General features: G+C 40.0%; 4 protein-coding genes, 1 long non-coding RNA gene and 2 pseudogenes across 11 annotated transcripts; 4 read left to right on the top strand and 3 right to left on the bottom strand.

Moving 5' to 3' along the window:
• The first annotated feature begins 25,842 nt into the window (after positions 1-25,842).
• On the top strand, positions 25,843-42,281 carry LOC104676459. Its single transcript, XR_749917.1, has 5 exons — positions 25,843-26,065; positions 32,394-32,457; positions 35,923-36,146; positions 37,996-38,174; positions 41,147-42,281. It is a non-coding gene; the product is annotated as an uncharacterized LOC104676459 (long non-coding RNA).
• A 7,043-nt stretch (positions 42,282-49,324) lies between these two features.
• On the bottom strand, positions 49,325-64,003 carry PAQR9 (progestin and adipoQ receptor family member 9). Of its 2 annotated transcripts, XM_030929320.1 has the most exons (3): positions 62,517-64,003; positions 52,904-52,963; positions 49,325-50,715 (listed from the first exon to the last, which is right to left on the bottom strand). In XM_030929320.1, exons 1-3 carry the CDS (start codon positions 63,644-63,646, stop codon positions 50,688-50,690), a joined length of 1,218 nt encoding a protein of 405 aa, XP_030785180.1. In that variant the 5' UTR covers positions 63,647-64,003; the 3' UTR covers positions 49,325-50,687. The 2 variants fall into 2 exon arrangements, with proteins under 2 accessions (XP_030785180.1, XP_030785186.1); XM_030929326.1 differs by lacking the exons at positions 49,325-50,715; positions 52,904-52,963 and having other exon boundaries at positions 61,536-64,003.
• A 39,034-nt stretch (positions 64,004-103,037) lies between these two features.
• On the top strand, positions 103,038-161,312 carry U2SURP (U2 snRNP associated SURP domain containing). 5 transcript variants are annotated; one of them, XM_010381299.2, is made up of 28 exons: positions 103,660-103,832; positions 113,083-113,127; positions 114,808-114,939; positions 116,887-116,985; positions 118,799-118,913; positions 119,360-119,493; positions 122,497-122,564; positions 123,096-123,190; positions 123,832-123,867; positions 123,955-124,037; positions 124,987-125,152; positions 125,343-125,554; positions 126,478-126,521; positions 129,628-129,732; positions 130,818-130,884; positions 130,963-131,126; positions 135,531-135,693; positions 136,013-136,092; positions 137,662-137,749; positions 138,760-138,882; positions 139,960-140,116; positions 140,884-140,979; positions 141,649-141,715; positions 145,852-146,011; positions 151,715-151,825; positions 154,403-154,521; positions 155,704-155,880; positions 157,058-157,590. In XM_010381299.2, the coding sequence occupies exons 1-28, from the start codon at positions 103,788-103,790 to the stop codon at positions 157,194-157,196; spliced, it is 3,090 nt and encodes a 1,029-aa protein (XP_010379601.1). In that variant the 5' UTR covers positions 103,660-103,787; the 3' UTR covers positions 157,197-157,590. The 5 variants fall into 5 exon arrangements, with proteins under 5 accessions (XP_030785174.1, XP_010379601.1, XP_010379603.1 ...); XM_010381301.2 differs by having other exon boundaries at positions 103,688-103,832; positions 123,832-123,864; positions 157,058-161,312; XM_030929301.1 differs by having other exon boundaries at positions 103,702-103,832; positions 119,363-119,493.
• A 64,499-nt stretch (positions 161,313-225,811) lies between these two features.
• On the top strand, positions 225,812-229,451 carry CHST2 (carbohydrate sulfotransferase 2). The gene is made up of 2 exons (XM_010381302.2): positions 225,812-227,011; positions 227,114-229,451. The coding sequence occupies exon 2, from the start codon at positions 227,290-227,292 to the stop codon at positions 228,880-228,882; it is 1,593 nt and encodes a 530-aa protein (XP_010379604.1). The 5' UTR covers positions 225,812-227,011; positions 227,114-227,289; the 3' UTR covers positions 228,883-229,451.
• A 162,439-nt stretch (positions 229,452-391,890) lies between these two features.
• Positions 391,891-994,233, bottom strand: SLC9A9 (solute carrier family 9 member A9). Of its 2 annotated transcripts, none has more exons than XM_010381303.2 (16): positions 993,850-994,233; positions 977,913-978,115; positions 942,127-942,204; positions 940,300-940,376; positions 824,542-824,657; positions 782,043-782,148; positions 708,018-708,156; positions 702,753-702,858; positions 677,015-677,103; positions 623,009-623,122; positions 621,333-621,444; positions 587,408-587,561; positions 512,622-512,676; positions 494,112-494,191; positions 395,217-395,322; positions 391,891-393,594 (listed from the first exon to the last, which is right to left on the bottom strand). In XM_010381303.2, the coding sequence occupies exons 1-16, from the start codon at positions 994,022-994,024 to the stop codon at positions 393,367-393,369; spliced, it is 1,938 nt and encodes a 645-aa protein (XP_010379605.1). In that variant the 5' UTR covers positions 994,025-994,233; the 3' UTR covers positions 391,891-393,366. The 2 variants fall into 2 exon arrangements, with proteins under 2 accessions (XP_010379605.1, XP_030785147.1); XM_030929287.1 differs by lacking the exon at positions 993,850-994,233 and adding an exon at positions 985,070-985,116.
• Positions 750,149-756,753, top strand: LOC115897536 (annotated as a pseudogene).
• Positions 994,234-1,001,294: 7,061 nt separating the features above from the next.
• LOC115899633 lies at positions 1,001,295-1,008,271 on the bottom strand (annotated as a pseudogene).
• Positions 1,008,272-1,079,892: the final 71,621 nt, after the last annotated feature.

The raw sequence follows: 1,079,892 nt of genomic DNA, 5'->3' as shown, positions 1-1,079,892 counted from the left end.
GGCCAGGAGTTCGAGACCAGCCTGGCCAACATGGCGAAACCTTGTCTCTAATAAAAATACACAAATTATCTGGGCATGGTGGCAGGCACCTGTAATCCCAGCTACTTGGGAAGCTGAGACACAAGAATCACTTGAGCCCGGGAGTCGGAGCTTGCAGTGAGCTGAGAATGTGCCACTGCACTCCAGCCTGGGCGACAGAGCTAGACTTTGTCTCAAAAAAAAAAAAAAAAAAAAAAAAAAAAAAAAAAGACAAAAGACAAAAGAAAAAGAAATAGTAATCAGCAGGGGATCCATACTGTTCCTCTTGGAAATGAGCTTTCACTTGGGTTAAATCTAATGCTTTAGAATTAAACAAGATCATATTATCTTAATTCTATATTTTATTTATCCAAGTAAAAAAAAAAAGACCTTAGAGTTAGAAAACATGAAAAATATATTTGAAAGTTAAGAAAAATAGCTTTAATTATATTTTCAGAGGAGTTCCAGCTACTCAGGAGGCTGAGGCAGGGGAATCACTTGAATCTGGGAGGCAGAGAGCCCAGTGAGCCGAGATCATGCCACTGCACTGCAGCCTGGCAACAGAGCGAGACACCGTCTCAAAAACAAAACATAACAAAAAAAATCAATTACTTTTTCCTAAAGACGTATTCCTAAAATTTTACAATATGTAAAAAAATGATCATTTTAAAGATGTCAGAAATATTTTTATATTTAGTATGATCAAATGTCATATATACTAGTGACACTGATGCATAGTAATATAATTTTACCCATCACACCAAATACCTAATTTTAATCAAGTAATCTTCACATGAGTAAAAACATTCATTCATGGCCGGGTGTGGTGGCTCACACCTGTAATCCCAGCACTTTGGGAGGCTGAGGTGGGCAGATCACGAGGTCAGGAGATCGAGACCATCCTGGCTAACATGGTGAAACCCCGTCTCTACTAAAAATACAAAAAATTAGCCGGATGTGGTGGCGGGAGCCTGTAGTCCCAGCTACTTGGGAGGCTGAGGCAGGAGAATGGCGTGAACCCAGGAGATAGAGGTTGCAGTGAGCAGAGATCGCCCCACTGCACTCCAGCCTGGGCGACAGAGCAAGACTCTGTCTTAAAAAAAAAAAAAAAAAATTCATTCAGTTTATCAATTGTGCAGCATGTGTGAATCTTAACAATTATAGATCAAGATGTCTCAGAAAGGGAACTTTCTTTATTCCTCTATAACTGAAACTAAACCATCTCTCAAGCCCCAGATAGCAGAAAACTTATTCTTGCCAATTGACTCTAAACTGAATCATTTCCAGATTCTTCTCAGTTTATTTTGGATTATAACTCAGGCAATTCAGTCATATCCTGGGTTGGTGCACTTCCCTTCTCTTCCCCTTCTCCAAGGGGCAATCTCATTTATTCATTCATCAAATATTTATTGAGCTCCTCTTACGCACCAGGAACTATAGTAGTGGGGGGTATAGAAGTGAAGAAGAAAAATTCTTACTCTTGAGGAGCATATGTTCCAATGGGAAGATGGACAATAAGGAAGCAAACAAATACATGAAAAATATCTTCAGTGATAAAAACTCTGTAGAGAATTAAAACAATGTGGTGTGATAAAGAGGCCTGGGTGAGCAGGGAGTCCTTACTGTGGTAGTATTTAGACTGAGAACTGAACAATAAAAGAATAAGAAAGGGAAAAGAGCCCTTCAGGTGAAGGGAACAGCAAGCAAAAAGACTCAAGTCGACCGTGAGAAAGAGCTTGGTTTGTAAAAGGTTTCTGAAGGCTTCTGAAGGCTTGCAAGGTCTCCAACCACTAGCAAAAGGGACGCTGCCCCTCCTCCCTGACCCTGAGCAAAGCATGAGGCTGCCTCAATAAAACAGGGACCTGGGAAACTAGAAAATTCTAGGAAAAAAAAATTCAACATTATCTTAGAGTTATATTATACAAAAATAAAAACTCTTTGATAAACTTGTGCATTTCTTAGCTTTTATTTTCCATTCCTCACCTTGCTTATTTTTGGTTTTTAGTAGAAAATAAAAAGGGTAGTAGGAAAGTCTAAATAGAGCTTGATAATAGCATAATTTGAAGAAAGACACAAAAGGACCCTTTTTCTTTGATGGGAGCATTGTCTTTCTTGCCTCAATTGAGCACCTAAAAAGACAACACATATCACAGAGTTGCTTGGGACCTCCTTTATGTTAATGTGATTTTTAAAAACATGTGTCACAAATGAATGAACTAATGTATTCTTTATATTATCTTTTTTTTTTTTTTTTGAGACGGAATCTCACTCTGTCGCCCAGGCTGGAGTGCAGTGGCACTATCTCCGCTCACTGCAAGTTCCACCTCCCAGGTTCACGCCATTCTCCTGCCTCAGCCTTCCGAGTAGCTGGGACTACAGGCACCCACCATCACACCCGGCTAATTTTTTGTATTTTTTAGTAGAGACGGGGTTTCACCGTGTTAGCCAGGATGGTCTCAATCTCCTGACCTCAAGTGATCTGCCTGCCTCGGCCTCCCAAAGCGCTGGGATTACAGGTCTGAGCCACCACGCCCGGCCGTATTCTTTCTATTCTTAAAAATTTTTTATTCCTTGAGGATGTGTCATCTATCCATTCCATTCGTCCATCTGTCCGTTCATCCACCTGTTGGGCAGATTTAATTGAGCATCCAAAGGTGGGCTCCTTTTCCAGTCAGTCTTCTGTGATTTCTTCAGCCCTCATTTATCTCTCTTCCCTCAGAATCTCTATAGCTCTTTCTTCACACTGCACAATTTAGCACCTTATGATGTGTTGATGTACATTATCCATTCTGATCATCACAAAGGTGGCAAGAATTAGGGTAAATATTGCCGTATTCCTATTTTACTAATGAGGAAGCCATGGCCCAGAGTATTGACGTACATGAATATTCTGTTATTCTAGTAAATATGCATCTGCCTACTTTCTTACAAAGTTAAACATATACTTTTGACTTGGAGATCCCACTCCTAGGTATTTGCCCAAGAGAAATAAAAACATATGTCCACACAAAGACTTGTACACAAATACTGATTGCAGCTTTATTCATAACAGCTAAAAGCTGAAATAGCCCAGGTGTTTATCAATATAATAGATAAACAAGCTGTGGTATATGTATACAATGGAAAACATTACGCTGGCTGGGCTAGGTGGCTCACGCCTGTAATCCCAGCACTTTGGGAGGCCGAGGCTGGTGGATCACTTGAGGCTGGGAGTTTGAGACCAACCTCGCCAACATGGTGAAACCCCATCTCAAGTGAAAATACAAAAATTAGCCAGACGTGGTGGCTGCACCTGTAATCCCAGCTACTTGGGAAGCTGAGGCAGGAGAACTGCTTGAACCCGGGAGGCAGATGTTGCAGTGAGCTGAGATCATGCCACTGTACTCAAGCCTGGGCAACAGAGCAGGACCCCCAACTTAAAAACAACAACAACAACAAGCAAACATATATATACACACACCCACACACATATATAACTGAGGTGGCCCTACCTGTGGCCTGGCCTTGGTAAACACTGGGACAGAGTGGTGAGTTGGTGGTAGAACAGGAGAGGAGAAAAGGAGGCAGGGACTATGTCTGGGTCTGTGGGTAAGCCAGGGGTCCCTGAGAGTCAGGGAACCTCTCAAGACTGCAGCACTTGCTGGCTTCCTTCAGAGGCCGAGGCTTTTCAGTGGGAAGGAAGTGAAAATGTTCCCAAAGTGTGGACTCCAGAGAAGATGGCTGCTTACAAGTGAGATGATAGAAATCGGTCCTTCTGGAGGATCTGACTTGGTGCTGATCACATGGAGCCCTATGGTGTCGAGCTGCTCCAGATTCCTGGTGACAGCAAGACTGGTCAGGTTTGTTGTCAATGCTTCCTTCTTGTAAGAACAGTGCCCAGATTGTCCTTTTGGACTCTTAGAGCAAGTTGTCCTGATGAGGATAGCTCCACCCGTCTCTACGTGGGAGCGATGACTCAGGCCACAGTTAATCAGAGCTTCACCTTGCCTAGCCACGGGGATTTCCTCAGGGGCATATGACTGCCACCTCCCCATAGCCACTGGGATTCTGTGAGACATTTTCAGAAACAGTGGCATGTGGTAGTATTCTTTCCTCTAAAGTCAAGACCTGAGACAATATAGGATCAAATCTGCTGTCACCATCTTGAGAGCACTGGAGCCACCTCAGAAGAAATGAATGAGAGTCAGAGACAAATCAAGTATTGAAGACAGTGCATGAGCCCTCGATCCAGCCATGCCTGACAGGTCTACTCTTGGGCGTTTTTTTTTTTTCCTCACTCAGTTCCCCAACAATTTTATTTCTTGCTTAAACCCACTGGGTGGGGTCCGGTTTTCTGTTACATGAGGCTGAAGTTGGCAAGTTCCTGTTACTGCCTTTATCTGGAATTCCCCTATGTGGTCACATCCCCATCTACTGGCAAAGACCTTCATCTCTTTCAAGACTCACGTTAAGCACTGACCACCTGTATGCCTTTCCTTTCCGCTGCCTCTCATGGAACTGATTCCTCCTTTATATTCCCCCATTGTACTCTGTACACACTTTTATCATAGCACCTAAATTATTTGAAACTCCTTGTTTCTAAGGGTATGGGTCCTTCTCTATAAGGTCGTAAATCTGTTGAAGGTAGGGGCTATTTGTGGGCTTTTGTGTCTTCAGAGTCTAGCCCAGTGTCTGACACATGGTAGGTTTATGACTAGCATTTGTTGCATGAATGATGAATGAATGAGGCAAGAACCTGCCTCTAAGTTTTTTTAAATAAAAGATATTCACATCTCAGCGGGTAGACACAGTGAGGCCTTGAAGAACTTGGAATGGATAATGGAAGGAACTAATCTACTCGTCAGTTGGTATGTCTCAATATCCTTCGGCATCACTTAACAATGGGACTTCCAGGCCAGGAGAATGACTCATGCTTAGGAGCAGAAAGTTCAGAGCTGTTTAAATGCTACCTGTACCCAGCACTGATATTTGTAGCAACTATTGCCAAACTGCTCCCAGGTGGGGAGTTCAGTGGGCAGCTCTGGAGAACCAGAGGCATAGAACTGAGGACATGAAATGGGAGCTGATGAAGCAGTTTCTAAACATTTAATACATTCTTTTTGATCATTTGAATTTGTTTCTTATAGGCATTTTTTTCTCTCCATTAATATGAGAAACTTTGTGGGGTTATAAATATGACCAATAGTGTTACAGCAGACAGCTGGTCAGGCGTGAGCAGGGCAGGAGAGGGTTCCCCACACACACACACCAGGAATGTCAGGTGACCACCAGGTGATAGGCAGGCAGTTTTGTTAACCGTCTCTCTAAAATAATAATTGGTCACAGCCAGTGCCAGGAGAAGGCAGTCTCCTAAGAGAAAACACCTGAAACTGGTGATCAGCAGCTTCCGGATGAGATCTCAGGAGCGGAGCGAGGGGGCTCAGGCATGCGCATTAGGAGGCAAAATGGCAAAGTTTAACTGGCATATGATCTTCTTCTAGGAATGCTAGACTGTTAAGGGGAGAGCTTCTCAAGTAAGCATGCATATAACTCCAGTAAACACACTGCGTGTGGCCCCTCCCAAGCATGCGGGCTGCCCACCCCAAGGGAAGACTTGGGAGAAGTAAGGCAAGACCCCGGAAGTATGCCGACATATGAAACCCCAGATCGAAAAGTCAAACTGTGCACTTGATCTCTCAAGTCGCCCGCTTGGCCTCTTCCAAGTGTACTTTTCTTCCTTTCATTCCTGCTCTAAAGCGTTTTAATAAACGTTCACTCCTGCTCTAAAACTTGCCTCTGTCTCTCCTTCCACCTTATGCCCCTCGGTCGAATTCTTTCTTCTAAGGAGGCAAGAATTGAGGTTGCTGTAGACCTGTACAGACAGGGATTTGCTGCCTGAATAAAATTAGATTAATAGATGTAGACAGAAAATATTTGAAGCATCACATAATTTTCTAAAATTATCTTTAAGACAATCCTTGTAAATAGGCCTTCTTAACTGTCATGTTTTGGTGTACTGATGTTACTGGTAGAGCTCTTGACTGCAAATTGTCCAGGTTCTTGGTGTTTTGAAGAAAGAATTGGACAAAATGCACAGCAAAGCAAGGAAACAATGAGGCAACGAAAGCAGAGAGTTATTGCAAATGAAAGTATACTCCACACTGTGGGAATGGGCCTGAGAAGCAGCTCAAGGGCCCCGGATACAGAATCTTCTGGGGTCCAAATACCCCCTAGAGGTTTTCCATTGGCCACTTGGTGTTCACCTCATGTAAATGAATTCGTAGCCCGCAATCATTCTGGAAAGCAACCAATCAAAGGCTAAAGTGAAGCTACAAAGTTGCACTTCTGTGCAAACCAAGACTTGACCCGCAGTCAGTCTGATTGGACAGTAACCAATCAGAGGCTGAAGTGCAGTTCCAAAGTTACACTCCTGGCCAGGCATGGTGGCTCACGCCTGTAATCCCAGCACTTTGGGAGGCTGAGGCAGGCGGATCACCTGAAGTTGGGAGTTCGAGACTAGCCTGACTGACATGGAGAAACCCCATCTCTACTAAAAATACGAAAAAATTGGCCAGGCATGGTGGTGCATGCCTGTAATCCCAGCTACTGGGGAGGCTGAGGCAGGAGAATCGCTTGAACCCAGGAGGTGGAGGTTGTGGTGAGCCGAGATCGCACCATTGCACTCCAGCCTGAGCGACAGAGCGAGACTCGGTCTCAAAAAAAAAAAAAAAAAAAATTACACTCCTATGCAAACGTTTTCAATTTTCCATCTGCTGCCAGGAAAGGTGGGGTTTTGCAAAGGGAGTAGCCGCTGGTCCTTTCGGTACTTAGATGTGGAAAGTTGGGGTTTTCCTTTCGATTTAGTTCTAGGAAGTCAAGGTGAATCAGCCTTAGGTTCCCTGCCTCCAGACCCTATTCTCCTGCCTCGCTGATCTTGTTGGCTTTCCCTGTTTCCCAAATTTGAAGGTGACCAACCCCAAGCTCTATCATCTGTTAGCTAGAAGACTGGGCAAGTCATTCAACATAACAAGGTTACAATTTTAGCACCTCTTCAGTGAGACAATGAAACCATCGTCCCTACTTACATCTCATAGTTATAATGGGAGTAAATGAAAGGAGAAAAGGGAAATGAAAATTAGCTTGCATGCCTTCACATTCCCAGAATTTTTCTGCTTGTTTCATAGATTGCATCTGTCAGGATATTCTTGGTTGAGAGTGACAGAGAAAAATAATACAAGATGCATTGGCTCTCATAACTGAAAAATCTAAAGGCAGATCTACACTCATATGGTATCACTGGAATCCAGCCACTCTCTCTCTCACCTCTGTTCTCCATGCTGGCTCAATTTGCAAACATTACTGCCCCACAAGATTACAAGATGCCTGCAGCAGCAGCAGACCTCATTTGAATCTATTATCAAGGAAGTAATTATCCTTTCCCTAGAATTCCCAGCAAAACCACATTGAGTTTTATTGGCTTTGTTTGGATCGTGTACCCATCCTTGACCAAACGAAAAGATACTCTTTCTAATTCGCTAGGCTTGTATCACATGTCATACATCAAGTCAAGGGTGGAATCAACCGCACCATGATTGTATGAACTGAGACAGGTAGAGCTTCTGATCCTCCTGAGGAGAATCATGCTATAGTTACCACTTGGACGAATGGAGGCTGAGTGACAACAGATGCCCATTACCCAGATACAGCTCCTAATACCTCAGGCCCCAAGGGGGTGGTGGTAGTGGCAGGAGGCAGATGGGAGGGACAAACAGGTTTACAAGAGCATACAAACTAGAATTCTTCTGGCTTTATCCCCACCTGCCGTGTGGAAACCCCAGCCCCTCAGCTTCCTCCCAAATTGTCCTGGGTGTTCCCAGAGGCTCTCCTAACGAGGAGTTTCATGTGCACTTATAAAATAGTTCTTTGGGATAACACTCAGCACCTGTAACCTCTCTCTTCCTTTGCTGTGGTCTCCTGCCATGTTTCTGTGGCTGCCAAGACCAAAATGCTCACAGTACCGGTGCTGCTGCTGCTGTCTAAATGTTCCAGAAGCAGCAGAGACACTGTGTATACTGTTGAAAGGAACAAACCCTTCAAAAAATGGTGTCTCTTCCCACTTCTCCAAGTGCCTTGAGGACAGTACCCTCACTCTCATTTCTGTCACCCACTCCCTCCTACTTGATAGATGGGGGCCAGGAGTTGTGTGCCCACCCAATGGGTAAGCCAAGAGATGGGGCTAGGAGACCATTATTTGTGATTGTAAAATCAAGGATATGGAGCCGTAGAGCCAAGGGCAATTCCTGGATGTAGTGCCTACTCAAACCCCAGCTCAGAGCCCAAGTACAGGAAGTGAATGAGGGGAGCAGATGTTTGAGGAGCACCAAGCTGGAGAGATGGACTTGAGCTTGAGTTGATTGCCTGATTAGTATCACACAGCTTCTCTCCCACAGCTCCTGGTATAGGCTGGTATTCCAAGAGGGTCTATGCTTATTGACTTGGCCACAGAGATTTTAGTTAAAAACAGGCCTGTGAGTTGTTACCTACTTTTTCTTGCTGCCCTCTTGCACTATGAGTTCCAGAGGCTGAGCTAGCCATGAGCCAACGTGATAGACTACTGAGAACATGATAGACCTTCAGTGCTAGCTTTTATTGACCTTGGACCAGGCCCAGTGTCCCAACTCTTTCTCCCCTAGGTGGGTGTTTCCCGGGGGCTCCTTTCTTCTTCATGGAAATACATGCCTGGGAAGGGTGGTAGCAGTGAAGCTGACCACCCTGCTGATCCTCCAGGCAGTCTTCAAACACTGAAGAATGGACGTTATAAATGCTAATACCAACTGAGAGCTTGCTATGTGGCAGGCAGAATTTTAAGGATTATACATGTATTGTCTCATTCTCTCTTTACTGTGAGTTAGGAGCTATTATTAGCCATAGTTTAGAGATGAGGTCACTGAAGCAAAGAAAGGTTTAGTGAATGTCACTATACCTTGTCAGATATTTGTCTGTCTCAATCACTGATATATTTCCAGTGCTCAACACTGATGTATTTTTAGTGCCTGACTTTTTATATGTTATTGTATTTTATTTTACAGAGACAGAATCTCACCCTGTTGCCCAGGGTGGTCTTGAACTCCTGGCCTCAACCCATCCTTTCATCTCAGCCTCCCAGAGTGCTGGGATTATAGGCATGAACCACCGCACCTGACCTCAGTGCCTAACTTATAGCAGTTATTCAGTAAATGTTTATTGAATTGATGGAAGGTTGAGTGGGTCCTGTGGTGGGCCTCCCTGATCTTGCATTCAGGACCAAGGCACTCATTCTCTCAGCTGCCAAAGGCTCTTACCTGGCATCTGTCCAGGAATTTCCCACAGAAGAAGTTTACAACCCTTTCCCAAGGACAACACCCAATGACTGATCTATGCTGGAGATAAAGGACACGTCCCAATTTTGGAGGACTGAAAAGGCCACTCCAGTTCTAGCTGAGGATGGAATCATCAGTAGAGGCATCTGTTGCATCTGCATGGCAGTTCAGCCTCTCTCTCTGCCTGGCCCTGCTTCCCTCGCTTCTTTATGGGTGTCATTACTGACTACACCCGTCCGTGAACTACTTGCCCATGATCTCCATCTCAGAGTCTGTTTCCAGGGAAACTGACCCAAGGCAGTTGGAATGTGTTATTCACACAGCCTTGTGGCTCCCACCTCAATGCTCTCTATAGACTGGCTCTTTCTCTGAAGCCATTTAAGGCAACATGGCAGCTGCTTGCTCCCAAATACACTGTTGTGAGAACCTATGCTGTCCTCTCTGACCAGGAAGTTCAAGAAGATGCCATCTCTTATCCCTGCTGTTTTCACTAAAGCTGGACTCCTTGTTCAGCCCTGCAGCTGGGAATGGCTCTCGCCATCATGCCCCAGTGCAGATCCCTGCCTAGGCCACAGCGATAGGTCAAGACACACAGAATGATCCTTCTCTCCCATAGAACTCTCTCAGGAGCTCCACCCCTGCTTTGTGGCACTTCTATATGCCCTCTGCCAGCAACACTCTCAGGCCTTGCCAGTGGCCAAGGCTTCAGTGACCAGTACCAGTGTTCCCCCAGTGAAGTAATGGCACCCTTGCCGTTGGTTCAGTCTTTGCCTACCTGCGAGGTGAATTTCCTCAGAACTCTCTTGTTCTCTCTTCCCATCTGCCTGTTGTCGGGCCACATTCTGTATACTTGTGAACCACAGAATGGGTCTACTTCCTCCCCTCTGCTCCTTTATAAATTTTCCTGACTCTCCACTCCCCTTAACTCTCTCTAAGAACCACCAAGCTCTGCAAAGAGTATTGAATTTGTTGAAGCCAGGGAGGAGGAGAGGTGTAGGAAGAGACCACATGTGTTTATAGAGACAAGTCTCAGACAACATCTTCTCATCAACTTGATGAACCTGGCTTCTTTTCTTCATCGTCTATGAAGCGGGGATGCTTCGTTAATTGGTTAGGATAATTCAGTAAGGGAATGCACACAAAAAATGCACCCTTGGCATTGTGCCCAGCATGGGGTGAATGTGCCATAAGTGGCATTTGTGCCAGTTACCAGACTTTGGTTTCTTAGTTCCAAACCCACCCTTCTAAGCTTTGTGAACTGGGACTCTGCAGATCCCATTCTATTTTACCAGCTGTTCCCTGTCGGGCTTTGTTAATAGGGAAACCAGAGGGAGGCTGTGAGGCTGGAGGAAGGGAAGGGGACTTGCTCTTCCCAGTGGACGTGTAGCTACTTCCTATTCCCATGAGCATCACATCAGCAGCTTCTGGATCCAGTTTGCAGTTTTTCCCTCACTTGTGGGACCAGTCTCATTGCACACCACCCCCAGCCCCCACCACAACCCCCAGAAATGTCAACTCTAACCTGTTGTGCCCCAAATGTCCTATGTCGCTCTTTCAGCTTGTTCCCGCTTCCCCCATCTTTAGGAATGGTAGCTATTTCTCTTATTATCTTTTCAGTTACCTAGTGAACAACTGGTGTGGCTTCTGTCTCCTGATGGGACTCTGATGAATATAGCATAGTTTTTGTATTTTATGAATGAGGAAACAAAGACTCATGTTGGTTAATGAATTCCTCAGGGTCACAGAGTTGGTAGGGAGCTCTTTAGGATTTGAATGGAGGTCTATCTGATGCCAGAACTGGGGCCTTTTATACTGTAGAACACAGCTGAGATAAGCCATGTTGCTCTCGCTCCAGGACACTGTCACTTTTTCATTCCTTCTTTGGCCTCACCCAGTGAAATAGGTGAGGATGTTCTCCACCCTCTATCCTGGGCCTGGAACTACGGATGAAGCACAGCTGCTGCATGGTTGAAAATGTGGCATTGAATGCCCCTGCCTCTGAAGACAGCTTCCTCTCTAAGATCCTCTATTGAAGAAAATGATTCTAACCAACTTTTGAAATGTTCATTAAGTAAAAAGGAATTAATCATAAATCAGTTATGAAACTCTCAGATGCTAGTGAATCGAAGAGAATTCACTAAGGGTTATAAAATTATCTTGACAGAAACAGATTCCCTAGTCCTGACCCAGAATTCTGTGAAGAGAAGAAAAACCCTCAAAACACTGCTATTTTGACTTCACTTTTATTTTAAAAGAAGTTTCATGGAGTACTTTCTGATGGAAGACAGGTGGTCAGAGAGAAGAAAGGGAGTCAGGCCAGAAGAGAATCTTTCATATCAAGCAAGGATGGACTACTCATCTTTTAAAGACGAGAAGCCGGCATTCTAATAGACTAGTTGGGGAAAGGCACAATGACATTACTGGGAATCTGGCCAAAGCAGGAACTATTACTGGATGTTTCTGACTTTGTTCGGAATATTCCTGGAACTGAATGTCTTTATAAAGCCATAGAGATATAATTTTTTTCTAATATGAAGAGCACCACAGTCCATTAACAGAAATTGATTTATATTTTAATTTAACTTAATTAGAAATAGTATCCCAAAGAAAAACAAGTGAGTTGTCAAATAATCATTGTCTAGAAATAATGAGTAATGTTATTAGACAAATGGAAAAAGGCCGTTCTGTTTATGAAAACAGAAAATACAGTCCAAGTCCTGGATCATTACCTAGGAATGAGGGCAGAGTTCTCATTCCAGTCTTGATAAGTGGCAATGCTTGATATTTTTCTGCTGGGAAAAACAAAATAAAGTTAAAAAAAAGTCATTTTTATAAATGTGAAGAACTAATTTTGTGTTATCAAGAAAGAATGTTCCTAGGAAAATCACTTATAAATATAATTTTTGTAAGAAATAGATTCTCAGAATAATGCCAGAGACTTGAACATTCAGAATTTATTAAATATTAAGCGTTGCCAAGTAAAAGCCAAGAAAGGTAAATGTTTCCCCTATCTAGGTGCTTCTCTCTAGTATTCCAACATTTCATGTTTTCATCGACTATATTCTACCTGGCTATTTCTAGGAGGTTCCTGTTGTTTATGCTGTTTACTCATTACTGAATGTAAAGAAAGAAAAATGACAGAATCCACTGATTTTTCTGCCCCCCTGACAGCTTCCTAAAGTAGTGTATTTTACAAGCTTTTGTAAGACTATTACTAAGAGCACTGTTAGAGTATTTCCTAAAATTATTATTATTTTTTCATTCTTCAAGTAAGCAATGGAAGCCATGGCAGTGTGGGGTCCTGGATAAGATCACAGTCTTCAATGGCCCACATATGTGTGTTTGGAAACTTGGTTCAACCACTCACTAGCTGCATGACCTTGGGGAGATTACTTAACTTCTCTGAGCCTTAATTTCCTCATCTATAAAATGGGGTAATGAAAGTAGCCACCTCTTTGGACTGAAGAGTAAATCAAATTATCTACTTGGTACACAGTATGTGTGTGTCATTCCATGGGGGAGTTACTATTTAATAAGAATGCGGGGGCCCAGAACAGGATTGGAGTGAGGGTTATCTCTTGCTAAGGCATCAACTGTGTATGATAAAGAAACACACCCATGATCCATGATAAGTGATACTTTAAAATTTTTATTGTATTTATTTAAGGTGTACTACTTGATGTTTTGTTATAAATATATATCATGAAATTGTTACTATAGTCAAGAATATAAACACATCCATCATCTCACGTAATTAACCATTTTTATGTGTGTGGCAAGATCAACTACATTTGCTCTTTTAGCAAAAATTTTAAATACAATACAATATTATTAACTATAGTCCTCACTTGCATATTACATCCCCAGACTTGTTCAGCCTACATATCTGCTGCTTTCTATCCTTTGACCTAGATCAAAGGATAGAAATCCCCAATTGCCTCCTCCCTCAGCCCTTAGCCCTCCCTTGTATCTCTGTGTATTTGAATTTTTTAAAAAATAGATTTTATTATACCCTAAATATTGACTTTTTAAATTGACACTTTCGTTCATTCACTTATTTATTCACATTTATTGATCCCTTACTGCATAAGAAGAGCTTACAAAATGTTAGGTAAGCTACAACCCACATCCCCAAGAAATTTAAAGTGAAATAAGGGCATGTGAGGAAGATCCAAATATCTTAGATACAGAAGATAAGGAGGGACATTAGAGTGAGACAAACAATGAGTGCTAGAGGTTCTTAGTATGAAGAGTTGTGAGGTTCCTAAAGCCAGAGAAGATCAGTACAGGCGGGAGGGTTATACTAGGGCTTAGCAATGGCCATTTCAGGTGGAGGAAATAACATCAGCCCAGAAATGGAGATAGTTAAGTCTGTAGTTTATGTGGGGAACAGTGATTAACCTGTTTGGCTGAAGCATGGGGCCAGGGGAGTGGAGAACAGAAGGAAATTGTCTTAGTTCATTTGGACTGCTGTAACAAAATACCACAGACTGGATAGACTATAAACAACAACAGAAACTGATTTCTGCCAGTTCTGGAGGCTGGGAAGTTCAGCATCAAGGTGCTGGAAGGCTCAGTGTCTGGTGAGGACCCACATACTGGTTCACAGATGTTTTCTCACTGTGTCCTCACAGGGTGGAAGGGGCAAAAGGGACTTCCTTTATAAGGGCACTAATCCCATTCATGAGGGCTGTACCCTCATAACCTAATTACTTTCCAAAGACCCTACGTCCTAATATTACCATTTTGGGGATTAGGATTTCAACATGGGAATTTTGGGGGGAACACAAACATTCAGACAAAGGCGGAAATGAAGCTGGTTAGACTTAAACTTTGGAGGGCCTTGAATAGCAATAGACTGGAGAGTTTTGTTGGCTTTGCTTTTGCTTTTTTTGTGTTTGTGTTTGTTTTTAATTTTTATTTTTGAGACAAGGTCTCACTCAGTTGCCCAGGCTGAAGGGCAGTGGTGGAATCACAGCTCACTGCAGCCTCAACCTCCTCGTCTCAAGTGATTCTCCAACCTCTGCCTCCCAATTAACTGGGACTACAGGCAGGCACCACTACATCTGGCTAATTTTTCATATTTTTTTGTAGACATGCAGTTTCACCATGTTGCCCAGGCTGGTCTTCCTGGGCTTAAATGATCCACCTGCTTTGACCTCCCAAAATACTGATATTATAGGTGTGAGTCACCATGCTTTGTGTATTAGTCCGTTCTCATGCTGCTATGAAGAAATACCCGAGACTGGATAATTTATAAAGAAAAGAGGTTTAATTGACTCACAGTTACAGCATAGTTGGGGAGGCCTCAGGAAACTTACAATCTTGGAGGAAGGCACCTCTTCATAGGGCGGCAGGAGAGAAAATAAGCGCCAGCAGGGGAAATGCCAGACGCTTATGAAACCATCAGCTCTCATGAGAACTCACTCACTATCACAAGACCAGCATGGGGGAAACCGCCCCCATGATTCAATTACCTCCCACCAGGTCCCTCCTATGACACGAAGGGATTATGGGGATTACAATTCAAGATGAGATTTGGGTGGGGACACAGCCAAACCATATCACCTGGCCTGCTTTGTTTTTATATATACGTGGTGCTATGGAGTCACTGGTAGCATCCAAATGATCTCATGTCTCTTTTGCCTGCTGCCTGCTCCCCCCAGCTGCTTCTACCTTTCTCTTCTCCTTTCAGCTATACTTGTTGAAAATCTTACCTAAATGTTTTTTCTGAAATTCAGATGCTTCTACATCCACAGCAACCTGGCTTCCGTTCCATCATTCTACTTGGAACTGGCTCATCAAGCCCACCAATGATCTTACAGCCACTTTGTAGCCCATACCATGTTGACACATTGACCCTCTCTCCTTATTTCATCCAACATCTCTGGCTGCTCTTTCTCACTCCTTGGCAGGCTTGTCTTCCTCTGCCCATCCTTAACTATCAACATGCCTTGGGGATCTAACCACATTCCTCCTCCCTTCTCCTCATCTCTCCCTGAGGGATCTAGGGGCTCCTCTTCAGCTCTATATCACCACTTCTGTGCTGAGGACACCCAGATCCTCATCTGTGGCCCTGTCCTCTCTCCTGGGCTTCTGAGCCATATTTCCACCTCTGCTTGGATGTCCCTAGGCACCTGAACCCTGATGTGTACAACTGAACTCATTGTGGGCCCCCATCCTGTGGTCTCTATCTTAATAAATTGCCAGCCATTGTCTAAGCCAGAAATCAAACGTCATTCAAGCCTCTATTCTCCCTCATTCCCAGTCACCAAGGCTTATTGCCTGTGTCTGTTTCTTGAAATCATCTACCTCTCTTCATCCTCATTGTCACTGTCTTATATTCTCTGCTAACCCTAAGTGGTCTTCCTTACAGGAAGTCTTGCCTTTTCCTCTCCATCTATTCTTACAGTGTTACCCAGCCACTGTTGTTGTTTTTAAATGCAAATATGGTCGTATCATCTCCTTACTTAAAACCTTCAGTAGTCCCCATTACTCATAGGGGTGAGTTGCAGACCCATCATGACTTACAGGCTCAACAGGATCCAGCCCTGAAATGACAAGCAAGTTTTATCCTAAGATTGCTTAGCGGTTTCCTATTCCTTCAGGATGGAGGCCAAACATAGGGGCTCACAAGACCTTTCATTCCCTGGCTCCTGCCTGGAATGCTTATCCAGTTCACATCTGGATTCTCACCCATGTGCACTCTGCCCTCTAGTCAGCCTGAATCTCTTCCAGGTCCTCAAATGTGCCACACAGCCTCCTCTGTCCACAGCCCATGCACATGCTACTCCCTCTGCTCCCTCTGTATGGGGCATTTGTCTTCCCTTCCACAACTGATATGTCCTGTTTATTTACACATTTAATTTAATTTAATTTAATTATTTTGAGATGGCGTCTTACTCTGTCTCCCAGGCTGGAGTGCAATGGCCCAGTCTTGGCTCACTGCAACCTTCGCCTCCCAGGTTCAAGCGATTTTTCTGCCTCAGCCTCCCGAGTAGCTGGGATTACAGGCGCCTGCCACCGCGCCTAGCTAACTTTTGTATGTTTTAGTAGAGATGGGGTTCCACCATGTTGGCCAGGCTAGTCTCAAACTCCTGACCTCAGATGATCCACCTGCCTCAACCTCCAAAGTGCTAGGATTACAGGCATGAGCCACCACACCTGGCCAGAGCAGCCTTTTCAGATTGACTTTTATCACTTAGTAATATGCATTTAAGTTTCCTTCGTGTATTTTCATGGTTTGATAGCTCATTTCTTTTTGGTGCTAAATAATGTTTTGTTATCTGGAAGTACCACAGTTTACCTATCCATTCACTTACTGAAGGTCATCTTGGAGCTTCCAAGTTTTGGCAATTATGAATAAAGCTCCCATAAATCTTCACGTACAGGTTTTCGTGGGGACATAAGTTTTCAACTCCTTTGGGTAAATACCAAGGAGTGTTATGGCTGGATCAAAGGGCATGGTTAATTTTGTAAGAAACTGACAAATTGCCTTCCAATTTTATTCCCACTAGCAATGAGTGAGAGTTCCTGTTGCCTCACATCCTTTCCAGCATTTGATGTTGTGAGTGTTTGGATTTTGGCTATTTTAACAGGTGTGTGGTGGTGTCTCATGGTTTTGATTTTCATTTCCTTGATGACATATGATGTGGAGTATCTTTTTGTATTCTTACGTGGCATCCACATAACTTCTTTGGTGAGGCATATGTTAAGGTCTTTGGTTCATTTTTTTAACTGGGTTTTTAATTTTCTTATTGTTGAGTTTTAAAAGCTTTTTGTACATTTTGGATAACAGTCCTTTATCAGAGATGTCTTTTGGAAATATTTTCTTCCAGTGTGTCACTTGTCTTATTCTCTTGTCGTTGTCTTTTGGAGAGCAGGAAAATTTTATTTTAATGAAGTCCAGCTTATCAGTTGTTTCTCTCATAGATGTTGCCTTTTGTTTCACATCTAAAAAGTCAGTGCCAAACCCAAGGTCATCCAAATTTTGTCTTACATTTTATTCTGGGAGTTTTAAAGCTTTGTGTTTTACATTTAGATCTGTGATCCATTTTGAGTTTATTTTCATGAAGTGTATGAGCTCTGTGTCTAGATTCACTTTCTGGCATGTTAATGTCCAGTTGTTCCAGCAACATTTCTTGAAAAGACTATCTTTGTCTATTGTATTGCCTTTGCTCCTTTGTCAAAGATCAGTTGACTATACTTAATGTGAGTCAATTTATGGGCTGTCTATTCTACTCCACTGGTCTATTTGTCTGTTCTTTCACCAACACACATTATCTTGATTACTGTAGCTTTATAGTAAGTCTTAAAGTTGAATAGGGTCAGTCCTCCAATTTTATTCTTTTCCTTTAATACTGGGTTGGCTATTTTGTGTCTTTTGCCTTTAGAATCAGTTTGTTGATATCCACAAAATACTTTGCTGGAATTTTGATTGTCATTGCATTAAATCTATAAATCAAATTGGGAAGAACTGATATCTTGACAATATTGAGTCGTTCTATTCATAAACATGAAATATCTCTCCATTTATTTAGTTGTTTTACTTCTTTTGTAGTGTTTCTCATTTTGTTACATTTATACCTAAGTATTTCATATTTGGGGGCACTAATGTAAATGGTATTGTGTTTTCAATTTCAAATTTTACTTGTTCGTTGTTTACATAGGAAAGTGATTGACTTTTGTATATTAACTTTGTACCCTAAAACCTTTCTATAATCCCTTACTAGTTCTAGGAGGGTTTTCTTTGTCAGTTCTTTCGAACTTTCTACACAGGCAATCATGTCATTTGTCACAGTTTTATTTCCTCCTTCCTAATCTGTATACATTTTATATCATATTCTTATCTTATTGGATTAGCTAGGACTTTCCAGTTTAATGTTAAGCACAGACATGAGAGGAGATATTCTTGCCTACTTCCTGAACTTAGTAGGAATGTATCAAGTTCCTCACAATTAAGTATGATGTTAGCTGTGTGGTTTTTGTAGACAATCTTTATTAAGTTGAGGAAATTCCCTTTCTAGTCCTAGTTTGCTGAAAGCCTTTACCATAAGTGAGTGTTAGATTTTGTTAAATGCTTTTATGCATCAATGTATATGATTTTGTAATTTCTAAATTTGGCCTGTTGATGTGATGGATTACAATCCCATTTATGCCTAGTGTTCCATTATTGGAACATTAAGCATTTGGGAGTTATTTGTATCTTACTGCTCAAGGTCATCTCCAAGGTCTGATTGCAAAATTTAAAAAATTATAACCTCAGGTATAAATGGGTTAATTGATTTTCAAGTGTTGAACCAGCCTTGCCTACCTGGATAAATTCCACTTGGTTGTGGTGTGTAAGTCTTTTTATATGTTGTTGGATTCAATTTACTAATATTTTGTTGAGGATTTTTTGCAACTATGTTTATGAGAGATATTGGTCTACAGTTTTCTTTTTTTTTTTTTTCTTTTTGAGATGGAGTCTTGCTCTGTCACCCAGACTGGAGTGCACTGGCACGATCCCAGCTCACTGCAACCTCTGCCTCCCAGGTTCAAGCGATTCTCCTCTCAGCCTCCCGAGTAGCTGGGATTACAGGTGCACGCTACCATGCCCAGCTAATTTTTGTATTTTTAGTGGAGACGGGGTTTCTCCATGTTGGCCAGGCTGGTCTTGAACTCCTGACCTCAGGTGATCCACCAGCCTTGGCCTCCCAAAGTGCTGGAATTACAGTCATGAGCCACCGTGCCCGTCCTATAGTTTTCATTTCTTATGATACCTTTGTCTGGTTTTGGTATTAGGATAATGTTGGCCTCATAGAATAAGTTCAGAAGTATTCCCTCTGCTCTGTCTCCTGAAAGAAATTTAAAAGAATTAGTGTGATTTGTTCCTTAAGCATTTGATAGAATTCACCAGTAAACCCATCTAGGCCTGATGGTTTCTGGAAGTTTTCCTGATGGTTTTGGAAGTTTACTAATTTTTGCTTTAATTTCTTAATAGATATAGTTCTATTCAGATTGTGTATTTCTTCTTGTGTGACTTTTGGCATATTGTGTCTTTCAAGGAATTGGTTCATCTCATCTAGGTTATCAAATTTATAAACATAGAGTTGTTCATAGTATATTTTTAAATTCTTCTAATGTCCATGGAAGCCGTAGTGATGCCCCCTTTTAATTTCTGACATTAGTAATTTGTGTCTTCTTTCTCTTTCTCTTTCTCTTAGCCTGGCTAGAGACTTAACAATTTTATTGATCTTTGCATAGAACTGGCTTTAGTTTCGTTGATTTTCTCTACTGATTTCCTACTTTCACTTTCACTGATTTCTTCTCTAATTTTTTTTTTTTTTTTGAGACGGTGTCTCGCTCTGTAGCCAAGGCTGAGGCGCAGTGGCACGATCTCGGCTCACTGTAAGCTCTGCCTCCCGGGTTCACGGCATTCTCCTGCCTCAGCCTCCTGAGTAGCTGGGACTACAGGCGCCCGTCACCACGCCTGGCAATATTTTTGTATTTTTAGTAGAGATGGGGTTTCACCATGTTAGCCAGGATGGTCTTAATCTCCTGACCTCGTGATCTGCCCGCCTCAGCCTCCCAAAGTGCTGGGATTATAGGCATGAGCCACTGCGCCCTGTTCTTCTCTAGTTTTTATTATTCTTTTTCTTCTGCTTATTTTGGATTTTATTTATTCCCCCTTTATAGTTCCCTAAGGTAGAAGCTAAGATGATTGCTTTCAAGTCTTTCTTCTTTTCTAATGTAAGTATCCAATGCAATAAAGTTCTCTTAGGCACTGCCTTTGCAACTTCTCACAAATTTTGATTTTGATAAGTTCTATTTTCATTTTCATTTATTTCAAAATATTTTAAAATGTCTCATGAGATTTCTTTTTCTTTTTTTTTTCACTCTTGTCATCCAGGCTGGGGTGCAATGGCACAATGCCCTCCTGGGTTCAAGTGGTTCTCCTGCCTCAGCATCCCGAGTAGCTGGGATTACAGGCGTGCGCTACCAAACCTGGCTAATTTTTGTATTTTTAGTAGAGATGAGGTTTTGCCATGTTGGCCATGCTGGTCTCAAATTCCTGACTTCAGTTGATCCACCTGCCTTGGTTTCCCAAAGTGCCAGTATTACAGGCATGAGCCACTGCGCCCAGCCCAAGAATTCTTTTTTTAATTCATGTGTTATTTACAAATATGTTGTTTAATCTCCCAAGTATTTTGGGACTTTACAGCTATCTTTCTGTTTTCCAGGTTAATTCTGATTTCCAGGTTAATTCTGTGGTGATCTGAGAATAGACATTGTATGATTTCTATTCTTTTTTTTTTTTTTTGAGACAGAGTCTCACTTGGTTGCCCAGGGGCTGGAGTGCAGTGGCGCGATCTCGGTTCACTGCAACCTCTACCTCCTGGGTTCAAGCGATTCTCCTTCTCCTGCCTCAGTCTCCTGAATAACTGGGACCATAAGTGCCTGCCAGCACGCCCAGCTCCTTTTGTATTTTTAGTAGAGACGGGGTTTCACCATGTTGGCCAGGCTTGTCTCGAACTCCTGACCTCAAGTGATCTGCCCCCCTCGGCCTCCCAAAGTGTTGCAATTACAGGCTTGAGCCACCGTGCCCAGCCTTATGATTTCTATTCTTTTAAATTTGTTGTGGTGTGTTTTATGGCCCAGAATGTGGCCTATTCATCTGAATGTTCCATGGGAGCTTGAGAAGATTGTGTGTTCTGCTATTGCTGGATGAAGTAGTCTCTAAATGCTCATTATATCTAGTTGATTGATAGTGTTGTTGAGTTCAATTATCTCTGTACTGATTTGCTGTCTCCTGGATCTGCCCATTTCCTATAAAAGGGTGTTAAAGTCTCCAATTATAATAGTGGATTCACCTATTACTCCTTGAAGTTCTATCAGTTTTTGCCTCATGGATTTTAATGCTCTGTTGTTAGGTGTATATACATGAAAGATTATTGTATCTTCTTGGAGAATTGACCCCTTTATCATTATGTAATGTCTCTCTCTCTCTCCCTTTTTTTTTTTTTTTTTTTTTTTTTTTGAGACAGGGTCTTGCTCTGTCATCCAGGCTGGAGTGCAGTGGCATGATCACAGCTCACTGCAACCTCTGCCCCCTCAGGCTCAAGTGATCCTCCCACCTCAGCCTCCTGAGTGGCTGTGACCACAGGCGCACACCACCATGCCCAGCTAATTTTTTTGTATTTTTTAGTAGAGATGGGATTTCACCATGTTGCCCAGGCTGGTCTCTTACTCCTGAGCTCAAGTGATCCACTCACTTTAGCCTCCCAAAGTGCTGGGATTACAGGTGTGAGCCACCGTGCCTGGTCTGTAATGCCTCTCTTTATCCCTGACAAAAACTTACCTTGCTCAGAAGTCTGCTTTGTCTAAAATTAATATAGCTGCTTCTGCTTTCTTTTGATTAGATAATACATTATTCTCCATCTATTTACTTTTAATCTATATGTGTATGTTATTTAAAGTGGGTTTATTGTAGATAACATATAGTTTGGTCTTGTTTTTTTGGTTCATTCGACAATGTCTGTTTTTATTTTTATTTTTTAATTTATGTAGTTAGTTAAGAGATAGGGCCTCATTCCATTGCCCAGTCTGGGTTGCATTGGCACAATTATAGCTCACTGCATCCTCAAACACCTGAGCTCAAGTGATCCTTCTGCTTCAGTCTCCTGAATAACTAGGACTACAGGCATGTACCATGATGCTTGGCTAATTAAAAAAAAAAAAAATTGTACAGATGGGATCTCACTATGTTGTCTAGGCTGATCTCAAACTCTTGGCCTCAAGCAATCCTCCTGCCTCAGCCTCCCAAAGTTCTTGGATTCTAGGCATGAGCCACTATGCCCTTCCTCTCTGTCTTTTAAATGGTGCCATTAGGCCATTGATGTTCAAAGTGATTATTGATATAGTTAGATCAATATCTATGATGTTAGTTTTTTTTTCATTTGTTGCCTTTGTTCTTTGTTCCTATGTTTGTTTTCCACTCTTATTCTGACTCTTGTGGCTTAATTGAGAATTTTATGATTTCATTTTTTTCTCCTTAGCAAATCAGTTGTACTTTTGAAAACCTCTTTTAGTGGTTGTCCTAGAGTTTGCAATACCCATTTATAAATAATGCAAGTCTACTTACAAACAGTACTATACTGCTGCACAGATGGTATGATAACTTATAACAAAATAACCCCAATTCTTCCCTCATATCCCTTGTATCATTGTTGTCATTCATTTCAGTTATATATAAGCATATATAAGAAAATATATATAAAAATATATGCATATGTAAGCATACATAATCTAATACAGTGTGGCTATTATTATTTTGAGTAAACCATTATTTGTTAGATCAATTAAAAATACAGAAAATAAAAGTTTTACCTTTACTAATTCCTCCTTTAATGCCCTTCCTTTCTTTGTGTAGATTTGAGTTTCTGACTTTATCATTTTCTTTCCCTCTCAAGAACTTCTTTGGCAACAAATTTCCTCAGTGTTTGTCTGAGAAAGTGTTTGTTTCTCCTTATTTTTGGAGGATAATTTTGCATAGTACAGAACGCTAGGTTGGTGCATTTTTTTTCTCTCAACAATTTATATATTTAATTCCACTTTCTTCTTACTTACATGATTTCTGAGGAGAAGTCAGATGTAATTCTTATCTTTGCTTTTCTATAGGAAAGGTGTTTTTTTCTCTGGCTTCTTGTAGAGTTTTCTCCTTATATTGATTTTCTGTACTTTGAAAGTGGTATACCTAGGTGTAGTTTTTCTGGCATTTATCATGCTTAGTGTTCTCTAAAATGCCTGGATTTGTGGTTTGGTGTCTGACATTAATTTTGGGAAATTCTTAGTCCTTATCATATCAAATATTTCTTCTGTTCCTTTCTCTCTTTCTTTTCCTTCTGATAGCCCCATTACACATATGTTACACCATTTGTAATTGTTTCAGAGTTCTTAGAGATTCTGGGCTTTTTTTTTTTTTAAGTCTTTTTTTCTCTGTGCTTATCAGTTGGGGAGGTTTTTACTGAGATATCCTTATGCTCAGAGATTCTTTTCTCAGCCAGGTTCATTCTACTAATAAGCCCATCAGAGGCATTTTTCTTTTCTTTATTATTATTATTATTGTTTGAGACAGGGTCTCGCTTTGTCAACCAGGCTAGAGTGCAGTGGGGCAAACATGGCTCACTGCAACCTCGACTTCCCAGCTTCAAGTGATCCTCCTGCCTTAGCCTCTCAACTAGCTCAGACTACAGGCATGCCACCATGCCCTGCTAATTTTTGTATTTTTTGTAGAGATGAGGTTTTGCCATGTTGTCCAAACTGGTCTTAACTCCTGTTCTCATGTGATCTGCCTGCTTTGGCCTCCCAAAGTGCTGGGATTACAGGCATGAGCCACCATGCCCAGCCTACATTTTTCATTTCTATTGCAATGTTTTTGATCTGTAGCATTTCTTTTTGGTTCTTTCTTAGAATTTCCATTTCTGTGCTTACCTTGCTCATCTGTTCTTGCATGTTGTCCTCTTTATGCATTAAAGCCTGAGTACATTAATCATACTGGTTTTAAGTTTCTGGTTTGATAATTTCAACATCTCTGCCATATCTGAGTCTGGTTCTGATACTTGTTCTGTCTCTTCAAACTGTGGGGGTTTTTGCTTTTTTGTATGTCTTGTATTTTTTGTTTTTCTGTTTTTTTTTGTTTGTTTGTTTGTTTTTTTTTGGATAACAGGATATAATAGGTGTCCTGGGTAAAAGGAACTGCTGTCAATAGGCCTTTAGTAACGTAGTGGTAAGATGTGCTGGGAGGGGAAGTGTTCTCCTCAGTCTTTCAGTGAGCCCATTACTCTGGATTGTGAACTTCACGTGCCTCTAGGTCCCTTCCCCCACCTCACCTTAGGTGGGACAGGATGGCTGGAATGGACTTGAGTTGGATTTTTCCCTTCCTTATGTCAGTTATGCTCTGATGAAACCCTAGCAGGTCAGGCTCTGGTTACATGGTTTCTCCTGAGGATAGACCTTGTTAAGAACATAATGCTCCAGCATATTTCAGAATGGCTCCTCTTCCCCTCCCTCTGCTGGAAGCAGGAGGGGATTTTTTCCCTAATATTCACTGTGAGACCTGCTAATGCTCCTGGAGGTAAAACTCACAAAAGTGTGGGGACCTCCCTATGATTCAGTTCCCCTGGAGTTTTTATCTCTCAGACTTGTTCATACTTGTCTCAGAACTGGCTCCACTGGTTCCCATGGAGGTTTCTGCTCTGGAAGTTGTGATTCTCTGTATTTGCCTGTTGGTCTCCCCAATTCTGGGGGAAGCAATTTGCCCTGTACCATCACTTCTCTTATAGAACTAAGAAGCGTTGTTGATTTTTCACTATGTGTTTTTTTTTGTTTGTTTCGTTTTTTTTTTTTGAGAACAAGAGTCTCACTCTGTCACCCAGGCTGGAGTGCAATGGTGCGATCTCGGCTCACTACAACCTCCACCTCCCAGGCTCAAGCGATTCTCATGCCTCAGCCTCCCAAGTAGCTGGGACCACAGGTGTGCACCACCATGCCTGGCTAATTTGATTTTTCAGTTTGTTCAGGTTTTTACTTGTTAGGAAAGAGTGGCAACTTCCAAATTTCTTACATGCTGAACCAGAAACTGTTTTGTTAGTCTTTTAGGATTCACCTTAAGTCTTTTCCTCCAGGGAGCCTTCCCCAACTTTCAGGTCTGCATTAGGGACCCCTATGATGTGCTCCTGTAGATGCTTTTGTTTCCCATAGCTTTTATACTTACGTATTGTGATTGTCAATTCACCTGTCAGATTCCCCCCTCAGACTGTTGGCTCTGTGTGGAAAGGACGGTCTACCTTATTCATTCCTGTATTCTCAGCATCATCTATCAATGCCTGGCATATAATAGGTATTGAATAAATATGTGTTGGGTGAATAAATGAATGAATGAAACAGGTTATTCTCTATAATTACAAATAAATTAGAAGCAGCTGTTAAATATAATTAATTCACTCAATCAATCACTATTTACTAAGGGCCTATCACGTGCCAGGCACTAGGTTAAGAAACTGATTACGAAAAAGCCACAGAAATACGGATACATGTTTATAACACAATTTAATGAAAAAAAAAAAAAACCCAGAATACATGTATGTACACCATGATTTAAACTCTTTAAAATATGTAGGAGGCAGCCTGATATTGCACAGTGGTTTTAAGAGTCTCTATTTTTAGTTAAAGTCTCTTTCTTCAAATGAAATCTTAGAAGGCCAATATGTAAAACATAAAAAGCAGAGATTTTCTGATTGATGTAGGGGTGGAGGCCAGAGCCTGCCTACTCTTCTTTTCCTAGTCTGTTCTCTGTGCTATTGTCTGTCCGCTGTGCTACTGCCACCTTCCCAAGCCAGAAGGAAGCCACTGTGGCACCTCACAGGGGATTATTTGAAAGTCCCCAAAATAGACTTCTGGTTAAACATTGCAGTTTAAAAACCTGTGTTTTTCTTTGATCTCTTTCAAAATGCTACTAAAATGACAGCAAAGAAGCCAAAAAGGCCCAAGTCTACAAGACAGAAAGAATAGGTGAAAAGTCCATGTCATCTCATTTTTGGAGATGGACATGGACAGGGGCTGAAACTGCAGTATCAGCAGATGGGGAGCTTAAGAAGGAAGTTAGTTCATGGTAAAGCACAGCACAAAGTCCCCAGAATTGGAGGCACCAGATTCTTCTGAAAGAGAAGGTAAGAGGTGGAGCCGAAAATGGGAGGTTTATGGAAAGTCTTTGGAGAAAGTACTCAGACCTCTGGATTCCTTCCTCATCTCTTAGCAGCCTCTCTCCTGTCCTGGCAGAAACCAGGTTTACTCTCTTGGGAAACCAAACCACAAGAGGATCTGGGGACACAGACCAGCCAAGGATGGTAGAGATGCCTCACTGAAATAGGAGAATTAAGTGATTGGCTTAGGGTTGGGAATGCGACATTTTTAAATTCTGAAGCTGGAAGTGTGGGGAAGATAGTGTGTGTATCCTGCAGTTGTTCAGGTCCTTGTTCTAGTCCTTGAGATTCCTGGCTGCAACTATTTCCTGTAACTCTTTAATTCTATGAAATACCCAGTATTCTTCTATTTTTCTCTGCTTGGGCTGCATTAACAAAGTATCACAGATTGGGTGGCTGAAAATGGGAATTTAATTCCTTGTGACTTTGGAGACTAGAAATCTGAGATCCAGGTGTCATGGGGGTGGGTTGCACTCTGGGAACTCTCTCTTCTTGCTTGCACATAGCCCTCCTCTCTGCATCTTCATATGGCCTTCCCTCTGCGTGTGTTTGTCCTAATCTCACTTTCTTATAGGGACACCAGTTAGATTAGATTGGGATCCATCCGAATGGCCTCAATTTACCTTAATTAGCTCTTTAAAGGTCCTTTGTCAAATATGGTTATATTTGGAGGTACTGGGAGTTAGGACTTCAACACACGAATTTTGGGGAGACAAAATTCAGTCTATAATGCCTTCTACTATTGCCGGCAAATAAATAGCTTTTGAGATAATTTAAGCGATTTCATATTTAGTTTCTGTTGCTTGCACTCACAGAGAGCTCTGACTTATACTATTCACTTGCCTCTTGGATATTGCCTTTTGTCCATTATAGTCATCATTAACTGTTATTTAAACCTGCCTTACCATTAACCTTTTCCTATGTTTCTGTTCCTTAAGATGAGAGGTAGATCATAGTTTGCATGACCCATGGAGTCGGATGACCAAAGTAGTAAAGTTCTGTTTGCTGGCTGCCTGATCTTTGGTGAAGTTCTCTGTGCCTCAATTTCCTTATCTGTAAACTGGGGATGGTGATAATAACAGATATTCACAGAGTTGTTGTGAAGATTAAATGTCTTAATAAATGTAAAGCACTTAGACCAGACTGGCTTATGGTAAGTGTTATGTAGGTTCATGCTATCATTTATTCATTCAGTAGTCTCTATAGGGAATAGCCACGTGCCATGGACATGGTAGATACTTAGTAAATATGTATTCATTCTCTCTTGTTAATGTATGTGTTATAATAGGTGATTCTCAAAGTTATCTTCAAATTCTTATTACTCCGTATATTGTTATCTGACAGTGTAATGATATCTGAAGCTCGTATCTTAAATACTTTAAACAATTTGATACAACAAACAAAAATAGAGTCATTTTCTTCTGTATTGGAAGCTGTGCTGTGTTGGATGAGAGACTGGGGTGGAAGTAGGGATTGCAGGCTTCTGGTCCTGGCTATGCCCTCACACTGTGACACTCTGGACAAGTCTATACTCTTGCCTCATTTATTTACACACTAAGGCTGGACTATGTAAGTTTTAGGTTATTTAATGTTTTATATCACTTATCTTTGAAAGGTCATCTTAGGTGAGCTGCTCAGAGTCTTTAAAAGCTACATTTCATTTCCCCCTCCTTTCTTACTTTAAATATAATGGTAATTAAAATGTGTTGGAATTATAATATATATTAGATGCATCCCTGGGTATCAGTTACAAGAATGAGAAAGAAATTATTAACAGTTGGCAAAGATTAGTATCAGTTGTAGTATCTTGTGATAAATTGAGAATTTTATTTACTAATGAGTAACCTCTCCTCCCCCATACAAAAAACTAGTGTGCTTATAAAAGAATTTAAAAACGGAATTTTATTTGATTGGATTTTAACTTCTTAGCCATTCTTAATATTTTTGGAATAGCATTTTGGGTCCTGACCTTCTAAGTCAATTTGTTAGTCTGCAAATGTAGTGTCTCTGGCACGGCTGGGAAGTGGTGGGGGATGTGGGGTGGGTGGGTGCAAGAAAAGTAAAATATATGATGTTCACTCTTGACAAACCGATTTTGTGCTGTGAACACCCACACTTGCGCACAATACTCAGGCATATTAACACATGCGCATGCACTCTCCAATATGTGCAAAGTAACATCACATTCCTTCTTTCACTCAACAAAAATGTGTTGATTGCTCACTCTGTTCCTGGGGATCTGTGTGAACCAAGACAAAGTTGACACTGTAGTTAGATATATCTCTCTGAATAAAAGAGTAAGTTTAAGGTGGAGTGAGGGTTAATTCTCTGTTTATAAGCCTCAAGGGTGAATTCACACTGAGCAGCAGGGGGCAGTGTTCTCAGGCAGGGCAGCTCTCCAGAGGATCTGCAAGGAAGCAGAGTGTGCCTTGTGTGACTGGTGTTATCCAGCAGATCATTTTTTAACACCCCACTACTCCTTACAGCATTATTTTTGGTAATAATAATGAAATGAATAAAAAGAAAAATGGACTGAAAAGAAACATGGTGAGATTTTTATTTTATTGAACTTTGTATATGTAATCATTCCAATAAAAATGAAAAATAAAATAATAAAATACATTTTATGGTATCAAAAAAGGGGAAAGTAGTGGAGTAATATTTTTAATTACATTAATGTTTTTCAAACAAAAGAGAGAATACATACACCTACATACTAGACTGCCATAAAAATGAATAACATTATTGTACAATAGTAATTATATAAGAAAAAGAACAATAAAAAAGACATCAACTTCAATTTTTAAAGATATTATTCAAAGTGTGAAATACTGCACATGTGAAATAAACTTGCAGTTACCAAAAGAATTACACCTTGTGGTTTACACTGCTTTATTATTTTAAATTTTAATTATATATAAAAACTCCAAGTGAGTTTTCATGAGAGCACTAAATTGGATGAGAGAGAATTGAGGTAGCCCAAGTTCCGTCACAATCGCCGTACTGCCAATGTTTATTCCAAATCTAGTGTTTAAATGCAGAAGCAGATAGTCCCACATTGGTTGGAGCATGAAGTGTACCCAAAGCAAGCACAAATGTGAATGATTCTGAACCATCCGGAACTTAACTCTCAAACAAGAGCGTGTAGATAAGTCCATTTATGTCAAGTCTTCTCTGAGTTAACTCCCACGTAGGAGTTATTACTAAAGGAGAAAATGTGTTTCCTAAGAGATAAGCAGTAGCATTCCTGATTTTATTTATTATGAAATTGAATAATAACCACAGAAACTTTTTAGACTGCAGACCAACAAAAGATTTAGCGGGGAGGGGGACAGCATTTGACGACTGTGTAGAATCGCCAATGTGTGAATATAGTAAAAGCAAATCAGCTTTTAGTCCATTTAATTATTGTTTTAAAATTCTCTATAGAAAATGTGTCTCCTTATTGCCTGAGACTACTCCTATTACCACTGTTGGTCTACCAATGTCATCGGCAATTGGAAACAATGACATAGGGACTGGACTGTAAATTAAAGCCATATGTATTTAGCTATAGTGGAACCAGCTCTACATGGGAACCTCATGAAGCCCCAGTTGACACTCCGGATCTTGCAACAGGGTGAAGAGTCTGTTCAAAGTTGCTTTGCATAGGTTCTGAAATGGCTGCATAAGCTGGTTAATAGATAACCAGTCATTTTATAAAATAAGAGTTAGGGTGCACATGTTTATGTGTGGGAGTGTGCATGTGTACACATGGGGTAAAGTCAAGAAAGGTGGTAAAAAGTACTAAGAATAAGCATAAGATGAATTTGTGCCCTCTCCTGGAAACAATAGGAAATTTTGGGCTTAAAAGTAACATGGATTTAAACAGCCTCTCCAAGTTTAAAATACCTCAAAGCATTTAATTCTTACTGTTAGTTTCCCTGTGAGTTTGCTGAGATGTCTATTACCAGTTCAACAAGGAGGCATATGTGATAGGGATACTCAATGGTACTTTCCCCCAGGATGAATTTATGGATCGATAGATGAGTTTTGGACATATGTATAAGAAAAGAAAAGAACCAAACTTAGTGACAAGCAACCATTTAAAGCTATTATTTAGAAGTATTCACTTACAGAAACTGTACGTACAGATATTCACTGAAGAAAAATCTCCTGCGTGTGCACCAGGAGACATGTTATGAAAATGTTCTGACAGTTTGAGGTTATTGATCCTCAGCTATGGTTTTCTGCTCAATGCTACTAATGACCCTCCAAAAAGACCACCTTCTTTTGAGTGCAGAGAGGTGGTTTTGGTCATTACTGTGGAGAAGCTCTTGTAACTCTCTCACTGCAGAAACCATGCTGTTGTAGTGTTCCTCCTGCTTAGCCAGCTGGGCCTACTGCCCGCTGCTCCAGGTGTCCCAGGTCTTCCATGGCACAGCTCAGGATCACACTACCTCATGCCTGACACCACCCGCCTCCTCCCTCCTACCCTGGGCCCTCCTTGTCTCCAGGTGCAAGACACAACAGGACCACTGGGGGCGCACTGGCTTGATAGGGCCTGGAGACCCCAGGCTGCGGGCAGAAAGGAAGTGTCCCTGGCTTGTGCCTGCTCGCTGACTTGTGTTCTGAGACTCATATAAGGGGCCAGGTAACAATGCTAGAAGCTGATGCCCAGTGAAACAAAATTTTTTTTTTGTTTGTTTGTTTTTTTTTGTTTTTAAGACAGAATCTCACTCTGTCACCCAGTGTGGAGTGTGGAGGCAGGATCCCGGCTCACTGCAAACTCTGCCTCCCAGGTTCAGACTCTTGTGCCTCGGCATCCCAAGCAGCTGGAATTACAGGCGCCACCATCACGCCCAGCTAATTTTTGTAGTTTTAGTAGAGATGGGGTTTCGCCATGTTGGCCAGGATGATCTCGAACTCCTGGCCTCAAGTGATCTGCCCACCTTGGCCTCCCAAAGTGCTGGGATTACAGGCGTCAGCCACCGCGAAGCAAATTTTAAGTACTAAGTGAAGTACTTAAAAAAGCCCTAGTGAAGCAAATTTTAAGTACTAAGAGGCAGATGATAGGCAATAACCCATAAACAAATTCTTCCTCTTCTTCTCTTCCAAAGGATTCTTCTGAGAAATGTTTCCATGTGGGCCTCTCTGGAAACTTCCAGGTGACAGAGCAACCAATAGTGCTTTCTAGTGAAGCAAGGTCAGCCCAATAATCTTCTCTTTGCTTTCCTGCCTTCCTGTGTCACTGGCCTGCCCCCGTTCACTCCTGCTCCCTTGGGTTTGCACCCCTCTAGTGAAGCTTTAGAATGTAAATTTTGCCTCAGCCTATAATTTCTAGGAAACCTAGACTCAGACAAAGAATATTTACTACAGTAAAATTGTCACAATGATCATTGTTTTATAATCACAAAATAAGTAATTAAACCATCAGTACAAAGTAAAAGAAGAAAAAGTAGACAAAAAAGTATTTTCAAAACCAGAAACTAGAATTAAAGCAAACACAGGCTCAGTGCAAAGAATAGAGTTCATTTCTATTCTTTCTCTGTTGCTTATTTTCAAGCTGTCTTGTACACATTATATTTTAGATGTACAATATTATGAAAAAATTGAGCTCCTTAAGAAATGCTTAAATATATGGATGCCAATGATTAGTCTACAAAAGAAAAAGTAATATTCAGAAAAGTAGTAGTTGTTTCAGACATAACTTTAATATATGTCATTATATAAAATTGGCTTGAGTTTCAGAAGGTCGGCTAAGAGCTCTGGAGTCAGGTTGACCTGGGATGAAAAGCCCAGCTGTAGCCATCACGTAGAAGTTACCAAGTCTCTTTAAGCTTCAGTTTTTCCTCCTCTTTTAGATAAAGATGGGATAGTACATAAGTCATAGGGTTATTATAGGTTTTAAGTGAGATAATTTAGTATGTGGCCCACAGTGCTCAATAAACATTATTATTATGACCCATAATAGTTCCAGTGAGGAAAACTAATTCTTTGTGAGCAATAGTTGGTGTTGAGCAAAGCTATATTAATGCTAGTTATCTTGGGAAAGATGAATTCTAGTTGGAACTTTTGCAATAGAAAGCAGGATGTGATTTTTTCATCATTTTAAGAATGTGGTGTGTGTGTGTGTGTGTGTGTGTGCGTGTGAACTCATTCAATCCGTTTTATGGAGCACCTACCTTGGGCCCAACAATTTTTCTAGGCACAAAGTTAGATGGAAGTCAAGGTAGAGTACGTCCCTGTCCTCAAGGATTTTCTGTTCATGAGAAACAGCTTATTATTGTTCTTCGTTTGTTTTCTTTTGCAAAAGGAGCAGTTCAGCACTTGGCAGGGAGACAAGAGTTCAACACCCCAGGACAGAGTGAAAACCTAAGGTTTGTATTTTTGATATACAAAGTGCTCTTTTGAAGGAAACCAAAAAATGTCAAGTTTCTGGCAAGATATGGAAAGAGGACAGAAGGAGACCAGAGTCCAAGCACCAGAGAGCAAAGATGTGGAAAGTGGTCCTAGTTAGGAGCTGTTGCCCCGGAAATGTTGAGGGCACAAGCTGTAAGCAGGATTGCAGTGGAGACAGCTAGTGTCAGAAGCCCTGCCGAGTCAGTCCTTCACACGGGCTGTCCAGCCTTCAGCATGGGGGTCTCAGCATGGCAGGCCTGCACCTGCTAAAATTTCTGTCTTCGCAGTGGTGAGAATCGGCTCCTTCCGCACTTGTAAGAGCAAATTTGGTTCTGCCACTATCTGATTGCCTGGTGCTCACGCCTCACTTCCCTGTCAAGCCAGGTCGTCATAAAACCAGAGAGGACTTCACTTCTCCTTAGCAATTATCAATTCTGTGAAACTGATTACTCCAAACTGTATGTATAGACTTATCAACGAAGAAAGACTTTGCCAGATCATCTTTTAAAATTAAACCTCAACTTTGATGTACTCGCTGTGCTCCAACCACACCTGTCTTTTTTCTTGTTCCTCAACGATGTCATGTTTCTGTTACAGGGTCTTAGCATATGCTATTCCTTCTGCCTGGAGTGCGCAGCCCCAGACCGTCACACGACTGGCCACATTGCTCAGACTTTAGCCTAGATGTCACCTCTTTATAGAAGCCTTCTCTGACCACCCTATTTAATGTTGATCACTCCGCCTGCAGCCCAGATGCCAGCTAATAAATTCCCTCCTACTCCTCCATTCTTTCTTTAATTTTTATGCCTCATGTGAAAAGTATCAAGTCAATCACATACTTCAGTTCATGGTATACTATTGTTACATTTCTTTTTTTTTTTTTTTTTGAGACGGAGTCTCGCTCTGTCGCCCAGGCTGCAGCGCAGTGGCCGAATCTCAGCTCACTGCCAGCTCCGCCTCCCGGGTTTACGCCATTCTCCTGCTTCAGCCTCCGAGTAGCTGGGACGACAGGCGCCCGCCACCTCGCCCGGCTAGGTTTTTGTATTTTTTAGTAGAGACGGGGTTTCACTGTGTTAGCCAGGATGGTCTCGATCTCCTGACCTCATGATCCGCCCGTCTCGGCCTCCCAAAGTGCTGGGATTACAGGCTTGAGCCACCGCGCCCGGCCTGTTACATTTCTTTCATGGATATTTTCCCCATAAATCCCTGGTTTCCATTTCCATTGCCTCTCCTTTCATATATTCATTCACTATAAGGCATTACATGTATATCCTTGTCTAAAAATGTAATATTGTCAAATGTAAGTTATTATTTGGCATATTATATGTTTCACTAATAGTATTGTGCAATAGACCTTGTTGTAGGTATCATGTTTTGTATTCACCAGTGTGTTCTAAAGACCCATCTGTATCTGTTATATATGTATGCACACTTGGTTCATTGCTTCTAACTGATCCTTGGTATCCTGCAGTGTGCATTCATCCCTGCTCTGGATACAGTCAGCTCCCAAATTCCATAAACAACTCCTCTGTAAGTAACCTTCTTCTGACAGGGGGTAGAATTACTCAGAGTCCAGATGCTGCCATTGTTATCTGTTCCTCACCCTGGCCAGGCTGTAGCACTGCCCTGATATTATTCCATCACCTCCGTGTAGCAGATATTTTGTCTCAAGGTGGTGCCAGGCCAGGTGATTATCTGCCAGGGACAGTGGTTGGAGAGAGGAAACAGCCTGCAACTCTGCCTGCACCATGTCCTAACAGTGACTTTCTCTGCTCAGCCTATGGTTTACCCACAGCAGGTCACAGCCACCCTTTCTCTCTGCCCAGGGGTTTCTTATGGTTTTTACCTAGATTTACATCGACTTGTAGATCGGTACACCCCTCTCTTGCTTCTGGGGCAACATCAGGGTTGGAATTTGTGGAGGTCCTTATAGTCTTCATAATGCTAATCACTACCTGGAATTATCATCTTTTTTTATTGGTTTACTTGCTTATTGTCTGTCTCCCTCACTGTAAGACTGTAAATGCCACATGAGCAAGGACCTTATCTGAACACCTTCCTAGGTTTGGGGATATCCCACCACATGCATACCACTGAGGGGCAGAGATGCCTTCCAGTGTAGAAACAGCCAGGACCATATAGTCACAGCCCCAGGCAGCCTCACAGCTAAAGCGCAGGCATTTCTTCTCTATTTGACCATCAGACCAACCTGTGAATCCCAAGATGGAGAAATGAAGTCACCAAGACAGTGGAGAATTCACTGGTGGGCGCAGCTGTAGTGGCAGCAGTAGCACTTATGGCAACAGTTTCAGGAGTAGCAGTTGGTATCCTGCCTCCAAAGACAGAATGTAAGACCACCAGCAGCACTGCCTTTACCAGACTGGTACTAGGACCTAATTTTGGAAGCGGTTCTTCCTATCTAGCCTTTGGGCTACCTAATATCCTTTCAACAAATTTGTCATTTCCTAAATCAGTCAGAATCAACTTTTAGTGTGTAAACTGAGAACCCCCAGTAGAACTACTAGCCACAATGTCCCCTTTTATTGTCTAAGTCCATTTGAGCTGAACTTTCTGTCACTTGAAGACAGAAGCTCCCTAACTCGGGGTCCTCAACTCCCAGGCCACACAGCAGGAGGTGAACAGTGGGCTGGCAAGCAGGGGAGGCTTCATCTGTATTTATAGTCACTTCCCATCGCTTGCATCACCGCCTGAACTCTGCTTCCTTCAGATCAGCAGTGGCATTACATTCTCATAGGAGTGGGAACCCTATTGTGAACTGTGCATGTGAAGGATCTAGGTTGTGCGCTCCTCATGAGAATCAATGCCTGATGATCTGTCACGGTCTCCCATCACCCACAGATGGGACTGTCTTGTTGCAGGAAAACAAGCTCAGGGCTCCCACTGATTCTACATTGTGGTGAGTTGTATAATTTTTTTCATTGTATATTACAATGTAATAATAATAGGAATAAAGTGCACAATAAATATGATGTGCTTGAATCATCCCAAAACTATCCCCCACCCTTATCCTGTCCATGGAAAAATTGTCTTCCATGAAACCAGTCCCTGGTGCCCAAAAAGGTTGGGACAACTGCCCTAACTGAGGTAAGAGTATGGGCAGTAAGTGTTTTCAGTGCACTGAGTGATTAAAGATTGTTGCGCAGGGTGGGTGCACAGTTGAACTGATCTCAGTGCATCCACTGGCAAGGAGATGGTAGCAGGAAATAGGCACGTGGTGGCTTCAGTAACAGAGAGGACTGCAGGGCAGACCTGAGCTTAGTAGCCTGGCTTCTCCAGGAGCTGAGGTTGAGCATCATGCCGGCTCCATCTCCCTCTTTGTTGTGGATAAGGCAGGTAGGAAGAATGACAGATTGCCTTACCCTTTCTAACTGTTGTGTGCTCTCCATACCCCACCCAATCCTACTTCAATATTGTCACCTAAGGCTTCACAAACCCACACTTGTGCGAGTCCAGCTGTCTGTGGTCTAGACTGTCAAGGAACATATCTGATTCTGAGATGCTCAGGAAAGTGTGCTCCCAACTGGCCCTTATCCAGACTAATTTACTTGCTGAGTATCCCCAGGGCACAGGGACAATCATTTGGGGTTGCGGCTTTGTTCATAAGGTCATCAAGACAGGAGGATATGAGGCAGAATCACCACATAAGGTAAGAGTACATTTAGAAATTCTCTTGAATGAATAATACTTGCTTTATCACTATGCTTATTTCTCTGTTTCTACTTGCTCTCATATTTTGGCTTGGTTATTTGTTACTGTCTTGTTAGCTTTTTGATGCCTCTAGTTTTGTTTTTATTTTTGATATTGTTGTTTTCTTTTCTTTTTTTCTTTTTTTTTTGAGACGGAGTCTCGCTCTGTCACCCAGGCTGGAGTGCAGTGTCACAATCTCAGCTCACTGCAGCCTCCGCCTCCCGGGTTCAAGTGATTCTCCTGCCTCAGCCTCCCGAGTAGCTGGGATCACAGGTGCCCACAACCATGCCAGACTAATTTTTGTATTTTTAGTAGAGACAGGGTTTCATCATCTTGGCCAGGCTGGTCTCGAACTCCTGACCTCAGGTGATCCGCCTGCTTCGGCCTCCCAAAGTGTTGGGATTACAGGTGTGAGCCACTGCGCCCAGCCGTTGTTGTTGTTTTTTCTGATTTAGCCGCATCTTTTGTTATTTTCAGTGGGAGAATGGTCCAAAATATCTTGGTTGCCATATTGTCAGAAATGTCAATCTTCTATTGTTTTTTAAATTTCATCATTCTTATTTTTCATTCTTATTTAATTCTTCATTTAATTGGTTCTTTAAATCTCTTTGACATTTTAAGATAATTTCTCATTCCCTGCCTATATTTTCAAGGTTGTTCGATATTTCTCTAAAATTGTTAAACATAGTATTTTGTATTTTGTATATGATATATCCAATATCGAAAACACCCATCCTGCCACTACAAGAAAAGTTTTGCCCAAGAATGAACCAACATAGAGAAAAACAGAGCTAAGACAAACCAAGGCTAACTGCTGATTTAATTCCCTAGATCCAGCTATTCTTGAAGCCTTCTCAGTTACACAAACCAATAATACTTAAATACTTTTTTTACTTAAACTATTTTCTGTTTCCATTACTTACAACCAAAATGGTTCTGATTAATACATAGAATAATGTGAATATTTTTTATTCTGATTTTTATTCTGACTTTATAAAAAAGAACTTTTACAATTATACATTACGCTTGGATAAATGTATGTGTAAATATTTGGTTTGGATGGAGGATGTACACTGAAATGTTAACATCAGGCTTCTGCGGAGGATGAGTTGGAAGGGATGAAGGAGACATTAATATCTTTTTCTGGCAGGATGCGGTGGCTCACACCTGTAATCCCAGCATTTTGAAGGTGGAGGCGGGCGGATCACCTGAGGTCGGGAGTTCGAGACCAGCCTGACCAACATGGAGAAACCCCCATCTCTACCAAAACATACAAAAATTAGCTGGATGCAGTGGCAGGCACCCATAATCCCAGCTGCTCGGGAGGCTGAGACAGGAGAATCACTTGAACCTGGGAGGCGGAGGTTGCAGTGAGCTGAGATCGTACCATTGCACTCCAGCCTGGGCAACAACAGCAAAACTCCATCTCAAAAAAAATATACATATATATATATTTTTTTTTCTTTGTCACCTATGCAATGTTTGACCTGCAAGTGCTTATATCTTTTGTAATTGTTTAAATCCTACAAAATTTTAAATGACTATTGCATATACTTTGTGTTTTTCCAAATATAAGATTTTATAAAGAAGAGAATGATGTAAGTGACCCGGGGACAGTGAGGGGAGCTTAAATTTGAAACTAGAAAAAATTTTGAACAAAGTAATCATAATTGTTAGCTGATGAAAAACTAGAAAAGATTTTCTGAGTAAATTCTTGATTTCAGAAATTAGCTATAATTTATATTGCTCTTAATATCTTACCTTTGAATATAAATGATTAATGCCCTTTAAAATGTCCTTTTTTCTAGCTAACCTGATGTACATATGACATTAATCCAATAGACTTGGGAATAAGGTACAGGGGGCTTTCCTGAATGATTCAAGTATATCCCCATTCATATTAAGAAAACAAAGTATTGGCCAGGCGTGGTGGCTCACGCCTGTAATCCCAGCACTTTGGGAGGCCGAGGCCAGCGGATCACCTGAGGTCAGGATCACCAAGACCAGCCTGTCCAATATGGTGAAACCCCATCTCTACTAAAAATACAAAGCCAGCCGAGCATGGTGCTGGGCGCCTGTAATTCCAGCTACTCGAGAGGCCTAGGCAGGAGAATCGCTTGAACCCCGGAGGCAGAGGTTGCAGTCAGCCAAGACTGTGCCATTGCACTCCAGCCTGGGCAAAGAGCAAAACTCCGTCCCCCCCGCCAAAAAAAAGAAAGAAAGCAAAGTATTAAGTTATTTCATGGACCTGGAAATTTGTCTTTATCAAATTCTAATTCTGAGTTAAAAAACAAATTATAAGTTCTTATCACAATCTGTTTTGCAATATGTTTTAAATGATTACTTATTACAACGTTGGACACTTTTTTCCTGGAGACATCTTTCGTTTCTTGATTATGAATGTAACCAAGTGTCTGAACTGCTTAAATGATAAAAAATCTTTATCTCATAATTTTATGAAAACATAATTTAGATACATAGGTGTACAATATTTACATTTGCATTATTTAGTAAGATGGGCTTTTCCCCTGCTGGAGGCTGGGGAATGAGATTATTGGGAACACTGGTGGCAGAGTGCAGGGGAAAACACACACTGCCAACTCTTGCCTTGGAGTGGCATTTCACAGTCTTAACCTCACAGTATATTCCAAACCCATAAAAGGTCACTTGCCTTCTCTCACAAGCCTTTAATTCACTTGAGAGATGGGCTTAGACAAAGATAAAGCCCCTGTGAATTGGTAGTCTGGCTTTGGGGAAAGACTTACACAGTAACTAAGGTGTTGGATAAACAGATGCTACCCATTTACTTACAGATCTCATGACTATGATTATTGAATGAACATTTATTCATAGCACATAATAGCTGCCTTGAAGTTCCTTTTAACAGAAAAAGGATCAGTTTCAATATCATTAAAAGTTGGAAATTATTTCCTTAAATTTGGGTATATCAGATTATTAGATTTTGTTTTTGTAAATCCATGTTTATAGGTAGAAATGATCATATCTTTGTGTAATTTATAGAAAAAGGGTATTCTAGCAGAAAAGCATTTTTAATGTACTGTGTATTAAATATTATCCATTAAATCCTTCAAAATGAAAATTTTGACAAATGATAGTGAGTGAAAGAAGTAAACAACACACCCTGAAAAGGCACAGTAATATGTAAATAATTTTTATCTTATAACATCCATTCCATAAGAGAGCATAATTGATTTTATTGATTTACACTACAGTCAACATTCTTGTAATGTAAAATTTAGCAGGTAGCTTAGACATTAAATTTTAAACTCAGAATCATCATCAATCTTTTATTTAGATCTGATAAGCTTCTGGAGTTGCTCCAACAGTGGAATCTTAATATGGTTCTCCCACATAGAAAAATTCACCTTCGGAATATTATGTCCTCTTTTCCAAATATGTAAACAAATGTATTACTTATTGTAATGGAAATAACATACAACTACATTTTTTTCCACTTTGCATTGCAATAAGGATTACGTTGCTTTGACTAACAGCTTATACTTTTTCCTCAGCTTTATTAACTCCAGCCAAGTCCTTAATTTTCATGAATAGAATGGAAAATGCTGTTCTTTTAATCTTCTGAGTTGAATTCTGGGTCATGCAAAGATTAAGTGAAGTGACTCCAAACCTAAAATCCTATAATTACGGAATGTCTGTTTAGATTGGTGCTTGGTCTTCTTTTTCCCTCTTCTAGATTGGGCAGAGAGCTTTCTGAACTGCAAATTAGGAAGGCCTTGCCTTGTTTGTCTGTGGTAAAGCAAACAGATTTGAAGAGGCCATCTATTTAGCTACCATTTATTTTGTTTAATCTGAGATTAGGCCTAGGTTTACAAAAGAAATCTACTAAATTTAGAGTAAACAGAATTCCTGAAGGCAGCATTGCTTGATGGTATTTTCTTCTTATAGCCTCTTCTGAGTGGTTTGTGATTAAGGGATAAAAAAGTGACTATTTTAAGCTCTGAAAAATGTGAGGACACAGTTTTGGAGGAAATAGAAGGTAAATTGATCAAATAATTTACTAGGGAACTTCAAAATGGTGGCATAAGTTCTTTAAATGATTTTTTTTTTTTTGAACTTGTAATAATTCCTCTGAAGATCTACTGGCTGTTTTTAACCACTGACCATCACCTAAGGGAAGACCATGTGACTCGTTACTATAACGGCCTGCATTAAAAAAAAAAAAAAAACTCAGGGAAGGAAGACTTACAACTATAACCTAATTTCTAACTGGACTGTGGTGAAAAAGAAACTAGTCATAGCTGAAACTAGGGGCCAGGAGGGCTGCTTGCCTGTCCTGAGCAATCTGTAGTTGGCAAAACTTTAACTTTACATATAAAGACACCATTTTTTACAGTGAGATTGGGGTAAATTGTGTAAAGTCTCAAAGGGACCTAATACAGGACATTTACTAGATTCCAAATTTGACACTTTAAGGAAGACTGCAATAGGTAATGTGACCGTCCACCTTAGAGATAGTATTATTCATTAATGAAGGGTATTCGTTTAGTTTTGTTTTCATAACTCCAATAAATTTAAGAAATGTCTTTGTGGTCCTTAAAAGTAGAAAACATATTTACAATGCCATATTTTTCTACTTGCTGCTTTATCTGCTTGGAGAGCCTGCCTGGAGCAGCTAGATAAGTTGAAAGGAGTAAGAACTTGGGGCCAGGCAGCCAGAAGGATGTGCATTCACGTTTCAGCATTCACGTTCATGAATTCAGTAGTTCAGTAGTTCAGTCAGAGGCTGGATGAGTGTGAGCATGAAGCTTATGCTCCCTGCTTCCCAAGATGTTAAGTGGAATCAATAATAATTACATTGAGGAGATGTGAAATAATGAAGTAACATATGCAGGGTGCCTAGTTCATAGTAGATGCTTCAAAATGACGCTTTCCTTCGTCTTTCCCTTATGTTTGCCTGGTAAATCACCCATCCTTCAGATGGACTCAACGACTCTCTTACCGTCCAGCTCTCAAGTCCCTTCTCTTGTGAAAATGGAAAAGTTGAACTACAGTTGAGATATTATTCCCAGGTGTTCTTTGGAACACAGGGGATTTCTCCAAAAGACACAGAACAAATTGTCTCCAAACAGCCGAGATTCCAGCAGAAGCCGGAGTAGCAGACTACTTGGATCTTCGAAGTACCTGGCCCTGAGTCAGTTAAGGAAGATCGTTTCTTCTCTTTTGTACAATCCTATCATGAGAGCTGCGAAGTGAACTAAGAGCTTCTGCCTTCATCATTGACCTCCCAATCCTAATAATATGTTCACTGGCCAACTTCCTAGTCAATTTGTCTTTTTGGATATAATGTTCCTCTACTGTTTGCCTGATTGAGAAATCTGCTACAGAACATGACCAGTTAGCATTCCCACCAACCCCAGTGCTACACTGACTGTCTTTCGATGGACTTTCCTCCTTGCTGCCTGTCTGAGGTCCCAGACCTTCAGAGTGACCCTCACAGCACTGCCTAAGTTTCCATCATACTTCTGTCAAGAGAGACAGCTAAATCAATATTTTTAATGTGCTTTGCTGCCAGAATTCGATGATCTGTCACAGTTCTTGCCTAATACACCCAATCATTATTGTTAAAATGTTTTTTAGCTTTGTTTGTAGAATTGCTTTAACTGGTTCCATCTCTGGGAGCTACACTTTGAAATATAACTTTAGCAACATTTTACTATACTTTTTCACAACCCAGAGCAGTACTATTTTATGCTTAGTGGTTAATCTAATTCCATAAATCTTTTGCAACTATCCTCTATTCTTTTTCTTGTAATTTCTACCTGGGAAGGTTTTTACTGATAATCATCCTATCCTGAGTCATCCCACAAACCAATCTGTCTCTAATCATTGCTTCTAACCTACAGACTAAGCATAACTTCGGCTAAATGATCTTTGATAAGATGCTATGACTCTATAAAGTCTTTGATATTCATGTCTAAATTTAATCAATCACTTGTAGATTTTCATAGAATCAATCTTTCACTTCTACAATTGGGAGTATTTGTAAGTTGTTTATCTTAAACAGTTCCTCTATCATGCTTTTCACTTAAATAAAGCAACCCCTTCAAATCAATTTTCTGTCATGTCTATGATGTTATTATTTCATGACATGGGTCAAGGGTCTACAAACTTTTTCTGTTAAGACCTAGATAGTAAATATTTTAAGCTTTTCAGGCCATCCAGTCTCTGCTGCAACTACTCAGTTCTGCCATTGTAGCACTAAAGCAACTATAGACAATACATAAATGAGTGAGCATGGCTGTGAGCCAATATAACTTTATTTATGAATGCTGGAATTTGAATGTCAAGTAATTTTCATGTGTCATAAAGTATTACTCTTTTTTTTAACCGTTTAAAAATGTAAAAATTATTCTTAGTGTGTGGGCTGTACAAAAGCTGGCAGAGGGCCAGATTTGCCTGGGAGTTATAGTTTTCTGACTACAGTATAGTTTATGGCCAGGAGCAGATTCAGGTTTTGTGGGAATTGAGCTCTTTACAATTAGGGGGCCCTCTTTAAGAAAAGGAATACAAGGAGGGACGCGGTGGCTCGAGCCTGTAATCCCAGCACTTTGGGAGGCCGAGACGGGCGGATCACGAGGTCAGGAGATCGAGACCATCCTGGCTAACACAGTGAAACCCCGTCTCTACTAAAAAATACAAAAACTAGCCGGGTGAGGTGGCGGGCGCTTGTAGTACAAGCTACTCGGGAGGCTGAGGCAGGAGAATGGCGTAAACCCGGGAGGCGGAGCTTGCAGTGAGCTGAGATCCAGCCACTGCACTCCAGCCTGGGCGACAGAGCGAGACTCCATCTCAAAAAAAAAAAAAAAAAAAAAAAAAGGAATACAAAATTACAAATATAAAATTAGATACGCTGCTTTAGAAAAGACCCATGCAAATGAGAGGCCCTGAAAATTGAGCCTTTTTGGCATCCTGGTGAATCTACTTCTAGTAACACTTGGACAATTCTGCTGCAAGGGTTCCCTGAACTGGCTGATCATTGGAGTCACCAAGAGAGCTTTTCTAACTACAGGTTCCAAAGCCCCAACAGGCTGCCTGAATTAGAATCTCTGAGGATAGAGACTGGCAATCAGCTGTCTTGTAAAGCTCCCTAGGTAATTGTACTGTGAACCCAGGCTTGGCAACCAGTAACATCAAACAAATTCATTTGAACTGGTATCCCAAACACACTTATTGCCTTAATTGTGTTGCTTACCCAGAAACAGGTTTTAACTGTTGTTATTGACCCATAGCCCAAATGTTTACTTATCAAGAATACTCTATTGTTCAATGACCTCAACACAGAATATATAGATACCTTATGCTAGGCCATCTATCCCCTTTCTTTTTAGTAAGAGTCAACACATATATAAGCTGGCTCTTCACCATTTGGGCTCAGTTTAATATTTTTATGTATTAAATTTTATTTTAAAAACTATTGGTGATTTTTTAAAATCTTAAATTTTTGAGTTGGCATATAATTCAGACAATCTATAAAGCAAATAAATGACTGTTGAAGAACATCTGACACTTATGTTACCACAGTTGGGAGAGTCAAGCTTATAAACCTAGACATAAAGGTAGCAGTTGAGTCGTTTGTTATTGCCTGATTAATCATCAAATGTATAGAAGACTCTTTTCATATCCCCGTGAGTATTCTACAACCTTTGTATTGTTCAAATTTAATATTATTCCCATGATACTGAGATATCTTCTTGGTCAAAATTGAGTAGTTCTGTCTATAGAGTAGGTAGCATCTATTTTTGGCAAGATAAATATGAAACAGTGTTACTTTTAGTAAACAAATGCCTTGTCATTGCCAGCTATAAAGGTCTAGTGTCAACCGAAAGTTTCATTTTAAGGGTTGAGAAAAACCTGTCCCAACTTTTTCAAATTACCTTTTTAAAATAAGGACTTGAGAATTTCATATCCCAGAAAACATGCAAATATCAATTCTTCTAATTTTGTTCACCTATCGGAAGGCAAAACTACTTATTTTCCTGACTCAGAAGCACAAACAGAAAGTGAAGCATACTTCCTGACGCATTGATTTTAACTGTTACTGGGGCAGTATTGACATAAATAGAAAATGAAGCTGCTTTTTCCATTGTTTGGAGGTTTCATTTTTAGAAACTAGGACAATATTATATCAAACTTGTTTCCTCCAACAAGGACTCCCACATCTAATAATTTATTCATTTGCTCATTCATTAATTCATGCAAATATTAAGTAAGTGCCTATAATGTGCCACATACTGTGCTGGGTTTTGAGGATCTAACTCTGCAGCCTGAGAACTTAGGTTCTAATGAGGAGAGGGAAACAATAAACAAGGGAATTTCACATGGTGATATATGGTGTGTAGAAAGTAAAACATGGTGAAGCTAGGTGAATGTATGTGTATGTGGGCATGAAGGGGGCAGGGGCAACTGCAGCTACTTTTTTCTTCTTTCTGTTTTAGAGATAGGGGTCTCACTATATCCCCAGACTGGTCTCAAATTCTTGGGCTCAAGGCCTCTAGTAGCTGGGACTACAGGCGGGAGCCACAGCTCCTGGAGAAGAGGAATCTACTTTAGATAAATGGTCAAAGGTGGTGGTGACATTTGAGTTGAGATCCAAATGGTGGAAAGGAGTTGGGCATTCCTATGAAATGGGAGAGTTCTCTGATCCCCCTGCAGGATGTGCAGCAGGGTTGTGGCTCACCTATTTGGTCACTGCCACTGCTCAAACCCCCGACAGGAGTGGGAGCATGCAGATGGGCAAGTGCAGGAGCCAGGGGAAGTGCTTTGGGCTCTGGCCCTGTGGTAGTGTCTAGGGGTGGGTGCCTGTGCTCCCAGTGTTACAATGCTCTTTCAGCCTTGCTGTCCATGAACAGCTTAAGTGTTAACCAGCTCAATGGACCCTCTGCCTTTTTGCAAGGGCAAAAGGCCAGGGTGACAGCTTTCTAAATCCCGAGCTCTTGCCCAGCATCCTGAAAGAATCCAGTAACACATGGGCTTGAAGGATGAATGTAGGGTGTTACTGAGTGGTGGAGTTGGCTCTCAGTAGGATGGATGGGGAGGTGGAAGGGGGATGGAGTGGGAGGATGATCGTCCCCTGGAGTTTGGCCCTTCAGCAGCTGAACTCCTCTCTGACCACTCCCAGCTGAACTCTTGGCATTCAGATGTCCCTCTTCTTCTTTTTGTCTGCAACACCATTCGTCTGCGTGTCTCCCCATCTCCTTGTTGGCTGGTCTGCTTCTGGAGCCTGGGGTTTGGGGTTTCTGTGGGTACAGGCCTGGGGAGCATGGTAGGCCAAAAGGTAACTTGGGGCACGAAAACAGAAATGCCTGTTCCTACTTAGGGCTGAGAGTCTCCAGGCTTAAGGGTGGGGCCTTTGCTGGGGAACCATTCTCTTCTACCCAGTATTTCCCTGTCTCTTGGCCATATCACAGAGATCTTACGGAAGAAGTATCTAGAGCTGTGCTGTCTAGCACAGGGGAAATTGAAGCTCTTTAAATGTGGCTAGTGTCACATGTTGAAGTGATATTTTGGATATAGTTGTTTAAAGAAAACATATTACTAAAGTCAATTAAATGCCTAACAATTGGCAGTATCTTTGCTGGATTCCTCATTACCAACATTTTTAGCACTCAGTCTAAGTGTAAGCACCACAACCCTGTCACTGTCTCATGCTTGCAACAAATCAACATGGTTAACACCTATAATTCCACTAATTCAATTCATCTGATTGTTTTTACACTTTTAATGCAGCTTTAGAAAATTAAAGAAATACAAATACGGTTTACATCATATTTCTATTGGACATCACTGGTCTAGAGAGAAAATCTTTATCCAGTTCTTGCACACAGGTCCCTTGGATCCTCATGGATTGGGTGTGTTATCAGTTTGACCAGTAGTTCGAGACCAGCTTGGGTAACAAAGTGAGATCCCCGTTTCTACAAAAATTAAAGAGTTTGAGCTATTAAAAACACTAGCTACAATGTACTGAACAGTTATGGTGTGCCAGGTGCGGGGTAAAATTGCTTTACATCAACTCATTGTATCCTCATACTGTTACCGGAAAGGGGTCCCCATCCAGACCCCAAGAGAGGGTTCTTGAATCTCATACAAGAAAGAATTCAGGCCAAGTCCATACAATAAAGTGAAAGCAAGTTTATTAAGAAAGCAGAGGAATGAAAGAATGGCTACTCCATAGGCAGAACAGCCCTAAGGGCTGCTGGTTGCCCATTTTTATGGTTATTTATTGATTATATGCTAAACAAGGGGGGTTATTCATGCTTTCCCTTTTTAGACCATATATGGTAATTTCCTGACGTTGCCATGGCATTTGTAAACTGTCATGGCACTGGTGGGAGTGTAGCAGGGAGGATGACCGGAGGTCACTCCCATTGCCACCTTGTTTTTAGTGGGTTTTAGCTGGCTTCTTTATTGCAACCTGTTTTATCAGCAAGGTCTTTATGCCCTGTATCCTGTGCTGACCTCCTATTTCATCCTGTGACTTAGAATGGCTAACCTCCTGGGAATGCAGCCCGGTGGGTCTCAGCCTTATTTCACTCAGCCTCCTCTATTCAAGATGGAGTTGCTCTGGTTCAAACGCCTCTGACAATACCATTATGAAGTAAGAAATAATTCCCGCCCTATTTTACAGATGAGGAAGTGGGAGGCTGAGGGGCAGAGTAGGTTGCCTGAGGTGATAGGATGAAATAACAGCGCGAGAAGTCGAACCCAGTACACATCCGCCCATGCAAGACACCAGAAGCCACAGGAGGAAGAAGGGGCAGGCGGGAGTTTACAGCACTTTGGCGTGCCCAGCGAGCGGGGCGCCCACCCCACTCTCCTCTGCGCCGCTGGAGGCCTCGAGTTCGTGTCCTCTCAGCGCCTGCCAGGCTGCCCCTCCGAGGCCACAGCGCCCTGCCTCCCACCCGCACCCCTCTCCCTGAGACCCAAGCCGACCCCCAGGCTGACCCCGCCGTCTGGGCCCAGCTGTGTGGGATCTACCTGCCCGCGACCTAGGAGTTCAGGGACTGCCCCACGAGATGCAGCCTCGCCTGCTCCTGCCACCCCTCCCGCGCCTGGAAAGCACCACATCTGGCAGGCTGCATATCTGAGCCAGCATGGGCCAGCGGGAGTCCGGCGGAGCCATTTTCCTGCCTGACCCCACTCCTGACAGCCCGTGCCCAGTTCTCCTCTGCTCTCTCATGGTTCATCAAAGGGTCCTTTCTGGGAACCTTTACAGCTTGGAGATTGTCTCACAGTGACCAGGGTGTTTCTGAGGGGGGTGTGTGTGTGTGACTACTGGAGTGTCAGAATCCCCCATCCCTACCTTGGAGGTCCTGCTTTTTCCTCCCTGCTGTAAGGAACTTCAGACTGCCCATCCACAAGGTTGCTTGCCTGGACAGTCATCCAACTCCGTGTCTGCTGCAAGGATGGTGGGGACAGTGCACCAAGACACAAGGACCAGGTTGGACCCTAAGATGCTCTCAACACCTGGGGAGCTGTTGCAGATACACCCTCCCATTTTTCAGGATTGCACTTATTTCCTGTTAGAGATTTCTTAAGGGAGGTTGTGAATAATCACCAGCGCTTTTAGTGGGAGCCAAGTGACACTGAAGCTTGGCAGATGTCTGTAAAAACCATTTACGGCACTGGACAGCGAGAACCAGAAGAAAAAGGTTTTCTTTTTTAAAAAGGTGCTCTGGTATTCGTATGACAAGCCTCGTTTTCTTATGCCCAAGAACAAGGGGAGAACCTCATCTTCACCTTAGTTGAGTCTGACTCAGCGTGGCTGTGACTTATCCTTCTGTGTCTTGAATTGGTGGGTTCTTGGTCTTGCTGACTTCAAAAATGAAGCTGCGGACCATCGCGGTGAGTGTTAACAGCTCTTAAAGATGGTGTGTCCAGAGTTTGCTCCTTCAGATGTTCAGATGTGTCTGGAGCTTCTTCCTTCTGGTGGGCTCGTGGTCTCGCTGGCTTCAGGAGTGAAGCTGCAGACCTTCGCAGTGAATGTTACAGCTCATAAAAACAGCGTGAACCCAAAGAGTGAGCAGCAGCAAGATTTATTGCAAAGAGTAAAAGAACAAACCTTCCACACTGTGGAAAGGGACCCAAGCATGTTGTCACTGCTGGTTTGGGCAGCCTCCTTTTATTTGCTTATCTGATCCCACCCACATCCTGCTGATTAGTCCATTTTATAGAGAGCCGATTGGTCTATTTTACAGAGAGCTCATTGGTCCATTTTACAGAGAGCTGACTGGTTCATTTTGACAGGGTGCTGATTGGTGCATTTACAATCCCTGAGCTAACACAGAGTGCTGATTGGTGCGTTTACAATCCTTGAGCTAAACACAGAGTTCTGATTGGTGTGTTTACAATCCTTTAGCTAGACATAGAGAGCTAGACAGAAAAGTTATCCAAGTCCCCACTAGGTTAGCTAGATAGAGAGTACTGATTGGTGTATTTACAAACCTTGAGCTAGACACAGGGTGCTGATTGGTGTATTTACAATCCCTTAGCTAGACATAAAGGTTCTCCAAGTCACCACTAGACTCAGGAGCCCAGCTGGCTTCACTTAGTGGATCCCGCACTGGGGCTGCAGGCGGAGCTGCCCGCCAGTCCCGCGGGCTGCTAGCATGTTGTCGCTTCTCACTTCTAGGACAGCTCACCTGCCACAATAGCGCAAATGATGGCCTGGAGACTAAAATGACTTTGTCAAACAGTTGAATGGAGAGAAGGTGGTAGAGTCCCCACCTGATGCCAAGACCCCCCTACCACCCAGCTTTTCCTTTTAAGCTGTTCTCCTTAAGTTCATTGTAGTCAGGTTTTATGGCAAGGCACCGTGATTTATACCACTGACCCTAAATCCCCTTACGTGTTTATGTGACAAATTGGCACCCGTATAATAACAAGCTTTACATTTGGCAAGACATAGGTAACACCAGAAATCAAAGTGAGGGGCTTCTGGCAGGATTTCATATCTGCTAGCTTTTATATTTGATGCTTTCTCTAGGAGCTTAGCAAAAAGAAAACACCAAAATCAAAAGTAAAAAATCAAATCAAAAGAAAAAAATCAAACCAAAATAAAGATAACAACAGGAGAGAACTGGGACACCATCTTCTTTTGTTTACTTATTACATGTATCTGTAGAATTATTTGTTTCCTTAAACCCATTTCCTTTTGTACTTAATGACATTTCTGTGCAACTAAAGAATCTGAGAGAACGCTAAACTGATATTTATAGATCCTACCCTCAAAACAGATAGATAGTGAGGTAGGGATGAACTAATGCAGTCAACCACTGAATTAATAAGAGCTGGAGTAAAAACTAGGCCATTAGTTTCACTCAGGTCATCTTGAGGTAGTAAAGTAGCTCTTAGAGAATTACATTTTGTACTAATAAATGTTCACTTCTGCCCACCTTTCAGTTTTCCACATATATTTTTACAACTGCAGAGGATCAAGATAGGGAGAATGGAAATTATGGGAGCAGGCAGGATGTGAAACCTTTTATTAATCCTATGGCTTAACATTTATTTATAAATTGCAAAGCTAATCAGTTTCCTTAAATCTTCCATTTCTTTTAGGAATTTTTCAGCTCTTAAGAAAAAAGATTTTGGAGGTCAGAAACTGATAGTGGACTTCTGAGAAAGAGAAGAGAGAAAGAAATTATCAGTAATTCAAAAGTCTTGTCTCTATGTGGAATGTCATTTCCTTTCAAGCTGCAGTGTTTGAGTGGATGTTTATTTGTTAATATCCTTCTGTTCCCCTCTGTTTCTTCTTTTTGTATTCCCATTAAGTGTAGGTTACACCTTTTGTAATTGCACCACGGTTCTTGAATATTCTCTTCTGATTTTTTTCTAGTCTTTTTTTCTTTGTTTTTCAGTTTTAGAAGTTTCTAGTGACATAGCCTCAAGCTCACTGATTCTTTACTCAGCAGTGTCTAGCCTAGTAATGAGTCCATCAAAGCATTCTTCATGTCTGTCACAATGTTCTTGATTTTTAGCATTTATGCTTGATTCTTTCTCAGAACTTTCATCTCTTTGTACATTATCTGTTGGTTCTTGCATGTTGTTTATTTTTCCATTAGAACCTTTAGCATAATTATTTTAAATTCCCAACCTGATGTCATATCTGAGACTGTTCTCATGCTTGCTCTGTTTCTTCAAACTGCGTTTTTTGCCTTTTGGTAAACCTTGTAATTTTTTGTTGGAAACTAGTCATGATGTATAGGGAACAAAAAAACTTGGTACTGGTTCTTGCTGAAATTTCTTCTTGTGAGTTCCTGCTTTGTTAAATTGTGATTCTCTGTGTCTACCTGTTTGTCTCTCCAATTTGGGGGGCAGCAGTTTGCTCTGTGACTTCATGTCTCTGAGGAGAGTTGTTGATTTTTCTGTTCAGCTTTTTACTTGTTAGGATGGAGTTACAACTTCCAAGCTCCTTATGTCCCATACTGGAAACTCTAAGTCCTCAGTCAATATTTTTTCATTACGGGAAATGGGAAACTTCTGATGAACTTAAGGTGGGAAAAAGGAACAAAAAATAAAGAAATAATTTGTTGAAAGGCTATGGGGTAGCCCAGAGAATTACATGAAGACCTGTGCAGGCAAGTCATGGAGAATAAAGAATTGAGAGAAACTCTGGGCTTGCAGGGCTGCCTTGGATTGCAGTCCCACCAAGCTTCAGTAGGAGGGATTATTCTTCAAAGGAAATTCAGGGCACTGCTAGCAGAAGCAGAGGGATGCACCTTTGTCCAGGGAAAGAGGAAACCAAGCAACTGCTGAGATCCTGACCCACTCTAGCCATTCTCCACTGGGATGGAGGACCACGGTTAATTTTTTAGATCAAAGACTTACAGGATTCTCATCCAGTGTTAGAATTCTGAATATTATTTATATTTAGTGAATTTTTTGTTATTAGGGGTTGAATTTTTACATGAACATTGTATAGATGACATTGATACATGAGAATACCATTTATTGTTCATAGGATTTATTTTATTTTATTTTTTAATTTTTTGTAAAGATGGGGTCTTGCTATATTGCCCAGGCTGGTGTCAAACTCCTAGCCTCAAGTGACCCTCCTGCTCGGCCTCCCAAAGTGCTGGGATTACAGGCATGAGCCACCAAACCCAGCCTGGATTTATTTTAGATTTTTTCACTTGACATGTATTCTAAGTATCCGTATTGTGTCTCCCTTTACCCATTTTAAGTAAACATTATGGAAAAAAATTCCTAGGTAATTATTTTCCTAGTGTTTCTTTTTTTGCTTTGAAATAGAATCAAACTCTCTGAAGTAGCTGTCTGATTCAGAACCTGCTTTGTTTTGCCAAGGAAAATTAAAGATAAAAAATCCCAGTAGACTACTTGCCAATGATGGATTTGGGGAATAAAGAACATTCCTGATCACCATCCTTTTCTGCTTACCTGATATATCAGTTTGGGGTCAGTTGCAGACAACAGAATCTACTCAAGCTAGTTGGTGCTAAAGGGGATTTATTAGTAGGCATTGGTTGGCTTACAACTCACTAGAATTATTACAGTAGACTCAAGGTTGGGTTTTCTGAACAAGAATTAGAACGTCTCTAAATTGAGCAGGAAAGCTGACAGAAAGTGGCAGAACCAGGAAGCCACTGACCAAAGTCCTTTAACTATACCAGTATAGATGCTCTGTGTTCACTCTTTGAGAAGATTGATGTCAGGCATGAAAGTCAGTAGAGGAGATTGTAAAAGAGTAGTACAAGAGTCACAGAGGCCAAAGGAAGAGTGCTTCAAAGAGAACAGAATGGGAAAGAGGATCTCAGAAATGTCTATCCATCAACAAGGAGGCCGATGGAAATCTTAGAAGAATCATTCTAGTGAACTTAATGAAGCCAGAATGCAGTGGGTAAAGGAGTGAGTGGGAGGTACAAAAACAAAGGCAGTGTGCACCACTCTTTCAAAAAAGCCTGGCTGTGAAAAAGAGAGGGGGGTGTTGTTAGAGTGTGACGTAGTGGGGAGAGGGTGATTTTTCTCATTTTAGAAGGTGGGAGAGACTAGTAGTACATTTTTAAATTCTTGTAGGAGGAATCCTATTGAGTAGAAGTAGTTGATGAGATGAACATACAGGAGAACAATGTGTAATGGATAGAGTATGGTTCTTGAAAAGGTGGGAAGTAGTAAGATCAGAGAGTTGAGGAGAGGGTGGGAGTGGTAGGGTCAGATATTTGAAATATCTGCAATAAAGAATGGGAGAGAGCAGTTCAGGCATCACATCAGGGTCACTGGGTAGCTTTGAGTCCTAATACAGCATATCTGTACTTAGAAAATGAAGTATCATAAATATCTAATAGGTAGATTATAAAATGTGAGACTGGATCAGTCATGGTGGGATGGGAGCTGTGCAAATCCCGTTATATATGGCTGAGAAGTTAGCAAATTTTATGGATCTGTTAAGATACGTCTGATTACAAGACGTAAATATAACTTAAACTCAATTGTAAGATGAACGAAATGTATTGGCTCACATGGAAAAGTCCAGAGGTGTGTGGACTTCAAGCACAGTTTGATCGAGGCTTCATTTGTGAGTTACTTTGGCCCCACTCTATGTTCTGGCTTTCTTCTTATCTTGTCTCCCCTCAGGATTACACTGTGACTGCTAGTAGCAGCCAGGGCTGAGGATTCTAGGAAAAAACAAGAAGGGTGGGGAGGGACAGGAAAAAATACCTGCCTTCTGCTACTTTTTGTTTCAATGCAATCTTCCACCATTTGTCCCCTTGGCAGGACCTAACAAAAAGCCAGAGGGCGGGAGAGCTGAGAATCAGCTCCAATACAGAGCAGTTGAAGGGAAGTATGGGAACGTGAATCTAAAAGCAAACAAGCAGATATTTGGCACAGGCTCAAGAGATACTACACAGCCCAAATGGAGTGGCCCTCTTAGGAGTGACCCTGGAGCAAGGTAGACAGAGATTCTCCCAGCACACAGAACCTGAAGAACTCATACCACTACCAGCTTGTGGAGGCCTTGTCCATCTTAGGCCACAGGAGATGATGGCTGCTGTGTATTGGTGGCACAGTGCGCCACTAGAAATGGTATGCCTCTCAGCTAGCCAATTCTCTGCCTTTCTACAGTGAGTTGGGGGTGGCTGAATGTTTTATTTAGCCACATCCTGACCTGAATGAAGGGAATTCCCATCACATGGAGAACCTGAGTGCTGGAAGTTTGCTGCTGTTCTAAGTAAAGGCAGCTTTGGGTTGTCTTTGGGAAAGGGGGCAAGAGCACTTAGATGGTACAAATACAAGTTGTGTTACATTAAGGAAAGCACATATAAAAAAGGAGAGTGTGTGCTAGCCAGCTAGGGGCTGGGCTGTGGTTGCTATTGTTTTGGGCTGTTAGCATGGTTTTCTTCCCTCCTTCTCCAGATGCTCCAGAGCTTTAACAGGGACCCCACACTGGTAAGACACCTGGCTTGGAAAGCGCTTTATACAGTGTACTTGGCCCAAACCGTCAGTCTCCCATAATCTTTGTCCACACACTCCTCAGGTGTGGGGATTATAGTGGAATGCCTGTGGACCAGACCGCCAATGGGTTGGATGAATCGGACAGTTGTTGCTTTTGTCTGCCCATCATTCCTTCCTGTGGGAACTAACCTCCAACCTCCATGTGGTTCCGGAAAGGGCTCAAATCACAGGCACCCATACCTTGTCTCTAGAGGAGTCCATGTGACCGCAGGTAGGCCAATCTGATACTCTTTTCCGGGAATTTGAATCAGGGACAGACACAACAGGGCCAGGAAAAAGCTGACGATGGCTCATCTGGTGGCAGTACCCTGAAGCTAGTTCATCTGGTGGCAGAGCCCTGGAGAGGCAAGATTTACTCACCAGAATCTCTAGCACTGCCCTGCTCTCTTCCTTCCTGAGGCCTGGGTGGTCAGCTATGTGCTGGTCCCAGTGTTCCTCCTATAAACCTTTTCTTCCTTCATGAGAGTTTTCTGTTCCTGATAACCAAAGACTTCTGAAACAATAATCAACATGATTTAAAGACTTAGCCATCACCACAGAGCTTAAGAGTTGAAATTGGATCTCCCTTGCTGGGGTTATTTAGGACAGAGATACTGTAAGTTCACACATATCACCAAGGTTCTGGGACAAGGTTGTGTTGCACAGAAGCCCATGGACCCTATATGCTTTTGAAAAACAGAAATGTGCAAGAAAACATTTCATAACCTGGGTTATATAAGTATTTTCTTAGAAGATATGATTTCAGAGTAACACATGAATTCTCTTCTTAATTTATCTAATATTGTAAAAAAGTAATATACTAAGGGTGCTTCTTCAGGGTAAACTAATGCTCTTGCCTTCTGCCTGCTGAATTTTATGAAAAGGGTAATGTTTTTTCTTATCTTGTTTATTAGTGATATTAATATTTTACTGTTAATTTAGGAATACCTTGTTGCTGAAAGATAACTGTTAGACATGCAGATGCATACGATCCTAAACACTGTGCTTACAAATAATTTATTCTTATTTCATACATTTGTTTTTCAGCAAAAATGCATAGTTATATTATTTACACAGAATTTCATATTCAAGACTGTAGTGAACAAATGTCTCAGGAAACCAAAATCCTAGCAAATGATACAACAGAAATGTGTCACATTATGTTTTAGCTACATGCACAGAACTGGCCAAAGTGATACCTATTTCTATAGATTATTTTATCACATAATGGAGAATTACGATTAAGTAATGCTTTTCTGTTAGAATATACCATTGATCTGAAACCACATGGTAGTCCACGCCTGGAAGCTCACATATCCTGACAATGCCTCTCTTGCTAGCTAAATATAGTTCTTCAGGACGTAGGTAAGGACTGGAGTAAGGGTAGCCTAAAAAGAATGAATCTGGCAAGCAATAGGAAAAATTTCTTTATGCATGCATCAGTTTTACTCCCTTCTTTCTCCATCATCACCCTTAAATGAACTTAAAAACAAAAACAAAAAACAGACACATGAAGGTCTCTATTTGATCACTGTTAACTCTTCCCTCTGCCTCTGACCTGAGGAAAAAACGAGTAGAGCCCTTCAAGTATAATGCCCTTTACTGCAAAAGGGGACCTGCTTGGTTGTACATTCTTGCAAATCCAAGGACAGTCACCATATTTAAAACCTTAGTTTGGAAATGGATGAACCCCATAAAGCAGATGGTTAGAGAAGGCCTAAATACACATGGAATCCTTTTAGAAATCTTTTCTCTTCAAGCTGGACATGTGGAAAGTGAAGGCTTCAAGGGTAGTGAAAATGGCCTGGAAGATGGCTGAAATGAAGAGAGTTCAGAGCAACCACATGCTCTATACAGATTAAAAAAAAACAAAGCAGCCACAGAATCCTCCCCCAGCCCTGAAACACAGAAAGCCTTTTCCTGGTCCATATAGTGATGGCATGGGGCTTATTCTTCTTTCTACTCTGAAGAAACAAGGGACAGAGTTCCAGGGTTGTACATTTTACTGGCTGTGTTACTCACCATGCTTATAAACTCATCAAAGTGAAAGGTGCCTCATCTCTTTATTGCCTTGGTACTCAGCTGATTGGTTAGAATAATTTTGTTCATAGCCTCCAGAAAAGAAAACCAGCCTGTTCAAAAAGTAGAGCTTCTGTGCTAGGTTTTGCTGGGAAAGGGAATTTAATAAAGTTTCTAACCAGAATTTTTAAATTTAGCCATGAGACACACCTAAAACCTATCTCACGTGTTTTCTTCTTTTTTAAAAAATGATTTGTATCCTTCTTTAGACTATAGGTCTTTATCATTTGGGTAAGAGCTCAAGGTGATTAAACTCCCCGGATAAACATGAGTCTTTCCAAAAAACTCTGGTTCTCACCTATGTGCTAAGGCCTGTTTTTACAAAAAATGTCTATTAGAAACTTTACAAATATAAAATTAAAATACTTCTTTAGAAAATTTTCCCATGAATTTTATTTTTTGCATCCAGCTTATTAAAAACAGATTATGCCTTCCAACTAGAGATGGAACTAAGAAGAAATGACATTGTGTCCCCACGCTTTATCTAGAAATAAGGGTTTATTTACACGGTGTCTTTCTTCAACATCATGGTGAACTGGGAGAAGCAGGGCCATCTTTACAGCATGGCCAAATGACCACCTGAAGACCCCCAATTCTGCCTTGAGTGCTTATTGTGTATTTTGGGTGGAGGTATAAGGCATGACGGAAAGGTGGCCTGTCACTTCTACACATTCGAGAATAATTTTGCACATTCAAGAAATTTTCCTTGAGAAATGCCATGTTTGGAATAGCTTTCAGAGATTGATTGAGAACAAAAGCATTAAAGTGAGTGCATTACATTTAGAAGCACAATACATTGGGAAACATTCTCAAAAGCTCAAAGAACAGGCTGTTTTTCCATTGAGCTAAATAGTAAATAAGTGTGTATACTGTTGCATATAGGTATATGTTCAGAGCTTTCAAAAGTCACATCCTGCCATAATTAACAGCTAAATGAGCATTCTTGGCCCCTGACCTATAAATAAACACTCTAATTCTGCAACTTGCTCAGAGATTCTTAAGAAACCATTCTAGAACAAAAATGCCTACAAACTGATTAGAAATCTGCAAACCAGAAATGCAATACAGTTATCCTTTTTTAAATGACAACAGAAATTTGTATTTGCTTTTGGAAGAGTGATTAAGAAGAACTGATACCCATTTTCACAATTAAGAAATAATTATTCACAATATTGAAGAAGCCAAATCTTCAATAAGAAAACGTGTGACCTCTCACAAAAGAATACAGTAGCGCTCGGTTTCAACCACTGAATGCTTCCTTTTTCAGTTTGTCTAGGCTTGTTCGCTTTTTGTCAGGTGATATATGTCGGAGAATATTTGCAATCCTTCAAGAAAATGATTCAAAAGGTGATTTACAATTGGCTGGTGCTATCCCGTAATGCCTTTTTGCCTCTGTCCTAATTTTATGGAAACAAATTAAGGACATTAAGCCAGGAGATAAATGTACCACTCAAAATATACCTGGACACTCGTGCTCAGGTCAAATGTTGCAAGATGTGGTTAAGCTGACAAACAGAATTCCTTGCCTGTCTACTTGAACACTAACACCCTGGGAGTTCACATGCTTTTCTAAGGACAAAATTTAAAACTCAGGCTAACTGCACAGTTGAACTTGCTGTCCCATTCTGACTGTTTGACTCTAAGCCTCTTTGTTCTCCTCTTCCCATGCGTTCTTCTTATTTTTTTTATCTGACACTTCTTAATGATTTCCTCCAGATTAATGTTTTCTAAGAAATATTTCATAAGTTACAACACAAAGACCCTAAAAGAGGAAAAATGGAGATCTAAGCATTTACTTTTTTTTTTTTGTTTTGTTTTTTTGAGACGGAGTCTCCCTCTGTCGCCCAGGCTGGATTGCAGTGGCCAGATCTCAGCTCACTGCAAGCTCCGCCTCCCGGGTTTATGCCATTCTCCTGCCTCAGCCTCCAGAGTAGCTGGGACTACAGGCGCCCGCCACTTCGCCCGGCTAGTTTTTTGTATTTTTTAGTAGAGACGGGGTTTCACTGTGTTAGCCAGGATGGTCTCGATCTCCTGACTTCGTGATCCGCCCGTCTCGGCCTCCCAAAGTGCTGGGATTACAGGCTTGAGCCACCGCGCCCGGCCAGCATTTACCTTCTTATGTGTGTGGTTGGTTGGGTTTTTTTTATTACACTATAAAATTCAGACACTTGAAGACATCACAATTTAGGCACTTTGGATGATCCACTCTTCATAATAGTAAGAATACTACCAATCTTCCAATAGTTATTGTTATTAGTGTTTTCATAATAATAGTGATTAAGTTTTTCAATTCTGTACATATGCCGACTATCTCCTCACCTGGATTGTACATTTACATTTTCAAGTTATTTTAACAATAGGCCTGGGAGCAGACAGAAAAAGAAAAAAGAAAGAAATTGATTGCTGAGGAAGTCAGCATATGAATAGAAATAAGATTCTATGGATTGCACTTATGCTAACAAAAAAGAGACCCAAACTCAGGGACTTATAGCATTCTGCCTACAGCCAAGGTCAGAGTTTGGTTCCTGGCCAGAGAGACTTTCTGTGGCTTCTCTGTTCCACCAGAAGACAAAAGGGTAATGGCTATAATAATACGGATGCATCCTTGCCCAGTGTCTTACACACAGTAGGTGCTCAAAGATCATGAAAGGGATGATATGAGTGCATGAATGAATAGCTCAAACAATGTGACAGAGTGAAGTCAGCAGTGGTCAACTTCAACAGTTGAAGAACAAGATGGTAACAACCACTTTAAGTGGCTGATAACGTTTTGTTTGAGATATTTTGATCTAATTTCAAAGACAGCCGTATCTTACTTTGCTCAATTTTAAAGTTACTCAATTAAGGGACTGTATCTATATCTGTTTTTTCCAATTAGTGTCTGTGTGCTTGGCCAGGCATTATAGCCATGCAAACTAGTAAACACAGTTGAGCACACAATGGTCTCTGCATTCTAATGCCAGTTTGAAAACTTAATCCTGTCACCTTGGACCAACTATAAAGCCTTGAAATGGAGATAACTCCTACCATACCCTGTCTCCTATTATAGCTTTGTGCAGATTAACTAATTAAAGTTATGAAGAGATGTAAAGATAAAAAAATCTCTGTTTATTATTGCTATTAGTCCTCAGAGTTGGCACCAAATCAGGAAAAAACAATAAAAATCACCTCTGTCCCAAAATTTTGCATTCTTAGAAATGATTCCTACAAAGTATCACTATAAATTAGGCTAAATGGTTTTTTGACTGCAAGGACTTACAAGCTGGATTTATGAATGGAAATATGTGAAGGCCACTCTGTCCAGCTCTGTAGCCCCATACTTTCTCCCTGGACTATTTATAGAAAGTGTATGGCTAGTGGAAAAGTTCACATTTATTTTTACAAGCCAGTCATGACATGACCGAAGAACTCACTTCCTCTCTCTCAGGTCATCCTCTTCACCTGAGCTGCAAGAAGCGCAGGGAAGAAAGGAACCCCATTAGCCAACTAAGTCAGTCTTTGAGTCAGCCCCAGAGACCAACCCACGGGGTGACAGGCACTGAAGTCAAACACCTTCATTTTCCAGGCATGACTCTATGGCGCTGCTCTTTGAGATGTCATCCAGATCATGACTAACAAGTAAAAATGAAACATATTACATAATATGCCTCAAAATTCTACTGCCAAAATAGGTTGTACATAGATAATGGAGTGAATTCTTATTTATAATTTGTCCTACATTTCAAACAGCTGAACACAATAAAGTAAAACTGAATTTTAATGTGGCAAAATGTAAAGTGTGAAAAAATATTTTAAAATATATATTGTTCTTATTGCTGCATTACCTTGAAATATAATAAACTTGGATAGTTCCATGCAAATGGGGAGATTCAAAGTAAACATTTGCTTCTAAAACATCAAGACATTTGATAAATTTAGCAAATAAACGTATAGTTTAACAAATCATCCCTGGTTTTGACTAGTGTATATGGTACCTATTTGCAAACATGGAGTGAAGCCAAACCAGTTTTCAACTAGAATGTCCTCTTGTCATTATTATATGTGGTCTACAAAATCTAACATGGAATGGGAAAGAACAGTGGATGAAGGAAAAGGCAAAGGGAAGAGGAAAGTGAGTTCTCATTCTCTCTGGGACATAGTGGGTGCTGAAACCTGCATGGCAAAAAGTGTGTCATCTCACTGTACTCATGCAGCATAATCACCTGAAAAATGATATGGGTATAATTTTATCCTTAAGTGGCCTCTGCTTAAGGTCAAAGACACAGGACAAGAAGAGAATTCTGTCTGTGGACCTGGAAGAACAACAAAATATTAAAATGACAAATTTGGTGTTTTAGTTATTGTTCTCAAACTCATTAATCCTTTCTAGAAGTCTTCCTCCTGAAAGCTCCTTTTGAAATTGAGGTCCCATTTTACAAAGAAACTACATAATACGCTTCAACCTGTTTCTCTAGCTTCCAAACCAATGTTCTTTGGGGCTCTAGAAAAAACAATCACATACAAATAAATATGCATGTGGAAATATCCTGATTTCCACAGTTGTCCTTGAATGCATGTACTGAATTAAGTTACAGCTGAGGAATAACATCTGTGGTAAGTACAAATTAGCCTCTGTAACCTAACAGGAATCTCCTTGCACTTCACAAAGGATGATACACTGACACTCATCAAGAACTGTGCAAAGTGTATTTACAATCTCAATGAGAGGTTCTAAATTAAATATAGACACATATAAATTTAACTTCTACGTGCAAAGTAACACACACAAGGATACTGGTTCCTCCAGGGAATTGTGCTGAGCTTCTCTGTTTACAGAGAAGTGATTAAAAGCATAAACAAAACCAGCAATTGTTTTAGAAGCGCCAGTCTACCAGTGCTGAGGTGTTCATCTACCTCATATGCATGATCTAAGTTATATCATAAAATCAAGATGCACCTGTGGGACATGATCATCCTGCCCAAGACCTTCAATCAGGTTGTGGAGATCAAGCCCAGGATGATCTGCCACTACCTGGGCAAGCTCTCCATCACCTACAAGTCAGTGAAGTAGAGCTGGGTGGGCATCATGGCCACTAACTCCTCCTGCTGAGCCAATAAAGGCACACGTCTCCAAAACAAAACAAAACCAAAAAAAACTCCCATTCAATGACTTATTTGGCTTCTAACAAAATGACCTACCGGAAGTGTGATAAGTATTTAAACAAGTCATCTCAGTGGTTTGTATTAATCTAGAGTGGTCATCTCAATTACAGGTTAGCATTTGTAAGAAATGTGTAAATAACATTGGCTAATCTGTTTGTTAGAAAGGATCTCACGGACACGTTCATAAGTGTTTCAAGGATTTAGGGTGACTGCCAATTATTTCCATAGTCTGGACCCAAATGAAACTTCAGCGTTTAACTGGGCAAGTGTAATCTTATTTAAACCCCAATTTTCAGTGACAACTCAATAATGCGCTCCTGCCTTTCATAATAAAACTGCCTCATTTATTCTTGGATATTATATTTTTAATTTTAAGCAAGGATGGATGGCATCAGTCTAGAACTTCTCCCATGGCTGCATTAGGAACACATCTACATTAGCGGGCTGGCTCTTTGTCCTTGTAGGGAATACAAATGCTCTGCATGCTCCTGTAAACTACTTCCAGTCCTACCAAAAACTTGAAACCAACACCATCTTCTGCCCTCCTGGATGGACCATGAAACCTTGATTTGCAGTCAGGTAAGAAAAGCTTATTCTTACTACTCTCCCCATGTAAGAAACTGCGTTTGAGGACCAGTCATTTGGACATTGCTTCAAAAGGCACATTTATTCCAGTGGCAATTTAAATAAGTAGAGAAGGAAAGAAAAAGATTAAAAACAAAACAAACTAACAAAAACCTGATGGGTTTTGTGGAATACATTAGAGTAAACACAAATCTGGGGTCTATACAAACCACTCGAGCTCCTCACCAATAGTTTAACCAGAGTCCCTAAGGTAGAATAATTCACAGTTGTATCATGACACAGGCCTTCAGAAAACACTGTTTAAGAAAGTAGTTGAGAACTCTCAAGTAGCTTCCCCTGATGTCCAGTTCAAGTGTATGCAATGCAGAAGGCTGTGAAATTCAAAACTACGTGACAAAGAAAATTCAGTGCACATCACAGGCTTTGATAAATTATGAAAAATCAATGTATATATTACTATTTAAATAACATCTGAAAAACGTTTTGAAATAATTAATTTGTGTTCACATTCCATGCATTTCCTAGCAGGTTAAGCCCTGGGTTTGCGTCTTTGTCCCTGTTTCCTACAAAGCTCCATTCTTTTGACAAATCCAAGCATTCCTCAGACTGAAATAGAAGTTCCCAAGGATTCTATTTACCCTCTTTATTGTGTACCTGACCTTATAGGGGCTACTTCTTATTACCAACGGCACAGATGATTGGAAAAGCAAACTCTTCGGGGGCTTTATTTGGAATTTTACTCACTGCCTTTGAGAAGAAATCCCTGGATGTCAAAGACATCACCTGAATTTTTTCCAAGGGCAAGAACCAATGACTATTTCCCTACCGCTTGAACACCCCCGCCAGCCTCCTTCAAAGCCTCCAGTGGGTTGGGATCCCTTTGTAGCAGTGAACTTTTTCCCTATGGTTTTGCAGCACCTTCCTTGAGCAAAGAAGAAAACACAATGAAACTTGAAAACAAACCAACAATAGCAACAACAGAAACTCCAAACAGATGGGCGAACCAGTAGTCTCCTCCAAGGCGGAGGCTCACTTTTTACTGCAGAATTCGGAGTTGTTTAGGAACTTCCTGATGACGAGCCCCAGGCAGACCACCAGCAGCAGCATGTAGCCCACAGTACCCGAGAAAGTGGGTGCAGCAGGCGGCGCCTGGAGGAACTGGCGCAGGCCCTCTTCTACGTAGTACACCTGGTCGTAGATGCTGAGGAAGGTGAAGATGTGGAAGAGCTGGTGGCTGTGGCCGATTATGTCGAAGAGACCCGGCTGGATGCGCTCGGGGATCTTGCTTACATTGAAGAAGGCGGCCACCACCAGCCAGAAGTAGCGGCGGTAGAAGTGCACGAAGAGTGTGGGGTTCTCCCCACGCAGGTCGAAGAGCCAGCTCTCGAGCATAATGGGGCAGGCCATGCTGAGCGGCATGACAAAGACGAAGGTGCGCAGCGCGAACGGGTAGGTACACCAGTCGGTACGGCTCTTGCAGCAGGCCACAGTGCAAGCCACCGCCAGCACGAAGGCCACGGGCAGCACCAGGGCACGGTAGGCGGCGATAAGGCGCGTGCAGTCCACGTGCCAGCCCAGGCGCTGCTGCACGTATGGAGTCATGACTCTGGCATCGAGCAAGCTGAGGCCGGGCAGCAGGTAGTAGTAGTAGGCCACCGTGCTGCCGAAGCCGTAGTAGCTGATGGACGCGTAGTCCAGGTAGAAGAAGGCGGCGCGCAGGCGCAGCGACAGGCAGCTGAACACGTGCGCCGTGCAGCTCATGGCGAAGGTCAGCAGCACTCCCGACGCGTAGCACCACAGCGGCAGCAGCCACGGGTGGTGGAAGGGCACGTCGCCGCCGCTCAGGAAGAACAAACGGCAGAACTTGCTCAGGAACAGCAGCAGCGGGATGAAGTGCGTCCAGAAGTTAAGCGTCTCGTTGGTGGGCTTCAGCACCGAGGCTAGGCACTCCTGGGCCGTGCACGGCAGACGCCGGTAGCCTGACAGGATGAAGCACTCCACGAAGTCGTCGGGCACCTCGTCCCAGCGCAGCAGCGGCTTGGCAGACGCTGGGGGGTCCCGGGAGGCGGCAGAGTGGGCGTTCCGGGCGGCCCCCGAAGCTGCCGGAGCCGGGGCCGGTGGGCCCTTTGTGCCCGCGCCCCGGGGCTGCAGGCGCCGCGGCATGGTGCCCGGGGCTCGGCTAGGGCGCGCGCAGGCGACCTCTGGCGCCGGCTCCCGGGCGCTTGGCAGCCCCCGCCGGCCGCCGTCGGAGCCTTTGTGCCTGCGCCGGGGGCGTCGCTGCAGGTTTAGGAGAAGACCCGTGCCTCCAAGCAGCGGCTCGTAAAAATTAAATAAATCAATAAGATAATCAGTTAAAAGGCAGCGGTCATAAAAGGCAGCGCTGCGACCGCCAGGAGCGCGGAGCGCGCGGGGCTCGGCGACTTCCTCGCCAAGCCCCTGCTACCGGCGCGCGGCCGCCCGCGCTGCGGCAGCGGCGGCGGCGCGGCTGACTGCGGCGGCGGCGCGGCGGCGGTGACTGGGCATCGCGCGGTGCGGGTGCCTCCGCCGCCGCCCCCGGAGCGGGAGGCGGGGATGTGCGAGCCGAGGCGCGGAGGGAGGGACGGGCGCACCGAGGAAGGGCGGGGGCCTCCCAGGCTAGGGTTTCGCGGCCGCTTCGGGGGATAGAGTTGTCCCCTGTCTCGAGTTCCGTACCATCCCCCTCCTCGGGCCGCCGCAGCCCGGGCCGCCCCGTTAATGATTGATGCGGGGGCCAAAGGCTGGTAGGCAACGCGGCGGCGAGCGCGCCGAGGGCCAGAATCGGCCCTGGGGTTCGAAACCCGACAGCCACGCGGGCATTCTGGAGGACACTGGGGAGCCGCGTTCGCGGGGGGCGGGGAGCTGCGGCTGCGGGGGAGGGGAGGGCGTCCGAGCCGGGCAGGGCGGAGAGATGCGCCAGCTGTAATCTCCGGAGGTGGCCGGGGAGGGGGGCACTCCGGAAGTCTGGGGGCTTTAAGCCCGCGTCGGGATCGGGGCCGTGTCATTGTCAGCTATCTGGGGCTGCGCCTCTCGCTCCCTCTCTGGTCTTTGCGTGTGTGTTGGTGTGTGTGTGTGTGTCGGCCTCTCTACGCACTACTCGAAGCCTTAGTTGGTCTTCTTTCGTCTGGTGGACGCACTCAGGTGCGTCACCATCCTCCCATTTCCTTCGCCCTTGTCCTGTCCGAAAGAACCGTCCGCAAGCTGCCCTGTGGTCGCGCTCACCAGCCTTTCGAGCCGCAGCTAACCCATCTTCTTGTTCTTGTGTCTTTAACTAGGACTTTTATTTGGAACTGAGTCCGACAGCTCAGGACTGGCTGTTCAAACTCCACAATTTAATGAAAAATCTCAGATGACTCGGAAAACCTCTAACGATCTGAGGAATGTATTAAGGGATTCCAAAGTCAAAGGCTGATCGTGGAGGGCATTGATGAGGGGAGACTTCAGGTAGGAGGTGCATTCTAGCAGGAACTGAAGAGATTGAAGTCCAGTTGGTAGAAACAGGGAGGGGTGGCTTGGATAAATCTTATGTATAATTAATCAGAAGTACCTGGCAGGCTAGGTTGGGTGGCTGGAGACCAGAAGAAAGGAACACCTGAAGAATCAAAAGGGTTGTGATGCACTGCAGGGTGAAAATATGCCCTTGGGCCTTAAAGAAAGAGGCTTAAGGCCGGGCACAGTGGCTCACGCCTGTAATCCCAGCACACAGATCACGAGGTCAAGAGATTGAGACTATCCTGGCCAACATGGTGAAATCCCATCTCTACTAAAAATACAAAAGCATCAGCTGGGCGTGGTGGCGCACGCCTGTAGTCCTAGCTACTTGGGAGGCTGAGGCAGGAGAATAGCTTGAACCCAAGAGGTGGAGGTTGCCATGAGCCGAGATCGCGCCACTGCACTCCAGCCTGGCGGCAGAGCTAGACTGCGAGACTCCGTCTCAAAAAAAAAAAAAAAAAAAAAGAAACGCTACTTTCATCACTACTGCACGTCCTCTAAGTAGGTTAAGGAAGATTTACTTAGTAGAGCCTCAAGATGGATTTAAGTTATGGATAAGAATTATTTATAACTAAGATATCATTCAGTATTATGAATGTCTGCAATTACTTAAGGATACTAGAAACAGCCTCTAGAAGTTTCAGCCTTCTCTCTGAAGTATATTTTCCAGTAGTAACTGATTCAGCAAGCTCTTACACAACTAGATCAAAGGTGCGCTTCAGTCTTCTGCCTTTCTGTACTGCCACACATTCCTGCCTAGTGGATTTTTAAGAAGTGAGATTTTGTTGTAGTAATTTAGCCAGTGTCTTATTTTAGTGTTTTCTGGTTTTCCGCTGTTTGTAGCTTTGTTTTAAATTGAAATCTAATTTCCTTTTTTATCTGGACTAAGGACCCACGCCTATTTGTAAAAGGGATTAAATTTAGGCGTTTAAATGAAGTGTAGGAATGATAAAGTTGAATCCAGGGCAGGCCCGAGCATTTTTTTTCATGTTCCCTTTGTTACTCCACAAACAACCAGAGCTGTCACATGTAAAAAATGTTGATCCTATAATAATTCTTATATTTACCACACTCTTAGTTGCATAATCATTTCACTTACATAATCTAGAAAAATAGAAGGTTCACTTCAAGCAAAATAGTGGAATTGACTAAATAAGTATGCAAAAACTTGAGTTAGATAAAATATTAATCTTTATGACAAAAAATGGTGAGATTGACTCTAATAAAATATGTTCTTTTAAAAAATCAGTTTTTTATAAAGTGAAAAAAAATTGTCATGTTAAGTCTTTCAAAAAGTCTTTGCGATATCTGCCTTTGTCCTTTCTCGTACATCTCCTACTCTCCCTGAGGCACAAAACCAGTTGATGCCATGGAGTGAGTGGTGTTCATGAAAGTTCACTGGTGCAAAGCCCAGACAGCTCTCCTTGCTATACCTTGACAAAGCTCAGTAAAAAGGAACTAAGGAAACAGCAAAACTGACCTAACTTATAAAGTAAAACAGCAATATGGCTTTTCCTTAATTGCTACCAATTTATAGAATTATTTTCTCTTACTTTTTAAATTGAGATATAAAAATGTGGCCCCCAAATCCTGCATAGGCTGTGTTTTGTCGTTTGTTTTAACTCCAGCAAACTGTCTCTTGTCAATGGGAACCATGCTCACATCCTCTGGACTTGGCTAAACAGAAGCAATGAGCAGGGTGCCATTCCCTAAAGGTGCATTGGGAGATAAGGCATCTTTAAGGTAACCAGGACTGACTGCAAAGTTTTTGACAGACAAGAATCACCAAGTTACACTGGAAAGCCATTGCTGGCATTTCGAGGCAAAAGCCAGCTAGTTCTGTCAATTGAAATTAAATCAAGACCGCAAATGTGGTGGTGTTAGTTCAGTGGAGGCTCTACATCCAGGTGTTGAGGGGTCCTGGTTGCAAGATGCAGTCATGTGTCAGGACTGTAGCAAAAGTGATGAATGCTCTTTTCAATCTGGTTTGCTTTGGTAATGGTCTTATAGACCAACTACACGTTTTTGTTTCTTTCTACAGGAATAACATGAAGTATATGTAAAAATTACATAGCAAATTTGATGTTTAGTAAGGGCAATTAGCTATCTGTAAAACCAGCAGAAAAATATGCTGTGTTATTGGCCAATAATATACCTGTTTTTAGAGGAAATAATTTTTTCTAGTCTAATTTTTAGCCAAAAAACAACCAATAAAAGAAAGAAAAAGAAAAGAAGAGAGAAAGAAAAAGAAGGAAGGAAGGAGAGAGTCAAGGAAGGAAGGAGAGAGAGAGAGAAAGAAAAGAAAAAGAAAAAAGGAAGGAAGGAAGGAAACAAAGAAAGAACAGCACTATGGACCTAGTGCTTAATTGTTTTTGTTTTTTTTTTAATTTTTATTTTTATTTTTATTTTTATTTTTTTTTTCCTAGTGCTTAATTGTATCCAAGATTCTGTATTACGAGAACTCTGTAGGGTTCAGTCCCTCTCCTCAGAATATATAGTTTAAGCTGGGCACTGTGGCTCACACCTATAATCCCAGCACTTTGGAAGGCCACGACAGGTGGATCATTTGAGGTCAGCAGTTTGGGACCAGCCTGGCCTACATGGTGAAACCCTGTCTCTACTAAAAATACAAAAATTAGCCGGGCATGGTGGTGCGTACCTGTAGTCCCAGCTATTTGGGAGGCTGAGGCAGGAGAATCACTTGAACATTGGAGGCAGAGGCTGCAGTGAGCCGGGATTGTGCCATTGTGCCACTGCACTTCAGCCTGGGCAACAAAGGAAGACTCTGTCTCAAAATATATATATATTTAATATAAATATTTATAAATATATTTATTTATATTTAATATATTTATATATTTATAAATATTTTAAAAATATTTATTTTTTAATAAATATATATTATATATAGTTTAAACAAAGTGTTTCCCGTTTCCCCAAATGGGAAACAGCCGTGATCTGACAGGTCAGATATAATCACTACCAAATCATAGATCTGAGCTTCCTAATTGTGGAACATCTTATGGCATCAGGTGTAACTGTAGCAACCTCTAAAGACAAGTGCAATCAGAAAGCCAGGTACAGAAAGCCAGGTAGAGGGCTGGGAGAGAGCAGTGGGAGACTGAGTTATCTGGCACCGTGCCTGCCTGCTACTGACTGGGTGACAGGTATCTCTCTCTCTTTTTTTTTTTTTTTTTGAGATGGAGTCTTGCCCTGTCACCCAGGCTGGAGTGCAGTGGTATGATCTTGGCTCACTGCAACCTCCACCCTCTGGGTCAAGCAATTCTCCTGCCTCAGCCTCCCTAGTAGCTGGGATTACAGCCACGTGCCACCATGCCTGGCTAATTTTTTAATTCTTAGTAGAGACGGGGTTTTACCATGTTGGCCAGGATTATCTCAAACTCCTGACCTCAGGTGATCCACCCACCTTGACCCTCCAAAGTGCTGGGATTATAGGCGTGAGCCACCACACCCAGCCGACAGGCATCTCTTTTGAAGAAAAGCTAAGGGAAACTTGTTGAGGATTCTTTTAGGTTTTTTTTTTTTTTGGGGGGGGGGTTGGTTTTTTTGGTCTTTTAAGGCTTTATGGAGGGAGTGAAAATGCTACAATCCTCCCTCAGCAAATTCACCTGTTTTCTTCCTGGGATCTCTAGAGTGGCTGCACAAGACTAATGAAGGGGAAGAATAAAATATTATAACTTCTGTTTAAATAGATGTCATCCTTTTTCCATGCGCATACTCTGTGAAGGTTTTATGATGCACTAATATGTAGTCCATGAAGATAATGTATAAATAATATGTTGGGACATGGGGGTGAACCAAAACACTTCACCTGTTAAGAATGTATGACCCAAACTGTTTGCTGACCTCCTCTCGATAGTTCATTGCTCTTGTTTGTCCAGCCTGCTTCCTTCCCCTCTCCCAGATCCAAGATGGATGACCCTTCCTGCCACTCAGGTGGCTGGAAAGGGTGTTTGGGGTCACCATCTGTAGACCAACAGTCCCCAACCTCTGACCAGACCTGCCCAAGTGCCCAGGCCTTCAGCCCCTTCCACAGCTTCCTTGACCTAGGATGGTGGTCTCTGCTCTGGAGCTTTTTTCCCAGGTCTGCCCTTCCTGTTTCCTGACTGGCGCCTATATCGTCTTCCTACAAAGGCCTTGTATTAACTTACTATATTGAACCTGATTCAGAGTTACCTTTTAGGGAGGAGACTCATTTTATCATAGGCTGTTGCTTGCTTTTGATAGAGCCTTTTGGATAGCTTCCATTTAACTTGAGAAACACTTATACAAGTGTGTCAGCTAGATTACTGAGTTCCTTCTCCCCATTATTTATCAACAGCTCTCCTTGAAACGAAGCAGTTTGCACATAGTAAGCACTTAACACATTGTGGCTGGGAAATCTTTTCAGTACTGTAAGGTTTTAAAAGGTTAGAACTTAGAGTCCTAGAACCTTAGAGTAGGACTGCCACTTAATCATTAAAGTCATCTAGTCCAACTCTCTTCCCATTCGTGATAATTGTTTTGGTTTATTGATAATGTACTATATTCAGGTATTGTGATAGGAGTTTAAATATACTCAATTCTTAGAACATTATTTGAAAGGTGAATGCACTAATCCCATTTTCAGACAAAAAACACAGAGGCTCCAAGAAGTTAAGCAGCTTGGGTGGCAGAACTGGAGTCAAACTTTATTCATTCCAAACCCCTTACTCTTTTCTTTATAGGGTGCTGCCTCCTGAGAAGCTGTTGTGTAGCCAGCCTTGACCGTGTCAAGAGACTTACTGTCTTACACAGCCTCCGCTTCTATCTTAAGATTTTTTCATTGTTGTTAGAAAACTTTGTAAATAATTAAATGAACATAACTGATAAGAAAAACACCCTGTTGCATCTTGGCCCAAAGCTCAGCTGTAAGTGTTATTGAGTTGAACCAATAAGATCTGGCTAGAAAGTCCCCAAAAATAGTGATACCAAATTAGGCATATGTACAGTACATGTGGAATGTGATGGCTGGACATTGATTAGGCACATTTATTAAAAGAACATCTTCCTTCAAACAAATAACAGCTGTGAATCCCCAGGGGGTTGCCATACCCTAGATCACTGCAAAGAGGCAAATAGAAAACTCTGTGATTTCCTAGATGGTCTTTGCACTTAGCACAATGATATTGATTATAGTAATTGATTAATACACAAAAGAAAGCATTCTGCTATGATGTTCTGCCTACTTAACACCAAGGAGAAGGCATCTCAGTCACTGGGCTCTGTTTGGCTCTTAAACTCACTTGCTGCCCTTTCCCTTTAGTTTTTTACTGTAATGATTTTCCTTTTCATTGCGATTCAATATCTGTCTGTTGAAAACATTTATGAACTTGATTGTCTAGGTGCCAATCTCTAAACTAATTGAAGGGTGTCATATCCTATATATATATAGATTTTTAAAGAGTATGTTTCAGTAATCTCACATCATATGCCCCTTTCATGTGAAAACCACTAGACTTTGGGGTTACCGATGAGTCTCCTCAGTGCACTTGTCATTTCTACCCAGTTAACAAGGAGCATTTTTTTCTAGGAAGGTATTTACTCTTGTGGGCACCCACTGGCATGGCATGAGTCCTTTGTATCTTGTGTTCTGCGAATTCTGTGGTCTAAATGCATTAGTATTGTTTCATTCTTGGTCCCTGCCTTGCTCCTCCAACCTCCCTCCCTCTCCCCACCAGTCTCAACTCTAGATGCCCCATTCTCATACACACTTAACTCCCTGTCTGGAGGTAGTACTGGGTAGGAATTATTGAGTAAATCTATAGTAAGCATTCAGGAGACAGTGTCCAGCTTTTTTTTTTTTTTCTTTTTTTTTTTTTTTTTTAAGACGGAGTCTCACTTTGTCACCCAGGCTGGAATGCAGTGGCTCACTGCAACCTCTGCCTCCCATGCTCAAGCAATTCTCCTGCCTCAGCCTTCCCAGTAGCTGGGATCACAGGTGCCCACCATAACTAACCCAGCTTTTTATTTAATAAGCAATAGTAAACACCAATTGTGTCCAAAGCTGATACTAGACGCTCAGGACGTGAAAGAGCAGAGAAGCATAACAAAGTTAGGTCAGACTCGCCCCTGTTCTCAGTTGCAGGGAAATGGATCCACAATGTTTAAATGCAACCATTTTGTCATTTTTTTTTAATTTGGTGCAACCATTTTGAAACTAGGAACATTTTAATGCTGCACTAAACATTTAGCTTATGATGTTTTTACTTTTAACTAATGTGGTAGACAGACACTTGCACCCCATCCCTGACCTTAGCCCTACAGGGGTCAGGACTGGGGTGAGGGTAAAGCACCCTCTGGCAGGCAAACCATGTAGAACTAAGAGTCACGAGCCAACCGCATTTGTTCATCTCTGGGAGAACCATCAGTCCTGAATAATTTGTTTGTCTGTCCTTTGGCTTGCATCTCACATTCTCTGATTTCTTCTTTACAGTAACTGCCTACGCTCACTTACTTGTGATTAACACATAGGTTTGGCTGCTGGAGAATGGAATGGCCACTTTTGCATTTTGGAGGCTTCCTGATTATACCAACCTTGTTTAATGGGGTGTATGTGGGGAGGGAAGGAAAATGGGAATGAAACAACTCTGTGGGCCATGATTCCATTCCATATTCCCAGCTCCAGAGTGCAGTGGAAATCTTCATGTATCATTTCTAACAGGTGCCTCAGCAGTGTACATACCTTATATCTATTGTCTTCAAACTCTTTTATAATAACCACTTAGAGGGACACAAGCTAACCCAGGTCTGATAGATGTAAACGCAACACCACACAACACTTTGTTTCCTCAAATTATCAAAACAATTTTTGGGCTGGGTGTGGTGGCCCACCCCTGTAATCCCAACACTTTGGGAGGCTGAAGTTAGAATGTAGCAAGCCTGGGCAACATAGTTGTAAATGACCCCGTCTCCAGAAACAAATGTAAAAGCCAGGTGTGGTGGCACACATCTGTAGTCCCAGCTGTACAGGAGGCTGAGGTGGGAGGATCACTGGAACCTGGAGGTCAAGGCTACAGTGAGTCATGATTGCTCCAGGGGCTGCCGTGAGCCACGATTGCACCACTGCACTCCAGCCTGAGTGATGGAGTGAGACCTTGTCTCACAAAAAGAAAAAAAATTCAAATATCAAGCAATTGAACAATTACTTTCAGAGTAATCGCCAGCAATAGAGTTATAAAGCATTTTAAACAATTCATAAATAAAGTAGAAAATGAAAATCTCTTATAAAGAAAGGGATTAGGAATGGAGAAGGGGTGAGGAAAATCTGTTTTACTTGGGGTTTTTTGGTCATTTAAAAAATATCTGTGTTTTTCTGCTCAGTGAAATAAAAGAGGACACAAACAAATGGAAGAACATACCATGCTCATGGATAGGAAGAATCAATATCATGAAAATGGCCATACTCCCCAAGGTTATTTATAGATTCAATGCCATCCCCATCAAGCTACCAATGAGTTTCTTCACAGAATTGGAAAAAACTGCTTTAAAGTTCATATGGAACCAAAAAAGAGCCCGCATTGCCAAGACAATCCTAAGTCAAAAGGACAAAGCTGGAGGCATCACGCTACCTGACTTCAAACTATACTACAAGGCTACAGTAACCAAAACAGCATGGTACTGGTACCAAAACAGAGATATAGACCAATGGAACAGAACAGAGTCCTCAGAAATAATACCGCACATCTACAGCCATCTGATCTTTGACAAACCTGAGAGAAACAAGAAATGGGGAAAGGATTCCCTATTTAATAAATGGTGCTGGGAAAATTGGCTAGCCATAAGTAGAAAGCTGAAACTGGATCCTTTCCTTACCCCTTATACGAAGATTAATTCAAGATGGATTAGAGGCTTAAATGTTAGACCTAATACCATAAAAACCCTAGAAGAAAATCTAGGTAGTACCATTCAGGACATAGGCATGGGCAAAGACTTCATGTCTAAAACACCAAAAGCAACGGCAGCAAAAGCAAAAATTGACAAATGGGATCTAATTAAACTAAAGAGCTTTTGCACAGCAAAAGAAACTACCATCAGAGTGAACAGGCAACCTACAGAATGGGAGAAAATTTTTGCAACCTACTCATCTGACAAAGGGCTAATATCCAGAATCTACAAAGAACTCAAACAAATATACGAGAAAAAAACAAACAACCCCATCAAAAAGTGGGCAAAGGATATGAACAGACATTTCTCAAAAGAAGATATTCATACAGCCAACAGACACATGAAAAAATGCTCATCATCACTCGCCATCAGAGAAATGCAAATCAAAACCACAATGAGATACCATCTCACACCAGTTAGAATGGCAATCATTAAGAAGTCAGGAAACAACAGGTGTTGGAGAGGATGTGGAGAAATAGGAACACTTTTACACTGTTGGTGGGATTGTAAACTAGTTCAACCATTATGGAAAACAGTATGGCAATTCCTCAAGGATCTAGAACTAGATGTACCATATGACCCAGCCATCCCACTACTGGGTATATACCCAAAGGATTATAAATTATTCTACTACAAAGACACATGTACACGTATGTTTATTGCGGCACTATTCACAATAGCAAAGACTTGGAATCAACCCAAATGTCCATCTGTGACAGACTGGATTAAGAAAATGTGGCACATATACACCATGGAATACTATGCAGCCATAAAAAAGGATGAGTTTGCGTCCTTTGTAGGGACATGGATGCAGCTGGAAACCATCATTCTTAGCAAACTATCACAAGAAGAGAAAACCAAACACCGCATGTTCTCACTCATAGGTGGGAACTGAACAATGAGATCACTTGGACTCGGGAAGGGGAACACCACGCACTGGGGCCTATCATGGGGAGGGGGGAGGGGGGAGGAGGGAGGGATTGCATTGGAGAGTTATACATGATATAAATGATGAATTGAGGGGTGCTGACGAGTTGATGGGTGCAGCACACCAACATGGCATAAGTATACATATGTAACAAACCTGCACGTTATGCACATGTACCCTAGAACTTAAAGTATAATTAAAAAAAAAAAAAAAAAAAAACATCCAAAGTATAGCAGTAGATATATTAGTCCGTTCTTACATTACTGTGAAGAAATACCCGAAACTGGGAAATTTATAAAGGAAAGAGGTTTAATTGACAAAAAAAAAAAAAAAAAAAAAAAATCTGTGTTTTTACACACATGCTGGGCTCTTTTGACTTGGCTGCACAAAATGCCTGCCTCAGGAGAGACTAGCATGGGTGCAAATACAATAAAGGAAGGGATACAAAGGGGAAGGAGGAGAAAATTTATGTGTGAGACAGGCATGGAAATAGCCACTCGTAAGTTTCCAAATTGGAATGTTGTCGTCATTAGGGCTAATGTGGTTTTAAAATTCTACTTCAGCCTCATAGTTGATGGCAGAGAATTGTCCTCCTAATGGGTGATGGAGTGAGAGCCCAGTGAAGGAGCTGACTTTGAATTCTGTCCTGCATGACTGGAAGTGGTTAGTTCAGATAAGAAAAGACTTTTTAAAGACTGAGATTGCTAATTACCACTCTCCCTCATTCTATCCTCTCTCCTCTCCACCAGCCTTCCCGCTGCTCCTCTTACTCCCAAGCATGTGGCACTAGGAGAGGCTTCCTGTGGCTGTGCACAGGCTGTCCCTTGTACAGCGGCCCAGCTGACGGGGCAGAGTGAGGCTGATAGGCAAACCACACTCTGCCGGCCACACTCTTAAGCCCAGGCCTGGCTTGTCTGCTCAGAAGAAGGAGCGCCTTTTCTTGATTCACTGATGGGCTGACAGCTGCCCCGGGGCCCTTGCATTTGCTGTTTCTCTCTACCTGCCTCTGCCTCGGAGGCTTTCCTTCGAGACCTTCCCCTTCATTCAGTTCTCTGCTCAGTCTCTCCACCTCTCAGAAAGCTTTGCTGCCCATCCTGTCCTAAACTGACAGCCCCTCACCTTGCCTCACTCTCTGCCTCCACACCCTGCTTTATTTTCTTCATTATTTTCATGATCTGAGTTTGTGTAATATGTGCTGTAATAGACAGCTACTCATTTCTTTCTTTCCTTCGGAAATATATGTTCTATGAGGGCAAGGCCTTTGCTTGCTGCTCCATCTCCAGCATCTAGCAGAGTGCCTGGCACATAGTAGGCACTTAGTAAACATTTGTGGAATTATTAAAAGATCCCCTTCACTGCAAGCTTTCTAAGCCCAGAGTTAGGCTCAGCTCACACTATGTGTATTGACCTTGCTGGCAGAATCTTCTCTAATTAACTGACCTCCACAACCCAGAAATGCTAAACCAAAAATAGAAAACACAAAAGCTGTTGGCTGTGAACCTCAGTGACTAGGGCAGTGGTTTCTGCACTTCAGAATCAATCACTTGGATGGGGACCTTACAAACACAACAAAAATGATGTGTGCTGTATCCCCTGTCCCCACTCCTCTGAGTCTCTGGAATGAGGCATGTTGATTTGCTGGACTAGTAATTTATCCAGAAAGAAACAACATATAACATGGGCTATTATGATAGAAAAGGGTTTCAGTGCTTTGATTTGAATGTTAAAGGTCAATTCTAACAAAGTAGTTTGTATCAAAAAGAATTCCTCAAATCTCTTCTATTAATAGCATCAGTTAGCACCGCTGCAGCTCAGCAGAGTCTGTTTAGGATTCTGTCTCACCATGTTTTCACCTTAACTGAAATAGAAGCAAAAGTCAGTGCAGATATAGGGCCATACAGGTATCAAACATTTACACTCTTTGCCTGTGGGACTTTTGGAACTTTTGGAACTTAACAGATCCTTCTCCTGAAAGCGTTATTTGAAAATGCTTAGAATTTTGGGGGTGGGGGGAAGCCATAAGAGCTTTTAAGACCACTGCACACTAATTTTTGACCCACTGGTGAGAGTGCAGCTGCAGAGAGAAACTCTAGTTTACACAGGGGCCCATGCCTACTCCTGGCACTAACACTTGGGATGGCCCATCTCACTGGCACACACATAGTCCCATGGCTGGCCCTGTTTGGGAAGAAAAACAGAAAGAGCAGCCAGGCCTCGGGGCTGCGCCGGGTTTGTTGCAGGCCTTCTCCACATGCCCTCCCTTGAACCTGGCAGCTCCTGTAGGTGCCAAGTGACCTGACAGCCTCCCAGGGAGTGTGGAGTCCAGCCCAGTGCTGGCTGCAGACACTCAGGAAGGAAAAGAGCTCTGGGAAATGTGGGTACATGAGAGGTGGAGGAAGACTGGAGTTCAGCATCAATAACCAATGGGTGGAAGTTGAATTTCGAATGGCATCCCGCTTGATTGAGGCTGGATTTCATTTCACCTAATGTGCTCAATAAGATACTTAGGAAAATATAGTCTTGTATTTTTAAGAGAGGTGGTTAGATATCTGTGTATGATGACACAGGAAGGTTGCACTTAGTGGTAGTTCCCGGGGAAAGAACAATTTATGCCTTATTGCCTCACCTTTTCAGGCGGCTTTTATTGCAAATGTAATGCTTCCTCTCATTTGCATTCAGTGTATTTTCTTCCGTGACAGAGCCCGTGATTAAATTATTTAGCCCTGAGTGCAAAACCTATGTCTGGATGTATTTTATCCTTCCATCCCTTTCCACAAATTCAGGGCTCCCCTAACCCTGTCCCAGGAGGACCGCCTTACTGCTAATCCTGTGCCCATGGTGGCAGCCAGTAACATTCCCACACTTTCTGCACATCATGTGGAAAAGTATTTGTATTACAGAGCTTGAAATTGCTACCTGAGAGCTGTATACATCAGAAAGGATTTTCTTTCCATGTGTGTAAGGAGTCCTGTGCTTGTTTCCTCCTGTGACAGCTGGGGAAGAATTGACTATGGTGGTTACCCTTGATACTTTCTCCTCTTCTCCTCTTGAATGAATCATTGCCTAGAATTGTGCCATACAGGGATCTGTGACAGCCTAGCAGTGGACCCTGGGGTGAAATGGGAAAGGAGGACCTTTGGGGGCCCTTTTGCCCATTTCCTCAGCCCAGAGAATTGAAGAGTCTTGCTCAAGGTCACGCAGCTAGGCTTCTGACTCCCAGCCCAGTGCTTTCCCTGAGGCTTCACAGGGTGCACAGTTAGAGGTGGTTGAAAGAGCCCCAGCTTTGAATCAGATGGCCTGGGCTTGAAGTCTAACTTTGTCATAGACCAGCTGTGTGACTTTGGGCAAGTTGTTTAACCTCTCTGATCTGTAAAGAGAAACCATAATGCTTTCCTGCAAGGTTGTTGTGAAGATTGATGTACAGAAAGTGCCAGACAGGCTGGGCAGGGTGGCTCATGCCTATAATCCCAGCACTTTGGGAGGCCAAGGTGGGCGGATGACTTGACACCAGGAGTTTGGGACCAGCTTGTTCAACATGGTGAAACCCTGTCTCTGCTAAAAATACAAAAATTAACCAGGTGGTGGCACTTGCTTGTAGTCCCAGCTACTTGGGAGTCTGAGAATCACTTGAACCTGGGAGGTGGAAGTTGCAGTGAGCTGAGATGATGCCACTGCACTCCAGCCTGGGCAGCAGGGCGACACTGTCTCAAAAGGTCTCAAAAAGAAAGAAAAAAGTGCCAAAGAATAGGTGTTAATAAAAGCCATTTCTATGCTGCCTTTACTCAATAATATCCAGCCAGGATGTCATAAAACACTGGCTTTAACAGGGTACAACTTTCAATGGTGTTTATTTTTGAATAGGGATCCTTGAAAATGAAAAGCCATTGAGATTTAAAGGGATGAATTTTAGTAATGGGGTGGATATAATCCAGTTACAGCTCTACCTGAAGGTGCTGGGAGGAAGCTCCTGTGGCAGAACACAAAAGAGACAAGAGGCAAGCAGTCAGCCTCAAGCGTGGAGGGTGGCCATATCTAATGGGAAACATGGAGTGCATAGCAACCAGAAACTCAAAGTTGAGATGCATGCTTGGTCTCAATAAATGACATCAGGGTGGTCTGTGAGGAGGTGATGGGGCTTCAGAACCTGATCTCATATTCAGGACCTGGAGAAGCTGGAGCAGAGGACAGACAGACAAATTCAAACATGCAGTCAACTATTTCCGTGCTGCCCTTTTAAGTCTAGCAAGAATACCTTTTGTATGTTGAAATGTCAGTTGCCTTTTCTTATTTTCATAAGAGGGTGTTGTTTATTTTTTTAAATAAAGAATTTTTTGCCAGGCGCGGTGGCTCATGCCTGTAATCCCAGCACTTTGGGAGGCCGAGGCGGGCGGATCACTTGAGGTCAGGAGTTCCAGACCAACCTGGCCAACTTGGTGATATCTCATCTTTACTAAAAATAGAAAAATCAGCCAGGTGTGGTGGCGTGCACCTGTAATCCTAGCTACTTGGGAGGCTGAGGCACGAGACTCGCTCGAACGCAGGAGGTGGAGGTTGCAGTGAGCCGAGATCATGCCACTGCACTGCAGACTGGGTGACAGAGGGAGACTCTGTCTCAAAAAAAAAAAAGAATTTTTAGGGGAAAAAAGCTAATAAACTCTAAGTCCATTGATAATATTCTAGTTTATCCTCCAATTATTCTTAATATACCTACAGATGTTTCATAAAATTGTAATCCATGTGTGAATTCTATCTTATGTTCTGTTTTAAATGTAGATAGTTCCATGAGATAACATTGTATACGTCCTTTACATTTTTAATACCTTTAGGATGTTTAATACAGATCACATTATAGTTCTCCATTGGAGGTATTCGGGATGCTAAGAATTTATCATGATTATCAATTACATTATTATGATAATATCTTTGGATTTTTTTTTCTTTCAGGTTGTTTTCTTGACCTAAATTCTCCCAAATAGAATTACGAGTTCAAATATATGGACAGTTTGGTGGCTCCTGTTATAATTAACAAATTTCTTTTTGGGGGGGAAGAAAAAAGACTGAGATGTTTCTCCTTACTGCATTGTGAACTCAAAGCCAGAGTAGGCCTCATACTCCCTATTCCATAAAGATTCATCAGATATGCATGGACCTCTGCCCTGGACCCTGGATACACACACTATCTGTGTGCATCAAGGTTATAGCAAGGCCTGCCTTGAGGCAGAGGCAAGCATCCGTGCTGGGCAAGCTGACTCATGCTGGCCTCAGCCCAAGGCTGACCTCAGCCCTAGAAAGAAGGCAGAGAGGAACTGCTGCTTCTCTTTCTGCTTGGAAAACGTGTGCCTTGTATAGTAGTAGAGGGGAGCGGATATAGAATTGAACTGGGAAAGGAATTTTCTTTGTGTAGCATTAGCGATTACTGAATATACTGTTAGTTTTTTTTTATGGTAAAAGACTCTATTTAGTTCAGACGTATAGATAATCAGATTTGGAGATAACAATTTTGCTCTATTTTGCCATTCCAAAGGAAAGCAAATAAGTCAATCACAATTTTTGTGCAGCAGTAACCTCATCCCACTAGTTTATAAGTTCCATGAGGGCAGGGCCCTGTCCTGTTGCGCTATCGTTCTGTCCCCAGCACCTGGTACAGCGTATGGTGTGTGTGCAATACATATTTGTTAAGTTAATAAATGAATGAATGTATTCCTAGAAATAGGAAACTTCCAATAAATGAAACAACCTAGTTCTTTCTCTCCAGGGGACTTTCAATCCAAGCTATACATACAGCTGTTTAAAACATAGTTGGCCCAGCGTGGTGGCTCATGCCTGTAATCCCAGCACTTTGGGAGGCCGAGGCGGGCGGATCACGAGGTCAGGAGATCAAGACCATCCTGGCTAACACGGTGAAACCCTGTCTCTACTAAAAATACAAAAAAAACTAGCCGGGCGTGGTGGCGGGCGCCTGTAGTCCCAGCAACTTGGGAGGCTGAGGCAGGAAAATGGCGTGAACCTGGGAAGCGGAGCTTGCAGTGAGCTGAGATCGTGCCACGGCGCTCCAGCCTGGGTGACAGGGCGAGACTCCGTCTCCAAAAAAAAAAAAAAAGCATAGTTAACAGTGATAACCCACCTTTTTTTTTTTTTTTTTTTTTTTTTTAAGACGGAGTCTTGCTCTGTTGCCCAGGCTTGAGTACAGTGGCGTGATCTCGGCTCACTGAATGCTCTGCCTTCCGGGTTCACGCCTTTCTCCTGCCTCAGCCTCCTGCGTAGCTGGGACTACAGGTGCCCACCACCGTGCCCGGCTGATTTTTTTGTATTTTTAGTAGAGTCGGGGTTTCACCATGTTAGCCAGGATGGTCTCGATCTCCTGACCTCGTGATCCACCCGCCTTGGCCTCCCCAAGTGCTGGGATTACAGGTGTGAGCCACCACGCTCGGCCTGACAACCCAACTTTTAACAGACTGTTAAAGTGAACATCAGCCACTTGAACAAAATTAAGCCCATGAATTCTCTTTTGACATGAAACTTAATCAATATTTTCTGGGAAATTACAGGATTGTTTTTTGAATTCAGCTGGTGCACTTGTCCCAGCTGAAGGAATGGAGACCTGATGAGTCAGTGATGCATCCAGGGCTCTATCTCCAAATGGTCTTCCATGAATTAATCATTAGATAGCAGGAAGTGCTCCACCCATGTTAACTTTCCATTTTCAAGATTATGTTTCACGTAACAAAATAATTTTTCTTCTAAAAATTCTCTTAAAATATGAAACTGTTGTATGAATAGGATGTATTTCCATTTCTAACTGGTTATTGTTAGTGTGTAGAGAAGCTGTTAGTTTTTGATATGTATCATGTATCGAGCCATTTTTTCAAATTCTTTCATTTTTTCTTGGTTGAATCTCTTGGTTTTCTAATTATACTCTCATATCATTTTTTAACACACTGCTGGATTTAGTTTGCTAATATTTTATTCAAAATTGTTTACTTCTATCTTTTTAAAATTTAATTTATTTTAATTATAGAAAGTAGAGATGGAGTTTTGCTATGTTGCTCAGGCTGGTCTTGAACTCCTGGGCTCAAGCAGTCCTCCCACTTCAGCCTCCCAAAGTGCTGGAATTAAAGGTATGAGCCACGGCGCCCGGCCTACTTTGATCTTTATAAGTAAGATTGTTTTACCATTTTTGTGTTATGTATTTTGTGGTAGGTTTTGATATTAAGAACATGGCAAAATCATACAGTGAACTAAAGAGCTTTCTGTCTTTTTCCATGGTCTGGAATGGTTCAAGGAGCATAGGAATGATCACATAGCGCTTATCAAGAATTGTAGTGTTCTGGCCGGGCGCGGTGGCTCAAGCCTGTAATCCCAGCACTTTGGGAGGCCGAGACGGGCGGATCACGAGGTCAGGAGATCGAGACCATCCTGGCTAACACGGTGAAACCCCATCTCTACTAAAAACTACAAAAAACTAGCCAGGCGAGGTGGCGGGCACCTGTAATCCCAGCTACTCGGGAGGCTGAGGCAGGAGAATGGCGTAAACCCGGGAAGCGGAGCTTGCAGTGAGCTGAGATCTGGCCACTGCACTCCAGCCTGGGTGACAGAGCGAGACTCCATCTCAAAAAAAAAAAAAAAAAAAAAAAAAAAAAAAAGAATTGTAGTGTTCTGTAACATTAGGAAATATATCAACACCATCTAGAATATTGCCAACTGATAATGTCATTATGGCAATAGATGAAAAATAAAACAAAATTAAGTAGATTTTCAAATAAAAATCCCAAGTATAAGAACAGAAGAAAACTACCAAAACCTGTTAAAGACTATGAATTACAATCAGCAACATCATATGATGGCATGAAAAATTAAAGCTAGTGCCATTAAAATCAAGGACAAAGCTGGAATATCCACATTCACCACTATTATTCAATATCTTCTCTTTGCTTTAACTAATGTAATAAGACTTCCTTTCCATAAATTTAACAACTGGTGTAATTTTTGGAAAAAAGGATAAACTTTTTGCATTATACCTGGAAAATGTAAAAGACTTCACTAAAAGCAATGAGAACAATTAGAGATTTCAGCCCAATTGCTGAATACAAGATAAATATGCCCAAATTGTTAGCTTTCTTTTATATTAGCAATTGTCTAAACAGATATGGTGGGAAATAACACATTTACAATAGTGACAGAATTATAAAATAACTTAGAACAAATTCAATGATAAAGGTACAAGAATTGTATTAAAAGAAAACTTTAATATCTTATTGAAGAACCTAATAAATAGAACATTACACCATATTCACGGATAGAGAGATTTAATACATACATATCAATTCTTAAATTAACAAACACATTTAATGAAATCCAAGTCAAGACATGCAGATATATTTTCTTTGGACCTGGACAAATGATTTAAGTGTTTGTATGGAATAAAAATATGCAAAGGTTTATTGGACAAATTTAGAAGAGTAGTGAGGGAGCTCCTGCCTTACTGGAGAGAGAATAACACTTACTATAAAGCTACTAAAATCAAAACAATATAATTGCAACTCAACTGCAATAGAATCCAGAGACAGACTGATTGCATTTGAGAACTTGTATCATTGATGTAGTCTGGATATTCATTCCCATATTTGATCCCAATATTGCAGACGAGGCCTACTGGGAGATGTTTTGGGTCACAGGGGCAGATCCCTTATGAACGGTTTGATACTGTCTTCACAGTAATGAGTGAGTTCTTGCTCTGTTAGTTCTTGTAAGAAATGATTGTTAGAAAGAAGCTGGCCCCTACTCCTTCTCTCTTGCTTTCTGTCTCGCCGTGTGATATCTGCACATATTGGCTCCCCTTCACTTGCCACCATGAGCGAAAGCTTCCTGAAGCCCTTGCCAGAAGTATATGCTGGCGCCATGCTTCTTGTAGAGCCTGCAGAACTGTGAGCCAAATAAATCTCTTTTCTTCATAGATTACCAAGCCTCAGGTATTCCTTTATAGCAACACAAATGGGCTAAGACGATCATGAAGTTTGTATTTCAATTAAGTGGAAAAGGATGTTTGTTAAATGCTGTTGGCATAATTAGCTGTTTGTATGAATATTTAGAAGAGTAAGGTCCAGAGTGAGATTGCTTGGGCTCACATCTCAGTTTTGTATCTTCGTAGTTTGAGAGTAGGTATATAATCTCAGTTTGCTGGAGACTTAGTCCACAGCAAGTGGACTAACAAACAGGCTTTCCTGTTGCTGGTGAGAGTTTGACCTGCCACAATCCTTGGGAAAGTTAAATCAGTAGATAAATCAATAAAATTAAACTTGCACTTTCCTTTTGAGCCAGCAGTTCCACTTTTGAAAATCCAGAAATAAAAAATTCCAACAATTAAAGGGTAGATGCATAAAGAAATTTCTTGCAATTTTTGTTGTTGTTGTTGTGTACCTTTTTTTTTGTAGACCACATGCTCAGGAAAAAAACCCACAAAATAATCTGAAGGGTTTTTGGTTTTGTTTTTTGAGATGTAGTTTTGTTCTTGTTGCCCAGGCTGGAGTGCAATGGCATGATCTCAGCTCACTGCAACCTCGGCTTCCTGGGTTCAAGCAATTCTCCTGCCTCAGCCTCCCGAGTAGCTGGGGATTACAGGTGCATGCCACCATGCCCAGCTAATTTTTGTATTGAAGGGTTCTTAAATAAGGAAATGGATGAACAAGTTATGGAATATTATATAACTCTACTAAATAATAAATTACATGTATATTTGTGGTGACCTTGAGTGACAAAAACCAGTTCCAGAATAGTGACATAACAGTTAACATTTATTGAGCAATTACACCATGCTAAGTCATTTAGATGTGATGTCCTTGTAAAACACTGTTGCAAGGGTTCTCTGTCAACCTTCTCTGCATCCTCCTCCTGGGTATACCCTGGGCTTTGGCTTTCTCTGCTTTGTTTTATCTGTCTTCCAGAAATGTACTGTCCATTGGTTGCTTTCTCTTCTGTTCTCTTTGATGTTGTAATTTTATCCACCCCTACCACTTTTAAAAATATCAGAAATATCTACACAGTGATGGTGTCTGGAGCAACAGGGGGCAAATGTGTATGTTCGGTTCACTCTCTTGAGCCAGAAGGCTTTAATTTCATGTTGTTAAATAAGAAACAGGGAAAAACAGCCCTACATATGCATGCATTAATTTATATAGATTTCTATGAGGGAAGAGGAAGATATCAGAGGTAAATATGAGAGTTAACATTTGATTTGACACTAGGAAACCTATTGTCCTAGAGTGGAAAGCCCTGATGATTTTGTAAATGACATTGTTTCACTTACAATTATGGATAAAACCTGAATCAACAGGCACTCTGTCTTTTGTCGTCATACTACTTTGTCAGTTTTGAATTATATACTCACAAAGGAGGCAGAGCCCCATAACTGCTAAAAACAAGTTATCTTAATTAAGGCATTCAAGCCAGATGAAGTCTTTTAACATCCCAATAGCTCAGACTAAATCATATTGTTTTAGGACTTGTCAGCTAGGGCTGCCATAACAAGGTACCATAGACTGGGTGGCTTAAACAACTGATATTTATTTTCTCACAGTTCTAGGGCCTAGAAGTCCCAGATCAAAGTCTGGTTGGATTGGTTTCCAAGGAGGGTTCTCTCCCTGGCTTGCAGACAGCTGCCTTTTCACATGGCAGACAGAGGGAGCTCTGGGGTCTTTTCCTCATCTTATAAGAGCACCAGCTCTACTGCGTCAGAGCCCTACGCATATGGCCTCATTTAACCTTTATCACTTCCTCACAAGCTCTATTTTCAAATACAGCCACATGGGGATTAGAGCTTCATCATAGGAATTTTGTGGGGTACATCATTCAGTCCGTAGCAACTATTCCTCAGATTTTTATTTTAAATTTTAAAAAGACCTATCAAAAAAAGCCTGTAAGAAAAGGAAAAATAAGTTACATTTACGTACACCTTGGTGAAATTTAAATATACTGAAAGCATAAGGAGATAGAGTTTTAAAATCTCCTCTAAACATGTATATGTTTGTAAAATTATTTTTGTTGCTTTTCTGCTATCCAGTGGAATAAGCTCATTAAAAGTCAGTGGAGCAGCATGCCCCATTATCAGCACACTAAACCACAGGATTAACGAATATTCTAGCAAAAGCAATCACATTTATTAATGTCCCCATGGAGCTGTGGTCTGAAACAAAAAACTTAACCATAATAATTTGGTATCCATTAATCAAATAAATGAATTCTTCCATCTACTATTCCTAGTCTATTTCAAATTTCCTGATAATAAAAGGGGGGAAAGGGAAAAGAAATAGTTTTGTTTATTTTTAAAAAGAATAACATTGGGAAAAGAATAAACCCAAAGGAGTGTAAACAATTAATTTACATTAGTTGGTAACTCACGATTTTGGCAAAACCACATGCAAGGAGCTAATGAACCCGTTGACTCCACTGATAACCACATTCTGCAGTTGGAGGAGGTAGTAGGAATTTAGAATCAAAATGATTGCCTGGAATGGCCGACAGGGGCACATGAAGACAGATGGTAAATAAAGGGGAAGGTTTTTTCCATTCATTCACCCAATATAATTATCTCCTTTTTACCAGTGCTAGGTGCTTTTCAAAAATGATCTCATTTAATCCTCTCACTAACCCTTACAGATGAAGAAATCGGATGAGAGGGAGAGGAGAGGAGGGAGGGCTGGGTTGGGGGGAAGGGAGAAAAAGAGAGGGACACACACACACACACACAGAGAGAGAGAGAGAGAGAGAGGGAGAGAGAGAGAGAGAGAGAGAGAGAGAGAGAGAGAGAGAGAGAGAGAGAGAGAGAGAGACTGACTTGACCAAAGGAACACAGCTTGCAAGTTGGGGAGCAGAGTCAGAAATGCAGAGCAATCTGACTTCAAAACCTCTATTCTCTATTCCCTGTCACACTGTAGGTGGACTGTTGTTTATACCTGCAATTATTTGCTTAATCTCTGTATCCCTTCTTAGAGAGTAAGAGGGCAGAGGCTATGTCTGTCTTGTTGATTCTTGTGTCCATCATTTCACTCCGCAGACTCCTCTCAGTGGTCTCTGTTGGGAGCAGGACACTTCCTGTTACATTTACTTCCCATTTGGTGCAACCTGCTAAGGATTTATTCATTTCACCTCAGCCAGGCCGCTGGTGCCTGTTCTCAGATTGCCTGGTCTCCTGCCTCCACCCCTTCCCTTTAAACCATCTTCCATGCAGCAGCCAGTGGTCTTCTAACATGAAAATCAGATAATTTTGACCTTAGAATAAACTGCAAAACTTTACCACAGCCTCCATGCCCTATTCCAACCCCTGCCCCCACATCTGCCCTGAAGACTCTGACCTCCCCATCACTACTCCCTGGCTCTAGCCACAAAGGCTCCCTCATGCTTCTCTCTCTGAGCTCTGTTCTACCTGAGAGCCTTTCCACCAGCTGCTTCCTTTGCTCTCTTCATTTTCTTTAATTATTCAAGAGAAATACATGCACAAGGAAGCACATATAAGAGAATTTATTGTAGCAATGCTTGTAATAAAACAGTTGAAAACAACCTTATGTCTTGTATCAGTAGGAGGGCCCTAGACACTTTGGGGTGTATTCTCTGTACCTGGGAATATTATGCAGCAGTTAAAAAGACCAAGATAGGCCAGGGACTGTGGCTCACATCTGTAATCCCAGCACTTTGAGAAGCTGAGGCAAGATGATTCCTTGAGGCCAGAAGTTTGAGACCAGCCTGGGCAACATAGCAAGACGCATCCCTACAAAAAAAAAAACTTAAAAATTAGCTGAATGTGGTGGCATGCGCCTGTAGTCCTAGCTACTGGGGATGCTGAGATGAGGACTGCTTGAGCTCAGGACTTGAGACTGCAGTGAGCTATGATTGCACTACTACACTCCAGCCTGGGTGACAGAGCGAGACTCCATCTCTAAAACAAACAAAAAAGACCAAGATATGCACTGATGGAGTATAAATTGGCACAGCTCCTGTGGAAGGCAGTTTGGCAAAATCTATCCAAATTAGCTATTCAAATACCCTTTGATGGTGCAGTTTCCTTTTGGGGACTTTATGCTGCAGACGTATTTACATACATGGAAAGTAACATAGGCACGAGGTTCTTTATTATAGCACTGATTGTAATAGTAAACATTGGAAACAAACCAAGACAGGGGTCTGGTTAAATTATAGTATAGCCATCAGGGGAATACAATGCCTCTGTAAAAAGGACAAAGATGCTGAAAGATGTGGAAAGGCACTTCAAGCTGCAGAACAGTGCGATAAAATATGCTTAAATTGTGTGCAGAATGGGGAAAAATAACCTATATTCATATTTGATGGAAATGCATGACGAATAATTATTTGTCATAAGAAACAAATGATGGTGGTTACCTAGGAAACCAGTATGAGAACTGTGTAGACAAGGAACAGGAATGGGGAGGGAAACTTTTCATTGCACATCTTTTTATTCTTCTTCTGGTTTTAACCATATAAATGTATTACCCCCCATGCATACAGTGAGGAAGAGGTGGATCTGCATATACTAACATGAAAAGGTCTGCAAGACATATTGCTCAGAAAAGCAAGTAGCAGAACAGTGTGCACATGCTCAATCTATGTCTAGAAAAACAAGGGGGATGGGCTCAGAAGAAGGGCTTGAGAGGGGGTCCTGAAATGGTGGGGGTAGGATGGCCAAGAGGGACTTTCCCTTTAGCTGCATGGTTCATTTTTTTTCCCCCAAGAAGAATGTAGTATGCACTACTTGTTAATCACTTATTAAAAAAAGGAATAAAAAAGCTTTCTGGGGTTGGTATTGTCTGGCGATGACCAGATCAAGGTTCAGATCAACTCCCAGATTCTGGGAGTTGGTGACTGAAATGGAATGAAAGTGAGGTTGGAGTTCAGGATGTACAAGAAATGTTCCACCAGGCTGTTACCTAGATGTACACAGATGTGCAAAAGCCCCAGTGTGATGCTGGGAGCTGAGGTAAGACACTGAGGGGCAGCTCTGAAGGCTACAAATAATGAGGGGGAGCCTCTAGAATTCTTTATCAACTGAGGCAGCTCTATGACTTCTAGAAGGGATGGCTGGAGGTTCTAGAGCTGATCTGCATGGCAGGAGAGAGGACTTTTATCTGATAGTGCAAGACAAATAGTCCAGACTTGGACTGTCCAGTATAGTGGCCACTGGCTACATGCAGCTATTAAGCATTTAAATTTTACTAGTGCAACTGAAAAACTTAATTTTTAATTAAATTTAATCTAAATAGCTACATGTTTAATTATGTTTCTCATAGTCTCAGATCTAAACTGAAGTGCCTGAGGAACTGGGACTGGTAATAAGGGGTGTGGAAGAATAAGTGGTCTCCACTAGAAATGCCCAAAGGTTGCAGAGCGACCTTTGGATCCTAGGAGAGTGCCAGGATCCTATTGACATAACACGAGGAAAAGTGCTCCTGGGACAGACTGAATATATGAGGCAGAAGTGCTCCTGGGACAGACTGAATATATGTGGAGACAAGGATCTGACGTTTCCATTATTGCAGAAAGTTCAGTTAGACAGTGCAGGTCTAGCCACATGCTGCCGTTGAGCCCTTGAAATGTGGTTAGTCTGAACTGAGATGTGCTGTGAGTATAAATAAATATACAGTGGATTACAAAGACTTGGTATAAAAAGAGTGTAAAATATCTCAATAATTTTTAATACTGATTAGAAGTTGAAATGTTTTAGATATAGTGTTATCTATATATTTTACTTATATTATGACTGTTTCTACTTTTTAAAATATAGCTACCAGAAAACTTAAAATTATGTATGTGGCTCACGTTATATTCCTTTTGGACAGAGTTGATCTAAAAAAGTACAGGGAAAAGGTTGAGAGGGGCATCAGGTCAAAGCAGGGCTGAGGTTTATGAGGTTAAAAGGCATTTTGGAAATGATGGCCTCACATTTATACATTCTGGTCCCAGGTGGTATTTGGTCTTATCTCAGCTTGATGGGGAGAACTGTCATGGGCTCTGCCAAGGGACTAGGGTTCCAGCCCAGAAGGTGGTAGTACGGGCCTGGCCAGGTAGAGCGGTGGAGGAGTGATGCAGAGGGCCTTGTTATGAGGATAGTTCAGGACTTTCCCTGGATCTCTTTTCCCTCATTAAAATGTACTTCTCCCTCTGGTCTTAACTTGGCTAATAATACCTTAACATTTTAACCCTTTTTATAGTAAAGTTTGGCCTGATTAAGACAAGCCCTTCTCTTAAATGCATGAAAAGGTGCTTAACTTATAATAAGAGAAACATAAAGCAAATATAAGGACATACCATTCTTCACCTAGCAGATTGGCCAAGATTTAAAAAAGAAAAAAAAATCAGGTTCAAACGATGTGGGGCAAGGTATGGGAAAACAAGGGGTTGGGAATTTGATTGGCACAACCTTTATGGAAGACAAATTGGCAGTGTCTGTGACAACTTCAATTGTGTATATCCTCTGACTCAATCCCAGTATTTATCCTACAGTATACACAGTGCAAAATGATATATGTAAAAGGGCATCCATTGCAGTAGTGTTTACAAAAGTAAGAGACTGGAGTCAACTTAAATGTCAATTTATAGAGACTGATTAAATAAATTATGGGTATCATTTCAATCAAATTATAAAATAATATAACTTTAATAGCAGACAGCTGCTAACAATAATAAGCCAGGTCTCTGTGCAGATGTAGAAGGATCTCTAAATTATTGGTAAGTTTAGAAACAGAAAAAGCAAGTAACAACCATGTATGTAGCACACTGCCATTTCTGTGGGGGCAAAAAACTCAATATATTTGCCGACTTATATGTTTGCAAATGTATCAATTTTTTTTGAAGGATGTATTCAGGAACAGTGGTAACTTCAAAGAAGGGCAAATGCATTGTAGGGAGAAGGCCGACTCTATCACTGTATACTTATTTTGTACCTTTTTAATTTTATGATATAAATATATTACCAACCGAATAAAATAAGACGTTTTAAAACTTCTCTTTATGTATGAATTTCCTCTTATCACAGCTCCATGAGGTGTCTTTGCCTGCACTTCACGATACAGCTCTTCCTGTTGCTGCAACTGTTTTTGCCTGCTAGAGACTCAGAATTACTCTCTTTCCACTTAGTAACTGAAAAAAAAAATGTATTCATTTATATGATTGTCAACTATAGTATCTGGATTTACCAGTTTTTAGGTTTGAAGAATTATTTTTCCCTCTACTTTGTCTTTCTTTTCATACTTAAATGTTTATCATTAAGTTCATGAAAGTTTTTTTCTAAAATATTTACATTTAAAAAGCACATTTCGGCCGGGCATGGTGGCTCACGCCTGTAATCCCAGCTACTTGGGAGGCTGATGAAGGCAGGAGAATCACTTGAACCCAGGGCAGGCGGAGCCAGGGGGAGGCGGAGGTTGCCGTGAGCCGACATCGCGCCATTGCACTCCAGCAAAAAAAAAAAAAAAAAAAAAAAAAAAAAAAAAAAAAAAAAAAAGCAGAAAAGCACATTTCTCTTACTCTTTGACATTCTCTTGTAATATACATTTCAGTTACAAAAACTTGAGACAACCAAGTGCAGTGTGCCCTCTAGTGGTTAAAGAAAATGATTTACAATCCACCTCTCCTGAGCCAAATACACAGATCAAATGTAATTTTTCAAAGTCTAGATTCAGTTATGTGGATAACTTAATTGGTTATTTCAGTGTGGCTTTTGTCCTCATATGAAACCATGGCATATGAAAAAAATTGTTCATCTTGTAAAATAATCATTTTTCTCTATTTGCAAAAACAAAAAAGTATTGACCTATTTGTCTGTTTGTTGAATAAAAAATATATTAAAATAGACGAAAGAATGGGGAGTGAAAAGTAAATTTCCTCCCACCCCTGACCCTCAGAAGCTAAAGATGCCTTCCCTAGTGGCAAGCACAGTTGCCAGTTTTTAAAGAAATATATTGTGTATATGCATAAACAAATACACATTATATTAGCTATCTACCGTGATGTAGCAGATTACCCAGAACTTAGTGGCTCAAAACAAAAAACATTTATTATCTCACATTTTCCGTGGGTGAGGAATGCAGCAGCTTAGCTAGGCCCCCAGCGCTGGGGCTTTCCCAAGGATGTAGTCAAGCTGTCAACTGGTGCTGCAGTCAGCTCATGTCTCAGCTCGGGAGGATCTGCTGTCAGGCTCACTCAGGGGGTTCTTGACAGGATTTAGTTCCTCACACGTTGTTGGGCCAAGGGCCTCATTTCTTCAGTGGCTTTTGGCCTGAGGCTTCCCTCAGTTTCTTGTTACACTGTCCTCTCCATAGGACACCTCACAGCATGACAGTTGGCTTCATCAAGTGAATAAAAGAGAAGAGCCAGAAAAGGCAAGCAAGACTAGAAGCCAAAGTTTCTTGGTAATCTAATTTCGGAAGTGATATCCTATCACATTTGCTGTGTTCTGTTTGTTAGAAGCAAATTCCTGGGTTGAACCATACTCAAGGGGAGAGGATTAAATACGGGCATGGATACTAGGAGCAGGAGATCACTGGGGGCCATCTTAGAAGCTGCCTGCCACATAGTTGTGTAAGATATATCTATAGATGCCCTAAAAAAAAAAAAAGGTTCTGTACTTGCTTTTGTCATGTGATAGCGTATCTTGGAGCAATTTCTAAGTCAGTACAGAAAGAGCTCCCTCATTCTTCTAACAGTGGCATGGCATTTCAGCCCCACCTCTACACAGAGCATTCTTCGGGCATGCCATACCAAACCTTCTTAAAAGTCCCATGTTGATGGATATTAAGGGCATTTTTGGTCTTTTGCTGCACACCTTCTTTACCTGTGTGAGAGTGCATCTAGAAGGTAAATTCCTACAAGTAGAATTGCTGGGTTAAAGGGTATGAGCACTTCACATTTTGATAGTTATGGCCAAATAGACATTCAAGGGAGGTTGTACCAATTTATTTTCCAACTATGAAGTATAAGAATTGTCTAGTTACCCACAGCTTCTTGAAGCATTTTCCCACAAGTTTTAATGAAAAAGAAAAAGAGAAATCACAGGAGAAAAACTAAAATTCAAAGTCCAGTAAACCGGACAAATTGGAGTAATTAATTCTTATTAACCAGAAATGGAACAAAGCTCTGATATCTGCATAATTTTGATCTGGACTTATCAGGGTATTTTCCTAGTTCAATATACAAATGAGAGGAGGGACCCTTTAGTTTAGGCACAAGTATGCCTGGTGATCTCTTGTGGCTCCTGTCCCTACACTCTTAGATAATGTTTCCCCCCTGAGAGTTGTATGGCTTGCTTTCTTAACAGCATTCAATAGATAGCATATCAGATTCCAACTTCATCTGGAGGATATGCCACTAATAGATAGTGATATGGTTTGGCTTTGTGTCCCCACCCAAATCTCATCTCCAACTGTAATGCCCAAGTGTTGAGGGAGGGACCTGGTGGGAGGTGACTGGATTATGGGGAAGGTTTTCCCCATGCTGTTCTCATGATGGTGTGGGAGTTCTCACAAGAGCTGATGGTTTTAGAAGTGTTTGGAAATTCCCCCTTTGCAGCATTAATCTTTCACCTGGTGCCATGTAAGTTGTGCCTGCTTCCCCTTCTGCCATGATTGTAAGTTTCCTGAGGCCTCCCCAGCCATGTGGAACTATGAGTCAATTAAACCTCTTTCCTTTATAAATTGCCCAGTGTCAGGGAAGTTATTTATAGCAGTGTGAAAACGAACTAAAACAGATAGCAAAGCAAGTTTACACCGATTAATTACTTACTTTTGAAAGTTTACAACTGTGGCCACTTTTGACTGTTTTTTTTTAAACTGATGTTTCAGTCACTAGAAAAACAGAGAATGTTGGGGGTAAAAAGAAGTCTTATAACTCACACTTAGCTTAAATGCTGCAGCTTTTCCCCAAATTCTGGAATCCTTTCTACAATCAGTCAGCGTCTATGTGTTTTCACACACAAATACTCATTTCATTAAGGTAGATTGTTCCCTTGTTAAACAAGGAAAAAGCTTTAGAGTTTAAAAAATTATTTTGTACATTGGGTTGAAATAAAAAATCTGTTGCTTTGTGTCTCTTTCCAAAGCTTTCTTCTCTAAGTGGTCACAAGGAAAAAGTCTTTGTTCCTTGTCAACAGCTCCCATAGCTTCCTCAGGTCTGCTCTTCTCCAGGAGGAGTATTTTTTCTTTTTTCGAGACAGGGTCTTGCTCTGTTGCCCAGGCTGGAATGCGGTGCTGTGATCATAGCTCACTGCAGCCTCAGACTCCTGGGCTTAAGTAATCCAGGAGGACGATTTAAATTGGCATCATTCCTCTTTCCCAAAAAATAATTTTAAGATACACCACGACTGGGCATGGTGGTTCACGCCTGTAATCCCAGCACTTTGGGAGGCCAAGGCGGGCGGATCACAAGGTCAGGAGATCAAGACCATCCTGGCTAACAAGGTGAAACCGCAGATCTACTAAAAATACAAAAAATTAGCCGGGCGTGGTGGTGGGCTCCTGTAGTCCCAGCTACTGGGGAGACTGAGGCAGGAGAATGGCGTGAACCCGGGAGGTGGAGCTTGCAGTGAGCCAAGATCGCACCACTGCACTCCAGCCTGGGCGACAGAGCAAGACTCTGACTCAAAAAACAAAACAAAACAAAACAAATGAACCACAACACTAATTCCTCTCCTCTGAAGATACTGAAATGGGAAAAGTTCCCTTGTCCCCCTTGCAGGGCGTGTGACGGGGGAGTGGCTCATTTCTTCAGTGCCCCGCTGCTCAGATCTCTAGGGCAGCATACAGACATGCAGGTTGTGGGGCTCTAACCCCATGGGAATGTCTAGGGGTGAATGTTTACAGCTCCTGAAGTCCCAATGTGCTACCCTGTGCTTTTTTAGTTTTGCCGCCTGTAGGTGGCTTGTGTTAACCAGTTCAATTAGACCCTCTACCTTGTTGCAAGGACAGAGGACTCTTTGTATCCTGGGTTCTTGTCTTGGTGTACCAGAATAATCGGATCACGCCTGGGCTTGGAGAATGAGTGCAAGGTTTTATTCAGTGGAGGCAGCTCTCCGCAGAAGGGGGAAGTTATAAGGGGAATGGAGTGGGAAGGTATTCCCTGGAGTCAGGCTGGTCTGTGGCCTGGGCTCTCCTCCCGTTGCCCCAGCCAAACTCCAGGCCGTTCTGCTTCTGCCAGTTGGTGGCATGCCGCTTCATGTCCGTGCGTTCCTCTCAAAGTCCAGCCGCCTGTGTGTTCCTCAGCTGATGTGCTTCTCTTGACATCCAGCTGCCTATGTGCCTTCCTGCTAGGGTCTTGGGGGTTTTTATAGGCACAGGATGGGGGAATGGTGGGGCCAAGGTGAGGTGGTCGTGGGAAATGCAACATTTGGACAGGAAAACAAAAATGCCTGTCCTCACCTAGGTCTGTGAGTACAGGTCCCGGGGATAGAGCCCTCACCAGGAACCTGCCCTTCCCTTCCCAGCACTTCCCTGCCCCTCTTCCATATCAATATTTCTGGGCCACTCCACCTGCTGCCCTAGCAGGGATCCACTAGGCGAAGTCAGCTGGGCGCCTGAGTCCAGTGGGGACTTGGAGAACTTTTATGTCTAGCTGGAGGATTGTATATGCACCAATAAGCATTCTGTATCTAGCTCAGGGTTTGTGGATGCACCAATCAGCACTCTGTATCTAGCTAATCTGGTGGGGACTTGGAGAACTTTTATGTCTAGCTAAAGGATTGTAAATGCACCAATCAGTACTCTGTGTCTAGCTCAAGGTTTGTAAACACACCAGTCAGCACTCTGTGTCTAGCTCAAGGTTTGTAAATGCACCCATCACTGCTCTGTATCTAGCTAATCTGGTGGGGACTTGGAGAACTTTTATGTCTCCCTCAAAGTTTATAAACACACCAGTCAGCACCCTGTCAAAACGGACCAATCAGCTCTCTGTAAAATGGGCCAATCAGCAGGATGTGGGTGGGGTCAGATAAGGGAATAAAACCTGGCTGTTGGAGCCAGCAGTAGCAACCCAGTTGGGTCGCCTTCCAGGGTGTGGAGCCTTTGTTCTTTTGCTCTTCGCAATAAATCTTGCTGCTGCTCACTCTTTGGGTCCACGTTGCCTACATGAGCTGTAACACTCCCCGTGGAGACCACGAATGCACAGGGATGGACGGACAACTCTGGACACACCACCCTTATGAACTGTAACACTAACCGCGAAGGTCTGCAGTTTCACGCCTGAAGTCAGTGAGACTACCAACCTACCAGAAGGAAGAAACCCCAGACACACTATGTTTAAGAACTGACACTAACCGTGAGGGTCCACAGCTTCATTCTTAAAGTAAGTGAGACCAAGAACCCACCAATTCCAGACACAGTTGCACAAAAATGTGAATGTATTTAAAGCCACTGAACTGTACACTTAAAATTGCTAAAATGGTACATTTTAAGTTACATAAATTATCACAATGAGAAATTATAATGGCATATCAATCACAGCAGCATCTCCAAACATTTGAAAAGTAGTTGCATATGTATCTGAAATCTGTTATTCATACAATCGGACAGTTTTGCCCCACCGTTGAAATCTTCACTTATTCCACAGTGAGCTTCTGAGGGTCATTTGGACTTTCTTTGAGCACAACTGATGAGACCAAAAATGAGCGGTTAGCCACAGCTGGACTATTCAGAACCTTATCCTAAGAATTTGGAATTCGATTTCAGAAACTTACTGTTAGTCTCTGTGTAGGGGTAAAGGTGAGGTAATATGGTTGGGAGTTATAGGGCAGTCATCTTTTTCCATGTTCATTTTTTATTCAACAAATACTTATTTTTTGTCTACTCTGTGCTAGGCATTGTGCAAGGTGCTGGGATTCAGTGGCATCCCTGACCTCCTGAAACAGAGCAAGCCTGACTGTAGAGAGATCTCTAAAGTTATTTCTCATATTTTTGTTAGACCTGATATTTTGCACACTGTTTTCTAGTAAATGAACAACACAGTATGCCATGATTTTTAAAAACTACATTTAACTTCCTCTCTATTTTTTTAGCACGTTTTTCAGCACCAGGACAAGCGTAATTGCTCAAGGAAAGCTTGGTTGACAACAACAGGAAATTATTGTCTGAATTGTAACAAATGTGGCAGGAGCACCAAGATCACTGTGTGTTCACAGAAAATGTACCAAAGGTGGGTGTTTTGTTTACCAGTGGCAGCAGCGACACCACGTGGCAAAATAGTAAATGATGTCTGTAATTTCTATGCCTGCCTGCATAGAAATTACTCAATTCTTGAAGAGCAAAAAAAAAAAAAAAGCAAAAATTGGGCATGAAACGGGATCTGTATTATTTCACAATTGGTACTTGAAGGGAGACTTTTAAGTCTGTTTCAAATTAGCATAATTGGAATTTTCTTAAAGTGAGGTAACACTATGCTAAGGTCTTCATCCTGCCCCAGAGGTGAAATCTTGAGAGCTGGACAGACACTCCCAGTGGTTCTAGAGTATCCTTCATTAGGTCTTTCCTTACTTCTCCCAAACCAATCTTCTCCTGTGTTTCCATAAAACTGTTTTTGGTGCTGATTTCATTCATTAACAAATATTCATTGAGTACCTGCATGGTGCTTACTCTGTTCTAGGCATTGCAGATGCAGCAGTGAACAAATCAAACTAAAATTTCAGCCTGTACTTCTTAGAATCTTGTTGTGATACATCTATCTCTTTTATTCCCTGCAAGCCGTTTGACAACAGGGACCTGTCTTATCACATCCTCACTGGAACCACACCTTCTACCCATTGAATTCCCCAGTAACAATTTCAGAACTAAATTGATTAAAGATGACTATATTTACTAGGACCATTCCCAACTCAGTTCTCTGGTGGGATCAAAGCTGTGTCCTTTCAGCCAGAGACAAAATAAAAAAACAGAAACTTCATTATAGATCCCACGGTAAAGTGAATAATGGCCCTCCAAAGATGTCCACACCCTAATCCCCAGAACCTGCAAATATATTGCCTTACATGGCAAAGGGACTTTGCAGCTGTGATTAAGTTAAGGCTTTTGAGATGGAAGATTATCCTGGATTGTCATAGTAGAGCCAATGTAATCACAAGGGTCCTTATAAGAGGGAGGGAGCAGAGGTGGAGAAGAGATAAGGGTGGAGGCAAGCGTCAGAGAGAAGATACTGATGGAGGAGAAGGCCACAGACCAAGGAATGCAGGTGAATTCTAGAATCCGGGAAGGGGAAAGAAAAGGATTCTTCTTCAGAGACTCCAAAATGAACACAGGCCTGGTGGTACATTTTATGTTTCTGACCCCCAGAGCTGTAAGATAATACATCTGTGTTGCTATAAGCCACTAACTTTGTGATAATTTGCTACGGCAGCAATAGGAAACTATACAGATTTCTACCTGTCCTCCTCCTAATCTGTGTTCCACACTGCCCATTTTCACTGGTGTGCAGAGTGGGACATTTCTACTTTGTTCCCTTATTTTCCCAAGTCATGGAGATGTCCTGGTTTGTCTTGACAAAAGCCTCTAACAATGTTCCTCTAACAGGGCTGTCTGACTGTCTAACAGGGCATTCTTTGGTGTATCCTCACAGTCCCTGAGTTTTCTTAAGAGAATTTTAAATTCTATTCAGTTCCACAGTTAGCTAAAAAATATATATATTTTATATATATATATATATATAAATATAAAATTCAATGTACAACTCAAAAAGTTATCCTCATCCTCATAGAAATACTAAAAGCATCTCATTAGAGTCAGGAACGAGATGGCCAGGTGCGGTGGCTCATGCCTATAATCCTAGCACTTTGGGAGGCCGAGGTGGGCGGATCACAAGGTCAGGAGATGGAGATCTTCCTGGCTAACACAGTGAAACCTCGTCTCTACTAAAAATACAAAGAATTAGCTGGTCGTGGTGGCGGGTGCCTGTAATCCCAGCTGCTTGGGAGACTGAGGCAGGAGAATGGTGTGAACCTGGGAGGTGGAGCTTGCAGTGAGCCGAGATCGCCCCACTGCACTCCAGCTTGGGTGACAGTGAGACTGTGTCTCAAAAAAAAAAAAAAAAAAAAGACAAGCATGTTCATTAGCCCCACACTTAACATTATTCTGGGGGTATTGGCTAATGTAATTATACAAGAAAAAAGTATAAAAATGGGAAAGGAAGAGGCAAACTGGTAATTATTTGCAAATATGATTGTATACCTGAAAGTTCAAGGGAATAAACTGAAAACCTATATAAATAATAAAAGAATTCAGTAGACACATTACACAACATTAATTTATCAATATAACAGCTTATTTAGGACATACATAAATACAAAAACTTGCTATATCCACAGTAACAACAGAAAAGACAAAATACCTAACAAAGTAACAGAAAATATACAAAGTTAATGTGAAGGAAATGGAACAAAACTTGAAAAAGAAGAAAGGTATGCCACGTTGTTTTGATAGAATCTTACCACTATAGCAATGTCAAAATAAAGCCTTATGTGTTTTAAGACCACTGTTACTAACAACTTCTGTTATTAACAGATGAAATTGATAAGGGAAAGTCTTCTTTCATTTTCTTTTCATAACTTCATTATCCACCCCGCCTTTAATATTACCTGGTCTTCTCTCATGCGTTTCAGTCAATATGGGGATATGTAGGCTTCGCACTGGCCAAAGCCAGGTCACAAGTTAAGTGAGGCCTTATCTTTGGTGGTCCAAGTCAAGCCCACCTTTGGGTTGCCTGGCCATGGCAAGAGAGAGCTCCCCAGATTTGCCGTGTGCTGGTTCTCACGACCTGCCACAGGCGCCTTGAGTCCTCCTTTATCTCTCTCTCTCTCTCACACACACACACACACACACTCTCAGGAACACTAATTTACATTTCCACCGTACGCCATCTGGACCCTCCTAGATTTTATTAACCTTGTTGATAAAATAATTCCTACACAGTAAAGGTTTCCTTCTCACTAGGATCATAGTGATCCTATATCACTATTTCTATATCTTCATCACGGTGCCAGTGTATTCTTGGGCTATATACTTTTTGACATTTTTTGTAGAGATGGAGTCTCACTTTGTTGCCCAGGCTGGAGTGCAGTGGCGCAATCTTGGCTCACTGCAACCTCTGCCGCCTGGGTTCAAGCAATTCTCCTGCCTCAGCCTCCTGAGTAGCTGGGACTACAGGTGCACGCCACCATGCCTAGCTAATTTATTTTGTATTTTAGTAGAGAAGGGGTTTCACATGTTGTCCAGGCTGGTCTCGAATTCATGAACTCAGGCAATCGGCCTGCCTTGGCCTCCCAAAGTGCTAGGATTACAGGTGTGAGCCACTGCGCCTGCCTGCCACTGCTAATAATTATTGTCAAAGGAATCTGTATATAATCAATAAGTGAGTTAGGTAATTTGTGTGTGTGTGTGTGTGTGTGTGTGTGAAAGGGGGAGCAGCTGGTGTTGCTACTGAAACCTTATTCATAACACTTACATTGTGAGGTGGGTGTGGGGTAGGCAGTCAAGTTCATCAGAAGGAATTTTCCATTCCACATTGACCACACCTCTGTGAAGACTGTTTCCTAATTATTCCTAGAAGCAGCTAGGATCTCTCTTAGCAGAAGACATTAAGTCTGATTTTTAGTTGTCTCTCTTTTTATCTTCTTTCTTCAGAGCCTAGCACATACTAGAAACTCAATAAATGCCAAAAAAGCAAATGGAGTGTCCCTTTTACCAACCTATATCCTGAAGCCCAGAGAGCAGGGAAAAGCTATTTAAAACCTGTCTAGAATGAAAATGCCACCAAGTAGGAGCAGTTCATTGGCACAATACAGGAGGTTGTAGCTTTGGGGCAATCATTTTTTAAGGTCTCTATCTTTTAGCATGCACAGGTTGCACAGCTGTTTGTATTGTTAAATACTCTCTCCATTCCACTTTTTTCCTCCTTGAAGAAATCAAAACATTTTTGGTGGGGAGGTCTAAAAATTATTGTGAGCCCTAGGCACTGAGCCTCCTGTACCTGACTAATAAGTCAGTTCTGGTTGGTGTCTGGGGGAACTGGTTGGTAATGTTTTGATCATCACCCCAGGTAAGAATTACACTGTACATCAGAACTAGAAAACTGAAACGCCTACAAGCAGGCTGGGTATGGGGAATTTGTCCACCGTGTATGATGAGGGGGTGGCTAAATTGGTGTGTATAGATAGCTCCCTTCCCTAGAAGTCACTACAGGCTACCTCACCTGGATTGTCCCCCAGTGTTGCCAGACTTCCCCATTTTTCAAGAAAGGCTAGAAACCCTGAGTTTTATGTAAAATCTCTCTGTTTTAAAATGCTAGCTCAAATTTCAAAGAAAAAAATCTCCCTGAATGAATCAAACAAAACATCTCAGTATTGCATATATATGGCACTACTTTGTAATTTCTCTTGAACGTATCTCCTGCAGGAAGAAGCCTTAAAAACAAATGGCAAGTGTGTGGGCACCAGAGAATCAACATATCAGGAAGAGAAAAATGGCATGGTTTTAGTGTAATTGTAAAAAGGTAATACTAGTTGCAGTAAATTGCATGATTCTTACTGTTTATGTGTAGTCCCTTAGCACTAATAATTGTTAATCTATTCAGATTGCATAAAATTCCATTTGGATTATTTTCATGCCATTTCACTTTCCTGAATTTGTAATTTGAGTAATAGGGCCAGAATTTCATGTATCAAGAACTCTTGGTCATAATTGTGATGTTCAATTTTTTTTTTTTTTTTTTCCTGAGATAGGGTCACTCTGTTGCCCAGACTGGAGTGCAATGGTAAGATTCCTAGTGCTCCAGTGGTCCTCCCACCTCAGCCTCCTGTCTGGGACTACAGATGTGTGCCACCACATCTGGCTGATTTTTAAATATTTTTTTGTAGAAATGAGGTTTTGCCCTGTTGCCCAGGCTGGTCTCGAACTCATGGGCTCAAGCCATCTGCCTGCCTTGATCTGCCCGCCTTAGTCTCCCAAAGTGCTAGGATTACAGGCCTGAGCCACCGCACCTGGTCATGATTTTGAAGTTTTAAAAGTGTACTTAACCCTTAATAAAGGCCTATGTATTATTTCTAGTCACATCACATTTGTCTGAGTTGCTTTGGGGCTTACAGTATAAAAAAGAAGTCTGCATTGTTTTTAATTCTTTAGGAGTATTTAGTAAAAATTATTTTAAAAATAAGTAGAACTTTGGGGATTTGCCTGAAAAGCTGCGTATATTCACTCTTTATTATTATTATTATTATTATTATTATTATTATTGGAGACGGAGTCTCGCTCTGTCGCCCAGGCTGGAGTGCAGTGGCGCCATCTTGGCTCACTGCAAGCTCCGCCTCCCGGGTTCACGCCATTCTCCTGCCTCAGCCTCCGGAGTAGCTGGGACTACAGGTGCCCGCCACCGAGCCCGGCTGATTTTTTGTATTTTTAGTAGAGACGGGGTTTCACAGTGGTCTCGATCTCCTGTCCTTGTGATCCGCCCTCCTCGGCCTCCCAAAGTGCTGGGATTACAGGCGCATATATTCACTTTCTAGTGACAAAATCAGCCTGTGGCATTTTTAGAACACCACAAGGCATACCCAGTCCCACTTCTCCTCTTCATCTCAGCTGATGATTTCACTTTCTAATCCTATGCTGTAAACAGTTAAGATCTAGGCCGGGCGCGGTGGCTCACGCCTGTAAACCCAGCACTTTGGGAGGCCGAGGCGCGTGAATCAGGCGGTCAGGACGTCGAGACCATCCTGGCTAACATGGTGAAACCCCGTCTCTACTAAAAAATACAAAAAAATTAGCCGGGCGTGATGGTGGGTGCCTGTAATCCTAGCTACTCAGGAGGCTGAGGCAGGAGAATGGCGTGAACCCAGGAGGCGGAGCTTGCAGTGAGCCGAGATTGTGCCACTGCACTCCAGCCTGGGCGACAGAGCGAGACTCCTTCTCAAAAAGCAAAAAAACAACAAAAAACCCAACAAAACAAAACCCAGTTAAGATCTAGTGTCCTGAGCTCTTCAAAGTGGGAAAGTATAGGTTCCTTGGAAACAGAAGAAGGGTCTCTCATTTAGGATTGGTGGGGAGGGAGGACTGTAAGCCTTCCTGGAGGAAGGGACATCTTCACCAAGAGTAGAATTGGATTATACTTCAATGAGAGGTCAGGGCAAGGTTGAGGGAAGAGGCCCAGAACTGAGAAAGTATGACAGAAACCAGCACTGGATGTAAATTCAATTGCGTTGGAGGGCGCAAGTCATTCTAATTTCATGTGTAGCACTTGTCAGTTTCTGATCATTTCTTGTTTACTGTCTGTTCTTCTACCCTCATACACTAATACAGAATAGGAGGCCTGGCCTGCTGATTCCTTAGTGACTGGCACATAAGTCTGTTAATCTTTCCTGAGGGGCCAGCCTTGTGTCAGCTCCTGTTCTAAGTGCTTCCATCGCTCCCCCACCCCCGCCATTCAACAAAATTCTACTTCTTCAGAGCTGGTTCAAATGCTTTATTCTCTATGACCACCCTCCCTCCCCCGCCCCGTCTCTTTTCCTCACTCTTACTCTCAGAATTAATTACTTCTTTCAGAGGTCCCTCAGCTATTGATCCTTCCTTGCAGCATCAATTTAGTTATGCATAGTGTTAGTTTGCGGTTTCCTTGTCTCCTTCATTTCTCATTAAGTTTTAAAGCATATGAAGACAATGCATGTTTATCTGTCTCTGTAAGCCCTACAACACTTTGGGCAGGCTTTTACACACAAAACGGGGCTCCAAAATATTTTGAATAAATGAATTAGGGAGAGGTCTACGAACGCCCTCCGCTCCCTCCCTAGCTCTTAGAACAATACTTTAAAATAAAAATTTGACCATTTCAACCTTGTTAAAGGCCGATCTTCATTCTGAGAATAGAATTCTAACTCCTAAGCACGATGGTGACGGGGCGCTGTGTGAACCTGCACCCACACCCCGTCCAACCACGTCCCTCTCCACACCTGATCTAATAAAACGACTGCTTAAGGTGACCTGCAAGACCGGCTGTACTAATTTATGCCACAGGCTTTTACCTCAATTACTCCCTCTTTCTGGAATGTCCTTTCTTTCCTTGCCTAGCCTGATTCAGGCATAGTCTTCTCAAGCAAGCTTTCCTTCTTTGAATCTAGGTCCTGATTAATAACTTTTTAAAAAAGTATTAAGTACAGAACAGTTTAATATGGTGCTCCCCCATTTATGTGATTAAAAATGAAAACAATACTAAAGTGTAAAATGTAATCTTTTAAAATGTCACACAACTTTACATGCATGCTAGATTTAGAATACCGTCTGTATTTACGATTTTCTCTTATTGACTGTCTCCACGCGCACCCACTCCGCAGACGCCCTTAACAGTGTCTACTGGATCACCCTCGGGTTGGGTCAAACGCTCCTCTTCTCCGCTTTTCGGGCGCAACCGTATGTCAACATTCACCATCTTAAGATGAGCAGACTGCAAGCGTGGGAGCTGCCGAAGTGGCGAGAACAGCGTTTCCGTCGATCGAGCGCCAGGCCACCAGTCAGCTCCAGTCCTATTTTGAGTTGAAGTAAAAGCTACTCCCTAGATGGCCAGTGCACGTGTTTAAAAAGCGGCTCCCTTCCCACAAAGGAAATACGACTGGTTCGCATCTCTCAAGGGTTGGCGTTGCGATAAGAGAGTGAAATATCAGCTGGCCCTGGACAAGGAGATACTGTGAATTCCCGGACCCAATAACGTGACCAAACACCGTGACTCCCAGGAAAACTAGCGTAGGGAGGGCGGCTGAGGAAATTACTGACACCGGAAGTCACGTGAGCGGCTTCCCCCAAGGTCGCTATCTCCACAGTCGACTATTCAGCCTTGCAGGCTCCTCTGGCGGGCTTCGCTGAGATCCGCTCTTTCGGTGCTCGACTCGCCCGTGCTGCTGCTGCCGCCGAAGGAGGGGCAAAGCTCAAGATGGCGGACAAAACGCCAGGCGGATCTCAGAAGGCCAGTTCAAAGGTAATTTCTGACAAAATTTCGTAAGTCAGCAGATCTACCACTGTCGTCTGGGGCCCACAGACACTTCTGGCCTGTGAGAGGCGACTGGGATTGGGGTCTGCGTTCTGGTCGCGACGGTAGGCCCGGGCGCCGCCGCACCGTGGTGCGCAGGTTGAGAGGCCTGGTATCTCCCCTTATTCCCAGCCTGGATTCAGCTCGAAACTGGCGTGCCCAGGCGGTGGTGGCGTGAGTGCTTCGGCCCGCGCTTGGCGTTGGAGTGTAATCAGGAATTCAGATTGAGGTCCGAAGTCGTGAAAACGCTCTCCTGTATTTCAGCTTCCTGCGCCCTGAGGCCTCCAGACAGCGCCTGGGAGAGAGGCGGGAATCGCTTCCCGGTGCTTAAGTGCTGCTTTTTTCTCGGTTTTGGATCTCACTCACTTCCGGCCTCCCTCAGTTTCCCTCCAAGGAATAAATAATCTTTAGGGTCGCCAGCTGTGAGGGGAGGACCACTAGGGCAAAGACGCGAAGTGGGAAATGCAGAGGCGGGAGCAAGCTCTCCTTTGCAGTGCTTCATAGCCAAGGTGAATGTACATTCTACACGTGGTCTTTACCTTAAGGGGAAGTAAAAAGCACTTTTTAGGGTAGAGGACTCGTGGTCTCTTTCTTCATGTTGAAGAAACACAGTGAAAAGAGAAGCCCCGTAGACTTTTAAGCTACATACGATTAGTAAATTGTATTTGTGTTTACAGGGAATCCTGTGCACGTATTGTGAAACCAGTGAGCTGTGGTAGTAGTTTAGCATTAGTAAGGTTGGGTTCTTAGTTGCCATCTTGGGCGGGACATTTAATCGTTGTTTGCTTTGGGTTTCTGGTCTCGAATATATTAATTGGTACTGCCACTAGGTAGTTAAACTTTCCGATGCTGATGCAAAAAGGTGTATAACACTTTTTCAGGTGCTAGGGGCTGTTACATCTTAAAGAGTGTGTGTGACTATAAATCGGTTATTAGAAAGTTAAATTTACGGTAAGAGAGAAGCTTGCTTTTACAGTTCTGAGAAACATCAACTCGTTTTCTACTTGCATTCTCTAATCCGACTGTTTATGCCACTTGGTGAATGATGTACACCAAAATAATTAGTTCATAATTAGTAATGGTCTTACCAGACATCCTTTAGTTACATTCAGACTTTGATAAGGGGCCAGTTTCGGCTGCTTTACAAGGTGTTATGTCAGTTTTTTTCCCTCCTCAGTACATTTCGTCTTCTCCCCCTCTTTGGGGGCGAGGGGAATACAGGGGTAACTCGCTCTACCAACTCTTCTCAACAGACTCATGACAAGAACATACCGTTAGGGAGCTATTGCTAAAGTTAGCTACATTCATAACAAGTCATGCATAAGCCTCACAATTTCTGTTTCTTCTCAAAGTAATATTTTAAGTATTCCCTACTTGAGGTTTTGGATACATTGAAAACATTTCAATGTCTATGTTCAGGCTTCCTTCTGAAATAGTACTTTTCATGATTGTGAATGATGGCTGTCCCCTATAAATAAATTATTGGATTATCCAGTAATCTTTTCTGTTTATATTGCCTTAGATTATAATCTCTTGATGCTGTTAACAGATTTCTTACTGATGTCTGTAAAAGGAATCAGAATATCTTAACTAATTTGGAGGCTGCATAATGTAGTGGGAAGATTATGAATTTTGTTAGCAAAAGAGATTTGGGTTTAAATCCTGACTTGGTAATTAATTACATTTGCGATAATATTAAGGCAGATTGCTTAAACTCTGGAGCCTCAATTTCCTCATTTGTAATGTAGATATAATTCTTTTTTTACAAGGTTGATATAAGGATTAAATGAGCTAGTGTCTATAAAGTACAACATAATAAATTTTAGTTTCTTTCCCCTCTCCTTTTTTGTTTTTAGTGGAAATAAGTTCTTAACTTTCAAAATGTCAGGATAAATTTTAATCCTGTGATTTGGAATCTAAGTCATCAGCCGTCATAATGACTGCCCAGATAGCTGCTTTTTATTTTTATTTTATTTTATTTTATTTTTGTGAAGAAGTCTCGCTCTGTCGCCCAGGCTGGAGTACTGTGGCACAGTCTCTGCTCATTGCAACCTCCGCCTCCCGGGTTCAAGTAATTCTCCTGCCTCAGCCTACTGAGTAGCTGGGAGTACAGGCGCCCGCTTCCACGCCAGGCTAATTTTTTGTATTTTAGTAGAGACGGGGTTTCACCATGTTGGCCAGGATGGTCTGGATCTCTTGACCTCGTGATCCACCCGCCTCGGCCTCCCAAAGTGCCGGGATGACAGGCGTGATTCACTGTGCCCAGCACTGCTTTTTATTTCTAACACAAAATTTGTTAGAGTAAGTGTGAGATCGTTTTGGCTAATACTACAGTATTTGGAATTTCTAGCCTTTGATACCTGGTTTGATTTCCTTTCCCCTGGAAAGAACAGATGAGTGGCTTATGTTTTACAATACAGATGGAGTGAACAGATACTTCTGTTTGATGTTTCGTCGTTTTCTTTGGTAGTTAAATTCCTATTAATATGGATAGGGATGCTTATATTTCTAGACATTGGGAAAATGGTAATTTTAAAATATACAGTATGGCAAAACTATTAACATTTCTTAATTATAAAAAGATTAGATTAGATAACCTCTACAGGTCTTCTAGTTGCTTTTTTTTTTTTTTTTTTTTTTGAGACAGAGTCTTGCTCTGTTGCCCCGGCTGGAGTGCAGTGGCGCAATCTCAGCTCACCGTAACCTCTGCCTCCCGGATTTGAGCGATTCTTCTGCCTCAGCCTCCCGAGTAGCTGGGACTACAGGCACCCGACTAATTTTTGTACTTTTAGTATTTTATTATTTGTATTTTTGTATTTTGTGTTTTAGTAGAGACGGGGTTTCATCTATTGGCCAGGCTGGTCTGTAACTCCTGACCTTGTGATCCTCCGGCCTCAGCCTCCCAAAGTGCGGGGATTACAGGCGTGAGCCACTGTTCCTGGCCTCTAGTTTTAAAATGATACTTTATGAATGTATACTTGAATGACTTACCTTTATTCATAATTGTCCCTAATGAAGAGACCCCTATGCACTTTAATTTTCTGTGTAATTTTGTTGTGCTTTGCATTTTAGAGCCTGGCAGATGTAGACATTTAATAAATGTTCTAGAAATGAGCTAAAATTTTCCTGTGCATTTGTTTATCACTAGTCTAAAATATTGCTTGGCTGGGGAGGGGTGTTGACGTTATGTTGTAGCTTTGATTTTGAGAGGAGAGAGAGCGAGTCTGTAATTGTTTGCTAATAAAATTGTTAAACATATTTCCTTATAATTTAATTTATAAAAAATTATTATTTTTGACTGTCAGTTGTTTACTTAGCAAAATTAGGATATGAAGAAAATTTAGTATTTTCTTTCCTTCTGCAATTTCCTGTGCTGGTAATATTGCTAATGTAATGGAATTGCGTGCCCTGCTATTTCACTCTGTGACTATGGCTTTTTTTTTCTTTTTTGCCGTGTCGCCAAAAATTAAGTTAGGTGAATGGATAAAACAGAAAAAACTACAGACTTTCTTGCACATCCAGTGCTGAATTGCTTTGGAAACTGTTTTGATTGACTGCCTTTGCTGATTAACAAAAAGTATCACTTTTAAGAAATAAGTAAAATGAAGATCTGTTCAAGGCTTGTGAACCTTAGGTATTTATTACTGCCAGTTTTCGTTTTTTGTGGTAACTGAAAGTTTATGAAAAAGTCCAAACAAAATACATACCTTGAAAATTAGGCTTTTCACAGCTTGCCAGTTTTAAACTGAATCTTTATTATGATATGGTTGTAACCTTATCTTAAAATATAAGGTAGTTTTTTTGGTAGAAGGTTTTGGTTTGGTGTGGAAGGTAGAACTGAACTTCCTTCCATTTTCTCGATTGATACTTTCTCGAAACTTGAACCTGCAGCACTGGTGCTAGAATATGCCTGTTGGTATGGTTTTAAAAATCCTATCTTTCTGGATTGAATTGATTGTTTTCTGAAAGTGCAGTTTTTATTTTCACTTTTTGTTTTTTAGTTCTGAAAATTTGTTTTCCTTGGAAAGAAAACCTTCTAAGAAAGATACCCATTTGCCTTACTAGGTATCATAGAGAGAAGAGCTCATTTAGTATGCAAGTTGAAGACATCTACCCCTCTACCCCCCACTGTTTTTTACAAGGAGCCATCATTTTTGGAATAAAAAGAAAAACTTGCTACAAGATATTAAAATCAAAAATAGTAATATTACAAACTATTTGCCTCTTATTCTAGTATAGGTAGTTTTAACATTTTATTGCACATCAGCCGTGAGCTGTATATTTTGCTGAAATAACGTTTTTGAAAGCAAGATACATTTGTCAGTAGCACTTGAGGCTAATGGTAGTGTTAGGCATCTATTCCCTGAGTTAAAGGTTTTCACAAGGCCCTTCCTCAGGTTAGATAAGCTATAGGTTATTCAGAGTATACTTAACAACTTTTCGTATAGTATTGGTAGTGTTTTGAGTAATTTAACAAATCATCTTAGGTTTGTTATTTAACTTTATTTACATAGTGCTTGTATTAATGATTTTGTGAATTTTTTTTTAAAGATGGATACCTTGATTTGGCTTGGATAGTGGTATTAAGCTAGGTAGCTGTGGTTAATGAGTGGACAGCCTAGTATGTTGACAGTGTGGAGTGTAATTTTGTTTGGTGGTAGGTACTTGTTCTGACAAATCAAATATATTGAGACTCTGTCACTTGCCAGATCTTGTGCGTGATGTTGAGTTAGAAAATGGTAAATTAAGAATGTACCCATTTTTAGCAGTCGGGCGCGGTGGCTCACGCCTGTAATCCCAGCACTTTGGGAGGCCGAGGTGGGTGGATCACCTGAGGTCGGTAGTTCAAGACTAGCCTGACCAACTAGTCAGGAGATGGAGAAACCCCGTCTCTGCTAAAAATACAGAATTAGCCAGGCCTGGTGGCGCATGCCTGTAATCCCAGCTATTCGGGAGGCTGAGACAGGAGAATCACTTGAACCTGGGAGGTGGAGGTTGCCATGAGAGCTGAGATTGCGCCATTGCACTCCAGCCTGGGCAAAAAGAGCGAAACTCTGTCTCAAAAAAAAAAAAAAAAAAAATAGAACGTACCCATTTTTACCCATTTTTGAGGAGCATGCTGTCTAGTAGAAGAGAGTCAAGACAGTACAATTAAGGTGTTATTATGCTTCCTGCGGGAGAGATTGTTAAACTTGTGGAAATGAAAGTTGCTGCTCTTAGAGGGTGAGAGGAGAAACGTGGGAGATTAGGAGACAGATACGAGAATGGAGAGCTCACTAGGCAGAATGGTGGTGTTGGAGGAATGTTGCTGTGGATAGCTTGCTAATTTGGAAACTCAGATGTGGGGCTTTCGCTTGAAGTAAAATTGGAGCAGCTGGAAGAAAATTAGTTTTATTCTCAGCCAGCAAGCTATAGGGCAATAGGTAGTGTAGTTGGCTTCACTTTTATCCCCTTAGCAGCCGTCAGAATGTTTCTTGCTGTCCCTCCCCACATTTGTACTGTCTGGTTTCTCTGCTCCAAAATTTCTCTTGTGTATGCTACTTTATCGTCTCAAACTTCCCTTAGTCTTCCTTTTCATTTCTTGCTTTTGTGTCTTTTTTCTTTGCTTGCTTTCTTCCCTCCCGCCCCCCGAGACGGGGTTCTTGCTTTGTTAGGCTGGTCTTAAACTCCTGGCCTGGAGCAGTCGCCCAATCTCAGCCTCCTGAGTAGCTGAGATTACGGGCGTGAGCCACTCCATCCAGCAGCTTTTGGGTCCTTTCATTTGGATAAGGTGCTGTAGACTTCAAGAGATCTTTAAGCATCATTCGTTTGTGTTCTTCAGTTAACAATAAAAAGCCAAACTCAAGACAAATAATACAATTCAGTTCCAGGTTAAGAAGAGGGAGAGGCTCAGCTTCTGAAGTAGTGCTATATTTACTGTTTCCCTTGACTGTTATCTTTAGAAGTTGATTATTCTTTTAAAAATTGTGTTAACTGCTGTTTGAACTGTTCTTAACCCTTAAAAAGTTCTGTGCTGAGTGCTGTTTAGCTATAGGTGTGTATCAGTGGAAAATGTCTGGTGAAAATGTGGTTAGTGACATCTTAAGCTAATTGAAATCAGCTGGTGCATTGTCCTACATTGTACACCGGTGCATTGTCCTACACCATGCTGTTATTGCTCTATTTGCAAATTTATCAAATTTATCAAATTGTATTATTTTGAAAGCTGACAAAATTGTTACTTTTGAACTCATTTTTGTATTAGAGATTATTTTATTTGATGAATGGTTATGCAAGTGAGATTCTTAAAGATTATAGAGCTTCATCTTTTGATGACGACTTGGAGTCAGGGAAGAGTTAACTGTATGGAAATGGGCAGAATGTCTAGGTTCTTGTATCTTTTGTTTTTAAATGCTAGAAATGATTTGGATGTGATGGCATAAAAGACTAAAGAAAGGGTAGCACTTTCTTAGTTATTCTTTTGGATGCTTATTCTTTCTGGGTGAACTTTAGAATTGTTTTGGCAATTCCTTTGCCCTCTTGCAGGTATTTCCCTTTGGAATTTAGAGCTGTTGAATGAGATTGTATTAAATAAAGAAATTTAGGTATCATTGATATTATCTTTATATTGAATTTTCCCATCCAGTAATATGAATCTTTTGAAAAGGTGACTTGAGTAACTGGATTTCTCCTAAAGTTTTTGTTTTTTCTTAACAAGGGTTATATACATTTATTAAATTGGTTTCTAGATGTTTTTGTATTTTCTGTTGCTTTTATGATTAGGATGTTTTTGTTACCTAGCAAGTTAATACTGGTGTATTGGAAGGCAGTTGACTTGTTTTTGTTGTTATTGTTTGTTTTTGAGACGGAGTCTCACTCTGTTGCCTAGGCTCTAGTGCAGTGGCAGGATCTCAGCTCACTGCAAGCTCTGTCTCCCGGGTTCACACAATTCTCCTGCCTCAGCGAGTAGCTGGGACTACGTGCGCCCACCACCACGCCCGGCTAATTTTTGTTATTTTTGGTAGAGATGGGGTTTCACCAGATTTGGCCAGGATGGTCTCCATCTCTTGATACACCTGCCTCAGCCTCCCAAAGTGCTGGGATTACAGGTGTGAGTCACTGCGCCCGGCCCAGGCCGTTGATTTTTTTCAGTCCCTTCAGCCTCTTGCCTGAACTTCTTTTGTAAGAATGGTTGTTTATTCTTTTGGATTTTTAAATTTCTAGATATTTGTAAATTGATGAGTTTCAAGATATGTTTCAGAGTGTGTTTCATAGTTAATACTAAAAATTTTCTTCTTTTGTACCATCTTGACGTTTAAGAAAGATTAGCTGCAAGAAGAAAATGAAGGTGGACACAAAAGTTGGGGACAAAAAAACCATGGACAGAAAGAGTGAGATGGGGCCGGGTGCAGTCGCTCATGTCTGTAATCGTAGCACTTTCAGAGGCGAGCAGATCACCTGAGTCGCGAGTTCGAGACCATCCTGGCCAACATGGTGAAACCCTGTCTCTACTAAAAATACAAAAATTAACCAGGCATGGTGGCACGTGCCTATAATCCCAGCTACCCAGGAGGCTGAGGGAGGAGAATCACTGGAACCTGGGAGGCGGAGGCTGCAGTGAGCCAAGGTCCTGCCACTGTATTCCAGCCTGGTAGACAGAGTGAGACTCTGTCTGAAGAAAAAAAAGAAAAGAAAAGAACAAAAGAAAGAATGAGGTGGGAGGTGTCCCAGTACTTGGTTGCCCTGAGCTGATTTTTCTCTATGCTAATGTGCAATACAGTGGAGTTCAGAGGAGTAAATTGATTCAGTGCAAAATTCTTACCAGCTGTTCTTAGCCTTATGTATGGACAACATAAATAAAACAATACTGTATGGATCTATATTAATCTTCCTGATTTGCTCTTTTTAAAATAACATACGAATCTTCAATTTTCTCTTAAAATATTTTGTCTTGTGCTTTATGTGACATCTGGACTTGGAGTTGGGGTCAGGTGAGATATTTGTGATCTCAATATTCTTGATTTCATTTGAACACTTAACACTTAAATATATAAATAAAAACAAGTAAAATTTCACTACCCTATACCCTCAAAAATAAAAACAGCTCAGTGACAATTATATTTTGGATCCCCAAGTAAAAATTCTTGGAGAATCTTTCTTTCGGAAGGATAGCATATATTTAGTTAATAGCCTTACAGCTTGTCATCTCTGTCTTTACATGCATGCGTAGTGAAAACAAATTATTGCATACCATGTATAATCTGATCAGTTAAGAAAAATTGAAGTTTTAACAGTTGACATTGCTGGCAGATACCATGTGAACTCTTTCTCGTGCCACCAGGAAGCCTGTGTCATGCTATAGAATCATCTCCCTTAAAACGAGTTGTAAATGGTGCCGTATTGAAATTTGGTAATATTTTCTTGAACTTTCTGCAGAATTTGTACCTTTTTTTTTTTTTGAGATGGAGTCTCGCTCTGTCACCCAGGCTGGAGTACAGTGGCACGATCTCGGCTCACTGCAAGCTCTGCCTCCTGGGTTCACGCCATTCTCCTGCCTCAGCCTCCCAAGTAGCTGGGACTACAGGTGCCTGCCACCACGCCCGGCTAATTTTTTGTATTTTTTAAGTAGAGACGTGGTTTCATCGTGTTAGCCAGGATGATCTCGATCTCCTGACCTGGTGATCCGCCCACCTCGGCCTCCCAAAGTGCTGGGATTACAGGAGTGAGCCACCACGCCCGGCCAGAATTTGTACCTTTTAATAGACAGCAAGGATTTATATGTGGATTTCTTTATGTGGCTTTGGGTGGTTAGAGAAAGGAAGAGAGTTCTTGTACTGTGAACCAAGAAGTTGCTGGGCAGTACTGTGGCAGTAAATGATGCATCTATGATTAGGAAGAGCTTTTGCTTAAAACTTCTGTTGTATAAATGGTGGTTAGGTTTCCAGTGTATACTATAAAGAGGTAATTGTGCCTCATATATATCCCACTAGTGTTTGTATTATATTTTTGGAAATATGCAGGCTGAATTTTAAAGAAATGACTTACACGTTTACTTTGTATCATAATCTTTTCCTAAATCAGAGACTGCCTTTGCTCAGTTTAATTAACTGAGGAGAAATTGCCAGAAGTTAGGAAATACTAAGTTTGTATAACATGAGAGACATCGTTTGTTAGTGTAAGACATTTTTAAATTATTGACTTTTATTTTTAATACTTGTAGACGAGATCATCAGATGTTCATTCATCTGGATCTTCAGATTCACATGTGAGTATAAAAGGCAATCTTTGTCTTTTTTCCTTTAAAATTTAATTTCTCCTCATATGTTTCCCTACATCAATGATTTTACTTCACAAATAAGTACAATTATATTGTGTGTGCTTTTTTTCCTTTTACTCTTTTTTTCTAGGTGCCTTCCTTTTTTTTACGTTCTACTTGCATAAGTTAGCCCTCTTAAGCCATGTTAGAAACCTAGTATGTATATTTCCTTATGATTTTTATTGTGTAAAAAAATCTGTACATACATACGTATATGTACTTACACTTTGACTATCGGAATGCATTATATACATGCTTTTCTCACTGCACAGAACATGTTTTGGAAATCCCTGCAGGTAAACTGTTATAACTCTAATCTGTTCTTTCTTAAGGCATCATAATGTTCTATGGTGGGGAGGTGCAGTTGTTTGTTATTTGTTTGTTGATGGGCATTTATTTTTTGTTTAAAGCTTTCGAGTAACATTTTGGATAGATAATACTGCAATAAGTATTTTTTTATTTATGTTATTACAGCAGTGTTCAAAGTGTAGTCTGAAGACCCCTGGGAGTCAGAAGACCCCTGGGAGTCACTGAGAATCTCTGAGAAGGGTCTGTGAATTCAAAACTATTTTGTAATAATACTAAGGCGTTATTTATGCCTTTTTCACCAATTTGGCACTTGCACTAATGCAAATATAGCTGGAAGTGCAAAAGCATTCGGTGGGTAAACTGTTGGCACTTCAGCACAAATCAAGGCAATGACACCAGAATATATGTGTAGTCATTATATTCTTCCCCAGCAGGCACAATAATTTCACTTGAGAAATCAGCATAATTAGAAATAATTTTTACTGCTTGGTGAAGCAGTAAAAATTACTACTAGTTTACTACTTCATCAAGCAGTAAAAATTTACCATTGTCTTGATCTTTTGTATAGTTTGTCTTAATATTCTATGTGATAAGAAGTACATATAACACTTATGCTTACCAAAATGTGATGTTTGGTTGAGTTGAGAAATGAAACTAGTTGCTTTTTTCATGAAACACTAGTTTTACTTGGGAGTGACTGATAGGCAGACTATGGTGAATCAGACTTGGGGATTTTGGCAGACATTTTCTTGAAAATGAAGGTAATGAACCTGTTACTTCAAGGAAAACAACTGTTACCAATATAAAATTCAAGCTTGTGAGTTAAGAGTTATTGAAAACTTCCCCTGTTCTTAAGAACTCTTTTACGCTGGGTGCAGTGACTCACACCTGTAATCCCAGCACTTTGGGAGGCCGAGGCGGGCGGATCACCAGGTCAGGCAATCGAGAACATCCTGGCTAACACGGTGAAACCCTGTCTCTACTTAAAATACAAAAAATTAGCCGGGCATAATGGCAGGCACCTGTAGTCCCAGCTACTTGGGAGGCTGAGGCAGGAGAATGGCGTGAACCTGGGAGGTGGAGCTTGCAGTGAGCCAAGATCGTGCCACTGTACTCCAGTCTGGGCGACAGAGCGAGACTCCGTCTCAAAAAAAAAAAAAGAACTCTTTTGATGAAATCAATGGTGATACTAAGGGATGTGATATTTTGATAATGTACAATGAAATTCGTGAATATCTGACATGGCTTATTTCTAGTTTTCAGTGCTGTATATGTATGTATGTGTGGTTTGTTTTTTCTCTTGTTTTGCTTTTCCTGAAGATGGATGCATCTGGACCTTCAGATAGTGATATGCCAAGTCGGACACGACCTAAGAGCCCAAGAAAACATAATTATAGGAATGAAAGTGCCCGTGAAAGCCTTTGTGATTCTCCTCATCAGAATCTCTCAAGAGTGAGTATAGATAAGATAAGGTAAAGATAGGAAAGGATAGTTAATGATGTTAATCTGTCCTTGATTGAATTTAGTGGTTGAATATTTGGTTTTGTATGTGTTTCATCTTACTCTATTTGAAAATAGCATTCTTTTTGTATTTGGGATAACAGTAAACTCATTTATGTAGGGACATCCTTTTAGCTCAAATGAGAGATATATTTCATTTTAGAGTTTTAAATTTTATTCAAAAAGCAAAGTGGTGTTTGGATTTAAAATGGTTAATTGTCAAGTTTATCTTTCCCCACTTATATCAAAAATTTATTGAACCACGTACCAAATATCAGTTACTGGAAATGCACAGATCATTGAAACACTATTCTTGTTTCCAGAGAGCTTATAGTTTCACTTTGGAAAGTAAACAGGAGCAGGTGCTATTCACTCTAATAAGTGCAGTGCCCAGGGTAATACAGGAACACAGAGAAAGAACTTCTTCACTTTAGATCTGTAAAGTGCTCTCAGGCTCTTTTAGACTTTTATTCTATGTCAAGTAATTTTTTCTTGTGGTTAAATTTGTCGCATAACACAGTCATCACCAGCCAGTATTAACTACTACAAATTACTTTTCTTGTTTAATATTTCTAGGTATAAATATATTTTTACTTTGCCTAGATTTATTTTACAAGAACCCATTTTAAAATACCCTGTTTTTAGTTAGAAATTGTTTTCATTTCTGCAACAATTCTGTAAACAAACTTTTAAATGATTGCTTATATTGTTTATTTGAATAAATACTCCATAGTTTCCTTAGCCATATCTCTCTTGGGTGGCTGAATTTAGCTCTTAGGGTATAAATAAAATTTGAGCATGGTGATTTTTCCTTGGGTTTCATTTAATTCATATATAATCTTGCCACTTGTTTAAACTTTTGAAGTTGAAACCAGAGAGACCGAATGATGGCAAAACGATTTTCTATTTTGAGAAAATGTATTTTGAATCTGCTCCTGAAACCCAATATTGACTTTTAGGTTATAAACTGCTTTATTTTTCTCAAAGGGATTTTAATTAACTGTAAAATAGCAGCAATGTTACTCTTCTATTCTGCATCTCCCAAAGGCAAGCCTATTTAATGACTAGGGAATTTAAAGTCTTAATTTTGTAATTGGTTAGCTTCTCATTTTAGTAGTGAGAGAAACCTTCAGATTTCAGTATTTTAGGTTGTATTTAATAAACATTTCCTACCTTTTAAGTTTATAAATCAAATGAGTAACTGATTGAACACAAAGGTCTACAGACAGTATATTCAGGCTATATTTCAGAAGGAAGTTGCTTCTAAGTTGCATAAATGAAGACTTCATTAAAATACTGTTTTCTTATATTTAAAATTGATATAGTTTTACTTGAGCTGAAACCTTAAATATTGTAGGTGATATTTTAATCCCAGCAAAGAATGAAATTATGTTCATAAATATCTGTATTATTGATGAAGAATGAGGTAATTTACCAAATTATAAAAAAGAAGTTATTTATAATATGTAAAATGAGAGTTGTAGATGGTAAATTCCTGCCCCGGGACCATGGAAATGTTTGCCTCCCTTTGCCTACTTCAGGATCTGTTTTCTGTCATTGCAACTTTTCCCCAGAAACATCTGTACTTTCCCTCCTCAAATGCTTTTATTCTTGTTCTAAGCATTAGTGTCTGTCTCTTCTATTTTTACCTTTTTTTAAAACATGCCTTTTGCATGTTTTTGACCTAGAGCTAATGAATGAAGACATTCTTTGATGAATACTTAACATCAGAGTGAAGTAAGATAGGCACCTGACATGTAGAGTAGCCCCAGCTTTTCTTTACAATGAAATTTTTTAAAATGGCAATCTATTCTGAAGACTTAGTTATCGGTTGATGTGTATCAAAGTTTTAGATAGCACTAAGAATGTATATGTAAAGGTATGCTTTTTATTTCTTAGCCTCTTCTGGAAAACAAACTTAAAGCATTCAGTATTGGAAAAATGAGTACAGCTAAGCGAACTTTAAGTAAAAAGGAACAGGAAGAATTAAAGAAAAAGGTAATGTTGAAAATGTATTTTGAATTATGCTTGGAAATGAATGTGTCTGAGTGTATTAGAGGAATGTTTCCTGAAGATTCTTAACCTCTAGGATATTCTCAGCTCCACCTCTGAGTCAAATCTGTAATACAACATATATTCCTAGGAGTTGAGCTTCTATCCTTGTTCCCTCACCCTGTTTCTTTTTTCTTTGTTATAGTTTTGGCTATTTTCTAATCTTTTTGTTTAAGTAAAGTGTGTGTGTGTGTGCGTGTGTGTGCACATTGTACCCATTCCCCTTAGATTAATGATAGTATGCTTTATACAGTACACTTTTTTCCAACTTGCTTTTGTAACTTAACATTATATCTCAGAAATTACCTCAAGTATATAGAAATACTCCTTATTCTTTTGCTACGGCTGTGTAGATATGCAATCATTTATTCAACTAAAATTCTATTGCGGGCATTTATGTTTTGTTCTTTTGTCATTACAAATAATGCTGTGAGGGATAATGTTATGCATATGTTTGGTTTTTTTGCTAGTGTTATCTTTGGGATATATTCTTATAGGTGAGATTTGGGATATGTTCTTATAAGTGAGATTACTGGGTTGAATGGTAAATGCATAAAGATAGTTTTTCTATATTTGTCATTGTCAGATTGCTCTCTGTGGGGGCAGTGACATTTTGCATCCCTGTCAGTAGTGTATGAATGAATGTTTCCCCATAGCACTGCCAGTAGAGGAGTTTTGCCAGTCTCCTGCATGAAAAATGGTATCTCAGTGTAGTTTTACATTAGGATTTCTCTCATGAGTAAAGTTTAACAGTTTTTCTTGTGTTTGTTTCTGTGAACTGTCTGCTCAATTTTTTTCTATAAGTTGTATTAACACTTTGTTATACAAGGTACAATTTTTTTTTTCTCACTTTGTTGATTGTCTTTTTAGTTTGCTGTTGGTGTTTTTCTCCATGCAGAAACTATTGTTGTACAATCAGATCAGTGTTTCCCTATGATTTCTGGTTTTTCAGTTTTTTCCATTATCAGCTTATAAGGGAATTACCTACTACTGTATGGTTTCGTTTTTAAGAATATTAAATCAGATTATTTTGTAGTTTATTCTGGTGTGTGGTGTCAAGAATAGATTCATTTTTGTCTTTTTTCAAATAATGTATTCAGTTATCCTCGTGTCATTTATTGAAAAGTTTATTTCCCATTGATTTGAGATGCTCCTTTTATTGAACACTAAATTTCCACATGCTATTTGATTTTATTCTGTATTTTCTGTTATATTCTGTTGGCCTTTCTGTTCGTAGATGTTTTGGGGACATTTAGAATAATTGAAACTATCAAATTTCTTCTGAGCTTTCTTTAGATCAAGATTCTTCTGAGCTTTCTTTTCTTTAATGCCACTTGTCAGTAGATATTGCTGCTTCAACTTCTAATATGCATGTTTTTGGTGATTTGAAAAATATTTATATTCACTGAATTAAATCATCATGCCTTGGAAACTTGGTAAACGTTACTAGCAAAATATGTTTTCATATAGTCAATTGTCATACAGTTTGATGCTTGAGTAGTCTCTAGACAAATTTACTAGTTAATCTGTACTTAGGGGTTCTTTTCTGGTTCTACAAATTGCTGGTAGAGGAGCAAAGCCTCTCTTGGTTTCATTAATTAATATTTAATATCTACTAAAGATTAGATGTTATTAATTGTTAGGACTGCTTAACCTGGGAAGGGAGGGTTTTCCTCCATCTTATTCCTTGATTAATTTAGCCCTGTGTACATTAACAATTTTTGTATTGTGTGATATTAATATTTTCATGTGTATTTAGGAGGATGAAAAGGCAGCTGCTGAGATATATGAGGAGTTTCTTGCTGCTTTTGAAGGAAGTGATGGTAATAAGGTGAAAACATTTGTGCGAGGGGGTGTTGTTAATGCAGCTAAAGGTAAGTTTATAAGTGTAACTGCTAATAAAGTATAACTGTATTACAGTTTTTGAGCAAACTCCATCTTGGTTGAATTACTGCAGGTAGATCATTATGGAAGGAAGTTTGGTTGCTTTTGAATTTTACGTTTTCTGTCGGCACCCTCTAGTGGTTATATTAGCAGAATAAATGGCCAAGTGTCAGTTAATGGGATACTGAAGACAGATTTTAAACATATTTAGTCCCTTTCAAGTTTTAAGACAGCAGAGCACTTGTCACAGATTTTAATGTGTGTTGTAGTTTTGCTACAAAATGATTAAATTAGCGTTATTGAGGTGATACTTGAATTTCATATTTGTTAATAGTGATACATTTTAATGCTAAAGGCATTTTACTAATTTTTACTTGTTTTTAATAAAGAAAAATAATGCAAAATTAGTTTTGAAACTTAGTATTTTAAATTTCAGAAGAACATGAAACAGATGAAAAAAGAGGTAAAATCTATAAGCCATCTTCAAGATTTGCAGATCAAAAAAATCCTCCAAATCAGTCTTCCAATGAAAGACCACCATCTCTTCTTGTGATAGAAACCAAAAAACCTGTAAGTCATACTTAAGTAATTGACTATTTATGTTGAGAGATGACATTGCCAGTGATACTTCCACTGTAAGCAAGACTTTGGCTTTTTTTCATTTTTGGCGGGGGCAGGAGTGGTAGATGTTAAGTTTTGATGCTTTCTAACCCAGTAATTTACTTAGATGAGAGATGATGAATTAGGACACATAGATGATATTCTTTTTATGCTCTTTGAGCAGTGAACATTTGCTATTTATGCTCATCATATATTGCAAGTCAAAAATTTACTATAATGCAAGTCAAAAATTGACTATATTTGACTTGCAGTGGGGTTGTCTTTTTAAACATTTATGAACTGAGGTATTTAAATTATTAGTATGTGTAGTGTCTGTTTCCTAGAACATTTTTAGAACATTTTGGGAATTACTGTCAGAACTAGTGACACTTAAAATATTCTCAGTGTTAGAAAAAAATTCTTTTTCTTTGAGAGTTTGGTTTTTATGGGAGATGGCAGACAGATGTGGGTCATGTCATTTGGAGCCACATGTGGTGAACAAATGCGATTGCATTGAATAGTAAGCCTGGTTTTTTTTGTTTGGCTTAAAACATGTCTCTAAAAGCAATGAAAAATCCAGCTTTATTAAGATACAATTCACATACAATACAATAAGGTTTACCTTTTTTTTTTTTTTGGGGGGGAGACGGTCTCACTGTTGCCCAGGCTAGAGTGCAATAGTGTGATTACAGCTCCTGCAGCTTCAACCTCCTAGGCTCGGGTGGTCCTCCCACCTCAGCCTCCTGAGTAGCTGGGACTACAGGCAATGTAGTCCCATGCCCAGCTAATTTTTTTGGTATTTTTTGTGAAAACGAATTTTCACCATTTTGCCCAGGCTGGTCTCGAACTTCCAGACTCAAGCGATTTGTCCACCTTGGCCTCCCAAAGTGCTGAGATTACAGATGCCTGGCTAAAATTTATCCTTTTAAAGTATACAGTTGACTAGGTGCAGTGGCTCATGCCTGTAATCCTAGCACTTTGGGAAGCTGAGGCTGGAGGATTGCTTGAGCCCAGGAGTTTGAGACCAGCCTGGGCAACAGAGCAAGACTCCATCTTTACAAAAAAAAAAAAAAAAAAATTTAAATAAAGTGTACAATTGAGTGGTTTTAAGTATATTCAAAGTTGTGCAACAGTCACCACTCTGATTTCAGAACATTTTTATCAACCTGAAAAAAATCCCTACCCATTATCAGTCACTCCCATTTTTTTTTTTTTTTCCTATTAACTTCAGTCCCTGACAACCTACTAATCTACTTTCTGTCTCTTGATTTGTTTATTCTGGACATTTTGTATGGATGGTATCATACAATATTTGGTCTTTTGTATCTGGCTTCATTACTTAGCATAATGTTTCAAGGTTCATCTTTGTTGTGGCATGTATCAGTACTTCATTCCTTTTTGTGGTTGAATAATACTCCATTTTATAGACATACCATATATTGTTTATCTGTGCATTACTTAGTAGATGGACATTTGGTTTGTTTCCGCTTTTCTGCTGCTGTAGAAATAATGCTGCTGTAAACATTCATGTGTGGGCTTTTTTTGTGTGAACTTATGTTTTCAGTTCTCTTGGATACATGTATATACACAAACTGAGAAGTGGAATTGCTGGGTCACATGGTAACTATGTTTAGCCTTTTGAGAAACTGCCAGTTTTTCGAAAGTGGTTGTACCACTTTACAGTCCCACCAGTAATGTTTGAGGGTTCCAGTTTTCTCACGTCGTACACTAACACTTTGAGACCAGCCTGACCAACATGGAGAAACACTGTCTCTACTAAAAATACAAAGTTAGCCGGGCTTGGTGGTGCATGCCTGTAATCCCAGCTACTCCGGAGGCTGAGGCAGGAGAACCGCTTGAACTCGGGAGGCGGAGGTTGCGGTGAGCCAAGATCACGGCATTGCACTCCAGCCTGGGCAACAAGAGCGAAACTCCATCTCAAAAACAAACAAACAAACAAACACACAAAACTGTTTTGTTTGAAAAGTTTATTTTAGTCATGTGTGTGAAGTTGTACTTCATTGTGGTCTTGATTTGCACTTACTTAATGATATTGAGCATCTTTTCATGTGTTTATTGTCCATTTATAGGTTTCTTTTGGAGAAATGTCTATTCAGATACTTGGCCCACTTTTTAATTGGGTTATTTGTATTTTTGTTGTTGAATTCTAAGAGTATTTTACATTTTCTTGAGTCAAGGTTCTTATCAGCTATATGATTTGGGAATGTTTTCTGTTCTCTGGGTTGTCTTTGCACTTTCTTGATGGAAGCATGGAGGTTTTAAACTTTAATGGAGTCCATTTTATCAGTTTTTTTCTTTTATTACTTAGGCTTTTGGTGTCATATCTAAGAAACCATCACCTAATTCAAGATTATGAAGATTCCTGTGTTTTTCTCCCAAAAGTTTTATAGTTTTAGCTCTTACATTTAGGTCCATGAACCATTTTGAGTTTATTTTGTACATTTAGTATGTGGTGTAAAGTAGAAGTCCAACTTCATTTTTCTGCATGTGGATATTCAGTTGTCCAAGCACCATTTGTTGAAAATACTATTTTTCCGTATTAAATTATGTTGGCGCTTCTAAAAGAAGGATTCCAAAAGTAGATTAAGAAGCAGTTTTAAAAGAGGATTCCAAAGATGTTACTTATTGTTCCAGTAATTCATGTCCTCCAAAGGTGATTGTTTTGAAGAGTGCGTATTTTTGGCAGTTAGTTTCCATGGCAGTTCAGTTACTTCATGTTCATTAATTTCCCTGACTACTGGTTGTCATTTTAATTGTCTAATTGTATTAATAATTTGTTATTTTGGAGGAAGGGGAAGGGAAGTTCAATGATAAGAAAAGCATTCTTTCTTTTTAATTTAAATAATTAGAACATACAATTTGTACTGAAATGATGTAAAAAGGCTCTTATTATTGAATCATTAGTTTTGCTTAACCTTTTGTTTGAAGTATAACTTGTCATATCCTTTATAGCCACTTAAAAAAGGAGAGAAAGAAAAGAAAAAAAGCAATTTGGAACTCTTCAAAGAAGAATTAAAGCAGTAAGTTTTATAGTGTGGAGAATAACTATCATAGGTATATTGAGCTGATACATAAACAGATGCAAGTATAAAGAATATACTATGAGATTGTTTTAGATATTATAATATTTGGTGGGATATCTTTGAAAATAAATTAGCATTTAGTCCAGCACCTGGGTTGCTTGCATTATGAATATTCAGTTCAATTGATTTATTTAATGTCCAGAGTCCTGTTTGCAGTGGAAACAGTATACTCACTGGGGTGGGAGTGAGGGGCAGCCAGACTTAGCAAGAAACAAATTCAGTGGTTTTAATGTTGAATTTCCTCCTTACCTTTAAAGTAGGCTTTGTGTTCCATTGCTAGTATGATATATTAGAAATTTGCTCGTGGTTGTATTATAGCTGAGGGACTCTCTAATCTTGGTTCTCAGTACCAGTATTTAATTACAGATATTTCTAGTTATTTGATGATAGTAATTTGATAAGCGCTATTCTTAAATGTGAATGAACAAATTTTGGCTCATTATAAGTGATTGTAAATATTTTCGACAGAATTCAAGAGGAACGTGATGAGAGACATAAAACAAAAGGCAGATTAAGTCGATTTGAACCTCCTCAGTCAGATTCTGATGGTCAGCGTCGTTCTAGTAAGTGGCATTTACTTTAATGTGTATGTTTGTGATCAATTACAGTAGTTCCCACCTTATCCATGGGGGGTTACATTCCAAGGCTCACCAGTGGATGTCTGAAACGATTGATATATACTATCCTTTTCTTTACACATTCATAGCTGTGGTAAACATTAATTTGTAAATTAGGCACACTAAGAGATTAACAACAATAAGTATTAACAATATTCTGAAAGAAAAGTTATGTACAATCCCAACACTTTGGGAGGCCGAGGCAAATGGATTACCTAAGGTCAGGAGTTTGAGACCAGCCTGGCCAACATGGTGAAACTCCGTCTCTACTAAAAATACAAATATAGCCGGGCGTGGTGGTGCATGCCTGTAATCCCAGCTACTCAGGAGGCTGAGGCAGGAGAATTGCTTGAACCTGGGAGGCAGAGGTTGCAGTGAGCTGAGATCATGCCATTGCACTCCAACCTCGGTGACAGAGCAACAGTCTGTCTCAAAAAAAAGAAGAAAAAAAAAGTTATGTGAATGTGGTCTTTCTTTTTTGTCTCTCGGAAATTGTTACTGTAACAAACTGGGGGAAACAAAGGGAGAGTAAGAGGGGACTACTGTATTATAAAAACTAATAATTGTTTTCTTTTCTCCCCTTTAAGTGGACGCACCTTCAAGAAGAAATAGATCATCTGGTGGTAATACAGTTTTTTGCTCTTTTAGTTGATAAATTTTCCAAACTTTATATTTTGCAGGTTATAATTCTTTTTTTCTTTCTGCCCTAGTTCTTGATGATTACGCACCTGGCTCACATGATGTAGGAGATCCAAGCACTACTAATTTATACCTTGGAAACATTAATCCACAGGTAATATTAAGTAAGATGAATGTTGAGTGATATGCTTTATGTTTTTGGAAGAAAGCTACTTTGTCAGTCAAAAAAAATCAAGATTCTGAAGCTGACAAATCTGATGGAATTTGATAGTCTTTAGAATTGAGACTTACCGGTATGGCCCAAATTGTTTTGCCACATATTCTTGTTTCCTCTTTCAGTAACTAGATTGAACTCTGAATTTGAAATGTTTTACTATGTGCTAATTTTATTATTAAATCAGGGTATGACCATTGATGATAATATTATTTTGAGACTGTCCACTTCTGATGCATACGTGTTTCCTTGCGGAGTCCCTTTTTCTTCTCACAGTAGCAAACTACTGTTTGTGGTTTGTCTTTTACATTTTAATTCTTTTCCTGCATTGGTGCTGTTAATTATGTTATGGCGAATGTAGTAGCAGTAGTATATAATATACTGTTATTAAAAATTATATTTTGCATATTTACTGTTAACTGTTTTCTCTGCATTTGATTACATGGGTAGTTGATGTTAGAAGGAGAACAGATGATTAGATCCTTTTTTTCTTCATTGTCAATAAATATTTCCTCCTTAATTTAAATGTACTAACCAAGCCTGCTTGAAAAATTACTAAATGCCTAAACAAACCATCACTATAAAACGTCTTACTTAGATCCAGGACCTTAAAGCAAAGGAAGATAGGGAGTAAAAGTGATTTTGATATCTCTGTCCGCTGAACTTGCCCACCCTGGCATCTTAAATAAATCAGAATATTTATAGTATGAAATGATGTATGAATGCCCCACGTGGGATTTTACTTGTGTAGCGTTCCTGGTACTTGAATGGAAAATTGAAGCATGTTGCTATGTTGCTTTTCATTTTGTAAAAAACTACTTTGTTTTCTGAAAATAATTTTTTCTTTTCCCTTTTTTGCATAATAAAAATCTCCTACCCTTTTTAATAGATGAATGAAGAAATGCTGTGCCAAGAATTTGGAAGATTTGGACCATTAGCCAGTGTGAAAATCATGTGGCCTAGAACTGATGAAGAAAGAGCCAGAGAGAGAAATTGTGGCTTTGTGGCCTTTATGAATAGAAGAGATGCTGAAAGAGCTTTAAAAAATTTGAATGGTAAGAATGTTTTTATTACCCATTTATACAATTCAGATATTTCTTTGGTTTGGAAAAGTATTTATAAAAACTAGGAAGGATTGGACCTGAAATGGAGAGGTTAAAATGCAAATTATTTCAACTCACCAGAAAGATTTTATTTGGAAACTTTTGAGAGTTAACAAAGTGACCTTTCATTTCTTTCTTGTAGGAAAAATGATTATGTCTTTTGAAATGAAGTTAGGTTGGGGTAAAGCTGTACCTATTCCTCCACATCCAATATACATTCCGCCTTCTATGATGGAACATACGCTTCCCCCACCTCCATCCGGACTGCCTTTTAATGCGCAGCCTAGAGAGCGGTTAAAAAACCCTAATGCTCCTATGTTACCGCCACCTAAAAACAAAGAGGATTTTGAGAAGGTAATTTTAAAAATGGACATAAGGCCGCATCTAATTTGTAAATACTAAAACTGTGGTAGTATTTCTTTTCAACAATTTTAAAGAAAATGTGTGTGTAATTCTGTTTGGCAACTTTTAAAGAAATAAGTAGATGTGTTCCCTGCCTTAGCCCGTGGAAACCCTATATTTGAAATACTAGGTCATGTTTTTATTTGTGGCTACCATTCCTTTTTTGACCACTCGTTAAGATTTTTTTCCTTTGTCCGGTGTTCTATCCAGATTTGCTTAAGTGTAGTATCTAAATTTACTTTGTTCTGAGAAAGTGATATTTTGTATTTGGTTAAGTGACATTTCAATTAGAAATTTCAATTAGAAAGACCTCCTAAGTAGTTATTGTTTGGATGGCAGCTAGGTCTGAGGTGTTAGAATATTTGAGAAGATTTATGTGGTTTTTAAAAAATAGTTAATCTAGTAAAAGCCAAGGGTGAGTATTTTCTTTTTAGTAAACAAAAACCAACTTAATTTCAGTTATAAGAATTTGTTGGTTCTATTATGAATTAATTACACTTAAAACGACAGGGCTGGTTTTAAAGGCTTGGGAACAAAGTAGCAAACTGTATGGTCAGAGGCAAACAGTTAATTATTTCACAAATTAAAATCTTTATCTGATAATTCTCAGTGTAGTACCTATTTCAGTGCATTGATGTGCATTCTGGCAGGAATGTTCTGATTCTTTGCATTTAGTGAACATTTATTGTTCACTGAACACATCCATTTGCATTTATGTAATTGCTTAGTGTATAATGACTTCAAATGCAGTGATTGCCTGCAAAACTTGTGATTAGATATGTAGTATTTTCAATGCATATGTATATTTTTGCTTGTTACTTGTTAACAATACTCACATATTCTATGTTTATTATCTGATGTGACTTCATATACAGACTCTGTCGCAAGCCATAGTCAAAGTGGTTATCCCAACAGAAAGGTACATGTTTTTCTTTATTATTACTGATCTAAATATAGACAATATCCCCTTCTGAATTTAAAAAGAAATGGTGTTGAGGAAAAGGTAGTATCTTGACTGAGCAATGGTTCCTTCCCAGTACTTTTTGGGGGGATGTGTGAAATTCAACTAACTTTTGTATACTGTGCAATTTTATGTCAATATCTTTTTTGTTTTTATTGTTACCACTGTAGGGAATGTTTATAGTTTGACTAGTTAGAATGTATTAGCTGTGATTTGGAGTCAGACAATAGACTATTGTTATGGGAAAATAAATGTTTTAAATGTATCTTAAATTTCAGATAACATTACAGTTTGACTCAATCTGTTGTTATTTTTTTCTTGTTTTCTGAATTATCTGCATATAATATATAACGTTGGTTTGAGTTCTCCTTACTGATGGCATAGCTTTGTTTTGTTTTGTTTTGTTTTTTTAATTGATTTTAAGAAGAAATTCCTATTATTGTCATGAACACTGGACATACTCGAAACTTTCTTTTCATGATAACAAAGGTATTTGGAATTCTTTTATTTTCCTTTCTTCCTTTTTTTTCTCTTTCAACACACTGTTAAAGCAGAAGAGTTCATGCTGTAGGTATGCTCTTGCTCAGTCAAGCTAAGCCTTTTCCCAAACACAGGAACACAACACTGGTTGAATAATAAATGAACACAAAAGAATACCAAATTCTCTTTGACATTGGCCTTGGTGAGCAACACCAGCTGAACTGTCTGCGGCAGCGGGGGACCAGGAAAACATCATGGGATGGATTGGGAAAGTATACAGTTTTTGACCAGACATTGGTACGATCGACTCCAATAAATGTGGTTTTATTATAACTGAGAGACAATTTTTTTTTTTTTTGTTTTTGTTTTTTTGGTTATTGTTGCCCAGAATAAGATAATTACCATTTTAAAATTAAATAATGCACTTTAAATATATCATCTTTTTGTACTACACTGTTTAATAGAAAAGTCACCATTTTTAAAATAAACACAATCCTTAAGGAAGAAGAATGTGATTACAGTTCTTTAGTAATCTTGAAATCAAGTTAATAATTAATTGTCAGATTTTGATTTTAAATAATCATGAAACATTTAAAAAATACTTATAAACTTTTAATTTTATCAGTTACAAGCCTGTTTAAAACTAAGTGGGTTTTTCCCCACTGATAAAAGCATTCACAGGATAGTATTTTTGTAGCATTCAAAAAAGCACATATCTAGTGGTAGCTTTACATGTATGTGGCTCACCGTATTTCTAAACAATTTTGTGTGTGCATTTTGCCGAAAGTCTTCACTCACCATTAGGATGAATCCTTTGTTTTTAAACTTGCTAAACAATTTTCCTCTATCTTAAATGCTAAAGTCAAGTTGCTTTTGACTTAATTCACACAAGTTTCTGGGTGTATAACGTTTGTCCACCTAGTAATTAGTCTTATACATAAAATTTCCCTTAGCTTTAATTTGGCTCATATCAGTGGGGAGTTTTGGAATTGAATCATAACTTTACATTATCTCCCTTCCTTCAAAATAATGTCATTAATCATATGAATGTTGAGGAACTGCGTATTTGCAGAGCAATTACTTCTGTGAAAGAAAAATAATTTTTAAATTTAAAATTAAGCAATGTTTTTAGTTTTTTGTTTTAACAATTTAGGGTTGAATTAGTAGTTTTAAATGCATAATTTCCCCTTTGTAAAGATTTAAACTGTGATACATTTTTTTTTTACTTCCTTTAGGGTTAAATTTTTTTCACTATGTAGAGATTTCATTTTAAGTAGGTTTGTTTGAAAGCTATGAGAAAACAATTATAGCCACCATGAGATAGATTATTTTATTGTTTATGTACTCTGAAATAGGGCATTATGGAGCCAAAAAAGTCTGTCTTATTCTATAACTATATATTTATTTACATTCTAGCAGTTATATGAATGTAATTTGAGCTGGGAATGCTAAAGGTGTAATTTAGTGTGTGCCATGTACCAAGAGCCAATATCCTTTTGCTTTTCCCGATTGTTATTTGCCAACTGTGTATGCTGGGGGACTGGTGAAATGAGAAATCAAAAGCAGCTTATAAATAAGCTGAGTCATTTTGAGCCCGACGCCATAATCAATGTCCAAAATTGTGTTTGGAGTCTAATAAAATATCACATGATTTTAGGACCCAGCTTCAGATAAAGACTTCCTATGAGTTCAGTCAATAAAACGACTGTACTAAAAAATTACTCACATATGTTTATTTTGGTATTTGGAAAATAATTGTTACAGAAAATGGGAAGGGCATCTCACCATGTGCCCCATTTTGCAATATTTTGGAAAGAGTAGTATAAGGCTTTGGCAACATAATTTCTTCATTGATTTATAGTGTATAGGCATACCAATCTCTCTTGTTTTGGAGGGAAAAAAGACAATATACAGGCAGAATTATCCATTTCATGAATCGTGAACTAGTTTGAAGTGTGGTCCAAAGGGATGTTGCCTCATTAAAGGTCAGATTTAATAAAAACTCCATCTGGTATGTGTACCAGAAAAACACAGGAGTTGGATGGATTTTTTATTAAATCAGGCCTTAAACTTGTTAGGTAGTTTTGCATTTTTATAAATTATAGTCATGGTTATAACATTTCAGTAGCACCACAAAAGTGCTTGGTTTAGGAATTTTTTTTTTTTTTTTAACTGAGATAGTGTGAATTTCTAGATGGCTGTGATAACATGCAGGCTCAAACTTACTGATTTTATATATCAATATTTGCAACTTTCCAATTAGTTGTGATTTATAATTTAATGTTTTACTTTTGGAAAATAAAATTAAGTGACATTTAGAAAAGTAAATATTACTATGAGGTTATATTGTGGTTTCCTACCCTCCCTCACCTTTCCATCCCCTCCCACTTCCCTACTCCCACTGCCCCACACCCTCTTAATGCACAAGGCATTAACGTATGCTCCAGGTTACTTTTTTGATATTAAATTTGGTGTTAGTCAGCAGAATAATCATTTTCTGCACAATTATAGTAACTTAGGTCAAGTGTAGTTTTATATAGTGGTAGGTCTGAATCCATTTTCTTTAACTGTGTTGTTGTTGTAGGAATTTGCTCGCCCTGATACATCGAATGATAGAGTTTGTTGTACGTGAAGGGCCAATGTTTGAAGCTATGATTATGAACAGAGAAATCAACAATCCTATGTTCAGGTGTGCATTTTTAAAAAATTGTGTTGAAATATATGTAACATAAAATTTCCCATTTTAGCCATTTTTAAGTATACAGTTCATTGTCATTAAGTACATTCACATTGTTGTGCAGCCATCACCACCATCCATCTCCAGAACTTTTTTCATCTTCCAAAATGAAACTCTTTACCTGTGAAACAGTAACTCCTCAGTCTTCTGGCCCCTTAGCCCCGGCAGGTGCCATTCTATTTTCTGTCTCTTAGTAATTTGATTAGGTAAACTCATATGAGTATAATCATACAATATTTATCCTTTTGTGACTGGCTTATTTCATTTAGCATAATGTCCTCAGGATTCATCTGTATTATAGCATGTATCGGGATTTCCTTTTTTAAGGCCAAATAATATTCCATTGTTTGTATTTGCCATATTTTATCTTCAGGCATGCAGCTTAAAACTACTTTTAATTTATTAGAATTAAAAATATTTCCAAGAATAAAGTTCTAAAAGTATGGGATTAGTTCTGCAATGGGATGGGAAGGCAGTTTTAGTAATCAGAGTAGAATGTATTGAGACCAATTTTCCATTAGATTTTGATTTGGTTAATTGAATAGTATTGTTTTTAGCATTCTCTAGGAGGAAAATACATTTCATTATGCTTTTCAGTGAAGGAATCATAAGTGAGATACAGTTGAACAAATGAGTTTTAAAATAAATTGCTTATCCTCTGAACTGTTACAGAATTCTAAAACACTAGTTTAACCCTAAATAGTATAAAATCACTGCTTTTGTAATTATATATTGGGAAAATCTCTCCATGGCCAGACACAGTATCTGCCATGTAAGTGTTCAATAAAAACGATCGTAAGACTCAGCATGATGCATGCCTTCTGATTATTAATGTCAGTCACTAAGGCAGTTTAGGACTGGAGTAAAGGAATGGGGATAGGTAGTGGATGGCAGTGGGTGAGGTTCTCTTTAGGGATCTTTATTTTTGTTTTATTTAGAACTAAATAGGCAAATAGTACTTCTCATTTATTTATATTTAATTGAAGATAGCTCTTTGTTGAAGAATATGGTATTTAATGTTTGTTTGTTTTGTTTAGGTTCTTATTTGAAAACCAGACACCAGCCCATGTTTACTATAGGTGGAAGCTTTATTCTATTCTGCAGGCAAGTAGAATCAATTACTTTGTTAATTTTGACTCTGAGTAATTAGACCTTTATAATAACTCTCTAAATGTTTGTTAGGGAGATTCTCCAACTAAATGGCGTACGGAAGATTTTCGTATGTTCAAAAATGGATCTTTTTGGAGGCCACCACCGTTAAATCCGTACTTGCATGGAATGTCAGAAGAGCAAGAAACAGAAGCTTTTGTAGAGGAACCTAGTAAAAAGGGAGCACTTAAGGAAGAGTAAGATATTTTTCCTTTCTATTATATATTCAGAAAAGTCACTGTAATGGTTGCTTTAATTAATGGTCTTGTTAAGATGTTAACCCTAAAATAAATTTTTTTTACTTGTGAATGTTTAAAATAGTAGCATCTTTCATCATGTGCTTTATAATTTTAAACATCTTAACAAGTATTGGTATATGTCCTGTTGTCCTTGACTTTTCTCCTGGTAAAATTAGTGATGATCTCTTAAACATGGTTGACTTCTTTCTTTAGCATTGGAGTACTTCAGATTCTTACAGAAATTATTGGGGGATTCCTAGAATTCTTGATTCTCTGAATGCAGCATAAAGAGGAAGAACTATTGTGTGGCTAGTGGGATCATATCGTGGCTATGCAAAGCCCCTTCATGGTAACTTTCACACTTCATTTACATTGTGTGGTGAGCTGTGAGATGGCCACCATGGAAGTATGTGTTGTTATTAGTCTCACTTAGCAATTGTACAGTGCAAGTAGCTGGTTGAAGAAGCAGAAACATATTAAATGTTCAGAGGACATCCTGTATACCTCAAGGGAAAAAATTGGCTAAAAGCATTTTTAGAATATATAATTAAATACAGACATACGTAGTTTTATCGTGCTTTGACTTACTGTGCTCTGCAGATATAGTGTTTTTTGTAAATTGAAAGTTTGTGGCAACCCTACGTCAAACCAGTCTGTTGTCATTTTTCAAACAGCATGTGCTTACTTTGTGTCTCTGTCACATTTTCATAATTCTCACAATAGCTCAAACTTTTTCATTATTATATCCATTATGGTGATCAGTGATCTTTGATTGTTTTGGGGCACTACGAACTGTGGTCTTATAAGAAGATGAACTTAATCAAAAAATGTGTGTTCTGACTGCTCCAGTGACTAGCTGTGTTCCCATCTTTCCCTCCCTTTAGGCCTCCCTATTTCTTGAGACATAACACTATTGAAATTAGGCCAGTTAATAATCCCACAATGGCCTCTTGCGTATTCAAGTGAAAGGAAGAGTCTTACTTCTCTCACATTAAATCAAAAGCTAGAATGATTAAGCTTAGTTAGGAAGGCATGTCAAAAGATGAGGTAGGCTGAAAGCTAGGCCTCTTGCACCAAACAGTGAGCCAAGTTATGAATACAAAGGAAGAGTTTTTAAAGGAAATTAAAAGTGATACTCCAGTGAACACATGAATGATAGGGAAGCAAAACAGCCTTATTACTGATAGAAAGTTTTGGTGGTCTGGATAGAAGATCACACCAGCCATAGCATTCCCTTATGCCAAAGCCTAATCCTGAGCAAGGCCCACTCTCTGCAATTCTGTGGAAACAGAGGTGAGGAAGCTCCAGAAGATAAATTTTGAAGCTAGCAGTGATTAGTTCATGAGGTTTAAGGAAAAAAGAAGCCATCTTCATAATATAAAAGTTCAAGGTGAAGCAGCAAGTGCTGATGTAGATGCTGTAGCAAATTATCCAGAAGATATAAGGTCATTGATGAAGGTGGCTACACTAAATCACATTTTCAGTGTAGACAAAACAGCCTTTTATTGTAAGAAAATGTAATTTAGCACTTTTATAGCTAGAGAGGGGAAGTCACTGCCTGGGTTAAAAGCTTCAAAGGACAGGCTGACTCTTATTAGGGGCTAATGCAGCTGGTGACTCTTAGTTGAAGCCAGTGCTCATTTACCATTCCAAAAATCCTAGGACCATTAAGAATTATGCTAAATCAGCTCTACCTGTGCTCTATAAATGGAACGACAAAGCCTGGATGACAGCATATCTGTTTACAGCATGGTTTACTGAATATTTTAAGCCCACTATTGAGACCTGCTCAATAAAAGGATTTTTTTCAAAATAATACTGCTCATTGACAATGTACCTGATCACTGAAGATCTCTGATGGAGATGTACAAAGAGATTAAGTTGTTTTCATGCTTGTTAACACATTATCCATTCTGTATCCCATTGTTCAAGGAGTAATTTTGACCTTTTAGTCTTATTATTTAAGAAATGTATTTCATAAGGCTGTGGCTGCCATAAATAGTGATTCCTCCAATGAGTCTGGGAAAAGGTCAGTTAGAAAGCTTGCGGAAAGCATTTACCATTCCAAGTGCCATTGAGAACATTTGTGGGCCAGGTGTGGTGGCTCACATCTGTAATCCCAGCACTATGGAAGGCCGAGGCAAGAGGATAGCTTGAGGCCAGGAGTTCAAGACCAGTCTGAGCAATATATTGAGACCCATCTCTATTAAAAAGAAATGAAAAAAAATTAGTTTCAGTTTTTTTGTGTATAAAATGAAATCAACATCAACAGGAGCTTGGAAGAAGTTAGTCCCTCATGGATGCCTTTGAGGGATTTAGGACTTTAGTAGAGGAAATAACTCCAGATATGGTAGAAATAGCAAGGGAACTAGAATTAGAAGTAGAGCTCAAAGATGGGACTCAATTGCTGTGATCTCATGATAAAACTTTAATAAATGAGGAGTTGCTTCTTAGGGATGAGCAAATTAAGTGGTTTCTTGAGATGGAATCTACTTCTGATGAAGAAGCTGTGAACATTGTTGAAATGAAAGGATTTAGAATAGGCATACACTTAGTTGATAAAGCAGTGCAGGGTTTGAGAGGATTGACTACAGTTTGGAAAGACATTCTCCTCTGGCTAAAATGTTAACAAACAACATCGCGTGCTGCAGAGAAATCCCCTGTGATGAGTCAGTTGATGCGGCAAACTTCATTGTTGTTTAAGAAATTGCTGCATCCACCCCAACCTTCACCTACCACCACCCTGATGAGTTAGCAGCCATCAGCATTAAGGCAAAACCTTCCACCAGCAAAAATACTATGACTCACTGAGAATTCAGATGATTGTTAGCATTTTTAACAAGAAAGTATTTTTAAAGTAATGTATACATTGTTTTTTTTAGACATACTGCTATTGTGTACTTAATAGATTATAGTATGGTATAAACATAACTTTTACATGTTCTTGGAAACCAAAAAACTTGTGTGATTCGCTATATTGCGATATTTGCTGTGTTGCAGTGGTCTATGACCGAATCCATATGCCGTTATGTACTTCACTGCAGTCTATAAATCTTAATACTTGCTGCATTGATTCATTGTCTATGAGAGCATTTGCCAATGGAGTGCGATACTATTTGAGTGTATTTACTTCTGAAGATGTATGTGCATAATCACTGTAATCCTAAGATCTGCAAACTCAGCTCATAGGCTAAATATGGCTGCCTCCTGTTTTGAAAAATAAAGTTTTATTGAAATACAGTCAGTCCCCTTCCGTACATGTTGTCTGGCTGCTTTGGTGCTATACCAGCAGGAGGATAGAGATCATATGGCCTTCAAAGCCTAAAATATTTATAATCTTTTTTTTTTTTTTTAATCTAGACAGGATCTTGCTTTGTCACCCAGGCTGGAGTGCAGTGGCGCGATCTTGGCTCACTGCAACCTCCGCCTCCCAGTTCCAATCTGTTTTCCTGCCTCAGCCTCCCGAGTAGCTGGGATTACAGACGCCTACCACTGCGCTTGGCTAATTTTTTTTTTTTTTTTTTTTGATAGGAGTCTCGCTCTGTTGCTGAGGCTGGAGTGCAGTGGCGCGATCTTGGCTCACTGCACGCTCTGCCTTCCGGGTTCCCGCCATTCTCCTGCCTCAGCCTCCCGAGTAGATGGGACTACAGGCGCCGCCACCACGCCTGGCTAATTTTTTGTATTTTTTAGTAGAGACGGGGTTTCACCGCATTAGCCAGGATGGTCTCGATCTCCTGACCTCGTGATCCGCCTGCCTCGGCCTCCCGAAGTGCTGGGATTACAGGCTTGAGCCACCGTGCCCGGCGGCTAATTTTTATATTTTTAGTAGGGATGGGTTTTCACCATGTTGGCCAGGATGGTCTCGATCTCTTGAGCTAATGATCCACCCACCTCGACCTCCCAGAGTGCTGGGATTACAGGCATGAGCCACTGCACCCAGCCAGTCTTTTCCTTTACAGAAAAAATTAGCCTGTCCTAATCCCAGGCAGAAGTGCTAAAGTAATAGACTTCCTTCAAAGAAGGGGAGTAAAGAACATGAAAATTCTTTAGTATCATGGGATGGTAAGAGTGGGGTGCTCTTAAAGACTCTTGAAGAAATGCCCATGATTTTAAATTTACTTAATTTGTAAGCGGAAAACATTGGTATCTTTTATTAGTTCTACGGAGTATTCTTTCTTATATATGTTCTTCAAAAAATTATAACAATTTTGGGGGACACAACACAAGTCAGACTTAACATATTACAGTCTTCAGAATTATTTTATGTGAGTAGGTTTTAAAGAAATTAGTTTGTGAGCAAAAACTACAATGGCATTTGAAATTGTATCTAAATATTTATAAGTTAAAACAATTTATGTTCAGACAGAGGGATAAACTGGAAGAAATCTTGCGGGGATTAACTCCAAGGAAAAATGATATTGGAGATGCAATGGTTTTCTGTCTTAATAATGCTGAAGCTGCTGAAGAAATAGTGGATTGCATTACTGAGTCGTTGTCCATCTTAAAGACACCCCTTCCTAAAAAGGTATGGGAATGAATTTTAAGAAAAGGGGAGATAGTTGATGTCTTTAGGGATTAGAAGTGGTTTCCTTTTTGCACAAAGAACTTGACTGATGAAATTTTTCCCATGCAGTCTTATGTTACTTCTGCTTGGATATTTAGGTTCATTAACATACAAGTTGCAAACAAATTGAAATGTAAATGAGTTAACAAATTTCATCCCTGCCAAAGTCATGGTTGTGGTGATAGTTTCATATAACTCTTCTAATTAGTAGCCATTATTAAATTATAGCTAAACATTAGCCTTATATTAACCTATTTTGTGTTATCTTTTGGTATTATAGATTGCCAGATTATATTTGGTTTCTGATGTTTTGTACAACTCTTCAGCCAAAGTTGCTAATGCTTCATATTATAGAAAATTGTAAGTATAATGATATAACTGATATTCCTGAAATAAAGTGTTTAAGGGTAAGGAGTTCAGAAAAGAGGATTGTTTTGTTAACATCCTCCAAGAATAAGAAATACAGTCAGCCCTCCATGTCTGTGGGTTTGTTATCCGTGAATTCAACCAACCACAAATTGAAAATATTTGAGAAGAAAAATTGTATCTGTACTGAACACGTACAGACGTTTTTCCTTGTCATTTTCTAAACAATACAGTAATGAAAACTCTGCACAGCATTTACATTGTATTAGGTATTGTAAGTAACCTAGAGATGATTTAACACATGGGAAGATGTGGATAGGTTACAGGTGAATATTATGTCATTTTCAATCAAGAACTTGAGCAACTGTGGATTTTGGTATCCATGGAGGGTCTTGGAACTAGTCCCCCCATAGATACTGAGGGAAGACTAATTTGAATTTCTTCATGGTTTGTAGAATTTTTTTTTAAAAATTGGCTTAAACTTAAGCTAAATTACCAATATTTTGGAAAGATTTTATATCATATCACTTTCTTAGTTATTGACAGTAGAACAAATAGGTGGTGTTAAAGAGAACTTTATTTTTATTGCATATCTAGCTATTCATATAATAAATAGAAACAGTGTATATACTGGCAGACATAAGAAACCAAAGACATACTATTAACTATAGAATCTGCATTCTCTTCTGATCCTCAGCATATTGATTTTAGTTAATTGCTAATGTTTCCTAAGGCAAAAGGAAGTTATGTTGCTGTATTATAATTAATATATAACTTAGCCGGGCACAGTGGCTCACACCTGTAATCTCAGCACTTTGGGAGGCTGAGAAGGGCTGATTACCTAAGGTCAGAAGTTCGAGACCACCCTGACGAACGTGGTGAAACCCCCTCTCTAGTAAAAATACAAAGATTGGCCAGGTGTGGTGGTGTAGCCCTGTAATCCCAGCTACTCGGGAAGCTGAGGTAGGAGAATTGCTTGAACCTGGGAGGCGGAGGTTGCAGTGAGCTGAGATTGCGCCATTGCACTCTAGCCTGGGTGACAAGAGCCAAACTCCGTCTCAAAAAAAAAAAAAAAAAAAAAAAAGTGTAACCTTTTCTCAGTTCCCCAGAGCTCTCTTTCTGTGTTTATTTTTTGAATTAGGCAAAGGGAAGCTTTTCCCTAGGAAGTTGCTCTGAAAAGAAATTTAGAGATCTGAGTCCTACTCTTATGTCTGCTATTAGTTTTTTTGCCTTGGATGAGTCACTTTTCTAAGTTTTCTGTTTTATAAAATAAAGAAATTGGATGAGATGGTTCAACATATCCTAGATGTAACGTTTCTTGCTTATAAAGGGAGATAATAGGGACTGTTGGGGAGTTTGTAGGAGAAAAATTCAGAGTAATAAGAGTTAAAGCAATTCAGTTACGGTTTTAGAGTTTAAACACCTAGTTTTTTATTTTTAATAATTTCTTGATTAATTCATAGGTATTTTAAGTTCAGGAGGGGTTTTCGTTGGCTGGCATGCTGAAGGGGAAAGGAATTTTAAACAGATTTTATTTTAAAGAATATATTGTTTGAATTTCAGTTTTGAAACAAAGTTATGTCAGATATTTTCAGACCTCAATGCCACCTATCGTACAATTCAAGGCCATTTACAATCTGAAAACTTTAAGGTACGTTTATTGTTTTACTATTTTTGCCCTAGTGTTTTAAATGGGTCGGGGGAGAGGGCCTTGAAGGGCTAGAAAAGTACATAAGACAAGTATGAGACATAAAATTAAAACTTAGATGTTGCAGAAGTTACTCTTTTAAAATTCTGTCATTTTTGTTTTTATCAAAATCAAAAATTTAAAAGATACTATTTTGACAGTAATTTAATTTTAGTTTTTAGTTTTAAGTATTGTTTAAATATTATAAATGTTAGTCTTTTTTCATAAAACAGCCAGAAGAATCACTTGTTTTGTAATGGTATATACTATTTGGCTGGATTAAAGACATACATTTTAATCATATTTAGAAAGTCTACTCTGTTACCAATTTTTTTATAACCTCTTAAGCTGTAGTCCAGTATTAAGAAAAGCCAGGTGGAGTACTTTATTTATAATTGACTAAGTAAATATGCTTTCATGGGAAGATGACTTTTTTAAGAAAAATTTTTAGTTTGGGAAGATGCCCAGTGACCCCACCATTTAGGGCATTCAGACAACTCCCATTTTTAAAGTTTTTGACCTTAAATTTTGACCATAAGTTAGAATTTTAAAAAAAGTTTAGGGAAGATACAGAGTAAAGTGTTAACCAGAATTAGGAATTACTTTACTGGACCATAAGGGGATTCAGGTCAAAACTTGGCTACTTTGGTTTTAAGTTTTCATAAGTTTCTATGTAAGTCTTTCCTGAATGTGGCTCATGTGTAGTACTAATGGTATGGGAGCTGACCTTAGGTGGTAAAGAGCAAATAATTACTGTTTATTTTTCATTATATTTATTTTTAGGGTTTTTTTTTTTTCTTTTAATTAGAAGGTGACATTGATTTTTTTTAAAAAAATGGTAATATATAGTAATTTTCTTAAAAAATGTCAGTTTAAAGGCAAATTTAGCAAATCTTGATGGTCATTCTCATGAACTGAAATTTGAGACATATAGCCCAAAATAAAAATTTGTTATCTGTTTCCTATTTATTTAGCAACGGGTGATGACTTGCTTCAGAGCATGGGAAGATTGGGCAATTTATCCAGAACCATTTTTGATCAAACTACAAAATATTTTCTTAGGACTTGTAAATATTATTGAAGAAAAGGAAACAGAGGTAGGCACTCTGTATTTGGTTGTTTTTAAAGTTCGTTTCTGGGGTGGAGGTTTCTTGGAATTATGCTACGTTACATATGCGAGGTATATTTCTTTCTGAAAAATATCTGTTGCTTACCACTAAATAGTGGATTTTTATTGCTGGAACCCAGGAGTCAAAATTACATATAGCAGGGATTCTCTCTCTGTGTCCTTACGTGAAAATTGATGAGTGGTTTTTTATTTAATGACCTAAGACTTATGATATTAACAGTAGAAAAAAAGCAAGTAATAGAGCAGTATATATGTAGCATGACTTTATTTTGTTAAAGATAGCTATATAAGTAAAATATGTGCATGAAAAGATGCATCACATGATAGCAGATATACACCACCGTTCTGTTGTTTTTCTTTACCTCCTAAATAATTACTGAACCCTTAATGTTTAATTCTGCCTTACTAGTCAAGCTACTATGTTTTCACTTTCACTCCTGCAGGGTCTTCCTAATTGACCTTACTGTTGCAACCCACATGGTCCTTGTTTCAGTTTCCTAAATGTGTGTTTTCACCTACCATTGGCCTGTATACATGTCCTTCCCTCTTTCTGGGATTTATCTTTACCTGAGATCCTTCAGATCTCAGCTCAGATATAACCTTAGAGAGCCTTCTCTGACCTCTTTAAGTGAAACTTATTATGCTAATAGTATGATATGCCTTTTTGCTGTAGCAGTTACCATAGTTACAGTTAAGTATATATTGTTGTGATGATCTGATTTCCTGGTTCCCCCACCCCCCCAAAACAACAACAAAAGCCTTTACTAGGCTCTGTAACAGGGGGACCAAATTTGTTTTTGCTCATCATTGCCTTACATGGTACCCGGCACCAGTGAACACTTGGTAAATATTAGATAAATGCCCAACTGACTGCTTCTTTAGCAAACTGGATGATAGAATATATATTCTTACTATGTTCTTACAATGTACCTTGGATTGTGGGTATCCTGGTATGTTGGCTTGTACTGGATTACAAATTAATCTTAACAAGCAGTGTGACTTCAGCAAGCAAAGGAAAATGTTATAATAGTACACATTTCCATAGGATGTTCCAGATGACCTTGATGGTGCCCCCATTGAGGAAGAGCTTGATGGTGCACCTCTGGAAGATGTAGATGGAATTCCTATTGATGCTACTCCCATTGATGATCTTGATGGAGTCCCTATAAAAAGTCTTGATGATGATCTTGATGGAGTGCCTTGTAAGTTCAAATTTCAAACTGATTAAATCTAGCTAATAAGTTTGGTGACCAAAACTCTAATTTCCATACATGCTGATATGGCAGAAGGTTATAGTTTCTCATGAAGGTGTCAAGTTAACTATTTCTGATTTTTTAAAAATTCAAATACCCAGTAATACATTTATTTGTATGCTATGTATATAAAAGATCAAGAAGAAGCATTTTTTCTGGTCACATTTCTTTGCTGGGACAATCAGCTTTCTATAACATTAGCAAGTTTCTCTTTTTGTCTTAATTATCAGGAAATTATAGGCAAAATCTTGTGTTCAATTATGCATAATCCTGGGTACCTGGTTTTATCAGTTCTGTATTATTAGTCTTTCTAACCTACAACTTCAGTTTTCCTAGCTGCCTAGAACCATTTCGAAAATAGGAACTGTACACAGCTCTTTGGTACATTTGAATTATATGTTTAAATATTGAATAATGTATGCAGTTTTGTAGAGATTAGGTAAAGGTATTAAAGATTTGTTTTACTTCTCAACTTCTTCACTTGCTTAATATATTACTAACCTGTATTTTCTGAATTGATAAATATATACTGTTAAAAATTTTGCCCTCAGATGCAGAGGATTGATTTAGTCATAGTCCTTGTTCTCAGGATTACTGTTTGTCCATCCGTGTCCTTATTTTACTTTGCTTTTTAATAATATGGTGAACACCCATGAACGTAATACTTCGCATCATCCCCTAGTCGTCAGGGTTAATGGCTTATCTTTCTCTAATAGTGGATGCAACTGAAGACTCAAAGAAGAATGAGCCTATATTTAAAGTTGCCCCATCAAAATGGGAAGCTGTGGATGAATCTGAATTGGAAGCACAGGGTGAGTAAAAGTAAAATAAGTATTTTTACATTAAGTACTTAATAAGTTATTTATTGGTGTGCTTGTATGTATGTTTTCCTTTTATGTTTTATAACACATTTTAACCTTAATACTCATTGTTATCGTATTTTATGTCTAATGTACACTTTTATTGTGGTTGGTGTTGCTGTTACAATTTTCTTAGGTCCTTCAGTTTGGAGGCTTTGAGAGTAATGAGATATCACTGAAAACCTTTCAGGTTAAGGCATTTTAGTAGTAAATGTAGATAGGAAGCTGTACCTACGTAGAAATCTACATAGAGGTCAGTTTCAGAGAAACTTTTTGATTTGACCCTACCATAATGCTAGACTGATTAGATGCCATTTAGACCTGTCTCTCACTTACTTAGACCTGTATCCTAGTGCTAATAATCTGTAATTGTTACTATTTGTAGGTTCTAATGAAATCTTAATATTCAACACAGAAACATGGATGACATTATTCATCACTTCATGAATTTGAATTATACTGTAGGTGTGAGGAAAGAAATTTGGCATATAAATAGCTATTTAGATAAAGGAAACTTCTGTAATATAAACTTTTCAGTTCTAAAGCTTGAGCTTCCACTGTGCTGCTGCAAAAATGCTAGTTTACCTCATGGAATTACATCCTCGTTTTCCTTCTGTTCAGCTGTTACAACTTCTAAATGGGAATTATTTGACCAGCATGAAGAATCAGAAGAAGAAGAAAATCAAAAGTAAGAATCTAAGTTCTAAATTTACTGTTTCTTGTTCATATACATTCCCTTTTTCATTAAGAGATATAGTTGAAATAATAGTGAAGTGGAAAACTTCACTTTTGCTTTCTGGTCTTGATGGATCTGATTTCATTTTGCTTGTGAGTTTTTTACACTGGGTTACATTCTCACTTTGTAGTTACTAATTGGTCAACTGCATTTGTTTCAAACCTTTGCCATCAAATATTGTTTTGGACTCCACAAAAAGTGGTTTTTAAAATGTGAGTAGGAAAGGTTATACTCCTTTCTTTTGGATTGTACATTGCTAAGAAAAATATTGCATTATGGCCATTGTGTTATTTAAATATAAACCTTTCAGAAGAACTAAGAATAAATACAAAGGAAAAAAAATCTTTTCTTTTGAAATATAGAGAAATAATTTTGATTTTGCTGTTTGGTAATTACCCCAAAATTGTTTCTGTATTTGACAACTCTGCTCTTAGATTCTCCTGCAAGTTTATATTGGTAGTTTTTAGGAAGTGCTTGACACTTTTCAAAATCATTGCAAAGGGAGTTGATTTTTTTTTTTTTTTTTTAATGAGTAGAAGAGATGGTTATCACAAACACAAAGCACAGGTTACTGTCTTTTAAAATTTTGCATTCTTCTATTGTTCTCAGATGGAAGTGGGAACAAAGAGAAAGCCCCTGTGTGTCCTAGCACAATATGGGCATTTGTGTGGATTTAATAAATGGGTATTTGGATTGATGGGAAAATGTGATCAGTCAGCAGGCTATAGAAACACAGTTTGATAGGATGGTGAATACTTGTCTACAGTGATGTTTTTCCAGAAATGTTGGTGTGATTAGAACAAGTCAGCAGTGATGATGACAAAATATTTACAAAATATAGATGTGGCTTGCTAATGGAAATAGCTATCTGAGGCTGTTTAGGAATACACGAATTGAGAACAGTTTAGTTCAGTTTGCTTTAAAACAGTGGTTTGCTGAACCCTTTTTATGTTCATGATCCTATGATTAGTAACATCATTTTAAAATCACTGCTTTAAAAGTAGTATATGTACTCATAAAATAATTATTTAATTTTATTAAATTAATAATTTAATTTATTTTTTATTGAATTATACTGTAGGTGTGAGGAAAAATTATACTGTAGGTGTAGGGGAAGGAAGGATAGAAAAGCCATTGAACTGAAAAAAGTATTGTTTCATTAGTTTTATTTCTAAAGGTATTAGTTTTTTTTTTTTTTTTGGCATAAAACTGATATTTGTGTTAATGTTTGGAATATGAGTACATTTTAGCATTGATGTTGAAATAATCATACAATGATGGAAGCCTGGATCACCAGAAGTATAATTTTAGATTTTTCATTTTTCGTAGGAATTCTCGGTAAATCATGATAATGTAAACATAACTGAAAGTACAAAGCAAGGAAAAAAAGCTTTTGCGCAGCTTCTGATCCTTGAAATTTTCTCATGCCTCACTACTACTCTCTAGTGGCTGAATCCTAAATGCCTTTTTACTTAAGGCTGATTTTGTAACTAGTAATTATTGTATTTTGTGGCAATATAGTGATTTGTGGCAGAAATGTGATTTTTAAAGCACGTTTTGGAGAAAAGTTACAAAAACCAATTTCATTTGTATCGAATACTGTATGGGTTTAGAATCTTGAATTTGCATGTCTTTTTAAAGAACAAGAGGAAGAAGCTATGATATGATTTGAACCTCGAATTGTGACTAAAAGCTAAGGCCAAAACCAGTTTAGAAAAACTGCTTAAGCCTTGAAAAAATTGTAATAGCAATTTAAAATATTTACATATTTTAAATCATGAATAGAGCTCATTTAAAAAGTCTTAAGTAATATGGTTAAATGTTAATGTTCAACCATCTAGACCCTTTCTGTGTATATAAAAACATGCATAGCTCTTTGAACGTAAATGATGTAATACTACTGTACATACTATTCTGTGACACGTTTTTCATTCAGTGTCATTGGTATTATTCCATTTTAATCTATTTACCTGTTCTGTGTTCATCTATGATTGAAAACAAACATTTGGGTAAGCATACAAGGATGTTTACCAAAGAATATTTGAAATTGCAAAAGAATTAGAAAAAATTTTACAGGCTAGAATTGGTTAAGTAATCAATATCTGCTGTATTGTATTTTATAGTAACTGTGACTCAATTTAACAAAGTCATGTCCTTATTGACTCTTCTAGAATAATTCTTCAGTAAACATCCCTGTTTACGTAAACAGACATACACTTCAACAATCTAAAAGCATCTGAAACACTTGTAAAATTTTATGTACCATAAAACAGGAAATTCTTGTGTTTAAAAAAAATTAACTAAAAACTATATTTAGGAAATTACTGACAAATCAATGAGAAATATTAAGTAAAACTTTTTTTCCAAAAAGAATATTTTTAAACTGTTGGTTTGGACTTTTTTCTTCCTTAACTAATATTGTATTTAGTTGTACCCATATGGTGATATTAATGATTTGTGTGGTTCCGAAGATGAAGTTAGTAAAATATTTTAGTAATGTCTAGAAAGGACCTTTGGTTGAGATATTTAAAAACTAGTATCAGAATTTTCTCAGTATCATATCTTTTCTGATTCTGAATTGACAGCCTTTCTTTTTATCTGCCTGGCGTAAATTTTTCTGTCATACAAGGAAGGTCTTATTACGTAAGACTTCAATTAAATTTTATTTGGAAAGAATTTAATTATAACTGTTTTTACATTGTTAGGAATAATTCTACATGTGTATTAAAAGGAATCTCTCTGCTTATTGTAGAATGTCCTTAGTACCCGAATACTAACATAGAAGGGCTTGTGAGGTTCAAGTATTAAAGGCAAAACAGCGTTTGTTCTAGGTTATGCCAGTAATGTTGTTATCACAGTCAACATTGTTTGTAGGAATTTTGTTTGTATATACATAAACATTCTGAGTTTGTTTGTACATGGGTATCTTGTTTTGCCCAGATTTATTTGCCAATAATACATACACACACACAACCCAGTCCCAGAATGTAAAATATATTTTTTAAAAAACCATTCATTCTTTGTGCTTCAAGAACGTTTTCTTAATCCTGTACTAGCATTGATGACCAGCTTTACATATAGTTGCCTGTTTGTGTTTCCACTAGACTGCTTCTGGAAGGACAGGAGAATTTTTCTTCTTTGTATTCTAAGTGACTTACTCATGATAGTCTCTCAGGTTTTTATTTTCTTCCTGTCTGACCCAGAACCAGTGCAACTTTCAGAATCAACTAAAATGTGAATACTGATATTTGCTAATATATAAATGCATACATTGCTTTGTTATTAAGGTTATGTGCTAATCAGGTAAGGTCTTTACCAGCTGTATTGATTATTTCATAGTAACTGTGACTCAAGCTCATATATTTTCTAGATTGATTATAGGCTCTGCTGAAGTTACTAAAGTCTCACATATAGCTTTTTAAATTTTTATTTTCATTTTGATAGTTTTTGGGGTACAAGTGGTTTTGGGTTACATGGATATATTATTTAGTGGTGATTACTGAGATTTTAGTGCACCTGTCACCTGAGCAATGTACACTGTACCCAATATATACTATAGTCTTTTATCCCTCACCCCCCTCCCATCCTTCCATGTCCCAGAAGTCCATTGTATTATTCTTAGGCCTTTGCATCCTTGTAGCTTAACTTTCACTTATAAATGAGAACATACAATATTTGAATATTGTTACTCACAATATGAGTGAAGTAACTCGGGAATGGAAAACATGAAGCTTCTTGAAATCACTCTGAACTGTGAAGTATGCAGAAACTAGATTATTCGTTTCATTTAACTGCTGCAAGGAAAGTTTGTTGCAAATGGAAGGCACACAGATAACATAAGCACAATTTATTAAAGTATGCTTATGTTGAAGCTCACACATTTTCTGTGGAGGAAAGAAGTGTTTTATAAAATTGTCTATAAAATATTGATCAAATATTGTGCAAAAAATGCTTGAGGTATGAATTGTCCTATTATGTTTTGGTTGCATTTTTAAGCTCTAAGACAATGAAAAATAAAATAGGTGGACTATAAAATATAGTACACTCTTGCTGCCTTGAGATATAATGTATTCTGCTTATTTCTAAAGTCAAGAAGAAGAAAGTGAAGATGAAGAAGATACTCAAAGTTCCAAATCTGAAGAACATCATTTGTACTCTAATCCAATCAAAGAAGAAATGACTGAGTCCAAGTTCTCTAAGTACTCTGAAATGAGTGAGGAAAAACGAGCCAAACTTCGTGAAATTGAGGTTGGTGTTGCAGTGAAACTTAAATTACACTTTATTGGTTTTTCACTTTCTCCACCAAATTAAGCTGCCTCATTGCATTATATCTTAGTGCATATTGTTCCCTCTCTCTGCTTAGAACTCTTCATACCAGGTGACTTTTCTTCAGGCCTCTTCAACCATCTCTTCACTGACAGTAGCCTTTTCTTACCCTTTTGGACTTGCTTGCTTCTTCCTATTTACTTCTGTGTGATTTTGTATGTATTGTGAGTTATGTATGTGAATGTGTATTTTGTTCGTTTGCTTACTTGCTTATTTAATGTCTTTCTTCCTCATTAGGCTGTACTTTCCATGAAGGGAAAAGACCATGTCTGTTTTCTCTTCATCATTGTATCTCTAATACATGGCACATAGGAGATCCTCTGAAGAAATGGATTCTAATATATAGATTATATGTGTATATATATACATGTAATACATTATATGTCAGGTACTATGAGAAATCCATTTCATTTTGAGTGTTCATAGTATGTAACTAGGAAAAAGTAAAATATTTTCTGGCATGTTCTAGTTATGTTTACATTTTATTAGGCTCATTTTTAATGTCTGTACCTGTAGTATGGAGGAGAGTAGACATTGAGTGGGTCTTTTTTGTTTTGTTTTGTTTTGTTTTGTTTTTTTGAGACGGAGTCTCGCTCTGTCGCCCAGGCTGGAGTGCAGTGGCCGGATCCCAGCTCACTGCAAGCTCCGCCTCCCGGGTTCACGCCATTCTCCTGCTTCAGCCTCCCAAGTAGCTGGGACTACAGGTGCCCGCCACCTCGCCCAGCTAGTTTTTTGTATTTTTTAGTAGAGACGGGGTTTCACCGTGTTAGCCAGGATGGTCTCGATCTCCTGACCTCGTGATCCGCCCGTCTCGGCCTCCCAAAGTGCTGGGATTACAGGCTTGAGCCACCGCGCCCGGCCTTGAGTGGGTCTTAATACTAAAAAATGAGGAAATGTATAGAAGAGCCCAGACTATCTCAGGCGGACATTTCCCTCCCTTCCCCGCCCCCCCCGCCCCCCCCTTTTTTTTGAGACAGGATTTCTCTCCGTTGACCAGGCTGGAGTGCAGTGGTGTGACCATAGCTTACTGCAATGTCAAGCTACCAGGCTCAAGAGATAGCCTCCGGAGTAGCTGGGACTACAGATGTACACCACCAAGCCCAACTAATTTTTTTTTTTTTTTTTTTTTTGCATAGAGGTTAGGTCTCACTATGTTGCCCAGGCTGGTCTCGCCCTCTCCTTTTTAAATGCCTTTTGTTTTGTCCAAGGCTATTCAGACATGTCAGAGAGAGAAGGGCTTTGTAATGCCCTCAAGGGGATGAAATATTCCCAGTAAATGCTAGCAGGAGTTTAGCAATCAGTCTCAAACCTCTAAAGAATGTATGAGAGTGAATTTTCATACTGTATACATTCATTGAACAGTATTTTTGAATGCCTACTGTACATTAGCACTGTCGCCCTTACTAACTTATGATACCTATCACATTGGTTACCTCATTGCCACTTCTCCACATAACCACTGTTGGGCTGATACAAGTTCTTGCCCACCTCTTTGTCAGACATCACCAAACTGAAAAGTAGACAGAGACAGCATTTTGTTTTAACCTTACGTAGAGTCAGCGTGGTGTCATTTATAAGTAGAGATGAAGGATTTTCAGAGTTGATTAGTTGATTTATTTTTTCCTGGGATGTATTCATATACATTTTAAATATGATTTTTAGAGGGATAAGATGTGTGTCAGTGAACACACTCACCTGTACACCTTTTCAACCTACATATGCCCCTCTTTTACGCCTCTCACCTTATGAGAAGCTCTGCCTTTCTCTGACCTGATGAAACTGTTGGAGTAGAAACAGACTCGAGTTAAATAAAAATACATTTTCTTGATAATAGAAGCTATTCCCTTATATAAATGCCCCAACTGTTTAGAATGTTCTATTTCCTTATTAACTTAAAGAGAGGAAACTATTAATTTAGCTTTTTTGTTAACTTAGGTGGTTTTTACAAACCTTATTCTTTCCACCTTGTATATGTGTATATGCGATACACATGCATGCACATTGCACACATACACCTTATATGCATATATTTCCATACTACATGTGGTCTTTTGTAATCTAGCCTCTCCTTTATGTATTCAGTGATTATTTCTCCTGCTTTCATAGGTACTGCCTCTCACAACTTAGTTGTCTTTCCAGGATTTGGACTATGAACTAAGTCCTGATTTTAAAATGTGTATCTTGGCTTCATCTTAGAATTATCTAATCCTTCTCCTGTATTTCCCCTGAGAGATTTAGTCATATGCAATAAAGTTCCACAACAAGTGGCAAACTTGGACTAGAACTCAGGGCTCATGAGCTTTATCCCAGGGCTTTTCACAAGTAGCTCTCTTCTCTGCCCCTAAATTTGGATATCCATTTTGAGATTTAGAATCCAGTGAGTACTGACCCTTTTATTGGAGAACCATTAAATAAAGAATTAAGTTCTAAATTAGTTTCTCTAATTAGTTCTATTATATTCTATAGTATATATACTATAATTTTGCATCTCCACATGTGTCCTAATAAAGATACCTATAGCTGAACATTTTTTAGCATGGAGTAAATAAAAACCAAATGATTCGTGTTATAAAACATGCTTTGTAAAAACACAAAAATCTTGTAGCTATATGATGGGGTGGTGGCCAGAAGCCAGTTCTTAATCTTTCAGATACCACTGAGAGCAGTGCCTAGGCTGAAGTTACCTTTTCTCATTCTGTTGTCCCCATTTCTACCAACAAGTAGAATAGTGGGTGGGGAACCAAGTGGAGGGTCTTCTATCTTGTGGAAGAGAGGGATCACTTTCTGTTCTGGTCCCTGAGGAAAGAGTGAACAGTTGAGTCGGAAGGTGATAACTGTCTGTTGTCTGAAGGCAACAAGGGAGGGATGGTTAAGCCATTGCATGGGCCACTTCCTTTTGTGTTGAGACCCTTGATCATCTGTTTTCTGTGTGTCTTGGACTTGTGCTTGAGCCTCAGTTAGACTATATTAACAGGAACTATAAGTAGGGATTGTATAGTGATTTTTAAAAAGATGATCTTAGGAATCCCTCCTCTCCCCTAAGTAACATTCAGGTCTATTGTTTGACTCTTTTTTTTAACCCAAACCGATTTACTACAAATACATTCTGTGGAAGAGTCATCTTGGTCATGAGAGGCTTCACACAGTGATGAACTTAGCTATTTATGTTGCCCACCCCACCCCCTTGCTTTCTTAGCCTTACATCTTATCTTTTTAAATGCAGTCATGATTAAAACACACAAAAAATGTAGACTTTTAGAGAGCTTTGAAAGAAGAGAAGGAGAGAACATCAAAGATCTGATTATAAAAGACCCTGATTATAGAAGTGAAAATATGTCTGAAATTCCACCACTTTGGGAGGCCAAGGTGGGCAGTTTGAGACCAGCCTGGCCAACAGGGTGAAACCCTGTCTCTACTAAAAATACAAAAATTAGGCATGGAGGCTGAGGCAGGAGAATCACTTGAACCTGGGAGACTCTGTCTGGGAGGTGGAGGTTGCAGTGAGCTGAGATAGCTGTCACTGCACTCCAGCCTGGGTGAGTGAGACACCGTCTCAAAAAATAATTAATTAAAAAAAAAAAAAAAGCGAAAACAGATGGAAAAAGGACAAAATTGGAGAATGTAGAAGAAACATTCATGAAGTCAAAAATAGTGAAAATGCCACTTGGGGCCAGGCATGGCGGCTCATGCCTGTAATCCCAATACTTGTGGGTGGATCACCTGAGGATTAGAAGTTCGAGACTGACCTGGCCAACATGGCGAAACTCCATCTCTGCCCAAAAAAAAAAAAATTTAAAAATTAGCTAGGCTTGGTGGCATGCGCCTTGTAACCCCGCTAGTTCGGAAGCTGAGGCAGGAGAATCGCTTGAACCTGGGAGGTAGAGGTTGCAGTGAACCGAGATTGTGCCGCTGCACTCCAGTCTGGGCGACAGAGTAAGACTCCAACTCAAAAAAAAAAAAAAAAAAAAAAAAGAAAATACCACTTGGAATGGGGAGAAATGGTAAAAACTAAGTTGTAGTAAAGAGGGTAAAAAGCAAACGAGGTGTTGTTTTGAGGTATAAATAAAATGCTGTAGCAGCGTTTAGTCCATTTAAAGGATATATCAGTGTCTGAATAAAATAGGATAAAATGTTAGCATCTACAGCAATTTCGTGGGACAAGAATGCTCCCTGTTTCTCTTTGAGTGAAACAATATTGAGCAGATTGACAGTCCAGTGGTACCATCCAAGATCCATGTGCTTTCTACCACTTGGAGGATCTTCCAGGTCCTCATACTTGTCCACCTTATTAGTCCTCTCTTAGAAATCAAGAAGGTATTTTCACCCTTGTAAATTTTTTGGGTAATTTAAGCTCCTTTAAGCCTTAGGGTAGTTTTTCTTTTAACTACTTTGTAAAGTCTTTTATTTTTAAATTCAAAACCAATAATGAATTTATTCTTTTTACTATTTTTATATAGTACACAATTTTAAGATACTTATATCTCCAGAATAAAAAGCAAAGTTAAGCTCACTTATTGCAGGTTTTTTCTCTCCCTGTAACTGATTTTACTAGTTTTTTCACATTTTTATCCATTGCCATTATATAAGTATATTATATGTATTTGTTTGTGTGTAGGTGTATTGGCCAGAAATCGCTGGGTAAACATCTATCTAGGTGGTCTGTTTTTACAAACAGTGCTACAATGAATATTTTGTACAGATACCTTTGTCCACTTATATAGGTAATAAGAGATGGAAGTTTTTCTGTTTTGTTGTTGTTTTTTTTTTTTTTTTTTTTTTGAGACGGAGTTTTGCTCTTGTTGCCCAGGCTGAAGTGGAATGGCACCATCTCGGCTCACTGCAACCTCCACCCACCGGGTTCAAGCGATTCTCCTGCCTCAGCCTCCTGAGTAGTTGGGATTATAGGCATGCACCACCATGCCTGGCTAATTTTGTATTTTTAGTAGAGATGGGGTTTCTCCATGATGGTCAGGCTGATCTCGAACTCCCGACCTCAGGTGATCCGCCTGCCTCAGCCTCCCAAAGTGCTGGGATTACAGGCGTGAGCCACTGCCCCCGGTCTGGTCTGTTTTAATCAGTATTTGCTCTTACTGTCTTATAAAGTACCCTCCAAATGTGATTTAACCTTTTCTTTGTGTTTTGATGTCTAGTGGTTGCACTGTGAGTGAAACCTTCAGACTGTGTGCAGCTTTGTGTGTTTGGTCTTACATGAACTGAACCAGAATGCCACAGCCCTCCCACCTTCCACCCCTGCCTGTTTTTTAAAGATGTTTATCTGCATTCTGCTGTCATTTCTTGCTGGCAGTGTGCTTGCCTTTAGCAACCTTGCTTTTCTGATTTGGGGAACCGGATAGCAAATTTGTTACAATTGTGTTGAGAGTAAGTGGGTTCTTACAGCCATGAAGCACGACTCATGGTTTTTGAATCCTCTCATGACCAGAGAGGCCTCCCATCTGGTCAGCTGACTTTTGCCTAGTTGGACTTGTCTGACAGTTGGCCTTCAGGTGAGGTTATATTTTGACTGAGTACTAATTAGTTACTACTTTGCTATAGAAAAGAAGCAAAACAGTGCTTGAGAATCTAGAATGATGAAAATGCTTATTTTTAAAATGTTTTATTTCACAGCTCAAAGTTATGAAGTTTCAGGATGAATTGGAATCTGGGAAAAGACCTAAAAAACCAGGCCAGAGTTTTCAGGAGCAAGTAGAACACTACAGAGATAAACTTCTTCAACGAGTAAGGAATAAGTATACCCAACAATACACATTTTTTGAAGTTATTTATTTGACTTCCTAGAATACTGGTATACCTAAAGATGATTTCAAATTATATTCTTTGTTTAAATTTTGAATACCGGTAGGCAATTAGAAACATTTGAAATTTGATATTTTAAAAGTGTTTGGTTTGGAAAGGAGCTGAAAGGCAGCAGCACACTATTTTATTCTGGATACTACCTGTGGACAAGAAGATTAATTCTGCTAACAGCATCTTTTGAAACTGGAAAACCCTTCAGGACAAGTCACATTTGTGACGGTGAGACACCAACAACCCTGAGAGGTGGTACAGAAAGAAAAAGATGGAGGCAGGGTTTGGGAAGTTCTGGTGTTGAGAAGTTTATTTCATTTCTCATGGTTTCCAAGGAGGGACAGCAAGTGGTAGAATACCTCACTGGTGAGCTTTGAGTGTTTGAGGGACTTGATCTTCTCGTGCATCACAAAATTTATAGGAACATGCAGAGAATTTTAGAACCAGGAATTCCAGGAATTTTGTTGAGACTGCTATTAATTTTGACTGTCATTGCAAAGAATAATAATAATAATGAGATTATATAGAAAGTGAAATAGGAAAGAGCCATAAAAAGGAACTTAACAATCACTATGAAGTTGTTAATGTACAAAACTGGTGTCGGGGAGGAGTCTGGTAGAGCAACTGTGGTGCTGCTCTCTGTTGCATACTCCTAGGCAAGTCACTGTAGTCTGCTTTTTCTCTGAAACTGGGTTGATATTCCCAATTTTGTAAGATTATGAGTTAGATAATAGCTACTATTATTACTGTTACTCTTCATTTTAAGTATTTTAGCTATACTATGATTCCTATAAAGTAGACATCTGAATCAGGAAATCATTTTCATTATCAATCAGGAAATGCATCCTACAGATCACCAAAGGAAGTCAGTCTGCTCAGCACCACTCTTTAAAAAAGTTGCACTCTATATATTTGGAAAAAAGATAAATGAGATTTTGTAAAAGATGCTACTTATGGCCGGGCGCAGTGGCTCACGCCTGTAATCCCAGCACTTGGGGAGGCCGAGGTGGGCGGATCACCTGAGGTCAGGAGTTCGAGACCAGCCTGACCAACATGGAGAAACCCCGTCTCTACTAAAAAAAATACAAAATTAGCGGGGCATGGTGGCACATGCCTGTAATCCCAGCTACTCAGGAGACTGAGGCAGGAGAATCACTTGAACCTGGGAAGCAGAGGTTGCAGTGAGCCGAGATGGCGCCATTACACTCTAGCCTAGGCAACAAGCATAAAAAACTCTGTCTCAAAGAAAAAAAAAAGAAAAGATGCTGCTTACCTATACCCCCATAGGAAATTACGCCTTGAGATGCTCACTGTTCTGATGGTAGCAAGCACAAAATGAATAATACTTATATTACCACTTTAGTCTCCTTGCACTCTATGATTATAATTGGAGAAAAGGAACATGATCCTTGCCTGATTCTATAAATAGTTGTATTAGAACACAGCCATGCACATTGACTTAGGTATTTTGTAGGGTGGCTTTCACTCTGCTGTGGCAGAGTTGAGTAGTTGTGACAGAGACTGTATGTGGCCCACAAAGCATAGAGTATTTACTGTCTGGCTCTGTATAGAAAGTGTTTGCCAACTTCTGGTATAGGCTTTTTTCACCTTTTAAAAATTAGAAGAATCAGCTATCACATAGCTTGCTTGATGCATATAAATCATAGAGAAATTAAATTCCTGTTAATGAAGAACTTAGTTTTGTGGATTTATTGTCCGTAGCCACTCCTTTATATGCAGAAATCAGAATTTCAAATGAGAAGTGGCAGTTGTAGCATCTGGGGATAAGCAAATATGTTATTTTTTTGGTTTATTGTAGAGTCATATAGTCAGTTTGTATTTAGGATTTAAAAATTGCAGTGTAATTGGTACTTGTTTCCCACTAATAAAATTTTGATGGAAGATACTGTGAATAACCATTTTCCTTTTGCAGCCTTTTTTCTTTGGTAAGAGCTTTGATTAAATCAACTTGTTTATAGTTAGACGGATCACTTTCTACTGACTTTTATTGTAACTTATGATGGAAAGGGCAGTACATTGTTGGCTTTTTCTGATTCGAACTTTTCGGCAGGTGGGACAGTAGGGGAAGAGCTCTGATTCTAGAGCTTGGTCTCAAATTCTGACCTGACTCTCCTGTGTGACCATGGACATGGTACTTAATCTTTCTGAGTCTCAATTTTCATCTCTAGAATGAGGATAATAATAATTTTCTTAGGGATGCTTTAAATGATTACATGAAATGGTCTGTGGAAAGTTGTTTAGTACATTGTTTGGCCTATGGTAAGCACTCAGTAAATGTTTAGCTGCTGTTGCTAGGATTAGTTTTATTTAGTATAAGCAAAAGAAATGACTAGTTTTCCCTGGAGGGGTAGATTTTTTTTTAAAACAGTATTGTACCTTAAGTAGTAATTTAAAAAATGATTTCCTATAAGAGAAAATATTGTTACATAAATGAGATTAACCCAGATTGATATTTTTAAACAACTTAATATTTTCTATAAAAAACAGGAGAAAGAGAAAGAGTTAGAAAGAGAACGAGAAAGAGACAAGAAAGATAAAGAAAAATTGGAATCTCGCTCCAAAGACAAGAAGGAAAAAGATGAGTGTACTCCGACAAGGAAGGAAAGGTATAACATTTCTCATATTTAATGCATTTACTGGTTTCAAGATTTGCAGTGGTGTTTTATAATATTTTCATTATTGATGCCAGCAAACTGGAAATGTTTGTTCATGATAAACTTGTTTGGGTCCTGCCTGCAGAAGGCGGAAGTAGCGGAGAAATGGGACATTTAGTTGGCACTTAGTTAACTGGGTGCATCATCCCTTCACGTGGTTTATATGGTATCCTTAGCCTTAGTTCAGTGCAAGATTTCAATTACAGTATTAGATATCAAACCTGAGGCTTGTGTAACAAAACAACTTGCTAGATCTTCCTTGTTGCATCCAATTTAAGCATTTTTTCCTAGTATTTGTGCTTGAGGCTGCTACTTGTAAACTTGAGTCTTAGTCTTATCTTTAAAGGAGATTGTTGCATAGGCCATAGGTCACTTTAAGTCTTCATTCTAATCAAAAGCATTTCTCTTTCAGTTTTTATTTCTTACTCTCACAGTTCCTAAATCTGATTGAGTAAAGAAAATTGTTTCCTTTAACTGAACTGAGGTTTTCCTAATAAAAAGACCAAGCCATTGCAAATAATAGTCTAGCTTAGTCACTCTACAGATAGTTACAAACAACAAGTTATGCCAATTGGTTAAAAGTTTGCCACTTTTTTTGTCTTTTATTACTATTTTGACATAATTTTAGATTTACAGGAAAGTTGCAAGAATAGTATAATTGATAGTTACCCTTCACCCACATTACCCAAATGTTAAAAGTATTTCTACTTTCACTTTATTCTTCCTCTTCTGTCCCATCTCCAACCATTTAAGAATAATTTGCCAACATGATGCCCCATTCTCTTAACCACATTCATTTAACCACAATAAAAAGAATTAGTTTAGGAAATTAACATTTAAAAAAACTGATATTTAATCCAGAGACCTTAATTGAATTTTGCCAGTTGTTTTAATAACCTCTCTTATTGCAAAGAGAAAATCCAATTGAGTTGAATTCAGTTGTTGTCTGTTGACAGCCTATCTTTAGGACTTACTTGTTCTTGTTACAAAGGACTTTGAATATTGTTAAAAGTAACATTACATGGTTAGAATAAAAGAGTAAGCTGGTAGGAATTAATAGCTAATTTAGTAAAGGAAAATGAATACCTGATCCTTTGCTCATTTATGGAATGTTTTGGGGGCTTTGTTCCATAGGAAGAGGCGACACAGTACATCCCCCAGCCCATCTCGCAGTAGCAGTGGTAGACGAGTGAAATCCCCGTCACCAAAATCGGAGCGATCAGAGCGTTCAGAAAGATCTCATAAAGAGAGCTCACGGTCCAGGTCATCTCACAAAGATTCTCCTAGAGATGTTAGCAAAAAAGCCAAAAGGTAAATGCAAGTCATTTTTGCTAATATTTCAGATACCAGTTTCCTTGTCATTTCATCAGCTTTTGAAAATAATTTGGTTGGCACACATTTTTTTTTTAAGGATTTTAGAAAACCAAAGAGGTACACTTTCATTTTTGGTTATTGCTCCCCACCTCCTCATCCCAATCTCTTTCATGACTGAAGTGAAGGCTTCCAACAAGTGAGAACCAGCCAAGAATTTTAAACATCATATCCAATGTTTTCTGTGGAATAGGGTTAGCTGCTTTACTTTTCATTCTCTTCTTTAGTTTCTATAGAATATTATTGGATTTTTGTCAAAGCTGAAAGAAACACACATTTTTCCCCCATAGCAATATTATTAGCAAGTTCTTGGGTAGATACTTTTGGAAATACATATCATAAATACATTTTTTTCAGTATGTATTTTAGTATTTCATATACTTTTTTTCTTTAGTTCCAGAAAAATGGTTCAGAAATGTATTATTTATCTGGTGATACATAGAGGAATTTTCCTAAGAGCTAAAACTGCTTTATATGCTAATACTTTATTATTGTAACTATTTTTAGTGAAATCTTTATAGAATAGATACCTTTCTCCTTTTCTAAATGGCACTTGCATATATATGTATGTATGTGTTATATATGTATGTATATGTACATGTGTGTTTATTGGTTTGAGTAATCTTCATGCACAGCACTTACAAAATTATAATGTCTCAAATGATGCCCTTGAATGATACTGCAGTAGTTGTTTGCTTCAAGGTGATAAACTTCAAAGCTGCTGTGTTTTTTAAATTTTGTGAATGATCGTAGTTGCAACTTTGAACTTTATCTTGTAGAAATTTGGGGGTTATTGGTCACTTGGGGAGCTTGTTAAAAATGCGAATTCTTAGTTCTAACCTCCAGAGATTTTGATTCAGTAGAGCAGTGATAAGGCACAGAAATCTGTCTTTATAAACAAGTGCTCTACTGATGATCATTGATGCAGTGCATAGTAAGTACAAAATAAATCCGTGTGTGTGTATGTACAATAGAGTTTAAAGTTTAGAAGTTCATAGTCTTATTCCAGTGATTTTTCACCATGCTGTGTTAAAGGTCATTTTCAATAGTTTAAGGATAATCAGTTTTGATCACATGAGTTCTTTCTTTATCAATTGGGATTTTTTTGTTTCCTTAGATCACCATCTGGTTCAAGGACACCTAAGAGGTCTAGGCGATCACGGTCTAGATCCCCTAAAAAATCAGGGAAGAAGTCCAGATCCCAATCCAGATCTCCACACAGGTCTCATAAAAAGTCAAAGAAAAACAAACACTGACGTAAATTTTTAAGATGCTGTCACTTATTGGAAATGCGATTTGTTTTGTGCCTGAACGGTCTGTTTTTTAAAAAAACAAAAAAAATCAAATGAAAGAGCATTCCTGGGGTTTTTTGTTTGTTTGTTTGTGTATGCATGTGTAAACTCATGAGCAACTGCATCTGTAGATGTCATTGTTTTATATTGTGTAAATTACTTTCATTGTGGCTATTTCTCAAGATGAAATTTTTATTGTTCTAATGGATTTCATCAGAAATGTGTATAATGGATCTGCTGACAGTAGTAGTATTTTGTTTTAGGATGTTGTGACTTAGCAAAAATAATACAGATGTCTTCCCCCCTTTTGTAGCTTTGACAATTTGAATTAGATTTCAAATAAAATCTGAACAGAAAACTATAATGTTGTTTTTTTGCCCCACCGGTGGTATTAAGTCCCTTAAAGTCCTACTGAGTTTCACACTACTGTTGTGTTTCTTATACCTGATGCACTTTATAAGCCCCAGTGTTCAAGTAGCTTAAGTTTTATATTTACTAAGATGACTATCCAAATTAAGGAACCTGAGACTCCTGTTTGGTGGTTTGCTAACCATTTTGTTTGGTAAGTTTCTCTTGGGTAATACTAATACCCAGATATCAAAGACTAGGTAGATATAGCATGGCGTTTTGTTAGTGGAATGCCTGGATAAAACATTTTTTAACAGAAGCAATATGATTTCCATACATCCAACCTATGTTCTGAGCAACTACTTACTTTTAGGGGGAAATTAAATATCTTTTCAATTCCTCTTCTATTATGAAAGAAGTTTATTTGTCAAACAAATTTTCTAACAAGGTTTGCCCATAGAATTCTCTTGTATGATCGTTGACCTTTTATAATCTTCTGTAGGCTATCTTTCAAACATTGGCATCAGAATATTTTTTACAAGTTTCTGTTTAAACAGCTTAGTTGGTTCCCCGCCTACTCCTCCACCCCTGCCCCCAAGAGACTTGGGTTTAGTTGTAGCTTTTAGTAAAATTTAAAAATAAAATGTATTTCAGGAAACTTAGTATCTAATGGTTTGTAAATTCAAGGTGCAAGAAGTTGATTTAAACCATTTGCAGAGTTGAACTCTTATGAAAATAAATTTGCTACGGTATGAGGAAAAAATAAAACTTGTGTAATGGTCATAATACTGCTATAAATATAATAAAGGGTTATGTAGAATTGAACTGACACTATTATTTGTGAATCTTGATTTCAGTTTTTTATGTAGACACTTTATACAGTGGTTTGATGGGGTTTTTTTCCTCCCTAAAAGAGAAAGTAGAAAACTATTCTCACAATGGATTATTTTGATTTAGCTTGCTTTTTTAAAAAATCTTTTCAACTTGTTTTACTTAATCTTGCCTAGTCACAAAATAAGATATGCTGTACCCATGGTTTGAAGAGTAGCTATATTAGCTGAGCAGTGGGATATACTGTTTCCAAACGGTGCATACCCACAGTAGCTTTGGAAATGAGCCAATCACTGTTTTACTTAATGGTTCTTATCAGCATGGAAATATTGCTTGAAAGTCATTTCCTTATTCACTGTTTTGTTAGTCCATTTTGTTAGGAAACATTAATTCCTAAAAATTTGTTCAGAATAATTAAAAGTGAACATTTGGTGCTGATACTCAAAAACCTATAAATGTAGCCATTTAAAAAATAACATGTTTTTCTCTCCTGTTCATTGCCTGGGAGAATGGAATTTTATATAACTACCTTTCTTTGCAAAAATAACGGTAGTGTCAAGTTGGTGGTGATTTTGGCATTCCATCTTACACTGGTTTCTAGTATAGGCTTAGAAATAATTGGTCAGGTAATAATCTTTCCAGTCAGGTTGCAAGGGATGCTTATTTCTCTCTCTTTAAAAAAAGACATCCTGCAGGATTGAGTAGAAAATTTTAGGTCAGTTTTGGGTGCTTACTTGTAATATTTTTCCTACTGCATTGGAGTTTAGCAGTTCTTTTTTTCTGGATCCACATACAAGTATCATAGTTTATCTTACAGTGGGTGAAACTGACTTTCTTTTGGTTGGGTGGGTGAGGATTTCTTAGGCCTGATAGAATATATATTCTGCGTAATTTGTTAATGTACATATTAGATTGTATTGGATTTTTTTCTTGAATTTTTAGTGGAATTATTAGATAGGTTATTTCCAGTTTTACTTCATGACAAAATATCTAGAGTAAACCTACTCTAGATAAATCCATGAGTATAAAATCATAGAGTAAATCCATGAGTAAACCTCATGGATTCTGTGAAAGTTTAATGGGATCAGAAATTGGTGACTTATAAGGGGGAAGATATTCTACCATATTTTTATAATAACATTATTCATGTTTCTTGTCTGAAGGACACTCAAGTTACAGAGCAAAATTTCTATAGGTTCACTAGAATGTTCATAGGCACGGTCTTCCAGTTACAGGAAAGGTCATGTTCTATCTGTGGACACTTATTGTCCTCTACCACAGCTACATGCCAGAGTTGTTTCCCACAGATCTTATAAAGGGCATGATTTAGGCTCTTTACCCTCCAGCTTAATGTTTATACACAGGGATTATTTACTAGGTTAATGACATTTAACTCCCCTCTCTTCTGTAGGTGAGAGAAAATAAGTAAGTGTTGGTCTGTTTCTTACCAAAGAGAGACAGACCTATGATGGAAAATGATCATGTCTCTGAATTTTTTCTTTAACGATATAGTTCCTTGCTATAGATAGTAAGCATATGGGAATTGCTGAGCTATAACATGTTGAGAAGTTAGAAATTAAAACTAACACAACAAAAAGTGCTGAATCAAAAGATGCTTTTATTTGGCTCAGAATATTTTTGGCTTTTCTGCTAAAGGTGGCAGACGTTACTCTACACAGACCTGATTTTTCTTTATTGCAGACCATTCTTGTGGGCTTACCCTGAGACTTTATCCCAATTAATGAATCTTGGAGGGAATACTTGCTTATTTATGACTTATGTATTTCCCCCCAAACTTTAATATTCTTGAGCACTTGAAAATACTTTTGAGAAATTTTAACTGTGATTAAATTTATGTTTATTAGAAATATTCTGTACACATTTGCCTCCATGGTGGCATAAGTTCTGAAAAATATGACCATGACAATAGTTTATCATCATTGTTATTCAAAATAAGGGTAAATAAATCTCTGTATTGCCAAAGTGACTTAAACTGTTCTGATGACCACACAGTGTGATTTCTTTAGCAGAAAAAGTTGGTTTTAAAAATAAATAGTACCACTTTTCTAAGACTGTACAGTTTAAAAATAAGTTTTTTTTGTTTGTTGTTTTCCTCTTAAGTTTTAGTGAAAAGCCTTATTACAGAAAATTGTGCAGATACTAGTGAGGATACTAGTATAAGTTTAAAGGAACATGTGACTGTAAAATCTCACATTTACAAAGTGCTTGGTCTCTTCATATTTCACACGCATGTTTTAGAATAGATTTTAGGGAGTGTTTAATTCATTATCCTTTTGACTTTTAAAATTTTTGTTACCAGCTTCGTAGGACTTAGATAATATATAAATAAGTGCAAATTCCAGGGGAAGTGTGATGATAGACTAAAAGGTGGGAATGTGCTGCTGTTCCATGAGCCTTGTTCCATTGTTGAAAATTTGATGCCTCAGTGTTTATTCAGTACCACCTCATGGAGCTTCAATGTAAATGGATTATATGTATAATTGGTAATTTGTATAGTTTTTGTAGATTGTAGATTAAATGCACTCATCATGTCACATGTAATTGTGCTTGGAGTATTTGTGTTTTATTATTTTACTTCAACGGGTTCTTGTCTGTTACATCTCTGGTGATTTGAAATATCAGGAAAGACTGTCAGAAATGAGAATAATATAGTTTAAATCAGTTGGGCTAAAATATTCTACAGCAAGACAATTTCTTTTGGGTAAACTGACTTACTTTTGATGTAAGGATTAGGTTTATTGTTGAGCTGCTTTCCAGATCAGACTGTCACTTTATAGTTTTTCTACATAAAGATTATATAGTTGCAAACAAAGGTTGTGAAATTTCCCTTTTGTTGTTTTTGACTTTTAATTAATAAAAGTACATTGTTTTCATAGCAAACTTAGACTGTCCATGTAATTTTCTCCATATTGTTTTTCCGATGCAAGCCCAGTTAATAGTTTTTCAGCAGCTTTCTCTCAAGTGAAATAAGTGATGTGACATGTTTATCAGTTATGGCTAAAATGTTACATTTTACATGTTTAAACTATAATCAAGTATTTTCATGCTAGTGGTTCTCTTGGTTAGGAAATTTCATTTCCTTATTGGCTGCCTTTTTTAAAAGTTATTTTATTCTGTTTATTTCATTGAGGAAAATTTTAAACATTCTACAAAAGTAAATAGTACAGTGAACCTTACATACCATCAACATGCAGATAACAACTTATATGTATCTCTAAATACTTTGTTTTTAAAACATGCCTGCAATGTCATTGTCACATTAACAAATCATTGGATCCTTTTAAAAAATGACAGTTATTTTAATTGTGAGAAGAGGCTCATAACAAAATTTACCTCTTAACAACATGGTGTTAGGTATACTCATATGATTATGTAGCCGATTTCCAGAACTTTTTTTGTCTTGCAAAATTGAAACTCTGTACCCATTAAACAACTCATTTCCCTCTTCCTCCCCCGTCTCTCAGTATCATCATTCTACTTTCTGTTTCTGAATTTGACTACTCTAGATACAACATATAAGTGAAATCATACAGTATTTGTCTTTTTTTGAGAGTGCTTTATTTCACTTAGCATAATATCCTCTAGGTTCATCCATATTATACCATGTATATTGTTTTCCTTTACAAAGCCCACTTTTTCTTTGCTTCCATATTATGGAATTTGAAAATGATTTAGCCCAAATGGTTCGTTAGTATTTTCTATTTTTGAGTAAAAACTTCAAAAGAGAACATGTAATACCAAGTGTATATGCCAACTACTCCACTTTCTTTATTTTTTAACCATTTTCACAACTTTTTGTGCTCTCTGTTCTCTTTAATGGTTACATATGATGTACTTTGATAACACTTCATATAATGGGGTACAAAAGACACTTTTGAAACAAACTGATTGTGAAATTTTAGTGGATTAATACTATTAATGACCATACTTGAATGCTTTTTTAGTTTTATTTATTGCCCAACGAAAAGAAAAAATTTTGACATGTAGTAAACTCGCTGATTCGATTATTCATTTTTTTCACAGAGAAAGGAAAAATAGCTTTTTCGATTTTTTTCAAGTTATTTTCTCCCATCCTTAGGAAACAGTGTGTCAAACTGTTTTAGAATAAATAACTTACTTTTTGATTTTCAAACGAGATGTGGCATGGCACAGTGGGGAAGGAAGAGGAAGGGCCTGGACTGTGGAGTCATATTTGGATTTGTATATCAGCCATTCCCTTTTATCACCTGGAAAGAGGGGATATTAACCTTGAATGGTTATTGAAAGGATGAAATCACATGTACATCACTGGCACAGGGTTGTCATACAGTGGCGCTTAAATAAATATTCATTATTCCTGAAAACTAATGGTGGGAACATCTTATAACTAAAACAAGATAAAGAATAACACTATAATTCCATAGCACTGATACCTTTAAAAGATTTCCTTGTACTTGATTTGTATTCAGTTAACAGATTTTATAAAGTTGGTGATATGTTGGCATATTTATTGCATATGGAGTACCACTTCATAATCTGCTTTCCCAGTGTTTTAGATGGCATTTAATTCTTGATCTCCTATGAGAAAAACTATTAAATAGATTTTAAAATATACTTTTTATTAGTTGTCATTTATTATTGTGAATTCCCCTAACCAAAGTTCCTGGAAGGAGGAATCCTATAAAGGAAAATCTAAATGTAAACAGCTGAAATAGGGGATATGTGGAAAAAGCCTGGACAATAGTATAAAGGATGATGAAGCACTGGATTCTTTGTCCAAGTTCAGAGTAAAAGAAAAATCTACAGATTATCAGAGCAGAGCAGCAGTGTGCAGTTTTCACAAAATGGGTGGACAGAAAACAGTATCCTGTAAGAGAATTAAGAGGAGGGCTAGTATTGTGAGTACAATTGAACTCCTGTGTTTTTGTATATTTGCAAGTTACAGTTTGTATTTTCAGATTATCCAAGAATAAGAAATGTACCCTAAAATTACTTTTAGAATAGAGTTCCAACCATATGGAATTTGGAAAGGAAATTACAGTTTAAATTCAATTCAGAAATTAACCGCTCTGTAGTAACGTCCTCAGGACATGTGAAGTTCTTTGGAGTTCTCACAACTGCACAAACGTAAATCTGGAAGAGCACAACTTTGATTAGAAATCCTATTTTGTCCTCCAAATAGCTGAAACATTGACTTTGGAAAGAATAAGCACCTTGCTATATAGTTTGGCTACCTAGGCCACTAAATATTCTTACTACATGAGGGTGGTATTAGATGATTGATACGGTTTGGATGTTTATTCCCTCCAAATCTCATGTTGAAATGTAATATTCCCAGTGTTGGAGGTGGGGCCTGGTGGGAGGTGTTTGGATCATTGAGGCAGATCCCTCATGATTGGCTTGGTGTGGTAGTTCACATGAGGTCTTGGGGGAGCATGGCACCTCCCCCATCTCTTGTTCCTGCTCTTCCCATATAGTATGCCTGTTCTCCCTTTACCTTCCACCATGACTGTAAGCTTCCTGAGGCCCTCACTAGAAGCAGATGCCAGCACCATGCTTCCATACAGCATGCAAAACTGTGAGCCAAAATAAACCTCTTTATAATTTGCTCAGCCTTGGGTATTTACAGAGATGCAAAATGACCTAGTAAAATTATTTTTGTTTCAGCATATTTTGTTTTATTGCACTGTGCAATAGCTACTGGATGTGAGGGGTTTATTAAGAACATTTGGGAAAATGCTTTTCAGATGACTTGGCTGTGTTAACATTTTAATAAAGGATCTGTCATATCCTTCACTTCTAGTAAGCAGTCTCTCTTACAGGATGTACAAAGGTATCAAAAACCAAAAAACATTCTAAGTAGCTATTTTATATTTTCTAATCACAATAACTTTTAGCTAACATGAACTTAAACTGTAAATGTCAAAGTTACCTATTATGAATAGCTTACATATTTCATAGGATGCTTTCCTCAACTTTGGATACATCCTATCTTATTTTAAGAATGTGTTCTCCCCAGAAAAATATGCAGCATGTCTGATTCTGTGCCAAATACTATATATGTGTAAGTTCCACAAAGCAAAAATATCAAGTATTTCTAGAGACATTTACATCCAAAAATACTGTTTTAATTCTGAATTGATTGCCCTGAAAGCATGTGTAATTTGACTTAAATAGCAGGTATGTTAGAGAAAGTCTTTAAGCAGGGAATGATCTTTGTACTTGTTTGTTCTCATGACTGACATGACATGGAACTTGTAAAAACTCAGAATATTCTTTATTTGCATGTATTTTGTAATAAGTATATTATTTATTTTGTCTATATTATATAATAAAACCATGACTAATAATTTATGAAGAATGAGAGAACAGTTTGGTGTTAAGATAAAGAATTACTGTCCACTGTGTATTTCAGAGCCTGTCATGCCATTTATAAGTTGCAGAACTCAACTGTCTAGATCAGTTTAGTGTATTTCTAGAATAGTTTATCTTCATGACTAGCAATCAGTGTATATACTGATATTGTCCTCCCAGTGAGTGACTCTCTTCAAGTGCCATAGTGAAATTCAAAATATTAGCTACACAGATCACCACTTCGTAGCTTTGTATCTCGTATGTCCGTATATAACTTTGATTATAGAGAAAAAGCCTTCAAGCTATTTTAGTGTCCAAGTGTACTCATACCTACCCTTCTTTATTCCACACTTGGACCCTTTGTCAAGTGTCCTTGCATAGCACCTACTGGGCATCTAAGGACCCTTGAGGGTCTTGCAAAGCTTATGACTGTATGGAAGATGGTTTACCTCTGGTGAAACAGACCCTTTGGATGAAAACAGAGGATATAATAAACTTTTGAAGAAAATAGAGGACTTGCTCTGCCCTACTTGCCTCTTCTGATTGCCTTGCAATGCATTTATTCTCCCCACTTTCTCTGCAACTTTTAGTTTTTTCCTTGCAGAGTGTTGGAGACAAGGTGAACGTGATCAGCTGCCTGGTCTTGAGTAAGATGGTATTTCTCTCTATTAAATTTGTGCAGATTCTTACGTTTGACTGAAACACTGCCCACTACAAAAAGAAAGACTGGGGCAAAGAGATGAAGTATTAGATATAATTACTTTCATAATCTTATATGTAAATAAATCTAATTGCCAAACCTCAGGATCTTTGAGTTCTTTGGATATTTTTGTGGAAAGTGATTTCTGTAGATTAATTTTGGACCTTGATCATCTTTAATGAATCTAGATGAGCTCATACAGGGCTTGAAAGGACAAGGTTCACAGAACCGGAGTGCCTCCTTGAAAACCTGGCTTTTTGTGTTGCGTGGCCCAGTGGGACTTGCCCAACAATAGAATAAAATACCTGGACTCCAGAGACCCAAAGACTCCCTTCAGCCTTCAGCCATTGCAAGGCAATCACTTCCCAGCTGTTTGGTCTCAGTCAAGATGTTTAACCAAGGTCTTTTGAGCCCGTTTCCTCATTTGCAGCATGAGTGTGCCATCTACTTTACAGGATTCTTCAACAAGTTGAACATCTACTATGCACCAGGCCCTGGGGAAATATATAGTGATGAATAGAACAGACAAGGTCCTTACTGTCTTGGGACTTACGTACAAATGGGAGGAACCAGACGAAAATTTGAACAAGATAGTTTCAGATAGTAAAACGTACTGAAAAACAACAAGGTGGTAGGATAGAAAGTGAGGGAGGGGTACCTTTCTTAGGATGGTCAAGGAGAAACACTGGTGGTGAAGTTGAGTAAGAAGGTAGAGCTGGCTGTGTGAAGATAGGGCACCAAGTGTTTCAGGCTGAAGGTGCTGGAAGTAAGCACATTTAGAGGGAGACCATGTTGGCGTGCTGAGAAATGGAAAGTAGTCAGTGGAGTTCAAGTGCAGTGAGGAAAGGACAGTTTGGTATGAGATGAGGTTAGGTAGGGCTTGACAGTTTTAAGCAAGGGAGTGAGTGACCTGATGTAATTTCAAAAGACACGTCAGCTGCTGTGTAGAGACAGAATGGGAGAAGGACAAGAGAAACAGGGAAACAAGTTAGGAGGTTCTTGGCTGTGAAGATTAAATGGGATTATATAAATACAGTATCTAGCATGTCCCAAGCATATAGCAGCTCTCTAATAAATAATTTAACTCCTCATTTCCTTGGATATTGTGATTCCTTTCCCTGCAACAGAGGTTGTATTCACCCTAAGATTAACTTCACTTTAGTGCTGTTATACAGAAATCAAACCAGTGGATGATCAGGACGTAGCACTCCTGTTGTTCTTAGGCTGGTATAGGAGGAAATTATAAATTGTGTAGACTGCAGAAGCAGTCTTTAATGCTTCTGTAGTCACTGGCACAACTACCTACTGCACGGTGGTGTGTTAATAGATGTTACTTGGAAAAGGGAGTTGTGTGATAAACTAGGTTGGGAAATCCTGGACTAAATAGGCTTCTTTATAGCAGTACTTCTCAGAACCTTGAGTATGTACTGTGTATCCCCAGGCAGGAGACATTACTTATTTTCCAAACGTAACTGATCTCAGAGGTCTAAGGTTCCACAAACACTTTCGAAAACACTTTAGAACTGGGATTGGGCAACTTTGTTTTTCAGAGTCTGATGATGTAATTAATGGTTTGGCTAGGTGTGTCAGGGTCTTTGGGTACAAACAACAGAGACCATCTGTAGCTAAATCAAGAAAAAAGGATTCGTTGGAAGCCTATGGAGGCTCAGAGAATTGACAGTGCATCTGGAAAGCCAGATGTAGGAATCAGCAGGACAGGAGACAGTGGCAGGACAAGGAAGCCAGAAACACAGATGGGGGCAGTCTGGCCAGGCTTCAGCCTTCAGCCTCTCTGTCCATCTGCTGGAGGTTCCAGTTCTAGGAAGGGGGCACTTGATGGACCTAGCCTTTCATGTTATAAATTTTTAGAAAATGTAACTTTAATGACTACAAATGATCATTTACTGTAGGTTACTTTGCCAAGACCCTGTTGTTAGAAACTGGGTTGTTTCCATTTTTTTCTTTTCTAAGGAATGCCGTGATGAACATCATTATGCATAACATTTTTGTTTTCATTCATTTAAAAATTATTGGAATTGTTGGGTCAAAGAATATAAACATTTCAAAGCTCATGTGATGCATGTTGCCAACTTGCCTTCCAAAAATGTACCATTTTTGACTTCCTCTGATGTTGAGGAATGGGTGCTTTGCTGCACCTTTGCCAGCACTGGGAATTTATGACATGTCATTTTAAAAAGTAATTCAAATTGGATGCAATTACTTGCTCCCAGCTGTTAAGGTTTCTGGGGTCTATAAAACAGGCAAATTTTGGCAGGCTATAAAGATGACTGAAGTAACTGGTCTAGTCATCTGAAGAAATTGGTGGGTCTAAAGCAGTTCCACCTGCATATGCCATACTGTGTGGCAGCCTTGTCCCTAGATCATAGATTGCTTTTGACAACCAAGATAGAAGGCCAAAGACTCCCAGTATGAAGCTATTGTAATAAAATAAGTCTCTATGCTATTTTTAGAAAAGAGAAATTGTATAATATAAACTTAAATGTAAGTCTTTGGGTATCTTCATCTGTTTTCAGTTTTTATTTGTAATTTTACTGGGTTAGGGTTTGTTTGCTGGTATATGGTCACAGGGAACCTTCTCCTCCCCTATGACTCTTGAGCTGGAATGCTGTGGGATCCTCCTGCACTGGAAGTTAATCCAAAACTGGACCTTAATGTTCTTGTCCTCTAAATCTTATCTTGTGAATCATACCTCTCCTAAGCTTCCCACCCCTATCCTCATGGGTGACGAGACACCTCCCACCTTCTGGGCCAAGGAGGAGCCAGGGCTTTTGGTGTGGGTGTGCCCCTTTCCCAACAAGGGTCAGGTTAGGAGTGAACCTCCCTTAAGCCTTTACTTCCGTCACCAAAGGTCAAGAAGAGAGACTTTCACTAATTAAAAACTGATCATGAGAAAACTACAACACCTAGCCCTCCCTCCTCTCCTTTCCCTCCTCAGCTTCTCAGAACCTCTCCTATGTCATTTTCCTACATTTGACCAAGAATGAACCCAGTCCTTCATCCCAGGTCATGCCAGTTATCACGAGAAGCCCAGACTCAAAGGTTACACCTCACCTCGGACATTCTTATGTCCTGTTCTTAGCAAAAGCCTCTGTATCTTCATCCTCCTTTCTGAATGTTCCTATTACCTTCTGGTGTGATATCTGGACTCTGAATTTTGGAGGACAACTGAGGAAGGTTTGTGACCTCTATGTATTATCTTGTTTGGAAGTTTTGCGTTTGAGTTCCCATGTGCAGGTGCAGCTAAAGGGCTCCCTCCCTTTCTGTAGTAGACATTGAGGTCTTCATGGATCAGGCAGCCCCATGAGACTATGATTTCAAGGGTGATGAAAGATCCTAGACAACTTCCAGGGCATTTTTTGGACACATGCATTTAAACTGGGTCAAAGCATCATGTTACCTAACAGGAATACATTCAGAAGCTAATGCATTTGCATTCAAAGGGCAGCCTATTATCTCGAGAACAACCCTGGATCAGAGTCAGGCAACTTGGCTTCTTGCATGAACTGACTGAGCTTGGGCAATTTATTGTCCTTGTATCTCAGTTTCCTTGAGTCAAATCACTGTTTCCCAGACACCAGTCCACTGACCAGCTACATCAGAATCTTATGGGATGCTCTCAGAACTCAGTCCCTACCTCTGAGATTCTGGTTCAGCAGGTCTGGGGTGGGGCCTAGGACCTGATGTATGTATAGTTTCTTTTAATTACGGAAAATTCAAACATATACAAAAGTAGAAAGACTAGTATAACATGACATTTACAGCCACTCTAATTTGTGCTAAAATTCCATACATAATTTTAATTGTACATATTTTTGTATGTTTCTGTACAAGACATGGACTTTAAAAGTACCATTAGACACCAGAAAAAAAATTAACAGTGGCTTCTTAATATCATCAAAAATCCTATCAGTGTTCTGAAATCCACAACTATCTTACAAGTTTTTTTTTTTTTTTTTTTCAGTTCGCTTGAAGTCTTTCAAATGAAGTTCATGCATTATGATTGGTTAATATATCTCTTAAGTGGCTTTTGACCTACTGATGTTCCTCAGTTTCATTTTTGCCCTTTAAGCTTGTTACAGAGACTCAGTGGTTTGTCCATGAGACTTTCCCACAGTCTGGATTTTGCTGAACACCACACCCACCACCCCGCTCCCCAAGTTTATTTTCTGTAGATCAGTAATTTAATCTAGAGGTTTGATTAGATTTAGTTCAAAACTTTTGTCACGTCTACTTTACAGATGATGCACACTTCTTTCAGGGCCACATAATGTCTGCTTGTGTCTCTTTGTGACATTTGCAGCCATTGATCATCATTGCCTGAGTTCGCCAATTCATTAGGGTCACAACTGGTGATTCCTAAATTTATCATTTCTTTTTCACTTATTACTTGAGATAATACAGAGAAACTTCCTCACCTACTATTGACTTACTCCACAGTACAGTTCATGTAAGAAAGGCAGCCTCAATGCTTTTTTCCTTTATTTTCCAGTTTTCAACATCACTTTCATGCTGGGATATTATTACCATTCTCTAAAGTGACCACTAAAGTTTTATTGTTGTTTTTAGTATTATTATAACCTCATGGATTTTAATGTATTTGATGTGCTTTAATCCATCACAATTTTTTTTTTTTTTTTTTTTTTTTTGAGACAGAGTTTCACTTTTGTTGCCCAGGCTGGAGGGCAATGGTGCAATCTTGGCTCACTGCAAACTCCGCCTCCTGGTTCAAGCGATTCTGCTGCCTCAGCCTCTCGAATAGCTGGGATTACAGGCATGCACCACAATGCCCGACTAATTTTGTATTTTTAGTAGAGACGGGGTTTCTCCGTGTCAGTCAGGCTAGTCTTGAACTCGCAACCTCAGGTGATCCGCTTGCCTTGGCCTCCCAAAGTACTGGGATTACATAGGTGTGAGCCACCATGCCCGGCAATCCATCACAATTTGTATCCTTAGAATTCCCCTCTTTGGCCAATGAGAGCCTCTTCAAGTTGGCTCCTGAAGTCCCTTTGGCACGTGACATTAATCTTTCATAGCTTGTTTTCTGAAATGACAAATTCTCCAGGCTCATCTTGTACATTTTTTACTACACACCTAAAGCAACCATTTCTCCAAGGAGCTTTTGGGAACTCAGATTAAAAGACTCTTCAGGTTACCCTGATGTGCAGCTATGTTTGGGAACTGCTAGGCATCTGAGGTTCTTCCAACTCCAAAACACTGTTTTGTTTTTTCTTCTTGTTAATTAAAGTAGCAAACATATTTGAAATGATTGTTAAGCACTAATGTGAAATAAAAAAATACTTCAATGACATATTCTTCTCCTTTGTGCATTGCACTTTAAATTGGTACAATGTTTTAAATGCAATTTGACCAAATGTAATATGCTTTAAGTATTTTCATACACTTTGACCCAGAAATGCTACTTTTAGAAATCTGGTCTAAGGACTTTTTTTTTTTTTTTTTTTTTTTTTTTTGGAGACAGGGCCTCACACTCTTGCCCAGGCTGGAGTGCAGTGGCATACATTGCTCACTGCAGCCTCGACTTCCCCTGACTGGGATGATTCTCCCACCTCAGCATCCTGAGTAGCTGGGACTACAGGCGTGTACCACCACACCCGGCTAATTTTTGTATTTGTTTTGTTTGTTTGTTTGTAGAGACAGGGTCTCCTTATGTTGCCCAGGCTGGTCTTGAACTACTGGGCTCAAGCAATCCTCCCGCCTCAGCCTCCCAAAGTGCTAGGATTATAGGCGTGAGCCACCGCACCTGGCAGAAAACAATTTTTAAGATATAGAAAAAGAGGCATGCATCAGAGCTTATTTGCAAATTGTAAACTTTAGACATAGCTCTAACATCCAAAAATGGGGAGCAGTTTGTAAGATTGCTAAGAATTTACTGCAAGGAATATTAAGAGGTCATTAAATGATGCCTGGGAGGACTATGTAGCTGGTTGCAAAATTGTATTTATGATATGTTAAAATATGCATACGAATAAAGTTTAAGATGGAATATATCAAAATGATAGTAGTAGGTTAGTAGACTTTATTACTCCCTACACTCTGTCCTTTTCCACAATTTTTCCAAAAATTACTTAAAACATGCACTTTAAAATTCTGTAAGTCTAATATTACATGATTAACTGACTTGCAGTCCTTTGTCAATTAGAAAGAACAGGGCTTAGGAAAGGAGGGGTCACAGAGTACAAGTCACAGCTCAAAGTCTGGGGCGATACCTGGGGAGTATTAGGACTGGAGGAGGAAGTGCCTGGCTGAGAAAGGCTGGTGGGTGTGACAGCGGACAGGACCCTGCCTCCCCTGCAGTTTTCCCTGAGCCCGTGTCTTTGTTTCGTTCCTCAGTGCTCATCAGCTCATCAGCTATGAGCAGGGGCTTGGAATCTGAAAGTCTCTTGGACATCCCAGACATTTCCCCACTGGGGAGTACTGTGAATTCGTTTTCACACCAAGAACATCAACAAATGCAGCTTGCTGGGGATGATGACTGTCCAGCCTGGCATGCTAAGGAATTTGGTAACCACTGGAATCAATAACAATTTGGGCTTATACTTTTAATGATCTAGACTTTGAGAAAGCTCCTTTGGATTGTATTTATTGGTGTATGAGGCAACTTTTCTCAAATCCTTTCTCACATCTGGAAGCCTTTGCCTGGCTTTCTCTCTCTCGACAGGAGGTGGTGCCTGAGGTGAAGCTGAGTGGGAGGAAGGAGAGAGAGAAGTCCTGGGACTGCTAGCACCCACCCAGGTCCCTTTGACCCCCATCTGCTGGTGTCTACTCCGCTTATCACCCTAGCATTTCACCCTCACAGGAGAGATGATGCTTGAGGAAAGGCAGACAGGAGCCACATTACAGAGGACATGGAATGCCAAGCTAAGAATTTTTGACTTTCTTCTGTAAGAGCCACAGGAACTTTTAAGCAAAGGAATGATGTGGTCTGGCATATAAATTAGGAGAACCACGCTGGTGTAGAATGGGGAAGACGTTGGCGTGAGGTGAAACCAGTGTGAGGGCGCCAAAGCCAGGCCAGATAAAAGGCCGTAGGTAGTAATATGGTAGAATGGTAGTAATATCCCAGGATGAAAGTGACAGAACTGGCTGCAGCAGAGAGGATGGGGTGGAGTCATCCATGGAGGAAAAGGCTGCTGTTAGTTACCAAATTCTGTTGCCTTTTCCTCCTTGGCACGTGGCTGGACCACTTGTCCTATGACTGCTGTAACAACAACAAACTTAGTGGCTTGAAAGAACATACATTTGTTTTCTTGGAGGTCTGAAGTCTGAAAGTGCTGGCAGAGCTGCTTTCTCTCGGGGGCTTCAGGAGAGAATCCTTTTCTTTGCCATTTCCACCTTAAAGAGGCCACTTGCATTGCCTGGAGTGTAGCTCCTTCTTCTGCTTTGAAGGACAGTCACTCTGAGAGGACTAGCTGGATTTCCTAGGCCGACTAAGAATCCCTAAGCCTAGCTGGGAAGATGACCACATCCACCCTTAAACACGGGGCTTGCAACTTAGCTTACACCTGACCAATCAGAGAGCTCACTAAAATGCTAATTAGGCAAAAACAGGAGGTAAAGAAATAGCCAATCATCTGTTGCCTGAGAGGACAGCGGGAGGGACAAGGATCAGGATAGAAACCGAGGCATTTGAACTGGTACCGGCAACCCCCTTTGGGTCCCTCCCCTTTGTATGGGAGGTCTGTTTTCACTTTATTTCACTCTATTAAATCTTGCAACTGCACTCTTCTGGTCCGTGTTTGTTACCGCTGGAGCTGAGCTTTTGCCCCACATCCACCACAGTTGTGCCGCCATCCCAGACCTGCAGCTGACTCCCATCCCTTTATGGCAGGGTGTCCACTGTGCTCCTGATCCATCCAGGCGCCCATTGCCACTCCCGATCGGGCTAAACGCTTGCCATTGTTCCTGCACGGCTAAGTGCCTGGGTTCGTCCTAATCGAGCTGAACACTAGTCACTGGGTTCCATGGTTCTCTTTCGTGACCCAGGGCTCCTAATAGAGCTGTAACACTCACCACATGGCCCAAGATTCCATTCCTTGGAATCCCTGAGGCTTGAATACGAGGCTTGCCACCATCTTGGAAGCCCCTGGCCAACATCTTAGGAGCTCTGTGGGGGCCCCCACCCCCGCACAACCACAGCCTGTTTCTATCTTCATATTTCCTTGTTTTTGTTTTGTTTTGGCCCTCTGCCCACCTGTATAATCCAGGATCATCTCATATTGAGAGTGTCATGCGCGTTTGTGTGAAGAGACCACTAAACAAGCTTTGTGTGAGCAATAAAGCTTTTTAATCACCTGGGTACAGGCAAGCTGAGTCCGAAAAGAGTCAGCTAAGGGAGATAGGGGTGGAGCCCTTTTACAGGATTTGGGTGGGTAGCGGAAAATTACAGTCAAAGGGGGGTTGTTCTCTTGCGCACAGGGGCCGGGGTGGGGGAGGTTACAAGGTGCTCAGTGGGGGAGCTTCTGAGCCAGGAGAAGGAATTTCACAAGGTTAATCGCTCAGTTAAGATGGGGCAGAAACAAATCACAATGGTGGAATGTCATCAGTTAAGGCCATTTTCACTTCTTTTGTGATTCTTCACTTGCTTCAGGCCATCTGGATGTATACCTGCAGTTCACTGGGGATATGATGGCTTAGCTTGGGCTTAGAGGCCTGACAAAGACTCTGACCTTAATCACTCCTGCAAAGTCTCTTTGGTACTTAAGGCAACATGCTCACAGGTTCACATGGGGATGAGGACATGGACATCTTTGAGAGCCCTTATTTTGTCTATTACACCACTGTTACCAGTCTGGCCGGAGGAATGAGGATGTCTTTTCAGGCCTGGCCCGCAAGATCTCCCTTGTCTTTCCTTTTCTCTGTGCTGAGGACCCAGAGGGGAAGCAGAGCCAAAAAAAAAAAAAAAAAAAAAAAAAAAAAAAAAAAAAAAATGTTGGCGTCTGGGGCCCTGGATGACCAAGCAGAAGACTCGTCATTCACAACTGGAAATTTTCACTTTACAGTTTATACACTCTAAATTTTTAACATTCTTATTATCGCTTATTAAGTATGTGTAGAATTTAAAAATACCACTGAGGAACATAGACACTGGGCCTCGTTCAGTGGAGAATAAGCCTCTGTGTTAAGCCGCTGTTTAGTCAAGATAAAGATTAGGCTTGGAGTCTCCCTTGGAACCCTTTGCCTTTGAGGTGTCGGGTGGGCATCCCAGTCCATATCCAAAGTCCAAATGTGAAAGTAAGAATACATCTGCTACCTCAGAGTGAAAAAATTAATAAGGCAATAGATCTAAAAGAAATTTCATAAATGTTTCTCCTCCTTTCTATTTTTAAATTAGGTTTTCATGGAGCCGATTTCTGGGGAGAACAACATATTTTAGATGCAACAAATTCATCTGCAGTCAGTCTTAGATCAGGTACCCGAGAGGCTCTACAGCAGTGGGGGTGGAAAATGGCAGGAATGAGACCATGGTGGTTTAAGAGGGGAAGGACTGGAGGAACAGGGCAGGGGTTTGGGGCAGCCCTCACTGGTGGTCGATGTTTCTGGAGGAAAACAGCTTTGGTTAAGGTCTGAAGTATTTTTCAATTCTACACATACTCAGAAATAATATGAGGTAATAAGAATATTTAAAATGTAGAGTGCATAAACTGTACAGTGAAAATTCCCAGTGGCAATGGCTAACAATTTTTTGTTCAGGTTTCCTGAATTTTTTTTCTATTCACGTACTCATACACACACGCCCACCCGCCTCAGCGTTTTCAACTTGCCTTTGATACTTATGAGATCTTGGGTATACTTCCTGATCATTACCTATAAATCTACCTCATTCTTTAATTACTATTGAGAGACATTTAAGCTGTTGTTATTTTTATTTTTTCTTATTACAAGCACCATAACAGTGAATAGGCTTTGAGCACTGGGAGAGCACCTCGGGGACTCTATCCACAGAAGAATAAATCTCTTGGAGTGAAATTGCTGCATAAAAGAGTAGGAACATTTTACAATTTTAACAGCTATTTAACATTTCCTCCTAAACTATCATACCAATGCCCCTTTCTTGAGGGGCAGAAGTTGTAGAGTCAAGGAGGGGCGTGGAGCAGAGGGAGGATGGATTCTTGTTTGAAAACCTGAGGGAGACGGGAGGCTGGGGCCCAGAAAGAATCAGAACTCACTGCTCTGAATTGCAGGGGCCCAGGGGCCAGGCCCTGGGGAGAAGGGCCATGCTTGATCTAATGCTCCACTGTCACTGTATTGAAATTCTTATTTTTACAAAGAGAGGCCCCACGTTTTCATTTTACACTGGGTCTCACAAATTACATCGCTGATCTCCGCAGGAGGAAAACCGGGGTGGGGCCAATGAGTTCTTGTCCTTGTGGTGAGGGAGAAGCCACATGGACCACAGTTGGCTTGAGGTCTTGGGAAAGTTGGGCTCCTAAGGAGGGGGCGCTCAGTGCACCCAGCTGGGGTCTGAGGGCCATAGACCCAATGAGCAGCTGGACTGGGGGGCCAGTAGGAACCTTTGTATTTTGGCTACCTTAGAGTGTCCTGAAACAGTGCCCCAATGGTTCTGGAGTGTGGTCCCCAAGCCAGTGGCATCAGCATCCCCAGAAACTGGTTAGAAATGCAGATTCTCAGGCCCACAGACCTACAGAACCAGAAATTCTGGCAGGGCCCAGCAATCTGTGTTTCAACAAGCAAGCCCTCTGGATGATTCTGACAGGCACTCAAGCTTCAGAGCCACTGTCTAGACCAACCCTGAATCCAAGAGGGACCTCTCAGGCTTGGTGTCTAGAAGAGCAACAGTCTTCTGGCCTCTCAAGGCAGAAGTGAGCCCTACAAGAAGACACTAAGGAGCCTGACTTTTCTCTTGCCCAGGCCAAGGCGTGTGAAGGAAAAGCTTTGGACCATTACAAGCCTCCTGAGAATGTTAACTTGCTCTTTCTCCCCCTCCATCATGAACGTAATCTACGGGGCTAATAAAATGTCACTTAGGCCTCATTTCTGTGGGTCCCCTGGTGGACACATGATATAGTCTATAAGTTCTCCCCACATAGGGGGATAAAGAAAAGCCATGCAAAGACGAATATTCTAAAAGACTTATTAATGATGTGAATTCAGCTTTCAAGAAGCTAAAAGCCGCCGTGTTAGCTAATAGCTTTATGATCATATTTTAGACTCCTGGAAGTTACACACTTCTAAGGTAAATATCTTTGTCAGGAAAGGGGCCTCATGGGATGCACAGAATATGAGAATATTAGAATTCTAAAGGGCAGCTAGAGATGGTAATAAAGTTGTGTCTCATCTAGGAATAATTTTGAAAAATGCTAACGCAAATTGTAGAAACTCTCTGAAGAGTTAGTTCTTCGTGCTTTGGCCCAGTAGAATGAGTTATGAATGCACTGTATAGAATAGAAATTACAGAGCCACACTGGGTGTGGGGGGTGAGCCAAGATCTGCACCATCCCCCTCCACTTCCCCACTAGCTAGGCAGAGCAGATGCCATTTGAACTTGCAGTGGCTGAAGCTCAGGGGGTTGCACACATTTATTTATTTATTTTTGTTTATTTTTTATGTTTATTTTTTAATTGAGATGGAGTCTCGCTCTGTCACCCAGGCTGGAGTGCAGTGGCACAATCTCGGCTCACTGCAACCTCTGTCACCTGGGTTCAAGCGATTCTTGTGCCCCAGCCTCCCAAATTGGTTGGACTACAGGTGCGCGCCACCATGCCTGGCTATTCTTTTTTTTTTTTTTTTTTTTTTTTTGTATTTTTAGTAGAGGTGGGGTTTTGCCATGTTGGCCAGGCTAGTCTCAAACTCCTGACCACCCACCTCAGCCTCCCAAAGTGCTGGGATTACAGGTGTGAGCCACTGCACCCAGCCGCACACATTTAGAAACTGTGCAAAGGAAGTGCCCATCTCTGGTTGAGTGGAGGCCTTTCACTGTGCCCTGGGTGAAGGGCATGGCAAGCTGAGGGCAAACCTGGGGTGCCCAACTTCCCTACCCTGGGAGCCGGGGCACCACAAGCCCCTGACAGTCCTGAAGGGGAGCCATTTCTGCCTGGACACTTCTGTGCTGCAGGGAGAGGTCAGAGCTGGACCCTCCTCACTGCCTATCTTCTTTCCTTGGAATTCTACAAGCACTTCCTGAGTTCATCTGAACCAGGGCACTCCCTCCAGGTGTGTGGGAGGATGGACAAACTCAGCCTGCAGGCTGGAGAACAGTCTTCTTTTCCCTGCTCTCTGTAAGGTTCATAGAGACAGAGGTCTGCAGGTCTCCCTTACATGTGCCCAGATTTTGATATTCTCTCAGTAGCACTATCCCCTAAGAGGAATCTCTGGGTTTGCTATAGACTGGCTGGCTGCAGCCACACCTGTGCCTGTTGGAAATATGTGCAGGCAGGTGGGTGACAGACTGATTCACAGAATTTTCTCTAAGCTGCAGGTGTGAAAAGAAGATGAATTCAGGGTATCATAACTGATGAAAAGGCTGCATGGATAGAATGGACTTTCCAAGTCATTAACACCAGCAGGAAAACATTAACTGGTCAGAGCAGCTTGTTGGGTCAAATGCCCCAGAGCCTCTGAGGGCTCTTTTCCTTCTCCTTGGTGTCAGCCCATTGGCAATCTCTTGTTCATCTTCTCCAACACATTTGCAGTGAAAGGGGACATGATACTGTTGGACAGATTTGCAAATGAAAGTATGTGATATTCTCTAAAGTTTGTGGGCATCTTCTCAACCTTGTAAGATTAAAAAGAAAGTCTTTTTTTTTTTTTTTTTTTTTTTTAAGACAGAGTCTCAATCTGTCACCCAGGTTGGAGTACAATGGTACAATCATGGCTCACTGCAGTTTTGTCCTCCTGGGCTCAAGCGATCTCCCTCCTCAGCCTCCCAAGTCACTGGGACTGCAGGTGTGTGCCACCATGCCTGGCTAATTGGAAAAGTTGTGTGTTTTTTTTTTTGTTTTTTTTTTTGTTTTTTTTTTTTTGTAGAAATAGAGTCTCAGTATGTTGCCCAGCCTTAAAATGAGAGTCATAATAAAGGAATATTCTCCAGATACACTGCACTTATTTCTTTTTAAAATTTTCCCTCTTTAAGTGATCTTTTCTTTCAAGAACGGGCCTCTGACCTTGGGTTTCCTTGGGTCTGCTGCTTTTCCTCCTTCTGAGATCATTCTTTGTGACATGATCACCATGTCCCTCACCTCTACCTCAGATGCTACGATTGAAGGTTGCAGGTGGTGAGAAGAAAACAACTTGCACGGATGAATTCTTGAGACCAGGGCCCTGTATTTATCTCAGTGGCTTCAATACAGGGCAGGGAAGCTCACCGAAGTTGTGACACACAGGTGAGATTACGGCTAAGTGGAATGCTTTCCTAAACTTTACATGGCATTGTTGGGTTTGTGAATAAACTATTTTCTGCTCCCAGGTGGCTCCCAGGAGCAGAGAAATTCAAGCAGGCTGTTGTGTAGGCTGGATTCCCACCTACTGAATGGAGAAACTGGAACATGGACATGGAACAGCATTTCTGCATGAAATCTTTTTTTTTTTTTTTCTTCTCTGGCTTTGAAATTTGCATTTCTTTTAGTAAAATAAACTGGTTCAAAAACATGTACACATCTTTGTTTTTTGTCCATGTCACTTAACAATTCCAAAGGATTTTGCATTTTTACAGGTTTTTTTTTTTCGAGAATTCAGTGAAATAGAACTAGTGTTAGCAGCTCCATATTTTAATTGGGAAAATGAGGCACATTCAAGGCCTGGCATCTTGTCTAAGCACAGTCTCTCTCCACTGTATGAATCACAGTTTAGTGCTGTCCGAATCAGAGTTCTTCATTGCTTGCAACAGAAACTGTCTCATGCTGACTGAAAGAAGGATAATTGCCCGGTAGCTCTGGGAATTGTCAGGAGGGCAGGCGAGCAAGGCTTGGAGAATGGCGGAAGCAGAGGCACTGCAGCAAGGATGCTCCGCTACCACTGCTGCCACTCTCAGACCAGATTCTCATCTGCCTCTGTCCCTGAATGGCTGACTAGCCAGACGGAGGGCACAAGCTGGGCCGGGGCACAGAGGGGTTCAGGAATGCAGTATTGGCTCCTCTTTGGCATCTCCAGTGGAATGTGGACTCTGCTCTCCTATTGGGGAAATTTCCAAATATGGGAAACTGATTTGGTTACTGATATATGCTCAAATCTTTTGCCCATTTATTTCTTGGGTTGATAACTTATTAACAAAAATTTCTTTCTAAAAAATCCTTCTGCAACATCTATCTTTAGGAATTTCTGGGAAACAAAAGCATAAGGAGTGGAGAGTCAGCTTATCCCCAAGTCATAAATTTAACATTATATACATTTCTCAGACTAAAATATTTATGGTCAGCTGTATATTACACAGGGTTATTTGGAAAATGTTGGTGTGTAGAATTAATAAGGAACCCCAGTATACCTTGATCTCTTATTTTCTACTTGTCAGGCACAATCCCAGAGGTGAAGGAAAAATAATTAAACAATGGAAGAAAAAAAATCTCATTTGCTGTGTTTTGATTTTCAGAAAAGATAATGTTCTAAAAGCCATAACCTCAGGAAACTAAGAAACAGTTTCTTATTTTGAACCAATTATTTTAATCTGTTAGTTTTTCTGTAATTATAATAAAAACATTTAACTGAGAGTGCATTGATCTGGTAGAATTTCGTACCACTTGCTTTAAATTGCACAATCCCGTTCTTCCTACCACATCAGTTAGAATGTATTGAACATTCATTACAACCTATCATTAAGGAGATGTATAAAGACCCAATCTTGAAGTGTTTAGCAATTAGGTAAAGTGGGTTGGTTCCCCATGAGAGCGCTGCATTTAGCTACCACATTTCACGGAGGAGCAGGGCTGTTTAACCTCCCTGCCTATAAAGAAGTCAGGCAAGGACCTCACCACTTGATTTCTGGCTTGATAATCTAGTCAAGGTATTTCACACTTTCCTAACGTTCACATGTTGGATTTCCCTGCTGCCTGGGCCCACGACCATTCTATATTCTATTTTCTTCCTTATCCATTCTGTATTCAAACTCCACACTTACCTGACAGTCACTGGGCCATGGCCTCTGTCAGCACATTTTATGAGAAAGGGGAAGCAGCTCTCCAGTCCTTAGTGCCTCAAAAGACCAGGGTTAGCCAAATGCGAAACAAGGGAAAACTTGGAAAGCTTGCAGATCAAGACAACAAAATCCAAAGACGCCTAGGGGGAGTCCAGGCTTCTGGCTGGAGTGGAATTTGCTAAAGTTAGAACAATTCTACAGTCCATTCTCAAGTAAATGCTTCCGTTAGTTCAGTGATAGGCTTTCTTGTGGAAATCATGTAGACTTGCATTTGCGAACCCAGTGACCGGTGTTGTGTGAAGAATTGGTTTCTGTGATCATTAAGATCTGTTTGTTAAGATGTGAGTTTGTGGAACTGCTGTATTGAAAGAGTAGGAATCCTGAGGACTCATAAAAACAAACAAAAAACTCCACGTATGTTCACTTTGGGAGGCTGAGGCTGGAGGATCACTTGAGCTTAGGAGTTTGAGACCAGCCTGGGCAACCTAGTGTGACCCCTTGTCTAGAAAAAATTTTAAAAAATTAGCCGGGCATGGTGGTATGTGCCTTTAGTTCCAGCTACTTGGGAAGCTGAGGAAGAAGGATCACTTGAGCCCAGGAGGTCAAGACTGCAGTGAGCCAAGATCGTGCTACTGCACTCCAACCTGGGTGACAGAGTAAGACCCTGTCTCAAAAACAAAAAAACCCACATATTTTCTTCTCTTGCCCCTCAACCCCCTACAAGTGCTCTCTTCTCCTCATAGAAGGAGGGAGAGGAAAACATTCACATCTCAACACTAGCTTTCCTCAACCTCAGCTCTTTAATACCCTTAAGGTGGTATTGGGCTGATTGAAATTCCTGATCTCTTCTTTTGCAAGTCTTGTGTGAGGGGTCTATACCAACCTGTGAAATGTGGGAGTACTTGACACCTATTGACTCGAATGGAGCTTTGACCAAAACTGACCCATTTCATCCTATTGGGTCTGTGCAGGCAAATTATCATCTTCACCACCATCATCATCATCACTACATTGCCCAACTTGTTTTGCATCGTATTTAATTAAAATTCCAAAAGCAAAAAACATTGCATAAGAGAAAGTGGGTAGAGTTTCGGAAGTAGTGATGCAAAAAATAAAAAACAAGTATGGATATATAAAATTGGAATAAGGCTAAAAATCCACTCACTTACCATCAGTGGGCCAAAATTTGGCTCTGAGCTTTTGAGTTAAACCAGGAGGAGTCCAACTGGTTTTAGAATGTGAGCCAGAAGGAATATTTTTGGGGTTCAGGTAATTAGTAGATTGTGATGATGACAGCATTTCTCATGTATTTAAATTGAATTTGCTTTTAAAAGCTAGACAATTATAATGCTATTAATTTCCTCTATTGCTCACCCTTCCTTCTATAAAGTTCTAACATGAAATAAATGAACATAAAAATCCCCCCAAAAAAACCAAATCTGCCCAAGACACAAAATTATGTCCACCTTACATGCGAAGTTGTGAACTGTTCTACCTGTGAACGTTGTTACAGAGCCCATTTTCAGTAAAGAGGAAACAAGAGTCCTCTCACGGTAACAGCAGTTTTTTGATGGTGCAGTAACCATTCCATAATCGCACCCAAGGGGTGGGCACGGGATCCAAGCAGGCTGATGGGAATTCCCTCACTGAAATTTAAATCATAGAGTGATGTAGAGACAGAAAATGCCCGGCTGTCATTCATCCAGTTCCTGCACCTCGTGGGCTGGAGTCCAGTCTCTGAGGCCCCTCGACCCCTGGGCAGACCTATTGGCCCTGTCCTTTATGAGCTTGGACCTTCTGCCTTCTTCCTTCTCCTGTGAGACTACCAGCCTTCCCCTGCCCCCTCAGCCTTCTATAGCATCTTTCTTTACTTACGATAATCAGAGACTCAGTTCCTGTTTCTTGCAACCCAAGTATTCTGACTGGTGTGCTTTCAATACGGTTTCAGAGTGAAATACAGAAAGTGGGATGGTTTTAGGTGGCACACAAGGAACATTTACATTTTTCCGTTATGTAATTATTTTAATGCACATTCCGAAAAACTATAAACAGCACATCAAACCCACAATGTCATGGGTATTATTGCTTAGAATGACTTCAATACATTTATTTAAGTCAAAAAGTGAGTCATTTAAAAGAAAAACACTACGTGATAGTACAGGTGTCCCTGGCTATGGGGGAGAAGCAATCTCCAATGTGCTGTTCTAATAGCTTGCAGAGGCCATGAGGACGCCACATTTTTGTAAGAGAGGGAGCGCTAGATCTGAGTGTTGAGGAGTTCCCTCTACCATCGTGGGACACGGTGAGAGATGAGTGGTTGGGGTGGTGAGAGCTGAGGGGGAGCCTCCTGCCATGGCCCAGAAAGAGGGACCAGGCATGGACTGGAGAGAAAGGGATGGAAGCTCTGAGCCCTGCAGATGACCCTTCATCCTCCTCCTCCTTGGCTGGTGGGCATAAAGCAGATCAACCAGGGGAGGAGGGGTGCTTCAGGAGCCCTCCCTGGGTTTCTTTTCTTTCTCCCTTTTCCCTTCTTCCTTCCCCATTTCCTTCCTGTATCACTGAGTGTCCCTTAACCACCCCCTTACCCCCACCTCAGGCCTGTCTGGCTTTGCTGGCTGAGTGGCCCAGCGTGGTGGTTATGGCAGGTGTGAGGCTTTGGAGGCCACCCTGCCCTCAACAAGGGGATGGCTGTGGAGCATCACCTCCATTCTGCAGCCTCTCATCTGAAGCTCAGGCCATCAGGAGGCAGCCCTCAGGCTTCTCTCTGATGTTTCTTCCATTTGTCAATCTCTAAGCTCAGGCCACAGACAAGGTAGAGGAGCCCCCAGCATGTTTAGGCAGGCTCTTTCCCTGTCGCCCCTCACCGCTGCCCACCACACACTAACCTGGAGGTCTCCTTGGTACTTTGCCAAGTCAGGGAATGGGGAGGGTCTGACCCTGTGGCTTCAAGCTAGAACTCTCCCCATTCTCCCCCACCTACTTGGCTCTGCTCCGTAAGCCAGCTGCCCATCCTTCCAGGGCACAGTGGATGCAAACCCCACAATACCCAGTGGCTTCTTTAGCACAGATATTGTTCTGTCTATACCAAGACCCCAGAACAATGTCTGTGCTAAAGAAGCCACTGGTTTTATTGTGGGGCTTTATCTTTTCTTTCTTTCTTTTTTTTTTGAGAGGGAGTCTTGCTCTGTCGCCCAGGCTGGAGTGCAGTGGCATGATCTTGGCTCACTGCAACCTCCACCTCCCAGGTTCAAGTGATTCTCCTGCCTCAGCCTCCCGAGTAGCTGGGACTACAGGCACCCACCACCATACCTGGTTAATTTTTTATATTTGTAGTAGAGATGGGGTTTTACCATGTTGGCCAGGCTGGTCTCGAACTCCTGACCTCAGGTGATCCGCCCACCTCAGCCGCCCAAAGTGTTGAGATTACAAGCATGAGCCACTGTCCTGGCCTGTGGGGCTCTATCTTAATTCTGCCTTTAAGGACCTAATAAATCACTTTACCTCTAGTTCCTCAGCTATACAATTAGTGGGCTGTGTTATCCAAGCTCTGTGTCACTTATTTATGGCTGCTAACAAACCACCCCACACCTTAGTGGCTTAAAGCAACACTGGTTTATGATTTCACAATCCTGCTGGTTGACTGGGTTGTTGTTAGGGGGTCTTGCCTGTGTGACCTTGACAGGTGGGTCTTCCAGGGGTGGGCTCATCTGGGACACCTGGGACTCTCTCCCTCCCCATGGTCTTTCATCCTGGGCTTCTTCCTCCCATGGTGGCCACAGGTGTTCTGAGGGGATGAGGTTGGACACTGCAAGGCCCTTGAAAGTGTAGGCTCTGAGGCTGCACAACTTCACTTCCACTGCATTCTCTTGGTCAAAGCAGCAGACAAGGCCCCCCTGGACACAAAGAGTGGAGAGGTGAGCTACACTCTTTGATAGCCATCGGAGTGGCTGTAAACCCTTGCCCTGCCCCATGGGGCTCCCGTGGGTGTTGATGGGGTGTCTCGTATGCAATATTTTGTTTTGTTTTGTTTCAGAAGGAGTCTTGTCCTGTCGTTCTGTCGCCCAAGCTGGAGTGCGGTGGCGCGATCTCGGCTCACTGCAAGCTCCGCCTCCCGGGTTCACGCCATTCTCCTGCCCCAGCCTCCCAAGTAGTTGGGACTATAAGCGCCGGCCACCACTCCCAGCTAATTTTTTTTTGTATTTGTAGTAGAGATGGGGTTTCACCGTGTTAGCCAGGATGGTCTTGATCTCCTGACCTGGTGATCCGCCCGCCTCGGCCTCCCAAAGTGCTGGGATTAAAGTCGTGAGCCACCGAGCCTGGCCCGTGGAATCTTTTTTTATCCCGGCTGACTGCCTAATGTTTAAGTGTCTGACCATGCCCCAGGCGTCTCATACACAGGTTTATCCTGGCAGACGCCTTCATTGCTCCTGTCCCATCTGTGTTCAGTTCATTCCTACCAAGACAGCCACTCTGTAGCAGAGCCCTGACGAGGAAAGAAGTTAGGTTCAGGTACATCCGACAGGGGAGACACAGAGGAGGCCTCTCAACAAAACACGTGAGTTAATAGAAGCGGAGCATTCCACAGCCCAGAGAAGAGGGCGGCGCACCTCTCAGGACCGATAGGAAGTGGGGAGCCATCTGGGACATGGGAAGCCCACCGGCGGGCGGGGAGCGAAAGAGTGCGGGTGACCTGCGGGCCTGTGTCTTTTTTTGGGGTCCAGGGCATTACCTAGGTGGGAGTTCCAATTGGTGGGTTCAGAGCAGGCAGGCACGAGTTCCCTCGAGTCCTGCTGTGCCTGAGAGGTGGCCACTGGGGCGTATCTCCGCAGTGCATGTATTGTGTCTGATTAGTGGAGCCAGTCAAGTAGGTTGTATTTAGCTGTCCCACGGGGAGGCGGTCACCAGGAGGGGGTTGTATGAGCCAGATATCTGAACTGACCACATTGAGGAAATGGGAGGAGACAGAGAACTGGGACAGTGACTAAGCCCTGCTTCTGGTATGGGAAATTGCTTAAAGCTATATTCAAAATGGACGCTGAAGCAACACAAAATTATAGAAACTCACTACAAATAGCAAGACAACTCATTTCTTTTTTTGAGACAGGGTCTTGTTCAGTTGCCCAGGCTGGAGTGCAGTGACCTAATCACGGTTCACTGCAGCCTTAACCTCCTGGGCTCAAGCAATCCTCCCACCTCTGCCTCATGAGTAGCTAGGACCACAGGCATGTACCACCACTCCTGGATAATTTTTAAAAAGCTTTTTGTAGAGACAGAATCTCTCTGTGTTGCCCAGGCTGGTCTCAAATTCCTGGCCTCAAGCAATCCTCCTGCCTCAGCCTCCCAAAGTATTGGGATTACAGGTGTGAGCCACTGCACCTGACCAAGACAACTCATTTTTTTTTTCCTGCTCTATGAAGATGCCAGGGTTATAGTGGAGATACCAGGAGAGACACAGTTTCCAATGATTTTATCAAAAGAAACATGGAAAGGGCCTTGGGGACATTTAGTGTTGTTAAGATCCTAGAAGCCACAGGGGTTTAGAATTTCCTTAGGACTTCTCTCTGCTCTCCAGTTTCTCATTCAATCCCAATCATCATCATCATTAATGATAATCAGTATTATCATCACTGAGCACCTGAAGAGCCTAGCACTCAGAAAAGAGAAAGAGGATAAAGCACTGCACATGTTTTTCCTTAGTAGTGGCATGAACTATTGGGGGCAACAGTCATTGTTTTGGAGGCTTATGCTTGTAGTCTACCTGTGCTAATTGTGTATATATTTTAGAGTTCTCACACAACTTCTCGTTTTTTTTTTCTCTTAAGAAAAAAGAAAAAGAAATATCTGAGACTTTATTTTGATCTTTCACATCCATCTAAAGAAGGTTCTTTAAAGATAAGTGGGTTTTGCAATCAGGTGAAGGCCATGAAGCAATTCAGTTCAGTGAGTTCCTATCAACCGCATCTGAAAAGAATTGGTGAAGACTACAATACTAAAAATTCATTTTTTTACTTTTAAAAAATTTCATAAGAAATATGTACTTATGGTAAGATAAGTTTCAAACATATCAAAACATGAAAAATGGAAATTAAAAATCTGTGCTCTCAACTTTCATAGCAGGGCCCCCAGAGGCAGCCGCTGATTGTAGATTTTGTCCTGATTTTTTCTGGTGCTTGCTGTCCTAAATTGATATAACATGCTTGTACCTCTACTTCGTGATTTATCAACTTTAAGTAGAACCCTTTTACTTTTCTCAATCAAGAAAGATGTTAGCTCACTACATACTACTGCTCTGTTGCCTGTTATTTTGCCTAATTCTTTTAGGGACTGTCAGCTGGGGGAATTCCTGTAGATTACCAACCCACTCTTCCTTTCATCTCTTCTGTCTCTCTTTTTGACCTCTTCTCCACCCTCAATTTATGGTTGGTATATTTACAATGCCATGGTTTACCACAACTGCATTCCATTTATGTAATTATAACCAAGGCCATCATCTTATCTTTAGATTAATTCTAAAAGCTGAAAACCTGTTAACAGTATTTGCAATGATGCCATTATGTAGGTATTGGCCACTGTGGAGCCAACTATGATTTGAGCCTTGTAATAGAGATTTAATCCTTTTTTTAAAATATGTTTTTGCTTGTTAAAGAGAAATTTTTCAAGCATGGCAACCTAACGCATTTTCCCTTAATTCTCCCAGTTTCCTTCACTTTTATGAGATCATATTCAATGGCCACTCTTTGATTTACATAATATATAATATATTTTATTTCACTTAATTTTGCTTGCTTAGTTCTTTCATATGGAGGATGTAGGTGATAAATCCTTTGTTACTCATTTGCCTGGAAATGTCTCAGTTTTACTCTAATATTTGCCAGGGCATAAAATGTTAGGTAGAAAATGATTTTTTCATTGGACGATTAAATACATCGCATGATTGTCTTCCAGAGCCCAGTGCTGCTTTAAAAAAGCCGGATTTTTGTTCCATTTTGATAATCTGATTTTTTTTTTTTTTTTCTGGAAGCTTTTAAGATTTTCTTTTTATCCTTGGAGTCAGGAAATGTTAGCAGGATGTGTCTAGATGAGGGTTGTTTTTTTTTTTAATCTTGTTTGGAACTTGATGAACCCTTTCAATCTGAAAATTCTCATCTTTCTTCAGATGAAAGTTCAGTGGCAACTTCTTTTATTTATTTATTTTTTTGAGGCAGAGTTTCGTTCTTGTTTCCCAGGCTGGAGTGCAGCGGCATGATCTCAGCTCACCACAACCTCCGCCTCCCGGGTTGAAGCGATTCTCCTGCTTCAGCCTCTAGAGTAGCTGGGATTACAGGCATGTGCCACCAGGCCCAGCTAATTTTGTATTTTTAGTAGAGATGGTGTTTCTCCACATTGGTTAGGCTGGTCTCGACCTCCCAACCTCAAGTGATCTGCCCGCCTCGGCCTCCCAAAGTGCTGGGATTACAGGTGTGAACCACTGCCCGGCCACAACTTCTTTATTATCATTTTGATTATTTCTTCTCTTCAGATATAATTGTACACTTTTAGTAGAATTACTATTAGATAGGTGTAAAACTTTCTGAATATATTTTCCATGACTCCAATTTTCTGCCGTATTTTTTCTTTATTTTTCTTAGAGACTGGGGTCTTGCTATGTTGCCCAGGCTGTACTCAAACTCCTGGGCTCAAGCAATTTTCCCACCTCAGCTCTGGAGTGGCTGGGACAATAGATACATACCACCATGCTCCACATATTTTTTTCTTTCTCTCTTTCTCCCTTCCCCTTTCCTCTTTCTCCCCCTCCCCCCCTCCACTCCCCTCCCCTCCCCTCCCCTTCCCTTCTCTTCCCTTCCCTTCCCTTCCCTTCCTTCTCTATATTTGGGAGACTTTAACTCTGGCTTTAAAATTAACAACTGGGTCTTCAGTCTTTTCCATTATTCCCTTTTAAAAAAATTACTTTTGTGGTCATATTTTCAAATTGCTATGCTCTCTTTTATTTTTTCTGATTGATCATTTTCCACACACCCAGTAGCTGACATGAGTTTGCCTTTCAGATGTGGAGGTCTGAGTTTTCCTGAAATTGGAGGCTCGTGCTTTTGTGTGAGTGGATGGGGCATGTGGAAGGCCTGCCTTCTGGTATATTGACAAGAAAAGCCAGGCAGGTGGCCAGGAGCCCCCCTTGCTAGCAACAGGCCTCACTCCACTGTGGAGAGCTCCAGTGTTGCCAGCTGCCCTCTGCTTGTCCCAAATGCCTTCTCTGCATTCCGATGATTTGCTCCAGAGCAGCCCTGTGTACCTAGCAGAGCAAATCTCCACCCTATGCTTCGCGCTGCTGTCTGGCACTGACTTTTTCTCCTTTCCTTTATCCTGGGTATCACCGCTTTTTAGGGAGTCCTCAAAGTTTCATGTCTGCTGTTGCTGCTGCGTCTCCTCATGGCTGGGAAAAGGGATAAGTTCACAGGCATCCTTGGTCCTCCATCAGGAGCCAGAAGGCTGGAAAGTTTTTATCTTGTGTTGTTCAAAATTCTGCTATAAAATCCCCCCTCATGAAACACTTTCCCACAAAGAGCCTATCAAGTTTATCTGCGTGCTGTATCTCTAAGGTAACGAATACGCCTTGGCATCTAGATGCCCAATTAGCGGAAAGAAGATGCAACTTCTGCACATTCTTTGGTTAATTAGATCTGCTATGAAATCATTCATTTGATGACCATCCTAATGAATCTAATAAAAGCCTCTTCTGAAGCCATCTATTCTTTGTACCTTAAGTACTGTACCTTGCTCAGCTACGTTGGCACCAGAGCTAACAGACTCATTATCTTCCAAAGTCTGATGTCTGTTTTCAGGCTCCGCTGGTTTCATTAGATACAAAATAAAATGACTACCTATTAAAATTGCATTAAAGCACTAACGTAAACTGACAAAAGCTTAGAAACATTGAGCCTGAGTTGTTGTTTGGCCTCCTGGATATGGGAAATTCCTGCCTTTTGCAGACTGAGTGGATCAGGCCAGCCCAGACTTTATGGCCTAAATGTTCCGTTTCCCTCAGCTTAAATGGGAGCTAGCAGTGCCAGCTGCCAATGAAATGACTTGGTTTCTCATCAAGCAGTGATTCTGCTATGTTTTAATGGTTCAGTGATTATTCTCTGATTTTCAGAATCAAATGAGGTGAATGAAAAGATAGGAAGATAGACAGGTTTTGCACAGCAACTGTAACTTCTTCAGAAAAGATCACAAAAGGATAAATTGATGGTTTGGGGCTACCGATAAACAGGCCGATAGAGTGGTTATACTTCTAGCATCACATGGAATCAAAGTTACTATCTGCACAGATTTAAAAAACAAAAAACTTGTATGGTGGTTCACACCTGTAGTCCAAGCACTTTGGGAGACTGAGGCAGGAGGATCGCTTGAGACCAGGAGTTCAAGACCAGCGTGGGCAACAGAGTGAGACCTCATTTCTACAAAAAATTTAAAAAATTACTCGGGTTTGGTGGTGCAAACCTGTGGTCCCAGCTATTTAGGAGGCTAAGGTGGGAGGATCGCTTGAGCCCAGGAGTTTGAGGCTACAGTGAAGCATGATTGTACCACCACACCCCAGCCTGGGTGACAGAGTGAGACCCTATCCCCACCAAAAATACTGAAAAACAAAAACCAAACAAATGAACAGAACAATTTTGGTCCTTGTAAAAAAAAAAATAGGAAGAGAAGGTTAACTGTCCGTAGTTTTCCAAAACCAATATGTAACCCTACTGTATGCAGGGGCGTGAGGCACAGTCGGTGTCTAGGGCATGCTTTGGAAATATGCAGCTGGCGGCTGCAGAGGGAGAAAGGCATTGGCTAAGAAGAGAACGGTTCCTGGCCCGGATCTTGTGACCTTCAGCTAGTCATTCTGTGGACTTTAGGATCCTCATCTGTAAAATGGGCCTGTTGCACGATTACTCTTATCAGCCAACTCAGTGTGTGTGTGTGTGCGCGCGTGTGCACACACATGGTCATGCCTGTGTGAGCGTGTGTATGTTTGTGATTTTTAAAAGCTTCCCTCCACACCAAATTGCCCCTCCTCAAATTGAGTACCACTGTTCTAAACCATTCTTCCTGATGCAAGCTGGTAAATGTTCCCTTCAGATCCCACATTAAGAATTTTGTTTTGATTACCTTCAAGACTCTTTGTAGCTCTGGCAGCCTCTGAATCTGTGCTTAAGAGGATGAAATTGTCTGTGCTCACAGGCTTTGGAAGATAGAAAACTGCCTCTCTTCTTCCCTTCTCCCCATACTTCCTCATCCCCTGATCCCCACTGGAATCTATCAGCTGAATTCTGAGTTTGTGTCCCCAAGGCAGGAATCCGGGAGGTGACAGGACACTGTCCCTCTTAGCAGCTTTCTGTGAGCCATACCATTCTAGAGAAGTCATGCAGTTGAAGAATATAATTCACAAATAGATAAACTGGTTATTGACCACTCGTTACGTGTCAGGCGCTGTGCTAATTCCTTACATATACATTTCTTAAACCCTTATCATAACCTAGTAAACATAATGATGCCATATTATAGATGAGAATACAGACTCGGACAGGCCGAGGAATTTTCCCAAGGCCTCAGAGCTCCTAAGTGGCTGAGCCAGGATTGAAGGCAGCTGGCCAAGGAGGCATTGTGGAGCAGACTGTTTTTCAAAATATGGGTTATAATCCATTAATACACCATGAAAATAATTCAGGACTTAAGAATAGCATTAAAAATAGAGTAGAATGGATGGTGGCCACCTGTAGTCCCAGCTACTCAGGAGACTGAGGCAGAAGAATGGCGTGAACCTGGGAAGCGGAGCTTGCAGTGAGCCGAGATCGTGCCACTGCACTCCAGCCTGGGAGACAGAGACTCCATCTCATAAAAAAAAAAAAAAAAAAAAAAAAGAGTAGAATGGAAAATATCAGAGTGCATCTTATGCAATATGTAAATATTGTTTTGTGAAATTTTGTGTGTGTGTGTACAGGGTTGTGACATAAAATCAGCTTCTTACTGTCGGTGGTCATAAACATTTTCGTTTATAATAAGAGTCTGCAAAACTCCAGTCTGGAGAAGTTAATAAATGAGATGGAATGAAAAGGGCAAGGTGTGGGGTGTTTGGGTATTTCCCCTGCAGAAATTGACCTTTTGTAAATTTTTTTTTTTCGTTTTGTAGTTTTGTCATTTCAAATACCCTCTTTACATCTCTCAGTCTCTTTTCCTTATGGTTCCTTCTTGTTCTGAAATTCTATGACCCTTTGAGAAGCACAGGTAATTAATTTGTGTTCTGGCAGGGTAGAGAATGACACAGTCACTGGGCACTGGGAAACTTTGCAGGTTGCTTTCCCCTGAGCGGAGAGGAGGAGGCTGGTTTCTCTGGGCAGAGGGACCAGCACCAGCAAAGGCATGGAGAGGGGACTCCAACTGCTCAGGAGTGGAAAGGTAACTCACAGGTGGGGTAAGAATGCTTAGTGCTTCCCATGCTGGGCAAAGGAGTTTGAGCAAAATATTGCTGGCCATGAAGAAAAAATGAAATTTTTTACATCAAGAGAATGGATTGATAAAAGTACATTTAATTCGGGACTTGCAATGCCTCAGAGGCCAGGCAGGTACCATGAAAGGGTGAAGTGGGCCTGGTAGGGGCTATGGTGAGTTATACATCACATGGCCCCTCTGTGGGGACAGCCACTACTCAGCTCTGGAAGATTATCATATATACATATATATATATCCTATGCAGATTTTTCAACACAAGCCAGAAAATCTGAATTTTTACATTAAATCCCCTGATCTGCAATGTAGACAACTGTATTAGTTAAGATAAAGCTGCTATAACAAATATACCTCAAAATACAGAGGCTGTAAGAAGATAAAAGCAGTATCCCAGATTGGCAGGGTAGCTATGCTTCACATGGTCATTCAGGGACCTTGGCTCCTCCATTTATTGCTCTGCCATAGGGCATTGTCCTCATCTACATGATCAAATCTGGGTCACAGGCCTGTCTGTGTTCCCATGGCTCTCTTGAGCTGAGGCCAACCCTGAAGGAGCTGACAGCTAAAGGAGGCCTGCCAACCACACTCTGCAACTGGGTAGCATGACCTTCCTTGAAGGGGTATCTAGGCAGCACACTTCTGTGTCTACCATACTAAATGATCCATGATTTCAACACTCTATTTCTATACTATCATTTAGAATAGTTACATAGACTTTGGTCATATGTATATAATCATCTGCTGCCTTGTTTTTGAACTTATAGATCGTTCCCCTTATTTGAACAACATTGTTATGAACAGTCCTGACTAAAACTTCAGACACATCCCTATCATTTTTGTTGCACATATTTCTCTCTCTCTCTTTTTTTTTTTTTGGAGATGGAGTCTGGCTCTTTTGCCCAGGCTGGAGTGCAGTGGTGCGATCTCAGATCACTGCAACCTCCACCTCCCAGTTTCAAGCTATTCTCATGCCTCAGCCTCCTGAGTAGCTGGGACTACTGGTGCCTGCCACGACGCCTGGCTAATTTTTGTATTTTTAGTAGAAACAGGGTTTCACCATGTTGAGCAGGCTGGTCTCCAACTCCTGACCTCAGGTGATCCACCCACCTCGGCCTCCTAAAGTGATGGGATTACAGGCGTGAGCCACCGCGCCTGGCCCTATTATACATATTTCTGAAGTAGAATGTTGGGCAGAGTTTCAGTCTTTCTGCCTCCAATTTCTTTTTTCCCCTCCCTATACCTCCCTCACTCTTTCTTTCTTTCCTTTCTTCCTTTCTCTTTCCCTTCTTCTTTATCACTCTCTCTTCTCCTTCCTTTGTTCTTTCCTTGTCTTATCTTCCTTCCTTCTCCTTTTATTTCCTTTTGTCTAATAAAATACTCTACACATAAGAAAAGTATGTAAAATGTACATTGTAATTAATACTGATAAAGTTAATCATGTACCATCATCTAAGTCAACAAATATAATATGGTGAGTTTCCCTAAAGCACCCCCATATGACTTTCTGCATCATACAGTTTTTTCTCTTCCATGTCAGAGGAAACCACTATCTGATTTTTGTGAAAATTGTTTCCTTGCTTTTTAAAAAATACAATATTGTCATCTGTGTATGTGTCCCCAAAGAATATGGTTTACTACTACCTGTTTTTGAACTTTATATGAATAAGATAATACTCTATGTTTTGCTCCTTTTACTCAACACTGTAATGGCAAAATTTATTCATGTATTTGTTTATACTCTAGTTCAGGGGTTCCCAACCTCTGGGCTGCAGACTGCTACTGGTCTGAGGCCTGTTAGGAACTGGGCTGTACAGCAGGAGGTGAGTAGTGGGCGAGAGAGCAGTACTGCCTAAGCTCTGCCTCCTGTCAGGTCAGTGGCAGCATTAGATTCTCATAGGAGCACCAACCCTATTGTGAGCTGTGCATTTGAGGGATCTAGGTTGCATACTCCTTATGAGAATCTAATGCCTGATGATCTGAGATGGAACACTTTCATCTTGAAACCAACCTTGTCCTCATCTGTGGAAAAATTGTCTTCCATGAAACCAGTCCCTCGTGCCAAAAAGGTTGGGACTGCTGCTCTGGTTTATTCTTTCCCATTTTATATTCCATCATTTGACTACACAATGTATTTATTTTTGCTCTTTGGGTTTTATAAACATTGTAGTTTTGAAGGTTGTGGCCTGAGTCTTCTGGTGCACATGTCCACAGATTATCTAATGAATATGCCCAGTGAATAAGGAATAGTGAATGACCCAGAATTGCTGGGTTTTAGGGTATCAAAATTCTCAAGTTTACTAGGAAATGCCAAAACCATTTTTTCCAAAGTAGTAATAATTTATGATTTTCACCAGCAGTGTGTAAGAGTTCTTATTCTAACAGTTGGCACTGCCAGATTTTTTACATTTTTGGCGGTGGTGTGTAGTAGCTCTTTGTGGTTTTTGTTTTTATTTTTACTTTTTGGGGGATGACGTTTCACTCTTATCGCTCAGGCTGGAGTGCAATGGTGTGATCTCCGCTCACTGCAAACTCTGCCTCCTGGGTTCAAGCAATTCTCCTGCCTCAGCCTCCCGAGTAACTGGGATTACAGGTGTCCGCCACCACACCCAGCTAATTTTTGTAGTTTTAGTAGAGGTGGGGTTTCACCATGTTGGCCAGGCTGGTCTCGAACTCCTGAACTCAGGTGATCTGCCCACTTTGGCCTCCCAAAGTGCTGAGATTACAGGCATGAGCCACCACATCTGGCCCTCTTTGTTGTTTTTGATTGTACCTCCCTGATTATGATGGATGATAGAGAAACTTTTCTTTTTTTTTTTTTTTTTTTTTTTTTTTTTTTTTTGAGACGGAGTCTCGCTCTGTCGCCCAGGCTGGAGTGCAGTGGCCGGATCTCAGCTCACTGCAAGCTCCGCCTCCTGGGTTTACGCCATTCTCCTGCCTCAGCCTCCCGAGTAGCTGGGACTACAGGCGCCCGCCACCGCGCCCGGCTAGATTTTTTTTGTATTTTTAGTAGAGACGGGGTTTCACCGTGTTAGCCAGGAGGGTCTCGATCTCCTGACCTCGTGATCCACCCGCCTCGGCCTCCCAAAGTGCTGGGATTACAGGCTTGAGCCACCGCGCCCGGCGCGAAACTTTTCATGTCTATTGGCAATTTCATCTTCTTCCTTTGTGAAGAGCTTATTCAAATCTTTTACATATTTTCCTATTAGGTTACCTGCCATTTTCTTATTGATCTGTGGAATTCTTTGTGTAATGTGGATAGAAGTCCATTGTTACTTACATGTATTCCAGTATCTTCTCTCATTTCATGGTTTATCTTTCCATTAGTTTATTTATTTATTTATTTATTTTTTCTTTTAGAGATGGAGTCTTACTATATTGGCCAGGCTGGTCTTGAACTCTGTCCTACTCAGGCTGTCTCTGTCCTACCCTTTTGCAGTGCCCACTCTGACACAACTTAGGGTCCATATATATGATGGCAGCAGTGGCCCATTTGGAGGCAGCTGCTGCAAAGACGCTGGCTGCAGCAGTGGAGGCATAGACAGGGCTGTGCGCTTAGCAGAGCCAATGGGAGCCCTGTCCCCTTTCAAGTTGCTGGGGCAGGAGCCCTGCATTCCTGGGTGCAACTGCAGCCATCCAGCCGTGGCTGCAGACTCAAGCATCCCTGTGCTCTCAGGGGCCTGGGAAGATTCCTGGTGTTATTGTAGGCTTGGAAGTGCCTGCTCCCCCTGCCTGGACTCTCCCCGCTCCTGGCGCCTGTTCCAGTTTTGAAGCAAAGTTGTGGCCGAGCCTGGGTGCTGTTATGACCCAACTGGGTGTGCAGGTGCTCAGGGTGGCACTGACATGGCAGCCTCCTGCTACCTCGGCCCCTTCTGGATTTTGGGTGCTGACAAGCATGGAAGGGAGGCTGAGATGGAGCTGAGGGCAGCCTGGCATGGACCTGCAGGTGCCCCTCAGCATGAACGGCCTGGGTGCTCTGAATGGTGGCAGGGAGTAGACAGGTTCCTGGATGGAAAGGGGCAGGTCCCCAGTGAAACCCCACCTTCAAGCCAGGGATGGCCTGAAGTTTGGGGGCCAGGCTGCCAGTTCCATGGACTGGCGTGAGAACGTATGGTGCCTTTTCTGGGCCTGCCCATGGCCACCCATGGACCAATCAGCATGTACTTCCTCCCCTCTGAAGCCCATAACAATCCTGGACTTAGCCAGGCTCAAGCAGATGACAGGACAACCTGCCTGTAGAGGAGAGCTACTCACTGTGGGTCGCCTCTCCACTGAGTGCTGCAGAGACAATAGGATGACCTGTCTGCGGATAGGAGCTACCTACTCTGGGTCTGCCCTCTTCTGAGAGCTACAGAGCTATTGAGATGTCCTGCCTGCAGATAGGAGCTACCCACTTTGAGTCTCTAGAGAGCTGTACTGTTGCTCAATAAAGCACCTCTTTGCCTTGCTCACCCTCCAGTTTTCTGCATATCTCATTCTTCCTGGACATGGGACAAGAGCTTGGGACCCTCCAAATGGCAGGCCTGAAAGAGCTATAACACAAACAGGGATGAAACACATTCCCCTGCTTACCATATTGCAGGCAATGAGAAGAAGAGAAGATAGAAGGAGAGAAGTGCTGTGGCCCTTTGGGAAGCCAGACCTAGGAGCTCCCCAAGCTAGGGGTGTGACACCCTCTTTGGGGCTCTGTGGTTCCTGGTGTCTCCAAGCTTCTGGGCACCACCACATTACCTGGTGCCCACAGTGGAAGCTGCTTGCAGTATGCCTGGTTCAGCTATAGCCCTGCAGGGAGCCGGTACCCATGCCAGTGCCTGGAGCTGCCCACCCCGCCACAGCTGGCATGCCTGGCTGTGTGCAGTAGCCAGACTGCATACTTGCTCACTCACATACCCAGTACTGCCCTATGTCTGGCTTGCCCTTGGCAGGTGTGGGCTCTGGGCTGGTAGTGCAAGCTGAGCACAGCCCACCAGGCTAAGTGGGTGGAATGAGCCCAGTGGACCCAAGGAAAACTCAGACAAATGCGCCACTGGCCACAGAGGTTTCCTGCTGGCAAAGTGATACCCCAAGGACCCTGAGACATATACATGAGTCTGTGGTAGAGCTGCCTGGTCTATTCTAGTCCATGGTCAATTTTTTGTTTCTACACTAATGTCATATTGTCTTAATTATGAGAGCTTTATACCAAGTCTTGATATCTGAAAAAGTAAGTTCTCCTACTTTTTTGTTTTGAGGTTCTCTTGGCTTTTCTTGACCCTTCATGTTATATATCCATTAACTTTTGTAGTCAATGGTATGTTGATCTAAATAGGCAAGTTTGTCATTAGTCAAAGCAGAACATTCTTAGTAAAAAACTTTTAAAGATTTTGGCTGTCATAACAAATGGCTCTCTGGAGTAGGTGATACCAATGTGTACTCCATAAGCAGGTTGTAATAAGATTTGAAATGAAAAATGACTATATCAGGCTAGATGTGTGTTTTATGATTTAATTTGGGGAAAAATGTCTACTTCATGCCTCTAGTATTTCTCAAAAAACATGTTGAATATGAGTCTTACTAGGTTTTGCCTGTTTGGTGAGTAAAAATACCAAGACTCATGAGAAGCAGAATGTATTTTCTCTTTTATTGTAACTGCATGTACAATACCTGCTATGGACTGAATTTTGTCCCCTCCAAATTCATATGTTGAAGTGCTAACCTCCAATGTGGTAGTATTTGGAGACAGGGCCTCTGGGAGGTAATTAGGGTTAGCTAAGATCATGAGGGTGGGCCCCCATGATGGAATTAATGGCTTTATAAGGAGGGAGGGAGAGAGATAGATCAATCGATTGATAGAGATCGATCAATCGATTGATCAAGAGAGATCTCTGTACCACCTGAGGACAGAAAAGGTGGCTGCCTGCAAGCCACGAAAAGGACTCTTGCCAGGAACTGAATCAGTGAGCAGCTTGATCTTGGACTTCACAGCCTTCAGAACTGTGAGAAATAAGTGCCTGTTGTTGAAGTCACCTAGCTTACAGTATTTTGTTAGAGCAGCTCAGGCAGACTAATATAGTACCCATGTGACTCTGAATTTAGAAAATAATTGATTATAAGTTATTCTGAAAAGAAAGTCTAGATATACTTAAAAGCAAAGCAAAGTAAGAGTTTTTAAAAGTCTTAATAAAAGCAAACTATATACATATGTAGTTTATGTAAACATTTCAAAAGAATTCTCTAGTTTTGGGTGCATAGAGATTGCTATCATATTTTGCAATGCTCATGATCCAGGAATGGAAATATTTAACATTAAGTTAATAAGAAAATAACATGAAAAAGTTGTTTAGTGAGCTGGAGTCAGAGCTTCAGGTTGAGTGAAACTGCTTTAGGTTTCATAGCTGTAAACACAAACCTTCAGGTACAGAGAAGCTAGTGACTGCAGGATTAATATTAGACATACAACCCTAAACCAAAACCCAAACTTAAAAGCCAACTAGTGGCTCCAGTAAACAGTGTGGTTCATGACCTAGTGTAAACCAAAAGGATGATTTGGCATGCAAGATGGGAAGTGTAATAAACAAACAAAAAATCCACTTCAGCCACCATAAATGACCAAACTGACTGCAATCAAGTCACATACAAATCAGGTGCTGTCTACTTGCATTGTGTAATTGGAACGCAGCACATGGGAGAAGGAAATCATAGGGCAGAATTTGTGTTGTGCTAGGGAGACACTGGACTGAACCGCTAGAGGTTAATGCAGCAGTTAGACTGAGAAAAGGTACAAAATCAATTTTACAGCCAGGATGTTTGTACATTCCTTCCTTCATTCCCTCAACAAATATTTGTTCAGTGCACTCCACATGCAAAGCACTTATGCTAAGTCCTGAAGTGGTTTTAAAGATGTACGTGACGGTACTAGAAAATGTCCACATTAATTTGTTATGCAGCAGTATGTCTACCTTTGAATCAGAATAGCTCCTGTAATGCACTACCCTTGTCTGTGAGAAACTTTAAATATCTGGGGCAGGGTTTCTTAAAGACTAGGAACCCTACTACTTATGAGGTAATTTTTGGGAGAATGAGAAATGATTTTCAATTTTAGTTTGGGGTATTCTGTCTTTAATGCTTTCTAAAAGCTAATCTCCCCCTCCTTTAAAAAAATAAAACAAGGAACCTGTCTAAGCCTTTTATAGGCCATAATCAAACTAGAATTTTATAACTTTTTCATTTTTTGGTTACTTTTCATTTCTGGAACACGAAATGGTTTAAATTTACTGTGGTGGTATATGATTTTTATTTAAAATAAACATAAATTAGGTCTTGAACAGTGAGTCAGATGAAAGAAAATACTAAACAATAGGACAAGTGGAGTCTGCTTATGGTGAAAGAGAATAAAAGTGGTAGAGGAATGAATGAGGTTTAGGAACCCATATAAAAGGAAATAAGACAAGCACATGCATCTCTATAATATCAGCTAACTCAGTGGTTGAAACGTGAGTTCTGGAAGGACCTCTGGGCATTAGCTGCTGCTTTTTCCTGTAGTAATTCTGTAAGTCTCCCTGGAGGAGGCTTTCTTTGGGTGGAGATTGGCATGGGACCAAGGGACTTTCCAAATGGGGGAAAAGACCATGAAAAGCTGAGTCAAGGTGTGTGCTGCTGCCACGGACGATGGTTCCTCAACTTAAGTGTGTACCGGAATCAGCTGGAGGGTGTTTCCAACAGGCTCCCAGTACCCAGCCTTGGACATGATGATTTATGGGAGGACGGGGAGTGTTTAAATTTCACTTTAAGAAGGTCTTTGGACCACTTGAAAGAGAGTGTGACTCTGGAGAATAAACACAGAACGCGAGGGCAGAAAGAAGCTCCTGAGTGTGGACTCAGCATTCCTTTTGCCGTCACTGGCTTGCAGTACCACTGGGCTAGGTCAGTTTATGTATCTCAGTTGTTTATGTATCTTATTTGCCATGTTTATGTATCTCTAATGTTGCCCATGAGACTCACCTGCTTATTTGCTACCAACTAGGTGGCATTTCTGTGGGAGAAATGGGGAGGAGAATGACTGGATGTGGGAAGATAGAGAGGAGATCTTCTTTTCTTTGTTCTCTGTTCAGGTTCTCTGTCTGAGCAGTGTTTAGGCATTAAGTAGGAGACACTGAAATAAAGATGCTAAAATTCTGCTGGACCTAGTTATTTATGGGCAAAATTAGTACCGCATGTTCAGTCTTCTTAAAATTTCCATCCTTCTCTCGTGGGAGATATAAGGACTAGTATCTGCAAGTTGCTTTGAAAGTAAACCATGCAAGCTGATGACATTATCTGCCTTCCTTTGACAGCAAGAATCAGTGATGTGGGAGGTCTTGTAGGTAAATCAAGACTTTGAATCAGGAGGACCCATGAGATTAGACTAAATGTGAGCCCAAATAAACACAGTGCATATTCAGCACTTTGCCATAAATAACCAGATGGATAATATTCTATTGGGGGATTACAGTGTGGGTTATTTAAAAGGATGTAAAAGATTGCTGACCCAGGCTGGGACCATGGGAAAGCTGTGGGCACAACTGCAACTATTGAGCATGTATTTCTAAGGGTTTCCAGCAGAACATAAGTAAACGATTGCCTGCCTGAGTGAAATGGGAGCTTCATAAAGGCCGTAAACACCAAGCTGATGGCCATGATGGCTGGCCAAATCCAGCTGTTTAAGAAACAATGCCATTCACCCAAAACATACCAACTGCCACCGTCTCTCTTAGGTTCCTCTCCAACACAGCACTCTAGCAGAAGGGCACCATTTGAGAACCATTTCTCAAATACCCAAGAGCCGTGATCTGGTGACACCAGCAAAAATGCTCCAAATATGTAAAGATGTTGTGGCTTCCACATTATTGTGGACAGAGCTAAACAAGCCAGAGATCCAAAAGCTTCCAGAGCAGTGCCATGCATATTAACTGAGAAGAATTAATTTTCACCAACAGGATAGCGTTTCCTTCTGTCATCAGTAACTACTACTTGCTTCTTTGATGCTGCCGTTCTGCCAAGCATAACACCACGTGTCATGATGTCGTACATCAAATCTGCATTCTTTGGGCACAGAGTCCAGGCAGTGGCAATGGCTGTACATTTGCATGGCTCACTATAATGAATATACAATGATTAACTACAATGACAGGTCAAAATCACACCAGTCTCCTGGTTCTAGGCAGATGAGATACTGGGGAAAAAAGAAACAAAATATCCAGCATTAAAATAATGATGGGAAAATAAATCTAGATGAACCCAGGTACTTGTCATAAAAATCAAAACAGTATCTCACTACAATAAATTCCTAATTTATGCTGCAAAAAATTTCGTTGAGCCAATTAGATCCTGAAATAAATGACAAATGAGACATTGGCTGGAGATTAAGAAAACAACATATTTTCATAGAAAGGCTAGGCGTTTAGGTTATTTGTTTATGGAATTTGACCTGTGGCATTACAATGCAGATTGTCTCCAAAAACTGCTGCTTTCTGGTTAATGCAAGCAAAGCAGCTTTTTGGGGCATGGATTTGCAGAAGAGACTTTTCTGCATAATAAGTTGTGTCCTAACAATAAAATCAATGCATAAAAATTGACAGCTAACAAGGCAAAGCAAAGAAACAGTGCATGAAATCAACAAAACATTTTGTGCTCTAGAAATGGATGTGTCAGAAACTGTACTTGAGCCGAGAGGTTGTTCCTTTGAAGTAAGTAGAACTACGTGTAATGTTGTGACTGAGAAAAGAGAAACCTATAGAAGGACGAAGATATATCATCTGAAAACTAATGAGATGTTACATTTTGAACCAAAATTGCATCTAACTTTTCAGCATGTAACTAGGCAAGGTCTCAGCTAAAGTATAAAGAGTTGACATAAAACTTCGGTAATACGGCTGGGTGCGGTGGCTCACACCTATAATCCCAGCACTTTGGGAGGCCGAGGCAGGCGGATCACTTGAGGTCAGGAGTTCAAGACCAGCCTGGCCAACATGGTGAAACCTCATCTCTACTAAAAATACAAAAATGAGCTGGGCGTGGTGGCACATACCTCTAGTCCCAGGTACTCAGGAGGCTGAGGCAGGAGAATCACTTGAACCCAGGAGGTTCAAGTGAGCCTGGATCATGCCACTGCAGTCCAGCCTGGGTGACAGTGCAAGACTGTCTCCAAAACAAACAAAAAACAAAAAACTTTGGGAAATCAGAACTCAGCAACTGTGATAGAAGATGAAAGGGGAAAAGAGACTAATAATAGAACTGAGAAGACGCAGAATGAAACCAACTAGATTGAAAGCTACTTTCTTTATTCAGTGTTTTCCCCTGTGGAATTTTTTTCTTTTTTTTTTTTTTTTTTGAGACGGAGTCTTGCTCTGTCGCCCAGGCTGGAGTGCAGTGGCCGGATCTCAGCTCACTGCAAGCTCCGCCGCCCGGGTTCACGCCATTCTCCTGCCTCAGCCTCCCGAGTAGCTGGGACTACAGGCGCCCGCCAGGTCGCCCGGCTAGTTTTTTGTATTTTTAGTAGAGACGGGGTTTCACCATGTTAGCCAGGATGGTCTTGATCTCCTGACCTCGTGATCCGCCCGTCTCGGCCTCCCAAAGTGCTGGGATTACAGGCTTGAGCCACCGCGCCCGGCCCTGTGGAATTTTTTATCCTGTGATGCCAAATGATATCTGTATGAAATTGTACATTCCACTTCACTCACCAATACACCATAGAAATTACACACACAAGCACAGAGATCACCTGTGGAAAATTCTATGTCTCTGCATAAGAGTTTATAAGTTACAAGGATAAGAGATAATTTTGCCTAGAATAGAATTTGCTTGTGTGTGTGGCAATGTGCACTGTGAGATTCACGACGTGCCCAGAGTGCTTGTCTGTCTTCATAGAGAGCCAGTGTCACAGTGTGTTGCTACCGTAATGAATTATGGCTATAATTTCTTTTTCTTTCTGGTTAATGCAAGCAAAGCAGCTATTTCTGTTGCTTTTGGTACATGTGGAAGTTTAAGGTGATGGGCTAATTTTGGGGAATTTTAAAACATTATTTTACTTATTTTTATAGGCCCTCATACAGTTGTACAGGTTATATCTGGCACCAAATATCCAGTTGTGCAGTGAGTGCCACTGAAATCCATCCTGCATCTGCCCTCTGGCTGTGTACCCTGGTGAGGGGCTGCATAAGAGAGAGGAAGGAGACACATCTCTCTCTCTGTGTCGAAGTATTATGAAGTAATTTATTATTTTATGTTATTATAATGTCATTATTATTATTATTATTTAGATTGAATTTCACTCTGTTGCCCAGGCTGGAGTGCAGTGGTGTGATCTCAGCTCACCGCAACCTCCGCCTCCCAGGTCCAAGTGATTCTTCCACCTCAGCCCCCTGAGTAGCTGGGACTACAGGCGCCTGCCACCACACCTGGCTAATTTTTTGTATTTTTGGTAGAGACAGGGTTTCACCATGTTGGCCAAGCTGGTCTCAGACTCTTGACCTCAAGTGATCCACCTGACTTGGCCTCCCAAAGTGTTGAGATTACAGGTGTGAGCCACCATGCCCAGTCCATTCCTTTTTCATTTCAAGTTTTATTTTAGATGCGGGGGGTACATTTAGGTTTGTTACATAGGTACATTGTGTGATTCTGAGCTTTGGGGTATGAATGATCCCATCACCCAGGTAGTGAGCATAGTAACCAATAGGTAGTTTTTCAACCCTTGTCTCCCTCTTTTTCTCCCGCCATAGTAGTCCCTAGGACCTACTGTTGCCATCTTTATGTCCATATGTGCCCAGTATTTAGCTTTCACTTGTGAGAGCATGCAGTATTTGGTTTTCTGTTCTTAAATTAATTCACTTAAGATAATGGCTTCCAGCTGCCTCCATATTGCTGAAAAAGACATGATTGTGTTATTTTTATGGCTGTGAAGTGTTCCATGGTGTACATGTACCACATTTTCTTTAACCAATCCACTGTTGATAGGTTCCTAGGTTGGTTCCTTGTCTTTGCTTAGTGCTTTGATGAAACATGAGTGCATGTGTCTTTTTGGTAGAATGGTTTATTTTCCTTAGGATATATACCAAGTAATAGGATTGCTGGGTCAAATGGTAGTTCTGTTTCAAGTTACTTGAGAAAGCTCCAAGCTGCTTTCCAGAGTGGCTGAGCTAATTTACACTCCCACTGAGAGTGGCAGGAGGCAGTCAAATGCCTAGGCAGAGAGGGTTGGGTCTCCGGTGAAACGCTGCCTCCAAGCCAAAGGCATTTTAAAGCCTGAAAGCCAAGCTACAAGTTAAATCCTTGGACCAGATTGAGAATTGTCTCCTTATTTGGCATGCTTTCTTCTAGTTGATCTTCACCCTTCACCTATTTTACATATACTTACCCTTTCCTCATTGGTGTTCTACACAATCATGCCCACCTTTGAGTGGTGTCTTCACTTTAACCATTCTTTTCGCATACTCACAAATCAATCAGCACATACTTCCCATTCTGAGTCCATAAAAGGCCCCAGACCCAGCTACACAGGGGACTTTCCTGCCTTTGTGTCGGGGGCCCACCCCCGCATCCCCTCTTTGCTGAAAGCTGTTTCATCACTTAACAAAATTCTCTGCTGGCTGGGCATGGTGGCTCATGCCTGTAATCCCAGCATTTTGGGAGTCCGAGGTGGGCAGACCATGAGGTCGGGAGTTCAAGACCAGCCTGGCCAACATGGTGAAACACCCTCTCTACTAAAAAAAAAATACAAAAAAATTAGCTGGGCATCATGGCAGGTGCTTGTAATCCCAGCTACTTGGGAGGCTGAGGCAGGAGAATCGCTTGAACCTGGGAGGCAGAGGTTGTGGTGAACTGAGATTGTGCCACTGCACTTCAGCCTGGGCAACAGTGTGAGACTCCATCTCAAAAAAATAAAATAAATAAATAAATAAATAAAATAAAATAAAATAAAATAAAATTATCTGCCCTCCTCACCCTTCAATGTCAAGCATATTCTCATTCTTCTTGGGTGTGGTGCAAAAGCTTGGGAATCACTGAACATGGGTACAAGCTATAACACAGGTGAGCTGGGGCATGCCAGAGTGGCCAAATAGGGCCCAAGTGGGAGGTCCCTGGCTTGTAAAGTGACCAAGAAGAAAAATCCTACATTATTTTGGGGGCTTGTCTGGGGTACCTGAAGAGCGAGTCAATGTGAACCTAGACTCTTGACATTTTTCTGAGGCTTCTTGTCCTCAGACATTTTTTCTGAAGGCAGACGAAGTACTGAACCTCTGGTAAGCCCATTAAGAATGAATGGCATGGCTACAGAGGACAGGGTGCTGGAGAGGACCCCAACCTCCCACCCCATTGCTCTCAGGGTTTGGGAATGTTGGCCTTGTTCCAATCCAGCAGTCTTTTCTATGGTATTTTTCTTCTTTTCTGGGGGCTGTCACAGTGCCTATTTCTTCTTTTATAATGTTAAGGCTGTTGCATATTGCAGAGATATTACTACGTAGAATGAACATTTGGCCCAGCCATCAGGTATGCAATTCAGAACAATGTGGTTTCTGCCTGGCAAGGAGGGTACGGTGATTAAGAGTTTTCCCCTGCTGAAGGAACCCATTTTCATAGATCAAGAGGCTTTTTTCCCCAGGCATCTTCCCTGCTGCACTTAAGGTTTTTTTTTTTTTTCTTTTCTCCACCATGTCAGGACTTCACATAGCCCTGCAAATACAGGGGGTTTTTCTATGTGAGAGGTTTTTACCTTTTGAAAGGTGTCTTACTAGGCCAGGACCCAATTCATGGGATTCCCTAACTTAATGAGTCTATGCACCCTCCTGAGACAACTTTTTGTCCCAAACTCAATTCCAAGCTTCAGGTTGAAGCCCTAGAAAGAAAAGCTGGATCTGAGGGATCCAGAGGCAGACAACAACGGAGGTAAAGGGGAACAGTGCAGGTGAGCATGACTAATTCCTGTTGATTAGGCACCCGCCTCCATTTCATGGATAGAGGTCATGTTAGTATCCATGGCATAAATGAGGTCTGGGGAACTCAAAGGTTACCGACAGCATGGGGTACAGGTAGTGAGTGGGTGAGTGCAGATAATTCCCACCACCTGGGCCTCCTGTTAAGATGCGTGAAAGCTGCATTGGCACCCATGGGCAGCACCCTGGCGAGGTTGCCAGGACTCGGGATATAAGGATGGAAGAAAGAAGGGGGATGCCTTTTCTTTCTCTCCCTCACATACCCTGGGTGTTTGCTGGGAAGAGAAAGGAACTAAGGGACAGTTTCCCCTTCCTTTTCAAATGGGTAGGCAATCATCTTCAGTCTGTGTTTCTCTCAAATGCCCCCTGAATCACTGGGACTCCTTTGCAAAAAAGAACTTTTATTTTTTTTCCTTTTCTTCCTCTGTCTTCTCTTTGTGGATAGGTAATTGTGTCCCTGTACCACAGTACACTCCCCTCAGATGCATTCCCCAAACAGGGAAAAGCTGATTTCCCCAAATCTTAAACTGCTTGGCTTAAAATTGAGCTTGAGGGAAGGGAACCCAGAAGCCTGACATGCTGGCAAAGGGTAAAGGGTTTTTTAACAAGTCGGACTTCTGACCTTTCTCTCCCTGTGCAAACTGGTAAAGGAATGGTAAAGATCACTGTAAAGTTTTGAAAAAAACTAGATGAGGTCTCCATCTTGTTTTACATCCTTGGGAGCTTGACCTTGTAACATGTGGCAAACTTTCTTTTGGTCTCTGCCATTTTACAATGGGAATGAGTACTTTCTGGTTAATATCTCCCCTCCATGAACAACTTCTAACTTCCTTTCTTAAATCTTCCTTTCTCTGAGCTACTTTTAAAGATTTCAGATTTTGTGAAAACTGCTTACCACCTATTTGAAAATACCTTGTATGCTCGCAGTTAAGTCATAACCTTAGTTGAGGCTTGTTGGTTTCACCTGTGAGGTTACTTTTGGTAAAGTTCAAAAGCCAGAAATATTGGCCACTTGGCTAAAGTTGGGTAAAAAGGGATTTAAAAGTATTTTCTTAAAGAATGTTATAGTTAAAAGCCAGCTTAACTAAAAGTAGATATCCAAGCTATAGGTATATTTAAAAGATCTTCATGGTTTTTTTTTTCTTCTTATTGGATCTTGTGTTGCTGGAAAACGTTTTTTTCTCCTCAGTTGACTGAATTATTTTTCTCCATTTTGTCTTGCCACTCAATGCACACGTAAGAGGCCCTAAGGTAACTTCTGAGAGCATGGGACTTCTTGGGAAAAACAGAGAAGGCACCACAGACTCTGTTTAGGAAAAAAGACCTCTGTTTTCCTCATGAAGCCCCAGGAATTAAAAGCAGATATATCCCTCTCAAAGTCTGTTTTTGTCATCTAGCTATACCTGTTTATTAGGCCCTAGAAACTGCATGTTTTCCTAGCCCTGTTTCTTTAAGGGCTCTACCATGAAACCACTAATCCAATTAGGAGATTGGAGCAAATGAAAAAATCCTACAACTATTGGATCTTCTTCTGTCTGCCTGTGTAATTATATATGTGTTGCATGTGTGATGTTTATAAAAAAAGAGCTCTAATTCATTGGCCTAAAGAAAAATAAGCACTTAGATCAATTTTTTTGAAGAAACAAAATAAAAGCTGTAATGCCTTTTAGTTCATGTGACTTTCATATTTGAGAAATAAAAACAGCTTTAAAGATAATTGGTAAAAAACAAGTGTCTTCAAAATGTAAATATATGGTGTAGATTATGCAGATCAGACACTAGGTTTGCTAAATGTTTTAAGGTTATAAACTGTTTCTTTGGCTTTTGAAAATTTGTTCAACTTGCCTGCTTTACAGTTTGGTAAGGCCTGGGGGCATATGGAGTTAACTACGCCCCTGACTATGTTGGGAAGTGTCAGACTTTAGCTATACCTAGCACATAATTAAAATAACTTACCAGGTTTTATATTAAAATTAAAAATTGACAAGAGTTACCATTATAACATGTAATTGAGACTACTGAAAATAGATTTACATGCAAGGTGTGTAAGAGAAGTAAAACATGTTTTTAGTAAAAATTATAAGAAGGCATGAAAATGTAAATTTTTGCATAGTTTAGAGGGTTACAAGATTGTTTTAAATTAAATAAGATAAAGCTAAAGGCTTAACCAAGTTGTGGAAAGTTTGTAAAAATTAATCTTGTAAGAGAAACTCTGTGAACATATTGACTAAATTCAAAAGGATATTATATGGTTTTTCCATAAATTGAGCATTGAAATAAAAGCACAACAAGATTTTCTTAAGGCACTAATCTGCTCTTTAACAAAAATTTATAAAGGGTTATAAAAGGTCTATAAGAATCTCACCTCGGGGCGGAGCAAGATGGCCGAATAGGAACAGCTCCAGTCTCCAACTCCCAGCGCGAGCGACACAGAAGACCGGTGATTTCTGCATTTTCAACTGAGGTACTGGGGTCATCTCACTAGGGAGTGCCGGACAATCGGTGCTGGTCAGCTGCTGCAGCCTGACCAGCGAGAGCTGAAGCAGGGCGAGGCATCGCCTCACCTGGAAGCGCAAGGGGAAAGGGGATCCGTTTTCCTAGCCAGGGGAACTGAGACACACAACACCTGGAAAATCGGGTAACTCCCACCCCAATACTGCGCTGTAAGCATACAGGCACACCAGGAGAATATATCCTACGCCTGGCCGGGAGGGTCCCACGCCCACGGAGCCTCCCTCACTGCTAACACAGCAGTCTGCGGCGATCTATCCACAAGGCAGCAGCGAGGCTGGGGGAGGGGCGCCCGCCATTGCTGAGGCTTAAGTAGGTAAACAAAGCCGCTGGGAAGCTCGAACTGGGTGGAGCTCACAGCAGCTCAAGGAAGCCTGCCTGTCTCTGTAGTCTCCACCTCTGGGGACAGCGCACAGCTGAAGACCAACAGGGGAAGTAGCGGGAGCCGGTGCAGACGCGAACGACTCTGTCTGACAGCTTTGGGGAGAGCCGTGGATCTCCCAACGCGGAGGTTGAGATCTGACAACGGACAGTCTGCCTGCTCAGGTGTGTCCCTGACCCCTGAGTAGCCTAGCTGGGAGAAATCCCCCACTAGGGGCAGTCTGACACCCCACACCTCACAGGGTGGAGTACACCCCTGAGAGGAAACTTCCAAAGGAAGAATCAGACAGGTACACTCGCTGTTCAGCAATATTCTATCTTCGGCAACCTCTGCTGCTGATACCCAGGCAAACAGGGTCTGGAGTGGACCTCAAGCAATCTCCAACAGACCAACAGACAGTCCTTCTGACTGTCAGAAGGAAAACTATCAAACAGGAAGAACACCTATACCAAAACCCCATCAGTACGTCACCACCATCAAAGACCAGAGACAGATAAAACCACAAAGATGGGGAAGAAGCAGGGCAGAAAAGCTGGAAATTCAAAAAATAAGAGCGCATCTCCCCCTGCAAAGGAGCGCAGCCCATCGCCAGCAACGGATCAAAGCTGGTCAGAGAATGACTTGGACGAGAGGAGCGAAGAAGGCTTCAGTCCATCAAACTTATCAGAGCTAAAGGATGAATTACGTACCCAGCGCAAAGAAACTAAAAATCTTGAAAAAAGAGTGGAAGAATTGACATCTAGACTAATTAATGCAGAGAAGATCATAAACGAAATGACAGAGATGAAAACCATGACACGAGAAATACGTGACAAATGCACAAGCTTCAGTAACCGACTCGATCAACTGGAAGAAAGAGTATCAGCGATTGAAGATCAAATGAATGAAATGAAGCGAGAAGAGAAACCAAAAGAAAAAAGAAGAAAAAGAAATGAGCAAAGCCTGCAAGAAGTATGGGATTACGTAAAAAGACCAAATCTACGTCTGATTGGGGTGCCTGAAAGTGAGGGGGAAAATGGAACCAAGTTGGAAAACACTCTTCAGGATATCATCCAGGAGAACTTCCCCAACCTAGTAGGGCAGGACAACATTCAAATTCAGGAAATACAGAGAACGCCACAAAGATACTCCTCCAGAAGAGCAACTCCAAGACACATAATTGCCAGATTCACCAAAGTTGAAATGAAGGAAAAAATCTTAAGGGCAGCCAGAGAGAAAGGTCGGGTTACCCACAAAGGGAAGCCCATCAGATTAACAGCAGATCTCTCGGCAGAAACTCTACAAGCCAGAAGAGAGTGGGGGCCAATATTCAACGTTCTTAAAGAAAAGAATTTTCAACCCAGAATTTCATATCCAGCCAAATTAAGTTTCATAAGTGAAGGAGAAATAAAATCCTTTACAGATAAGCAAATGCTTAGAGATTTTGTCACCACCAGGCCTGCCTTACAAGAGACCCTGAAGGAAGCCCTAAACATGGAAAGGAACAACCGGTACCAGCCATCGCAAAAACATGCCAAAAAGTAAAGACCATCGAGGCTAGGAAGAAACTGCATCGACTAACGAGCAAAATAACCAGTTAATATCATAATGGCAGGATCAAGTTCACACATAACAATATTAACCTTAAATGTTAATGGACTAAATGCTCCAATTAAAAGACACAGACTGGCAAACTGGATAAAGAGTCAAGACCCATCAGTCTGCTGTATTCAGGAGACCCATCTCACATGCAGAGACATACATAGGCTCAAAATAAAGGGATGGAGGAAGATCTACCAAGCAAATGGAGAACAAAAAAAAGCAGGGGTTGCAATCCTTGTCTCTGATAAAACAGACTTTAAACCATCAAAGATCAAAAGAGACAAAGAAGGCCATTACATAATGGTAAAGGGAGCAATCCAACAGGAAGAGCTAACTATCCTAAATATATATGCACCCAATACAGGAGCACCCAGATTCATAAAGCAAGTCCTTAGAGACATACAAAGAGACTTAGACTCCCATACAATAATAATGGGAGACTTCAACACTCCACTGTCAACATTAGACAGATCAACGAGACAGAAAGTTAAGAAGGATATCCAGAAATTGAACTCATCTCTGCACCAAGCGGACCTAATAGACATCTATAGAACTCTCCACCCCAAATCAACAGAATATACATTCTTCTCAGCACCACATCGCACTTATTCCAAAATTGACCACATAATTGGAAGTAAAGCACTCCTCAGCAAATGTAAAAGAACAGAAATTATAACAAACTGTCTCTCAGACCACAGTGCAATCAAACTAGAACTCAGGACTAAGAAACTCAATCAAAACCACTCAACTACATGGAAACTGAACAACCTGCTCCTGAATGACTACTGGGTACATAACGAAATGAAAGCGGAAATAAAGATGTTCTTTGAAACCAATGAGAACAAAGATACAACATACCAGAATCTCTGGGACACATTTAAAGCAGTGTGTAGAGGGAAATTTATAGCACTAAATGCCCACAAGAGAAAGCAGGAAAGATCTAAAATTGACACTCTAACATCACAATTAAAAGAACTAGAGAGGCAAGAGCAAACACATTCAAAAGCTAGCAGAAGGCAAGAAATAACTAAGATCAGAGCCGAACTGAAGGAGATAGAGACACAAAAAACCCTCCAAAAAATCAATGAATCCAGGAGTTGGTTTTTTGAAAAGATCAACAAAATTGACAGACCGCTAGCAAGGCTAATAAAGAAGAAAAGAGAGAGGAATCAAATAGATGCAATAAAAAATGATAAAGGGGATATCACCACTGACCCCACAGAAATACAAACTACCATCAGAGAATACTATAAACGCCTCTACGCAAATCAACTAGAAAATCTAGAAGAAATGGATAATTTCCTGGACACTTACACTCTCCCGAGACTAAACCAGGAAGAAGTTGAATCCCTGAATAGACCAATAGCAGGCTCTGAAATTGAGGCAACAATTAATAGCCTACCCACCAAAAAAAGTCCAGGACCAGATGGATTCACAGCTGAATTCTACCAGAGGTACAAGGAGGAGCTGGTACCATTCCTTCTGAAACTATTCCAATCAATAGAAAAAGAGGGAATCCTCCCTAACTCATTTTATGAGGCCAACATCATCCTGATACCAAAGCCTGGCAGAGACACAACAAAAAAAGAGAATTTTAGACCAATATCCCTGATGAACATTGATGCAAAAATTCTCAATAAAATACTGGCAAACCGGATTCAGCAGCACATTAAAAAGCTTATCCACCATGATCAAGTGGGCTTCATCCCTGGGATGCAAGGCTGGTTCAACATTCGCAAATCAATAAACGTAATCCAGCATATAAACAGAACCAAAGACAAGAACCACATGATTGTCTCAATAGATGCAGAAAAGGCTTTTGACAAAATTCAACAGCCCTTCATGCTAAAAACACTCAAGAAATTCGGTATTGATGGAACGTACCTCAAAATAATAAGAGCTATTTATGACAAACCCACAGCTAATATCATACTGAATGGGCAAAAACTGGAAAAATTCCCTTTGAAAACTGGCACAAGACAGGGATGCCCTCTCTCACCACTCCTATTCAACATAGTGTTGGAAGTTCTGGCTAGGGCAATCAGGCAAGAGAAAGAAATCAAGGGTATCCAGTTAGGAAAAGAAGAAGTCAAATTGTCCCTGTTTGCAGATGACATGATTGTATATTTAGAAAACCCCATCGTCTCAGCCCAAAATCTCCTTAAGCTGATAAGCAACTTCAGCAAAGTCTCAGGATACAAAATTAATGTGCAAAAATCACAAGCATTCTTATACACCAGTAACAGACAAGCAGAGAGCCAAATCAGGAATGAACTTCCATTCACAATTGCTTCAAAGAGAATCAAATACCTAGGAATCCAGCTTACAAGGGATGTCAAGGACCTCTTCAAGGAGAACTACAAACCACTGCTCAGTGAAATCAAAGAGGACACAAACAAATGGAAGAACATACCATGCTCATGGATAGGAAGAATCAATATCGTGAAAATGGCCATACTCCCCAAGGTTATTTCTAGATTCAATGCCATCCCCATCAAGCTACCAATGAGTTTCTTCACAGAATTGGAAAAAACTGCTTTAAAGTTCATATGGAACCAAAAAAGAGCCCGCATTGCCAAGACAATCCTAAGTCAAAAGGACAAACCTGGAGGCGTCATGCTACCTGACTTCAAACTATACTACAAGGCTACAGTAACCAAAACAGCATGGTACTGGTACCAAAACAGAGATATAGACCAATGGAACAGAACAGAGTCCTCAGAAATAATACCGCACATCTACAGCCATCTGATCTTTGACAAACCTGAGAGAAACAAGAAATGGGGAAAGGATTCCCTATTTAATAAATGGTGCTGGGAAAATTGGCTAGCCATAAGTAGAAAGCTGAAACTGGATCCTTTCCTTACCCCTTATACGAAGATTAATTCAAGATGGATTAGAGACTTAAATGTTAGACCTAATACCATAAAAACCCTAGAAGAAAATCTAGGTAGTACCATTCAGGACATAGGCATGGGCAAGGACTTCATGTCTAAAATACCAAAAGCAACGGCAGCAAAAGCCAAAATTGACAAATGGGATCTAATTAAACTAAAGAGCTTTTGCACAGCAAAAGAAACTACCATCAGAGTGAACAGGCAACCTACAGAATGGGAGAAAATTTTTGCAACCTACTCATCTGACAAAGGGCTAATATCCAGAATCTACAAAGAACTCAAACAAATATACGAGAAAAAAACAAACAACCCCATCAAAAAGTGGGCAAAGGATATGAACAGACATTTCTCAAAAGAAGATATCATACAGCCAACAGACACATGAAAAAATGCTCATCATCACTCGCCATCAGAGAAATGCAAATCAAAACCACAATGAGATACCATCTCACACCAGTTAGAATGGCAATCATTAAGAAGTCAGGAAACAACACGTGTTGGAGAGGATGTGGAGAAATAGGAACACTTTTACACTGTTGGTGGGATTGTAAACTAGTTCAACCATTATGGAAAACAGTATGGCAATTCCTCAAGGATCTAGAACTAGATGTACCATATGACCCAGCCATCCCACTACTGGGTATATACCCAAAGGATTATAAATTATTCTACTACAAAGACACATGTACACGTATGTTTATTGCGGCACTATTCACAATAGCAAAGACTTGGAATCAACCCAAATGTCCATCTGTGACAGACTGGATTAAGAAAATGTGGCACATATACACCATGGAATACTATGCAGCCATAAAAAAGGATGAGTTTGCATCCTTTGTAGGGACATGGATGCAGCTGGAAACCATCATTCTCAGCAAACTATCACAAGAAGAGAAAACCAAACACCGCATGTTCTCACTCATAGGTGGGAACTGAACAATGAGATCACTTGGACTCGGGAAGGGGAACATCACACACTGGGGCCTATCATGGGGAGGGGGGAGGGGGGAGGAGGGAGGGATTGCATTGGGGTGTTATACATGATATAAATGATGAATTGATGGGTGCTGACGAGTTGATGGGTGCAGCACACCAACATGGCATAAGTATACATATGTAACAAACCTGCACGTTATGCACATGTACCCTAGAACTTAAAGTATAAAAAAAAAAAAAAAAAAAAAGAATCTCACCTCATGGCCAAACTAGTTAAGATTGGATATAATTATTTATAATATTTCATTAAAAAATTGTGGTTGATGTTAATAGCAGACTAACACAAGGGTGACATCAGATTTTCTCTCTTTTGAACAAGATTTTCATGTAATAGTAAAGGATAATGAAAGGTTTTTGCTTTTTAAAAAATTCTTGAGTCATCATTTTGGCTAAATAAATGACTTGCAGTAACCTGGAATTTTATTTCATACTATCAAGTGTTTTGAACATTTAGTGTGTTTGATAGGCTTCCCAAAATCAAATTTCAGCTTCAAAATTGTCTTTTCTAATCCCTAACTTTTGGATGCTACAGAGGGCCCCTGGAGCATCCAAAAGAGAGGTAAACAGGATTATTTGACATGTTTATTTATTTGGGATTGCCCAAATAAAAATAAGGTTTAACCTTCAGGTTATATTTCAGTGAATAATATTAATATATGTTCCAAAATTGTATGGGATTTCTAAAATTCTAATATCTGAGTATATGTTATCAATCATGATTAAGGTTATATTATTATAAACCATAAAAATAAGCAGATTCCTTTGTCAATCATATTTTTGACTGTGACTACCTAAAGACATTTTGTCATTCACAGACAATTGTTGCCTTGTTTTGATCCTCTTCAAACTATGGTTTATAATCAGCTATAGGACTTTTTGACAGGTGATCTCAAATGCAGGTTTCTGATAGCTTTGGATATTGTAACATTGGAATAGAGGAAAACATACAGGACTCATGAAGAGCTGAAATGTTCATGAATATCAAGCCAACAAGAGTTAACTGAATGGACTGAACTAACATAAAACTGAAGTAATCTTTTTAAACTTTTCTGCTTAAAACATTGCTGATCTTTGTTTTGTTTTTCAGAGCCAAGGAAACTTTTCTTTTGAGCTATCTATAGCTTTTAACAGTTGAGTAAGATAAACTCCTGTGAACAAAATTTGAGGCATATTTGTTTCTCTCTGCCTGGTTTCTCTAGAATTTGGAAACTGTGAGTATTCTTAACTTATGGCAACATAGCGATTTGCATCAGTGCAATCAATAAGAATCCATTTTGTTTTGCAGCAGGATACAATTGGAGAAACTGGTTGTTTTACCAAGGCTTGGACTGGAAAGGGCATGCTTCTCTTAAAAAAATCAAGTTTGACTTGCAGAGCCAATAAAAGCCCCTTGGGAAAACCGGCCTCATACCTTGTCTACCTAGTTCCTATACAGGGTTCCTAACCTGTGGTGAGGAAAGAATGTCACTTTCTAACAGGCCCGGGAGCCCCATGTTATCTTGGGACCTCAAGAAGACAGGAATTTAGTCTGGGTGCAGTGGCTCATGCCTGTAATCCCAGCACTTTGGGAGTCCGAGGTAGGTGGATCACTTGAGGCCAGGAGTTTTAGACCAGCCTGGCCCAAATGGTGAAATCCCTTCTCTACTAAAAATACAAAAAAATTAGCTGGGCATGGCGGCACGTGCCTATAGTCCCAGCTACTCGGGAGACTGAGGCAGGAGAATCGCTTGAACTCGGGAGGCGGAGAGGGCAGTGAGTCGAGATTGTACCACTACACTCTAGCCTGGGCAACAGAGTGAGACTCCATCTCAAAAAAAAAAAAAAAAAAAAAAAAAAAAAGAGGAATTTACCCAACTCATAGGTATTTGAGGGTACAAACCCATGGCTGGGCTCAGCTTTAAAAGGTCTTATCTGAGATTCCTGAACAGAGTTCCATCAAAGCCATTTTTTTTTTTTTTTTTTTTTTTTGAGACAGAGTCTTACTCTGTTGCCCAAGCTGGAGTGCAGTGGTATGATCTTGGCTCACTGCAACCTCTGCCTCCCAGGTTCAAGTGATTCTCCTGCCTCAGCCTCCCAAGTAGCTGGGATTACAGGTGCCCATCACTGTGTCTAGCTCATTTTTTTGTAATTTTAGTAGAGATGGGGTTTCACCATGTTGATCAGGCTGGTCTTGAACTCCTGACCTCAGGTGATCCACCCGCCTCGGCCTCCCAAAGTGCTGGGATTGCAGGTGTGAGCCACTGTGCCCAGCCCCATCAAAGCCAACTTTAAAAGCCTATGTGAAAAATAATTATTCTTCTTGTACTTGATGCAAATAATCAGGCCACGTATAAGACTAAAGCTTATTTTGCAAACAATTCAGTCCTGTAATTTTTTTTTTTTTTAACTAAAATGACGACTGGAGAGAGAAAAATTATTTTTTTTTAAAGTTATATACTTGTTATTAAATTCTAGTCTTATAAGTTAAAATTTTGCCTACATTTTAGACTAACTCTTCCTATTCCTGTGAACCAACCAGTGATCTCCAGCTACAGCTCAGAAGAAACAGAAAGGGTGGGTAATGTAAAAATCTGGATCAGCTTTCTAGTTCTGGGCAATTATCCTGCAAATCCTGTCAGGTGATAGGTGTAAATAGGGTGCAGTACAAGAGCTCAGGAGTGGCCCAACGCGGGCACAAGCTCTAACACAGGTGAGCTGGGGCATGCCAGCGTGGCCAAGTGGGGCCTGGGAAGGGTATTGCTGGTCAGAAGTCCCTGGCTTGCAAAGTGACCGAGAAGAAAAATCCTACATCACTACCAATAAGCATTCCCTTTTCTCTGAAGCCTTACCAGCATCTGTTATTTTTTTGCCTTTTTAATAATAGCCATTCTGGACCTGTCTCTCTAATTTTCACGAGTGCACTGCATGGGTTAGCAGCTGCTCCAGAAGAAGCCTTTACTATGCACCTGATAATCTCATGCAACAGAAAGGTAGGGGGTCTCAGTTCACCCACATGTACAACACTGAGTTATTTACTGTGGATGTTTACTCAACATTAAATACTATAGGGGCGGCTACCATGCTTCCCAAACTTGAATGTGAACCAATCACTCAGAGGTCTTGTTAAAATGCAGATTCTGACACAGGAGGTCTAGGTCCTAAGATTCTGCAGGTCTAGCAAGCTCTCAGGTGACTCCAATTCAGCTGATCCACTGACCACACTTTGCACGCAAGACCAAGTGGATGTCAAGACCAATGAAACTCACAGGTGAACTGGCTGTGAAGGGCCCCTTCCTTTCTGTTAATCATTGAAATCTCCTCTCCATCTTTCTTCCCTTACAAACCTCAACCCTCCCTGCCCCGCCAAAGGACTTCACCAAACCAAGTCCCCAATGTCCTTATCAAGAAAGGGGTAAAGAAAGTGCTATAGCATCCTGATTCTTGTAGATCCTGAATTCTCCTTTTAACCGGCTTTATCTCCTCCCCAGGAAAAAGAGGCTCTTAGCCCTGGGCTTTCCCTGGGAGTTGGGGCAGGAATTATTACTTCATAACTAGTCAGTGCTGTGACATGACATATGCTTTACTTCTGAGCTCTCTCCAGGTTTTCCTAGCCATTCTATGAGACAGCTATTAGCTCTGTATTACAGATGGGGAAAACTGAGGCCTGAAGAAATTACATATTTTTCCAAGAACGTAGACCTGGAAAGTAAACCTGTAGGGAATTAAATCTAGGGTTGATTCCAAATTCTGTACCGGAGCCAATATTGTTTCTGAATTTCAAGGAACTTAATTTTTTCTGTCAATAAAGAGATTTTCCAATTGGCAACCCTTTAAATCAGATTCTGCAGTACCTGATGTAGAAGTGACATTGAAGGCATGGGGTTATTACAGTAGACATTGCTTTATTTGTTTTAAACCAAATTCTATTACTGCAGAGCCATATGAATGTCTCTTGGAGTTTCTACTAATGTGACATTTTCTCTGCTTCCTCGTGACAGTTGATTTTGGTGACTGGTTACTTATTTTATTTTATTTTATTTTTTTGAGATGGAGTCTTGCTCTATCACCCAGGCTGGAGTGTAGTGGCATGATCTCGGTTCACTGCAACCTCTGCCTCCCGGGTTCAAGTGATTCTCCTGCCTCAGCCTCCCAAGTAACTGGGAATTACAGGCGCCTGCCACCACACCCGGCTAATTTTTGTATTTTTAGTAGAGATGGGGTTTCACCATGTTGGCCAGGCTGGTCTCAAACTCCTGACCTCAGGTGATCTGCCCGCCTCAGCCTCCCAAAGTGCTGGGATTACAGATGTGAGCTACTGAGCCTGGGCTGGTTACTTATTTTTAAAGCATTTGTGATCACCCACTAAAACCTCAGTATCAAAGCTTCTCCAGGATTTCAAATGTTGTATTTCAAAATACAGCAAGGCTCATCTCTCCTGAGCCATTAGGACCAGGTGGGAGAATAGCCCAGAATGTCCACAGTACATGGGACGGCCATCTCTGTGAGCGGGTACAAGGAGGTCTGGCCTGTAAGCACCCAGTCATCAGGGGCAGGCCCCCATGGAGAGAACAGGCTTGTTCCAGGGAAGAATGAAGCTGGAGCTCCACGCAGAGGTGAGGGGCAGTGGTCAGAGCAAGGCACACTGGACAGAGCCGACTTCAATCCTATCTGGTGGGTTCATAACTCATGAATCATGGGAAACTGAGGGGAGAGCCCAGGGGAAAATTGAAATAATTTTCAAAATGCTCCAAGACCACTTTCTAATTGAGGGCAGCACAAGATGCAGCTTCTTCTGCTGTTGGGAAGGTTTGGCAGGGAGCTGTGGAAAGAGGTGACAGAAACTAAGTCTCCTGCTTCTCTGCAGGAGTTTCTCCAAGAAGCCTCTTCCTAGAAGCTAGTCATCCCTACTTACTTTGGCATGAAAATAGCTTTGCAAAGCATGCTCAGATGAGTCAGCAGGCCAGACCTTCAGAGTGGTGGATGTAGTCCACACGAAATTGCCTTTGGTGAACTGAGCATTGATGTTATGCCATTTGATTGCATTGATTTTGTTTATAAGAATCAGCACATCCCTAGCTGACTCTACAGTTGTTTTTATTGTAGAGATAGATTGAAGGACATAGTCCACTTTCTATAACACATAATTCTTTTATAAGGGGCCAGAATAAGTCAGTCAATAAATATGTATTGAGCATTTATATACCAGACACTGTGCTATTCCCTTTATTGGGAATAAAGCAGTGAATAAAGAAATAACATGAGTGAAGCTCACATTATTGAAGGAAGATAAGATTTTTTTCTTGAGTCCCTATGTCAGGCAAAGCTGTGAATCTCTTAAGCGATTTTCCAATTTTCCTTCTTCTTTTTTTTTTTTTTTTTTTTGAGACGGGGTCTCACTCCAACATCCAGGTTGGAGTGCAGTGGTGAGATCTTGGCTCACTGCAACCTCTGCCTCTCACCTCAAGTGGTTCAAGCGATTCTCCCATTTCAGCCTCCTGAGTAGCTGGGGTTATAGGCATGCACCACCACGTCTGTCTAACTTTTGTATTTTTTGGTAGAGACAGAGTTTCACCATGTTGGCCAGGCTGGTCTCGAATTCCTGACCTCAAGTGATCTGCTTGCCTTAGCCTCCCAAAATGTTGGGATTACAGGTGTAAGTGACCATGCCCAGCTAATTTTCATTTTTTACTATGATTACTGGGAAACTCAAAGCTGTTTTGTTGTTGTTGTTGTTGTTCACCTCTAGCAAATGCAAAACCTTATGGAATGAATTGTTACACAGACCATACCCCTGGATTTCTGTTATTTTCCCTTTAATCAATTTTTTTTTTGTTTTTTTCTTTGTGAACTACCTCACATACCTACTATCTTAAAAAAAAAAAAAAGATAGAGGGGGCTATAGAACCCAGAAAGTCCTTGGGACAGAAATCAGGAGATAATGATAACGATAATGAGATGTGGTTTTGGAAGTAAATCCAATGAGAAGAGTATACTCGTTATTGTAAAGGCAATCCCAGCTGTCAGGGGTCACAAGGGAGCAGCCCAGCTAGTGATGGTGACAATCAAGTCCAAGGAAAGATGTGAATGATGAGGCCACTGATGTTGATGTGGGGCAGAGATGGAGTTCCTTAGCATTACTGGCTCTCTAAAAACCAGAATTTAAAAGCGGGGATTCAAAGAGAAAGCCCTGTTGTAAGGACAGATGGAGAACAAGGTACAGTGACAAAAGCATGAATGACACCAGATCTGTAATTAGGCAGCGAGCCAGCCTGTCAATTAGACTTTTTTTTTTTTTTTTTTTTTTTTTGAGACAGAGTCTTACTCTGTCACCCAGGCTGGTGTACAGTGGCACAATCTTGGCTCACTGTAACTTCTGCCTCCCGGGTTCAAGCGATTCTCCTGCCTCAGCCTCCCAAGTAACTGGGATTACAGGTACACCCCACCATGTCTGGCTAATTTTTTTGTATTTTTAGCAGAGAAGGGGGGTTTCATCCTGTTGACCAGGCTGGTCTTGAACTCCTGACCTCAAGTGTTCCACCCGCCTTGGCCTCCCAAAGTGCTGAGATTACAGGTGTGAGCCACTGCACCCAGCCAGAAATTTTTGATTGTAAATAACAGAAATGGATGGTGGGTAACATAAGCAGGAGGAGAAAGGGGTTTGGGCAAGGATTTGGGTTAGCTCACAGACTTTAAAGAAAGAACAAACAATAGTCTTAAAAAGGGTACGGTCCCTTGTGAGAGATAATGAGCCATTGCTTTAGGGCTCTGCTGTTGGCCTGAGAGGGCAGCAACCATTTTCCTTCTTATGAATCTCTCTGCTAAAGATTCAGATTGCCTGGCACATGGTGGCAGCTGAATACATATAGCATGACTGAATGAGTGACTGAGTGAATGAATGAATGCAACTTTCATGGAGAGAACATCTAATTGGTTGAGCTTGGGTCAGGTACCTGCCCCTTGGGAGGAGGGAAGAAGCAATTTGGCTGAAGGTCCCACCAAATCCACGTATGACGGGGTGTGTTGGTTCAGACACTGTTACCACAGAAAAGAAGAATGGATGTGGATCAGGCATAACCCAATAGGATGCCTACAACAGGGAACAGAGCAATGGCTGGCGGGCTAGAGGAGTCAGTGGTTCTAGCTGGGGTGGCGGAGCATCTCCAGCTATAACTGGTCCAGCTAGCTAGCTCCTGTCCTCTAATATCTGGAAGGAAAAAACTGCAAGAAGAAGCCACAGGTTTTGTTACCAACCTTCCAGGCTGGGGTCAGACCCAGGAAGTAGATAGCTGGGCTAGGTGTCAAAGGTGAAGATGCAGAAAGGCTGAGGAAGTCCAGGTGGAGTCTGAGGAGGAGAGAGTGGTGCTCAGACAACACCAGAGTGACACATTTAGAAAATAGCTACATATGTTCTTAGAGAAGCAAACCTGTGTGCCCTTCTCTCATAACATCCTTTTTGTGCTGCTTCTTTTTCTTATTCCCCCTTCCTGTCCCCTGCCACCGCCTCTTCCTCTTTTTTTTTGAGACAGAGTTTTGCTCTATCACTCAGGCTGGAGTGCACTGGCACCAACATAGCTCACTTCAGCCTTGAACTCATGGGCTGAAGTGAGCCTCCCACCTCAGCCTCCAGAGTACCTAGGACTACAGGCCTGTACCACTATGCCCAGCTAATTTTTAGTTTTTTTGTGGAGATGGGGGTAAGGGGTAGTGGGAGGGTATTGGGGGGCAGGTCTCACTATGTTGCCCAGGCTGGTCTCAAACTCCTGGACTCAAGTGATCCTACTGCCTTGGTCTCCCGAAGTGCTGGGATTACAGGAGTGGGCCACTGTGCCCAATCTGTGTTTCTCAACAAGTTGCTTTTTAAAGTCTATGTTAAGGAAACCCCTTCAGGTTTTGTAAACCAGGTATACCCCAATCAGGTAGACAGCATAATTGCATTCACTGGGCTAGACCTCATCCCTACTCAGGGCTTCTGCACTTGCAGTATCGTCTGCATGCAATTCTCATCCCTCAGTTTTCATCTGGATGTGTCTTCATTCTTTGCAAGGGTCACCCCCCTCTTTGCAAACCTCACTTTACCAATTTAAAAATAGCTGCTTCCAGTCACTCTCAATCATTAATATTAATATTTTATTTCCTCTATAGTACTTACCACATATTCCTGGGATAAACCCAAATTGGTTCTAGTTTATTGTCCTTTCTTCCCCACTTGACTGGATTTGTTTTGCTGATATTTTATTTAAGAGTTTTATGTATATATTAATCAGAACAGGACCAAATTTCTTCTCTGAAATCCCTCTGTAGTTATTATCCCCTTTGAATGAGTTGGGGGAAATATGCCCTCTTGTTCTCTTTTCTGATAGAGATGAGACTGAAACAATCTAGTTCTTGAAAGTTTGGTGGAACCCTCCTTTAAATCCCTCTGGTAATAGTGTGGTTATAATTTATAAGTACTGTTTTTCTTCTTTTTCTTTCTTTTCCTTCTTTTTTTTTTTTTTTTTTTGAGATGGAGCCTCATTCTGTTGCCTAGGCTGGAGTGCAGTGGTGTGATCTTGGCTCACTGCAACCTCTGCCTCCCGGGTTCAAGCGATTCTCCTGCCTCAGCCTCCCGAGTGGCTGGGACTACAGGTGCATACCACCATGCCAGGCTAATTTTTGTATTTTTAGCAGAGACGGGGTTTCAGGCTGGTCTCAAACTCCTGACCTCAGGTGATCTGCCCACCTCGGCCTCCCAAAAGTGCTGGGATTACAGGCGTGAGCCACCGTGCCCAACCTTTTTCTTTTCTTTCCTTTTTTTTTTGTTTTGAGACTGGGTCTCACTCTGTTGTCCAGGTTGGAGTGCAGTGGCACCATTATGGCTCATTGCAACCTTGACCTCCTGGGGTCAGGTGATTCTCCCATCTCAGTCTCCTGAGTTGCTGGGACTACAGGTATGCACTGCCACACTCGGCTACTTTTTTTGTAGTTTTTGTAGAGATGGGGTTTTGCCATGTTGCCCAGGCTGGTCTCAAGCTCCTGGGCTCAAGTGACATGCCCACCTCAGCCTCCCAAAGTGTTGGGATTACAGGCGTGAGCCACCGTGCTCGGCCATAAGTAGTCTTCTTTCTTTTTGAGATTGTTAAAGCAAGTTTTTTTTCTTCCTCTTAGAACTTTGTCATCTCATCTAAGTTTCCAAACTAAGTAGAGCGGTTACTCTTGGAGGTTTTTGGGCTGTGTAATGGGTCCATGCATATTCATTATATGAAAACATAGGACATTTAAAAGGGCCACCCTTGGACTAACGATGGCAGCATATCTTAAATTAAGGATTATGAGTAACCTGAATCTATAATCTCAAGTTCTACTGAAAATGCATATTTGTTCAAACTATGAGGGAGTGAATCTATCTTGGTGCCCAGGGGCAAACATTTGGAACAAGATCCTTGAAGATCTCTGTAATTTTCCACAGTCTGGGTACTGGGCCTACAGCACCCCAGAAGGTTAGGCCCCCTATTTGTCCAGGATTAAGAAAAAGCCACAGCAAGTTTCCAATAGAACATAACAGACAGCAGAGAAGACAGAGACTGAAGGAGCTCCTGGGGGAGATGGAATTGTGACAAACGAAACCAGTAAGCCGAAATCAAGGCTAGCCCTGTGGCATGACTGGCTCTTGAGCAAGTGACATTATTATGTGACGTATTATATGTCTGGATCATTACTATGCTAAAATAAGTAGATTAAAATGAAAGGATTTTCCAAACAAATGCGGGAAAGAAAGCATTATGAAGTTTTCGATATCATTAGCTATAACAAACTTCAGAATTAATCATGACACCATGCAAAATGGGAAAATATTTGCAAGCAAGGAGAGGGTGGAGATGCCAGAACCTGTAAATTTATGCCAGCTGAGCACTCACTGTGGGGGCACTTGGCAAATGGATTTACTATTTTGCCAACACCAGTAAAGGGTTACAAAATTGCAACAGAATTTCTATGCAAACAACTGTTTTTAAAAAGGGTCCCTACATCGACTAATGCAATTCAGTCTTTTTCTGGGTAAGCACAAAGCCAGAAACTAAATGAAAAATATTAGAAATTATTTTTCTTGGAAGCATGTTGAATATTAAAATTGAGAATTACTTTCCTCCCCAAATCCCTCTCTCTCCCATCAGTCTTTTCATGCACCAATGTAACTTTAGTTTTCATGGGAAAAGTGGTGAGTGAACAAGGGGCATGGGCATTTGAGAGAGCAGGCGAAGAGGAGGCTAGGGGATCCAGAAAAGGAAAAGATGGGGAGTCGTTCAATTGAACTCTGCCACCTTCATCTGTTAACAGGGATTCTTGCCTGTCTCGACCCACTCCCAGAGGCAACGTTACAGTATTTGAGAAAGCTGGATATAAAATTTGAGCTCTACTGTCCCTGTCCCAACCCCCCTCCCCAGGAGAAAAAATTAGCTGAACTGTACTCGTGACATTATGGGTTTTTCTGGAAAACAAGGATAAATCAAGTTCTTTGAACATTTTTCTCCCCTGAAACTAAATCCATAAAAAGAGTGTTAAAAACCCATGGAAAGCGAGTTAAGTGACTTTTCGTCTTTGTACTCAGGGAATTCTGTAAGACTCACAGAAGAATAATGGCTCAAACAGCAATATTTTAATGTTGGAACCGTCCTCTGAAAAGTCTGCCCAAAATGCTACAAAGATAATTGTGCAGTAACTTTGATAAACTTCTAAAAACTCTGTTGGGACAGGAGGCAACAAAACTCCTCCAGATCAGCGAGCGTTCTGTTTATCCGAGGGTGCTGAGCCTGAGGCCCCGCAGCGATTTCGGCACTTGGAGGCCTGAACTCAGGTCTAATCTTCCGTGTGCGCGCTCTGATACTCAACCACCATTCAATCTCCGGAGGCTGTTACAACTGTCCCCATTCTACAGATGAAGTTGAGGCTACGGCTTAGTGTTCTTGGGGAGGGAGGGAGTTGCGGGGAGAGAGAGTTTTTCCTCATAACCTTAAACAAAAGTACTTAAACCCAAAGCAACTGAAAAATGATTTTCTTTCAACAACGGTGTTTCCTTTGGGGTCAAGTTCTTTGATCTCATCTACAAAACCAAGAAGCGGGACAAGTATTTTAATACAAATTGGAATGGGGCGTTCCCCTCCCCCATCACCCCAATTCCAGAGGACGTCAATCACAGTGGACGCAGCACCGCGAGCGGAAATGCGGAGAGCATCAGCGTGGGGCACAATGAAACAAGAGCAGCCCCGGCCAGAGGTCCAGGAAAGCGGAAAGACGGCCCCGCCCGCATGCCCCTCCGGAAAATTGAAGCGTCTCCTCTGACCCCCAAGGTCAGAAAGATTTATTACTTCCTTCGAGAAGGAGCAGCCACAGACCCGCTAGAGAGGGCTGGCAGGGTGTCGGAAGCCAGAGAACGGCGCTCCGCGTTCTCTCACTGCTCCAGGGCGCGGGGGGTGTCCTCAGTGCCCGGAGAGGCTGGCAGTGTCAGCCCTCAGGGAAGCAAGGAGCGGACGGCCGACGGGATTTCTGCCCAAACTTTATCACCAACTCTTTCTGAGAGCAAAAACATGAGGCCGAGTCCGGCAGCTGCACGCAGAATTCAAGCCTCTGGCAGCTCTCGGCACCGACGCGCTCCGAATCCCGCGTTTGCATCCCGGCGCTTTGAGCGCAGAGAGCTACGCCTTCGGACCGGGGGACTGCAGCCCCAGCGCATCGCTGTAAAGCGGGTCACATTTTCATCCCCGAGGCGGCGGCTGTGGGAGCTGGCGCGGCGTTGGGGGCGGGGGCGGGGCCGGCGAAGGGGGTGGGCCGCGCGGCGGAGGGGAGGAGCCGCGGCGACAGACGGCGGCGCGCACCAACCGGGCGCCGGCTGGCAGGAGCCGCGCAGAGGCTGGCCCCAGCGCGTTGCGGTCGCCCGGCGTAGGGGGAGTCGGGTAGCAGCATCCTCCCGGGCGCCGCTTTCGCGCGGCGGCGGCGGCTGCGGTGGGGTCTTTCTTTGCTGAGAGATCTCGTTAGCTAGAACCGGCTGGTACCGGGGGCGGGGCGGGTCGGGCAGTGCTGCCCACCTGGGTTTTCTTGCCTAGCGCTGTGTGTTCAGGGTCGTTTGGGCCAGTCGGAGGCTGCGGAGCGGCGGGGGTTGACTGCGCTGCCCGCCCGGGCATCCTCCCGGTGATGGAAGCAGCTGCCGCCGCCGCTGTGGGGTCGCGCTGTGCCCCATCCACCGCTGCCAGAGAGGTGGGAAAATTCGCCGCACGGAGGCCGAAAGCGAGAGGGGCTGCGCCGCTATGCCGGGAGCTGAGTCCCATATAAGCAGCCCCCAGCCATCGCCCCCAGCCGGCTTCATTCCCCTGAGCGAGGCAGGAAGCTGCGGTCCCGAGAGAGCAGAGGAGACGTCGCCGGAGCCGGGACGCTCCGGGTTCGCTGGAGCGCTGAGCGGGGCTCCGAGCCGGGTGAAAGTTTTTCTTCCAGAGCGGCAGGGCGCCCGCTGCCCGGAAACTCTGCCCAGGGATAAGTCGGCGGACTCCTCCGTCCCCTCGAAGGTGCGGGGACCCCCAGCGGAAGCGAGAGGGAGCGAAATCGAGGAACGAGTGACATCCGGACAGTCCGCCGGGCGGTGATCCGGGGCCGCTCCTGGACGCGCCCTCGGCTGCAGGTAAGTGGAGGAACCGGGCAGAACCGAGGGTGGGCGTTACTTAGGAGGAGAAGGCTGGGAGGGAGATTGGGGCGCATCCGCTCACTCCGCTTCCCCTCGCAGGTCCTTCCCGGAGCCACTGCCATGGGAGAGCCAGCCTTGGGCGCTGGGGACCAGCCGCCGCACCCGCTTCGGAGTCGCGGCCCGAGTCCCGGCGCCAGCAGCCAGCCCGCTGCGTTGCACCCTTCCCGGGCTGCAGGGCTGCCTCCGCCGCGCCGCCGGCCCGGATTGTGCCTGTGATGAGCCGCAGCCCGCCGCGAGCTCTGCCCCCGGGCGCGCTCCCTCGGCTGCTCCACGCTGCGCCTGCAGCCGCGCCGCGTGCCCTGCTCCCGCAGTGGCCCCGGCGCCCAGGACGCCGCTGGCCCGCGTCCCCTCTCGGAATGAAGGTGTTCCGTAGGAAGGCGCTGGTGTTGTGCGCGGGCTATGCACTGCTGCTGGTGCTCACCATGCTCAACCTCCTGGACTACAAGTGGCACAAGGAGCCGCTGCAGCAGTGCAACCCCGACGGGCCGCTGGGTGCCGCAGCAGGGGCAGCTGGAGGCAGCTGGGGGCGCCCGGGGCCTCCTCCGGCCGCGCCGCCCCGTGCTCATGCCCGTTTGGACCTCCGCACTCCTTACCGCCCTCCTGCTGCCGCCGTCGGGGCGGCTCCTGCAGCCGCGGCAGGGATGGCGGGGTTTGTGGCCCCTCCAGGCAATGGCACTCGGGGCACCGGGAGCGTCGGGGACAAGCGGCAGCTGGTGTACGTGTTCACCACGTGGCGCTCTGGCTCGTCGTTCTTCGGCGAGCTATTCAATCAGAATCCCGAGGTGTTCTTTCTCTACGAGCCAGTGTGGCATGTATGGCAAAAACTGTATCCGGGGGACGCCGTTTCCCTGCAGGGGGCAGCGCGGGACATGCTGAGCGCTCTGTACCGCTGCGACCTCTCTGTCTTCCAACTGTATAGCCCCGCGGGCAGCGGGGGGCGTAACCTCACCACGCTGGGCATCTTCGGCGCAGCCACCAACAAGGTGGTGTGCTCCTCACCACTCTGTCCCGCCTACCGCAAGGAGGTTGTGGGGTTGGTGGACGACCGCGTGTGCAAGAAGTGCCCGCCGCAGCGCCTGGCGCGTTTCGAGGAGGAGTGCCGCAAGTACCGCACACTAGTCATAAAGGGTGTGCGCGTCTTCGACGTGGCGGTGTTGGCGCCACTGCTGCGAGACCCGGCCCTGGACCTCAAGGTCATCCACCTGGTGCGTGATCCCCGCGCAGTGGCGAGCTCACGGATCCGCTCGCGCCATGGCCTCATCCGTGAGAGCCTACAGGTGGTGCGCAGCCGAGACCCGCGAGCTCACCGCATGCCCTTCCTGGAGGCGGCGGGCCACAAACTTGGCGCCAAGAAGGAGGGCGTGGGCGGCCCCGCGGACTACCACGCTCTGGGCGCTATGGAGGTCATCTGCAATAGTATGGCTAAGACGCTGCAGACGGCCCTCCAGCCCCCTGACTGGCTGCAGGGCCACTACCTGGTGGTGCGGTACGAGGACCTGGTGGGAGACCCCGTCAAGACACTACGGAGAGTGTACGATTTTGTGGGACTGTTGGTGAGCCCTGAAATGGAGCAGTTTGCCCTGAACATGACCAGTGGCTCGGGCTCCTCCTCCAAACCTTTCGTGGTATCTGCACGCAATGCCACGCAGGCCGCCAATGCCTGGCGGACCGCCCTCACCTTCCAGCAGATAAAACAGGTGGAGGAGTTTTGCTACCAGCCCATGGCCGTCCTGGGCTATGAGCGGGTCAACAGCCCTGAAGAGGTCAAAGACCTCAGCAAGACCCTGCTTCGGAAGCCCCGTCTCTGAAAGGGGTTCCCAGGAGACCTGATGCCCTGTGATGATACCTATAAAGAGGATTGTAGTGTGTTTAAACAAACACAGTCCAGACTCAAACGGAGGAAGCCCACATATTCTATTATAGATGTATAAATAATCACACAGACACTTGCTGTCAGTGTTTTGAGTCAGTGCATTTCAAGGAACAGCCACAAAATACACACGTACACCCCTCAGAAAAGGCAAGACTTGAACGTTCTGTCCAGGTGCCCCTCTTCTCCTCTCCTTTGCCTTCTCTTGTCCTCTTTCTCCTATTTCTTACCCTGTCCTCCACCTGCCTTCCATTTTGAAGTGGGATGTTCATGAAATCAAGTCCCAGTAACCCAAATCTTGTTTACAAAATTTTCGTGGTATCTGTGAACATGTAAGAGTAATTTGGATGTGGGGGTGGGGGTGGAGGAAGGGGAAGTGGTCCAGAAAGAAAAAGCCCCATTGGGCATGATAAGCCGAGGAGGCATTCTTCTAAAGTCGACTTTTGTGTAAAAAGCAAAGGTTACATGTGAGTATTAATAAAGAAAATAATAAATAATATTCTTTTTTATATTTGCCTCCATTACTTTGGACTCACCTGTGTTACTTGTCCTCAACTTCAGATAGAATCTCCTTCCCCTCCCTTGTTTCCATTTTTCCAGTCTCTTTCCTGAAAGGCAGCTAATCTGGGTGGGAGCAATTTTTGTCTCGTTGGTAATAACCTGGGGGATGTTTTCTCACATGTAAATCTCAGCCTGTTAGGTGCCCAGGAATGAAACACATCTTTGAATTCTAAAGGCAGAAACCAAACAGGGTAGTGGAAGAAAAAGCTCACTCTTTTCTTCAACTTTGAACACAGCAAGAAGCAACTCCTTCAGGACTTGAAGGCATTTGGTTTCTCATTCCTCTTCAGTTAAGATGGGGAACCTTGAAGCAGAGACCAATGTTTTGGTGCTGAGGTTGGTTCAGAAAAAGGATTTTTAAAAAAAGTATGTAATTGTTAAAAGTCTGATTATTAGAACACAGACCTCAGGAAGTAGTGTGAACATATTGCTGGCAATGGTAGCAGCTTCTTTGGTTTAGCAAAGTGACAGAAGTATCTGTTTGGAGTGTTTTTCTGACTATGACACGGTGTGTGGAGGTGGATGAAAGCAGCGAAGTTTCATCTGAGAACCGTAAGGGCTTTCCCTTTTCTTCCTTGCTTCCCATTTAAATTAGTGCAGGAGAGAATATGAATTTATAATGTTTTACTTGGGATGCCTGTGGAGTATGTTGCTTTTCTTTATCATGTTTCCTGAAAGTAAATTTGCAAAGAAAGTAACATGCTGCAGACAGTATAAGGCTTCAGCCAAGAGCTTCTTTTAGATATGATAATGAATTGTGGTAAAGAGGAAATGAAAATGAACTAGTGTGTAGGATTTTGAAATTTGGTATTTTCCAAGGAGAAAACCATTAAATTTTCCTGTAGTGGGTGTGATGTTGTTGTGTCCTGAACCCATTTGGTACTGAAACATTCTGCGGAATATTATAGTATGAGAAGAAATTATGAAGCCCAAATGGGAACAAGAGACAGTGTAGTTGTATATTACAGTAAATACAGTACAAGTTCATTATCATCATGATTTTATTTTACTATGATTTTTTATGAGATCTCTGAAAGCCAACATGTATAGGTTAAATGCTGAGAAATTTATTTTAGGGAAAAGATGATAAAAATAATATGTACGTGGGGAATACTTCAACACATGATGATTCTTAAGTATAATTACCATTGCAATGCGAAATCTAGCTACACTGGTAAGAATTCCAAGATAAAGAAGCATAAAGGTTTAAAAAGGGGTGTATTTAGAAATGAATTTTATAACACAATCTAGAATGGTTATTTCTTAATTTACTGAAATAGTTTTTAGTATTGTGTTTCTGAAGCCACATTACAGCTCTAATACATTGATCATGTTTTCCATATTTTTGTGGTAGTGCCTATGCTGAATTAGCTTCACCAGCAGTAGAATATTTGTAATAGATTTAATTTAAGAATACTTTAAAATTAAATGAACAAAATAATTAATGTCAAATGACTAGATGAAACAGATTTAACAGGAAATTAAGAGAGCAGCATTAAAAAGCAACCACTCTGAATAAAATAACCATTTATAAACAAATTTTGTGTGGCATTAGAATCAGCTCTTATCAATCACAGTGAAATTCATGCCTAATTGTTGAGTGAAGGATTTTCAAACAGTTGAATTCATTCTTCTTTCAGCCTATCTAAGGACTTGGACTGTGTTAAAGTAGAATTATGATGTTTTGGATCTTGTATTTAAAACAATATTAGATGCTAGATAGAGCTTTTGCAGCTGGCAGAGCATTTGTGGCCTCTTCTCAGATGAAATTTTAAGCTAAACACCAACAGATCCTCAGCTTGCTCTGTTTGAACAGGGTTTCTGTTCGTAATCTTGTTTTGTAGCAGCTGCATTCTCTCCACTCTGCCACTCCTGTGCTCTGTAATTTGAAAAGGTGAATTGTTGCTCCTGGAGATTTGTACCTAGCTGCCTTCTAGGAAAGTGAGACAGGTGTTGTTCCCACTAAGGGCTGAGCTAGTCATATCAGTGACATTCAGCTTCCGAAGGTTTGAGAAGGAGAGAGTAGCATTTTTGGCGTTAACAAGCTTCTGTCAACCCCTAGTACAAGCAGACCTGTGCTATGACAAATTGCAACAGAGCCTGTGACCATTTTTGAGGCAGCAAATATGAAAGAGATGCTTTCACATTTCCCAAGCTGGCAATATGTCCGTCAGCAAGAGAAAATATTCTTTAGAGCAGGTTGTCAGAGTGATTTTCATTTTCAAATTTTGCTCAACTGATAGCACTCCTGACTTACCCCTTGACTTTGGAATGCCTTTGTTAATGAGGAAGCTGTATTTATAAAACAAAGTTTACCCGGTGCATTTGGTCAACAAATTTGAGTTTGGAACAAGGCAGAGGCACAGGCTGAGAGCTTAAATTTCAATGAGCTCAGAGCCACTCAAAGACCTCATTCAGACTGGCAGTGATACCTTGCAGGCAGGGGCCAGAGCAAATCTATACCCTTCAGTGTCCACCACATAGTGCATGATAAATATTTATTAAATAAGTGAATGAAATATGCAACTACTATATTTTGAAAATACTTGGAAGGGAGACAGTGGAAGAATGTATTATGTGTGTGGAGAAAATGCCAGACTGTTCAGTAAAGTTTGCTGAAGGAAATAAGCCATAGGCTCTAATTAGATGTGGGGAGTGAGCAATAGGAATATCTTCAAGATTTCCAGGGCAACTGTTTATAGACTGTTTCCCACCAATGAATTAGAGACAAAATGCAGAATTTCTAAGTGTGGAGAGGTAAATGTTTGAAGTAAGGAATTTGATTGTTACTGTTTTCCCAGTTGCATGAACACCATAAGGGTGGGGATCAGAACAAACCTGCAGAGCAAATGTTGTCCGGGTGTCTAAGGGAGGGCTAAAAAGCTGTTTATTTTTGCAGAAGTCATGTGGCACTTATTGTTTTGAGTGCTGTGAATGTGTAGTTTGATGGACTGTGATGTTGGTGCAAGCATGATTGTGGTTTTTGTCGTTGAAAGTAATGGCAAAAACTGCAATTACATTTGCACCCACCTAATAGATTTTCTGCAGGTATAGGGATGGTTACTTTCAGGAAGTTTGTCCTATTGTGGATGCTGAATGAGACAATGGCTGCCTGTTTCCGTACATTCCCTGCTTGGACACAGCCAGTTCTGTCCAGGATTTCTGTTGCAGACAGTACAGTTGCAGCTGGATTATGTGACTGGTTTAAAATTAATGTGAATTTGGAGGAGGTTATTAAATTAATATTCCCTGGGTCTTGAAACCCAGACTCTAGAGATGACTCTAGGAAGAACAACAGGGAAATGAAAAGGCGTGTCTCATCATGTAGGCATGGTAAATAAGGACAAGGTGTCACTTACCATCCTCCCCCAACTTTCTTTCTTCCCTACACACAACACACATGCACACACACATACAATTGAATTTATGCATTGTCTTAGAGAGATGTGGATGAGAGAATGTTCTAATTCCAGCTAACAGATATGTGATGAGGCACACTTTTGATCTCAGGCTTCTGGAGAGTGAGTGGTCGGCCAGTTGTTATATTAGAAAGCATGACAGTTCTGTGTCAGGATCCAATGGGGATAGGTAGAAAATGACAATCACAATTTGAGGAATGACTTGAGGTGTGTGATGGGATGTCCTGAGGTAAATGCATAGTTTATAGATCCCTTTTGTCCTTCACCTTGAGGAGACCCTTTTCAAATCTGTCACAACTAAGAAAACAGTTCATTCAAATACTTTCCCCGCTTTCAGGACATTCAGTTGCTACTTTTGCAGTTCAAGTATGAGCCACTGAGCTGCTCAGGAACAGGCTTTGGTACAAGTATTTAATAATTGAAATTACAGGCCTTGACTTTTATTACATCTGATGCAATTCTGCACATCCTTAATCAAATTATGCTAAGAAAATGTTAAACTTTGCATAACACATTAAGTTTATAGAATTGGAAACTGTATGAACCAGTGTTTGGGGTAAGGGGTGCTGGTATTGTTTCTAAATGAAGGAGCTTTGAAGGAGCAAGAGCCTGTCTGTACACATGGTAACAGGATGATAAAGGATGGCCATGGATAAACCTTAACTTTTGGTCAAACCAGTTTTATCTGTAATCAAGTGTCAAAAGTATTTTTGGGCTGCTTGAACTTTTGGGTTGGTAATAATCAACCTACCAAGTGAATGGCAATAAAAATGATCACTGGGGCTAAAAGCTATACTCAGAACCAGTCTGTAATGGCTCCCATCCCAGGTGTAAAGACAGGGCTTGATGGAAATTCACCTTGAAGCAGTTAGTCTTCTAGACAGGATCAACTACATAATTTGCAGGGCTCAGTGCAAAATGAAAATACAATGCCCTTGTTGAAAAAACTATTAAGCCTTTCAAGATGGCAGCAGCAGAGAATGAAACCAAGTATGGTGTCCTTCTGAGTGGGGGGCCCTATGTAACTGTGCCCGTTGTATGTCCCTGAAGGTGGTCCTGTCTCCAGATGCAGAGGATGAAATGACTAGCTATAGGAGACAGCAAATAATGGTGTCCTACAAGTTCTTGGAAAATGAGTGCAAAGGTATGGGTTGTTATGGGTAACTATAATGAAAGCAAACACAATCGCACTTTGCATGATGGAATTCCAAAGAGGTCAGTGCATACATGACAAATAATCCTTGATGATTGCAGCAAGAGATTGACAATGCCCCCTCAATCACTGGTTGGGCTTGAGAACACTCAGAACTGATCTGGCTGGAGACTGAGAGAGCATTTGCTGTTCCTGGGATTCCTCTCACAAGAACAGGTCAGATGTCTAGGATGAGGATGAAGAACATGGTGTCCTTGTCCTCTGGCTGTTCCCTTTCTTCTGTAACTTTTGTAAGGCTCTCGCTTGATTTGCATAGTATATAATAGAGACAGAAAGTCTGTGCATGAAAAAGCAAAAGGTCAAGTCACAATAAGCTCAAGGAGTAAATGTACAAGATGTGCTAAACAAACACTGATATACCTCTTTATTATGTTAAGTATAGTCAGCTAAGTTTTTTTTATTACAGGCTTGATATGCCCATTTTCCTCTGAATAACTTCTTCTTTTTTTTTTTTTTTTGAGACGGAGTCTCGCTCTGTCTCCCAGGCTGGAGTGCAGTGGCCGGATCTCAGCTCACTGCAAGCTCCGCCTCCCGGGTTTACGCCATTCTCCTGCCTCAGCCTCCCGAGCAGCTGGGACCACAGGCGCCCGCCACCTCGCCCGACTAGTTTTTTGTATTTTTTAGTAGAGACGGGGTTTCACCGTGTTAGCCCGGATGGTCTCGATCTCCTGACCTCGTGATCCACCCGTCTCGGCCTCCCAAAGTGCTGGGATTACAGGCTTGAGCCACCGCGCCCGGCCATGAATAACTTCTCTATACTCTCTCTACTGCACCCCCGCCTCCCATTTCTTCTTCACTTTGTGAATCTCATTATTAAGACCCTGGATCTTTTTGAAACTTTTATTCATCAGCCCGCTCCAAAATGCAGAAATTCCTTTCAGTCCTCTTATACCCCCTGACTACCTCCTGCATAGATCTGTCAGTGTGTGCTGCTACAGATTGGAATTGTTTGTTTATAGGCCCATTTCCTCTCATGTCTTGGACTTCGTACATATGGGGCAGACAGAAGCTGAAAAAGCAAGGCAAATTAATATAGACAAAAAGGAATACCAAATAATGCCCATGGAAGGCCTCAAATGTTTTTCCACATTAATGTTTGAAAGAGAGAAACAAACAAATTGAAGGCACCAAATGAAAGGTAACAACTGAATTACACAGTCCAACACATTTTTTGAGTCAAGTAGGAAAATATATTACTGTCATGTTGGCTGAGCTGTATTTGTTTTTGACACGTAGAGGTCATGGCCAGTATGACCATCTTTTAACCATTTCAGGAACTGAAAAATTTTTAAGAAACAATGTAGAAGTCTAAATATTACATTTCCATTTTCAGATGTCCCAGTTGCTCTGGCAAACTCCCAGTCTTTCTATGAATGAACTAGCTCCTGGGAGGAATTAAAATCTTTCATTTCTTATATTGGTGCTCAGTATTTTTACATGAAGGATGGTGTTATATTATTCCTCTCTAAAGGAAAATAGGAATGAAAACACATCTTCTTTCTAAGATAATGACATTCATATCAATCGTTTTTAGTCCTGTCATTTAACCAGACCTACTTGCTGGTGAGACCAGTATTCTCCCAAGGATGTGAGTTCTGAGTTCACATTATTTAGGTTAGATCTTTACTTCACATAGTTTCTCACTTATATTTTCACATTTCCCAAGTGACCTCTTCATGTGCTGTGCTCTTTATAACTTTCTATCACCATTTTCATTTCACTTTCAAATGCCCTAATAGCAAGAATGATGATGTACCAGTTAATGTGCAAAGCATTTTATAAGTGTGATTCCACTGGATTCTCATCACAATTCTATGAAATAGGTATCATTATGGTCCCCATTTTACAGAAGGGAATGTAGAAGGTTCAGATGGGTAATTTTCCTAAGGTCACACAGCTAGTGCATGGCAAAATCTATTTCTTTTTGCTTAGTACATCAGAGACTACCCTGTTTCCATTTAAGGGATACCAACAAAATAGCAAACCCTTTTTGTGCCAGTCAGTGCTTTCTGAGAAACTCATCCTAAATGCCTATGGCATTATGCCTTCAGCCAGGGAACAGGTGTTACCGGTATCTTTAGAGATGCATTTCTGTGCAGCAGAAAAAAAAGTAATTGTTAGTTTAAGTGCCTTTGGCCAAAATTCCTCTTAGAATGACTTTTGTTTAGCAAAACACTGTAATAGGCTGTTTTGGTGGTGGAAACAAGCTCTGTAAAGAACCCAAACAGGAAATTTGGGGGTTGTGGGAAAGAAAGCTTGAAAGGAGTGGGGAAGAGGTAAAGGGTGGAATAACAGGGAACAAACAAGACAGGATACTGGAACCCAAGAGGGGAGATCACAGTGACTCTCCCCAGAAGAGAAGAGAATGGCCAGTGACTGGAAGAGCCAGGGCCCATGGTGGAGTTGTTTGCTCAACTGTGCTGCCATAAAGTCACCTTGGTTGCCCCAAACCTCCAGTAAAGGTTTCCACATACCTAGCCTTGAATGAGTGGTGCTTTGAAAGTTGAAGGGATCAAGGTAGTGCCAAATGGGATGACGTGGGGCAAAAACATGCCAGTTCCTACATGGAGGTGAAAGGTAGAGAGGCGAATGCAAATTCACCAAAAGGAACTCTGGAGGTAGATTTGGTCCATGGAAGTGTTGGTTTACCCCAAGAGGTGTCTGGGAGGGAGAAAAGTTTCTCCCCAACTGTGAGATGATGATTCTAGGCAATCTTGTTTAAATTTTACAGGACAAGGTGGCCTCATCAAAGCTTAAGGAGCAGGGGATGTCCAGGAGGCTAATATATGGCTTACAACTCTAAAGGCTACACAGGCAGGACTCAGTGAGCAGGTGGAGATGTAGCAAAGTTAGGAAATGTTGGCATGCCATAAAAGCTGTGTGATAGTGTCAGCTCAGTCATGTACAAGTGTGGTGTAGGTGTAGAAAGTGAGGTGTAGAAAGGCTGAATGATGTACTCAGTGTCCCATTCCTAGTTAGAGAAAGAGCACAAACTAGAAATTACAGCCTCTGCTTCCCAGTTGGGAGCTCTCTGACATGCTCTCACCCTGAGACTTTTTATTTCCTTGGTTCCTACCAGTCTTTTGGTCATTCCAGTATTTATCAATGTCTTTACAGAATGGGGATCAGAGAAGAAGTGCCCTTTGGGATTCTTGTCAAACTTTAGTAGGAGATGAGGTTGAAACTAAAGCAGACAGCTGAATAGGGTGGTCTGAGAGTGTTAGTTCAGGTTTTTTGGTGCAAAACGTACTCAACTAGATTGAGAAAATCAGGAAATTAGCTGGAAAAGATGGGAAAGCCCACACAATTGGAAGAACAGTTGAAGAACCAGGTGGGATACTCTGGTTTCCTCCCTCCCTCCCCAATCCCTCCATCTCTGCCTTCCCTCTTCCTTCCATGTTTCTTTCCCTTTCCTCCTTCCCTCTCTTTCTTTGTCGTACTTCACACATTTAGAACTCAAAGTCCTGGAAGAGAGAGTTGGATCAGCTGAGGCTGGGTCAGGTGTTTGTGCCTTGGTACCTGCAAGGTACCACAAATCTGCACACAATGTAGACAAGTGATTTTCCATAAGAAAATCAGGCTGCAATTATCAAAAGTAGGAGAAGTGGATGCTGGGTGGTCTTAACCAATAAATGTCTTATGTATTCATTAATATACTTTATTCTCCTGCTACCTTGACTAATTGGGGGTTATTTTCTTTAGAGTCCACTACATACAAGGTTTTTCACTCTGCATTGCTATGTTAAAATGTGGGCAGAGATGTGCCTTAGTAGTTAATTGGGCAACCATGCTTGTTGGATATAAATAAGACCATTCACTTATTTTGTCTTAAGTAATGCAGATAAATGGGACACCAGATGGAATTCATGTAGTGAAATTCATGCAGATACTGTATTTTATGATATGCTTCTTTCAGGGTTTAATGATCATGCCGCCTTATACTTTTATAATGCTTTGTAAGTTTACCAAGTATAGCAGATATTGCTGATTTCCCACCCACTGCCCATTCTCCCCTTCTTTCTTATTCACAGAACCTTGATTTTGTTCAAGGAGGCAATATGCTCAGCTAAAAATATTTCCCAGTTTCCCTTGTAGGTAGGAATGATCATGTGACAGCCAATGAGATGTAAATGGAAGTCTGCTGGGGATATCTGGGTAAGTTTTATATATCTGATATAGACAGAGCTTTTTCTTGCCTGTTTTGTCCTTTTTCTTTTTTTTCTTTTTTTCTAGCTGGTCTGCAGATTGCATATGGAAGTGGGGCCTCTACCTTGTGACTGAGAGGGAGCCAGGGGGTAAAAGCTGCTTGCAGAAAGAGGAGCCAGGGATACTGATGACATCATGAAGCCACTTCATCAGCGTGGACCACTGGTCTCCAGAATACCTGTGATGTGGGAACAATAAACACCTACTTGTTTAAGCTGTTGCTGCCAACTTTGTTACTCATAGCCAAGTACAGTCCTAATGAATACAGCAAATATTCTCATTAATATTTTATTAGATCATTTGAAACTTACGATTACTGGGCAGAAATAGGATTATGATCTTTCTCTTATGGAAGAAGCTGAAACTCAGAGAAACTAAGTGACTTGCTCAAGGTCACAAAATATGGTACATATCAGAGTTGATGCCCAATTTAATGCTTTTTCTACTCAGCCAGTGGTTCTCAGCTGGATGTGGGACTGTCCCTGCAATCTGGTTGGGGGAAAGATTGGGAGACAGCCTTTGGAATTTTTTTTCCCATGACTAGGGAATGGGACTGGCATTTAGTGGGCTGGAAGCAATAATGCTGAATGTTCTGCCTTGCTCAGGACAGTCCCGCATAATGAAGAATTGTCCTGCTCCAAATGTTAATAGTGGTCCCCTTGAGAAATACCAAGCTAAATTAAGCCAAAGGAAATTACACACTGACTCAGAACTGAGAATAAGGCTGTCTCATAATGATACTCAATAAATGTTAATAAATGATATCACCAAGGTTGTCATCAGAATCATTATTGCTATTTTGGACATTTGTGGCTATAATGAATTTAAAGGTTGCATGATTTTTTTCTAGCTACATTCTGCTGCTTTTGTTCAGGTGTGGAGAAGATCGTTGTATGATGGGTAATGGATGGGGAAAAAGTAGGATGCTGCCCAGCATCCAAGTCCTGATTTTCTTTTGGAAATCTGTCTCCTGCTTCTTTGGTGCATGTGGTTCTGTTGGAGCTAACTGCTGGACTGGACTGGAACGCTCTATGAAATCAGATATTTGAAATATATATATATGATTATGGTATGATAGAATGCAGAAATGTAGTGGGGTAAGAATTATTGGAACCTACATTTCTGGGGGTGGTGAGGTTGTCACTGATCAAGAACAAGAGTAGCTGTGTTGAATCAGAGCATGAAGATGATAAGAAGCTGAAGGGCCAGGATGTCATATGGGTTCCTAAAATGGATATTGAAGTCATGAATAATGGTAGAAAGGATCATGGGGGAGAGGAAGTCATTGATCTGGGCACTCACATCTTGCAATTATCCTTGTTTTTGAAGATGGCACTGTCCTATGCTACAACTCGTTTGGTCTTTTCTTGTTCCAGTGCATAAACCATCTCATTATTGCATCTGTTTGTTCAATGCCTGTGGAAGCTTCTATTCTAGCCCACACCATGCCTCCTTTCTCTGAGCACAAATTAGCACTCAGCTGCACAGTCTTTTATATTGACCTCAAATTACTAGATGTGTGTCAGTCTGGTCTATATGGCAATTTAATCATCTTGGGAGCAATTAAACCACACTTTTCACTTCTTATGTCCTGCACAGGAAGTAGTGAATGAACTATTTCTGAAGTGACTGATTTGCACCATGGTGGAGGTAGGGGTGGAGGTGAGTTGACTTAAAAGCCCCCAAGAAACCAATCAGCAGTCCTTTCTAGACTGGCACTGTGTGTACTTTGCCACTTTGCCCTATATCTGGGGACACGCACACACACACACACACACACACACACACACACACACACACGTTCTCTCTCTCTCTCTCTCTCTCTCTCTCTCTCTCTCTCTCTCTCTCTCTCTCTCTCTCTCTCTCTCTCAGTGTTTATCAGGTACCAGTGTCTTTCTCCATGCCCTCATTGCCCCCTGCTCATGCTTCTAAAACACCTCTTAGCGCTGATTGTGGAACTCTAGCTGCCCAGCATCCAAGTCCTGATTTTCTTTTGGAAATCTATCTCCTGCTTCTTTGGTGCATGTGGTTCTGTTGGAGCTAACTGCACACACAACTCTAGCATTTGCCATTCTGACTTTCCCAAGACCAAAATGATCGGCTAAGGACTGAGCACATGACCCAATTAGAGCCAATGAGATATCTTGATATTTTTGCTGAGATTTCGGGGTTAGGCAGGCATTCTTATTTAAAAAGGAGAAGACATAAGGACTGGTATCCATGGTGCCTCTAGAAGAGAGTCAAATTGCGGAAAGCAGAGCCAAAAAACATGGAGAGAGAAACCACAGACTGGTGGACAAAGGGAAGCTAGGTTCTGGTGAAGTCATTTTAGCCCTGCTAAAGTGGGTCTGAAGTCAGCCTTACTCTTGGTTTGCAATTAGAGGAGCCAGTTACATTTCCTTTTTGTTTGAGCCACTGTAGATTGGATGTTTGCTTCCTTACAGTGCAAAGAATCTCAACAAATGCAGAATTTACCCAGTGCATTATGAGCTGTTTCTCCTATTATAGGACAAGCTCCTGTAAGGCAGGGCTCTTGTCTTATCTGTGTGCCTCCAGCAGAAGGCACAGTGTCTGGCATGCGGGATGCCTCCAAACCATGTTTATTTCACTGTGTATGGAATGGTCTCACTTTACAACATTGCTCTTCAAAGTGGGGTCCTTGGACCAGCAGTATCAGCCCCTCTCTAGACTGCCAGATCGTAATCTGCATTTATTTATTTATTTATTTATTTTTAGAGATGGGGTCTCTGTCACCTAGGCTGGAGTTCAGTGGCATGAACATAGCTCACTGTAGCCTCCAACCCTTGGGCTCAAGTGATCCTCCCAAGTGATCCTCCCATCTGCGTTTTAATAAGATCCTCAGGTGATTCCTGTGCTTTTGGGAAGGATTGCTCTACAGACTTACAGTCAATTGCATTTTGCGAACATCTGGCCTGGAGTGGTTGTGCTGGCATAAAGAGCACTGCCTCAGTTCTGTAATTCTGGCTGCATTTCAAGACTCTTCCAGTAGGTATCTTGCCCACAGGATTCCATAAATGTACAGATAAGATGCTCAGAAACCCAGGTGTGGCATCTGCAGTAGTCCAGTCCCACTGAGTGAGGGAGGTGAAAGACCCCCACAGCTTCACCATGGTTGCCTGGATCCCTTCCTGGCACCATGTCCTGGCAGCTTGCCAAAGGACTGAGCATTTGTTTACTTATGAATATGTTAACAACCCACTAGATTCTTGGTTTTGGGAGCCTGGAGAAGGCTAAGTGAAACTTGAATTCTGTCACAGTCTGGGGAATAATACATGTTAAAATGAATTCTGGGCTTCCATCCTGCAGCATTTTACCCATGTGGTTGGGTCCAGAATTCGATTCTTAGAGTCTTTTCGAGCATATAATATTAGGAGGGATGAAGGCAAACAAGCATTGTATAAATCACATAAAAAGACTAATATTTCCATTTCTGAGCTTGTTTTTGGGTGATGAGAAAGTTTGGTTAGTCAGACCCCCTACAAATTACATTAGCTGTAAATGACAAGGTAAATCTATTCTTCTCTGATTTCCGTTTATCCCCTTTAGTAAAAATATATTTCTACCCTAAGAGTTTTACACCCAGCTATAACACATTAATTTTGAGTGAATTTAAAAAAACAGGGTCTCATCTAAGGAACATATATGCATGTTTCCATACTTATGCATATTGACATAAATGATTTGCACGACTTTTAATAATGTGAGGCAGAAAGAATGAGTCATTTCTTTCCTGTAGCTTAAGAGTTTGCTTAAAAATGCATGTTAGGAAGCTTCAAGCTGGGGGCAGGAGAGGAACACATTCATATCCCTTGTAGCTGTGGTTTGCTGTCCTGGAAGTGGGAGTGATGACTAACAGCATTGTCTCTATGGGGATGTGGTCCCGGCATTGCCATTGACAGTTGCCCTTCCAGCCTTTTCAAACCGTCTTCAATAACTTCTGTCTTCTGGTCTTCACTTCTTCCAGTCCCTGTTCTGCAGACTGTGGGTCAGTTCTCTAAGTTACAGTAATGTTGTGATGCCCCTTCTCCCCCCAAAATATCAGAGGACTTCCAGGAGGTCTTAATTGCTTATAGATGGTTACCTCACCACTCTGATGAAAGTATTCCAGTGGTAACTTGCATTTTAATATCCAACACATTACTCTTTCTTTGTTTCTTTGTGGCAGGTTAAGAACCTTCATTTATATAATTTTTGACAGCCAGCGTGGTCTATAACTCCAGTAAATGGCAGAGAACAGAGCTACCACATACTAAATAGAACACATTGTGGAAAACACTAGACTTGGAGTATCCTGGAGGAGCACGCATTGGGCAAGAGTAATTTCTACAGTTGGCCACCCTGGCTGTCACCACTGAGTGTGGGGAAAAGTCCACAGAGCATGGCAATAGATGGTTAGCTATCCATTATATCTAGTTCTCTAGACACACACACACTCATGTGTGCACAAACATGCATGTGTGTGTGTATTTGTAAGGAGGCTGTCTCATAGACAAATAGTATTTTAACATATCAGAGCTGTGCAAGGTGAGGCTAAACAACAGGGCTCAAGTGCACTTAATGGCCAGCTGGTGCAGATGAATGCAGTTTTGCTCAGGGAGAAGTACCAGCCCTTTTAGATTAGCTAAGATAATGGTTTGTTCACTTTTTTTTTTCCCAGACGGAGTCTCACTCTTGTCACCCATGCTGAAGTGCAATGGCGCAATCTCTGCTCACTGCATCCTCTGCCTCCTAGGTTCAAGCGATTCTCCTGCTTCAGCCTCCCAAGTAGCTGGGATTATAGATGCCTACCACCAGGCCTGGCTAATTTTGTACTTTTAGTAGAGACGGGGTTTCACCACATTGGCCAGGCTGGTTTCGAACTCCCAACCTCAAGTGATCCGCCTGCCTTGGCCTCCCAAAGTGCTGGGATTACAGGTGTGAGCCACTGCGCCCAGTGGTTTGTTCACTTTTAAAAAGCAACTTTATATTGGCAATGAATGAGTAGAAAATATTTTCCTTCCTTTGACATCCAGAGGATGATTGTTTGCAACCTTGATGCAGCGCCCTGCTCTAGCCACTGTGCTGTGCATATATTTAGTCCTCACAGTGACCCTCTAACATAGCCACTGCTCATATCCTTGTCTACAGATGATGCAGATAGGAGGAGTAAACTGCTTAAGGTCACACAGCTAGTAATTGGTAGATCCAGTCCATTTCATCCCAGAACACATGCTCTTACTATTCAACTTTATTTCCCCGTTAAAGAGGTTAGGCCAGGCACAGTGGTTTATACCTGTAATCCCAGCACTTTGGGAGGCCAAGGCAGGAGGATCACTGGAGGTTAGGAGTTCAAGACCAGCCTGGCCAAGATAGTGAGCCGTCATCTCTACAAAAAAAAAAAAAAAAAAAAAGGAGGCCGAGGTGGGAGAATCACTTAAGCCTAGGAGTTTGGTGCTGCAGTGAGCTATGATCACATTACTACTACACTCCAGCCTGGGTGACAGAGTGAGACCCTGACTCTAAAAAGAAAAAAGAAAAAGAGTTTACAGTTGTTCTTATTTTAGATTGACATGGCTGCATTGCCTGTTGTCAAGTTAAAAACCTAGAATAGGTCTGGTTATTTGCCAAGAAGAAAACATCAGAACATTTCTCATATGTGGATAATACTGAAGAATCTTTGTTTTTCTTTTTTTCAGTTTTTTTCGAGGATACTTTAAGTTATCTAACCCAAATACCCAATTAGGATATAATTTTTTATTTGAATAATTACCACATATCATCTATATTCTGAAACCAGTGAGCAATGTTAATAGAAATGTCCTATCTAGGAGTATGGGGAAAGCAACTATTTCCATTTTGGTACAATTTAGAATTAGCTGACATGGAATGATTAGGAAGACTATGTGCTTCTTTTCTTTTCTTTTCTTTTTTTTTTTATCTGTTCTTTTTGTCTTTTTATTTATTTATTTATTTTATTATTATTATTATTTTTTATTATACTTTAAGTTCTAGGGTACATGTGCATAACGTGCAGGTTTGTTACATATGCATACTTGTGCCATGTTGGTGGGCTGCACCCATCAACTCGTCAGCACCCATCAATTTGTCATTTATATCAGGTATAACTCCCAATGCAATCCCTGTCCCCTTCCCCCTCCCCATGATAGGCCCCAGTGTGTGATGTTCCCCTTCCCGAGTCCAAGTGATCTCATTTGTTCAGTTCCCACCTATGAGTGAGAACATGCGGTGTTTGGTTTTCTCTTCTTGTGATAGTTTGCTAAGAATGATGGTTTCCAGCTTCATCCATGTCCCTACAAAGGATGCAAACTCATCCTTTTTTATGGCTGCATAGTATTCCATGGTGTATATGTGCCACATTTTCTTAATCCAGTCTGTCACAGATGGACATTTGGGTTGATTCCAAGTCTTTGCTATTGTGAATAGTGCCGCAATAAACATACGTGTGCATGTGTCTTTATAGCAGCATGATTTATAATCCTTTGGGTATATACCCAGTAGTGGGATGGCTGGGTCATATGGTACATCTAGTTCTAGATCCTTGAGGAATTGCCATACTGTTTTCCATAATGGTTGAACTAGTTTACAATCCCACCAACAGTGTAAAAGTGTTCCTGTTTCTCCACATCCTCTCCAGCACCTGTTGTTTCCTGACTTTTTAATGATTGCCATTCTAACTGGTGTGAGATGGTATCTCATTGTGGTTTTGATTTGCATTTCTCTTATGGTGAGTGATGATGAGCATTTTTTCATGTGTCTGTTGGCTGTATGAATGTCTTCTTTTGAGAAATGTCTGTTCATATCCTTTGCCCACTTTTTGATGGGGTTGTTTGTTTTTTTCTTGTAAATTTGTTTGAGTTCTTTGCAGATTCTGGATATTAGCCCTTTGTCAGATGAGTAGATTGCAAAAATTTTCTCCCATTCTGTAGGCTGCCTGTTCACTCTGATGGTAGTTTCTTTTGCTGTGCAGAAGCTCTTTAGTTTAATGAGATCCCATTTGTCAATTTTGGCTTTTGTTGCCATTGCTTTTGGTGTTTTAGACATGAAGTCCTTGCCCATGCCTATGTCATGAATGGTACTACCTAGGTTTTCTTCTAGGGTTTTTATGGTATTAGGTCTAACATTTAAGTCTCTAATCCATCTTGAATTAATTTTCGTATAAGGAGTAAGGAAAGGATCCAGTTTCAGCTTTCTACTTATGGCACTATGTGCTTATTTTCTTAATCAGAAGTACAGCCATGGGACCTCAGTGACCCCATTGTTAATAAAGATGCATACTTAAAACTTAGTCAAACACGGATATCATTTTTTTAGAGATCAGGTCCTCAAGGCATTATGAAGACATCCTGTGATGTTCAGAGTAGGTTGGGGAAAATCCCCCCAAAAAACTCCAAACCTGTCATCTTCCACAGTATCATGTACTTAAAAATAAAGACATTGCTTGTGTGTTTGTGTGACAACTATTACTATTTCATGTAATAATTCTGTGCTCACTGTCAAAGGAGACAGCCACAGAGCACAGAGGTTATGCATCTCTCAGAAAGTACACTGAGTCTCACTGGCCTCTTGAACAGCCAGTAAGAGACAAGAAGTGAGGGAGGTGTTGATGAACAGAAGTGTTACCAGCTGATGACATTGTAGTCTAGTATGGGCCAAGGAACAAGAATGATCTGTGGGCTTTTTAATGTCTTTATGAAAGAGTTCTTGGGTGCTCCTCAACTTTCCCTAAGTATTCAGATAAAACATTGTATCTTTTTCTTTTTCTTTTCTTTTCTTTTCTTTTTTCTTTTTTTTTCTGACTCTGTCGCCAGGCTGGAGTGCAGTGGTGTAATCTAGGCTCACCGCAACCTCTACCTCCCTGGTTCAAGCAATTCTCCTGCCTCAGCCTCCCGAGTAGCTGGGATTACAGGCATGCACCACCATGCCCAGCTAATTTTGTATTTTTAGCAGAGACGGGGTTTCTCCATGTTGGTCAGGCTGGTTTTGAACTCCCAGCCTCAGGTGATCTGCCCACCTCGGCCTCCCAAAGTGTTGGGATTACAGGCGTGAGCCACTGCGCCCGACTGTGTCTTTTTTAATGGCCTCTTTTCCAGATGGTGCTGTCTGATGAGAAGACACTGTCATGTACCAGCTAGTCACTCTGAACCTTGTTTTGTAACCTTTATGTAGTTGGCAAGAAAATTAAATGAGAGGAAACCCCTGACATTGCCCCCCAACACCTAGAATGCTTGGTGTTCTAATGTTGAAAGAACTCTACCTTCCTCACACAAACAAGAGCAAACCCTTAATCCACAAACTTTTGTTTAAAATTCTGCTTTGGAAGTGAGGAAAACAGCATTAAGCAAAGAAACGAGAGTAAAATAGAAATTCTAAGCCCAGTAATAGAACTAGGATTAGATTTCGGATTAGATTGCCTTTAACAGAGCAACTAAGCATATGATTACTTCTCTTTATTCTTCCATATAGGCTTGATATTCTTCTTTCTCTGCCCCTTTGTGGAACTTTGGGTAAGGAAAACAACCAAAAACCATATCCTTCACTCTCCTTACTCAAATAAACAAAAACAAACCTCAAATCCACAAACATAAATTTAAGACTTTGATTTGGAACTAAAGGAAATGGTATTAAGCAAAAAAAAAAAAAAAAAAAAAAAAAAAAAAAAATTAGTGTTTTGGTTGAAATGCTCTTTCTCCTTGGCTCACACAGTTTTGCCTAAGGCTCACAGGGCACCAAAGGATAAATTAATCTGGAAAAAAAAATCAAAGGCTTTTAACATTAAACAGGCTTTTCATGTTCAAAAGCCATCTGTGCTGTGACTTCAACTGGCACAGTCCTAATGCTGCCACACCAACTCTCCTTGCTCAAGAAGTGCGCAGGTGCCGTCCCGAGTCCAGGGACAGCACCTGGTCTAGCTGATTTCCTTGCGGGAGGTGTCAGTGATGGGTCTCTGTTGTCCTCCAACTCAGCCAGGCAGAAACATAAGTCAGGAGCAGGAAAATGCCAGGTCCACCACATCTGAAGTCCTTTCTCTCATAAGCAGTGGGTCTGATTTCACAGGTACCTTCTCTGTTACCTGCCTGGATCTGATGTAGAGTGGCCATGTTTATGCTGAGAATATTCTTCCATTGGGCAAAGCTTCAGTAGCTTGGAAATTCAATTATAGATTCTCAAAAGTATGTACTTGATAATTCAGCAGAAATTGAAAGAACTGTAATGTGCAAGGGACACATAGTCTCTGCCCTCTTGGAATGTATGTTGCAGTAGGAGAGACAGACAATTCAGAGACAGTGTGACAAATGCCACTGTAAGACAAGTTCAAGGAGGGAGGAGGAGCTAATCCCTGATGGGTGGTTGGGGAGGGATACTCAAGGAGGCTTCACAGAGAAAGTAACATCTCTCCTGGGGCCTGAAGGGGAAACCAGAATTCTCTTAAGTGATGGGGTTGGGGCCCAGGTAGGGTACCAGACAGAAGGAGCAGTGAGCTCAAAGGCCTGGGAGAAGTCCGGTAGGACTGGCATATAGAATGTGAGTGATCAAGCTGGAGAGATTGGCAGGATTCCTGGTGCCTTCTGAATCGCATTCTTCCCTTCATCTATAGTCACAGGACCACCAAGTTTCAGAGAGGCATGCGACTGCCCAGAATCAAGACTACATTTCCCAGCCTCCCTTGCAACTGGATGTGGTCCATGTCCAAGTTCTGGCTAGTGAGAAGAAAACAGCAGTTATGTGTATATTCTCAGGGCTGTGTCCTTAAAGGGCGTGTCCTTCCTTCTTGTCTTTTCCGCTTCCTGCTGACTGGAATGTGGATGAGGTCAGGAGCCTCTGGGAATGGCCCCACCCAAGACAGGAGCTGGGTCCTGATACTGAAGGCATCTTACAGTCATGGGCTCATATTCAGATGTGGTTCTGTGAGAGAGAAATAAACTTCTGCCTTATTTAAGTTACTGGTAATTTGGATCTCTGTTATAGCAGCTAGATCTCTGTCCTAAATAATTCAGCTGGGGCCAGGTATTTTTTTCTTCCATTTGAATAGTGTGCTTGTTGAGTGCCCACTCTGTGAAGGCATTGTGTGAGGGGCCGGGGTTACAGTGGTGACCGCGCTGGACAGAGTGCCTCTGGTGAGGCTCTCTAAGCAAAAAAATAATGGTGAAGAAGAAGAAGATGATGATTAGAGTAGCCAGCGTTTATCAAGAGTTTTCTCTGTGCCAGAAAAGAACCTTACACATGATTTCAGGTAATCCTCACAATAGCCTTATGACTTACCTGCTATTATTTGCTCTGATTTGTAAATGAAGAATGAAGAAGTTAAGTAACTTATCCGAAGCCCCAAGGCTGTTCTCTATTTTGAGAGCAGTTGCAAGTAGGGTGGAGTTGAAGCATCTGTGGGTGATATAGTTTGGCTCTGTATCCCCACCCAAAGCTCACCTCCAATTGTAATCCCCAGGTATGGAGGAGGGGCCTGGAGGGAAGTGATTGGATCATGGGGTTGGTTTCCTCCATGCTGTTCTCATGATAAGTGAGTCAGTTCTCACGAGATCTGAGGGCTTTAAAAATGGCAGTGTTCCCTGCTCTCACTCTCTCTTCCCTGCCACCATGTGAAGACATACCTTGCTTTACCTTTGCCTTCAGCCGTGATTGTAAGTTTCCTGAGGCCTCCCTAGCCATGCGGAACTGTGAGTCAATTAAACCTCTTTTGTTTATCAATTATCCAGTCTCAGGTGGTAGTCTTTATAGCTGTGTGAAAACTGACTAGTGATCAAAGGTATGGAGTAAAGTTGTCAGGTTAGTGCAGGGACTAGGTTTTATCTGAACCCTCAAACCCTCAAGTCACCACTGTCCCCTATTTGTGGCTGACTTCTTAGCTCTATGATGGACCATACGGTCTGATCTCTACACAGCTGGTTCTAATAACACCCTGCCACTAATTGCCAACTCCAAGCATAACCTCAGCCAGAACCACTAGAAACATTTTCTTTATTTTAATGCTTGATTTTAAAATAATTTCAGACTTACAAAAAGTTGTGATAGTAAAAAGAATTCTCATATACCTTTCAACCAAGATCCTCCAAATTTAACATTTCATACAACCACAGTAAAACTATAAAATAAAAAAAAAAATTGATGTAATACTGTTGTATAATCTGGAGATCTTATTCACATGTCTCCAATTGTCCCTCTAATATCCTTTTTCTGGTCCAGGTTTCAATTCAGGATAACATGTCACATTTATTTGTTGTCTCCTTAGTGTGTCTTTTAATATGTGACAGCCTGCTCCTCAGTCTTTGCCTTTCATGACCATGACACTTTTGAGAGTACTGGTCAGTGATTTTGTGGAATATCCCTTAATTAGGGTTTGTCTAATGCTTCATAATTATTAAATTCAGGTTATGCATTTTGACAAGAACATCACAGAAGTGATGTTGTGTCCTTCTTTGTGCAACATATGAGGAGGCACATGAGACTGATTTATTCTATAACTGGCAATATGAACTCTGATAATTTGGTTAAGGTGGTGTCTCACAGGGTTCTCCACTGGAAAGTTACTATTTTCCCCTTTGTAATTAAATAGGTATTTTATGGGGAGATACTTTGAGACCATGTAAATATCTTGTTTTTCATACTTGTGCCCATTAGTTTTAGCATCCACTGATACTTCCTGCCTGGAATAATTATTACTGTGATATTTGTCAAATGATAATTTTCTATTTCCATCATTCCTTCTACACTTATTAATTAAAATTCTACTGCAAGGAATAGTTTTCCTTTCTCTCTCATTTGTTTATTCAATTATTTAAGTATGGATTAATGTATTTTATTTTATTCTATCCTATCTAATATAATCACCAATTGCTATGATTAATTCTTTTATTGTTGAAATTGTCCTGAGAGACAGGACTATCTGGATTTCCTGGGCTGACTGAGAATTCCTAAGCCTAGCTAGGGAAGGTGACCGCACCCACCTTTAAACATGGGACTTGTAATTCAGCTCACAGCCGACCAATCAGGTAGTAAAGAGGGATCACTAAAATACCAATTAAGCTAAAAGCAGGAGGTAAAGAAACAGTTAAATCATCTATCACCTGAGAGCACAGGGGTGGGACAATGATTGGGATATAAACCCAAGGCATTCAAGCTGGCAGTGGCAACCCCCTTTGGGTCCCCTCCCATTGTACGACAGCTCTGTTTTCACTCTATTAAATCTTTTTTTTTTTTTTTTTTTTTTTGAGACGGAGTCTCGCTCGTTGGCCCAGGCTGGAGTGCAGTGGCGCTATCCCTGCTCACTGCAAGCTCCGCCTCCCGGGTTCACGCCATTCTTCTGCCTTAGCCTCCCGAGTAGCTGGGACTACAGGCGCCCACCACGGCGCTCCACTAATTTTTTTTGTATTTTTAGTAGAGGCGGGGTTTCACTGTGTTAGCCAGGATGGTCTCTATCTCCTGACTTCGTGATCCGCACACCTCGGCCTCCCAAAATGCTGGGGTTACAGGCGCGAGCCACCACGCCTGGCCCACTCTATTACATCTTGCAACTGCACACTCTTCTGGTCTGTGTTTGTTCCGCCTGGAGCTGAGCTTTTGCTCGCCATCCACTACTGCTGAACGCAGCTGTCGCAGACCCGCCACTGACTTCCACCCCTCCAGATCCAGTAGGGTGTGCGCTGTGCTTCTGATCCAGTGAGGTGCCCATTGCCGCTCCGGATTGGGCTAGAAGCTCGCCATTGTTCCTGCGTGGCTAAGTGCCTGGGTTGAGGCTCGCCAGTGTTGCTGGGTGGCTAAGTGCCTGGGTTCGTTCTAATGGAGCTGAACATTAGTCGCTGGGTTCCACGGTTCTCTTCCGTAACCCACGGCTTCAATAGAGCTGTAACACTCACCACATGGCCCAAGATTCCATTACTTGGAATATATGAGGCCAAGAACCCCAGGTCAGAGAACAAATGGCTTACCCCCATCTTGGGAGCTCTGACAACAAAGACCCACCCTTTAATAGTCCCAGATTTGGCCAGTTGGTTCCTGTGCATTTTGACATACCTCATCATTTTTCAAGCATTTATTTTTAGAAGCATAATATGGTCCAAGGTTATCTTTTCCTTTCCTTTCTTTATTTTAGAATCAGCCATTATTCCAAGGAGCCAAATTCCTTTTTATTGGAGAATGGTATTTAGAAATTAACATCTGGATGCTGTGTCTGGTCATTCAACCAGAACAATTATCTCAATACAAGAGGATTTTGTTAAGGTGTTGCCTTATATTTTTCATTTTTCATTTTCATTCTTTTACATTTTTCATTATTTCTTCTGTTATCTCTTTGTTATCAACTTATTTTTATGGCCTGTAAAGTATCAAGGCATAAACTACTATTCTAATAGAAATTTCAGTGTGTATATATATATATTTTTTACTTACTGTGTTTTAGCAAACATTTCTTGAATATTTACTGTTCTAACAATTCATCTATTTACTTGTGAGTACCAACATTTATTGCTGCCACAGCTGAAAAGAGAACAGATTATGGATAATATAACTCTGATTATATACTTGTATGTTTTGGGGTGAATGTATCTATTCAGTTCCTTCTCAACTGGTTATCTTAGTCCATTTTCTTAAGCCACTGGTCAGTTTAGTGGAGCAAAAATCAGCTTGGCTAGTTGATTGGCATTGTTAGATCTTAATTAACTATACTTTTTCATTTTTTAAACCATTGTGCTGTTGTGTACATACAACTTCAGTTAAAGATTCAGTTTTCCAGTTGGTAATACATCTGCCAAGATGGTTGAATCATATCAAATCTCAGCAGAGCTGATATGCTGGAACACCCATTTCTCTGAGGGATATCATAGAGTTATATGCATAGTCAACAGGTAATTTATGAACTCTAAGGCCAAATCTTCCAGTGCAAAAGCTAATCTGTTCCATTTTGGTGAAGGATGTCTCTCTTTCATTTTCTATGGATTCCTCATCAAAATCACTCTATACATCAAACAGGAGTGCAGTGAGAAACCCTTGGAACAGGATTCAATCATGTTGATTTAGTCAACAACTTCCCCAGGGCTAATGCAGTTAGAGTAATCATATAAATCAAAACACCTAATTCTTCTTATCTAGAATGTCAAAGACTTTCCTACATTGTGTTTGATGTAGTTGGTGCAAATGATAAAGAAGGCAAAATGCAAGATTTCAAGAGAGATGTTAGGAGGAATTCTAAATATTTTCATAACAATGCATTTTCTTTGGCGTTGCTGTTGCCTCCAGCTAGTTCCTCAAAAGGTGAGCAGTTTCTGAAGTGATCAAACTTGCGTCGTTATAATAAAAGTAGTTACTGTTCAAGGGATACATCTGAATTGGATGTATACCAGACTTTACAGTGACACTGTCCTTCCAAAGGGAAGGAAATCTACAACAGGCTTGGAAAAGGCAAACAGATATCTCTATTACTTCTTGTGCATTTTGAATGACTCTTTCAACAGAATCATGCTTCTTATGTAGTTCTGTCCTTATAATTGAAAAAAGTAAGACTCATTCAAGTCTTCCTCTCTAGCCTCTCAAGACACAGCATGATATCATTTGGAAGCCAGTTGGGAGCATCATGTCTTCACCCAAGCCCCTGATACAGAAGTCAACTTCCCTCATCCCACGGAGACTCATCTTCTTATTGGCTCCTGCTGCCCAAACTGGCAGTCCTCAGCTCCAATTTCCCTTTGTAGATTAAGGTACTGTTGCCAGCATAAGAGGTATGGGGCAGGGGAAAGCTTGTGACTGACCCAGATCAGCCTACTTGGCAACAGGGTGTATGATTCTTCAGTATTTCTTAAAAACAAACAACCTGATGTTTGCCAAACACCTTCTCAGAACTCCTTACTGCCCTTCTCCCCACGTATGCTTCTACTTTGATTCTATGTGTGGTTGCTGCTTGTAATTGTCCTGGATAATTCAAAAGGGTGTTGTTGATTAGTTCTTGCACCTAGAAAACCAGCACTTATATTTCCCTCCTCTCTTGGGATTCTGTGCCCATATGATCCCCTAGCAGAACGTCCATTTCTTCAGTAAGGTGGCCATTTTCTGTAGGAGAAACATGCCCACGTTCTGCCCTGAAGTACTAGACCATCTGTTGGAGAAATGCTGCCGTGAGAAGATCTGATGTGCCATGGACCTACTTTCATGGTGAAGGAAAGGAACGTGGCACAGGCTCATCTCAGGGCCTTTGCACTTGCAGTGCCCTCTGCCTAGAATGCTTTTTACTGAGATCTCTGCATGGCTGTTTCCGTTTTGCCACATGTCTCAACTTAAACATCCTCTCCCTTGAGAGCCTTCTCTGACTACATGGGTACTCTCTTTTCCAACTCCAGTTTTATTTTCTTCGCTGTACTTACCATTATCTGATATTTTGTTGGCTCCTTTGCTTACTGGATACATGTGGCTAGAATGGGAGGCCCTTTAGAGCAGGGACTTTGCCCGTTTTGGTCACTAGCATTCCCAGGGTCAGTATAGGAATAACAAATCTGTTTTAGAACAAGTCTGCAATGCCTGTGCCAATTAACATCAACTTTACCTAGAAGAAACAAGTCTAGGCTGGGTGAGGTGGCTCACACCTATAATCCCAACACTTGGGGAGGCCAAAAGGGGAGAATTGCTTGAGGCCAGGAGTTTGAGACCAACCTGGGCAACATAGTGAGACCCCCTTGCTCCCCCCCAAAAAAATTAGCCAGGCATGGTGGCATGTGCCTGGAGGTGTGTGCCTGTGGTCCCAGTTACCCTGGAGGCTGAGGTGAGGGGGTTGCTTAAGCCCAGCGGGTGGAGGCTGCAGTGAGCCATGGTAGTACCACTTCACTCCAGCCTGGGTTACACAGTGAGACCTTGTCTCAAAAAATAAACAACAAAAAAATCCCTAGGTGCTTCTTTATTGGCATGCCAATGGTTTCATATATGTCTCCAAATTGTAAATCTGCACATTCCCATAGCTGTTTGTCTTCTGGAATCTCATTATCATGATCACCTTCTCTAGAGGTTAGAAAAGTTGGATTTTGGTGGCAAGTGAAGAGTCATTTGCCTCTTGTAAGTAATTCCATAATGCAGGAGTTCAGATAGGGTTTGCCTTACTATGAAATTCCAGGGCTGGCTGCTGCTTCTGAGGGGACAAGGGGAGTCTGTGCTACTTGGCTGCCTCATCATGCAAGCTGGACTGAGGCCTGCCATCTGACATCTCTCTATCCCCACCCCAATTAATATCATGAAAGGGCCATGTTTATGCAAAAGCACATGCCGAGAGGCCTTTTGCTCCTAATTTAAACTATTAAAATGCCATTAAGAATTGCACAGCACTGTTTTCCTTCATTATTTCTTGTTGAAGAATAACCATGTGGAAAGGAATGCATTTTGTTTCCATGCAAGTGGGGCTTGTTTTTCAGGACGGTTTACAGTACCTACCGGTAGAATTTATAGTCCGCAGTTCAACCCCCCTACCCAGAGATGGAGTTAGCAGATACAATTTCTGACAGCAAAAATAAGTACAATCAATACAGATATACCAAGGCATTTATTTTAGACATTTGGCTGAATAAATCATCGTGGCCACCATGCCGAAGATTTCAACCACCTTCATTTCAACCATGGAGCGTTTTTGGAGCCTGTGATATTTCTATTCTATTTGCTTGTTCCTTTTCAATAAAGCATCAGCATTTACTGTACCATGGCAAGTACCTCATCAGAGGTTACATCTGCTGTCCGGATGCAAGGCTGGTTATCCAAAGACTCGTTCATATGTCATGGGAAACTTTTCATGAGCATAGAGTCTACCCACAAGGCTTGTTATTTTTGAAATTTTGGTCCAATTTACATTTTTTGGAGACTAAAACACACACAGTTTGATCTCAGCTTTGACCTTTTAAATTGCTACAAGTTAATCTTTGACTAAAAGCATGGAGAGCGGGAATAATTATATTTTGTGAAAGAAGCAGGTTATGTGCACAGAGGGTGACCGCAGTTATGGTAATGTGTCTCTTAGACAACGTTTTGATGCTAGAAATGGCATAAACAAAGAAAAACAGTATTTTCATGCATTTTTACTGAAAAACTGTATTTAGATTCTAGATGGCTGCTTTGCAAACAAGCTGCTCCTGGGTGTTTTCCTTGGCCTGGCCTTCCTCCGTGAGTGATGGTGTTCCTCGGCAAATACTGCCCACAGCTGCTCTGGCGGGACGTGGAGATGCGTCCCAGCTCCTGCACTCTGCATGATTCATTGAGGGAGCCCGTGTGGTTCGTTAGGTCTGAAGTCACAGTCCCTTTAGGCAATGTCTTGCTGACCTTTGAAGAAAGAGCAATTTTTGGCTTCTCTGCCCTGTTAACTTTCCACAGCTGGGCGGAAGTTACTCCTCTGGGACCCTCCAGCTGGAAGGGACAGCAATAATGGCTGAGCTTGCTCAGTGCCACCGCTGTGCTCAAGGCTTTGTTTCCATCAGCTCCTCAGGCCCTGATGCCCACCCCTGAGGCATGACCAGTTACCCCCATTTTATTGGTAGGGGAACTGAAGGTATTTACCTGGTAGGTGGCAGAGGTGGGAGTTGGTTCCAGGTCTGTCTGACCCAGAGCAGATTCTGCCATTGTGACAGGCAACCTGTCATCTAAGGGACCCAGAATGTCCTTTAATCCCACCATCTGTTTGATTGAGAAAAGGAGCAGAAATTCTAGAAATCTCTAAGTCTCTTATGTCCAGGGAAATAAATTCTACAAAGAGAGTCTGATGTTTTCTCCCTGGGGATAAGAACCACCAAGGTATCACACAATGAAATCTCATGAGTTGTGACTGTGAAGTAAATCAGCTGTTTTTTTAAACACCTGGTGCTGTAGCATCCCCCAAAGTCACACCTGAGCTGATGGGCTTATTCCAGTGGTGCTGCCAATGCCCACCACGTGTTTTCTCTTATTCCTTCATGTCCTGTGCTGGACCATGGAGCTTCTCTTAGAAATGGAGGAAAGGGCACAGTCATAAGATGATGGTTCAAACATGGGCTCCACAGATGACTAAATAAATGACCTCAGGCAATTTACTTAAACTCTGAGTCGTCACTTCCTCTAAATTGGAGATAATTATACTCTTGTCATCGTCTCCAGTGATGGCCCAGTCTTAATCCTTTGAGGGTGGGTTTGATGTTTTGGAAGAGAGTTAAAAACCCTTTGCAGAAAAGAGCTGTTGAATGAGGTGAGAGGTCTGTCTGTGAGAAGTTGGGCTAATAAGATGTGACTACCGAGTCATGATGTTCCTTTCCTCTTGAGATTTGCGAAGTGACTCTGTAATCCCAGTACTTGGGGAGGCTGAGGTGGAAGGATTGCTTGAGGCCAGGTGTTTGAGAGCAGCCTGGGCAACATAGCGAGACCTAATCTCTACAAAAAATTAAAAAGTTAACTAGGCATGGTGGTGTGTGCCTGTAGTTCCAGCTACTTGGGAGGCTGAGGTGGGAGGATTGTTTGACCCTGAGAGGTTGGGACTGCAGTGAGCCCTGTTTGCACCACTGCACTCCAGCCTGTGTGACACGGTGGGACCCTGTCTCCAAACAAACAAACAAGGCCAGGCACAGTGGCTCATACCTGTAATCCCACCACTTTGGGAGGCTGAGGTGGGTGGCTCACTTTGCGGTCAGGAATTCGAGACCAGCCTGGCCAACATGGTGAAACCCTATCTCTACTGAAAATGCAAAAATTAGTCAGGTGTGGTGGTGGGCGCCTGTAATTCCAGCTACTCAGGAGGCTGAGGATCTTTATTTTCTTTAAGACCATGGTTGAGAGTTTATTGCCTCTTAAGTTTTCTTTTCTTTTTGAGGACCTCAGCACTGGATAGGTACTTAATTTATCTACAATATGGTGAAACTTGGTGAATGGGAACACTGACTCCCACTTACTCCTTGTGGTACAACCTTAGACAGTTCACTGAAATTCTTGATACTTTTTCTCATTTCAAAAATGGGAAAAATGTTACCATCCTTCCAGGGTAAAGGATTAAAAATAATTCATGAAAAGCATTCAGCACACTGCTGGCATGAAGTAGGTACTCAATAAACAGTAACTAATGGGACCTGTCAAAATTACATCTGTTGTCATTGAAATTCCTGAGCAAAAAAGGTAACCATTTTTCATAGTTGGCTTTAAAATGTATGTTATTTCCAACCAACTATAACTTTTGCAAGAAATTAAGGACTTTAATGCATTTCAAAATAAACCTTTATCAGTGCCTGTTTTGTGCCCAGTTAATGAAGTATTGAAGGAGATCTGAGGTCAGGACAAGTGGTAGGAAAGTGAGGTCAGAGAAAGGAGAAAAAGATTAGTAGGTAAACATAACTGCAGAGCTGGAGAACTTTAATAAGTTCCTATGTTAATGTGTCAGGAAGAGTAGACTGCTACAATCCAACCCATTGTGTTGTGGAGACTTCCACAACATGGATGCAGAATAACATAATGGCTAACATCACAGCTCTGGAGCCACTGTGAACCCCAGCTCTGTGATTCACTGTGTAATCTTAACCTCTTTAAGCCTCAATGTTTTCATCTGAAAAACAGGGTGACAGCATTGGACTTACATGATTGCTATAAGGTTTAAATGAATTAAAATGGTCAAAGCATTTTGAATCATGCCTAGTAATAACTCAACAAATGTTTGCTTAAAAAATCATTGAACTGACATTCTTTTAGCATCCTCTGTATGCCAGGCAATGCTCTGGGCACAGGAGAGTACTGGCAGAGCACCTGCTGTTATTGAGTTTTAGACATGTAAGAAATACACGTATAGCAGCTCCATGAAGGAAAATAAAGGAGGACAAGAAAGCATTGAATGTGTTAGGGAAGGTGGCCAGGGATGGCCTTCTGAGAAAGTGACATTTAACTTGATGTATGATAAATGCTGGGTGATCTTAGAGCCTATATCAACAGTTGGAGTTTGAGAAAGACTAACTTTAATAGCATTTCAGACCTGTGACACAGTCCTGTGGCCAGGAACTCCAAGGATTATTATGTTGTTCCATAACCATTCCTGTGAATGGAACTGGAAATTGGGTAATTATGGGAGCAAATAATCACAAGTGGTAGGCTGTGGGTAGCTGAGGAGAAAACTTAAATTAGCTGCACATCCCACGTTTTAAGGAGTGTTATTTGCCTGTTCTCTCCACCAAATAATTCCAACTCTGCTTAGATCCATTCTATAGATTTGAAAAACTGAACTCCTGACAAGTCTAACCCACATACAAATGTATGAACGTTATACATTTGTATAATACATTAACATAAAGTGCCCGTGTTCTTCACACCCCTGTCCTGTAGATGACAACACCTGCACTGAATGGCAGGCTCATTGTCTTGGCTGCCGCTTGTAGTTGTGTGTGGTATGGTCAGCTCAGCTGCTGTGGTGGTCTTGCCAGTTGTCTCTCCTATATATATTTTCACTTTAGTAATAGAATGTTGATTTTGTTAAGGGTTGGCAGTATGTCCAGCTAAAAATGTACACCTCTCAGACTCTTTCATAGCTAAGAGTAGTCATGCGACAACATTCTGATCACCGAGTTGTAAGTAGAATGCTTCTAAGGGATTTTTGGAAAATTATTTGTTTTTGTTATGCCTTTCAATTTCTTTCTTTTCTTCTTGCCTGGATGTAGATGTGATGACTGAAGGTGCAGCAGCTTTTTTGGAAACATGAAGCAATAAGCACGAGGATGGAGGCCTAAAATACAAGGCTCGTGTGGCAGAAAGAAGAGCAGTGCTGGAGCCCTGCTGTCAGTGTTGAGTCTCTGAGCTATTGCTAACACTGCCAAACCCCAGACTGCTGCTTGCATAAGACCAATACATGTACATTCTTATCTGTTTAAGGCCCTGGAAGTCAGGTTTTCTGTTAGTTGTAGCAGAATACATTTCTAACTGATACAAATAGCTTCCATAACAATGGGCTAGTGAATGCATATAAATTTCTCCTTTCTGAAATGGGCACTAGATTTTATGTGAAAACAGAAGATGTGTGAGCAGATAATGAAAACAATATACTGTCTAGTTCTCTGTAGAATTGGCCTTTCTAGCTACAGCTTTGTCTTAAATTATGGCATCTAGTCTCCTATGTCTTTTGTTTCTTAAAAATTTAAACTGAAGCAATCTATTGTGAAGAAGCAGATGGGCCACTTGTGTCTCTACATCTGGTTGGCCTTAGTTCTGCTCCTACTTGGCCTGATTTCTTGTCCTGGCTTTTTTTCTTTCTTGGTCACACTCTCCAGTTTCTTCCTGGCTCTATTTGTCATATAAATCAAACACTGCTCTCTCTGTAACTGTGATTTCAGAGCAGTTCTTGCTCCATCATTTTGGCCAAAAGTGACTTGACCTAAAGCTGTGAAAATGACCAGAGAGAGACCATCCGCAGTACTATTTGCTTGTTCTTGGCCCTTTAGAAAAAATTCTTGATCAATGCATCCCAAGGTAATTGTTTTTTCTCACCCCAACTCCCCTGGCTTCAGTCCTCAGTTTACTGGAGGAAGAAAAGGGGCAGGGTTTTAGGCAGTTGCAGCCTGGAGTTGGACGCTCCCCTGCTCATCCCTCAGTGTAGCTTGGAGAGAACAATGGAAACAGCACACGCACATCCTTTAGCCATCAGCAAACAAGGACTCTATGTCTGCCAAGATATGACGGAGCCTTCAGGCTCCTCTTTGCTGTGTCCACATCTGTTAGAGATTTCCCAGAGAAAAGAAACTTGGATATTTCTTCTCCCAAAGTGGTGATGGTCTTGTGGAGAGAGCATGGGTGAAATGGAGAAGTGAATATGGTAGTCATGAACTGCTCTTGCACCTGGGAAATAATCTCCCTCTGAGTTCTTCCTTTTCCAGTAAACATATAACTACATCCTAAATCAAGAAGTGCCAGTACTGCATACCTGCAAATACCAAAAATGGTAAAAACGTTAAAATGAAAGGGACCTCTCCAAAGCCCTGCTGCTGTCCTGTGTACTCTGGCAACGACTGGCTGCTGCAGGAGAGATCACCGTCTAAACTCCTTGTTGTAAAAAAGAGATATTTTCCCCCCTAGTCTTCAGTTTCATTTTCACCCCTTTGTCCTTGTGTTATTTATGGGACAAGGCCCAGGAGTGAGTTGCTGAGCTACTTTTCTGCATATGCTTCATAAGTTTTATGAACCTCCATTGAATTTGCTTTTTTGTCTCCCCAGTCTAGGCTGAATAACTCCTTTCTGAAATAGAACCCATCAGCCTGCTGAAGACAGTGAATATGAAACCCCATTCCTCCAGTTAGCCAGCCTAGAGCCTTCTCAGTCATTGATTTACTTCATTTCCTGACATGAGGGGGCACCTGAAATTGGGCACCCTGCTTCAGCTGAGGTGAGTGGAAGAGGGCATCTATTGTCTCCTGTGCTTCTCAGCTCATGAATTCTACTGCTCACTCCCTCTTCAGAAGTCAGGCGGCCTCTTCTCTGGGGAGCATCCCTCCCTTACACACTTTGCAAAGTGCTAAGCTAACTCGAAGTGCTCAAAAATCAGGAGCAAATCCATTTGCTAGACCCAGGCAAATGGACAGGCAGGTTGGGGCTCTTGTTTACGAATCAGGCAAAATATGGAGCTGAACCATCCAAGTGTGGTTGCCGTTTGTCACTGAGCACTCTTCTTATTTGATGGAAATGTTACATTGTTGGGGGGTATTAGAGAGAGGCAGGTCCCAGAGACCCTTGATAAAACCAAAAAGAGGGGCAGATACATCTTATTCTTTACGCTTTATTTGTTTGGAAAATAAGATGCTTGTTTTAAGATTTGGAACTTTCAGAGAGTCATGCAAGGATACAGGGTCTGCTGGAGGTCAGTTGCAGCAGGCAGAACCGTGTGGCATTGGCCGTGCTGGAGATGACCTCATAACACCCTACGTGGGAACTTGGCTGTGCTCATGGCTGCCCAGCCTCCCATTCTCTGGCTGTTTTCAAAGCCTAGATCTTCAGTCTTGCAAACAATTCAAAAAGTGTGCATATCATTCAATATACCCCCTTTGGTACAGCCTACAACCTTATCTGACACACCAAAGAAAAATTCAATTCTCTCCTCCCTCCCGCCCCAGTCCTCCAGAGCGAAATCATGAGAAACTGGCCTGCTGTTCCATTTCAGTCATCATCTTACCTGAGATGGACACCGTTTCATTTCTCATGTGATAGGAATGTCACTACTCCTCCAGCCCCATCATGATCTGAATTAAGTGCAGGTTTGTTCTCTTTAATGCATTTGAGGGAGGAGTTTGAAGGAGGTGACCAGTTACTGATGTTTTTACCACACAAGTTATACATGAATGCATTCTTCTCATGGAAGATTCCAACAAGACAGGAATATTCAGGGGAAAATATGATAGAGTCCTCCACTGCAGGCCCCCATCAGTCTTGCTTTACTCCAAGGAGCAAGCACTATGAACACTGTTTTGCATTTGTTTAGTCCATACATGTTTAAAACACATAAATAGGAATACTATGAATTTTGCTTTGTGACTTGTTTTTTCAATTAACAATTTGGGATAACTTTCCATAAAGGTTCAATATATTCTTCTAATGACGGCATAATATTTTTATACTAAATTTTATTTAATCTCTTCCATTTGGGAGTTCCTAATTTTTCATTAGTAGAAAAAATATTCTCATGAACACCTTGAATATTTATGTTCATATGTCAATTTTTTTTCTGGAATATATTTTTCTAAAAATTGAGTTTTTTCTAGAATGCAATTACTGAATCAAATATAATACATGTTTACAGTTTTGATAGATGTCATCCAACAGCTTTCCAAAAAGTCTTCACGAATTTACAATCCCTCTAACAGAATGGCCTAGAGCTCAGTCCTGCAGCCCTTTCCATGACTTTATAGGCATCTAACATTTCTGCTTAAAATTGGCAAAGTGTTTTTGATTTCCTGCAACAGAACTCTGCCCAAGATACTGTGCTATGATCTTATGATTCCTTTGCTTAAAACACTTCTGTGACTACCAAACACAGATCAAACTAAAGCATTATATGCTTACCTTGAGCTCCATCTTTACTTAAGGATCCACCACAGCTGCTCTTGCCTCTGCCATCAAGAATGTCTCAGCCTGCCTGCTGCGTATGTGGCTCACACCTGTAATCCTAGCACTATGGGAGGTTGAGGCAGGTGGATCACTTGAGCCCAGGAGTTCAAGAGCAGCCTGGGCAACATAGCGAAACCCTGTCTCTACAAAAATACAAAAATTAGCCGGGTATGGTGGCACATGCCTATAATCCCAGCTTGTTAGGAGGCTGAGTTAGAAGGATTGCTCGAGACTGGGAGGTCAAGGTTGCAGTGAGCTGTGATGGTGCTGCTGCACTCCAGCCTGGGTGATGGAGCGAGACCTGGTTTACAAGAAAAAAGAATCCCTCAGCCTGTCTTTCAGGTTTTCCAGAATTTGGCTCCATTCCCTGTTAGTCAGTATGGTTCCCCTGGTTCCTCACATCTATTCCATGCTCCAAATGAATGTGTCTCCCACTGGTCTGCTGTATCTGCAGTGTGGAATTATCTGGTACCCACCCAGATATACTTGTATCTTCAGGTCTCTGCCTCTTCCTGTCCTAGGCTCAAGTGCCTCTCTCAGCCCCAACCTTTTCCTTTTTTTCTTTTTTCCTTTTTTTTTTTTTTTGAGATGGAGTCTTGCTCTGTTGCCCAGGCTGGAGTACAGTGGCGTGATCTCGGCTCACTGTAGCCTCTGCCTCCTGGGTTCAAGTGATTCTCCTGCCTCAGCCTCCCAAGTAGCTGGGATTACAGGTGTCTACCACCAGGCCCGGCTAATTTTGTGTATTTTTTAGTAGAGATGGGGCTTCGCCATGTTGGTCAGGCTGGTCTCCAACGCCTGACCTCAGGTGAACCACCTACCTCAGCCTCCCAAAGTGTTGGGATTATAGGTTTGAGCCACTGCACCAGCCACCCCCAGCGTTTTCTTATCTGTGCACACCAAGCTCAGTACAGTCCCACTCCTTTGAAGGCCGCCCCGGGGATGCCAGCTCACATTTCTCTACTTTTGTGTGTGCTGTGCTCTGGTGCACACTGTCCCACTCACTACTGGATCTTAGCACTTGCTTGTAATAGAATGTAAAGCTATTATTTGATAATTATTTAACATATGTGTACATTTTGTTCCAATTTAGATTGTAAGGCCCTTATGTGAAAGGTACCATATCTTGTTTTCCCTTTGTAGTGTTAAATGTTTAAAACAAGAGAAAGGAAAGGATATTTATTGAATACCTGCCATGGATTAAGTGCTTTTTAAACCACGACCTTATTTAATATTCACAACAATCCTGGAAAGATATTTTCATATTTCAGAGATGTTAAACAACTTTCCCCTGAGAAATCCCCAAAACTGTTCAGAATTGATTCAGTCCAGTGCCATAGTGCTTCTTAAATGTGATGCCTGGCCAATTACCCTCCAGGCCTTTATATACCAGAGTGGCAGAAGTAGTGGACACTTACTATGGGTAATTAACTAATGAAAAGTGAAAGCATGCCTTATTTGTCTAGAAAGATATTTCAGGACTCCCAATGTATTTACTCTATGTGCTTTTATTTTCCTTCAGATATTAAAAAATCTTTTATTTTGAGATCATTTTTGATTTATAGACGAGTTATGAAAATAGTACGGAGTTCCCATATACTCCTTACCAAGCTTCCTCTAGCATTAAAATCTTATGTAACTACAGTATAATTATGAAAACTAAGAAATGAACACTGGTATAATACTATTAACTAAACTATAGGCTATATTATAATTTTCCTAGTTTTTTTTTTAACTGTCTATTTCAAAATCCAATGCATCATACTCAGTCACTCTCACTACTTCTATTTAACACAGTACTGGAAGTCCTAGAGCAATTAGGCAAGCTAGAACAACTAGGTAAGAAAAAGAAATGAAAGGCATTCAAATTGGAAAGGAAGAAGTAAAATTATCTCTGTTCACAGACAACATAAACTTACAGGTAGAAAATTTTAAAGATTGTACAAATAAACTGTTAAGTAACAAATGAATTCTACAAACTTGCAGGTTACAAAATCACCACACCAAGAAAACAGCTGCATTTTTACAGACTAGCAATGAACGATCTGAAAGGACCATTTATATTAGCATCAAAGAGAATAAAATAGTAGGAATACACTTAACCAAGAAGGTAAAAGATTTGAACATTAAAAACTATGATACATTGCTGAAAGAAATCAAAGAAGATGTAAATAAATGGAAAGGTATCCCATGTTAATGAACTGGAAGACTTAATATTGTTAAGATGCCCATACTACCCAAAGTGATCTATGGATTCAAAACAATCCCTATCAAAATCCCAATGGCACTTTCTTCACAGAAATAGAACAATTCCAAAATTTATATAGAACCACAAAAGACTATGAGTAGCCAAGTCAATCTTGAGAAAGAACAATGAAGCTGGAGGTATCCGCTCTGAAATATTTCCTGATATTTTAAAATCAGGAAATACTCCTTACACCTCACACAAAATTTTGAAATCACAAAATACTTCTTACACCCTGCACAAAAATTAACTCAAAACGGATCGAAGACTTAAACATATGAGCTAAAACTATAAAACTCTTAAAAGAAAACACAGGAGAAAAGCTTAGTGTCTGAATTTAGCAATGATTTCTTGGATATTATGCCAAAAATAAATTAGACTTCATCAAAATTAATTTTTTGTGCATCAAAAGATAATATTGAGAAGGTAAAGGCAACCCACAAAATGGGAGAAAACTTTTGCAAATCATATACTGGTAAGATATTAATATCCAGGATGTTTAAAGAACTCCAAAAACTTAGTAAAAACCACCACAACAAAGCAATTCAATTAAACATGAGCAAATGGCTTGATATTGATATTTCTTCAAGGGAGATATACAAATGGCCAAGAAGCACATGAAAAAATACTCAACATCAGAAATCATTAGGGAAATGCAAATCGAAACCCCAATGAGGTACCACATCACACCTCTTAGGATGGCTATTATCCTCAAAACAGAAAACAAGTGCTGGTGAGGATATGGGGAAATTAGAACCCTTGTGTATTGCCCTAGGGAATGTAAAATGGTGCAGTCACTGTGGAAGACAATATGGCAGTCCCTAAAAAAAGTGAAATGTAAAACTACCATGTGACTCAGCAATTCCACTTTTATGTATATACCCCAAAGAATCAAAAGCAGATACTTGGCCAGACAATTGTACTGTAAAGTCCATAGTAACATTATTCACAATAGCCAAAAGGTGGTGGAAGAAGCTCAAATGCCTATTAATGGATGAATGGATAAACAAATGTGACATATGCATACAATGGAATATTATACAATCTTAAGGAATGAAGTTTTTATGCATGCTGTAACATGCATGAACCTTGAAAACATGCAAAGTGAAATAAGCCAGACACAAAAGGACAAATGTTATGTGATCCCACTTATATGAAGTATCTAGAATAGTCAAGTTCATAGAGAAAGAAAGACTGGTGATTAGTAGGAGCTGGATGGAGGGGACAATGGGGAGTTATTTTTCAAAGGGCATGAGCATTTCAGTTCGGAAGGATAGAAAAATTCTGGAGGTAGATGGTGACAGTTGCATAATGATGGGAATGTACTTAATATCACTGAATTGTACACCTAAAAAGGATTAAGATGGTAAGTTTTATGTTATGTATATTTTACCAGAAAAAAATAAAATAACCATAAGTTCACACTGCTACCTCTGGCTCCAATCTAACCCCACAAGGTTGATTCTAGCCATCTCCCTTTCTTTATTGATAATTTCTTCCTCTAACAGAAAGAAACTTGGTTCTCACTATCTATAATATATTTACTTATAATGTTCAGCACTAGCACACATACAAAGTGGTTTCAGAATTGCTAACCTGGCACCCCTGTGAGAAACAAATTTACCAACTAAAGTGCAATATTTATGTACATCCTTTTTGTCTTTAGCCTTATAGTGTCCAGTCAAGTTACTGTTTTCCAAAGTGACTTAGCTCAGATCCTTTCTTCCTCACCTTCTTCAATGTAGTTATGTCATTCATTTGTAATTCAGTTAAGTTCATTTGTCACAGTGCCTACTCGACAGCCAATGAGATCATGCATTTGGAGTGCCTAATGCACTACCTGGCATGGAGCAGGGCCTTAAGAAATATGAGCTGAACCTGAATTTGTGGCACTGATTAGTGCTGTCCATCAGCCTCATTACTTTGGCTCCATGAAATGTCAAAAGAGCTTTAACCAGGTTTCAAGTGTCTGTGACTCAGAACTAAGGTAACTGGCCCACAAGGGTCAAGTCAGAAGTGCTGCCCTCATTAGCATCATGTTCTAGACAGCTGAGTCATTTATCATAGGACAACAAATCTGGGGGTTTAAATGGTGAATAACAGTGAAAGATGTGAATCATGCAAGGGACAGAAGTCTTCAGGGGTGTAAAATTGTGCAGAAACCCAATGCAATCAGAGCTGATTCCCTCATGTCCTTGTCTCCTGAAATAGCCTGCAGTTCTCCTTACATTAGCTGTTCCACATTATAGTCACCTCTTGATTTCTGTAGTGGATTCTGATGCAATTCACCAGTGCCAAATGATGCATCTCTCTGGTCACTTGAGATTCAGTTAGGATTTTTTTGGTTGCAGGCAACAGGAACCAATCCTAGCTAACCTAAGGGGAAAAGGAATGTGCTGGAGGTAATGAGGCAGCTCACAGAATTGAAGGAGCAGCTGTTGGATTTTGTTTTAGAACAACATGACTGGGGAAACCCCAGGAAGCACAGTAGCAGGAACCAGCTATCACTGTGTCCAGGGCATGGCTGCCAGGATGAGTCAAGTCCAGAAACTTCTTTATGTGTCTCTTCCCTCAAGATTCAATTCTTCAGAGTGTCCCTTGGCCATAGCCTGGGGCACATGCTTATCTTTGGTGGGAAGGCAGAAAACCTTGAATAGAGCCCCCAGTGGGAGCAGTTGGTAAACCCCAAACAGCAGATGTTCACTACACTTTATGAGGTACTCATCTTCCTCCCATTTAATGTGAGAAATAATTTATCAATAAAACAACAAAGCAATAGATTCTCCTTTTCCTTGTTTCCTACAAGTGTTAAATTCCAATCCTCACTGCCAGGGCTGTTATGAGCAGGTGGGGTTGGCTTTGCTGTTGTCTGAGTGCTGCTCCGGGCCATCCTTCAGGGCAGTACAAAACCTATGGTCAGGACAGGTCCCTCAGACATCTATCTCACCTCTTTTCAGCCAGCCCTTTGCCATAGGGCTTGGGTGTTGGTTTGAAGCACTAGGATTTCCCCAATTTCACATTTTATGAAAACCTCAAATAACATCCAACTGGAAATTAGGTTGGATATGAGAGTCAATGTAATCCAATACCAAGCTTAAGAGTGTGAGCTTTGCAAGTAGAGTGACTGGAGTTCAGATCCTGATGTGGCCACACACCAGCTGTATGTTCTTTGATGTTATTTCACTTCTTTAGGGCTCAGTTGCCTAATCTGTAAAATATGGAGAGGGTCTAGCAGAGTCAGAGGCAGGAGCAATGGGTTTGGATGCTTGGGTTGATTCTCTGATGCACACTCATTAGCTATATGATTGTGGGCAAGTTACTTAGTGTCTTTTCATCTTTTCCTTATCAGTAAAATGGGATAATGGTAGTACCTCCGTCCAATATTTGATCTGAGAACTAAATGAAATAATGTACATAAGTTGCCAGTGTTGTTATTAACACTGAGTTTTCTGGAGGATTACATGAGCTTCTGTATGTGAGGTGCTTGTCGTAGTCCTTCCTTGCTAGGGCAAGATCTTAGTAAATGGTGGCCACTGATACTGTGTGGCTTTATGGCTGTTTGTGAATTTCCTGTTTTTCCTTAGACTGGTAAGGAAAACCAAAATCACATTGGTCTGGGTAACTGAGTTGCTGTGTATGTACATATATATTTTAAGCAATTGCTTCATATCTGCTAGAAGATTCCCCATTGCTGTTGTTTTCTTCAGGTAATTCTAAAAGATTGCAAAGACCTGTGGAGACTTTTAGAAAAAGGTTTATAGACTGATTTGATTTGACAACCAAACTGCTTCTTGAATTTCTGAAATGGTGAGACTTGTCCTTCCCTGCAAGGCTCTTTTTGTTTTTCCAAGGTAGAGCTGAGAATGTATTCTCGTAATTTAGATGAAGGAGACAACAGACAGCCCTTTTTGAAAAAGTCCAAGTTCTTTGTCCCTGGTTTCCCAACAGATTTGCTGAATTCTCCACTTAACTTTGCTTGTGGAAACAGAAATTCTTGACTGTGTCCCGATACTAGGGGTCACCCACAGATCCCACGAACAGGATTTGGAAGCTCACCTTCTCATTGGCTGTGGAATCAGGAGGGTTTCTCTTCAGGTGACCTGGATTTCATATCTACATCACACGCTCTGCCATTTGGCTTTTTAATTCCTTCTGAGTTGCCTGATGCTGCTGTCCGTCCTCACCCGCCGTGTTTCTCTATAGGATACCTGACCTCTCCCCGGGGACTTCGGTCTCTCACAAACGCCCCATGATTTCCTGCTGATGGTGTCCTTGGGATGGAGACTGCTCTAAGGGACAAGCTGTTTTGCAGAATTACTTTAACCTCTCAGTCACTGTGTTACCCCCTTGGTGGGCCCCAGGCCTGTGGCTTTCTGGGCTCCCAGACATTCCCGTCCTCCAAGGGCACTGCTTCTCAGCTGCATTTCCTGGGGTCCTTTGAGCTTCCAGTGTGGACCTCCCCACCCACAGCTCAGCTCTATAAACTTACATCTTCTGGGGAGATTTGCTTTTTAATTATTCAGAACGACGTCTTCAGGACTCCTTAGAAGCTGCCTTGTCTGACAGTGCTTCAAGATTCACTCCTCAGTTTCTTTTGTAATTCCTGTGTGTCCAGTAGCTCATACACATTTCATATTTATGACAAAGCTATGGTTTTCTGGCAAATTTAGTTTACAAAGCAGCTTGCACACACTGTCTCCACTGACCCTCATAAGACAGGTGTGAAGCAGGCTGAGCAAAGCTGTGTCTTAGGTGAGGGTTCAGATTCTAAATATAGTATATAAGGTGAAAGTGGCACATGTCCAGAATTGCCTTGGAAAATACTGAAATCATCTGTAAAATGTAGCATCCTTGGTTAGGGTATACAACTCTGTGTGGTCATATGTATATATAATTTTGTGTGTGTGTGTGTGTGTGTGTGTGTGTGTGTGTGTGTGTATATATATATATATATATATATTTTTTTTTTTTAGACAGAGTTTAGCTCTTGTCACCCAGGCTGGAGTGCAATGGCATGATACTGGCTCACTGAAACCTCCGCCTCCTGGATTCAAATGATTCTCCTGCCTCAGCCTCCCAAGTAACTGGGATTACAGGTGTCCACCACCACCCCTGGCTAATTTTGTGTTTTTAGTAGAGATGGGGTTTCACCATATTGGTCAGGCTGATCTTGAACTCCTGACCTCGAGTGGTCCATCTGCCTTGGCCTCCCAAAGTGTTGGGATTACAGGCATGAGCCACTGCGCCCGGCCATATATTGTTAAATATAGAAGAGAATCAAAGTACATATGTAGAATATAAATTTATAGCATTTTAATTTTTAAAAAGTATTATTCTTATTGCTTAACCTATGTAGTTGGAATTGTCTAAGAAGGGCATGATGTGCCTCTCTTAGGTAACAGCTCCTTTATGAAGGAGAAACCTGGAGCATGGATGGGTTAAGGGACCAGTGCACAGCTCTGCAATGTGGAGTGGGGCCTTGAACTCATGCCTTCTGACTCTGATCCTGGTGTTCTTTTTTTCTTCTCTTGCTGCCTCACTGTGGCTGAAGGGGATTTAACTATTATTTTCAAACATTCCTTTTCCTTAACCATTTGTTATCCATTTCCTTACTTTCCAAGGTTTACATAGGAAAATTCTCCCACATTTGTTGCCAATTTTTCAAAATAAGTCCAGTGTTAGACTTCTGTCCTGAATGCCTCTAAATAGGAAACTGTCTATTAACTTCAGGAAATGTTGTGTTGGTGAAACCCCATCTCTACTAAAAATACAAAATATTAGCTGGGTATGGTGGCACATGCCTGTAGTCCCAGCTATTTGGGTGGCTGAAGCAGGAGAATTGCTTGAACCTGGAAGGCGGAGGTTGCAGTGAGCTGAGATCGCGCCACTGCACTCCAGCCTGGGCAACAGAGTGAGACTCCATCTCAAAAAAACAAACAAACAAAAAACAAAACAAAACAACAACAACAAAACATAGAAAAGGAAAAAAAAGAAAGAAAAGGAAATGTGTTGTGGGGGAAAAGTCGTTGTATTTGTCAAAACATAACTAACTTTAGTTTTGCTTATGAACTATTTGGCAGTTTGAAAGCTTCTTGAAATTCATTCCCTTGGATTTCAAAAATCCACCATTCTTCTGCTAATCTGTAGTATCACCTGGCTACCCAAACAGCTGGGGACACAAACCTACCTGAACACTTGGGGACTGGGACAATGAGAGGACTGTGCTCTTGTCTTTGGAAATCCTTTTCTGCATCTCTGCCTCAGAGAGCAGCAACTGTGTTCGTTTCTGGGTGAACTGAGTCTGGATCTGGTGAGACTTAACCTAAAAGTTAAAGTACCTTGAACAAGGTAGGAGGGGCACAAAACTCACTGTTCAAATGAACACTGACTTTCCCATTCAGAAAAAGAATTTATTGAGCACCTACTGTGTACCCAGCACTGTGCTTGGTGATATGGAAGACATAAATTTAAAACCTGGCTTTGCTAACTTCAAAACAATATTGTTGAAAAGGGGAGAATAAGTTTGGGAGTTGACCTAGGAATCAGTTAGAAAATGACGTAAGTCGCTGTAATGACCACCATCACTGTAGCTAAATGCAAAGTCTGAGTGCAACTGGAATTTAGAAAAATGAGGTAGAGGAAGAAGAGATATGTTAGGGAAGTCCTCCTGGGTCTTTGAAGGCTGAAGGCTATATAGTATGATGTCTAAAAGGATGGCCTTGATATACAGTAAGACTTGAGTATGAATCACAGCCTCATTTTAGAAGCTGTGTGTGACATTTGTGAGTCACTTCATCTTTCTGAGCTTCAGTTTCTCAGTATCTAAAACAGGGAGAAGACACTATAGGCTTGCTGTAAAGATTAAGTAGGAAAGCATGGATTGATGGAGGTGCCAAGTTAGTTCAATGGGAGAAAATATGGTGTTTTCAACAAACGGTGCTGTGCATTTTATTGTGTGTAAATTATTCCTAAATAAAAAAAGACAGCATGGGAAAGTACATAGTACACGGTACCTCCTCATTAATGGTGGCTGTGGGTAATACAGGTGTGAACAACAACACTAGGCGTTTTAGTTTTGACCTCCTACCCCATTAAGCCAGTGGCTGCGTCAGCCATCTCTTTTGCCCGTCAGGGTCTTAGGGGACTCATACAGGACTCTTGCCAGATGCTGTGATGTTCTCATTCTCTTACCCCCAGTGATGCACTTTGCCCAGTCTTTCTGGATAATTGCTCAGGAATCAAATCTCTCTCTCATATAGATATATATGCACATAATCATGGATGGTCCTTCTTTCCTTCCTTCCTTCCTTCCTTCCTTCCTTCCTTCCTTCCTTCCTTCCTTCCTTCCTTCCTTCCTTCCTTCCTTCCTTCCTTCCTTCCTTCCTCCCTCCCTCCCTCCCTCCCTCCCTCCCTCCCTTCCTCCCTCTCTCCCTTCCTCCCTCTCTCCCTCCCTCTCGTCTTCCTGTTTATCTATCATCTTTATCCTATCTCATTCCAAAGCCAGTTTAATGTGGCTTATAAAAATATGCCAGCCTTTAGACAAATTAGTATAGGAAACAAATGTAAAACCAAAACCACAAAGAAAGACACCAGTTGGTCCTGAACCCTTGCTATAGGCAGGCAACAGATTTGGCTCTGAGCTTCCTAGCCACAGCAACAAAAAAGGGAAGTATGATTAGTTGCTAAACAGATCACAGAGCAGATTCGCTTTATCCCAAAGCAGCATCTTGAGCTGGTATCTGTTATTCAGAGCTCCAGGTTTCCAATTTGTTTGCCTGAGTGGTGGATTAGTGTAAGGAGAGAAGAAACCGGAGGTTTTTTTGTGCTTGGCTCAGTTTTCCTGGCAGGGACACACTGAGAGTTTCCTTTTGGAAGTGAATGGCGCTGGGGTTCTCCCTCCAGCAGAGATAGCATTATTTGTATTCTGAGCCTCTGTTGTCATCCGTTGTGTGGATTAGCTACCTCACTGCACAGTTCATCCTCATGCTGTTTTTCTGAGATCTCAGTTTTGATGCTGACACCTTGTCTTGAGTTATATTCTGGCAAGACAAGCTTGTCACTGAATGGCCGATCCCAGCAGAGGTCTTTTTCATTCTTCTTGGCTGTTTTTCTTTGAATATGGTAGACATACTTATTCCCTTCTCCTTCTCAGAGTTATTTTAGACTTTGAAAGCTCATCTGAGGGTTTTAACTGGAGCTATCAAGCACATAGATGGAGACACATTTTAGACAGAGAGCCCTTTCCTAGTGACCCTTCTAAAAGTGAGCTACCTAAGTGTAGGCGGTTGCTGGTCTTGCAATGTATTATAGATCCATCTTCGGCTTGCCTTAAAGAGTCGCTTCCCTTAAGAGTCTGCCATTTGGTAGCTGGAAATGAGATTTTCAGAAAGAGTTCAACGGAATTAAATCTTGACTTCAAAGAAGGGGCAACTTGTAGTATTAAGTACATTGAGGATCAAGCCTGGGTTTTGGGGGAAATGGATTCCAGACTAACTTCTGGATGTTAGGCAGTAAGAGAACCTTTCTGAGCCCTCTTTCCTTACAGTGCAATGGAGGAAGTAATTTCAGAAGATTGATGTGAAGGCCAAACAAGATGTAACACTTGGCGGTGCCTTGAAAATCCCAGGGTTTTAAATTGTAAGTGTGTAAGGGAGAAGACAAGAGAGAAATATTTTCTAAATTTGAGCACCAGCATTGAATCTATAGTAAAAATGCAAAACATTTACTCGAGACCTATGTGAAGTAAGTATGTGTGTGTGTGTGTGTGTGTGTGTGTGTGTGAGAAGATTTTTGGGGCTAGAATTGTTCCTTCAATCTTTCTTTCTCTAAATACTGAACTTCTTCCTGTTGACACTGATATCAGGGCATTTCGAAAATGTCTCTTTTCTTACCTCCCTTGAGTAATATGTTTCACATAATGAGAGTTTCATAACTCCTCCTGTTTTCCTCTTTGCGTTGGCTACCAGCAACCTCAGAGCTATATTGCTTTTTCTAAATAACCATGATAGCCAAGATGCTTGAAGCATTTCCTTTTTGCATCTTCTTTTTCTTGTCCTTCTGATTTTTTTGTTGTTGATTTTGCATTTGGATGGCCTTATTGAATATATCTCTTGTTATAAGTTGTTGCAGATCTTTTTTGGAAATAAGTACTTTATATAAATTAACTTGAAAGTGTAAATAATGTCAACAGATAACAGCACATTACAAACCCTGTCCTGTGGGCAAAATGAGTTCTAATTCAATATCGCTCTTCTTGTCTCGGTGGCTGAGAAAAGAGTTCTTTTGAATTCTAAGGCAGCTGTAGCAATCAATGGCTTCCACTGAAGGAATTGGGTGCCAGGTGGGAGGCAGCAGGCACTTGAAAATTCTCTAGATTTGTAGAGAAGGACAAATTTGGGCCAGTTCCTTACCAGCAGCTTGGAATAGTCTCCTCAAGCAGATTTCCCTGTCTCCTTTTGTAAACATGTGTATAGTAAATGCTTGGCACTGAGACAAGTACTTGTAAAACTTCAAAATGCATGTAAATCACCTGGGGATCTTGTTAAAATGCAGATTCTGATTCTTATTTCTGGAGTGGGGCCCGAGAATCTGCATTTCTAACAAGTTCCCAGGTAATGCTGATGCTGCTGGTCTGTGGCTCATGCTTCGACTGGCAAGGACCTAGAAATCACTCAGCTCAATCTGTTGAATGGAAGAATCTGACTTGTTCATGAGTCATACTTCCCAGTTTCAGAAGTGGTCATATCAGTGCATCTGCCTTCTCTTAAAAATCTTAATTCTTCATAGTTCCTGATTTCTAACTATCTTCCAAGAATTTTCTGCTAAAAATTTATTATCTCTTCTACCTTGCAATGAGCTTCCTCCTTTCTTTCTTTTTCTCCAGACCCACACCATATTCTGAAGTCCATTCCCAAAGAGGATATGCTTTGAGCTGTAGTATCATTAGATAGGAGATTGCTCCCTAGTCTTAGAAGTCAACTGGCTTGTACTTTATCATAGACCTGGAGGATCTCACAAGGCCTTGCACCTATTGGGTGCTTCTTAGATGTTTATTGACTGATTGATAGACCTGTGATTCCAAATGTTTTCGATACAGTCATGTACTGCAAAACAATATTTCAGTCAATGATAGACCATATATGTAATGGTGTTCTCATAAGATTGTAATGGAACTGAAAAATTATATTGCCTAGTGATGTTGTGGCCATCCTAGGGCCACAGTGCAATGCATGACTCACATGTTTGCAGTGATGCTGGTGTAAACAAACCTACTGCACTACTAGTCCTATAAAAGTATAGCCTATACAGTTATGTGCAGTACATAATGCCTGACAATGAAAATCAACAACTATGTTACTGGTTTCTGTATTTACTATGCTATACTTGTAATCATTGTTTTAGAGTGTACTTTTACTTATAAAAGAAAGGTTAACTGTAAAACAGCCTCAGGCGGGTCCTTCATGAGGAATTCCGGGAGGCATTGTTATCACAGGAGATGACGGCTCCATGCGTGTTATTGCCCATGAAGACCTTCCAGTGGGACAAGATGTGGAGGTGGAAGGCAGTGATATGGAAGATCCTGACCCTCAGTAGGCCTAGGATCATGTGTTTGTTTGTCTTAGTTTTTACTTTTTTTTAAAAAGTAAAAAAATAAAAAACAAATCTGAAGTAGAAAAAAACCTGTATAATCAGGATATAAAGAAAGAAAACATCTTTGTACAGCTGTACAATGTGTTTGTGTTTTCAGCTAAGTGTTATTACAAAAGAGTAAAGAAGTTGAAAAAATGGAAAAGTTTGTAAAACAAAAAATTTACGGTAAGCTAAGGTTAACTTGTTATTGAAGAAGGAAAAATATTTTTTATTAATTTCATGTAGCCGAAGTTTACAGTGTTTCTAAAACCTACAGTAGTGTACAGCCATGTCCTAGGTCTTCACAGTCACTCCCCACTCCTTCACTGATCTACTCAGAGCAACTTTCAGTCCTGCAAGCTCCATGCTACCCTACATAGGTGTGTGCCATTTTTAATCTTTTACACTGTATTTTTACTGTGTCTTTTCTATGTTTAGATGTGGTTAGATACACAAATACCATTGTGTTACAGTTGCCTACAGTATTTGGCACAGTAACATGCTGTGCAGATTTGTAGCTCAGGAGCAATAGGCTATATCGTATAGCCTAGGTGTGCAGTAGGCTCTACCATCTAGGCTTGTGTAAGTACACTCTATGATGTTTGCCCAGCGACGAAATAGCTTAATGCTGCATTTCTCAGGTTATATCCCCATCATTAAGCAACGCATGACTGTAATTGAGAGGAGTCCAGGAAATTGACAAAAATTGGTGACCCTCCATCAACCTCCCTGGCTTGCAGAAGCACAGGTTAATGTACACTGCAGCTGCCCCAATCTTCTAATAATTTACTGTGAAAATTAAGACCCTAATCTTCAAGAGACCAAGAGGTGAAGATGGGTATTTGTGTTCATGCACTAGTGAATTTGAGGCCAACTTTCAGAAAATGCCCATAATGCTGGTTACCACACATGGGGCAATGGAGACCAAAGGTATTCACAACACAAGGACTGTGGCTGGAAAGTGCTACAAAGTGTGCTGTGGGGTTGCACGTGTGAAGCCACTGGTACCACCCCCATGCCACATGCTCTTTGCTGTTGCCTTTTCCCACTCTCTTGTTCGCCATTGTTTTCCTTCCTGCCTCAGTCAGAGAAGTGAATCAGGGATGCCAGGTGCAATGAGCCAGATTTCTTCCCTGCCCACATTGATAGGAGATTTAGTAATACACAGTATTGCTTAGCACTGACATCCTAGAACTTATATATCCCTATAAATGGACCTCTCTTCCATTATTCCAGTTAGTCACACTGGCATATGATTATAATTGCTTGAGCAAAGGATGGGCTCCATATATGTAGCAAAGCATCACTTGGGAGGTGTGTCAAAAGAAACTTGTTATTTGTCATGCTTCAAGCATCCAAGTTTGTGAATAATATATTTTATAAATTAGAGTAGATTCAGATTTCTGTATAATAATTTCATTCTCTTTGACTTGCATTTGACATGATTTTATGAATGAAAGGGACAGAAAGGGTTTATTATAAGTAGTGGGTGGTAATCTGTGTATACAACAGATGTTGAATGACACTTTTGCTATCTTGAAATATTCAGTTAAAGCCCCAAAGCCAATAATGATTGGATAAGAAGCTCCCAGGGAATTGCCGCTTGATAGGTCCCTGTAACATCTAAGAGATGACCAAACCAGCCCTGTGATTGTTAGCTCAACAAATATCTCCAACCTGTGCAAAGAAGATAAAGATTCAAGGGGCATTATCAAGGAAATGAATCATACACTCTAGGGGAGAAGGCTTTGGTTCTTCCTCCTCAGCCTAGGGTGGGAGCTTCCCGAGGCCACCAAACTGGGTCATAAGAGCACCAGTCAGGAAGCTTGTGTGCCCACTTTGCACCATCATCCTTTTCCCTGCTCCAACCTGGAGGAGGGACAGCTGAAGCTGGAGATGCTGTAAAGGGGCAGTGGAAGTGCAGACCACTCTATCTCCATGCGGGTCAGGTTGGGTGTTGAGGGTGAGGAAGCTGAGCATTGAATCCCATGGGATGGATTCATGGGATGGATATTTTGATTGAGACTGGAGCGGGTCTGAGAGTGAGTCTTGATGACCAGAATGAAGCTTGTTTGTTGAACTGACAGTGACTGGAATGTTTTGGGATTTGTGAAGTTGTGGTCCAGGGGCAGAGAAGGGAAATCTGATAGGGCAGGTCTGAAGGCAGCGGCTGGGAGAAAATAATGAACCCTGATTGATTCAGACTGTCTGATAAGCTGGTTGTTCTCATGATCCTGGGTGCACCATGGAGTACATTCTGTTGGGGCCCCTCATCTGTGCTGGGTGTCTTAGGGGAAAATGTACTGAGAACCTTTGGGCTACACCTTCTTCACGTGCCCTCAATAAGCCTCAAGAAATGCCATCTTGGTGTTCAAGGAGTCGTCTGAGGAGTGTCTGGAAGCCCCTGTCCTAGAAATGTCCTTTATTCTCTCATTTAACACTTCTCTCACTGAATTAGCAGAGATGTTTTGCTTTTAGGAAGTTTTCATTTGCAATATAAATATTTACATTTATATTGAAATAGTCGCTGAGGCTGTATCAGTCAGTGACTTTGTGGGGTTGCTTGATGGGATCTAGTCTCTACACCTGCTCAGAAACATTGCTGGCTCCCCAGTGCCTGAGTAATTCACTCTGCACCAGCTAGCCTGGCAGCAGGGCCCTCTGGGAATTGGCCCCACTGTCTTCTCACTGGTCTCCTCCTAATTTCTCCACCCTGCCCCAGACATCAATGTATCCAGCTCTTCTGGAGTCCATGTACTCTCTGGAGCATGCAGCTCACTCCCCCCATCTATTGCCATCATGCCCTTCTCCCCAGTGCCACATTAGAAGAGCCTACTCTGGGCTGGGTTCTGAGGCCATCTCCTACCATCTTCTGAGGCCATATTCCTTGAGCCTCCCAACTGATTTTTTTTTTCTCCCTTAATATCCTTAATGCAGAAACCAGCCCCTGTCTTGATAAGATGACATTACATATCAGGAGTAGGAAAAAGAGAGGTGGAATTTAGCAAAACGACAGCTCAGGAAGGTTTTACGGGACAAACTCTGGGACTTCTTTCAAATATATGTTATCAACAACCCCTTCCCCTATTTTTTATTTTTAGGTCTAACGTTCGCCTTTCCCTCTCATATTGAGTCTCATGAGATCTTCCCTGAGTGTTGTGAGCCCCTGCTGCTGACCCGCGAGGTCCTCCCTCAACAATCCTCATGTGTTCAGGAACTGGCTGATGAACGCTTGCCTCCTTCTTCCTGCCCTGCAGACCTTCATAAACCACAAGGCTTTAAAAAAATTCCGATGCCTGTAGGCTTAAGCTTTACACCATCCTGTAGCTTTGTCTGTGTACAAATCTAGCATACTGCCAGCCTCAGAATTTTCAGTCAGGTCCCCCTATAGATTGTATACTTCTTGGCAGTTCCTTCACTTGTTCGTTGGTTTCACACATTCTACTTCATGCAGAGTACTTTATGCTTTGTAGGTGCTTAATAAACATTTGGTGAGTGACAACCCATGACATCTGAACTTACAGAGAAAACATTCCAGAGGGAGGTAAATGAGGATGAAAGGAGGCTGTTGGCTGAGGTGAGGAACTAGGGGCTCTGCAGACCGGCTTCCATGATGCTGCCATTTGGCCTTAGATGGACCTAGAATCAGCTGCACCATTCCCCTTCACATAAGGCTACAGACTTTGGGGAAGGAGAATTCTTCTCCCTGCTTTACCTCTATACATACTCAGGCAGCTCTGTGTGTGTGTGTATGTGTGTGTGTGTGTGTGTGTGTGTGTGTGTGTGTAATGGAACAGGCAGCACAGATGAGGGCTTGGCAGGGAGAGAAACTGTAGCTTTGACCTCTTACTACAAAGTGTGATGAAGAAGGCTTGAATTTTCAAAGGATTCAACTGTGTCTAATACCAGGTGTGTGGTACAACATTCTTCCTTGGCTGGGTGGCAAAATGTAACATAAATGCTACACCCAGAGCAAAGGGGTAAAAGAGACACACTAGTGTTTCCAGGGTAAAATTCTCCCTTCTCCACAGAGCCTTCCAGATTCACACAGTCCACTCAAATCTCTCCTTTGTAGAAGATCCTACAGCATTTAATACTGGATGCTGCTCAGTTTAGCCCTCGATGATAGTGTCTTGCTATTTTTGGTTAGTTTATTTAAAAATATAACTTCTGTCTTCCATTTACTTAAATCTCTTCCACGGCTTCTTTGCTTCTTGTTACATGAAGCAGTGCTGAACACAGAGGAGGAACTCCGTAACTGTTAATTGTTTTACTCTCTAATTAGGCCCGCTATAGAGTAGATACTATTGGGTGCTGGTCTTTAGGGGTGTAGGAAAGGAATCTGGGGAGTCATCTTTGAAGATTAAATGCGCAAATCTTAAAAAAGGCTGCCTCTCTCTAGTGGCCTCAGGGACTTGAAGCAAGATCAACTGACTTTTAAAGAAATAAACCACAAGTAGTTAAGAAACACAAAAGTTCAATTTGCATCCGGTGTAACTCTGTGAGAAAATTTCTGCAGCAGAAGGAAGTCTGTTATTCTTGACCTGAACTTTAGTATTCTGCAGTAATGTGGAGCTGCAAAAATACTCCTAATCCTGACAAAGTTACATTCTTATCCATATATCGTAAGTGAAATGAGAGGAATTGAGTGATAACAGAGAAAAAATTTCCCCACTTGGCACATACAGACAGTGTATGTATATGTGTATATATATATTTAAATCAAAGTAATTGGTTAGTGTAATGGAAATTTAATCTCACTTTAAAGTGGTGTTTCTTCTTTATTTGATGTGCATTATTTTAAAAACACAGCAGAGACATAGCCTTTAACCACCTCCCCCATGCCTCTGACATGATTCGTACTGAAGTTTTCAACTAGCAGACTTGGAAAGTGCTTTTTAACTACAGCTCATATCATTAGTGTTTCTGCTGTATAAGCAGAAAAAATTGGGATGCAGCTTAGCAAAAGGCTTCAGGAAAACATAAAATACAAAGGGTAATAGATCTATTTCTCAAACAGTTTTCCTGTGTAATGCACACCCTAATGATTTTTTTTTAAATTAAAATATTTTCACCAGTCTCAGAATGAGTAACCCAAGACTATGTTGTTGGGATAATCTGTGTTTCCTGAGATGTGTTAACTTCAGGGTCACTGGTCTTTATTCACTTCTTGCTCTGCCAGGCCACAGGCTGCCTCTTTCTCTTCTTTGATCTCACAGCTTGGTGTCAGCTCCTGATTTTGCATATGGGCTCTAGACCATCAGCTCCCTGATGGACATTTCAGAAATATTCTATTGATATTTCTAACTCAACAAGCCTCATGATATTATCCTTCTGTTAACATCATTGTGACATCCTCCACACACCCAAGTCAACTTGGACTTACTTTTCTGTCTCCTATAAGTAATGGCTGCTAAGTCCTGTTGATTCTGGCTTTGAAATGTCTAGAGAATACCCTCTTATGTATTCACTTCTATTTCTGTTGCCCTAGTTCAGGTCGCACTCTCTCTTGCTTGCCTGGACCATGACAAGTAGCTGTCTAGTTGGTCTCATGGGCTGCTATCGATTTCCTCTCAAGAGTACCCTCAAAGTTGCCCCAGAGTGCTCTTCCTAAAGAATGACTTGGTGATGTCCCTTTCCTACTGAAAAAACTTGTGGTGAGTCCCAACTGCCTACCAAATCAGTTTCCAACCTTACTCTTCAGCCTCATTTTCTGCAACTCCCTGTCATCTCCCCACACTGAACCCCAAGAGACAACTCACGATTGCTCGAGGAGATGTCTAATTTCATTCCTTTGTGCTGTTGCTTGGGTTGTTTCATGCCTAGAAACTTTAGCAAGACAACATGCAAATATTCTGCAGCTTCTCTGTGCCCCTCACACCTGCCTGCTCCAAGCGTCATTCTTCTTTTGCAGTTAAAAAAAAAATCCCTTTTGGCAGGCTTTATGCAGAATTTGTTTACATTTCTGTCTCTCTTACACATGAAACTTGAACTGCTAGACAACAGAGATAATGCAATTTATATCTTTGTTTCTTTAAAGACTCAAGTTAGTGATTGATACGTATTAAGTGCCCAATGAATTCTTGTTGAATAAATTAATTGTTGCCTTCTTTGTCAATCTTTATCCAATTATCTGAAGCAAAAATTATTTTGTATTTATCTTCAAGTTTTTTTCTCTTTGTATTTGGTTTCCATCAGATTTCCATGATGTGTGTTGGCATGTTTTTCTTTCTGTTTATCTTCATGGGGATTTAAGGGCTTCTTTTTTTTTTTTTTTTTTGGCATATACGTTTTATTTTATTTCTTTTTTTTAAATTATACTTTATTTTCTAGGGTACATGTGCACAACGTGCAGGTTTGTTACATATGTATACGTGTGCCATGTTGGTGTGCTGCACCCATTAACTCGTCATTTACATTAGATATATCTCCTAATGCTATCCCTCCCTCCCCCGCCCACCCCACAACAGGCTCCGGTGTGTGATGTTCCCCTCCCTGTGTCCAGGTGATCTCATTGTTCAGTTCCCACCTATGAGTGAGAACATGTGGTGTTTGGTTTTCTGTTCTTGTGATAGTTTGCTGAGAATGATGGTTTCCAGCTGTATCCATGTCCCTACAAAGGACACGAACTCATCCTTTTTTGTGGCTGCATAGTATTCCATGGTGTCTATGTGCCACATTTTCTTAATCCAGTCTGTCATTGATGGACATTTGGGTTGGTTCCAAGTCTTTGCTATTGTGAATAGTGCCGCAATAAACATACATGTGCATGTGTCTTTATAGCAACCTGATTTATAATCCTTTGGGTATATACCCAGTAATGGGATTGCTGGGTAAAATGGTATTTCTAGTTCTAGATCCTTGAGGAATTTTGCCACACTGTCTTCCACAATGGTTGAACTAATTTACAGTCCCACCAACAGTGTAAAAGTGTTCCTATTTCTCCACATCCTCTCCAGCACCTGTTGTTTCCTGACTTTTGAATGATTGCCATTCTAACTGGTGTAAGATGGTATCTCATTGTGGTTTTGATTTGCATTTCTCTGATGGCTAGTGATGCTAAGCATTTTTTCATGTGTCTGTTGGCTGCATAAATGTCTTCTTTTGAGAAGTGTCTGTTCATATCCTTTGCCCACTTTTTGATGGGGTTGTTTTTTTCTTGTAAATTTGTTTGAGTTCTTTGTAGGTTCTGGATACTAGCCCTTTGTCAGATGAGTAGATTGCAGAAATTTTCTCCCATTCTGTAGGTTGCCTGTTCACTCTCATGGTAGTTTCTTTTGCTGGCAGAAGCTTTTTAGTTTAATTAGATCCTATTTGTCAATTTTGGCTTTTGTTTCCATTGCTTTTGGTGTTTTAGACATGAAGTCCTTACTGAAGGGCTTCTTGAATCTGTGGCTTGATGTTTGTTTGTCAGTTTTGAAAAATTCTTGGTCATTACCACATATTGCTTTGCCTCCTTTCTTTCCCTCCTCTTTTGGGATTCTAATTCCATATATGTTAAATTTTTAGGTCCCATAGGTCTCCTATATTTTTTTCTATCCTTTTTCTCTGTGCTTATTCTGAATAATTTCCATTGTTTTATCTTCCAAATTGCTAGTCCCTTTTCCAGTTGTGTCTAATCTTCTGTTAAATCTATTGATTGAGTTCTTACTTTATCGTATCAGTTTAGATTTTTCATTTGATTTCTTTTTTGTAGATTCTAATTTTCTGGTGACTTTTTTTCAGTCTTATCTATTTTTATCAACTTATCAATCACAGGCATTTTAAGGTATCTATGTAACTCCTTGGATTTCTAGAGAGTCTATTTCTATAATCTTAAAAAAAATTTCTTGGTCCTGTCTCTTGATATGTTTGTTAACATTTTATTGAACAACAAAGGTGTATAAAAATAGCAGAGATTATGAATGGTACTTTCTTCTTCCAGGGAAAATTTAAAAAATATTCTAGCACTGTAACACTGCTGATAGTCCTGCTCAGTTTCTTATAGTCTCAGAAGCCACTATATGCCTCTCTATAGGTGCTTCTTATGAATCAGTAAATGCCTCAAGGGGAAAAATGTTTGCCCACGTGGTTGGGCTCATTTCTTTCTGCTTCCTTTCTCTCCTGGATCTTGGCCCTTTAAGTCCTGATTATCTTGCTGGCCCTGGACTGTTAGGTGATGAATGATGAAAGTTCCATTCTGCTGTTTTTTTTTTTTTTTTTTTTTTTTTTTTTGCTTCTTAGCAGCTGCTTTCTACTTGGCTTCTCAGTCCTTCCACACAATCAGAAAATGCTCTGAGGAGAAAAGTGGTGAGTTGGGCTCACCTCAGTGAGTTTCTCTTTACTCTGGACTCCTGGCCCTGAAAATCCTGGCTTCCTTGAGTTTCCAACATCTTCAAAACAGGTTGTTTTTGTTTGTTTGTTTGTTTTCCATTTTATCATACCTTTGTGGTTTGTTCACTGGGATGGTTGCACTGGCATAAAGTAGTTTGCCATGGCTAGATGTGGGAGTCTCTGTGTTCTTCTATTATGATACTTTCTTCTACCATCAATTTCCAGGTGTGTTTCTTTCTTTCATTTGTGAGTTCCGTGAGAGCAAGGATAGTAAATTTATTTCATTTATCTCTTGTAAAATGCCAACTCATTCATTAATTCATTCAACATGGGTTTTGAGCACTTACTATGTTGCCAAGTGCTGAGGACAGAGCAGTGAAGAAGACAGACAAAGTCTCAGCTGTCATATGGTGCATGTCCCAGCATGGGACAGGGCACACAAACAAACAAATAGCAAGAATATCAAATAGTAAAAGGCATTGTGTACAGGATTAAATTCAAATGCTGAGGGAGAAGGTGGGTGGCTACTTAAAGCCTTCTCTAAATGGGTAGCCATTAAGTTGAGGTCTGAATGACAAGAAAAAGCCAGTCATGAGGAGATCTAGGGAATTTCCAGGCAGAGAGGAGCAAAGGTGAGGGACCAAGGAGTTTGCTAAAGTGGATTAAATTTGTGGGATTCTAAATTAAAAATTTTAACATAAGCTTCTTTTTTTAACCTGTGAGACTATATACGTATATGCAAATATCCTATTTTTGTTTAAAAATGATAATAATTAGGATTTACATAAAATTGTTGTATTTTTATCAGAGCTCTGTTACCAGTTAAGGTCTTAGCAAGAACCAATCCAATTCACATAGTTCAAGAGACTGCAAAGAAAAGGCTCCTTAAGTGGTGTAGACAGGGTTAAGAGAATAAGCAGGGTTGCTGAGGCACCCAGAGACTAGCAATAGTGGGAGTCATTACCACCCCAGGCCTGAAGGGATGAAGAACATTGCAAAGGGCTTTACTCCAGTCTGGTGGGAGCTGAAGTCAGGGAGGGATGTAGTTGCTACCAGAAAACATGGTACAGGGCAGGGTGCGAGCAGGAAGGCAACATCTTCTCTTCTCTTTCCTCCTGCCTCACCTTGAGAGGTCTTCCTTGGCCAAAACCCAACCAAGAGCCAGCTGGTGGTGGAGCCAGGTTGATGTGGTCCAGTGGAGGCAGTCTCCAAGGCTGCACAGAGAGGGGCAAGAATGGGCCTGGGGAGAGGCGCAAACCAACCACACTAGCAGGTGCATTTTTGAGATGACAAGCGAGAATGAATTTGGAAAGTTTATAGGCTTCTTTTGTAGCTTCAGCCTTACTAGGACTTACATGATATAAGGTGCCTTTCCTACATTGAGAATAGGGGGTCTGAAGGGTTTTCAGTCATTCATTATGTCTTTAAGGACAGAAAATTTTTTTGAGGAAACCTGCAATTAGCTTGGGAGACTATGAGGACATGAGAATATATGGGGTTTTGAAGGAAAGTTTTAAGGCAGAGTCTGGCATTTGTGCTAGTAGGAGGAAGAGACAGACCCAGAGAGAGACTGGGGACAAAGCTTTAAGTCAGAGAGAGGTCAGAGAAGAAGGTGCCTGTAGTGAAACGTGAAATCCTCAGTGTAAATTCACTGATACCCAAAAAGAGTCCTTTAAATCTAGCCATATACTGAAAATCTGTCTGCTAACAAAAGGTTCATGATATCCATGCAAATGTGGTATATGACCCAGAAATAGCTATTTTTTCAATTCAGCAACTTAAAATAGCAAAATCTTGAAATTTTATTGCCCAGGATATGCAAAAGTACTCATACATACTTGTCTGCATACCCACCTACACAAAATGTCAATGTGTCCCCAGGCCTGGAGACTATGTGCGATTAGGCTAAGTTATGTTTAGTTCCTATCTAATATTTTCCCCTAAAATATTCCAAACTGAACAATCTCTCATTTCTACATTTGAATATTGTATAACTCGACAGTGAATGTTTTTTTGTTACTCTCTAAATTTCCACTGTTTCTTTTTCACATGGAAAATAGGACAGTTCTTAGATGGGGAAAGGCAACAGGATAAATCTGTGGTTCAAAGGATATAAGCACTATTTTATTACTGAAAACTTGAAATGACTTATTATGTGGCATATTCTTCTTCTCAAAACCCTCGTTAGTATTTACCATTTTAAGAACTTTATACATTTTTAAGTTATTAAGTCTCACAGAAACAATGTGAAGCAGATACTAATGTTATTATTGTCATTATACGCATGGAAAGCTGAGAGCTGTGGCACAGGGAGGTGAAATAACCAGCACAAAGCCATACAGTTGACAAGCGAGGAAGCCAGGATTCAAATCCAGGAAGTCTGGCTCCAGAGTCTGTGGGCTAAACCACTATGCCTAGCATTCAATGGAGACTTGAATTTATGATAATCTCGCTGCTGTAAGGTCCAGATTTGCATATTATGAATAGAAATGTTTATAAATGTTCCAACCAATATTTTCTTTTTTCTTCTTCAACTGTTATTTTAAACTCAGGGGTACATGTGTAGGATGTACAGGTTTGTTACATGGGTAAATGAGTGCCATGGTGGTTTGCTGCACAGATCATCCCATCACCTAGGTATTAAGCCCAACATCCATTAGCTATTCTTCCTGATGCTCTCTCTCCACCACCCTCTCCCCTGACAGGCCCCAGTGTGTGTTGTTCCCCTCCCCATGTGTCCATGTGTTCTCATCATTCTGCTCCCACTTGTAAGTGAGAACATGCAGTGTTTGGTTTGGCTTTCTGTTCCTGTGTTAGTTTGCTAAGGATAATGACCTCCAGCTCCATCTATGTCCTTGCAAAGGACATGATCTCATTCTTTTTTGTGGCTGCATAGTATTCCATGGTGTATATGTACCACATTTTCTTTATCCAATCTATCATTGATGGGCATTTAGGTTGAGTCCATGACTTTGCTACTGTGAATAGTGCTGCAATGAACATACACATGCACATATCTTTGTAAAAGAATGCTTTATATTCCTTTGGGTATATACCCAGTAATGGGATTGCTGGATCAAATGGTATTTCTGCCTCTAGGTCTTTGAGGAATTGCCACATTGTCTTCCACAGTGGGGTAACTAATTTACATTTCTACCAACAGGGTGAAAACACTCCTTTTTCTCTGCAACCTCACCAGCATCTGTTGTTTTTTGACTTTTTAGTAATAGTCATTCTGACTGGTGTGAGATGGTATCTCATTGTGGTTTTGATTTGCATTTCTTTAATGATCAGTGATGCTGAGCTTTTTTTCACGTTTGCTGGCTACATGTATGTCTTCTTTTGAGAAGTGTCTGTTCATGTCTTTTGCCCATTTTTTAATGGGGTTGTTTGTTTCTTGTAAATATGTTTAAGTTCTGTGTGGGCTCTGAATATTAGACCTTTGTCAGATGGATATATTGCAAAATTTTCTCTCATTCTGTATGTTGCCTATTCACTCTGACAATAGTTTCTTTTGCTGTGCAGAAGCTCTTTAGTTTAATTAGATCCCATTTGTCAATTTTTGCTTTTGTTGCAAATGCTTTTGGCATTGCATTTGTCATGAAATCTTTGCCCCTCTCTATGTCCTGAATGGTATTACCTACATTTTCTTCTAGAGTTTTTATGGTTTTGAGTTTTACATTTAAGTCTTTAATCCATCTTGAGTTATTTTTTATATATGGTGTAAGGAAGTAGTCCAGTTTCAATTTTCTGCATATGGCTAGCCAACACGCCGAGCACCATTTCTTAAATAGGGAGTCTTTCCCCATTGCTTGTTTTTGTCAAGTTTGTAGAAGATCAGATGCTTGTAGGTGTGCAGTCTTATTTCTGAATTCTCTATTCTGTTCCATTGGTCTGTTCTTGTACCAGTATCATGCTGTTCTTGTTATTGTAGCCTTGTAGTGTAGTTTGAAGTCAGGTAGCGTGATGCCTCCAGGTTTCTTCTTTTAGCTTAGGATTGTCTTGACTATTTGAGCTCTTTTTTGATTCCATGTGAATTTGAAAATAGTTTTTTTCTAATTCTGTGAAGAATGTCAGTGATAGTTTAATGGGAATAGCACTGAATCTGTAAATTACTTTGGGCAGTATGGCCATTTTCACATATTGATTCTACTTATACATGGAACGTTTCTCCATCTGTGTCCTCTGATTTCTTTGAGCAGTGGTTTGTAATTCTCCTTAAAGAGGTCCTTAACATCCCTTGTTAGCTGTATTCCTAGGTATTTTATTGTTTTTGTAGCAATTGTGAATGTGAGTTTATTCATGATTTGGCCCTGTGTTTGCCTGTTGTTGGTGTAAAATGCTAGCAATGTTTGCACATTGATTTTATATCCTGAGACGTTGCTGAAGTTACTTATCAGCTTAAGAAACTTTTGAGCTGAGATGATGGGATTTTCTAGATATAGGATCATGTCATCTGCAAACAAAGATAATTTGACTTCCTTGTTTGCTATTTGAATACACTTTATTTCTTTCTCTTGCTTGAGTGCCCTGGCCAGAACTTCCAATACTATACTGAATAGGAGTGGTGAGGGAGGGCATCCTTGTCTTGTGCTGGTTTGCAAGGGGAATGCTTTTGCGCATTCAGTATGATATTGGCTGTAGGTTTGTCATATATAGTTCTTATTATTTTGAGGTATGTTCCTTTAATACCTAGTTTATTGAGAATTTTTAGTATGAAGGGATGTTGAATTTTATCGAAGGCCGTTTCTGCATCTATTGAGATAATCATGTGGTTTTCTCTTTAGTTCTCCAACTAACATTTTCAAAAGTGCCCAAGATACAAGTTTTCAACTTAAAAATATTGTTCAATATTGTGGATAGCATCATAACAGAATCTATTACTCTTTCTTTGGGTCAATAAAAGGGAAAGATCTAATCTAGCCTTTCTCAAAATATGTTCCCTGAAAAACTGGCCCTGCAGGATATTCCCTCTAAAAAAAGGTTTCCATCATCAAATAACTTTGGAGAATATCACATGCTATGTCCATATATTTGAGAGTCACAACACACATATTTAAAGCACCAAGGCTAGGTGCAGTGGCTAACACCTGCAATCCTAGCACTTTGGGAAGTTGAGGTGGGAGGATTGCTTGAGCCCAGGAGTTCCAGACCAGTCTAGGCAACATGGCGAAACCAGTCTAGGCAACATGGCGAAAACTTGTCTCTGCAAAACACGCACACACACACACTAACCAGGCCTGCTGGTGTGTGCTTGTAGTCTTAGTTACTCAGAAGACTAAGATGGGAGGATCACTTGAGCCTGGGGAGCCCAAGGCTTCAGTGAGCCATGATCACTGGATTGTACCACTGCACTCCAGCCTGGGTGACAGAGTAAGATCTTGTTTCAAAAAAAAAAAAAAAAAAAAAAAAAAAGTACAGAAAAGTACTTAAGTGAAGGTGCATGTTTAGCTTTCTTTTTCAACCTATAAGTTAAGTTGATAAACTCTAAAAATAATTCCAAATAATTATTTTTCACAAAGCACTTGTTAATATCCTGTAGACTAGTGTTGTACAATTTTGACCTGGTTCCTTAAAGAGAAATCATAGGCTCTGAGATTTCTAGAAGGCAAGTGGAAAGTGCTGAAAAAAAAAAAAAAAAAAAGAAAAGAAAAAGAACTAACAAGGCAAACAAGGCTATAGACTGTCATTTTCTGTCTATGGTGTCTAAGTTCACCTTTTAAGCTTTACCGTAATCTACTCAATGCATATTTCACACCATTGAATTCCGTTGCCTTGTCAGATTTCCTTTTGATCTTGAGGAACTTGCAAAGTGAGTTTAGAAATACAGTGTTGAGCCTTACTTGCCCTCACGGTGTGTGCTGCGGATGTCTCCTCATATAGCCCTGCTTTGTTTGACATTTTAGAGTGATTTCTGAATGCTCAAAAAGGGCAGATTCTAAATCCAGATCTGGTAAGAAATGCTGTTACTTATCTGAGAAGAGCAGCCATGGGGTGCACACACATACGTGAAAAGGAGATCTTTCAAAAACACAGAAATACGTGAGGGAAGGAGTGAGGGAGGGAGAGAAAGAGAGAGAGAGAGAGAAACAGAGTAAGGGAGAGAGATAGAGACAGAGAGGGAGAGACAGAATGAAAGAGAGATAGAGACAGAGGGACAGGAGAAGAGAGAGAGAGGAGTTCAAGGTTGATGTGGGAATTTATTATTTATTGAAGGCTTTGTAGTCATTGTCATCACTCCATGTGCTGATTTATCTATATCTGGGCTGGGGTTCCCAACCACATTCTATGAATATGGTTAAGCACATTGCATTTCTTCTTCCCCATCATGCCATTCTCTCTCTCTCTCAGTACCAGTCAGGTTTGGTTGATTGTATTTCTGGACAACTGGTTCTGGCTCTGGTACTGGGACTCTGGCTCTGTTCTCTCTTCCCACACCTTCCAAGGTGGCCCTCCCCCTACTTCACTTCCAGTCTTTGGTTCCTGCTGGACAAGCTAACAGTCCCAAGAGCAACAAGAGAGAACAACTTTGGCTTCTCACAGCCAGTTATTGCTCATGTTTCTCTCTCCCTCAGCTGGGCTCCCGAGGCCCAGGTCTAACAGAAACCACTGTTGCATGGACCCTCAGTACTGTGCTTCAATTTTTCCATTAGACTTGGCCTGCTCTGGTGGGGAGGAAATTGCTCTCTGGAAGTAAACTTGTGACCTGTGCAAAATGAATTCACTCTTCCATGGCACCAGAGGACCATTTAGTAAATTACTTTCATTGCACAGAATACTACCTTGGTGTCCTGGAAGATGGAATTAGTGTCACACGGGTGAGCTATTTTTTCCCCTGAGAAAAAGTGTTCTTTTATATATATATTTTAGAACTTAAAGTATAATAGAAAAAGTGTTCTTATACAAAGGGCTCTGGCGTGTCGGCAGAGCCCAAGTCCTGTGGGTAGGTAGACTGAGGGCAGTGTGGCTGAGGGTCTGCTGGGACAGGGCAAGACTGCCTGAGGTATGCTGCTTGTATTGGGGTTGTGTTTTGTCCCTGAAGGTTCTAGAAAGGGATCAGGAGAGTTCTGTGGGTACTGTACTCTAAAACTGAATTCCTGACCACAGTTTGCTACAATTGCTATCATTAACATCAATTAACAACAACAACAACTGTTTATTTAGCTCCTATCATGTTCTGGCACAATGGAAGATAGTTCACACATATCATGTCACTTAATTTAGCAACAACAGAATGAGACTTTTTTTTTAATGTCACCATTTTATCAGTGAAGAAATGTCACTTTAGAGAGTTCAGGTTCCATGTATAAGGTAATACACACAGACCACTGCTATGGATTGAATCTTTGTGTACCCCCAAAATGATGATATTAGGAGGCAGAGCCTTTGGGAGATGAGTAGGTCATGAAGGCAGAGCCTTGGTGAATGGGATTGGTGTCTTCACAAGAAGAGACATAGAGCTTGCTTGCTGTCTCCCTGTTCTCCACCATGTGAAGGCACAAAAAGAAGATGGCAATCTTCAAACAGGGAAGAGGGCCCTCACCAGATACCAGATCTACTGGGCCTTGATCTTGGACTTTTGGTTTCTGGAACTGCGGGAAATAAATACCCAGCATAAGGCATTGTGCTATAGCAGTCTGAATGAATGAAGACAAACATGATGGAATGAGCATTCAAATTTATTCATTATTCAACAAATACTTATGTTCTAGATATAGTTCTAGATGCTGGGGATAGAGCAGAAAACAAGCCCTTAAAAAAAGGAGTGCAGTGTATCAGGCGATGGGAAGTGTAATAGAGAAAAATAAAGCAAGGTGAGGAGGTAGAAAGCAGCTGTGTGGATGACACTTCTATTTTATGTGGAACAGGCAAGGGAAATCCTCTCTAAAAGGTGATATTTAAGTATAGAGATAAAGGTAGTGCATAGGAAGCTGTGTACATATTCCAGAGATAAGGCAACTGTAGGTACCAGAACCCTGTGGTAGGAGGGTTCTTGTCATGGTCAGGGACATCAGGCGATGAGTGTAAATGGAGCAGAGAGGATGAAAGAAAAGGGATAGGAGATGAGGAGATAGGTGGCCAACTCATGCAAGGACTTATAGGGTATTGTGAGGACTTTGGGACTTACTCTGAGTGATATTGAAACCTCTGGAAAGTTCTAGCAGAGGCCTGGTGTTGATTTACCTTACACTGTAAAAAGCGGATGTGTTGAGTATAGATGGTTAGGATGCAGGGCAGGAGCTAAAAGACCTACTATGAAGCTATTGTAACAGTCCAAGCAAGAGACGGTGGTGGGTGAGACCAGGGTGGTAGCACTCAATGTGACGAGAAGTGTACGAAGGCAGAGGCTACAGGATTTGCTGAGGAATGGGAAAGGAGAGGAGTTGAAAATGATGCCAAGGTGTTTGGCCTGGGAAACTGGAGGATGCCACTGTCATATATTGAGTGAGGTAGGAAAGACTGTAGAGGAACAGGTTTTGGTGGAGAGAACCTGGGAATGCCAGATAAGGAGTTCGGTTGGACAAATTAAGTTGGAGATGCCTGCTAGACATCCAAGTGGCAAGACTGAGTAGGCAGGTGTATGTATGAGTCTGAAGTTCAGGGAAGAAGTCTGAGCTGGAGATAACAAATTCAAGATCTGCAATGTATTTTAAACCATGAGCCAGATGAGATCACAAGGGAGTGATTAGAAATAGAGAAGAGAAGAGGTCCAACGTGAGAGCTCCAAGCTAGGGACATGAGATGGACATGAACACACGAGACAGAGGAGAGCAGCCAGGGGTAGAAGAACCAAGGAAGGGTAGTGTCCTGGCAACCAAGAACAAAGGTGTATTGAAGAGGAGGGTGGGATCTTCTGTGTTTAATGTTGTTAATAGGTCCAGTCAGATGAGGACTGGAAACTGACCATGGGATTTATTCATTCAACAACCAGTAAATACACTCAATGCAGAAAATATGGGGTAACTGTTGGATCAATATGCTTGAGTAGGCAGAAAAGGAGGAGACAATAGTGTGTCCCAGAGAAGCTGGTCTTGGAAATCTGGATGGCTCATCCACTGCAGCAGAAGGAAGGCAGAAAATATGGGTTTGGTGTGGGTATTGATTGGGAGTTATGAGCATGTGGAAATTCTGTGAATGATTCTACTTCCTCAAGGAAATTGTACGCCAGGTCATCAACAGAGAAGGAGGATGGGGAGGAGGTGCTGGATGTTGGGAGAGAAAAAAGAGGGGAGAAACACAGGAGAGTGGGAGAGTAAGTGGCCTCTGGAAAAGCAGCAGGGATGGCATGGCATCAAAGCCTGTACATAATGGTCTTGACTTTAAAGTGAGACCTATGGCACGGTTGTGTGTTTTTCTCCAGCCACTACCAGGAGAAGTAGTGGTTGGTATAGCTGATGGCATGCCATTCAAAGCTGGGGGTTTTTAGGAAGAAGGGAGATAGCAATGGAGAGCAACCCCCAGACCTCATGATATGAAAATTATGAGAGAAAAAAGCCGTCAGTTGTGAGGGCTGGAAGGGAAAATGTGTCCTCAGAAGAGAGTCAGTTCTGGTTGGAGTAGGGAGATGACAGGAAGGCTCAGAAAAGACATTGAGATTCAGAACTTTGTTAATGTGCAGCGAGTCACAGAGGACACAGTGGGAGAGTTCCAGGAGTTGGGGAGGAGTGGGAGAGAGAATCAGACTAGGGGATCCTGGAAAGAGAGCTGGGATGTAAGGAGTGACCTGGAGTCATGTGTCTTATGGATACAGACAGGGATGAGAGGTGTGAGGGATTAATCCAGATGGCCTCTAAGGCAGCTAAAGAAGTTAAGACTGACAGTGTTGGTAGGAGATGGAAAGGTGTGTGGGATCTTTCCTGGAATACTCAGAGCTCTGGGGCCCCCACTTGTTTCCTGTTAGTGAAGCTGGGAAGATATGAAGCTGTTGACTTCCTTTTCATTCCTGCAAATGGAGGAGTTGAACTAGGAGCCAGAGTTTGTGCTTTGCCCTAGGAACGCAAGCTGGATCAGTGGGTTCCTGCCTTACTCCATGGTGAGACTAGACTGTCATATGTGGGTGACCTGGACAGGATAAATCATACCATCTGGGCCAGGCACACTGGCTCATATCTGTAATCCCAGCACTTTGGGAGGCCAAGGTGGGAGGATTGCTTGAGCCCAAGGGTTTGAGACAAGCCTGGGCAACATAGTGAGACCCATCTCTACCAAAAAATTTAAAAAAATTAGCTGAGATGGGGATATATGCCTGTAGTCCCAGCTACTCAGGAGGCTGAGGTGAGAGGACTGCTTGAGTCTGGGAGGTGGAGGCTGCAGTGAGCCGTGGTTGTGCCACTGCACTCCGGCCTGGGTGACAGAGTGAGAGAACCACCACCACCTCAAAAAAATATATATATCTCATCCAGACACTGTCTCTCTTCATTTGTTGACTCTGCTTTCTTCTAAGTTATCTGCATTTTCAGGCAGATTCTCTCCATACCATGATGAAGATGGACCTAGCAGTACCAGCCTTACATCCATTCATATAACCACCTCTTAAGAAAGAAAACTTTTCCCAGTGAGTCTCCAGCAAGATACCCTGAGCTCCTCTCTCTGACATGGCTTGGTTCATGTACCCATTGCTGACTCAATCACTCTGGCCAAGAAGATGTGGGGCTGCAATTTTCCAGGTAGGTCCTCATTCTTGGAGTTAGTTTATAAGAGTGAGAGTGTAGGAGGATGGGTGCCCAAAGGAAAAAATTAAAAGGTCTTGTACCAGATTTATTCAGAAGAAATCTGAGTGAGGAGGTGGAGGACATGAGGACAGTGTTTTCAGCCTTCTTCTGTTATCCTGAGTAATTCTACATTGGCCCAGTCTTGCATATATGTTCAGCCAAACAAAAGCCCAGCAGTTAGCCAGGCCCACCCATGGGATATGGGCACCTGGTTGAGTCTGTAGCCAGCTATGGTATCCTTGGTATGGGCTATGTGTACTAAGAGGAAGTAAAGCCTTTTTATTCCTATAAAACACTGTGTTCTGGTCAAGCCATGTACCTGGGAGGCTGCATCAGCCAGAAATAAGTGTCTTTTCTTGATTTGTATTAAAGCAATGTAAAGGCTAGTAATGGTCCTTTTTCTTACTATGGAAGATGTTGACACCTGGTACCCTTTAATTGCTCAGGGCCAGGTGACCCAGCTTCTTTGCCCCTGGAAGAGAATACTCACCCTTTGGGTTTCCATAAATGGATCACTGATGAATGCTCTAATTCTTCACCTTTACAGCTAGAGATAGATAGGAAAAATACCCCTTTACCAACACCACCTCCCAGATACCTTTTAAAGCTTACCTAGGGAAGTGAATTGTCCAGCAGAATAGCCCTGAAGTGGCTCCTGCCCATCCTCCCTACCCACATACCATGTTTCATCACAAGAATGGACACAGCTCGTCCCAGGTCCTCCCACATTTCTCCTTGGGAGACTTTCTAGACCAACCCCATGTGGGTCATTAAGATTTTTGCCTTAATCCTTAATCCCCATTAGATAACCCAACACTGCATGTTCCCTTATCCTCACACTGCTCTGCACATCCTAAAGTCTAACCTTCTTCCATTCCTTTTCATCTGTCCAAACCCCTCCACTATGTTCTTAGGAGCTGATGGTCTGTCACCAGCAGATGCAAAATCTCATCTCTTTCCCTGAATGTCCCTTTTACCTTCTCACTCCAACTGCAACCTTGCTCTTCCCAAGGACACTGCCTCCCTGCAACCCTTTCAGGTAGACACCTTTGATTTTATACCTCATGGACCTTAAAGCCTGGAAAAAGGGTGAATCTCTTCCTTACTGTCCTTTGCTGCTTCTAATTAATCATTTCTCTTACTTTCAACTTCAAAGACCTCAGCCCCTTTGAAGCACATCATCAGATGTTACCACCTGCTACCCCACCTGGCTGTCATTCACTGACCTTAGTCCTTGGTGCCTCTGGCACTTGCTTGCTGCCTTTATCTCTACTGCCAATGATAATGAGAGTTGGCATTAGTCAAGTGCTTTCTCTTCTCTTGGAACTCTTCTAAGCACTCTGAAAGCATTATTTTGTTTAATTCCTGCAATGCCATGAGATAGTTGCTATCATCCTCATTTTATAGATGTGTAAACTGAGGTGTAGGGGGATAATTTGCCTAACAGCACACACAGTTAGTGACAGGATCAGGGTTGGAAACAGTCTGACCTCACGACATGTATACCGAAACACTATATTAAGCTGCTTCCTTGTTGGTGTTCCTGGCAACATTAACATCTATGCAGTTGACACCCTGGCCTCTCTGTCCCGTGACCTCCTGGTTTCTCTGCCCTATTACAGCCACCCAACCCTGTGGTCATACCCATGATCTTGTCATCAGTTACAACAGCACCATCTCAAAATACCAATTTCATGTTTTCTCTCTTTGGTGTCACCTCCTGTCTTTACAACTCTTCAATTGTAGTCCTCCCACTTCAGAAATTCCCTGGCCTTTTTGAAAATCTCAAATCCAACAATTCCATTGATGCTGCCACTATTTCACTTTTATCAACAGCTCTGGAACTCTTCATTCCCTTTTAGTGGGTGATGGCATCTGAGCGGCGGGAATATTTCCTGATCCAGTTATATATTACTATGTAGCAAATCACCCTGAGGGTGATTCCCAACAACAATGATTTTATTTGCTCACAACTCTATGGGTCAGAACTTTGAGCAAGGCTTGGCTGGATGGTTCTTTTTTCTCTACATGGCATCAGCTGTAGTGTTTTATGAGGTTGTAGTCAGATGGTGATTGAAGTTGAAGCATCCAAGATGGTTTCACTTACTTGTCTGGAACCTTGGTGGTGATAGCTGGGATATGTCTCTGTCACTGTCTTTCTACAGGGCTGCCTCCAAGTGCCTAGCCCAGGCTTCTTCACATGGCACCTAGACCTCAAGAGTGAGCATTCTAATTATCAAAGGTAGAAGCTGCAGATTGCTTAAGGTCGTTCTCCGGAAGTTACCTAGCATCACTTCTGCTGCATTCTATTTGTCAAAACAGGATACATGTTGAGCCCAGGTCTGAAGAGGGATGAAATATACTCCACCCAAAGACTGTACTGCAAAAGAGCATGTGGAATGATGAGGATTGTTGTGCAGCCATCTTTGGAAACATAATTTAATAGTGACACAGCACTATGATTTCTCCTTGCAAGCACTATATCTCCCTTATCCTCTCCTCTTTCCTACTTATGTGGCAATATTCCTGACCTGGTCAATCCCAACTATCAATGGGCTCCATGCCTGCAATTGAGAAGTTAAATGTTTCTGGAGAAAAATCACACAATTTCCCTAAGTATTCTGACTTTTACATTATTACCAAATAGTCTCTGAAGACTGCTAGACAATCTTATCGGTTTCCTGGATGTTCACTTTCCATTTTACATCTTGTCTCCCTCCTTAAATCCCGAATAGCACTCCACTCCTCTAGCCTACAGTAGTTAACTAGGTAACTAACCCACTCCTCTAGTTAAGCCTACACGGGGGTTAACTTTGTCTCACCATTTATAGAGAAATAGATACAATCAGATTAGAAGTACCTTATTTTTGTACCATTATATCCATCAATTTATGTGACTGCATTTGCAAACTTTGCCTTCTGTTCTGCTGAATGAAGTGGAAACGTAATTTCTGATACCATCCAAGGCAAACCCTCCCACTTGAACATGGTATCCTCCATCTTTTCTCATCTGACCAAAAATTTAATTTCTACGAATATCTCTCTTCTCTCCAATATCATCAGTTTGTCTCTATGTAATGGATCATTCTCATTGGCATACACACAGTCTTAATACCATCACTTTAAATGAAACAAATGAGTCAAAATAAAACCCCTCTTTGACCCCGTGTCCCCCCTCAGCTACCAAGATATATTTCTGCTTCTCTTCATACAACTTCTCCAAAGAATAATCTATACTTCCTGATTCTAATTCCTCACCTCCTGTTCCCTTTGCAACACTTTCTAATTGAGCTTCTGTCTCCACACTGTGGAAACTGCTTTTATCTTACTGAAGCCTATGGTCAGCCCTGTGTGTTCATGTTACTTGATCTTTCAGCAGTATCCAACAAAACTGACCTTCCTGAAGCATGTTCTCTTGTTTTCAGTGGCACACCAACTCGCCTGGTTGACTTCCTACCTCATCAGTCACTCCATCGGAGTCTGTTGATTTCCCGTCCTCTTCTGGGTCTCTGAATGTTGGAGTCTCCCTGGTTTCTCTCTGGGCATGCCTTCTTGTTGGTGCACTCTCGTCTTGGTGATCACATCTAATCCCATGGCCTTAAATGAAATCCTTCCTCTGATGACTCCTAAATTATATCTCTAGTTAGAGCTTTTCTCCTGAATCCCAGACTTGCATATTCTGCTGCTTATTTCATGTCTCCTTTTGAATGTCTAACAGGCATTTTAAATTTAACATGGCTAAAACAGAACAATGGGTTTTAGCTCCTATTTATACCCTAAATTGCTGCCTCCCACCTTTTTGCTTGAGCAGAAGGCCCCACCATTCATGTAGTATCTCTCAAAAATCTAGCAGCCACAGTTGATTCCTTGCTGTTCTCAATACTCTGCATCAATCCATTCTCAAGTCATTTTCTTCTACCTCCAAATATATTCTAAATTTGACTGTTTTTCCATCTCCGCTGCTATTACCCTAGTCCAAACAACCACAATACCTGGCTGTCCATGTTACCTTCACTTTCACTGGTTACAACTTACTCTGTTACTAATTGGGAAAGACATTAGGAAGTGATTAAAATCATAGCATGTGGCATAAGACTGCCTGATTCAAATGACAAACTTATTAAAGTGAGAGTCAACTTATTGAAGTGAATATCACATCATAGTACTCTCTTACTTAAAACCCTTTAATGACTTTGCATTGCAATTGAACAAAATAAAATTATTAATCATGGTTTTAAAGAACCAATAACATCTGACTTCCTGCCAAACTTTCTGGATTCCACTATTGCGTCCCCCTTACCCACTCCATTTCAGCCAACCGGCTTTCTTTTGAGCCAGTTGGAGTGTAAACACTCCAAGTTCCTTCTGGTCTCAGGACTTTGGATGTGACACTTTTGCAAAGTTTTGAGTGGCTACTTTCTCTTCATTCACATCTCAGTTCAAATGTCACCTCATCCCAGAGTCTTCTTTTGGTCACCCTGAATAAACTGAATTCCACATGCCTCCTTTTTTAGACACTCTTTATAACATTACCTAGTATTCTTCATAACAATTACTATCTGAAATTACTTTACTCAATGATATAGTTTGGCTGTGACCCCACCCAAATCTCATCTTGAATTGTAGCTTCCATAATTCCCACATGTTGTGGGAGGGACCTGGTGGGAGATAACTGAATCATGGGGTTGGTTTCCCCCTTACTGTTCTCATGATAGTGAATAAGTCTCATAAGATCTGATGGTTTTATAAGGGGAACCCCTTTCGCTTGGCACTCAGTTCTCTCTTTGCCTGCCACCATGTAAGACATGCCTTTCACCTTCTGTCTTGATTGTGAGGCCTCCCTAGCCATGTGGAACTGTGAGTCCATTAAACCTCTTTTTCTTTATAAATTACCCAGTCTTGGGTGGCTTTATCAGCAGCATGAAAATAGACAAATATATTCATCAAATTGTTTCCATGTTTACTGTTAGTCTCACTGACCAGAATGTTACCTTTTTGAAACTAAGGACTGAATTTTGTTAGTTCTCAGAACCCCAACAAGGCTGGGCACATAGTAGGTACTCCATAAATATTTACTGAGTGACTGAACCAGTGCCTTTTGATTTTTTGAATACTGTAAATTTCAATTCAAGAGCATGAGAAAAATCTCAAATAGAATCAAGACATAAAATAAAAAGGAAAGTTATAGTTTTGTCTACTTTCAGGACCTCCTTTACCAGGTCCTACTGGCTAGAACTAAGTTGGCTTTAGAAGTTACAGAATTTAGCACTTTACGTTACCCCTCTCTTCTCCTGACATTAAAAACTGTATGTTATTGTTTAAAATGTCTTCTTTGGGTTACTTTATAATCATAAACAGCATGCTTAAACCACTATTTCTTGGATACCTATTATGTAAGACGAGAACATGTATGCCTCCTACACTTCCTTCTACTCTTCTCTGACCCCTCCCCCTCAGCTTTGATCATTACTTTCACATGATCAAGGTTTATTACATTTATATTCCAATCTGTAACTATAATTAAGTCTTCTGTGCTTTGACGATAGGTTAGTTTCTTAAAATTGAATGCCATTAAATAGCAATTGGAAATTATGATTATGTAAATATTATTCAGTGGAGAACCAAGTAGTTTGATTAGACTTGTAGAGAAGGAAAAATAATCCTAAATCACCAAACCCATGGCATTCAAAGGCAAAAACTTCAATCTTCAAGGTCAAATAGATTTTCTATTTTCAGCTTCATATTCCTTCTTCATTTGCTCAAAATCATACTGCATTTTAATTTGCTTTGACTTGACATAATGACATTTCTTGACAGCTTTGTTTTGTTTTTCAAAATCTTGAATTGTCTCTTTTCTTGTTGATACAAAAAATACAATAATAAAAACCAACATTTATAGAGAAGTTACTGAGAACCAGACACTAAATATTTTACATGTATTATTTCATTTAATAGCCACAATGACCTTATGAAGTATAAATTATTATTATTATTTTTGAGGCAAAGTCTCGCTTTGTTGACCAGGCTAGAGTGGAGTGGCACAATCTTGGCTCATTGCAACCTCCTGGGTTCAAGCAATTCTCCTGCCTCAGCCTCCCAAGTACCTGGTTCTACAGGCATGCACCATCATGCCTGGCTAATTTTTTTTTTTTGTATTTTTAGTAGAGATGGGGTTTCACCATGTTGGCCAGGCTGGTCTTGAACTCCTGGCCTCAGGTTATCTGCCTGCCTTGGCCTCCCAAAGTACTGGGATTGCACATGTGAGCCATTGCACCTAGCCCCGAAGTACAAATTATTTTATACACATGTTTCAAATAAGGAAACCGAGACACAGAAAATTTAAGTAATTGCCTAAGGTCACATACGTAGTTTGTGATTTGAGTCAGGCAGTATGTTCTGGAGCCTGAGATTTTCACCACACTGGGATATCTTTACTTGATTAGTAAGCTTATCAAGCTTCTTAGTTATACTATTATTGAAGTAAATATACTATTATTACTTCAATAATAGTATAGCAAGTATACTATTATTGAAGACCTTTTTAAGGGAGGCTTCTGACTTCCTGTTTAAATTTGTACTTCCAGTTTTGATACTGATGCATGGCTGTCATTGTGAGATTTTATTTTATTACATTTCTGGTCGCATCCATGTCTTTCTCTTTCTTCCATTTTATTTAACTTTTAATGGACATCAAATGACAAATAAGTTTTTCAGAAAGGGTAACTGGGAAGTAAAATTTCCAAGTGCTTGCATGTTTGAAAAGTCATTCTATTGTCCTCACATCTGAAAGATAATATGGCTAGCTATAGAATTCAGGTTGAAAATGAACTTCTGTCAGAACTTAACCAGCATTGCTTCATCTTCTAACATCCAGTATGATTGATGAAAAGTCTGATGCCAGTTCTTTTGCATATACACACACACACATATATTAATACACACACATACACATATATATGCAAAAGAGATATGTATCTCGTTAATTCCCAGAGCCTCGACAAGGCTAGGCACCTAGTAGGTACTCCATAGATATTTATTGAGTGCATATATATATGTATGAGGCATATATATATGCCCCTCTGGAAGTTTTACTTCTTCTGTTTATCCTTGATGTTTCAAAATCTCATGAGAATATATTTAGGTGTCAGCCTTTGTGTTCAGTAATTGCAGCATCCAAGATGGCCTTGCTACTGCTCTAGGAGTTTTTTTTTTTTTTTTTCCTATGGGTGTTTTGATTATTTCCTTTCTTCCAACTCCTTTTTTTTCCCTCATCTTTTGGAACTCCTGTTGGGTTGGTTTTAGAATTCCTGGAATGAAGTTAGAGCTATGATACAGTTTGGATATTTGTCCCCACCCAAATCTCATGTTGAATTGTAATTCCCCAATGTTGGAGGTGGGGCCTGATAGGAGGTGTTTGGGTCATGGGGGTGGATTCCTCATGGCTAGATGCTGTCATCCCAGTAGTGAGTGAGTTCTCACAAGATCTTGTTGTTTAAAGTATGTGGCACCTCTCTCACTTTCTCTTGTTCCTGTTTTCACCATGTGATACGCCTGCTCCCACTTTGCCTTCAGCCATGAGTAAAAGCTCCTGAGGCTTCCCTAGAAGCCGAGCAAAGGCAGGCACCATTCGTTACAGCCTGCAGATGTGTGAGCCAATTAAATCTGTTTTCTTTATAAATTACACAGTCTCAGGTATTTCTTTATAGCAATGCAATAATGGCCTTATACAATCTATCATATCATTTACGTTTTTCTCTTCCTTTAAAAAAAATTTCTTCCTTTTTTTTTCTTTATTTTTATAATCTGTAATCTTTCTTTGACTTTGTCTTCTAGCTCTTATATAGATTTTTTATTTTTAATTTTTGTGGGTACATAGGTGATATATTTATGGTGATATACTTATTTATATATGTTTGTGGGTAGATAGGTGATATATTTATGGGGTACATGATATATTTTGATATAGACATACAATGTGTAATAATCACATCAGGGTAAATGGGGTATGTATCATGTCAAGAATTTCTCTCTCCTTTGTGTTACAACAATCTAATTATATTCTTTTAGTTATTTAAAAATATATAATAAATTATTTTTGACTGTAGTCACCCTGTTGTGCTATCAAATACTAAATCTTATTCATTGTATCTAACTATATTTTTGTACCCATGGTTTTTATTTTGACAGTTATTTTTTAATTTGCAAAACATTGTATTTGTTCTCTGTCCTGTGTTGAAGTGTTTGGTTCTGTTTTGATGGTTGTAGTCTCTTTTCAGTCTGTACATGCATCCTTGGTAATCAGTCATTCTTTTTGCCTTACGGATTCAGTTATAAGCTGTTGATTTCCCTTAAACGTTTGTTTAGCCTTGGTGGCTTGTTCCTATTTGTAATAAAAGGATTAGATTGATTAATATGGAGCACTAAGGCAGTTTTAAGGTTTTCTTCTGTAGCTGAGTTGATCCATTTCCACAGCAAATCTTACCATACTTCCTTTCTTAAAAAATGCTAAAATAGGATGGATGTTATTATGCAGAACCACCACTTATGTGAAAAAGTCAGTGTTCTCAAGGCGCTATGGTTTCAATATTTTTGCCCCCTCCAAAATTCATGCTGAAATTTAATCCTAAATGTAACAGTATCAAGATGTTGTGGCCCTTAAGAAGTGATTAGGCCATGAGGGCTCCCCTCTGGTGAAGGGGAGTAGGTGCCTTTATAAGAGGGCTTGATGGAGGGAGTTTGTTCCTTTCTGTCCTTCTGCCTTCTGCCATGTGAGGACACAGCATTCCTCCCCTCTGGAGACCACAGCATTCAAGACACCATTTTGGAAACAGAGACAGGATCCTCAGTAAACATCAAACCTGCCTCTTTGCTCTTGGACTTCCCACCCTCCAGAGCTCGGAGAAATACATCTGTTCTTTATAAATTCCTCAGTCTGAGTCTCAATTTATAAATTACGCAGTTTTTATAGCAGCACAAACAGACTAAGACACAAGGGAAATATTCAACATCTTTATATGACAGAGCATTCATTGGCTTTATGTGGAGGCCAATCACATGACTGACATGTTCACTAATAAACGTGGAAGTGAGAGATGTAGGTTTGGCTGTTTTGTATTCTGCTCTTTAATCACTCTGATTACAGCTCCCAGATACATTTTTGCTCCCTGAACCTTTTACTCTGAGCTTGGAGATTCTCTGCATGTCCTCCAGAAAAAATGGTTCCAACTTCTGCTTGAGCCTTATTTTCTTTGCATTCTGAGATTCAGTTTTCTATGCACCATTAGCTTATTCCCTAATAGAGTCACATCTACTTTTGGCTTATATGATTTCATGAAAGTCTCTGGGCTATATGTATTTGGGGGCCAGTTTCACATTTTATCTAAGTGAAATCAGAATAAAGTGAGTATCATGGGAAGACTTTAGGGGAAGACATCATGGAAAGTCAATATGTAGCTTGAGGAGAAGATGTGAAGGGGAGTCTGTCTTATAGATGATAGTTCTCCCATGGGTTAATGAGGCTGATTGTAAAGATTGTATACATTAAATACCCTACAGAAAGTTTGTCCAAGCTGCGGCCCATGGGGGCTTTGAATGCAGCCCATCACAAATTTATAAACTTTTAAAAAACAGTATGAGATTTATTTTGCAATTTTTTTTTTTAGCTCATCAGCCATAATTAGTGTTACTGTATTTTATGTGTGGCCCCAGACAATTGTTCTTCTTACAGCGTGGCCTAGGGAAGCAAAAAAGATTGGACAGCCCTGCCCTAGAGGGTTTTTAATGGGATAATTTTGTTTTATTTTCTCCCGCAAACACCAGCAACATGAACTATCTCCTTTAGCTGCTGAGTATCTCACAGAGTCATTCCCCAGCCATAACCATTAACGGTCCAGTGGACCTCCAGGACTCACAGCGTAGAACAATTGTTTATATCTATATTGACTAGAGAAGGGGCTGGGCATGCTATGCTTGGACCAGTTCTGACATCTTTCTAACTTGGTATTCTGTGTTTATTTTACAATAACATAGTTTTCTCCTGTAAATATTAGTTTATTGTGAAAATTTGAAAAATTCAGAAGAGCTAAAATATTAAATATCATTCAATATTTCTCCAGTCAGAAAAGGTTAACATTTCAGTGCATGTCTTTCTGACTTTTTGAGAAGAATTGGGTAGCATACAATATATAGTTTTTATTTGACTAAAAAATTTATAGCTCATATCTTTAAATATTCTTCAAAAACATGATCCTTTATGGTTACATGATATTTTTCACATGGCTATTTATAGTTTATTTAACTGTTCTCTCCTTTTGATGTTTGAAATATTCCTGAAGTTTTTCTATTATTAATAATACTATGAGGAATTTCTTACTCATAAAGCTTTTTTGGTACATTTATTAGTTCATTGGATTAATTCTTAAAATGGCAGATATAGGCTAAAGTGTTTCAATACATTTTGGAGCTTTTGATACATAATGCAAATTGCCCATCTGTTGAGAGTTTATCACTGGATACCATTTCTGTTAGTGTGTAAGAATCCCCTTTGCCTGAACTAGCATCTAAACTTTATTATCTTAAAAGAAAAGGGCTGGGAAAAAAGATTTTCTATTAGCATGATAGGAGGAAATATTTTTCAATGTTTTCCCCTTGCATTTTTTTGTTCTTAGTGAGATTAAACATCTATCTATTTCATTTGCATTTCTTCTTTTGTGATTTTTCCCTGTTCAGATCTTTTGCCCATTTTTCTGTCAGCATGCTTCTCCTTTACTAATTTATTTGTAAGGCTTTTATAGATGAATAATATTGACTTCTGTTTTATACATACAAATAACTATAGATATACATGTATTAATAAGTATAAACAATTTTTAAGTCTATGATTTTGCTTAGAATTTTAGAAAATTGATCAGTTTAACATTTTTTTTTTTGCCTAAATACTTTGTATTATGGATTTATTTGCTTTGGCATTTTTGACAGTTAAATCTTTAAAACATCTGTAATTTACCTTTGTGCAAGTGTGGTACAGAGATTTAACTTTATTATTTTAACAAATGGCCAGTTGTACAGGTGCTGGAGAGGATGTGGAGAAATAGGCACACTTTTACACTGTTGGTGGGATTGTAAACTAGTTCAACCATTGTGGAAGACAGTGTGGCGATTCCTCAAGGATCTAGAACTAGAAATACCATTTGACCCAGCCATCCCATTACTGGGTATATGCCCAAAGGATTATAAATCATGCTGCTATAAAGACACATGAACATGTATGTTTATTGCGGCACTGTTCACAATAGCAAAGACTTGGAACCAACCCAAATGTCCACCAATGACAGACTGGATTAAGAAAATGTGGCACATACATATACACCATGGAATACTATGCAGCCATAATAAAGGATGAGTTTGTGTCCTTTGTAGGGACATGGATAAAGCTGGAAACCATCATTCTCAGCAAACTAGTGCAAGAACAGAAAACCAAACACTGCATGTTCTCACTCATAGGTGGGAATTGAACAGTGAGAACAGTTGGACACAGGAAGGGGAACATCACACACCAGGGCCTGTTGTGGGGTCAGGGGAGCTGGGAGGGATAGCATTAGGAGATATACCTAATGTAAATGATGAGTTAATGGGTGCAGCACACCAACATGGCACATGTATGCATATGTAACAAACCTGCACGTTGTGCATATGTACCCTAGAACATAAAGTATAATAATAAAAAAAAATAAAAGTCTAAAAAAAAAAACAAATGGCCAGTTGTACCAACATCATCCACTGAATTATATTTTATTTACCCACCAAATTGAAATGTTATTTTTGAAATATAACTGAGCATTAAGATCTGCTTCAGTGATATCAATATTTTCTAACCTATGCACCTGCTTCTTCCTAAAGCAGTACTATAATTAATGTATTTTTATAATTTATTTATAAAAATTTATTAATTTATACTGTATTTTTATAATTTATTCTTACATGTGGAAGACTTACCTTTTCCAAAAATTTGAAAGCAGTTAGTGACTGCTTATTCTTTTGCATAAACTTCAGAATAATTTAACCGTACTCTTCCCTGTCCCTAATCTATGGAACCTACTAAATTAAGCCTGTAAATTAATTTAAAGAAAAGTAACATGTTTATACTGCTCAGTCTTCTCCGTCCAAAATGTTCTATCTTTTCATTTATTCAGATAGTTAACTTGTTTTTATATAATTAGTAAAATATCTGCAATATAATATATTAAATAAACCCATAGAATAATGCAGCAATGTGGTTTGGCCCAAGCAGTCCTGGACTAGAAATCAGAAAACCTGAATTTTTGCCCCAGCTTTACCATCAACTGGCTGTGTGAACTTGGACAGGAAGTATCGTTGGGCCTTTGTGTTTTCGCCTGTAATATGAGGAAGCCTTGATTAAGTTCTCTTAAGATTTCTTCCAGCAACAACAGTCTGTGATTCTGTGAATCATGATGCAAAATTTGTATAGCATGTGTCCCCCAAAGGAGGAGTAATGTTACCATAGTTCACTGTACCAACGTCACAGGCATCCACAGAAACTTGATTGGACATATTTACTCCTTAGATGAAATTCACCAAGAAACAGAACTGTATATACGATGGAAATAATTGCATTTCATATATTCAGCTTTCAGTGCAGTAATAAAAACAAATTTAAAAACTACCCCACAATGCCATTGTTGCAGTTCCAAACCTTGGGTAAGATGTGAGCTCTCAATGGGAGGAGGTGGGCCTCATGTAGGAGGCGTGAGCTGTCACCATTTTGCAAAGCTCCAGGGAAGCAAAATAAAAGAAACACAACGGCTTTGATGGTCTCTGCCAAACTCTTCTTAAGAGCAATAGAATTAGGAGGAAAATGTAGCTTCTAAGAGCATAACCAAGAATTTAATACTCCCCCTTGGAGCCTACGAAACAAAAATATAATCATCTTCATCTCATGGTTAAAAAAGAAAACATGAAGCACAGTGGCTTTGCTTGATCTCTTTAATTGGATTATAAAGCTGAGATGGAAATTCTTTTGCAATGAAGTGGCCCAAACGTTATGGCCAGGACAGAATAACTCAAAGCAGAGCTTCAGGTACACCCAGGACTTTTCATTCCTGGAAAAATGGGGTTTAATTTCTACATCGTAAATGGTTTTAATCTGCAAAACTTTTCCTACTGCTTTTTTGAAACAATTCAATTTCAGGAACAATGAAGGCTTGAACTCAGCTTGGTTGTGGCCATTAATAGCTCTCATTTGGATAAATATTTTTGGAAGCTCTTTTTTTCTCTTATAAAAAATGAACTGATGATGCATAAGCAAATACTCAAAGAAGGGTTTAATATATTGGCAGATCGAAACACAGGACACACTGATGGAATGTATTATGGACGTAAGCCATAAAAATGTTTTTAATTTCTTTTGGTGTTAAGATACGGCATAAGAAACTAGACAATTTCTGGAGTCTCTTGAGGCAATTTGCATATAGAATGTTTATTGCAGGATGGCAGATGTGACTTTGAATAAGTGTAACGAGTTCTGAATTTTGCCTCCCATCTCTGTCCAGGCTACTGGCGTCTGGAGGATGTGGCCATGCTGCATTAAGAAAAATGATTCAAGCGATTGAGAAACAGCATTAGGCCTTCCTCACAAAATTTATATAATTTTAATTTAAGTTGTAGCAAATTGATGTAACAATGCTGGAGGTTTCTGTGAGATGAGCCCCCTTGAGGAACTCTTTCAAAATCAAAAGAAATTTTTGGTTTTCTTCCAGCCCCAGAAACCTTTAATTTTTTTTAAAAAAGATGGTATAACATAAATTCACTCTGTTTGTATACATTGAGATCTTTTCCCATTTTATTGTGAAAGATAGCTTACTGCGAAGCCTCATTTACAGCCAGATTCTAGGAAAGCATTTAATTATATGCCAAGGGATGAAGTGAGGGTTTATGTGGGTAAAAGAGTGATGAAGATCCTATGAAAAGCAATAAGGATTGAAAGAGATTCATTTGCCAAATTATAAAACCAAACAGATAATTTTCTTCGACTTCATTCCTACCTAAGAAAGATGGAGTGTGAACCAACCTTCCTGTAAACAGAACAATTGTTTTCTCTAGGGGTCCTGGGAAAGGGGAGGAGGGGTAGAGAGAGCTCCACAGGTTACAGTTCATTTCGGACTTTTCATTGTAAATGCAATGGTGGCAGTGGACGAGGTGCACTTTCTCTTCCAGTTGCTTTTGTGGCTATGCCCTAATGCTGCACATGCCCACCAGCCTCTGCTGTGCTGGTCACTTTTCCAGCCACCTTCCATGGGTTCCTAGTGTTTCTCAAGAGCAAATGTTACCTCCACAGGGAGGCCTTCCATGACCTGGTCATGTAAATGAGATGTACCAGTTGTATACGCTCATGACATTTTGTGGCTGTTTCCTTTTCAGTTCCCACCACTGTCTGTAAATGCGCATTTATTTGTGCGCTTAATCGGCTTTGCTGGCCAGGCTCTACATCCCAGTCAGGGTTCACTGATGCCTTTCCAGCATCTGAAACTGGCCTGCCACAGAGAAAGTGCCCGGTAAATCCTTGGGGACAAATGAGTAAGCCTTGTGACTTTCCAAGGAAGACTGGTCTCTATCCCCCTGCCTTGTCCAGGCAGAATTTGCCCCCAGCTTGATTTCCATCTGTCTCCTTTTGACTTTCTCTTTTCCTTTCTCTGCCTTTCTTTTCTTTCCCATATTCATCTGTAACAACTTTATTGGTTTCCTTGTTTTTTCTCCCATGTTGCTCTAGAAGAAAACAGATGGGTAGAGGATTTCAGATGAATACTGAATATCACATCCCCATTGATGAGATCATTTCAGAATTTTCTAAAATTATTCTTCACGGTCACATGGCCAGGGAGAAAATATGCCTGGGTTTTTGAGAGTTGGGATGTTACTGTCTGGCTTAAATCATTATTAAAGAGACAAAGGCCCACCAGGATAAAACTGTTGGAAAGTTTTCTCTAGCAGGAGAGTACATTCAATAAATAGTTCTCACCTGGAGGAACATGTGGTGAGAGCTCCTTCTTTTGTGTATGTGTATAATTACTTGTCACTTTATCTAAATGTCATATCTGGGAGAGCTTATCTTTCTTTAGACATTTAAAATAATATTGGCTATGGGACTGCCAACAGATTGCTTGGCCTGGGAAAGACCTTTGAACAGTGCAATGTCAATAGCATGAGATTTTCCACTCTTCCCTTTATAAAAATGTGGGCAAATGTGTCAGAAGGGCAATGCCATGGCTTGAGCATAAGAAAGGCATTCCAGGTATTATCGCCTGTTTGCTGTGTTTGATTATCTCCATCCTTACTCTCTGGAAAATGAAGTGCATGTGGATTTGGCTCTTCCAGATAAGCAATCTGATCATTGTCAGGGTTAAGCTCATCAGTTGGCTAGCATGATATGATATTAGAAGCTGAGTTGTTGGATTCACAGAGCAAGCAAACACAGTCATAGTACCTGGAAACTGGCCTCTCTTCCTAGTGATGTCCATAGCTATTTGGCTGTAGGTCAACTCTCTCCCCACCTACATCTCAGCCCGAGAAAGGCTGCCCTGGTGCAAAGCCGCAGCAAGTCTCAGCATCTCAGTGCAGGCAGGAGGGTCTGTCAGTAACCTAGCAACGTGACAACAAAAGCATCCCCGTGCTGTTCAGCTTTCAAATAATGAAATGATAGTCACAACATTTTGCATTTAAACAGCACAGTTTCCAAGGACCTTAATGTCAGCTGTGAATAGAGGAAAGAAATCACAAGAACCTGCTTCCCCAGGGCTGGCCAACTCCATTATACAGACAGGTAAGCAGAAGCAAACAGGGCACAGGGGGCCATACCATGTGAGCAGAATTAGTGAGGAAGTATACAGAAATAATTTCTAACTACTAGAAAAAACTAAAGGAAAAGAGCTGTAAGCTAGCCCATTTTTTCTCATTAAACTTTACAACTCTAGGGAGCAGAGATTGTGTTCCTCATCCATTCTGAAAAACACTAACCTTACTGATTGTTAAATTATGGATGAATTCAGTGGGTAGGTGGTCTATCTTACAGCCTAGCTACTGAACAGAGAATTAGCTATAGGAGTCTACAAGACATTACTAATTTTCTAAATATGTGATTATTCTGTGATCATTTTCTGAAAATGTAACTAATTTCTGATCCAAAGGTAGATACTGTTGTGTGTCTAGTCCTTTGATAACAGTGGTGGTTTTAAGAAATAATCAGAATTTTTTGGATACTTTTTCCATTGAGGCATAGGGTCTTTATACTCTCTCCTGGAGTCTGGGTAGGCTTAGGACTAATTCATCCAATAGCTTAGGACTGACTCATCTAACAGAAGTGATGCTATGTAACTTACTAGGCTGAATTATAAAAGAGGATCCACCTTCTTCCTTCTTCCTTGTTCAATGGAACACTCATATTTGGAGCATAGGGAAGCCATATAAAAAGTCTGATTATCATGAGGTTACTTGCTGTTTGGAAGTCCAAGCCACACAGTGAGGGCATGTGTGGGTGCTCCAGTTAACCATCCCAGCTGAGCTCAGCCTTTGAGTAATTCCCACTCAGGTACTGGACATGCGAGTGAAAAAGCCTTGAATTATTCTGCACCCCCCTAGCCATTTTAATCTTCTGATCTGAATTCCCAGATGTCATAAAACAGATGCCAGCCACCTTGCTATGGCCTTGCCAAATGACCTATGAGCATAATTAAATTGTTGTTGTTTTATGCCGCTTAATTTAAGGAATTTTCTTAAGCAACAATAACAACTGGGACACCAACAGAACCCCAATTGTTCACTCTTCTCTGCATGCTTATGTCCTGGAAGAGGGACTGTAGCCCTTTCTCAAATCCTGAGGGCGAAAGTTTATTTGTCTAAGGCAATATGGTCATTTCATTTCTTTTATAACATGTTTATATTGGGTATCAACAGGTGATGCAACTCAGGCCCATAAGACAAGTGAAGAAGTTCATTGGGGCTGCTTTGGGAAAATTCCCTTTAGTCTCGATAAGATTTGCAAGGCGGGATAGATTTCAGTGCTACCTTTGAATGTTACTGTTTGCACATAATGTTTATACCTGTGGTACCCATCTTAGGGCTGTCAGGGGAACCACCAGTCTAGGGGACAGGTTGAAGAGAAGAATGGAGAAGCTATGTCCTTGATGTTCAACACTGAGGATGCTCAATCCTGGAACTATCTCCACCTTTGAACTTCTTGCTACATAATACAATATTCTAATTATTTAATCCTTTTTGCAGAGGGTTTAAAGAGATTCAGCCAAAGCTTCATAACTGATCATAGATGTTTCAGAGCATAGGTTCTGGTCCCAGAGATCTAGGTTTAAATTTTGGTTCTGCCACTTATTAGCTATGAAATTTTGAGTTGCTCTGTCTCTGTTTCTTCACCTACAAAATTAGGATAAGAATGTTTTCATTACTAAACTCTTAGAAAGATAAAATAATTCATTTATTAAGTACTTAATCAGTGCCTGCTATGTGCCAGGCATCATTCTTGGCACTGGGGGAAATAACTTTGAGTGAGACAAGCTTCCAACCCTCATGGTGCCTAGATTTGTATAAGGAAGACATAAAAAATGAGTAAGTGGGCAAAAACAAGATGGCCAAATAAGAACAGCTCCAGTCTACAGCTCCCAGTGTGAGCGATGCAGAAGACAGGTGATTTCTGCAATTCCAACTGAGGTACTAGGTTCATCTCATTGGGACTTGTTGGAGAGTGGGTACAGCCCACAGAGTGTGAGACAAAGCTGGGCGGGGCATCACCTCACCCGGGAAGTGCAAAGGCTCATGGAATTCCCTTTCCTAGCCAAGGGAAGCCATGACAGATGGACCTGGAAAATCGCGTCGCTCCCACCCTAATACTGTGCTTTTTCAATGGTCTTAGCAAACGGCACACCAGGAGATTATATGCTGCACCTGGCTTGGAGGGTCCCACACCAATGGAGCCTTGCTCACTGCTAGCACAACAGTCCAAGATTGAACTGCAAGGCTGCAGTGAGGCTGGGGGAGGGGCGTCCACCATTACTGAGGCTTGCGTAGGTAAACAAAGTGGCCTGGAAGCTCGAACTGGGTGGAGCCCACTGCAGCTCAACTAGGCCTGCCTGCCTCTGTAGACTCCACCTCTGGGGGCAGGGCATAGCTGAACAAAAGGCAGCAGAAACTTCTGAAGACTTAAACGTCCCTGTCTAACAGCTTTGAAGAGAGTAGTGGTTCTCCCAGCACAGTGTTTGAGATCTGAAAATGGACAGACAGCCTCCTCAAGTGGGTCCCTGACCCCCAAGTAGCCTAACTCAGAGACACCTCCCAGTAGGGGCTGACTGACACCTCATTCAGCCAGGTGCCCCTCTGAGACGAAGCTTCCAGAGCAAAGGTCAGGCAGCAACATTTGCTGTTCTGCAATATTTGCTGTTCTGCAGCCTCCCTGGTGATATCCAGGCAAACAAAGTCTGGAATGGACCTCCAGCAAACTTCAACAGACCTGCAGCTGAGGGTCCTGATTGTTGGGAGGAAAACTAACAAAAGGAAAGGAATAGCATCAACATCAACAAAAAGGACATCCACACCAAAACCCCATATGTAGGTCACCATCATCAAAGACCAAATGTAGATAAAACCACAAAGTTGGGGAGAAACCAGAGCAGACAAGCTGAAAATTCTAAAAATCAGAGTGCCTCTTCTCCTCCAAAGGAACACAGCTCCTCGCCAGCAACAGAACAAAGCTGGACAGAGAATGACTTTGATGAGTTGACAGAAGTAGGCTTCAGAAAGATTGGTAATAACAAACTACTCTGAGCTAAAGGAGGATGTTTGAACCCATTGCAAAGAAGCTAAAAACCTTGAAAAAAGATTAGATGAATGGCTAACTAGAATAAACAGTACAGAGAAGACCTTAAATGACCTGATGGAGCTGAAAACCATGGAGCTATGTGACGCATGCACAAGCTTCAGTAGCTGATTTGATCAAGTGGAAGAAAGGGTATCAGTGATTGAAGATCAAATGAATGAAATGAAGTGAGAAGAGAAGTTTAGAGAAAAAAGAGTAAAAAGAAATGAACAAAGCCTCCAAGAAATATGGGACTATGTGAAAAGACCAGATCGACATCTGATTGGTGTATGTGAAAGTGGTGGGGAGAATGGAACCAAGTTGGAAAACAGTCTTCAGGATATTATCCGGGAGAATTTCCACAACCTGGCAAGGCAGGCCAACATTCAAATTCAGGAAATAAAGAGAACACCACAAACATACTCCTAGAGAAGAGGAACTCCAAGACACATAATTGTCAGGTTCACCAAGGTTGAAATGAAGGAAAAAATGTTAAGGGCAGACAGAGAGAAAGGTAGGGTCACCCACAAAGGGAAGCCCATCAGACTAACAGTGGATCTTTCAGCAGAAACTCTACAAGCCATAAGACACTGGGGGCCAATGTTCAACATTCTTAAAGAAAAGAATTTTCAACCCAGAATTTCATATCCAGCCAAACTAAGCTTCATAAGTGAAGGAGAAATAAAATCCTTTACAGACAAGCAAATACTGATTTTGTCACCACCAGCCCTGCCTTACAAGAGATCCTGAAGGAAGCACTAAACATGGAAAGGAAAAACCCATACCCGCCACTGCAAAAACATGCCAAACTGTAAAGACCATCGATGCTAGGAAGAAACTGCATCAACTAACGGGCAAAATAACGAACTAACATCGTAATGACAGGATCAAATTCACACATAACAATATTAACCCTAAATGTAAATGGGCTAAGTGCCCCCATAAAAAGACACAGACTGGCAAATTGGATAAAGAGTCAAGACCCATCAGTGTACTGTATTCAGGAGACCTATCTCACATGCAGAGACACACATAGGCTCAAAATAAAGGGATGGAGGAAGATCTGCCAAACAAATGGAAAACTAAAAAAGCAGAGGTTGCAATCCTAGTCTCTGATAAAACAAACTTTAAACCAACAAAGATCAAAAGAGACAAAGAACACCATTACATAATGGTAAAAGGATCAATTCAACAAGAAGAGCTAACTATCCTAAATATATATGCACCCAATACAAGAGCACCCAGATTCATAGAACAAGTCCTTAGAGACCTACAAAGAGACTTAGACTCCCACACAATAATAATGGGAGACTTTAACATCCCACTGTTAACATTAGACAGATCAACAAGACAGAAAGTTAACAAGGATATCCAGGACTTGAACTCAGCTCTGCACCAAGTGGACCTAATAGACATCTACAGAACTCTCCACCCCAAATGAACAGAATATACATTCTTCTCAGCACCACATCGCACTTATTCCAAAATTGACCACATAGTTGGAAGTAAAGCACTCCTTAGCAAATGTAGGACAGAAATTATAACAAACTGTCTCACAGATCACAGTGCAATTAAATTAGAACTCAGGATTAAGAAACTCACTCAAAACCACTCAACTACATGGAAACTGAACAACCTGCTCCTGAATGACTACTGGGTACATAATGAAATGAAGGCAGAAATAAAGATGTTCTTTGAAACCAATGAGAACAAAGACACAACATACCAGAATCTCTGGGACACATTTAAAGCAGTGTGTAGAGGGAAATTTATAGCACTAAATGCCCACAAGAGAAAGCTGGAAAGATCTAAAACTGACACCCTAACATCACAATTAAAACAACTAGAGAAGCAAAAGCAAACACATTCAAAAGCTAGCAGAAAGCAAGAAATAACTAAGATCAGAGCAGAACTGAAGGAGATAGAGACACAAACAAAACCCTTCAAAAAATCAATGAATCCAGAAGATGGCTTTTTGAAAAGATCAACAAAATTGATAGACCACTAGCAAGACTAATAAAGAAGAAAAGAGAGAAGAATCCAATAGATGCAATAAAAATAATAAAGGGGATATCACTACCGACCCCACAGAAATACAAACTACCATCAGAGAATACTATAAACACCTCTACACAAATAAACTAGAAAACCTAGAAGAAATGGATAAATTCCTGGACACATACACCCTTCCAAGACTAAACCAGGAAGAAGTTGAAACCCTGAATAGACCAATAAGAGGCTCTGAAATTGAGGCAATAATTAATAGCCTACCAACCAAAAAAAGTCCAGGACCAGACGGATTCACAGCCAAATTCTACCAGAGGTACAAAGAGGGGCTGGTACCATTCCTTCTGAAACTATTCCAATCAATAGAAAAAGAGCAAATCCTCCCTAACTTATTTTATGAGGCCAGCATCATCCTGATACCAATGCCTGGCAGAGACACAACAAAAAAAGAGAATTTTAGACCAATATCCCTGATGCACATCGATGCAAAAATCCTCAATAAAATACTGGCAAACTGAATCCAGCAGCACATCAAAAAGCTTATCCACCATGATCAAGATGCTTCATCCCTGGGATGCAAGGCTGGTTCAACATATGCAAATCAATAAATGTAATCCAGCATATAAACAGAACCAAAGACAAAACCACATGATTATCTCAATAGATGCAGAAAAGGCCTTCGACAAAATTCAACAGCCCTTCGTGCTACAAACTCTCAATAAACTAGGTATTGATGGGATATGTCTCAAAATAATAAGAGCTATTCATGACAAACCCACAGCCAATATCATACTGAATGGGCAAAAACTGGAAGCATTTCCTTTGAAAACTGGCACAAGACAGGGATGCCCTCTCTCACCACTCCTGTTCAACACAGTGTTGGAAGTTCTGGCCAGGGCAATCAGGCAGGAGAAAGAAATAAAAGGTATTCAATTAGGAAAAGAGGAAGTCAAATTGTCCCTGTTTGCAGATGACATGATTGTATATTTAGAAAACCCCATTGTTCAGCCTCAAATCTCCTTAAGCTGATGAGCAACTTCAGCAAAGTCTCAGGATACAAAATCAATGTGCAAAAATCACAAGCCTTCCTATACACCAATAACAGACAGAGAGCCAAATCATGAGTCAACTCCCATTCGCAATTGCTGCAAAGAGAATAAAATATCTAGGAATTGAACTTACAAGGGATGTGAAGGATCTCTTCAAGTAGAACTACAAACCACTGCTCAACGCAATAAGAGGGCACAAATGAAGAACATTCCATGCTCATGGATAGGAAGAGTCAATATGGTGAAAATGGCCATACTCCCCAAGGTAATTTATAGATTCAATGCCATCCCCATTAAGCTACCAATGACTTTCTTCACGGAATTGGAAAAAACTACTTTAAAGTTCATATGGAACCCAAAAAGAGCCCGCATTGGCAAGATAATCCTAAGCCAAAAGAACAAAGCTGGAGGCATCATGCTACCTGACTTCAAACTATACTACAAGGCTATAGTAACCAAAACAGCATGGTACTGGTACCAAAACAGAGATATAGACCAATGGAACAGAACAGAGCCCTCAGAAATAATACCACACATCTACAACCATCTGATCTTTGACAAACCTGACAAAAACAAGAAATAGGGAAAGGATTCCTTATTTAATAAATGGTGCTGGGAAAACTGGCTAGCCATATGTAGAGAGCTGAAACTGGATCCCTTCCTTACACCTTATATAAAAATTAATTCAAGTTGGATTAAAGACTTAATGTTGGACCTAAAACCATAAAAACCCTAGAAGAAAACCTAGGCAATACCATTCAGGACATAGGCATGGGCAAGGACTTCATAACTGAAGCACCAAAAGCAATGGCAAGAAGAGCCAAAATAGACAAATGGGATCTAATTAAACTAAAGAGCTTCTGCACAGCAAAAGAAAAAGAAACTACCATCAGAGTGAACAGGCAACCTACAGAATGGGAGAAAATGTTTGCAATCTACCCATCTGACAAAGGGCTAATATCCAGAATCTACAAAGAACTTAAACAAATTCACAAGAAAAAATCAAACAACCCCATCAAAAAGTGGGCAAAGGATATGAACAGACACTTCTCAAAAGAAGACATTCATACAGCCAACAGACACATGAAAAAATGCTCATCATCACTCGCCATCAGAGAAATGCAAATCAAAACAACTATGAGATACCATCTCATACCAGTTAGAATGGAGATCATTAAAAAGTCAGGAAACAACAGGTGCTGGAGAGGATGTGGATAAATAGGAATGCTTTTACACTGGTGGTGGGACTGTAAACTAGTTCAACCATTGTGGAAGACAGTGTGGCGATTCCTCAAGGATCTAGAACTAGATGTACCATATGACCCAGCCATCCCATTACTGGGGATATACCGAAAGGATTATAAATCATGCTGTTATAAAGGCACATGCACACGTATGTTTATTGTGGCACTATTCACAATAGCAAAGACTTGGAACCAACCCAAATGTCCACCAATGATAGACTGGATTAAGAAAATGTGGCACATATACACCAGGGAATACTATGCAGACATAAAAAAGGATGAGCTCATGTCCTTTGTAGGGACATGGATAAAGCTAGAAACCATCATTCTCAGCAAAGTATCACAAGGACAGGAAACCAAACATTGCATGTTCTCACTCATAGGTGGGAATTGAACAATGAGAACACTTGGACACAGGGTGGGGAACATCACACACCGGGGCCTGTTGTGGGGTGGGGGGAGGGGGGAAGGATAACATTAGGAGATATACGTAATGTAAATGACGAGTTAATGTGTGCAGCGCACCAACATGGCACATGTACACATATGTAACAAACCTCCATGTTGTGCACATGTACCCTAGAACTTAAAGTATAAAAAAAGATGCAAAAACAGCAGAATAATAAAATTATTGAGAATGAGAATAGTTAACACATATTACATTCTTTCAATGTGCAAAAAAATAAATGAGTAAGTGAACAAGAGAATCTTAGATAGTGGCAAGTACTATAAAGATTAAGTGAAGTGAGGTATGCAAAATGCTTAGCATGGGCCTGGCACACAGCAAGCAAGCAGTAATGTAACTTAGTTGGGGCTGCTATAACAAAATGCCATAGACTGAGTATCTTAAACAAAAAATGCATTTATTTCCCACAGTTCTGGAGGCTGGGAAGTCCAAGATCAAGACACTGGCAGAGTTGGTGTTTGTTGAGGGCCTGCTTCCTGGTTTATAGACAGCTATTTTCTTGTTGTGCCCTCACATAGTGGAAAGGCAGTCAGAGAGCTCTCTGGGTTCTCTTACAAAGACACTATTTGCATCCATAAGGTCTCCACCCTCATGATCTAATCACCTCACAAAGGTCCCATCTCCTAATACTATCACATAGGAGATTAGGATTTCAATATATGAACTTTGAGGGGACACAAACATTCAGCCCATAGCATTGTACCCCTAGCTCCCCAAATTCATGTTCTTCTTGCATGCAAAATACATTCATTCCATCCCAACAGCTCCAAAAATCTTAACTCATTCCAGAGACAACACTAAAGTCTAAAGTCCAAAGTCTCATCTAAATATTGTTTAAATCAGATATAGGTGAGACTCAAAGTATGATTCATCCTGAGGCAAAATTCCTCTCCAGCTTCAAACCTGTGAAACCAGACCAATTTTGTGCTTCCCAAATACAATGATAGGACCAATGTAGGCTATTGCATCCCAAAAGGGAGAAATAGGACAGAACAAAGTGGTCATAGGTCCTCTGTAACCTGACAGGGAAAACAACATAAAACCTTAGGATTTGAGAATAATCCTCTCTGGCCCCATGTTCTACCCTCTGGAACCATAGGGTGGTGGTCCTGCCTCCATGGCTATCCTGCATTGGGGTTGGGAGGGCGATCACAGGTCCCTGGCTCTCCAGGGCTTGGGTCTCAAGATATAAAGGGGTCTATTATTTTTATTGTTAATACTACTCAAGTCATCATTATGGAAAGGGAGTGACAAAGAAGGCATGAGTGAAGTTTGACTTTGGCTTAAGGATTGTAGAAAAATGAAGCATGTTTCCCCTATTTCCACCCATTAGGATTAAGTAGTTGAGGCCTGTCCTCTGTAATGCACTGGTCTGAATTTTTACTGCTTAGGATCACGGAACTGGCTCTTTCTTTGGTTCTGTTCCATCTCAAATAAGCTGGGGGGAGGAGAGGTGTGTGGCTATCATTGGGTGGGGCAGAGCCAAAGAAGGAGCTAATTCATGATTCTAAGCATGTGAGGGCTTTGCTTGTTAGAAGACTATTTTAGCCTTTGCAGCAGCAGTAGTTCTAAATATTCCAAATACCTAGAAATTGGAAAATAATGACAAAAATAACTCAGTGTGAATTTTTGTAGGAAGGTATGAGCAAGGCATTTATAAAGTATCTTTAAATTGTAGTGATGTCCAGGAAAGGTTAATGTACGAAATGCCTTGACCCCCAGCTGAAAGGGGTAGAGAAAATCCTTTTGTAAAATGGTCCACTTCTAATCCTCATTATTGACAGAGCCTGGAATCTTTTTTCCCCTTTTTTTTTTTTTTTTTTTTGGCACTGTCTTATTTATTTCTGTAGTAATGTCTCCAACGATGCTTTTCAGGTTTACTTTTGTTCCCCTGATATTCTCAGCTTGTCAGTGATAAATAGTGCTTAGGAACAATTTTGGTACTCGCATACTTCCAGCTGAGAGACTTAGTTGAGGGGTTTCTTTGCCTGTGTGTTTTGAAGCATTGCCTATGCTGTGTGCTGGTTATGCTGAAGAATAACTCCTTCTCACATTTCAGTTCTCTGAACTGGGTTGGAATTCAATCTGGCTGGCTTGCTGGGCAGCCCTTTAGACTGGGCTGAGGTCTTCAGGCTGCTTCAAGCCCATGGACTGAAAACAAAACAAAACAAAACAAAACAAAAAATCTGAAAAACAACAACAACAACAACAAAAAAAAAACAAGTAATGTCTGCCCAGCCCTGGCTGCCAGGCTTTTGAGAAGTGCAGCTGTGTGGCCATCATGTCATGAGTGAGAGGCCATGGCCACTGAACTGTGCAAAGTCTCACCTCCAAAACTGCACACACAATCATTTTTTTTTGGTGTGTGCTCTTGATTCTGCTCACTGAGGCATTTCCTTGAAGCTCAAGATGGTGCATTTTTTAAAAAAGGGGATTGCCTTTTCCAAGTGCTTTTTGCAGTTTTGCAAAGAAAACCTGCTGAGTTACCAGGGGTGGCCAAATACTGTGGTCAGAGCTGACATTTGATGGTGGTTTGATGGAGGAGGCCACCTACAGTTTAATCGTTCAGGCCTTTGAGAAGGAGTGAGTGGGTTCTTCCTAAAGAGGAGTAGGTAAGTAGTTGCTTTCTGGGATCCTATCTTTCAACCTATCTTTATCACTTCCCTCTTTTGGTTATCAAGAAAATAAATGGGCTCATGAATCAGAGAGATTTAAGCTGAATTAGCCATTTAGATACTGTTTGACCTTGGACGAGTTACTTAACCTCTCTGAGTCTGCCTTTTTTTTTTTTTTTTTTTTTTGAAAAATGGAAATGAAATAATACTTAACTCACGAGGTTGTTGGAGGATTAGATGAGCTCACTGCATGGCACAGTGCTCAATAAATGCCTCATTTTAGTTGTCTTCTTAGAAAATGCAAATGTCACATTAAGGATTCCCCTAATACAATGAGTGCTTATCAATGAGTACTCCCTGTCTTAGTCTGTACAGGTTGCTATAATGAAGTACTATAGACTGGGTGATTTGTAAACAACTCAAACTTTTATCACACAGTTCTGGAGGCCAGATATCTGAGATTGGGGTACCAGCGTGGTCAGATTCTGGTGAGGGTCCCCTTCCAGGTTGCAGACTGCTGACTTCTTGCTGTGTCCTCACATGGTGGAAGGAGCAAGAGGTCTCTTTGGGACCTTTTTTATAAGGGCACTAATCCCATTCATGAGAGCTCCATCTTCATGACCCAATCACCTTTTAAAGGCCCAATCTCCTAACACCATCACCCTGGAGGTTAGAATTTCAACATGTACATTTTCGGGAGACACGTAATGCTCTCTTGTCATCTAATGATAATTAAAACAAGGATTGACAGGAATTGGGTGGAATTCCTAATTAGGTAGAATTAGGGTCCAAGGGGAGAAACAGGATCTTGCAGGGTGATAATACCATATTGGTAATAGTATTATATATTTAAGAGTTCTAAGGTGCATACTTTTTTTCAGTTTAAAATCTCTGAATTTATGGCATTCATAATTAAAATGTTTAAATGGTCTGTGAAATAAGAATGCATCGTATAACTGATAGCATCTTAGTTTTCATAAATATGCACTACATTTAATAAACAACCATAGTTTCAGGAATCTGGGGTCTTTGTTGGGATTCCTTAGACCTGCACTGTCTAGCCGCGGGCCACACACATGTTTCAAGCACTTGAAATGTGGCTACTTCAAATTGTGATGTGCTACCGTACAATATACTCACCAGCTTCTGAAGACTTAGTGTGGAAGAATAATGTTAATCTATCTCACTAATACTTCTTTCATTGACTACATGTTGGAATGATAATATTTTGGATGTATTGGATTAAGTAAACTATATTATTAAAATTTATTTTACCTGGCTTTAAAAAAATTTTTACTTTTTTATGGTGGCTTCTATTAATGTTTCATGTGCAGCTCACATTACATTTCTCTTGAATGGTGCAGCCTTAGAACACAGATGCCAAAGATTATCTGCAGTCACTGTGTAGAAACTGGATGGATTCTCACCCAAAATTTGGTTTAGATGTCAAGGCTGATATGCTGCACACATATCAATAGTGTAAGAAAAGGTTAGTTTCTTATATAATGAGGCTTTCTGGAGACGGCAGGATAGATCCCAAGGAGGTCCCAAATGGCTTGAGAGCAGGGAAAGAAGACTAGCTTGAGTTTTTATGGTGATTAGGGGACGGGGCCAGGGCGAGGGTTCTGACATGCTAGCAGGTGCTTGCATTGCTTGAAACTCCAAGGGAGTACCTGGGCTTTCTTACCAGCTTTCTTAGATGGGGGACAGAAGCGCAAGAGGGAGGGGGAGGCTTAAAAGCGGTCAGTTTCGAGGGCTGATAATAAGTAAGTCTTACTACATTATCTAACCCTGTGCCTTCATTTTACCCATGAGAACTCAGAAACAGAGAGGGGATGTGACTTGCCCAAGGTCACATAGCTAGCTAATGCAGTCCTGGTGCTGGAATCCAGGTCTCTGGAGACCAGAGATTTACCCTGTCCTCCACAGCACCACATGGAAAGCCACTGGGAAGACAAGAAGATTGTTTCTCCAGGGGATACTTGCCATATTTTGTGAATCTGTTGAGAAGGAGAAAGTGCTGAAGGATGATGGTCAGGCATAGAGCAACCACCAGGGTCTCTCTCTTGCTAGGCAGTCTTGGGTCAACTTTGCTGATACTGATGACAAGGTGGCTTGAGAAAGTGACTTGAAACTTAAAATACTAACTCAACATAAAATGAAAAGGAAGTCAAGAGTCTGAAAAAAAGCAAAAAACAAAAACAAACTTGTGAGAACAGAGTGGGCATTGTGTACTCATTTCTTTTGACATTAAAGTGGCTTTGACTTGAGCCAGGAAGTTCACACATCTACATCTTGCTTGAGGATTAAAAACTTCCAAGAGAGGTTATTAGTCCAGGGACAGAGATCTCTCATTGCAGGAACAGAGCTTAAATGCTTTACAAAGAAAAGGAAATAAACTCATTGGAATTTGTTTTGATCCTTCCAGGAGAGTCGTTTTGAGAGTACAGTGTGCATTTTGGAAGCCCTGACTGCTTAAAAACATACTTGGGAAGGAATTGGTTTTAAAATCCAAGTCTTTGCCTGGCTCTTGGCTTCTCTGAAGTGTCAGTAGGTTAGTGTTTTGTGTTTATTGTACCACACAAAAATAAATCTGGATTTGTTTTGATTTTTCTGATTTTTTTTCTACCCTGGAAGTAGAGGAGATTTCTCAGTGAAAATGACTTTGGGTAAAGTCTCAAATAATTAATTGCTGGTTCCAGCTGACAGTCGCTGGAATGCTGGAACACACTCTATCCACTACCTTCCAGGAAGAACAAGGATAGAAGGAGTAGATTGAGAACCAGATAGAGCTTCCTTTACCATGGCCAACCAAGAGAATTTCGTAAATACCTGCACATAGGTTCACAATTGTCTGGTGAATGGAACACAATGGACTTAGAAAAGTAAAAGCCATGGACAATACCCAATTATATATATTTAGTTTTGAACTGTCTTTTGGTACTGTCTTTTGAATCTGGGGAATTTTATGTTTAAAATAATACCATCATAAATGAAGTACAGATTCCATGCCAAGCCTGTGTAAGGGAGTTTTGCATTGGTGATATTATCTCTATTGATTCTCTTACTTACTATCTTTTGTCTTTGGAGGGGAGCACTCACTATTACCTAGCTGTGTCAGTCTGTTTTAGAATTGCTGTAGAGGATTACCTGAGGCTGGGTAATTTATGAAGAAAAGAGGTTTAGTTGGCTCACAGTTTTGCAGGCTGTACAGACAGCATGGTGCTGCCATCTGCTTCTGGGGAGGACCTCAGGAAACGTCCAGTCATGTCAGAAGGCGAAAGGAGCAGGCACATCACCTGGCAAGACCAGGAGCAAGAGGTTGGGGGAAGAGTGCGACACTCTTTTTTTTTTTTTTGAGACAGCGTCTTGCTCTGTTGCCCAGGCTGGAGTACAGTGGCGCGATCACCGCTCACTGCAAGCTCCGCCTCCCAGGTTCAAGTCATTCTCCTGCCTCAGCCTCCCGAGTAGCTGGGACTACAGGCGCCCGCCACCATGCCCAGCTAAGTTTTTGTACTTTTAGTAGAGATGGGGTTTCACCATGTTAGCCAGGATGGTCTCGATCTTCTGACCTCGTGATCTGTCTGCCTCAACCTCCCAAAGTGCTGGGATTACAGGCGTGAGCCACCACACCTGGCCACCACACTCTTTAATCAACTAGAACTTGCTTGAACCCAGAGCAAGAACTCACTCATTACTTCAGGAAGGACGCTAACCTATTCCTGAGGGATCTGCCTCATGATCCAATACCTCCCACTAGGTGCCACCTCCAACGTTGAAATTTGCACAGGACAAACATCCAAACTATATCATTAGCTGTCCTCTGATGCTCAGTTTATTAACTTTTTGGATTTAATGAAACAATAAGCATTTCTTTAATTATTAAATAACTAATATTCCTCTAAATAAACACACTACTTAACACTGAATCTGCCAAAACTTAGGAGTTTGAGATGTTTCTCCCCAAACATTTAAATGCAGATTAGCAATTTATTTAATTAACCCCCTTTCAACAGTTAATTTTCACAGGTCTGATGTATCCCATTCTGTCAAACACTGTAAACACCCTTAAGAAGGAGATAAAGCATGCAGTGACTGAAGATCTTGTGATACGCTTACACAGTGGACTTAAATGTTTTATTATTTCTGTTCTATTTGTGTCCTTATTTTCATTTTCATTCTCACACCTTCTCAGAGTAGCAGTAATTTTACCCAACTAACTTAGATGGCAGATTTCAGGATGTACCAGCTGATTCTTGGTCTGGACATAGGACCTTTTGGTTTTTAAGTTCAAAATCATTTAAACTATAGCCCTGCTTAGTGGCCCTGGCTGGGTTCACTTCTTAAAAAATTTGTTTCCTTTAGTAATCATGAGATTTTAGGTTTTTGAGGTTTTTAGGCTTTTGATACTCGACTTTCTCACTGTCCTCAATTGTCGTATGTTGGCTGGGTCTTTCAGTATTATTGGAAACACAGTTATACTTCCTAGTATCTCATTATTATTAATAAGTCCACTTAGAGGATTAAGCTTGCATAGTAAATTATCTGGGCTATACAGTGGATGCTACATGTGCCTTTCAGCTCCATTCCTCAGGACTGGGCACTTATTCCCCCAGTGGCCCATTGCCTGCTAATCGCTCATAGCGCTGTCCTTTCCCTGAAATTGTCCTAGGATAAAGGGACCTGCCTTGCAAAGTGACAAGTTGAAGTGGGGGTACAAATGCCGATCCCCTGGCTTCAATATGGGACATCTCTGAAGAGCCATTTCAATTTCAGAGCTCCCTATGGGATCAGCTCAGGGGTCTGTTCCCACTGCATCACCGTTCAGCTTTCCTCTCTGCTCCATCACTGGCTTACAGGAGCTGTTCCCAAGAGGACACACAAGGAAACCTCCATCTCGGAGTTTGCTTTGAGGGAACGCACCTATGAAGGTTGGTGCCAGGTACAATTTTAGGAAGCAAAATCCAGACTAGGATTTTCAAGCTGAACCACTGACTACATGGTGGTAAATGGCTTGCCTTTTTGGTCAGAGGTCTGAAAGAAGAAATATTGGAAGAATGGGGATAAGGAGGTGCAGAAAAGTGGCACATAAATGGACCTATGGGAATGGTCACAAAGTGTAAGCATCTCTTTAATGCATGTTGATGGCAACCAGAGGGTATCCCATGAAAGAAGCACTAAACAACCACGAAGACAGAATGATGTGGTCAGTTGTCACTGGGCATCCTTTTTACTATTTACCTTAGGGCAGACACAATGCTGTCATGTGAGTATATCCACAAGGATGGAGTAGCTGTGGTCACTGAAATAGAGGCTTACACATGGGCCCAATGGCAGGTATTCCCACTTACCATGGCTGATCTAGCTACTGTCACTATTGAATGTGCTACCCTCCCGCAACAGAGACCAACACTAAGTTCCAATATTGTCCCATCCTTTGCTGGCAAGTTGACTACATTGGGCTGCTTCCACTGTAGAAGAGGTGGAAGTAATTAATTTTAACTAGAATTTACACGTATTCCAGGTACAGGCTTGCATTTCCCACAGGGCTCAGCCAGCATCACTATCCAAACAAAACTGAGTGTTTTGTTCACTGACATGGGATCTGACATAACAATTCACTGGACTGAGGAGCTCACTTTATAGCAAAGAAAGTATGAGAGTGGGCACATGACCATGGGACCTACTAGTCCCATTGTGTACTGCATCCTCCAGAAGCTTTTAGCCTGATAGAACAACAAAATAGCCTTTTGATGGTACTGCTGAGGTGCTAGCTTCGAGCAGATACCCTAAAAGTATAGGATGACATCCTCAAGGATAGAGTATATGCCCTAAATCAATAGCCATTATATGCTATTTCCTTAATAGGTAGAGTACGTGAGTCTGAGAAGTCAAGGGTACATATCATGGTGGCACAGTTTACTGTCACTTCCAGTGGCCCATCTGAGGAATTTTTGCTTCCATCTCTACTCTAGGTCTACAGGTCCTGAGTTTGTCCACTAGGTAACACTGTATAAGTCCCATTAAACTTTAAACTATGAGTGGCACCTAGTTAGTTGCTTTGGAATCCTTATACCAGGAGACCTGCAAGTAAGGAAAAAGAGTCACCATTTTTGCAGAGTTAATTTACCATAATAACCACGAGGAAGGACTAGTGTTTCACAGTGGGGCAGGAAAGAATATGTTTGGTACCCAAGAAATTGAGTTGGGTGACTCTTGTCTGGCTAATTTTGAGGGTAAGTGGTCAAGTGCAGCTTGATGGCCTAGGAAGAGCACGGTAACCAGGAATTTAGACCTGTCAGGAACAGAGAACTCAAGATTGGCAACATTGCTAGCTGATGGTGTGGGACATCTAGAATAGGAAGTTGAGGTATCAGTTGAAAGGTTCTGCCAAGGTAACAGCCCTCCCAGTTTGCCCCAGACTATCCTGGTTTTATGACTGAAAATCTTGCATCCCAGGAAACCTCTGTGTTCTAGTTGCAGACTGGAGACCAGCTGCAGTGATGGGACCTGGTAAGTTTGCCCCACAAACCTTTCCCTTGCAAGCTTTCCCAGGAAAAGAGACCAACTGAAATCCTGGAGGAGTTGCTTCTAAATGGGATAGACTTACAAATATGAAGGGAGTGGATTTGAATGGCACAAGGTGTGGAGTGTAGGGAATGCTGTAGTGCACCCAGATCCTTCCTTCCCTATCAAGGAACTTATTCCCCAGAAATGTTGCTTGCTTGTAGCTCATAGATAAGTCCCTCAAGAATTTCCCTCTGGCAAAGGGAAGCTGCCTTGCCCAAGGTCATGATCTAGGATAAAGCCTGATTTAGTAACTGGTCAATGCAGGGGTAGGAAAGCCTGGCCTATTACTTCACCGTGGGCCACTTGGAGGGCCATCCCAACTTTGTGATTCCCCACCGGATTGCCTATGGCCTTTCTTGCAATTGTATTTCATTTCAATTTCTTCCTCTGTCCTGTTTCTTTCACTCTCTTATGGGAATTGCTCCAAGAACACTCCACAGTAAACCTCCTGCCTGCCATCTCCACCTCAGAGTTTGTTTCCTGGGAAGGCTAGTCTGCAACATGCCATTTCATCATCTTGTTGCACCTAGCTGGACCCTTTGCAATGGGTCACTGTATGTAACCACCATAGTTAACAGATGTGATGTATAACAGAAGCTCCCCGTGTCTCTGGTTATGATGCATGGCCACTGGTCCTGCCCCATCCTTCCTCTTCCTGATCTAGTTTCTAATTTTTCCATTATTTTTTGGCTTACTGACAACTTTTTTTTATGTTCACGATTTCCTGCCAACTCACATTAAGGAAAAAATGCATGTATAGTTGCCTTATAATCTCCAAAACACATTAAAAACACTCAAAACACATTAAAAACACTCAAAACAATACTTTGGTTTTATACTTGTAATAAATCAATACAGATTAAGCATAATTTATCATGTTCACCTTTCTTTTTCATAACAATTGCCATTTTGAGTAATTTATATTAGCATTTTTGTTTTGAGTGTTATTGAGAGTTCATGTTCTTTCATGTACACACAAAAACTTGTTTAAATTAACTATAAAGTGTGATATCAATCTATGCTCAAATTATCACAAGTTCACCAGTCAGAGTCTCCTCACACAGGTTCCATTTACTTTTAATACTGACCATAACACTCTTTAAAGCTTCCTTACTTATTCCAGACTCATCTGAATTTCCTTTTCACAAGATATGGAATCTTCTACCCTCAAAGGATCCTGATTCTTCTTATAGACCAAGATTTGAGTGCTAGGGGTAATATCTGAGTTGCTGATTGGCAGGATGCAGCTGTTGCTATTGGACCACTTTCAGAAATGACAACATTGGAGAAGATAAATTTGTGACCTCAACTTGATGTTACCAATTTGACACTTCATGTTATTTTACCTTCTTTACTCATGGTTCCATTGATCACTAAGAGTTTCTATCATATTTACAGCCTTATTTAATTTTTATGACAATTCTCTGAGGTAGGCATTGTTATCCCATTTACAGATGAGGAAAACAAGGCCTATAAGTTTAAGTGACTTGTCTAAGGCCAGAGGAACAAGTGGTTGAGCAGAATTGAATCTTAGCTTTTCCAAGTCATACTGTATCTACTGGCTTCTAGCATTCTCCAGTGGCAGGTGTTAGAATTCATAACACTCGACACTAAGAAATGACCTCTTCTTTTGAAATTCCCACCGTGGGTGCTGGATTACATACCATTTATTTGTTCTAACCAGCCTACCTCCATGCTGGATATGGGAAGTGTCATGGATAAATTCAGTTTTCTTTTTGTTTCCCAAGCTTTTTTTTTGAGACAGAGTCTTGATCTGCTGCCCAGGCTGGAGTGCAGTGGTGCCATATTGGCTCACTCCAGCTTCTGCCTCCCAGGTTCAAGCTATTCTCATGCCTCAGCCTCCTGAATAGCTGGGATTACAGGCGTGCACCACCATACCCGGCTAATTTTTCTATTATTAGTAGAGATGGCTTTTCACCATGTTGGCCAGGCTGGTCTTGAACTCCTGATCTGAGGTGATCCGCCTGCCTTGGCCTCCCGAAGTGGTGGGATTACAGGTGTGAGCCACTGCACCTGGCCCTGAGCTGGTTTTTGTCCTGGCTTATGCCTTCCTAGAAGCAGGTAGGCCTTTGTATGCCTAGGGTTAAAATGACTTTCCTGATAGTTTGATCCGAATGCGAGGATAAAACCCCCAGCCTCTCTTCCTGTGGGCTGGGGTAGTGTTCAGATGATTGTAAAATAACTACTCATCTTTTCTTGATCTATTGGTGTTAGTATTAAGGTTTGCCCCATATTGTTGACAAAAGTTGTTGTATCCATTGTTATTAATCCTCACCTGCATAATCTGAATCTTTAATCTGTGAAACATGTCCAGAGATGGCCAGGGTCACATATATATTTATATTATTTGAGGTAGAATATCTTATCCTTCTTTTATTGAGACTTGAGGAGCTACTTTGTTTCACCATCCTCCCAGCTCACAATAACACACTTTCTTGTAGGACTATACTTTTATTCACAGGGCTGAAGTCCCAGAAGCCAGGTTCCCACTTCCAGACCCTCCCTCTGGTCAGAGTTGATTGAACCAAGAGTGGATACCTCACCCAAGCTGGACCAATTAGATTTGTTTCTTCCAGGAACTCAGAATTAAGGATATGACCTAGTCAGCCTGGGCTAGTCTTTTGGAAAGAGAGGACAGAATCTTGGGAATTGATATTGTTACCTTCAGCTCATACGTGTACAGAGACGCATTAAGGCTGGCCTGCAGAAAGAAAACAAGAAGCAGATTACCAGATAGATCTGCTCTTTTTGGCTTCCATCCCTCCCTTATTGCACCTTCCTTTTGACTTCTGAGATACTCCTATATCTTCCTAAACTTCTTTTTTTTCCATATTGAAGCCAATTTGAGTTACTTTTCATTACTTACAACCAATGAGACTTAACCAAGACAGACGTCCTCTTGTCTGGTCATGTTTCTGGTGCTCAAATATTGCTGCGAAACCTTTTCTCCCTGTCTCCCTCCTCCCTTCCTTCGTCATTTCTCCCTTCTTTCTTCCCCCCTTCCTCTTTTTATTTTTTTTCCCCCAAGACTGCGTTGTAATTGTGCATTCAGATTACAGAGAATTCCTGTTCTAACCCAAAGCCATTTTCCTGCCAGGAATCCCAGAGCTATAAACCCTCAGCTTCAGAGGGAAAGTGAAGCTTAAGAGTTTACCTCCCAGAATATAGCTTATAATCTGTTGTCTGAAGAAAATAAGCAAAGTCATTGTTCTTCCCTAAAGGCAGCCTCCTCTTAGTTAAGTAAGTATGTCTAGTTCTATTTATGTGAGCGTCTGCAGCTCCTTTCACGGAGAAGGAAATAACAAGCACCTAGAAGACAAGAGAAAACAAGACAGGATTGTGGCTTTTTACATATGTTTTGTCATCCTTCTTCAAGAGTCTTTAATATAGAAGAAGAGAGACTTGACAGTCCCTCCACCTGTTAGTCAAGAAGAGTTAAAGTGTAGTGGGTTTGTTTAAATGTATTTGGTAATTCCCACTCAATTTCAATACTCTTGCTTGCTGTGGCAAAGGGAAAACAAAAAGAAAACTGGAAATAACCCAGATTTTTGGAAATAGGTGAATGGCTGGGCAAACTATGATACAGCTGTACTTTAGAAAGCTGAGCAGTTATTAAAAAGAATGATTTACAGCAACATGTATTATAGGAGGAGCTCTATCTGGGGCAAAGCCTGCTAGTTACACCTCACCTCCTAGCTCCTCATAAGTCCACCCCTTTCAGTGATTTTTCACTGGGCACACAGCTGCCAGGAAAAAAGATTACACTTCCCAGTTTCCCTTGCAGTCAGCTATAGCCATGTGATCAGCTAATGAGATACGAGGGAAAGTGAGATGAGCAACTTCTCTGCTGTGCTTTTAAAAGGAGGTGGAGAGTGGGGTGGGATGCACTTTCTTCCCCCTTTCCTCCTCCATCTTATTTCCTGGAACATGGTTGTGATGGAAAACTAACTTAGGCCATGTGGATGAGGGGTACTGCTTAGAGAAGGCAAACAATAAAACAGAAAGAGCTTGGATTCTTCAACATATGGCACAGAGTTCCAGAAAGTCCCTGGACTTCTGTTAAGTTAGGCAGAAATACACTCCTTTTTTAGAAAAAAAATTTAATTTTAATTTGAATTTTATTTTTAGAAAAAATTTCTGTCTTGTTCATTTGAATCTGTTACCTGGAACCAAAGCCAGAGTCTAATTAATACCTTATCTAAGTAGAAATAGTAATTTAGTTGTGCAGTAATATGTGTAGTATAGTATCTTTAAAAATATCTGTGAAACAAAGAATCTACTTTGTACATATGCATATATGCCTGTAAACATTGAAATGATCATGAAAATGGTGGAAAAGTATATGGCCAAGTTTCTAACTTTGATACCCTTAGGGGTGGGGAGGGAAGAGGGTGTTCCCATTTTTCTTTGACATCGTTTCTTGTTGTTTGACTTGTTATAATAATAAAAGCTCTTTTAAATTTACAGAAAAACATTATTTCAGGTCTTCCTGAAATAGGAGCAGCTAACATGAAGTTGCTTATTTAAAGCATGCCGTTGAAGGCTTTGGAGGCAGAGAAGCCCACTCAGCATGTTCTGCTGTGGTAGGGAGCTGCATCTGTCCTAAAGATTTCTATCTGTAAGGTCGTCGTCTCAAACTTGCTTCTAGGTAGAGGTCTTGCTGGTTCTTTTATGTGGTTGGATAAGTGCTATTGGGGGAAGACTGATTATTTTGCATTTTAAAAGAATAACTATTGTGTTTTTCACAAAATTGTCTCTAGATTTGCTTCCACTGTGTAGCGATTATGGGAAGAGGTGGAGAGAATGAGTGAAGGGAATAATTAAGCTGTGGGAAGGCATCTTTCTAGTGATTCCTGACCAGCTGGCCACATGGCCCAAGCTCAGGGTAAGAAACTCAGGGTGTGTCACACAGCCTTGCATTTACTGACCATGATGAATACAACATCACCCACAGGGTGCAGAGACAGTTACACCTTTGTTGATATGGCCTCAGTTGGAAATGAAAATTTGGAAATCATAGGCATCTTCCAGGTCAGTGAGCAGCAATAAAAGTTTCAAATGCCTTTTCCAAGCATTGTTAGAATTGTGTGTGTGTGTGTGTGTGGAGAGAGAGAGAGAGAGAAAGAGAGAGAGAAAGAATACATTTCAGACTTTTAAAGTATCAGACTCAGTTCATCTCTCTTAGATCCCAGAAAGACCCAGAAAGGAAAGACCTGGCTGCATTAATGGAGATTCTCTATAGATGCAAATTTTCCCCACAAAAGACAGTTTTGCAAGACCACTTCAGTCTGTTGGCACCCATTTCAAAATATGTCAAAGAAACATGTTTTGGGGTAAAGTATTTTGATTTCTTTCAGTTCCCACTTTGAACTTAAAATAGTTCCACATATTAAATGCCAACCTGATAGCTTTGGAGAAATTTGAGTTAGAGGTTGTTAGATAATGACAAAGGAATGGAAACAAATTGAGATAAAAAAAGAGCAGTTTTTTGTTTTGTTTTGTTTTGTTTTTGAGACTGAGTTTTGCTCTGTTGCCTAGGCTGGAGTGCAGTGGCATGATCTTGGCTCACTGCAACCTCCACCTCCCAGTTCAAGCAATTCTCCTGCCTCAGCCTCCCGAGTAGCTGGGATTACAGCTGCCTGTCACCACGCCCAGCTAATTTTTGTATTTTTAGTAGACACGAGGTTTCACCATGTTGGCCAGGCTGGTCTCGAACTCCTGACCTCAGGTGATCCACCTGCCTCGGCCTCCCAAAGTGCTGGAATCTACAGGCATGAGCCACTACACTTGGCCAAAAGAGCAAATTTTAATATATCATCCCACGTCTTCTTTAGTTGGTCTCTTAGTCCTGATAATAGATCACTTCAGTTAAACAGTTGTATCCCATTCCAGGAGGTGGCATTGCAGATGGGCAAGGCCTTTGTACAGGATGCCAGCAAACAGATCTTTTTATTTTTATTTTTATTTATTTATTTATTTTTATTATACTTTAAGTTCTAGGGTACATGTGCATAACGTGCAGGTTTGTTACATATGTATACTTGTGCCATGTTGGTGTGCTGCACCCATCAACTCGTCAGCACCCATCAATTCGTCATTTATATCAGGTATAACTCCCAATGCAATCCCTCCCCCCTCCCCCCTCCCCATGATAGGCCCTGATGTGTGATGTTCCCCTTCCTGGGTCCAAGTGATGTCATTGTTCAGTTCCCACCTATGAGTGAGAACATGCAGTGTTTGGTTTTCCGTTCTTGTGATAGTTTGCTAAAAATGATGGTTTCCAGCTGCATCCATGTCCCTACAAAGGACGGAAGCTCATCCTTTTTTATGGTTGCATAATATTCCATGGTGTATATGTGCCACATTTTCTTAATCCAGTCTGTCACAGATGGACATTTTGGTTGATTCCAAGTCTTTGCTATTGTGAATAGTGCCGCAATAAACATACATGTGCACGTGTCTTTATAGCAGCATGATTTGTAATCCTTTGGGTATATACCCAGTAATGGGATGGCTGGGTCATATGGTACTTCTAGTTCTAGATCCTTGAGGAATCGCCATACTGTTTTCCACAATGGTTGAACTAGTTTACAATCCCACCAACAGTGTAAAAGTGTTCCTATTTCTCCACATCCTCTCCAGCACCTGTTGTTTCCTGACTTTTTAATGATTGCCATTCTTACTGGTGTGAGATGGTATCTCATTGTGGTTTTGATTTGCATTTCTCCGATGGCCAGTGATGATGAGCATTTTTTCATGTGTCTGTTGGCTGTATGAATGTCTTCTTTTGAGAAATGTCTGTTCGTATCTTTTGCCCACTTTTTGATGGGGTTGTTTGATTTTTTCTTGTGAATGTGTTTAAGTTCTTTGCAGATTCTGGATATTAGCCCTTTGTCAGATGGGTAGATTGCAAAAATTTTCTCCCATTCTGTAGGTTGCCTGTTCACTCTGATGGTAGTTTGTTTTGCTGTGCAGAAGCTCTTTAGTTTAATCAGATCTCATTTGTCAATTTTGGCTTTTGTTGCCGTTGCTTTTGGTGTTTTAGACATGAAGTCCTTGCCCATGCCTATGTCCTGAATGGTACTACCTAGATTTTCTTCTAGGGTTTTTATGGTATTAGGTCTAACATTTAAGTCTCTAATCCATCTTGAATTAATCTTCGTATAAGGGGTAAGGAAAGGATCCAGTTTCAGCTTTCTACTTATGGCTAGCCAATTTTCCCAGCACCATTTATTAAATAGGGAATCCTTTCCCCATTTCTTGTTTCTCTCAGGTTTGTCAAAGATCAGATGGCTGTAGATGTGCGGTATCATTTCTGAGGACTCTGTTCTGTTCCATTGGTCTATATCTCTGTTTTGGTACCAGTACCATGCTGTTTTGGTTACTGTAGCCTTGTAGTATAGTTTGAAGTCAGGTAGCGTGACGCCTCCAGCTTTGTCCTTTTGACTTAGGATTGTCTTGGCAATGCGGGCTCTTTTTTGGTTCCATATGAACTTTAAAGCAGTTTTTTCCAATTCTGTGAAGAAACTCATTGGTAGCTTGATGGGGATGGCATTGAATCTATAAATAACCTTGGGGAGTATGGCCATTTTCACGATATTGATTCTTCCTATCCATGAGCATGGTATGTTCTTCCATTTGTTTGTGTCCTCTTTTATTTCACTGAGCAGTGGTTTGTAGTTCTCCTTGAAGAGGTCCTTGACATCCCTTGTAAGCTGGATTCCTAGGTATTTTATTCTCTTTGAAGCAATTGTGAATGGAAGTTCATTCCTGATTTGGCTCTCTGCTTGTCTGTTACTGGTGTATAAGAATGCTTGTGATTTTTGCACATTAATTTTGTATCCTGAGACTTTGCTGAAGTTGCTTATCAGCTTAAGGAGATTTGGGGCTGAGACGATGGGGTTTTCTAAATATACAATCATGTCATCTGCAAACAGGGACAATTTGACTTCTTCTTTTCCTAACTGGATACCCTTGATTTCTTTCTCTTGCCTGATTGCCCTAGCCAGAACTTCCAACACTATGTTGAATAGGAGTGGTGAGAGAGGGCATCCCTGTCTTGTGCCAGTTTTCAAAGGGAATTTTTCCAGTTTTTGCCCATTCAGTATGATATTAGCTGTGGGTTTGTCATAAATAGCTCTTATCATTTTGAGATACGTTCCATCAATACCGAATTTATTGAGCGTTTTTAGCATGAAGGGCTGTTGAATTTTGTCAAAAGCCTTTTCTGCATCTATTGAGACAATCATGTGGTTCTTGTCTTTGGTTCTGTTTATATGCTGGATTACGTTTATTGATTTGCGAATGTTGAACCAGCCTTGCATCCCAGGGATGAAGCCCACTTGATCATGGTGGGTAAGCTTTTTGATGTGCTGCTGAATCCGGTTTGCCAGTATTTTATTGAGAATTTTTGCATCAATGTTCATCAGGGATATTGGTCTAAAATTCTCTTTTTTTTTGTTGTGTCTCTGCCAGGCTTTGGTATCAGGATGATGTTGGCCTCATAAAATGAGTTAGGGAGGATTCCCTCTTTTTCTATTGATTGGAATAGTTTCAGAAGGAATGGTACCAGCTCCTCCTTGAACCTCTGGTAGAATTCAGCTGTGAATCCATCTGGTCCTGGACTTTTTTTGGTGGGTAGGCTATTAATTGTTGCCTCAATTTCAGAGCCTACTATTGTTCTATTCAGGGATTCAACTTCTTCCTGGTTTAGCCTTGGGAGAGTGTAAGTGTCCAGGAAATTATCCATTTCTTCTAGATTTTCTAGTTGATTTGCGTAGAGGCGTTTATAGTATTCTCTGATGGTAGTTTGTATTTCTGTGGGGTCAGTGGTGATATCCCCTTTATCATTTTTTATTGCATCTATTTGATTCCTCTCTCTTTTCTTCTTTATTAGCCTTGCTAGCGGTCTGTCAATTTTGTTGATCTTTTCAAAAAACCAACTCCTGGATTCATTGATTTTTTGGAGGGTTTTTTGTGTCTCTATCTCCTTCAGTTCGGCTCTGATCTTAGTTATTTCTTGCCTTCTGCTAGCTTTTGAATGTGTTTGCTCTTGCCTCTCTAGTTCTTTTAATTGTGATGTTAGAGTGTCAATTTTAGATCTTTCCTGCTTTCTCTTGTGGGCATTTAGTGCTATAAATTTCCCTCTACACACTGCTTTAAATGTGTCCCAGAGATTCTGGTATGTTGTATCTTTGTTCTCATTGGTTTCAAAGAACATCTTTATTTCAGCTTTCATTTCGTTATGTACCCAATAGTCATTCAGGAGCAGGTTGTTCAGGAAACTACATGTTTCCATGTAGTTGAGCGGTTTTGATTGAGTTTCTTAGTCCTGAGTTCTAGTTTGATTGCACTGTGGTCTGAGAGACAGTTTGTTATAATTTCTGTTCTTTTACATTTGCTGAGGAGTGCTTTACTTCCAATTATGTGGTCAATTTTGGAATAAGTGCGATGTGGTGCTGAGAAGAATGTATATTCTGTTGATTTGGGGTGGAGAGTTCTATAGATGTCTATTAGGTCCGCTTGGTGCAGAGATGAGTTCAATTTCTGGATATCCTTGTTAACTTTCTGTCTCGTTGATCTGTCTAATGTTGACAGTGGAGTGTTGAAGTCTCCCATTATTATTGTATGGGAGTCTAAGTCTCTTTGTAAGTCTCTAAGGACTTGCTTTATGAATCTGGGTGCTCCTGTATTGGGTGCATATATATTTAGGAGAGTTAGCTCTTCCTGTTGAATTGATCCCTTTACCATTATGTAATGGCCTTCTTTGTCTCTTTTGATCTTTGATGGTTTAAAGTCTGTTTTATCAGAGACAAGGATTGCAACCCCTGCTTTTTTTTGTTCTCCATTTGCTTGGTAGATCTTCCTCCATCCCTTTATTTTGAGCCTATGTATGTCTCTGCATGTGAGATGGGTCTCCTGAATACAGCAGACTGATGGGTCTTGACTCTTTATCCAGTTTGCCAGTCTGTGTCTTTTAATTGGAGCATTTAGTCCATTAACATTTAAGGTTAATATTGTTATGTGTGAACTTGATCCTGCCATTATGATATTAACTGGTTATTTTGCTCGTTAGTCGATGCAGTTTCTTCCTAGCCTCGATGGTCTTTACATTTTGGCATGTTTTTGCGATGGCTGGTACCGTTTGTTCCTTTCCATGTTTAGGGCTTCCTTCAGGGTCTCTTGTAAGGCAGGCCTGGTGGTGACAAAATCTCTAAGCATTTGCTTATCTGTAAAGGATTTTATTTCTCCTTCACTTATGAAACTTAGTTTGGCTGGATATGAAATTCTGGGTTGAAAATTCTTTTCTTTAAGAACGTTGAATATTGGCCCCCACTCTCTTCTGGCTTGTAGAGTTTCTGCCGAGAGATCTGCTGTTAGTCTGATGGGCTTCCCTTTGTGGGTAACCCGACCTTTCTCTCTGGCTGCCCTTAAGATTTTTTCCTTCATTTCAACTTTGGTGAATCTGGCAATGATGTGTCTTGGAGTTGCTCTTCTGGAGGAGTATCTTTGTGGCGTTCTCTGTATTTCCTGAATTTGAATGTTGTCCTGCCCTACTAGGTTGGGGAAGTTCTCCTGGATGATATCCTGAAGAGTGTTTTCCAACTTGGTTCCATTTTCCCCCTCACTTTCAGGCACCCCAATCAGACGTAGATTTGGTCTTTTTACGTAATCCCATACTTCTTGCAGGCTTTGCTCATTTCTTTTTCTTCTTTTTTCTTTTGGTTTCTCTTCTCGCTTCATTTCATTCATGTGATCTTCAATCGCTGATACTCTTTCTTCCAGTTGATCGAGTCGGTTACTGAAGCTTGTGCATTTGTCACGTATTTCTCATGTCATGGTTTTCATCTCTGTCATTTCGTTTATGATCTTCTCTGCATTAATTAGTCTAGCTGTCAATTCTTCCACTCTTTTTTCAAGATTTTTAGTTTCTTTGCGCTGGGTAAGTAATTCCTCCTTTAGCTCTGATAAGTTTGATGGACTGAAGCCTTCTTCTCTCCTCTCGTCCAAGTCATTCTCTGACCAGCTTTGATCCGTTGCTGGCGATGGGCTGCGCTCCTTTGCAGGGGGAGATGCGCTCTTATTTTTTGAATTTCCAGCTTTTCTGCCCTGCTTCTTCCCCATCTTTGTGGTTTTATCTGTCTCTGGTCTTTGATGGTGGTGACGTACTGATGGGGTTTTGGTATAGGTGTCCTTCCTGTTTGATAGTTTTCCTTCTGACAGTCAGAAGGACTGTCTGTTGGTCTGTTGGAGATTGCTTGAGGTCCACTCCAGACCCTGTTTGCCTGGGTATCAGCAGCAGAGGTTGCCGAAGATAGAATATTGCTGAACAGCGAGTGTACCTGTCTGATTCTTCCTTTGGAAGTTTCCTCTCAGGGGTGTACTCCACCCTGTGAGGTGTGGGGTGTCAGACTGCCCCTAGTGGGGGATTTCTCCCAGCTAGGCTACTCAGGGGTCAGGGACACACCTGAGCAGGCAGTCTGTCCGTTCTCAGATCTCAACCTCCGCGTTGGGAGATCCACGGCTCTCCCCAAAGCTGTCAGACAGAGTCGTTCGCGTCTGCACCGGCTCCCGCTACTTCCCCTGTTGGTCTTCAGCTGTGCGCTGTCCCCAGAGGTGGAGACTACAGAGACAGGCAGGCTTCCTTGAGCTGCTGTGAGCTCCACCCAGTTCGAGCTTCCCAGCGGCTTTGTTTACCTACTTAAGCCTCAGCAATGGCGGGCGCCCCTCCCCCAGCCTCGCTGCTGCCTTGCGGATAGATCGCGGCAGACTGCTGTGTTAGCAGTGAGGGAGGCTTCGTGGGCGTGGGACCCTCCCGGCCAGGTGTGGGATATATTCTCCTGGTGTGCCTGTATGCTTACAGCGCAGTATTGGGGTGGGAGTTACCCGATTTTCCAGGTGTTGTGTGTCTCAGTTCCCCTGGCTAGGAAAACGGATCCCCTTCCCCCTTGTGCTTCCAGGTGAGGCGATGCCTCGCCCTGCTTCAGCTCTTGCTGGTCAGGCTGCAGCAGCTGACCAGCACCGATTGTCCGGCACTCCCTAGTGAGATGACCCCAGTACCTCAGTTGAAAATGCAGAAATCACCGGTCTTCTGTGTCGCTCGCGCTGGGAGTTGGAGACTGGAGCTGTTCCTATTTGGCCATCTTGCTCCGCCCCCAAACAGATCTTTAATAAGAGACGTTTCTACAGAAACAATGTTAATGCCTGGTGAAATCTACAGACTAGTGTTTCTAGAGTCTCTGAAGCATCTTCAGATGACAGTGGCAATCTAACAGATTCTTTTTGGATTGGAGTTTGGAATCAGGCATTCAAGTGAACTTTCTGAGAAGTCCATACATTAGTAGGCAAGAAAGTTGTTTATGTGTAAGTTGCTGTTATTTCTCCTGAAGTTCAACTTGTCTAGCTTCAGTCTGAGGGTCTTTAAGAAAAGCATAGTTTTAATTTCTAGTGATTCGAAAGGACTATATTTTGACAATGGTTAAAATTGCATTATAGGAGCATAGGAGCGAATTAATTTTCCTCCCACTTTATCAAGGAAAGGGAAACCAATGGCTTCCTTTGGCATTTCGTTCCTTCATAAAGTAGGAAAAAAAAAAACCCCTTGATTTCTCTTTTCTTCATAAAGTAGAAAAAAAGACAGTAAGAATGGAAGGGTGTGGCTCATACACATTTGGAGAGGTATCTCTTTTAGGAAAAACAGAAGACTATCAAAAAAGTATTAAATGAATTTGAACTGATATCCTTAATTTTACATTGGTAGAGGTTGTCTGCCATAATAAAAAGAATATGGATTTTAGGATCAGGTAGATCTGGGTCCAAATAGTTAATTTCCAAGCTACATTAGTGTAATAGGATGTAGAAGTAAAACTGGTTTTTTTTTTTTTTTTTTTTTTTTTTTTTTGCTATTAGTTTCAGCTAGACCCTCTAGACCATGATATAACTTACATTACAAAGTGAGGTATGAGACTGCCATGCAGGGCTTGAAAAAGGAGGTGTTTAAAACCAGTTTTGGATTTCTTATCTTCTTCAGCCATCAAGATTATAAAAAGGTTAAATAGAAATTAGAAGAAGATTTTTGTTGGGAAAGTTGAAGCATTTTTCTTTTAACTCCAGCCTAGGGAGAAGGTCTTCAATGGGGCAACCAGTGGGCTTGATATGTGGCCCAGTGGACAGGCACGTGAGTCATTTTCAAGACATCAGAAAGGCAAGAGACTATTGTTGCTTTGCTTCTCTGAGAGAGGAGTGAAAAGATATTGCTGCAAAGGGGATGACTTCACTCCCCAAGTTGACTGGGGCAGAGAATATATGTTTCCTTTTTTTGTTCGTGAAAGAAAATGTTCTACCGATATGCTTCCTTTTGACCAGATGTTGCACAGGAGTGTGAGAAAACTGATGATGGGTTCTCTTAAATAGCAACCAAGAACACTGCCTGGAGGGGCAAGTTGAACCCAGCAGAGAATGCTGTTGGGTGCTGCTGAACTCAGTCTCACAGGAGAAACCCAGTACAGTGGGGGGCGGGGTGTCTCTGAAGAACCCACAAAATGCCCCTCAAAGAGTCAGCTGTTTGTAGCTATTAATCCTAGAAAGCACTGACGTCAATCACACTAATGTGGCCTTTGGGGCTTACTACTAAAGAAGACTCATAGGACCCCAAATGGCAATACCTATGGATCTATATTCTATTATAGGAAAAGGATAAAACATAGCATCAGCATTAAAGCAAGGATGTACATCTTGGGCAAAGGCTACCTCCCAGCAAGGGGTCTAGACACACCAGGGGCAAGCTCCAATTGTCTTCCCTCTGTAAGGCCATGGCAGGCTGCCCTTGCTCTCTCAGATCAGGAACCACTGATGTGTTCATGGAATACCTAGTAACCAGGGAGCCCAAAATGGAGTTTCAGCTGGGGTTTCTTATACCCTGCTGATGATATAGGTATATTTTTGCTGTGCAACCAGTTGCAATGGCAGAGGCTTTGGGGCGGGGGGTGGGGGGCACTCTTACTAAGATTGGGTTCAAATAATCCTACTGCTGTCAATAAATAATGCTGACAAGCTGATAAAAAGCACTCCAAAACTCCTTGGACATGTGGTTATAAAGTGACATTATTAATCAGTTGTTGACCGGAATTGTGCCATGCTGGTACAATTCTTGTGTGTAAAACAGCTCAGGCTTACTCCATGGCTGTTGGGGTTAACCTTCATAACATACTAACTCATGACAGTATCTATTTAGTAAGAACATTTCTGCTCTTTACTTCTTGCTGCTCTCTAAGCCAAAATGAGGTGGAAGTAGCCTAGAGAACAGAGAAGGAGAATAGAAACTCCAAATGAGGAAAGAGAAAAAGAGTTGACCCCACCTATTTTTTTTTTTTTTTTCTCAAAGCACATCTTATTTGGAGGGCAGGTGGATTTAATTCTAAATGAAGTTAAATCTTGTGACTATTGCATAGGGCTAGAAATAACCCCCCCCCCTTTTTTTTTTAACTAAACTGGGACTGATTTTATTATCACAAGTAGCTGGAAACTTTTAAAATTAATGATGAATGACCATAAAACCATGAGACTTGCCTTAAATTTCATCTAGAGGGCAGGGGAAAAATTACCCTGACAAAACAGGTTTGAATGGGTAGGAGGAGAAAATGATCAAGCCATTTGTTGATTATATCACAGGAGTTTTATCCTTTGAATATATCGTTTATAAGATACATTGAAGATAAAATTGGAGCAGTGTTAAGGAATGTTCAAGCAAAATTAGAGATGTTAAAAACAAATAAGTAAATAGATAGATAAAACTTCCCCCTTCCTACTCCTAAACCTAACTATAAACAAGCATTGGAATCTTTTTGCTCTCTTAATAAAGCAAAATGTTTATATACATCATTTGGTCTTAGGGTGAAGGATAAGGGATTAAGGTACAAGTTTCATGAGCTTAAGAGCTGATTAGCAGGATTAAGAGATATCTTGCACAGCTGAGAAGATTGCAGGGTTGAGCCCTGAAATATGCTCTTCTAGGCCATTAAGGCAAGCAACCAGAGGAAAATGTCAGCTACTTTTTTTGCAGCTTCCTTACAGTTAGTTTGGGACTATGTGACTGGGTTCTGGCCATCAGATGAAGGCAGAAGTGGTGTAAGCTACAGACCTTGGTTTTTAAAAGCCTTCTGGGTGGACCCTCCAGGTTCCTCTTTCTCTGCCACTGAGACCTCTAAAGGTCATGCTTTTAGATGGAGTAGCTACAAGACAGGAAATTCTGATCTGTATAGGGCTTTCCAAGAGCACGTTAAGCCACAGAAATGTTGGGTTAAACATAGGTTAAACTATCCCGACTATTTCATGGGAAAAGAACGATGAAGAAAAGGAGAAGGAACATGAAACAGTTTTCACAAACAAAAGTCTAAAGGTAGAATCAATATTTCTTTTAGATCAATACTTGATGGAGAGAAAAGGGAACAGGGAAAGAGAGAAGAAAAGACATTAATAACTCTATGGTTGTATTAAAAAAATCTTTTAAGGAAGAAAAACATGCACATGCATATATATATATATATATATATAAAATTTTCACAAGCTGAACATGTCATGTAACTAGCACATGAGTCAGAAAGCTATAGCCTTACCAGGATCTCAGAAGCTCCCTTCATGGCCCCTTTCAGTCACAGCCCCACAGGAGCACCCACCATCCTGACCTCTAATCACTATGGCCGCAGGTTGACCTTTGCTTGACCATGTGGTTAAAAAAGAATATCACTCTCCAGCTCCACTTAAGTTTCTGTATTACCCAGAAACCGAGCTTCTTGAAATTTCTTAATTTTTCTGTTTTTTTTTTTTCATTATTAGTAGAGAATCAAGTAAAGACAATGAGGAATTAAATCAAACAATGATGACACTGATTTTGATTCTTAGTAAATTCTGTTTTAGTTTGTTTTAATTTTATTTTCTTTGAATAAATCTTATACATTTTTGTGTGTCCATAAGAATTTATAAAATTAGTTATACATATTTCCACAAAAGACCTCTTATTACATTTAAAGTTAGAGATTTTATGAGGCAAGTTGTATGGTCATAATCCAATACAATTATAAACAAACAAATATTGGAAAGTAACCAAAATGCCACTACATGGAGAATAAAAATAAATAGATAATACTTTGTCCAACTGGAAATAAAAATGGAATTTACAATCTATTTAAAAGCAGTAAAAATAATACTTTATATAAAAACTTTAATGATCACTGCAGAAGTTAGTCTCATAAAAATGTTTATAGCCTTACATATCTTTACTATTATAGAAGAAAGACTGCAGCTAAACATATTCCCTATCTTAAAAATAGCAAAAACTATAAAGTAAACCAAGAAGTGAGGATTACCATATCTCATCAATTCAAGGCCTGCTTTATTTTTTATTCTGACATCTCTGAAATCAGGATGTGTCCTCAATTTCTGTGACCACGTAGCAGTGTGGCCTTGTTGTTATTGCCTATGCTTGTAAGAACCTGGCTGTCTTTCCTGGTGACATGATTGAAATCCCTTGGCATGTCAGTCAAAAAACCATTTAAGCACTGTTTGGGGAGGGAGTATGAGTACTGGTTGATGTCTGCAATATTTTGAATGACACTTCCAGAAGGAGATAACTAGCATTGAAACTTACAGAGTAAGTATCAACAGTTTAGAATAAATCTTGGATGCAACAGCATAATACTCTTAAGAAATACTACATCACCAGCACAGAGGACAATACTGTGTGTAAAATATGAACACTGAAGGTTGAATCCACAATGATTTAAAAGAGCTGGACTCTCAAGGAGAAGACATTTTAGAAGTACCTTAAGCAAAATTATTTTTTCCTTTTATGGATGCACAAAAGACGTGATTAAAATTCATGCCTAAATACATCTAAAACAGCTCTTCTAATAAGTACAAATAAACATTTTAAATGATAAGAAGGCCTTATGTTCTAGATTGTGTGAAAGCACTTTGTCTTTCTAAGCAGTATCCAAAATAATGATGAAATGTGATAATATAGCCAAAAGCCATAGTTAAAGAAATAGAACGTTAAAAGAGTGGGATGCATAAATAAATGTGAAAACTAGTGTTTTGAAAAAGTTAGGCTCTTCATGAGTCTCGTTAAGAAAAAAGTGTGGGAGCAAAAACAGACAAGACTAGGAGCAAGAAGAGAGAGCTACAGATAAGGCAAAGATTAAGACTGTAAGAGCATAGGACATGTAGTTCATTGGCAGTCTATTTGAAAATCAAGAACATGGACTGGCACACTTTTTCTGTTGGAGGGTCACATAGTAAATATATTAGCATTTGTGAGCCAACAGGTAAAATCAAAGCCATTACGTGGTTATTTAAAATGTAATCATTAAACAATTTATAAATCATTCTTAGTTCAGTGGCTGTAGAAAAACAGGTGGTAGGCCTAGACTTGGCCCATGGGTCACTGTTTGCTAACTTGATCCAGAGAAAAACAGTGATTTCCAGATAATTAACATTTCCAAAAATGACTCAAGAAGAGGTAGAAAATTTGAATAGAACAATTACTGTGGAAGAAGTCAGAAAGGCACTTAAAGATTGCCTAGTAAAAACACATCAGGATTGGATGATTTTACAGCTGAATAATATCTAATCTTTAAAGAAAAAATAATGCCAGTGTTACTCCAAATCATAGAAAACTATTAAAGATCATAGAAAAAAGATGAAAACCTCCCAAACTTATTTAATGAAGCCATTAAATTAACATTATATCGAAACGAGTTGTTGCACAAATAGTACACAAAATATATAGACCAATGTTGCTTATGGATAAAGCTGAAAAAAGTAAAAATATTAGCAAAAAGAATACAGCAAAGTATCAAATGGACGGTACATTATAACCAAGAAGGGAAGGCAAGAGTGATTGGATATCAATAATTGATCATATCAACAAATTGAGAAAAACCATACGGCCAGAGCAATCAGTGCTGAAAGGCATTTGATCAACAAAAACAACAATAAGAATGGTCCACAGCAGTTATTTATACCAAGGAACTCTAAATGGCAATAAAGACAAACTACTTAAATATGATAAAGACTATTTTTGAAAACAAAATAGAAAATACCATTCTAAGTACTGAAATGCTAAAAGCCAATCAATTAAATTCAGAAATGAGACAGTGGTGCCAACTATTACCTTTATTGTTCGATATTGTTTTGGAGGTTCTAGTGAATACACTAAGGCAAAATAAAATAATACACACAAGCATGGTGGAAAAAGCTGAAATGATCATATCATTTTACACCTAGAAAAATAAAGAAACTCTAGTTCTAACCATTTCTGCAAACAGTTAAGAGAATTTGAGAATGTTGGATACAAGCTTTTCTTTATTCTAGAAATAAGAACCTAGAAATAGAAAGGGGAAACATTTCACTTACAAATACGGCATTTTAAAATATGGATAAGAAAGTTCAGAACCTATGTGACATAAATAATAATATCAAAATGGAAGAATATAAATTAACATTTGAATAAATGGAAAAACTTATGTTCTTAGATGGCAAGAGTTAATACCGTACAAAATCAATTATGTCAATATTAATACAGAAATGCCATGGGAGGTGAGTAATTGATGATGATGATCTTAAACTTCATATTAAGAAATTTTTCATCATGGAAGAAAAATGTCTGTGAACAGCCAGTAAAAGTGCAGAAGGAAGCATGATGTAGAGGCACCTGCTTTACTAAGTATTAAAACACTAAGAACCATCATAATAAATCAATATGATATAGGCACAGGGATAGCTCTATAGATTAGAACACAGATGGACAATTCAGAAATAGATCCCAAACTGTTATGTTATAGTAATAAAACAGCACCAGACTGCCCATGACAAGAGTTCTCTGAGATATTCAGCCTTCTGCTTGAATAAAGGGAACCTGAATATCCAAAATCCTGATTTTTACCTGGGATATTAATGGTTTCCTTATTTTTTAAGCCCCCAAATATATATAATATAACTTTATTACAAATCTCAAACTTATATGAAAATTCTCTATATGAAAATGTGCTGTGTCAATTCAGTAGAAGAAGAATGGTTTATTTAATAAATTATGTGAGTGAAACAGGCTATTCATCTGGAGGAAAGTTAAAAATGATTCATGTCTAGTATCATTTATAAAAATAAATTCCAAATAGATGAAAGGAATGAGACTTGTAGGGTCTGTTTAACCTGGTGGACGTCATATCTTGAAAGTCGGCTTTAACTCCCACGTCTCAAGTTATCCTGTCCCAGATCCTCACAGGCAGAAAGAAGGGACGCTGGCAGGACAACAAGTGTGGCCAGTCAGAACTGCTTTGCTGTGAGGAGCTTGGAAGTGAAGGGCTTCAACAAGAAGGAGACAAGGAGACTGGATATTGAGTAGGCGACTGGCGGTGTCTGCTAAAGAAAACCAGTTGCAGAGACAGAGAGAGAGAAAGAAAGTTTCTATTGGTATATTTTGGGCATTGGCTGGGATCAATTGCTGTTACTACCAGACAGCATGGTTTACACTTGCTTTGATTTGCTTTGGCTCCTAGCCAGCCCTTTATTGTGGTACCTTGCAGCTGCCCCTGGAAGGACAGGAACACAAACTTCTATCTTAGGGACAGTGGGGAAAAAAAGTCCAAATATATTGTCCAGGAATCTCCCCAGCTTTCTAAGTACAGCTCTTTGGCAGGAAAGAAAAAAACCATAATTACAGCTGTCTCTTCACACTTAAGTAATTTTCAAAAAAGAGATGAAAGCTAGAAAATGAAGCAGAAAGGCCAACTGCTTTCTTCACCCACTCTTAACAGACCTTAGCCCTGTTACCAGAGACAGGTGCTGGGGTTCGCACTCATTTCCCAGCAGCCTGTGGAGGAGGACCCTCAGGGAGGGAGTGCTGGGAAGGGAGAAGCTGAGACTGGGGATGGCCTGAGATATGTCCAATTCCCTGTGCTTCTGGTGTCTGGCTCTGTGGGACAGTCAGGCCCACGTGTCACCTGAGAGAAGCAACGGGCGTACGGAGGATGGCTGTGCGGCAGGGCCCAGGAGGCCTGTTCACTGCCCCTCAGGCCTGGTGCTGGCTGGGGCTGCTGGGAGAAGAGCTGGCCTGAGCTGTGGCCTCCAAGGGAGGAAGTGGCACTTTTCCAAGCTGGCTAGTAAGGTGGGGGACATTGAGCTCCCACCTCAAAGCATCAAGCATCGCTCAGCCACGATGCCCATCGGAAGGAGTAAAAGGTGCTGGGGGGAAGGGGCAGCCATAAGAATGCCCTGCCTCAGAATCCAGGTAACCCTGCCCCAGGCGAGAGAGGTGTTTATTTAAAGGTGAGGTAAGTGAGGATGAAGACAAAGCACATCTAGACCCTTCAAGGCCACTGTCTGGAGTTCTCTGACAGCCAGCTCTGAGTGGGGCTGTGTCCCTGGGTAGTGACAGAGGCATGGTACTAACAGCACAGCCCCGTCTCTCTGGTTCTTGCCAACCACTCCCATTGACTGAGCTTCCCCAGCATGATATCCTCAGGGTGGCTGTCCCTCAGGAAGGGTGTCTGAAGGAAGAAGTGTGGCTTTGGGGTCAGACAGCCCTGGGCTTGAATCCTAACTGGCTCACTCATGTACGAGCTACCTGACCTTGGGCAGGTGGCCAAGCACTTGAGGCTCAGTTTCCTTGTTGTTAATATAGAAATGACAAGCCCTCAGAAAGCTGTCAGAAGGATTACACAAAACAATGAAATGGGCCAGGCACAGTGGCTCAGGCCTATAATCCCAGCACTTTGTGAGACTGAGGTAGGCAAATCACTTGAGGTCAGGAGTTTGAGATCAGCCTGTCCAATATGGCAAAACCCTGTCTCTACTAAAAATACAAAAATCAGCCGGGTGTGGTGGTGCATGCTTGTAATCCCAGCTACTTGGGAGGCTGAGGTGGGAGGATCACTTGAGCCTGGTAAGTGGAGCCTGCAGTGACTTGAGATCGTACCACTGCATTCCAGTCTGGGTGACAGAGTGAGACTCCATCTTAAAAAAAAAAGATAATGAAATAGCCCTAGGCACAGAATTTGGCACAAAGTAGGCCTTGCATCCATGTGAATTTTCTTCATTCTCTGAGGAAGCAAGGGCAGCTCCCAGGAGCCCATGTGGTCCACTTCCCTTCCGTCAGGCTCTCCTGGACCCCCCTCAGGCCAGGGGGTGAGTATGGCTTGGTGAGCTCTATTTTAATTCACTCTTTCATTACACTGGTGTCTGCTACTTTAACTGTTTTACTGCTGTATTCCTTTGCCCAGAATAGTGCCTGGCACATAGTAGGTGCTCAATCAGTATTGCTGAATTGAGTGAATTCATTAGTTTCTTTTATCCTTAGACTACTTTGAGTAAAACCCTAAAAAAACTCGTAATTTTCACCTGAACAGTTATTGTCAACTGGACAGTCGTCTCCTTTTTTCAGTTTATAGTTTTTCACAAAGAACTGCCACATTCTAAAGCCAGTGCCAGGCTTCAGAACTCACATCACCTTATATATTATCACCTTATATATGTAGTATCACCTTATATATGTATTAATACACATATAAAGACTGCATCAAAAAGATATATACTTAGATGTAAAATAAGACAAAAATTCTGTATGATTCTTTAGAAATGACTGGCTACTGGAAATTTACTTAATTGGCCATTTGTTATTCTTTCTTGGCAATCATAACTCGCTCAGGAGTTTTGGCAAGGTGAGCAAATCTAACTTTAAAATGGTTTTCAGATGTAATGAACTTTTTATAAAAACTAAACTGAACAACTAATGAGGTTAAAATAATATGATATTTTGACAATAAATATTGATTAATTTATATTTTCCTAGTTTATTTTCACATGTGGGAGCCAGTGGTTTTATATTGTGGCCTCAAACATTTTTATAGGTCCCTGAAGAACTCACACGACATGGGCATTGCACCTAGAGTACCTTGATGGATAAAATAGTCCCATAGAATTGTAGATGCAGCATGTTCATAATTTATTCTTACATAGAGTGGTTCTAGGTGTTAAGGACATCTGAGGATACTCTTCTAGCTCTGGCCTCTTCTCCATTGAGTCCTGATTCTCTTTTTGTGTCCTACTCCCACCTACCGTTTTTTAGATTTCACACTCTATATTGAAACTGTCTAACACATCAAAGGTACAGTTCTCAGTTAATCAGACATACCCATCTGCATTACTAAGTCATTCATTTTTGTATTCCCTTAAGAAGGCAGGTTCGTGAATGTGAGCCTAAGGTCAGAAATAGTGGATGAATTCTTCGCGTCACTCAAGGGCATCTTCCCTTCCCAGGTAACCTGACTGTCCCACGTGGCCTCTGGTAAAGGTGCTTTTGTCTGGAAATCCCCTCGGTGTCTCTGCTCCTCATTTGGCACTGGCTTCTCATCTCTCCAGTTCAGAGAGCAGATGGCAGAATGAGGTTGGAAAGGAGTGGTCAAAGGGCAGATATTTAAGACCTGGTTACTAACTTCCTTAGTAGATTTTTGCTACTCAGACTATGGTCTGAGGCTAAAGAACCCCTGTACCACCTGGAAGCTTGTTAGAAAAGCAGAATCTCAGGCCCCGCCCCAGAGCTGCCAAGTTGAAAGCTGCATTTTAGCAAGATTTCCAGGTGAATTTGTGTGCACATTAAGGTTGGAGAAGCCCCGTACTAGATAACATCACTTGGCTGTACCTTAGGCACCTCAAACGTCTATTGGTATGAATCTGACCCAATCATCTGCCCTTACAGCTTGTCCCTCCTCCTGAGTTTCCTCTCTTCTTCTGAATATCTGGGGTGCCTTAAACATAATTATATCATAGAATTTATTTATTGTATGTTATATTACACTTTTACTGCTTTCTCCTGATTAGATTATAACCTTCTTGAAGACAGGAATTATGTCTATTAATTTCCTGTCACCAGTGGCTTGCACTGAGCCTGAAATAAGTTTTTGCTTCTCTAGACCTCAGTTTTCCTAAGTATAGGGGCTGGGCTTCATCTTAAAGCCTCCTTCCAATCTTAAATTCTGTGATTCTATAGAGTGCCTGAAAAAAATCAGAACTTTAAGGTTAAGAAGCACCTTGGAAGTCACCCAGCTCAACACCTTCCTCCACCCATGTCTTGCCCCACAGTACCCTCATTAAAGTGTAAGGCCTTTTGGCCACATCCACATCAAATGATTGTCCAACTTAAGCTTGGACATCCTAGAGATAGAGAATTTAGTACCTTTGTAGCCAATATATTCAATTTTCAGAAGGCTCTACATTTTTAGAAATGTGTTCCTATATTTGTGAGGCTACATTGTCAAACTGAAAGGGAATGGGTATTGAAATAAAATAGAATAAAATTCCACAAGAGCCACTTACCAAGTGTGAGTGGGGCAGACACTAAGGTGACCCCAGGGCTTTTGCCCCTGGTGTTCATGCCTTTGTATTATATAATCCTTTTCCTTTGAGTTTAGGTTAAGTCCTATGACTTACTTCTAACCCATAGAATATGGCAAAGGTAATGGATTGTTAATCCATTACTTTGTGATTACATTATATTACGTGGCAAAGATGATGCCATTCTCATAATTATGTTACATTATATAAGTCTCCATGTCCCTAGTGTATTGTCTTGTTATCTCCAGTGGTGGCTTTAAAGAAGCAAGCTGTCATAACTTCTATAGCCACAGGGAATAAATTCTACCATCAGCCTGAGAGAGCTTGGAAATAGTCCCTTCCCCAGGCAAGTCTCCAGATGAAAACCATCTCTGACTGACACCTTGATTACAGCTTTGCAGAGGACCCACTTAAGCCATTTCTGGCCTTTTGACCCACAGAAACTGTGCAATAATATATGTGTGTTATTTTAAGCTGCTAAATTTGTGTAATTTGTTACACAGCAGAGAAAATGAATATACTATATAATTTTAGGCATGGTTCTTAACTTCACTGAGTTTCTTTAAACCAGAGATGGTAATATCTACTACCTAGAGTTGTTGTAAAGATTGGAGACAATTTGGTGGCTGATAGTAGAAAATAAACGGCAACTTTTCTGCTTGTTGTTATTGCTATTTTCTCCTTGCATCTCCTGAGCCTCTTCGTAGCCAATGTCATGAAAGAGTTGTCCCCATAAGCCATCTCCACTTTCTTGCCACTCAATCACTGGTCAGCCTTCTCCCCTCTAGTCTTGTCTGTACCACTACATTGAAACAGCTCTTGTCAAGGCTACCAGAAACCTCTAGTTTATAAATCCGATGTTACTTTACTCTGTCATCAATTTACTTATCTTTCAAATGATTTTGCTGTAGCTGACAGACCACTCCTTGAAACATCTGGTTGACTTCCATGATAGCATGCACTTCTGGTTTTTCTCTTTGTTGTTCTTTCTTTCTTCTTTTTCTTCTCTCTCTTTTTTTTTAACTGTCTTTGGCTAACATCCTACCTCTACCCAGTCTCTTGGTTCCACAGGGCTTGGTGTTAAACCATCTTTTTCTTACATACTTTTGCCTTATATGAATTCATCCATTTTTAAAATCCACGTGTTTAAATAGCATCCACAAGTTAATGGATCCCAAGTTTGTAGGTCCTTTTCAGTACACTCTTCTGCGCTCTAGACTCATATATCCAACTGCCATCTGGACTCCTCCAGTTGGCTATTTCACAAGCATCTTAAATTAACATATCTAAAATGGAATACTCCATTCTCCACCCTCCCAGACCTTTTCATTCAGCCTTCTTCTTTGACAAATGGTACCACCTTCTCCCAATTTGTTTCAACCAGAAATTAGGGAATCACCCTTGATTTCTTGCTTTCACTCATTCTGCCTGCCTCTGTCGGCAAGTCCTACATTATAACTAAAAAATATGTCTTGAAAGTGTCCATTTTTCTCCATCTCTACTGCCATCACTGCAATTCCTGGAACAGTGATGACATTCCCCTAAGAACTAATTTTCAGACCACAGCCAGTGATCTTTTAAAATTTTAATTTGAATTATTCAACTTTTTAAAGACTTTTCATGTCATGGCTTTCCTTTGTATTTAAAATAAAATTCAAACTTTTAGATGGCTTAAAGCTCTTTACTATGTGGGCCCCCTCACCATTTTCCTGTTCTTTCCTTTCCTCTATGTCCTCATTCAGCCATGCACTCTGGCTGCTTTAGTGTGGCCCAAATGTCAAATGTCAAATTTCCACCCCAGTCCTGTTTTTGTGTGTCTTTTCCACACATACAATAGTTCGTTGTTTGATTGCCAATATATAGAACAATATTTTTAGGGTCTTATAAATGTCATTGAAACTCAAAACCTATTATTGCAAACACATACTTAACTCAGTTGAAAGGATGACAACATAAACAGCGGTGACCACATTTGCCACTCAGAGGCAACGACAACCATATGACAATTGCCTTGATTCTAAGGCCAGGTTCTTTCTACCTCAGGGCCTTTTTACATGCTGTTACGTCCCCTGAAATGTCCTTCCTGCTCTCTTAGCATCTTTTCATTGTTTAGGTCTCAGTTGAAATATAACTGTCTCAGAAATATCATTTCTTTTCCTTTTCTTTCCTTTTTTTTTTGAGACAGGGTCTCGCTCTTGTCACCCAGGCTGGAGTGCAGTGGTGTGATCTTGGCTTACTGCAACCTCCGCCTCCTGGGTTCAAGCAATTCTCCTGCCTCAGCCTCCCGAGTAATTGGGATTATAGGTGCCCGCCACCATGCCCAGCTAATTTTTGTATTTTTAGTAGAGACGGGGTTTCACCATGTTGGCCAGGCTGATCTCAAATTCCTGATTTCAGGTGATCTGCCTGCCTTGGCCTCCCAAAGTGTTGGGATTACAGGCGTGAGTCACCGTGCCCGGTCTAGAAACGTCATTTCTTATTGTGTCATTTACTTTAGAATTCCTTCCCTCTTCTCTCTTACAGCACCTTATTTTATTTCCTCTACACATTACACTTTGTAAGAATTTATTTGCTTGTTTACTTGTCTTCCATCTGCCCCACCAGATTATAGGTTTCATGAGGGCAGGTTCTGACTGTTAGGTCAATAAAACTTTGTTGATAGAATGTATGAATTACTAGGTTGGTGCAAAAGTAATTGTGGTTTTTGCCATTACTTTAATACAAGACTGTATCCTAGTTTTACACATTGGAGCCATTCAGAAACAATGTCATCCCTCTTATACAGCCTGCTCCTTCAATTCCTGGAAGAGATTCTGCTCCCCTATCCCAAACAAAAGTTGTTTTTCCCACGAGATAAAATGTTTTCAACCCTCTCTTTCTCACATGATTTTGATATTACTTTATCATTCTGGCAATTTATTCAACAAATGTATTCAATAAAATTACAAATACCAGATTGTTCTTTTGGACAGGTTCCAGTTGTATTTTGTCACTGTTTTTCTTAATATGTGACTCCCTCATCCCTCAAGAAATGTGAGGTCCATAGAGTCGAACAAACTCTAGTAGATATTGACTGTCCAGCTCAGTTCAGAGTTGACCATGCTTTCATATTCTTTATTTTAACGTGCATATTTTATTCATTCATCCCAAGTGGGAGTTTCACAAAGTCTAGAGGAGAAGGTGGCTTTGTGGCAGTAGTGGGGACATTGGACTGTATCAATTAAGGGTCTTTGGGTGCAAGCAACACAAAACTCAATTACTAACAATGGGCTGAACAATAAAGATGCTAAGTGTCTCACATAACCAGAAGCTAAGGTTTTACGCTTGGTTAAAAAGTGGCTTAGTGATGTCATCAAGGATCCAGGTCCCCCCTCTTTTCCCTCTCCACCGTCTTTAGTGTGTGACTTGGTTCTTCAGGTAGCCTCTCTCATAGTTTCAAGCCGGCTAAAGTAGCTCCAGGCATCACCAAGCCCAGAGGTAGAAAAGAGGTTTCTTCTCATGCATCTTTTGTTTTCTTTTTTTAAAGATCCAAGAAATCTTCCCCACCCTCTCACTCTCATCCCTTCTCATCTCATTGCTCAGAACTAGGTTACAGGCCCACTTCTAAAAAACCAGTGGGAAAGAGAAGAGATTGAGATTACCATGATGGGATCAATTCATGAAGATCCTCTGGGGTGGAGAAAGGCCAAGTCTCTTCTGAAGCACAAGACCCCTAAGCCTTGAATCAAATCAAACTTCTGTTAGCAAGAAAGACAGGGTGGGGAATGGCAACCAACCACATCTGCTACAGGGTGGTGATGCCTTTGGGTGCTCGGAACCTAGCTCTATCTCAATCAAAGTTAGCAAGTGGATACTATCTCATGAAATGAGAGTCACCCTTTTACAAATTCTCAAGCACTTTAAAGGGAGTTACGTGTTTTCCTGGGTGTGAAAGTTGTTGTGGTCATACTATATTTCATCAAACCTAAGAAACTATCTAGATGTACTACTACTTTATGAATCTCTAAGATTAAAAAGTTATTTTAAATTCTGACATAATATCTTAACAGTAGTTCTGCATGACTCTTGAGTCCATAATACTGGCCCCTTACTGCTTGGAAATTTCTTTCCTCTCTTGTGAGAGACCTGGCAATTACTCGTACTTTCCGTTGCATTGCTTGATGTGGAGCAAATGTAACTGCTTCATTTTTTGTGGATTTTTTTGTGTTATTAGGTGTTATGAAACCATTTGTTGTCGCTTTGTGAGAAAGTATGAAATTGCATTTGTTCCTATAACAACAAATACTTGCCTCACAAATGTAAAATTTACATCCCAGCCCTGTTCGACTTTCTGCATACACAATAGCTCGTTGTTTGAATGCCAATATGTAGAATAACATTTTGAGGAACTTTTAAACATCACTGAACCTCAACACCCATTTTGTAACCACATATTTAACTCAGTTGAAACTATGACAATATGAACAGCAGTGACCAAGTTTGCCACTCAGAGGCAATGACAACCATACCATGATTGCCTTGATTCTGAAGCATATTGTGATTTTAAAGATGTTAAAATGTGGGCAGAAAAGCTTGTTGTAGAATTGATAAAATATGGTACATCTGACAAGCTTGCAAGTCTGTGGCTTAATGAAAACTATTGATGGCTCCGTGTCCCTCATGAATGCCTGAGAGAGCATGAGCACTGCAGCATGCGGAAAATGCAGAAGGCAGGTCGCTCGTGGCACGAGTGGTTCTAATTAGATCAGCGAGACGTGGAGCAAGGCTCTTTGCTGAGCTGGTTGTTCACCATGAGTGGTCACCACCCATGCTTATAATTTTCTTATTGCTAATTGGACACATGCTTGTGTCGTCTGTCACTTCCTGCATTTGTTTTCAGCTTCACTGCACTCTTCATCAAGGCAGTAAGATTGTGCTAGAAAGGAAGGAGTGTGTGTTCGTGTGTGTGTGTGAGAGAGTGACAGAGAGAAGATGAGACACACATATACACAGAGAATGAGAAAATGAGACACACACAAACAGAGAGAATATTGGTCAGTCTTGTGTTTAGTGAAGAGAAGAAAAACACTCACCTTAAAAAAACCCCAAAAAACCAAGAAACCAGTTCCTGAGCTGATTGGCTCCATGAGCTGATTGGCTCCAGTCAGCCATGTGAAATGAAGGAGGAAAACACAAATCCTTTGTGGGATTCTGTGGAAGGCTGCATCAGCACTGTTGCCCTCAAGGACCCCCTTTCTGAGATGAGGTCAGGCTCCTGCCGAGCCTGTGTCTGAACACCGCAAGCTGTGGAAAACAAAACCAGGCCCAAGCCCAGACCTCCCTGCTGAGATACAGATTTCCAGGAAATAAACAAAAAAAAGGAAAAAACATGTGAGAACCAGCTTGTCTGATGTCAAGGAATTGAAAAGGCACTTTCGGCCAGGCGCGGTGGCTCAAGCCTGTAATCCCAGCACTTTGGGAGGCCGAGACGGGCGGATCATGAGGTCAGGAGATCGAGACCATCCTGGCTAACATGGTGAAACCCCGTCTCTACTAAAAATACAAAAAACTAGCCGGGTGAGGTGGCGGGCACCTGTAGTCCCAGCTACTCGGGAGGCTGAGGCAGGAGAATGGCGTGAACCCGGGAGGCGGAGCTTGCCGTGAGCCGAGATTGCGCCATTGCACTCCAGTCTGGGCGACAGAGCGAGACTCCGCCTCAAAAAAAAAAAAAAAAAGAAAAAAGAAAAGGCACTTTCTTTTTTGATGATTCGCTGAAGAAAATAAGCCCTTTTGGCAAAGTTCCACCCTGCCTTTAAAGTTTATTGTTCTTTGGCATCTTGGTCCCTGGACCACCCATTCTGCATGAGTCTTTCCCATGTGGCATGAACTAGACTAAAATATCATCTTGCGCTTGTCACATCTAGAAAGGAAGAATCGTACTGACTGACATCTGTTCTCCACGTTGTCCTTTCCCCCCAAAAACACAGGCAGGCTGTGGCCAAGGCAGTTTCTGATGTGATCTTAGTGAACCATGTCTTTTTTCTTGTTTCTCCTAGCCTTCAAATCATTAAGTTTGTTATTTTAAAGTTTCATTTTAAAAATTATACCACTTTTCTTGGCAAAGAGCAGAGAAAAAGAAAAATTCTTTTTTGTAAGTAGTATGTGGTATTGAACCACCACACATTAGTTAAGATTTGTACTCTGCTGAGTGATAAAATGAAATTTAAAACCTGGCTCCTTCACTTTGGGCCAGTTAATGCATCACTTTGGTTCATTTTGTTAAGCTCTATAAATCTCAGTTTTACTTAACTGAAAAATGGGGATAATAATGGAGGAACCCTCCCCCAACCTTGTTTTGAGGATTAAATGAGGATCACTCATGCACAGCCATGCACTGCCTGGCACCTGAAAAATGTTTCATAAATGCTACCACCACTGGTACATTGAAATGTTTGCTGGGCTTTAAGTTCCTCATTAGGCTTTAGACATTTCATCACTGTCAACCCATATATTCCCAGAAAGAGGATTCTGGCCTTGACCATGTTTCCATCCCACAAACATGACTTCCATGGGCAATTGCCTCTACCTCCAGCCTGTATCACTAGTCTTGTGCTTGTACTGCTGGTCAAGCTTCACCTCCCAGGCCCAGACTGATAAATTCACTTGCTGATGAAACCCAGCTTATAACTAATACTGAAATTTAACTCATTGATCTTGTCCCAAATGTGGTTTTCCTCTGAGGTTTCTCTCTTTCCATCACTTACCAGTCATTTATTTTTTTTTTAATTTTTTTATTTATTTTTATTTTTATTTTTTACAATTTTTAAAAAATTATACTTTAAGTTCTAGGGTACATGTGTATAACGTGCAGGTTTGTTACATATGTATACTTGTGCCATGTTGGTGTGCTGCACCCATCAACTCGTCAGCACCCATCAACTTGTCATTTACATCAGGTATAACTCCCAATGCAATCCCTCCCCCCTCCCCCTCCCCGTGATAGGCCCCGGTGTGTGATGTTGCCCTTCCCGAGTCCAAGTGACCTCATTGTTCAGTTCCCACCTATGAGTGAGAACATGCGGTGTTTGGTTTTCTGCTCTTGCAATAGTTTGCTGAGAATGATGGTTTCCAGCTGCATCCATGTCCCTACAAAGGACTCAAACTCATCCTTTTTTATGGCTGCATAGTATTCCATGGTGTATATGTGCCACATTTTCTTTTTTTTTTTCTTTTTTTATTATTTATTTATTTATTTATTTATTTATTTTTATTATACTTTAAGTTCTAGGGTACATGTGCATAACGTGCAGGTTTGTTACATATGTATACTTGTGCCATGTTGGTGTGCTGCACCCATCAACTCGTCAGCACCCATCAATTCGTCATTTATATCAGGTATAACTCCCAATGCAATCCCTCCCCCCTCCCCCCTCCCCATGATAGGCCCTGATGTGTGATGTTCCCCTTCCTGGGTCCAAGTGATGTCATTGTTCAGTTCCCACCTATGAGTGAGAACATGCAGTGTTTGGTTTTCCGTTCTTGTGATAGTTTGCTAAAAATGATGGTTTCCAGCTGCATCCATGTCCCTACAAAGGACGGAAGCTCATCCTTTTTTATGGTTGCATAATATTCCATGGTGTATATGTGCCACATTTTCTTAATCCAGTCTGTCACAGATGGACATTTTGGTTGATTCCAAGTCTTTGCTATTGTGAATAGTGCCGCAATAAACATACATGTGCACGTGTCTTTATAGCAGCATGATTTGTAATCCTTTGGGTATATACCCAGTAATGGGATGGCTGGGTCATATGGTACTTCTAGTTCTAGATCCTTGAGGAATCGCCATACTGTTTTCCACAATGGTTGAACTAGTTTACAATCCCACCAACAGTGTAAAAGTGTTCCTATTTCTCCACATCCTCTCCAGCACCTGTTGTTTCCTGACTTTTTAATGATTGCCATTCTTACTGGTGTGAGATGGTATCTCATTGTGGTTTTGATTTGCATTTCTCCGATGGCCAGTGATGATGAGCATTTTTTCATGTGTCTGTTGGCTGTATGAATGTCTTCTTTTGAGAAATGTCTGTTCGTATCTTTTGCCCACTTTTTGATGGGGTTGTTTGATTTTTTCTTGTGAATGTGTTTAAGTTCTTTGCAGATTCTGGATATTAGCCCTTTGTCAGATGGGTAGATTGCAAAAATTTTCTCCCATTCTGTAGGTTGCCTGTTCACTCTGATGGTAGTTTGTTTTGCTGTGCAGAAGCTCTTTAGTTTAATCAGATCTCATTTGTCAATTTTGGCTTTTGTTGCCGTTGCTTTTGGTGTTTTAGACATGAAGTCCTTGCCCATGCCTATGTCCTGAATGGTATTACCTAGGTTTTCTTCTAGGGTTTTTATGGTATTAGGTCTAACATTTAAGTCTTGAATTAATTTTCATATAAGGAGTAAGGAAAGGATCCAGTTTCAGCTTTCTACTTATGGCTAGCCAATTTTCCCAGCACCATTTACTAAATAGGGAATCCTTTCCCCATTTCTTGTTTTTCTCAGGTTTATCAAAGATCAGATGGCTGTAGATGTGTGATATTATTTCTGAGGACTCTGTTCTGTTCCATTGGTCTATCTCTCTGTTTTGGTACCAGTACCATGCTGTTTTGGTTACTGTAGCCTTGTAGTATAGTTTGAAGTCAGGTATCGTGATGCCTCCAGCTTTGTTCTTTTGACTTAGGATTGTCTTGGCAATGCGGGCTCTTTTTTGGTTCCATATGAACTTTAAAGCAGTTTTTTCCAATTCTGTGAAGAAACTCATTGGTAGCTTGATGGGGATGGCATTGAATCTATAAACTACCTCGGGCAGTATGGCCATTTTCACGATATTGATTCTTCCTATCCATGAGCATGGTATGTTCTTCCATTTGTTTGTGTCCTCTTTGATTTCACTGAGCAGTGGTTTGTAGTTCTCCTTGAAGAGGTCCTTTACATCCCTTGTAAGTTGGATTCCTAGGTATTTTATTCTCTTTGAAGCAATTGTGAATGGAAGTTCCTTCCTGATTTGGCTCTCTGTTTGTCTGTTACTGGTGTTTAAGAATGCTTGTGATTTTGCACATTCAGCAGTGTGTAGAGGGAAATTTATAGCACTAAATGCCCATAAGAGAAAGCAGGAAAGATCCAAAATTGACACTCTAAAATTTGAGATTTTGCTGAAGTTTCTTATCAGCTTAAGGAGATTTTCAGCCGAGACAATGGGGTTTTCTAAATATACAATCATGTCATCTGCAAACAGGGACAATTTGACTTCTTCTTTTCCTAACTGAATACCCTTTATTTCTTTCTCTGGCCTGATTGCCCTAGCCAGAACTTCCAACACTATGTTGAATAGGAGTAGTGAGAGAGGGCATCCCTGTCTTGTGCCAGTTTTCAAAGGGAATTTTTCCAGTTTTTGCCCATTCAGTATGATATTGGCTGTGGGTTTGTCATAAATAGCTCTTATTATTTTGAGATACGTTCCATCAATACCGAATTTATTGAGTGTTTTTAGCATGAAGGGCTGTTGAATTTTGTCAAAGGCCTTTTCTGCATCTATTGAGAGAATCATATGGTTTTTGTCTTTGGTTCTGTTTATATGCTGGATTACGTTTATTGATTTGCATATATTGAACCAGCCTTGCATCCCAGGGATGAAGCCCACTTGATCATGGTGGATAAGCTTTTTGATGTGCTGCTGGATTCAGTTTGCCAGTATTTTATTGAGGATTTTTGCATCGATGTTCATCAGGGATATTGGTCTAAAATTCTCTTTTTTTTGTTGTGTCTCTGCCAGGCTTTGGTATCAAGATGATGTTGGCCTCATAAAATGAGTTAGGGAGGATTCCCTCTTTTTCTATTGATTGGAATAGTTTCAGAAGGAATGGTACCAGCTCCTCCTTGTACCTCTGGTAGAATTCAGCTGTGAATCCATCTGGTCCTGGACTTTTTTTGGTTGGTAGGCTATTAAATATTGCCTCAATTTCAGAGCCTGCTATTGGTCTATTCAGGGATTCAGCTTCTTCCTGGTTTAGTCTTGGGAGAGTGTAAGTGTCCAGGAAATTATCCATTTCTTCTAGGTTTTCTAGTTGATTTGCATAGAGGTGTTTATAGTATTCTCTGATGGTAGTTTGTATTTCTGTGGGGTTGGTGGTGATATCCCCTTTATCATTTTTTATTGCATCTATTTGATTCTTCTCTCTTTTCTTCTTTATTAGTCTTGCTAGCGGTCTGTCAATTTTGTTGATCTTTTCAAAAAACCAACTCCTGGATTCATTGATTTTTTGGAGGGTTTTTTGTGTCTCTATCTCCTTCAGTTCTGCTCTGATCTTAGTTATTTCTTGCCTTCTGCTAGCTTTTGAATGTGTTTGCTTTTGCTTCTCTAGTTCTTTTAATTGTGATGTTAGAGTGTCAATTTTGGATCTTTCCTGCTTTCTCTTGTGGGCATTTAGTGCTATAAATTTCCCTCTACACACTGCTTTAAATGTGTCCCAGAAATTCTGGTATGTTGTGTCTTTGTTCTCATTCGTTTCAAAGAACATTTTTATTTCTGCCTTCATTTCGTTATGTATCCAGTAGTCATTCAGGAGCAGGTTATTCAGTTTCCATGTAGTTGAGCGGTTTTGATTGAGTTTCTTAGTCCTGAGTTCTAGTTTGATTGCACTGTGGTCTGAGAGACAGTTTGTTATAATTTCTGTTTTTGTACATTTGCTGAGGAGTGCTTTACTTCCAATTATGTGGTCAGTTCTGGAATAAGTATGATGTGGTGCTGAGAAGAATGTATATTCTGTTGATTTGGGGTGGAGAGTTCTGTAGATGTCTATTAGGTCTGCTTGCTGCAGAGATGAGTTCAATTCCTGGATATGCTTGTTAACTTTCTGTCTCGTTGATCTGTCTAATGTCGACAGTGGGGTGTTGACATCTCCCATTATTATTGAATGGGAGTCTAAGTCCCTTTGGAAGTCTCTAAAGACTTGCTTTATGAATCTGGGTGCTCCTGTATTGGGTGCATATATATTTAGGATAGTTAGCTCTTCCTGTTGGATTGATCCCTTTACCATTATGTAATGGCCTTCTCTGTCACTTTTGATCTTTGATGGTTTAAAGTCTGTTTTATCAGAGACTAGTATTGCAACCCCTGCTTTTTTTTGTTCTCCATTTGCTTGGTAGATCTTTCTCCATCCCTTTATTTTGAGCCTATGTATGTCTCTGCATGTGAGATGGGTCTCCTGAATACAGCAGACTGATGGGTCTTGACTCTTTATCCAGTTTGCCAGTCTGTGTCTTTTAATTGGAGCATTTAGTCCATTAACATTTAAGGTTAATATTGTTATGTGTGAACTTGATCCTGCCATTATGATATTAACTGGTTATTTTGCTCGTTAGTTGATGCAGTTTCTTCCTAGCCTCGATGGTCTTTACATTTTGGCATGTTTTTGCAATGGCTGGTACCGGTTGTTCCTTTCCATGTTTAGGGCTTCCTTCAGGGTCTCTTGTAAGGCAGGCCTGGTGGTGACAAAATCTCTAAGCATTTGCTTATCTGTAAAGGATTTTATTTCTCCTTCACTTATGAAACTTAGTTTGGCTGGATATGAAATTCTGGGTTGAAAATTCTTTTCTTTAAGAATGTTGAATATTGGCCACCACTCTCTTCTGGCTTGTAGAGTTTCTGCCGAGAGATCTGCTGTTAGTCTGATGGGCTTCCCTTTGTGGGTAACCCGACCTTTCTCTTTGGCTGCCCTTAAGATTTTTTTCTTCATTTCAACTTTGGTGAATCTGGCAATTATGTGTCTTGGAGTTGCTCTTCTCGAGGAGTATCTTTGTGGCGTTCTCTGTATTTCCTGAATTTGAATGTTGGCCTGCCCTACTAGGTTGGGGAAGTTCTCCTGGATGATATCCTGAAGAGTGTTTTTCATTGGTTCCATTTTCTCCCTCACTTTCAGGCACTTTCAGGCACAATCAGACGTAGATTTGGTCTTTTTACATAATCCCATACTTCTTGCAGGCTTTGTTCATTTCTTTTTCTTCGTTTTTCTTTAGACTTCTCTTCTCACTTCCCTCCATTCATTTGAACCTCAATTGCTGATACTCTTTCTTTCAGTTGATCAAGTTGGTTACTGAAGCTTGTGCATTTGTCACGTATTTCTCGTGTCATGGTTTTCATCTCTGTCAGTTCGTTTATGGCCTTCTCTGCATTAATTATTCTGGTTATCAATTCGTCCACTCTTTTTTCAAGATTTTTAGTTTCTTTGCGCTGGGTACATAATTCCTCCTTTAGCTCTGAGAAGTTTGATGGTCTGAAGCCTTCTTCTCTCATCTCGTCCAAGTCATTCTCCGTCCAGCTTTGATCCGTTGCTGGCGATGAGCTGCATTCCTTTGGAGGGGGAGATGCGCTCTTATTCTTTGAATTTCCAGCTTTTCTGCCCTGCTTTTTCCCCATCTTTGTGGTTTTATCTGCCTCTGGTCGTTGATGATGGTGACGTACTGATGGGGTTTTGGTGTGGGTGTCCTTCCTGTTTGTTAGTTTTCCTTCTAACAGTCAGGACCCTCAGCTGTAGGTCTGTTGGAGATTGCTTGAGGTCCACTCCAGACCCTGTTTGCCTGGGTGTCAGCAGCAGAGGCTGCAGAAGATAGAATACTGCTGAACAGCAAGTGTACCTGTCTGATTCTTGCTTTGGAAGCTTCCTCTTAGGGGTGTACTCCACCGTGTGAGGTGTCGGTTTGCCCCTAGTGGAGGATGTCTCCCAGTTAGGTTACTCAGGGGTCAGGGACCCACTTGAGCAGGCAGTCTGTCCGATCTCAGATCTCAACCTCCGTGTTGGGAGATCTACTGCTCTCTTCAAAGCTGTCAGACAGAGTCGTTTGCGTCTGCAGAGGTTTCTGCTGCTTTTTTGTTGTTGTTGTTGTTCTTGTTGTTGTTTAGCTGTGCCCTGTCCCCAGAGGTGGAGTCTACAGAGACTGGCAGGCCTCTTTGAGCTGCTGTGAGCTCCACCCAGTTCGATCTTCCCAGGGCTTTGTTTACCTACTTAAGCCTCACCAATGGTGGGCGGCCCTCCCCCAGCCTCCCTGCTGCCTTGCAGTTAGATTGCAGACTGCTGTGCTAGCAATGAGGAAGGCTCCGTGGGCACGGGACCCTCCTGGCCAGGTGTGGGATATAATCTGGTGTGCCCGTTTGCTTAAAGTGCAGTATTGGGGTGGGAGTTACCCGATTTTCCAGGTGTTGTGTGTCTCAGTTCCCCTGGCTAGGAAAAGGGATTCCCTTCCCCCTTGCACGTCCCAGGTGAGGCGATGCCTCGCCCTGCTTCAGCTCTTGCTGGTCGGGCTGCAACAGCTGACCAGCACCGATTGTCTGGCACTCCCTAGTGAGATAAACCCAGTACCTCAGTTGAAAATGCAGAAATCACCTGTCTTCTGTGTCACTCGTGCTGGGAGCTGGAGACTGGAGCTGTTCCTATTCGGCCATCTTGCTCCGCCCCCCTACCAGTCATTTAAGGCAGAAGTTGGGCCTTGCCCAGTCCCCCTTCCACTGAGTCTCCATGTGCCGTGTCCCTCTGATTGTCCCCTGCCCCTCTGCTCTACCCTCCTCACTCCTGTCTTAGAGACCCTCGATTTCCTTGATTACAGTTTTGCTGTAATGAACTTTAAAAAAAAATACATATATATATATATATTTATTTATTTATGAGACAGAGTCTCGCTCTGTCACCCAGGCTGGAGTGCAGAGGTGAGATCTCAGCTCACTGCAAGCTCCGCCTCCCGGGTTCACGCCATTCTCCTGCCTCAGCCTCCTGAGTAGCTGGGACTACAGGCGCTGGCCACCATGCCCGGCATGCCTGGCTAATTTTTTGTGTTTTTAGTAGAGATGGGGTTTCACCCTGATAGCCAGGATGGTCTCCATCTCCTGACCTCGAGATCCACCCACCTCGGCCTCCCAAAGTGCTGGGATTAGAGGCGTGAGCCACCACACCCAGCCTGTAATGAACATTTTTAACTGGCTCTCCTTTCTATTTTCTCCATCTTCCAATCCATCCCTCACTCCGTGGCTCTATTCATCACACGATGCTTCAAAACTCCAGTGGTTCCACATTACCTTCAGCTTAAAATCCAAACTCTGTAATAGGCCTGCAAAACCCTTCCTGATTTGGTCCGCCCCTTTAGCTTTGTCCATCTCTCTCACTTTAAGTTCTTCATACTGCAACTGTATTGCAATGCGTGGAAGCTCTTCCCGATCAAAGGACATCCCTTAATATTGTATAAATGTTTCCCTTTAGAATGCACTTTCCGTTTTTGGGGGGATGGTATTCATTTCTTCAGTGTTCAGCTCAGTTGATACTTGTGTACAGCCTTTCCTGACCCTCACATGTGTGTTAGGCTTCCCTCTCATTGCATTCTAGGCATTTCTTAATCACAACTCTTACCATACTCCTGGAATGAAGGGAATTTGTTGGTTTTTTAACAACTCTGTATCCATCATACTTTTCTTCAGTCTGTCACACAATAGAAAACAAATGTTTGTTTCCTGAAAGAGTGAATGGAAGAAGGAAGGAAGGAGAGGATAAGATGTTAACCATTGTTTTGATGGGACTAAGTCTAAGAGTTAGATTGTCTACTAAGGTACAATGTCTATACATTGATGCTTGACACAGGGGTCTTTAAATTATGAAATGAAATGTCTTTGCTCCATCTCAGTTACCTGCACATGAAGAGAACTCCAGTTGTTCATTATACTTATTAGAATCAAAATAACATTGCCCACTAAGGCTAGGTCCTTAGGCCTAGAAGGAATTAACTAGCTTGCTTCCCAGGTTCTGTCCTTCTGACAGTGGAGCTCACATAAAGAGTTTAAGTCCACTGGGTGCAGTGACTCACGCCTGTAATCCCAGCACTTTGGGAGGCTGAGGCAGGCGGATCACTTGAGGTCAGGAATTTAAGACCAACCTGGTCAACATGGTGAAACCCCATCTCTACTAAAAATACAAGAAAAAAAAAAAAAAAAAAAATTAGCCAGGCATGATGGCAGGCACCTGTAATCTCAGCTACTTGGGAGGCTGAGGCAGGAAAATTGCTTGAACCCGGGAGGTGGAGGTTGCCGTGAGCTGAGATCACACCACTGCACTCCAGTCTGGGCAACAAGAGTGAAACTCCATCTCTTTGAAAAAAAAAAAAAAAGAGTTTAAGTTCACCTTCTCCACCTTCTCAGCTACTTGTCTTAGGAGTCCTGAAGATTCTGAAAGAATAAATGCCAAGATGCATTGGTATGTCAACCTTGACTCTAGTCTTTCTCACTGTGTATTATTGTTTAGTTTTTTTTTTTCCCCCTTGAGATAGAGTCTTACTCTGTTGCCAGGCTGGAGTGTAATGGCATGATCTCGGCTCACTGCAACCTCCACCTCCCGTGTTAAAGTGATTCTTCTGCCTCACCCTCCCAAGTAGCTGGCACTACAGGGACATGCCACCATGCCCAACTAATTTTTGTATTTTTAGTAGAGACAGGATTTCACCATGTTGGCCAGGATGCTATCGACCTCTTGACCTTGTGATCCACCAGCCTCAGCCTCCCAAAGTGCTGGGATTACAGGTGTGAGCCACCACGCCCAGCCTATTGTTTAGTTTTTATGTGCTAGTTTTCATTGTCAAGTGGCTTTGCAATGGTTAATACCATCTCCTCCACTTCAGTTTTATTATTATTTCCTGTTTCTCTGTAACAAAAAAGAAATTTTGACAACACACAAATACATCTGTAGATCTGGGGTACTCTTTGAAAACTTGTGGGTTTTTACACTTTTTAACAGATTAAGACTTCTGAATTTTCAATTTACCCTGAACATAATTCAGTTCTGAGTATCTCTGATTAGCTTACTTTTCAAAGTGTTTATCTTCAGCGCACTGGGGGAACCTTATATTCTCTACCTAGTTTGTTGCATTTCCAGAATTTTTGTACCTTGTTTATTTAAGTAACAGAATTAAAGCAATGGGGAGGGAGGTAAAGGTAGCATTTATTAGGAGGACTTGCCCGTCTCTTCCATTAACTTCTGCTGACTGTTTTTTCATTCAGTTATTATAGGTCAAGAGTTAGTTTTAGATAGTGGTGAACGCCTTTTGTTTCTTTAAAGGATCTCTTAAGTACCATGAAGGCCATGCTCATTCCTTAAGTTAGTAAATTGGCAAGGGAGGGTACTAGATGTATCCAAGGGCATATAGCAAATGAGCATCCAAGTCTGGGAAGAGTGAGCATGTTGACGTGTTGTCACTGCAAGATTTTGCTAACTGTACCCGGGTGATCTGATCTGTTATACTTTTTGTAACAAACTTCCTCTATCGGTCATTGCCCTCCTTTGTGACTGGACAGAGTTTTGTTTTTTATTTTTTTTCTCATAAGCACGAAAATTTGACCTCTTTTAAAGCTGACTCAAGATCCTTTAATTCATAAACTCATACTCCTTACATACTCAAGACACGGTAAATGGGACTCACAGCTCCTCAGACTTTTTTCCCAGGTGACACCAGCCTGAAGATGAATCATAAATGCTGACTTGGACTCAATGTCCCAAGATCCCCAACATCTTCTCCCAGTAGTTCTCAACTCCTCTGCACACTTGAAAGAAAATTCCGGAACTTAGGCCCCAAATCCAAAGATGTGTGTTTAATTGGTTTGGGGCGAAGCCCAGGCATGGTTATTTTAGAAAACTTCCTGGAATGATTTTCATCTGCGGCCAGGGTTAAGCATATTTTTGGCTATCTTGCCAATTTGGTACAAAACCATTTCATCCTGAAAAGCAGGCTATGTAGAGCCATGGCCAAACAGGTCAGAACTTTGCTCTATTTTTAATTTAAGCCACATTTGTTTTACACTGCAGATGCCAAAGCAGAATCCTTGGCTTATCCTTGGGAATTACAGACTGATGATATAACTCGTCTATAAGGAGACAGACGATGCAAACAGAATCACTCAAACGTCTTCTAAAGCAAGGGGTTGGGTGGAATTTGAACAGAACAAGCTGGCATGCCTTGGGAGTGGGTAAAATTATGCTTCTTGAACCTGTCAGAAATCCTTGAAATAAAGCAGTAGATAAAAGGAACTAATGGTTATAATTTATTTAGTCTTTCCTGAGGCCCTTGGTTGTTCAAAAGAAGGGGACTCGGTAACCATGGAAGGAACTGGAGAGCTATTAGGGATTAAGGGCTGATTAGGAGATGGGATGCTTTGAGTCAGGAACAAATGGCCATTTTCAATGTGGTCAGGTTTGGTAGGGGCCCACACAATAATCTGATCAACAAATGGATTTTTAAGATTCTTTTCTTGTTTTTATTATCCATTTTCAGAGCATCCTTTGAGAAACAAGGTGACTCAAGCACGGGGGTTATCAGCTCTCTGACCTCCTTCTGCTCACCTGTCTTAGCCCATATCCTTCCCTTCACCCTGCTTGTCCATGACAGAGCAGCAAGGTCAAATGGCTGTTTGTTTGGCTTAACCCAGACCTTGATTCACACTCTGAGAATGTAAGCTCTTCTAAAGTGCTCTTTATAGCACGCTGTTCTTTATAAAAAAAAACCATGGACATTGTAGGAACTGTTTTGAAAGGCTGATGGGTTGTGGTAATCCACTTAATGACAGGCAGACAAAGCAAGAAGTGTAACCTGAAGAGCTGCTTAGAAATTACATGTCTCTCCTCCCACCTCCAGGGCCTGCTACACTGGCCTGGAGACCTCATGTTGCCAAGCTGACCCAGGCCCCCCATATGACCCAGGCCCCCGTCTTCTGGAAGATTTTGCTTCTCCAGCATCTGCTTCTACTTCTTTTAATCCTATCACTGTTGTTTTGGCAAACTCCTCATCCCCCAACTCTCAATCCATGGAATTCGGATGGGAGCTGATACTATTTCCTCTTCCCCTCAACATATATATCTAAGCTGCAAGGGTGGGCATGTTCCTTGGCCTGGTGAAAGCATACTACATTCCTCTGGCTAACTGACTGGTCTAGGGATGGTTACCTGTTTCAAAATGGTTCAGTGAATTTTGGCCCATGGATCTTGTTGGAACTATTGAGAAAGAGGCTCTTTCTATGCTAAGCTGGTGACCAGGGACCACCTGAGGGGGATAGCTTCTTGACAAAGAGAAAGAGAACAGAGGAAAGCAAAGTAAAGAGATAGAGCAAGACACAATTCTTGACATCTTTTAAATACCTGGATCTAGTCATATTTACCAGATATGCTTACCGGATTTTTCTGTTATATGAGTCAACAAATCTCTCACTCTACCTTTTTCTTGTTAAGCTTGATAAAGCTGTGTTTCTGTCACTCATAGGATCTTTCAATAAGAGGCCCTTAGTAGACATCTTCTTGCACACCTTAGTGTCCTGTCCCATTGGAAGCAGTTTCCCCTGTCTCCTTAGGGGCAGGCTAAGGGCAGGGGTACATGTTGAGATAATCTGAAAAATGAGTCTATGCCTCTGAACCGGCAGGAGAGGGATAGGGTGGGATGGAGGGTTGTCTCAGGTGAAAGGTTGATTTTGACAGCAGTTTCCTGGAGCCGATGGTTCCCGCTTTTTGATAACCTCAACAGAGTAATTGTGAGGATGCAGGGAAAGAGGGGATTGGGAATGAATCCGTACTGAGCATCTTCTAAGTGTCAGATACTGCATCAGGTGCTTAACATAAGGTACCTCACTCAGTTCTTACAACAATCTTGTGTGTATCATTATCCCAGTTTCACAGATCAGAAAAACGTATCAATAACAATAGCTACTATTCACTGAATGCTATGCTCCAACATTATTTATAATTCTACTTTATCCATTACAGTCATAATGCAAGATATACTGTAGACATATTTTATAATATAGATTATTGTCTGTATTTTATAGATGATGAAACTAATGTTCAGAAGAGTTAAGTAAGTTGTTCATGGCCACGTGGCCAAAGAGGACAAGTGTGTATTCAAAGAGACCTAATTTGGAAGCCAAGCTTGATATGAAACAGATTTTGACTTACAGTCTTGTTACAGGTGTGGCTGGAGAGATAGTCAGGCTAATGAGGGCCTCTCAGCATGCCTGACATCAGAACGGGAGGCACAGTCAACAGGACTGTCATGTATGGCGTTGACCCTCAGTGCCACCTCGGACCTCGGCATGGTGACCACCAGCTTTAGTTAGGACCTTTGGTTAGGTTACTTGCCAAACGAGACCTAAAGGAATTCTCTACCTAAGGAATTCTTTACCCAGGCCTCCATGAAAACAAGAAGAAGAAATAATTAAGAACACCGTGTAGAACACAGCTTTCTTTTCAGTTTATAGATTGTAAAATAAAGCCACATAGATCCTAAATATGCTACGTGCTCTTTATGTTTGAGAATCTGGTGTCAATTACTCATTAAAATATCAAATTGGCTGGGATTGGGAGGTGTCTGTTGGGCCTTATTAGTATTTTCTCCTTACACTGCGCCAGTCCTGGGAATTGTGTTGGTCCATGTGAATGTCCTGTGGTGACCTGAGTGCCACAGTAACCCAGGCCAGCCCACTTCACATGTGTATCTTCTTCCTGAGGCAGAGTTGGTATCTAAATTACAAAGACTTCTCTTGTCTTTGAGAATGCAACCATCCGGAGCTCAGCCTTTAAGGATTAGCAATTGTATTTCAGTCGGCGATTTACTCCTGTTCCCACCCATGGCTATGACACTTGTGGTGGGCTGAATAATGGCTCCCAAACATGGCCACATCTAAATCCCTGGAGCCTGTGAATATGTTACCTTACACACTGAAAGGCCCTTTGCAAGTGTGATTAAGGCTATTGAGATGGAACTAGTAGGCTGGAACATCCAGGTGGGTCCAATGTAACCACAGAGTCTGTATAGAGCAAGGATCAGGTGATCCCAGTTAGTAGTAGGAAACGTGATGACGGACGCAAGAGGTTGGAATGATGCAAGGAAAAGGTTCTGCGCCAAGGAATGCAGCTAGCCTCCAGAAGCAGATAAAGGCAAGGAAACAGACTCTTCCCTCAGATCCTCCGGAAGGAACCAGCTCGCCCACACCTGGGCTTTAGGTCAGTGAGACTGATTTTGGACTTCTGACTCCTAGCACTGTAAGGTAATAAACTTGTGTTGTTTAAGTACACAGCACATAAGTTCATAAACTTGTGTTGTTTAAGGACACAGCACATAAGGTCATAAACTTGTGTTGGGTAAGTACACAACACAAGTTTATTACCTTGTAGTAATTTGTTACAGTAGCCATAGGGAACTAAAACAATGCTTCAGACCAAAGCTTAGGTGCTGGAGGAATTTTTTTCCTCCAGCAAATACCTTCTGCAACCACCTGCCACACAGTGTTTTAATTACACCTTTTTGTGAAGACATACAACTGACTTCCCTTGTTCCAGGTGGATGGGCCTCATGCTTCCCTCTGGCTCTAAGGAGGGAAATAATAACTTTTGGTTTGCGTGCATCCTCAGAAATCTTTCCCTTTACTTACAAGGCCTTTACTCTTCTTTTGCTGCTTGAGTTGTTCTAGTAACCACTTCCCCGACCACAGCAGGTGCAGGTAAAAACTGTCCGTTTGCTTGTTCACTGGGTTTTACTGTGATAGAAGGGTTCTTGTCAGCTGACAAATTCAACGTTAACCATTTAATTCACACTTACATGTTGCAATGTGAAGATATCTGTAGAAGGACAGCCAGTGGGTCACTGAGTGTCTTGAAGGGGAGACAAATTTATCAGAGGGCTGGCCTCAGCCGGACAGGAGGGTGACTTGACTTGGAATGTACTTGGGTGTTGGAGCCAATTAGACTCAGAAGAGACTGATTATGCTGCATTTTATGTCTGCAATTGGACATATTTACTGTAAGTGACTAACATGGATACTTGCCATTTGGGAGCCTTCTTCTCTTTAGTAGGGGAAGAATTATCAGAAGGTTGCTTAGTAGCTATGAAGTTAGGGCAAAGGGAAGGATTAATAGAGAAGACAGTCTTGGAGATATTTAACCCAGGACAGCTATTTTCAGATGGAGGCACTCTTTTTTAAAAAATGAAATGTTCAGTGAAGACCTGTATGTGGGAGTTATCAAGGGAGAGCTGCTCTGGGTACTGCAGGGGTGGGAGTTCCAGAACAGCTACAGGGTTCCTCCCCCTCACATGCAGTGGCCTCTGAGTGGCCTGATGGTTCAGTCCCGCACCATGGCAGAATAGATGTCCTTGATGTTACGGAGCTGGACAGGCCCTGTCGACCAGGGCTCTTTGGGCTCCAGGCCACCCCCTTTGTGTTCCAGAGTCTGTTCTTAAACTGGGTACAATGAGATTGATTCAGATTTATTTTGCTAAATTACAATCACATTTGAGTTTTGTTTCTCTGAAATTACACCCTGGCCCCCTTGATTGGAGTTTTCAACATTCCCAATCTTTTCAGTCACAGGTTTACAATCTTTTGGTGTATTTCCACAGATGGCTGAACTCATGCATTATGCATGGGTGTTGCTGGTGGTGTCTCAGAGGGAAAATTCATCTTTGAGTGTTTTCTGGGTACCACAGCCACTGCCATGTTTTATGCACATGTGTGGTGATGGTGCCCATTGGGGGCGATGCCTACTCTCCTAACAGGAAACCCACCCATCAGCCTAGCAAGAATGGGGGAGACAGAGAAAACACGTTTCATGTTTTCCCCAAATTCCTGAATGAGGAGGGATACTAAGTGTTGAAGTTAGATAGTGTCAGAATCAAACTCAGCTTCAAAATTTGAGAAACTCGAGTTGTGATTCTCTTTGTTCTGTGCAAAATCCTCATGTTTCTCACAAACCTAAATGAGAAATACAATCTGAACGTTCTGGCACGGCTCAACTGACAGTGAGTGCCAGCGTCTATCTTCCATATGACTGCACTAACTCAGCTTTGCTTAACATCATACCCATATTCTTTACTCCAATCAGTTGCTATTTCAGCTATAGTTGGTTGTGACTTCTTTCTTGTAATTGTGTTTAATAGAAAATGATGTTGAAGCAATAATTTTCTTTTTGCCAAGTGTGCCTCAGGGGCTGCCCACGTATTACAGCTTCTGGTCTCCCTCTTTGCTCCCTCTTCCTTCTGCCCATGACCAGCTCTTCCCATACCTGGTTCAGAATTCCTATGAATGGTGGAAGAGGAACCACCTGTGTCCCAGAGGAAGAATAGTTAGGCCGGCACACACCTATTGTTTGTGTGCGCACGTGCGCACATGCGCACATGTACATGCATACTTTGGTTTTGTAACATATGGTTTAAACTGTTGTCCTGTCTCCCAGGGAATCAATATTTGTTCAGAGATCCTCAGGCCTACCCCTCTTCCCACAGAGAGCTCTCTGCAATCTTATGCAGCTGTGCTACCTGCCTTCAGCACTTGAACTTGACCTGCTAATGCTGCCTTCCAGAAGATCAGCCCAGCATGGGAGATGCGTCAATGGGCTAATTACATACCATGGAGGAAAGTTTACCCCGCAGAGCAGGAACTCTTTTAAGGTTAAAGCCACCACAAGTGCTTGTGAAATGCTGACGCCTGGAGAGAAAGAGCTAATAATTCCCCTGTCATTTCCAGGCCACCAGAGAAAGCCAAATCTAGCTGGTGTTAGAGGGAGGAGCTGTCATTGTAACAAGTGTGATGACTAGAGGTCATCTTAATTGAGCTGCTAAATGGAGTTGTGTGTATTTTTTTTTTTTCCTTTTTAATGTAGAAGGGTCATTGTTTTTATGGCTGTACTTGTTTCATCTTTCTTATAACTGGCTTGGCTTATTGGCACAGCTGAGTGTTGTGGACTGAAAATTATTAGGAGTATTTTTTTACCTTCAAGTGGAAAGCTGCCTGTACTTCTTCCTAGGCTATCTGTTAAAGGTACTTAGTATAACGTGACTTGCGGTAGGTGGGAGAATGAATTGGATTTGCTTGCAGCTTCTTGGCATGTGTTTCTCAATGTTAGCACTATATGAGCTATCTACCAGGAATTTGGTGTACCTGTAGACCACTATTAGCAAGGGAAAAAGAATTCACTACTTCTTCATTGTAAAATTGAAACTGCTTTTAAAATGCAACCATAATAGTGTTGTGACAGTAAGAAACATGATATAGTTGATGATCTTTCACCGATATGTCCATGCCCTGTTTGGTGGAGAGTGAGAGACACAGATGAGTTTTTCTATCTGGTTCATTGCTATTCCTAGTTTATACTTCTCCTGAATTTGAAAATCTTTAAGTTGTAATTATATCTTTGGTAATGAAGGGACATGGAGGGTGGCTCTGTCAGATTATTCTGAGTATCCGAAAAGTGCATGACCTCCAAATTCCAGAGGACTATCTCTAGTCTTGGTGCCCACCAGCCCTCACTATCCTACTGTAGAAATCTGGATGTTTCAACCAGGAAGGTGATGGTGAATGGATCCCTCATTTATTCTTTGGTTGTATTTGTAACTTTTCTTCCAGTTCTATCATATTTAGATGTGGCTTTGAAATATGCTCATTAATAAACCATATATTTCTCTCTCTCAGAAGACAAGAAAATAGTTTTGGAGAATAGCCACTTTCAGGGATGGAGTTGTCTGCAATTTGATTTTTAAAAGTCTGGATGTCTTATCCCCAACGTTAAAAATATGGTATCTCAGCTCTTGAAGTGATAGGTTCAGGACACCGAATGTAAACTGTTGTATGTAATGTGAGCAATGCAGTTGAAATAATTAGCTTTAAGAAAAATGATCTCTTGGCATCCAGCATCATGAAGTACAAAGTTATATCTTATCACCCGCTTAAACTGTGAGCCCCTTTCCCCTTGACATTTAGATCATTTTGGTGAGTCAATGCCCAGAAGATCTACTGTCTATTCTTCACATGGCATGCTGAAAAACTCTACACTCAGGGACCATGATTTTGTGTGATAAGCAACTTTAATATTAAATCAAGATCATGGCTTAAGATGCCATCTACAAGCAAGTGATTCCTATGAAAAGAAAATTTCAATTGTAGCCTTCTAGTCCCAAGGAGGCTGGGAGGTGGAGCAGGGAGGAGGAGCACTCATCCCCATTGAGATGGCCTCAGAGGACCCAGCCTAGATCGCAGAACTCCAAGTGACACACAGACACATGAGCTAAATAAATTCTTACTGTTCGTGTTGCTGAGATTTTGTGATTGTTACGTAGTTGACCCAGATACCTTATTTCTATTACTAACTCTGGAGTCTATTTTCATGCAGCAGCCGGAATGATCCTTGTAGTCAATTTTGTCAGTTACTTATTGCCCCTGTGATTGGCTGAAATTGGTTCTCATTTCACTATGAATAAAAGCAAGGACTTTACCAGAACCTGCCTGAACTGCCCCTTTCCCCTACTGGCTTCCACTCTGACATCCTTCACAGCTCTCCACACTGCATGCTCTGCTCTGGCCATGCTCTTTCCTTGTTGTCCTTGAATGTTCCGGACAAGTCCAGATACATCTCCATGGTTCACTCTCTCATTTTAAGTCTTTGCTCAAATGCAGTCTTCTCATAGAGGTCTAAACTGATTGTCCCGTTTCAAATTCCAACCTCCATACCACTTCCTATCCTATATTTTCTTACGCTGCTATTCCCCCAACCTCACTGTGGTGCTATCACTTAGTAATATACCATATAACTTACTTTATTCATCTGTTTTCACATTGCTATAAAGAACTACTGGAGACTGGGTAATTTTTGAAGAAAAGAGGTTTAGTTAACGCACGGTTCTGCAGGCTTAACAGGAAGCATGACTGGGGGGCTGCAGGAAACTGACAATCATGGTGGAAGGCGAATGCAAAGCAAGCACGTCTTGCCATGGCGGCAGGAATGGCAGGGGATGGGTTGGGACGGGACCCCCACCCCCTCACAATTTTAAACTGTCAGATCTCCTGAGAACTCACTATGATGAAACCAGCATGCAGAAAACTGCCCCCATGATTCAATCACCCCCCCCACCAGGTCCTTCCCTTGATACACGGGGATTACAATTCGAGAAGAAATTTGGGTGGGAACAGCGAGCAAAGCCATATCACTTAGCTACATCATTGTTAAAGTCTGTTGTCTTCTGCTAGAATGTAAGCTTTATGTGGGCAGGAAGTGCCTGGCATATTGTAGGCACTTATTAAATATACCTCTTGACCTTTATTTAGTCAACGAATATTGGTGACCACTGAGATTACTCTCTCTGACTAAAGCAGGGTGTGGAAACACATTTTCATTTGCCCAGCAAAGACCTTCCTGGCTACCCTAACAGCACTTTGTCAGGATGATCCCAATACATCTTTCCTGGTCTGTCTCACCAGCACAGAACAATCATCTTCAAAATGGAAAATGTTTTCTTCATGTCTGTAATCCCAGCACTTTGGGAGGCCAAGGCGGGTGAATCACCAGAGGTCAGGAGTTCAAGACCAGCCTGGCTAATATGGTGAAACCCCATCTCTACTAAAAATACAAAAATTAGCAAGGTGTGGTGGTATGCACATGTAGTCCCAGCTACTCAGGAGGCTGAGGCAGAAGAAGAAGGTTGCAGGGAGGTGGAGTTTGCAGGCAGCGGAGATCTTGCTACTGTACTCCAGCCTGGGCAACAGAGTGAGACTCTGTTTCATCTGAAATTGTATCTCCCAGAATTCCCATGTGTTGTTGGAGGGACTCAGGGGGAGGTAACTGAATCATGGGGGCTGGTCTTTCCCATGCTATTCTCGTGATAGTGAATAAGTCTTATGAAATCTGATAGGTTTATCATGGGTTTCTGCTTTTGCTTCTTTCTCATTTTTTCTTGCTTCTGCCGTGTAAGAAGTGCCTTTTGCCTCCTGCCATGATTCTGAAGCATCCCAGCCATGTGGAACTGTAAGTCCAATTAAACCTCTTTTTTCTTCCCAGTCTCAGGTATGTCTTTATCAGCAGCATGGAAATGGACTAATACACAAGGGCTTTCAGTAACAAAGAACAAAATGTTATTGTGCATTTTTACTTCATTTATTTATCTCACATAAGCTAAGAGCTGATTTATACTCATTAGTGGTTTTGTCCAACTGAAAAGTGAAATACTAACTTGCAAACAAACGTCATCAAAAAGGCTTTTCAGCTTGAAAATTATGTCCTGGAGTTCACTTTTGTTTCCCCCCTCTAAGCATAATCTTTAAACTCGTTCAATAGACTTTTTGGCAAAATTCTAGCTTGGCCCATTTTTGCTGTTATACAACTTTGAATAATGTTCCTATGGCTTAGGGCTCTTCAACTTTGGGCCAAATTTGTCAATTTATATTGGAAAGTATATTAGTTCATTCTCACACTGTTATAAAGAATACCTGAGACTTGGTAATTTATAAAGAAAAGAGGTTTAATTGGCTCCTGGTTCTGCCGACTGTACAGGAGGTATGATGGATTCTGAGGAGGCCTCAGGAAACTTTCAATCATGGAGGAAGGTGAAGGGGAAGCAGGCATTTCTTACATAGCAAGAGTAGGAGGGAGAAAGAGAAGGGGGGAGGTATCACACGTTTTTAAACAACCAGATCTCATGAGAACTCTATCATGAGACCAGCACCAAAGGGGGAAATCTGCCTCCATGATCCAATCACCTCCCACCAGGTTCTGCCTCCCACATTGAGGATTATAATAGAAGTCAACATGAGATTTGGGTGGGGACACAGTATTATTTTGTACTTGCTTGAGAAAAATTCTAGAGTCTTACCAGAGTAGGTAAGAGAAGATTCCCTCTGTGCTCTAAAGATGAAGGCAAAGCTTTACTAACCTCATGCCCACTTCTGGCAAGTTTCATAACAGAGGATGTTCTGTAGGGGAGAGGGGTATACTGACAATCATGGAGTTCCAGATACTTCACTTTTGTGGTTGCTTATGTGCAGTTGACCTCCTTGTGCCTTCCCCTGCCTGGCCACCAGAATCACAGCCTATGCTCTCACTGAAGTCTTGCTTACTATACACATATAACATTCTGAATTATAGTATTTACACTACTATTGCCATCTCTACTTTTATGTGCCAGTGAACTACATTTGAGTCATAGACCCATTTTTATTATGGTCAATATTAACAACCAAAATGCATACTTGACAAATGTAAACAATAATGTCAAAATAAGGTGAAAGTATATTGATCAAGATTGAGCTGTGCCCTGTTAACTGAAAGATTAGCTGGGACAAACTGACCAACACCATCCTGATAATGCATAGACAAACTTTAAAAATAGAAGGACTGGCTGGGCAAGGTAATCCCAGCACTTTGCAGGGTCAGGCAAAGAGGATTGCTTGAGACCAGGAATTCAAGACCAGCCTGGGTAACATAGCGAGACCCTCATCTCTACAAAAAATTAAGGTTGCTGGGCGTGATGGTGTGTACCTGGAGTCCCAGTTACTTGGGAGGCTGAGGTGGGAGGATTGCTTGAGCCCAGGAGTTTGGGTCTTCAGTGAGCTCTGATCATTTCACTGCACTCCAGCCTGGGTGACAGAGTGAGACTCCCTTCTCCTAAAATACATATAAAATAGAGGTTTCTGTGAAAATCAGTTAATACTGCATATCAAATGAATGACATGACTGGATGAAATAGTTCTGTTGCTTTATCTCTGAGGCTGTCAAATTGCCTGTAGACCCTTGACAGTTAACCAAGCCCGATAAATACTGCTCCAGTCCAGGGTTACTGGAAGTGTAGTCCAAGGACCAGCAGATCAGCATCACCTGGGAGCTGGGTACGAATGCATACCCTCCAGTCCCACCCAGGGTTTCTGAATCTGCATTTTAACAGGATCCTCAGGGCATTCAAAGGCTCAAAGATTGAGAAGTGCTGCTCTATTTCTGATTATGACGGATAACAGGAGGGCTGACTTACTCTCTTAATAGAGAAAAGCAGCAGGTCTTTAAGGACGGCAGTAAACACCAGCTTAATTGGCAAATCCTAATTGAATCGATAATCATCTCTTCATTTCCAGCTGGTGCAGACTGTGGGTTAAGGCCAGGGGACAGAAGGGGATTCCTGGTCAAGATTTCACCAGGAAAAGGGTGCCCTTTGAAGACCCATAGCCAAGGATAACTGAGCCAGGGTTGAGCCAAATTGTGATGCCGTCCTCATCTTTGGATCTGGTGTTAATGAAAGGGAGACAACTGGAAGTAATGTGGTGGATGACGTTGCATGGTCACGGGGGCTTGAAGGGAGCAGTTATTTTTTTTCTTCTTTTGTTCAGGCAGCAGCTGTGGCTCCCTAAAATGATATCTCAAATGTGTTGCATGCCAGGGATTTAGAACTTGATGATTCACAGGTTTTGTGAGTTGGTGCTTTTAGAGCCAGACAGTGGTCTCGGTAATGCATGTAGTTACAGCCTGAGGGTTCAGAACTAGAATATACATGATAGCAGCATCTTCATCACTTTGTAGCTACTTTTTAGCCGATATGCTCCTTATTGTCCCAGCAAACATGACAACACTTCTGCAGTCACAGCTTGCTCATGCTCTTCCTTTCTCCTACCAGTCCTACCTAACTTTTGAAATCTGTATAGCCCACCCAAATTACTGGTTCCTCTAGGAAGCCTTTGATTTTCTCCAACTGACATCTCTCTCTCCTGAAAATCTCTCTAATTTAGTGGCCCTCAAACTGGCTGCACATTTTAAAATCACCTGGGAAGCTTAAAAAAAAATTTAGGCCACAGCCCAGGCCAGTTAAGTCAGTCTCTGAGTGTGGGGCCCAGACATAAGTAGGTGCTCCAGTGCTCCAGGTGAGTCCAACATACAACTGATGCAGGATTTTTTGCTCCTTAGTTCAGCTAAATCTGGGGTTTTGTCTCACGACCAGGAAAAATGAGGCAGGCGGACACATTGAAGGGTGAGGAGGGTAGAATTTATTAAGGGAAAAGAAAGCTCTCAGCAAAGAGAGTTCTCCAAGCAGGTTTCCCCCTTACAATTGAATACAAGGGCTCTCACTTGTGAGCTGAAGAGGCCAGGCTCCTCCCTTGCATAAGGTGCAAATTCCTGGTGGCTCCACACCATCCTTCCAGTGTGCATGTGGGCCCTTAGTCTAAGCCACTCCACATTGATTTGTTTCCCTTACTGCGCATGTGTTAAGGGATGGAATTTTTCACCATGGGCATGTTTAGGAAAGGCCCCTGTGCACAATGACCTGGGCAGGTGGGAGATTCTCCAGGGACTCTCCCCTATCTTCCTAGGCATTTGGCTATCTTCTGCCTGTATCACAACCAGGGTTGTGAACCAGTACCATAATCCTTTTCCTTTTGAGCTTCCTTGTAACCCTAACTTGCTATGATTTATATAATTTTTACTTGATCCCTATACCCACACTGAACTCCCAGAAGTCAGGAGTAGATCTTTCTCCCCCGAGTCCCCTGCAGCCTCTAGCACGTGGCTCAGTGCAGTTGTACACTGATTCTCCTTCCGATCATTCACCCCACTGTGGGACCCTCATCAGGGGCGGTGTGGTTCTTGCTGCTCCTGTCACCTCCATTTCTGGATTCAGAGATTAGGGTTGGGCAAAGTTAGATGTGGGTATGCTGGAGAGCCTAATGCTTCTAGGAAATTTGTTAAGCAAAATATTTTACTTTGCTAGAAAAAGCATGCTTAATGGTATGGATGGCTACAGACTTCTTTTTGTCTGTCCAGGAACTTTTCGTTAGAATTATCTACTGCTACATAACAAACTACTCCCAAATTTAGTGGCTTAAGACAATAGTAAACATTTATTTCATGTAGTTTCTGTGGCTCAGGGATCTGGGAGCTGCTTAACTGGGTGACTCTGGCTCAGGGTCTCTTACAAAGGCGCAGTTGCAAGATCAAATAGGGCTGTAGTCATCTAAAGGCCAGACTGGGTGGAGGACTCACTTCCAAGGTGTCTCACTCACATGGCTGACAAGTTGCTGCTGGCCGTTGGCGAGAGGCCTCTATTTCCTGCCACATGAACTCCACGTGACTACTTGAATGGTTTCTCCCAGAGTGAAGATCCAAGAGAGCAAGGCGGAAGCTGAAATGTGTTTTATAATTATGAACCATTATCTCCATGTATCCTGTTAGCTACACAGGTTAACATGGGAGGGAGCAACACAAAGGACTTGATGTTTGCTCACTGCAGGAGTCATGGATGAAAGTGTTCTGCTTGATCCTCCACAGGACGGGCATATGCTGTAGGCTGGCAGACCCAGTAACTGCCCCTGGGTGAATATGACTGGTGCAGAGGTGGGCAAGTGACCCAACCTGGCCAATTACTGCAGTCCTAGGATTTTGCTAGAGCAATAGGGAGAAAGCCACCTCTATGGTGTCATAGTTTGGGGATTATTAACTCTAAGAATAATGAGAGCTCGGAGCTGCTGGTGGACATCTTTGCCACTGCATTGAACCTTTTGAGAATGAAGCCAAAATGGAGAACAGAGAGAGGCACAGCATCTTAATGACCTGGTTTGGGTCTATAAAGACCCAAATTCTACAAAGACCCAAAAATTCAGCTGTACCAAAGCTAACTTCCTGAACTTGTAACTTATGCAAGCAAAGAGTTTCTTCAGTTAGACTGATTTCGATTTCTGCCTCTTAGTATCAAATGAGTCTTGGCTAACCCTGGCCGGAGGTCGGGGGCCTCCTTGCTCAAGAGAGGCCACTGTCCTCTCTTCTGTGTGTGGCCATTCTTCAGTCTCTGGTCTTACCGCTGTAAACTCCATAAACCTAGGGTACATCTACCTAGTTCCCTGCACCAATGCTGGGGCATTAAGGGTTCTTAGTGCATATTGACAGACTTGTGGTAAATTTTCTGGTAGCCTTGTATAGTGGGGAAAAAACTGTGGTCTTTGGGGCTATACAGTCCTGGGTATAAAACCTGCTCTGTCATTAATCAACTGTAATCTTAGGCCAGGTACTTTATATGTTTCCCCCAGGTTGTGTACATAAAGAAGGGCTTGTAATCTGATGTTCCCAGGGTGGTTGTGAGGATGAAATGAGATCATATGTGGAAAAGTGAGGCCCATATCAAAAGCTCAACTAATATTTTTTTCTCTTATAATTTTTCATTTCCCCTTCTAGAGATAGTAGCTGAATGCTACCTAGCCAGGATTTAATTTAATTCTGCTTAATCAGCATATTCTGAATATTTGCCATCTGCTAGATGACTAGACAATAGGGTGTCAGGAAGGGTGACTTGATAATTTTGCTTAACTGAGCACTGCCTATAGACCAAGCATGTGATTGATGAGTTTCACAGCATGACTCTGTATTGCTTTTGGCCACATTATTAAGTAGGGGCATTTGAATCTGATTCCTTATGTTAGGGTGTTGCTGAGGTGCTCTTCTCCCACTGACCAGTTCCCAGTGGGGAGTGGGGCATGCAGGAGGATGCTGCTAGGCAGAGACACTGGCCACTGTAGTATTGCCTTCAGATAGTCCAGTCCCTCCTTTACCTATAGGCTTGCTTGTTGGAGCTCCCCTTTCCTCCCCATTCATTGCTAAAAATAATCAATCTGTGTGATGAGGTGGGTCATGATATCTGCAGATTAATGTACTTTCTGGACTCTGTCATTTCTCCTCTGCTCCATCTTCATTTATCCCATTAATGATGCCAGCATCAGCAATTCCTAACCTTGATTATCAGCAGTACATTTTAAGGGTTTAATAAATGTTTCTTGAACAGAATGAATGACAGGTTGATAACAATATTGGAGAGGCATCTGGAACCTTCCAAATTAGGCAAACATCTTCCTTGAACTGCCTGTACACCTAGCCTAACAGTTGCCCTACCATGAATGATGAATGTATCTGAATGCTTCAAATGCTTCAAGTACTCCAAGATTTTGCTTCAGGGCCATCCTTATGAACATCATTTCTCCTTGAACTGTGCTATTGATAGAGAAGGGGCAGGAGATTGGATCAAACTATAAGTAAATAAAGATACAGCATGGAATGTGGTTTTAAGAAGCAAATTCCTGGAATGTTCCTTTCAAAAACATTTGAATTTGTCAAATCTACTTTTTAAATTGTTGTGAACATTCTTTTTACAGTGTTCACCCTGCTCTAATCTGAAGGGTGAGAGAGGGAGAGATTTATTGCAAGGAATTGGTGGCTTATGTGATTGTGAAGACTGATGAGGCAAGTTTGGTATCTGTAGGGCAGGCTATCAGAAAGGGCAGGCTGGAACTTTCTGGCATGAGCTGAAGCTGCTGTCCAGAGATGGAATTTCTCTTTCTTCCCAGAAATCTCCATTCTGTTCTCACAGCCTTTCAACTGATTGAATCAGGTCCACTCAGATTATCTGGCATAATCTTCTTAAAGTCAACTATCTACAAAGTATACTTCCACAGCAACACCCAGATGAGTGTTTGACTGAATAGCTGGAGACTATATCTTAGCCAAATTGACACATAAAAATGGCCACAATAGGCCATGCTTGTCAACTTGGCACCCATATATGTCGCATTAAATCACATTTAATCTCTAAATAAAGACAATAACAAAGTCATACTTCCTCTTAATGCTACAAGTATCCTGCATACAACTGAAAACACATTAACCTTTTCTCCAGAAGAGAATCAAAGTTCTTACATAATTTCCATTTTCTTTGGATTTTCTATAACTTATTACTGTGATATAACTATTAATATTTCTTGCGTTAGATGATGGCATAAGAGAGGGAAGAAAACAAAAGTATTTGCATAACATATTTATATTCATAACAAAATAAGAAATAACTATTAAAGTCCTCATTTCTATAACTGGTCATATTGCTGTAGCTGGTATTTATAATTACCTTTTTCCACTATCTATTCCATATTCTATTTGCACTCAGCTAGTTGTGGTTCTTGGGCTCACATATGAACCCCAAACTTCATTCCTGAGGAGTCTGAGTCTTTATCAGTTTTGCCTGAATTGGATTGTTGTAGTTTTCCATTAACTTTAATCACAAGATATGGTAGTATTAATAGATATCCTAAGGGATCTTCATTATTCTTTTTTACCTCCATTGTGGAGTAGGAACCCAAATCCTCCTTAGCAATCAGGATCAATAATTCCAGTCAGTACAATAACTCCCTTCTTTGTTGATTCAGATGCATGAGGACTCTAGATTGGTCTGGTGCAGTCTCAGCTTCCAGTGCAGTAGAATCATTGGATCTCCTGGTGGAAGTATTTCTCCCATTAGAACTGACCTCTATGTTGCTGGTAGCAGCTAGCTAGGACCCGTGTCACAGACAGTAAAGGTATTTACCAAGACAGTCATAGGTAAAGAAAGGCAGATTTATCTGAGAAAGTATGAAAATATGTTGTAAGGTTGCAATAGGTAGCACAGCAGAGAAGGGGCTATATGCAAAGAGGCAGGGACTGGAGGGAAGTTTTATAGAGCCGTGCTGGAGGGGGCCACATGCATTCCAAGTTTGTGTTGCTGGGGCCACCACAGAAGGAGGTCGCTGTACATGCAGAGGTGGCTGGGGTTGTTTGATTAGCTATGGGTCAGAATAACTGTTTATTGTTCTTGCCCACCTGGGGCCCTCCCCCACCTGGGGCCACTTCTTCATTGTTACTTTCTTATCAGGACTCCACACTCTAGACCAATAGAACTTAAGGTTGAGAGAACAGGAAGCAAACATTTTGCTAGTAGATCACTAGGGATAATAGTGGTAATACTACCATTTTCATCGTGTGATCCCTGGAGCCATGAATCCTAGCTGTGGGAGAAACACTGCAGATTGGATGCTGATTTAGAGCAGTCTCCTGGAGGATGGTGCCCTAGCCCTGCAAGGTTTTTTCACATAGCTGAGGTTGTAACTGAGTCTTCAAGAGGCCATTCCTTGAACCTCCATCCCTCTACCACCGTGGCTAATCACGGTGGCTACTTTGTTCATGAGATCATTCTATTCCTTGGTAGGTCAAGCTGCTGGCTTCCAGATAAAGGGGGAACAGAAGACCAGTGAATTCCTTGAGCATGAGCCTATTTTTGTACCTCATTTGCTGTGAAGTGAGTTCCTTGATCAGAAGCAATGCTGTGTGGAATACCATGATGGTGGATAAGACATTCCATAAGTCCATGGATGGTAGTTTTGGCAGATGAATTGCTTTCAAGGGAAGGCAAATCAATATCCAAGCAAGTAATTGTTCCAATAAGAACACAGTGCTTCTGGGCGCGGTGGCTCACGCCTGTAATCCCAGCACTTTGGGAGGCCAAGGCAGGCAGATCATGAGGTCAGAAGATTGAGACCATCCTGGCTAACATGGTGAAACCTCATCTCTACTAAAAATACAAAAAAATTAGCTGGATGTGGTGGCACTTGCCTGTTAGTCTCAGCTACTTGGGAGGCTGAGGCAGGAGAATCGCTTGAACCTGGGAGGCCGAGGTTGCAGTGAGCTGAGATTGCGCCACTGCACTCCAGCCTGGGTGACAGAGTGATACTCAATCTCAAAAACAAACAAACAAAACAGTGCTGTCCTTTCCATGATAAAAGTGGTCCAGTATAATCAGCCCACATCAGATACCTGGTTGATCACCTTGGTGAATGGTGCCATTTGGTGTTGGTCTCTGCTACTGGCGGAATGGGCACTCAGCAGTGGTTGTGGCCAGGTTGGCCTTGGTGAGTGAAAGTCCATGGGCTCTTGCTGAGCCCATGCAGAACCTCTATCCCTCTACCACCATGGCTACTTTGTTCATGAGATCACTGGGCAGCCCAGTGGCTGGGGAAAGAGGCTGAATGGTATCACAGAAGAAGTTACTCTTTTTGCTTGACTATTAAAATCCAACTCTGCTGAGGTCATTATTTCATGAGCATTCACGTAGGACACAAATATCTTTACAATCTTTGTACATTCAGAGAGGTCTATTCACATACCTTTTTCTCAGACTTCCTTGTCTCCATTTTCCAGTCATGATCTTTCTAACTCTTGACCAGCCAAAGCACTGGCCACAGCCTATAAATTAGTACAGACTCTTACCTCTAGCTGTTTCTCCTTCCAAACAAAATGAACAACCAGGTGCACTGTGCACTGGGATTCCTCTTGAGCTCTGTCTTTTAGGGATGTTCCAGAAAGACTGTAGTGCTGTGGTTTTCTACTTTTGGGTGGTACCAGCATATGCAGAGCTATTTGTAGGTCAGATCTGAGTTTTCTTTTCCTCAAGCAACTGCTCCTATGGAACTCCCCATGAGGCTATTATGTGCAGGCTGGGAGAGAAAAGGTAAAAATAATAGTAGAAAGACTATGGACATTTGGGCCACTTCCTCATGTAAATTACACATGCCTGCAAGAGCCTGATCTCTTACATATACTATTTCCATTTAATTATGGGGTACTGCTTTATAGGCTCATCTTTGTCTCGGTGGGTCAGATAACATCCTGTTCATTATGGGCAGTTCAGAACACATGGCAACTTTGTGGTCTATGGTTAAGTATTCTGTCTTTACTAAGGCCGAGTAGCAAGCCATGAGTTGCTTCTCAAAAGGGGAATAGTTACCTGTAAAGGCTGGCAGCACTTAGCTCCCACATTCTAAGGCTCTGTACTATGATTTATCTAAGGTGACTCAGTGCTGGGTGCAATGGCTCATGTCTGTAATCCCAGCACTTTGGGAGGCTGAGGCGGGTGGATCACTTGAGGTCAGGATTTGAGACCAGCCTGGCCAACATTGTGAAACCCCAACTCTACTAAAAATACAAAAATTAGCCAGGTGTGGTGGCAGGTGCCTGTAATCCCAGCTACTCTGGAGGCTGAGGCAGGAGATTCGCCTGGACCTTGGAGGCTGAGGTTGCAGTGAGCCAAGATCATCCCGTTGCACTCCAGCCTGAGTGGTAGAGCGAGACTATCTCCAAAAAAAACAAAAACAAAAACAAAAAAACCTGACTTACCACAGACTTCAAACAGCATCTCAATTTCTATTCCAGTTTCAAGTACCATCAGATCTGCTGGATCATGTCCAAATGTCAGAGCAGTTTGCACTGCACCCTGGATCTGTTGTAGAGCCTTCTCTTGTTCTGGGCCCCACTCCAAACTAGAAAGTTTTCAGGTCACTTTGTGTATTGGTTTTCTAGGACACTTGTAAAAAATTACCACGAACTAGGTAGCTTAAAACAATAGAAACTTAATCTTTCATTGTCTTAGAGGCCATAGTCTGAAATTAAGGTGTTTGCAGGGTTGGTTCCTTCTGGTGGCTTTGAGGAAAAATCTGTTCCATGCCTCTCTTCTAGCTTCCGTTGGGTTGTAGCAATCCTTGGTGTTCATGGGCTTATAGCTGCATTATTCCAATCTCTTCTTTAATTGTCACGTGGCCTTCTTTCCTGTGTGTGTGTGTGTGTGTGTGTCTTTCTCCTTATAAGGATACCAATAATTTGATTTAGCGTCCATTCTAATCCAGTACAACCTCATCTTAACTCGATTCCATCTTCAAAAGCTTTATTTACAAGTAATGTCACATTCATAGGTACCATATTTTTTTTGGCAGGGGGGACGTAATTTAACCCACAACCTTGGTAAATGAGCGGGAGTAGCAAATGAAGAATATGTTGCCTCAAATTTAAAGCCACTATGCATCATGCCTTTTCTGGTTGTAGGAAGGCAGATGCCACAGCTTATTCTTCACCTTAGAGGGGACATCTCAACATGCCCATACCACTAACAATTTCACTGGGGTTGAAGGCCCGTTCATTTTTGTCAGAATTATTTCCCAATCTCTGACATACAAATAAATACCTTACTGGTGTGTCTTGAGTAATTGCTGCTACTTCTTGTGAGGTCCAAGTAACATCAATGCAATGGACCAGGCATGATGGTTTGAAGGGAAAAGTGATCAAGGTCCCTAAGGACTAAATTATGACCTAGGACTGGGAAGTTGATATATACCTCTGAAGTAGGAGAGCGAAAGTGTATTGCTAGTTTTGCTAGCTGAAAGCAAATGGTTTGGGTGGTTTTTACTAACAGGTATCCAGGAAAAGTGCATTTGCCAGATTAATAGCTGTGTGCCAGGTACCAGAGGATATGATACTTTGCTCAAGCTGGCCATTTGCAACTGGGAAGTAGTGTTACAGGTAGAGGTGTGAGTGGGGCAGGAGAGGGCTCTCCCTGCACCCACTAGAAATATCGGGTGATGATGTGACATTTATCACACTGCCTCTCTAAAAATGATAATTCTGCAGCCAGGGAGAGACAATCTCCTGATGGTCCATGCCTGTTAACATTAGAAGTGCTAATTGAATGCAGGCTCCAGGGAGAACTTCCTGGGCCTGTGTGTTAAGAGACAAAATTGAGTAAAGTATGATCTTCCAGGGGTTCATTCCACCTGAAAAAGGAAGAAAGCCTCAGATGGGCATGCGTCTACCTCCCTAAACACACTGCACGTGCTCACTTCCCAAGGGTAAGGAGGGCTCTGCGCATGCAGGCAGCCCACCCTAAGGGAAGAATCATGGGAAAGACTTGAGCTTATAAAAGTCCTAGGATCAGGATTAAACGGGGCACTTGACCTTCTCTCTTTAACCTTCATGTGCCCGCTTGCACCTTCCTTTTTCTCCTGTTCTAAGACCTTTTTAAATAAACTTCCATTCCTGCTCTGGAACTTGCCTTGGTCTCAGTTAAATTCATTCTTCTGAGGAGGCAAGGACTGAAGTTTTTACAGCTCCTTATACATAGGCCACTGGTAACTTGGGGGTAACTCAGATCTTTTCCACTGGTGACAGGAGAGCAGGTGTGTGAGGCCACAAGCACAGCAACAGCAGAAATCAACATTTCTGATTTCCTCCAATCTGTTCCTCCTCTCAATTCCTGTTTAGTAAGTGAAATCATCAATCATCATCTAGACTTTAAACTTGGGATAATTCTGGGCCCTTCCAGCTTCCTTAATTTCCATATGCAATCAGTTACCAACTTTGTAGATTTAATTCGGAAACATCTAGAACCTGTCTTCTCCATCCTACCTGATATTGCCTTAGTTGCATCTCTTGTCACCTCTCTCGGGATGAGATCATGTCCAAATGTCAGAGCAGTTTGCACTGTCGCTGGTCTTACTAGCACCCCTTCTCCTGACAACCCAGGCAGTTATCTTCCTTGCCTAAAATATTTCAATATCTCCCCATTCTCACAGGATGGTGGCCCAGACTCATGTGGAATAGCTTATAGGTCCTCTAAGATGCCAGGCCGCTTCCTGCAACTGGAAGGCCTTCACTGTACTCTAGTGATCCAGCTCCACCTCCTGCCCCACAGACCAGCACCAATCATGTCTCCTTGTCTTTCAAAAACTCATCATTCAAGACTTCACTCAAATGTGACTACTTCGAAGTGTTTCTTGACCATGCCCCCTTCTCCTTTCCACTCTCCCATCTTGAAGGCAGGACGGCCCTCAGAATAGACATCTTCTTTCATGGGTCCTCTTTACTTAGACAGAATTCAGCAACAGTGTCCATATTAATCATTTACATTTTTCATACCTTTATTTTAATAAGCAGAGAACACATGCATATAGTGTTGTTGCAGAAAATTAAAGTAGTACAGATAAACCAAAAAGCATTCTTGATCTAGTTTTCCTAATCCTACACTGTTTGCTAATTAGACTATTATTCTAGACTGTTTTTTCACCAACACATCTTGGAAATATTGCCATGTAAATGCATGCATATAGACCCATTTCTGTACAGAGTATAATTGCCACAGAATATTCCCTAGTATTGGTGCTTTGTTGCTAACTTTTCTTCTATTATTGAATATTTTTCTTCCTCCTAGTTATTTAAGTTGATAGGAGCTTCATCTCATTTCCATCTGGTGTGTCATTATTCTCTTCCTTCTCTTCTAGTGTTTTGCAGTAACAAACAGTGCCACAATGAATACTGTTTTGTACACCTTCTTATGTATAAATGCCAAGGACTTATTTTCTGGAGATACCTAAAAGTAGAAATTCCGGGTAGAAGATGTACATATTTAATTCTACATATTCTTGGCACAGTTTTGTACTTGGTAGTTTTTTCTCTTCTCATACGTTGGTAAGAATTCTTTGTATATTCTGAGGAATAACCCTCAGTCCGATATACAACACAAAGTGTGTATACATATTTTTCTCCCATCCTGCTTTAAAATTTGGTTTCTTATGTCTTTTGTCCTATTTCATATTTTTATGTAGTGAATTTATTGTTTACAGTTTGCATCTGTCTTAGGAAGACTGTCCGTATGCCAAGATTTACAGTTTGTTTGTTTAGCTGTTTATATTACTTAGAATTTAGTTTTGTATATGTTAGAGGTGATTACCTACTTTTATTTTTCCAAATTGATAGTCAGTTGGCCCATTAATTCCTACCCCAAATTGAAATGCCATTTTAATTAACTAAGTTTCTAATTATAGAAATTCATGGGACTGTTTCTGTACCTCGTATTAGGTTTGTTTTGATTTTGTTGCTTATTTCTGGGTCAATACTACACTGTTCTAGTTATTAGAGCTTTATCATCTAGTTTGCTATCTAATAAGAAATCATTCTTTTTTTAGCTGTCTTCTAGATGTTTGATGGATGGGACTGAGTCATTTGTCTGAATTTCATGACTTTTTATATAGTTTGCATCCGTGTACGTTAGATGATATAAATAAATAAACCCAGAAGCTATTGGTGCTGCCCTTTGTATTTTCAGGGTTTCCAAAAGTTTATGACAAAAATAACAGCTTTTCAGGTTTTTACTCCTTTAATAGCATATTACTTGGAATGAGTTATTTCATAGTAATCTTACGTATTCAGCACCAAATTAAATAATGCATATGTGAGTACAAAGCTCAAAAGGTATAAAAGAGAAAACTCAGGTCCCCTAGTTCTTAAAAGGCAATGATACTACCAGTTTCTTATTTAACCTGCCAGAATGGTCGCACATTATTCATCTCTATTCTGCAACTTGGTGCTTTCATTCAACAATAATGTCTTGGAAATCATTCCATATCAGCACGTATGCTGTTTTGTAAAATGGCTGTGCTATGATTTACTTAACCTGATGGCAATTCATTTGTTTTAGTAGATACCTTTCATATATGTACTTTCTGGCACATCTAGAATAAAAGTTCTGCACATGAAATTGTCGCGTCAAAGGGTATTTAAAATTTCAGCTTGGATTTATATTAAATTGCCCTCTAAAAAATTCCTTGAAATGTCATGAATGAAGACCCTAATGTCACTTGCCACCAGGCTTCAGACTTGCTCAGACATGCCCAAGCACCATAGGGAACACCATAGAGGCCGTAGCTGGGAGCCCATAGAGGAAGTGAGTGGAAGTATGTATGCATGCACCCATGAATGTGTGTATGATGTACATGATAGGAAGTTAAGGGGAGACCTGTAAGTCAATGAATTACAGTCCTGCTTAAAGCTCTGGTAATCAGCAGAAGAATTAGTGGTTTGCATAAGGCTCTTTTGCCTTTATTATTCATTAAAACTGGCAGTAAATAATAGGTTTGAATTTCACAGTCCTGATGCTAATCAAAGCAGAGACCTTTTCTTAACATCATAAATTATTATCCTTACAATAGGAGCATAAAGGGAATTTGGTTTTATGAATTGCTAACTGGGACACTAGCCTCTGTTTGGGTCTTGGACTGATATAGAGGGAAGAAGGCTGGCAATCACATCACGAAGCTGGAACACTGTCTTACAGGTTGGGTGGGGCACAGTTTACTCAATCTTATATCGTACCTACCTGAAGTCGGCTGGGATACCTGAACCAGCCCAGATTAAATAGCCCTTCATTGTCCATGTTAGCAACAGCTCATGATGTTCAGAGGGAAAGAGATTTTTGCTTCTAAGTAAGAAGAGGGCTTTGCCTGTGGGGCAGGAGGCTATTTTTGCTACACCATCTTAGCAAGTTGGTGTTAGTTTTAGATTGTGTACCCTCCCCTCCCCACTTGATCTCATTTCCATCTGGTATGTCATATTTCTCTGCCTTCTCTCCACTCCTGCCCCCTACTAATGTTTGCCTCTTTTGGGTGGATCTTTTCTTTCCTTGGTGTCATTCTCCACACAAAGAGAAAGAAAACACCAAGTTTGCCTCTCTTCCTTTTAGCATGATAGGGACAGAAAAAAAGATGAACCTTTTTGCCTTTCTTTTCTTTCTCCTCTAGTAACTAACTCCTTCCCTTATTTTTGCAGCTTTTGTGAACCCTGGTCATCTCTAGTGGGAAAGGTGGTGTCTGTGCCCCTCTGCTTGACTCAGGTTTCCCTTCTCTGGGATGCCTCCCAAGCCCATTCCTGCTCTCTTCATTCCTTCAGTGACTTGTCCTGCTATCCCCTTGGCTGTTCTTGGCCCACAGGATCCCTGCATCTCCCATACATTAGCTTTCAGTGCCCGCTTCAGCCAGCACTCTGAGTATAAGAGCTTAGAACCACCAAGCACTGGAACGAGAAAATGACTTTAAATAAAGCATTAGCCAAACAGAATCATACTTTATAACAAAAATTTATTAGGATTAAGTCAAATTAGAAAACTTCATGTTTCACCACTTATATTTACCTGAAATGACAAAATTATACTTAGCTTGAGTATAAAACAACTTGTGCCCCAGAGATTCTGTTTGGAAAGAAAGAAAAAAAAAATGGATGCACATAGCAGTGTGCCTGATACCACCACAGTGAGTGTTTAAGGCCTACCAGTGGTCAGCAAAGCATACATTACTTTTAAGCTTTGGGTCCAAGGAAGATGTCATTCCCTACCTCCTTCAAAAGCAGACTCATCATAGCCTGGGCACCTAGGCCTGGAGTCTATTTTTTGGAGTGTAATATGAACATCTGGATTTCAAGAGGCGCTAGACTTGAGGTATCTTTATGGCTTAAAAGGCACAGGTCATGCAGCTGAATTAAAAGTTATCTTGTTGGTCTCTGGAATGTAGGCCATGAGCCATGCCTTGTAAGGGGAAGTCCTGAGGGCCTGTCTTTGGCTCCTCAGTGTAACCCACACATCATTGGCTCCGTTCCTGTCGCCCTGCTCTTGCACTGCTCATCAGCTGTGAATGCTGGAATTGGAGGACAGGTTGGGGCTCCTGCACAGTCTGCTGCCAGGTGGAGAGCAACATGCACTGCAGAATCCTACCTTCCAGCATACGGAGATGGGGGGACCTCCTGCACAGCCAAGAAGTGACTCACATGCAGGCAAGGACGGGAAGCCTTGTTCTTCAGGCACAATGTGGTATGGGGAGAAGAAACCTGCTTTTCTTGGAATGGTCCTACCAAGCTTGAAAGTGGTGCTGCATTTAGTGCAGAGCACACCCGGCCATAGGCAACCCCTTTGAGCGATGGGAGAAGTAGCATAGGAAGGATGTCAACAAGAACAATAGGTTCTTCAACTCAGCATGGACTCTGGGAAGCCATCAGCAGTGGGGACGGAACACTTCTCTGGGCTCTGCCCTGGGGTCACTGAGAGCAAATGGGAGTCAAGTCCTCAAAATAAGAAACTTATCACTTACTAAATAGCTGTACATTCCCTTCAGCTTAGGAGCAAAATGTTTACTCTCAGAAGCTTTCTTTTCTTATTTTTAAACTCACCCTAGTGGAGGGAATAAAATCCAGAATAGAAGTGAAGGGCCTGGAGAGCTGCATACGCAGCAGAAATGCCCTGAAGACCCAGCACAGCTGTCCCATCCTCCAGCAGCTAGACTCCTGATACCCCCATCCCCACCCCAGTCAATCCAATAATCAAAATGGCTGCTGTCAAAAAACTAAATTCATTTGCATAATAGAGAGGGATAATAAATTCTCATTTCTTCAGGCACCAGAGGATCCATGTGACAAGGCTTTGATTCTCTCCAATTTATGCTCTTAATACATTTTCCAGCCTCTCCCCTATACTGCCTCATCAGCTTGGCTTGTATTCCTCAGTGAGCCTTGCATTACTTGTGATTACATCTGTACTCTTCATGCCAATTAATTCAACTGGGATTGACCCGAAGTTTGCTCAAGCTTGAGTTCATAGCCTCCCAGGCCGAGGTCTCCCTCATAAATGTTTTCCTTGCCTGGCGTCTGGGGTGAAGCTTTCTGGTCCAGACCTAGCCTTGCAGGAGGACTGCAGGGTGAGGAGGCTTGCTCCTGGTAATGTATGGCTAGTTCATCCTGGTTTACAATGCATTCCACATCATCATCTTTTAGCTGTTCCTGGTTGGGAAAAGAGAGAGAGGTGTCACTTCATGATGAAGGCAGAAAACAATAGCAGTCCTACAATGTGTGTGTGTGTGTGTGTGTGTGTTTTAATAGAATGCATGTTTTTCTTTCTGTAACTGCCCTGTCTGGCCTTGGCTGATGTTTCTGCTGCAGGCATGGTACAGCCTTTCCCTGAGTCAGCATTGAATATCTGATGCTGTACAGCCATAAGGGGTCTCTAAGCTGAGGTAAGAGGTGTTGAAGAGCATGCTACTTACATTTCTCCTTGGGTTAAGGGTGTTTCCATCACTGGTATTAACTAGGGTTGACAGGAATTAGGAGTTAGCATAATCCTATGATCTCACAATACGGGAAGATTCTCATGTTGGTTTTGTAACATTCCTGCCTATCAAAAAATCCTCGAAACAGTTATTGCTACTTTTTTTTTTTTTTTTTTCTTAAGACAGAGTCTCACTCTGTCATCCAGGCTGGAGTGCAGTGTTGCAATCTCAGCTTACTTCAACCTCTGTCTCTGGGGTTTGAGTGATTCCCCTGCTTCAGCCTCGTGAGTAGCTGGGATTACAGGCGTGTGCCACCACCACATCTGGCTCATTTTTGTATTTTTAGTAGAGACGGGGTTTTGCCATGTTGGCCAGGCTGATCTTGAACTCCTGACTGCAAGTGATCCATCCACTTTGGTCTCCCAAAGTGCTGGGATTACAGGCGTGAGCCACCATACCTGGCCTCCTGTTACATTTTACCTTAAAAGTGTATCTTCTCAGCATATTTCTTGGGATTAGTACCACAAGTCTAGAAATGCCTGGAAGTCACCATAGTGGATAATGCTAGAAGCTAACTGGATCTGACTAATAATAATTTTTCCCATACAGAGGTTCCCTTGAAAGAATTAAGATCCCAATTCTTCTTCTATTGGCTTTGGGAAGGCCATACTAAACTACTTGTAGGATGGGCCCTCGCTGGGGGATTTTAGGGCAGTGGTTTCCAACTTTAGCGTGTCCCAGGATCACATGGAGGGCTTGTTAAAATACAGATCATTGTTCAAGCTCAGCGTTTCTGAGGCAGGGCCTGAGAGTGCGCATTTCTAGCAAGTTCCCAAGTGAGGCTGCTGGTTTGGAGACTACTGTTTGAGAACCACTGCCTCAGGCTTCTGTGCCCTGAACACACCTGAGATGAGTTTTTGTTTGTGTACAGGGGTAGCCAGCTGGACACTTCTAAGGGCGCTTGCAACCCTAAGACTGTGCACTTCTCCAATTCCCTGACCTCTGATTTGTTGGTAATGATTCTAAGTGCCTCTCAGCATTTTTCATTCCACTCCCTTGAGTCATAAAGCACAGGCCTAATATTCAAAACCTCAAAACACAGCAGTTTGTGAGGATGCTTCTTTTACATTTTCTAAGGTCATTTTATGGTTAAAAATATTGGTAACAATAAAAAAGAATAAACCAACATCAGCAACAATTGATAAGAGAAATGCTTCCTGGCGCAGTGAATTTTTAAAAAATGCTTCCTCCTCAATCCTGCAAGTAGCAGGCTTTTTGAGGTTCCTGGGCTCATCGATATTCACCACGTCTGTCCCACAAGGGATACCTCACCCCAGAGGCCTGAGATTTACTTACCCCATAGGCTTGAGGACTGGTAAGCAGCCTGGAAATTGGACCACACCATTCAGGTAATGTTGTAGTCAGCGGGGGACCAGAGTGGGTTAAAATTGGTTTCAGATATCTGGGAGGGCTGTTAAGGAATACTTGTCAAAAGGGAGTTAGGATTTAGGAATCTCACACAGCACAAACCTTTGTATGCTGAGACAGCTACAATTTGCCTTTAAATCCCCTACTGCCTCACTTAGGAAGCACTTTATAATCTTTGCTACACATACTTTTCCAGCCTTCCTGATAGCCTTTAATTATGAAGAAATGGTGAATGGCCCATGCTGCATTAGAAGTGTAAATGTGCTCTTCCCATCCTATCCCCGACTCAATGTCTCATCTGCTTAGAGAATGCATTCTTAAGAATTACCTTAAATGATAACATAAAAGACTGTCTTTTCTTAAAACTGCACACACACATAGCTTAAACTGCCAGTAAGTTTTACAAAGATGCAAGAGGTATTTTACAAAATGTTCAGTTATTTTAGAGCTAGGTAGTGAACATAGATTGTTTTCCAAAATACTTAATTTTCACTATTCAACAGTCACTTTATACTTCATACATCAATGGATTTCTATACAAAATTATGTAAATAAGTTGGTGCTGGGTTTATTCTATTGTCTAGCACCTGTCTTTCTCATCTCTTCATTCCAAAGTGCTCTAACAAGTTAAGAGAAAAACTTGTTCAGCTAAAGCCGTTGTTTCCCTCCAGTCTATCAATAATGAAATCCCCAGAGCTGCCTCAGGTTGCCTTGAGTTTTTTTGCTCAAAGGAAAGCAGTGGAATTATTTCATCATTCCATCAGAAATGCCTTTTAAGCTTTATATGACTTCCTCTGCTGGAGAATATTTCACTTCATCAACTTTCCAAAAAGCTATGGTAAATAGGGAAACAGAAAGAATGGAGAGGAGTGATCACTGGTTGGATTGTGAAGATCCGCAGCTGTGCTCAGGCACTCAGGGCATGAGAAGATCTTGGAGATGCCTCTAGTGGAGTCCATCCATAGCTGGATAATTCACATGCCATTCTCATGATGCCCTGAGCATGTGGGCATAGAGGGAAGATGCAGCCCAATGGAGGCCAAGGAGTCTGGTACTTCTGGCTTGATGCATTTGTCACCAAAGCAGGCCATGCACCTGAATGAAGCCTTGTTGTGATGCGAGGAGAGTGACTGGGAAGATGTTAGGAGGGCCCGCAATTCCAACTGCAAATAGAAAAGTTGATCCCTCCTTTCAGATGGGCAGCTGTTGTGCCCAGTTAGGCAAAGATATTAAAGTTCAGAACCTGGTATTGGGTGTAGTATCTTGTAAATATATCTACAAATCTGAAAAACTCTTGATGTTCTTTTAATTTTCATTAGTGTTATTTCCTTCATTTTAGGTATGAAGGAATTAAGGCCTAGGGATATAATTTTAAATAATCCAAAGGCTCCCTCTGCTATTTGAATCTTCCAATATCACCCCTAGAAGACAATTCTCAGGGCAGGGTCATGGTTTGCAACCAGCTGGGTTTTTTCTGGAGAGCAAAACACAAGATCTCGCCCCTGCTGGGGAGCTGCAGACTCAGGCTGGGGTATGTGATCTTTCTGGGGTTTATAGTATGTATGGGTCAATAAAAATGTCTATATGGAGGCGAGGTAGACAAGATATATGTACAACTGGAGTACAAATTTAAAAAGTCCAGCCAATTTTCTTTCCAGGTGGAAAGATGGAAAAGTAACAGCAAATAAGCAACATTTTTAGTGATGTCATGTTAAAAGAAACAAAATAAGTTTGTCAAGGCTCTGAGCTTGAAAGAGGCCTGAGCAACTTCTACTGAGAGGCTCAGCATACTGCAAAAGCCAAAATAATGTTACAAAAGTAACATATAAGTTTAGGATTGTGTAGTGAACACCCTTAAAAAATCCTGATGAGGTTATCTCTTTAAATCCATGCATAGTAGTGCTCCTTTATTTATGGTTTCACTTTTCATGGTTTTAGTTACCCATGGTCAACCACAGTCCAAAAAAATTAAATGGAAAATCCAGAAATAATTCACAACTTTTAAATTGTGCGCCATTCTGAGTTGAGTGATATCTCACACAGTCTATTCCAGCCCACATGGGACATGAATCATCCCTTTGTCCAGGGTACCCATACTGTCTACACTACCTGCCTGCTAGTCACTTAGTAGCCACTGTGGTTATCAGATTGAAAAAGCATAGTGTATACAGAGCTTAGCATATGTGAGGTTTCAGGCATCCATGGGGGTTTGGGAACATATCCCTGGCAGATAAGGGGGTACTACTATATAATGCTATTGGAGTAAATGCTTAAAGGCTAAATGTGTAGTTTTTAGTTACTATGAGGACTAAACCAAACAGGATCACTTGGCTCCCTCTGTGCAGGCTCCAGGATTTTGACTCATACCCCAGGCATAAATGCCAGCCCTGCCACTTTACTGACCATATGGCCTACTTATTTATCCTCTGAGCCTCAGGCTTTGTTGTGAATATTGAGTGAAATAGCATATGTAGAAATGGTTTTAAACCTTGATATGCTATAAAAATGCTACTTACTTAAAAAAACTGAGTAATGTTTTCCAGAGAAACTGGTGTCTCATTGTTCAATAATGATGGGAAAATGATACTGAAGGTAGAGATAAGAGTTTTGTGCTCCAGTCAGTTGGTGTAGCACCCAGATTCATGGACTACTAAGTGGATGGAAAATTTAAGGTGGTTCAATCCTCCTAAACAGCTATTTTTGTTAAAATTTATTGCACAGGGGGCTAGCATGAGGTGGTGAGAGGTGGGTCGAATTATTTGATGTAAGACTCTCCTGAGAATTATGTGGCATCATTTTGCCTGTCCTGGTATCTCAGTAGCTGTGAGTCAAAGGAGGCATACCCTCTGTGGCTGTGAACGGGATACAGAGGGCGCCGTCTGCAGCCACAGAAAACGTGGAGCAGTCTGTTCTCCAGCATCTTGGTTTGCCCAGTGCTTGCTATATATTATGTGCTCAATGGATGTTTGGATTTAGAATATAGGGAAATATTCAGGGGTGTATGAGGGATGGAAGTAGATTTGGAGGAACAGTGCCGGAGAAGAATGAAGGGGCAGATTACAGCCAACAAATGAGTTTTCTGAGTGCTAGAAACCTAAGAAAGGTGCAATCAAAGTTGGACTACTTGGGCCTGAGTTATCAGGCAAAGGCGACCTTAGGAAGAGTGGTAGTGGCGTAAAATAAGGCTATTTAAAAAACTGTTTTCTTTCACTCACTCATTCATTTGTTCCATCATACACTCAGGTTTTGTTTCATGTGCCAAGCCAGTGAGGAACAGAGACAAGGCACCCACACAAGGAAAGGAACCATTACATTACAGAATGGAAAATTCCCTTTTCTCCGAACTGTGGTCTCCTGAAGGCTGTCCCCTTCACCTGGATAGTGTGGCACTTCTTAGATACTTAAGAAATAGTAGTTGAATTAATGAAGGCAACAGGCTCAGAGAGGGTAAATAAATTGTTCAATGGAAACTGCTGATTCGTTTATAGCAGAGCTGGGCCTGAATTCAGGGACTCTTCTACCACACTGAGCTATCCTCCTTCTGTTACAACAACACTGAGTAACGGAACTTGCCTAATTGGATAACCAATTTGGAATTGGGGACATCCTGAGTTCTTCATTGCTGAGCAATGTCTGGAAAGTGGCTGGATCTCCAGGGTTACCTGAATTATTAAGAGGTAAGAAAACTCTTCTGATCTATTAAAAAAACCCAAACTGCAGATTTCGCAAAATGTGTTATTTTTCTCATCAGCTTCCAGAATGGGGAGGGAGGTTCCCCATTGGGAATTTTTAATATGACTAGTTTTGCTTCTCTAATAAGCCAGAAATGCATTGAGACAAAAAATGTTCAGCTCTGGGGGAAAAACAATGACTTTTCTCATCTTTAAAGGGCATAAGTTTGAGAATAGCAGTGTGGTTCAGGAGGTGTAAGTAAAAGCTGGAACTCTACCCAGAATTTAACTTGCGTGAAATAGGAAAGATAGTTAGCAAGTGCATTTTCTCCTTTGGTCTGGGCTATCAGCAGGTCCAGAGTTAAATTTGGTGTTTAACTGAATAACATCCAAAATACCTAGTGACGTTGATTTATCTTTTGTTGTTGTTTGCTTTAAATCATCATGTTTTGTTCATTGAATATTGCTGAAACCAATGGGCGCACAGCTTGCTTAAGCCTATGGCTTGTGTGATGTGGCTTTGCATAGGTTGGTGAAAAGCAAAAACCCCAAAGATCCAGCTCCACAAATGAGCACCTGGTCCTTTGAAGGACTAAGCCCCATTGCACCTATGTGGACTGAATGTCTGCATCCCCCTACCCTCTAACATAGCTAGGGTTATGTTGAAGCCCTAGCCCTAAGGTGTGGTATTTGGAGATGGGGCCTTTGGGAGCTAATCAGGATGGGGCCCTTATGATGGAATTGATACCTGTAAAAGAAGGGATGCTGGGGAGTTTGTTCTCTCTCTCCCTCTTCCCACCTTCCACAAAGAGGTCATGTGAGACCACAGCAAGAAGGCAGCCATCACCAAGACCTGACCACTCTATTCTTCCAGCCTCCAAAATTGAGAAAATTTCTGTTGTTTAAACCACCCAATCTATGGTATTTTGTTATGGCAGGCCAAGTTGACTAAGACATCATTTTTCTTGGGCCCTCTTTAAAAATCTTTACTTTTAGAACCCTGTGGAGCTGTGTTCTATTTTTCTCTGAACTTGCCTCATCATGAAAATCATCTAGAACATTTGTTACAAATTCAGATTTTAAAGACCTCTTTTGGAGATTCTGATTCAGCAGATGAGGGAAGTAAACTAAGACAGTGAATTTTCAGCAAGCATCCCACGTGACTGATCAGGTGAGTCTGGAACACAGTGGTCTCTCTGGAGTATTACCTTCCATATAAGATTCAAACCTTAAATAGTAGACCATGTTCTTTTTGTCTCCCTATGTCCATAAGCCATCATTTTTAGGGTGAGGACAGGTATAAGGCAAGCCATAATCCCATTTGTCTCTGAACCCAGACCTATATAATGGTCTCTGCCAGTTGTTGCATCTTGTCTGAGGGCTGGGATAGATACTTGACTCCACAAAATGAATACTCAATGTTATACTTGGGAGTAGATTAACAAATGATCACATCTCAGCTTGTGGAAGAAGACTTTGTGCCTATTGGGAGCATTTGCAAGTGTTTATAGACTTGATAAACGGTCTTGTTATAAGGATAAAATGCTTGTCAGCACACAGCTGTGTAAAGAAGGAAAGCACATTCATCTTCGTATAGTATTTTCAGGAGTACTCTACCCTACGCCCTTTCATTTATATAGCATTTCCATATGTCTTATTTTCTCTTTACACTTGTAGGTGTATAGTCCCATTTTACAGATCAGGAAATGTGTAAACAGATGGCTTTTCTATTCCCTTCTATTCTTACCTCCATTTATAAAGTGCTTTTTAGCTTCTAATGCCAGCTTGCTACCAGAGATGGTCAGGGATCAGTGCCCGGTGGGTGAGAAGGATAAGCGCATCCTGGAGTGGACACCAATCTTGCTTTCCAAGTCTGTACATTCCTGCACAATAACCAGGTCCCACTTGCTGTGCCTCCACACTGTTGTTTACACAGCACCCAGGAACAGAGGACACCTCAAATTGTCCACATCCCATTGCTCTTTGATTCCAATATACAAATTGCACCCCTTCCGTTTTGTTTCTCAGGAAATGTGGCCTAACAAATTGTACTCTCTATCGTCTTTTTGGATATGTCAGATTCTGTAATCGGACATTCACTGTCTTGCCTTCTTGGCTAAGGATGTGAAGAGCTATTCTGGTGTTCAGGGGTCAGGTCAGGAAGGCTTTAAGAGTCCAACCAAGAAGCCTTAAGCTCTTCTGTGCTTGGAGAGAGAATTCAGAGAGGAATTCCAGTTCTACTCTGAGTGCTTGTAGAGAGAATCTGGCTGGGTGTAGAATTCTGTCTTTGCTGCAGCTGCTCTATTTCAAGAAAAAGTTATCAAGATGGCACCTTCTCTTAGATTATCCATTAAGTTCTGGTTTAAAAACAAGGAAAAGGCAGAGACACTAGTTTATTCACATAAATATGTGAACATGTGCTCCTTTGGCTGATAATTGATACCTTTGTCATTTTAAAGGAAATTGCTCTAGACAACTGCAGGGGCAGAAAGGAAGCAACCAATGCTGCAATAAACAGTGATGGGTGCAGTGGGCTGCCTGGAGTAACTGTGATGTGATCCTCTGCAGCCTGGGCTGGGCTTTGTTACTCCTATGCCATTTGGAGAATGGCTCTCTCTTCAAGGCCAGGCTGGTGTGTCCCTTCCTCCCAGAAGCCTCTTTGGACCTGCCATGCTAAATAAACTGTTTCAGTGCCACACTGGTTCCAAAGCAACATGTATATACCTATCTGACAGCATTGATCACATTATCTTGAAACTAATTGTTTACCTCTCCGTCTACTCTTTTTTTTTTTTTTGAGATAGAGTCTCGCTCTGTTGCCCAGGCTGGAGTGCAGTGGTGCAATCTCGGCTCACTGCAAGCTCCGCCTCCCGGGTTCACACCATTCTCCTGCCTCAGCCTCCCGAGTAGCTGGGACTACAAGTGCCTGCCACCATGCCTGGCTAATTTTTTGTATTTTTTAGTAGAGATGGGGTTTCGCTGTGTTAGTCAGGATGGTCTCGATCTGCTGACCTCGTGATCTGCCCGTCTTGGCCTCCCAAAGTACTGGGATTAGAGGCTTGAGCCACCGTGCCCGGCCCCATCCACTCTTTAGACTGAGCTCCTTGAGGGCAAGAATGTGATTATATTTTTAAAAAATTTTTTATTGTAAAATGAAACAGGGAGGCAGGGCATGGTGGCTCATTCCTGTAATCCCAGCACTTTGGGAACCCAAGGTGGGAGGAATGCTTGAGGCCAGGAGTTTGAGACCAGCTTGGGCAACACAGCAAGACCCCATTCCTATAAAACAAAACAAACCCCTTCCCGTTCCAAAACCAACAATGTGGTGGCATGCACATGAAGTCCTAGCTACTTGGGAGGATCACTTGAGCCCAAGAGTCTGAGGCTGTGGTGAGCTATGATTGCACCACTATATTCTAGCCTGGGTGACGGAGCAAGGCTCCCCCTTTTGTGTCTCCAAAACCACCTTCGAGATACAGCAAACCTTACAAATCCAAATTAAGGCAAGGAAATGACCCAGAGCGGGAAACATAACTTTGTCACTCACTCCAAAAGTCCCTTGCAGGGACTTATCCTAATCACAGGTCTTATCCTAATCACAGGTCTCCCCTTGTCCCACAAGAAACTACCATCTTGATTTTATACCAATCACTTCCTAGAGTTTATATTATAGTTTTGTCACCCAAATATGTATTCCTATGCACTACAGTTTGGTCTTACCCATAAAAAATGTTTTGTCTTTTAATTTATAAACTCATCCTTCACCCTTTTACTTTCTTTACAATTTATCTGAAGAATCTGGGCTATTTGACCTGTGGAATTTTCCACAGTCTGGACTTTGCTGATTGCAGACTCATGTGCAGCTCAGCATGTTCCTCTATCCTTGGTATTTCCTGCAAATTTCCAGCTGGATCCAGAGATCAGATTCAGGTTCTGGTCTATCCCTTTAGCAAGACTAAAGAAGGAAATATTATCTGGCGGTCTCTTTGTGTGATCTGAGCAGCTGTTGATATGTAATGTTTATATTTGCTTACTGGGAATTGCAAAATCGTGGAATTGTAATTACCTATTATTTTCTTTTTTCTTTTTTTTTTTCCTATGGGTTCCCCCCCTACCCCAGGATTGGGAATAAATCTGCTGTGAACATTCTTGTATGTGTCTTTGGGTGGGCCCATACTCTCATTTCTATTGAGTATGTTCCCAGGAATATAACTACTCAGTCATATTCATATGTTTTAGCTATTATTTTCTTAGGTAGAATACTTTTGTAAAGAGACACTTCATTTACTCCATCAGGATATTCAGTGGAACAGTTGATATAGGAATGGCAAGATAAATGCTTGCTTCAGTCCATGTATTTATCAGCCTTCTAGATAACGATTTGTTCCCTATCATTCTCTGAAGATGACTCATTCTTTGACTTTGTTTGAACATGATTGTAATGAATTTCAATGTATTTTATTGCAGTTATTATCATTGTTGATGCTCAAATTGACCCTCTTTGGTCAGTGGGAGTTTTTTTTTTTTTTTTTTTTTCCAAACTGGCTTGAGTCCTATTGACATGATGCCAATATCATTACAACTTAAAAGTGTATTTCTTAGAGACAGGATCTTGCTTGGTTGCCCAGGCTGGAGTGCCATGGCTTGATCATAGCTCACTGCAACCTGCAGCCTTGAACTCCTGGGCTCAAGTAATTCTCCCACCTCAGAGCTGCCTGATAGCTAAGAAAAGACTAAAGGTATGTGCCACTACGCCCAGCTAATTTTTTTTTTTTTTTTTTGGTAGAGATAGGGTCTTGCTATATTGGCCAGGCTGGTCTTAAACTCCTAGCACCAAAGTGATCCTTTTGTGTTTGCCCCCCAAAGTGCTGGGATTACAGGCATGATTCACTATGCCTGGCTGTATCTTTATAACTTACCTGTGTGACAAGTTGTTCTAGGCTTCTCATATATTTCTTGTCTCAGACCTTAAGCCAACCATTTCTCCAAAATTTCCTGGGTTTTTTTTTTTTTTTTTTTGGTGTTTGTGTGTGTGTGTGTGTGAGAGAGAAATGGTACTTCAAAATTACGATCTGGACACTAAAGATTGCTATATTCTGTGGGGTGCTGGCAAATGGTTTAACAATTGACTCTCTGTTGGGGAAGATAGGCTGGATTTGTAGCAATTCCGGGTTTCCATGGTGTATAAATACTCCCGTCATGGCTGATTTCAAGCTACTGACACAAAGTTACTGACCATGGAGTTGAAAAAAGTGTACAAACTGTTGGTGTGAATCGGCTTCACCATGCCACTGGTTCTAGATCTCATGAGTTCTTATAGATATTTCCAATTCAAGTATTTCTGTTTTTCAAGGACACAAAGAATAAAATGAGAATATTCCGCAATGATTTATTTGCTTTCTCCTAGATCATAGACACAGCAATCTCAGAAGAACACTGATAATGCCATCATAATAATTACCTAAAGCATTAAAATATTTTTGGCATTTCCTTGCATTCTGACCTCCCATTTACAAAACTCCTGCGGTATAACTATAGATAGTTGTCATATATTTATATTGTCTGGACATATAGCCACTACAGACTATATTGTTGCCTTCTTAACTAGTATTTAGTCCTAGCTAAATGATCAGGTGACTAGTGATCTCATGCCTACCTCCAGGCCTTTTGTCAATATCTCTCTAGTCATCTTGATTGTCTGAAGCTTGTTCTTCAGTAGAGTTCTTAGCAAGGGTTCATGGGAACAATATTCTGAGGTCTTGTATGTTGATAATAGTTCGTGCCTATCTTGAAAGTCATTTTGCTGGAAATAAAAGCATTGGCTTATACTTGGAGCAAATTAAATATATTTTCTTTTGACATGTAAAGTTGTTCCTGAAAAGTCTAATGAACTTGTGGAACCTTTCTTTCTACCATAAATCACATGCTTCCTCCCTCCCCCCGAGATGCCCAAATGACTTTTTCTTTAAAGTTCATTACTTTTGTTAAAACTTATCTAATGTAGGTTGTTCAAGGTTGATGTCTCAGGTACACTGTGTGCTCTTTCAATGTATAGTTCCAAGCATGTTATTTCAAGATCGTTTTTAGGAGCATTCTATTTCCTTGCTTTGTGTTTCTTCTTTAGGGACTCCTGTTTTCCAGATGTTCAATTTCTTTATGTTCAATATGTGTCACTTTGTCTTGAATCATTTTTATTTCTGATTAATTTTTTTCTTCCTCTTTACCTGATATTTCTTTTAAGATATTATCCATTGTGTTTATTCACTTTTGTACTCTTTCTAGTGTAAACTTGATTTATTTATTTATTTTTCTATTTCTGGAGCTTGTTTTTCTAATTCTTTCATGTCTTGTATCATTTTCTTAGTCTCTTACTCTTAACTTGTTTGATATAATATGTTATAATTTTGATCTATTTTATGAGCATGCCTTTCTGGCATGTTTTCATTGTTTGTAGGAGTATTATTCTATTCCACACCCTCATTTTTCTTATAATAGCTCTGTTGTAGGAATTGATCTCTATTCGTTTCTGTTATTCACTTTTATGTGAAATTCATTTTCCTAAACTTAGAGAATAAGGCAGGATTTGGAAAACTTTCTAAGCTTCAGAGTTCTCTCTTTGGTTGTTTTTTCACAGTGTGAAGTATGGCTGTTTGCATTATGAGCTTTCCTGCCGTTTCCCTGCCTAGCTGATCTGGACCTTGTCTGTCTCTCCCTTGTCTCTACTGACCCTATCCTGCTCAATTCTAATTCCTACAGGCAGTTTCTCCTCAGTATAGGGCCTTGTCCTAGGAGGGAGCCCATGTGGATCTATTTTGAGAGCTCTCAGGGGCCTTGACGACTCCAGCCCTTGTCTACCTTACTGAGACCCTCTAGTTACTACTGTTAGAGAATGTGGCAGCCCCAACTCCAGTTTTAAGGATGTTTTGAAAAACATTCCAACTATACTTTTCAGGGAATACTGTTGAGTAATTAGAGGTTCTCCTGTCTTCGGGTCCATCTGATGCTACTCCATTGCTTCCTTTTTCCTGCTGTGTATACTTGTGGTATTGGTAGTTTGTCTCCATCCACTTGTAATTTTAGATTTATGAGAAAACTTGCCCCTAGTTTTGTTGTAAATGTGTCTCTGGGTTTTTGGTTTTGTTTATTTAATTGTTCTCCCTGTTTCTATGGTAGGGATTTGGAGGGATTGAAAGACTATGCTTGTGATGCCAGTGCCATCTTCTTTGTTGACTAGTAAAGTGTCTAGCATATTACCAATGAATAGGAGAAACATGGTCAAGTTAGATTTTGATATTGTCTTCTGTAGGGGCTGCTTAAGCTGACTAGGAACTGTCCATGAGGCAAACGATGTAGCTTAGAATTATCAAAATGAACTTCCTATATCACAACCAGGTGAGTCAGATGATATCTGAAACCATGGTTCTTAACCTTCACTGGCTGTGGACTTTTGTCAAACAAACAAACAAAAAACTCCAAAATACTGCCTACATGCATATTATTTGCATACAATTTCACATGACATTTCAGAGAGTTTTCAGATGCCTTGAAACCCATCCATAACCTCCTAGAGACCTGAGATAGGAAACTCTGGTCAGGGGTGATTAAGTATTAATAATGAGAGCAGATTAAAGGCTGATAAAGTGGTATGCTTACTATCTTAGTTGTATTGGGAATTGGTTTTAGCAATGATATCTATAGGATCTACCTATCAAATGTTAGGATAATACTATTTGGCTCCTCAGAGCCAGCCAGACAAGGGACAGAAAAAGGGAAATGGAGTTGGTTGGAAAAGTTAAAGGAAAGAAGGTGGTTCTAGCATACCAAAGCAACCAGCTTAAGTAGGGCGAAAGGATACAAGATAAACAAGGGGCCATAATTGGAATCATGAGGCTGGAGGAAACCTGAGAGTTCATCTGATCTATATCCTGGGATCTTAATACAGAAGAAAGTTGAAACCCAGTGTTTCCCTAAGTATAGTCGCCTGACCATCTGCATCAGAATTTCCTCTTGTGCTTGTTAAAATACCATTCCTGGGGCATTGAAGCTGATCTCCTTGGGTAGGACCTAGTAATCTGCATTTCAACAGTGTGCTGAAAACCACTGGAGCAGAATGGCATCTGGTCTCTTGAAAGGCTCTGAGTTTGGAAGTGTTGCATCTATGAGCTGCATAGTGCCATGATAACAATATAAATTTTACCACTATTAGGTCTTTAAAACTTTTCTCTTTGGACACACAGATCAACAGATTTCCAGGGATCTTTGCCACCTACCAGATACAGATGAAATCTATTTGTGCCATATGGAGTAGTGTTACATTTGGCTCAAGTTGTTTTGAAAGAAAACATTTCTGGAGAAGAATGCTGCTGCCACTTGCATAGTGTGAGTCTTGGCTTTTAGGGCTTTCTGGTCAGAGGAAGTGCCACCAGACCTAGATGCCCTCTGTTAGCTCATGGTGACTTTGACAACAGGCTTTTGAAGGTCACTTCCCTGACAGTTTGTCAGAGAAATGGACTCTGAGAAGCAATTGTGCTCCTCCATTCCAAGTCTTCTCTCTGGTTTGGGGAGAAATTTCCACCTGATTTCTGCCCTCAACACTGACTGGATGTGGTCCTAAAAGCACTGGAGTTTTAGCTGGCTACCCTAGAGCTCACACTTAAGATGAGGGTGGCAGCTCATCCCGTACTCCATGGGGCTAGGTCTACCGCTTGGCTCCCAGAATGGAGTGTGTGCCTCAGAAAGGACTCATCCCCTGCATGGGCAAGGATCCCAGGGAGATGCATAATCATCTCCTACCTCTGAAAAGATGGGAACCATTATGTCTGCACCAGCAACTGCAGTGTAGGCCCCACAGGTTAGGATTGTCAGAGCACTAAGTCAAAGAGGAAACTACCTTCAGTGCTTACACGGGGAGGAAGAAGGCAAACACAAAACTCAAAGGGCTGAGGGTCTGGCTGTTGTGCCTGCTGCTCAATTTGAGCAAAAGTCTTCAAAGCTTTATGCCTAGATTTTTCTCATTACTAAGGAGATGCTAGATGCCGTGTTATATCTGGTTTTAAATTATTTGGAGATTGTGATTACTTTGTCTATTAGTTTCTTAGGGCTGCCAATAACAAAGTACACAAACTGAGTGGCTTAAAATTGGAAATTTATTGTCTGAGTTCTAGAGGCTAAATCCAAGATTTCTGATGGCTGAGACCAGCAATCCTTGGTGTTCCCTGGCTGGTAGATGCATCGCTCCAGTCTCTACTTCTGCCTTCACAGGGTGTTCTACGTCTTGACATGATCACCTTCTTATAAGCAAACCAGTGATGTCAGCTTAGGGGCCCACCATATTCCAGCCCGACCTTGTCTGAACTACATCTATAAGTGAACCTATTTGCAAATAAGGTTGCATTTGAGGTACAGGGGGTTAGGACTTCAACATGTCTCTCTTGGAAGAAACAGTTCAGCTCACAACACCTTGCCACTTCTAAGTAATCCCAAGTTTTCAGTTTTCTTTTTTTTTTTTTTTTTTTGTAGCAGTTAAAAGACAAGCTGAGTTTGAAGCATAACTCTGTACTTATTATCTACAAGTAGGCAAACTTCCTAAGCTCTTTGACATCATAAATTGGAAACACCTTACAGTAGTGGCCTCAATATAGGAGAAGATACACTTTCTAGCACAGTCCTGGGCACATAATAATCATTCTATAAATGTCAGCTAACATTTTTTTCACTGTGTCCCTTGAGTTATAGGTTTCAGAGATATATTTCAACTATCCCCAAGTCAATTTACTAATGTAACACCTTCCACATGCCCTGCAGAGTTCATAACATTTCCTCTTCTGGCTTCTGGAGCCCTAGGAAAAATACTGCCAAGTTTCTCCCTGATGGTTTGCTTCTCTTCTCGGAGCAGTGCCCACATGGAGGTACTAGGGAGGCACTGCTCATTGTTTCATGACTGATGTCACAGTTTCACAGCAGGATTTCAACTGAGAACTTACATAATTAGGGTCCTGCCATAGGAATGACCCATGTTTCCACACAAGTGAGGTGTTTACTTAGAAGGTGGGTGTCTTCATGTTGGGCATCAGATTTTTAAATTTTTTAAAAATTATACTTTAAGTTCTGGGATTCACATGCAGGTTACATGGGTATACACGTGCCATGGTGGTTTGCTGCATCATCAACCTGTTATCTACATTAGGTATTTCTCCTAATGCTATCCCTCCCCCAATCCACCCCACAAAGGGCCCTGGTGTGTGATATTCCCCTCCCTGGGTCCATGTGTTCTCATTGTTCAGCTCCCACTTATGAGTGAGAATATGTAGTGTTTGGTTTTCTGTTCCTGTATTAGTTTGCTGAGACTGATGGTATCCAGCTTCATCCATGTCCCTGCAAAGGACATAAACTCATCCTTTTTTATGGCTACATAGTATTTCATGGTATATGGGGCATTAGATTTTTAATGTCACCTTAGGGCAGCCTTGGTTTTTTTTTTTTAAGAAAAACAAACAGGGTCTTGCTGTGTCACTAGGCTGGGGTCTAGTAACAATCATGGCTCACTGCAGCCTTGACCTCCTGGGCTTAAGCAATCCTCTCACCTCAGCCTCCCGAGTACCTGGGACTACAGGCATGTGCCACGATACTCAGCTAATTTTTAAATTTTTTGTAGTGACAGGGTTTTGTCATGTTGCCCAGGCTGGTCTCGAACTCCCGTGCTCAAGCAATTCTCCTGCCTTGGCCTCCCAAGGTGCTGGGATTATAGGCATGAGTCACTAGGCCCTGCCTAGAACTCCCCTTTCTTATGTTTGTTTCTCTGGTCTCTGGGTGTTCTTGAGGCCACCTTCTAACTTTCCCAAACTCTATGAACTCCTGGCCATTTAGCAAATTCATTAGAATGCATATCCTGCAGCTCTTTTAGGAAACAAAATGAATACACACACACTTTCCACCCCAGCAATGTTGACTGTAGCCCATCGAGTTTGTTATAGGAATCCAGGTATGTAACATTGGGTTATTTTTGAGCTATGGAATGAAGACTGTTCAGGAGACTTCAGAAACTCTATTTTCTTTGAGTAGACACAAAGGAGAGCCCTTTGTTTTTATAGGGTCACATGTCACAAATCTCTTCTCCTTCTAGACATACTTTTTTCCTCACATGTAGTCCCTTTCAAGCCTTTTAAAAACATCTGGCTTCTACCTAGAACTACAATTTTTTTTTGATGGAGTTTCACTTGTTTTTGCCCAGGCTGGAGTGCAGTGGTGCCATCTTGGCTCACTGCAACCTCCACCCCTGGGTTCAAGCGATTCTCCTGCCTCAGCCTCCCCAGTAGCTAGAACTATAGGTGCCTGCTGCTACGCCCGGCTAATTTTTGTATCTTTTTAGTAGAGACAGGGTTTTGCTATGTTGGCCAGGCTTGCTATGTTGGTCTCGAACTCCTGACCTCAGGTGACCTGCCTGCCTTGGCCTCCCAAAGTGCTAGAATTACAGGCGTGAGCCACCGCCCCTGGCCAGAAATACATTTTACAATTGCTATTTAGTACATGCCTCAACATTTCCTCAACTACACACATATAACTCTAAAATACTTCTGTGATGCACTTAGATCTATTCTGTTCCATTCCATTTGTCTTCTACTCTGTTTGTACTGGACATTGCTAGCTAGTATCTGCCAATATCCAGCTCTCTTCTTTCAGGTACCTGAAGTAGGTGCGGCTTTAGGACTAATTCTGGCCATGTGCTATGGTTATAAAGGGATAGCATCACTTCTACACTGAAACACAGGAAGCCAGCAAGCTGACCCTCTTCCTGTTACAGTGACCCAGGGAGGCCTCAGGTGAAGGTGGTGAAGCCACAGATCAGAGCTGTTTGGATCACTGAGTTGCTACATGGAGGACATTTGCCCTAGAGAATCACCACATCCTTAGCAGCCTTTGAGAGAAAATAAAACTTTGCTTGATGAGCCACTAAGAGTTTAGAAATGTTTGCCACAATGTAGTCTAACCTATTCTAATGCAGTGTTCTATTTCATTAAAAAAAATGCTGGTTCTGAGTTACCTAAATGATTCCATGACCCATAATGGGTAGTCACATACAGTTTGAAAATCATTCTCCCACAGAATCGGCCACATCTGTAGCCCCAAAGTGGAGACAGGGAGCACCACAGAAGACGGAGAGCACACACCAGCACTGCCTTCCCTCAGGGTCCCAACTCTCTGGGATGAGTTGACTTGAGGACTACACAGTGTGTGACTACAGAGAGTTAGATTGCAAATGCTGTGGCAGGGGAGGCACCAGTGATTAGTCCAAAACTGAGTGGTGGTGGACTTTGTCTTTCTGTAAATCAAGATTCAGGCCTCATGGATCCTGTGTTTTGTCAATAGGCCTATGTGCATTGAGAATCCAGACTACAAGTGCAACCTACTTTTTATGAAAAGAAACTGCAGTACAAAGGCATGATTGCTACTACTTTGCTCAAGTGGTTGAGATCACAGGCCTCCATCGTGGTTATGTCCTTGGCTAGATACTAGAACTGCACTGTCCTCCACTGATCCTGCCCCACTTACCTTTCCTATCTTATTCCCCACACCGTTTCACAAACTGTGGTTTCTCATAAAGGGGAATCAGGCTCAATGTCACTTACGTTTCACTATCCCTCTAGGCCTTTGCAAATGCTGTTCCCTCCATTTGGACAGCTTTTCCTTTCACCTCAGTGCTTGGAAATCCTAAATCCATTCAGAGTAGCTCTACTGTGATTGCCTGTGAAGTCCCATTGATCTTTTAGTTACCACTCTCTTAGGACTTGTCACTCTCTCTTGCATTCTAATTATTCAAGTACAGTTCTCTTCCTGTTGCACTTTGGACCAGATCTGCTTCTCTTACCTTTATTCATGGTGGGGTTCCACATCAGCAATAACCACAACACATATCCCCAAACCCGCAACCCACTCAGAAAAATAAGATTTACTAAGGTTGACCTGGAAGGCCTTTCTAGACTATTGAGTTTCCAATACCCACCTAATACTTGACAGACTTTTATCTTTGCATGCTTTGTTCCTACTACCAGAGATGTCCTTCTTCTCTTTGTCTTTCTGGGAAGCCCCATTTATTCTTGAAGCCTGTTGCATAGATTGCTACTTACCGATTCAATATCCGGTCTCCCTCTCCTCCTTACAATATAAGCCTGAATCTATGGAGGTGTTCTATTTCCTCAGAATGGGTGGCCAATGAAATAGCAGTTCTTGAGTGGAATTCTAGAGAAGCCTCTCAAAGCATCAATTTTGCCTTTTCTGCCTTCCTGTCTGGAACTGTAATGGACTGCCTGGAGCTCCAGCAGCCATTTGGGGCCCAAGAAGCAAACTTGAGGATAGAAGCTATATAAAAAGATGAAATATAGAACAGTGGTGACATATGGAACTCTGTTACCAGCCATAGATTGTCTAAAACCAGACTTCTTTTAGTGAGATTAAATACTGCTATTTTCATTAATCCATAGTTATTTGGATTTTTCTGTTATACATAGTCAGACAATAGTCCTAATGGATACTGGATACATGACCCAATTCAAATAGTACCTCTTCTTTGTCACTATTCCTGTACCCCAGACACAGGATTTCTTCACTGGGGTTTCCACAGACCTTTCTGTTTCCATTGATTATATCAGAATTATGTGACTATATGTCTCCTCTCTTGTTAGACTGTGAGCTCCTTGAGGGAGGGGCAAGTCTCATTCCTCTCTGTTTCCACAAGTGCTTAATGCCCAGTAGGCAGAAATGAGTCTCCTCAATGTTTGTTGAATTGAGACTTGAAAGGGATTTAGGGCTTTATGTTAACATACAAATTCTTCTGGGAAAGGTATTATCTGAAACCTCCATCTTATTTTGGACTTAATTGGTAGTAATGTAGTCAGGAAGTGGCACAAGATGGTGGCCTTAGGGACAGGGGTGTAAGAGACGGGTGGGCACTGGGCTGGACACTGGAAGGAAAGGTGGGAAAAACAGCAGCCACGGATCTCAGCCTGTCTGGATTTCCCTAGGGCAGTTCTTGTTTGCCCTTATACTTTCCTGTATATACAATCTCACTCCCCCGGAAAGCCCTAGAGGAGACTACCTGCATTAGAAATGCTTTACATTGCCCTCCGGCCTCACTGAGAGGCAGAGCTGCTCTCCTGAGACTGGGTATCACAGATAACCGGCTCCTCGGGCATACCTGCGAGTCTCTCCTGCAAGCCTCAACCCTGTCCCCTTGGTCCTCTCAAACCACTTTGGAAGGGTGCGTCACTCTTGAGTTGCAAGATTAAATGAATGTGTTTTTGGATAAGATGCTTTCAGGCCCAAGATCAAAGCCTTCACTGGCTGAGGTCTAGACCCCTTTCAGCGTGAGTATAAAACCTCCCTTTAGGGTGAATTATGGATGCAAACAGAAAGTCCTGCCCATATCCACCGTATCAACACATCTTCTCAGGAGTAGAGCTCAGATGGCTCCTTGAAAACTGGCATGCTGAGAAAATGGAAAGATGTACTTTCTATTAAAACCATTCAAGTTTTGTTGGCATGAACAAGTATGGTTCTTTGGCTAAATAAAACCACTAGAGAGCAAATTAAACCATGACTCATGATATGATCATTCTCTCCTTGTAAAATAATGTTTTGGTAGTTTGTTGTGTGTCCACTTTAATAAATAGTTCCAGGACCTTTTTTTTCTTTTTATTTGGTAAGGCACAGATCTGGATTTAAGCCGAACCCACGGCAGGGGCTGTCCTGCTTGCCTTGCCACAGAAAGCAAGAGAAAGCATCGAGTCGTTACACAACTTCACCCTCCTAAATCAAACCTTCCATTTACTACGATTATTTACCATTGCTTTGTAATTGTGAACAGACAGCTGAGTGAAGCTGGAAGTCTATTCATTCTTTAAAGTGACATAAAGTGGCACTTGGAGTCCCAAATGATAATTGTTCTTTTCTCCTTGTTAATATCCAACTGCTGTTAGGAGTTCTGTGAAAGAAGATTCATTTAATGCCAGCTCCAGAAATTTCTATGGGATTTGGCCCCTTCTATTTTTTTTTTTTTTTGAAATCCAATTTGAAATCACCCTCAGGAACTGGGAAGGCTGAATTGATTGTGACCTTCAGCCAGAATTCTTCTCTAAATATTTTAGCAGGATGGAGAATTTTCTCTCATTTGTATCCCACTACTACCGCCATGGGTGGGGAGGTATTGACAGTTTCTAAAATATAATTTCTTTGTAGACATTTCCAACTCAACCTGAGTCTTAGGAAACTGGAATTTGGAAAGGAAACTGGATCTTATGAGATTTCTACTTCAACCTAATAGTCCCTCAGTGTCTAGACATTCTCCTAAGCATTTAAACACTTTTTAGAAAACTTGAAGTCTTATGGGAAGCAGCCTGCAATGCTGGCAGGGTCTCTGCTATTCAGCCATGCATTCGGGGGCTTCCCTTACCTCAAAATGAAGTCATCATTTATGGGTAATCTTCCAAGCCCAGCAGTACTTGTGACAAAATGATACAGACAGCTCTATATGAAGTTTCAAATACCTTTGATATTCCTATTGATATATCACAAATGGGGCTAGGGAAGGTAAATATGTGCTGATATCAATGATCCTTTCCATACTATTTCATCCATACTATGGATGAAGTCCTGCTATTCTCATCCGCAAAGTCTGTTCAACTTTCTGATGTTCTGGCTCAGAACTATACTATATTTTTTAAAATGTACGATACATGTGCAGAACGTGCAGGTTTGTCACATAGGTATACACGTGCCATGGTGTTTTGCTGCACCCATCAACCCGTCTTCTACATTAGGTATTTCTCCTAATGCTATCCGTCTCCTAGCCCCCCACACCCCAACAGGCCCTGGTGTGTGATGTTCCCCTCCCTGTGTCCATGTGTTCTCATTAGAACTACACGATTAATGGTGTCTAGCATTTGTATTGGAAGCTCTGTTCTAAGTACTTTACATGAAAAAATCTCCTTTAATCCTAGGAGATAGCTTTATTATTATCCTCATTTTATGGGTCTGGAAACTGAGGAATGGAGAGGCAAAGGAGCCAGCCACGGCTACATAAGTAGGAAGTGGTGAAGCCAGGATGTGAACACAGGCTGCTGCACTGTAGTCTAACATGCCCCTTCTTTAACTCTGGAGCTCAGTGCAGCGTGATCCTTTCCCTAGGCTTGAAAAGAGTTTACAGAGGCTTCTCTGAGAAAAGACCTCCACTTTTTCTGCATTCTCTGAGGATGCTTCAGCAGCATCATACATGAAGCTGTTAACCCAGTTGACAATAACTTGGGAGCTCAGTGGCATGATTCATGGGGCTCGGATTGGTTGGGAACAGAACTAACTGCAGCTTGTTAGTAAAGATTTTCTATGAAGCGGAGGGCGGGGGGCGGTTATTGGAGACTTCCATTTGCAATGGTGGCAGGGTTAATATTTTTGCCACAGGTGTCCAGGATTTTTAAGGAAAAAGAAGGGGAGAGGACCATGGAACAGGAGCTGAGATCTCTCATTTTCCCCACTTTCTATTAAAGTTTTGAGGAGGTTCTATTCATGAGCTGGGGTGTTTTGAGCATTTTATTAATTAGAACACAGTTGAAGTATGAGATGTGGCTTATAAACCAGAGCCTAGGAGAGGCTGGAATATCAGGGTTAGTAATATGCCCAGAGTTGAAAGATTCTCTTCTCTTTCAACCAACAAAAGGGAGGTCAAGGTCATGGAAAAGGTGATGGTTTTAGAGGCTGGGAAATTTTCATATTCCATATGCCATCTGCTGACTGAATGCTAGTTATTTTCTCCTAATTGAGCTTCCTTTTTCTGTTGGCTGATTTTAAGAGTGCTTTCGAAGGAGGGTATATGTGTGCTCTGGAGGCAGTAGTGGTAGGAAGGGGCGGGTGTCTCAATAAACCTTCCCAGGACCTACTTGAGAGCTTTGGTAAAGCCTTGGGCCGGTGCACACAGAGCTGGTGGACATACAGGCTGTGACCTTCCTGCAGATTCGGAGAAGGCCAAGCCAAGCATTCCCAAGCTCCTTCTGTTGGCTTTGCAGGGTCACAGGAGCCCGATGCCATTCAGAGCTCTTGGAAGAAATCTGACATTTTGAAAGGAGTCCAAGGCATTCTCAGTACAGTCAGAGGCCAGGGTCTCCCAGATCATTCTTGTTTACTGCCTGGTGACATTCCTTCCAAATCCCAACCCGCCTTTCAGCTGGGGCCTCACAGAATGTTCTTGCTCAGACTAAAGCTGCCATTGTTTTGTGCTGTGGAGCTATGTTCTTTTCTATTGATGCTTCCCAGTTTGGGGATGCAGCTCTAGATCTAAGCGGAGCTGGAAAGCAATCACACCAGATTTCAATGCCTGCAGATAACCATCAGAATGGCATCTTTTGGTGTTTTCCCCAGGAAGCAAATAACTCAGATTAACACCAAACTTTTTAGCATAATACTTCCTAGTGTCTGACAGACTGTGAAACTGGTGCCAGTGCAGGTCACCTTTGGGTCATGATAGCCCATGTCATTAGGAATCTTGAAGCAACACGAGGCTCCACTAGTTCTGGACCTCACGAGGTGTGCATCAGCAAAACTCTCCATGTCTCAGACCCTTCTCTGTCTCAGTACTTACCACTGTCCCTACCTACCTCTTCCTCAGTAATTCAGAACTCAAAGGTTGGATTCTCTGAGACACTTTCCCTCCTCCTTCCTTCTGGTCCCTCGTGTGTGTGTGTGTGTGTGTGTGTGTGGAGCGGAGTGCAGAATAACTGCTGGCAAGTGCAGAAGGCCCAAGAATGCTCAGCAAGACAGCTCAAGATCTGTGCTGACTGGTAGGAGGTGGCAAAAGCTGATAACATTTCCTATTTTGTAGTTTGACCTTTGGCTTGGTAAGTTCACATCTTGAGTAAAGGTTTTGCTTTGCCAGTTTAGAAACTCACTAATAAAGCAAACTGATTTATTTGATGACTCAAAATAGCCTATCATGGGGTAGACATCAAAAAGTGCTATGGACAAGAAGGAAAAAAAAAAAAAAAAACACCCAAATTCCTTTACTCCATCTTTATACTCTGAAAGTCACCATTCCACTGCTTGCCTTTGCTAGCTTCTCTTGTCATTCTGTTTCATTTGTATGATTCACAGGTTACTGAAGCTGAAAGAACCTGGAACAGATAGTCCATTGTTCTGAGTTATTCTAGTAAATTCTGTTTCTTTGCCCACACAATGAAGGAGCTGACTATATAGCTATTCCCTTAGGGTTTGGAATAATTCCCAATGCTGCTATTCATGAAGTCCAGTACAATTACTTTCCCATTTTCTGCTCAGCACCTTGTCCTTCGGTGCTAATGGAATAACAGTGAGTTCATAGAATTGTTACACCTACAGACCTTCTCACTGTAATTAGGAATGGCCTAGGTGTAGAGGAGCATTCACATGAAGTGAACTGCAAAGGAGATTTTAGAGATTAAAAAATTTCCCAGAGATAAGTGATTTGATTTTTCAAGAAGGGCTCAAAATTACACCAACTGCTTACGTTCAAGTATAACTAGGATGGTATTCTCCAGTAGATTCTGGTCTGTAGAGAAAAAAAAAAGTCTTCCTGGAAAAAAAAATTAGGCTTTTGATCAATTTGTTTTTATTCAGAATAGCTGAAGTGGAATTAATTTTAAATGTGGAGAACTGGTCATTGCTTCTACTGCTGACAATACTACAATAGGAAAAAATGGAACATTTCCTTCTGAACGGAATTGTAGTGAATTGAGAACTAAAGAGCTTATGGAAAATAGCCTTCAAATGATTATTTTTGTTTGCTTAAATGCTTGATTATGATGATTGCAATTTCAGCTATACACAGAGAGAGTATGGAGAAAAAAAAATGCTAAGCCTAGGCTCCTGTTATAAAAAAAGAACAAAACAAAAAACAAAGAACATACCACATTATAAAATCCAAATGCCCATAGGTTTCTTGGGACTGCTAAGTATAAATACACAGCTCAGGTTCTACTTGTTTGCATTTTCGGGGCCCAAGAGTTCTTTTAGGATCTCTTTAAAAGACTGCCCTTGGCCCTGGGTCATTTTAACAACTTAGAAAGGAAACCTGAATTTTCTCACTTTGTGTACAAAGGCTAGTCCTCTGAATTACAAAAGGAAGACTTTGGGGGGCAAATAATACATCTTCAGCTGGCTCAGGTTCTAGACAGTGGGCTCATTCTGGTCACTGACCCAGCTGGTTGTAGGTGCAATGATTTCATGATTGCTATAGAGAGCAGATGCCTCCTGCTATAGCACCAGCTACCAAGCAGAGCCCTATTGGCAGTGATGGTCCACAAAGACGTTTTTCTTCTTTGCTTGGAAAGAGTACGATCATTATAGAAATGTGGTCACTTTAATTTCTCACACCATGATCAAGATGAATAATATCAATAAAACTTGAGGCCAAGAACATACAGCCAAAAATGGTCAGATAGAAGACTAGAGGACTCCAAATGACATTGGAAGATCCAAGGACTATCACAGCAAGTTAAAGCTCTAATACCCTCTTACCTAAGGCAAAACAAATCCCATTGCCCCTCCCCTCTTCCAGCCTGCAAAATGCCCCCTGCAAAACGCCCCTGGTATATCTGGTGCACAGGGAAGCAGTGGCAAGTGAAGAAACATGGCTGGTGGGTGACATAGGGAGCTGGTGAATGACTGAGAGCATCCACTGTCAGACTTTAAATGCATTTTAGCCTGAGGCAGGACTGAGACCACCTGATGACAGCTGAGCTGTCAGTGGTAGGGATGACGGAGGCCAAGGGCTCTGTGATTAGCGTGGGTGTGAGGGATGCTTACAGGGCCCTTGTCTACATCAGCTCTGTTGTGGGGCTAAACAGAGGAGCTTAGCATTGGAGGCTCAATTCACTGCATCCCAAACAACAGCAGCCAGTGATTCATCGTGCCAGTAACAAGGCTGCTCCGGTACAGTTTGACTTGGCTTTTTGTTTCATTTAGTTTCAAGAATGTTTCTGAACCGTTATTTTTTTAAATGTCCCTTTGTCTTTACCCTTCCAGCCCTTAAGCATTGGCAAAGGCTAAGGACTCTCAGAGATGCAGCAAGAGCACTTTACATTTGTCCTGTCCAAAACGAAGCTCACTGTATCGCTTTCTCCTGGATCTGTTTCTCCCTCTCATGCCCCCCATCTCATTGAAAATGTCATCATCCACTTTCATGCTCAACCATGGGCACTACCTCCAACTCTTTCCTCTCCCTTCTACACAACAGCCAATCCATCCATCAACAAGTTCTGTCTACTCACTTGCCAAAGACCTCCTCCATCCATCTACCCATCTGTCCATCCATCCATTCATCCATCTACTCCCTTTATCCCACAGCTGCTGCCAGCACCCCTCCCTTAGGTGGCTGCAACCACCTTCCACTGACCTAGGGGCTCTGCTGATGGGGCCAGCTCCCTGCTCCAACTCTCCTCCCATTCATAGCCAGAGAGGTTCTTCTGCAATGTTGACCAGATCATGAGACTCCCTGCTTACAACCCTATCAAAAGCTTCCTGTGGCCCTTAGAAGGAGTATAAACTCCTTATCCTGAGACCTGTCTCCTTTGTAACTGCATGTGTTGACTCCTCTCTCTGCTCATCATTTGTACTTGCTACTTCTTCCACCTGAGTGTGGACTTCACTGTCCCTAGCTATCTTGTCCTCAGTAATTCAGAACTCAAGGGTCAGATGCTCTGAGAAACCTTCCCTGACCCTCCCTTCTCTGGTCTTCTATAGCCTGCACCCATTATATCTCAGGGGGACGAGGGAAACCATGTAATCTATTGTCAAAACTAGGACAGCGTTAAAGGGGACACCTATACATACCGTACATAAACAATAGGCATAAAATGGGATGGTCCAAGGCAAACCAGGATGTGTGGTCACTCCCTAATCATGGCATTTGTCACACCTGCCAGGCCTCCTCTACCTCACTTGGCAGACTGCAAGTCCCTTGATGATAGGGAATGCCTAGTTTTTAATATAGTTGCTTCCATAGTTTATGTTCGATACATATTTGCTAAATAAGTGAGCACAGGGATGCATGTGGCTGAAACAACAGGAATCTGGTCACGCATTCCCAGACTTGAGTCTGATGGGAAGCTATGTGTCTGTAAACGCTGCCTGCAGGCCTCCGTATCTCATGGAGCTAGGCCTTTTCTGTTTTATCTCTGATACGCTATCAGCCATCACACATAGCATAGAAAAGGGATGCATCAGATTGCCTTGCTAACACCCCCTGAATTCTGAATTCCAGAGCACATCTGGCTGAAATAAAGCAGACGAATGGGTCCCAAAGTGTGTTCCATGGCAGACAACTATGTTAATAGATGTTAAATGGGTTCTGGGTCCAAATAACTTAGGAAAATTAAGCATCTTTCATTATTGCTGAGACCTTTCTAAACACTGTGAAATAAACACTGTTCCTTAAATTTAGATCCAGCACATATGCCCTGCATGTCCCAGAATTCATGTACTATGGAACCTACTTTGAGAATCAGTAAAATCATTTTGCCCGGGCACCTCTATGTTAGGTGACAGCTTGGAGTCTTTCAAAGGCAGGGCCATGCTTTATCTCTTCCCAGTGCCTAGCAAAAGGACCTGACACACAGTTGATGCTCAAAAATGTTTGTTGCATGTGGCCTGGGATGTTGTATATTTAACTGAGGGCAGAAGTGCATGGGATTGGGTGAAGCCACGCAACTCTGCCAGGCCAGCACTTCAGGTGGCTTAGGAACAGGGAGGATTCTGACTTGCCCAAAAATGACATGGAGAATAGGGAGGTCGATAAAGCTCATCTTTCACATACCGTCACCCTCCCTTTGAGCAGCACTCTCCTTGTCATCATCCCCTGTTCTGTCCCCATCTTCCCCGTGTCCACTCCCAGTTGATTTGGCTGTCAGTTTCTGCTCACCGAAGTGCTAAGCTGATGAGACTTAGCCTCATCCAGCCACATTTCCCTTGGATGGTTCCTGCTGACTAAAACCTTTCTGACCTCAAAGGAGAAGAGCTCAGGTGGTGGAAGGCTGGGAGGCAGGGTTTATTCTAAGCAGGAACCTGCCCACCATACCCTCACATCATCTCTCACTCTACCCACTTGTGAGGCTGGCCTTAATCATATGCCAAAGTCATGGGTTCTCTCTCTCCACCCGAAGGGGACAGTCAGGGGGCCTCTCAGGTCAGCGCTCAGAAAGGAGCAAGAAAAGGCTATTGGGCTGGAGACATCAGGAAAGGACAAATCCAACTTAAAATACTTAGTAATGGAGGAGAAAAAGATAACAATCAGAACGTAAATCCAGCTCCCATGGACCAGGTTTAAAAAGTCTGTCTTGAAAGATTTTTTGCTACATCACTTTACTTTTAGTTTTTCTGTCTGAGGTGCCATTCCTTTTTCCAAATTGATTACATGTTACAGAATGACAAAATTCCATAAAGGCACAAGTGGAATGTCCTCCTTTTCCAATGTCCCTTTTCTGTTTTAAAAAGAGGAGAAAAGTCAGGAAATGCCACAGTGAAATTTTGCAGCTGAGCCAATACGAGTTTTAAATGAGTCGAGCTTGAGAGGCTCTGACCCTACACCTCTGCTCTAAGCCATGGGGATGGGCCCAAGAGGAATCCTCCATGTATCCCTGTGCTCTGAAAAAGAAGAGCCATTCTCCAGGCTTGTCCTGGTCTAACCTGCTACTCCAGCTGGATGAGTGGCCATGAGCCAGAAGCTTTAGAACCAGCAGAAGCCTCTCCATTGAGCTTGTGGGATGAGGACACAGAGCCAGAGGCCTTATATTTGGCATAGAAGCCCCTTGCTGGGTACTGACATGGTGCTTGGCTACCATGGGACAAATAATGATGTGTATAGCCTCCTATTACTTCAGGTCAGGTTTGACCTCCAAGTAATTCCAGTTCTAGTCAGATTTGGCATGAAATGAACTATGAAACACTTTTGGTTTTCAGTACTGTTTGGGTTTCTGAACTACAGATAACGGCCTGTGGACTTACACTACTATTTCCATTGTACAGATGTATAAACTGAGTTATCAGAAGAGTTAGGGAATTTGCCTTGGTTCATACAGTTGAGATCTGAACCCAACTTGGCCTAGTTTCAGAGCCCATGTTTTTTTCACCATGTCCTATATCCTGTTACTTCTTGGCCACACTGAGGTCCTCTACTCTCCTGTGTTTGCTGAGCAGCCCCTGTAGCTGGATGTTGTATATTTAACTGAGGGCAGAAGTGCATGGGATTGGGTGAAGCCACGCAACTCTGCCAGGCCAGCACTTCAGGTGGCTTAGGAACAGGGAGGATTCTGACTTGCCCAAAAATGACATGGAGAATAGGGAGGTCGATAAAGCTCATCTTTCACATACCGTCACCCTCCCTTTGAGCAGCACTCTCCTTGTCATCATCCCCTGTTCTACCCACTTGTGAGGCTGGCCTTAATCATATGCCAAAGTCATGGGTTCTCTCTCTCCACCCGAAGGGGACTAGAGCTGTAAAATGAGGTGTGTGGATTAGATAATCCCTTCCTATAATAATTAATTAATTATCAAATTAATATGAGGAAGGGACCTTATAATAATATGAGGTCCCTTCCCAACCTCATTTCCATAATGTTATGCAAACACATATTCTACTCTCTAAGATGGGCTCACAGCTGTGTGGACACCTAGGAAGAGAGGTATGACCCTTTAAGGATCTCTTGCAAAATGTAGGACCCTGGTGCCTTTTGGACCAAGTGGCATATATGATCCTTGAACCCTCTGCACCTTGATGACACTGTTCTGGCTGCAGCATAGGTGGTCTTAACTGAGACACATGCCTGGGGCTGTTTAATGCTGCTGCTGCTGGGGACATAAGGAAGACACTAATTACACTAAGGCTCTTATTTCTCTTTTATTGGGGAGTTGGGGCAGGGCAGTAAGGAGAGAGGGTTGTCCTTTAAATTAGAGCATATGTAGGTATAAGTCTCTCTCCTATCTATCTATATTTTGGAGTGTGTTTAAGGAAACACATTATATGCATTCCTCTCCCTATATACCTCTATGCTTGTATCAATTCATAAATAAAATATACAGCTGCTCAGCTAAAATGTATCACTTGTCTGCAAGATTCCTCCTGCAGGTTAATGTCTCCTGCCAGGGGAGCTGCCCCGGTTTTCATTGACTTTCAATGACCTACTTGTATGCATTGGTTCAGGCAGGGCTTAACAAGTGGCCTGGCAGATATGTGCGTCTGCACGTATTCTTCATTCTTACTTTATTTTAGTATTATATGGCTTTCTTCGGCCAAAAATCAATACTATGTGCACAAAGTTAGCTTTGCAATCATACCTTTTAATATGAAACCTGATATGAACAGAAATTTTTGGAAATGGCTGGGCAGGGGAGACTAATTCACACTGTTTATCATTCCATGGCTGTTCTGATATTGTCATAATTGGCATTTTCCCTATATTTGCCTTCAGTATTGCCAGTACTTATAGGAGAGAGGACTTTCAAAATGAAATACACCTGAGGACTGGGTATTATATTTGGAAGTTCACTTTCTGTTGAATATGATCTGAGATGGAGTTTGGAGACTGAATTTTAGTATGTTACTGTCAATCACAGCTTATCTGGGTCTTACTTGGCCTGGAATTGGAAATTCTTGAATAATGTGACACTCAAGCATTGGGTAGTCTCAGAGTCAAAAGCTGGTTTAATCACTATGATCAGATTTTAAAATAAGATTACTACAGTATTTACTAATACTGAAGAATCCCATCTTTTAGCAAAAGTCAATGTTTTGAATGTCTCTGTAACCCTTGCAGAAAGTATTCATTGTTAAAACCAAGCATTCAATTAGGAACCAGTGTTAAAAAAATGAATCTCATACACATCTATAAAAACAAATAGAACAAATACAATGAGATAATAAAAAATAAATTCATGTAAAATGTTGTAGAATATACTGAGCCCTAAGTCAAGCACTTGGTGCACTGAGAATAATTCTTTTTCTTATAAAGTAAATTACAAAAAGTTGGATAAAAAAATCAATGGACTATTATTTAGGTTCCATTTAATCTAGGTGCTTTAATAATGTCTTTCTGGCCAAATACAGTATTGATTTCTTATTGTTGTGGGATTCACTTAACCTCAAATAAAACTAAACTAAACTAAACCCAAATCGCCTACTCTTTCTTGCAATTGTTTACAGCATGAAAGGACACACTGAATTTAGGCAAATGAGGGAGGAAGGCGGAGCGATTTGGGAGCCTTGGTTTCTGTCTGCTTTCAACTGACAACAACACCTATAGTAGGGCAAGGCTGAAGTTCTTACTGTGCATTTTCAAATCTTGACGAGGCAAGGCACTCAATACGTATGCAACAAGGCAGCATAGAAATCTATTAAAAGAGCCTGCTTCAGACAAAATGAGGAGTTCCAGTTTCTATTTTATATGAACTTGGTGAGGAAATCAACTGGATCTTAAATTAGCTATCCAAATGATGCAAGAAAATAAATTTATAGACAAAGGAGGGCCTGGTGGGGTAGAGGGTAGGCAGTGGCAACCCCTGGGGGTTTGAGCCAGCTCCCTCTGATAGACCTTGTATATAATAACTTCTAATAATTGCCCCTTTTAAATCTTACTTCCACTGAAATTCCCAAGTCAGTGTTGCCATTCTGCAGATGAAAGAACTGAGTGGTTAAGTTACTAGCTTTAGGTCACACAGCTCAGGACTGGGATTCCAACCTTGGTGTGCCAACATGCAGGTTCTTTCTACACATAGCCCAGGCAATAAATAGGATTATGTGTAAAGTAACATTATCATGAGGATTAATATTTATAATTTCAATTATTGTTTATGACAGAAAATTTTTATCTGCAAAATGAAGAGCCTGATCAGAAGATCCTGGAAGGTCCTGAATAATCTCATTTAATGATTTGGCATTACTGGTTTAGAAAAAAACTGACGTTACCTCTCGCATGCCCATGAGCTGAATCTGGTGTGCAGATTACTTTTGTTTTTCCTGCCTGATGTTTAAGATTGTTTTGGCCCAAAGTTAAAATAAACAGGAGAATTTATGTAAAAATCTGACTTCCAGTCTTTCCTGACAGATCAACTGAGTTCTAAGTAGCAACAATCTAAGACATCACTTTAGATGTCTGCAGTTCTCCCCTTTGCCATAGTTCCCATACTCTGTTACTTGTTTCTTTTCTTCTTCTCAAAGTTATTTGCATGCCTTCCTTGCCCTGTAGGCATTTTAAGGTGGCTTTCCTGATGCAGAAAGCAGTAAAAGCTACTAGAACAGACTTGCATTCAAGAACCTGCCATTCCAGTAATCAGGTCTGTGATCTTGGGCTAGCCCATTAACCACTCTGAACCCGATTCCTCTTTTGTTATTAATACATGGGAACAATGAATGGTGTGGAGATGATTAAATAAAATAGTCTATGAGGTTATACTCAGTAGATGTTAACTGACTCGAGACATTCTTAGAAAAACATTTCTTAAAGGTTGCCCCTATCACCAACCCACAGAGGATGTCATAACTGACAATGAGCCTTCAACCTCTCATATCCATCCTCATAGCTAACCTTTATCATCACCCACACCCTCTTGTAGGTCGTTTCTCCCTTCTTTCCTTCCCTCTCATTCATTTGGCTGAGTGACTTTTAATTGTGCTTTCAGACCATTTTCAATATTCCTGTAATTACATAGCAACATCTTTTCATAATACACAGTGGAAAAGGTGAGCAGAGAAGTATGCAAAGTCTCCTGCCCTCTCCTTAGCACCCTTTTACACAGCTGCTCATGGCACCCCTCCCTTTCAGAAATGAGTCCCCCATACTTTCTGGTATTGTGGAACTTTCCTGCTTCCTTTTCTTATCACTCCTGTTTAAAGTACCTGCAATAGTTAATAATGTGGCATTGCCCATCAGAGCTGGATAACTTTTTTCTTGAATTAATTATTCTGGTAAGAATTCTTAACAGGAGGCCTACCCTCTTCAGAAATCTTAAGTGCATAATAGTAGTATTGTTAACTGTAGACACAATGCTGAATGATGAGTAGATTTCCTAGATACTATTCATCTTGTATAACTGAAGCTATACCAATTAAATAGCAACTTACCATTTCTCCCTCCGCAGCCTCTGGAAACCACTATTCTCTCTTTTTCTGTGAGTTTAATTATTTTGGATACCTCATATAAGTGGAAACATGCAGTATTTGTCCTTCTGTGAGTGGCTTATTTGACTTAGCGTAATGTCCTCCAGGTTCATTCTTGTTGTCCCATATGGGAAGATTTTCTTCTTTTTTAAGGCTGAATAATATTGCATTGTATGTATATGCTGCATTTTCTTTAGCCATTCAACCACCGATGGACACAGCTCAATTTCATGCTTTGGCTATTGTGAATAATGCTGCAATGAACATGGGAGTGCAAATATCTTTTGGAGATTCTGCTTTCAATTCTTTTGGGTATATACCCAGAAGTGGGATTGCTGGATAATATGGTAGTTCTGTTTTCCATAGCAGCCGCACCATTTTACATTCTCACCAACACTGTACAAGAGTTCCAATTTTTCCACATTTTTACCAACACTGGTTATCTTTCTCTCTTTTTTATAATAGCCATCCTAATTGCTGTGAAGTGATATCTTATTGTGGTTTTGATATGACTTTCCCTGACTATTAGTGATGTCGAGCATTTTTTGTTAATATACCTTTTGGACATCTATACGTATTCTTCAGAGAAACATCAAGTCCTTTGACCATTTTTAAATTGGGTGTTTTTTGGCTATTGAGTTGTAGGAGTTCCTTATATATTTTGTATATTAGCCCTTTATCAGATACATAGTTTGCAAATATTTTCTTCCATTCTACAGGTTGTCTTTTCCTCTGATTGTTTCCTTTACATGCAGAAGCCTTTGGATAGAGTCTCACTTGTCTATTTTTACTTTTGTTGCTTTTACTTTTGGTGTCATATCCAAGAAAGCACTCTCTAAACAAATGTCATGAAAATATCTCCCTATGTTTTTTTCTAGGAGTTTTACAGTTTCAGGTCTTACATTTAAATCTTTATTTTGAATTGATTTGTGTGTGTGTGTGTGTGTGTGTGTGTGGTGTAGGGATCTGACTTCATTGTTTTGCATGTGGATATCAAGCTTTCCTAGCGCTATTCATTAAAGAGTGTCTTCTTTCTCCATTGTGGGTTTTGGCACAATTGTCAGAGATTAGTTGACTGTATATGCATGGTTTTATTGTGTGAAAACATATAGGCCAGAGGATGAGAAACTCTCTATTTTGGTCCATTTATCTATTTTTATGCCAGCATCACACTGTCTTAATTGCTCTAGCTTTGTTGTATAATTTGAAATCAGGAAGTGTGATATCTCCAGTTTTTTTCTTTTTTTCTCAAGATAGCTTTGGCTATTCTTGGTCTTTTGTGGTTCCATATGAATTTTGGGATTGCCTTTTCTATTTTTGTAATAAATGCCATTGGAATTTTGCTTTGCTAGTATGGACATATTAGCAATATTAAGTCTTCTAATTCATGAACACAGCATGTGTATACATTTGTGTCTTTTACTTTCTTTCATCAACGTTTTGTAGTTTTCAATGTATAAGTCTTTCACCTACTTGTTTAAGTTTATGCCTAAGTATTTTTTGATGCCATTATAAATGAAATTGTCTTAATTTTCTTTTTGGCTAGTTTGTTGTTGCATAGAAACACAACTGGTTTTTATATCCTGTAACTTTATTGAATTCATACTTGACTTTAATAGTCAGCCATGATTGTGATGTATATGCCCGGAAAAGGCAGTGGGAGTAGACCTTGGAATCCTAGTAGTGACAAGTAAATGGTAACTGTTGGGTTGGATGCAGGTTTGCAAGGAATCTCAGGTCTGACTGAACCTCAAACAAGAGGAAAAAAATTAACCATGAAAGCCCTTACAGAAAAACTGAGTTGCATTTTGTCAGTGCAAAGAATGGCTTTTTTTCTTGCATGAAGGAGAAAGGCTAAGACAAGATTTTTACTTTCCCTGTTGAGTTCTATATTATGTTTAGCCATTTGGACCAAGTGTTGGAAGGGCTTCCCCCAGCGTTGATGTTCAGGTTAGCCACTATGTGTCCATTCCGTGGAAGAAGATGGTGATTGGGAATTGGGTGTTGAGAGGTTGTACTGGGGCAAACACACAGGGAAGGAAGTCGATATAGATCTGCAACCTAGCCCATGTAGACCCTCAATCAGGTGTCCATCTCTGTCTACGATTGAGTGAGCCAGTGACCGTTTTGTTCTCCTTGCTGGATCATAGTCCAGAGCCTTGATGCATTTAGTGGCATGAACACAAGCTCTTACTGGGAAGGATGTGGCTCACTAGCACTATCTTCATTTCCCAAGTCTGAGGTGTGGCAAATATATTCCCTAGTCTTCTAAAACCAAAGCTCAAGGCTGCTCAGTAGGGCATTGGCAATGCTAGACCTGCTGCCTTGGAACAGATGCTGCTGGTTAAGAATAGATTTCTAAGTGTTTCAGGATGCTCAAGTATAGCTGAACTATTTCACTTTTCGTGGCTGGTCTATTCTTATACTTTGAGAGCAGCTTCCACAGTGAAGTGAGAACACCGAACATAACAGCACAGGACCTTTCCCAAAGACAAAGAAGATTATGGAGTTAGGCATCTCTGGGCCTTTGAGTAGGCAGATCTCTTATGAAAGCTTGCTCTGGGATTTCTGGAATCCAGTCATTCTAGATAGTATGTGTTTTAAACTTTTTACCTTTTCTGCTGGAGGGAAAAGAATGTAGGTGTACAGGCTATGGAACAAATCCTGAGGCCACCGTTGCCACTTTGTGATCTTATTCAAGTCACTTCATCTTCCTGGGTCTTAGTTTCCTCACTTCTCAGAGATCATTGTATTAAATGCAGTGATGGGTGAGCAAGGTATGTATGCCTGTATTATTGTATGCTTGGTTCCTGGCATACAGTGGGTGCTCAAGAAATGTCAGTTCTCCTTTCTCTTTCTGATGCTTACATTTTTACTGCCCAAGCAGAAAGTGGGTTGAAAATGTGGAAAGAGCATTTAAAATTTTATCTGTTAGCCATCATTTACTTTCTCCTTCCCAGAGCATTACAGCTCTTTCCTAAAGGGTAAAAAAAAAAAAAAAAAAAAGACCCTAAGAAGATTAAAACCAGCATGTAAATTTCAGCTTAGTTCAACGCTAAGCCCCTTAAGAAACCTTTATTTGCAGAGCAGCTCTGCTTAGGAGCTCTGAGCAAGCGCAGGGCCATCTGGGGCTGCTTGCCTTAGTGGACTGGTTCTCAAACTGGCAACCATCAGAATCACTTGGAGGGCTTTTGTTAAAAAGCTTGTTGGGGGGACCTACAAAATTTTTTTTTTTGAGACAGATCTTGCTCTGTCACCCTGGTTGGAGTTCTGTGGCGCGATCTTGGCTCAACTGCAACCTCTGCCTCCCCAGTAGCTGGGACTACAGGTGCCTGCCACCTCGCCTGGCTAATTTTTTGTATTTTTAGTAGACACGGGGTTTCACCATGTTAGCCAGGATGGTCTCAATCCCCTGACCTCTTGATCCACCTGCCGTGGCCTCCCAAAGTGCTGGGATTACAGGCGTGAGCCACCATGCCCGGCCACACGTTTTAATTTCTTACAAGTTTCCAGATGACACAAAGCTCCTGGTTATGGGCCCATACTTTGGAACCACTGCTAAGTGGGAGGAGGCATGCAGGCAGTTGGGACCCCTGGGTTCTGAGCCTTATCCTGGCTTTAAAGAGCTGGATGACCTCAGGCAGGTCACTTAAATCTTAGAAGACAGTTTCTCTTTTGTCCAACAATTGGCAAAAAGTATGATTTGGGAAAAGCATAATTTAGAGCAGAGCTCCCTAATCTTTTTTCTGTAGTGGGTGGCCATCCCAGATTCTGTTTGAGGGCTGAGGGGAACAAATGTCTTGGCACTTGTGGCCCATTTGGAATGTTTGGCACACGGGTTGAGAAAGTCTGAGTGGTTAAAAGCATGTGCTTTTAAGTCCTGGAAGCGTTAGGGTAAGTCCTCACTTTGCCTCTCCAGGTGGTATTTTAGCTGTTTTACCTAGATCTGAGCCTCAGTTTGGTCATCTGTGAAAAGGGACAGAGTATTTGCACCTATATCATAGGGTTGTGGTGAATATCAAGAGATAATGCATGTAGAGCACTAGACATGCATATTAATTCTTATTAGCTGTTTTCACTTCTGCTTCTAAAATTCTGTGATTTGCTCCCGTGCCCATTCTGCACCTCACTGGAAGAAGGAGATGAACCTCTCCAGTGTTTGGAAACGTATACACTTTTATAGGGGGAGTAAGGAGTGCTTTAAAGGAGTGCTTTAAAAGAGTGCTTCTCAATGTTTAATATGCATTCAGATGCCTGGGGATGTTGTTATAATAAAATGCAGATTCTGATTCAGTAGGCCTGGGGTGGGGCCTGAGATTCTGCATTTCTAAGTAGCTCTCAGGTGATACCTGTGCTCCTGATCCACAAAGCTATGCTTTGAGTAAGGCTATGCTTTGAGCAATGACTCTTAAACTCTGTTGTACATCAGAATCTTTGGAGGGAACTTTTCATAGCCCAGGCCATACCCAGAACTAAATCACAATCTCCAGGGTGGCATACAAACATTATAGTTGAAGCTTCCCAGACGATTCCAGTGTGTACAGTTTGAGTACCATAGTACTGATTCTCAAAGTTGGCTGCATATTGAAGTTTGAAAAAAGAATGATGCTTTCATCTCACTGCTAGAGTCTGATTTGGTACAGGGTGAGGCCTGAGCATCAGGTTTTTAAAAAAGTTTCTCAGCAGCCACGTTGGAGTACCACTCTTTAAAGCACTCTTTAGTAAAACATGGGGAAAAGTTGAATTGATTTGTGTTCCAGAAGCTGGAAGCAATTAATTTCCCTTCAAATAGGTCCCCTTTTCCCTAGGAGATTTGCACTGAAATACGGCCAAAATAAGAACTTTCAAAACCTTTATTTTAAAGGCAAAAACCTGTTTAACATCTGCATTCAGGAAACTGTGTTGTCCAGTAGCTCAGAAATAGGCCCAGGAGAAAGAGCATTCAGCCCATAGTCCTCTCGGCTACTGCCTTCACCATGACCTTGGGAAATCTTTTCATGTTTATGTTTCCATATTTTCTCATTTGCAAAACTTGACTAGTCCTACAGAGTGGTCACAGGATGTGTGTATGGTCAGATGCAGCTTTAAAATCACTCCTGCTGCCCATCTCCCAAATTGTTCTGATTTGCTTACTGAATTTTGACATTTGTGCAAAATGCGTACTCTGTGAGTCTTGGAAATTGGTCATATTTAAACTATAGTCTTCTATCTCTCTCCCTCTTTTAATAGTACCGACTGCCTCCTCTTCTATTCACACACAGTTTAGGCTTAATGTACCCCAGAGCTGCAGAGAAATCAGCAAGAGGGCGGAAATGATTTTTTAAAAGATGTGGCACGAAGATTGGCCTTGCAGGATTAGCCTTTTTCTTGGCCCTCTAGTGGAAAAGTCCATCTATACTTGAGGGTGGAGGTCATGCGGACAAAAAGGGTTCAGTAGGCAAGAGTAGAATGGAATAGCTGGGTGTTAGGCCCATCCTCTGCAGGAGATGAGACAGAGGCATTCTCCAGCAGCAGTCCTTAAACTTTGGTATGCATCAGAATCACCTGGGGATCTAGTGGAGCCCACAGAGACTCAGGCCTTTGAAGTAGCGTAGGGCCCAGTCCCTGTGTTTCTGCAAGTTCCCCTAGTGATTCTGACACTGATCAAAGTGTGAGAACCACTGTCCTAGAGTGTTCCACTTTCCCTTGGTATTTTTCAGTTAGTGTCTTCCCAATCACATTTCTAAACCCACCCAAAGCTGAAAAGCTTTCTTTTTCTGGTATGCAAAATACTAGTTGCATATGTTAATTTTCAAGCCACTCATAATGTCAGTGGAGGTATTTTTTATAAAACCAGGAGAGGCTAACCCTCACAGAACTGCAGAGTGGAAATAAGAGGTTCAGAATCCTCATTATCTCAACTTGTCCTCCTTCACCCTAGGAAGAGTGAGAGGGCTAGGGAGAGAGGTGTTGCTAGCTGCCGGCCTGGTGTATCTTACCTGGCACTTCTGCTAGGGGCTTTAAGACAGTGTTGTCCCACCTTTGTCACAGTGGGCCAGGAACCTTTTGAAACTCTGGATTGTGATGGAGAGGATGAGGAGCACGTTGCCTTCAGCATTAAAGCTATGGTGGGTGGGGGATGCTGGAAGCGTCAGCCCGCATTTCCTCTGGATGATTGCCTATGCCCTAGCATATACGGGCAATAGGCTCATACATCTCTTCTTCACTAGCACTCAACATACTGCCCAGAATACAGTAGGTGCTTAATGAACGCTTGTCTAAAGAATGAATAAAAGATGGAAAATAGGGTAGCTGAGAAGAGCCAAAAAATGCCAGAAAACAGAAAGAAAAAAACATTGAAGGGGAAAAGTAGGTGAAAATGAGGTGTTGGTATTAATAAATATTAAGAGGAATGAATTAAAGGGCCGAAAAAGCCCAAGAAAGGAGATGCAGGAAAGGCTGGGAGTCCTGAGTGAGGTTTGTGTGGAGTGGGGAGGAGGAGAGGGCTCCTGAAATAGCCAGATAAGAAGTGAAAAATAGCAGGAGGGAAGGAAATAAGAGCAGTGATGAGGGACAGAGGAAAGCAGTAAAGAGTCAGGAAGATGGAGAGAGGGAGAGCCGGCAGAAAGGACAGACTCTCTAACCAGCCAGCAGGTTTGGTCTTATTCCTTACTGGGAACAGACAGAATGACTGTGTTTGATGAGGAGTGACTCAGGCTCAAGACAGGCAGAACTGGAGGATAAAGCCAGACGGGTACAAGTGAAGTGGGTCACTGTCAAGAATCATCACGTTTTCTGGAATTGGATGTTTTCAAATTGCATAATCCTCCTTGTTCTCAATTATCCTCCACGAGAGTATGGAGTCCCTCCCACGTTACAAATCCATCTCAGTTAAGCCCCAGACATGCACTTCCAATACCACGGAGGACTTCTTGGCAGCCTTCCCTGCCCGCCTTCTCCACATCCTGCCCTTCCCCTGCAGAGGGACAACCGGCTCTCCAGGCATTTCCCTTCCGGACTTCCAGGGTGACACACATGCTCTGGCCGCCTTCCTGTCCACATAGACTCTTACTCCTGTGGGGCCACTGCCAGCCTAGTCACAGCCTTTGTACAAACTAGAGAGGCCCACCTAGATCATGGGCAGATGAATGAGAGAACAAGGCACAGAGTCCGAGACTCAAAGAAGTAGCTGTGTGTTTGTGTTGGGGCGGGGGAGGGGTGTGTAGAGGAGTGTTCAGGGAAAGTTTCAAATAGAAAGTGATATCTGAACTGAGTTTCCAAAGATGAACAAATGTTTTTCCTGTTCCGGGTGGGGATTTGTCTTTTTCTTTCTTTCTTTCTTTCTTTTTTTTTTTTTTTTTTTGAGGGAAGGAGGGCAAGGCCTTTTAGGGGGCTAGAACAGCATGTGCAAAGTGGCAGAGGTGTGAAACAGCATGATATCCAATATTGCTGGTCTGTTCTTGCATGAGAGGCAGCGAGAGGAGGACTAAGTGATGAGGATGAGGTTAGACTAGGCAGGAAGGGCCAGGTGTCTGGTTTTAAGCAAGGGAAAGACACAGTGAGATTTGTATTTGAGGCTGATTACTTTGGAAAGATATTATTTGCTTTTTACATATGAGCATACTAAACCTCAAAGAGGTATTTATAAGTGACCTGCTTCGAGTGACATAGTTAATAGCAGAACTAGAACTTTATTCCACCTTGTGCTAAACCAGAGTCTCCTCACCTATACTTGAGGTCTGGATGACCTCTGAGATTTCCCTTGCAGAACTTGCCAGGCCCATTTGACTCCTCCCAAAAGCCAAAAAAGACTTAGCTTAGGCCAGCAGAGACACTGCCTTTGGTCCCCTAAAAAGATGACTTAAAACATCTGTTTTCTCCATTTTTTAACAGAGGAACTTTATTCATTCCAGATTAGTCTTTAGAAAGCAAAACCAAAATACTACACTGGACATTTACTGGCATGGATTTCCAGAAAACATATTTATACTGAATGGGGGAAAGAGGATGAAGAGGTCTTTTAGACTTTCGTGGGGAGATGGCAACTAGAGTCACTTCTTAGTCACCTACTGGAATGGTGGATAAGTCAAATTGTATCCATTGTTTTGGGTCTGTTCCTGCCACATAACTTCATAATAGGCCTGCTAATGATAAACATGTAATTATTTCAGTATTTCTCCTTTTTCTGCCTCTCATACATAGGTGAGATTTCTCCTAGATAGATGGCCTCAGGGAGAAGAGAGGTGAAAAGAGCCACTAAAATCCAGATTCTGGTTGTCTGAGCCATCCAAGAAACACCCACTTAATGGCTGTGCCTATAAGGCACATATGTTTGACTCCGGAAGCAACGAACACTCTGGTTAGACGTGGGATGTATTCCCCTGTTAAGACACGGAACTGAGAGAAGAATCCAAAGGCTCTTGATAATTTTGACTTTCACAAGAGAGGCACTTTGGAATAAGAGGGGATGTTATTGCCTTGTTCAGACATGGCTTCATCTTGGCGGCATTCAGGCCTTGGGTTAAGAACTTGGTTTCGAGTTGACAGACTTGATAAAAGTCCAGCCAAGGCTGGCTCATAAACGAGACACCCAAGATCTATCTTCAGAAAAGTCAATACATTTCTATTATTGCTGCTGATAAGGCTGAGTTTCTTGAAGTTTAATAATGACTCTTCCAAAAATGTTCCCTCAGACATTCAAAATCCATCTTGTATTAGTCTTTCTAAAGGCTGGTTTAACATCCTCCCATTCCTATTACAACTTAAGTCCAGAGGTATTAAATGCCTCAGTGTTGACACATGGCTGTGTTTACCTGCAAGCCAGGTGAAGAGCACCATCACCCTTAGGGCTCAGCACCCCCATACAGTTTCCTGCAGCCTAGCTCCTCCTGCTGGTGTTTCTAACTCAGGGTCAACAATTAATTTGGGTCTATGAATAACTTTGGAGAGTACTTTTATATTCTGATAACTGATCCTGAACCAGATATCAACATTATTATTAATTTTCGTGATTGAGAAAATGATTCCATCTACTAAGGGAGGGATAAGGCAAAATCACAACTTCTGTATCAATATCTGTTTCCTCAAGAATCTTAAATGCCAACTGATATGGGGCATTTGGGTAGGCTGAGAAAGGGAGAGTTGAGGGCAACTTTTCGAGAAGCCGTATTAAGCATTTCTTCATTTCCTTATGTTCCAGCAGGTGACTCATGTTCCCTCCTCTTAACCCCCTCACTGAATCGCAGTCACTTGGTTAGGCAGCTGCTGCCGATGGGAATAAGCATGCTGAGTGCTAAGCCCTTTATGTTCGTTACCTCATTCATTCTCCTTGACAATGATAAAAGGTGGATAGCATTTCATAGCTGAGGAACAGTCACAGGGAAGGAAATGTCCTAGAGTCACACAGTTCATAAGTGGTAGCAACTAGGACTTGAGGATTTGAACTAGGTCTTTTTGACCTTAAAGTCCCAAAGGCAATATTGTTGCCTTGATAAAAATTCACAACCACTGGGGTTTCAATGTCTTTACACAGGGATGCTGTGGGGGAAGTGAGTTGACAGGAAGAGTCTAGAGAAGAGGCTGCCTATGAAAATATAAATATTATCATGTGGAATGGTCTCAAGGAAGTCTTTTGGCAGATTTGACAGATCTGTTTAATGAAGATCAACTCTATTTAAAGCCCCTCATCAAAACCAACTGCCCATCTCTTCATTAAAAGAGAAATGACTGAAGATAACAAGGAGTGTGTCTTTGGCCCAGAAGTGGGATGGCTGGAAACACGGCTTGAGTTACAGAACTGTCTCCTCAGCTTCTTTCCTGGCTTGTCTCAATTTCTCAGCTGTCGAGTGGTGGAAAAGAATGCTTGCTAGTCATCAAATTTATATTTATTTGCCAACGGACAAAACAGTCTAACAATTTCCTTGTGGGATATTCTAATTGACAATTTAAGCAGATTATGAACATTTGATTTTTTCCCCCTTGTATGACCTGAAAAATCATAAAAATGGAATTTCTTTTAAAAAAACCCTCTAAAATGTGAGACTGACAAATATGAACATTATTCTCCTTATTGTTCTAATCTAGCCTTTCTTCCTGGACTGGTACAATTCTAATGCACCATGAGGGAGGCTGTGGGGAACATAATGGGGCCACTGGACAGGAAAGCAGAGGTTTATTGGCAGAAGGTTGAGGCCTCCCCAGAGGACCTGGCCTTTTCTGCCCTTATTCTCACATCCACACACCTTCCTGCCACCACAGGCTCACCTCATAGAAAGCACTGACAGCCAGGGAAGATGCCTGTACTGCGAACCTGTCTGCTTTCAGTTTTCCACCGACTGTCTCAACCAAGGGTAACATTTGAATCTATCCTCTAGAACTGCTGGGAGAATGAAATGAGATAATGCATGCAAAGTGTTAGGTACTGTGCCCTGCATGTAGTAAGCACTTGAGTTTATTCTTATATCGTTAAAAACATGTCTTGCCTGTAAGCTCCATGAAGGCTAGGACAATGTTCTTTTTGATGAATCACTAGGGTCTAGCACAGTGATAGGTATGTGACACAAGCTCAATAAATGCCTGTTAAACAAATACATAAAACCTGACCCAGGTCAGCAGCACCTTCTGCTTGGAATCCTGCCATCACCCGATCTCCCTGCTTGCCCTCTTGTCTCTCAACACATTCTCCACACTTCAGTCAGAGTGATGGTTCTCAAATATAAGTATGCCTATGGCTTCCTTAGCAGAAAATGCAGCTCTAGAATATGGCAGACCTCACTCCTACACTCTCTGGTATTTGCACTTCTCAGCCCTGTCTTTCCCTGCTCTAGGCTTTTCTCAAACATGCTTTCTCAGGGAGCTCCTCCCCACTCTCTGTCCGAGACACATTGCTCTGTTTTTCTCTCTGTGTCCTTGTCTATGAAACTTATGGTGCCATAGTTTGTCTGTTCTTTCTAACAGAGGGTTAGCTCAGTGATTGCCTGGTTTAGGCTCTGCAGAGATGATGATGTACAACTCATCCCAATACCGTATTCGGTGCCTCTATGTTGGCAGATTGACATTAGCTATGGGGCCAATGTTTATACCATGGAAACTGGCATATGCTACAAAGCAGTTTTTACTTTTTCTCCAAATAACTGGTTGTTAAACACTTGTCAGCACACCATTGGTTAATCCCATGAGAGCAGGAGGTATCTCTAATGTGTCCCACAGAGACTGGCTTATAATAGACCTCTGTAAATGTTTATGGATTTAAACAGAAACTGACATGGCCATACTGAATTCTGCACAGATGATCTCTTGACAATGATCTTAACGCAATTCTTATTTTTCAATTGAGTACATTTAGGCTCGGCAAAGTGCACTAACTTGCCTAGGTCACAGAATAAGCTGTAGATGACTTGAGCCTGCACGCTGGGTCTTTGCCTCAGCCTATTGCCTTCTGCTCCTGTCTGTCTGCACCTCTGTACCCACATTGTCTCTAGCCTGGCTTGGGTCTCTGAATAGGCCCCGCAGCCTCTCTGTTCCCAGGCTGACTGGTCCCTCTGGCCTCTGTTGCCTGGTCCTCAGTCTTGCAACGATAGCCAGTTGGCTGCTCACCCACTTTCTGCCTGGCTCAAGGTCTCTAGCCTGACCTGTGGGTGGGTCCTGCCTTTATGGACGTACATGCAGCCCACTAGGCCAGGACATGGAAAACAGGTAAGACCAAGAAGGCTCCAACCCCATGTCTGTGACTCAGCGGTAGGCTAACCAAATCTACCCAGTTTGCTAGGAGCTTTCCTGACTTTACCACTGAAAGGGGATTCCCAGGATTCTCTACAATCCTGGAAAAACCTGGATGGTTGATCACCCTACTTTGCCATGTGACCCATGAGCACACAGGGTTGAGGCCATCAGAAGAAGGGAAATCCCAAAGGGGTTTTGAAATCACAGCATCCACTTAGCCACTATGGTAGCTGAGCAGTGTGTCTGCCTCCACCTTCACCCTGACTGCTGATTCTGTTTCTGTGTCTCCATTTTGGTGAGTGGTTGGGACCAAGAGTGAGCAATTTAACTTTTCTAGGCCTCTGTTGACACATATATAAAATGGAGATAGTGAGAATCAGCTATATAATTTGTAGGGGTCAGTGAAAAGTGAAAATGGGGGACCCCTTATTTAAGGATTTTGGCCGGGTGCAGTGGCTCACGCCTGTAATCCCAGCACTTTGGGAGGCCGAGGCAGGCAGATCACGAGGTCAGGAGATCGAGACCATCCTGGCTAACATGGTGAAACCCCGTCTGTCCTAAAAATACAAAAAATTAGCCAGGCGTGGTGGTGGGCGCCTGTAGTACCAGCTACTCGGGAGGCTGAGGCAGGAGAATGGCATGAACCCAGGAGGCGGAGCTTACAGCGAGTGGAGATTATGCCGCTGCCCTCCAGCCTGGGAGACAAATGGAGACTCTGTCTCAAAAAAAAAAAAAAAAAAAAAAAGATTTAAAGGTGGTGACCACAGAGCATTAAACAAAGCATGGGGCCCTTCTGAATGGGGGTCTCTACATAACTGTACAAATCTCATGGCTGTGAAGCTCGCCCTGGTGATAATAATACCCATGATTGAGTTCTGGGGGTTAAATGGCCAAATCATCAATAGCATTGAGCACAGCACGTGGCCCAGGGTAAACGTTCAGTATACTGGTGGTGGTGATTATTTCTGAGGTTTGACCTGGCTTCCCCTGGCTTGCTTGGCCTCTTCCAGAACAGACACCTACATTTTTACCTTGACACTGAAGTGTATCTGGTTATCTTTTGTAAGTCACTTCAACTTCTCTTAGGCTCAGTTTTCCCCACTATAAAACATGGAAGTTGCAGGAAATCTCTAAAGAGCTTACGAGCTCTATATCTATTTTGGCCAACTCCGTGACATTTATACACATGAGCAAGGTCTTCATGTTCTTTTCAAAGCAGCTTCTTCCTCCCTAGGCTTGCTAAGATTCTATTTGGACCTCAAGTTCCATTGATATCAAAGAGTCTCTACTTCCAACCCTGAATACATAAATCAAGGATTCTTAGATTATTTCTAAAGTTCCTCTAATTCAAAGGTCAACCCACTTTACACATGAGCAGTCTGAGGCTTGGGAAAGTGGAATGACTTGCCTAGGGCCATATAATAGGATAGGCAGATGGTAGGAATCAAAGCCAGGTCCTCCACAGTATTACATTATTTCTTTCCTGGTTAAGGAAACACCACAGGGTACCTTTATGATTGTGCTTTGCAATTATTCTTTGAGTAATTTCTCATAAAAATAAACAGAAAAGCAAAAAAAAAAAAAAAAAAATGTTACTTTTCATTTGGGGTCACGGAATGATTTTTTCCAAGTATGTCTCCATTTTTCTCAAACCCTGGACACCTGACTCTGGCTTGGTTTCATGATTTCTCAGTAGTTTTTATTTAGCAAGGATAAGGGTTTCCTCTCTTCCTAGTTGAGTGTAGGATTTCCAGACCCTTTCTTCTCATGTTTCTGTACTCTAGGGTGAATTAGCAGATGTTCCTTTAAAGGGGCATTTTCTTAACCTTTTGTTTCCCTCTATCTCAAGTGGTCTTGTGGGGATATCCAGTCATTCCCTTAAAAGAAAAGGTTGGAAAGAAGGAAGAAATGTTCTCAGCCATTCCCTGGGTCTGGTTCACGTGAATTCCCACTAGGCCTCTCCCAGGGCGTCTGGTTATGTGCCTGGTGGTTGGAAATTTTTGAACTTTTCCCAAGGGTGAGAGTGAGAGGGGAAAAAAATGTCTCTGTCCCTTGAAATCCTGTTGCCTGCCCACCCTCGTCTATGTTGCTGTTTTCACTCATGGAACCCTGACTGGGCAATGGATCTGGCTCACTTTTTAAGTGATTTATTTTTTAAGTTTGCACTTTTCACATGAACTGGCTCAGGACCAGCCAAAACATGTGTTGCTTACTTGGGAGTAAGAATGTGATTTTTTAATTTTTAGGCTTGCTCTTAGTTTAAGCCAGCCTTCTTCTGCTGCAGTGCTGCTGAACTGACACAGGCATCAGAGTCAACTGGAAAGGATTTTTTGGTGCTCCCCTCATCATTCATTGCCATCTAGAGCAACATGCCATTTTCTCCATTTTCAAGCAGCTTAGAAAGGAACACTAAAGGCTCACATTTGAAGGGACTACGATTTTTCAACCAGTTTGAGCCTGCCTGCAAGTGAGGTTTGTAAACTAAGAACAGTTTCCAGTACACACTTTCTTCCTTCTCCATAAGGCTGGGTAATAATCTCCTTTCTAGAAGAAAGTCACGTAAATCTGGGGCTGCTATGAAGTTTCAACTGGTGTCAGACCAACATGAGAGCTAAATTGCTCGCAGCGAAATGCGGGGATGGTGTGGCCTTTACAAAACAAAACCAGAAAGTCTTATACCAAAAAAAAAAAAAAAAAAAAAAAAAAAGCCCTAATTTAGAATCTAAGTTTGTACCAATTTTTAGAAATGGAGACTTTCTGCTTTCTGCTGACTTTCCTACACAAGAGAGGCATTCTACCTGTAGAACTTTTGAGCAATCATTGAATAGGGTGTGTAGGTAGATGGAGCACACACTAGAGGGACTAAGAAAAGTAATGGGCATTATCCTGTGTGTGCAGAGAAGGCAGTGACGAGAACTGCGGTAACCAGAAAAGATTCTGTTTATGGGCCTCTCCCATGCTCATGAGATTATATTAACACTAATTGTGAACAAAGAATCAGAAAGAAAATTTAAGTTCTAGAAAGATATTCTGGGTCTAAAATCATTCAGAGCTAAGAGTCAAACTGGATTATTTGGGAGGATGTCTGAAGTCCTCAGGCCTCTCATTTTGGAGATCAGGAAGTGGGTGCCCAGAAAGGTTAAGTTACCCAAGGTTGTAAAAGGGAAGAACTTTGTAAACAACTTGATTTCCAGGGAACCTTTCCCATCCATGTCAACCAAGACTAAAACTGGCTTCTCAGCCCACACAGTCAATGGGAGGTGGTGGTCTTTCCTTTAAAAGCAAGTCCATTGTGTATCAGTTGGCCCTTGCTCAATGGCTCTTGACTTGTCTACCACGACCAGGCCTCCTCTTAAGCTGCCCAGTTTCTCTCTATTGGGTAAGGGCATTTATACTTTAGCAATAAAGGAAGGATTTGTATAGGATTTCACAGTTGGCCAGACTTTTCATACACATCATTCGCATGTGTCCCAAACATCTGTTTTGTGAGGTATGTTGTTCCCATTTTAACAGATAAGGAAATTAAAAACATAGGAAGGAATGACTGGCTTAAGGGCATACAATTAAGTGGCAGATGTGGGGCCTGAACCCAGAATTCTTATTGCAATTCAAAATTCTTTTTGCCACATGATAATTCAAGTTGTCCAGGACACGAGAAATTCTTCTCTAGGAGCTAGGTAAAAGCAGATTTCCTTCCTGGGCAGGTTGGGTGCTTCTACTCTAAGTAACTACACCTTTTATCTTGCAGAATAAAACAGCAGTAATGGGGAGAATTAGGACCAGGTACAATTGTATTAGAAGCAGGTGATATGTCAGGTCTCATTACATAAAATAACAGTATTGTGAAAAAGTCTCTCCTTTCTGTAGAGCATGTTTTCTCTAGATGCACATCTAATTATGCTGACAAGGGTGGGGAGAAGAACTATGTTCTGAATGTTCTTTTGTCTCTATGTGTGATTCTCACCTACTTTGCTCTCATGTGTACTGAAATCAACCTAAGCATTATGAGAATGAAAAGTGAGGACTGTTATTCCACATTTTAGTTTCTCTGAGAACTTCCTAAGGTCAGTCTTAGAAAATATTTTGAAAATCCATTACACTTCCCTATCCAATGGGGAAAAGATTAAATGGGTTAGTTTTTTGTGAGATAGAAACATTCTATTTGTCTGTTAGACAGAGAAACAAAGCATTAAGCTCAGATTTTTATGGAGAACAAAACCTGGATGCTGAGAATTTTGTCTGTTACATCTTTTTTAAGTTACAGAGATTCAAAACACTGTAGGAAAATAATCAGTTGCCCTCTCACACCATCAGAGGATATGGCATAACCTACTTCTGTCATTTACTGAACAAGAACTAGTGTGTGTGGTGGATGGTTAAAAATGTATTGCCACAAGGCTCAATCCAATAGCAAGTCAAAAGGAGTGGGAATAAACTTGGGAGGAAAAACAAGTGGTTTTTTAAATGGTTGACCCTCAATTGCAATGTCACAAAAGCACCTCTACCAAAGGTCTGGCCTTGCTATTAATGCAAGCATGAGCACTTATATGGAAATAACTTGATCTGCTCAAACATTAATCCTTGACTATCTCTGAACCTGTCCCAGAGGAGAGAAGGAGGTGAGCTGCTTGATGATATATGCCAGAGCAGTGGGCATGGCCCTTCCAAGTGGGACACTGGTTTACCAGGCCAGAGGGTGAGATGGGATCCAGTGAAGCCATCTGTTCCATCATTCTGCTTTTCTTTCTAGTAGTTGAAAACTTACCCTGCTTTACACAGCTGGAAGAGAAGTAATTTTCTACATCTTCCTTCAGGCAACTCTCTCCTAGGGTAGCATCCCCAGCCTTCTCATTTTCAAAGCTGAGTCCCTCATGTTAGAGTTTGGCCACCACCTTATCCTTCAGTACAGCTGATCACGATTTTCTAATCATGTCAGTCATTTGAGGACTGAAGTTGTTCCCAGGTTTTGTATCTTACACTTCTGACCATTGCTTAGACCAAGATGGCATCCCAGCTCTAACCCTCGCTTTATGTCGCTGATGTCAATTCCCTACTCTTCCATTCCCAAGAACATGCTCTTCTTTAGATAGACACTTTCTCTCTTTTCAAATATCAGGTCACTCTCTGGGCAAGAAAGCTAACTAATTCCTCTTAGGAGACCTTGAAGCTATAGTATTACACAAGAACAGAACATAGGCTGAGGAAATTAAAAAAAAAAAAAAAACTCAACAAAAATACCTATAATTAATCTATCTCTACTGTGGAAAACAAGTACCATGCGAGGGACTCCCACTCATACCATCAAGTAAACCTAATGGAGTCCTTCAAGGTAGGTTTGGCTGTGGCCACTTCCGTGGTTGAGAATGTAGAGCCTGAGTCTGCTGTGGGTGGAGGAACTGCAGTTCACTGTCTTGCAGATTCTAAAGCTGTGGTCAGACTACACAGGCACTCACAGAGGGCAGGGACCTGGTGATGGGAAAGAGTTGCATCCTGCAGATTAAATCATGTGCCTGCCTTTTTCTTTCATTTTTTTTGTCCTTCTGTAGCCATAGGAACATAGCTCCACAGGTAATTCACAAAACACATCCAGGATCAGTCAGTTTTGGGATTGGCAGAGTCATCTAAGCTACAGCCCTGCTCCTTTCTGGCAGCCACAATGGCTAGAAACAACCCCTTACCCCCTCCCAATCCCATCACCTCCTCACAGCCTTTTTGGTCATAAGATTTCTTTATGACCTCTTGCCAGAATATCAACAGTTCCATTTGCTCCCTGAATCCTCCCTAAATATTCCAAGTTTGATTCCCATTCTGCATATAGAAATACCATGTCCCGTGAGCAATGGAGGACTGAAAGTTCGCAATCTTTTTACCTCTTGGCTTTGGAAAAGACTCAGGTCTCCCTGCTTCCACCATTCTGGCTAGAGGACAGGCAGCATCTTCCTCTCTGCCTAGATGCTGCTGGGGAATGGCCCTGGTTGGGGTGCCGGCTTTGCAAACGGGCCTGCCACTCGTGGGAAGCACCACAGCACAGAGCAGGGAAGTCAACAGGGAGTATATTCCACCTCAATTTTACAATGGGCAGAACCCATTTCTAGGAAGTGATCAGGCCAGGCGCAGGCATGGCTGACCATGCCCTCCATAGCTGCCTCTCTGTGGGACTGCAGATGTGAGGGCGTGGGTGGGGTGGAGAGGGAGTTCAGCAACCCTCCTCTGGGCTCCCACTGCGCCTGTACTCATCTCCATCCTACTTAACTCTCTGTATTGTGGTTTTAAGCCTTTGTATCCCCCACTGAACTGTGAGTTCCTTGAGAATAGGGTCTACATTTTCTCTTTTCCATCTCTAGCCCATGGCAGTTTGCTAGCACATTACTAACTGTTCAGTAATTGTGTATTGGACCAGTGGAAGGAAAAACATTAATACCTTATGTGGATCACGTTCCTTGCTGCTGGGATCACAAATGGCTGTATCTCATCAAATGTCAGGGTCCTGTGCTCCTTCCTGCTCACAATCCGCCCTCCACACTGTGCTGACCCTTCTCCCTCTGACCTGTCCCACAGAGGGGGTTAAGGAAGCTGGCAGACAGAGCCATGCCGACAAGGTTTAAGGGAGGGGCGAGGATGGTTTGAATTATAGTTTTCTAGGGCTTGAAAGGGGATTGTGTGAGTGACACAGAGCAGCTGTTTCCACTTAAAATTGATTAGCAAGTATCGCTACAAATGAACTCAGAATTTAAAACAAAGCTCCATGGAAACAAATCATTCTAAATCATCCTAAACTGGCTGAAGTAAAGAAGTTTCTCCAGCTGATGACTAAAAAGTTCTCCTTTGGCCCTGCTTCTCCCCACTGGCCAGCCCTCTTCGAGGCTACACAGCAGAGATGGAATGAATCCCAATTCTTCCCTGCTGGCTGCTTGTCACAAATTTTAACTGGCCCCAAGCAAATGCCCTGGTGCTGTCTGCAAAGCTGGAGGTAAAATATCACCTGAGACAGAGGCAGCTGGGTTAGCCTGATTCTGCTTTGGGGCAAGAGCCACACTCTTGGTGATTAACCTCAGAGCCACCCTTGAGCCTCTTAGAATTGGTCCATCACTGCACTCAATAGTTCGTAATTGATTGGATGGTGGACAGTGCTATTTCCATTAGCCCTGCAACACCTGGGAAGTTAAACATAAAATACTGTTTGGTTTTTGAAATGTTCTCATTGGAGAATTAAGAGTCTAATTCACGGAAGCAAATAACCTAAGGTGTGATACTCAAGGAAATTACAGAATCCTTAATGGCATACAATCAGGCAGTCTTAGAACGTCTGCTACAGGAGGTAAACCAAACAAAAAATATCAGTTTTTGGGGATAAATTTAAAATGCCTCAGCTATAAGCCCCAGTAAAGACAAATTGTAGGATATCTTCTGGTCATCTGACTAATGGAAGTCACATTTTATTCCCATTATACTGGACACATATTAGCAAGCTCTGATCTCTCTAAAATTAGATCTTTGCAGAGATGGAGTTGGCTTATCCTGACAGGGCTGATGGGTGGTGAGGGCCTCTAACAGCAACATGCTCCATCTGGGCAGATTCTGTTCAGCTCAGCTTTATAAAGTATTCTTTGTGCTTCAAGAGGTAATGTACTACTATGTGGCATGACAAAACAAAACTCAGTGGCCTACTTATTTTTCCACTTCTGCTTCCCACACAGAATAAGCCCATAGCTGGTCCTAGCTAAACATCCCTATCCTCCCAACAAGAACTGAAAGATGCCATTTAGTCATTTTCCTACGTTTAAAAACATGTGACAAGATCATGGCTCAGGAACCACAGATAATCAAGACCCAGGGGGTTGTATGTTCTTTGGTCAAAGAGATTGAACAATATTCACTCAGAGGCTGTACCAATTTTAGGTTTTTACATTATCTTTTTTAATTGGAAGAATTCCCACTTGGGCAGAGTTAAAATAAACCCAATGTTTAATGCTTCCCTGGGGTAAAGCTAAAATGTGTATGAATTGTGGAATGGTGGCACGAACACAATCCCATGGCCCTATGCTGTGAAGAGCAGAGAAGGAAACACGGCCTGATCTGGAGAGAAAGGTCTACAAATGTCAGCTGAGAAGGATCTTTAGCTGGTGAAAAGAGGAAGCAGAGTGGGGACATGGTGACACCCAAGTCCCCTTGCCCAAAGCTACATCTATAAGGTTCTGTGATAATGTGTCTGGGTTTCTGAGCAGACAAGTTGTATTATACTTGGCTGACACAGCCAGAATTGAGGGACATTAGGGATGGGGAGTTGGAGGGCTTGGAGCTTCAGATAAGCAGAAGAAACAGCCCAGGCGAAAATATTTCCCACATCTTTAGCCATTAGAAATCACCTGTCACTCATGAGATAAATTTGGCCACATGGGCAAAGAGGGTTGCTGGTTTTCTTTCATTTTCGTCATGAATCCATCCAACATTTAAAATATGTCAAGGAGTTTGCCACCAGTGAGCACACAACTGTAATTATGGCATAATTTCTGCCCTCAAACTTGGTCCTATTTTGGGAAAGACAAAGTAAACAGGCAGCTTCGATTTCTTGTGCTCAGTGCTCTGAGAGGGACTGGATGGGAAGCTCTGGGAGCATATAGGACTGGCAGATATTACAAACTTGGTGGCAAGAGGATCTCTCTATATTGTGGTGCTTCCCAGAACAGTTGGCTACAATCAGCAAAATATATTCTATGCAGTGAATTGCCTTGGGGATATACAGGATGGCACTGACAATGATGTATCACAATGATGTTAAGATACCTTCTTGGCCCTATATCAGGCACATAAATATGAAGTAATGCACCCTGGGCATTGGATAAACTCTGACTTTCTGATATGGTCCAAAAATACAACTCTGGGGAAAACTAGACCTGCTGGGAATCAGTAGGATATAATCAGGGAATGAGAAGGAAAAACATATTGACAATATTAAGAGCAAATTCATACTGAGCACTTAACACATTTTACCACTGTTACTGCATTTGATTCTGTCAACAAGTCACTGAGAAAGGAGTTCTTATTATTTCCATTTCATAGATGAGTAACTGAGGCTTAGAAAGGTGAAGTAGCTTGCACATGATCACACAGATACTATGTGGTGGGTGCAGGAGTCAATCTCAGTTCTGATCTTAGGGTTGCAGTGAGGATTAAATAAGTTAATACTCGCAAAGTGCTAGGAACAGGGCCTGAAATACAGTCAGCACTCAATAATCGTTAACCATGATTACTAACACAGATAAATCTGTCACACACCTCCTCTAAGAGAAAAACAAATGATCTCCCCTCAAAGAACCAATCTAATGTCAACCCCTCAGTGATTAAAAACACTAATTAACTGCGTGAAAAGGAGTTAAAAAATGAGCCAAGAACTTGCCAGCTCCCTCTGTCCAACCAGCCATCAGGTCCACTGAGAAACGAGAACATGGTCACTGCGGCCAGGGCAGCCCTCGTCAGAGACAAGCTCCTGCTCGAGGAGTCACTGCTCCTACACAATACGGCGACAGCCCTCCCAGGAGCCCACGGCGAAGGAGAACTCCTGCCTCATTGCCCCTCACTTTCCTAGCCGGCTGGATGTCTCAGTGTTACTGAGATTAAAACACTTTCCTCAGTGAAAATCCTGATTCCCACAGCAGCAGGAGGGTGTGAGGTCTTTATGGGGGCTGAAAGGCGAGATTTGGTGAATCACACTTTCCCTCCTTCCCCCAACCACCCCAAGATGTAGATCCTCTGGTTACAGGGATAAGCAGACATCTATTTTCTTTCTTTTAAAGAAAGCAGTATCTACAAATTTCCTTATGTATTTCTCAGGTTTGAAATGTTCTATGTTCCATTTTCTTTTTTTTGCTTTTGAGACGGAGTCTAGCTCTGTCGCCCAGGCTGGAGTGCAGTGGTGCAATCTCGGCTCACTGCAAGCTCCGCCTCCCAGGTTCACACCATTCTCCTGCCTCAGCCTCCCGAGTAGCTGGGACTACAGGCGCCCACCACCGCGCCCGGCTAGTTTTAGTAGAGACCGGGTTTCACCGTGTTCGCCAGGATGGTCTCAATCTCCTGACCTCGTGATCCGCCCGCCTCGGCCTCCCAAAGTGCTGGGATTACAGGCGTGAGCCAACGCGACCGCCCGGCCTCATTTTCTTCCTTCTCTCCCCATCCCAATCTCTTTAGAGCCCTTTGCATTCCAATGGGATTTCTAGTAGATTGTTACAACCACCAGCAGTGGAACTGAACGTTGATGTAGTCTTTTTATTTTTACTATTTCTCAAGCTACTTTCAAAAACTACACCTCAGGTTGTTTCACCATTGACTAATAAATGTTCTTAAATACATTTTACCCTTCTCTCAATAAATCAAGGCTAGAATATTTCGACAGGACAATGAGAAATAAACAACTGAAAACGATATTAGGAAGAAGCTGTCATTCCTGCAATCTTTAAAATAAAATAGATAAGCAAGAATTTTTGTGTTATTTCTTTGAAGAACTCAAAGTAACATTCAATTAACCCTGTGAAATAAATATGAGAGAAATATTAGGTGCATTTTTTCTCATGAGAAAAACAGGAAAAGTGATTTGCTTGTTCACAACACATAATGCAATTAAGCAGAGCTTGTAACTACATACAGACCTCACCATTAGCCAGTAAATGTAATAGCTAACCATCGGGAAGCATGAACTGGCCCAAATAAGACAAAATAACCCATCTGTCACAAATGCCTGCTATTTGTGGGGTATGAACTTGTTCTCACCAGTTCTCCCTGACATGGAGTGGGGTCTCGGTGGCCATTCCTGGTCCTTTACTCAACCTGCGATACCCAGTTCTGCTACCTGCCTGAAGGTATAAGACCCCCCTGTCTACACAAATGTAGATGTTGCTTGAATCCTGGAGACTTGTTGCATGGGACAGAGGCAAGGCAAAGAGGGTTAGTGATGAGAGATGCTAAAATTAACTGAAGGTCTCTTGGGAGAGATGGGCTTGAGCTTGGCCATGCAAAATGTGTTGTCAAGGTGGAGAGGAAAGTAAAAAGGTGTCAGAGAAGGCCACTAGCTCTAGGTCTTTAGGTAAGTCTCTTATCTTGACCTTGATTTCTTATAACAAATAACTTTGATTTATAATAAATAACTGTCAAACTAAAAACAAACCACCCACTAGGTAAAGATAACAGAAATTGCCACAAATTTGGCTTCTTGAAGTGGCAGCTAATAAAATAAATATGGGAGCTCATTCATTGCAGATCCAATCAATAACTGAGTGCTAGTCTAATAACCAGGTCCCCGGTACCTGATTTGACAAAGTCCCTCAAAGCAGTTTGAGAATGAAAGCCAAAAAAGAGATTATGGTCCTCAAGGTGTGCCCCAAAGAGTCCAGGCCACAGGCTTCCTGAGTTCTTTCCTGGGGAGTCCCATAAATGTCCTTCATGACCTTGGCAAACCACTTGGACTGCTGCCTCGTGTTTTCTATCTGCAAACAGTAGCTAATAAGTGATACCTTCCCACGGGGTGTGGGATGGATTAATTAGTGAATGTCTGTCATTTGCTTTGAAGACCGGAGCTCTACCTAACGTAAAATGAGAAGTCAATTCCCTGAGAAAAAGAGGCTGCCTCACAGGACAGTGGCTGCTCTCCATCTGAATGGATAAGATCTTCCCTGCGTTTTCATCTGTCAGAAGAAAGGGGTTTGTTTAATTAGCAGGCAATGTTTTTCTGGAACCAGCCTCTGTGAATTAGCAAAGAGGCTGCAACTCCCAGTGTATTATTATCATTTGTCTTTTCTGCCGTTGACATTTGCAGTCTGTTGCAAGTCACAAATTCCTAAAGGATAGACGTACTGGGGGGAAAGCTAAGTGGGGAAGGTGACAAGCCACTAAGGATGTCTGCTGAAATTGAAATTTAAAACCTCACAAGAAACATCTGCAAGCTTATCTGGGCAAAATGGCAGCAGAGAGTCGAGGTCTGGCAGGACTAGGGGTAAACGCCTTCCCATTTTGTGTTTCTATTTTCCTGACTCTGAAATAGGATGACGGTCTTTGGCTTTTTGTTCCCTTGGCATGTTATATGGGCTGGTGCTGTCACTGTGTCCACTGCTTCAAGATTTTTGCCACAGCTTGCCCTATAAACATGAGTTGTTTTTCCATTGGGGATAGAGCCCACTTAGTTCCCTGCCACCTGGATGGTATCTTTGGAGTGGCAGAGATGATGGTTTTTAACCACTGTTATTTTGCTTGTTTGCTTATTGATATGCTGCCACTCTCTACTGTACCAATGGTTCCACGAGGGCAGGCCCTTCATCCATCTTACTATTGTATCCTCAGTGCCTGGAACTAGCCTGGTGCATAGTAGTTGCTCAATGAATACTGTTTGAGTGAATTACTGCCTGTCCTCTGTACACTACTGCTCCAGTGACATCAGATTCCTGTTTAGAAGAGGAGGAAGTTTCCATATCCAAAGCATTGTGGGTTGAATTATGTGTTAGTCCATTCTTGTGTTGCCATAAAGAAATACCTGAGGCTGGGTGATTTATAAAGAAAAGAGGTTTCATTGGCTCACGCTTCTGCAGACTGTCCAGGAGGCATGGCACTGCCAGCTTCTGGTGAGACCTCAGGGAACTTTTACACATGGCAGAAGATGAAGTGGGAACAGGCACAGCACATGGTGGAGGGTGGGGTGCCACACTCTTTTAAATAACCAGATAGCATGTGAATTACCAGAGGCAGAACTCGAACTTGCTTATCACCAAGGGGATGGCACTGAGCCATTCATGAGGGATCCGCCCCCATGATCCAATCCCCTCCCATCAGGCCCCACTTCCAATACTGGTAATCGCATTTCAGCATGATTTTGGAGGGGGAAAAACAATCATATGCCCCTAAAAGATATGTTCAAGCCTTAACCCCTGATACCTGTGAATGTGACCTTATTTGGAAGTAGATCTTTTGCAGATATAATTAAGATAAGATGAGATCATAGCATGGGTCCCTAACTCCAATATAACTGGTGCCTTTAAAAGAAGAGAGAAATTTGTACATAGAGACACAGACACACAGAGGAGAATGCCATGTGAAGACAAAGGAAGGGATTGGAGTGGTGCATCCATAAGTTAAGGGATACTAAGGATTGCCAGGAATTGTCACAGGATGGAAAGGCAAGGAAAGATTCTTCCTTAGAGCTATTGGAGGGAGCATGGCCCTGCTGACACCATCATTTCAAACATCTAGCCTTTAGAACTGTGAGAGAATACATTTCTGTTGTTTTAAGCCACCCAGTTTGTGGTACTTTGTTATAACAACCCTAAGAAACTAATGCATGAAGGTTATCACAGTCTAACAAGAAACCCTTTGGGGAATGAAACAGGAAGCCCTGCTCACCATTGCTTAGAAGCTCAGTTTATATGACCTCCACTGCAGAGCAAGGCAGTATGTTTTTAATCATAGCAGTTTTGTCATAGTGGTAACAGATTATGGATAGGAAGGGAGGGAAACAGGTAGAATTATCAAACCTTTCCCTTTGTGCCGAGGAACCTCCTGACCCTTGCTGGTCTGTCTTCAAGTATGGCCACCTGAAGTCCTTCCCGCATTTCTCTCAGGGTTAGCTTTACTTGGCACGTTCACCCCCATGAATACTACCAGCTCTTCATTGGCTGCCTTTCATTTTGAGACTTTGTGTTCTACTTTGTGTGGTCTGTATTCTGTTTCTAGTAAAACCACTACAGCCTGAGTGACAGTTATGTTTTAGGGTATTTTCTCTTATACTTAATGGTTACATTGTCAGTAAGGTCCAAAGAGTCAGCTGAAATGGTACATCCATTGCTCTGAATTATACTTCCTTTTCTAACTAAGGAATATTTAAGAATTCAATTCAAATATATAGGGAATATCAATGGTTCTTGGTTCTGATTTTTAGCTCCTTAAGGAAGACTCTATTCACTCTAGAGTGGTGATTCTCAAACTTGTTTAGACTGTAGACCCTTTGGGAATCTGAGGATGTTATAGAGTCTCTTCCCAGATAAGTGAACATCCACACAACATCTGGATGAGGCTTGTGTCCCAAGTTAGGAATCCTTGTTCTACTCTAGCTGGATCATCTTTTTCTTCATCCCAGCTTGGCAAAAAGGGAAGCCACTTGGCCCTTCCAATGACTTCTCAGGAGAAGGGCGAGTTGTGGGAAGGCAGAGGAGTCCTGACCTTTTGGTTGCTTTCATCTCTTTTTTCTTTTTTTAGATAATTCAACAGTGTGATTACTAATCTTATGTATTAACTTGACAGGGACATGAGGTACCCAGATATTTGGTCAAATGTTTTTCTGAGTGTGTTTGTGAGGGTGTTTCTGGATGAGATTAACATGTAAATCAGTAGACTGAGCAAAGCAGATGACCATGATAATGTGGGTGGACCTCATCAGTTGAAGGCCAGACTAGAACAAAGAGATGGAGTAAGAGAGTCTTCAATCTGTCTCACTTAGAATTGAGGCATCAGTCTTCTGCCTTTGGACTGGAACTTATACCATTGGCTCACCTGGTTTTCAGAACTTTGGATTCAGACTGAGCAACACTATTGGCTCTCCTGGACCTTCAGCTTTTCAGGTATAGATCTTGGGACTTCTCAGTCTCCATAACTACTGCATGAGCCCATGCCTTATAATAGATGTATGTATGTATCTATCTAATCTCATTGGTTCTGTTTCTCTGGAGAAATTTGACTAATACAACCAGGGAAAGAGGCAACAGGATCTACACCTCATTTTACTTTTGAACTAGTTCTTCCTCAGTGGTTCTTGGTGTTTCTTTCTTTTGTGTGTGTTCAAACCAGAAACTCCTATGAACATTTTTGGTGTATTAACTAGTATAAAATAGGATGCTTGCAGATTTTAAGAAAAAGTCTACCAGACTAGGGAGTCTGACATGGTCTTCACACAACTGTAATCATAAGAGGTGGTTTTGTTTTACTCACAGCCAACGGATCTTTGATAAAGCCAATAAGAACTAACATTGGGGAAAAGGCACCCCCTTGAATAAATGGTCCCAGGAAAATTGGATTGCCACAAGCAGACAAATGAAACTGAACCCCTATCTCTTACCATATACAAAAGTCAACTCAAAATGGATTAAAGACTTAAAAACGTAAGCTCTGAAACTATATAACTACTAGAAGGAAACCTAGGCAAAGAGTTTGTGACAAAGACCTGGAAAGCACAGGCAACAAAAACAAAAATAGACAAAAGGGACTTCATTAAAAAGCTTCTGCATAGCAAAAGAAATACGTGAAGATTGGAAGAAAATAGTTGCAAACTATTCATCCAAAAGGAGACTAATGTCCAAATATACAAGGGACTCAAACAAGTCAACAGGAAAAAAACACAAATAATTTCATTAAAAAGTGGACAAGGGACACGAATAGACATTTCTCCAAAAAAAAAAAAAAAAAAAAAAAAAAAAAAAAAAAAAAAAAAAACATACAAATGGCCAGTAGGTATATGAAAAAATGCTCACCATCACTAATCCCCAGAGAAATGCAAATCAAAACTACAATAAGATATCTTATTCCAGGCAGAGTGGCTGTTATTAAATAGACAAAAAATAACAAATGTTGGTGAGGATGTGGAGAAATGGGAGCTCTTATATACTGTTGGTGGAAATGTAAACTAGAACAGCCGCTGTGGAAATTGCATAACAATTTCTCAAAAGACTGAAAATAGAATTACCATTGGATCCAGCAATCCCACTACTGGGAATCTACTCAAAGTAGAAGAAATCAATATATCAGAAGAATACCTGTACTCACCTGTTTATTGCAGCACTATTGACGATAGCAGAGACACGTAATCAACCTAAGTGTTCATCAATGAATGAATGGATAAAGTAAATGTGGTGTATATACACACAATGGAATACAATTCAGCCATAAGAAGAATAAAACCATGTCCTTTGCAGCAACATGGATAGAACTGGAGGTCATCATCTTAAGTGGAATAAGCCAGCCACAGAAAGACAGATACTACATGTTCTTACTCATATATTGCAGTTTAAAAAATCGATAACATGGAGGTAGAGAGTGTAAAAGATAGACAATAGACACTGGGAAGGGTGAGTGTTGGGAGGGGGAAGATGAAGAGAAGTGAGTTAAAGGGTACAAAGATACAGTGACATAGAAAAAATAAATTCAGTGTTTGATAGCAGGGTAGGGTGACTATACTTAACAAAAATATATTGTATTCACGTGATGAACACGTACACATACTGACCTGATTGGTACACATTAAATACATGTAATAAAATTTTAAATGTACTCTATATTTGTACAAATAAAACCTAAAAAAAGATAAGTTATGTTTGCTTTATTCCCTCAACATACAGCTTCATTTATAATACACATGCACCCTGAGGATACTGATATTTAAAAAATAGATTCTTGAAACTGGCTTATGTTAGTCTTCAGTTTGTCACTTTAAGAAAAAGGTTACCTAATCTTCCAATTATTTAGTTGGTCGTATATACATGGTCCAAATGTATCCATTTTCTTTTCTACTATATTTGTCAGTCTGCTCTTGGTGGTAGAGGTGACAATCCAGGTGGAAGTTACTTCCCTCTGAGAAGAGGCAGCTGCTTTTTACTATTATCATCACCACTCTCCTTTACTTGACCTAAAGTACCTGCTCTATTGTGAGGGGGCAGAGGGAGGGGCAGAACAGCACCAGCCTTCCTTGAACAAGAGCCACTGAATTAGTGGGAGCAAGGTGGGGTCACTGCAATGCTCCCCAGGCAATGGGTGAGCCTGGTCTAAGTCCAGAAATCTCTCCCTCTCCATTCCCACAGCCCATCCTGGGTCCTGAAGCTCCAACCACAAGCCTAGTGGGGAACCAGTCTTGCATCAGACCAATCTGGTTTTCAGTTGCCGCCAGGGACCTTCTTCCTACTAGTGTGTGACATAGAATAAGTTCTTTAATCTCTGGAAGCAGTGCATACCTAGGGCTGAGTGAGGATGACAGTAAATGGAAAGGACTTGAAGGCAGTGCCAATGCAGTGTGGATGCTCAGTAAATAGTAGCTGCTGGTTGGGTGCAGTGGCTCATGCCTGCAATCCCAGCACTTTGGGAGGCTGAGACGGGCAGATCGTTTGAGCTCAGGAGTTTGAGATCAGCCTGGGCAACATGGTGAAACCCCATATCTACAAAAAATACAAAAATTTAGCTGAGTATGGTGGCATGCACCTGTGGTTCCAGCTACTTGGGAGGCTGAGGCAGAAAGGTCACCTGAGCCCGGGAAGACGAGGCTGCAGTGAGATGTGATTGCACCACTACACTCCAGCCTGGGCCATAGAGGAAACTCTGTTTTTTTAAAAAAACAGTAGCTAATTTCCCAGCAATCTGCACTAAAACTCCCATGGCAGCCTCTTAAAGGGCCTCCTTTCTCTTCTGCCTCTCCCACCTTGTACACTAATGTCAGCTTAATCTTTTAAAAATAATGTCAGTTCCCTGAACAAAAATTTTCCATGGAAAAATATGTAATAATGTCCCAAATCCTTTACTCTGGCTGGTAAGATTGCGTATGCCTAACATTTTCTTCTTTGTTTCTATATCTTCTTATTAACCAGAAAAACAAAACAAACAAAAAAAAACCTTCAACATTTTTCCTTTTTCCATCGTAGTGAGAACAGTCCTGAGATCACTCTCTGGTGGCCTTCCTTGAATTTGTCTTTATTGGCTGTGTCGCCATGTCACTTACCCTCCCTCCCTCAATCCCAGATTCTCCACAACTGTAAAATACAATTCATTACAAGGATTGAATGAGACAATGCATGTAAAACACCCAACATAGTGCTTAAGCAATGGAAATTTGGGCACCGAGAAGCATGTCATACTGGCCTTGTTAAGTATTTGTTAATAGATCAGTGGAACATAATCAACTACTTCTCTCTCATTTCTTAACCTTCTATAACCTAAAACCTTACCCTTGGCCTCAGTTCAGACAGAGTTCACAGTCAGATTGGGTTTTACTTTGGTAGGGTTAGCCTGGCTGTCCTTGTGTTTTCATCTGTCTCTGACTGCAGGCTTCCAAGGCCATGGCACTGTCTTCCATACCACATGGGCAAATCCAGGAATAAAGGCTTCCTGAATTTTGTTCAGGGTGAGAGTGTTGTGCATAGGAGAAACTGAGGGCCAGAGACACTCTTGGAAGGCTGTGGCCAGTTCCACAGGACATGTCCCTTTGGGCTGTATGGGGTTTTCAAACCTTTGGACCTCATGCTGGTCAGTACTATGAGCAGCAGCCTCATAAGGGATAGCTGTGGACTATCTATTGCTGCCTTGTCAGTTACTATTTAAAGGAAGTCCTGCAGACCTGCTCTCTGCCTCTAGGATTAGCTCAGGGCAAACAGAGGAGAAGATCAGGCATCACTTGTGCATCTTCTGGAATGTGCAGACATGCCCTCAATAAAGAGTTAGGCATCATAATATGTCCTCGTTCAGTATATTGTTTGTATGTTTTTTAATGGTTGAAACTCTCATATCACTTGGTATTGGTTTTCTATTCATGCATGCAACTGCTCTGCGAAAACTTTATTCAGTTGTATGTGAATATTTGTAGAAAACTCAATACAAAGTTATTAGCAATAATGGAAAGAAAAAGTATAAAAATCTTGGATGTGCAGTAAAAGATTTTGACTATTTTCAGACCCACACTAGATCTCAAGGCATCAGGATTCCTTGAGGCATCGAGGTCACCATTGTCTCTTGCCTAAAGGAACAGCCTGCTAAGTGGTCTCCCAGACACTACACTTGCTTTCCTGCAGTTCTCCACACGGCAACCAGAGTGATCTGTAAAAAAGTCAATTAGGTCACATTATTCCCTTGCTTAAAACTCTTTGATGGACACTTGGTTCACTTAGAATAAAATCTTCCCCCTTAGCCTTGCCTGCCGGCCCTGCATGATCTGTCTGCCTCACTGATTTCTTCAGTCTTCCTTCCTCCCTCTTCTCTCCCTCTCACCATTCTTCAGCCACACTGGCCTTCTTTCTATTTCTTCAATGCACTCAGCTCCCCTGCCCAATGTGCCCTCTCCCCCCAGGCCTTTGCATGTGCTGGTCCTTCTGCATGGGATGGTCTTCTCTCAGCTGCTCATGAGGGTGGCTCCTTCTCATTTTCACTTTTAGAAAGCCCTTCCCCAACTACCTTCTCTAATGTAGGTCCTCCCCTCCATGGCTATTCTCCATTGTGGCAAATAACGATCATACTGTGTAATTATTCTGCTTGCTTAATTTGAGTTTTGTTCCCCCACCTCCCATACATTGTTAGATTGTAAACTGCATGGTAACAAGGGGTGTGCCTTCTATCCCCAGGATCTAGTACAGTGCCTGGCACTTAGTAGGCACTAAATAAATATTTGTCAAGTCAATGAAGTGTTATATCTTTGTGCACTTAAAATTAATGGTCACTGGAGTCTATCAGGGGACCACTTTCTCTTGCCCTGTGCATATATCTTGAGGCGAAATAAAGTAATCTTTTTCTCAGCGGTAATGATCTCCTTTTATTTGTCAGTAGACGGAGTATATACACTCAAAGATAAGCCTTCTTAGGATAATTCCAGTTGAAATAGCTCATAAATGGTTCCTACAAGTATTCTGAGAGTACAGCCAGGAGACGGAAACACAGTCCTCTAGAGTTTCAACTAGAATTAACTTGTAGAGGCTCTTTCAAACAGGAGAGAAAGAGGAAGGAAGTCTAAATTCTCCAAAAATGGCAAATGATAAAGCCAAGTGAAGGCTACACTTCCTCTCTTAAAAAACCACTACCTCCCACAATTAGAGACAAAAAAATCTTATAAAAGTAGACTTGTGGAGGTGGCACAGAGTCAGGGTGAATGAATGGTAAAGGAACTTTCCTCTTAAATGTGGGAAAGAAGAAAAGGAAAATAAACTTAGACACTGGACCAGATAGTCCAAAAAGGAATCCCTTAGCACATACCATATGGAACAATATGAGTTTTAATTCAAGAGGAAAAGGAGACAGATTTTGGCAGTGTTACTTTTCCAGCTCCTTTTACTACTAGTAGATTGATTCCATTTCTTGTGCCCTGAGGCTTTTCCTGCTTCCTGTCATTTGAACTTAGAAGCATTTTCCTCTACCCACCCCTACTCGTAGCCCTCTCCCCTTCCCTATTTTTTGTTCTTCTACAAACATCTTCCGTCTATGGCCACCTACTGGAGATACAGAAATATCTCCTAAGATTGTTCTTTTTTTACATGCTAGGGGGTAATATTCTAAATGTAACAGGATTAACAGACATTCTGACTTCAAAATCTTGATGAACGCATTCTCATACTGTTCAGCAATGTGGTACTAGGTGCAGATTTTCCAGGCTAAGGGAAAAAATCAAGTACATGAGATAATTTTTATGAAAAGCAGTGCAAATTCTTTCAAATTCATTCTAAATTCATTGAGCACTAACTAATCTAATTCCTCTTTCATGTTCTACTAGAAGTTGCAAACTTAGATAAGATTTTCTAAATAGTTTGCAACCCATGTCAACAGGGCATTTTTCTATATGGACATTTTTTCTGTATGCACGAGTACTATCTATTTTCTGTGCTTACATGTGTTTGATAAAGAATAGATCTCTATAAATCAGAATCTGAGCTTTCTTTAAATAAACAATTACATATGATAGTATAATGGTAGACACATGTCATTATAAATTTGTCAAAACCCATGGAATGTATAACACAACCTCAATGTAAACTATGGACTTTGGCTAATAATGTGTCAATACTCATGTTTATAACAGAGGAAATTATGTGTGGGACATATGGAGTATATGGCAACTCTGCACTTTCTGCTCAATATTTCTGTAAATCTAAAACTGCTCCAAAATGTAAGGTCTATTAATTTTTAAAAATATGAAAATTTATAATCCCTTGGTTTTCAGATATTTGATGATATCAAAGATTGTTTTACTGAACTACTGTAAACAGCCTGAAAACACAGCAACAGTGAACCATAAAGAGGCATGTAAACTTCCACTATCTTAATGAGATGTTGATGTAACACTGAAGCCTGGATAACCCTAATTGTGTCTGACACATTCCCTTCTCCATCTTCCAGATTCAAAACCCTACACGGTATACAAAGCCCGGTGCAACGCCATCCCCTTTATCAGAACCTCCAACCTTCCACCTGGAAGTAATTTCTGTCACTCCTACACCCTGCTGGTAATTTGCTTGAACTTTTCCATCCTTCACATGTTGTACACAGGCCTCTCCTTTTCCCATCACAAGATGTCTTTAGCTGCTAGAAGATATTTGGATTGTTCTCCTTGATTCGCTTGATCGTTCCCCCTAATACTCGCTTTGTTAGGGACCCCAGGGGTTGGTAACAATGCCTGGATCATTCCTCTCTAATAACACTGTTCTTGCCTATCTGCAAGTCTGAATGTTTTGTGATGTTTCATATTCTGCTGTCAGTTTTGCTTGACTATATCTGACCCATTTAGGGATTTTGCCAGAGTCCTGAACATATAACTTATTGCCTACTGTGTGCCCTGAACTTTCCACTCGAGTTGACCTTTGTAAGCAGTACTTGCTCTAAAAGGGTATCAAAGTCAAATGACCAACTTTTAACAATCTAACTACATAAGAACAGGGAGATGTTTCCCAGCCTTAGTGCAGCCATAACCCAAACAACACATTGCTCCATAATGCTCACAATAAATCCTGTATATCGCATAAAGGATGTTTCCCATTAAGGGCAACCTTACAACTCTGACAATGTTTTTTGTCCATTGAAGGTGAAGGTGTGTATGTGTTTAGGGTGGAGGTGGCGGTAGGGGAGTTAGTTGATGGGTGAGTAAAGAAAACAGATGAGAATCTGAGACCAGGGGCTGATCAGGGTACTCAGTAGAACAAGAGGGCCAAAATGAAAAAATAAAGTTGTAGAACCCGTACAGGAAATTCTCTTTTGCATTGGTAGCATCAGATCCCCATTGACATGAAATTTGAAATCACTAGTTAGGGAAACATCCCATGGAGTTCTTGGGGAAGGGGTGCAAATAACATTGGTGAAGGAGGGCTCCTCTTGACTGTCATCCTCCCATGTGGCAGGTGTGTAAGGCCACCTTGGCCTCCTGCGCAGTGCTGCTCCTCATGGGCAGCTGCAGTCCGCCCATCGTCCCTGGGGCTGATAGAGACTTGCTCCCCTCTCTGGCAGAGGGAGCTTCACTTTCGTCCCATTCATCTCCCTGCGGCCCAGCAGTTCCTCCTTACAGAGACTGCTGTTCCTCTCCTCCTCCGGGGCTGGAAGCCCAGGTCCCCAGGCCACGTGAGTCTCATGCGCAGGTGCACAGCAGCCCCGCTCCTGCCCAGCCATCAGCGCTCACTTTCCTCCCAGCTTTTGTTCCTCACCTTTCCTCCCTACAGGTTCTGGCACTGTACCCTGCTGCTGACTTGTATTTTTTTTCTCCATGATACAGAAGGGAGGGTAATTAGGAGGAAATCCTGAGAAAGAATCTTCAAAATACTGGAAAAAAAAAAAAAAATGCTGGCGGGGCTATTCATGGAAAGTGGAACTTGGCCTGGCTGTGACCCCCCCCCGTGCCTGGCTTAGACTCCCTGGTGGAGGAGACAGATGGTGAGGTGAGGAAAGCTGTGTGACCCGATCACTGCCGGTCAGAGCAATTGGCAGCAGCAGTGAAGAGCAGATCATTTTAAAGTAAACATAGACTTTACAGCAGGAGAGTAGAAGGATAAATCTTTATATATTGGAAACCAAGGCATTTCTGAATGGAATGAACTTAGTTTTATTTTAAATTCAGCGCCAAGAGGTAGAAAGTGAGTGAACTTGACCAGCATCAAATCTCACATTCAACACTAGGGACAGCTAGCTCAGAACCTGAAAGGGACAGTCATGGTCCCTTTCTAAGGAAATGCTCCCAGCAGTTAACTAATCCGATCTGAATTGTGGAATAAATGGTGCTTTGAAATATGTTTCTTATTAATCTTCATTTAAATGTGGACAGCTAAGTGGTTTGGATGTTATTTTGAGAGTGTCTCTTTAACCAAAAATTAATTATTAATGGTAAATATTTTAGGGCATGGTTAGCTGAATTTTCCTGGGTGTCAAACACATACTGTTTCCTGAAAAATCATAAAATATCCTCCTTCTGTTCCTAACAGAAGTGACATATCCCATTGTCTTGTTTCCACAATGCTCAACTGTGTTATAACAAATGTCAATAGCGAATTAACTATCCCTTTGAATGTTTCAAATGTGTCTTTTAATTAAGCATATTAACCTGATATATCATCCTTTGAGCAGCAACTAAAATAAGATTATATGAATTTTAAACTTTTGGATGCCCGCAGAACATGAAAAACACTTTATGAGGCTTGCATTAATGCATATTTCATTATAATGTAATTCTATATTAGATATTCCATTTATGCATAGAGCCAAAATAGTTTCCACTCTGTAGTGACGCTGATTTAAATGAGTAAATCACAAGGAATCAAGAAATCTTAACTCTTTGGGAATCTCAGCATTATCATGCATATAAAGAAAGTCTTTGGGGGCAGAATCTTACCTTTAGTTAATAGAGTACAGCATTTTTATTCAAGTGGGATGGGGTAAAGGAGGATGGATGAACTATTTCTTCCGTGTAACATTAACCGGTTAGGGACAATCCTGAGCATTCCCTGAGCATTTTTCATTTACTCCACATACAGCAGCTGATCAGTTTTGCCACACAGAGCACTCAATAAGGCTGAACTACACATGAGAGGTTGTGAGGGGCTGGTGGGCTGCCTTGCCCACATGGGTAAGGAGAACATGTGTAATATTAATGGATAAAGAAACTCTGGGAGCTAGATGCATGCTACTCTGCAGGGCTGCCTTAAAGTATCCTGTGTAATATTACTAATAGACCTTTTACAATTTTTATAGCTTCCCGAGTTATTTTTGAGTCAGTGCTAGCATTCAATTATTTCCTGTTGAATAGGGAACAAAACAGACCTAAAGACTGAAAGGAAAAGCTGCTGTGGGGAGCGGTCTCTCCAGATGGAAGTTTTCTGGCAGATTGTGATTTGTGACTCAGAATGAGTCCAGATTACTGTGCCATATGGGTGGCAGCAGTGCCTGTAGACACTATTCAGTTACTCAGTAGGCTCCTCCTGAACTCCTACTATGCGCTGGTTACTCGCTGGGCACTGGGAAACAAAGATGAGTAAGCGATAGTATCTGCCACCTAGGAGTCCGTTCATTTATTCATTCATTCATTTAACCAACAGTTACTGAGCATCAATGATGTGCATTGTATATTAGGGGAGTTGCGCATGTAAACATAGAGTAAATTACCATATGGTGTGACAAAATTAGTTATAGGAAAAAAATGCTATGCAGCTTAGAGGTGGAGAGAGAGAGAGAAATTGTATTTGGGACAGTCAGGAATCCTCACAGAAAAGGTGACATTCAACATGAATCTTGAAGTAGGATTAGGAAATTATTGGGAAGAAAGAAGGACAAGGTCATTCCAGACAAAGAGAACAGCATGAGCAAAGTCAGGGAGTTAAGGTTTCAATCTTGGGAGGAAAAATAAGAAAATAAGAAATTGATTGTGGATACAGCTTTTGGTTCTTAGGGAGGAAATGCAACTAGAGAAATAACATGCAGGATCTTTTACATCATGTTAGAGTTTGGCATTATTCTGAATGTTGGGGATGGAAAATCCCAGAACTCCCTCCTTTCTATCCTCATGGTACATATCCCTAATCTGGCATGAATAGTATTATTTCCTGCTGAGCCCAGGCCAACTCTTGGAATCTTTCTCTACATAGGGTTCTAAAAAGCCTCAACCAACTTACTGGAGTTGGTACAAATAAGAAGTATATTCACCATCTTGGCCACAGGCAAAGGAAGCAAAGGTTTTTAAATAGGGAAATGACAAGTGTGTGCTGTCATTCTCTATCCTAATTTGATTATTGGGAAGACCATTTGAACCAGTGCACTGGAGAATGAATTAGAGTGGGGAGAATATTGAATCAGGAAAACCAATAGGAAACTGTTTAATAGTTCAAGTCATTGGTTCTTTGATGGCCCATTAAAACATTTGAGATGCTTGTTACAAATGTCTAATATCTAGGTTTCACCCTTGACCAATTAATCCAGAATTTAAAACAAAACAAAAGCCAAGTGGTTCATTTGTGCCCAAAGGTTGAGATCCACTTGTCTGCACATCCAATCATGAAAACATTTATTTATTAGAAGAGGTTTTATCTCTTTTAATGTATACTTGGAGAGGAGAGTGGATGACTTCAGGAAGATGGGAAATCATTTGCTTCCGTTGGGCCTTTACTCATATAGTACTACCCATAATGGCTGCTTTCTTGATCATCATCTATATCTCTGCTGACTTATCTATAGATATTTCATTTAATCCACCATATCAACAGTTTGAGTATGTATTTTTAATCCCCAATTTACAGATAAGGTAACAAAGTGTCAGAGACTTTAAGTAACTTGCTTAATATCATAAAGTAATTGATGCCAACTACAACTGCCAATACATCTACTACTGTAGTTTTTTAAGGGGAAGACTGGTGAGAATGTGAACGTTTCTCTCTGGTTCAAAAAAAGGTCATCCTTATCCATCAGGAACTGTGCATTTCATGTTCTGATTGGCTCAAATCCTCACTGTACGCACACTGAACAATTGCTCTGCCTAAGTGTGCTTTCATGCTTGTGATTTCTGTGAACAAACAGTACCATGAACCACCAGCCCCCACCCCCCGCCCAAATCAAAGACATGTTGGCTCACTTTAAATATCCTTTTAAAAACATCCATACAAATTGGATTTCTTTCCCTAATTGTTATTTAGCAAGCAAATAATGCTCCATGGCTGCCTAATTATTTGGATTGTTTCAGAACTAGTAAGCAGAAAACTAGTAGTAGCAATAGTATTCACAGTAAACACTAGGTTCTTACTTTGATTGAAACTTCTATTCTAGAGTCTCTCTATACAACCAAGGCAGTTCTCATAGCCAGCACCCATGCTATGCATTTAATTCAACAATGTGGGTCTCATTTATAAGCCAGAAGGCTGCTTCCTGACCTGGTGGATAGACCATGAAAGTTTGGCTTTAGGAGGGGCATGCTACTGCAACCAGGTGAGGCACATGGCTTGCCTGGCAACAAAGAATGCCAAGAATAGAATGCCCAAGAGTGAAGAATTCCTAATTTTGAATCCAGTGCTTTCAAATACCAGATTGTACTAATTACTAGAAATGAAACAAAGTAAGAGGTGCTTTATTTACTTTGGCAAAATCTTATGCATTAGGTTAGCATCTTCTTTCTTACTTGTCATTGGAAGGAGACTCTAAAACCTTGTCTTCCAGTTGTTTTCTGTGGAGCCCCAGGAATTCTTAGTGGATGAAGGAAACTTCAGTGTATATCATGGGGAAGTGAAGGTGAAGATGCACTCAGCTCTACAATTTCCATCCCAACTTCGACTAGAATAGTTTTGCTTTTATTAATTTTGTATTTGAAAAAATAATCTGCTGCAATTGGTACAAAGAGCACTGCACTAGACATAAGAAATCTCTGGGTAAAACATTTGCATATGCCAATGTATTGGACTTCTTATTGTTTTTAATAATTTGAAAATTCAAAATCCAATTTTGATCCTGTACATGTCTGGAAAAAGTGGCATGAATGTAGCCAAAGAGAGTTTTTATAAAGCCCATGAACTTGTCTCTTAGGAGATGTCTGGATCCACCTATAGGTGCTCAGTCATGGCCAGCGGAATTAAAATGAGTTTTAAAGATAAGGTTTCTGATTTTACAATCCTGGTCATTAGATTTCAAGAAAGAGCATATATTAGCAGAGGGCTGTTGGAAGCTGACATGCTGAAAAGTGATAGATGCCACAAGGGAAGATGCGAGTTAAGACTTAGTCACCCACTGCACTGGAGGGACTATCTCATAGTGAGTAGGAGTGTGGACTCTGAAGTCTGACAGATTTTGGTTCATGACCCAATTTGGACCCTTACTTGCTTTGTGATTTTGAGCCTCAGTGTTCTCTTTCTCTTCTGTAAAATGGGCATAGTAGCAACGCTTACGTCGTAATGTTATTGTGTATATTAAATGAAATCATGCATGTAAGGTATGTATCAGTTTCTGGAAGACAATAAAGGCTCAGTAATAGTGTTCTGATTATAAAGTGACCTGAGTCATTTTTTTTGTAGAAGCCAAAAACTGTCGAGGAAAACAGAGCATTATAACTATATATATATATTAGCTAACTCATAAAGATATGCCAAGCTATGCCTAATGAGAAGACTATGTAATACATTTCAGAAAACTTTCCAAATAAAATCATGTTTAAAATAACAAATTTTAAGAAACAAGGCAAGGATGTTCATTTTGCCACTGCTATTCAACATAGTACTGGAAGTCCTAGCCAGAGATATTAGGCATGAAAAAAAAAAAATAGTACCCATATTGGAAAGGAAGAAGTACAATGACCTCTGTTCACAGATGACATAATCTTATATATAGAAAACTCTAAAGATTCCACAAAAAATCCATTAGAGCTAATAAATGAATTCAGAAAAACTGCAAGATTCAAGATCAACACAAAAAAGTCAGCTGTGTTTCTATTTCCTAACAATGAACATTCTTAAAAGGAAACCAAGAAAACAATCCCATTTACAATAGCATCATAAAGAATAAAATACTTACTTAGAAATAAATATAATCAAGGAGGAGACTTGTACATTGAAAAGCACAAAACACTGATGAAAGAAATTAAAGCAGGTGCAAATAAATAGACATTCCATGTTTCTGGATCAGAAGACTTAATATTGTTAAAATGTTTATACTGCCCAAAATGATGTATAGATTTAATAACATTCTGGTCAAAATCCCAATGGCATTTTTTACAGAAATAGGAAAAGATTCTAAAATTCACATGGGATCTCAGGGAACCCCGAATAGTCAAAACATTCTTGAAAAAGAAGAACAAAGCTAAAGGTTTCACAATTCTTGATTTCAAAACATATTACAAGGCTATAGTATTCAAAACTGTGTGGTACTGGCATAAAAACAGACATTTTGACCAATGGAACAAAATAAACACCTAGAAATAAGCTCTTGTATGATCAAATGATCTTTGATGAGTCAGGATCACACATGGGGAAACGATAGTCTCTTCAACAAATGGTGTTGGAAAACTGAATATCCATACGCAAAAGAACTAATTTGGACCTTTATCTTACACCATATAGAAAAATTAACTCAAAATGAATCAAGGACCTAAGTATAAGACCTAAAACTATAAAGCTTCTGGAAGAAAACATAGAGGAAAGCCTTTACGATATCGGACTCAAATGATTTCCTGGATATAGCACCAAAAACATAGACAGTAAATGTTAAAAATAGACAAATAGTACTACATCTTCTACATAAATTTAAAAACTGCACATCAAAGGAAACAGACGACAAAAAAGGCAACCAATGGAATGGAAGAAAATATTTGCAAACCACTGATAATAGGTTAATATTCAGATGATGTTAAAACTTCTACAGTTCAACAATAACAAAATAACCTTATTGAAAAATGGGCAAAGGGCTTGAATAGACATTTCTTCAAAGAAGATATGCAAGTTAACAAGTATATGAAAAGATGTTCAATATCGCTAATCATTAGGAGACTACATAATGAGATAACACCTCATATCCATTAGGATGGCTACTATCATAAAAACAGAAAATAGGTGTTGATGAGGACATGGAGAAATTGAAATCTTTGTGCACTGTTGGTGGGAATGTAAAATGGTGCAGCTGCTACGGAAAACAGTACGTATGTTCCTAAAAAAATTAAAAATAGAACTACCATATGATTTAGCAATCCTACTTCTGGGTATATATCCAAAAGAATTGAAAGCAGGAGCTCCAAATGATATTTGCACACCGGTGTTCATTGAAGCATTATTCACAATAGCCAAGAGGTGGAAGCAGCCCATATGTTCATCAGTGAGTAAATGGATAAAGAAAATGTGGTATGCATAATACAGACAATAGGATATTATTCAGCTTTAAAAAGGACAGAAATCCTGTCACATGCTACAACATAGACGAAGCTTAAGGACATTATGCTAAATGAAATCCGCCAGTCTCAAAAAGACAAATACTGCATAATATCCACTTATATGAGCATTTAAAGTAGTTGAATTAACTGAAACAGAAAGGATGGTGGTTGCCGGGGGCTAGGGTAGAGGGTTCAATGAGTATAGAGTTTCAGTTTTGCAAGATAAAAAAGTTCTAGAGATCACTTGTAAAACGATGTGAACATAGTTGACACTATTGAACTGTATACTTAAAAATGCTAAGATGGTAATTTTTATGTGCTTTTTACTACATTAATATTTAAAATTTTTTTTCAAAATACAGAAAATCTTAAAGTGTTAGCTTCAGTTATCTGGAAAATTGACACAAGGAGCACATTGTTACGGCAGGGACCATGGTTTGCTACACAGTTCATTTTTAAAACTCCAAATTATTCCAAATTGGATGACTAAACTATAGCTAACCTATATATTTTAAAGGAAACTATTTATGGATAGTATGGGAGAGAATACAATTTTATTAATAAATACTTGAGTCCCTACCATGAGCAAAGAGCTATTACATTGCTTGCTCAATACCAAGGATATAACTGGCTTTTCTCTCCCTTGAATTGAATTTTCAACCTCAAAGAGATCAGAAGCTTCCCTCCTTCCACCCCCACCCTCATTCAGAACTGGCCACTGTGGATTTTCTGAGGCATTTATGGCCTTCTCTAAATTGTATTTTGTCATGTGTACTCTACCTGTATGTCAGCTGATAGAAAACATCAGCTGAAATCAGTGATGAAACTGCCTGCTTCCAAAGAGTTAAAGATAACTCCTTCACTCCTCTTGCTTGTTTCTTTACTGGATCTGATCATTCACATGTCCCCTGATTCAGTCAGGCTCAAATCTGGCAGAGCAGCTCCTTCACAGGACTGTGGACTTTTCCAGAGCTTTCCTGATGACCTGCTGTAGCAGAATCCCCTGGGACGCTGGAGAAACATCCGGCTCCCTTGGCCCTATCCCCAGGCTGCTGGAATCCCAATCTTTAGTGTCAGTGAAGTGAACTCTAAACAAGTGCCCCAGGGGATTCTGAACTGCTTCCACCCTTGGAAACCTCCACTTTAGAAGCTGCTTGGCAAATCGGGAGGAAGGTTCTTGGGGGAACTAAAGACAGGGAAGGGGAATCTGTAGCCTCTGGTGACTTGGCCTTGTGCCCAGACCCTTTCTTCCTAGACTTGTGTCCTTTGCTGGTGGAGGAGCATCTGCCTGGGTTCTTCTTGTCAGAGCTGGAGTGGCACCAGTCATGGTCCCACGATGGACAGTAACATGCTTTTAGCTATTCTAGCCTTGAGGAAAGAGGGAAAAGAAGAAAGGAGGGATCCCTGAATGCGATTTAAGTGACTTTTGTATATAAGAGACGAACATGCATGTCTCTTTAAATTAAAAGCCCCATTAAAACATATACTCACATATCTTTGGAGAGATACAGAGTGTGTACTTCTTGTACCAGGCTGAAAAACTGGCTTTGTTATCACAGTGGTCTCAGGGCGTTTCAGGAAACAAAAGAGCTCTCATTGTGACCGCAATGTCAAAGTGTTATGGCCATCAACCCAGTCGTGCCTAAATACATTTTAAGAGGATTCATTATGAGTAAAAGTAAATTGTGTTTTCTGTAATATTTCAGCTTGCACAAGGAATGTGACAAAGAGAAGGACATTGTAAATATTTTTGGCCTTATTTGGTCTTGGTATTTCTCTATGTCAGACTGATAATCCTGACAAGCAGACGGGGCAGTGTTATATTTAACAAACACCTTTGTGAAACCCATGGAGAGAAAGAAGGAGGGAGAAAAGCAGTAAGCAAAAGAGCTAGACAGCTCGGATTAATCATTTATTTCCGATTAAATCATTCCCAACTAAACTTGTATGTATGGATCTTGGGACATAAATACATATATTTAAAAGGCATTCTTTAAAAATAATGCTACACCTGACTGCACCCCAATGGCCTTACGGGTGCTTGTTTTCACTCACAGCAACCACTGGGTAGAGGAAAAGAATCAGAAAGGTCTAGGGCAAATCAATCATCTTTATGTTAAAAACAGCTTAAAGCAGGCTGGGGATTATATATCCAGGCTTCAAAAGTATTACCAGAGTTATGAATGTGAGTATGGTGCCTGACACTTTCTCCCATTTTAAATACTAGAAAACGAATGGGGAGTGGGGGACGGTTTGAACCCATGTGTTTTGAATCCATGTTACTCAACATCACACCGCCTTTAACTTATTGCATAAAAGAATGTTATGTGAACTGAAAAATTCTTCACTTCTGTTCTCTGGTAAGCATTCCTGGCTTATTAATAAATTACAGCCGAGGAGTGGTTGAGAAAGCTGGGACCCTTCAGATGCCATAATTTAAATCTTATTGATGTCTCCTACACAAGGCACTGTGTCAGCTGACAGCTTGAGGGATGGAATTTTGGTTTCTCTGTGCCACCACCTGCCACCAATGGTGGCAGTCAACATCAATAATTATTTGTGAGTCTCCTGGAATTCTGCTTTGCTCTATCTCACAATATTCTCATTAGAGCTCCCTCCTGGTGTGGAGGTTCATGGTGTGGCTCCTTGGACAGTGTCCCTGAGCCTCCCTCCCTGCTAGTATGTATTGCCTGTCATCTTTTTCTTTCATAATTAATTGCAATTTGCACAGCTGCATATGAGGTGAGTGGCTGGAGGGAAGAAATGCAAAATGCAGCTTCCAGCTCTCTTGCTTACCTATCCAGCTCAAGCCTTGGTTGAGGATTTTCTCTGCTTGAATCCCAAGCTGCTCATTTCTCACACAGTAGATAGCATTCCTTTTCCCTGCTATCTCCTTTATGTTACATCCCCACCCCCTCTACACTGGCATATTATGTTGTTCCTTAACATAAATAAATTACTCTTCAGATTCTTTTCCCTGATGTTCTTAAGGCTTCCCATCACATTATATTGCCACATCATTTAAAAATGTTGCAGTAGCTGGTGAACAATAGTTAATGACTAAAAGAGCAGATTGTTGGGAGCTGTACTCTGGAATACTCAGTAATCACATCTACTCTGATAGTTTCTTTTCCTGTTCCAAAGCTGAGCTGGGCTGTATTCAGTTCTGTTCATTAGGTTCACGTTAACAACTGTTGCTCAATTCACTGTTTTTCAAAATAATTATTAATACAACTCTGGGAGTGACAAGTGCTTCTGTAAAAGGATGCTGCTGCCTGAATGATGGGGTGTGCTACACACAATTATGGTTTCCAAAAAGGTATTAACTGACATAAAAAAAAAGCAACCAAGTCAAAGACTAATGCATAGGAGAAATCTCAAAAGCACTAAGAACACAACATGAGAACTTTTTGCATTGTGACACTGTAAACACAATAATAAGTGACTTGGAATCACGGTTGATTAAACTGATGTTAGAAGCCCTCAGTACTATTATACTATGCTTCATCTCCTGAGCACCCTGTGCCTTGTTGTCAGCCAACAAACTATAATTTCATGCCTGACTGGCCTAATACAGTCTTAGGTTCCAGATTCTGTGCACAACCTCACCAGACCACAGAAGTTAAAGGAAAAGAAAATAAATAAATAAAACAGTGGGTAGAGGTCAAAAGACAATGCCCAACACCAACCTGAAATAAAGCAAGTCTCTCACAAGAATACATTCGGGATATCACTATCATTTAACTGAAGGACTATTTTGATTACCTGCTGATTCAACGTTAACTAGACATTTATTAGAGCACCTGCTTTGTGCCAGGCACAGTGGTAGGCCTGGAGGCTACAGAGGGAAAATAAAACAGGTACTAATGAGTAGCTGGAATTTCTTAATGGATAACAAGATGATTCCCTATTGCAACCACTCTATAGCTAGTGGAGGCTTTGAAGAGACTCTTAGAGAGGTTTTAGTTCAGATCTTTCCTGTGGCTCACTGTTGTACCTTCTTCAAGATTTCTCTTGGAAAGGGGCGTTAACTCCTTATTCTATCTTAGATGCAATCATATTGAGTTTTTGCCCTTACCATATTCATCAGTTTATATTTCTGAATATACTCATAAAAGGTCTCCTGGTCAGGTCTTATCTCCACTCAGTAAAGATTCTCTTAGCATCCAGAAAGCTATCTCCAGACACCCTTTTATGTGCTCTTTCTAGAGTGACAATACAAATGAGTTGTTACAAGAAATGTGAAAAAGAGAGATTGGAAATTTATTGAAATTTGCTAGTCATTAGTGCAAAAAGCTTTATTCACTTCCACATATTTTCTGCAGTTAGGATCACCTGAACTTTATCACTTTTGCTGGTAGCAGAATAATTAAGCTGAATACGACACTTAATTCTAAGAAAGTTCTAAAGAAATCCTTAAAATTGTTAAGACTATCCCTCTCACTATCCTTTAGGCTGAAAGTCTGTCCAAATGTCTTTTGGCACTTATATTGAACATAATAAATTCCTTTCTCTGGATGTATCTCAGGATAGAATTAATTTGGTGTGATCGGGAGGTGAATTTCTTTAGGATCTTTTTCGCTGTTCATGTGCTTCTTTTGCAGTTCCTTTGGAGTAGTGGGGGCTTAAGGGGGCTTAGCTTTCATAAACTTTTGGTCTTGAGAATATATACTTGAGATGGGGTCAGTTTGGGAGCCTCCAATGCCTGTCAATTTGGGAACTCTAGAGTAGGATTTTATAAAAATAATCATCCATTCATAACTGTATTGAGTTACAAAGGAGGGCAGGAGAGTCATCCGAGGTCATAGTTGTACAATGTAAATTTAGACCAAGGGATGAAATGTGTTGGATGAAATGTGCTGTAATAATCATTATTGGGTATCTGTGAATTTAACACACTTTTCAGAAGGGGACAAGTTGCTTGCCATGGTAGGAAAAGCTGTGCCAAATGTTTGAGGAGAAATGTGGAGAGGAATAACATTAGCTTCAGATACCAAATAGTGAATTAAACTTCCTGAGGAATTTCTGAACCCTGTTCAAATAAATTAAAATTTTGTTTACCAAAATGACTCCAATATGCAAATACAGAATACAGTGTTATATAGGTGCTGGGGATTGAAATTTTTTACAATCATATAATTTGTTGTAATACTTATTATAAGACCATTAGTTTATCATATTTTCCCTATAGTGTTTACTCACATGGACAGCGATAGATCTAGATTTCATGAAGTGAAGTCTGAAGGTTACCTAATTTAGGAAGCCGTTCTTAATAAAAAGAATGCACACTTTTGAATATCAACACTGGTCCCTTACAAAGGACCCATGCAGATGAAGAGCACTGAAAGCTGAGTTTCACTGACTCCGGGTGAAGCTGCCTCTGGATGTGGAGCTGTGTTATGGGAATCCCATATCAGAGGCAGGACCCAGATCCAGTGCCACCTCAGTAGGAGGCAAAGGTGGAAACGTGGGAACTATGGTTGTAAAGCTCATATTTTACTGACCATCACAGAAGCTGCTCGTTAGGTCCCTTAGGAAGGGATCTCTCAATGAAACAAACACCAGAACTTCTTATTTTTTTTGAGACAATGTCTCACTCTGTCACCCAGGCTGGAGTGCAGTGGCACCATCTTGGCTCACTACAACCTCTGCTTCCTGGGTTCAAGTGATTCTCCTACCTCAGCCTCCTGAGTAGCTAGGATTACAGGCATGTGCTACCATACCCAGCTAATTTTTGTATTTTTAGTAGAAACAGGGTTTTGCCATATTGGCCAGGCTGGTCTTGAACTGCTGACCTCAAGTGATCCACCTTTATGACCAGCAGACCCTTGTCTAAGAAGCTGGATGATTCCTCATGAAGTCACTCATAAACCTTGCTGATGTATTTCAATTTATTATTGGACTATCTCAGATTTTAAACACCCCACCCAATGGCACCATCTATGTAGCAACTAGAGCAGCACTCACAAATAAAATAACCTTCAAGGCCAAACAGCTGCCTATAGCCAGATTTGTCAAGATGAACTTAAGCAAGGTTTTAAAATCAGGCAGTGCTTGTAGACACCAACCCCTGGGGGCACCATAAAATATCACCTTATTTCAAAAGACTGAGAAAGCTGAAAATGACCTGCAAAATTCCTATTGAGTGATCTATTTAATCACTCAGGTGGGGTATGGTGTGTCTGGCGCATGTTCAGCCTTAGGTGCATGTGCATGCAAATATACACATGCCACGCTTTTAAACATGTATCTCTCTTTGAAAAGATCATTCCTTCTTTCTTATCTGTATGTGAACAAATTGTCAAAACAACCTCAAATGCTAGATGATATAATCCTCAAATGCTAGTAATATAAAAATGACTGTAATAATACAAGTGATATCATTGCTATCTATAGCACCACACTTTTACTGTTTCTCAAATCTGCAACTATCTTATTTTCTAGTCTTTATTCCTTTATTCACTGAAATGACTGATATGGGCAGGTTAGACACCCAGAGGAGGAGATAATGGTTTTGATTCTGCTAGATGGTTTGACTCTGCAGAGTGTATCCTATAGACTTAATACCAATAGAGGTCGTGGATATTTTTTCCCCATTTCTTTTCCTCTTTATTGTTAAGGAGACTAATTGTGTGTGAGTGTGTGACAGGAAATGTTAAATTCCTTTTGACTTTTTTTGTAGTGGCAAGAACAGGAGGGCATTCTTTTAAAAATCTTTTCTTTTTCTAGGCAAAACGTGGGAATGGAGGATGAGAGATAGTCAATTATCAGAATAAGATGTTCTACCAAGATGTAAAGAGGGGAAAAAAAGTAATTTTCAACAGCTAGGCAAGAACTGCCACAAGCAGTAGTCGAAAAAAAATCAATGGCATGGTTTCATAATGTGGTCTTGGATTCAGCAAGAAAATACCACAGAGAGAAAACTGCAGGAGTCCCTATTTTGTCCCCTTAAAATGAATTAAATGGTCTGGTGGAAGTTGAAGGACTCTGAAGGTGGTGAGTCTACCACTGATTCTTCAGATGGTGTCAAAGATGATTCCTGGTTAGGTATAAAAAGCAGCACTTTTGTCTGCTATTCGTACATTAAAAATGACAGAGAATATACACCTAGAATATTTACCTAGTACTGCTGCCTTGGAAACATGGTTCCAGGTCTCATGAGTTTACCAACAAGGAGTCTTTCTGCTCTTGAGACCTCAACAATGTACTGAGCTGACTACCTCAGCAATATTCTATCTCAACTAACACCCAGGTATAGTGATCAATGGTCTAACCAGCTTGCAAGTTATGACTGAAATAATGGTTTACCTATCAAATCCATGTAACTCCCAGAATGATTATGATTCCATCTTTTGGGCTGGCAATTATTTAAATAAAAGATTATTTACAAAGAAAACAGCAGGGAGAATCATGTAAATTAGATTCATTAAGTGGACAGATTCACTTACAGTTCATTTTGGAATAATTTATGACAGTTTTCTCTGATGTCATCTGTTGTTCAGGTTAACAATTAGCTCATTATTAACTGACAAAGGTTACTTTGTATATTGGCCGAGGAAGGCATATTATTTGGGAAAGCTTCTATGACTATTGAGCCTTCATATGGGTGCAAGAGTTTATTTGCAAAAGTCCAGCTCTTATTTTCTCAAACAATTCAATATCCTGATGCATTTATCTCTGTATTCTCAGGAGACTTTGCAGAGGAATATATTTCTCTTTGCTAGTGTACAAGCAGTCAAGACTAAAAGAGAATAGGGCAAAATATTCATTCCAACTCTGTATTACTCTCTGCTTTGAACTAAAGATAATATTTTCTAATATATTAAGAGACAACTCTTTTACAGGCCAAGTTATAGAACTCTTAAAAAATCCAATATGATGATGCCCATTTATAAAATTTTATGATGAGAAAATTAACTTTAAAACTCTTTTACAACTCTACCAAATGTAAGAAATATATGGCCCTAAGAAGGCAAGGCATTAGTCCATTTAGACCTTTTGAAATTCTTACTGTTGCTTGCAGTCTTTTACCTGTCTCAGCACTGTGTAGTTTAGTGACTCTGACCTTGAGGAGGCAACAGAAATGGTGCCTACTATTAATGTGGTTTTTCTTTTAAAAAACAAAATGTTTCCTGGCATGTAATTGTTTTTTTCAAAAAAACACTTGACCCTGTGCAGTATTTTACACTTACATCATTTCCCCATTTATAATTCTTTCTTGTTTTAGTGTGTTGGAGGAAAAAAAAAGTGTTATGTAGTTCTTTAAAAACATTCAACCAAATAATAATAAACAATTGTAACATTCTGAAATATTTATCGTGAATGTAAACTCTGAAAGCAGTAAAACTGGTAAAAGGTGATTTCCATAATAACTGGATGAGGGAGGGAGGGAGGACCCAGGAAAAATCTAGCTTTTTCCTTGCATAACAGAATGAAGGAAATGCTGAACATGGATTAGGTTTGGAAGAGAATTCCTGAGTTTGGTTTTGGATATCATGACTGTGTCTTTGAGTCATACAAGTGGAAATATCAAGTAAATTCCATCTATATGACTGAAATATAAATTTGAGTATAAATTTGTTTTTGTTTACATGTTACTGTAATCCAAGTATATAGATGGAATCACCTAGCAATAGAAGACAGAGAAAAGAAGGGGGCCTTGGATAGAACCTTTATTAATTCCAGTATTTAATGGAAAAGAAAGATGAACCTGAAAATGACCAGAGAAGTAGGGGGAAATTCAGAGTGTTGAGTTAGGGGAGTTAAGGGGGAGAGTATTACGAGGGAGCAATCAATAGTATCATATATGTTGCTAAAAAGACACATCAGAGGAGAACTGAAAAATATCCACCTGGTTTAGCAATATGATGGTCATTGCTGACCTAACAAGCTGCTTTAGTAAAGTTGTTGAGATGGAAACCAGATAAGTGGGTTGAGGAATGAGTAGGAGAGGAAATGGGCTGGGCGCAGTTAAGGATAAAAATGAAGAGAGAGGTAAAGCAGGAGAGTTGGGGGGTGTGGGTCTATTTGAAGTTGTTGATCAATAATACACAAGGGAACCAGTCTCTGCAGGTGTGTAAATCTCTCCAACAGGACTCATCTATGCAGATATAGTGTCCCCAAAAGCAACATATTGGCTTCCTCTCTGCTTAGGGTTTTTCCAGATGGGTATAACAAAAAGATAATGGAATCTAGACTGTTTACAAGGGTGATACAGAAATAAGGGAGAATGGATTCCAATCTGAATAAGTAGGAAGGTGGAGAAAGGACAGACATTAGTGAACTGGAGTCCCTATCAGGTCAAAGAAGGATCTCATTTATTCATATGCCACCCTAATACAGCTTGTCTATAGAAGGAGGAAAATAAATATCCTCTTTAAAGCTACTGAATACAAAGCTTTTTTTTTTTTTTTAAGTTAAGCTAAAGGGCAAAGAGACATAGGTCCAGTTTTAACAACTCCCTCTTCCCTAGACTTTGTGGGAGGGCCCAAGCACAGACAACACAAATTTCAGACAAACCCAGGCGTATATATATATTCTTACCTGAATATAGATTTCTCCCAATATGCCAGTTGCAACTCTCTCAGCATAAAAAACTTATGGAAAAAATACTTTTGCCTTTTCACTTGGCTAAAAGAAGATTATTCTATAAAAAGAACTGTAGTCCAGATGATTAAAAAATGGAGGGAGAGGATGAAACCAAAACTTTACTCAAATGGAAACCTCCTTAAGTTTTCCCATTATTCTTAATGAAATAAAGCTAAGCTAACTGCTAGAGAAAACTGATTATTGATGTTGCAGAAAATAAACTTAAAAATAATCATTCTAAAGTCTTGTTTCTTTTTCTATAGTATGTGTATTTTCTGTTCTATTTTAATATTGTCTCATTTTAATAAAACCTTTGGTTAGGCCGGGTGCAGTGGCTCATGCCTGTAATCCTAGCACTTTGGGAGGCTGAGGCGGGGGGATCACTTGAGGTCAGGAGTTCGAGACCAGCTTGGCCAACATGGTGAAATCCCATCTCTACTAAAAATACAAAAAATTAGCTGGGCGTGGTGGTAGGTACCTGTAATCCCAGCTACTCGGGAGGGTGAGGCACAAGAATCATTTGAACGTGGGAAGCAGAGGTTGCAGTGAGCCCAGATAGCGCCATTGCATTCCAGCCTGGGCAACAAGAGTGAAACTCTGTCTCAAAAAAAACAAAAACCAAAAATGTGGTTAAAATGAAAAGGGAAAGCAATAAAATACTAACTATATAGAAAATAAGAGAATAAATAGTGAGGAAGAAGTTTATATTCAAACTCTACAAAATTTTTCAGATGACTTGTCAATTTTCGTTATCAAATAATAAATAATATTATGGTCAAGAACAAGTCTAACTTTCCTCTATTTTTCAGACAGAAAAAGAGAAGCAGATGAAAGGAAACAGAATTTTCTATTTTCTCCTCACCAACTAAGCCTCAAATAAAAAACATCTAACAATTCAACGATCTTAACTTGGACCTGGTAGGAGACATACACTGAAGCAGTGGCTAGAACTCCAAAATATACCAATCTGTGAGGCTAGGAGATGACAGATCAAATTTTCCTCAGAAGAAACATCCTAGCTATATTTCGTCATTGAATGTGGCCATGTATTGGCCCAGTAATCTTCACAAGCATCACAACCAATTACTTAGGGCTTTATAAAGAAGGGACCTTACGTAGAGTTTAATCAGATGGCAGTTGTGGGAAAGAAGCAGAAACAGTTTTGTTTGTTTGCATTAACAAATGGATGGTGAGAAAGATAAAAGGGGAAATCAAGAAGATAACCCAAAGGAAAAAGATAAATGGAGGAGTTAAAATGAAATTCAATCTTCCCCCAAACAGAATCTGGCATAAGAAAATGCAGGCGTTTTTGGCTAAACCAGAAATTAAATGGTAACTACATCTCTTTAAGGTCCAGAGCTATAAAGCACAGGGTAAGGAAAGGGCACCCAGATAGGGGAATCCTATGCACTGGGTTTTAGTCCTAGCTTTGCTGAGCCTCCGTTTCCTCACCTGTAAGGAGAGACAAATGCTTCTTGCTCTTTACTATAACAAAAAGACCACCAATGTTGTCCCCTGCCCGCACTCATTCACAGTTGTTCTGATCGACTTGGGACAGCTATCTTTTCAACTCTCTCTTCCAAATACTTGAGATGTATTTTACAGATTTATGAGTGAGCAGCTATTTCTAATTCTGTCTTGAAAGGATTATTCCAAAACCAAGACGATGAAGGGGATGCCATTAGAAAAAAAATATTTGTAGGGTAACAATCAATTTAAATTATCTCATAAAAAGATGAGTTCATGGCATATCATAAGCGAGGTAAGATTGCTTCCTTGTTTCTATCAGAAATAGGGTAAAACCAGCTCACGTTGAAAGCTGGATAAGAAGTTAAGCAGCTATTTTTTTTTTTTTTTTTTTTTTTTTTTTTTATAGAGGGAATCTCACTCTGTCACCAGGCTGGAGTGCAGTAGTACGATCTCGGCTCACTGCAACCTCCACCTCCCAGGTTCAAGCGATTCTCCTGCTTCAGCCTCCTGAGTACCTGGGACTACAGGCGCCCAGCTAATTTTTGTATTTTTAGTTGAGACGGGGTTTCACCATGTTGGCCAGGATGGTCTCGATCTCAACCTCGTGATCCACCCGACTCAGCCTCCCAAAGTGCTGGGATTACAGGCGTGAGCCACCGCGCCCGGCCTGAAGCTAAGCAGCTATTGATGGCAGTCTGTTGGATTTTATTCCATTTATTTCTTTCGTTTTCACATGAGCTTTCTGTGACTGAATCATAGGAAGTTAATATGCTAATGATTTACTTCCTGGGAGTCTAAGAAAGCACCTTTATTTACTATATGCCATCAAACAGAGCTATTACATTTTGTTGAATTTGTAAGGATAAAAACCATGACAACTGCACCATATTTCTAGAAAATAGATTCCAAGTGTATAACAGAGGGCTAGGCATCTCTTTTTTTTCATATAAAACCATGAGTGAATATACACTCCTTTTTTATAGAAGTGTCTTTCATTTGGTGAATAAAAGGCCGAATTCTTACAGAATACTTTGTTATAAGCACTTCCATGGTGCAATATAGTTTTGGTTGGAAAGGTTAAAAAATGAACTCTGCTTCCCAAGCCTATCAACAAATATGGAGAATACCATATGAGAGTCATGGATTGTCAAGGTCTTCAGAGTTCATGAAATTGTGTGTAGAACACTTTGGGTACAGGGGAATTGCTGTTGTGGTTAAAAAACAAGGAGGGGCATTTCTTTTACTTTACAAATGAAACTGGAGCTTAGAGAGATTGGCTCAAGCTCATGTGGCCTGCAAAGCCTGGGCTCAAAATCAGAACTTTTGATGACTAACCTTGCTGCTTTGTGACCGCTGGGGTTCAACTGCATGTTGAGATTCCCAAGAATCCCCTGATCTTGGAGCAGGAGGAAGCCAGCTGCCCCAGGTCTCTGCTGACTACAGCCAGGGGGACCTATTCCCTCTTCAGTCTCCAACTCTCTGCCCCCAGCTACTGGCAGATAGGAGTAACACGCATGTAGCAGTCCCATCTTTGCCTGTTTCTTCTTTGTGAGGGACACTTAGCATTTTCAGACCATCCCTGAGCTGGAACAAAGTAATTTTGTCTGAAGAGCCTGAAGCTGGGCTTAAAGGTGCTTACCCGAATGGAGACGGGCAGTGATAACCTTCTTGCTCCTAAAGAGGTGGGTTCTGCCAGGTCAGCCCTGGAAACGCCTTTCTTTGGACAGAACCGGGACAAGCCTCATCCCACAGAACTAGGGAAAAGCTTCAGCACGTGGTTGTGAAGGAGGGTGGGGCCCATCAACTCATGTCCTTTAATAATAATGACAAGAGTAGCCCTTTATCAAGGGCCTAATTTTTCTAGGCCCTATGCTATGTATGTTAATCGTGCGGATCTCACAAACATCCTGCAAGATAGGTATTATTGTCATTGTCCCCATTTTACAGATTATGAAATCAAGGTTCAGAGAGTTTAAGTAATTTTCCCAGTGTCACACAGCTAGTAGATGACAAAGATCTGAACCCAGCTATTTGACTCATGCTCTGTGCTGTTGCAGGTGATCGAGTCTGAACTTGATTGGTAGGATGTGGTATATCAATGTTGTATTCATAACATAAGTTAACCTGGGGATTAACTTAAGTGAAGTCTACAGATAGAAGACAAGTTGATGAGACTGAATTAGCACAAAATACTAAAATAAGTATTTTGCCTATTTTTGAGTAGGATATTAATTGTAGAGCATCCCCCTATGAGAGAGCCACTCAGAGAAACACAGGTTCACTCAGAGGTTTACAGAACTCCATCTGTGAGGCAAGGCTGGGCAAGTGGCTTCTTTATCTCAAAGAACTGGCTCAGTAGGTAAATGGAGCAGGTTCATATAAATAGGATTCTACCTGGAGATAGGGAACCAACCACACACAGTGTCTCCCCACAAGAGTAGTCTTTCTGCCTTCCCTGTTTCTTTGACTGGCATAAGCAGAATTATAGTCATGAGGGCTGGAACCCCACAGTCACCTTGGGCTCCTACTTCCTCACAACTGGCACCTGCCTGCCCCTTCCTCTCTGTAGTCCTGATGCGCCCAATAATGCAGCATCAGATTCTATGGATTTGAGGCCAGAGTTTTCTAGCATCTGTACTTTTCCTTTCTATTCCCATTGCAACTACCATAATTGAGGCCCCCGTGACTTCTCCCTAATCACTGCTGTTAGATCAATCTTTCTAAGACAAGACTATGTCACTCTTATGTCTAGAAATCATCTGATTCCTCATTATCTACTGAGTCAAATCTAGACACCTTCACCTGATACTCAAAATATTTTCAGATTTCCTTGAACACATCTTGTTAGTCTCTCCTCCTTGGCCAATCTTATATGTGCCAAGCTGCAATCCTCACTTAACCCCAAGCACACACAACAGTTTTCCATATTTGCACCTTTACTTGTGACCTTTGCTTTGTCTAGAAAAAGAAAACGTGTATGTTGTGTGTTTGGTACTTCCTAGTGTTCAAAGTGGTTTCATTCACCTTTTTCCATTTGAAATTTACAGTTACTCTGTGGGGCAGATATGATTATACTCATCTTACAGATTAGAAAATAGTGGCTCAGGCCAGGCCTGGAACCTAGAGTTTTACAGCTGAGGGGCTGAGGGATGACTAGCAGCTAGATCTTCAAACTCATTGCTCTGTCCACAGCTCCATGTTGCTTCTCTCTCCCCCGAATCTGGCCTTTAATTCGGCTCCCTCCAGTTGCTATTAGTAAAATTCCATCTTTTTCTCAAAGTCCAGCTCGAATCCACCAACAACTGTTAGCTTTTCCAAAATAAACCTGGATTTGAGGGTTCTCTCTCTTTGTGTTCTTATGGCTCCTTGCTCAACTTGCTGGGTGCTTAAAGCAATTAGGGAAAAGGCCTGAGAGTTCCTACACAAGAATTTTATGCCAGCAATTAGGGAAAAGGCCTGAGAGTTCTTACACAAGAATTTTATGCCAGCAACGATCAAGGTTTTAAAAGCTTTTAGATTTTGACCCCATTAAGGCATACATGTTATAGCACAACCCAGTGTACATGCACACACCCCTGAAACAAGTTTTATGAAATAAAATTTACTTCTAATTCCTCAATGCACTGTGATATTTTCTCCAGTCTACTATTTATTAAGAAGTGCTGGTTAGGAACCCACTAAATTGCTTGTGAGAACCACTAAGGAGTTATGATCAGCAGTTTGAAAATTCCTGATTTAAATATTATTATGCCTCTTCTAAATGGCCTAGACAACATTTTCAAAGGTTTGCAAAAGACTGAGCTAGCAAGAAAGATAGGTGCGTTCATCAGGGATTTAATCTGTAGTTCCCAACAGGAACACAAACAGTTCTTACAAAGGCTAGGCCAGGAAGGAAGGGCCTCAGCTGGAGAGCATCAACTTCTGTTTGTTGGAAGGTCAAGGAGAGGGATTCTTGGTGAACAGTTGATGGTGGAGGGGAGTACCCATTCCACAGTGGGATATCTTCCAAAGAGTGGGATTGGTAGAAGCTGAAGATTGAGGTGAGGAAGATTTCTCAATAAGGCATATCTGTGGACTGAGAAGAGACTTATGTGCTCATCATAACCTTGAATATAGCAGGAAATCAGCTAGAATTTAAAAATAATAAAAATGTAATAAAATTCTTTGTTTATATCTGCAAAATGAGTCTGAAGGCCTTCAGGCCTATAAACCTGTCACTGAATTTAGTATCAATTTAACTTTATGAAGCACTTGATGTTTGCAAAGTGCTTGTACAATTACCAATTACCATAATGTTCATCTTCTGAATATTTCAGATCAGAGAAGGCCTGAGAACTTTAGACTAAGGGGGAAAAAAAGGAAAAAAAGTTGGCCAAGCCAATTAAATACCAGACTTCTCAGCTTGTACCGCTAGAGTTGTTTACCATGTGGGGCACTTGCCTAGGGGTACTTTGGGGACATCTCTTCCTTCAGCACCCAGAGTCTGCAGTGCACACAGCCAGCCTGGGTCAGCCACCCCTCATGACTGACACCCACTCGCTGCTCTTGGGCATTCCAGGAGTAATTCTGTGTCTACATGAACCCGTGGAAGGAAAGGCAAAGGGTTTGACACCTGTAACCCAAGGGCTAGTCCATAGCGAGGGATGTGGGAAGAGGTGTTTGCAGTTGCTGGGACAGGGCAGTCAGGAAATAAAGCTGCTACAGTCTTTCCTGTTTGAGGTATTAAACACATGTTAAAGGATTAAGGAAAGATTTGCTTAGCAGCCTGAATGAGCTAGAAATCAGTTCTGGCCATGTTTATAGGCAACAGGTCAGTGAAACCTAATACACTGGTAGATTTCAAGGAATTCCAAGGAAATGGCTTCAAGGGATGTCAAAGGCAATGGTTTCAGGATGTGTCTGTTTCCTTTGGAAAAAGGTTAGCTCTCTGATGCTTCTTCTCCTACATGTAAAAGGTCACAGTGCCAGTCACTATTGGCAAGAGGCTGCCCCAGGAAGCTGAGTGTGGCTCAGGGGCTGGTGGCATTCTAATTTATCAGTTTAAGAACAAAAACAACTTTTTATTTGAAAATGAATTGCAATTCAGATACTTTTGTTAGATTAGTTAAAACCTTTTGTTAGATTAGTTGAAATTCTCCAGTTTCTGACTATGGACAGGAAACTGAAATATTAGAAGACAAGCGTAGAGACTGATCTGGCTTTTTAGCTAAAAAATATTCTAGTAGACCCTGGTCCTAACAATGACACCACTGGATAATTTTCAGTAGTGGAAATTTAAGAATCAATCTCTTAATGATACTTTTATATATTATCTCATTTATATTGGGAACACACACTGAATGCTCTAAACTAGTTTTCAAAGTAGAATGAAACATGTTTGTCTACATTTTTATCCACACAGAAAACTGGTGGGTATTTCGCGGGGAAGCTGTCCTGGATCATGGATTATTTTCAGTTTATTCTTCTCCCTGTCAGATCAGCTTCCATACAGCCACCAGTTCTCTGCATTATAACAAACAGGACTCTGTGGCTCTGTGCTTAAAGTGCTGCATTGGTTTCCTGCTGTCAATAAATAAAATCCATTTTCTTAACCGTGACGCATGTAGTCCTCCACAATCTGTGCACATGATACTTCCCTGGTTTCCCTTCCCACTAGTTGCCCTGAACTTTTCATCATTTTCTGAACACTCTGCACCCTGCTCAGGCTTTTGCCTGAGCTGTTTCCTTGCCACAAAGTCCTTCACACTCTCAGTCCTGCTCCTCACAGATTCTTATTCTTTTATTACCCACTTCCCAAGTCACTTCAATGTGGCTTCCTGGCTTCTCCAAAGCTGTTTAGTTGGCTGTACCCCTCTCTGGCTTCCATAGCACTTACTGTGGTCTGAATGTTTGTATCCCCCTAAATTCACACATTGAAACCTGATTCCCAAGGTGATCACCTTAAGAGGTAGAGCCTTTGGGAGGTGATTAGGTGATGAGAGTTCTGTCCTCATGAATGGGATTAGTGCCCTAATCAAAGAGGCCTAAGAGAGCTTGTTTACTTTCTTCACCACATAAGGATAGAGCAAGAAAGTGAATTCTGTGATTAGGAAACGGGTCCTCACCAGACATGGACATTGCTGGGATCTTCATCTTGGACTTCCCAGCTTCCAGAACTGTGAGAAATAAAATTCTATTGTTTATAAGCTACCAGTCTAATGTATTTTGTTATAGCAACCTGAACAAACTAAGAAAACACTTTTTTGCTCAGAACTTTGTGATAACCCCCAGCATTGGTGGATGGTGCCACCAATCTACCTCATTAGGATGCTGGCATCTTAAAGGCAATCACCATTTCTTTCTTTATCTTTGTGGCTTAGAAGAAGGCAGAAGCCTTTTTTCCCCCTAAGGAAGAAGTATTAAAATTCAATTTAGTTAAAATAATTGAATAAAATATAATAGAATAATTATCTTTTTCTGGGGGAAGAAATATGAAAACGAATCGAAGCCTCACAGCATAAGATCTGTGACAGAAAGCAAACTTGAAAGGATAATTTAGCCTGTGCCACATCACTCTACCTTTAGCCACCTGAGTAACCAAAAAAATGTAAAATATTAACCAACAAGAGAGAATTCTGATCACACCAGGCATTGGGAATAAGGGTTTCACGCTTGACTTCAAAGGCTTATTCATTGCCCCTCGAGTCTGCCTCTTTTCTCTCTCCTGTAATTCTGACTTTTCAGGTGGGTTATTCAGGCTCTCTCACATCTATTCATGCCACACTCACTACAGGACCTTCCCCATGTCACTCCCTATTCTTAGAAAGCTCTTCCTCCCTTCTGGTTTTTTAATTTCATGTTAGGAAATCCCAGTTCCTCTATGGACCCTTTCCCACATGACTGGAAGAAAAGCATTTATTTCTTCAACAAGCTTTTCCTCTATTAATCACCAGCATAATAATCTCTTTGCCTGCTCTTTCTCATGAGTTGGTTTGACATACGTTGAGAATCACCACCTTGTGAAGTGAACGTTAATTAGGGAAGAGACATGTCTGCCCAACACTCTGTGTGATGTCTATCACAGCTTCACATGCAGACAAATGCTGAATAACTGCAGTCTGTGAGCTAGACCCAGGACTGTGTCTCACTGGCAGTGGTAATATGTGAAGCTGGCAGCCATGGCCCATGCTGATAATGTGTCTCTGGTAGCTCATGAACTCGTTGGCAGCCTGCAAATATCTTGGCTCCTACAGTTGAAAAGGAGTGACCAAGTAACAATTAAAGGACATTTAAACATTCTACTCTTTTTTCATGAGAAAGAAATATTAAAACTAAATTCAATACTGGCAGTATTAAGGTAGTACACATTTTTTAAGCCCTATCATCTTTCCTTTCTCTTTTTTTCCTAATAAAATGATTCAGTACTGACCTAGAAATCTTCACTATAACACCACACTGCTAATAACAAAACACCATGGCTTCACCTGAAAGGTGCAATTGAAAGATTTCCTTTATCACAGTAAGGTACAAGAGGAATAATTATCATCAAAGGCTTGTATTGCTTTCATTGTGGAAGAGAAAAATTGCTGCACTTCTCTATCAAGTCAAAATTGCTATCTGTAGTATAATTTCCAGAAAAATAACTATGAGATGATGGACTATAAGTTAGAAAAGTCATAAATGAAACAACTGCATGTGAAGAACAGAGGACACAAAAGAACAGCTTAACACCCAGCTCCATCCATTTACTCAAAATCAAAGAAGAAGAATTATGTCTGATTTATAGCCCAAGTGAAACCTTTCCTTTATGGAAACTAAAGACTTTGAAATGGTATTAAAATACAGCTGTTGCAACTAAAAATTATTACAGTATATAAAATAATGGAAATTTTAGTCACTCAGATAATAAATGACAATATTATACACATTACATGATGCCTCTCTTTAAGACTTGTGGAGGTAGAAATAATAATGATAATATGTGTATTGAGCACTGTTCTAAGTGTTTTGTGTTAATTCATTTAATTATCAAAACAAAGCCATGAGGTGGGGACTTCCGTTATCCCCATTTTTCAGATGAGCGATGGAGACACAGAATGGTTAAATAACTTTCCTAAAATTACATAACTAGTAAGTAGATAGGCTATAATAGCAAATAAATAACTTCTGGCCACAGAACAAGACTTTCTTCCATTTGATAAAAACCACTAGAGGAATGTCTGTGTCTTTCTTTATACCATAGATGTGTTCCTGAAAAGATCTCCGTAAATCAGAAATTTTGAAACAGAACCATATTGGAATGATAGCTCTGTGGGAATTTCTTTACAGGTGCATCACGAGTGCCCAGGATGGTGCCTGGCATGTGGTAGACTTGATAAATGTGATACATGAATGAATAAATGAATGAGGAAAGTCTAATATGGTGTTTTGCTCTTAGAAAATAATAAATTAATTTGATTTAAAGGAATTTATTTTATCCATTCTACAAGGGGAGGAGCGACCTTCTGATTTCTTATTTGTGTAAATCTAGATCTTCATATCATTTGTGTAAAGTGAAGTTGAAATATGAAAGCATTTTCATTTAATAGAAATATTATTAAAACTTTTCCAGGGAAAAAAGCAAAACAAAGCAGAGATGCCAAAGCTTATGTAGCATCCCAGGATCATTGTACAAAAATCAGTTACTATCTTGGGACCCCAAGATTTTATAATCACAGTGGGGAATCCATTGTATTTAGGTAACAATTCATAAAGTCATACTTGTAGTCACTTGTCAGGTCTCCAGAAGAGTTTTATACTGACTAAAGAATAGTGCAATGTATTTAGGCCATAGAGTCTTGAGAAAACTGCACTATTTAACTGTTTTAAATGTGTTGGTTCTGAGAGGCCAGTGAATCAGTTGCCATCAGTAGGAAGCTGTTTTAATAACTAGCCAACTTTTCTGATGGATTCAGCCAAAACAGAGGATAGTATGTGTCATTCCTATTATGTGGAAGAAAAAATTATGGAAGATCCAAGTTGTTACCTGAACAAAAGACTGCACATGTTTCCAGACACTATTAAAATTCCCCTGTGTTGATTCCTACCCAAAAATCATAAGAACTCAGGAGTCCAGGAAGAAGCTGATGTTTTCTCCCAGGATTTTTTAAGAGATAGAATCTCACTTTGTTGCCCAAGCTGGAGGGCAGGGCAAAATCATAGCTCATTGCAGTCTTGAACTCCTGGGCTCAAGTGATCCTCTTGCCTCAGCCTTCCTAGTAGGTAGGACAACAGGTGCACGCTACTATGCTCAGTTAATTTTTTTTTTTTTGTAGAGATGGGGTCTTGCTATGTTACCCAGGGTGGTCTCAAACTCTTGGGCTCAATTGATCCTCCTGCTTCCACCCCCTAAAGTGCTGGGATTATAGAGTTGAGCCACTGAACCCAGCCTCTTTCAGGAAGCTTTAATTCCACTTCACTTAGGTGCTAAGTCAAAGACTTTCTATGAGATTTTTCCACAGCAGCACCCATAAGGATATGGATGACCAAAAGCCAACCTAAATACCCCAAAATAATAGTAGTATTCTAGGTGTTATTAACCAGGGGATGGGAGTGATGGCTGCATTGCAGCCCAATGCAAGCTGGGCTCCTCCCTACAGCCAGTTTCCCGGGAGAAGCAGTTATAATGCTATGTGCATATTCACGTGCAGATGCCATCAGAGAATGTGTTTAGGAAAAGCCTTTAGGAAGCTGATTGCTTATGTTTACTTCAAATATTCTGAAATTTCGTTGCTTTCTGAAACTACTTGTGGAGTTATCTTTACATTTTGCAAGTGAGCGCTACCAATGATTTTAATTTTTGGCTCCCCTAAAGAGTTCATCCCCCCCATGAAATTCTGATGATGCCAGTGCCTTCCTTTCCTGTGCTAGGGACCACCTGTGATTTCAAAGGACTTTGCCACCATGAGGTACAAAGCAAGACTTTGTGAGGGTCAACCATGACTATCCTCAGTACCTAGTATACTGCCTCCACATAGTGGGCAATCAAAGTATCCACTGAACAAAAGATTACTTACATCCTCTGCTATCTCTCCTGCTTGCTACTGAAAGTAAAACACACCTCTCCTTCAGACGGGGGAGGCTTTTGCTGAACCACCAAAGAAGTTATCAGACTAAAATAACCAATTATACACTAGGAACACTTATGAAAATAGCATCACACTCATGTTCAAGCTACCAGAACTCACCGGATGGGCCACCTGAACTGGGATCCTTGGATTGCTTAGGTGGACACAGCCTGTTCTCTGTTGATTACAACCGCTGGCTCCAAGTCCATCAGTACCCTTGGATGTGCCTTTTTCCTCTCTTGGGTTCAGTTACCTCATTTATAAAACTGGGATCACAGAAATAACATTCCTTGTTCCTCTGAGAGTTTTTTGTGAAGTAAACTCAAGTCATTCACAAGGCCACAGCAAACTACCCCAATAAATAATTCATGGGTGTTTCAGCTAGTCAGGATAGGGAAAAAACTGCAGTACAGGATCATTATTTAAAATGGAAATTGCTGTTCACTATATTCATACCTATGACTTAAAATAAGCATGACTGTGTGGGATATAAAAAATTCTGTCAAGTTTTAGGAGGGGAAGGTTTTTCTTTTCTTTTTTTTTAGTTAAGACTAAAATGCCATTACATTTAAATCTATTAAATACGTGGTTTCCAAGTATCATTTTGAATGCCCCTGATATTTATGTTTACATTTCTTGAAGTGGATTCCCAATCTGCCTTAGCCTGTACAAGATGGGGTCTGGTACCTGCCACTTTCCTTGCCAGACCCTTTAGAATGGGAAATGCAAGCATTTTCAGCATCCACACATCCTGCTGTGGGCTTTTCATTTTGTTGGCAATACCTCAGCGCACCCTTCATTCCAACCAGTGATGGGAAGGAAATCTCCATCCATGTGGCTTTATGTAATTCTGTCACTGTGTCAACTTGCCAATCCATTGTTCTTTGCACTTTCTTTACACTTATAAAATGTTGGCAACCACATAATGAATCCTTATTTTCAATTGATGTTGGCATACAGGAAATGCTAAAAATGATGTTAGGCTGCCCTTTTTATTTTGGAAAAGGTCATTCTTATCCTGTGTCATTCACATTTGTAGGGCTAATTTATACACATGTTTAAGGGGAGAGATGGTAAATGATTTATACACATGTTTAAGGGGAGAGATGGTAAATGAGAGAATGGAAAGAGACTCTAGAAAGGAGATAGTCAAGCAACATCATTAGTCACCTATGAATAAGGCAACATGAGGTTCTCATACCAGCTGTAACACTGCGAATCCATGCAAATAATTTTATCTGATGTCTTAAAACACGAATAAGGGGGCATTGATTTCTTCTTGCTTCCTCATTATGAGAGATTGCTAGTGAGGATGATAGGTGGCTTTACAATTTTGAGTTTGTTATAATAAAATCAACATGATTGGTGAGATAAGACATATGTATTCAACGTCACTCAGAGAATGGCTTCTAAGCCAGAGCTAGGCTTGAATGTGCCAGATCGTTGTACTAATCAAACCTAACAAAGGAGGGACCAACCACAGGAAGGAGGTCAGCTCAAGCAATAGGGATTTAAGTCTGCTGTGAGTGGCTGTTCCTGTCTAGGGAGTGAGACACTTAGGCTGGGGGTCTACACAGGGTAGCCTGGATGAAAACATTAATATTATCCACTCTTTCTTGCTCTGCTTTCAGACTCACTTAGCAGCCTTCTGATAATTAATTGGATTTTCCTGCTACATCAATGCCTGAAATGAAGGTGCCCTGGATAGAAAATATTGCTTGCTTGCTTAATTGATTCATTCATTCCTTCAACAAATATTTATTGAGTGTTCACTCCCTGCCAGGAATTTTTCTATGCCCTGACGACATACCAGGGAATGAAAACAGACCCAATTTCTGTCTATGGAAGGCACATATCCTGGTTGGAGGAAGCTATTAAAACAAAGTCCATTCTGTATGAGATGGTGGTTAAGTGTTACGGTGAAAAAAATAAAGCAGGAAGGAGTGAGAGAGTTAGCTCCTTTTAGACATTTAGATATACAGCCAGGAAGTTCTCACCGACAAGCTGAATTAAAGAGGTAAAGAAGGAAGCAAGCAAATGCCTGAGGGAAGAGCCAGTGCAAGGGCCTGGGTGCAGAAGTGTGCTTGGTGTGCCTGAGGAAGGACAGGGTAGCTGAAGCAGAGTGAGCCAGGGGGAAAGAGTAGGATAGGAGGGGCTCTAGGGATCAGACTGACTTGAGCCTTCTTATGGCTGAAGAGTATCTCGCCCTGCCCATACCTCCCCTCCACGATGGGGATTTGGCGATTTAGGAATTTGGTGTCTGGTATGTACTACTGCCTCCTTTGAGCTTGGCTACAGTGAATCCATCTTTTATCAGACTGAACCACTCTTGGAGTCTTTGAATATTTAACTTTCTGCCCCTAAAAAGTTGAGGATCTGATTCAGAAGTTGGGGACTCCTTCATGGTGGTGCTCTCAGGGTGACCAACAAAAACCTGTAACCTTGTTATCACACCAATATATTGCCAATAAATGTTCAAGATGTGAGCTCTGGACTGTATCATGTAAGGAGTCCTAATTATTCATTGTTTTAATGGTGAGTTTATGAACATACCGAGACATGAGGATTTGTAGGTAGAGTAAGAGGTATCATGGACATAGAATTGTTAATAATCAAGCTTATTTAGGTGTCTTGATGGACTTTAGTGTGAGACTAATCTGGGCTTGAATCGTGAAATTGACCCTTACTAGCTATAGAAACAAAGTTATTTAAGTTATCTGGGAATTTGTTTCCTCCACATCAAAGAGGGTGGTTGTAAGAATTAAATAAAACAAAAAGAGTGGTTAAATGAAGAGAACTAAATGAAATAACATGCCTGATGGCAAAGCATCGCTACTCAGTAACATTAGTTCCCTTTCTCATCTCCCCATTTATCAGTGTCTTCTTTGTACTCCATAATTTGGAATTACTGCCCACGTTGAATCATAATGAATCTTAATTAATCATCAGTTTTGGCACCATAGGCTTCCTTCCAACAGGGGAGCCCCTGTTGCAGCAGAGGCCAACCCAATCAGTAGTACACTTGTGTTTTTACATCTCTAGACCCTCCCAGCCTCCTGCAGAGCTGGGGAGGTGGAATGAAGTAATAAATGTAAAGCACTGAACACAGTGCTTGGCATTGTTCATCATCATTGAATATTAAGTTTTATAATTTTTATTCTGTAGTTTTTGGAAAACTTTTAGGGGAAGGTATGTATGTACTACTCATGCTATGAAAAAGAAAAAAACAAAACTACGTGAGTGACTGGTTTTATTGATAATAATAGTAAATTAAGAGGGGTTTTCTACCTTTGAGTCTGAATATTAAGCATTAATTGAATATAAATTCAGTGATGTGACTGTTAGTTTTATGGCTCAACCTGGCTAGACTACCCAGTTATTCATTTAAACCCTAACTTAGGTGTCATTGTTGACACCTAAGGTATTTTGTAGATGTGGTTAATATCTGCAGTTGACACTAAGTAAAGGAGTTTATCCTCAATATGGTTTGTGGTCTCATCCAATCAGTTGCATGGACTTAACAGCAAAACTTAGGCTTTTCTGAGGAAGAAAGGATTCTGCTTAAGGACTGCAGTATTAGCTCTTGCCTGAATTTCCAGACAGAGAGCCTGCTCTGCAAATTTTGGACTTGCCAGCCCCCACAACTGTATAAACAATTCTTTAAAATAAATCTGTATGTATAGATATGTAAAGCACTGCTGCTGATTCTGTTTATTTGGAGAACCCTGACTGATATAGGTGTGTATGAAGTTATATATTCTTCTTTTTCTTTTGTCAATAATTATTTGTGATACCTCATTTGCATGATTCATTTTTACTGAAATGAAACTTTAACAGCTCCAAACTACACAGCCAGTTTCTTTCAGCCTTGTGACAGTTTCTTTTTGGTTCAGGCCAGCAAACTGATTTCAGGGTGAGGGGCTAATCTCCACACTGGTGGTGGCTGGCATAGCCTAACTTATGAGGTTCAAAGGACACACTGCTGGGTTCTGGGTGAACAACAGAATGAACATAAATGCCAAATGGATACTTTGCTCTAAAATAACAGATATATTTAGAGGCCACATAGTTGAAACTGTTTGCTTGCTACTCTCTAGGTATAAATTCAGAGCATAGCTAAGATACAAAAACTTCATTATCCAAGTGAATATATATTTGTGTAGTGGTGGCAGCATAGAAATTTCTAGAATGAATGTGCAGGAGGATAAACTACCATGAGAAGAGATACGACTGAGAGTGTAAATCTGCTTTTATTTTTGCTAGTCTGTCTATAATCATATGGAAATAAACCCCTAATGAAAAGTGAGACAAAAACTATGACATCATCTGAATTTAGTGTCACTGCCCTAAGCTAAAATTTTTGATGGGCTCCAACTTTTATTTTCTTGTCTTCAAGGTTTGTTTTTCTTTTTCCACTTTATTCCTTTTCTTCATTGTAAAGCTTTCTTCATAGCATTGTCAGAATTTGAACAAAAACATCTTTTATCTCATTTCTGATTTACCGAGTTCTTTCTGTACATCTCATTGTGTTTACTCTTTAGTCAAATTTTTATAATTTTGAACAAACTGGGTTATCAGATACTTAAAAGCAATGGCAGGGGCAAATTCTACTTCCAAAGAGAGATCAACCAGGAGCAAAAACCAGCAATAACTTTCTAAGAACTAGATTCCCTTAGAGAGATCAGAAAGTTTTCAGGTAGTTAATGAGATACCAGAACCTTTAAGAAATAGTTAATGGCTAAGATGGACTTCTCTCAAGATGGTGGCAACCTACATTTGTCCATAAAACTGAAGACTGAGCAAGAAAGGGTATCTGGCCATAGGTAACAAAGCTCTGAAGAAAACCAGACTCTAACCTCAAAAACCCTCTATCTTCCACATCACCATTTCATAATTCTTGGAATGCTCTACTTTTGCAAAATTGCTTTTTAATTCTCACATTGTTTTACTTTTGCTTATCTCTGCAATCTTCAATTGGTCTCTCTTCACTTCTTTCTTAATTTTTGCTTTCTATTTTCCAGTCATTCCTCTAATTTGCTTTCCTTTCCTTCCTGCTGTAAATTTCCTATATTTCTCTTGCCTCCTCTCCCTGTCCATTTTCACCTCTTTTTCTTCACCTATTCTTTGAATTTCCTTTCCCTATTCTTAATTCTTCCTCCTCTCCCATTGATCTGTTGTGGTTTTAATCATTTTTGCTTAGGCACTTAAAATCATCCAGTGACTGACATTTTCTCATTGAAAGGAGAGGGATTTGTGACTGGAAAACTAGTTACAAAGACCCAACACATTCAATTTACAGTGCCGTTCTTTCCTTTCTTCCTTGGAGCTTTTGCCTGGGATTAGAGACAGACTGCTTACTGCAGCTCACAATGGCAAAACACTTCAGGCCTGACTCAGCCCCACGAATCACATGGCAAGGTATATCTGAACTACTATGTTTACAGTGATTGCCAGATTTTTAAAATTGCCCTTCACTGGAAAAAGCTCATTCAAGTCTGCCTGGAAAACAAAGCGGTGCTATTTTATGATGAACTCTGAAGAACTGGATTCATCTCCTTGGCCCATTTATTTTTGTCCCCTGTCCCCACTCCTTTCCACTCCTTCATTTTTTACAGCATGAAACAAAAGCACACCAATGGCTTCCTGGGAGAAGGGTGCAGGAGCTTTGGCTGGGTTACCCTGGCCGGAGGCTGCTGAAACTGTTCATACAATGCCCTTAATCAAGCAGGCCTATTTGACCAATTTGACCAGAAGTAGGAGCTTTACAAAGGTAAGAACAGCAAAACAGCTTCTTCAGGACTATATGATTTTATCAACTGGCATTATAGTCAGGAAAACACTAGATAAATTTGACTCTGAGAAGTTTCACTTTAGCTCTCTGAAACACTTAAGTATGGACTACCCTGCTTTTTATTTTATGAAATCATTCCTTGTTATAAGTTTGGCTGTGAATTCACTTTACCTTTTGGTGTTTCTTGAAGAGCAGGAGTGCACACTTCAATGATTAAGAGCTTAAAGTAATTCTCTGCCTGCAGCAGGATCTGTGAGATCGTTATTATCAAAGGATACTTGTGGTCGAAGCCATACCACATTCTGAAGAGCCGAGCACTCTCTGCTTTCGTCGTGTTTTTATCCAAGTTATTTGCTTCCTGGGGAGAAACAATAGAAAAAGGCAATGGGTAAATAGTCAAATACATTTTAATATAAAAATACATGTCAAACCAAATTAAATTTAACTACATTTAAAAAAACCTTTCTAAGTATAGGCATTTTCATCTAAATGGTGAAGCAGTTGCCAGGCAAATTAGCTCATAAACCTTGCTATGTGGATGAGACCCTTTTGGAGTATTTCAGCATTTACTTTTCTTAATAATCCCAATTTTATTAAATAGCTAAGAAAGGCTATTTTGACATCAATAAAAATGACATTTCTGTTATAGTGCTGTTGTGGGAATTTTACAGTTTACTTCTGTCAAATTTGGAATGATATTTATTTATGGATTACCAAAAGGTCAAGGCTAAAGTGAGGATAATAGTCTAATAAGTGTTATGCTATATTTTATTCATTTTATTTGATAGATTACTGCCAAAGGCTATTGGTTGATTTTTGATATATTTCTGCTTAGATCATGAAGAGTTTTGAAATAGACATTCCTGATGAGAAGACTGCAACAATTGAATGTGCTTGCCTATCTCTTTTTTTTCTTTCCCACAAGGGCCATAAAGGGTGAGAGGATGATAAGGAATTAAAGACAAAAGAGGAAGAGAAAGTGTTTGATGGGTGTTTTTGTGAGAGAAGAGGATGAAATGTAGAAAAAAAGGGAAAGAAAGTAAAATTTTGTGAGCTTTAGAGACAGATAAAAGAATATAAGGAGGGTATCCAGTGGGATTTTTACTGTATTCCATTTTGTATGTTAAGAGAATTTCAATCATTTGTAATTATCCTCATCATTAAAAACATTTATATATCTTAATGTGGGCTTTGTTGCTAGGTCTGGACCCCCCGTTTTCATGCCCAAACTGTGTCATGAATTGCAGTTCAGTAGTAATATGAATAGTCTTCTGAGGACATAATGACCCACGGAACACAATGAAAGTCAACTGGACGCGCCACAGCCAGCCCTTAGATGAGCTCAAATTGATTTTTTTTTTTTTTTTGTCCTTTTCTAGTCAGTTCCATCACTGGTTAATGATAAATAGCTGGACACAAAAGGCTGTGTTCTACCCCTGAAACATATGTTTACCAGTAGATGCTGCTGTTCTGTTCCCCACAAGAAAGTAAAGTGTGCTTCACTTTTAGTCAGCCATTTATTCTTTGTTTAAAATGGCTGAAGCAGAGACTCACAATGAAATTAAAACTCAAACTTTTCAGTGTCTTTTTCATTGATTGTCTTAAGATCTCTGATTTTTCAAGCCTTGCAGTTTACCAGTGTCTCCTAGCGTATCACTGTTCACTTGATGTTGATGGAAATTTTGTGCTAATCATTCAGGAAAGGATGGGGTCTACAGTGTTAAATAGGTTTCTTAAATGGAGGACTTCTCATTCATTGCAGCACTATTCACAATAGCAAAGACATGGAATTAACCTAAATGCCCATCAATGGTAGACAGGATAAAGAAAATGTGGTACATATATACCCTGGAATAATATGCACTCATAAAAAGGAATGAGATTATGTCTTTTGCACGAACATGGATGGAGCTGGAGGCCATTATCCTTATTAAACTAATGCAGGAAGAGAAAACCAAATACCACATGTTCTTATAAGTGGAAGCTAAATGATGAGAACACATGGACACAAAGATGGAAACAATACACACTGGGGCCTACTTGAGGGTGGAAAGAGGGAAAGGTCAGAAAAAAACAACTATTGGTACTAGACTTAGTATCTGGGAGATGAGACAATCTATATCACAAACCCCTGTGACACAAGTTTACCTATATAACAAACCTGCACATGTACCCTTGAACCTAAAAGAAAGGAAAATGTAGAACTTCTCAGTCTTTCATTTATAAATGAGCATTGTAAATCTTCAACAGGAAGTGTGTCTCAAAGTTATTTGGTCATGGAATCCATTCCCATTCCCAATCCCTACTGTGGGACACTGATGATCTTTTCCTGGACATTACAGTTCCACAAGTCTCTGTTTTCTGATAGGGCTGGAGTGCCATGTCTTGTTATCTATAGTCAGAATTTATGCATATTTCCTCAAGAAAGGAAACCAGGGTGTCTGGTTCAATTTCTATCCTTCCCTATACCTTTCTCTAAGCATTTCTACTGGAGCAAAGGTGTCAGATTTGCAAAATCACTGTTGCACACACTGTTTTCCTCATCATCCTCAAACATCTGCAAATTGTTTCTGAGCCACTGTTTCTTAACAGCATGTTGGGGTTCATCTAGCAAAGCAAAACTGCTCATGTTGAGCTAAACTAGTTATGAAAAAATCAGGGGTAAGGGTGGGGACTTTCCTTTTTTTCCCACCCTTTCCTTTAAGAATAAGGATACACAGATTTTTATCCATCAATAATCCTAGGTGATTTTTGACAGTGGATAATATCTACTGATGACTAGAAAGTCATTTAAAAAGCTGATAAAAAGGAATGAGAGCAAATTCCCTTTTTTTTTTTTTTTTTTTTTTTATGTAAGGGTGGGGAGTGTTGTGGTGAGCTATACTGGCAATCAGGGGCTGGGATTCTGGCAGCCAGTCTGCAGCGCTGCAGCTGAATGATGTTCCCAATAATGATGGGCCCAAGCTATTGAATGCCCATGAACTCCCAGGCAGAATGCTAGTTACATTATCCAGTCATTAAGTTTTTCAGTCATTATTTTTCAATTCTCACAATACTCTATCAAGGTAGGTTGCATTGTACCTATTTTGCACATAGGGATTTTAAAGAGTCCCAGAGAAGGAAAGAAGTGAGTTCAAAGTCACACAACTGAAAGGTAACAATTGGAATTTTAGTCTAGGACTGCCGGACTCCGGAGAGAATGTTTTTCTGCAGGTTTGTAATTCAGCCTTTAATTCAAAAGCACGGACATTCTATTAATAGGCTACGTAACTTCGTTGGGCTGCAGTTTCCTTGTCTGTAAAATGAATTGAGGAAATTGGACTGGCTGGTCTCTTAGGTGCTAATCATATGGAAAAGACTTTTTATTAATGGCAACAGTAATAGCTGTACTTCTTGAACACTTACCATATGCCAGACACCATTCTAAGTACTTTTCATATATTAACACTTCAGATTCTTATAATTATTTGATTAAGTGTGGTCTATTATTATTCCTATTTTACAGATGAGGAAACTGATGTAACTGGGATACATATAGGTTTCCAAGAATACTGAGGCCCTAAGCAGGCAAGATTTCTCTTACCTAGATGGGGCCCCAGGATACAAATGGAGAGCAAACTAGTGCAAAAGGGGAGGTCAGAACAGTGGAATGCTCCTCCTGCAGGCCGAGATATTGCAGGTATACATACCTCGAAACATAACTGAAATGCAGGGCTCCCCTCAGCTCTCCTCAAAGCCAGTGGCTTTGAAAATGTCCCCATAGAAGCTTAACTTTAGTGTTAGGAATTTCTTTAGACTTCTAGATACTGGTTTCAAGGGTTTCCCAAGGTCTTAGAAATCCTCTCTTTCTCTCCTTTTCTTCTCCTTTTTATTTCCCGAGGGGAATATATCAGAACTCATAAGCACTTCTGAAAGAGCTTATACTCTATTTTTGGCAAACCTTCCAGGGATATTTATGGTCAGCTGATGGGAGCAACACACGTTAGGTAGTGTTTTGGAAAATTATTAACACATGCAATCTCTTTTTTAAAAACCTTCATTTCATGTGGGTGACTGGAGATGCTATTCATTTCAATACTTTATGAAGAATAAACTTGGATCTAATTAGAATAAAACATCTGTGAAATATGTTTTCCCAGGTGGGGAAAATACCACTGATGACCCACCATTGACATTTATACCGATCCTAGATGAAATGTTCAGAATATGTCTTAAATATCTGTTGACCCAGTTGCAGATCCATTAGTTTATTTCTCTGAAGTTATTGATGACTTAATAACTTGGTTATGAAAGGCCATCAATAAATGAGTAGAAATAAATGAGTTAGTCTAGTGTATGCTCTGCTTGTGCACTGGGGGTTGAAGATAAATGTGCTAAGGGAAGGCCGGCCTTTGAAATCACCCTGGAACAGGGAAGGTATCTGATGAAGCAGCACAGAAGGCCAGCCCACGGGAGGGTCCAGATGGGCAGCAGACAGCAGGTAGCATCAGTCTATCTGGATTCTTCTGAAGTAAAGATCAGCTCACACCTCAAGGACAATAGATGTGAGCAGTCATCACAAGTTGAATCTGGAACTTGATGGTATTTTTCTTAACATTAGCAATATTTCTTCTCTTTTGAGGATCTTTATTCCAGAGGGGATATGGAGTGCATGTTAGAACAAGCATAGGTTCCAGAAACTGAAGACCAAGATTTGAGTTTAGTTATAACATTTTAGTAATACTAATACTAATAACACCAACTTTGAGCCTCATGTTTCACAGCTGTAAGTGGGAACTGGTGGGTCAAGCATGTGGAATCTCAACTTTTATTTAACTAGATACTGTAAGCAGCAGAATGTTTGATACATGGGGATTTTCTGGCTCTTTTATTAACCTCTTTTTTTCTGGGAATATTTTAAAAATGACTGGGGTATTTGATATCTTTTTCTCCTTAAATAAGGCAATAGACCAGAGGTTGGGAAGTGACTGAGAATAGCAAGCAGTGGGTAGTTTTCTTTTAGGTGATCCCCTAATATTTAACACCCCTAGAGAGGGAGCAACAGAAAAATTATGATGGTACTCTGTTTTGTGCTTATTTGAACCCCTGAGAGAAAACAAAGGTTCTGGCAAGAAATCTGTGGAAAACAGACAGCAAAGCAAGAAGGGATTGTCTATTGTAAACTTTGATGAAAAAGAACTAGACAAACGTAAATACGTTCCTCTGTCAATATTCAAATATGAGGACTTTGCTAAGTGAACTGGATGAATTCTGCTTTGGGATAATCATATGGGATTGCTCCTCATTTCAGGGGGATTCAGTGGATTAAGTGAGAGAGGGAGGATTTTCCTTTCTATTTCTCAAGATTTCATATTCAATATTAATGTCAGTGGAAGTTGCACCAAGTAATAACAAAGACAAATAATTACCATAACAAATCTGCAGAGCTCTTTATGGGCTCAAAAGCACTTTTTAGGGTAGTACATGTGAATAGAATTTGTTACCAATACATTTGCCCTACCGTCTCCTTCCAAATTGGAGTATATTTGTGTAACAATTTCAAATGCATTACCTTGATTTTCTAATTACCAAGAAGAGGATCAGATTCCATGCCTCTAAAGAGAAAGAATTCTGGGTTCTGAAGAGGGAACATAGTATATAATCAAGAGGCAAATAGAAATTTTTTTTTCAAATTTACATTTTAAAGGGTGAATCATTAATTCTTAGCCTCTACATAGAAAGCACTTTATAAAAATATTCTCACCATCCTAATGCCCAGTTAAATTCATAAATGTTACCAGGAAGATACAGTCAGAAAATACATGCCTAGAGAGAAGAAAACTGAGACAACTAGCCACAGATGGATAAAACTGTTAAGATGACACAGAGATCACACAGATTGACCAGCAGATGGACTTGACTCATGCTTTAGCTACAAAGAAAGGGCTTGGTCCAGGTAACTTTTGGGCTTGACTCATGCTTTAGCTACAAAGAAAGGGCTTGGTCCAGGTAACTTTGTATAGTAGATCCAAGTTAATCCAGAGGTAAATAAATTCTTTGGTTCAGGAAAATATTATATGATATTGTGGTGGTCTTAAAGTTCATATTAACACATTCTTTGATACTTTTTCCTTTAAAGCATGGAACTTACCTAGAGATAGAAAGTAGAATTGTGGTTACCAGAGGCTGGGAAGGGTAGTTGGGAGGAGAGGATAGAGAGAGGTTAATAGGTACAAAATTACAGCTACATAGGAAGAATAAGTTCTAGTGTTCTGCAGCACTGTGGGGTGAATATAGTTAACAATAATTCATTGCGTAATTTCAAATAGCTAGAAGAGAGGATTTTAAATGTTTCTAACACAAAGAAATGAGAAATGTTTGAGGTAATGGCTATGCTAATTATCTTGCTTGATCATTACACATTGTATACATGTATCAAATTATCATTCTGTACCCTGTAAGTATGTACAATTACAACATGCCAATTAAAAATTTTAAAATTAAAAAAAAAATCTCTTTGAAGGTTAAAAAAAAAAAAAAGAAAAAGATAGGGCCTAATTTCTCTTCCTGTTGGGTGTGGGTCATACTTAATGGCTCATTTTTAATAAATAGAATATAGCAGAAATGATGGTGTGTCATATCCAAGATTAGGTCATAAAAAGTCATTGTGGCTTTCTTTTTTGCTGTCTCTCTTGGACCACGTGCTCTGAGAAAAGTTGACTGCCCTCTTGTGAGGACACTCAAGAAGCTCTGTGAAGAGATCCATGTGGAAAGGAATTAAGTATGCCTGCCAATGGCCAGTAAGGAACGGAGGCTTTCTGCCAACATGGGAGCAAATCCTCTAGGCTCAGTCCAGCCTTCGATGATTCTAACTTTAGCTGACATCTTGACCGCAATCTCATGAAAGACCTTGCATCAGAAACACTCAGTTAAGTTGCTTTCCAATTCCTGATCCATAGAAACTTTGAGATAATAAATGTGGCTTGTTTTAAGCCACTATATTTTAGGACAATTTTTTTATGCAGCAATAGAAAATACAATGATATACTGGAATAATAAATTCTAGATGTGAAAGGTATTGAAATACAATTTGGAAAGATAATATGTTGAGGCCTACATTTGCATAGCTTTTTACAGTTTATGAAGTGCTTTCAAAAAAGTAACATTTGTGGTATAGAAGACATATGTTCCCTCTTAAAAGTATATCAAAAACTATCCTGGGTCCAATATACCCATCTTACAGATTGAAGATTAAATACAAAGACAAAAAGTGATGGACCAACTTAGAGAAGGAAGTTCACAGCATCTCACTGTACCTGCTTCATCATATTCTTAACTAATACCTGACACATTTCATAATTCAGTTAGTGTGATAACTCATATATACATGTTCACAAGCACATGCATGTGTGCGCACATACACACACACGCCCTAACAAACAATTTTCCCTGGAACAAGAAGATCCTGATTCATGCTAATAACAAAACCCAGAGCCACTACTGCCATAGTAAAGATAAGAGTCTCACATTTAGATTTGTGATTCCATTCTTTAGTATTTTGTATGTGTCTAAAAACAAAGCAAAACAATATGTCTTCCTACAAAAACCACTTCAACATCACTTTCACAATGGCTAGCCATGACAGAAAACTGGATCATAAACATATGATAGGATTCAGGTATTGGATAATTGGCAGCAAAGGACTGTGATCCTTGAAAGAAGGGAACAAATGAGGTGAGCCCTCTATTCTCCTTGACTTGTTGCCTGTAAGTCCTTCCCTTGAAGGTAAGGAGATAGAGTTCAAGCAGAGAACAGCAGTCTCACTGAGTTGAAGAGCTAGAGATGGGAGTTAGGGTACCGCTGGAGTGGCTGTATACAGAGAGGAGGAAACTGCACAGAGAGGACACCTAGAAGCCTGTGGAGATGTTTCCCATAGGTCCTTGGTTGAACACTGACCTGTACATGCACAGGTTGAGGTTTACAAAGGCTTGCAGGGAGAAACTCTTGTGAAACTGAGAAATAAATGGAGAGATTGAGATCATATGGTGCTAGGAAACACTGCAGTTTGGTCCAGCAAAAGCCAAAAGTCAGCTATTCTGTTGAAAACTCAGAAAAAAACATGCTTTATGAGTAAACACAATGTTCTAGAATAATGACCATGCCCTAAAACCGAGGATGAAATGAAAATGTATCAAGGAAGGCAAGCATAGAACTAAGGCTTACAAAATTTTAACGGATTGATTGAATAAAATTCAGCGACCTTTATAGAATATTCCACACTCCATTCAATGTAATATTCATAATGCCTAGCATGTCACAACAACTGCTGGACATGGGAGGAAGCAGAAAAGCATGACCTGCAGCCAGAAGAAACGTAACTTATAGAAACAGAACTTCAAATGGCTCAGATGCTGGAATTAACAGGCAATGGCATTAAAATACTCTAAAAAATATACTAGGTAATTTAAAGACAAAGAGACAATGAAAACACAAGTGAAGATTTCAGAAGGATGTAAATGGTATTAAAAGAACAAAATGGAAATTCTAGAATCAGGCAAGAGAAGGAAATAAAGGGCATCCAAATGGGAAAACAAGAAGTCAAGCAGTTAACTGTTCACTGAGGATATGATTGTACACCTAGAAAACCCTAAAGACCCCTCCAAAAGACAACTGAATTTGATAGAGTAATTCAGTGAAGTCTCAGGTTACAAAATCAATGTACACAAATCAGTAGCACTGCTGTCTACCAACAGTGACCAAGATGAGAATCAAATCAAGAACTCAATCCCTTTTACAACAGCTTCAAAGAAAGATAAAATACCTAGGAATATACTTAACCAAGGAGGTGAAAGATCTCTATGAGTAGAACTACAAAAACACTGCTGAAAGAAATCATAGATCCAAACAAATGGAAACATATCACATAGTTATAGATTAGAAGAATCAATATCATGAAAGTGACCATACTGCCTAAAGCAGTCTACAGATTCAATGCAGTTCCTATCAAAATGACTATCATTTTTCACAGAATGAGAAAAAAACAACTCTAAAATTCATATGGAACAAAAAGAGCCTGAAGAGTCAAAGCAATCCTAAGCAAAAAGAACAAATCTGGAGGCATCACATTACTGGACTTCCAATTATACTACTAAGGCTATACTTACCAAAACAGCATGGTACTGGTAAAAGAGTAGATACATAGACCAATGGAATGGTCTAAATGGTACTGGGAAAACTGGATAGCCACATGTGGAAGAATGAAAGTGAACCTCTCTTTCTCTCACCTTATTAAAAAAAAAAAAAAAACTGAAGATGGATTAAAGACATAAATCTAAGACCTGAAACCATAAAAATTCTAGAAGATAACCTAGGAAAAACTCTTCTGGACATTGACCTAGGCAAAGAATTAATGACTAAGACCCCAAAAGCAAATGCAACTAAAACAAAAATAAATGGGGCCTAATTAACCTAAAAAACTTCTGCGTAGCAAAATAAATTATCAATAGAGAAAACTACAGAATGGGATAAAATATTTGCAAACTATGCATCTGACAAGAAACTAGTATCCAGAACCTATAAGGAACTCAATCGGATCAAGAAAAATAATCCCATCAAAAGGTGGACAAATGACATGAATAGACATTTCTCAAAAGAAGAAATACAAATGGCAAAAAAATATGGAAAAATGCTCAACATTACTATTTATCAGGGAAATGTAAATTAAAGCCACAATGAGATACTACTTTACTCCTGCAAGAATGGCCATTATTAAAAAGTCAAAAAACAATAGTTGTTGGCATGAATGTGATGAAAAGAGAATGCTTATACACTACTGATGGGAATTTAAATTAGTGCAATCTCTATGGAAAACAGTATGGAGATTTCTTAAAGAACTAAAAGTAGATTTACCATTTGATCCAGCAATTCCACTACTGGGTATCTACCCAAAGGAAAATAAGTCCATATATCAAAAAGACACCTGCAGCATATATTTATTGCAATACAATTCACAACTGTGAAGATATGGCACCAACCTAAGGGCCCATTGGCCAATGAGTGGCTAAAGAAAATGTGGTATATATATACCATTGAACATTTCTCAGCCATAAAAAAGAATGAAATAATGTCTTTTGCAGCAACTTGGATGGAATGAGAGGCCATTATTCTAAATGAAATAACTCAGGAATCAAAAACCAAATAACTTTTATTCTTACTTATCAATGCAAGCTAAGCTATGGCCATGTAAAGGCATACAGAGTGACATAATGAAATTGAGAGACTTAGAAGAGGGAGGTTGAGAGGAGCTAAGGATTAAAAAACTCCACATTGGGTACCATGTATACCACTCCAGTGATGGGCGCACTAAAATCTCAGACTTCACCACTTTATAGTTCATCCATGTAACCAAAAACCGCTGTATCCCCAAAGCCACTGAAATAGTAAAAAAAGAAGAAAAAAAGCCATTAAAAATTTCTAGAACCAAAAAGTACAATATTTGGAATTAAAAATTTACTAGATCAGCTTAAGGGCAGATTGGATACTAAGAAGAAAGTGTCAGTGAACTTGAAAAGAGATCAGTAAAAATTATGCAATTTGTAGAACCCAGAGAAACAAGATTAAAATAGACTAATACCTAAGTGATATGAGAAAAAAATATGAAGTAGCCTAATATATATAAGATTGGAGGGCTAGAAAGAGGGCAGTACGAACATGGAGAACAAAAATTTTTCAAAAAGGGATAGTTGAATATTTCCTAAATTTGATGAAAATATCAACCCAGAGTTCCAAGAAACTCAGTGAAAACAAATTAGGATAAACTTTAAGAAAGCTAGGCATATAGGAATCAAACTTCTAAAAACTGGAGATAAAGATAAAAATCTTAAAAGCAACCAGGGAAAGATGGAGCATATTATGTTCCGGGAAATTAAAAAAAATTCAACTGACTTCTATCAGAAAAAATGGAGGCCAGAGACCGGGCACGGTGGCTCATGCCTGTAATCCCAGCCCTTTGGGAGGCCGAGGTGGGCGGATCACGAGGTCAGGAGATTGAGACCATCCTGGCTAACACGGTGAAACCCTGTCTGTACTAAAAATACAAAAAATTAGCCAGGTGTGGTGGCGGGCGCCTGTAGTCCCAGCTACTCGGGTTACTCGGGAGGCTAAGGCAGGAGAATGGCGTGAACCCGGGAGGTGGAGTTTGCAGTGAGCGGAGATGGCTCCACTGCACTCCAGCTTGGGAGACAGCGAGACTCTGTCTCAAAACAAAACAAACAAACAAAAAAAAAAGGAGGCCAGAACACAACAAAATGTGATTTTCAAATCGTTGACTTTCAAAGAAGACAACCATCAAACCAGAATTCTATATCCGGTGAAAAGCATATGAAGCACTATTTAACAGATAAAGAAATAGGAAAATTCCTAATTATAATTGGAGGTTTTATTTTAAATGTTTAAATTATTTTTTAAAACCATTTTTTGTGGGTACATAGTAGGTATATATATATATGGGGCACATGAGATGTTTTGATACAGGCATGCAATGTGAAATAAGCACATTATGGAGAATGGGGTATCTATCCCCTCAAGCACTTATCCTTTGAATTGCATACAAACCAGTTACATTCTTTAAATTATTTTAAAATATACAATTAAGTTATTATTGACTAGAGTCACTTTATTTTGCTATCAAATAGTAGGTCTTATTCATCTTTTCTATTTTTTTGTACTCATTAACCATCCCCACCTTTCCCACTTCCCCAAACCCCTACTATTCTTCCTAGACACATCTGACCATCCTTCTACTCTCTAGATCCATGAGTTCAATTGTTCGATTGGAGGTTTTATCAGTAACTGATAAAACAAAAACAAGTTGACATAATTTGCACTTACTGAGCTATGCCAACTGGATTCTGCAGTTGTTTGGTATAGTATTGAAACAGTTGCAAGAATACACATTGAAGTACACACGGAATATTCCCCAAGATATATCAATTGGAATCAATAAAAGAAGTATTAGTACATTTTGAAAGTCTGAAACTGTACAGATTACTATAAGGTCCAAACGGTTGACCTTGGCCCATGTGACCTAATATATGGCAGATTAATTGCATTAGAGGTGCCGTTTTTTCATCCCTGTATCCACAGCCTTTTCCATGTAAATCTGCAGTTCTTTTGACCAAATAGGAGTCATTTATTCATACATCTGTTTTTTAGGATGACCTTGTAATTTTCTCTGCTCAACAGAATGTAGCAGCAGTGCCAACATATCACTTCTGATGCTCAGCCTCAAGAAACCTTGCCTGTTTTTGCTTACATTCTTGCCCTCTGTCATGGCCAGGAGAAAGACACACTCAGGGTAGCCCATTGGTCCCAGATGAGATGAGAATCATGTGGTACGCAGCTGAGGCACTTAAGTCATCCCTATTAAAGTTATCCTAGATCAGCCGACAGCTCTCCAACTCCAGACATATGAGCAAGCCTAGCTAAGATCAGCAGTTATCTAGCAAATTGTAGCTGACCCTAGATATACGAACAAGTCCACTGCAGAAAAACTGAACCCCAAAGATTTGTGAGATAAGTATTTATTGTTCATGCCTCTGAGATTTTGTTTGTTATGCAGCATTATGTGGCAATAGATAACTGATCCTGCCTATATCTCTTATAGTACTCTTGGTGGCTCACTGTAGCTATACTTGCATCTATGCTATTTCTCGAACAGGTAGGTATATTCCTGCCTCAGAACCCTTGTCTTGTCTGGTTATGTTCTTCCTTTAGACATCTGCATGAATAAGAGCTAAAGACTCAACCCTTGATGGGAGGAAGTAACAAGCAGAGAATGATGCAGGTTGGCCCTCTCCTCCTGGGAGACAGTAGAGCCTGCTGCACTGTGAGTGAAGGATGACACACTTTGCAGTAGGAAAAGACCTCCTAGACAATGGACCCATACTCACAGCCTACTGGGTTTGGGTGAAGGGAAGGATTCCAAAGATGAGGAATATACTCTAGCCTCTTGAAATGAGAATATGCTTGATACTCTCGATAGGGTTGGGAAATGAGGCTGGCCAGGAGTTAACGGGGAAAGGATTACTCAAATGTTGACTGACAGGCTATCTTACTGGGAAGAAAGAACACATTAATAGATTGGATGTGGTGCAATGGTGAGAATGAAACAGCTTTGGCCTTTAGTTCTGGTTCAGCCAATCACTGGTTTGTTGTCTTGGGAAAATTAATTCTTTGAACTCCAATTTCATCATTTGTAAAACGGGAGTGATATAGGTATCTTGATTGGTCAAGGCAAAGATTAAATGTGATTATGTATATATACATATATGTATATAATTGTTAATCACTTAATATATAAAAATGCTTATTAAAGTATAGTTGCCACCTTCTACTTCTTCCTTGTTATCATTCCTACTTTCTAGAACATGTACTTGCAGGAACTACTGGTAAGATAAAAATACATCTAAAATCCATAAGTAAGTATAACCAAAATAAATTCAATGTTGGCCAAGGGAAAACCCAAGATATTTTCTCTGAAATGTTTATTTTTCTCAAAATACCATTAATTACAATGACATTGGAATGACATGACATTACAAAAACTCTCACCTAGGTCACATCAAATTTTGAGACTAGTATTCTGTTTCTGAAATATCTGTAGAAGTGCAGTGTGAAATTTACATTCTATGAGACTAACTCCAACAGTATAGGAGCAATAAACGAAAAAAGTATGGATAAATGTTGATAATTGTTAAATTTGGGGGATGGGTATGTTGAGATTCATTATTCTCTTATCTTTCTGTTTATTAGGAACATTTGAAAATATTCACAAAGAAAAATTTTATTTAATGACCATGATGACCCCACTATCTACTAAATTAATCTCTTCCCTTCTTGAACCTACTTATATTTCCAAGTCTTGCAACTCTGGATGACTGTGAATAAGAACTATCAATTGTGCAGAAGAACAAATACTTCTATTATTCACCCATGGCCTCTTCCAGGCTTCAAAGGTATTCCAGGTTATGGTTTTCTGGGAGTTAGCAAACAAGTCTTCATTCACTTTACACCTTTCATATTTTTACAGATACTTTGTTGTATCCCTTCTTCGTTCTAGTCTTTCTGATGGAAAAATCCTAATCCTTTTAATCCCTGTTGCTCTGACAGCAGGTCCCTCTGTCAGTTATTGAAGTTGCCCTTCTTCAGACCTTTCTCAGCTCTGCTCACTTTCATGCACTGCAGTGACCAGAACTGATCCACCCAGGTTACACACAAGAATAAAGGACAACCAAAACCAGAATTTCAATGAAGGGACTTTCAGAAACAAAAGAAATTTGGAAGGTAACATTGAGAAACCATAAAGAAACAAACATAGTGTTAGAAAATGAAATTGTATGTAAAAAGATAAAAATTATCCTTATCACAACAGCTGGCAGGGTGGAAAGGGGAGACAGTTTTTTTTTTAATGGGCTACTTCTATTACTTTCAAGCTCCAAACCAAACCATCAAGGGAGTCTATCACATTAGAAAAAAACTCAAACCTAACACCATGGGCAATGGACTGGCCCCTGCCCCTGTTTGTTTTTCCCACTTTTTCTCCATTCACTCCCACCCTGCTTACTCAGCTCCAGCCATGCTGCGCTTCCTGTTGCTTTTGTGCACACCATAACCCATTGTGACTCCAGTGCCTCCATACTTGCTGTAGCCTCTGCCAGACTACCTGTCCTCAACCCCTTCTCACATGGATTGTTTCTTCCACACATCATTTGGCCTCTGATCAAATGCCACTTCCACCCTGACCAAGTAGCCTCCTCCTTTGTTCTCTATCCTCTGACCTGCTTTACTGTGATCATGCTTTGAATGCACAGAATGTAGTTTACCTTTCTCTTATCAGTGTCCCCCATTACAGTATATACTCTGGGAGGAAGACAACTTTGAATTGGTAACTCCTGAATCCTCACATCTAGGTTAGTGCCATAGGAGTGGGTACCAAGAATTACTTGTATGAGTAAATGAATGAATATATGCATGCATCCCAGTTAAGTGGAAACTCCGGAACCAAACTGTCTGGGTTCAAATTCCACCTCTCCCTTCTGTGTGTTCTTGGGCAAGTTTTGTCTCTGTGTACAATTTCCTTATTTGTAAAATGCATATATTTATAGTAGCCACTCAGGATTATCTTGGAAATTAAGTGAGCAAACGCATATTAGGTGCTTAGAGCAGTGTTAAGAATAATAGCCAGTGCCCAAAGAATATGGGAATGAGTACGATCAAATGGCAAAAGGGAAAAAGAGAAACAATACTGGCAGCCTTCCTTGAGTAGCAGGAGTTTTCTATTAAAAGACTGAAGGCAAGTACGGTGCTCCAGTGACAATCACCTACTCTGAAAAGGTGTGCTTTCAAGTACAAGGAGTCAATTACAAGGGAAACTTCCTGTTGTGTGGGAGGCTACCTGAGGGTTTTGTTTTTCACGTTTAAGAGGCATGAAATTCACAACTGCAATATCTTCCAGTTCTCAAATTAGCACATTTGCATGAAGTATACATCCAGAGTGTAATATCTGCATATGGAACATGCTCTCTAAAGCTTTTGTGCCTGATGCAAATAATCGTGTAACACCATTCACATTCTAAAGGTATTGTATGGCAAAAAGGAAAGTTGTGACATTAGTAGTTAGCCACAGCTACAAGTTCACATTCCCAAAAGTTATTTTACTTTCCACAACAGAGAACAAAGACAAAATTTAAAAACATATTAATATATATAATTTTAAATATATATAATTGTATAGTTTATTCTTGATTTTGAGTGTATAATCAGTAACAACTATAACTCCCTGCAAAATTTTTAGTTTTTGGTAAGTAAGAAGGGTCTTTTGTTTATGTGTTAAGCCTGCGCATTACAAGGATTAACCTATTTGTTAATGCAAACCCAGTTTAATAAATGCAAATCAAGGGGAAACATACAATCCTCCTAAGAATTGGGATTACATTATATAATCCAACAGAACAAGAGATGTTGATAATAAGACAGGTGTTGCCAGGCAAAATGAGAGCAGAGAGGTTCTTGACAGTTTGGAAAGTACCAAAAAATGGTCCAGGTTCAGTGGCAGCTGTGCGGACACTATAGCTTGTTACCTCCCATCAGAGCCCACTGTTTCCTGTACTTGATACTGAAGATAAGAATTATCCCAATATGTGGAGAAAACCTCTTTCTGAAACGTAACTTCTTTGGTAATCAAACATTATCATGAATAAGAACACTTACAGCATACTTCTTAAAAATAAAATCATTTGTAGGTAGCAGCAGTTCAGGAGGAGCCATGCCAATGATAATGCTACTTACTTAACATTTAGGTAGTGCTTTATGTGTCCTCTACAGGAGGCCCCAAGTGAGAGATTTCTTTAAAAACATAGTGATGTCTTGTATCACTTGAGGAGAGGGTATGATTTTTCCTTCTAATGATATGAATTTAATAAATTACCAATTATTATTTCTTTATTTCCCCTTTGGCCATCAGAAAGCTTACTTATGGTTTGACTACAGCAAGTATATAAGGCCTTATGATCTGCTTATTCATGATTCTTTTTACCCCTCTGGTTTTGACTATCTGCTCTTATTAATATTTTTTACTGATTTTTAAAATTCTATAAAAATATTTTACTATTACTATATGTGGTGGTTTAAGCTGCCTCCAATCATTCATAAAATGAGATGGGTTTAGCTTAATTAAGTTGGGTCATTTTCATAAACCCCATTTCCCTTATCATAAATAACAGCCTGGAGAGGTAGACGTTATCATTTACATTTTATAGAGAGGGAAACTGAGACCCAAAGGCGTAAACACTTTGCCCAAGACCCCAAATATCACAGCGTTTTCACTGTTCTATGTTATGCTATCCTATTTCTCTAATAAAAAAGTGACTTTTATTGCTATAATATCTTCAGGTAAGAGTTGTTACTGATTTAATAATGATGAACTTTGTTTTAAAGTGTCACATGAATGAGATAAAATAAAATACATTTAAATTATAAAAGAAAGCATTTTGGGCTAGTAGGAAATTTTTACCGATAATGGTATATATGATTGTAGAATATTAGGCAGTTAGAAGATAGAGAATTTTATTTGATGAATTTTATAATTGTGTCTTTTCTTCTTTTAAAGAAAAAGGTATGCAAGAAGGACAAAATTTAGATAAAAGTTTCGCTTGAAGGTAGGAGAATGAATTATTTGACCGATACAAGATGAAAATGCTTTTTAAAAATCAGCCACCACCAGACATTACTGACTATTCATTATAGCCCACCAGTGTAAGGAGATGGGCTTTGATCTCCTTTCTAAGGTCACCAGGCTGGCTCTAATCCCAGTGCTTTGGGCACCCCTGCTGTGCTCCATCCTGCAGTTAGGTGTGTTTCCTGGACAATGGAGTCTGTGGAAACTGCCTGGCCTTGGAACACATGTGACAAAAAAACTCAAAGTACATGAGAGCCAGGATCATCACCAACTTAATTTCCCAGCCTTTTCCACAGAGCACGGGCTCCTTTCTTTGTCTCATCTGTGTGTGCCAGGAAAACAGTGTCTTGCCCAGGAAAACTCACCAGTTGAGCCTCATTGATGGCATTATTGGAAAAATAAGCATGAAATAAAAGAGAGAGGGAGTCCCTTAGAATACAAATATGCTCATAACACAATTCATTAAGCAATATCACTTATTTATGATATTCTCCTATTACATCTATGTCTGTCTACTTCTAATTTCAGCAAAAAGGTGTAAAATTTCCCTGCATTTGCTTATTTGTGTTAAGTACTGAGTTTAAAATGGCTAGTGCAAAACCGACGATGATAGATTCTACTTTGACGTTTGGTTCAAATTCAGTTTGGAGAATACACTTCCCCTACTTGAGGTGATATGGTTTGGCTATGTTCCCACCCAAACCTCATCTTGAATTATAACTCCCACAATTCCCATGTGCTGTGAGAGGAACCTGGTGGGAGGTAGTTGAATTATGGGGACCGGTCTTTCCCATGCTGTTCTTGTGAAAGTGAATGGGTCTCACTAGATCTGATGGTTTTAAAAACAGTTTCCCTGCACAAGCTCTCTCTTTGCCGCCATCCACGTAAGATGTGACTTGCTTCCCCTTGCCTTCTGCCCTGATTGTGAGGCCTCTCCAGCCATGTGGAACTGTAAGTCCATTAAACTATTTTCCTGTATAAATTACCCAGTCTTGGGTATGTCTTCATCAGTATTGTGAGAACGAACTAATATATCAGGGAAGAGCTCATTGTTCTAAACAATTACCCCAAAGGATTTTCAGGTCTCTGTAGATAATTGTTGCTCAATTAAGTCAGGAATGGATCACCTAGAGAGTTTCTCGGGCCTCAGACCGGATAAATGAGAAGCCGTCCAGGAGAAATAAGTCAATTTGTTGTTTGTGCAACATGCATTGGACATACTTTGTGTAAATTTCACTGAGTCGGCTAGCTAGCAAGTTGCTGGGTAGGGATTTTAGCTATGGAGTGCGTCATTCTAAGAGCCATCATGGTATTGCTTGTACTTTGTAAAGTTTCCAGGCTTCCTGCTGCCATAGAGAGGCTTGCAAGTACATGCTAGTTCTAAGCATTCACATGCTAGAAGTTATCAACACCCTGAATTCCCTTGTATTTTATTGTCATCTCATTTGTTTTATCAGCAGAGGAAGCTCCGTTTAGAAATAGCTCCTTGGTCACATGCTGGACAAACATGGAACAGCCTATGGAACAGAACAATCATATCTCTATATTCTGTGCATTGGTTTCTTTGACTTGCCTGGTGTTGTGAGGAGGGATCCTCCTTCAGATTTTCATCCAGGTCCACGCCAACTCTGTTAAAGAAAACCGAAAACTGGTCAATCCCCTGCTGCAGAAGGAATGAGACAGTCTTGCGTGTCAGATGACCTAACCCAAACACAGTGTGTATCTGAGAAAAGATTTGGCAGAAAACTATCCTACCTCTTCTTGAATCAAAAGAACCGCAGATTTATACCAAAATAAGAACTTGAACAGCTGGGCCTCAGGATGCTGGAGAAGTTAAGCATCAACAGCAACTCTTCACTACTGTCTTTCCTGGCAAGGTAAACATCCCTGAAACCTAGGATAGCAGCCATCAGGAAAAAGACCTCCATAGCCCCAAAAACACATTCTGGAGAGAAGGTGGCCTGGTACCTCGGCAACCACCCATTGACCAAAATGCCCTGGGAATGTGTGTGCCCAGCCTGGAGCAGTGTTTCCTGAGGCAGAGTAAACAGAACGTTTTTCTAGAGACTTCCCCATAGGGAGGATTCAGACTGTGGAGTCTGAGGAGTATACAGTTTGGGGACTCTCTCTTTAAGGAAAATAATACAAAAATATAAATACAAAATTGGGAGTGAAAGTGACTCTTCAGAAGGATAAGTCACAAAAAAATTACTATGTTTTTAAAGCTGGCAACTGCAATAGACCTCTCAAAGCCCAGGACAAACACAAAACATTTTAATTAATTAACTGTCTGACACACTGCTAAAATAACTTTCTTCTGGAATTTTTGCCTCCTAACTTTGCTACTCTCTTTATATGATAATGATTTTGTATTAGAGAATAAAAAGATAAGGCAGTCTTTCCTCTAGCAAGACTGATAAAAATTGTTGATAGTTGGAAGGCATTAAGGCACGATTTCTTACACACAGACATGCTTGCTTGCTATGTGCCTCACTGCTACAGGGTAAGGCCCCGCAAATGCAAGATTTTTGATAAATTTTATTTTATGCAATTCCCATAAGCAATGCACAGTGTACTTATCAGTGTACATGCTTTGTCATTGAATATATTCCTGGATTTCCATTTTGACGAGGCTTCAATGAAAACTGCATTTTATATATCTCATGATTAGAAGAATTTTCAACAGAGTCTCCAGCCTGGCTCAATGCATCTCAAACCTTGTTTTTCCTTCACTAACCACAGACTTCTGATGCCAGGCACCATAGGACACGTTTATATTTAATTCAGACTTGTGCATTATTCCTGTAAGCCATTCCTACTCTGGGGTGGACAGCAGTGGCTTAGCCATGCACAGAAGTGACTGCAGCCCACACGAATGTATCCCATTCAATCTAAACTAAATGCACTCTCAATTCAGTTTCCCCTTAGTTGGATCCCCCAAATGCCCACAGCTATTCCAACACCATCTGATCAGAGGAGCAGTATGAGGAAAAGGAAGCTGTAGTGGAAAGAAACAGCAGTTGAACCCAACTGTGTTGAAACTATGTATTTTTTTGCAAATCTTACAAAAATATAAGACCATGGGAACACAGTACTGGGGATCTTCCCAGGGCCTTGGAGGGCCAGACCAAGTGAGGGGCCCTGAAACTCAAACTTCCTCTGTTTCCAGGGAGCGTCCCTCTGCCTGCTTCAGCTGGAGTGGGGCAGGGTGGGAGGGCTGGGGAGAGGTCTGGCCCAAGCTCCACCAGAGTCCTTCCTGTGAATCCACATTTGCTAGACATTTAGGGACTTTTCTTCAACTCTTGTTTATCATAAACACCTCCGTAATCATCTTCCAGGCCTGCTGTTGGAGTGGGGGAAGCAAAGCCACGTGAGAAGCCTCCAGTCAAGCAAATGTGTAACTCTTTATAAGGAGAACAGTAATGGTAAAGTCCCACCTGTTTAAAATACTTCTGATTCTTCACAGGTAAGTGTCTTGTGGACATGAATAGCCCCATCTCTCTAACCAAGGGGGGCAAATTCATAGCTATTTATTCTGTGCTGAAATTTTTGCCTTTAGGGCACTGGGAAGAGCCTCTGGAGGGGAGGAACCTTTGATTATTGGAATAGGAAAACTAGCAATTTGATCTATGTCATCTGAGAAGGAACAAGAAAGGAAAGGGGAGGAGAGAGGGAAAGGATGTCAGGGAGGAGAAAGGAGAGGGGAAGGGACCAAGGGACGAAGGGACGAGGGGAGAACAGCAGTGTAGAGAGGGGTGGGGATGGCCTGCCTCTGACAGTGGAACCCAGGTGTGGAGGCTCCCAGCCCACTTCTCTTACGGGGCTAGGCCACTCTCACAGCTATGTGGTGGATCAGAGCCCTCCGGCAGGTGCTGGCTGCTCCCTAGAGGCTTCATTGCTGGATAAGCCCAGATCTCACGGACGAAGCTGCTGGGCACCCAGGTTGGCAGTGAACTGAAATGAGGGTCATGGGGCTCCCACCACTGTATCTGCTTAGGGCCTTTTCCTAGGTCTCTGTCTAGAAACTTGGAGAGGACAAAAATAGAATTTTACAAGAAGCCCAACATTTAACGTTTGAGGCAGTACTGAGGCCTTTCACTAAAGTGAAAGTTTTCTTCACAGCAGCAATCACAGCAGACATTCCTGCACAGCTAGATGGGGTGGAGGAAGTGGATGAAATTCTTTCAGTTGATGGGGACTCAGTGGAAGGCATCTCAGAGGCCTGATTGGGAAGAAGCCTGTACCTCCTCCCACATCTCATCTCAGGACAGGTCCAGAGCAGGACAAATGCCACAAGTGGCTTGAGGAAAGACAACCTCCATGAAAGGTGCTTCCCTCCTGGGGAAGCCAGGGTGAACATGGTCCTTGTCTGCATAGGGCATACAGTTTGGGAGGTTCAATGAGGATAATATAAAAAAAAGTACCACAGCTTAAGTGCCATGAAGGAAACAATGCCTTCTTTCACTTGTGATATTAGGTACTTTTGATGAAAATCTGGCTAATATATGTTTCTTGGCTACCTGCCTCCTTAAATAGGGTGTAAGGGGGATATTCTAATCTTAACTGGAGGACTCGACATTGCAACTGGTCCCATAAAGTCTAATACTTGCTGCGTTATAACGCTTTCCGAGAGGTGTATGAACCTTTTTATGACCACAATAAATGGTACCTGGCTACTGTCAATTTTTTTTTTTTTTTAATTCTTGTATCTGACAGTTAGATTTCCTTTATTTTTCCTGGCTGTGACAATATGTCAACATATTGTCCCTATGAACCCCACCCCTTTTAATTTATTGTAGGACTAACCCTGACAAATTTATTTTTATTTTATCTGTCTATCTATCTATCTATCTATCTATCTATCTATCTATCTATCTATCTATTTCAAATATTTTAGGAGGACTTACAATCACACACAATTGTTCTTATAATACCCTTGCACACCCTCAGACCAACTTCCATAGCCTTGGAGGGCAATTTTCTGCCTTTTCTTGATTGTGATATATGACATAGACATGCATGGCACCTTCACAAAGCATCCCAGGGGGTATGCAAACATGCCAACTACATCTGTATCTCTTACTCTCCTCTTCAAGAAAGCAAGTCAGAATATGAAACTGATGTTATTTTAGGGTTAACCATGTATCCACTCACTTTCAAAAACTTTTTACAGCTCTTTTTAATGCATGAACATCCACTTTTGTGCACAAAAGATCATTTATATATAATGAGTTTTTGAGAGATTATTAGAAAGTAGACATAATATCGTCCCAGTTTGTGGTGTTACATGTATATAGCAGCCCCCTAGGTGAGATCACAGTATGAAGTCCAACCTCCTTAGGTGACATCCAAGGGTCTTTAGCACCTCTCCCTCAATGTTAAGCTAGCTACCCTTTCTGCTCATCTGATCTGGACAGTGTCCTGGGTTCGGTAACTGGACTTGTCCTTGTTTCTGAGCCCTGGTACCAAATACAGTCGCTGAGCTCTGGCCAAACGATAATCTGCCAGTTTCTCTCCCATGGACTGGACCCCCTCCTTCCAAACTCCAGGCTGGTATTTTGGGCCATGCTGGCTACCACTGAACTTGTGAGATACCCTGCCTGAACTCCAAGCACTGTCCTCCCTTCTGTCTGATCACCATCTTGGCCCATCCACCACGATGCCCTTCCTAGGTCTCAGATCTCCCATAACTAGAAGTTACCGAGACTTGGAGTGAAGTAGCTGTACTCCTCCAACTCTACTCTGTGCTCCCAAACAGAATCCCTTCTGGGCACCAGAGATCACCTTGTTTTGTCTGTGGCAACCCTGGCTCACCCTTTGCTCACCTGTCTGGTTATACCCAACCATGCAGGGCAAGCTCTACAGTATACATTGGCCCTAGTTGGAATCTGGCCTTCATGATTACCCTGTAGTTGTTGAAGGGTCAGTGAAACCCAGCTGTCAAGAGGGTGGTTTGTAGCCAGACTGCCTGGGTTGAGAAATGTGGCTCTGCTTCTCACTTGCCTCGTGACCTGTGTCACTCACTCTGTCTCCATCTTGGTTTCTTCACTAGCACAATGGGGATAATTAGAGAACCCATTTCACAGGGTTGTGGTGAGGACTAAATGAGAAAATTTAGGACCTGTTATTATATAGTAAGATTTTAAGAATGTTAGCAGCTATTATTGATATTATTTTTCAGTACTTATCAGTGGGGCCAGAGCTCAGTTACTTATTACTTTCACAGATAAACCCTCCTAGTACTTGTTTCTGCACTGGGCAACCTTTGAATATATAGCAACAACCACAACTGAGCCACAGGGAGCAGCCAGTGTAGAGAAAGGATTTCTGGTCTCATAGCAAAACATTGTTTCTGTTTAAAGAGGGCCAAGCTTCCTAGGTTTTGATTTTTTAAAAAATTTATTTCTTTTGTTTTTGAGACACAGTCTTGTTCTGTCACCCAGGCTGGAGTACAGTGGTATGTTCTTGGTTCACTGCAACCTCCACCTCCTGGGTTCAAGTGATTCTTTTGCCTCAGCCTCCCGAGTAGCTGGGATTACAAGTGTGTGCCACCACATCCAGCTAATTTTTAAATTTTCAGTAGAGATGGGGTTTTGCCATGTTGCCCAGGCTAGTCTCGAACTGCTGGGCTCAAGTGATCCATCCACCTTGGCTTCCCAAAGTGCTGGGATTACAGGTGTGAGCCATTGTGCCTCGCCTGGTTTTGAATTATTTATAATTTATTGGTAGACTAGTTAGGGTAACAAGGCCACAAAGAAGGAAAAGATGGTGTCTGAGGAGCAAGGGGAAAGAAGGAAGAGGGAAGAGCTGAGCAGAAAGCAAGCAAAGAAAAGGAAGGTGAAAAGGGAAGGAAAGAGAAAGAAATACATTATTATAAAGAATAGGTGCCCGCAGTGGATAAATAATTGTAAAGGTGCATGCAGCCTTAGAAAAGGTGAGCCGAGGGTGGAGGGATAAATAACCACACAGCCCAAGAAAATATAGAGGAAAAAATGTAGAAAAAATATAGGGAAATAAAGAACCAGTAAAGAATTAGAAAGCAACTAAAAAGGCTGGTTAAAATTTTATATGATGTTTTGCATTCCTGATGTACCTTTAAATTTTAAGCAAGTTGAGTGCTGCCTCTATGGTATTCATATGGAAATGAAGGCAAGCTTCGCACATATTCCCAGCTGTGCCCTCATACATCTCACTCCGGGTTCCTCATTTACAATGAGCATCAAGCTCCATTTTCAGAGCAAAACACATCTCTTGTGCACCATAATGCACCCTCCCTTCCTATTGCGCTTCCATTCTTTGGTGAGTTTTACTGGACATATTAAAATCTCGGGATGCTCTTATACCCAACCATAGTTTTAAAAAAAATGCCCCAAAGTTGAGTTTTTCTTAGGGGGAAAGCAAGGTAACTAACAAAAGGCTCACTTTTCCCATTAAAGCCAACAAATTCCATTCTGATTCTTATCACTTAGCACCTCTGAAAAGGCACTGAAATGCTACTAGGGCTTAGTTTCATCATGTGAATTCCAGTAGTCTTAGGTGCAGTTTTGATTCTTTTGAGCCCCCTGCTGACAGGGCCTGGGTGGTGGGGAAGATACATTATTTCCTCTAAGACCTGCTTTTGATGGCAAAGTCTAAAAAATGACATTTTCAGTAAGGAAAGAGTGGCTGGATAGTGAGCACATAAATTCAGCTTGAAATGGAGGAGTCTGAAAAATACCCACTGAGGTTTGGGGACTATTGTGTAGCTATGAGAATATCACTTGGGGGCCAACATCCGCGACTGTACCCTGTATTATTTGACTAAATAATCCTGGAGCTTGTGTAAGACCAACATTAATACAGTTAATAATTCAAATATTTTAATTTCAATTTGGGAAACAAGAAAATGAACTAAAGTAAGTGGAAAAACTCACTTTGGTTCCTTTTGTAATTTAAGTGTGGCACAGTAGTTAAGAATTTGGACCCTGGAATCAGGTTGCATGGATTCAAATTTCACTTCCATTATTTACTACTTGCATAACTTTGAGACAAATTACTTAACCTTTGCAAATCTCAGTTTTCCCAACTATAAGTGGGGATAAGCATGTATCTATTTCATGAGCTATTATAAGGATGAAATGAGTTAATAAAATATATAAAATATTGGCTGCCATCTAGGAAGCACTCATGAAATATTAGTTGATGCTCTCCTTGTTAGTGCTGTTATTATTAGAGAAATGGATGTACCCTACATTGAGTCATAAATACAATATAGGTTAAAGACAAGAGTGGCTTTTCCATAAATGACAGATGCTAGGATATAAAGGTCAATGATAGGATTCCTGCCATCAATGACCCAAGATTTAATGGGAAAAACAGATCGGAAGCAAAGAACTACAGTATGGTGTGATAAGCATTGTACATTAATTATCTGAACACACCAACAAAGAGCCCAATCAAGATGAGCTATGGAGCATTTAGGTAAGTTTCACAGAGGAAATGGACACTGAAAAGTGAGAATGAGTTTAATGGTAAGAGAGAAGTTTAGGGGAGGGGACTCCAGGCAAAGCATGGGCAAAGGCATAGGGGAACAAAGTAGGTTGGAACATCATAAATAACTCTGTATGGCTAGACTGCGAGGGTCATAAACATGGAGGTGAACAGAGTTGCTTTGGATGACACCAGAAAGTAACATAAGGCCAAATTATGAAGAATCTTGAGTGCTATGCTTAGGAAAGCATTTTTTGTTTCTCTGTAGGCAGTAGGGGGTGAAATAATTACATTTATGTTTTAGAAAGATCACTGGAAGTATACATTATGATATTAAGAAACTGGTGGTTGTCTTCAGGTTGGGATAGAAAAGAAAAAAAAAAAAAAAGAAACTGGAGGCATGGAGGTCATTTAGTAGTCTACTGCAATGGTCCAACCAAGAGTTCATTAGGGTTTAACTAAGTTAGCAGTGGTGGAAAAGGAGATATAGATTTCAGAGATGTACACATGAAGGGGTGGTGAGGGCCATTGTGCGTGACAGGCTCACTGTGGGAAGAAGAGGAGGAAAGTATTGAGGTGATTCTGAGTTTCTACTCCAGACACTTGAATGGTTCGTCCTACCATTAGCCATATTAAAGAAGGAGAAGCATGTGCATGGGAATTTCCCCCAAGGGACATCCTATTAGAAAGATAAAACTGAAACTCAGGGTCAGTAAGATCGGATCTGAGCACTTCTATTGTGAGTGAAGCAAAGTCAGCTCTCTACTCAAGTTATCAACTCAAGAAAAATAGTTGAGTTATCAACTCAAGAAAAATAGCAACCCCCTCAGAGTTTTGTCTAGTTGCTTGTCTGAAGTGGAGATTCTGACCAAAAGGTAAAGTCTAAGAATAAGGAAGGGATAATGAGTTCTTCAAGGTCAAGATAAATGGACTAGGAATATTCATGGAAGCTGGAGAAGGGTGTGGCATGTCAAGTATTTAAAGACAGTTTGGACATCTTATTTAAGAAGCGTTAGAGGGAGAAGAAGGAAGAAAGGGGGGTTCTATAATTTGGGGACATGAAGTATGTGATATGATTGTGAGCCCCCCCCACAGGAGATGAAGATGCAGAGCTGGGATGCTGCTGAGAGCAGTGATGCCCCTCTGGGTTTCCACCACTGCATGGACACACTGTCATTGCCTGGTACTCACATGCTTTGCTAGGTCCATTTTTCTACCCCTGGGACTTGTCTGATTACCAAATTGAAAACAGCTGGGTCAAGGATTCATGCACCATTCCTGTCCTGGTATTCCAAGGTTGCCCATATGCCATTTACTTTTCTCTTAGAGATTATGGAGATGGAATGGATTTCATGAAACTCTATCGGGCTGACTAGACTAAAGAAGGGTCAGGTCTCTTTTTAACTCTTTGCTGACATGGTTGACTGAAAATACTAGGTAACAGCTAAGAAGAGGCACAGAGCACGAACATTAGGAGTTAGACATTCTGACTGGCTGTTCCCATCACTTCCTTGTGTGACTTTAGGCAGGAAACTGTACCTCGGTTTCCTTTTCCACAAAATGGAGATAGGAATGGTAAGTATGTCATAGGCTGTTGTGGGATAATACACGTAAGGGGCTTGGCACAGGATCTGGCCCCTAGAAAATACTTAGAAGCAGTAGCTGTTGTTCTTGTTGTGGTAGTGGTATTAATAGATATTGTTGTCTTTGCTACTTAGGCCTCCTGAATAAAAGATTTAACTGTCAAGATTTCCAGCAAAACAGTTATGTTTTACCTTTCCTCACCTGTGATTTTCCTTGTGATTTCTGATTCCAGTGGAGGCTTATTTATGATGCAGGTTTTGGAGTGTAAAAACTAAGAGTGGGGATGTTCTGGCTGCAGAGATAAAAATGTGTGACCGTTGTTTATATGTGTCTGACAATTTAGATATACATTTTGGAGTGTATAAGTGTGCTGAAAACATTATGTTCTTTGAAAAATAAACATGAATAAGCAAGTACATGTCACAGACACAAATGCAGATCTACATCCTGTACTTTATGTTTGGCACAACTTCCCTTGAGTTTGGAGTACTTAGTTCTGCCAAGATGTAAGCTAATTTCAGGCTACAGATAAGAGTCCGTTAGAAACTAGATTGAAAATGAATACACAGACTGATTTCTTTTGACCTAAGCTGCAAGCATACTGACACCCTTTGGTAGGAAGACAGATGTAATAGCTTATCAAGGCATCTGGCCTTTCTTCCCCAAGGCTTCACTCTGGGTGGCCTGCCTGGGCAATTAGGGATTTATCAGAGTCAAATGCACATCCCCAGAAAAGCCATCCTTTCAAGTGGATTTGCTTTTTAAAATTCTAGTGTTACTGGGTGGGGAGTCTTCACAATGTCAGACTGAACAAGTTATATGGGAAAAAAGAGGGGCATTTTATTACTGAATATGAAGTAGTTGTAGCAGCTTTATATGTTGATATGAAACCATAAATGGTTGAAAAACAAATCCCAGACTGTCAGGGGTCTGAGCAAGAAGTGGAAACCTAAAACCTGAAAATCACTGTGGTTATTTCACAGTTAAATAAACAGAATGATCTAATGCCAGAAGTGCATCTCCTTCCCTCACTTTCACTGTCCCAAGCTATGAGAAACTCCAGGCAGAACTGTGGCCTAATCCCAGCTTGCCATTAAAGACCATGCTTGGCGTGCATCAGGGGTCAGCAGTGAGATCTCAGGGTGAGTCTCCACATTGCTGCTCTTTGATGTGCTCAGGCTTCAGCGGGAAACCTGGAAGGGAAGTAGCCTTAATGGGAATGTGTTCTCTTGATGCAAGGAGCATATTCTCCCCATGAACATCATCTACAAAATCACAAGTATATTTTGACAATAAGGGGGGAATGCATGGAATATATATATAATATATTTAAAGAACTGTAAAACTCCTCTATGCAATAATCCAGAATAACATTTAACCCAGCCAAAGCAAATATTTTTGTGGAGTGATATCTTGGAAAGAATCCTTAGAAGGGAACAACAAAGCTTTGCAAAATTGATGGATATGTACCTACAACACAACTAATTCAAAACATAAAATTCTAATGGTTGATGCTGAACTGCCCCCTGCCCCCATTCCCTTACCACCATATCAGCTTTGCCTATTAATAGGGAAAGATGGTTTATAAGATGTTTTGAGAAAGCTTCCTCCCAAATCATGACTTTCGCTAACTGCCAATGCCTAGACTTCCTTAGCACAGGATAAAGCTCTTCATTCCTCATTGAAGATTAGGCCTTACAAGGCAAGGACTTGGGAGAGGTAATATTTGAGCTTGTATTCACACCAGATACAAGTGAATCAGACTTATTCCTGAGAGCAGAAAGAGATGGGAACAAAAGCCTAAGGTCAACAAAGGTATCTCCACCATGAAGCATGGAAGGAAGGCAGCGGGTGAAAAGGGAGCTGGAGACACAACATTATTATAGTAACAGCTAACATGTAGAATCTACACTAGGTAATATTCATGTATTATATAAAACATATGGAATTTGGGAAGAGGATTTGAAGTTATTACAACACCATGTATTTTAGTAATTAAAAGCAAAAAAAGAGAAAAATTTATAACCCACTTCTTTAGATTAACTATTAAAAAGCACTTGCAATTGGTTTCTTAATAATTTTGCACCAGTAAATTTGTTGCTTCAGGCTATCCATCACCAACATCCTGGAGATGGTACAGAATTATTAACCATGTGGACTGAAAACATGAAAAAATAGCCAAAGAAGATTGTTTCACCAACACTAATATATCACTAAAATTAAAATTAAAACAGCTTTGGGATATATAATGGTTGCCAAAACTGTTGTTTAAGCCCACAATTGGAAGCAGATTTGATTTACAATCTCTACAAATAACTGAAATCTTATTTTCATTTGGAGCAGTTAACATTCTGTAAGACCATATTATATTATAGACCATATTAAGACCAGATGCAACTAATTCACAGATGTTGTATATATATATATATACACACACACATATATGTACACCCACATATATATCCATATTTCACTTCTATTTTTACTGTAGTGAAAAAACTTTTTCCCTAGTCCCAGAAGAGAATCAAGTCAGAAATGTCTTAATAATGCATTATCTTGGTTTTTGCTAAAAATGAATAAATATCTTAATTTTAAAAGGAAAGCTGACAGAAAGACAATGGGTAAGCTAGGAAGCTGCTACTGCATGACACATAAAAAGAGAAGAAAATCATTTCAGTTTCTTGCTGAGATGGATTAAAGTAAATCACTAGAAAAATAATGTTTTTCTCTGGTCAAGTCTGCTATTAACCATTGGGCTGAAGTGCATACTTGTGTGCATGACTATGTTAAAAAGAAATTAAACATTTAAAATTTTAAAAGGGAAAGAATTTGTGGTTAACACTAGAATTACAATGAAAACTGCACCTTGATTTTGGAATCAATGGTTTAAAATCAGGAAAGTGAATGAAAATTTGCGACAATACTATTGGGAAGAAGCTGTCTTAGAGCAGAAGAGAAAGGCAAAGAGGAAAAGAGTAGCAAGAATATGTTGTAAAACAGGTTCTGAAATAGTTATGAAGACTACGGAAAGTGCACAGCATGGAAACAGAATTAGCATTAATTTGGCAGAAAATGACATAATGAAAGTTAATTGGATGCTCGTGGCTAATGTAACATTCAGGTTGTTTTGGCCTATCATTCTAGGAGATCATGATGACAGCTTAAACAACTATTGTATATGAACTGATATTTTTCCTGACACCACACTATCCACATCCTAAAAGCAAGGCAGGTAGACTATTTCATTAATTTTCTCCTTCACTCACTAACTCACCCACTCATTCATTTATGAAATACTGGTTGAGAATATATCAAGACCATTAGTATATGCTAGATATTGTGGTAGACATGAAAAATTTGTTACACTCATATATATCTTCAAAGTACATACAGTAAGTTTCATCAAACCTAGATGTAGTTAATAAGGCGTACTATTACTTTATGTACATCTAAGAAGAAAAATGCTCTTAATTATATTTCTGACACCATTGATTATGAGACACACTTGACTTCAAAAATGCTAAAGTGTGAAAAAATGTGCAGCTGGAATAAATGAATACCCACACAAAATAATAAAAATCTAGGGTTCAATAATAATGTCAAACCATTACACATACTAGCCTCTGGATACTTCATATATGGCTAGTATGTTATTTGCTGTCCTTGGAGAAAAATTCAAAAGACATATTTTGAAATCTTTCAAACAAAATGTTCTTTTTATGCTTACAGATTAAAAGATAATTCATTCTCTGCTACTCGGCCACAAAGAAGGAAGGAATTAGTGGCATCTGCAGCAATCTGAATGGAACTGGAAACTATTATTCTAAGAGAAGTAACTCAGGAATGGAAAACCAAACATTGTATGTTCTCACTCATAAGTGGGAACTAAGCTATGAGGATGAAAAAGCATATGAATGATACATTAAACACTGGGGACTCAGGGGAAAGGCTGGGACGTGGGTGAGGGATAAAAGACTACAAATTGGGTCCAGTGTATACTACTCAGGTGATAGGTGCACCAAAATCTCACAAATTACCACAAAAGAACTTACTCATGTAAGCAAATACCACCCGTTTCCCAAAAACCTAAGGAAATAAACAATTTAAAAAAACTTTTGACTGAATTAATGCCAAAAAAAAAAAAAAAAGGTAAATCTCTCCCTTTTAAAATTCTGTGTCAAGCAACTTTTAGTCATCACTGGGTTGAATCAGAGCCAGGACTAGAGTGAGGCAAGGGAGACATCCTGTCTCTCAGGATCATGCAAGTGCTGAGCATTTTTATGAGCCCAAGAGTGAGTGCCTCCTTAGATTTTGCATCCTAGGTACCTTGTTTGCCTCCCCCAGTCCTGATGCTGGGTGAAATAACAACTTTGCAATTGTTTTTACTATTTTACCCTTGGATCTTCTGGACTGCTGACCTTTTCATTTTTCCCTCTGCATCTACTCTACTCCCTTTTCTCCACCTTATCCTGGACTCTGGAATGCAGACCAATGTAGATGACATCATTTGGGTTATCGTGCTCTTTGGTCTTGAATTGGTTTAGCCAACAGGAAGCACTGGCAGGATATTGGAAGGAGAGAGGAGAATGAGACAGGGTATCTATTTCTTCCTTCCTGCCAGGTCACCAGGCTTGTCTGTATTCTTCTATCAAAGCCTCAGCTCCTTAATCCCTCTCTATTTACCCTACCCAGCTACCCTCTCTGGGTTCTGGTAAATATTCCCATTTGGGTATAGGGTGGTAACTGCTCTCCATTGATTCCAGTCCTGGGGTACTGCACTATTCCTTGTTTTCTAAAACCAGCTCATGTAATCGTTCCTTACTAAGTTCCTTTAATTTACTCAGCTTGAATGTGCCATTGTTTTTCCTACCTGGCAACAGACTAATGTAGAAAGCTATTCACATTAGTAAGCATGCAACAGTAAAAAGGTTTCACTTAAACTGGAAACTAAGTTTTCAGGGACTTGAAATTTCTTAAGAAATCCATAAATATAATAAATCTTAAACATAGCTTTGTTTCCAGGCTTAATGTCAGAATTGTGTCTTTAAATGTTTCTCTAAGGTACTTGAATATTCATGTACAACTTGACATAGACTGTTCCTATTCCTAGGCTGGATCAGGTTTTCACAAGAAATTCACATACAAGTTGTGGCATCTGACAATGGCAGATGTTAGGAGTGCAGATCATATCATAAGCTATAGTAGGACCTACACAGGAGGAATGAAAGTGCTCCTGAACAGAATCCACTTATGATGCCTTCAATCAAAATATGCTTTATTAAATGCTCCAACTTAAACCTATGAATTCCATATGAACCAAGGTTCATATGGTTCATATGTTAAGAGTTCTCAGAAGTCTTTCTAGAAGCTGAAATTCTACCCTAGTGAGGTACATTTCACCTTCTCAGATGGAGAAATCTAGATTCTAGAAATCTGGCTTTCCTGATGATTAGCTTGGTGAAACAGTTCATTTTCATGGTGAAAACGCCAGTCTCAGAACTGTAAGTGGAAGGGCGCTCAGATGATACCACCCTACCATGTCGTTTTAAAGATAAGAACACTGAGACCCACAAAGATTAGCTAATTTGAGAGAAGTTACATTGGTAGTAAGCAACAGAAGAATTAAACAGTTTTTTAAAAAATTTTAATTTGACATGCTGCCTACCTTAATGAATAAAAAGAAAATATAAAAATTTAAAAATCCTTTGGCATGAATAGACTTCTATGAGAAGATTTAAGTGTAGAAATTATTGGAACATACTTATTGCTCGAGATGTCCATATATAACAATGCAAAGTGATGTCCATATATAACAATGCAAAGTGAACTTGAAATCTGCAAATATTATTGTAGTGTGGTAGAATGTGGCATTTCTCAAACTCGAGCAATTTACTTAGCACCTTTGTGGGTTTTCTTTTTTTTTTTTTTTTTTTGTAGAATTGAAAGATACTTTAATGTTTTTCTTTTTCTGTCAGTTTTTGCTTCAGGTATCCTGGGACTTTGTTGTTGAGTGCATCTATGTTTATGAATGTTATATATTCCAAATGAATTAACCCTTTCATTATTATAAAGTGTCCCTTTTTGTGTCTCATGCTTTTTCATAAGTCTATTTGTCTGATATTAGTATACTACTCCAGATCTCTTATGGTTATTGTTTGCATGGTATATCTTTTCCCATCCTCTTTCCCTTTCCATTTCCCTTCTGGATATTTGTATCTTTGAATCTAGGTGAAATTAGTTTTTTTTTTTTTTTTTTTTTTTTTTTTTTTTCAATTCAGTCTGACAGTGTCTGCCTTTTGATTACATTGTTTAGTTCATTCACATTTAATGGTATTGATATAGTTGGATTTACTTCTTCCATTTTGCTATTTGTATATGTTTACTTGTTGATTTTTAAAAATAATTTTGTTTTTTTCTTAGTGGTTGCTCTAGGGGTTACAATATACATGTCAATTTATTAGACTCTGCTTTGGATTTATAATAACTCAATTCCAGTAAGATGTAGAACATTTGCTCCACTCTTACTTCCTGAATCAGAAATAAGATTTAATAACATCCTTTGTGCTGTCATATATATCACATCTATATGTTATAAACACAACTCAATGTTATTGTTACTTTATATCAATCTTGCATCTTTTTAAAAATTGTGAAAAAAGTATATTTACAAAGTTTTTCTTTTAATCCTTTTTACTACTTCTGTTACTCTTTATCTCTTCCTGTGGATTTGAGTTACTGTCTCATGCCACTTCCTTGTTCCACTACAGCTTCCTTTCCTTGCTCCTCATTTGTGCTATTATTGTCAAATACATATCTTTATATCCTATAGACAATTTTATATTGTTTTTAATTTTAAAAAGAAAGGAGATAAAATATATACTTATGCTGTTTTTTATAGTTAATATATAGTTACCTTTGCCAGCACTTTTTTTTTTCCCATGTGGATTTAAATTGTAGTCTGGTGTCATTTCCTTTTATTAAAAAATTTCCTTAGTAATTATTGTCAGGCAGGTATGCTAACAACAAATTCAGTCTTTATTTGGAAATGTGCCTTTGTCTTCCTTTTTGAAAGATAGTTTTGCTGGATATTGGGTTCTTGCTGTCGGGTTTTTCTTTAAGCACTTTATGTTATCTCACTGCTTTGTAGACTTCATTAATTCTGATAAGAAGTCAGATATTCCTATTATTGGAGTTCTCTTGTGTGTGATGAATAACTTCTCTTATTGCATTCAAGATTTTCACTTTGTCTTTCAACATTTTGAGTATAATTTGTCTTTATATGGCTTTTTGTTTTCCCTACTTGTAATTCATTGAACTTCTTGAGGGTATAGACTGATTTTTAAAAATCATATTTGGGAGGTTTTCAGCTATTATTTCTTGGATTATTTTTTTCTTCCTTTTCTCTTCTCTTTTGAAAACTTCCATTACACACATGTTGGTGTTCCAAATGGTATCTCAGAGGTCTCTAATTATCTGCTCATTTTTTTCTTCTTGTTTTTCTGATTATATACTTTCTGATGATGTGCCATCAAGTTCAATCACTGACTATTTCTTCTTCTAGCTCAAATATATAGTTGAGCCCTTTTAGGAGATTTTTCATTTGTTATTATACTTTCACCTCAAGAGTTTTTAATTTTTTGTATAATTTTTTTTCTTTTTTTGGAGACAGAGTCTCACTCTGTCACCCAGGCTAGAGAGCAGTGGTGCGATCTGAGCTCACTGCAACTTCTGTCTCCTGGGTTTGATTCTCCTGCCTCAGTCTCCTGAGCAGCTGGGATTACAGGCGCCTGCCACCATACCCAATTATTTTGGATTTTTAGTAGACAGTGTCTCACCAGGTTGGCCAGACTGGTCTCAAACTCCTGACATCAGGTGATCTGCCCACCTTGCCTCTCATTTGATAAATTAGCATTATCATACTTCCTTTTACTTCTTTAAACATGGTTTTTGTTAGTTCTTCAAACATATTTCTAATAGCTGCTTTGAAGTCTTCGTTCCCTAAGTTCCACATCTGTGCCCCCTCAAAAGGAGTTTGTATTCCCCTAGCCCGCCCCACACATAATCTTTCTTTTTCCTCTTTGTTCCTGTACAAGGGTTGCACTATTCTGCTTCTTTTCATGTATATATATATTTTTGGTCAAAAACTGGACATTTTAGGTAATACACTGTAGCAATTTTGGATTCTCATTAGCCTCCTTCCCCACAACCAGGGCATGTTGACATGCTGGTTTTGTTAGTTTATTTAATGGCTTGCCTAGATAAAGTGTTGAAGTCTATTTTCCTTGCCTTGTGCAGCCTCTGATGGTACTGCTCAGTTTTCTTTCTCCTTTGTTTTTAAGTCTGGGTCAGCATAGCTTAATGTTCAGTTAGTGTTATTTTGGTCATAAGTTATGCTTAAGCCTCTTAAGTCAGAAAGTCTTTTCCTCTTTGCTGATAGATCTTTGTGTGGCTTGGGGAATGCTTTCAAAACAGCCCCACTTTCATCCAGGGACTAGCAGCTCTCAGGGGCATCCAAGGGGGTGTAACCTAGTACCACGTGTACAGTCTTTGGACCCCCAGGCATGAATGTGATCCTAGAAGGCCCTTTTTATCTATATTTTTCCCTGTTTTATCTGTTGAACTTTGGCTGGTCTGCCTTTTTGTTTGTTGCTAGTTGTTTCAAGCGCTATTAGTCTCCACTTCATTGCTTGCCATTGAGATGTCTATTCATTTCAAAAAACCTGAAAGCATAAGTTCCTCACTGTTCCATTCCAAGTAAAGCCAGCTCTCTTGGCAGGGCTGTGGAGCTATAGACCTACCATTTTACCTCTCTTGGAGTGATAATATCTACCTTACAAGCAAGCCGTTGGGGAGAGGATGGTGGGCCCCATCTTCCTGGCTGGGTCTACTTTTGTGGATACTCTACCCTCTGAGCAGAAGCTGGGAGGGGAGGTGACAGCCCCACAGTCTTCCCAGGTTTTCCCTCCTGTAATGGCTCCTCTGCCTATAAGTAGAAGCTGAAAAGGTGGTGATTGGGTACCCAATATTCTCAGCCTGCTGCATGTGGGGTAGAACCTCTATCATATATGTGGGAAAAGGGAGCATTATTTTTTAAAACTGCAACACACTCAGAGCATCTGCAATACAGAGCTGAGGGTGGGATGGGAAACACTGGTAGTCTGCCTCTCCCAGGGTGAAACCAGAGCTCTCTGTTGGGGAACTGGAGGAGTTCCTGTATTCTTGGTTGTATTTACTGGGAATAGTGTTTTCATAACATTGAAAGAACAGTGGAGGGAGAAGAGCATATTCTGGCACAAATGTCACGAACTTGACATTCTAACTAAAATTGAATAGATTTTCTTGAACAAATGCTTCTGGATTCTCTGCATGCCTTTAGATCAATTTCTAGAGACTTTAAACATTTTATTTTATAATTTTCACTGGTTTAAATGCCCTTTTTGTTGAGGAGAATGTGTGCCAAGCTCCCCACAGAGGCATTCTGGAAGTCTTGCTTAATTGATGTTTTACAAGCTTCGTTTTATTTTAAAAGCAATAATGTCTTTGAAATATGAAATAATGGTTTGATGTGCTAATGTGTTAATACCTCTTAACCATCAGTGTACTATAAGAATTCATTGGGCCTATTTTAGTTTTGGGGTTTCTCTTTTGAGTAGTTCTACTTGTAAGTAAGTATTGATATTTTATGACTTTTAAAATTATTTCCCATAAATCTTTCAAAGCACACAGAGAAAGCTTAGTTAATTAAAACAGAGAATAATACTCATTTTGTTTTGTAATTACCACATAGATCCATTGGACCATTTTTGAAATCTAAGATACATTATAAAATCTTAGTGATCCCATTTTTCCTGTGTCCTTTTTTTTTTGAGATGGAGCCTCACTCTTGTCGCCCAAGCTGGAGTGCAATGGCATGATCTTGACTCACTGCAACCGCCGTCTCCCGGGTTCAAGCGATTCTCCTGTCCCAGCCTCCCGAGTAGCTGGGATTACAGGTGCTCGCCTTTGTATTTTTAGTAGAGACAGGGTTTCACCATGTTGGTCAAGCTGGTCTTGAACTCCTGACCTCAGGTTTTTCCCGTATCTTAAAAAGTATGCTATTTCTTCATTCTAGGAATTATTTCATCATTACTCATTATTCCCAATGATGCTAAAAAAGACCAAATTAGGCCAGGCATGGTGGCTTATGCCTGTAATCCCAGCACTTTGGGAGGCCGAGGCGGGGAGATCACCTAAGGTCAGGAGTTCGAGACCAGCTGGCAAAATGCTGTCTCTACTAAAAACACAAAAATTAGCCAGGAGAATCACTTGAACCAGGAGAATCACTTGAACCTGGGAGGCGGAGGTTGCAGTGAGCTAAGATCGTGCCATTGCACTCCAGCCTGGGCAACAAGAGTGAAACTCCATTTCAAAGAAAAAAAAATTAGCTAGGCACAGTGGCATGTACCTGTAATCCCAGCTACTAGGGAGGCTGAGGCAGGAGAATTGCTTGAACCTTGGAGGCAGAGGTTGCAGTGAGCCAAGGTCGTGCCACTGCACTCCAGCCTGGGCAACAGAGCAAAACTGTCTCAAAAAAAAAAAAAAAGATCAAATTAATATGAAAATAAAAAGATTAATGGTACTACCTAGATATAATAGTGAAATGAATCATCTTTATTATCCTTCAGTTTTATTATGTTGCCTAAAGTATCACATCATCTGTCAAAAGGATAAAACAGGAAATATTCTCTTTGTAGTCTACTTTTAGCTTTCACAGAACACAATTGAGAATTCAGATCTCATTTCTCATTTCTTACCTATATGGCAAAAATAAAATTTACAAAAAATCCATTTCAAAATTATTAGACATATGAGAAGACAAATGCAAAAATAGAGCAGGACTCTATATTGTAAGGATAGTCAAACTGTTTGGCAAAATCTTAGGCTATGATACTGCAGCTGACAATTTCCTAGGTGATTTTTTTTTTTAACTCAAGATTCTATGCATCTGTAATACAATTCTAAGAGAAAAAAAGGAAATATGCCATTCCTATCCAGTTATTGAACAAATCTTTATGTAACATTTTGTAATATCCCGTGTTTTTAAAAGAACATATCCATTATCCTTTTATTTTTATGATGCTTTTGTGCACTTGTTCATCTTTAGCCAGGGCCTATGGGTTCTCTCCATCTCAGAGAATCACAAGTTGAGGCTGACAAGGATCTTTAGAATCAGAGTCAGATCCTAGAGCTCATTTCAAAGTCCACTCCAGTTCATGTCTCAAGTTCCTCCCAAGGAAAAAGTGATGGTCAGGATAGCGAAGGATTTTAAATAATGTCATGATCAAAATTAACTACAGCAATGTTCTTTTGAAATTTTAATACGCATACTCATCACCTGAGGATCTTGTTAGGATAAAGACTTTGAATCAGTAGGTATATTAGCAGCTTGAGCTACCATAACAAAATACCATAAACTGGAACTGGATGGCTGAAACAGAAATTTGTTTCTCATAGTTCTGAGGATTGGGAAGCCCAGGATCAAGATGCTGGCCAATTAAGTTCCTGGGGAGGGCTTTTCTTGTGGGTTGCAGATGGGGCCTTCTCATTGTGTGCTCACATGACTTTTTTTCTTTGTACACACATGCTCAGAGAGAGAGCACTCTCTTATAAGGACACTAGTTCTATCAGATTGGGGCCCAATGTTTATGCTTTCATTTAATCTAATTACCTGTTTATAAGCCCTATCTTTATAGTTACATTGGGCATTAGAATCTGGCTGGGAGATGTGATTCAGTCCATAGCAGTAGGTACTGTTGGGGTCTGAGGTTCATTCTGCATTTCTAACAAACTCTTAGGTGATGTGGATGCTGGTGGTCTTTGGACCACATTTTGCATATTGGGGCTCTGAAGCCAAAGGCCCCAGGTTCTGCTATAGGACAGAGTGAGGGTATTCAATGATGATGGGCAGGACATCTCAAAGCTAGCAATGTTCATAAGGCCTGTTCAGAAATAATGCTGCTGATACTAGCACTGTATAATACTTATATGTAAGATGTCACCAAAGAAAGCATGAAGACATGAAGAGAATCCCACAATGGTACCCAATTATTCAAGAAATAACCCCAGGTGAAACCGCCTTGAGCAGGGTGTCTTTCAGATATCTGAACCTTTTCTAAGCTATGTGAAATTCTCTAGATTAAATGCTCCACCCCTACAAATCTGAAAGTCTATTTCCAAAATCCCCTTCTCTGGAACATTATTAAAAGTATGTTTTCAGCTAACGCAAAGAGACAAAAACATGAGTACTGTAACAAGACAATAATATTAGCATATAGAAGGAAAAGAAAACCTTGCCTAAATTTCCACATTGGTACTTTCATTCACTCTAAAGAGGTATGTACAGCTTAAAAAAAAAAAATCAAGAATCAGGCCATTTTGCCATCATTTTATTTGGACTGCTAATGAGCATCACCAGCCAGGAAACATGGGAACTAACTTTACAAAAGATCTGTATAAAAATAAAAGGAAAAGGAAAAGAAAAAAGAACGCCTGCTGGGACCGCATTTTAACAATTTCTTGCAAGAGAGGCTAGTTAATTCTGGGCTCAGAAATACCAGTTTTCTCTAGTGATTATGTCAGTGGTTCTCAGAACTACTTTGGATGTCTGTGCCTTTCTTTTCCTGGAGCATGAATTGGGCTTGTTTGGATGTGAGGTCAAGCCATAGTGCCCATATTCAGTTACCACCACTGGTATTAACTCAAAATAAAGCTCTGGAGGCTTCAACTGTAAATGGTGTAATATCCTTCTATTTATTCTAATTGAAATATGACAGGCATGAAAATAGTTATCTGACCTTCCATGGCTTGAACACGAGGGAATCCTTTTTGGGATAATGCACAGGCATTTTCAGGCACAGGTGACGTAGAAAGAAGGACTAACTTGAGGTCTCCATATTATAAGCACGTCTGAGAGTCTAGAATGAATGATGGCTTAGCTGCTCAGTCCTTTGTTTCCACAGCCTCAAACAGTACACCAGAAAAGCTTAAAATCCGCTGCCAGTATTCAAAGTTTCCATTTCATTCCTCTTAAACCTTACCAAGGGCTAAGTTAACAAGGCACAAATCAGTGGTAGAGGATTAAGCAAATATACTTTGCCTGAAGCTATCCTTCTGCATCAAAGAGAAAGTCAAGATGGCCTAAGTAGAAACACAGGATAGAAGCGATTCTTTCCAGCATTTTCTCTGCCTGGCTCTATTTTCCAAGTGAATATTATTATTGAGCTGCTGCTTTTCCTAGAAGCTATGCAGGAAGATTAACTTGGACAGAAGCAAGAATGTTTGTTACCAGATTTGTTTAAAAGAGTTATCTTAATATTAAGAGCTCTTGACCAGCAATTCTTTTGATTCCCAAGATCGAAATTTCCTGGTGATGTGTTGCTGGGGTTCTGGGCTGCAGGAACAGCAGGAGAAGAAGGACAATGAAAACATAAATTGAGCTGAAGTGCTGCAGTTGAATTTAATAGTCATTGAACAGCAACTGAGACTGTGTTTAACTACTTCAGGGACATGTCTCTTGAGAAGTTCACTTGTTTCCTAAGTAGGGCATTTGAGTTGAATAATAAAGCCCATTTGAAGAAATGTTGACCTTGTTTGTTTCTTTCTACCCCTCAATGCCCTGTCCCAATCTCCTAGGATAACCCCTCTAAGTTTAGTAGAGGAGAGGGTTGGAGAGGATAGAGCCTTCTCTCTCACTCCAGGGCCCGCACTGGACTTCTCCATGATCAGCCTAAATTAAACATACAGTTTTTTGCTTATTTGTTGCCTTGAGAGGCTAACTGCAGCCCTGCACTGGTGACACAAAAATCTGGGGTAAGCAGGGCCATAATCAGATTTATAGTGAGTATGGTACCTCTTACAGCCCCCTGCCTGCTTCAGGCATCTCCAACTCCCTATGTTCAAAATTCAACTTGTCTGACCTCTCAAACTTAGTCTTTCTTCTCCATTCTCTTATGTATTAATAATATCACCTTCCACTTAGTTACCCAAGCCCAAATTCTAACTCATCTTCGACTTCTCTTACTTCCTGTTTTCTATTTCCAGATGTCAGGATTATTTCACTTCCAAAACAGCTTCTGAATCCAGCTCTTCATATTGCTCCTATTGCTTCTGTATCTCAGAACTTTATTATATTGCTGCAGAATTATTTCTACCCTTTATCTTAGGGCATTGCTGCCAGAATTGTCTTCTTTTGCCTTTGCTATTCTTCTAATTCCTTAAGTGGGATACATAAGTTTTATTTATTTTCAGTCTTTTCTTACTTTCATTTTAATTTCTCTAACATACTAAAAGTATTTAAGACTGTACATTTCCCTTTGAGTACAATTTAGCTGTGTCCTATATACTTTGATATGAAATGGTTTCTTTTTCTGACTCAATAGCATAAAATTTTTGTGAGGATTTGCCTATTTTTCAAGAGATAATTTAAAATAATGTTTTTGAATTTGCAAGTAATTAAACCTTTTTTGATAATCATTTGTTGTTGATGACTTACAATACAACTGGATTATAATTATAAAATAGGGTCTGTAATATCACTCTTTCATCCTTCCAGATGAATAACACTTTGGTTGGATGTAGAATTTTAGAATTATGTTTTTAACAATCCTTATAAATTTATTAGGAATTTTTCTTTATTTCTACAGGTGTTATTTCAGTGTTCTCTACATTCTAGTGTTTTAGATAATCAGTAAGTAACCTGTTCTATCAGAAGGTCTGTAAGATTTTTTTTACCTCTTTGAAATGTGGGAATTTCACCAAAGTATGTCTTAAGGTTTGTTTGTTTTTCCTCTTAATTCATCCTCTAAGGCTCAGTGAGCCTTTTAATCTGAGGGACCAAATATTTCTTTAGCTTGGGTCCTACATTCAATTTTTCCTTCGACTTTTGGCTTACCACTTTCCTTCTACCTGCTACTTCATACCTTCTGCATTCCCATGGTTAATATGGTACATCCTCTGAATTTGTTCTCCAAGTCTATTTTTCCACAATTTCTACTTTTGAGGGCTAGTTCTGTGTCTTGAGGTATTTAACTTGATCTTCTAGAACACGAACTCTATTCTCAGCAGTGAGCATTCATTTTCTCAATTGGTCGACTGAATTTTAAAAATTCAGAAATATCATTCTTAGTTCTAGAAAGCCTTTCCTGTGCTCTAATTATATCTTTGTTCTAATTACTTTTATTAATATCTTCTCTCTTTCCATTAGTTCTACTATAAATAAAGCTGCCATCCCTGGTTGCTCAGCCAAGTCTTTCTTCCCCTGGTTACAAGAGTCCTCTTAGGTTGGTTGCAATTTTTGTCTTTTCATTGCCTACTCATTTTGTGTGCTCCCTCAATGCCTGTACAGGTCTGCCTGTTGGGATCTTCTATCAGACAGGGCAGGGGTCCAGAGGCAGGAGGCATGCCAGAATCTATTCTTGTGGGTCAGTGGTCAACAAGCAGGCAAACTGTTGTCTTTCTGCTGAGGCACTGATTGCTTCCAAACTGGGACCAATACTGCTTATCAGGGAAGTCCCATTTCAGTCCAGGAGGGCCAGTAGTCAGCATGACTTGGTAACCTCATCAAATTCCACACCCTATAGTTAGGAGAGATATAGTCCCCTACTAAGGGGACAGACAGATGAGTTCCTTCAGGGAACCACAAAATCTAAGACCTTCTCTTTGAAGAAAGGCGAGACTCCTCCTCTGCCGCTGGCTGCCAGGTGTTGCAAGATGCAATGGAACTGAAGTCCTGAATTTGCTCTCCCTGACAGGTCTCTGGACTCTCTAACCTCGCTTTTGTTGATTCCAGAGAAGGAAGTGAAAAGGACAGGGGGCAAGGGCTGTGCTTTGTCTCTGGCAGCCATCTTCTCAGAATCCATGTTATCTTCCTAAAGTGCAGGTGTGATGACTCCAACACCCTCGGTGACCCCGCACCTTCTACAGCATAGCATCTGAACACTAACGCTTTTGAGCTATGCCCTCCCCTGGCTGGAGTTATCAGACCAGGCTCCTTCTACTGTGTTTGCCATCATGCCAAGCTCCTCACTTTCCCCAGACCCACACTGCACATCCCTCGGACTCTCTGTGCACAGTCCCCCACATCTCGAAGTCCCATCACTTTCCCTGTCTCTGGCTTTTGGAATTCTTTTCACTGTCTAATCCAGGTGCCACCTTTTACAGGAGGTATCAGTTGGAATTATTCCTCCCTCTTTAGCGCCACCAGAGTTCTTGTTTGTTCCTTAGTGGCAGCACGTCATCTGCCTTTTCTTAGATTTTCTGTGCACCCGTCTCCCTCTTCCACCCCAAACTCTAAATAACATGAAGGCAGGTTCCAGGTCTAGATCTTTCTTCTTTCTTCCCACAGTGTCTTACATGAAATGGGTGCCCAGTCTCTGTAGCAGGAATTGACAATGGCAAGCAGTTACACTGGACATTAGTGGACTAATTCTGATTTTTTTCTTACTCTAGGTGGGAGAAAAGGGCCAGGAAGCTCTGGCTAAAGTTTTAAACAGAGGAACTGGTCCTGAGCATCCAGGGATTTGTGGGCTTTCCCTTACAGAAAAGGCCTCTGAATCCTACAGGAGGAACTTCCAATTATTTTCTGCTACCTCATAGTGATGTCATTGAACAGAGAGCAATGGGGTGTGGAATAACAGGGACTGTGGTCCTCTATAGCTGCTGAATTGCATGGAGTGCCTCCTTCTCAGTTGCCTGGGAGTGTGAAGGGCAGGAAAGCAGAAGATGGCTAACTTAGGAAAGACCCAGCCCAGAGGTGTGTGCTTTTCCAAAGACTTCTCACATTGGACCACAGAAGATGGACTGCGAGGGGGAAATGCCTCTGACACTTCAGGAAGTTTGAAAAGATGCATTATGCTGAGAGGTACAGTCCTGGGGGATGCTCAAGAGTTGGGGGTTGCCATTTCAAAAGAGGCTCATTATACTAAAACAAGACTCAACCACTTGTTCCCGATTATGGACTCCCACCTCAGAGAGATACGCTGGAAACGGTGGTGGAGCAGTGGGGGCCACTGTATAAGAGCGGTCCTGTGGGAGACGGGGAGGTAGCTGGGGGAAAGAGGAACCACAACTGTAACTCTAGAGAACTCGTCACCTATCACCAGACCTCTATGTGACTCGGGAATGAGCAAAGGAAAGACTGCTAGCTCTCTCCTTGACCGAGTCTCAACCATGGCTCTCCTTGTGAGCCCCTTGAAGTAGTTGTTCTCACTGTACCATTTTCTTGCTCTTGCTCTGGAAGCCATATTGCAGGCACCAAAATACAGAGATCAGTATTATTAATCGTGTGTGCGTGAACGTGCGTGCACATGCATGTGTGCTATGGTAAAGGTATGTTAGTAGGCTCTAAGCAGCCTTCCCTGGCTGAAAATATACTGGCTCTTTCTGGTGAGGGGCCTGTGGACCCCTTTAAAAATCCCATTAAACACACCGTCACCTCAAATAGACCATTTAAAGGCAAGGGCCAGTGCCTCTCCCAGGGCTAGATACATAGCAGGCTCTTGAAAAATGTGCTGAAAATGAAATAGTCAGTGATTGGTGGAAAGGCAGGAAGTCAGTCTGATTTTTTTCTTTTCAGCTTTCACATGATTTATCAATTGCATTCCAATTCCTCTTTCCCTTTTCACAATTCCTGTCACATGTGTATGTGTGTAGGTGTGCATGCATATGTGTGTCTATTTGTACATGTGTGCATCTGTATAGAAGTCTGTGTATCTTATGTATGTCTATATATCTGTCAATATGTGCATATGTCTGCATATCTACGTATATCTGTATATTTTCATTGTGTGTGTGGTTCTGTATGTATCTGTGTACAAGCAAATCTTGTTTTATTAAGTTTTGTTTTCTTGCACTTTGCAGATATTGCATTTTTAACAAACGGCAAGTTTGTGGCAACTGTATGTTGAGCAAATCTATTGGCAGAATATTTCCAATAGAATGTGCTCTTTTCAGGTCTCTGTGTTACACTTTGGTGCTTTTAGTGATATTTCAAACATTTCATCATTATCATATCTATTATGGTGATCTGTGTCCAGTGATCTTTGATGTTACTGTTTTGTAATTATTCTGGGACACCACAGACATTGCCCGTGAAAGATACCAAACTTAATGGATAAATGTGTGTGTGTCCTGACTGCTCCACTTCCTGACTGTTTCCCTATCTGTCTCTCTCCACAGGCCAGCCTATTTCCTGAGACAGCAGTATTGAAATTAAGCCAATTAACATCACTACCATGGCCTCTAAGTGTCTAAGTGAAAGGAAGAGTCACACGTCTCTCACTTTAAACCAAAAGCTAGAAATGATTAAGTTTAGTGAGGAAGGCATATTGAAAGCCAAGGGAGCTAGGCCTCTTACACCAAACAGCCAAATTGTGAATGCAAAGGAAAAGTTCTTGAAGGAAGTTAAAGGTGCTACTTCAGGGAACACACCGATGGCAAGAAAGTGAAACAGGCTTATTACTGAAAGGAAGGAAGTTTTAGCCGTGTGGATAGAAGATGAAAACAGCTACACCATTCCTTTGAGCCAAGGCCTAACCCAGAGGAAGGCCCTAATTCTATTCAATTCTGTGAAGATTGAGAGGGGTGAGGAAACTGTAGAAGAAAAGTTTGAAACTAGCAGAAGTTGGTTCATAAGGTTTAAGGAAAGGAGCTATTTCCATTACATAAAAGTTAAAGGTAAAGCAGCAAGTTATCCAGAAGATCTAGTTAAAATCATTGATGACGGTGGCTACACTAAATAGCAGATTGTCAATGCAGACAAAATGGTCTTATGTTGGAAAAAGATGCCATATAGGACTTTCATAGCTAGAGAAGAGAAACCAAAGACTGGCTTCAAAACTTTAAAGGACAGGCTGACTCTCTTGTGAGGGGCTAATGCAGCCACTGTCTTTAAGTTGATGACAATGGTCATTTGACATTCTGAAAATCCTAGGGCCATTAAGAGTTATGCTAAATTGACTCTGTCTATGCTATATAAGTGGAACAACAAAGCCTGATGATGTCACATCTGTTTACAGCATGGTTTACTGAACATTTTAAGCCCACTATTGAGATCTACTACTCATAAAAAGATTCCTTTCAAAACATTGCTGCTCATTGACAATGCATCTAGTCACCTAAGAGCTCTGATAGGGATATAAAAGGAGATTGATGTTGTTTTTGTGGCTAATACAGTATCAGTCAATGAATTAAGGAGTAATTTCAACTTTCAAGTCTTATTATATAAGAAATACATTTCATAAGGCTATAGCTGCCATAGTGATTCCTCTATCACTATCTGGGCAAAGCAAATTGAAGATTCTTCTATCTCTATTTGGGTAAAGCAAATTGAAGACCTTCTGGAAAGAATGCAGCATTCTGGATGCCATTAAAAACATTCATGAATCAGGAAAGGAGGTCAAAACATCAACATTAACAGGCATTTGGAAGGAGGTGACTCTAATCTTCATGGATGACTCCTGGAGCGGGGTGGGGGAGTGAGGCTCAAGGTTTCAGCGGAAGAAGTAACACAGATGTGGTAAAAATAACAAGAGAACTAGAATTAGAAATGGAGCCTGAAGATGTGACCAAATTGCTGCAATCCCATGAGAAAACTTGAATAGATTAGGAATTGCTCCTTTTGGATGAGAAAAATGTTTTGCCGAGGTGGAATCTACTCCTGGTGAAGATGCCATAAACATGGTTGAAATAACAAAAAAGCATTTAGTATATTATACAAACGTGATTGATAAAGCAATGGCAGGGTTTGAGAGTGCTCCAATTAGGAAAGAAGTTCTATATGGATAAAATCCTATCAAGCAGCACTGCACACTACAGAGAAATGTTTTTTGAAAGGGAAAGTCAATTGATGTGGCAAACCTCATGATTGTCTTATTTATAGAAATTGCCACAGCCTCCCTAGCTTTCAGCAACCATCACCTCAATTAGTCAGCAGCCATCAACATTGAGGGAAGACCCTCCACCAGCAAAAAGATTACTACTACTCACTGAAGGATTACATGATTAGCATTTTTTAACAACAAAGTTTTTTTTTTTTTAAATTAAGGTCTGGATATATATATTTAGACACACTGCTATTGCATACCAAATAAAATACAGCATTGTGTAAACCTAACTTTCATATGCACTGGGAAAATAAAAATGTTGTTGACTGGGTTTATTGTGACATTCATTTTATTGCAGTGGTTTGGAACTGAACCCACAATATCTCTGAGGTATGCTTGTACATCTGTATGTATATTTGTATAAATGCACATGTTACATGTATCTATATATGTATGCGTACGTGTGTGTATTTGTCTACACGCATTTGCACATGTGTACATATTGGATATCCACTATGAGCGGGAAATCAAATAATTTCATCATAGGAACTAGACTGAAAAGAGTAAATGTCATCTTGCTTGAGTGTATTCCCTGAGTCTTGCAGCATTGCTGGAGAAGGATGGGGAAGGGATAAAGAAGAGGTAGTTATTTTGGTGGGATAGGGTATAGGAGAACATATTGGTATGCTTACATTTGCCAACCAGCCTAAAGGGAGATATTGAGTATAGGAGAGAAGGAAGGGATAGCTAAGTAAAGTGAGTGAGAAGGGAGAGAATCCAGAGCTCAGTGGAGGAGTCTGCCTTCAACAGGAGAATGGGCGAGTCTCCTACTGGGTTAGGAAGCTCTTTCCCAGTTGGGTGACACTGCTTCACTGCTCTCAGGACAGTAGAAACTGTAGTGGCAGACTTTGAAATGCCCCTACTATGGACTGAAATTTGCCTTCCCCCCAAAGTTTACATGTTGAATTCCCAACCCCCAACATGCCTGTATTTTGGGATAGAACTTTTAGGACACAGTTCAGGTTAAATTAGTTCATAATGGTAGGGTCCTAATTTGGTAGGACTGATGTCCTTATAAGAGAGAGGGAGGGGAAGAGAGGGAAAGGGAGAATGGAGAGTGGGGGGAGAGGGAATGAGAGGGGAGGAGAAAGGGATAGATGGAGGGAGGGAGAAAGGGATGGATGGAGCGAGGGAGAAAGGGATGGATGGAGGGAGGGAGAGACGAAGAGATCAGCCCCTGTCTCTCCACATGGAAGCACCAAGAAAAGGCTGTGTGAGGACAGTGAGAAGGTGGCTGTCAGCAAGCCAGGAGGAGAGCCCACACCAGGAACAGACTCCACCAGCACTTTGTTATTGGTCTTCTCAGACTCCAGAACTATAAGTAATAAGTGTCTGTTGTTTAAGGCACCTGGTCTATGGTGTTTTGTTCTGGAAGTCCCAGAAGACTAAGGCATCCTTCAATAACTCCCCCCATATGGCCATGGAACTATGGAAGAGTATCCTTCAAGGCCTACAGAGCATCTAACTTTGGGAAAACCACAGCTTTCCTTTATCTTATGGCCCTAGAGAAAATGGGAGACTCTCAGAGAAAGGAGTATCAGGATTCTGTAGTTCTTGCTTTCCAGTTGAAAGAGCCTCATTCCGTGTACTTCTTGTGGTCTGCTGCCATCTCATTCTACTTGGGTACTCAATCCCTCCATGTACTGCATGTAGAAAGCAGACCTAGCAAGAGAGTCTGCTTTGAGCATCAAAAAGTTGACATACAAATTTATGTCAAAAGTTGGCATACAAATCTCTGGACCAGATGCCCAGATTATCACTCACTAGTCACAAAACTGGTAAGTGATAATCCTGGCATCTGGTCCAGAGATTGAATTCTTAACTCCATGCAGCCTTACCATGAAGACTAGGTAGCAGATGTGGGAGGAAGAAATAAGGAATCATAACCTTAAAGCAGATTAAACTCTCTGTGCCTTAGTTTTCTTGTTTGTAATGTGGGGACAGTAATATTATCTTTTGAGGCTTGTTGTAAAGAATAAGAAAGTTAATGTATATATGGTAAACAGTGTTGGCTCTTTTTTGCTGCCCCTCTCCCTCAAGTTCATTGCAGGTGACCCAAGGCAGTTTCCGGAGCAGAAGCAAGGACATCTGACGTCTGAACATGAACTTTTAAAAGAAATTACTTCGTGATTGTATCAAGAGAAAGAGATGGGAACAAGTGAAGTTGGGTGGCAGGTTTGATGGTAGAAGGTGAGGGGGGTTATGCCTGTTGGTTTCTGTATTCTTAAATCAGTGTGAAACAAAGTCCTCAGCTGATGAAGAGCATGGAGAAGTGGCCGTGGTTGGTTTGTAAAGGATGGAGAAGGAATAAATTATACATCTAAGGGAGGGGGAAAATGAACCTTCTAGAGAAACCTAGTAAGCTTGCTGAGCAATATTGAGTGCCAATTTCAGTCTTGAGATCATGAATTTAAAGTGAAAACAGAGGCTTGATTGTGTGAATTTCTTCCAACATCCAGCGGCCCAGGTGCCAGCAGGGAGAAGGCATGGAGTTGCTTTCTGATTGATTGTCCTCGTTTGCAGGGATGTGTACCCACTGTGTACTGAAGTCTGCTTTTATACACAATGATTGTGCCAATTTTTCATAATGCATTATGTTAATAATGAAGGGAAATATACTAGAGTTCTCACCTTGCTGCAGCTTCATTTTCATTTCCTTGTCCCTTTCCCTTGATACGACATGTGTAAATTACCAGTTTATGGTAATTTAATTTGTGGAATGCTTTGGACTGAGAACCCATTTTCTTAGTTTAAGTGACTTTGGTTACTATATTTTCTTTTCATTAATCTCTGCCAAAGCAACAAAGGCACAAGATGGTAATGAACGCTGATACTTACAAAGCACTTACTATGTGCCAGTCACCGCTCTAAGCACCTCACATAGAGAAACTCACTCATTTCTCACAACAATCCCATTTTGCAGGGAGGGCACAAAGAGCTTAAGTAACTTGCAAAAGGTCACACAGAGAATATCAGAGCTAGAATTCAACCCAGGCAGCCTTGCCCTAGAGTCCATGCTCAGTACTTCTATGTTTCTCTAAGTTACTCTTGAAAATAAGGTAAAACATTTGTGTTTCTTTAAAATATTAACTTCCTAGAAAATTTATAATAGGCCCCATCTACCTCTAACTGTGCTATCTCCTTCTGTTTCTATCAGTTTATGTTTATCTCCCTCTTCCCCATATCACTAAGGATAAAAATTACCAGTACCAGTACCATCCATCCATCCATCCATCCAGCTAGCCAGCATGTATTTATGAAGGCCTACCCTGTGTTAGCATGGGTGAGATGAAGTTGACCAAAACACTCTCCTTATGTCCCCAGAACTCACAGTCTAGCTGAGGATCCAGATAAATGAACAGACAAGTTACAACAAAGGATGCAGATAAACCCCCACAGACACAAGGCCCTATGAAAAATAAGATACAAAAAGGGAAAGAACAGGTTGATGATGCTGAATTTATTTCAGCCTCTGTGGGAGTCCTTTTAGTCTCTGAGCAGATGCCAACTTATCTGATTGTGTTGGAGAAATACTGTGGCAACAAGATGCCAAGGACTGTGGTCATTTTGTTCTTGCATTTCCCGAACACAGGGAGTATAGAATGCTGGGAACTAAAAGGGATATTCTGAGGTCACTTTGAGAAATTTTGTCTCTTTGTCTAAATGGGACATGGCCAGAGTTCCATGAATAAACTGGACAGGGTCATGTCCTAAGTGTGTTTCTGGCCATCATGGGTAATGCGACAGTGGGCTGAACAGAAAGAAGGCAGATTCTGGAGTTCCTTGCACATTGGGTCCAATCTGCACCCAGACATTTACTGGCTGTGTGGCCTTGGAGAAGACATTTAAGCTTTCTAAATGGCAGTGTTCCAATTTATGAAATGAAGAAAGTAATATCTTTCTTTAGGGATGTAGTAAGGATTAACAATGAGTTTGTAAAGTTCTTAGGACAATAGGCATCCAGTCAACTGAAGCCATCAATATTTATTATTACACTTAAGCATGACAGTTAAAACTCTATGGCAAAATTTTCTTAAATAGATCCTTTATTGCCAGAGCAGTCAACTACCATCCTAGTTCTACCTCAGCTTGGGAATATCAGAAAGGGTGAAAATGCCATCAATATGCAACTTATTATACACAATTCCTATCTTTTGAAGATTATATCACTGGGCTGTACTTAAGAAGTGGCATGATCATTTTAACTTGTGTTAGGCTTTCTGTTAACCTACACGATTATAGTTTATTATTACTATTATTATTACATAATATTCTGGTGAGAAGAAAGGTGAAGGAAATCAACCTTTGATTGTTTTTATCTATGAGGCATTGTGCCAAGTGGTTTTACATATATTTAAATATCACAGTTGCCCTGGGAGCTTGGTGGTAGCATTATTCATATTTTAAAGATCAAGAAAAAAAGCTCAAACCAGGCAGGAGAAAGAAATAAAAGGCATATGAAAAGAAAAAGTCAAATTATCTCTCTTCACTGAGGATATGATTCTATCATCAGCAAAGAAAATCCTCAAGAGCCAAAAGGCTCCTAGACCTGATAAACAACTTTGGTAAAATTTCAGGATACAAAATCAATGTACAAAAATTAATACATTTCTATACACCAGTAATGTCTAAGCTAAGAGCCAAATTCTAGAATGCAATCCCATTTACAACAGCTAGACATAGATAAAATACCTAGGAATTCATCTAACCAAGGAGGTGAGGTGAGAGATCTCTACAAGAACTACAAAACACTACTGAAAGAAAGCAGAGATGGCACAAATGGAAAAATATTACATGCTAATGGATTGGAATAATATTAAAATGGCCAAAGCAATCTACAGATTCAATGCTATTCCTATCAGACTACCAATGCCATTTTTCACAGAATTAGAAAAAACTATTCTAAAATTCATGTGGAACCAAAAAAGAGCCCAAGTAGCTAAAGCAATCCTAAGCAAAATGAACAAAGTTGAAGACATCACATTATCTTGCATCAAAGTATACTATAAGGCTATAGTAAGCAAAACATCATGGCACTGGTACCAAAACAGACACATAGACCAACTGAACAGAATAGAGAAGTCAGAAATAAAGTCACACACCTACAACCAAAGTCAACAAAAATAAACAATGGGGAAAGGACCCTCTATTTAATAAATGGTGCTGGAATAACTGACTAGCTACATGCGAAAAAATGAAAGTAGATCATACTTTTCACCAATACAAAAATTAACCCAAGATGAATTAAAAAATTAAATGTAAAACTTCAAACTATAAAAACCCTAGGAAGAAACCTAGGAAATACCACTCTGGACATTGGCCTTGGCAAAGAATTTATGACTAAGCCCTTAAAAGCAAGCGCAACAAAAACAAAAATTGACAAGCAGGACTTAATTAAACTAAAGAGCTTTTGCACAGCAAAGGAAACTATCAACACAGTAAACAGACCACCCACAGAATAGGAGAAAATATGTGAAAACTATGCATTCAACAAAGGTCTAATACCAGAATCTATAGGGAACTTAAACAAGCAAAAAACAAATAATCCCATTAAAAAGTGGGCAAAAGACATGAACAGAAACTTTTCAAGAGAAGACATCCAAGTGGACAATAAACTTATGAAAAAATGCTCAACATTGCTAATCAGAAAACACAAAGCAAAACCATAATGTGATATTATCTCATGCTAGTCAGAATGTCTATGATTAAAAAGATAAAAACAAAAACAAAACAGATATTGGCAAGGCTGCAGAGAAAAGGGAACTCATACACTGTGGATGGGAATGTAAATTAGTTCAGTCACTGTGGACAGCCGTTTGGAGATTTCTCAAAGAACTTAAGACGGAACTACCAAATGGTTAACCCAGCAATCCTGTTACTAGGTATATATCCAAAGGAAAAATAAATTGTTCTACCAAGAAGACACATTCAGTTGTATGTTCATCACAGCACTATTCACAAGAGCAAAGACATGGAATCAACCCAAGTGCCTGTTGATGGTGGATTGGATAAAGAAAATGTGGTACATATACACTATAGAATATTATGCAGCCATAAAAAGAATGAAATCGCATTTCTGCAGCAACATGGGTGCAGTTGGAGGCCATCATCCTTAGTAAGTTAACATAGGAACTGAAAACCAAATACCACACGTTCTCACTTACAAGTGGGAGCTAAACACTGGTTATACATAGACATAAAGATGGGAAAAATAGACACTGGGAACTACTAGAGGAGGGAGGGAGAAGGGAAGAAAGGGCTTAAAAGCTACCTATTGGGTCCTATGCTCATAACTTGGATGATGGGATCATTCATACCCCAAACTTCACCTATACTCATGTAACAGACCTGCATGTGTAACCCCTGAATCTCAAATAAAAGTTGACATTATTAAAAAAAAAAAGGAAACAAGGCTCAGAGTAGTTGTGTCACTGTTCAAGGTCACACAACCAGTGAGTATCAGAGCCAGAGTGGCCCAGGCCCTGTGCTCTGTCCCTATACAGCCTTCTGAAACAGGTATTATTGTCACAGCTATTTACAGATGAAAAATGGCAAACCCAGAGTAGTTCAAGACTTGTTTAAGGTCATAGACATATTGGAGAGGAGATCCATGACCCGGTCCCTGCAGTCATCAACTTTTTCCTTGAGCCTCCTAGTGGCAGACAATGTAGTAGAATGGTTAAGAACACAGGCTGTTGGGTTTCTCACTGCCAGAGAAGGAAGTTAAAAATATGGAAAGGAAAAGACTAGAATGAACCCTGTGATATTGAACTGGAATTGAAGGTTTTAGAACACACACACAAATATATATGTAGAAATGAACATATGTGTAAATCTCTTTACTTACCCTCCCTACACACATGTACACATGTATACACACACACACACACACACACACACACACACACACACACACACACACACAGAGTTCCTAATTCTTTTCACCAAGAGGGTCATCCTTGAAGCAGCAGTGAGCACACCTAGCACCAGATCTTGGTTTCTAAATGCAATTCTTCATGTGAAGGAACCAGGGATCCTCAACAAAATGATTGATTCCAAGGTCTGGAGCAAGTAAGGTGCAAGATGAGCCCAAAACATCTTATTGTGCCAATTAACAATAAAAAGGCTTTAAAATGATGAGAACATGTTAAGGGCGGAGCAGATAGATTGAAGGGGCTCCTAGCGGCCAAATTAAAGACAATTTGAACATCAAAATAAATAATCGTAGTTACAAATGAAAGTCCATTGAATAAAATGGAAAAGCATGAGTTCATGCTGATATAAATGAATAAATGAATGACTTGAAAGTTGATGAGGACTGAGATAATTATATAGCTTCAAAGTTCCTTTCTACAAAATATTTATTAATTATGGGGGGTAAAAAGAGTAACTTTCAGCAGAGAAACCTGGTTGACAGCATCTTAATCAAGTGATCAAAATTCAGGTCACCAGTAACAGGACATGTCCAAATCACATGCCAACTGATGGCATGTGACAAGAAGAATTCAGCACTGCTTCTGTTATTCCTGTCAGCAATGTAAACTCTGAATGTAATCACAAGGAAGTATCAGACACACCCAGAATAAGAGATCTCTACAAAGTATCTGACTTGTAATCCTCAAAAGTATCAGGGTCATGAAAGTTAATGAAAGATTTAGGAACTGTTCCAGATTAAAAGGGACTAAAGGGACCCAAGTAAATGTAACATATGATTCTGAATTTCAGCCTTTTGATTTAAAGGGCTGAGTGAACACATAAAACTTGAATGATTCTGGTGGTTGCGTTGTGGTTACGTAGGATTCTGGTTTGTCATAATTGGATGTTAGTGTATTTGAAAGTGAACAACTTACGTGAAAAATTCAAGAAAAAAGTACATCATACTTGAAATCTTTTTTTTTTTTTTTTTTTTTTTTTTTTTGTTGAGATGGAGTCTTGCTCTGTCACCAGGCTGGAGTGCAGTGGTGCGATCTCAACACATTGCAACCTCCACCTCCTAGGTTCACGCCATTCTCCTGCTTCAGCCTCCCAAATAGCTGGGAGTATAGGTGCCCGCCACCACGCCTGGCTAAATTTTTTGTATTTTTAGTAGAGATGGGGTTTCACTGTGTTAGCCAGGATGGTCTCAATCTTCTGACCTCGTGATCCACCTGCCTTGGCCTCCCAAAATGCTGGGATTACAGGCGTGAGCCACTGCGCCTGGCCTGAAACCTTTTAAAGTCTGATATTTTTCACAATAGAAAGTTATCTTCCCAAGAATCAAAAACCTCAAAACAAAAGCAAGAAAGAATACAGATATTGAAACAGGGAGAGGAGTGAAGTGGTTAAAAACACAGGCGCGGGGTTTTAATTTTAGCTTTGCCACTTTCTAGCTATATGAACTTAGGCCTTCATTATCTGTGTCTCCATTTCCTGGTCTGTAAAATAGGGATGATAATAATAGCACCAACCTAGGGTCCTTGTGAATTTAATGAATTGGCAACCACACAGTACTTAATAGCATGAGTTCTACAATCCATGCTGAATACTGTTTATTGTTTTTATTAGAGGGAGGCAAAATATGGTTCTATGTGATCCATTTTCCCGTCAGGGCATTTGCCAGGGAGAACAGTCTGTTGTGCTCCTTCTGACTTGTTCAGAAGAGTACACTTCAGCTAAAGACACTTGCCATGTGGTCAACCCAATTATTCAGCTAGCAGGTTATATATACAGATTCATAAATGGAGGAAGTTTAAAATTAACAGATGTGTTTATAATCTTTTGGTGTACACTTAGTTTTGATGTGGGGACCAATGAGGCTTAGCTTTTTTTTAAACTATAATCATCATATCAGGACAAAATATTGTATTTGGAATAACCTGGGCATCAGGATGAAGAAAAAGTGATGGTCAATTGACAAGATGTCTGTTAAGCTTTACAAATATATATGTATGGTTATTTATAAAGAATTAAAATATATCCACTACCAAGAATGGCTGTCAGTTAAAAATGAAAGTTTTTAAATGGTAATTAAAACAATGTACTGGTTGGAAGGGAAATACAGACAGCACTTTGATGTCGACTCTTTAAAATTTATTCCTTTTCTGTACTTAATGATGAACTGAAAAAATGAAATATAAGGGGCTGTTTGAGTTTGAGAATGGGTAGTGAAGCTAATATTTTGTAAGTCCTTTGTGATGCACACTTTTTTGGTCCATCTCCACTAATCAAATTCAGTTTCAAGAACCCAGAGTTCTTTTCCAGTTAGCTTCGGCTGACATGAGAGCAGATAGCCTCTGACAAGGCCTTTTTGCTCTCTCATTTGACTGTCTTAAAATGTTACTTTAAAACATTTTAGAAGGTTCACAATGACTGTTGCTAACATGACAAGATGTGCTCCAACTACCCCATAGAAAAGGGTGAAAAACTCCATCTGGAGCTGAACTCTGACCTTGACCCAGGGATACATCCTTCTTGACTATGTACTTGCTCCACACTAAAGAGCCACAATGGCTTTTTTTTTTTTTTCCCTAAAAAGACAGAATTTTTTGATGTACCTTCAAGATTCCATTTATATCAGTGACATAATGGTGTCAGCTCTTTGAAGGAAGAAAGAACAGGCAAAAACTAGTATTATATCGTTAAGTGCCCAAGAATCAATTACATCCTTGCTGAGACAAGAGGCAATTTTCCCATTTAAACTTCACAGATGTACGGACTGGCAAATTATTGTTGGGTTGTTGCTTCTTTTATTATAATTAACAATTAAAAAACCCATGTTATAATGTAATTAGCTGTTTACCGGCTCTTATTGGCAGAGACTTTGTTGTAGCAGAGACTTTGCTTTCAAGGATATGAACTACTAAAAAAGTATTTTAAACAACCCTTTTATATTCAGTCACTAATGTGGAACTATTTTGGCCCCTCACAATTAAACTACTGGAAATTTCCAGGCTCATCTGGATTTATAAGAAACATCTTATGGAAGCCTATTGTTTCCTTTCTTAAAATACCCAGCTCAGAGTTTTCTAGCCTTTTTCTCCTCCCTTTTGTTCTTGTTCATCCCTAAATAATTTAAAAAATATCAATTTAGGCTCATATTCTTAATGTTTTTCAAATATACACTGCATGCAGCATGCAGCAAAAAATGTTTTTGCTCAGGGTCAAGTAGGCATTGTTTGGTCACCCAGTGCCATGCTGGAAAAAGGAAGTAGAAATGGGAATTATTTAGGTTAATAGACAACTGTTCATAATTACGAGAGCTAACATTTACTATGCACCAGGCACTGTTTTAAGTACTATACTTGCTGTTCACATATTAACTCATTTAATCCTCACAAGGATCCTCTGAGATAATTTCTATTAAAATCCACAGTTTACAACAGAGGAAATGGAGCCACACAGAGGCTGAGTGACTAGGCCATGGCTACAGAACTTGTAAGTGGCAGAGCTGGGATTCAAACCTAGGCAGCTGACCCCAGAGCCCACACTTGCAGCTGCTACAGTCTACCAGTATCTACAAGGCATTATTGTGACTGTTAAAGCAAGGCCCAATCAATGTTTGTTTTTAAAAAACAAATCATGAAAATAAAGTAAAAGTTTAAAAAGCAACTTCTTTGTATGCTGACTATCAGCACTGATGGGATTGTTGAGGAATGTTTCACTTGCTTACTCTGTGCCAGGCTAAAGCATGACATAGGTTAAAATGCCCAAAATATATCCATGGAAATGATGGCAAAACTTACACTTGTGTAAAGCAGTCATGCACATAACAGGTCACTGAAGTTGTCCATATTGCCTTATGTGGTCTCAGACTCTAAGTCTAAGAAATGATACCACTATATTTTTGCCACATAATTAAAACTATTTAGATATAAATATTTAAGCTACTTTCCGGATATTTAAAAAAACTATTCTGAAATCATCTTTCTACTGCATCAGGGCATCTCATGTAGAGAAGCAAGTGATCTCTAATAATTAGCAAGTAACCTACTTCTTACTTGTATCCCATCCTTTTACAAAGTAGGACTTGAGGCAACTCACAAGAAAAGATTTTGAATAAGGACAAGCATTATATGCAATTTTTAAAAAAAAATCATGGGAAGTGGGCCATATAGAAAATGGTGGTTTCAGAAAACTTAAGACTGGACATAGATACTACAACTGAGCCTGCCATTTCATCCCTAAAGGGCCACAAGGCAATGGTGTGATGTTGGTGAAATGTGCCTTAGGTTTTGATATTTCATCTTTTATCCTTGTTCCCCACCAGGCTGCTAGCACTTAACGCTGATATTTTTCTCAGTTATGTCTCCTGGGGTTGCTTCCCTCAGGGTCTCTTACTTGGCTGTCAGCTCATCTTTCAGAAACCACAACTTGGTATCTGCGCAAGAAACTACCCCTCCCCCGATGCAGAAGAATAAAACTGGACTCCTGTCTCTCTCCATATATACAAATCAACTCTAAACGAATTCAAGACTTAAATGCAGGACCCAAATTATGAAATTACTAGAGGAAAACATAGGACAAATGATTCATAAAATTGAGCTGGGCAAGGATTTTTAAAAATAAGAAAGCACAGACAACCAAACTAAAATTAGACAAATAAGATTACATCAAGCCCAAAAGCTTCTGCACAACGAAGGAAACAAAGTGAAGAGAAAACCTGGAGACTGGGAGGAAGTATTTGCAAACTATACATCTGACAAGGGGTTAATAGCCACAGTATATGGGGAATTCAGAACACTCCATAGCAAAAATTAATCTGATTAAAAATGGATAAAAGACCTGAATAGACATTTTTCAGAAGAAAATATAAAAATATTAACAGACTTATGAAAAAATACTGAACATGCCTAATCATCAGAGAAATGCAAATCAAAACCACAATGAGATATCACCTTACCCCAGTTAGAATGCTATTATCAAAAAGACCCCCGACCCCCAGAAAAAGTGCTGGCAAGGATGCAGAGTAAAAGGAATTCTTTATACACTGTTGGTAGAAATGTAAATTAGTACAGCCATGATAGAAAATAGTATGAAGGTTTCTCAAAACACGTAAAAGTAGAACTACTATGCGATCCAGCAGCCCCATTAGTGGGTGTGTATCCAAATGAAATGAAATCAATGCCGAAGGGACATCTGCACACCCATGTTTTCAGTGTACTTCACAATAGTCAAGACAGGAAATCAACCTAAATGCCCATCTACAGAGGAATGGATGAAGACACACACACACACAGACACATACACGGGAATATTAACCATAAAACAGAATGAAATCCTGTTACGAGTGGCAACATGGATGAACCTGGAGGATATTACATGAAGGTAAAGAAGCCAGACAGTATGTGATCTCACTCATATGTGGAATCCAAACAGTTGATTTCATACAGGTAGAGAGCAGAATAGTGCCCACCAGAGGCTGCAGAGGGGTGGGGGTGGGCATCAGGAGAGGCTGGTCAATAGGTACAAATGTTAGACTTAGGAGGTTTTGGTGCCCTATTACACAGTAGGGTGACTACACCACGTAGCGGTGAAGTGTATATTTCATGATAACTAGAAGAGAAGATTTTCGATGTCGTCACCACAATGATAAATGTTGAAAGTGATATGGTAATTATCCTGATTTGATCATAATACTATGTATACATGCATTGAAATATAACATTGTGCCCCATAAATATGCATAATTATGTATCAATTATAAATTGAAAAAGAAACTACCCCTCCCAGGAGAGCAAAGAGAGTAGATGAGAGCACTTGAAAAGGTGTTACAAATATTTATTGTTAGTATAAATGGGATATTTAACAGAGAAATTGCTTTAGGAACTGAATCAAAGGTTAACTCAGGCAGCTATGGTAGGCTGTGAGGATGTTTGGATGATATCTGGGGTAAGAGTCCAACTTGAGATGTCATAATATGACTGTGTGAAAGCAGCTTTTGCCTGATAATAGGAAGAGAAAAGGAGGGGAGAAGGTAGAACAGATAAAAGGCAGAGCCCTGCGGAGCCTATTTGTAAGGAGAAGAGTGGAAAGAGAATTCCATCCCTGCTACTTTTCTAACCACAGTTCAGGCAGTACTTTTTTTTTTTTTTTTGAGACAGAGTCTTGCTCTATCACCCAGACTGGAGTGCAGTAGCACGATCTTCGCTCACTGCAAGCTCCGCCTCCCAGGTTCCTGCCATTCTCCTGCCTCAGTCTCCCGAGTAGCTGGGACTACAGGCGCCCGCCACCGCGCCTGTCTAATTTTTTGTATTTTTAATAGAGATGGGGTTTCACCATGTTAGTCAGGATGGTCTTGATCTCCCGACCTCGTGATCCAATTCTTAAAGTGAAAGGCCAAGTCCTTACAATGGCTTTTAAGGCTCTGTATGGTATTCCCACCCCTCTTTCTTCTCTAAACTCAGCCCCTCCTACTCTCCTACATGCTCACCCTTCAGCCACACTGGCCCACTTGATGTTCCTCCAATTTGCCAGCTACGTCTCACCTTACAGTCTTTACATAAGCTATTGCTACTGCTAAAATGCTCTTCCTCCTCCCAGTCTTTACTCAAGAGATAACTTCTCATTGAGGCCTACCTGGACTACCTAATTCAAATCACAGCCCAATCCCATCCCTATAACCCAGCCTCTATTCTCTCTTCCTCTGCCCTATTTTTTTTTTTTTTGTACCATTTATCACCTGATACACTATATAATTTGCCCATGTGTTAAGCTAATTTCTTATGGTTTATTTTCTCTTGCCAGAATGAAAACACCCTGAGCACAGGCATTTTTGTTTATTTCAAATGCCCAGAACAGTGCTTGGCATATATGTATTTGTTAAGTGTGTGAATCAATTGATTGGAATAAGACTACTATGCACCGAGTAATTACCATGTGCTAAACTCTCTCAGCTCCTGATGATGCAGTGGTACAGGCCCTGGAAAGGCTCTTAGCGCAGTGAACTGTTTGCCCATTCCAGTTACCCCAACTAGGCTAGGCTCATTAATAGGCACAGGGCAAGTATTATCAAATACAGGAAGAATGAGGACTGCAACATTGATTTCTGAAAAACTGTCTCATTACAATTACATTCCTACTTCATGCAGAAAAGGAAAACTGGAATGGTTCCAGGTTTTGGAGAGCTTTACTCAGAAAAGGTTGTTAATACAAGCAGGCTGCCCTGGAATCAGCATTTGAAGGGCTCTCTTCCCCCTAGAATGGTGGCCACCTGGCTGATCTTGCCCACATTATTATTTTTTTGAGATGGAGTCTCTGTCGCCCAGGCTGGAGTGCAATAGTGCGATCTCGGCTCACTGCAACCTCCGCCTCCCAGGTTCAAGCGATTCTCCTGCCTCAGACTCCCAAGTAGCTGGGACTACATGCACACACCCCCACACCTGGCTAATTTTTGTATTTTTAATAGAGATAGGGTTTCACCATGTTAACCAGGATGGTCTTGATCTCCTGACCTCATGATCCCCCCACCTCGGCCTTCCAAAGTGCTGGGATTACAGGCATGAGCCACTGCACCCGGCCTCTTGCCCGCATTTTATTCCAGCTGAAGGCACTTCTTACCTTTGGACTCAAAACATGCTCTGATTAGACCAATAGCACCAATCATCCCTGGTGGTGTTTCAAAGAACTTTCCTTCCTTTGAACTTAACATTGAAAGGGAGGTTAGCCTTAACAATGAAAGGTTATTTAGATATATCTTTTTGGCCAACCAACCCTTTTATGCAAATCTAACTGCACTTGATGACAGGAATCAATCTTGATAAGTTTGCTCTTGATTTCATGGAAGGGTGGACAGTTCATGTAACAAAGATTTCTTTAGTTTACTGAAATGTTTCAGGGCAATAAGAAATCCTATTGACTTTGAAGCTTTTTAAAAGAGATGGTTGCTGGGTCCTTTTGGGGGAGTTTATCCCATAAACAGCATGAAGATTTGTTTATTTTTATTCAAAAAATTGTGAATTTGTTTTTGACTCTGCTTATCTCTTCAATGGAAAAGTACTTTGTAACTGATAAGCATTTCAGCAGATCAAGGAAATTCATTACCCTGGCAGTTTTTCATTTTCAGATAGAAATGAGTAGAAATTATCCAATTTCTCTTTTTATAATAACGTCCAATACATTTAGTGTTCAATTTCACACAGTCCCTTGATTTATAGCGTTTGCCAGATTAATCGAGATCTGGTGATATTATAAAAGGTGGGGGGTGTTCTCTTAACCCTTTCAGCCCAGGAGGCAGGCATACAGAACACCACGGGAAATACATTGACTCTGAAATATTCTCCAGAAAGCAATTAACTTATGTTCTATTTACTCGTGTTTCCATCTTGTCCTACCCTGCTCCAAATCTTGAAGAAATAGGCAGATTCTTGACAGCAGCAGAGTCTCTCAGAAAGGAGTCTCTCAGAAAACTTTATTAGAACCAACTGGAAAGTAAGTGGGAAGCTGCATATGAAACCTGTAGAATTCTGATGGTTTTGAAGTATAGATAACCTATATCTTCCACACCTTTGCATGCCAGGTTTTCATTGAGGATGACTTGCCTCTCACTGTCTACCTCTCTAGGGGGCGCTGTGCTTTGGATGAGGCTTTCCTGGCTCTCTCACTTAGCGCCTAACTTCATCTCTCTGGGTCTCAATTTCCTTATCTTTAAAATGGACACAATAAGATGAAAAATAAAGTATATGGCACATAGTAGCACTGTATAGTAATACCCCCCATACACTAAATTTCCCTTAATTTAGGCAATGTTTACAGCTCCTTTCAAGTCCTAGCATCTCTCTCAAGGTGGCTCTTGAACTAAAGGATGTGATGGTATGCAGACATGTGAATACCGTTGTGTGCAAATATATTGAAAATCATTTGATGACACAAACTAGGTGTTAAATTGTGTTCCTTTGGTTTCCTATATAATGTAACTGCTTTGTAGATATTTAGTGATGAATAACTTGAAAGAGAAAGAGGGGCAGAAGGAAAAAAAAAAAAAGAGAAACCTCATGGGTTATCCTTTTTGCTTATTTGAAAATTCCCTGTTTAGATTTCATTATGCCGGCAACTCGTGCAGTTCCTCTGGGCTGAAGAAGTCCTCATGGAAGAGCAACCTGTAATTTTCCTTTCCAGTGTTCAATTGCAACTTCTAACCACCGTAGCCCCTTCATGCCAGCTTCAGCCAGTCTGAGGGCACAGGCTGGAAAAAAAGAATCCTTTCCACTCCTTATTTCTCCAGAATCTGCCTATGCTGCCCCTCTGAAATACCTCCTGCCCATCCTCCTCATCTCACAGCTACTGCCCTAGGTCATCTTATCTCACTTGGGTTCAGTTCCATAAATGCCTCTTTCCACCCTGGTCCATGCTAACCTCTGCTGCCGGATCAGTTTGATTCAGGTATAGCTCCTTTGACTGCGGAACTAAATCCCTCAGCCTGGTCCCCATCGTCCTCCATGACCTCACCTCCTCTTCATGCCTTCCGTACTTTATCCTAACCAAGCTCATGTGGTCCACCCCACGAACCCCTTCTGACCTCCCTGCCACTGCTCATTTTAACCTATTCCCTGGTTGCCTAAATCGACCTTGTCTGCAGCCCAGGCCCTGATTTCTTTCAGGCAGGGCTCTCATGCCCCGCACTCATCAAGCGTTTCCATCCATCAGCTGGGGGAAAATGCTGGCATCCCTTGACCTTATCAAGACCTCTTTTAAAGTATTTATCCTTCTTAATTTTGTCTTATATTTTATAAAATATTATGTAATATTTTATATTACTAAAAGTTGTATTTTCAGATGCCTTCTCTCTCCTACCTGACTATACTGTAAGCATCTTGTGGCCAGAACTCATGACTGATTTGTCTTGATTTTTAAAGAAGTCTCTTCTGTACTATAAACCCAATTCACCTGATTCTCTGAGTTGGAGGAAAGCCATCGGTCGGTTGTGAGAGCCCTTGGGTCCAATGGCCTTGTGTTTCTTAAGAAGGTAACAAAGTCAAAGTTTTCAAGTAAACAAGCTTTAAATACTTAAGAAAAGTAATTTAGTTCTTCAAAACTATTAAAATGTGGCTTATATATTTTCACTTTCAGATATAGTTCTATGGCAAACTTTACTATTCAAAAAATTACTGACTCGTTACAGAAAATTGGGAAACGCAGAAAAGTGGGAGCAAGGAAAAATGTCTTCACCTTGAATCCAACATATTGCCTGACACGTTAGACTTTCCCTACATTATCTCGAAGGCATGAATCAATGAGATCAAATTTTGTGGGTGACATGGGGCTTTGGAATGAGAGGAGAGTATGCTGGGGTGGGTTTCAGAAGCAGCCAGTTCAGTGGAAGGATTTGTGGGATGATAGGAAGCCCCACTGAGACCTGTCCCCAAAGCCCCCTAGCTTAGTGCCACACAATCTGAAATAGTACATAAGTGTCATCCTCTCCACTCTGCTCTGCCAACTCCGTAACACACCTGGAGGGTTAACAGTTACACACAAAACAGGATTGCTACCCTCCCTGCAGAGTCTGGCTGGGCCAATGACAGAACTGGGAGAAACCATGTAGAAAGAAAAATTACAGACACAACAATCCTTTACCCAGCTTTTCTATCTAACCAGTCCCACGGGTCCAACCCATGTTTCTCTGCCCTTCCTCATCCTCAGGTCAGGCCTTTCCTTCTGCCCTTCTGCTCTTCCCCTGCTCCAAGTTCCATCAAATCAGCCCTCACAGTACCTGTCCAGACACCAGGGCTGGGGGTGCCCACTGGCACAGGGAGAAGTGGGTTTGAGCCTCCACGAGACTTCCACATGCGACCTCGTCTTGCGAGCACCAGGCAGTGGTCCAGTCCTACTGCTGGCAGGATCACCACACGGCCTCCTTCCCACAGGCATGCCCCCTCTCCTGCCCCAGCAGGCTAATGAGCCAGACCGTCACCGGTGAAAATTTATTATGAGAGCACTTAGTATTAGCACTAGGAGGCCCTGTTGCTCATCACTGCTCACAAAACATTTTGAGGCCTTCAGCTGGAAAGTGCTATAATTGCAAAACAGCCTCAGCCAGATCTTGTTCAGTCCATCAGAAATTGATAGGTGAGTTACTGTTCTGTTCTAATGAGTCCCTTCCAATTCAGTCAGATGATTTGTGAAAATCAGATCAGAGGCAAAGTCTTGCTTTCTTCCTGGTACAGATGGAAGAAGAAACTATGAAAGTGAGGCTGTCCTGGATTTTGGTATAACACAGCAAAATAAAACATTGCCTTGTTATGGACTGTAATTTGTGGCTAATTAGGTATAAATGCATTCTGGCTAGCCAGCTCTAATCTAGAGGTTAGCTGGTGTGTTTCCTAATGGACCAGCAAGAGAGAAGGCAAGTGCTCATCACAGGGAAATGAGCGTCCTCAGCTGGGATGAGTCGACTGTGTCTTCGTCAGCATTGCCACTCTGTCTGGGCGGGGTCTTCCTGAAGCCCTCCCCATCTGAGTTAACTCTTACTTTTCTTTGATGTGTCCACTCAGAAGTCACTTTGTTCTCAAGGCCTTCCTTCACTCCCTGGATTGTGTACAACCAGGCATTGAGCTAGATTTCCCTGTTGCATCTCAAACCATTATGCACCATTCATGTAAAGCTCATATTAGAGTATTAACATCTCACATTTTCGTGAAGAGTTGATTCAACCTATTTCCCCCACCAGACTTGGCCCTTCATGTCAGCAGGACTAGGTCTACTTGAGTTCCCCACTATTGTCCCAACCACAGTTGCTGCCACATAGCAGGGGCTCCATACATTTTGAAAGAATCACAGACAGTGCTGGAAGAGACACTGAAGCTTCCAGAAGTGACACGATTAGCCCAAAGATACAGTGCTCCTGTGGCAAATTGTATTTTCTTGATTCCTAGTCCCACATCCCTTCCTCTGTTTGCTTGCAAGCGCCCCCCTCCCCCGCAACCTCAGAAAGAAGGTTGCTCCCAGAACAGCCCTGGTCCTTGGCCAGACAAGCTCAGATCCCACAACAGTCGTCAGTGGACACAGGATGGCTGGAGGAAGTGGTGCCTGACAAGTGGAGCTTGTCATACCCAGCTCCCTCAGATTTTTACTACATCCTGCTTCCTTTGAGGCACGATACTGTATTGCCCTAAAGGTCTAAGACTTTAGCCCAGAAAACAGCTGATATCTACTAGAAGAACATTTGAGGCCCGAGGCCGCTCAACAGGCAGGAAAGTAGGTCAACTTAAATTCTATACACAGGGGGATAGCTACAGGTAAATGATGGGAGACATGTTATGATCCCACTGTTAGGGTCTTGGGGAAAGAATAATTCCCCACCCCCAGTCGCTAAACTGGCAGTAGAAACAATTAAAGACCTTAGTTACCCAGGAACATCTACTTTGTTCAGCGCAGAAAAATAGCACTTACGAGTGTTCATGAAATGATTTCAATCAAGAGCAAGACTATAAACTTAACAGCATGAATGATATAGAAAGATAGAGACAGGTGCACCAGGAAACACACTGTCTTTAAGTTAAATGGCTAGACTCTCTCTTACAGTCATTAGAAAATTATAGAGGGGAGTTGTTAGCTTGGCATTTCCTTTTTCAATAGTAAATCAATGAATCCTTCATTTTTGCTAAATTGTTTTCCTGCCCTCCAGGGAAAATATGACACAAGCATAATGCAGATGCGGAAAGGAAAGGCCAGGTTGGGACAAAACATTTAATTAAATCCCCTTTTATAAAACAACCTTCCTTCAGCTTGAAAAATGGATGAAACAAAATGTGCTTATACAGGCAAAACAACCAGGTCCATAACAGTTTGTAACTAGCATGGATCAATCACAGGTGGTAGTTCATCCTATTGTACATTGTGTGTGTCAGGGCAGTTGGTAGAGGAGGCGGCGAGAAGCTCAGTCTCAGAATGGGGGCCTCAACTCCCCACTCCCCTTACAGAGCAGCAGAGGCTTGTGTGGAAGTTGGCAGTGCCCAAAGTTCTGTGTTTAAGGAACAGTGTGGAGACAGGTTCCATCAAGGATCTCCCTGGCGTGTCTGTGTGTGTGTGTGTGTGTGTGTGTGATGGAAGCTGGAAGAGGAGTGTGGGGGAAGCCTTCTCCCCGTTCCAGCCTGAGAAATCTAGTCCAGTCATTCCCAAACCTGTGCCTGAGATTCACCATCATCTGGGGAGGTTTTTAAAAACACAGAAGCCCTATCCCATCCCAGACAGTGGAATCAGAGTGTTCCAGAGCAGAGTCAGAATATTCTACTTTGCAAAGCTCTCAGTCTGGAAACACCAACAAGGTGTGGGGCTCTCTGCTCCATCCAGTGCCTGCTTTGGCAGCAAAGGAAACCAAGTTTGGGGATTGCTCAAGCCATATGGTTCTTGAGTGGGGAGTGGACCCGAGTTGCCAGTGACTGACCCAGGAGACCGCAGCTGCCTATGCTGCCTCCAGAGCCACACCCCACGGACTCCAGGCATGTCGGTGCCCAAGAGGACTCAGAGTCTTCATGGATCCAAGAGCCCAGGGCTTTTGCTGCAATAATATCCTGTGTTCTTACTAAGGTCTGTTCATCTGTTGATTTGGTCATGTATTCATTTCTTTAATTCTTCAGCATTAAACTGTTATGTTTGTCTACTTCATACCCAGCTGCAGGTGATGGGGTTATAAATGAGCAGTGTCTGTATCCTGGAGAATCACACAGCTTACCAAGAGTGACAGCCTATAATATATGACAATTCTAGGCAGTTACTGCATGCTAGGCACCATTCTGGCCTTTTCCCTGGGTTAACTCAGTTAATCCTCCTCAGTGACCATGTGCAGTAGGTGTTATTGCTCTCATTTTGAAGATGATGAAGCAGATGTGCAGAAAGGTAAAGTAACTTGCCTGAAGTAACAGCTAAGAAGGGGAGGACCCAGGATTACACTTTGGTGGTTAGACTGCCTCTGAGCCCATCTTCTTAGCCTTGAGCCCATGCTGCCTCTGGCTCAGCTCACTGTACTTTCAGAGTTCAGTGGGGCACAGGGAGCAAGGGCTCAGTTCTCAGAGGGATGAGGAAAGGACCGTGGAGGAGAAGTCACCACACTGAGCACCAGGTAGAAGGCAGGGTAAGAAGAAGAAGTGGGACAAGAAGAGCATCCTGAGCCTTGAGGGCTTTGGGAGGAAAGACCTGGAGGCACCTTGCTGTGGGTTACCTGTCACAGCTGGCTTGAGAAGTCACAGAGCCTTCACACATGTGACTTATCCCTTCAGTGAGGGGCCAGACTCCTAGGATCATGTCATTCTTCCCTGTATCCCCAACTCCCCTCATTCTCCAAAGGACCCAATGAATGAAAAGTGACATGCAAAGAACACAAGGACCTGGGCTCTGAGAGGAGACTGGAGTAGCCTCTTAAGGGCTCTGGGAGGTGGAAAGGAGGTGGTTCAGTGGAATGTGTGGCCATGAGGATAAAGCAGAAGTTAGTCACGTCAGAGGTGGAGGTGGCCCTTCTAAAGCTCAGGCACCAACCTCTGGGCCTTAAAATAAAGCCCTCAGCAGTTTTTTTGCTTCAGGAGTTCAGAGACTGCCCTGGTGCTGAATTCAGCCTGTCTCTGACATTGCTGGTTTTCCAGAGCAGCAGAATTAACCAATGCATACTACATTGTTTTCATGGTCACTTAAGCCACATTCAAACTGTGCTTACAGCAGGTAAGGGACAGTTAAGAAGGAGTGAATGGTGCAGAAAACACAAGGAACATATGCTGACAGTGGCTGAGAATGTATGTGACTTTTGTTTGCCACTCTCTTCTGCAGGGAGACCCACCTAGGGATTTTACAAGTGCTGAAAACACAGCAATTTATAATGTTTCCTGTGGGAATTCAACGAAGTCCTTTAAGGCATTTGAATGGTATCTTTAATCTCCACTGTGCTAATGCTGCTTGAGTTCTGGGAGGTTTCCCTTTTGCTTATCATTGGCAGAGTAAGGGGACATACCCTATTCGCTGGGTGCTCTGGAGAATGAGGAGAGTGGGGGATACAGGGAAGACTAACATGGTTCAAGGAGTTTGGCCCCTAACTGGGGGGACAAGTCACATACGTGAAGGCTCCGTGACTTCACAAGGCAGAGAAGAGATACAGGCAATCCAGAGTGAGGTGCCTCCGGGTCTTTGCTCTCAAAGCCCACATGGCTCATGATGCTCTTCATGTTCCACAGGGTATCCCACCGGGTAAATGAAGCTGTATAGGAAACGAGCTGTAGGAACCTGTCAGTGTCAGCCAAGGGCCACAGCAAGCCTGTGCTTACCAATGCAGGTCTTTACTGAATGTAGTGATACTCTCTTTGATGTGAAATTCCAAAATGATAACAGCTTGGTGGTAGAAAGCCACTTGAACAGTGTACCCCTCAACGGAGCTTTGTTGGTAAAACGGAAGCTGTTTCAATATGTTCATGGACAAGAGGCTTTAAAGCTAGTCTGACATAACTTTGGGGGCATTGTTATTCTACAGAGTTTGGTTTAGAACTACAGATTTAAAGATGCTGTTCTTGAGAATTCTATTTACTGACTTGAGGCCAGCTTTATTTTGTGACACCAGGAAGTTCATCCATTTTCTGCACTGGGCCCTTTCAGACAGGCTTACCCTCCTCCAGGATCTTACTGTGCTGATATATTCTTGTTAACCCAGTTTTTTTCTTTTATCATTCTCACCTTTCCATCCTTCCTCCCTTTCATCAAAACTTACCCATTCTAAGTTGCATTTTCTCAGGGCCCTACTTTTTGTTTGTCAAAGTGGTAAACAGTAACTGAGAATATCATGAGTATTCATGAGTAAATAGAATGAGCTAGAATTCCTCTTGACTCCTCAACTCCTTCCTCTACTTTGTGGTAGAATATCTGCTTAACAGATACTCTAGGTATGCTTTGGAGCTTTAAAGGGCATTTCAGGCCATGTGAAAAAGGCTGTGAAGCTATGCCAGGGTGGGCGGGAAGTGTACTTATGAATAAGGTGGGATCCTCACAGAAAACGTCAGATAAACACTTTTAACACAAACTAATATTCCTACTGCATCAGATACCTTAGCATGTATTTATAGTCACTTTCTTACTAGCCATTCATCTCTCTACTTTTATCAAGAATCCAAGAGTTAGTCAAAGGCATCTCGGCAGTTAAACATGTGCATCCTTCAAGCATTTAGGACAACCTAAGACTGTGATTGCTAATTTCACATGAGCCAGTATCTGCACTTTTTTTTTTTTTTTTTTCCAGAAGCAAACCTTGTTATCTTTCAATGCAGAGTTACATTGAAGTGATCAATGTGTGCTCTGGATGGGCTGTGGTTTCTGTTTTCTATGCCAGCCTCCTTGTGGGCCCTTCTTTCAGAGTTCCCCAACTCCGCCCTGTACTAGTAATTTGGCCATATGTAAAGTGTCCTTTAAAATATCCTCTAGGCAGTGTGTCGTTTACTCATCCATCCATCCATCCATCCATCCATCCATCCATCCATCCCCCCATCCATCCATCCATCTCTACTTATCCATCCATCCAGCCACCTACCCACTTAACCACCCATCCCCTAATTACCCATCCATCCTTCTACCCACCTGACTACCCATATTCTTATTACCAATTCATCCTTCCACCCACCCATCAGCCCAACCACCCATCCCCTAACTACCCATCCATCCACCCACCCACTCGTTGATCCAACCATTCTGGGTGGTTTGGCCTTAATGAAATGGGAGAGGGAGATAGGTTGCTGAGGAAGGTGCCTGCACACGGGAGCTCCACCTTTTACCATCAATGTAGAGCAAAATGAGTATAAAGTAACAATTTTATACAAACAAGATGGGCTTCCTACAAAACAGTTTCTGAAAAGACTCATATACTGTTACAGAGCAACATCTCAGTGGAGATATGCCCTCACATCGATAAAACAGACAATATATTTTCAGTTCCCAGGTTCAGAATGCTCACCAAGCTCTCACATGTTAAAAAACTGGACAATTATAGCATCATTGGCTTTTGTAAATTGCTTGCTACCTATGCAAATTCTAACTTTAAACTCACATGGGCTGGGCACGGTGGCTCATGCCTGTAATCCCAGCAGTTCGGGAGGCCGAGGTGGGTGGATCACCTGAGGTCAGGAGTTCAAGACCAGCCTGGCCAACATGGGGAAACTCCGTCTCTACTAAAAATATAAAAATTAGCCGGGTGTGATAGTGGGCGCCTATAATCCCAGCTACTTGGGAGGCTAAGGGAGGGAGAAGTGCTTGAACCCGGGAGGCAGAGATTGCAGTGAGCCAAATTGTGCTACTGCACTCCAGCCTGGGTGACAGAGCGAAACTCCATCTCAATAAATAAATAAACTCACATGTTGCAAGTAAGTATTAGCACTAGAAACTGAAACGGGACTGGTGAGTTCAGTTAGTTGAGACTAACAGAGGCTTGCTTAGGCATAAAACAAGACTGGAGAGGACATGATGTTGTGCAAGAAAACTGCCAGCCCATGGGGCCCGTTGGGGTGGGAGCTAGGGATGAATGACAAAGATTTTCCTACTAAGTTGGAAGGATGTTCTCTGAGGTTATGGTCCTTTGATTGTTTCTAGTACTTAAGCATGATCAACTGCCATTTGAGCTACATAAAGTATGACTAAGGACTCCATTTACAGCCTCTGGGAAAGAAAGAGGCTTTTGAATCCTCTGTAGCTTGCTCTGGCTAAAGAGACACATTAAGGTATGGTATAAAACAAGCCACCCCTGTAGGTGAACAGATTAGAGCTTGGGGGGTAGGGGCTGGGGGCCAGAATATTACATTTGAGATACAAAATTACATTGAGATAGGTTTAAAACCATTTGTCTCACCACATGTTTTCCATTTGTGACTTCTCAAAACCACAACAAAGGCTCTCCCACTCCTTGCCCATGTGCCTGCTATACTGATAAGGTGAACAGTTTTTTTTTTTCTAAAGGTTTTCAGCATAATAGTGTTTTAAGACGTAATCTCATTTGCTGCTCCTTTAATTGCTGTTTTGTAAGGTTTTATCTATTTTAATTACTGTTTTAATGTGCTGCTTGTACCCTGAGGTGCTTCTGTGAAGGGTACCATTTTAAGAAATGAAGAACTAGATAAACAAATAAATCCACAGGTAAGGGATCATATTACTCTACCCTGTGTTTGAATGAACATTTTTAATTTGCCTGGGATTGAGTATTGACTAGCAATAGTCTCTCTTTCATGTATAAGGACAGAGGTATGATGTCTAAGGTCCAATGCAAAGCATACGTCGAGCTGGGAATAAAAGGCAATATTCCCAAGGGCTGTCCTAATTCCCAATAACTAGAATTTATGCTATCATGTTTAAGTTTGATCTTATGTTCCCAACAATTCTTTAAAAGTAACAATAGCTCTAATGAAGGCAAAAGTATATATTTTCCACTTAACTCTAGTAGCAATTGAATTGTAGTTTTCTTGGCCGGGAAACAAATTCCATAGACCCCGTTCTTAACCTGAGTCATGTTACCCTTAGTCACATACACGACATGATTGCATTCCTTGGCTTACTAAAGCAGGAAAAGGACAAGTGGCTTGGGTTTTCCTGACTGGATAAGTAGGTGGTGTAATGACTTAACACCCCTTCACTCCCCCACGGCCACACCCAGATTTTTATTTCCGTATTTAAGCACAAGCAAGGTCAAAACAATAGATGAAATTTAATAAAACAGTAGTAGTGACGCCTCAATGTTTTTACTGACTTCCTAAAAATGCTTTGGAATCAGTTTCAGCTGCATTTATAAATGAAGAAGGAAATGAAGCTCAACATCCCAGCCACGAAATTGTTTGGTCCTAAATTGGCCAGATGCCTAGATTTCCTTTACGTAAACAGGGTCAAATGTGAGGCCAGCCAATTGTAAACTAAGATTCTAGCCTCCCATATTCTCATAGTCGAAGATGTCAATGAAGTTGCCAGGTTTCCACAAAGTTGAAATTCAACCTCTTACTATCACGAAGCCCAGGGAGATGCAACCAGCTCAGGTAATGACACAGAAGCCTAGGCCACTTGGAACAAATGTGGTTCGTGGAGTGCAAAAGAAATAACTTTATCATGCCCCACTTTTCCCCAAAACACCCCCACATACCTGCTTTTTCAGACTCAGGAGCGGGGTCCTTGACTTTTTATTACTCTCAGATAGTTCATTTTTAAGTCCTCTGGTTACTTCTAATCACATAAATAGTCTCAGCTTGGTAATATGTAGTAATAACAATCCCTAAATTTCAGTTGGAGGGAGTCTTCCTCCCTCATCAGCTTGGGCCTACCGCCAGGGGCGAAGGGGCAATCTTCTTACTTTCCTTCTCTTCCTTACCCCATTCCTGCTTGCTAGCTTGACTTCTCCAAGGTGAGGGGACAGAGGAAAAGGAAGAGGTAAATGGGAAAGAAAGGTTTCATTCTATTGGCATGACTGTGGCATATTTCCCTTTGGTTGTGGTAGATGTTGGAAGCTGGTCCATGTGGGCATTTGTGAGGTCTCTTCAGGGGCCCATCTACCCCTGGGCCCTCTGATCTGTGATTTCCTGATACGGACTGTGTGTCCCATCCACCACCGTCTTGGCCCCTAAACCTCTAACTGCATAGCCTCGGTTTTCTTCTGCTGCGGTCTTCTCACCCCTCCAGGTAACATTCTAGGTCAGAATCTAAGCCACCTCCACAGAGGCTCTCTCCATTACATCACACAGGTCAATCAATAGGAAACACACTCTTTAGATATATGCTTGGTGGGAATGTAGCAAATTCTCAAGCTGTGGCTCTCACTCTGCTGTTGTAGACCACTTCAGCTAGCTTTTGACACTTGAGATTTCTCAGATGTGAGTCAGACAGTGAGTGTATCACTGGGTTCCCCAGTCCTTTGAGGACATGCATGAAACTTGTCAATGGTCTCACTGAAGCCGTATCTCATGGGCTTAAGATGAAGACAAACAACTTATTACCCCTTTCTCATAGGAGATGTGATTCACAGGTTTGGTTTGACCAAGGGAATGTGAGTAGACATGATACATGCCATGTCCAAGCAGAAGCTCTTGGAAACTTTGGAAGTTTCAACCCTTTTGCTCCTTTCCTCTTCTACAAGAGAATAGCGTGCTCTAGATGGGGCTGTTCCTTTAGCCTGGGTCTAAGAATGAGAAAACAGATGGCACAGAGCTCCAAACAGAGTCAAGCCGAGCTCAGCTGCAGATGAGCCCAGCAGAGTCAAGCAGATATCTAGCTGACACCATACTTATGGAATTTGAATGAAACACTGATCTTTGTGGTTGTAAACCACTGTGATATTAGGACTAGTTCCTGCAGCAAACACTGGCATATACACTAGCCAATAGGTGGCCAGGGAGGTATAAGATTCAATAGGTGGAGTGTGTCTTAGCATCCAAGTGAAGAAAGTGTTTCAAGTAAGATCAATTATGTTAAAAGTTTTTGATTGTCCAATAAAATGCAAAGTAAAGCTTGACCATTGGACTTAGCAACGCTGAGGGGAGTATCAAGACAAACAAGAACAGCTTTGGTGGAATGATGGGGCTACAGCCTGCTCAGAATAACTTTAAGAAAGAGTGAGAAGAAAGGATTGGTAGACACTATGAGTTAGAACTCTTTCGAAGGATTTTGCTGCAAAGGACAGCAGAGAATGGGGCTGTAGCTGGAGAGAAATGTTTTATTTAAAAAAATAAAAGTAATTAATCTGGGTTTTTAAATTATTCAGTGAAAAGGACAAAATAATGATGTGAGGGGAAAAAGAGACAAATACTGGAGTAATATCTCCACTAAGTAGAGAGGATGTGATTAACAGGCCAGTAGAAGGGCGGGCCCTCACTGGAGTGAGGCCAGTTTGTTGGTTGTAATATGGTGGAAGGTGGAGTTAAAGGGCACTGATGCAAGAGGTAGATACACTGGGGACCTTGTGGAAGTTATCTTCTGACTGCTTCTATTCTCTTATGAACTGGAAAGATGATCTGCTTAAAGAGAAGGCTGGGGAAGGGGTGATAGGGCCTTGAGGAGAAAAAGTTGGAACCTGTTACCCAGCAGAGCGGGAAGGTGAATGGGTTAGGGCACTTCAGGATGATTGATGAGCAGCTCCCAAAGGCCCTGAATGCCTACTGGGTGCCAGGCACTGTGCTAATAGCTGAGAGTCAGAAGGAAGAGGTCGAGACCTCACTTTTACCCTCAGGAGTCTCACAGTCTAAGGTGGAAAGTTGTCATTCAGATCCATTAGTGAACTCCTGGGGGATGTAATCTATCAGGACGGGAAATGTGGGAATGGCATGGGAGTACAAAGCAGGAAAGTACCTTAGCTGGGGCAGGAAGCTGCTAATGGGTGAAAGGTTCCCAGGAGAGATGACTGACTCTTAGTGTGAGGCATGGAAGAAGAAATAGGTGGTGTGGCACGTTTGGGGGAAATTAAAGTGCTTCAATATGACTGAGATATAAGGCAGGTGTGTATGTGTGTGTGTGTGCGCACACAATCATATGTGTATGTACTCACATGCATGTTCAAAAGAGGGTTATGTGTGTGACAAAATGATTCCCAGAGACACAAGTGTTGAAAGCCATGATCAATATTCTGCCTTCCTGTTTCCCTGTGACATGCACCACATACTTGAAACTACCACCTTATCCCCCTCTAAGCCTCATCTATTGCAAATATACCTGGAGGAAGCCCAAGTTATAATGTTGTTATTTATTTTTACAGCATGCATTGGGAGCTATGAGACACACTGTACAACCCAATGAGAAATTAATTATGAAGATGTAAACACAGGCCAGATTTCCAGTTCACCTTGGTGCCCAACTGGGTTACACAGACTGAGAATTTGGCTCAGTGACTGAAAAAAATTTCTAAATGTTTGTGTTGAGAACTGGAAGCAAAAATATTAAGTAAAACAGAAAACATCAAAAACAATACTATTATATCCTTAATTTTACAAAATACATTTACTCCTACAGTCTTGTGTTTCCTTTGTTGCCAGTAGAATAATTTTCTCTCTGAAAACCATTGCCTTAAAGTTAACCTTGAAAAAATAAAATAGGGCAAGTTGTTTTTTGCAAATGCCTTGTATCACTATTTGAAATGGTTTCCAGTTAGCATTCCCTAATGGCGTTCCTGCTAACTTCCTACTAAAATCCTTTTCAAGGCCCAGAAAAGGCAATCAATTCCAACACTACTGAAAACACTATGCAATGGACAAGCGTGTGTAGAATATCACAGGAGTTTTCAATACTCATAATGCTGACAATGGTTATTTTGAGAAAAGCAACCACAAGAATAGAGCATTCTTGTTTGTCTAAAGATGGCAGAAACATACTTTGTTCATAACCCCACTGTCTGCCCCAATTTAAAGAACATGTGCTTGTATCAACCAAAAAACCTTTGACAACATGTCATAGGGCAGGAGTGAAAGGTGAATTAGGGATGTAGTGTCAGCTACAGAAAGGCAGGGATTTCTATGTTTTATTTCTGTCTTTTGTTCTATGCTTTATTCATTAGCTGGCACACAGTAGAAGCTTAATTAATATTTGCTGAATAAATGTAGGAAAGAATGGGGGATGGAGGATGGCATTTTCAAAGACATATTGCATCCTGAGGGACGAAATGTCCCATTAATAAAGTGGTAGCCATGGGTGGAGATCCCAGGAGTAGAATGTGCTCCATTGGCCAGAGAGCCTGGAAAGTAAGTGGTAAGTACAGCAGAAAATTCTGTGCAAATAGGGCATAGCTTGAAAGATGAATGTTTGCTAGATCCTGGGCCCTGGTAATAAATGTTGCAAACTGACCTGGGCCCTGGGTAATAAATGTTGCAAACTGACCTGCTAGCTATGGCTCCAAGGAAAGAATGTGATGAACAACCAGATGGGCATTGAGGGGAGCCAGGGGCAATCCACACACCTGTCCATTGGCAAGCACTGAGTCTGGAAAGATTTCTCTATAGTCAAATACTAGCAAAGACAAGAAAATTAGCACAAAGCTTATCAAGATGTTTTACTGAATGAGGAAAAAGGAACATCTTCCTGCAGACCCAGAAAAAATGAGCTTCTGGAATCAGCACAAAGTTTTAGAAAATTGTTAGGCATCCTCAAAAGCATGCAATTATCCTGGACTAATAAGAAACCAATTGGAAAGCCACCAAGGAGAGAATAGATTACATTGCTGGTGTTTAAGTTAACTCAACCTTACTGGAAGGCAATTTGGCAAAATGTATTTTGAATTTTAAAACATATTCTACCCTTTGACTTCCTAATTCCATTTTTAAGAATCTGTCCTAAGACAGAAATTAGAGATACAAAAATTTTACTTGAATAAAATAATCACAGTATCATTTATAATAGTCTAAAATTATTCTAGTCTAATATGCTTTAATACAAATGTAAATAATTTTGAATTAAAATTTATTTTATAATTTTAAATATATTATATAATATATAAATTACATATAACTTATATATTATAAAAATTATTCTAGTCTAATATGCTTGAATACAAATTTAAATAAATAATTTTTACATTATTTTGCTATTCAGTTCTTGAAAACAAACTCAAGGTAGCTAATAAGATTAGAAAGTGATCATGCTATTTTTAAGTAAAAAAAAAACAGAATGTCTGAATCTTATAAAAAGCTGATTGCCAATAAAAAATGGCTTTAGAAAAATGTACTCAAGTGTTAACAATAATTATTTCTGTGTGAAAAGACTTCAGGTGAATTTTATTTTTTAAAATAATTTTCTAGTTTTCTCATTTTAGTTAACAAGCATGTATTATTTTACACTCATAAAAATTAAACACTGCTGAAATGTGTCCTATTGGTAAATGAAAAATAAAGATTACTGTTTGAAACATACGCACGCCATCCTCCTTTCCTTTGAGAATCCCACTGAAATGACAAAAGGGCTATACAAAATTGAATAGACCCATGGTGACTGAATTAAAAAAGGATGGGCTTATTTTGATGGCTGGGTAAGAATAAACTGCCACCCACATGGACACAGGCTGCAGTGGTGGCAGCAGAGCCATAGGGGTAGGTGAAGAAACCCACAGCAGGCTGTGATGGCCATCAGATGGGCTCAGCAAACCCACTCCCAGCACTGCAGCTGAGCTGTCTCAACAAAGAGAATGGTTTATCTTAGGGGGGAAGCATGTGTGGGTGCTATGCCTGAGAATAAGAGAGAAAGGAGACCTGAGGGGTTATGAGGCGACCCCTTATGTCCAAATTGCATCCTATAGATAATAAAAGAAAAGCAGCCAGTGCCACCAAGAAGAAAACTGTTGGAAATGCTTTTGAATCATCTCCAAACGTGGGGCAGCTTCATTACTGGCCAACTACAATCTCTACTGCAAATCTAGCACTGGGAAGAGTGGTATTAAAAAAAAAAAAAAAGAGGAAAAGAAGAGCTAATTTTCGTCCAAATATTCCTGTAGTGTTTTTGCAAAACAGCTAGCTGTACTGAGTACGATGAAATCTGCATTAAAGCACATTTTGCCTCTAATGGGCAATTCCCTGTCTTCAGCAGTTTCTTCCAAGCGACCCTTTATGGTAGAATCCAGTACTTATTTTTAAAAACTTTAGTTAAAATCTCATATTTTGGTTACACAATTAATCTTTAGGGTAGATGCAAAATAGGTGTTTTATTGCAACTCTTTGGATTTTACACAGTCATTTTTTTAAACAGTTTCATTAATGTTTAAAATGCATACTAGTAAGTAAAAGACTGTAATATATTAAAACATAAAGCTTTATGTTTTAAAAGAGAAGTTAAGGACCCCAGGGAATTAAATAATGTAATCAAAACACTGAAATCTGTTTCAAAGCAATACTAGATCACCAATAACCAAAAAAAAAAAAAAAAAAAAAAAAAAAAAAGGAGAAAAGGGGAAGTTCCCCCTGCTTAATGCTTACAAGAAGGACTTTTCTATATTGCTTTAACACTACATTATAGGTTTCCACATTTACCAGGACTAGAGAATGAAAGAAGGGTATGAACATATATGGAGGATATGACCATTTTAAGTTTTACTTTTGGGATAAGACATATCAGACTAATTCAAAGGCAAATTTGAGTATTTCCTCTCATAACATGATACACATAGCCAAATATATACATACAATTAATAATATATATGATTAATAATATAGAAATGTAAGGCCTTGATTACAAAAATTATACTGGGAAATTTAACATACTTCTTTCAGAATCTGATACATCTAGTTAAAAATATAAGTAAAGATACAGACAATTTGAGTAACATAATCAAGAAACTCAATTTAATACAAAACGGAATCATCCTAAATGTAATAGTTGAATCAGATGATGATTATTGATGGATGCTAAAAACAGTGGTGAAAGATTGTTAGAAACAGGATATTTATACTGTACTGAAGTGTCCTCCCACAGATTAAAAACTAATTACAAAGGTAAAAATATACCTTTGCAACTGAGGTTACCACTGTCACCATATGAACAAAGTTAGCATTATCAGTGGTGGAAGAACCTGACCTCATGCATCCATTAGCACACAACATTATCGATGAATATTCTTGCCAAAAATACTCAACCTGAATTTCAAGCCTTGACCTAATTTCTAGTTTACAGGAAATATAGCACTGAAAAGAATACATTAATTGTTGCTGTGAGAAAAAAAGCAAGTCCAGGATGTGGAATAATGTATGAAACAACTGACCTGGCTTCTTCTGAAAAAACAAAAAAGAAGAAAAAACTGATTGAAAAAAGACCAAATGCAACACATTATCTTGATTGGATCCTGAATTTTAAAATATCTTATACATTTTTGCAACAACTGGAAAAATTTAAATATGTACTGATAATACTGTCAATTGTTTAAAAAAATTTCTAGGTACAATAAGGGTACTTTGGTTATCTAAGAGAATGTCCTTATTTCTAGGTACAATAATGATACTTTGGTTATCTACGAGAATTTCCTTATTCTTAGAAGATGCATGCTTTAATATTTAGATAAGAAGTGTGTGATGCCTATTCTCACATTCAAATGGTTCAGTGAAAAATAAAGCAACAAATAAAAAACATTCACATATAATTATATTTAATATATATAGGGAAAGGCAAGAATGCAAAATGGGCAATTTATTAATAATGGGTGAAACTAGGTTAAGAGCATATAGATATTCATTTTACTATTAGGTTGAACCACATGAAATTGCCAATACTTGACCATTTTTTAGCTAAAAATGACAATTTTACCTTGAATACACAAATTACCATAGGAGACACTAGAAAGGTGATAGAAAATATACCATTAAAAATGACTGAAGGAACCAGAAGGCTTCACAGTTGACTTTGATCTAGGTTTTAAAGACTAGATTATTTCTATATTATGTCATTTCAAATATGAAAAAATAGAAAATCCTTTAGTTCATGTTATGAATATAGCATATTCTTAATAATACCTAAACCCAGTAAAGATAGCTCCCTCCCCACAAAGGGAAAAAGAAAACTATAAGACTAATTTCAATTATTATTATACATACAAAATTTTAGGAAAAAATGGTTATCTTGAGAATGTATGGATAATTCGGTATCAGGACATCTATTAACATATTTCATCATATTAACAAATTAAAGAAGAAGAAAAAAACTATATGATTATCTCAACACATTCTGAAAATGCTCTCTCTATATAAATAACTCACTGACATTTCTAATCAAAGCTATAAGTTAAAATAGGATTATTTTATGAGTGCTGAGCACTGCTCAAAGGACATTAACATGAATCTTTTCCCATTTAATCTTTATACATTTAATCTCCAGAGATAGATGCAGTTATTATCCCCATTGTACTTTCTAGAGTAACTGCCTAGGAGAGAGAATGCTGGGTGCTATGGTTTGAATGTTTTTTGTCCCCTCCAAATTTCACATTGAAATTTAATCCCCAATGCAACAATATTAGAAGTTGCAGCCTTTGGAAAGTGAATGAGATTGGGTGCCCATATGAAAGGGTTTAAAGAAGCAAGTTTGTCCTTCTTGTCCTTCTACCTTCTGCCATGTGAGAACACAGTGTGTTTGTCCCCTCCAGAGAAGGCAGCATCAAGGTGCCATCCTGGAAGCAGAGAGCCACCCTCACCAGACAACTGAACCTGCTGGCACCTTTATCTTGGACTTCCCAGCTCCTAGAACTGGGAGAAAATAAATTTCTGTTCTTCATAAATTTTCCAGTCTTAGGTATTCTGTTATAGCAGCGCAAAACAAACTAAGACACTGGGTCATATGGTAATTGTATTTTTACCTTTATAATACACTGCTAAAGTGATTTACAGATTGGCTATATTATTTTAGATTCCCACCAGCAATGTATTCTCTCTAAGTGTGTACTTTTGTATTTTCATTCTCTGAATAGTGTCTTTGGCAAAGTAAAGTATTTTCATGATTTTTTCTTTTATGGATGACGCTCTTCATATAATATCTAACAATCCTTTGCCTAATTCAAGGTCATAAATATTTTCTCTTATGTTTCTTCTAGAAGTTTTATAGTTTTATGTTTTGATCTGTGATCCAGTTTTAGTCAATTTCTTTGTAAGTTCTGAGGTTTAAGTCAAGGTTCATTTTTTGGCCTATGGATATTGTATTGGGTTTCTATTGCTGTATATCAAACTACCAAGCCTTAGCAGCATAAAACAATACCTATTAGCTCACAGTTCTGTAGGTCTGATCTCTGGCATAATGTGACTGGATTTTCTGATTAGGATATCACAAGGCTGAAATGAAGGTACTGGCTGGGCTAGGTTCTTGTCTGGAGGCTCTGGAGAAAAATCTTTCTAATCTCATTCTTGTTGTGGGCAGAATTCATTTCCTTGAAGTTGTAAACTATGACTCCCTTTTCCTTTCTGGCTGTCAGCCAGGAGTTATTCCCAGTTCCCAGAGGCTTCCAAAATTCCTTGCCACGTAGCCACTTCCATCTTTACACCATGATGGTGCATCAAATCCTCCTGAATGTATGAGTTCTTCTTCAAAGACTTGCCAGAGAAAACGCTCTTCTTATAAAAAGGTTCATGTGATTAAGTCAGTCCCACAAGGTAATCTTCCTATTTCAAAGTCTACTGTGCCATATTAAGATAATCCATCATATTTGCAGTTCCAAGGATTATGCAAGGCACGTATATCAAGGTGGCAAGGGGCAGAAAATGTTGCGAGTCATCTTAGAATTCTACCTACCACAGATAGACACTTATTCTAATACCATTTGCTGAAAATACTCTCCCTATGCCATTGAATTGTTTGTTAACCTTTACAAAAATCAATAAGCCATAGTTGTGTGGGTGTATTTATGGATTTTTCTTCTGTTTAATTTATATGTCTATCCCTTTGCCAATATCACATTTTTTGGTTACAGAAATGTTAAAGTGAGTCTTAAAATCAAGCAATCTGAGTTTTCCAACTTTATTCTTTTTGAAAATTGTTTTAGCTGTTCTAGTTACTTTGCATTTCTTTCTAAATTTAAAAATCAGTTTGCCTGTATCTACAAAATGTCCTGCTGGGATTTTGATTAGAATTGTATGAACGCTCTGGATGAATTTACAGAAAATTGATGTCTTAACTATATTTAGTCTTCTAATTCATAAACACAGCATGCCTCTCCATTAATTTAGTTCCTTCTTGGTTTCTGTTACTGGTATTTTGTTTTCAATACACAGATCCTGCATGTAGTTTGTTATGTTATTCCCAAGTATTTACATTTTTTGGAACTATTAGAAGTGGTATTCACTTTATTAGTTTCTGTTTCCAATTGTTCATTTCTAGTAGTTAGATATGCATTTGATTTTTGAGTACTGACCATGTATCGTAAAACCTAAAATCACTTATTTCTAGAAGTTTTTTTGGTAGGTTTCTTTGTTCTATATAAACAATTATAAAGGCTGAAAATTGGGCAGTTTTATTTCTCTCTTTCTACGCTGTATGTATCTTATTTATTTTTCTTATTTTATTGCACTGGCTAAGATTACCAAGACAATATTGAATTAGAGTTTCTTCCTAAAATTAGGAATATTTGTCTCATTCTTAATATTAGGAAGAAAGCATTTGACCTTTCACCATTAAATATGATGTTAGGTGTAAGTTTTTTTAGATGTATTTTATTAGTTTAAGGAAGTTTTGTCTTATTCCTGGCTTGCTAAGAGTTTTTTTTAATCATGAATAAAAATTAATTTTTATTAAATGCTTTTTCTGTGTCTATTGATATGATCATGTTTTTCTTTTATCTGCTAATATACATTTCAGTGATTGATATTTACCTACTAAACCAGACTTTATTCCTGGGATCAGTCCCACTTAGTTGTACTGTGTAGCCTTTTTAAGTATTGCTGGACTTGATATTCTAGTATTCTGTGCAAGATTTTTGCATCTATGTTTATAAAAGAGATTGAACTGTAGTTTTACTTTATTGTGATGATGTTTTACTTTTGTGTTAGGGTAATTCTGGCCTCTTAAAATGAGTTGGAAGATATTGCTTTTGCTTCTGTTTCTTGGAAAAGATTGTTTAGAATTAGTGTTGTATCTTCTTTCAAAGAATTTGCCAGTGAAATCATCTGGGCTTGTAGTTTCTTTTTTGGAAGGTTTTAAACTCTAAATTCTATTTCTTTTTGTTTTTTCTTTCCTTTTCTTTTGAGACAGAGTCTTACTCTGTGACCCAGGCTGGAGTGCAGTGGCACAATATCGGCTCACTGCAACCTCTGCCTCCCAGGTTCAAGTGATTCTCCTGCCTCAGCCTCCTGAGCAGCTGGGATTATAGGCACCCACCACCACACCCAGCTAATTTTTGTATTTTTAGTAGAGACGGAGTTCACCATCTTGGCCAGGCTGGTCTTGAACTCCTGACCTCGTGATCCACCCACCTTGGCCTCCCAAAGTGCTGGGATTATAGGCGTGAGCCACCACGCCTGGCCAATTCTGTATCTTTAATAGATACAGGATGATTCAGTTTATATATTTCTTCTTGAAAGGGTTTTGGTAGTTTGTCAAGAATTGTTACATTTAATCTATTTTGTTGAACATATATGCAGAGAAAATTGTTTGTAGGATTCCCTTATCATCATTTTAATGGCTTTAAAATCTGTCATGATATTCTCCTTTCTTGCTCTGTTGCCAAGGCTGGAGTGCAGTGGTGTGATCATGGCTAACACTGTACGTTATCATTTCTCTTAAATTAGAAAAGGTTTTATGACCTATGCTATTGGTTATTTTGCTGTAATTGTAAGCACTTGAAAAGAATGTGTATTATGCTGCTGTTGGGTAGAGTGTTCTATAAATGTCAATTAAATGTAGTTGGTTATTAGAATAGTTCTTCTGATTCCTTGCAGATTTTCTGTCTACTTGTTATATTAGTTACTCAGGGACAAGTACTGAAGTTTGTAACTAGAAGTGTTAATTTGTCTCTCTTCCCTTTCAGATTTATCAGTTTTTGCTTTATGTATTTTAGGGCTATATTCTTAGGTGCATACACATTTTATATAGTTCTGTCTTCTTGGTAAATAAACTCTTTTATCATTATATAATTCCCTCCTTAATCCCTGGGAAATTTTCTTGCTCTCAAGACTATTTGATTTAATATAGCCACTCCAGCTTCATTTTGATTGGTATTTGCATGGCATATATTTTTTCATTCTTTTACATTTAACCTACCTATATCATTATATTAAAGTATGTTTCTTATAGACAGCATATAGCTGAGTCTTGTTTTTAATCTGCCTTGACAATCTCTTTTAACTGATGTCTTTAGGCAATTTAGATTTAGTGTAATTATTGTTATATCTGTATTTAGATCTACCATTTTATTACCTGCTTCCTGTTTGTTTTCTCTATTTTTCCCCCCTATTTTCCTCTCCTGCCTTCCTTGAAGTTATTTTAATTGATTTGTTTTCCATTTTAATTTACCTATTGAACTTTTGACTATATCTCATTGTGTATGTGTTTTAGTGGTTAATCTAGAAATTACAGTATAAGTATATAATTTTTTACAATATATTTTGAATTAATAGTTTACCACTTCAAGTGGAATGTGGAAAACTTACCACTTACAGGTCCCTCTACTCATTTTCCTTTTTGAGAACCCCATAAGATAATGTTTTTTCCTTCAACAACCATATATATTTTTAAAACCTTAAGAAAATATATTAAACAGATATTTACTATTTCTATTGCTCCTCCTTCATTCCTGCTGTTCCAAGATTCCCTCTAATATCATTTTCCTTCCATATGAATACATTCCTTTGTCATTCTTTTTTTAAAGAGCAGATCTGCTGGTGAAAAATGTCATACTTTTGTTCAGATTAGATAATTTCTTATAATCTTCAAATTCACAGAATCTTTCATCTGTCATTCTTTATTTTGTTTTTAAGCTAATTAAGTGACTATTTAGTTTTGGTCATTGCATTTTCCATTCTAAATTATTTATTTATTTATGTATCTTCTATTTCTCCACAGTTTTTGTTTTCATTTTTCCATTTGTTTCCATTGTGTATGCTCTTACTTCTTGGGGCATGGTTATAATAGCTGCTTTAAAGTCTTGATTCATTAATTCCAATATATGTGTCCATATTGGGTTAGCATCTTGTGAAATATTAAAATTCTTCCTGGATCTTGTGAGATATTAAGATTTTTCTGGGTATTCATACGCTAAAAAAATTCTGGAAATTTGGATATTATGTTAGATAACTCTGGATCTGGGATGTTAAGTGACATAGAGTTTTCCTGGGGAGAATGTTGAGATTTTGTTTTATCAGGCAATCAAACCAGATTTGGTCCAGAACGCAAGTTCTTATCTGCATTCTGTTGCCTGTTGTTCCAATGTCAGTTAAGTTTGAAAGTCTATGCAGTTGCCTTTAGATTTTTCCTGCATATGTGACACCCAGTGTCCAGTTGGGGAGCTGGCTAATGTTCTGACTTATAGCTCATTTCTCAATGTCTTTGGTGTGTGTTGTTTAGGCTCAGATACATGCATATACAGCCTGATTTTGTGCTTGAAAATTTATAGACAACTTTATAGGGTCGCTTTCTCAGGCTCCCTTCTCTCTACACTCTTCTCTACATTTTCTAGCATCCCAAAGCCCCTTTTCCTGGTCCTCTGGCTAAAAACTCAGGGTTTTAATTTTCCCACACTGCTGCATATTTTCTATGATTTTCCCATAATATTGCACCTGCTTCCAAGGCTAATTGGTGAGAGGATTACGAGAAAAAAAATACAATGGAAATTCTTCCCCATGATCTTATGACCAAAGTTCCTCTGGTTGACATTTTAGTTGCCTTTGTAAATGTTGCTGCCATCGTCGCCTGCCACCTTACAATTGCTAGGATTGGGGAAGAGAGAATAAAGAAAACAATAACAAATCCAAGGCATATGTCCACTCTTCTGACCCACAAATGTCCCCTTTCCTTTATCTTGTTCCAGAAACAAAGAATTTCTCTTCCAGCATGCTCTGTCTCTCTCTTTCTTATTTTATAATTCTGGTCTCTAAATTGTCTTTGAGTCCAGGCCAGGAGATTCCAGAGAGGAAACAAAATGAAAACTCACCACCAGTTCAATAGTACTCTGAATTCTGGTTTATTCCCTGAATATGTCTGCTACTGTTTACTTTTTAGAATCCTCATGTAACTGCTACATGCATTCTGTTCAGTGTTTTTCAGCTGCATTCAGAGGAAGAGAAAGTGGGTGGAGTAAGTATGCTCACTCTATTTTGACCAGAACTGGTACCCTTCTCCACAGACTTTGAATAATAAGTCCCATCTACTGCATTCAAAATCACTTTTTTTTTTTTTTTTTTTCAAATGTTGGCTGTTACCTAAAGTACAAATACATCTATTACTTAAAGTAAGGACACCATATTGGACAATGCTTTAAGATAACAGGCTAGTAAATCTCCTTTAATAGACCAGAATATCCATTGTTTGGTAAACTTAGTAAATGAGAGAAGCTTATTGATACTGATATTCTCAAGAGCACCTTCAGAGAAGATGACTAAGAACATGGCTTGTGGAGGATAGCTGGCAATTGTGGAGATAAAGACTGTTATCTCTGGAACTGAGACAATTTGGCATGCAGAAAGAAAGCATATTAAGGAACTCAGATGGCACTGAAAGCAAATTTAGGAACTGTTAATTCATAACAATTGTTATAAACCTAGAATATTTTTAGGTTAAAAATAGGTTACTACAGTTATCCAATATCTTTAATGTAACAAGTCAAACTAGATTGATTTAAGCAATAAATATTTAGATTTATGAAATGTATTGTAGAAAAACCTAAAGAAAATAGAACATAATTTTAAAAGGCAGTACCAGGTATGGAATATGCAGTATAAATCTACATTCAAATGAGTAAACTGGTTTTCCATGTTTCATGGGAGAGCGTATTTCTCAGGTCTGTCGATTGATATGAATTGATACGAAGAATACAAATTTGTACAAAATCACTACAAAATATAATACAATGAATACAGCTTGATGAAATGTTATAAATTAAATATCTAAAAAGTTCCCAAGCAAAGATTATGTTAAGAAGGAGATAGAAGCATGTTTTAGAAATAATCTTTTTGAGCTATTGGATAATATAATCCTTTTTGTTAGCATTTTTCTTTATGGCGTTTATCATTTTGAATGCAGAAATAGGAGTTGCCTGTAAAATTGGTGAGTCTCGTTACCAAGGAAAATGGACTAAACTTTCCAGAGACTATTTCTATTTTCCATGTATACCATGCTTTCGTAAATATAATTAATTAATAATAGTTTGTATATGTATGGGTTTCAGGGGGACAATTATACAGTATTTGGGTAAGAAAAGGCTCATAGGTATCTTTTGGGTACTGTTATAACAATATTTGTTGAGCACTTACTGTGTGCCCCTAAATTCTGTACACACAGAATACTTAAACCTTATAACGTTCTAAAGTGGTAGATATCATTATTTCAATTTTACAGATTAAGAAATTTGAGGCATAAAGACATTACATTTATTGCTCAGAGTCCTACAGCTTTAAGAGAGGGAGGCAGGGTTAGGACCTGCTCAGTCTAACTCCAGAGTATGGGTGTGTATTGACAGACTACATTAATACAACAATGAAGCAAACTGTTAAACCCGCATGAAACTTCGAATGCTAGAAAGGAAACCAAACAGAACACAGTTAATATTAAGATAACTTAATGATATATATTCCTCCATCATATTAAATTAACATTTCCTCACCTCAATAATAAAGGAAGTCTGTATGTAAGCAGATATATTTAACTCTGCTATCATTTAAGACTTAAAAATATTACTAAGGACAGTTCTCTTTTTATCTTTATATACATATTTGTGATGGCTGTTATCTTAAAAATTTGTAGCCAATGAGTATAAATGATAAATAAATCACTTGAGAATGGCTTTTCGTCATAAACCAAAAATTGAATTTAAATATTTAACTAAAATATTGATAGTGGGCTCACGTGGTGGCTCATGCCTATAAGGCCAGCACTTTGGAAGTCTGGGGTGGGAGGACTGCTTGAGCTCAGGAGTTTGAGATCAGCTTGGTCAATGTAATGAGACCTCATCTCAGCTAAAAGTAATTTTAAAAAGATTAGCTGGGCATGGTGGTGCACACCTGTAGTCTCAGCTACTTGAGAGGCTGAGGCAGGAGGATCGCTTGAGCCCAGGAGATCAAGGCTATGGGGAGCTATGATTGAGCCACTGCACTCCACCCTGGGTGACAGAGCTAGACACTCTCAAAAAAAAATTAATAGTAGAAGCATTGCACTATCTAAAAGTTACTCTCTCTGCAATAGACGTAAGTCAATGTATGCAACCAAATTATTTGGTTGATTTGGGGAAGAGGCTGACGGCAGAATAGTTTGGGATCCTGAATAGGATTGGGAGGTGAGCGTGAGGGTAACAAATTCCTATAAGTCCTGTAATTCTAAATTCCTGTAATTGAGGAAGACAATCTTCTCCACTTGGCTATGTTGGACTAATCTCATTTTATTTACCTATAACTGTCCCAGGTCAAAAAGAAAACCTGCACTGAAGAATTTCTGTGTTGTATGAGCCAGTCAGCCCAATCACTTGTGATGGATGAAGATTTCCTGTGTTTGTTTTTAACAGCCCTGTCATGGTTTAAAAAGCACATCTCTTTCTTCAAAGGATTTGTTAATCAGGGTCGATTGCAGGCATTGACAATAAGCTCATTTATCAGGGTGCCAGAAGAATGCACTAGTTGGGTGTGTAGGCCCTAGGCTTAGGCTCCCTGGATTGGATCCTGGTTCAGCAGCCTGACTGTGGTGTAACCGTGGGCCGTGGTGGCAGCTGCTATCATCATCCGCTAGGAAGCGGCTGCTATCATCATCCCCATGTTATAGGTTAGAAGCTGAGTCACAAGGAGGTTATATGCTTTGCATTTTATTATCTGATATCTGGCACAGAGTAAGCACTCATTACAAGTCAGTTGTTATTGTTAGAGTGTTTAGAGGTCAAAATTTGAAGCTGTAAAGGTTATCTTGTTGAGGGTTCTTTTCTAATGTCGGCTAGGGGACAAGTTCTGTGTTACTCTGGCATTCAAGGCCTTCCACACTGTGATTCAGATACTGTGAAGAGATGGGTCCTACATTCTCATTTGGGGAGCCCAGGAAAGGTTTGCACTGTGGTATAGGCTCCTTTCTCATGAGCTATTTGCTGAAAGTTTGTTAGCTCCATGTGGTGCCCTACCCTAAGCTACATGTAGTGCTCTACCCTAACCCCATTCTTGGCTTAGAGAATGGGGTTACCGTCTCGAAGCTTATTATCTGGTGCCACTGCCAGAGAGCTCTGCCCTGTGGTCTTTAATGTTTATTTGTAAGCATGTGCAACCATTTGGTCAATAATCTTGTTTACTGGCTTTTGTAGGGCAAAGCCTAACACCTTTGGTCTTTTTTGTTTCCTGGCTAACAGCAGAGCTAGTCCTTGGAGACTCCTGTTGGGTTTTCCTCACCGCCAGTATTAATGTATTCTACAGAAGGGAGGAGATCCGGATTTTAATCAAGAAACCATTCTACTTTATTTTACATGAAAACCTCCAAAACAATGCTGGAGGAGTCTTTTCCTTTTCTCCAGAATTTTAAAAAGCAAAGGTCTGATTTATTTTCAATGCTGCATTACAAACATTTTATGATTATTTTTAAAAAGAAAATACAACAGCTCTGGGACAAGAAATTTGAATGGTGCTTAGGACAAGACTCAATCAATGGAAAATTTGTTTCACATATAAAGATCATTATTTGTTTCTCTAAACATAGGATCATTGCTGTTTTAAAGTCAGTTCCATCAAAGTGCAATTCATTTTAATACTATCAATTTTTGCCTTATATAAAACATTTTCTTCGCATCCTACTGTGGTAGTTTGCGGCTGAACGGCAAATTTTATGGGGATTAAAAAAACTAATTCAAGTACATATCAAATAATTTCAGAGAAAAAATATAGACTCAAGAAGGGAAGGCCATGTAAAGTATATAAACAAATCACATTCCAATTGAGGGTATTTGGGTTCATTCAATATCACATTTGTCTTTGCGTCTCTTGCGTTTCTCTATTTACGTCATTTTATTAAAGTTCCAATTTACCTACTTCATGGTGTGTTTGGGGAAAAGTCTGACAGGTAAGTTGGTTACTGAGACGTAGCTCTGTAAACAAGCAAGGCCTTGCTAAATGGAGTCTAAATGATGGGCGACTAGGAGTTTAAAGCCATAATGGAATTGATAATTTCTTTGACAACATTATAAACCATGGTAGGAAAGTGGAGCATATGATGGTGTCACTACAAGTTACTGTGTATTTGTATACACACAGTGACATAGTTTTATTCTTTACTGTTTATTCTATTATGTCCTATTTCCTGCCCACTGATCAGGGCACAGTGACTCTTCCTCTTTAAGTGAGCCCCTCCTCCCTTTAGTATAGGTGCAAAGGAATCTACACTGCAGGCTCAGGTGTGCCTGGCCCTTGGCAACCCCAGCCACATCCGACAGTATCAATATTAGCCTCATCTCCACTAGGGGTAGGAAGTCTAAACCAGCAGTTCTCAAAGTGTAGCCCTGAGACCAGCAACACAGGCATTTCCTGGATGTGGTAGAAATACAGATTCTCAGGCCTTGACCAAGACCTACTGGATGAGAAACTTGGGCTGGGGCTTAGTAATCTGGGTTTTAATGAGCCCTCTAGGTGGTTCTGATGTTCATTCAAGGTTAAGAGCCAAATTGGTCTTAACTTATTCTGCCCTGTATCTATCTGTCTGGGTTTACTTCCTGGGTGCCCAGAAATCTATGAACTTCAGTTTTTCCCCATTAGTTTTCTCATGAATGGGTCTCTGGTCTCTCTGACTGGGTTTCTGCCCTGATGTCAGATTTATACTCTAGTTCCCAGCCGAGATCATCACCTTGCTCACTAGACTAGAACCCTGTCAGCTCAATTCCCTAAACACATCACAGTCCTGCCTTTACCCATCTCCCTCCCGGCTGGTGGCCAAGTCTGGCACTGAATTGGTTGGGCCATTTGGAGCCAGTTCCCACTGGGGCATCTTCATGACCTGGCCGCCCCATGCTGTGCCCCCTGGTAGGCTGCCATAACACTGGCCGGGCTGACTACCAGGCACTTCACCCCTGGACACCATGGTTCACATTAGTATCTTTCCTTTCTTACTAGGCCTTGTCCTATAACCTGGATAACTATCCTAAGCTGTTTAAAGCCCTACTATAATACTCCCCTCTCCCTGCTGAATCAGATATTAAGGGGCTGCATAAGTTATGACACCTATTTGACTTCAGTGGGCGCTTTTGGAAAACACTAGAAGAGAGCTAGGTAAATACTTTAGGATAAAACATGTTACTGATTTGGGGACAACTTCTTTTAGAGTAAAAAAAGAAACAGTAGAAAACAAATTATATTTTATTGCTTTAAGGAAATCCTGATATCACTACTTTATGTTCTGAATATTTTAACTCACCTGATAGGTTATTTAGTACTTGTATTTTGTGGGGACCAGCATCCTCTAACTTGGTTTCCAAGCCCTAATATTTCCATGCAAGGATCTACCTACTGAATTTTATTTTTCAGAAACCTAAACACACCACTGTCTTACTAGCAGTTCACAGGAGACCCAGTGCTATAGAGTTTAATGCAATCTGTGTACTCATCCATGGGAGCCTACAGGTGACAACCACTGTGAAAGAAATTGCAAGTCACATTTATGTGCTTAGGAAGTAATTCAAGAAGCATTTCAAAACACTCTCTATTCACCTTTAGTCAAAGCCTTTTTTGTGTTTAGCAATATTCACAGTACTTTAAGAAGCCCTTTTTTCTTAGAATTTGGTTTAATGCATAGTCAGTTGGCCTGGTTTGAGCATAAGTTTTCCTATACTAAACTTGTGAGACCTGCAGTAAATGGTGAATGAAAGTGTTTACATTTGTGGTTGTATTCATTTAACTTTTCATGAATTATGTATTCAATCCTACTGTATGCCAGGCACTATACTAGGTGCTGTAATAACAGACTCTTGACTGTAAGAATCTTCTTGGAAGTCCGTTTCCAGTCAGATGGATCTTTACGTGTTGAATGAAGTAGGTATAAATTTGTCTTATAGACAATGGGTAGGAACCAGGAAGTGATTGCATGATCATCAAAAATGTATAGATTTGAGAAATAAAACATGATTTGCCTAAAGCACTGTTGTTACCTTCTGGGATATGAAAATGAGGACCCAGGTCACAAGAACATTAAATAAAGACAGCCACACTTTAAAATAGATTTACCCATTTTCATAATTGACACCAGCGACCCATTTTTGTCAAAACGTCTGCTCCTCTCGTACTTCAGGTTTATAGTAATCGTCTTCCAGAACTGCTTACTGGAGGGCCACTGACTGAAGCCTTTACCCCCTTTTCCTGTATGAAAGTGTCTAACTTGTGTCTATAGCATCCCTCTGGCTAAGCATATGGCTCACTAAGCAAGTATGTTTAAGCATTTCCTATGTCCCTGTTTCTGTTGTAAGTGCTGTGAGGAATTAAAAAACAATAAATTCACTTTATCCTTCATATTATAGCTTTTTCTATATCAGTCTGACTGGATTGTATCTTGAGGACAAGACCTGTGTCTTATTTTTGTAAACTCCATAGTATACCGAATTGTACTGAATACAGATTGTTGAATGGAATAATTGATAGATGAATAAATAAATTTCTAGGGACAGACTATAAACAGACATCATCCTAGGATTTGGAAGCCTTCTGGAAAAGTCAGTGCAGTTGGTACTACGTCATTCTGTTTCACCTGATGAGTGAAGGTCAACTTGACTGCCGGGAAGGTTAGGGTAGGACATGCCATTGTACTATTGACTAAGTCAGCAATACCAGAAATTGAACAGCGCAGTCATGCTTCGTAACGATTTCCTTTGCTAGACATTGTCACTCACCTGATCTGAAGCCAAGTCAGCATGGGGGTTGTTCCTCCTCCAAATACCCAGACAGTGAAGAACACGAGGAGCAGTGTGGTGGTAAACATCATTTGTTTGGGCTGAGATTCTGTGTTCCGAATAGCTAAGGCAAATGCGATCGCTCCTCGCAAACCTTGCAGGAAAAACCAAAGGAGAAAATAAATACCTTGCAAGTGTCTTTTTCATTTCAATGGATTCATCCTTACAATTTGCTGACACAATTTTTTAATTAATCTTTTTATTTTGAGATAATTATAGATTCATAAAGAGTTGTAAGAAATAATACAGAAAGACACTGTGTACTATTTCTTCAGTTTCCCCTCAATGATATCATGCAAAACTATATAGCTCAATATCTCAGCCAGAATATTGACATTGATCCAGTCAAGATAAAGAACATTTCTGGCTGGGTGCAGAGGCTCACACTTGTAATCTCAGCACTTTGGGAAGCTGAAGTGGGAAAATCACATGAAATCAGGCATTTGAGACCAGCCTGGGCAACAAAGCAAGACCCTGTCTCTACAAAAAAAATTTTTTTTTAATTAGCCAGCCATGGTGGCATGTGTCTTTAGACCCAGCTACTCGAAAGGATCACTTAAGCCCAGGAGTTCAAGGCTGTAATGAGCTAGGATTCTGCCATCAGTCTGGGTGACAGAGTAAGACCCTGGCTCTAAAGAGACAGAGAGAGAGAGAAAAAAAAACATTTCCATCACCACAAAGATCCTTCACATTGCCCTTTTATAACCACACCTACTTCCCTCCCACACACTCACTCTTTAATTCCTAACAACCAATAATCTATTCTCTGTTAAGATGATTTTGTCATTTCAAGAAAGTTATATAAATGGAACCATGCAGTATATAGTCTCTTGGAACTGCCTTTTTTTTAACCCAGCATAATTTGCTGGATAATCATTCAGGTTGCTGAATTATTGGTAGTTGTTCCTTTTTATTACTGAGCAATATTCCACAGTCTGGATGCTCCACAATTTATTTTACCACCTGTCTGTTGAAGGATATCTGAGTTGTTTTCAGTTTTTGGCTATTACAACAAAGGATGCTAAAATTTACATACAGATTATTGTGTGAACGTAAGTTTTCATTTCCCTGAGATATATGACCAGGAGTACAGTCACTAGGTAGTATAATATTTCCATATTTAGGTTTTTAAGAAATTACTCAATTGTTTTCCAGAGTGGTTGTAACATTTTACATTCCTACCAGCAATATATAAGTCATCCAATTTCTCTGCCTCCTTGGCAGATTTGGTGTTGTCATTATTTTTCATTTTAGTCATTCTGATAAGTATGTGGTGATGGTTTGTTGTGGTTTTAATTTGCATTTTCCTAACAGCAAAATGGTCTTGAGCATTTTGAAATGTATTTGTTTGTTATCCATATACCCTCTTGGGTGAAATGGCCCTTCATGTCTTTAACTCATTTTTAAAAATTGGATTGTTGAGTGTTTATTGTTGAGTTTTGAGAGTTCTTAACAATTCTACATAATAGTCCTTTGTTGGATGCATGGTTTGCAAATATTTCCTCCCACTCTGTGGCTTCTCTTTTCATCATCTTAAAAGAGTCCTTTGCAGAGAAAACGTTTTTAATTTTGATGAGGTCTAATTTGTTGATTTTGCTTTTTATAAATTGTGCTTTTGGAGTCATGTCTAAAAACTTTGTGCTTAGCTCTAGATCTCAAAGGTTTTCCCTATTTTTTTCTGAAAGTGTTACAGTTTTACATTTAAGTCCATGATCACTTTGATTGAATTTCTGTATAAGGTGAGAGGTTTAAGTTGAGGTTCATTTTTTCACCTATGGATATTTAATTGCTTCATTGAATTGCTTTTGGAACTCCATCAAAAACCAACTGGGTATATTTTTGTGGGTCTATTTCTCAGTTCTCTACTTTGTTCCTTTGATCTATGTGTCTGTCCTTCCAATAGCACACTGTCTTAATTATTGTAGCTATATAATAAGTCTCAACATTGGGTAGAGTGATTCTGCCCACCTTAATTTTGTTTTCAAAATTTGTTTTAGCTATTCTAGTTATTTTGCCTTTCCATAAAATTTTAGAATAATATTGACTGTATATACAAAATAAACTTTCTGGGAACAATTACTTTGTTTTTTTTTTTTTTTTGAGACGGAGTCTCGCTCTGCCACCCAGGCTGGAGTGCAGTGGCCGGATCTCAGCTCACTGCAAGCTCCGCCTCCCGAGTTTACGCCATTCTCCTGCCTCAGCCTCCCGAGTAGCTGGGACTACAGGAGCCCGCCTCGTCGCCCGGCTAGTTTTTTTTTGTATTTTTAAGTAGAGACAGGGTTTCACTGTATTAGCCGGGATGGTCTCGATCTCCTGACCTCGTGATCCGCCCGTCTCGGCCTCCCAAAGTGCTGGGATTACAGGCTTGAGCCACCGCGCCCGGCCTGGTAACAATTACTTTTTAAAAATCAAATGTGTCAGACAACAAAGAAAACTAAGCTTATGGACCACTGAAAATTAAATACTTAAATGACATTTAAAATTACTCTAGAATGATTACATAGTTTTACAAAATCTATAAACTAGTATATTAAAACCTGATTTTTCTTCTTATTTTACTTTTTCTTTTGTAATAATATGCTAATTGCACTTTTATGAATCCATATTAAATATATTTGCAAGAGGTATTAAAGATAAAGGGCTGGACATGGTGGCTCACGCCTGTAATCCCAGCACTTTGGGAGGCCGAGGTGGGCAAATCATGGGGTCAGGAGTTTGACACCAGCCTGGCCAATATGGTGAAACCCCATCTCTACTAAAAATACAAAAATTAGCTGGGTGTGGGGGCACACACCTGTAGTCCCAGCTACTCGGGAGGCTGAAGTAGGAGAATTGGTTGAACTTGGGAGGTGGAGGTTGCAGTGAGCCAAGATTGTGCCATTGCACTGCAGCCTGGGTGACAGAGTGAGACTTCATTTCAAAAAAAAAAAAAAAGAAAATACTAGAACTTGAAGTTGAAGTGTGATGACACTAATAAAAATAGAAATGTAGACTTGGAAGAAGAGTAAATAAAAGCACAACTAGTAAAGGAAAGGAGCTAAAATGGAAGGTCTCTCTTGGGCAACACACGACGTGCAAGACATTTATAGTCCCTGTTATACTGTGTAATAGGACAAATACAGATTTATAATGACAGCGAGTATAACCCAAAGAGGTAGTGATTTGGTTATTTTTATTGAGAGGTTTAAATCATACATATACAATTTCAATGATTTACTTTTTATAGTATTTATTATAGCATTTAGGTTTCTAAATTTCTAAATCTGTATTTGTACATTAAAGGAATTTTAAAAAGTAGATACAGGGCAGGATGAGAAAAACTATAACCATACTGGTTTTTGTTTCTAGGTTCTCAACTTAGAATATAATGCTCCTTTCTTATCTCCATGCTGAGACTATTCAAGAGACAAGTGGCATAACACAAGATCCACAGGATTCGACTAGAGAGACTTAATACGTTTTACCTGAAACAAGGAAATCTCCGAAAGAGAGAAGAACATGCACTCTGATTATAAAATACCTTCAAGGAACAAAACGTAATGGAGGAAGGAAATTATTCTAAATCTCCTTGTACACATGGAAATGGCCTATAGATAAGGAAGATACCATTTGAAGTAGATATTAATAAAAAAGTTCTTACACATCAGAAATTCTGAACACTTGAGATGGCTGCACTCAAGAAGAAAAGGTCCCACCAGAAGTATGAGTGCATTCACACCCAGCTGGGGATAAGAGTGGGGATATTAATAACCATTAATACTGGCAACTATTTTAATAGTGTTCTCACCAGGAAATACAAATGGGATCATTAGGGAATGAGAACTCAAGGAAACAGTCTTAGAATAGACTTCTGTATCTGAGGAGAGAATTTATAGGTCAAGGTAAAGCTCCTAGCAGTGTTTAGTCACAGTACAAGATTAGAGCTAGAAAGTGAACTTTCCAGCTGGGGGAGGGGGTGGCTCACACCTGTAATCTCAGCACTTTGGGAGGCTGAGGCAGGTGGATTACCTGAGGTCAGGAGTTCAAGACCAGCCTGGCCAACATAGTAAAACCCCGTCTCTACTAAAAATACAAAAAATTATCTGGGCGTGGTGATGGATGCCTGTAATTCCAGCTACTATGGAGGCTGCGGCAGGAGAATCACTTAAACCTGGGAGGTGGAGGTTGCAGTGAGCTGAGATCGTGCCATTGCACTCTAGCCTGGGCAACAAGAGCAAAACTCCAGTTCAAAAAAAAAAAAAAAGAAAAGTGAACTTTCCAATTTCTCCCTTCTTCAAGCTCATAGTGATAGGTCCATAAAGCAGCACCATGGCAAAGTACATAATGTTAGAAGTATTAGACAATGAGTTGCTAAGTATTAATAGTTCTCATTGATATAAATATTTGTAGTTTTTTAACTTTGTGTCTTTGTGACAAAGATGAGAAACTAGAATAAAAATTAAAAGTTGCAATAACATGCCTACTCTAAACTCTTTCATGCTGGATATTAAGGGCAAGGAGGTAAGCAATCATTAATCTTACTAAGAATGTTTAATAATGTATTGTTATTATGTTAAACTAGGGTAACTATGCTCTTAAATCTAAATTATCTATACATGAGCAATTCTTGGTTTAAAAATATACTCAAATATATGTTATGCTGACTTCTGAAACAATCTATATCTATATATAGAATACCCTATATTTACAGGAGATGCAATGTACAGATTTCAGAAACAAATGGAAAAGTACAGCCACTGTCTTGTGGCAGGTTGAGAAACATTGTTAATCCGGGCCAAACCCCAGGATGTTCAAAAGAGGATGCCTTCTCAATGTTATAACCACCTAAAAAAACATAGATACAGGGTGGTTTTAGAGATGGGATCATCTGTCCATAGCCCTGGTAACATGTGGCACGCATGGCACTGTGGCACTGGAAGCACTGGGATGGACATGAGAATGGTGAGGCTGCCAGGTGGACAAAGTGAAGCTAATGTAGAACTCCAGACGAGGTGGACTATTGTCTATGTCCTACTCATTCTTTATGACTCTGAAGTTGCTTATCACACATTTGGAGCCTAGATAAATGTGAAACCAATGCATTCATTGGTTCATTTAATGTACATGTATTGATTACCTCCTATGTGGAGACTCTGGGCATACTGATCCTATCCTCTTAACGCTATGGTTTTGGGCAATAGAGGATTTTAGGATTGAAATAGATGATTAGGGTACCAGCAAAATACTAAAAATGAAAAATGAATATTGACTTAGGATTTTCTTTTTAGTCAAACATTATTTCCAAAAAACACAAACCATTTCTCTTAAAAACTCAAGAAATTTAGAACTTGTCAAAACTTATATTTTGTATTGTTTTATGGATACTTTGAGTTTGAGTCTTTGGGTTTTACCTTTCTTTTTCTCTTTGTTTTGGCCAACTAATCAAAATAATTTTATACTTTTGAGGGTTGATAGACTATACCATTTCATTTTAAATGGCTTTACTTTGCAGAGATTTTGACATATTTCATATGCCCAGTTGGAAATTTAGCATCACCTTGGGGAATAAAGGAATTACCTGCAATTAAATGTGGTTTCATTTAAAATTGGCCTCTAAGGGATTCTTATGTTAATTATGTTGATGTTCTATTCATAACAATGGGAAACTATTGAACCAAGGAAAGCTTTCTAGCAGGCACTCCTGCTGCAGAAAATGTGCAGCTTCCTGTTTATCTTTAAAGGGCAAAAGTGAAGCTTTTAATCAATTACAAATTTGCAAATGTGTTCTGAATAGCTGAAGGTCAGACATAGCTAAACTTAAATCACAGGAACATAAATATTTCTTAGGGCATCTTTATTTAAGGTGCAAAGCAATAAACTAAAAGCATCTCCTGAGCACTCACTATATGCTAAGCTTTATCCCAGACACAGTGCGAGGATGACAGAGTTTGGCTGCTCTGCTCCAGTGTTCGTGGTCCTACAAACATGACTCTTTTAAAAGGTAAACTGTAAGAAGGTGTATTAGAGATGCGAAAGAGGATACTTTGAAAGTACAGTTTGATGAGGAAAAAGATTGCTATACCTCATGAGACCCAAATCGTGACCATTGTCATGAACTGATGTGCAGCATTTAAGGCACTGAAATAAATGGTGAGGCAAAAGAGACCTTTGCGCACATAATTTTCTACGCCCAAATCTTTTTTTCTCATCTAAATTTTCTCTAGTTCTTCTCCTGTAACCCTCACCAAAACTTCACCGAATTCCAACTGGTCTTCAGAGCTCAAATGAGACACTGTTTTCTCCACAAAGCCTCCTCTGACATCTGGGTCTGGGTTAGGCTAGGTTATATTCCTAACACAATCCATGTTTGCCCTATCAGAGCCCTTAGTACTGTACATTGCAATTGGCCAGTTCTGTTTAGCTATGACATCTACAGCAATACTAAGCACATAGTAGGCACTCAGTAAAGATTTTTCCAACAAATCAATGAATGGATGAATTTTCTGATTCTTCAATAATGTCAGGTTACATACATAGATTAATGTACTGATTTCGGAATAGTTTCTGCAAGTTCAGTTTCAACCTTTTTATTATTTATTGAGATCCTTTAAAACCTTATTTTGAGAGTCAAGAGTTCTGGTATCTGCCCTCAGGCCTGCCCCACAGGCTGCATGACCATAAGCAGGTTACCTCATCTAGATTTCTGTTACCTCATCTCCAAATGGAGGTTTACAACTAGACTTGTTTTTTTTTTTTTTTTTTTTTTTCACTAAGTGCACATCAGAATCACGTGGAACTTAAAAAATCACGTAGTCACTCACGCCAGCATCCCGTCTAGAGATTCTGATGCAGCAGAGGACGAGGTACATGAGAGCCCAGCTCCTCTCATTTCCCACTGTACCACCTTGGCCCAAGACCCATCTCACAACCTGCCTGTGCTGCGAACCACTCTCTGGTCTTGGCCTCAAGCCTCTATTCTCTTCGTCTTCCAGTCCATCCTGCTGATGTTCCTCAGAACAGCTTCCTCAAAACCTAGCTTAATGAGGTCATGATTCAACTCAGCAAGCACAACCCAGTAGCTTCCCATAGCCCAGAGATACCTTTCGCTCAGAACCCCACCCTACTTTTCCTGTATACTTCCTCTTCTCCATTGAGAACTTCCATAAGCAAGACAGGTTTCTCTCCTCCCATAAACTACTGTTATCCCCACCTCTGTGCCATGGCCTCACCATCAATTCCTTGCTTTAGTGCTGGGTTTCTGCCTTTCCTTTGTACTTCTCCAAACTTCACCCATTTGAACGATCTTTCTTCCCTCATCCCACTCCTATGAAGTTTTCCTGGAATACTCTAGTCCACTTTGTTCTCTCTTTCTTAGAAATCTAATGAAACATACTGCCCATGCCACTTGTATTATTAAATCATTGTCTGAAATGAATCAATACTTTAATGTGGTCTTTTTCTCCAACTCCCAGTTTTTTAAAAGTTTGGAGTTGTATCTTCCTTACATAGTTCTTAGGTTTTTCATAATACCCAGAACACAAAACTCAGTAAATGCTTTCAAATTGAACTACTGCAGTGGTTTCAGGCCCTCTAGATATGGGATGGTGATATTCACATATTCATTCACTGATTAATTCATTCAGGTGGCAAATAAGACCTTAATTTAAAGGTGCTTCTAGATTATGTCAGGTGGTATGAAGAAAACCAAAGTAGGGTAAGGGGATAGAGAGTATTTACATGTGAGGGGAGAGACGTTAGCATGGTTAGGAAAGCCTTTCTGGTTAGGTGACATTTGAGCAGAGAACCTAATAGAGGGAGAAGCCATCTTGGTATCTGGAGGAAAAGTGTTCTAGGCTTCAGGAATAGTGGGTACAAAATCCTGAGGCAGGCCTATGACTGGTGTGCGTAAGCTGTGGCAAGGAGGCTGGTGTGACGGGAGTAGGATAAACAGGGTGGAGCTGGGAGGCAGTAGAAGGAGATAATGCCAGAGAGGTGACATAGCCAAATCATACTGGGCTTTTGAATCGCAAGGCTTTTGAATTTTATTTTGAGACAAAACTTTAGGAACGTTTTAATGCTAAATAGTGATAGGATCTGTTCTATGCTTAAAAACTCTGACTCTGATAGGAAAACAGGCTGGTGATAGGAGGCCAGTGAGGAGGCTGCCTTTTTAGTCCAGGCAAGAAGTGAATGCAGATCAGACCACTGATGACAGCACGGTAGGTGCTGAATGTATGTCAGAGGCTGATGTTTGTTGATGGGTCAGATGAGGGGGATGAGGGGAGAACTCAGCACTGGAAGAATTGGGGAACCTAGCGGAAGAGCATGTTTGGGTGTATAAGGGCGATCAAGGGTTGTGTTCCCACCATATTACATCTGAGCTGCCTATTAGTCTTCCAAGCAGAGAGGCTGAGTGACTAGATGTGAGTGCGGAGTTCAGGGGAAAGGTTAGGATCTTTTACTGAAGAGAGTGGAAAGATATGAGGATAGCTGGAAGAATGAAAAATGTAGGAATTGAAAAATGTACGAAGATGAAGTTTATTTTGAATCAGATTTGTTCTTGCCTTGAGGCCTTTGTAGTTGCAGCTTCTCCCACCTGCAGTGTTCCCCTGAGTCATCCCTTGGCTGTGCCCATCATCTCAGTCCTCAGAAAGGCTGCCCTGACCATTAGATCTAAGTGCTCTCACCTTCACCCAGGTTTTTTTTATTTATTTATTTTTATTTTTATTTATTTATTTATTTTTTAGACAGAGACTCACTCTGTTGCCCAGGCTGGAGTGCAGTGGCATGATCTCAGCTCACTATAACCTTCACCTCCTGGATTCAAGTGATTCCCTTGCCTCAGCCTCCCGAGTAGCTGGGACTACAGGCACACACTACCACACCTGGTTAATTTTTTTTTTTTTTTTTTTTTTTTGTATTTTAGTAGAGACAGGGTTTCACCATGTTGGCCAAGATGGTTTCGATCTCCTGACCTTGTGATCCACCCGCCTCGGCCTCCCAAAGTGCTGGGATTACAGGCATGAGCCACTGCGCCTGGCCGTTTGTTTTTCATTGCACTGATCACCACTGGAAATGATCTTGTTTATATTCTAGTCTTTAAGATCTGTCTCTCTCTGCTGGAAAGTACACTTGGTGAGAGCTGACCTCTGGTTTGCTGCCTCTGCTGTGGCATTTCCAGAGCTAGATGGCGCCTCTCATAGCGTAGGTGCTCTGCAAGCATTGGATGAATGCATAAGTGAATGGATAAGAGGAGGTCATTTTTGTGTTTAAAAGCACAACTGGAACCCCAAAGACAATGAGCAGTAGATGGACAGGGATGCAGAACTATCCCTGATAAATGGATCTATCTTTTAAAAGAAAAGTCCTTTAGATGCATTATTTTGCTGCCTGTCTTTCCATTTGGGACACGATCCATTGCAATTCCTTTTCTTCCCTTTCACTTCAAATACTCTGAAGAAGTTGACTGAAAATATTTAATACAGTCTTATTATTAATCAAACCCTGGTTTGGATCTAGAATTGAATTACATTTCATTTTTACCCTTACTGGAATCCTGTGACCTTGCAAAGGTACCTACTTTCAGCAAAAATGTCAATCTGATTTCAAAATGTTCCAGGATAATGCAATCTTGCTATGTGGTTCCATTTTCAGTTCGACATCATTTTATCACATGGAAGTGAAGCCAACAGATTGTTTTCAGTGGGAAAATCTTCTGCATTCAAAAATAAATTGAGTTTTTCTGGAAACTAAGCCTGTGTTAGACAAGTAGAGCTTTCCCTCGTCTCTCTTCCTAAACTTGAATCATTTAAACTTAAGGCTACTAAGAAGAAATGTGATATAACTTCTGTGTATTTTTACATAAAGAGAAGTTTGTTTTTAGAAGCCCTGGGTAGCCAGAAAGGGTAATTGTAAATAGGATTAGCTCTGTCACAACTCTGAAGTCAACAAGCACAGATGCCTCTGGCTTTGGAAGTTTGTTTTTATGTGTGTAAGGTGGATGTGATAGTAAACTGTGGAATAATCAGAATAATCCTCATTACTGGCAGAGAGTTTCAAGAGAAAGGCTAACATAGATCAGAAGAAAGTCAACATTCTAGGAGTATCCAACTTATGGGCAGCTTGTGTTCCAAAGATCAATTTATCAATTTTCTCTTGAGGCCAGTGGTTTTTTTAACTGGAGTGATTTTGACCCCCAGGGAGTATATGGCACTGTCTGGAGATAGTTCTCATTGTCCACAAGGTGGGAGGGAAGAGTGGGGAGGTGAAGGTGCTACTATTATCCAGTTGGTAGAAGCCAGGGATGCTGTTAAACATTCTGCAATATACAAGACAGTCTCCACAACAAAGAATTATCTGCCCCAAATGTCCATAGTTGCTGGGGTTGAGGAAACCTAGCATAGGTTTCCAATTTGGATCTGGAATTGCTTTTTCCCATGTGACATTATAAATAATGACAATATTCCTACTGCAGAGGGCTATTTTGACAAATATGACTATCCACCATATTCTATTTTTATATGGTCCATGATGTGCTGTTATAACTGCATAAACTATATTTTCTAGCAGCTCTTGCAGCTAGGTACAGTTACGTGACTGGTTCTCACCAGTAAAATGAGAGCAGAAATGATGTGAGTCACTTCTGGTCCAAGGCTTTTAAGCAGCAGCTTCTTATCCTCGGCTTTCTTTCTCCATTCACTAGCTGCATATAAATCATGAAGTGGTTCCCAAACGTTAGCTATATCAGAATCAACTGGAGGGCTTGTTCAACGCCCCCGCCCCCCCCCACCGCCCCCCGCCAGATTGCAGGGCTGTATTCTGAGAGTGTCTGACTCAGGAGGTTCGTGCTAGGTCTGAGAAGCTGCATTTCTGACAAGCTGCCAGGTGATGCCAAGACTGCTGCTCCATGGACCACACTTCTAGAATCCTTGCCTTAGGGAGTTCTGAAGTCATAAGATGGAAGCTGCCTTGTTATATCTGAATCACCATCTGGAGAAGAGGCATCCCCCCGACCCCACCCAGTTTCATGTTAATATCAACCCTGGCCTGTGACATCAACCCGAAAGCAATGGCTATTGTGATTAAACTGTTGAATTTTGGGAGTCTGTGCGTCACAGAAGCTTACATTATCCTATGGTTCTGTGTCTACCTATGCTATGTGTCTCTGTAGAATCACAGAATATTTTTTAACAGCTGAGGAAGTAGGTGCTGGTAGAGCACCTATTCCAGGTTATCCCTACTGACTCACCTATGACAAAGCTCAAAAATCATAGAGTAAGAATGTGAGTTCTAAGGACAGCTGAAGAAAATCTCCTGCTTCCCTCAGCAAAGGGTCAGTCCCAGGCAGTGTGCTCAGCAGGTGTTCAGCCTCTTGCCCACTCCCTAACTTTCTGTGTCTTTCTCTTGCTCTAGCTCTGCCCCTTTCTTCAGCATCACTGGCACTTGGGGCTTTCATTTGCTTCCAAGTTCTCCCCAAGCCACCCTAATCTAAAGTGATGTTTTTGACTCTCCAGTGGAAACTTCCAGCTCCTTGGGCAGCCAGAACGAGCTTCATGCCAGGAAGAAGGCAATTGGAAGAAATCTGTTAAGGAAGGATAGCTCACAGTCCTTCCTGAGAAGAGTGCATTTTGAATACTTGTTAACACACATGCTTTCACTTCGACTTGTGGAATTTAAAACAGCTTCAAGAAAGTGCAGTGAAATGTTTCAGCCACTGTAGCAAAGGTGGTGCGAGTGACCAGGTTCCTCTAAGAGGAGGGGAAGCCTGTGAATGACAGACAGGGCACACACTTGCCCTGGGGTCTCCTCCTTCCCTCACATGGAACCCCCAGTCCTCGAAGGTGCTTCTGGAGCAGTCTTCCAGGCAGAGTCAGCAGGAGGCTGGGAGGCCGGGCTGGGATCCTGCCCTACTCCACAGAGGCTGGGAAGGACTTGGCCGACAAAGCAGCATTTGAACCTCTCCAATATATCAGAAATAATGCTGAAAATTCTTAAATTCCTTAACGACCCTATGGATGGATACTTAGCACAAGGCATTTTAAAGTGTAACTGCTTCTTGCTCATTTGCACATATAATTTATTTGAGTCAATTTTACTGACTTCTCTTGAACTCTGTCCACAAAACCTAAGGGCAGAATTAGAGGGATTTGTGCCTGGCACAGATAGACTAATTTTTTGAACAAGGTTTGCTTGCGTTAATAGTTTTCTAAGGTTTTGTCTACCCAATGCCAACACAAGCAAGCAATTAATAAATAAATTCAGGCAGAATACAGGGAAAATAATGCAGTCCATTTGTTTGCCTCTCTGGACATGTTAATTTGGTTAAAACTCTCAGATATTTGTGATATCTGTGACACTATGGATATCCTAAAAGTCTAAATGTACATAGAAGGCTCCTAAACACAGGGAGAGGTGACACACATTCTGGACTGTCTCCTTTTATTACTCAGTTCTCTCAGAGGCTGGCACGTTCCTGTCGTCTGCACCACCTCAATACATAGGATGGTTTGATTATCCACAAGATCTTGCTACTGTCTCACACTCAATAAATGTCTAAGTAGATTGTGACAATTTATATGTATGAACCAGTCAGGAATGGGGGGGACAATATATTTTACTCACAGTAACTGGTATTTTGAGTCACAACATTTTTTATTTTATTTTTTTAGAGACAGGGTCTCTCACTCTTGCCCAGGCTGGAGTGTGGCAGTGTGATCATAGTTCACTGCAGCCTCCCACTCCTGGGCTCAAGTGGTCTTCCCACCTCAGCCTCCTGAGTAGCTGGGACTACAAGTGAACACCACCTCCCCTGCCTAATTAAAAAAAATTTTTTTTTGTAGAGATGGGGTCTTGTTATGTTGCCTAGGCTGATCTCAAACTCCTGGCCTTGAGCGATCCTCCTGCTTTAGCCTCCTGAAATGCTGGGATTATAGGTGTAAGCCACCATGCTGGGCTTGAGTTACACATTTTGTTTCATGTATTAATGCCAAAAATAAGTCACTGCTGGAACTAAAAGTAAAATATCAATGATTGTCCTTAAATGCAGGGAGGAGAGCAGGAGCCATGGGCCTTTGTCTTCTACAGGGATGTCATGAGCCCTTAGCTTTTACCTTAGATTGTCCTCAGCAGTGATTTGACAGTCAAACCTTCTTTGGAATAAAACCCTCAGTCTCTGATAGAATGTTTTTCCTGACACCAGGTGTGAGATTGAGTCCTATCTCTATGAAAGCACTAAAGGCCGTCTTGTCATCTCTGGTGGTTAAAGAAAGTAAAAGAAACTCCCATTTTGAGTGTCTCCTAGGTGGCAGTTCCTGTGCCAGGCATATTTTAAATATAGATTCTAGTTTGGTTTTCAACATTGATCATTTAAGGTAAGTATTAATATCCCCATTTTACAGCCTAGGCCACTGAGGTTTGAACAGGATTCATCACACAGTTCCAGGTGGCTGAGCCAGCTTCAAAGCCTGAATTCATTGTACTTCATCAAAACAGTAGTTCCCATCTAAAAAATATTATGGTATGCCAAATAGCAAAACCTAACTGGCTGGTTAAAAATGCAAGAGCAGGTAATTTTTATTGTAAACTTATTCTGGAGCAAAGTGAAAAATGATGATGCTTGGACTTAATAATGGGAGAAAACAAGTGTATGGGGCAGGCCATAGTTCTAAGCTATTTCTCAGATATTCTGAATTCATCATAATCACATAACCTTTTCTCAGCATTGGAAACTATGAGGACTTAAGGGGATCTGCAATTCATATGGGTCTACTATAGCTGTCTGCTTCGTCACAGCAATGTTGCTTGTGGTTATTCATTATCCAAGATGACTTTTCTTTGTGATTGCTTGACACAGTTGTTAAAACATTTTTTGCGGCTCATTTCCTGCATAAGCTGGTTAACCCTATCCCATCTGGAGACCTCAGAAAACCTACTCCCATTGCTTTGCTCATTAATGCCTGCTCCAAGCTGCATGGGGCACCACCTGGGAGAGATGGAGGCTTGGTGGAAGTTCATCTTCTCAAATGGAGAAAGTCCTGACCCTCTGCCCCATTAGTTTGTTAGTGGCCTTGTACTGTTGAGGAAGAGGCAGTGGCATAATTAAAGACACAAATATGGCTAGGGTAGGAAGGAAATGTAGCATGGGAAGGTAAGAGAACACTGGACTCTAGGCAAAGGGGCTGCAAAGAGGAAAGCTTGGACAAAGGATTCCTGACAGCATGATGGTGTCAAATAGGCTAAATCAAGGGAGGGAAGGAAAGAAAAGTCCAGTTTTTAGAGGGGCCCAGACTCTCAGGTAACTCTTGTAGCTACATTTAAAGAAATCTTTTTTCCTAAGCTGAAGTTGAGGTTAGCCTGATTCTTGACTGAGTGAAATGTATAATTTTAGTTAGGTGTATCATTCATTCACCTATTTATATACCAAATATTTGTAGAAGCCTACTCACCTTCAAGTAGCATGCAGGGTACTGAGACGTAGAGATAAGCATTTTGTCTTCACTAAGCTTTCAGTCTAGAGGGAATACAGGCAGGCAAACCAAAAATCATGGTACAGTGTGATGACTACTAGGGGAGGAGAAGTATTGGGAGCTATGGAAACACATGAGAGTGACAGAAACCCAGACCAGAGAAGTTACAAAGGCTTCTTATCAGAAGGGATGTCTAAACTGAGATCCAAAGAATAAAACAAATAAAGCGAGTGAGGGTGGGTGCATGTGGAAAGGGTTCCAGGCATAAGGACAGCGTGAGTGAATAGAGAGAAAGACCTTAGCATGCTGAAGGAACCACAAGAAATTCAATAACTAGATAAGCAGCATTATGCTGATCAGATGGCAAATGGAAGAACAAGAGGCGAGGTTGGCATCTAGGAGGGTCTAAAGCCAAACAGAATGAGATGGGAGAAATGTATTGAAGAGAGAGGTTTGGAAGAAAAGCCATGAATTGTGACTATGTTCTGAAACATGCTTCTCAAACTTCCATGTGCACAAGAATTACCTGAAGATCTTGTTACAATGCAGATTTGGATTCAGGGCTTTTAATAAGCTTCTAAGGGATGCCAAAGGTGCTGGCCTAAGGACCACACTTTTGGATATCAAGGATCAAGACAGCATGGAAGCGTCACCTTTACATGGGGACTGGTAATTACTGTGGGACAGTCCTGGTAGCTTAACTGAGTTCCATTAGCCTGGATAGCCATAGACATAGATTCTTATTTCTAGGCACTGCTGAAACGATGACCTTGGTTCTTCACTTTCATGAGTTTCACTTATGTTTCCTTTCTGGCTGTCATTGATGTCAGCTGGATAAGGTCACTTTGGGGTCAATGTCTCACATTGGATTCTCACCATGGCTTGATCAGTTGGTCACCCAAAAACACTGGGAAAGGTGGTCTACACCTTGGCAGGGGCTCTTAAAAACTGCTTCCATAGAACACTGGGGTTCCATGAGCTGCAGAACAGTGCTCCACAAAACTTGAGTAGCAATGGCAGTCTTTTCACAATTGAGAGGGGAAAAAGTACATGTTCATGAAAACATTTTCTGAACTTAAAGTTTGTCTTCCATGCCTTTTTCTTAATCCTTTGGTATCAGCAGTTATTTGAATGTGAATGAGTGCTAGTGCACAACAAAATGAGTCAGGAACACTAGTAGCAAAACCTGGCAACAGTTGGTGCTGTTGTTTTATGGCTATGTGAGCTCATGGATGAAGTTTTGTATAAATCAATGTACTGTGGTCACATTTTACTGGTTAAAACTTTTCATAGTTTTTGTGATAGGACATATTGGGGTTTCAATGCCTTCTCAAAAGTGCAGCAGAAGTCAACGAATTTGAGAAGCAGTGTTCGCTGACCTATCATCTGACTCCTACAACCTTCCCAGGTGCTTTCCTAAACTCCCCCTAGTTAGATAAGCTCAGCAGCTCTGCACCGTGGCTCTTTAGCCCAGTAGTTCACAGTACCCAAGTCACAGTGGCTTCAGGAAGGCTGCCAGGGCTAAGTTGGGCTTGGCATTTCCCCTCCTTCCAGCAACTCCTGGTTCTTATTTAGTTTTAAATTAAATAAAAATTGCAGCACATAGATTTGAATGAAAACAAGTGGACTGATCTTTGTAATATGCACCACATCAATAGGGAAGCTAATTTGTGCAAAGCACATCTCCTCCTTTAATTTAAACAACAGAGTGCTGCCTCTTTGGTTTCAAGGGAACTGAGAGCTGAGGCGGGGCTATTCACTCGTGGCATTAACTAGGGTTATGCTCAAGAGCAACAGGAACAGTTTCAGGGGAGCTTAGCATTCCTCTTAAGCCCTTTGTGCTGGGTGTCGCACGATACAGCAGAGCAGTTATGGCCTCCTGACCTTGAATTTAAAGAAGGTCTTAAAAATGTCTCAGGGTAAGCTCTCCTAATCGACTCTTAACTGCATTGAAGATACCAAGATCAGAATTTGCATTATTAAAAACTTCTCAAGACAGAGGAGACAGATTTCTGACCTTGACGTGTCAAACCCATGTGGCATTTTCATGTTCCAAGGCATCATGTGTGTAGATGATTAGTTTACAGAAAATAAATCAGGTGGGATTCATGCTAGGTGAGTTTCATTGGCTCTAGTGGTAATGGGTGGAGGTGGGGGTGGAGAGTGGCAGTAGAGTCATCCACGAACAATGTGAGCTTTACTCAAAAACATTACTGAACTGGAGTCATCTACACAGCTTCAAGCCCTTGCTTCATGCTCACCAAAGGCCTTTCTCACCACCAGGAGGTGAGTCAGAAGTAGCTAAATCTTTCTTTCTTTCTTTTTTTTTTGAGACGGAGTCTCGCTCCTTCGCCCAGGCTGGAGTGCGGTGGCGCGATCTGGGCTCACTGCAAGCTCCGCCTCCCGGGTTCACGCCATTCTCCTGCCTCAGCCGCCCAAGTAGCTGGGACTACAGGCGCCCGCTGCCACACCCGGCTAATTTTTTGCATTTTTTTAAGTAGAGACGGGGTTTCACGGTGTTAGCCAGGATGGTCTTGATCTCCTGACCTCGTGATCTGCCCGCCTCCGCCTCCTAAAGTGCTGGGATTACAGGCGTGAGCCACCGCGCCCGGCCAGCTAAATCTTTCTTAAACTTTTACCTGCAGGTGCATCCAGATTTGGAGGCAGGTCTGCCTCAGGTTTGGTGGGGACTGAAGCTTATAAATTTTGAGGCCTACTTTAAGAAAAATAGTAAAAAATATCTTACTTATGCAAACTTTATATGCTCATCAGAACACACTGGTAGGGCCCCTCTCAGGATCTTGGAAAGGGCCATGTGAAAGGGATCCTAAAGCTTAAGTTTATTAACTTCACAGAGGATCCACTTCTGCTTGGAAAGCTTCTCTGCCCAGTGCCGAAAGGCATTAAGAAGTTGAGGGTAAAGATAATGGACAAGCATTTATCATATGGTAGGTGTCACTGACTAAGACAGAAATTTTAGGTTCTTATTTGGTCTTTGAACCCCTGAGGTGTGCTGCCTTACTGACTCAAACTTGAGCCAAGCCCAGCTTTCTCTTAAGGGCAAGGCTCTCATCTTTGTCTTGTTCACACAAATACCTACCCAAGAGAGTGCATCAATCAATGTCTGCTGAATGAATGACTATCTGGATGACTGTGAATGAGGAAATAAAGAAATAAATTCACATTCATTTTTTAGATTGAGTGTCATTGTTTACCTTCTCCAAAGAACTCTTTTCAAAATGTTTTGAGCTATGTGAAGAAAGGCTTCAGCTAAACTTATTTATGAAGCAGGCCAAGTAGATTGTGTCAGAGGGTTACTAAAGTCATTCTCTTATTGGATGAAAAAATACTCTAGTCATAATTAAGAAACATTAAACTATATTTATAATCAAATATTCTTTAAGGGGATTGGCTTTTTCTTCTGGGTTGAGCGGGTTTTGCTCTCACACACCTAGAAAAGGCTAGACAGTGTGTTGTTTGATCTATTTTGTTAACCTTCTCCTCTGGCTTATGTTACCTTAAGTTGACCTTTCAAGTGCTTTGTTTTCTGGCAAATACATTTAAAACTTTAGGACCGAAGTAATGTATAGCTCTCAGAATTCACGCAGAAAATCAAAGCTGAGTCTGCAGCATTCTCTTTTGAAGAAAAATACCACCCTGCGTGTGATGATTTCACCTGATACGTCACCCGATACCTGATGGGGGTCAGTGGGTGCAGTGTAGATCCTAAGCCTAGGGCTGGGAGCGGGTGTTGTCCACATATTGGCTTTGTTGTGAACTGGTTGGGGGTCAGGTTTGCATGAGGGACATATTAGACATGCTAGGGTTGGCCTGGATTAGAAAGGACATGATTTTGATTTAACTTTTGTTCTCATGACTTTGGAGACTTTGGAGACTTTGAAGGTAAATCTGAGGTTGTGTTATGTAGAAGAGAATTTTCTAAGTTCAAAATCGAGAGGCCTGGGTTCAGCTCAGGGTTAAGAGATTGTGAGCAAGATACCCAAACTCCCCTTGTCTCATTGTTATTATTTTTTAATCTGTAAGAAGAGACCAATAATGGGATGCTGGGAACAGGGCAGAGTAGGAAGTACTAGAAATTTGTTTCCCCACCTAGGCAACTATTATACTGGCAGAATCTGTATGATGTAACTATTTTGGAATTCTGGAGTATATTGAAGGATTGCAACTTCTAGGAGAAGGCTTGGGAAGTAATTGTGGTTAATTTTGGTCAATTATAGTTCTTAGCACAGTAGCAAGTATTCCAACCCTCACCCTTCAGCCCTGTGGCAGGCAACTGTGCCAAGTGTTCCTGGAGCAACTTGCAAACAGTTTACAGGAGCCAGGGTGAGCAAAAAGGACTCTGTTCTCCAAATATCAAAAATCTGTGCTCTGATCACTGATGCTGGTTCTGATCAAAGAGATGTAGACAAAATCGCCACCATTGTTATTGCACCTCCCCTTATTGGGAAGCTCCTCCCCTTAGCTGAAGTGACCCTCAGGAGATTTAAAGGGCCAACACCCTTTTAATTTTTTCACCTTTGATTTTCGTTTTCTCCTTTTGGGGGCCTGACATTAAAGATTAGGTCATTAAAAAGTAACTACATATACAGAGAAATTAGGATGTGACTTTGCAAGCCCAAGGAAAGGCATGGGCTTAGAAAGGACCTGAGGAGACCTTATGTTTATATCTCAGGCTGATTCCCAGAACAGAGACAGTCTATAACAACAAAATCAACAACAACAAACAAACAAACAAACAAACACCCAAATCCAGCAAACCCTGGGAAAGGGGAAATGTGATTTCCAGACTTACCAAATATTAGACTCAAATGTCAAGTTTTTAACAAAAAATAACAAGTTATACAGAGAAACAGGAAAGTGTGGCCATTCAAAGTAAAAAAAAAAAAAAAAATAACAGAAACTATCCCTGAAAAAGACCTTATGGCAGATATACTAGACAAAGACTTTTAAGCAGACTTCAAAACAACTATCTTAAAGATGCTTGAACTAAAACGAAAATGTGGAGAAAGTAAAAAAAAAGATATATAAACAAAAAGGAAATACCAATAAAGAGATAAACATGAATATAAACACCCAAGGAGCTTCACGAACTCCAAGCAGATGAACTCAAAGAGATGCGGACCGAAACACTTTCAAACTTTTTAAAGAATGTTGAAAGCACCAAGAGAGAAGGTACTCACACATATAAGGGATCCTTAACAAGATTATCAGCAGATTTCTCAACAGAAACTTTAGAGGTCAGAAGGCAGTAGGCCGATACAATCAAAGTGCTAAAATAAAAATATAAAAAAATAAAAACAAAAACAAAAACCACTTGTCAACCAAGATTTCTATATGTGGCAAAACTGTTCTTCAAAAGTGAGGGAGAAATTAAGGCATTCCCAAGTAAACAAAAGCTGGGGAGGTTTCATTATCATTGAACCTATCCTTCGAGAAATCCCTCATGAGAGTCCTGCAGGGTGAAATTAAAGAATACTGAGTAGTAATTGGAGCCATATGAAGAAACAGAGAACTCAGTAAAGGTAAATTCATGGACAATTAAAAAGCTAGTATTATTGCACGGTTTGTAACTTCACTTTTTCTTTTCTATGTGATTTAAGAGATGAATACATTAAAAAAATTATCAGTATAAGAGCTAATATTATTATAATTTTGGTTTATAACTCCACAGTTTGTTTTCTACATAATTTAAGAGACTAATGCATATTAAAGAATTATTAGTTTGTATTTTTGGTAACACATTGTATAAAGATATAATTCTGTAACATCGACAGACAAAAGGGGTGGGGACAGAGTTGTAAAGGAGGCAGAGTTTTTGTATGTTTTTCATGTTAAACTGGTGTAAATTTAAATTAGAATGTTGTAGCTTTAGGATCTTAAGTGCAAACTCCATGGTAACCACAAAGAAAATAGCTATAGAATATACACACGGCCGGGCGCGGTGGCTCAAGCCTGTAATCCCAGCACTTTGGGAGGCCGAGACGGGTGGATCACGAGGTCAGGAGATCAAGACCATCCTGGCTAACATGGTGAAACCCCGTCTCTACTAAAAAATACAAAAAACTAGCCGGGCGAGGTGGCGGGCGCCTGTAGTCCCAGCTACTCGGGAGGCTGAGGCAGGAGAATGGCGTAAACCCAGGAGGCGGAGCTTGCAGTGAGCTGAGATCTGGCCACTGCACTCCAGCCTGGGCGGCAGAGCGAGACTCCGTCTCAAAAAAAAAAAAAAAAAAAAAAAAAAAAAAAAAAAAAAAAAAAAAAAAAAAAAATAGAATATACACAAAAGAAAGTGAGAAAGGAATTTAAACATTTCACTACAAAGAATCAACTAAACACAAAAGGCAGTAGTGTAGTAAATGAGGGACAAGAATGCTGTAAGGTGTATAGAAAATATATTTCAAAATGACAGAACCTCTTTCTTACCAGTAATTACTTTAAATGTAAATGTATTAAACACTCTAAGCAAAAGACAGGTTTGGCAGAATGGATGAAAACATATGATCCAGCTATATGCTGTCTAAAGAGACTGATTTTAGGTCCAATGACAGAAACAGATGAGAGGAAAAGGCTAGAAAAAGATATTCCCAGCAAATACTGACCAAAAAACAGAAAGGAGTAGCTATACTAATATCAGACAAAATAGATTTTAAGTCAAAAACATTTACAAAAGACAAAGATTAATGAAAGTTTCAATACTGCAAGAAGATACAACAATTATAAACAATTAGAAACTTTTACATACCTAATGACAGACCACCATAATATATGAAGGAAAAACTGACAAAATTGAATGGAGAAATAGACAATTCTACAATAATAGTTGGAGACTTAAATTCTCAATAATGAACATAATAGCCAGATAGAATATAAGTAAGGGAATCGAAAACTTAAACGGTACGATAAACCAATTAGATCTAACAGACATATACAGAACAATCTACCCAATGACCACAACATACACATTCTTCTCAAGTGCATATGAGACATTTTTCAGGATAGTCCATAGGTTAGACCACACATTAAGACTCCCTAATAGATTTTTAAAAAATAAGACCACAGTGGAAGTTAGAAATCAACAAAGATGTAAAACTGGAAAATTCATGCATTTATGGAAATTAAATAACATACTTTTAAATAATCAATGGATCATGAATAAAATCAGAAGAAAAATCAGAAAATACTAAGAGGTGAATGAAAAGAAAACACAACATACCCAAACGTATAAGACACAGTGAAAACAATGCTAAGACGTACTTTAAACACTTACATTAAAAAACAAGAACGATTTCAAATCAACAACCCAACAACCTAACTTCACAACTTAAATAAACAAGAAAAAGAAAAACAAATTAAACGCAGAGCTAGAAGAAAGGAAATAATAAAGATTAGAGATAAATAAAATAGAGAAAAGAAAAATAATGGAAAAAATAAATGGAACAAAAAAATGGTTCTTTGGAAAGATCAATAAAATTGACAAACCTTTAACTAGATGGACTAAGAAAAAAGAGAGAAGACTCAAGTTACTAAAATTAGAAATAATGCTGGTGATTTTACTACCAATTCTAGAGAAATAACAAGAATTAGAGAATAACAAGAATAAGAGAGCATTATGAATAATTTTATGCTAACAAATTGAATACTCTAGATGAAATGGATACCTTCCTAGAAATACAAAGCTTACCTAGATAAAAGCAAGAAGAAATGAAAAATCTGAATTAGACCTACAACTAATAATGAGATTCAATCAGTAATCAAAAATCTCCTCACAAAGAAAAGCTCTGGATTTCATGGTTTCACAGGTGATATCTACAAAACATTTAAAGAAAAACTAATACTAATCCTTCACAAACTTTTCCAAAAACTTGAAGAGGAGGAAGCGCTTCTTATCTCATTTCATAAAGCCAACATTACTGTGATATCAAAGTCAGAGAAAGACACAATAAGAAAACCAGACTGCTATTCCTTATGAACATAAATGCAAAGTTCTCGACAAAATGCTAGCAAATTGAATTCAGTAGCATATTAAAAGAACTATACACGACAACCAAGTGAGATTTGTTCCTGGAATGCCATGTTGTGTACAACACGCAAAAATCAATGAGTGTAATACACCACACTAACAGCATGAAGGAGAAAAGTACATGATCACCTCAATTGATACAGAAACATCATTTGATAAAATTTAACATTTCATGATTAAAAAAAACAACCAATTAGGAATAGAAGGAAACTATCTTAACATAATAAAAACTGTATATAAAAAATAGCAAATATCATACTTAATGATGAACGACTAAAGTCTTTTACTCTAAGGTCAGGAATAAGACAAAAATGCCCACTGTGACCACTTCTATGTAACATCATATTAGAAATTCTAGCCAGAGAAATTAGTCATGAGAAAGAAATAAAGGTATTCAAATGGAAAAAGAAGAAGAAAAATTATCTGTTTATAGATAATATAATTTTATATGTAGAATTTCCTAAAGATTTCACAAAAAACCTGTTAAAACTAATAAATGAATTAAGCAAAGTAGCAAGATATAAAGTCAACATGCAAAAATCAATTGCATTGTTATACCCTCACAATGAACAATCTAAAATTAAAATTATGAAAATAATTCCAATCAAAATAGCATCAAAAATAATAAAATACTTAGGAATTAACTTAACCAAGGAGGTGAAAGACTTGTACAGTGAAAACTACAAAACATTACCAAAATAAATTAAAGAAGAAATAAATAAAGGGAAACATCTTATGCTTATGGATTAGGAGACTTAATATTGTTAAGTTGTTAACACAACCCAAAGTAATTTACAGATTCAATGCAGTCCCTATCAAAATCCCAATGGCATTTTTAAAGAAATAGTAAATCTTATCCTCAAATTAATACAGAATTTCAAAAGGCCCCAAATAACCAAAACAATCTTGAAAAAGTACAAAGCAGAAAGACTTGTACTTCCAAATTTCAAAACTTACTATAAAGCTACGGTAATCAAAGCAATGTCATATATAAAAATTAACTCAAATGGATCAAAAACTTAAATGTAAGGCCTAAAACTATAAAACTCTCAGAAAAAAAATAGGACAAAAATATCACAACTTTGGATTTGGCAATCATTTCTTAGCTAAGACTCTAAAAGCACAGGCAACAAAATTAAAAATAGACAAATTAAATTTCATGAAAATGTAAAAAATATTGGGCATCGAAATACAATGTAAACAGAGTAAAAAAGGCAGCCCATGGAATGGAAGAAGATATTTGCAAATGATATGTCTGATAAAGGATCAGTATTCAGGAAATAGAAAACCCCTAAAACTCAATGACAAAAGACCCCATTTATAAAATAGCTTAAGACTTGAATAGAAGTTTCTCCAAAGAAAATACACAAATGGACTTCTTTTGGAGGGGCGCACCCAAGATGGCTGAATAGGAACAGCTCCAGCCTCCAGCTCCCAGCATGAGTGACACAGAAGATGGGTGATTTTTGCATTTTCAACTGAGGTACCAGGTTCATCTCACTGGGGAGTGCCGGACAATCAGTGCTGGTCAGCTGGTGCAGCCCAACCAGTGAGAGCTGAAGCAGGGCGAGGCATCACCTCACCTGGGAAGCACAAAGGGGAAGGGAATTCCTTTTCCTAGCCAAGGGAAACTGAGACACACAACACCTGGAAAATCAGGTAACTCCCACCCCAATACTGCGCTTTACCAAGGGTCTTAGCTAATGGCACACCAGGAGATTATATCCCACACCTGGCCCAGAGGGTCCCACGCCCACAGAGCCTCCCTCATTGCTAGCACAGCAGTCTGAGATCTAACTGCAAGGCGGATGTGAGGCTGGGGGAGGGGCGCCCACCATTGCTGAGGCTTAAGTGGGTAAACAAAGCCACCTGGAAGCTCGAATTTGGTGGAGCCCAGCACAGCTCAAGGAGGCCTGCCTGCCTCTGTAGACTCCTCCTCTGGGGACAAGGCATAGCTAAACAAAAAGCAGCAGAAACCTCGGCAGAGGTAAATACCCCTGTCTGATAGCTTTGAAGAGAGCAGTGGATCTCCCAGCATGGAGGTTGAGATCTGAGAATGGACAGACTGCCTGCTCAAGTGGGTCCCTGACCCCTGAGTAGCCTAACTGGGAGACATCCCCCACTAGGTGCAGACTGACACCTCACACCTCACACTGCGGGGTACACCCCTGAGATGAAGCTTCCAGAGCAAGAATCAGACAGCAACACTCGCTATTCAGCAACATTCTATCTTCTGCAGCCTCTGCTGCTGATACCCAGGTAAACAGGGTCTGGAGTGGACCTCAAGCAAACTCCAATAGATCTAAAGCTGAGGGTCCCGAACGTTAGAAGGAAAACTAACAAACAGAAAGGACACCCACACCAAAACCCCACCAGTATGTCACCATCATCAAAGACCAAAGGCAGATAAAACCACAAAGATGGGGGAAAAGCAGAGCAGAAAAGCTGGAAATTCAAAAAATCAGAGCACATCTCTCCCTTCAAAGGAACACAGCTCATCGCCAGCAATGGAACAAAGCTAGATGGAGAATGACTTCGACGAGTTGAGAGAAGAAGGCTTCAGTCGATCAAACTTCTCAGAGCTAAAGGAGGAACTATGTAACCAGTGCAAAGAAACTAAAAACCTTGAAAAAAGAATGGATGAATGGATAACTAGAATAATCAATGCAGAGAAGACCTTAAAAGAATTGATAGAGATGAAAACCATAACATGAGAAATACATGACAAATGCACAAGCTTCAGTAACCGACTCGATCAATGGAAGAAAGAGTATCAGTGACTGAAAATCAAATGTATGAAATGAAGCAAGAGAGAAGTGTGGAGAAAAAAGAGTGAAAAGAAATGAACAAAGCCTCCAAGAAATATGGGATTATGTGAAAAGGACAAATCTACGTCTGATTGGTGTGCCTGAAAGTGACAGGGAAAATGGAACCAAGTTGGAAAACACTCTGCAGGATATCATCCAGGAGAACTTCCCCAACTTAGTAAGGCAGGCCAACATTAAAATTCAGGAAATACAGAGAACGCCACAAAGATACTCCTCAAGAAGAGCAACTCCAAGACACATAATTGTCAGATTCACCAAAGTTGAAATGAAGGAAAAAATGTTAAGGGCAGCTAGAGAAAAAGGTCGGGTTACACACAAAAGGAAGACCATCAGAGTAACAGCAGATCTCTCAGCAGAAACTCTACAAGCCAGAAGAGAGTGGGGACCAATATTCAACATTCCTAAAGAAAAGAATTTTCAACCCAGAATTTCACATCCAGCCAAACTAAGTTTCATAAGTGAAGGAGAAATAAAATCCTTTACAGACAAGCAAATGCTTAGAGATTTTATCACCACCAGGCCTCCCCTACAAGAGATCTTGAAGGAAGCACTAAATATGGAAAGGAACAACAGGTACCAGCCATTGCAAAAACATGTTAAAATGTAAAGTCCCTTGATGCTAGAAAGAAACTGCATCAACTAGCGAGCAAAATAACCAGCTAATATCATAATGACAGGATCAAGTTCACACATAACAATATTAACCTTAAATGTAAATGGACTAAATGCTCCAATTAAAAGACACAGATGGGCAAATTGGATAAAGAGTCAAGACCCATCAGTTTGCTGTATTCAGGAGACCCATCTCACATGCAGAGACACATATAGGCTCAAAATAAAGGGATGGAGGAAGATCTACCAAGCAAATGGAAAACAAAAAAAAGGAGGGGTTGCAATCCTAGTCTCTGATAAAACAGACTTTAAACCATCAAAGATCAAAAGAGACAAAAAAGGCCATTACATAATGGTAAGGGATCAATTCACCAGTAAGAGCTAACTATCCTAAATATGTATGCACCCAATACAGGAGCACCCAGATTCATAAAGCAAGTCCTTAGAGACTTACAAAGAGACTTAGACTCCCATACAATAATAATGGGAGACTTTAACACCCCACTGTCAACATTAGACAGATCAACGAGACAGAAAGTTAACAAGGATATCCAGGAATTGAACTCAACTCTGCACCAAGCGGACATAATAGACATCTACAGAACTCTTCACCCCAAATCAACAGAATATACATTCTTCTCAGCACCACATCACACTTATTCCAAAATTGATCACACAGTTGGAAGTAAAGCACTCCTCAGCAAATGTAAAAGAACAGAAATTATAACAAACTGTCTCTCAGACCACAGGGCAATTAAACTAGAACCCAGGATTAAAAAACTCAATAAAAACCGCTCAGCTACATGGAAACTGAAAAACCTGCTCCTGAATGACTACTGGGTACATAACGAAATGAAGGCAGAAATAAAGATGTTCTTTGAAACCAATGAGAGCAAAGATACAACATACCAGAATCTCTGGGACACATTTAAAGCAGTGTGTAGAGGGAAATTTATAGCACTAAACGCCCACAAGAGAAAGCAGGAAAGATCCAAAATTGACACTCTAACATCACAATTAAAAGAACTAGAGAAGCAAGAGCAAACACATTCAAAAGCTAGCAGAAGGCAAGAAATAACTAAGATCAGAGCAGAACTGAAGGAGATAGAGACACGAAAAACCATCCAAAAAAATCAATGAATCCAGGAGTTGGTTTTTTGAAAAGATCAACAAAATTGACAGACCGCTAGCAAGACTAATAAAGAAGAAAAGAGAGAAGAATCAAATAGACGCAATAAAAAATGATAAAGGGGGTATCACCACCGATCCAATAGAAATACAAACTACCATCAGAGAATACTATAAACACCTCTACACAAATAAACTAGAAAACCTAGAAGAAATGGATAATTTCCTGGACACTTACACTCTCCCAAGACTAAACCAGGAAGAAGTTGAATCCCTGAATAGACCAATAGCAGGCTCTGAAATTGAGGCAATAATTAATAGCCTACCAACCAAAAAAAGTCCAGGACCAGACGGATTCACAGCCAAATTCTACCGGAGGTATAAGGAGGAGTTGGTACCATTCCTTCTGAAACTATTCCAATCAATAGAAAAAGAGGGAATCCTCCCTAACTCATTTTATGAGGCCAACATCATCCTGATACCAAAGCCTGACAGAGGTACAACAAAAAAAGAGAATTTTAGACCAATATCCCTGATGAACCTCAATGCAAAAATCCTCAATAAAATACTGCAAACCAAATCCAGCAGCATATCAAAAAGCTTATCCACCATGATCAAGTGGGCTTCATCCCTGGGATGCAAGGCTGGTTCAACATACGCCAATCAATAAACATAATCCAGCATATAAATAGAACCAAAGACAAAAACCACATGATTATCTCAATAGATGCAGAAAAGTCCTCTGACAAAATTCAACAGCCCTTCATGCTAAAAATTCTCAATAAATTCGGTATTGATGGAATGTATCTCAAAATAATAAGAGCTATTTATGACAAACCCACAGCCAATATCATACTGAATGGGCAAAAACTGGAAAAATTCCCTTTGAAAACTGGCACAAGACAGGGATGCCCTCTCTCACCACTCCTATTCAACATAGTGTTGGAAGTTCTGGCTAGGGCAATCAGGCAAGAGAAAGAAATCAAGGGTATTCAGTTAGGAAAAGAAGAAGTCAAATTGTCCCTGTTTGCAGATGACATGATTGTATATTTAGAAAACCCCATTGTCTCAGCCCAAAATCTCCTTAAGCTGATAAGCAACTTCAGCAAAGTCTCACGATATAAAATCAATGTGCAAAAATCACAAGCATTCTTATACACCAGTAACAGACAAACAGAGAGCCAAATCATGAATTAACTCTCATTTACAATAGCTTCAAAGAGAATAAAATACCTAGGAATCCAACTTACAAGGGATGTAAAGGACCTCTTCAAGGAGAACTACAAACCACTGCTCAGTGAAATCAAAGAGGACACAAACAAATGGAAGAACATACCATGCTCATGGATAGGAAGAATCAATATTGTGAAAATGGCCATACTGCCCAAGGTAATTTACAGATTCAATGCCATCCCCATTAAGCTACCAATAACTTTCTTCACAGAATTGGAAAAAACGGCTTTAAAGTTCATATGGAACCAAAAAGAGCCCACATTGCCAAGACAATCCTAAGCCAAAAGAACAAAGCTGGAGGCATCACACTACCTGACTTCAAACTATACTACAAGGCTACAGTAACCAAAACAGCATGGTACTGGTACCAAAACAGAGATATAGACCAATGAAACAGAACAGAGCCCTCAGAAATAATACCACACATCTACAACCATCTGATATTTGACAAACGTGACAAAAACAAGAAATGGGGAAAGGATTCCCTATTTAATACATGGTGCTGGGAAAATTGGCTAGCCATAAGTAGAAAGCTGAAACTGGATCCTTTCCTTACTCCTTATACGAAAATTAATTCAAGATGGATTAGAGACTTAAATGTTAGACCTAGAACCATAAAAACCCTAGAAGAAAACCTAGGCAATACCATTCAAGACATAGGCATGGGTAAGGACTTCATGTCTAAAACACCAAAAGCAATGGCCACAAAAGCCAAAATTGACAAATGGGATCTAATTAAACTAAAGAGCTTCTGCACAGCAAAAGAAACTACCATCAGAGTGAACAGGCAACCTACAGAATGGGAGAAAATTTTTGGCATCTACTCATCTGACAAAGGGCTAAGATCCAGAACCTGTAAAGAACTCAATCAAATTTCCAAGAAAAAAACAAACAACCCCATCAAAAAGTTGGCAAAGTATATGAACAGACACTCCTCAAAAGAAGACATTCATACAGCCAACAGACACATGAAAAAATGCTCATCATCACTGGCCATCAGAGAAATGCAAATCAAAAGCACAATGAGATACCATCTCACACCACTTAGAATGGCAATCATTAAAAAATTAGGAAACAACAGGTGCTGGACAGGATGTGGAGAAATAGGAACAGTTTTACACTGTTGGTGGGACTGTAAACTAGTTCAACCATTATGGAAAACAGTGTGGTGATTCCTCAAGGATCTAGAACTAGAAATACCATCTGACCCAGCCATCCCATTACTGGGGATATACCCAAAGGATTATAAGTCATGCTGCTGTAAAAACACATGCACACGTATGTTTATTGCAGCACTATTCACAATAGCAAAGACTTGGAATCAACCCAAATGTCCATCAGTGACAGACTGGATTAAGAAAATGTGGCACATATACACCATGGAATATTATGCAGCCATAAAAAAGGATGAGTTTGTGTCCTTTGTAGGGACATGGATGCAGCTGGAAACCATCATTCTCAGCAAACTATCGCAAGAACAGAAAACCAAATACTGCATGTTCTCACTCATAGGTGGGAAATGAACAATGAGATCACTTGGACACAGGAAGGGGAGCATTACACACCGGGTCCTATTGTGGGGAGGGAGTTGGGGGGAGGGATACCATTAGGAGATATACCTAATGTAAATGATGAGTTAATGGGTACAGCACACCAACATGGCACATGTATATATATGTAACAAACCTGCACGTTGTGTACATGTACCCTAGAACTTAAAATATAATAATAATAATAAAAAGAAAATACACAAATGGCTAGTAAGCTCATGAAAAAAATGCTTAGCATCACTATTAATGAAGGAAATACAAATCAAAAGAACAATGAGCTATTACATCACACCCATTAGGATGACTACCATAAGCAAAAAAAAAAAAAAAAAAAAAGAAAAGAAAAACAACCAAAAACCAGAAAATAATTTTTGGCCAGAATGTACAGAAATAAGAACATTTGGGCACTGTTGGTAGAAATACAAAATGGTAAAGTTACGTTAAAACACAGTATGGCAGCTTCTCAAAACATTCAAAATAGAATTACTATATGATCCAGCAATTCTACTTCTGGGTATATATTGAAAAGAATTCACAGCCAGGTTTTGAAGAGGTGTCTGTGTACCCATGTTTACAGCAGCATTGTTCACAATAGCTACTATGTGGAAGGAACCCAAATGTCCATTGATAGATGAACAGATAAATAAAATATGATATATACATGCAATGAATATTATTCAGCCTTTTTAAAAGGGAGGAAATTTTATAATATGCCATAATATGGATGACCCTTGAGGATGTCATGCTAAGTGAAATAAACCAATCACAAAAAGACAAATACTATATGACTCCACTTATATGAGGATCCTAAAGAAATCAAAATCATAGAGACAGAAGGAATGGTGGCTGCCAGGAACTGGGAGGAGGGGGAATGAACTGTTTAATGTGTATAGAGTTTCAGTTTTACATCATGAAAAGAATCATGGAGGTAGACAGTGGTGATGGTTGCACATTTTGAATGTATTTAATAACACTGAACTGTATTCTTAAAATGGTTATGATGGGAAATTTTATGTTATGTGTATTTTACCACAATAAAAAAAAATGAAAAAAAAGAGAGCATAATGGCTATCCTATCTCGCTGTGGCTATGAGTTTCAAAGCAGTGCCAATGAAAGTGCTTAGGAAGGTATAAAGTGACTTTTGAGCATGGCATCAATGATTCCATTACATATATATGTAACATTACTATCTCTTCATTTGAAAGCTAAGAAGACAGCTTTTTAGTGCAAAATCCAATGTTATTTCTACCATGTAAAAGAGTACTATCAATTTTAGCTTTTAATAAAACTGACATTAGAAATATAAAGAAGAAACTCAGTCTCTTTGATGTTCAGATTCATTTCAATGTGAAAAGTGTACAAAACAAAAATCCAATCAAATACATAAAAGAAGTGAACCTTGGCCCAAGATGGTTGTGCCCTTGGGTTCAAGCTGCTAAGTTCTAACTAACAGTGCCAATGCCAGCAGGTGATATGGATGCTCAATATGGAAGGCAATGGGTGGCATTCTCTGGACATCAGAGTCATATGTAGGTAGCTGTCCTGAAAATTTGGCATGTTGTCTTTTTAATGATGGGAACTGGCTGATTGGCATTCTCATGAATTAAACTAACAATTACAACCCCATTAATATGATAGGGTTATTGTTTTTCTCCCAGAAGGTAAGGATACTTCAGAACAGGGCCAGAGAGTAATATTTTAGGTGTTTTTTCTTTTCTTTTTTTTTTTTTTTTTTGAGACGGAGTCTTGCTGTGTCACCAGGCTGGAGTGCAGTGGCGCGATCTCGGCTCACTGCAAGCTCTGCCTCCGGGGTTCACGCCATTCTCCCGCCTCAGCCTCGGAGTAGCTGGGACTACAGGCGCCCGCCACCACGCCCGGCTAGTTTTTTTTTTTTTTTTTTTTTTTTTGTATTTTTAGTAGAGACGGGGTTTCACCATGTTAGCCAGGATGGTCTTGATCTCCTGACCTCGTGATCCACCCGCCTCGGCCTCCCATAGTGCTGGGATTACAGGCTTGAGCCGCCGCGCCCGGCCTATTTTAGGTTTTATGAACCACATGATTATATATGGTTCACAACTCTGCCACTGTATTGCAAAAACAGCCATAGACAGTAAGTAAACAAATGGATTGGGCTGAGTTCCAACTTAATAATATTAACAAAACAGCCATGGACCAGATTTGATTCAAGAGCCATAGTTTGCTGACTCCTGGCTTTAGAATACCATAAAGATAATAAATTCTGGACCTCCTCAGCCCCTGGCTGTATACATCATATAATTGGCCTCTATGAGGTTTTAATGCAGCTACAATCCTACGGTTAAACAAACTTAGAAGGTGCCAAAGCCTGGAGAAACCACCAAGCCAGGTGGCCATTTGGGCAGACAATTCACAACCTAACATGATTATCTAAGGCCTTAGATATTTTTCTCAAAGCATTGTTTGTCAAATAAAGCAATGTTTAAAATGTAATACTGAAGCTTTGAAAATAAACTGCTGTTCTCCAGAGTAAAGTTACTGATGTTTTGATGAGAAAGAAGGAAAAGTGCTTTCCAATTCCCAGAAATGTTTTGAAAAAATGCAACTCAATGCTGGCTTCCCATTTACGAGTGCTCAAGTTTACCTTTTGCTTTCTCATAATAAAAGTCAACTCATTGCCAAAGTTTATTACTGTTCTAATTCAAAAATAACCTACCACTCTAACTTCTCACCTTCCATATGACTCTCTCTCTCTTACCCTAACATGTCTAGAAATGTAAGGAAGTACTGTCAGAGGCCTTCAGTAGGGCAAATTTAATGTTGTATCTTCATTTGTCCATATTTGAATCGATGACTCACTCTCAGCTTGGGAGCTGCCCCTTTAACCATATGGACCAGTCTAGAATGGCACTGAAGGCGAAACAAGCCTTTTACTGCTCTCAGGAATGTGGATTTTGAGACACTTGGTTGGGTTTAGGTGGAATCTCACAGACATGGGTTCAAGAATACTTTTGTTCTTGGCCAAGTTTCATAACCTTTCTGAGATCCTGAACCTCAGTTTCTTCATCTACAAAATGTGTTAATATTTGCTTCACAGGATTAATTAAAAAATAGTGAGTGACAAATGGCAAATGCTAGTAAATGTTCATTTCTCTCACTTTCTGTGTATGCCCCTATGTACCCTAAATTGTATTTGTTCATGCTGACAGCAGGTTTTATTGTAAACTCTCATGTATCCCCCAATAACTGCCTCTGAGTACACTGTAAGTGTACAGCTACATAGGAATCATGTAAGGATCTCTGCAAAAGGTCTTTGAACAGGGAAAGACTGAGGGTAGGAAAATTAATTGACTAAAGATAAACCATAATCCCCAGAGTTTTTCAAGGTCAGAAAATTCATTTGGTTTATTTTCTTTTGGAAAGGAGCCTTGAGGTATGGTTTAAGCAATTAGAACACAAATGTCTTGAGAACAGAGACCTTGTCAGTTTCATCAATCAGTGCTCAGAACTCATCTCAGGCACCTGGTGAGTGCTCAATTAATATCTGTTTTCTCAACTAACAACTGAGCATACTTAGGTCTGATTTGCTTTTGTATTAACCATGAGGAGTTTCTGGAGCTTTGCATAAAGAAGGAGCAGGGTTTTTATGGAGAAGGAACATTGAATAAGAGTGGCACCATTTACAAACTATTTACCCCGAGCATGCAATTTATGAAATTATAATTCAAATTCCCCAGTATGAAAATGGGGATCTGAAATGATCTGAAATGATCTGAAATGGGTCAGAGGAAAGCCTAATGTCCACTTCAGGCCAATTTCCGACCAGATATGGTACCTTGAAGCCATACCAACAAGATTCCCTCTAACTTCATTTCCCACGTGGAAAGAGAAATCCTGCTGTTGCTCAGCACTTACAAAGAATCAGCATAGTGTTAGGTACAGTGGGGTAAAGAGAAGTTGTTTCCCAAAAAGGGTTTAAATTTCCTCATGGTTTTTCATGTTCTGTAAAAGTGTGAGAGAACCAGCAGCACTAACACACAACGTAGTTCACATACCTGAAAACATCATCATGTGCTGAAAGTTCCAGGGGATCTTCTGTTTTCGGCCTAGATTCAGGAGGAAGGAGAGGGGATATATGTTGCAGGCTCTGGCAACAAAAATTGCTAGCTGTAGATAAGCACAGGGAACCATTGAGGAAAATGTTGCTGCAATGATGGTTTGAATCCTTGAGCTTAAATATTATGTCCTTAAGCTTCTCTACATTATGACCCAAAAACCAGAAATAAACATGTCAATTCACATTTGTCCAGCTTGCTTTCAAAATTTATATTTCAATGTTGTTATTCCCAGAAATAATAGAGAATTCTGTCTTTCTTTGATACTGGCTTTAAAATTGTTAGCCCAATACTATTTCAATCACTGTAAATTTTCTAATCACATTTATATTGCTGATGACTGACTATCCTCAATTCTGCTGTAAAATGTGAGGCAGAGACCATTCAGATGCTGTAGCATTATCTTCCCAAATGGCACTTTAGAAAGGATAAATGTGCTTCTGTTCATGTTTACCATCTTCCTTCTTATCAGTTTATATTCCCTATATCTAGCAAGCTTTGCGTACCTTTTTCTTTTGGTGAATTAATTTTGAGAGGAATTACCCGTCTAATTACATAATACAACTGTTGCTTTATGTGGCAATTTACTAAAATCAAAGTTTTATAAGTAAAAGTCTTTGAAAATATTGGTGCTCTTCACCTTTCCCTTTTTGTTGTCTTTGACTCCTTCCCCGATGGGCTATTCTAGTTTGTCCTCAATGGGACGGAGTTATTTGGGAAGAGGTAACTTCCTTTTAAAATCCAGGTTTGGGATGAAACCTGGATTCAGCTGAATGCTCAATGAAAAGAGACTAAGAAGCAAATGCAGATGTGTAATTGGAACACAGTTTATAGACAGGAATTGCCTCTCCTGGCTGTTAGGATTATCTGTGATCCAAGGTGGCCTCGGCCCATCTTCCAAGTGGGAAGAAGGACAACAGTTGCTAACTGTCTTTGGGGACATTCCTAATGGCTCAACATCCTTTTGGATAGATATCCATTCCCACTGGAAATACCTCCTGTCCCAGGCCTAGAGCTAGGAAAAACTCCTGCATTAAAAGTGAGGTCTAGATTTTATCTGTCTTCATAGGAAAGGAAGGGTGCTATCTTATTCAAATGAACCTACATTTGAACAATGCTTATGATGTTGAAAGCACATGCATCATGCTCATTTCATTTGATCATCTGTTCTATTTTTGAAGTCCTCATTGGAAAAGAGATTTCATCATCTTGCAATGAAAACATTTCCAAAGCTGAATAATCCTGGATGCTTCCTGATATACTCTAATGCAGATTAAGTCTGTTTCTCTATAAAGAATACACTGACATAATTTTTATGTAAGTGATTCGTAATTATAGTTAAACATATTTTGACTTGAAAAATATCTTTTCCTTTAATTTCCCCCTTTATTTCCATAGTTCTTTCCAAAGATCTTATCCTGACCATAATTATTTAATGGAGGTCCTAATTTCTTAGGATGCTTTTCTCCCCTAACTAGAAATCATATATCTGCCTTGTGTCTGAACCTTGCAGTGGAATTTAGGAAACTGCTTTAACGATTTAACAGAATAATCAGTAAAAGTAAGTCATTTGTTATTTTCTCTAATCACCCCATGTTCTGTATTTCAAAGGATACAAAGGCTCCAAGTATAAAAAAAGCATTAAAGATATGATTCTGGAATGTGAACAGTGCCAGGCCCATGTAACAGAAGATGACGTTCTCTGCCAAAAAGTTCATAAATTCAAACAACTGAAACAAAACATAAACAAAAAACCATTAATTATAACTCAGGTTTGAGTGCACTTACTTTCTTATAACTGTATTTGACAACTGGCTGGGTCTCCTTTATCTGGAAGTCCACCCCTTTGGCCTTGTGCTTAGCCTCTGAAGGAGGATGGAGGCCCTGGCTCATGACCCAGCGACAGATGCCACAGCCACATCAGCATCCCATTCTTTCCAACTGTAAGGCTGCCAGAGGTACCCCCGGATAATATTAACCAGCGATCCTTCCATGGAACAATTCCTACTAAGATGACAAAATAGTCCCTGTTAAAGAAACTGAAGCTAAGTGATTTGCTGAAGGTGTACTGTAGTAAATGACACAAAGATTGTTTACTCTCTGTGAATGTTACCCAGTAGATCTACTTGACTTCCCAGGCACTGAACAACTTTTTGTTTTTAAGCTTAAACTAAATTACCCTTCTCAGGCAGGCAGGAGGGACAAAGTTGGAAAACTTAGAAACCTGAAATAAGGATGAATGTCAATTATATTTTAACATTAGAGTGATCAGTATATTTCAAACCCTAGACAATGAGACTCATTAAATTGACTGATGTAGGTATATCCATTAAATGTCTACAATTTCTAGCTGCTAAAAAGAAAATGATTAATCCCAGGGGTCGGTTTTTGCAGCAAGAACAAAATAGATACATCAAATTCAGTCAGAAGAATAGAGTAATAACATGCTATGATGAGGGATGTTCCCAAGAGTTATTCTTAGACCATTAACTAAACAATGTAAGTTGAACATGAAAAACATTCTCCAACTTTCAGATTAAAAGTAAAATGGAAATGTGTCCAGGGGCTACAACAAAGACAGATTTGGAAAAGACTTTATGTTCCAGACTTCTCATTTGGAAGTTTCTGAGACTTCATTCCTGGACCTACATAAATCACCATGTTAGGTAAATATCTCTGGAGGCATTTCTCTTGACTTTTTAAGGACTCATTAGTTTTTCGTGTAATGTATTTACAGCCCCACAAATAATGCCCAATACTGTTCACTGACAGTTGCGAGAAAGAAAAGTAGAATCTTGTCAGAAACATTATTTAAAACCAGTAATAGAAAAAAGGATTTAAAAAAAAAAAAAAAAACCGGCCCTTTGGTACAAGTTTTTTCTGCAGGGGCAGCCATCATCAATTATCCTGAGTGCTTGCTTTACATTCCAGGCTGGCTCATGGAAACAAACTCTGTCACCAAAATAACCACAGAAAATTTGAAAACATCAGGAAAAATGTAGGAGATAGAGAATATTTCTCTGCCTCATTATATCTTTACTTTTTCAAAAAGTGAGATTTGGCTATTGTCTTAATTTCCTCAGGCTGGTGAAATGAAATACCATAAATTGAATGGCTTAAACAACAGAAATTTATTTCTCACAATTCTGGAGGATGGGAAATCCAAAATCAAGGTGCCAGCTGATTTGGTGCTGATAAGAGTCCTCTTCCTGGTTTGTAAAAGGCCATCTGCTTGCTATGTCCTCACACCGAGGAGAGAGAGATCATCACTTTTGTGTTTCTTCTTATAAGGGCACTAATTCAATTTCTAAGGGTTCTATTATCATCATCTAACTCCCCCACAAGGGCCTCACCTCCAAATATCATCACAATGGGGATTAGAGCTTCAACATATGAATTTTTAGAGAACAAAAACATTCTGTCCTTAGTAGTTATTTAGTTTCTTAATATCAATAAACAAATACCAAGGTTAAATTTGTAGCGCCTCTCTTTCTTTTGTCCCCATCCCAACTGTATTTTACCCTAGAGTGAACACTTTGCCACCTGGACTCTATTCAGTCTGTCTTTAATGGCCTTACCCCAATTTCCGCCTGGGGAGCCCACTTCATTCCCTACTCTCAGCCCATGAGTTCATGCCTCCCTAGCTCAAATATGGAGCATATAATTTAGGACTAAACCACTCAAATTGGTACATTTCTTTAGGCAGCATGTTTGACTCAGAAATGAGTGTGACATGTTTGGGTCCCCAAAAATTCCATTTTAATTCAACAAATTTAATGCAGGGAATGCTGAGACAAAGGCCCCCACCTTTTCACAGGGTGAGATATCAGAAAGATGCTTGCCAGGAAGCTGCTGGCAGCCATCTTGGAATTACAGAGGAAATGACTGCTTGAAAGAGAAGCCAGTTCCTGATAACAGTGTTTAATCTTCTGTATTCAATCTCTCCCAAAACAAAATTTACCCTTGGGTTTTTGCATTGAAGAGATCATAAAATCACTTTTTGATTTGAAGTGCGGTTCTATCATCACTCTTTTACAATCCTGTTTTAGTTAAATGAACAAAACAAAACACTTTTTCACTCCAGACAGATTATAAACAAAAGGGCATGGGGTCAAATTTTTGTCTCTTTTCAGATAATAAGAAAGTCTGTTACCTTTGTCCCCCCTCACCTCCACCATCCAATTTAAATCTATGCATCATCTTAAAGAAAGAAGTAAATAGGAAAAGTCATTTTGTTTTGATTTTTTTCTATTTGTTATTGAGATGTGATGGGAATCTTTGCTCAACATTTTACATGGAGGCCTATAATTTTAAATATTTGTTTTAGTGATTTGCTTCCTTTGAATAACCTAGGATTTTAACTTGATTTACTCACTCAACTTATTGATATCTAAAACTTCCCAGCATTACAAGTAACTGTGTACATACACATAGCACAAAAGTTTTGTTTTGCATTTAGGTCCATTTTTGAACCTGCTCTTTGTTCCTGTTGTAATCTATTCTGCTGTCAATACTGCACTCTTTTAAATTAATGTGGATCCATAATACATGATAATATTTCATAGTCTAAACTGTTCTCACACCCCACATTATTCAGAATTTTCCTGGTTATTTTTGCGTGTTTAAAGAAATGTTGCAGCCTGGCCAACATGCTGAAACACCATCTCTACTAAAAATAACAAAAATTAGTCAGGGATGGTGCTGTGTGCCTGTGGTTCCAGCTACTCTGGAGGCTGAGTCAGGAGAACAACTTGAACCCAGGAGGTGGGTGCTGCAGTGAGCCGAGATCACACCACTGCACTCCAGCCTGGGCAACAGAGTGAGACTCTGTCTCAAAAAAATAAATAAGAAAGAATGAAAGAAAGAGAGAAGGAAAGAAAAAAAGAAATGTGTTTCTTGATGTTTAATCACCCAGGAAAATGCATACATCATATGTTTATAATTTAAGATTAAAAAATATTACCAGCATCCCAGAATCACTCTTCTCTCTCACAATATCTCTTTCCACGATTTAACTACTATTAGCACCTCTACCACCACAAATTAGCTTTTCTTGTTTTTCAATTTTATATGAATGGAATTGGACAATACATACCCTTGCATTTGTCATCTTTGACTCAGCAATATGTTTGTGAGATTCTTCATGTTGTATTTAGTTCATTTAATATTAATGTATCACAACGTACTTATTCATACTACTACTAATAGACACTTGGGTATTTTCTAGTTTGGGGCTATGATAAATTTTGCTGCTAAAAATACATGTTTGCCTTTCTGCAGAATTGTTGGGACATAGTGCCATGCAGTTTCCCAAAGTGGTGGTATCAATTTGCACTCCAATCAGCAATTCTAGTAGCTTTACATCTTGCCAACACATTTTACTGATGTTTTCTGAAATGACACTTTTGCCTCTTGATATTGTCACTTGAACTTAGGAAATCAACTTTTCAATTTCCGCAAAACTTACCTATTGGCATTTTAGTTGGAATTGTATTAATTTATAGATAAATTCAGATAAAATGTACTTCTTTTTAATATTGAAGCTTTGGATCCATGAACATCATATATCTTTATAATTATTTTGGCTTTCTTAAATTTTCGTATAAGGATTTTTCACATCTTTTAGATTTATTCCTAGATATTTGATGTTTCTTGTTATTATTGTAAATAGTACCTTTTTCAAAGTTCCTTTTCTAATGTTCATTGCTAGATTCACATATACAATTGATTTTTAAAATTGACCTAGTATTCAGGGCCTTATTAAATTTAGTTAATAATTCTCATAGTTTATTGGTAGTTTCTTTTTGATTTCCACAGTCATGTTGCTTTCAAATAAGGATAGGTTTTTTTCCTTTCCAGTCATCATACATTTTGCATCTTTTTGTTTGTTTCATTACACTTGTTAGGACTTCCAGCACAGTGCAAAATACAAGTGAGATATGGGCATCTTTGTCTTTTTCCCAGTCTCAAAATGAACATTTTCAATATTTCGTATCAAATTTATAGAAATTCTAAACAGGCTAAAGAAGTTCCCTTTTGTTCTTAGTCTATCAGAAATAGACGCTAAAAAGGTGTTGGTTTTCATAGAATGTTTTTCCTTTACCTATTAAGATGATCATATAGTATTTGTTTTTTCACTTTTAAAATGTTGTTAATTACATTAATTGATTTTCAAATGCTAAAGCACTCTTGCATTCCTGCAATAAATCTTACTTGGTCATTATATATTAACCTTTTTTATATACCACTGGATTTAATTTGCTAAGAGTGTGCTTAGGATTTTTGTGTCGTATATTTTATACAGTTTTATCAGGTTGTATTGTTAAAGTTACTTAGGTATCACAAAACAGGTTCCTGTTCTCTTCCTTAAATGTTTAGAAAAATTCTGGGCTTGGAGTTTTCTTTGTAGGAAGATTTTTAATTACAGATACAAATATTTTAATAAATATGGGTTTAGTCAAATATTCTATTTACTTTTGGATCAGTTTCAGAAAGTTACATTTTTCAAAGAATTTGTTATTCCATCTACATTTTCGTATTTATTGGCATACAATTGTTTTTAATATCCTCAATATTTGTTTCTGTAGTTATATCTTTCCCCATGTTATTAGGAAATTGTGTTACTTTTTTTTATTCTGGATGAATCTTGTAAGGTAAATTATTAATTTTTTGAGTGTTTGCAAGAAGCAACTTCGGCTTTGTCGATTTTTCTGTATGGTACCCTCTCTTCCCATTTTATTAATTTCTCTCTTTATTATTTCCTGCCTTCAACATAGCTTAGTTTAACCTGTTTTTATTTAGTACCTTGGTCCTTCAAGTCCTGGATGTCATGGCTGCTCATATCAGACACCTGCTTTTCTGTGTATGACACAGCTTTTCTAGTTGCTTTCTGAAAGAGAGCTGTCCTGACATCTGCAGTCTTTCCTAGCTAGCTCTTCTTGTATGTATATTTTTCCAGGTGAAAACCAATTTTTGTCAGTCCTTCCTACCTCCCAACCATTTTATGGTATTTTATTTTATGGTATTTGTAATGTTATGGTATATATAAGATACCATAAATACCATAAATTTATAAAATATCAAAAATACCATAAATACCACAATTTATGGTATTTATAAAATATAAATGCAATAAAATTTGCATTTTATTGTACCACAATAAAAATGTATATCAATTTAGAACAAAATAGGAGTTTTATAATATAGTTGGGAAAAAAGATAGATTGTTTGGAAAGATTTACAGTAAAAGTTGACTACTTTGGGTAAAAATAACCAGAAACCAAAGATGGATTCTAGCTCACTCCTTATACTCAAATGAGAGAAAATAATCAATTTAAAGGAGAAAACAAAACCTACTTATGAAATATTCAATAAGTCATCAGTAATTTTGTGCATACGTTTTCAATCAAGAAATTTTATAAGAATTGTTTGTAGTATAAAAACCTGGAAACCAATATCCATAATATAAGAAATAGTTAAATAAATTATAGTATAATACATTCATATAACAGCCTGTGTTTTAGGGAGTTGTATATGAACTAGTATAGAAAGATATCTGAGATCTATTGTTAAATAATAAGGATAAATCTAGTTGAGTATTAACATGTACATATCCATATAACTTTCACTCACTTTATGGACATCTGCATAATTTTAGTTATAATGAGGATAATTTTAATTATGCAGATGCCCATAGAGTGAAAGTTATATAAAATTTCTTAGATAAAATTCCTGACATGAGTTGTCCTCTGACGAAGGGTATACGTTAATTTTTCTTTTTAAGCATACTAAAAATCTGCCTTTCAGAAAGAATGAACCAATTTGCATCTCTACAAATGGTGGAGAGGGTGCCCTTTTCCCCATACTCTTGCCAAAGTATTTTTTATCAGTTTTTAAAAACCTTTGACAATATGATAGAATAACTTATTTTAAATTGTAGATGGTTGTTGGCATTTTAAAAAAGGCTTCTTTCATAGCAATGCGACAGTCCTGATTAGCACTCCTTTGTCTATTTATATCATATAACAACATTTCTTTGAATGAACGGGCTTCATAATAATTTCCTTCTTGGGGCATTTAATGAGAATTTGTGGGCAAATTCAATTTTGTTTCATATGCCAAAATCTCCTGAAGACATGTTTCAAAGGGAGAATCTATACAGCAAGGCCAGCTGACAGAACCAATTTGACCATTAGGACTTTATTGCCTGAGTCTGGCCCGAAGGAGTAGGCGATCACTGAGGGAATAAACTTATTGGTCAATTTTGGATAAAATTTTGAAAAATAAAAAAATTCTTCCACCCCAAAGCCAATAATAATCATCACAATAACAACACATTTCAAACTAGTCAATTCAGTGTTCAATATAAATAACTTCAAATCTACTTCCTCCCCACTCAGGGTCAGTAAAAAATAACTTGACTCAACTTTTTATTTATCCAGTACAGTAAACATTTATCTTGTTTCCATTACTTCACAGTTTGTGAGCATTTGGAGAGGACCCAAGTTAAAACTAATCTTGCTTAGCAGGGCTTTTTTTCAAGGGGCAGGGGGGAAGCAAGTTAATAGTGCAAACAAGACTGGGGAAATGTTTAAACTGCCTAAGAGGACAATCTGTGTTTAAAAACTCTGAAAGTTCATGGTAACCATTCATATGTTAATTAAGTGACACAATCTAGTTAGCAAACCATGTTCTCTGAAGACTTATTGGATACTATGCTTTTTAGTCTGAGTTACTGTATTTACTAGAAAGTAAAAGAAAAAGTCGTATCTCTTTTATAAAATACGTTTATCAATAATTCTCATTGACCTTTTTCTTCTATCCACACAAAAAATGTAATTTTACCATATCATTATGATTCACAGAGAAATATTACAGCAATTCAATATACCTAGCTAATACTAATTAAATTCACATGAATTCCTCAATGTAGCTTTTATGAGGCTCGACACAACCTACTGACTTTCATCTACTTGTCCATGAAATGCACTGAAATTCATTGTAACTGAGATGTTAAAGAATCTCAAAACTGCAATGAAAATTAAATGAAACAGTTATTTTCTTTAGAATTGTATCTCAGAATTAATCTTGGCTTGTATTTTCATTTTACTTATAAAATTTGTCTTTATTCCTAACTGGGACCTTTCTATACAGAATAGCTCAGATTTCATTTTTATATACTATTAAGTACGTCTATAGTTATTTTGAACAAAGCTGGTATATAGGTGAATAATTTTTATTCCTGCGTTGGGGAATTTGCAAATAAACTTTACAATAAATGCTATTGAAATGATAAACTTTTGCTCCTAGGATTTCATTTAATTAATATTTTGGCTGAGTATGGGGACTCTATTGATGGTGCAGGTCAAAGTGGGGCTTTCTAGGCTCCTCCCATTCTTCACCCATTCACAGAGGCATGGAAACTATGTCTAGAAGGGGAGATTCTCAGTGTGGTTGGGGATACTAAGTGGGGCAGGGACTGCACAGCAGCTGAGGGCCTCTCTTTAACTCTCATGTTCTCAATGGGGCTGGTGGTCTAGGAGGCCATGTGGACTATAAGGCCTACCACCCTGTTGCTGTAAGCAAATTCATGGTCATATCAGGAAATGAGCTTGACGAAGTGGTCATTGAGAGCAATGCCAGTCCCGGCATCAAAAGTGGAGGAATGAATGCCACTATTAAAGTCAGAGGAGACAACCTGGTGCTCAGGATGCTCAGGATGCCCTTGAGGGGGCCCTCCAAAGCCTGCTTCACCACCTTTCTGATGTCATCATATTTGGCAGGTCTCTCCAGATGGCAGGTCAGGTCTGTGGCTGATGTTGGCAGTGGGAACATGGGAGGGATATGCCAACGAGCTTCCTGGTTCAGCTCAGGGATGACCTTGCCCATGCCTTGGCAGTGCCAGGATATGCAGGGATGATGTTCTGGAGAGTCCTGCAGTCATCACACCATGGTCTCCCAGAGGGGCCACCTACGGTCTTCCAGGTGGCATTGATGGCATGGACATGGTCATGAGTCCTTCTGTGATGCTAAAATTGTCATGGATGGCCTTGACTGGGAGGCTAAGCAGTTGGTGGCACAGAAAGCATTGCTGATGACTGTGAAGTTGTTTTTGCACTTCTCATGATTTACGTCCATCATGAACATGGGGGCATCAGAGGAGGGGGCAGAGATGATAACTTTTTTGACTCCCTTGTCTAAGTGAGCCCCAGCCTTCTCCATGGTAGTTAATATACTGGTGAACTCCACAACATAATCAGTGCTAGCATCGCCCCCATTTGATTGGGGTAGGATCTCGCTCCTGGAAGATGGTTATGGGATTTCCAATGACGATAAGCTTTCTGTTCTCAGCCTTGATGGTACTGTGGAACTTGCCATAGGTGGAATCATACTGAAACATGTAGCCCATGTAGTTGAGGTCAATGAGGGGGGTTGTTGATGGCGGCAATATCCACTTTGCTAGAATTAAAAGCAGCACTGGTGACTAGGTGCCCAATACAGCCAAATCCATTTACTCCGGCCTTCACCTCCACTGTGGTGTCTCAGAGATGTGGCTGGGGCTGCATGAGAAGATGTGGCTGTCTATTGAATGGAAGGAGAAGAGAGCTACTCCTCGGATTTTAATTCTCACTCAGTTCCAAGTACTCAGGAAATGTGTTTGAGGTGAAACCAATAATTCCCATGGGCTGTAGAGGTGGCATAGGAGATGAATTATAATAAAGACCTTTACCATCAGAACATAAGGATTCTGAAGACTTTTTTGCCTATGAAGGTCACGGTTCCCAAATGAGGCTTCCTCTCTAAAGTTGAAGATTTACAGTTACATATAGGTAAAGTGCAATCTTTGGAGATCCTTCTACATCTAAAGCATTATAGTAATATCAATATTCCTGCTTCTAAAATAGTAACAATACTAATGAAATTTCTATTTTTTAGGACCTAAATTGTACTAAGAAACGTATTAAAAGCTTTTACATACTTTAACAATTTTTAAAAACCTTCATGTTATAAAGTCAACAAAACCCAGGAATTGGTAATAATATTCCCATTTTACCATTGGGAAAACTACATTCAAAGGCATTAATGCACTTGCATTAATTACACAGTAAAGGGAAGAGGTCAGTTGTCCTGAGTTTTGTCCAAGGTTCACACCATTTCTGCCAGATTAGGCAGCCTCCCCATCGTATAAGATTCAGGCTCTCAAGTAGCAAGATGTTTGAATATTTGTAACACTTTCAAGTTTGCAAGGCATATTTTCATACATACATCTTGTTTGATCATCGGAACAAGTCAGGGGTTGGCAGGGAAGATATCAGTGACTCTGACCATATTTTTCCCAGGTTAAGAAAAAAAACTTAAAAGGTAAATTTCTTTGTACCCAATTAGTGGAAGCAACAGGGTGTGGCTTGAGGCAGGGGATACTTATCCTCTCCCAAATATCTATCACCACTCACCCATCCAAGCCAATCCCTCCTACACTCATTCTCTCTCCCTGCCCTGCAAAGGCAAAACCAAAGCTCTTGCCATGTATTTGAAGTTTTAAGACAAATCCCTTTCCAAATAACCCTCTTTTCAACCCAATTTCTTCTTCAGAGAAGTTCTGTGTTTTGCTCTGTGCCCTACAGTAACATGATAATGATTATATATAGCTTTATATATGCACATAAATTATACCTATAGATTATGTATATGCCTAGAGTAAGACAAATGTCATCCAGTTTGGCAGGCTGGGCTCCAAATCCAACATCAGATTCTTCAAGTTGTTTAGGACTATCCAGTCCCTATAGTAGAGGAGATGTACCACTTAAGTGTTCAGAGAGCTTCTCTTTATCATATATTTCTTTGTTTGAGAATTTTGGGGTTCCCTATGCACTCCTGCTTGCTACCCAGCCCTCTCCCATCTCTTGTATTTAATTGTCTTCTTTTATACTTAATCTTGCTTTTTAAAAACATGAGAATTTCAAAAGCACAGCCTATAAAAACACAACAAAACACATTTTAGGAAGATGAATAGGCATCATTAAGTAAGTAAAGTTAATATAGGAAATAAATGTAGTTACAGCTACAAGGAATTGAGCTTCATTAAATTGAATAAATACTGAACAAACACTGTAGCTAGATTTCCTTGAAACCCTCAAGCTTATAACTTAAGGGGAAGGCCATTTTCTCTGAAATTACTTAATTACTTTAGCCAGTAAATACTGATAACAGTATTCATATTTCTGGAAGTGCTCCACTTTTGACTCTTCCCTTTAAAAATTTTTTTTGCTATTAAAGTAAAAGTCATTACAGGATTTTGTAAGGTTGCATTTAAGTTAATATACTGTTAAGTTAAGAATAGCTTCTCATGTTTGCACCTTCACAGAGTACTTATCATGATACTACTCAGAGATATTGGTCATGAAATAAGATAGGCCTTCGATCCATTTTGACGAATTTAAACACAGGTACACTTAGGCACACAGAGTTTAAACCATAAGACTTCAAGAATAGAATATTTTGTAATGTATATAGTCCAAACATCCATCCAAATGCTTGATTGCTCCTAGACGCTTGTTGAGGGGCTACTCAACCTGGAACTGAACATTGCCAAAGTCAGAAACCTCACTACTTCCTAAGGAATTGAATGGCATTTTTGGACCTATATAACTGTTAGAAATCCTTCCTTATGTTCAGGTAAAATTTGGCTATTACTTTTAACCGCTTCTCCTATTTCTTGGGTTTACAGAAAATAAGTCACATAGGGTATCATTTTATTTTATATTGCTTGGCTCTAACAGCAGAGAGAGGATTTTTATCAGAATAGTTGCAGCAGTAGGCAATTCCACAGCTTAGGCAGCAACAGCCACTTTTCATTCAACAGTCTTATTAGTCGTGAAAGTAAATATTTTGCTGCTGGTAGTTTGTGGCTGACATATGAGGTCCTGAGTCTAGAATATCTGCAAAGGCTGGGGGACTCTTTTGGAGAATACTTATCTGAACATAATGCTGGTTACACTCAAATAAGGGTCCTGCAAAAAAATTTTCTCAGTAAATCTAATGGTACTGGTCTTTTGAAAAAATAAAAGTTGTAGAATAACACAATTAGTTTCTCTGTAGTTTTGCCAGTAAATACTAACTAAAGAAAATTGCCTAGTTGAAACAATGTATTTTCTGTGCAGAAATTAAAATTGTGTCTTTAAAAAAAATCCCTTAATGAATAAGCCAAGAAAAACATTGATATTAATATTAGGTGCTGATATGGAAAATTCACACATTATCACAGTTTTCAAAGGTTAACAGTCCCTTTTCTTTAACTTTTAAAATTTAGCTATTCCTGACCTCCTTCCTTATTCATCTTTTGCATATTATCTTAAGATTTTATTTTTTAGAGCAATTTTAGGTTCATAGCAAAATTGAGAGGAAGGTACAGAGATACCCCATATACCTCCTACCCCAACACATGTATAACCTCTCTCATCATTAATATCCCTCATTAGAGTTGTGCATTTGTTACAGTTAATGAATCTATGTTGAAGCATCATTATTAGCCAAAGCCCATAGTTTACATAAATGTTCACTCTAGATGTTAAACATTACTTGTGTATCTTTTTGTCTTTGTAATTAGCCTATGCTAAACTCTTAGGTGGGAGTATGAATAATACATGTCTTAGTTCTGGCTTCTATAATAAATATACCACAGACTGTGTGGCTTAAACAACAAACACCCATTTATCACAGTTCTGGAGGCTGAGTAGTCCAACATTAAGGTGGCTACAGATCTGGTGTTGAGAGCTCATTTCCTAGTTTGCAGATGGCTCTTTGGTTGTATCTTCATATGCTGGAGAGCAGAGAGAATGAGCAAGCAAGCTCTCACGTCTCTTCTAATAATGGCATGAATCCCACTAGTGAGGGCTCCACTGTCATGACCTAATTACCTCCCAAAGGCCCCAACTCCAAATACCATTAAGTTGGGGGTTAAGTTTCAACATGGGGGATACAAACATGCAGTCCATAGCAACACATGAAAAAAGGGAAGATTTCTAATTATGATTTTTTAAGGTGTCTGAATTGAATACCAAAATCCTAGCCATTGCCAGTCAGATGAGTAACAATTGTTTAAGACATGACTGAGGAACTCCACTCCATCCACTATGAGAACCATGTGCTCTTTCTAAATTAACATCTACCGCTGGCAACAAAATATTAAGTCTCAGATATCTTGAGATGTGTTTGATCTCTTCATGCCAACCCAATCCCTTGATAAAAGTATTGCAAACTAAAATACGCAGGATTGAGAACATTATTCAGTGATGTTTCATAATCAGCCATGTCACAGTGGAATGCATTAGATCATCAGGACAAGCACAAACCACTAGAATCAAACCAGTATTCATTCAAGCAGGCTTTGTCACCACCAGTGCTGCACCTGTCTGAAATAACAGTTTCATAACCAGCTCGAAGATTTCAAGAGCTTACTTGTTTTATATTATGTTATTCCCAATAAACATTTTCATTTGTGTTAGTGTATGTTATATTGATATTCCTTCGAAAAACTTTCTGAATTTGGTAGTTTTATATATTCTACTGTAATGGTACAACAGTAGTCAGAACTTCTCAGAAAAATTTCTTTACCACATATCCCCCATCTCCAATTTATGAGGAAAAAGAATAAGAGGACTAATTAAACTGATTTACTATTTAACCTGACCAAATTCATTGCTCAACTTTTCCTTTTGCTTTTGGGTCATCTTTTGGGTAAGATATAAAAGTAAATATTTCACAATTTAGAAGGTGAAGAGGCACAGATGCTTTCCTTGTGTATTGCAGTAAGATTTAATAAGTGGACATAGCACTCAACTTTATACTATATGTAAAAGTGATATTAAAACTCTTAATTTTTTTTCTACAGGTGGTTATAAATTTGTTTGATTTAACTAACAAAGAAAATAAAAAGCTACAAGAAATGGTTAAAAATCATTGTCATTAGGCAGATGACTTTGAATTCAATTTCTGATCTATGGCAGAGTGGGCTATGGAAAGGCATGCAATAGAAAGCTTGAAGCTTAGAGTAGAATATTGATTCTTCCAGGACATAATAAGAAATTGGAGAGTGTAAAAGAGGCTTTATAAATCAGAGAGATCAATGAAAATGAAAGACAAAAAATATGTGACATTTGGATAATGTCATTCAATTGGAGAATAGGCTATCAGATAATTTTTATAAAGGCATGGTTATAAATAAATCAATAGCTGATGAAAATTATGTTTGCTTGACTTGTTCCTTTGTAATGGATAGTTAAAATACAGTGACTGTAGATTGTCAGTGTTTATATTAAACTCCAGAAAATTCTTATTTTACACCGATTAAGTTTTTTCGAGTTTTCTTTTGATGAGATTTATAAAGCTGCCTTCTGTAAAACCTCTGTATTGAAGCTACTGCACACCCTTGACAATATAGGCAAAATGTCAAAAATTATAAATTATTACAGTGTAAGAGTGTATTTCTCTTTGTTTCCAAGGAAGAAAGTTATATTTCATATAAAGACCATGCATGCATAAAACAGCTCTGAAAGAGAGCTTTAACTCTGACTTGTTTCTGTGGTTTAGGGTCAATTTTGTTTTTGTTCCAATCTATTTAGGTCCTTCAAAGTCACCCTACAAAGATCCCTGGGAAAGTGCTCTTGTATATGTGTATTTATGATGATTTTCAAAAATTAGTTTATTTCCAAAAAATTGTATACATATATATGGAGAAAGACTGTACTATAGATATGTGCTAGAAGCTCTTAGTTTCCACTCTCTAGATTAATCCTGTATTTGTTCTGTAAAACATGCTGTCTAATGTCCTCTAAACACTAAATGCTGATGGTTAGTAAGTTGCGCTCCAGCGTGCCCAGGTAACTTCTGCTTCCACCACATGAATTTTATGCTTAACAAGAACCATGCTTGTTCCAAAATTTGTTTATGTCTACTTTAAATTGATATTTGTAATCGCATAATTTGTATAGATTAAATGTGAATATGAAAGAAAGTTTATGTTTTTCAAAAAACTAAGTTAAATATGCAGAAAAACTAGATAAAATTAAATTGCTTAGAAAATATTACTAAATGAGTAGCGAGCAGGACAATTGTAAAATGTTGCAAAAATATACATCCAAATACAGATAGATTCTTATATTTGCCAATGTCTTTAATCTCAAAACTAAAGCAACAGAAAAACTAGAAATTCTGGTTGATATATTTGTGGTGTACTTTGTGAAAGAAAGACAACTAAGAACTGTAATATTCAAAGAAAAAACATTGTCTTTGTTAAAAGATTGGAAAATGAATATATAATTTATAAGTGAAAATTAAATACCTATTTGTGTCATTTTATGGAATGATTCTTTGCTTTAGCTGACTTTTCCATTAATTGGTTGGTTCCGATTCTGTGTTGGATAAAAGTACCTAGGCTTTGAGTGTCTATTATTTCTCTATTTCGATTTCTGAAAAAAACTGAATTCATCCAGTTCTTATTATGTCTTCTTGTACCTGCTTCATATTACTAACATTCTCCTTTATCTATTTAAGGATACTAATTATGCCTATTTTAAATTCTTGGTCCATATGTTCCAGTAATCTTGCTTCATGTTTATATTCTATGTTCAGCTTTTGGTCTGTTTTCTACTGGTTGTATGCATTGAGCATCTTGCTGTTCTGCCCTGTGAGTCACATTTTCCTGGGGTCAAACTTGTTATGCAAGGTGTATGAGGAAAGGCCCATATACAGACTGGACTATCCCCTCAGTAATTTTCAGAAGGAAAAGGGTAAGCTCCAGGGTGGAGAAAATCTTTAGCACAACCAAATTTTTGACCATCAATGTCTGTCTGTTCACTTCTCCAAGAAATTCCTGTCAGGAATTTGCCCTTAAATCTTTAGAATGAAGCAACACTGAAAAGACACGATTTCTTCAAGTCCTCCATCTTCCATTAGCCCAGAGAATTTGGGGGTGCAGAAGATCGAGAAAAGAATGCCCACGGGCAATTCTTGCACTTTCATCAAGTTGTTTAGCCCCTGACACCACAATGGATGCCTTGGTCTGGTGCAGTGGGGGTTGGCGAATGATCACCCCAAAACAATGAGGTAAAGAGGGGAAGGAAGAAGTTAAAATCTTTGCCTGAACCTCTCTTCCTACTTCTGTTTCTGGCTACTGTCCAAGCTGTGGCCATGCTTTCTCTTGTCCCCACCACCTTTAAGACAACCTTGGCCTTTCCAGGTGTTCTCGTAGTTAATTATTACTTCTTCAGCTCCCAGTTTCCTCTCAATTATGCAATTCCTCCAGGTTTAATTGGGGAGGAAGGAGCCAGCAGCTGAAGCTATTTGCTATCTCGTCAGCACTGATTTGTGTACTCTTTTTCGAAGTTGGAATTGCTGATTGAGAATGATAAATGGTATTGAGGTGTTCTCTACAGGGAAATATGCTGAGTTTAATTTGAGTGAAATTAGAGCCCATGTAGGAGTACTAAGCCAAGGCTCAGTGGCCTACGAGGCAGACCACTTGTGCAGTATTAACTCGACAATGTATTACCCCAGCAATACTGGAAGACCTCGTCTGGGCATAACTGGGGGTATGATGTAGTCTATGGCCTAAGCCCTCAGCCTCTCTGTGAAGTGGCACACTCTCCTTTCCTTGGATGAAGAAATCATTCATTTCAGATTTCTTGGGACTGACCTATTTTCAGACACTTTGCTCTTTTATCTGCATCTATACACAATTGTCTTTCCACCATTTGTTCTATATTTGGTCTAGAAAAAAATAGTCATTCTACCCAAAGACATATCATTTCTTATATGTCTTATGCTTTAGATGCTGAATACCCTGGAATTTCACCTTTTGGTAAATGAAACTGAACACTCCAAAAAAAAGGGTAAAGTCACAAAACAGGCAATTTCTTAAACAACATCTGTGGATAGCCCAAAAACTAGTCTGTAAGCTCAGCAAGAACACCAACCATATTTGTTGTGTTTGTCACTAACCTCAACTCCCAGCAGAAAACTTAGCATATCATAATGCTCCATAAATATCTGCTGAATGAATAAAATTAATAAAAGGCAACTCTCAGGAATCACTTGGTGGCACTGAAAGTTTGTATAATCGTCCTGCATGGAGATTAGGAATATGTAATAAAACTTTATAGAATCTAAAACCTTGAAGTGAGCAATTACACTTACTAGAATTTATCCTAAGGAAATAATATAACAAGTAGACATGGATTTACATTTAGGATGTTAACTACTTAAAATGAAAAGGGTGGAAAACCACCAAAACATATATCAAAAAGAGAATACGTAAACTACAGGCATACTACAGGAGATATTGTGGGTTTGGTTCCAGACCACTGCAATAAAGCAAATAGAGCAATAAAATGAGTCACACACACTTTTTGGTTTCACAGTGTATATAAAAGTTATGTTTATACTGTAGTCCATTAAGTGTACAATAACATATGTCTAAAAAACAATGTACATGCCTGGGCACGGTGGCTCACGCCTGTAATCCCAGCACTTTGAGAGGCCAAGGTGGGTGGATCACGAGGTCAAGAGTTCAAGACCAGCCTGACCAAGATGGTGAAACCCCCATCTCTACTAAAAATACAAAAATTAGCTGGGTGGGGTGGTGGGCGCCTGTAATCCCAGCTACTCAGAAGACTGAGACAGAGAATTGCTTGAACCTGGGAGGCAGAGGTTGCAGTGAGCCAAGATTGTGCCACTTTACTCCAGCATGGGTGACAGAGTGAGACTCTGTCTCAAAAAACAAACAAAACAAAAGAAATGTACATGTCTTTATTAAAAATGCTTTATTACTAAAAAATGTTAACAATCACCTGAGCCTTCAGTGAATCATAATCTTTTTCCCAGTGGAGGGTCTTATTCAGATGTTAATGGCTGACGACTGATAATGCTGGTGGTTGCTGAAGGCTGGGGTGACTTTGGCAACTTCTAAAAATAAGGCAACAATGAAGTTCGCTAAATTGAATGACTCTTCCTTTCATGAAAGATTTTTCTGTAGCATGTGATGCTGTTTGATAGAATTTTACCCACAATATAACTTCTTTCCAAATTAGAGTCAATCCTCTCAAATTCTGCGGCTGCTTTATCAACCATGTTTATGTGATATTCTAAATCTTTTGTTGTCATTTCAACAATGTTCACAGCATCTTTACGATGGATTTTCTTGAAAATCCATCTCAAGAAACCACTTTCATTGTTCATGCATAGGAAACAACTCCTCATCTGTTCAGGTTTTATCATGAGATTGCAGCAATTCAGGCTCTCATTTTAATTCTAGTTCTCTTGCTATTCCTACCACATTTGAAGTTACTCCCCCCACTGAAGTCTTGTACTCCTCAAAATCATCCATGAGGGTTGGAATCAACTTCTTCCAAGCTCCTGTTAATGTTGATATTTTGACCTCCTTTCATAAATCACAAATGTTCTTAATAGCATTTAGAATGGTGAATCCTATCCAGAATGTTTTAGATATACTTGCTCAGATCCATCAGAGGAATCACTTTCCATGGCAGCTATAGCCTTGCAAAATGTATTTCTTAAATAAGAAAGTCAAAATTACTCCTTGATCCGTGGGCTGCAAAATGGATATTTGTTAGCAGGCATGAAAACAACATTCACCTCCTCGCACATACCTATCAGAGCTCTTGGGTGACCAGGTGCATTGTCAATGAGCAGCAATATTTTGAAAGGAACATTTTTTTTTTCTTTTCCTGAGCAGTAGATCTCAATGGCAAGGTTTCTTCAAAGAAACCATGCTGTAAACAAATGTGCTGTCATCCAGGCTTTGTTGGTCTAGAGCACAGGCAGAGTAGATTTAGTATAATTCTTAAGGGCTCTAGGATTTTCACAATAGAAAATGAGCATGGTCTTCAACTTAAGTAATCAGCTACATTAATCCCTAACAAGAAGGTCAGCCTGTCTTTTGAAACTTTCGAACCAGGCATTGACTTCTCTCCAGCTATAAAGTCTTAGATGGCATTTTGTTCAATTAGAGGCTGTTCTATTTACACTGGACATCTGTTGTTTAGTGTAGCCACCTTCATCAATTATCTGAGCTAGATCTTCTGGATAACTTGCTGCAGCTTCTACATCAGCACTTGCTGCTTCACCTTGCACTTTTATGTTAGGGAAACAGCTTCTTCAAACCTCATGAACCAATCTTGCTAGCTTCAATCTTTTCCCCTGCAGCTTCCTTGCCTCTCAGCCTCTGCAGAATTGAAGGGAGGGTCTTGCTCTGCATTAGGCTTTTGGTTTAAGGGAATATTGTGGCTGGTTTTATCCTCTATCCAGACCACTGAAACTTCCTCTATATCAGCAGTAAGACTGTTTTGCTTTTTTTGTTATCATTTGTGTGTTCATTGGAGTAGCACTTTAAATTTATTTTAAAAACTTTTCCTTTGCATCAATAAATTGGCTGTTTGGTGCAAGAGGCCTAGCTTTCAGCCTACCCTGCCTTTGACATGCCTTCCTCACTAAGCTTAATCATTTCTAGCCTTTGATTTCAACCAGGACATGTGCAACTCTTCCTTTCACTTAAACACTTAGAGGCTATTTTAAGGTGATTGGTTGGCCTAATTTCAGTGTTGTTGTGAATAGGGAGGCCAGAGAACAGCAAGAGAGATGGGGGAATGACCAGTTGGTGGAGCAGTCAAAACAGACAACTATTAAGTTTGCCACCTTATACGAACATGGTTCATAATGCCCCTAAATAATTACAATAGTGACATCAAAGGTCATGGATGACAGCTCATCGTAACACATATAATGAAAAAGGTTAAGATAGTGTGAGAATTACCAAAAGGTGACACAGAGACATAAAATGACCACAGGCTGCTGGAAAGATGAGGCAGACAGGCTTGCTCCAGCAGGGTTGCCACAAAATTTCAATTTGTAAAAATTGCAATATCTCTAAAGCACAATAAAATGAAGTATGACTGTCTGCAAAAGGCATTACACTTCTGAAGGCTCACCAGCATATACAATGTTTTCTACAGCTTTTTTCCCACTAGATACTGTATCAGATAGAGGAAGTTCTTCCCTTTTATAACTTGCCAAACATTTTTAAATTAATATGTCTTGAATGTTTTCTATTAAATGCATTTTCTGTATCTACTGAGAGATTATTTTCTCTTCCTTTGTTAATATAGTAAACTATACTCACAATTTTCTAATATTATTCTTATATTCCTAGGATAAATGCAGGTTAGTCATATGTATTTTTTTACATTGACAAATTTGGCTTATTGATTGTTCATAACCTTTACATCTCTGTTTATGAGATTGGCATATATTTTTCATTTTTGTTACTGACATAAACTGATTTTCATTTCTGGAGTAATATCCTAGCCTCATGAAATGATTTGAGGTGCATATTTCTCTTTTGTCTTTTATCTTTCATGGTTTCTATAAAATTGGAGTGCGCTATTCCTTGAAAGTTAGGTAGAACTCACCTAAGAAAAATTCTGGGCCTTGTGTTTTTGGATGAATGGATTTTTAGCTACTGACTCAATTTCTTGAATGATTGCAGGGCTATTTAGGGTTTTTTTCTTTCTTCAAATAGTTTAGTCAGTTATACATTTCTAGGAAATTGTCCATTTAAGTTTTCTGATGTTTTTGCATAAATTGTACATGACATGTTCTTACTTTTTAATCTCCACAGCACCTCCAGTCATGCTCTTCTCTTATAGCATTGCTTATTTTTGCTCTCTCTCTGACTTATCAAAATTGTCTATTTTATTTGTCTTTTCAATGAAACAACTTTTGACTTGGTTAATCCTCTTTATTTCAGTTTTGTTATCTATTTCTTTTTATTTAAGCTTTTGTCTTTATTTTTTGCTCAATTCTGCATTCTTTGGATTTGTTCTGTGTGTTCTTTTTCCAACCTCTCACACTGGTACCTTAACTCATTAAATTTAAGTCTCTTGTGTCTTTTAACATAAACATTAAAGGATATAAATGCCTTAATTTCATTTAAATGCTACATTTAATTAGCTGCATCTGGAAAATTTGGGTATGCAGCTTTTATCGTATTTATATTATAAAATTAATTACAATCAAGCAAATACATAAATCTGCTTTTAAAAATAAGAGCATTACAGATGATAGAGTCTCCTTTGATTACCCTTCTTTGCTTCCTGTCTCTCCTACCCTATGTAAAATATTTTTATTGAGAGAGATATAGTCATTAAAGTAGTAGTATATTTTCATGTGTTTTAAAATAGGTATCATTCTGAAAATATGCTAAGGAGTAAATTTGCTGGTCATAGGTTTGTACTTGATTCCTTTTCATAGATACTACAAAATTGTCCTTTAAATGAGAATATAATTTTTCATTTCTTGGGTATTGTGTTAGAATATCTGCTTTCCTAAAACCTTATCAATTCCTAATCTGATCAACTTAATTTTTTTCAGTCCCATGAATATTATGTTATAATCATTTTAATTGTAGTCCCTGGTTAATGGTGAGTTTGAGCAATTTCTGTTTATTGAGCAATTGAAATTCTTGTCCAATAAATAGCCTGTCCATTTCTTTAACTATTTTCTTTAGATTTTTGTGTAATATTATTTGTTATCTATTGAGTAGATATTATGGAATGTTTATAGCTGTGAAATATAAAAAAACACAACAAATATCTATATGCTCCTCATACAGTCAAATAAATAACATGACCTTTATATTTCAGAATTGCTCTTCACTCCTCTAGGATTCCATCCCATCCTGTCCACTGCTGCAGTAATTACTATCCTAAATTTTGTGTCCCTCATTACCTTGCTTTTCACTATACTTTCATTGCATATCTTAGTAACACAGAACAATGTATTGTTTGTTTTTTTGTTTTCCAAATATTACATAAGTGAAATAATGCTGCATATATTGCTCAAAATTTAGTTCTTGAGATTCACCCACATTGTTTGGCTATAGTTATGATTCACTCATTTTCCTTGCTATATGGTATAAATAAGTGGAAATGTGTTTCCACATATCTATTCTATTGTTGATGGACATTTTGATTGTGTCTAGTTCTTTGCTATAACAAATAGTGGAACAGTGGAACATTAACTATTCTTGTACTTGTCTCCTGATGTGCATAGGAAGCACTTAACTAGACGGTATCTACTAGGAGTGGAATTCCTGTGTCACAACAACACTTCTACCTGTAGTATGTAAACAAATGTTCCAGTTGCTCCACATCCTTGTCCAAACTTGACATTTGTTCATTTATTTATTCATTCATCCAACAAAAAGCAACTGAGGACCTGCTGTGTGCCAGCTACTGTTGTAGGTGCTGGAGATGCAGTAGTGAACAAAACTGACAAGAAAATCTGCCTTTTTGGAACATAAATTGTGAGGAAGAGCCAATAAACAAGATAAGTAACATAAAGATCCAGCATATTAGATAGTTACAAGAGCTAAGGTAGAAAAATAAAGCATAATGGGAGATAAAACGTTGAGGTAGGTGTTGAAATTTTAGGTAGTATGCAACAAAGGTATCACTGAAAGGAGGCTTATTTGGCTTTTTTTCCCTTAAAAAATAAAACAGTGAGAGAGCAAGCCAGGTGGACATTTGGAAGAGGGACACTCTAGTTACAGTGAAGAGCAAGATAAAGACCCTGAGAAACATCAAGGAACCTAGCAAGGTTGGAGCAAGAAGTAGAATGGAAGAAGAGGAGATCAGTGTGGGAATCAGGAACCAGGTGACCTAGGAACCGAGGAGACTTAGTGATGATTCTGGCTTTTAGTTTGGAAGAAGGGAAGGCACTAGAGGGTTCTGAGGAATAAAGTGACATGATCTGATAATGCTTTAACGCCATCATTCTAGCTACTGTATTAAGATAGGCCTAAAGAGGGTCAGGGCTGAAGTAGAAAAGCTGGTTAGAAGGTTATTGTCATAGTCCACGTGGAAGATGTTAGTGGCCTGGACCAGCATGGGGGCAATAGGGCTACTGAGAAGAGACACAATTCTGTATATATTTTGAAAGTAGAGAGAGGTGAGAGGATTTTTTGAAGGACCAAAGTTGGGATATAAGAGAAAGAAATCAAATATGGCATCTGCATTTTTGGCCTGAACAAATGGAAGAATAGAATTGCTTCTAATGAGGAAGTTAATGCTTGAATGGGTTTTTGGGTGAGTGAATAGGGAGGAAAGGGGGAGCCAATTTTGGACATGTGAAATTTAAGATGCATAATAGATAGAGAAGGCAAATGGATATGCAAGACTACAGATTTGGAGATGACTTCAGGCTGGAAATGTATATTTGGAAACTATCAGTAAATAAGTGGTATTTAAATTTATGAGTCTAAATCAGATCATCTAGGAAATGAGTATAGACAGAAAACAGAAGAAATCCGAGGGCATCCCATAGTCATAATTGCTAATATAGTGCTATGGACTGATGTTTGTGTCTCCCTCAAATTCGTATGTTGAAGCACTCACTAATCTCTACTGTGATGGTATTCATTTGTGGGGAGAAGAAATTAAATTTGAATGAGATCATGAGACAAAGCCCCTATGATGAGATTAGTGTCCTAATAAGAATAGACTTGAGAGAGACCTCTCCTCTGTCCATCATGTGAGGATACAGCAACAAGGTAGCTACCTGCAAACCAGGAAGTAAGCCCTCGCCAGGTACAAATCTACCAGTACTTGGATCTTGGATTTAGAGTATAGAAATGTAAGACAAAGATGTTGTTTAAACCACCCAGTGGTATTCTGTTATAGCAGCCCAAACTCATGAAGATAGTTAACAAATAGATCTTATAACATGCCAGGTCCTGTTGTAATACTCTACACATCATAACTCATTTAATTATCACAATAATTCCATTAGGTAGGAAGAATCATTAACCTCACTTTATAGATGAGAAAACAAAAGCCCAAAGAAGTGCAGTGACTTGCCCAAGAGCACAAAACTAGTATATGGATCTGGGATATGAACCCAGCTAGTCTGACTCCAGTTTGTGCTCTGAACCTTGTACTATATATTTCATTTTTCCTAATCTAGTTGTTGTGGTTTAATTTGAACTCCCCACATGACCACTGATGTTGAACATTTTATGATATACTGATGGTCATTGAGATTTCCTCTCCTATGAAACACCTGCTCATTTATTTTGCTGATTTTTAAATTAATGGGTAGCTTATCTCTTATCAAATTGAAGGAATTCCTTATTCTGGACACTGATCCTTTGATAGTTATATGTCAAATGGCAACTCTTTCTACTGTTTGTGACTAGAATTTATATTGTTTTAAAAATGTATTTTGATGAACAAAAGTTCTTTATTTTAAGGTAGTCAAATTGGCCAATCTCTTACAATTTTTTGTGCTTTAGAATTCTTTCCAAACTGAAATGATAAACTCTCTCTTCTAAACATCTTATGATTTTTGTTTTTCATATTTAAATCTTTAATCAAATCTAGGTAAATAAATGAAAACTAATCTATACTTATAGAGTCAAGATAGTAGCTACCCTTTTTCAGGAAGAAGGAAGGGGTCACTGAAAGGGGCATGAAGGGGGCTTCTGAGGTTGCTGGTAATATCCTTTGTGATCTGGATGCTGGTTACACAGTTGAGTTCAGTTTGTAAAAATTCATTAAGTTCCATACATATATGCACTTTCCTTCATGTATAATTCAATAACAAGTTCAAAAAGTAAAATCTACAGTCTTTCGCTTTTGATGCATGAGTTTAATTCATTTATAATTTTGTTTACTATTGATATATTTGAATTTATTTCTACCACATGCTTTCAAATTACTCTGCCTTTTTGTACACTTTTATATTTGTTGCTGCTTCCATTTCCTGCCTTTTGTATTGATTTTTTCTTTTTTGTCTCCACTGTGTAGAAAGTTATACATTCTATTATTATACATGCATTTTGCTTGGGTAGATTACTCTTAATACCCCTTATAAGTACTCAAATTCCTTCAATCTATTTGCTCTTTATTTTAATAATTTGTTTCTTATGTTTTTGTTTTCATCTTTAATTTCTTTATTTTAAGTATATATATAAAAACTTTATAATCTTTAGTTATTATATTATATACAAATCTTGAGGTCTAATTCTGTTGTTTGCCACTCTGCTGTCTCTCAATGATTTGTTTCTTTGTAGATTTTAGATTTTGGATTGTGAGCTCGTGTTGGTGGGGCTTTAGTGAAGGTGACATCTTTGTGCTCTGGGCTGAGAGTGTCATCTTCCAAAGATGCTTTTTAACTGTGTTTTAGCCAGTTGTTCCAAGAGTACTTTCAACCTAAGATTATGTTTTAAATTGATTTTTCAGTTTGAGTCTCTTGACCTCATAGCAAAATAAACTTAAACCACAAACCTCATAGTCAAACTGGAGGTTTAAATTTCTTAGGAATACATCTTCTCCATCTAGAACATACCAATACTTTCTGAGATATTGTAGATACAGTTGTTCACATTTAAGAACTATTTATCAAACAAATATATCCCAAAAATCAGACTTGAAAAGAGTTTAAAACCATTATTTTTACCCCTTTAATTCAATCCCTATTTATTTCTAAATATTAGTTGACTATCTACCTTGTGCCAAGATACACAGTTCTTGTCTTCAAGGATTTATGGTCTTTTTACACAGAAATAGCCAAAATCTAATATGGCCACCACAATTTTTCCTTCCTATGCTCACGACAGGCATTTAGTTGATCCCAGCTCTTTTTCCATTGATTCTAGAAACTGTCACAGACTGCACCTTCACAACATACTATCACTTCATGAGTTGTCACTTGGCATCCCCTATCATCTCATCTTCCCTGATCTAGGAGCAAGATCTGTAGCATCTAGTATTCCCACCAAATATAAATAAACCAGGTTCCAAGATCACAAAAGATTGGGCATTTTCAGGGCGGCAGGAAAACAGCCAGACCTACTAAAGACTTCCCTTTGCACCTTAACATCAGTCCTTGTATCTACCTATACTAAGACGCAACCTTGCCTCCTCATGCTATTATAATCAGTACACTAGACACCTATAAAAATGTAAAAAACTGTAAGAGGAAATATGCTAAAAATTCCAATGAAACACACCCTAAATCATTACCCTGAAAAAGAAAGAAAGGTTAATAGAAAGAAGAGACAAAGTCTGCTAAGTGTATCATTAGGCCCACTGCCTGCCTCTCATTACATGTACCTCCTGATTCTCATTAGGCCTTCCCTGATTTCATTTGGGTCCCAGGTCATTGCTTATTTTCATATGGGAACGATATAACAAGGTCTCTTCCAGTCCCAGAATCCCATGGGGGAGAAAAAGAGAAAATGTCAATAATTAATGAGCTGTCAGGGAGAGAGAGCTTTAGCACCTCCAGAATCATATAAAAATCCCTAGTCCATTTGTCTTGGGAGTGACTAACAAAAGGCCAGCATTGAACTTGTTTGAATAAATTATTGTTATTATTTTTACCAAACAATGCTTAGCTTTGCTTTCAAAGTGTATGATTTTATAAGGCAGGAAGAAATCAACTTGTACATTGAAATGAAAAATGTGTTCAGAAATAACTTTTTGTCTTTTACAAAACTCCAAAACCCTGAAGAACTTCATATTTTTGTTAATTTCAGAAAAAAATCAATAAATAAAAACAATTATATAGTTTTATCAAAAGTTCAAGCTAATCATAGTAATCACTCCTCCTCATAACTTGTACCTGTTAAGATCTGTTGTACTTAGTGTTAAGTCATGTAAAGAAAGTGTTGAGGTGGGAAGACACAGCATGAATCCCAGCTCTTTGGTTGTATGCTGTGTGAACTTGTGAACTTGAAGTCCCAACGTCATTTTATGTAAAATTGGAGAATTTAATACCTACTGTGCAAACTTGTTACATATTTCCCTTTCTGGCAAACATGAACGGATCAATGAAGGGTAATCATTATCATCATATTTTTCCACAATCCTCTTAATGTCAAGCCCATAGGGATTCCCAATTATTAATCATTGGAAGACAATAAATCATGACAATATTGTGAATATTTTCTATACGTGAGGTAAGTAGGCAATAAAAATGTAACAAAATATTGATGGTACACATATTTATTTTTAAGTCTGCCACATAAGCTATATAAAAAGAAGAAAGAATTGAATATAAATGTCTCTTCCACCTAAGTCAAACAATGATATCTAACGGTACTGTTATTTTCTGACATGCTGAAAGAACAGGATTCTGGGATCCTTTCTGAATGCAGACTTTAATGCCTTAGTAGGTCAGATAGAAGACTGAGAAAGGAAGACCAGAATGTAGAAGGAAGATCAAGAAAGGGCTGGGTGTTTCAGAGAAATCAAATGAAGAGAGGGGTTTTGAAGAATGCTCCTATTATCTACAATAAAAAATGCTACACTGAAGATAAAAAAACAAGAGAAATCTAGGAGCCTGAAGATACAAATACAAGGGGTGGGGGATGGAGAGGATGACCCAACTCACTGAGATCCAAGACTCTGCTGAGATAGAAGAGGAAAGAGATAGAGGCTGAACTGAGATGGGAGATCAAGGTTAATAGACTTCTTATCCAACTGATGACCTCAGTTGTCTCTGTCAAGCTGAGGGCAAGATGGTCAGTGAATATGACCAGAGAGAGATGAGAACAGAGAAGATGCAGAGAGAGAAACAGATCAGCTTTAATAAACAGAGAAGATCGTGCCATGACTACATTTTCTTTTTTATATGTCAATGGCCATTTTGAAAATGTTTGACAGTAATAAAATCAGCTTACGCATATTTTTTTGAAATGAGGCCCTATAATTTAATCTACACTAAATCATTTGGACTTTCCAGAGCCCCTGTCATTATGATTTCTTAAGAGTTAGATTTCTTAAGAGTCTACATCTCTATCAAGATGAAGCTATGATTTGAATATGGTTTGTCCCCACCAAAACTTATGTTGAGGCTTGGTTCCCAGTGACACAGTTTTGAAAGGCAGTGACTTTACAAAGTGATTAAAATGGATTAATGTCTGTTTTTCAAGACTGGGTTAGTTCTCATGGGAATCGGTTGTAATAAAGTGAAGCTGCCTCTCCTGTTTTGCCTCGTTGTGCATGTCTATTTCTCCTTCTGCTTTTCTGCTACGTTATGATGCCATAGCATGAAGCCCTCATCAGAAGCTAGCCAAAGATGGCTGCCTGATCTTGGCCCTCCCAGCCTCTAGAATCATGAGCTAAAAAAAGTCCTTCCCTTATAAATTATTCAGTCTCAAGTATTCTGTTATTGCAATGAAAAATGGACTAAGACAATGAACAAAACATATTGAATGCTATATAGATGTCAAAAGAAATAGCCTAGACAAAATATCGGTTACCTATGTAAAAAATACTAGCCAAAGGAGGATGAAGTTAATTTAAGAACTAGTTCTTATCTTTTTTAGACTTATGTTAAAAGTTATTTCTCTTTTTAAAATAAATTATCATTGAAATTAATACAGATCAACTATGAAAAGACCTCATTGTGAACAGTGAGGACGAAGCTTCTGTAAGCATTGATAATATGCCAAATGATATCCCTGTGTGAGGTAGATACTATCTAATCCATTTTGCAGATGAAGCCTCTGTGGCTTAGGAAAGTTAAGTGGCATATTCAAGGTCACACAGCAACTAAGTGGCAAGTGCAGACTCCAATCTGGCTCTGTCAGCCTAGTGACTGATACTTTCTCCAGAAAGTGGAGGTAGCATATGAGTCTCACCTTCCCAATCACCCCACAAGTTGCTCTTTGCTCCGTGTGTTTCCTGGGGGAGTATTTCATCATTTACTCTGGAAATAGCATTCAAACGTCATCACAACCTTGCAGCATATTTCTGAGTCTGTGAGTACCAAGGAACATGTTATCCCTTTCAAACATGCCTCTTCACTTAGATAATGTCAGTGAGTTTTTGTGGAATCTGATTTAAATTTATGCGTAAACAGGAAAGAATGAAATAATCAACATCCACAGGTTGTGAGAGAAGAAAAGTAAATGATATCTAGTTACATTTATTTGACCAATAATGACAAAAGAAAAAAGAGAAATTAAAATTGATGGGGAAATTCTTAGTTATAACTGTCAAGCAGACAGCACAGGATTCAAAATTGTACATATATAGTTTATTCTTGATAAATGAAAATAGCTAGAAAAGACTGGAAGAAAAAAATGTCAAAATATTAGCAGTTACATTGGTTACCTTCGGTTGCCTTGAGTCTTATTATTCTGTTTTACATTTATCAATAGAGTATGCAATAATGTCATTTTTATAAACAGAAAGATATAACTAAATCAAAGCTATCACTGAAATCTTTTGGCCAGTAGCTGTGATGTCTGGGTCTTTTAAATCCACAGGGGAAGCTAAACCCTCAAACCACAGTCATATCTTCTTGTTTGGGGAAGACAGTGGGCAAAGCAGATGACTAGAAGCACCAAAAGAAAGTCTTCAGAGTTTGTTTTCTCCTCCCAAAGAATGGAGCCATCTGCATCTCTGCACATGGAAGTTTCAATTCATGTGTGTCAGAGCCATGAGGACATGAATGGCTGCCGAAGAATGCTTAGGGGCAGGCTGCTTTGCGGGCATTTGGTAATACAAGAAAAGAGGTGGTAATAGCCCAGCAATTCCAGCTATTTTTAATGCAACTCCAAGCTAATGTACTTTTTTCCTACATTTTAGCATCTATACCAGGTTTAAAGAAACAGACCTGCCCATAATTTAAGAGAAGAAAGGCCCCATCCTGCCCTCCACATTGTCCCTCCCATCATCCCTCACAGTGCTGCTGCATCCTGCCTCCTCACAGCAGAGCTCACCTCGAGCAACCAATTCCATTTCTAAGGAGACAGAGAACAATTTATTCAGCTTCAATTTGCTGAGAGGAGAAACCTCCTATTCTCTAATATTAATTCTTGAAGCCGATTCAAAAACAATTTTCGTTCCTTGCCAGGGTTTGAGGCTTTGAAAGATATTAATGTAGACAGTCTTTGAAATATTAGGAGTTCGCAGCCATTGTGAGGATCCTGAACTTAGCAAGCATAACAGGAAGTCTTAGGGCAAAGTATATGTTATTCTGTATGTTGAAATATATATCAAGCTTCTTGTGGGGTAAGGGGCTTAGGCACCCCTGGGGAACTATGGACTATATATAGATAAGTGTGACATTTTTAAAGCAGATCTGCCCTGTGAGAAGGACTAGGGTTATTGGAAAGCTCTTTTCTTATTTTAAAGTAAGTTTTTTACATCTCCAGTTCTGAAACACCCTCTATGCGGTTTTAGACATATATGACTTGGAATCCACAAGCCTATAGAGAACAGTGATGAGATGATAGCACATTTTGGTGCCTGCAGTTCTCTCTCAAAGATTCAATATTTTCAGTTTAGCTTTTTATTTTTACCATTTTTCACAGATAGCATGTAATGTATTTCCACTGGTCTTCTTCAAGCTTTACTGTAAGATTCATAAACTTTAGCATTTTAACTGAACACATTAGTCATACTGAAGCACAGTAGGCTCTAATATGGTTAAAGTGTTTTATTGACACGTGACAAAACTTGACCACTTGTATTTTTTATTATTAGAATTTTCTATTGGTTCCGGAGAGTAAAAATTAGATAACAGTAGTACAAGGCTGAAGGAACTTCATGAGGTTGAGTTTGTCAATTGACTAGTTGTCTTGGTGCCACACAGTATGTGCTTAGTGGCACTGTGTCAAAATTTGTCAGGTCTCATATAATAAAGATATTCCTATAGACTCCCTGCTCCAGTCCATCTTATATTTTATCTTTCTAAAACACAGATGTGCTCATGCCATTGCTTGTAAATCTTGGTTGGCTCCTTCCTGTCTACTGAATAAAAGCCAAACTGCTTAGCACCACATTCAAGACTCAAGACTCTCCGAGACTTAGCAATAGGTCCACATCCCTCCCAATGTTTAACCCTTCTTCCCTCAGCACCTCAGCCGTGGGGCACAAACAAAGGGCTATAAGGACTACAGAGAAGACTGCTTTGCAGGAAGCAGTGGTCCAGGTAGAGGTAAGAGGCAGGATTAGTAGGACAGAGCAAGGCACTTGATGTCAAGAACTGGGTAGTGTGCACTTGGAACAAGTTAAGAGGCATTGTTACCAGGCTAGGCTGGATTGTGGTACAGCCAAGGCTAATTGGCTGTAACTGAAAGTAGATCTTTGGAGAGTAGGAGTTGGAGGAGAAGGAAGAAGACTCAAAGTCAGAGAGAAATGGAGAAAATCATTTCCATGTCTTTTCCTCCAGGAACCACTTCCATAGGCAGGCTTTGTAGGAATGACAGTTACTCAGTGTAGAGAAAAGTGGACATCCCTCTTTTAGACTTATTTTGGACTCAGATTCCCGTGTTCAGTTCTTTCCTCCACCACTGTAGGCTCTGTGACCTCAGTCAGGTTACTTTGCTTTTCTGTGCCTTCTTTTAGTGACCAGGAAAATGGAGGTAAGAATTATTGTTGGAATTAAGAATTATTAGAAGAATTCAGAATTATTGGAAAGATTAAACCAATTAACTCAGTTGTCTGTACATGATAGGCCCTCAATAAATCTTACCTATTACCACTTTATTATGGTGAGTTTAGAAATTTTTTCCTTTACACATTTAGGAAATAAGAAAGCACAGAAGGCAGAATTGGACTGCAGTGTGATAAGCGGGTGATCAACGAATCTAAGTTTGTCGTGATCTTTTCCCGTTTTAGCACTGAAAGTTCTATATCCCAGTAGTAGTTGGTAACCCCACAACCCTATGAACAACTCTGTGAGGGTGGGAACTCTTTGTAAACAGAACATCAAGCTTCTTAGCCCCACGAAAACAGCGGAATCACACAAAATTACCTTTTCTATAAGGTGAACTATCAAATAGTTGCAATTTCATATGCAATTTCATAGCTGCAATTTCCAGTAAAAAGTCCTGGAAGAAGGCAAAGGAGAATAAGCCACCCTCTATACATTAACTTACGTCTGGGTATTTTTGTCCTTCTAGCTCAAAAGTAAAAAAAAAAAAAAAAAGTGTGACAAATATACAAATATATCTTAGGCACTTACTCTGTGCCAGGCATCAGACTATCTGATAGATCAGGAGTTTATTATCTTTACTTTGATTGATCTTCATGACTCATAAGTTAGGAGAACCAACAATATGAAATAGTGGAAATGTGAAGCCATCAAGAGCATTAACTCTAAAGAGAAGGAAATAAGTCTAAAGGAGAACATGTTTATCTTATGGATGAGAAAGACAGTGCCGGGGCCATGTGGGAGGAGACCAAGCTGCAGATGAGGAGACTGAGTCACCCTGTGCCAACAACTGCGGGGTGAGCTAAGGTGCTTGAGGGTAGAGATGCAGTCAAGCCTCTCGAGCAGAAAATGCAGCAGCTAATTTCAGAGTGGGAAATGCCCCTCTGGGAGGAAGTCAACATCTTATGATCAGAACCACAATACTGAGATAGCTAAGAAAACACAAATTCAACTTTTAAAATGTTTTTATAAAAACACAGGAGAGAGAAAACGTCCAAGTTCACTTTGGCTTTTGGAAAAGACCCAAAGGATTTCTTAATTCATACAAAGCATTTTGGTCTCAGTTCTATTAAAACATTTTAAATTCTTTGATATGTAATCCTCTCTGGGGGTTTGGATAAAACAAGGGCATTATGAAGTTTTGTTTAGGGGATGTCATCCCATGAAAGTATTTGCCAGTGGATTTTGGAAGGATTCAACACTGTTTTGTTGGATGGTTTTATATACCAGGTGAACTGAACACATGAGAGCAGGGATTTGTACTCAAGAAAACTTGAGAAGAACTGTAACAAAGGGAAGAGAATAGAAGTCATAGTTTTCAATTCCAAGGACTCAGTAACCCATCAATGATTACTGGCTTCTAGGGAGAGAGTTAGATACCAGAGTATTTTGTTAAATGTTTTATATTTATATAAATGTACATAGTACTTATTAATATTTTATAAAGTCATTGATATGTACACTACAAAGAATTGAAAAATAGATTAGGAAAATTGGACACTGTATCTGATGCTGAATTTCTAGCAAATTTAGAAAATAAAAAGTCTATCAAAGGAGTGCCCTATTTTGTTTCTGAATTTCAGATGAGAAGAACAGAAGTCAGTCCTATGACTCTAGGAGGGAGGAATGAGAATGAGGAAACTGGGGTTGTGCTTGCTTGGAGTCTAACCTGTGCACCACCTGTTATTAGAACCCTGAGAAAGCAACCTACCATCCAATTTTAGGTTTGGCTTATTGAAGCCTGCATTTATTTTGTAGCATGCACTGCACTGAGGGAAGGAAAGGGATACCTCCCTTCGAGTTTAGAGGGCTGTGGCTAACAAGTGGCTATAAGCAAATGAATTATCATGCTTAATAAAATATTCAAGTGATAATTACTTAGTGATATAGTGTGGCTGTGTCCCCACACAAATCTCATCTTGTATTGAAGCTCCCATAATTCCCACATATTGTGGGAGGGACCCAGTGGGAGATAATTGAATCATGGGGGCTGTTTCCCCCATACTGTTCTTCTGGTAGTGAATAAGTCTCACGAGAGCTGATGGTTTTATAAAGGGAACTCCCTTTCACTTGGCTCTCATTCTCTCTCCTGCCTGCCACAGTGTAAGACTTGCCTTTTGCCTTCTGCCATGATTGTAAGGCCTCCCTAGCCACGTGGAGCTGCGAGTTCATTAAATCTCTTTTCCTTTATTATAAATTACCCAGTGTTGGGTATGTCTTTATCAGCAGTGTGAAAACAGACTAATACAGTTAGTAACGAAAAACCTTGACCAAATGGAAAAGTGTGCATGCATTATCTCAAGTCCATCAGAAATCTGAAAAAAAAAAAAAAAAAAAAAAAACCCTATTCAAATAGTTTTTGCAACATGAAGAAAAAAGAGACAAAATCAGACAACTGATAAGGGTTGTATCTGGCTTCTCACTGTTCTGTCAAGATGAGAGTTTCTGATTTAACCAGTGTCATATTGGTAGCTACTCTAACTGAATTCATTGAAAAATTGCCATAGTATGAGTCAGGGTTTGCCTCTGTCAACTTATCTCCTTTTAGCATTTCATGTTTTATTTCATGGAATAAAATAATCTCATTATAGATAAGAAGCTTAAACTGGAAGACATGATTGTCAGTCCTAATTCCGGCACTCAGAAAAAACACAACAAAATAACTGAAACAAAACTTACTTGCATATAGTGCTCATTATGAGCCACAACACTCTGTAAAAACTAATGCATGAAAACTCATTTAATCTTCACAACACTATTCATTCAACAATGCTACTTGGTGAGTACTTTTATAGATTCTGGTGCCATGAAGTAGAAGCTATCATTACCCCCGTTTATGAGTGAATTCGATACATCAACTCATGCCTCCTCTTGAGCATTTTGGCCTTACTTAGCTCTTGAGATTTCAAATGCTCCCCTGGCAAGGAAAGCAAACCACATCCCCAAATTTCCTTTATCCTGATCTTCATTTATAAGCCTCTAGGGACCCTGGTGAATACAGCTGAATTTTATTTATTTGAATTCATCTCAAAGCAGTGGTAGGGCATCTTTTCATGTCTTTGAAGATAGGGATTCACATGAGGGAGAGAAGAAGCTAAAACCATGAGCTATCACAGAGTACATCTTCCTGCTGGAAGCAGCACTAAATCAAATAAGACATAATGTATAGGAAGTTTGTCTCAAAAACCTTTAGGAAGAAGGCAGTCTACACAAATCTTCACTGAGTTCCTTCTCATGTCCTCTTAATTTTCTTACTTGTTGTATAATACAATATGTGGGTGTAAATTAAGATAAACATTAGGAAAAATAAGACCAAATAATCTAGGTAATTGTTATTTAACATGTATGAGTCTCATTTTAATGAAATAGGTCAATATCATGGCCCATGACGTAGTAAGTTTAAAAAGCTAAAAACAAACAAAAAAAGATAAAAAGTAAAAGGAAAGAAACTTACGTGTAGGGATGGTTCTCAAAGTATGACTTATTGACCTCTGAGACTCCATGAGACTCTTTCAGATAGTTCATGAGGTCAACATGATTTTCAAACTGTTACTAAGACATCCTTTGCTTTGTTCATTCTCATTCTATCCTGAGTATACAATGGAGGTTTCCAGAGGCTACATAATGTGTGATAATCACAATGGATTGAATGCAGAAGCAAATCTGAGAATCTAGCTGCCTTCCATTAAACCAGAAATCAAGGAAATTTGCAAAAATAGAAAGTGTGATTTATGTTAACACGCAATGGATTTATCATTATTTTAAAATAAATTACTAAATATTTCTAAAATCCTCATTTTAAATTTCTAATATGATAAACATTGATACATGTAATCAGTGGTATGCTGCTAAATGTTTAACAACTGGCTCTCTGGGGGGACAGGGAGAGCCCTGATTTGTAGTGCAAGCTGATTCATGGTGTAAATATTCCCATGATGGCAGATTTCAAGCTACCACTGAACCTGGAGTAGAGAGCTGGTTCCAGCTGGCTCTAGCACACTACTGGATATAATTCACACAAACAAAAACTCTTTGGGGCCTCAATAGTTTCTAGAAGTGTAAAGAGGTCCCGTTCTCTGTCGGGGTCCTTTGTTATATAACCCCACAGAACCATGTTACTCCCCTCAGAGAACTTAATCCCGTGTTGTGGGGGCTCTGAGGGGAGCAGGGCCCATGGAGGTTTTCACTAACTGCCCACGGGGGCCTGGGCCTTTACAGAGAACACTGCAACTCATTTATTCACCCACAAATAAAAAGTGATGGCCTACATATGCGGGGCACATTTCTAGACATTGCAATATAGCTGTTAACAAATGAGACCAAGTCCCTGCTCTCATGGGGCTGACATTCCCTGGCTCACAGTGACCTGGGGTCTTGCTCCAGGACATACCACAAATGCATGAGCAGACCCAGGCTGAGAACCCAGGTCTTCCACGTCTAGTTCTTCTCCCCCTACTTGCCTTAATTCCCAGATGCTGAGGTTGTATAAAGACTGACCTCAAGACATACAGAATAATTCAGTATTTGTATCCTTTGACTTCTGGAAGACATTGGGCCAGGTATTAATAATTCCAAAAGTCATAGATTCAATGCAGAAGAAGCTTCAAAAAAGATGAAGTCACAAAAATCTGGAAAAATGCAGTAAGTGAGGCCACATAGATGAAGTAGTCAGACACATGAGCATACCATACGCGAAACACAGCAAAGCTGACCTTTGTTGTGTTACTCATGCATAACCATAAAAAAACCCTACATCTTTAGATATCATATATCAGAATCATTCGGAGATAAGGGTATTTTAAAAAACATGTCTGAGAAAGAGAGAGAAAGAATTTAAATAGGTCATTGTTGCAAATGCGCCTCTGTCAGGGAAAGGTCTTTGTAGTTAAAGTGAAATGGCATTTCTTTGTTAATGAGGTGAACATTTATGAAGAGCTCTATGTACATTTTTCAGAAAACAATAATGTAGGTATCTCCTACAATGCAATACATTTCTAAGCTTAGTCCACCTAACCTGTTGTCTAAAATATAATGCAGTTTCCAACATAAGCATCCATGAATAAATTCAGTCATATCTTGCAAGTTGGAATAATTTACAAAGCTATGGCAAATGCTTTTATTAAAGATTTCATATGGTAAAAAGTGGGTATAGTAATCACCTTGCCCAGATTTCACTTAAAAAACAGTTTATGGGAAGAAAGCTCACATTTTATACACTGAAAATTAATCCAGTTATTAGATGATACTTTGAAACTCAAGATCAGTTTATAGTAATTATAATAATTAAAAGATAATAATGTTTCATGAATCAGGCAAATCTAGAAGTCAAAGGAATATAAAAAAGGATGTATTGGTGCTTTTCGAAATTTGAAAATAAATTCTAAAATGATTTTAAATAAGTGTAACTTCTACCCAGCAAAGCTACAAATCATTTCTCTGTTCACCTAGGTCAAAGTTAAAAAAGTGTGACCATGCAGTTTGATGGACTGTACAATGTGAATATTTTATACTGGTTTCCTCAGAATGGCTGCCCAGAAGTCTCACATCCATTCCTGTGCTAATTGCTCTCTCCTGGAGCTCACTGCATTGGATGCCTCACCCAGAGCTCTGGAACTGCTACTCTCCAGGGTCAGGCAATGGCGCTGTTTGGATACAGATGGTGGGAGTTTTTTAGCAGGCAGACCACTGGCTGATGTGAAGCTGCAGGGCATTTTGATACACAGGGTTTGGGTTTGGGTTTACTCCTAGGAAGTGGGAGAAGGGCAGAGTTGGGGTCCTGGCACCTACCTGAGCCCCATGTGCTGACCAACAGAGCAGATTTAATAATTTCTTAATGACCCAAGTGGGTGCTAGGCTTGACATCTGGAAACTCTGGTCAACCAGTTGGGATGCTGAATAGCGGGATCAAAAAGATGTATTTGGAAAAATACATTCAGTTTGGCTTGAGATTTTCTTTAAATTGCAACACTTATTGAAGTCATTGGGAAACTATACACCTAAAATTTTGCTTTAAAAAAAAAAACCTTAAAAAACAGTCACTCCTTTGAATCAAGCTTTTTTTTTTTTCCCGAATAGAATTCCAAGGTTGAGGCCTTAAAAAAAGTGATAACAAAAGTAACTCTGATCACATGAATCACATACATGTTTGGGTGAACAACAGAAATTAAACCATTCTTCTTTTAAAAGGAGATCTGATACCTAATTCCTATATGTTACCACTTAAATCATAATCCTTGACTAAAGAAAACATTCAGGAAATAATAACTTAAAAGCACTGAGAAGGCATGTTCAAGTTGAAGTAAAATTAAGCTATTGATGAATAGACAGACTGGAGCAAATCTTAAAGACAGGTTAAAACACTTTAGTGTTCTGTCACGAAAGTTGGAGTATTTTCTGTATCACAAAATCCACTAGTATATAATGTTTCTGAACAGAAAGGTACATGTTAAAAGCTAAAAACTGGAGTCAGGTCATATCTTTTTGCTTTCTGACAAAGATATCTGAGCAGTATATTTTAATGTCCAGTTGAACATTATCAGTACATTTATATTCTTTATTTTTTGTTTGTTTAACTTTGGAAAACATTGTGTAACTTGTTTAAAATTAAGTAGCAAAATGAACTTTTGGAAATAGGATTTTCTTTATCTATTACCAATTAGCTTAATATGTTCCTTATGGTGATAAGAGATTTTAGAGTACTTTTGACTTAAGATACAAAGGTGCTTTTCATTGGGGGAGGGATTTGGTGAGTGGAATAAGGTATTATAAGATGAATGCTCTTGAGAATGTTAAAGATTCTATAATTCCTAACCCAAATACGTATAATAATATTTGCACATAGATTATAACTTTAAAGACACATTTGATTTTTTACATATTTACTCCATTATATGTAAAATGTTCCACCCATACATAGTCTTGAAAATTATCAAAGTGTACCTTAGCTATAGTTTCTAAGAAATAGACAAGATGAGTTTTCTCCTAATTCACACATGTAGAGAATGCTAATTAGAAACACTGCTGATGAGATTTGATTACGGTCTCCTAAACCTCCAGAGAATTGACACTGAGAAGATATTACTTACTGGGATGCCAAATAATTCTATTTATTTGGTGGGAAAAAAGTGAAGAAATTTTACTCTTTTCTAGAATTATCTATGGCATAATAGAATAGATAGCAAAGGTTCCTAGAGATTCTATACCTAGTAATTTTCCAGATGTGTTTCATGAAATGCATCATATACAAATTACTATATGAAACTGAAACTGGAAAGTGAGAGGTATTTGGAGGTTACTTTTGGCTCAATAGAGATGAAAGAAAAGTAGCTGGGTGAGGTGGGTAAAGAACTGGACTTGAAATCAGTTCCAGTCCCATTTTCCCACCCATGTTTACTTGTATACACCCATGTAAATTACTTATTCTCTCTGCACCCCAGCTTCCTCTTCAGTAAAATAGTTGCCAATAACACCTAGCCCACTGGTTATTGTGAGGGTCAAAGGTACTAATTTTCACTAACTGGCACCTATTAGTCCATAAATATTAACCCAATTTGTATTTTACTACGTTAAAGATCAAAGAAGTGAAAGTAGATTCCCATTTTTTATGCAGCCTAACAGTTTTACATGCTGCAATTACCACAATGAATCTATGCTTCTTAAAGTGAAACCTCCATTTGTGACCTTCAGGTAGGCAAACAAGTCACTGTAGAAGGGAGCTTGACAATTGTTCTTTTTGGTTTTGACTGTGGGACTGCCTTCCCGCCTTCCCAGATCTAAGAACTGTGGGAATATAATGTCTTGGAAACATCCTGCCTGCGAATATAAATGTATTTATACAAATAGCCAAATCTTGATAGTTCTAAGTCTCCACTTACTCATACAGAATATAAAATTCCTTGCAGAGTTTTCTTTTCTCTTTTTATGGGACTCCCCAAAGGGATCCTCATGAGTTACATTACTGTGCCCTAGGTCACTGGTTCTCAAGCGCTGCTGCACATTGGAACCATCTGGGAAGTTGGAAGCAATCCTGTTGCCCACGCTGCACCCCCTGCCAATTATATCAGAATCTCTGGGGAAGCCACTGGCCAGCAAGATTTTTTAAATTCTCTAGAGTCCCAAGTCCCAAGCCTATCAGCATGTGGTTTCCCCTTGAACTCACTTGGACAGTTTGGCTCTGATCTGCTGAATCCAAAACCCCACCTGCCAAATGACAGGACCTCTGCCCTTCCCCATCCAGCATCTGGCGTCTTTCTAGATGCTCAACTCTGGCCACTCATTAGAATCACTTCGGTAGAGTTTAAAATACTGCAGCTGAAGCCCTACTCCAGACTAAATAAATCAGAAATCCTGGGCATGGAGCCCGGGTATCTGGGATAAGTAAAAAAATTCTAACATGTAGCCAGGATTGAGCATTACTGCTCTGGGAGTTTCTGAGAGGAGGGAGCTGGGTGGCACGTGTTGTCAGAGCCTGGAGCTGACCATCCCTCACTGCCTGCACCAACCTGCCCTTGCTGGGTTCCAACGGCAGCCTGTGCTCCCTCCCCACTGCTGCCCACTCTGCTGCCACCTGCCACCTGCAATTTCAGGACTGCCTCACTCCTTAGGGTATCTGCTATGTTTTCTGCCTCTGGCAGCTTAATCTCCATATTTGACTGTCTCCTGGTCTTGACTACTTATTTCTCTTCAATCAGCAGGAAAGTACTTCATTTTTATGTGTTCAGTTCTTTCAGAGATGGTCCCTTAGAGTTGAGCATCCACTCAAATTCTTTCAAGTTTACATCTCAGCATTCTGGGGATGGGGTGGGCTCCAGCAGGGTCACTTATGTTCCCAGGGAAACAATTTACTCCCCCCAGAATTTTACTATTTAGTGCTCCCCTTCTCAAAGTGCAGGCACGCCAGCAGGCAGGTGGGTTGGGAGGGCCAAGTTCATTCTCACAGTGTCCCACAAGACGATGCTGGCCCTCAGGCTACATCAAACTCCTTTCCATTTATAGGAATTTTCCTCTTAAAGGTTTAGTTATCCTTTCCCGTGTCTGACTTCTTTCATTTAACCCCTTTTCACACATATATCACTACATGTCTAAATCCCAATTATGGATGGAATTCAAGTTCCTTCTTTTGGTTTGCCTGGGTCTCAGGTCCATGAACATTCCAGAACCTATAATAAAATGTTTTCTGCCTAGAAAACAGGGGAGATCCTTAAAGAGTGATGTTACCTTATTCTACAGGCCAGTATATCCGAGTCCTACAAACAGCCCAGAAATTACACGAAACATTTGTCAGGGCCAAATGAGGAAAAAAATGTGCCCTTAAAATCAGACTATTTTTCCCTTGAAGGTTAGATTGTCTCAAACTCTTTTAGTCTCTAGTATGCTTGGATGAAGCAAAAAGTCCCTATAGACCTCAACTTGGTACTATAAAAGCAAGCCAAAACCCAAACAATAGATCAGTACAAAGGGGAAGAATAGTAGTGTTTTCCCTAGGGGATACTGTAAATTATTAATTTATACAGAAATGAATACAGGCAGTATCAAAATAATGGATCGCTATGACACCAGCCTGCAGACCACCATTTAAGAACACCTGTATAAGGACATAAAAAGTTAAAACATAATTTCTTTCGTGGCCCTAGGGAAGACCTCGGCTCTACTCACAGAACTTCACATTAACCATTCAGAAATGTGCTGTGTCAGAATTCAGAATATTGAAACTCTGCCAGGACTCATTCCAAGTGCTAGCTCTGATCCCTGCGTGCCTGTCTGTTTCTAGTTGGCCAAGAGATCTTCTATCCCGGCCCTATGTTATAGGCCCCCATACTATCATCAGAGCAACATCTTCAGAAAGAGAAAGCAAGTCAAGGGCTGGGGTATGAAGTAATTGTCCTGGAAACAAGACAAATTATAAATTACAGTGTGTCTAAATCATACTTTCCCCAGATGTGTCTCAGTTATCATGTTTTCACAGATCTCTAGGGGAAAAGAACTGTGTGAATTCATGTACTTATAATGACTAAGGCAAGGTTAGACATTTTTTCCCAACAGAAGCATTCCTTTATTTTTCAACAGGTATCTTTTCCCTTCTAGTTTATTCCTGAAAATTTGATTCGAACAAAGCAAGACATGGCACAAACAGGGAAAAGAAACCTGTTTTAAAGCTGAGATTTTTTTTTAACAGTTAGAGCCAGTGGAAAAATACAACAGTAATAGTTTGTTACCTAGGTATTCACTGTTGAGGCAGGTCCATCATAACGGTTATTTATTTTCCCTTAAGAAGAGGTTGGTCACTGCTGATTCCAATCAAGTCCTTTTTCAATGTAACCCAGAGCAATTGCATTAAGTGACTCTCCTAAAACCAAACTCTTGTTCTCACTTATTAGATTTCTCTCTTGGGTACTTTATTCAGAGTTATATATCATATCTCCACTGATGGGACTCTTTGGATTTTTGAGCTGTGCCTCCAGAAGCAATTCAATTTCTTTTCTGAAGGAATTGCACAAAGACTTAACGTTTTATTAAATACAATTGCTGCATCTTTCAAGATTATTAAGGAAATGGCATCCTTAAATTTGGCAACATTCTTTAACAAACACATGCTCAGGCACACATATTCAGCCTTGATGTTTTCTGCGTTGCATCAATAAAATTTAATTCAAATGAGTAGAAAAATTACAGTAATTTCCATTTATCATTCTAAAATGCCATTATGAGACTGAAGGCCTTCATACTTACACCTATCAAGCAGGACGATAAAACTGTAATGGGCTATTAAAGGGGGTTATGCCATTGCCATCCTTAGAAATTTTAAGGTAATAATGGCCAACCATCTGTCTTGAGTGTCATCAAAGCAGGTACCAGACCAGCTGATCTCCTAAATTCCATTCAGATCAAGTTTTCCATTATGCATTGAATCAGATCCATACATAGAAGGACATGAAATTTATATGTTGATATCCAAGCACTGATGATGGTATTTTTTGTTTTCTAAAAGTGAAAAATAGAGAGAGAGAGAGAGAGAAAGAGAGCACACCAGTGAGCACTATCTTTTTAAGGAGTTGGGGCTCTACGTAGTGAGAAAGAATACAAAACCATGATTTGGGGGAAACTATAATAAAGAAAATTAATATTTAGAAAAGGCTAAATGAGGTAGGTATACTTTCTTAGGGTTTAGTGGGGATGAGAAAGAAAAATTAAGGGAAGACTTTGGAAACTTGTTAGTAAGAAATTTAAAGGTAAATTAGTACATGCCACCAAGACATTGCCTATTGGGTAGAGATAAAGACAGTCCTGGGGGTTGATTCTGATACAGAGCCTTTTATGACGGTGATGAAGAAGCAGAATAAAATGACAATAATATTATTCAAGTACTCTTAGTTAGGTAGAATGCTGATGAATCCTGAAGAAAGCAAGCCAGCAGAGGCAAAACGGAATAATATATCTGTCATAAGATAAATAGGTGAACAGGATAGATGATGAGACAGCACCAACACTTTGGTGAAAAAAGACTATTGTTGGCTGTATCTATTAAGGCTCTCTCAGGGTTGTAGTAAAGCAGGGAAATAAAAAAAAAAAATGGAGGAGAGTAGTGATCTGCAGGAATGGGGTTTCCTTCATCATCCTCTGTTAAGGGGATAGGGAAGAAAAACAGAAAGCCCAAGGAGAAGAAGAAGAATAGATTAGTGATAAAAGGAGAAAACAGTGGAATGCATAAATAAATTGAAAATGATCAGGATAATATGTAAAGTTTCATAAATTTAATGAAAGGGGGAAAGACATGCATGTAATTTTCTGTAAGAAAAGGTCTATAATCAAACATATACAAAGGACATTAAAAACAACAATGAGTTGTGATGCACTACTCTATTCTTTGTGTGGCCTTAACATCCCTAAGACTATAAAATCTGATCAATAATAGTATTCACCTTGTAGATTTTATGTGAATATTAATGATAAATTACATGAAACATATATGTTCAGTGTCTGACACAATTGTGTTCAACAACTGTTGATACTAAAATTTTTAAAAACCTGGATAGAATAATTGTTTACTAAGAAAGTGGATATGACCAAAATTGAATGAAGAAGCAGAAAACCCAAATATTCGATCATTACGAAATTAAAAGCACTATCAAACATTACGTCCAAAAGTGGCATTGGGCCTCCTCATACTTTAAAATGTCCATAAATTATTTGACACCCCTTCCCCCACCACCACTTCAAAATGTAAAGCTTAATTTCCCTCCCATTGCGCGTGGTCCAATTTTAGGGAATAGATTCTAACAAATAGAATATGGCAGAAATGACAGTAAATAACTTTAGAGACTAGTTAATCAGAACCATTGCTTCTTTCTTTTTGCTCTTGCTGGTTTCACTTGCTCTGGGCAAAGTAAGCTTTCACATCATGAGGACATCCAAGCAGCCCTGTGGAGGACACAGGTGGAAGAACTGAGGTCTTCTGCCAATAGCCCATGTAAATGAGGCTCTTGGAGAGAATTCTCCAGCCCCAGCCAAGCCTTGAGACACGGAAGCCCTGCCCAACAATTTGTCAGCAACCTCACAAGACCCTGAGCCAAAGCCACCCAGCAAAGCTGATACTCCTGGATTCTAGGACTTCACAAATTATACAAAATAATAATACAAGTTTGTTGTTTAAAGCTGCTAAATTTGGGAGTAATTTGTTACACAGCAATATATGACATATATACCAAATGTTTTTAGAGGCAGGTGCTGTGTATTTTTAGTTTACAGTGCATATTCCTTGATCAATGACCCATGTCCAGGTTGACCCTGGGTTGGAAAACTGGCCCAAGCCCTCAAAGTCATTGAATTTTCCTGGGTTTCAGTTTCCTCCAAGAAAATTCTGGGTTCAAAAGTTTATCTTTATAGTTTCCCTTAGCTCTGAACTTCTTTGATTTCATGACTTAAAATTTCCAACTGCAATTATATGCTATGATAAACAGATTTGTGGGTGAGAGAGTAGGACAGAGTTAATTGAGAAGTTATAGTCCAACTACAGCTTTGTCAGAGAAAACAATTTACATAAAAACTTTTCAAGGAGAAGCACGGATGTCTTACTCATCTTTATTTCTCCCTGGGTCCCAGTACCCAGGACATAGAAGGTATTCACCATTGAAGGTGCCAAATATTTATCTGTGGCTCCTACCATAATACATGTTGGTTGTGGAGTAAAGCCTTCTCAAGTAGGGAAATAATTCTTTCTGGGCACTGAAAGTACAATGTGTTCTTGCCATGATGTGGGAGCTCCATTCTCATTAGCATTTAAAAGGAAACACGTATTAGCTGAACTACTAAATGTCCTTTATACAATATAATGAGTTTCATTGAAAAGAATCACCAGCTTAGCTAAGGAGAAATTGAAACACTTTGCCATCATTTATAAATTCAGCCCTTCTAGGATGGTATTTTTAAAGATATTTTGAATGAAGGAGAGAAGAAAAGTGGTAGAAATCTTGACAAAAGAAATGTAATTAGAGTAATTTAAAAAAGGCAATTTTATGCTTTATGAAGATATCTTTGATCTTCTCAGAAGCCAGGGAGGCAGGGGCATTGTTGCCCATGACATTCTCTCTCCACTGTGCCTTGGAACAGGTAACTGGGATGGAACGTGACTGCTTTTGTTAAAAGAAATAGAAAAAAAATGCACAAAACCATAATCAAAAACCCACTGTAATGCAAATTAGTAAGGCATGGACACACTGCAGGAAACACGCAAGTAACGGAATTATACTTCGTCTTTCTTTCAATATCTCAAGATCACCCTAGACATTTGCCTTATGCATCCAACTCATTAAATTTAAATTAATGCATCATATCAGAATTAAATAAAACCATTAATTAGCATATATTCTCTTCTCTATTTTTTATCTTGGAAGTTAATGGTCATAATTCATTCACTCATTAATTTATTTATTAATTCAGAAAGAATTTATCTAGCTCCTAAGTTCAAGGCAAAACCAGACGGTAAATTTCCATAAACTTTTCATATAGATCACAATATCCTAAGAGGTTAAACAGTACAAAAATATGTCTGGAGTCACAGAAAGTTAAGATAAATTTAGATGTTATATATGTACACAGTTTACTAAAAAGAAGTGTGGTGAGTGTTAAGATTGATGTCGTGGAAGTCACTTACCATATTTGCTCATAACTAACCCTTAAAACCACTAACAGAGACAAAAATACTATGAATTGTCCAGTTTTTCCTCAATGATGCTACCATGGTTATCTGCATAAGGCAGAAATCTGATTATTATCATTATCTCTATGCCTAAAAGGCTTAACCAATTATTACCCTTATAGGATAGAGTTCTCCCAAGGGGAGCACACTGAGACACTAAAAGGTTCATCTGGACTTACCTCTCCATTTTCATTCTCAGCTGTCTTCCACACGCTTCCCTTCAGTGCTCCCCAACCTATACCAGTGGCCTACCCCTACCTACTTCTCTGAGGCAACCTGGCACCTAGTTACAGTGTGTTACTTCTTTGTTTCTGGGACTTGTCAAGCTTCTTTTTTTTTCCATTTTTATTTTAGATCGAAGGACTACACGTGTACTTTTGTTATATGGTGTATTGCATAATGCTGAAGTTAGGGGTATGGCTGATCCTGTACTTAGGTAGTGAGCATAGTACACAATAGTTGTATTGTCAACCTTTATTCTTTCCCTCCTGCCTTCTAGTAGCTCTTAGTGTCTACTGTTGCCATCTTTATGTCCACGAGTAACCAATGTTTTTCTTCCACTTACAAGTGAGAACATGTGGTATTTGGTTTTCTGTTCCTGTGTTAATTTGCTTAGGAAAATGGCCTCCAGCTGCATCCATGTTGCTGCAAAGGACGTGATTTCATTCTTCCTTATGGATGTGTAGTATTCTGTGGTTTATATGTACCACATTTTCTTTATCTAATCCACTGTTGATGGGCACCTAGATTGATTCCATGTCTTTCTTATTATGAATAGTGCTGCGGAACATATGCATGCATGATTTTTCATAGACTAATTCATTTTCCTTTGGATGTATACCCAGGAATGAGTTTGCCAGGTCAAATGGTACTGTTTTAGGTTCTTTGAAAAATCTCTAAACTGCTTTCCATGGTGACTGAACTAACTTACATTCCCATCAGCAGTGTATGAGTTCTCTTTTCTCCACAGCCTCATTAGCATCTGCTTTTTTAAAATAACAGCCATTCTGACTGGTGTGAGATAATATCTCACTATGGTTTTGATGTGCACTTCTCTGATAAGTAGTGATGTTGAGCATTTTCTCATATGTTTGTTGGCCACCTGTATGTCTTCTTTCGAGAAGCGTCTGTTCATGTCCTTTCCCAATTTTTATGGGGTTGTTTTTTCGCTTGTTTAGTTGTTTAAGTTTCTTATAGATTCTAGTATTAGATCTTTGTCTGATGCATAGTGTGTGAATATTTTCTCCCATTATGTAGATTGTCTGTTTACTCTGTTGATAGTTTATTTTGCTCTGCAGAAGCTCTTTGGCTTAATTAGGTCCCACTTGTCAGTTTTTGTTTTTGTTGTAATTGCTTTTGAGGAGTTTTTATAGTTTAAGGTCCTACATTTAAATCTTTAATCCATCTTAAGTTAATTTTTGTATATGGTGAAAGATAGGGGGTCCAGTTTCATTCTTCCACATGTGGCAAGCCAGCTCTCCAGCACCATTTATTGAACAGGGATTCATTTCCCCATTGCTTATTTTTGTGGCCTTTGTCAAAGACCAGATGGGTGCTGGTGTGCAGCTTTATTTCTAGGTTCTGTATTCTGTTTTATTGCCCTATGTGTCCATTTTTGTACTGATACAATACTGTTTTGGTTACTGTAGCCTTATAGTATAGTTTCAAATTGGGTAACTTCATGCCTCCAGCTTTGTTCTTTCTGTTTAGGATTGCTTTCAAATTCTTTCTTAGTTTTATATTTTTGCATACTCTATTCTTTTTGCTTTTATCCTCCATGAAATCTGGGTGACAATATCCTAATTAACTCTACACCCAAACTCCAAAACACCCAACCCAAAAACCAGCTTCCCATGAAAACCTTCCCTCCAGTAAGCAATTCAGTTCTCTGGTTTCCATGACATGTTGTGCATCCCTCTACGTTAACATCTGCCACATGTGGTTGTGCATGTGAGTATGTGCATGCATATGCATATATATGTTTGTGTGCAAGTATATGTCTTCTGCTATATTAGGACCTCCAAAGGACAAGAACTATGTGGTATTTGCCCTTGTCTCCCTGGCTTCCAGCATGGTACCAGCCATGCAATTACTGTAGTTCTTAGAACACAATTAGTCCATGCTTGAAAAAGCTGTAAGGTTCTTCAGTCATATCCTGAGATGCTTAGTTATAGCAATATAAGGTTTCTACTCTCTACCCTAAGGATGCAGGCAATCTTAGGGAAAGCCATCACAACCATTCACCTAGCAGCTGAGAGTTTTTCCAGGAAGAAGCATGCAGCCCTCAGTATGAAACTTTTTACTCCAGTATGAACCAGGGACTTTGGTTTTTGATTGCCTCATCCTTGGATTTGCTTTGACAACTTATTGAAATGGTATACCCAGTGATTTGGCCTCAAGTTAAATGGTAAACTCTAATTCCTCCTCTCATCTGTATGCATTGCAGTCTTTAATCAAGTGATCCCTACTCAACTGTAGTCTAAGAGAAAGAACCAGACACATGCGTTATGCTCCATGTCAAGTAAAAGTACATTAGATCTAGAACATGATCCTTAAAACCCCATCATTTAATTCAATCATTCATTTTACAGATGGAAAAAGTGAAGCTCATGTGTGTTAAATTAATTATCTGAGGCCATACCATGAGTACTAGAGGATGGGGGCAAGACTCAGTTTTCTAGACTCTCAGCCAAGTGTTCTTTCCACTATATCTTTCTGCTCCCATATTCCAGATCCTCTATTTGAATTTTCAGAGTCATGCACAGAACATATAATTTGGCTGCCATTGCCTTCTTTTATTGGAAATTTAAATTTGGATTTGCATTGCTGCTTTTCCATTCAACGGCGATAAACACTATAAATATCATCTGGGGGGAATGGAAATAAAATAAGCATCTGGAAAGAATGTGCTATAATGAAGATGTCATTGTTTGCCCATAAATGCTAGACAAAGAATCTGGCTTTTCAAAAGCAAATACATGAAAACATCTATGTCCATCCCAACTTGTATTTGTGTAAAAAATTAAAATGCACTGAAATAGGTAGATTTTCAAAGATAACAGAATCAAATACTATATAAAATAAATGACTAATTATCTGAATTAGCTGAAAGTATAATAAATATGGCCAAAGATTCATTTGTTTTTCCTTCCACCCATTCAAGGTTTACTGAATAAACGATGCCCCACAATTGGTACTATCCCATCTACTAACCAAATGATATTTAGTAAGAGGCAAAACAGTTTGAACCACAAAGTAAAAAATCTGAGTTGAAATCTGCTACTTACGAGCCTAGAAAAACCTTGAATACATCGTTTTTTTCTTTACTGTTTCATCTCCTCAACATACAAAAGCACTGTTATTTCTCCTACCTTAAAAAATAAAAAGATATTTTCTTTGGTCCTAATTCTTCCTCCAGTGATTATTTCATTTCTCTGCTGCTCTTCAGCAAAACTTCATTGAAGGACTTGTTGATACATGAGGTTTCCAATTTCTTTCCTCTTATTCTCCCTTGAACCCATTCTATTCAGGTTTTCTGCCAACATGGTTCTTAACACTGTTATCAATGGTGTTCATTTTCTTCATTTTACTTGAAATTTCAGCAGCATTTGTTATAATTCATCATGCTCCTTGAGACACTCTTCTTTTGACTTCTAGGACGCCATACTTTCCTTTTCTTTTCCTTAATATCTATTACCTTTCAGGCTCATTTGCTGATTTCGGATTTCTTAACATTGGAGTACCTTAGATTGGTCTTTGGACCTCTTCTCTATCACTGCCTTAGAGATTCCATCCCGTCTCATGTTCTCAGTATCATCTGTATATGATATGCAATTATCATCTCTATATGTTAGTCATATGCTGACGACACTCAAAATTATATTTTTTTCCTAGACCTCTCCTCTGAACTCCAGAATTCTCCATCCAACTGGCTATACAACAGCTCTACTTGACTAATACACATCCCAAACTTAACAAGTCAACCCTGGGCTCATAATTTTCCCCCAAACCTGTTATAGTCTTCCCTAATTAATAATGGACACTTCTATTCTTTTAAAATGTATGTACATGCCTGTCCTTAAAGGTCTCAAGTGTTTCCCCACCTCATTTGGGCTCTCCACGATCTGTCCCTTCTCACTGCTCTGCTATTTCTGTCATACTCTCCCTTGTTTGCTCCATACCAGCCACATTGGTTCTCCTGCTCCCCGGGGCCTCTGTATCTGTCATTCCCGATTTCTCTACAGCTCTGTCCCAAATGTCCACATGACTCCCTCTTTTACTTTTTTCAAATATCACCTTGCTGAGGCCTTTCCTGGATACCCAATCTAATATTACAAGCCTGCCTTCCCATCATATATTCCTAGTTACCCATCCCTGCTTTATTCTGGCCTTACGTCTTACCATGAGTGCACTGTATACTTTGCTTATTTATTTTGACTGCTATGAAGCTCCTCAACTAGAAATTCTTTTTTTGTTCACTGTTGTACCCCTGGTACCTTGAGCAGTGGCTGGCACAAAGTAGGCTCTCAAAAAAAATTTGTTCAATGCATGAAGGGAATCAGTGATAATAAGAGTTACCTCTAAGGTAGAAAGGTAAGTAGAAAGTAAATGAGATAAGCACTTTGTACGTGTTAATGCACAGTAAATGTTAATTATTTATATTTATTTCATATACCCATGTGTATTTGTTGGCAATAATTTTTGGTGGCAACTATGTGAAGGGAAGGAGAAATTCTAATTAAAAGGGATGCTATGGAAGTACATGGGTTTGCAAGTTAGTCTCAGGCAAGGTAAATACAGCTGATGGGAACACCCTGGAGTTTGGCCCAGGTAACAAGCTCCTAGGCCCACCTGGGGCGTGAGGGAATGTGGGAGGAAATGTGTTGGAGGAAGGCTGGAAATCATCTGAGTGGGTTCATGGGGTCTGTACATAGTCTTCTGGATGGCTCTGGGTGAGACCTCCGGGCCATACTGCTGTGTGCTGATGTCCGTCTTGAGTATCCCTAGCAGTGCTCAGCTCCCAGGGCAAGAGATAGGGCTTACAGTATCTGTCTGTCTCTAGGACTTGATGTACACACCCTAAAGCAACAAAGAACTCCAAGTCCAGGGAAATGAATTGCTGCATATGTTCATACACTCTTTAATAGGATGCTTTGGTATTCAAAATACAAATCCTTATGTTGGGTAACAGCATCATAGTGCCTCTATTATACTGCTTTTTGCCCAACACATAGTGATGCTACATGTGTTTTCATAGGTTGAAGCAAAAATGAAGTTCCTATATCTAAAGGGTCATTATCATGGACGAAACATATCTTAAAATGAAAAAATACAACTTTAAAAAGGCACTCTAATTCTTCAAGCTATAAAGAATGCATAATTCTCTAAAGCCTTTGTATCCAGATGTAGCTATTTGATTAACGGGTATAGACAGAGTTGAATAGAACTCTTTTGTAAATCATGTCATCTTTGAATTTTATAACTCAAACATGATTTACATGGATTTCCCTGAGTTTACTAATTGGCTTCCTACACTCTCATTAAACAGTCCCGGCAACAGAGGCAAAGAAGCTGTGTAACTGCTACCTTCCCGTTGACAGTGTGAACACAACCTGGGATATGTAGAGCCAGATACTGTGTCCTGTAACCATGTAACATCACAGAATACTGCCCAAACCTTTCCCAGTTTCAGAGAGGACACAGTGGCAACGTCTTTAGTACATGCCTCAGTGTTTCTCTACAATTTAGAATTCGTTTCCCACGAGAATTTCAACTCTGCTTGTTATACTAGTGCAGGGCCTCTGGTGTGGCTGTGAGCCTCTGATTGCACTCTTTCAAAGTGGGGACTTTAGACTCTTTATACTAGAGTATGGGATGTGCATGTGTATATGCATGCATAGATATGCAAGTACGTATAAATATGTACATATGCTGTGTATGTACATATTATAAGAAGAAAATGAGCAGAAAATGACAGATCCTAATAGAAAAGAAGTGAGGAAAGGGATGAAAATGAAGTGGAAGGGAATTAGCATTTATTAAGCTTCTGCTACAAGGCCAGGCACCCAAAAAAGAAGGCAGTGTGGGGAACAAAGATGGGGATATGCAGTTACCTAGATGTTAAGGAAAGAACTTGTAAGATTATCTTCCTTAAAGGAGAGTGATGTAAAAATGAATGCTGGCAACCTGTCAGGGAGGGCTTGTCAAGCCATTCAGAGGGAGAACAGAAGGCTATGGGCACTGATTTTAGCTTTGTCTCCCCTAGATGCTGGGCTGCTGTCTTGCCATGAGATGAGTTATCTTTGAAGTTCTGCTGAGCAGTCTAGATAGAATGACTTAAAAGTGCAAGTCCCTAAACAGGGTTCAGCTTCCCAGCATACAAATATGCTCAGAGAACCAGAAGAGGTTAGGAAAAAAACAGCCCAAGACATTTCCCTTTAAGCCTTAGGAAAAGCTAGTAGTATTCAAAATTAAAGGGATTCTGAAAGACTATATGTTGGAGGTTTCTGGATATTGGTATCAGTTTTTTGTTTGGGGGGCTTTTTTCTTTTGTTTCACTCAGGGGGCCTCAATATTTCTGTAATTGCATCTTGTGATTCCTCTGAGAAATTTGAGGTGATGGGCAGAGGGGAAGGGTGACCTTGCAGAGTCCCTGGGGAGGTAGAGGTAGAGTCAAGCTTGGGATGTGACAAAGACAGAGGGATGAAAGTGATAGCTCATTCTGGAGAGCTTCAAAGTCCTCAGGAAATCCTGTTTAGGAATTTCTGGCCAATTACAGGTTTTGCTTTGGTTGCTTTTGCTTTCTCTACTCCCACTGCCCTAATATCAAATCAGACGTCTTCAGTATCACCATGTTTATTACAAGAGACATCTCTACCTCCACTTGCATTTTGGGTTAGATTGCATCATTCAGTCCAATTCTCCATCATTGTCTATGTCCACATTCTTTGCCACATAACTTTGCAGTGCTCTCCCACTGTGGTCAGGGATTGGCTTGGCCTCTGTACACTGGACTATGCCATATAATTTTCCTTGGCCAATCAGATGTTTAGAAGATATGATACAAGCACAGGATGGAAATGGACCTTCTTCAACACTGGGGCTTGCTTTTCTATCAGGAGAAGAATGACAAACATGTGGCACTAGCAAAGCCTACCAGTCCAGCCTACTTTAGAATAGAGCCCCCAACAAACCAACAGACATATACATAAGCTCAGCTGGTACGAACAGATGCACCCAGTCCAACTCCAATCAAAATGGCTAAAGCTTGCAGGTGTGTGATCAATAAATGATTACTGTTGGATGACCCTGGGGTTTTGTGAAAAAGCTAACTGATACAAGTGCTGTTTGGTCCATGTTCTTCATGTCTGCCAGAGTCATATTCCTAAAATGGAATTACAATGATCTTAAAATTATTTTGCCTAGGACCCTTCAACGACTTCTTGTTATGGGCTGAACTGTGTTCCTCCAAAATTCATATGTTGAAGTCCTAAACCCCAGTAGCTCAAAATGTGACTGTATTTGGAAATGGAGTCATTGAAAATGTAATCAGCTAAGATGAGGTCATACCAGAGTATGGTAGGCCCCTAACTCAATATGACCTGTGTCCTTATAAAAGAGGAAATTTGGTGGTAGACATGCATGTAGGGAGAATGCTATGTGAACACAAAGGCAGAGATTGGGGTGGATATGTCTAGAATCCAAAGAACATTAAAGATTCCAGAAATCTTCTAGAGGCTAAGAGAGAGAGAGAGAACAGATTCTCCTCCACAGCCCTCAAAAGGAGTTATCCTGCCAATACCTTGATCTCAGACTCTGGTCTCCAGAACTGCGAGACAATACATTCCTGTTATGTAAGCCACTCCCCATTATTTATAGGTTATAGTCTAAAGTCCTTCGCAAGATACACAAGTCCTTTCATGAGTTTGTCTCTGATCTCACTGTATCCCACTTGCTTCAGCCTTGCCCCATTCACAAGCCATGCTGTACTATTTACAGAGCTTCCACTGGCTGCTCAAGAGACATTGTGCATGCTGATCCCTTGGCCTCAAATGCCCTTGTGGTTACCTTCTACCTTCTAGTAGACCCCAGATCTTTACCTAGTTAACTTCTATTTATATTTCAAGCTCCAGGTTGGACATCATCTCTGGAAACTTCATCCTGACTTTCTCAATCCTAACTGTAGGGTGATGTCCTACTAAAGCTCCTTATGCACACTATAGAGATATTTCTATGACAGCAGTTATAAAACTGTGGCAAGTTGTTAGCTATGCATCTGTGTCTTCATCAGCAGTATTGATAATGAACCTCTTGAAGCCAGGGTCATAAACTATCTGTTCTTGTATTCCTAGTAGCTAGCATGGTGCTTGGCACAGAGTGGCTATGCAGCAAATGTCTGTGGAAAGAATATGTGTGTGTTTATGTGGAAATATCCAAACAGATGTGTTCTTGGCATAAGGGAGATATATTTTGCTTGTGTGACAACTGGCAGTTGAGTTTGCTTGGCATCAAAAGCACCCAATTAAAGACCAAACCTCACTTCTTTCTTTTTCTTCATTTCCTTCTTTCTCTATAACTACCCAATCTCACATGCTTTATAATGCTTTTAGATGTAAATGACTGTGAATTCTTATCAACTGTATGTCTTTCATCTTTAAGACTGACAGTCTAAGTTCAACATCTCTCAGGAGGGAGAGACTATTATAGCTATATTTTTGCTTACCAAGAGAATTGTTAATGGTTATCCTGGAGGGAAAAAAATCTATAAATATCCAACTCGTAAAGAAGCCTTTAGCTTACATTCTTCCTTTACTAATGAAATTCTTTCTGACTATACTGCCAGAATTGCTACATAACCATTTCACTGAGAAAAGAGACCAAGTCTGTAGTAAATTTTTTCTTTTACCTGTTTAGTTCTTATTTTGGAATCCGAAGACAGATTGTTGTAGGTATAATGTGCTTGTGTGACTCCACAGAAGAGAACAGCAACTATTCCTGAAATTAAAAAACAGATCAGTCAAAACCAATTTTATTTTCCATCCAAGTCAAAGGGTAGGGCTATTCCCGCTGGAAAATAGACTTGGTGTCAGCAGAGTTAAAACTGCTAGTAGTTACCATGATAATGAAACCTAGGTAAATCTTGCTACTTGCTTTAAACAGGGTTTAAACAGGGTCCTGAAGGATTAAACCTAAAGAAAAACATTAAGAAGTAGATTCTTCCTGGAGATAAACAGGTCCCTGTTCATGAGCTAGAAAAGTTATATTTGAAAACATGAACAAAAGACTGCATAGTCAACCCTGGGTTTTTTATAGCCAGTGCCAACTACTTGGCTGGATTTTAAACTAAATACTGGCTTATTTTCTGAAAGATATTTGCTTTCCACTGTATACTTTGGGTAGCCTGAAGAGGTTCCTGTCATACCGCAATTTAGTATTAAAAGTGACGAGTGACAAACCTAAGACATCTACAAGGGTTTTGCTGCCCCTGCCAATGCTCCTACTTGCCAAGCAAGAGAGAGGAGACCTTGTTTGCTCCTGTGTCTCTTTGGAAAGGCTAGGTGCTCTGTCCTGCTGCCGAACATACCGAAGGCATTCACTCCTTGAAAGTAAACTGGTCTGTTCTTGTGTGATTCCTACCAACAGTGGACCTTTAGTTGCTTCTTGGCATCTGCAGGGTTTATTTCTTAAATCACACATCAGCTTTAAATGCGACATGAAGTCACACATACACTAGATGCTTTCTGGAGACAGAGGAATAGCGACCCTGAGACCGATGTGCTATCTGTCCCCGGGCTCTGTTATTCTCTGTGTTATTGTCCCTGGGCTGGAGTGGGGAAGCAGTGGGAGCTTGCACTGTACTTTGGATTAAAGATTAGCTCAATTACGGGAAATTGGGCATAGAGGAGGGCTTTGGGAAAAATGCAAGATATAAGTATTCCTCGACTCAGACCAAGGGGATTGAATTGAATTTTAAGCAGCAAAATCTTTCCAACCAAAAACACTCATAAATTAAATGCTGATGATTCTTAAGAATATAGAGATATGTGAACTGAATACTGAATATGTGAACTGAATAAAAATGTCAGTAGACATTTCAAGTGAATCTGCAACAAAGAATTTTAAAGAACTGAGATTTTAAAAAATACGTAGACTGTATGCTTCCACTTACATGTTGGTTATTTTTCAGGTGAGCACAGGATAAAACATTGCTAACACATATTTACATAAGTGTGTAGAATCCACATGACTTATTGTCTTTTAACATTATGCTTCAAAATTTTAGACAAAAGAATAAAACAAGTAGGAAATTTTACCATGAAATATCTATTCAGTAGGTAATTCAACAGATTTTTTGGTAACTTCTCAGTTTCTTAGCATCTCTTCAGAAATTCTAAGGCAAAAATGCTTATAAAATATTTTACTCATCATAGAATTCCTATTTTAAAAAGCAACAAATACCAGGGGAACTTTCAGTATGCTGAAGCACTAAGTACTTCAAAGCACAAAGAGGATTACCCTGTATACTATTTTGGCATAAATCATTTCTCTTTATTTATTTAAAAATGTGACCTATGTCTATCTAGTCTGTAGTCTATTAGGGGTTTTTCTGGGTGAGGTTTGGCTGACCTGTTCACTGTTGTGGAACTGTTTTGACTAGATACTGATCTGTAGAGAAGTAGTGAATAAAAGGGCAGGTGTGTCTGTGTATGGATAGCAAATAAATTCATTGTAAGAACAAGAATAGGTAACAAAGAAGTGTTACAAAGGATAAGGAAGGGACTAAGATTGTCTGAACACCTACTGTGGGCCAAGAACAGCGGTTATTTCATTTACATCTTGTTTACTGCAGTGAGTTACTATCTCACAACAGGTTCACAACGATTAAGCAGTCTCTCCCACTGCCTTCTTCTTTTTAGTAACAGCATCCATTCTTTCTGCTGCCCAGGGGGAAACTTTGGGACCACCCTAAGTGCACCTCTCACTGCAAATCAGCAATTTTGTTTACTTGTCCTTCAAAATACACCTTGAACCCAAACACTTCTCAACATCTCCATTCCTAGCATCCTTTTCCAAGCTACCATAACTTTTGGCCTGGATTACACCAGTAGCTTCCTAACTGGTCTCCCTGCCTCCCATGGTAGCCCCTAGCAATAATGCTTCTTGAAGAACTAGTCAGACCATGTCAGGCCTTTGCTCAAAACTTTGTAATGGATTCCTGTGGCTTAAAAGGTACTGCAAGATCTGTTCCTGCCCCTTCCCCACTCCCCACAACTTGCTGACCTCTTCTCTGACCACTCCCCTCCCTCCGCCTTACCTTTCAATATCCTCTCTAAGTGTGTTCTGCCAGGGACCCTTGCACTTCCTTCCAGGTCCTACTGTTTGGAAAGCTCTGCAGATATCCACATGGTTCCCTCCTTCCTTCAGATATCTGTTTAGATGTTAGATGAACAGACAGGTCTTCTTCATCCACTCTGTACACATTGTTCACTCTCATCGTTCTCTACTTGCTTTATTTTTTTCCTGTATTATATACTGCTACTTGATATTCTATATATTTATGTGTTTATTTTCTGCCTTCCTGAATGATATGGTTTGGCTGTGTCCCCACCGAAATCTTGTCTTGAATTGTAGTTCTCATAATTCCCACATGTTGTGGGAGGGACCTGGTGGGAGATAACTGAATCATGGGGGCAGCTCCCCCATACTGTTCTCTTGGTAGTGAATAAGTCTCACGAGATCTGATGATTTTATAGGGGGTTTCCCCTTTCACTTGGCTCTCATTTCTCTCTTGTCTACTGCCATGAAAGGTGTGCCTTTCACCTTCCACCGTGATTGTGAGGCCTCCCCAGCTACGTGGAACTGTGAGTCCATTAAACCTCTTTTTCTTTATAAATTTTCCAGTCTTAAACATGTCTTTATCAGCAGCATGAAAACAGACGAATACACTGTAACACAAGGCAAAGCTCACTGAAGGCAGAGGGATTCCTAACGCTTAGAGCAGTACCAGGCACATGGTAGGCACTCTGTATCTGTTGAATAAATACAAATACAGATTCAACATTTATTTGTTGAATAAATAAGTGAACATTCCCATCTCTATTGAACAAGTAATACACTAAAGTAATTTACTCAAGGTCACCTCTAAAGTGACAGAGCTGAGATCAAATAGTCCATAGACTCCCTGTGCTTTTCTGCCTATATTAGACCATCTGTGAATGTTTTAAGGTGATCTTAAGCCACCTAAAAAATACCATTTCTGATATCCCAGGAACTAGCCAGAGATTTTATGAAAAAGATTGCATATCTGAACTAACTGGGCTTATCATTGGAGAATATTTTCCCTAGTGGCTGCATTGGTTATCATTTCCTTGCCTCCAGTAGAAAACTAACAGGCTATGTTGTTGCTAAATACCTTTTGAGTCTTGTATGGATGGATATGTCATATAAACAACAAACAATGGAGAATGAACCCGTATGACCAGAGGCTTGGTGTTGTAATGAAAATAAAACAACAAAATTGATCTGACCCTTAGTATTAGCATACACAATCATAATTCCATAGCTTAGTAATTAATTCACACAAATTACTGCAATTAGTATGACTCTTACAAGCCAAACACATTTTGAAAATGTCTCATCTAAATACATCTATTATCTATAAAATTCTCCACCACCGAAACAAATTCAAAATTGACTGTTTTTCTACCTTACGAAAGAACATTTTAATTGTCACTATGTTTTTCCATACTCATGCTTGTGAGCCCTAGCTGTGCTGCTGTTATGTGAGGTCCTAAATAGTTCTCTTAAATTCTATGAACCTCAGATTCTTGTGTGTAAGAAAGAGGGTGAGGGGGACCCTCAAGGGACCCAGAAATGCTTTTTGTGCCAGTCATCAAACTAGTGTCTCAGCTCCAAATCCACCCATCTTTACTGGCTCTGTGATCCTGGCACTGGGGTACTACAAACCATGCTTCCCTTTGCCAGTGCTATTGGATCCTGCCAGTATGAAGTGCCAGAGGATGACTAGAACCCAGTGGAGGAGAGAAGGGCTTGCTCCTTCCTATTTGCCTGCTCTTCCTGTTAGCTTCATCTCAGCAATGACACACCCCAGAGAGGGCAGCCAGGCAGTGTCCTTAGAATTCTGGATCCTAGCCCAGTTGTTCCCTCCTAGGGGCTTCTGGATTCATTTCCCTTTGCTCCTCCTACTCCTAGGGTTCACACTTGCTTCCTGTAAATATTACCTCTCTGATAGCTTTGTGCACACTTTGTACCTTTTGAGATCTCCACCAACTCTCTACCCAATTTCCTGAATTAAACTCTGTCAATAGCCAGATTGTTTTCTTTTTTTTCTGAGTGAATCCTGGCTGATATTCTCTTGTGGGTATCTTCTCTTTCTAAACTTTGATAATTCTTGGAAACCACAGTTTTCCATTTGAAAATAAAATCCAACTCATATCTTCCCTGTCATAACTGAAACAAAGAGGAACACTAGGGGCAGGCAAGACCCTGTGTGGTCCAAGAAGACTGGGACTCATCCTCTTTTTAATCCTACCTATGGTTGGAATTGGTATTTTTAAAAAGCGATGTGGTTATATGGTTTGGCTGTGTCCCCACTCACATCTCATCTTGAATTGTGGTTCTCATAATCCCCATGTGTCATGGGAGGAACCCAGTGGGAAGTGCCTGGACCATGGGTGTGGTTTCCCCCCATGCTTTTCTCATGATAGTGAGTGAGTTCTCACTAAATCTGATGGTTTTATATGTGTCTGGCATTTCCCCTGCTTGCACTCATTCTCTCTCTTGCCACCCTGTGAAGATGTGCCTTCTCCCAGAATTGTAAGTTTCCTGAAGCCTCCTCAGCCAAGCAGAACTGTGAGTCAGTTAAACATCTTTTCTTTATAAATTACCCAGTCTTAGGTATTTCTTCATAGCAATGTGACAATGGACTAATACAGTAAATTGGCATTGAGTGGGGTTGGATGTTGGTATAAGGGTATTCAAAAATGTCGATGCAACTTTGGAACTGGGTAACAGGCAGAGGTTGGAACAGTTTGGAGGGCTCAGAAGAAGACAGGAAAATGAGGGAAAGTTCAGAACTTCCTAGAGACTTGGGGGACTCAGAAGACAGGAAGAGATGGGAAAGGTTGGAACTTCCTAGAGACTTGCTGAATAGCTTTGACTAAAATGCTGATAGTGACATGGACAATGAAGTCCAGGCTGAGTTGTTCTCAGATGAGGAACTTGTTGGGAACTGGAGCAAAGGTGACTCTTGCTATGCTTTAGCAAAGAGACTGGTGGCATTTTGCCCCTGCCCTGGAGATCTGTGGAAATTTGAACTTGAGAGAGATAATTTAGGGTGTCTGGTGGAAGAAATTTCTAAGCAGCAAAGTATTCAAGAGAACTCAAAGCATAAAACTTGGGAAATTTTGCAACCTGACAATACAATAGAAAAAAATAAAACCATTTTTCTGGGGGAGAAATTCAAGACCACTGCAAAAATTTACATAAGTAATGAGAAGCCAAATGTTAATCACCAAAACAATGGGTAATATGTCTCCAGGGCTTGTCAGAGACCTTCACAACAGTCCCTCCCATCACAGGCCTGGAGGCCTAGGTTTCATGGGCCTGGCCCAGGCCTGCCCTGCTCTGTGCAGCCTCAGGACGTGGTACACTGTGTCCCAACTGCTTTAGTTCCAACTTCTACATGGTGTGGAGACTGTGGGTACACAGAAGTTAATAACTGAGAATTGGGAACCTCCACCTAGATTTCAGAGGATGTATGGAAATGCCTAGATGTACAGGCAGAAGTTTGCTACAGTGGTGGAACCCTCATGGAGAACCTCTGCTAAGGTAGTATGGAAGGAAAATGTTGAATTGGAACCCACACAGTCTCCACTAGGGCACTGCCTAGTGGAGCTGTGGGAAGAGACCACTGCCCTCTAGACCCCAGAATGGTAGATCCACTGACAGCTTGCACCATGCACCTGGAAAAGCAACAGACACTCAACACCAGCCCATGAAAGCAGCTGAGACGGGGTTGTACCCTACAAAGCCACAGGGTCAGAGCTGCCTAAGACTGTGGGAGCCCAAGTCTTGCATCAACATGACCTGGATGTGAAACGTGGAGTCAAAGGAGATCATTTTGGAACTTTAATGTTTAATGACTGACGTAATAGATTTTGGACTTGCATGGGGCCTGTACCTCCTTTGTTATGGCCAATTTCTCTCATATGGAATGCAATGCCTGTACCGTTGTTGTATCTAGGAAGTAACTAACTTGCTTTTGATTTTACAGGCTCATAGGCAGAAGGGACTTGCCTTGTCTCAGATGAGACTTTGGACTTGGATTTTTGGGTTAATGCTGGAATAAGTTAAGATTTTGGGGGGCTGTTGGAAGGACATGATTGTGTTTTGAAATGTGAGATATGAGATTTGGGAGGGCCAGGGGCAGAATGTTATGGCTTGGCTGTGTCCTCACCCAAATCTAATCTTGAATTATAGTTCCCATAATCCCCATGTGTTATGGGAGGGACCTGGTGGGAAGTAATTGGATCATAGGGACAGGTTCCCCCATGCTGTTCTCATGATAGTAAGCGAGTTGTCACTAGATCTGATGATTTTATAAGCATCAGGTATTTCCCCTTCTTGCACTCTTTCTCTCTCCTGCCGCCCTGAGAAGAGGTGCCTTCCGCTATGATTGTAAGTTTCCTGAGGCCTCCCCAGCCATGTGGAACTGTGAGTCAATTAAATCTCTCTTTATAAGTTACCCAGTCTTGGGTATTTCTTCACAGCAGTGTGAGAATGGATAATATCCAGCCTTTATACTGGAATAAGTGGTTTGGAGAGAGAAATATGTTAGACCTGGAACTATTAATGAGGCATAGCCCAGACTTGGATTTATGTCTTCCAATTCCCAATCCCATAATCCTTTCAAAACACAAGCACTATCCTATGGTAGAGTAGCTACTGTGACGTGTAAGTGTAAAAATGCAGTTCCCATTGTATGTTTGAGCTGAAAGATTATCTGCCAGCATTGTAGTAGAAAGGATTCTTTTCTTAAAGTCTGGATTTCCTCCAATTCTGAAGGCCTGTCATTTTCCTTTGTATTACTTCATTAATCCACTAGGATGAACCCTTCAATTCAGTCTTTTTTTTTTTTTTTTTTTTTTTTTTTTTTTTTTAGGTCAAAGAAATAATACTGGTTCCAGATGAAACCTTTAGGCATTTTGAATAGAGGCCAATTTTCTCAATAAGTGAAGACAAGAAAAACTTACCGGCTTTCAAAATTGTTTCAATTTCAAACAAGTCTAAAGTAAAATTTAAAAATATGTTGTTACCATATCTTCTACTCATAAGAACTTAATTTTTTCAAATAAGCTATGAGGTTTAAAGAGAAACTCCAAAAGTCTTCTCCACATAGAAAAGGATGTTTTTAAATCTCTAGAACACAAACCTTCAGATCAAAGGGCATGGAAAATAGTGAGTTCTGATGACTCTGCCCAAGTGACAGAAGTAGTTCACCCCACAAAGGAACCTACTCCCTCTCTCCTTCTCTCTTACTGCTGTTTCTTACCATTTTGCCTTGCCTGTTCTTGTCACTTCCAGGCTTTGCTTAATTTACAGCTTATATCACTGTCCTCTCCATATATCAGAAGCCACTTGACTGTACTTCGAAGTGCAACAGTGGCCCAAGAATCCACGAGGCAATGACTCTGTCCAGTGTTTCTTGAATATTAATGTACATCTGAATCGCCAAATCACCCAGGGAACTTGTTAAAATGCAGATTTTCCTTCAGTAGGTTTGGGGTAGAGCCCCCAGTTCTGCATTTTTATGCTATTAGGGGATGTCCATGATGCTGGTCCTTGGACCACACTTTGAGGAGAAAGTCTCTCACTAACGTCTGGGTCTAGGTATCAACTCACCCTTGCTAAGAGTTGGCTCTGATCTTGTATGTCTCCAGAAGAGATTTTTCCCTTATTCTTGACCTTTTAGCATTTTGGAACAATTATAAGACATCTTCAAAGGAGTACCATCATTTTTGCTACCCTTTTTTTTTGGCTTATAAATATCTTTTGCTAACTTCAAAAAATGTTTCAAAATTATATTTTTGTGTTTTATTCTTTGGTTTTCTTTTTCTAGCTTTCCAGAATTGACATGGTTCCGTGAAGTCATTTTAGTTTCAGAGAGTAATTATTATCAAGAAAATCTGAGAGGTTTTACATTTTTTTTACTTTACTTTAAAATTATTTCCTTTTCATCCCAACAATATTGGAATGTGAAAAAATTACATAAAATAAAATTGATGATATACTTTACCACCAAAAAGTTGAATAAAACTTTTTCTTTAAAAAAAAAAAGGAAACAAATAAATCACATCTTTTGATCACAATGTTATAAGGCTGTCACATTTTTTATCACAATGTTATGAGACTGAAAATTAAAAAAGCATAGGCTAAACAAATGTATCCACTGGAGGCTTTAAAATGCATTTTTTAAATTAAAATTTGAGTTGAGGCCAAACGCAGTGGCTCATGCCTGTAATCCCAGCACTTTGGGAGGCTGAGGAAGGCTGATCACCTGAGGTCAGGAGTTCAAGACCAGCCTGGTCAAAATGGCAAAACTCCATCTCTACTGAAAATACAAAAACTAGCCAGGTATGGTGGTGTGCACCTGTAATCCCAGCTACTTGGGACGTTGAGGCAGGAGAATTGTTTGAACCCGGGAGGTGCAAGTTGCAGTGAGCTGAGATTATGCCATTGTACTCCAGCCTGGGCAATAAGAGTGAAACTCCATCTCAAAATAAATAAATAAATAAATAAATAAATAAATAAATAAATAAATAAATTGAGTTGAAGGTGAAATCAAATGTGAAATTTCAGATTACTTATACATAAATAACAATAAGTTTATACCACATACCCTATCAAAACCAATGGGATAAAAATCAAATAATTATTTAGTGGAAAATTGATAGTCTTACGTGCATTTTATTAGGACAAAAAGATTGAAAATCAGTAGACTATTTACCTCAAGAAAGTGGACAAGGGACATAAAAATAGACCCAACGTAAGCAGAAAAAACTTGACAAAGAAAAATGAAAAAACAGCCAAAAAGAATATATGAAAAAGAAGACTTGGCCACTAAAATAAAGAGCTGTAAAATAAGAGGTCCATACCTCTCAGCCCCTGTGGTATCTTGGGCCTCAATGCTTCCCAGGTTGCCATTCTCTGGCCATGGCTACAGGCATAACACGATGATGCTGGCCAATAGCTTCACCCTACTGAGACTTAATGTTCTCATCTGGCTAGTGGCTACCAGTCTCAGAGGTCTGTTTTTAGTATAATGCAATATAATGGATATTAAAATGCTTTACAAACTCAATACTCTTAAGTAAATATAGGGTTTTGCCATAAATATTAGGAGATGAAACAAAGAAGACAAGAAGGAATAACTTGGAGAAACTCATTTCAGGGATAAACACAGCAACATTTCCTATTTAACAAGTGACTGGGAGATAGTACATGCTTTGCACATTCTATGCCCTTTTTCACCTTTGTTGTCTTCTCTTCACCTTTAACTCCTCCATCAAGGAAATCAGGTAGAAATGTGCTTGCTCTTCTTAGTAATCTAAACTTAGACAATTCTCAGTAATGTCACAATTAAGCTACCAGACTTACATGAGTGAGTTTGGTATCTGGTATTTTTCCACTCAATTGCTAGTTATCTGTTGAGATCCTATACTGAGTAAAGCACTGACCATGGGTATGAGGAACACAAGAATGAATAAAGCAGGCCTAGGCCTCAAGCGGCTTTATGTCTCCTAACAGAGATAAGATATATACAAAGACATCTAAAACTGGGTAGAATAGTGGGTGATAATAAAGGAATTCTCAAAGGGAGTAATTTCTTTAAGGCTAGAAAAGCTGAGAGAGGGATGAAGAATGTTTTCCTGAAAGTGGCAGAGGCATTTAGATCTTGAAAGATGAGGAAAATTTGGGAGTGCAGGTTCATGGGGAGGGACTTCAGCAAGAGCAAAGGGAGAGAGGCAGGTGATTGCGGGGCGTATCTGAGAAACATGCACTTTACCAGCACACTTGGGCTTATCCATTATAGATAGGGAATAAATACACATGAATTAATTTAAAAATTTTTTGAATACAAAACTTAATAGGAGAAACAATTAATGAACTCTATGCTTAATTGTCAAACTATTTGTTATAAGCACTAAGGTATTTATCTTGCATGTTTTGTTAGGCCTGGTATACAAAAAATTAGAAATATAAAATACCTAGTATGTCTACCCCCTGTTGGCAAAATATTTCTTCATTTGCTTTCCCAGTAAAATTAAAATCTGATCATTCTGTTTCCATCTCTGCTGGAAAAACAAGCAATCCTTAAATGCAACTCTTGTGTTACATGTCCAAGATCTTAGATTTAAATTGTATGTATGGGGCCCTGCAGCAATGATGAATGGACTCAACTACATACATCTGGGTTCATGTGGAGTGGGTCATGCTCAAAAATATCTGGAACCTAAAATAAATAAGGGACTCTGAAAGAAATCAGGAGGTGGCCTACAAAAAATAATAAGAGCATCTGACTCATGTTTGTGCACAACACTGCCTTTCAGTGTTTGTACAGTGAGATTTTAGTGGTGGGCAAGAGCCCAAAGGATTGACTGCAGGGACTCATTTACACAGTTTTGGATAAGAACTAGAACCAACACTTTTTGATGCTATCTAAAAGAACTGTTTTGAAAAACCACAAAGAGGCACATGGTTAAACTCAAGTTAATTGGCAAGCAAAGAAATTTAGGAAACAGCATGAGGAGATCTATGATTCTTGGGGAAAAATAATGATTCTGCTGGCAAGTAAATTATTTCCAGAGAGATCAATTTTCAGAGAACAATTAATTCCTTTTGTTTAACACGGTACCGTTTATATAGTTCTCCATGACTTCCACTTCTGGACCCTCTCAGAAAGCATTAGTGCTACTAAATATAGTATGTCTATTTACTTGTTGATATGATCAAACTTCAATGTGTGGTTGTAAATTATGTAAGAAAAATTGTGCAATACTGGGTCAGAAAACGTAGGATCTATCTGGTCATAGTTCAGACACTTTGCTAGTTTGATGACTGGTGCAATTTAAATCCATTGCCTCGTCCATTGCTTCCTCCTCACTAAATTGAGGAAGGTAGTCTGTTCAGTGGTTTTCAAATAGGGGTATATAAGACAATCCAAGCAAGGAGGAAGAAAACGTAAGATCATCATAATTTTAATTAGTAGTTTTGTATATTCTAAGGTAATATAATTACCCTTGTGGGCAAAAAAAAAAAAAAAAAAAAAAAAAAAATAACAAAACAAACATTAATGTATAAGCATTTGTTACATAATAAATCTATTTTATTTCTTGCCAATAAGGGTCAAGAAACTCTGGCAAGCATTGCTCTAGATGACCTCTAAGCACCTTCCAATTGTAAATGTCTGTGATATAAATGGTTCCGTTTTTACATTTGCTTCAAGGTCTGCATACATGGGATTGAAGAATTGCATGGGGTTTAACAGCTTCACTTGACTTCCTGTCAACTAGATTACCCAGTGTCTCCCTCTTGACCTCTATCTCCTCAAGAGCTAGGTTCCTGACCTGCTGTATTATCGCTGACCCATAACAGTGTCCAGCACATGTCAGGTACTCAAATACACATCTGTCAAAGGAATGAACTTCTACTTCAAGAAACGTTTATGTGCTTTGAAAAGAGAACACACGGAGATTAACCCTAATTCTTACATAGGAATAAATGTTTATATGAATTTATTCCTGGCAGGGTCCATTGTCTTCTAATAAATTTTCTTATTCAAGACTATTGTCACATACAGTCTCTGCTTCTGATAATATTACTCCAGAATGCTTTACTCATTAAAAGTTGATGAAGCCATCAGATACAGAAGTAGAAAAATAAGTGTCACATGAAGCATGCTTTGCCTTGACATTAAATGCAGACTTGAAGAGTTTCTAAGACTACAGAATATTGCATTTTTGGACAGGAATATTGATTTTATCACCAGAACACAGAAAAAGAATGAGTAAGAAAGAAAGAAAAAAATGTGTCTTGCACTCAGATGGTCCTCTGAGGGGTTTAAGAGGTTGATGGGTTATTTTTCATGCCACATTTTATTTATTTTTGATCTACTAAGAAGAGAGATTTCTGACAGGTTTCCTACAATCACTGAAAGTGAACCTGGAACTGAGAAGTCAAAGATTTAACAAAATGGAAAAATCCTTCAGGCAATATGAAAGTATCCAGCTTTCCAAAGAGTAAAATTACTGTCTAGTTCACCATATTTGGCAACTCCACAGTTGGCAGATTAATAATGCATCTGTGGAATATAAGAGCATCAATATAGAAAACAGCATGAATCTATGTTCTTATTTCTGATTCCTCCAATGCTGAGTATAGATATGCACTTAAGTGTTACTTCAAATCTATGTTGCCAGGTTTAGACATTTTTGTTTAAAAATATCCTCTATGTAAATTCTTCATAACATAGTAATGAGTACTTATGCAAATTATCTTGAGGTCTGGAGAAGAAGGAAAAACCTGTTTTGCTTAGATCCCTGGCATGGCACCTCAAGTTTTGGTGTTCATTAGGCTTACCCTCCCTACTCTGGTCTCATTCTAGTTCCCGTTTCCTTGGAGTCAGCTAACACGTTTACATCAATGTCACCTAAACCTGTGATCAGCAATCTCACCCCAGATGTCCAGGCCGGTTGCCCACTGTACTTTTCCACGTGAATATTCTACCATTCTGTGGAATTCTGAAGGTCCTGGAATGAACTGATTATTGTGTCTCCTTTTGGCTGCATGTATTCACTCACTTGTATTCTCCATTTTGGTGAAATAGAACCACTGACCCAACAGACATAAAAACCTGGGAATTATCCTTGACTCCCTTTTCTTCTTCACCCATATGTTATTTGTGCCATCTTCTGACAATTTTCTAATGCCTATGCAGAATGTGGTTCTTGGGAAATAATTTTACCTCTTTCCCTATGTCTTCTGGCACCACGAAGAGTTGTTAAATAATGACTGAAAACATTTACAGTGAAGAAAGCAGGGGTAAATTTGTCCACTACTTTAGCTACATGTGCAGGTTGTTTGAATATTGAAATGAAGAGCTATTCGGTTCAAGGAAGTGCAGGTGTGAGTTAATGAGTTATTATGTGAGAAGACATATTTTACACCTGTAAAAGTTTATTGAGATGGCATCATTGCATGTTTGCCTTTGGTTCAGTGTGCTGGTTAACTAATCCCCTTGAGAATTGTAGGCACTATTTCTGCAGCTTAAACACCTAATATTTTGAGCCTCAGGGGTTTTTTTTTTTTCCCCCAGCTTGGAAATCACTCTCACCTCACCTCATTTGTTGGTGGATTGTTGGTTAAGTTGGATTCACCTGGTTCTGTCAATAAGAAAGCAAACCAGTTTTAAGGTAAGAGATGCTGGCGAATGACATGTATTTGGAGGCTAAAACTGGCCAGATTTGTTTTGAGAAACAATTCAAACTAAGTCCCCTCCTGGAGATTTGTTTTATTTACTGAGCTCCAGAAATACATTTCCCATTCAGTCATGCAATGCATCAGTGGCCAGCCAAATGGAACACATTCACCTTTGAGCTAAAAGCCTTCTTAAGAGTTTGAAAACAATTTTTGCCCAAGTGAGAAATGATGAGATGAGAAATAATAAGCCAACTTACTCAGACAAGTGAAATCTCAACATGTCCAGTAATAGTCATTTCATTTGGAAATCTCTCCTCCTTATCTATTGCAAAATAGACTTTCTCAAGTTCCCCTTTTTCCTCACTGCTTACTCTACAAAAGCCTTTTAAGAACTGACTTGACAAATATATAGCACCTGAGTTTCCAAGTGCAGCTTTTCCTCTCATGGCAATGTAATTAGGCCCTTGTGATTTGAGACCAGTAGGAGAACAGGCTTGAGGGAAGGGATTGAGATGATTTAACTGTTTGTGTTGTAAACACAACTTGCATGTGCTAAGCACTTCTTTCTTTCAGACATCTTGGTCAATTCCTTCATGAATGGGCCAGGGTGTTATTTGTTTTTAACTTTCTACACTTTCATTGTTTTTAAGAGTCGTTTACTTTCTAGAATCAGACTACAAAGCCCAGCCCCATTACTTAATGATCAGGACTTTTTTTCCTTCATATTTCTGGATTCTTGTTTTCTTAAATGGAAGTTATTCTAAGCTGAGTAAATAGTGTTCTATACTGTTTAACTTTTTGTATGAGAAAATGAGGTACGCCAGTGGCCCTTTTCTCCTCCTTTGCCTCCAATGAACATAAAATTGCCCTAGGAATCTAAAAATGGAAGCTGCCTTTATTACAGCAATGCCTGGAAGCAGAGAAATCATTAGACATGGTGTCAATGTTGCCATTAGAAATCTTACTCTTTGGGTGTTTAATGACTGTCCCTAAAAGCTTGCTTCTGGCGAAAACCTCACCCCTAAAGTCTCAGCTGGGAAATAGAGTATAAAAATGAATTTTCAAACAATCTGTCCAGCTGTGCTTTTCCGTTATCTTCATAAACTGGAAAGCAGCTTCTATGACAGGATTCAATTCCATTAGAGATTACACTATAAATAATACTGCTGAAGTATTTTCAATATTCATTTTAAAATAATGGCTCAGTAACCTAATGACTTTTAGAAAACAGGCCTCTGCACAAGAAAATTCTACCTGATCCAAAATTAGGCAGTCATGCATACCAGGTACCTCATGGAGAGAATTCCTTAGGGTCATGTATTTATCCAAAAGCCACATTCTGTATGTGTACAATGTCCTTCTATTACAAAGTAATAAATTCCTTTGACTTTAGCAGTAAGGAAAATAGAGATGCCAATTATTAGGATGACTTATTCCAATCCTTTAGCAAGTCAGCTAAGATCCAGAAACCAGAGACACATGCCTCGGTGGCTGATTTTGTAAGGAGGGCAGACACATCCGTATATGTTCTCTTCTTTCTATGCTCTCTGGATTTGTGAGAAGTCCCTAATGTCCATTTCTCTGTGCATACTCTCATCCTCCATAAAGACTTCTCACTTGCATTTTATATTCTGCCCAATCTTCCCAAATAAATGTTTTCTCAATGTGCTTGTATATTTCAAGTAGCAGAGATTCAGATTTCTGGGTAACAGAAACACCAGCCTTCATTTGCATGTCTAAAAGCCACTTGTTTCCATAAAACCAAGTTCTATGTGACTATTGAACACTGGCAGGTGCAATTTCCAAGAGACTGAGATGAGGTGGCTGCAAATGTGGCCCTTGAAGTAAAAGATGATCAAAATAAATCAAATGATCATCATGAAATTAGTAACAACTGAAAGTGAACACAGGCGATGTGTTAATGAGCAAGCTGCTTACACTGAAGTGTTCATGATGAATCTGATAAGAAGCTGAATTGGAAAGGATAATGAACACTGCAAACTGTCTTTAAAAGCTTGATTCTTTTTGTTTGTTTATCAGTATGCACCTGGCATAAGATGGCCCCAAGTATCCTAGCCTAGAGGCTGTGCTGTCTTTGAGACTCTCTTCCCTTCTGATCTGTCACAAAGTTATACAGTTTCTTCTGTTGAAATACCTAATGGACTTTTCTTTCCTTTGTACCATTTAGATTTCTTTGTTTGCAAGTAATAAAAACAGACTCTGGCTAACATAATCAGAAAGGAATTTATTGGAAGGAACTGTGATAGCTCTTAGAAAGGAGGCATCATGGCTGCTCCAGGGATCTGGTGGCAGGAATAAATAAATAGAGGTTCTCAATAGGGCTCTGCTATTGAACAGGTGCCAGCAGTTATACATCCTCCTCTCTCCCTCCTAAAGTTTTACATACCAGGGGAACAGTGTCTAGTTGACCTAGCTTCAGATGTCCTCATTCTCTTTTTCAGGAGAGGGTGGGACACATTGATTAGATGTTATCCATTGGAGTCGGGGGTAGTTTCCTAAGAGACATCAGGATGCTATTACTACTGGAAGTAAGAATGTGTGCTGGGCAGCCAGAACCAACACATGTCCACCACATTCCTCTAGACAGAGCTCTTCCTTTCATGCCTATATGTCTTCATTTTTTAACTTAATAGTTGGGAAAATAAAGTTACAGATTAATGAAATTTATGATATATCATTTACTTGATGTATGGATCTGCTGTGAAATATTTGGACCAGTGGATGTGTAAAATCTGTAGGAATATTATCAGGCACAGAACACTTACTACCTTATAAAGTGATCTGTTATTCAGGGTTTGGGAGTTTTTTTCTTTTGTTGAATGAAAAGTATTCATTCCACTGCTCAAACGATATTTATTTTGTGCCTACAATGGTTCAGTCATTCTTTTGATGCTGATAAAGCCCTCCTGAACTTGACAGTCTAACTTCTGCCCATTAATCCTAATTCTACATCAGCTCTAATTTTGTACTTTAGAACTAGAGAGAGTAAATCAAACAGTGCAGTGCAATCTAGATGCACATATATGAACAATAACCAGTTAGAAACTATAAAGAAAGAAGTTCTCATTTACTATAGCACCCCAAAATATAAAGTAGCTGCTAAAAAGGTACTTAACAAGAAATTTGTAGGTCTAATGTGAAGACAACTATAAAAATTTACTGAGAACCATAAAATAAGACTCAAATAAATGGAGAGTCATAACATAGTCCTGGGTGGGAAGACTTGATGTTATAAAAATGCCATTTCTCTTCAAATTAATCTAAAAATTTAATGTACCCCAATTATAATTCCAAAATTATTTTCTGTTTGGAACGTGTTATTTTCAAATCCATCAGGAATAATAAATACGTAAGTATAGCAAAGGAGCTTTTGAATATGGGGAAGAGGAGTGAAAGATTGACCTACTAGATATTAAAATAAACCACGAAGCTGAAATAATTGACACAGTGAATATCAAACATTCAGTGGAACAAATGAAAGCCCAGAACATACAGATACACATACACATATATGTGTGTGTACATACACAGACATTTTAAGTAGGTAAAAGTTGATGGGTGTTAGGACAAGTGACTTATCATCTGGGAAGAAAATCAAATCACTACTATACCCCACACCTCATATCAAAACATATTCCAGTTGGTTTCTGATGCAAAAACAAAATCAAACAACTTTTAACAGAAATTATACAGTACCATTAAGAAACATTTGGGTTTTCTATACATTTTTTCTTTTTTATTATTTTTTAGGCTGCTAAGTTTGTAGACATACCATCCACTTGGGCTTTCTAAGGAGGTGATATAATTAAGCACATAAAACTTGAAAATGCCTATGCTAACCCCTTTCCCTTACCCAAACGAACAAAACAGAACATAGTTAAAAGGTACAAGTACAAATTGGAGAATATTTATAGCCTATATGAAAGTCAAAGGTTAATTTTCTTTTCTTTTTTTTTTTTTTAGTGACAGGGTATCTCTTTGTTGACCAGGCTAGAATGCAGTTGTGTGATAGCTCACTGCAGTCTTGAACTCCTGGGCTCAAGCAATCCTCCTGCCTCAGCCTCCCTGGTAGCTACGACCACAGTGTGGGCCACCATGCCCACATAATTTTTTTTTTTTTTGTAGAGACTGGGTCTCACTATGTTGTCCAGTCTGGTCTGGAACTCTTGGGTTCAAGCAATCCTCCCCGCTTGGCTTCCCAAAGTGCTGGGATTATAGAAATGAGCCACTGGTCCCAGCCAATTTTCTCCATAGATAAAGAGTAACTAAACTATAATGTGACAAAGATAAACATCTCAACAGGAAAAAAGTAACAACAAAAAAGGTAACAAAGGGCATAAACTGGTAGCTCACCAAAGAAGAAATACAAACAGCAAATGACATGTAATTAAAAAAGCTTTTCCTTCATGAAAATATAATAAATGAAACCAGAAGAAAATGGAACTTGATTATCAAATTGCTAGTGATTAATAACATTTGGGGGGGGGGGCTCGCCCAAGATGGCCAAATAGGAACAGCTCCAGCCTCCAGCTCCTAGCGTGAGTGACACAAAAGATGGGTGATTTCTGCATTTTCAACTGAGGTATCAGGTTCATCTCACTGGGGAGTGCTGGACAATTGCTGCTGGTCAGCTGGTGCAGCCCGACCAGCCAGAGATGAAGCAGGGTGAGGCACTGCCTCACCTGGGAAGCACAAGGGGGAAGGGAATCCCTTTTCCTAGCCAAGGGAAAGTGAGACACACAACACCTGGAAAATTGTGTAACTCCCACCCTAATACTGCACTTTACCAAGGGTCTTAGCAAACGGCACACCAGGAGATTATATCCCACACCTGGCCTGGAGGGTCCCATGCTCACGGAGCCTCCCCCATTGCTAGCACAGCAGTCTGAGATCTAACTGCAAGGCAGAGGCTAGGCTGGGGGAGGGGCACCCGCCATTGCTGAGGTTTAAGTGGGTAAACAAAGCCACCTGGAAGCTTGAATTCGGTGGAGCCCACCACAGCTCAAGGAGGCCGGCCTGCCTCTGTAGACTCCTCCTCTGGGGACAGGGCATAGCTATACAAAAAGCAGCAGAGACCTCAGCAGAGGTAAATGCCCCTGTCTGATAGCTTTAAAGAGAGCAGAGGATCTCCCAGCACGGAGGTTGAGATCTGAGAACAGACAGACTGCCTGCTCAAGTGGGTCCCTGATCCCTGAGTAGTCTAACTGGGAGACATCCCCCACTAGGTGCAGACTGACACCTCACATCTCACACGGTAGGGTACACCCCTGAGACGAAGCTTCCAGAGCAAGAATCAGACAGCAACACTTGCGGTGCAGCAATATTCTATCTCCTGCAGCCTCCGCTGCTGATACCCAGGCAAACAGGGTCTGTAGTGGACCTCAAGCAAACTCCAACAGACCTACAGCTGAGGGTCCTCACTGTTAGAAGGAAAACTAACAAACAGAAAGGACACCCACACCAAAACCCCATCAGTATGTCACCATCATCAAAGACCAAAGACAGATAAAACCACAAAGATGGGGAAAAAGCAGTGCAGAAAAGCTGGAAATTCAAAAAATCAGAGTGCATCTCCCCCTCCAAAGGAACGCAGCTCATCACCAGCAACAGAACAAAGCTGGATGGAGAATGACTTTGATGAGTTGAGAGAAGAAGGCTTCAGTCAATCAAACTTCTCAGAGCTAAAGGAGGAACTATGTAACCAGTGCAAAGAAATTAAAAACCTTAAAAAAAAAAAAAATGGATGAATGGATAACTAGAATAATCAATGCAGAGAAGACCTTAAAAGAACTGATAGAGATGAAAACCATAATACGAGAAATATGTGACAAATGCACAAGCTTCAGTAACCAACTTGATCAACGGGAAGAAAGAGTATCAGCAATTGAAGATCAAATGAATGAAATGAAGCGAGAAGAGAAGTGTGGAGACAAAAGAGTATAAAGAAATGAACAAAGCCTCCAAGAAGTATGGGATTATCTGAAAAAACCAAATCTACATCTGATTGGTGTGCCAGAAAGTGACGGGGAGAATGGAACCAAGTTGGAAAACACTGCAGGATATCATCCAGGAGAACTTCCCCAACATAGTAAGGCATGCCAACATCCAAATTCAGGAAATACAGAGAACGCCACAAAGATACTCCTCGAGAAGAGCAACTCCAAGATACATAATTGTCAGATTCACCAAAGTTGAAATGAAGGAAAAAATGTTAAGGGCAGCCAGAGAAAAAGGTCAGGTTACACACAAAGGGAAGCCCATCAGACTAACAGTGGATGTTTTGGCAGAAACTCTACAAGCCACAAAAGAGTGGGGGCAACATAGTGTTGGACATAGTGTTGGAAGTTCTGGGTAGGGCAATCAGGCAAGAGAAAGAAATCAAGGGTATTCAGTTAGGAAAAGAAGAAGTCAAATTGTCCCTGTTTGCAGATGACATGATTGTATATTTAGAAAACCCCATTGTCTCAGCCCAAAATCTCTTTAAGCTGATAAGCAACTTCAGCAAAGTCTCAGGATTCAAAATCAATGTGCAAAAATCACAAGCATTCTTGTACACCAGTAACAGACAAACAGAGAGCCAAATCATGAATGAACTTCCATCCACAATAGCTTCAAAGAGAATAAAATACCTAGGAATCCAACATACAAGGGATGTAAAGGACCTCTTCAAGGAGAACTACAAACCACTGCTCAGTGAAATAAAAGAGGACACAAACAAATGGAAGAACATACCATGTTCATGAATAGGAAGAATCAAAGTTGTGAAAATGGCCATACTGCCCAAGGTAATTTATAGATTCAATGCCATCCCCATTAAGCTACCAATGACTTTCTTCACAGAATTGGAAAAAAAACTGCTTTAAAGTTCATATGGAACCAAAAAAGAGCCTGCATTGCCAAGACAATCCTAAGCCAAAAGAACAAAGCTGGAGGCATCACACTACCTGACTTCAAACTATACTACAAGGCTACAGTAACCAAAACAGCATGGTACTGGTACCAAAACAGAGATATAGACCAATGGAACAGAACAGAGCCCTCAGAAATAATATCACACATCTACAGCCATCTGATCTTTGACAAATCTGACAAAAACAAGAAATGGGGAAAGGATACCCTATTTAATAAATGGTGCTGGGAAAATTGGCTAGTCATAAGTAGAAAGCTGAAACTGGATCCTTTCCTTACTCCTTATATGAAAATTAATTCAAGATGGATTAGAGAGTTAAATGTTAGACCTAAAACCATAAAAACCCTAGAAGAAAACCTAGATAATACCATTCAGGACATAGGCATGGGTAAGGACTTCATGTCTAAAACACCAAAAGCAACAGCAACAAAAGCCAAAATTGACAAATGGGATCTAATTAAACTAAAGAGCTTCTGCATAGCAAAAGAAACTACCATCAGAGTGAACAGGCAACCTACTGAATAAGAGAAAAGTTTTGCAATCTACTCATCTGACAAAGGGCTAATATCCAGAACCTATAAAGAACTGAATCAAATTTCCAAGAAAAAAACAACCCCATCAAAAAGTGGGCAAAGGATATGAACAGACACTTCTCAAAGGAAGACATTCATACAGCCAACAGACACATGAAAAAATGCTCATCATCACTCGCCATCAGAGAAATGCAAATCAAAACCACAATGAGATACCATCTCACACCAGTTAGAATGGCAATCATTAAAAAATCAGGAAACAACAGGTGCTGGAGAGGATGTGGAGAAATAGGAACACTTTTACACTGTTAGTGGGACTGTAAACTTGTTCAACCATTGTGGAAAACAGTGTGGCGATTCCTCAAGGATTTAGAACTAGAAATACCATTTGATCCAGCCATCCCATTACTGGGGATATACCCAAAGGATTATAAGTCACGCTGCTATAAAGACACATGCACACGTATGTTTATTGCGGCACTATTCACAATAGCAAAGACTTGGAATCAACCCAAATGTCCACAGTGGCAGACTGGATTAAGAAAATGTGGCACATATACACCATGGAATACTATGCAGCCATAAAAAAGGATGAGTTTGTGTCCTTTGTAGGGACATGGTTGCAGCTGGAAACCATCATTCTCAGCAAACTATAGCAAGAACAGAAAACCAAATACCACATGTTCTCACTCATAGGTGGGAATTGAACAATGAGATCACTTCGGGAAGGGGAGCATCACACACTGGGTCCTATTGTGGGGAGGTGGTAGAGGGAGGGGATAGCATTAGGAGATATACCTAATGTAAATGACGAGTTAATGGGTGCAGCACACCAACATGGCACATGTATACATATGTAACAAACCTGCACATTGTGTACATGTACCCTAGAACTTAAAGTATAATAATAAAAAAAAATAAGATATGGGGTGGTGAAGATGTGAGTGAATGAGTTTGCTTTTAGATTGCTGGTGGGAGTGCAAGGGGATACAAATTTTCTAAAAGACAATTGGGATAAATTTCTCCAAAAATTTAAATTTTAGTCTTTTAATTAAACCAGACAGACATTTTATTTTTAGGCAGTTATATAAATAAAATTTTATATCTCTAGCTATAAGGATTATCATTGCAGTAATAAGAAGAAGATTAAAACCTGTAAATAATCAAAAGGTTGTTATGATAAATTATGGCAAGTTCATATGATGGAGTATTTAATGTCTTGAAAAACATTCACTATAAATTTTTTAATGCTCCATTCATGGCATTTTTTTCATTATAAATTGTTGAATGAAAAAAGTAAGTTACTTAAGAAATATATATATATATATATATGTATGCATGAGTATATTTAGGTAGGCATATTTAAGTGTATATATGTGTGTATAATTATATATATATATATATAGTTAGCTTGACACAGCCAAATATTAACAATTGCTGTTAATATTCAGTAAGAATATAAGTGATTCTAAATTTATTTCCTTCTGTAAATCTGCATTTTCTAAATTTTCTACCATGAATATGGATTACCTTGGGGTAAGAAAAAATAAAATATATTTAAAAACAGATGTGCTTTCTTTAAAGTAGCAGAACATTTTTTTTCAAATAGAATTGTATGTGAAATCCTAATTTCTGAAACCAATAAAAGGGTGAAGTATGGGTAGGTGGCCGAGAGCTCTGCTCAATAGGCAGGTGTCCTTGAGGGCCCACTTTGAAAGGTCAGGGCCTGGGGAATTCTGCTGGGAAATCATCGCATGTTAATACCATCTCTAGGAACTACATTAAGTGTTTTTAGTGAACCCATACAAGGTGCCATGATTGATCGTTACCTCTGTAGTTACTCATAAACTATTTAATAGCTCTTTCCATTTTAGTTTACTATATTCATTGTTGTCTCTTCATTCAGAAATAATTTTTTAAAAGTTTTCTAGATTTTAGTTTTGTATCATATTAGTTTACCTGTGCATTAGAATTAAAATGATTTTATTATTACATGGAAATAATTCGAGAATTATAATTTGATGCCACACCCTCAGGTTTTCTTGAAAGTTTATATGAGAAATGACCATATGAAGAATGAACCTCCATCTTCCCTAAAATTATTGTTAAATACACTGTCTCTTCTGGTGTTCAAAGTCCCTTATATACAGATGCATGTGATAAATTCCCCTAAAATTTTACTGTGAAAAATAAAGTTTGCCCACTTTAATAAGCATGACTTTTTAAAAAAAATATAATGCTGTATTATTCCTATATAACTCATCATGTTTCCCTTTTGGCTTTGACTGCCAGAAAGCTCAGAGCTATATTTATTGCCAAACCACAGCAATGAACAGCTGCCTAATTTTGCAGAAAAATTCTGTCCCAGAGCATTTGAGTGTTTACCCTCAACTAAATGGTCCTGTGATGTGTATGGCTTATGTTATGAGTTGTCACAAATCCAATTTGGAAATAGGCAAGGATTAAATAATAAACAACAAACAAACACATAAGTAATTTGGACTAAGCAGGCTTGGTCTTTGGCAATGGAAAATGCTCACACCTAGAATTTGGTGTGTAGCAAATGTCTGTTAGGCACATTGCCTAAATCTAGTGGACCACTCTGGAGTGAGTCTGCCCCTGGGTGCAGCCGTGGACACTTGGGTGCTTCTGTTACTGCAGTTCACACTAATATTCACCCATCCCATGATGCTGGCTCCTTAGAAAGTGGTCTGTGTGGTAGCTCAGTAAGGATATCAGGTTGAAAGGGTGTGAAAGAGCAAGGATCAAGCAACTAGCAATTTATTCAGTTTCCCATGGATCTTAGGCTTTAATGTAGTTGATAGAACAAGATCTTGCTGAAATGCACAAGCAAATAGACAATTTTTACACAAATTGACAATTCTAAAGCAATGGTGTGTGTGTGTGTGTGTGTGTGTGTTTATTATAACATCCAACAGTAGATTAAAAAATATTAGGTGAGTTAAGATACTTTCTTACATTTCTAGAAGGTCAAATATTTTTTCTTATTATTAATATTACTTAGATCATTTTATAAGTTAAACTTGAACAGAATACAGAATGTGGAAGAAAGGGAACTAATGTTTTTTGAATGACTGTGATGTAAATGATCTGCCTACATTATTTCACTGAAGGCACATGCTACTTTTTTTCTGAAATGCATAAGCTTTCCAGCTACCTCCTTAATAAAGTGGCAATGCACTAAAATAACATACTTTGTATTGAAATAATTTAGATACACTGGCCTGGTAGGGTGGAATCCGGTAATGTAGTCTTGATTATAGTGTCATAAGAACTGGTGCGTGGCTTTCTGTATTGGCAATAGACACCCTTGAAGCCAATGGGAATAGCTTGGACTGTGTGGCTCTGCAGTAAGTTGGGCCAGTTGATTAAAGCAATAGGTTATCATTACTAAAAAGATTTGCCACGGCATTCACAGGAGAGCCAAGACCAGCCAAGGAGTAACTGAACCAGGCAGTCGCCTGGGGCTCTAACTACTTCCCTCCTACCTACCCTTAGAGGTCTGCTTGATATTCCACAGATGGAGTTTCATCTGAGGCAGAAATGCGTGGTCCCCCAGAACCCAGGATCTAAAATTGAATTTCCTAGTTTTAAATCCCAGCTCCATCACTTAAGGTTGGCTGAGTAAACTGGGAATAGTCTTTTACTTTTGAATCTTTCTATAGATTAATGAAATCACCCACGAAAGACAGCTAGCCAGCATCTGGCTCATGGTACACCCTCAATATATGTCAACTTTTATTATTATTTAGACTTAAAGTATCACCTATTAAAATGCAAACACCCAGGGAGGTATACCTTGCTACCAGTTAGGAAAGATTCTCACCACTCAAATGTCAGTTGAGATGTAATGAGCAGAAAGGGATCCAGGATTGAAACCTGGGAGAAGCAGGGAATGTGGCTCCAGGAGAGAAACAGCATTAACATTTTGCTGGAAGCCACGGAGATTCTCCTGCGTGGAAAAGCACCCAATCATTGCAGTAACCCAAGCACAAATCCTCACGGTTGCAGACAGGCAATCTAATTGCTTAATCCAGATCCTGGGATCTGCAGCCCTTGGGTCTAATGAACTGCCCCCTCTCTATCAACTGTTCCACATCAGAGGACTCTCTCTGTAGACCTTCTGTGCTAAGAGACATTAAACTGTACAGCCACCACATCTGCTATTTGTTTTCCTACGTGCTGTGGAACATATGTGAAGATCTCAAACACCGATGTGTATGGAGATGTGCATACTCTAGAGAGCCAGTTTACATTGAAACCTGCTGTTAAGAGCCACCGAAAACCACCACTCTTTTCTACAAAACAGTTGTGGGTATCCTTTCACACTCTGAATGAAGACTTCCATTTGAAAAGTCATCCATCACGCTATAAATCAGTCTCTTCAACACACCTCCTGTCCAGCCAGGAGAAAAGAGGAAAGCATTTCGGAGAATAGAATACAGAATGGGGAAGAAAGCTACTTGGTACAAAATGGATGAATTACTATTATTTTTTCTCTCCAGGGTACCCAAGAGAGGCTGATTCTCACCCAAACCATCCACATGCACTATTTAAGAGAGACTTCATTTCACCTCCTGCCAGGTCAGGGAGGGGCACACACCGGAGCCACACACATATTCACACACCCAGTTGGCTGTGCAGCATGAAGCACTGACCTGTTAGGCCGGCAGCCTCGGCAGACAGGAAGGCACTCCACGAAAGCAGGAAAAACAGGCCGGTTTCCAGCATCGGGAACTCGCACAGCTTGGTAAATTTGGTCAAGTGAGGAAGACAAGTTAAGGGAAACAACAGCTTTTACAGCTACATCTCCTTCTTGACTGAGAATAAATACTGATCTGGTGATGATAGTTCCAGAGCAAAGTAAAAGAACTGATGTTCAGACCTGACTGGAAGGCTATAATTCTTACTGGGACCTGCTTTGAAGGCCAGCATGAGTTCCATGCTTCACCGGGGGCTGAACTTGCCTGTAAAAATTCAAACCTGTGTTCAGATTAAAAAGGTGTCTTCCTAAGACTATCAATTCAGCCCACTGTGGGCTTAGTCTCATCCCTTGGGATGCACCCCTCAGGAGAGGTGTAGCAGGCATGGTAAAACAAAGCCAAGGAGAGTATGGAGGGATGAGATGCTGCAAGTATGTCAGGACGAAGGAGCGCTGCTCCCTGGGGAGTGCAGTCTGTGGGCAGACCGCTTGGTAGAGTCTTCTCTCCTGGGGATGGAAGTAGGATCAGAAGAAGAAGTTACATTCAGTGACAGGGAAGCTGCCCATGCTCTCTTGGTATAAGTAGGATAAAGAGAAGGTACATTATTTCTAGGTCAGACAAGATGCCTTTGGCAGGCAATGGTTCATTTTGACAAGGATGACACTTGGTCAATGGTCTATAAATTGCAAATAGAACAAAGGGATAGTAGTGAACCAAGTTGGGCAGAGAAGGGATCACGGGGAGATGATTAGGAGTATGTGATCAATGGGGAAGGGTTACAATGCAATTGTGTCAATATTAGGCACAAAATGCCCTGACAAATAAGGAGATGTGATCGTGTTGCATTTTTATACTGTTAGAACAAAATCTAAAGAAAATTTCACATTAAGAGATGTTTAGCAGGGGAGCAGGGAAGTAAAAGTGTGACCTCTGGAACAGAACATTTTATTCTGATTCTTGACTCTGCCAGTGACTGACTGTGTGATTTCTCAGCAGTATATTAACCTCTCTGAGCCTCACTTCTATTCTACATAAACTGACAATGAGAATAATACCTGATCCTACATGAGGTAAGTAAAATGTGATGAAGTATGTTAAACATGTTTTGTAAAGTTTTAGAAAGCACAAAGGCAAAATAATATCATGGATGGGAGTGTAGTGTTTGGAAGCCAACTCTACCTGGATTAAAATTCACAGTATTCACTTGGACACATCTCTGGATCACTGTGTGCCTCAGTTTTCCTGTCTGAAAACAGGAATAATAATGCAACCTACCTCAGAAGTCTATAAACTAGTTAACATATGTTAAGTACTCAGAACAGTGCCTGGCATGCAACAAGTTCAGATTAAAAAGGTGTCTTCCTAAAACTATCAATTCAGCCCACTGTGGGCTTAGTCTCATCCCTTGGGATGCACCCCTCAGGAGAGGTGTAGCAGGCATGGTAAAACAAAGCCACCCCTCAGGGATATGAACTTGTCTACTGTGGTCTAATTTTTTTTTTTTTTTTTGGTAAAACATCTTTTTGGGAAATAGCATCAGTAAGGACCTGGAAGCAATTCTTTTTTTTTTTTTTTTTTTTTTTTTTTTTTGAGACGGAGTCTTGCTCTGTCGCCCAGGCTGGAGTGCAGTGGCCGAATCTCAGCTCACTGCAAGCTCCGCCTCCCGGGTTTACGCCATTCTCCTGCCTCAGCCTCCCGAGTGGCTGGGACTACAGGCGCCTGCCACCTCGCCCGGAAGCAATTCTTTATCTGCTGTAAAGATCAGGCTGCCCTGAGATCCTTTTATAATATTCCCTTTTGTTACTTAGAGAGAAGTCTTTGTTTCTTTTTTTTTTTTTTTTTTTTATACTTTAAGTTCTAGGGTACATGTGCATAATGTGCAGGTTTGTTACATATGTATACTTGTGCCATGTTGGTGTGCTGCACCCGTCAGCACCCCTCAATTCATCATTTATATCAGGTATAACTCCCCAATGCAATCCCTCCCCCTTCCCCCCTCCCCATGATAGGCCCCGGTGTGTGATGTTCCCCTTCCCGAGTCCAAGTGATCTCATTGTTCAGTTCCCACCTACGAGTGAGAACATGTGGTGTTTGGTTTTCTGTTCTTGTGATAGTTGGCTAAGAATGATGGTTTCCAGCTGCATCCATGTCCCTACAAAGGTCGCAAACTCATCCTTTTTTATGGCTGCATAATATTCCATGGTGTTTATTGCAGCACTATTCACAATAGCAAAGACTTGGAATCAACCCAAATGTCCATCTGTGACAGACTGGATTAAGAGAAGTCTTTGTTTCTAGTGAGATTTGTTCTTCTGAATTCAGTCTTCTAGTTTGTTTTAAAGAGAATGTTCAGTGCAGGTGAGTAACAAAATAGCAATAGGCTATCTAACATTCTATTCTTTCTATCTCCTCCAGAAACTAGATCAGGTCTGGGTCAGTCCCTAGTTGCAGAGCTCAGGGGCCTACAACCTGAGGAGACTGCCTCAGAATGAAATAGGTATGCGGTTAGGAAGTTGAGGAGGACAACAGTAAGCATCTATCTCCTTCACAAGCTGTGTTTGTAGAGCCTGTTAAAGACCACCAAATACTGCACGATTGATATCACCACTGTTACGGAGCCCCCGTTTCTTCTGTCTCTACACACTTTCTTTCAGATCTGATCCAATCTTATGCCAGACTTCCAATCTCCAGGAATTTTTCTTCTTCCCTTATCAACCTGTTCACACGTGTTGCACCTTCTCCTCACATCAGGCAGAGAAGAATTCTGATTTTAGTTTCTCCACTTAGTGTAGCCTCCAGAGCCCAAAAGTCTGAGTTTGAATCCTGACCCTGAAATGTCCTAGTTGTTTGGCCTTAGCCAAGTTGTTTAATTTTGTCTGTTTCCTTGGCTGTAAAATTGGGATAGTAACAGTGTCTACCTTCCAGGGTTCTTGTAAAACTTATCTGATAATCCATGCAAAACACTTAGGGCAATGGCTAGCACATAGTAACGTTTTCAATAAACGTTAGATGATATGATTATTACTGTGCTCACTATTACTTACATGTGATCCAGAGTGAGCTACGTATCCTCCTTGAGCCTCAGTTTCGTCAGGTGTAAGGTGAGGAGGATAATAACTTGTTTTACAGGGTTGATTCAAATGAGGAGATGCATAGAAAGGCTCTGGCACATGTTAGACACTCACGGAATGTTCCTATCCTTGTTGCTATTACTCTAAACAACACCTGGCCTCCACACAGTTCCAACTAAGAATGAAGAGGCAATACGGAGCAGTGACTAGAGCATGGTCGTCCTCTTGATTCTCACTCTCTGGGTTTACTGGCTGGCTGCAAGACCTTGGGCAACAGCTTACCCTTTCTAAGCTTCACAACCAATAAAAATAGCATCTGGTGATAGGATCCTTGTGAAGGTTAGATGAGACACCACATGGAAAACACGTCGTAGGTGGCCTGTCACAGCATAAGTACTGGGTAGGTCATTTTTTTCTTCTTGGAAACCAGCAGTATCTCTTCTGACTGACTTTATTTCTGTCAATGGAGATGCCATTTTACAAGGTTCTCAGGATGAAACTTTGGAGTAGCCTTTGACTGTCTCCTTTTGTTTGTCTCCAATAACCAGCCAATCACTAAGTCTTAGAGATTTTTCCTTCTAAACATCAGTCCCCTTCCTGATGCTTCCCCCGCAGTTCGTCATCACAGTTTCCCTTGATTCTCGTCTCCTTCCTCTGATTCATCCTTTGTGTCAGTTCCTCATCTACATTTTAAAAACAGGACTGTCAGCGTGTCACTCTCCTGAGCAGAAACCTTTGGCAGCTAATTGTGGACTAGAGAAAGAGGCTTAGACTCTTTGAAATACCACTTCAAGATACTCCACAAGCTGACTCCATCCCACCCAAGTACCCTCATCCTCCATTTCTCACCAGCTGGAGCCCTGTGGTCGTCCCAGGCATGCCTTCCAGATGCCACATTGGTCCCACTGTCATGCCTTAGTGAATGCTAGCCTTTGCCTCCTAAGTCACCGACTGCTCAGCCTTTGCCCCTATTGTATCTTCCAGGCCGTGCCCAGAACCCACTCTGCTTATAAATACTGCTTTTCAAATTATTTTCCAGAGTCATAAGGCTGGCCAAGGGTATTATACTATTCCAGACACAATGGCCTCGTCCCAGTTTGAGTGTTTACAGTGTGATAACTTCGATGTAGCTCTGGCACTCACTTTCTATCCCAGTCTTAATGTGGAGCTCGTCTTTCCAAGCCTGTTACTCACTGAGGCCAGGGTTCTTGTTTTACACATCTCCTGACTCTTCTTAGATATCCCCAGTAGAATCAAGTTTTTTTAGCAGTAAATGTCTGGGTGAGATCCCATAGAAAAAGGCCCCCAATATTTTGCCTTCTCTTTGCCTGGGGCCTTCACCCCTCTGGCACACTTCTTCCTTCTCCTTCCCCTGAGGTCTTTGGTCCTTGATCTTCTGTTCTACCTCTCTTCTATGGCTCCACCTAACCCTTATACTTGACATTGGCCTTCTGCCCTTCCTCCTCTACCCTGACTTACTTTTGCCCTATTTGAGTGTTCTAAGTGAGCAGCCCACTGGACCAGCTTCTTTCTTTGGCTCAGATTCTCTAGAAACTCTACCTATCATCCCAACTTCCTAACAACAAAAAGGAATCAAATGACATAATTGCTCAGGTATGGCACACATATTTCAGCATTGCTTGCAGGTTCCTTTCTATAAAGTAGCTGTGGATGCTTGTTTAGACCCACAGTGACCTCTGGCTTGAGCTACCCTATAAGCTAGTGATTGAATAAGCCTGAAAAAGAGGCAGATCATACCCAATTTATCACCCTTAGTCAATTGTCTTATTCTTGACCCTAGATCTTTAGTTCTTCCTCTTGACCCTAGTAAGGCCAATCCTGATGCCTCCTGTTCACTAGTTTTCCTAGGTGGTATTTATTTAAGGTTGTTGATGTCCTAGGATCAGATAGTGTCAATAGCATTAGAAGTGACCTTGGGCAAGAAGATAGCTTGGGCCCATTTGCCACTGGTACCAACCTTTGCCTCCAGGGATGACTCAGAACCAAGATGGCACCAGTGGTGCCGTATGAAACTTGGACCAGACTATCTAGCCTTTTATGGGCCTGGAGGTTGTCCATCATCAGAAGCATTCCATGGATATTGACTGTTCCTGACAGTCTCAGCTTTCCACATACAGACAAAGGATATCAGTGCTGTGATGATGGCGTATGCAGACCCCATTGCAAATGAGCCAGCGAAGATTCCCAGGAAATTCCCCACAGACTGGAAGAATGCTGCGGCATCAAATGCATTTGGATTCTCCTTGGGACTGTAAATGGATATAGAACTGAAAAGAGAAGAGGGTGGAGGTTAGTTAGTGACTTTCATCTCATAGCCCAGATGGGATTTTGCACCCACTTTGGGGAGAGGTATCTTTTCCTGTAATGTTGGATGCTGGCTGGAAGAGCTAGGGAAAAACAGATACAGAAGGAGAGAGTTGGAGAATGCAGAAATCTTTCTACTTCCTCATAGCCCCATCCCATGGGATCCATATATTGCTGCCAGTCAGTAAACATTTTTAGATTGGAAGGGTCATAAAGAATATTGTTTCTGAGCAGACTAGGCATTAAAACATGGTAGGTGTATAAGGAATCTGCTGAGAAGATAGATAACTGTGAATTATTTAGTGGCCATATGTCTTCAGTGCTGTTATATACTCACAAGTGTTCCTGATAAAAAGTGCACTTTTATGGCTTATGCACAAATGGGTGATACAAATCACCGTGTGCACAAAATATTCTGCCGTGATCTTGTCATAAACCACAAAGCATTCCTCCTCTCCAGTGTAACCCTTCAGAAATGGAGCATTGATGGTGTTCAGAACATCACAGTATTAACCCCCAGGGAGAAACAAAACCCTCATTTTCCCACCAAAACAAATGGCAGCAGCTGCCCGAGGTCATCTTTTATACCCCAATTCTGGTGGCTGCCAACAGATTTATTTCCATAGAGAAAAATCAATCCACCAATAGCCAGTCTGTTCACTTAAATATTACTGAGGACATCATATATGCTATTTTTTTTTAAAACCAGGGCCTCAGATCCCAGAGTGCGAATATGAAAGATAAGGCATGTCCTATTTTAGGAAATATGAACTCCATATTGAGCATTAAAATGAACATATGTGCTAGATCCACTAGCTTTAGGGAGACTAATGAAATGACATTTCAGATTTTTTTTTTTTTTGCAGTTTTTATTTTAATACAGAATTTTAAAAACTAATCAGGAAAAATCAAGAGTTTAGCATTGGGTTTTGGAAGAAACTCTAAAAGCAGCAGCGTGGAGAGCAAAAGCACACTAGACACACTGACTGAGATTAGATTGGATTTTACAGAGATGTAACTGAATCTTTCATGTTGCCGATGATTAGAGCATGTTAGCTCCCTGACCTGACTTTTTGTATCCAGAGATGACTTAAGAGAGAGCAAGGGGAACCAACTCCAATTCTTCTACAGGAAGATGCATGGCATCAAAAAAGGTAGTTTTAAATGGTCTTAGTTTTTCCCTGGATGTCTTTAAACCCCCAAAGTAGGCCAAACTCTTCTGCTTTGATCCTGTAATTGGATAAGGAAGATGAATGTGGATCTTGAATGAAGCCTTGAAATGTATGCGAGAAAAGGACTGCCTTTGAAGTGTTTTTCTTTTTTGTAAAGTGTTGTGCTTTGCAGGAAAAAAGGAAAAGTAAATCCACATCTGGGTCCTTTGTATCTGCAAGAAGGAAACCTGGTGTCCAAAGCTGTGATGCTTGATGTGTTTGAATCGACATTCTCCAACATATTTCTTCCTTACAATGAAGAAACAATAGTGATGAGAAAGCATTCCATTTGCATTCTGCCCTTCAAACAAAGGTTTTTGCACAGTAGCACAGCTTTGGAAGTAATTCTATTAACCTGCGGTTGCCACTAGTAGATCTGACCCACAGAACAAGCACGGCTTTATCCTTCTCTCCACCTCCATAACTTCCAGAAGTGTTTCCCTAGCCCGGTGCTTCTGGAATTTGGAGCACCCCCATCACATCATTTGGTCATACCCCATACCATTATTTGTGCATGTTTTTCTTTAAATCATTTTTATTCAAATTCAGGAGCTTTTATTAAAGAATATCTATGAAATCATAAGTTCGACGTGCTAATTATATTTCTTTTTATTATACGTAAAAGTAGGTAATTTAGAAAAAGAAAGTTCACCTGTATGTCACCTAAAATCATCTGGGTATGCCTACTGATCTGCAGTCTGCACTTTGGGAAATGTTCTCTTCCTTCCCACTCAACAGGGTATGATCACTTTGTTCACCACACTTTATACCCTCCCTGTGATGTCTGACTTAACTGAAGGCAAAGTCTTAACTCTCGTTGACCTATGGAGATTGTCCATTGAATATGCTGGCCCTCAAGCTCCCTAGACATATGCACAAGGTGCCTGCCATGTGTCAAGTGATGTATTAAGTAGATATAGGAAGTGGGAGGCAGGCAGGGAAGAGCAGAGAGAAGGTAAGCAGAATTTGATCCAATAAACATCTTATTGAACACCTGATATATGCAAAGCATACCTCCGCAGGGAAGCCTGAGATATAGATGGCAAATAGCTCTAGTCCCAGTGTTAAGTGTGATTTTGTGAGAAATACCCAACATTTAATGGTACAAAAGAGAAAAGGGGTACTCTTTTAGAATAAAGGAGGTGGCATTTGAGCAAGGTAGCACGTCATCAGACAGAGATGGGGAGAGAGTATTCCAGGCAGTGGGAAGAGTGTTAAGAAAGGCAAGGAGGCAGGTGAGTTCAGGGCAATTGCAAGACATGGCTGCACCTATGTGGGCATGTGTGGTGGGGTAAAGATGGGTAAGGCAGCATTACTCAGAATCTTAAATTCCATGGTGAGAATATACTAAAGCCCTCACATTTACATAATATTTAGTCCTCTTGTGCCTACAGTATAGCTTTATTTGATCCTATAATAGCTCTGTGAAGTAAGCAAGGCATGTTTTGTTCTCTCTCCTTATCCCTTTCTCTCTCCCTTCCTTCCTTCCTTCCTTCCTTCCTTCCTTCCTTCCTTCCTTCCTTCCTTCCTTCCTTCCTTCCTTCCTTCCCTTCCTTCCTTCCCTTCCTTCTTTTCCTTCCTTCCTTCCTTTCCTTCCTTCCTTCTTCCCTTCTCTCCCTCCCTTCCTTCTTTCCCTCCTTTTGTCTTGCCTTCCTTTCTCTTTCTTTGCATAAAAGACATAAAGTAAAAATCAGAGAAATGAAGATCACAATGTAGATTTCTTGTTTCTCCCTTTAAAAAGGTGATCATTTTGTGGGGAAACATAAACTCACATCAGGATAGTTGAGTGACAGTGTGATGCTAACTATAAGGACAACAGGAGTTCAGGTACTACAACATTTATTTTCATGCCGGGGATGGAGCATGGGCAGCACCTTCCTGTACACAAGCCTAAGAGCAGAGTATGTTGACTAGGGAAACAGCACCCTCTCTCCTGGCCCACTAGCAGGTGAGACTCAGAACTTCTCAGGAAATCCTGCTTTCCTGCCTGGCTTTGCTGAGACTGGACTTGGTCTTGCTTCTCTTTGGATACCCAGGACACAGCCTGTTGTTGGGCACATGGCAGGGTATATAAAGGCTGATGGAAGGAAGGTGCAGGACAACTGGAAAGTAGAAAGGAAGAAGGCTTGCAAAAACTCATTATCTCTTGAAGCAAATCATCGCCCACAAGATTTTTTAGCAGGCATTGACTATACACAGTCACATTGTGGGTACTTTTATGGGTATCAGTCTAATCTTGAAACTGACATCTGTGCCTCTTAATTTGAGCCCAAGAACTGATACTTATTGGCTATATGGCCTTGGGCAAGTTACTTCATGTTCTGAATCAGTTACTTCACCTGTAGAATGGAGATAACAATAGTATTTATCCCCTAGAAATGTTGTGAGAATATGAGATACATTTAGAACTCTTAGATATATCTTGTGGATTACAGTCATTCCTTGAGTACTTATATGTACACTCAAAATGAATACTCAGTGAATGTTATTTATCCTCACCATCATCATCATCATTCTGCTGAGAACTTCCACAAGTCTCACAATAACAACAGAGTGGTCAGTTACAACTATGGGCAAATGGGGTGTGACTGCCCTCAGGGCACACCAAGCTCTGAGGTTGCTGGGGCTGAACTAGTCACTTTTGCAGAAGAACAACAGGGTGTCCATGAAGGAAAGTACCAGGGAGGTATCCCAGAGAAATGGCCACAGGAGTGGGGCTAAAATGTTCTCACGTATTTCATGAAACTCTTGGCTCAGGGGATCAACGAGGGAAGGAGTGCTCTCAGCTGTGTGGGCCTGGGTCTGCTCCAGGGACAAGAATAGGCCAGGAGACTCAGCTTGAGTTGCATCTCTTTAAGTTTAGGAGAGGATGTTCTACAAGCCAAATCCTCTGGCTTCTAGTAAGAAATGAGGCAAAAGAAGCAGAAGCCAGGCTGGGCGAGGTGGCTCATGCCTGTAATCTCAGCATTTTGGGAGGCCGAGGTGGGTGGATTTGGATTGCTTGGGCGCTGGAGTGTGGGACCAGCCCAGGCAACATGGCAAGACCCCCTCTCTAAAAAAAGTACAAAAATTAGCTGGGTGTGATGGTGTGTGCCTGTGGTCCCAGCTGCTCAGGAGGCTGAGTTTGAAGGGTTGCTTGAGCAGGGAAGGTTGAGGCTGTAGTGAACTGTGATTGGGCCACTGCACTCTAGCCTGGGTGACAGAGAAAGACCTTATCTCAAAATAAATAAATAAAAATACATATACATAAAAATTTAAAAATAAATAAATTGGAAATAATACAGGATATTGATTCATTCTGTTCAGCAATAGATTATTCAGCAAAATTAGTTTGATGGCAGTGTAGTGGACCTATACTCAAAAATAAATGCATGCTGCATCTTTTATTCAAAAATTTTGAAATGTATGAAGTATCTTAAACTCTTTGACAAAAGCAACATGAATAAGGATCACTTTGCTTACTGTATCATTTCTCATTCACAGACATCATTCAGACTTCAGTGTTTCTCTACAGCTCATCTTTTCCTCTATATCATGCTCCTGCAAGGAATGGATCTCACAGCTTAGGTAGTGTTAAGAGCATAGAATCTGAATCTGAGTTCTGGGTATAAGTCTCAGCTTACTGCCACTTACTGCCTATGTGACCTTGAGCAAGTTACTGAAACCATCTTTATCTCAGTTTCTATAAAATCATGATGACAATAATAGTACCTACTACACTGGGTTGCTATGAGAAATAAATGGATTAATGTTTATAAAGCATTTGAAATGGTGCATCTCACCTAGTAAGAACTAGATAAGCATTTCTTAAATAAATTACCTCTCTCTTTGAGTGCTTCATTTAGTTCTAAAAGAAGCATTTCAAATAGATGTTCAATCAAAACCTCTATCCAAACAGAACCAAGATTTTACCACCTGTCTCTCACACTCTGTCCCTGGCCTACCATCTTCAGCTGGCAGGGATCATCTGATCATATGAATTGTTTTGTGCAGAATGGTGTGTGACTTATAGTAAAGTGCTCAATAAATGCTAGTAATGAAGAAGGAGGAGGAGGGGGAGAAGAAGGAAGAAAAAGAGGAGGAAGGAGAGATGTTGTGAGTGAAATGCTGCTGATAGTGAACATAAAATAATAGGTATGAAAAATATTATATAGATGGAACAAAACAATGCCCTCCCCTCTGTGGCTCTGGCCGCCCTTCCGCTGTGGCCCTATAGAGTCATCTCTCATCCTGATCATGACACTCTTCCTCAAGGTCTCCCAGTTTCCAACACCATCTTCCCCTGTTATCCTTCACTGGGACTACTGAGATACTTTGCCACACAGTTACCCACAGAAACTACCCAGCGACCTCAAGCTCCTGGTCGCCCTGGTTCCACAGGATGCTCTTCCTGACCAGTCCTCTCAAATCCCACAGCCCACTCACTCTCCTGGGTGCCCGTGCCGATCAGAACAGCCTGCTTCTCCAGCCTCAGTCCAGCCTTTGTTAACATGAAATCAATGTCACTTGAAAGCTTATGAAAAGAATGTATTAAGTGAACATATTGTATCTCTTGCAGGATTTCTACTAATTTAGTCATTACAGAAAAAAATGAGAAAATGATTACTATAGCCAAAGATATACAAAAGAACCTTCCATTTTCTCTGCCAAATCTTAATCACTAACAAAAAAAATGATTGGCACCAGTTCATTGAAAAGTTCTTGATTAGTTGGGACATACATAAATATGAAATGGTTTACTTTTTTTTCCAATCACTGCTTCCAGCTGTACTATGTCGAGTCCCGCTTTGTGCTGGGTAAGTATTTCCATTAATGATGTCTTGGTCAAATCCCATTACTGAGTTCCTTTCAGTTATTAAAACTTAGTGCAGCCCAACTTAAAACCTACATCTTCAAAGGTGGATTCCTGTTGTCCCTGCAGAACATTCTAGAGCAGCAGCCAGATGACTGGAAGGGAGGGAAGGCAGCACGCTCCTCCTCCTCGCAGCTGGTGCCAATGCCTGCTGGTGATGGAAGGCTGGAGGAGGGGTGGGGAGCCCAGTTCTCCTCTTTATGGGCCTAACTGCTTCTCAGTGTATAGGGCCCCTGGCCTCAGTCTTACTGCTGCTTGGTCCTTCTCTTAGAGACCTCTGTTGACATGGTGGTGCCTCCATTTTGCTGAGAACCCTTTCACAGCTGCCACAGGCTCTTCCAGGTCTACACATTTCCAGCCCATTTCCTTGGGTTGGATCAGTAGCCACTTTGGCAGCTCAGTGCCTGTCACCCCTCAGGAGGTGAAAGGAAAATAAATCTTGGGATCCCAAAATCACTAAGCTAAAGAGAAAAGTCAAGCTTGCAACTGCTTGGGGCAAACCTACCTCCCTCACAATTTGCCCACAAGGAAATTTCTTGTAGACAAAATACAGACAGAACTCAAAGTCATCCTTCTGAGCCTCATCTGAGATAAATGCATATCTGATTGTTTCTGCCCTATAGTTTATATAAAAATGCAGATTCACCAAGCCAGACTAAATTGGGTATTCAGTGGAAGGCTGATCAAGGACTCAAAAGAATGCAACCTTTTGTCTCTCACCTACCTCTAACCTGGAAGCCCCACTTCCAGCTCTCCCTCTTTACAGGACTGAACCAATGTACATCTTACACATACTACACACTCGTGTCTCCCTAAAATGTGTAAGAGCAAGCTATCCCCTGACCAGTGTGGGCACATGTCATTAGGACTTCCTGAGATTGTGTCATGGTTGTGTCCTTAACCTGGTCAAAGTAAACTTTCTAAATTGACTGAGACCTGTCACAGATATTTTGGGTTAAATCCTCCAAACTCCTTAATCTGGGGTTCCCCTGAGTACCTTCCATGGGCCACAGAACACTGGGCTGGGTGGGCTTACCCCCATGCTCTCACAGACACATCAAACCGGAGAGCCTTCAGGTTCTCCTCCTGCCAACTCCTGCTTTCAGAAATCTCTAGGCCAGAAGAGGCGCTGGTCTCTATGTTTTGTGTGATCCCACACTGTGAGGGCCATGTCCAATAACTCCCTTCCCTTGCTCTGCTTTGAGAGGGCTTTGGCTCCACTGCAGGTTCTACACTGGGGGATGAGCTCACAGCCTCTGTCCTTGTAGGCAGCACCAGCCTTTCTAGGTGATTCCACTACTCCCCTTCCCCTTGGCTTAGGGAAGAGGAAGAACTTCTGTGGGAAGGGATAACAGGGTAACAGTTTACACCTCAAACACTGCACTCTCCCCAGGGATAACCTTTCCTTCCCCACCCCATCATATACAGATGTGAGGCAAAGGGGATGGGGTGGGGGCAGGGGAAATGAGGCTGCTTCTGTTGCCAATTAAGCCAGTTGAGGGGTTAGCATCCTAACTGCTGGGAAGACTTGCTGCTCTTTTTAGTGTGAAAACATTTAGCAACTTCTGTTTTCAGCCATGGTCCCTAACCCCAATCTGGTAAACAGGAAAAGACCCACAAGATCATCATGTAACATTTATGTGGGAGTGCTTCTAGTTTCTTTTCTCCACATCTAGAGCTGCCTTTTCATTCTGCCTTTAAAGACACATTTTAAGGACCAACACAACATAAAGGGGCAATGAAAATGTGTAAAAGCTGCTCTGTTTTGTTGGGTCTGGGTGTCACAGGTAAGAAGCAAGTAGATGAAAAACAATTACAGTGCTATTTTGTGTTTAAAATTCTTTATGCCTTAAAAAAAAGAAGTGGATCCTTATCTATTATTTATCTTTTAATAACTGTACCAACCTGCCCTTTCTCAGATAAGTTGCTTAATTGTGAATAAAGAATTGATTTTTATGGGGCCAAGAATTGTGTATACACATTGGAATTCGTTCTGGCATCTGCCTGCCCATTATTCTGGCTTATGTTCTGCCAAAGGCCAATGAAGCTCTGTCAAGAGAACCTGCTGTAAAACATAATGACTTCAGAAATTGGGGGCATTCCAGGCACCCTGGGAGGTTAGAAGAGCTGCTTCTTAATAATAAGAGGTCTTGGCTAAAGTTCACTGAGCTTGAGTAAGAACCATAGGGTTTTACCTTCCCAAGGGCCAAAGACCCTGCAGAGTCAAGAGCTGTGTTTGAGGGGGAACATCAATTAACTCTTTCCGCTTCTGAGGGACTGTTTAATGACTGCTCCTTAAGAATCCAAATGTATACCAGAGAGTGATTTTCCAAATCCTTGATGAATATCATCTTGTCATTTTGATGTCAGGCACAAGAGAAAAAGACAAGAGGAATTCCGTGGGAAGGATAAGCGAGTGTATCACGGCTTCCTCGGGAATAATGCAATCTCAGGCTGAATTAATTGATTCATTCCATCCACAAATATTATTGAACATCTACTAAGTACAGACATTGTTCTTAGCACTGAAGGTACTGCAGGGAACAAAACATAACTCCTGACGTCATGTTCCTTACGTTCCAGTGGAGAAGATAACATAATGAATAGCTAAGCAAATAAATGTATAATTCAATGACAAGGATTGAAAAGAAAAATAAAACAGCAAGAGAGGATGGGACAGAGAGGATTGGGATAGTCAGGGAAGGCTTCTCTGACACAGATTATTAAATGGAGTCCTGAATGAAATAAAGGGAGAGCTATCTAGGCCCTGAAGCAAAGCTTGTTCAGTGGGTCTGAGAAGCCACAAGGTGTCCAGCATGGCTGGAGGGAAATGATGGGGAGGACAGTGGTGGGAGTCAGGCTGGAGCTGGGCCAGGGCTAGGACCAGGTCTTATAGAGCCTTTCAGGACGTTGTTAGGATTTTTTTCTAGGGTGAAAGAGCAGGCACTGGAGAGTTGGGGTAGAGGATAGGGGTGTGATGGAATATTCCAGGTGAAGTCTGTGTTAGTCATAGTGGAGGAAGGTGGGTGGGAGACAACACGATCCCATGGCACTCTTAAAAGGCTGCAGCAGCCAGGCCTGTCCTCATCAGCCTGGATGCCACCACCTAAATGAGACCTGACAAATAACAGCAGACCACAGGAGAAAAAGTAGAGTGGTGAAGAAAATGATTGAGAGAAGTATGTGAGTTCAAAGTATAGATGAATTTAGCAGAAACAGCTGCAGTCAGCATTTGAATGGTGGTTGTGCAGAGGAATGACTGGACTCATTCTTTGTATTTCCAGAAGACAAGATATAGTCCAAAAGTAACATATCATAGGAAGACAGATTCCCAGTCTTATATTCTATTTCAAAATTTCTTAATTCTTAGATCGGATGGAAAATGGTATGGATATTATAAAAGGGTAGTGAATTCTCTGTAGTTGGAGATGCTTAAACATAGGATAAAAGAGTTACTTGCCAGGGTTCTGTGAAGGAAATTCATGCACTAGAGGGTTATAATGTGGCCTCAAGGAACCTCCCACTCTGAGGGTCATTGACTTGCTATCTATTTTCCAATTTCCTCCAGGCCTGCCAGGAAAGGTAGTAAGGTACCTTGGCCTTCCTGTGCTAACCCAAATCCTGACATTGGAAATGTCTGAGCACGCAGCCACTAAGGAGCAGTACTTCAACCGAGGATGCAGTGAGGATGCAGATGATTTAGGCTGGAGCCAGCTTGATGATGACATGCAGAACAGTTACAAATTTCAGCACAGAATAAAGACTTTGACAGATTCCTAAGTGGCTCTGGTCCATTAAATTCGAACTTTAAGGTGACAAAGAGGCCTCTGAGTTTAAAATTGGTTAAAAGGGAAGAAGAGTTAAAGGAGGTTTGTTATGAATTATATGTGCATTTTCTTTGAAAGGAGATCTTAAATTACTTTGCAATTTAGCTTGAAGCGTCTTGTCAGAATTGAATTAGTCTGCAGGCTTTGAGAAATTTTCTCTTATACCTAATATTGAGAGGAAAGTGAATTTGAGATAGTCCTAAAGATAAAAGCAACTTGCAAATTCACTTCTTACTTCTTTTTCTTTCTTTGTATTTCTCTTTAAAGCAGAAATAGGAATTTGAATCCCACTACTGTGAGCCTATTCATTTAAGAAAGAGAATAATTCTCATGGCCTAATGGGAATTTCTACCCTCTCTCCCACTTTTCAATTTCTTTAATCTTCATTAATGAAATCTTAGCTTCTAAGAATGCTGTGAGATGCAAAAATTTAGTCATAATAGATATAAAAAGATATAGAAAAGTAGGTTAATAGCCACCAAAGATGGAAATCCAGCTAAAATTAAAATATAATCATAAACAGGTGCGAGCAAGACCAAATATTAATCCCGCAGGTGAAAACAGAGAAGGAGGTCAGTGTTTACTGAGTCCTCAAAATACTATTCCCTGTATTCATTTCTATGAAGCATTCATTATGTATCAAGTAATGTGTTAAGCATTTTTATAAGTATTATCTTCTTTCACCCTCAAAGTAAACCCCAAAGAAGGTGCTACTATTATTTCCATTATAGATAAGGAAATTATGACTTAGATAAAGTAACTTTAAAAATTTCACCTCATTTAATCCTTCCAATTATCTAACAAAAAAAGCACAACCATGCATTGCATAATGACATCTCAATCAACAACAGACTGCATATACAACAGTGGTCCCATAAGATTACAATATAGTATTTTTTTACTGTATCTTTTCTATGTTTAGATACACAGATATTTACCATTGGGTTATAAATGCCTACAATATTAGTAATAATAACATACTGTACAGGTTTGTAGCCTAGGAGCAATAGGCTAAACCATATAACCTAGCCCTGTAGTAGGTTATACTATCTAGATTTGTGTAAGTACACTCCATAATGTCTGCATGATGACAAAATAGCCTAACAAAGCATTTCTTAGAATAGATCCCTGTTGTTAAGAGATGCATGACTGTATTGTTCTCATTTCAGAGATAAATAGACTCAGGGAGGTTAAATCACTTTCCCAAGGTAATTTGCAGGTATATGAAGCATTCTTAGATTCAGATCTCACCAAGGGAAAGCCTGTGACTGGGGAGTGGAAATGCCTGGCTCTACCATTGGAATGTGCTCACAGAGAAATAACTCGAACATACACCCCATCTTCGTAAGACTGAGGCAAAGTCCACTCTTGGAAGCTGAAAATTTCAGAATTTCTAGTACTCATTTGCAAGAAAAAAAAATACATTAGTTAAAAGATCTCTTTCAATATGAGGAGTTTAGGTGACAACCTAGTATACTTACAGGCCAAGATTGCTTAATGGAGACCCTCCTCTATCTTGAGTAGGTTTTAATATGAAACCATATCCCGTATCTCCTGGCATTCATACCAACACCAGCTTAGGTTTGCCATCCTATGCAGTTTGTCCTGGTTTTCCAAGTGGCAACTATTGTCTCATAGTAACTACTTATCTGTCTCAGCACCTTCATCTGGAAAATGGTGATAACAATTGTGTTTCCTTCATAGAGTGGGGAAAATATGTTAATATGTGTATAGTGCTTAAAATGCTACCTACAACATGGAAAGCACTCCAAAAATATTAGCTGTTATTATTGCTATTTGCATTAATATTGTTGGAATGATTGCTATATCTTTCACCATTTGCTCAAAAGAAACTAAGTAAAAACTAAACTCTACTTACTCATAATATAACGGCATTTGGGAATTCCAAGTAGTGTATTAGAACATTATAAGAATCTTTTGGGGTAGAATGAACAATAGGCTTAGAGTTCGATCAAATATTAAATTCATCTTTTTTCTTAATAAGGCCTATAGAGCAGAAGGCAACTAGGATAGTATCAAACAAGGGGATGCATGTAAATTGTTAACAATCACTAAGCATGGAAGATCCATGGTTTTGCAAATCTAACAAAGCTGAACTTTTAGCAGCCTTTCAGGGAAGGGGACACCGAGGTAGACATCCCACAGAAATCCTGTGGCTACACCTGAAGGAAAATGTGCACAGAGGATGTTTAATAAAGTTGTGTGGACTTGCTAATTAGTCAAGGAAAAAAACCCATGAAAACAATGGAGTTTGCTTTCATGGCAAGATCACCAATTTACAGCTCACCACATGCTACATAGAGATAAAGAAGAATCAGCAAAGGGACGCTTGCTTGGATTGGAGCCTGTAGTGTTTCATAAATGCTGTGTGCTGAGGGCTGAATAAAATGCTAGTTTCCTCTGGCTGGGTCAAAGGAGTCTTCATAGACAATGGGCTGCCTTCTTAATCTGGGTGCCTTTCATTCTCGAATTAGATAAACCCCACTTCCATTATAAACAGCTGCCTGAGACAGCCTGAGGGAGTTTCACCTGGTGACAAGCCAACTCCTGGAAAATATTTGCACTGATAGACTCATTCCCCCAGACCCTTCCCTGATCTCCCATTTATTGGCAATTAAGTGAGCATCTGGGCCCCTATCACAGTTTAATTTAATTAAGAATCTGTATCCATCTTCTTAGAGTTGCAGATAATTTCACTTTAGTTCAAGTTATCTTTGGAAGGAAAGCACATAGTTATCTTCTTAAACTAATGTATTTCACCAACGTAGTTGCCTCATTCCCACAGATTTCAGTGTCATGTGTGAAGCATGGGAACTGCAGGCCAGCAAACCTTATCAAAGTAAGTTTTGCTTCTATGTAATATTCTTAACATATATTTCTAGGTGTTGCCATGAAGTGTATATTCTATAGAGGAGTCCTCTCTGGCATTAGCTCTTTAGGACATGGCTTTATCTGGAATAAGAATATGGACCTTAGGGTATATTTGAATCTCAAGCCAATACAGCTTGTAAGAATTGATGTATTCCTAACTCAAGCAATTAATAGACCTGTCTTGTCCATGCAATAAAGGTAATTACTAAAACTCGAGTCAGAGGCTAGATGTAAGGATAAACAGTTCATCTGTCAAGGCCATAGGCATGCCATGGAGGAGCACAAGATGTTGCTTGGTGCCAGGAACTAGGGCCCTGTGTGCTGGAACAGCCTTGAAGTACCAAGAGGATGGTTTTTACATACCGAGTTGAGCAATAGGTCAGAGGCTTGGGGAACATGTAGACTGGAAGACTACACAGGCATTGGGAAGGAGGGAGGTCAGTGGAAACTTCAAGTTAGAAGCAGGTAAACAAGCTTTCAGTAGTATGTGAACAACAAGCAAGGGACTCAGGAAATCAATATTCTGGAAGCCTGGGGATGAGTGTAAACTGAACATTTGTAAATGCATACATGCAATTTTCTGAAAGAAGATTCCTTAAAACTTTCATCACCTTCTCTATGTGGTCCATGACCCCCCAAAAGGTTAAAAGCCACTGAAGTAGGGATCCGCAAATACCGATGGTAGAACAAGGAAGGAGTGTTCAAAAGCTGAGGCAAACAGCAACTGGCAGAAAGTGAGACAAGAGGAAGAATTGAATAATCAGTGCAAGGCAGATGAAACAAGAGGACCTTGGTGGCTGGACACAGTGGCTTATGCCTATAATCCCAGCAGGGTGGAAGTGGGAGGATCACTTAAGCCCAGATGTTCAAGGCTGCAGTGAGCCAAGACTGGTTACTGCACTCCAGCCTGGGTGACAGAGCAAGACCCTGTCTCAAAAAAAAAAAAAAACAAACAAACAAATAGTGCCTTGGTAATGGATGAAACCCTATGCCCTGGGCCATGACCTTTTGCTCTCTACCAGCTTGGCTGGGATCAAACGTGGCTGCTCCAGGCTAGCAGACAACATATGTGAGAACACAATTAAATTAATGATAGATCAGAAAGAGTGGCTGTTCCTGACACCTAAGTATATGTAGATAGAAAAGTGAGGTTTTGAGAGTTGTGTGTACATGGGAGTGACTGACAGAGTTGGGAAGTGTACTGGGTAACACCATGAAGCATACATTAATTTATGGCCTGGATCAGCTCTACTTTCTATTCATCATGTAAACGATGTTAACTGTATTGATTCAATACATCAAAGGTCGTGCGTCCAGGACTCACCATCCCTGCCACCACTACCAGGGCTCAGCTCTCTCCAGGTCAACCAGAGTGTATGAAATGCTGCAGCTCCCGGTCCTTGGTTAAGTTTACTCATGGCTAGATCTTCAAAAGATCCACTGTCTGCATATACATGTCATTACAGCAAACAGGTGAAACAGGCCTTTGCTCCCCTGAACATGGGGGAGAAGTGTTCCTTGAGGGAAAATTTATGAGATAAGTAACACCTTGGTAATAGTAATTAAAAAAAATTTTGGAATGCAGATGCTTTGTCTAAGATGGGTTAAAACTAGAGAACTGTGCATATGGTTCATAAGGAAGAAAGGATGTAGGTAAGGGATGGGCCAGAAGGAGGAGTTGGTACAAGGTGCCCAAAGGTAGGCCTCCTCCTTGGAGCACAGGTGGCAGAGAGTGAGGACTGCTTTCTGATGCTTTCCCTTATAGCAAGTCTGTCATTTTCTCTCTCTGTAGTTTGTATTGATCAGGTTTTCTTTTGTATTACCATTCTCACCATCTGATGGATAAGATACCAGCTAGTGGGTACTGTTGTACTATACTTCCCAGGTGGAACCAAGGGTATATACAAAAGGTAGAATTTAATAATTATATCCCAGTGTCTCCACTGGATTAAGTGTATTCATTAGACTTTTATTCAAGCCTATTATCACCTTCCTGGAAAATCCAATTAAAAAAGAATACTTTAGGGCCATTGTTAGGAAACATGCAAATAGAAACAGAGGTGATCCAGTGACAGGAGAGGAGAATGTCATTTACATAAATAAAATAAAGGACTGTGGCACCTTTCAGATCTATTGTGCATGTGTGAAAGGAAAAGAGAAAGGGAGAGGGGCTGTAAAATTTATAGTGAGAAATAGCAAAATCCTTGTTTTTATTCATGAAAAGCCTGCCTTATCACTTAATGCTAATGAACGTCATTAAAAGGAGGCTGATGCATAATTAGAGATTATAGCACTTTGACTTCATTTGAAATGTGATGGTGAAGACCCAGGTAACTTCAACCATGGGAAAAGTATGATAATCCCCACAAACCTAATGCCAGAATGTGGGGACTATGATAAAATGGAGTCTTAGAGAACCAGACAAGTACCTCTGCCATCATCCTCTGCCTTGGATTTGCCTGACAATCCTTGGCTATGCCAACAGCCAGTCTGTATTGGTGGCAATGGAGGGGATGGAGGGTATTGGTTCTGTTAAATTATTTACATTAAAAATGTTCAGCCCTTAAAATTCTGGATTTTAAAATAAGAGCTTAATTGGTAAGCTCCCAAAATGAGGAGAGAGAAAAAAATAATTCCTGGCTTTGCAAACCATAATACAGTAAGCTAGTAAGATATAAAAAGGTAATTTGTTAGTAAATTGAGTGATCACCATGTACAATCCCAGCTTAATTTTAGAGTCTTAAATACTGAATTTGTAAAGCATATATGATCTATTTCGGCAAAACGTTTGATGTTGAAATTCTCTTGGACTTTGTGCTTTCTACATTGCAATGTTAACAGCTGCTGTTTATTGAGGGCATCTTGCAAGCCATAACTGTGATATGTATCTTATTTACATTATTTGTAATCCTCACAATAACCGCATAGCAGAGATAATATTGTTTACATATCACGAGAGGAAATTGAGGAGTGTTAGTGAGGTGGCCAAAGTCACGTGGTGAGCAAGTGGTAGGACTGGCATTGAATCCTGGTTTATCTGGTTCCAAAGCTCCTCTCCATTTTGATGCTCCCACCCAGAGAACGGTATGTTGGGAAGTTTGTGCATCAACAAAAGTTTGTTGTATGTGGTGGTCCCAAAGGGTAAGTTCCTATCTTGGGTCCTAAGTAGGCCCCACTGGTAAGGTCTCTAAAGTATCTAGTTTAACTTGTATCTGCACATTTTCTTGGCTCTTTGTGTGTTTATTTAATATCAAATAAAAAAAATGTGACCCCAAGGACTATTCTGAGAAAGAAGAGCCTTTGAAACAGAAATAGAAAAGGATTAGCTTCCCTCCAGACTTTCCCTTATGCACAAGAAAATGTTTATGTTTGAAAGGTGGAATGTTTGGCTTGTTATCTGGGAGCAAGCAGTATATCTGTCCTCAGCTGCTACTAAATTGTACAGATAGTTAAAACATTATTTTTCTACCAGAACAGAATGTATTGCCAAATGGAGATTTCTCTGGGGGCAAAATGATGGAAACCTATACCACCAAAGCAGACTGGAGTACATCTAGACAGGATGTCACTAAGAAATGGAAACTGGAAGACTTCTCTTTGAATGCATGATTTCTGCTTTGAAAAACACAAGGATATGGGGCAGTGGCTTCTTGTGACCTAAGCTTATCAGCAGAGACTCTGAGTGTAGCTAGTGGACTTGGCCCTCTTTGCTGAGCTTTTGGGGAGATCCTCCCACAACACCATATTTCTTTTGGCTTCAGAGTTCAGCAAAATTGAGTACATTTTTTAAATGAAAAATTAATTATACTAAGAAGTATTTCACTTCAGATGGTAAGGATCTGTTTTCTACCAAAAATCCTTATCAAACATCTGCTGAGGCTACCTTATCCAGGGAAATGTATTGACTTCTTTAAAAGAGAATGGTATCTCCCTTCTTTATTGCTGCATTACTTTCAACATTCCTTTTCCTGAATCAGGATTTATACCAATACATCCTTCAATCTTGCTTAATTTAGTGAAAATAAGATTGTTAGAGTTGTATTCCTCTTGAGTCTCTCAATTAAGATCAGATACAATGCTATGAATAAACTGATTAGGGTGATGTAGGTGAAGTATAGAAACGAGGAAGTGAGAGCAAGAGAGAGCACTGGACAGAAACTACAAGACTGGCAGAAGCTTGTACTGACTGAAAAGTTAACCATGATTGGCAAGACAAAGGATATATGGGATAAATGCGGGCAATAAAACAGCAATGAAGATTTCTCTGGAAAGACTCCTTCAAGTGGTGTTCTAATCCCCAATCTGGCATTGTTGGGTGTACAGTTGCTTGGTTAGTTTAAATGAGGAACAGCCTTGGCAGCAGAAAGGAGGGAGATGGGACCTACTCCTTGTTGCACAATAGATTCTAATATGCTTCCTTGTCCTATTAAAAAATAAAATAAAATAATCCCTAGTGGCTGGGCTTTCAGGGGGGAAAGTTTTTATGTTTTACTCATTTTCTGGACCAGGATGAGATGGAGGCTTTTTGTAATATGCTTCCGATAGCTTAGGGCAAAAACCTTCTCCATGGGCTTCTCTACCTCGTTTGACTGATGAGAGGGAAACAAACCAGGGTACAACACAGTTTAGTAAAGCCTGGATCACATGTAAGTTTGGTGGTAAAATACATACTCTAAAGTTTTAGGGCCCATAACTAAAGAAAAAAATTTGGAATAACTTTTTTAAAGAGATTTGAAACTTGTGAGAGATAAAGCAGATAATATAAATCCTAATCTCTTCTCAATGTGGGCGTGTGTGTGCACAAACACACACACACTCATACAGAGAGCCACACACACCTGGATCATTTCATCAGGTATCAGAGTTCTTTGGAAGTGAGTGAAGGATTTTGGTTTTGATGGATGTTCTTGCTATGCTCAAGGCTTATTTATCTGTAGTCTTAGAGACCATAGCTTTTTGAAGTTTTACTATTTCCATAAGTTAATATTGATATCATTTTTCGGTTTCCTCATAAATAGATCCTGTCAAATCATTTGGCTGTTTTTATCAATGATACGGTCTATGGGATCATTAAAATGATGTGACATCATGCTCACAGAATATTTTAAAAACTCATTAAAAACTCAAGGCCGGGCGCGGTGGCTCAAGCCTGTAATCCCAGCACTTTGGGAGGCCGAGACGGGCGGATCACGAGGTCAGGAGATCGAGACCATCCTGGCTAACACGGTGAAACCCCGTCTCTACTAAAAAAAAAAAATACAAAAATCTAGCCGGGTGAGGTGGCGGGCGCCTGTAGTCCCAGCTACTGCGGAGGCTGAGGCAGGAGAATGGCGTAAACCCGGGAGGCGGAGTTTGCAGTGAGCTGAGATCCGGCCACTGCACTCCAGCCCGGGCGACAGAGCGAGACTCTGTCTCAAAAAAAAAAAAAAAAAAAAAAAACTCAAAATGCAGGGTTTCTCTGTACAATGCATGAAGTCTTTTTTTTTTAATTTTTAAGACAGGATCTCGCTGTGTCACCCAAGCTGGAGTACAGTGGCATGAACATGTCTCACTATAGCCTCGACCCCCTGGGCTCAAGTAATCCTCCTGCCTCATCCTCCCATGTAGTTGGGACCACAGGTGTGCATCATCACACCTGGCTATATTTTATTTTTTGTAGAGATTGAGGTCTCACTTTGTTGCCCAGTCTGTTCTTGAACCCCTGGGCTCAAGCTGTCCTCCTGCCTTGGTCTCCTAAAGTGCTGGGATTACAGGTATGAGCCACCACACCCAGACCTTGTATGAGGTCTTAAACATATGTCATGGTAAATCTTTTTTTTTTCCTATGTGCCTCTTCACTCACCTTCTTCATGTTCGGTAAAAAGAAAGTGCCAGAACATGTAGCATGAGCCATTGTAAGGTACATGGATGTGCTTTGGTCAAGGAATAGGCTGAGGCGGATATCCAGGCCTGGATGAGTCAGTGAGTTTGGTGCGCAGGCACACACCTCCACTTGCTATATAACCTGTTCGTGTAAGTTCATACTTGGCTTGGAGCCACTATTGTCTATAAAAGGTATAACCGTCCTGTTGACGCTGTGCATGGGGCTTAGCTCTTGGGGGCTCAGCTCGGCTCAACATGGCTTGACATTGTGGGCACGCTGGTGCCCAGAGAAAGAGAGAGCCAAAGCTGTCCTTCTTGCAGACAGACAGAAGGGGGCCAAAACACAGCTCAGGCTTGCTTGTGCTCAAAGAGAGAAAGAGTTAAGCTGTTGACTCTGAAGGCAAGGGAGAACTGGCCTCGCAGCCGTGCGTAGGGGTGGCCTGTTCAAGCAGCCAAGACAGACCAGACAGTGTAAGAAAAGCTGCTTATGAGAGAGGTAGTTTAAGAAAGCTGTTGATGAGAGCTGCTGCTGAATAAAACCATATTCACCTGCCTATGGCCCCCCGAGTGTTCCTTCTGCTCATTCACCCACTCCCCTTGGACTTCAGCATGATCTGGACCCAGACCCCAGGATCTGACAGCCATGAAAGATACTGTTAATGTCAGAATAGAGTTAAGAGGAAATGAAAGCTTACTTTTAAACTATTTTATACTTACTGGCAGGCAGGAGCCGGGTGGTTCCTATAGTCTCAAATGTAGAGATTTACCAAGGCTGTAAGGAAGGTATGGTGCTAAAAGGTGCAGAAAACTGGCTTCAATTAACATTCTAATCATCACTGTCAACGCCATTATGCAACTCTGTTCAAGTGGCATATTCGGCACTGTGGGGTTCAACATAAGCAGTGGGCACTGCCTTCCCTAGAATCGCAGTATCAAGAGCTGTTGCCAACAGCTCAACTCAGGACCTGCAGATAAAAGGTTCTATACCCACTTACCAATTCCCTGAGCTCTCCAGTCCCTGGTAAATTTCTTTTGAACACATTCTCATACTTTTTTCTTTTTTTTTTTTTTTAAATGAAAATGTTAGTGGGTAAAATCCAGTATAAGGGACACATTATTCTGAGAACATAGCTTTCCCCACCGATACCAGCGTCATTTTCACTGCTCTGTAATAAGTGGCTGCAGCTGTTGCCATGGTGATTTTCATTTTTAAAAACTGTATCCACACAAAGACAGGCAACGCAGCTGTTTCCATGAAGCATCACGAAATAAGCCCAGATGTAATGGCACTCCTGCCTTTTTCCAGAATTAGGGAGATGTGTCTAAAAGTCCAGGTAGAGTCAAAGGATGGGACTGTGGCTGTGCCTTGAGAGGAGCCTCCTGCTTTCACTTTAAGCTCAGGATACTAATGGAGAGTAAATTAGTGGAGCCAGTGGTGTTCAATTTCTATCCAGTTTTCTCAGGTAGATTCTTTGTACCAGTTAATCACTATTTACACTGTGATTATAACTTCCTCCAATCGCCTCCTTTGAAAAAGACACCCTCTTCCTCTAAATCCTCACGTGCTACCCCAGAACATGACAAGAACAAGCACTGCTCACAGGGCTCAGTACTTGTTTATCTGAAGTCCCATGGCCTCCTACCTACACGTTATTAAAATGCTGCAAGCAAGCAAGTCGACACAAGTTTTTAAAATCATTCTCCACCTTCCAGTTAGAGGAAGCGTGCTGCCTGCTGCTGCCCTTGTCCTTTAATATGGAGGGAGTTTGGTTTTCTCTGTGTGTGGTCTGGTAGGCACCAATAAGGACAAAAAGATACCTGTCAAGCTCACCATTTCCTGAACAACGGGATTATCTTTCTTAGGGAACAGGAATCTTTTGTTTGTTTCTATTTTGGTTTTGAGGCCATTGATTTGCTAGCCAAGCCAGATGCTGAAAATTATGTAAGTAGAACCCACAGGTGGCCTCAATCCCTCATTCGAAACAAGATTCAAACGAGTTACCCCCTCACTGACCTGGAGAGCTATTTCTTCTGTCACATTGTTGCAGTGCACCAGATGGGACTGTGGCAGCAGAATAGCTAGGTGAAGAAAGCCTACCGTGTGCCTCATGGGGAAAGGATTTTAAAAGAAATTACATTTCCTGTCAATAGTCCCCCATCTCATGTAACTATTTAACTCTTAAAAAACATAATTATGTTTCTGAATTTCTTTAAATTTTGCCAATCAGTTACAGCTATTTTGTTGTTACTAAGAGCATTGAATTATAAACAGTATAAACCGCCAAATGCCCAGGAATCTAATAATAAAAGGACTTTTCCTGGAAAGCATAAGTAGTTCTTTTATTCTATAAGGAGAGCCTTTGTTTGCAAAGAAGTACGGCTGTGCTTAACATCTGAGTAGTCAGCAATCTTTGTGGTGGTGGTTGCTGTTAATTGTGGTTGAGATGTGACCTGCAAATAATCCACAGAAGCCGTGGGGCTTTATGAGCACAACAATTGCCTGTGTTTGATTCTACCTTGCCAGGGATACTCTCCATGATCCTGCAAAATATCATTTCACTCCTTTGCACTATTGAGATGCAGATAGCGCTACTGGCTGACCCCCGACAAGCTTTATGAGCAATAAGGAATCCAAATTCCTTCAAGGCATCCTTAAACATTAAAATGTCATACATAAACAAAATATGTAATGAACTTCAAATAATTACAACAAACAAAAATCTATGGGTTCCTCAAGACCTGTAAGAAATCAAAGGGTCTCAGAATATTTCATCTGTCTTATCATCGAAGTAAGAAATCAATGCCTCTTTCCATTTAAGAAAAATCTCAGAAACCAAATCAAAGCAAAAAATTATGGAGAATGCACTTGTCCAACATAGAGCAACTAAACAGTCACCGTCCCGATTATTGTTCTCTGGGCTTTTACCTTCCAGCCCGGTGCTGCTTCCAGATGTTTTGCTACCTTTTTTTTTTTTTTTTTTTTTAATTTTTAAAAACTTTTTTTCTTATACTTTAAATTCTGGGATACATGTGCAGAATGTGCAGGTTTGTTACATAGGCATACATGTGCCATGGTGTTTGCTGCACCCATCAGCCCATTATCTACATTAGGTACTTCTCCAAATGCTATTCCTCCCCTAGCCCCCAACCCCTCAACAGGCCCTGGTGTGTGATGTTCCCCTCCCCTCCTGTATCCATGTGTTCTCATTGTTCAGCTCCCACCTGTGAGAGAGAACATGCGGTGTTTGGTTTTCTGTTCCTGTGTTAGTTTATCGAGAATGATAGTTTCCCATCAATGATAGGCTAAAAAAATGTGGCACATATACACCATGGAATACTATGCAGCCATAAGAAAGGATGTTTTGCTATCTCAAAGAGAAGCAAGAACTGCGAGAAATTCCCTCTGGATGGACTAGAATTCTATAAGTGTTAAAAATAAAACAAGTAGAACTCATTAATTTATCAGATTTCAGTATTAACACTGGTAAGCTGAGCTTTAAAGCTAGTAACTCTACTATTTCTAAATATCAGTGATCTGCAGAGATTGGTGACATTCTTGTTCCCTACATGGAATTGAGATCACCCTCCCTAAACTCAATAAATCTGAAAGGTTGATCAGCATGAAAATGTCCACGTTGGTCAGCAACCATGGCTAAGGAAAGAATTAGGAAACTATTTCATAGCCATCGTGAGGAGTTAAGATAATGAAATATAGGAGATATAGACTGTTAAATTAACCATAAGGCTGAAACATTTTCTCCACAAATGTTTTAAACTACTTCAAATCCTCTTTTTCACTGTGCCTAAGGCTAAGTGAGAGGAGACCCACTGGGCTGCCTCTCTCACTCCTGGCAGGGCTTGCTGGAGATCAGAAGAATAATGCAGGGAGGAAGTTCTGTGTGATTTATTTCAACTGAGCATAACAAAGTGGTGAATGGGGATGTAAGCGGAAATGCTGCAAGTGTATTTGTGTAAGCACACATTTCATTTCTCTTAGACATGGGAAGTTGAGGGGAGAAACAGTCTCAATAATAACAGTAGGGGAGTTATTTTTCAAAATGTCTTGTCTTTGATGTAATTCTGATATTAATGTTTCTATTGAGATTCATGTTTATTCATTCAATGAATATTCACTGAGTACCTTCTGAGGGCCTGGCCCTGTTGTAGGTGCTGGAGATATGCAAGTGAATATAACATGGAAGGACTCAGGGATATAGGCAATAAATATACAAATTAACAATCAATCTTTCGAGATGGGAAATCATTTGTAACCCTCCCCACCCCCAAATTTAAAATAATTCAGAATTTAGAATTACAAAGGGACTTCAACAATATCTCCTCTGCATTTCTTCATATTCCTATGAAATAAATTTTGTGGTAAGCTTCATTTTATAGATTTTGGAATTGAAATTCTGTCAAGTGACTTGGCGAAATCCATTTCAACAGTCAATGGGGGAGCCAGCGTTTCTATTCTGCGGAACCTCTGCTCTTTCACTGTATCACACACCACCTCCACAGATTGTTTTTAACATTTGTGCATCCATGTGCAGTTTCAAAATCTGGTATTAAACAGCTTTCCAAAGTCATGCATTTAACCCTCCCACCTCTGGTGCCAACTTATAGTACTGCAGATTTCAAATAAATCATTGTTTTCAAATTAAGCTTACTATACAGAATATATTGGAAGGTAATTTGATAAGTGCCTACATCAGATGAAATGTGAACATGACTTTGCATGATCACCACCCCTTCTATAGACTTTTCTAAAAGAAACACCTTCACTGGTCCCAAGACCCTCTCACTTTGCTACCTGGCATTGTGCCATGCCCCCTCACTGCTCCCACATCCCTCCTCCACACTCACTGTTCCTGCAGTGCCCCTCACTGCCATCATCACTGCACTCACACTCCCCTGGCTCAGATTGCTCTGTTGTTCCTGGAGAAATTCTACTTCGTTGCCTTTCCAGCCTATACAGCACTATTCCCATGTCCTTTTTTGTTTAAATTCTTAGCCAATGCCTTTCTTCAAGTTTTAAAAACTAATTGCTCCTACAGGCTTTATTTGTTCTTAATATTGTCATATAATAAATTAACTTTGGTGTTGTGTCATTTATTGTCTCAAATCAGCCAAGAGTGAGAGGAGAGCAGGGCTGTTTGACCACATTGTTTTGGCATGTCCAGGGCTTGTTCACTATGGGACCAGCGGCACGTAGCCCAGTTTGGAGCAAAAAACCTCCTTCCTGTGCATGCTCCTGACCTCAGCTAAGGTTCTGGCTCAGACCCAAGAATTCTAGGTCAACACACTTCAAGATCTCAATGTGAGATCTCGGTAAACGTCTACCTCTTAAGATGTTCTCCCCAGTGAGGAAGGCCAGCTGGAACAGGTCAATTGCTCAAAACACTCACTAGCTGCCTTGAGAAGGACTTAGTTAATTTTAACAATTCTTTTACCTTCTAGACATTTTTAATGTTTAAATATCTTACTTTAACTGTTTAATAATAGTTATTGTACTTACTTTAATAAATATTTCATTTATTTTTAATGTTTTAATAATTTCCTTTAAAAGACTAGGAAATACAGACACAAATGGGGCAATTCTGTAGTCTAAAATGATAGAGGTTAACTCTGTTTTTCCTGGTTGAATATGATATCTGATGCTTAGCTCTGTATTACTGGTTAAGTTGCTGAAGCTACCCGTACAATAAGGATAATGACAGTACTGGACTTCCCCAAAGGAAGCCCTTGAACCTTAGAAAATGGTTCCCTTCATTCAGTTTCAACTCTGTCCCTGAGGGCCATTTAAGATGCAGCCCTCCTAAAAATAGAGCATTTGAAATGGCATTTCCAAGATTTGTGGATAAGAATGCTGGTGACCACATGTGAGCATAATGGTGTTTTTTAAAGCCAAGATTTCCTCTTCTATAGTCTATGTACAGATATCTGCAGCCTCAAGCTCTTAAATTCTTGAGCACATTCAAGTTTCTTTTAAGGAAACTCTTGACTTTATCAATGCAGAGATAGGAAAGAAATATGCAAACCAGGCCTGTACTTTTCATATCATTTGGTCCAGGTACATTTGTCTCCTGGGATTGGAAGTATATACATTTCTCACTGATCAATAACATAAATATTGACTTTCACCCATAGAAGTCAGCTCTGAATGGTCTTCATCCAATACTTAAAAGTGCTCACATCTGAGATTCTAGAAGGACCATCTAAAGTATGTGAGATCCAATCATGCTTCCAGGTTACTGTGGTAGGCAGCCTTCAAGATGGCCCTCAATGATCCCTGACAATTGGTATTCACACCCTCTACATTACTCTCTCACATTGTATTAGGATGGGCTGTGTGACCAACAGAATTGGCCGGAAGTGACAATATGTCAGTTCTGAGATTAGATGGAATCAATTTTGGTTGCTCTTTCATTCTCTCACAATATTTCCCTTGCATTTATTCTCTCTGGGGAAAGCCAACTCTTGTGCAGCCCTGCAGAGAAGTCTGTGGCAAGAAACTGAAGTCTTCAGCCAATAGCCATATGAGCAAGCTTGGAAGTGGATCTTTTGGTCCTGGTCGAGTGTTCAGAGGCTATAATCCTGGCCAACAGCTTGTCTGCAACCTCATGAGAGACCATAACTAGAACCAGTCAGCCTAAAGTGACCCTTAGAAACTGTGAGACCATAAATGTTTGCTATATTAGGCAGCAAAGTTGTGACATAATTTGTTACACAGAAATGGACAACCGTTACTTAGGCTCTACCGTTGTTTCATAGCAGATCACCGGAAACAACTTGACATGACTATTTTAGCAGTGACTTTATTCACTTAGGGGTCACTGCTTTACTTTTCACTTTTACAGAGGGGTGACTTTTAGAAGGTGCATTTGAAGAATTCTTCTGCGTTTTTTGTAAGACTACAATCAAGAACGTTGTCTGTGACGTCACTTCATGCTTTATTTCTCATAGAATTCAATAACAGAAAAAAAACACATTGTTGATGACTTGTGTATTTTCTTTAACTGACCTGCAGAATCATAAAATCTGACGTACTTGCCTTTTCACTTTGTTGCCAGGAGGCTCTGAATAAAATTTAGTTCTAAATTAAGGTCTATTTTGTGCCAGATATACACTTTTTTTTTAAGAGACAGATATAGTTTTTACTTTTAGTTATCCTTTTTGAAATAAATATTCCTTAGCCCTGAAAGCCACTCAAGTTCTTGATGGGAGTAATTAATTCAAGGTACTGTGAATTTGTTGATTCCCTGTTACGTGCCAAGCAGATTGCAAAGCTCTGGAAACACAAAGATGAGTAAGACAAGAAGTAAGGTTTTCTTTTATGGAGCTCAAAACCTAGTGATGAAGAGCTATGTGGAGAACCAACCATAAAACTAGGAGACAGACACAGTCTTCATAGAGTAAATGTAGCAAGCTTGGAGTGCTGGTGAGAGAAGATGACTCCTGAGTTGGGATGGCAAGCAGAACTGGGCCTGATGAAGAAGGAGAGGCTGGCATTAAGGCTCAGAGAAAATAATAGTTATCTAGGTTGTGGTGAAAAAGTTTAGTATGGCTGAAGTGGGGTGGAGTGAAGGTGGAAGTATATAAGGTGCAAATCGAACACAATTAATATGCCTCTGAGTATGTGGGAACACAGTTTACGTGGAAGAGATTGCAACACAGTAAAAGCTACTTTTTCCACATTAGGTACTGGCCAAATTAATAAATAGCTAACCTACCAGAGAATAATAAAGCCACTTAATAACAGTTTACAGTACTCCCACTCAGCTGTGATATTGTTGAATTCTTGCAAAACAAGAAACAAGCAATACTTTAGAACTGGAAACAAGTCCAATTCTTATTCATTGCCCACGGATTCTGGCAAGTTTTCAATGGAGGCCCCTCTGATTGAAACAAGTTAGAGACTGAATTCTGCAGGCTCTGCTTCCACAGGAACCATTAAGCTTCACAAAGGGACAAGTGCACCAACATGAAGCAAAAGTGAAAGCCCCTTTTCTGCTTGTCTCAACCACATGGAGCCCATTATGTTCATATTTACTACAAGTGGTCTCTATATTTTCTTTACAGGACTTTAGATTGTTCCCCCAAATAATAAATATATTTCCTTTGGAGCACATCAAAAGAGCAGGGTCAGCATCCTGATCTCAGTGTATTAAAGAAGTACCTGCGTGCTCAAACATTCAGCAGCTAACCAGACTCATCAGCCCTTTACACATTTGGTAGGATTCTAATGGTGACTTCTTTGATGGTACACCATGACTTGTTCTAATCTTTAGAACAGAAGTTGCCAACTCAGGTGCCTGCAAGGCCACACCTATAATGTAAAGGAATAAACTGTGTGCGGAACCCAGGAGAATGATGGGAACCCCAACACACCGAGCCAGCAGCTATTCACACACACTGGTACAGGGCTGCAGTGTTGGAACATCAACTTTCTGATTGTTTTTGCTCGTTTGTTTAAGAGAAACTGAAAATCTAAACCATTATGTAAAATTTGCCAATTTTTAAATGTTGGCCTGGCATATAAAAGATTTAAGCTGTGTGTGGACTAAGTACATCTGCAGATGAGATCTGGCCTGTGGACCACACATTTGTAACTTAAGCTTTAGACAATCATATTACCAGATATTATCTCTGGCACATATTGAAGGAATTGCACAGAAACCACTTTTAAGGCCTCAAATTTGTTTTTGGTGACCTTATAACATCATTTGGTGCTGACAGGAGCACAGAGCCGTGTTAAGCAAGTTATGCATCCTCAGAAAGCCATTAAAAGACGGTTCCAGATATAAGTACAAATAAGCTGATATAGAAATCTCTCCTGCATTTGTGTATATAAATTATAACAATGTTTTAAACACACAGCTGAACTCAAATCCCCAGAGGTAAGAAACAGAGGGAAAACCCACAGTGAGAATGATAAGCTCTGCTCCATGCTATTTATAAAGAAAACCCTCGCAGAAGATGTGTGTGTGCTGCTTTAACTGACCTGAAGAATCATATAAATTAATATTCTTTTCATTTCATTCTAACATTGTCTCACAAAAATATTTTAAACATATTAATAGGCTGGGCATGGTGGCTCATGTCTGTAATCCTAGCACTTTTGGAGGCTGAGGTGGGTGGACCACCTGAGATCAGGAGTTGGATACCAGCCTGGCCAATATGGCAAAACCCCTTCTCTACTAAAAATACAAAAATTAGCCAGGCATGGCGGCAGGCGCCTATAACCCCAGCTACTCAGGAGGCTGAGGCAGGGGAATTGCTTGAACCTGGCGGGGGGCGAGGCAGAGGCTGCAGTTAGCTGAGGTCATGCCACTTCACTTCAGACTGGGTGAAAGAGTGAATCAATCTCTCTCTCTCTCTCTCTCTCTCTCTCTCTCTCTCTCTCTCTCTCTCTCTCTCTCTCTCTCTCTCTCTCTCTCTCTCTCTCCATCTCTATCTCTCTACATATATGTAACCACTCTGAAGGGAAGGCAGATAATTTAAAAACATTAAAAAAGAAGAGCTAGTAGTGTAAGAAAAAGAAAAAGAAAGAAAGAAACAGAACAGCCTGAAAGATTTTCTAAAACAACTGCATTTAAATGATTAAAAAATCATTAAATTAACTATAAAAAACAATGAAAGAATAAGACTGTAGACAATTTGAAAAAGGAAGAATCAAAATCTAGAGTAGAAACCATAGGCAATAAAATTGAAACTCAGTTGGCACAGCTCAACAGAGAATTACAACAGGATCTGAGGGAATCATCCAGAACACAGGTTAAAAAAAAAGATAGGTAAAATGTAAAAGAATGTTAACGGGCATGCAGAATAAATTAAAAGATAGTCCAACATATATCTTTTGTAGAAGAAAGAAGGGAGGTGAGAGAGGCACTATTCTAAGACATTTTTTTTGTAGAACTGAAGAAGCATACCAAATTCTGAGTGGAAGTAAAATAAACACTCAGATTTGCTGTAGTAAAACTGTACAATACAATACATAGACAGAAAGTAAAATATCAGCCAGAGAGAAAAGACAGATTAGCCAAAAAAAGAATAACAATTGCAGAGCATATTTTAAATCAATATCAAAAACAAAATAAATACAAAACAATATAAAATATAATTGCCTAATATCAATAAAGTTCTGAGGGAAAAATATTTGTCAATTTTGAATTCTATATCCAGATAAAGTATACTTCAAAATTGAGGACAAAATCGATTTTTAAGCAAAAGACTAATAATTCCTGCTAAATTACTACTGCCGAGGTAGTTTACTAATCATATACTTTTACTAAGAGAATCACTAAAGGAAAAGCTTCAGAAAGAATAAAACTGAACACAGAGGAAAGAGTGCATGAAGCATTGTTAAGCAAACAAACTGTTAAACACGTAGAGAAGCCAATGTAATCACAGATTATAAAATAATCATGATTACTGAATGGTTAAAAATAAGGTGGAACTAAAACACTAGCAAATTTATAGCACGAATAATGGAAGGGATGAAAAGAATTAAAGCATTTTAATTTACACATAGTGTCCAGGATGAGGCTAGGAATATTTGTGTATTTCAGACCTTTTAATTATGTATTCTATGTTAATTATGTAGGCTAAAATGTAAGGATAATGACTAAAATAACTGAAGAAACTAGAATGAGTCACTCCACAGTAATAGAACAACAACAATAAAAGGGAACTCAATAATCAATCCAAACAAAATCAGGAAAGAGGAAAACAAGAACCCTAGAAAAAGCATTTACATTGAAAACACAAAATAAGGTGTGAGATATATTTATATATACATATATAACAGGTGTATATTTAATATATATAAATGTTCGGCACATGATTTATATGTGTTTTAAATATGTTATGTTTTATAACACAAATATATTTAACTTATATGTGTATAATTTTCACAGGAGTACAAAGAGATATATTCATATACAGAAGGATATTCACATGGCATTTTTGGAATACTGAAAAAATGACAACACTTCAAAGGTCTAGTAATAGAAAATGTGCAAATAAAGTGTAATAAATAATGAAATAATAAACAACAGTTAGCATGAATGGTGTCTAGAATTACCGATATGGATAAATTGTAAAAGATATAATGGTGAAGAATGGCAAAAGCAAGTCGTAAAAGGATAACAGAGCAGACTCTTGATTGGCTACCTGAAAGTCATCAATGCCTCCTTTTAATTTTTCTGGCGATATTCTCTACTGAGGGTGCTGAAAAGCTAAAAGAAGCAGCAACTTGCCCTTTCTTGCAGCAAGGGGTACATCAGTTCTAGCAAATAATATGTAGTGAACATCTCTGGGTGTTTTCCCTTCCCAAATAGAAAGATAAAACGTAACAAGAACAAAACTTTAGGCTGTTGTCTTCCCTCTTCGTCCTCCCTGGAATATGAACTTCTGAGGTTTAGTTGCTAACTTGCAAGCAACAGGTGAAGAAGAGTCACACGTCAGGATAGTAAAGCAGGATGAATAGATGACATCAGCAGGTCAAGGACCACCACAGTGGGCTTTCCCTAGACTTCTTGTTACGAAGACAAACAATATTCTTAGTTATTTAATATCCTGTAGAAGGATTTTTTTCTGGTACTGGTAGCTAAATGCAATGCAACTGAAACAGATAAATACCAGTATAATACCATTTATACAAAATTTTAAAATATAGAAATGTGTTATATATTGCTTATGGGTACAGACAGACATAAGGCATATGAAAAACTGGTCAGGAAGAACCCACGTTGATGTTAAGATGTGGTTACCTGTGCAGAGAAGGGTGTTAGAGGAAGGGAAAGAATAGGGAGGAACAGGACTATGACTGTTGCTGTATTTTATTCTTTCAAAAAGAGTTCTGAAGTAACATCAATGCTAAAAAGAATCTGAGTGATGAGTACTTGTTTTTTTCTGTATACAGTTGAATTATTTTAAAACTTTTATCTAGAACAGAAGAAATTTGAAATTACATAAACTCCTTAGCTGTCTATGATGGGACACAGTTCATTGTGGGTGGTGCTCTGTACTTCTCTTATCTGATCCATTTTCTCACTCCAGTGAGTGAAAGCAGGGTTGAAGATGAGTCTATTCTCCATCAGACTGTGCTATGTATACATCCACTGCAACCCTAGCAAATGAACTAAGAGAACAGATTCCTGGGAAGCTTTCATGTTGTGTCAGGGTAAGTAAATAAAAGTTCCGGACAGAGTGTTCCAAAAACATTAGATGACTGCATCTAAAGAATGCAAGCAAGAAAACATGGTGATTGGCACTTGGAGTTGGTGAAGACAAAGATACGGAATAATGACAAGCTTGAAGAAATTCCAGCTCATGGTGAATTTTCTATAGAATAGGACAGCCTAGTATCAATACTTTTTCCAATTACATTTAAAAATTGCTTACACAATCTAGTATTTGGGCAGCAAGCTAGGAATGTTGTAGCTACTAATTTTAAATAAAATTTTATCAAAGATATACATTCTCAAGGGGAATTTCTTTTTTTAATTCAGAGAACAGAGAGAGTATAAAGTGAAAAGTGAAAGACTTTTCCTCCCTCTCCGACACCCAAGTCCCACTTCCAGAGCTAAATACTGTTACTATTCCTTATACTTCTAGAGATTTTATGCATAGATTAGCAGTTACATCCTTTCTATTTTTTAGAAATGTGAGATAATGCTAAACATATTATTCAATAAGTTGGTTTTTAACTTAACTTATATGTTAGATATATTTCCACATCTGCTCATATAGATGCATCTACCTCTCTTCAACATTTATAAATGTTATATGCAGTTAATACATTTATTAAACCAGTTATGTGTTGATGGACATTTAGGTTGTTTTTAATTTTTTTGTTTTATAAATAATGTTACAATGAATATTTTTGAATAACTCATCTTCTCCATGCAGATATGAAAAGTTACTTTATCATATTCAAAATTCCCACAGGTATTTGTTTAGATTTTTCTTATGACTCTATTCTTTCATAAATCTGCCAGCTCTTTCATTCACAAGCACCAAAGTTTGATGGTTGTGCTTCACAATACATTTTTGTATCTGATAGAGTTCACTCCTTACTGTTACTTAAAATTTTGGAATTTTCCTTTATTTATTTATTTGAGACAAGGTCTCTCTCTGTCACCCAGGCTGGAGTGCAGTGATGCAATCATGACTCACTGCAACCTTGATCTCCCAGGCTCAAGCAATCCTCCCACCTCAGCCTCACCATTAGCTGGGACTACAAGCACGCCACCACACCCAGTTAATTTTTTAATTTGCAGTAGAGATGGGGTTTCTCCATGTTGCCCAGGCTGGTCTTGAACTCCTGGGCTCAAGCAATCTTCTCACCTTCACCTCTCACAGTGCTGGGATTGCAGGCATGGGCCACTATGCTCAGCCCACATTTCTATTCGTGAATGCTTATTTTTCCAGGTGAACTTTAGCATCATTTCATCAAGTTTAAAATATCCAATCTGTTTTGCTGAGGAGCCAGCCATTATCGCAGACCCCATCTTGTAGGCTTTCCTGTCTTGAAAATTAAACCAAAAAGGTTCTGGACTAAGGACAACAGGCATGGAGGGAGCAGGAGTGGGATGCAGCACTGACAAGAGTTTGGTGAAGTGAAGTCTATAGAAGAAACTGTGAGAACCCCAGGCCCCTTTCCACACAGGGCTCCCAGAATGTTGGCACTCAATTTATACCTCCTATGAGAGAAATTATCTGGAGAAATGTCCGGAGCCATGAGGCCCGGAATTAGCTGACCTCTGTTGCTTGATCTCCGCAAAGCAGAGACAAGATGGCACATTTCCGGGTTCTTTATTACAAACTCTTCCCGCCCGTGCCTAAACTGTTCCCGCACGCGCAAGCCTTTCCTGTGCGTGCGCAAACATTTTCCCGCCCAGGAAGATATGCAGCCTAGGGCGCAGGCGCAATCCCGCGCCCGGGAAAAGTACAAACCCACGGGGCATGCGTGATTGTAATTTGAGAAGACCCGGCCCCCCGTCACCGCCCTGGCGCAACCTCTTCCCCTGCCAGCCTATATAAGGCGTGACCCTACATTCAATAAACGAGACTTGATCAGGCTATTTGTCTTGTCTCCATTTCTCGTGTTTTCTTGTCTCCTCCATTCCCACTCCCCCTTCCAGGGCCCGTTAGACTGTCCTGCAGGTCGGGACACCTGGCGCCCGAACAGGGACCTGGACATGGGGGAAAAAGTGAGGAAGAAGGCACTAAAGTCGGCCAAAAGTGAAAGTGGAAGAAATTCCTCCGGACGTCACAGGAGCCTGCCGCGTTGGAACCAGAGATGAGTAATAGTGTCTGATTATGGGACAAGAATTAAGCCAGCATCAAATTTATGTAGGGCAATTAAAAGAGGCTTTAAAAACACGAGGAGTAAAGGTTAAAAGTAATGATTTGTTTATTTTTTTTGATTTTCTAAAAGAAACCTGCCCTTGGTTTCCACAAGAGGGAACCATTGACGTAAAGAGGTGGCGTAGAGTGGGAGATTGTTTTCAAGATTATTATAGTACTTTTGGACCAGAGAAGGTTCTGGTGACAGCCTTTTCCTATTGGAACTTGATCAGAGATATAATAGATAAAAAGGAAAAAGAAAAAGATCCTGAGGTAATGGCGGTGGTTACTCAGACTGAGGAAATATTAAGAGGCAGCTCCCAAACCGACCTCGAAAAATCTATACCTAATAAAGAAATAGACCTTATATCGCTACAAAGCGATGAGGAAGAGGCTGGGGTCCCCTCAATAACAAATATAGAAACATCAAATAAGGAAAAGGCTAAAAAATACCCAGTTTTACCTACAACTAATGAAAGCAAAAGTAAAAATAACCTTAACCCTTCAGAAGTAAACTGGGATAATTTAGAGGAAGGGGCAGCAAAATATCATAATTCTGACTGGCCACAAACTCTTACTTATCCCCCTCCCTATAATAAGGCTTCTGCCCCCGCAGTTATGGCAGTAATAGACCCAAAAGAGGAGCTTAGAGAAAAAATTGCACAACTTGAAGAGCAAATAAAGCTCGAAGAACTACATCAGTCTTTAATCACTAGATTGCAGAAATTAAGGACAGGAAGTGAGAGTGTTCAATACTCTAAAGGAATAGAGAAACACTCACCCTCAGAGACCGGGACAGCATGTCCCAAAAGGAAGGTCGCTTGGTAGTAGGGATAGGGAGGATTCCTCTCCTCGAGATGTTTTTCCAGCAATGGAAACTACAGATGCGCAGGGTCAAGCCTGGAGACACCACAATGGGTTTGAACTTACTGTAATAAAAGAACTAAAAACCGCTGTCTCGCAATACGGAGCTACTGCCCCGTACACCCTGGCCATAGTCGAATCTGTGGCCGAAAATTGGTTCACTCCCATAGATTGGAATACCTTAGTTAGAGGAGTTCTTTCCGGAGGCGACCATCTGATTTGGAAGTCAGAATTTTATGAAAATTGTAGAGATACGGCCAAGAGAAACCAGCAAGCCGGAAATGGTTGGGATTTTGATATGCTAACTGGCTCGGGTAATTGCACAGAAACTGATGCTCAGATGCAGTACGATCCTGGACTGTTTTCTCAAATCCAAGCAGCAGCTACCAAAGCCTGGAGAAAACTTCCTGTTAAGGGGGATCCAGGAGCCTCGCTCACGGGGGTCAAACAAGGACCTGATGAGCCTTTTCAGACTTTGTACATAGACTTTTAACCACGGCCAGCAGAATATTTGGAAATGCCTAGGTGGGGGTGGATTATGTAAAACAGCTAGCTTACGAAAACGCTAACCCGGCTTGTCAGGCAGCAATCAGACCTTATAGAAAAAAAACAGACTTAACAGGTTACATCCGCCTCTGTTCAGACATAGGGCCCTCATATCAACAGGGTTTGGCTATGGCTGTTGCCTTTAGTGGACAAACTGTAAAAGACTTCCTCGCCAGTAAAAATAAGAATAGCAAGGGGTGCTTCAAGTGTGGAAAAATGGGACACTTCGCTAGGGATTGTAAGGGAGAGCTAGCTAAGACCTTAGAGGCAAAAGCTCCAGGCCTCTGCCCTAGGTATAAAAGAGGAAAACATTGGTCCAACGAATGTAAATCTAAAACTGACAATCAAGGAAATCCCCTAACACCTCAACAGGGAAACGGATTGAGGGGCCGGCCCCAGGCCCCGAAACAAGCTTATGGGGCAGTCAGTTTTGTACCAACCAACAACAATCCGTTTCACAACTTAGTAGAGCAACCCCAGGAAGCGCAGGATTGGACCTCTGTTCCACCTCCCAGACAGTATTAACCCCTGAAATGGGACCCCCAAGCCCTAAGTATGGGTATATATGGACCCTTACCCTCAAACATGTTTGGATTAATCCTAGGGAGAAGTAGCGTCACCATGAAAGGCCTACAGGTCTTTCCGGAAATAGTTGATAGTGATTATATAGGAGAAATCAAAATCATGGCCAAGGCTATTAACAACATCATTATCATTCCTCAAGGGGATAGAATAGCACAGTTACTCCTGTTACCATTGCTAAAAACAGCTAATAAAGTCCAATCGCCCCTAAGGGGAAAGGGAGGATTCGGATCCTCAGACATCTACTGGGTACAGCCCATTACTAATCAAAAACCCTCTCTCACCTTGTGGCTAGACAGAAAGTTATTTACAGGACTGATAGACACAGGGGCCGATGTAACAATTATTAAACAACAAGATTGGCCCTCCAGTTGGCCCACTTCAGAGACCTTAACAAATTTATGAGGAATCGGGCAAAGTAATAACCCTAGACAAAGTTCCAAATATCTCACCTGGAGAGATCAAGAAAGTAATTCCGGTCTCATTAAGCCATTTGTTATCCCTGATTTGCCTGTTAACCTTTGGGGTAGAGATCTTCTCTCCCAAATGAGGGTCATGATGTGTAGCCCAAATGATATAGTCACTGCACAAATGTTGGCTCAGGGCTACCACCCTGGAAAAGGGTTAGGAAAAAGAGAAGATGGCATTTTGCAGCCAATCCCAGCCATGGGAAAATTGGATAAAAGGGGGCTTGGAAATTTTTAACCGTGGCCATTGACATGCCTGCACCCCAAAAAAGTGCTGACCCAATCATTTGGGAGTCAGATGAACCCGTTTGGGTTGATCAATGGCCACTAACGAATGAGAAACTTGCCGCTGCCCAACAGTTAGTGCAGGAACAATTGGAGGCAGGACACATTACAGAAAGCAACTCTCCTTGGAACACCCCCATATTTGTCATAAAAAAGAAATCCGGAAAGTGGAGACTCTTACAAGATCTAAGAGCAGTAAATGCTACTATGGTCCTTATGGGTGCCTTACAGCCAGGGCTACCCTCTCCAGTAGCAATCCCTCAAGGATATTTTAAAATTATCATAGACCTTAAAGATTGCTTTTTTACAATTCCCCTTCATCCTACTGACCAAAAACGATTCACCTTTAGCTTACCATCTATAAATTTTAAAGAACCAATGAAGCGATACCAATGGAAAGTGTTACCTCAAGGTGTGGCCAACAGTCCCACCTTGTGTCAAAAATATGTGGCTACAGCCATACACTCAGTTAGAGAGACATGGAAACAAATGTATATTATACACTATATGGATGACATTCTTATAGCAGGACAAGTAGGAGAACAAGTCTTACAGTGTTTTGCCCAACTCAAACAGGAACTAACCACAGCGGGGTTACAAACAGCTCGGTTTTTATATGTGGCAATAATAGGGCTTATACCTATTTACCTACTAACTGGACAGGACGCTGTGTCTTAGCCACACTTTTGCCAGACATAGATATTATCCCTGGAGATGAACCTGTACCTATCCCAGCTATAGATCACTTTTTAGGAAGAAACAAAAGGGCAATACAATTTATCCCCTTACTTGCAGGATTAGGCATAACTACTGCCGTAGCAACTGGGGCTACAGGCCTAGGGGTTTCTGTTACTCAATACACCAAATTGTATCACCAATTGATCTCAGATATGCAGGACATTTCAAGTACTATACAAGATTTACAAGATCAGGTAGATTCTCTGGCAGAAGTAGTGCTCCAAAATAGAAGAGGCCTAGATTTACTAACTGCAGAACAGGGAGGCATCTGCTTGGCTTTACAGGAAAAGTGCTGTTTCTATGCCAACAAATCCGGGATTGTCAGGGATAAAATCAGGCATCTACAAGAAGACCTAGAAAAACGACGAAAAGAAATAACCGATAACCCGTTTTGGACTGGGTTCCATGGACTCCTTCCCTATCTTATGCCATTCCTGGGCCCCCTGCTTTGCCTATTGCTCTTACTCTCTGTAGGACCTTTGGTCTTCAATAAGCTCATGACATTCATTAAGCAACAAGTCGAGGCTATCCAAGCGAAACCTATACAGGTCCATTATCATCGCCTAGAACAAGAAGATCGCGGTGGTTCATAGTCACACCCATTATGACCACCTTCCCTATGTGCTGAACTGGAGAGCCAATGACGGGTAAGAGAGTGTCATCTCTCACTAACCTAAGACAGGAGGGCCGTCATAAGCTACTGCCTAATCCCATGACGGGTACCAGTGATGAGATGCATTACTCCAACCTAAGACAGGCGCAGTTCCCAAGGGACAATCTTCTAGCCGTAATTATATATAAAAAAGGGGGACCTGTCCGGAGCCATGAGGCCTGGAATTAGCCGACCTCTGTTGCTTGATCTCCGCAAAGCGAAGACAAGATGGCACATTTCTGGGTTCTTCATTACAAACCCTTCCCGCACGCACCTAAACTGTTCCCGCACGCGCCCAAAGCTTTTCCCGCGCGCGCCTAAGTTTTTCCCGCACGCGCCTAAACTGTTCCCGCACACGCAAGCCTTTCCCGTGCGCGTGCAAACACTTTCCCGCCCAGGAAGATATGCAGCCTAGGGCGCAGGCGCGATCCTGCGCCCGGGGAAAAGTACAAACCCACGGCACATGCGTGATTGTAATTTGAGAAGACTCGGCCCCCCCCCCCCCCCCCCGTCACCGCCCTGGCCCAACCTCTTCCCCTGCCAGCCTATATAAGGCATGACCCTACATTCAATAAATGAGACTTGATCAGGCTATTTGTCTTGTCTCCATTTCTCGTGTTTTCTTGTCTCCTCCATTCCCACTCCCCCTTCCAGGGCCCGTTCGACTGTCCTGCAGGTCGGGACAGAGAAATAGACTGGTTCACAGATAATGAGATTTAGAGGTGCCTTCAAATAAAGGCCAGATTTCTTAGTTGTCCTACAGTGAGGCTCACCAGTTGATGAGCTTAGAACTTGCCCCCACTCCAGTCCCTCTTTCTTTTTCCCCTCACTCTTAAATATGGTTACTCATTCTGGCCTTTCTACAGAAGTAAGGAAAAACAGAGAATCAAAAAGACTGAAAAAAAATTGCAGAAAACAAACACAATTTAAGGTGCCAAAAAAATCTTCTAAAAACTATTATCAATATTTTCAGAGGCAAGAGAAGATACTGCATTCATGTAAGGGAATAGGAGGCTAGAAAAAATTCAGAAAAACAAAAAAGCTTTTAGAAATAAAAATACAAGGGTTGAAACAAAAATTTCAAAATTGGAACATAAAGTTGGGGAAATCTTCCATAAAATACTTATATTGATAGAATATAGATAAAAAGATGTTTGAGTGAGTGACATGAAGAATTGAAAAGTAGAAGAGAAATGAGGAGGTCACATCAGTTGGTCCAATAATTTTATTAAATAGGTTCCATAACAAAGAGAAGAGAAAAAAGATGTAATTATCAAAGGAATGGCATGAGAAAATTTTCCACAATACAAGATGTGAATTGGTAAATTGAAGGACCCAAACGTGAAACATGATGAGTAGAAATGAGCATTATACCAGGCATGTTATTGTGATATTTCAATATAAAATAAAGAGAAGAGTCTATATGATTTCTTGAGAGACAAAAGATAAATCACACACGCAGTGATAAAAATCATACAGCACTAGATTTCTGAAAACAGCACTGAAAACTAGAAGACAATAAAATTTGTCTCAATTACGGCCTGGGAGCATGAATAAAAATAGTAGGCAGACTCAGAGTGGATCTTGGATGGAAAGTCAAGAAATCAAGTATAATAATGTTATACAAAGTACCTGGAGATTAAAGGAAAGAACCCCCTTCTTTTTTGAGACAGGGTCTCACTCTGTCACCCAAGTTGGAGTTCAGTGATCCGATCACGGCTCACTGCAGTACCGACCTCCCGGGTCTAAGTGATCCTCCTGTCTCAGCCTCCTGAATAGCTAGGGCTACAGGAACATATCACCATACCTGGCTAATTAAAAAAAAATTTAGAGATAGGGTCTCACTATGTTGCCCAGACTGGTCTCAAATTCCTGGGTTCAAATGTCTCAAGCCAAAGTGTTGGGATTACAGACATCAGCCACCATGCCCGGCCTAGGAAACTTTGAAGTTAAAGCCTTGGGTCAGTCATCAATGTCAGAAACATCTTAAAAGATAGATAGTGAGTACTAGACTTAGCCAAGACAGATTCTTAGCTTGCCCCTATAGAGGGTGGGTCTCTACAGACAGGCATTGACCCTATCCCCCTGCAGAGACAGTGATTGCCATTGTCAGTGTCAAGTTTGAAGAGAAACAGATGTCACTACAACAGCATAGAAGTTAAACTTTGCATTTTCAACCTTTTTCTTTCAAAGTCTCAAATCTTGAACCAACATGAACTTTCATGAGTGTAACCCATTTAAATGGAATATTGTCTGGGAGGAAGAACCAAACTCCGTGAAATCCTATGGTCCTTAGACAGTCTCTCTCTCACTCATGGGATAACCCTAGATGAATAAGAGCTGGCGTGACTTGAGCTCACACTGATCTTCAGGGTGGTACCCCTGTATTCCAACATGTTCCCAAGAGGCATCTGGGTATTCAGATGCCAGACCACCAACATGGATTCCTGATCGAAAGTAGAGGTAAATAATTGCTTCTCTGAAGTGATTTCAAGTTTCTCCAACAGAACTATGTGTATGTATCAAACCTTTATTTCATAGCATCCCTTTATTTACAGCAAAACAGACCAAAATACCTGCAACTAGTCTGAGCTGATTTGAAACCACAGGTATGGGAATTCCCAGTTGAATTTGCACCAAGTTACATCTTCATACATCCCTAAGGGCAAATTTTGTGACATTTCTCATTAGAATGTTCCAGCCTGCCAGACAGAGGTGACTACCCTGATTTCAACTTGAATATTACACATAAACAAAAAGAATTATCTCAATAGCAACTTGCTTAAAGAAGCATCTTATAAACCTGAAGCACTTTAAGAACGCTAAATTGGACTGATACGGACTTTTTCCCCTAATGTAGAAAGATATATATATATAAAAAAAAACACAGCAGGGGCTGAAATATGTGACAAACAATTTGGAAACAGCTGTGCTGATTGCAATAGCCTCCCAATAATATACTGCTTGTATTTTCTTCTCAGTTTGATTCTTTGACTTCAGGAAGTACTGGAAAGATACAAAACATTTTTCTATGGCAAACTGCTTTTAACATGATCAATTACCTTTCCACCTTTATGCTGGGCTATGGTTTAAATTGCATGATTAATCTTTAACTCAAAGAGGTCTGAGGTGTGCTCTGTTTTCCTCCTTTTCTTTCTTTTCAAAAAGTATCTTAGAATTAAACAAAAATGTGAAAAAGGAATTTCAAATATCAACAGCAAGTGGTTTAATTTTTAGCAATTATAGATGTTAGCTTACTGAAAAGAAAATTAAGACTGTTGTGAAACAGTCTGTAATTTTTATATGTTTAAGGCTCTGGCAACCAGAATCTCCAGAATATGTTGAAACTTCTCAAATTTTGCAATCTAATTTTATGATCACAAAATCTTCCAGAAAGATATGTTAAGTGCTTACCAGGTAGTATTAAGTAGTAGTAAGTCTGGTATTTCTTACATTTTAAAAATCATCTGGAATTTGTTTTCATGTGAAGTATGATGGTAGAATTAAAACTTTCTTCTGTGTTTTTATAATTGGACAGCTAAATGACTCAACTTCATCTCCTTCCTCTCTTCTCACTGAATTATAATGCCACTTTGAAACATGGAGTGCATGTGCATGACTGTGCACAGACATGCCTCTTTTTTTTTTCTGAATATTCTATTCTGTTCGTTTGAACTCTCCATTCCTATCCCCATGCCACACTGCAATAATTATAATTTTTATTCCATTATTCCTTCTTTTGCTAAATTGCTTTAGACCTTATTGTAACTCATTTATTCTTTCATGTGGAATTAAAATAATTTTGTCCATTCTAGAAAAAAATAGCTCTATTATTTTTATGGGAATTGAATTACATTTTAAAATTAATTTTGGGAAAATTAGCACTTTTAATGTTGAGTTTTCCTATCCAACAACACAGCATATCTCTCCTGTTATCAAATTTTATAATTTCCTTCCTACAGATTCTTTATATTACCCCTGCTGTGTTTTTAGTTGTCCCTCAGCTCCACAGCAGAAACACACCACCAAAGTGAACCTTAGTCCCTCTTTAGTTTCCTCTGGGAGACTTCACCAAGGCAGACAATAAGGGTACCATCTCTGAGGGTTAAGACTGGTATTTCTAGTATTTCCTAGGCTCAGTTTCATGTTCCTGCTTCTGGTTAGCTCTCTACACAAGGCTGTGTACTCATTTCTGGTATGCCTGCATCAATTTTTGATCCCTTTTCTCCTTCTCACTCTTGCTATGCATCATTTGGCAAGCTTTATATTTAGTCCTTTGATTAGTGCCTTGATTTGATCAGGATTGCAACCATTTCTGCCTCTCTTTTATACTGAGCCACAAAGCATATTCAAGGATATGTCCGGCTTGGGGGAAAATAGGCTGTACAGAGCTCTCTTCAGATTCCAGGCACTTTAATTCATAGTTCTCCAACAGACAATAGAGTACATCTAACTGACTGTCTAATAAAAAGAGGAGAAATTGCTCTCTGGATGTGCTATAATTGGATCATGTCTTTACTCACATGGTATTCAATAGGGATCCAAGATGATTTAAGGTTTTTATCTCTTTATTAGTGTGAGAGAGATATAAACCACACTTAGGAAATCAGAAACTTTCCACTCCCATGATGGGGAATGGAACAAACAATTCAGATTCCACATTTATAGTAACCTTTTATGTGTCAGGTGGAGTACTTGGTGTTTTCTGAGATACTGTCTGACTAAGCTTTTCAAAAGATAGCCATGAGCCCAGAAATTTGAAATTTAAAAAAAGGTTATGAAAGCTTAAGTTCATGTACTGAAATTATGACAGGGGATAACTGTCATGTTCAGAGTTCTTCAGAGTCCTTCAGAGTGCGCTGGTCCCCTTGCAAGTAAGAAGAGACGGGGTCCTGGGAATAGGTCCTTATGGACACTAGGGGTGTGACAGGGAGACAGCATGGCTTCTCCAGGGGTGTACTACCCACAATGATGCCTGCTGGGTGCTGCTGGCAGCAGCCCATGAACAACATACACAAGTCAGCCAACTTGCCTCAGAGTCTCGTTACTAAACCTAGCTGACCCAGAGGCCTGAGAATTTAGAATGATAATCCCAAGTGCACTGGCCACACCACAGACACTGACAGTCACCACTAGGCCTACGTATAAGAAAGCAGGTGAAACATTATTATTGGCTCAATGCAAGTGTCATGAGCCTTACAACAAAGCCTATCCTTCCAAGAATAGTTCAAACTCACTTTATGAATGAATCACCTGGTAATTGACCCAGATTGCATATAGGTATAAGAGCAGAAATCTTCCAAACCAAAGAACGGTCTACAGATGGAGACCCTCTCCATCAGGCAGCAATCATTTGGCCCAGACTGTATCTTGCCCATGCCTTTATGCCACTTGCCTCTCCTATCTGTCTTGTAAGAGCACTGGCAGAACAAACCGCTTAGACTGTGTCTAAGACTCATCATTAGAATTGGATGGAAGAGGAAAAGCATCCCCCTGCAACCTGATTAACTAGGACCACTAAAGAGGCCTGAATGTGACAATAACTCAGAGTCAATAATAACAGTAAAATAGCAAGTATCATTTGATGCATTTTGTTATCAGGTACTATAAACAAATTTATCGTCATTGACTTTCAAAACAACTGCATGAGGTATATATGATTATCCTCATTTTATAGATGAGGAAAATAGGTGCTCAAGGAGATTAGGCACCTTCTCCAAGGCTGCACAGTGTAAATAACAGAAGGAAAAATTGAGTCTTCATCTGAAATTTATAACTTTAAATTGTGTGTGTGTGTGTGTGTGTGTGTGTGTGTGTGTGTGTGTGTGTGATGGAGTCTTGCTCTGTCGCCCAAGCTGGAGGCAGTGGCATGGCACAATCTCGGCTCACTGCAAGCTCTGCCTCCTGCGTTCATGCCATTCTCCTGCCTCAGTCTCCCGAGTAGCTGGAACTACAGGTGCCCGCCACCACGCCCGGCTAATTTTTTTTTGTATTTTTAGTAGAGACGGGGTGTCACTGTGTTAGCCAGGATGGTCTCGATTTCCTGACCTCATGATCCGCCCGCCTCGGCCTCCCAAAGTGCTGGGATTATAGGTGTGAGCCACCACGCCCGACCTAAATTTCGTATTCTTTACAGTACAGTATTCTGCTTTCATTCACTTTTACCATCTGCACAACTCTGAGAAGTTTAGAGAAGGTTGGTTACCTGATTTTCTAATGTAAAACATTAGAAACAGTGAATGAAAAGGAGTTGGGAGACTACTAGAAGTATAAAAACTCATGACTGAAACTGAAGGAGGAGAAAACTTTTTAAAAAACATCGCCAAACACCTAAAACACCCCCAGAAAATTCCTCAAAACAAATAACTTGGGGACAGTGAATGAAGAGGCAAATAGTTCCATACGTCCCTCAATAATCTTTGAGGTTATCACTGGATTATGGCATTAAAAGGGTTAACCTGTATACAGTCTATGCTGCTTAAAATGTTGAGAAAATTTCCCAGAGAATTTTGGGAATAGAAGGGACTTTTAGGGATCATGATGCACAGCTGACTTATGGACATAAATAATCGAGGTCTAGAAGGTGACAGAGTTGACTCAGCCAAGTGCTGGTCATTGGCAGGGACCAGCACAGACTTCACTTTCCATAAATCCTGGCCTAGGAGGCTAACAAGTCTTCCTGCCTTCTCCCAAGGATCTTTAGTGACACCTTAGAAACTTCTCATAAATATGGACAAAGAAGAGATTCCTTGTTTGATATTGTTAGATGTCTAAATTTTACTTGTATCTTTTATCAATTGCTCATTTTTGCTCAATAAATTAGATACTAGATAAGTGCCTGCCTGAGAGATGATCATGCTCCAGTCAGAGAGACAAAGAAATAGAAAGCACAGCATGATAAGAAGAATGCTCAGGATGAAATGGGAGCCAAGGGGGCACCGAACACAGCTGGGCTTTATAAAGAGTCAGGCATGTTTTCCAAGACAGGTGTTTTTGCATTCAGTCTTGATGATGGATGCCTAGGGAATGAGCCAGGTGAATGAAGGAGGAAATGCCATTTTGGGTAAAGGGATAGAATCTATCATCATGTGGAGTCTCTAGAGAAGTATCAGATATCTTACTTTGATTAGGCAAGAGTCAGCAAACTATAGTCAGCCTAATCCATTCTGTTGTTATAAATAAAGTTTTATTGGAACACCAGCCATGCTCATTTATTGACCTAGTGCATATGACTGCTTTTGCACTACATCTAGTGTCAAGTAATTGCCATCAAGATCCTATGGCCCATAAAGCCCAAAATATTTACCATCTAGCCATTTACATGAAAACATTGACTGAACCCTGGATTAGAATAGATGGAAGCAGGGGGCAGATTGCACACTGGTGGCCCATGGGCTTCATCTAATTGCTGTACTTTATTTAGTCTTCTCATTTTCTTTTCATTTATTAGTTTAAAAGAAAATTTGTTTAACATTTTAAAATTAGGAGAATTCACATAGAAAATCCAGATTTTTAACTTCTTTTGAAAAATCAGATCTGTCCATTCTGGACCTGCTTTTCATCATGGCAAGAATTAGATAGAGCTAAGCAGCAGCAGTCACCTTCAGGTGGGGAATGGGCTTTCCATTTTCCCATTGTCCTTCCCACTCTCTCCCAGCCTACTACCTTAGCCCTGTAGGAATCTAAGTTTACAAATTCCTGAAGAGGCTGGAGACAAAGGTAGTAGTGATTCAGTGAAGGGCTAGGAATTATTTGTTAAGAACTTTCAACTTGATCCTGAGATGCCAGGCAGCCACTGGCCTCTGGCCTGACAAGACTGGTCTTTTAGAGAACAAGACAGTTAGCAACATAAAGAATGGACTAAAAGAGAGAGAGTCCAGAGGCAGTGAGATCACTTATGAGGCTTTTGAGTAAGTCCAGAAAGGATCGAGGAAGACCATAAAGTGGTATCAGAGTGAAGGTAAAGAGAAAATGGATCCTAGGAATATTTGCATGACAGCCAACAACACAGCTGAGACTGAGATACAAGTAGGAGATCTCAGAGTGCTGGAACCGTGGGAGAAAAGCACTAATATCGACCATTTCCTCTTAGGGAATTCTCAAGAGTCCTAAAATCAGTAATGCATAGGGCCTACTTTATGTGGCCAACTGATTGAACTTGTGTCAAGAGAGTTTTATATTAAATACATTGGGAGCTTTGGAGATTGGAAGTTGAAGGAGTATAGAGAGGGTCTTTGGAAGAGAGCGTAAAGAAAAGTATTCGATGCCAATGGTCAGAACCTTCCATAATAGGAGTAGAATATTAGGGTAGCTGCAGAGAGAAGGGGCTTTGTCAGGAGTCTCAGGGCCCAATGCTCATTCCAGATTTGGAAAGTCTGGTAACTGCAGAAAACCACAGATACCCAACAGGGGCTCAAAGACAGTACAAAATTGATGTGCTGCTTCTCACTCTTCCCTAATACTGTCTAGAAGACCAAAGGTGGTTCCTGATGGTGAGAGAGAGGTGGCCTTAAGACCAAACTGGCGCAATGACAGGAGAATAACCATTCTTCTCAGCCTCCTTTGATACACTATAGGGGAGATATTTCTTGCCTGATGAAAAGATCCTGATGGGCCTTCAAAGATATTCTTATCTAACAGTAAGAAGTATCACCTTACAAAATTGAAATGCCACTTTCATCTATGAACACAGAAAGAATATCAAAATAGCTATTTATGTGAAGGAGAAATAAAGCAAGCAGATAGAATTTCCTATCTACTTGGCTTAGTGAAAGACTCAGAGGGTTTAGACCATTCCTCTGAGGAGAGAATTGGCAGTTTCCATGGAGCATCACATCAAAGGGACTGCAGAACCATGATACCCTGCATTTTGAAAATTGGGATAGCTTCCCCTATCAAGCTCATCATAACAGTGAAAATAATTTTACAGAAGAGAAAGTATTGTTCTTTAGGAACCCACACACCTCTATCTAACTCATTCAGAAGAGCTGCTGAGGCAATTTTCTAAGCCCTGTATTTTACTGATATTGTAGAGAGATGTCGAAGAATGTCCACAAGGAGTAACTGAAAGACAAGAGGAAAATCAAGGAAGTTAAAAAGAAAACACGGAAGATGCTGTCACTATAAAGATTATATAGTTTCTCAAGCAAAATCCCAGACAGGGTTCAGTTTTTGAGAGAACTTGTCATAAATGCTCTAAGCAGAGTAATTCTGTTTGTGTAAGGGGGAATAAAGAAAGAAAAAGCATTTCCAAACACTAACTAATACTTAGAAAAAAGGAAGCTTACTCAAAGCAAACCAGAACCATTATGCTTGTCTGATGAAAATGGGATTTTCAAATTTGCAAAAATTTACATTGTATACATAATGCAGACACATTTTCCATGCATAGCAGTCACATATTAAAATCTTTACAGAAGCTTTTATTTTGTGTAATGCATGTATACAACGTTTTGCAATGCCCTAGATAAAAATTCATCTCATGGTGTCATGCTGTGTCAATCCCGAGGAAAGGCAAGTAAATCCTCATTTTACCAGGACAATAGCTTTGGGTAAGAGGATAAACTAGCTCTCATTAATCTCCACTCTTCTCCAGCTGAATCCAGAGGACCAACCACATGGACAGCAGTTTAAGAAAGGACTGAGTGTACCCTTTTCTTTCTCAGTATCTCAGCAACTTCTGGTCCCACCAATAGAACAGGCCAAGTAATAAATACCATTTTCATCATATTTTACAGTTTACAAAGAGCCCATCTCATTAAGTTTTCACGAAGCTGCACCTGTATTTTGTTGAAGATCAAATAGGGTAAGAAACTTGTCCAGGAACATGAGGAAGTGGCAGGGGTGGAGCTTCAACCTGGGTGTCTTTGGGTCAACTAATACCCTCCCACTAAACCCCTTATCACAGCTGTATCTTAGCCACAGAAGAGAAGTGAGAAGCTGAGAGAATGCTTCTTCTTCTGGTAGCCCCTGCCTCCATGAGTCATGCTATAGTCCTTTTGTTCATTTGCGGGGAGAATCCTACTTTTATAAGACTTTTTTGATCTATTTCATTTGACATGTAATCCACTTATGTCACTTCAAAATATACCATACATCTGATCTATCCTAAATTCCTCCACTTTCTAGCTGAGGGCTTTTGACAAGTAGTTTAACCTCCCTGAACCTCAGTTTTCTTATCTAGTAAATAGGATGAGAAGTAAGTAGAGCATAGTTGTTGGGAGGATTAAATGAGCTGGGATATGTAAATCACTTATCAGTACTAACACATAGTAAACACTCAATAAATTTTAAAATTTAAAAATCAGCAGGGGGCTGGGCTGTGTTGGGTGAGTGGAGTATTGCACCTGTACAGAGCCCTGTGGTAGTGAGCTCAGAAAAGCGCCTGGAGGTGGTAGACAAGCGCCAGGGAGTCCACGTGGGTACGGGCATCCAGAACAACTCCTCGAGTAGACTCAGCGAGAACTCAGAGGGCACCAGAGTTGCTCTAGGTGGTAACCAGCCTTTGAAAACGGAGAAACAAAAATGGAAAAGCTACTATCCCATGACAGACAACTGACCAGCAAGAGGGTCGAATTTTGGGAGACTGCACTAGCTCTCTTTTTTTTTTTTTTTTTTTTTTTTTTTGAGACAGAGTCTCACTCTGTCACCAGGCTGGAGTGCAGTGGTGCGATCTCAGCTCACCACAACCTTTGCCTCTTGGGTTCAAGCAATTCTCCTGCTTCAGCCTCCCAAGTAGCTAGGACTACAGGCGCACACCACCATGCCCAGCTAATTTTTGTATTTTTAGTAGAAATGGGGTTTCAGTGTGCTGAGCAGGCTGGTCTCGAACTCCTGACCTCGTGATCCACTCATCTTGGACTCCCAAAGTGCTGGGATTACAAGCGTGAGCCACTGCGCCCGGCCAACTGCACTAGCTTTTGAAGGCTGTAAGAAGATTTGGGATTTCTTGAAGGCTGCTGCACATGTTTTTGATAGAAGTTATTATGAATTCGCACAAGCAGTCATTGATAGTGCAAATGTAACATTATAAATGGTGCACTTACAGAGTGCTATGATGAACTGGGGAATAGATATCAGCTTCCAATCTATTGCTTGGCAGCAGCAATCAACATGACAGAGGAAAAGAACATAGAGACTCTGAACGTTCCTCAGCCACCACCCAATTCTAGATATTAATGTCAGCTCCGTTTGTGTCTTCCCACAGGCAAAGCCCTCAAACTTTTGGTGTGTAGCACAGACACAGTATGCCACATGCAGAGGCAGTGACTCGCAGTAAAAGGAGTGGAACTAAATAGTCAGCGGTGGTTCTTTTCCAGTAGACCTCTCACTAACAAAATGAAATTGGAAGAGCCAGAGATCCCAAAGGACTGTGCTGTACAGGTGAGAGTGAGGCAACCTTTTCAAAACCCAACACCAGTTGAGAACTGAATTGGTCCCATTGGCTGGTCCCCAGGCCCCTCCTGCTCCTTTTCATTGTTGCTGTCATTTCCTACTCTATGGTGTGAAATCTATTTGCACTGCTCTGAATTCCCTATGAATGGATTTAGTTCTGAGGAATTACAAGTGAAAAATTTCATCTGTGAATGAGACCAACACAAAGAATTAATAAAATACAAAGAGCTAAAAAATATAGCTGGAAGCTGGTAATGAATGAGCTTGGGTGGAGGTGAACATTTACTTCTCCAATTAAACTGTGAGCTGCCAGGAGGGCAGGCCATTATTTACTTAATATATCTGTATTTATTGTATTTCATTTATCTAATTTAATGTATTATGTATTTTACCCTTCTAAACACCATTAGGAAAATATGGCTTTCTCACTGTAACTGCCGGGAAGGAGCATGCTTTTGTTTAGAATGTGAGCAACTAGGGGACAGAGGCTATTTTCCTAAGGGACAACTAGATGGAGTATGGAGGGATGGAGGGATAAAAGGAGAGAAAGGGTACAGATGCACCTCCACTTATGATGGGGTTACATCCCAATAACCATGGTAAGTTGAAAATATAGTTAAGTCGAAAATGCATTTAATATACACCTAACCAGTGGAACATCATGGCTTAGCCTAGCCTACCTTAAATGTGCTCAGGTCACTTACATTAACCTACACTTGGGCAAAATGGTCTACCACAAAGCCTATTTTATAATAGAATGTTGAGTATCTCATATCATGTATTGAATACTGTTCCAAAAGTGAAAAACAGAATGGTTATACGGGTACTCTTAGTATGTTTCCTACTGAATGAGTGTCGGTAAACACTCTAGTATTTAGAGCTGACAATACTGTAAAGTTGAAAAATCATTACGTCAAAGCATTGTACATTGGAGACCATCTGTATTATAAACACTCTATAATATTTAATGTTAGTAAGATGAACTACAGAGACATATTTGAGTCATTTAAATGACTATATTTGATTATTTCTGTTAGAATAATCATTTTTTGAACTGCAAAATAATTTTATGGCATAAACTTTGGTGGTATCAGAGTTACATAACATAAAATTAGAACACATTTTGTCAACAGTCTCATTTTATGGATGCTATGAATCAGGTCCAAGGAATGTATTTAAATATGTATTTAAAATATTATAGTCAATACTGTTTTATTTTCTCCCAGATTAATATATACAAAACTTCTTCTCGAGCAAAAATAATAATAATGTAGTTCAGTTAAGTATATATATATTTTCCAAAAAGATTAAATCAAACAGCAGAGGAGCTACACTATCGACATTTAACTGGTTAATCTTTTTGGGGTAAATTATGACCATCTCCCTGTTTTCCTCTTACCTTTGTGGTGACATCAACAAGAGATAAGATAATTTTTTTTGAGACGGAGTCTCACTCTGTCGCCCAGGCTGCAGTGCAGTGGCGCGATCTCCGCTCACTGCAAGCTCCGCCTCCCGGGTTCCCGCCATTCTCCTGCCTCAGCGTCCCGAGAAGCTAGGACTACAGGCGCCCGCCACCACGCCCGGCTTATTTTTTGTATTTTTAGTAGAGACGGGGTTTCACCGTGTTAGCCAGGATGGGCTCGATCTGTCTCGTGATCCACCCGCCTGGGCCTCCCAAAGTGCTGGGATTACAGGCATGAGCCACCGCGCCTGGACGAGATAAGGTAATATTTAAAAATTGTAACTGACTGTAATCAGTAACCACATGGGGGAACCACTAAATAAATAAATGGTCTGTTCACCCAAATAATTTATCAATTAATAATCTTAAGCTTGACAGCTTATCTGATGTCCAAACTACTGACTCAACAAGTACGTATTGAGTATCTACTAGTGCAGACAATTGTGCTAAACGATGGGATAGGTTGGTGAGGAAAACAGACATTGTCCCTGCTGGCATGGAGTTTAAAATATATTAGGGAATAATAGACAACAAATGAGTAAACAAAATAGAATTACAAATTATGATAAGTGCTACGATCGGGGCATTGTATTTAGAGTTGACAATATTAAATACTTAGACATTATTCATTAATTATCTGAAATTCAAATTTAACTGGGTGTCCTACATTTTTATTTGCTAAATCTGGCAATCCTACCAGTGTGTGTGTGTGTGTGTGTGTATGTGTGTGTGTGCATGCGTGTGTATAGTGGGGGGCAAAGGAGAGAGATCTACTAGCTATAATACTCTGGCAAAATTCATGCCCGGACACTCCATTTAAATTGTCATTTGACAGATGAGAAAGAGCTGTGCAGGAAAGGAAAGGGTTGGAATGGTGGAATGTTTTAGCTGGTACTGAGGGCAGAGAATTCCAGACAAAAAGAATAGCATGTTTAAAGGCCCTGAGATGTTCATTCACTCAACAAATGTTTATTAAGAGTCTATTATGAGCCAGGCATTAGGTACTGGGGATTCAGCGGTGAGCAGAACAGAAGCACTCCTTGTCTTCTTAGAGCTGTAAATCTGAAGGACCAGTTGAGGATGTCAGGACACAGCAGGAGAGAAATCATTTTTGGCAAGGAGATGAAAGATAATCCAATTATATTATTTTTACTTCCTTAGTGGCTAATATGAGGCTCAATGAAAAAACACAAATGTGTATTTTTTGTTAATTCAACAACCATTTATCCTCAACTTGGCCTGGGGGAAAAAGAGAAAAAAAATCTGACAGATAACCTTTTGTTATCCTTTATAGTAATTATCTTTGGGTTATTCATCAAGGAGATGCTTCAAACTCAATGAGAAGTGAAGTGAACTGAAATACAGAGATTTCACATTTATTTAAATAACTCCTTAAACCAAGACATTTAAGCAGGGAAAAAAGGCAAAACCCAGAGAAACAACAGCAGAGAACAACCACTTGTCTGGTTGATTGTGTCTCAAGAATGGCAGAGCTGCCCTAGCAATGTAACCACCTTCTAAGAAGGTGCAGGAGAACCACAAGTACCTTCCATTTTAGTGAACTGTCTTTTTGCTCTGAACATGCCAGTTTATTTGGGGTGAAGAAATTATTCTTGTGGATAAGAGCACAAAGCCTTTTCTTTTATCACAGAAGCTAAGGTAGATTCTTTCTGCCTTGACTATTACCGGTGAGATTTTTCAGATAAGATCAATTTTGTTAATGATAATGCAGTTCATGGGGAAAAATAATCAGAGTTTAACTCTCAGGCCCTGGATTGAGTTTACTAAGTGAAAATTTGAGGGGGAAAATGGAATTCTGATTTATAGCTCCTTTTAGAATTTGATCATTTGAAAAAAATTTAAAAATAAATTCATATTCCAATGTTTTTTCTGAATATTATAGACTTTGCTTACAGTATATTTCTTTGGAAATGCTGTTACCTAAGATTATTTATCAGTTAATAGTTTAAAACAAAATCTGGTAGGATGATTAAAATATAATTAATAATTCAGAGACTAGTTATGTCAAACTAATCTTAAATACACAAGAAGTTTATTTTTCCAGCTCATTGCTATATTTTGGGAATCTTGATATTTTATTTAGTATACTTGCTATAACTCTCAGATTCATATCAATTGCAAATTTGACAAGCCTGCAATCTATCCCATGATTTCAGTCACTGATAAAAATATTAAACAGGATAAGTCATTAAATAGAGCTCTTTGCAAAGCTACTAGAAACACTGGATTTTATTGCTAAATAAATCAATACCCAATTACTTAATTATGCCTACATCTAACTCTAACTCCTTCAAATTAGTCCACAAGTTGCTGATGAGAGGCCAAGTGTCTTGCATAAATCCAAACAAAACTTAATAGGGATTAAAAATAATCCCTGCATTTGGGTCAAAAATTCTAATGCACTTTTAAAAATATAGAAGTAAACTTGTTCACAGGAGAGCAACTACAATGATGAAGGGAATCAGAACTTTATCTTATATAGAACTGAAGTAGGAACTTGCATAGGAGACAACATTTAATTCTTTTTGATAGTTTTACTTTTTCTATTATTTAAACGACTTTCATATCAAGGAGAGGGTACTCTTGTTCAATATTATAGGTGGCAAATTCAAATTTCCACATGGGTTGGGCAGGCAATGTGAGTGAGGAAAGTCTCTCTTTCACATTTCCTTCTTTCACAGAGACATAAGCACAAAATATATTGCCTTTCCTCTTATCTCTTTCATAAAAAGCCACTGTTCAAACTCAATACTCCATAGCAAATGGTCCCTAGGCTCAGTTTGGGGGGAGTGTTGTGCCTGGGTTAAGGGGAGGGATAGCCACTTCTTAATGCCAGCTTCATTGTTGTCAGAGGAGATGTATCTATAGTCTCCCAATATTCCTACATCTTCCAGTTTTTTCAAAAGAAACTGGAAATCTGGATTTTTATGTTAGTTCTCTTGATTTTTTAAAATTTGGACAATAAATTTATATTTTTCTAAAAAAAACACTTTGCTAGTCAATACTGGGCAGGTGCAACAACACATAGGCTGCTCCTGACTCTATGATTCCCAGAGGCTGGACCAGAACCAATGACTTGAAGATATAACAAAGCAGGCAAGAGATGAGTGGAAGGAAGCACTTGTTGCTCCTCAACTGCCCGCCTTCTCCTGAGATCATCAGATCTAAGCAGAGCAACCTCATGTGATCATATCGGATATCATTTATATCTGTGACTGGATTATAGAACTTTAACTCCTTGTCTCACTTTGAGAGTCAATGGTTCTAAATAAAGCATTCTCTGGGGATTCAGGGGAGAAAATCAGTGGCTGGCAAGTTCTTGAGACCGCCCGAAAGGTAGAATATGATCTCAGCTTTGCAAAATGATTGCCATTTGGAGGCAGATGACTTAGAGGGAATTTCTGGTTGATAAAACAGCAGACACAAAAGAGTAAATGTGGAAAGGAGAGTGGCCTCGGATGGGGGTCACAATGAAAAGATTCTAATGGAACAGAGGGTTTATGGCAATTAAGCCTGGGGGTCACAACTGGCCATATCCAATTAATCACATGTTTTAAAATAAAAATTGAACCTGAGGCACTTTTTGAGGGCATGTACCCTCCACTTACCTACTGACCCCATCACTTCTTTTCTTGTATCCTGGACCACGACACAGTAACATTACCCAACTGATCCCCAAAATTCTTAGATCTTCCACCCCAACAATAAATTTTGATTTTATGGAAATTTATTTTCTTGAGACAAGTTTATGGTACATATATTGAATACCTCTTGAACATTATTACATGGTTAGTAATTTGGAACTTAAAGAAAAAATAATATAAATGATAAATTTGAGGTTTGGGTTGCAGCTAGAGGAAAGTTTCATTATATTTTTGGAAGTCCACACGTTAAGTGATAAATCTCATATTTGTTTGATTTTATAAGCTGTTCCTATGGTTTGGGAGATGGATGTAACTGTTCTACAAACATGGACACAATTCCGAGCAGGGGTATTAGGGCTCCGTCAGGTCTGGTTAGGCCTATCTTGTTCCAAGTCACCAAACTAATCAGTTGAACAACTGGTTGGTTGGCGAAAAATTTCACTTTTCAGTCAATTGTCCTGGCATCAGAGACACATGCCTTTCTAGAGTTTTACTCTCATCACTTAAAGTCAAGTTTTGCTGTCACACAAATACCTTATGCCTTTTACAAACATCTTTTCATTGGATTCTTACTATGTTCCTATCCATTCATTCATTAATAGGTAGAGACCTACTAACAATAAAGAGTCAACTATTATGCTAGTTATAGGTGATCAGGATACAGCGTAAATACAACTTACAACATCTATTAGGTGAGCAGGGAGATTATTTCATTCCAATTAAAAAATGCACTTATTTCTTAAATCATTTTTTATTACAGAAGCAAAATAGTAATGTATTTTCTGCCTTAAAGATTAAGGCAATGCAAACGTATATAGAGTAAAAATCCTTTTACTTACATTTATATGCATTTCTAAACAGATATAATTTTTATATAAATACTATTATATACTATACATTTTCAGAAATTTCATTTTTTAACTTAAAATGTCTTAGAAGGTTTTTCAGGCCATAGATTTTTTTAAGGCTCCAAAGTATGCCATTGTTTGTGTGTAGCACAATATATTTAATCTTTCTTAGAGACATTTTGACTATTTACATTTTTTTGTTATTACAGTGATACAATGTGTAAATATCTTTGTTGATGTAAGCAAATATTTTGTAAGGTAGATTGCTAGAAGTACCTTCACTGAGCACATTTAAAATTTTGGCTGATACTGGCAAAAATATTCTTGAAAACATTGAACATATCTATAGTTATACACACACAAGATCTATAAAATACTGTCTATTTCTTTATTGTTTCTAGAATTCAAAGTTTATTTAGGAAGGCTGTTAATATTCAAAAATTCTAAAACATGCTTCCAATGTTTTTGTAGTTTTTCTTAACATTTAGCTCTATAATCCTAGTTCCATTTTAGGAATAATGTGAATTAGGCATTTAACTTTACTCCCAAAGGAACAGCCCATTGCCCCACACTATTTATTAAAGCACCTAATCTGTTGCCTTTATATTGGAAGAACAATTTGGCTTGAGTTTCACATTCTTTCCCTCAGAAGTGAAAATGTGCTGCCTTTCCATCTTCTGAAATTGAATGTCACTGTGGTCAAGTCGAAGGCCAATCTGATTATTTCTGCTCTTGTAAGTGACTTGAATTTTCTGCCTATATGCTTCCATAACCCTTTCTTTAAGCTTGAAATTCAGTAACTTTTTCAGATTATCTTATGCTGTTGATGATTCCAAATGAAACTTTCCTGGAATCTAGTGGGTCCTTTATGTCTATCTATTTATTACGTTGTTTCAGGAGAATATTGTTTTACGTCATGTTCTTATGATATTTTTCCATGTGTTTTCTTCTTCAAAACTATCCAACTATCTGTCATCCATTTCTGTCAGATTCTCTGGAGTCATTATATCTTTGTTCTTTTCTACTTTGTTTTGTGTTATTTCCCCAAATGCATCTTCTATGTATTTAACAATATTTTCACAATATTTTCAGAGAAGTTCATTGTATTTTTGCGGCTTCTAGAGTGTCTTTTGTCTCTTTAGTGATTTTATTTATCTCTCCAACTTTTTCCCTGAGTATTGCCAGCACACTTTTCATCTCCCTTAATTATTTTACATCTCTTCTACAAAATTTTGAATCTTTACTCTGAACATTTTTGTTTGCTTGATACTTAAGAGCATTTGCTTAATGTTTATTACTTTACATACACACACACACATATGCACACACACACATATAGAAAGACACAGACAGAGAGATCCATATTTTCTGTAAGTCCTTCAGAATAATGGAGAACTCTTTGTCTACAATTTCTCTGAAATACTTTGATATATTTGTTTGGGGATAATGGGCTCTTCTTTGGCTTAAATTCCCTCCATTATTTATAAAAAATTACTTTGCAGTTTTCATGAATATGTACTACTCCCTCCTTTTTGATTGTAACTCATCTTTTTAAAAGCCTGACTATTATTTAAATAATAGTACAGGGAAAGGGGTGAAATAGGGTAGAGTAAGCTGAGGCTGACTGCTCTTTTAATTTGGGTTTTGTCCTGGTTATCCATTGTTGCAGAGCAAACCACCCCACAACTGAGTGGCTTAAAATAACTATCAGTTATTTTGTTCACATTTCTGCAAATTGGGCAGGATGCAGTGGGTCCAGCTCATTTCTGCTCCACATGGTATCAGCTGGGGCAGCTTGAATGGGGTTGTAGGATCCACTTCAAAGATGGATCGCCCACATGTCTGGCAAGTCTTGCTGGCTGTCGCTCCCTCTCCAGGTGGAACTCTCCACAGACTGATTTGGCTTCCTCACAGCAAGGTGGCTGGGTTCCAAGAGTAAGTTCTCTAAGCGAGAGGAAGTGGAAGCTGCTAGTTACTAAAGGCCTGGACCTGGAAACTGGGACAGCATCCCTTCTTCTGTATTCTATACATTGAAGGTGGGGCATAGATCCATTTCTAGATAGGAGTGTCAATGAATTTGGGGGCTATGTTTTAAAACTGTCACAGGCTGTCTCAAGCATCTGTCACCAAATCTGTTATTTCCTTGCTATTGGGAATACATCCTTTTGTAGTTTATGGCATTCAAATTGAGGCAGCATAGAGAAAAGCCCCCAAAGTTGCAGATGAATTATGTTTTAATTTGAAAATTTTTGCTTTTCTTCCATACAAATAACCTCCAGCAGCGTCCTTGGCTAGGAAACAAGAATGTGTCAGCATGATTTCTATTTGGCTGCTGTTTTGAGGGGTCAGATTATTTCCCCCATTTGCCCCTGACCCATCCACCTGATCTTAACTGCGCTCTAAACAACAGAATATTGGATGTTCCTTTTGGTAGTGTGATGTGCTGTCAGGTCCGAGAGAAACAGACTTGGCTCTGCATCTTCCCGTCTTTTGTTTAAGATTTCACATTATTCAGCAGCAATATTTCATACTTAAATATTTCATAGTTTATAGTTTGGAGTTGTGAATACTTTCCTGTTTCAAGGGCTATGTTTTTTTCTATTTTTCAGTGTTTTTCTTAGTTTTAGTTTGTTTTCAGGGAGTCTAGTAGAATAAAACTATTTTATCCTGTCTTAAGCAGAAGCTCCACATGATCTGTAGAATCAGCTTAAAAATATTCGTTGTGATTTTAGAAGTGAGTTTACACTGAAGATACAGTTTACTTGTGGGAGAATTGAATTTTGAATCTCCTCATCCTGTCTCATAGCAGGTCTTACTGTTTGTGGTATCTTTTTGGTCCTTTACTACATTTAAAATTTTTCTTCTCAGATATCTTGTACATTTATTATTTAATTTTATTCTAACTGTGTTAGATTTTAAAGATGCTATTGTGAATAAAACCATTTTCCATTACATGTTATCATTCATTGTTGCTGAAGTCCTGGAAAGCTATTGATTTTTGTCTGTCAGTCATCTGTCTAGCCAGATTTCTGATTTCTCTAATATTTTGCCATTTAAGTCTCTTGCATTTTCTAAATAGACAATCATCTCAGCTCATCTATTAAGTATTTTATTTTGATTTTCCCAGCTTTAAATTTTTAAATATTTTTATAGATTTAGGGGGTACAAGTGCAGATTTATTACATGTGTATATTGCATAGTCGTGAAGTCTGGGCTTTTAGTGTATCCGTCACTCAAATGGTGAACATTGTACCTAATAGGTAATTTTTCAGCCTCATCACCTTCCACCCTTCCACCTTTTGGAGTCTCTAATGTTTATTATTCTACTCTTTATGTCCATGTATACCCATTATTTAGCTCCCATTTATAAGTGAGAATAGACAGAAGTGCCAAGCACTGGGGAATGAGGTAATCTTCTGAGACCTCTACTTCCCCACCTCTGCAGGAGATGGTGAGCCTGACAACATGCAGAGTATACCACTACTATAACCTACAAACAAGCAGTATTTGAGCAAGCCACTACACTAAGGCTATCTATAACCAAGGAATTCATACAGAACCTTAGGCCCCACCCCCAGGATCACAAATTAGCAAAGCCAAATGACCCTACCCAACATACGCAACAGTCACACCTTCAAGGGGAAAAATAAAATCCCACTAAAATGAATGTAAATTCAAAAATAAGAAGTGACAGTTTCTCCAGACAAGAAGGAACCAGCGTAAGAATTCTGGCACCGTGAAAAAACAGTGTTGTAACACCCCTCAAGGATCACACTAGCTCTCTAGTGATGGATCCCAACCAAAATGAAGATTCTAAAATGACAGATAAAGAATTCAAAACATGGATCATAAGGGAGTTCAATGAGATTCAAGGGAAAGTTGAAAACCAATACAAAGAAATCTGAAAAACAATTCAAGATATGAATGAAAAATTTACTACAGAAATAGATATTTAAAGAAAGCCCAAAACTCTGGAAATGAAAAATTTACAGAAGGAATTACAAAACATAGCTGAAAGCTTTAACAATAGATTAGACAAAGCAGAACAATTTCAGAGCTTGAATACATATCTTTTAAATTAACCCAAACAAAAATAAAGCAAAAAGAATTTAAAAACTGAACAAAGCCTTTGATAAATATGGATTTTCCTATTTTAAATATCTATGATTTATATTTCAAGTTTCAGCTTATCCCTGTTTTGTAGATATAATAGCCATTTATATTGACCTTAGTAACTATATATGTTTTGGGCTTTAGTTTTCTATAGTGTTGTTTCCCCTTAAAGTCGATCTTATCTGCTTTCAAAATCTATAGCTTTAGTGCGACACACATCTAAAATCTCAACAGATTTTTATTTTTTAAAGGTGAGAATAGATATGTATACTAAAGCTGCTATCTTGATGAAATGAGAAAGCCAACTTAAAAAGGTTGGCTGACTTGCTCGTTGATATAAAATGAGTAAATAATAAAGTCAGAATCCAGACTGCCAACCGAACCTTTACATCTCCATGGAGAAGTAAAACACACACTATCCACATCTGAGGTGTCTTCTAAGATTAAAGTTTTTCCATGAAAACTTTTATTAGAATTACTAATGAAAAGAAAGTCAGCTGCATACATGGGTGTATTTTTCTACTTTTCATAACTTTTTCTTATAAATATGCTAATGAAAAGGCAAAAAGTGAACAACTATAAGAACAATAAACAAAGTCTGAAAATTTAAATAGTTAACTGTTACGTAAGTAAGAATTAACTCTGCCAAGAAGATTTTCTGAGCTCCATAAAAAGTAAAGTAGGTGGGTGAGAATGGGAATGGGGGGTAAAAATGAAAAAGGATAAACCTCAAAACATATTATGGTAAGAATTTAATTTAATGGCCCAAATTATCACATGCTCACCTTAACATCATTAGATCAAATTTTACCATTCAACTGCCATTCTGAAAATAAGCCATTTGGCACAGACTTTAGAATTTGACTTTCATATATCCAATTTGAATTAATTGCCTTTAGAAAAAACAGATGAAACTACATTATGATTCTGATACTGCAGGATAATGCCAGGAAGAGGGGAGTCTAAGTTCTATGTGAGTCATTTCATCTAATAATTAGTGGACATTCACTCTAACTTTTGAAATGAGAAACTCTTGCTATTAATCCATGAAGAACATCTAAATGGTGAAAGAATTTCTTCCTTTTTCCTTCAATACTGCCTGCCATTCTGGCAATGGGAAAAATGATGTATTTGAGGACCCCTGGGGCAGGAAAATTGATAAGAGCTCCTGACTTCTTTCCCATAAACAACCAATATTTTAAAGCTATTAACAAGGAACTGGGTATTCAAAGACAGTTCATTTATCTTCCAATAGCTGGCAAGAGTGTCAGGCCCTGCAGTCAGGCACAGAAAAATGGGTCCAGAGTTCACCCTCTATTGCTGAACAGCTGCTCTTTCCCAAGGTTTTAATCAGATTCCCTAAACATCCCATGCCCCAGCAAGGCAGAGCCCACATAAAACTGCAATAAGCCTACCATGTAAATTCATTACAAAGCTCAAGTAATATGAACAGATTATATCCTCCAGGCCAAGAGAGAACTTTTAATTTAGACCAAAATTATTATTGCATATTGATTTGGCCCCTTGTTCTCTGGAAAGTTTTTCTTAGAAAAAACTCAGACTTGGTCACCTGAAATAAAAGACATTTTCTTGGTTGTTCAGAATGAGAAGTCAGGTTTAAGTGTATTACAAAGAAAATATGTCTTCAGATGAAATATTCTTAATTCAGAGCTCCTGAAACTATTTATAGAGTTTTGTCTTTTTTTTTTTTTTTTTTTTTTTTTTTTGAGACGGAGTCTCGCTCTGTCACCCAGGCTGGAGTGCAGTGGCCGGATCTCAGCTCACTGCAAGCTCCGCCTCCCGGGTTTATGCCATTCTCCTGCCTCAGCCTCTGGAGTAGCTGGGACTACAGGCGCCCGCCACCTCGCCCGGCTAGTTTTTTGTATTTTTTAGTAGAGACGGGGTTTCACGGTGTTAGCCAGGATGGTCTCGATCTCCTGACCTCGTGATCCGCCCGTCTCGGCCTCCCAAAGTGCTGGGATTACAGGCTTGAGCCACCGCGCCCGGAGCCACAGCTTCCTTTGACTCTTTTGACTTCTGACCCAAAAGCTTCATATGCAGTAGTTTAGATTATGTTATTAGAAGTGAGTGTGGCAACCTTTGGAAATCTTTCCTTGCATGAGGCAGAAGTCAAGATTGGTTCTTCTCATAGACAGCCTGATGCCTAGCTATCAATTACTATCTGTTAGTAGGCACTAGCGTGGGCATTCATGCCACCAGTTACAACAGAGGGAATGAGAGGGAATCACTATGAACCCCGACCAAATATTAAAGGACATTAGATAGAGACAAATGACACTGATGCAGCATGACAAAAGTACACTATATTAATTAGAAAAAGGATTGGGTAGTCATAAAAGAATCACAGAATCAAACACTGCTAGTCTTCTTTCCAGCTTTGTGTAGTATTGAGAGGGCCAAATTTTATCATCTTACTAAAAGTGAGTAGTTTTTAATTATCCTGAATGTTGGTATGGATTTAGGAGGTCATTACCAAACACTTCAAAATTTCTAAGACCCATTGGATAAACAACAGCTTTTGTGTGAAGGATGAGGATAAACATTTGATGCATCAGTCTACCCTTCATCTGTCCCTATGTGGGTTTACCATACAACTCTCTGATATTATTTGCTTTCATATGCAGGCCTGCCTATGGGAAAGGCTGCTTTTATCATGTGGTATTTGGGGTACTTGAAATCCCGATGACAGTAATTTTCTGTGGTGAATTAATAAAGTAGATGCTGATTATAATTCATCTTCTTAAGTACCTTGACAATAGAAAGAAAATGAACTGATCATACCAGCATGGATATTCTAGTCCCTGGGTCAGTAATTTATTTTCCTTCCTTCTTTCTTCCTTCCTTCCTTCCTTCCTTCCTTCCTTCCTTCCTTCCTTCCTTTCCCTTCCCCTTCCATCCTTCCTCCTTCACTTTCTTCCTTTTCTTTCTCTCTCGCCTCTTCTCTCTCTTCTGGCCTCTCTCTCTCCATCTCTCTCTCTCTCTCTCTCTCTCTCTCTCTCCCCCCCCTCCCCTCCCCTCTCCTCTCCTTCTGTTTTTTGAGATGGAGCCTTGCTCTGTCTCCCAGGTTGGAGTGCAGTGGCGCAATCTTGGCTCACTGCAAGCTCTGCCTCCCGGATTCACGCCATTCTCCTGCCTCAGCCTCCCGAGTAGCTGGGACTACAGGTGCCTGCCACCATGCCTGGCTACTCTTTTGTATTTTTAGTAGAGATGGGATTTCACCTTGTTAGCCAGGATGGTCTCGATCTCCTGACCTCATGATCCGCCTGCCTTGGCCTCCCAAAGTGCTGGAATTACAGGCATGAGCCACTGCGCCCGGCCCTGTAATTTCTTAGTTTATTATGTTAGCACCTTGGTTCCACTTCTGTCTCATGTGTATTGTATTTAGTACAAGTCATTCTCTTAGTACATGGCTGTCTATATTGGGCCCAGACTAGAAACCATCACTGGGCACTCCAAACTAGAGAGATAACATTTCAAAAAGAGGGATAAAATGAATGAGGAGCTACTATGACGGAGTGATGGTATATAGCAGAAGACAGAATTACCTTCTCCAACTTTCTCTCAAAACTGATTTTAGGCCAGGCATGGTGGCTCATGCCTGTAATCCCAGCACTTTGGGAGGCCAAGGCGGGACAATTGCTTGAACCCAGGAATTCCAGACCAGCCTAGGCAACATGGTGAAACCTTGTCTTTACAAAAAATACAAAAATTAGCCTGGTGTGGTGGCATGCACCTGTGGTCCCAGCTACTCAGGAGGCTGAGGTGGGAGGATCCGTTGAACCTGGGAGGTGGAGGTTGCAGTGAGCCAAGACTGTGCCACTGCATTACAGCCTAGGCAACAGAGTGAGACCTTGTCTCAAAAACAAAACAAAACAAAACAAAATAAAACTGATTTGTTGCCAGAAAAATCATCTCAAAGTCATCTGTGCACATAAAGAAAGATTTTTAGAGCATCTCCATTACACAGCATGACAACAGCTGATGTGGCAGAAAATGTCCCTTGTGTACCACCCACAGAGGTAACTTCTCCCCAGAAACTGGAGAGAACTGAACAGGTGGATTCCTAGTGTGGGTTGTAAATCTGACGATAAGAGAACATGAGGATGTCAGAACAGAGTAAGAGAAACTAGGAAGACAAAGTGAAAGATGAAGGAGAGCTTCCAGAGAGAACATGACATGTCCAGAATTGGAAACAACACATCCACAAAGAAGAGAGCCTAAAATTCTGGAGAGAAAAATGGAGGGGCTCCGAAGAAGATACTTTACCAGTTTCCTAATAAATAGGTATTCTTTGCACAGTCTGAAATTGTTAAGGACTACCTACAGTCTCATAGCAGATATGAACTGATTTCAGCATTTCCTTACCAAATTAAAAAGGATTATCTGTTGTCACAGTTTTTTGCATCATTTGGAGAAGAATTCTGGTGAAGGCAGCTATTGGAGTGAAAATTGGATTGCTCTAATAAACAGGTCTTTTGCTGTGTCTCCACTTTCCCCCCACTTTCTCTATACACATTATTTCTCCCTCCATGACCATTCAGTGTCCCCCATCTTTAAATGTTGTAGTGGATTATGAGTAATTGTTTCTAACTTATTTTGCCCACCACTCCCATTAACTGTCATCACTATTATTGTCATAGCCATTCCTTATTAGATTCATGAATGTTTCTACCAATTTCTCTGCTCAACTCTCCTTGCTTCTCCCTTATTCTGAGTTTAGTTTCCTATTTCTACTCAATTATATTCTTCAGAAATCCTATCATTGATGAGTGGTAAAGTAACTGAAAATGTATTAATCTTATTCTTAAATGATATTTTAGTTGAATTTAGAATCTGGGCTGTCAATAAATTTCCTGCAATACTTTGAACCTATTATTCCTCTATCCTCTAGCAGCTAAGCAGCTGTTGTTGCCAATGAGAAAACTATTGCCATCCAAATTGTAAGTAAGTGTAAGTAATCCTTATTGAAAATAAACCATCTCCCCTCTCTGGTTGCTTTTAAAATTTCTTCTTTCTCTTTGGTGAGCTCACATTTCACAACAATAATCAATCAAATGTTTTCTTTGTCTTGCTTCCTCAAATATCTTATAAAAGCTTTTCCCCTCCTCTAGGTGAAGGCTCAACCACTTGAGGTCTAGAGCTGCTTGATTCATGACTCACTGTTCCTCAAATAGACTCTTCAAAATTAAAAACACAACAAAATAAACCTAAAAACTGTAATGTATTTGAATGTGAATTAGTGTTAATTTATCCAGCTCTAGACATAATGTGATGTTTCCATTTATCTCTTTAATTTCGGAAAATTATCAACCATTATCATTTCAAAATATTGCCACAATTCAATTCTCTTTAGTTTCTCCTTTTGAAATTTTTATTGATGAATTCTGGATTTTTAAAAAGTGCTATACTCCATGTCTCTTAACTAGCCTTTCATATTTTTTTATCTGTACTACATGCTGGGCCATTTGTCAACTCTATTTTCTGTTTCATCGGTGGGTTTAATATGACATTTATGTCATTCCCTTTAGTTTTTAATGTCAATATTTGCACATTTCATTTTGAAAAGTTCTTTATTTCGTATTATCCCATTCTTTTCTGATTTTTCCCCACTCCACCATTTACCTCTTTAGTCTTTTTAGTGTGCTCATTTGATAATCTTTCTCGTAGTTTTGTATTTTTTTGTTTAGCTCTTTAGGGTGCTTGTTCTTCTGATTTATTTTTGTTTTGCTTATCTCCCTTCTTTCCTTCCTTTACTCAGCATGGTGGAGTTATTCTCTTTGTGGCCTGTACATTTTTTATTGTGAGCTCATTTTCAGAAAAGATTGTGTTTTTTAAGTGGGATTTCTATGTATCTGGGATGTGAAAGTATCACTTCAGGGCAGTTTCAGTGTATTTGGAAATAGGAAGAGGGGATATGGCTGGGGCAGTTGTTTCACTAGTCCTGAAAACGGTCCACGTTAATTTACTGGCTTACATTTCCTGTATCACAACTGCCCAGGCTAGGGATTTTGACTTCTCAAATTCCAGATAGATGGCAAGTTTCATCGCTATTTCTTAAGGCTGCTCTACACAGTGTGTGTGACTGAAGGAACACTTTGAAATTGCAGGCCTTATTCAAAGAGCTTTGCTCAAGATGTATTACTATGAGTGAACATTTAGACAGGGTTTCGATTTCCATATGGAAATGGGATTCCAGCTCCAAAACCTCTGAGCAGTACATGCTATGTAAAATCACATGGCCACTGACAGTGGCAGCTTCCCACTCTTGCTGTGATTTTTCCCTTGTTTCTCACACTTGGAGAACTTCCTTTTCTCTCCTTCAGAATCAATTCTACATTTAGTAATGTTTGCTTTTTAAAATAAAGCCTTTCTTTGAGTTTTTAGTGCATAGGGCCTATCATTTTAATCCACGATGTTCTGAACATTCTAGGATCATGAAATATGGATGTTATTATTCTTACTTGTCCTCCAACCACTTTCTTCCAATAATGGATTCCATGTCACCAGTCACAGGGGTGGGAATGTGACTCAGATCTGACCAGTTACCTTGTTCAATTCCCTTTGAGTATTATGTGATTGGCCTATGGGTGATCTCCTGATACAAGCAGAGGCAAATGGAATCTTCATGACTGATATGCAAATATTGGGAGAATGAAATGTTATTTTGAGCTAAAAAAAAAAAAAAAAAAAAAAGTAAGCCTGGACATGCCATTAGTCAACTTCTACTGCTTTTTAGAGTAAGCCATCTATCTGCACCATGAAAGAATGAGGCTAGCACTCAGAGGCAATCGGGGCCAATAGAGAAAAAGAAAGGATAGACAGCCATGCTTGAAGTCTTAAGCCTGGCATGTCCAGAGTCAGCTCAATTCCTGTTAAACACGCCAATGAACAAATTTTGCTGAAGCTAATTTGAATTCGGTTTCTATCACTTTCATCACCTGCATCTGACTTATGCACCAATAAATTAAAGTACATTGGAACTGAGATAAGAAACCATCAACATGGATTTCTTTTATTTATTTTTGGTAGGCCAGTTTGTCACGCATGACTTGACATGAGCAAAGCAAGTTCTAAGTTACGGGGCTGAGTTCTGGAGACGCTGCCAGTGAATGTCAGATCTCATCCGAGAGACAAAAGACAGAGTCACAGAATATAATCAAGGTCAAGTTCCAGTAATCGGAACAGAGACATTAAGAGGTGGGGTAGGGGAGATGCCAGAGTCAGGAACCAGGGAACAGGAATGAGAGAAAAACAAACAAGACAGCAGCAGCAGGCAGGGGTGTGGGCAGCACACCGAGGGCACAACTTAAAGCTGGAAGCCAGCTGAGCACTGCTTCCCAGCCTCTGTTTAAAGATCCCAGGGTAGCCTTCCCATTCCTGCCATGTGATGCTACCTGGTGTCTGAAAAATGAAGTCAGCATGAAATTGACTGCCAGGACAAGGAGTCCTTAAGCAAAAACGGCCTTAACTTTTTTTTTTTTGAGATGGAGTCTCGCTCTGTCGCCCAGGCTGGAGTGCAGTGGCCGGATCTCAGCTCACTGCAAGCTCGGCCTCCCGGGTTCCCGCCATTCTCCTGCCTCAGCCTCCCGAGTAGCTGGGACTACAGGCTCCGCCACCTCGCCCGGCGAGGTTAGCCAGGATGGTCTCGATCTCCTGACCTCGTGATCCACCCGTCTCGGCCTCCCAAAGTGCTGGGATTACAGGCTTGAGCCACCGCGCCTGGCCAACTTTTTTTCTTTTTTTTAAATTATGTATCACTCGAGTACCTAGACAGGCATCAAAATAAATGAGTTTCATGCTGATTATCAGTTTTCAAGGCAAATATCAAAGTGAATAACCTTCAGAAAGATGTGTCAAGATATAAGATACTTGTTTCTAAGTTAAGCAGATTCATGAGAAATGTACCTCTGGTTGTGATAACAATTTCAGTTAATTCTGATCAAAAAGGGACAGCTTCTTATCACCTCTGTGTTTACAACTATGGGTCAAATTTGAGGAGCACTAATGAGGGTTTCTAACAAGGCTTTTCAAAAAGTTGGAAGAATCAGAATGAACATTGAATATCTATCTCTGGAATAGGTTTTAATGATTAGTATTATAAAATGTCCCCATCTGCTTCTGAAGGAGTCTATCAACTCATTCATTCAGTAGTTATTGGAGAAACTACCAAATAATTGCTTATGTGTTGTGAGGGATGGAGAAAATTTGCCTTTAAGGAACTCAAAATCTACTTCAAGATGATGTTACCAAGATAAAAAATGGAATTATTTTAGGAACATCTTTTTATAACCAAACCCTATACATGTAAGCTATTTTCTGAGATGGTTTTTAGGGTTAGGTTTTGTTACGCATATTAAATCCCTTTATAGCTACTGTTTGCCTGCTTCAGTGAGGGATTATTGAGGGCCGAGATGAGGGGCTATGCCCATCCAATCTATATCACCAACACCTGGCATAATGTCTAGCACATACCGATCCTCAGTACATTTCTCTTGAACGGCTGGATGATAGTTCAAGGTTCCCCTCAGTTCCACGGTTGCTTGAGTCCCATAGCCATCCAATTACCTTCCATATTAAATTTCCCTTAAGATACATGGGTGGTAAGAAATGTAGTCTTTCAAAATGCCACTCAAAGTGTCAAGCATTCACTGGTATCACACTTTAAATGACATTATCTAGCAAGAACTTCTCTGCAGCATAACAGTCTCATTAAAAAGTCAAAATTGGTGCTCCATTTCTTCATCTTTTTAAATAATCGACATCGAATTTCCTTATAAGCATTTACTTAACAGGGAATAAAGACATCTAGTATGTATTTACTGTCATCCAAGAGTCAGCTGTTTAATGAGATACTTATTTTATCTCTAAGAAAACCTGGAGGCATTTGCACACTGTGGAATTATTTTACAAGTAGGTTTCAATACAACAATGGCAATATTTCTGTTTTGCAGATAAATGGCCCAAAACATTCAACATCCTCTTTCTCTTCTATCATGGGTAGAAAAAGAATTTCAGACTTCTATCTCTGTGCAATCTGCACTTAAATGAAGGTTGCCAATTATTAAGTATGTTAATGGGGATTTTCGGGACCAGAGTCTATCATAAGTAGTTTGCTCTATTTTAAATAAATATATGCAAGCCAAAAGAAAAAAATTAAAATCACTTGTGATTCCACATAACACTTCTGACTCCATATAAATTATATATAAATAATATAAATGTTATATGTTGTTTATATACAGGTATAATAAAAATATATAAAATTTCATCATATATAATTATATTCATATATAATACATATAATGTATATTAGTATAACTTTAGATGCATTTGCACATATAAATTTGCCTGTGAATTTTTAACCAAGCTAGATCTTATTATACACTAAATTTTCTTATTTAATACTTATTAAATATAAATATTATACATTAAATATTCCTATTTACTTAAAAATGTATTGTGAATATCTTTTCCCATTAACATGAACATATTTTTTCTTTATCATTTTTTAAATGACTTCATAGGGTTCCATGATATTAATATATTATAATTCACTCAACCAACTAGTAACCATTGTGCACAACTTCTTTCTCAAATCAGTGGAGAGACTCATTGCTCAACTCATCTCCATGAAGAGACTGTTGCACATGCCCATAATTACTTCTTAGAACAAATATCTAGAAACAAAATTGCTGGATCAAATGATTCACAAATTCTAATGACTCAGTAAATATTGCCTTTGTAAAAGTATTATCACTTTCCTTTTTCACCAGTCATATAGGAGGGTTCTCAATTCCCAAACTCTGACTTACTCCAAGTATGATTATTCTTTTTTGAGTCCTGAAGATTCAAATATTTGCCAGGTAAAAATAGTACTCCATTGTTGGTTTAATTTGTTTTATTTCATTATTAGTGAAGCTGATCTTATTTAGTACAGCTATTGTCCATTTATGTTTCTTCTTTTGTTTATTCACTATTTATATCATTTGTCCATTTTTCTATTATGCTTACTTTTTATTATTGGTCTTTGATGATAGGAGTAACAGCAACAGCTAACATTTAATGTGTATTGAGCATGACGCACTAGGCCCTGATTTAGGTGTTTTATGTTTAAACCCATCCTGTGAGGTAAGTGCTATTACTGTCTTTATTTTACAAATGAGGCTGCCAAGGCACAGGGGGATTGAGTAACTTGCTCAAGGTAACGTAAATAATGAATTAGGTATAGTGATGAGATTAACAATTCATCGTGTATATTACAAAGACTATTAACTGATCAACACGTGTTGAAAATGCTTCCCTTGGTTTATCATTCGTCATTTAATTTTTTTGTAGTGGTTTTTGCCTGCTAGGATTGCTTGACTCTGTTGCCATCAAACAAATGGGCTTTTATTTTATAGTTTCTGCGTTTGATAGCTTGATCACCTGAAGAATATATAAGTAAATATAATGCAAACACATTAAAAGCATTCAGACAGCATAGAAGAGTATAAAATAAAGAGTTAACTTATTTTTCATCCTTTGCCTGTATCATGATCCTAAACAGCAAAGGTATCTGATTTTAACCATTTATGGGTTTATTTTTTCTGATTGTTATTCTATGACTCTTAACAATATGCATACATTTTCATTTCTTGACTTAGCAACTCCACATAGCATCTGTTCATTTCCTAGTATGCCAGATGCAGAATTTTAGTTAGCTTCTCCCTTCTTTTCTTTCTCCTTTTTTCTGCTTAACTTCCACAAGAAATATCAGTTTTGGTTGTGAGCACCTTTATAACTTTAAGTAACATATTAATACTTCAACCTCTATTTCTTGATTTATCAACTTTAGACAGTATGTCTTAACTAAGTGATTCATTCCTAATAGAGGAAATCACATATAAAAATGGTTATTCTCTAACTTTCCTGGATCATAAAATGCCATATTTATGAAGAAATGCTTCACTAGAAGCAGATTTATCTTTACTCATTTTAATAAAACCAGAGAGATCTCTGTAAGTAGAATGAAAGATATTGATATAAATAAGGGTAGGAATTATATTTATATTTATATAGCATAGGCTATGTAGATTACAGGGCCTTTACAACCGTAATTACTTTATTACTCAGAATAATTCCGTAATGTATATGGAACAACTATTCTCACATTTTCTAGATCAATAAATTAGCATAGGGAGTTTATGGCCATACAAAATCACAGTAGTGGTCATCTAGGTCAGCAGTCCCCAGACTTTTCGGCACCAGGGAACTGTTTCGTGGAAGACAATTTTTCCATGGATTGGGGGAGGGGATGGCTTCGGGATGAAAGGCATTCTCAGGCATTAGATGCTCATAAGGAGTGTGCAACCTAGATCCCTCACATGCACAGTTCACAATAGGGTTTGTGCTCCTAGGAGAATCTAATGCCGCCCTTGATCTTACAGAGGCGGAGCTCAGGTAGTACTGCTCACTGGCCTACTGCTCACCTCCCGCTGTGTGACCCAATTCCTAATAGGCCACAGACCAGTGCTGGTCCACAGCCTGGGGGTTGAGGACCCCGATCTAGGTTTTGTTTTGTTGTGTTACTATCCAGCATCCACTTTTCCTTTATCATGGCAGTATTACCTGAGCAATAATTCCACCTTGCTCCAGTCTCAGCTCATGTTCTTCCAATGAAGCTGATTATATACCCTTGAACTCATGGAGCAGGTGACTTAGACCCAAACAAATAAATGCTGTACCTTTACTGGCCATAGTGATTATTCCAAGAGAAACTGCATCAGAATCTATGAAAGGTACTAAAATTTAGTCTGGGAATGGTGGAACAAAAATTCTTGATCAAATCTCCTGAAGAGACAGCCCTCGGAAATGCTGGCAGCCATCTTGTAACTAGAAGAGGGCGCTAACCATGAAGTTGAGCGAAGAAAGATTCCTGTTCGTTTCATTGGATCCTTGACTGAGCCATTTCTATTACTGGTTGTTCAGTTACATCAGCTAATACAGATTCCTTTTTTGTTTACCTCAGTTTGGGTTGGTTTCCTGTCAGCTGTAGTAATTGCTCAGTTAATTAGTGGCCATTTTGACACCAAATCTTCTGACTTTTAACCTAGGTTTCTTTCTACTCTATTATGCTGCTTCTGAAATTAAGGTTTTTGTTCAGGATTCAAAAACACACCCCTTGAGATCTCTTCCATATATCTTTTGCCATCCTTCATAGCCTATTAAATAACATTTAGAAAAGCAAATGTATCATGTGGAATTCATTTGTGAGGCAGTATGCATACATGTTTGAGCATGAATTCCCTTTATGTTTGAAATAACAGTATGAATTAGGGACAAGCTAATTTCAAAACTTTCATGTCAAATAAAGTTATTTGCATTTTAGCACAAACAATTCTGGATCATTTTAAATCACAGGAGCATAATATAGCACCCACCAGCTGCTGCTACGTACAAGAGTTGTGGCCATCAAATTTAATTATGTTAGGTATCTGAAATTCAGAGCACAGTTAACCCAAGAAACAGTATTATAATTAATCATATGCTTCTTAGATTAGCAAAGAAAAGCTGCTTTAATCTAAAATGTGGCTAAATACTAGAGCACTGTATTGCCACAATACTATTAAAAGTGTAAAAATACTAAAACTAAAAAAGATGGTTCTTAAGCAAGGGGGTTTGCTGGCAGATGAGAAGGTAAATAAAAGTATATGGCTATTTCAGAGGGGCTCTGGGGGCTTGGTCAAGGGTTATAGTCATCAATAATTAGGTTTCACATCAAAATGGAAAACTTTTTTTCCCATGACACAAGAATAACTCTATCACTGTTCTTAAACTTCAAAACCACACAAAGATGGAAGAAGAAAGGGAAAACACAAAAGAAGTTTCCATTTGTTCTTCTAAGACACACTTCAAGTACATAGAGTCTGCTTTCAAAAAGTTACTATCTAGACAGGCAAATATATATGTAAATCCAATGCTGTGCAGGGGTGAAGCAGAAGCTCAGCCTGTGGGCTGGAGGTTCCCAAAGAAGGAGACTGAGGGAATAGTTGAAAGACTTGATTAGACAGAACCAGAAGCTGAATTGGTGAACCCAAGAGGAGTGAGCCTTATCCAAAGGCAGCGAGATACCACCCAGAGAGTTGTGTCAGGGTGCTATACAGGGTCTAGTGTGAAGAGAAAGAAAAATGGAGAGACAATGTTTGAACTTTTAGACTGAAAGTCATAGAAGACCTTTAAATGATATGTAAATATGGCTTTCCTAAGGGAACCAGAAAATGGTTGGCAGAGAGTGTGTGGAGATAAGGCATTGCAAGGAGAGGAAATATACCTGTGTAAATAGATGTACAAAGAGAATAGTATGTGTGCTATAAATTAAGTTTAAGAAGCAAATGAGCAAGTGAGAATAAGTGAAGAGAATGGCACATGGAAATGTGCAAAAAGGAGGAAATGGTGAGCAGCAGACAGCACTGGTAGACAGCCTGGGCCAGGACATGGCAGTGCTATAGACCACTCAGTAGAGCTCATGGAAAGAAAGAGCTGGTATTCGAATATGTAAGCTTTGGAAGTGAAATGATTTTACTTAGGATTACCCTTTATTTTACATTGGAGCTCACTGGGATCACTGTACGATACCAGAATTGCCGAAGCTGAGGAGTACAAGATTTCAGCTAGAATGGCAACGTCTCATTCCTAGAAAGGAAGAGCTCTTGCCAAGGTACAAAACACATCTTCTTTTATTAAGACATTATGAAGACATGGGTAGAGAGGTAGGAGAGGCACCTGCAATACCAACCATGTATTGACCTGAGGAGATACTACATGGACTATTTCAAATGCTCCCAGGTTGGTGCTCAACAGCATCAACATTTATCCTTAGCGTCTGCACTTTTAATGGAAAACTACTGTGAATGGTAGTCCTGAAAGCAGAAAGGCCAAACCTTCCCTGGTTGTGTCGGCATGATTCTTTCCCAAGCTCATTTGCACTTTAGTGGTTTTGCTGTGCTTGGCCTTTTCCAACTTGGCAGCTCAGGAAGTAAAAATGAGGAACTCAGCAGATTTTAAAGAGTTTTACTCCAAATGTTCTTTTAACGCTAGTATTTCTTGGACAGGGATTTCTGATGTCCTAATTAATTGTTCTTGGTGTTTCTTTAAAAGCATCCTTTACCATTTGTGAATCTGCCTATGGCTTTTGCTCTTAATTTGCACTCGCTGATATTTTCATTTAAAGCAGGAAAGACACTTCTCCATGGTCAGGTGAAATGTAAGTATATTTGGAGACACACTTGAAAGTTGTTGAATTCACTGACAACTTGGGGGCAGCAGCCTTAAGAAATGTCAACTGGCGAAAAGAAAGAAAAAAAAAAGAGTAGTGCTGCTCTGTCATTTCCTACTCCCCTCTGTGAGATCTGACTTTTAACAATCTTTTGTTACTTCACAATACATTTTCAACTGCTTTTGAAGTAATTAACACCCAGAATAGAATCTTTTTGTCACATTTAATTATCAGATATCGACTTTCTTTTGGGATATCTGACAGTTGCCCAAAATGCTGGTCTTAATCTAAAACCAAGACGAGACCTCTGGCATAGTGAAAGCCACTGAAGTGGCATTTATTAAAGATAAATGGTAAGTGTCTAAAGGTGAGGTAAGGAAAGAGCACTGGCTCTCATCCCCCCACCCTAAAATCCTTCCAGCACAAAGGGAAATTGCACTGGTGCTGAGCTGAAGCTCCATCAGTTTCATCTGTCATGTGATTTTTTAAAGACGTATGCATTCCTATACAGCATTACCTTTGCATTGAGAAATAAAGAGTATTCTGACCCTTAGGTTCTGGCTCCAATCTGCCAATCTGCCCATAAATACAAGGGTTTCTATTAGTCTATTATCTGGAAAGTGACTTATATAAGGCAAAAAATTAAATGACATTGATTTGAAATGAAAAAAGCTCATTTATGTGCATTTTAGGAACCTTAAGTGAATCAGCTAAATATATGCATTGAGAAAAATAAGTTACCCTCTAGGTAATATCTTGTAATAAGCTGGAAACATAAAACCCATTAATAGTATTAGAAATTAGATGCCTAATGAATTGTGCCCATTATGGAGATTTTCTGTGATAACAATTCCTTGAAAAAAGCTAGAGACTGCCTGTAACTCCATGACATAAGAGAAAAGATACAAGTGAAAGCACATTTCACATGGTTAAAGAAACATAGGCCAAGTTCTGGTACTTACTATGTAAGGACTATGGCCACTGCATCATTCAACACACTCTCTCCAAACAAGAGTGTGTACAGGTCAAGGTCGACGTGCAGTTCATGGAAAATGGCCAGCACTGTCACTAGGAAGACACACACAAACATGCAGTTAGCTGGGATGCAGGCATGGAGTTTTCCTTGGCTATGGTCACTGCTCAAAAACATTAATTAAATGCTTATCTTCTCAAATCCAATGACTATACTAACACCAGACCTTTATTCAAAAAATATCTGATGCTTAGAGGCTTGTCTTGGCTCACTACTGCTTAAAGACAAAATTTGAGCTCCCAAGTACAAGTCTCCTATAATCTGCACCTTGTTTACCCTCCAGCCTCATCTCCCTCTGCCCCCTTTGCCTACACTTTGCTGCCTTTCTCAAGTCACACTGAAATTGCCATAATTTCCCAAACACACTGTGTAGTTTCTTAACTACCTTTGCATTTTGATTCCTTCTACTGTGGCAGCAATTCCCTTCTCATCCACTTGCTGCCATCCTCCTATTCCTTAAACACACACACACACACACACACACACACACACACACACACACACACACTTCTTGCTACTGAAGACTCATTTTTTCTCATTCTTTAAGAACCTTTCAAGTGTCCCCCTCCCAACCCTTCGACTGCCTCAGCAGAGACTTGACTCACTCCTTCCTGGATCCCAGCATTTGGATCAAATCACTGAACTTACCACAGAAAGGACTGGGAGCTCCCTAGAAATGGGGTTCATCTTTGGACACATGGTATTAGGCCATACTCAGTAACTGCTTGATGCATGAATGACTAAATGAATGAGTGAATGAATAAATGAAGTTGTTGCAATGGCCTACTCCTGTGAAGGGAGGAATGGTTCCACCTGGGTCTCATTCTGTCCGGAGATCACGCTCACCTATAAAGATGGACTCAGTGTTCTTAAGAACAGTACATGAGGATTTGTTTCTGGTTGCCTGCTACTATACGCCATGTTCTTGTATTGAGCCTCTGTGAATACATTAGGGCAGTCAATAATCACATGCTGATTATCTGTGTTCATCAAAACTATTCAATATCTTGACATTTAAAACAGTTAAGCAGAGTGTGAACAGCAATCATTAGGAAAATGATCCATTGAATTAATTGCCAAGGGGGAAAGAGATAGGTTGAAAATGATACTGATGGCAAATGTTTAAGGCAGAGTGGGTATTTTTAATTCTGTTTTTTCCTATTTCATGGATGGTGAGGTTAGTAACTGTGTTGTACAAAATGGTGCTACGAGGGAATAAAAGCAAGAAAGTCAAGTTGACTTTGAAGGTTTTATAGGTAGGATTAAGAAGTCTGGAGCTTGTTCTTTCATAATAGAGAGTGATTAAGAGTTTTAATAAGACAAATGACACAATCTGAACCTTGGAAATAAAGTTCAGGCAGAAGGGCAGAGGGCAGAATGGACACATGGCTGGAGGCTTTCCCAGTAATTCTGGTAAGAGATGAGTTGTACCAGGACAGGAAGAGGCCCGGATTCATGCTCCCAAACTCTTATATCTTCATTGTCTTGGGTTCTAATAGACCAATGACCACCGTGCTTTGTACTTCACAAATGTACCTCACTGGTTTTCATCTTCCCTGTGTGCCACAAGCCCTTAGCACAGTGATGCAACATCATAAGCCTTTAATGAGTGAACGAATAAGAGATACCATCAAGGAGGATATAGCAGAGGTGACAGCACCCCAGAGATATTTGAGATGGAAAATTGGTGGGTGTTGGTGCTTGGGAGGAAGCAAGGAATGACTCTGGATTTTGATCTATCATACAACATTAAATATAGTCGATATTAAATAGCAATGTATTGTACACTTCATTGCTAAGAGAGCAGATTTTAAGTGTTCTCAGTACAATGACAAAAGCATGTGAGCTAATACATACGTTAATCAGCCTGATTTAGCTATTCTGCAAGATATGCATATTCCAAAAAATTCTACTGTATACCATAATATATACAATTTTTGTCAATTAAAAAGTTTTTTTTAAGAAGCTACTGCAAAATCCAAAAAAAGAAAGAAAATGCCATGAATTGACATGACAATTGGCCAGATCCAATTTTATCAGGCATAGAATCAATTTTATTATTCTAGTTGAATAGGTCCTATTAATCATGATAGGTAAAATGGCAGAGATCTGCTTTCTACTAGCATGAAGCTGTTAACATTTGCCACAACCTTTAGACGTTGCAGGTGGTGGGAGGGAGGAAGCAAACACTTCTGCTAAGTAATCTCTTTCTCCTTTTTGGATAGAGTTAAGACACTGCATCTACCTAAAACAAAAAGGTTACAGTGGGATTTGGTTAGCAACATTTTCCTTTTGCTAGGATTTTGTGGAATAAAAGTAACTTTTTAAAACTAGAACATTCTATCGTGGCCTCTCTACTGTTAACTTTAGTCTCTGTAGCTGTTCATTTGTATCATCAAGCTCTGAAAAGGACTTGCAGCCCATCTCCACTTCCATGGAGGTTTCCTAGGCCCACGAAAAGGAAGGTAAGGCCCTTACCCCATCTCCCCACTTACGGAGCCCCTCTGCCCTATGGGGAAGACTCTACATCTGTCTAACGAAAGCTTTGAGCTTTGAAGAGGAAAGGCTTTTAATTGAATATCCAGTTTTGTTCACAACTGCTCTGACATTCCCACAATTCCTTTTGAACAAAGAACTGAACTCCATTTCATAAACGATGTCCCACACACAAGAGAAAACTGTTACTTTGCACATTCTTGTCTACCCTGTGAAGAAATGGAATAGTTTTGAAATAAAGCTAGGCAGTGTGTCCTACAAGAGGGAGTATTTTGCTGGGAACACAAAGAGTCGAATAGGTGAGTCAGGAAATTAGTCACCCACTCTGCTGCTGAGCTTGGAGCTTTAAAAAAAACTCATTTTATTAGCTCCCTTGCAGGGCTCAATCTTATATGCAATGTCCAAGACTCTCTGCAGCACCTCCCCAGGAGAGAATCTTCGGGACAGCCGTGGACATGCACATACCAACTCTGCCCACACCTTGCTAGGTTGGTAAGGATAACCTAGGTCCAAGGCAGGACTAAAAGTCAACGCCCATGTAAGTGAGAGTTCTTGGGACCACAAGAGGAAAACACTCTGGACATTGTGTGGATAGGAAGGGGAAAAGATGCAATCCGATTTCTTAAACTTTTGATTTTATCAGACAATTTGGTCATTTTGTCTTTATCTTACTTTAGTTCCACTCATCTTTTAGTGGCAGATTCTCATGCTTCACTTGTGGCTTGGAGTTCCTTCTCCTCTACATACCCTCTTCCTACCTGATGTTGTAGCGAGAGAAAAATTCACTTTGTCTTTCAAATTGATAATAAAAGATACAAGCACATATGATCTTATGCTCAAGTAGATGAACATGCATGCACACACACACACACGCACACACACACACACACACACCCCTACCTCTAGGTAAGCATAGTAGAGGAATGTGATAACTGAGAAATACTACTGAATCCCTGGAGATCTCTGAGAAAATAATTTCAACCATCAAATGGTAAAGGTCTTTGAGGGGAACGAGTGAGGAGCCAGTGGTATGGACTGCACTCTGAGAAGCTTTTGATAAAGGATGAAGAGAGAAAAATCCATAACCTGTGAGGTCTAAGTGAGGCTTTCTCTTAGACATCTAATTTATAGGTTGACAAGAATAAGCCAGAGGAAAGAGAGGTTGAAGACAGAGAAAAAGGATGAGAAAACTGCTGGAGCAAGGTCTGGAGAAGGCAGAAGAAAACTGAAAGGCAGATGGGGAATGCATCTTTTCAGGAAAGTAAGATCATCTGCTGAGAGTCAGGAGAGAAACACATGAGTTAGAGGCTAGAGGAGGGTTGAAAATATGCAGAATACCTTGGAGGCAGATAATGCAAGTTTCATGAAACACTGCTAGGGTCAAACACAGGACAATTTTCAATCTGTAAGAGAAAACTGTAACACTAAAATGATACAATATTTTGATTTCTTCATCATACCAAGGGTCTTTTCCCCTACTACAACTCTATTACAGCATCAAAACTAATCCTTTTTCATCTCAAAGATGATAACCACACCACCTAGTGATAAAAATACAGAGAGTGACTACATGACTCCATGAGTATCTCAATGTATTTACTCTTAGATGTTTTACAATTTTTTTTAAAGTGCTGTCTTTTCAACTGACCACTTTCTTGATGCCCTTTCAGAACTTCCAAGTCTTTAGGGTGATTTAGTGACAGACCCTTCCCTAGAATCTCCATTAGCAGCTCTGTGACCCCTATTTTCTAAGTGTTTTATGAGGAATTTAAATTTCAAATGATATTTTAATGTGGCAGCTCTCAGCAACCTAGCACAAGATCAGCCTGGGTCGAAGGACAATAACATGGAATAGTTCCTACCCCCGTCCTCCTATGTTGTCATTCAGCATTGTCAAAATGCTGGCTCTCCCTTGGAGAGTGCTCTCTATGGTTTTCTGTGCAAATCAGTATGTATGACACTTGTCCATGACACATAGAGAATCAAAAACATCTGAAGCTTTTGCAGCTGAATCGGTGTCAGGCCTGACAGGTGTAGAACCTTGGTATTCTCATAACCGAGGTAGCATTTTTCCATTTCCAAAAAATGATTATTGTGAAAATGTATTTTCTTTTTCTAAGAAGGAGGATGGAGGAGGAAATTCTCCTGTAACTTTTCCTACTTTCCTGAAATATTGTATACAGTGAGATCTGAAGGAGAGGCTTTCAAAAAAGTTGTGGTATCTGGGTGCAGGCTGAAATATGGGAATTATTTTGAGAACTATTAAATTCTCAGCAAAGATTCAGCAGCAAAATTGATGCATGGATTGATTTTGCCAGTCAAGTTTTGTCAATCGTAATCCTAGAATACAAGTGAAAAGACTAACTCTTCTGAGTCAGAGAAACAATACCAGATTACAAAGCTAATGACTAGTTGTTCAATTTATTGAGGTCATTCTAAATTTTAAGTTACACAAAACATCATGAAGAATTTAGCCCTAAAACTTTGCAATTTTATTTTAAACATCAATATGCTATATCATTTTGGTACTGAGGTAATAATGGAGAATATATGATATGCATGCACACATTTGTAGCCTTCCTCAAACAGGGTTCCTTGGGGAAAACAAGCTCTTAAGCCCAAGAGCAATGGCTTCAAAGTGTGGCCCAGGGACCCCTGGAGGTTCCTGAGACCTATCCAGGAAGATCCTCAAGGTCAAAACTATTTTCATAATAACAAGAATATGTTACTTGCATTTTTTATTCTAATTCTTTCATTAGTGTACAGTGGAATTTTCCAGAGGCTACATGATGCAACAGATTTAATGCAGAAGCAAGATATGAGAATCCAGCTGTCTTCTGTTGCACTATATGTTAAAGAGCTTTGCAGAAATGTGAAACAATGCCACTCTTCTAATTTTTTTGTTTTGGAAAATAAACTTTTGGTGAAAATATGTTATTTATATTAACATGCAAATGTTTTGCGATTGTTATTTTAAATACATTAATAAAAACATGTTTTAGAATTTGTTTTAATTTCTAATATGGTAAATATTTTTTATTTATTCATTTTATTTTTTGAGACTGAGTCTCGCTCAGTTGCCCAAGCTGGAGTGTAGTGGCGCAATCTCAACTCACTGCAACCTCTGCCTCCCGGGTTCAAGTGATTCTCTTGCCTCAGCCTCTTGAGAAGCTGGGACTACAGGTGCCTGCCACCACGCCTAGATAATGTTTGAATTTTTAGTAGAGACGGAGTTTCACCATCTTGGCCAGACTGCTCTTGAACTCCTGACTTCAGGGGATCTGCCCACCTTGGCCTCACAAAGTGCTGGGATTACAGCATGAGCCACTGCGCTTGGTCTCTAGTATGGTAAATATTGATAGATACATCTCACATAAGCAAAAACTCTTGGGGGTCTTTCTTAATTGCAAAGGTTTTGATACCCAAAATCTTGAGAACCACTGCCCTAAGCCATTTGTTATATGCAATGAATTAACTTGTTTCCTCTCTGTTGAGAATGATACTAGCTAAGCACATCCTTGAGAGAAATGAGAAAATATTCCCTCAAATCATCTTCGGTAGAGCTTAATTCCCTTGTTGAGAAGGGCTCCTGAGATCTTAGTATCTTTTGCCATGCAATAACCAGCTGATTATTTTGGTATACATGTAGGGGATTTCTAATAACTTTTAAATGAGGAAAATTATTCTTTTTACATTAACTCCACTATCTAGAAACTCCATTTCTAGAATCATATTTCTGTTGCTGGTATTTATATTTGTTTAAGCCTTTTTTTTTTTTTTTTTTGAAATGTAAGTGCTTTCTGGGCAGAGATTTATTATGGGTGCATAATAAAAATACTGACAATCCCACATCTATCCCTTGACTTCAAACATGGCTGAGTGGTGTTTGAGAATAACCAATTTCCTTTTTTTGATGAAAAACCAGAAATATAATCCCTAGCAGTCACTGAGAGTAGAAAAAGGTAACCAGAAGGTCATGTGGTTTGGCATTAAGAAAAGTAGGATATATTAAGACTGGAAAGGGAGAAACTGGAAGATCAATCCAGGTGGGGAATGTTTTCCAGGTCTTATATCTGGGAACTTATGGACTGAAATCTGCGGGCACTTTACCTAGTGTTTTAAAATCTTCCCCAAGGGTACCTACATCAGAGATATTCTAAATTTAACATTAGCAAAGAACATAAACATTTAACAAAGATTCAATTTTCTCACCAATGAGGTTTAATGAGCCATGGTGAAGTTTAACAGGGAATCTGTGCAACATGCCCAGTATCTGAGTGATGATGACTCACCCCTTCATACAAGCATTTTCCAATTAGGATTATCACTTCAGCATTTTTCCTTTCTAAAAATGAAAACGGTGGGCAAGGGCTTATCTACAAATCATGAAAAAACATTAAACAAAGCTCTATGGAATAAAAAAGCAGCAGCCATAGTTAGGATGGGTCACCAAAAAAAAAAAAAAAAAAAAAAAAAAAAAAAAAAAAATCAACACTTGGAGGTAAAAATATCACTGTGACCCATGACATGTAAGAACTGTGAGGAAAGAGACATGTTCAAAAGGCAACTGTGTTAGTCATGATCATGGTACACACAAAATAAGAGGGCTTCCCAAACAAGTTTTTTCTCTTGCTACAAAAAGATATGAAACAAGCAGATTTCTTGTACCATCACTTCCCAACCAGTGGATCAGGACCCGGAGGGACATTACAGAACTGTTTCAAAGTGGAAGATGACCATGCCGGTTCCCTAAATAGATTAGAAAGTTGCCAAGGGTAAACAAGAGTAATATTGAAAAGAGTCAACATTGGGCCTGTATGAGATACAGGGAAGAAAAAAGACAGAAAGAGATTGGTCATATCATAAATCTCCTATCCCTGTCATCACCCTACGTGGTAAGCTGAAGAATGCACTCATCCTCAGAGCATATGAATATATTGCCTTGCATGCCAAAAGGAGCTTTGAAGGTGTACTTAAGGTTATTGATATGGTTTGGCTGTATCCCCACCCAAATCTCATCTTGAATTGTAGCTCCCATAATTCCCACATGTCATGGGAGGGACCCGGTGGGAGATAATTGAGTCACGAGGAGCAGGTCTTTCCTGTGCTGTTCTTATGATAGTGAATAAGTCTCACGAGCTCTGAGGGATTCATAAAGGGAAGTTCTGCTACACAAGCTCTCTCTTGCCTGCCACCGTGTAAGACATAACTTTGCTCCTCATTTGCCTTCCACCATGATTGTGAGGGCTCCCCAGCCATGTGGAGCTGTGAGTCAATTAAACCTCTTTCCTTTATAAATTAGCTGGTCTTGGGTATGTCTTTATCAGCAGTGTGAGAACAGACTAATACAGTTATGGACCTTAAAGTAGGCAGATCATGTTAGATTACCTGGGCAGGTCCAACCTAATCACCTGAGCTCTTAAGAGCAGAAAAAGTTTTTAGGCTATAGTCAGAGAGATGTAACTGAGGAAATGTGAAAGAAAGGGAAAGTTGGGAAGATCCCAAGTGTGAGAAGGATCCAACACACTGTTCCTGGCTCTGAGATGTAGGGGATCACTTGCAAGGGCCAGAGAGAGAGAAACCTCTTGGAGCCAAGCGTGACCTCAACTTTCAGCCCCAAGGAAATAGAGACCTTGGTCTTCTGATGGGAAGAAACTTCATTCTGTCAACAACCTGAACCTAGAGCTTCCTGATGAGAGTCCTACCAGGCAGTAGGTTGATTTTTGCCTTGTGAGACTCTAATCCAAGAACCCAATTGAGCCAACCTGGACTTCTGACCTATGGAACTGTGAGGTAATACATTTGTGCTGTCTTAAGCCACTAAGTTTGTGGCAATTTCTCATAGCAGTTCTATCAAACAAATATACTCTGTTCCTCTCTTACAGTAAGAATGACAAAATGGTGGGGAGGCCAAGCTCCCAGACATTTGACTTTTCAATGAGTTAATGAGTGAGATGTGGCTGGAGTGTTCTCTTAGCTATAGCACAGCCTCTGCTCCCCTTACCCCACCACTGGCAGGAAAGAAGTAAGTCACTTAAACAAATCCATGTTTTAGGTTATGCTTAGCAAGGAAAAACCTGGACCAATAACAAGGCTGTAGATTTTCAAATATGTGTGCCTTTTAGGTCCTCTGTTGCTGATGTAATTATCCATGTGTATCCTTCTTGGTGCCATCGTCACAGGCCACAGATCACTCATTTACTCAGAATGCACCATTTTATAGCTCATCAAATCACTTTATTTGCCAGTTTTTACCCTATCTGGGCTACACTGTTGAGTTCAATCACTATGAAGAATTGGTGATGAGATGGGAATGGTGAAGTCCAAACTAGGATGGAAGGTTAACAAACCGGGCAAGCCAAGTCTAAGGGGAGCAAGCCAAAAGTCATAAAGCAGCTCTCAACATAGAAACAAACAATGGCCATTTTAATTTTCTTTTTGAGCCTTTTTGTATTTTCTAAAATTTCTACAATAAATGTGCACTATTTTTAGAATTAGAAAAGACAGCAACCTACTTACGAAACTGGTAAAACTTAACAAGAACATAAAGCATGGAACTCAGAGTCTCTTCCTCATGGCCCCACATGCTGTCTGTGAGGACCTGGCCTTCCTCAGGATTTCTCCCTGGGCTTCCACACTGCTTGACCCCACTGTGGGACCTGGCACTGTGAATCCTTCCTGTCTCTCTAAATGCTTTCCTCCTTTGTTTTGAGGAGACTAGCCCCTTGTGATTTTCCTTTAACCCGTCCAGGTTTTCTTCAGTCTCCTTTGTAAACCCATCCCTTTAATATAGGTGTTGCCCAGGAAAACATCTCCAATCCCCTTCTCACTTTGTAAACTCAACTTGAGTAATTTCATCAACATCTGGTGATGTCAATCTCTAGTCCATCCCTTCCTCTATTTTTAGTAGAGACAGGGTTTCCTTATGTTGGCCAGGCTGGTCTTGAACTCCTGACCTTGAATGATCCACCCATCTCGGCCTCCCAAATCACAGCTGGAATTACAGGTGTGAGTCACTGTGCCCAGCCTCCTCTTCCTCAGCTATAGACTCCCATATCCAACCATTGCCAAGACAACTCCAGTGGGTGTTGTTCTACCTGAACAACTACTTATCAAGCACCTGTTGTCTGCCTGGCACTGTGCATAGATGTCTTACAGATTCTCTACCCGCTAACTAGCCTCAGCAACTCTGCTGCTCTTGTACTTGAATTACCATCTCAAGGAGTGGAACCATCACTGATCCACAAACTTTATGTTTGTACTTTTTAGTGGTGTGATTTATCTTATTTACAATAGAAAAATCTCCAACTTTAGAGAATATAATATTAAGAGGCAAGCCACATTTTGTAGTTCAGTGTTTTACAAGGTCAGGCAAGGAGAGAAAAAGAAACCAGTTTCAGAAATGTTCTATTGTACTAAATACTGCAGCATAAACTAGCTCTGTCATTTCTGGAATTTTAGCCTTCTAGTAATCCTTTCTGGACTGAAAAATAATATAAGAATGAAGACGTTCAGTTGTAGATAAAATACTTATATGAAAGTAGCATTTTGAGATCGTTCCAACATGGCCAAATATGAACAGCTCCAGTCTACAGCTCCCAGCATGAGCAATGTAGAAGACGGGTGATTTCTGCATTTCCAGCTGAAGTACCGAGTTCATCCTACTGGGACTTGCTGGACAGTGGATGCAGCCCACGGAGTGAGCTGAAGCAGGATGGGGCATCACCTCACCCGGGAAGCACAAGGGGTCAGGGAATTCCATTTCCTAGCCAAGGGAAATCATGACAGACAGTACCTGGAAAATTGGGACTCTCCCACCATAATAGTGCGCTTTTCTAGTAGTCTTAGCAATCGGCACACCAGGAGATTATATCCCGCACCTGGCTTGGTGGGTCTCATGCCCACAGAGCCTTGCTAAGTCCAAGATTGAACGGCAAGGCGGCAGCCAGGCTGGGGGAGGGCGTCCACCATTGTTGAGGCTTGACTAGGTAAACAAAGTGTCCGGGAGGCTCAAACTGGGTGGAGTCCACCGCAGCTCAAGGACGCCTGCATGCCTCTGTAGACTCCACCTCTAGGGGCAGGGCATAGCTGAACAAAAGGCAGCAGAAACTTTTGCAGACTTAAACGTCCCTGTCTGACAGCTTTGAAGACAGTAGTGGTTCTCCTAGCACGGAGTCTGAGATCTGAGAACTGACAGACTGCCTCCTCAAGTGGGTCCCTGAGCCCCAGTAGCTTAACTGGGAGATACCTCCTAGTAGGGGCCAACTGACACCTCATACAGCTGAGTGCCCCTCTGAGACGAAACTTCCAGAGGAAAGATCAGGTAGCAACATTTGCTGTTCTGCAATATTTGCTGTTCTGCAGCCTCCGCTGGTGATACCCAGGCAAACAGGGTCTGGAGAAGACCTCCAGCAAACTCCGACAGACCTGCAGCTGAGGGTCCTGACTCTTAGAAGGAAAACTAAGAAACAGAAAGGAATAGCATGAACACCAACAAAAAGGACATTCACACCAAAAACCCATCTGTAGGCCACCATCATCAAAGACCAACGGTAGATAAAACCACAAAGATGGGGAGAAACCAGAGCAGAAAAGCTGAAAATTCTAAAAATCAGAGTACCTTTTCTCCTCCAAAGGATCGCAGCTCCTCACCAACAATGGAACAAAGCTGAACAGAGAATGACTTTGACGAGTTGACAGAAGTAGGCTTCAGAAGTTCGGTAATAACAAACTTCTCTGAGCTAAAGGAGGATTTTCGACCCCATCGCAAGGAAGCTAAAAACCTTGAAAAAAGTTTAGATGAATGGCTAACTAGAACAAACAGCATAAAGAAGACCTTAAATGACCTCATGGAGCTGAAAACCATGGCACAAGAACTGCATGACACATATGCAAGCTTCAGTAGCCAATTTGATCAAGTGGAAGAAAGGGTATCAGTGATTGAAGATCAAATGAATGAAATGAAGTGAGAAGAGAAGTTTAGAGAAAAAAGAGTAAAAAGAAACGAACAAAGCCTCCAATAAATATGGGACTATGTGAAAAGACCAAATCTATGTTTGATTAGTGTACCTGAAAGTGATGGGGAGAATGGAACCAAGTTGGAAAACACTCTTCAGTATATTATCTAGGAGAACTTCCCCAACCTAGCAAGGCAGGCCAACATTCAAATTCAGGAAATACAGAGAACACCACAAAGATATTCCTCGAGAAGGGCAATCCTGAGATACATAACGTCAGATTCCCCAAGGTTGAAATGAAGGAAAAAATGTTAAGGGCAGCCAGAGAGAAAGGTCTGTTACCCACAAAGGGAAGCCCATCAGACTAACACTGGATCTCTCAGCAGAAACTGTACAAGCCAGAAGAGAGTGGGGGCCAATATTCAGCATTCTTAAAGAAAAGAATTTTCAACCCAGAATCTCATATCCAGCCACACTAAGCTTCATAAGTGAAGGAGAAATAGAATATTTTACAGACAAGCAAATGCTAAGAGATTTTGTAACCACCTGGCCTGCCTTACAAGAGCTCCTGAAGGAAGCACAAAACATGGAAAGGAACAACTGGTACCAGCCATTGCAAAACCATGCCAAATTGTAAAGACCATCGATGCTAAGAAGAAACTGCATCAACTAACGAGCAAAATAACCAGCTAATATCATAATGACAGGATCAAATTCACACATAACAATATTAGCCTTAAATGTAAATGGGCTAAATGCCCCAATTAAAAGACACAGACTGGCAAATTGGATAAAGAGTCAAGACCCATCAGTGTGCTGTATTCAGGAGACCCATCTCACATGCAGAGACACACACAGGCTCAAAATAAAGGGTGGAGGAAGATCTACCAAGCAAATGAAAAACAAAAAAACGCAGGGGTTGCAATCCTAGCCTCTGATAAAACAGACTTTAAACCAACAAAGATCAAAAGAGACAAAGAAAGCCATTACATAATGGTAAAGGGATTGATTCAACAAGAAGAGCTAACTATCCTAAATATATATGCACCCAATACAGGAGCACCCAGATTCATAAATGAAGTACTTAGAGACCTACAAAGAGACTTAGACTCCCACACAATAATAGTGGGAGACTTTAACACTGTCAACATTAGACAGATCAACAAGTCAGAAAGTTAACAAGGATATCCAGGACGTGAACTCAGCTCTGCACCAAGCGGACCTAATAGACATCTACAGAACTCTCCACCCCAAATCAACAGAATATACATTCTTCTCAGCACCACATGGCACTTATTCCAAAATTGACCACATAGTTGGAAGTAAAGCACTCCTCAGCAAATGTAAAAGAACAGAAATTATAACAAACTGTTTCTTAGACCATAGTGAAATCAAATTAGAACTCAGGGTTAAGAAACTCACTCAAAACCACTCAACTACATGGAAACTAAACAACCTGCTCCTGAATGACTACTGGGTAAATAGTGAAATGAAGGCAGAAATAAAGATGTTCTTTGAAACCAATGAGAACAAAGACACAACATACCAGAATCTCTGGGACATATTTAAAGCAGTGTGTAGAGGGAAATTTATAGCACTAAATGCCCACAAGAGAAAGCAGGAAAGATCTAAAACTGACATCCTAACATCACAATTAAAAGAACTAGAGAAGCAAGAGCAAACACATTCAAAAGCGAGCAGAAGGCAAGAAATAACTAAGATCAGAGCAGAACTGAAGGAGATAGAGACACAAAAAATGCTCCAAAAAATCAGTGAATCCAGGAGCTGGTTTTTTGAAAAGATCAACAAAATTGATAGACCGCTAGCAAGACTAATAAAGAAGAAAAGAGAGAAGAATCAAATAGACACAATAAAAAATGATAAAGGGGATATCACCACCAATCCCACTGAAATAAAAACTACCATCAGAGAATACTATAAACACCTCTGTGCAAATAAAGTAGAAAGTCTAGAAGAAACGCATAAATTCCTGGACACATGCACCCTCCCAAGACTAAACCAGGAAGAAGTTGAATCCATGAATAGACCAATAACAAGCTCTGAAATTGAGGCAATAACTAATAGCCTACCAATCAAAAAAAGTCCAGGACCAGATGGATTCACAGCCAAATTCTACCAGAGGTACAAGGAGGAGCTGATACCATTCCTTCTGAAACTATTCCAATCAATAGGAAAAAACGGAATTCTCCCTAACTCATTTTATGAGGCCAGCATCATCCTGATACCAAAACCTGGCAGAGACACAACAAAAAAAGAGTATTTTAGACCAATATCCCTGATGAACATCGATGCAAAAATCCTCAATAAAATACTGGCAAGCCAAATCCAGCAGCATATCAAAAAGCTTATCAAGTTGGCTTCATCCCTGGGATGCAAGGCTGGTTCAACATATGCAAATCAATAAACGTAATCCATCATATAAACAGAACCAAAGACAAAACCACATTATTATCTCAATAGATGCAGAAAAGGCCTCTGACAAAATTCAAGAGCCCTTCATGCTAAAAACTCTCAATAAACTAGGTACTGATCGGACATATCTCAAAATAATAAGAGCTATTTATGACAAACCCACAGCCATATCATACTGAATGGGCAAAAACTGGAAGCATTCCCTTTGAAAACTGGCACAAGACAGGGATGCCCTCTCTCACCACTCCTATTCAACATAGTGTTGGAAGTTCTAGCCAGGGCAATCAGGCAGGAGAAAGACATACAGGCTATTTAATTAGGAAATGAGGAAGTCAAATTGTCCCTGTTTGCAGATGACATGATTGTATATTTAGAAAACCCCATTGTCTCAGCCCAAAATCTCCTTAAGTGGATAAGCAACTTCAGCAAAGTCTCAGGATACAAAATCAATATGCAAAAATCACAAGCATTCCTATACACCAATAACAGACAAACAGAGAGCCAAATCATGAGTGAACTCCCATTCACAATTGCTTTCAAAGAGAATAAAATACCTAGGAATCCAGCTTACAAGGGATGTGAAGGAGCTCTTCAAGGAGAACTACAAACCACTGGTTAAAGAAATAAAAGAGGACACAAACAAATGGAAGAACATTCCTTGCTCATGGATAGGAAAAATCAATATCATGAAAATGGCCATACTGCCCAAGGTAATTTATAGATTCAATGCCATCCCCATCAAGCTACCAATGACATTCTTCACAAAATTGGAGAAAACTACCTTACAGTTCATATGGAACCAAAAAAGAGCCCACATTGCCAAGACAATCCTAAGCCAAAAGAACAAAGCTGGAAGCATCACACTACCTGACTTCAAACAATACTACAAGGCTACAGTAACCAAAACAGTGTGGTACTGGTACCAAAACTGAGATATAGACCAATGGAACAGAACAGAGCCCTCAGAAATAATACCACACATCTACAACCATCTGATCTTTGACAAATCTGACAAAAAAGAAATGGGGAAAAGATTCCCTATTTAATAAAAGGCACTGGGAAAACTGGCTAGCCATAAGTAGAAAGCTGAAACTGGATCCCTTCATTACACCTTACACGAAAATTAATTCAAGATGGATTAGAGACTTAAATGTTAGACCTAAAGCCAAAAAAACCCTAGGAGAAAACCTAGGCAATACCATTCATGACATAGGCATGGGCAAGGACTTCATGACTAAAACACCAAAAGCAATGGCAACAAAAGCCAAAATAGACAAATGGAATCTAATTAAACTAAAGAGCTTCTGCACAGCAAAAGAAACTACCATCAGAGTGAACAGGCAACCTACAGAATGGGAGAAAATTTTTGCAATCTACCCATCTGACAAAGGGCTAATTTCCAGAATATACAAAGAACTTAAACAAATTTACAACAAAAAATCAAACAACCTCCTCAAAAAGTGGGTGAAGGATATGAACAGACACTTCACAAAAGAAGACACTGATGCAGCCAACAGACACATGAAAAAATACTCATCATCACTGGCCATTAGAGAAATGCAAATCAAAACCACAATGAGATACCATCTTACACCAGTTAGAACGGCAATCATTAAAAAATCAGGAAACAATAGATGCTGGAGAGGATGTGGATAAATAGAAACCCTCTTACAGTGTTGGTGGGAGTATAAACTAGTTCAACCATTGTGGAAGACTGTGGCAATTCCTCAAGGATCTAGAACTAGAAATACCATTTGACTCAGCAATCCCATTACTGGGTATATACCCAAAGGATTATAAATCATGCTACTATAAAGACACATGCACACATATGTTTACTGCAGCACTATTCACAATAGCAAAGACTTGGAATCAACCCAAATGTCCATCAATGATAGACTGGATTAAGGAAATGTGGCACATATACACCATGGAATACTATGCAGCCATAAAAAAAGATGAGTTCATGTCCTTTGTAGAGACATGGATAAAGCTGGAAACCATCATTCTCAGCAAACTATCGCAAGGACAGAAAATCAAACACTGCATGTTCTCACTCATAGATGGGAATTGAACAATGAGAACACTTGGACACAGGGTGGGGAACATCACACCCCAGCGCCTGTCGTAGGGTGGGGACATGGGGGAGGGATAGCATTAGGAGGAATACCTAATGTAAATGATGAGTTAATGGGTGCAGCACACTAACATGGCACATATATACATATGTAACAAACCTGCATGTTGTGCACATGTACCCTTGAACTGAAAGTAAAACAATAAAAAAATGAAAGTAGCATTTTAAAAAACAACCTCCCAATAGATAGCTTATAAATATTTTGACTTCTTTTTTTCAATAGAACTTTTTGGCTAAAAAGTTGATTATCACTGGTATTAGTTTGTTCATCTGTGTATTTTTCAATGCCTTTGATAGTTTCTGGCAAGCAATAGGCAATTAATTCTGTTTATTGAATAAATGAATTAACAAGTGAATGAGTTGCTGAAGGTCACCCACCATGTGGTTAGCACCTCAAGGACCAGAACAGCTCCTTTTCTCTTGTATTCTGTCCTTGTAATCAGTCACTCCTTTGCCCACTCACTGACCTGACAGAACTTGTTTCAAAAAGCTATCTCCATTTCAGTGCAAAATAATAAATTGAACAACACAATTCCTTGTCTGTAGCACCAAGATAAAAGGTCAATTCCTGTCCTTTCTTGGCTGCTTTTCAAGAAATCCTGCCCAAGAGGCAACTGTGAGTCTTTCTGGAACAAGAGGACCAAATCCGAGTCTGGGACTAGTGGCTGCTCTCTCATCCTAGGTACCTTTCTCTTAAGAAAGCACTCGCTTTTAGGGTTGTACAACTGCTGATCCTGCATTTACATAATCCTGAGAGTGAGCGCCTTCTTAAATTTTACTCCCTAGTTGCCTCACTCTTCCATGGTTTTGACCTCATCAACCTGGCTGAGTCCTAAAAAGAACCAGACAGCAAGGAAATACTCTCTAAGAATTACTGAATCCAATTTGTCTCAATGTACAATGTCTTCTTTAACACATAAATGGAATGTGTGGGCTGGACACTGACTTTCAAAACTTCCATCCTATATGTCTTTGAGCATTACCGAGAATAAACTGCTTTCATTTAAACACAGCCATTCTGTTCCCCAAAGCAGTGAGCCAGAGAGGTCTGTCAACCACAGCTGTTTCCCAGCTGTCCATGGAGCTGTTGAATTGCTTCAAATGGTTTTCAGTATGTTCTTGAAATTTCATCTTCAGAACACCTGGAGCCTTGCTTTATCCACTTTCAATATCCTGAAGCATTTATATAGTTGGTTGTTATCTATTATTGTGTCCAATTCTGTTCTGTGGAGGTGATTTTCCATAAGTAGGCTTCCAACTTCTGAAGCAAGACCTTTGTGCCAAGACCTTGCTATTCACAACTCTGCACTAAAGTAGAAAACAGTGGTTGGAAACTTGACTCTGATGTCAAACCAACCTGTGTTCAGATCAGACCCCAGTTGTTATGCAAATGAACTTGGTGATCTTGAGCGGGCTACTTAACCTCATTAAGCTTCAAGTAAGCTTCCTTGGTAAAATGGGGATAAAATAATCCCTTCCTCAGGTTTTTGGAGAATAATTAATTGGAGTTATTTATGCAAAATGTCTGGCATATTGTAAGTGCTTAGTCAGTGGTGGTTACTGTATTGTTATTGTTCATGCCACCAAAACCATTAGTGGGTCAGTCCAGCATAAAATGGAATGACAGTTTCTTCTTGTTTATTTTTCCTTTAACACTTAAAAAAACTTCAAATGAGAAAAAGTAGATATTATCAAGCAGAGAGGTCTTAAAAACTCTTCTCTCTCTTACTTTCTCACAAATTACTCCCTTGAACTTCTGTATTTGGAAAGAACAACTATTTCGTATTCTGTGTGCATTTACTTTGTCTTTCTGAGTCTTAGGGTCTTCATCTAAAAATGAGGACGTTGAGCAAGATTGTCTTTAAGGGCCTTCCACATCTAAAATTCTATAGGTCTCGCTCCAAACTCCAAACTGTAGTCTCCAGATGTGGAATGTGTATATTTTCCAAATCATGCAGATGGAGCCCGGATGCAGCCCTGGGATCAGGGGTGTGTTTGCAGGGTTACAGAGCAGCATGTGCAGTGGGCAGAACAGTGTCAAGAAAAGTGATCATGAGTTTAACTCTTCTCTGCATGAATGAGGGCAGGGCTGTCATAATTTCAAATGCATATGCCCTTGTTTTGACTCTGACTCTAAGAGTTACCAAGACAGGACACTCCAAAGAGTATCTGAGCCCAGGGAGACCTTGCTAATGTTCTGCAGGTCATGTTGTCTGTGGCCCTGGAGAGAAACATGGCTCATGGTTCTTCCAGCTGACCTGTTATCTTCTTCAGCCAGGCAAAATATTGGCTTCAGTTACAGGAGACCTTAAGACTTCTCCCCACCAGGTAGTACACTGTGTTTACAAAACTGCCTGGATTACCTCTGTCTTGTCTTTTAAACTACTGCCAGTTGTTGTATCTACCTCCTTCTTTAGACTAGGAGCATGCTGAGTGCAGAACCTGTGTCTGGTTTATTATCCCTTCCCTCAGTAGATCCTACAACACTTATGACATAGCAGGCAATGAATAAATGTTTGTTAAATAAAATCAGTTACAAAGTGGGAGTTTGACTCTTGACTCTTGGATTTCATTTTCATCCAAAGCTTGATTGTCACATCACTGTTCTAATTTGAGAAACAGCAGTGGTTTAGGACAAAGAATATTGGACCTGATTTGTCTCCCATCTCTGCCACTTACGAGCTTTGTAAATGTAAACAATCCACTTAAGTTGTTAGAACCTCTGTTGCTTGGAATGGAGATAATTCATTGGCTGTGGTGATGATCAAATTAGATGATATATTTGTACACACTTAGTTAATGGCTGTTATCACTAGATAACATACTCTCTAGTAGAAGTATTCAGAGGGAGCTTTTAATTTGCTGCCAATCCATGGCTTTGGGTTGCTTTTACATATTGATTCAAGTACAGCCATTGCTTCAATAAGTAGAATAAGGACATTACTGATTTTAAAGCTGGCTGCAAGTTACTAAAAGTCAGTCAGATTTTTTTTTCAGGTAGACGTTAGTGTTTAGTATCTAGCAAAAACACAGTCTAGAAATCCAAGGAAACAGAATTCCTAGCTTCCATACTTACATTTCATTGACCTGCTGTAAAACCTTGAGATAATCTTAAAATTTGGTGCACCTCAATTATTTCACCTAAGAAATGGGTCTTCTCTACCCAAGACCACAATGTGAGAATAACTGAAATACTGTACGTAGAAGCTCTTTGAGTTCTTTGAAGTCACACAATCTAAATCAAAGCTGTTATTTTTATTTCTGAGTAAATTTGCTCAAGAATAGAATTTAAGTGTATATGATGGTGTTTTACAGACACAGGTTTATGTAGAGGGTTTTAAACTGATGCTCTTCCATTGTGCTTAATATTGAATTGTAAAGACACAGAAAATACAGCCAAGTACTGTTAAATGACACGGTGTGCAGGTTTGGAACACAGATTGCATAGTAAAAATGGCTGGTATGTCTGCACTCTCTGGAAGCCTGCTGGCTTCAGTGGGAGGTACTCTGGTCTAATATCCTCTGACTCCCTCTGAGGTGTAATTTCTCCCCCCTTGGAATTCATTGAAAACATGTGAATATCTCTCACTGCTTCTGTTGTCTCACAGCAATACCAATGCAATCTTTCTCTACCAAATATTAGATGCTAAAAGTAGAGTCATCCAACTTTCTTTATAGATGACAGAGCAAATAATTCAGGAACATAAACTTTATACTATATGTGAGCAGATTTTTTGTTTATAATATGGCATAAAACCATCTTGATCTCTTCCTATGCTGCTTAGCAGATATTAAATGAATGTTGTCTTTGTTCTCTAAGCCAGCCCTGGTACTGAAGGAACTACTTTGTCAATTACATCTTAAATTTATTTTTGTCTGTGAATAGAAAATTATTCCGTTTTCTCTTGAATTCTTGTGTAGAATATTGATAACACCAGTGATGAAAAACCACAAATGGAATATAGTCTAAAACTAAATGCAGAGGCAGAGAGGGCCAGAAGGTGAAAAAGAACAATATACATGATTTTAAAAAGATGTGATCCGAACAAAAGAAATAAATGAAGAACACAATTCAATATTGAAATACAACAGTGATTAGAGAGCATGATCAGAGAAACTGAAGGGAAACAAAACTGAAAAATAAAAACTTTTCTGATTATGCCAACGTGAGTAATCATTTCTCCTGTGTTAAAAATAATTAAATATTTAAACCTGGAATTCCACAACTAATGAAAAATATGACAGTCCAATTAAGTCACCCTTACTGAAGAGGGTTTTCTCCAAAAATAACAGTCCTGCTTTTAATTATAGGTTCTTGGGTCTGTTAATCAGCCATCTTCCTCAAGGCTAAGCTTGGTGCAAATAACAGAGAAGGATTCAGCAAAATGCCCTGTTTAATTAAAATGAATTTAATTAAAAATATTTTTATACACATGACCAATCACCATTATTTATGCAGATGTTCCCACATAAGTCTTTGAAAAGGCATTTCTCCCTGCCAGCCTTTAAAAAATATACTGTGCTTCTACAAGAACTACCGTGAAATGAAAAGCACTATGACTGGTAGTTAATACCTATTTTTATCAAAACAGCAGTGCAGCTCACACATCACCCGTGCAGCCGTAACCATAGTAACCCCAAATAGAAAGGGGCTTCAGATTATCAACACGATCAAAGGTAAGATAGTTCATGTGCCTGTGGAATAGTTACACTGCAGCAAACTTTAAAGGATAAAGGTGGCTTTTATTCCTACTACTTAAATGTTAAATGAAAATAATGACTTGCAAGTACAGTGTATAGAAATGCCTTTCATTTTGGAAGACTCTTGTTTCCTCAAAGTGTTAATAATAGAAAAGATGAAAACTCAATGCTACACATTTCTCTGGTGCTTCTATTTGATTATACCGAGGGGACAGTAATCATCATTTTGCCAAGTTGGAGAATTCATACAGAGAAAACCCCACCCACAGGAGCCCTGCAGGATGAGAAGCTGGATGAGAAGGCATATTCTGTGTCCATGCACTCAGTGAGAGGATGGCTATGGTTAGTGATGATTGTCAACACAAATTACCTGGGATAAGGTATAGATGGTGACTTAGGGTGTAGACTGGCAGTCACATCACAAGGAAAATGGACATTCAATTAGAGAAGGAGTGGAATTGGTTTGAAATATCAGTGAAATACCAATCCAAATACAAATCTGTATTTGGCTTTATAATTTATGGCTGGCGTAGGATGGGGTAGGGAAGGGTGGGAGGGAAGGGCGTAAAAGGCTAGCAAGACCATATTTATTAATTATATTGTTAATTAATAATATTAATAATATTGATTATTCTATCAGAGGAATTATGATCTAGATAATCCAAAACAGAGACTAGTAGAAAACCCTTTCTGACAACATTTCCTAATGTTCGACATGTCTAGGGGGGCAGCATCGGGAAACATGGAGAAAATATTCTAAATTTTAAATACTTCAGTGTATAGTGGCTATTACAAAAAGCAGAAATTCCACATGAGGATAAATATAATTTTATTAATTTTTTCTTTTTAATCTCTTTACATTTGAGATTTACCATGGAAGTGGATGGACAAGTAACGAAAATGTAAGAAAACAAATTCTTTCATTATGGCCATGTAGGAAGAAAATGGTATCTGGAAATTTTATGTTCAGCAATAAATAAATAAGAATGTTATGGTAGTGTTATCTAAAAATCCAATAAAGTACCTGAGAAGAATTCACTGTTAATAAACATTTATTTTAAAACACTTAGCAATTTATTGATAATTTTCTATACAGTACTTCATTTGATCTGATAAACATTCTTTGAAGAAATGGAAGGTACTTTCTGTTTTGTTTTGTTTTGTTTTGATAGTCTCTATTTTAAGGAAGTGGAAAGTGAGGTTCCAAGAAGTTAAAGCATTAAACTGTGATGCTCCATTCACCCATGACACTAATCTTGCCTTAATGAACAGACGCTTTCAATATCCAGGATGCTCTGACCACCAATCCCAACCTCATTTTTAGGAAACTTTTCTACCCCTATTACATGCTTATTTTATTCTTAGTGGAAGGCTCCTCTTGGGATTAGTTTATGAGACATCCCTAACTGTGATCCTTTTACGCAGGCAATTTCCCAGGGCCTCTCTTAGATGCTTTCACCCACAAACACAGGAGCAGTGCCAGCGCCCTGGTTCACACCTCCCACTGAAACCAGTGCGCCCCAGGATTAGAGCGACACCTAGCCGTGATTTTAGGTAGTACATGCTAGGAAAGCTTATTTGGGCAAGGAAGACAAAGAGACATCAGGGCTGGTGGCATCTCAAGAGGATACTACTCCCAGAGGTAGAAATCTCAGAGATTTTTTAACAGCACTTTCTACTAGGAAACAGGACTCCTGCAGTTCACATTCTCTGAGGAGGAACTATATGATAAAGGAAGTTCATCTGTATTATAATTATAATAAAATGTAAGATGTACACCCTTGAAATTACATACAGGTTCTACCAGTGCAATAAATGATATCTATTTCAGATTAAACATATCAGTTCCAAGCCTCCTTCATCTCAATAATTCATGACATTTACTCAGAAAAGCAGATATTTCATTCAGTTTTTATATTCATCAGGACTGTGGACTAGTGCTACCAGCATCAGTGGGACACTTGTTAGAAATGGGGTGTTGGACTTGACCCTGGACCTATGGAATCAGAATTTCAGGAGGCAGAACCCCCTAATTAGTACTTTCAGACTCTCCAAGTGAGTTTTATGTTCACTCACATTGGAGAACCTACTAACAAGAAGTAATCTTAAAAATCATGTAATTTATCTAGGAATATATTAGGCAAACAAGGCCTAGAAAGTTTAAGTGGCCACCTTGAATTTTCCCTGCACATCAGGAATATGCCCTGTGCATAGTAACAGGGATTGAACTAGACCTGAGGTCTCCTAACTCCCAAAAATAAAAATAGCATAGTGCTATGACACTTGTCAAGTGCAGTCTGGTTGGGCAAAACATTAGCTAAACAGAGACTTTGACTTTGTATCTATATTCCTCCTGGCTTCTAATTTCAATAAGCGAATTATCATCCATGCATTTAATTTAGGCACCAGACAGGATAATGCCACAGTAAATTTTCTAAATTCAATTAACATGAGCCAGTAGTAGTCTCCTTATGAAAGCCAACAACGAGGGCTCAGGGCTTCATCAAGCACTTGGTATTCTTAGCACACTTTAGCTGCTGGAGCAAGCAGAGATGTGTGACTTACATGTAATATGAGAAGTTATTGATTTTTTCTTTTTTTTTTTTTCACTTCACGGCAGACACAATATCATATTGAGTTTGAAGATTTTCCTTTAAGATTTTCTCATTACACTTCAGAGTGATTTACTAATATGATATAAAAAAGATTGGTTATTTTCTCACTTTTATGAAATTTTGAAGTTTTCAAGTATACAGATGTGTTTCCACATAAATATGATCATAATATGCATACTCTTTATTTAGTTGTTTGCTTTAATAGTCTTTTTTTCTGCCGGATGCAGTGGCCGATGCCTGTAATCCCAGCACTTTGGGAGGTCGAGGAGGGTGGATCACAAGGTCACGAGATGGAGACCATTCTGGCTAACATGGTGAAACCCCATCTCTACTAAAAACACAAAAAAATTAGCCAGACATGGTGGCAGGTGGATGTAGTCCCAGCTACTCGGGAGGCTGAGACAGGAGAATGGCGTGAACCCAAGAGGTGGAGCTTGCAGTGAGCCAAGATTGTACCACTGGACTCCAGCCTGGGCAACAGAGCAAGACTCAATCTCAAAAAAAAAAAATATATATATATATATATATATATATATATATATATATATATATATATATATGTATATAGTCTTTTTTCTTTTCCTTTTTTGGTATGTCTCTCTTTTTTCCACCTCTTCCTCTCTTAAACTCCTATCTCCTCTCTCCCCAAGTAACCCACTTTTACAATGCGGTACAGAGGTCCTCAATGTTTTTGGCACCAGGGACAGGTTTCTTGTGGGGGATGGAGAGGAGGGTGAGATAGGGATGGTTTTAGAAGGAAACTGTTCCACCTCAGATCATCAGGCATTAGATTCTCATAAGGAGCACACAACCTAGATCCCTTGCTTGTGCAGTTCACAATAGGGTTCACACTTCTATGAGAATCTAATGCTGCTGCTGATCTGACAGCAGGTAAAGCCCAGGTGGTAATGCTTGCTGGCCTGCCACTCACCCGCTGCTGTGCAGCTTGGTTCCTAACAAGCCATAGACCTGTACCCATCTGTGCCCCAAGGGGGCTGGGGACACCTGACCTAGTATGTGTCCTACCAATTTCTCTGTATACTTAAATTCTCATTATAGCAATTACACACACACTTGTAACAGTGTTAAATTAGATGTTTAAAATGAGAAACAAAGCAAAAAAAAAAACCCAAAAAACATGTTATGTAGATTGTAGATGTACAATCTTCAAAGTGGCCAAGTGTGGTGGCTCATGCCTGTAATCGCGGCAATTTGGGATGTTGAAGTGGGCAGTCCATGAGGTCAGGAGAGCGACACCATCCTGCTCAACATGGTGAAACCCCGTCCCTACTAAAAATACAAAAATTAGCTGGGGGTGGTGGTGGGCGCCTGTAGTCCCAGCTATGCGAGAGGTTGAGGCAGGAGAATCGCTTGAACCTGGGAGGCAGAAGTTGCAGTGAGCCAAGATTGCGCCACTTCACTCCAGCCTGGTGACAGAGCAAACAAACAAACAAACAAAACAAAACAAAACAAAACAAAACAAAAAAACCCAGCACGTGTATGAAAACCAGTTACATGACTCCATTGAACCTCTCTGCCATTTAAGAATGTGAAAGATCCTAGACTAGAGGTTAAGATTTGTGAAGGGAGTTCTTTTACTATTTGTGAGCTGTAAATCTCAGCTCCCACATGGGAGGGTTGTTTGCACACCTCAAGCCTGTGAAAATGGGAGGGTTGTTTGCACACCTCAAGCCTGTGAAAAGAGACTTCCCCTGGACCATCAGATAGCTTAAGATGACACACATGGAGTTTGGGGACACAGTGGACTACTGTTTGACTCTCGCTTTGCATTATTACATGGGATTGCACAAGTTCATTACTGAGTTGAGTCTGTGATTACAACTCACAAACCAAATATGTTTATCCAGCAAGTCAGAAAGGAGTAGTCCCACACAATACTTTTAATGGGAGACTGGGAGAAAAAAAAAGCCGTTTCTGTGGCTATAGCTCACAAGTCCCACTTTTCAATATAAAAGTTACACACAGACATACATGCATGGGGGTTAATTACCTACACATAAATTTATAGGGGTGACCACTGCTTTTAAAAATGTGAATCGTATTTTTATATAGATTTTTGCATTTTACTTTAAATAGTCAACAATGCCTGCTGGAAAACTCTCAAGTTAACTGGAAGGGCACTAATTTATTTTTTCAATAGATACACAATATTGTGCAGATGTCCTGCAATCTATCCTCTTAAAAATGTTGCAGTACACATTCTTGTTCATATATCCTCAAGAACTGGTGGTTTTACTTGTGTGAGATAGCCTCCCAGGAGTCAGATTGCTGGGGCAAAAGGGGCTATATATTTTAAGGTATAATAGCTTTGCCAAATTGCTTTCCAGAAGTCTGTTAATGATTTCAATGTTCTCTAGAAATGTGTAAAAGTCCACTCTTTCCTGCATCCCTGCCAGCAAGGACTGTTACTTCGTATTATAATTGTTGCCAAATTGCTAGGGGTAAAATGATATGCTGTTACTTTATTTTACATTTCCATGACTTCTTGGGAGTTTGACTAACTTTTCACATTTGTGGCACAAGTGGATTTTTGTGTCTATGAATCGCCTCTTCATGGTCTTTTTTTTTTTTTTTTTTTTTTTTTTGAGACGGAGTTTCGCTCTGTCGCCCAGGCTGGAGCGCAGTGGCGCGATCTCCGCTCACTGCAAGCTCTGCCTCCAGGGTTCACGCCATTCTCCTGCCTCAGCCTCCCGAGTAGCTGGGACTACAGGTGCCCGCCACCACGCCCGGCTTATTTTTTGTATTTTTAGTAGAGACGGGGTTTCACCGTGTTAGCCAGGATGGTCTGGATCTCCTGACCTCGTGATCAGCCCGCCTCGGCCTCCTAAAGTGCTGGGATTACAGGCTTGAGCCACTGCGCCCGGCCTGCCTCTTCATAGTCGTTGTCAGTGTTTCTGTTACTTATTTCCAGATTGTCATTTTAAAGTGTTCTTTGTGTATTAGAAATAGTAATATTCTATCCTCTGTACTTACATAATTTTTCCCTACTGTGTTGCCTATCTATTGACTGTTTATGGTGTCTTTCCCACTTACATGTATTTTCTTTTTATATATTCAAATATGTCTATATTTACGGATTCTGGTTTTCCATTCTTTATTAAGAAGAGTCTCTATATCCTTAATCTATAGATATAGATTTACAGATTTTCTTGCAGTACTTTTTAAAAATTTCATTATTTACATTTTAATTCTTCTAAATATATTTTTGTAAATGGTTATATGTGTTCAATTTTATAATCTAAATGGATAGCCGATGAGTTGTGCTAGTAGCATTTGTTAAATAAACCATCATTTCCCCATTGAATTGAAATACCACCTCTGTCAAATTATCATTTTCCACTTAAATCTGTGTCTGGATCATCTATTATTTTTTACTGGTCTTGTGCTCCCTAGGCCACTACCGCACTGATTTGATTATAATGGCATTGTAGCATATTCTTACATCTGATTAGATAGGTTACTTCATGGTTTTATTCCACTTTATAAGCTTTAAGATAATTTTATCCAATTTCAATGTTTAAAGTGGTAAGTTTTCATTGAAATTACATTAAATTTTTATATGAATTTGGAGGAAAGTAGAATTTTTATGAAAGCTTTTTTCTCATCACCAAGATGGTGAATTGTAATAGCATCGGCTACTGCCTTCCTCCACAAAGTCAGTGATGAAGAAAGTATGTAGAGAAAAGTGGAATTGAAATTAACAACAACGAAAGCCATGAGACATCCCCAGGGAGAAGGAGCACTGTTTTGGATTGGTGCGTGTGGGAAAGAGGTGAGGGGGGGTGGGAAGAGTGCAGCAAATCCGGCAATAGGTGGCTACACACAGCAGTAAACAAAAGCAAATTAAGAAAAACAAACAAACAAACAAACAAAAACTGTTTAAGCTCTACCATTTGGCTTACTTGCATTTCCATGAAGTAATCATTGCTTAGCTCCTTGCCACACAAAGCATACACAACTGGCCAAACACTGGGGCAGGTGTTCATGGGGGTTATGTCAGGAGCAGTGCAAAAGGTCTTTTGGGGTAAGGAGTTGGTAAGAACAGGGAGAGACTGAGCAGCCTTAGGCATTCTCTTTCCCTACAAATCCTAGGCTAATGGATTATCAATGTTGTTTCTCCCTTAGGGCCTAAACCCCAACCTGAGAAGTTGGCTAGGGCAGGGTTTCTCAACCTTGGCACTATTGATATTTTAGACCAGACAATTATCTGCAGTTGGGGGCTATCCAGTGCATTTTCAAAGTTTAGCAGCATCCCTGCCCTCTACCTATCCAATGCCAGTAGTACATTCCCCCAGTTGTAACAAGCAAAAAATGTCTCCATAGTTAATGTGTTCTGAGGCTTAACATCACTACACTGGGTTAGTGGGATGACAGCAAATTAAAATGATAACTGTAGTTTTGAGGCCCTTCTCCAATACATATTGCCAATTCAATGGTTGATACTCCTAAAGGAACATGAGCAAACCTGAAAAATAACTAGACACCTGAGGGTTATAACAACTTAGAGAAAATCAACAAACAAAAAACAGAAGTATTAGAATAGATACACATTTTCAATAAGTATATTAAATACACTTAAAGAGACAGAAGAAATTTAAATAAAAGGAAATATCAGGTATGAAAAACATAGCAGTTGGAGAAAAGATTATAATAGATGGAATAAATAGGATGATGGATACAACTGAAGAAATGAATTAAATAAATGGGAAACCTGATTGAGGAGCTCTTCCAGCAGGAAGCAATAAAGATTGAAGAGATAAAAGTACATTTTCAAAATGTTAAGAGACATGAGAGATAAAAATAGAGGTGCAACATAAATAATGAGTACCACTAGATTAAAATAAAAAATGAAGAGAAATAAATATTTGAAGGAATTAAAAAAAAAGAAAATAACTTTGAATCTATACTTTTATATCAAAACAAATTACTATTGAATGTGAGGGTATAATGAAAATTTTTCAGGCATACAAGGCTTTGGAAAGATTGTCACACATAAACTGACATTAAAAACATTTTTGAACGATGTATTTGAATAGAATGAAAAATTTAGAAACTGCTGGAAGGTTTATGAAAAGTAACAGGGATTATATAGTTTGCTACAGTTTTTCATTGTTTGAAAAGTACCCCATGGAAAAAATCTAGGAGAAAGAAAAAGATAAAGTATGTCCACAATTAAATCTTCCCATCCTAGAACATGTCATGACTTTTCATTTGTTCATATCTTTTTTTATATTTTATATCCCTTAAAATGTTATGTTTATTCTTTATTAAAATTAGTATCAAATAGTTGTAAGTTTTATAGATATTGAATTTTATTTCTAGAAACTTGCTGCTAAATTTTTTTAAATGCTATTAGATTTTGTATATTTATCTTATACTCGGGCACCTCACAAAATTTTGTTTTTAATACTAATAGTTTTTATTAAATAGAGTAACATCAACAAAAATGGCAGCTGTATTTCCTAATTTCTACTTGTATGAGATGTTTTATTTTCTTTCATTTTCTTAGTGAATTTGCTAGAACTTCTATACCAGTATCTTCCATTTTTCCCTTTACACATTATCTGCTTTGGGACACTGACTATGTGCACTACATCAATAGGTTCCCACGCCCTCTAGCTTGGATTTAGCCAATGAGAAGCCCCAGAAGAGATCAGAGGAGGGACAGAAAGGAAGACTTACATATTTATTCACTGACATTTTCCCCCTGAAATGCTACCTTGAACTAAAAGTGTCCCTGAACAGAAGGTTATTGCTGTTCACCAGGTGACGTATTCCACAAGCTTTCTCCCACTGAGTTCTAATGACCACTCTCTCTTATCGCTTTGAACCTAAGAGTGATAACTGTTTGGTTACTCTCAAGCTCCAGATGTCTGCACTATTCTTTGTAGTTCTTCTACAAATACACTTTGCAACAAGTCCTCTATAAATAAAACCTTCTTGAATTGTCCAATTTCAAGTTTTCATTTAGAATAACATTTGGTATTAGATTTTGGTAAATACTTTGAATTATATTTAAATAGTTTTTTCTTTTTTAACTTAGAATTTTTACTAGTAATGCTGCTGCATATTATTAAATGTCTTTTCCTCACTGATATGATTATATATTTCATTCTCTTATAATGTATTGATGTAATAGATTATGTTAATGGGTTTCATGATATTGTGCCACTCTCACTTTCATGGTATATTCTGTCTAACTAGCATTATTATTCTTTTGATGGACTTATTTATCTGACAAGTATTTACTGATAGTCTCCTCTGAGACAGCTTATATTCTAGGCATTGTGAATATATTAGTGAACAAAATTTCTGACCACGTGCAACTAACATTGCTGAGTTCTTTTTATAAGATTTCTTATAAGGTTGTTTGAATTATATTCTATTTCAGGAATTTATTTCCTGTGTATGTGCTCTGTTTATTCTGACCAGTCTTTCTCTCTCAGGCTGATGAAAAGTCTTGATGTGTTTTTATCTTTCTTTGTCAGCTTTTTGGAGTTTAAGACTGTTGGACTATCTTCTGTGATAGCAGTCCTGTGAGTGGCAGAAGATAGGCTAGTGATGGAGAAGCACGTGGGCTACCCTTCAGGTACCGAGGAGACAGCTCCCTTACCCAGTAAGCAAAGAATCAAACTCACTCATGCAGGCTAATGTCAGCTACTACCACCTTCCTACCACCAACGTCCACAGATTTCTACAACTCAAATCACTTTTCAGGATTCATAGTTTTCCAGTCTCCATCTAAAGACTTCTTCGAAACTGGTATCTAGAGGCTCAGGCTACTCATGGTAGAGAAAGCTCAGTATCTGTTATTTCTGTAGGGTTTGCACAAAGCTCAAGGCTTCATCAGCACTCAGTTGTATATAGGAACCAACAGCTCTTTGCCTTAGGAAAATCAGATAAATTACAGTAATAAAGGGCAAGAAAGCCAAGTTAAGGTCACTACTTTCCTAGAATCCACTGCTGACCTTCATGAATTTTTTAAGTGATTGTAATATTAAATTTTGAAATGACTGTCCTAGGGCCAAGTCACTCACCTCTAAACCTTAGTTCACTCTTCTATAAAACGAGGGTGATAAATTAAAAGAAGTAGCTCTTTCCACAAAAGTATCCTACAATTTTATTATTTTAAATCATTCATTTTATATCTAAAAGCATTGTGCATATACATTGTCTGGATCAATGAAAGCAGCTATAAAAATTTGTATAAGTTGGGAAATTTTAGCTAAACTATATATTTTATAATATTTAAAATTATATTAGTTTGCCATTTTTGTTGAAACAAATTATCATACACTTAGTGGCTTAAAATAAAGCAAATTTATTATCTTATATTTCTGTATTTTAGAAATTCAACACATGTCTCAGTGATATCAAATTAAAGTATTAGCAGAGCTGCATTTCTTTCTGTAGGCACAAGAGGATAATCAGTTTCTTTGCCCTTTCCAACTTCCAGAGGACACCCAAATACCTGGGCTCATAGCCCCCTTCCTCTATCTTCAACGTCAGCAACATTATATCTTTCTGCCCCTTTCTTTCATAGTCACATCTTCCTCTGATTGCAGACAGGAAAAGTTCTACAACTTTTAGAGACCCATGTGATTAAACTGGGATCATTGAGATAATCCAGGGTAATCTCCATGTTTCAAGGTCCTTAATTTAATCACTGTTGTAAATCCCTTTTTGCTATTCAATGTAACATATTCACAGGTTCTGAAGATAAATGTATGGGCATCTTTGGAGGGCCATTATTTTGCCTACCATGAAAATTACTATTAATGTTTTAGGTGTGATGATGGAATTGTGGTTATGTTTAAAACTATATGTTTAAAATGGTAATTGATTTATGGGTGCATTATTTGACCAAGGGTCTAGATAAGATCTGTACATGCCATTTAGATGATATAAGTAGTAGCTTAAACTAATAAGTATATAGGAGAGTTTTGCTGCAAGAATAATTCTAGCTAATCATTTGGAAGAAGTGATAGAATTAGAAAAGAATCCCATTTTGTCGATTCTAATGGAACTAATAGGTTCAAACAATCAGCATCAATGGATGAAACCATTGTATGAAAGTTTTATAGGGAAATTTACAAGGAGGGATCAGGCTGTCACCACCTGAACTCATTGGTCACACTTAGCATCAGTAAAAGACAACACCTAGACTTTTAGTCATTGTGTGACTAGTCAACACCGAGACTAAAAGTCATTGTGTGACTTCTAATATGATGCAATGTGATCGATCAAACATCACGTATTGAATATTCTTGCAAAAACTGATGAATTTGAATCTAAGTAATCAAGACTCTCTGAAGCTAACTTGCACTTACAGAAATATGAAGATACAGGAAAAATTAAATGATACCATGGGAAGCGACAAATCCAGAATGTGGCACATCTTATAGAACTGACCCAATTTTCTGAATAATAGCATTTTTAAATAAGGTAGGAAGGAGCACTGCTGTAGATTAAAGGAGAATGCAGAGAAGAGACAACTAAATATCACTTGTGAAACCTGTTTGGGTTATCAAAGGCAAAGGGCAAAAATCAGGAAAATTTCAGTGTGGATTGGTTATTAGATGATACCAATGGATTATGGAACAACTTTCAGGTTGGATAGTGGCTTCATGACATATAAGAACTATGTCCTTAATCTTAGAGATGAGTACCAAAGTACACAAGGGTAAAGTGACAATGTCTGAGGTTTGCTTTTAAAAATTACTACCTCTCATCTTTAAGAATAGATGTCAAAGTATATTTGTGTTTTATTCAAAGCAAAATTACCACATTACATATATTACACTCCCAACTTTAACCAAGCAACTCACAAATGAATATAGTTGGTCCTGGGAGAACTAACCAGGTAGGAAGAATCATGGACATTCATTATTATCACGAAAACAAGAAACAATGTACATGTCTCACTGTGTTATACTGAAGGAAAAATAGCAGCCCCATCTTAGTGCAGCATAAAAATAATGATGACAACATAACAATACAAATAAGACATATTATCTTATTTAATCCTTATCAAGAGCCTTTAAAATAAATCTTGTATTCCCATTTTATATTTGGAGTAACTGAAGCCAAGCGAGTCAGATAAAATGAAGATTTAAGCATGACTGTCCCACACCATGAACAGTGTTCTGAATCAATATTCAATGACGGCTCCATTTATTCGGTAAGTATTTATTATGCACTGTGCAGAACTCAATGGGCCTTTTATATTGTGAAGCATCTGTGATGATCTAGTCATTAAATATTATCTAGTGTTGATGACGATACAGATAAAGAAATAGATCCTACTAAGCACTTGTGAGTTTTGCCTTGTTTGGTGAGAGAACTGAACTCATAATTTACATCAAATAGATTTTTAAAATCTAAACTTGATGAAAAAAATTATGGACTATATCTTCCAACTGGCTATGCAGGTTGTCTCCATTTACTCATTTTAGATAAATATTTACTTTTGATATTGAGTCTACCCAATTTAGGAATATTAAAACCTAATACTGAAACCATGCTTACATAATATAAATATCAAGTTTCTTGAACCTGTGACATGTTACATAAGACAAAACAGTAATGGGAGTTCCAAAAACAATGCTGACATTGTCAGGCTTTAAGAACTTATTTATATTCTTACAAAAAGAATACAGTTGAGACATTTGGACAGGAGTTTATTTAATCCACTGTCCCCAAGTCAGAGGCTACAGTATTCACAGTTTAAATGGCACATATACAATATTTGAATCATATAGATATTTACTCTCTTTTATTTCTGAAGCTTGGGTGTAAAGTAGTTTATAGGTTATTATGCATCAGAGCAGAAAAATGAGACTGGGAGGAAGGATTTTAGAAAGAAAATCTCAGACATATTAATTCAATCTCATAAAAATAAATTGCCTATATTTTACCTAATGGCATAATCTATGCAGTGCATTGTATCTATACTTAATACTGTATTTGTACTTAATACTCAATTTTAAATTATTATGGTATTTCTATTAAGGATCATGGTTTGGTTTCCAACAGTTTTATTTCTATATATCTTTATAGCAGTGCTGTCCAATAAATATATAACTCAAGCCATATATGTAATTTTAAATATTCTAGTAGTCATCTTAAAAAAGTAAAAAGAAAACAAGTAAAATTAATTTTACAGAATATTTTATTTAACTCAATATTAAGTGAATATTATCATTTCAACATGTAATTAATACTGTATAAAATTATTAATGAGATGTTTCACTTTTTTCAAATGATGTCTTGGAAATGTAGGGTGTATTTATATTTGCAGCCCATGTCAATCTGGACTAGTCACATTTCTGGGGTTCAGTAGCGACATGTATCTCGTAAGTATCATATCAGACACAGCAATTCTAGAATGTGCCCTATCAAATGTTACCTAAATCAAGACACCCTGGATTAATTATCTAGAGGGAAAATTGGACAAGTCTCCAAATTAATAACTATTTTATAGTTTTGAGTACTGGATTAATACTTCTGGAGTTCAAAATAGTGCAGCTGTACTTGAATCTCAATGCAGCTGCATCATGTAAAATGAAGACACTCTAATCCAAATAGGAAACAGGGAAATTGATGAAGCAAGAAAAATGCACAGAACACATGTACTTGAATGACTGGCTTCCTGAAGACCTTGGAGGAAATGTCAGTTCTGTAAATACCAGGATGAGTTTCTGGCATCTTCTGGGTGATCATTTAATACTTGATGCAATGTACTGAGTTTTTCCTTTTCCTAAAGGAAGCTACTATTTTGAACATCTTCCAACTTAGAAAAAACACATAATTATAACTGCTTCTTGCAAGTCTACAAACCATAGCTTGGCATGCTCTGGAAAATGTTCAGCCACTGACCACCAGATAGACAGAAGAAAGAAATATCCGCTACATGACTGGACAACAGGAAAGTCACATATCTTTGTTTTAGTTAAATATATCTTCTTTAGTGGACAGAAAGTGATATTGCCACTCAGCTATGTACTAGAAGTCCAGCTATGTGCTAGAAATGCAGCTACGTGCTGCAAGTCCACCCTCATCTTGGGAGAATGCCCTTCCAGAGGCCACGCGACATCTCATTCCCGAGGGTGATCTGGGATACTCAACTGCTTCACATTGCATAATTGAAAAGAGATGCCCTTCCACACTCCACACTTTGCCCTAGCAGTTTCTTCCTCGAGTTGCATTAATTCACTGATTTAACAGGTATTTATTAAAAACCCGCTGTTCTAGATATCAGAACTGTAAGACTGAAAAGATAGGAAAAAATCCAGAAAAATAGGAAAAAACATCTCCCACACACGAGACAAAGAAATAAGTAAGTAAGTGAGTAAATAAATAAATAAATAAATAAACTGATCACTAGTGATTAGTAATTAGTGATGTGGAGGAAAGTAAGGCATGGACAGGGGACAGAAAGCTTTGTGATTAGGGGCGTCTTGGGGAAGGGGGTTCAGTATTTGATAGGGTGAGCAAGAAAGGCTCTCACTGAGGTGATGGTTGAGCATAGACCTGAAGAAGGTGAGGAGGGAGCAACAAGAGAAAATACACCAAAGCAGCCACAAAACTGGTATGTTCAAGATGCACGGGTATGCTGGTATCTCCATGTATCTTTACACATCTTAAGGACTCCCCTCTTTATCTCACCTACCCAATATGAAAGGACATTTCCGATTTGTTAATCAAAATTGTTATCTTGGATAGTTAAATTTACCAAACGAGAACCCAAGACAACAATGAAAAAGGCAAGAGGATAGTATGAGGCTAGACAGCTCCTTGACAAGCTTTGGCCGATCGCAAAATGAGAGCTGTTAAACAAATCATCTGTTTGGACTTTTGCTCTCTTGAGTTTTGTTTATCTTTCCTCTCCCATTCCCCATCCTCCCAGTCTCTGTTTTTTGCACACACCAGAAGAGCTGGCTCATTCATTGAGCCCTCTGTGTATTTCTCTTTCCCTGTCCTGCCATTTTTTCATACACTGTCTCTTTGATTGTTCTGCCTTTCATTATCCACTTGTTAAGTACTGATGATGAATTTTCCATCATCAGGAAGCTCTTCATCAGTAAGGAAAGGAGGAGATAAAATGAATCAAATTATAGTCAAATAATCCCAAATGGAGCTAAATCGAAAATTGGCTGAGAGTCTGAAACGTGCAGGAAGAATTAGATTAAAGACTAAATGTGTATCCATAAAAGATGAATATGAAGGAAATAATAACACTAGCTAATATTTAGCTAAGGCTAAATGGGAAAGAATTAATTTTTAAAAGGCCAAGAAATATCAGACCTGAGAACTTAGGTTTCCTCTCATAAATGAGTGAGTCATAATAATTTAGGCAATAAATGAAAAATTATGGGGTAAGATTAACTAGGTGTTTTAAGGTTGTTGAAGATCTTAAATTGCACCAATTTAGCAGAGAGTGGGTTCAGCATGTTTTAATATAACGATTAGTTCCCAGTAAAAGAAGAGAATTTAAGGGTTCCTATTTAAGTGCGTGTTTCTACCTTATGAGATATCTTTAGCATTTGTTGATTTGAGGTTGGAACTTCAGAATATAAAGTTAGCAGGTTTGGGGTTGACTTTTATTTTCCCTAAAATAAAAGTTGTTTTAAAATAAAAACCACTCTCACAGGAGTAAAAATCATGGGATATTAGATCTGGAAGGATATTAGACCTTTAGTGAAAACTTTTTATTTTACAGATGAAGAGTCAGTTTTGTCTATTAAAAAAAAAAAAAAAAAGAAGTTGGAAGCAATGAGAAACACTGTCTTCTACTTCCAATAATGTATAAAATCTAGAGAGGCTAAGTGGCTGCCCAAAGTTGCATAGCTGGTCCATGCCAAACTTGAAAAGTAGACCGGGGCCTCAGGATGCTGTTTATGGTTACGAGCCAATATTGTATTTTAAAAAATCCAGTCTGCTCAGGTGTTTGATACAATGCAGATAAATAATCATCTTACGAAGCTGGATCCCTCCCTCCCTCTCTTCCTTCCCTCCTCCCTCCCTCCCTTCCTCTCTCTTTCCCTCTTTCTTTCTTTCTTTCTTTCTTTCTTTCTTTCTTTCTTTCTTTCTTTCTTTCTTTCTTTCTTTCTTCTTTCCTCCCTTTCTTTCTTTTTCTTTCTTTCTTTTTCTTTTCTTTTTCTTTCTTTCTTTCTTTCTTTCTTTCTTCTCTTTCTTTCTTTCTTTCTTTCTTTCTTTCTTTCTTTCTTTCTTTCTTTCTTTCTTTTTCTCTTCTCTTCTTTCTTCTTTCTTTCTTTCTTTCTTTCCTTTCTTTCTTTCTTCTTTCTTTCTTCTCTTTCTTTCTTTCTTTCCTTCTTTTCTTTTTCTTTCTCTTCTTTCTTTCTCTTTCTTTCTCTTTCTTTCTTTCTTTTTCTTTCTTTCTTTCTTTCTTTCTTTCTTTCTTTCTTTCTTTCTCTCTCTCTTTCTTTCTCTCTCTCTCTCTTTCTTTCTTTCTTTCCCTTTCTTCCTTTCCTTCTTTCCTTCCTTCCTTCCTTCCTTCCTTCCTTCCTTCCTTCCTTCCTTCCTTCCTTCCTTCCTTCCTTCCTTTCTTTCTCTCTTTCTCTTTCTCTCTTTCTTTCTCTCTTTCGAGATGGGTTTTGCTATGTGGTCCAGACTGATCTAGAACTGTTGGCCTCAAGCAATCCGCCTGCCTCAGCCTCCCAGAGTGTTGGGATTACAGGCATGAGCCATTGTGCCCAGCCTGGATTTATTTTCCATTTTAATTGGTTTTCCTGTGTTATCTAAACTTCAGGGGCATCACCTGCCACGGAAGGAGCAGCACTTGAATATAACTCAACTGTGTTTAGAGCTAGCTGAGTCACTCAGTAGAAGGCAACAAACTCAGCCTTCAGTGTTGGGACCAGGGAATGCTGGTTGCAGTGCTTCTGAACTAGAAGATTTGTGCAAAGGTGATGCAAAGTGAGGCCTGACCCTGAAAGGCAGAATATCTACATATGGCAGAAGAGAACAACCTTAACTAGCTAGATTGGCTGAAAATATATAGTCTTGAGTCCATGATTCCAGTGGCTGCCAAGGGACTTCTGCATTTCCCTTGGGCTGTGTGAGGGTGAAATCTTCTAGCAATGACATAGTGACCAGGCCATTCCTAATCCTGGGGATAGAGCAGTCTATCCCTGTATACTACTCTGGGGCTCTGATCTTCAATCTACACCATGGGTTCCAAACCTAAGACTCACTTTCATTTCATGTTCTTTCAATCAACCTCTCATACCATAAGCAAAATAAGACATGACAAACCAGGAAAACTGTTTGTAACTTATATTACAGAGAAAAGATTAATATTCCTAACATATTAAGGGCATCTAAACATTGAAATGTAAAAGTTTAATGACTCTACTGGAAAAGGGTGTCTTATAAATAGAAAAAAATAGATATATAATAGAAATACATATGTATAAGAACTTTTTTCTAAAAATTTCATATCTCCTAAATATATGAATCTTACTCATAATAAAATACAAAAATACAAACATACGATCTTACTCATAATAAAAGAAGCACTAAGTCATGCTATAGGGATATATAAATCCTCACCTTTCCTATGGATAAACCCCCCAAGTTTTGATTGTCTACTGCATTGACAAGACTGTGAAGAACAGGTATTGTCATACCTTGCTGGTATGAATGCAAAATGGTACAAATTTTATGGAGGGGAGTTTGGCATCTAGGAAAATGACAAATACATTTACCATTATCTCCTTCCAGAAATGTCTCCCAAAGAAACACTGTCAAAATGCAAAAAGCTATTAATTTCAACATCATACATAATTGCAGAAGAAAGAACCCAAATTTCCATCAATAGAAGACTGATTGAATAAACCATGGGGGTACTCTTCAACTACTAAAGATAATTAGAAAGATTATTATTATTATTTATTTTGAGACAGGGTCTTGCTCTGTCACTCAGGCTGGAGTGCAGTGACATGATCATAGTTCACTGCAGCCTCAATCTTCTGGGCTCAAGTGATCCTTCCACCTCAGCCTCCCAAGTAGCTATAGCTGGAACTACTGGTGTGCACCATAAAAGGATACCAAGCTATCTTTTTATTTTTTATTTTTGGGGAGACAGAGTTTCCCTATGTTGTCCAGGTTGGTCTTGAACTTCTGGGCTCAAGTGATCCTCCCACCTTGGCCTCCCATAGGGTTAGGATTATAGGCATGGGCCACTGCTCCCAGCTGAGAAAGATTTTTATATGTTGTTATGAAGAGATCTCCAAAATACTGTTAATTAAACAAAAGTAAGGTGAAGAACCATGTGCATAGTAGCATATAGAGGAATGTGTGCATGTTTGTGTATTTGCTTAAATTTAAATATAGAAGGGTAAGCCAAAAACCAATCAAAATTGTTGGAAATTTAGGGTAAAGAAGACAGGGAGAGAAGCTAGATTTCTCTTATTTCGTTCTGTGATTTTCTTTTTAGAATCCTATATATAATCTAGTTTTAAAACAAAAATTAAAAACAAAATAAAACAAATGAATATTATTATATATCGACTTGTGGCTTAACCACACAGAGAAGTTACTTCAAGTGATTTTAAAAAAGGGAATAATTTTTAACTGTACCTCACTAGTGGGATATATCCACAGGTTAAAAATAACCACAATAAAATCTTAAACAGTTTTTAGTTATCATATTTTTAGTAACAGTATATATATTATACTTTTGAGAACATATGTTTTAAGCAAATAAGAAATTATATGAATGTGTATGAAGACAAAGAGCAGGCAGAAGAAAATAAAAATGAAAATAAAAATTCAAGGCAGTTAAGTTCCTATAATACTAAATTTTAACTGAAAATATTATGAATTTGTGATATAATTTCTCCTTTTAAAAAAAGGTCTAAAAACAATTACCAATTCAGCAGCAATGCAATCCCTTAGTGCCCAGATTATGGTCTCTAACTAAATTTCTCTCTTAGAAAAAGTCAAGGCTTTTCGGAGAGATAGGTAATTCCTAGGTAGAGTGCAGGAAATATACAAGATAAGATTGAAACATCTAGTCTTACTCAAAAGCAAGAAACCTATTGAAAACTGTCAGGATTATAATAAAAGGATACAGGGGAAACTTGAAGAGGCTCCCACTTGTCAAAAATGGAATCTTTTGATCATGAAAAAGAATATAATGACAACAGCAGATTGAAACATGTCATCTATGTAAAACTCCATGTGCTCACAGTGATATGTGTTTTGTTTTGTTTTGTTTTGTTTTGTTTGAGACGGAGTCTCGCTCTGTCGCCCAGGCTGGAGAGCAGTGGCCGGATCTCAGCTCACTGCAAGCTCCGCCTCCCGGGTTTACGCCATTCTCCTGCCTCAGCCTCCCAAGTAGCTGGGACTACAGGCGCCCGCCAACTCGCCCGGCTAGTTTTTTGTATTTTTTAGTAGAGACGGGGTTTCGCCGTGTTAGCTAGGTTGGTCTCGATCTCCTGACCTCGCGATCCACCCGTCTCGGCCTCCCAAAGTGCTGGGATTACAGGCTTGAGCCACCGCGCCCGGCCACAGTGATATGTTTTTAAACGTTCATCTCATTGGTCACATGTGCAGGATGCTACACAACACATTCTTTTGAAAATTAGTAAATAAAGAAAAAAAATGGATCATTTGCCCTGCTTTTGTTGTTTAAATTATACCATTGGGTACTGAAATAATTGAACTGGAAAACTACTTCATTAAGGAGAGTACCACCAGCTAATAAATGCAAAAGGTAGGATTAGATTAGCATACCACTAGTTTGTAACCCCTAATAAATACTGGCTTAAGCAAAACCTATCAGTGGGTACTAAAACCATTGGATAAAATTGGGTAACTCCAAAATGTAAAGCTTTGCAAACTTTAATGTGCATATGAATTTCTTGAGGATACTGTTAAATTCTAGCATCTGATACTAAGTCTGTGGTTGAGCCTGAGATTTTATATTTATAACAAGTCACTATATGTTGCCAATCCTGCTGGCCTGAGAAGTGATCCTCCCACCTCAGCCTTCCAAGTAGCTATAGCTGGAACTACTGATGTGCACCATCACACCAGGGTATTTTTTAAATTTAAAAAAAACAATTTTTTTTTGAGAGACAAGGTTTCCCTAAGTTTTCCAGGCTGGTCTTGACCTCCTGAGCTCAAGTGATCCTCCCAACTTGGCCTCCCATAGGGTTGGGACTATAGGTGTGAGCCACCGCTACCAGCTGAGAAAGATTCTTATATGTTCCTAAGAAAGAGAAAAGTAGCTTGACATTCAAGAGCTGGCCTGATACTCTTAGCTAGACCTTGATGTTCTCCTGTTGAACAAAATCAACTTCACAGAATGACATCAGGCAAGGTTATTCTGTGACCATGATGGATCCAGACAAAAACAGTACTACTGTGTAATTATGTCTAAACACAAATAATGAACATTGTCCAAACCACAAAACTGACCAAACATCCCCCTATCCTGGCTACTATGAGTGACCACTGCTTCTTCACCAATTGTAGCTTTAGGCTCAATCGAGTTCTTTCCTCCTTCTAAGTAAGACTTAACTAAGATGCCCAGTCTTGGAGTTATTCCCACTTCCTGACAGCATCGAATCCAGACCAAAGTCCTGATGCCTTAAACCCTCACTAAAATAACCAAACATAAACCCAGGTCCTATAATAAGTCCTTTCTAACGTAACATGATTCCCCATGGTATTCACTTTCATTACAACGGGTAATAAAACCATGTTGTTCAACCACAGGTTGTGTTCTGGTAGTCTTTGCTACAGTAACAATCAATAATATGATGGATCAGCTGACAGCTGAGTCACCAATCAGTATTTGCCTCCTGAGGTGATGCAACAGAAGGCTCACATAACCATCTTTAAAGTAATCATACCAAAAAGGTTGAACCTGAATCTGATTAAACCTCTGAATCTAACTCTCAGTTTATAAGAAATACAGGGCACTGAGGAATATTTTAAGGAACTCTATTCAATTCAACCACAAGACAAATTGCCACTTTTTTAAAACAAATAAATGACAAGAAAATAAAAATAAAAGGGAAACTTCTAGATAAAAAGAGGCTCAACAATCATATCAATCCATGGTAATATGCTGCCCTTGTTTGGATCTTGATTTGTACAAACTGCTATACAAATGAATAATGACAATAAGACAATTAGGAATATTAAAACAATGAGAAGATTTTGGACATCATTAAAGAATGATAATATTTTTAGGTCTTACAATGACAATGCTCATTTTTCAAAACATTTACAAGGAAAATAATATGATTGCTAGAATTTGCTCTAACATAATCCAGTCATGATGTGAGAGAGTGCATGTGGAGGGGGTATAAATAAGACGATTGCTCGTATTTGATAATTGCTGAAGGGCGTATGTGAATTCTTTTTACTATTCTCCGTATGTTTGATATGCTCGAAAAGTACCATAGTAAACATTTTAAAAATATATCTTTAAACCATTTAATTTAATACATCGTTCTCAAAAGAAGAGAAGACATATTGACTGGAGAAAAATTCAGGATGATAACTCAAAATAGTTACATGTTCTAGAACAGGGGTGTCTAGAGCAGGGGTGTCCAATCTTTTGGGTTCCCTGCACCACATTGGAAGACGAATTATTTTCTTGGGCCACACGTAAAATACACTAACACTAACGATACCTGATGAGCAAATTAAAAGGTCTGTGCATAAATCTCATTATGTTTTAAGAAAGTTTATGAATTTGTGTTGACCAGCTTGCAAAGCCATCCTGGGCTGCATGCAGCCCATGGGCTGCTGGTTGGACAAGCTTATCTAGAGAAATAAACTATAATGACTTTAAAGATCTCTCCCACTACTGAAATTACTTTCTAACCAATTTCTTTAGCACTATTAAAATATTCCCCTTTTCTTTTCTTTCGTGATTACTAACAGATATGTCAACTGCAGATGAAGAGGAATAGAAATTATTATGTAGACTCAGGTGATAGTCTTGGGGAGAAACATTCAATTTAAATGTTTGATTTTTTTAATGTTTGATTTTAAAAGAAGAAAATAGATTATTTGAGCAATTACCTGGATCTGTAGCAGACATCAGTGAACCAAAAAATAAACAGTCAGTGAAATGAAAGTCTCCATTTTTCAACTGGCCAGCATGTATCATAGCCTTCACAAAACCATACATAATTAACCTGTTGAAGAGAAAAACATGACCTTCAAACATCAAGATGAACCCCGTGTAAACCCATGCTATCATAAGCCACATGCTAATGTTTTTCCCGAATACGTATCATGCACAAATTGCCACTGCCCTGCCAAATGACAGTCATGCTAGCTCTCTGTACACTGGAATCTCTTGGCTATGAAAGATAATTTTACCAAATATCACAATTTATTCACCTGGTAAAAGGTAATGGAACAGTTTATAGTATACTCCAATGAAAACAAGATAAATCCCAAAGATATAAAAAATAATCTGTCAAATGTGGCACAGCAAATCATATCCAAAAACACAGCAGCTGTGCTGACATCTGTAAATGGATGGCTTTTCAGTTTTCCTTGTTTTGTCTGCTGGGGGTGACTGAAAAGGGTTCAAATTTCAAGTCCATCACTGTGATGAGAAGGATATTAGCCAATCACAGGGCACTCAGTCAACCAGTCACCTTATAATAGATGAGTGTCTGCTACTAGTGGTGTCAGGACACTTCCACGCTGGGTAGAGAATCACTGTTAGGTTCGAGCATGTAACTCCAGCTCACTGTTTAAAATGAATATTGAAATAGTTGCATTGTGATCTTTCAAGGAAAGATTCTATAACCTTACTGTCCCCACACCATGGCATGCTAATTGTCTGTTTTGGTCATCATTTGCCATCCTATAGCTTTTAATTGGTATTTAATTATTTAACTGACTGATTGATTTTGCTAAGATCCTAGTAGAGGAAATGGAGAGGTGGGTGAACTGGATCACAGTGTAATTTAAGAATTGTAAGAGTCTTTAGAAACTACAGACCATGAAACCAACAGATGGATGTTTAAACACTCACATGAACTTAAAGTTAGTTCTAAGGTTTTGGGCATAGGTAAAAAGGCTAAGAGTCAGATACTAAAAAATGTTGATAAGAATGCAGATATTTCAAATTATGTTAAGAAAAGTATCTCTATGAGAGAATATTTCAGACCTACCTGCATTTAAATCCAGGCTCTACTACCTACTATCTATATGATTTTAAGTTATTACTAAAACTTTCTGAACCTGAATATCCATGAGGTAGGGATAACAGTCATAGCCCACATAATTATTTTAAGGATTAACTGAGATAATACATATTTCGTGTCTGGCACATAGCAAATTCTCAGTGAGGTCATTGAGGCTAATAATAATGATAAAGATAGTAGGTAACATTTACTTACCATTTTTACTTGTACACATGCTTTAACTCATTAAATCCCCATATCAATGGTAATATTTTTGTATTTTTTAGCAAGAAAACTGAATATAGTGTGATTAAGCAATTTGCTTAAAGTGACACAGCTATTAAGTTGTGAAGCCCAGATGTGAATTGAGAGGGTCTGGCTCTAAAGTCTAGGCTTTTAACCACCACACTGTATCGCCTAGATCAACAGTCCTATATTTTACATGATATGTTAGTTCATGTAATATACCCTCAACCACACCATGAGGTAGTTGCTCTAGGTAGTCCAAAAGACAGCAATGAAGAATCCCTAAGAACTTAGAAATAATTCTACCCTCTGAATTGAACTATTAAGTCAATCCATAATGGTTTAGAGCACAGGGGCCCAACATTGCTTTGCAAAGCATGGATTCTAGAAGGAGAGGCTGAATCTTAACCAGGCTGAAGGTATTAAATATCTGAGAAAGACTATCAGTGGGACACAGCATGGGAGATGGGAAAAGGCAAGTCTAAGAGGCCTCATTCATGGCAGCTCATCCACACTTATCCAGAGGACAGCACACTGCCAGTTACCAGGTGCAGTCTCTTGATAAGTATAGGGTAGCTTCATTCAGCTTATTTATTCATTCAAAAGATACTTTATTCTTATTATTATTATTATTATTATTATTATTATTATTATTATACTTTAAGTTCTGGGATACATGTACAGAACATGCAGGTTTTTTACATAGGTATACACATGCCATTTTGGTTTGCTGCACCCATCAACCCATCATCTACATTAGGTATTTCTCCTAATGCTGTCCCTCCCCTGGGGCCCCACCCCCCGACAGGCCCTGATGTGTGATGTTCCCTTCCTGTGTCCATGTGTTCTCATTGTTCAACTCCCACTTATGAGTGAGGACATGTGCTGTTCGGTTTTCTGTTCCTGTGTTAGTTTGCCAAAAATGATGGTTTCCAGCTTCATCCATGTCCCTGCAAAGGACATGAATTCATCCTTTTCATGGCTGCATAGTATTCCATGGTGTATATGTGCCACATTATCTTTATCCAGTCTATCATTGGTGGACATTTGGGTTGGTTCCAAGTCTTTGCTATTGTGAATAGTGCTGCAATAAACATATGTGTGCATGTGTCTTTATAGCAGAATTATTTATAATCCTTTGGGTATATACCCAGCAACGGGATTGCTGGGTCAAATGGTATTTCTGGTTCTAGATCCTTGGGGAATCGTCACACTGTCTTCCACAATGATTGAACTAATTTACACTCCCATCAACAGTGTAAAAGCATTCCTATTTCTCCACATCCTCTCCAGCAGCTGTTGTTTCCTGACTTTTTAATGATTGTCATTCTAACTGGCATGAGATGGTATCTCATTGTGGTTTTGATTTGCATTTCTCTAATGACCAGTGATGATGAGCTTTTTTTCATATGTTTGTTGGCTGCATAAATGTCTTCTTTTGAGAAGTGTCTGTTCATATCATTCACCCACTTTTTGATGGGGTTGTTTATTTCTTGTAAATTTGTTTAAGTTCTTTGTAGATTCTGGATATTAGCCCTTTGTCAGATGGATAGATCACAAAATTTTTCTCCCATTCTGTAGGTTGCCTGTTCACCTGATGTTGGTTTCTTTTGCTGTTCAGAAGCTCTTTAATTAGATACCATTTGTCAATTTTGACTCTTGTTGCCATTGCTTTTGGTGTTTTAGTCATGAAGTCTTTGCCCATGTCTATGTCCTGAATGGTATTGCCTAGGTTTTCTTCTAGGGTTCTTATGGTTTTAGGTCTTATGTTTAAGTCTTTAATCTATCTTGAGTTAACTTTTGTATAAGGTGCTTCTTATTGATCCCCTACTATGTGTCAGGCTCCGTGCTAAAGGCACAAATTGTATCAGTGAACAAACAAAGATCTCTGCCGTCATAGGGTACACAGTTTAGCAGGATAGACAGCAATAAGACACAATCAGATATTCAAATTATAACTGTTATCTACATTACTTTCTAATCAACACTGGGACATTCTGGACAGTCACGGCATTAGCAGAGAAATGATCCTCAGTATTCATCTATAATGAGCCTCTTCTGCCTCTTCTGGCATTAGCCCAACTTCCCTTCAGCCTCTTCTGGCATTAGCCCAACTTCACCTTGGCGCTTTGTCACTTGAACTGCAGTTCAAATATTGAATATCAATTGGTTCTGGAATCAATATAAACTTTGTGATCTGTCACTATATTTCTGACTTCTATACCCATTAATTTAATTTGCACGTTAGGAATCTGAAGCTCAGAATTAAAATGACTTGTTCCATATTGTACAGAAGCCATTAAATTGGATATTATAAAAAATATGTATACATACTACCTAGGTATGGCAAGGTTACATGGAAACTAGAAGCCTCATATACTATTGCTGGAAATGAAATTAAAGTTTTTATGGAAACCAATTTGGCAATTTATTCTAAAAGTATTAATTTTAGAAAAATTCTATAGCTTATTAAATGGTTTCCTATAAATTTATACCAAGAAATTAATAAAATATGTACCAAAAGATGTGAATTTAGATTAAGATTCCTATTATTTATAATAATAAAAAATTAAAAGCAATCTACATGTCCAATGAATGACTAACATAATACAAATGATGGTGGACTAATATGCAACTATTAAAACTCTATATAATAATGTATATTAAACACAGAAAAGTAAATTGATAACACAAATTATAAAGTGATATATACAATAAATTATACTGGACACAGAAAAGTAAATTATTAAAACAAGTTAATGATTATATCTAATTGTATAAAATTGAGTATACTTAGGCATACATATAAACAGAAAAAGTTAGATGCATACAGCCCTGTGTTTTTGTTAATAGTGGTTATATAATAGAATTAAACAACTCCTCCTTTTTACTTTTCTGCATTTTTCCAGTTCTTTTTAAATATTGCTATAATTAAAACAAAACAATGTACATTAGTGAGTACTATTATGGACACAATAGTTATTCATTGTGTTACTTAATCCTCATAATTCTATGAGCTATGTTCTATAATTATTCCTTTTACAAATGAGAAAATTAAGACTCAGAGAGGTTAACTAACTTGCCTAAGGTCACAGAATTAGCTTGTGACAAACCAGAGTTTGAATCCAGGCAGTTGGACACCAAAGCCTACATTCTTAACCACCAACTCTACAACACTTTTGAAATCAGGAGAAACATGCATGTGTGTGAGTACACACACACACACACACACACACACACACATACACACACACACCCCACATACAGTTTGCTTTTTCAAAAAAGAAAGGAATTACTTATTTACTTGAAATCAACTCCTTGACCTAAAATAACTACAATTTCAGTCACTTCCTTGAGATAATACAAGAAACAAAAATAAAAAGTCCAGTTCAGTTCAAGCTCATTATGGTAATTGTTATTATTACTAATATAGCAATGGCCACTATCATTGCTAATTATAATAAACCAACAATTACTGTGCACCTACAATGTGCCAAGCATTCTTATAATGGTAGCTATTGTTATTGTTGCTACATTATTATTAATAAAAACCAATTAGTTATAAATACATTAACTGGTAGGCTAAAAAATGAAGCCACCCATTACCAGCCACCATATCCTCACAGAGAGGTATATTCTTTCTGCCATCACTTCATAGAAGGCACGATGGCTCAGGACAGGGCAGATGCAATTTCATGGGAGAGGGAATCTGGTGAAGTCTAGCACATACAATGCCCTGAAGATGGCAAACCTGAGTTAGATGTCCTCCCGTGGACACTCTGAGGTTAGTGACAGCCTGAGTTACAGGGGTGGACAGAAGCAGAAACTGTATCATAAAAAGTAAAATCATTAATAACATTGATTTCAGCAAATATTCAATTAGTAATCTCCTTTGAAAAACAGAGTGCTGGTGCTATAGAGCACATAAAGACAGAAATCCATGACTTGCTCTCAAAGACTAGAGACTCACAGGATGGCAGTCATAAATTTTACTCTAATAGAAGGCATTGCATAAAAGGGGATTTGGGAAAATGCTTAACATACTCATTTCATTTCGAGTTATGACGCATACACTAATTTTAAATTTCATGAGCTAGTTTCACACTATTAAAGTCCTACACTTAAAGCTATGTTGTAAAAATGTTTCAATACAAAAAGTTCCAGAAGTTTTAATTGTTTGGATGATTTAAAAATATAGCACCTTAATCTCAGTATTTTTTAAAAAGGAATCCTCCTCCTCCTCCCTCTTCTTTTTTAAAAATAGCCTTCACTAAATTATGAATAGATCACCAGAAAAGGCAGTTTTTTGAATTGTTAGGGATAAGCAAAGGAAGTTGTCAGTTTGGAGACAAAGCTATGTGGACCAGTCCCATTAACGGTCAGAAAAGCCACATCCCTGACTGCAAAACCATGTGAAATAGGCCACTATGTGGAGCTTGCTCTGCAGTGGGAAAACTCAGGATCTACATGTGCTGGAATCAGTATGAAAGTTATGATCTGCATCTAGATTTCTGAATTCTGTACCCGAATGTCCTTTGGGAAAATACCTTTCCCTATTTATTTGTGCAGATTTTATGGATAGTTTCAGCCTCACATCTTCTTTTTTCCAAAGCACGTATTCAAGGGCAATCCCTCTCAGAAGAACTCATAAACTGTGCTAGGCTGAATAGGATTGGGAAGTTCCCATAGTGAAATTCACTCATTCATGTATTCATTAATTTATGCATTGACTCATTCATTCAACAAATAATTAAAAATATACATAATTCCTGTCTAAAAGACTTTATATTTTGAGATAGAGGTAGAGGAAGATGGTAGAACAGAAGGCTCCAGTGATTGTACCCCCTACAAATATATCAATTTAACAACTATATACACAAAAAGAGCAACTTCATAAGAACCAAATAGCAGGTGAGCACTCACAATACCTGGCTTTGACTTCATATAGCTAAAAGAGGTACTGAGGAGGGTAGGAGACAGTCCTGAAATGCCAATGCCACTCCTCCTCCATCTCCTGGCAGCAGCAGTGTAGCATGGATAAAGAGAATCTGTGCATTTGGGAGAGGGAGAGTGCAGCAACTGTAGAACATTGCACTGAACTTCGGTGCCCTGTCACAGCAGAAAGCCAAACTGAGCTGAACTCAGTTGATGCCTGTCCGCAGAGGAAATATAAAACCAGCCTTGACCAGAGAGGAATTCCCTATCCCAGCGATTAGAACTTGAGTTCTGCCAAGTCTCCCCACTGCAGGTTAAATTTCTCTGGGACCCTAAATAAACTTCAAAGGCAATCTAGGCCACATGGACTGAAACTCCTAGGTGATTCTGAAGCTCAATGCTGAACCGGGCTCAGAGTCAGAGGACTGGGGGCATGCGACCTACTGGAACACCAGTCAGGGTGGCCAACGCAGTGCTCGTGTGACCCCTCCTTCAACTGTAGGCTGCGCAGCTCATGGATCCAAAAGAGATCCCTTCCTTCTGCTTGAAGAGAGGAGAGAGAAGAGTAAGGAAGACTTTGTCTTGTACCTTGGATATCAGCACAGCCATAGTAGGATAGGGCACCAGTCAGAGTTGTGAGGCCCCTTTCCCAGGCCCTAGCTCCCAGATAACATTTCTAGACACAACCTGGGCCAGAAGGGAACCCACTGCCTTAAAGGGAAGGGCACAGTACTGGCAGGACCCATCATCTGATGACCAAAGAGCCCTTGGGCCCTAAATAACCAGCAGCAATACCCATGTAGCATGTCATGGACCTTGGGTGAGACTCTGAGACTTGCTGATTTCAGGTAAGACTCAGCATATTCTCTGCCTGTGGCGGCTATGGGGAGAGACTCCTTCTTCCTGAGAAAAGTAGAGGGAAAAGTAAAAGGTATTTTGACTTGCATCTTAGGTACCTGCTCAGCAACAGCAGGACAGAGCACCAAGCAGACTCTTGGGCTCTTGGACAGCATAGGTGGACCTGCCCTGGGCCAGAGGGGAGGCCAGTGCTCTGAAGAGTGAGTCCTAGGTCAGGTAGCATTAACCACAAGCTGACTGAAGAGAGCTTGGGCCTTAAGGGAACATTGGCAGGGGCTGGGAGTACTTCCTGTGGGCCTATGGTGGTAAACATGGGGTGAGGGTCCCTCTGCCTGTGGAAAGGAGAGGGAAGAGTGGAAATGACTGCATCTCACAGTTTGAGTACCACTTAGTCATGGTAAAACAGAACATCAGGTAGACTTGTAAAGATTTTGACTCTAGTACCTGGCTCCCACATGGCACATCTGGACACATCCAGGGCTTAGGGGAACTTGCCACCTTGTAGGGAAGGATACAAGACTGGCTGGCTTTGCCACCTGCTGATGGTGGAGCCCAAGGGCCTTGAGCACACATAGGCAGCAGCCAGGGAGTGGTTACAGCGGGCCTTGGGCAAGACCCAGTGCTGTGCTGGCTTCAGGTCTGACTTAGTACAGTTCCATTGGTGGTGGTCACAGGGGTACTTGTTTCACCTCAACCTCAGGTCCAGGCAGCTCAGAACAGAGCAAGACTCCATTTATTTGGGAGAAAGTAATGGAAGAGAACAAGAGTCACTGCCTGGTAATCTGGAGATTTCTCCCTGATCTTATCTAAGGCCTTCAAGGCAGTACCTCTTCCAGTCTGCAAGAACCATAATGTTACTGGGCTTGGGGTACCCCCTGATGCAAATATGGCTTAGATAATAACACCCAATTCTTTTAGAATACTTGTAAAGCCTTTCCAAGAAATATGGGTACTAACAAGCTCAGGCTGCAAAGACTACAATAAATACCCAACTGTTAAATGCCCAGACAAAGACAAACATCCACAAGCATCAAGACCACCATGGAAAACAAAACCTCATCAAGTGAATTAAATAAGGCACCAGGGAACAATCTTAAATCAACAGAGATATATGACCCTTTGGACAGAGAATTCAGAATAGCTGTTTTAAGGAAACTCAATGAAATTCAAGATAACACAGAGAAGGAATTCAGAATTCTATCAGATACATTTAATGAAGAGATTGAAATAATTTTAAAAATGAAATAGAAATTCTGGCGTTGAAAAATGCAATTGACACATGAAAGAATGCATCAGAGTCTTTCAATAGCAGAATTGATCAAGCAGAAGAAAGAATTGGTGAGCTCAAAGACAGGATATTTGAAAACACACAGTCAGAAGAGGCAAAAGAAAAAAGAATAAAAACAATGAAGCATGCCTACAGGATCTAGGAAACCGCCTCACAAGGGCACATCTAAGAGTTATTGGCCTTAAAGAGGAAGTAGTGAAAGACATAAAGGTAGAATATTTATTTAAAAGGCTAATACAGAACTTGCAAAACCTGGAGAAAGCTATCAATATCCAAGTACAAGCATGTTACAGAACACTAAGCAGATGTAAAAAAGAAGACTAACTCAAGGCATTTAATAATCAAACTTCCAAAAGTCAAGGATAAAGAAAGGATCCTAAAAGCGGCAAGAGAAAAGAAACAAATAACATACAAAAGGGCTCCAATATGTCTGGCAGCAGACTTTTCAGTGGAAATCTTACAAGCCAGGAGAGAGTGGCATGACATATTTAAAGTGCTGAAGGAAAGTAACTTTTACCCTAGAATAGTATATCTGGTAAAAATATCCTTCAAACAAGCAGGAGAAATAAAGACTTTCCCAGACAAACAAAAACTGAAAAATTTCATCAATACCAGACCTGTTCTATAAGAAACGCTAAAGAGAGTTCTTTAACATTAAAGAAAAAGATGTTAATGAGCAATAAATAACCTGAAGGTACAAAACTCACTGGTAACAGTAAGTACACAGAAAAATACAGACTATTATAATACTTTATCTGTGGTATATGAACTATTCTGATCTTAATTGGAAAGGCTAAATGACGAACCAATCAAAAATAATAACTACAACTTCTCAAGACATAGATAGTACCATAATGCATACATTGAAACAACAAAAAGTTAAAAAGCAGTAGGACAAAGTTAAAGTGTCGAGTTTTTATAAGCTCTCTTTTTGCTTATTTGTTTGCTTTTGCAAACAGTGTTGTTATCAGCTTAAAATAATGGATTATAAGATAGTATTTGCAAGCCTAATGAAAACTACAAATCGGCCGGGCGCGGTGGCTCAAGCCTGTAATCCCAGCACTTTGGGAGGCCGAGACGGGCGGATCACGAGGTCAGGAGATCGAGACCATCCTGGCTAACATGGTGAAACCCCGTCTCTACTAAAAAAATACAAAAAACTAGCCGGGTGAGGTGGCGGGCGCCTGTAGTCCCAGCTACTCGGGAGGCTGAGGCAGGAGAATGGCGTGAACCCAGGAGGCAGAGCTTGCAGTGAGCTGAGATCCAGCCACTGCACTCCAGCCCGGGAGACAGAGCGAGACTCCGTCTCAAAAAAAAAAAAGAAAGAAAACTACAAATCAAAAAAATACAATAAACACGTAAAAAATAAAAAGCAAGAAATTAAAACATACCACCAGACAACATCACCTTCATTAACAGCAAGACAGGAAGAAAGGAAAGAAGGAAGAGAAAGTTTTAAGATTTTAAGATTTATTTTAAAGTTTTAAGATTTATTTTGTGATCTAACATATGTCCTATGCTCAAGGATAGGACATATGTTAGATCACAAAATAAATCTTAAAACATTGAAAAAATTAAAATAATATCAAGCATCTTCTCTGACCACAATGGAATAAAACAAAAAATTAATAACAAGAAGAATTTTGGAAACTATACAAACACATGAAAATTAAGCAATATGCTCCTGAATGACAGTGGGTCAATGAAGAAATTAAGAAGGAAATTGAAAAATTTCTTGAAACAAATGATAACGGAAACACAACATACCAAGATCTATGGAATACAGCAAAAGCAGTACTAAGCAGGAAGTTTATAGCTATAAGTGCCTATATCAAGGAAGAAAAAAACTTCAAATAAACAACCTAATGATGCATCTTAACGAACCAGAAAAGAAAGAGCGAACCAAACCCGAAGTTAGTGGAAGAAATGAAATAATAAAGATCAGAGCAGAAATGAATGAATTTGAAGACAACAACACAAATGATCAATAAAACAAAAAGTTGGTTGTTTTATTTTGCCCAAGAATGGGCAAACCTTTAGTCAGACTAAGAAAAAAAGAGAGTGAAGACTCAAATAAATAAAATTAGAGATGGAAAAGGAAACATTACAACTGATACCACTGGATTTTTTTTTTTTTTTTTTTTTTTTTTTGAGACGGAGTCTCGCTCTGTCGCCCAGGCTGGAGTGCAGTGGCCGGATCTCAGCTCAATGCAAGCTCCGCCTCCCGGGTTTACGCCATTCTCCTGCCTCAGCCTCCCGAGTAGCTGGGACTACAGGCGCCCGCCACGTCGCCCGGCTAGTTTTTTGTATTTTTTAGTAGAGACGGGGTTTCACCGGGTTAGCCAGGATGGTCTCGATCTCCTGACCTCGTGATCCGCCCGTCCTCGTGATCCGCCCGTCTCGGCCTCCCAAAGTGCTGGGATTACAGGCTTGCACCACCGCGCCTGGCCTACCACTGGATTTTTTAAAGGATCATTAGTGGCTACCCTGAGCAACTATATGACAATAAATTGGAAAATCTAGAAGAATTAGATAAATTCCTGTTGTCATACCTACCAATATTGAACCTTGAAGAAATCCAACAGATGTTGATTGGTCCTAAACAGACCAGTAACAAGTAACAAGATCAAAGCCATAATAAAATATCTCCCAGTAAAGAAAAGCCCGGGGAACCCAGTAGCTTTACTGTTTCTATCACAAATTTAAAGAACTAATGCCAACTCTGCTCAAACTATTCTGAAAAATAGAGGAGGAGGAGGGAATACTTTCAAATTCATATTATGAGGCCAGTATTATCCTCATAACAAAACCAGATGACACATCACAAAAAGAAAACTGCAGACCAATATCCCTATAAATATTGATGCAAAAATCTTCAGTAAAATACTAGCAAACTGAATTCAATAACGCATTAAAAAGATCATTCATCATGGTGAAGTGGGATTTACCCCAGGGAAGCAAGGATGTCTCAACATATGCAAATAAATTAATGTGATGCATATTATAAAGAACAAAAACCACGTGATCATTTCAATTGATGGCAAAAAAGCATTTGATACAGCTTAACATCCCTTCATAAGAAAAACTCAAAAAACTAAAAAACCAGCAATTTCACTTCTAGGAATATATAAAAATGAAAGAAAATCAGTATATTGAAGAAATATCTGCACTCCCATATTTATTGCAGCGCTACTCACAATAGCCAAGATTTGGAAGTAACCTAAGTGTGCATCAACAGACAAACGGACAAAAAAAAAAAAAAAAGCGACTGGGTGCAGTGGCTCACGCCTGTAATCCCAGCACTTTGGGAGGCCGAGGTGGGCAGATCACCTGAGGTCGGGAGTTCAAGACCAGCCTGACCAACATGGAGAAACCCCGTCTCTACTAAAAATACAAAATGAGTTGGGCATGGTGGCACATGCCTGTAATGCCAGCTACTCCAGAGGCTGAGGCAGGAGAATCGCTTGAACCTGGGAGGCGAAGGTCACAGTGAGCTGAGATGGCCCCATTGACTCCAACCTGGACAACAAGAGTGAAACCCCATCTCTCTCTCTCTCTCTCTCTCTCTCTCTCTCTATATATATATATATATATATACACACACACACACACACACACACACACATATATATATGATACATATACACAATGGAGGTCTATTCAGCCATAAAGAAGAATGAGATCCTGTCATTTGCAACAACCTGAAATGGAGCTGGAAGTCATTATGTTAAGTGAAAGAAGCCAGGCACAGAAAATTTCACATGTTACCACTCACTTGTGGGAGCTAAAAACTAAAATAATTGAACTCACAGAAATAGAGAGTAGGAAGATTGTTACCAGAGGCTGCGAAGGGTAGTGGGGGTGTGGAGGAGGGGAAGTGTGGATGGTTAATGGGTACAAAAACAAAGTTAGAAAGAATGAATAAGACCTCATATTTGTTAACATAACAGGGTGACCATGGTGAAAAATAATTTAATTATACATTTTTAAATAACTGAAAGGGTATAACTGGATTGTTTGTAACACAAAGAATACATGTTTGAGGTGACGGATCCTCTATTGACCCTGATGTGATTATTATGCATTGCATGCCTGTATCAGTGAATTACATGTAACCCATAAGTATATACACTATGTATCTCCAAAAATTAAAAATAAAAAATAAATTTTAAAAAGAGCTTGTATTTTATTGGAGAAGTCAGTTAAAAGGCCTTTTATGATTTGTCATTTTATTCATATTGTGGATAAGTGCTATGGAAAGAAGTCCAGAATGCACACATACTTCTACCAGCTGGGGAACATTGAAGGATGACTTTGTTTTACAGAAGTGATGGCAAATTCAGTTTTACAAGTGTTGAGATGAAGGAGCTGATGTGACAGACTGTTGGGTATACAGATTTGAATCTCAATGAAGGGTTTTCTTAGGGGATAGATTTGAGAGCAGACACTGTGTGGTGTGTTATTGCAATCTTGGGTGTGAATAAAAGTCTAGAAAGAACATAGAATGAAAGAGGGCCCATGATTGATTGCTGGGGAACTCTGGCATTTGGAGGGCATCGAGGAGAATAAGGCAGCAGAGGATTCCAAGAATGAGTCGACAGAGACATGAGCAGGAATCTACTAGAAGGTTACAGAAGTCAAGGGAAGAAAGTGTTTCAAGAAGGGTATAATGAATAGAGCTGGATGTTGCCAAGAGAGCATTTTATTAATATTTGAGGCACTAGATGTATGGGTGCTAGAGCAAGATTACAATGGGTTGAAGAGTCCATGGAAAATGAGGAAACTGATATAAGCAACATACCCAACCCTTCTAAGAAGTCTGGCTATAAGGGGAGCCAGGTCTTTCTCCAGACAGAAAAATGGCATTGAGGTGAGACGAGTTGGTTGCAAAGGAGTGAGGAGAAGCTACGAAGAAGCTCACATCTCGTGGGGCTTACAAACAAGAGTGGTATTACAAAATGATAGTTCTACTTTATCAAGATTAGTGGCAGGAGGTGGTGAGTCTGAATTGGGGTGGTGGAAGGATGCAGGCCTTAGAGGCTGTGTAGGACCATGTGGCTCCTACAGGTGTCAAATAAATGACTCCCCTTTTTCATCACTGTTTCTTATACCCTGTGTGTGTGTGTATATGTACATATATATATATAAACACACACACACACACATATATATATACACCTATACCAGTAAAGTATATATTTACCTGACTTTAAGTGAGTGTGTGTGTGCGTGTGTATATATATATGGCATATGTACACTTCACTATATAATTAAAGTATATATATACTTTACTATATACCTAGTATATATACCTAGTAAAGCATGCCTTTACTATATACTAGGTATATAATAATGCAAAGGTGAGTCAGACACATGGTTTCTGTTTTCCAGAAGGAGAGAGATGTCATCTACATAAGCACAGCACATGGTGGAAAGTGGTAAGTATCCTACGAGAGGTACAAATCATATCCACAGAAAAACAACTCTCTTTTACTTGGGGACTTAGGAAAAGCTTTGAGAGGAACACAGCATATTTACTGAATTTTAAAAATACAGCCAGGTAAGGAGAATTCATCTATACTTGGGATTGCCCACACTCTGAATTTTTCCCCTGGACTGCAAAACCTTTCCTACTGAAGGTGGTTTCTTTAAATAGTATAAAACCCAACAGACAAAATATGAATAAATAAAAAAGAAACCCTTCTCTAGTAATCCAGGGAACCATTGCCATCTGCTACCCATTACAGAGATAGGGGAGCGGGGCAATGCCTGTCCTGATTGAGCTGTAGCTCTGCTTGTGGATTTGCCTTAGGGCCCAGTATGGGCTGTTTTTCCCAAGGAGTGTAACAGGCTCCTGGAGTCCTGTTGTAGATAAAGCGGATGCTCAGATCTCACAATAATGTTTCATCCATTTGGCCCATTGTCCTTAGACTTTGTTCTTTCTGTTTAATTGGAAGGTTGTGGAGAAAAAGAGGATGAAGCAGTCAATTTAATGGCTTATGGCATGTTAAAGGAAAACAGGGAGCCAGGTGAAGCCCCATTCAGCTCTGCTGTGGCGACAGGTGAGTCCCCAACCAAATCCTATATATGTGACACCTATAGGCCCCATATATATCCTATATGGTATCTTGAACAAGGATCCATGAAGACTGCAGATTGCCTGGCCTTAATCCTCTCTCCTCTGTAAGAGGTGGAGGGAGACAGGCTTTAGAGCAAGCTTGTCCAACTCACAGCCCACAGGCCACATACAGCCCAGAATAGCTTTGGATGTGGTCCAACACAAATTCATAAACTTTCTTAAAACATTATGAGATTTTTCTATGACTTATTTTTAGTTCATCAGCTATTGTTAGTGTTAGTGTATTTTATGTGTGACTCAAGGTAATTCTTCTTAGAGTGAGTCCCAGGGAAGCCAAAAGTTCGGGTACCTCTACACAGAAGAAGGGGAAAGTTGCCTCCAATTTTTCCCCAGTCTGAAAGAGGAGGCTTGTTAGTGAATGGGGTGGGGGCAGTAGGAAGATGGAGAGCAATGGGGGGAAGGTTCATTGTTAGGAGCATAAGAGAGTGTGTTAAGTTCGGGAAATTCTGTGCCAGGATATTTGACCACCCCAAAATTTTGTTTGCAATGGCCATCACCCAAACAACTACAACCCCACAGTTCTCCTTTTCCCTGGCCTCTACTGTCTTCTTAGCTGTCTTCTATCCTGTAGTTCTCAGGACACTTATCTGTCATTGGAAGGGAGTTCCAGTATTGAAAATTTAAGACTATGGTATGAATAAAAATACATAGGGAGGGATAGAAGGAACAGACAACTTTTGAGTACCTATTCTGTGTCAAACACCATCTTAGTACATTTTATGTATTTTAAAATTTACACACACACACACACACACACACACACAAACACACCCCCCAGCTGGGAAGCCATCATGATTCCTATTTTATAAACAAGTAAACCCTACAAGTGATAGAAATTTGACTTAAACAAATGTTTTTTCTACTTGTTACTATTTAATACTAAGTAACAAACCTGCACGTTATGCACATGTACCCTAGAACTTAAAGTATAATAATAAAAATAAAATAAAATAAAAAAATAAAAAAATAGAAAATTTAAGATAGCTTTACCTTTGTTTCCCAAATATAAAGTCAACTACTACGTTCATTGTTCCTAGTAAAATATCTTTGACAGAATATCATAATGAGATGAGCTCTTCAAGCATTATGGATAATCTATTAGATACTCCCTTTGGACATTTAACTTGGCTGTAAGAGGATATGGAAAACATCGTGTCTTTCATATTTCCCCTGCAAGCCAGTTTAACATCTGGTGTCACGTGGGTCTAGAAGTGGCCACCAGGTTGTTTTAACAACAGAAAAGACTGCAGACAGAAGGTTGTGATGAAATAAACTGTCCTTTAATCATGGTTGTGGTCCCAGGGTCCAGGACCCTGAGACATTTAGAACAAAGTTAAGTGAGCGCATTTCCCACACATTCTGCTGCCCACCTGCCTCAAACTTGTCACCTTCCTGGGCCTTCCTAGAAGCCCTCACTCACCCTTGCATGTTTGGACCAGTTTCTGCTGCTATAGCAACCTATACAGCTGCCTGCAGGGGATCAAGCCTCCCTTCCGTGGAGTGCTTCAAGGTTCTTGGAGGAAATGAGATATAAATTCCAAGCATGAATATGGAATGGGCATAAATCACAATGTTGACATGCAGTGGGAGGCAGAGATCTACTCAAAGATGAGCTAAACATAGGCAAGAACTTGACTAGGCATCCTGATTGTGTGTCTATCATATCCACTATCTGGGAGCATGCCAGCCCATTCAGTTGTGAAAGGGGATCCCTTCCACAGAGCCCCACTTGGCCCACTCTCTGACTTACCTAAAGCACACCCAGGAGAGAAGAATAAGAAGAGCAATGAAGGCAGTGCAAGACTCGTCACATTCACTAAAGGCAGCATGTACCTCAAATGACAACCTCCTTTGAAGAACTGGTCAGCCTGTACCACCATCCTGAAATGTGTGGACACTAGAATGCTGTGAGCTACCTCCTCACCTCTGTCCTCTCTGGGTATCCCACCTTTTCCCATGAGAAAACTATGCTTAGTACTCACTGGATGTAAGCATTCCTTTCTGACTGCCATTCTTCTCTCAACCTGTATCCCCAGTCTCCACCCACTGATCAGTTTGTAAAGCTCTCTCCTTTATTTCATCTAGGTCCTAAATTCCACTTACACACCGTTAAAACCTTAGAAGATGATTCTCAGAATATTCTTATGTGACTAATTTAGAGAGACAACACATTTGGGCTATTCTGCCTCCTGTCTTTTCTGTTCCCATCTCCATTCCATGTACCCATTACCCAGTCCTGCTAGGTGCTAAGGGGTTCAGAAGATGTGGCTTCTGTCCTCCAGGACTCACAGCTTGGGAGGAGGGATAAGACACAAGTGCAAATAACTGACTACTAAGTGAAAAAATAACCAGTTCAGTAAGCAGCTAAAGCTAAAGTGATAAAGGGTTCAGAGGAGGGAAAGACAGCCATAGTCTGGGGAAGAAGACATTGAAGGTGAGTCTATCCTGAAGAGCAGATAGGGTTAGACACGAGTTATAGTAGGAGGAGGAGGAACAGGGGGAGCCATTACTGGAAAAAGTAACATGGACCACCAAACACAAGTGAGTAGTAATTCGCAGGTGTGGGCAGAAAATGTTGGGTAATTTATTGGTGAATTCTTCTACTATGTATTGCTATATTGTATAATTTAGTGATCTCAAATTCTGCTGCATATTAGAATCTCATAGGGAGTTCAAAATCATGATGCCAAGGCTGCACCCCAGACCAAGTAAATCAGAATCTTTGTAAGTTTAACCCAGGCATCAGTATTTTAAAAAGCTCCTCCACTGTTACAAAATGCAGTCAGGGGCCAGAATAAGTGCTCTAAATCAATACCTCTGGGCACTCCGAAGTCCAGACTAAGCACCTGGGGATCAGGAGGTCTGGAGTGGGGCCTGAGATTCTCCATTTCTAGTCAGTTCCAGGTGGTATCATTGTTGCTGGTCCCAAGCCACACTTTGAGCATGAAACTCGAAATGAGGGTGCTGTTTAAGCAAAATAGCTCAGCCATTAGTGTACCCTGATGGTAATTTCCTTAAGGGGCAGCACTTTGAATTCACAAACGGAGCTGCCTGAGATGCAATTAATACAGGTCCACAGATAGATAAGCACTCAATACCCACGGTTTGGTGACTTGGCCTCCCTGCTGATTTGTGGCTAAGAGACAATGATTATTGAATAGCATTATTACTGAACAGCATGTGAAGATTCAAGGCGTAGTTACCTCCTGACTCCAATTTGAAGCTCCTCGTAGTAGGAAATGAAAAAAGGAGTGGGAGAGGGGGAGTGAGAGAATGTGTCATCCACTGAAATTAACAGACCTCCATTATTCCTTTGATCTGTGGCTCCACAGAGACTTGTTTTTTAGGGACAGACACCCAACCTTCCCCGATAGTAGAGAAAAAGACAGATGGGGCCGGGCGTGGTGGCTCAAGCCCGTAATCCCAACACTTTGGGAGGCCAAGGCGGGCGGATCACGAGGTCAGGAGATCGAGACCATCCTGGTTAACACGGTGAAACCCCGTCTCTACTAAAAAAATACAAAAAAAAAAAAAAAGAAAAAAGAAAAACTAGCCGGGTGAGGTGACGGGCGCCTGTAGTCCCAGCTACTCCAGAGGCTGAGGCAGGAGAATGGCGTAAACCCGGGAGGCGGAGCTTGCAGTGAGCTGAGATCTGGCCACTGCACTCCAGCCTGGGTGGCAGAGCGAGACTCCGTCTCAAAAAAAAAAAAAAAAAAAAAGAGACAGATGGTTGTTTTGGTGTCATCACAGGTGATGCTCAGCACTGTAATATCCTACCTAGTTTTAAAAAGTGGCAAAGAGAATCTTCAAATTTCATATCAAATATTTAAAAATCCCAGCAGAAATTGCATATTCATTAAAGAAAAACAAGTTTCTTTGCTTTGGGATGAATTGTATCAACTCAGCTCTAATTGGCAGCACAAACATGGAGGGGTGAGTGTGCATGTGTACAAACACAAACATATACATTTATATACACACATACATGTACATATAATCTTTCAAGTAAAGAAGCTTTCAAAAGTATCTCAAAGTATAAAATTCAGCCAGGCAAAAGCAGCAAGAGGGGATCCTGCTACCCTGTGCATGCACACTCAGCCATCAGCCATGATTTTTCACCTTTAAAAACACATGCATGGTTGTGTTTTCTTATCCTTCCTGGAAGGTGAATAAAATTGAGACCCATTATTCTCCTTCCACAGACCAAGTAACTAGCTCAAGGGGCTTAGAGGCTTATCTACAACCCCACAACCCATGTGCTGCCATTTCTCCTCAAATATGAATCTGCAACACTGCTTGGAATCAGTTGTTTAGGTTTGGGGAGAAGCCACTTAGAAATTATTCAGCCCAGAATCCCTTATTCTAAAACTATAGAAACCATGACCCAACCAGGCTTAGTCACACAGAACCTGGTTGGTAGCAGAACAAAGACTAGAATCTCAGTTTTCTCCTAAAGAGAGTTTATCAGGACTGGAAAATTTTTGCAGACTCTCTGCTGTCTGGGATTTCAGCAAAGGGAATAAAACTTGTGATTTGAATATAACTTGCCTAATCTATCACTCTAGAAAATTTTCCATCCCTTTTCATATCCCCTCAGATTTATTTATGTTCTTCAGCTATAGCATTTGGAAACAGAAAGCCCACTGCTGGTTGCAATAGAATGTAAGTAACAAGAAAATGCAACTCTCTGAATTTTCCCCAATCAGATCAATTTTCCAACAAGTAACAAACTCATAAATAATGTAGATGCTTTAAACATATTTAACTCAAATTAGGATGTTACACTATTTTCTCTTTGATTGATGGCTTTAAAATATGTTATTATTAGTGACAAGATAGAATGAACAATTTATCTTGTGAGTGATAAAAATCAAACATCAATTCCTTGCCCTGATTCTTGGTTTTCAACCATATAAATATATTTTTGAAACCTTTTAAATCTAGAATGGAGAATTTAATATGGTCTGTTTTGTTTATGAGGCATGTAATACAACTTGTTACTTGAAATTTCTTTGCAGTTGTAAAGTGAACTTTTGTAATATTTTGAATCACTTTTCAGAGCACCCAGACTTTTTATAGGCTTCTCTTACAATGATAGGTTTTACTCACCAATCAAATATAGGAGAAACCACCAAAATGCTTTAAAGAACAATAGAAGGTTTACTCTTTTTAAAAAAAAAAACTAAAAATATTTTTTTTTCTTAGAGACAAGATCTCACGTTGTCGCCTAGGCTGGAGTGCAGTGGTGTTCTCAGCCTCCCACTCCTGGGATCAAGGTATCCTGTCTCAGCCTCCTGAGTAGCTGGGACTACAGGTGAGTACCACCACACCTGGCTAATTAAAAAAAAGCAAAACACAAACTATTTTTTTTTTTTTTTTTTTAAGAAGAGGACTCAGCAACTTGCACAGGCTGGTCTTGAATTCCTAGGCTCAAGTGATCCTTCCCACTATGGCCTCCCAGCCTCCCAGAGTTCTGGGATTATAGGCATGAGCCACCACTCCAGGCCAAAACATTTATAATTATTTCCTTATAGATCTTGAGCTTTGAGATCACTGCTCCTGTTTCTCACCACTCCAGCAATAGAAGTATCTGTTAAGGAAGGTAATTTGATTTGCTAAGCCTTGTTATTCACAAGTGTCTCTGACACAATACTAACTGACCAAACTCCAGGGCTAGAGCTACATGGGGCTAGTTCTGAACAATCTGTGGAAATATTTCTAACAATCACCTAGCCATCTGCTCTACACAATACCAGACAATTGTTATAACTTACTCTTCAACTATGGCCCTGCAACCTGCCCACTAACCCCTATCACTCCGACATATGGACTGGCTTTACACTGTTAGCACTGAACTGAAATGTACACCATTCTGCAAGTCCCCATTTGATTTGAGTTGAGCAGGCTTTGAATTCAGTTGTAAGGCAGAACCTGGCCTTTATTTACAGATGGTTTCATGAACCATCTGCAGATGAGGGTCAAGAATAATAAATGTCCCAATAGTTGATGATTTGATTTCTTAACAATTCTCTTTCTCTGGGGAAAAAAGCACCTGCTATTATCAAGCTTGATTTGATCTTTGAGGATGCAGCACAGAAAGAATAGGTGCCTCTTCCTTTATGAAACTGAGGTTCAGAGGAAGAGGAAAGAATTAAGTTTATTAAGCCATATAATAGACTTTTAATTGAGTGATTAATATATGCCCAGCACCTTGGCCAGTTGCTTGGCATAGAATGAAAAAAGATAATGGGCAATCTACTGGGGGTAACAGAGAAGTAAACAAACTATTACAATCCAGTGTAGAAGGCCATTTTCCAGCTCTTTGACCCTAGGCAAGTTAGCTATTTCTTCTTTTCCTCCATTTTTTTGTCCATAAAATGGGCATAATGTCCTCCTTTATGCAGACAATCACTGCTAAAGGACTCAATGGATTATTTAGTTCTTTCAGCTATTACTTTCTTTGGGAAACACAAAAGATGACTTAGCATTAACCATCTCCCTCAAAGAACCAGTGAGTTGAGAACAGCTCCAATGTGGAAGCTGTCAAGAAAAGCCTTTAATAAGTTGTTTTCAGCAAAGAAACATATGTGTTTTTAAAAAAAATCTAATTGCTCTACAGAAAATTGCCAAGACCTTGTTGGGAAGAAATTACTCCTTTAAGTGGTTTGTTGTATTGGATCTTGGGAATTTATGGGTGGTTTTGTTTCAGATGTGTATCAGAGTGACCACTTCTCCCAACACTACCCACCACCACATTTAATCTCAGATCCCCCTGAAGAAAGTAGAGGAAGAACCCAAACAGAAGATGGTAAAGGCAAGCTTTCCAGGAAGTCACAAATACCTTAACGGGTTTAATCCTTCACATCAGAAAAATATTCAAACAACACAAAATCCCAAAGACTCAGTGAAGTGATAAGAGAAGATGAAAAAAGAAGGCAGATCTATCACAAAAGGAGTGGTAGGATGGAGGGAAGAGACCTGTATCAATGGAAGGTTATTGTGCAGACATTGGGACATACTAAATCCAATGTATTCAACATTGGCTGGATCTCAGCTAACACAGTTTCTTGTTCAAAACACCCTGTTGGGAAAATGCCTCCTAAGATACTGGAGGTTAGAATCATGTTAGGTGGGCAAGAGTTGTAGGACTGTGTTTGCTGGCTGGGAGAAAGCCAAGAAGGAACATGGTATCCAGAGTTTAAAACTGGAGGGTGGTCATAAGGAAGAAAGAAAAAGGATTTAATCTATGTTGTTCTAGAGAGGCAGGGGGAAAAAAGAGGTGGATATTACAAAGAGTCAGAGCAGCCTATTGAAAAATTGTCCAAAGAATGCAGTAGAAATGGATAATTGTGAGAAGTAGTGAGCCTCCTTCCCTGAAGAAATTTAAACATTACTTAAGTATTCTGTAAAAAGGATATTGATTTGTTCTATAAAACAGAAAACAGATACAGGTATTGTTCTTGCCATGGTCAGGGGTGAGTAGGATGAAATAAACAAACAGAAAACAGATACAGGTGTACTTGGGGGAGCAAATTTGGGAAATAAAACTAGATAACTTTTAAGGTGATTTCAAACTAAAATTTTATGGTTTTATAAAAAGCCAAAGGAAGAAATAAAAGCAGAGACTGAGAGAGGAAGATGGGAAAATGTATAATTAACAATATTTTCTAGCATTTAGTCAGTTATCAAAGCAAAAATTTTTTAAAGGTTGACAGGACTCAAAATCTGGCACCAGATACTGATTTTGTTAACCAGCACTATTTTTCCAAACTTGACAGTGGCTTCTTCACAAATTCTCAGTTTGGGATTAGAATGACAACAGATGAAGTTATTCTTGTCTGTGTCGAAAAACTCAACCTTCCCAGTAGATAGAAGGTGGCATTTGCAAAACTCATTTAACTCCTCCAAATTGGGACACAACCCATTTTGCTTTCCCAGATGACCCGACGGAAAGTCTAGCAGCCTCCCTATCACATTTAACATGAAGGATCCTTTTCTGACTTTGAGGAGGACCTGCAGGTACCTGAAACTCACCAGCTGTAAGTCTGAACAAAGGCTTTTATCCACAACGCTGGCATTATTCCAGTGTCTCTTTTTTTCATGAAGGCACCAATTCCTACCCAGAAAACTGAAGTCATTCTGAACACATCCCTACCTCCTCACCTTATGTAATCTGGTGTTAAACTGCCATTTTACATTTTGAATTGGTTTCAAATTCAGGCACTATCGAGTCCAGTCTAGTACATCTGTTCTGGATATTTCTCTAGCTGCTGAAATGGTCTCCCTGTATCTCACTTCCCACCAATGTGTAACCAGAATGGTTATTTTAAAACACAAATCTGACCATATATCTCCATGCTCAAAACCCTTTTATGACTTCCCATTACTATTACATCAAATGCCAAAATACTTGACATGGTTATGCCCTCCAAGATCCATTCTCCATCCACCCTTTCCACCAAACCATGTACCCCAAGAGGCTGATCTATATAGGCTCCATCAATGGATAACCCTGCTCTTCTGGCTTTTAGTTAGATTTGATCAATGGGGGTGAAGGGGCACTGGCAAGAGATCAGAGTGGGGAATAAGAGTCAGGTTGGGGCAGGATATGGTTGGCTGTGTCCCCACCCAAATCTCATCTTGAATTCCCATGTGTTGTGGGAGGGACCCAGTGGGAGGTAATTGAATTATGGGGGCAGGTCTTTCCCATGTGGTTCTTACAATAGTGAATAAGTCTCATGAGATCTGATGGTCTTAAAAATGTGAGTATCCCTGCACAAGCTCTCTTTTTGCCTACTGTCATCCATGTAAGACGTGACTTGCTCCTCCTTGCCTTCCACCATGATTGAGAGACCTCTCCAGTCATGTGGAACTGCAAGTCCATTAAACCTCTTTCTTTTTTGTAAATTGCCCAGTCTCAGGTATGTCTTTATCAGCAGCGTGAAAATAGACTAATACAGGTTATTTATTCTTTTTCTTTCATTTCCCTCTCTTTAGGGTCTGTATGGGCTTCCTTTGTCCTTTGTTCAAAGGCCACTGCTCCAATTGGGGGGTCTGTCCACACAGTTCTCTTTCCAGATTTCTAATAATGACTTCATCTCTTTTGACTTCAGATGTTAATGGTATTTCACTGTTCCTAGCCCCGGGAAACTGAACTACTTCTTATGTTTTTTGCTTTACCCTGCCCGCATCTTTCAAATAGTCGTCAAGCATCACTCTCTTAAGGAAACCATTCTGGACTCTCCTGAAAGAATATGATCTCCTTATTAAAAGCTTTTATAATGCCTATGCTTCTTCATAGCACTCAGCATAGGATAAATGATTAATTGTGTAATTGATTGTCTTGTGTCTGTCTTTCCTGCTAGGATGAGGGCAGGGAACATCTCTGACTTAGCCATCTCCAGATCCCTAGATAATGGACACATAGGTGATCAGAAGCTACTTGTCAAATGAAAGCTATGATAAGAGTGCGGAGAGGAAGAATTAGGGAGGAAGGCCAAGGCAGGAAGGAGACAGCCCGGTCAGAGTGACAAGAAACATAACAAGCCAAGGGCTCCAAGACTGCAAAACCAAGTGAGGGCAGCATTGAGCGCCCTCTCAGTGTCATAGAAAACCTGGGGAGGTATGACACCAGAACACTGTTTTGTAGGTCACATTGTCCAAAGAGGTATGATTTGCCAAAGAGGACATCTTCAATTAATTGTATTTTCAAAATGTGCAGTCTATACCCAAAAGAGTAAATTCTCTTCTGTCTTACTACACACCAAGCCACTATCAATAGCAACCTGACTGTATTTCACATAAGTGTTACTTTGAGCCATTTTCAAAAGAGAAATGGTGCTTTTTCTTTGAGACTTAAATGTCATTTTTTTTGAGACAGAATCTTACTCTGTTGCCCAGGTTGGAGTGCAGTGGCACCACCATGGCTTACTGTAGCCTTGACCTCCTAGGCTCAAGCGATCCCCGTCTTAGCCTCCTAAGTAGCTAAGACTACAGGTGTGTGCCACCATGCCCGGCTAATTTTTTATTATTTGTAGAGATGGAGTCTCCCTATGTTGTCCAAGCTGGTCTCAGACTCCTGGGCTCAAGCAATTCTCCCACCTCAGCCTCCCAAAATGTTGGGATTATAAGCATGAGCCACTGCACCTGGCCTTTTTTTTATGTTGGTATTTTTTTAAGGGAAAAAAATCACATACTTAGTTTCTTATTAAGTTTTATCAGTTAATTATCAGTTCATCAAAGAAGAGATGAGTTAGAGTGTCTTATCCCAGATTCTTGTCAAGCGGAGAAGAGTGGCCAACATTGGTCAGGGAGATTAGGCAGGACTCAGGCAAGTTTATCCTTTCAGGAGGTTGTGAGAACCAAAAGGAAGAAGGATACTCAGAAAGAGCACCCTAGGGAAGTAGTAGGTCAAAGTTAGGAAATCAGTCCAGAATAGGGTTGCCAGTTCAAATGATGAGGGACAAAGTATGGACACAAAAACAAAACAAATCAATCCTCAGATAAGTAAACAACCAAGATGACAACCACAGGGGAGATGCTGAGTGAGCGAATATGCAGCAGGGAGAGGGAAAGCATAAAAGAGACAATTTCCAAGGGAGAATGTAGGATGGTACCAATGCCATTTATGCGGCTCTTTTTTTTTTTCTTTTGAGATGGAGTCTCGCTCTGTCGCCCAGGCTGGAGTGCAATGGCCGGATCTCAGCTCACTGCAAGCTCCGCCTCCCGGGTTTACGCCATTCTCCTGCCTCAGCCTCCCGAGTAGCTGGGACTACAGGCGCCCGCCACCTTGCCCGGCTAGTTTTTTTTTTTTTTTTTTTGTATTTTTTAGTAGAGACGGGGTTTCACCATGTTAGCCAGGATGGTCTTGATCTCCTGACCTCGTGATCCACCCATCTCGGCCTCCCAAAGTGCTGGGATTACAGGCTTGAGCCACCGCGCCCGGCCTATGTGGCTCTTTTGGTGTTGGCTTGCACAACAGAGAGGTCTATGGGAGGCAACAGCAATGTGTTCACTGACCACAACTCATGAGACCAGGGATGGGCAAAGAAGGAAAGGCAAGGAAAGGAGAGATGGAGAGGGAGGACGGCAAATGAATCACAGCCTTCATCTGCTTCACAATCAGTAGCTCCTAGAGTTTAAAAAGGCCTCCCCAAGAGCCTCACAGGGTGGGTATGCCATGGCAGAACCCCCTCTGGGATATCAGGGATGTCCTTACACTAAACATAACCTCATACAGATCAGTGTTTTTCCAACTCTGATGTGTATATCAATCATTTAGGTAATCTGGACTATTGTTCAGTAGATCTGTTGGGGAGGCAGGTGCTGAAATTATGAATTCTAATACAGTCCCAGGTGATACCATGTTGCTGGTCACTGGATTAGATGTTTTGTGTCAAGGTCGTAAACTAAGGTCAAGGTCATTTCCCAATGAATGGCTCTGAGTATGGCTTCTCTCTTTAATTCCTCAGCTACGATAGAAGTTGAAAACTGGTTGTTGAGTGGCAGTGAGTGTTTATGAAATTGTTAGAATTAGTTGCTGACAATAAACAGATTACACATGAAAATTCAGACTATGAGCTTCTCTTGGAAAATAAGAAGATCTGTCAACGTTGGGCCACTGTTTTCTCATGGAAACAATGGAAACAATCCATTGGAGCTCAGTGGTGGCTGCCTGGCTGCCTCCTTTTGATAGGGACACTTTCTACACTTGCCAGACTGAACCACCCTTGTATCTAGGTGGTTTCAATCTTTTACATCACCGGTCTAGTCCCTTTTTGCATTTGTGTTTGTGAATTCTGATATACTAGTTTGAACCAAGATGCACCCCATTTGTTGGAAGGGTGTTTTTTCTTCCAGTAAAGTCCTTTTAGTAGTCAATGCAATTCTTCATTTCAGAGAGAGCTATATCATTGGGATTGAGGATAGAAACAAGTCCATACACACACAAAAAAATCACATTTTCTGTTGCAAATGGCCTTGTCCATTTGCAGATAAGGAAAGGAAAAATGAATTGCTATACAGAGGCAAGGTTAAGTAGATCTGCACTTCCCAATGTGGATGCAATATTCTCAAGTGGCCAGAATTAATCAGCTGATCATGTTCAACAACAACTGAAGAATCCAGATGGTTACAGAAAGTTCAAGCCACACAAGTTAAAAATCAAATAGGTAAGGTGGAGTTAAACAGGAAAAAAAAGATAGTGCATTCTACCTAAGCCATTTCATAAGAATTGGCACGTTTACCAGGATCTGACTTGAAAACATTAAGAACAAAAGGAAACATTCAGAGAGAACAACATAAAGCTGAAATAACCTCTTTCTCCTCTTTGCAATCTTTGGATGTGCAAACTCACCTACAGGTTTGATTTGCACTGTTTACTTACATTTTTCTCTTCCTCTTACATATTTCTCTCCCACACACACAGGATTTTGAGAAGAAACTCAGGGGAAAATGTTTTCTTTGCCTACTTGTTTCATGCTTTTTTTGAAACAGTATCCATAACACCAACAGCATCCTCACAGAAAGAACGTTTCTGCCTTTGTAATAGAATGAAGAGGTTTGAATTAAAGGCACAGACAGCAACGTGCCAGCGAGATTGGATCAAGTTCAGCTGTGTCCCAGCCATCCCAGCAGCTCTCACCTGGAACTGAAACCCTCATGGAGTGAAATGCTTGGGTTCCACCACCTTCCTGGCCCCTTCCCATGTACCTGAACAGCCAGGTTCTGCTATTGCTCTTTAAGCCCTTCATAGCGCCTCCCACAGGCTTTTCCGGCTCAGTTCTGCAGCTGCTCACCCGGATCAGCCCATGCAGGGAATATCTCGTGTATTGAAAATTTCCTCTTTTTTCTCCTTTTATCAAAAATTATCAGTCATGAATTCCATTCCTTTAGGGCTTTAATTTCTGAGTTTCGAGGTGACAATTGAATATGAGGTAAAGAGCATTTGACTTGAAATCAGAAACTCTGAGTCCAGCTCTAAGCATTGCTATTTAGTAGCTACTTAATCTAGGACAACTTAGCCCCTCAGTTGTCAGTCTCTTCCTCTGCACAATGAAAACAATACCAACCTAGAGGGCTATTATGCTTACTTCACAGTAGGTGGCTCAATAAATGGTTGTTTAATCTTAAATGGATAAATGGAACATTAACTTCTCAATGTGTTCTATAAATTTGTATTTGGTTCTTATAGGACACAACACACACTTACTGAGAAGCTTTAACTGTGAGCATTTATGTTCCATGGAAGATAAAGGGCTCAGATTTTCCTTGTGCGGACAGATCTTTGAAGTTAGTTGAGTGACTTGCTATCTTATAGTCTACAAACTTTGGGGTAGGGCTCTTAGCTTCCTCAACACACCTCCATTGCTACTGGGAAACATGTGGGATGCAGCAGCCCGGGGCACCAACTGCACAGGCAAGAGGCCTAATGATGAAATCAATTGTATATTTAAACCCTGATTTTACTTGGGAAAATGTTACCTTTTCTTGTGTCTTTAATAAAAATCCATGATGAAAGGCCCCAACTAGGGCCTTTCAGGGATGGGAGAAATTCATTAAAGTTCTGGGTCCTCAGCATTTAGTTGCCTTTGCCCCAATTGATCAAGACACTATTTTATTTGAGGATCTGCTTGCTTTCCCTAAAAGGGAGATGGTGAGATTCTTTACAATGATGTGGCCTAGAGCAGGTATCATATATTCTTCTTCTTCACATCTTCAACGCCTAGGTCAGTGCCAGGCATGTAACAGGTGCTGAACAATTCCTGGTTAAGAACATTTATAATAAATGAAAAAGAAGCCATACTGCTATAGTAGTACTGAACTATCCCCAGTTCTGATCCTGCATAAGCTTTCCAATCTAAATATTACCCTTAATCCTTCATTCATCAATCCATATGCAGATCAAACAGGTAATACCTTTTGCAGGCCTTTGTGAAGAGGCCTGCAATAGGAGAAATCAGAGAGAGACCTTCATACAGTGAGACCCTTTATAGCTTCCTCCTGAAAAACTGTTCCCACAATTGCTCCCACTATTGAGTAAATGCTCAATCGTTATTCAATTTATATAACAAATTTACTTTTTCTCTCATATTTTGCTGTAATTCCTAACCCTAATAGTTGAAATTTTAAAAAGACTTCCAAATGAATGTTCTAAATTAGGACCCATTGATTTTTGTAAAGATTCTGATACTACATATATAATACATATTATATATGGTATTACATCTCATATCTTATATAATATATAAATATATGTAGTTATTATATAAGATGCATATATGTATGTGTGTATGTGTGTGTATATGTATTTTATATATATATATATATTTCACACTTGGGTTCTTTACTGGAATTGCGAGGCACATATTTCAAGATTTCTGTCCATATAACTATACACATGGCAAGTAATTTGAAAAAGCAAAACAGATTTCTACCTAGGTTCAGGGTTGTTCTCTTCTATTCTTCTCCTGCCAATCAAAGTCAGAACTAGGACTATGAGGCTGGGGCCACCTGAAGAGAATGCAGTTGGCTGCCAATGCCTCCGGCCTCACTTGCTGAAGAAAGAACAAATGAGCAGGTGCAGAGTTTTATTTTTTCTTTCCACCCAGGTGTACCGAGGTGTCAGGAAACCAAGCTTTCCTCCCAATATAAGCCTCCTTGAAATGTCTCCTAGGCCTATGGGTGTCCTGACACACCCTTTGTAACTGCAAAGAGCCAGTATCCCTTTCCCTCTCCACCTTCTGTTACTTCCAGCAATCTCTCTCAGCTGCCCCTCCTAACCTCCCCAGCCACCTGTCCCTAAGGAGTGCCTGTAATCTTCAGCTGAAAAAAATGGACAGAGTGCTGGAAAGTGCCTGTCTTAGGTTCTCACATTCAAATCGCTTTTCTGGGTCCAGTTTAGGAAGGCAAAGGAATAGCAATGAAATATTGGCTGTTCAGGGATGGGAATGACCAATTTACTATTTTAAAGCTCTTGCCCATGTTCAATCCTTAAGTATTTTCCTTAAGCTTTACCATGGTTAAAAGAACAAAGTCCAAGGCCTGCCATCCCAACACTTTGGTAGGCCAAGGTGGGAGGACCACTTGAGCCCAGGATTCGAGACCAGCCTAGGCTACATAGTGAGACCTTGTCTCTACAGAAAATAGAAAAAATTAGCCAAATGTGGTAGTACATTAGTACATACCTGTAGTCCCAGCTGCTTGGTAGGCAGAAGTGGGAAGATACCTCAAGTTTAGGAGGTCAAGGCTGCAGTGAGGTGTGGGTGACAGTAAGACACTTCCCCCACCCCCCAAAAGAAGTCCACATTACCAGGTATAATCTTTGTACCCCAAAGAAGTCCTCTCTTTAAGTGCCTCTTTAAAATCCCCCTGACATCTCCTCACTGCAAGCCCAGGCCAGGTCCTCACAGCATGTGGGAGGAAGACATACACATGAACCAAGCCAGAAACCCCTCATGTGCGCAGATAGGAGTTCAACTGGGACTTCCATTTCTTCATCTTTTATGCCATGGAATAAACACTTCGAAGTGCTGAATTTTCCAGTCTGTGCTACTCCAAAAACTCAGTGGTGCCTGTGCAGGTGCAGCTGTAGGTAGGCAGTCTCTGGAGAGGCGGTCATCAAGAGTAAAGAGAAAGATCTGGAGGTGAGCCCTGATAGTCCTCCCCTGGGCACTCAGGAGGGTGCTACATTATACAGCTACCTCCCCAGAACTTTCTTAAAGCAGCCACGACTTTACAGAGTCCCTCACACCAGCCTCGGGCAGAAGTGACGGGTAGATTCAGGAATGCCTTGGTTGCAAGGCTCAGCAGTAGTAGAGAGGGAGGAAGGAGAAAAACAGCCACAAGGTAACAACTCAGAGCAAGAAGAGAAAGTGGAGAGCTCTTGCTGAGGCGAACTTTAATACACTTGGAGTCCAATGGACGTCAGACAGAAGTAAATGAGGAAAAGCCTAGCAAACACATTATTATTTTAAACAGGAGGTGTTTACATTTCAGCAATCTGACTAGGCAGCATCTAAAACAAAAACATTATTTTAAAGATGGCCTTCAAGAAAAATTTTTAAAAGTGAACACAGCTTTTAAAAAGTGAACAAAGGGTAGCAGTATCTGTTAAATTTCACAGAATTTGACGGATGGGGGAGAAGTATATCAAACTCCAATTCTGTCAGGTTCAAAACTGGGTACCACTTACCATTCTTCTTGATCCAGTAGGGTTTTTTTGTGAGTTAAAATAAGCCATCATTATCAATAAAAATTGATGGCGCACCCTAAGGGGAAGCTACTGTACCAAAGCCTGGCTTCTCAGAGGCTCACAAAAGCTGTGGAATTCACATTTGACTTCCCTCCTTTTCTACTTAGTCAAAAATTTCTTTTCTTGTTGTTTCCCCTTCCTTATGTCTGGTGACATTTTCTTTTCACTTCCCAATTCTTCCCAAATTTTCCTTTCATTCTTAGCCAATTTTGTCTTTTGGGGCCACTAATTGGTGCTACATTTTCCAAGACGATTTTCTATTTATTTACCTGTTCCTTCTACATAAAGCTCAATTATTTCTGACAATTACTATTTTAATATTTGCTGAGTACAAACAGGACTCAGGACACCAATAACTTGGCTGTCTCCTAATTCTCCATTTTATTTAAAAATGAGTTCCTGTGTGGCCCCTATCCCACATCACCAGTTGTAGCTTTCACTAATGCTACCTATTTTTTCTGTACAACTTTCAAATTGTCATTTTTCCCCTCAGTTTCCTGACTATAGTTTGATGATTACTCTCCACTTCACTCCTCCCTAGTCAACCCAACAGGCTGATTTAGTCCTGGTACCCCTACAGATAAATAAACCCAACAACACATAAATCTGCTCTGAGTTTCAGCATCTGCCTTCTTTAGGTGATAAAAATAATATGTCTCCCTGGGTATGTGATTGATGGAACAAAGATTGCTTTTAGAAATCAACAAACCAATAAGCAGAAAAAAGAAAAATGAAACAAGGCCTGTGTTTCTGCAAAGCAAGGTCAAGACAAAAATTTGATAAGACTTCTGCACACACGGAGTTAGACACCTTAGAGTCCAGGTGTCCTGGATGGAGGGACCCAAACCTGCCATTGCCTCAAGTTTAAGTCCACTAAGAGGCCAGGATGGTGATGGATAGCACCTCTACACTTGGTATACACTTCCCTAGGGAGTGGGGACAGAAGATGATTTTCATATTTTTCATGTTAATCCAAAGGATAACATTTTTTTTTTTTTTTTTTTTTTTTGAGATGGAGTCTCACTCTGTTGCCCAGGCTGGAGTCCAGTGGTGTGATCTCAGCTCACTGCAAGCTCCACCTCCTGGGTTCACGCCATTCTCCTGCCTCAGCCTCCCGAGTAGCTGGGACTACAGGCGCCTGTCACCACACCCGGCTAATTTTTTTAGTTTTAGTAGAGATGGGGTTTCACTGTATTAGCCAGGATGGTCTCAATCTCCTGACCCTGCGATCCACTTGCCTCGGCCTCCCAAAGTGCTGGGATTACAGATGTGAACCACTGTGCCCGGCCAGGATGACACATTTTTTAGCCAGAAGGCTAGACTAATGGGTTGGTTGCCCTATTGCAAATATGTATTTTCAATAATATTTTCAGCACTGTCAGAGCACTGATGTTATACTGGACTCAACTTGCAGGAAGCATGTTCCCTGAATATGTGACATTTCGAAACTATAGACCTTTTATAATATAAAGAACTTGAGGGAACGTGGTCAGGGGACCAGTTTTCCAGATCAGCCTAGTCCTCTGACATCTTAGCACTTCATTCACCCCTCCAGGTGTGTTCCGTGGTCCAGCAGCATCCTGGTTACCTGGGAGTGTGTTAAAAATGCAGAATCCCAGGCCGGAGTACCAACCAGAATCTGCAAATTAACAAGATTCCCAGGTGATTTGAATTTGAGAATCTAAGTTCAACTCAAAGTTTCAGAAACTTTGCCTATTGAAGGAAAATAAACACCCCTGATGGTCAGAGTTACTAGAACAACATTTAAATAATAGCTCAATTATTTAGTTGGTTTCTGGAGATGGAAGTTCTCTCCTTGGCATAATTGAAGCCCACTGCAGAGATTGTTTTTCTCATGTTGATATGGTTTGGCTCTGTGTCCCCACCCAAATCTCATGTTGAATTGTAATTCCCAATGTTGGGGGAGGTGACTGGATTATGGAGGTGGATTTCTCCCATGCTGTTCTCATGATAGTGAGTGAGTTCTCACTAGATCTGATGGTTTAAAAGGGTGTGGCACTCCCCCATTCACACACTGTCTCTCTCCTGCCACCACGTCAAGAAGGTGCCTGCTTCCCCTTTGCCTTCCACCATGATTGTAAGTTTCCTGAGGCCTCCCAGTCATGCTTCCTGTTAAGCCTGTGGAACTGTGAGTCGATTAAACTTCTTTTCTTCATAAATTATCCAGTCTCAGTGTGAGAACAGACTAACACACATGTCTTCATTGCCCATCTCATTCCCTGTTAGAGTGTGTCTGGAAATTTAACTTCGTGGAAAGTTCTCTTTAGGTAAAGGTGACTGGCCAACATGGGAAATGATGGACAGTTGAGGACAGCCTCATGTAGTTAGTTCCTGGCTGGAAAACATCAATTAACATATTTCTCAAAACTGAAACAAAAAGTCGCTCCTTCAAATTATGTCAAATTATGTAAAAAGACTGAAACAAAACTACAATGATTGCTTCTGATGAGAAGAGTCTAATGTATTAAACACGAAAACGATTAACTTTTTTGAAAATGGATTTGGTGAGAGAAGTCAGACATTTTGCTTACCACAGAGTATTTAGAGACTTCCTTATGAATGGCACTCCTAGGGACTAGAGCAGTCGCCCCTCACATATAATATCAAAGCCTTTCAGTGTTAGGTGGCTCAAGATCCTCATGATATAGCCATGAAAACCAGGACACAGAGTCAGAAACAGAGTTTGCACAAGAGCCTAGGCTTCACATGGCTTGGTACAAGCCTCCTTCGTGCTCCTGCCCCCAGACCCCCAATGCCTGGGTCCCTACGATGTATCCTCCAGACTTGAGTATATCACTATTTTTCTGTTGAATTTCTTCAGTGTTCTTTTTTTCCTCCTACTACTATTTAAAGGCTTTGAAGACAGGAGAGGTGTCTTTTTCTTTATTCTAGCCTGGTGATTGGCACATAGTTAGAAACACAGTTCAGATCAACGGCTACTGATGGCCAGGGGTAGGGAAACTAACGGCACATGGGCTCCAATGAAACTCTGCGCATAATGGGAAGCTCTATATTTTGATTGACGGGGTGTTTAAATGAAATATAAGTTTGTTGGAACGCCTCTAACTGTATGCTTAAAATGGGTATCTTCTACTGTACGCAAGTTATACCTCAATAAAGTTTGTTTTAAAAGGTAAAAAAAAAAAAAAGGAATACCACCACATATTAATTTTTTTGTCTCATAATGCATCATTAGAATTGTGTTGTCCCTGAGTATTCTGAACACAGTATGTGACACATTCCTTCAAGGGATAAGCTACTTGTCCATGAAATAAGCTGTAATATAAGTATTTTTAGAGTAAGAGGTTACCAGAGGTGAATGTACATTTTGTGGGCAGAGTTCTAAAAAGTATTGACCCAGTTAATTAAATAACATCTTCATTGCCTGAAAAAAAAATGTATCTCTTTTCTAAAATGCCTGAGGGAAGAAATTATATTCTGGGAGGATACGGTTGATTGGAAATACAGTGACCAAGAGAGTAGTTATCTTTCCTTAATTCTTAAGGAATCCATCTTTGCAAAAGCAGCAGCATAAAGTTTAAAGGACTCATTCCAGTGCCTGTATGACTGAACTTACTGCAACTGTGGGGCTTTTTAATAATCACTGGAGGATTGAGATGAATCTTATAAAATTTTGAACAGAAGAGATCCCCACCTCCACAAAAAGTCATTAGTAAATTGAAAAAAAAAATTAGCTGTAAGAATAGGAGCCACTTCCCTAATGATAGGACACAATGATAAAAGCCTAAGTAACATGACAAAAAGAGAACAAACTTATAATTAACACCATCTGGCACATAGCAGGTATTAAATAATAAATATTCATTGATTGATATCTAGAGATTACAAAACAGTTTCCCTGAGTATTCTGAGATGAGGAGACAACCGTTGAAAACCAAATCTTTTCATTTCTAATCAAAGTAGTGCAAATACGTAAATACATTTCCAAATGTAAATGGTGAATGAAGAAAATCTTATAAAACACTTTCTGTAAGAATACTAATTGGGGCATCAATAGAACCCATTCCAATGACCCAGTGCACTGTCCCTTTTAAATTACAAGCATTTCTATTTCAACATATCCCTATCCATGCTGCATTAGCCTATAAGGACCAAAATTTCTCTGGCTACTCTTTAGGACCGACACTAGTTTCTTTTGCTATTATTAGATTACTCTTTAGTGAATCATACTTTATTCACTACCGAGGGAAAAGGCTCCTGCCTTTATCCTGCCAAAATTTTATGGCTGGCAGAGCTCATCTCCTATAACAAAGTAAATCTTCACTTCAAATTTGGATAGTAAAGAGAAAAGACAGCTGAGAAAATAAAACGGATTATTTTACTGAGCGCTTTCTCCTCATAGATGAAGACAATGTTTTTGACAATGACCCATCTATGCTTGGGCTATTACTTTTGCTCACCACTGTAGAGTCTGCTACTACTGCATTATTTGTCTCTGTCAACTTAATCATTTAGCTAACATTAATGTGTTTGACAAATATTTATTGACGTCTATTTTGTGCCAGACACTGTACAGAGTAGCTACCATGGCCTTATGCCTGTTAAGTCACAGTTATGGCTAGGCTTCCCCTTGTTGCCTGCACAGAGTTTTATTTCTTCTCTATGTTCTTCTCCTTCGAATATTGTCCCTGATAGCTGTTTTTGGGTGCTAGTTTAGTGGGTGGAGGTGTTACTAAACTATTAACAGATGATAAATACATTTCTAAGGATAGCAACTATTCTGGCCGAGGCACTCAAGGCTGAGTGTGAACAAAACAGACAAGGTGCTGCCCTCTTTGGGAATTTACAGACCAAGAGAGGAGGCAGCCATGAATTGTGGTAAGGACACTGGAGAAAACGACATGCCAGTGGTGGAGAACAAACGGGAGTGAGATGGAGGGAATGGGAGGAGGAATCTAGGAGCGCATCACTGTAGCTGCAATGGAAAGGATGGGAAGGAAAAAGTCATGTGAAGATCTAGGAGATGAGCACTCCAGACAGGGAGAGTGGATGGACACAGGCCTTGAGGCTAGAAGGAAGATGACATCTTCTGGGATCCGGAAGGAAGTGGAATAAAGTGGGCAAGGGGTGAGAGGGATGGATGAACACGCAGAGGAAGGCAGGGCCTTGCCAGTGGTGGTAAGGTATTTGGATTTTTTCTGAAATGCAAGAGAAGGCGTGGAATTTCAAGCAGCATGAGAAGGTGTGTGGCCTGTTTTTTCAGAAGGTTGCTGTGGCTGCTGAGTGGAAGCACAGAGGCCATGAAGGAGACCATTGTCATATTCCAAGAGAAGAACTATAGTGCCTCAGCTTCAGGGAGGAAGCCAGCAGTGAGGACGTTAAAGGGAACAGATTTGAAATATATTTGAAGGAATAAATCTCCTGGATTCCTGACTCATTGGATTAGGGGATGGAGGAGATGGAAACAACAAGTATGACTCTCAAGCTCTGGCAATGAGATGGATGGTGGTCCCAGTAACTGATATGGTGGAGATACATTAGAGAGGAGTGGGTGATGGTGAAAATGTCCATTGGTTATGTTAGGATTGACGATGTCTGAGCCTCTCCTCATAATCTAAAGGTTGTCGAGCTGCCCCTGCTTCAGCTCATCTTCTGCCCCTCCCTGCCTCATAATGAAAATAAGTGCTTTGCCAACACCCAGTTCTCCTACCACCAGGCAGTTCTACCCTCACACCTTATTCCCTCTGCTTAGAATACCCATTCTTCATCATCTGGCCAACTCTTTCTCATTTTTTAAAACTAAACTTATGCATCAACTCCCTAAGGAAGTCTTCTTTGCCCCCCAGCCTGAGTTAAATACCACCCCATTAAGCTTCCAAACTTCTATATGACTGTGTTGGCCCTGGAATCTGACAGACATGAGTTTGAATCCAGACTCTTCTACATTTCAGCCATGAAGTCCTGGAAAAATTACTTGACCTCTCTACACTTCAGTGCCTCATCTGTAAAATGGGCATAATAGTATCTACTTCATTGATTGATGTAAGGAATAGATGACATAAACTAGGTGGTACGCCAGCAAAGATTAGGGCTTCTCACTCTTCATTACCACTTCTTACTCTTCATTACCAAGATATGTTACATATTCCTGTGTTAAATGACTTTTCATATCATATTATCATCTGTTAGCAAGGCATGAATGCTATAAAAGCAGGGCTTATTTCCAATTTATCTTCATACAAGCTAGCCCTCCTATTCCTGTCCATGTGTCTGTCTCCTCCACTGGGCCAGGCCTCCATGATAGCAGGGACTGTGCCCTTTTTTTTTTTTTTTTTTTTTTTGTATCTGCGGATCCTAATACAGTCCTGGGCATACAGGAGACAAAGTAAATACATAACAAATGAAATCCAGACTCCTTGGGATGGCACAAAATACCTTTACTCTCCCAGGAGCCCTCTCCGTCCTTCATCACCCCAGGCTCCTGTACACTCACTCCTCTGCCTCAACTCACCTTACTGTGACTTCTTACCCCCTAGAAGATTCTCACCTTAGACATCTTCTTCTGGGTTTCCTTATTGTCATTGTGTCTGCTACTTAAGGCCTTTCCCAGCCTGGCAACCTTTACTGTTACTCGTCTTTCAAAATAAACAAAAATATAACCTACTCTTTGTTCCTGCACAATCTCTCCCTTACTGTATCCCTCAAGGATTTAACCTGGGTAGATATGTTTCATTATAATACTTCCTATTATATGATAGTTGCTTGTTATGTGTGTGTTTTCCCTTGTAGCCTGTGAGCTAAAAAGTACAGAGCCTGGTATCCATCTCTATAACTTGTTCTTCAAACCATATGACACAAATAGCAGGTAGTTGTTTAAATAAATGCTTGAGGAATTGAAGTGCACATGTCAAGGCCAAGTGAGGTAGAAAGAAACGCTTATCTGATTTTGACAATCAGAACCAGAGAGGAGGTCCTGAGGATGCCCACTTGTTGGGCCCCTTTGAAAAGGTGATATTTTGGTACTTTGGCATGACTGTGAAACTCAAGAGCAAGGATTAGTCTTAGAACTCATCTCCAACTCTTCCTCAAACCCACCTTCTCCTCCTTACAGGATCTAAATAAAGTTAACTCATCTCTTTTTCTTCTTCACCATTCTCTGGGCTTCCCATATGATGCAGACAGTACATTTCTACAGGGCCTGACCTTCTGCATGAGTTTATATCTGGGGATGAAGCAGTTGGGATTTCTTTACTCTCCTCTTTGCTTCCGCAGTTCCTACGGCCTAGAACATCCTTTCTTCTGGTCAAGTTCTGATCATTCTCTGCATGACCCGTATGACCTAACTCTGACCTGGAGACAAGAACTCATCACTTCTCACTCTTCATTACCAAGATATGTTACATATTCCTGTGTTAAATGACTTTTCATATCATATTATCATCTGTTAGCAAGGCATGAATGCTATAAAAGCAGGGCTTATTTCCAATTTATCTTCATAAATTTCAGCACCTATTGAAATGCCTGGAACATACTGCAAGCACTTAATAAGCAATAGATAAATGGATGATTGATGATGGATGGATGGATGGATGGATGGACAGGGAGAATATAAAGCCTTGCACCCATACCACTACTAAGCTTTCTAAAAAGTCAGCATGACTTAAAAAAAAAAAAAAGAAAGAAAAAGAAAAAGGTTTATCACTAAAGAGGTCATAGGCTACAATTGACAAAAATTCTTGGCTCATATTACTTATTTTTCAGCTCTGCTTTTTTCATTAGATCAACAGACCGATATCTTTGTGGTCACAAGATGGCTGCAGTATCTTGTTCTAGCCATTACACAGAAACACAAGAGCCTCCAGAGACTAAAGGGCTATCTCCTCTAGGAGAGAGAAAACCTTTCCCAGAAGCCCGCAAGAGACATCCCCCAAGTCTCATTGGCCAGAACTGGAGTACTTGCCTGATCACAGTCACTCTCTGGCAAGGGGCCAGGTCTCACCAATAGGGATTTACTATTAAATGAGAGAAGAACCATGTGTGTAAGAGGTGAACACCTAAACAACATAGGGGTTCTGTTAGCCACAGGGAGGAAGAAAGGCTGCTGAGTAGGCCTCTGATCCCCAAGTCTAAGTTCCCAATCAGTTCTCTTAATTCCATATACACACCTAACTAAGGTTGAGTTTGAATGCTACTGCTTCTTCCTAGGCCTCTGTAGGGTCTGTAAAGGGATGGGGATAGTGCTTCTGCTTAGCTATCAGCCCTCACTTCGTTTCCTCCGTCTCTCAGTTCTCTAGTGTCCAGCTCCACAGCTGCTCTCACCACCTTCTCACCAGCAGGCTCAGCCTCCTTACGTATCCTCAACCATATTTCTGAGCCAGGAAGTGCTTGGCTGTACCCATCCCTTTCTAATATCAAGTATTCTTATTGTCAATATGATATGGAATGTAGCGCCCCGTGACAAACATGATTCTCTTAAGATGTGACAAAGTGACTCTTGCTACATTCCTGACCCAGGATATGTCCTGAAGGTCATTGTTTATCCTTTTTAATGCCTAAGCTGCAGTCACCACTCTGTCCTCATTGCCCTTTTCTGAACAAGTCCTACTATGTCTTTTTCCTAGGTTATCTTTGAGCCAAATCATTCCTTTCTGAATGGTAATATATCCCCATGATCTGTTTGCCTCTATCACTCTCCAACTGTCAACGGATGTGAGATATCACTTGAAATTGTGCTCCAATGACTCTTTAAGCACTTTTCTTGCCTGCCATCTGTTCAGCTACTACAGTATGTCCAGGAACTGCCTTGATGTCTTAGTCTGGTTCACTCTTAGCACATGAACTGCCCAACAGAGTTTATTTACATGGCTTCTGTTCCTGAGGATTGGATCTACTCCAGGAACCCTGTGTTGGCTAGTGACTAGGAGCTGTCACTCGATGTTTATTGGAGCATGTGTCACTGATTCAGAGGATGAACTTGATGACAACAGAAGGCCCAGCTTTCACACCTCAACAGATAAGCACACTATGCCATGAATTTTAAATATTTTGCATTGTCTGAAATTTGGTGCCAGCTTATGAGACTTTGTCAAAAATCCACAAATTCCTTAGTTTAGATCCCCAAGTCCTATTTAGTATTTATTCAGAAATAGTCTTACTTTGGGTTTAATCTATGATCTAATCATGGATAAAGTAAAGAGTCTACCAAGAGAAGTGGAGCAGCTCTTCATTACCCTTTTCCCACATGTCAGAGATACCTCAAATACGATTAGCAACCTGTTTCTCACAAATGAAAGTATGTGTTTATGGCCTTAACCTCAAAGAAAGAGCTTTCTACAATGTTGCCTTCAGTTGCACGTGTGACTGTCTCAATGAGACCCATGAGAATCTCAAGTGTGGATTTGAGGACAACCTCTGACCACTTTGACTTTAACTTCTCATTACAAAGCTATTGCTTAAATGTTTAATGTGCAATTTTACAATAGACAAATCCACTCATCAGTACAGTCCATCTAAATACTTTATTAACCTCCTTCCCAGCCACACCTCCTGGGAATCCAAGGCACTGTGGAGTTATCTTTTATAAAGGAGATTTTCTTTCTTACAGAAAATAATGGTGACCAGTTTGTGAACTCCAGAGAAATAAAACTTGGATCAGAGAAATAAAAGTGGTAAAATATAGTGCGATTATCATTAGGGCAAATTCTGTCACAATGTAAGACTGTCTTACTTTGAATATGCCAAGTGACTCTAACCAGTATTCTGAGTGGTGCAACTAACTAAGGCCAAAAAGTTATCAAAACCATCAATGACCTGAGCATCATTAGGTAATAAACATACTTTGCCTTATTCTCTACATGAATTGGCTGTTTGCATTTTTCCCAAGTAATTTCTTTCATGAACTATTATTACTTCTGTTTAGTTTCATCTCAGGTCAGTTTAGGCTTCAAAATTCTCAGATTTCATACTTTAAAATGGAAAAAGATTAGAGAAAAAATGGCTTTTGAGTCTTTTCTCCAAAGCCTAGGTTTTGAGTGTCAAAGCAAAGGCCATAAAGGACCAGGTCACAATGCATAGATACAGAAGAATAAGACCTCAGCCAAGCCAGGTTTTCAAGTCCTCTCACCCTCAGGCTCAAGGCCAGATCAGAGGCAGTTTTCCAGGCTAGAAGGGGAGAAGAAATGGGGGTAGGAGGAGGGTGAAGAGAAGATTTTACACATTGATGTGTCCCTGGGCTGGGGGTTGGGTGTGCAGATGGGAAGATACACATAGACTTGGAGCAATTTGAGAGCACAGGGCTAATGAATTGTTTTCTAGGTAAACCCAAGCAAGGGAGCCCACCTCACTGAGGTCATAGGTGGGGCCTACCTTGGGAGAAGTAAAGTAGAAAGAGGGGTGTGAAGTGCCCACACAGATGAGCCTGAGGCAACTTTTCCCATACATCCTGGTGTGACTCCTGGTAGAGAGACAGGCAAGACAGCCAGCATACCCAAGAGGGCTTGCTGTATACAAACCATGAGAACATGGTGGTCATCTGCTTGAATCAAGGATGAGAAAGTATCCAGGATGTAGATCTAGCCTTGAACTGTAGACAGAGGACAATGAGAGAACACATGCCTCCACTTCCCACCAATACTGCAACACCTAGAATGTAGATTATCCCCAAGAAAAGGGAGAGAGAAACACTTTGAACAAACTGAAGATAACTTGAATTGACTTAGAAAATCTTGAGACGAGACTGGGCACAGTGGCTAATACCTATATTCCCAGCACTTTGGGATGCCAAGGTAGAAGGATTGCTTGAAGTCAGGAGTTCAAGAACAGCCTGGGAAACATAGCAAGACCCTGTGTCTACAAAAAAAAATAGAAAAATTAGTTGGGTGTGGTGGTCCACACCTGTAGCTCCAGCTTCTCAGGAGGCTGAGATGGAAGGATCACCTGAATTCAGGCATTTGAAGTTACAGTGAGCTATGATTGCACCACTGCACTCCAGCCTGGGCAACAGAGTGAGAACTGTCTATAAAGCAAATAATAATAAAAGAAAAAAAAAAGAAAACCTTGAATTGAAACTAAGGAAGATTTTTGGTTTTGCCACCAGGCATAATGGTGATTTGAGTTGAAAAATAAAGTTACATGACCTACACACCTGAGTTTGTTGACTGATTTATGTGTGTGCACGTGTGTGTGTGTGTATGTATGTGTATGTGTGTGTGTGTGTGTAAAATTTACAGGAAAAAAAAAAAAACATGAAAACCCCTATTAAAATCTGGGTGGGGAGGTGATAGGTAAGTAGACTCTAGGCTGGGCATGGTGGCTCACACCTGTAATCCCAGCACTTTGGGAGGCTGAAGCGGGCGGATCATGAGGTCAGGAGATAGAGACCATCCTGGCCAACATAGTGAAACCCTGTCTCTACTAAAATACAAAAAATTAGCTGGGTGTTATGGTGGGTGCCTGTAGTCCCAGCTACTGGGGAGGCTGAGGCAGGGGAATCGTTTGAACCCGGGAGGTGGAGGTTGCAGTGAGCCAAGATTGCGCCATTGCACTCCAGCCTGGCAACAGAGCAAGACTCTGTCTCAAAAAAAAAAACAAAACAAACAAACAAAAAAAGATAAGTAGACTCTTCTATAGAGAGATTCATCAATGTGTTCAAGGTCACAGAGGTGTCAGAGCTGGGAGGTGGACTAAGGTCAAATAACATGACCATGCTCTTTATTCTATCTACTCTTCCTCTCTAGATGGCTAAAGAAAATCTGAGGTAAGTGTCTTGTGGCTAAGGTATAATAAAGACAATCAGATTGTAAATTGTGTTGTCACATGCACTTTGATTGAGATACATTGATTCAATCTGGCCATAGCCCAGTTGGATCCATTTAAGAAATGAGAATAGTTAGGATACTCAGATTCAAACACTCACCAACTCCTCTAGGACACAGAATGCAAACCCTGACAAAATCAGCATTAATACATGAGACAGCCACACTTCCTGTCTTCTTGGTAAAATAAAAATGAAAATAAATTATCTTCTTTTTCTCTATTCCCAAAAGAGAAAGCAATCGTTGAGAATCAGCTATTTACCTAAATGAAAATCTTGCTAATGGTTAAAGCTTCTGCAATCAATAATGTGAAGCAGCCGAGTGAACAATAGACCCCTAAAGTCCTAAAATAAAAAGGATTCCTGCCCTTTGGGGAACTCTAGGAATTACTCAATAAACAATATTTTGTTCAACTCCAGAATCCTAGATTTAAAAACTATACTATTAGTAAAATTAGTTTTGCATTAACACTTCAGTGAGCCTGGGAAAAGGTTGGAGATGAAGTCTTTTCTCATGGTCTGCCCAACAAAGGCCAGGGCAAAGAGTGCTGTGAGGCAATGTCCAGCACAGCACCTGACATACATGAGCTCACGAACTGCTGAATGAATGAATGAATAAATGAATGAAGCAATGAGCCAGATAAAAGCTAGAAGGAAAATAGGATTCTGTAAACTCATTCAAACCATAGACTTCCTTTTGATTTCATGGTCATTTCATGAATGACTAATTTGATTTCTCAGGTATAATAATTCAGTGACTGGATAAACTGAGTGGATGCCTCACAAATACTGCCAACAGTATAATGTTAGTGTATAAGATTATGGGCTTTAGAGTAACAGAGACATGAATTCAGTCCTTGCTCTGCTATTTGCTACCCTGTGACATTGAGCAAGCTACTTAGCCTCTCTAAGCGTTAATTTCTTCAACGGTAATTGTAACTGGGCCATTTTCAGACTTTTTTTCAGCTTATCTGTTCTTTCCTATGTGTTGTCATTTCCCTATTTGAAAATAATGGCCATGAAATATCAAACAGTTATAGGTAATGCAAACAACTTCCCATGTTATATTTAATGGAAATGCTCTTATAGAAATCCATACCCTTATATATGTTGTGTTCTTTTTTGGAACCTTCCATTTGGCTCATTGAATTTCTAACAATTCTTTAAAACCTATGTGTCTCTCTCTCTGGAAAGTTTGCTCTGTTCTTAACTCTCCACCTCCTCCTGACACTAAATTTAGTCTCCCCTTGTCCCACATTCTTCTTTGTACCTGCTTGTAATAATTCATCACCTACTTCCTTCTATCTATTTGTTTATATGTTTGTTTCTCTTCTAGAATGGGAGTTTTCTAAAAGTAAGAACCATGTCCTCTTTGCCTTTATATACTAGCATTGTGTTAAGTGTTAGATTATTCATTAAATAAACATTTATTAAGCATCTGCTACATGGCAAGCACTATTTTAGGCATTTGGATTCACGGATAAACAAGAAAAAATCCTGACCTCCTAGAACTTATGCTTTAGTGAAAGCAGATGTTTAGTAAATGTTGAACAGGTACAGAGCACACACTCAATAGAGGGCTCTGTGGAAGTAACTACCCCTCCTCTCATTGTTTACCTAAATTTCTGGGGTATTTTTTTAAACGATAGCGAGAAGATTGGAGATGGAGAAATCTCTTTTCTATTTGTTCTTAGTTCTCATAATGTTCAAAATAAATGACTATGGTAGGTAATATCACAAAAGACGAATATATCACAGTTCTGTGCTTCTGCATACGAAGGCGAGGGTAGTTAATTGGCTCATAATCAGTTCTTGAGCAAAGGGCTAACATGATAATGGGCCAGTAATGAGATGACTCTTCTGAGCTAGGCTGTCAGCTAATCACATCTGGTTTGTAAAGTATTAATCAGCTCTGAGTCAGTGGGTAGGGAACATTAAGAATGCGGTCACTTCCTAAATAAATTATTTCCCACTTACTCTGACAATCATAATTGGTGTATTTGAAAGAATTATTTTAACACACTAAGTAGAGCAAAGTTCTAATAATATTCTTTGATTAAAATACCAAATTACAATATTTTATATTTTTAAAGATTTATAGTAATAATAACTTAGTAGACTTCATGCCACATTAATAATGTCAAAGCAGTCACATGTTAAGATTTGTTCTGCAAGGAGCATGCTTTCTAGATCTCTTTTGTCATGAAAATAACATTTTCTGCTCCAGTATTTTAATTAGTCCTTTAACTGGAATTTTCTCTCTTGGCTCACTGAAAAATTATCTCCTTTAATTGTTCTATTACTCGTTATGTTCCAGGTACATTTAGTGTGCTTCCTGTTAGTCATTTGCCTTTTCCAATTTTTACTATGATGTTCTCACAGGAATTGGAAGCATTTTTATTTTTGGAAGACAGCAGGTAGAATAATTAAGATTGAATCATAGAAATAAAGGCTTGATTCAGAATTCACTCAATACCTAAAATAAGAACCCATGTAATGAAGGTTAAAAAAAAACCGAAAAAAAAAAAAAAAAAAAAAAAACCACTCCCATGAATGGCAAAGCTGGAGAAGACTGTCCTGATAACACATGTTCATCTTGAGTTTCAAATATGTCCACAATAACGCTCTATGTATTTGGTTTGTATAGAAAATATATTTTCCTTATTAGCTTATTAGTTAATATTACAGGTTCTTCTAATATGCTATCCTATACTAATGTTTTATATGCAGCTACAGAAAACATGACTTTCTAGCATTTCTGTTGGTGGTTTGCTTAATTTTCTTTTAAATAAGAATTGTGTTATGGTAGAAAATTCAAAAGTATGAGAAAACTATGAAGCAAGACAGAATATCCAGTCTCAGTCACTCCCGCCCAAGACTTTACCATCATCATCAGCAGCAGCAAGAATGTATACCCTTACTAAATATGTAAGATGTGTCCACACGCTCTGTTAATATTTTACATACATTCTCTCATTTAAACCCTATAAAAACCCCATGAGAATGTATGATGAATTTTTAAGTTTTTCACATATTAACATTTTATTCCATGCTTTTCCCTTTATTACAGGGGTTGGAAGACCAAAAACTACATTTCCTAGACTCTGTTACAACTTATGTGCTGCATGCAATTTATACTTTGCCATCTAGTGAGATGCTCTATCGCTAGACTCGGGAGACAGGAAGAAGTCAGAAGCCATTCTTCCTTCTGCGGTAGCAGACGTGTGGGCCTTAACAGAAATTACTCTTACAATGGCCTCTGAATTCCCTTCCAGCCACATGCCACAGGGCTTAGGGCAGTACTGGATAGTAACAAGATTTCCTACAGTCCTTTGCCTCTGGATGGGATCTTTAATTCCCTCACTCTCCAGGACACTGATATAAAATCTAGTGGCCACACTTTGACTTCCCCTCTAGCCCTTACAACAGTTTTGTAACCTCCTAAATATTATTACATCCTTTTCTGTTTGTGATACCTAGAGTGGATATGTTTCCCTGGTGAAACCCTTATTGTTATAGTTAAATAATAATATTACTCCTGGGCTGTTTTTACTTCAGCAACCAATTCTCCAATTCTCTGAATACCAACTAGGTGTCCAACAATTAAATTCAATTCTGGTACTATCTACCTGGAGTTAGTATCACATCCCACAAGGTAAAGGACCCAGTCCCACAAGACTGCCTCCATTATAGATGCCAGTTGCAAGACTCAGACCACCTGTAGTTCTGACCCACTGTCTAGAAATTGGAAGTCCCCAAGACCCACTTTTCAGATAAAACATTTTCTGGAATAGCTCACAGAATTTAGGAAAGTGCTTTACTTACAATGACTTGTTTATTATAAAAGATGCAGCTCAGGACCAGCCAAATGAAAGAGATGCACAGGAGAAGGCATGTGCAGGTGTGGAGCGTTCACGCCCCCTCTGGATATACCACCTTCCTAGTACATTGATGTGTTCTTCAGCTTGAAGTTCTCTGAACCCCACCTTTTAGGAGTTTTTATGGAGTCTCCAAGCCATAGGCTTGATTGGGTAAATCACTGGCCACTGGTGAATGAACTCAATCTCCAGCCCGTCTCTCTCCCCTCCCCTAGGGTTGAGTGGTATAAGGTAAGCGGTGAAGCTCAAAGTTCAAACCCTCTAATCTTGCCTTTGTCTTTCTGATGACCAGTCCCCACCCTGTAGCTCTCTTGGGGCCCAGCGAGTCACCTCATTACTGTAAATTCAAGTACACATGCAAGAGGATTGTTGTGAATAACAATGAGTTTGTCATCAGTCCCGTCACTCAGAAATGATTTTGTCATCACTCCTATCACTCAGAAAATGCCAAGGGTTTTAAGAGTTCTGTGCCAGACACCAGGGAAAAGACCAAGTATATATTTCCCGTTATCCCATAACTTCCATATCATAGTGAAGGACACAAAGGGATTAAAAAACTTAATTCAGACCACCTGGCTAGAAAGTGTTAGCACTGAGGTTTGTGTTATACATGCTAAAAATCTGAGATACTTTTCTATGAAAGAAAAAATTACAACAAAGATGATGTTGATAATTGTCACTTATTTACAAAGTTAATACATTCTTACTAGTCTTACTTTATTTTATGATTAATAACCACAATGAAAATAAGGAAGTCCAAGGTCTAAATTTCATTTCATTTCATTTCTCCAACAATTTTATTTAGGCTTTTGCCTTCAGGCAATGATATTTTCTATAATAACATATTCAGGGTTAATCTACCCTTTTGCTTCCCTTAATCTACTGCCTGAACAACTAGACCAGTGGTTCTCAGTGTGCTCTCTATACCCACAGCTTCAGTATCTCCTGAGAATTTGTTAGAAATGAAAACTCTCAGGCCCCACCCCAGACCTACTGAATTTGAAACTCTGAAAGTAAGCCCCAACAATTTATGCCTCAATAAACCCTTCAAGTTTGTTTGGTTGTTTTTATCACTGTCCACATCCATGTTGAGATATTTTGGTCCTATCCATGCTCTATCCAAGATGCTATTTCTCTTTTGGGTTTCCATATGGTGAGTCAGAGCAAGAGCATTGCCATCAGGACTGTGTTATTACAGATGCCAACAAAGTCCAACTTCTACTAAGAGATTCTGGAGATCTCCAGATTATGCCATTTGAAGAAGCTGCCAACTTGGTGAGAAGAGGAAAAGTTATGGATTAACTGTTGCTTCATGCAGCATAAAACTGTATGAGACTAAAGGAGGGAGAAGCATTGCTACTTTAGATAAAAAATTAAGATATATATATATGCATATATATAGCCAAATTATTGTTTTGAAATGCCAAGAATGTCATAGGTTAGAGATCTGAAGCTGAAGTAGGACTTTCAATGAGCAATGCATTAGCTAGCATGTAAATGGACCCTGTGCATAAATTAATTCTGGATTTCTCAAATTACAGCCATTCTTCTGTTACTGTCAATTTTAATTAATATAGCTCAGTTTTAAAATTAAACACAGTGATATTTGTCCTAATTAATAATTTTCTTGAAATCATAGTTTCAGTAGGCTAGTTATATGTTTCTTCTAGTAAAATTAAAATACACACATATTTAATAAAATAAGTCCATTAAAAACATCTTCCATACAATTAGTGATATGCTTTGATAAATGTAAGATTAATTTATTTAATAAATGATTATACCTCCCCAATGGGAAATTTCAGGAAAGAATGTAGACTGACAAGAGAATCTAACTGTATTATAAATGTATAAAACACCTTATTAAAGGGGGTAGGAGAAGAGCTGACCTAAAAGATTTTGGAAATGCAGTCTGTAAGACTAAAGCCAAAGGGAACTACACATTAAGTACTGTATTGTAGTTGATAAAGTAGCTTTCCACAGAGATACAGGTTAAAAATTCTGACACTACTGTTCATGTGCATTGGAGTTAAACAATTAAGTAAATGGTTTCTCACAGTTGGAGTGAACATTTATAGATCAGCAAGGGGAGGAGGCTAGAATGTAGATTACATTAGAGTTGGAGACATCAGCTAGAACTCACGTTTAACTTAATATAGGTATAGATGCTTACATATAGAATGATTTATAGATATGTGTATATATGCACATTAGTATACACACACGTATTTCTTTCCTGTGTCATCTGAGAGGGTCTAAAAGAAACCACCCAAGATCCTGGTTTCTAATCTCATTCTCCAGTAAAAAGAATTAAGGCTCTTTGGAGAAATGGCTGTTCCTACCACTGGGTATGAAATATACAGCATAAGCCTGGAGCATCTTGTAGTGTCAGAAAGTAAGAAAGTGACTCTCCCCCCAAAAAATCACCCCATTATGTCAAAGAGGCACAGAAACCAATAGAAGGAACTACCAATGTCCAAAGCTAAAATAGCTAAAATACTTAGAGCAACAAAATAAATAACATTGGATTATTAATCAAAATATAATACAGATATCCATAAGTCCATACTGATGTAAATAAAGAATTGAATAAATTAATAAATGGATGGTAAGAGACAAATCTCTTTATGCAGAAGATGTTTCTTCAATACAGATACTCCAGAAAGTTATGTAAGGGAACATAACTTGTCACTTCGTAAGTGTGGGTTATGTATAATGACTTCCTTACAAAGAGTACACTATGGAAAGAGGGAAAAATAGTAACTTTACAGTGGAGAAACCTGACAAACACTACCTTAGCCAAGTGATCAAGGTCAACATCAACAGTCATAAATTATGCTGACAGTATGTAGTCTTTGATATGATGTAATGAAAATGGCACTTTACCTTTGTGATCTTCCCCATAACCCACTGAAACCACCTTTGCAAAGTTATGACTGAAACAGTGAAAGAGACCTAACTTAACTGACTCCATCTTTCTTCTAACCCCCAAGCTGCCCTTGTTCATTCCTCGGCGTAGGCTGAGTTAACTTTGGGAGAAACTTAGCTTATACTTTATAGTTTAAACAAAGATGGTAACAGCCCTTTCTCAAAGCAGACCTCCTTCTTGCCTGGATACTAGATTGCCTTTGTAGGACTAACATTAGCCACAAGATTAGAAATTATGGTTTAGGAGTCAAGCAGCTAGAGGCTACAAGATTCTGACCCTCCTTAAACTGCTCTTAAGATCAGTGCTTGAGATATTTTGCAGACCCTGCACTTGATGGATCAGCTGGCACCACCCAGAACAATAAACTGGCTCATCTGATCTTGGGGCCCTACCCAGTAACTAACTCAGCTCAAGAAGACAGCTCCAACTCCCTAGGATTTCATCTCTGACCAATCAGCATACCTGGCTCACTGGCTTCCCCCAACCCACCAAGTTATCCTTAAAAAACTCTGCTCCCCCAATGCTCAGGGAGACTGATTTGAGTAATAATAAAACTCCAGTCTCCCACACAGCCAACTCTGTGTGAATTACTCTTTCTCTACTGTAATTTCCCTGTCTTGATGAATTGGCTCTGTCTAGGCGGTAGGCAACGTGAACCTCTTACACCATAACCTCGGTCTAATCATGACAAAAATATCATACATATTTCACTAGAGGGCCATTCTACAATATATCTGACCAGTACTCCTAAAAATTATCAAAGTTATCAAAAACAGAAAATGTCTGAGAAACTGTCACAGCTAAGAGGAGTCTAAGGAGAAATGACAGCTAAACATAAAGTGATGTCCTGAATGGGATCCTGGGACAGAAAAAGAACACTAGGTAAAAACTAGGAAAGTCAAATAAACTCTCAATTAATAATATACCAAAATTTAGTTTATAACTAAGTACAATATTGGTTCAGTAGTTACAACAAATGTATCAAATCAGTGTAAGATGTTAATAATAAGTGAAGCTGTGGGGTGTGGGAGGGTGCAATGGGGGGTTTGTTTGTAATGGAAACTCTTTGTACTATGTGCTCAATTTTTCCATAAATCTAAAACTGTTCTAAAACATAAAATATATTATTTAAACATTAAATGTATTACACCTCTCCAAGGAAGCCTGCTGCCTTGTTCCTAGAAGGTCCTCTTCAGATCATTTCAATAGGACTGCTTTGGAGGGCTGTGCCAGTTTATGCCAGTTTATGCCAGTTTAGGAAAGTGACTAGGTGCTGAAATTTAGCCACTACTCCACTTCCAGAATCCCTGGCCCAGGTAGCAGGCTCCACCAGTAGGAAAGAGACATCTGTATTAATCAGGGTTTTCACAGAGACAGACCAATAGGAAGGAAGGATGGATGGATAGATGGATAGATAGATGGATGGATGGATACATGAGTAGCTGGATGGATGGATGGATAGATAGATAGATAGATAGATAGATAGATAGATAGATAGAAGAGAGGGGATTTATTAGGGGAACTGGCTCTGTCTGCAAGCTGGAGACCCTGGAATGCCCATATCATGGCTCTGTCCAAGTCCAAAAGCCTCAGAAATGGAAGCCAATAGGCAAAGGATAAAGGCCTGAGAACCCAGCAGGCCACTGGTGTAAGTCCTGGAGTCCAAAGGCCTAACAGCATGGAGTTTTGATGTCCAAGGGTGGGGGAAGAGTGTCCCAACTTCAGGAGAGAGAGGAAATTGGGTTTCTGATTTGTTTTGGTTTTTGGTTTTTGGTTCTGTCTGGGCCTCTCACTGATTGAATTGTGCCTGCCCACAATGAGAGTGGCAGTCTTCCCCACTCAGTCCACTAACTCACATGCAAATCTCCTCTGGAAACACCCTCACAGACATGTCTAGAAATAATGCTTTATCTGTTCTCTAGGTATTCCTTAATCCCGTTAAGTTGACACCTAAAATGAATGATACAGAACCTTCGTGTGATTGCCATGTGCTATTTGTGCACTAGTTTCTCACGGCATGCCTAATTATTTCAAGAATGAAGGCATGAGAGTGAGGAGAAGGCTATTTTTTTCTGCTGCACAATTCTTTGGATGTGAATGCAAGTGAGAGATTCAGCTTAATAACTCCTGACACTTTTAAGCCCCTACAGGCAGAAGTTTGGAGCAAATGACCAAAATTCTACTTTTATGATTCTATGGATGCAGGTGACAAGCAGCTAATAGGATTAATAGTACTAATACTAGCTAACCTCAATTAAATATTTACGATGTCCCTGATACTGATAACACAGATTTCAAAGTAATTTTTAGCCTTGAACAGTCCAGAATTTTTAGTGCCCCCCAGCTTTAAAGAATTTTAAAGTAAAAAAAAAAAAAAAATTATTGATTTTGCTTTAAAGCCTAACTATGTGCCACTTGCATCTCTTGCTTCTGGTGTCCTCAGACTTCCACTTTGCTGGTGGAAACTGCTGATACCGCTGTGCTCTTTGGAACCCTGGGCATATGGCCACTTCACACCCCTGTCAAAGACATCCCTCATGGTGCCTCTTGACTGGGAGACTGACTCTCTTAGAGGCTCTTAATTTTGGGACTCCAGGCTGTGTTAATTGGAGATGACAGTCACCCATACATAGTTGTTTCCCATGCAGGTGTCCTTAACTCAAAACCGCTTCAGGCTGAAAACAGGATAATAAAATATCTCTCTCCTCACTGCCCCATCACTACTCAGCAGCCTGCCTAAGCCCTGCTTGCGATTCTCTCCTCAGTGAAAAAGCCTCCTGATTCCTTTTCTCTCTACCTTATCTAGCATTCTATGCTCTAATGGTTTTAACAGGCTTCAAAAATCTCCACTGGTCTAGAAGCTTTTTTAGTTAAAACAATTAGGTGAAAACAGCTTTAAATGTTTCCTGAATTAGGCTAATGAATAATGATTAAATCTGATTAAGTGGAGAATCAGAGGAAAGAGGTGTGAGCCAGGGATAGCTCTTTATACTGGGTATTTACCATGCCAACATCCAGAAGTTTTTAACACAGCAGGCATGAGATGATATTTATCTGAAGTGTGCGCACTAAGAGGACCTGCCTTGGATATGGTAGACAGCCCAGAATGCAGAGGTAGGCATTCATTTTTAAATCAGTCCAAGTCTAATGACCAATTAAGGCCCATTTGTTCAACTTCGCCATCCTCTTTTGTTGTTTACTGCTTCAACTTTGAATGCCAGAAGCTTTTTAAAAAGAGCTTGACCTTTACACAAAGGAGCTTTTTCAATTTAACCTCTAATTTAATATGACTGACATATGAAATATACTAGTTTGATGTTCAGGCAATAACTCAAAGAAGAGAGGGATGAGGCTTGGAGACAAAACACAGCATAGAAACTGATAAATGAAAAATACTGATCACTGAATAGTTTTTAAAAACCAAGATGTTTTTATAATAAGCCTCTCTGATTGCAAAGCACTTGCAGATATTTTTATTGATGAAGTACAGCAGAAGGCTCCAGAGAAAGAAGGAAGAGACATTTTTGAATAACCAGTTTAAATTGTCACCACAGTTTTATCTCTTGGGCTGTTCTCATTTTAAAGCAACACTATTTTTTAAAGTTCGTTTTTACTCCTGCGTCATAATTCTAGCTCAGCCTAGGAGTCTGGAAAGAACAGAACACTAATATTGTCCTTTATGAAAACTTTACAGCTGTGCACTGTGACCTTTATGGGATTAAACTCTTAAGCCCACTTAAAATCGCAGGGTGCCAATGGTGCCAAAGCCTAGAACATTAGGGCTGCTGTGTATTTTTTGGAAATTCTTTTCATTAAGGTGCCAATATTAAGCCATATAGGTTTTGAATTTTCATATCATTCCAGGTGCCAAAGTTTATATCTATTGTGTGACAGGCACTAGGAATAAAATGTTGTAGAAGATTAACAAGGTCCTGCCTCAAAGAAATTGCATTTCAATGTACGATGAAAGAAAATAAAAAGAAAAGATCACTTTGGAAATTGATAATTGCTGTGAATAAAAACATTGACTGGGAAAGCCTTGTGATAGGGTGGTCTGATGAGTTCCTTCTACAAGGGGGATACTGGAGCAGCAACCTGGATGAAAAGAAATAGCCAGGTTAAACAAGGAAAACTACAGGAGCAAAGGCCCTGAGGCAGGAATGAGCTCTGAGTTTCCAGGAAGGCAAAGAAGGCCAGCGTGCCTGGAAAATGGTGAACATAGGCCAAAGTCAAAAGGTAGGCAGGGTGTAGGTCATGTCCAGGCCAGTAGGCCATGGCTAGTAGACAGACTCTTATTTCCAATATGGTGGAAAACAATTGGAGGCAGAGAAGACATGCATGGATTTGGGGACAACAGTGTCAGCTGGAAGACCAGTGTGGAGGCTATTACAGAAGTTCAGGCAAAAGATAATGGCAGCTTAGAGTTGGGGAAGTTGGGGAGGAAAAGCCGGCTGTCCATTTATTCGAATATTTACTGAGTGTCCCCTGAGTGTCACATACTTTCCTAGGTTCTCTTTTTTTCTCCACGTGAAACTTTATCTTGAACATTTCAGTCATACCCCTCACACAGCACTTAATACATTGTATTTTCATTTTCTTAATTGTTTGTTTCTATGTCTCTTTCACATGTTAAATTGTGAGTTCTCTGAGGACATGTATAGGATATAATGTATCTGTTTCCAAAACCTAGCCCAGTGTCTGGCATCTAGCAGTCTCTCAATAAATATGTGTGTGTTTTAGAGTTTAATTGAAAAGTTGAATTGAATTCAAGACTTTTATCTCACATTCTCAGGAAAAAAGCTTGTCATCAGGCCCTGCCGATTTGAATACATTTACCTTTTTTTTAAAGTACTCAAATAATTTATTTTCAGTATGGTGTGGTTTGCTGCCTGCCTATCAAAGATAAAAATAGCACTGATTAATATAAACAAAATTAGAAAAATATTTGGCTAAAATGCCTTGCTTTCTCAGTCATTTGCTATCAGTTTTCCTCCTTAAACACAGAAAAATAAAATAAAAACTTTTTTCTCATCACTGATGGTATTCTTCATAATGTCCAAGATGAAGATATTTCTCTCTTCATATTAAACCAGGTAATGAGTTTAATTGCTTTTTCCCTCAAAAGTAACATATTTTTAAGCCTTTTTCCCCCTCAAATGCCGTCATTTAAATCATCAGACAATGACAATGCTGTGGTACGCTGAACAATGGGCCCACAAAGGTATCAGGTCCTAATCTCCGGAACCCATAAATGTTACCTTATATAAAAAGAGGGACTGTGCAGTCCGGGCATGGTGGCTCATGCCTATAATCCCAGCACTTTAGGAGGCCGAGGCAGGCGGATCATGAGGTCAGGAGTTTGAGACCAGCCTGGCCAACACGGTGAAACTCCATCTCTACTAAAAATACAAAAATTAGCTGGGTGTGGTGGCAGGTGCCTGTAATCCCAGCTACTTGGGAGACTGAGGCAGGAGAATCACTTGCAACTGGAAGGCGGCGGTTGCAGTGAGCTGAGATTGCACCACTGCACTCCAGCCTGGGCAATAAGAGTGAAACTCCACCTCAAAAAAAAAAAAAAAAAAAAAAAAAAAAAAAAAAAAAAAAAAAAAAGAGGGACTTTGCAGATGTGATTAGGTGAAAAATCTTGAGATAAGCAGATGATCCTGGATTATTCAGGAGGACCCTAAATGCAATCACATCTAACCTTATGACCTACAGGCAGAGAGAGACTTGAATACACCCACAGAGCGTGAGATATGAAGGTGAAGCAAAGAGGGATTTAAGGATGTTGGCTTTGAAGACTGGAGTAATGCAGTCATAACCTGAGGAATGTCAGCAGCTACCAGAAGCTGGAAGAAGAAAACAAGAACAAGTTTTCTCCAACAGCTTCTGGGGAAAAAGAAGCCCTGCTGATACCTTGGTTTGGTGATATTGACTTTGGTCTCCAGAACTGGAAAATCGTATATTTCAATTGTTTTAAGCTTCCACATTTGTGGTAATTTGTTCCAGCAGCTATGAGAAATGAATACAATCATGCTGTGCTTTCAGTTATTCATTTCTAGAATTCTCCATAGGGACCTGGCCTTCTGTCTATTTTCTGTATCTTCCCACGTTACCTCTCAGCTTGCTAGAAAGGCAACACTGCCCTAAGCTTGGTGAAATGGCCACCTGCTGTACACCTTGTATGTTATAGACCTCCTTGGGAACCTTGTCCAGTGGTCCTTTCCCCTCAGGGTAGGGAGCGCTCCCATCTAGGCCACACTCCAGGCACTTGAGACCCTGAAATCTCCTGCTCTGATGGTCCCAAGACTGCTCCTGTGTCTCCATGGACCCCTTTCCTAAGTCTGCGATTGAGCCAGAGTGGATTGGCAGCTAGAGATCAGGGCATCTCAATCCCACTGCCTCTAAGTTAGTTGACACTGAACTTAGTTTCAAGAATTCTAAATTGAAGTAGCCTTCTCAATCATTATGAATGCATATTTGTCAAGACAGATGTATAGTACATGTTTCTTTAGCTGTCTGGTGACTTGCCTTAGAACTTTAGATATTCAAGCCCATGATATGTGCACTCTGTTTGTGCTCTTATCCTGGGCCCCACAAATATAAGGGCCCTGTGGCTAGGTCTGGGCTTAGCCAAGCCAGCAAAACTGATGCCATCACCAAAGACACTCAAATTGCAACCCAGGAGATCTGTTAGCTTGCCACAACTGTCCTCATTAAGATGCTTCAAGCCCAATGTCTGGACCTCAACTGGCTGCTCTCTGGACTTGGAAACTGGGTTTCCAACTATTAATATTTGGTTTTCTTTTTCTTTTCATGAAAATTTCCCTCACTAAATGCCTGGCTGCTGCTCTGACCATCCAGCAAATATCCTCTACTACCAAATGGTTCAGCTGACCCTTCGTGAAGAAAAGGTAACTGAATGAGAAAATGGACTTACAATGTTCAAAGGAAAGAAGAATGTCATCTCTTCTTTCTTTGAACAGAGGAGGGACTGACAAAGAGTCTCTTTTCGACCAAACTTTCTAACTGAACATCAAGTCTTTTTTTCTAGACCTTAATTTTGCTTCAAGAATAATACTAATAAAAGTGCAAATATAGACTACTGAAGAAAATTTAAAGCATGTTAGAAGCATTATAAACACATGGTTTGTATATTTGCATAATATTTTAAATTAATATTTATGAATGCTGCTCACATCTTTTTGCCTTCTTTGGAGCATTGCTATTGTGTTGTTAAGAACAAAAATAGCTATAGTATCATTCTTTATCATACAGGATCTAGATGTTTTCTTTCTCTACTCCTGTTTTCTTCCCTTGAGAAAAATGTATCCATGGTTAATATTAAGAAGAAAATTCGCTGTAAAATCTAAAACACAACAGTAATCTAAGAGAGTCACAACCCACTGGAAAAGGCCACAACATTGAACAGCTAAGCTAAAAATTCCATGTCTGGATACTTGGTTGAAATTCCCTCGCTCCCACTCAGCAAAGCATCCCCAGCTGCCAAAGATTATGCGTGCCACTTTATAAGGACTAACGTTGAATGCTTTTTAAATTCAGAATTAAAAAGCAAGTCATTCATAAACTTTAGTACTTCATCAGTACCACATCATTTGTGTCACATGTTAACGCTAGAGTTGCGGAGAATGGTTACTTGGGATAAAAGATTTCATCTTTAGTTGATTTCCAGGCCGAAGTGGCTCAATAGTTGATCTGCTTCTTACAATTCTCAGACAGTTTAAATTGCCCTTGAAATTGTCTTAATTGGTCCATGAGGTACAGCTATCCCAGTTTCAAGAGTATATTCCTATACAGAAATCCTTGGACACACTGAAGTTTGAGAACTGTGGGCTAGACTAAAATCAGGAACAAAAGGAAAGTCTATATGCAGATGTTTAGGCATTTAAATCACTGTGCCTTTTGGATATGATTAAACTTTACCAGTGAGTAGGGGGAGAAATCTAAATTATGCAGGCTCTCCTGGAGATACTACTCCATTTTTTGTTATAAAGATTAAGCCTCTATGATCTTTATTTGTGAATAGGTTTATCATTGCAAAAATAAAAGCTCCTAGCAGACACAGAGAAAGAGACAGAGAGAAAGAGACTCTAAAGTCAACTTCCTGGTTAAATGCATAAAGCCGTATTGTCTTGATTCAGCAGTTAAAAGTGGCCCTAAATTCACATGGAAGAGGAAGACAACGCACCAAAAGGGCCTTACAATTCTAACTTCAGTTATAATCATTTATTTTGAACTTTGTTCTAACTTTCAGTGGAGCCTTTAATGACTTCAGTAAATGACAACGTGCTTGAATTGTCATTGGCATTTTCTATTGTCACAAGCTTTAAGTTTCTTCAGAGTCCCAATTCTCTTGCATTGTATTTTTTTTTTTTTTTTTGAGACGGAGTCTCGCTCTGTCGCCCAGGCTGGAGTGCAGTGGCCGGATCTCAGCTCACTGCAAGCTCCGCCTCCCGGGTTTACGCCATTCTCCTGCCTCAGCCTCCCGAGTAGCTGGGACTACAGGCGCCCGCCACCTCGCCCAGCTAGTTTTTTTTTTTTTGTATTTTTTAGTAGAGACGGGGTTTCACCGTGTTAGCCAGGATGGTCTCGATCTCCTGACCTCGTGATCCGCCCGTCTCGGCCTCCCAAAGTGCTGGGATTACAGGCTTGAGCCACCGCGCCCGGCCTGCATTGTATTTTTTAATACCTGTAATCAAGGCCTTAGCCCAGGTCCTAAGCAAAGCTAACAAATAATTATCTTTCACAATAGAGCTAAAAACAGGAACCTAATTAATTAAAGCACTAATTGAACTTCCCATTACTGATACATTTGTTCCTGCTCTGACATAAACATTAATCAAATTCACTGAATAATTCAGCTCTCCATTTCCCTCACCTGTATAGACAAATCTGCCTGCTGTCCTGTAATGGTGAAAGATGAAAATGTTTCATGATGTCATTTGCTAATATCTTTGTTAAGTACTAATAGCTGATAATATTGTATAGTCAAATGGGAAGAGGGTACAGAGTAAAAACAAAATGTTGTTAAATATATATCTATATATATACTCACATATATAATTATATATCTTATATATTTATAACAAATATTTGTCACTTCTTTTAAAAAACAAACCCATGGAGGAAAGAACCTTTTGAAAAAATTTTAAAGTATTTCACAAGAACTTCTGCATTTTAAAGGAGTGGGTTATTTAGACTGCAACGGTATGGGGCAGTCGATTTCCTTTAATTATGTGATTAGATAAATATTTATATATTTTTACTCTGTCGAAATCCAAGCTTCCTGTTGAGTATAAATGCTGGCTCTCCCCTCTCCAGCTAGCAGAACCAGTTTTCGGGCTCCTGGAGAAGATGCACAACAGATGCTGCTGCAAGGAGACAGGAAGTCATTGCTCATGGGCAGTTCTGTTTTGGAAGCCAGGCTAACTGGGACCACAGTTTGATATTGCAGGGCGAGTCAAGAGTGCAGCTCTTGCTCTTGTCTAAACAGGCTCATGCTGTGTGGAGAAAAGGTTGCAGACTCTCTGAGGGCATTGCCTTCCTTAAGTATCTCACTTTAAAACCACTAGGAGGAGGTTACCTGCAGATCCACCTAATTGTTGGTGGTGGATGATATGATGCCCAGCCTTCATCTCCCTTTGAAGATGTAGGATTTAGTCCCCCTACTGTGGCAAAGACAGTCCTTAGCTGTGAACTTCCTATGGGGATTTCCCTGTTTGAAGGAAGCCATCTTTCCTGGAGGGCATGCTGCCTTCCAGAGACAACGTCCTCTGCACCCTCCTACCTCCTGCTGCTTCCTTCCACAGGTCTAATCCCAAAAGCACTCCCTAATCTGTGCACAAGAACCTCTGATTCAGAGTTGGCTTCCAAGGGAGCCTATCTGTGACAGGGATGACAGGAACTAAATAGTATGACACTATTCAAGGTCAGGCAGACATGGCATCAACAGGCAAATGCTGAAAGAAAGTGAAAGAAAGCAATTGCGGGTACAGGGAGAAGTAGACCACAGTGAAGACTCAAATGAAATAGACAATGTTTGCCTTTCTCCTCAGCACTGAGTTGAGTGGAGTGTGATTCTGGGGCGTCCTCAGTGAGCCTGACTGGAAACCTGTTTAGGCCAACATGGCAACTGGGGACAGGGAAGAACCAGGGTTGGGAGGAGAGGACTACTGTAATTGCCTCTCAGACACACATCAAACTCTTCAGAAACAGGTTCAGAATTACTTCAAAGTAGACTTACTTCAAAGTGATGTTGAGAGATTTTAAAATAAACCACAGAGTTCTCGGAAATCTCCTCAGCTGCAGCAGCAGAGTGGGCACCACCCCTGTCCTTATGTGGAAAGAAAATGAGATTCTAGAGATCTCTCTCATTAGAAGAGAGAACAGCAGTCCTCCTTTATCACTGATGATATGGAAACAAACTATTCACAGGCTTCTAGCTACATCTGGCCCCCATTCCACCTGTTTTGAATTCTCTTTTTGATCGTATTACCAACAGGCAGCCTAGTGAGTCTCCAGATGAGACCGTAAGTTTTAGGCACCGTTGCTGATAAAGCTGAGACGATTTAACACAGGAGATGCTCACTGTGGACCAGTGAATAAAGAAAAAACATAGCGGTCTCCATAGGTCTGCCCATCTCAAGGGAGGTAAGGGGGATAAACATTGCAAGAAAGAAAGAAGGTAGGAGCAGGAGTATGGCAGCAACTTAAAAGAATGAGTGTAGTTATAAAGTTATAATACTTGATGTGCTTTTGTCCCCAAAAGCCAGCTCAAGCCTGGCTGCCTGCACAGAGCCCCAACTCTTGAAAGGGTACCAGGAGAGCTATGTGAAAAGGTTTCTTTCTTTCTTTTTTTTTTAAAGTTATCTGTTAGATGCTCTGAAAAGAGCTTTTTGTGCTGAGCTTAAGGCAGCTCAGTTTAGCAGTAGGTAGAACATTGTTAAAATGGATAAAAACGGGAGATAAGCTTTGCTCCCATAATCTGCTTCCAACGGATATGGAAAAGAAAAGAAGTGACTCCTTAGAAATATATTGTTGCTGCACTTATTGGGCTCAAAGGCCTTCCTCTGGAATTAATATTTACCTCCAATTACAGTTTCCTGGCGTAAGGAGTCCCTACTGATGATCCTGTTCTGAAAATCTTTGATTTATTGAATGAGTAGGCAAATCCACTCATTTAGGTACCCCATCCCAGAAAGCAGTCAATGAAAAGATTAACATCGAGCAGGAGGAATGTTTTATTTACACTTCTTTGAAGTTCAGACCTTCACTCCTTCTCTCTCCCCATTCCCTTGGAGCAGAATGGCTCCAAGAAGTTTTGCTCTGATTTTAGAAAGCTCACATCTGCCTCCAGGCTGTAGCTCTGCCTTATTGTATTTTATGACCTTTGGACAGCTTTTCTGCCTCCTTGAAATTGGGATTCGGCCCGCATGGAAAAAAAAAGTGTAGATGTATCGCTTTGCTCACATTAAATGCATACAAGTTGGTGAATAGAGGACTAGCTGGACTTTGCAGGACACCAAACATTGATTAAAAGCTCTGCTTTCTTTTCCCCATCCCCTATTTTTGCAAGGCATGCAGAGCTCCAGTCCCTTCTCTGGATGGATGAAAGAACAAAGTGGAATTTTATCTCAAGAGAGGAAAAGAGAGGAAGCCAATAGAGGTCTTTCCCCTTGCCTAACACAGCACAAGCATTTTATTCTTTCCTAGGATCCTTTAGGACACTCTGGCTATAGTAATTGAGTTTCACCATGGTAGTTATCCAGAGGCTGCTGCAGGGAGGAATGCTGTGCTGTGCTGTAGCCGGCCAGGGCCCGATTACCCCTCACTGTAGTTGGACGTGGCTGAGTAACAGCATGGAGGGGGCTTAGTCCTCTGGAACGTTAATGCATGGCCAGCCCTAGCCTTTCTGGGATCACATGCATTACCAGTGCTGCCCAGAGGGATGTGTAATGCTAATAGATGTAAGAAAAAGTCTTCATATTAATGTTCTAATACTTTATATAGGAAGGGGAAGAAAAAGGGGATAAAGAAAAAAACATTTTTAATAAAGAGAAAAAAAGTTCATCACATTTAACTCACCAGAGACTGCCTGCCCACAGGGGACAGACCAACAATATGTGCAATTTTTCCATGTCTAGACATTTCAGGATTTCTCTTTCTCCTCCTAGAAGCCAGGAGAAGGGCTTGAGGCCCAGCCATCTCCAGAGTTTTGGATCGGCCTTTCAGAGATCACATCTAAGAGACTCTCCAGACAAAGGTATGGAGAGGAGACAACCAGCTGGTGCGACTAACCAACTGATTCCACAGCAGGGGAGAAGTGTGATAGAGGGAATGAAAAATATAGCAAAACATAACCATGGCATGATGAAATAAGGAAAAGTGTTCTTGCAGCCATTCTCTGTTTCAGTAAAAGTCCCAATACGGTTACCCCAGGGTTAGGATATGATGCCTTGGGACTTTTATTCTGCTTTTATCCCTCTGAACAGGAGTCAGGTCTGTGGCTGGGAAGCTCCTGTCAGTGAATATTTTCTATTCTTGCTTTGTTATGGTTTTCCTTTTCAAGCTCCCAAACAAGACTATTTTGCCAGGGGAGTGTTTTCTTGTGTGTGAAAGGTTTCAGAGATTGTTTGTTTTGAAAAGCATCTGCAGACAATAATTGGGGAATGTGTTAAACCTGCCATCAATTTGCTTTATTGATGTGAGAGCCTCAGTGGGCCCAAGTGCAGAATAGACATTTCCCCATGTGAGTGAGCTACTGAAAAGGCTGTGTTGCTGAAAAGGGCAAGTCCAACAGAGGCAGACGCTCAAGAGGAAAGGACAAGGGGAAAGCAGAGGGGTGGAAACTAAGCCAAAGTCCTGAGACAAAGCCCATGATGATAAAAACAAAAGCTTCTGGAGATGTTTAAAAGGAAAGCTGGTTATCACAGAAACTCCTCCAAAATTGATCTTTTCAGGCATTAAGCCACTTTCTCCATGTGTGGTGAGGAGGAACGAGAGAGTGTGTATATCAAAAGAACCTCATTTGGGTGGCGGGATTCCCATCTGTTTAGTTTTAATAAAAGTCTCCCCCTGTCCCCTAACATAGCATTTATTTCTGCCATAGAGAAATCCAACCTTGCTTGACTTGGTTTATGGCACCTGGACAAATGGTAATTATCAGCCTGTAATTCCCTCGAGGGGAGTTGATGTTTCAATAAATTATAAGAGCTGAGCTTGAGTGGTTTATGGCACCATCAAAACCTTGATATGGATATATAATCTTATAACCACAACTTGCTAGGAAATAGGTGTTTGCACAATGGGTGATTTAGGAGTCTACAGCACCTCTCAGAGAGGAGGAGACCTGCCAGGATGATCCCCAGCAGCCTCTATGCCAACTCTCAATGAAACCAAAGACACTTCCTCTTTCAAAAGTATGCCAAGGTTTCTCCAAGTTGAACATATTTGGATGTGCACTGGTACACACATCTGTAAGACCTGGTGATCCCCCAAAATAGTTATGTGACCACAGGTATTTTCTCAAATGCTTAACATGTTCACAGGCATCTCAGAGCAAGGAGGAGTTTCCCACATCACATCCAAGGACACAGAGAAAGAGGGGTGCCTAAATCTACATGCAACCATGATCACTGTCGTTTCATATTAAAACTTATAAGATCTCCTGTTTTCAAAATGTGTTAGAGCCGTATTAGAAGCAAGAGGGGCACAAGATATTCCATAGATATTTACTGTGAGGCTCCATTGTGGCCACATAGAATTGTCCAGTTAAATAGTCAGGTGAAAGATAGAAATATGGCAGCATTGCTAAAAAGCACTGAAAACGAATATTATTTCTTTAATTTATTTATAACATATACCCTCTGACTTCCAAAAGGATTTTGAAGTCACTTAGAATACACTGCCATGATGTATATAGATACCAAACATATTGTATTATAAAATATATTCTATTGTATATATATGTACAAATAAATGTGTGTGTGTGTGTGTGAGAGATTTTTCAAATGTGTCAGAGGAAAATTGGGAGAGAACTGTGTTGGTGATCAAAAAGTATGTTAAAGCAACCTGGCTCTAAATTTCTCCTTAAACTTCTTGGAAAAAGAAAAGAAAAGAAGATAAACACTACATAATTCTTGGGCAAACTGAGGTTCCAGTAAGAAACTTGCTCAGTATCATGCCTTAGGCAATGCAGTGGTGGCTCCAAGGAACAAGTCTCTAAAATACAGTGCCAGGTAAATTGCCATTTCTCACCAGTCAGGTCTTCCACCTCTCTGGACCCACACGATGTCAAACAAATCACTTTCATCCATAGACTGTCTCATAAAGAGAAAATATCTAGGGGCCTTTTTGTGCCTGTGGTCACAAAACATGAAGGCCACAATCCCATAACTAGACCTCAGGTTTCAGAAAAGAAAAGCTATTCTTCACAACATTGGTAGTAACCAGGCCTTATAAATCCTTGAAATAAACCAATTACAGCTTTTGACCAGGCAAAGGCTTTAGCACAAAATGAAGGTTACATACCTGTATGATTTCCACACACTACCTAAATCTAGTGCCATGTTTTCAGTGTGCTTTCTAAAAAATATCTGTGCCCCAAGTTGCTTCACAAACTTTGGCATCAACATCCATTTGCCTTATAATCTTTGTCCTATGTATATTAAACATCTGAATATCAATGTCCAAAGAGTTTCAAAAGTACTTATTTTCAAATGTATTTGTTGGTCTTCCACACCTGTGCATAACAGAATCCCGGGCACTCTGGAAAGAATGTTGTTTTGTTGGATAGATAATCTATTTTTATAGGAATGAATGCAGACAGGCTGAAAGTATTAATAGGAATAGTCACATTATAAAACTTCATATAATAAAATATGTTTAGACTTCAATATCAACTCAAGAGGTCTATCTCACCAAAGGTGTATGCTTCTTGTAATTTGACAATAAGAAGTACACAATCCATCCTTCGGTTTATCCAAAGAAGCACAGAGCTGAATTGAACGTCTAACTGAAGTGACAAATTAATCCTGGTAGTTCTACTCCTGTTAATTGATCTCTTAAATGCTTCCGTTTTTATTTTTAATTGTGTTGTTATTGTAAACTGCCTCAAAGCCTTTTAGAAAAGGCATAAATCATGTATAAACAAATGTGTAAAATACAAATACTTTCTACAGGGGCTTAGGTAAATTGTAAGAGGAATCAATAAATTCATATCAGAGTACAAGAGAAATTGGAGAATGAAAGTTTCTTTGTAATGGCCCAGGAACTGCCCCTTGTAAACTATGGCAGAGATGATCCATAAAGTCAAACAATTCACAAATCCAACCAATACCAGGGGGAATTCAGGGTTTGCTTTTCATTTCAATAATGTAGATTTGTGACACATAAATCAAACTCACCAGGCAGATTCAAATGCCTTCAAGTTCCAAGTGGGTAACATAAATAAGTGATATGATTAATAACAACAGGCAAGTGGGAGCTGGGCATTATGGAGAAATGGAAAATGTGCCTCCCCACTATTTAAATTCAAATTTTTATAAAACATGCTTCAGGCCAAACAAAGCATATCTCCTGGCTACAGTCAATGGCTCAATGGCCATTTTGTGACTCCTGATCTAAATAATAAGTCTATTTCACTCCTCTAAATTTTCACAACAGTGGAACTATTGGCATTTGAAGTACAACAATTTTTTTACTGGGCAGGACTTTCCTGCTTATTGCAAGTCAATGGATGTCTGGCTCTCCCAGGAACCAAAAACTGTAATATGCTTCAGACAACTAAAAATGTCACCTCTTCCAACATCTCAAACATGTACCTGCTGTCCACCCACTTATCCAGGGTAAGAACTAGTGTGTCTAACTCATTGGCTAACTCATTCTATCTCTTGACATTTTCATGTTTCACCTTGTATTTTTGCTTCTTCATAATAAAGGTATAATATGATTTTCAGGATTTAAGAATAGTATATTAGGGGACCCTTTCCTTTGTCTTACACTGGATTAGAATGGGGAGGAGTATGAAGAGGTTGGCAGGAAATGTTAAGATAATGAGACAAGGAGGAGGAGGAAAGATCAAAGGCAAGTCAATGCAGTCACTAGGTAAAGCAAACAGCCAGAAAAGTATGTGGGGAGGGAGGCTGAACCTGTCATCTTTGTTATTGCTACCACCACACAGTTTTCCAAAGTTGTTCTCTTTTATCCTCTTCTAAGAACTTGGAACTTTCCCAGAATGCCCAATTTGAGAAACTCTAACTTTTGTATCTTTGGCCTCTAAATAAAGATAAAATCCTGTCTTAATGGCTATCATTTATAACATTCAGTTCTACATAATGAGGCCATTGCCAACTCATTGTCGATAGCTCACACTAACCCAAGGTTGCCGGTATGGATATAATTAGCTCCCTTAAATGAAAATCTTATGTAGAACAGATGTATTCTAAACTCCTTGTTCATTTACCAGCCAACCTAGTTAATATGCCTATTATATAGTGTTACACTCAGAAATAGAAATTACTTTAGAATGATCACATGTTATAATATTCTTAGTAAATCTGGCATCAATTCTCAAAATTGGGCTTTTCTTGTTTTCTTTTTTTGCATGGAGAGTTCTTGCTACCTATAGGACTTAATGGCTGTAGGCATTCCCCCTGATGGGGCAGTGGCCCTCACATGTTTAAGGAAGGTAGGAAGGTCTCAGAGATTTGAAGACTTGAAGCTGTTTAGAGATAAAGTTGTTAACAGAGAAGAGAAAACGAGCCAAGATGGGGGTAGTGGGGTGGGTATATGAGTGTCAGACAATTTCAAAATAGAGGATAGTTAGAGATAGGTGAAGCAGAACAGAAGACTCGGATTGGGGGAAAGTCAGGAAGTGTAAATGATTCTAAGCTTGGTTTTGACAGAAGAGTTAAGACTAGCAGGGGTGAGGGGAACGTGAAGGAGAAAGAGTCCTCTGAACCTTCCTCTAAGTCTTAGTATAAAGTGGGCGTTTGAATGTAATGTCTACACTTAATGACAAAAAAGGGAGGACTGCAAAATGAGAAACTACTAACAAGTTTCTACAGCCTCAGAAATGGACTCGAGGTAACTGGATATTTTCTTTTAAAATAGCTGTACCTTTTAATAATGACAGTATCAAAACCAGTATTTATTAGTTATGTTCTTGGCACTGTGCCATCAACTTTACATGGATTCGCTGTTTCCATCTTCTCAACAATGCTATGGACACCCTCATTTTACAGCTGAAGAAACTAAGGAGGTGAGGGTTAAATAACTTGTCTGAAGTCTTGTGAGTGCTAAGGGAGAGAGAAAGGACTTACATGAAACTGTCTGATCACATTAGGCTCCCCAGCCTCCTTCCCCATCTAACACTGTTATTTCCTGGATGACAGACCTCTTGAGAGCTACCATGACATCCCCAAGAGTGGGCTTCAGAAGCCATGTGTGTCCTGTCTCCTCCCCAGATCAGAGTTGTTCAAATCAAGATGGGCACATGGCCCCAAGTCGGTCCACTCAGATTTGCCTCCTTAAGAATTTGGGATTAGTATAGAAATAACCAGTCAGTCAGTCTGATTGGTCTTATTTATTTATTTATTTATTCTTTTTTTGCTGAGAAACTGTAAATGTAGGTGCTATGTAATATCTACCTTATTATCTTCAGGTTTATTGAAAGGCAGAAGGAGAGAAACAAATGGAAGGACGTAGAAAAGAGACAGAAACTGAGCCCTGTCTAAATTATTGATGGGTGTCCAGATCCTTTGTCTGGGTCCTGCCTGAGGTCGGCTCTTTTCCTGCCACCAGATGCAGTGAGACATCCTCTATCCTCATAAGAAACACCCCATTTTTTTCAAGCTACCCTGATTTGGTTTTTGTCACTTACAACGAGAGTCATAACTAAAATACCATACAGACCTCCAAGATGTGGTTTCTGTCTCCCCATATTTATTTCAGTATCCTAAGCACTTGTTTCTTTCAACAGCATTTTCTATTGTCTTACAGTTGAGGGACGCTTTCCTAAATCCCACTGAGATTTAGGCTTAGAATAAAAACAATATTATAGGCACCAGCAGACATCCATCTTCTATTAGAAGGACTGGCAACAAAATAACCCAACCAAGCCCACTGAAAGTTGGATCTCCACACCCAAATCTCACACAGTTAATTGTGAGTATTTGTAGAGCACTTTCACATAGGAACTGAACAAATGGATAAACTCAGAGCTATACCTTCCTTTGAAATGCCCCAAATAGTTTACTATCTTGAGTTTGATAGTGTTATAAATATGGAGAATATAGTAAACATTGGCTTTATGGAAGTGGTTCAAAGTAATAACCACCACCATCATATGTAATATCTAAATACACCTTTTCTTTGTAGAATGGTATTTGGGGTATTTTGATGGCCTACCAATTTCATTACAATAGAATTCAGTTGGAATCCTTAATAATTAAAATAGCCCCTGATGGAAGATTAACTTCTATATACCCTAATAAATCTTTGTAATGGGTTGCTTTAGTAGTGCGGTAATCACCAAAGCAATTTTCCCAAGTGAACTATGTTTTTATAAGGGAGATAGAGGCAATAAAACTACCTAGAATTATTTTCTGAAGTTTATCTGAGCTTGCCAGAGCAATTGATAGACCTGTGTATGAATACTGAACAAGGAGATTGTCTTCTCCACCCTCCTCAATTTTCAGACGAAGATACTGAGGCCTGAAGAACAAGAGTCCCACAATATATGGCCAGTGTGGCACTGTCCTCTGATTCTGCTGGTTTCCCTGATATAAAATTCTTTATATCCTACAACTTTGAGACGACTGTGTAGCTGACTTTTACAGGTTTCATAACCTTAGAAGTTAAGCTTTTCATGGAAGAACTCAGATCAACTCAGACAAACAATGGGGAGCAACTAGTGGAATGCCAGACATTGGGAGGGGACCTTCTGGTCCAGGCTCTGCCATTCACTCAGGTGGGGCCTTTTGGCTCCATTTGTAAAAAAGAAGAGGGATGGAACTATTGGCTGTAAGGTTTTCATGACATCCTGGAGAGTCCTTATATGTCTATAGAAGAGCTAGCTAGTCCCACCGCTTAGGCTTTTGGTGGCAGCTTCTAGTGGCTCTCTTACTCAGTGTGCAGCACTGGAAATGCATATGTTCTTATGACCAAAGGAGTTCATGATCCTCTTCCTTCAGAACCCAGGTAACATGCATAAGAATCAACCCACAAGGGCATTCAAATATCTGTCTGTTATTATAGCAGGAGCCATTTAGTTCACAGCCTTAGAAATTTATATCCCTCTACTTTTTTCATCTTGACTTTATCTTATTTACTAGACTATGAACAAAGGAATTTTGAGTTGACAGAATCCAATCATCTGAGTTAAGATAAATGTCTTTATAAACAAATCAGTTTAAATAATTGATATGTTATTTTGTCACTGTGATTTTAAAGAAAAGCACAAGCCCCTTCCAGTTCTCTTTGATAATAAAATACCATCATGGATTTGTACACTCCTGGTTGCTGGTATCAATTCAGCCTCCTGTGATAGGTGTTACTAAAAACCTTAGAAGTACTTGTTTGTACATGCCAGATTTTCTTTAATATACCAACCAATAAGTAATTCTGCTCTGCAGTCTTTCAAAAAACGCTATGAAAAAATGAAGCAAAAAGAGAAATAAAACGTTTGTGTTTTTTTTTTTTCACATTTCTTTTTGTCATAAACCATGGAAAATGGCTCAGGATCTCCATCTAGTGGAATCTTTAAGGTGAGAACTCTGTTGTAAAATCTCTTAGCACAGGAAAGTTGGGGATGGGGCCATTAAATAAGACAAATAATTTTTTTCTACACACATGCATTTATTGAGAGTCTAATATGATAAGTGTGTGTTGCTTCTTTTTATCTAGGAGAATCCATGTTTCCTGGGTTACTATTAATAGGTCAGTCTCTACTAAGGTCTCCAAACCATGAAAGACCATCATATGTCATTTTGCTTACAGGGATACCTGGGTTCTTCCTCCTTCTCTTTCCCAAGCTCATGTTATAAAATTTAACTTCTTTTTTAAAAATCCACTCTGACAAGGTAAGGAAAGGGAAAGGAAAAAACCTCAGGAAAAGTCATTTTTCTTCTAGTTGTTAATTCTCATCAACAGTCTGATGGAGAAAGTTGTTGATGGTATGTAACATATGATGTGAGCTCTCTCAGGTATGTTAAAGAGTCATAATAAGTCATGCCCCCACCCATCTGCTTCTCAGGGTGAACACAGCCTATTTCTGTGCAGCAGACTAGAGAAATGTCAATGATAGCATGTCATTTTCCAGACAGAACATTTCTAATTCTTTCTGTCCTTGGAATGTAATATATGCAATGCAAGTTACATTCCCACAAGCAGTGCCAACTGCTGCCCTCAGAGTAACTTTTGGAAAACTGTTAGATGCACAGTCACCACCTCATGTGGCCACCCCAGTGATCTAGAAAGGCTAAGAATTCCTTCCCCGAATTTTCTATCTTTTCTTCATTACATCTGGGGTTTTTTTTGTTTGTTTGTTTTGAGGCAGGGTCTTGCTCTGTTGCCCAGGCTACAGGGCAGTGGTGTGATAATGGTTCATTTCAGCTTTGAACTCAAGTGATTCTCCTAGTCAGCCTCCCAAATAACAGGGACTACATACATGCACTACCATACCCAACTATTTTATTTATTTATTTATCTTTTGTAAAGATTAGATCTCACTATGTAGACCAGACTGGTTTCTAACTCCTGACCTCAAAAGATCCTCCCACTGTGGCCTTCCAAAGTGCTGGGATTACAGGTAAGAGTCACAAGGCCTGGCCATGTCTGGTATTTTGTTTCATGTGTGTGAGTTCATCACCAGTTAAACCAGGAAACATTTCTTTCTTCTTTCTTATCTTTTCTTTTCTTTTCCTTTCTTTCTCTTTCTCTCTCTCTTTCTTTCTTTCCTCCCTCCCTCCCTTCCTTCTTCCCTTTCTCTCTCTCTCTCTCTCTCTTTCTTGATAGGGTTTCCCTACATTGCCCAGGCTGGTCTCAAACTCCTGGGCTCAAGGGATTTTCCTGCCTTGGCCTCCTAAAGTGCTAGGATTACAGGCATGAGTCACTGCATCTAGCCAAGATTCCTATTTTCTAACTTCTTGGGTTCAGATCATATGAGTGTCACACTGTCAACATGCTACCTAGAAAAGATGGGGACCACTTTGAGTTCAGTAGGGATCTCTTGTTATATTTATGCTGCTCATTAGGTTGTTTATTCATTCAATATATTTTGTAAATTAATGTTTATTAAACTGAATTAAATAACACATAATTTATAGACTAGTTCTTTATTGTAAAAGAAAGCATCAATTGTCAGGTGGCACTAAAGACTGCTCTCTGTGACGAATATAAATTCGTGATTGTTGATGTAAGTGACCAATATAAATCTACGCCTCAAAATCACCCGGGTCCTGTACAGTCAAATTCAATATTACTTTCATGTCATAATTAAGTTTTTATTCAGGATATATGGTGAAATGATTGCATTAACAGCCACACCTCCTCACCCTTCCATCCTTTTGCCATGTACCTTTGCAGTGTTCTCTCTAACTGTAGCCTCAGGCACGTAGCCTGCTTTGGCCAATAAGATGTTAGCAGACTTGGCTTAAGCAGAAGCCTAAAAAAGCCTTGTAAATTTCCGCTGTTTCTGTCACATCTCAGCCAAAACCACGAAAACACATCTGTCCAGGCAAACCTGCTAGAAGATGAGAGGCATGTGGCCCAGTCATTCATGTCATGCCAGGCAAATATTAGGTGTGGGGAAAAGAAAGAGAGATCAGCCTGTTACTGTGTCTATATAGAAGGAAATAGACATAAGAGACCCCATTTAGTTCTGTGTTTGAAATGCTGTTAATCTGTGACCCTACCCCCCAACCTTGTCCTTGCAAGAAATATGTGCTGTGGTGACTCAAGGTTTAATGGATATTGGGCTGTGTAGGATGTGTCTTTGTTAAACAAGTACCTGAAGGCAGCTTGCTGGTTAAAAATCCTGCCCGTCCCTGGGCAATGGAACATCTCCAGGTAAAACTCATTGTGTGCTTTGTTTACTGAGCAAGGAGAAAACCGCCTTTAGGAATAAGGTGGGGCTTGCTGGAGCAATACTGCTAAAAGGCTTATGGAGATGTTCACATATGCATCTCAAGGCACAGCATTTTCCTTTAAACTTATTCATGTTACAAGGATTTTTGTTCATATGTCTTACTGCTGATTTCCTCCCTACAATGATTCTATTGTCCAGCCACTCCCTTATCTTTTTGATGGTAAAGATAATTATCAATAAATACTAAGGGAACTCAGAGGCCGGTGCCGGTGTGGGTCCTCTGTAAGCACAGCACTGGTCCCCTGGGTCCCGCTTTTCCTTCTCTATACTTTGTCTCTGTGTCTTATTCCTTTTCTCAAGTCTCTCGTTCCACCTAACGAGAAACACCCACAAGTGTGGAGGGGCAGGTCACCCCTTCAAGGCATGTGGCCCAGTCATTCATGTCATGCCAGGCAAATATTAGGCCCATGAATGAGACCAACTGATACAAGAAGAATCACCCAGCAGAGCAAAGCCTAAAGCCCTGACCTGCAGACTCTTGAGCTGTTATTGTCTTAAGCTACTGAGTTTTGTGGCGGTTTGTCAAGAAGTATTATTGAGACAATAGATACCTGATAGATGATGCATACTAAGTTTTGGAATAGCATATAGGTTCTGTTGGACAACAGTGAGCTGTAAACAAAGAAGAACTACAATTTAAAATATAGGATAAATGGGAGTCACAGAAAACGAAGGTGAGAAAGTGCCTCATATTGAGGATAAGTTGACATTTGAAGAAAGAAAATTTAAAAGGATGTAAAGTCAGACAACAAGGCCAGAATAAATATAAACATACTTAGCTAATATGTATGCAAGGAAGAAAGTCCTGATGTTGGAGGATGGCTACCACATAAGATCTACTCTCATCACACATTTAAATATGGGGGGAGGCGATTGCTTTAAATATTAAGGGACTTCTACAACTGGGTCTGTCTTCTTAGCTATGGGTGGAAGGTAGACTGGAAAAGGTTTTTTGTTGTTGTTTTTGAGAAGCGGTCTTGCCGTGTCACCCACGCTGGAGAGCAGTGACCTGATCCTGGATCAGTGCAACCTCTATCTCCCGGGTTCAAGCGATTCTCCTGCCTCAGCCTTCTGAATAGTTGGAACTACAGGTACCACTACCATGCCTGGCTAATTTTTAAAAAAATTTTCAGTAGAGACAGGGTTTCACTACGTGGGCCAGGCTGGTCTAGAACTCCTGACCTCAAGTAATCTGACTGACTTGGCCTCCCCAAGTGCTGGGATTACAGGCAGGAGCCACCATGCCCAGCCTTAGACTGCAAGAGTTCTAAAGCTCTTTCCACATGTCCCAAATATCATTCCAGTGTACTAATTTATTGTTTTGCAAATTTATTCTTAAAAAGTATGGTAGTCATGGCCGCAACTGCTGTAAGCAATGGGAAAGCAGTGTCTGTATCATTAATACCACTATGATCTGAGTGTGCTTGAGCTAGAAATCATGAGAATTCTGCTAATATTGTGGTTATGGTGTTTAGAACACATGTTTCACTCAGGAGGTATGCTCCTTGCCTAGATCTCTAGATATTTCTGCAGAGGATAGAGTGAAGCAACTGAGATTGGACTAGAGTAACATGTCTAACTTCCTGCATGTTATTCATGCCAGGGTGTCTTTGGGCAGGACTGGGCAACAAGAGCTTAGAAGATGAATTTCCCATACTGAGTAAATTTATTTACCCATTCCCTATCATATACACAGATGAGATGGCACTGCCTTTCAGGTGATTTAGTTTGTGAAACAGAAAGTGTGTGTGTGTTTACAGAAAATTAACTGCAAGGGCGACATTAGCTATTTATTTTGGAGGGAGGGAGGATAGTTTCGTGGACAAATGTCTTATTAACCACAACTAGAAAGCTCTTTCTGGACTGACGGTGTGGAAGAGGCTGAATAGGAACAGCTCCAGCCTCCAGCTCCCAGCGTGAGCGACACAGAAGACAGGTGATTTCTGCATTTTCAACTGAGGTAGCAGGTTCATCTCACTGGGTGTGTCGGACACTCAGTGCTGGTCAGCGGGTGCAGCCCCACCAGCGAGAGCTGAAGCAGGGCAAGGCATTGCCTCATCTAGGAAGTGCAAGGGGGAAGGGAATTCCTTTTCCTAGCCAAGGGAAACTGAGACACACAACAGCTGGAAAATTGGGTAACTCCCACCCTAATACTGTGCTTTACTAAGGGTCTTAGCAAATGGCACACCAGGAGATTATATCCCACACCTGGCCCAGAGCTTCCCATGCCCACGGAGCCTCCCTCATTGCTAGCATAGCAGTCTGAGATCTAACTGCAAGGTGGCAGCAAGGCTGGGGGAGGGGTGCCTGCCATTGCTGAGGCTTAAGTAGGTAAACAAAGCCACCAGGAAGCTCGAATTGGGTGGAGCCCACTGCAGCTCAAGGAGGCCTGCCTGCCTCTGTCGATTCCACTTCTGGGGACAGGGCATAGCTAAACAAAAAGCAGCAGAAACCTTGGCAGAGGTAAATGCCCCTGTCTGACAGCTTTGAAGAGAGCAGTGGTTCTCCCAGCACATCCGTTGAGATCTGAGAATGGACAGACTGCCTGCTCAAGTGGGTCCCTGACCCCTGAGTAGCCCACCTGGAAGACATTCCCCACTAGGTGCAGACCGACACCTCACACCTCACACGGCAGGGTACACCTCTGAGACAAAGCTTCCAGAGCAAGAATCAGACAGCAACACTCGCCATGCAGCAATATTCTATCTCCTGCAGCCTCTGCTGCTGATACCCAGGCAAACAGGGTCTGGAGTGGACCTCAAGCAAACTCCAACAGACCTACAGCTCAGGTCCTGACTGTTAGAAGGAAAACTAACAAACAGAAGGGAAACCCACACCAAAACCCCATCAGGACGTCACCATCATCAAAGACCAAAGGCAGATAAAACCACAAAGATGGGGAAAAAGCAGGGCAGAAAAGCTGGAAATTCAAAAAATCAGAGCGCATCTCCCCCTCCAAAGGAACACAGCTCATCGCCAGCAACGGATCAAAGCTGGACGGAGAATGACTTTGATGAGTTGAGAGAAGAAGGCTTCAGTCGATCAAACTTCTCAGAGCTAAAGGAGGAACTACATAACCAGTGCATGGATGAATGGATAACTAGAAAAATCAATGCAGAGAAGGCCATAAAAGAACGGATAGAGATGAAAACCATGACATGAGAACTACGTGACAAATGCACAAGCTTCAGTAACCGACTCAATCAACTGGAAGAAAGAGCATCAGTGATTGAAGATCAAAGGAATGAAATAAAGTGAGAAGAGAAGTATAGAGAAAAAAGAGTAAAAAGAAATGAACAAAGCCTCCAAGAAATATGAGATTATGTGAAAAGACCAAATCTACGTCTGATTGGTGTGCCTGAAAGTGAAGGGGAAAATGGAACCAAGTTGGAAAACGCTCTTCAGGATGTCATCCAGGAGAACTTCCTCAACCTAGTAAGGCAGGTCAACATTCAAATTCAGGAAATACAGAGAACGCCACAAAGATACTCCTCAAGAGATTCACCAAAGTTGAAATGAAAGAAAAAATGTTAAGGGCAGCCACAGAGAAAGGTCGGATTACCCACAAAGGGAAGCCCATCAGACTAACAGCAGATCTCTCAGCAGAAACTCTCCAAGCCAGAAGACAATGGGGGCCAATTCAACATTCTTAAAGAAAAGAATTTTCAACCCAGAATTTCATATCCAGCCAAACTAAGTTTCATAAGTGCAGGAGAAATAAAATCCTTTACAGACAAGCAAATGCTTAGAGATTTAGTCACCACCAGGCCTGCCCTACAAGAGATCCTGAAGGAAGCACAAAACATGGAAAGGAACAACCGGTACCAGCCATTGCAAAAACATGCCAAAATGTAAAGACCATCAATGCTAGGAAGAAACTGCATCAACTAATGAGCAAAATAACCAGCTAATATCATAATGACAGGATCAAGTTCACACATAACAATATTAACCTTAAATGTAAATGGACTAAATGCTCCAATTAAAAGACACAGATGGCCAGGTGCGGTGGCTCAAGCCTGTAATCCCAGCACTTTGGGAGGCCGAGACGGGCGGATCACGAGGTCAGGAGATGGAGACCATCCTGGCTAACATGGTGAAACCCCATCTCTACTAAAAAATACAAAAACTAGCCGGGCGTGGTGGCTGGTGCCTGTAGTCCCAGCTACTCAGGAGGCTGAGGCAGGAGAATGGTGTGAACCTGGGAGGCGGAGCTTGCAGTGAGCTGAGATCTGGCCACTGTACTCCAGCCTGGGTGACAGCGAGACTCCGTCTAAAAAAAAAAAAAAAAAGACACAGACTGGCAAATTGGATAAAGAGTCAAGACCTATCAGTCTGCTATATTCAGGAGACCCATCTCACATGCAGAGACACACATAAGCTCAAAATAAAGGGATGGAGGAAGATCTACCAAGCAAATGGAAAACAAAAAAAGCAGGGGTTGCAATCTTAGTCTCTGATAAAACAGACTTTAAACCCTCAAAGATCAAAAGAGACAAAGAAGGCCATTACATAATGGTAAAGGAATCAATTCATCAGGAAGAGCTAACTATCCTAAATATATATGCACCCGATACAGGAGCACCCAGATTCATAAAGCAAGTCCTTAGGGACTTACAAAGAGACTTAGACTCCCATACAATAATAATGGGAGACTTTAACACCTCACTGTCAACATTAGACAGATCAAAGAGACAGAAAGTTAACAAGGATATCCAGGAATTGAACTAAACTCTGCACCAAGCGGACCCAATAGACATCTAAAGAACTCTTCACCCCCAAATCAAGAGAATATACATTCTTCTCAGCACCACATCACACTTATTCCAAAATTGACCACACAGTTGGAAGTAAAGCACTCCTCAGCAAATGTAAAAGAACAGAAATTATAACAAACTGTCTCTCAGACCACAGTGCAATCAAAATAGAACTCCAGATTAAGAAACTCAATCAAAACCACCCAACTACATGGAAACTGAACAACCTGCTCCTGCATGACTACTGGGTACATAATGAAATGAAGGCAGAAATAAAGATGCTCTTTGAAACCAATGAGAACAAAGACACAACATACCAGAATCTCTGGGACACATTTAAAGCAGTGTGTAGAGGGAAATTTATAGCACTAAATGCCCACAAGAGAAATCAGGAAAGATCTAAAATTGACACCCTAACATCACAATGAAAAGAACTAGAGAAGCAAGAGCAAACACATTCAAAAGCTAGTAGAAGGCAAGAAATAACTAAGATCAGAGCAGAACTGAAGGAGATAGAGACAAAAAATCCCTCCAAAAAATCAATGAATCCAGGAGCTGGGTTTTTGAAAAGATCAACAAAATTGCTAGACCGCTAGCAAGACTAATAAAGAAGAAAAGAGAGAAGAATCAAATAGATGCAATAAAAAATGATAAAGGGGATATCACCACTGAACCCACAGAAATACAAACTGCCATCAGAGAATACTATAAACACCTCTATGCAAATAAACTAGAAAACCTAGAAGAAATGGATAATTTCCTGGACACTTACACTCTCCCAAGACTAAACCAGAAGAAGTTGAATCCCTGAATAGACCAATAGCAGGCTCTGAAATTGAGGCAATATTTAATAGCCTACCAACCAAAAAAAGTCTAGGACTGGACGGATTCACAGCTGAATTCTACCAGAGGTACAAGGAGGAGCTGGTACCATTCCTTCTGAAACTATTCCAATCAATAGAAAAATAGGGAATCCTCCCTAACTAATTTTATGAGGCCAACAACATCCTGATACCAAAGCCTGGCAGAGACACAACAAAAAAAGAGAATTTTAGACCAATATCCCTGATGAACATCGATGTAAAAATCCTCAATAAAATACTGGCAAACCGAATCCAGCAGCACATCAAAGAGCTTATCCACCATGATCAAGTGGGCTTCATCCCTGGGAGGCAAGTCTGGTTCAACATACACAAGTTAATAAAAGTAATCCAGCATATAAACAGAACCAAAACCAAAAATCACATGATTATCTCAATAGATGCAGAAAAGGCCTTTGACAAAATTCAACAGCCCTTCATGCTAAAAGCTCTCAATAAATTCAGTACTGATGGAACGTATCTCAAAACAATAAGAGCTATTTATGACAAACCCTCAGCCAATATCATACTGAATGGGCAAAAAATGGAAGCATTCCCTTTGAAAACAGGCACAAGACAGGGATGCCCTCTCTCCCCACTCCTATTCAATATAGTGTTGGAAGTTCTGGCTAGGGCAATCAGGCAAGAGAAAGAAATAAAGGGTATTCAGTTAGGAAAAGAAGAAATCAAACTGTCCCTGTTTGCAGATGACATGATTGTATATTTAGAAAACCCCATCGTCTCAGCCCAAAACCTCCTTAAGCTGATAAGCAACTTCAGCAAAGTCTCAGGATACAAAATCAATGTGCAAAAATCACAAGCATTCTTATATACCAGTAACAGACAGAGAGCCAAATCATGAATGAACTCCCATTCACAATAGCTTCAAAGAGAATAAAATACCTAGGAATCCAACTTACAAGGGATGTAAAGGACCTCTTCAAGGAGAACTACAAACCACTGCTCGGTGAAATAAAAGAGGACACAAACAAATGGAAGAACATACCATGCTCATGGATAGGAAGAATCAATATTGTGAAAATGGCCATACTGCCCAAGGTAATTTATACATTCAATGCCATCCCCAATAAGCTACCAATGACTTTCTTCATAGAATTGGAAAAAACTGCTTTAAAGTTCATATGGAACCAAAAAAGAGCCCACATTGCCGAGACAATCCTAAGCCAAAAGAACAAAGCTGGAGGCATCACGCTACCTGACTTCAAACTATACTACAAGGCTACAGTAACCAAAACAGCCTGGTACTGGTACCAAAACAGAGATATAGACCAATGGAATAGAACAGAGCCCTCAGAAATAATTCCACACATCTACAGCCGTCTGATCTTTGACAAAGCTGACAAAAACAAGAAATGGGGAAAGGATTCCCTATTTAATAAATGGTGCTGGGAAAATTGGCTAGCCATACTTAGAAAGCTGAAACTGGATCCTTTCTTTACTCCTTATATGAAAATTAATTCAAGATGGACTAGAGACTTAAATGTTAGACTAAAACCATAAAAACCCTAGAAGAAAACCTAGGTAATACCATTCGGGACATAGGCATGGGCAAGGACTTCATGTCTAAAACACCAAAAGCAATGGCAACAAAAGGCAAAATTGACAAATGGGATCTGATTAAACTAAAGAGCTTCTGCACAGCAAAAGAAACTACCATCAGAGTGAACAGGCAACCTACAGAATGGGAGAAAATTTTTGCAATCTACTCATCTGACAAACGGTTAACATCCAGAACCTACAAACAACTCAAACAACTTACAAGAAAAAAACAAAAAAAAACCATCAAAAAGTGGACAAAGGATATGAACAGATACTTCTCAAAAGAAGACATTCATACAGCCAACAGACACATGAAAAAATGCTCCTCATCACTCGCCATCAGAGAAATGCAAATCAAAATCACAATGAGATACCATCTCACACCACTTAGAATGACAATCATTAAAAAATCAGGAAACAACAGGTGCTGGAGAGGATGTGGAGAAATAGGAACACTTTTACACTGTTGATGGGACTGTAAACTAGTTCAACCATTGTGGAAAACAGTGTGGCAATTCCTCAAGGATCTAGAACTAGAAATACCATTTGACCCAGCCATCCCATTACTGGGTATATACCCAAAGGATTATAAATCATGCTGCTATAAAGACACACGCACACATATGTTTATTGCAGCACTATTCACAATAGCAAAGACTTGGAATCAACCCAAATGTCCATCAGTGACAGACTGGATTAAGAAAATGTGGCACATAGACACCATGGAATACTATGCAGCTATAAAAAAGGATGAGTTTGTGTCCTTTGTAGGGACATGGATGCAGCTGGAAACCATCATTCTCAGCAAACTACCGCAAGAACAGAAAACCAAACACCACATCTTCTTACTCATAGGTGGGAATTGAACAATGAGATCACTTGGGAACATCACACACTGGGGAGGAGCGAGGGGGGAGGGATAGCATTAGGAGATATACCTAAAGTAAATGACGAGTTAATGGGTGCAGCACACCAACATGGCACATGTATAAGTATGCAACAAACCTGCACATTGCACACATGTTCCCTAGAAGTTAAAGTATAATAATAATAATAATAAAAAGAAAGGTCTCTCTGGCTGGTGACTCATCTCATTCTTATATACCTGTAGCATCACGCCTATTGAAAAGAACACTGTAGACTCCCTGGTTTATATTATTGTGTGGTAAGGAACTTTTAGTACAGTCTTGTTTAAATGGAGGTACAACAGTTTAGAATTTCTTCAATAGCAAATGTGTTTGTCTATCCTTTACAACATGATTTTTTAAAGTTCAATACATGTTTAAAAATTGCCTATTTCCTTGAAGGAATGGCTATTTAGATTCCTAATTTCCAACCATCTTTATCACTTCATGCATTTCTATGATCTTTTTCCATCTTATAACCTAATGATTATAAAGAGGAAATTTAATGATTTAGAATTAACTATACAGGTAGTAATTATATCTCTCACTTCCTCAGAAGTTTTGTAATAATCAAAATATATTTTCTTGAAGAGAGCTGGTATAAATGCTAATGTTTGCTCTGTTTGCTGTAAATTTTGGTCAAGGCAATTAAAGGTAAATAGATGACAGCTATTGAGACGCTTTCCATAACCACTCCCTTTGCCCTTCCAGTTAGACTTTTCCATCTTTCTCACCACTTTCTTTTCCTTCTTATTCCTCACACTACCTCCTCTCCTCACTGTCACACAGGGCTCACTGACTGACTGCCAGACACCCAGGGTACACACATCAGGGGCTCCTCACTCTCAGTTATTCTCAGCAAGGGGGAAAATTTCTACCTAAACATAATAATGATTCCTGTGATAATAAGTAATCAAAAGAACACCACATAGTGAGGGGGCACTGCGTATCTGGCATTATTCTAAGAGAGTCACGTATATTAGTTTATTTAATCTTCACAACAACCTACCCTGTATTTTATGCGCAAGTTATAGATGTTAAGAAACATTGCTCTATTTTGTTTAAGGGATGAAAGCTTCATCTCTTGGCATGAGATGTACCACATTTCCCTGTGCATGTGACTATAGTGATAGAATACTTATTACAAGGCATTGGAACTAGAGGGGATTTACCTCATATAAACATAGGCGGAAACTGTTAAGACATCAAAGAGTTATTTTAGAGAAAATAACTCCTAATTAAGCATACAATAAGAGGCACAGATTCTGTATGGTATACTACTGCGATGTACAGTGCTATATGCATAATAAGTACCTAACAGGTGTTGAACAAATGACATGGCATAGTAGTGTTCTGCGCATGTGCCTTCATTCAGCAAAATGTGGAGCCCATGAAGGGAAATGGGATTTCTTGCGAAAGTTTCCAATGGTGGCATCCTAATGCTGTTTAATTTGAAACAAGATTAGACTCTTGCCACTGTGCAACAGTGAATATAAATGTTTATATTTTACCACTTTGACAAAATGTTTTATATTGACATATGAAGAGCAAAAATATAATCAGGTCTTTTAGTCTGTCATAAAAGGTTAAGCATGGCATAGTGTTTAAGAGCTTGTTTCTATTCAGGTTGCCCCATTTGCATTTGCTATCTTTGTGACTCCGGTCAATTTATCTACCTTTTCTGTGCCTTAGTTTCCTAACTTGCGTGGGGAGAAGAAACAATATAATGGTATTATTGGAATTAAAGGAGGTAAATATATGTAAAATACTTGGCAAGTTATACATAGTATTATGGATAGTAAACATTATTACTACTCATAATTAAAAATGATATAAGGAGCTGCCAAAGTAGATGCAAATAAAACTGTATTTTGTAATCTTAAAAATACATAAAGGGTTTCTCTAACCCTCACTACAATCTAAACTCACCTGGGACCCTGCTCTGGGAAAGCAGTATCTGCATCATATGTTTCTTATACCCAGAAATCTAACTTCTCTTTATTCCCCTTGATGGATTCATGTAATCTCTATCCATGTTAACATTAGCCAAAACAAGCCCATAGTGAATTCAATTGCATAACCAGTCCAGTCTATTTAATGTTTTATTCTTCCGTCCCTAAAGTATTCCTCTGAAACAAAAGCCAGAAGTAAATACAAGAAAACTTGAGAACTGTTCCTTTTCCACACTGTTATAAATGTTGTCTTTTGCTATTTTCTAAAAGTAGCCCTGTGTCCCCCAAATCTCCAGGAAGCTATGCGAACTTGTAATGCCATGTGAGCTAAAGAATAAAAAGTCCATGCAAAAGTACAAGAATATAGCAGCAAGTTAGACCCAACATTGACCTGAAACATTAATATCCCAGGAAAAGGTCAATAAAGTACAGCAATTTGTATTAAAGAAGGGCATATGCTCTGACTGCTATTCAAAACCCTTTCTCCTCAGTGTGACTCAAGGATGGATGATGTTTACAGGCAGAACACATTCCCTTTAGTGCAGAGGTAAACTAGGCCAAGGGATATGTGGAATCCCCAGGGAGTTAACTGCAACTGTGATTCCTTTTTATCTCATTCAAGAGACGTGTATCTGAATGCAATAAGTATGAGTGCTTATAAATAGCCTGAAATTTATTCTAACTATATTAAAAATATGACTAATTCTCTCTTGTTGATACTTTATCATTCATAATAAATTGCTTATACCATGTCATATTTTTTGAATAGGAGGACTCATCCTCATAAATATATGAATTCTCTACAAATTAATCTAGAAACATAATACAATCCCAATGAAAACACCTAGTTCTAGATGATCTGGGTGAAAGGTTTAACGGGTAAATCCTAACTGAATACTGAAAATAAACAAGCAAGAATAGGCAGAAAAATTCTTGGAAAAAAGGAAGAGACATTAGCAATACTCCTATCAGATATTAAAACATATTTTACAGGCATAATAATTAAGATAGTAAGGTACTAGTGCTTAAAAAAGAAAGACAATCAATAAAATAGAATAGAACTTTCACGAATGGACCAAAATAAATGTGTGAAGATGGCATACAGCCGACATGGTATTTCAAACCAATGGGTAAGGGATGGATTATTCAACAAGTATTCCTAAAAGAATATCTGGGTAACAATCTTCTGTTGGGAGGAGTCTGGGGGAGGATAAGGTTAGAGCCTTACATCACAACTATCCTACCAGAAACTGGAGACAGACCAAATAATCCAAACATAAACAAACAGACAGATAAGTACTTGAGGAAAACAAGAGGAAAATGTTTAATTTTGATTCAGACTAGGAGAAGCCTTTCTGAGAAAGATCTAAACCTTGCAAAACAAAGGCTTGATAATGTCGGTTATATGAAAGAAAATATCACTGAAAAAATAACCCTCCATAAACAAATGACAAACCAGGAAATATATTTGCAACTGTCATCACAAAGGGCTAATCTCATTGATGTAAGAAGAGCTCCTGCAACTTAATAAGTAAAACACAAAAAGACAAAAGATATGGAGAAGGCCATGCACCAAAAAGAAATATAGCTCTTAAGCAAGCTTAAAGAAACCTAGATGACGGGTTGATGGCTGCAGCAAACCACCATGACACATGTACACCTAAGTAACAAACATGCACATTCTGCACATGTATCCTGGAAGTTAAAGTAAAAAAAAAAAAAAAGATGCTCAGCCTTACAATAAGAGAAATGTAAGTAAAAACTACAATGACAGATTATTTTCTACCTATCCAAATGACAAAGGTGAGATTAAAGGGTCTGTAGGAGGGAAAACGCCTCCCCTGTAGTGTTCTACTTGGAGCCTTGATTCAGAGCACACAGTAACATGAAGAAGCGAGGGGGCCTCCTAACGGGCTTGAGTTGTAAAGCTGATGGGACCATCTGCAGGGAACAGGGAGGAGAGTGTTCTCTAAATAGAACCGATGTTCACTGAGTGCCAGCTCTTTAAGATGCAGTTATTCATTGTGATATTTATTTTCTTTTTGTGACATTTTGGGCAAGATCATGATTCAACGGTGTATGGTGTATGATGTTAACCAAAGAAGGAAGGTGCTGGAGTGATTAGATTAGATGAAGGCTGCCTTTCCAGATTAATAATATCTTGTTAGTCACACACACCCACACATAGACACACACTCTGAAGTCACAGAGAGAAGGTACCATGGGAGAAAGGTTAGAATCTCAAGTTCAAGTACAGCTAAAGATACTGAATGGGGATTTATTCTCTACATTTCACTGTCCTGTTTCAGCCTAACTTGTCATTTAAACTGCAGGAAATACCTTAATTATATCTGGGAATTTTATTGGAATTTGGAGTAGACTTGGTTAATAAGACATGATTTCCTCCCTGCTCCTGCTGTTGTCCCTCATCACCTTTCTTGCTGGGAAAGGAATGGAGACCGCCCGGGCTCTTTTCTCCTCTTGTCATCACCTGGAGGCAGGAAGCGGAGGACTTCACCTCCTCGTCTCATTTACCAGGATGTGAAGAAGGGACCACATCTCATTCTTGAGCGGATGGAGAAACAGAAGCCCCCTTTCCAGGCTTCCTCCAGGTTGAGCAGGAGGACAGGGGAGGAAATGCTCAGGACGGTCAGAAGGTCTTTTGAGCTGCAAATGGGCTTTAAGACTGGGCAGATGGGTACAAGACAGCCTCAGAACACCCCCAGAATGTGTGTGTGTGTGTGTGTGTGTGTGTGTGTGTGTGTGCATGCACATTTGTGTGTGTATTGGACAATGGGAGAGGGCAGAACGTTTCCCACGGCCTGAGAGTGGCACAGACATGCCCCAGTCTGCTGGCACCTCCGGTGCTACTTTGCTGCCAGGACAAGCAGGGTGTAGAAGTGAAGTGTGTGGACACATGCCTGAAATCCAGACTATATCACCTCTGTGAATCAGCATACCCAGCTAACAACCAAGACCAGAGGGCTCTGTCTCTGACACCTTTGTGCTCCAAGGCCTACAGGAATTGGACACGGTCCCAGGGAAAGAGACTTAGTTTCAGTTACCCAGCATAGTAAAGCATCAAAACAGAAAATAATTTTAGTTACAGAAAAAAGTAAGAAAAAACGTATTCTAGTACACTCAGGCTTGAGGATTAAAATGTATTCAATTACAGATATTTGGGAAGGAAGGTTCTGGTTAGAAGGGCCTCAAATTCCAGGTTAAATCGTGTGTAATTCATCATGGAAGCCCAGAGATTCCATGGATGTTTCTGAGCATTTTCTCTGCCTAGGTGAAGCACAAGCTGGTCCGGGAAGGAACTGTAGCCACTACCATAGCACTTAAACACCATTAGATAAATACCACAGATGCCTTTTCAACTTAAAGAAGAGACGTGGCAGCTATTGTGAGGTGTGGTCAATAAGCCGAGCGGTTGCCCCAAGTCCAGTTTGTGAAAAACAGGTCACCGAGCTGTGACTGGAAATGTTACAGACGCTGCTGCCCAAAAGTCCCACCTGGATGATGCCAATTTCAGAAGCATCATGTCAGCTCTCCATTTCCATCTGCAGATTTCAGAGAACACTGACAACTTTTTAGAAAACATGGTAATTGGGTGGATTTTAACTATGTTAAAGGATGAAACTTTAAGTTATCACAGTTGGACACAGGGGAAAAGAAATAACCAAAATCAGAGCCGAACTGAATGAGATGCAAAATTCTATACAAAAGATCATTGTTGGAAATCATGGTGGAGCTGACAGTTTTGTTCAGCCTTTAAAACATTTTTTTGTGTGTATGCATTGTTCAAATTACTGGTCCCATTAGATCAATAATTATATTTTGCTAGAGGTTGCATATTAATCTTCATTGTAACTAGTGGTGCGGTGCTAAATGTTTAATAAGTGGCTTTTTGGGAGGAAAAGTCCTGATTTGTAGCAGTTGTAAATTTCCATGGAGTAAGTACTCACACAATGGCTAATTTCAAGCTAGCAATGAGGTCTCTGGATGTGGAGTTGGGAAGAGATGCTCAATAGCACATTCTTACGTTGCATTTCCCCCATACAGCTACAATACATATACACAACCTCAAGAGCATGAATAATAATAAAATGTAGAAAAAATTGGGAAGCTATGAGATTTTTGTATTTATTTTGTTTTTAATATAATTTATATATTGGCACGTTTATGTAATCTAATTTTTACTTTTTCTTTCTTTTTTCTTTTTTTTTTTTTTTTTAAACGGAGTTTTGCGCTTGTTGCCCGGGCTGGAGTACAATGGTGCTATCTTGGCTCACTGCAACCTCTGCCTCCTGGGTTCAAGCAGTTCTCCTGCCTCAGCCTCCCAAGTAGCTGAGATTACAGGCATGCGTCACCATGCCCAGCTAATTTTGTATTTTTAGTAGAGATGGGGTTTCACCATGTTGGTCAGGCTGGTCTCAAACTCCTGGCTTAGGTGATCTGCCCGCCTCGGCCTCCCAAAATTCTGAGATTACAGGCATAAGCCACCACATCTGGCCCTAATTTTTAATAATGGTTGTGTTTGATGGCTCGTTCACAAAGTTCCTGAAACATTAACCATTAGGTCTCATGAGTGGTACAAGCCACTTCCAGTATGAAGTTCATTGTATCCCTGGCTCTGGCATGGTGATTGCCACCAAGTAGGGGTTTTACAAATGTTGGTGAATTAAATCGTTCATTAGTTAATGAGTGACTATTAGAGCCTAAAAGTTTTTCAAATGAAAATGCAACAACAGACATGTTTATTTAACATCAAATAAGGGGGTAATTCCCACATTTAAAACAAAAAGCCAAAAAGGCATATAAGGCAAAAATTCTGTTTTATTGGCCTCAATAAATAATCAATGAACTAGTAAACATCTACTTACGTACTTATGCCACTATATAGCATCCATATAACTGAAGAGTTGGATTTTAAACTTAGCAAGATATAATAACTGTGGGCCAACCATGTCACCTTTCAGGACTTGACTCAACTAAAAGTTAACGTCTGGGAAAGGTGTGTGGGAGTCGCCTTTACTGGGCCCAGTGATATGTTTTATTTTTGAAGTTGAGTCAGGGCTTTCCAGGTGTTTGACTTATTATTATGCTACCTAACTTCATACACACACTGAGCATTGTTTAGGGACACAGGTTGAAGCCAGATGGCCTGGGTTCAAATCACAGCTCTTCTCATTTGCCATGTGATCTTTGGGATGGCACTTACTTCTGGGCTTCAGTCTCCTCATAGGTAAATTGAAGACAACATCGCTGCCCACTTCTTAGGGTGTGTGTGAGGACTGACTGGATTCGTATATGCAGAGTGCTTAGAGGATAAGACAGAGTAGCCTGTAAGGGTTAGATTTTAAGTTATTATGTATCATGTACTATATCTTATAACAAGGAAAAAAGTAAGATGATGTTGGAGAATCAAAAGTTGAACTATATAATTGTAATATCTTCTAATTCTAAAAATTTTTATATTATACATATATTCGTTGACCTATTCGGAACCTTTCAAATTGACCTGGCAGTACCTCTACAAGCTCATGTCAAGGCTGGGTGAAAATGCCCCAGTGCGCTCCCCTGCCCCTTTGGGACCCTGTCTGCTTCACCTCAACTGCTCAGTTGCCTCCTCAGTTCATTTTCTCCTCAGCTTGTCTGGCTTCTCTAATCCCACAGTAGTGCTCCACCACGAACCTGTGTCTTCACCTGGAATAGGAATAGGTAGCCTGAAGTTGGATTTCCCAATCTCACTGCTGATTTTTGTAATGGACTCCAGGTCTCAAGCCTAACCCTAGAGAGAACGGTACTTCCTGGGATCAGTTAGATTAGAACCCCCTCTCTCAGGGGATCAAAAATCACATACTTAAAGCCTGAATATGCAAGTATCAGTAGACCACAGACAGAATTTTAGCCCTGGGAAAACCTTAAAATACCAGAAAATGAAGAGGAAAAGGATTAGACTTAAATCAGAACAGATGAGATTAAATGAACCAGTGCTTATATAGTGTTTGGCACTTAGTAGGTATTCAGTAATTAATATCTTACCTGGGACTCAGGAAACTGAATAATAAATAGTTCACTTCTTTCAAGCCTCAATACTCATTTATTATCTCCAGGAAAAATTAAGAGGTTGCATTAGTTAATACCTAAGTCAACTCTGTCTGGAAAAGTTGTCATGTACTTTCCCTTAGATTGAAGTTTGATTATACACAAAGCCATAAAGCCCTGACATGAGAAACGACAGTCTTACTGAGTCAGTTTAACTGTTAAAATTGTGATTTATAAATTTTCCCACCAGAGGGCGCAATACAAAAGCCAATGGCTGCTGGGCTGCAGCTGGTGTACCGTTCACCATTTACCGGGTGTAACGGTTTCATTCTGTTGATTTTGGAATGGAACTTTAGCTTCCTAGGTGGTGATAGTTGCCCCCTCATGTTTAACGTCCATTTTAATATAATCCACACTTCATTGTTCACATGTTTAGGGTGTGCTTGACTCTGATATCCGCAAATAATTTTACCAAAATGGCTTTTCACATCTGCTTACTGGAACAGACCTTTTTTTAAAGTTCCAACTTTTCTTTCCAGTAGGCAAAGAGATTGTTAACTTTGAAACAATCTTGAAATTTAAACTTACAATAACACACTGTGGTGCCTTTAAGAACCGTTAAAATCTAGCTTCAACTCTGCATGGGTGTTAGTGGTTAAAAAGCACTGGGATAATTTTATCAATTGGTTTTGTGCTATGAATCTGGCTTATATGTAAATCCTTGGGACACTGAAGAAACGTACGTGTTCTTTATCATGTTCTAAATAAAACATGTCACCCTCAAAATTTAAAAGTATATTCTTTATATGTAAAATACCACAATTTTCTGGCCTAATTTATGATTGTTTTCTGCTTTCTCCAAATATGTGTTTATTTAAAATATTGGCAGTCTGGCAAGATTTTAATACATATAATAACGAACTGTGTACTATTCCTACTCTTAGAAAGGAATAGATAGAAAGGTCATTATTAACAGCAATCTCAATCTTTGGGTCAATGATAGAATTTTTCCTTCATCTATTCAAACCAAATCTTGTTAAGGGCATTTACCCCTAGGACTGTGATGTTCTTTTTTTTTTTTTTTTTTTTTTTTTTTTTTTTGAGACGGAGTCTTGCTCTGTCACCCAGGCTGGAGTGCAGTGGCTGGATCTCCGCTCACTGCAAGCTCCGCCTCCAGGGTTTACGCCATTCTCCTACAGTGGAGTTATAGACTAGTGAGAAAATATTAAATCTAAACAGCGAAGCAGGTTATGAAAACAAACTCTAATGCACTATAAAATCAACTCTTTCATTCTAAGAAATATAATTTGTGATATTCTTTTCCCTTTTTTTGAAAGTGAGAGAGTGGGCAATATGCCATTCAAAATAAGAGCTATTTTTATAACTGTATAGAGAAGGATTTTATAAATTGTCTAATTGGAGAAAATGACTAAAACTGAAATTAACAAAATGAAAAAGACTCAAATATAATTAGGTATTAACTTAAAAATCAAGGAAACTCTATAAAGGCAGGTTATTTTACTAGAACAGAATTCCTTTCTACCATAAATAATGTTCTAAAGCAATATTTTATTTCCCCTTTGACACATGAATGTATTTCACATATAATCATGGTTGGAATATTGCTTTGGTGGAGGAGAATGTATTCCTATATATATTTATTTTAAAAAGATTGTAAATTGTGAACACTTCCTATCACAAGAATTTTGTGAATTCAATTAGGGGAATGGTATAATATATTCTCAATATAAAAATTATCTTTTGTGGAGGCAAATAATTTACATTTGGGAGCTGAATATCTATCTGATGAAAGATATGTTAATTTGGGTCTTAGGGAGAACAAAGAGAGTCACCAAAGGGCGTTGTGTGGCCTCTTCTCTGACCCCATTGTCTCTCAGAAATACCAGCCTGGTGTTGAAGTACCCATCACAGAGATTATGAATGAAACCCCGTTTTACTGGGCTCTTCCTAAAAATAGCCATTTTTATTTAAAACTGGACAATCAGAGTTACTCAAAGATCAGCTGCCTCAAACAAACTTAGTCCACTTAGAAAGTTTAAGACAGGAAGGAATGGAGGTAACCCAAATTCTAAGTATCAAACTCTCTCTTCTCCCTGACTCCAGTAAAATAAAATTTTGATCAAAGTTTATCTGAGTCAGAATCTTTTTTTTTATGAAAAACTCCCTTCTAGAGAAAAAAATGCCATCACTTAAAAATGTTTAAGTAATTTTCTGATTAACTTGCACAGAATGAAGATTTGTTCTGAGAAACTATTTACCTAGTGAACTATTTATGTATCTAGTGATCTATCTAATGAACTTTAAACTTTTTAAAGCCATAAACTAAAAATGATTTTCTAATTCCTCTCTTTTTCTAAATGAAATGCACCTACCATGAGGAAATCTTTGAATTGGCCTCCCTCAGCACTGTTTCTCAAACTCTCTCTGGTGAAGGGGCATTAATTAATTTATTAATTAGTATCACTATTTCCAAACTATTGTCACTCATACTTTGTTTTTTGAGACAGAGTCTCGCTCTGTCACCCAGGCTGGAGTGCAGTGGTATGATTTCCGTTCACTGCAACCTCAGCCTCCCGGGTTCAAGCAATTCTCCTGCCTTAGCCTCCTGAGTACCTGGGATTACAGGTACATGCCATCACACCTGGCTAATTTTTGTATTTTTAGTAGAGATGGGGTTTCACCATGTTGGTCAGGCTGGTCTCGAAATTCTGACCTCGTGATCTGCCTGCTTTGTTCTCCCAAACTGCTGGGATTACAGGCATGAGCCCCGTGCCCAGCCCATCACTGATGCTTTTATAAAATGCAAAAAAAAAAAAAAAAAGAGAGATGCTGAATCAATGGCATTTTTACATTACAAGATATAAATGCAAATCTTTTATTATTAAATTTAACAGACACAGAATGATTTCAATCACTGTGAATGTTTTTAAATGCTTATTCTCAGGTTTTGTACTTATTCCTCCCAACCTGGGAGCACCGAGCTCACAGACGAGCTCTGGTCTACAGACAACACGATCAGTAAGATTGTACTAATGGCCTTTTTCCCTTCTTGTTACAGTCTTGTAACAAAACTTTGATGTATGCTCCCAACTAAATTGTCTGAAGTGTATTAACACTACTCAAAATATGTTTCAACTATCTGAATAGCTATTAACTACTCAAAGTTTAACTGAAGTCCCATTTATTTTTCGGAATTTTAAAACAAATATCTCACAGTATCTCACAGCAATTTCACTATGGCAAATAGTGGAATTCTTTAATACAGGGGGAATGAAAGCAAAGATGGTTTTCAGAACTATGTATCAATGCCTAAGTACATCTCTTGTAATCTCATACAACTAGAAGGCAAGGAGGAAGAAAAAAAAGGAGGGTTAGAAGTCATCTGGAAACCATGTAAGAAAATATCTTTATAAGTAGCTGTATTTTCCTAATCAGATATATGGAAAACTAGTTAAATTTAGAAGGAAAAAGAGATAAACCTTTGGGGAGATTTATGTACCTTTTCTTCCAACAGGAAAACCAATTTCCTTACAAAAGGTTATTCACTGGAAGTAACCAAGCTAAACTGCACATCAGTGGAAGTAATAGATCAGTGAGTCTAAGAAAAGATCAGAGACCCAGCTCCTGAAGAGTATAATTTGGGCTGCAATTGAGTGAGTTAATGCTGGTTGACTTGCATGCTCTGTGTATGTAATTTTCTCTAGAGATTACCCACATTCAATTCTCCAAACTTCTGTGAACAGAGTGCTATTACCAATGTTAGATTCTTTCAATGACATGAAGTTATACCTCTAGTGTCCTAAACAATTTCACTGGATTTATAATAATTTCTGGATCTTCCTCAGGATGTCTTATAGGGAAGCTTTCTATCCCAGTTGCATTAATGGGCAATTGAAATAATCTATGTTTAAAAATTCATTTATTATACTGTTATTATTTATCACATCTATCATACGTCTCAAACTTTACTGTTGTTTTGAGTGATTAATAGGACAGTCAGCTTCAAGGGAGGGTAGGCCTCTTAACCTAGTATGAAAAGCATTTGTAGAGATCTAAGAATTAGAATAAATGATATTCTTTTCCATTTGACAAACATTAACTAATAGTATTTGAAAAAGTAATTTAACTTCTTTAATTCTCAGTTTGTTTTGTTTTGTTTTGTTTTTTGAGATGGAGTTTCGCCCTGTTGCCCAGGCTGGTGTGAAGTGGCACGATCTTGGCTCACTGCAATCTCCTCCTCCTGGGTTCAAGCAATCCTCCTGCCTCAGCCTCTGGAGTAGCTGGGATTACAGGCATGCACCACCATGCCCGGCCAATTTTTATATTTTGGTATTTTTAGTAGAGTCAGGGTTTCACCATGTTGGCTGCTCTCAAACTCTTGACCTCAGGTGATCCGTCCGCTTCGGCCTCCCAAAGTGCTGGGATTACAAGTGTGAGCCACCACACTCGGCCTAATCCTCAGTTTTAAAATGCATAAAGTATGATAATTCCTGCCCCTGCCTATCTCACATAGTTGTAAAATGCAAATATGGTGAGCTATGTGAGAACACATTGTGAAGAGGGCAAAGATATATTTTGCCCATATTTCTAACATTAGAGTAGACTTCCTATGTATGCAGTAAGGTCTTGAAGTGAAATTATTTCCTAAAGCATGTACTAACCACAATAAACACTTACATTCTTGCAAATGAATCTCCATTTACTTTGTACTCTTAGAGGTAATATTGACCTTTTCTACACTCTCTATTTCTCTGTGCTGGGATAAGGCTGTAATTGTATTTAGCCCTGTGGTGCTCAGTGGATAACCTGTAAAATAATCAGGTTATTGATTTCTGTGGAGGCCTTAAATTTGTAACCTAGAATAGATACCTTTTTGCTGCAAATTAAGAGTAACACCTTCACAATCATGTAAGCAATTTATCTACATATGTTGGAAGACATAGATTTGCCTGGATAGAGAAGAGCCTAGTGAAGGAATGCCAAATTATAAAAAATCAATAGGAAAAACTAGACACATAAGCAAACCTGAAACGAACAGCATGTAAGACTAGATAGAACCAATTAGTAACAGGTGATGACATGATTGTTAGTATTTGGAGGGAAGAAGACACTGGCACATTACATGCAACCAAAAAATATAATGAAGATATTATGATCATAATGATGGAGAAAATTAGCTTCAGAAATAGAATTATGAATTGCAGTCAATTGGGGATTTGATGATACAAAAGGATCACTCATGAAAAGTTTTTATCCAATCATAGCCGTGTTTATAGTGTAGTCTGGACACCGAAAGAGGAAAAACAAACCTCAAGAGGGCTAATATCCATTCTGCAAAATGGATGATATAAGGTTAAACATGTGCAGTTAAGAAAGCATTGTCTTCATAACACATATTCTAAGGGATTTGAAAGGGAGCCACCATATGATGCTAATCAGAGGGTAAGTTTCTCAATGGCTGTCTAGTGTCTGCCTTCTACCGTATTGGGGATGACTAGTTAACCAAGGTGCTGCCATGAAAACTGGCCAAGTGGACAGAGTCCTAGATTCACAGAGGGGCTGAGAATCTTCCATTTTCATCCAGTGTTGGAGCAATAGGGTCATAGGAAATATCTGGTATATACTATTTGCTGTCAAAGAAAGACATTGTGTACAAAATTTATAATATATTCTTTTTTAAATTAACATACTTTATATTTTTTAGTTGTTTTAGGCTTACAGAAAAATTAAGCAGAAAGTACTCAAAATACATCCCTATGTATGAAATTAAGAAGAAAGTATTGAAAACATGTCCCCATATACTCTCTCACTCCATTTCCTCTATTATTAACATCTTGCATTAATTAGTGTGGTACATGTGTTACAATTTATAAGCCAATATTGGTACATTATTACTAATTAAAGGCCATAGTTTACATTAGGGTTCACTATTTGCATTGTATATTCCATGTGGACACTCTTGCTTAAGAATGCTAAGTTTTTAATGTAAATTAACAAAATATTCTGCAAGAGTCTATTCTAGTAATAAAAATACCTATAAAATACCTTGCTAACCTCTTTAATATTCTAACAAAAAATTGGGACATTGTTTCAGTAAAAGTAAATTGGGGAAATTTTTATTATAGAAATAAATACCTATTCTCTTGATGAGAAAAATCTTCAAATGAGGAGTTAGGGGAGTAAATGAATTCAATGCATATACAGGGCACAGTAGTGGCTGGCACAAAGTAAATGCTCAATAAATGCAGGCAATTGTTACCATTGTAGTCAATATTTCTCATACGTTGCAGAACTTATTTGAGGAGGTAATATAGCATCCATGACAAGCTGAAGAAAAGATTGAGTAAGCTACTTCACAAACCACTGTAACAGAGGTTCCAAGAAAAATCCAGGAAAATGAGAACAAATTCATATAGGTGTTGAAATCATGCTTACATTTTTAGAGGAAACACATGTAACCCCAGGGCAAATAGTCAAGAATTAGATGAAAATAAAGATTGTAGGAACCTATATAATCTAGCAGCAATGACCTTCAAGATTACAATTATTCATCAATGCTAAGGCAATTACGTCATCATTCATGTTCATGATTCTGTTGATAATGTAGCTTGCCTTTTGGAAACTTTCTTTACAGCTACCTCTCATGCAGTGGGAATTAGTAAGTATGGGTGAAATAGAGCAATAAAGCATCGCAGAGCTGTCGTTAAGATTGACTTCTATTCCTTTTTATTGAGGCCATTTCATTTTTTTTTTTTTTTTTTTTTTTTGAGACGGAGTCTCGCTCTGTCACCCAGGCTGGAGTGCTGTGGCCGGATCTCAGCTCACTGCAAGCTCCGCCTCCCGGGTTCCCGCCATTCTCCTGCCTCAGCCTCCCGAGTAGCTGGGACTACAGGCGCCGCCACCTCGCCCGGCTAGTTTCTTGTAGTTTTTAGTAGAGACGGGGTTTCACCGTGTTAGCCAGGATGGTCTCGATCTCCTCACCTCGTGATCCTCCCGTCTCGGCCTCCCAAAGTGCTGGGATTACAGGCTTGAGCCACCGCGCCCGGCCGCGGCCATTTCATTTTAATGACATTAGAGTATAATTGCTAAATCGGGCTGAACACCTACCATACTGGAAGCGCTAAAATCCTTAGACCAGAACACTGGACATTTCTCACTGTGATGGTTCTAAGTACCTAACAGTATTCTACCAATTATCTTCTATATGATTCACATACAACATTTGACCCAGATATGTACACAGACACAGCCATATAAATCTTGTGGATATGAATTATACAATTAATTGATTTGGTTTAGTTTCATTGATGCCTGGATAATATGGATTAAATGCTGGTTAAAATTATCTTCATTCCTATAGTCTGTCTGTACTAAATCCCAAGTAAGGTATTAAATCTCTCTACTAGGTTGGGAGTGCAGGATAGCAAATTTCAGTGTGCCTAGGAATTACCTAAGGCTCTTGCTAATATGCAGATAAAGATTCAGGAGCTCTGGGGTGAGGCTTGAAACTGCATTTCTAACAGGCTCCTGGTGCCACTGATGCTGTTGGTCCGAGGGCGCAATTTAAATTGCAAGAGTAAGTTTAGCTTACAAGCTCTGGAGTTAGTCACACTTTGGAAAAGTTGCCTAAGCAGTTTGAGCCTCAGCTTTCTCACTTACAAAAAGGGCACAATAAGAATGACCTATCTCTCCTGTTTATTGTGAAGATTAAGTGAGATAATGAATGCTGAATGATCAGTTTAAGGCCAAGCACACCAAAAAAAATGCACCTAAAGAGCTAGCTCTTGTTGTCACTTTTGTTATTTCTACTATCTCTTTGTCAGTGAAAGGATATGCATTTTACAAATCTTTTTATGAATTCATCGATTCATTTGACAAAAGTTATTGATTAAAAGCAAAGAAATGATAACTAAGAGGCTAAACCTAGTAGGGAACATACAAAAGGATGGAAAGAAATAGTTACCTGAGGCCCAAATTGTGATATATTTGACAATCAAAGCCAGAATGAACTTATGGCTGAAGCTAGAAATTTGATAGTTGCCCATGATGGCTTTAATTGCTCTAAATCTGATCCAAAGCCACATTCTGTCAGTTCCATCATTCAAACAGCTCTCAGATCCAACCAAGTAGCATCCAGGTTCAAACTTTCATAACCTCCTAACTGTTATATTGCTTCCTGCCTTGGCTACCTTATATCCATTTTCATTGTCTGGTCAGAACAACTGTTAAAACTGTGTATCCTCTGTTTAGCATCCTACAACCTACAGAGTAAGATGCAGGCTATAGGATGCTAAACAGAAGATACGTGCTTTTGAAAGTCGAAACTGCAGAACACAGGTCTTAAGTACTGAGCTGTCACCGCCCTCCACTCCATCTTTATCTCTTACTCCCTCCTGCCCATACTCTGGCCTCCTTGAACAACAGGGCAACACTGAGGTTCTACTTTGCTGCTGCCCTCCCACATGCCTTCCCTCTGCCTGGATACCTTCTCCCGTATCTTTGCCTGGTTCCCTCTTTTTGAAATAAACATAAGGTCTCAGATGAGGAGTCATTTCCCCAGACCCTAAGTGTGGTCTCGCAGTCCTACCCTGGCACAGCACTTATTGACTTATCACTTGATCAATAGGACAAGAGGTAAAGTATGGAATATTCACATATTTTTATATTATCAACCTAAAGTGGATGAACTACAGCTAAAACTATAACATGGATGAATCTTATAAAAATTGTAAGTGGAGAAAAATGAAAATGGCTTAGCAACACAGAATATAACACTATATTCATAAAGCCCTAAACCACATCAAAAAAAAAGTAACAAAATTCAGAATAAGATTTAACTCTGGAGGTGGAAAGGAAAAGAGAATAGAGAGGAGCAAACGATTATGTTTGACAGTTTGGGTAATATTGTAGTTTATAGTTTGCTGAAAGATTCATGAATTTTCATTTTTAAGTTACTCTCTAAGGCCCAGGAAAGGTGTAATAAAGGCCATGTGGCATAGTTCCTTAAACTTACCTCTCTTCAACTGTTTAAGAAAAGTAAATAAGATGCCAATATTAAGCTTTCACCATCCCCAAAGCTCCATCCTTTCCCAAAGCACCAACACCAGCCAGACATACATAGATGCAAGCAAACCAGAGTTCACACAATTGCCATTGATAAGAAAAATGCAGCCACGGAAGAGATTCCCTCAGCAGTGATGTTGCTGCAATTACAGCTAATATGGCCACACCTCCACATTCTCTGCATCACTGGTGGTAAAAAGATCAACTGAAGTGATCAACTTAAATAAAACCTTCCCATAATTCCCCATTCCAGCTGATCTGAGGTCAAGTTTCCGTGAATACCCGTTGCTTTGGTACCATAAAAACTTAGTGAGTCATGCTCTCTATCTCCCTTTCTTTTAGGTTTATGTGTTTTCTCACACAAATTTTACACTCAAACAAAGAACATTATAAAATAGTGCTAAATAAACCACTTAAGTCAAAAGGGGAGGAATTCACTGTATACTCGTTCTGGAATGTCAGGATGTCTAATGGAAGAGGCCAGTGAATTCGCCCTTTTATGGTCGACTTGATACTCTGGCATGTTTCATTTTTGTAGCCATAGGTTTCACATCAGGTTTCAAGTCCTATTTTCTTTTTTTTCTTACAAATTTTTAATTTTTTTTTTTTTTTTTTTTTAAAGAAGGAGGGTTTTACCATGTTGCCCTGGCTGATCTCTAATTCCTGGGCTCAAGTGATCCACCTGCCTCAGCCTCACGAAGTGCTGGGATTACAGGCGTGAATCATGCAATCTCTTACCTTGGTATCTCTGAAGATATTTTATAGCCCCTTCTTATGGTAGATTATTTGCAAAGATGGCAACTGTGATGGAATAAATGCTTGTGTCACCCCAAAATTATTATACTGAAATCCTAACACCCAAGCTGATTTTATTAGGAGGTAGGGCCTTTGGGAAGTAATTAGGTTATAAGCCCTCATGAATGAGATTAGTGCCCTTATAAAAAGGATGCCAGAGAACTCTGTCATCTTATTTCCACCATGTGAAGATACGCCAGAAGTTGTTCATCTGCAATTGTGAAAAGGCCCCTCACCAGAACCTTACCATACCAGCACCCTGATCTAAGGCTTCTAGACTCCAGAGCTGTGAGAAATAAATATCTATTGTTTGCAAGACACCAGTGTATGGTAGATTGTCATAGCAGCCTGAATTAAGACAGCTACGATCATCCTTCCCCTCCCTGTATGCCTACCCTTTTGCAATGTGACATTATTACACTTCCCAGCAAGAGGTGGAGCCTGTTTCCCAATGTATTGAACTTCAGCTGCCATTGTGGTAACTTGACCAATACAAGGTAGTGAGAGCAATGTTGTCTGGCTTCTGAGACTGGACCTCAAGAGGCCTTGCATTTCCATCCCCACTCTCTTGGAATGCTGACTTGTGAGCACCATATGAAGAAGCCACTGGGGAATGAGAAGCTACATGGATTAAAGATGAGCAATCCCACCTGTGCCCCCCCGAACAATCAGCCAACAGTCAGAACCAATCACCAGATAGGTGAGTGGGCCCATCTTAGACCATCCATCCCAGTCAAGGAACTGGATGACTGTGGTCACATGGGTGACCTCAAATGAGAACCACAGAACTGCTCAGCTGAGCCCAACCTAAATTGTTGAGCCACAGAATTGTGAGCTAATAAAACAATTGTCATCTTAAGCCCATTAAGTTTTGGGGGTAGTTGTGACATAGAAATAGATAACTGATATACTCCCCTGATTTTGTTTTTACCTTTTATCTGAATGGAATTGATGTGTGTGATCTTGTGTGTGTAGAAGCAGAGTCACATTTACTGTAACTTGGTTGGAACAAAGTCCATCAGATTTTGGTCAAATCAAGAAAAGAAAATGACTATGTCTGATGGTATTGAAGAATAAAGGTGAGCTGAGTAATTCCAAGACTTGAATATTTCATTTAAAAGGAATCTCATATTTGGAATCCTTAGGATAGGTTGTTTAATAATAAAACTTCTCAGATAACTTCTCCTTCAGAATAGAGTCTTCTTCAATTATTCTTACACATTTTTCTTATGTTATTAGGCATTTTTCTTTTTTACCACAACAATCTTACATATCATTTTTCAACATTTCCTAATTTGGAGTTAGTATTTGTTCCCCTTTTTTATTCCCTCAGGACTTGCTTCATTTTTCTCTCCCCTGTACTGTTATTCTTATTGCAACATCTCCAAGGTTGTGATAGGCAGCTGGATTGGTGAATGATGCACGGGCTCACACAGCTCTGACGGCTTCGCCTCTTTCACCTCTAAACTACATCTCTGATGATCTCCACAGTCCTCTCCATTCTACCTTTTGTTTCTTTTTCCGAAAACTTCACTCTCCTCTCTGCTGCCAGAAATGCAGCCCACGCATGCTGTGATATGCGTATGAGAAACCACACTGCTATGCAGCTTGGGTTGTATTTGACAGATTAGAGATTATTTTGTCTTATTTGGCTCTGTCAGGGCAGCAGTATATTTATTTTTCCCTTTGACACCAGTGGCAGCTATTACTGTGCCCATTCAGAATCCAGAGAGTAAATGAATGCACAGAGGAAGCATGGGGCCTTCCAGCCTAAGTCAACACAGCCTCCCTAAGCTCCGCTGTTTTGCAGCTGGCTGAAAACGGAATCACAGAGAGCAGCAGCCCAGACGTAGGCTCCAGGGGCAGTGAAGAAGACATGGTTCAGAGAGAAGGGAAGGGAGAGAGGAGAAACAAGAAGAAGATGAAGACAGCTAGGAAAAGAGAATGAAAATACAGCAGCTCTGCAGCTGATTAGAACCGACCAGGAATACTGGCAACATCACTCTTGACACTTTTTCCTCTCTGCTGCTGCCTGCCAACCCGAGTTGTTCTTATTAAAACACACGGACAAAAACAACAGAAGAATCAGTTTCCCAGAAATGGAAGTAAGCAACATAATCAGAGTTTTATAAATCTACTAAATAGCTCCTTTCACTCATTGTCTCTCTTATTTTCTTTTTAATATAATGGATACATGCAAGAGAATATATAGAAGATATACAGCTGTAAGTTGTAATAATATTTTGAATACCTAGAAACACGCCCCAACCCACAAGCCAGAACATTACCAATCACTTACCTTTATTTGTTTCTTTTCTTTCCATTCTTTTGCCTCTCCCCCGGAAATAATCATACTTCTGAATTTTGTTTTAATTCCCTTACTTACTACATACATGCATATATACCTTCACAACTCCATACATGCTTGCATGCTTAAACAGAATGATTTAATCTTGGTCATCTGTGAACATTTTGAAAAGATATCATATCATATGTGATATCACAGGACTTGATTTGTTTATTTGACATTGTTTTTAAAATGTATCCATGTCATCATAGATGACTTTATTTCACTGTTTTTCACTGTTGTGTAATATTACGTCAATTTATCTACCTATTCTGTTAATAGAATCTGAGTGTTTCCCAGTTTTTGCTATTGCGAATAGTGTTGCTACAAATATCCTTATCCATGTCTCCTTGTGCTCATATGTAAGTGGGTCCCTAAGAAAAATACTTAGAAATAGAGTTATAAGGTATACAAATATATATGAATTATATAAGAATATATTTATAAATGTAAATATATATACTCATAAATATATACATTGGAGTAAATTTATATGAAACAGTAAAGAACTACAGTAATAACAGACAAGGTACTCCTGAAGAAGAAGATCCTCTCTGTCTGATCCTATAAGACATACAGACTTATTATGAAGTTAAAATAATTGAAAGTATGGTATTGGTGCAGGGATAGATTACAAACCAATAAAATACAATTAAAAGTCTAGAAACAGATACCACAATATATTACAGAAGAGGTGTTGTAGATCCTGAGAAAAGGCACGTCTAGACAATAAGTGGTATTAGTGTAATTAGTTATCCATTGGAGGAAAAATAACTAACTGGATGTTAACTTTGTGTCGTATACAAAAATCAGTTCCAGGAAATGAATTCACTGTAAAGGGCACAACTTTAAAACACTTTAGAAGAGAATATCTTCTGACTTTGAGGTAGGGGGGCACTTATTAACAAAATACAAAAATTCCAACCACACAGGAAAATATTTATAAATTTGACTACATTAAAATCAAGAACTTCTGTTCACTAAAAGACATCATGTATGGACCAGGCGCGGTGGCTCATGCCTGTAATCCCAGAACTTTAGGAGGCCGAGGTGGGTGGATCACCTGAGGTCAGGAGTTCGAGACCAGCCTGGCCAACATGGTGAAACCCTGTGTCTACTAAAAGTATGAAATTAGCTGAGTGTGGTGGTGCATGCCTGTAAGTCCCAGCTACTTGGGAAGCTGAGGCAGAAGAATTGCTTGAACCTGGGAGATGGAGGTTGCAGTGAGCCGAGATCACGCCATTGCACTCCAGCCTGGACGACAGAGTGAGACTCCGTCAAAAAAAAAAAAAAAAAAAAAAAAAAGACATCATCTCTGATGATGCATACTTCATACATGTATAAGCATGTATAAGCATGTATGAAGTATAAGAGACAAACTAAGAAAAAATATTTGCAAAATAAACGAGTATAGATTGTTATGAAGAACACATAAAGAACTCTGGCAAATTAATGAAAAGATGACAAAAAACTCAATAGAAAAATGGACATAAAGCTTGAAAAGGTATCATGCAAAAATGTAAACAACTTTATTAACAATCAAGGAAATACAAAAGAAGATATAACAAAATGTGATTTCATACTTTCTAGATTGGCAAAAATTAAGAGGGAAAATTGATACCAGTACTTTGGAAAGCAATTTGGCATATTTAAAAAAATAAATTTATTTCTTGACCCTAAAACTCAGCACATCCACTATTAGGTATATATACAGGATGGCCACCAAGTCTGGAAACACAGATAGGTACATAATAAATAGTTTATTGTTATTACCTCACAGTACATGGCAAAATCATAGCATGCCTATCTCCATACTTTATGGCCACCCTGAGTGCATCCTAAAGAAGCCTTTAGTTCTAGCTAAACAAGAAGATATGTAAAATTCTTGCTGTCCTGACTTTCTCTTTGCTCAGGCTCTTGAAAAACATACTAGTTCTGTGCTTTTGTGGATTGTAGCTTCCTAGAGAATCTGATCAAATGGTGGAATCAGTGCAGACTGTCTCCCATGAAAAATTCTCTGCTTCCCTGAAATCCTTCTATGTACCATTTCAGGATCTCTCTTCCCTGGGTTAGAAACCCTGCTCTAAATCATTCTCTTTCCAGGGTTAGAGCTTAAGGAAAGCACTGAGGTACAGATTGGCGTCCATCTATGAAGGACACATCTTCAGGTTTGGGTTCTAGACCAGTAAACATGTCCCGTCATCCAGGTTTAGAAGTCAGCATTTCCGGGCTACTGAGACTCACCATATCTATCCTAGTTAAGAACAGGTTCCAGAACCTGTTCCAAGGGCACTTAGGTCTCAAGGTCCCCAGTTGAGCAGGCACAATGGTACACAAGAGGGCAGAGGGAGAGCATCCACACAGCCCCCTCACTCCTATGCCTCATGGACAGATTGGGAGAGGTGCCAGGTACAGTCCTATGGTGTGTATATTCAAGAAGCCCAATAAGAAATCAATACTTCTCAAGAATGTGTATATGAATAATGTAAACAACCTCATAATATTTATAAATCCATGTTTTCCTGAGTGAGTTACTGAGTCCAGCATTCTAGCTGATATGGTTTGGCTGTGTCCCTACCCAAAATCTCATGTTGAATAGTAATATGAATTATAATCCCCATATGTTGGGGGAGGGACCTTGTGGGAGGTGATTAGATCATGGGGGTGGTACCCCATGCTATTCTCATGATAGTGAGTGAGTTCTCATGAGATCTAATGGTTTTGTAAGGGGCTCTTCCCTGCTTTTCTCTCATTCTCTCTCTTGCCGCCCTGTGAAGAGGTGCTTTCTGCCATGATTGTAAGTTTCCTGAGGCCTCCCCAGCCATGTGGAACTGAGAGTCAATTAAACCTCTTTTCTTTACAAATTACCCAGTCTCAGGTATTTCTTCACTGCAGCATGAGAATGGACTAATACATTAAGCAAGTAAAATGGATTCATACCATCCCTCCAACCACCTTCAGTAAGAAAACACAGGTTTGATTTCCTGTTTGCAATTATATTCACAGACAATTCTGAAATATTTAGATTTTTCATAATTTCTAGCCATAATGATAAAGGTAAGAATCTGAAATTATTGAGGTCTTGGTTTGTCAGACAGATATAATTACTGATATATACTGCCCATTTCATGAAATACTGCAGGAGACATGAAATGTCATGTTAGAAGGAGGAGAAGGACAAGGAGATTCTAAGAGCATGTGTTCTAGAGTCAGACTGGCTCTGAATTTACTACCACTTACTGTATAATCTTGGACAAATCTCAACTGCAGCATCTTCATATGTAAAATGATGATAATAACAGTATTTACCTCATGGGGTAGTATAAGATAAAATGAGATAATACATGTAAAAAGCATAAGTCAGTGTCTGGCACATTGAAAGAAATTTTTTAAATGAGGTATTCTTAAAATTAATTTTCCACTCCTGATCATTTAGATTAATGTCCCTTTCTTCAAATAGTTTTTGAAACTGTGGAATTTGTATTAATTCCTCATTAACAGAGAAACTAAGAGAATATAAATTTTGTTGCTCTTAAAAAGAAGCATTTCATAGATACTAATGAGTTCTTAGAACAAAATGTATGTGCTGACAGTGAGCTTCAGCTAGGTTGTCATTGTGATATATTGACAAGGTGTATAGGGTGGAGACATAGAGTCAAAGATCAAATAATAGTCCCCCAAGATGGAGGACATGAATACAAAAGTATTTCAAACACATGGACTTTTCTTTTTAGGAGGAGATGGATGTAAGATACTACTTCTCAAGTGATAAAGTGGGAGAGGGTACTAGAAAAGGTAGGTGAATTCTTTCAGAGCAATCCATCATTGAAATAAAAAAAGGTTTATTCGACTTTTTTGCCAGAAAGAATATTGTTAAATGTCCGGAGCCATGAGGCCCGGAATTAGCCGACCTCTGTTGCTTGATCTCCGCAAAGCGGAGACAAGAGGGCGCATTCCCGGGTTCTTTATTTATAAACCCTTCCTGCGCGCGCCCAAAGCTTTTCCCGCGCGCACCTAAGTTTCTCCCGCGCGCGCCTAAGTTTCTCCCGCGCGCGCCAAAACTGTTCCCGCACGCCAACCTTTCCTGCGCGCGCCAACCTTTCCCGCGCGTGCGCAAACATTTTCCCGCCCAGGAAGATATGCAGCCCAGGGCGCAGGTGCGATCCCGCGCCCGGGAAAAGTACAAACCCACTGCGCATGCGCGATTGTAATTTGAGAAGATCCGGCCCCTATCACCGCCCTGGCCCAACCTCTTCCCCTGCCAGCCTATATAAGGCATGACCCTACACTCAATAAACGAGACTTGATCAGGCTGTTTGTCTTGTCTCCATTTCTTGTGTTTTCTTGTCTCCTCCATTCCCACTCCCCCTTCCAGGGCCCGTTCGACTGTCCTGCAGGTCGGGACACCTGGCGCCCGAACAGGGACCTGGACACGGGGGAAAAAGTGAGGAAGAAGGCACTAAAGTCAGCCGAAAGTGAAAGTGGAAAGAAATTCCTCCGGACGTCGCGGGAGCCTGCCGCGTTGGAACCAGAGGTGAGTAATAGTGTCTGATTATGGGACAAGAATTAAGCCAGCATCAAATTTATGTAGGGCAATTAAAAGAGGCTTTAAAAACACGAGGAGTAAAGGTTAAAAGTAATGATTTGTTTAAGTTTTTTGATTTTGTAAAAGAAACCTGCCCTTGGTTTCCACAAGAAGGGACCATTGACGTAAAGAGGTGGCGTAGGGTGGGAGACTGTTTTCAAGATTACTATAGTACTTTTGGACCAGAAAAGGTTCCGGTGACAGCTTTTTCTTATTGGAATCTAATCAGAGATATAATAGATAAAAAGGAAAAAGAAAAAGATCCTGAGGTAATGGCAGTGGTTACTCAGACTGAGGAAATATTAAGAGGCAGCTCCCAAACCGACCTCGAAAAACCCATACCTAATAAAGAAATAGACCTTATATCGCTACAAAGTGACGAGGAAGAGGCTGGGGTCCCCTCAATGACAAATATAGAAACATCAAATAAGGAAAAGTTCAAAAAATACCCAGTTTTACCTACAACTAATGAAAGCAAAAGTAAAAATAACCTTAACTGTTCAGAAGTAAACTGGGATAATTTAGAGGAAGGGGCAGCAAAATATTATAATTCTGACTGGCCACAAACTCTTACTTATCCCCCTCCCTATAATAAGGCTTCTGCCCCCGCAGTTATGGCAGTAATAGACCCAAAAGAGGAGCTTAGAGAAAAAATTGCACAGCTTGAAGAGCAAATAAAGCTCGAAGAACTACATCAGTCTTTAATCACTAGATTGCAGAAATTAAGGACAGGAAGTGAGAGCGTTCAATACCCTAAAGGAATAGAGAAACCCTCTCACCCTCAGAGACCTGGACAGCATGTCCCAAAAGGAAGGTCGCTTGGTAGTAGGGATAGGGAGGATTCCTCTCCTCGAGATGTTTTTCCAGTAACGGAAACTACAGATACGCAGGGTCGAGCCTGGAGACACCACAATGGGTTTGAATTTACTGTAATAAAAGAACTAAAAACTGCTGTCTCGCAATACGGAGCTACTGCCCCGTACACCCTGGCCATAGTCGAATCTGTGGCCGAAAATTGGCTCACTCCCATAGATTGGAATACCTTAGTTAGAGCAGTTCTTTCCGGAGGCGACCATCTGATTTGGAAGTCAGAATTTTATGAAAATTGTAGAGATACAGCCAAGAGAAACCAACAAGCCGGAAATGGTTGGGATTTTGATATGCTAACTGTCTCGGGTAATTACACAGAAACCGATGCTCAGATGCAGTATGATCCTGGACTGTTTTCTCAAATCCAAGCAGCGGCTACCAAAGCCTGGAGAAAACTTCCTGTTAAGGGGGATCCAGGAGCCTCGCTCACGGGGGTCAAACAAGGACCTGATGAGCCTTTTGCAGACTTTGTACATAGACTTTTAACCACAGCCAGCAGAATATTTGGAAATGCCGAGGCAGGGGTGGATTATGTAAAACAGCTAGCTTACGAAAACGCTAACCCGGCTTGTCAGGCAGCAATCAGACCTTATAGAAAGAAAACAGACTTAACAGGTTACATCCGCCTCTGTTCAGACATAGGGCCCTCATATCAACAGGGTTTGGCTATGGCTGCTGCCTTTAGTGGACAAACCGTAAAAGACTTCCTCGCTAGTAAAAATAAGAATAGCAAGGGGTGCTTCAAGTGTGGAAAATTGGGACACTTTGCTAGGGATTGTAAGGGAGAGCTAGCTAAGACCTTAGAGGCGAAAGCTCCAGGCCTCTGCCCTAGGTGTAAAAGAGGAAAACATTGGTCCAATGAATGTAAATCTAAAATTGACAATCAAGGAAATCCCCTAACACCTCAACAGGGAAACGGATTGAGGGGCCGGCCCCAGGCCCCGAAACAAGCTTATGGGGCGGTCAGTTTTGTACCAACCAACAACAATCCGTTTCACAGCTTAGTAGAGCAACCCCAGGAAGCACAGGATTGGACCTCTGTTCCACCTCCCACACAGTATTAACCCCTGAAATGGGACCTCAGGCCCTAAGTACGGGTATATATGGGCCCCTACCCTCAAACATGTTTGGATTAATCCTGGGAAAAAGCAGCGTCACCATGAAAGGCCTACAGGTCTTTCCAGGAATAGTGGATAGTGATTATATAGGAGAAATCAAAATCATGGCCAAGGCTATTGACAACATCATTATCATTCCTCAAGGGGATAGAATAGTGCAGTTACTCCTGTTACCATTGCTAAAAACAGTTAATAAAGTCCAATCGCCCCTAAGGGGAAAGGGAGGATTCGGATCCTCAGACATCTACTGGGTACAGCCCATTACTAATCAAAAACCCTCTCTCACCTTGTGGCTAGACGGAAAGTTATTTACAGGACTGATAGACACAGGGGCCGATGTAACAATTATTAAAGAGCAAGATTGGCCCTCCAGTTGGCCCACTTCAGAGACCTTAACAAATTTACGAGGAATCGGGCAAAGTAATAACCCTAGACAAAGTTCCAAATATCTCACCTGGAGAGATCAAGAAAGTAATTCCGGTCTCATTAAGCCATTTGTTATCCCTGATTTGCCTGTTAACCTTTGGGGTAGAGATCTTCTCTCCCAAATGAGGGTCATGATGGGTAGCCCAAATGATATAGTCACTGCACAAATGTTGGCTCAGGGCTACCACCCTGGAAAAGGGTTAGGAAAAAGAGAAGATGGCATTTTACAGCCAATCCCAGCCATAGGAAAATTGGATAAAATGGGGCTTGGAAATTTTTAACCGTGGCCATTGACATGCCTGCACCCCAAAAATTTGCTGATCCAATCACTTGGAAATCAGATGAACCCGTTTGGGTTGATCAATGGCCACTAACCAATGAGAAGCTTGCCGCTGCCCAACAGTTAGTGCAGGAACAATTAGAGGCAGGACACATCACAGAAAGCAACTCTCCTTGGAACACCCCCATATTCGTCATAAAAAAGAAATCTGGAAATTGGAGACTCTTACAAGATCTAAGAGCAGTAAATGCTACTATGGTCCTTATGGGCGCCTTACAGCCAGGGCTACCCTCTCCGGTAGCAATCCCTCAAGGATATTTTAAAATTATCATAGACCTTAAAGATTGCTTTTTTACAATTCCCCTTCATCCTACTGACCAAAAACGATTCGCCTTTAGCTTACCATCTGTAAATTTCAAAGAACCAATGAAACGATACCAATGGAAAGTGTTACCTCAAGGTATGGCCAACAGTCCCACCTTGTGTCAAAAATATGTGGCTACGGCCATACACTCAGTTAGAGAGACATGGAAACAAATGTATATTATACACTATATGGATGACATTCTTATAGCAGGAAAAATGGGAGAACAAGTTTTACAGTGTTTTGCTCAACTCAAGCAAGAACTAACCACGGCGGGTTTACAAATAGCTCCAGAAAAAATACAACTACAAGACCCTTATACATATTTAGGTTTTCAAATAAATGGACCTAAAATTACAAATCAAAAGGCCGTTATCCGTAAAGATAAGTTACAAACCCTCAATGATTTCCAAAAGCTCCTTGGAGACATAAATTGGCTTCGGCCCTACTTAAAACTCACCACAGGAGACTTAAAACCCTTATTCGACACCCTGAGAGGTGACCCCAGCCCTAAGTCCTTTAGGTCGTTATCAAAAGAAGCTCTTTTATCACTTAATAAAGTAGAGGCAGCCATTGCTGAGCAATTTGTTACTAACGTAGACTATTCACAGCCATTAACCCTTTTAATATTTAACACAACACTAACACCTACTGGTTTATTCTGGCAAAATAACCCTATTATGTGGGTCCACTTGCCTTCATCTCCCAAAAAGGTATTACTCCCCTATTATGATGCCATAGCAGATTTAATTATTCTAGGGAGAGACAATAGCAAAAAATATTTTGGAATTGAACCCTCTATGATCATACAACCTTATTCTAAGCCACAAATCCATTGGTTGATGCAAAATACTGAAACGTGGCCGATTGCTTGCGCCTCTTATGCTGGCAACTTAGATAACCATTATCCACCAAACAGGCTTATTCAATTTTGTAAGCTGCATGCTTTTGTCTTCCCTCATGTTACCAGTAAAACACCTTTAGACAATGCCTTATTAGTATTCACTGATGGGTCATCCACAGGAACTGCTGCATATACCTTTGCAGACACCACTGTTAAATTCAAAACCAGCCATACTTCAGCTCAGCTAGTAGAATTGCAGGCCCTAATCGCAGTACTGTCAGCCTTCCCTAATCAGGCCCTTAATATTTATACTGACAGTGCATATTTAGCTCACTCAATATCTTTACTTGAGACCGTAGCACAAATCAAACATGTCTCAGACACAGCCAAGTTATTTTTACAATGCCAACAATTAATACATGACAGATCAACACCTTTCTTTCTTGGACATATTAGAGCTCATTCAGGATTACCAGGACCTCTATCCCAGGGCAATCAACTGGCTGATATGGCAACCAAGACGGTAGCCATAGCTACAAATACAAACCTAGCCCAAGCACAGGCTATTCATGCCTTACACCATCTTAATGCTCAAACTTTGAGACTGATGTTTAAAATAACTAGAGAACAAGCAAGACAAATAGTTAAACAATGTCAGACCTGTATAACATACCTGCCAGTCCCTCACTTAGGAATTAACCCAAGAGGACTAGTTCCCAACATGATTTGGCAAATGGATGTCACTCATTATTCAGAATTCGGTAACTTAAAATACATCCACGTATGTATAGATACATTTAGTGGATTTATACTGGCCACCCTACAAACAGGCGAAGCTACCAAACATGTCATAGCTCATTTACTACACTGTTTTTCCATAGTTGGAAAGCCTAAACAACTAAAAACAGACAATGGTCCTGGTTATACATCCAAAGCCTTTCAAGACTTTTGTCTTAAATTACAAATAAAACACATTACTGGAATTCCCTATAACCCTCAAGGACAAGGAATAGTTGAAAGAGCACACCTATCCTTAAAAACCACCATTGACAAAATAAAAAGGGGAGAATGGTACCCTACTAAGGGCACCCCTAGAAATATCCTTAATCACACACTTTTTATTTTAAATTTTTTAAATTTGGACAACCTGAACAGATCAGCAGCCGATCGATTTTGGCATTCCGAGTCCAAAAAACAATTTGCCACGGTTAAATGGAAAGACCCCTTAGACAACACATGGCATGGTCCAGACCCAGTGTTAATCTGGGGAAGAGGCTCAGTTTGTGTTTTTTCTCAAACTCATGATGCAGCCAGATGGCTACCAGAGCGACTGGTAAGACAGGTACCTAATAATAACCAATCCAGGGAGTGATTTTCTCCCTGAGAGTACTCTTTTCCTCTATTGCAGAGATGAACTTCAACTACAAGCCCCTCTGGACCATGGTGCTGATTTGCCAAGCACTCCAGGTATATGCCGGCTTTGGTAATCCCCATGAGGCCCGTAAATATATACGACAACGATACGGTAAGCCCTGTGATTGTTTGGGGGGATATGTGACCTCCCTTCCAAATACGTACATCTCAGCTGTGTCCTGCTCCGCTTACACAGCATACCTGTCTAGTGACTCTCTTAAGTGGAGGTGTGTGTCAACCCCAAGAATATTTAGTGGAGGGGATACCACAACCTGCCCTTGTGACACATTTGAGACTGCTATGCATAGTTCCTGCTACACTACTTATTTAGAATGTACCTCTGGCGGTAAAACATACTATACTGCTATCCTAACAAGATCTAGAACCCCTACTATAGGGGCCAATAGTGTCCCTACAGTTGTAGGAAGTACCAATAACCTTATATCAGCTGGCTGTACTGGAACTGTAGGACAGCCTGTCTGCTGGAATATTCACCCCCCTCTTCATACCTCTGACGGAGGAGGACCACAAGACAAGGTCCGAGAAATTAGGGTATACAAAAAACTTGAAGAGTTGCAAAGGTCCCTGTACCTGGAAATTCACTACCACCCCTTGGCCTTGCCCAAAGCCCGAGGGAAAGAGAAAATTGATGCCCAGACCTTTGCCCTAGTAAATATTTTCCAATCGCTGTGTGCCCCAAACAGCTCGGTTTTTATATGTGGTAATAATAGGGCTTATACCTATTTACCTACTAACTGGACAGGACGCTGTGTCTTAGCCACACTTTTACCTGACATAGACATTATCCCTGGAGATGAACCTGTACCTATCCCAGCTATAGATCACTTTTTAGGAAGAAACAAAAGGGCAATACAATTTATCCCCTTACTTGCAGGATTAGGCATAACTACTGCCGTAGCAACTGGGGCTACAGGCCTAGGGGTTTCTGTTAATACACCAAATTGTCTCACCAACTGATCTCAGATATGCAGGCCATTTCGAGTACTATACAAGATTTACAAGATCAGGTAGATTCTCTGGCAGAAGTAGTGCTCCAAAATAGAAGAGGCCTAGATTTACTAACTGCAGAACAGGGAGGCATCTGCTTGGCTTTACAGGAGAAGTGCTGTTTTTATGCCAACAAATCCGGGATCGTCAGGGACAAAATCAGGCGTCTACAAAAAGACCTAGAAAAACGACGAAAGGAAATAACCGATAACCCGTTTTGGACTGGGTTCCATGGACTCCTTCCCTATCTTATGCCATTCCTGGGCCCCCTGCTTTGCCTATTGCTTTTACTCTCTGTAGGACCTTTGGTTTTCAATAAGCTCATGACATTCATTAAGCAACAAGTCGAGGCTATCCAAGCGAAGCCTATACAGGTCCATTATCATCGCCTAGAACAAGAAGATCGCGGTGGTTCATACTCACACCCATTATGACCACCTTCCCTATGCGCTGAACTGGACAGCCAATGACGGGTAAGAGAGTATCATCTCTCACTAACCTAAGACAGGAGGGCCGTCATAAGCTACTGCCTAATCCCATGACGGGTACCAGTGATGAGATGCATTACTCCAACCTAAGACAGGCGCAGTTCCCGAGGGACAATCTTCTAGCCATAATTATATATAAAAAAGGGGGACCTGTCCGGAGCCATGAGGCCCGGAATTAGCCGACCTCTGTTGCTTGATCTCCGCAAAGCGGAGACAAGAGGGCGCATTCCCGGGTTCTTTATTTATAAACCCTTCCTGCGCGCGCCCAAAGCTTTTCCCGCGCGCACCTAAGTTTCTCCCGCGCGCGCCTAAGTTTCTCCCGCGCGCGCCAAAACTGTTCCCGCGCGCCAACCTTTCCTGCGCGCGCCAACCTTTCCCGCGCGTGCGCAAACATTTTCCCGCCCAGGAAGATATGCAGCCCAGGGCGCAGGTGCGATCCCGCGCCCGGGAAAAGTACAAACCCACTGCGCATGCGCGATTGTAATTTGAGAAGATCCGGCCCCTATCACCGCCCTGGCCCAACCTCTTCCCCTGCCAGCCTATATAAGGCATGACCCTACACTCAATAAACGAGACTTGATCAGGCTGTTTGTCTTGTCTCCATTTCTTGTGTTTTCTTGTCTCCTCCATTCCCACTCCCCCTTCCAGGGCCCGTTCGACTGTCCTGCAGGTCGGGACAGTTAAAACTTTCCCATGCAATATGAAAAATGGTTTACATCTAATTTCTGAAATGACATGAAATTAATAAAACTTAAAGACCTCATTCATGCAAATAAGCCCAATGATCTCCATTCCTGTAAAGTATCTGAGTCCAGCTAAAACCAGTATTGCTTAGCTACAGAAGATCACAGCCCACTAGTTGAGTTTTATTCATGTTCCACAGTCTCTCTCCATGGCCTTCACATTCTCATACATTTTGGATGCCGAACTTCATGGCCTTTTGTCAGCTGACTCTAGCAGTTTCATTCCCACAATCTCTGGCGCTGCTATATGAAACCTACTCTCCATCCTGGAACCTTGCACAGTGTTCCCGGCACCCACCAGAACTAATGCACTTAATGGCATGGAAAATCTGACTTCTGTATCCTTCTCCATTAAATGTCTGCCCATGATCCGCTTCCTCTATGAAATCATTCTCAAAGAGTTTGATCTAACTTCTGAATCTCTCCCCCTGCCCATTTCATGAAAGTCTGAATATATCTGCATAAACTCAGGCCATCCCTTAAAAATGTGAATTCTTTTTGGATGGACTTCCCAAATAAAAATCTCCCATGTCTATGAGAACTCCTACTGGGATAATGAAGAAATGTGGTATGTTGATGAATGAATATTGATTAATTTATACAATTTCATTTTTTTGGTGCTAATATTCAACAAACAGAAGTAAAGCAGGTTTTGGCATTAAGAATTTGACTCTGGAGCCAAACGATTTAGTTACTAATCCCAGCTCTATTATTTATCACTGTGTTACTCTTTTTAAACCTCAGTTGTTTCATCTATTAAATGAGGGTAATAAATAGTATCTACTTACTTAATAGGATTATTTTGAGGATTAAATGGGTAATCCATACAAAGTACTTTTTAAAAGGGCATGATATGTATCAAGCACTCCATAAACTGTTGTTGTTCTTATCACCATTTATTTATAAGAAAAATATAGCCAGTCATTTTCTACAGTTTGATTGTATCTCATATAATAGAAGTTACCAAGTTATGAAAGTGTCAGTTTGATCTGAATTTAAGCATGTGCCCTTTTCTTCAGAAGTTCTGAAATTATATATCAAGACTGGCAGCATAAAAGTAAATTCTTGTTTCTGATTATATGGATCCCAAAACAATTGGACTTGCCAATACTCTTCCCTCATTTTTGCCCATAAGACAAGTGTAAAGTCACCCATTACCTCCTAGGGGTCAAATCCAGTGGTACCACAATTCCTATCCCATTTGACCTCTCCTGTGTTAGGTTCTGTGGACCTTCCCTTTTCCTCTTCCTTTGACTTCCAGAACACATGCCCTGTTGGTTTTCTTTCGAGTCCAATACTCCTTGGTGCCTTGTGAGTGTCTCTTCTCTTTCTTCAAAATAGTGGTGTTCCCTAGATCTCTTTCCTTCTCGCTTCACGTACTTGCCCTGGGTGATGCCATGTTCTGCCAAGATTTCACCAAGCTAATGACTCCACATTTACCTTTTCTGCCACTAACTGAGTCCAGGTCCTTATCATTTCCAACCTGGCCCATGTAAATTACCTCTTAAATGGTACCCACTTTAAAATTTCTCCTTCACACAGCTACCAAAATGACCTTCCTAAAGTAGGAATCTGACTTTTCATCTTCAAGCTAAAACATTTCAATGACTTCCCTTACTTCACTAGATGAGGTTCTAAAATGTTTAAGCTATCTTTCCCTTCTGTACTTTAATGACCCACAATAAGAAAGTAACTACAAATTTTTGTTGCTCGGATTATACCCAGTTCGATCTAAGAACACCATTCTAAAATTTTTCTTAGGACTACTCTTTTATTCAAATGACTTTCCATTATAAGTTGTTGGACAACCAACAATTTAAAATCTTGTCTTAAAATAAATCAAAATAGGTTCTCAACCCCAGTAAATGAAAATCACTTGATCACTTGAATTGAAATGTTTTAGATAAAGGCAGTTATATACCACACACACACACACACACACACACACACACACACACACACACAGAGAGTATATATTGGTGCTTTCTTAAAAAAAGGATATCGAAAGATCTAAGAAAGAATTTAGATTTTTCATGATAGTGAAAGCATATAATATAAATAAATGCACTTAAATATACTTAAAACCAGTTGTACCAAAGAAATGAGGTAACAATAAAAACTTACTATTCTACAATTTGGCAGCATTGTCCAAGAGTTTAGAATTTGGATACATTATAAATTTCAAGACTCCATATTATAGAACCACTAAAATAAATCTTTACTATTAACCAAGGAATATTTGTTGTGAGTCCACATGTCTCAGATCCCTCTCTCAATGTGTAGAAACAATGTATAGGGATGTATAGGAATTCAAGAGAAATTGCTAAAGGAAGAGAGAGTGAAGACCTGCTGGATCAGAAGCAAAGTTCTGAGTTCTGTCTTGACCATCGCCCTGATTCTCAGAAATGGTAAGACTGAGCCAATTATTTAACTATTCAAGATGTCTCATCTTCCGAATGAGAGGCTGTAGTTACATAGATCTCTTAGGCCCCTGCAAAGTTTAGAAATGTGAATATTTAGCTATTGCATACTCACAGAACAGAAAAGCCTTCCTAGAACATGCTTTAAGAAGGATCAAGTACCCTGTGTCTCTCAGGTCACTCACAGTTTAAAGACCACTTGTGTCCAGACTTAATGGGGCTCCCTAATCTATACACTTGCAAACCTCCCTTTTCAGGTGCTAAAATCTTTAATTTTCTCACTGTCTTAAACCATTGTGAATATATTTATATAACATAGCCTGACTTGTTCTGGTCTCCACTCAACAGAAATTTAGCAGTGCATTCAACACAAAATCCCTCTGCTTACAGGCACAAGTAAAGACACCGCCTGACACCTGGTTGGTCTTCAACGGACACACACTAGAAACTCCAGAAGAGAAGGGGTGGAGGCATGAACCGTATGTATTTTTAGCATCAGTTTCTTGTGTTGGGTTATAATAGCTGTAGACAGTAAAAATCAAGGGTAGAGTTGACTGTATCAGAAAATTGAAGACATCTGCATCATCACAGTCATCGTATCTGGACATTTTTTTTTTTTTCTGCAGTGGAGCTTTAATGTATTGGATGGGATTATCAGAGGCTGCATTGCCTTCACCATTTGGGACCACATTTTGCTTTATGATGAGCTGCAAGCCAGAGTGTATAAAGTGTGACTTAGGGCTCAGTAGCATAATCAAGAGTCTGCATTCTACAAGGTATTAACTGAAAAGCTATCCCAGTACTAAGCAACTCTGTTGATATTTGCACACATCTGTTTCAGACTGCTGTCTTGTAAACTTTCTTTTAGAAAGAAAACCCTTGGCATATAGTTACTTTTGCAATCCTGCCAAATACAGGTAAGGTCCCTCAATAGAAAACAAAAAAGAATGCAGTGAACATATTGGCATTATTCAAACTAAAAGAAGAATGCAATGCACTTCACATAACTCAAGGTGAGTGATCCACATTCCCTAAGTCAGAAGTCCAGAATTCACAGAGAAAATCCAGCAATCTTCTAGTTTGCTTTGATTTGAAGCCTTGCGTTTGTCAGAAGCCTCGGAATTAAGCCAGAAAAAAATGTATAAATATGTGATATACTAAAAAAAAAAAAAAAAAAAAAGACAATTTTCCCAGCCAGCAAGAATCCAGAAGTGTTAGATCCCTCACACAGATCACAGACCCCACAGACACCTGCAACTTGAGCTCCGAATGTCACTTACCCTATGACGATGCAGGAGATGGCAGTTCCCAAGAAGGCATATGTTAAAATAGATCCTAAGTTTTGAAAAAAGTGTCTCTAGGGAGAAAAAAAAATACTTAATAGAGTACATCAGAATTTTCTCTTAGTACAATAGAAAATAAAATAAATGTATGCAGTTCACAGATCCCTCACTGTTTAGGCAAGTTTTGGTTTTGGAGCCTCATTCCTGGCCTTATTGTGCTAATAGGGACTTAACTGATTTTCATTGCAAAGGACTGGGGGGAAAAGGCAAGAAACAGAAAAAAAAAAAAAAAAAAAAAAAAAAAAAAAAAAAAAAAAACACTGGAAGATGTGTAGGTAGGGATGAGAGAGGCAATTCCCAGAAATGGCTGGACCTGAGAGGGAAGGAAGGAACTGTACAATGTCTATGCCGGAATTGGGGCAATAATGGAAGACAGTTTTCATGAAGTTTCATTGTAAATGCAACTCCTTTAGCATTAAAACAAACAAACAAACAAAAACTATTCTAAGAGTTTTAAGTTGCCTTTTGATTTTACTGGATCTCTGACTTCTCTTATGTCTTCCAAATGTGATGAAAATAAACTTTAAAAATCTACAACAGCCTGCTCATGCCTGTAATTACAGCAATTTGGGAGGCTGAAGGAAGGAAGATCATTTGAGTACAGGAGGTTGAAGCTGCTTTGAGCTATAATTGTGTCTGGGCAAAAGAGGGAGACCGTGTCTCCAAAACAAAACAAAACAAAACAAATCCCCCAACTTACAGCAATTCACTTTATTTTAACGAGTGAGCCACAAAATGATGCTTAGTATTGGGACTGGCAGTGAAGAAGGGTGACCTGAACAAATCCAGCCTTCTACATTTTTTCAACTGCTTGCTTAGGGAAAACTCCATTCCAAGTTTTTGAGTGGGATCTGAGGAGCCAGACCTGACAGCAAGAGGGAGCCTGGAGTATACACAAGAAAATCAGGTCTGTAGTGAACAAGCTGCCTGGTTGCTGAAAATGACTGGTCAAGGGGAGGAAAGCCCCAGGAATCTCCTAGAGTGGGAACTGAGCTGCAGAAGAGCAGTTACATCACCTCTGCCTCTCAAAAACCATGTAGGCTGGAGCCTCACTCTGTGGCTTAGGGGATGCCAGTACTTAAACTATTATGAGAATTACTAATGTACAAAATGTGCGTAGACAGGCTGTGCCCAAATATTGTTGGACAAGTGCATAGAAACTGCAAAACTGGACTTTCCTCTCTATGAGCATCAACAGTATTCTTGAGTTTTCACTTGAAAGGATAAACCCAATGTTAATTAATAACCAAAGTCTTTAGTTACAATCATCCAGAATAATGCTGTCCAATAGAAATATAATGCAAGCCACATATTTAAAATTTTTTTTATTTTCTAGTAGCTACATTAAAATGTTTTTAAAAGATGAAATATGTTTTGATAATGTTTTGTTTAATCCAATCTATCCAAAATACTAACATTTCTACATGAAATCAATATAAAACATTATGGAAATATCTACATTCTTTTAATAAATAAAAAGTCTTTAAAATCCAGTGTGTATTTTACACTTAAAGAACATCTCGATTCAGACGAGTTGCATTTCAAGAGCTAAATAGTTACATGTGGCTAATGGCCTATATTCAACAGAGTAGGTTTAGAAGAAGTCTAGAATTCTAAGCGTGTCAGGTTTGAATCTGCATCACAAATCTAAGATAATGATACTCTGAGCAAATAGAGAAGCCCATAAAAATAACAGTTTCTCATTAGTGCTGGTAAAATTCTCTACTTAATGATAAAAGAAGAAAATGATCACTATATATTTACCTTCTTTAGACTATATCCTGCATGAAATATAATTGGTGGCAGTAAAACATTGAAGAAGATTTCTGGATCAAATGTCATCTGCCGGAAAGGAAAAAAAGGATAGTTAGAATGATGCTCCTTTGGGTCATTAAAAAAATATGTTTCAAAAACCAGTTATAATTGCTTTTGCTAAGCCTGTATGAGGCATATTAACTATTAACTTGACAGAGATGAAGGTAGGAAAAAATACAAAATTGGAAATTCATAAATATAGTATAACTGTAGCTTCTAAATGTAAAATCTACATACTTCCACACTATAGCTAACAACAACAACAAAAACTCAGTGAAATCTCTTTGGGAAAAATGTCTTATTGTGATTATCCATTTTTCATATTTTAATTTATATATACATACATATATACATATATGTGTATATATGTACATATATGTATATATATGTGTATGTACATATATATATATATAGGCTTCTTACAAGGATTTAAAGTTTTCCCCAAATAAAACATTTTTGGAAATTGGGTCTTCACTTTCCCTATTTTGTCCCATTCCAAAATTTAAAACATTTTCCAGACTCCATGGAAGAACACACTTGAACTTGAAGATGGATTTTTCTAGTATTTGTTTATTGAGTTTTACTTAAATGTTAAAATAAACTTGGCCATAAAGCAAGTATGACTTGGTATGAAGTACAGTGAAATTGTCAGGCCTCTGAGCCCAAGTTAAGCCAACATATCCCCTGTGATCTGCACGTGTATGTCCAGATGGCCTGATGCAAGTGAAGAATCACAAAAGAAGTGAAAATGGCCTGTTCCTGCCTTAACTGATGACATTACCTTGTGAAATTCCTTATCCTGGCTCATCCTGGCTCAAAAGCTCCCTGACTGAGCACCTTGTGTCCCCCGCCCCTACCCCCCAGAGAACAACTTTGACAGAGAACAAATTTTCCACTACCTACCCAAATCCTATAAAACGGCCCCATTCCTAGCTCCCTTCGCTGACTCTCTTTTCGGACTCAGCCCGCCTGCACCCAGGTGAAATAAACAGCCTTGTTGCTCACACAAAGCCTGTTTGGTGGTCTCTTCACAAGGACACACGTGAAATTTGGTGCTGTGACTCAGATTGGGGGACCTCCCTTGGGAGATCAATCCCCTGTCCTCCTGCTCTTTGCTCTATGAGAAAGGTCCACCTGCGACCTCTGGTCCTCAGACTAACCAGCCCAAGGAACATCTCACCAATTTTAAATGGGGTAAGCAGCCTTTCTTCACTCTCTTCTCCAACATCTCTCACTATCCCTCAACCTCTTTCTCCTTTCAATCGTGGCACCACCCTTCAATCTCTCCCTTCTCTTAATTTCAGTTTCTTTCCTTTTCTGGTAGAGACAAAGGAGACACATTTTATGCATGGACCCAAAACTCTGGTGCCGGTCACGGACTCTGGAAGACAGTCTTCCCTTGGGGTTTAATCACTGTGGGGATGCCTGCTTGATTATTCACCCACATTCCATTGGTGTCCAGTCACTGCAGGGATGCCTGCCTTGGTCATTCACTCACACTCCCTTGGTGGCAAGTCAATTGCGGGGACACCTGCTTTGGCTGCTCACCCACATAGCAGCCCAGTGCTGTTCCCCACCCCCTTCTCCGTGTCTCTACCCTTATCTTTAAACTTGCCTCTTTCACTATAGGCAACCCTCCACCTTCCATTCCTCCTTCTTCTCCCTTAGCCTGTGTTCTCAAGAACTTAAAACCTCTTCAACTCTTGCCTGACCTAAAATCTAAGCATCTTATTTTCTTCTGCAACACCGCTTGACCCCAATACAAACTCAACAGTGGTTCCAACCAGCCAGACAATGGCACTTTCAATTTTTCCATCCTAATAGATCTAGATAATTCTTGTCGTAAAATGGGCAAACAGTCTGCGGTGCCTGACGTCCAAGCATTCTTTTACACATCGGTCCCTCCCTACTTTCTGTTCCCAATGCAACTCATCCCAATTCTTGCTCCTTTCCCTCCTGCCTGTCCCCTCAGTCCCAACCCCACGTGTTGCTGAGTCTTTCCAACATTCCTTTTCTACAGACCCATCTGACCTCTTCCCTCCTCCCCAGGCTGCTCCTCGCCAGGTGGAGCCAGGTCCCAATTCTTCCTCAGCCTCCGCTTCTCCACCCTATAATCCTTTTATCACCGCCCCTCCTCACACCTGGTCTGGCTTACAGTTTTGTTCTGCCACTAGCCTTCTCTCACCTGCCCAGCAATTTCCTCTTAAAAAGGTGACTGGAGTTAAAGGCATAGTCAAGGTTAATGCTCCTTTTTCTTTATCTGACCTCTCCTAAATCAGTTAGCATTTAGGCTCTTTTACATCAAATATAAAAACCCAGCCCAGTCCATGGCCTGTTTGGCAACAACCCTTAGACACTTTACTGCCCTAGGCCTACAGGGGCCAGAAGGCTGTCTTATTCTCAATATGCATTTTATTACCCAGTCCTCTCCCAACATTAAATAAAGCTCCAAAAATTAAATTCCGGCCCTGAAACCCCACAACAGGACTTAATTAACCTCACTTTCAAGGTGTACAATAGTAGAGTAAAGGCAGCCAAGTAGCAATGTATTTCTGAGTTTGCAATTCCTTACCTCCACTGTGAGACAAACCCCAGCCACATCTGCAGCACACAAGAACTCCAAATGCCTTAACTGCAGCTGCCAGAGGTTCCTCCAGAACCTCCTCTCCCATGAGCTTGCTACAAGTGCCAGAAATCTGGCTACTGGGCCAAGGAATGCCGGCAGCCCGGGATTCCTTCTAAGCTGTGTCCCATCTGTGTGGGACCCCACTGGAAATTGGACTGTTCAACTCACCGGCAGCCACTCCCAGAGCCCCTGGAACTCTGGCCCAAGGCTCTCTGGCTGACTCCTTCCCAGATCTTCTTGGCTCAGCAGCTGAAGATTGATGCTGCCCAATCACCTCAGAAGCCCCCTAGACCATCATGGATGCTGAGCTTTGGGTAACTCTCACACTGGAGGGTAAGTTTGTCCCCTTCTTAATCAATACAGAGGCTACCCACTCCACATTACCTTCTTTTCAAGGGCCCGTTTCCTTTGCCTCCATAACTGTTGTGGGTATTGACGGCCATGCTTCTAAACCTCTTAAAACTCCCCAACTCTGGTGCCAACTTAGACGATACTCTTTTAAGCACTCCTTTTTAGTTATCCCCATCTGCCCAGCTCCCTTATTAGGTTAAGACATCTTAACTAAATTATCTGCTTCCCTGACTATTCCTGGACTACAGCCACACCTCATTGCTGCCTTTTCCCCAGTTCAAAGCCTCCTTCGCATCCTCTGCTTGTATCTCCTCACCTTAATCCACAGGTATGGGACACCTCTACTCCCTCCTTGGTGATCAATTATGCACCCTTTATCATCCCATTAAAACCTAATCACCCTTACCCTGCTCAACACCAATATGCCATCCCACAGCATGCTTTAAAAGGAGTAAAGCCTGTTATCACTGGCCTGTTACAGCATGGCCTTTTAAAGCCTATAAAGTCTCCTTATGATTTCCCCATTTTACCTCTCCAAAAAGTGGACAAGTCTTACAAGTTAGTTCAGGATGTGCACCTTATCAACCAAATTATTTTACTTATCTACCCTGTGGTGACAAACCCATATATCTTTTGTCTTCAATACCTTCCTCCATAACTCACTATTCCACTCTTGATCTTAAAAATGCTTTTTTCACTATTCCCCTGCACCCCTCGTCCCAGCCTCTCTTTGCTTTTACCTGGACTGACCCTGACACTCATCAGTTCCAGCAGCTTACTGGGACTGGGCTGCCACAAGGCTTCAGGGACAGCCCTCATTACTTCACCCAAGCTCTTTCTCATGATTTACTTTCTTTCCACCCCTCTGCTTCTCACCTTATTCAATATATTGATGACCTTCTACTTTGTAGCCCCTCCTTTGAATCTTCCCAATGAGACACCCTCCTGCTCCTTCAACATTTATTCTCCAAAGGATAGCAGGTAACCCCCTCCAAAGCTCAAATTTCTTCTCCATCTGTTACCTACCTTGGTGTAATTCTTCATAAAAACACATGTGTTCTCACTGCAGATTGTGTCTGACTGATCTCTCAAACCCCAACCCCTACAAAACAATGACTCCTTTCCTTCTTAGGCATGGTTGGATACTTTTGCCTTTGGATACCTGGTTTTGCCATCCTAACAAAACCATTATAAAAACTCACAAAAGGAAACCTAGCTGACCCCATAGATCCTAAATCCTTTCCCCGCTCCTTTTTCCATTCCCTGAAGACAGCTTTAGAGACTGCTCCCACACTAGCTCTCCCTAACTCATCCCAACCCTTTTCATTACACAAAGCCAAAGTGCAGGACTGTGCAGCCAGAATTCTTACACAATGACCGGGACTGCGCCCTGAAGCCTTTTTGTCCAAACAATTTGACCTTCCTGTTTTAGGTTGGCCATTATGTCTCCGTGCAGCAGCTGCTACAGCCCTAACATTTTTAGAGGCCCTCAAAAATCACAAACTATATTCAACTCACTCTCTACAGCTCTCATAACTTCCAAAATCTATTTTCTTCCTCACACCTGACACATATACTTTCTGCTCACTGGCTCCTTCAGCTATACTCACTTTTTGAGTCTCCCACAATTACCATTGTTCCTGGCCTGGACTTCAATCCGGCCTCCCACATTTTTCTGGATACCATGCCTGACCCCCATGACTGTATCTGTCTGATCCACATGACATTCACCCCATTTCTCCATATTTCCTTCTTTCTTGTTCCTCACCCTGATCACATTTGACTTATTGATGCAGCTGCACCGGGCGTCATCGCCACTCGCCAGCAAAGGCAGGCTATGCTATAATATCTTCTATGTCTGTCATTGAGGCTACCGCTCTGCCCCGCACCACTAACTCTCAGCAAGCTGAACTCATTGCATTAACTTGGGCCCTCACTCTTGCAAAGGGACTATGCATCAATATTTATACTGACTCTAAATATGCCTTCCATATCCTGCACCACCATGTTGTTATATATGTTGAAAGAGGTTTCCTCACTACACAAGGGTCCTCCATCATTAATGCCTTTTTAATAAAAACTCTTCTCGAGGCTGCTTTACTTCCAAAGGAAGCTGGAGTTATTCACTGCAAGGGCCATCAAAAAGGCATCAGATCCCATTGCTCTAGGCAATGACTATGCTGATAACGTTGCTAAAGATGCAGCTAGCATTCCAACTTCTGTCCCTCACAGCCAGTTTTTCTCCTTCTCATCAGTCACTCCCACCTATATCCCCACTGAAACTTCCACCTATCAGTCTCTTCCCACACAAGGCAAATGGTTCTTGGACCAAGGAAAGTATCTCCTTCCAGCCTCACAGGCCCATTCTATTCTGTCGTCACTTCATAACCTCTTCCATGTAGGTTACAAGCCGCTAGCCCGCCTCTTAGAACCTCTCATTTCCTTCCCATTGTGGAAATCTATCCTCAGGGAAATCACTTCTCAGTGTTCCATCTACTACCCCTCAGGGATTGTTCAGGACCCCTCCCTTCCCTACACATCAAGCTCGGGCATTTGTCCCTGTCCAGGACTGACAAATTGACTTTGCTCACATGCCCTGAGTCAGGAAACTAAAATACCTCTTAGTCTGGGTAAACGCTTTCACTGGATGGGTAGAGGCCTTTCCTACAGGGTCTGAGAAGGCCACTGCGGTCATTTCTTCCCTTCTGTCAGGCGTAATTCCTCGGTTTAGCCTTCCCACCTCTATACAGTCCGATAATGGACTGGCCTTTACTAGTCAAATCACCCAAGCAGTTTCTCAGGCTCTTGGTATTCAGTGGAGCCTTTATATCCCTTAGCATCCTCAATCTTCAGGAAAGGTAGAGCGGACAAATGGTCTTTTAAAGACATACCTCACCTTGGGAGGCCGAGGTGGGCAGATCACAAGGTCAGGAGATCGAGACCATCCTGGCTAACATAGTGAAACCCCGTCTCTACTAAAAAGTACAAAAAACTAGCCGGGCGAGGTGGCGGGCGCCTGTAGTCCCAGCTACTCGGGAGGCTGAGGCAGGAGAATGGCATGAACCCAGGAGGTGGAGCTTGCAGTGAGCTGAGATCCGGCCACTGCACTCCAGCTTGGGCGACAGAGCGAGACTCCGTCTCAAAAAAAAAAAAAAAAAAAAAAAAAAAAGACATACCTCACCAAGCTCAGCCTCCAACTTAAAAAGGACTGGACAGTACTTTTACCTCTTGCCCTTCTCAGAATTAGAGCCTGTCCTTCAGATGCTACAGGGTACAGTCCATTTGAACTTTTATATGGACCCACTTTCTTGCTTGGCCCCAACCTCATCCTAGACACCAGCCCTCTAGGCAACTATCTTCCAGTCCCCCAGCAGGCTAGACAGGAAATTCACCAGGCTGCTAATCTTCTCTTGTGTACTCCAGATTCCCAGCCGTATGAAGACAGCCTAGCTGGACGATCAGTTCTTGTTAAGAATCTGACCCCTCAAACTCTACAACCTCAATGGACTGGACCCTACTTAGTCATCTATAGTACCCCAACTGCCGTCTGCCTGTAGGATCCTCCCCACTGGGTTCACCATTCCAGAATAAAACTGTATCCATCAGCCAGCCAGCCTAATCTCTCCTCTTCCTCCTGGAAGTCGCAAGTACTCTCACCTACTTCCCTTAAACTCACTCGCATTTCTGAAAAACAGTAATAACCCTTATGAGCCTAATACATCCCTTTATTCTATTAGATCTATTCATCCTTACCCTACTTTTTGCAACAGGGCTTTACATAGTCACCCCTACTACTTGAACTGAACCCCCAAAACTAGTCATCTCTACTATCTTCTGTCTAGTCATACTCCTATTCATCATTCTCAACTACTCATAAATGCCCTACTATTGCTTATACTGCTGGTTTACACTATTTTTCCCAGCCATCACAGCTGTTATCTCCTGGTGCTATCCCCAAACCACCACTCTTAACTCCCTTTTAGAGTGGACAGATGATCTTTGCTGGCAGGGCACCCTCCAATACTTTCACCCTGATGAAATTCTATTATTTACTTTTATACTCACTCTTGTTCTCATTCCCATCCTTATGCCACCCTCTACCTCTCCCCAGCTATCTTCACCACACTATCAACCTTACTCACTCTCTCCTAGCCGTTTCTAATCCCTCCTTAGTGAACAATTGCTGGCTTTGCATTTCCCTTTCTTCCAGCACCTACACAGTTGTCCCTGCCTTACATACAGACTGGGCAACATCTTCTGTCTCCCTACACCTCCGAGCTTCCTTTAACAGCCCTCACCTTTACCCTCCTGAAGAACTCATTTACTTTCTAGACAGGTCCAGCAAGACCTCCCCAGACATTTCACATCAGCAAGCTGCTGCCCTCCTCCACACTTACTTAAAAAGCCTTTCTCCTTATACCAACTCTACTCCCCCCATATTTGGACCCCTCACAACACGAACTACTATTCCTGTGGCCACTCCTTTATGTACCTCTTGGCAAAGACCTACTGGAATTCCCCTGGGTAACGTTTCACCTTCTCGATGTTCCTTCACTCTTCATCTCCAAAGCCCAACTACACACATCACTGAAACAACTGGAGCCTTCCAGCTCTGTATTACAGATAAGCCTTCTATCAATACTGGCAAACTTAAAAACATTAGCAATAATTATTGCTTAGGAGGACACCGTGTATTTCACTCTGTCCTTGGGTAACTGCCCCTTGAATGTCAGACTCTCCTCCCAGGCCCTCTTCTTGTTTATTTATACCCAGCCCCATAAATAACAGTGAAAGGTTGCTTGTAGATACTCAACGTTTTCTCATACACCATGAAAATTGAACCTCCTCCTCTATGCAGTTACCCCATCAGTCCCCATTACAACCTCTGATGGCTGCCGCCCTAGCTGGATCCCTAGGAGTCTGGGTCCAAGACACTCTTTCAGCACTCCTCATCTTTTTACTTTCCATTTCCAGTTTTGCTTTGCACAAGGTCTCTTTTTCCTCTGTGGATCCTCTACCTACATGTGTCTACCTGCTGCTAATCGGACAGGCACATGCACATTAGTTTTCCTTACTCCCAAAATTCAGTTTGCAGATGGAACTGAAGAGCTCCCTGTTCCCCTCATGACACCGACATGACAAAAAAGTTATTCCAGTAATTCCCTTGCTTGTCGGTTTAGGACTTTCTGCCTCCACTATTGCTCTCAGTACTGGAATAGCAGGCATTTCAATCTCCGTCATGACCTTCTGTAGCCTGTCTAATGACTTCTTTGCTAGCATCACAGACATATCACAAACTATCAGTCCTCCAGGTCCAAGTTGACTCTTTAGCTGCAGTTGTCCTTCAAAACCACCAAGGCCATGACTTACTCACTGCTAAAAGGGAGGACTCTGTAAATTTTTAAATGCAGAGTGTTGTTTTTACCTAAATCTGGCCTGGTATATGACAACATAAAAAAACTCAAGGACAGAGCCCAAAAACTCACCAACCAAGCAAATAATTATGCTGAACCCCCTTGGGCACTCTCTAATTGGGTGTCCTGGGTCCTCCCGATTCTTAGTCCTTTAATACCTATTTTTCTCTTTCTTTTATTAGGACCTTGTATCTTCCGTTTAGTTTCTCAATTCATCCAAAACCGTATCCAGGCCATCACCAATCATTGTATACGACAAATGCTCCTTCTGACAAACCTACAATATCACCCCTTGCCACAGAATCCTCCTTCAATTTGACCTTTCCTACTCTAGGTTCCCACGCTGCCCCCAATCCCACTTGAAGCAGCCCTGAGAAACATCACTCCATGCCACCCCCCAAAAAATTTTTGCTGTCCCAACACTTCAATATTCTTTTATGTTATTTTTCTTATTAATATAAGAAGGCAGGACTGTCAGGCCTCTGAGTCCAAGCTAAGCCATCATATCCCCTGTGACCTGCACGTATATACATCCAGATGGCCCCAAGTAAGGGAAGAATCACAAAAGAAGTGAAAATGGCTGGTTCCTGCCTTAACTGATGATATTCCACCACAAAAGAAGTGAAAATGGCCTGTTCCTGCCTTAACTGATGACATTACCTTGTGAAATTCCTTATCCTGGCTTATTCTGGCTCAAAAGCTCCCCCACTGAGCACCTTGTGTCTTCCGCCCCTACCCGCCAGAGAACAACCCCCTTTTTGACTGTAATTTTCCACTACCTACCCAAATCCTATAAAATGGCCCCATCCCTATCTCCCTTTGCTGACTCTCTTTTCGGACTCAGACCACCTGCACCCAGGTGACTAAAAAGCTTTATTGAGCACACAAAGCCTGTTTGGTGGCCTCTTCACAGGGACGCGAGTGAAAGAAATGATGTGGAAATTCGTGAATCCAATATCTATCTGCTCTTTGCTGGGAAATCTGAAAATAAAAACTCACTTGATCTCTAAAACTTTCCTGGACTTATTCTCTGATTTCCCTACTTCTCTTTATCCTTTATTCTTTTCCCTCCCTCTTCCCACATCCCCTACCCCCTGCCCCCCACCCGCACACACAGGCATTCATTATTTTACCACTAAGGGTTTCTCACCATTAGACTCCTCATCAAAATCAAATGTATGGGTTTCACAACTCTAATTCACAATTTTCTTCCCCTTTTAAGCCTGAATTCTTACTCATCTCTCAATCTGCTTCTCAAAAGTTACTTCCCTGTGATATCTGCCTGATTTGCCATTTCAAACCAGCCACTCTCTGTTCTGTGCTTTTTCAGCACTTTGGCCCCTCTTTTGTGGCATCTGTGTTTCATCGCATACTTTGATGATTATTGGTTTGTATTTGACTGTTTCTCCATTAAATTAGGATCATATCAAGGATCACAGTGATGCCTTAGTCTGCATTGCCTTCTCCTCTGCCAGTGCTTAGCACAATGCTCAGTATATATTTGCTCAACTGGAGAAAAAAAACACTTATTTTTGAGAGTCAAATATATTAAAATAGAATGAATTATACCCACATCACAGGTAAGGATTTTTAAATTAAAAAATTTTTAAAGCCAAAGGACAAATTTTGTATATTTTCACTCATTTCTGTAGCTAAAAGTAGAAACAATTGAAGTCATGGAGAGAAAGAGTAAGTAGAATGATGGTTACCAGAGGCTGGGAAGGGTATTATGGGGTGGGGGTGGGGGGCAAGTGGGGATTATGAATGGGTACAAAACATAGTTATATAGAACGAATAAGATCTAGTATTTGAGAGCACAACAAGGTACTTATAGTCAACAATAACTTACTGTACATTTAAAAATAGCTAAAAGAGTATGATTGGAATGTGTATAGCACAAAAAAATAATAAATGCTTGAGGAGATGGATACCTTCACCACTGAAAATTTTAGAAGCCTCTCTTGGCTTCATGTTTTACCCTGGGCCTAGTTGGGCATTGTCAGAGCCTCCCTTCACCCTTCCTCATACTGGCTCTCTGAGGAAGTGAAATTTGAACTGAGATGCAAAGGCAGAAAAGTGACAAAAACAGGAGATGAGTGGAGGAAAGAGGATCCCAGCCAGAGCATAACAGGCACAGAGATCTGAGGTAGAAAACAGTTGTGTGTAGGCTGGATGCAGTGGCTCTTGCCTATAATCCCAGCACTTTGGGAGGCTAAGGAGTGTGGATCACTTGAGGCCACAAGTTCAAGACCAGCCTGGCCAACATGGTGAAACCCCGTCTCTACTAAAAATACAAAAATTAGCCGGGCGTGGTGGCTTATGCCTGTGATCCCAGCTACTCGAGAGGCTGAGGCAGGAGAATCGCTTGATCCCCTGGGGAGGCGGAGGTTGCAGTGAGCTGAGATGGCACCACTGCACTCCAGTCTGGGCAACAGAATGAGACTCTGTCTTTAAAAAAAAAGAAAAATAAAAGAAAACAGCTGCTATGTTCAGAAACTCAAAGGCCAGAGGGGCTGGATGGAGTGGGCAAAGGCCACAGCATGGGGTGATGGGGCTGAAGAAGAACAAGGTAGAATTGGGCAGCACTGGGAGTTGGTCCCAAATGGAGAAGGTGCCGGTAGAGGGCTGGGCAGGGATGAGAAAACACCTCGATGCTTTAAGAAAGTCACTTGGGTGGCTGCTGCAGAATCGCGGTGAGAGAGGATGGTGGCCTGGAGTTGGGGAGAGAAGGCAGTACCCAAGTATATTGGGGAGGCAGAATGAGCAGTCAACAAGTTAGGTGTTGGGGATAACAGGAAAGGGAGAAATGACTTGTAGGTTTTTTACTTAGGTAGTAAGAAAGCCTAAAGTTCAAATGCCTGCTAAATCATAGCTGCTCATTAAACGTTGGTTTCCTTTCACTAGCACACATTCCACATGTCCAGAAAAATTATATTACTTACATTATGAATCAGACATGATTAAACTTCAGCCATTTCTTTTGTTATACTAGCTGATTCAGAAACCTGAGTAAAAAACTTTGGACTGCAACAATCGACTCAGAAGCTGAAAACGATGATCTCTGCTCATCATATATTTAAAACCAATGTATTACATTAATTTCTTTTCAGAAAATCAATCTAATTCTACTAGGTTTTGTATTTTATAATTGATTCTGGGCTCTTAGTACATTTGACTTTTGGTGTACAAAGCTTGTAATTATCTTTCGAAGAGAAGCACCAATGTTTTGATTCTGTTTTTACCTCACAGACCTCTGGCTTTTAATATATGAAAAACTGAGGCACTAAAGAGAAAAACAAATCATTTTATTTCATGATCTAGGTTCCTTCTGTTATATAAATTACTTGGAGTAGCGTTTAAGGGCATGGACACTCAGAGCCAAGCTTCCTGGGTTCAAATCCTAAGCTCCTTGACTTGGACAGCTATTTAACCTCTCTGTCCTTCAGTTTTCTCATCTTTACAATAGACATAATAGTGTGGTACCTAATTCTAAGATGTTATAAGAATTAAATGAATTAATATTTGTAAAGCCCTCAAAGCATTGCCTGATATCTAGTAAGCATATTTTATTTATTATAAAATAAAATAAAATATTTGAGTGAATATGTTCAAATTATAGCATTTGAAGAAACTGCCCTATTGGCAGAAACTCCTAAAGGTTACACAACTATGCAAAATTTGAGGAAAGATCTTAATTTTTCATCTAAGTTAATTCCCTTTCTAAGAGTATCAGGAACACCATTATTGATCTATTTTTATGAGGATTCTTTGAAAACCTATCAATGCATATTTGAAAGTTTTAGAATAGAGATGTATTTCTGAATGCTTGAGGGATGAAGCAGTACAGCTGTGATCATCTGGAAGAGAGAAACACAGTGGCACAACCTCCTGGACAGAAAATCCCTTGCCTCAGCAGTTTTCCTGCAAAAATCGGGTTAATCACTCAACCAGAACATTTCAGTAATGAGAATGCTCCACTCCCTGCATGCAGGTTAACTAATATGCTATTGAATTATATTTTTTGGAGCAGCCAGATGAAACTGGCAGGCTGAGAATGGCATGCAGCATGCGAGGATTTATTTGTATATACAAAACAGATTTGTGTTCTTTTCAGACTTGCTGTAAGCTTAGGAACTGCTAAATCAGAGTTCTGGGAGTAAGTCCAAACCCAGACAATTTCTCAGAAATGGCTGGATCTGCTGCTGTACTAACCTCCAGATGGGAATTCCACATGTCATTCTCTCCAGACTTTGTGTTCAAATCATGGCCTTGGAGGTGGGGCTGTTTTTAAGGCCCAAACAGTTAAACAGAAATTATTGTAACATGAAGAGAAAAAAAATCCAAGCAAGGGATGGGTGAGAAGAGCAGAAAGCTAACAATATTCCAGCTTAAGCCTTTCATTAGTCTAAGATACAAATCCTATAGACAAGCACTGCCTACTAGAACTTTTTGTGATGGTGGAAATGTTCTTTCCTTGTACTACACAATATGGTGGCCACTAGCCACATGAGCCGTTGAGCACTTGAACAGTAGCTAGTGCAACTGAGGGACTGAATTTCTAATTTTAACACTGGTGGCTAGTGGCAATTGGAGAGTACATTTACTAGAATTTAAAATTTACACCATTTCCTTTTTAGATGTTCTGTCATACTACACAAGGTATGACTAATTTGGAGCAACAGACTTCCAACTCCGAGATGGAAACATTATGTATGTCTTATGAAAGCAGTGAGATTTTTAAATATTAAAATTCAATTCTTAAAGATAATATGGGAGAGAGAAAAATAATATGTTCACGAGGATGCAGCATATTTTAAACATTATCTCATACGTGCACCAGTATTTGGCTAGCAATGGCCCAGACATATATTTACAGACATAATCAACTTGAGCACTTCCCAGAGTAGAAAGGATATGTACCAAGTTAATTTCCAAGTTCATCAGAAGGTTATAGATACAAAATTCTTTTTGGGTATGAGTATTAAGGAATCCATTGACTCAATATGACTTATCTGGGAAGAAATATCAGTGTTCCACTGAACTACTAAATAAATAATCAGTAAAACAACCATCCTAGTGAGAGATTGTGATTTATATAGTATATTCCTTCCAAAGAGGTCTTTTAAAAACATTGTTTCATCAATTCTGACAACATTCTCAAGTGGTAGCTGGCAAATGCAATTATCCCCATTTTCCGGAGACAGGAGAATAAATTAATGGCTTACCCAGTGTCAATCAATAAGACAGGACTATCACTGGGAATTGGATGTATATGCTTGGACAAATGAAACGTGTGCTTTCCAAGGAAACATGAGGCTAATATAACAATTTTAAGCAAGATTTAGGAGTGTTTAAGAGAAGCTGGAACTAAGAAGTAGGCTTTTGCTATTTTGCAATTGCTGATTTTTTTTTTTTTTTTTGGAAAAGTAAAAGTGGTTAACAATAACGTGTTAATCATCTTCAATGCTTTATTCATTAAAAATTTAACAATCCTCTTTTTGCTGCAAAGCACTTGAAGATATATTATAGAGAGACTGACTCCATGAAGGTTATAGTCCAAGGAAGGAAAGACACTGTGTAATTGCATCTTAGGCCCGGGGCTAAGCTGTAATTCAGAGTTTTCTATGACAGGGACACCATTCTGGGCTTGCTGATCCCCCAGGAAACTTTGATGTTGAAGCAGCGTATGAGTTGGATTTTGAAAAATGGGTAAGAGTCTATTTGTGGGGCGCTGACGTGCAGAACCATGCTCTTCTGCTTGCCCCGGGGGCAGTGGGCCAGAGTTCCCCAAACCACAAAGAACACCGGTAGCTTCCTGGGGTTTCAGTTACAGTTGGTAGCAAGGAATTTAAAATATTAAAATAAATGCAGATATATGAAAAAGTGAAACTAAAAATCTGTATCCATTTTTAATACAAATAGAAGACTTCAAAGGAAACATCTTGGCTCAGGCAGCTTTGGGTCACACCTAGGGACAGCTCAAGTGTGTGCATTTCTTTTCCTCTGCCTTAAGTTATGCTTTGGTTTGGAAGAACCAGAGTGAGAGAAAAAAGAAAACTCCCAGAATACCTAATGAAAATACACCACCTACTAATTAGATGACCTTGGTCTATTTACTTAACCTCTCTGAGCCTCAGTTTCCTTATTTATACTATGGGCATGAAAATGCTTACTTGCTAGAGTTGCTTCTGAGAATTATATGTAATAATGAATTTAAAGGGTTCTGCTTGGTACCCAGCCCTATTTTTCAAGAAGTGTTCACTGGCCTGGCACAGTGGTTAACACCTGTAATCCCAGCACTTTGGGAGACTGACATGGGTGGATCATTTGAGGCCAGGAGTTCCAGACCAGCCTGGCCAACATGGCAAAAAACAGTCTCCACTAAAAAAAAAAAAAAAAAAAAAAAAAAAAAAACAACAACAACAACAACAACAAAATTAGCCGGGCATGGTGGCACATGCCTGTAATCCCAGCTACTCTGGAGTCTAAGGCACAAGAATCTCATGAACCCAGGAGGCAGAGGTTATAGTGAGCCAGGATTGCATCACTGCACACCAGGTTGCGTGATAGAGAGAGATCTTGTCTCAAAAAAAAAAAAGAAAGAAAGAATTTAAAAAAAGAAGTAAAGAAGTGTTCACTAGATCTGAATCTAAATGAAATAAAATATTGAAGCAATGGCTTGAGAGTATGAGGTACAAGAAACACTTGGGGAACAGAAATAGACAACACTGGGTTCTTAAGGAATAGAGGGGAAGGTAAAGTCCAACACGAGGATACAACCAAGATTGGGGGCCTCTCTCAGATCCACTGGATTTAAACTATATTTACTCAAACTTGTTGACAAAATATTTTACACAAGCAGAATTAAATAATAAAATGGCTATTGGGAATAAAATTTTTATTACTCCTAATAAGGGTAATTTGGTAATAGCTATCAAAATAGTAACTGTTGATACCATTTGATTCAGTAACACCTCACCTGAGAATTTATCCTGCAGACATGCTTGCGCATGTGTGGAATAATACAGTTACAAGAGTATTTATTGCATATGAAATAATGGAAAAAACAAAGCATTGAGGATGATTGGACCATGGACTAGTTAAATAAATTATGATATAATTCATAAAATCCACCTGTTAGAGAAGCTGAGGAAACTGCTTTCCTATGAAATAATGTGACTGTGCTCTAAAATGTATTGTCAAGTCAAAAGAGGAAGGTGCAGAATGGCATGTCTGGCATGTGTTACAGAAATCTCTATGACCTCACAACATCCATTTCCTTTTTGTCCTGGTCAGACATGTAGACTACATTTCCTTGTAGTCAGGTGGGACCACATGACTGAGTCCAGGCCAACTGAATATGGATGGAAACAATATTTATCACTTCCTAGTCCCTAAAATCCCCCAGATTTTCCATGCTTTCTTTCCTTCCTTCCTTTTTCAGCTCACGTAGAGCATCCAGCAGCAGTTATGAATCCCTAGAGACTAACAGAGACACTAGATTAAAGGAAGTGAGAGCCATGAACGACTCCAGGAGAGGAACCCAGTGCCCCATGATTGACCCAGAAAGCCACACTGGATTGAGACATGCACAAGAAATAAACATTTACTACATTTAGCTGCTGAGATTTGATGGTATTTTATTAAAGTATTTGGCCTATCTTGTGATTTGTGTATTTTTTTAAAGAAGGACATGAAATATTTACCTGTGCATAGAAAGAGTAACTATTGGTTGCTTTGGGGAAGGCTGGGGAGAACTTGGTGGTAGGAAGGGCATTTGGCAGAAGACTTTTCTGTGTGTACCAAGTAAGGGGCAAGGGGTGACCTTCTTTGTGCTGGTTTCAAATCTATAAATACAGAGGTGACCACTGCTGAGAGCAGTACATGCCAGAATTTTCCCCAATAGGATACAAACAGAAGTGATAATATTGGGTCAATGAGGCTAAATTGGAAGGAAATTAGGGTTCTAATGAGGGTGCTCATGGCTGAAGAGGACAAGTCTGGGGCTCTGCTAATCCTTGATCCAAGGATGGAAAGATCTATATCTCGTGACACACCTGTAATCCATCAGCACACCAGCCTGGGAGTACTAGAAAGGCTTTAACCCCCCGATCCTGGTCCCAACTTTAATTCACCCCTTTTTAGGGAATAGAGAGTGACTAGTCTGATTGGTGAGTTGGAGAAGAGGAATTAAGTGTGTGCCTCTCAGCCCTCTCCTCTGTTCACATTGGAATAAGCCTGCTTGATGAGTGAATCCCTACTCTCTTCCTCCCATCCTCAAGCTTTATAAGAGCAGAGCCCAGCATGGAGGACAATTCTGTCCAGCTGGGTCTCTCTGGGTATGTAAGTCTTTCTAATTCTGGTGTAAAGGTGAGCAAGACAGCCCCAGACCAAGCCCCATTATTTTGCATTTTGCTTTTGATCCCCATCTTTCTGATTCCTGAACCTATTTATCCACTGGCTACAACATGAGCTAAGCAAAAGAGACAACAATGAATGAACCCTTCAAGATTCTCACATACTCTTTTGTACTTTTTGAACATCAGGTTATGTGAATGTATTACTTAGTCAAAAATATATATATTTTTAAAGAAGATGTCTGTGCAGATTAGTTTGCAGAGACCTCAAGATTGTCCTGGATGAAGGGAAACCATTGCCAGGCTGCAGTTACCAGAACGAGCACAAGGTAATGATAGTGTGAATGAAGGTGACTGTGATAGAATGGAAAGAAAGAAACAAGACCAGGAGACATCCATTCACTCAACATGTGTTTTCTTAAAATAAGCCAGGCATATGGCAGGGAGGACTAGCAGGGTTTGTGGGTAAAAGGTAAAAATAGAAAACTCCATAAGGAATCTATGTTTCTGTACCCGGGTGAGTGACTGAGAATATGGCTGGGGAGGAGCTGACTCACCAGGAGCAAGAGGGTCAGAAAGGCTGAGGGCTCATGGAGGCTTCTGCTCACTAAGTTGGAGGTGCCTGTACGCCGCTCGGAAGTATGTGCCTGGTGGCAAAGTCAGGGCCAAGGAGAAATGATCCAGAATCATCGGTATGGAAAAAATGAGTTGATGAGCATAGATGGGATATCTGGGAAGTGAGTGCCATAAAAAAGAGCCAAGGATCAAAGACAGAATGCTGAGAGGGGACGCAGTGGCCCCACCAGGGAGAGAGACAACAATCAGAGACAGGAGGAGAATGAAACCCAGGGCTGCAGAAAGCCAGAGAGAGGTGGAGGATGAGAAGGAGCTGCTGCTCTCTCATGCAGTGCTCCTAGGCTTAGCAATACAAACACAGGATGCTGAGTGAAATTGGAACTTCAGATAAACATCAAACACTCTTTCAGAATAATTTCATAATATTGCATTTGAGTCATAATTTTCCCCAATCATTGACTATGTATCTGAAATTCAATAAACAGAAAGAGATGTAAGAATGCAAACCCCTAAAGTGGACCTGTTTTTGTACCTGGCTGAGACAATGGATGGGGAGGAACCGACTCCACCTTCCCTGTTCTGATGTCAGCTGCTGAAAAAAGGAGTTTAAGGACCAAGGGAAAATCCTTTGGGTTTCATAATTAGGAAGTGGTTTTTGATCATTTCTGACTGACTTACACCAAGAAGTGGGTACAGGAGGTTAAGGAAAAAATGAGTGATGGCAAGGTGGGCTCTGGGCCTTTCATGGGGCAGGCTGAGCAGTGGCTTTTTCAGGAACCTGATACATGGCTCTTGGATGAACAGGAGGAACAAGGGAGAGGGGAAATAAAAGGACAAAGGCCGCAAAAGGGAAGGAAGGAGGTAGGAGAGGACATCAGGAAACAGAGTGGTAAGGGGCAAAATAATGAAGATGTGCTAAGTTAAGAAAATTCAAGAAGTGATAAGAGCAGCAAAATTATAAATGAATGCTTTTAAAATGGGGAGAAATTTTACTCAAGACATTCAAATCTGTGGAGAGGCCCAGTTAGGGGATGGTTTCATAGTAAAAAGCCTTCTTCCATTTCTCCAGGTGCTTGCTGAAGAGCCCTCGTACATGGCAGGCACTTGTCAAAGAAATGGGTCATACCTCGTGCAGACCAACAGCCAGTGCCATTGACAGCTAGGCCATTAGAGGGAGAAGCTGCCTTAGAGGTCACCTAGTTGGGGAGAAGGGTGGCAGTAATGGAAAGTGGGGACAACTGCCTCCTCCATTCCTGTCTTAGCAGTTTTGACTTCATGTGCTTGACACTGTGAAGTCCTTTCTTTGTTAGATTTTCTTTGAATGAAGGGCTTTTTGCCATTAAAAAAAAAAAAAAAAAAAAAAAGGTTTAAAACCCTGACCTAGTATTGGCTGGGTGCAGTAGCCCACACCTGTAATCCCAGCTCTTTGGGAGGCTGATGTGGGTGGATCACGAGGTCAAGAGATGGAGACCATCCTGGCCAACATGGTGAAATCCTGTCTCTACTAAAAGTACAAAGAAATTATCCCAGCATGGTGGCACACGCCTGTAGTCCCAGCTACTGGGGAGCCTGAGACAGAAGAATCGCTTGAACCTGGGAGGCGGAGGTTACAGTGAGCTGAGATCGCGCCACTGCACTCCAGCCTGGCAACAGAGCAAGACTCCATCTCAAAGACAAACAAACAAATAAAAAACAACAAAACAAAAATCCTGACCTAATATAATCCTCCAGAGAGATGGAGAGACATGTGCAAGGTCCAACTTGTTCAGAGGCAGCACCAAGCTTGGAAATTCTAAACCAGAGACGTTTTTCTTTTATTTTGTGTATGTGCTTAACTTCACCTCAAACAAGTTTTAAATGATATGCTAGAGTTGAAGTTCCTCCTCTTCTCACCCAGCCCCGGAAATAATCAGTGCCCTTTCCTTCCATTACTGTATTTATGTATTTCATATGTGTGTGGTCATAAACCATAATTAGTATTGCTTGTGTGTTTTTACTTTACTATATTTGAGACAGGGTCTTGCTTTGTTGCCCAGGCTGGAGTACAGTGGTGCAATCATAGCTCACTGCAACCTGGAACTCGTGGGCTCAAGTGATCCTTCCATCTAAGCCTCCCAAGTAGCTAGGACCCCCAGGTGCATACCACCACAGCCACCTAATTTTAAAATATTTTTGTATATTTATTTTAAAATTGTGTCATAAATACCCTTTTACATTTATTGAATATAAAAGGTATCCTCTTGCCTATTACATTCAACATAGTTTTTAAGATTTATGTATATTAATATACAAGTGAATCTCATCCATTCACTTAAACTGCTGTGTAATGTTCTATGAGATGAATATATCGTGATTTGATTTTTTTCCCTTCTCTTGTTACCATTACTAGAAATGCTGCAATGTATATTCTTGTACTTAAGTCTGTGTATACATGTGAGAGTTTCTCCAGAAGTGAAAATACCTAGAAGTGGGACTGCTGGGGTATGAGGTATATAAACCTTCAACTTTAGTAGGTATCACCAAATTAGAGGGGCTATACCAATTTATACTCCCACAGTAAAGTATAAGAGTATTTCCCCAGATTTTAGCCAATACTTAGTATTGATAAATTTCTAATTTTTGGCAATCTGGTAAGTATGAAATGATATCACATGATCATTTACTTAAAATTTTTCATTACTAATTAAAAGAACATATATTCTTCATTTATTGGCCTTTGTGGTATCTCTTTAGTGCATTTTCTGATCTCTTTTACTCAGTATTAGTTTTTCTTATTGATTAGCTCTTAATGTAATCTGGTTACTATTCTGCTTTGGTTATTTAGATTTCAAATACATTCTCTATTCTCATGATCTCCTTAAGCTTTTAAACTTTGTCTTTTAACTTTGTTGATACTATCTTTTTCATGCAAAAGTTTATTTTAATGTAGTAAAATTTATTCCATTTTTACTTTATTATTTATGCTTTTGGTGATATCTTTAAAAAATATTTTCCTATCCTGATGTCATATATATATTTTTCCTAAAGTTGTATAGTTTGATTTTTACTTAAGTCTCTAATCCATCTCAGATTTATTTGCGATAAGATGTGAGATAGAGATCTAATTCTTTTTCTTCCATATTGACAGCCAATTGTCCTAGGAAAATTCATAGGTATTTGGTAATTAATCCTTTTCCCCTTGATTTCAGTTGGCTCTTCTGCCACTTTTCAGCGCTTTTTCAAAGACCCAGAAGACATTCATTCTAATAAATATTTTATAGCTGTTATCTGATATTTAATGTTTAATAGCCTATTCAATGTTTCAAAATATAGGAAAATCTTTATACAGATAGGTATTCACTGAGGTATTATTTATATTAGTGAAAATTTAGAAACAACTACAAAATCAAGCACATTTCCATCCATTACAGTCAATTTTTAAAAGTCTGAGAGAAGGTTTAGGTTATGATAACAAGTAAGTAAAGCAAGTTACAAAGCTTTAGCGACCATCTGATTTAAGCTACACAGAAAAAAAATATGTAAAGTGACTGACGGAAATTTACCACAATTTGTAGTAGTTGCGTAATATTGTGGGATTATTTTAATTCTTTCAGGTAAAATACTTTCTTGTCATTCCAAAGGAATATCTTGTAAAGTTACCATTTACGAAGTTATTCTACAAATATAATGGAATTACTAATGAAAATCAATATATTTAAAAAATTATCTTTTAAAGATCAAGGGATAATAAAAGCTGAAAATAGAATATAAGAAAAAGCTAAGAACTAGGGACTCAGACTTGTTATAATTTTTTTTTTTTTTTTTTTTTTTTTTTGAGAGAGTCTCGCTCTGTTGCCCAGGCTGGAGTGCAATGGCTTGATCTTGGTTCACTGCAACCTCTGCCTCCCAGGATCAAACGGTTGTCCTACCTCAGCCTTCTGAGTAGCTGGGATTACAGGCACGCACCACTGTGCTCAGATGATTTTTGTATTTTTAGTAGAGACTGGGTTTCACCATATTGGCCAGGCTGGTCATGAACTCCTGACCTCAAGTGATCCACCCCCCTCAGCCTCCCAAAGTGCTGGGATTGCAGGTGTGAGCCACCACGTGCCCAGCCGTGTTTTTTTTTTTTTTTTTTTTTTTTTTTTTTTTTTTTTTTGAGAGGGAGTCTCTCTCTGTAGCCCAGGCTGGAGTGCAGTGGCCGGATCTCAGCTCACTGCAAGCTCCGCCTCCCAGGTTTACGCCATTCTCCTGCTTCAGCCTCCCGAGTAGCCGGGACTACAGGCGCCCGCCACCTCGCCCGGCTAGTTTTTTGTATTTTTAATAGAGACGGGGTTTCACCGTGTTAGCCAGGATGGTCTCGATCCACTGACCTCGTGATCCGCCCGTCTCGGCCTCCCAAAATGCTGGGATTACAGGCTTGAGCCACCGCGCCCGGCAGTATTATGCATATTACTGCCGGTTAAAAAACAGAGGATTGGCCAGGCGTAGTGGCTTAGGCCTGTAATCTCAGCATTTTGGGAGGCCAAGGTGGGTGGATCACCTGAGCTCAGGAGTTCAAGACTAGCCTGACCAACATAGAGAAACCCCGTCTCTGCTAAAAATACAAAAAATTAGCTGGGCAGGGTTGCACATGCCTGTAATCCCAGTTACTCAGGAGGCTGAGGTAGGAGAATGGCTTGAACCCATTAGGCGGAGGTTGCAGTGAGCTGAGATAGCGCCATTGCACTCCAGCCTGGGTAACAAGAGTGAAACTCTGTCTCAAAAAAAAAAAAAAAAAAAAAAAAAAGAGGAGGATCACTGAAATATATACATTTTCATTGAAATTCATAGAAGCAAAACTAAATTACAGAGGAACAGTGAAGGGAGAACAATGCAGAGAAAAATAACAAGTTATCATTGAGAATTGGTGAGACTAGAATACCACAAAGCTATAATTACTTTTCAAGTCATTAAAATGCTAGAAGTTAGAAATGTCCCATTGTGAACATTATATATGCAAAAATGACAGATATAAACACTGTTATTTCATTGGAGGTGACTCCATGCAAAATTACGTGGTGAAAAACATTTACATAATTCTAAACATTTAACTTGGCAGCATGGAGTTGTAGAAAGGGCATTGAACTTGGAGTCAGAAACCCTGGTCCTAATCCTAGTTCTGTTGTAAATTAAACTTGGCCAAGTCACTTAAGCTTCCAGAACTTTGGTTTCCTCTTCTGTAGCATGGGTCATATCTGTTTGTCTTATGGAATAATGGTGAGATTGAATGGACAATGCAAGAGGAGAAGCCTTTGTAAATAAAAAATTTCCATGGAAAAGAAAATACACTGTCATTATTATAATTTGGGTGGGGCTGAAGTTTAGGATTTGACTTCCTCACATATAACCTGGTACATTTACTATTTGACAATTAATAATAATAGTAAGTAATTAAAAAAATCTTCCCATAAGGCTGTTACAGTTTTAAAATTTCCTTCATACACAGTGTCTCTTTTGTTTCTTTACAACACCCTTTGAGTTAAGTATGCACACCTCATTTTTACAGAGGTGGAACCAGGCTCAGAGTTAAGGCCTTAGCTGTTTATAAGGTATGTCATTTGCCCTAGGTTACCTACCTCATAAAAAGCCAAGGCCTTGACTCAAATCATAGCTTCTAATTGCAAGTCCATTGCTTTGTTGATAACAACAATAACAAGTAACAGTTAATATACTTTGAGCACTTACTGTGAGCCAGACACTATTCTAAGCGCTTCACATGAATTTTCTCATTTGCAATTCACAATAGCCCTACAAAGTAGTTAGGAAATTGAAGCATAGGATGGTTAATTATCTTACCTAAGATCACACAGCTGGTAAGTGGCATTTGATCCAAGTTATATGGCTCCAGAGATTGGCCTTTTAACTTCAGTATCCCATCTCCTACTCATAAGTGGGTTCAGGTCACCCACTCAACTGCTGAATTTGTTCTCATTGGATGCAAATACATCAAGGACATCTAAGTTTTCTAGATCACTGCCATGGCAACAAACCACCAAAGGCTAGAAACTCTCCTATGCTTTGCATGAGATTCTTGATGCACAAACTCACCTTTGCTATCTTTGTGACTCTTCGTTAATGTCAACACCATATATCCTGGGTTTCCTACCCTTGGACATAGATGCCCAGACTCCAGGCCTTCTCGTTTTCTGCACACTTGAATTAACTGCTGCTGGTCCCTTGTAGGTCTGCCATTCATGTGGGGGTTGCTCTACCACCCCTCACTAGCTATGGTATTGACATAATAATGTGACTTCAGTCTAAGACTGACATGATACCAGGTGCATGTGAGAAGAGCCTGTTCCTGCATCTCACCAAGAACTACTCATTCCTCAGATGTCAGGAGCCATGCATCCAAAACAATTGAAACTTTGTACATCAACAATGATTTCTTTTTTTTTTCCAATCTAGAATAGATCTTAATATTGGCTTTTTTTTTTTTCTTTTTTTTTTTTTTATTACAGGCAAAAGAAACTGCTTTCTATCACTTCAGAATATACAGGAGCATCTCAATCCTAGAGTTTCTTTCTTTGCCTTACTTTTTTTTTTCTTTTTGAGTTTGCAGTATCTTTTTCAGACCTTAGCTTTGAAGTGTGTATACAGCTTCCCCCATCACATGACCTCACCAGGGAGCAACTGGCCTGGGGAAGCTGGACTGGCAAGGGCTGAGTCAGCAAGGACCACAGTCACAACAGGCACCCTTGAGGGGACTGGGGTAAAGCAGGAAGCTGTGTGTGTTGAAATCAGCAGAAAGCATGATTTAAAATTAAATTGATGCATATTTTTTAAAAGCATTTGAGCACCATTTTAAATGGTACAATAAAAAGCAACACCTAACTTTCTCCATCATACCCTCCTCAGACTTCTTACTCCAAGGGGAAATCCATGCCCATTAAGGACAGATGTTATGGAAGGAGAAAAGCAAGTAGACTAATAGTTATAACTTGCCTAATTTTAAACATAACTTTTCTCTTTAGTTCTGAAAGTAACTCTCTAAAGTAGTATCAATAATCCCTGCTTTATTGATAAGAAAAAATGTGCTCAGAGAAATTAACCTACCAAAGATTTCAGTGCTAGGAGTGGCAGAGATGAGATTCAATTAGGTCTAATTGTAGAACCTTATGCACTTCGCCATGTGATCTTAGAGGCAGTCAGAGTTTCAGCTGAAAATGTGATGCTCTAACAGTAAAATTTTAAGACAATTGTCAAGTAGGAAAGGACTTTTTGGGGAGGTGAAAAATATTTTGGGGAGGTGTTTAAATATTTCCAATTCTCCTAAAAATGAAATTAGGTAAGCCTATATGTAGTGATGGGCTTGTAAACCATCTGTCTGGAGAAAAACAAAAACAAAACCTCACAAGTCCTGATTTGTAGAATTTGCCAATTTCTATGGTATAAATACTCCTATCATGGCCCATTTCAAGTTTTCGACAGGCTTATAAAATTGTTGAATATTTAATAATCAGTTCTCAAAAGCTGGGACAAGCCTGCTCCAGCACTCCACTGCAAGCATTTTACTCCAACTATGTGTTAACTCATCATCTAGGTACTGTTCTCGGGTGTAAAATCTAGAAAAAGCTTCCCAGCCTATGGGGGGTCAGTGTGCCTGGCGCTGTGCTGTGCCACCCTAACTCCCCTTCGATGAAGGCTGTGTTGCCCCTGCTGCAGGGAGCACTGTCAGCCCCTTCAGGGATTGCCAAGACTGCAGAGAAGCACCTCACCCACAGTCATGCCCTTTCCAGAGTCACCCACACAAAAGAACAGAGTAATTTGGTGTTTTAGAGGCCTAGCCTTCTGAGTCCAACTGAGAATGACTTTGAAGGCTCATTCTAGCTCCACAGCTTCCCAAGGAGGCAGCCACAGTTGTTGGGCCTGCATCTCAGCTTTATTTCTCTCTCTACCCACTCAGGCTTCCTTCCTCTTCTACTGAAAGTGTCAGTCTCAAGGCTACTTGATAAACGTCCTGCTTACTACACACTACCTTAGGGTCTACTGCTCTTCTGGGAACCCATTTTGTGACAGTTAGCAAGAAAGATGAAGACCACCTGAATTTGCAGGACATTCTTGCTCCACGCACCCCAACCTGGGGCGGAACGTGATAAATCAGAGCCCACTTAGCCCTGTGATCAGAAATGGATGTGAAGGGAGCAGCTGGGAGACTCCACAACTCCGGGCAAGCTTAAAAGGCAACAAGAGACAACCAGCTGAATGTGCAGCTTCGGTAGGTCCCGTCCCTTCCTGTGTCCAGCTGTCTGTGGAGCCTACCTCAGGCTGTATCTGCTACTAACCAGGAGCTTCCTAATGGCCTCAGGAGAGAACAGGGAAATGCAGCTGGGTGGGACTTTAAATAAATACTCACTGGAGACCAGCAATGATAAATGTGCACTCTTGCCACAGTGTAATATTTTAGAAAGAACAAAGCAATGGGGAAAAGAATTGAATGATCTGTTGTAAACATTATTTACTCAGATGTAAAGTACAATGGGAAATCTCATTTTTTCCCTTCCACTCTCTCTCTGTTTTCTGTTCTTTACTCAGCCTCCTTTTCTCTCCCTCTCTCCCTGTCTTGAATCTCTCTCTGCCTCCTCCCATCCCTAAGCAATTATTTGGAGAGCAGACTTTTTAGCAGTTCAGTCCTCTGAGTAGTAAACAACCATCACAGAGCACACAAAATTCACCCTGAGGAGAAATCTGAGGTAGATGCTTGGTTACAAAATAGTCAGCAATTAAGACAGGACAGAGTAGCAGTGAAAAGGAGCTACTGACAAGCAGAGAATGATAGATACCTGGTTACATCATCCATTCATTTATCAAGATCCACAGAGAATTCACCATCTGCCAGGAATCGTGGAATAAATGTGACCACAAAACAGACCTAGTCTCTGCCATCCTGGAGCCCACAGTCTAGTGAGACTATAGATAAGTGACATTGAAAAGACAGACATGAATCCAAACATTATAGAAGCAAATATTAACAACTCAGCTAAAATGCCATGGGGAATGACAGGTGGAGCTATGAGACTGCGACTTATGAGACAAAAGACCTGAATACTGCAGTATAGTAGCATGGGGACATTTGGGGTGAAGATGAGTGTTCTCCCAGAGCTAATCAGCCCCTAAGAACATCCTCACGTCAGGCCACCCAGGCCATACTGGTGCTGCAAGACTCAGAATACAGGATTTAAGATTTCAGAAAAGGGCCGGGTGTGGTGGCTCACGCCTGTAATCCCAGCACTTTGGGAGGCTGAGGTAGGTAGATCACAAGGTCAGGAGATCGAGACCATTCTGGCTAACATGGTGAAACTCCGTCTCTACTAAAAATAAAAAAAATTAGCCGGGCGTGGTGGCAGGTGCCTGTAGTCCCAGCTACTCGGGAGGCTGAGGCAGGAGAATGGCGTGAACCTGGGAGGAAGAGCTTGCAGTGAGCCAAGATTGCACCACTGCACTCCAGTCTGGGCGACAGAGCGAAACTCCGTCTCAAAAAAAAATAAAAAAAGATTTCAGAAAAGACACAAAGAATAAATGCTTGAGGGAATGGCTACCCCATCCTCCATGATGTGATCACTTCACATTGCATGCCTGTATCAAAACATCTTATGTAACCCATAAATACATACACCTACTATGTACCCACAAAAATAAAAAATAAAAATTTAAAATAAAAATTAAAAGTTGGCCGGGCGCGGTGGCTCAAGCCTGTAATCCCAGCACTTTGGGAGGCCGAGACGGGCGGATCACGAGGTCAGGAGATCGAGACCATCCTGGCTAACACGGTGAAACCCCGTCTCTACTAAAAAATATAAAAAATTAGCCGGCCGAGGTGGCGGGCGCCTGTAGTCCCAGCTACTCGGGAGGCTGAGGCAGGAGAATGGCGTGAACCCGGGAGGCGGAGCTTGCAGTGAGCTGAGATCCAGCCACTGCACTCCAGCCTGGGCGACAGAGCGAGACTCCGTCTCAAAAAAAAAAAAAAAAAAAAAAATTAAAAGTTAAAAAAGATTTCAGAAAAGAGTGGAATTTTAAAGATAGTTATCAAAAATATTTAATAGTTACAATAAAAATAAAATTTTAACAAAATATAAGATATTATATTGGTCTCTAAGATGAGGTGTCCATATCCTAGAGAATGGAAAGGATGATTTTGGTGTGCAAAGGACATACTGGAACTTCCGTTTATATTTCATTTTATCTCTTCCTTTTAAAAAATTCTAGTTTGATATCTGCTTTAAAATGTATAGAGTATATTGATACAGTAGCACTTACATCCAACTTGTAAATAAAAAGGCATATGGGTACATATGCTCAAAGGCATTTTACTGGTGGAGTGCATAATGAAAAGTTTGGAAGTTAGTATTTGCATGGTGCATTCCGAAGGCAAACTTTCAAAAGTGGCCATGGTACCTCATGGCACCTCATGCCCCTAGGAGCAGAGCATCCTTGTGTTTCTAGATTTCCAATCCCTATTCCAAGTTGATCTCTCTCTTCTTCTCTGCCCTTCTCTACTATAAAAAATATTTTTTTTTCTAAAACCTTTTATATATAAAAAATGATCTTGGAATGCTCATGAATAAAATGGCAAAGAGCTGGCAGGAAACAAAAACAAAAACGAAAACAAACAAACAAAAAACTGCCTTCCAGAAAGCAACAGGCACTTACTATTACTTAGTTTTGTCCTCTGTTTGAAATTTCCTTCTTCCAGATTTCTGCATGGCGTAGTCCCCAGTTCATTAGGTCTCAGCTCCGACTTCACCTCAGTGAGGCCTTCTCTGCAGGACTTATCTAAAGACCCTTTGCTCCGAACCTTCTAATTTTGCTAACTTCTCTTCATAGCACTTGCCTCCACTTAGCTCTGGATTACAAATGCTTGTGCTGAACTTCCTTTGTCTATCCCCCTCCAGGAATCTAAACCCCATGAGCACAGGGACCTTGTTTTGTTCACTGCCATACTTGCAGCACCTAAAACCAATGCCTGGCAAATAGCAAGTGCTCAATAAATAAACATTGTTTGAATGACTAAAGGAATGAAGAAAATCTGTGTTGTTCAATGACTAAATCAAAATCAAGTGGAATGTTTAGAGTCTTTAAATACATTTCTGAGGTCATCTCGCAGGCCAACTTTTTGCCAAAAACGTTGAATGAAAGTGGAAGAAAACAGCTAAAGCAAATAAATTTTTAGTTTGTTTATTAACAGCAGATATCTTAAATAAGGTTTAGGATGAAAGGAGCTACATCCACCCAAATAGCCTCATCCCATTTAGTGCCAAACTTGACATTCTCTGGAACCATCTCACGTGGTAAGAGCCAAGACATGTCATGATAGAGAAACACAAATCATGAAGCCCTATTCTCTGTGGAAAGGAAGAATAATTGATAGTATCCTACAAATGCTTCTCCAAACCCCCAATGCTGATTTATCATCATGAAGCTTGCTTTCTCTCTGTGTGCCTAGAAAAGTTTTTTTAAAAATTTCTTTTCAGTCCTTTCTTTATCCTCCCCAAGAGTGTCTTAGTGTTAACCGTACATATTTATCTCATGGCCCAGTGACTCTCTCTGCTCAAGCTATTCCTGTTACAGGAAGAGGTTTGCCCCTGGCCTTATTGAAGCTCAAGTAGAGGAAAAGACTAGAAAATGCAAACGTAGTTTACAAATATATATATAGGAATTAAAATTCTGAATGATGAAAAATCAAAATCACCATTAGGAAAAGTTAGATAGTGAGAAAAAAAGGACTTTGATTTATTTAAAGCTACAAAAAAATTAATGTATTTATTTAATGCTTCAAAAACAAAATTACTTTAAATGTCTTATGGTTAGCTGTTTCTATAAGGGCTTCATTAAAATATCTCTAAAATATGTAGTATTATCCACACAATTGAAATGAGCTCTGATGACCTATTTGCAGATTGGCAATTCTCTTTATTGAAAGAACAGAAAGAACAGATTGCTCGGCAGTGTAACTTACTTCAAAATAACTTCCTTCACCAAGCAATAGTGTCTACTTGTCACACAGGAAGTGAAGACTTGGCAAAATTTTTGCTGGGTAGTTTCCTTTGACTTTGTACATTACAGTCAACTTATTTATGAGTGATAAGAAGCATAAATTTAACTGTGTTGACAACTTTTTGATAATTTACTGTATCTGCAAGACCTTTCCAGCCAAATGCCCCACTGACCTTTCCAACTGAGTATTATAAACACCTAACATGCTAAATCAATGATGAATAAATTAATGATGAAATAGATTGATTCATTCATTCCAGTTTAAAACCATACTTGTGGCCAGACACTGTGGCTCACACCTATAATCCCAGCACTTTGGGAGGCCGAGGCAAGCAGATCACTGGAGGTCAGGAGTTGGAGACCAGCCTGGCCAACATTGTGAAACCCCATCTCTACTAAGAATACAAAAAGTAGCTGGGCGTGGTGGCACACACCTACAGTCCCAGGTACTTAGGAGGCTAGGGCATGAAAATTGCTTGAACCTAGGAGGCAGAGGTTGCAGTGAGCTGGAATCATGCCACTGTACTGCAGCCTGGGTGCCAGAGCAAGACTCATCTTTAAAATTAAAGACAAACAAACAAACAAAAAACAAACAGAAAAACCCACCATATTTGTGATTTGTGATTTTCTCCAACAAATCAAATCAAATCCTTCTTCTAACTTTAAACTTCCACATTTTTGCCTCACCACCTTTCTGTGAACCCACATGACCAGGGTAGCAGAGGAAGCTGTTTTTCCTCTTCTTCTGACTAGTTGGGCCAAGCCCTTCACAACCTTCCTTCCTCGTTTTTCTTGCATCTACCTCTTGGTTACCATCCAAGTCTAGGCTTCATCTGTCTCTTTGCTTTCACTCTCTACCCTGTACACAGCAGGCACACTGTCCCTTTGCTTTTGTCAACATTACACTGTTCCTCTGACTACAAATAGAGAGGGCATTACTCAACCTGTCATTCAGGGGCTTCCAAATCAAGGTCTGCCTTCATTTTCAGTCCTAAGGTTTCACTGGTCTTCCACACTTCAACAAATTGGAAATGATTTTTTTTTTTTCCTGGAATACTGTCTACCTCTTTTCCCACATCCATATCATTCTTTTCTTTCTGCATGGAATGCCTCCCCGTCCCCACCACCCCACACCACACATACCCCTATCACCAGAGTCAATCAACTGCCCTTCTTTGAAATCTTTCCTGTTACCCCTAATAAGAGACCATATTGTCCTGTTCTGGGTGCCTGTGGTTCTTGTCACGCTTTTTTGATACCTGCCTTTAGTGTTACTCATTCATTTATTCATATGCTATGTTTTTCTCTGATTTTCTACTAAACTCCTTGAGACCACATCTTATTTCAGAATTGAAATTGATAGAACTCAGTTCATTTGTGTTGAAAGAATAAATGAAAGTATGAGAAAGTTATTTTATCATCTTCTCTTCAAAAGCAGGTTTTGAACTTCCTATTGACATAAAATTCAGAAATATTTCGTAGACATTTTGGTATTCCTAAATATTACATAACAAATTGATGCTTGTAAAGCTATCATGTAATAGGATATAGGCCCTAAAGGGCTACAACCAGTTGCAGGTATCTTGTATAGACAGAACAATTTGACAAATGGGGTTAGAAACATTGGCTGAATAGATACAGAGCAACATGGTCTAGTTTTATCCTCTTAGAAGGTTGTTTTGAGTTCATCATCTGCTCATAACATATAGAAGAATACTGTTTTCACCAATCTTTAAGTGAAAATATTTTTCTTTTCTACATTTTTATCTATGTTGAGCATGAACAAAACAAGTTTGGCATATGGTGTTTCCTGAAATTTTTATATGTTTAAACATGGCATAAAATCACAGTGCGTTGCTGTTTATATAAATGCCAACAGCTCTCATATTTTTCCAGTTTTATACCTTCTTATTGGAAGGAACTCACAGAGCTATCAAACCAGTTCTGTCTCTAAGCACATCAATGCCTAAACATCCCAGAAATACACGTGCTCTTATAAAACCTTCTAACAGGTGATTACACAGCATAAGAATTCATTCCAGCCTCTCCAAATCCTGAAGTCAGAAATTTCATCCAAGACGCTAAACCACATTTTTTCTAAGAGTAAAACCCATTTTCAAATCATGTAACTTTTAGAAACAAAGGCCAAATACTCCCTTTAAAATACATCACAAAGGAAAAGGACCCAGTGGGGCCACACTAATGACCCCTGTGACTCTGCTGAGCCGGACCTCTTCCTCAACTCTGACCTCCCTGCACTCTTTCCAGCACTGGTCATCTCCTTCTGCCTGTCTAATGGTGAAACACCCTAGGTCTCAGCCCCAGGTGCCCTGCCCTTCTCTGTCCATGTGGCCTCTCACAGAGCCTGTCCAGTAGTGTGGGGTACAATTATTTACTTAGGACTCAGAATTAAGTACTATAGTCCAAGTACTTAATTCTGCTCTAACCAGTAGTGGGACCCTGAACTCACCATGTATTTTCTCTAGACATTAATGTATTTTCCATATATGCACAGCTAAGATTAAAGAATGTGTCAGGTGTCTACAAGCATTAAGCATCTAGGACACTACAGTTCTACCAACTCCATGAGTGATAATTTCCAAATGCTGTGTATTTCTCTAGCCATATGTGCTCTGCCAAGATCTCAGACTCATTCAATTATTTATTCATCACTGTTTAGCAGTTATTAGGCATGGGGCACCAGGATAGGCTTTGGGGATACATTGGTCAGTAAAAGAGGTATGGTCCCTGCCTTTGTGAAGTTTACAGTCTAGTGGACAATAAGCAATGTAAGAATGCTAATAAACAAAATGTAAGCAAATACATGTATAATTTCAGATGGTGTCAAATACTATGAAATAAGAGAGAAAGAGACAGGCACGTACTGACTCCCCCTGCCAGCACTCCCCGCCCCTGCCCCCGCCCCCCCCCCCCACACACACACAGAGAGAGAGAGAGAGAGAGAAGAGAAGGGAGGGAGGATACAGTGTGAGAAAACGGTAGGGGCAAGCCCTCTCTGAAGAGATGGTATTTCAAGCCAAAACTCTAGGAATGTGAAGGTGGCTGATATTCAAAGGGTAGAAGTGAGGCCATTTTAGGTAAAAGGAATGACAGGTACAGAGGTCCTGAAGCAAAAAAGTTCTTGTTGTGTTGAGTGAACAAAATAAAAGGAGCTGGTATATCTGCATCAGTGGATGTGAAGTAAAGAAGAACAAAAGCGGCATCTCTCTCCTCACCATTTCACCTGAACTCGAAGTAGGACTTAAATCCCTAACTCATTTGCCCATTAGCATCACCTTGGTGATCTTCTAAAAATTCTGAAACTCTTGATACTCCCTAAATCAGCCAAATGACAAGCCCAGAGGCAGAACACAGTCATTAGTATGTTTTGAAGCTTCCCAATGATTCCAAAGTGCAGACAGTTTGGGAACCACTGACTTAAATTGATTTTAGTGCTTAATTTCTTGTTTTGCCCATCTATAAAATGATGAGGTTCAATTTAATGAGGTCGGGTCTCTTTCTTGCTCTAAATTAGTGGATATGTATGTGCAGATCCAGGGCATTTTCACCAACCCCTTCCTCAAGTCTTTCCTCCCCAAACTTTTACCCTACGAACCTCATATTCTTTCATCCAGGCTTAAAATCCTGGAATCTTAGGCTCTTCTCTTCACACTGTTCCTACAGATCAAGCAGGCTTTGTTAATCCAAAGCATCCAGGCTTTTCATGAAGCCCTCTTCAATTCTTACCTGGATACTCACTTACTGCTGTCTCACCTTCCAATGCACCCTGCCCTGACGGCCTTTCTGAGTTCAATCCCTACTGTCTACCCAAAGCCCTTCTCAAGTGCCATCTCTCCAAGAAGCCTATGTGATAAGCTCAAGTATCTACAACAACTAATCTGTAAAGTTTCACAGTCCTCATAATTCATGTGATACAATTTAGGACTGAATTATACAGAAATATCCATTATACGTTGGCCTTATCTCCCCAAATGAATGTTAAATGAGTTAATCAAATAAATACACATTTTATTAATTCCTGGCATATATTAAACATTCAAACATTATCTAATAGTAGCAATGGTAGCATTATTTTTGGAGGTAGTGGAAGTGGCAGTGACACTGGCAGTGGTAGTGCAGTGGCAGTAGTACTAATAGTAGTAGTAGTGGTAGTAACAATCGTAGAATGTAAAGGCCCCATGTTAGCCAGGCACTTTATATACATCACCTCATTTAAACATTAAAACAATCCTGTAGAATAGGTTTTAAGCTCCTCACTTCACAAATAAGAAAGTTGGGGATTAGGAAGCTTAAGAAACTCACAGAAGGGGGATGGAAGATCTGTCTAACCCTAATTTTGTTTAACCATTACTCAATGTTCCCTCCTTATAAGCCTCCCAAAGGAGAATTCTCAGTAAGGAAGACAGGCCATGGGTTGTTCAGTTTTGCAGATTAACTAGCGTCCCCCAGCATTGGCACATAAGCAACAAATACGCATTGTGACACACTCCAGATATTTATAAACAAAATCCCTTAAAGTCATGTAATATAGCAAGTATGCCAGTAGATGCCCCTTTCTATACCAGCAATGAGAGGAGGACTTAGTCAGGTTTCTGAGTTACCTATTCCCATCTCCAGATGCCATGATTGACAAGTTCTTCTAGAAACTACTTGAGCCACTCAAGGTCAAATAAACATTTTATGTACCAAACTTGCAGAGCTCATAATCCACTCACTGAAAACACCAAGAGGGCTCCAGCAACTTAGACGTTTTCTCCATCTCTTGCCTTAAGTTTTCAAAAGCAAACATTTGGCTCTGGATGCTGATGAAGGAATAAATATGTCAATAGTTCAATAACAAAATTTCTATCAGACATTTATTGGCAATCCTGTTCAAGAACATAATTGCTACAGCAACAAGGATAATTATCAGCATTTGGTGGAAGGAGAGATGTCAACCTGTTTGAAGAAATAGTGCTGTATAGAAATGCAGATAAAAATGTGTGAGAGAGTGAGGAGAGAAATAATTTATGTCCGGGTACTAACCAAAGGTAAAACTCAAGAATGTATTTTAATTTAAATCCTATGTTGCTAACAAGTTTAAAAAATATTTATTTTAAAAGAGATAATTTTTATTATTATATAAACAGAAAGAAACACATGGAAGAGATAATCCAAAACAGATAATTCAAAAGCAGTGGCAGAGCTAGAAGTTGCTCCTCTTTATTTCAGAAATATGTTATATAATTTTCTTTTTTTGTGCTTCACTTTACTTTCCTAAGTCTGATTTAGGCTAATATTATAATTAGTTTGACTTTCCTGAGCCCTCACCAAGTACCAGGGGAAGTTAATCTAAAAATGTGCTAGTGGAAGATAATATGAAAACAATTATTATAAATTAGTCATCTAGACTGAGAAAAATGGCAGGCCAAGTACCTCCCCTTCTGCCCCAAACCTCTTAAAATGGAAAAAAAAAAAAAAAAAAAAAAAAAAAAAAGTTGTGTTTGAACATAAAAACTAAGTACATATGGGATAAAAATGAAACAATAGACTTCCATAATGTCAGAAAATTCTCAGCTCTGACCTGAAAAAAAATCTCAAGTAAGTGATGTTAGATCCTGGTTCCTAGTACACACTTGTTAAACAGAAATTCACTTATTCCAAAGACTGATCCAGGGTGTACAAGTCACCACAAAAGGTAACCTCATCTGATTTCTGACCCAGATTCCTGAGAGCAGAAGAAAGTTTTCCTTCCAGTAACTGAAGCAGTTCACAAATTTGTAATTATGAAACTATTTTTAAAAGATGAGTCATTTCACAATTTTTTTTCTACCTAAGATTCCCTAACCAAACTGATAGAGTCACGATTTCTTGAGACTGACTGCATGTCAGTGTATTTATAAATAGCCAAGTGGCCAGTGTTTTGTGTTGGTAGCCAAAAGCCAGTCATCCTAGGTTTCAAGGTTTGCAAGTGAAAATATTTTTATTTCTACTCCATTTTCCTTTTGGCTTAAGAAAAATTTGAACTGCACATTCAGCTAGTAATATATACAACGGTGCTTAAAACACATGTGTGAAAACCGGAATCAAATATCAGGAAAGGCAGAGTTGATGAATGTTTTTTTCTTTTAACCAAATATAACTGTGGCTTGCAGAAAAAGAAAAAAAGAAAACCTTTCTTTCCTAACCTCTAGGAAAAAAAATACAGACAACTCAGCTTGTAATAAGAGTTTAACTCAGGGTTTGACTCCCTAGTCAATTAATGTCTCCAATAGAGTGGTGTTAAAATAGGCATGTACGTGTGTGTGAATGCATTATATATAAAGTATAAAGGCTCAAAAATGATACAATTATTTATACTGTAAAACAAAAATATAATACCGACAAGATCCTTACCTTTTCAAGTATAGCATTGCCTTGATGAGGATTGATGTTGTGTTGACTTATTTCTCTTTTGTATTTATATTCATAAACTTGGTCAGTGATATTAACCAGCAGAGTTGATGGACTGAAAGTTAGTTTTACACAGTCATAGACAGTTCCACTTTCTATATCAGTTGGTGCTGTAGCATATCGTAAAATTAGTCCCATTATGAGGCCTGAAAAAAAAAAAAAAAAGAATAAATAATGGTACTGGAGGAAGGCAATCTAAAATGCCACTATTAGAAACCTATATGATTTGGAACCTTCAGAAGTGACAGGAGAAAGTGTTGGGTTATTGCCTGGTTTAGAAAAGTGTTCACTTTTGCGTAGGTACCAGTTCAACATAACATAGTGTTAGAATATTTGTAGTGAGAACCATTGCTTGAATACTCAGCATATCTTCCCATTTTTTTTCTTCCTAGTGGACCTACCAATTTTGGAGAGAAAAGACACCTAACTCCTTCTATCCATCCAAATCCTTCAAGAAAACCTTTGCTCTGTGGTAGACACTGAGTCATCTAATCAGTTAGGAGACGCAATTCCCCTGGGAGTGTTTCTGGTCCACAGACCAGCACAAATCTCAGTTATCCCCATCAGACTTTATTATGTCATACCCCATGGTTGAGGGGAGAGGTGTTCTTGTTCTTTCTCTCAGGACATGACCAAGGCAATATAGTTCTTTTTTTTTTCTTTTTCTTTTTTTCGGCTGGCAGGTATCTGTGACCATAAGTAGATCCAGTCCAAGAATGCAGCCAATATACTGAGGAGGGTAAGACTAAGACACTGGCAGAAGACAGAGCCTAGGTGTTGAAGGACATCACACAGCCACTAGATCAAGCAGCCTGCCCTAGAGCTACCCTAACTCTAAACTTCTTGCTGTGTGATATAATACATTCTCTAATTTTTCCATTTTGAATCAAGTTTCTGGTTACTTGTAGCCAAATGCATTCTAATGATACCATATTCCTTTTCATAAACAATTCAACCTGAGTGGCAGTCCTTGACTTTTAAGTTTTTAAACTCTGGTAAGATGCTCATGGCAATCTGATAACTGCAGGCTTTTTAAATGTGGATTTATTAACAAGCAACAAAGAAACATCAGAAGCCTAAACTCTGTCAATTTAAAATTAGGACTGATGTGTGTGTTTTGGGATGAATGATCCAGAGTTCACTCTTTAAAACATCTAATTTTGGAGATTTTACCTCTTTTATGAATCTAGTCATTTAATAATCTTTTATTTCTTTAGTAAAACATTTTTGGGGTGCATATTGTGTACCAGACATTTATAGGTATAAAATAAGAATACAGGCCCAGTCTTACAGGAGCTCGTTTGTATAAGTGAAGATTCATGAGCAAAGAATTATAATACAACATGACATGTGCTATGACCGCTGGGAAGCACTCTGTGATACATGAGTACAGACAGGAGGTACTCTGAAGCCCTTTGAATTATGCAAAGCTTGAGACGAATCTTAAAGGTCGCATAGATTTGTCCAGATGAGCTGAATTGGAATGAGTAGGGATCCAGTTTGCACGTGTGGGTAGCAGCACATAAGAACAGAGACAGCTGAGAGTTCACTGGGATGCTCTCCCTGTGTGTAGACCAGGATCTATGCTCTCCCTGCGTGTAGAGTTGCTATTGGCAAGTGGCTGTTCAGCCAGGGGCTATGCTTCCGGATTGTCTTGCATCTGGCTGGTTCTTACCAGTGGAAAAATGATGGGGTACTGTGTAAGAAATCACTAGTGATAACCTTACAAACACAATGCATATATACAGAAAGGCGTAAGAAATCTGGTACATTTAGGGAGTCACTAGTGATGTAAAAAGAATAGAGAGAAAGAGACACAGAGACTCTAGACCTAGACCGTAGGCAGAGCCAGGTCGTAAAGAGGCTCCTCTCTCCTGCTGAGAGGTTTTGATTTTTAACCCAATGGTAATGGAGAACTACTGAAAGATTTTAGGCAGGGGAGAGTAAAACAATCAGACTTTCATGTAACCACCAACACTTTGGCAACAATGTTGAGAACTAATCAGTGAGAGATGAGAATGCAAACAGATTTCTTTAAAGATTATTTTTATTTTATTATTCCTGCTTCAGTGCTTGGCTGACTCCTCTAGAGTAATTAGAAAAATTGTATCCTAATCTCTGGGAGCAAGAGAAAATAAGTGATAGATATGTAACCCTTACTGAGTGCTTGATCCACCACAGCACAGTAGGCAACCTTCAATGCTCAGTGTTGAATGACGACAATAAAACTAGTCAGGAGCAAGAAGGGAAGATAGCTCATCTACACTCTACATGGCTTAGGGTGCTTGCATAAGAACATCATTTTTCCAACACACTTTGCCTAGAAAGGATTTAATTCCTAAAAGTTGTTGAGCAAGTACCACAAATGACACCATTACTGCTCTTTCTACTTCTACAAAGAAGGGAAGCACAAGATACTATCCGCATGGGGCCTAAATGGAAAGAACCCATATTAATGTCATTTGAAATTCCCAGTGGGTGAGCCATTTTTTTTCTTTTTTACAAAATGCTTTCAATGAAACAACAAGAAATAAATATGAAGTGTCCACTACTACTTCCCAAGCAGAGAAAGCAAGTCTTTGTCATAATAGTGACTGCCTGGTACCTAGAGTGGTTAAATTCATGCAAGACCTCCAAATCTAAATGGCCCTGACTATCCCTCTGCACTAGCTCTGGCCTCATCCTTCGAGAAGAAGCACATTGAAGTGAACGGAGGAAGCTGCTTGCTGCTGTTGTGGCAGAGGTGACCAGATGTAATATTCATGAAAGCGTACCTCTCAGATAGATCTCCCACTCTGAGGAGGCAATTGGCCAGTGGTCTCAGCTTCTGTGCTCTGGAATCCATCACCACTTTCACACTGAGGTCAGACTCCCAGCCGATGACTGAACACAGCAGGGATACTAAGGCAGGGAGATGGGGACTCCTCTGAAGGGCAACCATGGCTCAGGGACCCATCATTAATCTTGCCAAACTTTTCTTAGAATTGCACCACAGCCTAAAGATTTCCTACCCAGCTTTCCTTCCTTTCCTCGCTTCACAGGATTGGGCCTGCATCAAAACCTGACGGCTGTCCTGGCATCCTCATGCTCCCTCCCCACATTCTCTAAAGGAATGAAAATCTTTTGTACAATGAATCTCTTTCCAGCATCTGCTTCTTGGAGGACCCAAATTAACACACTTGCCAAAAGGCTTCAGCCCTCCTTTTCCCCAGACCCCAAGGGTTGAGAAGAAACAACATCTTACCAAATGTTAAGAGCCAGTGGGAAAATCTCAGCCTCCTAGCACATCTGGTTAAAAAACCCATGCACTCATTTGTGCACCCTTGCTGCAGTAGCAGCAGCTGGAAAATCCTTATTTGTCAGAGGCTACTTACCCATAGAGCCTCATAATGCTTTTTATAGTGAAACATCTACTCAGTGTTTTGCCATATGCTGACAGAAATATGGAGTGTTGAATTAATGTACACTGACACAATATTGTATATGAGTAGGTGACAGATAAAGTAGGACTGCTAGTAGAAAGAAAATGTTCATGAGAGTGGGTTGTTTTTATACCACACAAAGACACAAGATTAAGAAAGCAGAAATCATTTGTTCACAGAAGAAGTAAAGAGGAGGCTGGCTGCCATGGCTTATGAACAGTACAAAAGCACCACTCTTGTTGGTAAACCATGAAACCAGGCCCCTTCTTGCTGGAGAAGAAAAGAAGCCAGCCTGCCCCTGCAAAGGGATACTCACCCAGTCCATGTGCAAACAGCCCTGGCCCCAGGTTGTGGGTCCCACATACACAACACTTCTCTGAGATCTGTCCCCTGGCCAGTTGGTGGCATCTCCTTCTCTAGGAAGGAACTCTAGTCTAGATGCATCCCCTGCTCCTTCAAGTCTGGGCGTCTGGATACCTAGGGTGACAGCAGGGTGTACCTGTGCTTTCGTGAACCCTGACTTCTCTCCACAGCATACAAGTCCCACAGAAAGCATGGACAATAGACTTCATTCCTAAAGCACTCACTATCCTAAAATGTCCCTCTTAAGTCCCACCTGTGGGCACCAGAACCCTGATAAAGTCTGTGCTCATTGAACTCCTTCATCTTTGCATTCTGACAGCATTTATTGTTTGAACCACACACTTTAGAGGCCAGCTTTACAAAGACATATTATTCAGTGCCGCTTTACAGATCTTAGCTTTTTCTCCCCAACTAGATGATGAGACTGTTTAACGTAGAGGCTCTGTGCTACTCTTTACCTTTTTTCCTCTAGAAAAGCCAAGCACTTTGGGCAGAATTGTAGCCCAACTTTCTTCAAGTCCACAAGCTCCCCTGGAGTCAAGAAGAAAAGGATCCTCCGAGTTTATGTAGTCAGTCAGTTACCAACATTTTGAGTGTCACAAAGAAGGAACATCACACCAAATGCTGTGATGTCCCTGTCCTTGCAGAGTGTTCAACATAACTCTTATATAGCACATGCATGGCATACAGTTGATAGCATGATGTTTGTGAGAGAAGAAAGAAGAGAGGGGACAGAAGGAGGAAACAGCCTCAGGAGTACTCAAACCAAGAAACATTAGAAAGATGAGACTTATCTTCCTGAACTGACTCTCATTTTATTATCCACATTGAAAATAAGAGAAAAACACCAGTCCCTTACTCTATTACTCCCTTATTACCTGTTCAGGCTGCAGACACCCAAGGCATTGCTCTAGGGCTTGTAGGAGTTATTATAAAAATGAATAAAATATGATTTTGTCCTTAAATACTGAAATATCTTAACCTACCAGCCCCTTCCCTTCTGCCAAATCCTGCCATCCTAATTTCCGGTAAGAATAAGGTATAACAAGTATTTACTAATTTTTTTATATGAAGTCTGCATTTCATAACCAATTTCCTTGCATCTTATTGATGGTCATTCTACATGATGCTGAAGCATTTTCTTAAAGTGGCTTTTCTTAGAGAAATAAAAGATAGGGACTTACTTTTTTAAAAAGCTTAAAGCAGATTTCAGAATGTTTTTTAAAACGCAAAAGTGTTTTAAGGGGATTTTAATCTCTTTGCCTGTGTTCAGCACTATAATTGTGTCCAGACACCATCACAGAGTTCCCTGCTGCTTGACACAACTCTGGCCAGATCGCTTTAGACTCCATTCCTATAGCAGTAGAGCTTCTCCAGAGTTGCACAATGCAACAAGCACAACTGTATACATGTGCCTAATTAGACTGTTACAAAGGTCTATATTTAAGTGCTACATGATGTTGGAAGAATTTAGGAGTCTAAAGCAAATGTAGTTAACACATAAAGATTGTAGGAGAACTGAGTTTTGCAGTTCTTTCACTCTCACTGCATTGAGTGGCTACCAAGAATAATCTAGATTAATGAGGCATTGCCAATTCCCTAAAATAAGGAGATATAACCTCAAACTACGTAATATTATATAACATCATATTTCAGCCTGGTAAGTGTATCAGGTCCTATTGACTGCCAGCCCAATGTCTATCCTTGTTTACCCCACAAAGTCCTGGTTTATTTGCTGTCCACCCCTCCACACATAGCCATATGCTTTGGGGAAGTTGAACTCACTCCAGCTCCAGGGATGTTCTCACTCTCCCTGCTGATAACTGGTTCTGGAATGGATACGTGACCCTATTCCTGTCAATAAGAAGTGAAGGGAATTTGCTAGGGAGCTTCTTAGAAAGGGTTTCACATCCTACAAGAGAGACACAGAAGAGATGAGCTCTCTTCTTTTCCAGTATATTACTGGGCCCGGTTAGGACACCAGGCACTGCCGTAGCCACTTCACTGACAGCCTGATGTTGAAGTCAGCACTGAAGGTAGAAGAACAGAGAAAAGGAAAGAACCTGGGTTTTTGATGACAAAAGTAGGTGCTGAATCAAATGGCTTTGAAGACTACTTTTCTCTGGACTTCCAGTTATGGGAGATAATAAATGTCTTTATTGCTTAATTCTATTTCTCTCAGGGTTTCTGTTACTTGAAACTGAATGCATCTTAACAGATAGAAAAGCCATTGGTTTTCCTCTCACAAAGCAATGTACAAAGTTTTAAGGGACCCTAAAGAAAAGACCAACTAACCCCACCCACTACAGTATGGGAAAAACTTAATAGAAGAGGTTCTCAAGGATGTATAAGACTTCACCAAGTAGAGAAGAGGGTATGACATTTTAGGGAGAGGTATACAGAAATCAAGGAGCCCAATGTCAATGATGCATATCAAACAGTTTGGGATGGGCACTTAGGGCAGTGCAGGCAAAGGGCCTTGGCACAACAGAGGACTGCCAAGTGTTCAGGAGGGAGAGGTGGTTAGCAAGGTGGTCTTGAGGAAAAACCGAGTGAGTTCCTTGTTGGGAGGCAGATTTGCTCTGTTTTAGAGCAGAGGAAACAGCATTTAGAGATAATTCTTTGAAGACAGAAAAGAGAATTGAGGGACAGAGAAGACACAGAGAGGAAGTTAACATTACATTTAGTTTATATTTACATAAGGGACAATTTAGAACATCTGAGTGGAGGAATTTCAAGATGGAAGGAATAACGCTCAAGGAGGAATGTTCTTTACCATCTTTAAAGCAAGACTTTAAGGCAGGGAATCTGTGACATTATTATTTCAGTCACTCAGATTAAAAAATTATGAACTAGGAATTCAAATGTGAGCATAAAGAAGAAGGAAACAGTCTGAAAAATAATCTAAGGAAACAAAATCAGTGAACAACATCTAACTGTAAGATAATATTCACAAAGATCATATTTTAACTGCGTCTACAAAATTTTTAACTTTTTATTTGATGTTTATCCCTTCCCATTTTAGAAAAGTCTTTTAGAACACGAATTTAGAGAGATAATATGGTTTTGAACTTCAAATACCTAAATGCATTTCCTAATGTTTTCCTTTTTAGCAATTTAGTTTTGCTCTGAAATTAGTCAGGGATGGAACAAAAAGTAACAACATATAATGTAGTAACAACATATAATGCCTTCTGTTTTTGGTGGTAGAGTTTGTTCTTTCTCTGTTCTCCCACCAACCTTTTAAATTAAAAAAATGAAGGAAAGTATAGGTCTTGCTAAAAAGTCACAATTTATTGCTCTGTGCTAGCTCACCATCAACTTGTTTTGGTGAAGAGTCCCAGAATGATTTCAGAACAGATCTGGAGCACCTGCCAATTAAAAGAACCTTATTAAATTCCAAAGTAGAAAGTAGTCCATGAAGCTAATTCACCTTGTGATGCCTTGTTCAAAGTTTCCCTCTTCTCAGAGGATAGAGTCACATGAAAACTGCCAGAAAGTTCCAACCATCAGATCCTCCATCAGAGTGGGGTGTCTAATGTCCACAATCCATCCTTGATTCACAACAAACAACACACACGTACACATCATAAGCACATGCATGCACACATATATAGCACACATGTACACACACATGCACATACATAGACACAACACACATGCAAGCACATACAAACACACACATACACGTATACACAATGTACACACTTCACAAAACTCTGGGATTTCTAACAGTATAATAGATAACTTTTCTTTAGAACCTATTTCAACCATTAGCTTATATATAGCTAACACCCTTCCTTGCAATCATCTTAGGAAGGTGACAGAAGAAACGTAGAGATAGAGATGTCTAACTAGATGTACACTGAATAAACAAATGGTTTCTTACTTTGTAATGTTTATACAACACAGTTTATTTTTATCTCAAACCAGAGGTGGAGACATTACAAAGTGTTACAGTGAAAGAAAGACTCTTTAGTAAAGGGAGATGGTCTTCCAACCCTCCCCCTTTCACCATAGGAGAGTAATGGGATAAGAAAGAAATAAGAGAAAACAGAGGAAATGAAACTAGGAACAACATTTCAATTTTATTTTCCTAGCAAAGTAGTTCTCAAACTTCACTGCATCAGAACCTCCTGGAAAGTTTGTTAAAACACAGTTTGCTGGATACCACCCCAGGGTTTCTGATTCCCTTCGTCTGGGCTGGGAACGGCATATTTGCATTTCTAACAAGTTCTCAGGTGCTGCTGATGGTGCTGGACAGAAAACACACTGAGAAGCCTTGTCCTTTGAGACAATAGTTCCTACCAACATGAGTCCTCACAGTCCTGAAATTCCATCAAAATTCATACCATCTTGGGCTCATGCACACAGGTTTCAGAGCTTGGAAAACCCGGAAGCATAGTTAATGGTTTTACCTTCAGTCTCTTCCAAAAATTAAATTCAGTTTAACTAACATATGATGAAAACCTGTTTTGCATGATTTATATACATTCAGAGTCCCTTCTCAAACTATTTATAGTACCTGTTGTACCCATTGTTTCAACCATAGGCATTTAAAACCAGAAAGAACATGAACTTGCAACATGACTATCCCTCAAGCTGGGACGATGTTTCCAGGTAGGCTTGGAATATTTCAACTCCAGCTACTTAATATGGATGTATTTTCACAGTATTGCCCCCATCCTGTTTCCCACAGTGGGCTTTTCGCTATAGACAGTGGAACATTTCTGAGGCTTCCAGGTAGAGGAGAAACTTAACTACCTTTGCCCTGAATCATTCCCTACCCTGACTTCATGGGACAGTTACACATCAAGACAGACTTGGACGAGAGAACAACTGCAGCCAGAATTTGAGAGTGCTCGCTTTCAAAAGAGTGTTCTTGCCAACCATTCTGGGCAGAGTTGGTTAAGTCATAAGTTTTCTGAGTTTCTGTTTCCTTATATGCAAACTAAAGATGATCTTGCCTGTTCAGCATGGTTGTTGTGAGGATTAGTGATAATGTATATAGTTACACATCTCAATCTCTATCTCTCTTCTGTAAACTTCCTAAGGTACCATCATCTGGCACAGAGCAGTTAATTAAAAAACAGCAATTATTCTAGGACTACATAAGCGATAGAGGTGAAAGAACAGAGGTTATATGTTCTGAATTTGAAGTACAGCCCTGTTGATTATCAGCAAGTTACTTTCTGTCTCTCAGTGTTGGTTTCCTCATCTGTAACATGAAAACGATAACACTCCCTCCTACACACACACACACACACACACACAAACACACACACGTTGTAGATAGCAGATGACCACATGAATCCAAACTGCTAAAGTTTGAGACCTAGCCCTGGCATTCAGTAGATGTGCAACTTTGGGCAAGTTACTTAATGTTTTAGTACCTCAGTTTTCCTACCTAAAAAATGGTTGTTGTGAGGATTAAATGAGTTAATATATGTAAAGTGCTTATAATAGCATAGTTTATATCAGGAATGCTATTTGTGTTAGCTATTTTTATTTTCGTATATCAACTTTTTGACATAATAGATGTTTAACAAACATCTATTTTAGATGTTTAGTAAATATTAGCTCTCCATATCCCCACTTTGTTAAGTATATAACATTAATTCAATTTAGATTGTCTACAATATCTACATAAATAATTTGAATCATAAATATATTTTCTTGACATGCACTTTCATTAGCCTTTCAAACACTGAGGGGGGAACCTTCGAGGCACCACAGTAGTTCACAGTAAAGTTTCATCTATAGCTTCTTTGAGATTCAGAATATATAGTTTATTCATTTATTTAGTTTATTTATTCAAAATATAGAGGCTATTATTTATTTATTTATTTTTGATACAGAGTCTTCCTCTGTCACCTAGGTTGGAGTGCAATGGTGCAAGCTCAGCTCACTGCAACCTCCGCATCCCGAGTTCAAGCAGTTCTCCTGCCTCAGCCTCCCGAGTAGCTCAGATTACAGGTGCCCACTACCATGCCTGGTTAATTTTTGTATTTTTTGGTAGAGACAGAGTTTCACCATGTTGGTCAGGCTGCTCTCGAACTCCTGACCTCAGGTGATCCACCCGCCTCAGTCTCCCAAAGTGCTGGGATTACAGGAGTGAGCCACAGCACCTGACCTGGCTATTTTCTTAAAATCAACTTTTAAAAACATACAGAGTGCAGTTCAGGTGCCGTGGCTCACGCCTGTAATCCCAGCACTTTGGGAGGCCAAAGCAGATGAATCACGAGGTCAGGAGATCGAGACCATCCTGGCTAACGCGGTGAAATCCCATCTCTACTAAAAATACAAAAAATTAGCAAAATTAGCCGGGCGTGGTGGCAGGCGCTTGTAGTCCCAGCTATTCAGGAGGCTGAGGCAGGAGAATGGCTTGAACCTGGGAGGCGGAGCTGGCAGTGAGCCGAGATAGTGCCACTGCACTCCAACCTGGGCGACAGAGTGAGAATCCGTCTCAAAAATACATAAATAAATAAATAAATAAATAAATAAATAAATAAATAAATAAACAAGCATACAGACTGCAGTATGCCTTTCATTCTTCCAGTATTTTACCTTTCTCTGGCAAATGTATCAACACAAGGAAAACATTGCACAAATCTCTGAAGTTCCTTAAAAATCAAGTTTTTTACACCAAAAGGGAGAAGAAGTTTGGTATGCTGGGCTCCTAATCCTGATTCCCTTTCTTGCAGAGCCCTTCAAATTAAACCAGAGCTACTCTTGTTTTCATAAAAAATGCATCTGCAAACTGTGGAATACATAGCCAGTCCTCACTATTCTGGTGGTTTAACTTGTTCTCCTCACCTTTCTGACAGGAACTCAACAGAATTTACTAAGCACTCCTTGCAAAATCAGAGCAGAAGCAGGAAGTACTAACAGTGCTGAAATAACACTAACTAAAATCCTGTCTGAGAGAAAGGACTGGATATCATTATAGGCTGCCATGTTCTGGAAGGAAAGTTTCTGGTTTGGGCTGCAGTGGTGGAAAGATGCCTGATGGTTGAACTCAGTCTTGGCCTGAATTTTGAAGGACTTTTGCAGCTGGAAGGGAGATGTATGATATCTGTTCCTTTCTTCCCCATTTTACAGATGAAAAAATAAGGCCAGATGTTACATCATTTGCCCAAAATAATGCATCTAGCTATTGAAAAAAAAAAAATCATCAAGATTGAGAAACTTAAACCTCCAGGGTAGCACATCAATGTTTTCTCTATAAAACATGCCACAGTGGAATAAGTAGAGCCTTGGAAGGATCTTCAGCCAGCGGGAAGGGGGTGAAATAGCAGGAAGCATCTCCCATAGGCCTGGCATCAAGGAGGCTGGGCTGTCCTGGAAGAGGGTAAAATGGATCAGGAGGGTGTAGCCACACATGTCCAACAACCCAATTTAATCCTGAAGAACCTGCAGGGAGTGCTAGGAAGAAATTAATGCCTGCAGAAGATTTTTCAGAGAAGATAATTTTTCAAACCTTGATGATTCACTATGTAATTGTGTTTTCTTTAAATCTTGAAAAACTTTCTGTTGAGTGAATTAAATTGATCCTATTTAACTCTTAAGCACATTCCTAAAGAATCAGAAAACGCTTTAATATGGAAAAGTTTAATGAATTCAAAATGTAAACTTTGTGCCTTGAAATGTGTTATTTGCCCACTAAACAGTGGCCACAATTTTTACATGAATTCAGAGACTAACTTCTATGGGAAGGCCAGGAAATCAAAGGCAGAAATCTAAGAGGTTTAAATTGCTCCGTCCCTAAGCTCAGATCCCAGACCTCAAATGCACAGGATTATAAATGTCCTGTAAAGTATGGCACCCCCCAGTGATATATAATGGAATTCTTAATGCTATCAGGGAGCAAGGAGCAAATTTCTTTTAAGAGCACTGAACAGGGGATACAGGCCCTCAGTGAGCAGTACTAAGTGCACCAGCTGCTGTCAATCAATATTTTAACCACTAATTGTCATTTATGCTTTCAGTCCAATGTAAATTAATATCGTTATGGCTTATATTTTAAACTAGTTATGGATTCTAATCCTTCAATTTTGAAATGAGAACCATCGAATATCGTAATAGATTACCCATTACTGTTCCTGGTGAAGCAAAAATATGGTTATAAAGCTGCCACTAATTTTTTATAAGCTTCCTATGACTCTTAATAACAAGAAAAAAATATTTTTTATATAATGGATTATTTATACTATTTGGAGTACCATATGTATCGCTGATTGACACAGAGTCTAGCCAAATGCCACACAATTTTTCTTGGTCTCTACAACTCTTCATATATTTTAAGGTTAACAACTTGAAAATTATTTCTAACAATAAATATATAAGAACATTAAACATTCTGCTTGATAACTTTTCTCTGCATTTTTTAAACTGCTCACTTTCTAAGCCCCTGGTATCTAGAATTTTTAAATTGGACTCTCAGGGACGTTGATAAAATAGACTCAACATCTATTGAGTCTTCTAAAGAACATTTGACACATGTCAAAGGAATACTGGCAGAAACGCAGATGACAGAATAGGCTGAAGTATTATAGGAAATTTGATGCTGGGGAAAAACATTTATCATTCTCGATACAGGACAAGTGATACATTATACAAATAGTGAGAGCAAGAGCAGTACTCGGTGGAGTAGGGGAGTTGCTAGCCAAATTCATTGATAAGCATTATGTTCAGGTCCACTAAATCTTACACCATGTTTCATTACAAGCATAACAAGCATATGTGTGTGTAGCATGGAGATGACTGTTACAGTCTACTCTCAAATGTTCACATCCTAAAGAATAAGAAATTTTAAAAGTTTTTCCTTCCTTTCTTCTTTTCTTTTTTTTTTCTTTTCTCCCTTCCCTTCCCTTCCCTTCCCTTCCCTTCCCTTCCCTTCCCTTCCCTTCCCTTCCCTTCCCTTCCCTTTCTTTTCTTCCCTCCTTCTTTCTTTCTCTCTTTATCTCTTTCTTTCTTTCGACAGGGTCTCACTCTGTTACCTAGGCTCAAGTGAAGGCTGGAGTGAAGTAGCACAGTCATAGCTCAAAAAGCTTAAGTTTTAAACATAGTTTTGTTTCTTTTCTTCCCCATTGGTTATCAGCATGGCCCCTGCTCTTGCAAAAGCTATGAGTTTAATCCTCTAATGGAAAAGGGAATTTGTACAGTGTGGGATGCTGAAAATTCACTCTTTTAGACCTCCTGGAAAAGAGAATCTGGCTAATCCTGAAAGCTTAACCATATGAGGATGCATCCAGATCCCAGAGACACATCCTTTCTCCAGGAAAATTATTGCAATAATGTACTTATTTTTAAATATCTTAGCATCTCTTAGTAAAGAGATGGAGGTTGAATCCCACCTCAACAGCTAACTACATGACTTTCATCTCTCTAAGTCTTCATTTCTTTGTCTGCAAAATGAGAATGCTGGATTTATGATCTTTGAGGCTCCTTCCCCATCTATGAATTCCAAGTTCATTTATAACTGTTGGACAATTAATTCACTTGGCATCTCCTTTCCCCTATCATTAAAAGTGTTTACTAGAGTATCCCATCGTGTTCTTCTGGTGCAGTTTCAGACTATTTTGTTACATTACTGACAGAAAGTTCCTAATAAGCATTTAAGATATAACATTTAGGACATCCCTGAAGAAGAAATGTGACAAGTCATGAATGCCACCCATATGGAGTAGTTTCAGAAAACATAGGGAGAGTTCTTTCAGGTGAACGTGAACCTTAGTAAGACACACAGAGGAGTGAAGGCACATGGACCAGCCATGAGTGGCTATTCAGTTTTGGAAAGTCCCTTCACTTCTCTGGGATTCAGCTTCTTTCTCTGTAAAATAAAGGGGGCAGAGAAGATAACCTCTAAAATTCTGTGACATCCTAACAATTATGATTCTATGCCAAGAAAAAGTTAAACATCACTAAAATATGTCTTTTCATTGATTTATATAGTCAAGATAACTGAAAGATACTCAAAATTTCTAATAATAGAATACATATACATATGCATATCTTCATAATTTTTATAATCCTTTTACATTGCACTGGTTCAGAATTTGCTTTCAATAACTTTTACATTTAAAAACTCATGAAAGAAGAATAGGAATCAGAGAACCCAACTTAATTCCACTCATAAACTTTAAGCCTTATCTGCCTTAAGAACAGCAATTTAGAGAAATGCTACGTCAACAGCAGTGGTCAATGAACTATTATTTTATGATTTCAAGCACAATTTAAAAATATTTCAGAGAGTTTTTCAGGATTAAAGGTAATCTGGAATTTTTCAGGTTCAGAAATAAGAGTTACTGTTTGTATTGTGAATGCAAAATATGTCTGAATTTTAGTAGGTTATCAAAACGTTTACAAAAACAATATCCCCACCATTGAACTTGGTACATGAGTCATAGTTCAATCAAATTCAGGGATGTGAAGAAATCTTTCCCTCTAATAAAGGTTGGCAATCTATTAAATCTGCATAGTTTTGGTAAAGCTCATATGTCCCTTTAATATGATATCAAGAATTATATTGTTTCTGGCTTCTCAGATTCTATTCCATATCCTTGCAGATTACGTATTAGTCAAGTCAAGAGAAAAATTCTGTTCACGATGGAGATAGGCAAATGACAGGAACCTAGGGCTTCGTATCTGATGGCATCACTTCCTTTTTGTTTGCTATTTCTCTCCCACCTGATTGTGACTTTTTTTCTCTTAAATGAGAGTTTTCTTGTATCTGTTAAGACCCTCAATACTGGCTGGGAATGGTGGCTCATGCCCGTAATGCCAGCATTTTGGGAAGCCAAGGTCAGAAGATCTCTTTAGGCCAGGAGTTGGAGACCAGCCTGGGCAACATAGTGAGACTAAATTTTAAAAAATAAGTAAAACAATACAGCAAAAAATTTTTAAAAGACCCTCAATACCAAGGAATTTAACTCTGTGCTCTGAATGGATCAGCATATCAGCCTCCTGAGCCTGAAACTTCCACCTTATAGCTCAAGTATCTCACAGTGGGATCCACTTAAGGCTTAGGATTCCTTATGTTCTCAAATCATGACTATACACTGTTAATATCAGGACATCACAGGATTAGCTTATATAATGTGCATTGATCTTGTACCCTGAATCTCAGGCTTAGGAAAGGGTTTCAGGATTTCCAAAATTGCTATAAATTATAGCAATGCCTTGCCTGTTGCCATTGTGTTCAAACTTCCTATCCATTGTCAGGCTGAGATAAGAGCAGCGAAGTCAACTATTTCATCAGTAACACCAGTTTATTAATGAAAACTGTTGTCTTTCATTTTACTTTAAAAGATGAGAGTACAGACTAGATAATCTCTGTCAGACTTTATTAAACTTTCTGAAAGGAATAATATGGTAAGTTGCCCAGAAAGAGCAATACTGTAGGTGTTAAATATTTTTCCACACCTTGGCCTCCAATAAATAAATGAGAGATACATAACAAATAACACTAACAATGATAATCATAAGTTAGAACATCTGAAATCAGGCTAAGAAGTAAAAAGTACTGCATAAAGAAACTGTCATTTCTTTATAACTTTTTATTACAAGAAAATTAAACGTTGTTCATATAAATAAAAAGGACTTGGACACAATATTCTCATAAGAGGGATGGGGTTAGTTTCTGCAAGTTTTCTTTTTGAAATTAGTTGATATAAGAGGATTTACTCCAGACATTTTGAAGTGATGTTTTTTCTAGAACTTTGTAAGTTCATCAGTGCAGCCAGTGAGAGAAGGCTGCTCTTTGTGACTGCAGAGCCATCACTTCCCAACATCATTGCAAAAACAAACAGCTCGCCCTCGATTCCCCACATGACAATGGACCCGCATCTGTCAACAGACTTGCATTATGTGCCGTGTGAGAACATGACTAGGACATTTGCTCTCGTGACATGGCAAATTTCGGCGGCTTGTCTGGAAAGAGATTAGTAATCATCACGCTGCGGCACCTTTCATCAAGCTAAAGACATTTCAATCAGCACATTTTCTCCAGTTTCGGTACTTTGCTATCTGAGCACAAGTCTCTAATTACGCTCAAGCAACAAGTTTCACATCAATCTCCCAATTTATGCACTCACCATACACCATTGCTCCTCCAGTTTCATGCAAGAAGCGGAATCGATGATTTTTAAATAACCAGATTGTCAAAATGGTAAGGATGAGCAAAAAATTGAAGACAAGCAGCTCCACCGCTCCCTGATGTTGAAACTGATACTCATCTTTTTCTGACATAATCCTTGACTGTCTCTCCATTCTCCAGTCTTCTTGGGATTCCTTAGATAAAAACCTGGATAAGGGCTATTTTATCAAGATTTGCCTAAGACAGTCTGACTGCCTGAGAATTTCAGAAGAAACACTGCCACTTTAGCTGCTACTTCACAAGCATTCTGCCCTGGCTTAGTATTCAGATGGCTTCTAGTTACAACTTCCTGTTTCTCTCTTAAAGCAGCCCTGTCTCTTTTCAAATTCCAGAGTGTGTGGTTTCATCACTGACTCTTAATGTCTTTAAATGATTCATCTCATGAAAATATCTTTCATACTGGACAAATCTGCAAGCAGTGATTCTAAGATCTTGAATCATGGTCTTCTTGTTCCAAACAAGTCTTCTTAAGCTGCATAAATATGAACCGTAGATTAATAATAAAAAAGGTAGCCTTACACAAGCAACGTTTTCTAAGTTCCAAAAGCCAATTCCTGATTCAACTTCACCTAAACGTAAGATCTTTCCTCTCTAACCAAAACCTGCCAAAGTGATGGGGATTGATAGCACAGTTATCAATCAGCCTCTGTGCTCTAAATGGATCAGCATATTAGCCTCCTGAAAAGATATTATACTGCTTAGCCTGAAACTTCCACCTCATAGCTCAAGTATCTCACAATGGGATTCACTTAAGGCATAGAGTTTCTTATGCTCTCAAATCGTAACTATACATTGTTTAAGCAAACCTAAAGTGATTTCACAGGATTTTTTAAAATTGTTGTTGTTGAGAAGCAAGAAAGGATTTAGTATATGACTGTTTGGCTTTATATAACTGATAGCTGCAGAGCAGCATTTAAACTCTAAATCAATTGTTTTTCTTTTAACAAGAGAAAACAATGAAAGCAAAAGACAAATAAAATTCCATCTCCATCTCTGCGATTGTACTGTTTGGATATGTTGAGACAAAAAGGAAAAAAACAAAACACGTAACTTTGAAAGAGAAACTCACATAGCCATCCTCAGCAATGCCGCATGCATGGATTTCTCTTTGTAGGGTTCCTGGTCTAGGCATCCAGGACCCACAGAAATCTGCAACAGATCACAACCTCCTCTGTCCTGTGGCAAAACAATGCTGCTCACTGAGAAATGGTTCTGCCACCAGTAATGAAAGCTCCGTATTCACAGGATTCTGACCATAAGAGTGATGATTCTTCAGATCATCTTCCATGTGGCAGGTTGCTTCTGTTTGATTTCATGTTTTTCTACTTTAAAATAGTTCAAGATAATACCATGGGTTCTGCAACTTTTTTCCCCCTTTTCTTTCTCTTTTCTTAGCAAATGTTATGACTTGCTTGCTTTTAACACTTGATCCTATAACACATTTGGATATATCCTGGGGTTAAGTGATTTTTTTTTTTTCATTTTACCATATCATTGGAATTTAGGAGTATTAATCACCTATTATCCCCATTTTGACAGAATAAATACTCAATTTATACAATGTGATTTCTTATTGAGTAGGCTGAGCCCAAATGTATCCTGAAACAATTTTTGTCACTAAAAGCTAAAGGTCAAGCATATAATATTATTGGGAGCTAACTACCTCTTCAACAGTTTCACCATGAGAGTAAATCTGTCAACCCCTTAATACAAAACTCTGCTGTTTCAGCATCTTTGTGCAACTTTTGAAGCTTATTTCCTCTCTGAGTTTAACTTAGCAGAGGGTATTTATGTGTGCTGCAGATGTTCTTCTAACACGCTACCCTTTTTGGCAGGAATATCTGTGATGACTAATATTCATACTGTTTTGAAACCTGTCAGCTAATGCTTGCAAGCATTGCATGGAGCTTTGCTAGCAGGTTCTACCTTTATAATTTTGCAACTCCACAGGTTCAGTTGAGTTGTCAGATATACAAGATAACACAAATTCAAAACCTAGAAACTTCCTGTCTTTTTGTTTTTTGTCATTATGGAATTAATTTGGTTTTCTTTTATCACAGTTATTCCATCTGAGTAGAATAAACTTTTTTTGGTTGACCCGTCACATCCAGTTTCACTCTTTTACCCAATGAAACAACTTGACAAAAGATTAATGGCCCATACAATGTTTTGATTGACTTATACATCTTTTTAAAAGTTTTAGGTTTGATGTCAACACATTCCAATCAGTATATTTAACATTTAAAAAAATCATATGGCTTCTTGTAGGAAAAACTTGTAAGATCTGGCACATTGGGCCCTTCTTACATGGCCACAATCTGTTGGGGTTGAGTGGTTGCCTGCTGCATTTGCAACCAGCTTGCCACAAGTCCATTCATCCCTATTCTTTCATTCATGGTCCCTGTGTGGCTCCTGCAGATGTTTGAATGTATCACCCCTCCTTTATTCCAGGAATGGAGTACATTCACTATTCCATTGTTCATTCCTGATGCCGCTTCACACTGGGGGGAAAAGCTTAAGGGAAAGGGGGCTCAGGAAATGTCTCCAATTCCTCTACCCAGAAAAGGAATTCAGTTCTTCCTATTTTGTGTTTTCTTTTTAGAATATTATTTTTTATTTTGCTGTACCAATATAAGTGAGAAAATAAAATAGAAACATGTAACAATAGAGAGTCTACTATGGACCAGAAAATATGCCAAGAAAATTAATTTAGTCTAATTTAATATGCAGAAAACACTCACTCTCCTCCTGGTGAGTAATTTAAGGCTCAGGGAGAGTTGGCAACATAGCCAAGGTCACACAGCCTTTAGCAGTTAAATTACATGTGGGGTGTATTGGCCTTTAGATGGCTTTTCAGCCAGGGTGATCAACTCATTCTAGCTTATCAGGGACTTTCCTGGTCTACTACCGAAAGTTGTGTGTCCCAGGAAATCCCCTCACTCACAGACAAACAAGGGAAGTTGGTCACTCTAACATCCAAAGTTCCTCAAATTCTCAGATCCTGTACTGTCAATAATCACTATGTTTCATGAGATTCCTGAAGGAGATATTCACAGGAAAAAGAATATCAGTTAAAAATTACACATTGTTTTATGACCTGGTAACCAGAATCCTTAGTTCCAGGTTCTCAGGTGAAATTGGGATGGACTCAAAACTTAGGTACAAGGACCAAAGAGGAATTCTTGACAGTCCCTAAATCTCAATATTAATACCTGCTGGCCACTGCAAGATACAACATGCAAGTGACAAACAGCAAAGAGAAAGAACAGGATGGCCCAGCCTGTTGCAGTCAGTGTGCCCTGTCTCAGCTTGCCCATCCAGCCACAATGAAAGAAAGAACTGAAGAGTGGAACCTCCCAGGCCAGTGTAACTTTGCATGGTGTGGTAATTGCACCCACTAGTGAATGGGACCCAATCAGCTTTACAGAATCTAACCAATCACTTCAGTGCTCCTGGTTCTTGTAAGAGGTCATTGAAGATTGTGGGGTCAGAGTATCGAGAAGCTAAGTTTGCCTTGGGTAGGGAGAGATACTGAGAAGGCCCCTCTCCAGCTCCCTGGAGCTCCACAATGCCGTCTTAGTTCTCTCTCAGCTCTTAGGATTAATAGAGAATGCTTAAGACAACACAGGCCCTGGGTTATAGGAAAATTCCACTGTCTCTTTCATGTGGCCTTTCCCTTACTATTTATCCATCTTTGAGGCCAGTGAAATGGAAGTTTCATATTTTGCCCCACCCTACTCGAAGCTTCTGAAATGGGCCAGGACAGGACTGTAATTAAGTTTGTTTGAAAGCCACACTATGTCCTCAACCAAAAATCTATCCCCTATTCTATTTTCAAGCTCACCATAGACCTATCTTAGCTGTCCCCACCTGAAAAAAGTCACATGTTAGCATAAATTGCCCCTAAATTTGAGTAATATGGACCCCTCCCATTAGTATATTTCCATAGCGAAATGAAAGCTCAAAAATTTCACAGGTGATTAAATCCCATAATAAACACCTAGACAATATTAAGCCCACCCCAAATTCACTGTTCAATGCTGGGTTTCTTTTCTTCAGCCTTTATGAAGTCTGGTCTGTGGGATCCAGGGCCATGAACCCAGGATGGGACCCCAACTCCATGTTCTTTCCACTGCTCTTCATTATAGTGGGAAGGTGAGATTAAAAATCACTGAAAATGAGTGAAATCAGAGAATTTGTATCATTTTATCAAACCATGCAAGTGTAGAAACGTGTGTGGCATGGATAGGGAATCCTTTCCTTCTTCTACCCAACAGGTGCATTCCAGCCATGCTCTGAGGAGGGAAGTATGGGTGAAGACCTCACTGTTTTTCTCTGTGAACTGTTATCTCTGTGTTGATTCTTAATGCTTAGAAGCCCATCACTCAGTGATGACCGGAGAAAAGGGGAATCTTCTTCCACCTGCACTAGAGGCTATTTGGCTGGCCTTGCCCCACCAAACATGTACTGGATGCTATTTAGGCATTTTTGCATTGAAGAGTCCCCAAACTGTATACAGCCAGGTTGAGGCAAATCTGATACAATGCCTGTGATCCAGTCATGTCATCCCTATGTTATCAAAGGGGGGACCGTCATACAGCTGAAGCCTGGGGAATGAGGAGGGTCCCAGATGCAAATCCCTTGACTCCCAACTCAGCCCCTCTTCACCCTGTTTCCTGCAATCCCCTCATTTTGTCCTCAGCTTTCTGTCCACAGCACATCATCTCTTTTCTTTTAGAAATGACACTTCTTCAATAGAAATAACAAACTCCAGTCTATAGGTCCCCTCTTCTGTCTTGTACATCTCGGAAGGCCCATCATGAGAAAAAAAATTCACTCACTGGCTTCTTGTTTTGTTCAGTCTCTGCTGGTTCTGCATAAGGCAGAGGTAATGCAGGCTCATCACAGTGGCTGGAACCTACTCCTAACCCAAGATAAAGAGTTCAGGGATGAAAAGAAGTGTAAGCTCTGAAGCCAAGGTCAAGAAGGAAAAGATGGAGACATGCTACTCCATGCTGCAACTTGTTTTAGCACAAAATTTCTGAAATAAGAGCTGAGAAAATTCATTTCTTTGATCTCCCATTAAGTGTCCACTTGATAAATTTGCATTCTTCTTAGGATATAACTGCTACTCTATGTCTTACAAAGTAATAATTCTGACCTCACTCGCTAAAATACACTGTGTGCTAAATTATAAAATTTTTGTATAAACTAACAAAGAAAGCCATCATGCCCCTCACCTCTCCCTGATCTCTACATTTTTCTCTAAAGAGAAAAAGAGACTTAGGAGAGAAGACAGAGCTCCAGATTAGGAGAAGTTGAATACGCTTGGAAATATTTTCTGAAATGAAGTATGTCAAAATCAAGCAGATTTGGACAGTTTCACTTCTTAGTTTTTCCCATATCAATTCAAAATCTAGCCTTTGAGGCAGCCTTTGTTAGAGGGTGTCTCTGTTTGAGTTCCCTCACAGCAGACCTTGAGACAAGGACTTGCAGGTAGTTTATTTAGGAAAGGATCCAAGGAATCCCAAGTGAAAAAGTTTGCACAAAGACTAGAAAATACCATTTTTCAAAAATACAATTTTAATTTGCATTGAAGCCTCATTCATTCTTCATTTCATTCAATTCTGTATATGGTCTATGTACTTTGAAACTTTAATAATTTATAGCTATGCTCAAAGTAATCCTTAAGTAGCACACAAGATGAATTTTATTTATGCTTAAGCCAACTAAATTACATAATAAATTCTATGACAAACACTATGGTTCTCTTAGATAAGAAGGTAAATCATGTTCCATGGCCAGGAGAGTTAAAACCGCATGTGACCTGTGCAAAGGAAATTCAATTTACTTTGAATACAATTTTCTGATGGTAATACTAGATCTAAAGTATAAGTTTTAAGTTAAAAGTTTAAAACTACTCTGAGACTCTTTGAAGACTGTAACTTGGTGTATCACACACAAACACATACACTATGCCCCACCCTACCACCCAAGATCTTCCTCCAAATGAATTTTAAATCAATAACAGGTGGTTACGTATTCATTGAAATCCAGACCAACAGGTTTAATGGATGTCACAGGACAATGTGATTTTACTTCTATAAAAATGTCCTGCATTGCTGTGGAAAAAAAAAAAAAAAACAAAACAAATTCACAAAGCAAAATAGAGCAAACAATGACAATTTTTTGGTTACATCATATGTAGCTTCAAGAATGTTTCTTTGTTGGCTAGGCTAAATATGAATTCCCAAACAATGACACTTATACTATCCAGTCAGAAGCTCTAGTATCTAAGTAACTGACTTTCATTTCTAAACTCTAGGTGTGGAAAAGAACTGTTTCTCAGAATATAATCAGAACCTATAAATCTCAGTTAAATCTGTGACAGAAACATTGTGTTCTAGCAGCTGTTGGACAGACTCTTCCAGATTCCCAGGTTCCTCAACAAAATCACTAAAAAGATGATTAATTATGAATATTTGCTTATCCTTTGAATCTTTGCTAAAAAGGTAATTTAAAAAGTTTTTCACCAGGGTATTTGGGCTTCAAAATTGAGGGACTATAAATAACATACAGTTTTTAAATGTTAAAGGAATAATCTTTCTGGAAAAAAAAAATGTCTTCCTAGCTTCTTACTTAAGCCATGTCCTTCGTGGCACTATCTGAGAATTGTTGAAATGGGAAAAAGCAGAACCAATTAATTATCAGCAATTTAAGATTCAAACAGTATTGGATTCCACCAAAATCTACTCTTAAAACTAGATTTATTTCTAAGTGAAAAAAACCAAAATTGTTGTGTTAGAGATTCAACAGCCAAAACCTCAGGCGTCTCCCTTCCATCATGGTAACCAAAAGACAATACACACAAAATATACAGCTGACAAGAACAGGGTACACCAAGAATGTAAGGCTTTTGGTGAACTTTGTTTGATAACGTGGCTTAGACCAGAGGCTTCCCACATCTCACTTCAATCTACAGGAAAGCCAAGAACAGCATACTCTGAGACATGCTTGCTGGGGTAAAATCTATCTGCACAGTGGAATCTACTTCCAAGTACTCAACCTCTCTAAAGAAGGGTTGCCTTTTGCAGAGACAACAGCCAGAAAGGGAATTTTAGGGCTCCACCCCCCCACCCCTCAAGCTTCTGGGCTCATTTTGACTGATCAGAGAGAGAAAAGGATCAACCTTCTCTGCACCTGAGCCCAGGAAACTTACTTCTAGTAAGGCGTGGCCCAGCCAATGTGGTGCTTGGATCACCCACTGACCATCCCTGTTCCAAGGGATTAAGAGTGGGATATACTTTCTATGACTCTTCCAAGAGGTCAGAAGTGGAGGTAGAAGTTTCCTCCTTCGTGGACCACTGTGGAAATGTAGGGACAGAAGCAGAAGGGCCCCTTATATTTTTAGGTTTTTTCGGGGAAGGGGATTTTTTTTGTTTTATTTGCTGTTGTCCCAGGATTACTGAAAAAATTGCAGCATTCCAGACAGATTCAAACAGCTCCCTGAGGCATTTTGAAATTTATCGCAACTGTAGGCTGAGTGACCTGCAGGTTGGACAGACTGACAAAGTCCAAAAGCTTCCGCATTTCCTTAGTGTCAGGGTCTACTTCAATGGTCTCCTGATCTGGGGCTGAGATCTCGGAAACATAATTGTCCCTCCTTTCTCTCTCCTTCTCCTGCAGCTTGATGGAGATACCTCTCACTGGGTCCTTCTGAATCCCCTTCATCAGATGCATGACATAGCCTACTATCTTGTTGCGGAGCTTCTTGCTGAGGATAATGGTGATCTCCTCGCACACACGTTTGTTCGTGTGGAAGTCTTTGCCCAGGGATGTGTAGTACTGGTCTATGAAGACCTGGGTGGCCTTCTTTGTGATTTTGGTGCAAATGCGGCCATGTGAGCGAAGGGCTCCCTGTTAACTCTCCCCATGTCTTTTTTCTTTAAACCTGTTGGAGCAGGGCTGGTGCACTCGGGAGAGCAAATCTGCATTGTGTCTGAGCAGGCCTGCTCCTGTGTTCATGTGGATGTGTGTTTTGTATCCTCCTAGGGCTAGTGTGTAGAGTGGCCGAAATGTTGCACTTGAAGGCTGTAAGGAGAATAGGAACTCAGCGAAATTGCCTTAACTTCCCCCCATACCAAAGGATTAATATTTCCTCCTATACAATTTTTTAAAATTGTGTTGATCACAAGTTGTGCTTAACCAGTTCAGCAAAAAGTATGCCGTTTTAAAAAATACTCAAAAAATACAATGTAGATACACTATTCAACCACCTAATTTGAATGTTATTTGATTATTAAATTGTGAGAAAAAGCCCTAAAGTTCGAAATCAAATTCCCCTTCCTTCTGTAAGCTAAATTTGAAATTTTTCTGACTGCTTTCTAATTTTGTTGGATTGGGCTCAGTCTCGTGGTGCCAGATTTTCTTCACCAGCTGTGATGTTTGGGGCCATCTTTGGAGCACTAGAATATCTAGAGAGTCTTCAGCAACAACAAAGTTGAATGAACCTAACTACAGATTACTCACACTGAGCCAAAATACAGGAAGCTGGGTCATATGGTACATTTAGTTCTAGATCCTTGAGGAATTTCCATACTGTTTTCCATAATGGTTGAACTAGTTTACAGTCCCATCAACAGTGTAAAAGTGTTCCTATTTCTCCACATCCTCTCCAACACCTGTTGTTTCCTGACTTCTTAATGATTGCCATTCTAACTGGTGTGAGATGGTATCTCATTGTGGTTTTGATTTGCATTTCTCTGATGGCGAGTGATGATGAGCATTTTTTCATGTGTCTGTTGGCTGTATGAATGTCTTCTTTTGAGAAATGTCTGTTCATATCCTTTGCCCACTTTTTGATGGGGTTGTTTGTTTTTTTCTTGTATATTTGTTTGAGTTCTTTGTAGATTCTGGATATTAGCCCTTTGTCAGATGAGTAGGTTGCAAAAATTTTCTCCCATTCTGTAGGTTGCCTGTTCACTCTGATGGTAGTTTCTTTTGCTGTGCAGAAGCTCTTTAGTTTAATTAGATCCCATTTGTCAATTTTGGCTTTTGCTGCCGTTGCTTTTGGTGTTTTAGACATGAAGTCCTTGCCCATGCCTATGTCCTGAATGGTACTACCTAGATTTTCTTCTAGGGTTTTTATGGTATTAGGTCTAACATTTAAGTCTCTAATCCATCATCCCACTACTGGGTATATACCCAAAGGATTATAAATTATTCTACTACAAAGACACATGCACATGTATGTTTATTGTGGCACTATTCACAATAGCAAAGACTTGGAATCAACCCAAATGTCCATCTGTGACAGACTGGATTAAGAAAATGTGGCACATATACACCATGGAATACTATGCAGCCATAAAAAAGGATGAGTTTGCGTCCTTTGTAGGGACATGGATGCAGCTGGAAACCATCATTCTTAGCAAACTACCACAAGAACAGAAAACCAAACACCGCATGTTCTCACTCATAGGTGGAAACTGAACAATGAGATCACTTGGACTCGGGAAGGGGAACATCACACACTGGGGCCTATCATGGGGAGGGCGGAGGAGGGAGGGATTGCAGTGGGGAGTTATACATGATATAAATGATGAATTGATGGGTGCTGACGAGTTGATGGGTGCAGCACACCAACATGGCATAAGTATACATATGTAAAAAACCTGCACGTTATGCACATGTACCCTAGAACTTAAAGTATAATAATAATTAAAAAAATTAAAAAAAAAAATAAATAAATAAATAAAATAAAAAAATACAGGAAGCACGAGCAAATCCCATGCCCCTAGAGTAGCTGTCCTAAACCAAATTATCTCTCCCTAGTTTTGCAAATAGTACAATTTGGGGAAAGGCAGGAACATGAAGAAATGCAAAGTTATAGATATGATATTTTCTGTTTCAGGCTGACCAATATAGACATCAACTGGCCATTTGGTCCAGAGGTAATTATGAAAGAATTTAAACCCACAAGAAAGAAATTGTCCATTTATTGTAACATTGAGCTCCCTGTGCCAATGGGGAAATCACTTGTATATACTGTCTTGCCTTAGAGAGTGGCACTTAAAATACTTCCTTCTAAAATTTTGAAATGTGCCAGCTTGACACTTCTGGTCCTCCAGTTTTATGCAAGGCTTGGTCAGTCCCTTCTGTGTTCATCTAGTGTGTTTAAAACCTTTTCATTATTTATTAGTGAAATGATATGACATCTGGACCTTTAACATATTCCCTCATAAAATCTTGTGAGATAAAGTTAAAATGGAAGTAACGACAATTTTATGGTTGCTGGGGTTACATGATGGGAACGTATGGTATTTTTCTCTCTACTTTTGTGAGTGGTTGAAATTTTTCATAATACAATTTTTTATGTATTTTTATTTCCCTCTTGATTTTCACACTTGGGGAATCCAGTTCCTCCCTGGGCTTGAATGCTGCCTAGTAATGTATCTTCCATTCCCTCTTTAAGCACATTCATGATATGCATTCTGTGAAATCCCACCCTCTTTCCCTCTCTGTTTTTCCATATTGAGTAGAATTCCAAGAGGGTTTTAGCCTTGCACTGCAGCAGCTTTTGTCCTGGAGTTCCTTTCATCTGGGAACTCTGTTTTATGGATAAAGTTCTCTCTCATTACCCTAGTGGCCTCATTTGGAGGATTACCCTCAGCAAAGCCCTAACTAAAGCCACTGCGGATATTTCTAAGTAGGAATCATTATGCTCTTTTTTCTTTATCTTTTTTATTTCATTGTTTTCTCTACCCATACATTTTTCTATATTATCATTTACATAATTCAAACATTTTTTTATTTCAATAGTTTATGAGATACAAGTGTTTTTTGGTTACATGGATAAGTTCTTTAGTGTTGATTTCTGAAATTTTAGTGAACCCATCACCCAAGCAGTGTACACTGAACACAGTGTGTAAACTTTTATCCCTCATTCCCATCCCAATCTTCCCCTCTGGGGTCCCCAAAGTCCATTACATCATTTTATGCCTTTACATCCTCATAGCTTAGCTCCCACTTACAAGTGAGAATACATAATATTTGGTTTTCCATTCCTGAGTTACTTCACTTAAAATAATGCCCTCCAGCTCTATCTGAGTTGCTGCAAAAGACATTATTTCATTTTGCTTTATGGCTGAGAAGTATTCCATGGTGTATATATATTACATTTTCTTTATCGATTTGTTGGTTGATGGGCACTTAGTTTGGTTCCATATCTTTGCAATTTAGAATTGTGCTGCTATAAACATGCATGTGCATGTATCTTTTTTGTATAATGACTTCTTTTCCATTGGGTGGACACCAAACAGTGGGATTGTTGGATCAAATGGTGGAGTTACTTTTAATTCTTTAAGGAATTTCCACACTGTTTTCCATAGTGGTTGTACTAATTTACACTAATACAATGTAAATTACACCAGCAGTATAAAAGTGTTCCCTTTTCACCACAACCATACCAACATCTATTGTTTTTTGAGTTTTTAATAATGGCCATTCTTGCAGGAATCAGGTGGTATCTCATTGTGATTTTAATTTGCATTTCCCTGAGGGTTAGTACTGTTGAGCATTTTTTCATATATTTATTAGCTGTTTGTATATATTCTTTTGAGAAATGTCTATTTGTATGCTTTGCTTACCTCTTGATGGGATTATTTGTTTTATTCCTTGCTGATTTGTTTGGGTTCTTTGTAGAGTCTGGATATTAGTCCTTTTTTGGATGCCTAGTTTGCAAATATTTTCTCTCACTCTGTGGGCTGCAGGTTTGCTCTGCTGATTATTTCTTTTGCTGTGCAGAAGCTTGTTAGTTTAATTAATCACATTTATTTGTTTTTATTTTTGTTGCATTAGCTTTTAGGGTTTTAGTCATGAATTGTTTGTGTAAGCCAATGTCCAGAAAAGTTATTCTAACGTTATCTTCCAGAATTTGTATGGCTTCAGGTCTTAGATGTAAGTCTTTGATCTATCTTGAGTTGATTTTTACATAAGATGAAAGAAGGGGATCCTGTTTCATCTTTCCATATGTGGCTTGCCAGTTTTCCTAGCACCATTCATTGAATAGGGTGTCCTTTTCCAAATTTATGTTTGTGTATGCTTTGTCAAAGATCCGTTGGCTGTAAATTTTTGGCTTTATTTCTGGGTTCTGTATTCTGTACTATTGGTCTGTGTGACTTTTTATACTAGTACCATGCTGTTTTTGTAACTATAGCCTTGTAGTATAGCTTCAAGACGGGTAATGTGATGCTTCCAGATGTGTTCTTTTTGCTTAGTATAGCTTTGGCTATGTCACTCTTTTTTGGTTCCATGTGAATTTTAGGATTGTTTTTTCTAGGTCTGTGAAGAATGATGACAAAAACAAAAATAAATAAATGTGACAGTATTTTGATGGGAATTGCATTGAATCTGTAGATTGCCTTAAGAAATAAGATCATTTTTCACAATATTGATTCTTCCCATCCATGAGTATGGGCTGTGTTTCCATTTGTTTGTGTCATCAATGATTTCTTTCAGCCAGTGTTTTGTAGTTTTCCTTGTAGAGATCTTTCACTTACTCGATTGAGTATATTCCTAAATATTTTATTTTTTTTGCAGCCATTGTAAAAGGGAGTGAGTTCTTGATTTGATTCTCAGCTTGGTCATTGTTGGTGTATGGCAGTGCTACTGATTTGTGTGCACTGATTTTGTATCCTGAAATTTTAGCGAATTCGTTTATCAGATCTTGGAGCCTTTTGGGTGAGTCTTTAGGGTTTTCTATGTATATGGTCATATCATCAGTGAACAGTGACAGTTTGACTTCCTCTTTTCCAATTTGGATGCCCTTTATTTTCTCTTTTCTGATTGTTCTGGCTAGGACTTTCAGTACTCTGTTGAATAGAAGTAGTAAAAGTGGACATACTTGTCCTATTCCAGCTCTTAGGGGGAATGCTTTCAATTTTTCCCCTTTCACTATGATACTGGCTGTGGATTTGTCACATATGGCTTTTATTATTACTTTGAGGTAAGTCTCTTCTATGCCTATTTTGCTTAGGGCTTTTATCATAAAGTAATTCTGAATTTTATCAAATGCTTTTTCTGTGTCGATTGAGATAATCATATGGTTTTTGTTTTTAATTCTGTTTATGTGATGTATGACATTTATTGATTTGTGTCTGTTAAAGCAACCCTGCATTCCTGGGATGAAACCCACTTGATTATGGTGTATTATCATTTTGATGTGCTGTTGGATTTGGTTAACTTGTATTCTATTGAGGATTTTTGCATCTGTGTTCATCAGTGATATTGGTCTGTAGTTTTGCTTTTTTTTTTTTCTTTTGAGACAGAGTCTTGCTCTGTCACCCAGGCTGGAGTACAGTGGCATGATCTTGGCTCACTGCAATCTCTGCCTCCTGGGTTCAAGCAATTCTCCCGGCTCAGACTCCCAAGTAGCTGGGATTACAGGCACCCACCACGATACCTGGCTAATTTTTATATTTTTAGTAGAGACAGAGTTTCACCATGTTGTCCAGGCTAGTCTTGAACTTCTGACCTCAGGTGATCCACCCGCCCCAGCCTCCAAAAGTGCTGGGATTATTACAGGCATGAGCCACTGAGTCTGGCTGGTCTGTAGTTTTCTTTTGTTTTTTGTTATGTCATTTATTAGTTTTGCTATTAGGGTGATACTAGCTTCACAGAATAATTTAGGGAGAATATACTCTTTCTCTGTTTTCTGGAATAGTTTCAGTAGGACTGATACCAATTCTTCATTGAATGTCTGGTAGAAATCAGCTGTGAATCCGTCTGGTCCTGAACATTTTTGTTGACAATTTTTTTATTACTGATTTAGTCTTGCTGCTTGTTATTGGTCTGTTCAGGGTTTCTATTTCTTTCTGAAAATCTACGAGAGTTGTATATTTCCAGGAATTTATCCATTTCATTTAGATTTTCTAGTTTGTGTGCATAAAGGTGTTTATAGTAGTCTTGAATTATTATATTGTTTGTATTTCTGTGGTATTGGTTGTAACATCTTCAGTTTCATTTCTAACTGAGCTTATTTGGACCTTCCATTATGATTTCTTTCATGTGATTTTCCCCAAAACTTTTCCTTTTCCTGACTTCTGAATTTCTAAGCCTTGAAAACCTTTTTCTCACATCATCAGCAGTAGAACTATTCTCTCAGCTACATGTTTTCCTGCGGCAATAGAATACACCCTAATGTTCCATTTCCTTCTGCTCTTCCACGGATTCTGCAGGATCAGCAGAGCCTTGCTTTCTTCCTCCTCCTCCTGTGTAGCACTGATTGCTGGAGCAGAATTCCTCTCCTCTTTTTTCTTTAGAACCAGATAGTTTTCCTGGAGTCTCCCATATGAAATCATTGAGTTCTGAGTCAGTCAATTGTATTAATTGTTCAAATGCATTCAGTCACCATCACCAACCCAAGTTGGAAAATTCTGTCTATAAGCTACCCTCCATCAGCCCAACAGCTAACCCTGGCCTGGAGTTGATCTCCTTTGCACCTACTGTGCTACCCTTTACTGTGCTTCATCTTCCCTAAACCTTTGCACACAGTCCTAACTCTATGTGTTTCCCGGAAATCATCCCCCAAACCATGGCCATAGAAGTTTTGCCACCTGAAATGACTGTGTCACCTTCAAACTCATCTAAGGATGTTTAATGTATTCTCTGCTAATCTTCTCAGCCCTTCTATAACAAATGTCCAGTGTTCCTGAAATCACCCCATGCAGCTCTTCCATGAAGTTTTCCAACTGCTCTCTTATTCTTGCAACTCTAAGAGGACACCTCTCAAAATGCTAGAAAACAAATGACAAAGTTTCCTCAACAAATAAATTAGAAAAAGAAAGGGGGGAGCTGGAGGCAGTTAATAAATAAAAAGAAGTTTTAAGGGACATATCGACCAAATGCAATGTGGTAGTTTTCTTTCTGATCTTGATTCAAACAAACCATATATTTATATGGTATTTATAAACAATGGTGAAATTACAGTTGGGTGGTGGGCACACTAGAAGCTCAGACTCTACCACTGAATAATATATGCAAATAAGAAATCTGTACTGTGCCCCCAAATCTACAAACATTAAAAAGAGAATATGTTACTTTTAAAATGGTGAAATTAGAAAACTAGCTAGATATATAATATGAAGAGATATTATTAATATTTTAGATGTAAAATGATATTGTAGTTAAACCTTTAAAAATTCTTATTTCTTTGAGATAATATAGATGAAATCATATAATGTCTAGGATTAATTGTAAAATACTCCAGCAGGTGCTGGGATTTGGAGGAGGAGGGGGGAGGTACACAGGAAATGAGAATAGACGTATGTTGATAACTGCTGGAGTGGAGAGATGGGCACATGGAGAGTCATTATATTATTCTCTCTTCTTTTGTGTATATTTGGAAATTTCCATAATCAAAAGTTTTTGAAAAATAAGAAGAATAAAAGAAAAGACAAACACCCCCTCTCAATAGTTTCCTCTCTCTGGGCTCTCACTGGAGGAATTAACCTAGTGAGCTCTCATGATCTTGCCTCCTTTATTTGATTTTTATAAGCCCCCCTGCCCTAACACTCCTTAAAAAGATAACAGCTAAAATATTTCTCATTTTTTAGTCCCACTTTTTTTTAAAAATTCAGTCTGTCTCTAGAGGAGAAAACTGTTTATCCACCCTATCTTATTTTTCAATGTGCATACCTTTATTTTGTTTTCATTTTTTCTCATTGTTCTTCTGATTGCAAGACCAAACCTTTTTTCAGAGTTTTCTTTCCCCAGTATGTCACTATGCAAACCAAATTCTTATTGACAGGGAGTTTTCAGTGGAAAATCTTAAATGGTCCCTCTAAACTTTTGGTCCATAATGAGGGTGGGTTGCTTTGCTTCTGCTTAAAAAATGTGTCATATGCCCTATAGGAGAAAATCTATATTGTTATTTATCTATTCCCTTGCCCTTCTGTGGTTGAAGCTTCAGTAGGGGGTCTCTAAAATTTGAACCCATGAGCAGACTTTACAACATACACAGTTTAGAACCAATTTAAGACTTGGTGATAGAAGTAGGGTATTTCCAGGACCCTATGTAGGTATAGAAGATGTGATAGAAGTAGGTTATTTCCAAGACCCTATGTAGGAGCCTCCCAAGCCCAAGAGACTATTCAGATCTTGATGTCATTTACAGAATGATAAAGAAGTCTGAATTTGGAATAACTAATCTGGAGATGCTGCTTCAGCCTGACCTTGACAACCTGAAGGTCAGCATGAACACAGAGTATTCCGTGTCCCATGGGAAACTCAATTCCCTTTGCAAGTCTGGCTGAGAAGCACTGTATGGGGAAAAAGACACTATGGAAGTAATAATTATTCTTTTCACAAAACCCTAAAAAACTTTACATAGTGAAGTCCATCTGTTTTGAGGTGGCACTTAACTGGCGCCTTTCTGGGCTCTGATGTACCAACTGTGGCTATGTTACAAGCCACTGTGAACTGCCCCAGCCCAAGCTGGCCTATATCAAGATCCTCATTCTCCCTGGGTTGCCCTTTGCTGCCCAAGCATTCATCCTATGATTTCCCAGCCTGCATTTTCGAGATCTAGCAGCTCTAAAATTCTCTCCCACTTCTTTCCAAGATGTTGACTGATGAAGTAAACACTCAAAGGACAGGTAGCCAACCGTATCAATGGCTTAGCAGGGCTTCTGCTAAAGAAGGGAGAATGCCGCTTAGACACAAAGTATTTTTAGATCCAGAATCTGCACATTCACACTGGGTGTATATCCAAGCCTGCATATAAGACTCTGAGTCCACTCATCCAGCTGGTTGCACAGACTTACTGTACTCTGTCTTCAGCAGGGACTTCTGACTATGGAAGACACTGTCCAGGTGGATTTACTTCATGGTGACAAAAGAGGAGACAAGGTTGTTTGCACCTAAAAGCTCAGGGAGTCAAAGAAAGAGAAAGAGATGGCACCTTCCACTGTTAAGAGCATAGTCCTATAGTGTACACCATGGCCCAAAAGTAGCACACTCTGTTCAGAGGGGATGGCAGAGAGGCACAAGCTTCCTCGCCAGGACTCTTCCAAGAGGACAGAAGTATTGGTGAATGTATCTTTCTTTCTGGGCCAAGCTGGGATCATGTGAAGAAGAGAAAACATTTTTCTCTACAACTCTTAAGTTTGAGGTTTCAAAATTGGAGATACTACACTGAAAAGTTTAGAACTTCAACCAGGTCATCTTATTATAGAAAGTTATACATTTCAGAAGTTTTTCCTTCAAAATACCACAGAGCTCTTTTATTTTACTATTGATATAGTAGATCACTTTGCATATTAATGCTTCTAATAATTGTTTCTGAACTCTAAAAACTTTATCCTTGAAATACAGTTTCATATTTAAACACAGCTGCAATAATAGTATTTACACACAGTAGAAATACTCTATTGTTTTTCAAATATTGTTCTTCTCAAAGTGAGGTATCTGGATCAGCAACATCAGCCTCACCTGGAAACTTGTTAAAATGCAGATTCTTTCACCCTGGACCCACTGTGTCAGAAGCTCTGGTGGTGTAGAGACTGAAAATCTGTGTTTAACAAGTCCTCTGGATGATCCTGATGCTCATTAAAGATTGAGGATTGCTTGCCTAAGAGATAACTTGATAGATGTCTCAATCAATAGAGCAATAAATGACTCATGTCATAAAGTAAATGGAGCCAATACACAAACAAAAAAGTACTAAAGGCTGGTTTAAAAATAAGCAGTGTTAAAAGATAAACTTCAGTACGTTAAACTTCTAAATAATTTATTTGGGCTGATGGGAATTCATCAATTTGGCAGCACCAAACTGAGAGTGGTTTAGGCTCCACCAAAGGGGCTTAAGGTGAAAGCCTTTTTTCTCTTTCTTGAGATGGAGTCTCACTCTGTCACCCAGACTGGAGAGCAGTGGTACAATCTTGGCTCACTGCAACCTCTGCCTCCTGGGTTCAGGTGATTCTCCTATCTCAGCTTCCAGAGTAGCTGGGATTACAGGCAGGTACCATCATGCCTGGCTAACTTTTTGTATTTTTAGTAGAGACGGTGTTTCACCATGTTAGCCAGGATGGTCTCAATCTTCTGACCTCATGATCCCCCCACCTCGGCCTCCCAAAGTACTGGGATTATAGGCATGAGCCACCATGCCCGACCCAGGTGAAAGCTTTTATAAAGTGTTCACATAAGGAAGACAATGAAAATGTTTGGTTAATTTGCAAAGTCCCTAGTTAGAGGTTAGAGGTTAGTTGGCAGTTTCTGATTGGTTAAGTTTAAGTTTCATTTTATTGTTTACATTGAGTTCCTTTCAGGTTGTTTATATAGGAACTCAAGGCACTGAAGTTGTCTCAGCCTAATGGATTCCCAATTTTTCTTTTAACAATAATAAAATAACTGGTACATAATGTCACATGTAAATAACTACTATACATACCAAAGACTCAAGATAACAATTAACTCAGTGATCAATGAATCAGATTCCAATGTGTTCTTCTTTAAGAAAGAGGTGTATGTAGCCAGTGCTGTATTTTTTCTGTTTTCTTTCTTTTCCTTTCCTTTTTTTTTTTTTTCTATGCAGAAAGACAGTAAACATCCTGCTCATTCTTACAGGCATTGCATCACTTCTATTCCCAAAGGTTCAGCATCAACCTCTCTCTGCAGTATCCGACAGAACTGGCTTCTTCTCTCCTCCTTCATAGTTTATCTGATTTTTCCCTCCCCTTTATATCCTCCTCAAAGGGCATCACTGTTTTGAAATAATATTGATTGTGGTTCTGCCTACAGTGCCACTAAAAGCTTTGACACAACAGACACAAAGATGATTAATTATTATCCACATATTTAGAATAACAAATAGCATTTTTAATCCTCTATCTTTTCTTTTCTCCTATCTCTTTTACTCTCAGAAGCTCCTTTAAGATACATTTTTTCCTTCCTTTCTGTATCCAGTTCTAGTACAACAATCTGATCCCAGGTCCCTACTGAAGTCTTTTGAATCCTATGCTTATCCCATTCTCATCTTTCTTCCCTGTATCTTATCTTATTTTCTTCCTGATTTTATTTTCTGCTTCCCTTCCCCTTGATTTTTTTTTTCTCATTCCTCTGTACACTCCATCAGATCCTTTTCCTTTCCCTGATGCTTTCTCTTCTTCACCATTCTTTCATCTTATATCCCCCTTCAGCTCAGTTTCAGGCAACAGAGGCTGAGTGGATCTGCAGTCGAGTCACCTGGAAGGCAGGTGGACACACTAAGGAGGCCTTGGGACATGGAGGACACTTGGCACCCTGAGGCTGAAGGGCCCAATCTTTCGCTGGCTACTCCTGGCAATACAATATTTAGAAGCCAGGATGGGTCTGACATTTATGTTCTGTGCATGTTTCTTCAGGAGGTTGCCCAGTTTGACTCTGCCAGTTTCAAGTTCTCAGTTTCTTTGGCCTCATTTTCCTCCTGCCTCAACCCTACAGCACTCATGCAATATCTGCTATATAAAAGAGGCAAGATTGTAATCCCTGTTGCAATTGTAACCTTCACTCCCTTGTTCTTACCAGTGTAACACGAGAGCAGAAAAGATAATAAATAAAATAGGTATATACGACAACCTTTAAATCCGCAGGTGACAGAGGTTTAAATACCTCACAAAATTCCCATTCTCCCAAGGTGTGCACTGTTCCCATATACTCACAGGCTCCAGCTAGAAATCCAGAGGGCATGTCAGAATTCTACTTTTCCAGTTTTCTGGAAAGTGCATTTCTGGGCAGCTGTGTGCTCCTTGTGACGAATAAGAATTTCTCAAAAATTTCTTCCCCCTTTACGGTGGATTTCTGTTCAGGAACACCCTTGTTTTTTGCTAAGCACCACCCTCTTTAGCTCTCGAATTCAGCTGTGCCCCCTTTAATGTCCAGTGACCACTGTTGCCCTTAATATCAGACCAGACCCAAGCATGCTGTTGGTTATTTCTTAAGGATCTTCCTGTGGTATTTTACAAAATGTACTTGAAATAGGCCCTGCCAAGCACTTGATAACAAGTCAAGAGAAAAGAGCTAAGCAATAATCATTTAAATCCCAGCAGGAGCTGGTGGAGCAGTACTATCCTGAAAGTCAAACCACCTTTACTGCCACTGCAATCAGGTTAGATGTTCAGTCAGTTTTTATCGTATTTATCTCATGTACCATCTCTTAGTTGTGTCCAATGTTTTATGGATTTTTCAGACCATAATAATGACGAACATTGTTGGTGTTGTACTCTTTCATTCAATTTGCCCAACCACCCAATTTAGTGGGCATTATTATTGTGCCCATTTAGTACATAAGGAAACTAAACATAGAGAGAGGAGGTAACTTGGTTAAGGAACCATGGGTAGAAGTAGTAGAGCTGGCATAGGAAATCTTTATATTGGCCTTCTCTGGATTTGAAAATAAAAATAGTAATATAGTCTAATTAAGAGCTTTTTGTATCTCTGTTTCAGCTGCTTTTTCTTTTTTCTGTCATTGATCTCATAATGTAAATCGTATTCAGAATTTCAATAAAAGACTTTGAAATGTATAAATTTTAAAAAAATAACATCATTAATTAAAGGCCAAATTTCTGTTTCATCACGTAAAACATGATTAAAATTGAGAGAACATTTTCCTGGGTTGAAGGTGAAGGAAGATTCTGCGCTCCACACTTCTAAATAAAGCTTTGGCCATAAATAAATCCTTGCTTCATTTTTAAAGAGTGATCAAGAACCTACTTCCTGTTTAAGCAGGTAGATATTTCCCTCTTTCTCTCTTTCTCTCTCTCTCTCTTTTTTTTTTTTTTTTTTTAAGATGGAGTCTCACTCTGTCTCCCAGGCTGGAGTACAATGGCACGATCTCGGCTCACTGCAACCTCCGCCTCCCGGGTTCAAGTGATTCTTCTGCCTCAGCCTCCCAAGTAACTGGTACTACAGACGTGCCCCAGCATGCCTGGTTAATTTTTGTATTTTAAGTAGAGACGGGGTTTCACCATGTTGGCCAGGCTGGTCTGGAACTCCCAACCTCGTGATCCTCCTGCCTCAGCCTCCCAAAGTGCTGGGATTACAGGCGTGAGCTATCGTGCCCGGCCTGATATTTCTCTTTATTTTTGCTTCTGTTTCAGAGCTACTCTTTTACTGCTTATTACCAGATATATCAGTAAAATAAGAGTTACTCTGACATGATTTATTTTATGCCAGGATTGGGTGAGATTCTTGGTGTACAAATAGACAAGTTCACTAACGATAGAATATGTTCTTTCCTTGTCCACTTCTAATGTTGGGCTTATGCCATTTTGTTGGGCTTATGGCATTTTGTTCACATAAGGAATCCTATATGGTTAGCTTGACTTTATTTTGAATATACTTGTAAGGTAAAATTTTTAAAAATTCTTAGAGCTTCTGTGGGCTGTGTCATGGCCTGCATATCAAATTTACATGAGAAAGCCAATTACACACTGGACTGTTCAATTCTTTGATTTTTAGTTCTGAGTCTGCCACAGGCGTATGGTGTCTCAAAGAGAGTCTTTGAAAAACGCTGTTTTCACTTCTTCCCTTGTAAAATGAGATTTTACATTCTTCTAGGGAAATTCTGAGGATTAAGTATCAAATGATGGCAAAGCACTTTGAAAGTACTAAATGGGGTTATTAATAATTTAAGAAAGAAGCAAGCCTTTATCTGAGTTGTTGAAAGGAATATGTGGCATATTTATTTCAAACATTTATCATATCATTGAAACTTCCTTTACGTTAAGCTTGAACTACTGAGAAAAACACCTGATTCCTTTTAAAACAGAACTTTAAAATGAGTTATCTTTTTATAGTATTTGAAGTACTTTCATACCAGTTATCTCGCTGGGTTCCTACAAAAATTCCGGGAGATATAAATAACATATTTTGTGGAAATGAGGTTGCAGCAAATAGGATACCTTACAAACACTTGCTTAAACAAACAGGGGTTTATTATTCTCACTTAAGGAAGAGTCTGGGGCAGAGTCCCAGGGGTGTCATCAAAGATCCAGTCTCCTTCTATCTCTTCTCTCCGCTTTCTTTAGTGAATGGGCTTGTTATCTCATGTTATCAAAATGGCTGCCAGAGGTCTAGATATCATATTTATTTTCAAGGTAGGAGGAATGGAAGGAGAGAAACTCCATTAACCACATCTATTCCTTTATAAGGAAAACAAAACTTTTTCCAGAAGCTACCTCAAACAGAGTTCCTCTAGAACTGGATCATCTGACCAAGACAAAAGAAGTGAGGGCAGTGAGTGTATGGCTTTGTAGGCTCTGTGGAGGAAGGTGGCAAGAAAAAGCGTGGTTGTGAACCTTTTTGGAGAAGCCCAGTGCTAGTGCTGATGAAAGATGAGAGGCATTAAAAAGTCAGTTTTTCAAGGTGCACAGCAGAGGACATTAAAACAGATATGAATCTCTCTGATGAAGCAGAAATATCAAACAGTAACTCATAAAATCTACTGATATTTTTAAAGAGTGACCACATTGAGGGCTAGTCTGGGTGCTCTTACCAGATGACTCCATTGCACCCCCATAACAGTGCTACAGCAAAAGAATGACTTTCCCCCTTATAGACATGATAAACCCTGTTTGCTGTTGTTTTAAGGAAACATTCTTTATCAGCATTCTAACACCTCAGCCGGCTGCTTCCATTCTTATTCTACTGCACTATATAAAGAGAAGCTCTGGAAGTTCACACTGAATAAATTGGGAAAACGAGTCACTTGATAAAGGACTGCCATGAGGAAGACAACTTTTGTGACTCCCTGTTTGAATCAGACAGAATTTGGGTACAAAAAATAAAAATAAAAAGAGCTGAAAGGATGGAATTCAGGGAATTGGGTGCTTATGCAACTGCTGGAGGGGCTGCATGCGTGGAGTCCAGAAATGATTCCCAGTCACCATCAGAGAACAGTTCTGCCAAGGGAGCTGCTACCTTTGACACATTCAGACATGTAGGATTTCAGGAGATACATTTTTGGTTGGTTGACATCAAAATGACTATTAATGCTTGTGATCCAGGGATCAGGGAGCGGCAGCCACTGCCTTCACACCCCATCACAGCTGCCTCTTCAACGTACACAAAATTAGTGAGCAGATGCTGGGCTTCTGCTCCAGAAAAAACCAAAGTCCTGACAACCATGTTTGCCAGTTGCAAGAGTCAAAGCAACAGGAAAATGGCCCCACCACACGTCTACCTTAAATACTCTGTATAAATGCACCTGATTGGAAAACCTACTGTGTATTCAGAACACTAGCTTCATGGGAGTTTGGGAAAGCTAGGTTTTAGTTCACTGGCCTTTGCAGGATTCTAGGCACCTTTGCAGGAGGTTGGAAATTATGCTGAGTGCATCTACCATTTACGTAACATTTCTGTCTCTTTCAAATATGGACAGAAACAGGAACCAAAGTGTTAGCAATAGAAAGGAGTTTTCCATTAGCATATAGCTTTTGGTGGACTTGCTTGCAATGTCTGAATTTACCTTGGCTATAAATTCTAGAGACAAAGGTTTAATTTAGAATAAATCTCACAGGATATCAGATCTGGTGTTTGGTATACAAAAATAACAGTTGTTATTCACTGAAGACTTCCTGTGTGCCAGACACTGAAATGAGTGTTTTGAATGTAATTTATTAAAACTTACAATAACCCTATATGACAGGAACTGTTATTAGAGCCAATGTTCAGATGAGGAAATTGAGGCACAGAAATATAATTTGCTCAACATCATAAAGATACCAGTGGTAGAGCCACATTTAGCAGTCTGGTTCCAAAGTCCAGGCTCCGAACACTTACAGTATGTTGCTGCTCCACAAAATCAGTTCAAACATAAAACCATTGGATGATTTGCCCTTCACAGTTTTTCTTTCAATTTAGTATTAATGTCCTTGGTAGTGCCATAATTAATGGATCTTGATGACTTTTATAGGAATAATCTGAGGTGATACTGTTATAAAAATTTTGTTCAACTAATTCTATTTGACACTAATTTCTAAATATTCAGATTAAAAAATAAAATTAGAGCTGCATTTTGCTTGACAATCTCCTTGAGATTTAAATTCACACCAAAAGCAATTTATTATTTTGGTAAAAGTTCCTTCAAAGTTAGAAGTGGAGACTACTCGTTTTATAATTTCCCCTTCCCACAAAATAGCACTAATTGTCAGGAGGAGCTCCCGGGGGCCAAGGGAGAAGGACTGGAAAGAAACTGATGGAGGGAGAGCAAATCCTGCAAACGACCAACTGCAGATTCTAGCTGGGGCCAGCTGCATCCCTGACTCTACTTTATTTCAGGAAGGCATCTCAATGATCTTCTCAAAAATATCCAAAATTTTTTCTTCAGTCTAATTATTTATCACTGTATAGCAACAAACCATCATAAAACATAGTGGCCTAAAACAACACATCATTTATTTTGTTTATAAATCTGCAGTTTGGGCAGAGCTAGGAAAGGACGGGTCATTTCTGCTCTGATCAGCACCAGCTGGGTGGCCTGAAAGTTATGTGTGTGAAGGCTGGTTCATTCCCAAGTCTGGTGGTTGATGCTGGCTGTCGACTGGGGCCTAAGCTGAGGTGGTGCAGGGGCACCTACCCCAAATCTTTCAGTGGGGCTGCATGGCTTCCTCACAACGTGGTAGCTGAGTTCCAAGGACAAGCAGTCTGAGGGCAGGTGAGAGGAAGACAATTGGAGCAGCTATGTTACTTGTAATGACTTTACCCTTGAAATTCAAATAGTCACTTCCACATGGTCCCAAGCCTAGCCAGATTCAAGGGGAGTGTCAGTGTCACCTTGTAAGAAGAGCATGTGGGATGTGATATATTGATATACTTACCTTTGGAAATTTTGATCTGCCATACTCTGTTTAAGGAGATACAAATTGTGTTTCTTAAAAATAAAAATGTCTGCTCCTTACAAACAAGAGTGTTTTTAAGTTTTGAAATGGATAGTACATTTGTAGTTCAAAATTCAAACATATACATAAGTGTGTGTGTCTGTGTGTGTGCAGATAGATAGAAATATAATGGAAAGTTTCACTCCCTCCTTACCCCCAGTTCTCCAGTTTCCCTCTGTGAGGGCGGCATATGCTATCACTTTCTTGCGTGTCCTTCCAGAGGTAGTTTCTGCTTCTATAAGCAAATACTGTGCATATACATAGACCTCTCCTCCACCCATTCCACGTAAATGGTATATTTCTCTGTGGTATTTTTTTCCACTTACAATTATAAATCATTATATCTATCTATCATCAATCCATCTCTTCAGTCTTTTTAAGGCTGCTACGTATTCCAATGTGGGGATGTACCATAATTTAGTAACTTATCAATAAACATTTAAGTCTGTTTCCAATAAAGTGCTATTACAAACAATACTGCAGTAAATAATGTTCCACATCTGCCACTTGGCATGTGTGTGAATATATTTATAGGATAAATTTCCTGGAAGTGTAACTTATAGGTCGACAACTATATGCATGGGCAATTTTGTTCAATTTTTCCAAATCTCGGCATTAATTTTGATAGTGTCTGTTTTGCAACATGTTCCCTAGCACAATGAGTTATCAGACTTTTTGACCTTTGTCAGTGTGCCGGGTGAAAAAAAAAAAATGGTTTACTGGGGTAATATGCGTTTCTCTTATGAATGGTGCTGAGCATCTATGTTGAGACCTTTATATTTCCTTTTCTTTGAATTGTCTGCTCATATTCTTTGCCCTTTAAAGAGTTATTTGACTAGCAAGACTTCATTTTTATCATTATTAACAATATCATTATTGTTTTGCTTCTTTGCTATGAACTGGTTCTGGCCCACTATCAGACATCTGCAACCACTGCCCTATGCATCTCTCAGTGGAGAAGTCAGAAGGAAGGACAGAGAAAGGACCTACAATGGGAAGGACTTTACAACAAGGGACATCAGAGTAGAAGAAATTTCTTTAAGAGAGTTTTTTTAAAAAAAAAACTTGTTTCATGATTCAATTGTTAAAATACCTCTGAGTGAGCCATTTACTCAGAGTGGCATAGGGAAAGTGGTTCTTCATTTTTAGTAACTTCAATAAAGGAGATATCAAATACATGCCATATATTCAAAGGAGAAAGAAGACCATTAAATGCCAACTTAGATGAACTTTTGTAGGGACCAACCCTACGGGGCTTAGCGGGTGTTCTCCCTGTGTGTGGAGATGAGAGATTATAATAAATAAAGACACAAGACAAAGAGATAAAGAGAAAACTGTTGGGCCCAGGGGACCACTACCACCAAGACATGGAGACCGGTAGTGGCCTCGAACAGCTGGGTGCACTGATATTTATTGTATACAAGACAAGGGGGGCAGGGTAAGGAGGGTGAATCTTCTAAGTGATTGATAAGGTGAAGTCAGTCATGTGATCATAGGACAGTGGGCCCTTCCCTTTTAGGTAGCCAGAGCACAGGGAGAAGGCAGCATCCGTCAGTGTTTTCTTTTATGTACTTATAACAAAGATTAAAGACTTTAAGACTTTCACTATTTTTTTTTTTTTTTTTATCATTATCTACTACGAACTTCAAAGAGGAACCAGGAGTACGGGAGGAACATGAAAATGGAGAATGAGCATGACCATTGAAGCACAGCACCACAGGGAGGGGTTGAGGCCTCCGGATGACTGCAGGCAGGCCTGGATAATATTCAGTCTTCTGGAAGAAGCTGTGGAGTAGAGTGTTCCCTGACTCTTCCAAGGAAAGGAGACTCCCTGCTAAGTAATGTGTGTCTTCCCAGACACGGGCATTACCGCTTGACCAAGGAGCCCTCAAGCGGCCCTTATGTGGGCGTGACAGAGGGCTCTCCTCTTGCCTTCTATGCCACTTCTCACAATGTCCCTTCAGTACCTGACCCTATACCCGCCAGTTATTCCTAGGTTATATTAGTAATGCAACAAAGAGTAATATTAAAAGCTAATGATTAATAATGTTTATAATGACTGATAAGTGTCCATGATCATCTCTGTATCTAATTTGTATTATGACTATTTTCATTTTAACTATTATCTTTATTATACTGAAACAGTTTGTGCCTTCATTCTTTTGACTCAGCACCTAGGTAATCATTCGCCCACAAACTTCCAAACTCTAGAACTTTGTATCTAGGAAAAATGAGATTGCTTGAGCGGTTGTTCCTCCCCTTAGTTGAGCCTTTTCAGGTAAGGCAGAATGGATTGTGGGTTGTCTGCTGACTCAACTTTTAGGCAAAAGTGTTTTGATTAAAATTATAATGGTAACAATATCTGACTGAAAAACGATTCTTCTGGTTATTTTTTTCTATTGTAAACACCATCTGTGGATTTTTATTTGTTTGCTTGTTCATTTTTATTCACCTTAGAATGTTTCCAAGCTAAAAATATGTTATTTAACTATAGAATAAGGCCAGGCACAGTGGCTCACGCCTGTAATCCCAACACTTTGGGAAGCCAAGGGGCAGATCACTTGAGTATAGGAGTTCAAGACCAGCCTGGCCAACATGATGAAACCACGTCTCTACTAAAAATATAAAGAAATTAGGTGGGCTAGGCACAATAGCTCATGCCTCTAATCCCAGCATTTTGGGAGGCCGAGGTGGGTGGATCACCTGAGGTCAGGAGTTCGAGACCAGCCTGGCAAACATATAGTGAAACCCCATCTCTACCAAAAATACAAAAAATTAGCCAGGCATGGTGGATGGTGGCAGGCACCTGTAGTCCCAGCTACTCAGGAGGTTGAGGCAGAAGAATCGCTTGAACCCGGGAGGCAGAGGTTGCAGTGAGTCGAGATCGTGCCACTGCATTCCAGCCTGAGCAACAGAACGAGATTCTGTCTCAAAAAAAAAAAAAAAAAAAAAAATTAGCTGGGCGTGGTGGCATGAGCCTGTAGTTCCAGCTACTCAGGAGGCCGAGGCACAAGAATCACTTGAACCCAGGAGGCGGAGGCTGCAGTGAGCCAAGATTGCACCACTGCATTCCAACCTGGGTGACAGAGCAAGATTCTGTCTCAAAATAATAATAATCATTATTATAGAATAGGATTCTCTGGGTTTCTCATCATCTGCTAAATATCTAGTTTGGCATGGGGGTCTCATCCAGCTGCAGTTTGGGGGATGCCTTGTGGCAATGAACCTGAACATGGGAGGAAAAGGGGAAGGGGAAGGTTCCTGTCAACTAAGAGCAAATTGCTGGTAAGGTTCATGATGCAACTGCTTTGGATGCAGCCAACTTTGGATTTTTCTGACACTGGGGACAGTGGGACAGACTAGGAAGTGGACTCCATGGCAAACACAAAGAGAAAAAAAAAGAGCATTTTTCCCATTATTTCAAGCTTTTCCTATTGACCTTATAAATAGTGCAAGTAACTAACTAAACTCCCTCCCACTTCCTTGCTCTGCCATGTTCTGAGGAAGTGCTTACAAGGCAGAGATACCCAAATAAACCTCAAACTGGGTTGTCTATGTTTGCCTGTGTTTGTGTTTTATAATCTTGCTGCTCCAATTGCCTAGGGGTGGTGGAAGGTAGGAGAAACCCAACCTTCTTGTATATGTCTTAGTCTGGAAATAGAAATAGCAGCACAGAGTTTTTACAGAGTTCATAATGTGAGTCTGAACCCTTTGATATAAAAAGAAAGTGTTGATTATTTCTCTGTACATGAGGAAAACATTTTCTGGATCGAGATACACAAGCAAAATGAAAGATAGCAACTAAGACTCATTATTATCTCTATATAGCCTCCTGACTCCCGCAGATAAATTAAACTGCAAGTATTTTTCTGCATGCCACATAACACAACATTCTTTTGGAGTAATGAGAACATTCCTATTAGAAATAAGAGGTTCAGTTCTGCAGAAAATGCTGATGCTGTCACTGGCCTTCTATGGGCTCCCTTTCTGGGTTCTTCCTCCCACTCTCACTTGTAACACACAAGCTAACTGTAGCTACGATGTCAGCTTTTGATACTTAAGCCTTTACTTCCACCAGTGTGGAGTTTATGTAAGGACACTTTGAAACTCAAGACCCTTCCAAATGCCAACTTTCAACATGAAAACTTAGGCAGCCATAGTTCTGGAGTGTGTATGGCAGGGCCTGGCAGAGGAAACCCCTGAGACAGGAAGGGGTGCTACCAGATGGGGACGGCTCCCTGCCAGCACCAATCAGTCAGGGTTAAAGAGTGTAAGGAGGCCGGGCGCGGTGGCTCACGCCTTTAATCCCACCACTTTGGGAGGCTGAGACAGGTGGATCACGAGGTCAGGAGATCGAGACCATCCTGGTTAACACAGTGAAACTCCGTCTCCACTAAAAGTACAAAAAATTAGCCGGGCGTGGTGGCAGGCGCCTGTAGTTCCAGCTACTCGGAAGGCTGAGGCAGGAGAATGGCGTGAACCCGGGGGCGGAGCTTGCAGTGAGCCTAGATCGCGCCACTGCGCTCCAGCCTGGGCGACAGAGGGCGACTCCGTCTCAAAAAAAAAAAAAAAAAAAAAAAAAAGGAGTGTGAGGATCAGGAAAATGTGATGACATACCACCAATGTTCTTTCTGTGTAATTCAGGTGGCTTCTCTTCTTCTTCAGCTACATACCGTAAAGACCAACCCAGGAAAGCAAAAAATTGGTAACATCTGAAGTTAAGACTTGTTTGAACTTTTTCCCAAGTTCCTAGCAAGACATTTTTTCTCCTCATAACTAACTTGTGTTAAAGATTTTCTTGATTATCCAAAAGCTGTGTTTTTATACATTAAGGTCCAAAGCTTGAAGATCAAAGGGAGGAGAAAGGACAGAGCTCTTTCAGGGGCTGGAGGAACAGCCCATGAAAGAGCTCCCTGAAAGTCTTAGGGAGGGCAATATAACAAAATACCATACACTGGGTGGCTTCAACAAAAGAAATTTATTTCTCACTGTTCTAGAGGCTGGGACTTCCAAGATCAAGGTGACAAGAGATTTGGTGTCTGGTGAGGGGGTGCTTCCTGATGCATAGTCATCTTTGCTATGTGTCCTCATGTGACTTTTCCATGGTGTGTGCTCATGGAAAGCTGTCTCTTCCTCCTCCTCTTCCTCCCCCAGCCCCTCCTCTCCCTCCCCTTCCTCCTCCTCCTCCTCCATCATGAGGGCCTCAGCCTTATAACCTAATGTAAACTTAATTACCTCCTAAAGACCCCACCTCCAAGTATTATCACACTGGGGCTAGAACCATAACTTATGAATTTGAGGGGAATGCAAACATTCAGCTCATGGTAAGAAGGCTCTGGAAAGTTTGGGTCATTGTGAAAAGTTCCGTTGTTTCCCTGTAAGAAGCCTGGGAAAACGGCAAGCCTCTCATTCCTGCTTCCAACCCAGCCTGGGAAAGGCAAAACAGCCATGGGTGGGGAGCCTAGGTACAGGTAGATGAGAACATGCTCAAAGGGTCTGATCACTCCAGTAGCCTGTGGAGAAACTGCCAAGAATTCCTGGACCCTTGAGGAAGAGATCCAGAGGAGACTGGAGCTCAAATGAGAATGCTTGAGGGTCTTGACAACTGGGAGCAGTAGCAAGATCCATGGACATTCTGACCTTGAGACTTACAGGCTGTGGACAAGATGCTTGGACTTTCTAAGTCTCCATTTTCTTATCTATACTTACCTCACAGAGCTGGCATGAAAATTACATGAGCTAGGACACCTCAAGGTGTTAGAACAATGCTCTTGTACATAGCACATGCTCAATGAAAGCTAGTTGTTATAAACATCAATTGCAAATACTGCCCCAAACACCAAGTGAGACGAGGTTCACTCCCATGGTTCACAGAGCAGGACCCAAGTGACCAAAAGGCCAAGAGACACTGTAGCTGATGTGGCAAGTGGCAAAATGAAGTGACATAGGAAACCAGGGCCAGCAAAGACCAAATGGCACGTCTCTGGAGCCAACTTGTAAATGCTGTTCACCTGATGTATGTCAATCAGAGAAAGACGAGATGGAAAAACCAAAAGTAACACAGAGGAATTACCCCAAACATACTATTTTAAGCTACACCAGATAGAGACCCCTTTAGCTGACAACTCAAGCATTTTCTGTCAAGTGGCATGAGAAAAGGTAGTGTGAAAAGTGACCCATGATGGTAAATAAAGAAAGTTCCTTTTTACACACATCTGAGCCATAGAAATGAACTTAAATCTTGCTAAATGGATATCTGGCCTTGCTTTGTAAGGCAATGAATTGAATTTTATGCATGTTTGATTCCTGTTCACCCATCTGTTGGTCCACATCTGTCAATGGAAGTGCTAATGACCATGAGCATTCATTGAGCGGAAGTTTCCCTGTGAACAACAATGAGTTTTAAGACAAATTATATATACTTTTCTGATTCTAAAGACAATAAAATGTGATATTTAAATAAAATATAAAGATGAAATTTAAATAACCACTTATCCTAGCAACCAGAATTTTAACCAAAATTAACATTGTAAGGATTTACTGTTTTTATTTATGCATACATTTTATATATTACAATCGTATGATATCTAAGATATTGCTTTTTCCTTTTCTACTTAGCATTGTATCATGAACATTTTTCTAGGACTAGTTAAAGTGAAAATTGGTTTGAACTCATTTTAATTTTTAATTTTTTAAATTGACATATAACAATAATACATATTTACAGGGTACATAGTGATGCTTCAATACATATAATGTACAGTGAATAGATCAGGGTGAGCATATTCATCATCTCAAACATTTATCATTTCTTTGTCTTGGAAACATTCAGTATCCTCTATCTATGTAAAATTATATAATATTGTTAAATATAGTCAACTGATAGTTGTATAGAACAGCAGAACTTACTCTTCCTACCCAGCTGTAATTTGATAACCATTAACAAATCTCTTCCTATCCTCCCCCTTCTCCTTCCCATTGTCAGCCTTTAGTATTCTCTGTTCTACTATTATTGTTATTATTATTATTATTTTGAGGCAGAGTCTCGCTCTGTCGCCCAGGCTGGAGTACAGTGGCAGGATCTCGGCTCACTGCAAGCTCCAACTCCCAGGTTCACGCCATTCTCCTGCCTCAGCCTTCCGAGTAGCTGAAACTATAGGCATCCACCACCACGTCCGGCTAATTGTTTGCATTTTTAGTAGAGACGGGGTTTCACCATGTTAGCCAGGATGGTCTCGATCTCCTGACCTTGTGATCTGCCCTCCTCAGCCTCCCAAAGTGCTGGGATTACAGGCATGAGTCCTCTGTTCTACTCTTTACTGGAACTGTATATTAAGTGGAATAAGCCAGGAAAAGAAAGGTAAACACAACATGTTCTCATCTGAATGTGGAAGATAAAAAAGTTGATCACAAGGAAATCATTTTAATGCCTGTTTAATATTCCATTATGTGAGTAAATCAAAATGTATTAAACTTTTCCTCTATTAAAATGTAAAATTTGAACTCCTGACCTCGTGATCCACCTGTGTGGGGCAATCCCAGCTATTCAGGAGGCTGAGGCAGAGAACTGCTTGAACCCAAGAGGCAGAGGTTGCAGTGAGCCAAGATCACTCTACTGCACTCCAGCCTGGGTGACAGAGTGAGACTCCATCTCAAAAAAAGAAAAAAAGTAAAATTTATTACACTATTTCCCTAAGTGTTAGACATTTAGATTTTTTCAGTTTTTTATTATGATTAATAATGCTGTAATAAACACCTTTTAGCTATAACAATAGACAGGTCATATTCTGGATTTCTAGAATTGAAAGTACTAGGTTTTAAAAAGATATGAACTTCATATATTCTACACTCTTAATTTCAAATCGTTTCCCAAAAATGTTGACAAAATTTATACTTCTTCAAGAGTATGAAAACGTCCTTATCAACTAGCCAGTGATGAATATTATCCTTTCCTTAAAAAAAACAAAAACAAACAAAAAAAAACTCTCAGCCTGGCACGATGGCTTACGACTGTAATCCCAGCACTTTGGGAGGCCGACACGGTCAGATCACCTGGGGTCAGGAGTTCAAGACCAGCCTGACCAATACGGTGAAACCCCATCTCTACTAAAAATACAAAAATTAGCCTGGCATGGTGGCAGGCGCCTGTAGTCCCAGCTACTCGGGAGGCTGAGGCAGGAAAATTGCTTGAACCCAGGAGGCAGAGGTTGCAGTGAGCAACAGAGTGAGACTCTATCTCATAAAAAACAAAAACAAAACAAAAAAAAAACAGTCGTCCATTCACTAATTCATTCATTCAACAAAAACTTAACACATGCCTACTCCGTGCTAGGCACTGTTCTAAGTGTGGGTTTATAACCAAAAACAGAGCCCCTGCCCTCACAAATGAACAGGATACAAATAAAGGCAGAAATACCGCTGGCAACAGATGGGATGGGGCTTTCTGTGCCTGGGTGTGTAAGGACTTCAATTTTACTCTAAATGTAATGAAAATCCATAAAGAAAGCCTAAATAGAGCAATGGCATGATGTTGTTGAATTTTTAAAGGATCATTCTAACTGTTGGGTGGTGGGTAGAACATAGGAAGGCAAAAGAGGTGTCCATTATTCTAAATCCCTATGCTTCCAGGACAGAAAATTGGTAAGTGTGGCTTGGACAGGAAAGGTGAAGGGCAGACAGTGAGATGTGGATTCTAGATTATTATTTGTTAAAGTATTTTTAAATATAATTATGTTTATTAGCCTCTTATTTTGTTGGAAGTATTTTTCTAGTCTTTTTACTTCTATATTTGCATATGATTTTTGACATGCAGAAATTTAACTTTTCTACAATATATATCAAATCTATTATTTTCATGCTTCATAATCCTCTTTTGCCTAGAAATTTTCTTTGTTGTGGTTTTATGAAACATGATATCAAAACTTCAATACTTTCCATCACAGTGTTTTCTGAGGCCTGAAAAAGCTGTGATTTTTTTTTTAAAGGTGGCAAGTACTCCCACATCCAAAGAGGGGTGCCTCTGCAGCACCAGAGAAGGAGTGACAGATACCTCCGTGTAGCAGGTAGAAAAAGGCGTAAAAATATTGACTACAAAAAAGCCAAGGGATAGTGGGTTTCTCTGAAGAGAGTTGTGGTGGTGGGGCCCCACACTACACTGAAGGGAGGATTTGGGGCTCTTCACTCTGGGAACATGGTGTGTGTTTTCATGGGCTACTGTGTACCATGTCTGACTCAAGCCACCCCTCAATAGTCTGTGGGGACACAGTGGCTGAAGTGACCCATGGCAGCAGAGAGCTGCAATCAGGAAGTGCCAGTGGGTCAGAGTGCTTATTTCCAGGGGCCAGATATGGACAGGAAGAGTGGTGAGGAGGTCAGACTTGTGTTGTTTAAAAGGGACCTTCTATGGTGACCAGCCATCCTGGTTTGCCCAGGACTCTCCCAGTTTTAATCTGAAAGGCTCACATCCTGGGAAACTCCTCAGTCTCAGACAAACCAGGGTGGTTCGCCATCCTATACCTTGTGGGAGAAGCTGAGCAAAAAGAGGCAGGGCAACCCTTACGAGAAAAAGGCTGAGGCAAGAGGCAAGAACTAGCCAATGGAGAAGCTCTGCCCCTCAAGGGATCTGCAATGGAAGGGGCCCAGTAGGGAAATCTTAGGGTACCCTCCACCCCCATGAATGCCTGCATAATAAAGAGCCAGCTTTAAACATCTGTGACAGCCAGGGAGCCAAAGCCAAGATACATCAGTGCCTGTCAGTTACATCTTTCTGACCCTTACCACTCCTACTTTTATGACTAAATAAAATAAATCAATGTGACTGAAGGGACTTTTATTACCTAGAAATGGTTGTCTAAATGTTGGGACCTACCTTCCAGGACAGTACCCAAGTACACAAAAGAAAGGAGCCAACATGGCAGGTTTGCAGAGATGGCCATGAGAAAGCATGGAAAGGACTGACGCCCCTGCCTCTTTTGATGCTACAGTCACAATGTGATGCAGGGAATGTGAGGGCCTCACTAGATTCTTCCCCAGGAGCCAGTTTTCATGGGTTCATTTGCCAAGTTTTAACCCTTCTTTTCTAAGTTTGCATATTAAGTTCTGTTTAGGGCTACCTTTCATTCTCTGTTGATTCCTCTGGAAAGATTCCATTTTCGTTATTGGAGTTTTGTACTGTATGGTTACATGTTTACTCTTCAAGATACCCTTTAGAAAAATTTCAAAAATTCTCAAGGCTCAGTCCATTAGGGTTTCAATTGAGATAATATTAAAACACATTAATCTGAAGAGGCTTAATGTTTTAAAAAGTCTTTCCAGACTGTCTGGGTTGGATAGCTTTGCCACTTGCAAGCTATGTGGCCACAGGCAAGATATGTAACTTTAAGGCTCAGTTTCCTCATTTATAAAATGAGGTGAATAGTCATACTTATTTCAGAGGGTTGTGATGAGGATAAAAATAAGTTAATAAATGTAAAACACTTGGAGAGTGTCCAGCATGTCATAAATGCTATGCATTTGTTTTTATTATTACCCAGGGACATGTTCTATATTTATGTATGGTTGATTTATACAGGATCAATTTATCTCAGGCAGAACCATGCTTCTCAGATTTTCCTCCTCTATATGGTTCTGGTTAGGGTTGGCCACAAGAGAAATTTATGCAAGATTAGGAGGATGGAAATGAAGCAGTGGCTGGATTCACAGCTACTCTAGTTCATGCAAAATCTCCTTCAGCTTCTCCAAAGCTAGGCTGGGTTCATGTGGTGCATTCCCCGTGGTGAAGGGTGCCAGTTTAGCCTGCATCTCATCCATGTCATTGAGGCTGGAGGTGATGAAAGATGCAAGTTCCATTTTGTCCCTATTCTCCCCAAATTAAGACCATCTTTCTTTTCAATGTGCAAGCTCCACTGACATGACACCAGCACCAGATGCAGAAACAACAAGCATTGACTTCTCTACTGGTTTCCACAATTGGATAAATCTCTTACTCTACAGCACTCAATGGTTCTCCTTCACTGACAGAACCCTGACTGATATTATATGTCTCTCCATTTATTCCATTTAAAAAATACTTCTTAGTAAGATGTTACAGTTTTTATCATGTATGTTCTGCACATTTCTTGATAGGATAATTGGCTATTTTATGTCTTTTGTGACTTTGGAAATTGTATCCTTTGTTTTCTTTATCAGGTCTTCTAATAGGTAAACTTAGAAAAATTATTTACTTTGAAATATTTTATCTTGTATATGACCACTGTAGCAAACTCTCTTATCAATTCTAGAAGTTTTTCAGGTGCTCTTTACATCAATTAGGAAAGGAAAAAGTACTGGAAGTGCAATGCTGCAGCCCTTCCCTTTACTTAGGCATGTCTCAGCCTGCCCCGTAACAAGCCATTTTTGTTCCCCTCCCATTCTTCCTCCCTTTTCACCCTGGCAGCTCTGGATACCAGGAAGTGTTTCTCTCTTCCTGGTTATTCAGCAAAAACTTCAAGCTTTTCTCAGTTGTTCTTGGAAAGATGTTTGTGAAACTCATCCATACTGATCTACTGCTGAGAAATAAAAAGAAAATAACTGTTCTCCCGACTCCCAATTTCTCCCTGCTTTACCATAGCCTTCGGGATGGGTTATCCAGCTCAGCCCACATGATAAGTAAAGCTCTTAATGTTTCATCTCAACCAGTGATGATCAGATCATATTACAGACTGGAAATGTAAATGACCCAGAATCTGAATGAACTCGCCTCTGGTGAAATTTCAGCCCCGCAGAAAATTGGGTCTGGCTTCACTCTGAAAATCTAGCACAGAGCCAACAGAAGCTAAGAAAACTGAAAGAGAGGGCCAAGATTAAGTAAGCAAATCATAAACACTTAGAAAAGGAATAATTTTCCCCAGTCCCTGAGACTATTAAAAATTCACTTCTTAATGACCAGAACATAACACCATTGCTTACATATAAAGGACTACTTTTCATCCACAGTTCTTAGCTGAATCACTGGTATTTAACACACAACACAAATCATACTTTAAAATGCTGGAAGTAAGAAAAAGAAAAATACATTGTTTTGCTTAATGAAAATACTGTGCTTGCTCTAAAATAGACAGAAGAAAAAAAGCTTTACATTCACTGGGATCTTGGACCAAATCTGATATTGTATGGGCTATAGGCTAAGAATGTTTTTATGTTTCTCAATCTTTGAAAAAAAATCAAATGAAAAATAGTATTCTGTGACTTATGAAAATTAAGTGAAATTCAAATTTTAGTGTCCATAAAGAAACTTTTATTAGAACACAGTCACCTTTTTTATTTCTACTGTCTATGTCTGGTTTCACATCACCAGTTGAGTAATTGCAACAGAGAGCATCCTAAAATACTTAATCATCAGCTGGGCATGGTGCTGCACACCTGCAGTCCCAGCTACTTAAGAGGCTGAGGCAGGAGAATCACTTGAGCCCAGGAGTTGGAGTCCAGCATGGGCAACATAGCAAGTCCTTGTCTCTAAGATAAAAAAATAAATAAAATACTACCTGGACCTTTGCAAAAAACAGTTTGCTAACCTGTGGGTAAAGCAGAGTGTTCCAACCTTGGTACTATCAATATTTTGGACCACTCTCTACTCCTCCCATTATAAAACAGGTCTCCAGACACTGCCGAATATCTCCTGGGGAGCACAAGTCCTCCTAATTGAGGCTATGAGGACAATTCAGGTTGCCACAGGGTAAGAAAGAAGAGGGAAACTGAAGAGGGGAGAGGAGGGAGGGGAGGGGAGGAAAAGGAGTATATGGGCCCTGGGCCTTATTTCTTTAGGTTCCAGATAGCTCTGCGCTGAAAGAGGATTCACCCTGGGAAGAAGCTTTTTTCCTCAGTATTTTCTCTGGGTTAATCTGTTGAAACTTTCCTGGCCTCAGCCTTCCTGACTTTATGCTTGCTTTGATCCTAAAGACCAGCTTCCTAGCTGTCTCTAGGATTTCCAGCTCGAGTTTAGTCTGGGATGCAGATATGTCTGGCATTTCTGGAAGTTGTAGGTGGGCTCAGTAGCAGCGTGTTGGCCTGAGGTTCCTGAGGGAGAACTTATTCTGAGAGAAATAGGTGCCAAACCCCAGAGCTCAGCCCAGGAACATCTGAAAGGAGAGAAGGCTATGAGTACAGTGAGCTGTCTGCCATGTACATTTGTCTCTAGACCCAGTCCCAGTGAGACTGGGACTCATGCCACTAAAATAAACCTGGAAGAGCTATTGCTCTAAAACACCATAAGACAGCAAGCATTTTTTCTATTAAAAAATATGTTAAACATTGAAAAGTGTTTAATTTTCTGTTTTGATTTCCAGAAAGTTAAAGATACAACTCTCAAATATAGTGAGCAGGTGTCAAATATTTATCTGATTTAGTGATGAAGGAAGCCACAGAATGAGAAGCTCGCTCAAAGCAGAATATGAAAACCTAATACAGTTGATCCTTATCGTTTATAGATTTTGTGCTTCAGAGGATACTTTATGTTTGTATCTTCTTGCTAAAATGTATTTGTAAACCCAAAATCAAGACTCACAGCACATGCAGAGTTCCTGCAGACCTGTATATGTCATGTGCAGCACAGCAAAATGTTTGGGTCACCCAACATACAAGTTCCCAGCTGGATGAATAAGATAATGAGCATTGACTCTATATACATTCAGAGAAGACAAGAATGATGAAATAAAATTGCACAGCTAGATTTTTTTTAAAGCCGGTCAATGATTATTAGGACAATAAAACTTCTGTACTAGACAGAACTTATTAGCTGCTTGTCAATCTTCTCTAAATTTGCATCCCACTTTGCAGAGTCTAAGGTGTAATCAATGTAAAGTCAAACAAAGTTAAAATCACGTAGAGCATCAGATGACTCTTAATCAGGCTTAGTAGACAATGTTGTAGTACAGGGCTTCTCAACTTTGGTAGTATTGACATTTGGGGCCAGTAACTGTTGTTGGGGGCTGTCCTGTATGTTGTATGATATTCTGCAGCAACCCTGGCCTCTACCCACTAGGTGTCAGTAGCACCTCCTCTCCCAATCGTAACAATTAAACGTGTCTCCAAATATAGCCAAATGACTTCTGCAAGACAAAATTGCCCCTGTTTAAGAACCACTAGTTTAGAGTGATTTTAAAAGAAGTTTTTGATGATTTTTCTTGATTTACTCAGATCCGTTCTGGCTGCTATAACAAAATACCATAAACAAGATAACATATAAAAAACAAAATTTATTTCTCACAGTTCTGGAAGCTGGGAAGTCTGAAATCAAGGTGTCAGCAGATTTGGCATTACTGAGGGCTCATTTCCTGATTCATAGATGGCACCTTCTAACTGTGTCCTCACATGGAAGAAACATCACAGCAGCTTTTTGGAGTCCCTTTTATATAGAATGGAGCACTAATCCCATTCTACAGAACATCATCCTCATCATCGATCACTTCCGAGAGGCCCCAACTCCTAATAGCATCACATTGGTGATGAGTTTTCAACATATGAATTTGGTGAGGGGTACACATTCAAATGATAGCACTCCGAAAAAGGAAAAGAAAGGTATCCTTTTCCCACATTTGCAAGCATATAGGTTTGAAATCTTCTGCACATGTATCATAATTTGTAGTTATATATATGTATATATATATCTGTGTGTGTATGTGTGTGTGTGTATATATATATGTGTGTGCATGTATGTGTGTGTGTTTATATACATATATATACATATATACTTCACTTGTTTATTTTATGTCTTGCCCACAGTGGGAGAACAAAGCACAGTGCCAGGAACACAGAAGGCATTCAATAATCATTTCCAGTGGGAAGTCATGAAGCTTGACAGTTTCAGGATCGCAGCCTAGGGTGAAGTGTGGGGACTGGAGAGGGGAGCTGCCTGAGGACAGACTGTCCTGCTGAAGCTTATTGCTGCCCATAGGTGACATCTCCCTGTAATCTGCCAGAAGGACTGAGGGGCTGCAATTTATAAGGGATGAGACCCTGAACGAGAAGGAGTACGCATGGGCTGCTAAGGCCTGGGGAATTAGGTGATACTGACATCAGCCAGTGAGGAATTGTCCCAAGGGTGGCTCAGTGAAGATAGCCTGGCCATTAAGGAACTAGGAGGTGGAGACAGAGCAGGCACAACTCCTGACTCCTCCACCGATTAGCTGAACCTCTCTGAGCTTCAGTTTCTCTACCTACAAAATGGGGATAACAATAGGATGACCCTCATAGCACTACTGGGGTGATTAAATGAGAAATATATGTACAACTTCTAGCACAGTGTCTAAGAACACCCTACATTTTAACGAAAAAGGCAGAACCTGAAACCACAGTGAATAGAGGCTGACTGTTCAGCCGACTTGGAAGTCCCTCCAGTACATTGTATTCTTTTTCTGCTGCTAAGAGTTTGGGGATCCAGTGATACATTTACAGCAGCAAAATCTGCTACTTTTGGCCGGGCGCAGTGGCTCACGCCTGTAATCCCAGCACTTCGGGAGGCTGGGGCGGGCGGATCACAAGGTCAGGAGATCGAGACCATCCTGGCGAACACGGTGAAACCCCGTCTCTACTAAAAATACAAAAAAAATAGCAGGGCGTGGTGGTGGGCGCCTGTAGTCCCAGCTTCTAGGGAGGCTGAGGCAGGAGAATGGCGTGAACCTGGGAGGCGGCAGAGCTTGCAGTGAGCGGAGATCGTGCCACTGCATTCCAGCCTGGGCCACAGAGTGAGACTTCGTCTCAAAAAAAAAAAAAAAAAAAAAAAAAAAAATCTGCTACTTTCACTAGTTTATTTTGAAATGTGAAGAAATACCAGTACCCAGTATGCAGTTATATTCAGAAATTTGTTTATTTTAATAGTTACTAAAAATGTATTGAACCCAATCTATGAAAGTAGATAAACAATAATACAATGTTGCCTTTTTGCAGAGGTCCTACATATTGTATTTCTTTTATATCATACCTAATACAGCCATACAATGTGTGTCCTAAAAGAGTTCATATATGTGCAGAAACTGAGGAGTTGTGGTCTCCACATAGGTAACATAAAGCTTAGCCCAAGACTAATCTTATCTGGTCCTATATCAAATAGTCATGTGGTCTGTATACAGCAGGATATAAATTAATGATCAAATGTGAAAACTGTACTTTTATAATGGAGACATCTTCCACTTTCATTCTCAGTGGTAGTCCTACTGTCAATACCTGATAAGAATTTAAATCAACTTTTTCCATTGCCATCTCCTCTAAATATAATGACCATCTCCTTCCCTGTTTCTGTGAAAAATGACCAGAAAGTAACTCAGAAAACACACTTGGCTACACTTAGAGTTTCAGTCAATAAAGAGCCAACCAAAGTCCAAAGAAAGTGTAATTTTGAAAGGCACAGGCAAAAGCATTATATGCCACACTCCAGATATTTTGGAGATTTCCCTGATACATGCTTTCCAAAAAACACTTCATTTGAGTATGTGCATGGAAACTGGAAATATTTTTTTGTTTATAATGTTTGGATAGAAAATATTTCTGATTTAGAACATTTGTTTTGAAAAATATTTTAATACATCCTTTTGTTTGGGAGATTTAGGGAACAGTAATAATTTTTGCAAAAAGTTTCTGTCTGTTGTTTAAATGTCAAAGTGTCTGTAGAAGCGCTAATGCAGCAGAGTGTAGTCCTGAGATTCAGAGCAAATAGAGCTCTGCTGAAGTAGAGTGCCGACCATCTCCCTGGTAACCTCAGGACATCTGTGCATTCTGGTTTCAGATGGGAAGAGGCTCAGGGTCATGAGCACAACTTCTGGAAAAAGTTCCTTCTGCCCCAGTGTTCTTCCAGATCTAAATCATGTGGGCTACCAAAGTGACCTTTGGAGGTACTTTAAAATAATTTACAAGTATACAGAAGGGTTAATGCCCTAAGAAATTCCTGGCTAGCAACGTGTGAAGCACATAGAAAGTTTACCCTACAGACTCAGGTGTGCAAGAATATCATGTTTATTTAAAGCAAATTCAATTTTAGTTTATGTCTTGATTTGTCAGAGTTGTTGGGAAATTCAATCTCAGGATTATTAGGCCTTCCTATCAGGTCCGGGGTGGTTCTGGCAATCTTATAGAGAGAAGAATGGTTCAAAGGTGTAAGAAGCATTCAGGAGTTTGATCACTCTGTGTTACTTACATGCATTAGCAAAAGCTATATGGTCACTGAAGGTCGGGTTGCTGCTCCTGCTTGGGCCAAGGTATGAGATTCTGATGATATTCATTTTTCTGGTATCTCCCAGGATACCCAAGAGGCCTCAGGTCCTCAAAGATCTCTGCCCCTGGTGAGACTGTTTTGCTTTCTTACGCTGCTTCTGAAGTACCCTCAGAACACTCTTGCCCTGATGAGCCTTTATCACAGTGGTTCTCTAAGAGTGATCCGGAGCCCAGCAGCAGCAGCACCTGGGAGCTTTTTAGAAATGTAAATCATCAGGCCCTACCCCTGACTGACTAAATCAGAGTCTCTAAGGACCCAGAAATAAGTGTTTTAACAAACCCTGTAGGTGATTCTCATGCAAAGCTAAATTTTGAGAAAAACTGACCTATCACAATCCTGTCAATTAACTCAGAGTTTTGAAGATGAAAGTATTAGGCAACTTCTGTTTTCAGCCTTTAATATAGCACTCTCAGCTCTACTCAAGGCAAGGGAAAGGAGAGGCCTGGCCGTATTCAGAAAATAGATACTAAATGTAAAACATAAGCATGTTTCATTCTTTCTAACTTTTCTGTAACAGGAAAACAAAAACACAAATTAATACCTCAATAAATATTTTAATAAATTATCCTACCACATAAGGGTTAACTTTACCAGTAACAGGTTTCTGAAATAGCAAGTTCCAAGCACGAGATGTGGTAGCAGTGTACTGGCTTGGAATTAGGGGTTAGGAATGAGATCAGGAAAGTAGGATAAAAGGTGAAAGAAAGGTGCTACATCAAGTATAGGGAAGAAAGATGAGGTTTCCCTGGACCAGTGTGAACTCTTAGAGGAGCTGGTCATCCTAACTTTTGTCTCCAAAAGTGAGGTCTCAGAATGGTTTTCAAGCGGTGATTGTAAAAATGTGCTGACCTACTCTGTTGAACCAACACAAGTGTGAAGCATAAGGAGCCCTGATTGCCCTGAGAGGCTGTGACAGAGCACCAGCTGTCTATGGGTTTTCACTATTTTCTTTTCTCCAATAGAGTACAGTTGTACCTGGTCATGTGGCCACTTAGCTAGAGACTAACATTTCCTAGGCCCCTTTGCATCTAGATGTAACAAGTGGAGTGTGAACAGAAGTCATGTGTATGTCACTTCCAGGCCTGCACCTTAAAACATGGCACATGCAACCTGCTTTGCACTTTTCCTCCCATGAGGCGGAACAGTGAGGTGCTTGTGACCCACCTTTGACCATACAAATGAGGGCCTCAACCTAGAGTTGAAGCAAGAGAAACGGAACCTGGGTCTCTGAATGGCATGTGAGGCAGAGGAGCCCACCTACCTGTCCTGGACCATTAGGTGAGAGATATAATCTTCCTTAATCTACTGATCTGTTGAGTTCTTTGTTGTAGTAACATGTTTTCATGTAACCAATACAAAAACCAAGGGCCCATGTAGGGAATCAAAACCACGCCTACAATTCGCTGAAGGCCAAATAGCACCAAAGCCCCATAGCACCTGGCACTCAGGAGGTGCTCCATAAATATTAAATAGTTACTAAACAAATGAGTATGGCACCACTAGGAACTGTTGAGGCAAGAGATACCCCATTGTTCCATAAAAAAATCTGCCTGAAACTACATCTAAGTAGCGTGCTACAGTTTACCATGAGAAGAGCAAGCAGCTCACTAATAGTAACAGTGGGTTAAAATCAAATGGGAATTTTTGTGTGTACAATGTAGAAATGATTGTTAATTACAGAGAAGTCATTTTAGTGTTTTGTGGATGGTAATCACAGTCACCATCATTTTCTAAAACAAAAGACTTACACATGCACAGACATATGCAGACAGGTACATTATTTTTAACAAATTTGATGAGACATCATGATTGCTATGTTGCACATAGTCCATAACAAACTGAAAACCCATTGCTACAATATGCAGAATGAATACAAAGTAGCTTTTTACTTAATCTGTAAAATGCATTTTTTTTTCAACATATGACATGACTCCAACTCCATTTGCTGAACATTTTTGAGGGTCTACTATGTGAGAGGTATTGTATTAAATACAATGAGGAATTGAAAGATACCAACAAAAAATATGAATAAAGATTTAGGAGGGAGAGGGTGTTACAAAACACAGATGTTTAGATTTCCAAGAAATGGCTATTAATTGTATTTGTACAGTCCTGGCTCTGTTGAAACTCTCTGTGGTGTCTCTGTTTAATGCCTATTGCATATGTCGTTCTGAGGTTTAAATGAAATAACATACATAAAGCACATGGTACACTGAGTAACTCCCAGCAAATGCTAGTTTCTTTGTTCATACCCTGTAATGAACAAAACAACAAAACACGTTTTTCCCAGTGTTTTAAAATTTTGAAATAATTATCAAACGTTTTCATTGATGATTTATTCTGGAGCCATAAAAAATATGTTCTGCCTGTCACAAGCCCCTATATATACATAAATATGCTCACACACACCCTCATCCAGAGTAAGCAAAGAGTATTATTGCATTTTCCAAGCCAAAGGATAATGGGCTATGAAAGAGATCAATTCTACTCTAGTTAGTTAAGCTGAAAACTGGTTTATTGGAAAGAAGACCAGTAGCTTACAGAATCAATAGAGAACTGAAAAATAAACACTCATTTCCATTTTCCCCTAGCTATGGGGGCAATTGTTGTTACAATGTTGCTGTTGGCATGATCACCCTGGAATACCAGATGTGTGCTTAAAAATCTTCATTGGTTTCCTTGACTATCTATTAGTGCCAGACCCTATTTCTGTACCATCTCAGAGCTGCTGAACCCTTATATCTTCAGGCTTGTGCCACTCGACTGGCTTTCCAGGCAGGCAATTCAAGAGAGATGGCTCATGCAATTCCTGTAGTACGAAAAGCTCCACTGCAAACTGTCAGGCCTCTGAGCCCAAGCCAAGCCATCACATCCCCTGTGACTTGCACATATATGCCCAGATGGCCGGAAGTAACTGAAGAATCACAAAAGAAGTGCAAATGCCCTGCCCCGCCTTAACTGATGACATTCCACCACAAAAGAAGTGAAAATGGCTGGTCCTTGCCTTAAGTGATGACATTATCTTGTGAAATTCCTTTTCCTGGCTCATCCTGGCTCAAAAACCTCCCCCACTGAGCACCTTGTGACGCCCCCTCCTGCCCGCCAGAGAACAACACCCCTTTGACTGTAATTTTCCTTTACCCACCCAAATCCTATAAAACGGCCCCACCCTTATCTCCCTTCGCTGACTCTCTTTTTGGACTCAGTCCGCCTATACCTAGGTGATTAAAAAGCTTTATTGCTCACACAAAGCCTGTTTGGTGGTCTCTTCACATGGACGCACATGACATTTTGGTGCCGTGAGTCGGATCAGGGGACCTCCATTGGGAGATCAATCTCCTGTCCTCCTGCTCTTTGCTCCGTGAGAAAGATCCACCTATGACCTCTAGTCCTCAGACCAACCAGCCCAAGGAATATCTCACCAGTTTTAAATCGGATAAGCGGCCCCTTTTTACTCTCTTCTACAACCTCTCTCACTATCCCTCAACGTCCTTCTCCTTTCAATCTTGGCACCACCCTTCAATCTCTCCCTTCTCTTAATTTCAATTCCTTTCATTTTCTGGTAGAGACAAAGGAGACACATTTTATCCATGGACCCAAAACGCCAGCGCTGGTCACAGACTGGGGAAGGCAGCCTTCCCTTGGTGTTTAATCATTGCAGGGATGCCTCTCTCATTACTCACCCATGTTTCAGAGGTGTCTGACCACACTGCAGGGATGCCTGCCTTGGTCCTTCACCCTAAACGCAAGTCCCGCTTTTCTGGGGGAGGGGCAAGCACCCAGATCACTTCTCTCCCTGTCTCTACCCCTTCTCTCCCTGTCTCTACCCCTTCTCTGCTTTTCTGGGGGAGGGGCAAGAACCCCAACCTCTTATTTTTGTGCCCCGACCTCTTATTTTTGCGCCCAATCCCTTAGTTCTGTGCCCTGACCCCTTTCCCGCTTTTCTGGATGGCAAGAACCCCCGAACTCCTTCTCTCCATATCTCTACTCTTTCTTTCATCTGGGCTTGCCTCCTTCACTGTGGGCAACCTTCCACTCTCTATTCCTCCTTCTCCCTTAGCCTGTGTTCTCAAGAACTTAAAACCTCTTCAACTCACACCTAACCTAAAACCCAAATGCCTTATTCTACAATGCCGCTTAACCCCAATACAAACTTGACAGTAGTTCCAAATAGCCAGAAAACGGCACTTTCAATTTTTCCATCCTACAAGATCTTAATAATTCTTGTCGTAAAATGGGCAAACGGTCTGAGGTCCCTGACGTCCAGGCATTTTTTATACATTGGTCACTCCCTAATCTCTGTTCCCAATGCAACTCATCCCAAATCTTCCTTCTTTCCCTGCCTCCTGTCCCCTCAGTCCCAACCCCAAGCATTGCTGACTCTTTCTAATCTTCCTTTTCTACAGTCCTATCTGACCTCTTCCCTCCTCGCCAGGCCGAGCTAGGTCCCAATTTTTCCTCAGCCTCCACTCCCCCACCCTGTAATCCTTTTATCACCTTCCCTCCTCACGCACAGTGTGGCTTACAGTTTCCTTCCGTGACTAGCCCTCCTCCACCTGCCCAGCAATTTCCTCTTAAAAGTGGCTAGAGCCAAAGGCATAGTCAAGGTTAATGCTCCATTTTCTTTATGCTACCCCTCCTAAATCAGTTAGCATTTAGGCTCTTTTTCATCAAATATAAAAAACTTAGCCCAATTCATGGCCTGTTTAGCAGTAACCCTGAGACGATTTTCAGCCCTAGACCCTGAAAGATCAGAGGCTGTTTTATTCTTAATATATGTTTTATTTTATTACCCAATCTGCTCCCAACATTAAATAAAGCTCCAAAAATGAAATTCCAGCCCTCAAACCCCGCAATAGGACTTAATGATCCTCGTCTTCAAGGTGTACAATAATAGAGTAGAGGCAGCCAAGTAGCAACTTATTTCTGAGTTGCAATTGCTTGCCTCCACTGTGAGACAAACCCCAGCCACAGCTCCAGCACACAACTCCAAACGCCTGAACCACAGCTGCCAGGGGTTCCTCCAGAACCTCCTCCTCCAGGGGCTTGCTACAAGTGTCGGAAATCTGACTACTGGGCCAAGGAATGCAGGCAGCCCGGGATTCCTCCTAAGCCATGTCCAATCTGTGTGGAACCCCACTGGAAATCGGACTGTCCAACTTGCCTGGCAGCCACTCCCAGAGCCCCTGGAGCTCTGGCCCAAGGCTCTCTGACTGACTCCTTTCCAGAAATTCTCGGCTTAGTGGCTGAAGATTGATGCTGCCCCATCTCCTCGGACGCCTCCTGGACCATCACAGACGCTTTGGGTAACTCTTACAGTGGAGGGTAGGTCCGTCCCCTTCTTAATCAATATGGAGGCTACCCACTCCACATTACCTTCTTCTCAAGGGCCTGTTTCCCTTGCCTCCATAACTGTTGTGGGTATTGATGGCCAGGTTTCTAAACCTCTTAAAACTCCCCAACTCTGGTGCCAATTTCGACAACATTCTTTTTTAGTTATCCCCACCTGCCCCGCTCCCTTATTAGGTCAAGATATTTTGACTAAATTGTCTGCTTCCCTGACTATTCCTAGGCTACAGCCACACCTCATTGCCGCCTTTTCCCCCAGTTCAAAGCCTCCTTCACATCCTCCCCTCGTATCCCCCCACCTTAACCCATAAGTATAGGATACCTCTACTCCCTCCTTGGTGACCGATCATGCACCCCTTACCATCTCATTAAAACCTAATCACCCTTACCCCACTTAACGCCAATATCCCATCCCGCAGCAGGCTTTAAAAGAATTAAAGCCTGTTATCACTCACCTGCTACAACATGGCCTTTTAAAGCCTATAAACTCACCTTACAATTCCCCCATTTTACCTGTCCTAAAACCAGACAAGGCTTACAGGTTAGTTCACGATCTGCACCTTATCAACCAAATTGTCTTGCCTATCCACCCTGTAGTGCCAAACCCATATACTCTCCTATCCTCAGTACCTCCCTCCACAACCCATTATTCTGTTCTGGATCTCAAACATGCTTTCTTTATTATTCCTTTACACCCTTCTTCCCAGCCTCTCTTCACTTTCACTTGGACTGACTCTGACACCCATCAGACTCAGCAAATTACCTAGGCTGTACTGCTGCAAGGCCTCACGGACAGCCCCATTACTTCAGTCAAGCCCAAATTTCTTCCTCATCTGTTACCTATCTCAACATAATTCTTATAAATACACACTTACTCTTCCTGCTGATCGTGTCTGGCTAGTCTCCCAAACCCCAATCCCTTCTACAAGACAACAACTCCTTTCCTTCCTAGGCATGGTTAGTGCGGACAGAATTCTCACACAAGAGCCAGGACCGCGTCCTATAGCCTTTCTGTCCAAATGACCTTACTGTTTTAGCCTAGTCCTCAGGTCTGCACGCAGCGGCTGCCACTGCTTTAATACTGTTAGCGGCCCTAAAAATCACAAACTATGCTCAACTCTCTACAGTTCTCATAACTTCCCAAATCTATTTTCTTCCCCCCACCATTGCTCAGGACAATGCTTATGCTGATAAGGCACTACAAAAGCAGCTAGCATTCCAACTTCTATCCCTCCCGGCAGTTTTCCTCCTTCACATCGGCCACTCCCACCTACTCCCCCGCTGAAACATCCACCTATCAGTCTCTTCCCACACAAGGCAAATGGTTCTTAGACCAAGGAAAATACCTCCTTCCAGCCTCACAGGCCCATTCTATTCTGTTGTCATTTCATAACCTCTTCCATGTAGGTTATAAGCCTCTAGCCCATCCTTAGAACCTCTCATTTCCTTTCTATCATGGAAATCTATCCTCAAGGAGATCACTTATCAGTGTTCCATCTGCTATTCTACTACCCCTCAGGGATTATTCAGGCCCCCTCTCTTTCCTACATGTCAAGCTCGGGGATTCGCCCCTGCCCAGGAATGGCAAATTGCTTTACTCACATGCCCCGAGTCAGAAAACTAAAATACCTCTTGGTCTAGGTAGACACTTTCACTGGTTAAGTAGAGGCCTTTCCCACAGGGTCTGAGAAGGCCATCACGGTCATTTCAGACATAATTCCTCAGTTTGGCCTTCCTACCTCTACACAGTCTGAAAACAGACCAGCCTCTAATAGTCAAATCAACCAAGCAGTTTCTCAGGCTCTTGGTATTCAGTGAAACCTTTATACCCTTTATCATCCTCAATCTTCAGGAAAGGTAGAACAGACTAATAGTCTTTTAAAAACACACCTCACCAAGCTCAGTCACCAACTTAAAAAGGACTAGACAATACTTTTACCACTTTCCCTTCTCAGAATTCAGGCCTGTCCTCGGAATGCTACAGGTTCCAGCACATTTGAACTCCTGTGTGGACAATCCTTTTTATTAGGTCCCAGTCTCATTTCAGACACCAGACCAACTTAGACTGTACCCCAAAAAACTTTCATCCCTACTGTCTTCTGTCTAGTCATACTCCTATTCACCATTCTCAACTACTCATAAATGCCCTGCTCACGTTTACACTGCCGGTTTACACCGTTTCTCCAAGCCATCACAGCTGATATATCCTAGTGCTATCCCAAACTGCCACTCTAAATTCCCTCTTAAAGTAACTAAATAATCTTTGCTGGCAAGGCTATGCTGAACCTCCTTCGGCACTCTCCAATTAGATGTCCTAGGTCCTCCCAATTCTTAGTCCTTCAATACCTGTTTTTTCTCCTTCTCTTACCTTGCGTCTTCTGTTTAGTTTTTCAATTCATACAAAACTGCATCCAGGCCATCACCAATCATTCAATATGACAAATGTTTCTTCTAACGACCCCACAATATCACCCCTTACCACAAAATCTTCCTTCAGCTTAATCTCTCCCACACTAGGTTCCCACGCCGCCCCAATCCTGCTTGAAGCAGTCCTGAGAAACATTGCCCATTCTCTCGCCATACCACCCCCTAAAAAATTTTTGCTGCCCCAACACTTCAACATTATTTTGTTTTATTTTTCTTATTAATATAAAAAGGCAGGACTGTCAGGCCTCTGAGCCCAAGCCAAGCCATCCCCTGTGACTTGCATGTATACACCCAGATGGCCTGAAGTAACCGAAGAATCACAAAAGAAGTACAAATGCCCTGCCCTGCTTTAACTGATGACATTCCACCACAAAAGAAGTGAAAATGGCTGGTCCTTGCCTTAAGCGATGACACTATCTTGTGAAATTCCTTTTCCTGGCTCATCCTGGCTCAAAAACTCCCCACTGAGCACCTTGTGATCCCCCCACTCCTTCCCGCCAGAGAACAACCCCCCTTTGACTGTAATTTTCCTTTATTTTATTTATAGGATTTAACCCAAATCCTATAAAATGGTCTCACCCTCATCTCCCTTCGCTGACTCTCTTTTCGGACTCAGCACACCTGCACCCAGGTGATTAAAAAGCTTTATTGCTCACACAAAGCCTGTTTGATGGTCTCTTCACACAGATGCGCATGACACAAACATTATCAAATCTCTTATTTTATCAATCTCCTACTTCACAGGTGAAGTAGGAGATCAGGCCCCCCTGGGGCAGGGTTGGGTTTTGCATGGTCAGCATCTTGTCACTATGTCTTCTTTGTCAAGAAGCCAAAGCAGTTTGAGGGCTAGAACAACCTGTTTATAGCTACACAGAGCCTTGCCCAGAAGCTGCCACTAAGACAGATCCCATGCTCCCCGAAGGGACATGTCTCACATAACTAAGCCAGCAAATTGTGTCTGCTTGAGAGCTGTGGGTAGCCTAGTGATGCACCACTTTGTATTTTCCTTCTCCCCTTTCCTTCCCTTTTCTTCCTTCTGTCTCACTTTCCTTTTCCCTCTCACTTTCACTTCCTTGGAATTGCACCTCCTCAATAAAAACATGGCATCTAAGCTTTTTTGCCCAGGCGTTGTTTCCTGGGGAACATGTGCTAAGTTAGTGTCATATCCCTAAATTTTAAACTTCTGGGCTGGAGCAGTCAGTTGGCTGATACTAGGCTACATGCCACATCCTCACTGCCAGGGAACTGGGAAAAGGAACATCTGCCTCACTTATGATGCTATGAAGAGAGGTGGAGTCCTGCCTCTCATCTATTTGGATTAACCCCAAGTAAGAACAGTGTTTGGATTTTGAACAGGCACAATGGTGACAAATGTTCCCTCTGAATTCACTTGGCCTTAGCAGCTCTCTTCCCGCTCCTGAGTTTCTCTGGGTGGAGTGTCTCCCTCTACGTAGTGTCGCCCCAGGGTATTTCCTCCACTTCCATCTCCTAACCCTGCCAAGTCAGTCTTCATCTGTTGTAGACCCTTTGTTCTAGTATGCTTGTTTTTCCCATGTTTCCCATTAGACCACATGTTCCATATTGGTTCATTCTTCCTAGCATCCCCATCCCAGAATGCAAAATTTAATTCTCTTTTGCATTTCACAGCCCACAGGCCAACGAGCCAACTCTCACACTTAGCCCTCGCACTGGTCCCTTGTGTGGTTTGGCATTCCAGTTCTTTGCTTCCCGCAAAGTAAGAGGCGATAGTTTCAGATACAAACAGAAAATGCGGGATATTTTACATCTTTTAAGTAGAGAAAGATTAAGTCAGAACCAGCAGGAATCTAATTCTTTGGATTTGAACAAAGTGACTAGACATCTTGGCCTTTCTTTTGTAAAGAAGTATCTGGGGAAAGGTCTTGGACTGGCTTCAAAGGGGATTTTCCTGTAACTGTAGATGTCCTGAACTATAGCTCTAGCAATCTATTTTGCAGCCTAGTCTGGGGAAAATGTACACATTATGCAACTGTTTAAATATATCATTCATTTAGGTAAACAGAAATGATAATAATGTTCTTGGTCAGCCCTCACCTGCCAGGATTAGGAGGCTCACTCTCAAATCGTACTCAGGATCTTCGGGAGATGTTAATGTTTTGCATTTTGTTTCTCTCATTAACACAGATACTGTGTCTGGTTATGTAGATTCTGTAATGCACAAGGGCACCACATATAAGGGGCATCATTTCCATTATAGACACCATAGATTATTGTAACAATTTTCTGGCAGATGGGACTGAAGGGTTTTGTTTTAACAAATTAATATACCAAATCCATTTCCTGGCAGAGTAAGTAAAGAGTTACCTTTGAAGAAGAATGGGCACTTTTCCGAGTTCTTAAAAGGATGTTGTAAGAGGTAGAAAGAGCTCTTTCTGTCAGTCCTTCAGCCCAGATGAGTGGACATCATGAGATGCCCTGACTGCTCCTAAGCTGCTTTGTCCTGAGAGTAGACAATGTCATTCACATATTTCCCCAAAACTCAACTGAAACCAGCTAGAGTGCTGAATGCAACTGAAGGCTTGGAGCTTACAGAGGGGAATTAAATACAGGAAAGGAAGAAGCAAATATCTTTATATTTCAACTCTCTTTCCTTCCCTTGGTCAGGTCTGCTGCCCATTTGTCTCTTTAGCCCCCAGGGGGATGCCAGGTTTTAGAGATCAGCTTACTGCCTGTACCCATAGGTGTCTTTAACCATGTCACAAGGGAGGGGAACATTATATCCTTATCCCAGCCTATCTCCAGCGTGATGCCCCTTGAATGCCATGATAATCTCTGCAACAATGCCACTCTGACAAAAATGAAGAGACTCCACTGCACTTGCTAATGTAGCTCAGCTTAGCTTTTTTGTGTCCTGACTTGGACATTCTGAAATTTAATTTGTCTTTACCTTTGCATAACAAAAGGGCCATTAATATATTTTCCAAAATAAAATTTAGGCTACTTCTTAGCCAAAACAACAAATACTTGTCTACATCTCTAGCAGTCACTCCTTCAGAGTTACTGGGGTTCAGTCCTTGAAGCCTCTTACTACACATTTAAACAGTATTTAAGGAGCTCCTTCTAGGAGCCAGACCCTGGGCTAAGCACTAAGAATATCAGTCAGAAGCAGGTGTGGCCCAGATTACCTTCCAGCTTGGAGAAAGTGGCAGGTAAATAAATAGGTTCAAGAAATTGGCAAAGGGGTGACCATGTAACTATGTACAGGTTACAGTTGTAGCATGAGGAAATGGTTCTTTTCAACTGTTGGGTTGAAAGCAAAGGATTATAAAATCTTCAAAAATGAGGAAGTTATAAGCAGTTGGCATGGTAAATAACAGGCAAAGGATATTCCTGTTAGAAGAGCATACGCAGATGTCGTCAGAAAACCCCAAGTAGCGAGGAATGTCTTAGTATAGAAAGGTGGGGAACTATCTACCAAGAGACAGAATGAAAACCCTAAGATGTTTCCAGATGAGAAAGGGCCTTTTATGTTGTACCAAGAAGTTTTGACCTCAAAAGAACGGAGATGAAATATTTGAATAATAAGAGAGCTATGATTTTATCCCTGCTATTTGAAGAATTGACAAGGTCAAGGCATCAATTCCTAGACTGCCATGGTGGTCCAGGTGAAAAATTACCACTCCACGGAGCAGACCCAGAGCATTTCAGAAGCCGAAATAAATGGATACAGAACATGTTAAGAATTGGGGATCAACAGACTTTGATGACTGGTGGTCCAAGTGAAGGAGAAGGAGATGTGAATATGGTAGCATCCTGGGTTTGTGGGGAGTGGAGGGCTTTTTTGCAGTATTTCTCTGAGAGAAGAAACACATAGAGAAGCTATGCATGGAATGGGGTTTGTGGGGAGCTTTCAATAAAATTAGAGTAGTTCAGGTTCTAAAAGTTTTATCGTTTCCATGTCTTATGCACCTGAATCCCTCTGGGCATGCCACATTTTCTGCCTAAGGAACCCTCAATAAAACCTTCACAAGGACTTGAGAGGTGGGACAGGGAATTGTTCCAGGCTTTACCTTTCTACTTCAGGCAGGACAACACCCCGTGCATTTATTGCTCCAATTCCAGATTCTCTTGCTTGTTGTCTTCACTGGCCCACCTCACCACAAGGGACGGACTGGAAATCCAGTTTCCATCCTTTACATCCACACACTCCCAATATATCACCAGGAAAATCCCAGTAAAGAGTGAATATGCAGTACTGAACTCTAGAATAAATCAAGTCACATAGTAGAGAAAGTGTAAGTGATATGGATCCATCTGGCTATAGAAACCCTGGTTTTCACTTTGGAGTCAATTACCACCTCCGCAGACATGTCAAGACAGGCAGATAACAGTTAGAACCTATTGTTACTCAAGCTTGGAGATCAAGAGAAAATAAGCAGAGAAAAAAAATATCAAGGAAAACCCCAAAACCTCCTCTGCTGTAGAAATTTTCTTGTGGAGAGGTTAAAAATTTCCTTTGTCGGCTGGCCGCAGTGGCTCACGCCTATAATCCCAGAGCTTTGGGAGGCCGAGGCGGGCAGATCACGAGGTCAGGAGATTGAGACCGTCCTGGCTAACACGGTGAAACCCCGTCTCTACCAAAAATACAAAAATTAGCCGGGCGTGCTGGCGGGTGCCGTAGTCCCAGCTACTCGGGAGGCTGAGGCAGGAGAATAGCGTGAACCCAGGAGGCGGAGCTTGCAGTGAGCCAAGATCCTCCCACTGCACTGCAGCCTGGGTGACAGAGCGGGACTCCCACTCAAAAAACAAAGAAAAAAAAATTTTCCTTTGTCTTGGGGTAAAATGTATTCAGAAATTTTATCTTACAGCTTGCAGAGTCATTGCTATTTCTCTTTTTTTGCTTTTTTTTTTTTTTTTAACTTTTAAGTTCAGATGTACCTGTGCATTTCTTTAATAATACAGTTCATCTGAGTTGGTTTAGACATTCTCATTTAAAAAAAAAAAAAAGTTCCAGCAGGGGTCTCTCTTTGCACATGGTACAAAAAATTCTTAACAGTCACAGTGCAATATTTTTATTTTGCTTATCCATCTTACAATGTAAATGGATGTGATTGCAATATGTCAAACTCTTTTCTTATATTATTAAAAAATCACTGAAAAGACATTAAGTTTCATACTATGATCTGGGAGGTGATTAAACAGGTGTGTTCCCTATGTGATAAATCAACAAGTAGCAAATTTATAATTTAGGTACTTTTATGTTTACACGTTCTACTTTAAAAAGCTTGTTTTTAAGGGTACAGTTCCTAACTTTACTCCTACTCATGTTTCTTTGATTTTTTAATTTCACTTCTCATGTATCTAGAACATTGGGAATTTTAGCCATTTTATGTATGTATTTCATTGAGTTTTATACATATTTTACAAATGATGCTTGGTATGTATGTTTGTAGAGAAATAGAAAAAAAATTAAAAACATAGCCACAATATTTTTTAAAAACCCATATTTTAAACTGAGGATTATCCAGTAAAAGGTTTGTACTGGTTTTTGAATCATGAACTCTCAGAAAAAGGCAGTCATTTTTGGCACCCAAGTTTATGGGATGGATCCCAAAGATCAGATAGATGATGGTTCTGTGATGTGATCTGTGGCTTGGTCTGTACTTCTGATGAAGGCAGGTCAGCAGTGCCTCTGGCTGAACACGTGGGCCTTCCTAAAGAGGTTTCCTCATCCAGGCTGTCAACCAGTGGACTTATTCTTAGCAGAAGAAACAATGACCCCAAACCACCCCTTGCCATGTTAGCAAATCACACCCAAAATACAGTGAAAGAAATGCCTGTCATTTTTTTTTTTTTTTAAATCGTATTATAGGCGGGGTGCAGTGGCTCATGCCTGTAATCCCAGTATTTTGGGAAGCTGAGGTGGCAGGATCATGAGGCCAGGAGATCGAGACCATCCTAGCTAACATGGTGAAACCTTGTCTCTACTAAAAATACAAAAAAAAAAAAAAAAATTGGTCAGGCATGGTGGTGGCGGCCACCTGTAGTCCCAGCTACTCGGGAGGCTGAGGCAGGAGAATGTCGTGAACCTGAGAGACCGATCTAGCAGTCAGCCGAGATCACAACACTACACTCCAGCCTGGGGGACAGAAAGAGACTCCACCTAAAAAAAAAAAAAAAAAATCCTATTATAATTTGTGGGACCAGATTTCTGCAAAGCACCCAGACTGCTGGTTTTATTTCTATGCTTTAATCTCAAACTTGTGTTATTTTTCTCTTGACTATTTATGACTGTACCTATAATTTCTATTTTCATTCCTTTTTAAATCTCTTATGAAAATCATTTCTTAATTATACAAATGAAGTATTGACATTTTAGTGGCATCTTTTAATAAAAAATATATTTTCCCTTCCCAAAAAGTTAATATTGGGCCATAAAAACTTCAGTCCTGTCTAACCAATAATAAAACATAGAAAATATCAAGTGAAGATGTTTTATTCCAAATGACATTGCCACTTACTTTTTAATAGTATTAGAGTAATTCCCTTAATTGTTTCATGGAAAAAAATCCATTAAGATCCTTTAATGAAGAAAACATATATTTGTAATGGACCAAATGGCAACGTGCCCTTGTCTGAAGCAATTACACTGTCCGATAAAGGACGACTCACATTCAAATGTGGTACTTTTGAACACCAAATATTACAAGAATTCCTAGTCAGCAGGATGCTATTCCAAAAGCACTTCACAAATGGTTTTTCCCTTTCTTACTATCTCGTGGCCTCATTCTAAATATCTCTTCAATACTTCTATTAGCATACTAGAGAGTTTCAACATAGACTTTAACATTCCATGCTTATCTGACCCTGGGCTATTAAAATTGGTAAACATTATGAATCTTCTCTTCTGAACATGGCTTTGACTATTCTGTGTTTCCGCGTTTCTTCCTGCCTTACTCTTTCTTAATGCGAGCCACGTCTCTGCCCTCTGTTTGGCGTATTGTTTCCCTTCTCTCTTGTTTGTTCAGCTTCTGTACAATCATTTCTCTTTGCTCTGGCCCTTGCTCTAGCCTCGTGTTCATTTCAGCCTCCGCCTTTTTTCCTTTTCAAACGTCTTTGATTCCAGTTGACAGTTTAAGATTTTTTTTTTTCTTTTACTTTCCAGAGGCTCCTGTTGCCATAGTGATACTTGATTACGAAGGCCATGACTGTTTCCATTGGCACTCTGGTTGCTATAACAATGCCAGTTAGCCGAGAATTCTGTGGAAACTTGTGAGAAGGATGCTAGTTCACACCTTTCTGTGGGACAGCTTGCCAGGAAATGTTTCTTATTTAATGGTTATTCCTAGTACTAAAACTTAAGTCCTTAAACTTAAGGGCAGCTCATTCTTCAGTAACTGAAAAACAGAGACACCAATATTTACTCTTCACACCATGTAAAATTCCTCTTCTTCCCTCATTTTGCTTGCCCCCTGTTCCTAATCTATTAATTTTTTTTGTATTAAAAATATGTTTGCTATGGACTGAATTGTGTCCTCCCAAAATTCATATGTTTAAGTCTTAATCCTCAATGTGACGGTTTTTGAAGATAGAGCTTTTAGGAAGTAATTAAGGTTAGATGAAGCCATTAGGGTAGGGTCCTAATCTGATAAGTTTGGTGGCCTTATAAGAAGCGGATACATGTTTTCAGTTATAAGTGGGCGCTAAACATTGAGTACACATGGAAACAAAGAAGGGAGCAATACACACCTAGTCCTACTTGAGAGTAGAGGGCAGGAGGATGGAAATACTGCCTATTGGGTACTATGCTTATTACCTGTGTGATAAGATAATGTGTACACCAACCCCCCACAGCACACGATTTATTTATAGAATCAATTTGCACATGTACCCCTGAAACTAAAATAAAAGTGAAACAAAAAAGAGGGCACTGCAAGAAAATAGCTGCCTACAAGCCAAGAAGAAAACCCTAACTAGGAACCGAATCAGACGGCATCTTGGTCTCGGACTTCCCAGCCTTCAAATGTATGAAGAAATACATTTCTGTTGTTTAAGTCACCTATTCTATGGTATTTATGACAGCACAAAATGACTAATATGATACCCTAATATTATTTAACATTAATAGCTCCTAAGTGCTTTTGATTTTGGAGACATCAGTTTCTGCGAATATACCCAAGTAAGAGAATCACAGAGTATTGCCATGTGCATTATCAGTCTTTTGTCTTTGAATACTAGATGAACCAGGAGATAAAAATGGACACATTTAGCCAGGCACGGTGGCTCAAGCCTGTAATCCCAGCACTTTAGGAGGCCGAGGCAGGCAGATCACCTGAGGTCGGGAGTTCAAGACCAGCCTGACCAACATGGAGAAACCCCATCTTAAATCCAAATTAGCCAGGCTTGGTGGCACATGCCTGTAATCCCAGCTTCTTGGGAGGCTGAGGCAGGAGAATTGCTTGAACACAGGAGGCAGAGGTTGTGGTGAGCTGAGATCACCCCATCGCACAAAACAAAACAAAAACCAATGGAACCAATGGACACATTGATTGAATTTTTGTGATCCTTTTTGTTGTTGTTACAGCTTTTTTAGTCTCAAAAATATAAAGAAATACGTAACTATTTCCATCTTTATAGATACTATAACTCACCCATGAAAAGCTGTACAAAATTTTTCTTTTGTTGCAATTGTGTTACCTCCCTAGATTGTTAAGTTAGACAGCTTGCAATCATTCACACTGGTCCTCCCATTTGTGCCACTCACATGAAGAAAGTGAGCAGCCACAGCATCAAAGCTTGCTCAGGACTCACATAAAAAGACCTTTTTAGTGACACATGTTCTATTATTCAAAGTGCCAGATGAAGATCAGTAACTGACCATGCACAACCAGAAAGGAGGAATACAAACTTGACATGTTTCAAAGTGTGTTAAAGATATCAAAACACAGAATTTTGCTAATGTGTTATGGATCAGTTTATTCATTGGTTCCTACATTTGCCTCCACCAAAAGTGTCAATCAAGATAACATTAATTTATTGGAGCAGATGTGAGGCACCACAGTATTTTTTTAAAGTGTCAATATTTTATATTCCCAGGGCATACGTTTCCAGAAAATTAAAGCTGTAAATATTCTGGAATCGTTTAATGATTTCTAGAGAATTTCAGGTAAAATGATGTTGCTTGTAGAGTGATATGAAAAGTAGTTTGTGGTTATTATAATTGTTCTAATTGTGCTACAAAACTAGTTTCTTTTATCATAGAACAAGAGCCCCTCTGTTATTATTAATAACAATACCAACTTCCTATTATGTACCAGGCACTATATTAAGTAAGTGATACCTATTATCTTTCCCCCCCACCCCCCACCAAGAGGGAGTCTTGCTCTGTCACCCAGGCTGGAGTGCAGTGGTGCGATCTCAGCTCACTGCAACCTCCACCTCCTGGGTTCAAGCGATTCTCCCACCTCACCTCAGGAGTAGCTGGGATTACAAGCATGTACCACCACACCTGGCTAATTTTTGTATTTTCAGTAGAGATGTGGTTTCACCATGTTGGCCAGGCTGGTCTCGAACTCCTAATATCAGATGATCTGCCCGCCTCAGTCTCCCAAAGTGCTGGGATTACAGTTGTGAGCCACCACACCTGGCCAGACACCTATTATCTTTAATTCTCACTATAGACTTGAAAGTTAAGAAACTAGTAGATGGGGAAACTGAAGCTCTGAGAATTAAGGTAACTTGCCTAACTTGGTCACATTTTCAATATTTCCCTTCCGGCTCAGGAAAGTAAACTGACACCACAGCCCAAAACATGATCAGTCAAAGAAGCATACCAGGAAACCTAAGGTTGGCCCTACATTCAGTTGCATACATTCTGGAATCACAATAACTAAATCCAACTCACTGAACAATTGTTACAAATTAACATTATCTTTAATTTGGCTTGTTGGTGGTTTATTTCTTATACTATCTAGGCATCCTCCCCCACTTAATGAACCAGGTAGAATGTGGCTGAAGAATGCAAATAAGATTTATGAAACATTAAGTTATGTTTAGATTAGGTTTAATTATTTAAGGAAATTTCAAACTGGAAATGTAGAAACTTTGATCTCTAAACTGCTGCGGCTCTGAGTGACTGAATTGCTGAAAGTGTGTGTGTGTGGAGAAAAAAATAGCAAATGAGCAAGAATAGGAGCAGAGTGACTCAAGAGGAATCAGATCTGTTGCTGTATTTTGTAATTTCATTAGTCATTTTATGAGTAACGGATTAGAAATTATTGCAATATATAACCACAACCAATTTGAGGACATCTGCGTATTACTAATTGACATATAATATAAATAAATGGCCCTTCTGAGTGTTGTGACTTTGCATACACTGTGGTTTCTGGGAGCCCCAAGGTATAAATGATTCCGTCTAATACCTGGGTTTCTTAGACCAAACCTTTCATGTTTCTTAAGGGGGAAAAACCCTCATCAATAAAATTTTCTTCAAATAACCGTCTTTTCTTTGAACATGCTCATGTCATACTGAGTTTCTCCATAGAAATAAGAGGATTCTCAAATTTCTAAGAGATGCTCTCACTGAAAGGATGGTAGAGATTGGAATTTTGGAGATAATATGGAGAAGGGCCAGAGTAACCCACTGGGAAATGAACCAATGTTTTGTAGATTATTGGGCTATTCATCACCTGGTCATTGTTCCCTCTGCTCTAGCTACTTTCATGAACTAACCCCAGAAAGCAAGAAACAGAGGGTGTCTTCTTAGTGCTTAAGTCTTGGGTCATCCAGAGTGCATCCCTCAGGTTACTGTTTAGAATACAGGAGCACTTGCAATAAGAAGCAATAACCCTCCTTGAATTATCCCTAGTAATTAGCAAATTGGGAAGTGCTATGGGTATGGTATGGTAAGAAAAGGAATAGGTGAAGAATCAAGAGGCCTGCTTTCTTATCCCAACTTTCTCATTCTAGGAACAATTTTGAGCCAACTAGTTATTATTTCTGGGCTTTAGCTCCTTCTAAAAATGTAGGGGTGTTTCAGGTAAAGCTTTGACAGTGTCTCCATCACTAATATTATGGCTAATAACTGAAAAATAAACAGTCTGCATTTCTGCTCCTCAGACAAGGAGGATGTGCACTTGTTCCCTGGGGACAGGAAACCGTAAAGCATTCAAGGGAGGAATGGCAACTGACTGTGTAAATGAGCTTCTGGTTCCTTGACTACAGCATCCTGACGCTTTGGACTGTTAAAGATCTTTCTTAATAACTGATTTACACCCCCTTGTTGCAAAAAGTATTTGAGGTGACTTAGATAACTAACAAATTAAAATAATTTGAAGTAATTGGACTAAAAGGAAAATGAACTTAGTCCAAGACCAGCACATCAAATATAAAGAGGTGGAAAATTGGATTCTGATCTTCCTGTAGGTGAATTAAAAAGAATAGTCAACTACAAAATTCATTGTATCTCTAAGTACTGTGTGTGGAAATGCTGGCTGTAGTATAAGTGGAGGTGAGGTACTTTGCTTAGGACAATTATTCCTAGAATTGAAGTAAGAGATTGTATTAGTTCATTCTTACATTACTATAAATAAATACTGGAGACTGGGTAGTTTATTTTAAAAAGAGGTTTAATTGGTTCATGGTTCTGCAGGCTGTGCAGGAAGCATAGTGGCATCTGCTTCTGGGGAAGCCTCAGAAAGCTTTCAATCATGGTGGAAGGCATAGGGTGAGCAGGCATCTCAAGTGGTGTGAGCAGGAGCAAGGGAGTGAGAGGGGAAGCGCTACACTTTTACATGACCAGATCTTGTAAGAACTCACTTACTATCATGAGGACGATACCAAGAGGGATGGTGCTAAGCTATTCATGAGCAATCCACCGCATGATCTAATCACCTCACACCAGATTCCACCTCCAACCTTGGGAAATACAATTCAACATGAGATTTGAGTGGGGACACATATCCAAACTATATCAGAGATGTTTCTCATGGTTTCTTACAAAGGACAGATATGTGATATGTCATAGTGGTTTTCAATTGGGATATGTATAGAAGAGGTCCTTGTTAATATACAGAATTATACGTTAGCATATAGAATCATAATACTAAGTGATAGTCTCAGGCTTATGATTCAGTAGCTTTGCATGTGTGCATTTGACAAGAGCCTCAATTTTTTTTTTTTTTTTTTTTTGAGATAGAGTCTCACTCTGTTGCCCAGGCTTGAGTGCAATGGCACGATCTCCACTCACTGCAAACTCTGCCTCCCAGGTTCAAGCGATTCTCATGCCTCCCAAGTAGCTGGGACTACAGGAGCATGCCACCACACTTGGCTAATTTTTGTATTTTTAAGAGAGACGGGGTTTTGCCGTGTTGGCCAGGCTAGTCTCAAACTCCTGGCCTCAAGTGATCTGCCCACCATAGCCTCCCAAAGTGTTGGGATTACAGGTGTGAGCCACCATGCGTGGCCAAGAACTTCAGATGCTTTTGATGTAGTCAAATCCATGGACACGTTTTGGGGAAACCACTCCTCCGAAAAAGATGATATTGAGTTTCAAGGGATATTTTTTCAATGCATTCTTCAATAGAAGCAGATGACATAATGGCAAAAAACAATTAAATTAAACTTTATGTCGTCAAAAAGAATATACAATCTGGGTACATAGCTCTCTGAGGTTCATGTTTGATTCTATGTTAAAATATAAAATATCAAGAAGGATTAAAATATAGGTCACTCGTTATTGTGAGTTTAAAGGTACTCCCTTTATAATAAAAGAAGGCTGGTAGCAAACAATTGCATTGTTAGACAGACAGAGTTTGTTGAACATCATGTGTCTTTTATTTTGGTTCAGGTTGATTAATGCAAGCCCTACATACTTCACAGGGGAACTGAGATTTAGGATTGGCTTCTTGACTCTTATTTGTCTGCAGTTCCTTAAACACTTGAAGCCCAATTTTTAAATTGTCAAAGTATCTCCATGTGGCCACCCCTCTGAGGTTGGAATTTGGCAAGCAAACTCTTTGTTTTTGATTCTTTCTCTTGGTCTTCCCCTTTCCTGCCATCCCTTGGTCATTTGGTCATTTTCACTGTCGGTTTGCCTCAATTACCACTTTTTTGTGTGTGTGGCAACTTTATTGAGCTATAATTTACATGCCATAAAGTCAGCCTGTTTAAAGCATACAATTCTTTTTTTTTTTTTTTTTTTTTTTTTGGAGACAGAGTCTTGCTCTGTTTCCCAGGCTGGGGTGCAGTGGCATGATCTTGGCTCACTGCAACCTGATGGGGATCTCACCATGTTGCCCAGGCTGGTCTCAAACTCCTGAGCTCAGGACATCTGTCCACCTCAGCCTCCCAAAGTGCCAGGATTACAGACATGAACCATCACACCCTGCCTAAAACATACATTTCTATGGCTTTCAGTATATTCAGACTTGTGCAACCATTGCCACAATAAATTTTAGAGCATTTTCATCACCTCAACTCCTCCTAAAACCTATATACTTCTCAGCTATTACAATTGGTTAACTGCCCCTTCCCTCCAATCCCAGGACAACACTAGTTTATTTTCCGCCTCTACAAATCTGCATATTCTTGACATTGCATATAAATGTGATCATATAATGTGGACTTCACTTTCTTTTGTGGAGTCTCCCTTCTTCTAACTCTTGTTCAGCCTCTGGTGCTAGTTGGTCTTTTTAAAATTTACTTATTTGTGTATATTCATAGGGTACAAGTACAATTTTGCTGCATTGATATATTGCATTGTGATGAAATCAGGACCTTCAGTGCATCCATCACTGGAGCAACAGACATTGCAGCACTAGGCAGCTAGTTGGTTTTAAATTAGAAAGAGCACTAGGAATGGAAAACGTTTCCAATCCTATTTTAGGAGATACCTGAAAGGTAATTACATTCTCTGTTTAGAAATTTTCTTTATTTTTCCTTCTTTTGGCATTTCTTTTAGTCTGTTTTATTAAAAGACCTTATCTATGATTATCACCTCAGGAGGCGACTGGGTTCAGGAAAGGTAATGGAGGCACAGGAGGAAAAAATAAAACCTCTGTGTCACAGGGATGATGATGATTATTATTAACGAATAAATTTTATTCTTTAGAGAAGCTTTAAGTTTAGAGGAAAATTGAGCAGAAGGTATGGAAATTTCCCATATAGCTCCTGTCCCCACACATGTGCAACCTCCCCCACTACCTACATCCTGAACCACAGTGGTGGTGCAATTTATACAATTGATGAACTTACTTAACACATCATTATCACCCTAAATCCATAGTTGAAATTTCAGTTCATTCTTGATATTGTACATTCTGTGGGTTTTGGTAGATGCACAGTGGCATGTATCAACCATTGTAGCATAATACGGTAGCATACAGAATAGATTTATTGCCCTTTCTTACAGCAAAAGTTTTTAATTTTAATGAAGTCCAGCTCAATTATTTCTTTCATGAATCATGCCTTTGGTGTTTTATATAAAAAGCCATTGCCATACTCAAGGTTACTTAGGTTTTCTTCTGTTATTTTCTAGAAGTTTTATAGTTTTGTGTTTTACCTTTATGTCTATGAACCACTTTGAGGTTTTTTTTTTTTTTTTTTTTTTTTTTTTTTTTTTTTTTTTTTTTTTTTTTTTTTTTTTTTTTTTTTTTTTTTTTTTTTTTTTTTTTTTTGCATGTCAATATCCAGTTGTTCCATCATCATTTTTAAAAAGACTATTTTTGGTCCATTGTATTGCTTTCACTCTTTGCCAAAGATCAGTTGGTGATACTTATATGGATTTATTTCTGAGCTCTCTGTTCCATTTGATCTGTTCTATTGATCTAGCTGTCTATTCTTTCACGAATACCACATTATCTTGCTTACTGTAGCTTTATAGTAAGTCTTGAAGTTGGATAGTGTTAGTCCTCTGACTTTGTTTCTGCCTTCAATATTAAGTTGGCTTTCTGTTTTTTTTTTTTTTTTTTTTTTTTTGCCCCTCCATATAAACTTTAGAATCAGTTTGTTAATATTTACAAAATAACTTACCAGAATTTTGATGGGATTAAATTGAATCTATAGATCAAGTTGAAAAGAATTGATATCTTGACAATATTATATCTTTCTATCCATGAACATGGAGTATCTCTCCATTTATTTAATTCTTCTTTAATATCTTTCATCAGAGGTTTATAGTTTTCACACATAATTATAAAATTATAAATATAAAGAAGTATAACATGCAATTTATAATTTAAAAATAATTAATATAATTATAAAATAATATATTTTAAATTATTCTGTTGGATTTATACCTAAGTATAAACCTTTGGGTGCTAATGTAAATGATAATGTGCATTTAGTTTCAAATTCCACTTGTAATTTTTGCCCATAAATAGACAAGCAATTGACTTTAATATATTAACTTTTATCCTGCAACCTTGCTATAATTGCTTATTAGTTCCAAGAGTTTTTCACAGATTTCTTCAGATTTCCCATAGAGATGATCATGTAATCTACATACAAGATGGTTGTAATTCTCCCTTCCCAATCTGAATACTTTTTACTTCATTTTCTTGTCTTATTGAATTAGCTAGTACTTCCAGTATGATGTTGAAAAGCAGTGGCAAAAACAAACAAACAAACAAAAAAACTTTGTTTTGTTTCCGATCTTACAGAAAAGCTTCAAGTTCTCACCATTACATATGATATTAGCTGTAGTTTTTAAGTTTTTTTGTGTTTTTAGTTTAGGTTTTTGTTTTTTTTTTTTTTTTTTTTTTGATGTTCTTTATCAAGTTGAGGAATTCCCCTTTAACCTAACTTGCTGAAACTTTTTGTCATAAATGGGTGTGGATTTTGATAGATGCTTTTTCTGCATCTATGTATATTGTCAAATGATTTTTCTTCTTTAGTCTGTTAATGTGATGAATTAAATTAATTGATTTGTCAATGTTGAAACAGTCTTGGATACCTAGGGAAAAATAAATCCCAGTTGACTGTTATGTATAATGTTTTATATTCATTCTTGGTCAATGAACTCATATTTTATTGGAGGTTTTTGCATTGATGTTGCCGAGAGATATTAGTCTGTGGTTTTCATTTCTTATAATATCTTTGGTTTTGGTAGTACGTTAATGCTGCTCCATAGAAGGAATTAAAAAGTATTTCCTTTGTTTCTCTGTTCTGAAGGAGATTGTAGAGAATTTCGAGCAATTTTAAAAAGTATTGCCTTTGTTTCTCTGTTTGAAGGAGACTGTAGGGAAATTGGTGTAATTTTTTAAAAAATTTTTGGTAGGAGTCACTGTTGAAATCATCTGGACCAAATTTTTCAGTTTTGGAAGGATATTAATTATTGATTCAATGTCTTTAATAGATATACAGCTATTCAGATTATCTATTTCTGCTTGTGTGAGTTTTTACAATTGTGTCTTTCAAGGAATTGGATCATTTAATCTAGGCTATCAAATTTGTAGGCATAGAGTTGTTCATAATATTCCTTCATTATCCTTTTAGTGTCTATGAGGTCTGTAGTGATATCTCCTATTTATAATATTTGTAATTTGTCTCATCTCTTCTCTTTTTTTTAGTTAGCCTGGCTAGAGGTTTGTCAATTTTATTTATCTTTTCAAGAAACTATCTTTTGTTTGTTGATGTTCCTAATTTATATCCTCTTTTGAATTTTATTCATTTCTGCTCCAATTTTTATTACTTCTTCTCTGCTTACCTTGAATTGTATTTGCTCTTCTTTTTCTAGTTCCCTAAGGTAGAGGCCAAGATTGTGGATTTTAAATTTTCCTTCTTTTCTAACATACTTTTTTTTTTTTAGACGGAGTCTCGCTCTGTCACCAAGGCTGGAGTGCAGTGGTGCGATCTCGGCTCACTGCAAGCTCAGGATCCCGGGTTCACACCATTCTTCTGTCTGAGCCTCCCAAGTAGCTGGGACTACAGGCGCCCACCACCATGCCCAGCTAATTTTTTGTATTTTTTTAGTAGAGACAGGGTTTCATCATGTTAGTCAGGATGGTCTCGATCTCCTGCCCACCTCAGCCTCCCAAAGTTCTGGGATTACAGACATGAGCCACCGCGCCTGGCCTCTAACATATACATTTAATGATAAATATTTCCCTGTAAGCACTACTTTCATTGCATACCTCAAATTTTGATGAGTTGTGTTTTCATTTTCATTTATTTCAAAATATTGAAAAACTTTCTCCTGAGATTTATTTGACCAATGTGTTATTTAGAAGTGTGTAGCTTAACCTCCAAGTACTTCTGTATTTTTCAGCTATTGCTCTGTTATTGATTTCTAGTTTAATTTCACTGTAGGCTGAGAGCAGACATTTTATCATTTGCTTAATATCTACCATATTTTTATTGTTTCTATTAGTTTCTCTTGTTTATTTTTCTACTTTGTCTTTCAGACTATTTCTGCCTTTTGTGGGTTTTATTAGGCATATTATATCTTCTTTTTTATATGTCAATTATATCCTTTTTAAAGTAGTTGCCCTAGAGTTTGTTATAAAAATGTACAACTAATCCAAGTTCACTTTCAAATAATATTATAACATTTCACGGATAGTGCAAATAACTTGTAATTACAAAATATTCCTAATTCTTCTCTCCTGTCTCCTCTTTGTTGCTATTCATTTTACTTACACATAAGCATACAAAATTGAATACATTGTTGCTATTTTTTTGCTATTATTTTGGAAAAACTTATTTGTTAGTTCAATCAAGAATAAAATCAATGAATGTATCACATTCATTTTACCTTTACTTGTTCATTCTCCAGTGCTCTTCCTTTCTTAATATAGATTTGAGTTTCTGACCTACATTATTTTCCTTCTCTCTGAAGAACTTACTTTAACATTTCTTGCAAGGCATGTCTACTAACAACAAATTGTCTCCATTTTTGTTTGTCTGGGTCTTTATTTCCTCTTCACTTGTGAAGAAAAATTCTGCAGCTACAGAATTTTTGGTTGATAATTTTCTTCTCTCAATGCTTTTAAATATTTTTTTTTTTTTTTTTTTTTTTTTTTTTTTGAGACGGAGTCTCGCTGTGTCGCCCAGGCTGGAGTGCAGTGGCACGATCTCGGCTCACTGCAAGCTCCGCCTCCCGGGTTCCCGCCATTCTCCCGCCTCAGCCTCCGAGTAGCTGGGACTACAGGCGCCCGCCACTGCGCCCGGCTAGGTTTTTGTATTTTTAGTAGAGACGGGGTTTCACCGTGTTAGCCAGGAGGGTCTCGATCTCCTGACCTCGTGATCCGCCCGCCTCGGCCTCCCAAAGTGCTGGGATTACAGGCTTGAGCCACCGTGCCTGGCTTTAAATATTTCTTTCATACAGATGATTTATTCTACATTTCTTTTGCTTATTTAGTTTCTGGGGAGAAGTCTAATGTAATTCTTATCTTTTTTCCTCTATAGCTAAGGTTTTTCTCCCTCTGGCTTCTTTCAAGCCTTTTTTTTTTTTTTTTTTTTTGGAGGTGTGGAGCAAGATAGCAGAATAGAATAGAAGCCTAACTATCTGCGCGCACAAAAGCACTGTCACCAGACCCCAAAATCAGGTGAGCAATCGCAGTACCTGCTTTTAACTTTCTTTCTTTCTTTCTTTTTTTTTTTTTTTTTTTGAGACAGAGTCTCACTCTGTCGCCCAGGCTGGAGTACAATGGCATGATCTCGGCTCACTGCGACCTCCACCTCCCAGGTTCAAGCGATTCTCCTGCCTCAGCCTCCTGAGTAGTTAGGATTACAGGCATGCGCCACCACGCCCAACTAATTTTTGTATGTTTAGTAGAGATGGGGTTTCACCATGTTGGTCAGGCTGGTCTCAAAATCCCGACCTCGTGATATGCCTCCTTGGCCTCCCAAAACTTTTAATTTTCTATTGTGGAAAGAGACATCAAGAAGGGCAGGAGACAGTCTTGAATTGCTGATGCAAGGAGGACTTTATCTTGCATCTTGGATACCAACTCAACCACAGTAGGATAGGGTACTGGGCAGAGCCATGACCCCCTGATCCCAGGCCCTAGCTCCTGGATATATTTTACATACACCCTGGGCCAAAAGGGAGCCTGCTGTTTTGAAGGGAAGGACCAAGTCCTGGCAGGATTCATCACTTGCTGACTAAAGAGCCCTTGGGGGTTGAATACCCATCAGCAGTACCCAGGGAATATGCCATGGGCCTTGGTCTCTGAGACATGCTGGCTTCAGGAGAAACTCAGTACATTCTCAGCTGTGGTGGCTATGATGAAAGACTCCTTTTGTTTGAGAAAAGCAGAAGGAAAAGTAAAAGCAGAAGGAAAAGTAAAGGGGACTTTATCCTGCTAGCTAGGAACCAGCTAGGCCACAGTGGGGTAGAGTAACACACAGGCTCTCGGGGTCACCAAGTCCAGGTCTAGGCTTTTGGACAGCATTTCTGGACATGCCATGGGAAGAGGGGAGCACACAACTCTAAAGGGTAAGTCCGAGGCTTAGCAACATTTACCACAAACCACATGAATACTGGCAGTGGCCTGGCAGAACGTCCTGTTGACGGGTGATGGCAGTCACAGGGAGAGGCTTTTCTACCTGTGGTAAGGGAAGGGAAGAGTGAGAAGGTCTTTATATGGTGGTTTGAGTGCCAGATAAGCTGCTGTAGAATAGAACATTAGGTAAATTTCTAAGGTTTTTTACTCCAACTCTGCCACCCAGGCAGCATCTCTGGACATGCCTAGGGCCTGGGGAACTCACCACCCTAAATGGAAGGGCTTTGGAAAAGGGTCAGTGCTGTGCTAACCCAGCAAGCTCCACAAGGGTGTCTGCATCACCACACCCCCAGTTCCAGGTGGCTCAGCACCGAGAGAGGGACTCCATATGATTAGGAGAAAGAACAAGAGTCTCTGCCTGGGAATCCAAAGAATTCTTATGGATCTTATCCAAGACCATGAAGGCAGTACCTCTATGCATCTGCAAAATCTACAGCATTATTGGGCTTGGAGCCCAAGTCCCTTTGAATACCTGCAAAGCCTTCCAAAGAAGGACAGGCACAAACAAGCCCAGACTTGAAGATTGCAATAAAGTAACCCTTTGATGACCAGACACTGAAGAACATTTACAAACATGAACACCATTCAGTAAAACATAAAATCACCAAATGAACTAAAGAAGTCACTGGGGACCAATCCTGGAGAAACAAGGATATATGACCTTTCAGACAGATAATTCAAAATAGATCTGTTGAAGAATCTCAAAGAAATTCAAAATAACAGAGAAGGAATTCAGATCAGATAAATTTAAATAAAATATTGAAATAATTAAAAAGAATTAAGCAGAAATTCTAGAGCTGAAAATGTAATTGAAGTGCTAAAAAAGCAACAGTCTCTTAGTAGCAGAAATGATTAAGCAAAAGAATTAATGAGCTCAAAGACAGGCTCTCTGAAAATACATCATTAAAGGAGACAAAATAAAAAATAATATAAAACAATAAGAAATCCTAAAGGGAGTATTTCAATCTGAAAGAAAAGAACTCTAATGAGCAAGAATAAATCATCTAAAGATACAAACCTCATTGGTAATAGTATGCATGCAGCAAAACACAAATTAGTATAACACTGTAATTATGGTGTGTAAACATCTCTTGACTTCAGTAGAAATACTAAGAGATGAACCCATCAAAAATAATACTACAACAACTTTCTAAGACATAAACAGTACAATAAGTCAAAGAAAAACAACAAAAAGTTAAAAATCAGTGGAAGAACTGAAAATGTAGAGTTTTTATTCATTTTCTTTTGGCATATTTGTTTACACAATCAGTGGTAAATTGTCATCAGTTTAAAATAATGAGTAATAGGATTGTATTTGCAAGCCTCATGGTAATCTAACACTGAAAAACATCTAATGGATACACAAAAAATAAAAAAGCAAAAAATTAAAGCACACTACCAAACAAAATCACCTTACTAAAAGGAAGACAGGAAGAAAGGAAAGACTGCAAAATAGCAAGAAAACAGATAACAAAATAAAAGGAACAAGCCCCTACTTATCCATAATAATATTGAATGTAAATGGACTAAACTCTTCAATCGAAAGATACAGAATGGCTGAGTAGTTGAAAAACAAAACCCAATGATCTCTTGCCTACAAGAAACACCCTTCACCATATAAAGATATACAGATAATGAAAATAAAGAGATGGAAAAAGATATTCTACGTCAATGAAAACTAAAAAAGAACAGGAATAGCTCTACTTCTACCAGAAAATAATAGATTTCAAAAAAACTGTAAGAAGAGACAAAGGACAAAAAGGTCATTGACAAAGGGGTCAATTCAGCAAGAGGATATAATGATTGTAAATATATATGCACCCAACACTAGAGTACCCAGATATATAAAGCAATTATTATTAGAACTAAAGAGGGAGATATGCCCCAATTAATAATAGCTGGAGACTTCAACTGCCCACTTTTAGCATGGGATAGATTTCCCAGATAGAAAATCAACAAAGAAATGTAGGACTTCATCTGCACTATAAACCAAGTGGACCTAATAAATATTTACAGAACATTTTGTCCGATGACTGCAGAATACACATTTGTCTCCTCAGCACATGAATCATTCTCAAAAATAGACCATATGTTAGGTCACAAAACAAGTCTTAAAACATTCCAAACTTGAAATAATATCTAACATCTTCTCTGACTAAAATGGGACAAAACTAGAAATCAATAAAAAGAGGAATCTTGGAAAATATACAAACATATGAAAATTAAATAATATGCTCCTTAATGACCAGTGGGCCAATGAAGAAATTTAAAAAAAATTGAAGAAATTCTTGAAATAAATGATAATGGAAACACAACACACCCAACTGTATGGGGTACAACAAAAGTAGTAATAAGATGGAAATTTATAGCTATAAGTGACTACATCAAAAAAGTAAACCTTCAAATAAATAACCTAATGATGCATTTCAATGGCCTAGAAAAGCAAGAGCAAACTCAACCCAAAATTAGTAGAAGAAAAGAAATAATAAAGACTAGAGCAGAAACAAATGAATTTGAAATGAAAAAACAATATAAAAGATCAATGAAACAGAAAGTTGGTTTTTGAAATGATAAAGAAAATTGACAAACCTTTAACCAAATAAAGAAAAAGAGAGAAGGCCCAAATAAATAAAATCAGAGATGAAAAAGGAGACTTTATAACTGATACTACAGAAATTCATAGAGCCATTAGTGGCTACTATGAGCAACTGTATGCCAATAAATTGGAAAATCCAGAAGAAATGGATAAATTCCTGGACGCATACAACCTACCAAAACTGCCATGAAGAAATTCAAAACCTGAACAGACCAATAGCAAATAATGAGATTGAAGCTGTAATAAAGGTCTTCCAGCAAAGAAAAGTCAAGGACCTAGTGGCTTTACTGTTGAATTCTATCAAAAATTTAAAGAACTAATACCAACCAACTCAAACTATTCTGAAAAATAGAGGAGGAGGGAATACTTCCAAACCCATTCTCTGAGGCCAGTATTGCCTTGATACTAAAACCAAAGATGCATCAAAGAAAGAAAACTACAGGCCAATATCTCTAATGTATATTGTTGCAAAAATCTTCAACAAAACACTAGCAAACCAAATTCAGCAATACATTAAAAATATATTTCATCATGACCAAGTGGGATTTATCCCAAGGATGAAAAGTTAATTCAACATATGCAAATCAATCAATGTGATACCCCATGTCAAAGGAATGAAAGACAAAAACTGTATGATTATTTCAATTGATTTCAAGAAAGCATTTAATAAAGTTTAGTATCTCTTCATAATAAAATCCTCAAAAAACTGTGTATAGAATAAACCTATCTCAACAGAATAAAAGCCATATATGACAGACCCACAGCTAGTATAATACTGAATGGAAAAACTGGAGGCCTATCCTCTAGATCTGGAGTATGACAAGGATACCACTTTTACCACTGTTATTCAACATAGCACTGGAAGTCCTAGCTAGAGTAAACAGACAAGAGGAAATGAGGAAGTCAAATTATGCTTATTTTCAGATGATATAATCTTATATTTGAAAAAACCTAAAGACTCCACACAAAAACGATTAGAACTGATAAATTCAGTAAAGTTACAGGATACAAAATCAACATACAAAAATCCACAGAATTTTACGTGTTAACAGAGAACAATCTGAAAATAATCCCATTTACAATAGCCACACATAAAATTACCTAGGAATCAACTTAGCCAAAGAAGTGAAATATCTCTACAGTGAAAACTATGAAACATTTAAGAAATGAAAGAGGTGACTAAAAAATGGAAAAATATTCCATGTTCATGGAATAGAAGAATCAATGTTGTTAAAATGTCCATACCACCCAAGGCAATCTACAGATTCAATGCAACCCCTATCAAAATACCAATGACATCTTCACAGAATTTTTTTAATCCTAAAATTTATAAAGAATCACAAAAAACCCCAGAATAACCAAAGCTATCTTGAGCAAAAAGAACAGAACTGGAAGAATCTCATTATCTGACTTTAAATTATACTACAAAACTATAGTAACCAAAATAGCATGGTGCTAGAATAGAGAAAGATATATAAGCCAATGGAACAGAGTAGAGAATCCAGAAGAAAAATTCACACACCTACAGTGAATTAATTTTCAACAAAGGTGTGAAGGACATACACTGGGGGAAAAGACAGTCTCTTTGATAACTGGGGCTGGGAAAACTGGATACCCATATGTAGGAGAATGAAACTAGAGTACTATCTCTCACCTTACACAAAAATGAAATCAAAATGGATTAAATATTTAAATCTGAGACCTCAAACTATGAAACTATTACAAGAAAGCATTGGGGAAACTCTCCAGGACATTGGTGTGGGCAAAAATTTCTTGAGTAATACCCCACGAGCACAGGCAACAAAAGCAAAAATTGACAGATGGCATCACAGCAAGTTATAAACCTTCTGCATGGCAAAGGAAACAATCGACAAAGTAAACTCATCAAACTACTCATCTGACAAGGAATTAATAACCAAATATATAAGGAGCTCAAACAACTGTACAGGAAAATATCTAATAATTGGATTTAAAACTGGACCAAAGATTTGAATAGATATTTCTCAAAAGAAGATGTACAAACGGCAAACAGGCATATCAAAAGGTCTTCAATATCATTGATCATCAGAGAAATGAACATCAAAACTAAAATGAGATATCATTTCACCCTCATTAAAATGGCTTTTATCCAAAAGAGAGGCAATAACAAATGCTGGTGAGTATGTGAAGAAAAGGGAATACTGTTGGTAGGAATGTAAATTAGTAAAACCACTGTAAAGAAAAGTTAGGTGGTTCCTCAAAAAAAATGAAAAATAGAGCTACCATATGTTCCAGCAATCCCACTGCTGGGTATATACCCAAAATAAAGGAAATCAGTATGTCAAAAGAGATATTTGCACTCCCATGTTTATTGCAGCACTGTTCACAATAACTAAGATTTGGAAGCAACCTAAGTGTCCATCAACAGATGAATGGATAAAGCAAATGTGGTAATTATACACAATGGAATACTATTCAACCATAAAAAGAATGAGATCCTGTCATTTGCAACAACATGGACAAACCTGGAGGTCATTAGGTCAAGTGGAATAAGTCAGGCACAGAAAGACAAACATCACATGTTCTCACTTAGTTGTGGGATCTAAAAATCAAAACAATAAAACATTTGGAGATAGAGAGTAGAATGGTTACCAGAGGCTGGGAATAACAGTGGAGGAAGGGGACTGCAAAGATGCTTAGATGGTTAATGGGTTTAAAAGTTTAAAAACATAGTAAGACTTAGTATTTAACAGCATGACAGGGTGACTACGTCAGTAATAATTTAATTGTATATTCTATTTTACTTTTTGAGACAGGGTTTTGCTCTGTTGCCCAGGCTAGAGTGCAGTGACATGATCACAGCTTACTGCCATTTCAAGCTCCCAGGCTCAAGCCGTCGTCCTACCTCAGTCTCCCAATTAGATGGGACCACAGGTGTGTGCCACCACGCTCATCTTATTTTTGTATTTTTTTGTAGAGACGTGGTCTTGCTATGTGGCCCAGCCTGGTCTTGAACTCCTGGGATCAAATGATCTGCCTGCCTCAGCCTCCCACATTTCTGGGATTACAGGTGTGATATACCACAGCTAGCCTAGCTGTACAATTAAAAACAACTAAAAGCCTTGAGGGAATGGTTACCCAATTTTCCATGATGTGATTATTATGCATTGTATGCCTGTAACAAAATGTCTCATGTACCTGGTAAGTATACACATCTACTATAATATAGAAATATTAAAGATTTTTTGGCTTTGATTTTCTGAAATTTGTATAAGACTAACAAACACATTTTTGTTTTTGTTCCTTTGTTCACTTGAATTTATCCTATTTGGTGTTCTCTGAGCTTCCTGGATCTGTAGTTTGTTATCTGACATTAATTCGAGGAAATTCTCAGTAATTATTGCTTCTAAATACTGCTGTTTCTCTTTTACATCTCCTTCATGTATTTCCATTACACATATGCTACATGTTTTGTAGTTGTTCCACCGTTCTTGGCTATTCTGTTCTTTTTTTTTTTTTTTTCCCAGTCTTTTTTCTACATGGATATTCTGTTTTGGGTTCTTTTTTCAGTCTTTTTTTCAATTTTTGAGTTTCTATTGTCATAGCTTCAAGTTCTGAATAGTTTTTCCTTAGCCATGCCCAGTTCACTAATGAAATCATCAAAATAATTCATTTCTATTACAGCTTTTTTTTTCTCTCATTTTATTCTTAGAATTTTCATCTGTCTAATTACATTATTCATCTGTTCTTGTATGATGTCTACCTCTTCCATCAAAGCCCTTAGTATACTAATCATAGTTTAAAAAATATATGGATGAATAATTGTAACATTACTGTCAGATCTGACTGTGGTTTTTATGCTTGTTTAGTCTCTCTGAAGTGTGTACTTTGCCTTTTAGTATGCTTTATACATTTTTATTGAAAGGTAGACATGATATACTAGGTAAAAGGAATCGGCATAAATAGGCCTTTAGTGATGTAGTGGTGGGACATTTGTTGGAGGGGAAGTGTTCAACTGTCCTATCATTAGGTCTCATTCTTTTGGTGAACCTGTGTCTGGACCATGAACTTCACCAGTACTTCTCAGTTTTTTCCCACCTTAGAGGGTACAGGAGTTTCATCTTTCCCTTCCCTTCCCTCAGATTATGCTCTGATAAAACCTCAATAAGTGTGGCTCTGGTAACATTAGTTCTCCTAAGGACAGGTCTTGTTAAGAACAGACTGTTGGGACATATCTCAAAATTGTTACTTTTTCCTTCTTGCCAAACCATAAGGATATTTTTCTTCAATATTTACTGTGAGAATCTAGTAGAGATCCTGGAAGTAAAACTCACAGAAATGTGGGGCCCCTGAAGTTTTTCTCTCTCAGACTTGCCCACACTGAGCTTCCAGTAATGCATCAATTACAGCTTAAGTTTTTGTACACCAGCACTGGTTCCTGTGGCAGTTTCTGCTCAGGGGTTCCTGCTGTGGTATGTTGTGATTCTCTATATCTGCCTCTCTCCCCAATTCTGAGAGCAGCAATTTGCCCTGTGACTTCACTTCTCTGATGAGTCCAAGAAGAGTTGCTAACTTTTTTCAGTTTGTTTAGGTTTTAGTTGTTTTTAGGACAAAGTAGCAACTTTTAAGTTCTTCACATGTTGAACTATAAGTTAGAAGTCCCTGATGAAATTTCTTAGAAATACATTTTTTGTAAGGGCTGAGCCACAAAATTCAAGGTTATATGGCCAAAGTGGTACTTCATTGGCAGTATCTGTACTACTAAATACTTATTTATTCAACGTGTATCTATTGAGTCCCCACTAAGTTGTATATTGAGGTCTCTGCAATTGCTGGAGTTACTGGCCATATGACAGAGAACCAGATACGATCATCAAACTCAAGGAGTTAGAGGGAGGCAAGATAGAAGAAAACATGTAATTGCTATTTGAAAAAGAGCAAGTCATTCCAAACCTGATATGAACAAGAATATATTTAGAATAATGTAACTCATGACATTCTTTTGAGGACTGATTAATGCTTAAATAATTTCCTTATAAATTTTAATCAATAAAAATGTGTTCTGGGAAATTAAGTGATTTGCCACCCGGATGACTGTCAGTTAAGAGCCTGGTGATCTTTAAAGAAATATTCTTTTCTTTTTGTATTTGCTTCAACAATAATTATCTAACGATTCTTGGTAACAATACAATTTCTTACCAAGAAAGAATCTTTAAATTGCTCTACTCTATCACACACCTTGTTTTCCTGGAAGCAAAGTTGTAATGAAATTTTGACATATGCTCATAACGAAATTGGCTGAAAGCCTTTTTTTTAACATTGCAGTGGAAATTACTGAGTTGTGATAAAAGTCAGTAAAATGATATGGGGAGTACTTGAGTTTCAGAAGTATGGTGGGTAGGTGTGGAGGTGAGGAAGTATTCCTCTAGAAGTGATATCTAAGCTGAATAGAATGAGAAGAAGAAAGGGCAGTGAGGGATGAGGTGGGAACAGTCTGAGGACGTAGGGAGTAGCAAAGAAAAAGGACCTACAAGAGGAAAGGCAACTTGTAGCAGGCCTGTGGCGAACTTGCCCATGTCCCTGGAGCCTGAACTCTTCCTTGTTCTCCAGCAGTGCACTTTCACCTGCCTGCATCTGCGTCTCTACTGGAGGGCTTTCCCCAGGTGGCAGAGGCCACTTTCCTTCTGTGAAATGCTGGTAAAATGCATGAGAGAAATGACATCCTAAGTATAGCTCTCCATCCATACCTGGCATAGTTGATTTGTAAATACCCAGGTCCTTTTCCCCACAAGTGGGAAAATTCTTAGTTAGTTTTATAATGTTTCCCACTGTTTCCCCACAGGATTTTAGTACCAGCCATCCACTGTGAGTTCTGACTTCTTTTCCTGTGTTGCATCACCACTTTCTACCAGTGTTTTCCGTACTTCCCAAATAAAATACTTGTACTCCAGTCCTTCACAGGGTCTGCTCTGGGGAGCTCAGGCTGAGCAGTCTATTGGGGGTATTGCCAGCAGCTAAGTAACAGAGTGAACCTATAATATGCAAAGAGGCAAAAAGTACGGTTGGGCCAGAATATGCAGGGCCATATTTAGCACATAAAAATACAGAATGCCCAGTTAATTTATTTTCAGATAAAAAAATAAATTTTTAGTATATGTGTCCCATGTAATACTTGGGATATGCTTATACTCAAAAAAAAAAAAAAATCCTTATTTATCTGCAATTTAACTGCATGTCCTGTATTTTATTTGTTGTCAAATAAAATATAAGACATGCAATTTATTTTTATTTCTAGGACTTATTTTTATTTCTAGCTCTTATTTTATGAGACCTAGAAAGAATATGGCTTTATCTGTGGGACAGTTTGGCTCCAGGATGGAACATAGATTTGAGCAAGGTAGAGAGACCCATGAGGAGGTATTACCATTGCCCAGAGGCAAGGCCTGGGCCTGGGGCAGGTAGGAGGATGGGAGAAGTGGACAGAAGGGATAAAGGCATTTGGAAAGCTATCTGCAGCTCTCAGACTAGCTGCCAAGGCAACAGAACTATCTCATTAGATAGAATGGTAGGAGGTTGCCAGAAATGAGTTCAAGATGTCCTGAAAATGCATGATGGTTTAAAGAAAGACACCAAATCTAGTAGTGAAGGTCCTCCCTTCCCCACCTCCGCAATGCGCTCACGGCCATGGAGTGAAGCACACTTTCTTAGGCCCAAACATCTAGGACTCTGAATCAGACTGCAGGACTGGCTTTGAATCTGAATGCTCCTCCCAAGCTGCTCTGGTGTCTTGTGTTACAATGAACTCAGCTCAGCCCTGTCCCCACATGGGTTCCTCACCAAAGCCTCTGAAAGGGCAGACATGGTGTTTGATGAATTACCAACTGTGCATGGCAAGGGGCACTAGGAAAAACAAATTCTCTCGTAGTTCACTTTTTGTCTTCCTTTTCTTTTTGCCTGAGATGGACTTTGCCCTATTAGTCTCCGTCTATGATATATTAGAGTTCTTTAGAGGGACAAAATGGAATATACATATATACATGTGTATTTTCTTAGTGCAAATATATACGTGCACAAACATGATTTTAACAAAAGAAAGAGGAAATACTCATGACAATTACAGTACCCGTTTCTGCAGCTAGTCACGTGGTTGTAGCTGGTATTGATGACTACCTTCTTCTACTGCCCATTTTGTATTCCCTTTGCCTTCAGCAAGCACCTCAGCAGGTCATGGCTTTTTTCCTGGTGGAATGATCCAAACCTTCATTCCTGAAGGGTCTGGGCTATGTGTAGTCCTACCTGGATTGAGCTGTTGTAGTTTCCCATTGACTTTAATCACAGGACATGGTAATACCAAGAAATGCCCTAATGGATCTCCTGTATTCCATGCAAACTCTTCCTTACCTCCATTGTGGAGTAGTGGACTGATTTCATCTTGATACCTGGGTCAATCACCCCAGCCAACACTAACTCCCTTTTTAGCCTGTTAACTTAAAGGCAGGAGGAGCTTAAAGTGTCCAGGTGGCAATCTTAACTCCCAGCTTAATGGAATTGTTGTTGTGTCTCCTGGTGGCAGTGTTCCTCCCTCTAGAACTAAGACCTCTAGGCTAGCAGAATGAAATGTCGTAGGAACAGGAAACAAAAATTTTGCTAGTGGATCACTTCCACCTCTTGATTCTTGGACCTATGAATCCTGGCTATGGGAGAAACAGTACCATATATTGGATGCTGATTCAGAGCATACATGGCCTTCTGGAGAACTTTGCCCTGAAAAGTATTATCACCTAGTTGGCACTATAATTGTGACTTCAAAAGGCCATTCCACCATTCTGTCAACCCAGCTGCTTCAGGATGATGGGGAACATGGTAAGACCAGTGAATTCCATGAGCATGAGCCCACTGCCACACTTCTTAGCTGTAAAGTGAGTGCCTCGGTCAGAGGCAATGTTCTATGGAATACTATGACGGTGGATAAGGCATTCCATGGGTCCACAGATGGTAGTCATGGCAGAAGCATTGCCTGCAGGATAGGCAAACCCGTATCTGAAGTGTCTGTTCTAGTGGGGACAACCCTCTGCCCTTTCTATAATGGAAGAGGTCCAATATAATCAACCTACCACCAGGTAGCTGGTTGATCATCCCAGGGAATGGTGCCATATCGAGGGCTCAGTGTTGGTCTCTGCTGCTGGCAAATTGGGCACTGAGCAGTGGCTGTAGCCAGGTCAGCCTTGGTGAGTGGATGTCCATGTTGCTGAGCCCATGTGTATCCTCCATCCCTGCTACCATGGCCACTTTGCTCAGGGGCCCATTGGGTGATGACAGGGGTGACTGGGGAAAGAGGTTGAGTGGTGTCCACAGAATGGGTCATCCTATCCATTTGATTATTAAAATCCTCCTCTGCTGAGGTAATCCATTGGTGCACCCTGACATGGGATACAAATATCTTTGCAGTTTTTGACCACTCAGAGAGGTCCATCCACATACCTCTTCCCCAAATTTCTTTGTCACCAATTTTCCAATCATGCTTCCTCTAAGTCCCTGACCATCCAGCCAAACCATTGGCTATAGCCCATGAGTCAGTACCTAATCACACATCCGGCCATTTATCCTTCCATGCAAAGTGCACAACCACATGCACTGCTCAAAGTTCTGCCCACTGGGAAGATTTTCCTTCACTGCTGTCCTTCAGGGATGTCCTAGAAAGGGGCTATAGTGCTGCATCTGTCCACTTTCGGGTGGTGCCTGAATATCATGCAGAACCATCTGTGAAACAGGCTCTAGTTTTATGTTCCTCTGTTGACTGATCGTAGGGAACACTCCATGAGGCCATCAGTGCAGGCTGAGGGAGAGAAGGCAGGGTAGCAGGCGTGGAGACATGGGCATTTGAACCATTTCCTCATGTAACTTACTTGTGCCTTCAGGACCTGCTCGAGACTGATCAAGTATATACCACTTCCATTTGATGATAGAATGCTGCTGTGCATAACCCACTTTACGGCTAGATGGGTCAGAAAGCACCCAGTTCATGATAGGCAGTTCAGGTCGCATGGTGACTTGATGACCCACAGTTGGACATTCAGTTTCCACCAAAGCCCAGTAACAGGCCAAGAGCTGTCTCTTGAAAAGAGAGCAGTTATCTGCAGAGGATGGCAGAGGCTTGCTCCAAAATCCTAGAGGCTTCTGCTATGATTCACCTATGAGGACCTGCCAAAGGCTCCAAACAGGATCCCTATCTGCCACTCACACCTTATGCACCACTGGATTTGCTGGGTTGTATGGCCCAAGTGGCAGAGCAGCTTGCACAGCAGCCTGGACCTGTTGCAGAGCCTTCTCTTGTTCTGGACCCCACTCAAAACTGGCAGCCTTTCGGGTCAGTTGATAAATGGGCTGGAGTAACACACCCAAATGAGGAATGTGTTGCCTCCAATATCCAAACAGGCCCACTAGGTGTTGTGCCTCTTTCTTGGTTATAGGAGGGGATAAATGCAGCAACTTATATTTCACCTTAGAAGGAATATCTCTACAGGCCCCACACCACTGGAACCCTAGAAATTTCACTGAGGTAGAAAGTTCCTATATTTTAGTTGGATTTATTTCCCATCCTCTGGCACACAAATGTCTCACCAATAAGTCCAGTGTGTTTGCTACTTCTTGCTCACTGGATCTAATCAGCATAATATCATCAATGTAATGGACCAGTGTGATATTCTGCAGAGGTGAAAAGTGATCAAGTTCTCTCTGAATAAGATTATGACACAAAAAGAGTTGATATACCCCTGAGGTAGGACAGTAAAGTTATATTGCTGGCCTTGCCAGCTGAAGGCAAATTGCTTGTGCTTATGGACAGGAATGGAGAAAAAGGCATTTGCTAAGTCAGTGGCTGCATACCAGGTACCCGGAGATGTGTTAATATGCCCAAGCAATGAAACCATGTCTGGTACAGCAGCTGCAATTGGAGTCACCACTTGGTTAAGCTTATGATAATCCACTATCATTCTCCAAGATCCATTTATTTTTTGCACAGGCCAAATGGCAGAGTTGAATGGGGATGTGGTGTGAATCACCACCCTTGCATCTTTCAAGTCCTTAATGGCGGTGCTAATCTCTGCAATCCCTTTACGGATGCGATATTGTATTTGATGTACTATTTTTCTAGGTAGAGGCAGCCTCAATGGCTTCCATTTGGCCTTTCCCACCATAGTAACCCTAACTCTACCAGTCAGCCAGTGTGGGGGTTCTGCCAGATGCTAAATACGTCTATGTCAATTACGCATTCTGGCACTGGAGATATGACCACAGGGTGTGTCCAGGTATCTGCTGGACCCACTGTAAGTCAGACCTGAGCCAAATTCCTCAGAGCGTTATCACCAAAAATCCTTCTCATTGTGGAGATGAAATAGAAAGCATGTTTGGTATCACACGGCCTTCTCTCTGTGAAGAGCTCTTCAGTTTCATTTCAACTTTCATGAAGGAAATTCTATACCTGTGGGAATCACTTCAAAAACAACAGACTAAAAAAGAAAAGAAAAATGAAATCCATTACACCAATGGTAGCTTCTCTCTTCTGTTTTGCTCTGTTTCTTCAACTTGTAAAATGCATGCCAAAGACCATTAGGGAATATCATTTGAATTGCTTCACTCCAAAGTTAAAGTGTTGAGAGAAAAAAAAGAGAAAAACTCAGCAAAATGGAAACAGGTCTTTCATTTTCTAACACCTGAAATTGACTCTCACTTTCATTTCTGAAGTTGTATTAAGCTTTTTCCTCAAATTAAATTATAAATACTTGTATCTGATGCTAAAAAGGAACATGCATGAGTGGTTATCTAGAAGTCCCATGTTTCCTGCCCACATTCACATACACACACAGGCACAGTAGTGTGTTTTGCTGTGAAAGCCATGCTTTGCACCCCACGTCCAGCACCACTGGCAGTGGTCAAGTGGACACCCCAGGGTCTATGAGTCTACTCTGTGCCAAGGATCATTTTGATTATTTAAATATAGTAAATAACCAACTTTCAAATGTGGGAGGACAGAACAATGGTACAGACCTCTGGCCACAGAAGCTTTGGGATCTATTCCCTGTAGTTAAGTGCTTCTTTCTGTGACTGTTTCCCATACCAATGTTGCATACCAAGTATGAGCACCTAGGAGTACTGCTCTTCTCACCCTTGCTGTTATTGAGTACATAAAAATTCGACTGATCTAAAATGTTAATGCTGAAAAGCTGAGGTGGCCCTCACTGACAGCCAGCAGCCTTTGTGTGTTGGTATTGGCAAGTTGGCCAGAACTGGCATCTATAGTCATAATTCCTATAATCGTATACTTTATACACTCAATATTTTCCTCAAGCAATTCATTATATTTCAGCTGCCTGTAAGCTCTGCATACTGCTAAGATGTCAAATATCACCAGAAAACTTATGAATATTATAATGAACAGCCAGATGTCATCTGAACCAGTCTCACCTGATGAGGAAAGTTCTATAATTATATCTCTCAAACGTGTCAACCGGACTTTCTTAAATGCTATAGTGTCAGGAATTTTGCTGCTTTCTGAAAGAACCTACTACATTGTTACATGGCTCTAAACAAGGATGTTTCTATTTCTGTTTCTTTTGTTTTCTAAACTGAGCTAAAATCTGTCCTATAACATCTAGGATCTCCCCTTGGTTGAACCCTTGGACAGAATCCAGATTCTGCTGATGAAAACTTGCCCAGAGCAAGTGGTTCTCAAAGTGTGCATCTCACCTCTCCCTGAACTCATCTCTCTCCTCTCTCTGGAGACAGCAGCCCCACCTGATCTTCACATTGAGATCCTATGTGAGATTTCATTTTCAGAATGGGCTCTTGTGTTTCATTCAAAGAGAACCCTGCCTAATCCCATAAGGCACACAGAGAGTGTCCCACCCTGGGTAATCTGTGGACACATGCAGTGAGTGCTCACTCTTCAGGAAGCCTGATGTGATAAACTTAACCTTGTCTATTCCCATAAGCTAACTTACATAAATTAAATCAAGAGAAATAGAACAAAAGTGTAAGATGCTTTATAGCTTGCTTTTTGTTGGGTAATTGACTTTCCATGATTGTGACTTTATAAATTTGGTGGAGAGTAAAGGAAGCTGGCCTATCATTGCACCAGATGAGAACAGGAAAGTTGGACATGAAGTCCTCATTTTCAGTTACCCATTTTGCTTATAAAGAGACAGCTCACCTCAAGGGGAAAGAAAAAGTGACCAGGTTGTATTGCAGAGTCTGACATGGATGACTCCCTTTGAAGATCTCCTTCCTAAGATGGGTTTTTGTTCATTCTTGAAATACATAAAGTAAGGTCTCACCTGTCAGGGCTGAGAAACCAGTACAGGTAATATCTGTTACCTCAGTCTTTCTTGAGTAGAAAATGAAGCAACTTTATTCAGAAACTTGACTAATAACTATCTCTTGGCATTTTGAATGTTTTATTCACTGCCGTATAAAAAGAATCTATTCATTTAGTTGAGGCCTGGAAGAAAACAAAGTCTTCCATTCTGCTAATATATTCTAGAAGAAGGAGAAGAAGAAAAAGCATGAGAAGAGGAGAAGTACGTGGACGAGGAGAAGGAAAAGATGAAGAAAGCAGACAGGGAAGGGGAAGAACAGGGGAATGGAAAGGAAAGGAAAATTTCTAGCTCTTTGGATCTGACAGCTAAACCACTTCAGTTGCCTATTAGGCATAAGTGATCTGTTTGACTGTAGCCCTGCCTAGATAATGAGCAAATAACAATATTAGTCACATCTACCCCTTGTGTCTCACGATGTCTGCTACATTCTGGGGTTTCACTGTCCTTGGAATGGATCCCTCTAGGCTTTGTAGCCTTCCACTGTGGGATTTCTTAGAGGGCCTTGGTGAGGAAGTAAACCAGGGCATGATCTCTATGTGTCCTCAGCCAGACCTCAAAGCTGTGAGAGGTGACAGCATGCTGGCAGCCCTTGCTCACTCTCAGCGCCTCCTCAGCCTCGGCACCCACTCTGGCTGCACTTGAGGAGCCCCTCAGCCCACTGCTGCACTGTGGGAGCCCCTCTCTGGTTTGGCTGAGGTTGGAGCCAGCTCCCTCTGCTTGCAGGGAGGTGTGGAGGGAGAGGCACGGGCGGGAACCGAGGCTGCACAAGGTGCTCGCGGGCCAGTGCAAGTTCCAGGTGGGCACAGGCTCAGCAGACCCTGCACTCAGAGCAGCTGGCACTGCCAGCCCTGGGCAGTAAGGTGCTTAGCATCTGGGCCAGCAGCTGCGGAGGGTGTGCTGGGTCCCAGAGCAGTACCGGCCTGCTCGCACCATGCTTGAATTCTCACCAGGCCTCTCGCCAGGCCTCAGCCGCCTCCCCTCCCTGCAAGGCAGGGCTCAGGAGCTGCAGCCTACCATGCCCGAGGCCCCTGCCCCACTCCCAGCCTCCCTGATGGGCACAAGCCCCTGCTCTATGGCACCCGGTCCCAGCAACCACCCAAGGGCTGAGGAGTGCAGGCACGTGGCGCGGGACTGACGGCAGCTCTGCCCACACCCTGGCATGGCATCCACTAGGCAAAGCCAGTTGGGCTCCTGAGTTGGGTGGGGACTTGGAGAACTTTCACCTCTAGCTAGAGATTGTAAATGCACCAATCAGCACTCTGTGTCTAACTCAAGGTTTGTAGATGTACCAATCAGCCCCCTGTCAAAATGGACCAATCAGCTCTCTGTAAACGGACCAATCAGCTCTCTCTAAAATGGACCAATCAGCAGGATGTGGGTGGGGCCAGATAAGGGAATAAAAGCAGACTGTCCAAGTCAGCAGCAGCAACCCACTTGGGTCCTTGTCCATGCTGTGGAAGCTTTGTTATTTCACTCTTTACAATAAATATTGCTGCTGCTCACTCTTTGTGTCCACGCTGCCTTCATGAGTGGTAACACTCACTGCTAAGGTCTGCAGCTTCACTCGTGAAGCCAGTGAGACCATGAACCCACCAGAAGGAAGAAACTCCGGA

This window comes from Rhinopithecus roxellana, chromosome 1, assembly GCF_007565055.1.
Source record: "Rhinopithecus roxellana isolate Shanxi Qingling chromosome 1, ASM756505v1, whole genome shotgun sequence".
Classification (NCBI taxonomy): Eukaryota; Metazoa; Chordata; class Mammalia; order Primates; family Cercopithecidae; genus Rhinopithecus; species Rhinopithecus roxellana.
Note: the sequence above shows the minus strand (reverse complement) of the source record. Positions and strands in the feature narration are given on the sequence as shown.

Coding starts and splice junctions, on each gene's coding strand:
- CHST2 (XM_010381302.2), top strand. CDS start 227,290: ATGAGCCGCAGCCCGCCGCGAGCTCTGCCCCCGGGCGCGCTCCCTCGG.
- SLC9A9 (XM_010381303.2), bottom strand. CDS start 994,024: ATGGAGAGACAGTCAAGGATTATGTCAGAAAAAGATGAGTATCAGTTT. Junction 512,677..587,407: donor CTGACTTGGCTTCAGATCAG/GTGAGTGACAAT, acceptor TTTCTTTAACAG/AGTTGGCGTGGACCTGGATG. Junction 494,192..512,621: donor ATCCCTCCTCACAACACCAG/GCAAGTCAAAGA, acceptor GTTTCTCCCCAG/GAAGCAAATAACTTGGATAA.
- PAQR9 (XM_030929320.1), bottom strand. CDS start 63,646: ATGCCGCGGCGCCTGCAGCCCCGGGGCGCGGGCACAAAGGGCCCACCG. Junction 52,964..62,516: donor TCCGAATTCTGCAGTAAAAA/GTGAGCCTCCGC, acceptor GCTTTTTGTTAG/GTCCTGCCAAGGGGACAAAT. Junction 50,716..52,903: donor CAAAAAGTAGCAGAAGGCAG/GTATTTTTTCCT, acceptor TCCCACCTTAAG/TTCATCAGAAGTTTCCCATT.
- U2SURP (XM_010381299.2), top strand. CDS start 103,788: ATGGCGGACAAAACGCCAGGCGGATCTCAGAAGGCCAGTTCAAAG. Junction 126,522..129,627: donor GTGGTTATCCCAACAGAAAG/GTACATGTTTTT, acceptor TTGTTGTTGTAG/GAATTTGCTCGCCCTGATAC. Junction 146,012..151,714: donor CCAAACTTCGTGAAATTGAG/GTTGGTGTTGCA, acceptor TTTATTTCACAG/CTCAAAGTTATGAAGTTTCA.